This window comes from Ochotona curzoniae, unplaced genomic scaffold (assembly GCF_017591425.1).
Source record: "Ochotona curzoniae isolate NIBS_2020 unplaced genomic scaffold, NIBS_Ocur_1.0 contig_66, whole genome shotgun sequence".
NCBI lineage: Eukaryota > Metazoa > Chordata > Mammalia > Lagomorpha > Ochotonidae > Ochotona > Ochotona curzoniae.
In genome coordinates, this window is record NW_024466512.1 from 10,629,340 (window position 1) to 11,782,772 (window position 1,153,433).

Sequence of the window (1,153,433 nt, forward strand, 5' to 3'; positions counted from 1 at the left end):
ATCAGGGCTGTACACCTTGAATGCATCTTGTGGCACAAGGCCAAAGTACAAATGACTTCAACTCTCACGCATATTCGTCCACAAATGCATTCGAAATCCTTGTACTGGCATCCTAGCGCTAAGAAATGAAAAATGGCTGAAATGAAGAGACTGATTTCCTAAGACAGGTTCCTAGGGGGTCGAAATCCTGAGAGATAATAAGAAACTTCCATTTGCAAGTAATGTTCAAAAGACCCATCTTAATACAGGCAGTCTGGAAAAGGCTCTGAAATCCGAGAACCACCAGCTGTTCTTGAACTGCCAAAGGGAAGTGTCCAGTATTCCAAGATGAGTTTGGTGTCAGCGCAGAGACCCTTATGCCAGTTTTCTCGTCTGAATGATTACTATTTTCACATTTTGCTAAACAGATTACAGAAGGAGCTGTCTTTCGACATGAGGACTTTAAAAAAAAATGGGGGCAATTTGGCTTTTTAAAATTTGCCTTTGAGGATGAAGGCTCCAGGGTAGTGCTGATCTGGCCCTTGTCCCAGAGAGGCACATTTCTGGATGATTAGAGAACTTCAGGTGGAAATGTTACTCTGCTTCTGGCTTTATGCCTTAAAATATGACCTAAGGCAAGCTATCATTTCCCAGAAACGAAATCTGTCATATGTTACTATTAAAGTGAACCAGAAAAAGAGCATTCTATTACAATAATGGGTTTTGTTTAAAATATTTTTTAAATGTCAAATCCCCAAAGGAATAAAGCACATTTGATACTATTATTGGAACAGCAATACCAGTAATTGTATGAAGTCCTTATGCTTAGCATTGTTCATATAGTAAAAGGATTTCATATCAACCTTTCAGCAAAATTATTGTGTCAAAGGAAAATGAGAAGCAGCAGTACTCATTATTCATGCAACTGATATGCATGTGATCGGTAGGCATGGATGGGGTGATGGCCTGTGAGTCACCCAGCTAAACGCTGAAGATGCAACAAAATGACTAGAACATCTTCTTGCCTTCAACAAGTTCTCATTCCAGTTGAATGGATAGATATGTAGCAACTAACTATAGTACAATGTCACAACAATTCCGCTACAGATTTCCATGTAGCCATGAAGTATGCTACATGAACTCTTAGTTAGGAACAAAGGGATCCTTGCTATCCTTAAGTGATATGTTGGAGTTAAGCTGAGTCCTTAAGCTATCAAGGTGAAGTACCTTTTGGGCAGGTGGAATTGAATGGGCTAAAGGTATAGTAGGAGAAAAAAAGCACATGATGCAATAGGAACTGTTGAATCATTCTATGCAGGAACAGATACAAACCTTGTCAGTTAGCAAATGTCAAAGGATGCACTTAGACTAGTTTGAGTGCAAGAAACTTGAAAGGTTTTTCAGCAGTATAATTTTGCACAATGCTTATGTTTTATACGTTAGTCTATAGGCCATGTCAACGAGAGCGAGAGAGACAGAATGCTGCCTGGAATGGAACTGACATCCTTATCATGACTGATCTGATAGCTTATGAAAATACACTTCATCAAGAAATATAAGAAAATTGCTCACTTCATGTGCTCATGGGTGGATTGAACCTAATTTTGTAGCATTAAAACCAATTTTCTGCTGAGAAAACATGTCACAGAGGATTGCATACATCTTTGTAGTCATTTATGTTTTTATTCCATGTCACCTGTTCTCCTGAGATCAGTCCTGTTCGCTGGAGACAGAGAATACCAACGCAGTAAGGCACAACACTTTCCTACCTTCCCTAACTCCGGGCTTGCTGGCCGCGGGTTTCTCACCTTTAGAAGTTAGTGCATATAGTTGTAAAACTCTCTCTCTCTCTTTCATTCTCTCTCTCTCTTTTTCACTAGCTGTTACACCAATAAGTCTTAGGTCAGAGCATGGACTAGTTCTCCTGGGAAGATTAGCTTTTAATTTCTTTTTACAAAATTATTTAAAAACTTTCTTTATTAAAAGTCAGACAAACACAGAGAGAGAAAGAGGCAGTGAGAGATCTTCTGCTCATTTACACCAAGTGAATGCAACACACGAAAGCCACAACCCTGGCACTCAATCTAGGTCACTCACATGGGTGGCAGGATGCTAGCTACATGAACCACCTGCTGCTCCCACAGTGCACATCAACAGGAAACTGGAATTAGGAGCAGAGAACACCCCAGGCACTGGGAGGTCTCAGCCAGCACACCAAATACTGGCCCGAAGGCTGCTGATATGTCATCCCCTATGGATCTGACCCTGAATGGAGAACACAGCAGCAGTGAGCTGTGTTTTCATGACTCTTCAGCTTCCTCGAGAAAGTATCACCATCACTACCCACGTTGTTGTCCTCAGCATCACCCTCACAACAGCTCTCATTGTAAAGCACCACTTCGTGCCTGCCCCATTCTGCTGTCCTACCGACTTCCTGTGCACGCATACCATATGAGCCAACTCTGCAGTGGCACTCCAGTGCAATGCTGCTCACATATCACAAAGTACTGGAAATATTCCACACCAGTACTTTGTGATATGGTAAAAGAGATCAGCCATACTGATGAATGTCGCTGTTTCTTTGACTTATGTTGGCTAAACCATTGAAATGCTATAGGAATATGACTATTATTTTGGACATCACAGTTGATAGCAGCTGGTGGTTTACTATCAGTATTTTTAAAACAAAACTCAGTTTTCATCACCACTACGAATTGCTATTACTGCCTTTCTAAAGAAATTCCCTTCTACTTACAAAATGGGACCATGAAAGAGGGTTTGGGGTGTCCATGGAGAAACACGTGTTCAGATGAACACATAATTGCTATCCACCTCTTCCCACTTAAGTAAGCCCTCTCCTCCGGATTTCTCCATTGTTTGTGTGCGTGTAAAGATATGGAACGAAGGGAGGAGACCAACTGTAAGACTTAATTCCATTTCCAATGAGCCCACCCAGAAACTTCGACTGTTAGAAAGAGAACTTCAGTCGCCCTTGGTTCGAACCATCTGTCGAGAGAATGTAACATATGCTTGCTTTGTTTACTCAACAACCAAGTGTAAACCGATACACTGAATTAGAAATCCATGTAGCGTGATTGTATGTGTTTGTGTGTATGTGTGTGTGAGAGAGAGAGAAAGCGCGAGCGCCCCAGCCCAGGGGAAGGGAGGGGTACTCCAGGAGGGACAGATCTGCTGCAGATCTGCCCCCTTAGGCACACGTGCGCAGCGAGTGGGGAGTGGGGGTGGTGGGACGCGCTCGGGGTGCGGGGCGCACAACGAGGCGCAGATACTGGTGGGCGACCAGGATGGTCAGCGTGCACGCCGGCTGCGCTGCAGCCTGGGCGCGCCTGACTGCTGTGTAGTTGAATGGAGAGCTGCCCAACCCTCTTCTCTCCCTCCCTCCTCTCTCCCAGTCCTTACTGCGGGGCCTCCAACTTCAACCAAAGCCCTTGCCCTTTCGATTAACCCCCCTCCATCAAAACCAGCGTTCCTTCTCTTTCCACCGAGGCGACCCATTGTCTGGCCTGATGGGTTTGTGGATTTGACAGCTGAGCTCACAGACTTGGTTGAAACTCCGTTTCCCGAGAGATGAACTTGGGCATCAACACAGATTCCAAAGACAAGCCCCAAGCCACCACCGCAGGCTGTCCTCCGCACCAGTTAGCGCCTGGAGCCCAGAGCGACTCCTGACGTTGGGAAAAGGGCGCAAAGGTCCAGGACTGGACTCTGGGTGCCGCAGGCCACCTGAAAGCAGCCTCTCCCCGCCGGGGGGAGTGCTAACTCCCGCGCGGGTGTGTTGATATATATACCTATACAAAAATGTTCTCTTTAAACAGCCAAGATGGAGGTCAGCTTATAAATTTGTCATTGCCAGGTCTGACCGGGGGTTAAATGCAGTGGGCTGGGGTCTTCGTTTTTTTGTCCAGCTCGAGCACACAGGTAGAGAGACCACGAGTGATTGAGTGTGTACGTGTGTGTGAATGTGCAAGCGTATGCGTGCCTGACGCGGTGGCGGGGACTAAAGGATGGGCGCATCCGCGATAGTCGCTGGGGCAGGCGGGGCGGTGGGGGTGTGCTTGAGGTGCCAAGGCTGGAGTCACCGCCGCGAGTGACGTGGGCAAAAATAAGTTTGTGTTGGGAAGCAGGATCTGGTCCGACTGCACTAAAAGCGAGTCTTTGTGCGTTGTGTGTGTATGCGTGTGTGTCCGAGGGAGAGAGAGAGAGAGAGAATGTCTGGTAGCACCCACGGCCGGCTGCACAGCGCTACGTGCTCCGCGCGCCAGCGTGCGGGTCCGGGCGCGGGTCCCATTGCAGCGGAGCGAGTGCAGCTGCCGCGGCCGCGCACACGGACCCAGGAGAGCACAGGCGGAGAGCGGGGGGCGGGGGGCAGCAGGAGCAAGGCGGTCTGGAGATCTTCTTGTCCAGAGAAGCTCGGACTTGGAATCCGCAATCCTCGGCGCCACTTCGAATAAACCACTGTATCCCTAACAGGCATCAGAGTCCTGGGCTCTGCTCGGAAACCGTCCTGGTCTGACAGGGCTCCCCGAGCGCTTGTAGGTTACTGCATCTTTTTTGTCTCAGAGCACAGAAAGTGAGCCCGGAAAGGGGAGGAGGGGGCGGGGACACCCCTCCCCCCTTCCCGGGAATAAATAAATAAATAAACTGGCTCCTCGCCGCAACCGGACGCGGTCGGTAGAGTCCAGGTCGGTGGCGTTTGGAGAGTTTTCTCCTTTTGTGGGTTTGGGTGCCCCTCGCGGCACCTTCCTTCTGTTACCTCTTTTCCTTTTCACAAGCCTCCCCCAACTTTGGGGCCAGGGGAAGCGCTCGCGGCGCGGGGTTTGCACCTGCCCCGGCGCGCGGGGGCCGGGGCCCGGTGGTGTGGACGCGCCCGAGTCCCGCTCGCTAGGCGAGGACGCGAGAGGCGCCGGCGCCCGGGCAGGGGCGCTCGAGCCGGGTTTCGGCCCCAGCCGGGACGCAAGGTTCCGCTGGCTGGCTGCGAGAGGAGGCGAGACCCGGGGAGGGACGGTGGGTAACGGCGACCGAGGTGGCCTTTGGTGGCTTGGGTGGGGAGGGCTGGCGGGCAGAGCGAGCGGGCGCGAGGCAGGGGCGGCCAACTTCCCGGGAGAAGGGGCTCCTTGCGCGCCGGGGCCGGCTGGGGAGCCGGCTGGGGAGCCGCCGCCGCGGGCTCGGACTGCAAGCGGCGACCGCTAAGCTCCCAGAAAGTAACGCTTATTTATTTGCCTGCGTTCAGGCTGCACCCGAAAGACAGCCCTTCGGACTTTGGGAGCCCGCGGCTGACGCCTCGCAGCCCTCACCGGCGCGCTCCGGAAAATACGCTCCTGCCCCCCATCAGCCGTGTCCCGGGTTGGGGTGGGTCCTCCCGGGGGCGGCGGAAAGACCCCCCTCCCAAGGCAGCGGCGGCTGCGGGGGACGGCGGGGCGGCGGTGGGAGGAGGCTCCGGACTCTGATTTCAAAGCGCCCTCTCCCTTCCAGGTTGGGTCGGACCTGAACCCCTGCAAGCGGAACCGCCTCCCGCCCTCGCTCCTGCCGTCCGCCGGGAGCTGAGTCGCCGGCGGCGGCGGCTGACCGAGCGGGAGTTTCCTCTCAACGCTGAATGGAGCTGAACTTTGGGCGGCCTGAGGAGCACGACCTACCGGGGACTGCTGCATGCTGAGCGCCCTCCGAGACCCAGCGGCGCCTCCAGCTGTTTTGTTAGGGGTGCGGGGACCAGCTGCGCGCCGACACCATGTTCCTGGCTACCCTGTACTTCGCCTTGCCGCTTCTGGGTAAGTCGAGGCCGCCGGCTGTTTGACCTGCCGAGTCTTCCCGCGGGTCCCTCACCGGTGGCCTCTCCGAGACTTAGGGTGCTGAGAGAGGTGAGAGAGAGGCAGAAGTTTCATTTTGGGGATTGGGACCTTGAGACCCTGGGCTTGGAAAGTGGTGGCAGCCCGTCGCTGCATGTGGCTCTCCGTATTGGTTTTTATTTTCTGTCGGTTTTTTCCCCCTCACCCAGCCTGTTGGGAACGAAAGGGGTCCGAACCCCGGGCCGTGCGCCCCCTGCCAGTCCCACGGAGCTTGAGGAGGCGCGCAGGGCAGGTGGGATGTGGGCGAGCTTGCGACTGGGGAAGCAAACTTCGAAGGAAGAACTTTTCCCCTATTAACTTCTGGATGCTTGCAGTTGGACAGTTAGCCTTCCTGCGCCCAGCTCGCTTTCCTCCAGTCAAAGGCGCAGGGCTGGGCTCACCCGGGCCCTGGGAGCGCCTTCACCTCGGCGGCCACTGTGCTTCAGTTGGCCTGGGGCGACAGGGAAGTGGCGTGCGGTGGGTAGTGTAGGCTCCGGGACAGAGCGCTGACGCCTGCCAGGCTGAACCGGCACTACCCTCCCCTACGGGCTGGGTGAGGAAATCTGGCTGCTGAGCCCCAGGAGCTGGAAAATGGACTCTTGGTCTGGGCCAGGGGTGTGTGTGGACTTGCTGCCAGCCCCGGGAGCCCGGGAACGCTGACCCAGCATCCTTATCCCGGGGCACGTGTTCTTCCCTCCCAGCCCGCCAATCCCGAACCGGGGCGCCAGGGATCTCCACCTGGCTGGCAGCGCCCATTCCCTCTCCTCTACCCCGCAGACTTGCTGCTGTCGGTGGAAGTGAGCGGCGGGGACCGCCTGGACTGCGTGAAAGCCAGTGATCAGTGCCTGAAGGAGCAGAGCTGCAGCAGCAAGTACCGCACACTGAGGCAGTGCGTGGCGGGCAAGGAGACCAACTTCAGCCTGGCGTCAGGTCTCGAGGCCAAGGATGAGTGCCGCAGCGCCATGGAGGCCCTGAAACAGAAGTCGTTGTACAACTGCCGCTGCAAGCGGGGTATGAAGAAGGAGAAAAACTGCCTGCGCATCTACTGGAGCATGTATCAGAGCCTGCAGGGTACGAGCCCACCACCCCTCCCCGACGACCCTCCCGCAGCAGGCAGGCCGAAGCGGGCTGGCTGAGCTCGCTTCTCCCCAGCTGCGAGTGAGGCCCTCTCATGGGCCCCTAGGGACAGTGACAGCTGGTGTTTGCAGTGGTCAGGCAGCATTGTTGGGCCAGATCCTTGGAATACCCTCAAGGGGGTGGAGGAGCACCCCAAGGAGCTGGCTGACCTCTCTGAAACCTGGCCAACGCATGCCACGAGAGGTCATTAAAAGACTCTTCTCCCCCACCCCCAACCTACAGTTTTTCTCCAAGGAGATCTGGCCTGAAACTTTAACTGGCTTCACAGAACAATCCTACAAAGGTTTGCCTTGAATCTTGCGTGGGGATAGTGTCTCTTTCCTTCCTTCAGTCTATTCTGACATCAGATAAAGTAACAGAAGGTCCAGTAGAACCTCTTCACGCTTGAACCCCTCTTGGATGGGATCAAAGGCAGAGTGTGCAAAACCATTTGGCCACTTAGCTGGGTCTTGAACCAGCGGGTGTGGTTCAACCTTGGTTAACACAGAAGTAGCTCAGAGAAAAATCCACTTGCCACAGGGAGCCATTCTAACGGGGATTGTTTGGTCCTCGCGTGTAAATCTTAACACAAACCTGGTGTGCGGCCACTCAGTCCCTGCTGCGTCACACCTGCACGGGGTTGACCTGGCAGGGGCCACCTCCTCCAGGATCTGCCCATGAAAGCCTCTTTCGCAGCTGCAGGCTTTGATAGCCAGGACACCTGTTTTCTAACCGCAGGCCACGTTTTGGGAGCAAACAGGAACCAGGGCCTCTTGGGGTCACCTTTCCGCCATTGGTTCCTGGAGCCAAGCAGGTCTTGTGACGTCACTGGCTCTGTCCTCTCTGGTTTCGTTCCTTTGCAAAGAGTGGGAGAGTTTTCTGGCAAGTTCGGGCTGGGTTGTTTTCCAGTGTTTTCATGGCACTCCTGGGAGAACAAGGATAACAGAGGCAGGGGAAAGGAAACAGAAACTAGCAGCCAAATCGATGGATTTGAAATCTTTTGAAAGTTTCAGCAGCTTACACAATCCTAGCATAATTAGAATTCAGATTCCAGAGCAAAAGAAAAAAAAAAAACTGCTAGAAATATGTCTGTTTGTTTTTAGATTTGAGCCTCATCTTTCTGTTGCCTTTAGGAAATGATCTGCTTGAAGACTCCCCTTATGAGCCAGTTAACAGCAGATTGTCAGATATATTCCGGGTTGTTCCTTTCATATCAGGTAAGGAGAGATATGCTTCCACTCTGATGTCGTTTTGCCTGCTGGAAATCCGTCGGCTTGCATTCTCTCTGGCTCTAAACAGTGTAGGAGAGAGTTGAATGGCAGTGTTTCTGGGAAATTAGAAAGGATGATGATAATGAAGAGGCCGAATGCCTGGAGATGATTGTATGACTTAAGAGTAATTCTAAATGAAGTAATGTGGTGTGGTGGTTTGGATGGGATTGGAGGGAGGGGACTTGGCAGTGGGTTTTTTTTTTTTTCCTCCTCACATTAAAATGTGATTGGCCAGCTCTTGCGCAGGGAGTGCCACTTTTGTCTCTAGGTGGCAATCGTAGTCTCTTCTTACTGCATACCTTGCTCTGAGCCTCCCTGGCACTGGCGTTTGTTCAGAGGCTCCCACTCACTTTAAGAGATGGCTGCGGATAGTCTTGGATTGCTGAAGAATTGGGGATGGAATGCATTGTCTGCCTTTGACTTGAAAGATTAAGATCTTGTGTTTGTTAACAGTTCTCCTCTTTCCGATTTTTTTCTTTTTTGCTGAATGAGAAAGTACATTTACAAGAGAATGTGCTCCTGTCCTGGTGGCCCCTTAAAAGTTGTCTCCCTTCCCATGGTTTTAGTCTCTGCTGCCTCCTTTGGGTTTGGAAGTGAACTTTGTTCTAGACTGAAGTTTTTCATAACATTTGTATTCAGACAGCTCATAAATAATGAGCAAAGCTCGTAATTTCTCTTAATGACGTACAGATTGTAGACTGACGTCTATTTTCAATCAAAACGTTTTCTCTAGTGTATATAGCTGTCACAGATTATATGTTTCAGTGGGTCGAGATGGTGGTTCATGTTGAATTTGATTCTAGAAGATGTCTTGTTGCTTGTGAGTGTCTTCTGGTATTGGGTATTTTTTCTGTTTGCCTGCAGAAAAGCCACAGAGCTGAGAAAATATGTATGCGCTGATGTTGTGTGTAGATGTATTATGTGCAGATTCATGGGCCAAATATCCGCAGAGTACCTACTATGTCCTGGCTGTCGCGGTGTTGGCCCTGAGCCAGTTACGCTCCCTCCTCATGAATCTTAGAAGCAGCCAGCGGCTGACATTTATTAAGCTCTTATTATATGCCAGGCACTGTGTTAAAAGCTTTGCATCATTACCTTATACAATCATCATCAAGTGCTTTTTAGATAATTATTATTTCCATTTTAAAGACGAGGAGATTGAGGCGTAATGACATTAGGAAACCAGCCCAAGATCACAGAGCTTCTCATTGGGAGAATGAGAACCAAAACCCAGGTTTGTTTGAGTCTCTTGGAACCCCTTCCCATTGCGGCTGGCAGCGTGGTCCTCCTACCTGTAGGAGGGTTTGTCTGGGAGTTCATTAGAAGTGTGGAGGATCGGCATCTCCCCGGACCCACTGAGTCATAATCTGCATTTTATTTAGAGCCCACGGCTGGGATCTCCATAGACACCTCAGACTTGACAACTGCTTCTCAGCTGCCTTTTGTTTTATCAGTGTGTGGATGACTGTGTTTTGGGATGAGACAGGAGTTCAAGTTTAGTCTAAGAGTCACTCCTCTATCATCCTCCTACTGTGTTCTGTCCTTCTGATTCTGCTAAGGGAAATGCTTAGACAGTGGAGGAAAGATGTGCACGTTAGTGTGCTGTGTGAGAGCAGGTCTATAGGAACTGGGATGCTGGACAGCTCATGGGGTACTGCAGGAACCTGACCTTCCTTGTGCTTTGGAGGGGTTGTGCCTCTTGCCTGCTGCTTGCCTTTTACGCCTCCTGGTTTTTTGTGTCTGGAAGGGTATGAGCTCCAGTGGACGAGGAGAACAGAGGAAGTGGGAAAGGAATAGGGCCACTTGGGCTTTAAATCCAGAATTGCTGGGAACTATGGGATCTTTAGCAAACTCCTTTCCCCCCTCTGGGCTGCTCTTTCCTTGTGGGTAGAATGAGGCAATTGGAGCAAATAATGTCCAGTCCCAGTAGTCTGTGGTTCTGAGGGAAGATTAAGGTCATCTCCAGAAACCCTCCATTGTGCTCCCGCGCTGCCCCTTCAATCCTCCATTCATTTCTGTGGCTGAAATGCCGTGGTCATTCTCATCGGAATTTCTTTTATGAACATTGGACTTTCTTTGGATGGACCATGTTTCACGGCTTCATTTATATATAGGGCCTCTCAGCTGGGTTTCTTTACATGGCAAACAGATCCTGAGTTCGTGAGACCCAGCCTGCCAAGAACCCAGAAGTCAAAGTGAATTAACCAGCGCCAGGAAGGCCCTGTCCGGAGCTCCATTTCATGTCTCAAGGGCATTGAATTTAGGCTCCAGCTCTAATGAGCTGTGACCTCTGACAGGGGCTGTGTTCCTTAAGTGAGTATAGTAAAGCCAAATGGAGCCTGGAGAGGTTTGCAGTCATTGAATAATGCATATTATTCAGATTGGCCTTTGTCGAATGGAGAAGGACAGAGGAGCTGGATGATAAACAGTGATTTTCATGGTTTGAACCGAGTTTCCAGAACATCTCTCCTGTCTTGAAAACCTGTCAGAGGAAATCATGGGCAAAATAGGGTCTCTGCCTTTTATGGCTGAGGGAGCAGCTGGAGTTTCCATATTTGGATTTCTCTGCCCAGTGTCAAGAGTGTGTTTATCCGCACAGTCAGGATGAGTCTAGTCGTCCCCCGAATAGGCAGCGTTCGGCTTTCTTACTTGGCCATTTGCTTTGGATGCCTCAAGCCCTCAGCCATCTTTGCTGCTGTTTAGTTGTTAGCCAGGTGCAAGGCTGTGTGGCATGATTGTCAGTGGTTGAGCAGGAACAAGGAAGGGCACAAGCATCAGGTAGAACCTGGAGCACAATGTGTGTGTGTGTGTGCTGGAGGAAAAACCAGTCAGGTGAGGATCAGATGGAAGGTTAGGGGGTGGGGTGGCCCTCAAGGAAGCCACTTAGCTGAGTCCTTGACCTCTGAGTGTATGCATATTGTGTGTGTGTGTGTGGAGAGACAGACAGAGAGATCCTTTATTTGCTGATTCACTTCTTAATTCACCCCCCTACATGGCCTCAGTGGCCAGAGCTGGGCCAGGCAGAACCAAGGAGAGTTGAATTCCATTTGGCCTCCAATGCAGGTAGCAGAGACCCTAACTGTGGGGCCATTTTTTTTTTCCTACTTTCCCTGGTATATTCCAAGGATACGGATGGGAAGTGGAACAGGCAGGACTCGAACTGCTGCTCCTATGGGTAGCTACCAGTTGAACTGGCTTAACACAGTATGATACAGCTTTGGCCCTGCCAGCATGCTTTTTAAGAAGAATGAGTGGAAACACCCAAAGTGAAATGGGCACTGGTTCAAGGCCAGGTGGTACAGAGAAGGGAGCCAGGAGGGCAGAGCTGTGTGGGTTCTTCGAAGCTCTGAGGCAGAAGCTGAGCTGTAGTGTTAAACATTCTGCATCTTTCTGACCACAGCTCTGCTCTTTAGCTTTGCTTCTGCCTCCCTTTTGCTTCTTCCTCCAAGCTCAGGGAATGGCAAAACTAAATATTGTTTTTGAAAGGATGAAAGAGCTGTTGGCAACTTTTTCTGCTCTCTGGAGGTAGGGAACAAAGCAGGAAGAAATTTTATAAACATAATATGTGCCAGGAAAGGCTGAAGATGGAGGATCCAGAGACATGAATGTTTCCTGAGCAGCCAGAGACAAAAAGGGCTCCAAGCTTCCAAAGGATTGATTGGGAGATTGGATTTGCAAAGCAAAGTCAAGAGATGCCAGAGTCCTCTCCAGTAGATTCAGAGCTATTGCTTGCAGGTGTCAAGGGGAGATTGTAGGGAGAGAGTAGTTTTAGAAGTTCCAGCATTCTGGTATAGGCCATTATTTTCTTTCTAAGACTCAGACCTTCCTAAGAAATCAGGATCTTGAGATGGTATACCTACACTCTTCAGTCTGCATCCATTTTCTGAAAGATGTGATGAATCATTAGCCATGATTAACATTTCTTTGTTGACGTATCATCATGTTTATGTCACTATTTTTAAAAAGCTTTATGAAAAAGAATTTCAGTGTCAGCTTTGTGGTGCAGCAAATTAAGTTGCTACGTATAATCTGAAATCCCTCACTGAAGTGCCCTTTGAGTCCTGGCTGCTCCACTTCAGATCCTGCTCCTTGCTAATGTGCCTGGGAAAGCAGTGGAGGATGGCCCAATTGTTTGGGCCCCTGTCATCCATATGTGGGACCCAGATCAAATTTTGGAATCCTGGCTCTATTTTGGCCCAGCCCCAACCACAGTGGCCATTTGAGGAATGGACCTGCAGGTGAAAGGTTTGTGTTTCCATCTCTGTTGCTCTTCCTTCCAAATAAATGCATAAATATGTAAAAGAATGGAGTTGACTTGTTAGATACGAGCCTTATGACATCATAGACTGTCCTGTTGTGATGACAGATCCCAGTTGTTAGGGGTCTGCATGTATGGGAGGGGTCCTTTCCTTTTCATTCAGTTTTTCTAAAAGCAGTTTTATAATTGTTTCATTCCTATATTTGTGAACCCTCATTTGACTGTGGCAAATGTCAAACTCCTTAACATGGCATTTGAGGCCCTACGTGCCCTGGCCTCACCTTCCTTCTTAAAGCCCCATACCACTCTCCTCAAGCTCCCAGAGTTTAATCATCTCCCTATACATTTAATGCACATTCTACTTTCTGGACCTTTGTACATGATCTTGCCTTTGCTTGGGAACCTTCCATCAGTTCTTGGAATCAAGAGCTCACTGAGACTTCCCCAGGCAAACACTTCTGCTTGGGACTTCCTTGTGCCGCACATGAAGTGACTGCATCCCAACATAGGGAGAGAACCAGTTTATGAATCTGTCTTCCCCACTGTAAAGTTAGGTGTTTGTTTGTGGTAGCAAGTGTCTGTTCAAAACCAACCATCATTCTTAGTCCCACACAGGTATCCCTTGAACTGTGTGTGATGACAGAGACAAAAGGTCTTTAGAAATCTGTACACACTTCTGCTTTTTCAGAGAGGGGAGCAGTTTGGCCAGAGTCACACCAGTTGGGGGTGGCTTTAGGAACCTTTACCATGATGCAGTACTGTTGGAGAGCAGGCTGGGGGTGACCTTTCTCTCTGCATGCTCTCTGGACAAATTTGACTCATTCCTGGGACCTCAGCTACTGCTTCTACTCATGACTCAGAGAGTTCCCTCCTACTCTACCCTCTCATAAATTTGACATCCTAATATTGTTTCCAGATGAGCCTTGGATCGCCTCGTTTGGCTTTGTCTGTTACCTCAAACTCAGCATGTCCAAAACGGATCTTATCTTTCCATTTTCCTCCCTACACCCTTTCTTTTGTCTATTCAAGATGGGAAACGTCTTGTATAATTGCATTAACATCTGCTTCCTCATCTAAGTAGGAAGTTGTGGGGTCATTATCCCTCCCTCGGCTGGCCCATCCCAGCTCTACCGGAAGTAGGTGCTACCTTCAGAGTTTCCCATTCCCTGAGTGTTACTCACCTTGTCTGCCAGTTGAACTTCACGTGGTTTGTTTTTGCTGACCACCATTGTGTCTTATTTCTCCTGGTTCCATCTCGGCTCTGCATTGCCAGGACTCATCTTTATATCTAGGTGGCTTGTAGGCATGTGCTGCTTGCTGTCAGCATCTCTTCACCGGCTCTTTGATGACCTTCTGTCTCACCCCAGTCACCTTGTGTCATAGAGGAGGCAGGTTGAATGACTGCTCTTCCAGTTCCATGCCCATGGAGTAAGACCGCAAGCTCTGGCGTTCCACCACCCAGGTTCCTGGGTTGTAAAATGGGGTGATGAAAATAGCGACCTTAGAAATGGTTGTGTATTAAAGGTGTTCTCTGTGGAACATGTGTCCTAATGCCTGAAGAAGGCGTAGTGGTGGCTGCTCTGTGCTAAGGGCTGTTCTCTGTGGGCTGACTGCTCACTCCCAGCCCGGACTGTAGACCTTGCTGGTGGAACAGTTCACTCTACATCTGGGAAAGGAAAGGCTACTCATAAACTATCCATTCTGTCTAAAAGGCCTCAGAGGAAAGTGCTGCCTCTAAATAAGCCAGCTTGAGCCTTCCTTAGCCTTTGGGGAGGCCCTTTCTTCTTCCCGCTCTGAGTCCCTTTGGTGCTGTGGACCCTGCTCTGCTCCGTGATGGGAGACAGGTCGGCTGCAGCTGGCGATGGCTCTTTCCGTGTTTAAGATGCTGGTGAGCAGCCTTGCCTTCTCAGCTTGACTGATTCCCGTTCCTCTAACCTCTCCCCATAAATCTTCTTTGCGACGCCCCTCATAGCGGGAAGAATTACTGCTCCCTGTGAAGGGCATGCCTTAAACCCCGGAGACGCTTTCGCCTCCAAAGGCTCTGCTAAGCACACTTACATTTCACTTTCACAGACCACTACTTTTGGTTTTTATTCTCTCTCCCCTGCCCCCCGGCGATCCATTTTTATTGTAAAGCAGTAGGAAATTACAAACAAGTAAAACAGGCAGGGAAATTGCACTCGTTCAGGACCCTCCCACCTCGAGAGAACTACTCTACACACACCTTTCAGCTGTTACACAAAACGGGTTTATCAGTATTACGTGCATACACACCTAAACAAAAACCACGATCAGACTTTATACACATTCTCCTTTTTTTCTAACCTGTTGATGGCCCAGATAAGCCGAGTCTTTGTATTACTGGCCACTTCCTCTGAAGGCAACATTTTATTATTTAGGTTAAATGTTAACCTCAAGAAGTTTCATGAATGGAGTAGCATAGGATTGGTTGTCGCTGCACACCTCTGGCCCAGGCCCGAATGTCCCAGTGGAGGATGCGAAGGTGCAAAGGACTGTTTTTGCGTAGTTTCTCTTGGTCCTGTTACTAGAACATGGGAGATAAAACATCAGTGAGTGACAGGTAACTGCGTGAACTGAAGATGGTTACAAGCTGCAAAATTATTTATAGCCCATACGTCTGTCCCCATTCCCTCTCCCCAGTCCTCTTAAGTACTTCTTTCTGCCACCTCTTAATTTTTCTGCTGTTGAAGCTGGTTATTTTCAAAGGATGTCCTGTTTTAGCTCTCTGGGACACAAAACAAGATTCTCAGGGATTGTACGGTTAGGGGAAATCTTAGTTCAGGAGTCAGGAGCCCTGTGTTCCACTGCAAACTTTGCCCTGAACTTTTGGGTAACCTTGAACTAGTGTCTGCTCTACCCGTTGTGTGAAGGCGTTGAACTAGAGTCATCCTCCCTTCTAGAAGGTTTTGTATATTGAATCTTGTGTTAACTTGGGACTTACTGCTTTGTTTCTGGTACTTCCTTCATGCCAAGGAAACGTGTAATACACACATATATAGCTCCTAGTAGTAGAATGCATAAAGCATCTCTTATTCAGTGTCTGCCTTACTTTGAACTAGCCTGCATTTAAGGCATCTTATTTGAACGCATGGAATAAGATAAAACTCTAAAAATATAAATGGAAAAAAGAGAAAAGGGTAAACTGGGAATAGGAATGAAAAAGTGTGGAGCAAATGCAATGGATGAACCACATGCCATACAATTATATTTAAATGATCCAGAAGGTGAGAAGTGCCGTGTTTCCTGTTGAGCAATAAATAAAATCACTGTTTGTAGATGCAGTGGGACTTTTGGAGGTCATTTGGGTTCAATCCCCTGTTTTACAGATAAGAAAACTGAGACTTCCATAAATTTATAGGACAGGTGAATGAATATAAATTGTCCAGGACAGTGATGACAGGTGAAATTAGGTATGCGCTTATTTCAATGGATTGGAAACTGTGCGTATCCTGGCCAGGGCCCGCCTCCTGCCAACTGTCACATCTGGGTGCCCTCTGGCCCAGGGCACATGGATTCCCTGTAGTTAAGGTGAGAGGCAGAACCTCCAGCTTCAGCTTTGGGTTAAGCCTGTAGTTGTCCATTGTCTAGGAACAAGGTTCATTAATTGGTACCTGGCAACAGGGACCAGCCATGGGAACATTCATTTTCATATCCTTTCGGTCCCCTTCAGAGTTGTCTGCAAGGAAAAATGAGAGCATATTTGTTGCTTTAAGCCTCCCAATCCTCAGATTAAAAAAATTAATCTTGGATCTGGAATTTTTTTTCTTTGTTACAGAAGCTAACCACTTCCCGTAATTTAGAGACTCAACTAGCTGGCTCAGTAGTGAAAACGAATGGGTGATTTGCATAAGGGGCTAATTTATTATGTCCCCCTGGGCATTTCTTTCATCTCGGTTCCCATTCTAATTAATGTTCTAAGAGGCTCTATCACCGAATCAGAAATTAGGGGTGAAGGCAGCCATTGTTAACCTTTATTATTAGGGATTTTTATCTTCTTTGATCTTGTAACCATTTTCTTTTCATCTCCAAGATTTACATGGCCAGGGCTGCTATGTTTGGAGAAGAGATTTTAGGGGTGTGCTCTTTTATGATCTTTCTTCAAATAGTAGGTTGTTGTAAAAATAAAAATGACTCAGGGCTGCTTTGCCACCGCGGACAGATTTGCAAAACATACAGAAGGGTACAGTGGCAGAAGCAGAGTCGTTTCTAAATACAGATCCTCAAAAACGTCTATATAAACATGCACGCGCACTCCTCCACACTGAGTTAGCTATGTTACGTGTCTACCTGCCTGAGAGCGCTGGTGTTTATAATGTGTCTAAGTGTGGATGTCTGTAACATCAAATATTTTGCCTCTGAATGATCTTCTTTGACATGTGTTTCAGTTGATCCTGGCTGTGACAAAGGCAGCTGTGTGTGAGCGACTATGACACAGCTGAGGAAGGCATGAGAACAAGCAATTTCTTCGAAAATCAATTGCAATTTACTCCTACTAAATTGGCCAAAGGTCCACCCAGTCCAATCATTAGCATACGACAGACTTTTAATCATTTGGTCAAATGGCCTATTTTTGGTCGAACACACTGGGTCTTCTCCAGTCGTGCGGTCTGATTAAAGAGGGAGGCCAGTGAGGAGCAGCGGGGTCCCTCGGTGGAGCCCCTCCTGTGTGGGTTCCACACTGAACGGCCTGTGTGTAGACAGTATTTCTTTCTGGCCCCCTCCACGCTAAAGCTAGATCTTTTGCCTTCTGATTTCAGAGAGGTTGAGTCACTTTCTCTGGACCACACACAGCTGATCTTTAAGAGAGCTCCAACGCTCCTGCTGTCCCCGTGTCCCTGCTGCGTGCACAGACTGGGGTCCTTTACCAAGAAAGAAACGTCTGGTCTCCCCTGTCCGGCCTGGAGTCAGCCACTCCTCAGTCTTCCACCTTCATAAAGCGCTGTTTGACAGTGGGCCTATAGAGCTGAAGTGTAAACTGGTACTTACTATTTTAGTGTTTAGCCCTGCATTCCGATGGGTTCTTAATTGACAACCAAAATCCAGAACACGCACAGTATTAAAATCATTCCTGTGGAACTGCAGAAATATTAACCAAAGAAGCAATTTCTGGATTGTATCTCTTTTCATTTCAGTATGAGATGGAGAGGCTTCTAAACTAGAGCAGGATGCCTTGGGCCATTTTTTAAAATTTTGTCATGTTGTCATATAAATAGCGTTATTCGGTGGGAAAGAAAGGAGTACCTGGTTAGGCCCAGTTTCAGGTGACCTAGTATGCTGTTCATTTGTCTTCCAGCATGCTGCCACTGCTCCTCCTGACGCCCCTTGAATTGTCTGAGAAGCACCAGGCTGACTGGTTGGCCTTTGCGCATTACTGTTTTGTGTATGGTTAATAATGTATGAAAATAAGTATTGATTACATTCTTTGTAGGAATAAGCCAGCAGGTTTCTTAAAGCCCATGTTTATGAAATGTTTCATTGATCTCTGCTACTATGAGTTTCAAATAAACTCTTGATGAGGGAGAGTCTAGGAAATCCCTGAATTCCAGAGCCCCCAGTGGAGCCACTATCATCTACTAACCTTAGGAATGGCAGGTGGCGTTTGCATGGCAGTGACCAGGATGGATCAGCAGCTGGGAGAGGCACTCAGCTTGCCCTCTTATCCCTGCTTAGTGCGTAAGGAAAGTGAGGGTGGATGTGGAAACGTCTGGGGGCACTCACCCCGGAAGTAGAGGAACTGCATTCTCATCTGAGCGTCTGGCACATACACTGTGGTGCCCTTGGGATGTCCTCCTACACAACAAGAGAAATGCCCCTTATATGTTCTGCAAGAAGGCTTGGCAGGCACGTTTAGTTCAGTGAAACACATATGAATGTGAAATGTGTAATACATGAAACACAGCATTACCCTTTATCTGTGTTTTGTATGTTTATCTTAGAATGAAGAGAGAATTGGTCAGCTTCTGTGATCGCTCCATTTTTCTTTACTTTTTCTATGTGACACAATTTCATTCTTGCTAAGATCCTCAGATTATTTCTTGAGAATGTGCTACGTGCACAGTGGGAGGGCCAGATGATTCAGAGGTGAACAGGACCCTGTTGGTACCTTCCAACAATGCTCTTTCTCGCTTTAGGGATAGAAGTAAAAAAAGAAAAAAAGTTTCGGCAAATGAGTACAACTCTGCATGAAGCCTAGCTGTGGCTGTGGAAAGGAAATGACCTGTGGGAGTTGTGGGTTGGAGAAGACTTGCGGAAGGAAGCCTTTGAGCTGGGTTTTATGGAGTGAATAGAGGTTTGGTAAGCAGAGATGGTAGGGGAGGATCTTGGAGGATGAGATAACAGCTTTAGTAAGGGTATAGGGCATCCAGGATCCTAATGTTAGGCTGTGGGCAGTGAGTGCCAGAGAGGTGGAAAGTTGGGCAGAGAGGCAGGTTTGCCACTCTCGGGTTTGGTCTCTGTGTTAGTGAACCAAGGGAAGAGGGTGGCTAATTATTATAGCACTGCTGGGATTTTTTAGGCCACATCCTATAAAATCACCATTTTATAAATTCCAGACAAATTCACCTTAATACATGCTTGTGTCATGAGAGCACACATGGAGGTTCTAGAAGCTTCTAGGCAGGAGAACCACATAAGGCCTTCTTTGGTGATGCTTCAATATCCAGGGTGTCTGCTGCAAAAAAAACTGAGGCTGGGAGCGTCTTACTGTGGGCCCCAGTTCCCGGGAGCTGGGGGAGCTTGTCTGGGAGAAAAGCTATCCAAGGCTGCAGAATGTGAAGGTCAAGTGTAGCTCATCATACTTTGGCAGTTGTCCCTGAGGCTGCCTGGCTGCCCTGGGTGTCTCTGGGAAGGCAGGTGCCTGGCAGGTGGGAGTTGGAGGTACCTGCAGAGCTCAGAGTTAGCTGACAGGACTGCAAGAGGTGGAGTCATCTGGAATCAGGTCCTGGCAGGCTTTGGATCCTAGGAGGTCAGTTGCCTCGTGGTAAGAAAAGGGCGGTTTTTGACCAAGTTTACTGGGACCCTGTAGACCTTGAGTGATGGGGCTGATGAAGAAGCCTTCCCTGGTGGGCACTGCCCAATGTGGACAGTTGGCTGCGACCTGCCTTTCTGAATGGCCCTGATCCCATGCACTGCTCTCTGTCCTGGGCTCAGCGTGGATTTCTGTTTTCTTATGGGGGATGGGGAGGACAGTGGCTTGGGCTGGTTGACCCTGCAGGCCAGTGCTTTCCTCCTGTCCAGTCACACGCACACGCACACACACACACACACACACACAGGGGCTTGTTTTTCCACTTGTTTTCTGTTTACTGTTGTTTTTCATCTGGCTCCCTAGTCTTCTGTCTCCCCTGGCTATTGTGTCTAGGCCAAATTCTGCACTTGATTGAGAACATTTCGTAAGGGTGTCTGCATAACAACGCGGATGTTCTCAGTGCAGGGAGTTGTCTTAATTGAAAGCGATGCCCGCTAACCCCAGGGCACGCCTGGTGAGGGCAGGATGAGGAGGGAGGGCTCCTGGGACCTAAGCCAGTAATTACCGCCCTGCAGAGCTGCTTCCTCCAAGCTGCTGAGCCCTCTCTGCCTGGCCTTTCCCTAGCTCCTGACACTGTTTTTATGGCCTTGGTGGGGGGCGGGCTGGGCAGAGAGAGAGTTTCCCTTTTGGTCTAGGATGAAGACATCCAGAGCCAGGGAGCATCACTGGACATGAAGGCAACCAGGCAACATCTGTACTGGTTCCAGAGCTTGGTGCAGGAATGGGCAGGGGCCAGGGATGAGGTTCTGATGCACCAAGGAAATCAGGCCACACAGGAGGGCCCAGAGGCCAGGAACCTTGGTGTTGAGCATACCTGGGGTTGAATTTCACATTCTAGCACTTAATAGCCCTAATAAAACAGGTGAAGTGAAAGTCCCAGTATTCTAGTACTCTTTGTAGGTGAGGTAACAGTATCCAATCTATACGGTTGTTGGAGGCAACATGTAGACAATGTGTAGCCTTTTGGGGGCAGTTCTGGCTTGCTTTGGGCAGTGGGAGGTGAGTAGGGCAAGCATCTCCCTTTTATATGTGTTCTAATTCTCTTCCTTCTCCTCTTCCCTCCGTTTATTAGCAGGAAACAGAGTAAGCTGTTTCGATGTAGGTAGGTTTCTTCTGCTCTGGCAAAATGAGACGGAAATAAACCCCAGTGGGGCATACCTGAAATGCCAATCACCACTTCCATTCAGTAAGCAGCTTTGATTACAGGTGTCTAGGTACAGGTGTCTCATGTTCCCTGTGCCAGCGGTTGGGGGTGGGAGGGAGGTTGGTGAGCCAGGCACGTGCCCAGGCCAGGGAAATGCATGGGAGAGAGAAAAGGGAGGAGAGAGGAAGAGAAGTAAGGTGCAGAAAAGAAAGTTCTGGAAGGAAATGGCAGAGACTAGAGAAAAGGAATGAGGGGAGTAGATTGCAGGTAAGCCAAGGCATGTCTGTGGGAAACGGATGTCTTCACCAGCGTGGAAAATCAACGTTGCATCTGCTGGCCGGATGTAAGCGCTGTGGAAACGAAATTTTTTTTTCCTCCCTGATTATTCTCAAGAATGCTTAAAAAATATAATGTTTGCAAACAAAGTAAAAACAGTTGAAGCATTGTTTTCTATTAGCAGTATGAGGTTCACTGACTATGAGTATTTTTTCATTCTAGTCTTCCAAATTGTAATTTTAAAAGATGAGGCATTTCATATTCAAGAGTTTCCTTTGACTGAAATAAATTATTCATTTCTACTCTGTTTCAGAAACAATGAACATAATACTTAATGCATCACAATTAAGCGGGTGTAGCTTCATCTAAAATGATGTTGCATGCGTTTGGGTGGCAGACAGAGCAGTGTATCCTATATCTTGTCGACATTTGCTCCTCAGAAGCAAAGCACAAAGAGGCAGAGGCCCGACAATGTGTGTGCTTTATGCTTCCTTCTCGGGGTGGAGGAGGGGTGGCTTAACCCAGGCGCCTTGCTCCTGACATTCCACAGCTGTTGGTGGCTGTGTCACTTGGCGGAGGCTGTGAACTTATTGCCCCTAGATCTTGTGCATGGGGTCATGTGAGGGTCAGAATTTGTGAGGGTCACCCATTTATCTCAGTCCCCTTTGTTTGCACTGGAGATCCTTCCAGAATCCTCTCTTAGAAGGGCATTGCCCGGAAATTACTTCCTTTTGGACTTAGCGGCAGCCCTTTCTCGAAACCTGGCTGGCTGGGGAGAGGGATGCAAGCTGAGGATATACCTCTGGTTCACCCTTGCTGTAGTAAGGTTCCCTCTGGGCAAGGTGGACATGTGAGCACGGAGCACGAGGGTCTTCTGCTGGCTTCAAGGTTTGGCTGTGGTGGGTCTCCCACACTGTTTCTGCCATAGGATCTAGCTTGGGATCAGAGGCAGAGCTAGCTATGGCTGCAGAGAGCAGGTGTAAGAGCATTCCTTGTGAAATTTACTTTCTGCCGGGTGCGCATTAGGAGGGTATAAGATACTTCCCTATGCTATGGTGTCTAACTCCCACAGAAGCCCTGGTTGTTACTTTGCGATGGAGGTGTAGGTGTTATTCATTTTTGACATAAAAGGACATCAATAGAGAAGTGATCTGTCTACCTGAAGCTGTACAGCTACTTGGGCCTAGAGCTTGAGTTTGAGCCAAGTTTGTCTTCCCGCTTGCAAAGACAGCTTCTTGCATGCTGTCTTGCTTGTTGCCTCTTTGAGGGATGGGTCAAGAACAAAAGCAGCTAAGCAAAAGATGGATTCTCAGCAACCTTTGATCTGATTGTTTTGTATATATTTTTTAAATCTATTTATTTGAAAGGCAGAGTTGCAGAGAGAAATAGATCTTTGCTGAGTCACGTGCCAGATAGTTGCTGTGGCTGCGCCTGGGCCTGGTTGAAGCTGGGAGCCCAAAGCTGCAGCTGGGTCTCCCGTGTGCTTGTCCTTGTGTTTGGCTCATTTTCTGCTGCCTTCCCTGATGGATTAGCAGGGAGCTGCATTGGAAGTGAAACAACTGGGAATTGATCCGGATTTCATATGGGATGCTGGCATTACAGGCTGTGCCACAGTACTGACCCCAGCTGTTTTTCATTTGGCAGTCAAAAACCTACATCTCTATTGCTTTAGAAAAATGTAGAGAAAAAAAGTGCCGGCCCTGGTTAAGTGTGTTCACCACCTTCCCTAGCTGGCCTGTGGGGGGCTTCGGCATGTGTGTGTAGTCTTCAGCTTCCACCAAGGTGCCGGCGCTCCTCACCCCTGAAGTTCCTGTGTTCTGTGGTCTGTAATTGCTCAGCATTGAGGAGCCCTCATTTAGAACGTATCCAGCAAGCTGGCAGCTGGGTAGTCCCACCTCGCCATCACCCAAATGTGTGCCCCCGCAAGCCTGGGGAACATGGAGGCAGCACGGTAGCAGAGGAGTAGTGGAATAGTGTGGATCTGGAGTCAGAGCTGGGTCTGCCTCTGGCTTCATCATTTTGTGGCACAGCCAAGTTGTTTTCTTGCTTCACCTCTCAGGTTGTGAAAAAGTAGATGGTGCCTACTGTGAGAGTCAATGTCAGGACCAGCTGTGTGTTGTGAGATGTGTTGATGCGGAGGGGCCTAGGACTTCTTACTAAGAATCGAAAGGGATGGGCTGATGTTGGGATACAGCACGTACAGCCTTCTCTTATAACACCAGTATCCCGTGTCAGAGTACCTGTTTGAGGTCCTGCTACTCGCCCGCTGTCCAGCTCCTTGCTAATATACCCAGGGAAGTGATAGAAGATGACCCAAGCACTTGACTCCCTGCCGCCATGTGGGAGTGGGATTTCCTTGCTCCTGGCATCAGTCTGGCACAGGCTTGACTTCAGTGTTCCTGATGGAAATTCTTTTTCTGATTCTTCTTCTCTCTTTCTCTGTAACTCTGCCTTTCAAATAAGTAAATGCATCTTTTGAGTCCCCACCACCACCAAAACAAGAACAAAAACAACAAAGCCTTCCTGAAAAAGTCTACATTGCATGGCATCCAAGGAGGACTAATGGTCCTTGTGCATGTCCTCTGAGCTGTCCAGGACAGACTTGGCAAAGCGTTATCTCATACTTGGTGGCTGCTGCTCCAAGGTCTCCAAGGACATTTGAATTTGGCATCCCGAGTTGCATAACAGCTCCTGGCTTTGCATGCGAAATAAAGGGACCCCATCATGCAGTAGGTGCCAACTTGATTTCTCACTTATTGCAAGATGCAGCCTCACCTTCTGTTTCATGAATGTCCGTGAACATTCCTCTAGCCTGGCACAGCTGCTGTGGTGTGGTTCCTCAGCACTGGCAAAACACTGGCTTGTTCCTCCACACCCTCACCTTTCATTAAGGGTGAGTACAGTTGACATGGATAGAAATAGCCTTGCAGGAGAAGGCTGTTGGAAGAGCCGGGCTGCTACTCATGTCGTGGGCAGGCATAGACAGGCTGGCCTGGGCCCTAGGGGAGGCTGGTGGCTGTAGGTTCCCAGGCAGGGTGAGAAGCTTGAGGTGAAGGCAGAATTTTCTTCCTGGGAGCAGACGAAATAGCGATTTAGATAAGCGTTCTGATGTGAGCCTTAAATGCCCAGCAAATATTTACCCTGGGTACAGAACATTCGCAAATGTTATTTAGAAAATCCTAAAATAGAAGATTTTGTATGCAGGGTTTTATATTTGGTAATTGTAGAGAAAAAAAAAAGAGAGAGAGAGAGAGGCTTGGTTTCCAGTCTCCAAACCTCTCATTTAGTAAGTTATTTTAACCTTTTGTTAGATCCTTCTGTCCCTTTCTGTTAAGTAGTGTATTTAGGCCATCCCAATGATTCTACCCCAGGAATCCCAGGCGTTTATTCAGTCACTGTCCCATAGTGGGAGTACATGGCTTTCGGAGTGACACCCTGTAACCCTTTACTGCCCCACATGGAAGTATTGGTTGGAAATTGTGCTTCTGCTTGATAATTTTCTTCAGGAACTTCCTGGTTCTGACCTGCCATGTGCTGCTCATCTGTGCTTTGTCAAGGGTTCTTGTATGATTTCTTCCTTCAGTTCATTAACAAATATCTTCCAAGCCAACTTTGCCATTGTGCCTGTCCTGGGAACGTTAGCATGGTCAAGGCAGATAGGCCCCTGAACCAGTGAAGTCTGATAGGAATGATGAAATACATTACAACAAATGACTGTGATGGCAGTCAGAGCCTCAAAGAGAACAGACCAGTCTGATGGTGAATAGAGGAAAGTCCAAAGGGCCTCTCTGAAGACCCACATGATGAAGGGTAGTTGGCCACTGTTTGCAGAGCTCAGAGGTTCCAAGGTGGGAAAAATCCTGGTGCACTACCCAGAAACAGGGGCCGGGGTGCTCAGGGCCTGGCCCTTTTGTGCCTGCAGTGGTCTCCTGTTGCTACCGCGAACAGGAGCTGAGTGATGGGAACCAGTGATCAGTGCAGTCACCTGCATGCAGCATGCAGGCTTTGAACATGCGAGTCTTAAGTCAGCATTCTCTGAGAGTTTTCCTATTGATGTGTCTCATTAAAAAAAAATGTTTAGATTGGAGGCAGATACACAGAGAATAGGAGATACAGTGAGAAAGATCTTCTGTCCACATTGCTTCACTCCCCAAGCGGCCACAATGTCCAGAGCTGAGCCAATCCAAAGCCAGGAGCTTTTTCTGGGTCACCCATGCAGGTGCAGGGTCCCAAGGCTTTGGGCCATCCTCTACTGCTTTCCCAGGCCACAGGCAGGGAGCTGGAAGGGAAGTGGAGTTGCTGGGATTAGAACGGGTACCTATATGGGATCCTGGTGTGTGTAAGGCAAGGATTTTAACCGCAAGGATTTTAACCGGGACCTCTTTCTTTCTTCCTTCCTCCTTCCCTCTCCCTCTCCTCTCCTCTCCTTCCTCCCTTCCTTCGACTTAGTTGACTTATTTTACAGGCAGAGTTACAGTGAGAGAGAAGGGAGACATACAGAGAGGTCTTCTATTTGCTGGTTCATTCTCCAAATGGCTGCAGTGGCCAGGATGGGCCAGGTTGAAGCCAGGAGTTTCTTCCAGGTCTCCTATGTGGTACAGGGTCCCAAGCAACTGGGCAATCCTCTGTTGCCTTTCTAAACACAATAGCTGGGAGATGAATCAGAAGTGGAGTAGCTGGTACTTATACCAGTGCCCAGATGGAATGCCAGCACTGCAGGCAGCCACTTAACCCGTTAAGCTATAGTGCCAATCTCTCGTTTCTCTCCCTTCTCTCTCTCTCTGTCCTTTTCTCTTTAAATGATAACCTGAAGGAAGAAAATTTTATAGAATTATCTGTGTGGAAGAAGTTTTTGATCAGGGACCAGAATGGTTAGGACACTTGTTAGAAGATGCAGTGGTTGTTGAGCAGGGACTCAGCACCCCCTCGACTCTCCTCTGCTGGCTGATGTGGTTGTGTGCACATCACACAGGCGTGAGGACAGTGATAGCCCGGGGTGAGGATTCCCTCCTGCAGGTGTCTCTTTTCGTCAGAATATTATATCCTGGCCTTACTGTGTCATCCTCTCCCCCCTCAAAGTACATTCACTCTCTCTTTTTAAATGTTTGTTTTTGTATACTTGAATGGCAGAGTGACAGAGGTAAAGATGGGGGGGGGGGAAGAGGGGAAGGAGGAGAGGGGGAAAGAGAGAAGAGAAAGTCTTGCCACCTGCTGGTTCACTCCACCAATCCGCTCAGCAGTCAAGGCCAGGAGTCAGGAGCTGTTTGGTCTGCTGCATGGCTGGCAGGGGTCCAAGTGCATGAGTCACCACCTGTTGCCCCGTGATGCATTAGCAGAAGCCTGGATTGGAAGTAGAGTAATTGGCACTTGAACCAGGCATTCTGATGTGGGTGTGGGCATCCAAGTGATGGCTTAAACAGCCACACCCAAGCTCTGTCCTGGATAGCAGGGCCTTTCAGCCACTCTGCTTTTCTTCTGCTCCTCAAACGCATCTAGCTTGTTCTGTATCACACGCATTACCTCTGCTCCCCCACATCCCTTCCCCTTCCAAGAATATTCTTCATGATCTTCACTTTGCCGATTCTTACTGCTCAATCTAGAGCTCTTCCAAGTTCTAAAGACTTCCTCTTATTCCTTCATCACAAGATCCTTCACTATCCAAACATGATTCTACTGACTTACTTATTTTTCCCTTTCACTAGAATATCAGGGTGTATAAAGACAAAGACCAGCTCTGGCTTGATCACATCTCTGTTCCTAGTCTGAGAAAGCCACATTGTAGGCACCAAGTAGAATTCTGTTGAGTGAGTCCATGAATGAAAGAATGTGCAATGAGGGGAAACAAGCAGGTGCAGGTGGGCCATGCAGGTGGCACCTGCTGGCGCCATTGTCTCAGTGAACTAATACAGAAGTGGCCTAGCTTACATCCTGCTTGAGAGAGCTGTCAGATTTCTTTCTTTTATGGGTGACAGAAACACTCTTCAAAGAGGCTTAGATGATAAAGAGAGTTTGCTGGTTCTTAGACCTTGTAAGAAGCCCAGGTCTCTGACTAGCGCTATTGTTAAGAATGCAATTACTCTTAATCTCCAGGTCTTCAATCCTCCCCTTATGTTGGAAGTCTCCTCTGTGGGGTTGAGTGACATCTCCCAGCAGCTTTCTGTGCTGCCCTTGTAGTTAAAAATGAGACACAGCATTTCTATGCCTCACTGCCCCACATCATCCCGAACTAGGTACCCAGTGACAGATGAGAGAACGGAGAGCAAAGATAGACTTGATCCCGCAGTCACAGAGAATTCATCCTCTGGTTCACTCCCCAGATGGCAGCAATAGTCAAAGTTGGGCCACGCCAAAACCAGGAGGCAGGAACTTCTTCTAGGTCACCGGTCCACGGTCTTGGGCCATCTTCCACAACTTTTCCTAGGATAGTAATAGGGGAGCTGGATCAGAAGTGGAACATCCATTATATGAATTATATAGGACGCTGGTGTTGCAGGCAGCTGCTTTAGCTGTTATGCCACAATGCCAGCCCTTTTCAGGAAGTTTATAGCCTAGCAGGGGATGAGACACACATACAGTAACAAGTTAAAGTGTCGGAAGTGCTGACTGGGAGAGGCAGATGTTGTTGGGAGAGCCTGTGGCAGGAGCAGACTTGATGAGGACTGGAAGAATGTTCCAGAAAGAGAAAGGGAAGGGGCTAAAAGTGTGGGCATGGGGTAGACGCAGGAAGCCAGTGTGAGATGAGGCAGGAGAAGTCACCCTTGGCTTGTGGGAGCTGGCAGGAAGGAGTGGCAGAACACATGGCATCCTGGGGCAGGCCTGCAGGATTTCCTCAGCCCACTGTCATTGTCACACTTGTGCAGGACCCATCACACTCATCTGGGAGAATCACATTTTCTTGGGTTACACCTAAAGGCACCCCCCCCCCCCAGCTTTCTCTCCTGCAGTCTGGGATTGAGTCCTTTTTGCCTTGGGTCTTTTGTCTGCTTGAGAGCATGCTTCCAGGAGGGGACTGTGGCCAAGGGTTTTGCAAACCCCAAAGTTGAAAAGCAACTCACTTTTGGTTGATCTCATTTCCCCTAAACTGCGGAAAGGAAATTTGAGACCGCTTGAACTGAAGAGCCCTAGGTTAAAGTGTGGAGACTGAGATGTGCATTCCTAGTGAGTGGAGGACCTAGCCTAGGTGGCCTTTTCATTTCCATCCCTGCAGCTGCTGCCCTGACCCCACCCAGATCAGGTTCCTGAACTTCAGGACCACACATGGCCCCAAACGAGAGAATCAGCACAGGCATTCACGTCATGCCTTTTTACAAAAGGAGCTATTACAGTCAAGTTAAAGTCCAATGAAAACATCACCTAATGACTACTTAATTCCACAAGTATTTTTGAGTGCTTTCTCTAAGTCAGGTGTGCTGGAGGGTGCTGGGGAAACATGCTAGAAAGTTCTTGCCTTCAAGGAGCCTACCTTCAATGCAGGGGGAGGTGGATGACACGTGAATACACAGTGAGGTAAGGAGTTGGGGTACAGGGATTGGGCATTATTTTATAAAGAAGTTGCCCTGTGAGATATTGACTATGAAATGATACACAAACCTTGTAAAGTCTGGTGGAGAACCTTCAGGAGTGAGGAACAAGCTTGGCGGTGGAAAGGACCCGGTGGGTCTGACAGGATGTTGGCACCAAGCGAGCAGTGGCAGAGCTGGCCAGTGGCCAGCCACATGGCTGCAGGGTCTTTGAGAACATGGAAAGGGCTTTGGATTTGCCTTCAAGTGTGCCTAGAAGTTCCTGGAGGGGCTGGAAGTTTTGGAAGAGGATTGTGGCATGATCTCATTTATATTGTGGAAGAATCTGGTATTGTTGATGGCCAAGCAGGGAAGGAAGGCTGCTGTAGTGTGGCTTCAGAGCTGATGTGGGCTCACACCTGGGTTAGCGATGAAGCGCAATTGGATTCAAGGGATCCACAGCATATGTGAATGGTTTAGGGAAGGGGGTTTGGAGAGGATTTTTTGATGCTGTCACTTCCCTAGGTGCCATTGTCTGAGCTTGTGGAGGCGTGGAAATCGGTGCCGTCTTTGCTTCTGGATGTGTGGACTTAGAGCATTCCACTCGGGACAGGTTACTTTGAAGTACCTTTCACTCACCTGAACATCCCTGCATCTTGGGAAGGCAGGTTTCAAGGAGCTGTTGTTTATCCTGGCTGCAGGTGGAAGCTTTGCTACGTAATCTTCCAGGACCCATCCCCCAACTCTTGCTGGGCATTTGTCTCGTTTCCTGCCTTTGAAGTGACCAGTAATGCCACAGTAGCATTTGTAGGGTGGTCTCTGGTCTCTCTGCACATACGGGAATGTTTACACTTATAGATAGAATGACTAGGTTGTGAGGTATACACATTCATTCATTTGTTTTTTTGGTAACAGCATTATTGAGAATATAATCCATATATCATGAAAAGGGGGTCATATTTTTTATCATGTTTTAAAATCCTTAACAGTTGATTTTTGCTTTTTAATTGGTCACTGAATTTTTTAATTTGCTGATGTATCAGCCCTTGTTATTTATTTATTTATTTTGCTTACCACTCTAGGTTAAGTGTGTTTTTGCTGGTTTATATTTTTTGAAAAACAGTTATTTCATCCAAGTGCTTATACGTGGAAATCACTTTTTAATGCTTCTTTTTTTTAAAGTAATAGACTATGTGTATATTTGTTTTTTGGGAGAGAGAAAGAGGAGAAAGAGGGAGGGGAGAGAGAGAGAAAGAGGGGAGGAAGGAGAGATCTGTTGTGCGCAGAGGCTGGGATCGGGCGAGGCCACACACAGCAGCTGGAACTCAGCGTGGGTTTCCGGTGTGGGCTGAAGGTTCCCTGTCACTGGAGCCATCACCTGTTGCCTGTGAGAGTTACATTATCAGCAAGCTTGAATCAGCAGCAGGTCAAACCAAGGCACCCCAACATGGATACAGCATTCCAAGCTGTGTTTTCTTGATTGTTGCACCAAGTGCACCCCTAACTATGTTTTTTTAGAACCGATTATACCTAAAGAAAAATTGAGCAGATTAGTACAAGAGTTCTCAGAGACTTTTCTGCCCTAGTAATTTCTCCTATTATTAATATCTTATTTTAGTGTGGTATTGCCTTACTGTGTTTTGTGTTGCTATAACAAAATACCCAGGCTGGCTGATTTACAAAGTAAAGAGGTTAATTTGACTGACAGTTCTGGAGGTGCAAGAGGTAGGCTGCAGAGAGGGCCTCCTGGTGGGTGGCATCACATGGGCATGTGTTAGGGAAGCTTCCAGGCTCCTTCACCAGACACATTCTCCCAGAAACAGAACCTGCTGTGTTATACCTGAATGCAACCTTTGACTTAACTTCACAAGGCCCTGTTGGGTAAAGGCCCGACCCCTTAACACTGCTCTGCCCTAGGGGCAGACACCCCATTCAGGCCCAGCAGGTATGCTTGTCACAATTAATCAGTTTAACACTGACACATTCTTGTTAACTGAAGTACACAGTTGCCATTTGTATTTCCCTTTTATGTTACACAGTTCCACAGATTTTTGCTAATGGGTAATACTTTGCATCCTCCTTTGTAGCTTAACACAAAATAGTTTCATTGCCTTAAAAATCTGTGTTTTACACGCCTGCCACCCCCGCCTGGCACCACCTTGTTCCCCTGAGCTTCTGAAACCCCCTCAGCTTTATGCTGTGCCATAATGCTGCCCTTTCAAGAACATAGTGTTATTGGAATCTTACAGCTGCAGAATGATTGATTCCACCCAGCAGTGTGTCTTCAGGTTCCTCTGTGTCTCTTTGCGGCTTGCTAAGTTGCATTCTTCAATGCTTCCTGCTTGTGGTACATTGTCTGAAGGTACCTTCCAGGACATCTTCCTTCCAGTTTCAACCCCTTACAGTTTTGGAAGATCATGAATAAAATCATAGACATTTGTGTTCAGATATTCTGTGTGGACTTAAGTTCTAAAACTCCGTGAGTAAATAGCTAGGAGTGTGATTGTTGAATTGCATTTGAAGTCTGTGTTTGGCTTGTGAAATTGCCAAAGTAACTGTACTGTCTTCTAGCATCCCAAGTACTGAATGAGTGTGGTTGGTGCTTGGCATCCCAACCAGCGTTTGGTAGTGTCAGGCTTTTGGGTGGTAGCCATTCTCATGGGTATAGAGGGATCTTTTATGATGCTTAATTTTACTTGGCAATTCCTTCACAGCATATGATGCTGCACACATTTTCAAGTGCTTGTTTTCCATCTGTGTGTCTTGTGTGGTGAGCTGTCTGATTGGCTTTTACTCATTTTTAAAATGGGATTGGTTTCCTAGTGTCAAGTTTTAAGATTTTTTTCAGTTTTGGATAAGAATTATTTTTCAGATATGTGTTTCATGTCCTTACATTGGAAAATGTCTTTATTCTTGAAAAATAATTGCTTGACTGTAATCTCCTATTCCAGTTTGGCAGTTTTTTCAGCGATTTTACCCTGTTATCCACTGCTAGCTGGCGGGTTACTACTAATGCTGTGTCTGTTGTCACTCTTACTGGTGCATTTTTAAGCTGTAGCTTCATTTTTTTCCTAATGATTTCAGGTTTCTTTTTTTTGGATCACTGGTTTCACTGATATTTAGCTATTGTTTTGTTTTACATTTCTTCTATTTTGCATTTAAAGGAGATATATTTTCTTTCCTATGCGCATATTCACTGTGAAAATCTCTCCCAGTACTTTTCTGTTATCTCAGTTTTTTTAATTTTAAACTCTATTGGATAGACCCTCTTCTTCTTTTTTTTTTTTTCCTTTCTATTTCTCATGGCATTGGGTTTTTATGTCCATTTCTTTATTTCTCTGAAATATATTCTGGGTCAGATGTCTGCTTCTGTCTGGTTTAGTCATTGTCTTATGTGTTTCATGAATAATAATACAGTGAGTATTTTTATTTTTATAATTATGCATTTTAACCTAGAATTCTTTGGAGCTGGCACTGTGGTATAGCGAATTAATCAGTCTCCTGAAGGGCCTGACTTCCTTATGGACACTGGTTGAAGTCCGGGCTGTTCCATTTCTGATCTAGCTCCCTGCAAATAAATCTAGGAAAACAGTGGAGGACAGCCCAAGGGCTTGGGCCCCATGCACACGTGTAAGAGACCCTGAAAACGCTCCTGACTTTGTTCGGGCCCCGCCCCAGCTGTTGTGGCCATTTGGAACAAGAATGAGTGGAAGCAGGAGCACTCACTCTGCCTCTGTAACTCTGCTTTTCCAAAATAAATAACTAAACAACTAGCTAACTAAGTAAAGTAAATCTTTTCTTGTTTCTAAGATTTATTTATTTTGATTGGAAAAGCAGATATACAGAGAGAAGAACAGAAAGATCCTTCATCTGCTGGTTCACTCCAGAAGTGGCTGCAATGGCCAGAGCTGAACCAATCTGAAGCCAGGAGCCAGATAGTTCCTCCAGGTCCCCCACGTGGGTTTGGGTCCTGAGGCTTTGGGCCATCCTCTACTGCTTTCCTATGCCACGAACAGGGAGCTGGATGGGAGCTGGATGGGATAGGACACAAACCCGTGGCCATCTGGGATCCAAGCATATGCAAGGCAAATATTTAGCCACTGGGCTAACATGCTATGGCCCATAAAGTAAATCTTTTTAAAAAATTAGAATTCCTATGTAATTTAAAAAATTTTTTGGATGAAAAAAATTGTGTTGTCATTTCCTTATGTCTTTCACTGAGCCTAAGTACTGTAGAGTCTCAGATTGGGCCATTATCATGTTCTTTCACTAATTGCAGGCTGCCATGACTGAATCACGTGTTTTTATTTTATTATGTGCTTTAATATTTCACCTCCAAATCCATCTTTGGTGAGAGTTGCTGTCTCATAAACTCCTACGTTTGACGAACGTTTGTGCACTAATTTATTTTTCTTAGCTGTGCCTTGTAGTTTTCATGGGTGCTAGGCCCTTTTAACTCCTCATGCCACGAAGGACTGCTCCCTTACAAGGGATAATTCTAAATGTGCAGAGCAGATTGAAAGTTATTGCCTTATAAGCGTATGCTCATTTTGTTATAATGCTATATTGCAATTAATAGTTCTTGTTATTATTTATTTATTTATCGAGGGCTATCTGTCATTTAGTATTTTCTGGTTTTTTCCCCCTTTATTTATTTACCTATTTATTAGGTAGTGGGGGAGAATATCTGTATACTTGCATCAGTTCAGCTTGCCGATCTGACTATGCAGGCAGTGTGAGTAGTACTAAATTTTAAATACCGCATTCAGAAAGAAAGATTCGAACAGAGCATTCCAGAAGCCTCCTTGGTTATTGTATGCGTCCTGTGATTTTAATTTTTCTGCAAAAGATAGCTGTTTTTTTCTCATGCCACCCCTTTTCATTTCGTTCAGCATGGGTGCTTATCAAATATCTTTAATTAAAATGAATTTATAGTTTGGGACTAAATCAAACTTAGTGGCATTCTTTGCTTCTCCTTTGTGATACAAATATTTGAACAGTCTGTAGTTGAAGAATATATTCCAAAAGAAGTCACATTTTGGAGGATTTTAAATGCCACATAAGAATGGAAATATTTGGGGAAGGTAAATAGATCATTCAAAGTTAAAGTGAAAAGAAGTGGTATTTAGAAAAGAAATAGTTTTTCTAATTGATTTTTTAAAAAATCATATTAGGGTCTGGCGTGATAGCCTAGTGACTAAATCCTCACCTTGCACGTACCGCGTCTCCATATTGGTGCTGGTTCATGTCCTGGCTGCCCCGCTTCCCATTCAGCTCCTAGCATATAGCCTGGGGAACCAGTAGGGGATGGTCCAAAGCCTTGGGACTCTACATCTGGGTGGGAGACCCAGAAGGAGCTCCTGGCTCATGGCTTTGGGTTGACTCAGCTCTGGCCACTTGGGGAGTGAACCAGCAGATGAAGATCTCTCTCTGTCTCTCCTGCTCTCTGAATATCTGCCTTTCCAATAAAAAATTAATAAAATTTTTAAAAAAGAAAGCAGATATAGATGTTAAGTTGCTTGACTGTAGTAATCATTTCACTGTGTCTATATTTACCCAGATGTCATTTCCTGTCTTAACTATATATAATAAAAAACAGAGAAAATGTATTTAATATAAATGTGGTTTCTGGCGTCAAAAAGAACAGTTTTTGATAGGATTCTGTCATTAAAAATTCTGTTTTCATGGAAAACCCACTCTTTTGAAAACCAAGGTTGGACCATTTGAAGGAAATAGTATACTGTATATGGTCTAAATTTTGGGGAAAAAATTGGCATTACCTGCTTGAGTAGCTTTTTATAGGACTTGAGTTGGAAAGGGCTCATCGCTGCTTATAACCAACCGCATTTGCGCAATAGGCTTCCAAAGCTTTAGCCCTGACTCTGGTCTGTGGCGAGTTCCATCTGCCTGTAATTGTAACCATAGACACGTGTGTCCCTAAGTCTACGCATCTGCAAATAATTGTGCTTTCAATTGCCAATAGGCAGGGTGGGTTTTAGGCCGCGTCTAAACAAGCCTCGTGCGGAGATGAAGCAATTATCTAAATAATCCGAGCCCCCCCCCCCCAGAATAAGACTCTCTTGTATTGTATCTTTAATTTTCTGGATATTTCAGTGGGATGTTGTGATTAAAATCATCTGGGTCACTGCCTGAGCTTTCCACCGCGCTCTGAATGTGTCAGCACGGCTGTTCTAGGATCGACCACTTGTGAGCTGCGCCCTTTGGAAACAACCATCTTGAAGAAGTTGCTCAGGTTTCATGAACTTCTGCTCACTTCTCAGTTCCTGGGCTATTTCTTGCTGCCTTCCGATGAGAATGACTGTGTAGCTAGTTAATTCTCCTACTCCTAAAATTGAGGAACCTTGCAGAACAATAGAGCAGTAGTCCAGCCTAGAAGCACTCAATTTTGTAATGTAACAACGGTATTTGTCTCTACCTGTATCTAAAAATCAAATACCACGGCAGATACTGCTATGTTTAGAAAAACAACAACAAAAATCCAAACCAATTTGGCCGTCGCATCAGCTCCAGATGGTACCTGTTTGTGACGAACCTCTGCTTACTGCCAACGTGGAACCTCCGCCAATGCGTGTTAATTCCATCGCCAGTCTCATCTGTGTCATGTAGCAGTAAGTATTAACACCCATTGAACTGCTGCTGGGATCAGCTGAGGATGCTAACTTGGGGAAGGGGACAATGCAGGCGCTCAGCTGGGAGGCTTCACATTTTTGCATCAGAATGAAGGCCGCTAAGAGCTGTGACAATGTGCGATGGAGATCTGTTTTGACAGGTTTGGTTCTCCCAGGCCTCCCTGTTTTCCCAATCTCTTCCAAGCAATTTGAATTGCTTGCAAGATAGTTGGACAGCAGCGGGGGACCCATGAACCTCTTGGTGACAGGTTCTTGGAAAGGTGTGGAGGGGTTTTTCTCTCTATTGTTGGTTTTGAAAGTTCTTCAAATTCTGGCAGAAACACATGAGCTCTTCAATAGCTGAAAGTATGATCAACCACATGGTTTAGACATTTACTGTAGTAAGACATTCTAATTGATTTGCTATTTGAAAATGGATGTATCTTAAGCAAGGGCTTGTTTTTGGGGTATGAGGAACATTTCACTATCTGCAGATTTAGCAGAGTGCTTGAGAGTAGAAGGCTCAGGGCTTATGATTTGGTATCAAATCCCAATCTTATGAGTTTTGATAGAGTCATTTAAAACTCCCTAAGCCTCAATTTTATTATTTTTAAAATGGGATGATCTTCATCGTACCAACATTTAGGATTACCCTGAAGATGAAAATATTCAGTGTCATGGAATGAATACTCTGTAAGTTAGTGGGTGTGGATTGTCCTTCTCTGTATGCAGACATTTGTTGAGAGCCTACTGTGTGCCTGGTGTTGTGGTATGCCACCTGTGATGTTGGCATCCCATATGGTACCTGTAAGTGTTTTGAAAGCTCTACTTCTGAGCCAGCTCCCTGCTGATGTGCCTGGGAGAAGCAGGGGTAGATGGTCCAAGGGTTTGGGCCCCTGCCACCATTGTCTCCTGGCATTGACCTGACTCAGCCCTGGTCATTGCAGTCATTTTGGGAGTGAAGCACATGGAAGATCTGTCTGTCTGCCTCCAGTTACCTTCCAAATAAATAATTAAATAAATCCTTAAAAATACAAAGAAAAATAAAAGCAAGTGAACACCAACTAGGATGTGCTGAGTTGCAGGGGAGGAAGATGAAGTTGGGGTTCTTCACCCACAATCTGTGCTTAAGAAGTTAGTTGCTTCCTAACTTTGTAAGCACCTTCCTTTAATTCTGCCCAAGAGTTATAGAATATGACTAGCAAGAGTGCCAGCTCAGTGACTCATGTTCTCCTTAGACTCTGGGTTTTAAGAAATGGTAGGACTCATATCCTGGAGAGGAGGAAAATTCCATTTCTTGAAGTGCCTCGTTAGAGTTTTTGAGAAAGAAAATAGTCACCGGGTCCTAAGGATTCAGTCTAGTGTTCTGCGTAGTGAAAGGATGGCTCGGTGATGCAAGGTGGCTGATGGGGTGGGAGTTGTTAGGAACTGAGTTTGGTGTCTGGAGGTCCTTGTGCCCAGCAGGAACCCAAGAAGAACTGAGGATGGGGGTGAGAAGCAGCAGGTGCATTGGGTCAACTTGTGGCCAAACAGTGGGAGCTTTGTCCTGGAGACTTGGGACTATACCAGCTGTTTCCTTTATAAACTCTGAAGTCACTTGGATTTTCTTGGTGGCCTGATGAAGCAAATACAAGAGTTTTATGTGCAGTGTTTTTAGATTTTTGCAATAAGCCATGCGGAAATGGGGTGAACACCTGCTTGCCGAGATCTTTTTCCTTGCATGGACTGCTGTGATTTTCTGGATTGTGTCCAACTCTGAGGGACACGTGATCTTTCAGTTTGATGACCCTCGTCTGTGTGAACAGGGTTCTATTGTTTAACATATTCCCAACTGCTTTGACAGTAGGGCCTAAAGTTAACTCTTCAAAAATTTAACAAATCCTGGGAAATTATTTTTTCAATAAATCCCAAGAGACTTGCCTATCAGCCTTAGGCGTTTGTTATTCTTTTAAAAACCAAGTATAAATTATCTTTTAATGAAGATCAGCCACCTCTTTTTGTTGAAGGTGATATTTGTCTATCACAAGCTAAATAATAATTTTAATTATTACTGGAGCTTGGAAAGCCACTTTTTAAAAAGAATTCCATTCTAAACACATGACAGACTGAATTAGTGGTTAGGAAGTAGTGAAAGGAACTCATTGTTAAGTTGCATTTTTATCTCGCATCCTATCAGGCTTTCGTTCTTTAATTGAATGTTATTATTTTCGGCCTCATAACATTTGCTGTGGGTAAAATAACAATAACTCATTAGAGTCACAGCCTCTGCGTGAGATCAATAACAAAATTTCCATTATTTATTTTCCCCAAAGACCTTCAGACACTGCACTTCCAGCGTGGTGTAAAGGAAAGGGATTTTATAATGATTTACTTGAAAAAGATTTTCTCCTCTGATATATATCCGGCCAAGCCCCGCTAGAATTGCGCTGTGATAATAATAATTATAAAACAAAAATGTCAAGAAATTGTTGCATCGTGATCTGCATGTTGACTATACACAGATCTGTAACCTGAGGCATGCAAGACAGGAAAAGCCACCACGGGGGTTTAGACCCGAGCGTTGTGTGAAGACAGTTTGTCAGCATGGCATGATGGGAGGAACCTCAAATACAAGTCTGAATATTTCTGATGGAAGCCCACAGGGGAAGAGGGGCTGCTTGCTCCCCGGCCAGCTAACTGATCTCTCTGTGCTCACCTTGGCAAAATGTGCCTTCCTTTTTGCTGCTGCTTTTTTTGGGATTGTTATTATTATTCTGTGATGTAGCTTTGTAGGTATAAGGATTCCTCCCTCCCTCCCCACTTCCCAGCTTCCCCCCGTGTATTACCACAGTAGTACAGTTCTTTAGTAACAGTTACAAGGTTAATGTTTCGCTGTTTGATATTGTAGGTATATTCAAAGGTAGAAAATCTAGTACTGTACCGTCAAGGTATATTTAACTTTTCATTGACACTCCTGTTTTTATTCAGGAATAGAGATGCATGCTACGACGTATCTTCAGTTCCAGTAAGCTAGTCTCTATTATACAGTTCATTTATGAGAATATATGCTTCTACTTGTTCACCTATGTATCTATTTATTTTGTACTTTTTAAAGATTTATTTATTTTTATTGGAAAGTCAGGTTTACAGAGAGAAGGAGAGACAGAAAGTTCTTTCATCTGATGGCTCACTCCCCAAATGGCTGCAATAGCTAGAGCTAAGCTGATCCGAATCCAAGCTGATTTGTAGCCACGCGCCATAAGCTTTGTCTGTGTCTCCTGTGCGGGTGCAGAATCCCAAGGCTTTGGACTGCCCTTGACTGCTTTCCCAGGCCACAAGCAGGGAGCTGGAAGGAAAGTGAAGCAGCCAGGACACTAACTGGTGCCCATATATGATCCTGGTGCATGCAAGGCGAGGATTTAGCTGCTAGGCTACTGTGCTTGGCCCGTTTTTTTTGCATTTTGCATGCAGGTTGTCTTACATCAGAAAGAACATACTGTACTTGTCCTTTTGAGACTGACTGTTTCACTAAGCATCATGGTCTCCAGTTGGAACCATTTTGCTGCAAATGGTAGAGTTTCATTCTTTTTAATGGCTGAGTAGTATTCTGTGGAGTATATGTATTACAGTATTTTTATCCATTCTTCTTTTAAGGGGCATCCGAGTTGTTTCCATGTCTTTGCTACTGTGGATTATACAGTTATAAAAATAGTGGTCCAGGTCACCTTGTCGTATACAGATTTCACTTCCTTTTGATGTGTTCCCAGGAGTGAGGCAGCTGGACTTGGGTTCATGATGCTCTTGCATTGAGATTTCTGTGGCGTGTGTTTTGGTGTGAGCCTGACTGAGTGAACTGTGAAACAAACCTGTGCCCTTTTGAAATTACTTACTTTATGAGGATTGAAAATGCTAATATGTTAGAGCCAGCAAGCTAGTCTTCAACATGGGCAAAAATTACAGCTTTTATATATTTTTTAATTATAACCTTTAGTAACAGTCGCTTTTTATTTGGCATGCTAGTAGTTGAAATTGAAAAATATAGAGGCAGAATTTTAAATACTCCATCTCAGAAAAGTAAATAATGGCTGATAGATTTTAGATTAAATGGATGAGATTAGAATAATCGCAGAGGACGTTATTTCTTTACTGAACAGATTACAACCAATTAAGTCATAATTCTGAGCCCTTGTTAAATAAATAACTCTTATTATCAATCATGACAGTGAAGTGTCGGAGCAAAGAAGGGTTGCATTTTTCCATCAGCTGCTCGTTCTCCAAAAAAATGTGCAGTGTGTGTTAAACATACACAGAGTGTAGGCAGGGTATGGTGTATGTCACGCGTGTAAATATATGTGACATGCGCACTCAAAGTCGTGTTGAGTCTGGCCCCAGCAAAGGCAGGCATTTGGCGGCTTTGGAGAGACTTGAAGGCTGGGTGCAGATGGTGAAATTTGCTGTGCCAGCACTTACAAGTCAGATGAAGTAAACCTTCCTGATACCTTGTGAGGTCACCAGAAGGTCACCTTGCAGTTTGGGGGCACCCTGGAGGCCTGCCGTGTTGAAAGAGGCAACTTTCCTGTTTTCGAAAGCTACACCTTCCTGGCAGCTGCTTCTAGAAAGCCTGGGAAGAAATCAGCCGGGTTTGCATGCACTTAACGTTGTATATAATTCCGGCGCTAAATTTATGGGAAGGCTGAACTGAATGTAAAACAGAGTACAGACACAGTTCCGTGTGTCAGCTTTATGGCACATTTGGAAGGAATGGGAGGTTTTCAGAATGTGTGTCTGGGCAAGGCAAGCGGGCACTGCGGACCCCAGAGTGAGAAGCGAAAGCTGCTGGTTTCAGCCCCACAGGGACTCCAGTGTGTTGTGTGACACCTGCAGATGGAGGCACAGGTGTCATGTGCCCCCGACAACTCTCTTTGCTCTACTTCCGTGGGGCCTTGTTACACACAGATTTGGTCTGTTGGCTTGCAAAGGCAAAGCTTGTTGTGTCTCTTCTAGGTCTTTCTTTCCAAGGGCTTGAGAGCTCTGAGTTAATGTGGGGGTCAGGCAGGACTGCAGGCTGTTGAATGGTTGAAGACTTCCTCTGCGTAGCCCTTTGGTAACACATAGGAGTGGGTGTGTGTGGATGGGGCCGAACAGTGATGGCAGATCGTGATGGGCAGAGAGAGGCAGCTACGGTCCTCCTCCTAGTTGTGTCTGGCTTATTGGTTCATCCATCTATTCAAGCAATATTGTCTGCTTCATTGTGCAAGTACAGCACTTTGCGTACGAGCTGAGCCTGCGTCCCGTCAGCTTGAGTCCTTTCACTGCCACGTGCCAGCGTATGTGACTTTGGACGAATTCACTCGAGTGTTTGCAGCCTTGGTTTCATTTTGTGTGAAGTACTATCTCAGAAGTATCCGGGTCTCCAGCAGTGGAGCTGTGGTTAAGGACTTTATGGTTCAGCCATGCTGTGGAGTACTCAACAGTTGCAAAGAAGAATGATGTAGCTCCTCTTGTAAAGGGCTTTAAGACAAGTATGCACTTCTTTGAGTGTACCACTTTGTACAGTATATCTGCTTCGAAAGATTGATATATTTGGGCCCGGCATGGTAGCTTAGTGGCTAAAGTGCTCACGTTGCATGCACCAGAATCCTGTAGAGGTGCTGGTTCTTAATCCTGGTGGCCCTGCTTCTCATTGGCTCCCTGCTTGTGGCCTGAGGAGGGGGAGCAGTCAAGAATGGCCCAAAGCCTTGGGACCCTGCACCCACATGGGAGACCTGGATGAAGCTCCTGGCTTTGAATTGGCACAACTCCGGCAATTACAACTTCTTGGGGAGTGAATCATTGGACGGAAGATTTTCTTCTCTGTCTCTCCTCCTTTTTGTATATCTGACTTTGCAATAAAAATAAATAAATCTTTTTTAAAAAAAGTTATTTGACAAGTAGCAAGTGCAATTTAAAAATGATTGATATATTTATTAAGGTAGGATGATAAAGGGGCTGAGTGACAAAGATCTTCCATCTGTTGTTTCACGCTTAAAATGGCCACCGCAGCCAGGAATGGGCCAGGCCGAATCTAGGAGCCAGGAAGCCCATGCTGGTTTTTCACATGCATTGTTGGAATCCATGCACTCTGGCCATCCTCTGCTCCCTTCACTGGCACACGGGCAGGAAGCTGGATCCGAAGTGGAGCAGCCAGGCTGAAATCAGTGCTCTGGTTTAGGAAGCTGGTGTCACGAGCAGTGGCTTAAGCCACTGCACCCAGCCCTAGCCTTGGTATGCCGCCTTTGTTACCCAAGAGAAGTGGTTTATCTCTTGTAGGGAAACCCGATGGGTGCGTGGGACTCTCATAATAGTTGTAGTTTGTTATAAAGAGGAAGTAGGAACTGGGTTTGTGGAGAGCCGAAGTGAGAGGGGGACTTTTCACTTTGTACTTTGTAATGCTTTTGCATTTTGAACTCTATACGTGTTTCCTTTTACAACAAGATAATAATAGTGCCGTTTTACAAGTTTGTTGTGAAGATTAAATGAACTAAGGCACTTAAAACATTTCTTTCAAGACCTGGGTTAAAGTGAGCACCCCTGCTGTTTTGACTCACAACATAGTTGTGCTGGAACTGTTGACACTTAGTTGCTTATAAGAAGTGAACTTTTTCCTGTTTAGTTAACGACAGGATAAGGGCAGTCGGTGGGGTAGCCCTTAGGAGGGGTGAGTGTTAGGCAGGAACTGCCCCTGGGAAGGGCCTGTATCCCATACAGAGTGCCTTGTTGGAGTCCTGACTCCTTGGCTTCTGATTCAGCTTCCTGCTAAGGCATCCTGGGAGGCGGCGGATGACTCCAGTGCTTGGGCCAGGTGGAGGGGCAGGGTTCAGCTCTAGGCTCTTGGTTTCCACTTGGCCCAGCCCTGTCTGTTGTGGGCATTTGAGTAGTGAACCAATGCATGGAAGATCCCTCCCCCATCCCTACCCTCCTTGTCCTTTTGCCTTTCAAACAGGTAAAATTACATCAGTAAACATTAAAGAATGCTGGGGTGCACAGTGAAGATGATATGGCAGTGTGTTTTGGGGGAAAGAGTGAACCGGGCTCTGGCGACCCGTGACTTCTCTTTTCCTTCTGCAGTACCTTCCTTGCTTACAAACATGTGTTCCTTTTAACCCAAAATCACCCCTTTCCACGTTTGGGGTGCCCATAAGATGTGTTTAATCTACACATATATATCTGCATGTCATTTTGTGTCTATGACATGTGGGATTTATTCAGTGTTTCTCAGCAGTTGCCTGCTTTTAGTCTCTCCTGTTTGTTTTTCTCGCAGATTGCCTGCATCCTGGAAGTCGGGGACCATATTCATTTCACGATGAATTTATTTGTACTAGGTCATTTTGAGCAATATGAAACAGCACAGGCTTATCTCTTGTGTCTCTGCAAAGATCATGACCACCTTCTTTTTCTGTCGTAAAGGGGGCATTTTCTGCCCCAGGGACCTTTCTCTTTCAAAAGGGAATTGCTGCCCGGGTGTGGCTGCTGCCAGCGGCCTTGGCCTCAGGGTCTGGTGGAGCGGATGTGGGAAGACAGTGGGCAAGGGGAGAGGAAGTGCCCTTCCTCTCTCTGTGGGTGTGTCCCTCTCTTGGGCACCCTGAGTGGGGGGGTGCAGTCCCCAGAGGATATGTTCATGGCCAGCTGGTGGTATATTGTAGCAAATGCCAGGGCACAAGTAGACTCTGATTGCAGCAGATATGACCCCTGTGAATCCCGACCTTGTCCTCTGCCCCTGTTGCTGTCCCTAAGGGCAATGACTAGGCCCTTCAGGTCTTCCCTAGTGGCCATGGCTCATTCTACCACAAAACAGGTGGCTTACGCACAATGGTATCTGAATGTTGTGAAGTGCTGGTGAGGTGGGTCCACTCTTGAAGACTCTTGGTGGGGGTGACTCTGCGTGCGGGCTCTAGGACTGACAGAAAGACACCATTTCCACTACAGGTCTCCACAGTCAGGCAGCTCCCCTAAGCAGCTCCCCATGGCTCCAACTGTAACTACTGGTCGTACTGGTGGCAGGGGGGATGGTTAGGGCTTCAACATACAACTTTTTTTTTTTCAAAAGATTTATTTTATTTTTATTGGAAAGGCGGATATACAGAGAGAGGAGAGACAGAGAGGAAGATCTTCCGACCGATGGTTCACTCCCCAAGTGAGTGCAATGGCCGATGCTACGCCCATCCAGGAACTTCTTCTGGGTATCCCACACGGGTGCAGGGTCCCAAGGCTTTGGGCCGTCCTCGACTGCTTTCCCAGGCCATAGCAGGGAGCTGGATGGGAGTGGAGCTGCTGGGATTCGAACAAGTGCCCATATGGGATCCCGGCATGTTCAAGGCGAGGACCTTAACCACTGTGCCATCGCGCCGGGCCCCAACATACAACTTTTGAAGGGGGAGCCAAATATTGAATCCATAGCCAACGAGATGAACATTTACCAGGTCTGGAATGGGGTGGTGACTGTGGCTGAGTTGTGGGGGACTTCACATCCCATCCAGTGCGGGGCTGGGTTGTAGTGATTGTGATGGCATTTGCCAGTGTCCAGAGGCTCTGTGGCCTTTGGTGTCGCACCTCAGCAAGGCATTCAGATGGTCAGGGGTGTTGTCAACCCTAAGACCCAATTTCTCATGAAAAGACACTTGCATGTCAGGAGAGCAAGGGTGTTCTCTGGCTGGTCCCACGTTTTAAGGCAAGCTTCAGTCATCATTTTAGTAACATAAGTCTTATTGATTGGCAAGCCGGTGCTGTGTGCCCCAAGCATAAGCCAACTACAAAGGATTAAAAACACTTGTCCCTGGTGAAAAAGCCTGGCCAGAAAAGAGGATTTTAGGCCCTATTTCCCCACACCTGGCTGTTTCGTCTTCACATGTGTTCCTTGATTTTGCTAGGCCTGTCAAGAGTAGAGCTGACCTCAACCAGGTGAGAATGGGTTAGGTGCTGATAGCTTGAAGCTCTTCCGGGGTCATCAGAGTCTTGTTAAAAGCACAGAAAGGCTGCTTAGCCAGGAGCATTGTCCTCGATGAGGAGGAGTGTGAACGCGGTTCTGGTTTAGCACACAGCGCGTGTGCTGATCGAGGTTGTAAGGGTGAGCACGCTCAGCCCTTCTCCCCAAGAGAGGGGCCCTTGTTTAATCCGCTCGTTCAGCCCGGGGCAGAGCATGGAGGCCTGAGGAGCCACAGCCCGTGAGGAGTGGGCATGCAGCTGCCAGGTCCCAGTCCTGGCTGGGAACAAGGGTCACAGTATGTGACGGACTCGTCCCCAAAGCCAGGGTCAGTGAAGTCCAAGGAAAACAATGCCTCTTCCTCCTTTGACACATGATGGACCTGCGTACGTAGTTCGTGTTGGAGGAAAAGATGGAAAACTCTGGTTTGTTAAAGAAGCTTAGGACTACTCAGATTTGCAAGAGAGTGGAGTTCCATGGAAGAGAAGGACAGATGGAAGGCACCTGGTGAGTCCGGGCCTTGGGCGAAGCGGGGAAGGAACACGTGAGGATGGGGAGTCCCAGCAGAGTGCCTCAGCACAGGGGGGTCGGGCCGGGCTGCAGTATACCTGCCCAGGGTGACCGTGGATAGCTCTGAGGTGCTGGTGGCTAATCTTGGACTGTCCTTGGCAGGGAAATTTCATGTTTGACTTCACTTCCATGCTGCCAAGTGTAGTCAGATAGCCAGTTAACTCCATCAAAAGCAGTTGTGTTCTTCCAATAGCAAGACGGAGCCACAGGCAGTTTGTAGGCTGAGTTCATGGTGACTTGGTCTTTGGTTTGACTAGCAGTTATGCTTAATTCAACTTCATAGATCTTTGTGGGAAAAGTAGAAAGGTGAGCGCCCCAGCAGTGCTGTCTGCCTGGACTCAGCAAAGTCCAGGCAGCTGAGCTGAGCTCCAGCTAAGCTGGGGCTAAGCTGTTCCAGACCTCCAGGAGATCTGAGGCCATAGGCCCTGGAATCACCGGTCTCCTGATTTCTTTTTAACACCTTTGAGGCGTTTAATGATTAAAACATGTTCCACTTCAGAAAACTTCGGAACAAGCTGTAAAAAGTAATTTGCAATTCTCCTTTTCCCCATATCTATACTGAATGTGGTGTTTAATTACTCCATAATAGCTTTTTGTTCTGGTGATTTGTTATAAAAATAGACAAGTCCTTTATCATCATTAAAACACCAGGATTAGGATTTTTTTTTTTTAAAGTTAGGAATCGCTTAAGTATCTTAAAAGGTTTGGAGAAAAAATGGCAGAGAACTTTTTTTGTAGGTATGAAATTTTAAACAATGCCTTGATATTTACAATAAATGGAATCATTTAAAGGGTGTGTACTTAAAGAGAAATCAAGGGACTAAAATACTCATCTCTTTCAATCCCCCGACAGCTATTTAAGACAAGAACCTGGAAGGTTCCCAAATTACACTCTGGAATCTATATGCCCTGAGAGGGTAAAATCACTGGTGTTTTCCTTCACGCTCTTTCTGAATCTAATGGGATAGGTTTAATTTTTAGCCTGGTTATTTCAGCACATTCTTGGGGCCCAGCTACCCAGGCTTGCATAGTTTGGCCAGGTTTCAGCCTCCAGTCTTTGTTTCAGGCCAGAGAATGAGCCATGGTAGGAGTAGGTGGGTTTCCCTTCTCTCCTCTGCCCCGTCCCTCATCTTTCTCCCCTTACTCTTCCCCCTCTTCTGCTCTCCCCGCCGCCTCCACTCCTCTCCCTCTCTGTGTTGGGCTACAGATTTGATTCCACTGCTACCATCTGCTCATCCATTGTAGACCAGGCTGGATTTGAAGGAGGTTCTTCTGGAATAGTTCTAGCTGCAAGAAGAAATGCCATTGATGTTGACCTGTGTTGAATTGGTTTTCAATAGGCTGTGTGCCCAGGTCTTGATGTAGGTGTTGTGGAAATGTGAAATAATGCCTGTCACAGGGCATTAGCTTTTATACTGTAGTTAGAATTCAGATCTATGCGTGCTTTACAACAGATTCTTTTTCTTCACTAAGCAGGTGAGTTGGAAAAAAAAGGTTGGCACCTGTGTTTTGTGAGGACAAATGGGAAAAGTCTGGAATTTGGGAAAAGCCATTTTTTTCTTTAAAACAAAGATTTGTTTATTTGAAAGGCAGACAGGAAGAGGGGAAAGCGGTAGAGGGAGGAAGAGAGATCTTCACCTGCTTTTCAGTCGCTGCAACAGGAAGGGTTGGGCAGGCTGAACCCAAGAGTCAGGGATCTCCGTCTGCGCTTCCGAGGCGAGATCAGGGCCCCAGGCACCTGGTCACCTTCTGCTATCCTAGGCACGTAGAAATAAGATTCTGTATCAGAAGTGAAGCAACCAGGACTCAAAGCAGAACTCCTGTGTGGTACGTCATCAACTCATGCACTGGCTTAACCCATGTGCCACAGCACCGGGTCCCAGGCAAGTGCTTTGCAATCCATGTAGCACTTGGAATAAAAATCTTCCATCTGGATTTGCTTAACATGTACCTGTCTTAAGACATGCTTTCTGTTACTTATAATCTATTCATAGTGTGGTCTTCATCTGCGAATTACTTCTCTCAAGGCCTTAAATGAGGCAAAAGGCCAATTTCTGGTCTATGTTTTGACTGAATCATAACATTTTAGAGGGAGATGGCATGTTTACCATCACATATTTCAACCTCAGTGCTTAAGACATGAGGAAGTTTGTGACTTTATTCACATCCCAGAGCCAGGGAGAGAAGAAGCTGGGGCTGGACAGCTGTGATGTGGGTCAGACTTGGGGACTCCTTGCACAAAGTCACAGAAGCCAGGTCTTGGGTCTGTGCACTTCTTCAGACCCACCTGCGGTTGCCAGTTCTAACCCTTTTCCAGAAATGAACGTGAAGCACAGCTGTGAGCACTTTGCTTCCCTGTTTGGAAGTCTTCGTGGATCCCCATGAAATGAACTGAAACTCTAGATGAATATTTATGTTAAACAAAGAAAGGTCTAGCTTTCCAAACGACGAGCTTCAAAGCTTTGCCCAGTGTGTGATCTAGCTTTCTCCTCCCTGTCTGGCCTCCTCTCCATCTTCTTTCCTGAGTACATAGAGATGCTCTGTTGTCTCCGCATCCCCATTTTCCTTCTGCTCTTTAATTTTACTTCTCTTAGAAGCTACCGCAGTGGCCGGGGCTGCTGCCCTTCTCATGCTCCCCCGACTGAGCTAGCCGGGCTCTTGTTGCTTATTTAAGACTTTGCTGTTGAGGACTTGAGAAAGTACTTTATGCCCCTGCCTTGTGTTAAATTGTGTGTGTCCACGAGTGCCTGTTTTTTTTTTCTTCTTAAAGATTAGATTCTCTGATCTATTTATGCCTGGGTCCTCCAATAGTTTTCTCATTGTTTGCAAACTTGTTTTGTTTGTAGCATCAAGGACCCAACCCTAAGCTTGACAGAGAAGCTGGCCTTGATGTGAGGCGGCGTGGGTACATGTCCAGCTTCATTGTCACATTCCAGGCACTTCTGAGGAGCACGTAGCATCCACATAGGAAGGTCGTTCAGGGCGAGAAAAACTTGAAATTGGTCATGACAGAGACCTGGTTTTCTTATAGTTCTTGTTTTAAAAATATTTTACTTTTTTATTTGAAAGAGAAAAAAGATTGATTTAATCTATTACTTTGCTGCCCGAATGTTTGCCGCAGCTAAGGTGTGCCCTGCTGCAGCCCCATGCCAGGAATGCCATCTGGGCTTCCTACATGGGGGTGGCAGGGCCAAAGCGTTTGAGCCATTATCTGCTGCCTCCCATGGTGTGCATGAATAAGCAGCTGGGCTTAGGTACTCCAGAATGGGAGTGGGCATCTCAAGAGGGCAGTTTAGCCACTGCACCAAGTGTCCACAACCACGGCCTGATTTTCAATCCAGCTTCTGCATTTATTATGTTAGCCTCGGTTTCCTCAGCTTTCAAATGAGATAATATGGGTGAGTGTGTCGTGCAGCAGATTAAGCCACTGCTTGATTAACATAATCCTTATGGGAGTGCGTGGGATCTAGTCCTGCCTGTGCTTCTGATCTGTATTCCTGCTAATGCACCTAAGTGGTAGCAGATGCTGGCCTCAATACTTGGTTTCCAGCCACATATGTGGGAAACCTGGATAGAGTTCCAAGGCTTTGCCTAGGCCAGCTCTGTTGCAGGCGACTGGGGAGTGAACCATTGGATGAAGGGTCACCCTTGCCCTTGCCTTCTCCCACTCTGCCTTTCAAATCAATAAATACTTAAGACATTAAAATGCTTCTGTTCCAGGGATTCTTTGAGCAATGGATCAGAGTACTTGTGAGTGCATTGAGTCAAATAGGGACTCAGGAAATGATGGGTGCCAAGAATCATCCTGAAGGATCAGGGGTTTGTTTGCGTGGTAATTTGTACTTTACGCAAATTTGAGCTGAAATGCAGGCTGCCTAGGTGGGTGATTACTTTGTTGGTCAGGTGATTTGAGCTGTGCAAGGACCTGGGGGAAGCCCCCTGGAATCATGAAGCACAGATCCAGTTCAGGTTGTTTAAGCAGCAAATCAAGAAAGTGTAGGAAGAAGTGCTGACTTGGACTGCACATCTGCAAAGCCTCATTGCAGCACACCCGTAGGTCCCCGATGACAAGGACACCTTTGAGGGCTACTGTTCGGCCCCCTGTAATCAGAGAAGGGGGTTTGAAGCCACCCTGGCTGGAGACCTGGGGATCCTAAGCTGGTAAATGATGAGAAAGATTTCTGTGAATTCCTTATCAGAGGCCTCCAGACTTTTGATGTTCTGTAATGGCATCATAATTCCCTTAACTTTCTAAATCCCACCACCCAGGGCTTTCTAAGGCAGCCAATTGCTTCCTGACTACCAGGCCTGTGAGATAATGGCAGGAGTGGGAGGAGAGTGGAAAATGAGGACTTTGATTACCCAGGATCTGAAAAAAAAAATCTAGAAATAGCCATGTTACAGGCAGTGACTGGAAGTCAGGAACATTTTGTAACAGCCACTATAATTTGAAGTCGTCTCAAGCCACAGACTGGCTCCAGAAATGAGTTTTGTTCTTTACAGCACAATTTGCCCCAAACAAAGGCCCTTTAAAATAACTTGATAGGCTCTCAACGAGGAACATTCTAGAGGACAGAGAACTGCGGGGTATTTATTTTTTGTGTTCAGTGCCAGGCATGATGCATGACCTGTGCGAGGTGCTAGACCAGAAGTGGTCCATCATACACCATCTTTATGAGCACGTGTGGGAAATAAGCCTAATGGAGCAGGTTGTGAGTTGAGCAAATTCCCACCTGAACCCAGTGTGTGTCCGGCAGAGATCAAGGATATTGCCTGTAAAGCGTGGGGTAGACAGTAAGGCTGACGATACTGGATTCTGTTTTACTTTATTAGACATTCTGAACACAAGAAGATGCAAAAACTTAACGAGTGTCTCTTCGGGGGAGGCAAGATTCTGGTTTATCCAGCGAGGAGGAGTATTTGTGAACCCAAAGAGTGACAGTAGTGTGTGGTGCTTAGATCTGTCGAGAAGATTCCACTTATAAACTGTCACTGTGGCCGTGTGACGTCAGCTCCAGCTCTTAACTCCAAGAAGGGGCAGTAGTAGGATCTGTTAGCACCATTCTTTTGGCATTGGTTGGATAAAGAGGCTGCCTGTGATGTTGGGAGTGTTTTCGGCTCTGTTGCTCAGTGATGACCCCTTGACCTACCAGAACCTTCTAAAGTTAGGCTCATTTTTCTCTTCTCTTTATTTGAAAGGCAGATTTGTACAGGGAAGAGAGAGGTATGAGAGAGAATATCTCATCTGCTGGTTCACTCGCCAGAGGGCCGCAAAGGCCAGAGCTGGGCCTGACCGAAAGAAGCCAGGAGCTTCTTTTGGGTCTCCTACATGAGGGCAGGGGCCCGAGGGCTTGGGTCATTGTTTGCCACATTTCCAGGCACATTTGCAGGGAGCTGGATTGAAAGAGGAACAGCTGGGATATGAGCCAGCTCCATATGGGATCCTGGCACTGCAGGCAGAGGCTTAAGCCATTCTGCCACAGTCTGGCCCTTTTCTTTCCTTTAGTAGTACAGATGTACCTCTGGCTTCTTTGCCAAGTTTTGGTAGTCATTTGTCTCTGATCTGCGCTTTGTTGTCTTTGCCTAGGGCATGTGTGTGGTAGGGAAGAGAAGAAAAATGCCGGATCTACTGATTGTGGAGAGTGGAAAGCCCTCGCAGATGCCATGCAGAGCCCCTTCTGATACAGTCCTTTGAGAAGACACTTCCTTTCTATGAATAGTAGTCTATCAGCTCTGATTTTTAATCATTTTCCAAAGACAAGCCTTTGGATCACAACTCTTAAAGAGTTCAGACAAAGTTTTCTGGGCCTGCCTTATTTGGGAAACATTTGTGCTTTGTGAAGACTCGGGCATGCCAATATTTAAAAGGCCATGCCGGGCGTCTTCCACCGCAGAGCAAAGAACCAAATGGCCATGGGCAGCAAACAAGGAACTGTTTGTGCCTCCGTAATTACAGAGCAGCAGGCATTTTACGACTGCCGAGTGGGCTTCAGAGTTAATTACCATTTAGAAGTCTGAGAAAAATAATCCTCCCAAACATTGGCAATCAGGAACATTTCAACGATTTATTTATTCAGAAAGATCGATTCTAGATCTTAACGTACTTTTAAATATCGGAGGTGGGCCAGTACTTTCCAGTACCCATGTCATTAACATTTTTCTAGTATCATGTTCAAAAATTTTTTTTTAAAGTCACAGGTGAAATGATCTTTCATCCAACCTTGCCAAAATATCATTTCAGCATGTTTAGCATGGGCTGTAATTTAAAAAAATACATTTATTTGCTTATTTGAGAGGCAGTGTTGAAGTGTGGGCAGGGAAAGACCAGTCTTTCATCTGCTGGTTCAGTGTACAAATAGATGTAACAGCTGGGTTTGGAACACGCCAAAGCCAAGAATCGGTCGTGGTCTCTTACATGGGCAGCAGGGGCCCATGGACTGGGCCATCTTCCACTGTTTTCCCAGGTGTATCTACAAGAAGCTGAATCAGAAGTGGAGTTGCCTGGACTTGAACCCATACTCTAATATAGTCTGCCAGAGTTGAAAGCAGCAGCTTAATCCACAGTGCCACAATGCCAGATCCTAAACAATTGTTGAAGAGTTGTTTTAGTTGCTCATTACATCTTTGAGATCCAATATATGTTCTTTCCTTCGTGCTCATCTCAATCCAGACCCTGATTCTCAAGAACTCCATAGGCACATTTGGCCAAGGGCTACACATTGGACAACATAGATCTAGAATGAGGCGCCTGGCTGCGGCTTGGCGGTGGGGGAAGGGGGAATGCTGTGCTTCGCCTGGTGAAGCTTTCACTGCGCCCAGCATGCTGCCAGTAGCTGCAGGTGGTTCTTTCTTTTCTTTTTTTTTAAGATTTAGTGATTTTTATTGGAAAGGCAGGTGGACAGAGAGGAAGATCTTCCGTCTGATGATTCACTCCCCAAGTGGCCACAACGGCCGGTGCTGCTCCGATTCAAAGCCAGAAGCCAGGATCCAGGAGCTCTTCCAGGTCTCCCAGGCGGGTACAGGGTTCCAAGGTTTTCCTTGACTGCTTTCCCAGGCCACAGGCAGGGACCTGGATGGGAAATGGAGCTGCCGGGATTAGAACCGGGTGCCCATATGGGATCCCAGTGCGTTCAAGGCGAAGACCTTAACCGCTATGCTATCGTGCTGGGCCCTGCAGGTGGTTCTTTAAGTATGTTCATAAGATGAAAAGCTGGGGTGCAGCTGTGAGGACCTGGAGTCTTGCTGTGACTCAGAGGTAGCATTTATCACTGTTAGTCATTAGTAATGTATTTGTAACCCACCACTGTTTTGTCAGATAGCTTTATTGAGATATAATTCAGACATCATTTAAGTTTACCTACTTGCAGTGTACAGTTAAGCCAGTATATGCAGAGTTCTGTGTCCTTCATATAATTCATATTAGAATGTCTTTATCTGCCAAAAAAAAAACTCAGAATGCCTGTAACTATTACCTCTCTGCTCTCCACACTCTCATATCTTCCAACCTTAGGCAAACGTTAAGCTATACCTCCATATTGGACATTTCATATAAATGGAAACATTCTCTGTGTAACTGGCTTCCTACACCTGAGAAAAGATTTTCAAGGTCCATCCAAATTGTAGTGTGTATTTGTGCTTAATTTTATTGACAAATAATATTCCTCTGTATGGACATGCCGTTTTTTATCTATCCATTCATCAGTTGGATTATTTCCACAATTATGAGTAACACCAACATGAATATTTGTATATGTTCTTATGTGGATGTATTTTTCTCTTTGGGATATTTACATGGGAGTGGAATTGTTGGGTCATGTGGTAAACTCTGTGGTTAACCATTTGAGGGTCTGCCAGACTTTTCCAAAGTGGCTGCCCTACTTTACATCCCAATTAGCATATGAGGGGTATCAATTATTTCACATGGTCAATGGTCCTTCTTGTTATCTTTGAAAGGATCATTACAGCCACTTGTCATAGTCCACTTGTGCTACTGTATCAAAATACTTGAAACTGAGTGCTTTAGAAAGAATGGAAATTATTTTTCTTCTAGTCTAGGAGGCTGAGCTGTTCAAGATCAAGACTGTAGCAGTCGCATTGTGTGCTGAAGGCTGCTGTCTGTTTGCAACATGGTGCCTCATTGTTGCATCCTCTGAAAAGAGGACGGCTGGGTCAACCATGATGCCTGAAACAGTGCAGGTCTCCAGCATGATTGTAGTATTTTGAACCCTGTCCTGGGGGTGGTTGGGGGGAGCCCTTTTCTCAGAGTTTGTGGCAGGCCAGCTGCACGAATCCTTCATGGGGAAGCCCTTGACATTTCATGATTGTGTGTGGCCAGTGTGTGATGTCATACAGGTTCCAAAGAATCCTGCCTGTGCAGTTCAAAAATTCAAATATGTATCTCAGTGGCTTCTATAATTAGACCAGAAATCTTCTAATAGTAATGTTGCAGGGGAAAATGTTATGATATTAAAAGTATTGCACAGCTAGCTCCTCTCTCTGGGGTGTCTTAGAGGATGATTTGACATGGACATGCTTTCTTCCATGATGCTTTCATTGAGAGATGGTGTAACACAGTGGCTGAGAGCTTAGGTCCAAAGCCAAATGACCAGAGTTGCATCCCAGCTCACCTGCTTCACCGTGACCTTTGAACACGATCTTGGGTCTTTCTGGGTTTGTATTTCCTTATCTGTAAAGGGAGGATAATAATAATAGCTCCCTTTTTGAGAAGATTAATGCAATGTATGCAAAGGACTTAAAATAGCATCTGATAAACAGAAAGCTTTGAAAGCATATTAGTTATTATTAATATTAATATGTGTCTACTCTGATAGTCAACCATGGGCTGTAGAACTGCACTGCAAAAAATATTCTTGGCATCACGATGCCTTCAGCTTAGTGGTGGAGAAAGAAAAAAAAACACCAACCGTGTTTTGGCACACCAAGGCAACTTGGAGGTGGGTTGGGAGCAGAATGCTCAGATGATTTATCCATGATTTAGCAGAGCCACGCCAGAGTGTGTAACTGCTGCCATTGAGGCCAGGTGAGGGTACATCCCGTTGCCAGACGGCCTCTTGCGAGACTTGGGTCCATTTCAGGATGATCAACAGTGTTTGATGTTGAGGCTGCCTGCCTTTTAGAAGTCAGCTTTAATTGTCTCTGGTTCCTGGGAGCTCTCCTGATAGTAATTTGTGCCAGGCCATCAGAATAATGATGATGGCCATTGTCTTATGTGGATGTTAAAGTTGTCCATCCTGATAATAATGACTTGACCAGGAGATATTTATTTTGCTGGACAATTGGAAATATACAGTTTGTATTTATGAGATGGAGTAACCAATCTGATTTAAGCCTGCATCTCATAGGCTTGGTGGAGGATGACATCTATAATTTATCAGTTGATTTTGGAAAGGGAGGTGAGAGGGCATGTTTCCAAAAGTGCATGTTTGGTTGGTGTGTGGGGGATTTAGAAATTGCTTCAAGAAGGCACTGTAACCTTAAGAGTTTCATATAGCTTATAATTTATCTGTAATGGGAAAAATACCTTACCACCGAGATAACATCTTGGGATAAATTTGAAATCACAGGCTGTATTATGGATGTGTTTGTGGATGTATATGAATTGCAGGGAATGAATTTTTTTTCTCTGAATGTAATCTAGCATAGCTAAGATGATGAATTAGTTCTATGCAATAAGAGCCCATTTGATATAATGTGTGTAATTTTAGACTCACACCCACCATGTGTTGGAACTTGAAGGGACCCTGGAGATATGCTGGTACAAATCACTTCGCAGATGGAGTAACTGAACCCCAGAGAGTGTGCGTGGCTTTCCCTGTGGTGCCAACTGGAACGCAGTTAGACTGCTGTGCTCAGAGACTGTAGGATATAAGCCCTGGTACCCAGGGTGCTCTCTTAGTATTTCACTGATAGTCATTTGATGTTGCCATCAGAGTTATGATGGGATTTCTTCTGGAAGATGAACTTTTGCTTACTAGACTCTTAATAAAAATGCTTTCTCCTGATTGCTAATTAGTACTCAGTTGTGTCAGTTTTGGGAAATTAGAACAACAGTAATATGAATCTCTTTTATTTGGGCTAGTAATGTGACTTCTTATGATTTCTAAGTCAGTGGATTCAAAAGAAATTCAGAGAAAGTCTTGTATGCTGTTCTTTCAAAGAACAAACATCGGTTGCCAGAGAGACTGAGTTTAATATAGTTTCATATCATAGAGATTTTAATAATGCAGTCTAAAGTATTTGTACATGAATTCATTAAGCCCAGATTAGTCTTATTATAATTACTCAAAAAGTAATTCAATTTAAGAGAAAACATTTTAAATGGATATAAAATACACTGTTAGCTGGGAAGCCATACTGTTCTATTTTATCAGCTCCATAAAGTACTGGCAGACTCAAACATATCTTTCATAGTATACAGAATGCAATCATAAAAAGTATTATTCCTAAATCTATTTTTTTATGTTCTTTCAGTAGTTAAGAGCTTTATCCCCCTGTGCTAGGAGTGAGATATACTAGGGATAGAATATCATAAAAATGTTGGGGACTTTTACTAGCTCCTGTCCCTTGCTCTGCCTTCCCGAGTCATTGTAGGTTGATGGGTTACAAGCATATAGCCTGAGATTGATGTTAGCAGCATGTTTGTTGGGAAGCATAGCAGGGAGATACTTCAGGGTCTTTCCTCCTCCTCCTCCCCCTTATCCACAAATAAAAGACCTTTATTGAGAGCTGCGGGTCTTCAGAGGGACAACAATGGTGGGCAAACACCAGCCTTCATTTCTAAAGTGACAAAAGGTGAAGGGAGGCCAGAGGCACAGACAACAGTGGAACTCCCCTGCCAGCCTACACCCAAAACAAGGCGAGAGGAGGGAGGAGCGCAAGGTTAAAGACCACCCAACTTTAAAGAGAGGTCGGCTTTGGCATGGAGGGTGGGAGGGGAGGCGTGAGGCTTCACCGTCAGCACATAAAGCGATTACCAAGATTTGCAGGGGTCTGTTCAGCCAGAGCTGCTGCCTGGGCCTGGAGGAAGCAGGATGGTCATGGAGCCTGGCTGTGGCCACCAGGTGCCTTAGCTGTCTGGCTTTGGAGACACAGAAAACTAATCACAGCCCGGCATGGTGCCACTGAGGCCAGGGTGGGGGTGGGCTGGGGCCTCCGGAGCGGCCCTGGACTCTGGCAATCCACGGATAGAAAGAAGATCTATTTAACTAGTTTGTTGTATTCGGACTTGACTCATAAAATAGAGGAACCCTTTTCTCAGGCAAATGCTTTCTAGAACCCCGCTCTGGGGAGCAGAGCAGGGCTCTTGGGCAGGCTGCCATTCAGCTGTCTCCATGCAGCTCAGCATCTCAAGATGCTTAGGCACCAGGGAGTAGGGCTTGACCCAGTGCTCAGTGTCTGGGAAGGGCTGGGAGAGTGGCCTCAAGGGTGTCCTTGAGAAGCAGTGATGGGGAGCTGGTCCCCAGGCGAGGGGTGAGGGCTACCGAGTAGAGACTGGACCCGGGTTACCACAACCTCTGGATTCTAACCACAACCTCCTGTGTTGCAGATATTTGAGAGATCTCCTTGGTGTCTGGTCTCAAAGCTGAAAAGCGATTCATTCTTCAGGAGCAATTTGAAAATTGCCTTGGGCTTTCTTAACTGCATGTGGCTACATGATATCTGAGAGGAATTAACACATCTTATTTGGATAAATTTGCCTCTTAATGATCCTTGCACCACCTAGTGCAAGTCATAGAGGGTTTTCAAGCAATAGATTCACTCTCCAAGTGGCAAACATGGGCTGGGACTGGGCCAGGCTGAAGCCAGGAGCTTCTTCCAGGTCTCCTGTACGGATACAGGGGGCCTGAAAAATGCGAGTTCTCCTTTGTTGCTCTCCCATGGTGTTAACACGGAGCTAGATTGGAAGTTGAGTGAATGGGACTCCAGACGGTGCCTATGTGGGATGCTGGTGTTGTAGGCAGCAACTTTATCCACTAAACCAGAGTGCCAGCCCATGAACTGAGTTTTCGACTGTGGTGTTTCATGTTCTGCATGTTCAGTAAACTATAAAATTTGATCGTCATGATATCCATTGTGGTAAAGAAAAAGCTTATTCTTATCACCTCCATTTTATAGATGAGACAGTAAAAAGTATGAGTGATTGAATGATTATCCTACATGTTTGTTCAGTAGGGTGCTAGAACCAAACCCCACCGAGCTGGTTTGGATCCAGTGGCCATGACCCTGTCGAGACATTTTTGGGAGCAAAGAGGGAGTTCACATTGCCCATGCTGAGGGGTACACCTGCCTACTGGGACTTGGGCTTTGTTGGTGTAAAGCTGAAGTATTCCTCTTCAACGCAGGAGGAAAGAGTTCTTATTACACACAGGGCTTTGTGGGGCTACATAGGCTGAGTTCCAGCTACTTTTCCTATCCTTGTCCAGAACTGACTGGTTTTTGAAATTTGATGGTGGTGGTGGAGCAGCTCCTTTGGTCTTGAAATTGCCTTTGTTTAATGGTGAACCTGACCTTATTCAAGGAAGCTGCATTCATTTCAGCTGTTCCCTAGTTCTGGTTCTTGGCCCTGGCTAGTCGAGTCCCAGTAAAATTCACCGTGTTTTACTGTAAAAGCACTTGTACTTGAAAAAAAGAAATTCTTTTGTAGCTCAAACCACAGGAGAACTTGCAAGACAGCTGTCTCCCCAGGTGAGACTTCTTAAATGGGAGTTAAGTGCATGCATTTTCAAGAAACTAAACTCCCCTCATATATAATTTAACCTTGAAAAGAAAGCAAAATTGTAAGAGTAGTATGATTGCATTGTTTGAGGACTGGTAACTTTACCTCCCCAGTTGTAAGGAAGTCACGCACATTTGCACTGTTTGGCATAACTTTAATGTCATGGGGTGTGGGCTAAGTATGATATTGTAATAATAGTAAGAGTTTCTCTAACCATAGTTATGGACTATGGATTGGAATTATAAATTGCTCCTACAAGACTGAATGGGCAGTAAGACCACTTTCCACTTCTCAAAAAACAAAGCAACAGATAAATAAAGCAGAATCAATTCGCTTAATCCATGCAGCTCTGCTAATTATTAACCCAGGCGCAAGAGAAGGGTTCACTCAGAGTGTGGATAAATCAGTTTTAATTGTGGTAAACACTAGCCATGTATTCAGGAAAGTTTTTAATCAGTTATATTTAGGAATCACCTCACCTGGTGGCCATAGCTTATTAATACTAATAAATAATCCAGTCTTTTTATGGCGCCTGTCTCTGGAGGACCCAGTGCATTAAAGATCTCTAGAGTATGACTCTTGGTAGCTGTGGGGGAGGGGCACACATCCTTGATGCTCATTTCCAATGGAGGAGACTGGACAGCTGGACTAAGCAAGGCAAATCTGAACTCCTTTCTTCTTCCTGTGTCTGGATTGCCATCAGAGGCAGGCTGGTCCATCCATCTCTGGGACCAGAATGGCTCTGGGGGGCTGGGGAGCATGCTGGAGAACAGGCTTGCTTTGTTCAGGGGGATGATTGGGGTTGAGGTTTCCTCCCTGGGGGAAGGGAGTGTGGGCAGAGCTTTGTCTTGAAGGAGCTCATTTCCTCTGCGTAAGTGTCCTGTGTGTCCCTCAAGCTCAACTTGATGGGGGCTGGAGTGGCAGCTCTCACCTCTGGCAGATCCCAGGGCACCTAGTGTTAGTCCTGGAGCGATCCTACACACCAGTGCATGGGAAATGACTGTATAAATAATCTAACTTGACTTTCCCAACACCACAGTGTACTAGAATATGCCTTGGGCTGAGGAAAGACGACCTCAGAAGGTGTAGGTTGCTGATTCCCAAGTGTTTGGAGTTCTTCTTTAGACTGGAAGCGGCACATCACGCTTCCATTTGGGGTCCTTCCTGTGATTTGGGACATGTGTGCTAGACATGAACACCCGAGAAAGTGTTGGGAGTATTTCTGTGGCTAATATCCAACATCCACGATTTGATGAGGGTTGGGTAAAGGGTAAAACGTAGCCAAGCATCGCAGAAATGACCGATTTCTCTCCTATCTCCCGTTCTTCGGTCCATGAATCATTTGAACCTGAGTCTGGGTAACTTTTCTGTATAGAAAACTGCGATTTTAAAAACAGAGTGCAAGCCATTATTATACAGAGCAAAAAGCTCATTGATGCTGAGAGCGGAATGATTTACACCAGAGACCACAGAAGATGCACATTCAGAGTGTAAATTACAAGAGAACTCATGTGCAAAATTGTTGCAATATTTACACTCATGTTTATTAAAATTTACATTAGATTTAAAAGGTGCAAAATGTAACCCTGAAAGGAGTTTTTGAAAAAATACGAAAGAGCTTACTGATAGGAGAGTGAGAGTTTTGGAATAGATGGTATGAGTGGCACCCTATGCATATTTGCTGCACTGTGAAACTTTCAAAAAAATTGGAAGGAATATAATCATTGTGTCCCTGCCTGAATTCCCTTCCTGCATGCCTAACAGTACCTTCCTGTGGTTCAAATCAGTACTGAGTTTCCAAGGAAGTGGCTCCTGTCAAAAGCCGTGACAAGGAGATTGAGGATTCTGGACGGATGTCGAGACTGGATCTGTATCTGAAAGACTAATCTCATTTCACTGATGTTTTCAAGGTTGGAGATTTTTGTCCATCTTCATTAGAGGGGAATGATAGATCTCTAATTTGTACTTGCTAATAATAGTGACGAGTGTGTGTGCTGCATGCAGGTTCAGGGACTCTCATGCTGTCCTGGCTCAGCTTTTAACCCTACATGTGACCTTGAGAAAAATCTCTTTATTCCCTGGTCCCGTACAGGACTGGACCAGCTGAGTGCTAAGATGGACCAGGCCTCTTTCTCTGCCTCCAGGCGGGAATGCACCATGCCTTGCAGTTAGAGCCACACAGGTGACTGGGACTCTTTGCTTGGATCCTCAGAAGCCCATGGGCCACATAAATAACTAATTATAATATGAGCTCTAATTGCAACATGCACAAATTGCTTTAGGAGCGCAGAGGCGGAAACAGTGAATTCCTTTTCTGTGGGGATGGACGGCACAGTAGCCGTGACATTTGAGGGCCGAGTAGGAGGGCTTCTGCAGGTGTGCATGCTGGTCAGAGGGGGGGGCGGCTCCCACTGTGGGCTCCAGGAAGCAAGCTAGAAAGAGCGATGTGGTTAGGAAGCTGCACTGGGTCCTTCTCTTGGTCTCCAGGTCGTGGCATCATACACGCTGCTGGATCCGAATTTGTCCTCATGAGAGATGATGACTACCTACTGTAGAGCTGAAGTTAGGGTGTCTCCTCACGGCACTGCCGTGGTTAGGGACATGCGTGTCCGCATCCTACTTGGCTTTCTTGAGTGTCACGGAATGGGTGATGTTTTAGCCTACTCTGGTGATTGGGAGCTTGCTGGCTGTCTCAACTGTGCCCTTGGTAGTTGTCGTGTCCTGTTATGGGATTCTGTGCATCTGAGTGGGGTGAAGACTCCCACCGTAGGTCTTCTTTCCTTGCTGCCTGTTTATACACCAGGTACACGTTTCGTCCTCCCTGCTCATGGACTCTAAGTTCTTTGTGATCTTATCGGAGTTGCTGTTTCAAGGGACGACTGATAGCAAAGTTAAAGTTGATACTTTAGTTCTTACTGAGTTTTTAAGAGGAAATATTGTAACATTTGGATTATGATTGTTAATACGGAAATGTTTCTGTGTAAGATTTTTTTAAGTACTAAAATTCCATCTGCTGAAGATAAACATTTCTGACCATCATCACATGTTCACGCAGTTACGCGCATGTTACACAGGTACGAACGGGCTTGAGTCTATGTTGTGTTTGGCTCCATGGCATTTGCATTCAAAAGCAATTGAAGTTGTACATAACTGTTTAAGAGGCTGCACAATTATCCCTTAGATGGTGTATATTATTTTTGGTTTAGCTCACTCTCAACTAAATGGGCAATATCCAGTATTTGCCCATTATAAATAATACTGTGACGAACCTCCTTGGAGATTTGGTCTAGTTTTCAGTTATTTCAGTAGATTAAAGCCATAGATGTAGTTTTGATGGGTCAAAGAGTGTGTGTTCGACATTTTATATGCACTGTCAAATCATCTTCTACGAGTTTGGCTCCTGTTTTTTTACAATTGCACTGGCAGGGCATGAACTGGCTCATATGTGAATGGTGCTTTCTTATCTCCACTGGTGCTCTGCGGATTATTAGTTGAGAAATTACGAGCAGACGTGTGTGTGTGTGTGTGTGTGTGTGTGTGTGTGTGTGTGTGTGGTGATGGTGGTGGTGGTGGTGGGGAGCAGGGGTGCATTCAAGCCAACAAAGCTGAAAGAACTTGAATATACATGGGAGATGTCAGAAAAATCCCATGCCTGTTCACATGTGTTCGTCAAAAGGCACATATTGGGCCCGGGGCTGTGGCCTAGTGGCTGAAGTCCTTGTCTTGAATGCGCTGGGATCCCATATGGGCGCCGGTTTGATTCCTAGCAGCTCCACTCCCATCCAGCTGCGTGCTTGTGGCCTGGGAAAACAGTTGAGGACGGTCCAAAGCCTTGGGACCCTGTACCCGTGTGGGAGACAACTGGAAGAGGTTCCTGGCTCCTGGCTTCAGACTGGCACAGCACTGGCCGTTGTCACTTGGGGAGTGAATTATGGGACGGAGGATCTCTGTCTCTCCTCCTCTCTGTATAAAGCTTTTTTTTTTTAAAGATTTATTTATTTATTGGAAAGTCAGATATATAGAGAGGAGGAGAGACAGAGAGGAAGATCTTCCATCTGATGATTCACTCCCCAAGTGAGTGCAATGGCCGGTACTATGCCGATCTGAAGCCAGGAGCCAGGAACTTCTTCCAGGTCTCCCACGTGGGTGCAGGGTCCCAAAGCTTTGGGCCGTCCTCTACTGCTTTCCCAGGCCACAGGCAGGGAGCTAGATGGGAAGTGGAGCTGCCGGGACTAGAACCGGCGCCCATATGGGATCCCAGTGCGTTCAAGGTGAGGACTTTAGCCACTAGGCCACGCCACTGGGCCCTGTATAAATCTTAAAAAAAAAAAAAAAAGGCACATGTCCTAGTTCCTCATTAAAACATAACAAACATTGACAAAAATTCACTGAAGTTAGAATGGAGAAATAAATTATAATGCAATCAGAGTGAATTGCTACACAGCGGTGAGGACTGTCAACAGAGAGGCTGGGGATAGAAAAAAAATATCCGCGCATGCAAAAACCAAAAACAGCTCATAGGAGCTCATGGGCCCTCGAGGCAGACCAGTCGGTACCCCGGGAGGAGTGTCAGTGGCTGTTTGTGTGCTGGGCTAGCCAGACAGAATGTGTGGCCTACAGTAGTAGCCTGTAAAATATTTGTTGGAAGAAAACTGCATTAATGTTTTTTCACTTTTATCACAGATTTTGACCTAAGGTTACTATTAATAATGTTATTAGCCATGGGCTTTGATGTAGACAATCCACATGGATGCTTTTGCTTATGTGATTTAAACATAAAACTAATGCATAGGTGCATAGGTTCTTGTGCTGTTTATTCTTGTATGTGCCACTGTTGATTTTGCTAGGATTTAGAAGTTATGCAGTTTTGTGGTAAGAAAGTGGTTTTTTTTTTTTTTGAATCAGGGAGGTTTGGGTTCAATCCTGAATCAAAGTTTGCTCCTTGGTGACTGTAGATGTAAGCCCACCTCGCGGCACCTCCGTCTCCTCATCTGTAAAAGGGGAATGATAATAGAACATGCTTTACAAGACTGTTATGAAAATAATAGTATTGATGTTACCACTGATCTTTCTGTTGCTCTGAGCCAGGCGCTATTCTACGCCCTGTAAAGAACTATGTGGCATAATACACTAAATGTTGCCAGTACTTCTGTTTTGTGGCTTGGGGAACTCCAAGCCACAAGAGTTGGTCAGTATTGAAGTAGGATTGAGACCGGGGTGTTCTCATTCTAGAAGCTGAGTGCTTCACTGGGGTACTTAAAGGAAGGGGAGTGCACGAGCTGTTTAGAGTAGTCAGCACAGCTTAGCTGTGGACCACACTGTCCTTGGCGGCATCGGGATTAATGTGTTTTCCCCTCTCTCTCTCTCCCTTCATCTGCTTCCTGCTATTTGCTGTCTCCTGGCAGATGTCTTACAGCAAGGTAAGTCTTGTTGCTTCCTGCTTGCTCATCTTTGGATCGTGATGTTGGTGGACAAGGCGTGTGGACTTTAGGGAGACCTCATGAGGACAATGACCTGAAGTGCCATCAGCCTCCATGGGCCTCTGCTGCTGCTTCTGAATCATGCTTGGGTTATGAGTGGTGCTGGACAGCTAGGGCTGGGGTGACGCGGTCCTGGCGGCAGGGATCCTGGTAAGACAGATGAATGGCAGTTGTCTCTTGGAAGTTTGGGGTGGAAGCAGATAGCAGCTGCTTGACCCTAAGGGCACTAGAAGTGCTGGTGCCAGTGGAGATTTCTTTGCCAGAAAGAAAAGATACGGATGAGATCATGGCTGACTGGCCGTTTGGTGGCTCACAACCTCTCCAGCTGGATCAATGGCTGAAGCCGTGCCCAGAGAGGCCCTGAGTGTCACATGCCTTTGATCAGCCAAACACTGTGTATTCCTAACCCTCATGGCATGTTTGGGCTCATGTTTTAGTCCTCATTTAGGATGACCTGCCACGGTGCTTTGAGACCCAGGAGACTCATGAGCCATGGCCTTATTGGATCCTCATGTTTTCAAGGGACCTGACTTTTTAATCCAGCTTGAAGCTGCTGGGTGTAAGTGGCAGAGCCTTGCTGTTTGTATTTAAGATGGGAAAGATGTTTGTAGCACATGTCTGCTTTGTCTTTCTGGAACCCAAGGTGGGCTTAGCATAAAAGAGACTGATTTAAAAATACATATGGACATTCCAGAAATACCTTGCATATAATCATGTAAGCTTGATCTATTCAGAACCCTTATCTTACCCCAAATATCCAGCATGTGTAACAGAACACGCTGTCTGAAGCATGGTCGTGGATAACAATACATGTACTGTTGTGTTGTCTTTAAGAGTCTGGAGTCGTAGACTGACATTTATAAATAATTCATAAATCCCAACAAACTATAAGTAATAAGTTCCATTTGGCTGGAGACTAAGACATGAGCAAAATGGAAAAGGTGCCACGACTGTTCATGTAACGAAGGGTCTGCTGGTGGGGCCGTTTTCCTGGACAGACTGGGGCTTTGGAAGGTTGCTTGGTAAGAAGGCAGGCACCTCCCAGCCTTTCCGCCTGAAGCCGCAAACACCTGAGTCTGGGAAGTCTTTCTAGAACCTCTGTTCGTGGAGAAAGGATTAGATCAGATCTGGCTTTCTACACAGAATGGCGAGCACTCACATTGTTGTAATTGGCATTAAAAATGGCTTATCAGACTGCCTTTGTCAAGTTTGCCTCTTTTTAAAATCAGTCATGCCATTCGATTGATGGGATTTGCCTGTCAGTAGCAATGATATGCAGAGCTAAAGTTATAATCATCTACAAATCACTGGCTATTGCGACTTAATAGCATCTGCCAGAGACGGAAGCAGCTAGCTCCCCGTTGCCCCGTGTGACGGTGGGCAGCAGTCCCCCTAAAAGATATTGCTACGATTGCCAGTGGAGAAAGCTGAGCTCCCTGTTGTGAAATATTTACATGGTACCGACCTTATAGGACCATTTTGGATGGAGACAGGGGTTCAGACATGATGTCAAGGAGCATGCCAGCTAATTCCCTCCCCCGTCCTCACCTTTGTTTCTGGCCATTCTGTGTGGGAAAATGTTCAGCTGGTGCCAGTCACGTGAGACCAAGACACGATGGTCTGTGTCTCATATGCAGGGTCTGAAATTACTCTCCACGATGTCTTTGGTGGTGGGAACTCTGTACCAGAATTGTGCCATTACCTGGGCACAATACCCTGGGGCACACCGGGTGATGCTAGTCACAAGCATGAAGGTCTGGGGCTTGGAACGAGCGGATACCACCAGGTCATCTGATGCCCATCTACACAGTGGCCACTCAGAGCGGTCCTCACCTCCTGAGCACACCATGGGCATCTAGGTTCTGCCTGCTTAGGACTGGCCATTGCAGGGACATGCAGCTCTACAAGCAAATATGCCTGGAGGTGAGGGGAGGAGGAGGCCTCTTGGCGGGTGCTGTGCACCGTGACAGACAGAAGAGGAAAGCAGGCTTGCAGTTGACAACATCAGACATTCTTGGAGGAAACAGAAGTTCTTTCCTCTGGATTGCATTATCTTTTATTTCACTACAGATCAATCTTGTTATAGTAGGTGACAGCCTAGCAGCTACTGCTGGGTTTTTCTCTGCTGTATCTGAGGCACAGGCACGTGGGGGTGTTTCTATCCTGTATTTGTGCCATTTTCTCACTTGCTTTGCTTCTTTCATCTATAAATGCCACTTACTGTGGTGCTTAGACCCTGGGGTCTGAGGACGGCCAAGGACTGGTGGATCTGCAGCTGGGCCTCTCTGCATGAGAGTTCCAGGGCTTCAGGGACACATTTGCAAGGAGCCTGCATTGACCCACATTCTCTACCAGCCCCAGAGCCCCCGAGCCATCGGATGGCTCTCACAAATTCCCAAGTACTATGAAACTGCCCTTCAGAACAGCAGCTGTGATAGGAATGCTGCAGGTGCACAGGTGTCCAGAATCTCGAGCTTTAGGGCCCTTTCACACCAGTTGTTTCACAATGAAATCAGGAACGCACGGACACATACCTCATTTGAAGTTACTGAGGCACCTTTTGAAGGCTCCTCACAATTCAACTTTGATATTGAGCAGAAACCAAGCGAGGGCGATGTGTCAGCCTGGCCTCCGCAAGTATCGGTGGGCACAGTGTGAAGATCTCACCATTGAGTTAATACTTTCCACTAGGCCCAGAGACTGTCAGCTGTTTCTCGGCCCTAGTACTTTGCTCTAGCTGGGATCTTGCTCATGGAGAGCTGTCTGTCCTAGCTCAGGTAAATTGTAAAGCCCCCAGCACAGATCATGGCATGTTTCATCTGAAGCAGGTAAATATGTTGTCCAGGTACTTCCTGGGTCTTGAGGAGTGTGGGCAAGAGCAAGGACTCCAGGTTTCCTAGAACCCACAATCCAACAGTGCAGAGTGAGATAAAAAGCGAGGTAGATTCACAGTGGAAGTGAAGGAAGTGTCTCAGGGTGATGTGCTAGAGCCAAGAGGCCCTCTTCAAATGAGTATCCAGAGAGGGTCCTCCTGTGGCCCACTAGGAACGCGCCACCGTCCCAGGCTCAAGAGGAAGCGGACATGACAGCAGATCACTGGTGAGGAAAGTTGTATGACAAGAATGAGGGGATCAGGGCAGGTGTGTGGTACTGGGGCCAGAGGAAGGAGGTAGAGAGGTGGTTCCTCACTTGAGATGTGTGGCTTTATTTATGTGCACAAATGATGGTCCTGACTGCTGCGAAAATGTCCAGGAGCACAGCCTGCGCTGAGCAGGGTCATGCTCACGTGCTGTGAGTCTCTGGTGCCCGGGCAGCGTGGGCACAGCATGGTGAACACCAGCTTGCTTCTGCTGAGAGCCTGCTTTCTGCATGCTTTGTCCAAGAAGAGTTTTGAACTGGTAGCTTGCACCTCTTCTTCTGTTGAGGGTGGTCAGTGATACTCATCAAGGGCACCATTAAAATATTCCTGTCTGAGTCTTCAGATTTTCAGGAAGTCACTTTTCCCCCAATACAAACATACATGCATGTATTATATATGTGGTATGTATCATGTACATACAGACTTTGAACCCAAATTAAATGTGACATAGAGGAAGGGGAGCAAATTCTAGGGTCTCCTGGGCTCTTGGCGACAAGAGTAAAGGCCGTTGGAATGGAGCCCATGTGGCCCTGTGCCACAGGCAGCCACTCCCAAGCTGTGTAGACAGAGGCCAGGTGAGAAATTGGATCTGCCATTGTCAGATGTCCAGGATTATCAACAGAAGCCAGGAATCTGGGGGCTGGCTGGCAGGTCTTTGGGTATTTGAGTTTTTATGGAAACTAAACAACCTGTCTGTATCCCAGTGACTTCCAGTCTCAGGCTGGTAGCTGTTGCTAAGGAGACCTTAATTCTTTTCCAGTAGGGTATCTGCCTTTGTGGATGGAGCTTAAGCCAACTGCTTTGCCCCTTGGCCTCAGTTTTATCATCTGTAAAATGACCGTTGACCTCATTGTCCCTCTGTTGATGCTTCACCTTGAAGAACTGAGTGGATTGAGTTGGTGGCCACATGTATTGTCCCTGCTGTTGACTGTCTTCAGGGGATATGAAGATGAGTGGCAGCTGAAATCTGAGATTGAGAGAGTGGTTTCACAAGTGTGACTCCTGTGAAATCTGTTTTTCCCCACACAGTTGAGGCCAGGCATCTGCAATGCATGGCATTGGTTTTACTAATCTGAAGAAAACAATAAATCAGATCTCGGCTTCTGACACCTGAGCCAAGTCTGGTGCTTGTTGGGATAATAGGGCACCCTTGCCATTGATGAGCTGTTCTGTAGATCCCCGGTGGGCCAACTACTGGGCTGGACCTCAGGAGTTCCCAGCCACTCACGGTGCTCTGTCTCTCAGCCTGGAGCTTTGGTACCCTGATCATGCGTTACCTCCTGAGCTGCTGTTTCCTTTATGAGTGGGGTAGGAGGGAATGAGCTCTAGCTGTTACTGCCCTTGCCAGCTCAACATTCCAGGTTGATTGAGAAGGTTTACTACTGACTGAGAAAAATGTGTGATGGTAGTTTGTTCCCTAGTCACACTTCCCACATGCTAATGTTGATTGTGACTGGATCATCCTCCCTCCCTTTCCTTCCCAGAATTGGTAGAATATTCTGGGTCATGCAGGAAACACATCCATCTTTTGAGCACAAATGGCACAACATTGCCACTTAATTTTATGTAGATTCACGTGTGTGTGTGTGTGTGTGTGTGTGTGTGTGTGTGTGTGTGAGGTTTGAGGAAAGCAGTAACTGGATTGCAATAATCAAGTTCTCTGAAATGCCTGATCGCATTCCATGCAGACCACACACGGGTGCCTGCTCTCTGCCAGGTGGCCTTGATGTCGATCTCTTTGCTGCAGATTCTTTCTGTGCCTGCTCTGATGGAACAGTTTGGGGTGCGACTTTATTTGCTGGGGTTGTTTTTTTAAGAAAATTTATTTTTATTTGACAGCTAATACATGCAATAATTTACTAGAATTATAGGGAATGAAAAAAAAAGGATATCCCATTTGCTGATTTGTATCCACAAGTGGCTACAACATCCGTGGCTGAGCTTAACCAAAGCCCAGAGCTTTATCTGGGAGCCCAAACACTTGCATCATCTTTCACTACTTTGCCCAGGCCATTATCAGTCAGCCATTAAGGAAGTGGAACATTAGGGTTATGAACTGGCACCCATATGGGGTTCTGCTATGCAAGCAATGGCTTTACCTGAGGTGAGATGTTAGATTCTACCCAACAAACTTGTTTTTCAAATTGTCAGATCAATAAGAGGAGATGATCACCGTCAAGCAGAGCAGTTCATCTTTCCCAGTGTTCACTGGGATACTGGTAATGGCATTGCCCATCTCGGTGTCCCTGCTGGATCCTAGGCTGCTCTGGGTACTCTGTGCAGATTTTCCTCTTAACTCTTCCCCGTCAGTTGTCAAGATAATTGTGATCAGTGGTACCATTTCAGAGAGGAGAAAATTGGGGCGCAGAGGTGGGATGAACCTGGTGAGTGGGAGAAGCAGGACTATTTTTTAATTGTTAGGCTTCATTTTGTAGAAGGCTGACATCAGTACAATCTTCCCACATAACTGTGTCCCCACTATTCCCTGTTATGACCATTGGTGAGGTTAACATTTGTGACAGTTAATGTGCTTGGGGACCAATGCATCGTCATTAACTACAGTCCCCGTGTGAGTTCTTAATTCTTGCCAAGTGCCCTTTCCTATGCTGGGTCCCCTGTCCTGGCATATTGCATCCTCAGGCTGGACAATGTCTCTTCCCGCTGCTATAACAAAATATCTTGTTCTGGATAACTTACACATAACAAAAATGTAATGCTCGCAGTTCTGGAAGCTGAGGTCCATGGCTGGGGTCTGGTGAGGACTTGGCTTGCGCTGCACTCAGCGCTCTGTCCTTTCTTGGTAGGAGGGTTTGAGGGCTCCCTTAAGGCCACACATCCCATGCATGCAAGCAGAGCCCTCCTAGCCTCATCAACTCTGCAAGGCCCCTAAGACTTAAGCTTGTCACTAGGGATTAGATTTCAGCATGGAAACTGGCGAGGGTGGGAGGCAATAAACATTAGTCCATAGCAGATACTTTTTCAGACTCCCCTTGTTCTGAATGACCATGACTGTTTTGAGCTGTGTGGATCATGTATTATTTTAGGATACCCCTTTCCTGGAATTTGATGTTTTTTTTTTTGTGACTTGACTGGTGTTATGTTATCGGGGAGGGCGATGCCATTTTTATCATGTCATATTCAGGTCTCTTGCTAGCAGTGTGATTTATGACGATTGAGTGTGATGGCTTGGCTGAACCACATTTGTCAAGTTTCTCCTTCATAAAGTAACTTTCTCTCCCCTTCGCACTCTACACTGCAAGGAGAGCCTGGCACAGCTTCCCTCAGGAGCCGGGAGTTAGCTCCACCTCACTGGGAGGGAAGTATCTGTATAAACTGTTCTTCTCTACTGAGTCTTTGCCTGTTACCTCTCAGTTACTGCTTTGCTCAATCATGCCTATCAATATGGACTGGGGAGTATGTATTTTGTCCTTTGGGTTATAATGATATTTGTTTGATTTATTTTGTTGCTCAAGCTTTTCTAGCTCTGGCCATTGGGAGCTCTTGTGGTTGGTTCCTGGATCCCTTTGATGGATTAGCTGTCAATAATATTTTTTTTATGAACACTTCTGTAATACTCTGTAATTTTGCAAGCTGCTCCAGTCTCATCTTGTGTATTTCCCACCCTGATCCTACAGTCAGTGATTGCTCCAGGAAGTTCTGATTTCTTGCATTGGAGGATGATGCTAGATACAGCATCTGAGTAATGAGATGAGAACTGAAATCTGGGTAATGATACTAAGTAACAATACCAGAGCCACGACCTAGGTGATAATACTGGGGATGAACTCTGGGTCGTGATACCCAGATTGGGGGTGTTGATTCTGGAAATAAAATCTGGGAAATAATGCCAGGGCCGAGGTCAGGATGCTAAAGCCACTGGGGGTCCTCACTTCTTTTTGACTTTGTCAGCTGGCAAAGGAAAGAAATAGGAATTCATATGTTGACCTACAAATATACACATATCTGTAACTGTTCGTGTGGCTGGGGTGTGCCTATGAAGTTAAGCATGAGTTCTTGCTGATGTCCCCACGTCTAGTCCTTTGATACATGGACAGTTCTAGATGTCTCTCCCTCGGTATCTGTGACTCCCCACTTCTACAGCGAGACCTGATTGAGATCTGGAAATGTTGTTCAGCCTCCTATAAAAGGGTTTTTATTGCCCCATATGAGGCAAAGTCAGATTCTTAACCTCTTTTCAAGGCCTAATGGGACTGCTCAGGTGCAAAAGTTTAGGTCAAGTTTAGGAGTACTCCCCTACTTCTGCACCAGAGCCAGCCTTGTGTTCACGATCCCTCAGCCAGTCCCTGTCTCTGGTGCCCACTCCCATGCTGCTACACAATGCCCTCCAGCAGAAGGAATGCTCTGACTGGGAGACCTACGTTGATAGCTGCTTCATCAGCTGGCAGAAGGAGGTGCCCATTTCACAATTCTTTCTGCTCCCTGTGGTGCATCTGACCTCCGCAGCCTAGCAGAAGTGGGGGCCGCTTGTTGCTGTCTTGTCAGAGAGCCCCACCTTCACTGTTTTTCAAGCCTGGTTTACTGGGAGTGACACAGCATCACAACTCGAGTTGATTCAAACCAAGTGCTTGTAGCTACAGTAAGCCTTTGGGAATCATTGAGAGGAAGTAGGTTCTTACACTTGATAGGTTTGATGCATACTTCCTTGCCAATGGCCTCATGCAGGCCCTTAATGGCCAGTGGATGTTCATCTGTTGTCAGTGGGCCAGACCTCCTCAAGTTGTGACAACTGCCTTCATTTCTTTAAGATTTATTTTTACTGGGAAGTCAGATATACAGAGAGGAGGAGAGACAGAGCAAGATCTTCCATCTGATGATTCACTCCCCAAGCAGCCTCAACAGCCGGAACTGTGCCAATTCAAAGCCAGGAGCGCTGAGACTCATTGGGGTCTTCCACGTGGGTGCAGGGTCTCAAGGCTTTGGGCCATCCTCCAGTGCTTTCCCAGGCCACAAGCAGGGAGCTGGATGGGAAGTGGAGCTGCCAGGATTAAAACTGGCGACCATATGAGATCCTAATGCTTGCGAGGCAAGGATGTTAGCTGCCAGGCTACCACGCTAGGCCCCGCCTTCATTTCTAACACCTCTACCCCATGTCAGCCCTGATCTCTGTTATCCAAAATGCTCACCCGCAGCCCTGTGTCTCTGTGTCTTTTGACTCCATAGCTGGATGCTTCTCTTTTAAAAGTATTTCAGTTCTCCATTGCTTCATTCTGAACTCCGTCCTTCAGGTCACCAGGCTCTGCAACTTTGGTGCTTGCCCTGTTCTCTCTTTCATGGTGGGTGACAGAGCTGGGCTCTCATGTTCATAAGCTCTTTTAAGGTCTCATTATCTTGGCACCCTTGACCACTGGGTTCTTCTCTTGGTTTCGTTGAGAAGGGGCCAGGAAGCCCTTTTCCCCTTCCTTGGATGTGGCTGCTCCTGTCCTTCTCTCCCAGGCAGCCTGTGACCCATCCTCCCTTAGGCACACAGCTCTGCCTTCCACTCTGACCTTGCCGGTACCTCCCATTCTCACACTCTGTTGGCAGGTCTTCCTCCCCTGTTAACAGCATCTGCCCAACATCTGGCTTCTCTCATCAGACTGAGCCCAAGAGAAAGGATCTGAGCTTGTTTTGAATCCTGGCACCCAATGCAGTAATGAGCGCGTAGTAGGTTGTCAGTAGATGTCTGATTAATGAGAGTGGGGAGGAGAGGAGGCTTGGGAGTGAGTGTTTTGTGTGAGGCAGTGGCCAGTGACTAAGGGAAGGCGTGCATGTGTAGGTTGCTTTCCTGTTGGTGTTTGACAGTTTGTATCCCTTTTTCAAATTGAGGCAGGATGCTGGCAGAGTAACAGACCCTTATGTTGACAGCCAAGCAAAATTGTATGCTGCCCTTGAGTACAAGGTTTCTTTCTCCAACCTGTTTCCCTATTGACATTTTACTCATTTGTTTTTGGTGGTAGCAGGGGGTAGTATCTGGACCAGCAAGTTTTATCTGCTCAGGTTTGTCCAGAGATTGAGCCAGAAGGAGGCATTGGCTGTTTAGCAGATGCTGCCTCTGCCTTCCAGAGCTGAAGATTTCAGCAGACTGCAGGCAGGCACTCTGTGCTCTGCCCCATAGCTGGAGGGGATGGTGGGGGCTGTGGAAGAATGGTCTGAGTGGGCAGGACTAGGAGTGCCTGGGACCAGGGTGGAGAGTCTGAGTGAAGGTGGAGACAAAGACTGATAGTGTGGTTCAGTGTTGATGGGATGTTGAGAGGGCAGTGAACTTGGTCCACTTTGGGTTGGGATCGGATGGGGCCAGTTTTGGAGACACATGTAGCTTGTGTACTGCCAACAAACCTTTTTGTTTTCTCTGCTATCTACCCCTCCTAGATGACCACAAAGATTTTGTATTGTATTGGCTACAGAGGTTTTATATTCTTTCAGTACTCTTTTATTGCTCAAGGATTATCAATAAGCTTGATCAGTATTCCCAGTCAGCAGTGTTGTGTCCTGAGCTTGTGAAATTCCAGTCTACCAAAGATTTTAAGTAGTTTGAACCCTAATTTTGTGGTTGCTTTGAAACCTAGACAGCAGAATTTAGCTTTATTCGAAGATGCCCAAGAAAACCACTGTGGCAGAGAAGTGGTGTGTGCTCTGCGTATCAGGAAACTGCTCCTGTTGAATGAGTGTGAGGTGGCTGGGGTACAGATCATCACCTCTAGTTACTGATTGAGCTTCGCTTGTACCAAGCGCATCATCAAGTGTTGCAGGCACATTAACTCTTGGATTACTCTGCTTTGGGCTGAATGGATTCCCTTATAATTTGCTTGCTGAAAAGCAAACCCAGCATGTGGATCTGGAGGAAGGTTCTTTGGGTGGAGCCATCATGAGACAGGTGCTTCTGTAAGTAGACAAGGGAATGCTGTTTTCTGTTCTTCGCTGTGTCAGAAAACAAGTGTGTTACCTGCAAATCAGGAGGTGGGCCCTCACCAAGAACCTGACCTTGGACTCGTTAGCATCTAGAACTATGAGAAAGAAACACTTGTTGAAGCTACCCAGCTTATGCCACTCTGGCCAAGGGACACCCAGTGAAATTTACACCCTCATCTGTATTTTTGTTCCCAGTTTCTAGTTGCTAAAGTAGGCTCAGAAAGCTTAAATAGCTTTATTTTATAGAAAGTCATCTGAATTCAGCCCCAGGTAATTGGTCTGAATTCTTCACAATTACAGAATCATCTTGGTGAGACTGGGAGTCTAAATTAGTTCTCACCATGATTTGAAATAGGTGGTCCCAGAAGCAGGCAAGAGATCTCACCTTACCCCCAAAGAAATGAAGCCGTATGTCCAACAAGAGGACTGCCATGCTGGTGTTCATCATGGCTGCATTCACAGTAGCCTCAGACTGGAGAAGTTATCTATCAGTAGGAGAGGGAGCTGTGGTTACTCTGGGAATGGAATGCCACGGAGAAGTAAAGAGTGGGCATGTTCCAGAAACATGCTGGCATGAGGGAAGCCTTCACAGAAGACAACACTAAAACATCCCATTCAGAAGATGTTCCTGAAGGCACGATGGGAAAACTCAGCATATTGCTGCTGTGGGGAGTGGAGACTGACTGGGCTGGAAAGGCTCTGTCTTGTTTGGGGTGGTGGTATACAGGAATGTCCATTGGCCAAAATCAGAACACATAGTTAAGATATGTGCATTTTCTATGTGAATTTTGATTAGGGAAAAACCCTATACATAAATACTGAATCCTGGCCACTGTCATGGCCATTACGGGATTTGAGGGCAAGCAAACTGATGCCTGACATTTAGTTTGAAGTGCTTCCAAGAGGCAAATAAAATGTGCTGACTGCTGGACGTATACATGGAGATGCATGGGTGTGATAGTGTCAATGGTAGCATCTAGATGGCACGCATAGGATTGTTCACTGTCCTTTCACTCAGTTTTGCTACATATTTGAAAGGTTCATAATAAAATGTTGGAGAGAGATCCCAGCTGGGCCCTTAGTGTAACTAGAGATCACGTGATCCCCATGACTACAAACAGAGTCCACTCAGGTGATCTCCCTGCTCTCAGTAAGAGGCCGGGTCAGGAGCAGACTTAGAGACTGCACCCCTGAGAGGTGGTTGCAGAGTGGGCGCTGCACACCGATGCTGCCACGGTTCACCACAAACCTTGTACCCTCAAACGACAGAAGTGTGATTCCTCCCACTTCTGGTGAAGTCGCGGGGTAGACAAGGCCAGCCCTTCTCAAGGCTCCAAGGTGGGATCCATCCTTGCCCCCTCCCCGGTATCCAGCTGGGATTCTCAGCAATTCCATTTGCAAAGGCTGGAGTTAGGGTAGATGGGAATTTGGGAGAAATGCTGTTCAGTTACTCCAGGTAATCCAATCTGGGAGGCCCACAATGCAGGGATAGTGTTTGATTGGGACCAGGGCAAAAAAGAAAGCTTCTGGCTGGAAGATGGGAAGGAAATCCTGGGACAGATGGAGAAAGGGGATTACAGAAAGAACCAAGGTTTACGGAGAGAGGAAAACAAGACAAGTGGGCTTGCCAGGAAAGGGCTGTGTCTCAAGCGGAGCCCTCTCTATCCATTTGTCTCTTGAATATCTTAAAGAATTAAAATGTAAATCTGGGAAATTAAATCCCCTGGTGCAGTGTAAACAGAGGCTTCTGCAGAACAGACAAAGCTGTTCGTCTTCCTTGTTAAACAGCCAAGGCTGGGAAACCACGTCTGTATGCACAGGTTTTATTTGTGATGGATTAAAGTTTGTGATGAATGAATCTCTGAAGGATTGCAGGTGCAGTTCTCATAAGCCTGCAAAAGTTCAGGTCCTTATCCGAGGCTTATCCAAACCTGATGAAACCTTTTAGGCCAGTGTGGAGGTTAGGAACCTCCAGCAGCTGAAAGTTAATATCCTGTATCAGGAAACCACCTGCATGGTGTGGGGAGAGGGGAAGAGAGGCCTATGAATGAGTCCTCTCTGTGATCAGAGGCCACTGTGGTTTGGGGCTTCCGGGTTTGGACCACCCTCTGCTCCCTCTGCTCCCTCTGGTGGGCGGATTACAGGGTCAGCTCGTTTAGCCCATGTGGGGGAAGAATTAATGTGTGTTGCTTCCTGGGACCTGTTACCATGTTGGATGTTCATATTGCTTGCAGGACCCGGCCCAGCCTTTGCTAATGAACATGTGGCTAGGGAACATGTGGCCTGTGGCCCATGTAAGGCCGGCAGAATCATTTGATCTGGCAACCATGGGTGGGACTTGAAATGTAATAAATCCATAGCAGGCTAATTTTGAGGCTGATGATTGTGGCTCACAAACAATGTGATAAAAATCTAAATGGCCCTTGGTAAAGAAGAGGGTCCCTTCCTTGCTTGCTTTGTGTGGCCACTTCGTTAGGCCTCCATTTGACCCCTTGGATCTGCTTTCTGAACTTACCCATGCCCCAGGGCCTCAGAACACCCCTCCTCTAGTTGGCTACAGTTGATTACCTGGCCACCTCGGAGATGCCTTTCCTGGCTGGCCTCACTCAAGGTTTATATCCCGTTCTAACTGTGAATACTCAGTCCTGATTCCTCAGTGACTATATTGCAGCATTGCTAGGCTTGACTCGCCCTGCTAGAATCTGTGTCCACCTGGAGTGTCAGAACATGACCTCCCAGGAAATAGAATTGGTCATCACCTGGAAGAACCTAGATGTTTTCTGCTTTTGTGATTCTGCCTTAATTGCTTGGCTGGGGGTTGTGTGAACTCCAGGCCTGATAGTCTATGTGACACCCGGCAGGTCACGTAGGCAGACCACACCTCAGGAAGGAGGTACCTGGTATTAAGATCCACCATCCTATATAGTGCATCAATTTGTACTTTTTGAAAGTTGCTTGCTTCAAACCCACCAATAGAAGCCTGCTAAATCATGACTGTATAATTAATAGCCTAAAATGTATAAGAACCCTGTGCTGTTCAACCGGGGGTGGGGGAGTAGAGCCTCGCTCTCTTCCTTGTCTTTTGCCCTCCCTGCAGATTCTGCAGCAGCCTGGGCTGAGGCTGCCCCTCCCCCTGCTCGGCTGGGGGAGGTGGCTGGGAGACCTAGGTTAACCTGAATAAACCACCTTTATGCCTCAGCACCGATTCAGACTTGATTTTCTGGGGCTATCAAAATTCAGCACAACAGTCTTAATTTGTTTGGGCTGCTGGGGCAAAAAAGCTACCAATTGAGTGGCTTATAAAATATATTCCTAGGGGTATTAGAGCCTGGCAAGTCCAGATCACGGTGTGGGTGGATTTGGTGTCAGTGAGGGCATGGGTTCTGGTTCCTGTTGTGTGCTCATGGGGCGAAAGGGGAAGAAGACACTGACCCCATTCAGGAGGACTCTGCTCTCACGGCCTCGTCACTCCCCAAAGACCTTAACTGCTGTGGTCATCACACTGAAGATTTGATAGCAGTACATGAGCGCTGGGGCCAGACTTCACGGCAGAGCACTTAAGGATCTTGAGGGGAAATCAGCCTGGATTTGGGTTGGGTCTCAACTCCAAGGACTTGTCCCTGGAAGGAGAAGAGAGGACACCAAGAGGAGCCCATGTGGCAACGAGCAGACACTAGTTACACTGCCCCTGGAGGGTGCACGAAGCACAGCTCCTCCCTGGAAACTCCAGGAGGAGCCTGGCCCTGCTGACACCTGAATTTTGAGTTGGGGCCGGGAGGGTGGGCGTTGTGAGAGGAAGGGAATAAGCTTTTTGTTGTTTCAAGTCAGCAAATGTGTGATGATTTAAGCCACTAAGGTTGTGCCAGTTTGTTGAAGCAGTGCTTGGAAGTCAGTGAAGCTCTTAACATGTTTCCGTGGTTTGTTCCCCTCGTTGGTTGTCTGTGTATCCAGCCAGCAGTGCAGCCACCAGAGTAAAGGGGCTTGGCTGTGCTGATCCCCCACATCCCAGCATCTGGACAGGGCTAGGCATAATGAGAGCTCAGTAATGAAGAGGGTCTTCAAAAAGTTCAAGGAAATATGCCTTCTAAAGAAAACCGTGAACGGATTTCAGGATTTTTTTTTTTTTTGGCATAGAAAATAAACTTATGTCTTCATTCCACTTTCATAAACTTTTTGAAGTACCCATGTACTTGTCAAGTTAATGACTCCTGTGTAATAGGAATTGCTTCTCTCATTGATGAACAGACACTGGTGTTTATTAACTTGGCCGAAGTCACACACTTGTTGGGATCCGAACTTAGTTCTTCAGGATCCCAAGTTCAGCTTTATACCTTTGACTCAGGGTAGATTAAAAAAAAAAATTCTTAATTTAGTCCACATGACCTTTTCCACTGCCTTCTCTTAATGCATAGCTTGGTTCCATGAGTGGGTGAATGTGGCTTTTGGAAATAAGCTGAAGTAATTCACAGTTCATTTTGCTAAATTGAGCACAACATCAGGCATGGTGCTGCTGTTTAGGCAGAGCATAGGGTTGAGCTTTAGGATTAACAACTGAGGGGTTCCTGTGTTAACCCCACTAGACTGCCAATCTCCTGAGGGCACGAATCATCTTACTGACTTATTTATCTTCACAACCTAGAACACTTGAATAAAGGAATATCTGAACTGATGGATGGATAGATGGCTGGCTGGCTTATGCCCTGACAATGGATGCAATCTGAAAAAGCACTTGCTGTAGAATTTACAAAATGATTTCTACTTCGTCTTTTCTGTTACAAGCACCCCCTCTGTGGTCACAGCTTGCTCGTTTGGCTCACATAGCATTAAATGCATGATATCAGAATCTTGGTATATGTTCTGTATAGACACTGCAGTATTGTTCTAAGATTTACAAAGAGCCTAGATACAAAGTAGAAGTATATACCAAACACATGGGAATTTGGGGCGCTATGTCTAACTAGTCAGTGATAATAGTCCTTAATGTTTGCATGCTGTTGTTGGCAAAATAGTCCTCCATGGTAGATATATTTAATTTATTTTAATCAGAGTGACAGAGACACACACAGATCTTTGTTCCACTGCTTTCACTCGCCATAGGCCACAGTGGCCTTGGCTGGGCCAGGCCGAAGCCAGGAGCCGGGAGCTTTATCCGGGTCTCTCACATGTATGGCACCTGGGCCATCTTCCTCTGCTTTTCCAGGTGTGTAAGCAGCCAGCTGGATCAGAAGTAGAGCTGCTAGGATCCAAGCTGGTACTCGTATGGGATGTTGGCAGCTACAGGTTGCTGCTTCACTTGCTGCACCACAGAGCTGATTCCAAGGACATGCTTCTGAGTTTTTTCTGTACAATCTAGGATGCCATGAGGTGCTCACTTCCAGTTCCTTTTGAGTGGACCCATTCAACTGTTTCACCTCTTTATCTTTCTTCTCCATCTGTAGCTTTCATTTTAAATTGTTAGGCTCTCAGTGACTTTGGTATTGCCTATGCTGCCTCCTCCCGGTAGATTAACTTGATAGTGGTGACCTGGCTAGTTGAGAATTTCGGGTATGATTGGCCCTGTTATGGATGAAGCTTAAATGATCCTGGAACTGTACAGCGCTCTGGGAACAACTGAGGACCGTGTCATTTATATGAATGTGCCAAAACATCCATCAGGATTTGGGGAGGAGCTTTCAATTGAAGCCCAGCTCCAAGGAGTTCCAGGCGAGGATGCTGGCTCCTGCCTTTCTTTGTGTCTTGCAGAGGTTCCCAGTGTGAACACGCTCAGCTAAGTTTGCTTCTGTCTTCCAGAAGCTTTAATGCCCATCTCTTTGTTGTCCTTCTACCACTTGCCATACTGTTAGAGTTGAGTGGTACTGTGATAGGGAGAATAATGGCATTCTAAAGATGGTGGCATGCTGGTCTCCAAAACTTGTAAACGTGCTCTGTTGCATGGAAGGAGACTTTGTGGATGTAAATTTAAAAATTGTGAGAGGATTTTCCCCCCTGGATTACCCTGCTGAGCCCAATGAAATCATCAAGGTCTTTCCAAGAAGGATCAGATGCAGTGACGGAGGTGGCGGAAGATTGTGGGGGTGGTCATGAAGGGAGATATAGGGAGGGAGGGAGAACCTAAGCTTGAAAGACAAAAGAAGGGGGGCACAGTCAAGACATGTGGAAGGTCTTTAAAGCTAAGAAAGGAGGGGAAAACAATCTCTTCTAGAACGTCCAGGAATGCTGCCTTGCCAGGTCCTTGCCTTTGGACTTCTGAGCTCTAAACTGCAAGATAATAAATTGGTATTATTTCCAGCTACAAGGTTTGTGGTAACCTGTTATAGCTGCAATTGGAAACCAATATAGAGAGGAATGCCTTTACCATGACATTCAAAATGCTTCTTGGGGAAGATGATTTTTATGCCTTCATTCAGTTAACATTTATGGAGCATCTGTGATGTGGCAAGCTTTGCACAAGGCACAAAGTGGACGTATTTTTTTTAAAAGTCAGGCATAGATCTGGCACTTAAGGAGCTGCATGTTCTCAAAGGAAGATAAAATGAAGAGAAAATAAAAATGAAAAGGCAGAAAATGGTTAGTGTGCAAATAATGGACAGGCCAGCCAGGCAATTCCAGGACACCCATGTGCAAGGAAACCCCAAAATACCACCACCTTTGGCTTAGAAAGGACTGCTCTTCCTGAAGGAGTATGGGATAGGTATGGAAAAACAGTTGGTGAACTCCCAAGGAACTGTTTTCTTTGGGGCTTAGTTTTCATTGAATAGAATCTGTAAGTTTGGACCTGAACTGGGTTGCCGGGGACCAGGCGGGGAAATCAGAGTGTCCCCATGAGTCCGTCTTACTGTTCCCTGAGACAGCACTCAGTCTGCCCTATGCAAGAATGTGAAGCAAATATTTAAAGGCTGCTAATTTAAGGGCACAAAGTCAGTACGACATTCTGCGTGTGAAAATGTGATAGAAAATATAGGACTAAATTAATAGCACAATGTAATGTAGAGGAAGAGTTACTGGAGCTAAGCTTGTGGTGCGATGCTGGTGACTACCAGTTCAAGCTGTAACTGCTCTGTTTCCATGCCCACTTCCTGCTAAAGCATCTGGGAAGATGGTAGAGGGCAGGTGAAATCCATGGGCCCCTGCCACCAATATGGGGTGACAAGGATAGGATTTCACGCTCCTGGCTTCAGCCTGGCTTGTACCTAGCAGTCACAGTCCTTAGCTGGGAGAGTGGACCAGGGGATGAAAGATCTCCCCCTTGTTCCCTCCTTTCCTCACTTCCTCACTTTCTGTCACTCTGCTTTTTAAACAAAGGAAATGAATCTTTAAGAGGAGTTCTTTGGGAAGGCACAAAAGAAGGCTCAGTGAGGAAGTGCATTCTAAATTTGACCGTGAAGAAAAAGATGCAGGAGTTGGCAAACTATTCCCTTCAGGCTGGCCGTTTATTTTTGTAAATAAAGTTTTATTGGAATACAGCCATACCCATTCATTTACATATTGACCTGGCTGCTTTTGCCTTGCAGTTGAAGAATTGAATGGCTTCCAGAAAGACCATATGACTTGCTAGTGGGAAACATTTATTTTCTGGCCCCTTTGTAGGAGGGAGGAGGGGAAGCCTCCTTTATTCCTTACCTAACTCCTGCTTAGAAGCCCTAACGAACGTAAAATGTTCAGAATAGTTCTCTGTCTTGATGGGAATTGAGGTGAAGATATTGACAGACAGAAGAAATGAGCCAGCTAGCAGCTCAGAGGAGCTCCTAAATGCTGAAGTATTGTCTTAATTCTGGCATGTAGCGAACAATTATTGATGCCCTACTCTGTGTGAACGTGCAGGCTAAAGATTGGCTCACAAAAAAATAGTTGTGGAGCAGTTTTTTTTCTGTCCTAATTATTGACTTTGGATAGTGCAGGGATATTGGGCTAGTTCTCTATCAATCAGATTCTTAATGCTTTACAAACCTAGCCCTGACTCCAGCTAAATATTTTGTACTTAGTTCCATATCAACAAGAAGTACACCAGAAATTTTAGTTAACCTTTCAAATCCCCTTTTGATTTCTTGAAGATAATTTGGAAACATAGAGAGTCTACTGGGTTCATCTGCAGTGAGGGGAAGTTCAAAGTTGGCCCAGCGAGGTGAGCTAGGTCAGGAGTGATTCACTGGGATTGGCTTTTTTTTTCTTTCCTTTTTAAATTTTTGCTTGCCTGACTGTTGGGAAAGAACTCGTGCGATTATTTTAAAAATATTCTACTCTTGCTCTTCAACTTTGGCATCATTGATTTACCAACCAGATCCAATTTATCAATAGTGTAACAAAATCTTTGGAATTTTTAGAAATCGCTTTTGGTGTATACAGCAGGTAGAAAGATAACAAATTGTTAGTAACTCGCTGGGCAACCCAAGGCCCTTCATTTAAGGCTTTATAACAAGCTCTTTCTTTATGCAGAATGTTGACTCTCTTGGCTTTGGCACAGGGCTGGCATAGGGAAGTGGGGGAGGTGGGGTGATGTGGAAGGAGGTCCAGATGCAAGAGCATCCCAGTGGGGTTGGATCCGGGTCTGCATCCCTCAGCCTGTCTTCTCAGGTAACAGGGCACAGCATTTCCTGAACAAAAGCAGGATTTGTGTCTCTTAGGAGACCATTCCATCTTCACTGGCTACACCAGAAAATACAAAACAGATGTGGTTGGTGGTGAGAGATTGATGAGGCTTCTGTGGATTTGGGGTTTGATGAAACCCTTTATTTTTTATCCATAGAGTGTAGTTTTTCCACTTCATCTTCCCAAAGTGTGTTTGGCTTTTATTTTTCTTTGAATGGTAAAGAATATGTTAATAGATTTTTAAAGAATCTACTTAAAAAAAAACCCTAAAGTCTTAAAAATCCTTTTTGCTTCCTTTCCCTCCCTGAACTTGAACAGCCCTGGAGTGGGTGTGGAGGTGGCAGGAGTCTTTTGTACTTTCTAAACCTGCTGTTTGCACAAGTGGCTGTTATGACTGCAGCAACATAATTGCTCTTAAAATGCCTCAGTAATAATAATAAAAAACTCTTTTTATTTTGTAATCTTGAGTCTCCTTAGCTTCCATTTTTCTGGATCAGTTTAGTAACTTCTGCAAATTAGTCTGAGAAACAGGGTTTCCCAGCTTGACCAATGAAGGGCTCTTTGTCAAGGGGTCGGCGTGTGCAGAGGGGCCTGAGACCGAGGGGGTGGGAGCTGCACAAAGCAGTAGGGCTTGATTCCTAGATGGCAGCTGTTTCCCCTCCCTTGACCATTTGAAAGAAAGCATGCACAGAGAGCGTACACTTTCCAGCACCTGCCCAGGGCTGCGTCTGCTCCCCAGACGTGGCTGGGAGTGCAGGGCAAGCATCCCTTACTCCTTGTTTTCTCAGATTCCCTTGTTTGTTCGGCTGACCATGTTAGGTCTCCAGCTGTGGATTCATGCATTTTGCTTGGAGGGAGAAGGATAGAGTGAGTTCCCATCCTTGGCAGGCCAAAGCCAGGAGCCTAGAGATTAGTCTAAGTCTTTCATGTAAGTGGCCAGGGCTTAAACACCTGAGCCTCACCTGCCTCCTGGGAGCTGGAGTAGCAGGAAGCTGGAGTCAGGAGTGGAACCAAGACTCAAACCTGGCATTTCAATGTTGCAATATGGGCAAATTAACTCCTGTCCTAGCAGCCATGCCAAGTGCCTGGCCTGGAACCACACTTCTAAGAGGATATGCTGGGTGTGACACCAGATAGCTGTGTAAGAGGCCATCAGCCTCGAGAAAGGGGAGTCCTGCCAGGACAGAGATGCTCTTGGTGGTCCCTTCCAGTTCAATCATGCTGCAGTTTGAATGGTTTCAGCCTCCATAGAAGCCAGCTCTGTGTTTGGGTGAGTCGTTCACTGGGAGTCAGGTGGCTGTGATTTGGAATGCCTCAGCATGCTCTCAGGGAGGGCTGGCTCTGGTGGATTTTCTGGGGCTAGTGGCGATGCCAAGAGTGGGTCTATGAGAAGGCCCTAACACGTGGGGACTCAGGGCAAGGGAACAAGCAGAAGACACTCACGGTGCTTTCTGCAGACCAGAGGCCTTAACTGCACCTCTGTGGGTTCCCAACCCTCACACCCAGACTCTCAGTCCCTGCTCGGGATGGGTGTTTGCTTCTTTGAGGTTAGACACTGCAGAGCTGTGGGGAAAGGCATTCCATGCGAGAGCATTGGACTCATCCAGGCAAACCACTCAAACCGCTGTGAAATCAAATTACTCCTTAAACCTCCGCAAGGAAAAAACAGACATCATTTAGACTCTGTAGAGTTGACCAGGCAATTCCTTACCTCCTGTTAATTGAAAATGAACTCCTGTTTCTACCCCCTTCCCTGATCAGCGACGTCCAGGCCTTTATTTTTTCTTCTATACACTTGAACTCACTTTAGCAGGTCTTCAGGCATTTGGAGACCCAAGGAGGCAGTCTGGTGAAGCCCTTGTAATTTTCCCCTGGTAACATGTAACTTACCCCTTCTTGTGGAGGGAAAAGCTGTAGTTACATGGAGTCAGTCTGTGAGGCTGCACCATGGAGGGTGCCAGCCTTCCACGATGTGGCCGCCGAAAGATTTATTGCCTGGTGCCAAAAAAAAAGTCATTCTGATTTCGTTTTCAAAAGTTGAATTTAAAACTCAGAATGCACTTTCCTTGTAATTCTGCTTCTTATTTGGCAACATATGGTGAAAATTTATACGGCCTATCAATATGAAAGAACAGAGCTGAGGCTCCAGGCTCTTATGGTGATTACATCTACCTGTATGGGGGCTTTATGTGCTTACAATTTGAATCATTTATAGATGCACACTCCACAGAGTTCTAGCATAACTAGTACTGTGGGCTTTTTTTGCTGACTAAATGATAGGCAAAGCAATTTTCAACAAATGTCTCCCAGTAGGCTGTCATAGAAGGCTTGTAATATTGCTTTTTAACCTTAGCATTGGCAGCTATCCAGAAATTATTGCATTGATACCAAACTGCCTGGCACCAGGCACTTGCCCTTTTCTCCGTGGGAACCCGGTGAACTCTGAGTAGGTCCCTGCCCCCACCCCCCTCGAATTCCCTTGTTTTTGTTTCGGGGAGATCTTTCACCTGTTCTTGTTCAGCTGTAGGTAGCCAGGCGCAGCTTAAAAATACCGCAGAACAATTCTCTAGATTGTGTTATTATTGCTCTTAATGCCTCCAATTAACATTTGAGACTTTGTCACAAAATAAATGTCGTACATCAGTGGCACAAAGGGGGAAGGCAAAGCATTGTTTGTTTTCGTCTCATGCCCCCGACCCCCTACTCCGCCTTGGGCAAAGACAGATTCCCTGCTTGCTTCCATTGTCCCCATCTCTCCCCATCTGTTGTTTTCCAAACATCTTGTCCGTGGCTTTTGGGGACTGGTAGATCAGGATCTTGTGGTTTCTGGAGTGTTCTGTGGAGATGTCTGCGGAAGAACTGAATGAAGTGAAGGGCCTGTGGTTGTCTGCATTGGGTGTGGAGCAGAGGTGGCATTCTGACAGCGTTTTCTAGTTCTTGGCATGATCATTATTTCCTAAGCCTACACTTGTGGAGAAGGCCTGAGAGGACTGAGAATTCTGCCTTCCTTCTCTTGTCCACAAGCATTGGTTCTGGGTAGAGGCTGACTTCTGGCACCTCGTGGCTCTTTGTGAATTCCAGCAAGAGAGATGCATGGATTTGCACTTTTGCCCATCCAGAGGCAAAGAGCTGTCTCTTGACTACTGAATTCTAGAAGGTTGATTTCAACCACTTGCCAAGTTTTGAAAACACCTGCTCTGTATCATCTTGGGCTCAGAACTCTTCAAAGATTTGGCTTTGGGTGCCAGTGTGGTGCCAGCTGTTGGCACAGTGCTCAGGGAAGCACAGCTCTGCCAGTCTGTTAAACAAATGATTCCTTGCTCTTGTGATACAATGGCTTGACTCTTAGCATCGCCTAGCTCCACTGTAGGTGCTGGGCCTGTGTTTTCCCCTCTGCTCTGATCCTCATCTCTGGCCTGCCTGGGGTTCTCATCAGATTCAAAATGCCTCCCTAGGGAGGGGCGGGACAATTTGTCTTTTCATAAAGAGATGTGCCCTTCTTCCCCATCATCAGGAAAGAAGACCTTAAAAAACCCTCCAACCTAATGCATTTGCCTTGACCTTCTAAAATGGTGAGTGCTATAAGTGGAGAAATAGGTAACTATCCTGTATCCATGGTTCATAGATAGTTGTGTCTTTGGCTTGGAAAAAAGCATTGTACCAGATAAAATTGGAAATATAAGCTGTAATAGAAAATGAAACTCAAGGTGTTGAGTGCAATTGCAGAAGTCACTGCTTTTCAACCTACTTTCCTTGTTTTTGTTTCCCAGGAGTTGTTTCGTTCAGTAAGTATGAATGGATGGATGAGTGAATTTCAGAGCCTGTTGATGTAATAATTCGGCTGTGATGGATGCTTTAAGAGAATTAAGATTGTCACTCATCTAAGTCACAGGTGTAAATGGTTCACCAGGGGCTAAACCGTGCTTGGAGTGCAGCTGGAGTTGTAAGGCATGATGATGGGGAAGTGGGACTCAAAAAAAGAGGAGGGATGAGTGTTGCTCTCTAAATCAGGTGGGAAGATGCTGATGTAAATGAACACACCAGAGAGCAGGTGGGGCTAGAGGAGCATTATTTGCTCATCTTAGAAATTCTTTGGAGGTAGTGTTCCTTGAGTTGCAACTTGGACAGAGTGACCAGTGCCTGCTGACAAGCTCTGTCCCCTCCAGCAGTTGTCCTTTGTGTGGGAAGACATTCTATCCACCTTTAGGTTTGCAAAGAGGCTGAGCCACTTCTCTGTCTGAAGGTAGAATCCTTAACTGGCCCGGGACATGCTCACCTGTGTTGAAAATGCGCCCGTTGCTTGCTTGTTTTTGTCCTTTAATTTTGATGATTCATATGTGGGAACCTCAGAGTTTATGGAAAATGAAATGAAACGAAGAATTTCTTTTGGGGCCACATCTTTTGAAATCCACACATTAATTTTACATAATGCTCATCTTCAATGAATTTTGGAAGACCCTCATGCGTAACATAAAACTTGCTATTTAAACTCATGTGGAAGTGAACAGTTCAGTGGCACTCAGTATACTGCCATTGCTGTGTAGCCATCACCACCATCTATCACCAGGACTTGGACTTCTTCCCAAACTGAAACTCTGTCCTCATTAAACACTCATCTCCCAGTCTCCCCTCTGTCCAGCCCCTGGGAACTACGGTGGAATTTGTGTCTTCATGGCTTGTACTTTTCTATGTACCTCATCTAGGTACTTCTCCTTTGTGGTTTGCTTGTTTGTTGCTCACCATCTTGACACGGGTTTATCACAGAGGACAGCTTAGTATCAGAGATGTAGGTATTCATTCCTTTGAATCTCACCTCTGTTGGTACCTGCAGGTGTGGTTGTTCCCTTCGTCTTGGGGACACATGTGTGGGTTTGAACTCCACATCTGTAGGTCTCAGTTGCGCTGGTGCTTTTGGCCCAGCCATCCTATCTGAAGAGGACCCCTTCACTTTCTTTGGATCCCTGCAGCCTGCTTGTTTCCATTCAGCTCTTCTGCCCCAGCACATATTATGTGTAACTGTGCTTTTATCTTCTTTGGGTACCAGTCCCCGAGCTGATAGGAGTGGAGAGTCAGGGATGTCTGTTATGTCTACTGTCTTGATTGATTTCTAAGGTGTTGCGCAGGGCTTGCCACATGGTCAGGGCTCTGCCAGCATTTGTGGAGGAATGCCTCTTTGCTTCCAGGCTTGGTTGGGGATCCATTATGAGACCTTGCATGTGGCTATCTTTTGTGTGTCTCCTAGATAATTTAATGCCTCTGTTCTCATAGTCTTCCTAACTTTCCAGAGAATTTCCATGGCAAATGTTGAGGTCTCAATTGTTAGATTTCAGCAGCTCCCCATTCAAAGCCTGACAAATTGGGATCTACTCGCTCATGTCCCTCTGTGATTGTGGGCTTGGAGAAGGAAAATGGATTTTAATATTAACCTGAGCAAAACACAATTATGTGTTAGAACCTGCTACAGAAAGCTCAATCCCTGCATTTTGTGCCAGATAAAATGGCTTTTGGATGAGCTCCTTCATTGGATTACCCACATCACTAACTCCTGGATTGTTATGTTAATTAGGCCTCATTAATATTAAGAATAAGGTAGGGGTTTCCAGGCATAGGGGGATGAAAATGTAGCTCTTGGAATAAAGCTAAAGGCTGGTTAATTCTGGAAGCGGTCTCCATTAGCACTTCCTTCAGCCTTCTCATTGTCTGAAGGGAGAATTGCAGGCAGGCAGCTTCAAAGCCCATCTGGAACCATCCACGTTGACCAAACAGCTATTGGAACCAGGGCTTCTGTCATATGGGCTTGGGTGGACATTTTGGAAGGCAAAGACAATATGCAAATACTAACTATTCACAGAATATTCATGTTCAAAGATAGCTGGTATTTCTCTGGGACACTTGGTGCTTTTGCCTGAACTAATGCAAGCACCAGTCATTGTTTTTCATACTTAACTGCCTTTCAGATTTCATCCTGTATTTAACGGCAGTGCTTTGATCATTTCATAGGACAGTTGCCTGAACAAACCTGTGAAAATCTTCCATGGAGGCCTTCACTGAGTTTTACTATTAAAGTTCCCAGGAATAATAGTGATTCTCAAGAAGAGACTCAGACATGACTCTGTGTGAACAGGTCATTGTCCAGCGTGCAGTGTGGCAGCTTGGAGAGGGACGGCAGCTTGAGTGGAGTGGAGAGTGGGAGGAAAGAAGCACTTGCTGTTTGCTTAAACCTCACAGGGGCTCTGATAAGAACCAAGTGGAAAGTATAGGGTTTCATTAGGGAGGGGTGTGTAAGTCATATTCTTTATAAGTACAGAACTTTTGTGGCAGGAAACTCATCTCTTTTATGTTCTCTTCACCTGAAATGCAAATAGTTTACTTGCGATTAATTAAGCAGATGATGGATCACACTTAAAATGAACTTTCAGCTCCCTCACCCTCTTCTGTGTACAGAATACAGAGATAATTGGCTGGGAAACAATATTGTATTGAATGGTGTCTTTTTTTTTTAAAGAGCCTTTCCCTACTGACTTCATAGAGACTGACCTTTCAGAGCAAGGCCATGTCACAGTCACACATGTAGGCCGTCACCTGTACCATATGCCCTAATTTTGTAGGCATAACTGCTCATTTGGCTGTTGGCAAACCCTTACTTAGTGGCACGTTAGTAATTAGGAACTGCCACCACCTCTGTGGGGGAATCATGTGGCTTCTTTCTCATGTCACTTAGCTCCTCGGAGGGTTGTAGGGGAGTCATGGCTCATCACTGATGAAATACAAGCCTGTTTGAAAGTGGCAAGATTGTCCAGGAATTGTGTTATCTACATTTTAACCATCTGAAGTGATCTTGCTTTCCTAAGGACTGGTATTGGCAAGTTGCCACTGCTGCCCTCCCTCCTCTCAGCTGCCGTTTCTGGTCCTGTGCTGTGGGCTCAGCCTGTGCTTCAAAGCCCTGAAGGGAATGTTGCTTTGGTACTTATGCTCTTTCCCCTCGAAAAAAAAAGGGCAATATTTAAAAAGACAGAATCTGCAGTTTGCCTGGTGGTATACAGAGTCCAAGCCTAGATGAGCAGTATACCCTCATGTGACATTAGGAGCTGCTGTAGTGTCATTAAAGGGGCAGTAGTGGTGCCCAACCTGACCTGCCCTGCTGGTGTGCAGCAGGCTGAGTTGAGAACTCCTGAGTCAAAGACAGCAGGGATGTGTTCCCTGAAGAATCCAGTAAGGGAGCAGGGGGTGAGGGAAGCAGGGATGGAAAGGTGTTGGGTTTGCTGAGAGAGGCCCAGAAAGGAACAGCTTCACATATGAGCTAGTCTGATTGTAAGGAGGGCCCTGGAGCCTGGACGTATCCTAGAGTTGGCCCTGCTTCGAGGCTAGAACTGGGCTTCTGAACTCCCAAACAGGTTAGTTAGTCATTGGTCATGGGCACCAGGCTTCGGTGGGAAGCAGGGGGACGGATATGTGAGGATCTGATAGTGTCTCCTGAAGTACTAGAACTAGTGTGAGTGCTGCTGTCAGCACATCCCATGGGTGAGGAAACTGCAGCTGTGAGAAGCTAGGCAAAGTACCAAAGATCACAAAACAAGGAAGCAGCAGAACTAGGATTTGGCCCTAGGTGTGTTCTTGATTCATATCCTCTTGATTTCTGCCTCCCTACTCCCCATCAGTTGCCTATACATTCATAGTTTCACGCTATGTGTGTTAACCTGTGCCAACTGTAGTCCTTTTCTAAAACCAAATTTTGTCCTACAGTCAAAGCAAGTAAAAGCCTCAAGGCAAGAGAAAGGTTATTTCCAAGGGGGAAATGGAGGAAAAAGCTTGTAGGTGTTCTGCACAAAGATGCTGGGCTGAGGTCCTGCTCTGGAACTGCAGGTGGGCATGTAGGAGCTTGCTGCTGCAGGTGTCTCACCCAGCTGTTACTGGCCCAAAGGATGGGAAGTTCCCAGGTTCTGTTGGGCCAAGACTCTTGTGAAGCCTCCAGGAATGTCGATGAGTAATGAAGTTCATTTTCCATGGCCCTCTTCAGAGCTTTGAGAACTGGAGCAGGTCCTCACATCCAGGCAGAGCAGATGCAGCAAGGGGGACCCTGGGCTTGGCTGTGACTCTCTGAGGAGACATTTCAATCAGAGCTAGAGCAGCTGGCTTGGAGGCCCAGCTGCAGTGCCACCTCCTGAGATGAGGGCCTGGCAAGTGAGTGAGCAAGGCAGCTTACTGTGATGGCGTCATGCCACCTTGGTCTCATGTGGGTGGGTCAGGGACTGGACCCAGGAACTGCAAGTCCCTGCCAGGCTGGGACAGAAGACGCATTGCTTCTCTGGGTAGGATGAACATTCACCCCAAGCTCGCAGAGTGATGGTATTTTTTGAGAGTTGAGGAAGCTGCTGGCACATGGGCCCAGAGAGGTGGCTGCCATCCCTCCTCCTCTGAACTGTGTGCGCCCTCTCCACTGACAGCTGGCCAGGAGGTGGCTGGCCCTGGCAAACCGTGCTTTTTGAGGGCTCTCCCACTCCATCTGGGGCCTTTGGCAGCCACGTCCTCCATAGGCCTGGAGGTTCCATGAACCAGTGACTAGGAGGTCAGGAAAGCTGCTCATGTGGGCCAGTCTTTACTGGCTAAGGAAGATGAGCTAGCCAGTTAACAGTGCGTTTCATGAACAGCTGGACTAATGCAAAAGCAGGTGGGTATCTTAGAAGACATCCAGGTGGGATGGACATCACATTGTGTGAAATGCTGTAGGCAGCCTCAGGAAACCCTTTAACAGCCAGGGGATTTGGAGCACACCCAAAGCATTAGTACCGTTTGGCTGAATGAGGCTGTGATTGCTGCTCTAGGATATTGCCCATGGAAGCAGAGGGGTGAAGGTTAAGGTGACTTACCTGGTAAGCTGAGATCTGTCCTGGGTCCTGAAATGACGTTGCAGTATGGCCTTTGTGGTGCAGAGAGCAAAACATTTCTGGCCTTCAGGGAGCTTGAACAGAAACTAGAGTCAGATTCTCAGATTGGTGACCCCTGGTGTCACACCACAAAGGAACCTGGGTGCAAAGTGCAGGCCAAGAAGCTTCAGTGTCTGAATAAGAGACTAAGTATAGATGTAGAGAAGACATAGAGAATGTTTAGAAGATGTGTCAATGTAGCGAGTGAGTAAGGGACAAGGCAAGGGTGAGGGAGGAAAAGGGCAGAGCAGACATTGGATGTCTGTCTGCCAAGCCCAGGACATTCCTGTGAGGATGTGGCATCGCTCTTATGCCCTCAGCAGGGGCTGCCAGTGGGTGCTGTGGGTGCCGGTGAGTGCTGTAGGAGCAGGTTGCTGTTAATTCACCGGGCTCAACTGCACCGTGCTGAAAGCAAGTCAGGGAGGCAGTGGGGCCAGAAAAGCGTGATATCAGGTGTGTTCACATTCCCCTTGGAGCAAGGTCACCTCTCAGGCTGAGATTGTTCATGGAATGAGTAAAGCAGAGGGGCGCTCCTGGGGCTGCTGCGGTGAGTCCATGACACAAGACGCGCCTGTGCTTAAGGAGTGTAAGCTGCCGTGTGGGATCCCTTGCAGGAGTTCCCTGATGGGAAGGTCATTTTCAGTGTGAAACATGTCCTTACCCACCAGGCCTTGCATGGTTAGCCTTGGACCCCAGGCCAAGTGTGTGCAGCTTCTTCCCTCATCCTTCTGGAATTGTGCCAACGAGGTGTTTTTGAAATGGTGAAAGAACCAGCCCCAGATACTTGGGAAAAAAAAATCAGAAACGTAAAGGAAAATACAGAGTGCCAAATGTGTTTGGTAGACATGTGGTGAAGCCCTTGGTTAGCTCTAATTCCCAAATGTAATTGCTCAGTGTGGGCCATCCCAAGCCTTTAGCTGTATTCAGATAAGCCCAGGGAGAAGGAAGGACGCATGATTCTTGCAGAAGAGGTTCCTGGAGGTCTCATTAGCGACCCTTAGGGCGATTGTCACTTCGATCCCCTTTTTGCTATTTGTCTAATCAAAACTCAGAGCTGACTGTAGACTGACAGGTCCCTTTGCACACCTCTGCCTTGGTGATTATTGGCACAAGCAGACTTTCTGGTGTTCTTGGAAATCTCACAGGAAGCAAGTGGCAATTTGTTGGCTCCTGAGCGGTGGAGTTGCTTCTGGGTCAGCTCTGCTTCTGAAAGACGGGGAACAGCTTGATTGTTTTGGAACCAGCCTTAGCACCTGGGAGCTCCTGGCTGCAGTTGAGTGAGTGCTGCTGGTCACAGAATCAAGAGCTCTCCAGATCTGCTCGCTGGCCTGGTCGCCTTCCAGCAGATTTGTTTATTTAGCTTTTGACTCTGGGGACTGGGGAAAGGAGGAAAGGAGATTGCAAAAGGAGCGATGTTGGCTCCTTAAACCACGTTTTGCTCTTTAACACACATTTAGGGCATTTTACAGTTCTGAAATACAATACAGTGCCAGCAAGACAGGGAATGGCTTGGGTAACACTGTCATTATTGTGCTGTGCAAGGGACAGCCATTTTAGATTTGCTTGGGTTTTATCTGTCTGTCCTCCCCGCTACATTCCCATTACATGGGTTGATTCCGTGATCTCGAACATCTTTTATATATATTATAATATATATATTACTTTTTATATAAGGAATATGTACATTACTTATATCCCCATTAAAAATACAAATTATATTATAATACAGAGCTGGATGGATTTCTTTCCCTTTTAACTCAAAGCTTTTAAATATCAACCCATGTTTTACTTGACCTCCATGGTTCATAGTCTCTGATGCAGGTTCAAATAAATTCTGAACAAGAAGAAAGTGAGGAAGTTATGCAGTGAGGTTTTATCATGTGGCCATTTTACAGACAATTCAATTAAACCAAGACCTTCTGCTCAGAGTTGGACCTTATTCCTGATCCTTGCCAATACCAGGTCATGAACCTTGGTATTCCCTAGCCCCGTGGTACCTCTTCCTGATAAAGTGTCTAACCTTGGATGTCTTGACAGTGGCATCTTTGTCATCTTCTTGGAGTAAAGGGTCTTTCCCCAAGGCTCTTTCCTCTCCCCTTCTCTGCTGCATGGTGCACTGTGCTCACAGACACTGAATTTTCTGCTTTTTTGTGACTCAACAAGAGCTACCAGTACCTCCCACACACTACAGCAAAAAGTAATATCACAAGCATGTCATTATTCCTATAGGTATAAGAATAAATTCTTATAGGCACAAGGATAATAACATCGTTGCCTGTAGGTTCTCACAAATAGACTCAATAAGCTTATTTCAGTTCATTACTATTATCTGCCTCAAGAGCTTCATCAAAATCGACTCTACCAGGAAACACATTATTTACAGACTCACGTAACTCGGTATGATGATTTAGAAGGAATAGAAAGATTGGGCTGCTGAACCCAGTGCCCTTTCTTGAGAAATTTGTGGATCCATAAAAGGCTTGTAAAAACTATTCAGAAATGGAACAAAACTCTCTGAAAAGGGATGCTCTCTAGAAGGGACTACAGGTGCCATGCATGGAACATTACGTGGAGTTGGTCATGGGACTGTGGAGCCCAGAGGGGAGTAAGCTTCCAAGCAAACAAAGGTGAGAGTGGGATCCTCGAAGCAGGCAAAGAGAAGCCAAGGGTTAGCCTTGCTGGGTGCACAAGTTCAGGTTGAAAGGACGAGATCATTGGTTTTGTCAGGAGGAAGGAGATTGGTGCCAAAATTTGTAGCAATGGAGTATTGAATGAAGGCTGATACATAACTTTAATTATCATTCTGTGTTTTGTTACCCCATTATCACTGCCTTTTTATTTAGTAGCTGAATAAGGAAAATGAAAGTTGATATTGATGAGGACTTTGAAGTCACAGTGTTTATCATGGGAACCCAACTTCCTTGGAATAGGTGTCAGGGAGCATAGATTCACAAAAGAAAATTTCATATTTGTGAGGACAGTATAAGTATTTGGCTTTTATTTATGTGCTTGCACGCTACACAAATAGGTTTTCTGTCCAGTGTGCTGGAATTTATGCTGCAGAGTCTTATTACAATATTGTAAATTGAACTATGTATGAATTTTCCTTCGGAAATACCATTATTTTTCCTGAATGTTCACCTCAGCCAGGCGCTTTAAAACCTTTGCGTCAGAAGAGTGTTGCCTGAATTAATTATGGATTTGTTCAGAAAGAAATATTTGCTGACTGGCATGGATTGGAATGATTATTATTAAGGAATCTAATTCATGTGACAAACTGTGGATTGCCAGGGTTATGGGATTCTCAGTGGAAGAAGCCAGGTGTCCCCTTTGCAAGGTCTACCTGGTGGTGACCCTCACACCCCTGTTTGACCTCCAGGAGCCAGTTTCTCTGGGCTACTGGTCCTGGGAGCTGCAGAATTTATACCCTGCACAAAAAGCATGTTCATCTGTACACGGTATCTGGCACACTTCGGAAGTGACAACGTCATCATAAACTGAAGACACAGCTAATGGACAAGACAAGACTGTACATTCTAGTAGGGTTTGGGGATTAGAACACTCCCTTCCCCCCAATTCCTGGGACACTCCAGAGAAGAAGAGCTCCTGGTATCACTATGCACTTTGAGTGGCAGGGATGCAGAAAGAATGTTCATAATTTGATTTTACTTGAAAACTAAATGGTTTATTATGTAGGAAGAAGCTGTACGCAATTGAACCTGAGGTATCTGGCACATAACATTGCCCCCTGCTTTTGCAAGTGTATTTTATGAATCTAAAGTGCATACTTATCCCAAGTACAGATTTTTAAAATGCAGCTGTCACAGTGACTGCTGCACACATTGTTGGCAGAGCTGGTGAGAAATGCTGTGGGGTTTAGGGTCCCCAGAATCCCTCCTCTCCTGTGCTTGAGCTTCTGTGTGAAGTCAGGACTCTCTGGTGGACACTTTTTCATAGAGCTGGTTTCATGGTCTGGTTCCAGCTCAGAAGCTGGGACACATGGGCTTGTACAGTTCCTTAAATGATGGAGATTTCACTCAGGCATGCTAGAAGGAGCTTTTTCTTGGTCCCTTGGAGGCTGGAACAAGGTTCTTGATGTTTCCTTTTCTTCCTTCTTCTTATTTCTGTCTTGTGTGGTTTCAGTTACTCAGTTGTAGACTACCAACTGCCAAGCCTGCCTTCCTCCCAAGTGCTATAATTTTTTCTTAAACATTATTACTATTTTTATTTAGGAGTCAGCCAGCCAGAGTTGCCATCCTCTGGTACACTCACCAGATGCTACAATGATCAGAATCAGAGCCAGGTGTTGGGAACTCAAGTTGGGTCTCCCACCTGGGTAGCAGAAGCCCAATTTCCTAAGCCAACACTGCTGCCTCCCAGGAGCTGCTTTGGCAGAAAGCCACAGTGAGGGGCTGGAGCTGGAATTGAGCCCAAGTGCTCTGATGTGGGATGATGGCCTCTTCGGCTCTAGGTTTAAAGGCTGTTCCTAGATGCTTTCTCCTGCTCACCTTTACTCCCAGTCCCAGGCCTGCCTTTTGCTCTTCCCATCACAAGTGTCACCTTGACCCTGCACCTGCTCCTTTGTTTTCTATTGCACAGGCCTCTGGCTGGACCACTCTCTCCTGCATCCTGTTCTTCATGCCATCAGTGGAATTACAGTCCTGCTTTGTAGATGTGTCCCTGTAGTTGTCCAATGTGAGGATGCTTCATGATCCTTCATTGACCAAATAGCAAGCCTATGTTTCTTTTCTGAGCCTGTGGTGTTCATTATTATTATTTCTATTAACATAAAGAGAACATACTTTGGGAATCCCACTGATACAGTTCAGATGAGAGCCACACTTATATTTTCTCTCCTCTGCCTTCCACTCTGTTCCTTTCATGAATGTTTGCAAAGGCGTACCTTTATCCTACTCTATTTTGCAGGCTTAATTCACCACTAGTCATAATGTTCAATAGGTAGATCGTAGGAAGACCACAGTTCACCTGTGATGTTATTATCTTTCCTTGCAACCTCAGCTTTGTCCCATTGTCTGTGTTTTCAACATATCTGACTACCTGTCTCCTTATCAGCCAGATACATTATAGCCCCGTACTTTGGTTCATGCTGCCTGTTGGTCTTCATGTTCCTTGTTTTCCTAGTGAGACCAATTCACCTCTCAAAACTCAGATCAATGAGCCCAGCAAGGTTTCCTAGAGGCTAAAACCCTTGCTTTACATTCCTGGGATTCCATATGGATGTTGGTTCATGTCCCAGTGATGCTGCTTCCCGTCCTGATGCCTGCTTGTTGCCTGGGAAGTCAGTCCAGGATGGCCCAAAGCTTTGGGACTCTACACCTGTGTGGGAGACCTGGAAGAACCTCCTGGCTCCTGGCTTTGGATTGGCTCAGCTCCGGCTGTTGTGGCCACTTGGGACCTGAACCAGAGGATGGAAGATCTTCCTCTTTCTCCTCTGTATATCTGACTTTCCAATAAAAATAAGAACATCTTTAAAAACAACAACAGTAACAAAAACGCAGCTCAAAAGTCCCTTCCATGTGAAGTTATATACCAAACCACAAATCCACGACAGCGCCCCCACGCTTACCACTATGACAGTGACAGCCTGGTGATCTCCTGCTTGTCTCTGTAAGTTTGTGGAAGTTAACTTGCTGAGGACCATCAGTAGGTGTTAGCTTTGTAACTAACATCTAACCCAACACTGATTGTGGGGATAACTGGAAGGACAGATGGATGGAAGGAAGGGATCAAAGAAGGAGGGAAAGCGTGGAAGAAGAAAAGGTGAATGGTTTCTTCTTAGAGTTTCAAATTATTTCCATACAGATACTTCCCAGTGCCTGAAGAAGTCACATACGTTTTTGGAGTACTGGCACATGATGTCTAGTAAATATTTGTGAACTGACATTTATTGTGGAATTACTGGCCTGTAGGAGCACATACTCTGATATGCTACTTATAAGTTAAAAAGATTTGTTTCATCTTTTACAAAGAGTCTTGCACTTGCTGGGTTGTTTGTGGTGCAGACAGTCTGTCTGCGTGAAATTCTGGTAGCCTTTTTTTTTTTTTTTTTTTGTAGCATCCACTTAGGCAAAAGCTGAAAGAAGGCCATTTGGTAGCCAGCTGGGAACTCCGTCTCGCATATGGGCCTGCCCTTTGACTTAATGCTTTGGCCCTGCGAAGTTGAAGATGGCAGATCCCTTTGGAAAACAGAGCAGCAGCACACATAAAAAAACCTGCAAGGAAAACTTTCATTTCCTCTTGGATTTGAGAAACAGTGCAGTGAATTCTTTGTTTCCTTTGATTACCATATTGACATTTACATTTTGTAGCTATGGTAATGGCACAGCTCCTGGTGAGGGGCCAGAGGTAAATGTTTCCCCTTGGTAGGACACTGCCAAACAAAGGGGCCCTGAGGACGGTGCAGCTCTGGTCCAGCTACCTGTACTGATTTTTCTGAAGCTTCAACTTTAGTTCACAAAGCAATGCTAGCTGGAAAATTCTGGATGAGAGTCCCAGGCGGGGATTATAATGAGCATAAAATCAACCAGCATTAATCTCGCCCTTTAATGATCTATGCACGGTAATCTAACATTGCAGGTTTTTTTTTTTTTCTGTCTTTGGTGGAAGACTGCTTGCTGTGCTCCTGCATGCTCAGGTGTCCTGACAAATGTCAAGCCATCTTTGGGAACTGGTGTGTAGTTAGACCCATAAAAAGCCACTTATTGCCTCCAAGTTGTCCTGTCTTTTAAGGATGTGGTCCAGAATGCAGAGCTGGGGCCCAGAACTGATGTGATTAACCTGGAAGGATGCTGACGCTTGTGCAGCCTGCTGCAGCGGTGATGTTCGCTTCCCTGGGGGCCTGCCTGTAGCCTGCCTGTTCCCAAGGATGTGTGTGGCCGGGCTTCTAACAGGTTATGTGAGACTGCCTGGTGAGGATTTGTTTTGAGTTTTAGGAAAGAGAAAGTGAGAGCCGTGCATCTGCCACCTTAAATAGAGGAACATGGGGCATTTGCAAGCAGGATCCACAACTGGACCTTTCTCATTAGTTACGGGACTACTGCACAAATCTGGAAAAAATTTTTGATAAACCTGTAGGTCTCTCAGAGCTGTTATATATTATTTTTGCTTTCAGCGTTGAAAGAGGAGAAATCATGTGTTAAAGCTTTTAAAATGTTACCCATATAGTTTTTAAGAGATAATTTATATTAGCACTGGTGCATAACCTTTTAAATTAATAATTCAGAACTGTGACTAGAGGTTTCTACAATCTCAAGTAGTATATTATCTGACTGCTCCATTGAGAAATTTGCATTAATGGACCAAGGTATAAAACTGAAGAATCTTGCCCATTTGGTAGCCTCAGTCGACAGCCTTGTTTAAGGAAAGCCTGGTACTGTGAGAATTCTGATTTCTAGAAATCAAATCTGCTTGAAATCGGGATGAAGTTTTAAAGAAAGGGCCCGGCTGCCTAGCACCACACTGACTGAGTCTTAGCAGTGGCCAGACTATTGATTTTTTTAGCATAATTTTTACTGCCCCAGACACTGAAGAATGATTCTCACAATGAAAATTTATAGGTTATTAAGGAGAAGAATGCAGGGAAAAGACTAGTTGGAAGATTCACGAAATTAGCTCATTTTGTTCGTTAGAACCACTTAGCTTTCTTTTCTGAAATATAGATATTCCTGAATCTGAAAAGTGCTATGTGATAAATGTATCTGGATCAAAAATATAGTGGAGTCATAATTTAGCCCACAAGGACAAAAATTCAGTCACCTTTTGGAGTCTGCAAGGAAAGAGCAATGAGAGCTTTTTTCTTTTGAGAAGTCTAATTTGTTCCAAAGATCTGGGTTGGCAGATCTGGCTGCTGGCCAGGTTTTTTTCATCCAGGAGGGGAAAAAAATATTTGGTTCAAATTAGATAGACATATTACAGAAAGCTTTCTCTAGCTTGGTGGTGTTTAGGAGCTCTTTGCAATGTTTTGCTTTCAATCAGATTCTGAGGCTCAGTTTAGGGTAGGGGTGCCTTTCCAAATCTTGTGGGAAATTTAGTCCATCTTGTGCCCTTTGGAAGGAATATGCAGAGTTCCTGAAAAGGCATTCTTTTTTTTTTTTTTAGATTTATTTTTATTATTTTTTTTATTGGAAAGGCGGATATACAGAGAGGAGAGACAGAGAGGAAGAGCGCAACGGCCGATACTATGCCGATCCGAAGCCAGGAGCCTCTTCCGGGTCTCCCACGTGGGTGCAGGGTCCCAAAGCCTTGGGCCTTCCTTGACTGCTTTCCCAGGCCACAGGCAGGGAGCCGGAAGGGAAGCAGGGCTGCCAGGATAGAACCGGCACCCATATGGGACCCTGGGCGTGCAAGGTGAGGACCTTAACCACTGCGCCACCGTGCCGGGCCCCTGAAAAGGCATTCTTGTGTGTGCAGTAGGTGAACCCATCTTCTGACACTGGCTAGTTCATGCCAGAAAGTGGAGCAACTGTAAGACTAAGCGGGATGTTGGCTCTCAGCCCCATCGCTCACTACACATGGTTCTTTGTGCCTCATTTTCTTCGCCTGTGAATTGGAAGGCATGACAACAAACCAAACCTTCATCAGACACATACTCAGGACTGTAGCTACCCCAGCCCCCATCCTGGAAACCATGGAATGCACTAGACTCACGGTGGCAGTCCCCAGGGCACCAGGTAGGCACAGTGCCCAGGGTGACTGGAGTGAGAGCAAAATAGGATCATTCTTGTGGAAACGCTTTTGAATCTATATAGATGTAAGAAGCCCAGCATATAACAATATCCAATACAAAAAAAATAAATATTTGCGTTCAGCATTAGACCGAAATGGATTCCACAAACATCCAAGTGAATGGAGAATTTACACTTTACAGTGTCTGCCTTGTAGTAGACCCCTGAGATGTGCTACTTACCACCTGTTCAGGATGTGTTCCTGTCACTCCTGGAGCTTCCTGGAGGACTCTTGGCTTCTGGGTGTGTCTTTCATGTGACTGGCGGAGAAACCTCCAGGGGCACGTCTGAGTGTGTGGGTCCATGACAGCCAGCAAGGAATAATAGTGTGTTGAGACCTGCAGGGGGTACACGCTGTCCTCTCTGCCTAGAGAAGGTCCCCCACTCCTTGGCCTGGACACATGGCCCTGTGCTTTCTGACTCCTGAGAGCTCTTGGCCTTCTGCTCTGATACTCTTCCCTCCCAGGCTACCTGGAGCAACTTGACTTTTCCGCACACACCAGCCACTCCATGGCCCCCTGCCTTTGCACCTGCCAGCCTGGCTGCCTGACATGCTTGCTTGGAACCATCAGTCTCCAGCCAGTTCTTCACAAAGGGACTCAAGAGCCAGTTCTTCCATCCAAGTGTGGAACTTCATCTTCGTCTTCCACTGATGGCCTTGCCATTTTCTACTGCGCTGTTTGGTCTCTGTGCTGGGGTGTGAAGAATAGGGTTGTTAGGCTCCCATCTCCTCTCATCCCATACTGCTTCCATTGGAGCAGAGTATTCAGCTCCCAGTGCCTATTTGCTGAGTAGCTATATGGATGTGTGTACTTCTAAGTTTGAAATGTTTCCTTTTGATTTCTAATGCCAATTGTCTTGAGTAAACAGTGAGGCAGAGGGCTTGCGTATTCTGGTAAGATTTGGGAGTAATCCTGGCTCCTGCTCTTCCCACAGAGCTCAAAGGCCTTGATAAAGAATGATGGAGCCTAGCTCAGGAACATTGAACCTGGTCCCATCTTCCAGGGAGTTCTCAGCGCCAAGGCGAGATGAAGCTTAGTGCTTGAAGTGTGTGCTCAGGATGTGGGAAATAACAAAATGGAGCTTTTGGGGATGCAGGTGGGTAGGAGAGAAGTGCAGAGACAGAGCCTGCTGGACTGGGGCACGAAATGCTCACATTAAGGCTAATCTGGATGTGCGTTCCTTCCCGGGTCTCCTTTGCCGGCAGGGTGGCTCCTTTTGGAAACTCTTGAGTTGTGAGTGGCAGTGCACCAGTCGGTAGAAGCCTTCAGAACTCAGAGTTGTGGGCAGGGAGCATGTGACACCCTGGATCCCTGGCTGAGTGGCAGGAAACCTCTAGGAAAGCCTTTGCCAAGATGTGCTTACGCCTCACATCTGCTAGCAGTCTCCATCATTCCAGCTGTGTGTGTGCTGTTCCAGGAAGCCTAATAAATCTGGTGATTTAATTACACTAAATTACTTAATCAGAGAAATTTCTATGCTACAAATTATTGCTTTAATAAACCAGAGAGAATAAAGAAAAATCTCTTGAATATCTCTGCCAAATCAGTCTAGGCATCCATTTTCAATTTAATAACTAATAGCAGAGGAGATTGAAATAGATGTTATTACAGATTTTTACAAGGCAAAATATATTTAAGCAGGATCAGAAGGTTAATTAAAATTATAGTTGGGTCTTGTCATTCTCCGACCACTTTTTTCTTCTGCACAGTTGCTCAGAGTTTGGCGTCTGTTTGATAAAAATGCTTAAAATGGAATCCTCATTTAAAAGGGAATTACACTCAGTATTATTTCTGAGCCTGATCTCATGTACCTACGTCGGAAATAAATGTGTAATTAACCCTTTTTCATGATAAATTAACATTCATTTTTCCTAGGATTAGTAGGAAATAGCATAATACAAGGCAGGGTTTGCTTTCATTCTGAGGGTCTCATGGGACCTCTGACACTCTTAAAGGATTAATAATCCTTGGGCCTCATTGTGTGGCTGTGTGCATGAAAATAGGATGCAGTGCCAGGCTCTCAGAGAGAAAGGTTTTCCTAATTGACAGCTTTCACCAGTAAACATGGAAAGATTAGCTGCAAATACTGTGAAGATGACTTTGGAGCCCTGGTCGGGGTGTGTGAGCAAAAGCAAGTGTCTTGTGAATATTGAAAATTGCAAATGAATTCTTCTAAGACTTTTGGACATAAGGTTGCAGCAGCTGTTAAAATCAAAGCCCCAAGAGAAGGGCTCAGCTTTCAAGGGAGAGCTCTTTGTCTGGTGCCTTCTCATCTAAACCCTTGGGGCTTCCTCGTCTAATTTGATCCCACTTTCAAGAACCAATAGGCTTAAATTTACATATTGTCTGGTTTGTTTCATTTGATTGATTAAGATCAAGTTGGAAAAAGCAGGGACCTGTTGGGAAATAGAACTCTAAGCATCCTTGAATCTTTGAGCTTTAGCTCAAATTTCCAGAAGCCCTGGTGAATTTGAATAAACTGCCATCAAATATTTATTGAGCACCCAAAAACCACAGAGTTAAGGAGCTAGCATTTTTACCTTTAAGTGGGGAGAAGGGTCAAAGAAAATGTGTTACTGTAGTCAGTGGCCAGCAAGGTCTAGATCTTCTTTGATTTAAAGACAGGCGTTTAGAACAATGGATAGAGCAATCATCTGTTGAGTAAGCATAATGTCCAGGTTATATTCCAGCGGTTTGACATGGATTGTCTCAGTAGAGATCTGGGAAGTAAAGAGTGAGATGTTTGTGAACAGAACAATAACACAGAAAGGATGAGGTTGACCCTCTCCTCCGTTTCAGTGCTGTGTACCTAAGATGTGCCAAAAACTAGTTAAGTAGTCTCCTTGGATCTGTCCTTCACTTAGTTTGTAATCTGTATCGTGAATGAGGCTTAGTGTCACATACTGGATAAACCAGATGACAGTGTCAAATACTGATCCTAACTGTTGCAGTGAGCTCATTGGGAGCCTTTGATTGATAGATGATGAGGATTAGTTTTTGGGGAAGGAACATTTTGATTCATTTAAAAAAAAATGTTTAGGACCCACAAAACTGTTTAGAGACACAGAGAGGAATATATGGGTCAAGTCTATGGTCTTCTCAGAGGTGCTAAATGAAGTCCTTAGGTTCTTGTATCATTGAGATTGTGGTCTCTGTGTCTTGGAAAATGGCCTTGTATTTAGTCCTGCATCAAGTTGGTGACAGGGACACCTGGTAAGAGATGAGGGAAAGAAGGAGGCAGAGCTATAGCTTGAAGCCCAGCCCACCACACTTGCTGGTGTGAAACTGTGCTCACTTTCCAGGGGCAAGGCACACTTAACTGCCCCATCCGGAACCTGTGTCTGACTGTCACTGATGGTTTTGTTTCCCAAAGGAAACTATTGAAGTGATCTGAAGTACTCAGAGATTGTTTACATAGCACAGTCATTGTGGGTTGTGCATTTGAAAGAAAATCTGGTATGCATGTAATCTGCATGCTGAATGTGGATGGCATTGAGAAACAGTTGGATCAAATAAAAGTAATGATGAATAAAACAACCCTGGCAGCAGCCAATGCACATGAAAGATTTAGCAATGGCCCTATAGCCCCTGCCTGACAGTCAGCAGGGGAGGGGCAGCTATCTGGAGACATTTAAAGAATTGCTCGCTCAGCCCCCCATGGCCAGCCCTTCCTTCCCACCAGGCCATGGTTGACCCAAAAGGAGGTAGAGCACTTACTTCAACAGGCTGGCTCCCATGGCTTTGCTTCTGAAGCCTGGTGTGCAAGCAGAGGGAAGCCAGGAGCACAGGATTATACAACAGCAGGTTGACATTTGGGGAAGGAAATAGCTGACCTAAAAGGATGGAGGCCTCCCAGTGAGGCAACTGCTGCACATCCTATGGAAACTTATGTTGTTTAGACTATGAAAACGCCAGGATATGTTTCTCGTGTCTTGTCCTCCGCCCTCTCGAGTCTGTGTAAATGCTAACATCATGGACAGCACATTGGCCAAGCTCCTGCACAAGGCAAGCCCAGGACAGCGGCAAGTGCTTCTCTGACTGCCATGTGCTAAGGGCATAGAATGGTGTCTTGGACTTTGTAGGCTTTTAACAAGTAATCATTGAGTGGCAAGTGTGTCTTTCTGACCTAAAAGCATTCTTGAGCTTTTGTGCCATTGATTCTTAACAATTTAAGAATTTTATGAAGTGGGGCTTAATTTTGCATCAGAATTGAAACTTAACTCTCATGACTATTTCCTGTGTGGATCATGGGTGTAAAGCTGCATTCCTCAGATCATGGCCTTATCACTTGGGGTGCTGAATAAGAGTCTGGATAAGAGCCATGCTTGGGATCTAGGCGACATGCCAAGGGTGGAGGTGGGAACCTCCATTTTACATGCAGGCTGTCTGGGTTGTCCCACATGGGGAAGGCAAAGTGGTTCTGCCAAATGAAGGTCTAAGGGAGAAACTGGGAAGGGGAAAAATTACTTTGGTTGCAATTCATTTTGAAGATAAATTCACTCAGCTTTTTGTAGACATTACGTACCAGGCATTGGGCTGAATCCACAGGGATTTGAAAAGAATGGAGACAGTCTCAATATGAGCTTAGGATTTGGCAAAGGGGAGTAAAAAGATAACCATCAAGGGGAAAATGAGAGTGCTAAGTCAGACCTCATGTTATGATGTCCATAAAGGAAAGAGGGAACAAAGAAGATCGAATGGAGCTTGCTCTGCCATGAGTATGATTTAAATAGCCAGTGGTGGAGAGGGAGGCCAAATCAAGGGCTGGGAATTCATCAGCTAAAATAGTGATGTGAAAAAGACTTGAGGACCAGTTGGCAAATGCGGAAAACTTTGAGGGTGTTATGCCAGGAGGAAATACACAGGCAGTTGACAGGCTTCTGCTGCTTAACTATTCAAGAAAATATGGTCGGAGATAATAGTTGGATTTCAGGTAAAGCAGGTTGTTGGGAATCTTCAAGGAGGGAGATCTCATGGTAGGTTTTGACTGGAGTGAAAGTTTATGAAGGGAAGCAACTGGTAGGTGAGGAAAGACTGATGTGTGGAGAGAGAGAGAGAGAGAGAGAGAGAGAGAGATACATACAGAGATACAGAAACAGGAATTAGAAACTTGGAAAGTGCACAGTGAGGCCCAGAGTTTTGTGGACTGGGGGGAGTGACCATAACACACCAGACTTAGATGTGATTTCAGGATTCAGTGACTTGTGGTCCTGCTCAGTTAGCTCATCTGAATCACCATCCGAGAAAGCAGTCAGTTACTGCCTGGCCCTGTGACCAAGGAAGGGTTTTTCTCCTGGGGACATCTTCAGTGTTACAAGAGGAGAGATGGGCCACGCAGTTCAAACATATTAGAGTGGCTTCTTGTTTCCAGTTGGGGAGTGGTAGAGACAAACCATTGCATCACAAAGTCTCCATATGCAGGCTCTTCAGAGCATTCCTGAGATGTTTGGGGGGACAAGGATGTGTTGAAGGAAGAATGAAGTTCTTAAGATGGAACCACTGAAGACACTAAGACTCTTGTTTGTTCAGAAACTGACCTCAGAGTTGGAGATCTCAGAACCAAAAGCCTCCAGAAGCCCAGTGTTTCCAGAGACATAAAGACTGATGAATAACTTCGAAACTCAATAATGTGCTACTAATCACTGCCCCTTGCAAGGTGGAATGAGAAAAGCACAGTATTGGAAAGGAATGCTAGTTGTATTCTTAAAAGCTATTTTTTGTTGTTAGTGATTTTTTTTTTTATGAGAAACAGCTAGAAGTGTTGTATAAATGCCTGCAGTACTTGTACAAGTGTTTCTTGGGGTGCAAAGAAGGACTGGTTTCTGAGGGAGGCAGGACCTGCTTGAGCTTAAACTTCACTTAGGGCAGCCTTGGATTGCCACTGTTTGAAGTGAAGTAAAGACCTTATTCTATAAGTGCACATCATATGTGACTTTTCTAGAATGAATTCTGCCGAGTATAGCCCATAGAATAAATTTGCACACAGTTTAACATAACACGAGTACATTAAGTAGGATCTGGCATTAAAAGACCCAACATCAAATGGGGAACTGAAAATAAATGCCCACATTCTCCCTGGAAGACCATTCACCCCGAGGCCGTGGGCATTAATTTAACCGAATGAGGAAGCCACTGGGGCAGCTGTCGGGAGCTTATTTGATTTGTGAATAAACAATGCCTTCATTTTAAATGCTGTTCACTCTTACCCAAACCAAAGCAGGACCAAGAGCACAAAAGAGACTAATTGGTTTCACAAAAGCCCCTGGAAAACAAAGCAGTGTGAGATTTTGGGGGTCAGCGCTGGATCTCTCTGAAAGGAAAATGTGGCACTCAAGCCCCAGCGTGACCCAGAGGCCCAGCGTGGCCTTTACCGTGCAGACAGCAGCACATTCAGGGACCAGTGGTGAGCTGGGCTTGGCAGGCTGTTCAGGGGTATCCACCCTAGGGCTTGCCTGCCTGAACCAGCCAGCGCTCTGTGCCACACAGAGCTGGTGTGAGATGAAGGGCTTCAATGAGTGGCCATCCCTCATTGGCATTCTTGGGGGTTTTCTGACCCAGTGTTGCCATTGACCTCTTCAAGGCTAGGAATGTGCCAGCTCTCAGGAAACACTGAGGAGCTCAGTGGCAGCATCTGTGACAAGCGCTTGATGATCTTGGACAAGATCTGGAGGCGTTTCTCATCTGCTGTCACCTGGCACAGGGTGATCCTCAGGGATCTGTGCCCTCTGGGTTTGCTCTGGCTGGAAACCTAGAGTGAGGCGGCTTGGTGGGACTCTGGGGCCACCTTTGAGTAGGGCATGGTGTTACACTTCTCCACATTCTTGCCATCTGTGACTCAGACACACTATGTGCATCCATTCTGAAAATGGAAACAGAATGGACCTGGATGCCCATGTGGGCACCTTATGCTTTGGGTTCTGTGGATTCACCAAAGGCCATTGATGCTGGGGGAGCCAAACTGCTGGGTTGGAGGAGGAAGACTTTAGGGAAAATGCAAAGGCAGGCTTCAAGTACACATTGTATTTACTTTTGAATTTGCATGACTTTCAAGATGCAGCTTGGGGTTTGCACTTGGTCACTTCCAACCCAAGTGGAATTGACCTGAAATAAATCAGAGCTGCCCACAACCAGGTCTGTGGACAAGCGGTTTTCCAACAACTGCTTCGACGATGAAGAAATTGGCCTGCCTGCAATGGCAGGCTGAATTCTGGTCTCCGTTGGTTCTCAAGTAGGTGCCTGGACTTGGTGCTCAGTGGGAGCTGGGTGAATGTGTGCGAAGGCAGGTGGTCTGGACAGAGATGGGTGAGAAAGTGTGGGTGTGAGCGCTGCTGAGCCTTTGTCCTCCCCCAGATCACACATGTTAACGGAGCAAGGGGTTATGCCCTCCTCATAGATTTTTATGATATTTTCTTTCCTAAAGAGCCAGCAAATAACTAGAGACGTTTAGTGACCTTCTTTATGAACAGATTCCTCTCATGGGTCATTACATTGATTTTCGTTACCCAGGCCTGGGGAGATTAAGAGCGGGGCACATGGCCTTTCCCATACTGTTGGCCAGGGGTCACCTGCTAGCAGCTGCATGTGACATTAAAATCGGCAACAGCCCAGTGTAGGGAGTGAGTAGCTGTCTTCCACCCTGTTCCACATGAACATGTATGTAAAAGCAGGTAGTCAGGCAGTCTGTCTTGGTGAATCTGTTCATATTGTTCATGCATTTCCTTGCAAGGAAATCTTTTCTAAGTCAAAGTATTTTCTCCAAAAAAAGATATAATTTATGAACCATTAAACTGACTTTTAGTGTACTCGTAGGTTTGTCAAGACTGTGTAGTTTTCTTCCTAAAAAGCTATTTTGCTAGTCTAAGTTTTCAACATGGACTTTCTGTCTTGAGCGTCGCCATTATGTGAAGTGGCTAAGCATGTGTGCACGTGTGAATGTTCATCATGGCCTCTGCAGGTGAACCACAGAATGCGGTGAGGCCTGGCCTAGCAGCATGGCAAAAAGGGATGCCAGAGCCCCGAGCTTGGGAAAGCTTGTCTACAGAGTGAGCACTGCAGGGAAGTGGACAGGGCTGCCTGGTCAGCCCTCTAACCTCCTCCTGACACCATTAACTCAGTGCTCAAGGATAAGTATATGCCCTGGCCACTAAGACTAGAGTGAATGCTTGTCTCTTGGATGTTCTCTGATCTTGAGCTGTTCTGTGGCTTGACCTCTTCTGCTTAGGTGCACAATCAGGCCTCGCTGGACTCACTGTGGGTCTAATGGCTGCCGGCCATTGGATCTTGGTGCTTTCAGGTTCTTGGAGAGCATAGATGACATAAAGTGATTATGTGTTAATCCCAAAAAACAGTCTCAATTGATACTTTTGTTGAAAATTCTTGAGTGGAAAAAGAGCTGGTTCTTAGAAAGAAAGCCATTTGGAAGATTAGCCCATCTCAGTCAGAAGGTTTATTTTCTGAGGTTGTGTTTTGGAATAATGCTTAACATTTTAAATGGCCCAAAATGCAGCTTTCTGTTTGAATGGGGCCATGTGGCTCATTTGCAGGTTGATCTACCATTAATTTTGCTCAAGTAGTGACCAAGTTAAGAGTGTATTCTATCTCCACCTCCATCCAGTCACTGTTATAAGTGAAGGAGGCTCTAGGGCTCATCTCTCAGTTGGCATCACAGCTCATATTCTTGACCATGAGTCTGTCTCTTGGATGTATCCTCCATCCTGGAGAGTTTCTGATTCCATTGGCTACCTGGACCATGTTGTCCAGAACTCAGATATAAGATTTTATTATTCTTGTTGTTTGTGCGTAGATTTCCTGTGAGAAGTTGAGTAGTAAGTTAAGATTCTGTAACCAAAGAATTAATAATTCCTTGTTATTGATAGGTGTCCTTCTTTCTCAATAATTCGGGAACCCACCCTGGCTTGTGTGAAATTGAATGTGACATTATGAGCAGATACCTAGAGCTATTCATAGCTGTGTGCCTGGTGGTCCCTGTCACTTGGGGGTTGTCTAAATGCATGAGTTGTTAAAGGCCATACATCCTTCTGTGAAACTTATATTGCCCATTAATTGGTCATTGATTTCCAACCCATTTAGGACAGTTATTCTTACAGATAATTGTATGCCTTTGTCATGTTGTATAACACTGGATCTTGGTTTATTGCTTGTGGATTATGGTTTCTTCCCAGGCACTTGAGTGATGTCTAATGATTTCTTACTGACATCCATCCAACAAATGCTCTTGGAGCCTCCATGTACTATGAGATGAGATGCCAAGGACATGAACACACAGAGATGAATCAATGACGTTTGCTGCCTTCAAGGCATTTTCCAACGGGTGGCAGAAAGAAGACATAAACCCAAATAACTCCTGTGGTTAGTGCTGGGCACCGTTCTGTAGTGTGGGTGTCTTGCAGAGTGATTTGGCAGTGTCTTTTAAAATTAAAAACATCTCTCCCTCTGAGTATGGATTTCCTTTCTAGGAATTTAGGGTCTAGAAATGTACACAAACAAACTGTAAAATAGTGACTGCAGTGCTATTTGTAACCACAAAAGACAGAAACCAAAGGCCTTTCATATCACCAGTAAGGCATTGAGGATGAATGACAATTCCTGTGTGGTTAGGTGGTTCTTTTTTGGCAGGTAAAGTTCTCCTGATATTCTGGGGAGAACATATCACGTGTTTTTATTTTAGTAAGGAAAGAATAATGTTCTCTGTATCAGAATCTTTATGGTTCAGTTATCAGTGGGAGTTAGGCATAATCACACTGATATGATTTATAATTGGCAAAATGATGGTTTTCACTTACTGTTTTCTGACTCTACCCAGAACAGCCCTGGTAGGTGGGAGAAGAAAGAGAACATGCAAGCCCTCCAAACTTAAGTGTGTGGTGTACTCCTGTGGCCCTGGAGGCCAACAAGCAGGTTTTCTGCCCCAGCACCCACTGTGGCCACTCCTTTACTTCACTTGTATGTACAGGGGGTGTGAGCCAAGCAAAAGCAGTGCAGTGTAAAGGTCAAGTTCAGAGCACTCACTCCTGGTCAGGCCTTCATGTCCAACAGTCAGACCGAAGACACACTCACTCTATAAGGAACTCCTTACCTTGGGGCCCATTTCCTGACCTAAAGTCCCAATCATGCACTCAGGACAGCACTTTCCTGTTCAGTGACTCACTCTAGGAAGTCCCAGGGTGGGAACACAGCACAGCATGTGGTGTTGCGTGCTTGGGGATTCTCCACATGGCAACATCCGAAGGCTCTGACAAGTTCTGCAGTGGTGAGAAACACTCGGCTTCCTTTAGATTGGGGTGGCCTGAAGCTATTTGAAGACAGCTGCTTAAGATCCCTTGGATCAGTACTGATACACACTGGGGAACTGGGTGAGAGGTGAGAGGATGGGTGGGACCAGAGTCAGCTAAGCCAGAGTGTGGTCCTCCTTCCTCTGCAGAGGCAGGGTCGGAAGGCAACTGTGATGGTCTCCTAGGGCCCCTGAATTCATCTGAAATAGGTAAAGAAGAGAAAGGAAGAGAGGGAAAGAGAAATCTTCCAAATGGCTGCAACAGCCAGGGCTGGGCCAGGCCAAGGCTGGGATTCCAGTATTCCATGCAGGTCTCCTAAGAGGATGACAGGGGCCCAAGCACTCACCCAGGCTGTCTTCCATTGCAGGCATCTGGGTCAGAAACAGAGCCTCCAGGGCTTCAGGAGAGACTGTGATGTGACATGCTGGCAGCTTAACCCCCTGTGCCGTACTAGTCCCTGCTCCGGAGCTTGGTTTTCGTGACTGTGAGCTTGTGTAAGAAATTGATTTGGTTACCCTCAGTCATTTTGGCCCACACTTGCAGCCTTTGGTCTGTAGTTGAATCTAGTCATGATGTGTGTCGGTTTTTATTTTAAAGGAGTTTGTCACTTTGTGGTGTCTGAGAGTAGTATGGTGTGCCATTTCCATCATATGTACAGGCTCTGTGGCAGACGATGGGTGTTTGCTGGGACCTCCGAGTCCATGTGTGTGCCCAGGCTGCAAAGACTGGGTGATGCTGTCCCACCAAGGCTGTGACTTGCTGTTGGGGCCCAGGAGCCTTGGCTTCCCCATGTGTATTTGTCTGCTTCTGTTTCTGCAGATGGTTTTGGTTGTATAGAAGAGGAGTTTATTGTGACTCAGGATTCGAGGGCACCCAGCTGGTGAGGGCTTTGTTGTTGGCAGAGTTCTAGGCAGTACAAGGTGGCTGTGGCTCTTCTGGCCTCTGTGTCTCTCCTGAAACCACAAGGATTCAATCACTGGACTCTCCCTGAGTCTTTATCTGATCCTAATCAACCTCAGAGATGGCATCTGTAAGCATTACAGTTGCATTAAGTTCCGACTCTTGGTCCACCTTACAGTGGGCCTTAAGCTCACGAAGAGTATGGAAGAGTCAGACACGTCCAGTCGGTGTCCTTGGGTGTGACCCCTCAGTATCCACTGCCTTTGCCCTCCAGGGGGTACCTCTCCCTCCTCTGATCTCCCTCACTGATCAGAAAACTTCCTGTTGTGCCCACTCTGTGGGCTTCTGGCAGAGGAGGGTCTCATGGGCTTCCTTTATCATGGCCTCTGGCACCTTGCTAGGCGGGACTGGACTCTGGGTCAAAGGCAGACCTTGTCTTCCAGCACTGCTGATTTTGCCCTGGAATCACTGTCTACCTTCTGGTGGAACCGTAGGCTCCAGGTTGTAGAGAGCAGCCTCTCTGGGCATGTAGTATTTGTCAATCAGAAAGCAGCCCTCCCCAGCTCCCAAGATTCACTGAAGTCTCTTGTGAGCTGGGCACTGTGCCCATGCTGGGTCCCAGCCCTCATGAAGCTTGCAGCCATGGGGTATCTGTCACTGTGTTCTTCTCTGGGCAGCACACTGACCAGGAATCATAATGCCACCTTCTAGCTGCAGGGCCATTTAGTTTGTCCTGCTTCTGTTGGTGGCAGGAATGGATTTGATGGAAGCTCCAGCTTAAATGGTGCAGGGACCACCTCTGATGCTCACATTATGTAAAACCAACTGCCATTGGAGGGTATCAGGGATGTCCCTGCATCACCAGCCCTGAAATCCACGATGAGAGGCTGACAGCAGCAGTTCATCTCTTGAGCACCCATTCTAGTAAGTGGCAAGTGCTATAGGTGCTGTAATGTGCATCCAGTCCTGGTAGGGCCTGAAGGAGGACAGGGCTGGGTAGTGAGACTGGGCAGGGAATGTCTTTTCTTCAGAGAAGAGTAGGATGCTACCTGGAGGACAACGAGACCCGCAAGGTGCAGGGGCATGTCCTGTGGAATCAAAAGCAGGAGCGTTAACATGAATAAAGCTCAGAACCTCTCACAGGGGCTGCAAGGCCTGGGTCTGTGGGCAGCACAGCAGGTGGGAGGGCATCTGCTGTTGTGCAGGGAGCTCGCTGCCACTGCCAGGTGGCCAATTCTGAAAGGTGCAGTGATGCCTGCATGCCGCCTCCAGGTGGACATGGATAACCACAGCTGGCAGCTTTGGAGTGCAATCACTGAAATCATGCTTTGAAATCTACATTGAGGACAATTTGAAGTGAGTCAGCAGCATTTGCTCCATAAACTTGCTTCTAAATGTTCTACCACCAGACTTCATTGTCCACTCACAAGTAATGCCTAAAGAAGTCAAGGCAATGAAAATATTTGGATTAACCTTTCCTCTGAATTGTTAATGTTTGAAAACACCTGTTCCACTGAGTTCTCACCTTATTCTACCTGGGAGAGCCATGGGGGGGTAGTTTTTGAGCCCTTTGTGGCCTGATGCTTTGAAGACAGCTCTGCTGTAGAGGAGTTTTTTTACCAGGGAAAAAGGCTGGTTATAATTATCTGGCACTGGCAGTGTTAAGTTTATAAATGAGGGCACCCCCTTTCAACACAAGGGGAGGAGATAATGAACCCTCCCCCTAGTTTGGAAACACAATGGGCACAACTCAAATTAAAGCACAAAGGGGAAACAGTGGAAAGCCTGCAATGAAATATCATCTCTAATTGGGTTTTCCTTCCACAATAGCGCAGATTAAATGCAGAGCATCAACTTAACCTTTCCATTCGCCGCCTTTGTCAGCCAAAAACAGATGGTTAACATGATTTATATTTTTGTTCTTATTGTAGTTCTTTGCCATTTAATTGGAATCAGATTATCAAACTGTTTTGTAAACAATCTGAAATTGAGGTGTTTGTTTTATCACTGAATAAAATACATACAGAGATGGAATTCATGTTCAATTGCATCAGAAATGCATTGCCTGAGAGATGGGAGGGCAAGGCAGACATTGAAAGGGTCCTGGTTGGAACCCAGCACCGAGGACGTGACACAGTCCTTCTCTTGAGAGGGTTGCAAAAGCATCTGACTATCATCTGTCCTCTGAATGAGACATGTGGCATCAAATTCTGAGTAAATTCTTCAGAAAACTGAAGCAAATCATGTCAACCCGTAACTTGGTTAGAAATTACCCCTAATGACTTGTCATTTCCTCCTTTTGGAGTGGCCCCATTACATTAATCAGATTGATATAGTGGTGATAGATTATTCTCATTAGAAGGAATCCTCTTTTGTTGTCCTTGCCAGTCGGCCTTCCAGATTCTCGAACCAGGAGTAGTTAGGGAAGCCGAAGGCTTTCCCCCTTGGTTTTCTCCTCAGGCTGACGTGGGGCTCCATGTGTGGACTCAAGAGGCCCACTTGTAAATAGAAATGTGTCTTGTTGGATTCTTGTTCCAGGTGAGGCTGGTCCATTTAAACCACTAGGGCCTTTGTAAAGTGGTGGCCTTCTTTATGTTCTGACATTTTCTTTCAGAAGGCATTGGAGCACCTGTTCCGACAGAGGGCTTTTCCCTTCCCAACTGGCTGGACTCATAAAGCAGAGCTGGTCTTCACATCATCTATTTTTTACCAAGTCCATAAACCTCTATGACTCTGGCTATAGCTGCAGCCTGCATCTTGCGTGATGATTGGTTGGCACTGAAGTTGGTCTCTTTATACTATGACAGCCAGATCTTCCATTTTTCATGAAGTATAAGGGCAGTAATTATGCTTGCCATCACCATCTCAGCACGTGGCTTTCTGAGCTTTGCCTTGGTGACCATGCTTTCCTGAACCAGGCTGTGCTCTGCCAACCAGTGAGTACTGCAAGGACATGTAAACTCATATTTCCTCATTTATTTTTTCTGGGCTCTGGGAGATAGGCTTTAGTTTTTGCTAGGGCCATTCCCAAAAGTTTACAGGTGGTGGTCATCTTCCTAGAGTACACAGCAGATGACAGTGGTCAGGGGTTGATGGTCCTGGGGGCCCTGTTGCTGGTCTCTTCACTCCCTCCACTAGAAAGTGAAGGATCTAGAAGGAAGGAGTGTCACTTTGTTGTCACTGGGTACAGAACTGTATGACCAGTTGTTAAAAGGCATAGGAGCCCAGGAGAATGGATTTAATACATTTGTTCTGCCTGGCACTGCTTGGTGACTTTGGACAAGTTATTTACCCGTTTTCAATCTATTTTTTCCATTTTCAATATGGGAAGAAGGCTGTGTGTCTCATAGGGTTGGCATGAGGATCAAAGGAGATATAGCTCATGACACATTTGAATTCTGAGAAGTTGTATATTTGTGTTCCTTGTCAGTGCGACTCAGAAGTGGTGAGTCTTTGAGCTGTGCTTTTTTCTGACTTGTAAGTACATACCCATCCTAGAGCAAAGCAAAGGTACCCAGTAGTTAACTGTTTTTCCTAAAGAAGTGCCAGTAGGACCACTTCATGCTGGGTCTCTCGTGCACACTGTGGTCTCCATTGCTTTGTTCAGCAGCAACTCAGGGTGCAGAGGCTCAGGGATCCAAAGCTAACAGCTCTAATGGGGCAGGGGCATTACATGGTCCTGTGTGCGGACAGATCCCTGTTCTGTGCCCCAACCCAAGACCTAGTATGTTGTAAGAGCTCAGGATATCCTTGTGAAAAACTGGTTAGGATTCAGTATGTTTTCAGACTTTCACTGAAGCTCACGGAGTGGTGACAAATTGTAATGATCTAGTCAGATGAAATTTTATAAAGTGGATCCAAGCCAGGCAGTCAGCTCCAATCAAGAAATAAGGCATCGTGTGATTCAGAATATTTCTAGTTACTCTTTCTCTCCCCCTCAGGTACCTCCAGGAAAGGTCCTTTTTGTACCTTCTGAAAGCATGGATTGGTTTTGCTAGCTGGTACATGGCCCTACAACGGGCATCTTTTGAAATTGGCTTCTTAATGCTCAGCATTGTTTAGTTCGTGGGACACGTCCATTTTGTTGCACAGTGATTTCTTAATTCCCAGTGCTGTGTACTCTTCCATTGTATGATGACACAGGACATTAGGACATATCCAGTTGGGAGCAAGAAATAATGCAATAAGGAAACCCTTCTGGTAAACATGCTCATATGCGTACATTTTGGTTGAATAAAATTGCAGGGCCATGAGGGTGTTTTTAGTTATTCATTATCACTAATGGAGTTTTCTGAAGTGGTTGTACCAGTTGATGTGCCTGTCAGCAGAAAGCAGGAGTGCTGGCTGTGTGTATTCTTAGTCATCTTGGCTGTTCATCGTTGTCTCTTCAATTTAGTCATTGGAGTGGCTGTGCAGTGCTATCTCATTATGGTTTTATTTTACATATCTCTGTTGACTAAAGATGTCAAACACCTTTGCACATATGTTTGGGCATTTGAATGTTCTCTTTTATGATATGCATGTTTCACCATTTTTCTATTGGGTTGCCTTATTTGTGATTGCATGGAGAGTGCTCATAAAATCTGGGTGCAAGTCCGCTTTCAGATCAATGCATGATGTGTATCTCCACCTGCTCTTAAACTTGCCTTTCACCATTTCAGTGGCATCCTGTGATGCACAGAGGTAAGCTGGGTGCTCTTTGTGTTTTAAGAAATCCATGCCTTCTCTATGTCCTCCATACAGTCATCTCTTAGTGTATCTGAAAGGTTCGTTTCACCAACCCCAAGGATGCAAGTCCCTTATATGCTGTGTCGTAGTGTTTGTATATGAACTACACAATTTTCTCATATACTTTAAATAATTTCTGTTACTGATAATACCTGGTACGATGCAAATACTACACAAATAGTTGTTACACTGTATTGTTTAAAAAGTCCTGGTAAGAAAAACAGCCTGTCAGCTGTCATACTTGTTCTTACAGTCAGTGAAATTACTATTTTGAAGGAATTCTCAAATACATGGAAGTGCCCAAAAGTTATCTCTGAGGTGATGGGGATTTCATTTCCAGTGCAACAGATAGTGCCCAGCCTGTCAGGAACCTGATGGTTGTTTAAGCGGGGTGTAAGGGTACTTTACAAAGTTTGTGAGAACTGTCATTAATGGAAAAACAACCTAAAGGTTTAAATTTCTTTGCACCATAACCAATTTTATGTTTTATTTTCTTTATTATATATTCTAAAAGGCAAAGTTAGAGAAAAGGAGAAGACAAAGGGTGAAACCTTTCTTCTACTAAATCACCAGAAATGGCTGCCAACCAAGGCTGTGGCACGTGGAAGCCACCAGTCCAAAGCTTCTTTGGGTCTCTCACTTGGGTGCGGGGTTGCAAACACTTGGAACATCTTGCACTGCTTTCCAGCTCCCTGCCAGGAGCTTCCTCCCTGAAGCAGCCAGGACATGAACTGGCATTCATATGGGATGCCAGCTTTGCAGACAGCAGCTTAACCGGCTATACTAAAAACTGGTCCAAATAAATGTATATTTACTTTCATTTTTTCCCATGGACTTTTGAAGCACTTTTACCATCTAGTCTGACATAGTCTAGTGCTCTGCAGAAGTCTGTCCCAGACCAGGTATTCCTGGGGGATAGCTGATATCTCACACCCTTCCTAGTTCTCATCTGTACAATTCTGACCCTGCTCTAGGAATTCCAGAAAGATGAGCTGGGGCAGGCAGGATGGTGACATGTGAGTCCTGGGAGTTCTGGGGGGTCATGCATCTGCAGTTGAGTAGTTCTCTGAGTTTCCAGTGTCCGAATTCTTTGTCCCAAATTCTGAGCCTGCTCTCCTAGATCTAGAACATTGTGCATGCTTGGGTTTGTTGCTAAACTAAGCTCTTAACTGTTCAGAGCCCGTTTCTTAACTTATATAGCTGTGACAATAAAGAGGAATAATATTTGATGAATGAATGGATGGATAGATAGTGTGGTGGGTGGGTGGTTGGATGGATGAATGGTTGTGGTAACCATTAAATTGAAGCTTGTAAACTCCTTGGTCTGTGTTGAGATACAATTCAATGCTCAATTAAAGTTACTCATCTCTTGTTCTGTCCCTAACAAACAGTAATTGCTGAATGCTAAAATGTCATCAGCTTGGCAAATCTAGTGTGGCAGATTTTAAAATAAAATATGCTAAGAAGTTCGCAGGGCAGCCTTATGATTGTGGTAGAAATGTGTGTGATTTTGAAAATCACCAAAATAGAGACTCCAACTTCAAATGTTAATTGAAGCACACCATACCACTCTGAGAGGGGAAATATGCTGTTGGAAAGGTCTTCTGGAGAATGTTTTCAAGTGTTTTAAGTTGTAAGAGAACTGTGGAACCCCACAACGGGCAGGCCTGAATTATTGCAGTAGCCTCCCTTTGCCATTCCTGTGCCCACCCTGGACTACCTTACACCACCATGCCCATGTCTTCTCCACCAGGCAGACACAATGTCTCTCACACATGAATCGGATTGTGACACTGGCCTGCTCAGGACCCTGAGTGATTTCTGTTGCACTTCTGGTTCTATCCAGGGTCGTTTCCACGCTTAAGGGTCTGTGCCTCATCCGACCCTGGCCAATCTTTCTCATCTCGTTTCTTAGGGCTTCCTCTTCCTACACTGTGCTCTGCGATGAAGTCTCCTTCCTCTCTCCTCCAACTCTGCCTGCCTTCTCCTGCCCAGGGCTCGTCTCTGCCTTCCCCTGACAGGACCCTTCCCTGACCATGCTCCTTGAGTGGAGAGGTGGGGTTGGTATCTCGTCTTTAGATATTACTGGCTTTGTACCACGAGTTTTGCTGATCCGATCTTGGCTTGTTTATCTTGCTTCTCTGTCTCCCACTGGAATCTGCAGCTTGATTTGCTTTGGGAACAGAGGAGAAGCTCAATAAACAAACAAAGGACTGGTCACTGTTGTTACCTACCCTGGGCTTAAGGTCAATAGTCTGTGTACCAGGTCTTGTTTGCAAGCATCCTTCAGCACCCCTCCTCACTTATCGTGTCATCAGCCAAATCCACATGGGCCCTTTCTCCATCTCACTGTCTCTTGCTTCCTTGGTGAATCCGTTGTTTCATTCAAATCTCTCCTGAAATCCCATTGGATCTGGTGACAGAAGGTACCAGTCAGTTTCATAGGAGACCACGGCAGCCGTCTCAAAGATAGTCAGCTGTGACACAAAGAGAACTCCCTCCTTATTTAACTGGGGCAGGCTGAAACCAGGAGCCATGAGCTCCTTTTTGATCTTGCCCACATAGGTACAGGAATCTAAGCTCTTGGGTCATCTTCTGCTGCTTTTCCCAGGCACATTATCAGGGAACTGGATTGGAAGTGGAGCAGCTGAGACTCAACTGGCACTTGTTGGGGTTGCTTGTGGTGCAGGCAATAGCTTAATGCACTGTGCCACAGTGCCTGCCCCTGGTTGCTGTCCTGTGTTTAAGCAATTGGCAGAGAATATTAGCGCCAACTTTCTGGGAGGCAACAGTCAGATGAGCAGAAAATGTGCCCCAGTTTAATCAGTGGCAGCTGGGTAGTTGGCTAGAGTGCCTTTTGGAGACCAGATTCCTAACGAAGTGTGGGCAGTGCAGAAACCCAGAAAGACTTGCACTCAGGCACTCCTTGGGGGTCTTTCCCTCACATCGGAGATCACACGGGAGACAGGAATGGACAATCCTGGTCTTGGCAGGTTCCTGAAGGGAATTAAGTATAGGTACAGACTGTCTTTAGCAGTCCCCACTGCTCTTTATTAAAGAGGGTAGAGGAAGTTCAATGGTCAGGTGGGTGGAGGAGCCATCTAGTGTCTGATGACCACTGTTGGAATGGCTGTGGTGGGGGAGACAGGACGCAGAACTTGGCCGGCAGGTTGGGGTTCTGGTGTTCAGCTGCCCCGTGTCCAGTCCTAGCTCTATCCCTTGGTCTTTCTAGGGCTGCATTTCCTCTTGTCTGAAATGTGGAGAACGGTCAGGTCGTGTGCATGGGGTGCTGAGTTGATTCCATGTCGGACACATAGCATGGAAATACTAATTAACAAAATCATCTTAAGATGTCTTGGTTGCATCTGACCCCCAGCATCCTTATTTGGAGCTTCAAGACAACAGTGGTTTTGTTTTCATGAGAATATTTTGATTAATAATAAACCTGAAACTCATTTTCATACAAGAGGAAGAGTCCTGTATTAAATCTTTCATTGATGTCCTCAGTAAATGCATTGGAATCTACATTGTTCAGAATGACTGAGTCCATTCATGGATCACCTATTTGAAATACATGAAATTGTTAAACAGTAAAGGTGCATCATGGAAAAAAGACCTTTTGTATTACAGATGTCTTCCTGGAGGGGAGTGTGTCTTTCTTCTCCAGCTGTTCGTGTGAGCACAATTTAACATCCCTTCAGCTATGCATTCCCTTTGATTCCTAGCTTATTAAAATATGCAAATCTAAATTGTTCCTTATTAATGTGATACTTTGTGTGAAAGCTGTGGAGGGGGCTACAATTTCCCTTTTCTCTAACACACTTGGATTTTTAATGTGCAAGATACAGTGAGCACTTGATTTTCTGCAGGCCATATTTTCTAATCAACTGTTAAGAAGGGCTTTGTTTGTTTAAATTGTGCTGCTATTTCTTCCTTGGAATTCAAGGAAATAAAGAGAATGACTTCATTGTCATACTCCAAGTGTTCTCAAGCATGTCAAGATCCTTATTAATTTGCTGTAGCTCCTCCGATGTGACAGTGGCTCTCTCTCGCAGGGGTATCCCGGAAATGTGGTTTAGAGAAGTGCCTAGTGTTGGAGATGGTGTTGCCTTTGGTGGTGGGCTGCCAGAGTGAAATCAGTGCCCATCAGTCCATCGTCTGAATGTGTGTGGCAATGCCAAGACCCAGGGTTCTCTTGTCATTAGCACAATTCCCTTAAAAACATAAGGCAGTTGAAGTTGAAACTGATCCCGTTAGCATTAAGATGTTTTGCTGGCCCCTATTTCTCCTTCTCCCAGTTCTCTACTTCCTGAGCCCTTCCCCTTCCACACCCTAGGACAGACATTTTCTCTTAATAACTCTTTTTTTTTTTTCTTACAACCAAAGGCAATCATTTTATAAAAGTCATCATATGACAGTGAGCATTTTAGGTTTATGTGGCTGTCAATGTAGGTCTCCCTTCCAACCCTACACAGTGGAGGTTTTTTTCTGGAGCAGTCTTGCGATGGGGGGAGACCTGGCAATGGGGCCCATGTCCTGGTTAGTGATAAAATCACCATTGGTGCTGGCTGTGTGCCGGGCTCTTACTGAAGACTGCAAAGAGCCAGGCCTCTGAGTCATGTACTCCTGTGACCACATCCCCTTCTGATAAATCAGCAGAGAGGTGTAGAGGCTCGCCTACCCACAGCCACATGGCTTTTCAGAACCAGAGCTGGGGGCCAGCCAGGCCTCTGCATGGGGGTGGGGTGGGATGGTAACCACTTGCATGACTCAACTGTCCCAACTGTGGGGAGACTTGGGATCTTGTCCTGGTTCTGCTACTGCCTTGCTGTGTGGCTGCAGCACCTTGCTGTGTTTCCTTAAGTTGCAATATTGCAGCAGGGATCTCTGAGGTCACTTTGGACCTGAAGCTGTATAGGTTTTAGTAATTATGTTAAATGTTCCAAGGTTGAACTAGAAAAGACAAAATTGACAAAATTCTCTCTCTCTGTCTCTCTCTGTCTCTCTGTCTCTCTGTCTCTCTGTCTCTCCTCCCCCCCCCCCCCACACACACACAATCCATGCCGGCATGTGTGAAACTTGACCTCTGACATCGCTTTGAGTGGAAGCACAGTGGAAAGCATAGCAACCTTCACGTCTTTTCGCAGCCTCCTGTTTAGACAGAAGTTGTCACAACTCACATTTCCAAACAGGCTACCTGTGTTTTTTTGACATCTTCTTTTGGGGGTTCCAGGGAACAGGAACCTGGGAAGATGGTGCTTGTGGATGGGGAGGCAGAGGGTTTATTTTTAACTAGAGCCCTTTGCAGATCTGCCTCCTGCTATGTTGTCCCCAGGCTTGGGAAAGCAGATCACCTTGCTTTCATTCACCAAGGTGGCATTGTGGTTCGTAACAGATTTTTCCTCCTGGTTGCTGTTGAAATGTTTTACCAAAGGAAGTTTGATGTGTACTGTGAGAGGATGGTAGGTGGCAGCTTTTGGTGTCATTCTTTGACACCTGCCAGCCAATGTGAAATGACATGCGGTGACAGAGTCACGCTTCGCGATAGCACTTTGTTTTGTCTTGATAAAATAGGTAGCCCTTTCTGCAGGGAATCATGAGCAGGGGGCGTAAGCTGGTCTTCCTGAAAGAAAGAAAACACCATCCCGTGTGTCTTCAGCTGTGGCATTGCTCTAGTAGGAGCCTCCAGCTCTAATCAGTCATGCAGGTGAACTTGGGCTCTGGTGACTGACAGCTGCATTGCATCTATCAGGCAATCTTCCATCCTGTACCACTAAACAGCCCTTTGCAAGGCAGTTCTGTAGAAATCTCCACTGGCTGCTCCCTGGAAAACTTAAGGATGCCAGCACAGCCATTGTATTCTCTCTACATGGCTAATTTCAAACATCCACACACAAGTCCACAGTGTACCCACGGATTGGCATTCACAAGCTCAGCTTTATCAGGTGCAACGTTTTGGCAGTCTTGCAGCTCACCTCAATCTTAATGTCTGTCTGTCTGTCTGTTTCTCTCTCTTTGTTACTCTCTCTCTCACTCTGTCTTCAGATCCCTTTATCATCCCCAGGTCCCCAGAATGGATTTCCTGCAAAGTTGAGAAACCTTAGTGATGTGTTCACATGATTAAATGTTTTTTTGTAGAAATTGGTGAAACTTGCACAAATCAGAGATGTTAGCTACAGTTGGTGAGGAAGCCTGTCTCTTGGCCTTGACCTTGCTTGCCTCGTGCAGCAGGATTGGTCAGGGCCCAGATACTAAAAGCATTTGGGCAAGGGAAGGCTGAAGGTGGGGGTACATTTAGTTTGGGCTTAGCAGAGTATTAACATGGGTTCCCAATGATCCCGATGTTCTGTTAAAGGGTTACTCGGAGTCTGCATGGAGCAATGGTGGAATGCTCCCAGGACACACTGTTCTGACTCTCCAGTGATGGGTTCTGAAGGCACAGGGTCACGGGTCACAGAGGGACAGGCTCATGCCTTCTGGTGCTCACACCTGGTACTTGTGGACATGAGGGAAGAAATGATTTTAAATGCATAGAGCTCAAGATGCTCTGTGGGAAATGCTTTGAATCATAAACACATGAAATTGCAAGTGTAGGATTCCTGTTACCGACACCTAGTCACAATGTACACATTTCTGCCAGGAACATACTTGATGATGTAATAATAACGAACATCGTGTTTCCCTCTTTCAAACTTTTCTTCCAGAGATCCCCTAAATTATATAAATGCCTCTGGCCTTATGAAAGCTAGTGTAATGGGTTTTTTTCTCCTGTTGATTTGGTGTGTGTTCTCTTACATGTTTCTATGTGTTCACTCTGTGTGTTTGCTTACATACCTATGTGCATAAGTGTGTAAACATTTTCTAGGTTTTTGTTCTTTATGTAAATGTGACCATTCTGTAACTCGCCTCTTTTTAAAACATGGTTGTGAGATTTATTCATCTTAGAATAGCATGTCTCTTGTTTGTTCAGTTGAGCCAATTTTTGTAATATTCCACTGTATGAATACACATGAATTCTTTGTCTTATGATGAACTGGAAATCTCGTACATAATCAGATGTGTGAGAAGTTCTTTTGAGCTGTTGTTTTCAGACTCTTGCTCTCAGGAGTTTCTCAAATTTTGGAGAATTGTGTTGCCTCATCCACTTTTAAATTGACATCCAAAACATACCAGCATAAGTTGATGCAGTTACAAAGGATATAATTTGCATAATATTGTAATTTAAATTGATATTGAATTTATATTTAAAGATGAGAGTTAAAAGTAAGGAGCATTCTTCTTTTTTCCCATGAAACCAATGAAATGAAAATAATACAGCAATTGGACTTTCCCCTACATCCACCTAGAGAATACATTATAAAGATTTTCCTTAATACTTAAAAAGTTTATTTCACTGCCTTTTCTCTTTGAACTTGAAATTCTGTCCCTTCACCCCAGAATTTTACCTTAATGCCATGTATTTTTATGCCTGGCAGGCTTTTATATTGATCACTCCATCATCTCTCCCTCTTCTTATTGATTTGCAAGAGTTCTGTATGGTTTCTGGATCATTCTTGGGTCATTTTCTGAGTTAACCAATCTTTTCCGAGCCTGTAATTGATCTTTGACTTTGCTTTTTGAGATTGTTTTTGAGGTGGTTAAGTTTTAATTACAACGTGGTTAATCTGTTATATGTCTTTGTTATGAGAAGGTAATACATCTTCTTTGAAAGTTTCCTTCTTATCTCAAAGTCATGAAGATATTCTAGGTCTCCTTTAAGCTTTAAAGTTTTGCATATTTTACCTTTCACATCCATTTAGAGTTTACTTTTCTCTGAATGCCTTGGGAATCCAGTGTTATCTTTCTATAAGGGAATGCTCCCTTGTCATTTGTCATTCATTCATTCCTTTACAAGATTTACCTTGGTAGTTACTGTCTTTACTGTTAGGCTAGACTGTAAAATTTTTCTGTTTTTTTTTTTCCCCAAGAGGATACCCCAAGATTCACTCACTAAATCAGATTCTTATTTCTGCATACAATTACTTCCCCATTTGTGGTTCTTCTAACTTGTTAGAGTTAAAATTTCCTTTTTTTGTTTTTAAATTTTTTTGCAGAGATTAAACTAGGACGAAGAGCCCTGCTCACTGCTATCTTTTTCCTCTGCATAAGTCTAAGCAGTTTTCAGGTAGCAGTTGCAGTGTGTGAATGTTTTTTGTCATCAGCTCAGAGCAAAATGATCTTTTCGGAAGTCTGGCTGGGGTTCCTACCGAGGGCAACTTCCCCCCCTGGAGGCCTTAGGTTGTCTTTAGCCGCTGAGCCAGTTGTTTACATGTAGTGCCTGCCTGAGGATGCTCAAGACAGCTGAGCCATTTTTATGGAGTCATTAGGCCTTCTAGGTATGGGGGCGGGCTAGGTGGGGTGGGAAGCCTGACAGTTCCAGTTTATTGAGAAGTGTTTGGCCTGGTATCCTAAAACCCAACCTCCGGAACTGGTCCATCACAGTCTCCAACATATTCCAGCCTTTCCCCTTTACAGTGATTCAATTTGAATGAGCACACACTGGGAGTCTATGAGCAGTTCAACTGGTTGTGAGCGGGGATAAAGTCGACATCATCCTCACCTCCATTGTGGAGGGCTCACTCATTTTTTATTTCATTCTGCTTGTATTGACAGCAATTAAAGTGCCCGAAGTCCACCTCGATTTCATCAAAGAAGGCATTAAAAATATCAGGCTGTCAGAGTGAGAAGCAGACCTGTGCTTTATTGTAACTGTTCTCCGGCTCCACCAAGGCGTGACATGGTGCACGGCATTCATTTCATGCAGTAGAAAAATAAGGCCAACTTTGGCTTTCATCTGTATTATGGAGAGTCTAGTCCCTGTTGGAACGTAATGAGTGGATGCACCCCATTTAGCTTAAAGTAACAAATCTATATGGAGATGTTAATTTGTAGATAAATACGGGTTTGCTACTGTTGATGTTTCTTGATCCACCCAAAGTGGTTATATTAATACTGAAACATTATTAATCAATAGTGTGCTCTTTAAATATACATCAGTAAGACTAGCCAATTACCTTTAAGTATATATCAAAGGGCACAAAGCAAGCCGACATACACTCCAAGTCCATTAGAAGCCACCAGACATATTAATTAACATTTCTAGTTACAATGAACCCTACACTATGGATACAAATTCCTGCTTTTGGTAACATGCAACACCTGACTAATTGAGGCACAGAAGCTTAGCCATATGTTTGGAGGTACAGGCAAGTCTCGGGGATTTGATGCTCCAGTGAAATCCCAGGGTTGACTTTGTCGTACATGAACCCGTCGTCTAAAAGGCTGTACCTCAGGATGGTGAGCTAAAGGAGGGCTGAGGATGTGTGTCTGTTGCAGGGAAGTGGGCGGGGGTTCTTATGCTGACATTACCATTCCCAAAGTGGAAGCAGATTTGGGGGAATGTAGGGAAAACTGCATTTCAGATGAAGATGTAACAAAAGGAAGATCAAGGTGGATGTAACATAGCTGTTTCTGTCCTGAGGCATGATGGAGCATGATAGACCTTGAACTTGATCAGTATGGTTGTGGCAAACCTCCACAGTGAATAACCCTACACTGCTTGCTCTCTGCTTTTCCCCTAGCCATTTGTACTGGTAGAAAGATCTGGCTTTGTGCCAAGTAGGAGCAGGAAGCTTTTCTTTCTGCCACACACACCTCTCTTTCAAGTAGATCCACTAAACCAAGCTGCTCAGCGGCCTGGCCCCTGGTGCTCACAGGCTTTCCTGGAGCTTGACAATGACAAAGGAGACTGGAGGACCAAGAACCGGGAGTGTTGTTTCCCCAACCCTAACCCCGAGTCCTGTGTGTCTCGCTCCCATTACAAGCCAGAGGGGACCCAAGCTCCTGAGGCACAGGAATGTAACTGACAGGGCTACTCTCGCTGGACAGTCCTACAGTTACAGCTCACATGCCCCAAGGAGGAGCTGGCCTCTTCCATCAGCTCCCACGTTCCTAATGCCATGTCAGGAAGCGGTGGCCTCTTGACGTATAAAAGCAGCAGCCAAGAGCCAGACACAAGCAAGATCCCTGGGTAAGCCACACATACCTGCCTGACAGGCTTTGAGCTCTCCTTTCTCCTACCTCTTGTTTCTGTATCTGGACCATTCTGAAGCCCGCACCGTCCACTGAGATGTACACGAGGGATGACTGATTGTCATGCAACGTCAGTGAAATCTGTAGGTGAGCATCAGTCACTGTTTCAGACACGTTAGTTTCAAGTGGAAGCACTCAATTATAGACCAGAGGTTTTATTGCTACATTATTACCGTCATACTATTAGGTTTTCAGCAGTAGCATTCTGTTTGATCGATCCGTGCCAGGACATTGATGGATAGCTTTGTTCTTCAGATGTCAAATATGTGGGACTTGTATGCTTTATGTATTTACTGACACACTAACCTGCAGATTCCTGTCCCCATGTGCAGTGTGCAGTCTTAGCAGGTGATTGTGATTCTATTCCTGGAGCACCTGCGTGTGCAGAACTTGTAATCACATTTGTAATTGGCTTTCGGCTCCCTGTCAGTTACAGGCGCACTCCTGCACTACTAACACTTGAAAGGAGTCTTCGTGACATGGGGGACCTCTCTCTCATTGGTGTCAACGAATAGATTTAGACATTTGATGTTGGCAGGTCTTTCTCACGTGTAGACACCTCTCTGGTAGTGACTTGCTGGGGTATAGGTTTGACTTCCAGAACGTGGGCTCTGACCACTCAGAACGTGCTCAGAACGTGCTTTTTGACCACTCATTCCCAAGGCCACATTTAATTTTCAGTTGTCTAGAAATGTGTTTCTAAGCTCAAATATCTAAGTAGCTTGAAGCTAGTCAATCATCATTTTACGCTCCAGACATCACTAAATATAGATAGTCCCGTGAAAAATGTTAAACAGGACTTCTCATGTGAACTCGTTGGCGGGCTCATGGAAGAAAATAATGGTGGATATGTTTTCAGTAGAATCTTACAAGTTCTGACCTCTGGCTTTAAAGATCAGGTGTCCTACACCATAAGCCACCTGGAAAACAGGCAAAAGACTCCTCCAGCAACAAGTCACCTGGACTTGCAGCTTGGTTTCATTCAAGAGATGTTTTGGAAGGTACACTCTGGTTGCTGGAAACTGTCAGCTGTCTGCCTGGGTCACGCCAGACCCCACGGGCACCTCCATGTTCCTGCAATGGGAACCCTCTACTACCATTTTTTCAACCATAGGAACTTGTCCAGTGATCTTGGGTGGCTTCATGATCTCAGGCTCCAGGGAGGGCTTGGCCCAGGCTTTCCTGCTAATAGAAGCAGTTCTCGACATTCAGGGGACCTTCTCAGGAGCGCTTTACCAGGTGGTGTTTAAGGCCAAAGGAGAAGAGGCTGATTCGTATCCGTGTGTGGCCGGAGCATGTCCAGGGCCCTGGCTTTGTGTGGTTCTCCCTCGATGCACAGCCTCATGCAGCAGGGCAGTCCCACTGCAAGGCAGAAGTCATTGGCTGCCTTTTTGTCTTTCTCAGTGGAAGGGACCGCATGGCTGGCCCTGCTTTCTGCTTTCGCCTCTGAGTGCCCCAGCAGGGGCGACCCTACTCCGGTGAGTCCCTGGCTTTAGCCCAGCTGCTGTGCCCGTGTCGTTCCGATCTCTTCAGTCATGGAGCTGATAGAATCATCTTGACTCCAACACTCACATTCAGTTTCAGCCTCACCCCAGGTCAAATGCAGCTATTCAAGGGAGCATTTTTTTTCCTTTTTTTTTTTTTTTTTTAATTGGAAAGGCGGATATACAGAGAGGAGAGACAGAGAGGAAGATCTTCCTCAAGTGAGCTGCAACGGCCAGTGCTGTGCCAATCCGAAGCTGGGAACCAGGAACTTCTTCCAGGTCTCCCACATGGGTGCAGGGTCCCAAAGCTTTGGGCTGTCCTCGACTGCTTTCCCAGGCCACAGGCAGGGAGCTGGATGGGAAGCGGGGCTGCCGGGATCAGAACCGGCGCCCATATGGGACCCCGGGCGTGCAAGGTGAGGACCTTAACCACTGTGCCACCGCGCCGGGCCCTTTTCTTTTCTTTTTAAAGATGCATTTATTTTGATTGGAAATGCAGTTCAGATTTGCAGAGACACACACAGAAAGGTCCTCTCTCCACTGGTTCTGTCTTCAAGTGGCCACAATCAGAAACTAGGATCCAGGAGCTTCCTCCAGGTCTCCCATGTGAGTGCAGGGTCCCAGGGCCTTGGGACGTCCTCCACTTCTTTCCTGGGCCACAAGCAGGGAGCTGGGATGCTAACAAACACCCATATGAGACCCCAGCACGTGCAAGACAAGGTTTCAGTCACTAGGCTGTTGTGCTGGGTCCTAAGTGGGCATTTTTCATTAAAGTAAATAAAGCCCCGGCTATGCACAAGTTCAGATCTCTATAAGAAAAGGTGCATTTGGAAACTTGAAGGAGTTTCTGGCAGACCACATGCATTTTGCTTTTTACAGGGCACTTTGCTGGTTAGAAATACCAGGTTCCAGAGGCTGCTGTTCACATGTAATTCTGGGTGCTGCGTTTTCACCCAACATACTTGTGTGAGAAAAACTTGAGGCAAGTTAGGTTTTGTAAGCACCCTGCCTCAACAGACTTATAACATCCCATGGACAGGAGCCGGGCACTTCGCATTGGGGCTTGGTGCCCAACACCGTGAGGATCTCGCAGCATTTATCCTGCAATTCCTGTGGGAGACAGAGCCACCGATTAAGTTGCAAAAGCAGCATGGAGGTCTCAGCGGAGGAATTTTAATGTAAAAATTCCCAGATTGAAGCTTAATCCTTGAACCAACTGGTGTAGTCCTTCACATGGGGCGGGGGAGGGGCGGGAAATCTCAGAAGGGCAAATGTGTTGAATGCATTCGGAACCAATTTAAAGCTCCAAACAAAATGAGCAGAAAAAATTGCCAACACTTCCTTAAAATGCAGCCCCAAGGCTCACTGAGGCATGCAGATGGATGGGCACACACACCTTGCTGCTTGCTGTGCAGGCTTCCCCGTGCAGCTCAGGGGAGGCCATGAGGAGATGGGGCATGTGTGTGTGTATGTGAGAGAGAGAGAGAAGAGGTCCTACTATGTGTTTGTAACCCAGCTTGGGAGTAAATGTGGTGGTGCCACCTGGTCAGTCCAGTATAGTTCTCCTTCATAAGTAAATGACTGTGAAATGCGGCAATGAAACGAATTGTCCACTAAAGGTATCTCTGAAAGACCTGATCATATTCCTGATCAGAACCAACTAGAAAACCACAAGGTGGGTAGTAAAAGGGAAAGATTTGAACCTAAAGCAGATCAGTAAATTCCAACTTTGATTATGGCAAGTATTGGGAACTTGTAAAAGCAAATCCTCAGAGGGTGCTAGGCTTGGGCACTGCTTGCAGGAGTCAGCCTTTGGAACACTTAAAGCTTGTTTAAAAGAGTAGGCATTTTAGAGCTGGGCATTTGGAGCAGCAGTTGAGATCCCACATGGGACACCCACCATCTCCAAGTCCAGCTCCTGCTGGGAAGCAGATGGTCTACCCGTGTGGAGGATCTGAGAGGAGCCTGGCTTCAGGCTGACCCAGACCTCAGGGTTGCAGCCATTAGGGGAATGAACCAGCAGATGGAAGATGTGGCTGTACATGAAAATAACACAAAAAGATGATGATGATATGTAAAGTCTTCACTAGGCAAAGTTTAGTTAACTTACCTGGACAGCAAGCACCTTCTTCAAAGAAACGAAACATTGAAAACATGGGTGTTTAACTCGGAGTCCTCATCTTTTACTACCTTGGGTGGGGTGTTCTTATTCCCCCTGCCCCTGTTGTTGGAGTGCAGCTGGGCTTACCCTGGGCTTCCCGGCTCTAGCGGTGTCTCTCCTCGAAACTGGCCTTAGCCGTGGCTCCAGTCCTTTGTGGGTCCTTTATGAAAGCACGCTCTGTAAATGCGGAGTGCAGCCATTGTTTCTCCTGCAGTTTTTGTTTATCTTCCCCAAAGAAACCATTGAGCTGTAGTGCATGAGTGATGGTTGCAGGGCTGCAGTGAAGGTAAAAGCCACTGCAGGTGGAGTGGCTTAATGGGGTACTAATTGAGAAGCAGGTGAAGGCAAATAGGTAGCACAGCAGGCATGTAAATAGGCTCCTGGGAGGAGAGGCATTGAATTTTATGCTCTTTAACTAAAAATAAAGAGCTGATATTTAGCTTATCTGCGCTGAAATCCACACTGTGAGGACCCTGACAACCGCGACATCGTCGATGATTCATTATTATCTCAGCATCATCCATGCTACTTAATGGGATCTTCACTCTCTTCATTTGTCTTGGTTGCACTGCATTCCTGGACTCTAGAACGCATCCTTGCGGTTCTCTCTATGTGCGGTTTTGTGGGCTGTGTGGTAGGAGTGGCATTTGGATGGCCAACCTGCCTGCTGGCTGCTTCCTGGTCTTCCCCACCGTAGGAAGAGCTCGGTGGACGTGCAGTGTGTGGCTGGATGATGGGCCTTCCAGGAGCTGTGCATGGATAGGGATGCTCTTGGGGTAGTCACTGGATGAGCACGACACTCCCGCGTTTGGGAATGAGCACTCGGGTGTTTATGCCGAATACAGCTTTCCAAGAAGGTTGCTTCGGATTCATTTCAGAACCAATTTGCAAACTACCTCTATAATAAAACTATTGTGTAGAAGAGGGAGTCTTCAAAAAGTGTATGGGGAATGTATCACAGAATACTGTGCATGATTTTCACTTTTTTTTTTCTGTAACCATATAAGCTAATCTTTGCATTCCATTTTTTCTGAAAACTTTTGGAAGCACTCTTATATTTTTACCCTATGTTCCATCCCACTAATTTTGTTCAGAATCATCATTTATTTAATCTACTGGTTTGGCTCTTAAAATTCACTTCCAGTGAAGAGACTTGCTGTTGCTCAGAGTGGCCTAAGGAACACGCTTCAGATACCCTGAAGACACCTTTGCTGTGATGTCCAGAGTGATGGCAGCCTCCTTGGGATGTGTGTCTAGCATCACAGTGTGGCTCACACTTGGACATTTCCATGCCTGCTAATTTAAAAGGGCAGCAAGGTGCAGTTAAGGATCACTTTTTATTTAGGTAATAAAAAAATTGTGATAGCAAGTCACCCATATTTCTGTTGCAGCTAGTCTTCTCCACTCTGTTAGCGGAGAGTGAAGGGGACCTGGTTACTTTGCTGGGAAGCTGGCCCACATTGGTTGTTTTCTCTGGGGAGAAGTAGTGCTGGGTTTTGAAGACGTGTTTAGCCTTTTACTGTTGAAGTTGTTGGAGCTTGTGTCGGCTGAATATTAGTGGAGCTACAGTTTGTATACCGTAAAATGAATTAGGTTTATATTATCATGCAGATCTTTTCCTGTGGTTGCTGTGCTCATTAATTTTACTGCTAATGAGATGTAAGCAATTAAATACCTTTAATTAATGAAAATTGGACAAAAGCAAGGGATGTTCTTTATATCTTCATTAAAATGGGGAAATGTCTGCAGAGCTCACTGTGATTTTTCTCTGTAGAAGGACCACAAATCTGAGCTACATTTCTGGTCCAGAGAAAGCCATTCCAAGATTGGTTTGGAAATTTAAAGGCAGATATTTAAATGTCACAAAGAGGACGTGAATTTGGGGGAAAAGATACCCAGAAGTGAGAGCTAGTCCTGGATGTAATAGTGAATTTCATGGTTGGCGATGGTACAGAATAGTTCTGTTAGCTGTCGCTAGGCCCTGAACACATAATTAGATTATTAAAAATGGCCTGTCTTAGACTATTACTAAATTGAAATCCAATTATGCTTTCATGATTTTGCTGAAAAATATTTAGCTGTTTTGTTTGAGTCCTAGAGGATCATTTCCTCCTTGCATCAGCATTTGCACAGGTCACAATGCATTCTCCAAACAAATCCAACCTCAATTATCTTGGAATCAATCTTACATCAGATAAAATATAGTTTAATGAGCATTTTTTATGTCTAATATCATAATTGCTCTTCTCCATACTCGAGGAATTAAAAGATAGCAATGGAAGTGTTTGCGAAAGATTTTCCTAATGGGATGCATGCATATTTTAGAAATAACTAAATTGTGCCATCTTAATATGTAGAAAGGCATTATGCTCAAATATGTGCCTGAGTGTGCTACAAGGCAAAACTCAGTTTGGTTTTCAGTAATTGGCCCTGGAGCTGTAATAAAGCAGTTGTTTGCAAAGAGATGGGCTCAGAAATTTCATGCACTCCTGCAGTGTAGATTTAAATGCTAAGTTAAATATTTATGAACCCGAGATTTTTATAATTGATCATTGTATGATTTATACAGTGTAATTATAATTAGGTTGAAAGAGATTTTCAAAAGCCAGTTTCCTGGTAGCTGAGGCCATTAAATAATGCTAAGCTGCCAAAACAAAAATTAGATGGGAATCCAGCCACCAAGTCCTAAATGCCTGTCCCCACATCTGATGCTCAATGAGGCCCCACACCTTACCAGGCGTCTCCGCTGGACCACTGCCTCCTGCATCCCCAGCGATCATTTTTCATGCCTTTTTTTAAAAAACCTAGTTGAATGTAAACAAATAGAAAACTTGAGAGATCCAATGTATAATCAAAGGAAGAGGTGGAGGAGGTTGGGGAGGTTAATTAAAAATGTAATGATTCCATTTGCTGAGACAGCACTATTAATCACCGAGCAGCAGCCGGCATGTGACTTGCACATACTTACAGAAGACATCTAATTTCTGAAGGTATGGAAGGTGGGAGGGGCCGAGTGGTGTGTTGCCATCAAGTGACAGCACGTGCAATACGGAAGTGGGAGACCTAATGGATGAGGCTAGCCCATGGCTTCTGATGAACACTGCGAACTGACTTCACAGAGGGATTACTTCCAAATTCACAGGCATTCAAAATAATTCAGTCACTGTGAGCCCCAGAGGAAATGTGGTTATGGCTGTAGGCTTAATGTAGTTGTGTAAGGTGTGAAAAACAGAACCAGGAGGAAATTCATCACTGTGTAATTTAATGCTCTGAAAAGCTGTGTGACTGACAACATGGGTATTGTAAATGTAATTTTGAGCACCCTCGCTGGAAAAAGCCACACTCTTGGTGGATCAGTTACAAGGGTCACAACCTGTTGGATCGGATTTGCCATCTGATCCACGTGGCCATCAGAAGATTGGCCTGTCCACTGACACTTCCGGAACAGCTGGCTTGCTGCTGTGAGGTTCTTGGAACCTCTTTGTCAGTGTTTATTTGCTGGGATAACACATTAGAGGGAGCCTGTTAGAAGAAGCATGATAGTCATGTTAACATGGTAATTCTGGCTAAAAGAAAGCAGAAACAAGTTGTGGATTCGGTGATGTGGTCCTAAAAACCAAGACAGATCAGTAACCAGCAATGGGTAATTCTTCGTAAACAGCATTCTCGGTGTCTCTTGAATTTTGTTTAATGAATCACGGCCCATGCAGACCATTCAGGTTTTAATACATTTAACTTTTTTATTTTATCACGTAATCTAGAGAAATTGATTCCTAGTGGCTTGCATTTTTCTTGTTTCTTTCTGGATAACTTCCGCTGGGTAGCTGGCTCCGGTGTTTGCCAGTAACAGTGACGTTTTCTAAATGTAAATGACAAGGAGCTGTGCCACAATGACTTGGCTCTTTGGTACAGTGTGGGGATTGTGTCTGGGAGGAAGGCAGAGGAGTTTGGAATCTGAACGCTTCTCGCCATGCCCTCCCTCCCTGACACCTCCATCTTCTGGTGTGGGAAGGATCCTTCTGTATGTGCTCAGCTGAAATTGTCCATCCCTCCTTAGAGGCACAAACAACTGGGAAGCCGTAGGACCTCTGGGGAGGGTTTACTGTGCTGTCCCTTCTAATCAGGTTGTATCCAAAATACATGCAGTTGCCATCAGAAAATGCAAATTGTGTTGTAATCGACTTGGAGGCAGCCTTGTTCACAAAAGCAGGAATCGAGGCCCACAGAAGGCAAGTTGACTTGTAGGAAGACACTCTGATGCTCAGACCACATCTCAAGCTCTCTGCTGCCTCCCTGACTCCTAAATACATTGCAATTTAAGCAGCATGTGGTCCTTTGAATTTCGTGTTCTGGGATCGGGCAGGGCTGATTGCAATGAAAATCATATGTCTCATGCCCCAGAAAACTAGAACTAGTGGGGCAGCTGTGATCCCATCAACAGGGGTTGAAGTTCTGATGGAGGAGATGATGCCAAGGAACCACAGGGAATGCATAAGTCGAAGGGAGAGAATGGTGACAAGGCAGGGCTCTGAGAATACTGCCCATTCAGCTGGCATTGCAGCCACTCCACCAAGTTAGAGATGGCTAACAGTAAGTGCAGGTACAGTGGCATTTATTAGCACTGTGTCCTGAAAGGAGCTGGGAGAGCTGTGGCGAGGCTGCCAAAAGTCTTTCCCCATTGGCAAGAAGACAGTGGCTGCCAGGCATGCCCCTACCCTTCAGCGCCAGGTGATAGAGTGCCCGGCTCACTCGTCCCTCTCCCACCTCTGCCCTCTGGTCCTTGAGGAAGTGGCTTTGTGCACCTGTCGAATGGCCGTGAGGAATCTGTTTTCTTAGCGGGTGGAAACAGTTGGAGTTTGTGTGTCCAGAGATTCCAGGGTGTGTTTGAACCTGCTTTCAGCAGGACATGTAGCTTGGCAGCTTGGCAGAGTTGTGGTGACTGTATGAGGAACTGAGAAGGGAGGCGAGGGTTGGGCAGGGCAATGCTCTGAGCCACTTGCCATGTCATCTGAGCCATTGCCAGTATGAAGCTCTGAAGCAGTCACGAGACATGCATGAATTTTTCCCCCAATTTTTAAACTCTTTTTAAATATTTATTTTTATTGGAAAAGCAGATTTAAAGAAAGGAGAGATAAATCTTCCATCTGCTGGTTCACTCCCCAGTTGACTGCCATGGTCAAAGCTGAGCTGATCTGAAGCCAGGAGCCAGGAGCTTCTTTTGGGTCTCCCATGTAGCTGCAGGATCCCAAGGCTTTGGGCCATCCTCTACTGCTTTCCCTGGCTGGATGGGAAGCATGTATGGAAAGATATTGATATCTGCATTTTGAAAACTTAGAGGGTTGGGTAGATGGCCATCATTAGACAACCACATCAAAAGGTAAAGTTAACGTGCTGAGGCTGAAAACTGTAAGCTTCTGCATTGTTCTGCATGTTTATAATAAAATGTTGGGGGAAAGGTGGGCATTTGGCTCAGCAATTGGGGCGGCATATCATATGCCTACATTCTTCCTGCAGCCCTGGATATTCTTTTGATTCCAGCTCCCTGCTGCAGCACATCCTGGGAGACAGTAGGTAATAACCGAAGCACTTGGATGCTTGCCATGCCCATCAGATAGCTGGATGGAGTTCCCAGCACCTGGTTTCCGCCTGGCTTATCCCTGCTTGACATGGACATTTGGGGGATGAACCAGCAGATGGGAGATCTGTCCTCTCTCCTTCACTCTCCCTTCCAGATTAAAAAAAAAATAGCATTTAAAAAAAAAAATTTAAGATGGAGGCTAGCACAACAGCTCAGCTGCATAATCCTCTACCTGCGAGCACCGGCCTCTTAGACTGGTGCAGGTTTTTGACCTGACTGCTGCACTTCCCATCCAGTGTCCATTACTCCCTTGGCTTTTTGTTCCCCCCTTGGAGATCATGATTACACATGCACAAGCCTTCAGTGAACCAATCTCCTGAGTTTTGATCCAAACTGCAACTCATGGCTCTAGTAAAGTAACAATACCAGCACTTGGAACTGCTGCCTCCAGCCGGCCAGTTCCCATCGTAGTCAGAGGGAACCACTCTTCTGATTTTTTCATCATGAATTAGTTCAACCTGTTTTAGAATTTCAGTACAAGTATGTGTAACTATATGAGTGCAATGTATCAGGCTTTTTACCTTCATGTTATATCAATCAGTAGCTCATCTGTTTTTTTTTGTTTTTTGTTTTTTTTCTGAGTTGTATTCTTTAAGGAGGATAGAACACTATTTGTCAAATAATCTTCCTGTTGACAAATTTGACAGTGTGCGCTGTCAGTATAGCATCATAATATTCTTATACAAGCTGTTACATGAACGTGGGAGTATGACGTCATTTTTTTTTGATAAATACAGGTGAAATTGCTGAGTTATAGAGTAAGTGTATGTTTATTTTATTGTCTTTAAAGGCTGCCCAACATTTTTTCCCCAAGTGGGTGGAAGGTTTTGTTCTCCCACCAACAAAGTGAGAATTGTGGGGCTGCACTATTTTGCTAGTGTTAGTTGTTATCAGCCTTTGGTTTCAACTATTGTGCTGGCTCTGTGGCATATCTCATCGTGGTTTAATTTTGAAATTTCCTGAGTCGCTAATGATGTTGAGCACTTTTCACGTCCTTATCAGACATTCGTTTGTCTGCTTGTGTGAGGTACCGACATAGTTAGCTCATTTGAAGAAATTGGATTTTCCCCTTTTACTAAGGAGTTTTAAGCCTTCTTCTCATACCATAGACACTAGTCCCTTGTCAGATATATGTTCTATGAAGTTTTTTGTTACTTGGTGTTTCTTCATTTTCTTCATACTGTCTCTCCATGAACAGACATTACATTTTGATGAACCGTTACCAGGTTTTGTCTCTTGTGGCTGTTGCTTGGTGTGATCTGTGTGATCTTGTCTAAGGATGCTTGGCCACTTTCAAGACTCTCTTTCTTCTCCTGAAGGCTGCAACATTCTGGCTTTTAGGTCTAAGTATGTGATTGTCTTGTGTTGCATTGCATATCATGCATGAAAACCAAGACTTTGTTTACACTGATATCCAATTATTCTTGTGCTGTGTGTCGGAGTTTCCTGTCCCATTGAATTGTTTAGGTACTATTATCAAAAACCGAGTGGTTATAGGTATGTGGGTATATTTCTGAGTTCTGTTTCATTTGATTACATTTGTTCCACACCACATTGTCTTGATAGTGGTAACCTTAAGGTAAATTTTGAAATTAATGAAACTCTTCCAGATTTATTCTTGTTTAAATTGCCTTTGCTATTCTGAGTCTGTTGCATTTCCATGTAAATTTTGGCATTTATTTTCCAATTTGAAAATGTATTATAATTTTGAGATAATGGACATCTTATTGTCAGTCTTCTCATCCATGAATATAGTATATTTTTCCAGTTGTTAGGGATTTTAATTTTTTTCAGCATTGAATTTAGTTTTTGGTGTAGATATTTTGCATGTCATTATATTTATTGCTAAGCTCTTTTTTTTAAAATTTTTTGGTACCATGGTTGGGATTTCCATGTTCCACACTCGGGTGCCAAGTTGTCTCCCAAGGTTCTGACTGCAGCTTCTTGCTGACATTGAACCTGGGATGCAGTAATATAGTGGGTTCCTGCCACCTGTCTAGGGGACCTGGATTGAGGTCCAGCTCCTGGCTTTGGGCGTTGGTGATTGTAGGGATTTGGAGAGCACATCCCATGAGTTTTCAAGAAAAGCTTTCTCTGTTGTTTGAAGTAATATGTCTAAGTGATGTGTTTGTTAACTTGGCTTAACCATTGCACTTGTCAAATGTATGCCAAATCATCACACTGTACCCCATTTATATGTTCAGTTGTTATTTGTCGATTAAAAGTAAAACAATAATATTACAAACTCAAGAATTTGAATTTTGGATATTAGCCTTATATGCTTTGACTCTTTTAAAGTAATGTATTCATTCTAGCAGTTGTTTTGCAGATTTTGTAGGGTTTTCCAGGTCATCTTCACATAGAAATTTCTTTCTTTCCCTATGTATCTATATGTTTTGTTTCTCTCATTTGCTTTTAATATGATGTCTGGGATCTCCTATACCCTATTGATTTTATGTATTAGAAATAGGCATCATTCAGGTCTTAGAGAAAAACAGTATTTTATTATGAAACATAATTAAGCTGTATGCTTTTCAAAGCTGTTATTTATTCGAAGGTATTCTAAATTAAAACATTTTTAAAAATTATGTGAGGGACTACAGCAGTATTATAGCTAGATAATTCTCCACCTATGGCTCTGGCATCCCAAATGGGTGCTGTTTTGAGTACCAGCTACACCAGTTTCCATCCAGCTCCCTGCTAATGGCCAGGAAAAATAGAAAAAGAGAACCCAAGGCCTTGGGCCCCTACACCTACCTGAGGGACCCAGAAGAAGCTCCTGTCTCTCAATTGTGTGCCAGCCAGACTCTGGTCATTGCAGCCACAGTGGGGAGTTACTCAGTGGATGGAAGATCTCTCTCCTCGAAGCTTCTCTATAACTCTTTCAAATAAAATAAATAAAGCTTTAAAAAATTACTTGGGAAAGAACAGAGAGCATGCTGTTTCACTCTTTCGTTGCCCTGAAGGACCGAAGCTGAACTGAAGCTGGGAGTCAGGAACTCAAGGACGTGGTCTCTTGAGCAATCACCACTGACTCTCACGCTCTTCATTAGCAGGACGTTGGAGCCTTGGAACCAAGACTGGAGGTGGATATCAAACCGGAACTGTGATAGGAGATCTGGGCACCCTAATGCTGTTTGTAACTATTAGCTCAAACACTCATCCAATATTCTTAATTTGCTGGGCACTAAAAAATCATGAGTGAATATTTAAATATGTTAAATATACTTTCTTCATCTATTAAGATAATCATATGCCTTTCCTCCTATGTTCCATTAATGTGATTCTTTATTGGCCAGTGTCCTATTTCTTGGATGAATTTTCATCTGTCATGTTTCATTCTCTCAACACTGTTAAACACAGTTCCCTAAAATTTGGGGAATGTTTTTCTATCTTTACTCATAAGGAATGTTAGTGTGTTGTTTCCTTTGTCTTTGTTGGATTCTGACATTTCAGTAATGCTAGCCTCATCTACCAAGTTGGAAAGTATCAGAAGTATATTTTGGGTGATGAAAGTCAGAACTCAAAGGAAGTCACATGTTGACCTGTGAAAGAATGAGTTGGTGGTTTTTGACTCTGAAAGTGTACCATGTGGTAGATGCTAGAATTTGTCTCCAGGTCTAACCTAGTGATAAGGAAATACAGCTTTGGTCAGAGATCTGTGTTGATTGACGCAGAGTGAAGCTGCCGTGCCCATCACTAAATGAAGCTAACTGATCAATCGGTTTAGACAAACAATGATTCAGTTTGTTTCACTTTCTACAAAGTTCCTCCTTTAAAATACTGCTTCTCTCTTTTATAGTGTTGACATGTAAACTTAGTATCTTATGCAGTTTTGACTTAAAACAATGAATAGGGTAAATGTTTGGCACAGTGAGTCTGCTGCTTGAGGTGACTGTCTTCCATAACGGAGTACCTGATGCAAGTCCTGGCGGCTCTGCTTCGGATCCCAGCTTCCTGCTCGCAGGCACTCTGGGACGCAGCCATAGGTGCTGATTGGTGGTCTGCCACGCGTGCGGGACCCCTGCGTTGAGATTTCTGTTCCTGATTTCAGCCTGGCCCAGCCCTGATTGCTGTTGGTGTTTGGGAAGTTAACTTGCAGATGAAAGTTATTTGTCTATTTGGCTCTTTCTCTTTCTCTCTTTCAAATACATAAAAATAACTGAAAGTTAACAAGACAGCTCATATCTTTGCAAAGAAAATGTACTCTGGCCAATTTTTAAAAGTTTTTGCATTGTTAAAAGGGCTACTTGCAGAGAAACAGAACATTTCCTGGATGTCTTGTATTCAGTGTTATTATTTTTCTTGTAATGTTATTGGAAACTTACAAACATTTTAATGCTTTTTAAGGCTCGTATTCTTTGCTTTTACACAACTATAAAAGCAGCACACACACACATTAAGCATGAACAAAACTCTGAAAACAATGAAATGCGAGCTAATAGTATTAATTTAATGGAAGGCATGGCATTCATTTGCTGAAACTAGATCTTGGTGCGTACAGTCTGAATATGGTACTGTGTCGCAGCTGGAAGTCTTTGGAGTGTTTCAGGCCTGTGGGTGCCAGGCGATGACTTCATTCTTCGGCCATTCCTCTCCATTTGAACTTACGTGAACTGTCTGTTCGTTTATCACTGGCTGCATCGTTGCAGTGTTTGAGCTGGAGATTGTGAAGTGCCACCTGACACCAGTGCACTTTGTGAATGCGTGTAGTAAAATCATGTCCAGATCAAGATCTGCCTGCAAGGGTCTGTTCCAGATGATGCAGGATACGGTCATGTTAACTTATTTTAGGTTATCATGAAAAAATGCATCAGCTAGAAATGTAGGCAACTGGAGACCTTAAAGAATATAAGTTACGGCCCTCGGGCCCAACAGCACACCAGGAGAAGGCTCCAAGCAGAGAAGGCCGGAAGTATCAGCGAGGCCCAGAGGACCTGATTACCACGTCGGGGCGGGTGGTACATATTTTAGTCCTTGTGTCCTGAGGAGCAGGCTTGGGGAAAGCATGATGGGGAGTTGACCTCAAGTGTGTTTACTAACAACAGGCATGGGCGTGCAGGTACTAGCTTCCTGTGTTACTCACCCACGAAAGGTTGGATACCATGCGTATTGCTGTCCACTTTGTGGGATTCAAATCAGCAAAAATTTGAACACACACACAAAACAACAAAACAAAACAAAAAAACCCACAAAAAAACAGCTTGTGGTGCCAGGCTGTGGGGCAATGATTTCAGATTGTTCAGATTTTTCCTAGGGCTGAATGCATGTTCCATGGTACGAGAAGATTTTTTTTTTTTTTGGCCTGGCTTTGTGTGTTCTTCTGAATTTGCATGAAGTACTCTGTAGGTGGTAAGATAAACAGTTGCTGGGCAGTCTACTGGCCAGCCTAGGCCAGACACTGCACTGCTGGTGTCTAGAACTTGCTCATCTAGCACAGCTGTGTAACTGGATTCCCTGTGAGGAACAGCTCCTCCATGCTTCCGCTGTCCCTACTGCTGACAGTCAGCGTCTCACTACCTGCTTCTGTGCATTTTGGTTATTTTGGATTCCTGGGGTGAGCAGAATCATACAGTCTTTGTGACTGGCTTATGTCACAGAGCACAATGCCCTCAAGTGTTAACGTATGCTGTAGATCACAGCATCTCCCTTTCAAAGACTGAATAACATTCCATGTGTGCGCTAGACAGACAGTGCGTCGCTCTTTCCACCTCCACCCTCCCCACCTAGAACTTCTTTTGCCAGTTGTGCAGCTCCTTACAATTCTCCAGATGTCCCCTGAGGGTCCGTAAAGACCACGAAGGAGAATAATACACATCCACAGAGGAACTGAGGCCTGGGCAGGAGCTGCCTGACCTGTCCACTGCCACAGTTCTCAGGTGCCTGTTGCCTCTTTCCTGTCCTGTGTGGAGGGCCACGTGATGGTCAATCCTCTGGGGCCACCATATCCATTGTCTCTGCAAAATTTTTCATCACTTCCCCACTTTCTGGAAAAGCACTTTACTGGGGGCTGAATTTCATTTTTCCCTCATTCCTCATCTTGTAACTTTGCCTGTTGGGCTTGGTCCTGCCCAGCCCTGCCCGCCACCCTGAAGGCCCCGACTCACCACAGTCCTGCCCTGAATAGCACAGGGCCAGCCTGGCAGAGGAGAACGCTGGCTCCTTGGGCAGCAAGCACAGACGGTAGCATATGCTTTGTGTGATTCTAAAAGCCTGTGGTTTATAAACCCACTGGAGGCCTGTCCAGAATACTAGCTGGCTTTTTCTAATCTGCGGCTTCAATACTCACAGAGCCCACATTTTTGTAAGTGGTGGGTTAAGTGGCAATTGAGGTTTGCAGATTTTTATGTGATTTATTCTGGTTTTCTTCCAATGGCCTGTGAGTTGAAACTTAACTACAGCTACACTATAGTTGCTTCTTCCTGTTTAGAGAGCCTGGCATAATATTTTGTCTTCTGGGCTCAAATAAGCATGTAATTACTCTGTAATCATATAGTAATTAGCATGTACTATATGCATTTATTACATAATTATATTCCTGGAGGATTGCATGGCAATTATACTTGCAGTTAGCATATCATTTTATATACTGTACCATGAACAAGTATATAATTTGTTGCTTTTATCTTTGATCCTGATTTTGGTTTACCAGCCAGGCCCTAGAAATCTACTCTCCTGCTGAATTGTTCGCACATAGTCAGGCGAGTGCCTGAGTTTCGCTGGCTTCACTCACAAGTTCTCCGTGTGCACCTGAGGAATTACATGGGGTTTCTATTGCGCCTGGATTCCCAGTGTGCACACTTCCTCCTTGTCACAAAGCCATTAAGCCATTGGCTGCAAAGCTCACTGCGTTCTAGAGCAGCCAGGGTGGCCTGGCAAATAGCAGGGGCTTAGGGCCAACAGAGCTGCTGTGAGCAACCTGGGGCCGAGCTCGCTGCTCAGACCTGTTTTCTCTGCTTTGCAGTGGAGCACATCTCCAAAGTGAACAACTGCCTGGACGCAGCCAAGGCCTGCAACCTCGATGACACTTGCAAGAAGTACCGGTCTGCGTACATCACGCCGTGCACCACCAGCATGTCCAACGAGGTGTGCAACCGCCGCAAGTGCCACAAGGCCCTGCGGCAGTTCTTTGACAAGGTCCCAGCCAAGCACAGCTATGGGATGCTCTTCTGCTCCTGCCGAGACATCGCCTGCACCGAGCGGAGACGGCAGACCATTGTGCCTGTGTGCTCCTACGAGGAGCGGGAGAAGCCCAACTGCTTGGATTTGCAGGACTCCTGCAAGACGAATTACATCTGCAGGTAAGGCACTGGTGGCTGGCAGCAGCGTGCCATGGTGGTTAGAAGCTTCACCTCCCTGCTCCCCTTCCCTGAGCCTCCATTGGGGCAGAACTGGATGGCAGGCTGGCACACATACCGAGTGGGCCAGGTACTTGCCTCAGGCCTCCAGAGTTTCCCATTTTAACTGGGAAAAGCCTAAGGGAGCTGCGATTGGGAAAATATAACGGTTTCCTGAATGCCCCTCTGGTTGAGCAGGTCACCTGGGTGAGGTACACCTGCAAGGCATCTACTCACCTGGAATCCCAAAGACTTCTGGCAGCTGCCAGGGGCTCAGGAAGCCAGGAGAAGCTTGCCTGGAGATATGGAGGCTCTCAAGCTTCAGGGGCAAATGCACCTCCCCTCCTAGCATGGTGCTGTGGCCAGCCCCGAGGGAAGGAGCCAGCAGAGTTCTGTGCCATTCTGTGGCTGTACAGAATGGGCTTCTCTTGCTCAGCTTTGTTCTAACTCTTAACTTGCCCTGGAAGCACTGCTGAACTTGGGCCATGGTGGAGAATGCCCTCTCCCGTTTCCTTTTGGGCCATTTCTCACTAGATATTTAATATCTGATAGAGTTCAAGAATATGTTCTCTGCAGAAAAGAAGTAGGTGGAATGGAAAGAACAGGTAGCTGTCCACTCTGCTCCACTAACTCCCACTTCCAACACTGGGCCACTGCTGACAGGTTCATGTCTACACTGCCAAAATGTAGGGTTGCACGAGATTGTTGAAGGAAAAGGAGATTCTGCTAAGCAGAAGTTGAGACTCTGTGGAAGAGCCGGCAGGATCCCAGACTGGTGATGGTGACAGTACATTGGGCAACGATTGTATTTGTCCCCAGGCTTACTTAGTGTTAGGCAGGTGCACAAGTTGGTGAGGGTGTGGCTCTTTGCTTGTTTCCTGGTAGAGGCCCCATTTCTAAAGAGCAGAGAGCAGGCAAGTGTCCGATGTGTAGAAGATTCTGATTAGCTGATTTCCGGTCACTCAGGTTGTCTTCCTGCAGAATGGACTGCCCATCTTTCCTTAAGCCAGCTCTGTGAGGAACTAAAGGGAAAGGAATATCATGCATAACCTTCTTGTGTTGAAGGTTTTTCTCACAGCGTGTTCTTCCACCTTGCTCTGCAAATGTTGGGACTGTTTGAGCCAAGGAAGGATGTCGGTGAGCAAGCATCCTCCTGACATGGCAGGAGGAAGCTGGCTTTGCAGCGATGCAGCCCACAATGGCTCCTCTCACTTTCCTGCCCCTTGCCTGTTAAGACCAGACCCTCTCTGCTATAGGTTAGGCTAGAAGCAGGCCTGGGTATCCTAAAAGTGTCCTGAGCCAGGGACCTGGGATGCTGGTGAGCCATGGAGTCCATGCAGCTCCTTAAACAAGATGAACAACACAGAGGGAAGAAGGACTGGGAGGAGGGAGTACAGATTCTTAAAAACCCCCTTTGTGCTCCCTGGATCTGAACTCCAGTTCTAGGGCCTCTGTCCTCTTTCAGTAGAAGGGATTTCCTCTGCATGGAGTCAGGGATGGGTTTCTAGGACCTCACTCAGCTAAATGCAGGCAGATCCTGTGGACTTTGTTGCAGTGTGTTATCCTATCTGCGGATGGGTCCACATCATAGGCTGGACACTGCCAGGAGGTTGGAAGCCGCTGCCGGCAGACAGCGGGCAGTGAGTGAGTCCTTTGCACTGAGCAGAGGCTGGGAGATGGCAGAGGTGGAGCCCTATCTTCTCGCCTCATGTGAGTTCCAGGGCAGGCTGGGGTCCTCCTGCATGGGTGGGAACCGTCCTGAGTGCTGTGCGATGCTTACCTGCTTGTCTGAGGAAGAACTCTGTGGAGGATTGGTGTGAATTCATTCAGTCAGTTTGCTTTCCTGCTGAGCTGCGGTGAGATGGCCTGGGTCTAGGCGGGGAAGTGTGGGGAGTGGCAAGTGGAACCTGTGGAACGTGGGATGCTTTGGGTGCCTTGGGGGAGGACAGATTCTAGGAACCATTTGAGATGCCCCCAGTTGCAGGGAGAGGACTCAGCTAATGGGGCAGAAATTCACAAAAGGGTATAGGCCAGCCTCTGTCCAGTAACTCTTGTGCCCAGTCGCTCCAAGGCTAGCCATGGGCAGAGCTTCCTGGAACCAGCTGGCATTTGCGCTCAGGGTCACGTTTCTGTGACCGAGAAGTGGCCGAGATGCTGGATCTTGGCTTCTCAGGCGCCCTACCAAGTGAAATTTGTCTCAGGTGATAGATGTGTCCTCTTGAACTTGCCTTGAGTTTTTCCTGGGAAGGTGTGTTGGTAGCGTCCCTCGGGTGGTACCCTTTGTTAAGTTATTTAGCTCATAATTTCTTCCAGAATTTGGGCTTATTTTTTCTGATTACCCCCTCCCTGTCTGATGTGGTAAAATGTAATCTGAGCTGCTAGGTTGGCTGGCGGTGTTTTCTTTCATCTGATTTTATTAATCTTGTCTTTAATTTTATGCCCTTTAATCCATGCCCTGTTCATCCATCTCAGAGAGGCCCTGGTATCACCCCCTGCTGGGAGCAGCAGCTCTGATTGGCTGGAGCTGGGGGGGCTGCTTTAACCTTTACCCCACCCCCTCAAGGGATGTCTTGAGACCTCATTTAAATATCCCCAAAAAAGGAGGTGTGGCAAAGGGGGAAAATGCTTCCTGAACATAGGATTCTTTGAAAGCTCACATGTGCAAAGGTTCCATTTCCATCTTTGCATCAAGCACTATCAAAGATCTGCTCAAGCTCATTAAAACGTCCCTGAACTTGATATCCTGCAACGCCTGGCCTTCCAGTTCTGCTCCCCAGCGTCCCCCCATGTTCTACACAAAACTGTCTCTCCACTGCCTTGTGCCTTCAGTCAGAAAGATGTGAGGCAATTTGAGCTTTTTTCCTTGGACTGTGTTTTTTCCCCTTCTTCTTTTTCCCTTTTTTGGAAGCTGACAGGTTCCTTTCTTCTTGGGCTGTCTGGGGAGAGGTGAGAGCTTGACTGGACCTCCAAGCTGATCTGTAGCAAGCAGTCAGGAGGTGTGATTGGCAGGGTGAGAGAAAATTGAGAAACCTGGGGGTCTGCCCCCCGAATACCTGTCTCAGCTTGCTGTTCTGAGTGCCTGGGAAGGTATCAGGGCCAGTTGTGGTGGTGTGAAAGTGTATCCCTTTATCCCTGACAGGTGAACAGGTGCACTTTCACTGTGTAAACATAACTTCACCTCCTGAATAAGCTGTGCACTTGAGTTCTGTCTTAGGGTGCCGCAAGTGCATTCTTAAGACACTGTTTTGTAAGGAACTACCCGGCTGTCTCAGTATGACAAGATTTTTACCCTCTCCCTTTAGAGCATATCATCCATCCCCCACCATGCCCCTGCCCAGTCCCATTTTCATCTAAACCACAGAGGTGTATTCTAGAACCCATTCTGCTGCCAGCACCTAGCACCTTGGGGCTGTTGAGCAGCCCTCCCACCTGTGCCACACGGTGTCGCTGTTGTGAAGAACCCAGTGCGTGCTTGGTGGTTTCAGGCCCATGACCTTGGTGGCTCTGCATCCTTGGGTGGCTGTGCATCCTTGGGCTCTAGAAGAATAGCTCTTAGCTCATCACCCTGTATGCGGCCGTCGTCTTCCAATGCCTGATATTTTGTCCCAGGGCAAGGCCCTGTGGAGTTCTCTCCTCCTGGAATGCCTGGAGCCTCCGTTGCATTTTATTACTTATTGATCAGCAGTCCTGGGTTCAGGGTACCTCTGTCCTTTTAGAAAGAGCCTCATGATGCCGCAGTCCAAAGAGGAGAGAGTCAGAGGCTCTGTGCCCTGTGCTCGCGAGACTTTCCTGGAGCTCTGCTCCCTCCGCTGAGTGCCTGGCTATCCTCACATCTCCAAGTGCAGTGACTTTGAATCAGATCACCAAATATATGACTCTACCTTTCTCCAGACCTGTCAGCTTGGGGGATTTTGAACAGAACCTGGAAACTCTGCATGGATACAGTTCCAGAGTTACACACGTGATTTCTGAAATTCTACCTTAACCAAGCCTGCATATTCCACACCAGGAGTAACCCTGTTACACATAAAGGAGATGTATTGTTAATTTGTCAACTGGGGCAGTTGGGGAAACATGTCACAAAGCTATGTAGCCAGTGTCTGCCCCAGGAGCTTATTTAGTCTGACAGCGTTAGTGCACCCTTAAAAGGTGAGAAATGTGTTTCTTTTGCTTGGAATCAGGCCCTTTTGCACAGTGAACTAGGGCTCTTAGCAAGACCACATTTTACTTTTTGGGCTTTAATTCCTCAGTCAAAACCTGCACTCTGTGTTACCATATCTCCGCTTGCCTTGACATGCTGCAAATGCAGGGAAAATGGCTCAGAGGATAATTAATGCCTAAAACTAGATGGGGGAGATTAATTTGGCACTTAATTTTATTTTACGCTGATTCATTCACAAATGGAAATCAGCAATTAGACAATGCAAACTTTTGAACCGTGCAAAGAAAGGTTCGGGAATATGAGAAAATACAAGTCAAACATTTTCCAGTTCATTTGAGCAGTTTTCGTTTCAAATGATCACATGGGTGTCGGGCAAGAGGCTCAGCCCCCAGCAGCTCTTAAATGTGCCCCCTCCCCCTGCCCGTGTGAGCCGCCTGCCCTCTTGTTCTTGAGTGGGAGAGCCACTGGCTCCTGTGTGGGCTGTAGATTCAGCTGCTGTCGTCCTTGTCTCTCACTCTTCCAGATGATAAAAGGGCATCTTGTGGGCCACCACCCCCAGACTGTACCCTGGGGTGTGTGGCCATTCAGCCCACCCAGCAGTGCCCGAGTGCCATCAGCTCGGCCCACAGGTATATCCTGAGCTGCACCCTCATGTCGTTCCCCTATCTCTCCTCTGTTGGACGTACTTTTGAATCCATTTGTCTAGTCCTGCTGGGGTCTGATCTTAAAATGCCTGTCTGGATTCTCTCCCTCTTCTCTGCTCTCCAGCCTTCACTTCTTACGCTTGCCCAAGTTCAGGGTCTCTGCCTCATTTTCCTCACCCCTTCCTGCACCTTCCAAAGTCCCTTGGACCTCTCATCCTGAGTACTTTTTGTCACTGTTGCATGTCAAGTCAGTTGTTGGAGCCATGTGGACAAATGGAACTTTGGCACCTGTACTCTGTGTCCCTGTTTTTGAGCATGGAAGTTGGTGGACAAGGGCTGCAGCTGAGTCTGCCCCAAAGTCAGAGGTGCCTTGTTCACAGTCTGTCTTTGAAAGCAAGACAGTGGGGGCTTCCAGTGGTACCCTGACAAGCTGGCATTTATCTCAAAGGCTCAGGAGAGCCTTGGGGAGCTTCCAGGGAAGCCTTGCATGGGGTTCTGAAGGTCAGTTGGGAGCTTCTTGCAGTGGACCAGAGTGGAGGCAAATTTAAAACGAGAAAGTCTCCCAGAAAAAGGGCTGGGATACGGGGATGGATTTTAGAAGCATCCACATATATGGTGTTGTTGAATGAATGGTAAGATTTGTTTCCTGGGAAAAGTAAGAAGAGAAAGAAGAGATCTTGAGAACATCAGGTTTGTGGTTAAAGTGTCCGAGAACACCTTGGATAAGGTGAAAAATTAGGTAGTTACACAAGCAGGCAAGGGTCTCAATGAAGTAAGGGAGAAGGGTTGGGTATGGCATCACCAGTAACAGTCACTCACATGGCAGGAGAGGATAAGTTAGTCACGTCTGTCCCTCCATCTGCCCATCCATATATCCAAATATCCATATATCCATATATCCATATGTCCATATATCCATACATCCTTTTCTCTGTTTAGCTACTTGTGTGCCCATCCACCCATTCATGCAAACATCTATCCATCAGCCTACACTTACGGTGCCAGGAATAGAGGCCTGACTTCTTCCCCGTGGTATAGAAGGAAGGCAGGTGCACACACAGTGCCAATATCACGGTGTGCCAGTCCCTGGCCAGGAAGGTACAAAATGCTCTGGGAGAACAGCCAACTTTGCTTGCCTGTTAGCCAGGCTTCACAGAGGAGCTTGGCTGGAAGGACAGATGGCATGTATCAGTCACAGGACAGACACCCTGAGCTGAGGGTCTGAGAAAGACATTGGAAGTAAAACAGCAACCCCCTTACTGAGTGTTGGTTTTGGGCAGCCCTGGGCTACATACCTCATGCACCTGCTCTCTCTTCAGCCCATCTGCCTGCAAGGGCCCAGCCAATGACATGGCTGACCAAGGAATACCAGTCCATGCATGGAGGGGCTGGAAATTGTCCCTGCCTTGCTAACTGTGAAACGTGGTTTATGTCACTGTTGTCACATGGCTGTCTTTGCTGACAAGACTAGGATGTTCTCAGCCTGTTCAACCTTACTACCTTTAGTCCCAGACAGCCAGAGTGATGTCCTGGCTAGACCTGAATCCAGGCACACTTTCTGGCTCAGGAATTAAGACCACATCAATTTTAAAAGTGGTTTGCACAGAACTGGAACATAACGTCCACCAGAGCCTCTCAGCATGCTATTAACAACCACACACACACACACGCACACACACCAAGAAGAAGCGACTCAGGTAATATGCATTCATTACATTCTTTATCTCAATTTCCTTTTGAGTGCTCATTGCTTATTACAGAGTGGGAGCTTTGTGACAGCTTCCGATTAGAAAGAGTTGCTTCTACAAATAGTAAAAATGGTTTTATTATTAACTCATTTACCGACTCTGGGTACGCTTACTGAGCCCGAGCTGCTTGGCAGCAAGGCCCAGGTGTGCAGGCAGCAAGGCCCAGGTGTGCAGGACACCTGCTCTTCTTCCAGGTGCTCTTGCTCACCTGATTGAATCCTGAGTTTAGAGTCCATGACCCTCACCCCCTGAAAGTGGTGGGATTCAAGACCTGCCCTTTATCTCCAAGGGTGAGTTTTGTGCTGTCCCAGAATGATGTCAGCTCCAAACACTACATGATCACATCATCAAACTGGAGTCAGTCCAGGTGTTTTGCTTTCTTGCATTCTCCCCACCTTGTCATTCATCAATAGAAAGCCCTCTATTTTGTGGATTGTATCTTTTAAAAAATATTTAGTTTTATTGCAAATTCAGATATACAGAGAGGAGGAGAGACAGAGAGGAAGATCTTCCGTCCGATGATTCACTCCCCAAGTGACCACAATGGTGGTGCTGTGCCACTCTGAAGCCAGGAGCCAGGAACTTCTTCTAGGTCTCCCACACAGGTGCAGGGTCCCAAGGCTTTGGGCTGTCCTTGACTGCTTTTTCAGGCCACAAGCAGGAAGCTGGATGGGAAGTGGGGCTGCTGGGATTAGAACCAGTGCCCATATGGGATCCTGGCACGTTCAAGGTGAGGACTTTAGCCACTAGGCCACCACGCCAGGCTGATTACATCTTGAGGATAGTGTGCTCCAGTCCTTGGGATCTTAACCAGAGGTAATGAAAAAAAAAAAAAGTTCTCTGGGTCTCTGGTCTTTAGGTTACTTTGTCTAAAACTGCAGGTGACTGAAAGATCCTGACTGATTCCCCATGCTGCCCAGTGGCCACTGCACCTGCTAGTAGCTGTGAAATCGCCAGGAGTCAGAATCCAGCTTCTCAATTCTGCAAGTGCAGAGCTTACCCGAAAAGGCACAGTTTGTGCATCTTCCCCTAGCTTGAGTCCAAGGGAAGGGGTTGTTCCCATGTCATACAGTGCTCTTTATTGCTTTGCAGAGCTAACTACCCAGTGAGCAAAGAATGGGGTATAGATACTTGGGCAGAAGGGAGATCCTAGTCTTACTGGGGGGCTGCCCTCATCTGGGTCAGCACCTGCAGGGTCCGAGGGCATCTCTTGGTGGCATGCCGCCCTCCCAGCTAAGGCTGTTTCTTTCTGTCTTGGTCACACTGCATACGGGACTTCCTTTCTTGGTCACACATGCTTTGCAATTGACATCAATTGACATCAACTGACATCTCTTGGCCTGAAACTCAAAGAAGTTTCATTTTTACAGGGGAAAGTCTGCCCCCCACAGTTGTGGGTGGTATGCTGTGGTTTAAATGATGGGAAAGGGCCACTCTGGAAGCCTGGGAACACCTCCCTTGCATGCAGGGCTCTGTCAGACTCTGGCCTGACCCAGAACACCTGCCCAGACCCTCCTCCATGAAGCTGAAGTTGGGAGTGGGGCACCATGCCCTGCACTGCCCCAGTTTAGGTACCCTGCAGTTGCACTGGCATTTATATTTCCACAGGGCATTTCCAACTCAGTGAATGGGAAATTGCTCAGAAATTTCCAAAGGCAATTAATTATGCAGAAAATTTTGTATCCAAGAAAAACAGCAATTTGAAAGAAGCATCAGTGTGAAAAGTGTCACACTGTGCTGGAGTCCTGGGATTTTCTTTCTCCTTCCCTGGGTGCTGTCGAGGTAAATGTGTTCGAGTGCAATGGGCCCGGGCCCATGTTGTGGTTCTGTTGGCTCCGTGACACAGGCAGCCCAAGGTCTGTTTCCTTTCTATAAATGGAAGTGATGTTGGCTCCATCTGCACAGGGCTGCCGTGAGAACTAGATGAGATACTTGTGCAAGTGCCAGGTAGCAGGTGTCTGCTACCTATAGCAGCTGACTGAAGAAATTTGTCCCTTCATCTGCTTCAGTTTATCAAAGATGGAACAGGAAAGCTAAGAACCCGATAGCCTTTCCCCCTACTATTAGCAGTCAGAGACATGTACGTGGGGTTTGTAGGGTGGGCAGTTCTCAGTGCTGTACACATTTGTGCAACTATAGCATTAAGCAGCACTTGGAAATGCCAGTGCTAATTGGTAAGGCTGAATCACTGAGATTATACACCACCCTCTTTGTGCCATTGGGGAAAGCTGGAAGGTGGAGGTGGCTTGACCGAGCTCAGAGATGTGTAATCTGCATGCTCTCAAGAACACTTGTGGCTGGCATATGCATTGTTTCACATTCAGAGATGTACAGTGAGCCATGAGCAGCGCTGGCCACGAGGCTGCTGGGTGTGGAGTGGTGGGATTCACTATTGTTTAGCCTGAACAGACAGACAAAGTGGACCTTGGCAATCTCTCAGGCATGTGCTGCCTCCGTGGCCCAGAGGTGCCACGTGTGAGTCAGTGGTGTGTGTGAGCCGGCAAAGGGCAGTCCATGACTCAGTGAGAATGCATCCCAGCCACCCTCGCTCTTGCTGATGCTGTAAGGAAGCAAGTCACGGCTAGGGGCAGGACTTGGAGCCAGAGACATTGTCAGAGGAACGTGTGGGTGACAGTGTCATGGTGGTGAGGGCGATGACGGGGCAGGGAGTGGGGGACCTTTAGTTGACATTTAGGGTGTGCCAGGCTCTGTGCTGATCTCCTTGCTCTCCCCGGATGGAGTTCTGGGGGTGACATTATCCGCCCACTGCATGGATGAGGCAGTGAGATCTTGAACTCCTTCTGTATCACCAAGTGGTGCTGGGGCAGGTGGAATGGGGACCTGTGCTGGAAGCAGGGCCGAGTGCTCCCCGGCACTGTGCTACCCCAGTCCACACCCAGCATGCCCCTGTAGTGTGTGATGGAACTTCCAAAAATGTGTAGGATAGGTGGCGTCTGATACTGGAAGTGACCTGGATTTCACCATTTTCTTATGAGTCTTAGTATTTTGAATTCAGTAACTGAAGAGGTGAAGAGAGGAGGGCTAGGAGTGATGACGTCCACTAGCTGGTTCACTCTCCAGATGCTCTCATTGACCAGGCCCAGCCATCAACAAGGATCACAATCCAGGTTTCCAATAGGAGTGGCGGGGACCAACACCCACGCCTCCCAGCATGCGCCTCAGCAGGAAGCTGTGTATCCAGCCCTTGTTCACTAGAGCAAACACTCGCTCTTCTCTAAAGGAAGGGACCCTTGGATGACATCCAGATTGGGCTTACGGAGTCCTCAACAAGCAGATCCCATCTCTTGCCAGATCATCCATTTTTACTGAGGATCTTGAAGGTTTGTGTGAGAGTTAAATCCATTAATACTTTGGCTGAGGTTTTTGGTTCCCCCCCACAACCCGGCCCTGCCTCTGTACTTGCCCTGCATTATTCTATGTCTTTGACCTCTGGAATACTCCCCAGGTGTTAGTGTGAGCACAGTAAATAGGGTCTTAGGATGACCAAGAGAGTTGTCTTGGCCTTGCTGACCCGCTACAAAGCTCTCCAAGACTGCCAGGATCCCTGGACCTCACTTTGTAAATCATCGTGGGCCAGGACACTGACACGTGCATCAGCATTCCAATAGTGGCCTTGAACTTAGTGTTTCCCTCCCTGTGCCTGCTGGCTCAGCTGCAGCAGGCTTGGACAGTGAGGCTGGGAAGATCGGGGGTGGGGGATGGATATAGCTGGTACGTGAAAACGGGTGGGGTTCTTAGAGTGTGACTGAGATTGTGTGATCAGCCATGCCCTCCCCTGGGGTCACATGGTATGCTTGGGCATTTAGCATGATTTCTTTCTCCCAGACAGAAGCCTCTGATAGACAGCAGTTCCCAGTTGCCCCTGTATATTCCTGGCTCTCTAACAGTGGGGACTTCTTGAAACAGGATCTGAGGCAGAAAGTGCCATATGTCCAGCAAGACACTGCCCTGGAAAACATTTCTAGTGGGGTGAGGTGAGTGCCAATGGGAAAGCACCCTTTCCTATTCGGAAGTTCAGGCTGCGACAGGCTGAGCTACAAAGCATGCTCTTGGAGAACAATGGCTGTTCACTCGCGTCCTGGCTGGCAATTGTGTCGTCGCTATGGTTGATTCAGCAGGACTGAAGGATGAAGATGAGCAAAGTCCATGCAGAGTGCACCTGCCTGGACAGTTGTCAGTGCTATGCTGGAACAACACGGGATGGGACATGGCTCAGTGGGCCTTCTCAGAGGGGTCCAGGGTAGAGGTTCCCCAGCATCAGTTTCTGGTGTTTGAGGCCTTGGCCAGGAGCTAAGCACTTGTACACCTGATTACAGTACTGCTTCTGACAGCAGTGGTGGTCTACAGTCTGCCCCTGGACTACCTTGGAGAGTGTTTAATCTGTGACCTGGGCTGGTGGCCTCCCCGGCTCTCAAACAGTGCATGCCAGGCTGAGAGTGAGAAGTGGGTAGCACCTGGGCATTGCCGGGGGATCAGTCTTGGGACAAGATGTAAGAGGAGATGGCCAAATGTGAACTGTCAACCCAGGGTGGGAGTTGGGGACAAGGAGGGCACTGCACTCCAGAAAGTCCTTCCATAGGCAGGGATAATGGATGGAAGGTCTCCAATCCATGTGAAGGAGGGTGTGTCTGGAAATCTGTGAGGAGCATGTGGACAGCTTTGATGCATGCTGATAGCTCCTGTGACACAGGGCAACCCTGCCTGTCTGTTTGGCTACTGCCTGGTCAGACCCACGGCCAGTCAGGACCTTGTCCTCATTGTGCATGTGACAGAAGATGGTCCATAGTCCATGGGCAGACGTTGGAGTCCATTTGGTTGAGTTGTGGTTGAAAATGCAGAGTAACACATGGGTTTGATGGCAATCATTTGAAAAGAAATTCTTTCAGAATGGCCTCTGGAGCAAGTCATAGCCTGAGCTCTTGAGCTGAGAAAAGCTGATGCTGATGCTTTGTACTGCACTCTTGTCACTTTCCCCATGTCGAAAGCATCTCTCCTTGCCAGGGGGTGTTGTGAAGTGAGTAGGGTCTAGAAACAGCATGAGCAGCCACACAGATGTGTGTGTGTGTGTGTGTGTGTGTGTGTGTGTGTGTGTGTGTGTGTGTGTGTGTGTTTAAGATTCAGGGTCACCATGAATCTTGTCCTATACATGTAAGTATGTGGTGCTGCTGGGATATAGGAGAGGGGAGGAAGTGGATGCAGGTGGTAAGAGGTTAGACTCCAATATCCCAAAGGGACTCCGTTCATCTTCATTCCTTCTCCCACCACAGTCACTCCTATACTTGCAGCATCTTGATTGGAGGTATATAGAAATTGAGACCATGGAAGCTTTTGTTGTCTTTAAGTTTTGCTTCTTTTGAATGTTGGACAGCTTACACCAGACCCTGTGATAGATGCTGAGCTGCCAAACTGAAGATGAAGGATTCCCTGCCTTGGGTGCCTGGATACCCAAGGCATCTTGAGGCATCCATCTGGAAGGCCTGGCCCACTGTTGCACCATACCCAGGCCTAGGGGAAGTGGAGGGGCTGCTTGTGCCCTGTTCATGGGAGTCTGTTACCTATACATGTGAGACAACACCCTCCTGGGGAGCCATGCTCAGTGTCTCAGTGCTTCCTGTCCAAGTAGCCAGCAGGCACTGCAGGCCTTGGGAATATCCAGAACCCAGATCAAGTCTCCTTCCCAAGCTGGGTCTCCTCTCCCTAGGTGGGGATCAGAAGGAAATGGGGGAAAGAAGAATGAAGCTAGTGCCCTTCACAGTGCCCAGAGTCGATGAGGGGACTGGGCAAGAGATCCGATCGCTAAGAACTCTTCCTGGAGGAGCCAGAAGGAAGCGTTGGACATGCCCATTGGGGTAGAGGTTGAGGATTCAACGACTTAGCAAATGGCTTATGCAGAAACTGGATATCATCTCTTTGTCCTGAATGGGCAAAGGAGAGAACTGTGGTTTCCATGCAGCTGTGAGAGCTCTTGGTAAAATGCAGAAAAGGGGCTGGGTGCTGGGTGCTGTTCACATGGGGCTGTTAAGCACGAGCTTGGTTTACTAAGAGTTGCACAGATTTTGCCAAAAGACAGGAATTACCTTCTGATGGCAGTGGAATAAGTTATGCTTTTAAAAAAAGTGTTTTAATTTTTAATTAATTTTAGCATATTGAATATATCAATTCATAGATACAGTTATTTATTTTATAGGATTTATTTCTTATTAGAAAGGCAGAGTTACAGAGAAAGAGGGAGAGGCAGCGAGAGAGATACGTCTTCCATTTGCTGGTTTATTCCCAAAGTAGCCTCAATAGCCAGGGCCGGCCAACTGAAACAAGCTTCTTTTAGGTCTCCCTCCTGGATCCAGGGGCTCAAGCCCTTGAACTGTCTTCTGCTTGTTTCCCAGGTGCCTTAGCAAAGAGCTGAATTCGATCTGGAATAGCCAGGATTTTAACTGTTACCCATGTGGGATAGCAGCATTGCAGTGGCAGCTTAACTATGTCTCCTCTGCTAATCCCAGTTTATGCTGTTGATGTATGAGGCCACGAACCGCCATCTCCTGAGCACAAGTGACTCTCAGTGCCCTCTCTGTGAAGGAATATAATATCAGGGACTAGTTGTTTGCTAAATTCAAAGTCTCTGTTGACTTTTTAACAGCTTGCCTGGAAGAAAAATGACCTGATGTCTGTTTACTATTGAATATAATTAGGAAGTCTGCAAGCCTATTAGAGATTAATAGGAGACCTTACTTTCAGATGTTTCTGTCTGAAGTTTATTTGTGCAAGTATAAATTGTTATCCTCTCAGACGTCCACTGGCCAGCCTCGTTCCCAACAGCTTCCGGGGGCACTCAGAGGTGGCACTCCTTTACTGTGTGGAAGGTGGATTCCTTCTCCCCTGAGCAGAGCTTTGGCCCCAAGGACCACTTCGGTTTCTAGTGCTTTGTCTTTCGGGGCTGGGGACCAGAGGAGGGGTTTCACAAATGACTGAAGTCAGTAGAGTCTGAATCATTTTGTCATCTCTTGGGACTTCCTGAAGAGGCAACATTTGGCCAAAGGAGGCCAGCCAGCGTTTGGGATAATTTCTAGAAGTGGCCTGCATTCCTTGAGTGAATTAGAGGTCAGAGCCTCTTGACTATAAACATCCAGATGTTAAGTTGCCTTCTTCAGCATTATCTTCTTATGGTATCTGCAGCGCCTGCTTTAATGGAGAGACCAGTAGAGGGCAGTGTGTGGGGACCATGTGTATAATCATCTGGACCTGTATCTGAGGGCGTGATTCAGTTGGCCTAGAAGGTTTTGCTGTACTTGAAGATTTGCAGGAGAAATCTCTTTGCTCTTAATGATAGGAACAAGCTGGATGTTAATCATGACTGGCTTGAGTACAATGCAGATCTTAAACACATGGATCTGAGATTTCATGAAAAGGCTTTTCCTATGCCAAGTTATTAGCAGAGGAATTCTTGGCACAATACCAAGGCAGCCTTTACGACCTACAACTTCAAAGTCTAGAGGCCTCGGTGCTAGTGTAGACCCCGTAGGGCTGGTCCAGAGCAGCATGGCCAATGGAAGCACTGATTTGGTACTGTTCTGTAGGAATCCATAACTACTATGAGCAGATGCTAGGTATCGTGTATACCTTGTTTTCCCAGTAACATTTGGAAGGGCTTACATTGGGGCTATCAGAGTTAGACAAGATCAGCTTATTTTACTGCAAAATAACAAATGAAATCTATGGAGTTTCATTATAATATATATTTTCTGTAAACTTTTTAAAGATCCTGCGTGCTGTCATTCAACCTGAATAAATTAAGCTTCAACAATGTTATGATTCCTGGCCATGACATTGAAATGTAAAGGCCTAGTCCTTCTTCAGGTCCTGTATTCACAACTACTCCTACTATATTTGGCATCTTAGTAAGGTTGAATTTTCAGTTGTTGCTGTCATTGGTGATTGTGAGTGACCTGAGTTTATTCTTTCAGGTCTGTGAGTGAGATACGAGACACAGGTCAAACTGGGCTGTGGTCAAGGTGTGGGCCCTGCCAAGGTCCTGGTCTCAACTGGGCTGCAGTCAAGGTGTGGGCCCTGCCAGGGTCCTGCTGGAGTTGTGGGGAGGATCCATTTCCTTGCCTTCTCTCTCCCTCATTGACTCATGGTTCTTTTCCAATCTTGCAAGCCAGCCAAAGCCAGTTGAGTCTTTCATGTCTGTCCCTCTCTTTCACTTTTAAGGATGATTAGAATCCACTTAGACCATCCAGGTAATCTGAGATAATCTGCCTCTGACTCCTTAATCACCTTGCCGTACTCTGCAAGGTGGAATGTTCTTAGAACCCAGAGAGTGGCGTGCAGATCTCTTTGGAGATTGAATATCCCATAACATGCAATCATCTCTCTCCCAAGTAGATTTCCTTCTGGGCAGCTGTCTTGTTTTAACTTGGTTGCTATCACGAACTGTGACAGAAGTTAGAACCTCTCTTCCCATTGGTTGCTGGGAAGCTCAGAGCCCAGGGTGCCATATTTGTGGAGCCAGGGATGTGTGTACCTCTGTATTAGTTGTGCCACTGTCTCTATTTCAACTTTCTGCAGCTCTGACTCTCACTAATGTTTACATTTGTTCCATTGCACAGCCATCTGAATGCACCTGAAAATACTTCGTGAGGCAAGGGTGGGCATAAGGAGTTAAATGAAGCCGTGGCAGGTGACCTTGGCCAGCCAGGGTTCCTGTCTGAGCAGTTGACATTCAGCTTCTCAGTGTTCTAGGATGCGGCTGAGCATCTTCTGTGACCCAATCCTGCCAATGAGGCTGCCTGCAGAATTCTGTGCGATCCAAATGCATTGCCATTGTCTTTCTTTTTTTCTTTTTTACCATGTGCATCTGGAGTTTGAAGTGTGGTCCTACTTTTGAAGGATGGATAGAGCATCTAGATTTCTATTCTCCTTGGTGCCAGCATTCACAAATCTACTACAAGTTTCCTGCAGAAATATCAAAGGCTCCTGGGACAAGATGGACTCATTAAGAGTTTAACATTATTGTCACCTGTAGTTATCCTGGCAGACAAGTGTGGGTTATCTGAAAGTTCAATGGCTGTTTCATCATCTAAAGCCTCCAATTTCTGTTATTTAGTTTCTTCCTTTAAAAATGTATACCTCCAAAGCTAGATTTTCTGCACTATTGGACATAATGTAGCTTAATGCAAAACAGCTTTATTTGACTTAGTGTTGTTGGTGATCTTTCTGTGTTCCTATTTCTACTCACAGTCTGCTTACGCAGTAAGCATCCATTTGCACCTCAGGAGCAGCTTGAGTGAGAGCTCTGGGGTGGGCAGCTGGGAGGTCCTGACCTAAGGTTAGCCCTGGGGTATTCGATCTGAGTACTGAAGCCCCTGCCAACTTGAAATGGATCCCCTTGCCAACCATTATGAATGCTCATCCACATTTGTCTATGGAAGAATAGGTGTCAAGCCTTGTCGGCTGTTCTCTGGATACAGAATGATGATCCCTGTTTGTGCAAGGTGACATTGGTGTGGCGATGGGAGGTGTCAGCCTAGGCTTCCCCAGGGAGCTGCTACAGTGGGAGATGGTCAGAAAGGCAGAGGAAGTATCGTTGCATGCCCAATGGCCTGCTGTCCCTAAACTCTCCACTTGGGGCAGGATACAAGAAGTGGCACCATGAGATGGATTCCCCTCCCTCTTACCCCACCTCCTGCCATATTGGTGCTGTTTTGAGAGAGCAGCAGTGGGCCAGTCTCAGCACTCACCGGAAGGGCTGCCTTCTAGGGCCCATGTACAAGACAACTGCAGGTAGAACCCATGTATGCAAAGGCTGCCAGGGAACCCTGCCAAGGAGCCATAGAAGGAGGGAGGCATGCTCAGGGCTTCCCCAGGGCTTTGCTAAATGGATTGGAGTTGCTCACATACCAGAATGAGGCTATTCAGAGACTAGGGAGAACAGGTGTTGATCTCTGTTTGGCTGTGGGGGCCTTCCTGTCCCAGGAAGCAAAAGGCCAATAATGTGGCCGTGGTCTGTTTGAGTTCATGAACACATCAGCTGGTCTGGCTTTAAGAGTTGTCTCCACCTGAGCAGAACCAAGTGTGGGGTCTGATGAAGACAAGATGTGTGCAGTTTTGTGCATATGCACTTGGCCGTGTGTGTCTGCCCCTAGGGCCTTTGCCCCAACACGCCCACACAAACTTGTCTCTCCCACACTCAGCAGCCTGGCAGGAGTTGGACCCAGGCTCAGCCCTGCAGCCCTGCTGCCATGCTAGACCTCTGCTCTGGCAAGCCAGAATTCACAGCACAGGATGAAGAAGAGCAACACACAGCAACAACCCCTGCAAAATGTGTTTCATACAGGCTCTGATTTCCTGAAGGAAGCTTTCCAGATGTGGTCTCCAGTAGGCTACAGCAGAATCAGGGCTAAGGTAATTTTCTAAAAACAGAAAGTGGAAAAATCTGTTCTGTGTCACTATACCAGACAGTTCCCATCCCAGCGTTCCAGCGTTGTCGTCCCTGCTCTAATATTAGCAGCCGGTTGTGCACGTTGTTTTTAGCAATATTAGCAAACCTCCGGTTATTTAATGTTTTAGAAAAGAAAGCTTGCTTTTCTTTATAAGTCCTTGGGGGAAATATAGCTGTTCCTCGCATGCTTTTCTTCTAAGAGTTCATACAACTGAATGGGGTTAAGCTTCCCCACAGAATTCCTAGCTTTGAGTTTCTCAGGTTCGTTTTGGTCAACGTTGGTGCCTTGACTTAAATAAATGTAGCCGGTTCTAAGTGTGCAATGTAAGGCTGAGCAGATGGCAGACTAAAATGATTGTTTCCCTCTGACCTTGTTGCATGTGTCTGATTCAAGATCTTCTCGCTAGAATGGGCCAGGAAGTGGGGAGAAAAGATGGAAGAGTGGAAGTAGAATCATGCTGAGAAATCAGTGTTTCTGGATTCAGGATGAGGAGCTTTGGATAACAGCTATTTGACTATCACATCAACCAAGTAAAATGCCTGGATGTGGCCCTGACACCATCTTACAGGTGAACAAACTAAGGCTTGAAGAGGTGAAATAGCATGCTGAGGTGTGAGAGCGTAGGAGATAGAGCAAGATTCAAAACAGGTGCACATCAGTCCCAAGCTCGTGTGCCTTATCTATCATTCTTCATTTCCTTCCCCAGACTCACTGAAACCAAATGACTTGGACTAAACTCCTAGACAAGAAAGCCTTAATTTTCTGAGAAAAACTTCAGGGACTTGTTAGGCAATAAATCAGTAAAGGGATGCTGTGCTAGGGTTCTGGCTTATACTGGGTGATGGGGAGTCCCACAGTCCTATCCCAGGAAAGGTAGGGTCCAACAGTCCCCTTCCTAAGTGAGGACCTAATCCACTGACAGATCCTGCACTCCCGTGCAGTTGGCTGTGCATATGTCACATCTGCCAAGCTCCTGCCTGACATTCATAATGCCTCTACAGGGAGTGGGGCGTGAGGAGGGGGTCTGAGGAGCTGTCTGACATGGTGAAAGGGGAAGACCCACATGTACTTGATGGCTTCAGCATGATCCCAAGGGAACTGAATCAAACCATCTCCGCTCCTCCCCCAGTGAGTGCCATCCACGGCCACTGCCATGGGACTTTGGGCCATGGCTCCCTTGCATGTGAAGTGAGGGCCTTCCATTATTCAAAAAAAAACCATCTTGTTTTCTGGACTCCAAGGCAACCAGCTGTCTTGACATTAAAATCCTGGGTGATGGCAAAGTGGAATATGGGCAAGAATGAGAATGCATCCACAACTGCTTGTGTGCTGTTTTTTCTCTCGTCAGACAGTTTGGAGGGTCTCCTGGGTGACAGTTTGGAGGCGGAAGGGAAATCCCAGAGCACAGAAGTTAGGCAACATACTCTGCAACTCTCATTAATTAGTGTCAGGGCCTGGAATCCATTCCGGAGCTCACGATTCTTAGTCCAGGGCTCAGTTCCACCAACCATGCGGCTGCTGTCCAAAGATGAGCTGTGTCCTGGAAGAGAGTGTGTTACGGGATTCTGGTAATCCAGGAGGCGTTAAACCAGGCATCACTAGGAGGTCGCTGCTGCGTTTATCTGTTTTCTACAACATTGTTTTTCTGAAACTGTTAGTGAAAAAGCAGGACAACGATCCCCATCCCCACTGTCCCAAGACCGTCTGCTATTTGATAACGCTCTTCTAGATGCTATCATTGTCATCGTTTTAACAGGGTGTCTGCTGCCTAAGCCACTGTTCTGGAGATTTTGTAAGGCCCTCTTGGTATTAGCCCACCTAGTCCCCTTCTCGAAAGGGGTAGGGGGCTGTTTCTCTTGCTGAGGGCAACACATTTCTACATTAGTGCCTATTCGTTTCCTTTTCATTTTCTCTGAGAAAAACAATCAGAGCTCATCGCCGCCGTAGTCATGGAGATTTCATGTCTCCAGCAGAAATCCAATTGTGGAGTTTCTTTGTTAATCTCACCCTGGACGGTTCAGCTTCCTGGTGTTGGATCAGAGCAGGCCAAGCAGGGAAGCCATTGAAATCAATTACAGTGTGATTCACTACCCAGGATGGATAGGGGGAGGTGTGTCCATGGGGCTGTCCTCGGGCGCTGTGCATATGGTCTCTGCTGGCCACGGCAGGGGACTGCAGAGATGGAAGATGCCAGAGCTCCACCAACCTGCCAGGCTGCTGGTTCTCCTGGGCGGCCCACACTCAGCACAGCTTCAGCCAGCCTCACTGTCTTCTATGCAAATATGGTTCTCTCCAGGTGTCTTCCCCCCATAGCACTGCTGTCTGCTGAATTCTCCTGACTCCCGTTCTGGCATTGGCCTATGCCTGATGTGTACTTTTCTCCTTCTCTCCCCACTTGGCCCTCAGCAGCCTGGGTCATGGCTGCAGTCTCCTGGCGGTTGTCCCTTCTGTCTTCAGTTCTCTGATCTTGCTATTGCAGCTAGAACAGAGAGGGCACAGGGAAGGTGTTCACCAAATCTTTTTTGAATGATTGAAATCCAAGAGCCTTCTTATATGCAGATCTCACTATGTTGCATTTGATTTTTAAATTCTTCAGGTAGGTAGGCATTGTGACACAATGGGCAAAGCCAGGTCCTTTAATATCAACATCACATTTAAGTGCTGGTTTGAGCCCCAACTGCTCCACTTCCGGTTCAGCTCCCTACTAATGGCCTGGTAAAAACAGTAGAAAATAACCCAAGTTCATGACCCCCGCACTCACATGGGGGGCCTGGACGATTCTCCTGCCTTCAGGTCCAACCATTGCAGCTATTGGGGAGTGAAAAGTAGAGGGAAGATATTTCTCCATCTGTCTCCCCTTCTCTCTCCGTAGCCCTGACTTTCAAATAAATTATTTTGTTCAAGATTTATTTACATCCTATTTGAAAGGCAGATTTACAGAGAGAGGGGAGATGGAGGGGAGAGTGAACTTCCGTCTGCTGATATACCTCCCAGGTGGTCATCAGGGCTGGAGCTGTGATGGTCCAAAGTCATGAACCTGGAGCTTCTGGGTGGGTACAGGGGCTCAAGGACTTGGGTCATCTGCTGCTGCTTTCCTAGGCACATTAGCAAGAAGCTGAAGCAAAAGTGGAGCAGTCAGGACTAGAACTGGTACCCATATGGGATGCCCTTGCAACAGTCTTAAGTTTCTATGCCATTGCACTTGTCCGAATAAATCATTTTTTTTCAAATTCTTAAGTTACTCTCACTACTTCTAGGATAAAACCCAAACACTTATATCATTCTAGGCTTGTCACTGGTGTCAGCTCCCACAATCTATGCTTGCACCTGTGGCCAGCTATGTGGAGTGGTGAATTGGTAGTGTCATGGGCTGTACATGCACGAGGCACAGTGCGCTGAGAATGCTTCTCAGCCCTGGAGTCAGGTCACCTGGAGGGAGTCACCCTATCTGTGCCTCAGCTTCCATATCAATTCAGTGGAATGCTAGTTTTATTCAATAAGATTGCAGTGAGTGGTGAGTGTGCAATGCACATCGGGTACTTCGGTGAGTGCTTGGCCTCTACAAACACCGCGTAGCTGCTGCCCTGGACTTCTGTGGTAGACATGGCTGTCGTCTGCTATGTCATTCTGCCTGAACTACCCTCCTGTGCTTTTACCTGATCAACTCTGTCCACCCTTCCAGGCTCAGGCCCTACTGAAAGTCATGTCTCTGAGCTGTATGTCTAGTGTCAGACACCCAAGTTATGGGGCAGAGTATGTGGTTCTGAGTTCTGGCTCTACCATGAGCAGCTCACTCTGGTTTAGCCTTCTTCCACCTCACTTATCTGAAAAGTGAATATAATAAAATAATAGTACCCACTTCATGAAGGTTGTCGGGAAGAAAATCTAAAGTTTATGAAACCTACCTCACATCTAGAGAAGCACCATTCAATGTTAGGACTTCTTATTTGTAACCTCTTTGTTAAGAGATCTCCACTGTAGTATCTATTAAAAGTAGACAAGCAAACAAAAACCATTGTCCCTCTCTGCATGTAGGCTATGGGTTATTTAAGTTCAAGGACAAGATTTTTTCCATGATTTTATTCATCTATCGGTCATGGAAGTTTTGGAATTGCTGGTTTGTCACTGTTCATACCACGTGCACATATTGCTTAAGGACTGAAACAGGAACTGGAGGGGGCAGAAGATGATGGGAAGGAAGAGTCATCTGAGAAACTGTTTTCCTTCTTTGGAAAAATGCGGACCGGAGGGAGTTGGTGCTATACATTGGATGTGGCACAAAGATGATGGTAATAGGAGGGCAAGTGTTGGACCCTGATGCCCAATACGGGAAGCTGGCTTCATCAGTAGGGCTGACTCCATCTACTGGCTCTTGAGCTGTGTGTGCTGGTGAATATTTAACCATCAATTTTGCAACAACAAGAACCTGAACTCTGATTTGTTAAAATTTGCTGGTTAACACAGAGTCAACACTCCCGCCACAGTCACTCTCGGGCTGCCATTGTGATGTCTACCAACTTGCAGAATTCCTTAACGTGAGAAATGAGCAGGAATGAGCTAGCCCAGCTAATGCACCACTGTCTGTTTCTTAAGTTCAGTGTTTCCTTCCATAACATGGGAATCCCATAATGTGACCATCTTGTGTCCAGGGAGAAATGAGGGAAGCAACAGAATACAGCAGGTGCTCACTCTTGTTGTGAAGTTCTTCCTGTCCACTGGCTGCCTTCTTCTCAGGCCTGGGGTCTGTGCCCACAATCTGCTCTCAAAATGAAGCCTGTCCAGGGTTCTGCCTGCAGCAGTATGTTTGGTTTTATCCACCCAATTTGGGTTATGCTTTCTGCAGCAGACTGACTCAATTAGCCTTTCATTTCAGAGTCCAATTGCAAGTCACTTCTGAGGTTGTTAAGCAAAATGAGCCTGGTGGGATTAACCTCGCACCAGAGGACAGTAATCCATGCTGCAGTGTCGTTCAGCTAATGGTGTGCTTGAGAGCCTGGGAGGAAGAGGAGATGTATCTCTGGAGGCCAGGCCAGAGGGCTGTTCAGTGGCCAGCTTGTGTGCAGAGCTGGAGCCCAGCTGCCTGTGCTGCAATTGGCCCTTGCACAGTTAGGGGCTGATACCATGAGATCGTTAACTTTCATGACCAGGACAATTCTTTGGAAATTAGCCGTCACTCCAGTCTGGGTACCATCGGAGCCAGTGGAGTAAGCCTGAGCCATCTTTGGAGGTTTCCTCCCAAAAATAAATCCTTTCACCATATCAGAGGAAATAGCCAGGTTGTATCTCCTGTATTGAGTTGAAGTCACGGAGGCGCATGCACACACATGCATGTAGAGTCGTCCTTGGGAGGCTGTGGTCAGGGCATTCATTCTAAGGTGCTGGGGCACCTTAGAAAGGATTGTGCTAAGAAGCAGTGCAGGAGCTGGGCGTAGAAATGAAGTAGAATCCTGCATAGTGGCTCAGATCCGGAGCTGGGACATGGCCTAGTGACCGAGTATGAGGAGAAAGGCAGTCTTGCATGCAGCACACTCCAGCCTCCACAGGGCGCCCAGGACTTGCTTCGCTGCCTCAGGCCTTGGAATGCTGCTGCCAGTTCCAAATGGCCAGAAAAGGATGCATAATGTGCCTCCATCAAGTTCTTACCAACCTCAGGCATCCCATTTCTCCCAACCTGCTGGGCCGTACCACCCCCATCTTGTTTACATCATAAAATGTGCTAAGGAGATAGCAGTTGCTTGAGTAGAAAGAAGTAAAGAAGGCATCACTGGGTATGCTGGCAGGCAACTGGAGGGTGAGCTGAACTCGGAAGAAAATGGAGACCGCCTCCCATTGTCTCCCCTAATAGCTGGAGAATTTGAATTCATCCCCAAGTGCACTGTGTTCTGCCATAGAAGCAGAACTGTTGTCTGTGGATGTGACCTCAGGGATGTCCCACCAACGATATCCCCTTCAGACTGGAAAGCAGCCAGTAGGCCAGTGAGAAGCCCTCCCCTGCCCTGACCAGCCAGTATGGGGCTTCTGTGCCCTTCTGGTCTCTGCATCCTCACCCTCACTGTGACCTGCATGGTGATCTGTGCCAGCCCCTGGAGTCCCCAGAGGCCAGACAGATGCTGCACTTTGCTCAGCAGCTCCTCCTCCAGGCGTGTTCTTCAACCACAGGCCATACACACCCGGCACGCCACCCTTACCTGTCTTTGTGGCTCCCCCAAAATGAGCTGCTTGGCTGGGATGAGAGAGGACTTACAAGACAGATACAAGGATTCTTTGAGCCAGTAGGAATTATAGGAACAGATGGGCTGCGGGATCCTATTTTGATGCCAGGGACATGCTTCTGTATAAAGTAAATATTTTCGCAGTGTGGCTCTCTGATGAGTGTGTGGAGAGGCATATTTCCTAAAGATGCAAATAAGCCTAGTCAGAAATAAATATTGGATGGAAACTTCAAAGCCTTTAGATTTCTCCAGTTCTAGGCCCTGAAGACTTCTCTCCAAATAAGCAGAGGCACAGGTGGATGAGGGCTGGGGGAGGGGACACTCAGAGGTTGTGTAAGACAGGATGCCAGTGGTTGCTTTCTGTGTGTGTGTGTGTGTGTTTGTGTGTGTAAGTGTGTGTAAAAGTCAACAACAAAAGAACAAAGAAAAGTTACCAACTGTTCAGAGACTTAGGATTTTTTCCTCTTAATATATTTTTTAATATTTTTAATTGACATGTGTTTCTGGCACACATCTGTGGGCGGTGTGTAATGATGACCAGATTAATCGGCAAATGTTATCTCAAGTGTTTATCATTTCTGGTTGTTGGGAACACTGAACATCCTGCATTCGCTGTTTTGAAATCAATTGTTGTCAACCACAGTTACCCGGCTGTGCTCTAAAACGTGAGGTATTATTCCCGCTCCTCCAGCTGACCCCTGTACCTGCTAACCAGCCTCTCTCTGCACCACCCCGCCCCAGCTGCAAGGCTTGCAGAGTTCTAAAGCATTGCTCCTCTCCTCCTTCCCATTTTAGATCTCGCCTTGCCGATTTCTTTACTAACTGCCAGCCGGAGTCCAGGTCAGCCAGCAGCTGTCTGAAGGAGAACTACGCTGACTGCCTCCTCGCCTATTCGGGGCTGATTGGTAAGGTGGGGAGTGGCAGGGGGCAGGGTCTGCTTTCCAGAGGCCCACACACTCTCCATGAGAGCCCGTCAACAATGTCTCTGTGGTGGAAGTCTCCCACTCATCCTTGTGCCAGCCCTTGGTGTCCGGCCCTTAAGGACGTGCCTGTAGAAAAAGGAGAAGGGGAGGGAGAGATGTGGGAAGATAATGGATGTGCAAAAATCCGAGGCAGGAAGCAGGGATGATTAAGGAGCAGGAAGACAGCAGGTTCTTAGTTAAGTGAAGCATCCCAGTTGGGGAACTGACCATGCAGAGCAAAACGGGGAGAAAGCCTTGTTTTGACAAAAGAGAAGTCGCACAATGCTAACTGAATTAGGGAACTTTGAGGATAGGCAAGTTGGAAGAATTCAGTCTGGGCAAATCAAAATGAGTGCTTCCCAGAAATGGCCCTTTGGAAATAAAACTCCGAAATGCCAGGGCCTTTGTTTCGCTGTTGATATTCTGGAGAAGTTGGTTGAGAGTCGGGCCAAGTGTTCCCCCCCCCCCCCAAGAATAGCTGTAGCAGAAACAGTGTCTGCTATCTTTCAAAGCCTGTGTCCTTAGAAGGAGCCATGTTCCTGGCATTTGGGAATACCACAGTTAAACAGTTGAGGCAGAAGAGGGCTGGGGCCAGGCTCCTTTGATCTCATGGTAGAGTGGCCAGCAGGAGGAATTGTGGGGTCCCAGGTGCTTGGGGACGGCAGAAGGGCCTTGTCATCATTGTCTGAGAGAGAGCACAGTGTCCACAGATGTCAGAAGCCAAAGGCTCCACCAGAGTGTGCCTTCCTGCCAGGTGTCTGCACCATGGTCACCCCCTAACACCAGCAGGAGGAAGCTCCTACAGAGAATGACAGCATGGACTAAATTTCTTCTCACCAGCCTGACTGGGAAAACTAGAGCCGATGCATGGTGCAGAGGTAGTGCTGGTTCCTGGCTCACCTGGGCTCCTCATTGCGCCCATTTTCAGCCACATGGCCAGCGAGTGCACCCTGTCAAGTCAGTCCTATGAGTCTGTGTTTCAGTCTCTCTTCTTCTCAACCACAGCAGTTCCTAGGAGGGATTACTTATCAGCTATGGAAGTGCAGCAATACCCAGAATCATTAAGGCATATTCACTGGCAACAAAGGAAAAATGAACAGAGCAGGCCACAGAGGGAGAGGCTAAGTAGCGGCATCCCCTTGTCTTGCTGTTGGACTCACAGTGCACACTTGGGTCCATGTCCTTCCAACAGTATCTCTCATTAACCTCCTGTGAGGGACACAGGTGTGGTGGACTTGGCAAGCCCCCCATGCCAGGGAAACAGGAAATGACTGGCAGTGTCATGCACATTGAAATTTATTTCTTGAGACTGGATCCTGGGTCCTGACCTCTGCAAAGCTTGCTCTTGCCTTCCTTCCGTCCTCTTCTGGATCTATTATGGTGCTGGGCTTGCAGGAGGCTGGCCCTCCTCTCAGGATTTGGGGTGCCTGTTTCTCAGCCAACGTGAGGAGGAGCCCCCAGCCCCACCCCCAGATTCACATCCCAGCATGTCATGAACTATCATGCAGTTTAACTCAGTAAGAAATGCAGGGTAAGGACAGTATGCCCATGGCCCGTGGGAGTTAACAAAAGTCATTTTTCTATTTGCAAAGCAAGTACATTCTATGGATTGCTGACCATGGCCACTTGTTCCCCAGACCTCAAAGGCAAAGGTTTCTTGGCATCAGAAGGTATTATCTGATGTATACCACCCAGGAGAAGCCATTTGGGTCGCTTTAAGCCTAAACACATTGTGTTTCTGTGCCGGCGTGGGATACATCAGAAAAAACATGAGTAGCACTAAGGGAGGAAGGGAAGGACCACCCAGTGCATCTGGGAGGACTCTTGGGGTCCACAGATAGAACTTTAAGAGCCAGGAACATACTGAATTTCCGCTGTTTGCTTCCATTTGTTTGGCAACTGGAAACAGTTGATTGAAATCAGCCGGGGGTGTGGTGAGCAGGGACCTCCTGCTGTCCATTCTTGGGGTTCAGGATGTGGGGCGACACAGAGGAAGTGACTGAGCCCAGCAAAAACACTTAGGAAGCCATTTGCTTCCCAGGGAAGTGGATTCAAAGCCCATACAAAAATGCCGAAGATGTGTGGGCCCGTTTCTACCTATGGCAGAAGATGAATGCCATTTTCCAGAACATGCTGGATACTGGAGAACTGATGCAGTCTAGCTTAATCCTCTCCTAATTGCATGACATCCGTACCATGTGTGCAGGGGAAAATACCCCGAGTGCAGCTCAAAGAGTTCTGCTAATGATTTTTAAAGTAAACACGTAAATTAGTTTGTGTGCTCAAGATAAATTGCCAAGGAAATGTGCCGCTTTACATAACTTCCCACTCGGCAAATGCGGTGTTTGACATTCTCCACGGCACTTCACGCCATCGGAGGGACATTTGTTTCTTTTCAGGCTATGGAAGTGGCCCTGTCACCACGCAGGGATAAAGCACCTTGTGTTTGCCTTGTAGGTACGGTCATGACCCCCAACTACATCGACTCCAGCAGCCTCAGCGTGGCCCCGTGGTGCGACTGCAGCAACAGCGGCAATGGCCTGGAGGAATGTGGGAAATTCTTGAACTTCTTCAAGGATAATACGTGTCTCAGTGAGTTTCAGAAAAATAAGGCAGGCATGCACACGCATGCACACACACACACACACACACACACACACACACACACACACACTTTCTTTGCCAACTCCAGTGGTATACACCTCCTCAGCTTTCTGGCTGCTGCTGCCGCCTCTGTCCTTACATTCTGTGTCCCCACTCTCCTGCCCTTGGCCACACTGCAGGATGCAGCAGGGAGCCCAGCGGTGCTGCCCAGGCTGTGGAGGCGGAGGCTCCAGGAGCGAGGGCTGCACATCACCCAGGATACATCATGTGGGAGAGTCGCTTTCCTCCTGTGGCTTGCGTTTTGGTCTTGGCAGCTGGAGGAGAGGCTATTGCAGAGGCTCTCTGAAGCGCGGTGGGCCAGACCATGTGAGAAGCTCAGACAAATCAGAAGGGGACTTGGCCTTCCAGGTTTCTGAGAAAAATGAGAATATGAATGCCAGTAGCCCTGTGGGTGTTTAGGGTGGGCGTGGAGGCACTGGCCTGGCAGCTGGAGGCTCAGGAGCTAGTATTGGCAGGAAACAAAAGCAGCATTGGGGTGGGTTGGGGGATGGGCGGGGCGGCACCCTGTTTGGGAACAGAATGACTTATTATTGCACTGTCCTGTGGCAGTCTGGAAGCAGGCTTCCCAGTGGAGTGGGGTTGGAGAGAGATGTACCCCATGAACAATATGCTGTCCAGCTCCAGAGGTGCCACGCTGTGTCTCTCTTCCGGGCATGCACTTGGGCTTGCTGGACGTGGCACTGCAGCTGAGAAATTCAAGAATTTTGTGCACACTTCTGTGCCCCACCCTCTTCATGGGTGCCATCTATCTGTTCACATTGGTTCTATAGGAGAGGGAAACATTTTTTCTTACCAGAGGAATTAGATATTTATAACACCACTTGTGGGCCATACAAAATTGCCAAATTAAAATTTGGCCTGCTATAGATTTATTGGATTTTGAGTCTCAGCTGTGGTTGCCTTGGCGGGCCCAGACCAAATGATTTTATTTATTTTATATAGCTTGCAGGCCAGATGTTTCCCACCCCGGTATACAGAGTATGAGATACACATTTTCTAATTTCCAGGGTTCTTCCCCAGGATCCTAGGAGGAATATTATAGTATTAGTACTGTCTGTTCAAAGATTTACCTATTTATTTAAAAGGCAAAGTGACAGAGGATGAGATCTTTTATCTGACAGTTTATTTCCCAAATGCCTGCTATAGCGAGGGCTGGACCAAGTTGAAGACAAAAGACAAACTCCAACTGGTCTGTCACATGGGACCAAAGTACTTGCTCTTACTGCCTTCCCAGGCACACTGGCAGGAAGCTGCGTGAGAAGCGGGGTAGCCAGGACTTGCACTAGGCACTGTAATAGGAGACGCAGGGCAGCAAAACCCACTGTGCCACTGTGTCTCCCCAAGACATGGGTATTACTACTGCAGCCTCACAGCAATGGAAATGCCACAACTCAAATAGGCCACCTGAGCTGGAAACTGTGCTGGAATTAAAGGGCCTATTGGACCAGAACATCAGAGACCAGGTCTGGCCAGCATTCTGAGAACCCAGCCCTGACAGATTCTCCGAACTGCTTAGCAGTGTGTTGATTGATATTGAAAGAATTAACAACTTTCATGTATATCCACAAAGCTTTTCAGTGCTACCCTAGGACCTCATTTGTCATTTCTTTTGTTGAAAAAAAAAGAATTAAGTCTATATTTGCTCGGCAGGTGCTTCCAGTAATGTAGTAGAAATTAACAGGCTTCTGGATTTTTAAGTGAAATTCAAAGTCATAAAACTAATCTCAAGTATGCAGGCACTTGCAAAAACATTGGGCACACTAAGGAATTGAGCTTGGTCCTCTTACCTGAGTTTATAAAAGAAACGAAGTGCTTCAAAAATTCTGTTAAAAAGTAGGATTAAAAGTCAAGTTTTCTTTGAGAGTAATAGAGCTACAAGTTGCCTGGGGCTGGGCCAGGATGAAGTCAGGAATCAGGAACTCCATCCACAGCTCTCCATCCACATGGGTGGCAGGATTCCTAGGCCTTGGGCTGCCTTCCTCTGCCTTCCTGTTGTATTGGCAGGAAGCTGGATGTGAAGCAGAGTCACGGGAACTCCAGCCAGCACTCCGATGTGGAACTCTGGCATCACAGCTAGCGCTTTTGTTGACCATGGTAGAGGTCTCTTGAATGTACATCTTTACAAGAAAAAGGAGAGATTTCCGTAGGGTTCTGGGGTCCCTTAAGGACACCGGCCCCTCTGTCCTTTCTGCTTGACCCACTCAATCCTGTGACATCGCTAGGGGCATGACTTGTATTTAAGAGTCTGGGATTTGCCCCTAACAGTCCTCACTCCCCAAGATGTAAAACTGTCGAAAGCAACCTTCTGGTTTGCAAACCTCGAAGTGTTACAATCTCAGAGCACAATGTCATTTCCACAAGGCAGGTTAGGCATCAGTTCTTCTGCTTTGTGTATTGAAAAGGCCAACAGAGGCTCGGCTCCGAGTAGTTTGTATTTTCAGGTCCCAGAGAGAGGAGTTTGATTTCTCATACAATGAATATGAAAAAAAAAAATCCCTAAATCCAGGCCAACCCCCCAAGGACTTGATTAAAAACTGTTTTTTATTCATTTGGGGGAGGGGAACAATACACAACCAATTTACTCTTGCCATAAAAACAGTCTAATCCTATGAAATGGTAATAAGCTTTGAAAGTTTTACATTTTGGACTTTTCAGTGAAAGAGGGCTGCTGCTATCTAATTATGCTGATTCTATTTGGAAGGCTGAGAGCAAAGACAAAAAAAATATCTCACTAGTGAAAAAAATTTTCCCTAGACTGATAAGGTTGGGGTGGGGTTTTTCTCTATAAGAAACTGTTTTGCCTGTCAAATTAGTGTGGATGCCACAGAGTTGCCTTGGTCCTTGGATTAGGGATATACTCTTTTTTTTTTTTTTCTTAAAGCATGAGTTCATTTGCTTTCGATAGAGAGTTTTGACAGAGCACAAGGATTTGTCTTAGGAAGCAAGTCGATCCCAGTCAGCTGCCCATGGGAGGCTGGGTGTTCCAAGGGCTTGGGCACTGAGCGTTTCCGGGTAAGGCTCTGGGTCAGCAGCAGGCATAAGCATAGGAACACGGTGACTGTTTGTTGTGTCTGGAGTGAAGCTAAGTGTCTGGCTCTGTGTTTAATGATTGAATTGATTTTTGAGCACCTGACCGTTAACACTGGCTCTCTGCGTGTGTAAGGTGGATGGATGGCTGGGTCTGGCTCAGAGAAATCCAGTGCTGTCAGTGGGATTTGTAGTGTGACTCTCAGTACAGATTCCCTGTTTAGTACACTCACCGCCGGTCTTTGTAATCGGCTTTCCTCCTGTTTCACTGCAGAAAATGCAATTCAGGCCTTTGGCAATGGCTCTGATGTGACCGTGTGGCAGCCAGCCGTCCCAGCACAGACCACCACTGCCACCACCACCACTGCCTTCCGGGTCAAGAGCAAGTCCCTGGGGCCAGCGGGGTCTGAGAACGAAATCCCCACTCATGTGTTACCACCATGTGCGAACTTGCAGGTGAGAACTGGGTCCGGACTCCCCACGGGAGTTCATCACTGGGGGATGAGCTTGAGCTCATTTTCTGAGATGCACTTAGACTAAGCTAGACAGTGCCTACCGAATGGAAAATGTCATGATGTGTCAAACAGTGGAGAGAAAGGCAGGCTGGGGAGTGGAGTCAACCATTTATTAGGGGCGTAGCTTTCCTCAGGCATTTGCATCTGGCCCTGGTTTCTTTACCTGTGAAGTAGGAGGTACAAGATTCGGGCAGGTGCATTGAGAATGTTTCTGTAGAGGGTGGTGGGGTTGGCTGTTCATCTATTTGTCTTGCTGGTTCTGGGTTCTTTGCAAAGCAGATGCGGAGGGAACAGACCAGTGCTCTTGGGTTTGTCCACATCACTGCCATTGAACCTGCCTGGGAGTCTTAACTGTGTCTGAAGATGAACCAGAGACTGAACCAGGGAGGGTCTGGCTTCTCTGGAAAGTGTTGGGTAGGTTTGTTCTTCAAACAATAACAGCCAAGGCCCCTGAGTATTGAGGGGAGCCGCGAGCTGCCCTACGAAGCCCTGTATGTGCACAGAGTGAAGAGCAGGTTCATCTGTCCTCTTACTGGCTTCTCATATGGACAAGGATGCAGTGTTTGTGTGTTGATAGAGTGTGCCCATGCCCTGTGCACACCTCTGGATGCTGGTCTGCTGGGGGCTATGAAAGGGATGCTCTGTTTGCTCTGTAGCCTTGTCCTGTCATGGAGAGAGAACCCAGAAGTTCAGGGAGGAAGTTTCTGCTCCAGTTGCAAGACGAGTGAGGGTCGTCTGGGAGCCTCATTCTTTTCCTGATGCTTCCTGTGTTTCTGGGGTAGGGGTGACCTCTGCCTCCAGCCACATGTGCCAAGGTACCTGTATGTGGCCTGGATGCCAAGCACACTGCCATCCCCATCACACTTGTTGTTGGGGGAACATCCATTCTTCCTACCTCCCTGGATTCTCACTGAGTCACCATTAGCCAGAGCCTCGCTTGCCCTGGAGGCTGTCAAACTGCTCATCTTGGATGTCTTGCACTCATCCAGGCTTTGTCCTCTAGCCTTGGTCCTCCTGGGACTTCACACATGGACTGCCTTTCACACAGGAGAAAGCAGAGAGGGGGCACACCCAGCATGGTTGGACTGCAGGCACTCACAGCCTTTCCTGAGCACACAGCATCTGCCTGCACTGTGTGAGGATGCCAGGAACAGGGGGTGGCCAGGGGCCTCCTGTGACATCTGCCTCCTCATATTGCAGCAGGGCCCAGCTCTCAGAGCAGGGAAGTGAGGCAGTCGCAGAGACAGGCAGGGAGTGGGACTGCTGCTTTGTCTCTACCCTAGGGTACCCTTCGCACCCACCCAGATTCTGGCATCAGTGAAGGAACCTAAGGAGGGTGATCATGGTGGCAGGTGCTGCTTTTCTGCAAAGCAGAGTCAAGCCCTGGCCATAGTAGGTGCAAAGAAGACCACTATGGGAACAAGCCTACTCTTGAAGTCCCGTCTGTGCTTAGAAACTTCATTCAAAAGCATAACCCTCAAGTCATTTGCCAGTGAACTTGGAATAATAGTCAAGATGCAGCCTGTACACATTTTTGAAAAGTCAGACTCAGTCGATGGGAAGCCAATGAAATTTATGTCTCCCACCCTGAGCCAGAGAGGGGTCAGTAAGCCACAGGAGGGGTCCCTTCCTCCCAAGCCCTTCCCAGCTCCCGATTGGGCTTCCTGACTAATGATGCTCAGCTTGGCCGTGCTGCCACTGTTGTGCCTCCAGCACGGATCTGGCGAGCAGCCTGCCCTGCCTGGAGGACTGTGTGTACCACCGCAGGGTTGCCCTGGCAACGTCAGGGAACACACGTGCACTCAATTCCCCCAGATACTGCGCCTTTCTTCCCCCTGGGTGAGTGGTAGCAACTCTGCTTTGTAAACACAAAGGCTAAAGTAAAATGCAGGCGTGATGTTTGTGTTGAGTCTGCTGTTAGTCTTCAGTGAGGGCCATGTGAGCTGTGGGACTCGCAGGGAGAGAGGCGTGGTCTGCAAACAGCCCAGTGGTAGTTGCGATGTACGGATGCTTGTGCTCCCTGGGAGCCTTGACTTGACGCTAAAGCAGCTTCCTTCCTGAGCCCAGGAGTGGACTTGTGAGATGGAGGGTAAGAACGCAGACTTTGCGTCCTGTGGCAGGCTCTGCTTTTAATGCCCTGTCCTCGTGGCATTCATCAGTATGCAGTCTCCGTGAGCCTCAGCCTCTAGGGTGGTCTGCAGCGGGTGAGAGGATTGTATGGGGCAGAGGGAACATTCTGGAATGATGCTTTCAAGTGTCCTTTGTGATCCTTACCCTCCCACTCGGCCACGCAGACTCTGTGTAAAACAACATGGTGATGCTGTGCCTTGCTGGGGGTGTGCCAAGGAGCTGCAGCCTGTGCACAGCTGCTCACAGCAGCTTGGCCTCCAGCTGCGGCACACTTCCCTCCTGTTTGCAAAGCGGGCCGGTGAGCCAGAGGTGCCCAGCAAGGTTCCCAACGCCAAGGCCTGTGTGCTTGGGCCTTGCTGCTATGGCTGTGCGTTGTCTGGAGCTCTTTCTCCAGATCACAGAGGAGGAGGAAGTAAAGAACAAAGCAGCAGAATAGGGGAAACTGGTTTTGAGATAGTCAAGGGGCCTGGTTCTTCCTACAGGCTGTGGCCAGAATGAAGACAGAAGCAGCCAAGCTCTGGCAAGTCCTTTAAGATTTGATTCCAGGAGTCGGGGAAGGGGAGGACTGAAGGTTTAGCAGTACCATGTTGCAGGGTGACATTGTTTTCAAGTCTGTGTACATAGTGGTCCAAGGGGTCATCTGGGGCGGAGGATGGGGGGATGAGACGGTGATAAGCGTGCCGATGTAGGGCTCCTTCCAGGCTCCCAGGAGACCCATTCCCACCCTTCTGTCCAACCCTTGTCAGCCCTGCTGACTCCAGATGAATTGCCAGTTGCCAGGGGTCCTAGCAATGTCCTGGGTGGCATTTGTCCCAGCTACATGTGTCATTACTCAGAATAAAAGCAATTGAAAATGGCTTGGGATGCACTGGTAAGATTCCTGGGAAGGCAACTGTGTCTGGCAGCTTGAATTTTGGTTCCCCTGAGGGGTGCCCTCTCGCAATATTTAAAAATTCGCAATAATAAGGGGGACTCTCGGGAACTAGAGGATCTGGCTTAACATTTCAGATTGATTTCCCTCTTGGAAGGGAAGAACTGAGAGTAAACATTTTCAAAAGTCAGCCTCAAAATGTAATTGGCAGCACACCCAATGCCATTCGGCTTGGAGACCGCAGGTCCTGGATGTGGTGAATCCAAGATTCTTCTGTGGTCCCCAGGAAAGTTTTGGCTTCAAAGAAGGGAGATTGATGGACTAGTAGGAAATGTCATCGAAATGACCAAGTGCTCACCCCCTGAGGTGACAAAATACCAGGTTTTGGGTAACCCGCCAAGCTCCCATGTCAGAACTAATTGGCAGTCATATCAGTAACAAGCGTGACACAGGCTGTGCTATTGTTGGCATAGTCCCTTCACTTGTGCGAAGTGGTCACGTGGAAGACAAAGAAAGATGGATAATTCTACCAATTACTTCATCTTCCACGCACTTGAGTGGTCTGGTATCTGGAAAAAAGCTCAGGGCATTTAAACCAAACGGACTGAACTTGTCACTTATTGAAAGCAAATATCTTTGGCGGTAGAAGTCAGTGTTGGAGAATTTTCCACTTTGTAGCATTGTGCACTGCTTAACACTGGCAACTGGCAGCACTTCAAGTGGTGTTTGCAGACCTCTGGTGTCCATGGTCAAACAGAGGAAGGCTGTCCTTGGTGACAGTGGGAATGGGGTCCAGACTCCGTGGATGCGAGTGCCTTAGTGTTTGTATATGACTTACTCATACCTCCCTGTCTAGATAACTTTAACACTGAATACAGTGTGAGCATGGTATTGTTTGGACAGTAATGACAGGGAATACGTACTGATTTTTCTTTTTTCAAAAATTCTGCACTCAGGGTTGGTGGGATCTGCAGAACCTGAGGAACAGGTGGACCGACCGTAACTGAGACTGGGTGCTACAGCCTTGCATCTCATCTCGGGCCCTCAGAGCCAGTGGCTCTGCCTCTCTTCACCTCCTTCCTTCGAAAGTATATGAGGGATCAGGGGACCCACCCCCAGCTGCACTGCTGGCATTCTGGGTGCAAGACAGCTGCAGGCAGTGCAGGAAAGCTCAAAAAAGCGGTGCAAGCTACATCCAAAGTCCAGATAAAATCCAACTGTAATGGGTCATGGAGGGATGGCCACTATAGAGCTCTAGTCTGGGTGCCCTCTGCTTGTCCTGGCAGGGCCCTCAAAGGGAACCAACAAAGTGACTCGTCTGATTGTCGCAGAGATGGCCACTGGATAGCCCCTGTGAGGATGCTTCTTGCCAAAGCCTCCTTGCTCTGCAGGCTGGAAAGAGGCTCTTCCCGAGCCCTAAGGGGTCAGAGCAGGGTCACTCTAGCCCCTGTGCAGCCAGCCAGCAGATGGAGGCTTTCCATCTCGGGCCACACCTTCCCAGCTTCCCAGCAAAGCCTTGAAATGTTTCTCCTCCAGGAGCAGAGTCAAGCATCCATAAATGGGCTTGACACTTACAAAAAGAAGCTGGAAAATGGAGGACAGACCGCATCTTTTAATCTGTACCTATTCTGTACTATTATCTTGAAAATAATTATATATAAGCCAACCCCTTACCCACCCACTTGCCCACCCCCCCCTTCCAAGTACTCCTCAGACCCAAATGAAGTCCAGGTGTTCCAGAAGGTCCAGACTGGGTCAGAAATGATTTCAAACCTCAGGCCCAGACTCCAAAAGCCTCAAAGAGGTTGGAAGGGTATTATCTAAACCTGCTAAATACCAGGAAGCTGTTTGCCGGCTGTGACCAAGTGAAAATTTCAAGTGTCGCGTTTTAAAAGGAGTGCTGCCAATGGGTGTCCTGTAAATCATTTGTGCCAGCAGACTGACCCCATTATGTCAGCTAATCCTGGAAATACAGGAGGTAAATTTAAATCTTCTAGCATGAAGCACTTAATCAATATTCTAAATGTTTTTCTTGCAATTTATGCTGGCCAAGCAATGGGGTGCTTTGGCATCCCGTTAATCTACTGGAGAAGAGGCTCTTGTGAGTGAGGCTGGGCTGTGGAGGATTTCACACAGGGTCCCTGGCCTGCTGGGAGGGCAGGGGTCTGCAAAGGTGCAAGTGCAGAGGGAGAGCCAGGACTTATTTCCACCCCCAGGCAGTCGGCTTGGGTTAGAAGTTTTATCACCTACTCTGACTCCACTCCTCTCTGTGGAGTGAAGCTACTCCAAGGGGCTGCCTCTGTTTTCCTCTTATCTTACGGAAAACAGCCAAGGATTTGGTTTGCTGGGAGGAGATGGGGGTTTGGAGTTAGCTGGATCCAAGGAAGAGCCCTGACTTGCCTCCTGTTGCTGTGCGACTCAGAGCACATTTCTTACTCTGTCTGCTTGCATGCTGCAGAATACTGTTCATCCTGCGATGAATACATCACATTGGTAAGATGCCTTAGAGCTTTGACTCAGGTTGCTGTGGCTCTGCAAATGGGCTGTTCCCAGGGGCCAGGAGCAGTGAAGGAAAAAAGAGAAAGCTCTTTGTATTTTTTGCCTTCTTAATTTGTAGGAAAGGTTTGAGACAAATGTTATCCTGCCAGTTCTAAGATCCGTCACAGTAGTGAATCACAAAGAGAGGAGGGGAAGTGGAGGAATGTTCTTTGGACACCAGGCCAAAAAGGAAGATAGACCGAAGTCAACAAAGAAAGGCCCGCTCTCAAGGGATGAGAAATGTTCCAAATTCATGCCTCTGCCCAGAGGGAGTCTCCTGGGAGGACCATCCTAACAGCATGCTTCTTGAAACGGCCAGTCCTAGTCAGATCCTGCTGCAGCCAGCTTACCGGAGTGGCACTGTGTGCCACATCTGTTTAACCAACGCTGACACCAAAAAGAGGAGACACAATTGTTAACAGGAAACACTCCTGGTTGCAGAGGTATCCGAGGACTGGCCCTGCCCTGCAGCCTTGGTGACCAGGACTGTGCGGTCTTTCCCAAATCCGCACACCAGCCATCCAATTAGGTGGTTCAGATTTGTTTTTACATTCGTGAGACATACTTACACACACATGTGCCTTTGCACTCCTGTGGTGATGGTCATTACCTAGATGAAATCATGAATTCACTGTGCTGGCACTGTATGTTAAAATCAATATGGGTGCACAAAAAGCAATAAGGAAGATTTATCTGTCACCCAAAATAGTGTCATAGTGGTCCCCAAACTCCACTTTGGGAAACTGTAAATTATCCAAGTTTACGACAGATCCAGGACCAATTTGCTTGGATAACTTTATGTCATCTCAGCTTTGTTGCAACTTGCAGCAGATGTGTACAGAGCACCTCCAAGGGTCATCCTCATGAGATCAGGACTGTTCTTCCCATTTTTCTGACAAAAAACCCGAGGCCCATAGAGAGAGAGAGAGAGAGGTCTGATCAGTAGGAGAGAGATGGCAAAGGAGTCGCTCTTCCATCTGTATGTTTTAAACAGCTACAATGCATTACTTGAATCAGAGTGCTTTGAACAGTGTGTTTCTGGGTAACTTTATTAATCACTATAGATTAAATCAGTCCCTAAATTCTTGTGTACAACATCTGGCAGATTGAAGTGTCAGACTGGTTCATAAACTAGCAGAGAGAAATGATGCTTATTCTGATACCAGCTGGTATACCGCAGGACAACTCAATTCTGGTGCCAACCAATTGAAGCCAGCGTCAGAATCTACTAGTTATGGCCAGGTCCCCAAGAAGAGTGCCTCTGTGTTCCCAGGCTACCTGCATTTCTGACAATCTGATTACAAATTCAGAAATTCCCACAGCCTTTTCAAGTTGGAGTCATTAAGATGACTCGTAGGATTTAGGAAAGTTTTATTCCAGAGAATGTGAGTTGTAAATAGCCAAGTGAAGAGATGCAAAGAACAAGATTAGGGGACAGAGATGCTCAGTTGGAGCTTTTGTTCTCTAATATTTCTCTTATATTCTTTTGTCTGAAAGGCAGAGTAATACAAAGAGGGAGAGACCTCTGTCAGTTGGTTTAGTCCCCAAATGGCTGTACCAGTCAGGCCTGGATTAGGCTAGTACCAGGAGCCACAAATTCAGTCCAGGCATGTCCCGTGGGTAGCAGAGGACCAAGTGCTTGGGCTAGTGTCTATTCTCTTCCCAGGTGCATGAACAGGAAGCTGGATCAGAAGCAGAGTTGCAGAGACTTGAGCAATGTGGGTTGCCAATGTTGTAAACCCAGGCTGAACTCACTGTGCATGATGCCAGCTGCATAACTAGTAGATTCTGACACTGGCTTCAATTGGTTGGCATCAGAATTGAGCACAACATCCTCTTGCTGCATTGATGTGTTTGCCAGTCAGGGAGCACCACCCAGATCAATGTCCAGAGATGTTGTTATTGGGGTCTCATTGCATTTTCATAATGGATGGACTCCCTGAATTCAAGACCAAATACTGTGTCTAGTCTAGCCCTCTAGTCTCTGAGCCTTGTAGCCAGTGTTCCAGTGTTCTGTAGCCAGAAGTTCCAGTGCAGCTTCCTGTGACTCAGGGTCTGAGTGCTGTGACCCATGGTTGGTTTTGCTGAAGTCTAGCCCCATTCCCGAGTCACCACATCACCATATACCCCTGGATGACCCCTAGCTTAGACACCATGGGAATACTACTAGACTGGTCGGCTTGAGCAACAGAAATTGATTTCTCAATATTCTATAGGCTGGGAAGTTGAAGATCATTGGGCAGACAGTCTGGGTTTCCAATGAAGGCAATCTTCTAGGTTGCAGGGTAGTCCCACCTGGCTGTGTCCTCATGTGGAAGAGAAGATCTCTGGTCGCTCCTCCTCTACTGAGAGTGCTGCCATCACCATGGAGGCTCCACCCTCAGGACCCCATTCATGTCCACATCTTAGAGCTCCCCCACCTGATACCATTACACTGGAGATTAGGGCTTCCACATAGGAGCTGGGGAGGGACCCAGGCCTTCACCCACATAAGGATCTTTCAGTCTTCCAACAGCAACAGCAGTCTGCAGATGTTGACCACAGACAGCATCCCAGGCAGTGTTGACTTGGGCTCAGAGGCTGGCTGGCATCATTTGGGGGTCTATAGCCTCCCAAGACTTGACAATGTCTTGTGAGTGATGGCTTTTTTTTTTTTTTTGGTCACTTTTAGGGTTTGTGAGTAGTGAGTGATAGCTTTTGTTTGGTCCGTTGACTGGTTTGTAGATTTTGTGCAAAGGACCACAGTGGATGAGTATTTAGAGCAAACCCCCATGAGGTTCCTCATTCCTGGCTTGGAGGAAGGGAACGTCCCAGAAGGAGTGGGATTAAGGGAGATCAGAAGGCCTGTGCCAGACATGTTGGCACTGAGTCCTTTGCGTACACACAGAATCCATTGACTATGGCAACCTGGATATGACTGCCTGTGCCTTTTGTTTAAGAGCATGGTCTCAGAGTCGCATGATTTTGGTGACATTTGGTTTATGGTCTTTGTGGGGGTTTCATAATTGCCACATGAAAATTACCCACATACTGAATTTTCTCTAGCACCCACTGTTGTTTTTGTCTCATTAAAAAAAAAAATAGACAATTCTTGGCTACACCTAACATTTCCTTTGCCTAATGCTATCCTGCCCAGAGTGAGTTTGTTTTCCAGGAGAAATGAGCTGGGTAGGGGGCCTTCCCCTAGTGTAAGTACTAAGTTGCAATCCCCACTTGCCCCCACCCTGGGCCCAGCTAGAAGCCTCATGGCAGAGCTTTGGATCACACAGCCAAGTGGCCTTGGGGTCTTTGTGGTGCGCTCAGCTACTCCCAGCATGAAGAGGCTGCCATTTTTGGTGCCAGCAGATGAGCTCAGAGGGAGGTTAAGCTTCCAAAATCCACCCACATGAGCCCTGGGAGGAAAGAGGCAACTGTAAAAGCACTTTCTGGAATAGCTCTAGAGAGCACTTCCAAAGCCCGTCAGCTAGGAAGGTACTGGAAGAGATCCCTCTTGGGTGTTCCTCCATGAATGCTGCCACTGTGTTTCCAGTTGTGTCTTCAAACCCCACTGGAAGTAGAAGCCTTCATGGTCTGAGTGGCACCAACCTTCATAGCAGATACATATGTGGATCCCCCTACATCATAGGCGAGCAACATGTGAGTAGCAGGTGCTTGGCAGCTAAACACCTTGTATTTTAAAATCTCACTTATGACCCAACACTAAGAAACTGGTGGAGGCCAAGGATATCAGTGGCCCTGCTGTGTGGTCAGCACAGTATCACAGGTCATTACTATACCTCTGTTTTGAAATGTCGCCTTGTATCCCGTGTAGTTGTGATGTTTTTGTTAGAAGAAGAACATGTCTTGTTGTGGGAGGCTGATGGCTGTAACTGTGAGGTCCAGTTCTCACGTCACTGCTACAGTGCCTAACGAGAGGCCGTGGCTCTTGGTTAGGTGTGTGGTTGGCAGGGACATGGACAAGGGCCAATGATCAGATGCTGGCCTGCCTGGGGGTGTGACTGTTCTCAGACTGGAGACTTCTACACTCTTAATCCATTTCTGCAAACATTGGTTCAACACATTGTTAGGATGCAAAATACTGTAATTTAAGTATACTGTATCACCAATAAAGGGTTTTTTATAATTCATCTAAAAAGTTGTAATGGGCTTGAGCATCTTTGGTATAGTTTAATAACATAGCATTTTATAGCTGGTTGTAAAATTTCAGATTATGGTTTTAGCAGTTGTGCAATTCTGTTTTATAGTTTAATAATTGTTCAAATGAAGGAGAGTGTAAAGTTCCTAAAAACCAATTTAATGACTTAGAAAAGTAGTCCTTATCAGAATCTATTGCTCACCTTCAGTGAACCCATGTGTCACCTTTTCAACAAAGGCAGGTCATGGGATTTGTTTTTCTTAACCACAGAGTGGCTAAATGTACTCCGCAGGGCAATGCATCTGACTCCCAATTTTCCTCTCTTGGTATTCCTTTATCCCTCATCTCCTCTAGCTACAATAAACCTATTTGCCAAACACAAGGCAAACAGCAGCCATGCCAAAGAACCTTGAGTCCAAAAAAGCAGTCAATTGGCTCTCTAAAGAAGGATTTTCACTTTTGGACAGCCTCTTGGTCACACTGCCTCAACCCCAGCTCCCAGTTCTGCAAACAGCCTTTTATGAGCACCTGCAAATAATGCAGACCTCATCATTCTGTGAAATGATTGGCAAAAATACATTATACTTGAATTTTATTCTGTCATTAAATATAAAAAAGTGTTGGCATGTAGCACTGGGAAAAGATACTATCTCATATTACCATTGATATTATAGTCCTTCTTCGATTTCTAGAAGTTTCCAGAGTCATGCTGTCTAGGAGCTGAAGTTAAAACAGGTGGTCCTAGACCAAGACCACACACAAAGTGACTGGCGTAGCTTATGGGGTATTCCATGGGGAGCTTGTCCCAAGACCTCTCAGTGCAGTGTGATTGTTGGGAAGACCAGCTTGGGTAAGAGACTGGTTTCACTTCACAGAAACAGTCACAGGGTAAGTCCTGTGTTGCTGAACTCTTGCCCCACTGGAGTGCTCTCCAGAGATTGGGATCCTGTGTGGCTGAGCTCATGGTCCCTTGGGGTGCTGTCCGGAGACCTGGGGCTCACAGCCTGTTCTCACTCTGTTACAGTAGAGATGAGCAGCACTTGACTGATTGTGTGATCCTGTGGAGATTGGAGGCAACAGCCATCACTCATCTTACTCCAAGTGAAACATTTCAGGATAATGTAACTCTAGTAAAACACAGACTGTGGCTGTGTGTTCAAAGTGGGAAGACCATGAGTTAAGGAAAGCCAGAGGGCAGGATGCCTTGGTTTGAGTGCGATTCTGAGCCCATGCAGGATGTTAAACCCCATCATCAGCTGATGCTACTAAGAGGATAAACGTTTAATTCAAGTATAGTCTTCCAGCGGGTGGGCTTACTGGGTGTTCGGAGTGTGCCCCGGGAAGGTAGCACCCTCTTGCTCCAGAGTTGCTATAAAAGCTGCATCAAGCCCAGTTCACGCTGTGATCCTTCCCCTCAGGTGTGTCACCACTGCCATCTGCCACTGTCAGAGGACAGTGGGGCTGCCCAGTCCTGGACTGGCAGCCTGCAGAACCATGATCTTACAGGAACAGAGAGCTTACACAGCATTGACTGACACACTGGACAATAGGCCACCAGCAAATGGTCAGGTGTCAGAGCTGTCTTTGTTAAGGGAGACTGTAGTACTGAGGAGTTGTCTTAGATAACACTGAAGAGCCGGGTGACTCCAGTGAAAGGCAAGCCCTCCTGAGAAGGTGCTTGGAGAGTGCTTTAATCTCTTTGATCCTTGGATTTGTCATCTGTAATATGGGAATGGTGAGCACTATTGCCTGGGAGAGTTGTAATCATTAAATTAAAATCCTTCAGCACAGAAACTCAGCTGCCACACACTAACCATCTTTATCATTGTTTGTTCCTTCCGGGTAGTCTGGGCTGAGGGGGCCTTAGATGACCTTCGCTCCAAGATTCATCTGGGCAGTGGATTTGGGCTTCAAATAGGTGTGTTGCCTTGTAGAAATAGGCCTTAGATTGAACCAGCTGGTAATGATTAGCTGTTTGAAATGATGTCTTGTCTGAAGTATCTTTCTTTGGCCACTTTCCTCAAAGGATAACTTAAGGTTAGGGCTGGACAGAGTAGGCCTCCTTCAGTTCTGGAAAGAACCATTAGGCCACCTGATCCTGTGTTCCAGAGAGGAGCAAAGCCAGCCCATCAGAAGGAGAGTAATTCAGCTGTTGTACAATTGCTTAACCCAATTGCTGGGTAATAAACATATTTAATGAAAAGGAATAGGACATTTGTACCATCACGGCTATAAGTGTGCTCTTGCTCTGGGTGACCTATGAGGATACCTCTGGACACACTTAGATTGCAAACTATAAATAAAGCTGCTGGCCTTTTATCCTAAGACCAACCGTGCCTGCTTTTATGCGGTAAAATTCAACCCAAAGCTTCCCATCCCTTTACCCCTTGTGCCTCAGGCTCCCCCAGATGAGAATGTCTGACAGCAGTCGCAGACATTGGGGTTCTCCTAGCTCCACCTTTGTCTTTGCATAGCAGTCACAGCAGCACAAGTTGTTTCCAGTTTCAGGGTGAGTTTTGTGAGGACCTCGGGTGCTCTGTCCCTTTGTCAGCCCTTCGGCTGGGTCCAGGCTGCATGCAGCAGCCTTGTGTATATGCTGGTAATGTGACACCAAGCTTTGTTGTTCATTTAAAAGATGTATTTGTTTAATTGAAAGGCAAAGTGGGGAATTTTTTCATCTCCCTGTTCACTCCCCAAATGGCTAGAAATGCCACGACTGGGGCAGGCTGAAGCCAGAAGCCTGGAACTCCATCTGTGTCTCCCGTGTGGGTAGCAGGGCCCAGGCACTGGGGCCATCACCTGCTGCTCTCCCAGGCACATTGGCAAGGAGCTGGATTGGAAGTGGAATAGCCAGGACTCATGCCAGGGCCCATGTGGGATGTGAGTGTCACGGGGAACAGATTTAACTCACTGAACTACCATACCAGTTGCCCAATTCTGAGCTTGATATTGTATATTTCAGTATCTTCCTTAGCTCTTAGTATAGTGGTAAGAGTCATTTCTGAGGATTGAATCCAGGATAATGAGGGTAACCATTAGAGTGTATGGCAGGAAGTCAGTGCGAATGGGTTTTGAAGTCAGATTGACTAAGTTCAAATCTCAGCCTTGCAACTCCCGGCTGAGGAAACTGAGGCAAGTCACAGCCTCTCTGAACCCTTCTGTTCCCAACTATGCAAAAGGGAAGTGCTCCCCCAGAATGTCACTGGGCACATTTGGGAAAAATCCAATGGGGTCTTTATCAGTAATGCTGATGCTCACACCATCGGTGTCAGGAATCTACTCAGTTTTCCCATATTTTCTAGGATACTTTTCTCTACTAAAACTGTATATGTTTAAAATGAAAACAGAAGCCTTTTCCACTGTGTTCTGTTTGTTTTTGCATCACCATGAGAGCTCCACCTCCTAGCCATAAGGTGAACAAAAATCCAGCTCCAGTCTGTGGAGTTTTCCATCAAAGCCTCGCTTCTGCCATAAACTCACAAAACCATCACAGGGCTGCACTCAGCTGTCCATAAATGCCCAGGAGAATGAGAGGCTTAATAAATATTATCTGATGGTGATGAGGATCTGTGTCTGGGATGGGATTCATGCACTGCTCATCAGACATGAGTCTTTGCTGTTGCTCCGACACATTGGCATTTGCAACTGCACATCTCGAAAACCAATGTTTTCTTTCCAGGCTCGCTCCCCTCAAGTCATCTTTACTCCATCATTGCTTAGTGTTCACTCTACACCACACCCTGCACCCCCACCCCGAGCCAAAACATCTTTTAAAGTATGTTGTTTGGCATCATTTTATTGTTAATTGGGCATAATTTTCTAAATTACAGCTCCTAATTGCTTCTTGTCTGAATATTTGACTAATCAAGCAAGTTAACCGTGAATGAACACACACTGTTCTCTGGTGTATTTTGTTTCTTGAATTTGCCCCAATATGGAGAGAGGCAAAATAGAAAGATGTAAGCTGATCCTGTGACATTATAAGCAGAAGACAGTCCAGTAAGAGTGCCCTGCTAAGCTCCACGCTGTAGACAGAGCCTGGACACAGTGCTTTTTGCCATCCTGCCATTAGTGTTACATTACAAGTGCAGGGCTCTAGGCATCCTTTTATGGTGGACTGGAGACTGACAGGGAGCCCCCGGGGGGACTGCTTAGCTAATGGAGGAGTGTGGCTATATCTTACTGCATCTCTTTCATTGCATCCATTTTTAAACCCAATGGGTCATAGAAGACCACGAGCTGGTTCCCTTCAAAATGGTGTTCACAAACCAAATTAGCCTAGAGTTCTGCATTTTCCCCCACTCTTCCTGCCATCCATAATTGTCCAGAGATCCAGAGAGTCTGAGAAATTGTCAACAGCAACTTGAATATGAAAAGGACAGCCATATAGAGTCTTGCCTTGGAGTCTCACAACAGCCTTAAAACGTGGACAGAAGGGAAGGATGGTTAGAATCAAGTTAATGATTGAAAAGGCAGATTTAGAACCACTTCCCCCTCATCTGTGTTCCTTTTTGCCATACATATCAGCCAAGCCGGAACCTGATGAGCTCCTAAACTGCAGTGAATGCTCGGCGTAGGGGCCAAGCTGTCTATCGCTCTTCAGACAGACTGCTTCACGCACAAGGGCCATGTGACACACAAGGTGGGCAGGTGTCCCTTCTGCCCTTCTGTGCCCATCTCTTTCCCCATGTGGAAAACACAGGCTTACGGAGTCAAGTATGTTCGTTCTCAGATTGTGTGTGTGTTGGTTGTGTTTGATACTTTGCTTTGGTCATCTAATTAAGTATTGTGCAAATGATTAACACTAGGGCTATTAAATGGCATAGTTAATTCAATGAAAATTCAGTTGCATATATTGGAAAAAAATCCTTTTAAAAACCCTTTGGACTAGATATGGTGAGACAACTTCTGTGGGTGTCAAACAAGCATTGCCTCTATTCTAGAGATGAACTGGGGATTACTGAGCATGAATCACATGTTTAGTTTATGTGAACACAGCAAGGGAGTGCCCTACAGTGGTCTCTTTCAAAAAAGCAAATTTGGTCATGGATCTGAGGGTCAGTAAATTAATAATATTTAGATTTGAAATTAGAGATGCATATACATGCGCACCGTCTAAGTGATAACTGACAATCATGGTCCCAGCCTCCGACCAGGTATGGAACGAGTGTTTTTGGCCAAGCTTAGTGCTCAGCTCAAGAAAAATGCCACATTTCAACTGACTACCCAGTGGATGTGGGGCTTCTAAGGCCTTCTAGATTCTAGGATGTGTTCCAGCTCCCCTTCAAGGCTACAGCCTCTATTCCAGTCTAGCTTCGCTCTGGTTCACTGGCCTCGTGTAAACACATCTTAGTCTGGGTGGGAACCGACAAACCTAGTTGTGAATTTCTTACCTTCTGGCTAAGGGAGAAAGTACAACCCTGCAGGAGCCCACCCTCGTCCTCTGACCAGGCTGACACAACCCAGACTAACGCAACTTGGCACCACTCAGACTTCCTGAGGCTGGTGCTGAGTGAAATATCTTTACATGGCCTTTTTAGAGCTTAATGTAATGAAAACCCTTTGGCTAAGATTCAGGCAACACAGATCAAAGTGTCTTTGAGAAGAACAGATAGAGGAGGCTGCCACCCAGGAGGGAACCCACCCAGGAACCGTAGCCAGCCTCTTTTAGGAACCTGCTGCCCCAGCTTCCCCAGCTCTGATCCTGGCTCTGTGTCCTCCCTGGATTGGGCCAGGTTGTAGGGTTCTCAGCGGAATCTGGCTGGGGGCAAGCAGATCCCTTCTGTGTCCTTCCCAATCCCAGAGCTCCAAGCTGGCCTTTTGTTGATGTGTGCTCTTGCTTGCCGCAGCTGACCTCAATGCATATTATTCAGATCAGGGGCTACCAGCCATGTTACCAAGTTTGAGGGAATGATAAGTTACTTACCAGGAAGGTAAGTTTCAAAGCAGACATGGTAGGGATTGTGGACATGCTGACTTCTTGTGATGAAACTGGCACTAATGCTGGTAGCAGTCAGCCAAACCTGAAATGCTGCCAAGGGTAGAAGACGGACCAGCCCAGCTTAGCTCGGATTCACTTGCAGGCAGCGGCTTTTCCCTGGGTTTTATTATGTCTTTTAATGTGTGGGAATTACTTAGGGCAAATATGCATCAAGTCCATAATAGAATTGTCGTATAGTAAGTACTCCCTGTAAAAAGCCTATAATCAGGTGAATTTGATTAAAGCACACTGTAAAAAACGCCAACTCTAGAGCAAGTGGTTCTGCTCGGTTATCCCCGGAATTGGGCGCACAAGCTCCTTCCTCTGTTTTGTCTTATGAGAAAACGCATCAGCTGCACAGATTTAAGTTGAGGAATGGCTTTCAGTTCCAGACTTTTGCTTCTGGACTATTTTAGGAAGAACTCGTGCAGTGGCTTCCCCTTGCAGAGGACCAATTTGTGCTGCAGAGGAGCCTCGTATGCTAATAAACCAGTATTGACAAGTGTGATAGATGCCGCGAGGTACTTAGTGAGCTCTGCAGAGCAAAGTTGATTGCGTTTTACAGTCTGTGTATTTCTCTGTTTATTGCTTGTATTCTGTCATTAAGCAAACAGGTTCCTAATATAGCAAATCTCTCTAATCAGTAAAGCAAGGGAGAAAAGAAACAGAGCCTCATTAATTATGACTCGTTGGCTGCAGCCTGGACAGTCTGTTGCTATTGGATTGGGCAGCTTCCTCTGGCTTTACTGTTGATAGAGGTAGAGCAGAAAATGGTTTTCTTTGTGCATGGAAGAGAGCAGAGAAGTGTTTCATGTCCCGCTGGCTGACAGCTGTCTAAAAACCTGAAATGAAATACTGAGTTCTTTGCCGACATGGAGTCCAGGGCAGCAGAGGCCAGCCTTCCAGCGGGGTGTGCTTTGAAGCCTCTGATCCCAGAAATGGCAACCGTGCTGCTCCCAGGCCTGGCCTATCCCCACAGCCACAGAGAACCTGCTGAGAGTGGGGGCTGGGCTGCAAAGTGTAAAGCGTCTGTGTGTGTGTTCTGCACAGGGAAGCCCTTGGCACCAGGACCAGCTTTCCAAGTGCTAATCACTCGAGTCAAAAGCAGGAGAGGCACTGCTCCGACTCCAGGTAATCAAGGTTAACAGCATCAGTGCATCTAGCAACCCTCTGGTGCCGGGGACTGGCAAGGTCTGGCTGCACAATGCCCCAGAAATTCTATTATGTGATGTGCCCAGATTCGTGGATTATGGCCAAAGACCATTTTGTAACATGAGAACAACATCTGCTAGCAGGACAAAGGAGGGTGAACTGTCTCAACAACAGGTTTCCTTGGTATTCTAGAATGTGGGGAAGGTGGGGGGCCAGGCTTCTCCAATGCACCGCCTGTCTTGCCATTCTGGAGATACAAACCACAAGGTCCCATGGTGACGCTGAGTCTGACAGCTCAGAGCGTGGCGTCCTTCTCCCAAAGTGTAGGATTCAAGTTAGCAGTTACAATGCTCACACTTTCCCTAAGAGTGATTGTTTATCTACATACTGTGACAGTGATTCGGGTGCACTCTTAGACCAAATGGAAGACATTCTTGTTTCTTGTTAAGATGGGTAGGGGCAGTCTGCAGGCCGTGTTTGGTCCTGCGTGTCTCCTCATTTACAGAGCCGATCAAGGACAGAGCCCTGTGCACACACCTCCATTGTAACCCAGCCATGAGGCGGGAGTGATCCTCCAAGGTCTAACTTCTGTAGGCCTTACACGGTCTCCAGAGTTGTGTTTTTTTTTTTTTTTTTGGCCATCTCAATGTACAGCAACCAAGTCTGCCAGTAGTTTGACAGTCATCGGAAGGCAGTGAGGGTGAAGCCCTGAGATTGTATCTTTGCACTTATTGCTCCTCCTTACGGGGTGGGGATAGCTTGCCGAGGTTTTCAGAAATGTTCAGGAAACAAAGCCTTTGAAGTGTGGACATAACGGGTCTGTCAGTTTCTAACGTGGGCTATAAGTGCACTCGGCTCTGCACAGTTAGCTTCCAAACTGCCAGGTGTTCCTGAGGGCATGTGCTGGGGACAGGGCTCAGAAACATGTATGCAGCCAGCAGCATCCGGGTCTGAGTCCAGGGCCCGCCCCTCCACCTGCGGCACACATTGTCGGGACACAGGCTGCCCAGACGGCCCATCTTCCATCTGTGGTGAGTGCCATCCAGACCAGGCAGCAGACCTTCTCTGGCCTGTACCTCATTTGGAAAGAAATTTTTAAAGCTCTCTTATCACTGTGCAATCCTTCAGTTGTTACCCCTGTACCACCTGCCATTTCAGTACCCCTGAACTTTGCCCTCCACCTGTGAGTGAGACTGCCCTGTGCTGGCTCCTGCTGGGTTTAGGTGGACACTCAGGGCGGATGTGCTCTGTCGGCAGCATGGCTGTTTGCTGACCACCCAGTTGTCTCAGGAGAAAGTTTGTCTGCAAGCCCATTGTGCAAGCAGAGGATTCATAGACCTGGCTGTGGACTGCTAAAACTCTGTAGTGGCCAGTGTGTGTGATGGGCGGAAGGCTGGCATTTTCCCAGAGTATCCTTGGGGGCCTGGCTGCTTCTTCTGACCTGGACTCAGCCACCCATTAAGGTATGCCAATCTAAAGGGCTTCTTGGCAAGATGAGTTCAGGGGCTGCTGCCCCAGCTTTAGGCAAGCCCAGGAGCTGCACTGAAGCAAGGCCAGAAGTTGTCTCTTGCTTAGAAAGGCTAAAAGGCTGGCCACATTGAAGATACCATAGCTTAGCGACTTCAGAGTGGAAGTTTGGCAGATGCATTTTCTGTGATAGTCTTGGTTCCAACCATTTCCAGAGAAGCAACCTAGGAATTCGTTCCAGTGTGGAAGGTTTCTAATCTTGTGTGCATCATGTAACCCTTGGTGACAAAGGAGGGTCTGAAATCGGCCAACTATGGGCCACTTAAGATATGTAAAGGAAGAGCCCTTTTCCAGTGTGTTTCTGGAAGCCCCTTCCCTGTCCTGTGGTAAAGGTGGCATTATACCAGTTCTAATGCTAAGCTAACTAGTGCTTTAGTAGTTCCTGGTATGACTGAGCAACACTCGGTAAGGGTCATAGTGCAAGCAGTGACTGAAATTGCCTGCTGGTGCTAATTGCACCAAACAACATCAGGAAAAGACCTGCATTGTCTGCCGAGCCTCAGGGCCTGCTGTGGTCCAGCATTGAGGGGCAACTTGACCACGAGCTCTGAAACCACTGTGCTCCATGCTGGAGGTCATGCCTCTTCCTCTGGGCACTTTAGTCAATGCCTTTGTTACACAAAAGATCTTAGCAAGTTGATGCCTTTTATAGAGTATGGTTCAGAAAAGAAAAGGCAGAATGTGACATTTTAGGGCCATTTGGGTGTCTTGGCACACTTCCAGTCGTGAACAGAAATAAAACAAGTGCAGTTCTACACATTGTTCTCTGGAGGGGACAGTGCAGCGGACCCAGTCGCTATTAATACAGATGAGAAGTAGGCTTGTGAGTCAGGTTCAAGTCGTCTATCCGATTTTCCCTCTGGTCTCCTTTCATGTAACATGTGGTAACCACTGCCTCCCAGTGTCTTAGTCTCGATATCTGGTTAAAGGTTTCGGTTTCATATTCACAGCTGGCATTACATAAATGTAGGCAGAGGTGTGATTTCTTCTGAGCAGTGTGAGGGTAAGAAGTTTCGGGAGGATGGACATGCTATCATTTCAACCACAGTCCTCTTCAGCAGTTGCAAGTGTCTTACTGTAGGCCAGTAACCATCTAATGCCATCCACATAGCTGGCTGCTCACTCCTTGATTCAGGAGTCACTGCCCCATGATACCTGCCCACAGGTAGGAATCGTCACTGCAACATTTTAAAATACATGGAAGCATTTCCCAACATCAGCATCCAGAAATATCAAATAAGCAAAACTTTATCTTGTAGTGATCTCGTCCTACCTTATTGTCCTCTGCAGAAGCCACTGGTAGGTCTGTTTTGTTTGTGAAAGGTTTGGAAAGTCAAAGTGGCAGATCTTCCACCCACTGGATCAATCCCCAGATGGCTTTGAAAGACAACACTGGGCCAAGTTGAAGCCAGGAACCCAGAGCTTCAGCTGAGTCTCCCTGCTGTGTGGCAGAGGACAAAGGACCTGCACCATCTTTTGCTGCTTTTCCCAGGCCATTAGAGGAAGCTGGGTCAGAATTAGAGCTGCCGGGGCACAAACCAATCCCCATAGGGTGTGCCAGTGTCACAGTAATTGGCTTTACCTGCTATCCCTTAACACCCCTCCTTGCCTTCCCTGTAGCTCTTGGGCAGGTCTTAAAAAAAAAAGACTTCAATTAGGTGCACAAGGGTGGTTTATTGAAGCTCAGCACATCCGAGCCTGGGTTCTTGGTTGAGAGCAGGCAGCTGGCTGACCGACCGGCCAACCAGCTGGCTGGGACCAACACCCCTTACCAGGAGTGTGGCCCCGAACAGCACATTCATAGGGTTTTTATTGGGGCAGTCCACAATAGCTTGAAAAGGGGAAATTCACAATAGTCTGCAAGGTAAGGGGAAATAGCACACACTCCCTACCTATCTTGGCTGGACAACCCATGCCTCCAGCAACTAAGGTAAGCACTCACTTAATTACTTGGAGCCACCTGTGAGATAACCAGACTTAGGTGGGCCTTGATTCATAAGAATTGGGACCCATCAGTGCTAAAGGTCACGTAGGCTGCTAAAGGTCACGTAGGCCTTTTGGCCTGGAAGCTCATACAGTTTCTTAGCAGCAATGAACCATGAACAAATGCTGGGGATTTTGGAACTGAAGTTCTTCATTCCTGATGTTTTCTGTTCATCCTTGCAGTGTTACTGTGCCTTCGGATTGATCTAGGTTACCAATTTTATGCTGCTCAGAAGAAGTTTCATATGTTCCGTTGCATTCATTATGTTCCAAAATTTGAGACTTAAAGGAGTTAACTTAAACTGACATCAATCTAGTCCATAGTCTTAAACTAATGCTTACTCTGACAAAGGTTGAAACCTAACAATTCTTTTACATCTAAGTTCTGGAGCTCAAGTATTCAAACTGGAATTTCTAACCAAACTCACAACCTGCTAGGTTGGGAAGAGTTATAACTATGTTTTGCCATCTAGACTTCAATAAAGAGAAACCTTTCAAGTGCCAGGATGTACATCGAACACCTGATGACTTCTACCTTCTATCAGGAACCTCTAAACGGACCCCTTACTGCTGCTGTTACTAAACGGCGCCCCCTCTCAGCAGGAAGTAGTTAAGAGTGGAGGATGACATCCCTTTTTCCCTAAAAGCAGTTGGGGTTCATTCCTCTGGGAATGTGAGGAGTCAGTTGGGATGATAGGCAGTTACGGTCTTTGGTTCCTGGTGAAGCTACCTTGTCTACGCTGATCATTCAGGGATAGTGAAGAATCAATGGTCAAAGTACCATAAGTCCTAGCTAAGAGAAAAAGAATGAGAACAGATGAAGATTTGAGATTTGATTTATACATCCCCCTGGTATACTACTTTAATCTCTACCCTACTAGGCCCCTTGATTATTCCAACACTTATGTATTAACCTTTGGACCTTGCATTAAGAAACAAAGACCTGGAAGCCATGATTGGCTCCCATGGTTACTAGTAGAATTTGAAGACTTAACATTAAAAAAATACTAACAAAATTATCTTATTAAAATTGTTCATATTGATCCTATGTTGAAATGCAAATAGACTGGGATAAACGCATTATGAATTTTCCTTCCCATGCTACTAGACAATTGTACATTATACAAGAGGCTCACCCTTGTGACTCCCGCATTTATTGGATAGTACTGCTTTGGACACTGATTAATGGAACACCAGTAATTGCTCTTCTGTTATGTTTGAGTCTTATTTTCCGGTCTTTCCCCAGGCACAGAAGTTGAAATCCAACGTTTCAGGCAGCACACACCTCTGCCTTTCTGATGTAAGTTGTGTTTGTTTTTACATCTCCGGGCCCCTAGGGAGGGATGGGATAGAAAGTGTTCAGAGACGGTGACAGCTAAGCCGGCTCCATGTGCACCTGCCCTCGGTGCAAGGCGCAGACTCTGGATCCAGCACACTGTCGTTTACTAAGTATGAGACTTCAGGGCTTTAGCCACAAAGGCAGCACAACCCTAATGCTGAAAGATGCTGAGCTTAAAATCCTGTGAAGTCAGAAGCACAGAAGCAGTGCACACCAGCTCTTGTCACTTGCCAGGAGTTCACTGTCCATCGTTCCTCTGACCCCCACAGTGAACCAAAGGCAGATTGGGCAGGTCCAGCTCACAGCCGTAGAGAGGGACCCTTTTGCCTGGGGTAGGGTAATTGTAGCTCATCGTGTGGGACCCAGTGTGGGTGCTGGGGCAAGGGAGCCTGTCTGGGGAAGGAGAGCTCTGCAGGCTGGGTTGGCTCTGAGGAGGGCAGGGTGAGGTTCCTGCTTTCTCTGACTCATCTGGGGAGTCTGAAGTTGAACTGGCTAGTGCCTGGTCTTTCTGACACTCTGTGACCTCTCTCTCTCCTCGGAATGAATGGTTCTGAACTAGTTCTGCTTGTCCCCTGCTGTGGAAGCTAGGGCAGTGAGCAGCCCTTCTGCAGCCTCACCACTGTGTAAGGTTAGGGACACCAAGATCACATAGTCCTCCTCCCTCCCAGGATGAGTTCTGGCTACCCATCATGGAGGGGCAAACAACAAGCCTTGAGCAGCTACAGGAAGTATCTGAATCTCACCCAGGTGCCTGGTTCCTTCTCAGACTCCCACCTCAGTGACCTGAAACCTCAACAGGCAGATATTGATTTAGCTTTGGTGGGTGGCTCAGGCAGCTCAGTGTGGAGTGTGGGGGGATGGAGGGGAAGGGTGCACCTGACCTGGGCTGTGGCAAGAGGGATGCACTCGGCGAGTGATGGTAATGAAAACGTTCTTTCTTACAGCGTGATTATGAAAAGGACGGTCTGGCTGGTGCTTCCAGCCACATAACCACAAGATCGCTGGCTGCTCCTCCAAGCTGTGCACTGAGCCCGCTGCTGGGCCTGCTGCTGACCGCCCTATTCTCTCTGTCTTTGGCAGAAGCATCGTAGCTGCATCTAAAGAAAGTAACATGGACATGTAAAAAGACAAAACCCAAGTTCTCAGTTTCTTGTCCTCTTGTATACCTAAAATCCCAGTTTTAGGAGCCCAGTTGAGAAACTAGTTCCATCTGACTGGAGCTTTGTCTTTTTGTTTTGTTTTTTCTTTTTACCTTTTTTTTTTTTAAACTTTTAAGACGACTTCCTGTGTTGCTCTGGGGGTTTCTGCAGAGAACTTGATGCAATGCTACGATCCCAACAAGGGCAGCTTTGGGACATGCTGTCTTGCAAAGAGCCAGTTTGTATACCTGACGGTACAGCAACCTGGGCCATGTTTTTCAGATGGAGATGAGTTGAACAGTTTTTACTCTGGCCTGTGCTAACTGGAGAAGGAGGTGCTATTGGTAATGGCTGAGAGTTCCGATGAGATAAACTACAACCCGTTAGCGATGACAAGATTTTGCTTTTTTTGTTGTTGTTGTTGTTTGTTACAAAGCAAATTCTCCTTAAGGTTGGACTTTGTGGAAACAAGCTTCTGCCAACGTTCACTTTTTTATATGTACTAACATGGTCCGTGCTAACATCCATGTACTGTAAACAGTTCTGCAATTGCCTGCAAAATGACAAAAGCAGCTGCCACATGCCAGTGTCGTATCTGTCTTAGTCAACACAGAGGAAGAGCAGGCTTGACGCCTCACAGCCCCTCGCTCACTCTCCTAAGCCTTACCTGAGAAGCCCGGAAGGAGCAGGTGTCAAGCGTAGCTGAGCATCACTCTCATAATCTTTACATTTACGAGGTTATATGTAGACAAACCAGCTTTCGTACTTAGATTTCAACTCTTGGCTTTGTGTAATTTCAAAGTAATTATATTGTCTTTTTTTTTTTTTTACTGATGGTTTAATACAAATTATGTGGAGCTTGTTTTGCTCTCATAAGTTAGCTCCAGTATTCACTCAACAAACACAACTCTTCAAAAGCAGGCTTAGGTTGGCCTCGCGATGCAGCTGAAAGCTTACAAGTGAGCGGGAGGAACCAGAGCATCCGCATGCAGTGTCCTGACATGCAAAGGCACTCACCTGGGAGATGACCATGGCAGTTGGCAAACGGTCCACAGCATCTCACGGCAGCCTTGCCATGGCCATGGTCCGCACTTGGGTTGGATGGGGACCCACTGCCTTCCCTTTTAAAGTAGATCCATGCCTGAGCACATAGTTCTCTTTCCAGGGATTGTCTTTGAACTTGACTGTGTTGCCCTCGCCACTGGTGGGAGCAGCTGGGGCTGCGGGTCAAGAAAGATCTGCTTGTGTCCTGGTCTCTGCCTTCTGCAGCAGGTGGTGGCCAACTGCACAGAAATGAGAGGAAGCAGTTAGCAGTCATGAGACTCGACGCAAGGCCTGGGGTCACGGCCTGTGTTGGCACAGCCGAGGACAGAACTCCAGTGAAAAAGGCAACTGACTTTGTTACCTGCACTTGTTCCCGGAGAGAACAGATGTACAATGCACACTGGAAGCCACATTTAGGTGACAAAGACTACAGCTGCCCGGGGCCGGTGGCCATGATTGTGCTACGTAGAGGGAAAAAGGAGACGCTTCGGGTTGGAGGGCTGTGGAGATGCAGCTTTCACCCCACCTGCTGGGGGGCTAGAGGAAGAAATTCATGGTGCACATTTCTCACCAACCCCCTTTACCTGATGAGGTTTGCCTTGAAAGATTAGTCACATCGCTGGGGGAGGGAATCTGAGATCCAAGATAAAGGCATAGTCTTTAAGCGCTCTTGGTGTTTGAAGTACACTTATAGCCCAATGTTAATAAACACAAATGTGTAATACTCACTATCGACTTTTTTCACGTCCAAGTGCTTAAAGGAAATTCATCAGACACACCCCACTGTATTTGATTAACAAAAAATTCCAGAGAGACTGAATAAATACATTAAATGTCAAAATATTGGGAATGCCAATCATCCACGAGGGCCTCTTACACAGCATATTGTTTTAAGGTGTATCTGTCTGCACTTGACTAATTACGCGTGGGTCCGAGTCTGATCCACAGTAGAGAGCTATTGATCCCTTCTGCAGTAACGGCGGCTCTGAGTAGCTTCAGATGACCAAAGAGGAAATAGCCTTTAGCGAAGAATGCATGGATATTCAACACATTCATTTTGAAAAGCCTCATCTGTCAAAGATGATTTTTCTTCAGAAATAACTTATCAAATCCTCCATTTGAAAATAAATTGCTGCTTAAGTGAACAGGGAGCATCTTGTGCAGGGACAACATGTATTAAGATATTGTACAGAAGTGAGCACAGCCAGCAGTTCTCCCATCTAGCAGGTTCTCCTGTTAACTCCCTCAAAACCCCATCATTCGTCCCCTAACTGGCTCAGGCCAGTGATGTCCGTCTTACCCGACTTCCTCTGGGAGTTTGTCCCTCATCTGGGAGACCAGCGAGTATGATGACCATCTAGTGCTAGTTCAGCCTCTTGAGAGGATGCACCTCATTGAATCTCAAGAAACAAGAAAGTGCAGTTAGACCACAGACTAGGCCCCCAGCTCGGGTGCAGTCACACCCCCTGGAGAGAAAGGCGATGGCGCGCAGGTGGTGAGAAGTACACTCCTTCCACTTTGACGTTGAGTGTCGTTTGCATTTGAGTGTCATTTCAACAGAGCACATGAAGGAAGAAGCGCACAATGGAGAGATGGGACTCAGAATGCCGAATGAGTATTTTTCCATTTCTGATTTTTTCCCCAAAGCCTCTAACAGAATAATTCTACATTGAGAATTCCATGATTTTTTCATTTAGCGTGGTAAAGTGTTTCCAGAATGTGACAGCAACATGGTTTTAATTCAGTTTTTTTAAAGTGTCTTAGAAGTTGTGGCTTTGAGGTCATCAGATAGAGGACAGGTCTCCTTGAGGGCCCCAGGGCCTCTGATTTGGTCTGTGCAAGGTCTGCTGCCGCCTTGCTTCCGCTCCAAGGGTCCAGAGCATCCAGCTGTGTCTCATTTGTCACATGCCACCTCCTGTCTATAGCAGACACTCCCAAACGCTCCATCTGCTGAATTAGGAAAGTGGGAGAGTGGATGCATTTTTGAGTCCGTGCAAAGTGCTTGGAAAAGGAACGTAAGAGCAGTGGGAATTTATGTAATTAGCAAATTCTTTTCTTAGAACCCACCATAAAAACGATTTCTGTTATTTACAAAACAGTGGCCTTGGTGGAGCTGTCTTTTGGAAAATAAGTTTTCATTCATAGCGATAGATATGCATGAGTTATTGGAGTCAAGAAACTGAGCCAGGAAAGGGCAGCATACAGCAATTTCCATGCTCTGCTTCTCCAACTCCTGGAGTCTCCGCTCTGCGACCCTGGATGCTCTTGCTGCTTCTCTTGGCTAAAGAAAATGACAATAGGTCAGACCCTTATTTTCCAGACAGACCCGGAAGCAGTGCCAACAGACTGGAGGGAATTGCCCTGGCACAGGCACTGTGACAACAGAAAGGCGCATCCATGGCAAGTTTGGAGAATTCTGGGACAACCCTGGTACAAGAAGAGGTCCACACATGTCATGCATTCGACTGATGACCGGAAGAGGCAACTTCTAACAAACTAGCCAGAGTTCCCCAAACTGGGCAGAGGTTCTTTTACAAAGAAGAAAGCAGAGATAATAGATGGAATATCTTCCTACAGATTGCTGAATTGAGCATCTGGGGATTGTGTTGGATGCCCGTAGGAGGTCCAGTTTGCTCTTATCCCTAAGATAACCTGTCTCGTGTGCCCATCTCTCCACTGCTGACTGTGACAGTGCTTTATTTCTCAAGCAATCATAGTGTTAAATTATATTCATGAGGATTCCCAAAAAAATAGTTTCACAGCAGAAGCCTTAACTCCCTGGTTCTCACCACCATCTCCAGCTGGGAATGTATCCAGTGGGGCATTTCATTCCCCAAGGTTCCTTGTTGGAATACTTTGACCGACTCTGTTCTTGCTTCTGATGAGCGTTAATCCTTTCACCGCCTCCCTATGCATTTCACAGGTCCTCTGCCCATCAAGTCTTCATCCTCATCACTCTAAATTTGGTCCTCAAACTGCTTTTCCATCCAGCACCCGTTTTGTCTAAGAGAGCAGACTCCCAGGAACTAGAGTGTCTAAAGATGATCATCCTCTCTCACTAAGAGATGCATGTCCTTATACCTCCAGGACCCACCCTTCTCCGCTTTGGGGTTTACTGTATACCACATCCTTGCCAGAAATCCCTTATCCTCCCAGAGTCAACACTTGGGCTGTCTGTCAGCAGGATGCACCAGCTGCACTTCTGTTAGGAGACCCGGCCCAGAGGGTTGGAGAAGGCACACAAACCCTACTTAAGTAAATTGCCTGCAGAGATCATCAGGGCCCAGCCCCAGGAGGTCTGCAAGCTCATTTGACCAGTGCAGCTGTGACTTGGGCTCTCTGCCTCTGGCAGGTGCCGATATCAGCATCTTGTCCCACTGCCATATGGAATTTGTTTTTGTTCAAGGGCAGCTGCCAAGCACAATAGGAGTATCAATAGTAGATAGAAGCTGTTTTCTTCTCTATCTCAGGCTTGGTTTTCCCTCTCATTCCATTTTGGGCTTGTGGATAAGGCAAGAGATAGCTGAGAAATAGGTTGAATCACCAGCCCCTCTCTTGGGTCTGCCATCTTTGTACACCTGCCTGCCTCAGCAGAAGACATGGCCCATACTGGATACTTAACACAGACTGGGTGCATCGGAGGGCTTCATACTGTTCTGTGCTAAGCCTCACACCTACTGGCATTGAGCTGCTGCCATTAATTTGTCCTCAGATTATGAAAAGACACCTGGGACAGTCTAAGAAAACCTCCTGCTGAGAGATGAAAAGCCAGCACTCCTCCCAGGGGGAAGGAGCTCAACCCAACCATCTGTCCCAGCACCTCAGCATATCTACCACAACAGACGGGATGCAGAGCGGGGTGGGCTTTGCAAGAAGTCAGCTCCCGAGTCTGCTGAGGCCTCATGCTGCTGCCAGCACTGTATGTTGACAGGAAAGATGGGCCACTCCACTTATCCCAGACCACTCTGGGAGGGAACATCCTCTTGAGCCAGACCTTGAGAAGCCAAGTCAGGTGCTTCTCAGTCGAGCCTATTTGTTGAACAAGGGTTGTTATTGGATGAACCAACATCTGTAGCTGAAGTTCCCTTGAGAGCAGCTCGAGGAGAGGGAACCCTCTGACAACAGCTTAGAGAAGATGCTCATCTTTACAAGTAGTCCGTGCGCCTGTTTTTCAAGTACAGTTTCCAAGAGTCATTTTCTGTACACATGTGTTTAACAGGAAAGCCCTGTGCACTCTCAGTGGAGGAGGCAGACAAACCATGCTCAGCCTGAGTCTGAAAGACCATCGAGAACCAGGGTGGTCCCTGCTCTGGGCCTCAGTGGGCTGTAACTGGGCACACGAGCAGAGCGGTCACAGCTGTCAGGTACCAGTCCTGCTGAGGAGGCAGGAAGTGGCACTGCCATTGCTATAGTGAGGGCTGAGACAGCAGCACTCGTTCAAATAGCCGAACTTGTCCCTGCAGCTCACCAACTGTCATAGAGATCAGGAGAGTAGGCTGCAGCGGGATGGGAATTGGGAAGGCCAGTGGACACTCTGGGTGCCGGGACCTGCTGCTGTTACAAATCCCAAGGTGTTGGGTTGATCACCGGGGGCCAACTAAGCTGACTTACAGATACAGGTGAGGGTGTTCCGGGCCTTCTCAAGTGAAGGAATGTGCAAGGCTCTATTGACTTAGTGTTCTCTGTGTGTGTGAGATAGAGGGGGTGAGATGAGTGAGAATGGTTGGAGGCTGCATGCTCCAGCATTAGACTCCCTGAATGCCGAATGCACTTGGTCCCTAGTTGTTCTTTCTTGCTTCAGCTGAAGGCGTTTCTGAAAAGAAGCCAAAAAAGAACCCCCACCACAGCACCGGACGGGCTGCCCTCCCTTACCGGCCTTGGTCTACCTGTAATCGGGCCCTGCTGGTGGTCGTTCCTGGATTCAGAACTAGCCAATTGCCCTCAGAGGACTGGAGGAAAAGTTTCAGAACCCTCAAGTCCAGGGCCTTACAGTTCTAATTACCCATCCCCTCTGCTTCTCCCATCCTTCCCCCTCAGGGAGTGGGGGAAGCACTTTTTGCCTCTGAGTTTGCTTTTAAAGAGTTTCCTTGTCTCCTGTGTTATCCCTTGATATTGAAATTATTTTCTCTGCTTAATCCATCTCCTGCTGAGAAGCTGTGTGAGATTTAGGATGTGGAATTTTTTTTTTCCTTGTACACTTTTGGATGCTGTTGCATTTTTCACTCTTACCCCGAGGGTATGTCTCATCTCCTGATTCTGTTTCATACAGGTTAACACCGCAGGTGGGAGGGAAGCCGCTTTCTGAGCCCTGGCGTATTTTTAGCCTTCTGTCCCAAGCGAGGGGTGGAGTGAGCTTCCTTGAGAAGCCTCTCTCTGGGCCAGCTGGTGGGTGAGCCGCTTCCCCGGGTCCCCACGGCCTGTCCTGTGTTAACCGAGTCTCCCCCTGCAGAAGATGCATTTCTCTGATCGTCTTGTGGATCGGTGCCCATGAGGACGCTGTACGTTCTCCTGAGCCCCACCCCAGCTGGTTTTGGCAGTGTGCTTTCTGCCAACACCTGCAGAAGAACAGCTGCACGTGGAAGTACAAGGTTTTCTATTTGGATTTCAGAAGAGGCTTTGTGATGTCTGGGTTTTCTGTTGGCCAATAGCTCAAGCTCAGTAGAGTGGGCACAGTCCTTTTGTCCATCCCTCAGCCCGGAATATCCTAATAAACATTGTTTTCTTTTGTAAAAAAAAAAAGTCATCTTCATTTTTCTTTGCTAGTTGGGAAATGATCTGGAAATCTACATCTCTAGAGAGCCCAGTGACAATGTCCTGGTGCCTCTTGGCAACATGTGAGAACCGAGTAGCTGGTAAACAGGCTCTTGGACCAGGGTATCCAGGGCCAGGTAATTATTTGCAGGTATGGGGAGGTGAGTAGGTAGGTGTCTGAACTTGTATTGTGTTGATGTTTACCAGCATCCATGGGCATCCCCAGCCATGCCCTAAACTATCAACAGACATTGCTGGTCCTCTGGCCTGGACAAACTTATCCCTGACCCCATAGTTTTAGACCCTTGCAGATCATTCACCAAGGAACTCAGCAGTGTAGTGTGGCATTACACCCCACACTGATTTCACGTCCCGATTCTCCTGAAATGTATGACAATGTGAGTAGCTTTACTCGCAGTACACAGCTGATGAAGCAGGAAGGCTCCCATAGGGCTCATGTCTCCCAACTCCAGTGTCTTGCCCCGTCTCAAGCCACGCCATGAAAGGTGGATTCTGGATTAGGATCACGACAGTGGCTTACCAACAATCAGCCCCCATTTTGCTAGGGAAGGCATCGCCTCTGGCATCCTTCCCACAACTAACACAAAATGTTGAGGTCCAGACACAGTGGTTCAAGCCTCAGGATGCAGCTTAGTCGTGAAACAGCCACTAGCTCTTGCCCAATCTGGGCAGCACAGGAGGCTGCATCTCACTTAGGATCCTGGGGGATACGTGTTTGTGGATTTTACCCCCTCCGCCCCCCCGCCGGGTCCCTGCTACGGACTTGCTTCCTGTGGTGGAATTCAGGAGTTTAAGAGTGCTTTAGGTCAGACTGCTCAGAGTCCCCAGGTTGCTTGTGAGTTTTTGGACCAGAGCCTGGTGTTTCAAAAAGGTAAACAAAACCCGGATGATAGCGTCTCAGGCCCTGGGCTTCAAGGCAAACAATGCGAAATTCCCCAAGCACCTTCCCAGAGAAATAAATCCCCCGGGTCAGCACAGGGTGGTGCCAGTGGGAGTTCTGGGCAGGGATAACGCCTTCCCAGAATCCTCAAGCAGCCATGTGAACGGGGAGGGTGCAGTGAGCACCCTGGGGACCTTGAGCATCCTCCTACTGCCCCTCCATTCCTGTTCTGATCATCTCCTGAACACAGCCAAATCCTCGGGATGCAGCCGATAGAAATTTTAGGAGCCAGAACAAGAAATATCTAATAAAGCCCTGAGAGAAATGCCAGGAAAGTGAATAAAAGTAGCGACAGGAACAAGATACAAGACTGCTTGTGTCTCGCAGTATAAATAAAGCATAAGCAAAAGCGCAGGAATGTGAGAGATGAGCAGGAGTGACCGTAACAAACACAGAAGCTGGCAGTCCTGGCAGCACCTGCGTCGTCCCCCACCCCGAGCTTCCCCATCTGTGGCTTCTAGAGAGCATTCACCATGGTGAAAAGAGTTTGACCCGAGACTATCCTGAGCGATTGTTTAAACAGGGGCACTCTTCAGAACAGTTTGAGAGTAAGCACCCTAATTGAAAGCCTCATTATCTGCAGGACATCTATTACTGCATCAAGATCCCCCTGCATATCTACGCTGTATGCCCAGGTGTGCCCAGCCAGAGCCATGTGTAACAGAAAAATAGTGAGGCCACCTGAGTGTCCAGTGCAGGTAAGAAGTGGTTTAATAAATTCCTGGATGGTAGGCGTGCATCTACTGATGGGCTGCAGGATGCCAAGAAGGCAGACACAGATCATGGAGAATGGGGTTCTATGGTGCCAAGTTTAGAAAAAGTTGAGGGGTGGGCATTTGGGACAGTGGCCAAGACACTGTTTGGAATTCCCACATCCCATATTAGGGTGCCAACATTCAAGTCCTGGCTCTACTTGTGCTTCCAGGTTCCTGCTACTGCACATCCTGGTGGTCAGCAGGTGATGGCCTAAGGACTCAGGTCCCTGCCATCCGTGTGGGAGAGCTGGGTTGCACTCCACCCACCTGGTTTTGGCCTGGCCTGGCTTGCTATTTGTGGGCATTTTTGGGGAATGAGCCAGCAGATGGAAGATTTTTTTAAAAAAGATTTATTTTTATTATTATTATTTTTTTTTTATTAGAAAGGCAGATATACAGAGAAGAGAGACAGAGAGGAAGATCTTCCATCCAATGGTTCACTCCCCAATGAGCACAACGACCGATACTATGCCGATCCGAAGCCAGAGCCTCTTCCGGGTCTCCCACCACGCAGATGCAGGGTCCCAAAGCTTTGGGCCATCCTCGACTGCTTTCCCGGGCCACAGACAGGGAGCTGGATTGGAAGCAGGGCTGCCTGGATTAGAACCGGCGCCCATATGGGATTCCGGGCGTGCAAGGTGAGGACCTTAACCACTGCGCCACTGTGCCACTGCGCCGGGCCCGGAAGATTTTTTTAAAAGCAAAAGTTTTCAAAAAAAGAAAAGGTTTTTGAGATATGTAGAAGCTAGACACCAGGTACCCATAGCTAGGCAGATTGGTAAGTATAATAGAAGATGGACCGATCAATAGATGACAGGCGTTATAAATGAATTGACAGTGGCATGTTTTCTGGATAGTTTTTATAGTGCACATGACATTTTAAGATTTATTTAGAAGGGAGGAAGACCTCCCATCTGCTGTTCACCCTTCAAATGGCCATAAAAGCTGCGTCTGGGCCAGAACAAATCCAGGAACCAGCAACTTCATTCTGGTCTCCCACCTGCGTGGCAGCGGCGTTAGAGCTGTGCCATTGTCCATCGCTTTCCCAGGTGCCTTAGCGCACGAGCTGGGTCAGAAGTGGAGCAGCAGCCAGGACTCCAACTGGCACTCCAATATGGAATGCCAGCTTCGCCAGCAGCAGCTTGGTCCTGTGCATCTCAACTCCAGTCCCCCAAGGACAGGACTTTTACTAATTGGCTTTTAGAGAATAAAAATAAAGGGCAGTCACTTGCAGAACTGAGGTCAGAACTGGGCCCTGCTCTTTGGCGGGGAGCCTGACGCCACTGTGTCTCAGAACACTCCCAGGATGGGCAGAGTTCCCTGGGCAGCGAGCAAAGCCCTACCTGGCGCCAGAGCTGCCCTTAGCTGTGCTTCTTGCAGGATTCATTGCTGCAGTTTGGTCAAGAGGCACTTTCCGGTCACCTGCCGTGTGCTGTGTGCACAGAAAGGGTTCTAATTCATTCTTTAGCCTTTGGTTACCAGCACTCGGTGAGTCGCCTCCAGGCAGGGCCTTTGCAGCCCATGACAGGACTGGGTCAGCTTTTTTAAGGCTTTAACCTTGCCCTGGTGGCAGTGCCCTCAGAGGGCTCCCAATGCTGCTGCTGACAGCTGCTGGTCCTGGCTACAGAGGTGCAAACTCACCATGCACTGGCCCAGGGAAGGATGGGGTTCTGTGCCCAAGTGCTCAATGGGGCCTCATAGCAGCTCAAATGTAGCTGAGGGGTCTGAGGCTCAGAGAGGTCAAGAGACTGGTACAATGCCACACAGCCCAGGTGGGACATGCATTCCATTTATTGAAGCCAGCACTCATTTCTACTCTCTACCCTGCTCTCAAGGCATGTGGGGAACAGGGGCACCCACTTCCATGTCCCCATATTTCTTTCCAGCTGTGTTTAGAGCCATTCTTTGAGAAGAGCCTAGAGCGACACACTGCAGCATGAGCCAGTCTTCGAGAGATAATTAGACGGCCTCCCTCGCCTGAAGGAAAAGAACAGCAGATTAAAAAAGAAATATGACAAGGCATCTGAGTGCCAGCTCTGCTCCCTGGAGGGTCACACTTCCATTTCAGTCCCTCATCCCAGACATGAAACCAATTATAGGAGCTGCAGTGTACACAGTTAATACCAAGTGACAAAAGCCTGCCTAAGTGTTTTAAAGAACCCATTTACCCACCTACTGTGCCCAGACAAGCGTCAGTGCCTGTGCATGGGCACTTAGGAGATGTCCTGCCTAGTTTGGACTTCCTAGGGTGCCCAGTCTCCCTCCAGCCATTGTCCCCACTCCTCCTCTCTTTAGCACAGGAACCACACACGAGGTGAGGGCAGGGCAGGGCAGGGCTGATATGACAGAATTTCAAAACATTTGTACAAAACAGAAGAGATGTACTCATTTTGGTACCAAAAAAAAAAAAATTGGCAGGGGCTTCAAAAAGTTAATGAAGATGTTTTCAAAATAATTGTTTTTGCACCAAAATATGCCTTGTCGATTCCATTTTCTGTAAACTGTCTAAACCATCCTCTTATTTCTGAGCACTGGCAGGGCTGTGGCTGCGGGAGATTTCTCAGTCATTCATTTCTGGTTGGCCCTAGATTTTTACTTCATTCACCTCCAACCCTGAAAAGCCTGTGGGGCAAAGGGTAAGGGGCACTGTGCCCACCTTGACCCCGCCAGGAAGTCGTCTTTGCCTACATCTCAGGACTGTAGCATTCAACTTAGAAGTGAGCGGAACAAGACTGGCGATGCTTTTTATTTATTTATTTATTTGTATTGGAAAGGCTTATTTATAGAGAGAAGGAGAGACAGGAGAAAGATCTGCTGGTTCACTCCCCACGTGGCTGCAACAACTCAGAGCTGAGCCAATCTGAAGCTAGGAGAATATTCCAAGTCTCCTGCATAGATACAGAATCCCAAGGCTTTGGGCTATCCTCGACTGCTTTCCCAGGTCACAAGCAGGGTGCTGGGTGGGAAGTGAAGCAGCTGAGACACAAACTGGCACCAACATGGGATCCCAGCCCATGCATGCTGAGGATTTAGGCACTAGGCTAACGCACTGAACCCAAGACTGATGATTTATGATGTTTGGTGATATCAAGTATGATTCCAGCTAGAGAAAGGAGCGTTGAGAACCATTACCCAGACAGGCACTTGGCAGGGTGGCTGGGACACAGCTCGGGATGTCCGCATCCCATCAGGGCACCTGGGGTTGGAGTTTTGGCTCTAGCTTCCTGCCCATAGGTACCCTGGGAAGAACTGTGCAATGGCCCAGGTGGCGGGCTCCCTGCCTGCACCAAGTTCCAGGCTCCTGTCTTCAGGCATTGGGGAGTGAAAGATCATCTCCCCAGATCATACCTTTCAAATGAATGAATGGATCTTTACAAAGAACCACCACCCAAACTGCAAAGGACACAAGGCAACACGGCGGTGCTCACTCATGTGCTGTGAGGTTCTCACCCGGGTTTGCTTTCCCATCTGGCCACTTGCATCTCTGACCTTCCAGTTACCTGTGCGCTCCTGCAGGACCTCTCTGGCCCTGGAGCGGCTGTGGCTGCCCAGCTGCGCCCACTTCACCTGGGGCTGGTTTACAGCATCTGCCTACCCATGTTCTCCTGCTTAGGGCCAGGAAGCTACCTGCCCATTCTCTGCATGCAGAGGCCTGGCACGCCTCTGTGAGTGACAGCAGAGGAGACCCTGCAGCCCAGCACCTTCTGTGTTGGTGGCTCCTGGCATGGCCTCCTCCTGCAGCTCCCGTCTTCCTTTTCTGACTTCTTCCCGCCCCCATGGCATTACAAGATGCCTCCATGCAGTATCTATGGGAGTACACCTATTAATGACATGTATTCACTGAGTTTTCCCAGGTATTTTTGGACCCTTTTTGCTAGGCGTCCAGAGATCTCACTGTGTGCTGGCTCTTGGCTTACAAGCATCAGCCTTGGGGGAGAGGCCTCGAGGCATCCATAGGAGCAGTTAAACAAATGGGACACATCTTCCTCTCCAGGCTTGGACATTAAACAGGCCCAAGACAATAAATCAAGATCTATGTGCTAGTGTGCTAAGTTTATCTACTACCTACACGTGCCAGCCTCCCATATGGGCACCGGTGCTGAGTCCCAGAGGCCCCGCTTCTGATCTAACTCCTTACTAATATCTTGGGAAAGCAGCAGAGTATGTCCCAAAAATTTGGGCCCCTGTAGGAGCCCTGGGCTCTCTGCTTTGGAGCAGCTCAGCTCTGTCTATTGTGACTAGTTGAGAAGTGAAGAAGTGGATAGAATCTCTCTCTGAGTAACATAAATGCATCTTAAAGAAAGCCAGTACTGTCCCCAGGTGTCCTGGGAGCATACCCACCCAGCTTGCTGCACCCTCAGGACCTGCCCAGAGCCAGCAAGCCCAGGCTGACGTGGATCCTCTGAACCCTCCAAGGCAGAGTCCCAGTGTAGACTCTGTTGGGTCCCTGCACAGCCCAACTTGAAGACCCGTTGGCCCAGAGAGCCTTCTCTCACTGCTGGCCTGCTCTTCTATGGGCAAAGCTCCTGCACTGACACTGGAGATAAATTGTGAGTAGCTCACTGGTAGTTGAAAATGTCACTGGTGGGTCATGCACTTGGTCGCCTAACCTAGAGATGCTCACGGTTCAACGCCTAACCTAGAGATGCCACAGAGTGTGGGCTGTTCCCCTGGCAAACATGGGGCTGGCCAGTCGGGAGCTGTGTTCATGTCTGCCGCTGGCTGGCTCCACGAGAGGGTGTGAGCCCACCCAACACTGACCTGGGGAAGCGTGCCAGGGCAGGACATGCAGTGCAGTTCCTACCACATGCACATTGCATTCACACAGGAGTCAAGTCCAAGAGGCGCACATCCAACTGCTCTCAGCTGCATCCAGCTGCACTCTCACAAGCCAGGTGCCTACATCATGGTGAGGAAACAGTTAAGGAGCTTGGCCAAGTCCCACAGGCCAGGGGAGACCCCAACATAAACACCCGGATTTTAGCCCAGCCAGCCCGACTGAGGCTCTGTGCTATTACCTTGGTATAATTCCAGCTTTAGAAACAGCTTCCTGCGAATCTCATATTACCTTGAAGTGACAAAGGGATTTGGTTCTCATGGCATCCTCAGACCTTACACAGGTCATCCCTGGGCACCAAGAATAAGCCACAGATGTGTGCAGGCTATTTTCTTCTGCCAGTTTGGGATTCACAGAGGGTGGAGCCGAACTAGCCTGCTGGCAGGTGTTTCAGGGCGATTCTTCCCAAAGTCTCCCTCTGCTCCCTGGTGCGATCTCTCCCCACACAGCCCCATCGCACGGGAAGACGGAAGCCTCGTTCCTCTGCTCCTTTCTTTCTGTCCCTTCGGCGGAGCTCACTTGATCTCCAGCCCCCAGGGCACCCAGAGCAGGTGCTGGCCATGAGATCTCACGCAGCCTCCAGTATTTCTAACCTTCCCCAGAAGCACCTGTCATCCCTCCATCAGCCTGCCATGAACACCCATCATCCTCCATCACCCATACCCAGCCTCCCCAGCTGGATTAACACACTCAGTTATCTGGGCATAGGCCAACAGTAGACAGAAAAGAGCAGGGCTGCCTTCCCCGCAAGCTTACACAGCAATGGGGAGGGCACGTATGCTTCTAACAAGCAGCGATGCTAGTGACAAGTGCTGCTGGCTCTCTTCACCGGCAACACTAGGACTATGGACCCCCTGTCCTTGGGCAGCTCCACAGATGAAGTAGGTAACACAGGGGAGGTGCCTAAGCTACAGAGAATTCCAGAGGCACGAGGAAGGCGACAGGGAAATGGCTTTAGCCTGGGCGACCAGAGGACATCTCCCTGAGGGTAATCCTAAATGTAAGCGAAGTGTTTGAAGTTTGGGTAAGAGTGCATGCTGCTCCAGGGAGTGTCAGACCCGAGGTGGGAATGGACAGCGTGTCAAGAAAAGCAGTGTCCCCCACGTGGCAGGGACAGGGTGATGGACGACCAAGATGGGGGAGGCAGACAGGGCCAGACAGTGGGAGAGCTCCCTCATCCCTGCCTGTCAGGGAGAGCAGTGGGAGGCGAGGCCACTGGCCACGCAGAGGGGCTTGCTCTGGGACGATCCAAGAAAACAGAAGGCCACCAGAAGTGTTCGAGGCTGCTTACACAGAGCAGAAGGGTGGGCATGGGAACTCCCAGTGGAGGAGAGGGGTCTAAGTGGTCAGGGGCGTGGTGGCCCCTGGGTAGAGGGTGGGTTCATGAGGCACAAGTTGGTTCCAACAGCATGGCAAGAGACCCACAATCCTCTTGTGGAGTGTGGGCTGCCTGTGCTCATCAGCCTGACTCCCCCTCCTTCCCTGCCTGTTCCCCAGCACACAGTGGGCCTAGCCTTGCCTCAACTGTCCCCACCCTTGGGCCCTCCCTTGCCTCAGCCTGCACTCTTGCTTCTACACACTGCGGGTCCCGTAGGCCTCCTGGACTAGACTCCAGCCTACCTCTCTACCGTCTCATGTACCTCATAAGCAGACGGAGGCAGGATCTTCAATCTAGCCCTCCTCCACATTCACCCGGGGCTGCGACTCACCCAGCCCCTTAGCTCCACTTTGGGAAGCCTTCCAAGTGTCACCGCAGGGAACGGGTCCCCATCCCTGGGACACCCACAGTTCTCATGACTGCTCATACTCACCCCCTCCCCTGCTTCTGCATGACCTGTTGTCATCTCTGAGTTCTGTAGGCAGAGCATGAGTCTCCTGCCCCCAGAGAGAAGGAGGACCTTAAAGCTACAACCCCTGAGATTCCAGCTGCTTAGCTGCTCTGAGCCTCAGCTTCCCCAGCTGTCAAATGGGCTGAAGAATAGATTCTACCTCAAGGATTGCTGGGAGGATCCTAGCTTGCAAACAGCTGTTGCGGCAGCGAAGTGGGTGGTAAGCAAACTTGATGGCTACCGTGATGGCAAAAGGTGAAGGAGATGGCCAGACCCAGGCTGGGCCCATGGGAGCCCTTGGGTGCACCCACTTGCTGGCAGGGTGAATGAACCCACCGTCGGCCAGGCTCCCTCCTCCCTCCTCTGTCACTGGAGGACCTTCCTTTGGCAACAAGGAAATGGGAACCCTGTCCTCAGGGAAGCTTCAGGACTTTTTGGTGTCCTTGCCAGCTGTGACCCGCTCCCTCTTCTCAGGGGCTGGAGAAAGCCTCGTGCCCGCCGGGAGGGGCCGCTCTCCCAGAGCTGTGTCTGGGAGGAACAAAGCAGCCCCTGAAACCAAGGGAGCAGCTGGTTCTTATCAGTGGGATTGGGATGCTTTGGGGAACTATGCCTCATAAAGCCTCATCCACTTATTTTGTTCAGAGAACTGTAGTTTTCCAAAGATTCCACACACGGCTTTGAGAGCAGCGTCTACCCGGCGACGGCTCTGTACATCCGCCCAGACGGCTGAATGACGCTGTTCCAGCACTTGATAGGCAAGAGCCATTTCTCTGTCTACTCACATCCTGTCACTTAATTGTCATTGTATGGGAGTTCATTAACGTTCCCGTAATCTGTTGTGAGCAGTTAAAAGGCTTTCAGATCCAGTCAAATTCAAAACAAGTGTATTTGTCCTTTATGATGATTGAAATGCTGTGCTCAGTAAATACCTTATGTTCAGCACTCCGCGATATTCATTTCACTTGACTTCGTGACTTAAGGTCAAATACGTTCATCAAAGCCAGCCTCATTAGCACAGTTTCCTTTTCTATTAAGTGATTATGATCACTTACTATTAATGAGTCGTGACGTTTTAATAAATTTTTGCTGGTGTGAAATTGCAAAACAGTAATTATGACACATCCTGTATGGATGGCTTGTTCCACAACGTAAATTTGCCCTAACGTTGGTTAAAACACACACAAAAAACCCAGCAGATAATGAATCAGTTGCTGTTGTGGAACCAAAATAAATAAACGCATGAAAAAAATGAGGAACCTGGGGCCATGCCACGGTATGCAGGCTAAGCCTCTACCTGTAGTAAAGGCATCCCATTTGGGCATCAGTTCATGTCCACTGTTGAAGCTCCAATGTAGCTCCCTGTTTATGGCCTTGGAAAGCAGTGAAGGATGGCCTAAGCCCTTGGGTCCCTGCACCCACAAGGGAGATCTGAAGGGCCGTGAGCCTCCTGGCTTTGGATCAGCTCAGCTCTGGCTTTTGAGGCCTATTGGGGAATGCACCAGCAGATGGAAGATCTCTTTGTTTAACTGGGACTTTTGAAGAAAAATAAAAATAAATCTTAAAAAGAAAGGAAGGAAGAAAGAGAAAGGAAGGAAGGAAGGACGGACGGGCCTGGTGCATTAGCCTAGTGGGTAGTCCCATATGGGTGCCAGTTCATGTCCCAGATGCTCCACTTCGGACTAAACCCCCCCTTGCAGCCTGGGGAAGCAGTAGATGGAAGTCCAAAGCCTTGGGACCCATCACCTGGGTGGCAGGCCAGGAAGAAGCTCCTGGCTCCTGGCTTTGGATCAGCCTAGCTCTGGTTGTTATATCCACTTGGTGAGTGAACCAGCAGACAGAACTTTCTCTCTGTCTGCATCTCCTTTTTGTAAATCTAACCTTCCAATAAAAACAGATCTTTAAAAAAAGAAAAAATACATGTTGTTGCTATGAGTGAATTGTTTAAAAATATCCCTGGTGAAATGACATCTGGGGTAAAGCCAGAGTAGAAATAATGAAGAATTTGGGGAGATGACCACAGTATTCCTGGCCTGCATCTCATCGGATGGCAGCGACGGAGAAGGGAGATGTTTCCCAAACAGAAGGAAATGTGGATGGATTCAGGGGTGGCACCTCAGCATTACCAACTCAACACACACAGAGATCCCAAGAGCCTGGATAGAACCAGAGGTGGGTGACAAGACGTACTGTCCACATCAGGGACTCTGCACGTCAGCCAAGAGTCCTTAGAGGACAACGTTAAAGTGCAGGTTCCTAGCATCTTCCTCCTAGAAATGCTAGCTCAGTCAGTCTGAAATAAGGCCTTTGCTGGCATCTGTACACGCCCAAGATTATTCTGATACCAGCAATCTCTGGCCTATATTTGCAAGCGACAATAACATGGATGCCCTAAGCCAACCACAACTCTGCAAGACCACATTGGAGTCCAAATTTTCATTAGGCAGCTATGTACCAGAGCCCATAGTAAACACAACACTGTAAATTTTGTTAGATTATGTTCCCAGTTGAGGAAGAAAGATGCAGTGGGTATATAAATAGCAAACGCACCATCACCTAGGGATTCCTGAACCTCTAACTTACGAAGCACCATACCCAATGCCGAGTGCTTTGGTGTGTCCAATCTAGCTTCATATTTATTTGCACAATCAGATCGGACACAGTGATGAGTAAACTACCAAAGATCACACAGCCAGCAAGTGGCAAAGGCAGGCTAAGTTCTCGGCTCTCAGCAGGCAGTAGGCACAGCTGAGCAAGCAGAGGGCCAGGAACATATTTCAAGTTGAGCGGGGTTGCTTTTTGGAGAGTGCATTCTGCTTCCTAGGGCCCCATCTTTATCCTCGCAAGAGCCCTGGGGGTTTTGGAAAAATCTATTGCCTTTGCACCCCACACCCCCAACTTTCTCATATGCATCAGCTACTGGGAATGCTATCTTGTGACAAAATGCCCAATGTCCCTGGCTTGGGTTAAGCCACGATAGCGGCAGAAGGTGAAATACAGGTTCAGAGATGGAGGCAAAATGGGGATATGGTTGAGTAGGATGGTGGGTGCTGTGTAACTGTTGGGAGATCTGGAGGTTAGGAGACAACATGGAGAATGGAAGACTCAATATTCATTCTGACATCAGTAGCTCAGTTAAGTTTCTGAGTGGCAACCTGAGAGCCTGTTCCATTCTGGGCCCTGTGCCAGGGACTGTAAGGCAGCTCCCAGGGCAGGCTCAGTGAGTTTAGGACTCATCAGCGACACTTTCACTTCTCTTTCTGAGCACCTGCTAACACGGCGCCTGCCAGGTATCAACAGAATCTTTTCAATGTCATCTTATGTCCTCCAGCAAACAGCCCAGGTGGACGACACAACTGCTTCTCCCCACTGGGAAGACAGGGTGGATGGATGGGTCTCCCCTTTGACTGAGCATGCTGGGAAGTGAGAGCCCAACCGCCTGCGTTCTCTCCTCTCTGCCCGTGGCAACGGAGGATTCCCATCCATCTTTAGAATTAAAACAACAACGGGCAGAGCCACTTCCATCCCACAGCGTAACCTGGACAGATGGGACCTGCCAATTATGCTAATTTACAACAACACAGCTGGGCTGTTCAAATGCTTTCCAGAGCTGAGGTCACTCCTCCTGCAAGGAGAGGCAGATTGTCTGACACAGAAGAGATGAAAAGGGGCCAGGAAGCCGAAGTCCCACCCAAGATGGCTCAAGTGACTGGGAGATGCTAAACTCTCAGACAAAATGGATTTGGAGCCTATTAAGACCAGATGCCTCTCACACTTGATAACCTGCACCCAGCCACTAAGCAGTGCACACACCCACGGAAAGCGACACATCCTCAAGGGCTTCTGTCAAACTCCTCATTCGGTATCCTCAGGTTTCACCACCTGCCCCTCAGGTCCCAACCGGAAGGCTTGTTCATGTTGGCCAAGTTCAGTGTACAGCCAAGCTGGAGCTGGCAAGCAGGGCTGCCAAGGACACAGACAACCACTTCCCTTCTTTCCGGCAAGACTAATGTCACCAGGCTGTTCCCTCACTGGGTTGTCCTCGATCTTTATACATGCAAGAGGCAAAATGGAGAAACAGCTTGGAGACAATGGAGTGTCCCCAAATAATGAGGTGGTGATTTGCAAATAACTCCAAATGGGAGGGAGGGAGGGAGAGAGAGGGGGGCTGAAATGACCTATTACCCAAGTTCCAAGGAGGCAGGGCAATCCTGGTGGGACCACATCTCGCTGGCTGAAGTTAGAGAAAAGATTGATTCCAGCAAATAAGAACTCACCACCTATGGACTATGCTCGTGTGACTACTGGCTTCATTTTAAATAGTAAAACAAGGCAAACACCAAATCTTGTTAAATGTTGCGTATTGAGAACCCTGTACTACCTGGAGCATCTCCCCTGAGGCAGGTGCACCAGCAAGGTGCAGGGAGAGCCCTACTTCTCAGGATGGGTAAAGGCCAAGGGGTCTCAGCATGGCAGTTTCAGATGGACTCAGCAGCCCCTAAAGCCCCCAGGGATGGCATCGCCTTCACAATGGTTCTTTCCAATTGGTTGGTTTATGCATGATTTCCCTCTATCATTCTATAATTGTAAAGTGATCAATACTGGACAGTTTATATCATGAAGATAACAAACTCTACTTTTGCAAATATATAATGAACTTAACACCTGCAGTAAAAATAGCTATGGGGAATAAATTTTTGCTACCAATTTGGATCACTGGGTAAGGGCCTGAGACCAATACACTCAGGATCCTAAGTTTTCTTCTAACCACTACTCTATCCCATCTCTTGATCTATTGTCTTCCTGCCAAATGTGTTTCTTGAATACTGCTGGTTCAACGAGGACACTGGCAGCTCCTGCACAATTAAGTCAGATAGAAATTTAAGTAGGTGAGGAGGGATGAAGAACAATGACTTAAACCGTAGGACCAAGCACATGTGCCACACAGACCCTGGGCACTTTCAGGTGTGCCACTGAGCTGATGGAACTGGGCCCAGGGCAGTAGCCTAGTGGCTAAAGTCCTCACCCTCCACATGCCAGGATCCCATATGGGTGCCGGTTCTAATCCCAGTGGCCCTGCTTCCCATCCAACTTCTTGCTTGTGGCCTGGGAGAGCATTAAAGACAGCCAAAAGCCTTGGGACTCTGTGTGGAAGAACCAGAAGAGGCTCCTGGTTTTATATAGGCTCAGCTCCGCTGTTGCAGCCACATGGGGAGTGAATCATTGGATAGAAGATCTTTCTCTCTGTCTCTCCCTCTCTGTATATCTGATCTTCCAATAAAAAGAAATAAAACTTAAAAAAAGCTGATGAAACCCTCATGGGAGTAGGTACCCTTATAAAGAGGCTTTGTCAAAGCAATTTGGCAGCTTTTGCTTTTCTGCGTTATGCATGTGGGGGAACCATGCTCTTTCCCCAGGAACCATCTTGGAAGCAGAAACTGGACTATCACACACAACCCATCTGCTGGCCTCTTCATCTTGGACATGCTGCTCTCCAGTGAGCCACAGTGATCCAGGACATGGCAGAGGCACCACCCAGAGTAAGAAAGGTACCCACATGAGGGCGCAGCCTCGTGCAAGGTGCTGGAATTCAAGGGAGGGGAGCAGCAACGAAGCCTGGCACATGCACAGCTGTCAGAGAACTAGCGAAGAGGCCAAGGGGGAGTGGTGAGGGCGGCATCTGCTTGTGGAGGCAGGCTTTGGCACAGCCTGGCTAGGCGAAGCAGACCTGGGCATGTCTGGAGGGCAGGCTGCACTGGGAGCCAGAGCCTGGGTCCAGGGTAAGTGGCCACAGGGAGAAGTGACTCGAGCGTGGCTTCCTATAGGATACTATCAAACACATCAATGTATTAACTATGATAGCAGTCTAGGTTCTTACTGTCAGTGTACAGAAAGAGAAAATTAGAGTGAGCTTTGTGGTATTACACTGGAGTTGGAACTATCACTATAAACACATTTATTTTAACATTTAGGTATTGAAATAAACATGTGCCTGTATTATGCACATCAACTCCCAGGAACAAGGATTTTCCCAAAGGAGTACAAACCACCAGCAACATGGCTCTTGAAATACATTCTATACACACACACACACACACACACACAGTCGCCCAGGGCACCTTGGATAAAGCTGATTCTACAAGTGGAGACCAGATACGCCTGGAACAGCTTGCTGTCAAAGAAAGGAAATGCTAGAAAAAAAAAAGATGGAGACACATTAAACAAAAGGAAAATCACTGACTGTACCTGGGAAAACTCAAAAAATACAGGACTGAAAAAGGATTCATAAGAACCTACGGGCCAATACTGCAGTCATACTTGAATAAAATGCAAGTTGATGAGGAATGGGGTGTCCTCACAGACTCCCCATAACTGCACCCCATAATTGACCACTTACAAGGCAGGGGGGCAGGGAAGTAGCTCTATGGGAGAGAGGCTCAGCGGACCCCTTCCTCGCTGGAACGGGACATCATGATAAAAAAGGACAAGTCCAGAGTGAATAGGAAGATTGGGAAGAAGCTATACTATCTTCTGCATAGCCTCGCTCTAATCATGAGAACAAATCAGCAAATCCCAAGTGGAGACATATCGAACAAAACCTGTGCCCTGTCATCTGCAGAAGGATCAAGGTCATGGAAGGTTGGTGAGGACTAGAGAAAAGGACCCACTAAAGGACAAAGGGCAACACAGGGTCCTAGGTCTGCATGCAATAAAGACATGATTGAGATGACTCATGGACGTTACATGCTGAGGATTTGATGGCAGGAACACAGCCAGGTGTGCCGGTGGACTTCGCTGATCGTGTTGTGCTAATGTTGGAGAATGTCCTCATACGTAGGAAATGCACTCAAAAGCAAGGATCCCGGGGGGTGACCGGGCATTCATGGCAGCCATTTATTTTCTTTTCAGGCCTAAAAAAGTTGGTGTGTCGTACTTTTCAGTAAGTTTGAGATTATTTTGCAAATGTTTGAGGATCTGGGATGTAGTAGGGTAGATGTGCTACCTCTTGAGGTTGTAAGCACAGAAGAGGAGGAATTTCTTCACCACTGCAAGACTCATGGTAGAGTTAAGACTTCCTTGGAGCACACCCCAGAACGTCTGTTATCGCACAGACAGGGATCAATGCCTCGAGTTTCAGCACCTGCAGCTTAACTACAATAATGTTTCTGAGGGAGCCTTTGCAGGAGGAAAACAAACTATCTCATCCATTGGCAGACTCAAGGAGTGTGATATTGATGGTTCCCTCCTGCTTCAGGTGGTTGCCACAATTGATGCCAGGAGGACTGAATGAGACAAGTTACTCAACTGGTTTATTAGCTATAAAAAATCATTAATAAATTTTGGCACTAGCAATCATGAAACAGCCAGGCCAATTGTTCTAGAGATTAATTAGATGAGATCATCAGAATGGAGTCATACAGGTAAGTACAGAGTGCAGCCAACGGTCCATAGCAAACGTGGCTGTTGTCATCCTCGCACTCGTTAGGATGGTTGCTCTGTTGTGGCAGCCTGCTTTTCTGTTCTCCAATACAGGTGGCATACTCCAACTCCAGGAGCATGTAAGTGTAGCATGGACTCACCGAGTGGCATGTCAGAAAGATGTGGGCACCAGCAATGGTTCCTTGATGCTGGAAATGATGAACTGACCAGCCCAGAGACCATCTGTGCCGAGACTGTGACTTACTCAGAGGTATCTCAGCCCAAGCCTCAATGACCAGGGAACCACATTAAGTTTACACATGTTGGCCTATAATTGGTTCCAGCCAGAGAGGCAAAGGTGGAGGAAAGGTCTGTGAAAATAGCAATCTAAAAGCGCTCTGGCTTATTTCACCAGCCACAGCTCCTGTAAAACACTGACCTAAGAAATGCAGGCTGGCTTGGGACTGAGGATAAAACAGGTAAAGTTTCAAATAGCATGCCCAGTAAACTAATTGGTTTGCAACTAAGAAAAAAGGGTAACTCAATATCTACTGCCACAAAATAATAAAGTGGGTAGTTGGACCAATTTTCTCATGGAAAAACAGCTAAAAATGCTAGCAAAACATTGTAAATATCCTCTAAAGTGCATTGATGAGCTGGCAAGAAAATAGGAAACACTAAGAAAAAAAAAAAAAAACCTAAGTGAAGACATGAACCCAAGAAGTAGGCAGGAAATTGAACAGCTTTCACCACGGAGGCATTTGCAGAAAGAAGCAGGTATATTGAGCTTAGAGTTCCACAACCTCACCAGGCATCTGAGATGAAGTACAAAGCCTGCCTGGGAGGAGGAAGTCCAATAAGAGACTTTAACCAATAAACGTAGGATCCCATGAGCCAGGTTTTCAATGTAGGGCAAATTAGAAATAATTTTCCTCTCTCTTTGCAACCACTGGGGACCACTAGAGACATTATCACTCCTGGATGTTGAAACAGAGGGAAAGGGGGCCGTCCCTGAAAAATCCTAACTCACAGGCTGGCCCTCATCCAGGTTTGCACCCAGAATTCTCCTGGCCTGGGAGTCTGACAATCCTCTAACCAGCAATTGAATTGGTTCTAGATTGGTAGCAATCCTGGGTATTTTAGCCAACACTAAATTAAATCCTCGCTGGGTAAACCCATGCTCATCCCCCAAAGGGATGCACATGCAGAGTTGCAAGGAAAACTGAGCAACTCCCCTGAACTTGCAAGGAAAGAAAGGACACGCAAGAAAGCAAGATCAAAATCCAGCAATACAGATTCAGAAATGATCAGAGAAGAAATAAAATGATGGTGTACAGAAATAAAAGAAAGACATATTAAGGAAGAAGAATTAAAAAATGGAGGGGGTGGGTGTAGGCAAGGTCCTGTCACCACACGTCTCAGAGTACACAGGAAGGCTCCAGCCCATGGCGAATTATGTCAACAGTGGGCACATCTCAGTCTATTTGGGGTTGCAGGATTTCAGTGGGGATGGAACAAAAGTAATATCTGCAGAGAGAGGAAAGAAGCCAATCCCAGTAAATCTCCTCCCAAACAGACAAAAAAATAAATGCACAACATGAAACTTTAATATACCAAAGGGAAAGAGTGAATATTTTAAAAGTCAGAGTACATTAAGATTCATTATACTATTCTGTGTTCCTTGGAGTTTTCCATATTAAGAAGTTAAAACAAACAAAAAAGACCAGTTGGGGCGGGGGTGGGGGGGGGGGACAGCCTACTTTCAAAAAAACAACTGAATTTTTAGCAGAGAAAATGGAAATGGAAAGCAGGGAAATGCTCCCGACAACAGGCTGGGAGAAATGCGATTGCTAACCCACCATTTCGCACCCAGCGAAGATGCATCTCAAGAACAAGGGGGTGGCATATTATGACAAATAGCGTGAGTTGTTCAACTACAGATCCTCAATAAATGCAACTCTGAAGCATTTACCTAAGACAGAATGAAAGGGATTGCACACAGAAGTTGTGCAGCACCGGAAGGACTAGAGGAAAGAACGTTTAGGCATTTATTTCCCCAAATGACAAGAATGCCCTGAATGGCATTTGAAGGTAGTTGGTGCATGAGCCACTGTCACAGCCACAGGTATTTTGCCTAAAAATCTGCTCACACAATGAAAAATAAAGTAAGAAACATTCTGCTTTCTAGGACGGTACCAGCTTATATACCTCTTCAACGTCAATCCAATTTAGCATTTATGTCAGACAAAATTATCCTACGTATACAAATTGCATGATCATTGTAACCATAAGGCAAGTGTCAGCAAATTTCAAATAACTCATCATGAAAAGTATGTTCCCTTCTTAGATAATTAGCTTAGAAATCAACAGCTAGACCACTTAGCCCACAACAAATCCAGGGATGCAAGTTCTATTTGGTCAAGGTGCCATTACCAACACCGGAGCCTTGATTATCCCTGCTCTTAAGCCAGAAAGCCAGGTCAACCCTCTGTACTCCGGGCAAATACTCAGCTCCTATAAGTGAGGTCATTATTCAGAAAAATCAAACCATTGTCCAGATCCCCAGCTCCACAGTTGAACAAAGAGATACTACCAGGCAGTCAACAAGGCCTCCAGACACCTCTCTCCCTCTTTTTTTTTTTTTAAACCAAACAACCAACTCCATTTGCAAGAAGAATGTGGAGAAGTATAAAGGAGCTCAGAAAAGTAGTGGAGGTTGTGGTGAAAGGCAACAGAAGAATATACAGATTTCATGAAGAACACTTGTATCGGTCAAACTGCCTATAGACTGACAATCGGAGCGAGACAGCCGAGAGAGTAATCCTTTGGACCAGAACAAATCTAAGACTTCAAAAACTATCCCATGTAAGTAAGGTGCATTTATTTTTTAACCTGTATTTATCTGAAAGAGTTGCAGAAAAAAGGGAGAGAAAGGCAGAGAAAAAGACCTTCCATTTGCTGATTTGTTCCCCACATGATTACAACAGCCAGGGCTGGGCCAGATTGAAGCCAGATTATTCCAGGTATCCCATGTGGTGGCAGGGGACCAAACACTGGGACCACCTTCCATGGCTTTTACCATATAACTGGTTACCATATAACAGATAACTGGATCAGTGGTGAGATAGCCACACACAAACCAGGGCCCAGATGCTGGCATCACTGGTAATGGCTTTATCCACTACAATAAGACACTGGCTCTAGGAGAGTAGATTTCTGGGGAGTACGTTTATTCATAGACGTATACTCCTGGGTTAAGTTTGGAAATGAGAAATGCATTGATTTCAGCTGATGGGCTTTAAGAACCAGGGATGGTGGGAGAACAAATCAGAGAGAGCCCTGTCAAAGCCACTGTCAAGCAAAAGTGATCATGGGCACACCCAAACTGACCTTACAAAAATAACAGAGGCTTCAGAGTGAGTGGGAGGAAAAGAATTATTAAAATAATCCATCATCACAACACAGAAAGAGCACAGGCAGTAGTTCTACCTTATGCATATGCTGAGAGTGAAAGCCTGTGAACTCAGTACCAACTGCTATGTGAGCTGTGTCTTCTATACGTGCATATCTGTGACAAAGGTTAATTTATAGACTTGGAACACCCAGATATTAACAATAAAAGTAATAAAATAGAACAATTACAACAGTATACTATAATCAGCTGTGGGCAAGTGGTGTCCTTTATCTCCTTCAAAATATCTTATTGGACTGTAGCAACCTCAGTATATAAATTTTATTCTTATGGAGAACATTTTCACTTAAATGAAGCACTTTACAGTGTTTCTCTTTGGCACATATGAATTACCAGCCTCACCACTCTTGGGGTTTTTGGGCCTTAAGTAAAATAAGGTTTATTCCAATACAAACACTTCAATGCTGTGACAATTTGATAGCCAAGATCATTTAAGTTATACAATCTGCAGAAAACAGAGGAGAGATGAAGAAAAATGAACACAGCCACAGAGAAATATGGGCTCACATTAAGTTCACCAACAAACATGTAATGAGAGTATCAGAAGGAGCTATAGGTATAAGCAAAAGAAAATAAAAATTAGTGCAGAAAATCCTCCTAGTTTAATGAAAAAATATTAACTTACAAAACCAAGAAGGTTATTTATTCCAAGTATAATAAGCACTAAAACCTACAGGCATATCATAGACAAAAGTGCCAAGATGCAAACACAACGTTCTTAAAAACAGAAAAAACCCACTAGACACAAAGGAACCCCAATAGATTAACAGATGACATCTCATCAGAAGCAATGGAGGTCAGAAGTCTGTGGTGGTGTCCTATTCAAAGAGTTAAAACTTAACAATAACAAAGCAAAAATAAACAAAAAGCCCACATATGTCTTCCAAAATTATCTTCCCTAAAATGCAGGAAAAATGACATTCCAATATGAGGGAATAATTCAAGCCTGGGAATAATTCTGGAATAATTCAAGATAGAACTATCTGAATTCACATTAAAAAGCTCAAGCAGGTCACTGAAGGTAATAATGAATGTAATGGCAAAATAGAGTATGATTGTATATATTTCTTTCCTTCTTGCTCAATTTAAATGTGATTACATAAAATAACACATAGAATTATATTATTGGGCATCAACATAAGAATATGAAATATTTGACATGAAATTAAAGCAAATTTGTAGAAATAAAGCTGTGTTGGAATACATGACACATACAAGACCTGTGTCTGGGAACAAGCCTGATTGGGGAGCTCAGGGGATGCCACAGTTGGTTTGGGTTTCCACTGGTGAGTGCAAGAGCTGGAATGGGGGCAGCGGGCTAGACTGGACATGGCTACAGTCTCCCTGGAGAACATGTAGTTATTTTGGGAAACAGTGGGTATTGGCACTGACTAGTATAAACATACAGATAGATTCCATCACCCAGCAGTTCTACACTTCTGTGCATATATGCAGTAGGACAGTGCTGTTTAATTACTAGCCACAGTCAAGACAACTGAGCTAGCCTGAACTGAGACCTGCTGTGACCAGATTTCAGAGACACAGTATGGAAAGAAGATATTGTAAAATAACTTACTGAAGCTTTTTATGTTGGCTACAGGTGGAAATTTCAGTATTGTGGATATATCAGGTTCAATGAAATGTTATTAAAGTTGATTTCATCTTTATAATCTTTAACATATCAGAAAATTTAGAATTACACTTGTTGCTGTCACTTGTGACTCACTGTATATTTCTATTGGATGCCGCCCTGGAGTAACTTTCACGCAGGTTTATTGAGGGATACGTAAAAAGAGCATTCACAGCTTCATTGTTCACACCAGGGAAGCAAAACCAACCATAAAATCTGGTAACATCCTTCCACAGAGGGATGAATAAGCAAAGTGTAGTGTCCCTAAACGTGGGGAGGCTTAGACGGCGGTGAAAGTCAATTACACCTGTATGCCTCAACGCAGTGGATATCAAAACCCTTCCAACTGAAAGAGGAAAGTTGGAGAATAAAATGCACACAGATTCCATTGATCTCAGAGATGGAGAAGTTCAAAATAAACACAGGTGATAAAGAGAACGTCCGTCACGGATTTCAAGATGGTAGTTTCCTCTTGGGATGGGGAGGGAGGGAAATGAACTCTCTGGTGAGCTTACACAGTCCTAGTGGCTTACTCATTTGCATTCTCAAACTATGGCGAACAACACAAGAAGTAAAACCAGTCAATTGTCCACAAAATGAGACAAGCAGGTGGGAAGACACCTGTGATGTTGGCAACAGTCCATTATAAGGGACCGGAGGCCACAGTCCTCAATAAACGCCAGGATCTAGAATCTACCCCGGGCATTTCCAGAGCATTTGCTTTCTGACCAGTTACAGGCTCACAGGCAATAACCCCAGGCTCTCACATATGCTAACAAAGTAACTGAACTTTGGGTTGAGAGTTGAGTGTCCCAGGTCTCATTCAAGGTTTAGATCCACCCCACCCTGCCAGGTTCTCAGTCAGCTGGGACCCAGAAGGTGAGTCCCATGACCACAGCACCTGCCCCACTCAGCCTTTCTATGTGAATAAATTTCACCTGAGAGCCCAGAGGGACTGAAGGTGTCTGTTAAGTTTATTTTCATTGATTCCATTTTAATCACTCAAAAGGAAGTACAAGGGAGTGAAAATATTTTGAAATGAGACCAAAAAACAACTATTCAGCTATTCAGAGCAAATTTCCTGGCAATTGAAAATACTGGAATACAAAGCTTTTTAAATGATGGTGCTGACAACTTACCTACTTCTACCTGCACTACCCTTTGGTCACCTCAAACTTCAAATGCTGATTTAAAAGTTATTTGAGAGCTGGGTGTTGTGGCAAGGCACCTTGCTGTCCCTTGGGAAGACCGCATCTCTTATCAGAGTGCCACGTTGCGCTCCAGCCACTCTGTTCCCAATCCCAGCACCTGCCAACAGGCCTAGCAAACACCGGATGATGGTCCAGCAACTGGGCCCTTGCCACCCACGTGGGAGTCCCTGACACAGTGCCTGGTTCCTGACACAATCTCATCTGTTGTAGAAATTTAGGGAGTGGGGCCCAGCGGCGTGGCCTAGCGGCTAATGTCCTTACCTTGAATGCCCTGGGATCCCATATGGGCGCCGGTTCTAATCCCGGCTGCTCCACTTCCCATCCAGCTCCCTGCTCGTGGCCTGGGAAAACAGTTGAGGATGGCCCAAAACTTTGGGACTCTGCACCTGCGTGGGAGACCCAAAAGAGGTTCCTGGATCCTGGCTTTGGATCGGTGCAGCACCAGCCATTGCAGTCACTTGGGGAGTGAGTCATTGAACGGAAAATCTTCCTCTCTGTCTCTCCTCCTCTCTGTATATCTGACTTTGTAATAAAAACAATAAATTAGAAAAAAAAAAAGAAATTTAGGGAGTGAATCAGCAAATAAGATCCCCACTCCCTTTTCCTTCTCCTTTGTTATTCAAATACATTTTTAAGACAGAGCTCCAATTCAATGGTTTACCCTGTAAATTCCTGAAAGGGGCCCAAAGCTGAGAGCTTGAAACTGAATCCAGGTTTTCCACAAGGGGGAGAGGAACTCAACTGCTACAGCCATCACTTGCCACCTCCAGGTCTGCATTAGAAGGAAGCTGGAGCCAGGAGCCAGAGGTGGGAACTAAATCCAGACCCCCAGACCTGCTGTCTCAGTGCCTGTCCCTGTGAGCTTTGAATTTGGACGAGATACCTATTTTTACTTCACTGGCTACAACGGATACTTGGAACATTCGTGGTTTCTCAACAATTTTAAAAACACTCCATTTTAAAGTCTCTGTGGAATCAGAAGATGAAGGGATACAGCTTTTCTAGGAAACATTGCAGAGACAATTCTGGTGTTAGGTCAAACACTGCCACTGACGGCGGGGGTGCTGTTAAAATGCAACTGCTTTGGAACAGGGTGACAACTGAGCACGAGGCTGTTGGGTTGACTTGGTCTCCTAACATCCTAATGGGCTCTGATACAGCTATAGGAGAGATTAAAAAATGAGAGAAAAGCAAGCATCCAGTCCATCCTTTAAGCTTTAATATAGTCAGCAAAAGGAGGCTGGTCCTGCCTCAATTGCAAGGACTCACTTCCACCTGTATTACAGAGATTCTCAGCACGATGAGCCGAATCTCCCACCCCTCTCCTATTGTCTAAGAGGAATTTAAGTGATGGCTCTGGAGGAAGCTTTTCTGTCCACGTGGGATCCCCTTAGAGAGACTGAGCAGGGGATTGGCAACACTAGAGCTAGCAAATAAAGCTGTCCTTATTTTTATTTTATTTTGGGGGCATATTTTAAAGAGAACTGGGTCCAGCACAATGATTTGATTGGCTAATTCTCCCTTTTCAAGTGTCAGAATCCCATGCGGGTACCAGTTCATGTCCTCACTGCTCCACTTCCCACCTAGCTCCCTGCTTGTGGCCTGACCAAGTGGCAGAGGACAGCTCAAAGCCTTGGGACCTTGCACCCATGTGAGAGATCCAGAGGAGTCTCCTGGCTCTGGGTCAACTCAGCTACAGCTGCTGTGGATACTTGAGGAGTGAACCAGCAGGTGGAAGATCTTTCTCTATAAATTTCCTTTCAAGTAAAAATTAATAAGCTTAAAAATAAAAAGAAGGCCTACATGTTGTTTTCCTTGGAATAGGTCATGTAAACTTGGAAGTCCAACTTCTAAGGATAGGTTAGTTATTGGAGAATAAATCCTGTCACAATCTTGCAATCAGAGTAGTAATAATAAAATTGCAATCCTCCATTCTGTGCCTGGTTTCAAAAACAAGAGCCTATCACTTGCCCTTTTAAAAAACATGGCACATATAGAGGACATGGTAGCCCACTGGGGCCTGCAGAGGACATCTGGAACCATAGCAAAGAATGGGGAACAGAACATATGGACAGCTACCCCAGCCAAAGGATAACAGCAAATATCTGGATGAATGGAGACCCTAAGGTCAACTATGTCAGCTAATGGGCACTAGAACAGGTTCCTCACCCATAGATGGGCAGGAATGACAGCATTTCACAATTATCGCAACCACCTGGGCAGAACCCTCAGAGCATGTGCCATATTGTGACTCTGGAGTGGCCTTTCCCCATCCTCAAGTACTAAGATGGTTGGAAGACTGGGCATGGCCTATCCCCTGTCTCCCTCCTCCTCTCAGAAATGGAAGAAGTAAAGTTTGGAAACAATGATCATACCCACTTCTCCCTAAATCTTAATCCTTCCCAGCCTGATCAATATATAACATGAGCTAAAAACCACCACCACCACCACCACTCTGGCTCATCCGTCATCCATCCATATACCTACCCATCTACCTATCCATCCACCCACTCATCCAGCCATCCATGTGGATTCATGGAGCTCCTATTGGGTACATCCAATTCTCCACACTGGGAACACAGTGAATGAGATAATCAAGACACGGCCCTGTCATCTGGAGATCAATATTCCAGTGAGGAGAAATGAGTAGGGACACAGTGTAGCAGATATAAGAACGAGCACAGCAAAAGCAGAATTGAATTGGTGATATGTAGAATACTAAAACAGAAGGCAGAAATAGAGAAAACAAGGAGCAACTTTGCTTTTAACGTGATGAGGTTATATCTAAGCCAAGACCTTAGTGACAAGATCTGAAAGAAGAGTGACTCAGGCAAGAAGAACTCATGCCAACATTCAAAGATGGACCTTGGCACACACAAGAAAGAGCAAGATGACAGTGGGGCTGGGGCAGGATGGCCCAAGCTAAATGGTGACCTAAACAAAGGTCCAATCACCAACCCCTGGAATAGGATCAGTGCCTCTTTCTGGGACTGATGGGAAGGACTTTGGTTGCATGGGAGAGGAACAAAATGGGGAGTGAATGCCAGTCTAAGGTCAAGCAGTACAGGCTGAGTTGGAGGCCTGGGAGATGCTGGTGGCAGGCCCTACTGATGTGGGTACTGCTGAGGTGTAAGGCTCTAGGAGGCACTTTTTTCCCAAGCGGACAGGCTTCAAAGATCCGAGGGTTCCATAAGGTGTACAAGCCCCTGCCACCCTATTGTGCCAGCCTGGAATCTTCAGAAAATTCAGGGTAATGCAAAGGGTAGGTTAAAAATGAGGTGATTAGAGTGAGGTATGAGAGCAAAGTTTGCAGCAACTCTTGCTTTCCACTCTGCAGGAGCAGCCAATAAGACCTGACCCCTGACCAGATTCCTATCAGGGAACATCTGGGTATAGGAACCACTGTGTGTGCTAAGTGGAGGTGCAGAGGGTAGGGAACATTGCCTGTTGCACATTAAGGGCACCTTGCTTGCAATTAGTGGAAAGGAAAAACAGGCCTGCCAACAAGCAGGTCAAAGAGGGAGGTGTGTGCTTTGCAGGTGTTCCTCTCACATGCCATCTGCTGCACTGGCTGCTTTTACCAGGGATGCAGCATGCCAATGAAGAGGCCGAGAAGGAAGAATCAGAGTGGAACTCAACTCCTGACAGGTTTGTGATCTAACACAGGCAGTGGCTAAACCTGTCACAAGTTATAGGACCAATTACCTCAGTAAACAGAGTCAACCCTAGGAGCAGGCAGAAAGACCATTCAGGCTCCTTGTTTTTCTCCCAGCCAATGACTGCAGGGAAGGGGAACAGAGGTGGTACATAGTCAACCTTCACTGGGACAGTGGGTACTCTTACTGATCCTGCTCCAGGTCCCAAGCAAACCAAATCAACCAGGTTAACTCCAGGTCCAGCCATCCTCTAGCATCAGGCAGACTGGACTGCAATGTGGGCTCCCCCAGACACCAGGCAAGTGACACCGACATATCACTTACCTGTTCTCATCAGCCAAATGGATATGAAGGTGGTAGTCCTTCACCCACCTCCTTCTAGTAGGGGGATATATTGGGAAGTGATCAATACAGAATGACACTCACACTCAGGAGTGCTGCCACTGTCCTTTCTCACCATCTGAACTCACTGGGTATGGGCTGAAAGCCAAAGGCTGAAGATATGGGGGCAGGAGATTGTCTTTCCAACCAAGACTATGTTGATCTGGCAGAATTTCTGTCTGCTTGAAAAAGTCAGTTTTTTGTCTTCAAGAGCTTCAGGCAACTGGGCTCACAGTCACGTCATACAGGGTGAATTGAGTTACTCAAGGTCCACCCTCATCAATGTTCATTACACCCTGAAAACACCTTCACCGAAACAGCTGGAATCACATTCATGGAGATAGATGGATGTTACGGCCCCACAAAGTTAGTATATCAAATAACCCCACATTTGGTGGTGGCAGAAGTAGGGGTGTGGGAAAATGGCCTTGCAGCACAGCACATCAAGCTACTGTCTGTGATGCAGTCGTCCCATGTGAACACTGGTTTAATCTCTGGCTGTTCCATGCCCTGCTCATGGCCTGGGAAAGCAGTGGAAGGTGGCCCACATGTTTGGGTCTCTGTAACTCATTTGGAAATCCTGAACAAAGATTTCCAACCTGGCCTAGTTCAGGCTGTTGTAGCCATCTGCCGTGTGAAGCAGTGGACTGACGATCTCTGATTTGCTCCCTCTTTCCATATAAGACTTTAAAAATGAGTATTTTTTTTAAAAGATTAATCACTATAAGTCTACCACTCCTTAGAGAGCAAGTACAACTCCTTACCATGGATTATCCTAGGCACTGGGAAATCAAAATGAAGATGTGGTTGCCAGCCACAGTATGAAGCCAGGACATTTGTGGTGCCCCTTGGGAAAACCTCAGGCATAATTAGGGGAAAAGGCACACTTGGCAGCCAGCATCACACCGGGCATCAGCATGTGCCCAGAGAACCACCTACACTCTACAGCCCAAGAAACATGAGTACACAGTAATATTTTCCCAGGTGATAAGAACAGTATGACTTTCAGAGTGATATCCTCCACTTAAGCCCCAGCCGTCCCCTGGTACAGTGAGAGAAAGTTTCACCCAGGAGAGATTTACTGCCAGAAAAAAAATACCGCCCTGCTGGCCGGGCGTGCCACAGTGCCTGCTGCAGCCGTCGGCGGCCGGTTGCCTGTAGCCACACGCACCAATCTGAGCAGGATTATTAAAGCATAAATCCCCATCGCCTGTCTTGCTCTCATTGGGCCGAAGCATCGCCATGTTCATTAGTGGGAAATGTGAGGTTATATAATCTAATTTTTATAACTCTCCAAGGAGACTGTGGGTCATACATTAGGCTGAAACTTCACCCTTTAAAGATAAGGGGAATGTCATTTTTATTAAAAAGGACCACAAAGCATAATGAGAATTATTACCCCCAAATAGGCAAAATTACCCACAATCCACAGAAAGGAGGGTTTATAATTCTCTCCTCCTGCGTGTCTTGAGGCTGGCATGCAAATCAAGCAGCTCAAGGGCGTGGGCTGTGACTTCAGGCTGCTCAGAGCAAGGGAGGCGTTGCCAAGCTCATGTGCCTCTGCCAACAGGCTCTACCCTCGGCATTCATGGCCTGGATAGCCATGAGTGGGCAAGCCAAGGAGTGGGCAACCAGAGGAGGATGCCTCGTTTCCCAGCAGAGGGGCTGCCCCCTATAATGGCACCAGCCTCCTTCCCCTAACAGGTCTTCTCAGCCCCCTGTGGTCTGCTAGATTAGGGGACAGTGCTCCCAGCTCAGATGAAGCTCTGGAGTTGGAAGGCATCCCATTCACAGACTCTGGGCCTGTGTGCTGACTGCAGGTCTGTCGTGCTCAGGATCCAAGCACACTTCCCTCGGGCATCTCCTGTCTCCCAGATTCCAACCCCACAGATGTGGCTGGGAAATCTCCTGAGCTTGTCTGACTCTCCAGCTACCCATGCCTTCACCCAGCCCCTCTCCATTGCCCTGTCCCCCTTCTACGTATCACTACAGGTGTCTTCTGTGGATGAATCTAGAAGGTTCCCAGGGCCTGCCCTTTCCCATCTCAGAACTTCACTGTAGCTTTGGCTGTGGAGTGAGTTTGTACATGGCTTGCCTGTCTGGCCAGATGAGGAGGGTGAGCCTTCAGCACCCAGGACTAGACAGTTTGGTTCTATCAGAGGATTCAGCACAGTTACATCAAGGGGACGTAGAGAAACCAGCCACACCCATGGAAGTTCATTGCTACATATATCTAGTGACACAAGGACAGGCTTTCTACCCTGCATCCCAGGGGGAAGGTCAAGGCCAAGTAAAAGGTGGGAGCCTGAAGACACCCAGGTCCAAGGCCGAGGACAGTCCAAGCCCCTTGCTGTCATGACCCAGAGTTGCTCAGGCAGGAAGTCCTGCCTCGACTCATCTAAATCTTTCTTGTGCAATTCAAGCCAATTTCCTGGGCAGTGCGATGTACTTTCATCAAGGACACATGGGTGGCAATTATCTTGAAGAGTGGCTATTACAGGCAGGCTTGGCGGATGACAGCCTTTCAAGTTTGCAGAAGTGTGTGCGTCTTTATTCTGTGCCATATGGGCTTCCTGCTCTGTTGTTGTGCATATTTAAAAGCCCATGCTAGCCCATCTATCTGAGATACACTCAGCGCATCGAAATAGGACAGCAGCTTCAGATCAATGCTACGATCAGGGGGTGTCTGGACCAAGACCAGTCTAACCTTAGCTTTAGGAGAAGACCCCATTCGGGAATATCCCAGACCTTCCCTTCTCTCACCATACTGAGGTCCTGAACTCCAGAGACTACCCATGAAATCTAGAAAACAATGCTTATAACCGGGTTATTTTAACTTGGAAGGCACAGCTTTGAAAACATTTTGCCTCAGTTGACAAGTGTCTACGAGCAGGTTATTCTCACTGGAACAGATCTGGCATTCCCACAGTCCACTGTGTGCACTGCTACGTAACAGACTTATACATGCAATTTAGAGTCAGCCCGAGGGAATGATTGTAGCTGGGATTCAGATGGCACCTTTCCTACCAAGAATTCCAGGTCCCGAACTTAGACTCTGTGGAAATGAATATTAATAGAAATGTTGGTGTTAAGCAAAACCTCACATTATCTCCACAAAATTTCCACAGTGAAACTACCCATTAAAAAAAAAAAAAGACTGCTTTAGCACAGAGCTGGATGGAGTCCTGATGCTTCCAGAGGAGATATGACTTCTCTGGGTGTCCGACTTGGCACAGCATCCTGTTTTTTGCTTTGTGCGCCTATGGGAGTGTCCTCTCTTCCTGTATCCCTCCAATTTTCCTGAGTTCTGAGTGTGCGTGCAACACTCAGGTTTTCAAATGCCCTCGTGAGGCAGGAGGGACAAACAGCTGTCTGCTGATGACTCGAGCCAAAGAAAATGTTGCATTTCCAAATGTGTTTTGAGGTTTCACCAAAGCAAGTTTCTGATGTCTGCCTTGCTGTCCCATAGACTTCCAGGACATGGTGCAGACAAGGTGGTGTTGCTGCCCACACAGCCTTGGGACGGTCATCTTGGGGTCACAGACAAAGGACAGAAGTCATCCCAGGGGCAAGCATGAGGCAAGGCTGCCGTACCCCAGCTCTGTTCTGGGGGATCACAGAATGTTCTGTGAACAAAGAGCTAGAAACAAACTTAACTGGGACTCTGAATGCCTGACCTGTTCCTCTAAGGTTCCCTGGGAACAAGATGCCCACAGAACAGTGGCAGAAAGAAAAAGCAGTCCTGAGCAGAAAACCACTGTGATGCTCAAAAGGGATGGAGAAAAACCGGAAGTCAGTTATTTTCATAATTGAGCAAGACAGGCTCTCTCACACAGCTCTGTTCCAACAGAAATCTTTGTCATTAAAAATATCACAGAACTCACCAATTTCTGATGAGACACCATCGCAAACTTCAGATTTGAGGATGCAGGCTTGGTATCTGTCAACTAAGTAGATTTGTGCTTAATTTTCGTCACATTTTATGTTTAATACATGGACTATCCAGCTTTTCCCTTTCAATCGTTCTCCTCCCCTCTGGATGAGTAATGCACAACAGCTATTAGAACCAAAACTCACTTCAAATCCCCCTCAAAAAACCAAATACATCTTGTGTCAATCCTCTAGCAACTAAATATTACTGCTGATAGAAAATATTACAAATCACAATCATCCCAAGTATTGCATCACTTCCTCTCGGTCTCAACCGCCTTTCACGCTACTTTATTGCCTTTATTATAAGCAGCATAAGAAGATGCAAAAGCAAGACGTCCCAGCTCCAGAGACACATTTGCAAACACAAGAATTGATCATCCCTTCTTCCTATTCATGCTGTTCAAACTCATATTGGTCTTTCTAATTTTATCAGCAAATGCCAGCAAAGAATGATTCTGCATGTATTTTCACAATATGTTAACGGTTCCAACTGTGAGGCATCGACAGTGTGCCTCGAACTCATTGCGGTTGCTTTACGAGGATACAATTATGGATGGAGAAATACCTATTATTTGTGTCTAGATGTGTAGGGTGTCACTGATAAGAACATGCCTCATGACTGAGGGCTCATCGCAAAGATGGATTGTCCCATGACAGCTCTGAGGCACACTTGCCCATCATGGATGCGAAATGGGCCCTCTGTGTCTGTCCTTTTGGATTCTTGGACTCTGGGCTGGCACCAGAGCAAAGCCAAGGATGCCAGAGTTGTGGTCTTCTGGGCTCATTGTCTATGGTGTTGCCGTAAATAGAACATTCCTTCCTGAGAAAATCTCCTGCCCAACTCTTGGCCAGGCGTACCCCTCAAAACGGTGCTTTGTGTTCTGACACCGGCAGACAGGGCCATTTTAGGTGAGACAGATGTGCATTTCACGTTAATTACTGTGTAGTCCCTTTCTCACATATTAATAAAGACATTAGCACATCCAGATGTAATGTCAGAGGCAGAATTGCTTGCAATGGAGCAAAGTCACAAAAGGCAGCATAACTAAGACAATGCAAAGAATAACAATGTGCATAGCTTACAGCAGGGACATGGCTCAGACACAGAAGGAAATAGGAAGAGGACTTCAAGAAGCTGCATGGTTTTCAAACCTCAAACAAAAATTTAGTTTCTTCCAGACATGCGTCAGAGTCCTGATGCCTTTCATTGCAAGAAGGGGCTGAGCTGTGGAAGAACTTCATTCCTTCTCATGTGTGTGTTCAATACTCGTTTGAATTTGGAGATGTCAATGGTCTCTAGCAGGCTTATGGACACCCGGGTTCATGTCCCCAGCTTGTCCTCAAATTTCCAATCCAGACATTTGCATTTTGGCACAGAAGCAGCAGAGCCAGAAGCTAATCAGGGTGTGTATCATTGAATTTTAGGTCTTAAACCCTCTGCAGCTGTGCTCCCAAGAGTCCTGCTTTCCAGACCTACAGATTGGAGGCTCAGAAAGCAATGGGATCTGCAAAAGTGACAACATCTGAGCTTAGAGAGCCAGGGCCTGTTCCAAGTCATTCACTCCAATTTGTGCCTCCAGCACTCCTGCAGTAGATTCATTGAAGAGACACACGCAGGAGCCAACAGCTGGCCTAGCAAGAGGCTGACCTAACTGCTACAATGATTGCTGTTGCTCAAGCTTTCACTCCATTTTTTTTCCCTCTCTTGGTGCTTTCTTGTCATTACATGCTCTCCACTGTGGGCACTGACAGAGAGGCCGAAGGACAGGAAGTCCAAGAGGGGGACACTGAGACAGCTGAAGTTTCATTTTGTTGATCCATTGCTTTTCTTTTCTCTTAAACTGCCAGTCCTATAGAGGACAATCCATGGTATAATATACTAAGTTTCTACCTGCAGCACTAGTACCACTAATGGGCACTGGTTTGCGTCCTGGCTGTTCTACTTCCAGCTCCCTGCTTATGGTCAGGGAAAGCAACAGAGGATGGCTCAAGTTCTTGGGCCCCGACACTCATGTGGAAGACCCAGGGACAGTTCCTGGGTTTGGATCGACTCAGCTCTGGCCATTGTACCTGTTTGGGGAGAGAACCAGTGGATGAAAGATTTCTCTCTTTCTCTTCCCCGTCCCACCCCAACTTTGCCTTTCAAATAAAACATTTAAAAACTTAAAAACCGAGAATACCATCAACAAAAAGTGAGATGCTTGTGAGAGATTGGTAGGCAATTGGTTTGCTGTTGTGTTTACACTTCTGGTAAGAGAAGAGTTTGTTGGCAAGTGGGGAGGGTGGAACAAAACCTCTCACCCTCAGGTCTTAACTGGATCAGGGAAATGAAACACCTTCAGCCTTTTCTTCTTTTTCACAAATTCAACTTCTCCCGCAGGCTCCATCACATTGAGAGCGCATATGCCTTCTGAGGAAACATGATTGAAGAGAATGTACACATCATTTCTCAGCTTTCCTTGGCTTTTCCCAAAGAGAACGCCTGTTAGGATGCACGGAGGCAATTTTTCAAATCTACTGTCGAATTGCCTGTGAGCACGACTCTTCTTCTCAAGGTCAAATTAGTCTTTGAAGAATATTTGGTATCATGGAAGGAAAATGGCTCTTGGCCATCCTAATGCTAGGCAGTTGTGAAACCACTCTGGTCCCCTTTTCAGAGTTATTATGAGAATTAATCAAAGGCTAAACTCCGATGTTATGAGAAATATGTGCTGTGTGGAGACAGACAGACAGATACAGATACACACACACACACACTATTTGCAGTTGGCAACTACATGGACTCTCATTTCTCCTGTGATGTGAGTGAGTGGCACGTTTTTGACATGTACCTAGGGAGGCTCTAGGCCGAAGGCTCTGTATGTGCTTTCACGTCACAGTAAACCCGGCTAAGTCAGGTTACAGGAAACCAGCCTGTGTTCATCATGGGACATGACAGAACATTGTCCCAGGGGAAACACTGGCAACGACTATCTCCCTGTCCTGATGTACGCAAAGGCATGATTAGAATACCAGATTCTGTCTCAGACCCTTGAATATAAGTATTAGTAGTGAACAAAAGAGTCAGACCTCATGAGGCCAAGAACATGTAGCCTAGCGAGGCCATGTAAGGCCCTCTGTGGTCACTGATAGAATGACGCTGCACCATTCGTCAAGCCATCTCTCAGGACACTTACAGCTCACATCAGAGTGCCTGGGAAGCATGGTCTGCCTCTGCTTTCAATCTAGCTTCCTGCCAATGCATCCTGGGAGGCAGGAAATTACCAAATTCTTGGGCTCCTGACACCCACAAGGCAGGCTCTGTTGAAGCTCCAGGCTTTGGCCTGTTCCAGTCCTAGCCATTGTGGATGTTTAGGGAGTGAACCAGCAAACCCAAGTGCATTCATGTTTCTCCATTTTCAATTTTACTTCTTTATTTGCTTGAAAGACAAAGAAGGAAACAAAACCAGAGATAAGGAGATGCATCTAGAGAGATAGAAGTTCTCTCTGATGAAGGGACTTAGAGACTTGGAGGCAGTTAGGGAGGGAGCCAAGCAGATGTATCCCACACAGCATGGACAGTGAGGATGATGCCCAGGAGAGGTGGAGTGCTTGGGGAACCTCAGGAAAGGGGGACAGGAGGCAAAGGAGGGGAGCCATAGAACTTTGATGCTGCCTCATTCTCTCAAACATGGACTGAGCATTCACCGAGTTCTGGGTCCCAGGGAAATACAAAGAAGCAATTTCAGTCTTGAGGGCGGTTCTCCTCAATATAGAGGAACCTGGGAGAATTCCTTGGAGAAAAGAGGGAGTAGGTGTAAAATGAGCTGTGGGGAAAACATGGAGGAGTCAGGAGACATTTGCACAGCCCACGAGTGTCTGAGAAGGTTAGGAAAGTGTAAATAGTCCCTGGCTATCAAGGATGGTGGGATACAAATAGGTGGGGAGAAGAAACTAGGTGTGTGCAGCATACAACACAGCGCCTGGTACACATACAATACTCAATTGTCTAGTCTCAAAGATGGAAATCACACTGGAAAGTAGTAGCAGGTGGAACTAGGATCTGAGGTCAAATTTTAAACAGTAATATCCCCTCCCACACACCGCTACCTTTTCAATCTTCAGAACAATTACTAATGTACTGTACAAATTGCAATTTACATTTTGTAACCAATTATTTGGGAGTACATTGTGCTGGTTGCTAAGGGCTAAAAAGACATCCAATGCCCAGGTTTACATTTTGCCTTTCATTGGCTTTGTCCCAACTGTCATCAGTAAGACTGATCTGCAAAAGCTTGGGATCTAGCTGCATTTTTCACAAAGCAGTAAGAGGTCACGTACAGCCTAGATCTTGTAAAGGATAAACTCATGGATAATTGCTCCAGTGACCCCAGACAATTTCAGCTAATGTGAGGAATGTCTGCTAGTGCAGATAGAGTGCTGGGGTGGGGGAGGGAGGGGGAGGGCTGTAAGGACAGGGTTTGGGGGAGGAGCTGTAGGAAGTTAACTCAGTTCTAATCTACCAAAGCACTTGAAAGAATTACACACATAAATTATGTCTCATTGGAGAAATTTTGTTTTCATTGTTTGGCAAAAAGTCTCAGGGTGGATGAGTTGTTTCTTTGCATCCCTCAAGACCCAGGGGAGCTTGCAAACTTCAGAAACGGACCATCCATGGCCAACTATCAGGAGAACTGCTTTTGATGTTAAATTACAGTTTGGACCAAAGATCAGTATCGTGCATGTCAAAATAAATAAAACATCACATAAAGCTTCGCTGCAGTAGTATAGAAAGAGGGTTTGAGAAAATTCAGCAGAGTCACAAGTGCCAGTTAAACCAAAGAGAGAAGCTAACTTGAAGACATTGCATCACGACCGATTGCTTCTAAAACTGAATGCATGAAGAACGTATGAGATTAAGCCACCATCGAGCTAGAGGCTATTATGGGAAAAATGATTTGTTTATCTGAAAAACAGAACTCTCTAACAGCAGCATCTGCACTGCAAGAGGTAATTCACAATCAACATCACTTGGCACTGTTTGAGTTTATTAAAATTTAAAAATCAACTTCCCTTTTGTCAACTTCATAGAAAAGGCAGCCAGGGTTCAGATTTTCAAGCTTGCAAGATGGATCTGGTGATAATGAGAGCCCAAAGAGGAAAGGGCAAGAGGACAGAACTTCAGCTTTCTTCTTGCATCCCAAATGATGGACCTCCCCTGCCCCAGAGTGTGCGCCAACTCCAGCCTGTCCTGACAGATCTGTATACCCCATTGCAAACACCTTCATGTTGGGAGAGATGGCAGCAAGCTGCAGTTTCCCAGCTCTTACTTGCATTCTCTCCAGCCAAGGTGCCGGCTCTTCCCACTCCACTGCATCCACCAATGAAGAGAGGATGGATGGAAGTGAAGGTTGTATAGCTGACAGCAAGCTAGGCTTGCCCAGGAAAGATTGAGCAGCTCCTGTGGTTAAAAATCACATAAAAGGTCCATAAACGGGTGCCTTCCTGTACCTCCTCGGGACAATGATTCAATCCCCAAACCCGGGAGAGACAAGTTTGATGGATTTCTGAGATAAGAGCACAGGCTGCTGTGATCGATCCTGCAGAACCACGTGTCGTTTGGGAGGGAAATGGGCGTATTTCCTGTGTTCTGATGAGGACTTTATCTTCTTGGGGCCAGGAGGAGGAAGAAAAGCTTGACTAATCTTTCTGATGACCACATTATTAAAACTTTCTATCTCCCACCATTCCATTTCTTCCTCATAGTCTAGTGACCTCATTTTTATTGGATGGTGCAGAGAGAGCCTCGTTGCTTTAAACTTATGATCCATTGCCTCGATTTAGTATTCTATTTGCTCAAAAACATATCTATTGCCCAGAACCTCAGGCAATATGTTGGAAATACAGATGGGAAAAATATGACTCTTATCAGGTTAAATGCTCGGTTTAAAAAATTGCCCAAAGCGTTATCTAGCAGAAAATATCAGGCAGCATAGACAAAGCATTTTAGCCCAGGCAAAGTGGTCAAGAAAGTGGGAAGATGTCCAGGTATGGGACTTTGTGTTCACCAAGGACACAGGTAAAGTTCCAGCACTGAAAGTGCAAAGTCAAAGGCAAGATCCACCCATATGGCTAGATCTTCATTTTCTAATTCTGTGCTCCATGGTGCAGTTGTCCCATGTCTATACTGACTTTGATGAATCCAAAGAATATGATTGCCTGCAGCATGTATTTATAGAAGGTTAATTTATTCACCATAGACTCCCCAGGGCAGCGGTTTTGACTGATGGTATAAGAATCTGAACATGTCAACAGGCAACTATTTTTTTCCTCCTAATGGAAACAAAATGCTTTTCTAGAACTGACCAAGTGAGTCAGACATTTGAGATAAAGAAACACAAACCAGAAGAGTTCAGCTCTTCCTAAGAATTCTTGTCTGCTGTGGGATCTAAAACTAGGAAATGTGCGATGATCTAACTAGTTCCACTGAACTTCTAGTGGACTCAGCGGCAAAAGCTCACACACAGTAGAGATCATAACATCTAGGTTGCAGGGAACTGTGGTTTCCAGGGGCAGCAGTGAGGAAATGATACCAAAGTATCCAAACTGCTGGAGGCTGTCAAACCTCTATTGAGCATCAGTTTTGACAAGCAGGTCTCAAATTCTGAAATGCCTGTAGTGGGAAGTGCTGTGAAAACAGAACCTTGTGGCTTTTCTCTTTGCCTTCTTGATTATAGAGTTGGAGGAAAACTTACTCGGGTTTTACTGGGGGTTTAAAATTTCCCTGAAACTACAAGTGGGTAAAGACAGAGAAGAGTTTTTTCCAAAACCACTTTTGATCCTTGAAGGGTACTTTTGTTTTGTTGTCCAATATCAAAATCATGTTTGGATTTAAGAAAGCAAGCCTTAGTCAAGAGAAAGACATTTTGGGCAAAAACTCAAGTTGTAATCTAGATCCAAGGCAGGTTTATCAGCCCCAGGAAGAGTGAGCAAAGAAGTTGAATCCACACATCCCAGAAGTTCTAAAAGTGACCACGGGGAGACAGGACAGTGGCCCTCAGACAAATCATCATAAAGAGTTTGGAGCAAACCGGAATTCTATGAGAATGTGGAGTCAGACCTCTGTGCACAGCTCTAAAATCCCTCCTATAGATTTTCCTGCAGCAAGGATAAGCCCTGGGACCAGAGATCCTCCTGGCCTTCATTCCGAGGTGGTCATTAGGCCCAGGGCAGACAAGGAAGGAACATTCAACACGAGGCCTTCTTTTCATAGCAGGTGCACGCCTGGGGCTGCAATGAGAAGCTGAGCTCAGTGCCTCTCCCCCAACTCAGGACTAGTTGTGTCACTGCGTCATCTACAGAAGGCTGTAAGATGTCACTGAGCTATTCTTGGCCCAGCCCAAGAAGACTGGCAACCTCAGACTCTGACCTCCCAGGACATGCATGGTTTGAGGGAAGCTAAGCCACTAGATGCATGGTCAAACCCCCTTGCCTAAGGAACACAGAGCCACTATGCACTCCAGACAGGATACAGATCCTCATGCTCCGGTGTCCCAGCCAGCCCGACAAATGCTCCCTTTCACTGAGAGACCAAGATCAGCAAAAGAACTTGTTGAATTCAGTGAAACTATAGAACCATGAGATATTATAAAATGGTTGCTCTTTGAAGCTCTATTACTTTGGGGTAATCTGTCATACAGCAGTGGAATAACAAGAACAGTGGTGCATCTGCATGTTCATTGCTTTTTCTTTCATTCACTAATGCATTAATTTCTCGATTTGACAAACACTTGCCAAGCACTTACAATAAACCAGGCATTCTACTAGGTGCTGGGGGAGCCACAAGAATTGACAGTTTCTTCTCCCATGGAGCCTCCAACTCAATATTTCAAATAGCTATGGTCGCCCAACCAAGCAATTGCAACCTTGATGGGCACCTTTGAGGGCAGGGCCAGGATGCTGTCAAAGGAGTACAAAATACCAGTACCAGGAAATGCTAATTCACAATGGTTGGTATCCAATAAAAAAAAAATCACCATGAAGGTAAAGAAAAAGGTAACTCACAAAGTAAAATGGTAAAACAGCATCAGAATTGTCAGTTGATACAATTAAAAGGCAAACGCACTGAAAGAGAGTCCAGGACAACAGAGACATGGAAGGCCTAAGGAAGAGCCTCCACCCCAGCCTCTAGAGGTAGACTCCAAAGTGGTATTGAGAAAACTCACTGGATCATGTTGACTGCAGAGCAGATAATAGAGAAGAGCATTGAACTTGGAGACCAGAATACAAAAGAACCAGAATGAAGCACACACAAGGAAAGAAATGAAACGAGTGATCTTTGGAGTGAAGATCAGATTCTCTGGGTAGTGAAAGGAAGTGGCTAAAATACTTGAAAATATTAGACCCAAATTTCCCCCAAATGTGATGCACTATAGATTCAGATTCAAGAAGCTCAAGATATCGCAAGCCCTAAAGGCATGGGGGTTAAAATATATAATAATAATAATAATAATAACAACACACAGAAGAAAAACCTTTAAACAGATGAATCAAAAATACATTAAATAAAGATGTCTAAACACAAAAAGAGAGCAGTTTCTTCATCCGCCTCTCATAACCAACACCTGGCAGACACTGGGCTACCATCTGTGAGCTTTCTGTGTGCAAGATGAGGCCCTCATCGTACAGTTCTACGGCCAGCAAACACATGAAATAATGAAGTCAGCCTTTCAACTCATGTTTCTGGCTTCAAAACTTTTTTGATGTCTAGAATTGGCAGGCTAATTCTAAACCAGCAGCTAAAGCAACATTAAATGAAAAACTTTGGAGGGCTGGGATAGGTGTCCTATCTCATAATTAAGACACGCTCATCCAAGGTTCAATGCCCATCTGTAGTTCCCACCTCTACTTGTGTGCTATTGAAGATCCTAAAAGGAAACAGCAATGGCTGGAATAATTGGGTCCCAACTGCTTTTTGAGACTTGGATTGAGTTCCCAAATTCTGACCCAACCCCAGCCACTCTGAATATTTGAGTAATGAACCAGCAGCAGGAACCATCTTTCTAGGAGTAGTTACCAAATAATTCAAATTTGGAGGCCATATACTAATTATAAAATCACAATTACAATAATGTGATATTGGTCAATACAAGACACATGAATTTTGACCTCTGTAATAGTGAAGAGTCCAGTATTAAATCTATTTGGTTTACTAGATTTTGATAAAGGTGCTAAGACAATTTACTGGAGAAAGTATAACATTTCGAAGCAATGGTATTGGAACAGCTAGACAGTTAAGTGCAAAGGAATTTTTTTGAACATTGAGATTTCATGTCTTTTATGCTTATTTAAAAATTTATTTATTTCAAAGGCATAGTTGCGGAGAGAAGAAACAGATTTTCCACCAGCTGGTGCACTCTAAATGTTAGTAAAGGCTGGAGTGGGGCTAGACTGAAACCAGGAACTTCTATTGGGTCTCCCTCATGTATGTACGCACCCAAGCACTTAGTTATCTTGCATGCCTTTCCCAGGCACAGTAACAGAGAGCTGAATTGGAAATGGAACATCCAGGATCCAAACCTCTGCCCATTGAGAACGCTTTGCAGGAAGTGGCTTAACCCACTCCACAATGTCAGCCTGAAGAAGATTTTTTTTTTTTTTAACACAGCACACACAAAAACCCATTTGGAACAGATCACAGGACTAACTAAATGTAGATTCTAAATCCCAAACTTTGTAAAGATATGAGAAAACATCTGTGACCTTGGTTTTTTGCAAAGCGTTCTTAAATAGCATATAAAGATGACAAACAAAAAAATGAAGTCAATAAATTAGGCTTTAATTAATCTTAAATGTTTTAAAGTGATGCTGCAATAAAAATAAAACTTCAAGCCACAGCATGGAATGAAGTAATTGTAAGACATATATACTGAAAAGAATTTGTATTTGTATATTTATTATACAGAGAACTCCTCTAACTCAATAAAATGGCAAATAGGCTACTTCATTAGAGAAGATACATAGTCGAAAAATACATTCCTAAAAATGTTCCCAACACTAACTCCTTAGGGAAATACAGAATAAAATCATATCGATATGCCAACCAATGATTACAATGACAAAGTCTTACCATAGGAAATGCTGGTCAGGATAGGGAGTTATAGCTCTCATCTACCAGTATAGGACGTAGAAAAAGTACAATCACTTTGGAGAACAACTGAGTCTTTTCTTTAATATGTAAACATTTGGGGCCTAGGACAATAGCTCAGTGGCTAAATAATTTGCAAGTGCCAGGATCCCATATGGGCACCAGATCATGTTCTGCCTGCTTCATTTCCCATCCTGCTCCCTTTTTTTGTGGCCTGGGAAAGCAGGGGAGGATGGCCTAAAGCCTTGAGACCTGACACCCACGTGGGAGACATGGAAGAAGCTCCTGACTCCTGGCTTCAGATCAGCTCAGCTCTGGCCTTTGTGGCCATCTGGAGAGTGAGCCAGTGGATGGAGTATCTTTGTCTCTGCTTCTCTCTGTGAATCTGATCTGACTTTCCAATAAGAATAAATCTTAAATAATACTTTTAAAGTATGTTATATAAACATACAATTTTCTTCTTTAATATTTAAAAAATTTAAACAGTTGTTCCATATATTCTACTCCTAGCTATTTACCAAAAAGAAATATTTGTTTATATAAAGACATGTAAATAGATACTATGAAAACCTTGTTTTGAATGGCCTAAACTTGGAAATAAGTAAAAGTCCACCAAATCAGGGCACATGTATGTAATGGAGTAATATTAGGAATGAAAAGCAAGTGAATATTATTGTACTCAACATTGGTGAATCTTAGAACAGCATACTTAGCAAGAAGAGAGGAACAAGCAAGACTACCAACTTCATGATTCTACGTATGCAAAATTCCAGTGAATGCACTTTGATAACAACCTCTAGAGCTCTTTGCAGGAAAACTTGGCAAGATGAATGAAAAATTCAAATGTCCTCAGCCTTTTGCCTTTGACCTCACAGCTCTACAGAGTCATGAGCTTGTGTGGATACCGCAGGACACAGTTAAGTCAAACTGGACAGAAGCCTAATAGATACAGATTTCCAAATAAATACATGAGACGATGCTAAACATCACCAATCATTAGGGAGTACAAATTGGAGCCACAGAAAGATAGGATTTCAATCCAGCGAGGAAGGCGAGCATTATTATGACAATAGAACATTCCACGGGCTTTTACAGATGTGGAGATATTCTTGTATTGCTGGTGGGAATGTAAAGTGATACAGTCACTGCAGGAGAGAGCATGGCACTTTCCCCAACAAGTGACACACAAAATAAATCATGGGATTCACCGATTCTGCTTCTGGGTGTTTATCAATAGCACTGAAAGCAGGGACTCAAAGAGGTAGTAGTGTATCAATGTTTGCACCAGTGTTATTCACCATAACCAAGCGGTGGAAACAACCCTTCCAAGTGTCCCTGGGCAGATGAATGAAGGAAAGGACTGCGACCTTCCACATGCAAAAGGGTATTCATTGTTGAAGCACCTCGAGTAGTCAAATGCATAAAGACAGAAGGAGAATGGTTGTTTCCACGTGCCGGGGAGAGGGGAGAAATGAATGGTAGTTACAGGATTCACTGCACATAGCGAAGACATTCTCTATATAAATGGTCACAGTGAGTACAAAGCAATGTGAATGCACCCACCAGTGTAGAACTGCATGTCTAAAAATGGTTCAGATGGTCAGTTTTACGTCATGCATATTTTACCACAACGGGAAAAGAAATATGATATGCCTTGCAATGCCATGTGTAGTAGATAAAGAACAGAAACAACCCAAGCATCTGTGCACTGGAGCTGCTACAATAATCCTAGCACCGTTAAGAAGTGTTGTCATCAAGAACAGTGGGTGGCTGCCTCAGTGCTGATGGGAAATGATCTCCAGTGTCTACTTGTAAAAATAAAGATATGCAACAATCCTGTCCACTGAAAGGGGAGGGGCCAGCATTATGATACAGCCTGTGATGCCTGCATCCCATGTGGGCACCAGTTTGAGTCCTGCTGATTCACATTCAATCCTACTCCTCGATTCCTCCTATGGAGGCAGCAGCAAAGGGCCCAAGTCCTTGGGCCATTGCCACCCATGTGGGAGACCTGGATAGACTTCCAGTCTCCTGGTTTCAGCCTGGCCCTGTCCACCGTGGGATAATCAACCAGCGGAATGAAACCAGTATTTCTGGAAGAGTGCATCAGCAATGGCAACGGCTACCTCTGGGGAGCGGGAGAAAGGCACTCTTTAAAAATTCTATTTTTACCATAAGAATCAGACTTTAATATTAGAAAAAAGATAATTAAAAATAAACCACCTGGTCATCCTGCACATTAGATTTCAGTCTTTCTAAACTCACAGGGACTGTCACTCCCATCCTTCACCTCTCCCCTTCTGTACTCCCTGAGCTGGCTCCTCACGTGTCTCCCCTGCTGAAACCTCTGCAGAGGCCAGCTGCCCCCCTAGAGATCCCCTTTCTCTTCCGCCTCTTACTGCCAAGTTTCTGGAAGCAGAGGCAATCCCTGAGGTCCTTCATTGTCCACCACCAGCCACTCTGCAACCTGCCATCCACTCCTGCCTCCCGCTCCTGCCTCGTCGCCGTCACTCTAGGCCCTGACAACTGCTGCCATCCAACCTCAAAGCTTAGTTCAGAGGATGTTTCCTTTATGTCAGTAACTGGTTACATGTAACTGGTTACATGCACTAGTGCTGGCCACCTTGTCCCTGTGTTGGCTGTTCTTTCATCCCTAGAACTCAGGTTCCATGGATGCAAGGGCTGTTTGGATTTTGTTCCTAACCACCTCATTCCAACTGTCCCATAACATGAGAACACAGCAAGAGCTCAGTGTTTGCTGGATGAACTCTGCCCCAGCATCTTCCTTGTGCTTCTCTTCTTTACATACCCTACTCCTTGGCTGTGGGCCTTGCTCACTACTCATGCCATTGGTGTGCCATGCTCCATGCAGGCTCAGGCTGCTGGCACCCCCATCACCCCTGCCATGCAGCTCTCTGTCCAACTCCTACCTCCAGCACTTTGCAGAAACCATTACTTGGATAGCTTATCACCATTGCAGAATCAAGAGCTATGTGAACTTTCATTACCCACCAGGCTACTCACTTCTCCACTTTGCAGAAACTTGTGATTGCAAATTCACTTGCTCCTCTGTGGAGCTGAGAAGTCTGATGGCTCTTCTTAGCAATGCTGCCCACCCTCCCTCCATTATCAGCCTCTTCGCCTCGGACATAGCCTGTCCTTCCTAATGCCCTCCAGCTGGCACCAGTCCAATTAGTCTTCAAATGCCTTCCCGCCCCACCATCGCCATCTCTCATTCTACCCATAAATCTTTCGCACAGCCTTCAACATAATTTTAAAATCTCGTTTCAGCCACAACTAAAGATTAAACTACTTACTTTAAAATGGCTAACTTCATGTAATATGAATCTCACTTCAATTTGAAAAAAAAAATCACCGAATTAGTTGCAACATCTTAAAGGTTCCCTCATTAATTAAATGAATTTGCATGTATGTTCATTGAAAAATTACATTACCCTCATATAACTTGCTTAAGTACCATAAATGCTTCCCCAATACCCTCATTTAAAAGTCTGCATTTCTGAACTTGGCCTTTTGCATCCCAAGATGCGCATTAGGACTCCATGCCACAACAAATGTTCTGTAACTGCATTGTCCAATAGGCACCCATTAGATAACCTGATGATTTGCCATGTGGCTAGTTCAGTCAGGCAACTCAATCATTTAATTCATTAGTCACAAACAGCCGCAAGTGGCGAGCGACTCCCATGTTGGACAGCACCATCTCAGGCAAATGATTATGCTGTTCTCTACTAACCATTTCTCCTCTGACCTCAACATGAACCCTCTGTTCTCTTTTGAACTGATTATGTGACAGAAGTTTTAGTTCTTAGTTAATTCTGTTCCTCCAACTGGTCTCCCTGTTGTCCTCACCTTTCACAGCCTCCCTACAATGCCATAGCCAATCCCTATCCTGATTCTCCCAGAAGCTTCATTGACAATTTCCAGTAGCTACTCCCTTGCTAGTTCCAAAAGGTTTCATCCACAACACTCTCTCTAGCACAATTACACTTCACTCTGGAAAAAATGTTGTAATCCAGGTTTTTCTTAGACCCACTGTGTAGTTGCAGAGATCTTGACCAGAACTGATTGGCTGCCTCCTATCTCCAGCTCCTCCAGAGCCTAACTCATAATCAGTGTGGGCACAGTGCAGCAGTAAAGTGAACAGATGGCAACGGTGGACCATATGCCCATCTCTCCATCACACTGACCGTGATGATGCACACATGAACACAAATGTTAATATGAGAAGACTCCCTTGGCCCTCTATATCCAAGAGGGAACATGTTTCACAGTGTCACACGTGGTATTTGTGTTTCTATCCACTGGGATATTTTCATTGCAAGACCCTAAGGTTGTTGAACGCATTCCACTAATCATGGCCTTGGGCAGTAGGTGAATAAGCTCAGTGGGCCCCTAGGAGAGTTGTGCAGGTTGTTGAGCTACAGCAGAAAGAATAGCAAGCAGTAGCCTTTGGTTGGGTGGTTTGGAGGAAAACACAGCTCCTTGTGCAATGGAATGAAGAGATGTGTGGTTAAACATAAGCCAATTAAAAAGCAGAGGCTGAAATAAGGTACTGAGTACACTGAGACAAAACTCCGTGCCTGATGGGAAAGCGTCAGGACGCGTAAGGACATGCAGAGGATCTGAGAACTTGGACGGTCTGAACAGGCATGCCAGTCTTTGACATACGTACTGTTTTAGCTACTAGAATGATTTATAAGTGCTTAATGAAAAAGGACTAGAAATTAATCAGACTCACAATAAATACTACCAGCAATAATACGATTAAGAAGGAAATGGAGAAAGAGGAAAGGAAGAAAAGGAGGATGAAGAGGAAGTAGAAAAGGTGGAAGGGGAGCAGGGGAAGGGGCAGAAGTATCATAAATAGTTGTAGTGTGTATCACAAGTGACGACAATACAACAGTCTTCCCTCCACCCTGTGGCTTCAGTTGCTCCCAACTAATTTGTTGTGCTGCTGTTGTAAGGCCTCCAGAGAAAGAACATTTCCACTTGCTGTTACAGATAAGTATCAGAACTGAGCAGACCCTGTCTGACTTTGCAGTCAAAATTATAGTGCCCAGAGCAGATAAACACAAGGAAGCAGTCGATCCCCCTGCCGAACTGAGTCTTAACCAAGCTTATTTCTCTCTGGATAAATATTAACTCAAAGGCTTAGAAGCAAGTGGCCCCGGAAGATAATGAAAGTCCTGCAGTCAGAGACCTGTGTAATGGGCATAACAATACCCCCCTGTATGGCTGTTTCAAAGATCAAATGCACATAAATGCTGGGCACACGACAGAAGCTAAAGAAATGGAGGTGACGACAATGAAAATGACAAGGCTTGGCAGAGGAGTGGCTTAGATGTTGTGGGAGAAATGGTGCAGCTTTCTGGGTTTCAGCAGACACTGCTAAGGGCAGCCTCAAATCCTGAGGGCACAGGCCACGCTATGGGCAGCAGCATGCAGACAGTCTTGCTCTACTCCCTCACATCCAGGGGCTGCATGGAGATGCTGCTGCAGCTGGAGACATGGGAGGAGCCCTGTGAGGCCCCCAGATGCCCCCACAAGAGAACGGAAGCTAGAGCCAAAGAAACACAGATCATGAACGGTGTGTACCCTGGCGCGCTTGGCTTTGACGTAGAAGCATGTGTCCACACACATGATTGTGTCAGAAAAAAAATGCTTGCCAACATCCCTTTCCCCTTCCATAAGGATGGGATGGTTAGAACTGAGGTGTTGAGCAATGTGCTAAAGGTTTAAGGGTCTGTCTGCGAAGGGAAGAGCCTGGCCCAGCTGGATGCATCCACTAAAACATTTCCCTCCAAACAACGAGCAGGAAGCCGCAGAGTCACCTCTGACCTCTACCTTCTCTCATGTCACTGTGACCGTGACCAGAATCAAGGGTGCTAGATCTCCTAACGCTGCCCATAACCAAAACCAGCACTGGGCTCATTTCAGAGTTCTGAACAAGATGAAAGAATCATTATGTTGAGGGGCCAGACCAGGAGCCAAGGAGATAGGCTCTACTGTTTTCTTTCTCTTCTAGATAATACAAAACCACTCAGCATCAACTATTTGCTCAAAATGCATAGCTGCTCCACAGGAAAGCCAGGGTTCAAACCCAGAGTAGCCACCGCTGAAGTCGTGCTGCCAGTCTTTGTGCAGACAGTGTTGCCCTGGTCACGGTCACATTGGCCAGGTCCTTACATCACCCTCTATGGAAAAGCTGCTGCCGACATGCACCGTGCGCCTGCGCCTTCTGAGCCTCTGGGCTATAGGACCTGTGCTTTGGGTGGGTGAGCACGTATGGGAGGCAATGCCGCCTCAGTTCGCTACCATTTGGGCTGACACTTTCAGTCCGGCTGATCAATTCCTCTGTTCTCCGTACTCAGTGAAACCCAAGCGCCTTCCTTAGCTCTCCTCCTCTGAAAACTCCTTGTGGCAACTCAAGTCTCCAACCTTGTCCATTATTTTACTTATTTCTCTCTGGCAGTTTAACACAAGGACATAATGTCCACATCCCACACTGGGCACACGTCTTCTTAAATCAACTCATGTTTGTTCTTGGATCAATTAGTACGCACCCAGAGGGTGGGGCCTGCCGACTTGGGCCCGCACTGCCCACCATAGTGACCAGTTGCCAGCCTCACGTGGCTAGGGAGTGTTTGCAGGGCAGATAAGCTGAACTGAGATGAGCTGTAACGCTGGATTTTGCAGGCTTACTGTCAAGCAAATCAGTAAAATATCTCATTAATAATTTGTTTATACTCATTCCACATTAAAATAATATTTTTGATATATTGCCTTATATGAAATCTATTATTAAAAATAATTTCACTTATTTCTTTTTACTTTATTCATGCAGCTATGAAAAAAAATTCTTTCATATGTGGCTCATTTTAATTTTTTAACTGGAAAATTCTGGCCTTGGCATCTCCCTAGTCTGCTTCCTCAGTCCTGGCTCCCGGTGTCCACCAGGAGAGGGTTTGAAGGTTTGCACATTTGATGCAGCTGTCACAGCCAGCCCCTCCCTGAGGGCGCTCAAAGGGAGAGAGTGCCCAGGGGCAATAGATGCCCAGGACAGGGGGTTCAGCCAATGCACCCCTGAGAGGCAGCTTCCAGGTACATGTGGCGTAGGGTCTTCTAGAAGCTGCTCGCCCAGCACACAGAGCCACAGGAAGCTAGGGGCAGAGCAGCAAAGGGTTTATACCCAGAACCTCCCACAGGAGGCACTTAGAACTTTGCCTCCAAAGGAATTTTAATAAACAAGGGAAATAAAAACTCAGCTTGCAAAAAAATTTAAAAAGAGAGAGACAAATTAAACTAAATTGAAAAAAATAACTTCTTGGGGCTGTTCAACGCCGGGGGAGAATTTGCAGAAACATATTATTCTGGTTTCAGGGGTTTTGCCAGATAGATTGATCTGGTGATCAGGGGCTCTGAAAGCTATTTTCTCAGCTTCAGCAGAAGGTAACCACCTCCGAACGCCTGGGTATTTAGCTCTGCGGCTGACAGCAAGCATGTCGGGCAAAGCAAGATAAATGAATGAACAGACTGGATCAAAGCCCCCAGCAATCTGTCCAGCTCTGTCCCGCGTGGCCCTGATTAACACCGAGGCCGGTGTGCAAGCCCCACATTGTTATTTTGGGAGCAGGACTTCAGCCGGGAGTTCAGTGACACGGAACCTGTTGTCGGCAGCTTCGTAAGTGGGCAGGAAAGTTTTAATTGGGGTTTTAGTGAGGCAGATGAAAGGAGCAGAGCATTGCTTACTTCATTTTTTTTTAATTTCCTGTGCAGTCCCTAGGTCCCAACACACACACACACACACACACACACACACACACACACACACACACACACACACACATTTCCACTGCTTTTTGCTCTGTGGTGCAAACCCAAGTAGAATGTGTTTATACTCTTTACCAGCAGACCTAGCTAATAACACGTGTACACACATTTGTTCTTGCTGGGGAAAAGAGAAACCTAACTTGTTTAGTGATGCTTCTACAACTGCACTGTGTCTGGGTGTTTCCAAGGCGAGCACTAAAAGAATGGTTTGCTCTTGCTGTTTCTAGAAATCAAGGCACTCCAGAAAGCCAGCCTGGGAAACACTGATGAAATCCAGGTGGCAATGTGGCTACCTCTCTGCTCCCCCTGCAGGGTCTCTCTGTGTAAATTGGTAATGTCCCATCAGATTCAAACTCCAAAACCTAATATGACTCTTCCCTCTGCCAGAGAGTGGGCAGTGGCTTTTAGGAACAGCTGACAGAGGAGGCCTGACAGGTTAGAAGGTTGGAAGGACTCACATCCCTGGCCCTTGTCCTCTGCCTGCCCAGGAGGGTTGCTGTGGTGACCATTGCAGGACCTTCCTGCTGTGTTGTGGTAAAATTTACTCTGCTCACTCCACCAGCAAGCACGTTTGTATGAGTAAAGACAGTACACCATGCTCTTTAGAAAGATTTAGAAAGGCTGGCCAGGCTTTGTGGTGTGGAGAGTGGGCATGCTGGGCCCAGAACTGGGATAACAAAGGCTTCTAGTTCAGTCTTCTCTATAGACGGAGTATTTATGGTGCATGATGCAAGTGCTGCAAACACATGCAAATCCCTCCCCTGTTCTCCCCTGCACACGCTCTAACCTCCTGCTTAGAATCAAAGCCCACTCAGTGGGCCATGAATTTAAGAGACACTAAAACATGGTGGTCATGTGTAGTGTCTAGAGCCAGACAGATTGGGGTCAAAAGCCAGTTCCTTTACTCACTGCCCCCATGACCTTAAGTCATGTCTTTGCTCCCTGAGCTCAATCGTCATCCTCCATGGAATGCAAGTAACAGCTCCCGTGATTGTTGATTTTAGACGTGTTATCCAGGGTGCTGTAAATGAATACCATGTATGTAATTTGCTAGTGCCATTTTGAAAAATTAAAATTGAAGTTAAATGAATTGTATTCTAACCCAACAGAACCAGAATAGCAGCCTTTCAAGATTTGAAATCCAGTGTCAGTTTTTTATATATGTCAATTCATGCCTGCCCTGTGTTCAGCAGCCATTTGTGGTTAGTGACTTCATATTGGGCAGCAGGATGCCAGGGGGCTGAAAGGGTGAAGTCAGTACAAACCCATCAATGCTGATAACCATGATTACTAACAAATCTGCTCAGAAAAATGTGGCCAAGGGAGACAAGATTTCCTTCTTTTGTGATTCTTGTTATACAAAGAAGACAATTTAAAACTCATTCAGCCACGAGTCACTTAACCAGGACTCACGTGGTGCTCCCACCATGCTTTGCACCCAGTTAGATCTAGTAGAGAAACATGTATGTATCACAAGCAAGTCTAACATTCCTGCCTCCAAAAGCCTGAAGATCAGCTAAGAGGTAAAGCATAGCAGCAGATTTCTAGTAAGGAAGCAAATAAGACTGGGGAGAGGAAGCCAAGAGAGCCCAAGCCAGTGATCTTAATGAGTGAAACTATCAGCTAATTAAACGCTTGCTCAAAAGTTCAGGGCCATAAGCAGGAACACTCAGGGTTGGATAGAGATCACGCGCCACCCACCCCAGCCTTGAGCAGTGGACAGGAATGTGCAAAGTGAAGCCACGTACGATTGGCATCTGTTTACCAACTCTCATTGCAGAACTCCTGTATCTTAGAGCCAGGCTAAGGAGTGTCGTTGGCAAGGTAAAATAAAAGGACCAATGACTTCAGCCACTTATCCCACACATAAAGCCACGGAATTGATTTTAGCAGCCTGCTAATCAACTGCAGAGCTCACCATGCTGTGAATTCTGGCCCTGGTTTAGGTCTGCAGGTGTGATACGTGGGGTGAGAAAGACTCTCAAATCTTGTAGCAGGGTCGGCAATTCTGAGCAGCCCTACCTGGTCACCAAGAAGGCATTTTGTCCCCACTGTGGTGGCCTAAACATCACCTTCTTTACTCTTTATAGGGTGCCCGTGCCCTCGAAACTACAATTCTGAGCATAGTCTCCTATAATATTCAGTGATGCCATCTGCCAAGACTCATTAGGGCAGCCAGCTGTACTGACTAGGAGTCAGGTTTGGTGGTAGGTGAAGCCATTAAGGGTAGCCCACCTGAACCCAAGTCAAGATAATCACTGCTGAAGGCTCAGGAACCCAGGCCTTAGGAGAAGGCTCTTCAGAAAACCATCTGAGCAACAATGCCTTCAGACCAGGTCTCCAGCCCTACTCTTGCCTCCCTTCTCCTTCACCCTCCATTTTAGAGTCAAAGGTAGATACCAAGTCTGGGATGGGGTACTCAGAACAGTGAGACCGCTGTATGACAAGGTCAACAGCTTGACTAGAGAAGTTGGAACAGCGCTGAACATGCATGCTCTCCGGTCACCACTTGCTGTGTATTTGTTGCCTGGGAAAACAGTGGAGGATGGCCTAAAGCTTTAGGACCTTGCACCCACATGGAGACCCAAAAGAAGCTCCTGGCTCCGGGTTACAAATCAGCTCAGCTCCAGACCTTGCAACCACTTGGAGAGTGAACTAGCTGACAGACGATCTTTCCTTATCTCCTTCTCTGTGTAAATGTGCCTTCCAATACAATAAAATCTTTAGGAAAAAGAATTATTTTCCAGAAAGTTATTATCATTCCACCACATGTTTTTCAAATAGAATAATGACCATATCATTCTAATACAGCGTCTGTTTTGGAGAGCAAAATTCAATCCGAGTGTTTTAACAAAGATAATGACAACTTGAGTTTTCTCAAGCCATATGGATGCAAAACCATGAGTACATAATATAAACCATGCTAACCCAACTCAAACATACCATGACTCTATAAAGTTGACAACAGAAGCAAAAAGTTGGTTTATCAAATCTGTCAGCAAACAAACAAACAAACACATACTAAAGAGCATGGCTTGCGCTGCCCTCTCCTCTCAAAAGGAAATGGCCTCACTTGCTTTTGAGCTTTCACCGAAAGTATCTCCCAAGTTCAGGTTTTCCTACCAGTCTGGTCAACGGGAATTCCCACTGCCTAGAATACGCTTTTAGACTCTCTGTCTGGTTCCAAACTGTCCCCATATTGTAGGTGTTTTTCCTCTTAGCAACCTCACTGGTATAGCTGTATTACTGTTTAGTTTCTTTGTTAGCTTCTCCATATTTGAACTAAAAGACACAACAGCAGCGTCTTAGGAAGGAAAGAGTGTACTTGACTTACGGTTTCACGATTCAGGGTCAAGTTGCTCCTTCTGCGCGGCGTTTGGTAAGCCTTGAGAGGAACAGGAACAGGAACAGAGGAAGGATCACATCGTGGGCGAGAAGCAAAGACAGGAGCAAGGCCGACGCCGGCTTAAATAACTGGTCCTTTCATTAGAACTTAATTCCAAACACAAGCACACAATCACCTAACAGCCTCCCACCTGTCCTTCATCCAATGCCTGTAATGAAATCACGTATCAAGCCGTTTACTGTGAGACTTCAGAGTTTAAACATTTGCATGAGTTTGGGGAGCCAAATCCTTTCACTCCGTAATACTGCTTGACAAATTATCCTATGAGTAATGCTTTAAATAACATGCATTCATGATTTCACTGATTTTGAGAGGCAGGTATCCACACCCAGGTGAATGAAGTCGTCTACTTAAGGTTCCACAAGGCTGCAAGTGCTAATTGGCTTGGGCTGTGAATTCAAAGTTTTAACAGTTTTAAACTTTTGAACCCAATTTGCTGGCAGAATTTATTTCCTTGTTGTCTTTTGTTTCTTCTGAGGATTTATGAGCCAGCAGATCCAAACTAAAGTGCCATGGGTGTGGTAGGAATACCTGAGCCTGGTCCATCTTCCACTGCTTTTTCAGGCGCATCAATAGGGAGCTGAATCAGAAGTGGAACAGCCAGGATTCAAACCTGCACTCTGATGTGGGAAGCGAGCGTTGCACGGGATGGCTGAACCTGCTGCACCACCAGTCCCTCCTGGGTTGACAGCATTTGGATCTTGGCTCTTTACTGGCTATTCCTAGAAGTCACATGGGTCCTCTTACGTGCCCTGTAGTTATCAAACTGGCAGTGAACATTTCTAGTTAGAGTTAACTAGAAAAATAAAGACGTCCTAAGCTCATATGGCCATGCTGTGACCTTCCATGACCATTACCACAATTGTTTGGTTAGGAGCTAGTCATAGATTCTGTCACACTCAAGGGGCCATCACAAAAGCAGGACATGGCGATCCCTGGGACTGCTCTTCTAGCACGGCTGGAACACCTTCCAGATCTAGTTTTCTGAGAATTTTTAACTTGAATGAGTGTAGTGAACTTTGTGAAAGACTTTTTGATTTCTGTACTTACTATACTGATTTATAATTTTTCATATTAATAATGTGATGCCTTTGATAATTTCCAGATTTTTTAGCTGTAACATTATTTTCTCAATTAAAACATATGTAGTAAGTTCTTCGGCATTTTAAGTGTTCCTTGTACTTTAACTACTTTTTTTTTTTAATTCATTGAGCAGCATACCTTTTTTACACAACTTGGTGTAGAATCCTAATACACAGTCTACAAGGCCTTGACTCACCAGCTCTGTGCTCAGCATCCCTTGGAACTTTCTCCCAGGAACTGACCGTCTTCTGTTCCTTTCTGTTACAGAGGCACTGATCCCTACAGGACGGGGAGGTGAGCAAAAGGTACCATGCCGCCTCCAGCACCTACAGAAGTGGAGTTCTGTGCCTACAGAAGTGGTCCTAGCCCACTGACTGCCACGAGTCCTTGCTGCACCAAGGAGCACAACTGAGTGCCTCAAGTAACAGAAATGTGTTCTGACACAGCTCTAGAGTCCTGAAGGCAGACACTCGGTGTCAATGTGCCTGGAGTTCTGTGCCTCCAGAAGGCTTTAGGGAAGTGTCTGTCACAGACCTCTGCTTCTGGTAGCTTCTTGTACCTTCTGGTAACTTGTAGCATTAGATTCTCATTGCTGTCATCTGGGACCACCTGTCCCTCTTTTCATCAACATGAGTGCCCCGCTGGCTTAGCATACATCCTAATAACCTTCTCTTCACTCAGTTTCTCTTTCAAGAACTTGTCTCCCGATGAGGTTATGGTCAGAGGGAGCAGAGATTAGGAGCCCGATGTGCCCTTTTGCGGGCAGCTATTTCACTCTGTGCCAGCTACCCGGAAGCAGGTCCCCGGCCCCTCGCCCCAGCTCACTCTCCTCTCTCTGCTTGACGCAGGTGTCAGCTGCTCAGGCATCGCCATTTCATGAAAGCATCTTGTCCTTCAGTTCTTGTCACTATGACTTCCGGGTGTTTTTCCCAAGACAAACACTGACCCAAAAGGCTTTCTTAAAAAATTAAGTCATGTCTTTTAAAAGCTCAGCTTAGTCTTTTTAAAGGGGCATCGAATGTTCTCAGTTGTTTGTTACGCTTCAGCCCAGTAAGATTTGCCGTTCAACCTCTATGGTTCTGCCTAAGTGTTCTGCAAGAATAATGTAAATTTATTTCATAAGTTCAAGTGATTAAACATTCATGACTAAAACGAAGTCAGTCAATGAGAATAATAAGATTGTTTTGATGAACATAAAGTTTCAAAATAGGGGTTTGTGGAAGCAAGTGGCAATGTTATATCAGCTTAAGTATGTAATTTATTTCTGCACTTGATATAAGGCAAAATGGAGAAAGTTTTGATTCACACCTCTAAAACTGATGCCATTTATAGCTGTAGAGTTCATGTTGTGAGCTCAGAATGGTCCTCCATTCACTGTGCATGGCTGGCCACTGAGAGCTGATCTGGTAGCACAAGGTCACACACTGGAGGTCTGCAATGTGTTACAATGTAGTGTAAAGCAAATTTTTGTGTGCATACATAATTGTGTTACTGTTCAAATATATGCAATTTGGGAAATTAAGTTTAAATTATTTACAGACTCCTGTAGTGCTTCTGCTTTGCCCTGGAATTATTTGGGAGAAGATAATTAGAAAATCTCTGCTCGACTCCACCAGGTCCAAGTTCATCTGTTTTTTCCTTTCCCTTCAACTACGGTGCCTGTGCTGCCCACATACATATGTCCAGCTCCAGGAGACCTAATTCCACAGAGCTCCTGGTTTACACTCACTGCTAAGTCATTTGCACGTGTTGTGTGCCCTACTCCTTTGCCTGAACTCCCAACTTTTGATTCATTCCCATTTACCAGCCTTAAGTCATCCACCCATTTACTCACACCTCCACTGTTGTTCAAAGTGTGTCAATCATTTGCCAAAGGGGTTGGTGTGGTGGTGTGGCATGCTAATGTTTCACCTGATATGTCAACATCCTACATGGGCACTGGTTTGTGTCCCAGATGCCCCAATTCTATTTCAACTCTGTTATGGCCTGAGCAGGCATCAGGGGATGACCCAAGGCCTTGGGCCTCTGCTCCTACATAGAATATTGGGAAGAAGTTCCTGGTTCCCAGCTCAGGATCAGTTCAGCCCTGGCCATTGCAATCATTTGGAGAGTGAACCAGTGGATAGAAGAACTCCTCTCTGTTTCTCCTTTCTTGGTAAAATATGCTTTTCAAATAAAAAATTTAAAAACCTAAAATAAAACAAAATAATGTAAAATAACTACACATACAAAATAGCCATCTGCTGGAAGCAGTACCACACAGAGGTCATGACATGCAGATCCTAGTTCTGACCTGTTAAGTTCCCAGGCGCATGGGATCCCCAAGTGTGAGCCACACCTTGGGGTGTAACAAGCATGCTGTCAGAATGGAAAACGGTGTGGGTGTCTGCAAGATCACAGAGCAGCGAGGATCAAATCTGAAGCCTTGACACTCCCTGCTTTTTGTCACTTTTGGTGAAAACTTTTAGTTTTATTCCTCCTTACTCCATTTTCTCTAGGGGCAGGACCTCTAACACCTTCGCCTAACTCCTAGTACCAGACACAGGTTAGATACCTAAGTCCTCAAGAAATGCTTGCAGGCCAACTTTGCTGGTCCACATGGTAAATGAAAGGATACATGTAGGTGGAGTTGAGGGGGAACTACTGTTGGCAGAAGATGTGGAAGGGGTACCGAGAAGTCTTTGCTGGAGAGCCCAGAGGTTGCCTTAGCCCTGCCAGCATGAAGTACCATGGGGATTATCTAATAAGGCTTTCTTGCCTGGCCCCAGTGATGATGGGACCCTATTCTGGCTGCTTTCCTTTTCTATACTCCTCTAAACTCCAAAGTAATAGTTTGCACCTTCAGCACAACCATAACAAATCATTACAGTGGGATTCAGGTAGATGATTGACAAAAGCTCTAATCTGTAGCACCTGCCAATTTCTGTGGTGTAAAATTCTCCTATCATACCTCAATTTGAGTTACTAACATAGCTTTACTGTCCAGAAAGCTTGGAGGAGGGGCATACAGTCAACCATCGTGAGCTGGTCCCAGCATATCGCTGCTAGGAGACAGCAATTTATGCAAGAACTTTCATTCAAGGAAGGCTCCTGTAATCAATTAGGACATTCTGTTCTGTATTAGTCTCAATTGCATTGTCAAAATAGAAGACATGAAAGCTTATTCATAGTACATGACAGAGACAGCCCAATGCCTCCCTTCTGTCTGTTTTGATAAGTAAATAATGACTGATTGCCTTACAGAAAAGATAGATCAAACCCAAGAACAAGTTGTTAGGCTTTGCAGGACTCTGTGAAGGCCCTGGATCCCGAATGTCTCTTTATATTTACATTTCTGAAACAAAGCCCATCTTAAGACCCTATATGGCATTTCTAGAAGTGAGGTCTGCAGACCAGCCTGTGGAAGCTGTGAGAGGCAGAGTTTAGTCCCCTTACAATCCCACCTCAGATCGCTATGCAGGGGTTCTGGGGTAATGACCATTAGCAGGCACTAAAACTTAAGAGCTATTTCTCTGCAGAAAGACTTGGGAGACCAAGATGCATGAACAACTAGACAACAACCTACAATGGGCCAATCTCTGTTCTGAACACCTGGGAAACCATGACAAACCAGAGCCAGAATTTAAAATTTAATGAGGAGAGAGGCATGCTCCTGGTTTCTCTTGGCCTAGCACCTGTCCTTACTCTCCCTTCCTCGCTGTTTTCTCTGATGGCAGCTGGATCTGCATTTCTAAGAACCTTAGGGTGTATATCCCTTGGGAGCTGAGACCTCCACCAGGGACAGGGGCAGACAAAGTGCTCAACCAATTAGCTCTCTCTAATCTCTCCACGGGAAGGAGGGAGAACATGTACCTGACACTCTAAGGGTCCAGCATTTCCAGAACATAGGCTTAGGAGAACAGGGCTTTGCCAAGTGCAATGTGTGTTTACTCATCAGGAAGACTTCTCTCAGACAGACCCTGCCCTTGCAGACCCCCGTGTCCTCTCTTTTACGAAGTCAATGCCATCCTTTTATTAGCCTCATCACTTTGCCTCTTCAAGGTCACTGGTTCCCACTCACTGGGAGCCGTTTAATGAGCAGATGGGAGTTGAAAGGCATTGGGGTCTCCTGGCTTCACTTTCACCACGTTTATGAAGGCAGCATGTCAGTGGCAGTGGTTGCTCTGACTGATGAGCTTAGCATCCAAGAGCAAAGAGTGAAAGTGACTTCCAGGAGCTATTTATTCAAACTTCTCTTTCAATCCCCAAGTCATATTTGTTGCGACTTTGCAATGCAGATGGCGGACATAATTGTTTCACATTCAGAAAGTCTCCTTAAAAAGCCTGGTGGATTTGCTTTTCGTGCTGTGGAGGAGGGAGCACTCCTCAGAAGTAGATGCGTTTGGAGCCCATCTGTTGGAGTCCTCCTGACAGGCATCACAGGAGAGGTCCTTCTAATTTGTCTCTGTCTTTGCCACTGCATGGTCCTAAATTCATGAATGGAATTCTTCCACTTACTTCCTATAATTAATCTCTGTCTCATTGGGAGAAAAAAAAACCCAGCCAACAACAATGCAGGCCTTCTATCTGCAGGCTGCAGACACCGCACCTATTACAAGTGCATGCACCAAGTTCATTTTTTCCCATCATTAACTCCCTCAGATTTCTACAAACAGGCAGCTGGGCAAGCAAACAAATGAGCCTGCAGACTGACACGGGGTTCCTGGGTGCAGTCCAGGGCAAGAAGTGTGGTGAGTGAGCATTGGACATGCTCTATCAGGCTGAGGATGGTCTGGCGTGCTTGGGTCCTCCTCCTGCAAGTGCATCTGGGGCTGAATGCATTAGGACAGCAAGCAGCCTTCCTTCAGAGTTGGGTGATCACAGCTCTCTTCTGCATGGTAATGGCTTCTCTGTTTTCCCCTCTGGAGCAGCAGTTAACGTGCATGCCTTACTGGTTTTTAGGAGGTGCCATTTTCCTTAAGTGGGCTCCATCTGTGAACTTTGCTGAGTTCGAGCACTCTCTTGGCTCGAGGTGGGGAGGTGGGGAGGGCTGCAAATAGCATCAAGTCTGGCTATGGGTTTTCTGGTTGGTGACTTCTGCTCTCTTATACTCTGCAAAACTCCATGTCGGTTGGCAAAGTGCAGACACACGTGGCCTATTCCAGAAGATGATCCTCAATGGCCAGAACATCTGCATCTCTTTTTCATGGGATGTGTTGAAAGTGGAACAGATGGGTCATAGGTGGCGATGAGAAAAGAGATTTTCAAACCTTGATATCCACGAAGCCCACACTTCAGCAAAAGTGATCAGTGCTTTAAAATTCTTCTGGTCCTGATATGTACCATGCCACAGCTCATTCTCTCTCTCCCTCTCTCCTCTCTCTCTGTCTCTCTCTCTCTAGGTTTCTGGTCATTTCACTTCTGCCTTTATCTGAGAATACTTGTATTCCCACTTCTGTAGAACAGCTTGCTTGCTATCGTCTGAGTGTGTGCCTCCAAAATTCAGGCAAAGAACAGGTTTTTATTGTGGCGGTATTGGAGGGTGGGGCTCTGGGGTTTGGTTTGGTGGTGTTGGAGGGTGGGGCTCTGGGGTTTGGTTTGGTGGTGTTGGAGGGTAGGGCTCTGGGGTTTGGTTTGGTGGTGTTGGAGGGTGGGGCTCTGGGGTGTGGTTTGGTGGTGTTGGAGGGTGGGGCTCTGGGGTGTGGTTGGTGGTGTTGGAGGGTGGGGCTCTGGGGTGTGGTTGGTAGTGGTATTGGAAGATTGGGCTCTAGGGTGTGGTTTGTGATGACTCAACACTCATGGATAGAATTAGTGCTCTGAAAAGAGATTGGAGGAACTACCCCATCTTTCTCTCACCAGGTGAGGATGCAAATGAAAGTGCCACTGCTGAAGCAGACAGGAAGGATCTGCTGGAACCTTAATCTTGACCTTCCAGCTCTAGACTGTGAGCAGTAAACTCCCATCTGGGATATTTTTTATGGCAACACTAATGGATAGAGGTGCTGCCTCATATTCGATGCACACACACACAAATGGCCCTGTGCATCCATCAGGATGGAGGACTCTGAGCCTCCCCTTGGTGCCACAGGAGCACACACAAGGGGGTTTCAAAACGTTTATGGACAATGCATATGATTTTGTTCCATTTTATCAATATGGAGAGAACAGATTTTATGCATTCCATAGGTACCGTTCAAGAAGACAATCACGACTCCCTCTTTCTCCTGCTTCCCATATCACCTCCTCCCCCCAAAAACAAACAGAAAAAACTATGCATGGAATTTATTTCCCTTTCATGAGAAATAGAAATTTTCTAATTATCCAAGTTTTTTTAAATGTTCTCTTATTGTCTGAGTAAATTGGTTGTTCATTTATTTTACTTCCTTAATTTGCTTCCAGACAGACATTCCCATTCATTCCTCTTGCTACCTACTAGCTCAAAAACATGTTTGTGGCTCCATTAGAGTGAACCAAATGATAGGAAGAGAAAATCTTTTTAAAAATGCAGGCTTCTCTCTTATTCATCAGTAGCTTCTAGGTCCCCACCATGGTGAGCCAAGACATACCCCACGTCAACTGCATTTTATGCCTCCATTTCTCTCCAGACGCCAGCTCGCTGGATCTGGCTGCCAGGCAAATGCCTGGGACTGGACCTCAGGAGACCTGCTCTACCCTTACCCTCTGGGATGCTGTTTATCTTTTGGACTGTTCCATATGATTCCTGCAAGACAGAACTCTCAAATTTCACAACTGAATCTGTCTCCCGCTTTCTGAACTCGGTTCCTAAAGCAATGAGCCTTTCTTTATACCTGTTATCTCTGTTGGCTGATGTCATCACTTTTCTTCCAGTGTCCAAAGGCTAGAAACTTCCAATTCCCTTACATCCAGCCAGTGATCCCTTCCTCCTGATTCAGCCATGTCCCTGACCTTGCTTGTTGGACGTGCTTCCTTGTATATTGGGGAGGTGGGGGGTTGTGGGTGGGGGGAAGGGAGACATTTATAATATCTCCAGATTTGGTGTATTTCTATAACTTCCCCCTTTGAATTGGTCTATCGTGTGGATGCTACACCTTTCCTCAATACACTGATATAACCCTCTGTGCCCTCTGTTTAGAAACATAAAAGGACAGCCTTGAGCCTTCATAGTCATTCCAAAACCCTAGCATTCTCAGATATGACTGATCTAGCAACAAAATTACACTTCCAGCCTTATTACTTGTTATTCTCTTTGATGCTAGTTCTGAGTTACATAGTGTTCCCCTCACTTGCTCCCCTAAAAAATCATGTCTGCCCAGAACCTCAAGCTGTGACCTTATTTGATAATAGAGCCTTTGCAAATGTAGTTAAATTAAGATGAGGTCATACTGGGTTACTGTGGGCCTTCTTCCAAGGACCCATGTCTTTGGAAGAAGCACATGAGGACATGAATATACACAGGAGACAGCCATGTGGGGTTGGACGCATAGATGAGTGAGGTGACTACAGGCCAAGGACTGATGGAAACAACCAGAAGCTAGAATAGACAAGGAAGAATTGTTCCCAATAGATATCCTAGGATTCATGGCCCTGTCAATATTTTAACTTTGGACTTCTGGTCTCCAAAGTATGAGACTAAGTGTTCTGGGTGACATTTTTGCTGCTTTGAATCAGTCAGTATGTTCTGTTATGACAACCCTAAGAAACCCAATACAGAGCCTGCACATGACTCTGCCATGTCCATCCCAGGTCCATGTCCCTGAAATGCCCTTCCCTCTGCCTCTGACTGTTTGGCACCCACATATTTCTGAGAACTCAATGGTAAGATCCCAATGGGAATAACTCCAATGGGAAAGTCCTACCCAGCCAGGAAGGGTTTCTCTGCTCCTTTCTCCTGCATGCCTTGCACAATGGTTTTCCCAATGGTCTTTCTTAGTCTAGGAAGCAGAAAACCCTAACCTGAAGCTCTCTGGAGCTGCTTCCAGCTCCACCCACTGGGATGGTGCACAGCCTGTGACAGGGTCTCAACTATCAAGAGAAAGGTAGGGAAAAGGAGTAAAATTGTTCTGTGGTAAAATTTTGTCCTGGGCTCCTTACGGGACAGGGCAAGATACTCCCAGAAGGCAGAGAGTGGGCTTTGTCCAGAGAGAAAGGTTTGTCCACTGTCGACCTTTGTTTCCTCTAGGGGAGCTTTAAGATAATCTTTCAAATCCACAAAAACATGCCTGTGGACTTGAAAAGATTCCTTGATATTATTTATTCAAATATTCTTTATTAAATATTCCCAAATAGCTCTATTGAGTAATAACTAGCATGTTATAAATGGACAATGGATATTTTAGCAATTACATATGCTCAAGAAATAATCACAGCAATCAAGATGATAAACATATTCATTGCTCCCCAAATTTCCTCATGTCTTATTTTGAAAAATGTGATAAGCCCCTTTAAAGCATTTGTTTTAGTGGTGTTAATGACATTCACATTGTTGTGGGTCCTCACAACCTCGCCCTTACACAGTCCTATTTATCTTGCCCTGGGGCCCTTAAATGCTCACTCTCCCTGCCCGCTTTGCCAGCCTTGGGGAACCGCCCTTCCGCCCTCCGTTTGATGGATCTGATGACTCCATGTAGAGACACAAGTAGGAACACAAGGCATCCGTCCTTTTCTGACTGACTTGTTTCACTAGGTATGAAGTCCAGATTCTTCTCTACGATAGCCTATGTCAGGATATTCATATTTCATTTTTTCATATAGAACACTTCCTGATTTCCCCCATGGTGACAGACTCTGGAGTTGCTTCCACCGCTGTAACGAACAGTAGAGCACACACACCTGTTGGAGTTACTGTTTGCAATGATTTTGACTGCACACCTAGACATGGACTTGCTGGATCGTGGGGAAATCCTATGCTCTACCTTTCCAGGGACTGTTTCTTGTCAGCTTTCCTTTCACTGTCTCATCTCGCATCCCCAGGCAAACACTGCCCTATTTTCTGGCAGATAGATTAGTGGGCATTAAAAAAATTTTTTTTTAAAATATGTGGACTCAAATAGGATTGTGTTTTTGATGCTTCTTTATCTCATCATATTTGTCTGGAGGTACTGTCGATGCCCATCATTTTCTTTATAAGACTGGGTAATTTTCCACCATAAAAATAAGAAATGCCACCATTCTTTATGCACTCACCTATCGAGAGCCATGCGGGCTATTTCTAGTTTATGTGATTACAAATGCAGCTGCTACGAAGTTTGTGTACAAGTCTGCACAGACATATGCTTCCAGTTCCCTTGGGCAAAGAGCGAGGAGAGCTGCAAGTTTCACATTTGAAGGAACAAATTGTCTTTAAAGTGACAGGATCATGATCATATTCCATTCCCATTGCCACCACGGGCAAGGCTGAACCGTCCCACCTTCTTATAACACCTACAAGGGGCAGTCTTTATTTAAACCATTATATGAAGGTGTACAATGGACTCTCACTGTGGTCCAACTGGCAGTTTCCTGAATACTAACATTGAGTATCTTTTAATCATTGCCTGCCATCTGGATGCCATCTTGGTAAAGTGTCTGTTTAAGTTTTCTGCACTTTAAATTGTGTTATTTGCCATTTGTATTTAGTTTTGACATATGTATATATAAATGTATGTATCTCTATTGTGCGTACACACACACACACACACACACCACAGATGTAAGTTCTGTATGGCATATATAATTGCAAATATTTCTTGCCACTTTATGGCTCATCTTTTAAGCGTCAGTCTCTAATTTTTATAAAGCCCAATTTTTGCTTTTTGCTTTTACGTCTCATCTTCTCAGTATCCCACATAATCCTCCAATCCAGGGACACAAACATTGGCTTCTATGTTTTATTTCAGAAATCTTACAGTTTTAGGTTTAACACTTAAGTCTGTGAGCCCATTTGAACTAATTTTGGTATACAGTGTGAGGTGGGGATCAAAGCTGATTTTTTTTTTTTGCATGTGATTATCAAATTGTTTCCGCAGCATTTTGAAGGAAGACTTTTCTTTTTCCACTGAATCCTCCTCGTATCGTTGTCAGAAATCAATTGGCTGATTTTGTGTAGATCTTTCTCTGAACTCGCCCTTCTGACTCCTTGGTTTATCTCCCCACTTTCACACAAGACCACACCATCTTGCTGACAGGTTGGTTTGTGTTGTCTTTCTTATTTTCAGGGTTATCTTTTTTTTTTCTTTCCTATTCTACATCCTTTGTATTTCCATATGTACTTTCGAAATAAGCTTGTTGATCGTGTTAGTTCTCTACTGTGGCCAAATTACCACAAACTCAGCAGCTTGTAAGTGTATTATGTCATAGTTCTGCAGAAGTTTGACATGCATCTTTCTCTGCTAAAACAGAAATGTCAGCAAAGTTCTGGTTCTTACTGGAGGCCCTGGGGGAACGATCTGCTTCCAAGATCACTCGGGTTTTGCTTGTACCAACACTGAGCTTGTCGTTGCCTTGCTGGCTGGCAGCTAGGGGCTGCCCTAAGCTTCCCAATGACTGCAGTCCTTACACAGGTACATTTGTTCAGCTTGGAGCCAGCAATGGTGCAGGTTCATTCTCATGACAGCATCTGCCTATGTTCTGCTCCTGCTAAACCCATCTGCTACCACTTTCTCTTTCAGTCCACAATAGTTCTGTGCTTACAATAACACGTGTAATTAAATTAACGGCATACACTTGGACAATCTGAGGTGATTTCCCTGTCCCTATTCTTGACTATATGTTCAGACTCCCTATTATCCTGTAGTGTAATATATTCAACCCAGGGATTAAGCCATGGGCATTCCCGGGGAGCTATTCTGCCTACTTGACGTTTTTAAAGAAGTCTTCTAAGGCCTTGATTATTGTAGCACTGATTCTATATTTCAAATTGCGAACAAATGACATTTAACAATATTGAATCTTCTGATTCCTTAACAAGCTGTCTTTCTTCATTCATTTTGGATTCTTTTCCCCAAGCAATGTTTGAGTTTTTAGCGTATAAGTCTTATTCATCATCTTAGATCTCCTCCATGTTTCATATTTTGATGCTACTATAAATGGTATTTTATTATGCTGTTCAGTGGTTTGTTACTATTTTATTTTTCTATATTTTATTTTAATGGCAGCACGATAACTAGAGGGAGAGGATAGAGACCAAGATCTTCCCGGTGTTGGTTCACTCCCTCCACGGTCACAACAGCTGGGACCAGGCCAGACTGAAACCAGGAGCCAGGAACACCCTATTGGTCTCGCATATGAGTGGGAGGAGCTCAGGCCCGTGGACCATGGCCCACTGTTTAGCATATGATTTGGAAGCTGGATGGGATGTAGAACAGCTGGGACTAAAAATTGTACTCCTACTCAGAAAGGCAGTGCTGCAAGCAGCAGCATAACTCACTGTGCTACTATACTGGCCCAGTTTATTTCTAACATATAGAGGGTGCATTCGGTGCGGTGGTTGAGATGCTGCAGGAGTTCTACATTCCATATCAGCATGCTTGTCTGACTCCAGGCTTCTGCTTCTGGTCCATCTTCATGCTAATGCATACCTGGAACATGGTAGGTGCTGAAGTCACCACCACCCACCCATATGCAAGACCTGGCTGGAGATCCAAGCTCCTGCTTATAGCTGGGACCAGCCCTGGCTGCTGCAGAATTTTGGCATGCAAACCAATGGGTGGAAGATGTCTGTCTCTCTCTTTCTCTCTCTCTCTCCCTCCCTCCCTTCCATATAAAAAGTACAAATAAAACTTTAAAACCCAGGTAACTTTTATATTGAGTTTTCCTTCTGAAAATCTGCTATATTCACTTTTAGTTCTGGCATCTTTTTGTTTTTGCTTTTGGCAGATTTCTTATGAGGCAGATAATCATATTGTCTGTGAATAAAGACAGTTTCACCTCTTCAATTCTAATATGTATAACTTTTATGCCTTTTATGGGTTATTGTGCTGGCTAGAAGTTCCAGTGCAATATTGAATGAAAGTAATGGCAGTAGACAGCTTACCATTGCTCAGATGTTGGGATAAAGCAAACAGCTTGTCACCATTTAGCATGATGTTACCTGTAGCATTTCCACAGATGTCCTTCTGTTCTTAGTATGTGAACATCTTTTGATAGGAATAAATACTGGGCTTTGTCTATCTATAGAGAGGACTGAGCAGTTTTATATTTCAGTTTACAAATATATCAAATTAAACTGACATGTTTAAAATGGTAATTGGTCCAAGAAATACAATTTCATTTCTTCTGCTTATTTTTTGCTCAATTTGATTTTTCCTTAGTTTCTTAAGGTAAGAACTGAGACCATTTCCTTTTTTACATATTGGTGCTTTACAATATAAATGCCCCTCTAAGTATTTGTGCTGGCTGAATGTCACACATTTTATATTTGTCATCATTCAGTTAAAATATCTTCTAACTAAAACTTCTCCTTAGATGTACATGATATTTACAAGGACGTTTTCTAGGTTTGACATTTTGCAGGGTTTTTATAAACATCTTTTAAAACTGATTTCTAATTTCATGCCATTATTATCAGAGAAACACTATGTGATTTAAATTCTTCCTCACTTGTTGAGGCTTGTTTTGTTGCCCAGAACACAGTCTGTCTTGGTAAATGATCCATGTATATTTGCAAACAAGGTGCATTGTTCTGTTTCAGGGTGATGGTGCTACGTATTTTATCCATTCACTGATTTTCTGCTGTTTCTTCCCCCTCTTGTCAATTATTGAGAGGGGGTTTCTCTTCGGACATAATTGTGGACGCATCTGTTTCTCTATAGTTTTTGTAGTAGGGGACGCAAGAGAGTCCCAGCCTAGGAACAAACCACCAGCGTTGTGCATATCAGAGAAGAAGCTTAGCTCAAGACACCAATGGAGCACAAGCCGTGAGGAGGGCCCTGTCACAGCAGCAAGGATGCAGAGGCTGTCTTTCCTGGAAGGACAGACACTCCCTGGGGCCAGTTCTCAGGAATACCAGAGGCCGCCTCTCATAGCTTCTGACTTAGGAGGTCTTTGGCAGGGACCAAAGGTTGGCATTTCCAGCAAGTTCCCAAAGGCCACTCGAGATTCATGTCCAAGGATCACTTGGGCAAAAGCACTGCGCCAACGCTACAAGTGTTCCCTCAACACTGAGCCTCCCAGTATCTGGAGCAGTATTTTTTTTTTTATCTTTACAGCCCCCTGCCTTCATTAACAACCAGTTGCCCTGACTCCCACCTCCAGCTTAGCGGATCTCCTCAAAGGGCTCCTGAGTGCCTTATGTGTCTTTTTGATACTTGTCCTATCTAGGCTGCCAGATCCTGGGCATGGAGCATCTGGTTGGCTTGCTCACCATGTACTCCCAGAGCACAGCCCATGCCAAACACCCCTGCACAAATGCTATGGAATTCATCTCAGTAGGCACAGTCACACAAAGCCCCTCCTGGGCTGTCCGTGGGTTCTGCCAATGACTTGTTAGTTACAGGATTGGCATTTAAGATATCTGCAAACAGGACCAGAGTTTCTTGCCATTCTTTTTTTTTTCTCCCCCTTTGGATGTTAGACTTGGGAAAGAGACAGGTAGAACAGGCTGGGAGTTTCTGACATACATATTCTCTCTTGAGGAATTCTTCCGTGGACGCCCACCTCACCGGCCACAGGATGTGTCTGTCATTTCTCAGCACTCAGGGCAGCACTTTGTGTCATGGGCAGCTGCCAGCTGTCGGGTACACAGATGACTGACTCAGGTTTCGCCTTGATGGACAATCCCCACCTCCCACAGCAGACTGGCACACAACCTAGAATCTTCCTTGGGAAATGTGCTTAACTGTGACATGTGAGGAAGGTGAACTGTACTTCCATAGCCAGACATAGGCGCTTTATGCAGCACATGACAGCGGCCTGCCACACAAGCTCCAAAGAGGGAAAGCTCCTGGTCAACGAGTGAAATACCTGACCCTCTGCGAGCAGGTGGGTTTTCACTTCTCAGATGGGTTTTCACTCGGCTTCTACAATTGCCCTGTGAGATAGCTGAGCGAGGTAATGTTGTTCCCATTGTCCTCAGTCCTGAACTGAGACTGAGAGGAGCTCAATGGAAACTCCAAGGTAACGAAGTCCATGGGGGCAGAACCAGGGCCACTAGACCATCCTGATTCCCCATTCTGTGCCCCTTTTATGCATTAGCAAGGCACCGGTGGTGAGAGGGACCGCCTTGTCATTTATCTGACTACAAAATAGTCTGTGTGCACGTGTTTGTTCTTGAGGCTGCTGTATGGGAGAGGAAGTCACACAGCATTTACTTGGAGTTAAGAATTGAAAAGAAAGGTGGCTTGTTGCTGTAGCAACTCCGACACAGGTGGGGGTCTCGGTAGCATGCCTTCAACATGGCAAACATCAGGCTGAGTCCCTGTTGGAGAAGGACTCATGGAAGCAGTTCATCTGCTCTGGGGTTTAAGAGCCATACGCATCGCTTTAGGGGACAAGCTGGGGACCATGTACCAGCCTCAGGCCAATTAAACCTAAAACAAATTCATAGGCTGCCAGAGCAGCAGTGTGCTCAGTGTGCTGTGGGCTATGACCCCTGCCTGCTGGATGAGCCCCGGTAATTGGGCTGATGCGACCAGCTCACTGTCACCAGCATCCTTCATGACCTGTGGGGCTGGCTATTTGTATGGGAACATTTAAAAGGAGAAAATTCTAGAAAATACAGTCAGTGAGCCCATAGTTCCATCCTTGCCCTCCCCTGTATTCCCCCGTACACTGAAAGGCATTTGTGGGACACACATTCTGGATTTTTCCACCAAAGCAAGGGCACGTAAAGAAGGGGCATGAGATGAAAGGAAGCCAAAATTATGAAAGCAAGGCCTGAGAAGCCTCCTGGTGTGAACAGTCCCTCAAAACAGGTGGGAAAAAGTCATGGATTTTTCATAAAAGAAACAGGCTCAGCACGGAAAGGGAAACAATTACTGACCAAGTCCACGCATTTCCAATGCATGCCCTCTCACGCCATCGGGGAGAAGCTCCAAGCAGCTCTCAGCTGCAGGGTGGATCACTTAGGCTAGAAAAACTTTGCCCAACCCATGAACTAAATTCACATGGCATGAAAGTCACGGCATTGCTCACCCATCCCAGGAGACTGGCATAAAAGCAGCAGAAATAAGAAAACAAGCCTTCAGACGAGAATAGCGTGTGTTTCCTGAGTGCCTCCCACATGTGGCAGAGGAAGGTACTTAAGCTCCCAGGAGTTTGCCCCAATGGGTGGGAAGCAAAGCAATTAGGTGTGTTTGGATGACATTGCAGAATCCTAACAGATATCAGTGTCAGGTGTCTGCCAAGGGGTATCTGTGGGGACACTGGGATGGGCCCTCCCCATGAGTTTACCACGACTGGAGCTGGGACTAGGTGTGAGTGTTACTATGAAGCTCTCCAGGTGGTTCTGCCAGATGTCATCATTCTTCCATTGTTCAGATGGGACAACTGAGGCCCAGATAGCGTAGGGTCTCATGACTACTACGGTGAACCCCTGTAGTTCCTGCAGGGATGTTGACTCCATAGCTCCCAAAACTTGCACCAATGCATTCCCTCCTACATTTTCTGGCCAATCTCCAACTGGAGGTGAGGATGACACACCTGTGAACAGACCCTGATAATAATAAGAAGGAATAATTCCTTCCAGGTAGATATGAGCACTTCCTGGCAGAGGGAGGATCTGAGGTGACCTTCACGCATGAGCAGTGACACTAACAAGGCAGTTACTGCTTACACTTGCCCGTGCAGCTCCCAACTCCCATCTAAGAACCCACCAGACCCCTGCTCTCAACTCGGCTGATGATAGCTCTCTGCCTCCCTGCTGCTCTGGTTACACAGGAACAACCTCTGTGATACAAACACACCTCTGGGAAATCTCGCAGAACACGAGCACCTGCTCAACTGGAAAAGGACAGACGTCACGACCAGACAGATCATAGAGGAACTACCAACTGCCTGCACTCCCCTGAGAACACACTCAGCCTCATCAGAACAGAAAGGCTGATGTCACACTGGCCCCATGTTGTACCTGACACTCAACAAAAATCCCAAACATTGAGGATATCTGGGAACCTCTGGCAAAATGGGCAGCCACAGAGTATGCATGGGAGTGCACCGATCAACATTAGCAATGTGCTTAGTTTATGATTTAGTAATCTCACTTCCAGGTCTACATCCTTCAGATAACCACCCCTAACCACACACACCTGAAGCATGCATATGCAAAAATCAGAGAAATACAGGCCAAGGTTGGTCAACAATGTACTGTCTGTAGTCCGAAAAGACTAGAGACAACTAAAGAATCCATCCATAGAGAATAAATAAATAAATAAATCATGGCACATTCACCCAGAGAAATCTGCCACATTGCAAGCAAAGAATCACCAATGGGTACTGACACACACTGATCCCCAGGGTGTGTTTTACAAAGCAAAGATAAATCACACGAGGTGGGAAGGAATACATAAAGTACACTTCATTTTGCATAAAACGGAAGAAAATGTTGCATTTGTATATGCTTGTATTTTCATGAGGAAAGGTTGCGAGAAATTTCAATAAATCCATAAAAGTAAATGCGAGTGTAGAGGGGAGGTGTGGTAGACACGAAAGGATGTGAGTTTATGCAGATTTCCACACTGAGAATCTATTACCTTTATAAAAATTGTCACTGATTTTTTGAAAAGTTCTTCGTCTTCAGTCCAAACACACCTGGGCCCTGGGATGCCTGGCCCTGGCCCTCCTCTCGCGCTCAGCAGGGCACTCAGTGGACCGTGGGTACCCTGGGGGGGGCTGCGGTCTAGCACTGCCAGCTCTCAGCATGTTCATCTTCAACCACCTTTGTGACCCTAAGGCTGGCCTGGACCCCCGAACAGTTAATAGAGAGCCACTATCAGACCTAACACTGAGGGGGCCTTTGGCATGTAGGAAGGACCACCTGATTCATCTTTGTGCACTCCTGGGACATCAGCATTAATGTGCATCCCCATTGCACGGAGAAAGCAACTGAGGCTTAGAGAGAGGATTCCCTGTCAGTGTCACTAGCTCAGGGCTAGGCTTACATCCACTCTGCCTGGAAACAAATAACCATCATTAAACACTCACACAGGTGCAACTTGCTCCCAGGTTTAGAATGAACTTGACAATTGGAACTGTTTCCCTGTGCAGAGGCAGACCCTGAGGCTTAGAGAGCAGACACATTCCAGGGGTCCCCAGCTGCTGAGTTCAAACCCACAGTTTGAACTTGGGTCTCGTTCTAAAGCTTCCTGTGCTCTTCACCAGGACAACCCAGTGCCTCCCATCGCACAGTGTTTCCGGCTTCTTTATTTCTGACCCCCAGCTCCCTAGAAAGACAACGGGATTATAGGCTTTCTCTAAGGGTCACACCACCCGGCGGGGGTCACAGCCCCACATCTAGTGAGTCCACAGCCTCTGGGTGGCAAAGCCATGGGCTTTACCCTGTCTTGCTGCCTCTCGGTCATCATTTTCTTTATTGCGTCCCTGACAGTAACCTCCAAACTGGGAGACAGGCCAAGGATGGAGAGGAGGAGGAACCCTTTCCCTCCCCCTGCTATTTGCCATGAATGAGGACAGCAGGAAGGACTGATCTTAATAAGCCATTACTCCTCTGTGACCCTCATCTTCCTTCTGTGTGTGACAGCAATGGGTAGTAGGCTCTGCCAGGGGGATGCTGGGACAGAATTAGTGTTCTAGATACTTCCCCTGGCTTGCTGCTGCCATGGCTCGTGACTGGCTGCCACTGCTTGTTGCTCGTGATGTCAGAGATCCTTATACACAGTGCACAAAGAGTCATATTTTTCTTTGATTTTTTTCTTTATCATCTTGGATTTAACTGACTTAGGATCCACTAGGACCAACAGGACTGAAAACTGATGGGGCTGCCCCCAGGACCCAGGACCCAGGACCATCAAAGTCAGGGCCACAGAGCAGGCGCCCCCAAGAGCAGAAAGAACCAGGAGGCCGTCAGCTTTAAGAAGGCATGTTTAAGCAAAGGCCCGTAGTCAAGGGAGAGCTGCATTTGCTAGGAGAATGCTAGGGGAAAGGAAAGAAAAGACTTCACAGGAATAAACACTTTTTTTGTATTAAAACTCGAAATTTGCCAAGTATGCGGAGCTCAGTGTCTGATGATGGTCCACAGGGAATTTGAAAATCAGGGGGAAAATAATGCACTGACGAAAAAGTGCTGGATCAGGGAAATGCTGCAGAGACGCAGCTAAGGAGCTGGGAGGCTGGTCATTACCAATGCAGAAGCAGGAAGGTGTCGGGGATCAGAATATCATTTGGCAAGCTCCAGGGACAGGAAGGCAGAGGCAGTGAGAGTGGGTGTACCCACGCCTGCTGCCTCTCCCACCTTCCTGCAGCACCGTGTTGGGATGGGGCTGAACTGGGATGGACATCTCTCCCAAACCCTTCCAGGATGGGCAGCAAAAAGGGGTGCACATCCCTGGGATCCATAATGATGTCCCTGGTTCTCCCTAAGTCAGCAGGCCTCATCGTTCACAGGAACCTCCTGGAGAGGGTTGTGGGTAGGCTCCAGGCAACCTTGGCCCTCGGTCTCCCTGGGGAACCTCTGACAGGCAGGTCTCTGCTTCCCCTTCTGGTGGGATGTGTTTCCAGGTGTCTGCCAGACAGCTGAAAACAAAACATGGAAGACACTGACCCAATACCTGTGCATTACCAGAATTCAGTGGCCCCCATTCACTCATTCACCCATTTATGCATTCATTCCCTGTCAATGACTCAACCAGAAATGTATCTTCCACACAAGCTACTGAACAAAACTATAGCTGAATGGCAATGCAAGCAAGCAGAAATAAACCAAACCTTATCCAAAAATCTTAGGCAATAGGAACAATTGCTTCTAACAACACAACTCTGCCCAATTCCATTGAGATTTCAATCTGCTTTCTAATGTGTCTGAAATAGATATCTGTGGCAAATAAATAAGAGCAGCAGCTCCCGTTTGTAAAGAGCTGGCTGAGCCGTGGGGCCCCAGACATGTGAGTGGCTCTCCTTTCCCTGCGAGGCCCGGGATGGCCAGAGCTGCCATTGCCTTGCTTGCTAGGAAGCCTCCAGTGCAGCTGGTTCATAGACGTTCCACATACTCGTCAGCCTCCCCCAGCCATGTCAGCTTACAGTAAATCTCATGGATCAGTCCTGTCTCTGCTCCCTGCAGCTCCCAACTCACACATTCTTCACAATTGCACCAAACCTTTGAGCTTCCACCAAAGTGCAAAACTGATCACATCACCAAAGGATCAAAGCCCAGCAAAACAGCATCTTCAAGTCTTTGCTCACTGGTTATCACGTACTCAATATGAGGCGGCCCAGAAATGCTCAAAATGCCTGCTGGTCAAGAAACAATCACACATTTTTCAAAGATAACCCTGAGGTTCTGTGACCAAAGACGAGTAAGCCCTTCATTCATAGAGATGCAGACAATGAAAGTTGTGTGTCGTTGTTTCTAATGTTTTGGGCTGGATGGTTCTGGGGACCTGCAGAGGTCCCTCTGTATCCTTTCCCCAGCCTTTCTGAGGCTTCCACCCCACAGAGTTCAAGGCTAAGCCCTGAGCCTGCCCAGTCTGAGTCTGCTTTCTCTCAACTAAAGGCCAGTTTCCGGAAGTTGGTTTCAGAAGGGCCCTTTATAATCCTTTCAGCTCTGATGCACTCAGAGCCACTTCAGAGTTAAGGTTTCTGAATCCCTCTTCCCAAGGAGGGGCACAGAGCTGTTTTCCAAACTGGCACCATTTAGTCCAACACCTCTGCCTTTGCACCAAGTAGTTCCCTAAGGCAGGGCAGGATCTTGCTAGCTACAAAGGGTCCTCCTATGAGCCCTCCCCCTCCACAGCCCAGGCTCCACACTGTTCCACAGCAGTCAGGAGCCTTAGAGAGGACTGCAAGCGCTTCCCCTCACGTCCCATGGGCTGATCCGAAGCTCTGAGCCTCTCCTGGTTGGGGTGGAGGAAGATCTGTGCAGTGGAGCCAGGGAACCAGGAGGCTGTGAGTGTTCACCTGCAGGGAAGGCACATCTGGGAACCCAGGGAGCACTCAGATTCCCAGGCCTCCTATTGCCCAGGCAACTAACCAGGCTACACAGGGTGATGGAGAGCTGGGGGCACCAGCACTTGCCAGCAGGCTGGGCTCTGCTCCATGAGCTGGAGATATGGAGAAATACAGAGACCCAGATTCCTGAAGGAAGAAGTCAGTGACCACACAAGCAAATGGAGTCCACCCACATGAGAATGAGCAGACTCAATGTTTACAGAACTTGCTATAGCAGAGGAGTCCGGCACTGCCATTTGAATTGGCAGAGCCTGGAAGGCAGGCGGGAAGTGGGAATCTACAGCAAGAGAAAGACAAGGCTTTCAGGTGCACTCTGACTGGCAGGTGTTCACATGGGAAGCCAGAGGAATGAGCAACGGGATTTCCTATGTGACCCATGAAGGCGGCGTGGTCTTTGGCTTCTCTAATTGATCCCACGTTGAAAGCTGTTGCTCACAGACCAATTCTAGAGCAACCTGGGGAGGTTGATGAATGTGCCGTGGGTCAAAGTCCCTTTGTCAATTCAGTCTCTCATGAAACAATAAATAATGATGGGACATTATGAGATAGCACTGTACAGCAGTCACCAATTAGAATGGTACACACACACACACACACACTCCAGAGTGCCAAGCGCTAGTGAGGATGTGGACCCACCATAGCACCCATCTATTGCTGGTGGAAAGCAGTTTGTCAGAACCAAGGCATCCACTGCTACTTATCTGACGAAGAAAAAATAGCACTTCCGGGTTGGGTGTGAAAAACCATGATCACACATGGTTATGGTAACATTCAATTGTTTGTTTACTGTTTGTCCTCTGGATACCCCAAACTCAGAAACATGCCTTTATCTCCTGATTTCCTTTCTGGTGTCGCCCTGCCTTATGCTTTAGCATGGTTTTTACATTCCTGCTTTCTCAGGAGAGTGGCATAAGCATTGGTCATGTCGGCATGGAAGAACACAGTCAAAAGCTACATGCCATGGGACATGGGATGTGCAGAACAGTTCCCGGGAGACAAATAAAAGTGCAGAACCAGACACCAGAATGGGATGGGAATGAGAATGCATGAGCCCTTCTAGAAGCATGGGGTCCAACGACCAGGAGACATCCCACATAGCAGCTTCTTTATCCAAAAACCCTGCCACAGGCCCTACATCAGGTGGCAGATTTAAATCAAATCTCCTGTTCGTTTCCTGCTAGTCCATACAAATAAAGTCGATTTCATCCCATTCTACAGCCACCAAAAGACTCAGGTCACATACAGGTCTTTGTATCAGGCAGAGGCAGCAAGCCTACCTCATGTTATAACTACAGCAGCTTAATTTCTGTTCACCCAAAAACAGAAAAAAAAATTAAATATCCTCAACGGTGAGTAGATAAACAAACCAGGGCAGCAGAATACGATGCATCCACGGCAAGGAATGCACTGTTGGCAGAAGTTACTGTTGTTATGAACAAAATTAAAGAAAAGGATAGAGAGAATGAGACAGGCGGGGAGGGGACATTTGATGCAGCAGTCAGGAGGGGGCGGGAGGCTGAGGAGGAGCAGGGGCAGAGCTGAGTGTGCGGCAGGAAGAGGTCATGCACAGCTAGAACTGCAGGAAGGGCGTGTGAGAGGGGCCACTGTCCTGCAGCAGGCCACAGGGCACGCGAGGTTTTAAGGGGAGCTGCAAGCAGGACAGGGGCACAAGCCAACATACGCCTGTAGGGTCTGCCCAGATGGAGCGTAGACAATGGTATGCAGTGTGTAATAGCAGAGGCAAGGAGGTGGCTATGGTCAGTGTCCTCCCGGGGCCAGGGGACGCTCGCTGGCTCACCCAGGGGACGCTCGCTGGCTCACCCAGGGAGGTGACAACAGATAGTATGGAGGAATCAGTCCATCTGAGCACCTTGGGTGGTAGTGACGACATCTGTTGATTGATTCTCTGTGGGGTGTAGGAACACAATGAGAAAGAGGGCCAAGTATATCAAGAAGTAATGGATGTGGAAGGCAGGTGGGCAGCACACACACCTCCAACGGAGGTCAGGGGGGTCAATCTCGTGTCAAAAAACCTGGTGCATGTGCGGCCAAGAGCCTGCCAACTCCCCACACATCTGGGTTCCCAGGCTCCCAGATCCACCAGCCTCACTTGTTGTAAAGTCCTGAGGAAGTTGACCCCACACACTCAGGTTTCCACTTCTGCCCACTATCATTGGGCTCGCAGGGCACAGCAGGCCACTCTCTGCTCCCAGCATGGTTCCTGTGTCCTCAGTCCCTGTCCCTGCAGCTGCCCTTCTCACTCCTCTGACTGTTCTCTCCCTGGCCTAGCCTGGCCTTTGCTTCTGCTCTGCTCTCCTGCCATTATTCCATGCCTGCCTGCCTCCGATCAAAAATGTCCATTTTCCCATTGGCCACAAATGTTGCCCCTTTGATCTCCTGCTACAGGAGCCTCCTGGGTTCCTCACAATCAAGGGTTGAAAAGGTAGGCTGTGGGCTGGCTACCTTTCTGCATACACTCATCTGAGTCAAGTATGCCCAACCACCCTACACTTTTTGTCTCATCCTCCACTCTTCTACTCATAACTCAAATCTGGTTCAGTTTAGTTTCTGGGCATCTCTGTTCTGAATCTGTCTCCGTCCTGTTCTTCTCACAGCCAATGCCAGCACCCAAGTCCACACTCTGGCCCTGACCTCTTCCTGCATCCTTCTGCCCCATGCTTCAAGAATATCCTCTCTCAAAATGTGTATGTGCTCTCAGAACCTTCCTTGTAAGCTCCAACTGTCCTGCGCCAGTTGCAAGTTAAAACTTGTTCTTTGTTGAGGTAGGGACTCCCCAATCCTCATACAGTCAGTCTTTCTGGCCCAGCATGACCTTGTCATTTAACATCTAAACTATGGCATGTCTCAGCACAGAAGGCATGATTAGAAGTCATTCTGCAACAGAAGGCACAGGCTGGAATGTGCAGGCACCTTACTGTCATTTCTTCTAGCAGCCCTGGCTCCCACTTCTAGCCCCAGTACATCACAGACCTCAGAAAGACCAACCCCAGGGTCACAGGGGTCCCTACAGGGTCCCTACAGGGTCACAGACCTCAGAAAGACCAACCCCAGACAAGCCTTCATGCCCATGGGCCACAGTGTACTTCTGTTTGAAATGATTGTCCTGGTTCCCAGCTAAACACAACCCTGCCTTTCCTTCAGACATGGCTCCACTCCGCCCACTTACCTGAGAACATCTGGAGAAACTGTCAGAAAGTCCACCCCCTGCTCTGGCCTCCTCACTGGTCAGAGTGCTAGCTCTGGACTCCCACATTGACAAAATCTTGGGCAATTCCTTGGAATTCTATATTTCTGTCTTCACACCTATAAAATGGGCACATTGGCAATTACCTCCTCACCAAGGCTGCCGTGGACACTGGATGAAATAGAGCAGTGCCAGGCCTGGCAGGTGGAAGCATCCGAATACTCACAAGGACTGCTCCCTCACAGCACTGCGTCACACTTCCTGATGGACAATGGTTTCTTCCATTACATAATAAGAATAAAAAGCATAGGGTCCCAGTTTCCTCTTCTGGTTACCATATGACTCCTTGGCAGTGCCCAACAAACATACAAATGATGGACAACACTGGGAGGAGCGGACCCGGAAGGCATGCTGCCTGGTTGCCTGGTTACTCAATTTGGCATCTGTTGAGGGTCAACAGCAAAACCATTAGCTGCCCCTTGGCAAGGGCTCTGGGTAGGATCCAGAATGGTAGGCAGGTCTGGGGAGAAAGGATGACCTACCCAAAGTGAACCTGGATAGAAGAACCACAGGATCACTCCATGGGTTCCTCCTCTAGCCATTGCGGAAGGTATACTCTGCGCTCTTTGCCCCGTTGCTGGGCACAGCTTACCTACACATTTAGATCCCATATTTCACTTTCAACATCATTTCCTACCATTTGCCACCAGCTAAGCCCATTGTGTATCCTCATGGGTTCCAAGATGTTCAGTGGATTAGGCCAAAGTCAGACATCAGCTCCCTCATTGTCACATCACCAGAGACAGCACAAATCTCTCAGTTGCAAAGAAGGGAGCAAAAGAAAACATATTGGGCCTTAAGCAGGAGCATAAGCGTCTTACTTCTTCACTAACACTGCAACAAGGGGCCGTCTTTCATGATGGATGAAAGGCTAACAATCAATGACAAGGGTGTATGAAGACTCGAATTTCATCTTATTTCAGGGGGAAGAAACACCAACAGTAATCGGTTATTCCAGTCTTCTTCTATCAGATTTAGTTCAAAGATGTCACTTGTGTTACCAGTCAATTGGTACAGGCTGTTTATTTGGAGGATGTTTGATAATCCATTTGTTTATTGATGGAGTTAAGTTTGTATTTGTAACCCAGTTTGCTTGGAAGAAAAAGAGGTTTTGCATTCGGTGGAAGACATGAGTTCTACGGGTGAAAGAGTTCTGTTAATACAAGAAAAAGAAAGTTGTCAGAGTAGAAGAACAAAATCAAATGCAATCTAAGTTCTCAGGGAATTCAGCAGAGCCCAGAAAGTGATACTGAAACAACAGTTTGCAGAGGAGGGAGGGGAGAAAAAAATCTTATGAAGTTCACAGAGATGGAATCCCACGTGAACCCTGGGAGCAGGCATGGTGGGTGGGTGGTTGGGTGTACCCCATGTTCCACTTCTTCAACTGCCAGTGAGTCTCATCAGGAGAACTGGGAGGGGAATTAGAGACTCGGCCGGGAAGATGGCTTTTTATCCTCTGGCAAAGCACACCATTCATCTCCAGGAGAGAGAGAACCTATTTGAAGAAATTCACAGAGCCTTGGAAAGAGTCAGCCGTCTTAGCAAACCGTGAAATTTTTTGTTGCTGAAAAAGCCTTAGGACAACAAGCCACATGGGGACAAAGGTGTAGATCCGTTTCTTTCAGGCGTGAGTGAAGAATTTCCCCCAACCAATCTTTGTCACTGTGGATAGCAGCTGCATCTCAGTGAAGAGCAAGCTCTTTAAGAACACAACCTAAGAAGTTTCTCTCCAGTCTTGTTTCCTTTCTACCATGGGCCACCCACAACCTCACTGGGGAACTTCTCTCTGGCCTGGATGGAGGACAATGTAACTACCGTGGCTGCCACCTACAACAGTGGGCACCGTAGGTGTGGTGCCTGGAGCCTCAGCGAGACAATGCAGAGAAAGGCTTTTCTCCATGAGCTGCACCTCTGTTCCTTCTTCACTGGAGCCACCTCTCCTGCATTCACGAGCCAGGTGCTGGCCTCTGACCACCAGAGTGACCACAAAGTGCTCGCCAGGGACCTTTGAAATGGATCTATTCCAAATGCCTTTTACTATCCTACAGCCGATCTACCCTTCCCAAGTTTGTTCCCAAAGCCTTCTCATCCATGTCCTGGTGTTCACTCTTAGCCCTGGCCATATTTCAACCTATCACACAAGAGTGATTCTCCTACGACATATGACAGAGCTAGAGCAGTGCAATAGACCTTGTGGTGCTACTCTGAAATATGTGCATGTGACCCAGAAGTCCCAGAGAACAATGCTTGTAGCAATGCTACTGGAAAAGTCCCTAAAGAACTCACTAAGGTCAGACTGGGTAAATCTACTGCGGTACCTCCCTACAGTGATGTAGCAGAGAGCATTAACCATGCACAACTCCCCTGTCCCTGGCATGAATGAATCTTACAAACATGATGTCAAGTCAAGAGGTTGGAGGTAAAAGATAACAGATTATCATCCATCCATATGAACATACAAGGCAGCCAGAGCAATGCGTGGGGTGGTAGTGAAGAAGTGGTGAAAGAACAGAGACGGGCAGTCACAAGAGATGCTCTAAAGATGCTGGGAGGCTGTGGCTCTTGATCTCTTTGAGGAGTTAAGGAGGCATGCCTGCTTGAGGATGTCAGGCTTGCTTTGAGATTACATTCAGTTGCTTGCACCCTTATGATTTGCATGATTTTCTATATATCCAGTAAAGTGTGCAACTTTCCAATAACTGCATTAAGTACGAATAAAAAAATAGACAGTAATAAAAGTCATGAGTACTTATGTTTTATAAGCTACGAGCATAGAATGTATTTGGTACAAATTTCAAGTAGTTTGTATCCATAATATGGAATAAGTACTTGTAAATGAGAGCAGTTCAGGGTTCTAAAGGAAAATTGGTACTGATATTATAATCTGCACACAGTTCTTTTTGTGGAAGGGTTTTGGTATCTGTATTTCTCACGATATTTTTAATAGAAGTTTTTGAGGCTGTTTATTAAGACTAGTTCCCTAATATGCTTATTTCAAATATCACAGACACAGTGGAGAGCCTGTCACTGCTATGTCCAGGACCTTGCAATGGCTCCTCCTTGTTCAAAACACAACACGTCATCAGAGTGCACCCCCAGTGCTGCCTGACCCAACCTTCTAACCCTCTCTTCATTGACTGGGTTCCAGACATGGTGATCTCCTGTAACCCAGGCATACCTGGACTCAGGGTCTTGGCATTGGTTACTACTCCTTCTAGAACATTCTTTCTCCAGATTGAAATAAGCCATGCTTCCTTATCCCTTTTGTTATTGCTTAAATGTCACCACTCCTTCCTGACCCTAGCCCCTCCCTCCACTATCCTCTGCTTTTCTCTCCAGGATATTTAACACTTACTATATCAGTTACTTTTATTTGCTTTTATTTTCTGTTCCCTTCTACTAGAATATAAACTCTGTGCGTGAAGGCAATTTTGACTAATTTGTGCATTGCTGAGATCCTAAGTGCTGAGGAAAGGACTTAGTAGACACATACAGGAAAGCATTCACTGTGTGAATGAAGTGAAGGAAATGATTTTGAATTCAATATGGTGTGAACCAAAGTAGCGATGTGGCTAACATGTTGGTCAAACAAACTAGAAATTCTGCAAGAGAAGTTTAGAGTCAGACCAGGGCTGGCGAGAGAGGAAGGTCCATCTCCCCCAATATTCTCTGCTCTGTCTCCCAGAGTTTTTACTTGGGTTGCTCAAGCTTACTCTTTCATGTACACCAAGCAATATTGCAGTGATGACTATGGGCTAGGCTAGGTGGGCACCTTGGTGAAAGACACTGATGGATGGGAACTTTGCGAAGGCTGATGCATTACCAGCATGATCCCTCAGCATCACCCCCAAAGCCAGCAGAGGAGACCGCCATCTCTTAATTTCATATCCTAGTTCATAAAGTGATTTTGTGGGACTAAATGACTTTCCAGGAAGCAGAACAAGGGCCTGACCCAGGCTGCCTGTAACCATGAGTCCCAGCTTTCTTCAGGGAGGATACGACTTTAACCAGAGTTAATCTGGACATGAGAACCGCAGAGCATGTTTAAGCCAAATCATGGGCACAGACCAAAGAAATAAAGCACTGGGATGGGAAGACCTGTGGGATTTGAGCAGCCAATGCAGAAGTGGTTTTGGAGCCAAGGGTGAAAGGAGCTTAGCAAATGACCCCTGAAGCAGCTCAGGCACCAATTGCTGAGACTCTGATCACAGAAAAGGGACTGGTGCTTATTAGGACTTCAGTACATGTCAGGTTTCCTTCTCAGGATGCCTGGGGTGTGGGCTGAGGGGCTGGTACAAAGGACTCAGACGTGGAGATGCTGGAAGTATCCCTGCTAAGCAGGCCTGACTCTGATTCATGCTTTTACACAATAGTGGCATCATAATGTCCTTGTGGGGCCTCCCCTTAGGCATAATTACAGAATCACAGCGTGTTAGAACTAAGAGTAGTGCCAGTTCTCCACAAGAATCTCCTTGTGATGCAGAGAACAGGAGAGGGGAGGATCCCTGATCACACAGCCAATTGTTTAGAAGGAGTAACTGATGTATGTTCCCACAGGAGCTACTGGTGCTCCAAGGACTATTCCTGTGGCCATGGCAGGTGTGCACAAATGATGGCTGCCAGGCTTTGGGCCAGGTCACTTGAAGGGACAACAAAAGACTTTCTTGATGAGAACTTGGTCAGCATTAGGGGCTCAAATAGAATGCCTGCCTGGGCAATGGAGGAGAAGCAAGGGATAAGAGAATCAGGAAGTGCAGAGGAGTGAGGTGCAGTCCCTGGGAAAAAGAAACACAGAGAGCAGTGTGTATGTGGCAAACCGGAGACCTTGTCACCAGGCATTGCTGAACACTAGTCTAGTGCTACCTTCCAATGCCTGGCCATTTGGGAGAAAATGGACTCCTCTGGTGTTCCATTTCCCAGTTCATACAAAGGCCAGCAATCCCGCAAGTACCCAGTGTGAGGCAGAAACTCTGCTGCGTGGTTTCTCTGTTACTGCCTTCCTTGTCACAGTGGCTGAGGTCATCTGCCTGCCTCGACCCTGTTAGCCTGGACTTTGGATTGATTGCCCAGAAAATGCCTCAGTTCTCTGAGGCCCCTTGGATAACAAGCTCAGGGATCCACAAGAACACATGAGTTGTTGCCATGACTAAATTTCAAAGATGCAAAACAGGGATGCAAGAAAGGTTCCATTTTATCTGAGATCTTTGATGTTATCAGACAGCGTAGAACACATAGTGTCTGAGAGGTAGAGTCTGAACCAGATCCTTAGGTGGAAATTCCCAGCTGGGGAATATGGTCAGTGGGTCTACTTGGACTACTTGGTAACAGTAATAGCCATTGTCTTCACAGCTGGGATCATGCACCTGCCTGGTTCTAAGTAATACATGCATGACTCACACACTCATCTCCACAGTGCCAGAGACCACTTTTTCTGCTTTGTAGATGAAGAAAGTCAGGACAAGAGACTGACACAACTCTTTGAGGGCCAATTTCACATCAGAACCCAGACCACCTGGGTCTGAGGCCATGTGGACAGCCAGCAGGCTAACAACCTCCTGGTACAACAAAGGGCACAGGTTAAGTGCTCCAGATTGGGCACAGAGGCAGGATCTGTATAGCACTCCATGCCTCTTGGGCATCCAGGGACATCCAACAATTCTTTCTAAGACAGAGTAAGCCACCTGGACCCAGTTCTCTGCATAAGACAGAGCACTGGTTCCAGGACCACCATTGCTGCTTCATCTACCCCCTCCCAGCATTATCCACACATCTGTCCATGACAGCTCTTCCTCCACCCTGGTCAAAACAATTTTATAGCTGTTTTCATAAGAGGAAACAGGCCCAGGGAAAATGGTGATTAAAAGTTATACTTGTTCAAAGCTGGCATTTTTTATCTCCTAACTCAGTTCTTATTTTTTTTCCTTTGTGTTTATTTGACAAAACAGCTGAGGGCAAGGGTACTTCCTTGGCTTGTCTACCAAATCTCCTTTTCTGAATGCAGAAGAAGACATCAGCCATATTACAGGTGTCTGCTTGAGACTGACCTGAGCGACTTGTATTCCTAGGGCAGTGATACCTTAGCAAGCATTGCCTTGGGGTGTGTATTGATTTGCACCATGAGGCTCTTTCACCATATATGAACCACTTTATTGAGTTTGCAGGGCCAATGAGACCACTGAGAGGAAGCCATCATTCCTTCAGACCAGCTCCACTGGGAAGGACAGGGAAGAAAGTAAAAATGGATGAAACATCCAACCAAGACCCTCCTAACATTGAGCTGAGGCTTGTTTTTCATTCGTGTCTAGCTGAATAAATTTGGCATATGGCTTTAACTTTACTCCAGTTATGAAAAACTTCTGATTGGAATTGTTTTTCATTAAGCTTTCTTTCCAACTGTGGCAGACAGAACTCAGGCAAGTCAGGAAATGTGGCCATTTGAAGCCCTCTCTTGGGGTTTTCAGTCCTTCTAAGCCCTCTCTTTGCATTCTTGGGGAGCAGAGTGATGGGAGAGATGGCGGGTGGACCTGCTGCCATGGGAAGATGCTCTGATTCATGCTGCCATCTGTCCACAGTGGCCACTCCAGCCAAGGCCATCACCCTGCTTTACTCTGATGATTATTCATGTCTTGAGATATCCTTAGCCTGTCACATTCTACAGCTTGCTTCCAATTTCTAAGACCTTATAACTCCCCAACATGCACGTGAATATGTACACACACACAAATGTGCTCACTCACACCTCCCTTTCTGGTCTTGATCCAAGGAGAAAAGTGACGAAGCAGGGGGACCTCAACTCCTTGGTGAACTTTGTTTTCCATTGATTTGCCATCTACAACCCCTTTCCTCACTGAGGGCAAGGGTTCTTGGCTAACAATTCTATCATGTCTATTGCTGGTGCTAGCACTTGGCCCTTAGTAATAGATCTTACTTCTTTTCATTCTTTATTCAGGCCTCCTTTCCCTGGGACGGCGAACCAAGTTGAGGTTTGAGCAGAAGTAAACAAAGGCCAAAGTAAAAATATGCACATAGCCATGTTGTAAATGTCACATCCCACCCCTGCCCGTTTCCTTAGCAAAAGTTGGAATCATGGGAGTCGGATGTGCCCTCGAGGGAGCAGAGAGCAGAAGTCAGTGCTCTGTTCCCATAACACAGGCACCAAGGACCGGAAGTCGAGGCTGCAGCACTGGGTGCACCAGCAGTGTGAAGCTTGGCGCGCCAGGGTGCGGTGGCGTTAGCGCCGATCAGAGCTGACTTCAGGTCTGCCAGCGAGTTTCTGAGAAGCAGCTGTGCTGGCAAGATTGTGACAGCTTCTCCCCCCTCCTTCCCAGCAGTGAAAACAATTATTCTTCACATTAGTCTCCCTCACTTCAGACCCTCATCCATCTCCATCCGAACGGCTTGAGTGGAACCCTGTCCAAAGAGCTTCTCTAAAAGCCTCGGTCAGCACAAAAGGCTTCTGCTCCTTTCGGGAGGTCAGGCGTTCCTGCGTGCAGAAGCCCACCCCTTCGTCATGGGGCTGGCCCGAGCCAAGGCCTCTGGCCATGCAGGCCACAGCCATGGCTCTGTTAAGACCTTGCTCTGTGTTGGGGCTTGGGTCACCTACGTCTCTTCAAGGCCAGTGGCAGGTGCAGCATGCTCAGGGCCCCTGCTGAGACTCTTGGTGGATACTGTCCCATCAGGTGGCTGTAGTGGAGATGTACCATATCCCAGTGATGAGGAAACCTGCAGAAGGCTTTTCTTTTCTTTTTTTTTTTTTTGGACCTATGAGCAACTTCAAAGCCAGCTGTAGGAAGGGGCGCAGCATTGCCGGTCTCAGGTCCTCCTTCCCACTACCACCTGGTCTGTCTGTCTGTCACGGGGCAACGTGACCATGATAACCAACACCCTGTGGCTGTGATGGGCAGGGCAATGGCCTCTCTGGGCTTTGTGGAAACAAATTCTTCTCCTAACACAAGCAGGATTTTTATCTTCCCAGTACTTAAACATCTTATGCAGATTGTATCTATCACTCCATCTATGAAATACACAGAAGATTTTAAAGGCTTCATGGATGAGTTTAAGGCAGCTTCACAGGGAATTTCAGGGACTATAAAATGAGGGAATTAACACCTTGTGGCTGCAATCACTAACAGTCACAAGCTTAAAGGCTTCTCTCTATCTATCTATCTGAAAGACAGAGCTGCACAGAAAGAGGAAGACATGGAGAGAGCTTCCATTTGCAGGGCCTCTTGCTAGATGACTGCATGGTCAGGCTGAAGGCAGGTGATTCATTCAGTCACCCACACAAGTGACAGAGGACCAAACACTTGGGCCATCTTCCTTGCTTTTCCTAGGCCACTAGCAGGGAGCTTGATGGGAAGTGGAGTATCAGGACACAGACTGGTGCCCATGTACAATGCTGGCATTGCAGGTGTTAGCTTTACCTGCAATGTCCCATCATCACCCCCCAACTGAGTGGCTTAAAACAACAGAAACATACTGTTTTATGGCTCTGGAGGCCATACATATAAAATGAGCTATATGTGGCTGACATCTAGCTACTGCTGGGTCTGGCTCCTGGAAACTGCTAAGGACACTCCTTCCCTTGCCTCTGCCAGCTTCTGGTGCTCATAGCATTCCTGGGTTTGCAGTGGCATCACTCCCATTCTTTGCTTTGTTGACCCATTGCTTCCTCCTCTGCTGCAGCCAGATCTCTGTGCTTGATTCTGAAGGACACTGGAGATTAATCACCAAACGTCCGTAGTGAGGAGCAAGTTTACACTGCCTTGTGAATGCCATAGTGTGGCTTCATATAGACTTCCTAGCAGGGATTGGGTGAAATTCTTTTTTCTGCTAAGGGTAATTTGAATTGTTATAAAGACTGAATTTTTTATAACATAATTCTTGGGTCACATAAAAATCTCCACTTAAAGTTTGGCCTGCTGTAGAATCATTGCATTGTGAGCCCAGCCTCTCGTCATCTTGGCAGGGCCGAACAATTTTGCAGGCTTTGTACAGCCAGTGAGCTGCATACTGCACTTGTGGTTCTCATCTCTGAGCTTTCTAGTTTCAAGAACCCTTCAGTCATCTTGTGGGAGTCACAAACTCAAAATCCTTTTGCAGTATGACAATCCTTGATTTTAGTACATTCTATGTACAATTGTGAAGTCATGCTGAACCCTCCCCCATGTATGTTCCATGTTGCCAGCCCCTGCATTGGACACACATGCCCCTTCAATGTACTCATGTCGGGGTGACTACACCCTGGGTCCTACACGCATTTTCCGAACAAGTGGGCAGCTCCCATAGCTCTGTACATTCCAGCCATCATCAGCTGGTCCTAAGTGTAACTTCAAGTTTGGAAAGGAAAATCCCCAGTGAACAGACATAAAACACCTGTTTTTCTTGCTGAATTGTTTGAACTCCCTGTTCGATATCAGACTTAATTATGCAATATCTTAGAAAAACACTGACATCTGCAATTTTATTTCTGAGCATATCTGAAAGAAAGATTTCACTGCCTTGTGTGGTTTCAGAAACATGATAAGTCTTTCCGGGGAGGAGAAGAAAAAAAGGAAGGAAGGAAAGAAGAAGAAAACAAATTCCTACATTCAGACAATACAGTATTCAGAGTATTTCGACGAATCTAAGGAGACAGGCATCGGCTTATATCACAAGGCATGTCTTAGTTTACATATTATTTTTTTCTTCCAAGACATATATTTTTAAAGAAATTAGCACCTTCTTTGGGACATGGTTCCAGCATGATTAGCTACATAACTTTCAATCTAGAAGGTTACTAATTTGCCTGACAACTCCCCTACCAACCAGTGCTGTCCTTCCACTTTCTGAGTCAGCAGACTCATTCTTGGAGAAGTCTGCATCTTGCAGAGCTGTCACTTCTATCAAACGCGATGCCCCCAGGGCTTATGCTCATCATTAAAGAAAAAAAAAAATAAAACAAACTTGTTAGAGTATTAGCCAGGCTCAGTGCAGCCCCGTTAAATTAGTTTTAGAGATGTATCTAGGTCAACATCCATCTCTGTGTTGCATACAAACACATCAGCTAGTTCCCCAGGATGTGCGTGTTTCTAAACTCCAAGGCCCAGGCTGGGTGGAACTATCCTTTGTTGTAGCCCCATTGGAGAAGTGGCTGTGTCTGTTGCACATGACCATGAAGCAATTGGTGGTGTTGCTTCTGTATGCTGCTCACCTCAGAAGTATTTCCAGTGATCTTTCTAGAAGGCTGCTCCAAAGGGCATTCACATTCCTGTTTGCTGGCTGGCAGGTTTTTTTGTTTTTTGTTTTTTGTTTTTTTTACCCAGAATCATTTTATCTCCAAATAATTTATGAATTCTGTCTGTCTCATTTTGTCCTCTGAGTAGAGAAGACTGTATTTTGTAGAGTCCCTTTAGAGATATTGAAGTTACATCCACCTGTCCTATGGGTGGAAATCAAGCTTCACCAAGAAATAAGGATTTAGTACTTTGGTGGTGGTGAAGCAAGAACATGTGAACTGTGGATAATATAAATGTTATCTGTTAGAAATGATGAGACATATGAGAGAAGTTACATCAGGCACTCTTAGTATGCAGTAAGGCCAACCCATGTGTAACCAAAGGATCCCAGTGGTGACAGTTGACAAGCAAGTCCCTGGAAAAGGGCCTGAGCACCAGGTCCATGACTCTGCATGGAGCTGGGACAAATGCTGCCATGACAGCCTAGAGGTGTGCCAGTCCCAGCCAGGTACAGAGCTGACCTCGTGACCACATCAAGATGTAACTTGTAATTGCAACAATTGCTTTCAATGACATCACTAGCACTTTTGTGACCCACTGATATGATATGGTTAGGTCTGAAGCCAGCCCGTGTACATGAATGGTGATAAATGCTGTGATTAGCAAGGCCGCCTCGTGGACACGGTGGGTCGTGGGCATCCAAATGTCTGAGACTCCTGGGAGCTGGGGAGAATTAGAGCTCATTTCCTTCACGTGGGAGAATTAGGACACTCCCACAAGATTGTCCCTTAGAAAATGGAAAATATCTCTTCAATTAAAAAATGCTCCTCTTTACAAATTATGATAAGGTAATAACAGCTGGCATATCCGATACTGATGTTGCATAAAGGTTGTATATTAATTACACAGCAGATTTGGAGGAAGCGACCTGCCACTTGCTATGCATGAGCTCATCAGGCCAGTTCTATTAGTTTCAATGAGCCTGGGTACACAATATTTTTGTTTCTCAGCTTTTAGGAGGATGACATGACACAGCTCAGTGCCTGGCCCATGGTAGGTGCTACTGAATATCTGAACTTGCCACAGATACATTTCACAATACAGTTGGCATCTGATGTAATTATGTATCTAACACTTAATTCCATATCCACCAATTAATTTTAGAGACAGATTAATTACACAGTTATTCAAATCCACACACTAGGACACAGTTCTCCCCTTCTCTGCCTAGCATAGCCTCAGGATATGAGAGTCAGGGGGAGAAAAATCAACAGCATTAACAAAGCCGAGAGTCGCTGTTGAACTTACCACACTGAATATGGTGATTTTACAGCTGGAGACACAAGGAGCCGATTCCAGTCTACAGAGGCAATGGCATTAGGAGTCAGAGATGACCTGGAGCCAGGAAGTGGCGTGGGCAGCGAAGGGGCACCTGCTCCAGCAGAGCTTCCCTGTGCAGCTCTCCGGAGACAGGGGCAGCACCTCTTGGGAAAAAAGAGTTGTGAGGAAAGAAAACGGGTTGTTCGGTAGTTTCCCAACCTTGTCTGTTGAGACTTAATCAAGGCCCTGATTAGAGACATGCATGTCCAATAGACGCACCAAGATTGTACTGCAGCAGGGCTGGGAGTCATCATCCTGGAGGACGGCTTCGCCTGTTTGTCTTCCAGGGTTGGCCCTCCACACAGGTGTCCAGGGTCGGCATTTCCAGCTCAAAGTTCCTTCTCTGTTGTTTTGAATTCTAGCAATGTGCCCTAAGGGAATCCCTGTGATTGAGCACACAGTCCTGTCATCCACCTGACCTAAGTCCATCACTTGTCCCCCTGGGGCCAGTTCACCCAGGAGGCCACTTCAGAGACACCCGAGGCCTATCTACTTTCTGACAGAATTTGTGTGGAGAGCACAGAGCAAGACAGGAGAGCTCTACTCTGTCGAGTGCTGTGTGCAACCCGTGGCCGCCTCATCCTTGCTTTGTTCATAACACAGATTTTCCACGTGGGGTGCCCAAGCCCCAAATGACCTGAGCACTTGTCAGAAGTGAAAGTACTTAAGGCCCACTCAGGTGGGCTCCAGCCTTCAGGTCTAAGAGACCCTTCAGCTGATCCCGGCGCACGCTGCAGGTGCAGAGTCACTTGGTAAAAACAACAAAAAACACTTCATTTTTCTACTTAATTTCCACCTGGCAAACCAATATGGCATTTTCCCTACTTCGGCCTCTCAAGCCTTTGTGGAAGTTTTTTTTTCCCTCTATATTTCATTAGAAGACAGGAAAAAAAAAAACCACCACTTTCACATGATTGACATTCTGTAAAAGTAGCTTTGATTTGAAAACAGCAGACGGAGACCAAACCCAGTCATTATGAAGGAAAGCAACGATTCTAATTTCACTACTCGGAGTATTTACTTTCACGAGGCAAAAAATCACCTGGTGAAGTCAATTTTAATACAAACGAGGGTCTAATCATGCTGTAATGCCTCACTGAAGGGCAGGTGCTCTACAGCTTAGAAATGTGTTCATAATGCACTTTGATTTTAGCCCCTCGAATGAGGAACCATCACCTGGTGACAGCTAAGGGGTGGCAAGAACGCTTTAGATTTCAGGCTCTTTTATAATGCATCTCCCATCATTCTTCCGCTATGTATTTGTACATATGCTCATATACACATCCCTTAGCTTTGCTAGTATATAGAGTAAGGACGTTAGATGCACCGATACTTCTCTATGTGAACACAAAGGAACGGAGGTTGGATGTAAGTAAGCTTCAACGAAAGTGAAGTCCATTACGCTCCAGTGGCACAAAGGCCAGGACATGTGTACAAATACTCACATGTAAGGAAAAAGTATACTCTGTAATAGATGATGCTTTATTTAATCTTCCTCACGTTGGCTTAGGAAACTCAAAAGAACATAGTTAAATGAACAGGAATTGAAAGCGTATAATGGATGTGTCCCTTGTAGCATTTAAATCTCTTCCACTTGATTAAAAATTCCTAGTTCCTCTTCACTGAATTGTTTGGAGTTTCTGAGCAGCCTCTGCCCTGATTAAAACAAATTAGCATCAAAGATCCCCTGTTGAATGAGAAATCATTAATTGAGAAACATGCAATGCTCCTTAATTACCTTTAGAACAGTGAGAGAACAAATAATCGCAGGTTCCAGAGGGGCTGCCGGCTCTACACCGTGGACTCATTTCGTGCAGCGGCTGGAATAAAACTCAAGTTGCAAACACTGCTGGGGAATATCAATGCAGGCTTCAGTAAACACGCCACAGATTGTTTATCTAAAAGAAAAATATCTATGTAATGACTAACAGGAAGAGAGAAAATGTTTTCCTTTATTATTTTGTGGAGAGCATGGAAAAGCATTCTACATATGCCAATATTGATTGAGAAGTGATGGGGCTGTTCTGATAAGATATTAATGCTTTGTGTAAATACCTCATTTGTATAATTACTTGGTCAGATTTCAGATGCTTGTGTACAGATGAATTTTTTTTTTTTCATTTAATATTGGATCCTCAAGCGCCATGAAATCCAGCTACAAATGGAGATTTCAAAGGATCATACGGCACAGTATTCAAACATCCCTCTTTGTACCAGTGTAATACTTAGGACAACTTCTTGTAGGTCAGTGACATGTAATAGACCCTCTACCTTTGGAACTGTACTAGGAACCCAGGGGAGTGTCACTGGAAAACCCAATAACAGGTGTCTTGCCAATGTACACAATGTTGCCAAATGTTACATATACACGGTCACATGGAAAGCTCTTGCTGATAGCAGTGATAGAGCTGAGGTTCCGAAGACTCCAGAAAGTTGCTTCTCACAAGTAGTTTATGGGTCTACTTGAGATCAAATAAAGCTCAAATCTCAGCAATAATGCTGCCATATTATATTTAATTTAGTGTTAAGATCGGATTAGAAGAAGGTGTATTTAATTTTTGGTGGCACAAAGTGATATGTTTTACAAACTGAATGTGACTAGACGAAAACTCTTAGGTTTTCCCCCTAATGTTTATTTATTTGAAAAGCAGAGTTACACAGAGGGGAGAGACAGTGTCAGAAGGAGAGAGCGTCCACTCATTGGTTCAATCCCCATATGGCTGCAAAAGTCAAAGCTGGGCCAGGTCAGAGCCAGGATGTTCAGCAGGATCACCCACGTAGGGGGCAGGGACCTGAGAACTTGGGCCATTTCTGTTGCTGTGCTCAGGTCAAAAGCACGGAGAGCAGCATCAGAAGTTGAGCAATTGAGACACAAACTGAGCTGGCTCTATTACGGGATGCTGGCACCATAGGCAGCAGTTTTACTGGCTACATCACAACGCTGGCCCCACAAAGTCTTAGTAGATTTCAAATTTTGTAAACAGTAATTAATATTTCTCTTTGGTCTTTCTGCCAAGATAATAAACTTGCCATCATCATATTCTTGGCAACTATTGCAAATAGCCATTTGGAGCCTACATTATAAGGATAATTATCAAGATTCCATTAAGAATATGTATACGAAACAATTCACAATATAGGGCAGATGTTGCATTGTAGCTCGCCCAGCCCACTTGCAATGCCTGTATCTCAAGTCAGCATATGAGTCCTGGCTTTTCCACTTCCAACCCAGCATTTTTACTGCTGTGCCTGGGGAAAGCAGCAGATGATTGGCTAAGCACTTGTGTCCCTGGCATCCACATGGAGACCTGGATGGAGTTAGGCTCCTGGCTTGGAACTGGTCCAGGCCTAGGTGTTTCAGGCATTTGAGGAATAAAGCAGCAGATGGACGGTCACTCTCTCCTTCTTTCCTCCTCTCTGTCCCTCTCCCTCCCTCCATCCTTTCTGTCACCGTGTTTTTCAAACAAATAAGTCTTTTAAATAGTGCAATAAAAGAAGGTTGCTAACTGTATCAAGACAGTTTGAAAGGTAACAAGCATGAATACAATATTTTGACACACAAGGAAAAATTTGCTTTTTTCTCAAGGGGTTTCCATGAATTTATATACTTTCCCTTTTACAGACTCCACTTTGGGGAGAAACAATTTTCAACTCACTCATATGCAAAACCAAAGTGGTTCACATATATTATTGCTTAGGAAAGGTGAGCAAAAAGCCTTCCACATGGCCATCTTCTAGACATTGTTCAGAAAGGGAAAATCATGTCACCAAACACATAAAATACATGAACAAGGCATTCTTGTACATTTGGACAAACTGGCTTTTGTAAAGCTTCTCACTGACACCCTCTCTAAACAAGCAAACTAATGCTATTTGTCAGTGGCTCCTCACCAAAATGCTGTTTCTTTAAAATCCACGTGATGTACGGGCAGCAGAGGTCAAACAGTATCTATCACTTCAGAAATCAACAGGAAGTTGGTTACTCAGAGTTGGCTGCTGCTTCCCACTAGCTCTTGGTCACATGATGTTTGGGGAAGCCATAACGTCTCACCCTTGCAGGGCAATGAGCTTCAGATGAACCTGGAGTTCAGATTCTCAGAAGGGAATAGCTTTGATAAGCAGCATATCCTGTTTGCTATTATCTATTTGTATTGCAAGGTAATTCATTTCAGGTTGAAATCAAATTGTTTTAAGCTGAGCTAGTGTTTTTATTGGTGTCCTTCCAGCTGGCCTTTCCTTTTAAGTGCTGTTGTATTTCAAACGAGCTGATCTAAAGGAAAAGATTGCTGTTGCCAGCGTGCATCGTCACAGGGGAATGAAGATGTGCAAGGTCTATTTCATGTTATTTGTTTTTCTTTCTTTCTTTATTTCTTTTTTTGGGAAAGCGCTGATGTGGGATGAGGGTGCTAGGAGACTGCTGGGGAAATGAGCTGTCTCGCTGAAGAACGGTCGGGGAGACGCTTGACGGTGGGGAAGAAAACCTAACACAATCTGGTCACATTTGTTATAAAATTGTCATTTCAGGTTGAGAAAGGTAATATTTATAATATGGAACAGATTCTGTAAAAATCCTGAGAATCACTAACCCGTTGGTTTCCACTGCAATTACATACATGCATGGCGGTATTACCCACTGCCTCCCAACCCCCCAAAAATTCAAGGAAAAAAAATCAATGCCCATGATTCGCTGAATTTAATCTTGGGCCTTCTATAGTGAAAGAAAACTTTCAGTTGTGATCTGCTTCCTATTTTAACAGCAACAAAACCCCAGGGAATCTGGATGAGGTAGGAGGGCATGTTAATGCCAGCTTACTTAGAAACGGTTTGGACAACTAATCCAAAGGCACTTTTTCAAAGTCAGCATTGAGTTGACATTAAATTTCAAGCATGTCCCTAAACAGGGACTGTTCCTAGATAACTTTTGCATCACTGCAAAGCACAACATTGTAAATATTTTGGGGGCACCAGGGCTACAGAATCACAAAGAAATGTGATAAGAATTTTCTCGCTAATGCTCTTTTCACAGGCGGATTTTCTAGTGCTAAATCTCCTATCTGACCATGCACACACAGCTGGTTTAAAGAAGCTTATGCTTAAGTGACTATCTTACCTGAGTCAAAATACTATGTTTGCCAAAAGTAATATTGGCTACCCCCCTTTGAAGGTAAGTAGAATATGGTGCGTCTTGCAGTGGTTTTAGAAGGATTTGGGTTCTTATTCAATTATAACTGTTCCATAGCCAGTCTATTTCCTTAATGGAGTGTGGTAGAGCTTAGAAGCAGGTTAGAATGTTTAGTCTATGGAAAACCATTTAAAATGATAGCCAAGTGCTGAGATGCCTGCATCCTAATTAGGAGAGTCCTGGCCCCAATCCTGATTCTAACTTTTGGGTAATGTGCATGCCAAAAGTAGCTGGGTTCCTCTGATCCATGAGGGAGACATGGATGGAGTTCTGACTCCAGGCTTGGACCCCATGTGTTCCGCACATATGGGGAATAAGCTGATGGATAGGAGATCGCTGTCTTTCAAACAAGTAATCTTTTTTAAAAAAAAAATAAAAATTATAAGCTTATACTTGGAAACAGAATAGCCTTGACAGGACAGAGAAAATAAAGCTCAACTGTCTCAGGTACAATGGCCATGCTAAGTGCCCTGAACAACAGTGGAAGTTCAGCAGAACCGGGAGCAGAGAATGCATATTTATCAAAGGGCCGTGGGTTGGAGCTTCTCATTAGCCACTCTCAGATGATGTTCATGAGAAAATCATTTTTGGCCAGAGAGAGATTCATTTTGAGCAATAGTCTCCACATCTCCCAGCCAACGATTTATCATCAATACACTGGAAAAAAGGAGTGTGTGTGACTTGGCATCACAGAGCAGCCGCTGTCTGGGCTGCAAGAACAGGGATCTCTTGGGTTCAGGCACAATTCCACCCTTGGGCAACCACCATAAACAGGCCACCCAGAGCTGCTCTCTTGTGTGTGTTTGTGTGTTTTAAGATTTATTCATTTATTTGAAAGGCAGACTTACAATGACAAAGGCAGAGTCAGAGAGAGAGCAAGAGCAAAGGGTGAGAGAGCTTCCTTCTGTTGGTTCACTCCCCAAATCACTGCAACCCTGGGTTGAAGCCAAGATTTCAGGTCTCCCAAGAACCCAAGCACTTGGGTCTTCTTGCAAGGCTTTTCCAGGCACATTGGCAGCGAGCTGTACTGGAAGTGGAGTAACTTGGTCTTGAACCAATGCCCATACGGTATGCTAGCTTAACCCTCTGCCTCACAATGCTGGCCTCCCTCTCTTCTCTAAAGCTCCTGGGAGATGCAAGTGAGGATGGGAATGTGTCTCAGAGTCAAGACAGCCTTTCCACCACAGCCTCTGTTCTGCTCTGACGTCTGAGCATGGTGACTGAGCACTTCCTTGGGAGGAGCTCCCTACTGTACTCCCAAGAGCACAGCTGGGGTCAACCTCAGGTGAGGCTGAAGGCCTTCACCCCAGGAGGAGTCGCAGGCTGTCCCTGTGGCAAGAGGGCTGGGAAAAAAAGCGGGTGAGGCTCTGGCACTTTCTGCTTGGTTCCTTGCCAGCAGCACCTGCCTCGGGCCTGACAGAGCAGTGCCAGTGACAAAGGCTGGGAACCAGATGGTGACACAGGTACCAAGGTGAAGGCATGCCAAGCACCGTGCACGCTTTGCTCAGGAGACTCAGTTATGCTGTGGCTGCACCAGTCCCGGAAAGCTGATTTCACTGTAAATAAAACAGCTTCTGCAAACAGAGAGCACATGGCTAGGGGCACTGATGCTCAGGCACTGCCAGGATTCTGGCTGCCTGGCCTTGTGTGAGTTCGGCCTTCCATTCTCAGGAACATTCAAGGTGTTCAGGATGCTGTTCAAGGCATCCATGTGGAAAACTGCAGCGAGTATGTGGAGATGAAAAAGATGTAATTTCCATGTGGCAATTCGATAAGACACATGTTACAACCAAGCCTTAGATGGGGAGGAGGGATCTTTTCAGGTTCTCAGAGTGTTTCTTTTGAAATGATCTTGAGAGAAAAAGAAAAAAAAAACACAGAACAAAATGACGTTTGGCAATGGGAGTTGGAAGAGCCAATGTTTTTATTTCAATAATTAGATTTTCAATTACTAGCACATTATCATAAAATGTTGGCTTTTTAGAACGGATTTGAACTTTTATACAATCTGTTTTTGACACTGGCATGTACACCTGTGTGTGTGTGTGTGTGTGTGTGTGTGTGTGTGTGTGTGTGTGTGTAGTCTCTGGTTCTATTTCTTGATTTAAAAACTTGATCAAACTAAAATGTTCAATGCACACGATGATGAACACGCTGCTGTTGCACTAACCAGATGGCTTCTACTCCTTGGAAAACCACTGAGCACATTTTGAATCAGCGATAACTTTGTTGTTTAAAGGATTCCTTCCGACTGTAGTACAGGCAGCTCTTCAGCCCAAATGTGTCCACTACACGGAGCGGCCATTCTGAGGCCCTTTCTGCTCTGCAGGTCCCGACCTGCTTCTGAACCCGAGGGAGGGAATCTACACTCACCCTGGGGATTCTTGTGGCCACCTAAGTGCCAGCCTCACCCTCATCATTAGCAAATGGGCTTGGATGTTGATTTTTTAAAAGTGTAGATGGGTAGCATTCATTTGCTTTGTTCTCATTTTGTAAATACAAACACAAAATATTTTTCAAATTGTGGTCTTAGGTTCCTGAAAAAAAGTCTCATTGTGGGTGACAACAGAATGTCATCATTGATTCCCTTCTTGCCCAATCCAGGAGAGAAAAGTGACCACTGGTGTCACTGTTTAATGTCATCAGCAGTCATTCTTCAGATACTGGCACTGCAGTCAAAACTCAGCTGACCTCAACATCAAAACAGTTCCTGTTTGTTTTCCTTTTAAGGAATTTCTATTAATGCCAGAAATATCAGAATTTAAAATCTTCAAGAAGTCTTTTGAAGGTATCCACTTGGGCCCAGCACAATGGGTCAGTGATGAAATTCTTTCTTTGCAAACGTTGGAATTCCATATGTCTTGGCTGCTCCTCTTCCCATCCAGCTTCCTGTTTGTGATCTGGGAAAGCACAGTGGAGGATGACCCAAAGCCCTGGACCCTGCACCCTCATGGGAGACCTAGAAGAAGCTTCTGGTTCCTGGCGTCAGATCATTTCAGCTCCGGCTGTTGCAGCCGCCTGGGGAGTGAATCAGCAGACAGAAGATCTTTCTCCTCTCTGTAAATCTGATTTTCCAATGAAAATAAATAAAACCTTAAAAAAATGTATCCCACTTGTCTTTTACCTTTGGTGAGATGACAGGTGAAAATTAGTCAATTAAAACAACTGTATGAAAGAGTGATCAGGTGACCCCTGATTAACCCCAGTGAAGCTACCTTCATCATAACCACTCTGCATGGGGCAGTGGGGGATGGGGTAGGATGGGGTAGGGTGGGGTTGGGTGGAGGGCAGGCACCGTTGCCTCCATTTACTGCTGGAGGGTTATGGCTCAAAATGCCCAACACCACACAACTCAAAGCTAGCCCCACATCGTGGCTCTAGGCATCCATCAGTCTACACTCTAAATGACTACAGCGAATGGATGACGGTTGACAGTTCTCTCTGCTGACTTGAAAGGAAGATACTGAGCACTTCACCCCACTTGTGAATTACAGATAGAAAGATACCCTGCAGCAGGTGTTTAACCTGTGGAGTGCCTGAGCTTGATGCACAGCTCCAACCTGTGTCCACCTTCTTGCTGATGCTGGAGATGCTGGCACCAGCAATTGGGTGCTAGTCACCCGTATGGAAGATCTGATGCAGGTCTCATTCTCAGACCTCTTGAGCTTTGGTCTTGGCTACTGTGGGCGTTTCCTAGTGATCAATAGCACTATAGTAGATGATACCCATTTTCCTTATCTTACTAAAGTAAATTTCCATTTAAAGCAACTATGAGGTCCGATTATCACAAATGGATGAAAGAAGTTTGTAAACCTACACAGATTCTTTTTCAACAATAATTTTCCAGGTGTTCAAATTGCCTGCCCAGGTTAATCCATTCTACTCATCCAAAGTTTATTCACACTTAGCCAAAGAAGAAATCCTGAAACATAAAGAATTTTTCAAAGTCATTCTATACCTAAATATTCAGAAATCAATTAAAGTAGGTTTTCAAGAAAGTCACTCATTTATCTGCTAACCTCTTGGAAAATAACAGCATAGATGTGTGGTTTGGCTTTTATGAAATGAAAGCATCCAAATTTAAAGTGTTTGGGATGCAGGGAAAAGAAACCAAGATAAATATTCAAAGTGATTATCCTTGATCCTTGATGTCTTTTCAACCCACCTCACCTGAGGGTGAAGAATTTTATTGCCAGAGAAAAGCTTTGATAAGTTATTGCATAATTAGCCATGGAGTTATGACTACTTACTCCCATAAGTTATAATGTGACTTTAACTTGACATTGTATTATGTCCCATGATTCTCTAAATTTGAATTATCAAGTTTTAAGGATGCAATGGAATTTAATACATTTGACAATGTTCTCACAGTAGTACTACTTGCTTAGGTCCTAAAAATAGTGCCAAAACAGTTCTGTTTTTTTTTTTTTAACAGTTCTGTATGTTTTTATACACAAGTTTTCTCTTGTGACAACTGTTGGAGAATTAAACAAATTGGGCAATCTCTTAATTTTAAATGACTACATCTTTATAATCACTACTTCAGTGCATTTATTTTTCCATGAGCAAAGTTAACATTTAGAAGGTCTAAAATACGGTGAAAACATTACTTGGTCATTTGTAGCAGATATTTCCAAACTTAAGTCCCTGTTTTTGTGTGTGTGTATGGGGGGGAATGTCATAAGAAAATTCAAACAAGTGGTATCCCTTTGACCCACACCCTCCAGATAGAATCCCAGGCTATAGATAAAATTAGTAAAATTACTCTAAGAATTCATCTTATTTTAATGTGTGGAAAATAGCAAAATTACCATGCCAACATAAGGAATATATACTATAATTCATAAATGCCTAATTATTAAAATAATCATATAAACATGGTTATATGCAACCTAGATATCTCTTATAAGATGCAACTACATATTGTGTGGTCATTCCTGTTATATATTACATCCAATTTTCATCAAATTAATCCAGCTATGTCTACATGGCATTATGAAATAAACATTTAATACCACAATAGGGTCCTGTTCTGCTACTGTACAACCATGGCATGCAAGCAACTATGCATTAGCTGTAAACAGTAAAGTGTAATTACCCTCCAGAAATCCAAAGAATAGGCAAAGTACATAGATAGTACTAAACAACTATACTTAAATGACTTTCATATTGGACAAAATTATAATGTATACAGTAGCTTTGGATGACTCTGTCATTGTCCTTAAATATTGAAGTTAAAAAATTGGAATTCGAACTAGATACGTTAGTGCTACCGAGTGAATTGTTAAGAATTAAATGATTTTTATAATCCAATGTGAAAATTGGTTTTTTTCCGCCATAATTCAGAGTTTTGAGTCATTAAGAATATGCTGAATGTGGGCAACACTGAACTTGTTTTGTAAACTGTAGATTTTCTCTCATAATATCAATATGTTCATATTGACAATCAGAACACTGCTGTTTGCCAGTTGACACTTTCCTCGACTTTCTTTGTGAGTGGAAGAGTTGGCAGGAAGGAACTTAGGTCATGTCGCCTTTTGGGTGGTGCCACTTCAAAAATACATTCACTAACATTTGCGAAAGGTAAATAAAATCTAGCAGCTGGAAGAGGCAGGCTAAAGGCAAAGGACATGTTCTGAACACGCGGATGGATCACCGAGGTTTGATCCGATGATCTGTAGATAATTTAAAAGAATTATCCTATTGGAGCGAACACTATAAAAAAAATCACGCCTTCAGCTCTTTGCAGGATGTGGTACCGGAAGCTGTTTTTGGAAGGAGAGGAAAGCTGACCGCTAGACAGGCTTTTCCATGCTCTATCAGCTCTGATTATGACTTAGGCAGTCGGTGTGGCCGACAGGAATGTCCTCTGCATTTGGAATTCTAATAAACCGGCGGGACGTTTTACATGCTCTCCATCCAAACAGGCTCACTCATTCTTCTCTGTATTCTTATTGGGCAGAAATGGTCAAGTTCCCAGATTGAGTTTGGATGCAGCAAGGTCACATGAAACATTTAAACACATCATCTATATCCTATTATTAAATCAAAATCTTACTTCCACATTTACAACGAGATAAAACATAATTAAAGCCATTGCAACTTGCTCGTTTCCTGTTCATACACAGGTGACTTATTTGCTTATGAGGCAAAAACTATACAGTTCTTATCATTCAGGCATTATAAAATGTCTTCCTTTAAAGTCTTGGGATATAAACAGTTGATTTATACGAATTACCTATTTTTCATCTTCATTAAGAAACAATATACATCTTTTTCCATAGTAATTCAATACTAGCTATGAGAAGTCTTAGACAGTCGTAAAAACTGACTTTATCACCTGTGACCACCAATACTATTATTTTTATAAAACTCACAAACATTCTTTGGCCACTTGGGTCATTTCCCACTTGCAGGGAACTGTATTTTGGCCCTGGATCATACAGACGTTTGCCTCCATAAAATCTGAGGCCATAAAACAGCTTTTAACAGAAGCCATTTTGGAAGTGAAACATCCCAGACTGTGCAGGAGAGATTTCCATTTCTCAGACACAGGTTCCTTGACGTGTTGAGAGGTGTTTTCGATTCCGGACACCCGAGGACTTGTCTTTACTCTCTGAAGGCCTCTGTTGTGAAATGTCTATTAGGGCACTGGCAATTGCAAGGCCTGGAAGAACAGAAGAAACAGATTGAAAAGCCTGAGTAAACATATCTGGGATGGTGAGAGTATGGCTTTACGGTCCTGCTCTCAATCATTTTCCCTTTGGTCATCCAACACACAGCTACAATTTCCAAAAAAAAAAAAAAAACTTAGACATGCGAACTTCACACATGATGAAGAACAAGGATCCAGCAAAAAATCAGCCTACTCTTATTTTGGACAATCAAATTCAGTTCTAGGTAAAAAACAAAAATCCCACTCAGCCATGGAAACAGCTGCACACTGTTGTTCTCGTGTCCCAGCATGTTTGCTCCAGATGTGCTAGGAACTTACAATACGACATTTTTGCTTTGTTTAGCATTTTAGAAATAAAACTCATCAAGATTTTTTTTAAAAATCTACAACAGTTTTACGTTTATAGCAATTTAACTGCTACTTATACAGTTCATAGTTTATATTAAGGTGGAATCTTGGTGTTGTAGCGTTCTGTCAATTTTAGTGAACGCATAAAGAAAAAAATGACATGAATTATTATTATACATTATTTCATTCTTTATAGTGAAATATACAGAATCGTTCCACTGTTCCAAAAATCCCATGTGCTTCACAAATTTATTCCTCTTCTTCTCTGAAGCCTTTGGGAACCAATGATCTTTTAAATGTCTCAACAGTTTTGTCTTTTCCAGAATGCCATGTAATTGGAAACATGCAGTATGTGACCTTTCAGACTGTTCTCTTTCACTTAGAAATATAAATTTAAGGTACTTCTACGTCTTCTTTTGGCTGGGTAGCCCATTTAATTTGCTGCTGAATGTTATTTCATTGTGTGGATGTACCCCAGCTTGTTTACCCATGCTGTCACTGAAGGATGTCTTGGCGAATTTTGCTTCCTGCTCTAATCAATTATGATCGAAGTTATTATAAACAATTGCATGTAACTGTTTACACAGATTGAAGTTTTCAGTTCGCAGACACTCAAGAGCATCACTCCTAGGTAGCATTCTAGGTCAAGATGTTAAAGAAATTGCTAAACATTTTTTCAAAGTGGCTGCAGCATTCTGTGTTCCTAGCAGCATCAAACGAGGCTTCCTGTCACTCCACATCCTCGTCGAGACTTGACGCTGTCAGAGGTTTTGATTTTAGTCATTATGATTGGTATTGGAGCAGTATCTCATGGCTGTTTTAATTTACATTTCTCTGATGATACACGATGTTGAGCCATCTGTATACACTCTCTAGTGAGCTGTCTGCTCAACTTGTTGAGTTTCTAAGAGTTCTTTATAAATTTTGGATACCAATTCTTTGACAGATGCTCCTTTGGAAAATATTTATTGACTGTAGCTCATCTTCATTCGCTGATTCTGTGAGCGAATGTGAGCAAGTTGCTACTGTTTACAAGTGGACATGGAAGAAAGACAATTTGTTTAAAAATACTAATAAAAATTCTTTAAGTATATGATAAGGACCTTGAGTACTAATGGCAGAATATAAACACAAATGTGAACATCTATCATAGTAACCAAATAGACTGTCATAGTGTTACATGATTTTTTTTTTTGCATTGCTTGTTCTTTTATCAGAAGGAACGTGTGAGAAGATGCTCAGGGATAGAGCAGCCTTTACAAATTCATACAAACACTGATGGGACCTAACACTCTAGGACTCTCTGTAATTACACATAAGTCATTTTAGTATCTATTGGGTCCATGAAATTCTTGAGTAAAACCAAAGCTTTCAAAGCATAATAGCAAACCCAAAGGACAGGCAGATTGGGTTAGCTCATGCTCCTTTCTCCTAAGTCGTAGAGACTTGGGTTTGAACTGAGCTGACCTGTCCCTGGGTCCTCATAGGTGTCTCTGCATACGTTGCTCTTAGAGAAAGACTTCACTTTTGGATCTTGCCATAGGTAGGATGTCACTGAATTATTTGATTCCTTAGGCTCAGTTTATTCTAGATAAACCTTCCTGGAACAAGGCATTATGAACGGAATGAGATGCCCATGAACAGACGTGGAGGCTGCCAGAGAAACGGGCAGTGCTGCACAGGTGAAGGCAGAGCCATCCAGGGCGCCTCCCCTGGGCAGTAAGGGAAGCAGCAGGAGGAGGTCTACTGATGGACGAGGCTGGCAGACTTCCTAAGAGAAGATTCAGGGACCTTTGAGTCATCCCAAATCCACTGAAAATGGACACCTGAATGGGCATGAGAGACCAGTGTGGCCAGCAGACAAAAATCCTGTTTTAAGACGTTAAGCAGTGGGAAGAGAGAAGTAGGCTTATCCGCTTGGAAGCGGTGGTAGGACCAGATGAAACATGTGGACGCAAAGAATTATATGGAGCCTCAAGCCGACTTAAAAATAGAAGAGAAGAAAATTGTGGCAAAGGATACATTTATGGTGTTAGAGAGAAAAGGATCACTCAATTGCAATAATTACTAGCAAGGCTAGTGGTCTAACAAAAAAAATTACCTTTTAAATACTGCTGCTATTAAGCCATTCTCTCAGGATATTCAATATTACCTTGATTTCCTAGAGACCATTCGGTGTTCAGAGTTTAAACAGAAATTGGTTTCTTGACCTTTGAAGAGTGAAGTCATCAAGTATCCAAAGGAGATGGTTTCACTAATTATTCTTCTGCCATAAAATTATTTTTTAAATTTCTTTAATCAATGGTTCTGAAGAACATAATGATTGTTTTAAACCACAGAGTGAGCTTGCGATAACCAAGGTCAGGGAGACCTTAAGTTTTCACAGGCCTCCTGGCAGACTTCTATCAAAATTTACAACTTCTTGATGTTCCATTTCTGGCATCATTGTGTTCCAAGACAGCCAAAAAAAAAATGTAAATCTCCTTAAATGTGGACAAAGACCACTTATACCAATTTCAATGATCACAACATCCAAATATGAAATTATGTTCTTTATTAAACCGTGGCATGATGAAGGCCACAGAGACTCAGAAAAATGATACTTTCCCCAAAGTGGCTGCAAATGTTTTCCTTATGGAAGAGAGTGCCAGGAGAGAAGTAAACAGTTCTAATTGCCTAAACAAAAAATCCTACGCTAATTCAAAACTGTTGGCTACCTCTTTGAATCTCATGGTATAGGAAGTCCAAACACTAATTAAAGTAGTGTCGCTCACAATATATCCTGGGCTTACCAATGATTCTGAAACTTAGAACTACAGCCAGCTTTAAAGAAACAACACATAAACTGAAAAACCATGTTTCAGTTCTTAATTAACAGCTACAACAGTAAAATGCTTATTTTCAATTTGACAACTTTTTGGCCTTCTCTATGGAGACACCACACTTCCAGATTCTGAGCAAATGGCAACCGCAGGTAGAAAATCTTGCATTTCTCCAGGCCATAATATTTAAGTGTCTACTAAGTGCACTCACAGAGAACACTCAGTGCTCTTTAGGCAAAATCTTACCTTCTTCATATGCCAACCGCTATTTTCATGGGTCCTTCACCGGACCACACAGTGTGAATTCTGCCATGAGTTATTCTTTATACATATTACTTATGAAGTCTTGTTATGTGTTTCTTGTGAAAAGCACCTAAACTATAATAATTGCATTTGTGGGACTGGTGCAGTAGCCTAATGCCGAAAGTCATCACATTGCACGTGCTGGGATCCCATATGGGTGCAGGTTCTAATCCCGATAGCCCTCCTTCCTATCCAGTTCCATGATTGTGGCCAGGGAAAGCCATTGAGGATGGCCGGAAACCTTGGGACCCTGTACTCTTGTGGGAGACCAGGAAGAAGCTCCTGCCTCTTTAGATCAGCTCAGCTCTGGTGTTGCAGTCACCTAGGGAGTGAATTCCTCTCTATCTGTCCTCCTTTCTATATATCTGAATTCCAATGAAAAAAATTTCATTTCTGGCATACCTTAAATGCAATGTTAAACATAAGATTTTTCTTAAGGCTAATCAATTTTGTAATTCTTTACGTTTAATATATGATAAACCTTTAACCTGGAGATTGTTAGACCCCCTTCACCCTACAAGCAGACCTGTATGCAAGAGGACTCTCTCTTTTTTATCAAGAGAAATCACTGCCACAGTAGAAAGCCAATCTTTCTTACCCACCTCCACTAAGCATACCATGTATGTGCTATGAAAGACTGAAAGATAAAAACCAGATGATGGCAAGGCCATAAAAAACATAAAACAGATCTCCGATGCCCTACCAGTTTGCTCAGAAAACCAACCTGTTACTACAACCACCAGTCCAGAAAGTCTGTCTGCTATATGTCATTCCTGTAGGAAGTTAGTCTATTCTAGCAGCAATGTATGCGATAGAAGAACTTTAAGAACTGGCTGCCTCATATGCCAAGGACTTGAATCATGACTGTCGGCTTCCCTAATGTCTGTCCTTACATGGAACTTCTACAAGCAGAGAAAGCCAAAACTTGGTGCATATCCAGAGGCATTGGCTGCCCACAGCTCCCCCAGGACAGCATCCAACAAAGGTATAGCTGAAGCTTGCCTCTCCTACTACGAGGCTTTCCCGCTCCTCTGCCAGTGCTTTGAGTCAAGGCTGCACAACAGATGAAGGTGGCTGATTCTCTTCTTACAAAAAGCTCAGGAAAGCTACATCTTGCTTGCATTTGGTTGGTCCCTGCTTATTCCTACATTGACAATGAAGAGATAAAGGTGGTTTGAGATCATTCCTGATTTGGGGAAAAAGATAAATAAAATGAATAATTTAGCAACCAGTTCCCTGTGCTGTCCTTGTGTGCACCCTTCCTCCTGCCTTGGCTCTCCCTGGACTCCTTCCCCATGGGTGGCATTCTGGGGTTCACCCTGCACTGCGAGCACCAGGGGAGGAAGGGCGTCATCCCAGCTGGAAGCTGCGCAGTGGTGCGTGCTGCGTGGCCGTGAGTTCCATTAAAATCAGGTCACTTCCAAAGATCATTTCTCAAAACGTCACACAAATCATCTGATGAAATCCACTTATTATGTTGGCTAGACCTGCCATAGTTCCTTGTTATCAAAGCAATACAATTAACTGGGGGAACAATTCATTATTTTAGACTGGTGGTCTAGAAGAATTTCATTTACCATGTCAAGATGATGCACAGATGCTTCGGGCCAGCAGAATCTACATTAAAAATATACTGGGCGATTCAATAAAAATGCTGCAGCTCAAATATTTATTATAGACTTTACCTTTATGCACTTTTAATTCTTAAATACCAGACACTATGACATTTAGAATAGTTAAATATGAAGTGGAAACCTCTTATAGAACCATCTTCTTTTATTCCCACTTCGTTTTCCATGGCCTGTTGGTGTTTCCAATCAGAGCTAGCTGGCCTAGAACCTTGCTAAGAACTCCTCTGAGGGGCGGGCATGCTGTGTGATAGCAGGTGATTCAGAAATGGACAACATTCAGTAGTCGTTGGGGCCACGGCCAAGACCAAGAGTTAGCTATTTTCTATATCAGTAGAATGTGGATAAAAAAATCAAACCTTTCTTTAGCTATGACCTTAGAAAATACAAGATTTCTTCCCAAAGTTTAAGAATTCCCTTGCTCTTTAAAGAGCACAAATGTAAAGAGAAGACAACACAAATGACATACAGCTAATATTCCCATGGTAAATATGGTCTTTAGACTACTAATTTTTGCAATGAAATCCACTAAGGAGAAATATCAGAAATTCAGTTATTGTTAGTAAAACTCTAGTTTTCCCTAATGGAAGTGAAATGGTAATAGCACACTTGAGCAGTAACAATCTAATCATAAAATTACTGATGTGTGTTTTTTTTTACAATTATGCAGAACAATTAATAAGTACAGTAATAAAACACCACGCATCAAATGAAATTGCCCTGGAAAGAACATTCCCCGTTTATATACAAACATAGTACTTTCATTTTACGTTTGCACAAAAGCCTCAGAAAAGTCATTCATTTTGAAATGCTCTCCTCCCAAGTCCGTGTAAAAGAAGGCATCACTATATATTTTAATTTTCCAGGAAAACAGCTTCATTAGGCGTGAAAGGTTAATTGCAGGTTTAAGTGGAGTTCAGGGCACGGAGCAGGGTCTGTAGCGGATTGTGCAGTCTGCTTCAAGAAGACTGAATGAGTGCAATAAACTGTTTGCCCTGCTGAAATGTTTTACTACCTCATTTACTATCTGTCTTCTTTTACTGCTTGTATTTGTAGTTCTTCTAAACCTTTAATGGCTACAGTTTTATTTCACTGTAATCAGATTTAAATGGAAATACCATGCTGGGATGTTTAAATGTTTTCCCTCTGATTGTATATAGCTACATAGTACTGATCACAGTCTTGGCTATCCGTCACGTGATTAAGAAAGTGACTTTGGGAAACTTTGATGTTGCCTAGGCACTAGCTATTGTGCAGACTTAATTTAACATTCAGGGTGGCCACTCTTGCCAGAATACAAGCAGGGCTGGATGCATAATTAGAAAATATGCATTTCCATTTTAATTTATCTCTTGGAAGGCCAGCACCAATGAAGTCATTATTAGGCAAAATTCCAAAGGTTACATTGCTGAACAAAAATTGAAATAGTCCAAGTCTTGAAGACACTGGAATGACAAATGGACTAGTCGAAACTATCTGAGAGTTTAAGAAAATGTTTCCCTTCAGCTCCTAAAAGGTGATGATGACCACAGATGCAAATGTTTAAATACAAATGATAATTGCATTGTAGTTATAAACTTTGCCTGGCCTTTAACACATCATAATATCTTACAATTTCACTTAGAGATACAGTGCTCAAGTTACAGAGAATGCAACCTTCCTCTAGCACTGCAGATGGGTTTTATTCAACACTTTTCCTAAGTTTTGTGTCTACTACCCTCTCATTGGTTAGAATGTGCTCGGTAAATCAACTGTTACTGCCTCAAATCATTGTATAGTACAGATCCTTATGCTTCTTAGAAAGACACACTTCTAGGTCCCGTCAACTCCGGCTTTACTTATATCATAAGGAGTTGCACCTCGTTCACTTAAAACATTTTGACACTTGTTTCTGGAGCCACAAATACTGACAAGAATCAGCCTTGCAGCTGCTTTTGCACACTGTAAGTCCTCATGATACTCAGTTCAGAATTCTTTTCTTCATAACCAACTGAGGAAGTATCTTTCTTCCAAACAAACAAACAAAAAAACAGCCCAAACAAAAACAAAAACAAAAACAAAAAAACTCAAAACATGTCGACTTTGATATACAGCTCTTATTTTAAGTGAGTACAAATAAGTAAATCACTCTGAGTGTTAGTACTTAATGTTCAATGAGGGAACTGAACTATGGTAGAAACATAAAAATGAATATATTTCACGTTTCATCTCCAAAAGATGAGATTGTGGATGTGTTTCCATAATTTAAAAAAAAAAACTATTCAAGGAGGGAGAAACAGAAACAGAGTGATGGAAAGAAGAAACCAATTTTCTAGTTCATTCTTCAAATGCTGGCAATGGCTTGGCCCAGGCTGCGTTGAGGATCCAGCCCTTCTACATAGCAGTAGGGGCCAGATTACTCGGGCCATTATCACTGCTTCTCTTACTGCACACTGGCAGTGAGCTAGAATTGCGAGTAGAGAGGGACTTGAGCCCCAGCACAACGATGTGGGACATGGGCCAAATGCCTGCCCCTACGGTACATACCTTAGTTTACTCAGCAGTGACATGTCATGAGATGCTTTAAACAAGGTTATATATGTGAAAGCGTTTCATAAGCTATGAAGTACGATGCAGTTATTTACTTTAATATGAAAATAACCAGTTACTACTGCTAAGAAATTATGAAATTACAAATGGCTCTCAAGTTCAAAGTGCTAAGAATTATAAAAAAAATGTTTGAAGAGCAAATCATTTCATTTGACAGTTATTTCCTGAGTGCCCACCACGTGCCTGGAACTTCCCTGACCATTAAAGAGCTGGTAAACAAGACAGGCAAACATGGAAAATGTGAGGTACTGAGAAATTTTACATTCATTCATTCATTCATTCACTCATTCATGGGATGGCACTGTGGCACATTGAGTTAGACCACTGCTTGCTATGTCAGCATTTCCTATCAAAGCGCTGGTTTGAATTTTGGATGCTCTACTTCTAATCCAGCTCTCTGCTAATGTGCCTGGGGATGCAGAAGATGGTACCAGTACTTGAAATTCAGAGTTCAAGTTCCTGGCTTTCATCCAGCCATTTGGGAAGTGAACCTGCAAAATGAAAGCTTTCTCTCATTCTCTCTTGCAAATAAACAATGAAAGAAATCCCTAAAACAAAACAAGACAAAATGAGTACATCTACTGCGAATTGCAATACCAAAAAAGGGGGAACCTGCTGCAAAGGTGGACTTAAATCTCACAGCATCAATGTCGGCAACATCTTCAAGGAAGTGGTAATGTGCTTAGTCCTTGAAGCAGAGTTATTCTGATGTCTGGGATAATAAAACTGAAAATTTGCTCTTCAGAGTATACACAATGCCTGTGTCTTGTCCACTCACCAGGAGACATAAAAACAATAGAAACCAACACTGGCAAGAATAGGGGAATGATTGTTTCAACAGAGAATGCATTGCTAATACTGACACTTGAATTATTTTGCTTCAGCCTCACATGGCGGATGGAGTGGTGATACCCGAATCCCTGACTCCAAATTCCCCACTGTGTCCTGGATCTATTTTGTGGCCTCGGGAAGGACAATGCTACTTTGGGACACAGATTTATCACAATGTTTTAAGCCACACTTAAAAGAAATACAGAAACTGGTAGAAACATAGAATCAGTTTTGGTCAAAAACATCAGTGACTGCTGATGACAGTAAAAGCAACAGCAATAATAATACAAAGCCAGTGGCTCCACTACTACTGACCACATGCTTGTCATTCTGCAGACTACTGGAACTTCATGTTAATTATTTTACATTGTTTATTTTATTGATTACTTCAGTGGGTAACTCTCCAGAGCAAACTGATGCACATGTTTTGAGGGCATAGCACAAGTAGTGGCATTGTAATGATTTTCCTAAATGAACATAAAACTAGGAAAGATGCGAGGTTCCTTAGCTGTGATAAATAGGCATCCTCTGAAGTAGACGTAAAGAAGAGATAGCAGTGACATTACTAAGGTGGAGATGGAGGTCCGAGAGTCTCAAGAGGGATGCTCTCTGAGCTGAGGGCTCAATGATGAGAAGGAGGTCGTCAGACCTAGCACACCGGCTTGAGGGGCATGGTGTGTCCAGCACGGAGGGAGCCACATCCTCAACAGTGAAGACAGAATGATGTTTGGGAGGTTTCAAGGCATTTTCTCTACATGGTCAGGGGAGACTCATGACAGGGGATACAGAGAGGTAAGCAGAAAATGGTCCTTGTGACAACTTGGGGTGCTAAATGAGGACACTGATTTTTAATCTGAAATCTGAACAGAGCCATGCAAGGCTGCAATGACTGCAGAGACATAATCAGGGTTTCATTTCCAAGAGGAACCTTTAGAGGTACAACAAGATGGGAACAGCAGATGAGGCTACTATTATTAAAATCAGATAAGGAAGCAGCAATAAAGAGAGAGAAGGAAGGGTAGGCAGATATTCCAGAGATTAACATCAAATAGGATAGATAGATCAAAATAGGAGTAGGCCTAGAATGACTGCTTTTCTGTCTTGGCTGCTTGGTGTTTACAAATGCTATCCACAGAATATAGTGGGGCAGAAATTGCCAGGGTGTGGAGAGGCAGTGGCTCACTTAATTTGGTTTCAGACAAACCAGGCTTCATGATTGCAGGACATCTTATTGGAGCTGTCCAGTTGGCAATGGAGCTTTGAAGCTCAGAGGTAAAGCACAGAAATGTATAACTGGGAGTCATACAGGTGGGTAAGGTTAGGGATTATAGGAGTTAAATACTGGAGTCTCTGTGAATTTCAATACGAGTTCATTTCTTGGGATGCTAAGTGCATCTAGCTGGTGGCAGGGTGTATGGAAGGGGAAGAGACAGCAGCTCTACTCTTTGCAGATACTCTGCTTAAGTATCTCTTCCATCTTCAAACTGAGATTTTCTTTTCCATCTTTTTTTTAAGATTTATTTTTTATTGGAAAGTCAGACTTACAGAGAAACACAGAGGATGATCTTCCCATCCACTGGTTTACTCCCCGCGTGGCTGCAGTGGCCTGAGCTGCAGAAGCCAGGAGCTTTTTCTGGTCTGTTATGTGGGTGTACAGTCCCCAAGTAGAGGTCCCACCCTCAACTGCCTTACCAGGCCACAAGCTGGGAGTTGGGTGGGAAGTGGAGCAGCCAGGACATGAACCGGTATCCATATGGGATCCCAGCACACGCAAGGCAAGGATTTAGTCACTAGGTTATCACGCCATGCTCTAAACTGGGGTTTTCAAAGTTGTCTTGGATCTAGGCATTTAAGTGTCCAATGAGAAATGAGAATGTGGAAAAAGTAAATCCCCATTGAAAACTTTTCTGAGCCAGGTCAATCTACAGCACTCATTGTCAAAGCTATTGGCAAGTGAGCACTTCCTGAAAGCCTTCCAAGACTGCATTGGGCTGTCAGCAGGGTGTGATCTTGAGTGGAGAGCATGCCTCCTTGTCCTTAGAGTACGCACAGCTTCTCTGGTAGGAGGAAGAGGAAGAATGAAGAGACAATTGAGAAGACATGTTTGTACAGGGGAGTGGTAGCACCTAGCATTGAGCCTGTTCCGACTGCAGGAAGACTGGGCATTGGCTGCCGCCATTGATGGTTCCTATCCGCAGCAAACAGCACCCAACACCACGGCCACTCCACCCATGCACAGCTGAGTGTGTGGCTCCCAACGTTCTCTTGACTTGAATTCAGAATGTTCCTCTACAGATTCCTCTTGGAAGGGAGTTGGAACAGGTGGTTCCTAAGCCCCTTCTAACTCCACAAAGCCATGGCTTCAGTTGCCTTTCTTCAGTTGCCTTGCTGACAAGGCCCCAGACATTGCTGCTGGCCTGCCCTTGTGTGTGCACTCTCATAGGGCAGAAAGGGCTGCTGGTGAAGTTTGAGGACTGGCTCAGTTCAAAGACTTCCTTTCTGGAAGTGTGCATGGTCTTGCTACACAAGGACGTGGGAAGGACCAGACAGACTTTGGCAAGAGTGACAACCACATTGGGAATGCTAGTTGTTGTATGTACTTATTGAGCCATGTGGTTTCTGTGAGGCTAATGCTGGTCAAGATGCTAAATGTTAGGACTCTGGAGTGAACAGGCCAGGCTGGGACCTGATGCCAAGTGTGGCAATCCTGAAGCAACCTGACATCTTTCTCTCTGTAATTTGGTTTTCTGATACCTTACACTATATCACAACTTTATTTTTGTAATTCTGCCTGCTCCTTTTCACTACAATCACCTGGAAAACAAGAAAAATATTTTTTATTCACTTCTATATCCCAATATTGACTTTAAGGTAAGTGTTCAACAAATATGACATGAATGTGAATGAAATGATACAGCTGTATGCTAAGGAACTGACTTGTGATAACTCTAATTCTCTCATTTCTCTGACTCTCATTCTCAGATACAGAGATGTTGTTGAGAACTAGGGAGAGAGCAGGACAGCATCAATGGGCCACTGCTATTTTTCAGGAAGGTGACCCAGAGGACATGGCGCTGCCCGGTGCCTCTGTGCTCCTACAGTGCCCAACACTGTTTCTAAGGTCTGAGCATGCTATGTTGAGAGAGAGAGAGAGAGACAGAGAGAGAGAGAGAGAGAGAAGAGAGAGAGAGAGAGAAAGAGGCGAGAGAGTGTTGTGCTAGCCCGTATCTGGCTTGGTCTCTTGGTCAACACTGTATCTAAGCAGGTTTTGATGTGTGTGGCTGTGTGTACAAGATTGACAAAAAATTGAAACAGCTGCCATGCTGGCTTGATGTTCAGGCACTGGCAGTAGATTTTCCCCAAATGCCTTTGGAGAAGCTTTTTATGTGTGCTCTTTTTTAAAGAAACATTTCCAATTTTTATTCTTAAAATTAACCAAAATTGAAAATGTAGGTTCAAAGTCAGAGATCGTTAATAAAACAGAAGCAAAATGAAATATTCCACAGACATCCTGAGTTCAAAGGGACATCCACTATGTTCACTCCTGCATTTTCTCTGCCAATTCTTTCTTATATTTGCCCTTCTCTTTTCCAACCTGTTGAGACTTGGCTTTGCATTCAAGAATATTTTTCCGATCTCTGTCCAGTTTGAGCCTGGTGAGAAGCACCTGCTCGGGTGGATGCCCACGCGGACGGTTGTGCTGTTAGCCTTCTTGCACTGTACCTGCTCCATGTAGATGATGTACTTTTTTTTTTAAAAAAAAATTATTTCTTTTTATTGCAAAGTCAGATATACAGAAAGGAGGACAGACAAGAGTAAGATCTTCCATCCCATGATTCACTCCCCAAGCGGCCCCAACGGCTGGAGCGACACCGATTTGAAGCCAGGAGCCTGGAGCCTTTTCTAGGTCTCCTACACAGGAACAGGGTCCCAAAGACTTGGGTAATCCTCAACTGCTTTCCCAGGCCACAAGCAGGGGGCTGCATGGGAAGCGGGGCTGTCAGGATTAGAACCTGTGTCCACACGGGATCCCAGCAAGTGCAAGGTGAGGGCTTTAGCTGCTAGGCCACTGCACTGCGCCTGATGATATACTTCTTCCTGTACACTCAGACGACCTTGTCAACCTGCTGACCTCTGCGGTGCCCTCAGTCCTTGCGGATGGGCAGGGAGAGGGTGTTTTACTTCCACCGCAGCTCCTTGGTCAGTGCAGACGAAATGATCTTTGCACGCACGTGCGAGGGCACGTTGAGGTGGCCACTGTGCTTTCTGCCGCGGTCCGATGTCATGAAGAGGTTGAAGTCTATGGTGACCTCCTTCTTGGTCCAGGACATGTTTCCCTTTTTGTGTTTTAAATCAACTTGGGAAGTCCTTCCAGAAGTTTTTCTCAGGAATCACTTCAAAGGGGAAATTTAGTTCATGTGCTGATAGCTCTCAGGAGATTTGTGCAATGTTACCGGCAACACAATTTTTTGCTGTTGCTGAATTTTCATTTTATGTTCAGACACCTATTTACAAGAAACTTAATTATAATTTTGACTCAAGGTTAAACAATGTGGGTGGTGCTGTATGTATATTTTTTCCATAGCATCTGTGCGATTATAGTAGGATATAAGAGATGGATAAAGGCTTATAATATCACATTACACAGATACATTGCAATGGATATCAAAAGATAAACTATCAACTGAAAATATGGATTTTCAGCATTTTTCAAAGTAATGTTTCTGCATCCTTAAGCTCATAGCAATTAATATTTTCTAAAGTTCAACACTAAAATAAATTTAAAAATACAACTATCGCTACAAAGTCAAAATATTATTTTCATGAGCTGTATTACTAAAGCTGATTTTTAAACTCTACATAAACTCAAATCATGACAAAAATGGGAGGAAAAAAATCCTAGGTAAAATTAATGCAAATCCTCTCTTCCAGCTATTTAAAAAAATGAAAGGGAAAATGTTATACAGAATAATGATTTTTCCCCATTAATGTTATTATAAATTGATGCATCCTTATTGAAAGTTTTTACTGATAACTTACATGCCAAAAGCATCAAAAACCAAACAAACAAATCCAGCAGAGGTGTCTGTAGCCAAGTCAATCTTAGATAAATCTCCTTTGTTGAAGGAAAGGTAATATAGTTGGACAACCCAGTCATCAAAACATATTTGAAACCTTCCCTTTGCTATCACTAAGTCATCGAGGACTCTGACAGTACCCAGTAATTCGAAACAGGTACTCTGGGGAAGTAGTTTGCTTAAATGACCTCCTTTAATCTATCACACGATGGTATGAAAGCAACCGTCATTCTCCGAAGAAATTTTGAGAATCTATCTGATTGTGTCCCATAAGTGTTGACCCTCTGAGTGAAAAAAGTATCACTTTGCCCCACTTTGCTTTTGGGAGTAATCAAAGTGGCCTTGGAGCTACTATAAATTGAGAAGTGTCACAGGGTCAGCACCAGTGGGAACCTTTCAAACTCCACAGGCAGCTAGGTACGTCACAGAGGGTCCCAACTTCAGAGTGATCTAGAGCTTTCTCCTGCTATATCTGCGGGGTAAACACTGGCCCGCACCCCGTCCTTGGCACCTGCAAACAGGACGAGAATTCTCTCGCACTGCTCCCAGCATACCTGCTGTCAGTTTCCTAAGTGTTGTGGAGTGTAAGTAGCTGGAGAAGAGGCACATACACAACCACAGGATGTAGGTGTCATCCTTTTAGGAGTCACTGATTTGGGTGAAGAGATGGATGGAGATATAAATTCTTATTTGTATGTGTCATTACCACATGCCCATGGGAAAGAACCAAAATTTCATTTGTGGGCAGAGATGAAAACTGGTGACTTATTTATTTCGGATATTTACTTTGGACTCCATTTATCTATAAAGTAAAGTGCCCATGTTGGCACAAAAATGAGAAAACTTGCTTTAAGTTCCATAAAGGAAATCTATAGATCAATGGTTGATTGCAGAGAGCTCTTATGAGTACTAGGCACTGGTCTGTGTTCTGTAATGGGTTTTCAAATTAGCCTCATCCCGAGGTCTGCACAAGCAGCTAGTTCACTACCTAGATGCCTCTGATTTTAGACCTGTGGTCAGTGAATTATAATGAGCGGAAAAAGCATTTTTTTTAAATAAAGGAAATAAATTTATTAGATCACTACATTTTAGAGTTATTCATTAAGAAAGTGAAGTATCGCAGAGCATGTACTCAGGTGTTTTTTAAAGCATAATTTCATCAGATTTGTTTTCATATTTTCTGTATCTCAACATTCACTTATTTAAGGCGGAGAAATGCAGACTACATTTTATTTGTAAAGCTATTAATGACTTTCCATGAAAAAAATGTAAAAAGGAATCTCAAAGACCAAATCAACGGCTTATTTATAAGTGACTGGTACTTTAAGCACACTCCATTTTTTAGTTATTTCCTCAAAAGACTGCTCTTAAAGCATTTTGGTAAATTTAGGTTGTAATAATCAGAAATCCCCTAAGAATAAAGCGAACATTTAACTAAGTCTATTTTATTACTATTTTCATGCCTAGAGATGATAACAAACTGATTTGCCGTTACTGTTTGGATAAGGACTAACTGAGAAGAGGAAGAAGGAAGGAAAAACACAAAGAAACCAGTCCTGATGCTCTAGATGTCTAGCTCATTGTTACCCTAATTTGCATGTTTGAGTTACATGCAATGTTACCTAAGAAAAATCATCTGGGAGACCTGACATCAACTGTAGTTGTGTTGCACAGAGCTACAGCTGAATATTTTAGCTAAAACAATTCTATCCAAAATTTAATTTAATTCAAATGAAACCAACAACTGAACTGCAGGTGGATGAACTGCCTGCTTGAAGGAACTGTTCATTTCAGTATCAGTCACCGCATCCCACACGGTGTATATGGCTGGATCATGTACTGCTGGAGTTTATGATCCAGCCGAAAGAGTTGTTACACTCGAATTCTGAGCGTGGCCTTTATTTAGATGTGCAATTAAACATTGCAGAGGCAATTTCTGGGGAAGGGAAGAATCCAATAAATCTCTAAAATTACCGTGGGATGAAACAGGTTGTTCAGTAATTTTAACTAATTTTGGAAAAGACCTACTTAGAGGAAGGAAGCAAGGAACACAATGTCACACGGAAATAATCTTCAAATATGTCGCACTGGCACTGGAGTGTGAACTGGACATAGCTATCCAACTATAGACACATCCACCGAGTTCAAGGTCACAGGAAATATTTCCCGAGCTTCCTAAAATGACCCATATTTTCATATGCAAGAATCCACTTCCTTCTTATATAAGGATTTCAGGAACCACGGTATTAAATTTCAAATGATGCTTCTTTCTCAGATTGTTCAACCTTTCCTAAGAATTCGTATTGCTTTGGTACATGAAAAATAAGGTGAACTAAAAAAATGGAAGAAATGTATTTTTATATATTAAAGCAATCTGTTCGACTTTCTGTATTCAACATATTGCCAGACACTTTGTTTTAGTATTACTCAAAACGAGCTTTGAGATAAAAGTTCACATTAATTATCCTATAAGGTAGCCTAATCACTGGTGACATTTTGAAAGATGTTTAACAGCAAGATAAAAAATCTAAAAATTGGACATGAAAATATCATACGTGTTCATCACAGAAATCCTGCAACGCCCCTTCAAGGATTCATTTTCTCTTAAAGCAAAACCTATCAGTGATTGTGACGGGAACCAGGATAAGCTAACTGGACCCTCTGACCTCCGCAAGCCATGAACTCTTCTCACCTGGCCCTTCGACGACTTGATATCACAGTTTCAATTTCACCGTTTTGTTGATCTTGCCAACTTTTAGTATGATAGAAAAATAGAACCTGTCAGCAGAGGCATGTTTCAGATTTTCATCCCTTAATCGGAAGAAAATTAATCCAGTACAAAAAAAAGGAATTTGCTGGTCATCTACAATTTTTCCTTTATGAACCATGAGATTAATTAGTTGCTTAGGGTTTGTTGCTTACCTAGTCATTATACTTAAGTTTTTTCTTGTTGGAATGAATGAAAACCTAGCACAAATGCCATTATGATACAAAAAGCAAAAGAGGATGGGGCATTTAGCATTGGGGTTAAGGTACTGGTTGGGATGCCCCAATCCCATATCAGAGTGCTGGGATTCTCATCCTGGCTCTGCTCCGGGATCCACATCCCTGCTAACGTGTAACTGGGCAGGCAGCAGGAAGAGCTGGCATAGTGGGGTCTCTGCTCTGGTTCCACGTCCCTGCTAACGTGTACCTGGGCAGGCAGCAGGAAGAGCTGGCATACTGGGGTCTCTGCCACTCGCATGGGAGACCGGGATTTGGCTCCCTGCTCTCAGTCACTGGGAGAGGGAAGCAACAGATGGGAGCCCTGCCTGTCTGTGACAGACACACACAACACCACCGCCCCTCTCAAACAAACAAAACACATTAGAACATTTACAGAGAGAAAGAAAACACTGGTTTTCAAACTCTCACATTCTTCAGAATAAGCATTCAAAAAGGGACTTGTGGGAATTTATATCAAAGAGTGTAATGACTCCCTGGATTTGGAAAAGCACCCTTTCTTAAAATTCCATTGAAGTGAATTTAAGTAATCTTAAAAGTATGGGAGAATCAAGCTCAGTGGACCCATTTCCAAAATCATTCTTAGAAAATTATATTTTACTAGTAAAGATGGCTTCCACACACATAATGTATTAGATTAAGTCCTAAGAGCCCCCAAATTGAGAAACAATCCTGTTAAACCTCTACTGGTCCTCTTTATATCAGCAATGTGAAGAGAGGAATACCACTTTCCTGCAGAAACGCTGACTTATTTCTGCTTTTGATCAGAATGCCCAGACCAGGAAAATGCAAAGATAATGACGATCAAAAGCTGAACCTGAGGTCCTCGATTTGAGGTAATTAACTAATCAACGGATGATTTTCTTTTCTGAGGATACATGGACCCAGGCATTTATTAAGGAACTTCTTAGACTTTCATACGAGGTAATTAATACAGGTTTCACGACAGAAAGTCACATTTTAATGACTTCCTGTTCGGGTTACAGGAATGTTATGTAAGGAAAAGCTTATGAAGTCTAAGATTTCCTTTCCATCCAAGTTATTAAAATTTGTGTTTGAATGTGGTTCCTTTCATTACCATTAAATAGGTTAGCATTAATTTACGAAAAAAAAAAAAGTCTTCTAAGTTTCACCACAATAGTTTGCACAGCTTTAATTTGCATTCATGAAAAAACACAATAAATTAATTTGCTCCTTGGAAAGAACTTGACAAATGCATTAATCATGAAGAAACTCAACTCACTTTTCCTTCCCCTTTCTCACAAAGATAGATGTGGATAAGACTACTGATTTAACATTCTCTAAGTAAAACGAGATGTGATGATAATAATGAGGCTATCAGTAGAAGAGAGAATTTTATCCCTGGAAACTTCCTGGATCTTAGCATGTAGGGAAAAGAAGATTCGAACAGCCCATGGAGTGGAATAGTGATGAGGGATTCTTTTCATTTTCTTCATCACAGACCACCAGAAACACTAGAATTATTCAAGTATGGACTATGTTTGATTTCCACTGTATCAGTTACCCCTGAGCTTCTCCCCAAGGTAAGTAGCGCTTGAGACCGGAAAAGATGCTGAATCATATAATATGCACACCCTGCAGAATCCAGATTTTCTTTCAACAGAATGCAGATAGCACGAAAATTGTTGCCAATACCTACACTTTGCACTGATTCTTCTGAGAAGTCAATGAAATATTGTCAAATACATTTACAAATTTGTGTCACTGTAAAAAGGTTTGGTTATGAAACATTCAAAAGAAATATACAGCATGGGAAATATTCATCTTATCTGCTCTTTGTCTTTTACTTTTTTCTCTTGCGCCAAACTTTTGCTTTCAGATATAGTTCAAGTTACAGAACATATTTATGATTTCTTTGTTTATAGACTGTTCCATCAAAACACATGGTAATTTTTGGTGTTACAAAAAATACAAAGGAGATTTCTGAAAACAATATGGATCACAATATGTTTAGCAAATGCTCAAATTTTATTAATAATTTTTGAGTAAACAGAATTCTTTAAATCTGTTAAAATATCTATAAGCATATTATATGTGTGTATCAACACAAAATGCACATAGCTGAAGATATTGATGAAATAACACAAATCAATAATGCCACTTCATTAGAACCTATCATTAAATAACATTTTTTCAGCCTTAAGTAGAGGCTTAAATAAAAGTAATACTGAAGTACATGATTCCAGAATGGTCTTCAAATATTGAAAAGCTTTTTGCAATTGTTACAGTAGCATGAACTGACGTAAGTGGTTCATAGTCTCCCTTCCTGTTGAAGAAAAGAAACACTAAAATTTTAAGATTGAGAAGAACCTAAGTTACCTGCCCCTTTGACATACCCAGGTATTTCTCCTGTGCTAAAAATTCTAAAATCGTCTTATCTCATTGGGTTTTGTGTTTGTAGAAATAAATTTAATTTTTCACCTGTTAAACAAAACTCTTTTTTCTATGCATTTTTCATACATGCAAGAGCTGTCCTTAGTTCTTTTTCTTCATTAAAAAATTCAAAATCATTTACGTAATGTACTTTACTGATTATTTTACATATGTTTAATTTACGTCATGGCCAAACGTTTAATGGCTCCACTGAACAAAGAGTTCAGCATGTACGAAGTGAAGAGAGTGAAAAAAATCCTACCTAGTTCAACAGGAAAACATGCCTGGGTTCTCCATAATAACTAAAGAAAAGAATGGTTAATGTCATTTGTACAACACATACTTTAAAATAGTTAAAAGATCATTAAAACCGTAGCAGTACATAGAAACAGTTGTTATACTTTTCTTTAAGTCAGCTGTTTGCTTATTTATATATGCAAAAGACTACACTATTTTATTTAAAAGTGTATTGAGTTTTGAGGAAATATTTGTCTTCAGAAAATCCCATCAGTGTGAGCTCTGGGTTTAGAAGAATTTCATGCCCAGGTTCAACAGCATGTCAACCTGCAGCCTTGGCTGACGAGACTGGCAGCCTTTTCAGTGAGCCAAGCAGACATCCAAGTTCACACTCAAGGTGAGCCAACACTCCTTACGGCAGCAATGCACATTGATTTGCAAGAGGTATTGCCTGTTCACAGGCTTGAAACGCAGAAACCCCGGTTAACCCTCAATTTTCCACAATATTCAGTTAATTTGTTTTTATGGTGTGGACTTTGAAAATAAGGGTTATCAAAGCTCATTAGATGCTGAATTATTCTATTCAAAGGTTAGGAGTTTACCAACATTTTGCACAACTCTTTATCAACTACTGCATGAGGTGGAGTTTCCTGACATTCTGTTTCTTCTGAGACTGATGTCGCATGTACTTAGATGACATCTGCTATTTGTTCTCAACATCCTGAGCAACCTCCTTTAGGGTTAAAACCAAAATGAACCACATCTAGAAGGTAAATGAAAGTGTTATTAAGCTTCAGTACATAGAAAGTGGAAACACGAAGGCGGGAGGTGTAAAGGAATATAAGAACTGTAATGGTAAAACATAATTCAAGGCTCTCCTCTCATTTTTGAAAAATATTAACCTACATGGTTTTATTTTTTAGAAAAACACGTTTTACTGAGGCATGATTGACACACAGATTCTGTACTTTTTAGATTTTCTAGCACATTAAATTCCTATACTAACTTTCAAGAGAAAAAGAACTATATAACTGCAACCTATTCCCATCTCCTCTAAACTGATGTATAATTATTTTACACTTACTTTTGTCATTGATTCTTCCTCTGTCTCTTTATATACCACCCCCTTAAACTTTCTAGATTTCTTTACTTTAAAAAATCAGGAGGTACGATGCTGGTATTTTTGACATTTTTGATTAAGTAATAGCATTTTCCAAACCATCGTCTATTCTAAAGGGACCTCCCTTTTGTGAAAAGACAAAAAGTGTCTACTACAATTTTCCTGATGCTATCTTATTTGGTGAACAACCTAGACTGTCATATCATTATTTGATATTATGAAACTTCAACATTTCAGATGGTTTCAATAATCATTTCCGTTACTATTTAGTTCAGATGATTTCCATTTGAATGTCTTTTATGTATATAACAGTATAGAAAGAAGCTCTGATATTTTAATAGTTCTTAACAGTGTAATTTTTTCTTAAAATTGTTCTTGCAATTTCAGTACTAATACTTCAATAATATCGCATTTATAAACTTGTTTTTTCTCTGTTGGCTAGGATAGCTTCTTTCTTGCTATTAACATTTCCATCTAGTATCAAAGTGATTGTTTTAAAGAGCCTATTAGACACAGTCAGATTTTGGTTAAGCATCCAAGTTCACATGAAGGGGCAGCTAAGATCCATTCCATGCACTCTGGGGTGCTCTCCCCGAACAGTTACCCTTGGGGATCGCCTGCAAACGAGTCTCATGCCACATTAACTGGATGGGTCCCTAGGCCTCCCTCAGATTCAGGACTTCTGTAATGTACGTAAACATTTATACCATCCTTAGCAGGGATCAGAGGCAGCTGAGTATTTCACAAGTATGTTTTTTTTTTTTTTTAAGATGTATTTTATTTTTATTGGAAAGTCAGATAATACAGAGAGGAGAAGAGACAGAGAGGAGGATCTTTTGCCTGTTGATTCACTCCCAAAGTGGCCGAAATGGCTGGAGTTGAGCCAATCTAAAGCCAGGAGTTTCTTCCATTTCTCCCACACAGGTGCAGGATCCCCCATGTGGTGCAGGGTCACAAGGCTTTGGGCTGTCCTCCATTGTTTTCCCAGGCCACAGGCAGGCGGATTAGAACTGGTGCCCATATGGGATACTGGTGCATGCAAGGTGAGGACTTCAGCCACTGCCTGCCAGGCCTGGCCTGCAAGCATAGTGTTATTATCCCTCTTGGGACTGGACCATGGTATAGTAAGCTAAGCCTCCACCTGTGACATTGGCATTCCATATAGATGTTGGTTCATGTTCTAGCCCAACTATCTACTTCTAATTCTTCTAATTCAGTAGCCTACTTATGGCCTTGGAAAGTAGTGGAGGATGGCTCCCAAGTGGAAACCAGGAAGAAGCTCCTGAATCCTAGCTTCAGATTGGCTGTTTCAGCTGTTGTGACCATTTGGGGAGTAAACCAGTGGATTCTCTCTCTCTCTCTTCCCACCCCTCTCTGTAAGTCTACTTTAAAATAATAATAAATGATAATAATAAAAATGACCCCTCTTGCCCACAACTAGTGTCTGTCATTTCTCTGAGGTGCTTGTGCTGACCTTGGCTTTGATGTCCAGAGTTCCCTGCGTAGCAACAATGATAACTGAGGGGAGAAAAGCATTCATATTGGCACACATAAGAATTTGTGCTTATATTTTATCATCTTCACTGTCACTAAATAAGCTGTCCTTGTCTGGAATAAGGCCTACAGAATAGGTAGCATTTCCACAGAACTAATACAACACAAACATAGAGTGACAGTCTGAGATGAGTTAGGTAGCATGGGATTAGAGTAAGATGACAACAGGATACTGGGACTTGCACACCAAGGAGCAGACACCTGGAGCAACTATAAATAACATCTTAATTATGTTTTCTATGTTGTAGACTGAATGTGTTCCCAAACCCCTAGTGTGACAGCAGGAGTAGGCAGGGCCTTCCAGAGACGGTGGAGACTTGAGGGTAGAGCCCTCATGAATGGGACCAAGGCCCTGCTCAAAGAGATGCCAGAGAGATGCCTGCTCTCCCTTTCACTGTGGACAACGCAGCAAGAAAACTGCATCTGCGAACTAGGGAGCAGTCTCACAGGGTAACTCTGCCAGCACTTTGAAGTTGGACTCCTCAGAAATAAATATCTGTCATTTAGGCCACTCAGTGCTGTTTGTCATAGTGGCCCAGATTATGATTACACACTCATAGATATACCACGCATTGCATACACACAGCACATAACAGTACATATGTGTATACATTTAATATTGGTGTCTACACATACTTTCAGTATGGCACCTGTGGCACAAAATGCCCACACATTTATAATCATTTTATTTTAGGAAAAACAGACAACACTCCCCATGATTCTTAAATGTTTGCATGTTCTGATGAAAGACTTACTGGGAGGTAATTAGACATGTGGGATGTTTCCAATATGCCTTCTGTATCTTTCACTGGAGGACTCTGAGCTGAGGTCCTAATGAGCAGAGCTGTATCAGAAAACATTTCTCCATTCTGGTGCACTTCCTCTAAGCTGAGTGATCCCATCATTTCTGACTAAGTGTATTCTGCTTCGCATTTCAGCCAGCTTTCCAATTTAGCTAATGTTCAGGTTCTCTTGTTTGCTTATTTACTTGTGCTTCCAAGCAGAATCTGAGCACCCCCGTTTCTTTGGCACAATCTGTTTACCTTCGTCTTTTGAGGTTTTGTCTGTGCAAATTCAAGACTCTCCCAGCAGCCCAAGAGAAGGGGCTGAGAAGGGTGGCCCAAGAGAAGGGTGACATCTTCGACTTCTTCTCATGGGCTTATCTCTGCAGCTTGGATGCTAAGTAAGGGCCAATCATGTCACCCATTCAGTCCAGTGTTGGGTTTGCTAATTATCCAGAAATATTTTATACCCTCATGATTCATAGGTTCCCAGTACAGTTCAGAGGTATAAAACACATCAGGAAACTGCTTTCTTGACCTATTCAAATTCTGATTCTCTCTCTAGATGCAGATCAAGGCACAGCTTCTCCAGCAAGCTTCCCTGATTAACACAAACCTCACTGAGCTTTGTCTCCTGAACCTCTTCAGCACCTGCAGCCTGTCGTACAGAATGAAACCCTGGCAGTTTTATCATCGACTGTTGTAGTATCAGCTAAGACTGCAGAGCGAAGACCGAGGGTTTTATTCCACAACCCCATCCTCAAATCCTTAATTACACTACACCTTTACTACATACATTCAAATTGGTTAATTTTAACAAGTTTTAAAAGTTACTGAAACAGCTGCCTTGACATTATTTACTTTTTCTGATACTTCCTTAAGAGATGTAGCTAGTAATATTTTGTTCTCTGTAACTACTTGCAAGTTTACAACAGTAGAGAATGGATTATTGTAAGCTGTGATACACATTAATCAAATCTCAGATTCTTTAAGTAAGAAATATTTTTCAAGTGAGCTTAAAGATGATAGTAACCATTATTTCTTATATCTACTTATTAGTTTAATGATGATTAGAAATAGCATATTACAGAAGTCCAAGAGAGGATTCTTACTAACAGTTATAGTGGCAGTGATTTTTGTCGCTCTCTCTTATTTTGTTTCTTGTATAAAAGGAGAATAGCAGACAAGCAGGTATTGTGCTAACCTGAAACACTAGGGCTCAAGCCCTGCAGACAATTATGCTCATTATCATAATTATTTGGTGAGTTATTCAGTGTCTTTGTTTCCTATGAAGTGGCATTTGAGAAAAATAAGACATTTAAACAATTTTTTTCTTTACTTTTTACTTGAGAAAGAGGAGAAAGAGAGAGAGATTGTTCTTGTGTCCAATGATCTACTCCCTAAATGCCCACAACAGCTCGGGCTAGGTTATAGTGAAGCCAGGAGGCTGGGACTCAGTAGTTCAGGTCACGGCAGTAATGCAAGCCCTTCAGCTCCGCGCTGCCCCCCAGGGTACACGTTAGCAGGACTGTAGGTAGAGGAGCCAGGACTCCAATCAGGGACTGTTTCTTCACTCTATGGGAAGCCTGAAGTACATACCTCCTCTCCCCCCAGTGACATGACACTTGAGAAAGAAATAAGGGATTAACATTGTAAAAATCCCTTCATCATTGAAACCACAACTAAAAATACTAATTACATTGGACAGACATCTTGTATTTATTGTTATATCTAGTCCACCTAATCACTTTATAAGGTGGGTGCTATGGCCTCTCATTAAATACAAAAGAAAACACCACTTCAGAGATTACCCAAGGCTTTGTAGCTACTGTACCTGGAGCCAGAATTAGAATCAACCCTGATGTTCTGAATGCATTCCCATAACTAACCCACCAGGTTGCAACATTTGCAATGTCAGCACCCCACATCATTGGGATCTCTTTCCCAAAGAAGTTTCCCATTAAGACCTTCATGGGTTCTAATGAATGTGGGGTTACAGAATGGAAATCAGTATTTAAAAAAAATAACAATGACAACAACAACAACAGAATTTATTTTACAGAAGTGCACCATGCCACCAAGTGCTACATAGAACAGAGTCCACGAGGGCAGGGGGAGCCGAAATCGCAGTGCCATTCCTCGGTAGCTGTGCAAGTTCCTGTGCCTTAACTGCTATTTTTACCGCCTTTCCCCTCCTTGCTCTGTGTTGGTGCTTGCCTAACGGACAGGGACTATTTCAAGCAAAAGGTCAGTAAGGCTGAGAGTATGGCACCCTGGCCTGCCTGAGGAACAGAGCCACAGCCCAATGGGCACGGTACAGATTCATAAAGTTATTTGGGACTGGTATTAATAGGAGGCTTGGGCTTAAATCTGCAGTAATTTTGTTTGTAAAATCTGAGGTCATTGTCCCCCCGTGGTCATAGCCAAATGACTAGTGCCCGAGTATGATGCTGAGATTTTAGATTCTGCGCGTTAGCATGGCTCGTTCCAACGGGAAAGCCTTCTAGACAATCCACGAGAAGGGCTGACTCACTAATGTGTCTGCAGCACTTTAGAACTGTACTTCAAGTGGTGCTTTGCTTTGAACAGATAATTGGCCCAATTCTTCCCTTTCTCAGTATCTGAAACTCCCACTGAAGTCAATGAGAATGCATATTCAAAAGAGAGGAGAGAACAAAGTTGCAGGTTGAATTAATGGGATAAAGGACTGCAGATCTCTTAAAGCTTGTGCAATTAAATTGTGGTTTCCTACGATTCTCTAGGGTCACAAGCAATTTGCTGGCCTAGGAAAGCCAGCGGACTTCGCTTTCAGAGATGCCACAATTTATAGAATGCATTTTGTTAGACACCAACACGTGACCTTTCTTAGCTCAAAATCTACCTCCTCACTAATCTCTTTATAACTTGACATTTTGGACTCTAGTCTGGGATTTCATCCACGTACTCTCGTCACCAGCTAAGATCAGCAATCCATCAAGAGGCAAAATCTCCATAGAAAAGTCACACACAGCCAAACATATATGTATACCGTAATTTTCCTTAAATACATTTGTTTATGTGTAATCTATTATGCATGCTTATTATCTGTTGTCTTTTCTGACTGGATTGAAGGCTCCAGCTGGCGAAAATGTTGCCTTATAACTACATCATTAGTACATTAATCAGTTAAATGCCTTGGTGAAGGATTACATCCGGTATGTGACAAGGCTGTTATTTGAACCAGGTTTCTTTAACTGCTTCATGTGACCTCAGAGCTACGGCGTGGGGCTCCAGGTGACGCTGCAAAGGGCTCAGGATCATGGTAGCACACAGGAGCCAAGCTAGCAAACTGAAATTAGTTTGAGACAATGATGCTAGCTAGGGAATTAAAATTCCATATGGAATGAAATTAGGAATCAGTTGAAATATTCTATGTATACTACAATTCAGCCTATCGAGCACCTTCACAGTTTATTATCCATTTCATTAATTATTTTCTCTGGTGCCCAGATTCTCCAGCCATATAATCTTCTTCCTCACATCACAGTTTAATTCATGTTATCTTGTATTCCTCTGTTCAGGCAGGGGCTGAGGTCACTGGGGGGGAGTAGGGAGCTCTAGGATGTATAGGGGCTCAGTCATGGCTCCTGGGTAGCAGGTAGCAGCACCCAGCAGCACCTGCTCCTTAGTCCTGTAGTTTCACCCTGCTTCACATTCCCTCTCAGGTAGGGAAAGGGCCCCTGCTACCTCAGAACAATGCTGCCATCAGAACAATGATGGCATTCTTTCAAGCTACTGCATGAATGAGTGATGGTCTGACATTTCTCCATACCCTTAAATATTCTGTTGCACAAGTTAGGTGATAATTCTCATAAATGCTATTATTGTTGTTTCTGTCTACAATTTTCAGTATTATAAATCATGCTCACTTGTTTGCTTCTGCTTTTGAGCATTTCACCGGAATGGATGGGCTGGCATTGTGGCACAGCGAGTTAACACACCACCTGTGATGCTGACATTGATATCAGGGTGCTGGTCGGGGTCCTGGATACTTCTCTTACAATCCAGCTTCCTGCTAATGTGTCTGACAGTGCAGCAGAAGAGGGTCAGGGCACATGGGTCCCTGACTCCTGGCTCATGGTTTTGGCTTGGCACAGATCTGGCTTTTGTGATCATTTGTGGAGTAAACCAGCAAGTGGAGGGGCCTCTCTCATCTTCCTGTCTCCCTGTTGTTTCCCTTTCAAATACACAAATAAATAAATAAATAAATACATCTTTTATAATATAGCTGATCCTGAGAGTTTGAACTCTTGAAATTCTTGATTTATGATCCCAATTTATATCACACAGAGTTTTAACATGCATCCTATCATACTAAAAATCATTTTATTGCTACCTTAACAGGATGGGGTTATTGTTTAATATGCATTTTATCGACCATCACACTATAGGGTTTTAATATTTTTGTCCACCAATCAACTACATTTTGTGTACTGTATTTTACCCCTTTTTAGACTGATATCCTGGATTTTACCTATCAGTTTGTGTTTTTCTCATAATGAAACCATGAATGTGTTGTCATATGTGTCTGAGTGATCGCCCCCTTGCTTTAACTGCATGTCAACATCTTCACCATTCAGACCAGCCTGCACTGTCTCCTGTAGTTTTCTAGCCAAATGCTTCCTATCACCTTAATCAGAGAGAAGCTGTGTAAGTAAGAAACATGAGAAGCAGTTAATAGTCTTATGTTAGCACATGGTGTGGTGGTGAGAAAAACAGCACACGAAGGAAGCACACCATACGGGGCTCTATTAAGGTATGCAGACATAGGAAATGAATCATAAATGATGACATTCCAGACTTCAAACTTTCCAACTGAGCATGGAATAAGTTACTAAAATAATAGGCAGCTCAAGTAAGGAGGAAGGGAGTGGAACGCGGGCTTGTGCCTGGGCAAGCAAGGCAACTTGAAGGCGGACGTTAGAGCAGTTACCTGTCTCCTTCATGCTGTGACTCTTGTCAACAGTTAGTAGTACCTGCTGAGGGCCTAAGTGGACAATCACACTCTTCTTTCCAGTCTCATGCCATCTTGGCTCTGTGAGTTAAGACCAATCAGTTGCCTCAATTGGTAAAACTGGGCCTCAGTTCCATCACTGACAAAATGGGCATGACACTGACTTTATTGACAAGATGCAGTGAGATACTGAACATGAAAATAACTTATATAAAACAAGAAGGACATGCAAGTCATGCATTTTAGACTTATTTTACTTACTGATTCATTTTTTTTTTTATTAGAAAGAGAGATACACAGAGAGGAGATACAGAAAGATCTTTTATTCACTGCATCACTCCCCAAGTGGCTGCAATGGCTGGAGTTCAGCTGATCCAAAGCCAGGAGCCAAGAACCTCCTCTAGGTCTCCTATGTAGTTGCAGGGTCCCAAGGCTTTTGGCCATCCTCCACTGCTTTCCCAGGTCACAAGCAGGGAGCTGGATGGGAAGTGAATAGCTGGGATATGAACTAGCACCCATATGGGATTCTGGTGGATTCAAGGTGGGGATTTAACCACTAGGCTATCATGCTGGGCCCAAGTCTTGCATTTTAGTAGCGATTTTGCTGCAGTGGCTTAGGATCTTACACGAAATATTCATTGGCAGGTAGGATGAGAAATTAAGATTTTTGTCTCATAATTATTCTGATTTCTATTTGATTCCTTACCCCACCCTCATCTCCTGCACCAGGGTATGAATTCAAATGCTCCTAAAAGGCAGGCCCTGTAGTGATGTAACTTGATTTCTATGGTACAGGTATTACCCACTGGCCAAAATGTTTTGATGGAAAGTCTACAGGAAAAATCTGTTACACACATTTCCATCCTGTACAGTACATTGAAGGTTAGCATACAATATTAATTAATGACCTTCCCTGGCTATATGTGTTGGGGTGTGGTGGCCATTAGGGAGAGCTCGGCAGCTAGGATGCTGAGTACTGAAGTACTGACAATGGGCAGCAATTACCTGAGGTGCACGGGGAGAGGGTGGGAGGGTGTGGTTCAGTTACTGAGCTGGAGTGGACAGAAGGCTGGAGGTGTGATGAACATTGCCTAGGTCCGTGAAGATGTCTCTTGGAGGCGGGGGATAGATGCTGGCAAAACATCACTTGTCAAAAATTTATCTGTCCAGGGTAATTCATCTACCCAGGGCACTGAACAAAACAGCAATCAGCTAACATTTACAAAGTTTACTTGACAATAACAAAAGGGTTCTAGAACTGGATAGCATTCCAGATTAAAATATGTTCAGAATACCCCACCCACCACAGAAAGTTTATGTTTATAGTCAGATTAAAGGAAGTGATACACAGAAACAACCTGGCTGGTTGTACTTGGCATTTGTCTTATGCGGTCACATCTTGAGAGTTTCTGCCTCCAAGTAGCCCATAATTCTGGAGGCACAGATCTAAGATCCTCAATCGGTAAAGGTCTACATCCTGGCAGAGTCCTGGAGTGACCCAGAGGATCATATGGCACAAGTCAGCTAACCCACACGCACATCTGTCTGTGTGTCCTCAGCTTTTCCCCTCTACTTGCAAGGGCATTAATATTTGATCACTATTAGTCATGTGTATTACCAATTCACCCAAAGTCCCAAAGGTATTCTTTGTTTATGGCAATTTTCTTGAAAGCATAAAGTTAAATGTAGCGAAAATCCAGTGGTAAAAACAAAAAAGAACATATCAATATGGGTATAGGTCTCTTTCTCTCTCTCTCTGTCTCTCTCTCCACTCACACCTACTTCCATATATATTGCCTCTGTCCAATCCTGTCAAGTGTCTACTTTGCAAGGTAATGTTATTATTACCAAGAGAGTAAAAGGAAGATATGGAATCATAAAACATCCTAATCATTATGTTTAAGAAAAACTAATAAATAGGTAGCAAGGCAATCGTAGCTATGGAGGCAGGTATAAGATGCATTAGGGAAACCATAGCAGGAGGATGGCTCAGCAAATTGCCATGCCATGCAAACCACTCAGAGAACAGCACTTGGCAGTTGTTCGGATGCCCGAGGTACCTATTCACCTAGAGTTTGCTGAGTGTCTCTCTAATATGCAGAATAACGCTGTCCCCGCCTCCCTGACACACACACACACTTGTCCATCCACTGATCTCTGGAATTTATCTTAGAGAGCAAAAGGAATATTACAGGTGTGACTCAAGACGGGATCTTCAGAGGGTGAGATAATCCTGGGTTAGCTGAGTGGGCCACTGTGAGTGTCTGGAAGTGGAAGAGGGAGGCCTCAGAGCAGACCAGAGAGGAAGGACAGCAGTGTCCAGCAGGCAGGCATTGCTGGGGGTGCTGAAGGGGATCCTGAACCTAAGTCTGTGGGCAGTCTCTAGAAAAGCCAGGGAAGTTCTTTCTTCCCTAGAGCCTTCAGGGGAGCTGTGCAGATCTGTCTGAAAACACTGATCTGGACTGAGAGATAAAATATGAGTGTTGTTCCAAGCTTCCTAGGGTTGGCAATTTGTTAAAGCAGCATTGGGAAACTGGCTCCTACAGACACGTACTCCTAAATACATAGTTTACAAAGCTAGTTAGATAGCTGCTACAGACACAGGGCTAGACCAGACTTGAGAAGGCAATGCAAGCTAAAGACTCTGGCTTTGGTGCTCCTGGAATCCAGGTTTTCAAATGCAGGCTGTTGCCAATTCAAAAAATGAGCCACTCAAATAGTTATAGGATAATGCATGGAAAAATAGATGCTATCTTTTTTTTAAATCCCCGACTTAAGTCATAAACTACATAGTATATGGTTTCTTTTTGGCTTCATCTGACATGTAATCAGTTGTGCATGCATAAGCTGGCAGCTAGTTGAGGAGTTTGTTGCGGATTGAATTGAAGCAGATCCTAACAAGCCCATTTTAAGATCTTCAGAGGCCCTTTCACATGCAGTACCATGCAGAGTAATATATACTCATAGTAAATATAATTTTATTTTAAAATATTTAAAAAGTTTTTATACTTTTAATTTTAAACTATTTACTATCATATTCTACATAGTATGTGATTGGTTCTGATTATTCAGAAATGAACTTGCTTATTGAAAGAATCCTAGGTGAGAAAATTAAACCTACAAATTGTTTGCAAGTGTACTATACTGTTTATGGATATTAGATTTAACAATACAGTTGGTATTATCTAACTTTTTAGATATTAACTTTTTTCTTTTAAAAATTATTTTATTATACAAAATTTTCCACTCTTCTAAACTAAGCATTCACATAATGAATGAGGTTTATGATCTATCTACAGAAATGAAGATTCTCAGATACAATTTCTTAGTTTCAATTTTGTAGCTTTCTTACTTGGGAATAAAAATTTTGCTTCCATTTCAAACATTTTTTTTTTATGGCCCAAGGCCCTTCGCTCGCAGTGCCTGACAGATAAAAGATAAAATGACATCTACTAGCAACGAGGCCCAACTGTAGGAATACCTTCATAATGTACCAAAAAAGTAACAGTTACTATGGAAACCATAATCCAAAATCCTAGCACTGAATAATCACTAATCCAATCAGCTTGCAGCTCCGGTTCCAGAGTCTATAAGGATAATTGCTTTCACTAACAGAGGCAGTATAGTGTAAGGGTCGAGACAACGGACACTGAAGGCAGGCGACACTGGGCACAAACCCTGTCTCTTGTCACTGGGCGCCCTGCTGACTTTGGTCAGGAAACTTAAACTCTTCCTCCGCACATCTCTCATCAATAGAACGGAGACAAAAATTGTCCTTACCTCGAGAATTACCCACAATGTACCTAAAACACAGGCTGATATAGTCTAAGTTTTATACGTGCGGGTACTTTTCTAAAAGTTCATGGAAAATGGAACCATAAGACAAATTTATCTTGGTATAGAAATTTTTTAAATTCTTTGGTAGTTTTTTTTTAATGTTGACAATTTCTTTTCATTTAACTATTTTTTTCTTTTGACTTTTATGGTACAATCTCATAGGTTATGGGCTTTTGAAGGACTATGATATTGTAATAATATGTGGAAAAGGACCCGGTGGCATGGCCTGGCGGCTAGGGTCCCACACGGGCACCGGTTCTAATCCCGGTAGCTCCACTTCCCATCCAGCTCCCTGCTTGTGGCCTGGGAAAGCAGTCGAGGACGGCCCAAAGTCTTGGGACCCTGCACCTGTGTGAAATACTCAGACGAAGTTCCTGGCTCCTGGCTTCGGATCGGCATAGCATTGGCCGTTGCGCTCACTTAGGGAGTGAATCATCAGAGGGAAAATCTTCCTCTCTGTCTCTCCTCCTCTCTGTATATCTGACTTTCCAATAAATAAATAAATCTTTAAAAAAAATTAACATGTGGAAAATCAGTTGGGGTGGAAATCTGGAGAAGGGGTAGAGTCGTTTTTTTTTTTAATACAAATCTTCCATGAACGTCCTGAACATTTCTCAAACATTGCTTGAATTAAACAAACAAAACTGCACTTGTTCAGAATTTCCTGAGGTCAACCACGTGACCCTCATTGCGAAAATGATCACGGAGCTACAATTCCTGTCCTCAAGGCACTGCAATTCCAGATGGGGACATGAGCTGAGGCCAAGGTATAAATAAAATCATATGAGAACTAACCAATTAGAGTTAAAATCACTTAAAATAATTAAGGTCTTCCAAACACTGAGAGACAGAATTAAACAATTACTAAGTGCTTATTTCATTTGCAGGCCCATGTCACCCACTGCGATTCCTTTACAGAAAGATATTTATGAAAAGGTAGAATGTGAAAGAGAGACTGCTCCAAGCCAGGGTCTGACCAGGTTTGCTCAGTTACTTTCTCAATCTCACAGTAAACTTGGAGCTATGAACAATAACTCCTGTTTTACAAGAATTACTCCAGTCTCCGGTATGTTAAAGCAAACAGAACGTGGCTCCAGATATAACTCTCAGGCCCAAAGTTCATTTTGCTATTGCTGAAAAAAAAAAGTGTTTTTCAAACTTTATCAGAAGAAACATAGCTGTGGTATAAAAACACAGCTCTCTCTGTCTCTTCCTCTCTCTTTGTAATTCTACCTTTGAAATAACCAAATAAACCTTGTAAAAAAATATTTAATGAAATTGAAAATGAATATGAATGGATTGTCTCCAGAAATCAAGACATACAGGCTGCAATCAACCTCTTATGGGGTGAGTTTTCTTACATGAAATGTTGACTCAGATCTAGTACATGATTTAATTTTTTTTTACCATAATGAAAAATCCCAAAATAAACTACTTATGAAGGGACTGATCATAAGAATACTTTTTTTTTAGGTCACAGTTTTGCAGGTTCACACCTCGACATGAGACATGCCTATGATCCAACCATCTGGTTAGTCTAGAGACTGGCAATGGGGAAGGATCACATGGCGGGTTAGGAGGCAGAAGTGCTAGTCCTGACTGCTGCTTTTATAACCAACCCACTCCCAGGAATAAACATGGAAGGGCAGAGCCTGACTGTCCAAGGGACCCCTGCCTAGGTCCACCTTCTGGAACACCCCAGAGTTGAATTAAATTCCTATGCTCAATACCATCAAGTTGTAACACTTTGGGGCATAACTGTCTGAGTTGGGGAGCCCAATCATGCTTAGTCACGGCATTTTGTTCCTGCTCCTTAAAACGCATGGCCTTTTTTTAAAAAAAAATGATATATTTATTTTTAATGGAAAGTGAGATTTACAGAGAGAAAGATCTGTCTTCTGGTTTGCTCCCCAAGTGGCCACAATGGCTGAGGCTGAGTTGATCTAAAGCTGAATTTCTTCTGGGTGTCCCACACGGGTGCAGGGTCCCAAGGCTTTGGGCCATCCTGAACTGCTTTCCCAGGCCACAGGCAGGGAGCTGGATGGAAGTGGAACAGCCAGGACATGAATCGGCATCTGTATGAGCTCCTAGCATGTGCAAGGGGAGGATTTAGCCACTAGGCTATCACGTTGGGCCCTCACATGCTCTTCCTAATCACAATGTACAATCTTTATATATTCAATATTTCTTCATGAACCAACATCAGTTCCCAAGTTCAAAGTCTCATGTGGAACCAAGGCAAACTTCCTTATCTAAGAGTCCCTGCAAAATTTTTAAAAATGCACAACTTGCATACTTTTAAGTTAAAAATGGCAGGATAGGCAGAGAGCAAAGATTTCCATTCCACAACTCTAAGTCTCCATGTCTAGGCTCTGGTGTACACTGTGGTGGAGACAGCGCTCCTAACTGCTAAGGCAGTGCTGCCGCTGTTGCTTTGCTGGTTGCAGCCCATGACTGGGTCCTCCTGGTTAGAGTTTCATCTTCCTACCTCCAGCAGGCACGGTTCCGGTGAGCACTCTCGTAGACACACAGGCTCACAGTTTTGCTTCGCTGCCCAGGCCATCTGCAGTGGCCTCACTCCTGTGGTAAGCCTCAGGGCGCTCCCTCAGGTTTTTGGAGACAATTTAGAATCGAAGCGGAGGCCTCCATGTCACTGTAACTCTGCTGATCTGTATCCAGACGGCTGCTCACTGTCTGCACATTGGTGTCTGTGACTTCTTCAGGCTTTGTGACACACTGCCCACAGCTTTCCCACCGGGCATTTCACAGTGCTTTCACCTCTGTGTTTCCAGGGTCTTGCTGTCAGGAACTTGAGCAAGGGCTTCAAGGTGAAGGCTTCTCAGGATTCACTTGCAATCCCAATGGAAGCTGCAATAACTCCACAACTCTTACATTCTCTACTCCTGCACATCACATGGACTACGCCAAGGTCAGGTGTCAGCAAGATCTTGGTTTAGACTTATTTCAACCAGAGCTGCCACAGCCCAAGTGCAGTTTCCTGGCTAGACAGAATCCAGCTGAGGCCCTGAGTTAGCGGGAACTCGAGGACTCTTTCCTGAAAGGATTTTGCCCTGGAAGATCCGTGAAACAAATGTTGTATTTCTGGACCTTTGAGCCTGTGACAGGAGGACCGTCATGGAAGTTCTCTGAGGCACACCTGCAATCTGAACTCTGGTGGGATGGACTGGAATGGGAGGGCCTGGGTCCAAGAACTTAAATGTCTTCCATCTTCTTCCTGTTGCCTTCCAGTTACCACATGGATCCCTTCACCTGTGCTCACCTCTTCAGCTCCAGATTTCTCCCCACAATCCGCCCAATTCCCACACAGGGTTGTTTGTTGTTGTTTGGTTGGTTGGTTTTGTTCTACTCAGGAAGTTTAGTGACAAATTACAATCAGGCATTTGGCTGTGGCGTAAAAGGGATGGCTTTTAGTCTGATTCCCAACAGGATGTGCATCTGCATCGGAAGCCTCATCAGCATGGTCTTCACCGTGCATGTTATTCTGCATTCTGGCCCTCTAATACCCTCATCACAATTTCCTGTAACACTCAATTTACAGTATGCTAGGCTTTCTCTAGTCCACTCCTTGAAACTTTCTCAACATTTTCCAGTAAATCAAATTCCAAATGCTCATCCACAATCTTTAGACTCAATAATGGCCCCACTCCCAGTGCCAATGTTCTGTTGAAGGAAGCTGTTTTATATTATAATCAAATATCGGAGACAAGCTACTTAGGAAACATGGGGTTCATTCTGAATCACTAATCTGGGGATTCACAGTCCGGCACTGGAAGGTCCAGTTGTTTAAGCTGTGTGGACAGGCTGAAAATGGCAGTGGCAGAATGTGTGGAGGAAGGGCTGCTTGGTGAACCAGGAAGCAGCAAGTGCGAGAGAGGGAGACATGTACGTGTACACACACACACACACACACACACACACACACACACACACGCGTTATATAATCTACCCTCCAGGGACAACTGCTTTTCATGGCCAGGCTGTCAATGACCCTCCATCTAGATGTCCATTCTCACACCAATTTTCACCGTCTCAGTACCATTAATTTATGACTTTGGAATTTAACTGTCTACATAAATTCAGAATCCATATCATGTTGAAATTATAGCACAGGTCATGGATTCTGGGCATCTGGCACAGACTGGCTAGGGTCAGCAGAAGACTGCAACCAAGATTTTCTCCAACTGCCCTCCTTTCTTCATGATTGATTCCCCCCGCCCGAGGTTGCAGTCTCCTTGGGTGCGGTGATAATTACTTTAGGGGCTGTGGGCTAGTTGACAAGGTAAGATTATAACATTTTTTAGGTTATTGTGGACTTAGGTGGCTCCTTAAAAATTAGTCTGTAATTTATGAGGCACTGAAGGAACAATATCCATTCAAGTGGCCAACATTCCAATATGAAGCTACTAAAGAAATCCTAACTCCACGCAAAGTATCAAGAATCCAACTAACTAGCACCAAGCAATATAAGAAATTGGAGAGAATAAACTTTGGATTTTTCATTTTTAAATTTAGCTCACTGGAACAAGAGAACTTGATTACAGACTTTATTTTCTTTAGACTTTAATTTGCAAGATGATTAAATATTTAGACTTAAATTTCTCTCCAGGAACTTGAACATGGTAGAACTTTATATTTAAAGTTAGGACACTGTCATGCTAGCACTCTATTATTAAAGTGTCTTAATGGTGCTTGATATCTACAACCCTGTGATGTGCTCTGCTGGAGACATGACTACGTAATTCAAAATGGGAAACAGAAAACAGACTTTTAGCTTTCACTTTAACATAATTTTGGATGTACTTTAATTGATGTAAAGTTCTCACCAATTCCAGAATAATTGTGTATGTGTGTGTTTGTGTGTGTGTGTGTGCCTACACTGCTCATCAGTCATTCTGCAATTATTCCCAAAGGAGCGGCAGTTGGCACTGAGAGAATGACCTGTAGAATCAAGACTACCCTGTCCTAATTGGCCTGTAGATCTCTTCCCCTGGGACAACAGCTGCATGGCAGATAAATAAGGAGCTGGGACTGGTGACCTGAAAGGGTGTCTTTCACATCTATTATGGGAGCACAACTCACCGCCAAACCTGATTGCCATTGCTGTGGAACTTGTTGCCAAGGTCTCCCAGGCAATACCCAGAATGGTGGGAGAACCAGGGAGTACCATTGCAGGTCTCCTCCTGCCTGATAGAAGACCTTGCTGGCAAGTGACTAGCTTGAGGACATTTTTAGGACTGCACCATGCTTGCCCATTCTTCGTCTCCCTCTCCCTCCGCAGGTCCCAGATGCTGATCCAGGTCTAACTGCTCCTTGTTCATTCGTGCTACCACCGAGATCTTTCAAGGGCATAGTTTCAATGTCATTTTTGCACATCTAACCATTTCTCAGTGCCAGCTCAGAGGACCTGAACTAATACACTGAGGAATGAAGGGGATTTTTAAAATGTGCAGATAGGGCCCGGCGCGGTGGCGCAAGTGGTTAAAGGTCCTCACCTTGCACGCCCGGGATCCCATATGGGCGCCGGTTCTAATCCCGGCAGCCCCGCTTTCCATCCAGCTCCCTGCCTGTGGCCCGGGAAAGCAGTCGAGGACGGCCCAAAGCTTTGGGACCCTGCACCCACGTGGGAGACCCGGAAGAGGCTCCTGGCTTCGGACCGGCATAGTATCGGCCCGTTGCGCTCACTTGGGGAGTGAATCATCGGACGGAAGATCTTCCTCTCTGTCTCTCCTCTCTGTATATCCGCCTTTCCAATGAAAAAATAATAAAAAAATAAATCTAAAAATGTGCAGATAACGTGAAATGATCAAGGCACATATCTGTATGCCATCACCCGATCCCTTTCCTTGTCTCAGGTTCCTTTGGATATATTTTGTGCACCACTTCCTATTACCGAGCATGGAAAAATGTGACTTTATTGGGAGAAAGAAAACAAAGGCAATTCTTTAGGGAATTGTGCCAAGAGCATATCAAGGTTGAGATGAATTCTAAGACCAATGAAAGGATATTAAAGGTGATAAATAGAAGACAGGGATACGACCACATTTTAAGCTAACAAAGGAACTCTGGCTAAAGGGTTTGAGTCTTTCTTGGCTGCAAAAGATGTTGCGGGTAATGTTGTAAAGCCTAGAATTTGGTGTCATTAAGAAAAAGAGGCAATTAAAACAAGAAAATATCTCAGAAGAATTTTCCAGGTCAGTATGAAGAGCAACAACGTTCCAGACTTAGTGCTAGTCAGCCACAGGAAGGGAGAATGATTGGGGGCACAACACAGGGCTTCTGGAGCCTGGCTGCTGCAGCTCCACAAAAAGCCCAGGTCAAGCAAGAAGAACACAGACAGGAAGAGGCCAGCGAGGGGACCTCCTCACCGTCCTCACTCAGAGGAAGACTTTTGCCTTTGAACTACATTTCAAAGGTTAAGATCCAACTTGATTCCAGCATCTACTGTAAGCAAAATGCGTATGTCCCTATAAAAAGTTCTTAAAGAATATGGTAGCAAGGTGAGCTGGTTACATTTCCAATAATTCATTCCCGAGTAATTAACCCAAGAGTGCAAAGATAAAAAGAGAAATGATTCCATCTTGTGCCTCTTTATGTAAGTCTAAAAATGAAAACTTTCTCTTTTTATCTTCCAAAATGTTCATAGAGTATACAGGAGGGTCAGAGGAATAACAGATCAGGGGCTACACTGCAAAGTCTGAGGCAGTTCCCAGGGTTTGATAGATTGCAGGGAAGATGTGTCAAAAGATAAGCTTGATGCTGTCAGCCGGCCTCTCTTGAAAATTAAGCTCGTGTGTACAGATTCTTCAGGTAACCAATTTCTACTCTAACCTCTGCCTTCAAGAGGCAAGTCTCACTGGACCCTACTACAGCAAAGACCTGTCAAATCCCCTGGCTGCCTTTCATTTCTAAATGCCTTCTGAGCATTGTGTCATTGGTCCAAAAACAACAAATGCCCACCCAATTGATTTTGGAAACAAGGAACTGTCTCTAAATTATTCGATGATTTTCTTTAATACATGAACAAGCAGAAGGCATAGGGAAGAACGCATTTGTGAATCGAGCTGTCTGCTCTCTATGTAGCTTCTTGTGAAAAATGGGAAGGTGATTGTTGCAGATTCTGCTGTTTTCACTCTCCATCTGTAGGCTCCACTCATCCCCAGACAAGTGTTCCCTCTGCTAATGTTAATGCGAGTCACTCTGGTGTATCGAGGGCAGAACAGACCCCTTTGTCTTTTTAATTGGTCCTATAAACCAATAAATGAACGCACTATGTGAGTTCTATCTAGAAATAAATTTTAGCTGTCTATATTATGCTGCAATAACAATAACACATTTTTTTTTTCTTAAAGAAGATAACATGTAGCTTCCTGGTTGGACACTGGCTAGAAACCAAACCATAAAAAAAAAAGCACATCAAGATTAAAGGGATAATAGGTAATTTTGTTCTTTGGGAAGATGGTGCTACTAAGTGTGTCTGCAGTGTATGGGGCAGAATACAAAGCACAAAGAGCCTGTTAAGATGAAGCAATTGCAACTGCGATTTAATGGAGGACAAGAAAGCAATTAACAGTGTAAAGTCATTGATGCGAAGGATAGACCTCGAGATTAGAATCTTATTAAAACAAAGGCTGGTACAAGTTGATTATAATGAGGTAAGTTGAAAGACCTCCAAAACAATCTCCACGTAAAGATGTGGGAAAGAAAACATCATTTGCTATATTATTACACGTTGGGTTCTGTGAGGAGCTGGTAGCGTTGGCATCCTCCGCAGATGAATCTGAATCAGACTGGACAGGAGCTATCCCTGGGATGTCATTCTGCAGGACTGTGCTGAGGTGATGATGAAGGCTTTTCCATCAACACTGTCTGGTTAAACGTCACAGTCCAAGGGTGAGAGCTGTGGTACAGCTTGTTGAGTCACCACGTGGGGTGCCTACATCCCATACTCGGGGTGCCTACATCCCATACTTGTGCACTTGAGATCAATTCCCACCACTGCCTCCTATATAGCTGTCTGCTGAAGTCCCTGGGAGGCAGCACATGATAGCCCAAGTGCCTGAGTCCCTGACACACATATGAAAGACCTGCTTGGAACTCCTGGCTGTTGACTCCCAACCCTGGCTGTTGTAGGCATATGGGGAGTAAACCAATGAATGGACAATCTCTCTCTCTCTCACTGTGCGTGTGTGTGTGTGTTTGTCTTTCCCTCTCTGTAACCTATTTAAATTAATGAATGAAAAAACTAACACACATTTTAAAAAGAAGACAATATTCAAAGCACTATCTTTGATGGGTTTTAGCACTAATGTTAGGAACCCTTCTGGAACAGCAAGATATTTTGCCAACTAGTTCTCTGCCCATCTTGTCTTTTTATAACAACATCGTTAAGACTCTTCTGGGCAGTGTAACGATGCACTGCACTTTGCAGCGAACTGAGCTGTCATAATACTTTCCTAATTGACTCAGTATTTTAGGCAAATATCATATAAAACAGTGAGAAAATGATACAGAGTAAACCAGGTAAACTACAAAACAAAAAGCAAAATCAAAGTTTAAAAACCTGGCATTAATTAACAGTTTCCATTTTTATCTGTCAACCCATTCAAGTTCAAGTCCGGCTAAACTATTTGTGATTCAGTTTCCTTCTAATGCATCCTGGGAGGCAAACGATGAGGGGTTCAAATGCTTGATCTCCTCTTACCCACAAGAAAGACCTGGATGGACTTTTGCCAGCTGAAGTCTGGCTATTGCTGGCAGTTCTAGAGTGAATGAACTCTCTCTTTCAAATAGATGAAAGTAAATCAATAATATTTAAAATATTCTGCTTAACTACACTTTCAATAACAAGTTAATTTTTTTCATTCAAATATATACTTTTTAATCAAAATAGATTTGAATAATGTTCAATTCTTCCTTCAATTTTTAAACACTAATTTTATATTTTACAAGTCATTTAATAACCTCCATGTGCATATTTTATGAATGAGATATATTTTTTCTACTTTTAATGGAACCATTTCATGTGTCCATGTGTTAGAGAAAAAAGTGTGGCCTGAATATATTAATTTTTTTTCCTGTAGAAATATTAGATTGTAGGACCAATGTTTCATTTACTCAATGCATATGGGGATGATGATATTAAAATACATATGTCAATCTATATTGCTTCCAGCAATGTAGAGGAGTCCATATCCTTGGCACTGTTTGACAGTACACATCTCCTTGTAATTGATGCTCAGGTAGATGTGCAACTGTAGCTTAATTTAGCTCTAATTCGTATTTCTTTAATGATTGGTAAAATTGCCTATTATTCCTATGTTATAATGACCACTAATATTTACTCTTCTGTAAAATGACATAAATCTTATGCCTTTTTTCACTACATTGCATGTTTATTATTGATTTATAAGTGTACTTTATATAGTTTGAATTATCTTTTTAAAAAAATACAGGTGCAGCAAGATAGAAGTGATTAACAAGAAAAGTCTTTGGAACCAGGTTGCCTGGGTGCAAATCCAAGATCTGCTACTGTGAAATTTGCTAACCTCTCTGTTTCCAGTATTGTCTTCTCAATGCTTTGCATAATATTTTATTATTTATCTCAAAAGCAGAGTTACAGAGAGGTAAGCAGAGACACAGACAAATGTTTCCACCTGTTGATTCACATCTGAAATGGCTGCAGCAGCCAGGGCTTGGCCAGGCTGAAGTCAGGAACCTGGACCTCCATCTAGGTCTCCTGCATGGGTGGCGAGTATGTGGCTCTTCCTCCACTGCCCCTCCAGGTGCGTTGGCAGGGTGCTGGAGGCAAGTGGAACAGCCAGCACTGGTGCTCCAACTGGTGCTCATGGGGTATGGATGTCACACAGAGAGAGGATTAGGCTGTTGTGCCAGGCATGACAATGTCACCTATTGTGAAATCAAATGCATTAATAGACATGAAGTGCTTGGTGCAGCAAGTGGCACAGTGAGCCCTCAAATCATTAAATCTTATTTTCCAGTTACAGGCTTTAAAAATATCATCTCCTGCTTTAGAGTCCATCTTTTCATTTTTAAAATGAAGTCTTTTGATGAACAGAATTTCTCTACTTTAATGTAGTTGAATTAATTTTTCCCATGGTTTGAGATTTATATTAAAGAAATACTTGCCTTTCTCCAAAGTCATTAAGATCTTTCAGAGACTGTCTTCTAAATTCTTTATGATATTGCCTTTCATATTTAAAATTTTGACTCATGCAACATTAATTCTAAGTGATGATGCAAGATAGAGGCTTAATTTCCATTTTTTAATTCAAATGGACAATGTGTTTCTTGGGGTCATGTATTGAAAACTGATTTCTTTCCCACTCATGTACAGTGCTGATTTTGTCATGAATCACTTCCTGGCTTTGTTTTTTTCCTTATTTACTTATTTTTGTAGGTCATATCATATACCTATGTTGTGGTAGTACCTCACGTATCCCAGTTAGCACAGCTTTATGATTTTTTAAAATATTTTATTTAAAAGACAGACACGGAGTAAAGGAGATTTCCCATTTGCTGGTTCCCTTCCTAAATGACCACAGCAATTGGGGTAGGGCCACACAAAAGCAAGAATCGGAACTCAACCTGGGTCTTCCATGTGCATGCGGGGTCCCAACTACTTGAGCCATCACCTGCTGCCTGCAGGATAGGCATTTTTCAGGATGCTGGTTAGGAAGCAGAGAGCTGAGACTTTCAAACACAGATGTTTGGAAAGAGGATGCTTGGAATGTTGATAAGCAAATCTCTACACACTGATCTTTTCATTTGAGAGTCCTTGGTTAGTCTACAATCAAGTGGACTGCAATCTACTTTGTTCCACTATAAGGTTTTTATGAGAAGGCAGTTATTTTTGAGAGGGGAAAATTCAACTCATGGGATTGATTTATAATATGCCATGTGGCCCTTTGGCTCTTTTCCACAATCCATCTGGGAAAAATATTGTTTTAACAAAGATGATTTGTCACAGGAAACAAATCCCACATTTGGGAATCTCTTGAGATGTGGGATCTAATTCCCTTTATGTCAAGATATTCACTATCAACAATTTCTGTATATCGTTCAGACTTGTAGTTAATGACTCATGGAAATATATGAATATGCAGAACTTTTATATAAATAGATGATCCTATTTTGATATTTACTTTTTTCATCTAAATAATGCATTGTAGGGATTTGTTCATGTCAACTAAAATGACCATACTTTAAGGTTTTCTTTCTTTAAACGAATCATTTTTACTGCAGTAACAAACTCAGGAGCTCAGCTTCTTATGGCCACAAAGAGTAACTTCTTATTTAGAGGACATGTCAGGGCTGGGGGCAAGAGAGGCTCTGCTCCATGCGTCTTCTCATCCAGGATTCAGCAAACCCAGTTGAAGACAGAGTCAGAGGAACTGGGGGAATGAAGACATGGAAAGCTTCTTAGGGTTCCTGGATATAACCTGCGTCACTGCCTCCCACATCTGCTTTGTCAAAAAGAGACAGCTGTTGACCCTGATACTAATGGGTGGGCTGTCACTGCTCCCACAGCAATACTGTTAACAGAGTGCAGAGTTAGAGAAACCCTCATTCAGGAACAGGAAGACAAATGTGGGCACAGTCGGACAGTCTATCCCAGTGACAGGAGGCCTCACACTGTGCAGATGAGATGGTGCACACTGCTGTTTTGAAGTCATAGTTGGCACCTACATATGCCAAGCTGCATTCTCAAATTCCCATTTTGAGCTTCTCTTTCAGAAAAATGAGAACCTGGCAGCCTAGAAACATACTCTCTCATGGCATGCAAATCTGGATCTAGGTCAAGGTGTCCCATTGGGAAGACACTCTTCCATCCTCTTGGAGTTCCAATCACTCCATACTGTGAAACACTGGACCCATTTCCCTGATTTAACCGGTTACAAGATCCATCTGGGCACTTAAGCTTTTTATATCTCTATAAATTATTTCTCTGAATTAACACAGAATATTTGCAATCTTTTATTCCACAAAAATACCACCAATAGCTCTGAATACATTTTTCAGATATCCTTAATTTTGGGGAGAAATCTTTAGATAAGATGTATGCTTATGTTGATTAAACAAATGCTGAACTGTCTTGCCAACAATGCATGGGGATGCCATCTTCTTCAAACATTGCCCACTTGGGTCTTTTGAGTTGGTTTCCTATATTTTTATATCTAGTAGGTCAGAAATGATAATTCATTATAGTAGTAGCACAATTCTTGATTATTAAGTATATTTTCACATTTATATGGGACATTCCTCTTTCTTGCTTTGGTATGTATATATCCATGTGATTTGTGTGTGTGTGTGCATACATGTGAATTGTCTATTCCACTTCATTTGCCTTCTCATAGATATGACTAGTTTTAAGAATTAAATAATCAATAGCCTTTATGTGAAATATACTGATCCTGTAACAATGATGCAAGTAGCTGCCAGTCTGGTTTACTCTCCACTTGAGGCTTTGGTAGTAGCGCTAATGTGTCGTCAGGGTAGCAGTCATAAGCCATGACCTTTCCTTTGTGAATCTTACTTACTGAAAAATCTGTAAACATGTTTGCTTTTGTTTTGCTCTACTATATATATATATATATTTGTAAATCTTTTATACCACACTATTCCAGATAGAATTTAAATGAATGTAAAAAACTGGTGTTCGAATTAATATTTTTTGAATACCATCTAGCCAACTGTCTCCATATTGAAAAGTCAAATTCTTCATTTATATTATTTTACCAAGGTATCATATACACTTGCATCTATTTCTATATTCTTAATTTTACTGACTCCAGTATTTGTCTAAGACTCACATTGTTTCAATCTCTATAATTTAATGCATTAATATCTAAATTAATTGTTCTATTTCCATTATTCTTTTCAATATTATTTTTGCCATACTTTAATTCGATATTTTATAACTTTTTAAAAAACTGTGTAATCACGTTTCGTAGTTTCTGTTAATGGTGCTTTGTCCAGCTTCGCATTTAGGTTACATGTACTTTGAAATCTGGCTTCTTCCTGTAGGTTCTTTACAGTGTAATTAGCATAGGAATTGTGTATTTCTTGAAGGACCTAAAGACTACCTGTATAGTCACGATGATATAGCATTTCTTAGACACTATCTTCAAAACAGCTTTCAAAAGTTATTTTGTGTTTATTGGCTAATTTAAGATTTTCACTTTATAAGTTATGAGTAACTTTTAAATTTAAAATAACAGAATAGGTAGAACCATGATCAATGTGGATGTACACATGATTCTATTACTATACACAACTGGGGCCATATCAATGTGCTATATGCTTTTTTTTAAAATCGAATTGCTGGAATCAGCACGATGACCTAGTGGCTAGTCCTCGCCTTGAACACGCCAGGATCCCGTATGGGCACTGGTTTGAATCCTGGCAGCTCTACTTCTCTTCCAGCTCCCTGCTTGTGGCTGGGAAAGCAGTGGAGGATGGCCCAAAGCCTTGGGACCCTGCACTTGCATGGGAGACCCAGAAGAGTCCTGGCTCCTGGTTTCAGATCGGTGCAGCACAGGCCATTGTGGTCACTTGAGGAGTGAATCATCGGATGGAAGATCTTCCTCTCTGTCTCTCTTCCTCTCTGTATATCTGACTTTGCAAACAAAATAAAATAATCTTTTAAAAAATCAAATTGCCGAACATATTGGAGGAATTTGACAAATGCAGTTGAATGATGACGACACTGGCAGTGACAATGCTCTATGGAGAGATAACTAGGCACCTTATGGGCATTCCTTTTTCTCTTTTTATATTTCTTAGATTATGGCCTAGTTATGCCCTGGCAGATGAAGTTGGTAAACATGAAGCTTTCATGTACGCTCTTTCCTCTGTCTCATGGTATTCCCATTACCCACTGGTCCTCTCTGATTCCCCAACTCTGAGAAGCCTTCCATGACTTGTGTCCTGCATATGACTCTTGGACACAATTAGGTATTCCCTCTTAAATGGAAATGTCGTACAGTTTATTGTGATTGTTTAAGTGTCTGTCTCCTTCCCAGGACAGGATCTTAAGCTATCTCCCTGTAATATGGCAGTGTCTTGCTCATAGCTGATGCTTATAAAGTGCTTCTTGAGGGCCCAGCACAATGGCTCATTGGCTAAATCCCTGCCTTGCATGTGCTGGGATCCTGTATAGTTGCTGGCTTGTGTCCCATCTGCTTCTCTTCCCACCCAGCTCCCTGTTGGTGGCCTGAGGAAGCAGTGGAGGATAGTCCAAAGACTCTGCAGCCACATGGGAGACTCAGAAGAAGCTCCTGGTTCCTGGATTTGGATCAGCTCAGCTACACTCATTATCGCCATTTGGAAAGTGAACCAGCAGATGAAAGATTTTTCTCTCTGTCTCTCCTTCTCTCTGTAGATCTGCATTTTTAATTTAAAAAGGTATTTTATGTGCTTGTCGAACATGCAGGGACAGGGATTGTGGCTTTCCTGGGAGCAATAGGAGAGAGTCAGGCAAAATATGTTTTGCAAGCTATTTCAGGTGGAAGAATTAGGGACAACAGGAAGTAGGGAATAATTATAAACTCTCGCTGGTGCATCCATGGAGCTAGAAATAATGTGTTCACATTTCAACGGCAGGATGGGCTCACTCTGGGTGTAACACACTGCTGGCTGGCCGGGTGTTATTGTGGAACCCAGAATTGCGATCAATGCCTTCAAGTTACTCCAATAGGTCAGGGGCCGGTTACACAAAAACCTCAGAGCGTGTGCTTTTTGTTTAACTGCAGATCATGTAGATTTTGGTCATTTGGGCTAAAGTTATGAAGGCAAAATCCATTCTTTTAATTTCATTTATGCTTTTCGAAATAGTCTTTGGAAGGACCAAGAGAACATTAGCAATATAACCACATTTTAAAATAAGAAGCTTTTGATGAACTTATTTTAATTGCACAGCCTATTTTTGGCAGACTTTGGCTTTGATCTTGATTCTGGACCTCATGTACACAGCAATTTGAGCTTTATTTAAGAAAACAAGTAAACGTGAATTACCATACACAGCTTGGGAGTGAAATCAGTTACTACTGCATGATTAGGAGCCATCTAATTGACCCAGAGGCACAGTAATTAACTGCAGGGGACAAACGAAAGGCTCATTCTATAGACTTCACATGTTTCTACCTGGATACTGCATGTTATTTCACTCTACCAGAAGCAGAAGCCATTATGATTGTCTTAATATAACCAGAAGAAGATAGGTATCAGTGGTAGATTTTCAAATTACCATCATTGCCAAGTTTTATTCTGGAGTGTTATTATTGCAGCATCACAAACATTACACAATTTTGCTGCTAACACAGTATGTACCATTAAAACATTGTCGCAACGGTCAGTATCTTGGCAACTATTTCAAAAAACTAATTTTTCTTGAGATAGTTTAGAGATTGCCAGTACCTTTATATTACAGCTCTAGTATTCTTCAGAAGCTTGGTAAATGACTTTGTAATTGTAGAAAAAGAGTAAGAAATTCTCTTGGGTGCTACCTAACTCGCACGCATTGCACACATCTGTAGCCAATTTCAAAGCTCTTAGATTTCTGTGGAGGTGAGGCTGAAGCATTGCTTACTGGATAAATAGTAACAGGTCAAGCAGGTTCCTGAACAGGGCTGGGCGTGAGTTAGCAAAAAACATCAGAATTAGGAAAAGCAACACAACGTCCAAGTGCTGCTCCAGTCATTAACCGCCTGGCCTATAGAACAATGAAAACTAGCCAGGATCTTCCAGCGACATTGTAAACAATGGGCCATCTAATCTAATTGGCATTTTTGCTTCAATGTCATTTATGTTGAAAGCACTAGGCTTTCCAGGTAGACCCAGCATCAGCTCAAGGTTTCTTTACCCTGTATGATTTTGGCAGAATGACTCCATGCCACCTTGTTCCTTCCCTCATTCTACAGAAGCGCAAAATATTCCAAAAGATTTTTTGGTCAACTTTTGGAGATCACGTTCTAGAGGTCTTTGCAATGTTCTTCATTTCTGGCTTCCTTGATACCGCTGACTTTGTCTACTGACTCGGGCAGGAAACAAAGGTCCTTTCTTGGTTCACACTGATGGTTTGTTAGATGATTAGAAATTGGTTTCTATCATTAATAGAATGGTGGGAAGGGTCCTATGAAAGGAATCCCATTTCATATCATGCCTGACACTGGTCTTGTTTTCTGGCCTTCCTCTACTCACTGCTCTTTTTGCTGTCCAACCCTGCAGAGTGGATGAATCTCTGTGTTCTCAATGCAGAGCAACTCGACTTCCCCAGGGCCTGCTATCAAACTGTTCATGCTAACCCACCAAGGCTCACAGATCATAACATCTTCCTAGTGGTTAGGACGCACCATCCTTACAAGAAAGGAAAGATACAACAAAGTAAGGAAGATGTGGCAACATAATCTACATTTAATTTTTCTACCCAACATGGATCATTCATCCGTTTTAGGGGAGAAGGAACAGACAGAGGCTCCGGAGTTTACACAAGCTGCTAAAAGGTACACATCTTACATATCTGAGCTGTTGCCATCTGCTCTGCATCACACTCTTTCAGTTACTATTTTCAAGTCCTTGCCTGCTACAGGCTATGAACTCCTCTGTAACTTCTCTCCAGTTCACCTGGTTTTTGAATGATCGATACAACTGTTTTCTCATACCCCACACTCCTCTCCCTTCAGTCTTTGCTTATCATCTTGAACTCCAGCTTTTGCTCTCATCTACACAATGAACCACCTGTCTGCACTGTGGCCAGGGGCTACTGAGATGCCAAGTTCCTGATCTTCTTGTACACTTCACCCTCCTACTGACACCCATCAAACACCCTTCCTTCCTTCCTTCCTTCCTTCCTTCCTTCTTCCCTCCCTCCCTCCCTCTCTTCCCTCCCCTCCTTCCCTTCCTTCCTTCCTTCCTTCCTTCCTTCCTTCCTTCCTTCCTTCCTTCCTCCCTTCCTCCCTCCCTCCCTCCCTCTCTTCCTTCCCCTCCTTCCCTTCCCTTCCTTTCTTCCTTCCTTCCTTCCTTCCTTCCTTCTTCCCTTCCTTCCTTCCTTCCTTCCTTCCTTCCTTCCTTCCTTCCTTCCTTCCTTCCTTCCTTCCTTCCCAGGTTCTCCCAGACACATGTTCACAGAGAATTCAAAAACAATTTATAAATGCAACTTGCCTAAATTTGGTGTTTTTAAAGTACTAATATAATTTGATGACAACATATTTTGGGGCAAAACCTCAGTTTGCAGAACATTTAATTAGACCCCTTCATTATAATTCAGAACAAAGATAGTTAAGTTACAGACAGAGGGGCATAAACAGCCTTGTGGATGACTCAATCCTCCTATAATTCAGTTGTTGGAAATTTCCTGTTTCTAGGGCGAATATTCCCTAATCATGAATGATGTGAACTATAATTGGGGTCTATAGGATAGTAGGCAGTGCTGTGACTTAACCATATGGGTAGTCTGCTTATGACTGCTGCAATGTCATTCTCAAGTAAACACCCATTGTAATTTAAGTGATGTGCTTGTTATGTTTTCTTTCAAGGAGTTTATAGTCTGATGGAATGTATTAGTAACATTAGGCTTTGCTAGTTTTAAAATCTACTATTCTTACTATGAGGGTACAAGAATAGCAGTATCATATAAAAGACTGTATAGCTATTATATGCATTGAAATTACGGGTAGCTACACAATACAGGAAGTGTATTACCTGATATGAAACTGAAAGGGGAAATTAACACTCATTTTTTACATCATATTTTTTGGAAACTGTAATCCCTTCCACAAGCTGACCATAGTTCCTTTGCAGCCAGTAGTAAGGTTTACATGGTCTAAGTAGGCCTCTTCAACAAAAACTATCATACAAGTCAATCCCAAAAGGACAATATTACATGTTTTCTCATATAAAAGGCAAGCTTCACAGAAAATACAATATCAATGTGAAATGCTATTTTTGCTACATCTCATGGTTGTTTTATATATTTGATTTGATTTTTCATTTCTTTAAAAAAAGATTTTTTTCTTATTAATTTTTTCACTGACTTAGGTCATGCAGTAACATCATTTGCCTCAAGTCATTTTTTAATTTTCTTTTTCATGCTGGGGCTGGCAGCAAAGCTGGGAGCGAACATGTAGCATGTTATTTAAATGCATGCCGTTGTAAATTTTCTAGCTTTCTTCCTTTTGTTGAATTTGTTTTTATGACTTTTCATTTAAGGGAATATACAGTAACTATGTAATAGAGACTATCATATCCAAGTGTGAATATATAATGCAGTATGCATCTCTACTGCCAAATCAAAGATGGACTCCCAACGAAACTGTTAACTATGCCTTGACAATAGGACGCTGGACTATCTGCCATTATCCATAGCCACAATGCCAGGACATACTTAAACAGAAGAATGATGGACTTATGACCGCATCATACTAAATTTTCATTGTGGTCTATACTATTGTAATAATATAGGGGAAATAAGTGGGGATAGGGGAGAGGGAAATTTCAGAGTTTATGGAACTGTATCAATAAATAAGAAAATAAATATTTTAAAAAACTATCATATAATTTGCTTGAATAAAAACCCTCATTGTGATGCCATGAAATTTCAGAAACACCCTTACGAGTGCCAAATATAAGAGCTTCATATACCTGATTTTAGAATAAATAGGGTAGATACAGAAGAAGAAAAATACCAAAACCACTTGCTTAAGTTTTTGGCATATTCAGTAGACTCATTCCTGTCACACTGACATGAATCTTAACTCACATTTTCATGGAACTGGTTTTGCTTTTTATAAACCTGTTAACTCTCATCCAATGAGTAGATGTGTTAGTAGCTGCACCACACTTATTAATAATGAGTTAGATTACTACCATTCTTTTAAGCTGTACAATATGCAAGGTTATTTGATCAACACAGCAAAGCAGCAATAAGTCTTATTAACAACAACAAAACAAAAACACACCTTTGCTAGCTTGCCAGACAATCCCATTGCCAAGGGGAAGCTAACTGAAGTTACCATTTCTTGTGGTATTTGAGAGCTGCTATACATATTGGGGATAAAATTAGGTGACGATATTGAGCATCTCCCTTTTTATTTGCCAAACTTGACATCTGCAGAAAAAGATGAATCCAGTGACCAGTCCCCTGTGCGTGCTCAGGTGCAGCTCAGAGGCCCTGGCAACGTGGAGGTAACGTGCGGCCTGACTACTCCGAGAACACATCCGCACGTTGTCTGCCTCCTGCCTGACATTCTCCTACAAGTGTCTTCACTTTGTCTTCTTTCTCAGCTACCCATTTCTGAACGAAGAGGGGCGCCATTTCACAAATGACAAGCTTGCGTTTACCAGCAGAAGAAAATGTTTACAGGAATATGAGCATGTGATGTGTTTTTAATATTTGATTCAGGAAAATGAAACACATGTTCCAAAAGAAAAGGATTAGCTAGGAGATGCCCTCACTTGTCCAGACACCTTGATTTATACTTTTAAAGCCAAAAAACGTCGTTTTGGGCATTTCATGAGTGCCCAACTGGCAACACTGGTGAAAAATACTATCTCAGATAAACCAGATTGGCTGCCTCCAACTACATGATCACCACTGATACCCAAATTGAATGCCATTCCCATCATGAACCTCTCTCAACACTCATTTGACCTAGAGACAAATAAGTCTTTGAGCAAACCTGTAAACCAAAACTGTCAGACACTAAAAGATACCATTAAGCTGACAAAATACCTCTGCATATGAGTCGGAATCATTATGGGGCTATATTTCTTAGTACCTAGAGTTTATTGGCTCATTCTCCAAGCCCGACAGTGTCCTTCATGAACTATCAAACATAGCATAACAAAGGCTACTAAAGGAAATAGAAGTTGTACATTTCTCTGATCTTTTCCTGTAGCACATTAATTTAGTGCACTTGGAAAATCCATACGAAATGCCAAGAAGCAGCAATGTTTGAAAGGGAAAGAAAAAAAATCTTATTTTATAGGCTCTGTGAACCAGATAAAGATCATTTAGATAGTACCATGACTGCAAATTTTAACAAAGACAATGATGAATATAGGTGATGAATGAGAGTGGTCCAGAAAGATACTTACTACCAACTGTTCAAACAAATGTTTTAGTGTTCGATAAACAGCTTTAAAAATCAACCATGTTAGAACTGGTGCAAACCAGGCCCTTCTTGGATCCACACACTTAACATAACCCTGGCTGTCAATCTTTCACATTGGCTCTCACAGTCCTGTTGTCACAGAGACCTCAGAGGCGATGGTAAAAGGGCTTAGGGGAGCTTCTCTGGCTTTCCAGTGAAGAACATCTCCACAATTCAATGCTTGAACTACACAGAAAGCTAAGTATAAATCCAAAAGCTAACCTTGTAAACACAGATGAGGGTATGATATCGACAGAAGAAAATACAAAGAACTTTATGGCTATTGGCTCAGTGGGAAACAATCCTGGTGCTCAGTACACACACACACACACACACACCCCACATAATCTGAGGTAACACTGACAACTGTAACATCATCACCTTAGCTTTGGAATATGTAATCTAAATACACATGCCATCTTTGGAATTTAGCTACTGTCTTGGTGTAATTCTACAATGTTCCCCTGAAATATTCTACAAGGCTTCTGGGATTACAAATGGTGGATGATATAGTTTTCTGACCTGTGCTCATTCTCAGAATTGATAAACACTCGGGTGGTTCTGTATTGTGGTACAATCCTGTGCATACCTGTGGATCCAACACAGGTCACAGCCATGTAGCTTGGGAGACACACACACACTGCGATAAGAAGGCCTAGACTACAAAATTGCTGAATTGCCATCTAGCAGTCTATGGAAAACATGTTGTGCTCTGTCTGGCATAGGGATATAATTCTGAAATCCACCAATGTCATCACACAAGAAAACCATAACAGTACAAGGAAAACTGTGTCGGGGATGGGAAGGATGACCTTGTGATCAGTTCAGTTAGCCCCGTGTGAAAGTGTGCCAGGAAAAGAAACCAACAGCAATGGGTTATGAAGAGCTGGTGTCAGCTCGTGCTTTCTGTATCTGATTCTTTGTCTCTCTCCTGTTTTATCTCTCCTTGTTGTACCTTCTGAAATTAGCAACCATTCAGTGACCCAGTCTTTTGAGTTAATAAGAAAACACGAACTGTTGAATGGATCTTGTCTTTTTTCAAAAGTTTGTAACTTGATAGAGATGACTATTTCTCCTTTGTGTCTAGTTCTGTGCATCTTTTGGGGAATATGGGAAGGCCACATACTTCATTGTCTTATCCATTTACAAGGCGCCAATGAAATGTCAGTACAAGTGACATGGCATTTTTGGGGCAGGTCATTTAAGAGACCTTAATGCATTTTCCTTGTAAGCCGCATGCTAGGAGAATAGCCTAAAGACAAAGGAAGCCTAAGTTTTCAGGTGCCTGGGTGAAGAAGTGCTTCAGTTAGCTGAAGTGATTTGGAGTTAAAATCATGCCTTTTTCTTTTAGGAGCAACTAAAAGTTACTTACACTGATTAACACAGAGATTAAAAAATGCATAATATCAATTACTATAGACGGCAATAATTACCACATAAGAGTTTTTGAAGAGGACTTCAGATCGGAAGACCACATAAAGGAGGTATAATTTTACTTCAGTAGTGAAAGGTTATTAAGTTATGTGATGAGAAAGAAAAAAATTCCACATGGGAGAACTGCACAAAAACAGAATTAGAATGATAAAAAAAAATATCATAGGACATCACCAACCATCCATCATGTGCTGAGCAATTACATGTTTGGGTGATACTGAGGGAAAGACACATGGTCTCTTCTATGTGAGCTTACAGACTCATGGAAGGCATTCATTCTATTCTTCAAAAAATCATACAGACAAAATGAATGCTGAATTACAAATAAAATTTTGCAGGAGATGACAGAATAAGAGGAAATGAGCTAACCAGGACGTCAGGAAAGGTTCTTTACAGAAGAAAAGACTGAGCTAGAGTTTGAAAGAAGACTAGAAATTGACTAGGAATTAAATGCAGACTCTAATTTAGTAGGTTTGGGGCAGGGTCAGCTATTCCAACTATTCACAGGTGATGGCAATACATGATGCCTGCACATGGTGGGCGCTACACACATAGCTGGCAAAGTAAAACTGAGCAGATAACTGTGCAAGTATTAAAATATGAAGACTAAACCAAAGAGAGAAAAAGAAGCTTAAATAATTCATATTGAAATCCGACAGAAACATCAAAAGCCTAGAATGTTTATAATACTTGACAGTGACTTTATGTCTAAGAAATTTCCCAGAAGAAATAATTTATTCTAAGGAGATGCCTAATGATGTAGCCATGAGAACAGTGCAACTCAGACTGAGAAAAATCTATAGAACCATTTTAAAAGGAAAACTTCTTACAGCCCCCCAGTGTTGACTGAAATTATTTTTACTGCTACTTGGATGTGTGAAAATATGAAATTACATAGTAACTCTTTATGATTATGGTTCTTATATAAATATACAACCCAAACAAATCTAAAACATCTACAAATTAAGTATGATATTTTCCAAACAAAATTCAAGCTAACAACATTAATTTAGGATATTTATGGGAAACATGATTGCTGTTTGTGCTGAGAATATGATACCAAACTCTTGGGGTTTTGCTTGATGTCACTCTGCTACTAAAATGATGACTCACCACTCACACCACCACTTGCTGTTCGAGCTGCCACTGCTCCCACACGCTGCAAGGTCTTTTCAGATAACTCAGTGGAATCTGGTGTGTCATCACCTACTTAGTAAGCCACCCTCTGCCTCTTCTTATCCATTCACCACTCTGAAGGTGGCACAACACTCTCCCAGCACACTGGGACTGCAGAAGCAAACTGAGGCACTGAAATAGCCACAAACTAAATCATGGGAATGGGTAATGTTCACTGTGTTTTCATGAAGATCAACAGTCAAGTATTTCGAGAACCCTTACATAGTTAATAATAAAATAGTGATGAATGGTGAAAAACTGGAAGTCAACTAAATGGCCAGTAAAAATAGTTGAATAGGGGCTAGTGTTGTGGCGCAGTGGACCTGGTTGCCAATTACATTGCTGGCATCCCATATCAGAGTGCCGGCTTGAAGCCCAGGTGTTAGCTGCTCATGTGCCCAGGAAAGCAGTAGCAGATGGCCCACATGGGTAAGTGCCTGCCACCTATACATGGGAGACCCAGACAGAGATCCTGGCTCCTGGTTTAAGCATAGTTATGGCAGCCATTGGATGAGAGAACCAACGGGTGGAAAAAAATATCTCTCTCCCTCCCACTCTCTGTGTCATTCTGTCAAATAAATAAATATTTAAAGGGAAATGGTTAAATAATTTAAGGACTATCAAAATTACACAATGTGATGGAATCATGTACAGTATGATAAAAATAATACTATATTATACTATTCATACTATACTGCCTTTAAAATCAGAAGTACACACACATACACACACATATAATTCACATATGAGCTAGTCTTCACAAAAGGTCATGAAAAAATGTCTTTTTAAAATTATACTTCCCATGAACTTTTTTAAATACCCACTTGTGTAGCCTCTGTGTATGCGTGTGTGTATGTTGTCTATCTGGAAGAAAAGCTAAACCATAAACAACAGAAAGCTAAAACTGAAACAGGAAAAGAAACTCCTATTTCATTCTGCTTCTTTTCAGTATTCTATAAACGTCCCACAGTGTACATATATGAGCATTGTGAACAGATAGGATACTATTTTTAGAAAGAGTTTCTACCTAAAGCATCTGACACAAAACTAGCTTAGAGACAGGCCATGTGTAGTAAGACAACTTGCAGGCACTTGCTGTTTAATGTACACTGAGAACAAACAGCAAGAATTGCTTGGCACAAGCACCTCCCTGGTGATGAGACGAATCCCTACAGGTCCCTTCCTAATAGGGAGTACCACTCTCATCTTCCCGCCTCCCAGGAGCTGGCAGTGTCATCATCAGTTCCTCACCTGTTACACATCATCCATGAGAACAAAGGAAACTCAAATGAGATGTGATTCTTTGAATCTGTTTGTTTATTTATTAGATTTTGGGTTGGATATAAGTTTTACACAAGTACTCTCTACTTATAGTCACTTTTCATCATTTAATTATATAGCTAATGCCAAGGATTACAATAGAAAGTGCAGAAAGATGTAATTATGCGATAAGTACCTGGTAATTTCTATTCTCTAAAGTGAAGACTGAATGTTAATTAGCTTTAAGCATATTATGGTAGGCGCAATTATCAGGTAATCTTTGGGAATGTGTACTTTTTGGATCAGCATTTATTAAGGAAATCCCATGTAGATACTGAGGAATAGGATAAAAAGCTAAAGACCATTGTGAATGGATAAAAAGAAAGAATAATTAGAGAAGTAAATGCCACTGTCTCCTTCTTGGTACTACTATATTCCCATTGTTCCCTTCTAATTCCGTCCCCCTGGATGCTCCAGTTTTTAACATGCTCAGCTACCTGAGAAATCTGGAAGCCCTGTACATGTGATGCATATCTAAGTACTAATGCCTGAAGAAGCCAAGTCCATCAAAAAGACTCTCTTTTCAGCAGCTTTTGCAGTTAAAAATGAAATCATAATGAAGTGTCCAGGTGGCAATTTTTTTTGCTCCAGCAGCTGCAGCACCGACTCAGTAGTTCAAAATCAGAAGCCCAACAGATTAACGACTCCCCATAATAATATCTCTGTACCATGCAATTTGTTCTCGATGATAATTAGACATTTAGAGAGAGAGACATAATTAGAAAGGAGCAGCTTAATGCTTTTTCTTGTTGTTGTTGCCATTGTTTGTTGAGAATCTCCTGACAGTCAGGGAACACTCTGTGGGAGTAATGGGGTTGTGACATAGAGAGTTGGGGTAGCCCAAAAAGCAGAGACAAGGCTTATACAGTGTGTGTGGTGAAATAAAACCACCATAACGCCAAACCTTTCTGGAGTTAATTGGTGTGTCACATCTCCCATCCTTGTAAACAGGCCAGAATTCTGTTTATGGGCTTTCAGAAGCATGGGTCACCGGAACAAATATTAAACCAGACATAAAGAAAAACGGGATAAAACACAATTTCAGATTCATCTTGGAGCAGTGATGGCAAACACAGCCACGTAAAGGTAAGGTCCAGACGGAAACTGCTCCGTTTTCTCCCGCGTGTGGTTTGCGTCCCTGTTTGCTGGGCTCTCATCTCAGGATTTCATTTAAAGTATCAATCATTAGGTGCCACCCAATGCACAACGTGGACACGTGGTACAGAAATGTCCTTCTGCAACGTGGACTCAAATGCCCACTACAGGCTGAGTGCATAGTCCAAAAGGATGGCCTTGGCATCTGATCCCTTCCAGGCCATTTCTGAATGGCTCAGATCTCCTTACCCACAAGGAGGCCCAAGCCTTCATCAGAACAGTCATATCCACCAGTCCCAGTTCTTTCTACACCAAAACCTTAGAAGATCTTTTCTGCTATCTCCCCTTCAAATGTAACTGCTAAACTGATTCCCAGTACTGATGAAAAAGTTACACTTCTTAAAAAAACTTTACAAAAGTGTTCATTTACACTTAGTATATACTTTCCATGGCCGCCTTCTATAGATCAGTCTTAAATATGGGAGATTCACCCGTACTGTAGATGCTAATAGTTTATATTCTACTGCTGTACAAACTAATCCCCTTTATTTCATTGTGCTGCAGATGGCTACTATTTGGAGTGTTCCCAATTTGCATTAAAAATTATGCTGCCATGAACACGCTCGCAAAAGTCCGTTGCATACCCATTTTTGTGGTTGAATACCTAATGGCAGAATTGCCCTGCTGGCCTGTAATAGCTGTAACTTGCTCGCTCATGTGCATGAATGTTTCATTTTTCTAATAGAAGAGAAGAAAATTAAAAAAAAAATGTGCCCGAGACAGATTGAAAAGGGGGGAAGGGTTAAAATGGTGTCTATTTTCCACTGGGACTGAAAACTGGATGTTAGTCTCCCGTCCAGGTGAGATAAAGAGGTTTTTTGCACTAGATGATGCTTGGACTGGTATGAGGAGAGATGGCCAGGATCCAGAGGGCACACTCCCACCATCTGCACATGGCCCAGCACAGCTCCGGTGTCTTGGAGAACAGGAATCTGGATAGCTACTGGCATCTGTTACCATGTTAAGCCATGGCACTGATGCGGCATCTGCAGATACTTCATGTGCAGGGGATATGAACAAGGGTCATCTGAACCGAATATGTTCCCAAGTAGCAGAAGTTGCTTGGTAACCATGGTTCAGACCTTTGAGACTCCCAGAAGTGACCAGAAGTTCTTTGGAATGCTGGGAACATGAAATGTTTGCGATCTGGCAGAGCTAGATGTACCTGCCGACATTAGACTACTTACTTATAAAACCAGCCATGATACAAAGTGGTTAAAGCAATAGCAGCAGAAAGGGCAAGCACTCAGCGGCTCTGTAGGAGAGGATGCATCCCATGTCCACCCTGCTGCTCAGATACCTTCTTTACCAACGTGTCCTCTCTTCCTCTCTGTCATAACATTAGAGCACTGTGTAATACTGCCTTGAAAGTCTGGAAGGCTCCACAGGGGAGGTGAAAAAGACTTGTGACCTGCTATTTGCAGGTGACAAAATCTTACAACCTGAAGAAATCACATTGACATGGGCAGAGAGTAAGGAAATACAGGACACCGGAAGGAAAGCAGAACTTCCTTAGTGCTACTAGAAGATACATGGTGAACGTTAGAGGCTGTGGCCGGGGAAGCGAAAGTAGTCCCTGGCAGGAAGATCCTATCCCCGGCCTTTCTCCCCTGCCCTCATCACACACCCGGCTTACTTGGACACCCTGTAGACATTAGGATTTACTGTTTATCTGCAGATAAGTAGCTGCAACTCTCTGTATTTATACAAGGTTCTGTCTCCCACTCCCCATCCCGCCCAGATCACTTCCCCAGAGACAACAGCTACTTGTGAAAGTTGAGTGCTAATCTTGCAACATCTCCCAATCACCATTGGTCCCTTGGTGTTTGGGTGTCAGTCTGGAGGTATAAAGAAGAGCCCTGTGTGCTAGAAAGCATGGCTGGTCAAACAAATGAGGGCTGCCAAGGCCCTGTAAAAAGACACTGAATGACAGACAATTTAGACAGTTTAGCCTAAGTCTAAAGACAGTTTGGTAAGTTCTCCTTAGCACCAGTGTGGAAGAAGGGCTAGCGAAGGGAGACTGTGAGGGTAGGAAAGCCCCTCAAAGATGGCTCCTGGATCCAATGAAGAGCACAAGGCAGGTGGGAGAATGGGCTTGAGTTAGCACACATCAGATGTACATAAGTAGTCTGCATTTGTCAGCATAGAGTAGATACTTAAATTCTCCAAACCTCAGCTTCCACAATTCATAAAAGACACAAAGATAATCTAAAATGAATAAGAGAGCTTAAGTACCTGGCATACAGCAGGGCTCTATGTCAGCAGTCAATGTTAGTTCACTTGCCTTTCTTCATCTTTTTACTTTTTTTTTTTTAAAGCAATGTTGATTTATTTAAGTTCAGCTATTAGAAAGGCAAGGAGACAGGGACAAAAAGAGATCTTCCACCTACTGGTTTATTCTCCAAATGTCTAAAATAGCTGGGAGCTCAAACTCAGTCTGGGTCTCCTATGTTACAGGTAACCAAGAACTTCACTTTGCTGCCGTTCATTGTGCACATTAACAGGAAGTCAGAATCAGAAGTGGAGGCAAGGCTTGAACCTAGGCACTCAGATATAGACTGCAGGTGTCCCAAGCGCCATCTTAATTGTTGCGCCAAAGCCTGGTCCCCTCAGTTGTTTTTTGAATTATAGGAAAGTCTTGGGAAATGCAAGGTGTGAGCAAGGCCAGCGTGTGACTGGAGGTGCAGGTGCAGGAGGCATCAGAGACGATCGATCTGAGTACTTTGCTCAGGTGACCCAGAGGGAATGCAGGAATGAGTAGGAGCAGGAGAAGCCTTCCTCAAAGGAAACAATGTGTGGAGGTGCTGCAGATGGCTGTGACAGCTCATCTCTATACACAGACACCTGGCTTAGGGCTGAGTCTCTAAACACAACTCACACTCTGCACTAAGGATGGGCTTGGATCCGGACTGCACATGCTCAAATGTAATGAATATCCAGTGATGGGTCCCCTAATACATATCACCAACTGAAGTGCCCACTCTGGCTGGGAAGGGAGGAGGCGTCAACTTATCCCCAGAAGCAGACCTCAGAGACAAGAAAGCCCAGGTCTCACATTATTACTGGTTGGCATTGCGCAAGGCACAAGATAGAGTGTGGTTGGAAGCAAGTAGTTCCTGAAAAGACAGGACAGACATTGAGAGCAGAACAGCTACACAAAGATATGTGTGGGCGGCCCCTGTTTCTTAGGTAGGAAGAGGCCTCCAGTCTGTATATGGAATCTCTTCTTTTTGGTTTTCCAAGGAGAAAGACCACCTTGCTCCTGTGATCGACTGCTTTCCCACTTTCTCAGGCTGGCCTTTTACCCTCACTCATTGGAGCGAGGTAAACTGCTTGCACTCATGTGCACGAAAGCCTAAGGTAGTTGGGCCCTGGGCCTTTATGACTGCCAACATTTGCTCCAGACTCTTTCACAACTGCTCCTAGAAGGGTTCTAGCTGCAGTTTGAGCTTCCCTTGCCTTTCTCTCCTGCCTCTGTCAAGGGGACAACGCGACGGCAGATCCTTGGGTCCTTTTCTATCTGAGTCACAGGTCGACATCCTTGGCTGACAGTACCTGCCAATCCAGGGAAGGCATTCTATTGGACAGCTAGAGCAGGGTGGCTTTATGCTGCTTGCTGGTCTTGTAAGACTCTTCCTGTCTGCGGCAATCTCGTCTCATTTCAAGATAACGTCTGGCATCAAGACCTGCTATGCTGGCTTCGGCCATCTGGTGAATTTTGATTTCCAGCTTTTGAAAGTTTTCCTGGCTCCTGATCTTAGGTTTTGGTCTCATCTTGACCCCGGTTTTATACACTTTTCTTGATCTATAATTTGGTCAGAATTTCTACTTTTCCTTAAAAAAAAAAAAAACTCATGCTGTTTAGTATTTACTTATAATTTATCCAACGTATATTTCTAAGAAAAGGAAAAAAGGATTTAAAGACTAAGTTTTTAATTTCCTTTTATACAGTTCCCTTGTCTTATTATGAAAGTGACTCCCTGGTCTGTATTCACCTGTTTTTGACCTGCACACATGGAGAGTTCTCCTGGTGTGTGTGTGTGTGTGTGTGTGTGAGAGAGAGAGAGAGAGAGAGAGAGAGAGAGAGAGAGAGAGAGGGAGAGAGAGTATGTGAGATGGGGGCTACAAAGCCAACAGGCTAGGAGCACTGACTTGACAGCTCAACTGTGATCAATTCCCAACCCTGTGAGATTTACCCTATAATATCGGGGGAGATTCTTTACCTTGATTTTCCCATCTATAAAATTTCAATACCAAGGATGTTATCTCATGAGGCTGCCTATTATTAAAATAAGGGTGTGAATGCATTTGCATATACCTTTTAAGGTACTGGGAATAAGTGTATACAACAAATTGTGATCGCCATTGTAATTCTCTTCCTTATATTATTTTACACTTAAACCTCTATACTGTCTTGTGTTCTCAATTGTTCCCATGGAGTCATTCATTTCTGCAACAAAGCAATTAATAGTTAAGGGGTTAAGTGCTTAATTGTTTCTGTGAGTATAGGTCATGTCACTGCTGGTTCAAGAAGCAGCTTGTAAGCCCTACTCGCACACAGTATCAGAAGCATTGGGATTACATGGCCCTAATGACATAAACAAAAGAGCTAAATTATACAGAGGAGGATCGCAAAGCTACAGGCCTGAGACACAGTGTCAAGTGAGATTTTTGAACTCTAATTGTACATGAAGCAGAACAGTTTGCTTTATTGCACAGTATTCCTGGAGCAGAAAAAAGCAGAAGAAAACTGGTCATCACAGCAGGAAGCAGAAAATAAACCTGTACCCCAGATTTTCCTACTCAGACTGTAGACAAACTCAGACCATCTTATTATCCAACTCTCTGGATGCCTACAGCCCTTTCCCAGGTTCACAGTACTTGGCAGGTAAACAAGCACATGTGTGTACAGGCATATGGGTGTGTAGTAGGTCATTTGAAGTTTCTTATCTATATGCATTTCTTTCTTACAGCCAGAACTTCTGAAGTTATCCTTTTCCTGGCAAAGAGTCTTCCCTTCTGTCTAAACCATGGAGGAAAAATAAATCTCATCTTTCGTTGTGATAAGTGACTTGTGTGGTGCAGGGCTGGTTGAATGAAGCTCAGCATGCTGGTGTGTGAATAGTGTAGTCAGGCAGATCAACAAGACCTGGAATAAATTTAGCCAAGATGGCTCCCTGCAAAGCAGAGGCCCTTCTGGTTTTTGCTCTGTACATCTGAAGCCCTTGTGCACTGGTCAGCACACTAGATCTGCAGAGCCCAGGGAGGGATGCTCGGCAGCAGTGAGAAGGGCGGTGGCAGCTTTCCTGGCCTGCTCACTCACTGCCATCTTAGTTACTCCACTTTGCTTCCTGAGATGGAAGGATGCCGCTAAAAGGCCATCAAGGTTCTATCTGACTCCTGTCTTTCCCACACACACAAGGTGGTAAGTGTCCACTTAGTGCAGCAAAGCTAGTGTGAGTAAGATGGATATGAAAACTACCTGTCAAGGGGAAAACACAGTCAAATCCCTAGAGAGCAAACCAAAGTAGCATTTCTATAAACATGTAGTTGCTTGAAATATGTAGAGTTAATTGTGTATAGTTTTCTTAATATAGGATTTAAAGGCTCTCAAAGTTTTTTTTCACAATGTCAAAATATAATATTTTTTACCCAAATATTATCATGGGAAATCTAAAAGCCACGTACAAACTTTTGTTCACAAACCTACTCCTGGTCTACGTTTTTGTACAAATACACATGTAGGTATCTACAGGGACTATGTGAGTTGGGTCTACACACATTCCCAGATTTTGCGGCAAGAAACTAAGGGAGGTTTCCTTAACTTTCACAGACTTTGTGGTCTGAGAAAATCGTTATCCTTCCCTCTATAATTTCCAAATCAGGATCCTGGCATCTAGTCAGTCTCTAGGAAAGTTAAAATGATTTCAGGCTTTTGCATTGGTTACATTTTATTATTATTATTTTTTTTGGAGGTGGGAAGGAAGCAACATTCGACAAAGGAGTGATGTCTCTATTCACGTTAATAGCTAATAAAATGAATGCCATCCTACCTAAAGTGAAGTACAATACGAGTAGCATCCTGACTTCAATCAGATAGACACCTCCTTCTCAATTTTGTTCACAAGCTTCTAAGAAAGCCGGAAACATATTCTATGGTAATAGCAGCTCAAAGCAGAGTCTATTACAATATACCAGTTACTCATTTTAGTTTGCAATTGCTTATACAGCACAAAAGTTGTATGGTTCTTGGCTTGGATCCATAAGGCAGAAAATTTACTAGACTCTACTTCTAATTGTCTACTATTCCTTTTAAATGGAAAATCATTCTAGATAAATTGTTTAGCTGAAGTGCAAGAAATGTTTTAAACGGGAAAAAAGAAATGTTTCCTTTCCCGGAACTGTCAGAACAGTTTTCTAATTAAAACATGGTAGACTTATAGCTAAGTGAACAGAGAGCAAAAGGATAAGAATGCAGCTTACCAACTACTTAAAAACACAAATTACCAAAAATATCTTAAAATGGTTTTAACATGCTCTATCTCAGTAATTAACTGTGCTTATCACTGTCAAAGCTGTATAATTGTAAAGTAGCCATTCATTCCTCTCCATTGAACACACACTGAATTCTGTAAGTGACTGAATTCATATCCTGACTCCTTACCTTGCCCCAATCTGGAGGCTTCACTTCAGAGAGCCTCAAAAATGTGAAACACAATTGTATATTGAACAATCAACATCAAAAAGGTCCAAACATTTGAGCAGCAAAGAAAATGTTCATTGTGTTTCATATATTTCACTAAATTTGCATTTGTCTTTATGTCTTTAGCCAAATCAATATGAAGAATCAGCAACACATGAAGAAAGAGCATATATTATCTGTCAGGCACATCATGCCCTCTCTTTCAAGCGAGCCTTTCAAAATCCCAAGGCGGGAGGTGGGGTGGTATCCCCATTTCATAGGCTACAAAATGAAGCTGAGAAAGACTCTGTCTTCTCAGGACAAGACACCCAGCAATGAGTGGCCCATATTCACCTGACTGCGAACCTTCTGGCTGTCCAGCAACACACTGCCTTTTCCATTCGTGCTGGGCCTGCAGGCTCTGGGCCGGGTAACACAAGGATGATTTATGCTTCTCTTTCATTTTCACCTGTCCCAAAGCTTAAGCCAAATCCCTCTTACCCACTCCAAGATTTCTAACATTTGCTTTTCACTATTTTTATCACTTGTTCTCTTTAAGCCTCAGTCTTCAATGGTGAGCTTTGCCTGGGCCTTGGACTCAGGTATCCTGCTCACTATTAATGAATTTCAATCACTTGATGACTAGATGCCACCCCATATTTCCACACTTCTGGAATGCCAACAACTGTTTCACTAGTTCCTACAAACCCCTGGCCTTACCCCTGACCTGAATCTCTTCTGTCTAATTGTTCCCTGGATCATTTCTGGTTGCGCTGCATGGTTTCTGTGGAATGTCATTAACTCAGGGAGGCCACACTGCGTATAACATCTGAATGGGAGGCTTGTTACACTGACATAGAGCACTCTACATTTCCTTTGTTGTAGTTATCCCAGTTTGTAATTAGGCATGTGACACCTACCACGCACATCACCCCCAAAAACTCTACAGGCGAGGCAATGTGCCTGATTGGTTCATCCCATTCCAAACCCCTGGCTAAAACACAACACACACAAAGGAAACAAAGACCTCAGCACCCATACAGATGCTCAACGTATATCAAAAGTATTATTTAATGAATTCATGAACTCTACTTAGACCCTTATATCTTTATTTCATTCCATGTTCCTTTTTGTTTTAGGGGAAAAAAATCCTTGCTTTTGGAGAATTGTCTTTAGGGTCCCTTTTCAGATTGTTTGTAGAACTTCTTCCTCCAGTTTTTTCTCACAGATAAACTAATCTCAAAATGTGATATGAGCCAGCCAGTTCCTCTGTCTGCCTGAACTGCATGTTGCCATCAAGTTTCAATAATCTGAATATTCTATTCAGATGGATTACCTAACTTTTAATAATGCCAGTGCAGCCTTACTTACTAAGATCTTCAATTTCAATAGTTTAACAACTATATGCAGTAAGAATTCTCAAACCAACCTATACCAGGAACTTTTCATTAGCAGAAAATCACTTTAATGAGTTAACGGCAGAGTTCACTGGCTGAGATTCACAAGAGAATAAATGATTTATTGGTTAATTTCATTCAATTCTGCCATCAAGTCTCACCAATTCCTACTTTGCTGAAACTTTCACTTCATCAGAAACTGCTTTCACACAACTGTCATGACTCTTCACTGCTTGGATTGTCGTCATTTTTTTCTCTAACTGATCTTTAGCTTCTGGTCTTATTCTTATGCAGCACAGCTTGCGGACTGCAGCAAGGCTGTTTTTTTTTTTTTTTAATAATCACTGCCTATTAAGCTCAAAATTCTGCATAAAATGCTCAGAAGTTTGCTAGTTCCCATCAAATCAAATTTAAAATAGGCTTTCCTGCCTTTAGACCTCCCACTTCCAAAGAGCTCTGACTTCTGAGACCTTTATGTATTGATTGATTGATTGATCGATTTTGCTCATGAATCATCTTTTTCTTTCTATGCTGCTCACCCAAGTCTTCTTTAAAATCTAAGTTCTAATGACTCCCCTTAAATCTCACTAGGTATTTTTAACCTTGCACCTACGTTTTTCTTTTTTATAGAAATGGAATTTTTCACATATTTATTGTCTACCAGAAGAGATCATAGTTTCCCTTAGAGAAGTTATTATCTGATTTTTTTATATTCCAGGATTTTGTATATATAGTTAACATTCATTTATGTCTTTAATAATGCTTATTGAGAAATGCACTCTCAAGAGACACCTGTAGAATCAGACAACATCTTCACTATTTTCCGTGTCAATATTATTTCTAACCTAAAAAAGGCAGGGGCCTGATGACCAGTAGGTGACGCTCTCTCTTGCAATTAGTACTGCCCAGTATAAGAACAAAAAGTGTAACTGAGGAAGAGGTGAGCAGAAAGCTGGATGTGTTTGGCCCTGCCAACACAAGGATCCTCTGGATGTATTCTTTCCTTTTTTTTTTTTTTAAAGGTTTATTTATTTTTATTGGAAAGGCAGTTATACAGAGAGGAGGAGAGACAGAGGAAGATCTTCTGTCTGATGTTTCACTCCCCAAGCGGTCGCAACAGCTGCAGCTGTGCCAATCTGAAGCCAGGAGCCAGGAGCCTCTTCCGGGTCTCCCACATGGGCGGGTGCAGGGTCCCAAGGCTTTGGGCTGTCCTCCACTGCTTTCCCAGGCCATAAGCAGGGAGCTGGATGGGAAGCACGGCCGCCGGGATTAGAACCGGCGCCCATATGGGATCCTGGCACCGTGCAAGGTGAGGACTTTAACACTATGCTATCGTGCCGGGCCTGGATGTATTCTTTCTAAGGAAGCCATAGGATTATACTAACATGCCCAGGAGGACGCCACCGACAGGCAGAAGAGGCAACAGACCTTCTCAAGCTGGCTGGTGCACACAGCAGGCACATTTCCACACCCAGCTGAGAAGCCTGGAGAGCTCTAAAGGAAACAGGCACATCATTGTGCTGTCTCAGTTTGATTTCCCCAGGCCTGTGGATTCCGGAAATCCCTAGTACATCCTCAGGACCTGATCATTAGCCATACTTGCAGCTATTGACATCCCAATTAACACCCTTGCTGATGAATAGGTCTACTAGAAATCTTCTTAGAGTTTTTTCAATATTATTTTTTTTACCTGAATATGAATGTTAACAACAATTAAAAAACATATTAGGAAAAAGTCTACTGGTACTGTACAGATGACCTTTGCATAAATTACTGAAAAAATACAAATACATTTCCTCTTGACGTCCTGATAGAAAATAAAAACATTTAGCAAGAGTCAATAACAGACAAAAAGCTTTGGCACAACAAGATATTGTCTCCTAACAAAAAGGGTCCTCATCCTTTCCACAACCAGGAAATACCTTGGGCAAATGTCTTGTTACAAGCCCTGTGTGCTAAAGGTTGACAAAGCTTGAGTCAATAGCACTGACTGTTAATCATAATATTTCGACCTTTAGCAAGTTACAGAAAGTACTTTCATGGCCCAACTAAGGCGGCAAAAGCGAAAAGCCCCGTGTTGTAAAACCATGAAGTATGTGACTTCTGACTCTCAACAAGAGTTTGGGAACTCCCAGTCTTATTTAGATTCACGTTTTGGATGAACATAATGGGATATGAAATAATCCTGGCAGGCCCTCTTCCAGCCCGCATTTGCTACCGAAGGGTCTAGATGGGAGTTTCTGATCATCCCTGCCTTGCTAATAAATGGATTCCTCTCCTTATGGAATCAGCAGACTTAAAAGAATGCTATCTCTGCTGAGAGGGCAGATAAAAGCTGTATGAGGGACACAAACACAGAGACGCACAAAAGAATCTTTTTGGAAGTAGCCATGGCCTGCACGTAGGTTTCCACTGATGGCGCTCAGTGTTGTCTCCCATTTCAGGGTACTTATCTTACAATGAGGAAAACAGTGAAAGGACAACGTGAAATATGATCGGAAGCATCTTTTTAAATGGCCAATAAGTAGTGTGCATGGCTGGAATTTAAGGAAGGGCAGTGATGCGGTAATTCTGAAGATTCCCAGAAAATCTAGGCTTCCCAGAATTCTGGCCTGATTTACATAAACAAATCAACGAAATGTTTTACTCAGGGGTTCTTTATTTCTCTGACAAATGCTAGAAAAACTGAAGCAGCTGCCTGATTTACAGTTGCTCTTCCTGTGCGGCTCCTGCAGTCAGGATATAACAGTATCTCCAGGAAACTGCCAAGATTCACTTTATTTCAATTAGTTTTCACCACACAGTCCACTGCCTCTTCAGCCAGCTCAGAAAACATGACTTTTAGCATTGCTTAAGCTGCTTGACTTGTGAGATAAGCACTGACTCCCACCTCGTCATTCCCTAGCAAGATTGGATGCTTTGTGTCTTATCAGTTTACCTGCTGGTATTTATTTAACACCATTTGTGATGAGCACTCCATTTTTTTTTTTTGGTCTGCTTGAGCTTTGACTTGATATTAATTTATCTTTATCTTCAGATTAACACAATTCTACCTTTGTGACCTAGAGTCAAATCTTTCTTTGAACAGCCTCGTCTAAGTACAAACCTTGGAAATGAACAGTACCCACTTTCGAGGAAGACTTTGAAGCTGGCACAGTCCCTATTAGGCTTTTGAACTTTTAACAAGAGAAAGCACTGACATCTTTCTGTCAACACTTTCCTGAACCACAAATTGCTCATGCATTAGAAATTCTCTGAAAGTGACATAAAAAGGCTATGAAGCAAATGTATTCGTGTAGTGCAGGTCTGCAAGTCAGGGTAATTTCAGAATATACCACATAAGCTGAAAAGATGGCAGATGCAAGAATTGGATTTAACCATAGATGATAACCCAATTTTCTCCATAGCACTGTAACTCAATAAGTCTTTAATGGCTTCTTAGATAAACAGATGGATGTCATCAAAAGGCATAGGATGATAAATCTGATTGGTGTCTGAATAATTTGCACTGCTAAAGCCCCAAAACATGTAGCGAGAGCAAAATGGAAGCACCCACACATAAGCCTCGGCAAGGCAGTTTAAATGATTTGATTAGAAGCAGTTGCGGCTTCCCAGTGGCATAACAGTAAAAACAATCAGAATGGCAAGGTCCAGTGAGTGCAATGCATCTTTTTAACTAGGATATTTCCTTCAAAGATTTATATCATTGAGTTTAGCAGCGTTTATTCTCGTTTAGTTGACTCACTTGATTTTCATACAGATTTTCAAATATTCAATTAAAGCCCTTGGAAAAATGATGACTTTCAATCATCCATGACGGCTCTGAGTTTTCAGATGCTCCAATCCATGGATCAATTTTTGAAGGCCAAGCAGTTCTCAGTTCCTTGAGCAGTTCCTTCACTTGGATTCTATTCATTTAGCTAAGGCATTCTTTAGAACCATTAATTGGAACTAGATTCAAATGATTCTTTGTCATAAGTCATATGTATGAGTGTGTATGGAAGGAGAAAAAGAGAAGAAGAGAATATATGAGTGAGCTTTTCCAGGACTGATACTGTCAAATGCCAGACATACACAGACAACTTCAACATTTCGCTGAGATGTTCCCAGAGGGATCCAGGACAAAAGCTCTGGATAAGAACAACTTGTGAAATAAATCAAGCCCTTTATTGTCACTGTCCTATTATACCTGAATTGTGAGCTTGTGGGAAAAATCTATGACATTTTAGCATCAATTTAGAAAATTTCCTACCTTTGACAGAATATAGGAATATATTTTTTAATACCTAATAATAAATTATATCACTTCTCTTGGTTGTTAGGTTGGGATGGCAATGACCGTGGTCTTTGTCTTCAATGAAGAGAGTGCTTTCAAATGGTTCAGAGAAAAAGTTTACTAGTAAAGTTGTTATAAAAAAAAAAAACCCTCAAGGATAGCATCAACATATTCTGAGGAAAACAGTAAGAAAGTTTTCCTTTTATTTCTAAAGAGTAAGCAATAGTTTTAAACTATTTTCATTATCTAACATTGCTTCCTTTATTGAAGTTAATTTGCAGCAACTTGAAATATTAACAGAAGATTCATGTATAGTACTTAACTATGGCCTGATACTGTTCTTAGAACTTAACTGAATTAACTCATCTATTTTTCATGAACACTCCAAAGGAAAGGATTATCAATAACCTTAATTAATATGAAAATGAAGAAAACGAAGGCACAGATAGATTGAGTGAGCTGTCTAAGATCACACAGGTTTTAAATGGCAGAGATAGTAATTGAACCTCAGACAGTCTGGCTCCAGAGTCTGTGCTCTGAACCATTTTAATATTTTACTGCCTTTCATAAAAGCTTCACTGATTACAAAGATATCCGTGATCCAGGTAATTGGGTCTAGATGGATTAGTTAGGCCACAGTGAATGTGACTTAGTAATCTCTGTTTTGGAATCTAGTTACTTGGTCATCCAGGTTGGGGAACTCGGGATGGTCTATAGGGAAGAGCTGAATTCTAGGCAAGCACAATTCAGAGGGGGATGGTGGTGGGCGAGGGAGGGAGGGTGGCAGAGAAAGGAGGGAGGGAGGGAGAGAGAGAGAGAGAGAGAGAGAGAGAGAGAATAGTAACTATGCTACACATTTCAAAAGCACTAGCTATTTTTGCAAATGTTACTAGATTCTTCATGTGGCAAAATTTGGTCTTTTTAAAAATTTCAATTATCTTCTACACTATGCCTCGACTAGACCTTGGCTTCTGCATTGCTGCATGCAGGGGCCTACAGCTAGCCAGACTTCAACCACTTCCCCCCGTGGAATCTGACTGTCTTCCTGTGTCCCTTGGGTATTTTCACTGAGTAGTAGCGATCACAAATTACTGCAGTGGTTTTCATAACATCAAAGTGTATCAGTTGGCTGAATAAATAGGTACATTTCCCCTGAAAAGCGAGCTAGCAAATTGAATACCTGCCATTTTCAGAACTAATAATGTATCTGAAAGAAATAATCAGAGATGTGGACACCAGTTTGAGAGAGATTCATTATCACAGCATTATTTATGTTATAAAAATAGCTTGGGAAACAACATAAACAGCAAAAAAGATGAGAATAATTAAGAAGTTTATGATAGATTCATAAAATGCAATATTATGCAGTCATTAAAATTATGTTTCTGAAGAATTTTTAATGACATGGAGAAATACTCATTATGTAACATTCAGTGAAAAAGCAGAATACAAGATTTCATTAAAAATGAAGCCACTTAAGTATAAAATATCTAAATAAGCCTAAACTCTGAAGTCTGAATATAATTTTTGTTTGTTATCCTTGGGTTATAAGACTTTTTACCTTTTTTCTTCCAAAGTTTTTAAAAGCAAAGATAATACTTTTTCTAATAAGGAAGGCAACCAGTAAAATACATATCCATGTGTCACAGGAGTAAAAATTGGCAGATGTTTGAGGGTGTTGGGCAAGGCCAGCGAAAGAGGCAGCAGAGAAGAAACGAGGCCCCAGGTCCCCCACTCCCTCTTGCAGCTCCCCCTTGTCTCGGCAAAGTACATGAAGGTTTGTACTCACAAGCATCGCACAAGTATGCAAACCCATGACTGTCACCATCACTTACTCTTCCCCACACAAGTTGGCAATTCTTGGCTGCTACAAAAGGAAGTAGGTGAAATGATTTCACCGCACACCTTCATGTAAGTTATTCTGGCTGATGATAATGATCCCTTTATGGGCCCTGACAACTTTTAGGCTAAAACTAGGCTGGACCTTCACAGACTGTAGTGAATTACAGGTTATAACATTTACTGTCTTTTCTTTTTATTGAACACAAAGTTACCGTGCACCTTTCTAGCTTGCTTTTGTGAGGTGAAATGATACAAGATTGTGAAAATGCTAGCTCAAATCAATGTTCATGACAATAATAAAAAGAAGTAAAATTTAAATAAAATCAATGTTCATTCCCTTCCTTCTTCTGTCTTTACACATCAAATTCTTGATTTAGAAAGAAGATGAACCGAAGTGGGGAGGTAAGGAAAAGAGGAAGGTCATTGTTGCAGAGGGAACATCGCAAGCAAAGGCCTGGGGCTGGAAGAGTTGGCCTCGGGATGAGCAGAGCATGCTACTGCTGTGGAGTTTCCTCTAGCTAGGTTTTAGTGAAGGCAGTTTGAAGTCACAGTGCAGAGGTTCCTGGAGGCTCTGGGATAAGTTTATATATCAGAGCCACCGATCATAAGAATAAAGATTTGCCTTTATGCATATTCTCATGCATATTCAAGAGACTATTGGCTTTGAAAGCAAGTCAAAAGGAGCCAAATCTTTTGAGCCAAATCTGTACAGTGATGAATTAACTGGCCGGGGGGGTTAGGAGGCCTGGGTCACAGGTTGGTTCCACCACCAATGAGCTCTGAGATCTAGGGGGAAATGTCATGCATGCTTCCTTCAGAGCTTTTATTTCCGTATATGTAGAATTCAGGGGACAGTATAGGAATGTGTTAATTCGTTCATTTTCTGAAGTAGCAAGCCACTGCTGCAGTAGGCCCTGTGTTCTTGGGAGAGACCGATGTGGTAAGTCACTGCTTGCTTCCTTGTGGCTCACAGTATAGTAACAGGGGCAAACAAATAAGTGTAGGTGGAAAATGTGCATTGGGGAAAACGGGTTTTCAAAACAAACTGTCTTCACTAAAAGAAATGGGGTTTCTGGTGACTTCAGCAGGAGAAATGTAACAGGGAAGGAGGGAGACGCATTCCGTGGACTGGTTAGGAAGCTGCTTGGAATGTCTGCATCCAATATCATAGTGCCTGGCTAGGGGTCCTGACCTCTGCTCCCAGTATATGCTTCCTGCTAATGCACATCATGGGAGACAATGCCAGTACTGGGATCCTTGTCACTCCCTGAGAGATGCCGACAGAGTTCAAGCTCCTGGCTTCACCCTAGCTATTTCTTTTGGTTTGGGCATTTGAGGAGTGAATCAGCAGATGGAAGATCTCTTTTTCTGGAGAGTCTCTTAATGTTTCAGATGAAAAAAGAAAAAAAATTTTTAAAAATAGGGAGGTGGGTTCTGAAGTCCCATGATAGTAGGATGGGGTATAAGGAAAAATGATGACACTAATTTAAGAAGTGTAGCTGGGCAGAAGATGAAATTGAAAGGGATGAGCTAAAATGAGCTGCAAATCTGAGAGTTCTCATCTTTAAGAAATACTGATTTGTACCACTTGAATAACATATTGAACCATCCAAAGTAACAGCCTTGAAAAGCACTAGAATGTTTGTATGAAAACTGATCACACGTGGTGGCCATATTCCAAATACTAAAAGGATATGAAGATCTGGAAATTCTGATTAGAATCTGTATTTTCTTAATCTACAGATATGACCAAAATGGGAGATGGCAGCTGTACAGGACACAGGCTAAGCAAGAGGAATGTCAGCCGTGTTATCTTGTTATGCTAATCACACCGGGACTGGAGAGAGGAGACCAATGCAGCAAGCAAGGAGCATCTCAAGCACCCCACGCATCTTCATAGGCTGCTGTATCCAGTAAGAGGGATTTGACCTTGTCCCTGCATTGTCTGGCTGCTACAGATGGAGAAAGAACATGGAAGCTTCTTCTGATCACATGACAGTGGCCGAGCAGTAAGATGTTATATATTTCCATATGTGATGAAGATGACATTAAGATCAAAAAGTGATAACATGTTTTTTCCCCCATTAACATTTTAGTTAATTCCTACAATTAAGACTAATATACTCTTTTAAGTTTTATTTTAGATGAAGCTTACATAATTGATCAGGGTGAGAAAGACTGAGGGTCAAGGAAAAGTGGGTGTGAGCATCATTTCCAAGTTTTCCATTTCCTCTTCCTGCATCCGGGGAGGAGGGGAGACAAGGGGGGAAGCCTCACCCAGCCCCCACCCACCCCAGCACCCGGGAAGGTGGAGTGGCCCCCCAATACCAACCCAGCGTCCTGGTGTGGCATATGCGCCTAGGATCCTGGCCAGGTGGTTTTGGTCGTTCTGAAATATAGACTAACACTAACAATCTTTTTTTTAAAGATAAACATTTTACTTTCCTAGAAGAAAAAAATAATTTATTCTATGAAAACATAGTGATTTCAGAGAGGAGAATCTTTGTGGTTCAATTTCAAAATTATTATAGTATGGACTCAGATTTATTTTTCATTAGCATTTTATCAATTGGACCAATTAATGCAGGCAAGCCAGGAGTTCTGGGGATTTTCTAAAACTGACACAGGTGTCTAAAAACAACACAAACCGATGCAAATTCACCAATTACAAGACTCAGTAACAGCAGTGAAGCCCTGGGTTTGGATCTGAACTGCTTGGATACACACCGCCCAATCACGTGTGATCTCCAAATCACCCTGAAACAGGTCTTGCAGCTTCCCTTTGCTTTTTTTCCCATTAAGTTAAAAAATAAAGCAGATTAAATGAAAACTAAATACCATTTCTCTCTCTGTATTCAGGATTTCCTTCTCAGGAATCCATTGCAGTACAAGGATAAAAGTCAGAAATCCCAAAGAAAGGAAAAAGCTGGGCCCTAGTCCTGGCTCTGGTCAGGAGGCGCAGGTCACTGCTGGTGAATTTCTGGACCTCAATGCTCCTAGAGTTAAACAGCAGTAGTAGTAGCATCCGACAGCGGGACAAGATTAAATAAGAAAGTAGAAGAAAATACTTCAGTGACTGTTTCACAGGAAATAGCTGATAAATTGTGGCTGCTTTTTATTTGTTTTTGGTTTTGTTCTCTGCGTGGGTATCTTTGTTCATTTGGAGATTTACATAGACTACATTTGGAGAAATTCTATCCGTTATAACAGCTTAATGTATTATGTCTGTGCCCGCATAATTGATGGATGTTTATAATAGGAAGGAACTTCTTAGTCTCATATCCTGGTCTTGAAACATTTAATTAAAAAAATTTTTCAAATATTTTAACAAGATATGATATCACATTGTAATTCAGAAAATCTGTATCACTTTGCATAAGCTTGGATGAATCTTGGTCCCCATGCTGCTTTAGAAGTGCTACACTTTCTGATTATCTATCAAATATGATATCGTGAAGGAAGGAACTTCGGAAGAAAAAAAAAATTACAAAAATTCAAGAATCAAGGGAAGGTTTTGAGAGAACAGCACAAAGCCAGCCATAGGATTTGCTCATTTTTGGTGCCTTTTAACACATGCACCTGTGGCCTAAAGATGAGGCCTCAGGTACTTCAACAACAGAGAGGCTCAGCATGTACAGTCACACTGCTTGGTCTACAATATTTAAAATAAAAAATTGGGGAATGGGAAGGGGACAAACAAAGAAATGCCTCTACAACTTCATTTCTTTAGCTAAAAGGAGATATAATTTCTCCATATGGGAACACAGCCACAGTAAATTGTTCACGTTCTGAAATATGATAAGACTACTTAATAAATAGAGTTACATAGATATGTATAAATTCTAGGTTCAGCAAGCTTCTGAGGACTAGCCCAGAAAATCATACCCAGACCAACATAACTTCCGTAAAAAAATAAAGCTGTGATCTACAGATTAACTTCTACCTGTAATAGAGGCCTGAGAACATGCTTTTAACATTTTAGTTTTAAATAGTTTTAGACCTACAGAAAACTTAGGGACAGTACCATATATTTTACATAAGCAGGATACAGTGATCAAAACCAGGAAGTGGACAATACAGTAATTTCTTGCCATCCCCAGGGAACTGATTGTCTCAGATACCAGATATCAGGAGCTACGATGTTTAAATACCTAAACAAATAAATACAGGGGAGCGAAATCTAAATTTTAGGAAAAAAATAGTATCGTATTGACATATAACCTATGCATATGTTCCAGGATATTTGAAGCTATCTCTAGATTACTTACATTACCTCATTCAACGTAAATGCAATGGAGATGATTGTCATATTGTATTGTTCGGGCAATAATGATGAGGACCAGAAGTCTGCAAATACTCCATCCAGAGGATGCAGTCCAGAGGGCTGACTGCGCATCACTACTGAGCGACCTGCAGATTGGATTTGAATTTCACCAGTTTTCTCACTAGTTCTTTGTTTCTGGCCTAGGATTCAGTGTCCAATCACATGTACAAGTCATTACCATCTGTGTTGGGTCCTCAGTCTTTGCTTTTTCATGACATTGTCATTTTTGAAGATTTCTGGTTATTTTGTTTCATAACCGGACCCTCATTTGTCTTATCTTTTCTCATGAATGCACATTTAAATATCACAGAGGTGATAGTTTGCACTTGGTATGAGATATTGGGGGATATATGATACCTACACATTCTATCACTTGTTTTATTCATGGTATTATTTGAGTAAAGTCACATCTGCTAGGTTTCCTCACTACAAATTCACAATTTTCCCCTTTATTTTTATTTATTTTTTTAAGACTTCTTTTTATTTACTTGAAAGAGAGAGGGAGAAAGAGATGTTTCATCTGCTAGCTCATTTCAAAAAGAGCTATAAAGGCCAGAGCTGGGTCAAGCTGAAACTGGGAGCCAATACTTCTTTTAGTCTCCCACATACGGGCAGAGAACTAAGGACTTGAGCTGTCCTCCTCTGGTTTCCCAGGCATAAGCAGAGAGCTAGAGCAGAAGTGGAGCAGCAGAACTAGAACCAGTGCCCATATGAGATGCCAGCACTACAAGGTGGGTGATCAGCCTGCTATGCCACTATGCTGGCCCTTTAATTTTCCCTTTCATAATCAATAACTGTCTCACAGGCAAAAACTTTAAGATTATGCATATGCATTATTCCGCATCTCATTCTACTCTATTAATTGCAGATCATATCCATGGTTCTTGCCTTTAATACACTCTTTTAACAATTATTACTATTTGTTAAATAATGCTTTTTCTATTTCCCTTCCTTTTATTCTCATCATTTAAAAGTCTACTATGCACAAGTGTTACCACTTCTCTCCAAAATCTTTATTTATTCAACTGTGAGTCTGTTAGTATACATTAGGAATATTTAATCTGTCCTCTGAGACATTATCCAGTACTATACTTATTTCTTTTGGCTTTTTGTTTTTTCCTGGAAGTTGATGTATTTTGGTAATAATATTTTTGAAAGAAACCAACCTTAAAGAAGTTCACAGGAAAAAAAAAACCTTCATGGATTTCAATTATTTTTTGCACTAAATGAGCTTAATTTTATGTCAATTTTCCTATGGACCATTTGGGAATAGCCTCCTATTCCCTATTTCTTTCATTAAAGTCAGAATATTCTAAATATTCCTTTTGTTGCCTAATATACTCTGCACACCACTTTTGATCAGCTCCAAGACACCTTCCTGTTCTTCCTTGCACGCACACTGCACTACACATGTAGCTGAGCCACAATTAATTTCACTTTCTTACGTATGGTAACAAGGATTTTTCTGACATTTTCTGACTTTGAAAAGTGCTGACATAAGTAACCAATACATCTATATTTTCATATTGCTGAAATCCTATTTTAGGGCAGATTCCTGGAAGTGGGGTTGTTGGATAAAAAGAGCCCATATGCAGTTGTATTACATTCTGCCAAATTCTCCTCCAGCAAGGCAGTCCCCAGTTTGCACTCTCATCAGCAATATGTTGTCATACTTTTTAATTTTCACCAACATTATAGGTCAGAAATGGCATCTCGGTTGTGTCCTAATTTGCATTTCTGGGAAAGACTTTTAAGGCAGATGGGCAAAGGAGGTTGAGGGGAAGCCCAGATGGATGGGTACGGACTGCACAGAGAGCTCGAATGGGACTTAGGAATGTTCTAACAAGACTATAAGTCACCGAGGAAACACAGCAAAAGATGGTAATTCTGGAGCATAGGGGGAAGTTAGAAGCAATAATACAGAACTAAAGTGATCCACTGGAGGTACAAAGGAAGACAGAATATAATTTGCAATGCAATAAGCATCATAAAACATAGCTTTAAAAAAGTAGATTGGTTCTTACATACAAAAGACTGATAAAAGATAATGCTTAAAAATAGACAGATTTAGTGTTTAAAAAAATCTCTTAAACAAGAGATATTGTCTAAAAATCAGGAACACAGGTTACATGACACAACTTCAAACAGTTCATGGAAAAGTGAGGTTAAAAAGTTTACTTTGTTGTAAACAAATCTGAAATCCATGCATAATTTTTTTTAATATATATTTTCTATGAAGTTTTGAAAGATTTCCACACGGAAGCTGGGTCACCAAGCAAGACTCAGAAGAAGTTAGTAAACAGGTGGTTCTGGTAGCAGAGGTACAGTCTGGTGGTTCCCATCTCGGTCATCTAGAAAAGGGGTGGGTGCTCTGATCGAACTTCAAACACAGATAATGATGGAGAGCTCGGAAAGCACTCACTCATAAGAAACGGTAAGATAGTGGCATTAAAAATGGACAACAATGGCCTTATCAATCACCAAACCATAAGAGTGCTATGTTCGTGTATGGACAAAAAAAATAACAAAAGGCCCAAAGAAACTTGTTAAAATGAAAGAAAATTACATTGCAAATACTAACAAGACTTGAAATAAGCAGGCCACAGGACAGAGCTAATACAAAAACTCTACTTAATGGTGAGGAATCAATTTAAGCACAAGAAAGCTTTTGTAAAGTATTTTGTAAAGCAAATTTTAGAGCAGAAATTAAGGAGCTTTATCCTTTTAACAGCTGAGAAGTAGATAGAAATATTTTTTTAGCAAAGCACATACACCAAGTAAATGACAAAATACACTACAGAGCATGAATTCTCAGCTGGCTTATGAGTTGAATGCTGAAAGTTAGTGTCAACAAAGAACAGAAAAGGGAAAACAATGAAGTAATATGAGTATATCAATCTTTTATAAATTTAAAAAATATGGGCAAAAGAAATTGAAATATAATTTATCTTAGTGCAAAAAAAAAGTCCTGAATCCTCCCATAGCTTTTTCATAACATGCATTTCCATGTACTTTCTGAATAACTCTTACTGTTACACTGGAGGCATCATTTAGCAATAGTGATAGAGCGGTAAGGTGGAAGATGCCGTCCTTATCTCACTTGCAGGAACAAAGACAGTGTAATAAAATTTCTATAGCAGTAAATGAAATAACAAGTAGTGCGCTGAGGACGCAGAGGAATGGCCCTTGAACTTGAAGTTCTCTTGGTAGGAAATGGAAGATGCACGTGATAGGCAGAAGGATGGGTGCAATGCAACGGGATAGAGAGGCTGGTACATATATAACCAACGGTGCTTTAAACGTCACGTTGGAATCCAGCACTGTGACACATTTACCATCTCCCCAAAACCATCACATTTGCAGACAATGTTAAATGGGTCACAGGGTATGCGAGCAGCATTTAGAAGAATAGGGCTAAACTTCAGCAATGACCTTGAAATATCATCAGAGAAACTAACTCACTCCCTTTTATTGTGCAAGACAAACCACGGGCATAAATACAAAACACAGAATGGCAAGAAAGGTCAGGAAGGGACAGAGAGTCCTGCTGAGCAGCAAGGCGGGGACACAGGCAGCAGGAAAGGGCAGTTGGTTTTAAAAGAGGTGACACAGTGAGAAAGGAACCGGCCGAGTGGGTGCCAACAGAGTCCCCTGGGCTTGGCTCTCTGCCAGAACGGCACAGCAGATGTTCAGCTCTGAGGGATCCTCAGCTTCCTCATCAGAAAAGCCAAGGGACAGACCTACCTCTAAAAGGCCCTTTACTTTGCACGCTTGAGCCAACAACCCTGGGGGAGGTTAAACAGCATTCTGGGAGTCATGCAGTAACCCCCACCGCAGTACAGGCTTCAAGTCACGGAAGGAAGGACTCGGAGTCCTATACTGAACCTTAGCTGCAGTTTGGGAGGTGATTTCAAAATTGCCTTCTAGCACGTGATGGATTATTTGGGGACCATGATCAGCTGTTGTCTATTTCTAGAGAGATGAGAATACGATGAAAGAGAACAAAAGAATATAGAATCAAATTGCACTGAAGTCTGTTAAATAACACAATGAATTAGTCCCGGAAGTGGTAAGCATGTCTTTGGAGGAAGTCTTTAGAAACACTCTGTCCAAGATGGTTGCAAACAGGGTCACCAGCTGTGGCTACCGGCAGCTGCAGGAGCCATTTCAGCAACCTTCTCGCTGTGGGCTGCTGCAGTTGTATAATAGTATGCATAAATAGAGTAATACCAAATTACCCCATTTATACATTTTATGTATCTTTTAATATGGACAACAGCTTCCTTTCCATTTTATCAGTAAAGTTTTGAATTCAAATGTAACTTGGCCTTTCCCCATTACAGCTCTGCCTTCAAAGCTAATTGCCTCACAGAACACTTAAGGAGTCATTTTTCATTATGATGGTGAGCAGGGGGAAGGCAGATGGCACAGTCGTGTTATTGATTTGATGATCCTTCGTTGGCTTGTTGGATAAATGGAACTGAATGTATGGTCACTGCATCCAGACTTTCGGGGCTTCAAGGTTCAATCAAATATCAGACAGTAAGTTTAGGGGATGAGAATTCATTTATTCCCCTAATGCTGCTAAATGATGATCCCAGAGACCATGCAGGACTCCTCCAATCTCCTCCATGTGGCTCTGAGAAGCAATCTGAACTCCAGTTCTTAAGCTGTCCCTTCAGTTTTTGTCATTGCTTTCTATGCAAGACAGCTGTAGACGTGCTGCCCATCAGTTAAGGAAGTCACCTAAGTTTGCCTGGTCTATGCTCGTTTGCAAATTGTAAGGTGGATAAATGGAGATAAATTACTCATGCTTCAGAGGGCCATTAAGTTTTTCCCTAAAAGCCTTTACAGAGTGACCATTGTGACTTGAAGGAGTTAATGTAATTATACTCAATGCTCTCCTTTAGTAGAATTACAATTCTGCGGGTGCTTGCTTCTCCTCTGGGATTTTCATTAGAAGAGAGAGAATATTCACACTCAAAAGTATCGTAGATAGGTATTCTCATATAGCACCGTTTTAGAGTTTATGGCTGGACTTGAGATTAGCTGTTCGGATAACAAAGACTTTCTATTAAAATTTGAAATACTTCCTCTGATTTTGTTAAGGGGACCTCTGGCCCTGTGATGTGGTCCCAATGGAAAAAAAAAATTATGTGACCTGACCATATTTTCTCAGATTTTACTAGCTAACTGGAATAGAAACATATTTTCTCTAACTAACTGATTTCCTTTTCCATATCTGGTACATTCCCTATGTCAAAGATATTGGACTAAGTGTAGCAAAAGTTGTCTATTGTAGAACTGTCAGATGATAGGTGATAAGTTTTCACTTTATTTTTCCTGGTTAATTTTGCAGATAGAACAGTAAACATGGGTAAAGTATAACCAGCCCACAGCCAGTTCTTGAACCTGCTCATCTACAAAATCATTGATTCTAGACAAGTCTCTTCCTTTCTCAAATTGTATAGGTTTCTGTTTTGCAAAATTGTGGAGTGATATATATTTCTGTGTGTGTGTGTGTGTGTGTGTGGCCACTTTCCAACTTGTGTGTGTGTGTGTAAGGCCACATTCCAACCAGTGTGTGTGTGTGTGTGTGTGTGTGTGTGTGTGTGTGTGTGTAAGGCCACTTTCCAACCTCCAAAAATCCCAAAATTCTTTCTAGAAGGACTCTTCTGTACTGACTGTGTGCCCTCTGCAGCCCCTACCAAACCATTACTTAGGGAACCCTAAGGCATAATACGATGGTATTTAGCTGTGAGGCCTTTGGCGAGGAGAGAGCTCCAGGATGGGATTAGTGTCCTGTGAGAGGAGGCCAGAGCTCATTCTCTCTCTAGCAGGCGAGGATACAGCAAGAAGGTGACTGTGTGTAAACAGGGAGTGGGAACCCATTGGTCACCAACTCTGCAGGCATTCTTGATTTTGAACATTATAGCTTTGACAACTGAGAAATATATTTATTGCTTAAGCCACCCCAATTATAATATTTTATTATAGAACACATATCTAAAGCAGCACTATTCCATTAAATTCCTCCAAATGGATATAATCTAGGACTCCATAACTTCTGGAGAACAAAGAGCAAATATTCTTACTAATTGACAGTTTAACACAGATCATAGCATCCACTATCTTGAGAAACAGTGGGGAACTGATGTACTTGTTAAGTTCACTCATGCCCACAAAAGTCTAATTTTGTTCTTTCCTGGCTTGTTGACTACAAATAAATGACAGCTGAATAGTACCCTATAACTATTTTAAGGTTTATAGCAGTCGGTTATGTATAAGCTAAAATTGAAATGTCAATGAAATAGTTACAGGATGTGGTTAAGAACCTGCATTTTCTAACACACTGGTCACTCAGTATCATGTCGATTGACTTCATGATGTTGTAAACTTCCATGTTTCTTCCTGTTGTAGAAGTTGTGTTGTGGCTTTTCATTGCAGGGGGTGATATTCTGCCAGCTCCGCTTTCAGATCAAAGGTAGTCTCCCAATTAAACTGTTGAATTTATCTGGACAATAAGATGCTGAATCACCCATGGACTCCCTGAATCACCCATGCCCGCAAAGATGGAATTATGACTGGTTATGAACTGTACTGCTGTAATAATATGGAGGAAATCAATATGGAGGGAGGGTTTGTGGAGGGGCTGGGAGAATCCCACAGCCTACGGAACTGTGCCATAAAGTGAAGTAAAAAAAATGTTTTATTTATTTTATTTTTTTTACTACAAATAAATTTTTATCCCTGCCCCTTAACTCCTGATTTGGCTTTATAATATTTCTTTTCAGCATTGCTGAATTTTATTTTTTCCCCGATTTTTTTTGACCACAGTAATTACTTACCAGTTAATTCTAGAAATACTACAAAGGAGTGGCAGGTGAGAAAGAAAGAAGAGAAAAATGTGTTGGCTCTGTTGTCATGCTGTTGGTATCATTTTTCATTCCACAAGATCTGACTTTTTATGTGAGTTTTTTTTTTTAAATTGACCTATCTTAAAAGTATTTAAGTTTTAGGGATAATTCACTTCTGGAGTATGTCTAATTAAGTTCACTGTTCTTTCTTCTTTTTTTCCTTTACACATTAATCAAGTTTGGTCAATTACCATGGTAAAAAACAAATTAAACAATCTCAAAAAGAACTATGGTCATGTCACTTTACAATAGGCAGTTAAAGAAAACATCTGTGGTATTCCCCAAAGCAAATGGTTAACAGTCAAATGATAATGTCAACAAGCAAAAAACCCACAAAGACGTAAAAAAATAGTTGTCTATGTGACATTTCTTGTTCTTAAATTAAGGCTCCATGGTTATTTACTATTGTGGCTTTAGCCATGTCATTACACCTCTCTGAGTACATCTTCCTTCCTTACCTGTGAAATGACGGAGATATATATATATACATATATGCACACGATTAAGACAACACAAAAGCATTGAATACATCCATAACAAAGTAATACATGCTAACAATAATGAGACTAGTAATTAATATTTTTAAGTTGGCAGATATATTCAAGAGGCTATGTGACTTGGGTATAACTAATATGTGGGCATTACTTCACAGATGCTATACAATTAATTCTTCTGATTATAAAAGTTATAACCAAGTTGTATACTTTCAAAGCCAAAGAAAATGTTTTAAATATTAGTATCCAAAGAAGGAGCGAAAATTGAAATAATGACTGTTAAATAACCGTATAGTAGGTTTTATAATGCCATACGGAAATATAAATCTCTTTATTGTTAGTGTTCTCTTTCACCAATATTCCAATTTATACTGACTGTTAAAATTCTAACTAATCCAGATTTAATAAACATATTCCATGAAAGATACAGATTTGGGTTTGATTTCAGAGGCACATAAAAATCTAACCTGTCAAAATTATGGTTTCAAGTAAATTTTTACTTAGTAAAGTTTGTATTTGCATAGTGTATACCTTTTGGGGTAAAGAGTTCTATAATATATGAATATTAATTTTTATTCATTAGTCAAACATTTATCAAAGAACTACTAAGTACCACAAATTCGTAAGCAAACAAGTATTCAAAGAAAAATAAAATATAGCGACTGCCTTCAGAAGCTTACTACCCGGGAAGAAAGGATTATACACAGTGGCTCTGATTTGTTGGAAAGCAGTAAAGAAGGGAACTAGAAAATCCTACGGGATTTTAAGGAGAATAAAGTCAGTCACTTGGGTGTGTGTGTGTGTGTGTGTGTGTGTGTGTGTGTTGAGGGTGGGGGAAGAGGAAGTAGCATTATATGAAGCACACACACACACACACACACACACACACACACTCACTCTATCTGCTCATCTCCTTAGGTTATCATGAGGAATCTAAGGCATTCCACAAAGGGCTCCACTGAGCCAGCAGTGCTGTGCAGGTGAGTATGGGCAAGAGCTCTGTGGGTGCTTCATAAACTGGAAGGATGATGGAGAGAGACCATCACAGGTGTCACATGCCAAAGTAAATCTTGTGGCCTTCCTATCACAGGTGAGGGGAACTTTGCAAAGGTTTATGCAGCAGGCAGGGATCTGGTTAGATCTGTGCTTTTCTTTGGCAGCAGCCGGGTGCAGGAACAACCAGTGCCCGAACAAAGCATGGGAAAAAGAAGAGAAACTATCAAAAATTTCCAAACTTAATCACTCTACAACATTCTTCACAAAATCAACAGGTTAGGAGAGAAGTGTGGGTGGAGGTGGGGGAGTGGGGACAGGAGACAGGGCCCAGGAAGGAGGGTAAGGTGGCTTTTATGCCTCAAGAGGCTGTCCAGGTTGAGCTATTGCATTTTTGCAGGGCACAGGTGTTGGCTGGAGGCCCAGAGGATCCTATTCGCCACTGAGACGGTTCTCTGGTAGAGGGGAGAAGGTGTGAGAAGTTGGAACAGGGTCAAGCCTGAAGGAATGGGGCAGGACTAAGGGCAGAGGAAGTGCACGGCGCACAGAGGGAGGTGCACGGCAGTCACCACCTCTCAATACATTCTCTGCTGGTGCCTGAGGTTGCTCAAGGCACAAAGGAGGGGAGAGATCCCCAAAGTCAGGAAGTGACTTGGGGAGTATTTGAGACGCACACATTACAGAGGCGCAATGGCAAGCAGGAAGTGAAGAAAAGCTGTTCTAGCGGCCATGCATGTGTCACTTGGGCTCCCAGGACAGAAAATCGCTGAGCTTAGCATTTCTGCATCTGCTTTCTTTCACTTCCCCCTCATGGTTCACAGCACTGAACAAGTTTTGTCATTAGGAGTTGATTTTCATGTATTTGTTTCATGTTTATCTTCACACAAACTGTAACTTCTTGAGGGGAAGAATTCAAGTTCATTGCTCTACATCCGGTGCTGGCAGGTAGCAAACCCACACTTAAACATTTTCTTGAAGAAACAGAGACTTCATATGAAGATTCATGGAAATCACAGTTTGGATAGCAGATAAAATAATTTCCTACTGATTATTTTAGGGTCTTTCAATAACATGTCATTTTGGCAAGTCTCCTAGTTTTTCTTATTTCTCTTATTTTCTGGACTCTGTCTAATTTTGGTAGTCTATTTTTATCACAAAGCACAGACTTTCTCTTTCTTTTTTATGAAGATACACATATAGTCTTTAAATCATATTTGCATTTGAGGTTAAAAGATAACTAATGCACTAGATTTTTATCATCAACATTGGATACAATTCAATAGTTCTGTTTCTCGGTTCAGCTTCCCTTGACATAGGAAATGCTAAGATTAGAACAACAGCTGTGTTTCCACATGTGTGAAGCACAGTTACAGAGTTAGGAAAGAAGACCAGGGACAGAGGCTTCAAAAAATAGAAAATAATATGTTTTAAAACAAATAAACCAGGCCCAGCGGCATGGCCTAACAGCTAAAGCCCTCACCTTGAACGCCTGGGATCCCATATGGGCGCCGGTTCTAATCCCGGCAGCTCCACTTCCTGTCCAGCTCCCTGCTTGTGGTCTGGGAAAGCAGTCGAGGACGGCCCAAAGCTTTGGGACCCTGCACCCATGTGGGAGACCCGGAAGAAGTTCCTGGATCCTGGCTTCGGACTGGCGTAGCATCGGCCTGTTGCGTGCACTTGGGGAGTGAATCATTGGACGGAAGATCTTCCTCTCTGCCTTTCCTCCTCTCTGTATATCTGACTTTCCAATAAATAAATAAAATAAAACAAACAAACCCTGGCTTCAGAGGGAAGAGAGCTACACTGAGAGGCAGCAGATCTCAGGTCTGTGTGCAGTCCATCCCTGAGACACTAGAGAACACTCCATTTCTGGTTGCTGGTCATGGGATTCCTATTATTCATTTCTCGCAAAGGGGCACTATGAATTATCTCCACCTTCCAAGCATGCCACAAAGACTGGGAACTAGACTTTATCAATAAAATTTGTAATTTGGAAAATATATTCGTTTGTTTTCATATACTTGAAAGGTAATGAGACACACACACACACACACACACACAAGCAGTCTTCACGATGTTCCAGTGGGCCTCCATCCATGTCTGCCACATGGATGGGTCTAAGCACTTGGGCTTTCACCCGCTGCGTTCCAAATGCCCTCAGCGGCGGGCAGCACAGCCAGAAGGCGAGCCAAGAACTCTAAGACGGGATGAACCTATCCCAAGCAGCAGCTGAATTTTAAGAACCATGACACCCATGCCTACTATTATCATTATTATCTTAAATTTAAGGAGTGATACAAATCATTTTTGACCAATCAGTAGGAGTACATAGGAAAAAAGTTTTCCTAGTGGACATAAGCAGTTGGAGAGAGAAGTAAAAGGACCATGCAGAAGCATGTCACTGGCTTCCCCCACCTCAATGGGTATGGCTCGGTGTAATTTACACTAGAACTCTGAAATGGTATTAGTGTGAGATGCCTCTGAGTACTGTAACTTAATCCTAACACTTGTAAGTTCAACAGTTAATACAAGCCACAGACTCACAGACCTGTTCATAATTGCACAGACCTGTTCATAATTGCACAGCTAATTAGGGGCAGATCTGTGTCTGTCTCAGAGCAGTGACTTCAAGCCTCAGTTTCCACACTTTGTTGTCGCTACCTACACTGAGTCATAGTTTACCATAGTTTATAATGCACTTATGATGTGTATGCTTTCACTTTTTAATCAAAATTTTGGAGTTAAATAAACAGGAAGGAGGCATCTATCCTCTTATCCATTCAAGCTCTGTGTTTTAGAGAGGTCCTCCAAGTCTTCCTTTTTGACCCTGGATTTGAATCTTTTCCAGGTATAAGGCCTGATTGAAATGTCTTACATTTTTACCTGGAGAAATCCAGTGACCAAGGAGCACTCATCCAGGTATCCAAGGACCTGGGCTTGAATTTGGGTTCACTAGCTCACTGGTGAGTCTTTAACTTGCTCTAGAGTTTCAGTGTCATATTTATGTATTTACTTCTTTTTCACTGATTTATTTATGGTAAAGGGAAGAGAGAGAAGGAGGGGAACCCCTATATTGTTGGGCCAGAGAGAACACAGGAGCTAGGCACTCAGTCTCCGGCTCCCACATGAACAATGGAGGCTGAAGTACACACAGGTGCTGCCTCTCAGGGTGACCATTAAGAGGAACTGGGAGTAGAGCCAGGACTTAAATTCAGGCATCCCCAGTACTGCTGGTCCTCTCCCCACTTCTTCAAACTTAATTAAATCAACGTTCTCTCTTATATTACAAGCTGGAAAGGCATCCCTGCCAATGTGCTTAGACCTAACATTTTAAACACTATGTGATATTCTGAGGTGATTGCAAGCAATCTGATCATTCTGTCACATCTTTCAAGGAGAAAATTTCAAAGCCTTAGAAGAATCATTTTTGGTAATGTGGAGTGAACCATACATGAGGCAGAATCACGGAAAAAAAAATTTACTGGTTGACGTACACAGCTTGCAAATGTTTGGGATTTTTAATCCAGTGAGAAAAGTTCATCTACTTCTTGCAAGGAAGAATCCATAAACTGTGAAATCACAGACCGTGATCACAAAAGACAGCAATCATTATCATTTTCCATTTATGTTTGTGGAGAGGTCTATTTACTCCATGACCATTTCATCTTAAAGGGACTCTAAAATGCTTGGGGACACTTGTTGTCCAGGGTGACTGGAGGCACGCGTGGTTGTTTAGTGTCATGCAGCACTTACTTGTCATGTCATGCTTTCATAGAGATGTCTTAGCCACTCTGGGGTCAGAAGAGAAGCTGGCTACACAGTGAGCAGTTGCCATCAGCACACATCCCACAGTGACCCGAGAGAGTCTGGCATGGTTGGCAGTGGTTGCTCACAGCAATTCCAGAAGGAAGCAGCAGGTTCACAGGGTGTGGGATCAGGGAACCTAATTAATCCAGCACGCAGAATGCCAATAAGTCTACTTAATATCTTTTGCTCTGCTACACTAAGACACCTGGAGGGAGAATTGCTCATAAGCACCTAAACTCATTATATTACAAAAAGATGAAACAGAAGGCTAGTGAATGAGTAATCTAAGGGATGAATCCAAATAGCTTCTCTTGTAATCTCTGACAAGAGGAGAGCCAAGGGTAAGGAGCTCATATATCCCAGAGAGATATGCAAAGGGCCATATCCAACCATCCCTCACTAAACATGATTGAGACAGTCACCAAGAGAGAAAACAAAGTACAAAGACAATGGCATTTTAAAAATTAAAAATAAGAATTTGTCTGCTACTGAAAAAAAATATGACCAGATCACCTCCATTGTTTAGTGGTAAAATCCTGTTTCTGAGGGCAAAAAAAAAAAAAATCCACTGTGATGGGTAATTTTAGAAGTCAATGTGACTGGATTACAGATTGCTGAGAAGCCAGATAAAGCAGTATTTTGGAGTCTGTCTTTGAGGTTGTCTGGAGTCTGAATATGAGCGATACAGTTAGGAAAGGCTCCCTTCAACAGGGGTGGACACCATCCAATGAGTGTTTTCACAGGTGAAAAAAAAATGGGTTTCAAGAAACGGATTTACTCCTTTCCCCTTGAACATCAGAACTCAAAATTCTCTGGCCTTTAGATTCCAGGAATCACAGCAGTATTTCTCTGGGTTCCCACATCTTTGGTTCCAAGTTGAAGATTTAACATCACTGACAAGTCCGAATCAGAGGCCTTCAGCCTTGAATTCACCACCAACCTAAGTGGCTCTCTAGTTTGCAGAAGCCTGGGACTTAGCCTCCACAACTGCATGAGCCAATTTCCTCAATAAGTCCCCTCTCAGGATCTCTCCACTTCTATCTCCATCTCCATCTCTGTCGAACTCTAGTTGGTTCTCTCTGGGGAATTCCTCCTCATATGCCCAAGCTTATTCTTCACTTCAATGCTTTTATTTATGCCAATGAAGAATGCATAGGTCATTTAAGAAGCTATATTTCAAAAAGGAAGATTCTTGTAAATTTTGACATTGTGCAAAGTATAAGAGGACTTTCCGTCTAACAAGTGTATGTTAATTAAATCACCAACTATATTCACTGACATTTGGAGACAAAGAATCAAAGAACCCAGAGAAGACTCCTAGCACCCTACCCTCCCCACCCTGTGGGTGGGGCAATAACCCATCATTGAAGCTTCCCCTCTACCTCCTTCTCAATGCACTCCTCTTACCCTGCGTGACAATCCAGGAACTCAACAGAACTCTGTGGGCTCTAAGGGAGGAATCTGGGACAAAGAATGGTTAAGGTCTCATGTTCATTGAGGCTCATAGATGGCAGTTTTTGGTCAAGGTCACATTTCCTGGATCTTCTATTGCCATCCATGAACTGCTCTATGCATAGGGGGCTGTGATCTGGATAAAGACAGATGCAGACTCTCTATTTAGGTGTAAGATAAACCAGACTTTGCAATAAGCTAATCAATGTCAACATTTCCATTACAGGAGCCAGAATGATTCATAAATAATCTTTTGGATATGTATATCCTCAAAGATTGGATTAGTCTATGTTATGTTTTAATTGGCTGTGCTCACACCAAATATTTTGATGAAGAGTGAAAACATTCATTCGGTTTCTATACGGGTGCTAGTACATGCTTTGTTTAGTGGAAACGGAGAGGATAGCATTTTTCTCTACAGTCACTTTTTAAAAAACTGTTGTAGTAATGTGTTAAGAGAATTTTATTTTATTGTTTTCACCATTTACTATCAAAAATTTTAAACATAGAGCAAAGTTAAAAAAATGTGCAATAAACACGGATCTCCCTGTTACCTCTACTGTACCCTGAACATTGACTTGCTTCATAGCATATCTGCCCAGAGACAGCCCACGCAACACGTTTCTGAACGTTGCAAAGTGGATGCAGACAGCAAGCACTGCATTTTGAAGGAACCCAATCAGTCTTCCTACTCCTACAGAATAACTGGAAAATTTGTTACATTTTTTCTCTTACATTTAAAAAAATAAGAAAGAAATGCATTCTAATTTATGCACACAGTTCACCACAGCTCAATCTTTAGGTGCTCTAAGATGAACAGTAAAATATTTCAAGCTTTTTTTTTTTTTTTTAGTTTGAACTCTGTCAACAAATGCTTGCTTGTTAAGGACGTAAGATGCTGATTACAGAGAACTAAGCTCTCTGCTATAGAAGATCAGAAAAAATTATACAGAATGTTAATATTGAGTATTTTTTGTTCTTTTGTTATTCTGATGTCCTCCCCGTCTCAGTTATTCACTGAGTACAGAAACACAATGCTTCCCACGCTTTACTCCCCTCATTAATAAAGTGAATTTTATATTATTAATCTTATAGCCTTGTGTTGAAGATCAAGTGTGAAAAATAAAGAGCTCTTTACAAAAACCAGAGCCCTGTGCCCACCAAACATAGCATTTCTACTAGTAATCGTATGTATCCATAAGAGGCCACAGCCAATGTAATGGTCCACACTGTTACTTGGCTATTTTAAATCAGTCAGAAAATATTTCTAAGGTTAAAGGGACAGAGTATTGGCAGTTGCCTTCACTCAGCCCATCAGTAAATCACATTGTCAAGGATCTAGAAGAACCTTGGAGTATATCACACAGACTTGTTTTCATTAGTGAAGTGTTTGTTTTGGAAATCATCCCAGCTTGAAAAGAATGCTTCTATTAGCTAGACACAGTACCTATAATTATCCATCTTATCTGACCACTGCCAAACTCCTGTACTGACTGCATCCCATTTGCCTTGATGGTGCTGAAAGGAGAAGAGTGGGGCATTCGTTCAATGTATAAGAGAGGGAAGAGAATGTTTATTCCTAAGAGTAAATAGCCACAAGTGACTCCAGATAGAAATTTCTATGACAGGACAGCATCACGTGCCATAAAAGGTGATAGAAATCCTCCACTTCCACATATGGGGAAAGATTGGTTATGTGAATATCTGAAGTTTAAAGTTATAAAATAACATACTTTTCCTTTGCAAGCATGTGTGTGTGTGTGTGTGTGTGTGTGTGTGTGTGTGGTCGATCACAAATCAAGAAAGTGAGGAGTGTGCAGGAAACCAAGTAGAGGCAGAGAACCAAGTTGATTGTCAGTCCACTATTGGTGAGGATCCAGGAGCTCTCCACTGCTTTATGTCATGCTAAATGGGAATTCAAAGGAAAGATAGATTTGAAATCACCCATGCTCTCAAAAAGTGCCTATTCCACAAAGAATCAGGCAGATAAAATAATCATGATACAGAAAAATTAGAAATTCTAAATAGATGAAATAGGATGTGTAAAAAAAAGAGAGAGAGACAGAGAAAAATCTACGATTTGTGATCTAATGCGAGCCATACTCAACAGTGAGTAAAGCTTTTACAGAACGGACAACACAGCACTGGGGAATCCTCCTAGGCAATACAAAGCATTAATTTGTCCCAAGTTTAGAATGTGCTTTCCATGTAGGAAAAGGACAATCAGAGCAATGACTGTCTATGCCCATCACGGGGAGAGGATTCCCCTGGCGCATCAACTACACCTGTCTTGTAGCTGGGAGCAAGACGTTATCTTAAACATGTTGAGATACATTCCAGAATCGTTCTTTGATGTCACTGTACACCTTCCAAACATACAAATAAATCCTCTGATTTGGTCCCATATTCATAATGCAAACCCTTCAGGGGACTTATAATTTGGCTTCTCATCTAACAAGCAAACTGTGAGAAATGCAATTGAGAGCTAGGTTCAATAATTTTTTTGCCCTGGTAGTGAGATTTCTCGTTGGATACAATCATTATAGAGTGTTTGTGAACATGCTTCAGATGTATGTCACACACAAATATGCATATGTCCAACATGGCTTTACAAGAAGCATTTGTAAATTTGAATTTACAGCAACGCAAACACCTAAATACTGGATAAAAGTTTATGTTCTAATAAAATAGTACCATACTACAAATTAGAATCTTGTAAAAGTCCTTACTGTGCAATTTGATGGTACTGTTTATTTCTCCTTTTCCACCTGCAAGGATTGTATAATTGTTCACAGCTCCTTATTTATCCTACCTGACTGTCCTGGGGGAGGGGCACCTGATGATCCTCGTGGCAGACAAAGGAACACAGTCAGAACAGCAGCTCTGTTCCCAGCACAGGGTTCCATGGCTATAGGTTTTGGCGCCCCCTGAAAGAGAAAACCCAGTTCAAAGTTGCATGATTGATATGACATTGCTGTTTTACTTCTCACCTTATCCATTCTTCAGTCAGCTAGACTGTTTATTACAGTTGCTGGGGAAACAACATGTGACGTTCAACCACTAATTCTGCAGTCAACACAGAGCTACAATGTGAAGAAATGAATGCACTTCACTGTATTTCATGGACAGCTGGTTAAGTCACAAACCTCTGAGATCATTGTCTTTCCTGTTTACTCTCATTCATGATGACTAAATAACCCAGCTGATTTAAGTAAGCAAAATTCAAACTTTTCTGCTACCTTATATATTTTATGCTTTTTTTCCGTTTGTCTCTAATTGCCTTGCTTTGATAAACATGTACACAGTGAAATGAGTACTGTATTCAAGCAAGTTCACACATCCTTTACCTTGTTTTTGTGGTACGGGCACTTAAAAGTTACTCTCAACAAATGGTCAGTACGATGTTGTTATGTAGAGTCCTCATGTTCTCCATCCGTCCTTTACAAGTGTGAGTTCATGTACTCGTTCACTGTGAACGGCATGCACTCACCTCCTAGCCCTCCTTGCCCTGAGTGAATGTCATTCCACTTTACCTTACATAACTTACTTTAAAAATCCAAAGTGAAATTATGCTGGTCTATCTCTGATATCACTTCACCAAACTCTATATTTCCTAATTACCTAATAAATGTATTTATACAGACAATACAATGTTGGAAATAAAACACTATAAATGAATATACAATACTAATGATAATGATAATAATAATAATAGAATCAGCTAATACTTCATTAGATCCTTATGGATTAGTGATTTAAAGTGCCTTATATACATGAACTGAGTTAAATCTTACTACAACCCCGTAAGATGTGCACACTGAGATAAGAGGTTAAGACAGTGTTCAGACAGATAGGAAAAGTAGCAAGGTGGGCATGTAGGTTTGCAATGGCTGCTTTCCAAGTTCATATTCCTAACTACACAATGCAGCTTTTTCTGTGTGTGCCTTTACAAACATGCACGCGCCACCTATAGACGCACATGTGCGCACACAACCTATGCATATACACACATATGCACACAGATACAAAGCGAACTGGGGCTTAAGGATAAAATGTACTTTGAAACATCATTTTGAGGACATCATTTTGGTCTAGAAATGGTGAGTTTGGCTGCTGTTTTACTCAAAGATCTGTGCATATATGAGACATGGCTGATTCTAAACATACATTTCTGCACAAAAAGCAGAAGAAAATCATTTAATTATTAGAAAAAGTATCTCTTCAGTTGTTTTTTCAATGATATTTGAACTTTTCTGAAGAAATATAGACATATGCAGTCATTCACCTAGAATATTCTAGAATATTGCAGTTTCCAGAAAGTTTAATGATGCATTAAAAATAAAATATGTCCCTTTTCATGTAAAACTTGGGCTGAAATTTCTGGTGACAATGGTTTTATGTGGTTATAAAGAATTTCTGCTTTATAGCATCATAAATCTCATGTATTAAAATTATCCTCATATAGATACGTTTTGGGAGTTTTCAATATAAAGGTGAAAGTGGCCATGATGGTAGAATCAAAGCATAAAAATGTTTCAGGACAATGCTGTAAGGCATGTTACAATACCTGTGCCAAGTTACATGATCTATGGTCTTATACTTCAAAGCTCAAACTTAATTTAGCAGACTTATTTTCAATAATGTTAAGTCAAAATCAGCATAAGTACGTAGGTATTCTCTGATGATGTAAATATTTAGAGAATAGGTTTGTAGGCTACTAACATTTATTTTAATATCATAAATGCAAAGCACATGTAAAGGTCAATTGGTTAAAGTACACTGGCAGATCATAAAATGAATCAAAGGATTTGATGATAGGGATATATTAGAAATACCCAAGTCCCTTTCACTATAATAGGAGATAACTGATAGTTTCTACTAATACGCAAAGTTTTCTTCTGCTGTCTTGTTTTTAGGTCCTCAGTGTAGTACATTACCATATGCAGATCTCCACGGTCATATTTTTAAAGTCTGCTTAAAAAATTGGAACAGTAGCATTTTATAGTTATTTTTTAGAAGTTGAGAAGTAGTGGTAATTGGTTTAGAGGATTTAGAAACTCAGAAACTGGTTTGGTCATACATCAGTTGATCGACTTGCCAGATTACCTGTCTGATGTTTTTTAGCAGAAAATATTTTAAACATTAAGAGCATTAATTGAGAGCAAGATTCGTAAACAAAAACAAACAATTAAAAAACCACAACTATACATTTCAGGTGGAATACGGTCTAATTATTTGACACTTGACACTTTAGATACTCAGTAGCAGACAAGGGTAGTAGAAATTGTGATCAAGGAATAGGAATTATGCCTGTATAACAGCGATTTCTACAAAAGCTTCCTCGAAATAATTCCCACATTCTTGATTCTACTGCCACTGTATACAAAACATTCAAAAATCTCCTTATGCTGATAAGCCAAATAAAAGGAAATTATAGTCTTATTTTAAATCTAATTGGTTTATAATTTTCTCTAATTTTTAGCTCTAGAAATTTTCATTAAAAAGATTTTTAGTAACATGAATAATTTATTATGTTTCCCAGCTCTTTGACACTTCTGGAAGTAACTCATATAAATTAAAAAATGATTTCTGAAAAGTGTGGCCAATACTACTTTAAATATAGAATTTTAAATGTGAAAAAATATACTTCATAGTACTTGAGTTATACAACAGAAAAGAGGGCAATACCACCTACAATAACATCTGCAGTACTCTGAGGTTTGTCAGCTGTTTTGTGATAACCATGAATCAAAATCATTTCACAACATAGCATGTTCACTGAAATATGCAATTTATCATGCATTTTCCATGGCTGCTTTTGGAAGAGATAAGGTATGGGTTGGTTTGCCCACAACACACAGCAACTGTGCTTTCTCTACCTCTGGACATGCTCATCTTGCTTGTACCACAGGAAGCTGGTGTTGGGCTGTGCCAGAAAACATCACTGACAGTTATGTAACTAACAATCCTTGTTTATTTGGCACACAGAACATTAAAAAAAAAAAAGCATTAATTTTGTTTCCTCTAGTGTTTTTGAAACTATTGTACTTTTATTTTCAAGTAGTTTTGGGGGGAGGCAAAAATTATGTTAAATCATTTCCATTTTCAGCTACTAAGCCATGCAAGCAAAGAAGCTTCTGGAATCACAATGGCACTCAAGATTATAATTCCTAATGCCCATGAATGTGTTCAGAAAGTGAGGTGACCATGTGAGCACAGGATCTGTCTTGGGAAATTGCTGCTACCTGAATTTCTGCACATTTAGAAAACACCAATGGGTACAGATACTTGTTTGTTTTTTGACTGGTCCTCTCCACTGGTGAGTAAGTCACTTGCTTCTAGAAATTACTCACTGAAAACCCTATCTCCACAAGTTAAATATTTAACAAAATTATATGATACCCATTTCAGTGGGGCTTAGTATAATACTCTAGGAATCAAACTATTAAAAAATCTTATGTTCTTCAAAAACTAGTAGTTATAAAATAGCACTTCCAAATTCAAATTTTTTATATTCTAAAATAAAACTACTTCGTTCTATATATTTCCCATTTGTAATGTAAGCAGCTCTCATTTGCTAATGTGTTTACAACTGATCTGGTGATACGCTAAATGCTTAAATGGGTTCTACCCTATGCCATGTATTAGAAACTCTTTCCATCATTTATAACGAAGTTGAAGCTCAAAGAGTTGCAGAAACATAAGTAAGATCGCAGACCTAATGGGCGAAAAAAGGATCCTGATCCCAGGATCTGTGCCAATACAGACTAATTTCTGGGCTTGTAGGATTAATCCTGTTATTGTGCTTGCTAGAACGCTTAAGGACTGACTTAGGTATTAACTAGGAAGCTGTTCAAAGTAATAGTTGCACGTATCAAAACGAGTCCAAGGGCTGCTACTTTGCAATCTGTGGGTATTAGTGCCCAAAATGGCACCCCAGTATCTCCAGACCCTTGTACCTACTCACTCAATCTTTTTTTATTCTGCACCAGGTCTTTGTTTCAGTTCATGAAAGTGTCCACTGTTCAACAACTTTTCCCTGGAGTTCCAGATTTTGTGCCTTCTACACCCCTAATCTACCTACCGACAGAAGATGTTTCCCAGGTGTCTTTAACATTCCTGACATCATGCATCTCTCAAAGCCAATTCAAAAGTCATCCTGTCCATGAGGCCTCCTTTGGTTTGAAGTATTTGGCCTCTTTCATTCTTGAATTTCATCTGTTCTACCTTAAGTGACAGCTGTGCAATGTTCTGTCTCACCTTTGAATCATGCCTATTAAGAGAAGGTTCAGACTTTTACTCCACCTATATTCCATGTTTTCACCTTCTTATCTTCAAAAGCTCCATGCACAGTGCCACCTTTTTGGGATAACATCTGCCAATCTTTAATTGCATTTATTGAGAGACATGCTATCTGTCTCTTCTTCCAAGTCCTACCCAAAGCATCTCTAATTGTGCATTCATTGTACGTGGTCAGTGAAAGTATGAATGAACGAAAAAATCAAATCATCACCTTGATCACTTGATGAGATGAATAAAAAGGCATGTCTTAATTTATATCTATATTATGGGTCTCAAAGGAATAATCAGAACACTGAAAAATAATATTGAGTTATTCAGTTCATACTCAGACCCAATTGTGCATGTACATGTAATATACATAGCACTGAAGATACTGTGTATGGAGATACTTTTCCTTTTTATAAAAATGAAAAAATTGAAATACAGAAGCGGTCTTCAAGAGGATACAGCTAGCAGGGGATAAATTTGGGACTTGAATCTAGTGTGATGCTAGAATCCAAGTTCTTAGCTACCATAGTTACATTGCTAAAAATATAATTTGAGAAATCAATGACTCCAATCCTCTCGTCTTGGCTAGTAACACTATAAACCAACTTACAACGCCAGTTACAAAAATATTCACATTCCTGCCCCACTTGTGATCTGTGTTTAGTCACACAAATCTGAGTGTTCAATCTGTATCATGCTTTGTCATGCAACAGCTGACAGTAAAGGGAAGCATTTCTGACCAACATACCAAGACGTTATTCCAGGACCAGTTCTGTCACTCTCAACGTGGTGCTAAGTTTATTACTAAATCACTTTCCTTAACCGGAGAAAGATCTGCTAGGATGACTTTCAGAGTGTCTTTCATCCTTAAAAATCTTTTAGTATGATTTATGACAACCTCCAGAATCTGTGACATAACATCTAACATCTTATCTCAGTATAGTCAATTCCAAAAATTCCAATCTGTAGTTATTTTTTTCTGCTCAAGTACTTTAAATGGCCCGTCTAATTTTTAAAGAACATTATTATACCACATGATGAATATATCACACTAGACTAAGTGGCCACCATTGCCTGCCAAAAAAGCAATTAGAAAATTGAATCAAGAAATTGAGGATTAATGTGAGTATGTTATACCTGTCAGCAGTAATAAGTGTTTTGACAAGAACAGAATAAAGTCTGACAGTATGCACAAATACTAATCTGATATATGAGAGAAATATTAAAAATGCAAACAACTGTACATTAATCACTTTAACACTCCCCTACTAAAACACACTTAACGCTATTCTTATCAAAACCATTTATAAATAAATATGAATTTTTTTCCAACAGCTTGCATTACTTGATATTTGTAGTTTAATGAATGTTAATATTGAAATAAAATTTAGGTTTTGTTCACATTACTAAATTATAACTAATTACTGAACACAAAATTTAATTGGTTTGATGGTTTAGTTCACAGCTAATAAAGTGTGTGGATTCTGTGAGATCAACAAACACTAAGCCACCTGATCTGAAAAACATTCTCTGATTCCATTGTTTAGACTTGGGAAAAATGAATGTGAAAAAATAATATGCTTTCCTTATTTACTTTTTGCTTTGCATAAAATTATAAAGAGAAAACTCATTATCTGACTTTATTAGATACAAAGAATTCACGTCAATAAATAAATTATACTGATGGACACTCTGAAAAATAGGGTTAAACTGCACAAGAAGACAATTTAAAGAGAATAAAAAATTACATGTGCGAACAGGTGAAGGAATAAAACGCAATATTCATAGAATCAGTATGCTGCCCCTGCCGTTCCAAAGCATTGGTTCAAAGCTCTGCAACTGTAAACTTCATTTTCCTATCAGAACAAATAGCTTTCTCTTGTACTGCTTCTGTGTTCAGTCTCTGCTCAGAACTTCTCACTATACACCAGCACATGCACACACCCACACAGGCTCAAATTTAAGCTTTACATCCATAGTATAATCCAGTTTCCTTGAGTTTGATGTTATTTTAACTGTGTGACACTGGTAACTTTGTGAGTGAATAGGCTACTTAGACAATAACAGTTTTAGAACCTGTCTTCTTCCACATGAGTAGGTACCAGAAAGTCAAATGGGAACAATATGATCTCTACTCAAGACATTATGTAAACATGGTCTGTCCTGAGCCATTTAATAAATATGAATGTTAACAAGAAGCATCCCTGAATAGTTAATTTTCAAAACTTTATTCCTGATAGTGCTTTTCAAACAGTTAAAATAGATTATCTATTAACATTTCCATAATTAGATGTTTAACCACCTGTACTTTTCCCAAAATTCAGTGTAAAAAGCAACCGAAATCACTGTACTTTGAATATGAATATCAAAACTGATAGCACTGCTAAGTGTGGGAGATAAATGTGCTTGCTGAGTCAAACTGCTGTCCAGGTTATTCCACCCACAGACTATGTCCTAATAACTCCCAGTCCTTTGAGAGCCAGCCCAAACCCGCTTCCTGCAAGAAACCATCCCAGATCAATCTAGGTCATGCCATCATCTCCTCACTCTATCAGAAAGAAAGCATTGTTTATCCCTCTGTATTAATTAAGAGGAGAATTATAGTGTCATGGTTAAGAGGATGGCCTGCCTGACCTTGATCTCTAATGGCCAAATGTGACCTGAGGCAAATAACTTTACTTCTTTGTACTTCTAGTTTTCCATCCATTATGCTAAGGATAGCTTACCATGGCATTTTTACAAGGGCTACAGTAGTTTCATATGAAACCCTTGACATATGCAGACCCACGTGTTCAAGGACTGAAATGTAATTCCTTTCTGCCCAGGTCTCCCTTTGCTTCAGGACTCCTCTCTGTCTCATCTGCAGAACTTGCTCAATTCAAAGGCAATCCATGTGAGGACACAGACCACATTTGTAAACCCTCTGTTAATGCCTTGAAATGGATTAGTTAAGCCAATTCAGGCTCCTGGGAGAAAACTGCATCAGTGGTTATCATGAAGGAAAAGCTAATTCCCATGGCGAACTTTCCACATGTGCATGACACATCAAGGCTGCCCTGGAGTGTTTTTATCCTGTTTCTGACTGTGAATAGCATGTGCGCCATAGGATAGCCCTTTCCTGAAACCAAAGATGGAGGTGTTCAATAAATATTTCATTAATAAATAGGTATCTTTTTTCCTTTTATTTTTAGAAAGATTTATTTATTTGAAAGAGTAAAGTGATAAACCAGGGGTAGGAGGTGGGGATGGGGTCATGAGGCCAGCAAGTGTGAGAGGGAATGGTTCATTTGTTGCTTTACTCCCCCAGTGCCAGCAATGGTTGGGTTAAAGGCAGGAGCCTCGAACCTCACCCAGCAGGGGGCCAAGTACTTGATCCATTTTGTTCTCTTTCCCCAACACATTAGCAGTTGGAACTTGAATCCATCCGCCAAAATGGTATGCCAGTTTGACAAGCTATGGCTTATTCAACTGCACCACAAAACTGGCCTGTGTTTTTTTTTTTCCCTACAAAATACACTAGGTAAATACCTAAATTTTGTGGTGAGGAGTTATACACAAGATCTCAATCTGGAGCCAAGAGCTATAAAACAGCAGGAAGATCTTAGTTTTATTCTTGAGATGGGATCATTCCAAAACACATCATGTCACTAATGCAAAATGTTACTTTGGGCATACAGCCATAGTCAGTCCTATTAAAAAGGTAAACATGATCCCTGCCATGGGTAGAGAGCTACATGGGGCACTGGCTCCACTCTGGCCGTCATTGTTTCCAATCTGACTGGCTCGCTCGTTTGCTCTCTCTCGCTCTCTTTCTCTCTCTCATTTTATATATACACACACACACACACACACACATACAGTCTTGGGAAGAGTCTGTGGGGAATGGGAGAGGATGTGAGGACAAGTAGGAGGTTCACCCAGAGGAGGGAAGGATGTTTCCAGTAGAAGGCAGAGTATGAGTACAGAGAGCGTAAAGCCATAAGAGAAAGGCTTGTTTGGGAAACTGCTAGAAGGTCACTGGTGATAAAGCCCAGACAGAATTCAGTAGAGAAAGTTGAGAGACTTGAGAGGAACACTGAGCCCCGCCCCAGAAATACAGGTCCCTCATTAGCATCTTCATAACCTTCCTGGACAAGGCTAGACTATCACCATCTGTCTGAATGCTGTGCTGAAGTGCTCAATGGGCCAACAAGCAGAGCATACAATGGGTTTCTGTATAACATCTCTCAAGACATAATACAAATGATCTCACACAAACACTGGCTCCTGACTCTACCAAGAACTCACAAAACTCTTGGTCAAGTATATTGAGTGGGCATTAAATTAAAACATGTATTCCTAAAACCTCGATGACAAAAATAAATCAAGAAACACTGGAAACTGTGAGCAGAAAGACTAAAAGTGCAGATTTGGCACTATTCTTCATGAGGAACTGAATGTTACTAGACTCAGCCTAAGAGATGACTTTCTCTGATGATGACGATGATACTGATCACAACTAAGTATCCAAAGCAAAACTCTGAATCAAAGAGCTTCCTTACTAACTCATGCGTCACACAAGCACATGTATAACAACTGCACTTTAAACACCACCTGGATTCCAGAACATCAGCGATCCGAAAGGAGTTTATGGGGCAAGCTGAACGTTACTCCTCCAACATCTAAGACTTTGTTATTTTAGGAGAATTTTTAAAAAATAGAACTGAGCTGCTTTCAAACAAATAATGGTGTTTCTGCTTCTCCACAAGTGCATAATTTATTAAACATAATTGGATAATGTTTTGCTGTTCCATGGTCAACATTATGAATATAGCTGGATGAAGGTACATGCAGTTGCAAATGTATGCATCCTAAGTACATGACAGTTGCACTCCCAGGGGTTGCTTTTCTGCCCCCCCTTCCCACTGACCTAGAATGCACCAATGCCAATTTGCCTGTTTAGTTATTTACATACGTCTTTCTTCATATAAAGATCTTATGCCGGTTGTTAACAGGATGCTTTTCTGCAAAAACACTTTGATGCTGTAAAGCTTGAAATGATTCTCATTCCCCACAGTTTCCCCTTCCCTGTTGCTATGGATGTACTGCGACTGCTCAGCTCCACTTAAAACACTGCCTCGGCTCTGATTAGCAATCCCATGGATCACAGATCTCTTGACAGCTTGACACAATCCTCCCATGTTCCTTGAAGTCTGTGGGTAGAGTAGTCTTCCCAATTTTAAGAGTTTTGACAACAGAACTTAGAAGTGTTCTTTCTAGAAAGCAGAGAAATACTTTCTCAAATTCCAACAACTTTAGAGTATACAAAGCAGACGTGGGTTAAGTCTTTGGGGATCTTGGGCAAATTATTAAATTTTTCTGTGCTTCAGTTTCTCCATGTGGAAAGCAAAGATTACAGAGATTACAATATCAATCTTGCAAGGTTTCATTGAGTATTATGAAGAATAATATGTGAACTGGCATGGTGGCTCAATAGGCGAATCCTTCAACTTGCAGTGTTGGTATCCTGTTCCAGTTCCAGTCCCAAGTGCTCCACTTTCAATCCTGCTTTCTACAACTCAGCCAAGAAATCAAGGAAGAATTTCTTAAGCTCTTGGGCTCCTGAACCCATGTGGGAGAAACAGAAGAAGCCCCTGTGTCTTGACTATGGATTAGTCAGCTCTAGCTGTTGCAGGATTTTTGACTCTGAGTATGGCAGCAACCTCAAATTCTTGTCTCGCAGGAAAGAAGAATTTTCATGCGGACACAGTTTAGTTTTAAAGCAAGATTTATTAGAAAAGCTGAGAAGAGAAACTCCCGTCCTAGTGACGGGAGGGGGTTTTGAGATAGAAAGGACCCTCACCCCCTGCCATAGTGGCAGGAGGAAAAGGACCCCAGTGCTCTGCCATAGTGGCAGGAAGAAAAGAACCCGTATCAATGGCAGGGAATGCACCTTTTAAAGGCTTCCCTCAAAGATGTTTCTCCATGAACAAAGAAAATTCCTGATTTCCATGGTACCTGGCCTTGGGACAAAAGGCCACAGAGGTGCCAGACATAGGACATTCCAGGCCTTAGGCAGCTGTGTATTACTTCTTCCTGCTCTCCTTTCAATGATAAAGAGATCAGCCTGAGGCCCTCCCACAATGGCCGAGGTAATGGCCGATACTTCAGGTGGGGACTTGATATGCTAATAGCAGCCCTGTCCCTTGGAAGAGACGTGCTCTGGTGAATCCAAGACATGGTGGGGGAAATTCTGCTTTACTCGGGGACCCAGAATACCCTAACTGCCTACTACCCACTCTAACTCCTCTCTCATCGCCATTTTAGTCATCTGGAGATTGAATCAGCAGAAAAAAGATTCATTTCTCTCTTTTTCTCTCTCTCCTTCTTTTCCTCTTCCTTTCTCTTTCTCTTCCACTCTTTCTTTCCCACCATTCCTGCCTCTCTCTCTGTGTCTCTGTCTTTCCTTCTCTTTGTAAATCTGCCTCTCAAATAAAACTAATTAAAATTGGGCCTGGCGCAATAGCCTAGCAGGTAAAGTCCTCATCTCACATATGCCAGGATCACATATGTGTGCCAGTTCTAATCCTGGAGGCCCTACTTCCCATTCAGCTCCATGTTTGTGGACTGGGAAAACCGCTGAGGATGGCTCAAAGCCTTGGGACCCTGCACTAACACTGGAGACTCAGAAGAGGTTCCAGGTTCATGGCTTCCGATCGGCACAGCTCTAGCTGTTGCAGCTGTTTCTGGCGTGAATCGTTGAATGCAAGATCTTCCTTTCTGTCTCTTCTCCTCTCTGTATATCTGACTTGCCAATAAAAATAAGATAAATCTTTAAAAAATGAAAATAAATACAATCATAAAAAAGGAACAATGCATGAATAAGACAGTATAGTATCTGGTAAAAGTAGGCATTTATATTTTTGTATTAGCTAGAATTTGAAAAGCAGGGGTTTTTTTTTTGCCAGTTAAAAGCCAATTGAATATTAACAACTGAAGTCCAATACTTCTAGTTTGTTTGCCTCTTCCTCACATTTGTCTTGGTAATCAGTGATGGGGCATTCTTACTCTTTTCAACTTGGTCCCAAACTAGGGGAGCAGCACTTTAGCACCATAATTGGTGCCAATTTCCAAGTTTGGATGGCCTACTGCAGAAAAGATGATAATTGATCACGTGTGAGGAAGCTCAGAGGCAAAGGCCATTTAAAAAGATACATATTCTATTGAAATATTTTTGCTTACACAGCAAAAAGAAAAATACTTTATGGCTAGACATGCTTAGAAATGACCCACGGGGTGAGCTTGTGGCTCGGCAAGGTTTGAGAAGCTGCTTTGTCTGCTAGCTGTATTGCCATTATCTGCTAAGCTAAAATGCCCTTAACTTAAAAATCCAAATGCAGTGGAGAGTTGATGCTTTAGCAGGACTGAGGGGTCCTTCTGCGCGTGGGCCGGTCGTTTCTAGGTTGCAGGAGCCGCAAGGCAGGAGTTGCTGTTGTCTGCCTATGACCCGAAGTCCGTGCGCTCTGATGATATTTACCTAAAATGGCTTGATTGTGTAGGTCCACTATCTCATCTGAGCTTGCTGCAGGGAATAAAACCCCTGAGAGTGAATAAAACATCTATCTTGCAGATTTGGTTTTTTTTCCCCAAAAGCTCCTCTCTGTATGACTAAAAATTATTGGTCTGAGCCTCCATAATGATGTTTTGTCCTGGTGTTACTCACGCTGCTTTACCAACTCCTTACTCCTGATCTGATGGATCCAGCCTGGAGGGGCCTTCTGACATTGGGTGTGGCCTACGGCACAACTTTGGCTCACAGTGTTTTCTGCAGAAAGGACAGCAGATGAACTAAAAGACCACAGGACCACCACAGCTCTCTAAAGGGGAGCAAATCTTGCTTGATTTCCATAGCACCCCCACAAAAGTGCATGTGCACCCAGGACCTCATAATGCAACTTTACGTGGTAATGGGACCTTTTGAGGCACAAAGGCAGCTAAGAGTTCATACTGGAGTAGGGTGAACCTGCTGATGTTTTTGAAGTAGAGAGGCCACACGTGGTAATACACAAAGGAGCACATCACTTGAAGATGGAGGTGGGAACAATGGAGCACCAATGTTGCTGGTTTCCACCAGAGGCTAGCAGGGAGGTGAAGAAGAAACTCTCCTGCAGGGTCTCAGAAGGACTCAGCTCTGCCAAGCCCAGCATTTCAGACTCTGGCCTCTAGAACTGTCTGTGCCAATTTGTTATGGCAGCCCTCAGAAGCCAATACAGCCTCCTCAGCCACAGACCAACCTCTAATAGCACGGCTGCTTTGGAAACGATCATGAGGTATAATCCTGAAACTGACCAATCTCAAGCCCTCAGAAAATTTCTCATATTTTGGAGTAATTCAACATACTTTCCTCTGAGAGATAAGCAACACATAATGCACCGAGGAAAATCAAGTCCATGCAGACATTCCGCGGAAATGCACTTAGTTATGGGAATGCTGTGATGGTGCAACTGATGACATCATATGAAATTCTAAGTAGCTGTAATTATTTCTTAGGATGTAGACATGATGTATGTTGTATCCCCGTGTCCCCCTGGAAAACAATTATGAGACTCTATAGACACATGCAGAGTGGTGACTGGGACGCAGCCTGAGGATTATCTGCAGGGTGATATTGGCAGGAGTGGTTTCCCTGTGACGCAAAGGTTGCATGGTCTTTCAGAGTTGTATTAGGCTGAAGCAAAAGGAGAGACCATTGAATCTGCGTGGCCATTGAATCAGGTTGTCCCCAGGGCACAGGCAAACTGTTGGCAGAATCAGCTATTTTCAGGAGAAAGTTGAGTCCCTGGAGGATTCAACACTGGGTGGTGATAGCGAAGATCCAGTGCTGGTGTGGGTCAGGGAGGCATCTAGGAAGTAATTGCTCAATCCCACTACAGTCACTTTGCTCTTCAATTTTCCTACATCGGCCAACAACTCCAGTCGTGAGGTTACTCTTCAAAGCAGGGCAAACATTAAGATCTCAGTACTAACTTCACACAGAGGTCAACAGGCTAAAGAACTGAGTAAGCATTACTCAATATTGCATTTTTCACACTTGGAATTCAAATGATTCACTGCATCTTCTTTTTTGTTAAGTCATGAAGGTTCCAGAGAAAGAGGTCATCCTCATTTCACATGCAGGTACAGTAGATGGTGAGATAATTAATCTCCCCAAAGATCTGTGAGGTATCAAAAGGAATTGCAGAGAAGATAGTGATTTTTCAGTTTGACTACTAGGTGATATCCATAAAGATGCCAAAAATATGTACCGATGAGGCAAATGAGGTGGCATAGCAAGCCAATCATCTCCCTGCAGGATCAGTATCCTGCAGAGATGCTTTTCTGTATCCCAACACCTAGAAAAGCAGCAGAGGATGACCTGAGTCCGTGGGACTCTTCACCCATGAGGAAGACCTGGAAGAGGCTCCTAGCTTCATAGAGCCTCAGCTCTAGCTATTGCAACCATTTTTTGGGGGAGGAAATAATGGATGGAAAGTCTCTCTGTGTCTCTCCTTATCTCTTTAAATCTGTCTTGATGGACTTAGGGCAGTTTGTGAAGGACTATATTACTGCAAAAATATAGAGGAAATCAGTGTGATGGAAGGGGTTTGGGGGAGACAGAAATGGAAATCCCAGAGCCCACGCAACTGTATCACAAAATAATAAAATTTTTGAAAATAATAAATCTTTTAAAAAAAGAATAATAACTGACAATAACTCAGATGTTTTGTTCAATGAATTAACTGGATCACTTTTATGAAGCACCTGATATATTGTGAATTACAGAGCAGATATTCACTGAAAGCATGATATAAATAAGTATATATATAATGATTTTTCTCCTTAATTAGATACCTTTAACTTTCCTATATCTTAAAATAACTGAACACCATAAACTATTGGTTCACTGTTTCAATTTCCCCCTTTCCACTTTATATATGTCTTGAAGAAATATAATAATAATGATTTTAAAAACTAGTAACTAAAATGAAATACGGGGGCATGAAAATAGCTTGTGATAGTCATTTTCCATTTAGAAGGAAATTAGCTTGCTGCTTAACTGCCTCTCTTGACCACTGAAACTCTAATTCACGCTATTGTGAGAGCTGAGGTGAGGCAGCAGTGGGTCAGTGTCAGGGTCAGAGGCAGAGACTCAGGGCGCAGAAAGGGTGGCTTTGAAGTAAGCAAGGAGAACAAAAGTAAAGAGGGCTAGCAAATCGAGCGAGACATTTTTGAGTTTAGAGGAGAAATGTGTAATAAGAATGGCCATTTGTGAGGATCAAATGTTTCCTTTATCTGAGCAAGAAAAGTAGAACCAAGCCTGCTCCAGTGCTCGTCCTCCTGCTTTCCGTGTTAGCATCCAGAAGAAATGAGATGCTATGGGAGACAGCCACACATTGATGTTCAGGGTCTGAGGTTCAGAACCCAGGGTTTCGATGAGACTCAAGGGAATGAAGCAAGAACAAGTACGTGTGGATGGAACCTCAGACAGACTGGGTCTTCTGGTGCTCCTTCGGCACTGGCCTCTGGTACTTGGTGACAGAAGGACTGTAGATATGCAGGTGGAAAGAGGTGATTGGCGGTTCCTGATCAAGAGGGCATCCACAGTATACGAATCACCAGCACCGGCTGAATGTAAGAGACTCCTGTATTCTCCCCAACTTCCCCGGCTCTCCTGGAGTTCTCTAACTGAGACCTCACATTTACTTTGAAAAAACACCATGACCCCTTTGCACAGAACCTAAACAGATTTCAAGACAGAAATATAAACTAATTTCTGAAGTTGTAGGCATTGCAAACCCTCACATTTTCCATGACCTTAGCTCTTTTTTTTCTCCTTTGTTTACCTCATAAAAGGGAGTTTAGGTCCTATTAATCTCAGTAAACAGCTCCATATTTTCAGAGCTCACTTCAGAAGAATAATATTTGAATAAGATGAAATTGCTATTTGTCAGAGAATTTAATCATAACATTTTTTGGGTGTTAGTATAAAGTTTCTTAATGCCTTTAGTTAACAGCAGGTAGCTATGGCAATTTCAAAGTGTCTCTTTCAGTCAGAACAATCTCCATTGATTTAAAAAAAATTTTTTTTAGTACCTAACAGTTGAAAATATTCTTTAAAAATCATTTTTAAAAAAATTCTGGGGCTGGCATTGTGGTGGTGTATGGATGAAGCTGCCACCTGTGATGCCAGCATACTAGATGGGTGTTAGTTCAAATCCCAGATACTACCCTTTCAGTCCAGCTCCCTGCACCTGGGAAAGCAGTGGAAGACAGCCTTAGTGTTTGGGTCCCTGTATCCATTGAGAGACCTGGAATAAGCTCCTGGCTCCTGCCCTGTGATAGGCCTAGCTCTGGCCAGTGTGGCTATTTTGGGAATTGAACCATTGAATGGAACACCTCTCTGTCCTTCCCTTTCTGTCTCTATAACTCTACTTTTCAAGTAAATAAATAAATCTTAAAGAAAATTCCACTTGTCTCCAGTATCATGTGACGCGATGAGAGCACTATGTGCCATCCAAACTTTACCAATGACAGCACTGGGGCTTTAGGAGGTAAGAGACTGGCCTGAGCACACAAAGCAGCTATGTTACACTGACAGGTATAATTTGTGGACATCGAAGTACCAATTCCTGGGCTCTTAATCACAGAGGCACAGCTCTGCTTACATTGCCCACTCTATCCTCAGACCAACATATTTTCTCTGAACAAATTTCCTTATGGGTTCATATAGACCCCTGGTTGTGTCTTGTCATCTTATCCCTTTGCAGTCATCTAAAAGATGCTTATTTATATTTGTTAAAGAATAATGACAAACAAAATGCTAAATTTTCTTGTTATCCATTTCTTTGCTATTAGTTGTATGTATTGCTTCAAAAAATTAATATTTAAGATTGAGTGTTGAAGGAAGCCCCATGCAAGGATAAAGAAGAGGCACTAGGAAGGGACAGGAGAGGGTTCAGCAACCTTCATGTTTCATACTCTTTTGCCCCAGTATCTGCTGTTCTCAAACTCTTTCTGGCTTCCCATCTTCATGTTTTCATGTGTAATACAGAATAGTCACTCAGGCAGTGAGACTGATGGATAGAAATTAATTGACCTCAGAGGGGCTGTCTAGAAATGATCTTAGCACATTGGCCACATTAGCCCTGTTTCCATGAGAAATGACCATGAAGCACTGGACAAGGTTTATCAAGGGAATAAACCCCCTTGTAACAGCTTCACTATAGTTCCAGGTGCTCCTGGTTCCATAGAAAATGATCAATGCAAAAATGGCCATCGTTTTGCACCTTTCATGGGAGAAACAACACATTTATAGATGCAGCTGTATTTTCTGAAAGAGGATCTGCAGTGATCTCACTTGAATTTTAGAAATTGGAGACACAAACTCAGTGTGAACTATCATTGTCGCAACTCATTCCATTCAAGCAGATGGTCAGATTAAAACCCCTGAAGCTCACTGCTGCAAAGTCTTGGTAACAACACAGTCATTCAATAAATGTTTATTGAGCATGGCCTGTGAGCAAGATACTGTGGCCATGCCAGATTTCTTATTACTCAGTGTGCTGCTCCATATAATGAGAAGGTTGGCCTTGCTGAATTCCTAATGAAGAGATGCCTCCAATATTAACCTCAATGGCTGTCAATGATGCTTTGTAGAGCAAACACAAATTTATTCTGGCTGTAGTTCCATCTCTACATATTCTTAGGTCACGTAACTACACGAACTGGTCTTTACCAAAAAGTCTGTTTTTCTTTTTCATTTGTACACTTACATTTCAAATTACTGAGATCTTGCAATGCTCTAGGTGTTAGACATGTGCATCTAGAGGTGCCCACTTGAGGCAATACTAGCACAGGAGGGTTTTGTTTTAGCCCAGGATTATCATGCTGCAGGTCTGGTGATGAAGTAATAGCAGCTAATCCCGACTGTACCTGTGGTAGGACAGGGTCGGCCTTTTATTGTGTTTCGTACTAAGATCAAGCTCATGATTGTGTAAATAAAATCATGGAGCATTGGTCATGTGAAAAGCAGAAAAAGAGGGGGCAGAGGCAGGATCACTGAGAAGGGCGGAAGTAGCATCACCGTCTTGGCGAATGCCTAAGGAAGCTCATGCAACGGGAGTACATCTTCGAGGGCCATCTATTCTTGACTTTTTTTCCAGTTTTAATTCTTAGGCAATTCAAAACCATAAAGGAAAAGAAAATGTCCTGACTCAGTAATTCCTGAAGAGGAATTCCTGAGTGGCATGAAAGTCTTGGGAAAAATAATTCTTATTTCTGGTCTTTAAGAATGTTATGTTTAAGGCAGGAGGAAAGGGAGCTATATACATATATTATAGAGTACTAGGCTGTTCATGTCTTATTGCAAGCAAGTAATATGTGGCTTTCTACATTTTCATATCTTATATTATTTTATTTATAAGACAAACCAATTCCATGGATGTCAAAATGCAGACTTAGTAGCATGGTGGTTTCTGCACCTGACCCTCCCTTCTGCCTTTTTTCCCCTACCCATTTTCCTCCTTTCTTCATTCTTTTTCTAAAACTTTTAAAGTTTTTATTATGGCATATGTTCAGGTGATTTCACAATCAAAGGCTTAACACTCCATTAGGTAAAAAAATGCAATTCAACAAATCACAAGTATGAAAAAAGCCCACTATTCCTCAATAGACAAAGACTATAAACAATAATTAAATTTGCAAAATGTCATTTTTACTCACATTGATGACATTATTTTCAAATGACCAACAGACACATGAAAAAATGCTCAGGGTCACCTGCCATCAGGGAAATGCACATAAAACCAGAAGAGATTTCACGTACTCCAGTAAGAATGGCTACCACCGGAAAATCAAAATAAAGAATGCTAATGAGGATGTGGAGAATAAGGTACCCTAATTTACTGTTGGTGGGTTTATAAACAAGTACACTGTTATGGAGGACAGTATGGAGATTCCTCGGATATCAGAAAATAGATCCACCACATGCCCTGCCTGACCCACCCCTGGGAATTTACCCTATGAAATGAAGTCAGAAAACTAGGCAGTTGTTTGTATGCTCATGTAAATTGTACCTCAATTCATAATAGCTAAGACATGGACTCAACCCAGATGTCCATCAATGGATGACTGGATAAAGAAAATACAATATATGTAAACTACGGAATACTACTCAGCTATAAAGAAAACGAAATCCTGTCTTTTGCAATAAAATCAATGCAGCTGGAAACCATTAGGTTTACTGAAGTTACCCAGTCCAAAAACAAATGTTTCCCTTAATCTGTGATTACTAACACATGCAGTAGGAACACTACTCTTAATACAATATTGACCTTCCTGAAGTCCTCTTACTTTCCCCAAGGGCCCCAAAACACTAATGTCTCTCTTTGCCCCAACATACTAATATCTCTTATACTGATAACTCTCTTTCCCCACTAACACCCAAACGGGCAAAAGACCTAGACTCCACTGTGGACTAGTCCTTCTCTTGAAACCTCTGATGACCTCAACTCTAACCTGCCACAGTTTTCCCTTTTTTACCATAGAGTAGGGAATCTTTTAAGTAACAAAGACATATAGATAGGATATTTGCCTGTTTTTTTTTAATCTTCCAGTGCTATGTGGTACATTACTCTTTTGTTCAGCACATTTCATAAATTATTACCCATAGTTCTTGGTACTCTTGTAATATTTCTGCACATAAATCATTCATATAGAAATACAAACATAAAGGATGATCATGAAATCACATTCATTTGAGTAAGGTATGAGTCTTCATCATAATCTCAAGATATATACAAGTTGAAGTTTTTAATGATGTTAAGAATTAGAAGAGAATTAATAATGTGACTGCATTTTTTCAGAAACATTTAGTAACACTCTTTCAAATGTACTATGAAATGTTTAGACTGTCCTGTGCATACTAAGTGCACAGATGAGACAGAACTGAAACCTGTCATTTAAAACATTACCATGAAGTATACTGTGAAGATACTTTGCAGTAGGCATCTCTACTTCTGAATAAAAGATGGATTCCCAATAAAACATGAAATATATCTTGACACTAGGATGTTGGACTTTCTAACACTGTTCATACCTAAAATTTCATGATACACTTACACAGAAGAATGATGAAGTAGTGACTGTTGTTGAAATACTATACTATTGTATATTAGTATTGTATTGTATTTTTTAGTATTGCATACTAAAAAAATGAAAAATAAAAAAATTAAAAATAAAAAACCACTACCATGAAGGTTAGACTTACAAAGGACTCCCCAGATGCAGGAATGGTAATAAAATTTAGGAAGATTAATATAAGGGTTATAGTTTGAGCTTGTTTGAAGAATGTATAAGTGAAAACATTAATAAAATACTAAGAAATCAGAAAAGAATAACAAGAGATACTTGTCACCAAAGCATGAAAACATGCTACCTGCAGTTACTCATCTACTCAAATGTTTTGTTGCAACTGAAATGTCCTTTAGAGCAAGGTAACTGACTATCCATGAACAATTTCAGCTTTGTATCCATGATTTCCATTTTCCACAATGTCTATCCACACAGCCTTAACAGCTGCATGGAGCTTGCTGTTCTGAGCCCTGTGCCAGGCTTGGTGTTTCCTGAAGCATTAACTTCAGCCAGCATGACGCAGGGTCTGTGCTCATGTTTCTGCTCTCCACTCCACTGAGGCTTATGCCATTCCCTGTTGTCCACTTCTCTAGGGTGTCAAGCAAAAAAACAGCTCTGGAATACTCGAGAGGCCATGTCCAGATGTCATGGTGTCCACTGCTGAAGGTCAATCAGTTTTGTGTCTGACCACCTGCATGTTCTCTGCATCCAAGCTAGATCCCTTACGTCAGTATTTGACAACAGTCTTTGTTCTCATGTCATGCCTTACTCTAGGCCAACATGTGGCACGCTGAAGCCATTCTCTTGACAAGGTGGTTATTGCTCCTGCTCTAATTTAATACCCATCTAAGGCAGCAGTCTCACACAGCTGCTGGGAGGTTGTCAGAATTCTTTTGTCGACAAGAGTGGAACTCACACCACATTGTGCAATGTGTTCATGATGTGATCATCCTTTTGGATACTCGTCAACATTAATATGGACCGTTACACTGCCTGTGACCTCAAAGGGCTTCAGACTGTTGCAACATAACTTGGGAAATATAATCACTGAGACAGCCTTGAAGCCTGCCAGCATTTTCTGCTAAACTGCTATGTGTATCCTTGGATAACACACTAATTGTAGGCACAGACAATGCATATCTTAAACTGAAACCAAAGAGCATAGTCCAATATTATGACCTTCCTATTCAGAAACAGTTTGCAGGGTGTGGCTTATACAACTCGAAGCCCAAGCGGTAATACTCTGACTCTTTTTTGGGCTTACTTGCTTACACTTTCATAAAGCAATTAGCTGAACTCATGTTATCAGATTTGCAGGCCTTAGGAATCCCTCGATGCAGGAACACTGCCTTGAAGAGTTCCGACTTTGGGAGTTTTAATATTACAAAGCAGCAAAGGGGCAACTACAATCCTCATCCTCACCCAGTTCTGTGAAGGAACCTACCTGCAGAGAAGTTCCCAATGATAAACTATAGCACCAGGATGGGCAATACTGCAGAAAGGTTGCTGGTCAAGAGAAATGCAGAAGCAAACAGTTCTGCTAGAGACAGAAGAATCCACTGTTTGATCCACTTATGAAACAAATGGCATATGGATTTTCCAAGAAAAAATCTTCCGAAGAGCAACACTTTGTTACTTCAGCATTGCAAAAGGAGTAAGCTACATAATAAATAACCAAAGAAGAAATCAAAAGAAGATAATACCTTGTACTTAAATATAGTTATTTATGCCTATAACACTAATTCATTCAGCAACACCAGTTGTGCATTAGGGGTTATACTGACTGAGTTAATCAGGTGAAGTAGTTCCAGTTTAAACGCTGCTAAGGAAGCAACGGATCATGATGCAGCAGACATGGACTGCAAGGCTGCCTAGGCACTAGATAAAATGATCTTCTCAGAAGAGGCCCACGAATTAGGTCTTAAAGTATCAATATTTAGTAATGCATGAGAAATTCAGAAAGAGCCTGGCATGGTGCTTGACACAACGAAATACAAAGCAATAAATGGACAGTCCAGGGATAAAGCTGGAAAGGCAGAAAGTGTGCAGACATCTGGGGTGGGGGGTGGGCTGTGTGCCATTGCCAGACTAAGGATTTACAACTTTTAGCACCTTGCAAGTATTAGAAAGTCATGGTGCCCTGGGGGATAATGTCTAACGCAGTAATGTCTGATGTGTGGGAAACTTACAATACACTGGGTATCTTTCACATGCATAAACCTTTAATCTTCACACCTACCTATCTCTTCTATCAATTAGAAAATGAGAAAATTAAGGCCGAGATGTGAGAAAGAGGTGACAAAGAAGCAAGTCTGTGACAAGGGGGGACAGTCTGACTACAGAGCAGATGTTTTATCACTGCCTTGTTACTTCTTTCAGGTGAGGACCTGGAGAGGAGCTCCAGAGACCACCAGGGATGGACTCAACAGAAAAAGGCCTGGAACCAGAGCCCTTTGCATCTGTCAGGGCGTAGCAACAAGATGTGATATGGCTCACGCCTCTACTAAAACAGTAACAAGCAAACAAACAAAAAACTGTCAGCAGTGGTTGCTAAGCTATAAAAATGTAAGTTTTGAAATGTAGTGATTTCCTCCAAGATGGGTCCAGTTCCTTCTTGGATCCAGATGAAAGAAAGCCACTGGAAGCACTAGAGTCGCAGAGTATGCAGGCAACAGGGTTCTTGGAAAAAACACTGGAGAGGCATGCAACTGTAGGAGACGGTCAGCATTCTTTTGAGTCTAGTTAACTGACATGCTAATTACACATATTTGTGGGGCACAGTGTTATCATGCAATATAAGTATACTTACTACAAGTAATGGTCAAATCAGGGTCGTCAGTATTTCTATCCCACCATTGTGTGTGTGTGTGTGTGTGTGTGTGTGTGTGTGTGTGTGTGTCTAGAGCCTCCGAACTCCTCTTTTTTAGCTCTTTATATAAGACATTTTTGAAATCATAGTCACCCAACTAGTTGGTAGAATATTAGAACTTATTTTTCCTATCTGCTTGTATTTTGGTACTCATTACTCAGCAAATGTAAGCAAAAAAAGTTATTCAGCGATAAAAACAAATGAAATACTGTCCTTTACACCAAACTGAATAAAGTTGAAAGATATTACATTAAATGAAGCAACCATTAAACAAAGCAATCAGAAACACGTTCTGATGCACACATGAGAACTAACAGAATTGATCACAATTTATACTAGTGTAACAAAATGTATTAATCAGAACTAGAGTCAGTTGGTGGCCACGAAGATAACATTTACTCATGTGTGACAATGAAATTTTTTGAGGAAGAGGAAAATGGATATCATTTTCTGACAATTTATGGAATTTTGATCAATGTTAAAATGGCACTGGTTTTCAGAGTATGAGGCTCAGAGAAAGAGATGTGTCCTACACATGCTCTCCAAGCAAATGTATACAGATGATCATGAATAAGCAGCCTCCCATGGGCCGTGTTCCAGAAGCCTTGTCATGGGCTGTGTTCCAGAGGCCTCATACGGGCTATGTTCTAGAAGCCTTGTGATGGGCCGTGTTCCGGAGACCTTGTGATGGGCCGTGTTCCGTAGGCCTTGTCATGGGCTGTGTTCCAGAGGCCTCACACGGGCTATGTTCTAGAAGCCTTGTGATGGGCCGTGTTCTGGAAACCTTGTCGTGGGCCGTGTTCCGGAGGCCTTGTCATGGGCTGTGTTCCGGAGGCCTCACACTGGCTGTGTTCTGGAGGCCTTGTCATGCAGTTTTTGGCTGTGATAACATGGCAGTGCTAGAGTATTTTCTGGTGTCATCTTGTAGCCTACAAGCTCACCATCCCACTCCTTTCCACCAAATCCCATTCCTCCTCTGTAAACAGAGTCAAAACTTATTGAAATGGCTTTCTATACACAGAATTCTACATTACAAATGAAAGGCAGGGTAAGAAGAAGCGATGATGCTCACATGAACATCAGTTTACATTTAGTGTGGTACTGAATGGCAAAGCACCAATGGGGTGCAAAAACCAGACAGCATCTACATACAGTAAATGACCCGGTAGGTACTTTATAAAATAAAATGCGATTTGGCACATGAAGCATATGTTCTTGGGGTGCTACGCAGAGACACAGAGGCAGACACCAACAGTAGAGCAAAAACAGTATTTTAAAAATACAAAATATACCCCCTATTCACTTTGCCAATTGGGCTTTTATGTTTTCAGTGGTCATGTGATTGGAGCAAAAGAACTATCCTTTCCAAATTCAGGAAACTGAGTATTTGTATTATAATCTGTCAGAGGAAAGAAACTAAATAAATGCATACAAAGGAAGGGTTTGATGTAGGAGAAATTTTGTGGAGATAACGAGAAAGGAATGAGTTCCGGAGAGAGTCAGGTGATAGAGTGTGGCGACAGGTCACAGGACTGGAAGATGACCTAACAAACAGAATCAGTGCAGAGGGGGAAAAAAGAGTTGAGAAAAGCCTCTTAATTCACTCAATATATACATGAATGCCTGTATTTATTGCGAATCAGAGGCAGAGACCTGGTCAGAATTGTTCTCTGTCCACATAGAGTTTACTAGTGAAGATACTGTGGTAGCCACGGATGCTATTAACCAAGACAAAGGGGCATCTGAAAGGAGCAACACCTGTCTGAAGAACAGACACTGAAGCGTAAGAGTTCAATTTGGAACAGAATGGGTTGGAGGTGTCAACAGGACTGTGAGATGTGGACGTCCAGGAGGTTGATGGGTAGTGTGTTTGCAGATTTGGAGAGGGGGCAGCCCACGCAAGGTGTTTGAAAGCTGAAGAAGAGAGGACACCGCCTTTGGGAACTGGCTGAAGACAAAAAAGAGGGTCTAGGAGGTAAGCCTGAGTGATGGTAAACTTTAACGTAAAGGAAAATAGTAGCCAGCTAAAGCACAATGAAAAGTCTAAGAGAGATGCAATGTGCATGGAGTGAAGTCACGAAATGCAAGGTCAGAGGAAGCTTTATTTTCTGTAACTGCCTGTTTTCTTTGATTTCGTCACTGGACAATAAACCTGATGAGGGCAGTGACCATGGCTTTCTTTTACACCTTTTCATCCCAAGTGAGTTAGCACACCATCTGAACAAGGATGGTACCAAATGCACATATTTGAACATGTATTCAATGAAGCAGTAATTAGCAATAGAAAATGCTACAGTCAAGTAAGATAACTGGAATCCCCTCTCCTAAGTTGGCCAATTAGGACATTCCTTGTGGTGTGAGGAAAATGAAATTTAAGTGGCTAGAAGGGAAGAACTGTAATAAATACCACTGGTTCTTAAAATGCTCGAGATGTAAAGAACTGTGAGGGAGAGTAGAGCAAGTGCAATTCCTAAAAATAGTATTTCTTCTGATAACAGTTTAACTAAAATGGAGTTATGTTATATTCATGATTCTGCTGATTGCTTAACTGATATAAAAATATTAGAGTACAGAACAAAAGTCATAACATAATAGAAGTATTAAGTTTTGTACAACCGCATTCATCTATTAATATAATGCCAAGTTGATTTTAAATCCTTAACAGTACAATGAAGAAAATGAGCACTAGCTCTTTCAACCTGAAGGGTGTTGAGGACTTCGTGGCAAGGCTTGCACTGTTTTCACGGTACAAAGACACATTTGCTCCACGAACTTCATCAGCTCTCCTCCTTGTTCTTATTCACAGAAACCAGTGGGTAAAGGACTGCCTAATTATTTATAAGAAAAAAAAATCAAATAAGCCCTGGACTTCAACTTAGACTTATAGAAAATTGTTCCTAAACAAACAGAAGCCCTGGAAAGCAATACAATGAAGAGCAATTTGAAACAGCTTAACAGGGAAAGCAACAGAAAATGGCAGTCGATGAGAGAAGTGGTGTTGTTTTAAAAGTTTGCTGTAAAAATGTGTCTCTCTGAGGCAAAGCATTAGTTAATGTCATCTAGAATTTTCTCTCAGAGCTATGAGAGCTTCATGTTTGTGTGAATGTACACTAAAACACAAAACACCACCGTTTAAACTTAAAAACATGTTATTGTCATAAACACAAAAATAGAGGTTGGAAAATTAGGAAGGACGAGTTCTTTCCCAAGTCACTGATAAGTTTATCTGTGAGTCCTCTCACAGTTCTTCCTCGTGTGTTTCTGTCGTAGATATTCCTATCATAAACAACCTTCAGTTCAAATGTTCAGATCTGTCAAGTTTGTCAAATATGCTGAATTTATTTTTGCCCAAGTCCTGAGACAATATTTTTAGTTAGTGCTCAATTAATATTATTTAAACATTCAAGAACCCAAACTCCTCAAATTATTTCAGTGTAATGAAATAAAAAACTGTGAACCTATTATCACATTGCTTATATATAATTTCAAGATTTCCTGAAAGAATTCCTTATAGTAATACTTGAGCAAAATTATTGTTCCCCAATCAAAAAGTCAAAGAAAAAATCTTATATTCTTGGTCAGTTCATTTAGAACAGGATATAGAGCATAAGCTTTTCACTTAGAAACATTATTTTACTTATGTGAAGGCAGAATTATGGAAAGAGTGGGAGGTCTTCCTTTGTTGATTTAATCTTCAAATGGCCCCAGTGGTGCAGGGCTGGGCCAGGGAGAAGACCAGAGCCAGGAGCTTCATCTGGGTCTCCCACACGGGCAGCAGGACCCACGCACTTTGACCATTCTTTTTTTGCTTTCCCAGGTAATTAATAGAAAGTAGAGCAGCCAGGTCAGAAACTGATGCCCACATGGGGTACCAGCACTGCAGGCAGTGGCTTAACTTGCTATGACACAACATCAGCACCAGATTCTTGCCTTTATACATAGTCATATGCCCCCATTTTCACTGTTATTTTTTTTTTAGGGTCACGTTTGTATAAAGAAGCATGAAGACGGAGACATGTGATTCTGAAAGGGAACAGGCTGACGCAGCAATGACAAATGACAAATGGACTATGCACTCTTTATTTCCATTCTGGTTTGCCATTTGTGTTTAGAAAACCTAACTCCCTGCACATCATCAGTGATGAAGTAGGAAAGGCAAAAAGCAGTACAATAGCAATTCTTTTAAAAAATATTAATTTTATTTGAGAGACAGAGAGAAGCAAAGGAACAGGCACAGATACCCCATCTTGTAATTGATTCCCCAAACACCTGCAACAGCCAAGGTTGGACCACGAGCGCGGAACTCGGTCTGGGTCTCCACATGGGTGCTGGGGATTCTAAATGCTTGAGTGTAACCAGCTGTCTCCGAGTGTGCGCACTGAGAGGAAACTAGAATTAAAGAGGAACCATGACACATCCAGTCACTCCAAAATGGGGTGAAAACCTCTTATCCATGATGGCAAATGCTCATACCTTAAAGTAGAAGTATTTGATTTAATAGGAAAATGAGATTTTAAAAATACCTGTTCTCACCTACGTGAAATTATTTTGTCAGTAATTACGTCCTAATTACTGACAAAACAGTTACTCATTGTCTTTTTGCAGAAAACAGATATTACACTAAGAAAGGTAGGGATAAAAAATATTTGCTTAGTAACCAAGAAAAGTTCTACAATGGAATTGTACTAAATAAATGGGAGAATATTTTAAATGGCGAGTACAGGACTAGGACAGAAACAACACTATTTTCCTTCTTCCTCACTGTTTATATCCACAATAAATATGCATTTATATATTATTTATGATGTCAAATACATCTTCTTACAATGTCAAATATAAATTCTTACAATGTTAGTGACAGTTTCTGGCACATGTAGGTGCTATTTTTTCAGCAATAAATGGGCAATTTGTAATCCATCTGTATCTTAAGTCAACACAATGCTTGACCCCATTTGCCATTGGTTAGCATTGCTCAAGAACAGCAAGAGCCAAAAGAAGTTAATAATGTAATAGAGCCAGCTTCCCTCGCAGAGCACAGTGGTAGACTATGAGAAAGTGCGGTTGGCAGATCATTCTGTGTGACCACAGACACAAAGAATCCCAGGCACTTGGCAGGTAGCGCTGGATGTAAAGTGATTAACGTCTGTGCGCACTGGCTTTCTGTGATAACAAGGATGTTTCCACTGTCACACTGGTTGTGGAGATTCAACAATTCTGTGAAGTAGATACTGCTGTCCCCTTTCATAGGTGCAGAAACTGGCTAACAGAGGCTTGGTAATCCGACTCAGATTTATGCAAGCAAGTATAAAGGCCAGAATTCAAAAGCAAGTTCCATGATAAATTCTTGTGCTGGACAGTTTAGACAGGCAGGATAAAAATGAAAGTGTTCCAGACAACAATCACACTATCGCTGTCACCTCCTCCTCTTGTCTCAAACCCTTCCTGAATCTTAACGATTCGGTTCTACAGTAACGTTACGACCATGTCATATATTGCTGTCCACAATCACGTGGACAGAAGACGACCTAGTCCAAGTTATCAATTTGTTCTTTTTAGCAGATGAATGTAGTGTGACTGATGACTCATTATCACATACGTCCAGTTAACTGAGATGCTTGCTGCACCTGCAAAGATTATTATTTTTTTAAAGTAATGTGTACAGGACCAGCACAATAGCTTAGTGGCAAAGCGCTTGCTTTGCATCTGTTGGGATCCCGAATGGGCACCAGTTTGTGTCCCGGCTGCTCCACTTCCAATCCAGCTCCCTGCTTGTGACCTGAGAAAGCAGCACAGGATGACCCAAAGATTTGGGACCCTGCACCCACATGGGAGACCCGGAAGAAACTCCTGGTGCCTAGCTTCGGATGGGCTCAGCTCGGGCAGTGAACCACTGGATGGATCTGTCTCTCTGTTATTACCTACTCTCTGTAAATCTGATTTTCCAATAAAATAAATTTTAAAGGGCCTGGTGGCATGGCCTAGCAGCTAAAATCCTCGCCTTGAGAGCACCAGGATCCCATATGGGCACCGGTTCTAATCCTGGCAGTTCCACTTCCCATCCAGCTCCCTGCTTATGGCCTGGGAAAGTAGTCGAGGACCGCCCAAAGTTTTGGGACCCTGCACCTGTGTGGGATACCCGGAAGAAGTTCCTGGATCCTGGCTTTGGATCGGCATAGCATCGACTGCTGTGTTCACTTGGGGAGTGAATCATCGGACGGGAGATCTACCTCTCTGTCTCTCCTCCTCTCTTTATATCTGACTTTGTAATAAATAAATAAATCTTTAAAAAAAATAAATAAATTTTAAAAAAGAGAAAATAACTTTTATGGTTTGACTAATTTTTTTTCATTTAATTGGAAATGAAGAGTCAGAGACACAGAGATGAATGGAATGCTAACTGCACTGTTTCACTCTACAAGTGCACACAAAAGAAAGAGCTCTGGGTTAGGCCAAAGCCCGGATGCCAGAACTCAGCTCAGGTTTCCTTCACGGGTATTAAGGATCCATGCGTTTGAGTCAGAATCTGCTTCCTCCCAGGGTGCATATTACAGAAAGCTGGACTAGAGAATGGGGCCAAGACTGGAACCAATGCACTCCTGTAAGGAAGGTGTCATAACTGCCTCGCCAAATGCTCGCACTATAATTTGGTTTTTTAAAAAGATCTACCAGATAGATAAAAATGGTTAAAAGAAACAATAACATTTTTAGTATCAAATGAACCACTGCAACATTTTGGTCATCAGCAAGTGACAACTTCTGAAAGATCTCTTTGACAATAATTTTTAATTAAAAAAATGTGTTTGGGTGTATATGCTACCACTGATGCTATATCAACATGATGATACTTCTTTAATATAGCTATTTTGATGACTCAGGTAGGATTTTTAAAAGCATTAACCAATTAATTAATTTTATTCTTTTTGCTCCCTAATTTTACACTTACGAGTAGTTAAATGGCTAAGCACTAGATCATTTGGTTACTTGAGCTCATATTTATGTTATTTCAAGGAGTGAGCTGGCTTGTGACTTGATTTACTAATTTTTTACAAATTATATAATTTTGTCCTCTTTCCATAAAACAAAGTAAAGTGGTAACTTTCTCCTTTTCTGAGTGTCCTTGGTTGGCAAAGAATGTCTTTTTGTGGATAAAGATGTTCTATAAATATCTGAATATAGTTAACTAAGGAAAAACTAAAAATAAATCTTAAGTATCTGCTATAATTATGTTTCTGTAACAAGGCAAGTCATATTTTTCCTTAATGACTGTTGCTCTAACTTATAAGGACTTTTAAAAACTACTCATTGCTCCTTAGACATTTATCATTTAGTATCATAACGGATACTAATTTGAGGTTCTGATGATCATACATTTTGATTTGGAATTTGAAAACACAATTCAGAAATGCTTATTGAAAAGTTCCGTGATAATCCAACACAAAAACAATATCTTAAAATTGGTTTTTGATACTCTGCCAGGATCCTGTTAGTGAAAAACAGTAGTACAGAATTCTCATCAACTAAACTTTAGTTTTCTAAGCCTGCACACATATGTCTTAGTTTGACACATGCAGTAATTAAGTGAAAGGGAACTTTTCTTTGTGCCTATCTAAGGTATACCAAGAAAACAAAGGCATGGCTATGTTGTTGAACAGACTGTGTATCAAAACAAAAGACAGCTCTCGTAAGGTAGGGGATAGACAGGAATCTTTCTCCCATGGTTAACTGAGATGACTTCAGAGAGAACAAACAAAAGAACATCCAGGGTTACTCTAAAGGAAGATTCCAGAAATGGCAGGATGTTGCCCTGTCATGGGATCAGGCTCTGTGAGTCTCCTTCTGAAAAGCCAATCATCATTTCTCCTCCAGCATCCTTCTATTTAAGGATATAACAAAAATTTCTTGGAAATTGTTATATTATAAAAAAATCTCTCAATGCATTCCAATTCTTTTTAACCAAATATTTTTTTTAATTTCATTTTCTTCAGATTGAAGAACTTCTGTAGATGAAATAACATTAGTACAGCCAGCTCTAGTGTAAGTGAAGCTAACATGGTGGAAGGATATCAACCCTAAACTTGAAACGTAACAAAAGCTTTTCAGAAAAACAGAATCTTTACTGGGACGTGGAAGACAATCAAGAAATAAACGTATGGTTGAGAAATGAGAAATGTGTTGAGAGAATCGATTGTGGAAATACGCAGAGACTAAGGCAAGGTGGCCTAATGAAGGAGTGAGAGTTAAGCTTATAAGTTCATAAAGCCTATATATGTAGAATACAGGAGAAAATGAATGTTGTAAAATAAATATGAGACCACAGAGGTAGGACTACACCCAAGACTCTGTACATAAATAAGAATATAATAATTTTGACTCAACAATGTAGAAAACACATTAAATGTAAATGATCTAAATGTAAACTAAAAGACTTTTCCCTAGAGATTTAAAAGATATTGTCATTGGATTAAAAACTAAAAAGCAATTATGGCTGTCTATAAATGCAGAGATTAATTTAAAGAAAGAGATGAAAAAAATCCATGTATACACTGATTTTAAAAAATCTGGAGTCATGGAAAATATCAATTTATTTAGTGCTTTTTAAAGTGTACACTTAAAAATATTTAAGATGGCTTATGCTATGTACATTTTGCCACAATAAAGTAGACAATCCATTCAAATACATGTGCACCAAGACATTAACAGCTATTATTTCTTGGCAGTTGACTTTCTACAAGATTTAATCTCCCTTCTTTTGTTATACGTTCTATGATTAACATATTTTTAAACTAATTATATACCTAAAGGCAAAGAAATTTTTAAATGAAACTAAATTTTAAAAGATTTTGAGAAAAGGAACACCACACAATGATGCAGTTAACTAGCCAAGAAAATGTAGCAACTTCAAATTGTTTAATAATAGTTTCAAAATAAATGAAGCAAAAGCTGACAAAATGTAAGGGGAAATAGAGAGAATTACAGCTTTAGATTTTAACAACTCTGAGAAAAAAGTCATAAGGAACACAGGACTAAGGATGTAGACCTTTGCCTTTATGAAATATACATAATTTATAATATTAGAATAAAGATAAAAGTTGAATATACATCAGCTCACCAAAAAGTTCACAAAAATGCATTACATGAAAATGTATATACTTTAAAAATAAGAATACAAATGTTTCAAAATGTTTGTATTTCAATTATTTCACCAAAATAACTATCTTTTAATTTGATTTTTCCAAAAAGCTTCTGAATCTCATTTGTATAGTCAAGTCTACCTGAATCACTTACTAATACAAACCATATTCTGAATTGTAACCAGACCTTTACAAGTTTAAAAAGAAGCCATTCAAGAATACTTTCTAATCACACAGAAATAAAGTACAAATAAATGACAGAAAAAAATATCTGGCAAGCTGTCAAATATTTGGAACACAATTCAGAAAACCCAAGATCACAAAAGACCTAAGGGAAACTGGAAAATACTTTGAGTTGAACAGAAATGAAAATACAATAAATAAAAACTGCACAAAACTGGTAGCTGGTGTCTAGAGGTAAATACGTAACATCAAATTATTACATTAAGATACACTTCAAATCAGCAACAATTCAAGATTTCCTCTTAAGATGAAAAGAAATAAACAGTAAATTTAACTCAATGAGTAGGAAAGAATAAAGAAAATATTGATGATATATAAAAGAGAGAAACAAAAATGAAACAAAGAGATGTTTCTTAGAACGTCTCAATGACTTGGATTAATAAATTTAATCAATAATTAGATCAAATAAAAATACATATATATATCAGGAGTGAAAGAGAGAATATCACTGAAGTTTGTCTAGATAAAAAAGCAAAAAGAAAACAGCAACAAAGTAATGAGAATGATCATAAATCTGAAAATTCAGATAAAATAACAAATTCTTTAAAAAAACACAAACTGCCAAGATCCCTTCAACAGGAGCTATAATAATCTGAACATCCATCGATTAAATAAATATAATTGATTAACTCTGTATTAAACATGCTTTATCACCAAGAATTAGAAAACATAATTTTAAAAATTCGAGATTTAAAAAAACATTTTTTTTCTGTAGTTTTACTTCATTATCCTACAGATGGCGCCATATTTGCCAAGGTAGAAGGTCAATATTTGCTGTAAAAGCCACCAAGTTCTTTTCTAAAAGAGAACAATTATAGTGAAATCTATCTCATTAAGACCTTCAAGGACTACATTGCTTTACTGCACGATTTATGCTATTTGAGTGACATAATCCCAATTCTATAAACAATTTCCAGAAAACAGATGAGGCAAGAACATGTCCCACTGACTTTGTGAAGCAAGAGGTGCTCTAATACCAAAGCTGCATATTCAGTGAAACGTAATGAAAACTATAGACCAAAATAATTTATGAAGATACTATCAAAAAAATCATTTAAACAATCAGTTAATTGAATTTAGTCACATTTTAAACAGAGAGCATGTCATGACTAAGAAAGGTAAATTCTAAAAACAGCAATGTTATTTTGACATTGGAAAATAAAGTTCATTACTGACTCAGTAACTTAAGAAAGTAAAATAGTTAAGACTACCTCAAGAAAATACAGAAAACCATTGTCAAAAAGTCAACATTCCTTCTTGACAAAAATGTTCAGCAAACTAAAACATGAAGAATTTACTATGTTTGATAAAAAGTGTCTTTTTTTAAAAGGACTTATTTATTTGAAAAAAGTGATAGAAAGGGAGTGACATCTTCTATCCGATGGCTCACTCCCAACTGGTCATTACCGCGAGGGCTGGTGCAGGGACAAGCCAGCAGTTCAGGAGCCCAGAGCTTCTGCTGGGTCTCCCATGTCGATGGCAAGAGTCCAGGCACTGGCATCTCAACCAATATGGGATGCTGGCATTGCACGTGGGTAGTTTAGCTTGCAGTTCCAAAACGTTAACCCCAATAAAAGGTAGCTTAGGAAAACCTAAAGTTAACTGGCTTACTAATGAGAGACCGAATGTGCTCCTGCGAGATTTGAAACAAGGCAAGGAGAGCCGATGGTATTATGTCATCACTGTACTAGACATCCTAGCAGTACAGCAAGGCAAGAGTACACATGCATATGAGAAGGGAAGCAGAAAACTGCGACATGCGTACGCAGTGACATGACTGTCCACACAGAAAATCCTAAGGAATCCATTAAAAAACTACAATCAGCAAGTTGAGAGTATAGCAAGGTGCCAGGCAAAACGTTAATATAGCAATTAAGTAGTCAATGGCAACAGAAAATTGAAAATTGAAATCAGAAATGTATCATTTACTATAGCATCAAAAACAAAATAAGTACAAATTTAACAAAATCGTTTCACTGCAAAGCAATAATGAGAGAAAATTAAGACCTAAGTCTATTGAGTGGTATTATCACACTTGTAGATTAGAAGATACAAGACTTGAGGTGTCGGCTGTCCCCACATATTTCCACAGGTCACAACAAGTCCACTCGTAACCTCAGCAACTTTGATGGGTTTCTTTTATAAACTGAAAGTGATTCTAACATTTACGTGAACTGCAGAACTTTAAAACAACAAGACTAATCTGTAACAGCACAAAACAGAGACTTCATCTTACTTTTAGATTTATTATAAAGTCATAACAAACGTAAATATAGGAATGGCATTCTGATAGAAATATATATTAATGAAAGTTAACAATCAACTGCATACAACAAAGTAGTTACGGTTCTACTACGGGCAAGGAAAGTTCTGAAACAAATAGATATCTTTATTAAAAAAAAAAAAAAAAAGAGGAGGGTAGAGAGCTTTAAGCTGTATCTGATCCCAAATTAAGAAAAACAAAAAGACAAAATCCCAAAATATACCATAGTCCTAAAATCAGAACAAAGGCATTGAAATATCTAAATTGAATCATCAAAATCTCCTGTGATTTTGTGTTGGGCAGAAATTACTTGACTCCATGTATAATTCACAAAAGGAAAAAAAATTCAATCAAATGACCATCGTCAAATCAAGACAATTTAAAATTATATTGGTGGCCAATCAACAAATGCAGACTCTCAACAGCAGTAGTGACCAGAGGAAGAGCATTAAACCACAGTGAGATAGTCAAGATAATGGTAAAATTTTAAATTTGACAATTCCATGGGGTGCTGAGATGTGGACAACTGAAACCGTTCTTTTGGTGAGAATGGATGGTGACGCAATCTCAGGGAACAGTTTCTTAGAGTTAGACACAAACTAATCATATCACCTAACAGCATGGGAGAAGTAAGTACCTGTGTCCATACAAAGATTCCTTATTTATAATAATTCTAAATCATGGGTAAGTTAAAATCCCATGAACTGATGGATGGGTAGGTTTAGAACATCCATACCGAGGACACTGAAATTACTCACAATAAAAGGAAATTCACTTCGCATGGAACAAAATTTTCTTATCACTGGTCTAATTGTTCTTCGATGGAAAGATATCATTTGGAAAATGCCATTAATGTCATTTTCTACACAAAAAGAGAAAAGATAAGCAATGGTTTCCAAATAATGAATTTCTCTGTTTCAACCACTGAAACTGATTCACAGAAAGGGGAAAGAAACAGATTAATTTGGTGGCAACTCTATTTTAGCAATTTTATCAACATTGCCATAATCACTTGTTATTTTTGGTGAAAAGTATTTAGTGAGAAGTAGTTGAATAGATTATACAGCAAGGAGAAATTGTGTAAGATGGATGACTAAAGTCCTCCGATAACATCTTGCCACTTTCGGTGTGGTGAGGGACTCTCAAAACTACGGAGCTTGTAAATGCAAGCGAAACCTATAATTAACTTTCAAAACGAAACATGACTTTTATAAGGCAATCGTAGTAACAAGACATGCCTATATGAGCACATAAGCACATAATAATAAAGAACAAGAAATGGTTTCAGGTACGTCATTGACTAGGCAGCATTTACACGCCGTTAAAACAAAGTCAAAACTAAAATTTGCCCAAGTGAACAACAAAGTAAAATCATAAGAAACTTTAATCCTATGTTATTTTATTTCTTTAATTTGAGTTGCAATATATTTTGATAGTAGAATAAACATAAAAAGAACTCTGAAATGCATGTTACCCTTACCACTTTGGGGGATTTACAGATCTAATTTTAGCAATTTCTCTGTTGTAAAATCTAGTCAACTGCTAATATTCTTCCAAACACTTTCTCGAGAACTTATTGACTCACAGCAAGGGGAATCCTTTATTCCTTTTGGGTATGGTACACATGGTATGGCTTAAAATATGTGACTACAACTATCTAGATTCGTTGGAGTGTCAAGGAAACCACACAATAATTCATACAGGCAGATTAACGTTGAATGATCCAAACAAGGTGAAATTTAGAATTATTCTTTAACTTTAAACTTCAACTGAAGATTTGGCTCTGGTGAATACAGGAAAAAACAGCCAAAAACAGATGATCTATTATGTGCATTATGCCTTGTACATATAGTAACAACAACAGGAACAGACAGTTAAGGAAGAAACCAGAGCCCCGTTGAAGGTAACAGAAGAGCTAAGATTCAAATTCAAGCTACTTCCAGAACCTCTTGCTAACCCATTAGATCACACTGCCTAGAAAAAGGCTAACTCAAAATCAATTAATAAACGAATGCCTTATGTATTACATTAAAGCTGACAGTTGACCACTTTGAGATGGCTTTGTTTCTTTGTCAAAATTGGCTCAGGAATAAAGGGGAAAAAAACCCACAGCTTAATTTATTCTGATGAATTTTAGTGACTTGCAACTCTAGCATTTATTTATCCTCGCTGGCCACCCCTCCCCTACATTTTATTAATTTGCTTCAGGAAATGGCAAGTTAATAGAAAAGGCAGCACTGGAACTGCCTCACATCCTATAGTTATTAATTAAAGCAAAGTCTGGTTCAGTAACTTTGGATACTAAAAATATAGAGTTAAACAAAGCTGGCTGCCTCCTGAAATGAAATTTCAACTTCAATAGTCTGTCCCCAAAATTTATGCATTAAAATCCACATCTTCCCTTAAAGAAATTCTCTACGAAATATTTAGTGAATTAAGCAACTCAGCATCTGAGTGTTTTTCACTGAGACTACACAAGTGAGAGGAATCCAAGAAACACCAAATATATTACTGAAGTTTAAATAAGTTTCTTTAAAAGGCGGTTAGTCACATTACTATATTCCCATCCTCAGGTTATTAGTCACAATCAATAAACCAAGAAACTGTATAAACTATCTTATTAATTTTATAGAATGGTTAGTAAACTTTAAAATACTACACTATAAAACTTTTAAATGCTCCTGATAGCTTTAGATCACACTGGATAATTTATCGTTTTATGTGGCATAAAATGTTAGATAAGTGGAAACCATGCTGGGAAAAATGCACATAATTTCTCAATGTGAAAATCCATTCCATTGTACAGTTTTCTTGCATGATATAAAGTAATTGTTGGGATGGTTTTTAGAACACAGTTCAGTAAAAATCCCTGGAAAAACATATCAAATGTGTCTTTTTAAGCCAGAATTGCTGCCCATTTTTACTTGTATGATTACACTTCTCCCAGGCTCTTCAAGTTACACTTGCTTTCTGGGTCTGTCATATTATACATGGCTAAATTTCCTGGTATTCTCTCAACAAACTCAGCCTAACGTCAAGTAGAAGATGTTGTGATGGAGTGAAGATGGTAGAAAAAAAAACTGAGTAGTAAATGTTTCATCTTACAAACTACAATGTAAGTAGCAGGAGTTTCTAGTATTAACATTGTTTTGCATAGTTACAGGAACTTTTCTTGCAGAACTACAAATTAGCATACATAGGAAAAAATGGGCCCACAGAAATTAATGACCACAAAAAGGAAAAGGAAAAAATACACATGTATTTTCAAGACAACCATATCTGTTTTCACAGTGAGTGAAGCATCCAGCTCCTCGGATGGTCCTGTCCTAGGGTTAGTAAAGTTTCTTATAACTAAAGGGGTTGGGGGTATGCACCGAGGGAATTCTATATGTAGTCATGTGGAACTGTTGGGTTAACTGACAAAGGAACCTATTTCTCTCCCATTATTAGGGAGATGAGGAAAATCTGGGTACAAAATGTGTACCTCTTAAAAAACACCTTTTACGATTTTATTAGGCAATGAAACTCCATTTTCACTCACCTAGAAATTTAACCTTAAATTTAACGCTTAAATTTAACCTATACTTTGTCAGACTAAGTTATCAACTAACATATAATTAGACCGGCCTTCTTAAAATTAAATTGAGACATATTTCCAAGGATTTACAGAGAATAAATTGTTTGCACATAGAGTATTGTCAATAAAATATAATTTAAAATGGAATGTAACTTTAGTACATTTCCCATGTAGAAGAGTTATGGGTAGGAGAACACCTATTTCAACTAAATAACATCCCAAGCAATTTGAGAGTGCTGTGGGGTGCTAGAGGTCACACCGGACAAGTCTAGAACTGTTACAGTCTTGATTAAACAAGTTTGGTGATAACAGGGCCCACTCGAAATTAGCAAACGACAAGTCCATGTGGCAATCCAGTCTGAATCAAAATCCTGAGAGGAACAAATGGTCATTACAGTGAAACCTGTCCATTAAACTGAACACCCAGCTTCCCCAACAACAGAAGTTATCCTAAAGACATGCAGTGAACAGCCTGGACAAACAAAACTTGTAAACATTCACCTTTTCCTAGTGTCTCTGTCCATATCCCATTACTGCTTGGCTTCACTTCTCCTGGAACTCTTGAAAGCACACGAATTAGAAATGCAAAACATCTTAGCATTCATACCTTCACTGGCTCGCCTAAGCACTGAACAGAGAGCAAGCAATACAGATGCCCAGGGACCATGTCCAGGGGCAACTTGGCCTTGGAGACCAGGCGGATACTTTGGGGGTGGGAGGGGGCATAAATTAGAGTACTAGAGTGACAGAAGCAAGTGACCAAGAGAGAGAGCCCATCCCATCATGGACCTTTATGAGGGCAGGAGATACGCAACGATGCCATTTCGTCCCCTCCGAGATTGCAGGTGTGGATAGGTGAGCATCACAGGTGGACAGAAAGGACTATGTGGGTGAGGGAGGAGCGGCTTCCGACCTCCTGTCCCTGAACTAGTGGCCTATCCTACAACAAGAACCCTGGCTTGTTATTTCAGGTAGACCTGTGGTCAGTGATTTCTGGTTGCTTTAACAAATTACCAAGGAGCAGAAAGCTTAAAAAACAATTACCTGTCACAGTTCTGGAGGGTAAAGCATCTAAGGTGTCAGATGCCAGCTGACCTGAGGTCTTGTGAGAGCGCACTGCCTAGTCTGCTCGAGATCTGCTTACCACAGGCTCCCGTGGCAGCTCTGGGAGTCTTCTGCTCAGCGCGCTTACCCGTTTAGGAGGGTTCCACCATCACTACTCTCTCATACCATGCGACTGACACAAACCCTACAACAGTATGGATTCAAATATTTTTAAACCCCAAAGTGGTGTTTGTCAAATGTGCAATCAAGTCAAGTAAGCTTGAAAGACAGTGTCTCTAAAATAGAAAATGGCATACAAACTTGGATTTAAGTTCTAGATATTGTTTACTTACTTTGTGTCTTGGACCAGCTATTTAGCCTTGCTAACCTTAGTGTGTGTGTGTGTGTGTGTGTGTGTGTGTGTGTGTGTTTCTAAAATGATGATAGCAACGGTTTCCTGTTCTTAATTAAAAAGAGATAATTATATGACACTCTTACAGTAGCACCTGGCACACAGTAAAATCTAGTTTAGGCCCCACCCAGAAGAGCTCCATACAATCCTTGAAAATGCACATGGGGGATTACTATGCGGCACAGCCCGTGTGAAGCTGCTGTGTGGGGTGCGTGCATTCCACAACGCCCCTGTGCTCCTCCGTTACACCAGTCTTGCCACCCACTTCAGTCTCAATTACTTTGGTTCTGGCCACTCAGGAACCTAAATAGAATTCCTAGCTACTGGCCTTGCCCTGATCCAGTCCTGAATACTGGAAGAAATTGGGAAGTGAAACACAGGATGGGCTGGGAGATCGTTCTCTCTCTGTGTCACTCTGTCACTCTGCCTTTCATGAATACACTTTTAAAAACTCATAGATAAGCTACTGAGCAACCGCTAATTATCCAAATATTATCCCCTAGTTTATACACATCTCATGACTTCAATGCTGCTGGCAAGGCCATGACCCTAAATATCAAGGAGATACTGAAAACTGCAGAAAAACACAAGAGCAAAAACAGAAATAAGTAAATAATAACCGAAATAAGTAAATATAACAGTATGTATGTTCTGACACTGCATTAACACAATCCATCCGTGTCAATTAGTATGGGTAATATTTCCACAAAGGAAAGGTAGAAATAAAATATGTACCAAGAATTCTATTGATACAACTGTAATAAATAATGTGTTTACTCAGAAGTATATATATATATATATATATTTAGACATGTAAAGAAATATTTTACTCAAATATATAGAAATACGTATAAAGTCCATCTGTTTCAAATGTAAAAGAAACTAAAACAAAATTCTAACAAAAAAGCTCCCTCCATATTTATAATGAAAGTCATATGTAGCAGGAGAAACGAAAAACAGAATATGACAGTTATTCTCATTAACAGTTTACATAATGATGCTCCAACTGCAAGGTCACATTAAATTATAAATGTAGTCTCTGTAAAAAATGTAGTTCTTATTCATATCAGCGATGAGTTAACACACCTTCTTCTCTAATGACTATTGGTAGATTTGTGTCACTGCAATAGATGATATCTTTTAGGGAAGGGGATGATGTAGTACTTAAAAATATTAACATATAAATTTTATTGTCTGAGGATTAGGACCAGCGTAATCTTGCCAAATTAATTTAGGCAAGTGTACTAGATAAATAAATCGGCACCCTTTCAGCTCTAGAAAGCAAGCTGAGCAACTGCAAGTCATTCAAAGTGTTTTCAGCTGCAACATTTCACCTTTCCGCGTGGTCTTAATCGTTACCCGACAGCACGTCTACCAAGCCGAGAGAGAGCAGCAGCGTTGAGAAAACTACAGCGAGAACGGAAGTCAGGAGTCATTTTTGAACAGGTCTTCTAAAACTATTAAATAAAAAATGCCATAAGTGCTGCAAGTTCTTGTAAATTCTAATTTCACATATCCCTTTTTTTGGCCAAAGGTTTAATGGGAGATTTTTATATATTCCTTTTGCCAAATGTTTAATGGGAGATGTACCCTTTCTGAAAGGACACATAAAACAGGTAAAAAAAAAAAAAAACTGCAAAAGTGTTGAGACCCTAGATAGTGTTCTGGAACAATCCTACCAAAGCATCTGATTTGCTGATTTATGACCCAGCCTTATATGCTCATGACTTAATTTGTCTTAAGTTTAAAACGTTTCCTATTGATGAATGTCATTATGTTTCGTATCTATTTAGATTAAAAGCCAAGTCCCACAAGGCAAGAGGCAGTCAGTTATTTTCATTTTATACTGTTGTTATGAAATATTGTTGTTTTTGAAATGTACTTCTGGAGTATGAGAATTGTTCACCAACATATTTTAAAACAGATTTCAGGTGTCTGCCAAAGGGAAAATAGTGTCATCTCAAAACATGACTCCAAATGAATTACATTTATAATGATTTTGTAATTTTTTTCCATTAGGTTTTCTCTGGCAGAAATGGCTAATCCTTTCTTCCATTTCTGTGCTTACTATGGCAAGCTTTTGACAGTCAGTATGCATTTTGAACAAAAGCATGATGAACTTCTAGATTCTGCATGATAGTTCAGCTTTCATAAACCAGACAGGAAATGGCTTCAGTCACTTCCTGGTTGGTGGAGGCTGCCCTTTCTGCCCTCCCAAAGCAACAGAATCCGTGTTCCATGGCCTTTTGGTAAGACGGCACTGAGCTCACTGCGCATCCCACGACGCAGACACTCCCTGGACACAGGTTAGCAGTCTCCCTGAAGAGGGAGGACAAAACTGAAACACTTACAGAAACAAGGGCTAAGGACAGATGGTTAACATTATTGGCTTAAGGTACATCTTTCATCAGGGGATGATTTGATTGGAAGTGGTTAAGATAAGGCATACACAGACGTATTCGGCAACGGTGGACATGCAGGGGAGGGTTTCAAAGTGAATGCTGGCGAGTAAGCAGTCTCTGATGCTGTTTCTTACAAATTCAGTTACATGACAATACTTTAAATGGATTTTCCAAAAGTTTCTCAAAGAAACTGCGAGGTTATTTTTAGTTTTTTATGTTCCTGGACAAGAGATTGTTAGAACAGTAAAATTATGTTGATGAAGATAGTAGCACAGTGAAGTCACGTTAATAAAGAGAGCTCAAAAGTCACAGCAACGTAGACACTAAGCTATGTGGGTGTAGAGCACTTGATTCTTAACCAGAATAGTTCAAGAACAATATCCCTCATCCACAAAGTACATAATTAAAGAGCTTAGAAAAGTGAACAATGGTTAGCTGTATAATTTGCATTTCAAAGATGATAATACTATTTCAATATCATGATTGCAAATAAAGGGCAGAATGGTTATATAAACACAATTGAAAGCAGAATAACTCACTAAAATTTTAGAACTTCCTGTACTAAAGTTTTATTTTGCTATTCTTGATCAACATTCCCTTTTCACCCTATTTGTTTCCTGTCAAGTTTACTCTACCCCACGTAATGTTGTGGAGACTGGGAGTTCTGACTGGACTTGGAGGGAACCCTGACTAGAGTTAGTCTAGGATCTTCTCTATAAGAACACACGTGGGGGACACAGTTAGGTAGTAAAGCAGGATTTACTAAAAGGCAAAGAGATAGCATATATTCAGGCATAAGTATGTATAAACTCAAGAGGATGAACTGCCCCCATCCAGGCTAGGGTCCTATTCATAGGAGGATGTATGTTGCTTCGGACAGAATCTGATTGCATCTGAGGATTGGGGTGTGACTGTAGCACCTGTGCTGGTCTGCAGGAAGGTGTCAGGGCATCTTGCACATCATGGAAAGAGGTTCTGTTGCCTGATGAGAAGTGGGTGTGCCACATCTTCAACCATGTTGAGTCAGCTTGGGTGGGATCTGGGTGGTATACATGGCCTCGTTGGGAGTCTTAAATTCTTTGTCCCTTGCTGACTTTCATAAAATTAAGATTTTTCTCAAGTAGCAGTAAAAATATAGTTCCTAGAGGATTCACAGTTCCTCAAGGTCAAGGCAGACTGTTGTCGCAAGTTAGACAAGGTAAAGGGTTAACTAGCCTGCCATTATCAAAGTCCTGAGCCACTAATGGAAAACACAAAGGATGTTCAAAGGAGGAGAAGGTGGGTTGCCCTTAACCGAAGTAAGGACCAGACCATGACTACATATGGTCAATTCTTTGGTTGAGGGGCAGACAATGACCACAAGGACGGAAACTTCACTGGACAATAGGAATATGAGCCTGTCCAGAAGCCTTTCACTTGCTTACCTACAGAAAATAAAAAGAAGTTATCTCCATTGAGCTGCTAAAGCAAAATGTCCTAGCCTGGATGGCTCAGACAACAGTTTTTCCTCGCAGTTCTAGCTATTGTCAATCTGAAATAGGGTTAGCTTCTAGTGAGGGCCCATCGTTGCTGCTGGAAGAGAGGTAGCTGCTTCTGGCAGTATCCTCACCTGGGATATGTGTACATTCACACTCTCATCTAAACCTCCTCACCTCCCAAAGGCCAAACCTCTTGATTCCATTGCTTTGGAAGTCAGGACTTCAGCATCAAATTTGGAAGAGGAAAAAACGCTTGGCTGCTAATGGTCATCATGGAGAAGTCTAGTGTGGAAGAGCAGAGGAACGGAGCTAAGAAGTGCGTTTCCTGGGCAGAATCAGACTGGCATCGAGAGAACAGAGAGAACAACACATTCCCCTTATTCTTCTCTGTTTGAACACATCTTTCTCCTTTCCTTTATTTCCTCCCACTCTTTCTCTCTGCTTTCTTCAATGCTTTTTTCTTGATCATTAAGTTAGCAGCAGGATGGAATTACAAAAATAGTACATACATTAAAGTCATACCCAATTCACTCCTTAGATCAGCCTCTGTCTTGTTACAATCTCAAGAGAAGGAGTTCTCTTTCTTTAAAATCAGAGTCCTTAATAGATGAAAAATAAACCCACTGCCTCTTAGTTTACTCTGAGCATTAAATTGTGGGAAGTAAATGAGACAAAAATTCTCTGTCATAATTCAACACAGGCACACAAAAAGGTCACTGCGTAAGATGCAAGTTGTGTTATTAGACAATGATCAAAGTGTGAGTCTGGGCAGCCCACCATCTGGGAGTGCTGAGTGACTAATGGAAATTTAATCCACCCTGTGCTGATGTTTGGCACCACCTAGTGGTAACTCTTCTGATTTAAAACTAAGATGGAGACAGTTCTGGAACCAGCCAAGGGGAGAACTTCTGGGACAGCTGTGGTGGTTGCAGGATTCTGCTGATGAATCAATGCAGAGTTGTTGGCCTGACACACAGACAGTGGGCATGGAGAATTCTGGGAACCCACCCCCAACTCCCTGGTTCCTGAAATAGGATTGTCTGATATTCCCCTGTCTGGTATCACTGTGGAATCCATGTCCTCCCCTGACCAGCTCTCTCTTCTGAAGAATACTGAGAGAAGGGATTGCATATCAGACAAGGACCACTAGCCAATCATTCTACAAGCTATGTTTGTTTCCTCCAAATAAATAAAAAACAAAACTTAAAAAACAATTTTTGAAAAATCAGGTTTCCCAGAATGTAAGTACTTATATTTGTTTGTAAGTTTGTTTTTGTAAATAGTAAGAATTAAAAATCAGTGCCTTATAATACAGAAAAAAAAAAACCCTTCCATTTTCATCATTCCAACATGGAATCTCCTCTCTAAGCATCATGTATTTTATTTTCTTTCAATTTATTGTAATTCTTTGATTGGCTTTAAGATTGAGATTATAAAAAAGCCAAACCTTATACTTTTATTATAAAAGTAGTGGAAATAAGGCACAATTCTTTCTGATTACTATGATTTCTGATGTTATGCAAGAATAAAACTATAAACTTAACATTGCTATTTTTAAAATTATGATTTCAAAATAAATCAATCCATTTGGTCCACATTGTCAGCAAAATGTATACAGATGGCTCAGATTCCAAAGAAAAGGAGTTGCTTTGCTGTGTGCCTTCAGAAATATGTCCCGTTTGAATGACTGGCCAGACTGCTTAGGGTTCACTTTCTTTTCTATATTAATGCTTCTAAGATTTTACTGTGATCAGTAAGAGTGAGAGCCTGGAATGGCGTAGGGTCTCAGTTTTTTACTTGTATGATTTAATTGTACTGAGTTTCTACCTGCACGTGTCACACACTGGGTTAAGAGCTGAGAACAAAATGATGGGACTTCAGTGTATGACAAAGATATTTCAAGTTGCAATGTCATGTGAGCTTCTCCAGTTTCTTCATGCTTTTTGTTTCCTTCATTCTCTCAGCTGAACAATTTGGTAATAACAAAGTAAGCTCTAGACCAGTAAGAAGGCAAAGTTACAGTGCGCCTGGACCAGGCACCCAGGGACAGGTGAGGACGTGCTTATAAATAAGGACAAATGTGGCCTCAGGATGTGCCCGCCGGGAGGACTCATCTGCCATCAGGCTGTCCTGTGGGTTCGAGAAGGCAATCCAACAGGTGCCTGGCTTGGTGTATCGGAGCCCAAGCAGGGTGGGAACAAGCATGGTTCCTGACTCGGGTACACAGTGTGTGTTCACGGGTACACAGTGTGTGTTCACAGCAGGGCAACCTCCCACAGAGATTTGGGGACCAGCACCTGGTGCAGGGGGTGGGGGAGTTCCATGCGTGCAGGGCCAGACTGACATGGGTGCTGGATTCTGAGAGGGCTGAGAATGAAATGTGCACTAAGGACAGCTGAGACAGGAGACGGATCGTATGAAAGCAGACTTTCTTAAGACAAAAAAATAGTAAATGTATTAAGAAAAATGGAAAACAATCTCATCCTTTGGGTTGCAAATGAAATTACATACATGGGAAGAGAGTTGGATCTAGTATACTGGACTGGAATTATAGCTACAAGAGTAAATTCACAGTGTTCAGTGTACACCCCACCTATGCCCCACACACACACTTACGCTTTCTGATTCCTGCTAACTGAAATACCTGGGAACAGCAAGGAGCATCCCTAATGCTATATTTTTGCTTCTAAATCCTATCCTTCACCAAAAGGGGTGAGGAGTTCCTCGAGAGATTACTGGGGCCATGGAAGTTTGAGGTAAGACTGGAATATCCTGTGCTGGAAAGTATAGAAATACTCACGGATTATAAAGATGTATCCCAAGGATGCAGAAGGTATATAAATGGCTCTCAATGTTTGGATCTCAGACAGTTTGAGCATTAAGATCATAACAGATTATTATTCAGGGAACAAAACAGGTCATGTCATTTAAGTAAGTGATACACACAAAATTTGATAGAAAATGGAAAATTTTCATAATTTCCAAGAAGCTTCATGAAATAAGTATGAACAGAAAGAGAGTAACTTGAGAGTGAAGTCTTGCACATGACGCCTTGCATGGGCGATTAAAGTGACTGTGAATGCTAATGGACAAATGGTAATTGTGCGCATCCTGCCGAGAACACAGGACCCGTTCTGCTGGTGCAAGTACTACTGCTAAGTGTTATATTACCTGCACGTGGTCACGAGGAAACATAAACAAATACAAGTGTGGGACAAGCTAAAGTCCTCTTTAGAATAATTCTTCAAGTGTTTAAATCCTAAGAAGTGTTACAGACGAAGGGTGACTAAACTCGATTATGTTGCTATGATTTTTCTTTAAATGATTAGAAGAATTAGTGAAACCTAAAGGGAGTCTGAACATTAGATCACAACAATATAGTAATTTTAATCTCTATTTTGATGGCTATTTTGTGGTTATGCAGAAAAAAAGTTATTATTGTTTTTAAAGTGTATTCAATTCTCAGGAGGTCTGTGTGTCTGGTGAAAACTACTCTCAAATGGAGGATGAGAGTTCTGTGTGTACACTTAGAAGTTTTATGCAAACACAATTGCTTCAAAAACAAAACCCACTAGACATCATTTCAAGGTTTGAGCTTTCTGCTCCTCTAGAGACGATGCTAATCCCAAATCCAAGTGGATCCACTGTTTCAAGACTGCCTGAAAAGTTGGTGTACGCATATGTATTTTGTCAGCAATGATTAAAAAATAGTAATGGTACAATCAATATGGATATGACACTGTTGTTTTCCCTCAGTAAAGTTTCATCTACATAGCTTTATTAATTCATGATTCACATCCACCCAATGAAATTATCCACTTAAAGTGCATGTGCAGAATTCATTGATTTTTAATACAGTTACAGAATAGTGCAACCATCCTTATAATCTAATTATGGAACATTTTCATCATCCCTCTTAAAAATATCCCATGCCCATCAGGAATCATTACTGGTACAATTTTGCTTTTAAAATACATTTCGTTTTCTACTGATTTCGAATGTGATAGCATCTACATATAATGGGTAGTCAATAAATAATTGACAAATGAATGAATTGACAACTGGTTGGAGCCACAGCTGTTGCCTCGCTGTTCCCATCTGCTCCTTTCCATATTTTCATTAGCAATGAAGTGGCCCCCAAGCGTCTTGCTGCCAAATTAAAGGAAGCTGTCAGCTTCTGGAAAGTTACTCTATAAAATTCATAGTAATAGGATCACCTTTATTGTGGTTTAATAGAATATGAATTTCTATTATAGCAATATATTTTAAAATATGAAGGTCACTTTAATACCCATTATAATCAGCATACTTGAACTTGAAACATTTGCAACGTTGGGAATCTACAATCAATGGTTATGTGAATCAATTAAATAAACTTCTTCAAAGGTAGGATGACTCCACAACTGAGCTGAAAATATACAGAGGTTATTTCTTCAAACATAACCCATGTCCAAACAAGTAGTAAAAACTTAGGCAATGAGCAAATTACTTTTTGAAAAATGTTTTATTTTCACTAAGGATTGGAATTAGGCCTTCTTTTTTTTAATCATTACCTCAGAGAAGAAACTTCAAAAATGGTAAGATTACTATTTTGTGATTTAAAAAAAAAAATCTAAGCCAATTTTTTAAAGTATGCACTTTGGGGTCAGCATTGTGGCACAGTGTGTTAAGCTGTTGTTTAAGCTTAAGCTGTCCTTTAAGCCATCAGCATCCCATGTGAGTGCTGGTTAGAGTTAGGCCACTCCACTGCTGATCTGGCTCCCTGCTGATGTGTGTGTGTGCGCAAATGCCGATGATGGCCCTCCTGCCTGGGCCCCAGTGACCACAGGGGGACCCAGATGGCGTTCCAAGCTCCTGACTGTTGTAGCCATTCGGGCAATAAACAAAGACGGAATTTCTCTGCTTTTCTTTCATTTTTTTTAAGATTTACTTTTTATTTTTATTGAAAAGTCAGTTATACAGAGAGGAGAGACAGAGAGGAAAATTATTGGTTCACTCCCCAAGTGGCCAAAACAGCTGGAGCTGAGCCAATCTGAAGCCAGGAACCAGGAGCTCCTTCCGGGTCTCCCATGGGTGGGTGCAGGGTCCCAAGGCTTTGGGCCGCCCTCGACTGCTTTCCCAGGCCACAAGCAGGAAGCTGGATGGGAAGCAGGGTCTCTGGGACACAAACCAGAGCCCATATGGAATCCCAGCACATGCAAGACAAGGACTTTAACCGCTAGACTACCGTGCTGGGCCCATTTCTGCTTCTCTTTCTCTCCTCTTTATCTGGAACCCTGTTTTTCAAATAAACAGTTATCTTTTTAAAGTATGTTCTTACATTTTATTTTCTTACAGGATACAATTATTCAACTACTTTCAATCTTCTACATACTACTTAATCTAAATGTCTGCCAATTACAAAGAAAGGGATTAATGTGCTATTGAAAACAGGTACTATCTCTGCAAAGAATAACTTTTTTTCTTAGGCAAAATAGATATTTTATATTTTTGTAACAGAATATTTTGCATTTAGTCTATCTGAATTTAAACTAATTAAGCAAAGGCATAATCATCTCAGCCATCACTTAAAAATATATTCTTTGAGCAAAGACAGAAATGCAAAATAGTGAAGCTAATAAATAAGAAAACTATAATTCACAAGCACACTTCTTACGAAACTTTCCAGATTTCCCCCCGATCAAAAGAGCTCCCAGAGTCTACAGAGACCATCTATTGCACCACAGTTTCGTTTCTAGGAAAATACAGCTAGCGGCAAGAGAAGACAGAACACTCAAAATGCTAGGAGGGAAGTTCATTCAGATACAACCTGTGACACTGCACACTGCTTTAAATAGGCAAAAATGGCACTATTTTGATCAGAGACGGAGATGCTACATCCTATATATGTTGACAGTGTGGTGATTGCTGAATCTAAGAATTCATTTCAGGGGCCAGTGACACAGTGATTGCAGCTATTGTGGAACTCGGATTACAGCTGAATGATCCATCTAATTCTAACGACATAAAGAGAAAATGAGTGTGGCTCTCTGGACTTCATGGCGTACAGAGAAAGGTGGACATTGTTCCGCTGAAAACTCGGAAGACAAAAATAATAGCTAACTTCAACTAGAGGAGGGTGAAGGACACTTGCAAATCGACAGAGATCCCAATGTGATAAGGCTTCATTTGCATAACCCCTGATTACTCATTTTGATTGTATATGAAATGATTGAGCACATTATCAAAACAAAATGAGATCATCGGTGAAGTGGCATGCTTGCTGGAATCTTTGGAATAAATCTACATGGAAATTGTGGCTTGCACATGTGACAACCCTAAGCAATGCAAAGTCATTCTGAGGATGGTGTCTGAGAACAAAGAGAGTTTGACTGTCAGGACATACCTGCTACTAGCGTTGATAAGAACTTTCAAAAATTTTCCTATTTGTTTCATGGAAGATAGGAATTAGGTGTTATTTGTCTGGTACTTATTTTGGCTTATGAGGGATGAATTACTTTTAGGAAAACTGAATTCCCATGGTCAACTGCCTCCTAATTTAATCAAAAGTAAAGAAGCATGCCCGGTAAAGGGCATGGGAGAGAACTTCAGAATCGACTTAGGGTTATATTCCAGATGCTGCACAAATGGCAAGATAAGGAAGACAATGAGTCTGAGTGTGGAATAAAGATTAGAGAGCTGGTGAAGGAAGAGGCAAGTCGGATAGGCCAAGAATGAGTTTTTGAGGGTGCTCAGGAATGGGTTCCCCTCTTCATTGTACAGAATGCCAGGTCTCTGGCCTGCTGCCTTAACTATTATTACTATTATTATTAGCATACATAGACATAAATGATAAGTAATAAAACAATACATACATTCGGAGAATGATCATTTTAAAAGGTCACCAGAGTGCTACCTGTGAGAAGAAGATATAGGGAACCTCTTATTTCTGCACCTGCGTGATGTTACCCACTCTTCACAAATGTCTGCTTCACAAATAAGAATGAGGAAAAGCAGAGGCAGGACGATGGTGGGATGGGGACCGGGAGGCATGAAGAAGGGATGAGCAATCTTAAATTGTCTGACTCAGTGAGGCCTCGCTGAAAGTGTGACAAATGAGCAAAGGGTTAGAGCACTTATGAAACTCAGCCATGTCATCTCTGAAAAAGATTTCCAACCAAAGGAAACAGGAAGTTAAAGGGCTCTGAGACAGAATGTCAAAATACAGTCTTCTTAATGTTACTATTGTTACTAGTTGTCACCTAACAACGTCCCAGTGTTTCTTTTCTTGCCCTCATTTGAGAGATGTAAGAATAAGGGAAAATGTCATCAAGGTTTAAAAACTCCCGAACATTCCTTTCTTTAAGACTAATGAAGCATTATACATGTGAGCAAAGAAACACATTAAAACTTTTCCACTATGAAGATAAGGTAGCAGAATATAGAACAAGGCTAAGAAAAGAAAATGAAATATTAAGCACAGCATTTCTAAAAATGGTGTTGGGCTAGGTGTCTGTGACACTAACACAGCTAACAGGTGAGCGTTGCGATGTAGCAGCTAAGGCCACCACGTTGGGTTACCACGCTCGATAACCAAGTGTCTGGGGTTGCCATTTTTTCCCTGCCTCCTGATTCAGATTCCTGTTACTGTGCTCAAATACTTGTGTCCTTGCAACACGTGTGGGAGACCCAGGCGAAGCTCCAGGCTGCTGGCTTTAGTCTGACCCAGCCGACATCTGGAGAGTCAACCAGTGGATGGAATTCTTTCTCTGTCTCAGAAAAGATGAGAGCAGCAATTTCATTTTTTTCTTTCTGTTTACCACTTCCACTCTCTAACGCTTCCACCCCAAAGGTTAATCCTGCACCTCTGGCTGATTGGCCGCTGTCTAAGACTAGATATTAAGTCGGCTGAACTTCAACCATTAGAAGTCAATGCTCAGAGACTTGGCTTTGGAAGAAAGATTTAGCATATGAATCTTTTTAATTCATGAGAGAGCTATTGCTTTCAGGTCAGAAGCTCCTGGTGGCAGCTTTGGGGACCAGAGACAGTGAGTGGAAGTTACAACAAGCAAGTCAGCTCCCAGGAAGCAGGCTCTTGCAACCAGAAAGCACATTTTCCCCTCTAATTAGCCTGCTTCAGAGGCCACTAAAGTCATCTTTAGTTAGATAACAGATGACCACTTGTCTCACTCTCCTGCTATCACAGGATAAATGAAAACTCAGATAATGTGTTACATGGTTTCCAAAGCCTGTGTTAGAAACACACTCAATGAAATTTGTTTTGAAGATAAGTGAAAGCATAGGGAAAAGATGCAATGGAATAAACAAGCTTCACTCTTTGGCTAACAAAACTCTTCTGTCACATTTTAAGCATGGTTTACTCGTGCTTCATCGTGTAGTTAATGCTTTTTAATCCATCCTCTATACTATGTTTCAATCGTCGCTAATTTTGAAACACACCCTCTTGCTTTTGTCTTTATGTTGGACAGCTATTTATAGATTTGATTCCTCGATTGTGCTGCAGTATTGAAACGGCCCAACTCTAACAGGGTATCTGCAGTTGTTCCGACATTTACCTCGAATAGTTTTTCCCCGGTTTCTGAGGCAGGAGGTCCTGACTACAGCAAATGACTAAGACCAGAGAGGAAAGAAGCCTGGCAAAGTGGAAGGTGGGACAACGATTCAAGACGGAGAAAGACAGACCAAGACAATTTACCCAGTAAAATCATGCGTTTCTTCTCATACACTCGCTCTATGTTTTGGAAAAGTTAACCTCAAACTCCTAGCTCCTCCAGGCTGCCATCAGGCACAATCCTTGTGCTGAGCTGTTTCAACTCCAGCACTTGATGCTCTTGGAGGAATGCTAGGTGTATTTTCACCAGCACCATCGGGGCACTATAATTTGTGCTGTGTATATTTATTTTGAGATGTGTCAGGAGGTACCGCGATTCAGGCTTTTTCATTTTTTCTTGACAGCAGACAATATTTTCAGGTATTTAGAGTGCCAACTTTCTCAACAACTTATATTTTATTTTCCTGTTACTTGAGAGCTAAATTGTAAGATTTGCTGGCAGATAAGACAAATTTTCTGATTTTTATCCCTTCTTATTTACATTGAATAACTAGTTGGGTGGCAAAGAACAGAGATCACAATCAAACTTGATCAAGCGTGAAACCTGTAGGGATTTGAACAACAAAATCTGCTTAACACAGGACACCGTCTGCAATAGGTGAATTCCCTGAAAATCTAACCGAGGGTCTGATATGTGAAGAGCTGGTCAGGTGCAGATGAAAAGCAAGCCAAATCAAGCAGTGATAACTGTAGAACCCTCTATTTTTACAACATGAAACATGGACGGTGGTAACACATCGCAAAAATCACCACTATGTTATTTCCAGGAATTTGAAAGGACACTGAAGTTCACAATGACCCTGACATAGCAATAAGATCCTGAGCCAGTTTTTTTGGCAACAGGGAAAATGGTCCAATTACAGCCTTTTGCCATACTTAAAAAGGCTTCTGACTGCTTCCTCCCAGGAGGTTGTTTATAGATTCAGGTAAGTGTAGCTTTCATTTGCTTTACTGCCTATCATGCTAATATCGCCAGATACATTAAATTTCATGCTTTCTGCCTAGTATACATTAGCATTATTTTCGTAGGGATAGTTTTCATTGTTGTGGTTAGTTGTGGCCACTACTAATTGTGCTTCTAATTACTTGCTTGAGAATGCCAATTGTTTCCATGCCCCCTCAAAAGTATGTGCAGTGGCTAATTAGGTCTTCCAGTAGACAACTGAAAATATGATTAGCAATTTGAAAGAACAGCTGGTTGTACCATCAGTTTTGTACCCATAAAGGAAGAAAGCTTTGGCTTTTGATCTGTAATTTATAATGTGAAATAAAATCTGAGCAGAACTGGAGGCTTTATAAAGCAACACAAATGTTTACAGAGGCAGGATCTTCAAATGTACCACGTATGTAGAGAAAGATGTTCCTTTCAAAAAAAAAAAAACACCATTGAAGTAATGGCAATAATTTCCCAAATTAAACTCAGTTCTATAAGGAAGTTCCAAGGTAATTTTGCTAGGTTAGGTATCATAGATGGATGGATACTACTCAAACCTCAGTCTCAACTCAAAGGATATGCTTAGTACACTGAGATACCATAACTGCTGTATATGGATCCAGAAAGTTCCATTTTGTTGTCGTTGCTAGGAGCAGGGGCTAGCCCATGTCTTCTAAGGCAAAATGCTGTACAATCATACTCATTTCCTAAGGCTGCTGTAACAAATCATCCAAGCCTGGTGACTTAGAGAGTAGGAACGCATCTTCACACAGTTCTGAAAGCCAAGGGTTTGAAATCACTTCCACTGGGGGAAGTCAGGGTACCAGCAAGGTTGCCGCAGCAGAGCGTCTGTCTGTGCTTGTGCAGCTGCAGTGGTTCCTTGGCTGGTGCCTCCACTGCCCTGCTCTCTGTCTCCACGGCACATTTCCCTTTCCGTTTCTGATGCCTGTCACGTCTTCCCTTACCTGCTTCTGGTCACGTAAGGGAAGATATGGCAAGCTAATAACTTACTTTGGACTTTACTCATATAACCCAGGACAAAATCCTACTCCAAAACCTTTCACTTAATCAGCTCTAAAGACCTTTTTTGGTGTTTTCTTTATTTTCTAAAAAAAAAAAAAAAAAACAAAGAGCAAAATTCACAGAATCTGGGGATTAGCAGATGAGTTTCTTTTGGGGATATGGAGACTAGGAAAAAAATTTTTTGACCAACAAGAAAACCCAAATAAAACAGAAGCACATTTTTTTTATCAAGAATCTGAAGAAATATCACTCCAAAATAGCTATAGCTAATATGAGATGTATTTTTAAATATAATATCCTTAGTACATTGTTCATGGGGGAAAGCCATGTAATCTTAATTGTATTAATGAGACAAAGGGGCTACTTTAAATAAAACAAATCAAAATACTACTGTTCCATAGGCTCCAAGTCATTAAATACAGATTTTCCAAGGGCCAGGAAAGTAAACAGTGACATTCCTGGAATTAGCTGCATCAAGTGGAAACAATTAAAGACCGAGCATCAGCTTCAGTTGCCTGAATGGGTAAAGCTCAGCCATACATTAATGCTGCAAATTTCTATTCTCAAGAGCTTAGAGAGTACAATGAATTTCCAATCTTAGATATCATTCTTTTCTTACAGAATGACCTTCAATTACAAGCAAGACACAGTGCGCTTGAGTACAAATGTACTTCCAAACTCACTGGCAGCTTACACATTGCCATTGAGGTGGATTGTTACACTAAAATAACAATCCCCAGACTGGGAAGACTAAATGTTAGATATGAATTCACATAACCAGCCCAAGAACCCTTGATAGTCTCAACTTTAGTAATTAATTGTGAATAAAAATAAACATTATTGTTTAACCATAGTTGGTAACAGACAGACATAATAAAAAGAATGTTTGATTCTTTCTGACCTCAACTTGGCAAACTTCTCATCTCCAAATAAACATGATGTTCAGAAGTCTCGAGATGTTGCCATCACTCTGTCTGTTTATAGGTTTAACATTTAGGGGATTAGAATGCAGGGAGCAGGTCAAATGAATAACTATCACCATAGCAACTTAATATTAGTGTTGTTGATGAAAGCAGGTGAGGAAAGAGAAGCCTGTAAAAGAAGTCTGTAAGAACTCTTACTAAACTGAATACTGGTCCTCAAAACATTGTGTTCACTTAGAACCCCAGAATATGACCTTACTTGGAAATTGGGTCTTTGTCAATAGATATTAGATTTGATTAGGAAGGACATATGACTAATGACTTGCTGTACATTAAGAAAGAATCACAAATGATGACGCAGACAGAAACGGGAGTGATGTAACAATAAGCCAAGGAATGGCCAGGAGCCACCAGAAATGAGCAAGTGCCAAGGATTCTTGCAGTAAAACTTGAGAAGATAGCATGGTCAACACCTTTATTTCAGACTTACACCCTCCGGATGTTTCAGGAAAGAAATTTCTGTTGTTTAAGCCACTTGTCTATGGGAATTTGCTATGCTATCACTAGAAAATGTTTGCTATCAAGAAAGTGGTACTGCTACAACCTACAAAATAGGCAGTTGGCTTTGGAATCTGACAAAGGGTGAGGCTGAAAGAGTTCTGAGGCATATGATAGAAAAAGGCTAGTTTGCCATTAGTAGACTACTGATACATACATACATGTGGATGTTACATGTGAGTCTATTGAGCAGTCAGCAAGCACTGAGGCAAGTCATGGAGAAATCTATCACAGAACATGTTGTCTCATAAACAGGACATCACTGGAAATATGAAAATTAAATGTATCTCTGATGAGGTTTCAGATGGAAGTGAAACACATTATTAGGAACTAGAGGAAAGGCAGTACATAGTCCTAACAATTAATAATTGCTGTGTGTAGTGATATATATTCTCCTTTAATTTTTACAACATTACGTAAGGTGTTATTATTCTAATTTTGCAGAAAAGGAAACTATCATTTGGAGAAGTTAATCTTTTCCTTTAGTTGACAAAAAAAAAGCAAACCAAGTGCTTTCACCGCAGAAGCGGTGGCTGCTTCGTCGCGGATTGTCAGTGTGGACACTGAGAACCATATCCCGACTGCCTAGATCACAGGGAGTATGGGTGCCCTTGGAGGCTGAGAACTCTGACGTCACTCATTTCCTATTGGATTTCCCACATGGGATGGCAGCAGCCCCAAACCCTCTCATAGGGTCTGGTGACATCAGAACTACTAGCCAGGAGCCCCGGGTGGTACTCAGAGATAAAAGGTTTGTAAATCTCCTTCTGGACTCAGGAGAGGAGCTTTCTCTGGTTCTTATCTAGTTCTAGCCTTGGCTCCCAGGCCTCTCTTACACCGACCATCAGGGTTGCTTGTGAGCCCCAAAATTAGTTCCAATAGACAGAGACTAATAAGGGTCAGCTAGTTGATAATCACGCAGCTTGTACCTCAATGATCAGGCTTCCCATCTGGCTTTTCAGATAGACAGAGAGAGACACAGATATAGATATAGAAAGGCTGGAACAGCCAGGGAAAAGGCCAACTAGCCTATAATCGCTCAGCCTGTTCTTACTGGTCAGGCTCCCTATTTGCCTGGACTTTACTAGGTAGGATGTAGAGTTAAATTTTTCCTCACTCACTGGGTTGTTGGGGATTTCCCTGCTCACCTTCCTAATAAAACTTTTCTATTCTTCAATTGTTAAAATGCAAATTGCTGCAAAACCATGCTTGATCACTATATACTGCAGCTAAAATTGTGACTTAATTTTCTTCCCCCCCCAAAACTTTATCAATTTATGACTGTTAATGCTAAACAAATGTAATAGTATAGAAACTTTGATGTTAAGTTTGTACTTAGCTGTTATATATATGATGGATGTTAATGCTGATACTTCCACTGTTCCTGTGCCACTCAGATTTAAGTTAAACTCAAAGACATGTTATCTTGGGAGAAAAAAAAGGGAGGTTTATAGCAGCTGGTTGTGTATATACTAAAATTGAGATGTCAAGGAAGTAGTTCCAGGATGTGATTAAGAACTTGCATTTCCTAACATGTTGGTCACTCAAAAAAAAAAGCATTCAAGACATTTCACTACCAAGTTGCCATTCAAAGAATTTGCTATTCATTATTTAAATGAACTTACAGATTGAAGATATAAGGGTCAAAGAGGTAAAGGATTCTCCCAACAGCCTTATTAGGATAAGCAATAGAATCAAGAATTAAACAGACTGCCAATTTCAATTTCTCAGCCTGTTTCTCTTCTCCAGTAGCCAGATGAATGGAACCAGTTGCTTAATAACCAAGTAAATAAGATAAAATTACATGAAGTGATGACCTCCTCATATAACAAAACAAGGAATTATTTGATGCAACAGTCAACATTAGGAATAATATAATACTAAATGAATCCCAGAGTTACCATTTGCCACTATTTCTTTTTTTTTTTAAGATTTATTTATATTTAGTATAAAGGCAGATATACAAAGAGGAGGAGAGACTGATAGTTCACTCCCCAACTGGCCACAATGGCTGAAGCTGAGCCAATCCGAAGCCAGGAGCCAGGAGCTTCTTCCGGATCTTCCACGTGCATGCAGGGTCCCAAGGCCTTTGGCCATCTTCAATTGCTCTCCCAGGCCACAAGCAAGGAGCTGGATGGGAAGCAGGGTGGCCCGGACTGGAACCGGTGCCCATATGGGATCCTGGCACGTTCAAGGCAAGGACTTTAGCCACCAGGTTATTGTGCTGAGCCCATCCACTATTTATTTATTTGGTTCAATAATCTGGATACTTTCAAAAGATCCCTTGATATGCTTGCTTTACATCTCTGTGAGGAAAGAATTACTAAATTGAGGTGATTAAAATCTAAAGCAGGTTGGGTCCAATGAGATAGTGTAGTGGCTAAAGTCCTTGCCTTGGGTACGCTGGAATCTCATATGGGTGCCAGTTCTAGTCCTGGCAGCCCCCACTTCCCATCCAGCTCCCTGCTTGTGGCCTGGGAAGGCAGTCGAGGATGACCCAAGGCTTTGAGACACTGAGCCCGTGTGGGAGACCCAGAAGAAGCTCCTGGCTTTAGATTGGCTCAGCTCCAGCCATTGCAGCCACTCGAGGAGTGAACCATCAGATGGAAGATCCTCCTCTCCGAATATCTGACTTTCCAATAAAAATAAATAAATTTTTTTTTAATCTAAAGCAGGTTAGATCTACTAAAGTTCTTACTGAAGAATGTTTAACAACTTAAAAACACTGGAGCCCTGTGGTATATGGCCTCCCTACCACTTTATATGACTAAAATTAGTATGAAAACATTTAGACCTGAAAATGTGAAGGCCTTCCATTTCTAAAAGCAAAGTAATGGTATCTGGCGAACTCTTTCTAGGGTTAATAGTTCACTGTTTGGGCCTGGCGCAGTGGCGCAGTGGTTAAGGTCCTCGCCTTGCATGCAGGGGATCCCACATGGGCACCGGTTCTAATCCCGGCAGCTCCACTTCCCTTCCAGCTCCCTGCCTGTGGCCTGGGAAACCAGTCGAGGATGGCCCAAAGCTTTGGGACCCTGCACCCGTGTGGGAGACCCAGAAGAGGCTCCTGGATTCGGACTGGCATAGCATCAGCCGTGGCATGCACTTGGGGAGTGAATCATCGGATGGAGGATCTTCCCTCTCTGTCTCTCCTCTCTGTATATCCACCTTTCCAATAAAAATAAAATAAATCTTTAAAAAAAAAAAGCTCTAGATCTTGAGTCCATTTACATTTGACTTTTGTGTATGCTGTAGATGGGGTCACAACAATTGTTTTCTTTATGAATATTCTACTGACCCATCACTATTTGTCATTCTTCATTACAATATTACGTCACCATTGCAATATTTCAGATTACACTATCCACTGTCTGTTCAGTTATCTTTGCATAGATTCCATGGTTGTTAATGCAATTTTATAGTGGATTTTGATATTGGCTTTTTTTATTGTTTATTGTTTGGATGTTACTGGCCTTTTATATTTCTACAAATATTGTAAATATTTACAATTTCCACAAAAACTACCTTTGAATTTTGCTTTCGAATCTATTTTTTTTTTTAATCTATTTTTACTTTTGGGGGAACTGACATAAGAACTAAACCTTCTGATTTTTTAAGATGCAATTTCACTCCATCCACTGGCACATTCTTGGTTCTCTTAGTAATGTTTTTAGTTTTCAGTGTTCAGACCTTACAAATTTTTAAAAATTATACCTATTTTAAGATACCTGTTGGTTGATATTATCATAAACAGGAAAACTTTAAAATATTACTTTGTATTGGTCATCTGCCACCTGTTTCATTCTAAACACGGCAGCAGAGCAGTCTTATGTGCCGCTCTGGCAGCTGAAAGTAAATATCAAGTAAATGGTAGAAATATACTTTGGATATGTACTCTAAAGATAGAAAACTGGGTGGGCAGATGAAAACATATGCTCTGGGAGTTAGTGAAATCCTAGAGGAATTCTAAGGATTTACCCTGTGAATCTTTGAGAATGTTTCATTAGGAAGTTTCAATGCAGTTGACGTAAACGATTTTCTGATACCCAAAATTTTCAGGTGCAAATAAGTAGTTAGGTGGCCAAGATATAATGTTGAAAAACAAAAAATAAAATTAATTCATTCACAGGCTCCTTCATTTAAATACTCAGGTTTCAACTACCAGTTATTTTAACTACTCTTTGGACATGAGCAGAAGGGAAGCTAATTTGAAGTTAGGCATTCTGGTAGGTGCCCCTGCTTGCACCTGCTAGTATCGTTTGGTTTAAGAATCATATGTTGTAGATGCAGGCATGGGTTATACTGTGGCCACTCCCTCACAGTGCAGGCATCCCACCAGCCTTAGCTGCCCCCCCGCCCCCGCAGCAGACAGCTGCCCTAGGGTCTCAGCCGAGGCATTCACCCTCAGGTAACCAATGCTGGGCATTAGTACTCGGCCAGCTCACTGCTACCCTCTTTACTGTGTCCAAAACTAAACACGTTCCAACGTTTTCTCCTATATGTCCCTGATTTCTATTTCTAGTAAAAGCAGCACCAAGCCTCTAGGTGCTGGGCTTCAATTAGAAACTTCTCTGCAGTGGCCTATAAGACAGGTGACCATGGAAGCATTCTGTTCCAGGTATGCGCAAGAAAAGAGCCCTGCTTGAAGGAATTTAAGAAGAATAATAAAGCTGACTAAATATCTGCCCTTCTTTTTATTATCATCAGAAGTTGGCAGTTCTAAACAATGCCAGTCACCTACTGTACTCCACTTGGGTACGTTCTGCTGTGCTGTTATTCTTGACATTAAATTATTCTGAAATGTCTCCGCCGATGTCCCTGCTTCAGGCCCTCACTGGCATGTAATCGTCTTTTGTCTAGATTTTAATTCCCCTGAATTATCCTACACAAGCTACTAGGTTACAAAAAAAAAGTTTTTGCACATTTCAAGCCTCAGTTCATTAGCCTTGACTGACACCAAGGTGCCAAAAGCTTTAAGTTCAAGACATTTAGTTTGCTATTCAAGACTTCAGTAGTCTGGCCCAGTCTTCCATTCAATCACTTTTCTCTCCAAATGCTCCTCATTGGAGCTGGAAAGAATTTCCATATATGTGCCTTCTTTTTGCTCCTGGCGATTGTACTGCATATCTGTACACACTAAAACTACAGACTAAATCAAGGTCCCTCCCTGCAGAAAAAAAATCTCTCTTAAAGTCCAGCTATTATTTTGTAATTTACATAGATTTCCATCTGGTTTCTTTAAAATGCCATTTCCCACTTCACATTCTGTATTCCATCAATTTTTTTTCTTGCCTCTTTTAATAGACCATAAGCTTCAACTTCAAATCTGGTAGATGCTAGATATCTTGCTTATATCTCTCATTATTACTCATATTAATTGAAGTGGGGTTAAATTCATTCACTTTGTCCATGTTTTGTATGGACCAAAAACTGGACAAATACATCCTGAAGTGGGGGAAGGCTATGATAATCAGATAAAATTTCTAGCAGATTGGTGCTGAAAGTTCTGCTCATTCTTCTCTTTTGTCCTTAACTCTCAAAGAGAGTCCTGTCCTAGACTATCACCCTCTATCCCATTTTGTTTTGCTTTCCACCAGAACCGCACATTCTTTCATGTTCCAAAGAATATAAATAGGCAATAGAAATTTCATCCATTTTCATGTAAAAACTATAAAGATCTTGTTCCTCTTCTGGACTCTCAGCACATACTATCTATATGATTCACTGGATTCTTAAGCATGTCCTACTTTGTTATGGGATTTATATTTTTAACTCGTACATTGTTCTTTTTCCCAAGGGCTGGAGATTTCCTCCTCATCGCACAGAAAGTCTTTTGTGAGTAACAGTCTCATGGTTCCCTTTCTCCCCCATTGCGTTCAACACAGGGCTCTCTTTTGTGGAATGAACCGTTTTATAGAAAATAGCATGTTCAGCCGGAGTTATGCACAGGGCACCCAGATCAAAATACACCAGAATTAAATTAAAACTTGGTAGAGCTAATCATAAAATACATCAAATGCCATAGAACCAAAGTCAATTAATTTTCCTTTGTGTTACAGAATTGAAACTGGATTTTGAAATCTGTTACAGTAAATACACTATTACTTAGAAAGCACATTAGATTTCTTTTTATAACAAATATTTTAAAAATATTAAATATTGTTAGTTTAGAACATTTTCTATTGATTTTTTCTTTGTTTTTGACTTTTTAAAGGTTTAGATAACTTTTTTTTAAAAAAAGTTTTATTTATTTTTATTGGAATGGCAGATCTACAGCAAAGAGAGATAGGGAGAAAGATCTTTCATTCAAGACTTCACTCTGGAGTTGAACTGATCTGATGCTAAGAGCCTCTTTTAGGTTTCTCACATGGGTGCAGGGTTCCCAGGCTTTGGGCCATCTTCCTCTGCTTTCTCAGGCCACAAGCAGGAAGATGGAATGGAAGTGGAGCAGCTGGGACACACACCAGCACCCATATGGCATCCCAGCACTTGAAGGGAAAAAATTAGCCAATCAAGCATTTGCAGTGGATAACATATTTTTAATTGATGTAACAGTCAAACCTTAATACTGAATTAGAAAAGGAGTTTAACAAGTAAGTGAAAAAACTCCATAGTTCTATGGGAGTGTAGGCAAGAGGTATAAACAATATAATTCATTAATTTGTCAGTAAACAAACAAAAAAATCTAGTAACAAATTAAAAATAATTTGTGCCTACATTTTGAATGTTTAGTGTCCATCATCTTGTATGTTTCATTTACTGTTTACCTCTATATTATATGGTAAGTGTTATTATGGTTCTTTGTAAAGAAAACACGAGAGTTCAGTGATTTAAATGACCTTGTCTAGGGTTATGCAGATGGTGTGTGGAAGATCAGGGATTCAATTTTGGTCTATTACTGTGTTAGAGTCAGTGACTAGACAGTCTTCTCAACTAGACAAACGGAAGTCCCCACTTCATGCTGCTTTTCTTAATGGAATTCCAGCATTTAGATATTTTAATTGTAGCTATCATATATCTATCCTCTCAAATGTACAACTCTTAACATTTTACAATATTTACTATATCACACTTTTATCACAGTTTTTTACATGTGTCCATTTGTCAATCTATCTTTTTTTGGAGATATTTCTAAGTAAATTGCAGATATCAGCATATTTTACTAAAGCTTTCATATATATAATTAATAAATGTTCATTCTTACTTGTTCCCAACACCATGACACTATGGAGTATACTCACTAGAAAAACACATAGTTTTCAAAACTATTTCAATTCTGTAAAATTACTGGATAATAATTTATACCATTTAATATTTTTAACTTTTTAAATTATTAATAGGTAGCTAAGGCAGTTCAGTGAACCTTTCTGACCCAAATGTTCATGAAATGAGAAGATTAGAGAATAATGAACAATAGTTTTTGCTTTAAATTAAAAGGGGTAACACAATTCTTTCTCATTTTTAACACAAACAGAAGCTACTCTAATACCCTTACCCAATCAGTGAAGAAGTTACTAAGCATCTCCTGTTTTCAAAACACTGCTGGCTGCCATGGACAGTGAAAGAAAGATGTATTATGGCATATGCAGAGAAGTGAGGTGTAGATGTAAAGGAATTAAAAAAAAAAGACAAGGAAGTTGCGTTCAATGAATGATACAGAGAAGTACGGGAGATGAAAAACAATAATTGCAGTTGCAGTGAATAGGAATGCCTCCACAGAAATTTGAATTAAGCCTTTAAAGTCAAATAGAATTTGTAAGAGAATAAAAAAAAAAAACCTTGAATTTTGAGAGATTAGCAAGACTACAGCACAAAGGAATGTTCAGGTTTAATATGGCTAAGAATAGAGAGTTAGCCTGGATTTGCAGACAGAGATGAGGGTTTGTGATAAAAAGGCCGAATGGTGCTTGATTTCAAGGGCAAAGGCATTTGAATGCCATGGGAAGGATTGTAAACTTCAGTAGGTTCTGGTGAGCCCTTTGGGAGGTTTAGATTAAGGAAAGGATTGAGCAGCACGGCAGAAACAACACTTTATTTCTTCAGAAAAATGTGACTGGAACAAAGAAACATCATTTAAAAGAAAAGAGTCCACCTAGAACAACCCAGCAACCCTCTAATTACGCTAACTACCCATCGATTTGCAAGCAGGTGTTTCTTACCGACCAGTTCTGGGCTCAGCGTTGTCCTTCTCTGGAACAAGCGCTGTTCGGAATCCTTAGTACACAACAAAGCACAGGCCTATCGCCACTATTGTAAGAACCAAGGCAATAATATTTATTTTGCCTTTGCAACACAACAAAACAGACAAACAACAAAAATCCCAAAAGGTTATTATTCTGTTTTCCATAGTTACTGGGGAAATGTTTAAGCACAAGATGAAGCCCAGGGTAGACTCTGTCCTACCCATTCTCTCCCATTCTGCCCAAGTCTTACCTCTCATTCCTTGTCAAGGCACCCATCTCTACATGACAGCAAACAATGCCAGGTGCTTTAATGATCATTTAATTTTAATGGAGACTAGAAAGGGGAGTAGCTGGGCTCCCCATGTGCCTGGCAAGGAGATCCCTTCAGGACAGTTAGCTGAGGCCTCGGCTCCTTCCACACAGGCCTCTTTACACACAGGGATGTAGGAGTTTCCTTACAGATGCCCTACAGGGGAATGTCTATTCAGGAATAAAATCTTGAAGACTGATTCTGATGCTGAATTTACTTGCTAGAAAATGTACTACGAATTCTCAAACTATCTTATTTATTTTAAAGATGTGTATTACATTCATGATTAACCTTGACAACTGCCTTGATCAGAAATTGATTATACTGTCAAGAAAGAAGTATGCCTATCATGGTGCTTAATTGTTACTTCTAGTATATTTCTTCAATACGACAGACTTCACTTTTGTATAGATACACTTTCTTCTCCCTAAATACTTTGCCATAAATTATCATACTGATTTCTTCAGATGTCTTACCTATTTGGAAATTCACATGGTAAATTTGTCTTTTTAAATTTAAACATAAGTTTTCATATATCTTTGGAGGGTTTTGGTTTCATGTTTACTTTGTCATATTGTAATGGGAAGACTATAAAATCTTAAAAAGATATTACTCAGAAGAATCATCTAACATCACAAAAAGATAGTTACTCGATAAACATGTACTGATTGAAAACACCACTTGCTAAAGTCAAAGTCCTCTGATGAAAATGGGAGACTGTGTAAACAAACAAAAGAATGAATTAAAAGTCATTTTACTCGGAAAGGATTTTAAAAAGTACTAGTTTGAAAAATTCAACCAAACATTGAAAATTTAATTCATTTTTTAAATACTATTCAAATTTACAAGCCAGTTAGCTGATAAGTTAAAGGTAAGTGTCTAAAGGGAAATATTCGGAGGTAAATATTTCAGAAGTATGCACTTAAGAGATGCACTAGATCTAATGTAGGTGTTCGCTCTCTATTAACTTTGACAAATGGGCTTTCTAATGGTCAACTTTGATCACAAGCAGGATTTATGATTATTTTATAAGGCATAGTATTAAAAATTAACAGCTAGTCATTCCAAAGCTCAGTGCCAGTCATCTCTCAGCTAATGTCTTATGACTATTAGTCAACAGTGTAAAGATACCATTCTTTCATTTCACTTCTTTTGGTGCCTGTGGACTGCAGTTTGGACGGGAAAAAAAAAAAAAAAAACTGATAGCCTTCCATGAAAGGAATATGACCTAAACCATTTACTCTACACATATTTTAGTAAAAGATCAGTTGCAAATGAGTAAAAGTTTAAAAAGAAGAGTCATGAGTGGTCTCAATCTTGATGAGGAAAAATGAAAAATCTCAGAGCACTCTGTCAGTGGTGGAATTATCGTTATGCTAATATTATAGTCACTTGTCAACAAAAGATGAAGAGGGGTAAATTTAATTGCAGAATGAAAATGACTCCTACTGTTGGACTACACTGCGGTTGAAATCAACACTGAACCGGAAGTAAATATTTGCGTATGTAGCCAGCTCCTTAACTTCAAAATGGAATGAGAAATATTGAACCAGAGATACTTTCCATAGTTTAGGTTATGAAGAACTTTAATTTCCCTACACTTGTCCTTTCTGCACCTCTTGTCCTAAGCCACATATGGCCTTCTTTCATCTATTTTAAGATTAGTCATAGGCCATTCACACACGTTGCAAACAGCAAACATGGCCTGGTTCTCAGATGAAGGATGGTTTGGTAAAGCCATTTCAGGTATTTGCAATTGGAAGGCTCTCCACTTCAGGATCCTTAAGAAGAAGCTGACTTTTGGACTTGTAGTCTAAGGTAGTAGTGTGGGGCTCAAACCTGAAAAGTGCAAACTCATGAATTCTAAGGACTGTCACAGAGTGTTCCAGGCTAAAATTAGGGAAGGGGGTGGGGTGGAGTATTGATTTCTGAATTCCCAAATAATGCGAAAAGAATTTGAGATTGAATTTTTTGATGTTTGTGTCAAGAATTTTAAGATAAATTACTATGCAATCTCTAATGTAATGCTTTGATCATTAAACAAGTTTAGAATTAACCATGTCCACTAACGGAATGAATAAAATGAGAACTCACGTGACCTGTGCTGTTGAACCAGGCCCTCGTATTGGAAGGGTCCCTAAACTTGGCTAAGGGCTTTACTAACTTCTTTAATAATATGTTTAGCACGGTGTCCTTCATTTGGATTTTCCACAATAGATTATACAGCCCAGCCCTGATCCAAATTCATTATGACTGGGTTATATTCCATGTATAAAGAGAATAAAGAAAATAGTAAACAAAAATGAGAGTTGACTGGCAAGTTACGGTTAGTTGTATTTGTATTACATTATAATTGAGCTTTACCTTGAAATGTTTCCCACATCAGGGCATCATGAAAATAGGTGTTTAAAACTCATTACTTCATCATGCCCTATCATCCCAAAGCAATTATTTTTAATGTTCCCTGTGTATTAAGTCTAAATAGAAAGGTATGTGATGAACAAAGATTTTAACTCCTTCAGGAAATTTCAGATTTAAAGGCAACTAATCAATAAAACTGATGCAGAACTCTAAAATGAACACACAGCTAGCAGTGGTAATTTTGGGAATTTTTTGGGGGGTGCAACAGATTTTTCTTCCTCTTTCCTTTTACCCGCAATATACTTATTTTTATTACTTGCATGAGAAAAATCAAAAAGAACCATTTATGCTGCTCTTCCTCCTACTTTGACATCATTTTTCACAGCAAAGGAAAAATCCCTCCTTTCCTGCTTCTCCATAATAGTTTCTTAAACCATTTTTTAAAGCTACATTCTTTGCTAGCTGTCATTATAATGTAGGTGACAAAAAAACCTGGTCTCCCCAGTCAAACACCAATTGAAATTGTCTACCGGCTGTGGTTGATATTTGCCTCAATCACTAGCCACAATTTCCGAGACAACTTCCCTTTATGCTCTTTCACACCACCCCCTCATCTCTCCTATCATAGCATTATGAATTTCAATGAAGTACAATCATGCGGGTCTGATTTAACCTGGAAAAATGTCAGTCAAAGCTAGCAAGATGGACTCTGTGGCCTTGAGTGCTCTAAGCTGCTATGAATCACAGACTTAGTTTTTGCCAAATGAAAAGCAATTCCACTTGGCAAAACAAAAGTTGTGCGGATACATACAGCTCTCATTCACAGAGATAATATGGAGATTGGCCAGGGAAAAGATTTGATATGTAAGAACTTCAAAAATTTCATGGAAAATGAGTGTTCAGAAAATATGCCTAGGTTTCAATTTTTGAGCCATGTTAAACTTCTCTTTTAATTTTGTTTTTCGTGAATTTTTGAAGTGCTCTTTTAATTTAATATTTTATGAAACCATAAAATTGCTAGCATTTGCTGCATTTGCTTTCAGTTAAAATATGTTCATTGCTAAGCTTCATATAACAGGTGTTAACCATTAGACTAATAAATTGCTTTTTCAAATGGCCCATATCAATGAATTAACATACTTAATATGGTTTAAAATGTTGTAAGGGGGCAATTCTCTGGGACTTGGGGAGAATTTTGTAACTAGTTACCAAAATATGGAGCGTGATGATTTTTTTTATACTTCCCAATTGTAAGCACCAGACATAATATAAAAATATCAGCGTAATTATTTTAATCAATAATGTTGGAATTTCTGTCCTTTGGAAAGAAGAATTTTACAAAAAATAGTAACCTTCTTTTTAATCTCTTAGTATCCAGTTCTAGAAATTGCAAGCTTTGTTCCATTAGCAAAGCACTTCAGTACTTTCCCCAGAATACCTGTAATGGTAAAAGGTTTCATTTCTTCTGAGGGCTGTCTATCCTGACTTTTAAAGTGCAGTTTAAGACACTGTTCAATATGTCCAGTGCACACTCGCCCTCAGCTAATCCCAGACTGTTCTAAACAATGGTTATCTGGTATAAGCCCGTCCCATTAAGCTGTCTGAAACATCTTATTTTTTCCCTCAGGATTGCACTTGTTATGAACAGGTTTTTGGGATGTAGAGAAGAACTGTGGAGGAGTAAGCAGTTGAGATAACATTTGGGTTTAGGCTGTTACAGCAACATTGAGCATCCCCATCGAGCCAGCGAGCTTCCAAACTGCCTTCCTACATTGATGAGCTTTTATGTGCTTAACTACTTGGAGTGACAGAAAGCTCCAACTGATTATTTCCACTGGAAGCATTCTGAAGGGAGGAAAACAGAAAACAAAATGTAAGATTCAGTGTCTACTGAAAACATAGTAAAAAGGGTATTTTCTGAAAACGTTGAAAGATGAGGGAATTGAACTAGATCAAGAGGCTGGTAGAAGACAAATCTGTGAAAGCCTTCTGGTTGTACCACTAACCTGCCAAGAGGGATTTTATACTGGTTGCTCTCATTTGTCCGTAAAATGGGAATGATTTCGATGATCATAATGCCATTATAATGTAGCTGGGCAATAATAGTTAATCATTTCTATGATTAACTGTGTAGATCAATTTCTCTGACATGACTTCCTCAAAAATGATCATATATATTCAAATTAGTGGGATTTTTTTTTGCATTTTGAAAAAGATGTATTTATTTTTATTGGAAAAGCAGTTATACCAAGAGAAGGACAGACATAGGGAAAGATCTTCCATCCATTTGTTCGCTCCCAAGGGGCAGCAATGGCCATGGTTATGCCAATCTGAAGCAAGAAACCAGGAGCTTCTTGTGGGTCTTCCACGGGGGAGCAGAGTCCCAAAACTTTGGGCCATCCTCTACTACTTTCCTAGACCACAAGCAGGGAGCTGGATGGCAAGTGGAGCAGCCAGGACAGGAACCAACACCCATATGGGTTCCCAGATGTGCAAGGCAAGGATTTAGCTACTAGGCTATGACACCAGGCCCTTTGCATTTTTACATAAGTTTCACATATTTATTTTAAAGTGGTCATATACTCTAAAGCAGTGTACAAATTTTAAAAACTCAAAAATTTGAACTTATTTGTATTTTTTTTTCAAAAGTAATGTTTACTGAAAATGTAGGTATAATGAGAAAAATCTACAAAAGCTTTTTAATGACTATGAAAACTATAACTTATAAGGTATTTTCAGTGATTTTTATTAAGGTGTGACTCAAAATCAACTCAATTTCCCAGAATAACCTCAAAGTATTTTTTTTTTCTGAAACTGCTGAAGCTAAACACTTTAGTATTCATATATTCTATGGGCTACAGCTTATTTTTACAATACTGAGTTTTTTAAGATTTATTTTTAATTTCTGTTGGGAAAACACAACACTGAGATTTTAAAATTGATTTCATGTATGTGAATTTCTTAGTTTCCATGATTGCATGCGTAGTCGACATTTAATGTATAACATTGTGGATGAAGTATGCCTCTGTGTGTTTTTAACACACTGAGACTTGAAGAGGACTGATGTTTATTTTGAAGGAGTTTGTTAACCTTCTCATTGATCTAGTCAAACTCCTTTTCTAGAAAATCTCTAATACAAAATATTAGATAATTTTATCTACTGATTACATTTTTGAGGGTTAATGCATGTTCACATTTTTCCTGATATTTATTACTATTCTACTATTCCTTAAAGTTGAATGTAAAGTACAAATGTTTTGGAATTTGGGGCTAACATAGCAATTTATGACATCAATGTTTGCTAATCAACATAAATATTTGTGCTTCCTTATAAAGGATTGCCTTGAATTTTTCACTTACCAAAACAAACAAACAAACAAAACCAAGAACAACCAAAAACACTTCAGCATAGCTCAGCTTAGATCTAGATTTTCTTGGAACCGGAAACTTTCAGAGGACTTCTTTAGGTAAAAAAAGATGTAAAATCCAGAGTCGAGGTTCAGCTGCCACTTGCAACCTAACACCCCACCTTGGAGAGTCTGTTTGAGCCACAGCTATCCTGCTACAGTCCAGCTTCTGGCTAATGCATCTGGAAAAGCATCAGGTGTGAACCAGGGATCTGGGCTCCTGTTGCCTAATGGGAGACACGGATGCTGTTTTCATAGGCTTTGCAAGAGTCAGATTAAAAAAAAGTTGGTATTCAAGTTATGATTCAATCTGTTATTGAGAATATATATCTAACATTTTTACCCTCAAGGAATTTATAAATGCTACAATGGGAATAGAAAATAGGGTTCTTAAAATGTCCACGAAGATGCTGTAATCACCAAGCTCTGTCCAGCAACAGAACTCCCCTGGTGGTCCTGGGATTATAGTAAAGATAAACAAAACCCTTCTCAAGTGATTCTGATTTGGATCCTGGATTGAGACTCACTGACACACGAAGGGGTCATGGGTAGGAACAATTAAAAGATGAGTAACCAAGTGGGCAGAGAAAGGCACACTATCCAAAGGAGAATAAGAAGTAACGAGGACAATTATTGGAAGATGGAGTTGGTCGATACGTAAAGAAATATATGACTAAGTTTTAGCGGTGGGCGAGAATATCTTGAGCAAAAGCTTAGATGCAAGAATAAACCTGGTGCAAAGGAAAGAAATGCAGTTAGAAGAAAGGGTTTCTGAGGGCAGTAAGGAGCTCTAATTTCAATCATTTGGATCTGACTGGAAGCCAAAAGAGGCACTTACTACCAGAGGGAGGGAACATAAAAAGGCGCTACTCGAACAAATCTGGTAATGGTATGAGGATCCAGGGGACAGGGTACACAAGCACAGCAGAGGGGCTCAAAGGCTCTACACTCAAGACTGGAATGATGATGGCATTGGGAACAATAGAGCTATTGGGAAGAAGAGGCAGTTTGGGGGAAGATAACGGTGCTTATTTAATGCACAGCAAACTGATGACTGAATGACAAAGCTATCTGGAACTTACTCAGTTATGAACAGAACCGCGCTGTACAGATTGAAGGTTATGGAGCTGACGAAATTGGGAAGTGCCAAAATGCCCGTGTTTAATGCATAAATGAGTGAGAACAGTTGGAGGTGACTGTGGAAGCATTGAGAAGAGACAGACCCACAGGACACTATGAGTCATGAGATAAGCAGTGGGTCATAAAACCTTCATAATAATTATCATAAGCCCTTGCAATGCTGAAAGGATTTGTAGTTGAAAATATAATTCTTACAATAACTCAGTGATGTAGAGTGAGCAAATGTTATTGCCCACAATTTTCAGAGTAAATGGGAATTCGGCATTTATGTGACCTCCCCAAGGTAACACAACCAGTAACGAAAAGAGCCTGCTCTCCAATCCAAGTATTTTTCACTTCAAATTTTGTTCATTAATCAAGGCCAATTTATATAATTCTGGAGAATATTCAGTCCATCAATTCATAACATTCTGAAGATAAGAAAGTACTTATAAAACTTAGATATTTTAACAATGCAAATCTGAGCAAAGCACATTTTTCCTAGTTGATCGTGAATTTCATATCTTACTTTCTTCCCTTCCCTTCTACACTGGAAAAAAAAACACATTTATCTCCATCACTAAAGCATACTGGGGATTTTTTTAAAAGCAAAGTTTCATCAAAATGGGAATTCATATGCAAATTAAAACTGCAAGATATTACTTTTCACTATCAAATTTCAAAGAACAGACTTCTAGAACATGCTATTGGCAAGGCTATGGGGAAATCATTACTGTCACACTGTTGGTTGTGAAGTCTGGGGTAGTAAGCAGTACTTCTTGACAAGTTCTTAGTGATGTCGGGAGATAACTTTGCTTCTAACAAGTGGTGCTTAGAGGCCAGGATGCTGCCAGGAGCCTGCGATGGACATCCCTGCACAACAAAGCACTGCCACACCGCAGCATCTGCAGTGTCAAGGCTGTGGCAGACATTCCATCAGGACCACAAACTACATTAACATTACACTGTGCAAAGTTCATTGATCCAAAAATACTCTAGAAGGAGAGAAGACAAGGCAAAAAGAACTCTTTCTCTTAAATGCGAACCTGATAGCAGAGGATAGAAGAGGGTTCCGACAATGAAAACAGGCAAGGCAGGAGATGAGCACTGTGACGGGGCAGGTTAAGCCACCAGCTGAAGTGCCGGCATCCCTAACAGGTGACAGCTGATGCTCCAGATGTTCTACTTCTGATCCAACTGCGTGTTAATGTCCCTGGGAAGGCAGCAGAAGATGGCTCAAGTGTTTGGGCCTGCTCTCGTCAGGAGACCCAGAAGAAGCTGCTGGCTGGGGCCTGCATGAGCTCTGCTGTGGCCACTTGGGGAGTGATCCAGCAGATGTCTCTGTCTCCCTTTCTTTCTCTCTGTAACTCTGCCTTTCAAATAAGTTAACACATCTTAAAAAAAAAAAAAAAAAAGGTAGATACATAGCATAGCATATGAGACGAGGATCCGGAGAGAGGGGGAAAGGACAGTTAATATGGAAACATTGTTCACATCAGTGGGGATTCGTTCAATACTGTACCATGATTACTAAGTAAACATTAATCATGAAGAAAACTGAATTCAAAATGTGAAGCAGAATACTTTAAAACTCTCAGAAGATAACATAGGAGAAAACCTAGATAACTTTGGTTTAGATAGAAAAGGTACAATCCTCAAAAGAAACAAATGATAAACTGGTTTTCATTAAAATAAGGATTTTCAGCTCTAAAAAAAAAAAAGTGAAGAGAATGAGAAATCATGGGGAATGCTTATTTTTTCCTGACGATATCACATTCACTTGTGTAGTGTAGTGTAATATTGCATTGTCTGAAAAAGACATCTGCCAAAGCACTATCATCCCAAATACCTGAATAACACTTAAAACTCAGTAAGACAATGAGACAAACATGTTAACACTTCACTCGAGAAAATTTACAAATGGCAAAGAAGTGTAAGAAAAGATGCCTCGCAGGAAGCAGCAAGGCAATACAAGCTGAACTCACAGAGCGACAGCTGCACTCCTGCTAACGCGGTCCAGATCCTAACACGGCCAATACCACGCAACGACGACAATGACCGAAAGTAACGGGAGCTCTCCGTTACCGAACTTGGAAATAACCAAGATGCTCTTCAGCAGACAAGTGGATGAATACAGTATGGTGCATTCAGATAATGGAGTACTATTAAGCTCTAAAAGGAAATGAACTATGTGGAACAAGCTAGTCAGAAAGGCTACCAACTGCCACGGTGATTGGTATAATGTACGATTCTAACTGTGCGACATTCTGGAAAGGATAATCCAACGGAGACAGTAAAACAATCATGGTTGGGAGAGGCTGGTGGGCAGGGTGATACATAGAGCACCGAGGACATTTAGGAAAGCGAGAAGATTCTGGTGTTGCAATGATAGATAGGAGCCTTTGTCAGAATCACAGACTCTAAAACACAGGGCTGAATCCCAGTGTAAGCTGTGCCCTTTGGGTGATTAGGGCGATGGGTAACTGCCTGTAAAGGTATCCACAGGGTATTTCTGCACCTTCACCTCAGCTGTGCTCTAAAAAAGCAAAATCTTGGGGTTGTCATGGTGTAGCGCGTGAAGCCACTTCCTGCAATACTGGCATCCTGTGTGGAAGCTGATTCATGTTCTCTCTACTTCACTTCCAGCCTAGATCCCTGCTACTGTGCCTGGGAAAGAGTGAAAGATGGCCAGGTGCTTGGGCCGTGCATCAATCTGAGCGGCCCGGAAGAAGAGTTTGGCTCCTGGCCTTGGCTTGGCCTGCCGGCCACTCCACCAGAGGAATGAACCAGATGATTGAAGATCTTGTTATCTTACCCTCTCTTTGATTTACTCTGAGAAAGGCAGTAACAACTTAAAAATAAACTCCTTAAAAATGTGGCAGTGCTGCTGTGGAATTACGTAGGAAAGAATGCATAAACTAGAAAATAGATCTCTGTAAATAAGGACAAAAATCCTGAAGAGAGTGGCTACTTCTAGAAATGGAAGTAAGCAGCTGGTATAGGAAGGTACAAGAAAGGTTAATTTCATTCACACCGGATCCTCTTTCTCATCTCTTACACTTTGAACATAAATGTTATCGAACAGGCATCTAGTATCTATTAATTCACTATTTTTCTGTATCTCATGTTATAAAAGTTTTAAAATATGCATACTTAAGTATATATATATGCACACATATGTATGTTCCACTTACATGTTCATATAGACAAAAGATACAATATACATTTGCTTAACTTATTAAAAATACAACACAACATAAATACATTGCTCTTGTCCTGGCAGGGATAAAAAAAAAAACAACCCTGAAGTCTTTCTTTAATGCTTAGGAGATAAAAATCCATGAACACAGGAAATGGATCTATTTATTCAGTGCTGAATCTCAAATACTTAGAATGGTCCCTGACACATAGTTGGAAATCAAATATGTGTTGAATCAAAAAAAAATAACTCGAGGCACAAATAATCAGTTCACCACTCTTTTTCTCCTGACACAACTGCTAGGTTGCTAATCTCTTCCTTGGACTTCTAGCTTTTTCTTCTATTTTTCCCCTGTGATATTGCTAGAAGGTTTTACTCACAATACAAATTAGCTGTTTAAAAGTCTCTAGGCCCTCCTGTCTACAGAGTTGGGAACCCTGTGACCATCCACTAGTTCCCTTCCCTATCTACCACCACTCTTCTCTGTATCTATGTTGCAGTTAAGTTGACCAAGAGACATTCTCTCTTAAATGGAATGGCCTCTGTTCTCTAGAGGCAGTCTTAATTACATTTTTAAAAATATCCATTCATTTTTATTGGAAAGTCAAATATACAGAGAGGAAGATCATCCACTCTCTGATTCACTCCTCAAGTGGCCACAAATGCCAGAGCTGAGCCAATCCAGAGTCAGGAGCCAGGAACTTCTTCCAGGTCTCCCACACAGGTGCAGGGTCCCAAGGCCTTGGACCATCCTGGACTGCTTTCCCAGGCCACAAGCAGGGAGCTAGATGGGAAGCGGGGTTGCTGGAACTAGAACCGGCACCCATATGGGATCCCAGTGCATACAAGGTGAGGACTTTTAGCCTTAAGGCTACTGTGCCAGGCCCTGAAGTCTTAACGATTTAAAGAATCTGTTCAAATATTGCCCTTCAATTTGTCCACTGAAATAATCACTTCACTTCTCTTCTAGGCATAGTCATTTCTTTTTTCTTCTCTGTTCACAGTAAATAGGTGTTGTTATGTACTACTGTGTCACATGATCAAGTGCTTGTGTCTCTCACACAGTGTAGGTTAAGATGAATGCTTCAGTGAATAGATAAACATTGTGAATGGCCACTTTTTTCTATATGTACTCTGATTAGTCTTTTATTACTGTGATTTTTAGACATGAAACAGACAAGGAAGGAAGAAAACAGAAAGAGTCCTGGGCAGGTGTGCTTGAAACCTCCAAGTGGCAAGAAAAGCAGAAGAAGGAGAAGCTTACTTTAGACTCCTAACTCTGCCCTGGCATCAGGGTGCATGGTTTCCCTGTTCTAGCTCGGGCAGCCGTGCAACAATCAGAGGTAGACACCATGGTGCGTGCGTCTACCTAGGATAGACACACTTCAAAGGGCTGAATTAATCTTCACCTTGCAGGAGAAAAAGCTAGGTTTTTTTTTTTTTTTCCCAACCCATTTGACTTCAGCGTAGTCTAATATGCTGCTTTTTACTTAAACAAGTCAAACCCCAGCCCTCCATGCTTCCCATCAGACATGCTTTCATTCTGTCTGTCCCTTTTGTTGTAAGTCACTTCAATTCCCTTTTGGAAGCAGATGATGTGACAATGATGAAAAATAACTTGTGATGTTCTCAGTGAAGGAGGGCATGGCTTTTCAATGCTCTGCTCCAAAGGAGAATTTAATTGTCAGTAATCTTTGAACAGGAGAGAACTATTTGTACTCTTTGTGTCTTATCAACACACATCTATCAAACCACCAGGGGGGTACAATCAGTTCACACAATGCGAATGAATGTTCTTCGTGCTTGGATCTCCCAAATTCGATGTGTCTTCCCCACTTCTCAGACCGCGCCACTAGGATATGAAAAGGGGACCTGGCAACAGGGCACCTTATCCCAAGGGCACATGCCAAACACACAAGGTCTAATCAGCAGCTTGACTATGTGTATAACACTACTAGAAACCAGTTCCATGCAGTTCGCATAATGTATTATTGTAACAGAAGAAAAGGTTTTCTAATAAAACTAGTCTTTTGCTATCATTTTCAGCTTTCTTCTGATAATGCGAATTGATTTTTTTTTTCCTTTAAAAAAGAAAAAGAAAAGAGCTCCAACAGCCTGCTCTTTGAAACTCTACCTCAAACAGGTCAAAGTCTTACTTCCCTGGCTGCGCCGTGCAGCATGAAAGGCTGCCCGTGTTTTCTCATGGCTCCACTACTCAAGGGAGCGCCCGGGGATCATTTCTCTCAGTAAAAAAGAATCCATTGACTGAGCCTATCCTAAAGCTAACAGACTGAGCTTTCCATGGGGAAACAACAGCAAATTGAGTGCAGCCATTGACCAGTACACCGTAGTTAAAAAATATAACAAACTCCACCTTGCCTGATTGACTTTTGAATTACTGGTCGTTTTCACGCTCTGCTGGAAGTACTTACTATCTGATAACCTTTGGGTTGGTACAAGAATCCTGGCAATTGTCATCTATTGTTTTTGCTATTATCTAGTGAGTATGCAAATATATGCATATAGATATTATTTACTTAGAAAAAAACTGCTTGGTACCTTAATACACATAAATACATACTTTCTTTAGAGAGAAATGTGTTTACAATCCAACTGCTTAATAATACTAATTATGATGACATATTTAGTTTAATCCAGAAAAGATATGCTCTAATTGCTGATATAATCAAACAACAAATTTTTCTGAATGTATTCTTTTGAGATTTGTAAAATATTTACACAATATGTCTATTAAAAATTTGGCACCAACAAAAATGAAACAAAGTATTTTTTCATTCACTATACTTTTTCTTTTCTGAAGGAAAAAATAACAGGTACTAGCGTGAATGCAAAAATGAACTTGCTTCGTAAAATGTGCTCAGCAGTCATAACAGCAAAGTAGAAATTAAAAAGCATAAATTCATTTAGCACAAGTTTAGTTAGTTTGGGGTTAGAGTTGTAGAATAACGGATGGTGTTCCATGGCTAAAGCATTAATTGAATAAATCGCTATATTAAGCTATACGGAAAACATATACATGTATAGTTTATCTTGAATAAGGTTAATTTGTATTTCTTTAAAATTTATCAGACTAACTGCATATGTTACTAGTTAGAAAATCAGATTTATTCAAATATTGAGTAACTATCATCACATATTTTTTAGTAAAACATATATATATATACACATATATATACATGTATATATAAATCTGAACCTGTCATGACAGTTTTTCTGTGCTACAGTTTACAGCACTAGTTTTCACTTTCTCACAAAGGTTCCTTGGTGACCTCCAGGGGACACGTGCTAAAACAGGCATGTTTGGTTGCCACCATGGAAGCAGTGGACTTACTGCCATCTAGTGGGGAGGGCCTAGAGCTGAAGGGTGTGCAGCTCAGAGCCATCCTCACAAGGTCACACACACCCAGGAGACACTGCAGATCCAAACAGAACAGACTCGGTGGAACCACTGAGAACTTTGCCTCTGCATAAACAATAACAGAATGAGTTCCAATCTTCAGAATGGGCTCATTTTACTCATTGTTGAGAGTCGTACAAATGCCTGTATTACGTCTGTTAGAAAGACTGAAGAGCATTATCAAGCTGAAATATAGCTACCTTGTTATCGATACTACTAAAACAACAAAGCATTTTTATAAAAACAGAATTTATTGTTCTATAAGCACTTTACCTAGCAAAGCATGCAAATGAGCCAATACTGTATTTTAACATTCTGAAAAATAACGAAAATTAAAATATAAAAGGATATAGAAAAGATAAGAGACTTTTTCCTTCCTATGTCTTGGATAAGAACAGCTACCATCTATGTGCCCCATTTCACATGCAGGACACCACTGAGGGTAAGTATCATTATCCTCATCTTGCAGGTGGAGAAGCTGAACTGGAGGCTAACTCCTGGGTGGCGGAAGGGGGCCTTCACACGAGCCCTCAGACCCTGACCAAACTTCAGCAGAACAGTCCTGATGCAGAGGAAGAAGCTCAATTGGTCCAAATATTTAAAATATTTTGCTTCTATGATATTTTATTGTGAAATGAATCAAATGAAAAGGTTGATAACCCTGAATTTTCTGAGAAAGATAACTTTCTTCCTTGTACAGTCTCTGCATCAACATGGGGATTTTAGAGTTATAAGGAAGAGCCCAGAAAGCTTATTATGCCTCAAGCATGACTGGTATATTAAACAAATGATACAGCTGCATAACACACACACACACACAATTCTTTTTAAATCTATGTACTTACATAAGGGTGCTTCAACAAGTTCACAGAAGATGGAATAAAATGTTGCTCATTATGTTACAAACATTTTTTTAAAAAAATATATATTTATTTATGGAGAACACTTAAACAACTCAAAATCTGAATATCATATGATCCAGCAATAGCACTCCTAGGAATATATCCAAAACACCTGTTTCATGACAAACCAACATGCACCCCTGTGTTCATAGCAGCACAATCAGTAATTGCAAAAACATGGAAGCAACCGAAATGCCCATCAGCAGAAGATTGGATAAGAAAGCTTTGGTTCATCTACTCCATGGAATACTACCCAGCTATTAAAAAAAAACAAAATGCAGTTCTTTGTGGCTAAATGGGCCCAACTGGAAACTATAATGCTAAGGGAAATGAGCGAATCCCAAAAGGTTAGATACCACATGTTTGCCTTAATTTAACCTGCAATTTTTTTTTCTTTTTGAACCTGTCATTGATACTGTCTCAACACATGTGTTTTGAAAAATTGAACTTGTATATTGTTGCTGATGTTTTGTTGGGGCTTTTAACTGACTGGGATTTTACTCTGTTAGCTCCACCTTCTGACCAGAATTGGTTTCCCCAAGAAACCATTGAATTTATCTGGACAGTAAGATGCTGGACTCTATGCTGGGTATGTGCTTGCAATGAAGGAATCTCAACTGAACTTGATCTGTGGTTGTGCAGCAAGGTGGAGGAATCCACCATGGGGGGAGGGTTGTGGGAGGGGCGGGGGAAATCCCAGTGCCTATAAAACTCTATCACATAATACAATGTTATTAACAATAAAATAAAAAAACAAAAAAATAAAAATAAAAATATATATTTATTACATAGTTGAAAGGCAGAGTTACAGGGTGAGGGAGAGACTGGCCACCTATGAGTTCACTCCCTAGATGGGTTGGTGGCCAGGGTCTGCCCAGCACCAAGCTAGGAGCCCAGAGCTTCATCTGGATCATCACTGTGAGCGTGGTGGTCCAAGCACCTGTGCCTCATTCTACTGCTTTCCCAGGCACATTAGCAGGGAGCTGGATCACAAGTACAGTAAACAGGGCACAGATTGGCACCAATATGAAATGCAAGCTTTGCAGATAGTATCTTCACCTGCAGTGCCACAAAGCTAGCCTTGGTGCAAACATTTTTGAAATTTATGCATATGTGTGTGTGGGGGGGTGCGGGGCAGAAGTCTCCAAGCAGATCATGAAAAGGTATATTATGAAAAATTCTATACATTTTTAACAGGCATCAAAATAAACATCTTTTTATTCCATTTTCTATTAACTTTTTGAAATATCATTATTTGGATAATTAAAAGGCAAATTTATTCTTACAAGGATTGCTAATTTTATTCTAGTCTTGGAGAACTGCATTTCATATTTTCCTTTTGTAATCCTTGATAAAGTAACATTACTAGTGTGATTAGAGTCTCTGAAGGAGAAAACAGGTTGATTTTTTTCCCTTAGTAAAAATTCTGCATTTTTGCATAGGCTGGGATTCCCCCCTAAACTCACACACCCTGTCAGTTTTTTCCCATTTTGTTATAATAGTGTAGTCATTCATAAGCAATCATAATTCTATCAGTCTCTTATTTAAGTGTACCCTGACATTGTTGGTACAGACAATGTCAGCCATTCCAGCATCCCACTGTCTCTACATGTGCAACAGTTTCATTGGGACCCATCTTTCGTCTGGATGCAGGGATGTATGCTCCATTGTACCCCCACGTCTGTATGTGATAAATCCCAGCACTCCATCACTATACGTTACCATAAGTGAGAAGCCATGAAACAAGGTCAACAACCGGTATGAGTTAGAACAGCCACAACAACAACAACAACAACAAATTATAGCACCTTGAAAAAATAATGCACCACTGAGTGACAACCATGAGTGACAAAACCATGAGTGACAAAAAAGAAACATAGAAGTCTCTTGGGAAAAATGATGCCATCGTATAATTCATGAGCCTGTGATGAATTCGACTAGAGAAAAGAGATTATTTGAAAGGAAACAAACTGAAATAAAAAACATCAAAACACATGGAATACAGCCAAAAAAGCAAACAAACAAACGAAAAACAGTATGGATTAGACTATTGGAGTTAATACTTTCCATGTTGGTTTCCTTATATAAGAGAGAATATATGGTATTTTTTCTTTTGTGATTGACTCATTTCACTGAGCATAATGGTCTCTAGTTGGGGCTACCTGGTTGTAAATTGAATAATTTCATTCTTCTCAATAGCTGAATAATATTCCATGGAGTAAATGTACCATAGTTTCTTTAACTACTCTTCCTTGGATGCACATCCTGGATATTAGTCCCCTATCACTTGTGTAGTATGCAAGAATTTTCTCCCATTCTGTTGGTTGCTTGTTCATTTTGTTAATTGTTTCCTTTGTTGTACAGAAGCTTTTTGGTTTGATGAAGTCCCATTTTGAACAAGAGATTTCATTATGAGTCATTTCAACATATTTCCCAATGTTTAAGATACCTTAACCTTCTTTTTCAGTCTGCATGGCCCATTTATATTCTCGCCCATTTTAATATAATTTTTGGCCTTTAATTTTTAAAGTACTTTGTATTTTAGGGATATAAGCCTTTTGTCTATGCAGAAATTTCAAACATTTTCTGTAGTTTTAATGCGCTGCCTTGTTTTATTTGAGGGAAAGCAAGACAAAGAAAGAGAAATGTATACAGAGAAAAAATAAAAAGAGAGAAATTGTTCTCTCCAGAAGCCAGGAATACAATCTCCTGCTGGGGTCCGTGTGGTGGATGTGGAAGACAGGAAGGTGTGAAGAGTATTGTTCCACTGCAGGCGGGGCCGCAAGGAATTTCCCATTGTACCGCAGGGCCCAGCGGATGTCTCCACAACCACCTGAATGTAGCTCCACCTCCCTCTGCATGGACACCAGACAACCCCACTGAGAATTTTGTAATCTAATTAGGCATTGTTTGCCACTGTGGAGTTTGTGTTTACTACCAAGGTGAGCTTGGAAGTTGATGTTGCTGATACTGTTTTAGCAAAAGGGCCTTTTATTATTGCTGTCTCGGCCACCCCGTTGACCATATGCTAATCAAGGGTGTTAAGTCCCCCACTGATCATATGTTAATCAAGGGTATAGCAGGAACCTATGCTTAGGGTTCTCCTCCCACTGACCATATGCCAATCAAGGATGTTAAGTCCCCAAGTATAGTAGGAATCTATTCTTCCCTCTTTTCTTCATCTTTAACTCCCTCCTGTATGCATTTCCTTTCTTAACTGATTCAAGATAAAGTTATAGAATGAGGATTGTAGTAGCAAAGTGTTACTGATTGATATATGCCATCTACTGAGAACTTTCTGGCCACAGGATTAGGACTGTGGATATACTGCCTCAAGGAATCATTTCGCAAAAATATCTTGGGAATGCTCGCTTGACCAGGTGTGAAAAGTCTATGCCAGCCTTTGTGATGGTTTCTGTATAAATGAAGCGGACAGCTTTCTTGTATTGTCCATTATGATCCTGAAACCGTAGTGATCTGTTTCTTTTATATGCCTAATCCACACACCCTTCGCGAGCTCCAAACTCGTCTGGAGCTGGACTCCAGCAATCTCCAACTACTTGGGCTATCACCTCTCCTTTCCAGAGTGTATATTAATAAGAAACTGGAATCAGGAGTGACCAGAACTCAAATTCAGGCATTCCAAAATATATGACATCCTATACAGTGTCATAACCATTGTCCCAAACACCTGCCACTGTTGCACTTGTTGAGCATGGAGAGTTTTTCAATGATTTCCATTAACTGGATTTTGAACCATAAGAAAGTTTGGGTCACTCAGAGCTTAAAGAGTAATTCATATTCATGTTTTTTAGTAATGCAATGGGTTTCATATTTAAAGTCTGCATCTTTCTAAAAAAAAAAGTTTATTTTCATCTACTTGAAAAAAACAAAAAAAGCTAGAGAGAGAGAAAATATTCCATCCTTTGGGTCATTTCCCTAATGCCTTCAATGGCAAAGGCTGGGTCACGCTGGGTGAACCTCGGAAGCAGAAGTTCATCCTGCCTCACATACGGGTAGCAGGACTTAAAGCACATCATTAGCTGTCTCCCAGGGTGCACATTAGCAGGAAGCTGGATCTGAAGTGATGCTGGGGGTTAATCAAGGTTCTGTTACGGGATGTGGGTGTTCCAAACATTGGTTTCACCACAATACTTCCTGCAAATTTTGGAACTTAATTGTTATATCTGTAGCAAAAATCTTATTCTATTTCTTTTTCCTCACTGGTTTCAGCTATCACAAATGCATTACTAAGTATGCATTTTTCCTACTGATTGGCATGAAATTTTACATACTAAATTCTGCACATAATTTTCTTTATTTGAATTTTAAAATTTGTTTCATTTTATTCTATTTCATTTAGTACCACTGAGCATACTATAGTTACTTGGACTTTGCAAACATCCAATCAATGACTTGTCAATTAAAGTCAATGACTGGGCCTGGGAGTTTAAACTTCCTGGTGGGTCTCAGGACAGGGCATTTCATGCGTGGATCCCAGATGACAGCCACCATTTGCACGTGGTGATCTCTCCCCGGGCCTGCCTGGGCTCTGGGGGCTGCTCCCTTTGGGGTGAGTACACCGAGGGGGGAGGTCTCTGTGACTGGGCAGGTCCAGGACACACCCACCACCTTCATTGGGCGGTTAATGGGATTGGGGAGGAGCGCAACCTTTGGCCTGGGAGTTTAAACTTCCAGTAGCCTCCTGGCTGTTGGTGGGTCTCAAGTCGGGGCGTCTCATGCCTGGATCCCAGACGACAGCCACCATGTGCACGTGGTGAGCTGTCCCTGGGTAGCCAGTGCGCCATTTGGTGCCAGGCTCTGCCTGCTGGCCGCCCGGCCAGGGAGCTCTGGGGTTTTGCTTCTTTGAGTCGCTGCTTAGTTAGCTCCAGATTGTGCCTCTAGGACATGAAGCATTCATAAAGATTCCCAATGACAGTAACTCTTCCTTTGTAAAACTTGTAATCACTGAACAATGCTAACCACAAAATACCAGTCCATGCAAAAGCTATGGCTTGGGGCTTGTCCTGCAGAATCATATCAAGTTATGTGACATGATGATGGATCAGGAGAAGGGTCACATTAAGCAAGCCATTACATTAACTAGCACTCAAGAACCACAACTGGGGGTAAATTCTGTGAGGGATGTGTGGGCCACATCCTGTGAAAATTCTAGCCCCACTGGTTATCTCAAGAGTTGGGGTGGTGATGGACTAAGCTAGGTGTGACCAAGGAGCCTGCCATCAATCACAGGTAAAGGAACCCCCAATAGTCTGGACTGGTCAGGGCAGCAGCACCTGAATGTGCATCCTGATTAGGGTGTGGGGTGGGCCGGGCTGCAACGTTCACCAGCTCATACAAGACCAAATGGAACGCCAGACTGTGCTGAGCACTGGCCTAAACCCAATGGCATGTATGAGAACTGGGTCTGGGAGTGGATTAAGTGGAGGAACTGGGAAACTCCCTTGGCGAATCATAGCTCCCGCTGGTGAACGTGTGGTCCAGACCTGGGGGTCGGACAAGCTGGGAAAAGTAGCTCCAACAGCTGCCAAATGTGTCAATTGGTAATGGAACAGGCTAGATCAGGCAGGACTGAGCAAACCTTAGCCCACAAGCAAAACTAGAGACCAGGACGGAGTACAGGTCATGCTGAGCTAGGCTCTTGCACCTACTGGTCTGTGTGAGCCAGGAACACTAAGCCACAGTGTCTAAGGCAGAGGTCAGGACAGGTGAGGGGCTGTGCCAAGCTGAGTCAGAGCAACCACTGGCATGCATGTGATCTATGGCTAGGAACAGGCCCAGGTGGGGAGCTAAGGGGACAACCCTAACTGGGTTGAGGTTCCCACCAAAGGGCGTGTGACCTGGAATGGGGGCTGCATTCTGATCTGGAAATGGTTGTAGTCTCCCTTGGCACAAGTGTGGACTGGGATTGGATGCACCAAACTGGGCCAGACCCCAACACCCTCTGGCATCCTGGAGGACCGGGATAGATGTGTGATGAACTAGGCAAGGTCTCAAACCCCTACTGAGCCATGTGTGAGCCATATATGGGTATGCACAAACCGTGGCTGGGCTGAAACATCCAACAGCAAGGACCAGTTTGGGTTGAAGGCCAGTCAGGAATAGCCACTGTTCCTGCTAGGACAGGAGGTGGACTGAGTAGGGCTGATTCATGGACCCACTGGTAAGCATGAAACCTGGCATTGGGAGAGGTTTTGATGGAGGAGCCTGGGCAACTCCTCTGGCAGGACACAGACCCGGCAGTTAAGCGCAAGAAACATGATAGGAAACATGCCAGAACAGGCCATGCAAAGTTACCCACTGGCATACAATTGGCAGGGGTCAGGGGAAGACCAGGCTGAATCTGTCCACGTCATCCACTGGCAAATCCAAGCACCAGAACAGTGTGGGCCGAGCCAGGTTCGGTCACAATAAAGACAAGTGCACAATACAGAATGCCAAGGTGAGGCTGCCTGTACTGGAAGGGACCGCAGCATCCAACCAGCAAGCGTGAGAACAAGGAAGGGATGGGGCAGAGTCGGCAGGGGAATAAGGGAGGGTTCCTTTGCTGGACAGCTACTCCCACTGGAGAGCATCAGCTGGGATAGGGGCAGACCAGACTAGGCACGGCTACAACACCTGTATGCCTCATGTGGACTAGATCAGGGAAAAGCCAGGCTGGGCTGATTTTTCCTACGGTGCACACAAAATTAGAGTGGGTGAGGGTTGTTTCAGCTTAGCCACAGCATCAGCTGGCAGAAGCTGGCACTGGGGGCTAGTTCTGTCAAGTCAAACCACAGAACTACCTGGAGAGTGCATAATCTGGGAGTGGAGAGGCCTGGGAGGGAAATAGGGGGCTCCTCCCTCTTGGGTTACCACTTCCACGGGAGGGCATAAAACTAGGACAGGGGCTGGGGTGGAAAGGGGTGTGGGACAGACTGGACTACTGCTACACATACTGGCAAACCAGGGTAGGGGTCGGGCCTGGTGGGGGTTATTGTGGGTCGCTCCAGCTAGGCTGCAGCTCCCACTGGCTTATGCGAGGGCCGAGTATGTGCTGGGCAGAACCAGGCTGGACTGAAACACCCATTAGTTCCAGTGGAAGTCGGGAGTGAAAACAGAACCAACCCAGCAATTGCAACCACCAGCTGATCAGGGCCATGGACTGTGCCGGGCCCTGTACTTGCTAGCACATACAAGAATCTGGTCTGAGAACACCTCAGACAAAGTTTCTTTGGAGATCTCCCCAATCAAAATGCTGGACTCAGAACCCTAACCAAGAAAAGAGAGAAGACAGAACAGGTCAACCAACCATCTCAGCTATATCTTAGCAATGAAATTTGAGGCAAACAGAGACTCTATGATGGACTATGTCAATCAGTGGATTCTTCAAGGACCTTATAGGGCTTGGAGTGGCAAGATTGGCAGCGATTCATATATCAAAACCACTTGAGCAAGAACCTCAGAGCATACCCAACATCCGGGACCTGGGGAGGGTGGGAAATTGGGTGGGCCTTCTCCCTTAATACCGCCCTTTAAATATTAAAGAAACAATATGGAAAAAAAAAGATCTTCCTGTTAAAAAAGTCAATGACTGAAATTAAAGCATTTTATTATGCTTTATATATAATTTCCCCCTAGAATCTGAGGTGTTTGGGTACTACATAATTCTGTTTAATTGCTCAAGTGCCCAACAATGTCCCTTGCAAGTTGATGATAATCAATAAATCAACAGTAGAAATGTAAAACAGAAAATATTAGGGAATAAAGCTACACAGAAGAATTGGCATACAAGTAACAATGTTGAGTCTGCCCTCAGAAGGAGCAAGTATTATTTAATGCAATACAAACTTCGAATGCTAGGGCTAACGGCTCTTTTGTATATAAATTGCTGCTATCTTTTAAAAATATTTATTTCACAGGTAGAGAGAGGGGAAGGAAGAGAGACAAAGAGGAAAGAAGAGAGAGAAAAGAAATAGAAGGAAAGAGAGAAACTGTGTGAGAGAGGTTCATGTTCTCTGGTTCATTCCCTAAATTCCTGGAACAGTCAGGACTGGCCCAGGCCAAAATCAGGAGCCAGGAATCAATGCAGATTTTGTTTTGTGGATGGAAAGAATGCAAGCACTTGAGGTATCACTGCTGCCTCCCAGGGGCTATATGCAGTGCACATCCAAAGCCAGGAGTCAAAGCCAGGGGCTGAAGCCAGATAACCTGATATGTGTGCAGGCATTTCAAATGCTAGGTCAAACACACACCAAGAATGTATCTCTTATCTCTGCTTTCTAAATGAGAGACTTCCAGCTCATATTTGCCTAAGTCACTTTTTCAAGATAGTATAAATAAAATTAGAACGGGGACCGTAATTAGATATTCTGACCTCACATTTAACGTTCTTTATCTTAGCGGCAGGATGACGACATTTTTAAGATTGATTCCATTCTTCTTTGCATGTCCTTCAATTCCAACGTAACTTCCACCCTGGCAACGCACGTTTCTAAGGTCTCAACTGACTGATAAGGAAACGCATCAATTACTCTCAAAAAAGGACTGCATGAGAACTGAGATGACATTTCTACAGGATGAGTTTTAAACTTCAGAAAGCAACAGTATTAATCACATGTTTTAAAGTGATATAATAGAAAATACATGCTGAGGTTTTTGACAAAACTCTTTAAGTAGTTTTTTCACCCATTTCTCTTTCATTTATTTTATACAAGTGGGCAATTAAGACTATATATAAATCCATATGCTTAGATACTAGCACAAGGCTATAAACAAAAACAACACAAGAAACTAAAATAGTGGACTTCTCTGCACAACAAACAAGACAAAAGCAAACAAACAAAAAGAATGAAGTCTCCCTAATTGGAAGTTGGGATTACTGTTCTTAGTGATAAAGCAAGCTGAGAAAATAAAGTAGGAATAGTGAAAATCAAATATGAAATTATTGTAACAAGGTAATCAAAATTCTGCAAACGTTTACATTTATTATTATTAAGCATTAATGTATTTATTTTTATTTGAAAGAGTTACAGAGAGAGAGAGCAGGTGAGAGAGAGAGAGAGAAGGAGAGAGAGAGACGAGAAAGAGATCTTCCATCTACCGGCTCACTTTCCCAATGGGTGCAATGGCTGGAACTGGGCTGGTCTGAATCCAGGAGCCAGGAGCCAGTAGCTTCTTCCAGGTCTTTCACGTGGGTGGCAGGGACCCAAGCAATTGTGCTATCTTCTGCTGCTGCTTCCCCAGGCACATTAGCAGGGAGCTAGATCAGAAACTGGTCATCTGGGGCTTGAACTGATACCGTAAGGGAAGCCAGCGCGGCACATGGAGGGTTAATCTACTACACTATGATGTTGGCCCCAAATTCTTTCATTTAAAAGGGTGGAAGATCTGAAGTCAGTGTTGTGGCATTTAGAGTAACGCTGCTTCCTACGATACCGACAGCCCACATGAGTAACAGCCACTGTCCTGGCTGTTTTCACTTCCACAGCAGCTCTCTGCTAATGGGAAAAGTATCAGAGAATGGCCCGAGTGTTTGGGCCTCTGCCACCTCAGAGCAGAGACTGGGATCATGCTACAGACTCCTGGTTTCAGACTGACCCAGCCATGGCCATTGTAGCCATTGGAGAGCAAAGCAGTGCAGAACACACATTCTCTGCTTCTCTCTCTCTCCCCAGCTTTGCTTTTCAAGTAAATAAATACATAAATAAATAAACAAATAAATAAATTTTTAGAAAGGTGAAAATTTGTTTAACAAAATTGCCATGATCATATAGTCTTACATTTCAGCTTCTTATACACATAAAATTAACTAATAATTGCATTTTAGATCTGCTGAACATCTGGGAAGATTTACTGTAAGATGTGTAATTTAAATCAATTTCATTGTGGCTCTACTTAAAATCACAGCAGTCTTTAATAAAATGCCTTATATATTTTAGTGCTACCCAATGGATCCATCATTTCAACATATATTATGTATGTTAAAACACATTTGTATATAATGGATGAACACTCTGACTCTGGATGGAATGCTCACTTCCAGAATTAAGGTTCCTAAGGGAAAAAAAAAATTGCTGCCTGTGAAAGCCAAACATAAAGCTGTATAATCGATTGGTTCACTGAATGGCATCAGCCATGCTCCCTGTGGTGACAGATTAAGTAAGTATGAGCGTAGACAGCACAGACATGCTGTACTGAACACCAGAAGAACCGGACATGCTCCAGAGCAAGCAACATGGGTGAAAATGCTTTATGAGATGTATTTATAAAGAAATTGATGGAAAATACTTATATTAACTATTAACTAGCGAATAAACGGTGACATACAGGGCGACTTTAAATCACAATAGTTTTCAGGACTTTCCATGGATTTCAGAAAAGAGTTTAATATTTTTAAAAAATCCAAGTGATCATACAGATTTTATTTATGTAAAGAAATGCACCTGCATGTCAAGTAGAAACATCCAAAATAAAGAAGAAACTACAATCTCTAGCAATTTACAGCAGAGAGGCGAACAGGAAGTAGCTCATCTCTAACACTTAGCAAATGCATTATAGATCAGAGGAACCAGGATGACCTTGGAGCCCTCCTTAATTGCACAAGGCAGCACTGAAGCTTTGGAACAGGTGAGAGGATGCTCACCATGCCTGGTTGCCCTGGGGGAGGGGTGGGTATCTTTGTAAAGCTATAAGGAAAGGAAGAATAACAGCACGTCGTATGTGACTTACAGGCTACCAAGACCACTGGGTTACAGCCACACAGCAGTGGCTCTATTCTGATGGGACTACAGATATAGACAGCCCTTGGAATGGACTTTCGTGTCCTTCCAAGTTCATATGGTGATACCTAATCCCCGAAGAGTTGGTATTAAGAGACACGGTCTTCAGGAGGCGGCTAGCAGAGCCCTCAGGAATGAGACTTAGTGCGCTCAAAAGAGGCAAGAGGGAACCTTCTTGCAACTTCCATTGTACGAGGACACTACAAGAAGGTTCTGTTTGTGACAGGAAATAGGAATCTCACAAGAACCTAAACCCGCATACATGGATCCTCTGGGCTCCAGAACTATTAGAAATAGCTTTCTGCTGTTTTCGGGGCAAGAATCAAGATGAAGGAATAGGGTAAGGACACGTTTAAACACATGGAGAAATATTAGCCAGTGTGAAGCAGAGAAGGCACATTCCAGAAAACAGGGGAAGACAGAACAACAGCAGAGGGGTGCCCAGAGACTGACAGACATGGGAAAATAGCAGAAACAACAGCACGGTGTTGCAGTGACTGATACCCCAGCAGCATTCAGCAAGCCACGATCTGAACTGTACTGGCAGCCAGAACTCCACCAGCAACAAGGTGAGAAGGGACATTTATTGGGAGCTGCAGAGGTGAACCCAGACAAAGAATTGCTCATCCTACTGGGTCTGTTTGATTTGATCAGGAGCAGAGACAGAGTGGCATATCCCCCATGGGCGGTGTGGGAACAGGGTGGATTTCATAGCCCAGTCAGCTTCCTAGAGCCAAATTGGACACAATTTTGTTTACAGAGGCAGGGCTAGAGGGCAAGAGTGTGCATGCACTAAGCTGCATGTAAACTAATTTCTGTTTCAGCAAACTTCAACAACGTGGCGCCCTACAGGTTCCACCCAAGCCAGGTCCGGGTAGCCCCCAGATCTGATGACTAGCAGATTAAGAACTCTAGTAATGGCACATCAGGCACCATTTGTTACAGTGTGGCAAAGAATTCAAGACCCCAGGGGACAACAGTGAGCTGCACATGCACTGATGGCACTGCACTGATCCCACAGGAAAATAATACCGAATATGGCATTGAACAGGTCAAATAGGTCTGTATAGCCCTCAGATCTAATGGCCAGCAGGTTCCGGCAAGATCACTACCACCAACAACCTAGCTATATAGGACACTTGGTTTCTCTCTAATACTGAGACCTGCTCCAACTGGAAGTGACAGAAAAGTTATATATTTTCCAGGGGGAAATAATCAAAAAGCTGGCAGCAGAGCTGATCAGGCTTAAAAAAATTAGTCAAGAATTGAAAGACACTATTAAAAGGCCAAATATAAGAGTTATGGGAGTCCCAGGAGGTGCAGAAAAAAAGGTGAGTTTAAAAACATATATTAATATAATAATAAAGGAAAATTTCCCTAATCTGAAGAAAGAATTGGGAAACAATATCAAGGAGGGACACAGAACTTTCCACAGGGTTGACCAAAAGTGATCTTCACCACAACACATGATAATCAAGCTCTCTTCAATTGAACATAAGGAAAAGATCCTTAGATATGCATGTGAAAAAAAATCAATTGACATATAAAGAAATGCCAATTAAATTCACAGGAGACCTCTTGCAGGAAATTCTACAGGCCAAAAGCGAATGGAGCAACATATTCCAGATTCTAAAAGCAAAAAAATTGTTGGCCCAGGATAACATGCCCAGCAAAACTTTCCTTTGTCTTTGAAAATGAAATAAAATTCTTCCACAGTAAAGAAAACTTAAAAGAATATGCCTCTTCCAAACCTGCCCTGCAAGTTGTTCTTAAAAATGTTCTCTTGACAGAGAAAAGAAATAACGCCCACCAAAACCAAAGGCAAATGCAAAGAACATGCCAGTAAAATAACAACAAAAGACTAAATCAATGAACAACTCATTGCTAAAATGACAGAACCAAATTACCACCCATTCATAGTAACCCTGAATGTAAATGGCTTAAACTAATCAATCAAACGTCATAGATTAGTGGATTGGATAGAAAACAAAACCCATCTATTTGTTGCCCACAGGAGACACATTTTACCAACAAAGACAGCAGAAACTATAGCTCATGGATTTTGATGTTTTTTGTTAGTTGCATCTCTTCAAAATTTCTTCTCATTAAATTTTTCACTGACTCATATATCACACAGAAGCATCATTTTCTTTAAGAAGGTTCTTGATTTTCTTTTTCATTTCTTCAGCGACACATTCGTCATTCAGTAGCATGTTATTTAACTTCATGGTGTTATTAGCTTCTTTTTTTTCTTTCCTGTTGTTGATTTTGTTTTGTGGCTTTTCATTTAAGAAGACGCAAAGTAACTATTTAATGGAGACTATCATATCCAGATGTGAGGATACAATTCAATATGCATCTCTACTTCCAGACAAACATGGACTTCCTTTGAAACTGTTTACTATAAATCGACAATAGGATGCTGGACTCTCTGCCATTGTCCATGCTCACAATGATGGACATATAATTGTGTATTAAGAACTGTACTATAATAATGGCATAGGGGAAATCAGTGAGGGGGGAGGAAACTGGGGAGGGGATAAGGGAAATCCCAGGGCCTGTGGAACTATATCATATAATGATAATAATAAAAAGAAGTAAAATTTTAAAAAAAAGAAATAGTTTTCTGCTGTTTTAAGTTATTCATTTTATAATATTTTTATAGCAGCCTGAACAGACTAGAGCATCTCTCCATGTCAGGCCTTTTCCTTTCTATCTTATCTCCACCAATGATATTCACTGGTTCCCCTTCTCCGAGCCACTCTGAAGAAAAATGACATGTTTACTTTAACCATAAATAATGACACTGTGTTTGGGTCATATTAATTATGTACTCTTCAGTTAAGATTAGTCCCCTGCTTAGGCACTAGTGATGTTCAGCTATTTCAGATCTAGTTCCAGTGTTACTTAACCACTAAGTTATGGAGGCAGCTTTCTTACCTACAAGATGGAGATAACACCTTGATTCCCCTTCTTCAAAACAAGCATGTGAAGAGAGCAAACAAATATGCTTCCAGCTACTTGGAAGAATGAAACATGACAGAAACTGATGGTATTCCAGCTGTCAATTCAAAACCACAGGATCATCACCCAGATCCCGGACTGGGAGAATAGACAGAAATGGATTTGAATCCAAAGCTGTGATCAATAGAGAATGCCATGACACAGGAAGAAAGGCCACAGGCTGTTTCCCTTCTACCTATGACCACTGTGTTCCTTATCAAAGTGAATACCAACTCTTCCAGCTCATTAAGGCTGTCATGTTTGTTCTGTCTCCTCTGCCTTATAATTGAAATTTCTTATTCTAATAGCATTATCTTAATGTTACTGCTAGCAATGGAATGTCTTGTGAAGATTGCAGCATTAAAGTTAATTTGGCCCTTTATCTTTGGTAACGGATATTGTCTGGAATATAAAAAACTACATACTTATATTTGGGCAGGAATGTGTCAAGGTGACTGCCTCGATTATTGCAGGTTGTTATAGATAACCTGTAACATGGCTGGTTATCATTACTCACATCTGACGAATCTCAAAATTCTCTTTTTTTGTCTTTTGGTTAGAGTGCAAAAATCAGAATTTCTAATGATATGAGGTTTATTTTTTTTTTGATTCTTAATTAAAACTGTTATGCACTTCAGTTGAGCTTCCCAGTGAGAAAAATTAGATGAGCATTGTAGTAAGAATTTAGAAACTACTCCTAGGACTATACTCAATTGTGATCTAAAAAATACAAGAAATAAAAATAGATCAAATGGCCTATATTGTTAACTTAAATGACAACTTTCATTAAGCAAAACCTGCAGTTCTTATAATTTAATGTCTACACAGTGCTATCAAAAAAAGTATATGCACACTGTGCTAATAAAATAAACACAATTTCACTTAATGAGCTTTGATTCCCATTCTCGTGTGATGATTTCCCATTGCTTATTGAATAAATGCCTGCAATAATATATCCAGCAAATACTTCACAAGTAAATGGGTCAAACCAGGATACTGGTAAAACCTAGACAATATTAAAATTGATTTTTCAAAATTTGAATGCCTTAAAATAATTATTTTTAATATTAATAAGATACATCAAGAACACAGAATCAATTAAAACGTAATTATCTGATGCCAGGGCTTTGCTTCCAAATAACCACTGTCACAGCCATGGGAAGAAGGAAGGAGGATGAAGCAAGATTAGCCCAAACTCCACACTTGCGGAAGCTGAACGAGGTGAGGCATTTCTCTATTTATACGTATGCTTAACTTTTTATCATAAATTTTAAAAATTCATCTTTTGTAAAAATATTTTATTCGTAATACATTTCATTAATGAGTGTGTCATAGGATGCCAGAAAAGAACAGCTACTAAGTTTATCAAATTTTTGACACAACTACATTTTTGGATTCTTATATTTTTATAAAAATGTGGACAGAGTATCTAACGTAGCTTCTTCTCTCCACAACTACCTGCAAATGGTTTCCCCTGCCTGAGGTAGTGTTCCTGGAACCGATGGGGTGGCCATATGGAAACAGGAATTGGGTGGTGTACTTCTGGTTGAGTTTTAGACCTTAGGCCTTTTTAGACCAAACAAGTATATAGAAACAAAAATCAAGGCCCAGGGGAAGAATGTTACAGAAGCTTGGGTTGAAGGTAGCTGAAATTACTGAGAGGAAAGTCAGTCCAGAATGGTCTGTTCCCCAAAAACTGGAACCGTAAGCAGACTTTTTGCTATGACTCCTCCCTCTTAGCCTTGATGAGCAAGAAATCCATGCTAGTATAAGTGAGGACTGATCCCCAGCCCCAATTATGTGCTACTTTTCAAGAGATTTCTGAAACCCGAGTCTTGAACAAGCAACAATGAACTTAACAGTTAAGGCCAGGGGAAAAAGTTCTCCAAAGAGAACCTGTGCCCAGTAAAACAGAGTTGACAAGGAAGAAGAACTTTCAGACTATCATACGTCAAAATCCACAGACGCGTAATAAGGTAAGGTTTTAATGCACTGCTAAGATTTGCAGGCTCTGAGTGGATGCTCCAAAGTAGTCACAACTGCAGAAGGGAGCGGCAGCTGTACTGAGGACAAAAGCTCACCAAGGCAACACACAAGAATAAAAAGTGCAGCCCGAGACCTGTGCACTATGCTTGGGACCTTGAGGATACACTTAGGAACGGCGGACCCTTGGATTCTGGCAGAGCAGGTCTCCTCGGAGAAAATTACTCTTTGTGTAGGTCATTGGAAAACTACAGATTCAGATTAAACAGGAGTTCAGACAGATCACCTAGCACACAAGAAAAGAGGGCATAATTAACTACAGCCCAGAGAAAGAAACTACAGATTCAGATTTTCAAGAACTTCAGATATTGGTAGGATCAGAAATAAAATAACTATGTTTGAATGGAATACGAAATAACTAGCAAACAGAAGACATTTTTTATAACATACTATCATTTTGTTAAAAAAGAAACTAATGCAACCTCAAAACATGGGAAAAAAAAGTGATGATAATTCAGTGGATAGGGTAGAATGCATAGCCTATTCTGAACAATTGGTGAATTAAAATACCCAGAATAAGCACAGGATGGTAGGATTATCAAAGGCTTTTATTTTCATCATGCAATTGTTTTTGTATAACAAAGATCTGTAATTTTCAAAATTTGAAAATGAGTAAATGGCCATGAAAAAATTTATTAAAATCAAATATGACAATACAGCTCAAATGCTAAAAAAAAAAAAAAAGAAAAAAAAAGAAAAAAAACCCAGGAACCTGGGGCAATATGATCCAGCTGCCGGAGCTGGTCACTGGAACTGCTGTCTAGGAAGGTGACAGGCTGGGAGTGAAGAGCCAGAGCCCAGTGGGCATGCCTGGGACCACAGCACTCCTGCTGTGCTGGGAAGGAGGCCAGAGCTGCTCTTACCAGGAGAGGGGCTTCAGCAATGCCGTTGTAACCTTAGGGAGAGCTGAAGGATCCCAACAAGCAGGGAAATGATTTCAATGCAAATGCCGAAAGTAGAGATTATTTTCTTGCCTAATAGAAACTGAATTCTCATGTATTCAACCAACATCTTCAGGAAAAGAACTTCAGAGCTATAATTTTATTAATATGTTGGAAAATCAAGATACTACAAGCTTATAAGATGAAACTCTTGCATAAAGTGATTAAATATGTACACAAAACAAAATTATTAGCTTGGTCAACATTAATCATGCTATATTCATATATTGTTTTTAAAAATATTAGCCAACTCTACTATACTGACCAAGAAAATCCTCTTAAAATATTTTGTTTGTAATGCAAGTTATAGAGCTGTAGCATCTTATTAGCATATAAAATGGCAAAGGTTATCCTTCTGAAAAAAAATTTTATTAGCATAGTAACAGAGAGCTTGTGTGCTGAATTTATTGCCATTTAGGAAATCACCTGATTTCTTTATAGCAATTTTATTATAATTAATAACTGTTAAAATTGTTTTATACACCGAGATAACTTGTAAGTTTCCAATTCAAAGTTGTTAAGATCCATAAATGCTCATGATTATTTGAGCACCTTGAATAAAGCATTTAAAGTAGCAATATTTCTCAAAAGCTTTACAACAAAATATTTTGTAAATTTAGAAATATCCATTCCAAGTTTAAACTAAAATCAACATGTTTAGAGAACAATGTGGGAAAGAAACCTTTCAGCTAATTTGAGGTTTGAATCTTGGTTCTTGCAGTCTTGGTGACTGACGGTGTAACTTACAACACTGGGCTTAAGCTTCCTCAAGAGTAAAGACAAAATAGAAAATCTGCTTTGATTATTTAATGACATTGACCTAAAGTTCAAATGATACTGAGATGGGGTGTGTTAAAATTTTGACAAAACTGTTCTTCTTTTTTTATCATTCTAAAAAATTTAAATGAGATTTTTCTCCCCCTTCTGATTCTAGCATTTCCCAGGATTAGGGAAGACACCGGTTGTCCTATATAAATGGACTGTTGGTGATTCTGATCTTGCTGATGAAACAGTTCTTAAACTCAACATAAACATTTCTATTATTTTCATGTGCTAGGAAGATCAAATTTAAGTTTGTTACCTTGGCATATACACCCTCACTTTCAGTGTCTGGAATGCTCTGTACTTCATGCTTGATAAACACTTAAGCATTAATACTCCAGGACATAAACCCAGATCATCGGTATTTCCAACAATTGGGTGTGATAAAGTAATTTTAGTGAGTTAAAAGTCAACAGGATGTAAACAGTATGTACGATATGAAGAGAGCTTTTGTCTGCAGTATCAAAAACCTTATGCTGATTTCCACACACTCTTGTGATTTTAGGTCAGTTTCCCAGAACACTTATAAATGCCAAACCTAGAGTTTCTTTACAGAGATTTTCTGTGGTCTCCTAGGGAGTACTCCTCAACTGCTGACTTAAAGTAGCTGGGGTATTTTAAAACACTCAGTCTTCATCCCCAGTGTCAGACGTCTGTGTTTTACTCTGGTTCACATGGTTTCCTCAAGGGGATTAAGTTCTTATTGTATGTAGTAGTCCTGGCAATCTCCCACTTTTTTTTTTTACAAAGCATTCTTGCCTTGGTGTCTGATTGCCAAGGAACCCTGTGAGACATTCCCCCTCAACCCAAAAACCAGAGTTATGTTTTTGAAGCAAGGTCGAGGAAACTGGCTTAAAAGTTCATTTTGTTGCAAAAATGTATGAAATACTTAGGCCGGTGTGTTAGAACTTTGTACATACGTAAGTGTTACACAGCATTCTGATGGTATGCCCAGCAAGAGACTGGCATGCACACACTCAGACAGAACCAAGGACATTTACTTAGGGCGGCAGTTTCAGAGTTGAGTGAGATAAAGGCCACCATTTAAGGGAAATTTAAAACAAACTCATCAACAAACTTTGAGCTGATATTATGTTTTTATTCTCACCCTTGTATTTGTATAAGCACTTAAACAGATAGCTGCTCTTGTAAGACCATAAAGCTATAACAAAACAGTTTTAAATTTTTAAATAAAAATAATACCTCAGTTAAAAAAGCTCTGATAAAGAATTTCAAGACATTGCATACTCCCTGTTTTCTTATCCCCATCTATCCACTCATTAGAATTATAATAAGATGCCAACTCTTACAATAAGTCATTCTGAATTATCCTAGTTTTCCTTTTTTCCACTCACTAATTCCCTACGAACATTATAATCTTACCTTGGTCTATTAAATTATTCAATAAGGTATTTTAAGGACCAAACCGTGTCTTACTGATATCTATACATCATAATGCCTTGAATAATATCTTCTTCATTCAGTTAGTTATTCATGTTTGTATAAATAACAAATGTTTACTTTGAAAATTTATTTTAAAAAGTGTCTAAGGGGCTGATACAATGACTCAGTAGCTAAATTCTTACCTTGAATGTGCCAGGACCCCACATGGGCCTTGGTTCATGTCCCCTTTGCTCCACTTCCCATCCAGCTCCCTGCTTGTAGCTTGGGAAAGCAGCCGAGCATGGCCTAAAGCCCTGAGACCCTATGCCCACATGGGAACCTGTGTGGGAAACTGGAAGAAACTCCTTGCTTCAGATTGGCTCAGCTCTGGCAATTGTGACCATTTGGAGAGTGAACCAGTGGATGGAAGATCTTTCTCTCTGTAAATCTGATCTGCCTTTCCAGTAAAAATGTCTTAAAAAAATTGTCTAAGAAGGAAAACAGAGCCATTACTATTTTAGGCTGTTCTTGATTTGCTTTAATCTTGTGATCATGAAAAGGATTTTATAATATAGTAAGTTATTTGTAAGACTAAGTACGTAAGAATATGCATATCTTAATTTTATTCTAAGTACTTATCGAACTCTATATTTTATTCATTGAAGTAATGCTTTTGGTGATTTGTTAGCATATTTAATTTTGAAAAGAAAAATAAAATGGTACATGTATGGTCTTGCTTTTCACATAGCATTTTTTTATTTACATACTCTAAACTATATGCTTAATTACTGTATACAACAGGGGATGAATCCTAAATTCTCTGTTTTTAATGACTATGAATTACAGTGTACTATCATTCTATTTCTATATACATGCTTTCTGCTTAATTATCCTAAAAATTAACATTTGTTGATAAGCAAAAAGTTGCATTTTAAGGCTATATGCCCGTATAAGAATACATTTGTGAGTATGTACAAAGAAAATGCATATTAAGGAGACATTATGCATAGATTTTTCACATTCTTACACAACAATAAGTTAATGCTAGCTTGTTATAATGGATTTGAATGGGATCTAGTTTGAAACACAAAGAAAGAAAAGACAATGGTTTGAAACAAGTCCTTTCCGGAGTAGCAGAAATTCTTTTAGAATTAATACAAGAACAAACAGCAAATTTATGCTACAGCTTGGTAGAACGAATGATGCAATTTTACAAAAGCTTTTGGTTTGGTGACAACTCCCCAAACACTCGTCAGTTTATAAACAGCACATTGTCCACGTCAATTTTTAAGGAAAAACAACAACAATCAATTCTGTTCACATAATTACTGAAGAGAACTGACAATGACTAGCAAGAAGAGCTAACAACAAGGGTGACTTAACTGATACAGGGCACTCAATCATAACTGAAAATTTAAAGTTACAGAAATTTTTTGTTTGATGGACGCCAATTATTGCTAACTAGGTCCACTGCCAACAAGAACAGGATTCCCAACAGGAATTTGAAATAAGTGGGATCAAGAACCTATGTCTTCAAAGTTCTAACAGGAGAAACACGTAGGTTTACCAATAGGATTTTAGAGACAATGTACAATCCAAGCAATGTCACAGTCTAAGTCAGCAATAGTATCAGTGATCCAGGCAAAATAAAAGCAGGTTAGCCAAAGGAGGTCACAGCAATACTTTTCTATTTTAAACACAGACATTTGTGGGTTTTCCTGGATGGGAAAAGAATGATAATATCTGCTTATTAGGAAAGTGCTTTGAGAAAGTTAACCAAAATCATAGCAGAAAAATCAGGGAAAGCTTCAGCACTACAGACCTAGAAAATCAAAAACCAAGCCTGGAACTATAACTAAATAAGAAAAAGAAAAAATATAAATAATGAAAATCAGGAAACATTATTGTTTTAAATTAAGTAATCAGTGAAATGAAAAGCACTTTTTTTGGTGGGGGGGTAGGGCAGTTTGAGGGGGCTCGCTTTGTGGCGCTATAATGGGTAAAGCTGACAATGTTGGCATTCCTAAGTGTACTGATTTTCATGTTGGCTGTTCCACTTCCAATCAGATCTCCTCCAGTGGCCTAGGCACAGCAGTAGAGGATGGCTAAAGTGTTTGAGCCCCTGCCAACCACAAAAGAGGCAAGGAAGTAGCTCCTGGCTTTAGCCTGGCCCAGCACTGGACGTCCTGGAGATAAATGCATGGATGTAGGATCTCTCTTTCTACTCTCTTTCTCTCTGTTCCTCTGATATTCAAAATAAATGAATAAATCTTTACTAAGAAATAAAATAAAAATTGAAGAGATATTATAAGAGATACACAAAAGTAAAAAGAATCAAATCAAGTATCAAGTTGATACAAATGGCAAAGGAGGATGTAAAATTATCCCTATTTGGTGTTGTTATGAACTTATATATAAGGAGACAAAAAGAATCCACTAAAAGAATTTTGAAGATCAAAACAGAACTAATAAAGTTGCAGGTTACGCAATTAATAAAAAACCCAAAAGCATTCATATATACCCAAAAGCATTATAATGATGTAATAGATGTACTATAGATATATGAACAGGTATTTCTCAAAGAATGAAATACTAATGGCCAACAGACATATCAAAATATGCTCAAGATTATTAGCCAAAATGGAAATGCAAATAAAATCATAATGAAGTTTCACCTCATCCCAGTAAGAACATTTATCATCCATAAATTTAAAAAGTTACAGTGCTGGCTAGCATATGCAGAAAAAAAATACCCTAATACACTGTAGGAACTAATACACTGTAGAAGTGCTTTCATCTGTTCCCCTTAAACTATTTTCCTTAAGAAAGAAGTTGTTTTCAACAGGTGATGGGAAGTTATCATATATTCCTGGAACTGTATTCTCTGGTTACACCACAAAGGGAATATAAACAAACACTCATAATCTCAAATTATATGATTCCATTCGTATGAAATGTCCACAGTAAGAAGACCAATAAGGACACAAAGCAGAAGAGTGCTTGCCTAGGTCTAAGGGGAGGAAAGGTACAAGGACGATGGCAGAAAGGGTTAACTGCGAGATGCACTTTCTCTAAGGAGTGATATGCTTAATAACAGACCAGGCTGACAGCAACACATCTTTCTATATCGCAAAATACATGGACTTGCATGCTTATGTGGCCAACTATATGGCATAACTATTATATGTCAATAAAGCTCTTTCTGAGAAAAAACAACACCATACATTGATACTAGAACTCATTTCCAGGCAAAAAGGGTTCATAGGTTCATAGGTGATTATATATTCTCTTTAACATCCTGATTTCTGAAAATGCGTGACAAAAAGGAAGCAGAGACATGTTGGTCATTCAAAAACAATAACAGTGACATTAAAAGCAAGGACAGTAACAGGAACCCCATACATCACCCCTAATGCAAAAGCAGTCCTGAGCCAGCCGAGAATCAAACCACAAAGGGTTGTCTGTGTCTTCCCGCTCTGACTTAGAGAAAGAACAGGGAAGAGCCTGGGAGGCGAACGGATCCGAGGCATCCTCGGCAACTCACAGAGCGTATATAAGAAGCATTTATTCTTGAACACTATTAAGGAACAAGTGAGAGACTCTGGTGTGCTGTATGAAGTGTCATGGAAAATGTGTGCTATGAAACAAACGGGATAAATTTCAAAAAAACATTGCTGCAAAATAAACTAATTCTACTTTTCCGTGATTTTTTTGAGGTGCCCTTTTATGCATGGTACTTCCATGAAGCTTCATACATTTTTGGATTACTTCCACTCAGCAGTATTTGAAACCGTTTCAAGCAAATGGGGAGAAAAATAATTTGAATTTAAATGATCCAGGCTTGGTGTTTGTTAAAGGTTTTTGTATTTAAGTTCTTTGGAACAAAGGGCCTAAATGAAACTACAGCATCCACTGCAACTTCACAAAGGCAATGGAAAACACACATATTAACTCCATAGTGGTTTAAGCCTCCATGGCAACCTGTAACCTAGAACAGTAAAAACCATCAAATACACAAAACAGGTGTTTATATGATATATGGGTGTGCATTAGTTCTTTTTTCCCGACTAAAAAAATCTTCAGTCATAATCTAATATATTCATACTTAGGTTTGTAGAGGCTTCTATACTGAAAAAAAATCAAAATCTAAAAAGGACAACATGAAATTGGTCAAATAAAGTCATGTTTTCAACTTTGCAGTTTCTTAATCTTCCTACTCACACACAATATCACATATAAAACATGAAGAATAAGAATACAATCACACTAGTATACTTCAAAGTGCTTGGATTAGTAAGTAATCAAAACCTGCACCTTTTCCCTCTTTGGAGGTTATTATTCTCAGAATCTAATTCTTGTATTAGTTCAAGATTCCAACACTATATGAACTTGCACATCATTTCTGTATTTTCAATAAAAGAGTACAATAATATAGCTAGTTTCCACAAGCAATGTTTCACACTTAACATTTAAAAACAGAACTACGTGATTTAATTACGACCCTACCCACCTTATACAGCAAACTTTGTGAGCGATGTGAATTGTTAATTAGGGAACACTGGGTACTCCAAGGACCAAATATAGCCACTTTATTTATCCTTTCTTAACTATATCTTCAAACCTTCAGTTTGTATCTGTCAGGGAATGGCTTCCAGGTGAGCAGTCTGTCATACTGACTAGACTAATAGATTCTCCAGTGGCTTTTGTTACAGCTCATGTCACTACTAAATCTATGTGCCTTGAAAATGGCATACCAGATGTAGCTGAGTCTTGTCAACTAAGATAATCAGACTCTATGTGGCTTCACAAGCAGATGCAGATTAGAGAGGCAATCTAAATATGCAAATCACAGTGGTCCCCTTCCAGCACCCCTGTTCCTACCTCTAATGGCCCTCGTGGAAAGTCAGTTTGTTCAGCTCCGACTTCCAGCGCTACATCAACGGAAGCAAAAGGACGGCTGGCCATCTGCTGTCGTTCTCGAAGCAGTTGCTGGAGGGGGTTAAAAATGGTTTGGTTTAAAATAGGATTAAAAGCACATTGAATTCAACAATATCTAGTTCCATTTGTGAACAAATGGCACTGAAACTCAGGAATCATTTTATACCCATATCCCTATCTAGAGTACTAAAGATAAAAATTACTTTCTCCCCATGGTCTGGATCATATTTCCACAGAGGCCTTACACGTGGAATGACTACGAATAATTTTTCGCCTGACTTCCATCCCACAGGCCCAGTGAAAGGCACTCAAAAGCACTTTAAAAACCTCAGGTGAAAGGTGCTACTTAAATAAAAAGTGCTATTATGATGATGGCTATGCCAGGTTCTCCACTGAAAATAACTCGGGCTTTTGTCTTAGGAGAAAGAAAATAACAGTAGAAATGTTTAAGAAAAGATAATGAAAAGCTGTCAAAATGCAGTAATAGAGATTAAAGGATCCTACTCCTGCAAGGCCAAGTTTTGTAAGTCATCAAGATGCTGTCAATTGCTGCAGAACCAGAGGGATTGGTATTGGCAATATTTATAATTTCATTCAAAGCCGTGGTGTTCATTAGTTAAAATGAGGAATGATAAGTAAGTTACAGAAATGTTGTACAAAGATTTTCTAAAGCATTTGCGAGCATTGCTTTCTCCCAGTGACTAATTCTGGGCTTTACCCAGTTAAACCAACAAAGTAGTAAGCCTTAGCTAACTACCAACCTAACTTCTGCCTTTCCTCGTAATTATAATAATCATTAAGCTACAATAAGAAAAGAAATGATGACCTGAACTGGATATCGCAAACTTTGTCCCTTTGATTCCATATAGTTAGTCTAATTATTATCAAATACTAAAAGGATGAGAATTATAATTAAATCATCTTGAAATGAGAAGAAAAATCATATCATTGAATAAAGGCACAATCCGTGAACACAATAAATGGCTTCCATTTTTTCTAGAAAATTTTTAAAAATTCACTGACATTAATTTAAAATGTTAACTACTAATCTTTTAATGTAAAACGGGCATAGGAGTAAGACTGTGACTCATCGTTTAAAAATTTCTCTTCCAAATGGTGAAGGAATACTAACGAACACGTGATGACGGGTGTATGTTTAACACCTGTTTACACACCAGTGACAGTGTTTCTGAAACGAGCATCTACAGCACAACCTTGGGCTTTTCCTGTTAGTTACTCAACGGGGAGCACATGCATGACAGTGTGGCGGACCGGAAACGTAGCCATCAATGATGAACGGCTGCAGTTCTTAAATGATATATTTTTAGGAGTAATCAATTCATGCCAAAAAATATATATCCAAAGTAAAAAGTTAACGTGATAATAAGTTAGACATGATATGCTTTAATAAAAAATCCAAAATACTATTATTACGAATATAGCTGTTAGCAAAGAGAATGTGGTTGGCACCTCTCTCAAAAGAAGTGCTTAATTACTCCGAATAATTCAGCTATATAAAATGCAAACAATGTGATTTCAAATGGATGATATACCAAGCATAAAAAAACATGAAGCTTTTTGTCTTTGTATGAAACATATACACACATGCACATGCACACCCAAACGCATAATGTACAATCTACCTCTCCTATAGTGTATATGTAGCTTTTAGAAACTTTTAAGTTCTACTCTGCATTCCAACACAGTTTACTAAAATTTAGATTCATAAATTTATTCATTCGCAATAGTTCACTTCTGCTTATGAATGGCACCTCACGTGATCAAACGATTTTTTAAAAAAAGAGAAGAATCTGTTTCCTCAATCTGCCATTTACCTACACCTAAAACTAAAAGTTCCAAAAACCAAAGTGAACACTCATTGCTACAAGTTGTAATGCAAATCAATAAATACATCATATTCACTATCTTTGGCAAATATTACAGATTCCCTGAGAGTTACTCTACTATTTTGACACTTCAACTGATTCCAACTCCCACATTCATAGTAAAGAAATATCAATGTAACATTTTATTCAATATTTAAAAATCTACTTATACAATGTGAAAGTACTTCTGATGATTTCAGATTGCCTTCTGAGCTCTGAGCTTCTATTGCTTTTAAGGAATCTAATGTCAACTATAGTTTTTCGATTATAGGAAAATTATCGTTAATGCTCAAGACCTTAACATAATGGTTCATAAAGGAAGATATAACACAATACGTGCACCTAGTGTCACAGTAAAGGATACAGTCAGGGACTTAGACAAAGGAATTTTTTCCAATTATCTTAGTGAGGGCCTAGTTAGCTGACTCTCACCAACAAAGTTTGTCTCCACTTCTGACTTTAGGGCACTAATCAAATGCCCTTATGTGAAACACTTGGGAAGAGAAAAACCGCTTCCAAGCTTGCTTGCTTAAGTCTGATGCAAAGTACAATTATCTTTGCTATTAATTTCTGACTTTCCACCTCATCCTCAACAATTGCTTTTCTTTTGGCCAATTAGCATCAGGATCATTTCTTCCTGAACTCTGACTTCCCTATGTGAGAACAAAGGAAATTTTACCAAAATGCATGCACCTTGTGCTAAAATTTAGTATAAATAATGGCATGCAATAACAGAATCTGGAGTAAGAAGGATTTGTGTTTGAATATCAATTTCTCCACTTCTGCATTATTTCAGCTTGCCAAATTCTTTATGCTTCCCTGAGCTTGGATTTTTCTCATTTGCAGAATGGGGACAATGACGGTGCCCACGCTGATGCCTACACCCTAGTGGATCTGTTTGGAATCCCATCTTTTCTACTCACAAGCTAGGAGGTCACAGTCAAATGACCTGAATCTTTCAAACACTGATTGTTTTGCTCTAGAAAATAGAGATAACAATAGCATCAAAAAGTTTAAACTCTTTAGATAATGCACTCGAACTGCTAAAAAAAAAAAAAATTGCCCAAAGGCTGGCACAATGTGAGCACTCAATAACTGCTAATTGGCACAATTATTACACAAAATTTCAAGCGCATATTTTATCTCTGAAGATGGCACTAATTGCCACAGGCCACAGGCTCATTTTCTTCAGCACTAGTGACACATTTTTCTCTACTAGGCTCCCTTTTAACAAATGTTGCAAATTTATGAGACAGTTGGAAAATGTCATTATTATGGTTAAACAAATTTAGATTTGGAACTGCTTTCTGCCATTTGTGGTTAAAAATGATAAAAGAAAAAAAATGTTAAAACTCAACCCAAAAATTAGGGAGAAGATCTATAAGTACTTTCTTAAGAAATTTAAAAAGTTAAATTATTTCTGTGTTTATAATTTTGATATAAAATGAAATTTAACATGTTGTATCAATATAAAAAGCCCTACAAAATATGCATGTGTTTTGTAACTAACCTGCTCGTCCCAATTATTCACCAATAAAAACAAAAGAACAAGTTGATCATAATACAATGGATTATAATCATACCGCCATAAACATTGCTTTTTAAGAAAATTTTTAAACTTAGAAACATGGTTAGTTTATATTTGTAGCCCGAAATTACTGTGATTATTCGAAATTTCTTAAAACACATCATAAAATTAAAGATAATATGGAAATACACGCTTAAACTTGAAAACTAGGTATATCATCAATTACATGAAATGTGGACATGATTGCAGATATGCTCCCATTTTTTACCTCAGCCACTATAAACATCCATGAAAAGTAAGTTCTATAGTTATACAACTTTAACAAAATGTTTATTTTTCTCAAACAAAAGCATTATAGCAGGAAGCTGTGTCAGAATCTCTGTAATCAGGACTAGAAAATAAAGCACTGTGCAAAAGGACCAGCTATCCAAAGCTGTATCTGGACACACCTGAGAAGGCCACTGTGCAGTTCAGCTGAAATTCATATCTTTGAAAAGACTTGGATGAAATCCTTTTGTTTGGAAAGATCCAGCTGACACGTGGTGCGGAGCAAGCAAAACAAAGGAATTTTATCCCTATCAAAGGATCTCACTCCAAACATTGCTAAGACCTACAAACACTTCTTTAAACATTCTGAAAGAGTAAATAACTGAATATTTCATTTCTCTTTAGTGTGACTGAAATACTAACAACTCCCTAGCAAGGTAATTCCTGGCTTTCTTCAACCTCGTCTCTGCTAACTTGATTAATAAAGAATTCCAACTTGTGAACATTTCTTCAAAAGATCTTCTGTATCTTAAGAGTTGATGTTCCACGCAAAACTTTGATTATACTCATATATGTAGTAAAATAACCCATGTGGTTATATATTGGAATGTCAGAGAAAAGACAGACAGGAAAATCTTCTGTCCTTTGATTCACTTTCCAAGTGGCCGCCAAAGCTGAAGCTGAGCCTATCTGAAGCCGGGAGCCCATAGCCTCTTCCTGGTCTCTCACACAGGGGCAGGGTCCCAGCTTTGGGGCCGTCCTCAAACATTTTCCCAGGCCACATCCAGGGAGCTGAATGGGAAGCAGGGCGGCCAGTGAATGAACCAGTGCCAATAAGGGATGCTGAGGCATGCAAGGCAAGGACTTTAGGTGCTAGGCTACCACGCCGGGCCCAGACAATTTTAAAGTTAAAATATGGGTTCCTAATCATTTCTTAGCTGACAAAGATGGTTCATCAATATGGACTTTGCCAAAGATGATCTCACTTTAGAATAAAATCAACAAAAAACTATTTTTTTTTTCTGGAGAAGAGTGTACTTTTCTTTTTTTTTTTTCCTTTTTTTTTTTTAATTGTTATTAACATTGTATTATGTGATACAGTTTTATAGGCACTGGGGATTCCCCCCACCCCTCCCATACCCCTCCCCTCATAGTGGATTCCTCCACCTTGCTGCATAACCACAGATCAAGTTCAGTTGAGATTCCTTCATTGCAAGCATATACCTAGCATAAAGTCCAGTGTCTTATTGTCGAGATAAGTTTAGTGGCCTCTTGGGGAGACCTTCACTGGTCTGAAGGTAGAGCTAACAGAGTAAAGTTCCGGTCAGTTAAAAGCCCCAACAAAACCTCAGCATCAATATACAACATTATGGAATTAATTGACATAGTATTGAGTAAACAATATGTTAAAAATAATGCAAGTTCAATTCTTCAAAACATCTGGGTTGAGACAGTATCAATGACAGGTTCAAAAAATAACAAACAACCAAACAAAAATTACAGGTTAAATCAAGGCAAACATGTGGTATCTAACCTTTTGGGATTCACTCATTTCCCTTAGCATTATAGTTTCCAGTTGGGCCCATTTAGCCACAAAGAACTGCATTTTGTTTTTTTTTTTAATAGCTGAGTAGTATAAAAAACTATTTTAAATGACTAAAAAATAAAAACAAAAATATCAACCCCCGGAGATGTTGCAAAAGCAGTATTGACTGGGTTCTTAATCTTGTATTTTGCATGAAGGTTGCCCTGTATCAGAGAGAGCTTATGATATTTGTCCTTTTGTCTTTTTCATTTAACTAATTTCACTGAACATAAAGGTCTCAAGTTAGCACCATTTGGTTGCAAATGGTAGAAATTCATTCTTCCTCTTTATTTATTTTGCCTTTTTTATTATGATTTTCATTCTATGATACAATTCCATACTCCCTGGGATTTCCTGTACTCTCTCCCCAAATCCACTTCTGCCACACTGAGTTCCCCATGTCACTACAATAGTATAGTTCCTGTGAGTTTCCTGTGAGAGGCAGGCTGTGAATTTAATTGGCATTCATCTACATGTCAACTAATTTTTAAGGTTCTTTTCCTTATGTTCAATTGAAGAGAGCTTGATTATCACGTGTTGTGGTGAAGATCACTTTTGGTCAACCCTGTTGGGAGTTCCGTGTCCCTCCTGGATGTTGTTTCCCAATTCTTTCTCCAGATTAGGGAAATTTTCCTTTATTATTCATTAATATACATTTTAAACCCACCTTCTCTTTCTGTACTTTCTGGAACTCCTATAACTGTTTTATTTGGCCTTTTATAGTGTCTCTTAATCCCTGAATACATTTTTTTTTAGCTTGACCCAGCTCTACTTCCAGCTTTTTGTTTATTCCTGCATGGTGACAAGAAATATCTTGGTCTGTCCTCTCCAATTTCCTGGATTATGCTTTCTCTGCTTCATCCTGGCTAATGTTTCTCCATGTGTTTATATATGTTCTTATTCTGCCATCCTGATTCTCCGAAATTCATTGCTTTTAAAGGCTGAGTAGTATTCCATGGAGTAGATGTACCGGTTTCTTATGTACTCCTTTTTTTTATTATTATTTAATTGCTCAATGCCTCATAGGTCATACGGTAGCATTGTCTGCTTGAAGAAGGTTTTTGAATTTTCCTTTTCATTTTCAGATGTCATTCAGTAGCATATTATTTAATTTCATGTTATTAATATCCATTTTTCTTAATGTTGCTGATTTTCATTTACGGCTTTTCATTTAAGGAAATATACAGTAACTGTGTAATAGAGACTATCAAAACCAAATGTGAAAATGCAATGCAGTGTGTATCTCTACTTTCAAATGAAGGTTGGCTTCCCAACAAAACTGTCAAATATATCTTGACAATAGGATGTTGGACTTTCTGCTATTGCCCTTTCTTACAATATCAGGATACACATAAATAGCAGATTGATAGACTTACGACTGATTATGAAGGACTATACTATTATAATGATACAGGAGAATCAGTGCAGGTTAGGGGACTTGGGGATGGGGTAAGGAAAATTCCAGACTCTATGAAATTGTATCATAAAATAATAAAATAAATAAATTTAATATTTTAAGAAAAGAAATAACACAGTACAGATTCAGCTCTATTCTTTCTGGTGAGCAGCAGCTTTATCAGCGTACCATTGTAAGACAGTACTCTCTTAATTTTTGCACTTACTGATGCTAAAGCAAGATGTCCAGCCATTAAATACTTATTGTCATTTTAAAAATCACTCGGGGGAAGGGGCAGAATTGTGGCATAGCTGGATAAAGCTACTTGCGAAGTTGGTACTGCATATTGATGACACACTTTAGGTGCCGGTTTGACCCCTTGCTGCTCCAATTCAGATCCAGCTCCTTGCTAATGTGCCTGGGAAGACAGAAGATAGTCAAGGGCTTAGGATCCTGTACCCAAAGGGGAGGCCCGGAAGAAGCTCCTAGTTCTTGTCTTTCAACTGGTCCAGTTTTGGCCATGGATGGAAGTTCTTTCCCTTACCCTCTCTCTTGATCCCTCTCTGCAAATCTGTCGGCATTTAAAATAATAATTAACTGCATGCAGAAATGTTGTTTGTTCAACATTAACTTATGCAAACAAGTAAAGTTTTATGGAGTATAGTTGGGTTTTATGGAAAACAAACAAAAAATGGTAAGAGAAAAAGTAGAGAGGAGAATGCTTTATTTTAGTACAATTACAGAACTTTAATAAAAAGTGGCATTGTTCTGAAACCTTGAGTAGTCCCTCAGACGGGTGATCTGAAGTTCAGTAGCTTAAGAGACAAAAGTTTATTTCTCATACACTCGACATCCTCTGTAAATCTAGGTAAATGTACCTCTGGTAATTTATCAATAAATCTGATTCATTCTTATGGCTCTCCATTTCAGTGCATGACTCCATGAATTATCATGCAGCAAAAAGACTAAGACATTGTGTATGAGCTGAAGAGAAATGATACAAGTCACTTTGTAGACACAGCTCCAAGCCCAATTCAATTATACATATGCCAGAATATATATGGGACCCAATCAAATGCCAGGTGAATGAGTCAAAGGAAAGGAATATTTCAGGCAAAGAACACAGCAAATGCCAAGCTTCTGACACAAGTCTAGAATTAAAGGCTCAAGAAACAGAAAGCACTGGAAAAGGACAAAGGAGAGGAGCAGGCCAGCAAAGGACAGAATTGGCTCCATCAAAGTTAGCAGAAACCAAAATGATATCTGTAAATCATCACATACAAAGCATCTAAATAAATCAGATTCATTATTTTTAAAAATATGTTTTTCTTTGATTACTCCTGGAATCCATCCCTGTGGTGTTGGATAGAAGTAGTTTGGAATAAAAATGCACAAGAAATAGGATTTATAATCTTCAAAGTTATTAATGTACAACCCAGAAAATAGCAGCAGTAAATCTCAACTACAATGAACCCAGCTCTCTCAATAAGTACCAAAAGGTCAATTTTGTACGAAACCTTCTTTAATACAAAAGGCCAGGTTGTTGTAATTTATATGAACAAATCAAAATGAACAAAAGGATGAGTATTGAAAAGGTCATGTAAAAGCTGGATGCACACATTACTCCTCAAAGAGCAAAAATGGGAACTTGAGTAAACTCAAATTTTGAAACCTGACGTTAAAAAATTAAGACAACACAGTCTCATGTCACACTGTAGAATATATCCAAGTTATTTCCCACAAGTTAGAAGACTAAATTGCAAGTGAAAAATCTGTCCTGCTCTCAAGAAAAAAAAAAAAAGAACAAATGAATGCTTTGTCTTTGACATTGAGGAGGTGCACAATCTGGTAACATCCACTTTGATGAGCAGAAATGTAACAGCAGATAATTACAAAAAAAGAACTGACACATAAACTTTCTCATGTGACAACAGTTTATAAGCACAGGCTCCTGTAACAATAAACTTCAGATCAATCTTTCAGGCACCTTTAAGAATTAATTTGCTAAAGAAATATTTCCACCCCACCTCCAATTCTGGAAATCACTACACAGTTGAAGTGTCAATTGTGAACCCAGGGTTTAGAAAATTTAAATGCATCACGATTCAGATGGCTTTTTCAATTCGTCTAAAAAGAGTCTGTGTTGAACATTTAAGTCATTTGCAACTATGATTCTGAAGTTCTTTAAGAGGTACTTGCTTATATTTTGGATCACACATTATGGTCCAAATCTTGGCATGATAGTCTTAAATCAATATTCTCAAATCTGTCCTCCAAGGAAAATATGATTATTTTGTTACTAGCTAAAGAAGTCATTTTTAGTTCAATACTGAGAAACTCCTGTAAAACGTGACTGTTAAGTAAGACGTTCAATAACTACATTTTTTACAAGATTGCATCGGAGGATATCTATGATAATCACTGACTAATCAGTGTAACAGCTAAATACTATCTTACTTGTTTACAATGTTCTACGAAAGAAGGTATGATATTTATTTCAATTGTTGGAACTTTTTAAATGTGAATGGTAGTTTGGTACAGGATAGATTCATGACTTTGAGTGTTCTTCTTACGCACTTGGAACAGTGTATTACATCCCCAAAATCAGACAGTAAGAAAGCCAATGAGCATTAAACACTCCCTGCATTGACTCACTGTGAGTTGGAAGCGCTCCTCGGGGTTACCTAGCTCAATGTCCCCATTAAAGCAAGGTCAAACAGACTATGAATTTTGACACATGACCAGAAAAATACACCCTTAATTATATCTCAGGAGAAAAACATTTCCTTGCCAGTCAGCACAACACTTTTACAAAGTTCACTTCACTGAACAAAAACTTACATTCTTAGATTCATTTGGATGATTTATCAAGGACACCCCTAGCCCCATTTACTAAAATACCTTCAAATACGCATTAGTTAACATTTTTCTGATATCTCCAAATTCGACAATTCTGAGATCTTGTATTTTTCATTTCCTGAACTAACTCCATGAAGTAACTTACTAATAGAACCCATATATCCGTATTGTTACTTTCCCTTTACTAACTGCATTTTTTAACTTGTCACTAAATATATCCTCTCTACTTCGCAATTAACTTACAAATGAAGGCAATTATCTTATTTTAAATTCTCTTTATTCTAATATACTTCACTTCTATCACTTTGTTCCACAAATCCCTGATTTTTCAATCCATTTTCTTAGAGAAATTTTAAATAGACTAACAGAAAGAGATGAGCCTTTTATTATCTTACTAGAGTTCTTTCTACAGAAATCACACAACCATGAGTCTGCTGAACTACTGGGGTGTCTTAACTTGCTTCAGATACTGAATCAGCTGAAAACTAAAAGGTGAGGCTAAAATATGTACCATCTTTATGATGAATACTCTCGATTACAATGCAAAGTCAGATGAGTTTCTCTGCATCCTTAAGGGTAAAATTAACAATGAATGTTGCAGAACACTGGCCTTTAGAGAGGGCCAACAGCTACAGATGAAATGTATTACGCAGGCGCACTAGTCCTAAGCAGACACAGCTGAAGCCAGGATTTACTTACATGGAAGGACATCTTCAGAAATTGTTGAGTGGACCAATATTTTCTTTTGTTAAACTGCTTTGAACTCCTGGTGTAAGGTCTAGGTAGCCAGGACTAGTTCCCTTTGCTTCCGATTTACACTTTGTACTTATTACTGGACCAACCCATTAAAAATATCAGTGTAGGGCCCGGCGCGGTGGCACAGTGGTTAAGGTCCTCGCCTTGCACACCCGGGATCCCATATGGTCGCTGGTTCTATCCCGGCAGCCCCGCCTCCCATCCAGCTCCCTGCCTGTGGCCTGGGAAAGCAGTCGAGGACAGCCCAAAGCTTTGGGACCCTGCACCCGCGTGGGAGACCCGGAAGAGGCTCCTGGCTTCGGATCGGCATAGTATCGGCCCGTTGCGCTCACTTGGGGAGTGAATCATCGGACGGAAGATCTTCCTCTCTGTCTCTCCTCTCTGTATATCCGCCTTTCCAATAAAAATAAAAAAATAATAAAATAATAAATCTTTTTAAAAAAATCAGTGTAACGAATCCACACACATATATTAAACATGCCTCCTCTCACTGTTTTTCCCCTCTCTGTTATTCCCTTACACCTGATGTGCTAAGCTTTTTACTTGTTATTTTGTATCTTTGTTGATGGTACATGAATTTTTCTCTGTGTTAGGATCTCAGCATCTAGAAAAGCCTGGGTATATGGCAGATGCTTGATGAATATCTTTCAGTTAATTAATGTAGGACCAAGGAGGAATATGGAATGGTATAGTTTGAATACAAGCTCAAGGTCACTGCCTGCTACGTTTTCTCAGGTCAGCCTTAACTGGCTAATTTCACATGAGAGGCAAATTTTTCCAGGAAGTAAGTCATACAGACACACAGTGGAACAGCCACCATAAATTAAGGTTGAAGTGCCTGCTGGTTACTCACAAGTCAGCATTGGCACTATCTGCCAGACACAGTCACTAACAATTTAGTGTTTGGACAAATGGAAAGTTAAAAAAAGAAAACAAACATGGCTGTAGGGAGAACCTTGGGTTCAAGTGCAGCTCAATAAGATGTTCCTGGAAAAATAGCAGTACAAATGGCTAGATTTCGCAACACAATAGCACTTATTGTCTCAAAGGTAAGTATATACAGGCCCAGATTTAACCATTTCCTTAGAGACTTGGCCCACTTTGATTTAAACTCACAGACCATGAATTTGGGAGAACATGTAGAGTCTCTTGCTCTGCCCCAACCAACAAACTGAAAAATCAAGGTTTATTCATTCAGCTTTCTTCTCCCTCTGATACCTGCAAGTCTCAGGAAGGGTGTTAGACTGACTCTGAAAGCTAGGTTGAGGCATAAAGCTTTGGAAAACCGCCTGAGAAGTTAGGGACTAATCTGTTCTCAGTTTGGTGGAACTAGTGCTGCAAAAATTTTCTGATTTTTTTTTTATTGATTTGTAGTTTGAGCTTAAAAAGAAGGTCCATTGAAGGCTTAGCACTGAACGAATATTAAAGTACTTCAAAAAGCTTGCAGAAAACTGAATTAAAAGATAAATTTGCTTTGGTGGTACAAAATAATTTTGAAATCCATGTATAGCTTCTTAAGTTTGAATATTTTGTGGATTTTTGAAGCTGCCTTGTGTGAATGGATTTCAAAATTTTGTAGCAAACTTCTCTTTTGAATTTTACTTTCCACAAACATTTTGAAAGGCTCTCATATAACTTGGGTGGTCCTGAAGGAACTTTACCCATTTCATTAACAAGTAGAGGATCCCAACACTTCTAAAGAGATTTGTGGATAAGGCTATGTAGAGTGAGAAATTTTAAACTGATACGGGATAAATAATTTTACTTGGGACTTATGCTTTAATTTCTAAACACACACACACACATACACATATCTTTAAAGCTTACTAATTATTCCTTTGGAATCTGAAAGGATGAGGTGATTATTCAACATTATTCTTGTTGGATGTGTCTATTATTGATAGTGTATCTTTACATATTTCAGTCATAGAGTCATTTAAATAGTTGGATATGATTTAAGATGGGAAAGGAAGTAGATACAGACTATAATGGAAACTCATTTGATATAAGTCCTGTTCCAATACATTTTAGTGCCTTCTGTATATGAGACTGAAGCTGACCTCCATGGTTCCCAGAAGAGCACCCAAGGAAATAAGAGCTAGAATCAGCCTTCTGCCCCTGAAAGGAATCAACATGGGCTTTGATACACTCCTCTATGGTATGTAACTGCTCAATGGCTGACCACAGACTTTGTGGTTAAAATCAGTGGGTTGAGACAACATAAAAATGGTGAAGTAAAAGGGAAAAGTCTTTTATTACTGTTAATTTCCATGAGTACTGGTTTTCCATAAACACTCTAACTTCTTTCGTGTGCTTTACTCATTATGTTTCCAGGCAGTGGAATGATTAGTTTTATTGATGAACTGGAGTCTTTTCAACCCAGATATGCCACTCTTCCTCTTAGAAACTATCAATAATGTAAATTCCACCCTGATTATGCAGCTTATAACTTATCATCTGGAAAGACCCACTACAGGGGCACCATGCCCTGGTCTAGCATGATTCATGTCAGGTAACTAGATCTGTCTAATTGTGCAGTTTGGAAATTACAAGCTCATTTGGTTCATGTACTCAAAGTTCTGTCCTTACGCAGAACCTTTGACAGTAATAAAAATGATATACTGACTTTATTTAATTGTTCAATTTAGATCTGTTTAGAACCAAAAGAAGAGCATACTGATTATTGCCCCCGCCTCCAACAGAAACCATCAACATTTGCTATTAATTTTACATTCACCTCAAAAGGACATAGTTTAAATGCCTTGTTGAGATCTAGATGCATCATATCTGCTGCATATCCTTACAGCATTAGTCATGTAATACTAATACAAATCAATTTATCTAGAGCCTTAACTCATGCAGGACTAGACTTTCTAGCACCACTGCTTTCACTAAAGAAAATATGACTAATTGTGATATTTTGTCTTACTTTGTAACCTCTGGCCATGGGATCAGAAATGGCTTTTCTATAAACATTCTGAAAGCAATGTTGCTGAAATCTGAGGTGTGTTGCTCCCCATATACAATCCATTTTCTTACTATTATGTATTTTCAAATACATCAGCATTCCCTCTTCCAGATTCCAACCTGGCTGATCATTTGGTCATTTCCCTCATATAATCTCTCTTGTCTTCAGAAAGTTGGTGCTGAGAGCAAATCAAACAAAGATGCAATGGATTACATCGTCAGTTTTCAATGGAGTAGTCCAATTAATCCTTGCATCCCTACAATAAATCTATCTTGATTCAATGCCAAATTTGAACATACTGGGTTACAAAGTTTATTAAAGGGCTTGTGACCATTCATGCTTTTAGCTCAAGGGAGATCTTTCAGAATTCTTATGTGTTGTACTCATTAGAACTATCACATCTAGAATGTAAATATTCTGATCAGACCATTTCCCATTTATTATGTCCTTCTGTCACCAATATTATGGCTTGCAAGCACTCATGCTCAACGTCGAGAGTATAAAGTGACAACAATAAATGGTGTGCTAATGAAATACTTGTTTCAAAGCTTCTAAACTTCACCCAAGTTTTTCTGCATCTTTTTAATGTAGTATGAGTGCTTTTGATGGAAAGGCTATAGCTTATATCCAATCAATCATCAGACAAGTGAAATTCCTCAAAAAAAAAAGATGCTTCACTAAGATTACAGAGTAATAAGAAACATGACAGAAGGCTTCAACACTTATATATTCAATTTAGAAAACTGTGATTTAAAACATGAATTATTGCAATAGAAAAGTCTAATGACCAAATAAGTCATAAATGCACTATAGCCAATTGTCTAATCAGTGGCAAAAACAAATGAGTATTGTGATTTCAGAAAAAACACATCTCCATGGGTTAACTGGCCCTAGAGGCCTCAAAGTGTAAGATAAAGTGACACTTGGAAGATGTGTGAGGCTCGCATAATCATTTTATGACAATTAAATAGTAATTTGGGTCAGAGTAATTCTTTTATTTTACGATCTATCATCCAAGCTTATGAAAATGAATGGAGCCATTTCTTCTTTGTCACAGTACAAATTCTTGAACAGCTACTTCTCATTTCTCACATACTGCTTTTCTTTCCTGTTTTCTTTCTCTTCAAATTGTTCGAATTCACTCTTGCCTAAACTCTAAAATTCCTTTTACCTCCTGCTTTCTCTTTATACCTTTAGTTACAGTAATCAATAATTTTTCACTATGCACACCTATTAGAATATGTTTATGATACAATGGTTTATAACTACATTGGCACCCAAGCTTTCTCATTAAATACTATAATATAAATGTGCGAAATGTCAACAGGTCACAGCTGAATAGTTCCACTGAAAGGGTTGTTTTAAGCTTACTGACTACAAAACCACTTTAGACAAACATTCATTGACAATGTAAAGGTTACTATATGAGTCGAAACTCAAAGAAATAAATAAGCTACTGGAAGTTGAGTCAATTATTAAAAATGCTATTAAAGTAGACCTGAAAATCAATATGGCTTTTGTTCATTTCAACTAATTCTTTTTTTCCAATCAATAAGAAATGAAGGCAGTAGAAATTATTATTGAAACACTGAATTTCATAGTCGTCAGGAAAGTAGGGCCCAGCGGCATGGCCTAGCGGCTAAAGTCCTAGCCTTGAACACACCAGGATCCCATATGGGCACCAGTTCTAATCCCGGCAGCTCCACTTCCCATCCAGCTCCCTGCTTGAGGCCTGGGAAAGCAGTCCAGGAAGGCCTAAAGCCTTGGGACCCTGCACCAGGTTGGGAGACCCGGAAGAAGTTCCTGGATCCTGGCTTCGGATCGGCATAGCACTGGGCGTTGTGCTCACTTGGGGAGTGAGCCATCGGATGGAAGATCTTCCTCTATGTCTCGCCTCCTCTCTGTATATCTGACTTTCCAATAAATAAATCTTTAAAATCTTTAAACAAACAAACAACAACAAAAAAGAAAGTACTCGCCTTTGTTTCCTGAGAACTATAAGTAAACAATTCATTGCCTACTTACTTCAAACAGTGAGATTCCTAACAAAGCAAGTTTTATTATAATGTAAATGTCATCTGGACCTCAGAAGAAGTGACCAAAACCACATGTTAATTCACATGAGAAACTATCTTAAGCTCATCAGCTCAAGGGATATATACCACAGACATTATAGCAAATACACTGCCTATAAGAATGCAAATGCTACTTTTCAGAAATTCTGCTAACAATTCAGCTGGTGCTTACTACACATGTATCATCTACTGTATGCTGCTGCCTTAAAACATTGAATTGGCAGTGATGCAAACACAGAATAATGTAGCAAATCTGGCAAGACTTCTCTAGAACAAACAAAAGTGTAGTGTCACTGGAAATAATGTACTCTCCCTACAAAATAATCTTTTAGCCCTTTGAAATGAATAGCATCAAATGGGGAGCAAGAGTTTATAATCCATATAACTGATACATTTATATATGCGTGTGTGTATATATATATATAATATATGTGTATATATATATGTACATATATATTGAAAACAAAAATTACCTTTGGAAAGGTTATTCTTTTGAAAGTGATTTCTTGTCACAAGAACCCTTTGAGTTCAGGCCCCAATTTTCCTCAGGAAAGCTGAGTCATGGAACAGATATGGAAGCCATCAAAAGTTAAAGGGCACAAGGCCCTCTGGCTGGCAGTGTCATTTACGCAGGTTTCCTTTTATCACTGTGTTGGCAAGTCTGTTCTACTCAGAAGAGAAAGAGCTCTACATTGACAGGCAAAGCACAGCCCCAGGTCCATTCTGCTACCCCACCATCTTGTGAAATTGCATTTATCCCTATTTAATATTGAGGAAGAAATAAAAGTAAATATTTGTATTATAATATAGTAGTAGAGTAGACTGGATGATAATATATTTATATGATTTGTATTATATGAAAAATTATATAACACAAAAGAAAAAATCTTCAGATAAAGTTTTACAGAGGAACAGGAACACATCAGGAATAATTTTACTTTATCAGCACAAATTAAATAAACACTTTAATAAGAGTGTTATGAGTCTACAACAAGCATGGCCCTTTGGGAAAGATATTAGCTGAAAAAAAGTCAAATGCATCAAAAGATACATATTCTTTCACCTAGTAACTCCACTGCCAGGACGTGGTATTAATGAAATAGAGAGACAAAGCAAGGTTTACAAATTGCTATAAACTAGCTAATACTACTGAAAACTGAAGACAATTTAGCCAACTTCAGATATATATACGTGCAGTAATAGTTGTTGATATATATTTTTGCTTTTATATGATAATATATGTTCTGCTATCAAATGCTTAGATGATAGTATATAATAAAAATGTGGTTTGGATTTATGTAAAAGAAAAATTGCGGTAAAGCATGCTTTCAATTATATACTTGTACCTACATTTATACCTATATATATTTATATAGGGAATAAATGAAAGTTTTATTTTTGTACTGTAGCTTTTAATTCATTTACATTTATAGTTTTGCTAATTTTTCTATAAGATGTAAAGAAAGGAAAATATATTATGCATTATTTTGATGCCTCTCAATAGTTCACACTGTTACTGTAAGAAGGAGTGAATTGGGGGCCAGTTTGGTGGTGCAGCTGGCTAAGCCGCTGCTTGTGGTACTGGTATTCCATACCGAGGCCGGGCCTCTCACCTGGCTCTTGCTGATGCTCCTGCGAAGGCAGCAGCAGCACACCTGGATGGCCCTGGACTGGCCTGGTCCAGCTCTGCAGTTACTTGCAGAATGAACCAGTGGATAGTCCTCTCTTGCTTGCTCTATTTTTCTCTCTCTCCTTGTTATTCTGCCTTTGAAATAAAGAATCTTCAAAAAGTGATTGGGAAAACAAAATCAATAAAATGATAAATTAGTAACTGGTTATTTTAGAATGACACTATTTGTGTCTATTATTCCTGTTATATATTACATGCTATTATAGGATGGAAGTGGTCAGGATTAGCACTTGCCTGAAATAAAAGCACTAATGGAACAAGTTCAAGGAGAAATTCTCTACATGCTCAGTAAAATTTAAGAAAGATGAAAAGTTACTGAAGAAAACATGAGAGAAAACAGCATTGTGAGAAATTTCTGTGGAACTGAAACAAGCTTAACTTGATTTTATAGCTAGACACAGTAGTTATCAGTTTCAAAGGCTATTAAATAACTCAGAATATGATTCTTAAAAACTGTGTAATAGTTATTATCATATATTATTTACAATAGTAAGAATTCAGTTGATCCAGAATTGTATGACATTATAACTGCCTTTAAATTGGCACATTTAACTGCTTGAACTGTTTAGATTAGATTAGAATGAGCAATATAAGGACAAAGTTTGCCATCTGGTGGTCGGTGTGATACAAATAGAATATCTTCACTGACATTTCTAAGTCAAAAATTTCAATTGGGTCTAAAAATATAAAGAGATACAGATAGCAGAAGCAGCAGAAAGCATACTGGGAGGTTTGATCAAATAGTAGCAACTGTGCTCAACTGAACAATACCCGCAAAGTTATCCCAATCTCTGAAGGTTTTGACAAATGGCAAGACAGTTTGTAGATGTGATAAAATCAGGAATTTCTAGGTGATTGGAATGGGCCCTAAATATAATCACACTGTCCTTAGAAGCAGAGGGAGAGCTGAATACAAAAATAGGCAAACAAGGGCATGTGACTACGGAAGCAAGATGCAATGCTAGCAGCTTTGAGGATGAATGGAATAGGAAATAGGGAAGGTAGATAAAGACACTATTTCCTCCAGATTCTAGTGAGGTAACACTGATTCCAGGCTTCTGACCTCCAGAACCGCTACAGGGGCAAATGGTTCTGGAGCATGTGGTTTCAAGTAATTGTTTCAATAGCTCGACACACAGACACCAAGGTTGGAACAACATAAGAAAAGAAGTGTAAAAGATGAACTCCATATAATGAGTAGGTCTTTCAGTTTTTTAGATTGATTTATTTATTTATTTTGGAAAGTCAGATTAACAAAGAGAAAGATCTTGCATCTGTTGGTTCACTCCTGAAGTGGCCACAATGGCAGAACTGAGCTGATCTGAAGCCAGGAGCTTTTTTTCTGGTCTTTCCGGGGTGCCAAAAGTTTGGGCCATAGTCTATTGCTCTTCCAGGCCAGAAGCAGGGGTGGGGAGGGAAGTGGACAAGAACTGGTGCCCATCTGGGACCCCAGCACATGAAAAGTAAAACTGCAGTCACTGACCTATCATGCCAGGTCCATAATGAGTAGATCTTAAACATCCTCTTATGTGCCAACGAACCATGCATGAACTTGATTTAGAGAAATGGAAAAGGTCATTACAATTGTTAGAAGGAAATCAAACAGAATAAAAAGTCTTTACTCCATAAACTCTGTGATCTGACCAGGTAATGGGATGGGATAATAAAGGTACTCTGCTCTATAAACATATAGGCTGTGATGGAGGACACATGTGGAATAAAATGAAGCTTGAGATAAAAGTGAAGAAACACCCCTGTTTGTCAAAGTACCAACTGGCATATTCCATTCCCCCCACCCCTTTTTTTTTTTAAGCAATACCTATATGGCCTAAACCAAACTCTTTTTTCAGGGAAGTAAAGAATAAAATTTCTTCATGTAATTTTAAAATGTCAAGTAATGTTTGTTTTTTTTTTTTTACAAGAATTATTTATTTTCACGGGAAAGTCAAATATACAGAGAGGAAGAGAGACAGAGAGGAAGACCTTCCATCCTCTGATTTACTCCCCAAGTGACCACACTAGGGATCCAAAGCCAAGAGCCTTTTCTGAGTCTCCGACATGGGTGCAGGTCCCAAGGCTTTGGCCGTCCTTGACTGCTTTCCCAGGCCACTAGCAGGGAGCTGGATGGGAAGCGGGGCTGCCAGGATTAAAACCAGCACCCATAAGGGATCCTGGTACATACAAAGTGAGGACTTTAGATGCTTAGCTACCACAGTGGGCCCTGTCAAGTAATGTTTAAATCATGATAGTTGATACCTAATGCTAAAAAGACAGACGCATACCTCTGGTTTTTTTTTCCAACTGAGGGGAAAAAATGCATTCAATCACTGGGAACTACATTTCTCCCAGCTTCCACCATTTAAACAAAAGCAAGAAAAAACGAAATTATTATTTAGGGTAATGCCATACTCATGCCTTCAGAAATTATTTTCCTAATGTAGGCTCTTTCGTATAGTATTTATAGTATTTGTGTGTTCCACTTACTTTGTTGTATTGAAAATCAAATGATCTTTAAATAAGCATTAGTACTCCCCAAAATATCATATATTTACTATCAAAAATTTAAGACAAAGATTATATTTCATATACAAATATAGCTATAAAATGGATATAACAGCTTATATTTCTTTGGAAATGCATTTTATACGTAAATCCAAAGTTCTTTTTTCTGCATGGCTGTTTGTATTAACAATAGCATCCTGTTTTAACACTGCTACCTGGATCTTATTTTAAACAAGATGTCTATTTAGGAGAATCAAGATGATGGAATAGAGTAAGGACATGTTTAAACAGATGGAGAAACATTAGAAATGGTGAAGCAGAGAGGACACATTCCAGAAAACAGGAGAGGACAGACCAGTGGCAGAGGGGCACCTAAAGACTGATGGACATAGGAAAGCAGTGGGAAAAAAATTTGGTGTTCCAGTAACCAGATACATACATATATACATATTTAGCATTTTATATTTTTATGAATCATATATGTATATATCTGCCAGTAATTATTTACTATAATTAAGAACATACTTACAAATATAATCAATGCGGAAGTAAGTTAGGCCATCTACCCTGGCTCAGAAGACAGCAACTTACACTATTCAGAGAAGGTTCAGGCTGGCTTTGTTGAAACAAGCACTTCATTTAACTGTGTGTGTATGTGTGTGTGTGTGTGTGTGTGTGTGTGTGTGTGTAGATGGAAGTGAGAGATATGAAAGTTATCTCTAGCTAATGGAAATTAAAAATGAAGGCATGTATCAGAAATCAATCCTATGGAGAGTTTAAGTATTATACTTAGGTTAGCTTATCTGTAGTCATTTGTGGATACTCTTTTGACTAGATTTACATATTATATTTTCAATTCGAATATAATTTTTTAATATGGGGATGTGGAAATAGGAGAATGAAAGCTGACAAGAATTTGCCCTCTTATAAACACTCCACCCCTTCGACTACAACATTTTTTTCTTGTGTTTACTGTATGTTTAAAATTGTGAATAATTTATTTCATACAAAGGTTACTGAAGTTTATAAAAAGTGTGAAATTCAATGTTCTGCTGAAAAACCTTGAAGCAGTCATTGGATAAATATATTTGTCCTATTTAATACCTTTTCTAAATCTTAGACAACGTTTACTTTCACAAAATAGTGATGCACTTAGAGCTACTAAAGTACTGGTAGCAGCCTGAATTTAAGTTCAATTTTACTTCTACTCATAAAAGGATATTTAAAAACAAATCCTTTTAAAAACATTGAAAAAATAGTTACCGCTCATCCATTTAAATAGTCACAAAAGTATTATTACACATCTTTAAAAAATGGTTGGTTAGCAAACTGCCCTAATTTGAATAAAGTGTTCCACTTTTACTCTACTACATATAAAAATCCAGTTAATTCACAGAATAATTTTGCACAGAAATTGCTGTACCATATAAAATCCATTCTATTTCAATGGCTTTGCTAAGTGTCTTTTAAAGAACATGGTAACTTGGAAGCGATAATGACTATATAGAAACAGGGACATTGCATTTAAGAGACAGTGGAAAATAGCAGCTCTGCTTTACTCAGAGATTATATCGATGGCCAAATGATAATGGCCTAAACATCAAGAATATACTTAACCATAAGCTCAATGCACCCTGCTATAAAATAGCTACCTGCAACCACTTTTTGCTTTATAGCTGTTTTTTACATATTATTTATATTGGATCTCACTAAATCACAAAATGCACTGTAAATAAAATAATATGTTTGAAAATATATACCACTAAATTCTCATGGAACTATTTTAAGAGTTGTTGCACAATCTAACAACTGTTGTCAAGTTAAGCTTTCCGTGGCCCTTCACAGTGGCCTTTGCTTATGAAGTGTCTAGGACAAACTGTGCCTACCATTCATGACTCCGTATTCAACTCTGTACGCTGCCAGTACCGTGCAACAATGCATACTGCAAGTTTCTGCACTGTCTTCTTCGCTGACAATTACTCCTGAATACCTGTTTTGCAACTGTAGTAATGCAAGAATGAAGCTTGCTGCAATGAAATTCTTAAAGCAATAAAGTTACATAAGGCATATATCTGTTGAACACAGTAACAAAAGTTAAGCTATGTGTTAATAGCCTAAATACTGCTCTACTACACCAAAGCGAACATACTTTCTTTAATTGCCCATGGATTAGGAATTTATACTAGAGTTTCATATTACACTCTAGAGAAATTACTCAGAGTAAAAATGTAAAAAAAATGCACCACCAATGAAAATCAAAGTTATTTATTTGGCATTGGCAATGATGTCTTAAATATCTAAAATGTCTGAAAACAGAGGCAACAAAAATAAAAACAGAGAAGGGCTTACAGAAAGCAGAAGAGCTTCTGCAAACAAAGAATCAACTAAATGAAAAGGTAACTAACCTACAGAACGGGAGAGAAGACTTGCAAAGTATATAGCTGAAAAAGAGCTACTATCCAAAATATACAAACGACACTACACCAGCATAAATGAAATCATTAAAATAAGCAAATGCACTTAATAGATATTTATTAAAAGAATATGCACACACCAGTGGGCATATAAAAAGTTGTCAGTATCAGTAATAATTAGGTCGATGCAAAACAGATACCAGGAAAACATGTCATTTAAGACCTGTTAAGACCACCATTTTAAGTAATAATTTTATGGGTTGGCAAGGATTTAGAGAAGAAGTAATTCCTTTACCTGCTGGTGGAAACTAAGTTGGGACAAGGCACTATGGAAAACAAAAAGTTTAAAAAGAAAATTACCATTCCAGAAATCTGTATCTGGAGATTCATATGTACACATATAATGTATGCACTTGTATATGTATGTACACACATACGTATATAGCTACACATACATATATCTCCAAAAGAATTAAAAATCTGCACCTTGAAGATATTTCTGCATTCCTGCATCAATTTAACAATAGCCATATCATGGAAGCAGCCTAAATGTCCATGCTTGAATAGATGGACAAAGAGAATATGGTTTTTATATGCAATTTATTATTCCTAATTCTCAAGAAAAGAATTATATCTTTAGCCATTTGCAACGTAAACAGACCCGGAAGACATTATGATAATTAAAATATCTCAGACCTGAAAGGACAAGTACAAATGGTCAAACCCATACAAGCAGAGAGTAGAATGATGGTTGCCAAGAGTCAGGGGAAGAAGGAAACAGGAACTTATCACTCAAAGGGTTCAACACTTCATTATGCAATATGAAAAAGTCCCATAGATCACCTGTACAGAAGAATGCCAATAGTAAAGAATTATACATTGACTATTAAAATTTGCTAAGAGGATAGATAATATACATAAATTGTGATGTAAGCAAATAGAGTAGGCAGTCAACAGAATGGGGAAAATATTTGCAAGTTATTTATATGGCAGCAGATTATTATCTAGAATATAACAGTAATTAAGTAACTCAACAGCAAGAAATCCAGTTAAGAAATGAGCAAAAAGAGGCCTGACATGGTAGCCTAGTGGTTAAAGTCCTTGTTTTGCATGCACCAGCATCCCATATGGGCACAAGCTCCCATCCAGCTCCCTGCTTGTGGTCTGGAAAAGAAGTTGAGGACAGTCCAAGGTCTTAGGACCCTGCAGCCATGTGAGAGACCTGAGACAGGCTTCTGTATCCTGGGTTTGATTTAGGTCAGCTCTGGCCATTGGAGCCACTTGGATAATGACCAGGTGGACTTAAGATCTTTATTTTCTTCTCTCTGTACATCTGATTTTCCAATAAAGAAAATAAATAAATCTTTAAAAAAGAGAAATGTTTAAAATAATGCAAAGGTAATTTTTGAAAAGAACTACAAATGACGACTACTTGGAAAAAAGCTCCACAGCACCAGCAATTAGAGAAATGCAAATCAAAACCATGATGTAACATCTCAGTCTAACTAAAATGGCTACAATACAAAATCAGAGAGCAGCAAATGTTGCAGTGGATGTGGAGAATGGGAAAGTTTAGTGTAAATATAAATGTATGAATATTTCTTTAAAAACTAGAAGCAGACCTGTCATCTAACCCAGCAATCCTTCTGCTCTGTATATAGCCAAAAGACATGAATGTGCTGTGTCAGATACCTGCAACATCAGGTGCATAGCAGCGCTGCTCACAGAGCCAAAACAAGGAATCAATCAAGAAGAATGGATAAAAAATGTGACATATACATATAGTGGGATATCATTTAACCATAAGAAGAATGAAGTTGTATTATTTACATCTTCCATCCAAACGATTGGAATTTTGTATTGCAATGAAACATCTTAGGATTATTGTTTTTAGTCTTTGTTTATTCTACCGTTCACTTGGCTACTGTTACGATGAGTGATACATCATGACTGTGATTATAAAGTAAATTTAAATTACGATATTTCAAAAACTAAAGGGAAAAAAGAGGAAAAAAGGGGGATTAAGGGAGGGAAAGAGGGAAATATGGCTATTTTCTTGGAAGTCTCTGGAATCTGTTCGCTTTATATTAAGACACATTTTTAAAAACTTATAATCGTTCCAACAGGAAGATACCATGTTAGGGGACATAAGCCAGAGAGAAAAAAGACAAGTACTGCAAGTTTTGCCTTGTAGGTGGGAGCTAATAAAAAAAAGGAGAAAGAAATGAACGAAATACCTATGTATATGTATACCAATTTTCCTTCAAATATAGTGTTTTGTCAAACTTTAAAAAATCCTGTCCAACAAGTTTTTTAGAATAATATACTACTATAGTACTTATAATCTATAAAAATCAGTAATTAACTAGTGTGGCAGAAAGGGAAGTGATGAACAGATTTATAGGTATAACAAATCTTTATATTCATCATCTGTGAAGTGTCTTGGCTAATGTTAAATCCAAATGTCTTAGCTACAATTGCAATCACTACACAATATGCATATCAGGCTTATAAATATGAAATGGGAAAGTGATTCTTTCCAATTAACCACATATTTGACATACACTGGTTTGGTTGGTTGACTGCAAATGCATGAGCACCTACAAAACTACCAAGCATTACGCTACTAACGAGGGCTGAAAAGGTAAGACAGAATAGGTCTGGTTGTTCTATTTGCTGTTACAATAGAGATTCAGAGACAGTTACAAAGAGCAGATTTAATGCTTATAGTAGTATGAACTGTGAAGGCCAAGGGCAAGAACTCTGTGTCTGACATGGCAGAAAGCACAAGGGCAAGAAAGCCCGACTCCCAGACCTAAATCTTTCCAACTCACAATGGTGCAGTATTCATGGCCTAAACACTACTTAGGTTCAAACCATTCAAACCGTAGCAATGATCACTCAGATTTTATGTTCTGGGGATGAAATTTTCCTATTGTTACAAAAATGAGGCTGAATGGAAGCTCTTGCTGAACTGTTCATTCTCCCATGATAACAAAATGGCAGAATTTTTATAATGTGGAAAAATCAAACTGTTCATTCTGGGTGAGTGAAGATCAGAAATGATCAATAAGAATTTTCGAGAACAAATCTGTAAGGAAATAGAGCTTTATGCTACAACAAAGTATTTCTAGTACTTTACTAGTCTCTTCCTAAAAAGGCAATGCTCTGTCTTCAACCACCCAAACACATGGATGTAGATTGTTACGTTAATAAATCAGAATTAACACAAGAATGAGAAAACAGAAAAAAAAATGCTATTGAAATTTAAGGAAATGAAAAGCTATAGTTAAAAAAAGTTATCTAATGACTGTTTTTCTCCTGGGATACCATATAAGAGTCTAGGAGTACATTATAAACACATTCCAGTTCTAGTGTATTTCTCAAAATACACTGTGTATAATAATTCAGTGTGGGAAAAAGTAAAGAACCATATTTCATATTTGTTTTTATTTGCAATAAAACTATATAGGCCTTCATTACTGCACTACTGATAATACATTAAGTTAAAGATACTGAAAACATGAGTGAGAAAAATTTTGATAATTAAATTGTTAAGCATAATATAGGGCCCACCTGTATTTTGTGCTTAATTAAAGTCAGAAAAAAAGTTGAACAGAAGAAAAAAAGGTCCTTAAAATCAACAAATGAAATATAGATTATTTCCAATGATAATATGCAATCTATTGCAGCAAACAGGTATTTTTTTGTGCAATGCTTTCAGATTCAATAACCATCTCCTATGTCAACAAACTCTCTGACTCCGAGGTGTTACATCATCTGCAGTGAGAGGATATGATTTCCTTATTTTAAAAAGGATTTTGCCAGAAGATGATTTTCTAAGTGGATGACTCCTGCATTTTGGATTTCACAGATGAGAGATGATTACAGTAATTTTACTTCTTCATGAAATGCTTATTGTGTGCCAGAAATGCTCTATGAATCTTAGATGTATTTTTAATTTTATCTTAATATCAACTCATGAGGTAATTTCAGTTGTATAGATGAGAAAATAACACCATAATTAGGTTAAATAACTCATCGTAAATGACAAAGATAGTAAATGGCAGAGTTGATGTTTCAAGAATAAATTTTGCTTAAATAACAGAAAACTTCCAAGAGCATATTTTTTTAAAATCACCATTTTTTCCTACTATTTTATAGAAGATAAATGAATAATTCCTCAGTTACACAGGCCCAAATCATTATTTATAATATTTTGCTTTATGAAAAATTTTGATTTTTCTTATTTTCTCATTGTAGCGTGAAAATAGTCACAGGACAGATTCATCCATGACTTCCTATCTGGAATCGCTGATGTACTCTCAGTCGTGAGATCTATCCAGTGATGGCCATCCATCCTCTTGCATTGAAAATTATGGAAGGAAAAAAAATCATAGTTTTTGGATAGATTTCAGAACAATTATTAAAAATAACAGGAAAACCAAGTTAGATTACTACTTCATAACTACTATATCTTGTTAACCATGAACACATATGTTGGCTGAATAAGCTTCCCCAACAAGTTTGTAACATAGTAATAATTTAAATATTTAATTATTCATTTAATAACACATTTGCATAGGCTCTGGGATTCCCCTTACCTCCTTCCCAAATTCACTTTTCTGCCCCAAAGACTTCCCCTGTGTCATTTCAATAATATAGTCTTAGATAAGTCACTAAAAACACAGGGCAAAGACAAAATAAACAAATAATGCTACATCAAACGAAAAAGCTTCTGTACAGCAAAGGAAATGATCAACAAAGTGAAGAAGCAACCCACAAAATGGGAGAAAATCTTTATACACTACACAACTGATAGGGGACTAATATCTAGAATTTACAAAGAGCTTCAATAATTCAGAGACAGCAAAACAACCATGTGAGGAAATGGGCACGGGAAATAGACATTTTTCAAAAGAACGAATTCGTTGAATGTATCTCTACGATTAGATGCTGGACTTTTTGCTTGGTATATGCTTGCAATGAAAGAATCTCAACTGAATTTGATCTGTAATACTGCAACAAGATGGAGGAATCCACCATGGGGGGAGAGTAAGGGGAGGGGTTGGGGAATCCCAGAGCCTATGAAACTGTGTCACATAATACAATGTAATTAATAAAAAAAAAAAAGGCTAATAGACATATGAAAACAGTGTTCTTGCAGCTTTATGAACCAACAGTTTACTTAATTAGAAAACTAACATTCAGGAATGTTAGGTGATTAATGCAAGTTCACCGGTAATAGTACATTGTAGAAATTTTCTGGGGAAGTTTTACTCAAAAGCTTATACCTTAAGTTAAACTTATTATAAACAATTGTTTCTACTTGAAAGATTGCTCAGTAATATTATTTTTAATTAAAATATCCCAGGCCAAAGATTTGCTAGAAACACTTAATGATATAAAAATTGCTTAAGGAAATATGAAACCAAAGTTTCAATTTTAAAAAAGTACTTGCTCTTACGAGCAAACATGTAGACAGTACTGTCATTTTTTTAACAGAAAAATATTATCCACTAAGCTTCACATTCAAATTGTAACACATCAGGAACACACACTTTAAATTAACTTTTAAAAAATAGTTTACTAAGTAAATAGGCATTATATATAAAATAATTAAGGAAATTTTTAAGCAGTAGGAAGCTGAAATTAAAAACTTTATTCAAAAATATATATTCTATAGAAATCAAGTTCCTAAAAACTTTCTATTAATTTATGTAATAAATAATAATATGTAGATATTATTAAAACTATACTGCTATTATTCTTTAAAAGATTTATTTTATTTCTATTGGGAAGTCAGAAATACAGAGAGGAGGAGAGACAGAGAGGAAGATCTTCCATCCACTGATTCACTCCCCAAGTGAGCACAATGGCCAAAGTTGAAATGATCCAAGGCCAGGAGCCTGGAGCCTCTTCCTGGATCCAAGGCCAGGAGCCTGGGATGTGGAGTCCCAAGTCCCTGGACCGTCCTTGACTGCTTTCCTAGGCCACAAGCAGAGAGCTGGATGGGAAGCAGGACTACTGGGATTAGAACCAGTGTCTATATGGGATCCTGGCAAGTGCAATGTGAAGACTTTAGCCTCTAGACTACCACAGCAGGTCCTACTGGTATTATTTTTAAAAGAGCATACAACATTATGGTACAGGGGTTTGGCCATGGCTTATAGTGCTAACATCTCATATCAGAGCTCAGGTTTGAGCTCTGGTTGCTCTGCTTATAATCCACTTCCCTCCCTGGGAAATTGGCTCTGCTACCCACCTGGGAGGTCCAGATGAAGTTTCTAGCTGCGTGGACCTGGCTCAGCCTCATCCACTGCAGTTACATGGGACATGTGACACAACACATGTGACATGGGACATGTGACACAACACATGGAAGAACTTTGTCTCTACCTCTTTCTGTGTCATTCTGCCTTTCAAGTAAAGTGAGAGGTATCTATTTAAAAAAATGCCTTGTAAACTTCATTACATAGAAATGTGTAAACCAAATATCTAAATTATGATATCAAAATCTGAGGAAAGACCTTAGTGGTAAGAGGAAATTTTCTGAGCCATTTTTTTAAAAAACGAATTGTATTTTTTGTTGTTGGGCTTTAAACAGCACAGAAATTTCTTTAAAAATAAAAACAAAATTTCTGCATGAGCCAGCAATCCCACTGCTGAATATACGTACAATAAATTACATGGAATTTTTCTACCAAATATCCACCCAAATGTTTATAGCAGCACTCATCATGACAACCACGAAACAGCATCAAACAAGGCTGCTCGTCTTCAGATGATGTGATCAATAAGATCATAGACACACACACACACAGATTATTGTTCAGCCACACAAAGAATGAAATCCTGTCATTTGCATCCAAGATAAATAGAACTGGAAGACAGCATGAAAAGTAAAATAAGAGACAAAAATGCAAATACTATGTTAACCCCCACATATGGAAGTTAAGAGAACTCAATCTTCACACAGAATAGTAGTTACCCCAGCCTGGGAGGGACAGGGACAGACAGGGAGAATATGACTAAAGGGCAGCAAATCAGAAACAGATTAGCGATAAGGAATAAGGAATAGGAATGAATCCCTATCGGTACCCACCACAATGAGCTGACTACAGTTCACATTAGCCTATTAGACGTTTTAAGGCCTAGTAGAAGAAAGGAAAACCAATCACAAACTAATGTCAGAGAGGGGAAATTGTTGGTTACCCCAATTTCACCAGTCCACACTTACTATGTGTATTGAAATGTCACACTATACTCCATGAATACATTCTATTATGGTTAATGAAAATATCCAAAAAAATTAAAAGATTCATGTACACAGTGGAATATCTTTAATTCTCAAAATGAAAGGTTGCCATTTGCAACAATAGCTGAACCTGACAAATGTCACTAAATGAAATAAGCCAGACGCAGAAAGGCAAGCACTGCCATAATCTCATTTATACATGAAATCTAAAATGGTCAAACTCACAAAAACAGAAAGCCAAATGTGGCCGGCAGAGGAGGAAATGGGGAGATACGGGTTACCAGGGATAAAGTTGTAGTTGTGCAAAATAAGTATGTTCTATGGGAATTTTAGTTAACCAAACTTGTAACTGCTAAGAGGCGAGATCTTTATAGTTTTTATCACACATTCAAAAAAGGCCATTATGCAAATAATGGATATTTAATTTGTATGATTTGGGGAATCATGCCAACATATATATGCGTGCATATTATATTTATATATGCATATTATATCTATATAGACATATATGGCATAAATCTTATAGATTTTTTGGTCAATTTTGCCTTACTAAAAATGAAAAATCATATAGGCAAAATTCATACTATGTGGTTATATGTAGTATGTGCTTATATGATCATTAATATCAATGAAATTTGTAGTAAATAATTTAAAAACAGTGATTCTTACACAATTTTCAACTTTGGCACTTGGTTCAAATTCTGCAATGTTCCGTGATTCATGTAAGTTTTACTTTTCTTTTCTGAGTTTTAGAGATTAATTTTTAAGCACAATACTTATTACGTAGTATAAGGTAAGCATTTCTCGGGTACTAATCTGCTCAGGAGAGTTGCAGGAGGGTACCAAGTGAACACGTTGGAGGGTCTTCCCTATATACAAACACTGCAAGAATATTGCTCCGCATTCTCCTCACACGCTCGCATCCATTAATAAACCAGCTACCAGAGCTCACAGACTCATGATCCAAGAGAATCTTCACTGAAGGATGACACGACCTTCCTAACGTGGGGAAAAACAGTGGGAGGGAAATACAGAGACAGAGGGGGGGAAAGGGGAAGGGAGAATCCCTGTGCCTACCGCAACTATCATGGAAAACAATAAAATCACTTTTTTTAAAAACAAAAGAAGTCGTAAGAAAAGGTGGTGGAAATGCTACTTTCCTTATGGATGATTTAATTAACTATGGAGAAGTAAAGTCAAATAAATCCAACACTCAAAAAAGTTGTTCGCCCTTCTAGTCTTCTACAACATGAGACATCCTTAATGATTGTTCTAAAAGAGATACTACGTCTAGTGCATTCATGGCCTTTCAGATCCAAGTTCTTTTAGGAAGGAAACAGGTTACGAGACAAACATAACCTCTGGTCTTTTATGTTAATTACTATTTAAATATTGATTATAAAATTTTCATCAGCATGATTATAAGTGCTCAAATGATATTTAACAGAATTAAAAACAATTTCCTAAAAAAAGATAGTTATCCTAATGAGTAGAGTCATCATGCACTTTTCCTATTGAGTAGAATGATAATAAAAAGGTAATTGTGATTCATTTTCCCTCAGAGTTTAATTCATTGTAACATCTTCACCTAATATTTTTAATTGATATAAAAAAGTAGAAGTATGTATTTAATAATTAATTTTATAAAAGCTTCACGGCATATTTTTTAATTTAGACATTAATACTTAGTGTTCAGTTGTACTTTTATGAAACTCAAAGCATAGACAGGACCCTTAATCTGTGAAAAAGTACGGTAGTGTAAATCTGTTTCTTAATTTGAAATAATAGATTGATGTGCCTGAAAAAATTAAAGGTATAAGACAGCACTTGGGAAAAGTCAGTAAGTCCATTTTTATCTTTCCCACTGCAATGAGCCATACTGATCCCCAGACGGCTTATTCTTCACAGCGTTGATATCAAGTAGCTGAGAAGTTTACCAACACCAACCCAATATTTTTCACATACAAGGTTAAAATGCAACCTAAGTAAACATGGCTTTTAACTAACTAGAGCACACCTCTGCTACGCATACACCAGGAAACTACTCTCAGTCCCTGCTACTGTAGGAGATAAATACGCCAGCCTGCTGATGCCCATCAGATCCCTGTGCTCCAGAGACTGCCTGCAGCACTCAGGGCATCAGCTGCATGGTAGCTCCTATCCTTGGAATGCTTGTCCACACCCCTTCCAAATGGATAGTTCACCTGCCCTTGAACCTATTAACGTGTTCCCCAGATAAAGCTTTTCTTTGCTTCATCCAACTTTCGGCCACAGCTTTTTCCTTGAATAACCTAGAAAACATGGATCCCCTTAGTCTTAAATTCACAGTATTTGTAGCAGTAGCCTAGACATGCATCTTAATAACCCTTTATCATTTTTCCTTTTATCTGATGATGCATTTATTCAGCAGGTATTAACCAACGGCCTACTACAGATGATACACTAAGCTAGGTACTGAGAAAACAGAACATCAGTTTCTTATCGCAGCTTCTTTTTCTGCCTGAGTCAACCATAATCTGAAAGCATTAAATAGGAAATTCCAGAGAGAATCTCCTAGACTAGACAATGGTAATAAGTTCACCCACCTCCAGAAACATTCTTCACTACCTTCTTTAATGGATCAAATGATGTTCTCTCTTTAAACTTATTTTCTGATTATTTACAAAATCTCTTTCTTTAGTTTTATAAATAAAATTTTTGTGCATTATGATATCCATTCCTAATGTCACTATGTGTGGTGTCATATATAAAATACGTTTCATCTGACAGTAAGTCATTTTCAGGAACCTAAAATTAAATGTACTTCATTATTAACTTTTATTGAAAACTAGTGATGGCGGGCCCGGCGCGGTGGCGCAAGTGGTTAAAAGTCCTCGCCTTGCACGCCCGGGATCCCATATGGGCGCCGGTTCTAATCCCGGCAGCCCCGCTTCCCTTCCAGCTCCCTGCCCATGGCCCGGGAAGGCAGTCGAGGACGGCCCAAAGCTTTGGGACCCTGCACCCGCGTGGGAGACCCGGAAGAGGCTCCTGGCTTTGGATTGGCATAGTATCGGCCCGTTGCGCTCACTTGGGGAGTGAATCATCAGATGGAAGATCTTCGTCTCTCTCTCCTCTCTGTATATCCGCCTTTCCAATAAAAAAAAAAAAAAAAGAAAACTAGTGATGGCTATTAAATTTTTTTTTCCAGAAGGACTTAACTGTAATTTTTTTCCCTCTAGTGCTTAGAGAATATTTCTTCTGGTATGCAAATTTCAATCTCTGCTTACAGTACTGTCAAGGATGGTGGCTTCTTAGACAGCCAGGCTGTTTTTGATCCTGACTCACTGTTCATTAGCTTATTAGCTTTCTGCCCTTGGGCAAGCTAAAGACTTCTATGCCAAATATCATTTGTCCAAAACCAAAACCTCTATCATAGGACAAGAACTCAAAAGCTCACATACATAAAGCACACTAGTATCAGCAAGCACTCATAACGGTGAACCATGAGCATTACTGAAACGTCCAAGCCAGCCATGTAACCCACACAGTCACCTAACAAAGCCCAGTGGCTTTTTGCACTTTCCAGATTCTTATTTGGTGTTATAAAAATAGATGTGATGGACAAAATGAACAATAAACCTTGGGAGTCAATACGTCTAGAGGAACATCTGCTAAAAAGACCTTTATTATTATGTATTTCCAGGGAAACAAGAACAGAAGGCAAGACAGAAGCTCCGTGAAAGTCTGTTTGGCTTCAGCAGATAAATATTATGGTCCAGGACAGAAAATTAGATTTCTTAATTTGAAACTTATGAACTTTGTATTATATTTGGATCATGCCAAATGTTAATACATTCTTAATTTCTAAAATTTTATTGGATTAGAAGTCAGAATGGATCCTCTCTGTAGATAAGTAAAACTTTTTGTTTTTTCAGAATCTGCATCATGGATGAAATTCATTATTTTCAAGGCATTACTAATATTGAATTAATAAATATGTGGTCAAATTTATCAGTTTAGATGTATTAATGCTATATATATTATAGTCTTCTACATTATTAAGGCATGCTCATATCTCAGGCTTTTTCCATCTTCATTTAGGTGGTAGTTTTGACATGATAGCCTTTCTTTTATGATTATGCCAAGGTAAAATACCTAGAGCTCCATTTTTTGTATTCATGTTATATGAAGTATTTTTCTAATGCCAATAGCATTTTGCACAGAATTAGAGAACATAATTCTAACATGCACATAGAACCACAAAAGACCAGGAAGAGCCAAACCAATCCTGAGCCAAAAACTGTTACCTAGGTGCTTCACGGGATCTGATTTTAAAGTACACTCCAAACTTCGAGAAACTAAAATAGTGGGGTGACATAAAACTCACATATTATCATAAGAAACTACAGCTCAGAAATTAATTCACATACACGCAGCTAATCGGCATTTTTATCACAGTGCCAAGAACGTATGCTGAAAAAGAACAGTCTTCTCATGAAGTGAGGATACATTTCAATATGCATCTCTGCTTCTGAAAAAAAAAATGAACTCCCAATGAAACTGTTAAATAATATACCGAGTATAGGAGGTTGGACTTTCTACCCTTGTTTATACCTGCAATGTCATGATGCACTTAAAAAACAGAAAGATGGACTTGAAGGGCTTTACTATTATAATATTGGGGACAATAGTGGTTGGGGGTGGAGGGAGGGGAAACACCTGTGTCTTTGGAACTGTATCATGAAAAAAAAAATAGCAAACCAAAATGAACACTGACAACCAAAACAGGAAATCAAGATCTTAAGATAGATGCCTGAAGATTTCTTACTGAAGCTTTTCCAAAATGAGACATGATGAAAGTAATAAGCAGGATTATTTTTGTGCTGAACTCCCTGGTGAACATTTGCTTGTATGTGTTTTTGCTAAAACTTTAACGAAATTTGTCAAAAACATTTTTCTAATAAGCAAATATTATAGTTTTACGGCCCACCAAAAAGCTAACAGTCACAATGCCCTCAAGATATTAAAAACCAAACCAAACCAAACCAAACCAAACCAAACCAAACCAAACCAACCAACTAACCAAATAAAAAAAAGTTGTTTCCATGACCTTGGCTCCAAATGGGCCCAGTCTTGTTTGACTGGACCACTTCTATCTGTTAGTAGTCATTAGCTTTGATGGGATTTTGTCTTCCAGATCTCAACAACGAAGCCATGTTTGATCTGTTCCATTTTGCCAAAGAAATGCTTCACAATCTTGCCCTATTTGTTTCAGATCTCCATTGATAGCTATGTCTTATCCAAACTGACCTGGTTCCAACAGTTTAGCTCTGGCCCCCTTAAGAATTTTTCCAGTTAGAACGTGTAATGTGATCCAAAAAGGATACCTGGATATATTCTGAGTCGTGGGATAGCTATTTCATACAAAAGATCTTTTTCTAGATTTCAAAGGAACCACTGCAGTTTCATCAACTGTATAATCCAAGTTAAGTAAGTAAAAAATATTTAGACATTATGATGGTCAAAGATAAATAAGATTGTTGTTTTCCTCAAGGAGTGGTTAATTAATAGGGTAATTTTACAGTCCTAAAATATTGTATGATATGTACCACAAAGGAAAACATGAGTTGTCCACAGGAGTTTAGGAGAGATGGATAATTAATTAGACTTGAGATTATCGTAAAAGTTAAGAGGGGGTATTTTCCTAGATCTCTTAGGGATAGACAGATGTGTATAAAAAAATAGAAAGCAGAGAATGCTCTCAAATTCATCAGAACTTTTAAAACCAGGGTTTTCATTTTGCTTAAAATTGCAAATATTTTATTGCGGTTTCAGTTTTAAATGGGCAACAATTTATTGTATCTAATGTTAATGTAATTAAAGTGACAAAATGTAAAGCTATCTAAGCCAACTATACAGTGATTAGAAATTTTTCTTTTTTTAATTTTCCTTAACAGATGGTTGTTATTTCAGTTAAGTCTGAAATTACTGCCTTAAGTAAATGTCCTAAATTTTACCCACACTTTTTCTATCCCAAACCCCAATGACCAATTCTATCAGAATGGACTAACATGTTCACAAGATTTACTCAGTAACTGGAAAGATAAACTGTAGGACACATTTTTAGTGAACAGTAAAGCCATACTTGTAGATAAAATACATAAAATAATTTGATTAGATATGGGAAGCCATTAAAGGGAAAAGTGGCAAGATGTGGCAATGAGTTAAATTGCAGAAACAAGGAATGGTAAGGGTAGATAAAAATAAAACAATATAAAGAATAAAATTAATGAACTTTTTAACAACACTAAATTTCAATTGTATGGAGATTCAAAAGGCTTTATTTTACCTCTTTTTTCTAAATAAGATAGGAATATCACATAAAATATAATTTAGAATATTAAAAACTGACCAATGTAACTGATTTGATAAATTGGAGTGATTAAAAACAGGTGACTAATCTCCCCCATCCTTTTCTATCTTAGAGATATGAACACATCTGCAATTTAAAGGTTAATACTTTGAAAGTCTAGAAGCTTATATTCTGGACTGCTTGATTTCAATTTGCCTAAATTAACACGATTGCCTTGGGTTATTTTTATCCTCCTATTTGCTTTCTTTGCTGCACCAATTCTTTGCACAATATATACTATATTCTAAAATGCTGTAAGATTCAAATTCTGAGAATACAAATATAATATTCATAGGAAATGTTTCTGAATAACTCCTAAAATAAATTGTGATCTTTCCAGAAGCACACAGTAAACTGGAAGAAAAACAGGTCATGGAGTCAACTTTAATTGAACATCTAACTTTCTAGGCTGTGAAATCTGACACACATCCGTTAAAATGGAACATATCTCTGACACCATGCTAAATAAGGATTTCGTCATTTAAACAGGCTTCAAGTTATTGTCAAGATTAGATAACCAAATACCAGTCCATGCTAAAGCTATGGTGCGGGGCTTGTCCAGCAAAATCATATTCTGTTACCTGACATGATGATGGATCAGGAGAATGGTCACTTTGGTCAGGGCCATTATATTAACTAGCACTTGAGAGCCATATCCAGGGATAGATTCTGTGGGGGTCATGTGGGCCAAGCCCTGTGGAAATTCTAGCCCCACTGGTTAGCTCCAGAGTTACGGAGGTGATGGAATGTGCACAATCTGGGAGTGAGAGACCTGGGAGGGAAATAGTGGGTTCTCCCCTCTTGGGCTACCACTTCCACGGGAGGGCATGAAAACTAGGACAGGGGCTAGGGTGGCTAGACAGAGAGGCACTCAACAACACCCGTGAGGGCTTGATTGTTGAGCTGGTTAGATGGATCTAAGCTTCTATGCCAACTGCCATGTACGAGAGCCAAGGTGGATGTGGGACAGACTGGACTAGTCTGCTACACATACTGGCAAACCAGGGTAAGGGGTGGGCCTGGTGGGGGTTATTGTGGGTCACTCTCACCAGGCTGCAGCTCTCACTGATTTAGGTGAGGGCCGAGCATGCACTGTACAGAACCAGTTTGGTCTGCAACACCCATTGGTTCCAGTGAAAGTCAGGGCTGAAAACAGAACCAACCCAGCAATTGCAACCACCAGCTGATCGGGGTGACAGACTGTGCTGGGCCCTGTACTTGCTGGTGCTAACAAGAATCTGGTTTGAGAACACCTCAGATGAAGTTTCTTTGGGGATCTCCCCAATTGAAATGCCGGACTCAGAACCCTAACCATGAAAGGACAGTAGATGGAACAAGTTAATCAACCACCTCAGCTATAGGTTGGCAACAAAATACCAGAGATGCTATCATGGACAATGTCAATGAGTGGATTTTTCAATGACCTCATCGTGCTTGGAGTGGCGAGATTGGCAGTGATTCATAACTGGTGAACTATCGAAACCACTTGAGCAAGTATCTCAGAGCATGCCCCACATGCAGGACTTGGGGTGGGTGGGAAACCGGGTGGGGCTTCTCCCTCAATATCCCCCTTTACCTCAGATACATGAAGGAAACAATATGGAAACAATAATCTTACCTACTTCCCTGTAGCCCTTGAACCTTTTTACTCAAATTAACTATGTAAAGATTGTCAAAATAAAAAAAATTTTAGAAAGATTAGATAACATAAAATCACACACAATAATTTCAGTCTTAGCCCTCATAAATGACTGTAGTAAGTGATGTTATTATCAAAAGCCTAATACAGTATACATAATTATGGGTTTTTTTTGTATCTTTCAATTACTGACTTGTTTAGAGGTTGGGAAAATTAATATTTACCATTACAATTGTATTTATATTAAAGATTCTATAAAAATCTCATATGTATGATATATATTCTTACTGAATATTATATACAAATAGACATGTATTAAAGAATCTGTAAAAATGATGGGTCCATGAGGCTCAGGAGCAGGGAGTTCATTGGGCCATGGATGACTTGATCCAGGTCTTTTGGCCTGCCTGTATGGTAGATGCTGGGTCTGTAAGCCCTAGGATTGGAGGAGGGCCCTTGGGTCTGTCTGCACATGTCTGAGAGTCCATGGGTGTGGTCCAGCAAGGCTCGACCTCTTCAGTGGAGGAAAGGGAGAAGTGGATGGAAGGTCAGATACATGGATGTGGTGGAATTCATTGGAATCTGCAGAGTCTGCAGAGCCATGGCAGAGGAAGGAAAACAGAATAATTGGACAGCTACCCCAGCCAACAATGATAGCAAAAACTGGGTGAATGGAGACTCTAAGGTGGGTTGTGTCAGTCAACAGACATTGGAAAAATTCCCTCATCCTTCAATTGGTGAGAATGACAGCCTTTCAGAACTATTAAAACCACCAGGGCAGAACTCTCACAGTGGGCACTACATTGGGACCCCAGGTTGATACTGGATGGCCATTCCTCATCCCTGGGTATTGGAGTGGTTGGGAGGCTGGGTATGGCTCCTTCCCTTGTCTCTCCCCTTTCCCCAGACACAGGGAGAAGAAAACAGAAAAAGTGGACACAATGATAATACCCACTTTCCTCTAATCCTAGACCCTTCCCATTCTGATCAACAAAGTAAACATTATTAAAAATAATTTTTAAAAAGATTTTGTAAAAATCTAATAAAATCAGCCTTGTATTTGGTTTATTTCTTAATACATCTTTATACATCCACATATAAAGTAATTTAGGCTGTTGTCTTCTCAAATCTTTCAACCAGTCTCTTAGCACAGTTACCATATTGAAAAGTTAACTCCAAAAGTACATAAGTGTTCCCCTTTCCCCACTCCACTGCTGGTGGAGCTGCAGGTTGGTACAGCCTCTATGGAAATCAGTATGGAGAACACTTAAACAACTCAAAATCTGCTTATCATATGATCCAGCAATAGCACTCCTAGGAATATATCCAAAACACCTGTTTCACGACAAACCAACATGCATCCCTGTGTTCATAGCAGCACAATCAGTAATTGCAAAAACATGGAAGCAACCGAAATGCCCATCAGCAGAAGATTGGATAAGAAAGCTTTGGTTCATCTACTCCATGGAATACTACCCAGCTATTAAAAAAAAACAAAATGCAGTTTTTTGTGACTAAATGGGCCCAACTGGAAACTATAATGCTAAGGGAAATGAGCGAATCCCAAAAGGTTAGATACCACATGTTTGCCTTAATTTAACCTGCAATTTTTTTTGGTTTGTTTATTTGTTTTTGAACGTGTCATTGATAACTGTCTCAACCCATGTGTTTTGGAGAATTGAACTTGCATTATTTTTAACATATTATTTACTCAATACTATGTCAATTAATTCCATAACATTGTATATTGTTGCTGATGTTTTGTTGGGGCTTTTAACTGACCGGGACTTTACTCTGTTAGCTCTACCTTCAGACCAGAGAAGGTCTCCCCAAGAAACCGCTGAACTTATCTGGACAATAAGATGCTGGAATCTACACTTTTTATCTGCTTGCAATGAAGGAATCTCAACTGAACTTGATCTGTGGTTATGCAGCAAGGGGGAGGAATCCACCATGGGGGGAGGGCTGTGGAAGGGGGGGAGTGCCTATGAGACTGTATCACATAATACAATGTTATTAACAATAAAATAAATAAATAAATAAATAAATAAAAACAAAAGTATATAAGTGTAACCCAAATATAATGAAGCTAAATATAAAGGTGCAGTGCTGGTTGATCTGGGATAAGATGAAGGAGTCACTTTACTTACAAACTTCATAAACATTCATCTTTAAACCTTTTGTCCCAAAGTCCTGCTCCGTTGGGACTACTCCACTGCTCTCTCACTCCCTGCCAAGTGTCTTTTTCTTTGCTGCAAATTCAATGATCCATGCTCCCATTAGGAAAATAATGGGTCTATTTCAGGTAGCATGGCTTGTCTGGCACCAGAGTCTGAGCTCTTAACCACAATGATGCTATAATCCTTAAATTATTCTATTTTTTGCATACACCAGATGTGAAAACCTCCAGGAGTATAACACTTTTCTAAATCAAAGAAAAGGAAAATGACAAGTTATGAAATTGGAGAGCTGTTAAAAACATCTCCAAGTAATAGCACCTCTTTTTGTTCTCAGTTTTTATGTTCAGCTGGGAATTCAAGTGAAAAAATAGCAATATACATATGAAGTTCAGAAACATCATTATATATGGGAGCTACATACCTGAAATTTTACCAAAGTTGTACAAGAAAGGGCATTTAATCAAAATTTCCATTCCAGACTATCAATTTTACCTGGTGCATCACTGAAATATTTTTTGTGCTTCAGTGAACATATAGATGATTTATTGCCTGGCATTATGTCCCTGGCCTATTGTTACAAAGTAATGCTTTGCTGGAAAGCTTCATTATTTGTATTACGTCAATAAAAAAAAGTCACTGAGGTTCACAAGAAAGATATTCTCTCATAAAAGGAAATGATGGGCATACATCATGGGTAGAATGAACCTGAACACAGAATGTTGGCTACAAAAAGTGATACATGTGCAAACTTAGCATTTACCTTATGGTGATGTCATATAAATTTATTACAGTTGTGATGATATATCAGAATGAAGTGATCACAATTTGAGAATTCCACTAGTTCTCTACAAAGCCATTCTCTGACTTCAAGCGCTTATCATACTAATGTGCTGTATCTGCTATGTCCTCCTTTGCAATGTTATATATCCTTCAGACAACTAAAATGTTGTAATAGAAACATAGGTTTGAAAAAAATGAAGACACATTAAAAGATTTCAATGTTGTAACATGAATGTGCCAAAATTGTTTGCAGGGCAGCTATTCCCCTTAGTCTCAAGGTAATATTCTACTTTAAATTTGTGAGATATTTTTTTTCTCCTGCCAAATGGAATACAAAAATGTAGTAAGGAGACCAACATTATAGTTGAGAATGTTAAGCTGTGGTGGGTTAAGCAACATCCTGCAATGCATGCATCCCATTTTAGAGTGCTGGTTAGAAACCCAGCTGCTCCACTTTTGATCAGAATGACGCTAATAAGCTTAGGAAAACAGAAGAGATGGCTGAACACTTGTGCCCTGCCAGCCACACGTGAGACCTGGGTGAATTTCCTAGCTCCAAGCTTCTGCCTGGCCCAGGCTAGGCCACTGGCGCCATCTGGGGAGTGAACCACCTGATGGCAGATCTCTCCGTGTCTATGCATTTGAAATAAATAAATGTTTAAAAATGTAATACAAAATGCCATATGTGATCAGATATTTATTAACAAAGCAATCATTTTAAAATCCATTTTTTGGGAATTCACAGCAGAAATTCATCCTCTTTTGGAAGAGAAAGTTTTGGTTTTTGGATCTAGTTGTTTGAAATTTTTAAAATTGTTACCAAAAAAATCAATGCCTAAGAGTTTACAATGAATTTTGATTTTGAAAATAATGAATTCTTATAGACTGAGAGATCATATGACCATTTGCTTTAAGTTCAATTGTTCAAATAGAAATTGATCACTAAGAATACAAATAACAGGAATACTGAGGATGGTGTGGGAGGTAAATTCCATTAAACATAGTCAGGGAAGAAATACTAAGGCAAAATTCTTGGAGAATCACTGAAGACACACAAAAGCAAAAGATATCTACTTCTAGAACAAAGTGGTAATTGAATGTAAAGTCATTGAAAGTGAATATAAAATGAGGAATACAGTTACAAATCATCAATGAAATTCTATGAATGTTCCCAACAAGGTGAGATATAAAAACTCTGCAAAAAAAAAATGGTTTATTGATATTAACTAAACTCAATGTTCTGTTCAAGATAAGATTATGCACATTGATTCGGAAGCCAAAAAGTCAAATATAAAGCAAATTAAGCATAAGAAATTCTTAAAAACCATATGATTATCCAAAAGCAAATAAAAGGCCTATTTATTTATAAAGAGATGTGCAGGTGTAAGAAAGTCACAAAATGTCACTCATTGTCTTGGGATTGGTAAGAACTGTAGTCATGTTGCTCCTACACTGGGATAGGTAAAGAGACCAAGTGGTTAGCAGAAAATCTGCAGCACTGTCCTGGCAATGCAGTGGTTGAATCCTGGACAAGGAACTTTGACTTTGTATAGTAGATATGGTCTCTACTAACTTTTGTCTCAGAAACTGGACACTGCCTATCAAGACTCTCTACTAAACCACCTTCAAACCGCACAGATCTCATGACTATGAGGCAATAAAGGCAAGCTAAGACATTAAGGAATCTCAAATCTCAGCTTTGGCCCTCCTGACCCAGCCAGCTACCATTGAAAGTGCTCCAGTGTCTTCTCACAGAGAAAAGGAGCAGTCACGCTCAGCTGCTCCAGCCACTCTAGTGGACGTTCTGGTGGACATGTCTAGTGGACATGCTCTGGCTTCAACTGACTCCAGCTGACTGCAATCAGAAATGTGACTCTAACCAACAAAAAGCAAAGAGGAACTTCTCAGAGACAATACAGAAAACCCATAGAAGAGTACAAAAGATTAGTTATAATAAGTTACAAGATTTGGGGATGGTTTATTATACGATAGAGAACCAATATGCCTTGTGTTGTAGGACACATGAGAAAACAGAAACTGAGAGTAAATATACTGATCTCCTATCCAATACCAAACCTCTGAGGAGAAAGACAGCACAGTAGTCCCCTGGCATGGTAAATCCAGCTCAGTTCCTAGGGAAGGGAGCAGTGTGGATCTGGAGAAATGCACAGGAAAATCCAGCACACTAGCCAGCAAGCACACATTCAGATGGAATGTGCTCAACTCATCCAAAGGCATCTACTGCTCTGAACTTGCATCTGCGAAACTGCACCATAAAGATCTTGGAAGAAATGAAATTAACATCTAAGTTCACCTGGGTGCCAATATTTCTGACATCCTCACATTTCTTCACAATAATATTTTCCAAATGCCTTAGGGTTCCTTATTGCCTGGGTGTTTACAACCAAAAGAAGCCTATCTTTTGAATCCATTTTCCATGGACTTCATGGAGCATCCTTTATATCAGATATTGCTTCAACTATGTTAGAACATTGAGCTCTCCCTTAGAATTGATGGCAAATGTCTTTGAACATATTTAGTTCTGTAAACTCTTTTAAGCTTGAATGTGGACAGGAATGCAGTTAAAATTTCAGAGTCAAGTCTTAAGAATAATCTAATCTAGATGAATGCCGTCCTAGATAATGCTGAAATGATGGAACGACTCTGAATTCATGCTTTCTAATACAGTAACTACTAACAACTTGTGGACCACGAGCATGTTAACATAGCATGCTAGTTTTCCGCTTGCAGTGCCAGCATCCCATGGGGCATCCATTCATGTCCTAGCTGCTCTACTTCCGAACACGCTTCCTCTTTTCAGCCTGGAAAAGCAGCAAAGGATGTTTCAAGTCGCTTGGATAGGGCAGCTTCAGCTATGGTGGCCATTTGGGGAGTGAACAAGCAGACGGAAGCCCTCTCTTGCTGTCTATCCTTTCTATCTGTAAATCTGCCTTTCCATTAAAAATTAATTTTGAAAATGTGTGCAGCCAGAGTGGTTTGTTTGAGCCTGAGTGACTGAGTAACTGTATTTTAAATAGCCTTAGGTGACCAGTGGCCACATACTGTATGGCTCATATCCAGATAACTTTTCAAGGACAAAGATGATACACAACTACTTGGCAATGAGGTTTTTTTATTTTTTGAAAAGTTTATAATCTATTCTTCCTCTAATATGCTTCCTACTGTTTCTTTTTTAATGTTCCCTTTATTTATATAAAAGAAAACATTTCATGTATTTCAAATATACAACTTTTAAGAGCATAATGAAAGTCCCCATCTTACTCTTTTAATCTCCCACCTTTTATTTTTATTTTTCAATATTTACAACATACTTTCAATGCACTTTGTAATCATAAGCTCAACCCTCCCCATAAATTCAATAAGTAGTAGGTAGAAATGCTACAGTTATTCAAAAGCATAGACAAATGCTGTAAAGAAAAATATCATATCACGTGCTTTCCCTTATTTGTGGTAAGCATTGCACAGAGTGCAAAAACGTTGTATATGTGTGAAGTTGAAATTTTCAGATTTTGAGATTTAGCAAATTATCTCTGAAAATGATTCCAAGAATAATCTTGTTATACTTTAAATTTAGGATTGTAGCATCATAAAGAAATACTGTCTCACCTAATCCAAGTCTAAACAAATAAGAGTAACATGAGTTAACAACGGCAAAAATAATCTGAATACACTAAAAACAAAAACCTAAAAGCAACATTTGGTGAAAATGTGGTCAAAAATGAGCTGAATGTAAACTTTTAAATGCCATAGTTCAATACATAGATAGCATATGTCAGTACTTTGTAAACTTAGAACATGCTTTGTAATCCTCTGAAATTTTACTTCATAAATTCTTGGGTCAGAATTTATGAAAATGAGGCAAGGTTTTTTTGTTTTACAGGCATCTTTCTATTTCCTCAGTGTCCTCTCAATTTCATTGTTACTTAAAATATCAAACATAGATTTACAAATCACAATGGCCTATGCCAATATTATTTTCATCCATATTTTCACCATAAAATTCAAACAACAAGCAAAGCCAAAAAGAATAAAAGGAAATGCTTCAAAGTTAAAATTTAAGACTCCTTTTTATTTTTTCAGATTCATTTATTTAGTTGGAGGGTAAAGGGAGACTGGGAATGCGAAGGGGAAGAAACAAAAAGAGGGAGAGAGGGAAGAGGGGAAGGGAAGAAAAGAGGGAAGGAAGGAGAGGGAGAAGGATGCTTCCCCGGGAACACGAGAAGGAAGTTCAAACAGAAAAGACACGGACCGCAGCTGGAGCTCCTGTGAGAGGCCAGCCTGGTAAGCCATGTTTTAGCCCGCTATGTCATGACACCAGCCCTTCATTTACGAATCTTCCAATTTGATGAACTTGAAAATCCCCATCTTTCAACAATGGGGATCAAATATTATGACATGTGTTAAATCGCATGTAAATCCCAGTCTGTTATAAATTTTCTGATTCCACCTTACCATTTCACACTAGGGCAGTTTGATTTTTAAAGATTTTGAACTCTAAAAGCCTCAACTGGAACTATGAACATTTGGGTCAGATAATATCCTGTTTGGGGTGCTTTGGGTTACTATGTAACATTACCAGATGTTTTCCAGCATCTATGTCTACTGGTTAATAGATGCAAGTCGCATAGTATTATCTCAACCGAAGGACAGCCTAAAGATCTTGAGATCAAAACCACAGCAGTGCTCTCACTGAGAGCTATCCTGATTAAGCTATGCATGACATCATACATAGGTGAAATGTAACACCACAAAGCACAGACAACTCTTCTTCACAAAGGACTGATGACCTCATATTGCTAATGTACTATGAGGTAAAGTCTTGCAGCATGGAAAACAGATTGCTAGGACTTCCTCAAAAAATATGTAATACTCAAAGAACAGACAAATGGGGGAATAGACTTTTACTCTGCATTCCCAATTCAAACGTAATAGCACAATCTTAAGACGCTGGTCCCCAAAATCTTATTTATCTGCACTATGAATTTATCTAGTAAGTTAAAATTATGAACACACACATATATATATTTAAAAATTTTTTAAATAAACAGTTGAATTGTTTTTTCTCCTCTAAAAATAATAATACCAAAGTTTCTTGCACAATTTCTCCAAATATCCTTGTATATGATCACCTAGTATGATTATTTTTTTTAAAGGTTCATCTAGGACTGGTTTAAAGTCATGAGATACTGCCTGAGTTACATCAGATAAATAACTGATTTTCTCAGTACATGTGCATCTTTAGGAAAAGGAGGAGTTTGTACTAGATATCTCTGAGTATCTTTAACATTTTAATAAACAAATACTCTGCACTATATTTCTATAAAAGAAAGAGTAATTCAATTCTTCCGAACTCCTGTCTCTGATTCCATAGTGGCATGTTTTAGCTTCTTGATAATGTTTACTTTAATGCCGGCCTTGACAACAAACATATTGCCTCTTACATAGCTGTGTTCTTTGAATTAATGCAAAAATATTAGATGTTTTTCCATCTGGTCTTTGCTTTCAGTACCCAAATGACTAAGTAGTAACAATATTTATGTAATAACATTCCTAAACAGATCCAGTTTATCTCAGGCTTTATAGTTAAATAAACAAGAACTCAGAATTTTATATCAAATGACACAAATTTTTTAAATACACAGACGCTGAAGAATTAGAATAACCTGACATAGGGCAAGGTGACCTTGAGCCAGTAGAATCCATCAATGGATAAAATTACAGGTAGGTAAATTAAAAACTAAGCATTAAAAGAAAATATCTACATTTAGATTCTAGTCTAAGAAGTTAAAAAAAGAAAAAATTCTGTTTTTTTCACACTTAAAAATAAGCCTTTAGATATGAAGAGAACAGAATTTTATAACTTAATATTTAGATACTTTTCATACAATGGAAATGACTGAAAATGTTAATGCTATAAATGAACCAACCTGAAAAATATACAACTCTTTTATGTCTGAATTTATTTTATTTCAAAACATTGTTTCAAAGTGGCATGCTTGTTTACACACTTTGACAGGATATGAGATGAATAAGCAAAGAATGACTATCTTGAACAAAATATCTCCCTTCCACGTATGCATTCTTCAAAGTAAATTAGAAATCAAAATTGTGAAAAACTGACATACATAATTATAAACTACATAGTTTTTCAGACCTAAGAGCACATACTGCAGTATATCAAGTTAAACCAGTGCTGGGGACACTCATATCCCACTTTGCACTATCAATCGGAGTCCCAGATGCCCTGCTTCTCACCCACCTCTCTGCTACTGAGTCTGAGAAAGCAGAAAATAACGGTACAAGTACCTACCTTCTTTTAAAATATATATATATTTATTTATATTAGAAAGGAAGATTTACAGAGAGAGCGATAAATAGAAAGATCTTCCATTTGCTGGTTCATTCCCCAAATGGCTGCAATGGCTGGACGTGAGCCAATCCAGCATGAGGAGCCAGAAGCTAGGAGCTTGTTCCGTGTCTCCCATGCAGGGTCAGGAGTCCAAGGCTTTGAGCCTTCTTCCATTGCTTTCTAAGGTCAGATCAGAAGTGGAACATCCAGGGGATATGGGATCCTGGCACTTGGAAATGGAAGATTAGCTGGTTAAACCATTGTACCAGCTCTAACTACTTGAGTTCTTAACAATCCATTTGGGAGACCCCAGAGGAGGTCCTGGTTCCTGGCTTAGGCCTGGCACAGTCCTGGGTGCCTCTTTTTTTTTTTTTTAGGACCATGCACGACAAAAAGGCATTTGGTATTTCTAACAGTATCATGATTCATATCATCTTCTTTCCCTTTTCCATGGCTGTTATGGTTATTGAAAGGCAAGAGTTCTGACTACCTGACTTTGCTATGGAGATCACCGTGTAACACTTGACTATGTGGTTTCTTGTAAACTACTACAGGGATTCAGCAAATACTGGGCAGCTAGCCACAGAAGTTGCCAAGGATTACATTGTCTATTCAATGAAGATTACGAAGGCAGGCTTCAGGAAACTAGGAAAGCAGAGAAGGCTGACAGTGGACAAAGGCTATGCCCGGATAAGAGTATGAACCAAACAGAGATATTCTTTTTCAATGAGCCTAGATGGATGCAAATGCTGTGAAAGAAATCCCTTGGTTATAGTCAAAGCATACAGAGTAAGGGGGACATTGTTCTAGAAGCACCCTCAGAACCAGCAAGTCCATGCATGCATAATCAGTACACCTAAAGAAGAAGTCAAACAAATTACCAAGGGTCAAGAGCATAAGTTCCCTAGTCAAAAAATTCAGGCTTAACCCTTCTTTTGCCTAGTTACTAGTTTATGATCATGTCATGTTACCTAAAATCTCCAAACCTTCTACTCATCACTGAAATGAAAATAACAAAGCTCATCATGACACTTTGGGTAGAGAGCACTGAATAGTCTCTAGTGTGCAGTGTAAATGTTACAGTAACACTTTATTCTAAAATACATTACAGTTTGATTTACATTTCAATTAAAGTTTAAATTAGCTTTCAGAAGAGATGACAATGTTTCTTCATTTCACATGTTTAAAATTATTTAAATGTCAACATAAACTAATTTATCAGTAGATTACAAGTACTTTACATTTTTTTGTTTTTCTTTAAGTGCTCCAAGTTATATGAGTTTTAAGGTTAGTAGAATATCAACAGCAAAATAACACCTGAGTTTTATTATTCTTATCAGAGCATCATTTTTGTGACATATAAAAATCAATCTAATCCTAAGGTAACTCTGCCTGTAGCATGACCAGGTCATTGAAATTTGTCTTCTCATTTCATCTAAAATGAACTATTTTAATGTATTTCAAGACGACTGTGAGGGTTAGTATTTAAATTGCAAATCAGATGCTCTCAAAAGTAAGCACTTTGCAAATTTCAGAAAAGATAAAATATAAAATTTCCATTTTTTAAGACTTATTTTATTTCTATTGGAAAGTTAGATATACAGAGAGGAGGAGAGACAGAGAGGAAGATCTCCCATCTGTTGATTCACTCCCCAAGTGGGCGCAATGGCCAGAGCTGAGCTTATCCGAAGCCAGAAGCCAAGAGCTTGTTCTGAGTCTCCCACATGAGTGTAGGGTCCTAAGGCTTTGGACTGTCCTAGACAGCTTTCCCAGGCCACAAGCGGAGCTGGATGGGAAGTGAGGCTGCCGGGATTAGAACCAGCACCCATTTGGGATCCCGGTGCATCATTAAGGCGAGGACTTTAGCCACTAGGTTACTGTGCTGGGGCCCAATAATATTTCCTTTTACTTGACTCATCATTGTCAACTTTCATGACTTATTACAAAATCTAGATTATTTTTACTATTCATTAAATTTGAAAGTTTTTTGAGAGGAAACCTTGCAGCTAGTATACAGCCTAATTTAATGCTAAAGATCTGATCCTCTTGAAGTAGGATCAAAAAAACAAAAAGGAAAGAGGTAAGCTATAAGACCACGTACACAAAAAAATCACCTTGTTCTTACTGCTGGAACCTAAATAGTGAGGGACTCTTTGTCACATACGTTGATATGAGCATACATAATGCATGTTCTGCAGTTTATATTTATTGAACTTAAGCGCATCAACTGAACTCATGTTCTGCATCCCTTTCTTTTTTCATTTAGCACATGAGGAGACCACCGAAACGCCATACTGTGTTGTAATTCAAAATTATTAAAACCATTACTTAATGTGCAAAGTGGATAAATTATTAAACACTTCTAGAAATGAAGTCCACAAAGCACATATTCTCAAGGGCTTTTAAGGGTGTGACATAATGTGAATATCGGCCAAGATTCTTTAAAAGGATTTTCTGGGGCAAATTAACTTTTTATCAGGCTGCTGGTCCTTTTTCCTTCCACTAAAATATAGGGGATCCTACTACTCCCTAAGCAATAATTTACGTGCTAAGGATATTAAAAAAACATGAAGTCTCTCCCGTTTTAGGGCTCATGACAGTAGGAAACGCAAACAAAATGGATAATAATGATAGTGTTTTTCCTCTGTATCTGCGTGAAGCTAACTCTATTGATTATTGTCTTTTGTGGGGGGGAACCTTGCTCCAATTGCTATTGCCTGTTTCTACTATCATTTCAATCTTGTAAGACCAAGATGTTATATGTGTTTAACAGGACCAGACAGCCTCACTTGGATTTACCACAGCCAATGCCACATGAATTATTTTCTTCCAAAATCATTTGAATAACACCATGAGGCAACTGGTTGCCAGGTTATAAACTTGGAGATCTTATTAAATTATGGTCTCCCACTATCTGGAGAATTACAGATCCATACTCTGTAAATTCCAGTAAATCACCATGTATTACAGGCTTCCTCTGTAAAATCGCCCTGAAGTTTCTGGTAACTTTTCTCCCTGCATGCAGTTTCTTCAACCTACCAGCACAGCCGTGTCTCCAGTTCCTCCAGTTCCACTCTCTAGAATTGAACCAGACTGGTATCTCCAAACTTTATTGTTGTAGTTTCGTTGGTGACCACTAGGGTTAAGGTCAATAGTACAACTTTAATGACCTTAACAATCAGCTTCACAGGACTCATCTGCTGATACCCAGGGTTTATCCTAAATACTCCACAATCTTTTACCACCCAAATATATGGTGTTATTTTTAAGTTTCTCATGTTTGTTTTGCCCTGGAACACTCTCTTATCTACTTCTCTCTATGTGACCAACTCTTACTCATTTCTCTAGTCTTTGATTTCAGTTTCTTTGAGATCCAGCCCCTTGTTAATGGCCTAGGTAAAGATATAAAAGAATGTCCAAGTATTTGGGATCCTGCCACCCATGTGGGAGACCTGCAAGAAATTCTGGGTTCCTTGGTCTGGCCTGACCCATTGCTGGGGGATGAACAAGAGGATGGAAAATCACTCTCTCTCTCACTTTCAAATAAATAAAAATTAAGAATAAATGATACTCGGTGTCATTTGCAGCACTGCCTCCTTTCCTACTAGGAAAAGCCACAGGAGGCAACAGGTGATGGTTTAAGTACTTGGCTCCCCATCACCATTGAGGGATACCTCTCTCTGTCTCTCACCTCTCATTCTCTCAATGCTTTGCAAAAAATTTAAAAATAAAGCTCTAATTCTGCCATTACATAATTCTGGCAACATTTTGCATGATATATATATTTTTAAAGATTTATTTATTTTTATTGCAAAGTCAGATATACAGAGAGGAGGAGAGACAGAGAGAGATATTTCCCGTCCTATAAATTATCCCACAAGTGACAGCAACAGCCAGTGCTGCACTGATCCGAATCTAGGAAGGAGCCAGGAGTTCTTCCAAGCTCCCACATGGGTGCAGGGTCCCAAGGATTTGGGCCATCCACGACTGCTTTCCCAGGCCACAAGCAGGGAGCTGGATGGGAAGCGGGGCTGCTGGGATTAGAACTGGCACACATATGGGATCCCAGCACATTCAAGGCAAGGACTTTAACCCCCTAGGCCACGGAGCCGGGCCCTTGCACTATATTTAATAGGATAAACTACATGTAGCAATCCAGGATATTCAGGAAAAAAAGAAAAATCTACCCTCACCAAGAAAAGAGAGAGAAGAATGGAAAAGAAAAAAAGAAACTGTTTAAAACAGAAGTTTTAAACTACAGAATGTGCTAGTCTTTTCACAGGGATGTTATGCAAACTTGTCAAGTGTTTGTCAGCAGGTGTAAGGATTGTCACAATGGTCAGGGAAGTGACTGGAATGACATTTAATGGGCAGAAGCTAGGAAATTGTAAAGGTTTCGCAATGCCCCAGGCATTTTCCCTACACATGCACTGTCCTGATTCCTGCATGACATTCAAATGTCACACAAGTCACCTGTTTATAAGAATCAAAATTCAAGATCTAACTACACTTCATTCACACTGCCTCACCATTTTAAATTTATACGAACATGAAGAGTGTTTTTCTCAGTTGTAATTAACACTAAATTTTTAAGATTCCAAATACTATGAATTTTAAAAAAATAGCTCAGCTTTGACTCTAACTTTATCATGACTCACTCACCTTTTCAAAAAAATCACCTCATTGCGATGTTATTCTTGGTGGATGAGTCACCAGTAAGAATAGTGACTTCTGTCTGTCAGTACCTTTAGTTGTTAGATTGGTGCTGTTTCTATGAAAAGATACAAGGGTCTGACTACATTAGTATGTCTATAGCATAACCATATAATTTTTGGCTATATTACATAGCAAAATATAAGTACCCCTATACTTATTTATGCAGTGTTATACTATAAATTATTTTCATTTGAAATATCCTTTATATTAGGCCATTTTGTTTTAAAATTATGATTAAAAGCAAAATTCATTTTGTGGTAGGTACAAAATATTTCTTTTAATGTCATGAAGTTGAGAGCCACAAATTTAAATTTCTAAAAGCACAAAAGTGGCATGAACCAAGAATTCTTCTGGAGATCAATCAAACAAACTAGAGTAAAGGTGGTATTCTCAGCTGTCCTGGTCATCGAGTCCCTGACTTACACCGAAACCTTTGTGCAAACAAAGAGTATTTAGGGCAGAAATACAGATGGTCAGGCATGTTGCCCACTTGCTGTGCAGTGTAAAAACCTGCAGAGCAATTTTGGCAGTAGACAAAGAATACAATTTCAAAGTAGATGATTTAATTATAAATTAAAAGAAAATGGATTGAGCAAAACAACTTAAAGTGTTTCTCGGTTATGCACTGACATCACTGTCATGTTAAACTGAGTTTTTGCTAAGTCACATTGCCTCATCATCTTAGTCTCTAATCATTAATATATGTTAACATTTTCAGATTGACCTACAACAACAGAAATTTGCAACAGGCTGAGTCCTTAGTTGTACTCTCTATTCTTACTTACCTGGGCTTGACCCAAAAGTATAAAAGCAGATCTAATAAATAACATGCAAACTATGCAATATTTAATATAAAATGTTTACAAAATTTAGAAGACATAGTGATTATAGAATTAGATAAACATACTGGATTTCACTTTATCCACTAAAATTTACTCCTTATAGCCCTTCAAACTTTTTTCATTCAATCTATAAACAAAAAATATAAATTAAACTATTTATCAATTAATAACAATATGAAAAGAAACCTTTATTTCTTTTTGTTTGGAAAATATGTGGCTAAACATTCTAACGATATGAATCAGGATAAACTTAAGGCTATACAATTATCATCATTCTTAATCATTCTTAAAACATAAAACAGTCTTGGGGTTGGTGAATAAGGCAAATCTTCACCTGGGTGATGCTGTTCCATATGAACACTGGGTTGTGTCCCAATGCTCCACTTCTGATTCAGCCCCCTGCTAATTGCCTGGAACAGCAGCGGAGCTTGGCTTAGGTCCTTGGGTCCCTGCCCCCATGTGGGAGACCTGGAGGAAGCTCCTTGCTCCTGGTCAGATAGGCCCAGTTCCAGCCATTGCAATTATTTGGGGAGTGAACTACAGGATGGAAGACCTCTCTCTTTATGTGTCTCCTTTCTCTGTAAAATCTATGTTTCAAATACAAATACATTTTTTTAAATAATTTTTAAAACAACACATTTTTATGCTTAATATTCATGAACTACAGACCTTATTAAACTTGTACCAGGTCTTCTGCACCATAGCCGTGCTTTGTTGCACCTGTCTATTTACTGCTGCTTCACAGACTATCTTTAAGTAGCGATTTTAACTGGGGAATTTTGAAGGATGTAGATAGGTGGCTTGTCCCTAACTCATCCTGTGTCAGCTGGGGGACTGGAACTGGAAATTCACTTTCAAGATGGAATTACATTCTTTATTCATGTATCCAGTGTCTTGCTGCCCTTTGATCTCTCCCTGTTTCTTTCTAAATACCTTGAACTTCTGCAAGCAAGGTGACCTCTGGGAAGACAGGCTTCCCTACATGGAAGCTGGCTTACCCAGAGAAAATATTCTTAGAGCAAAGAAGTAGAAGTAATCAATCTCATAAGGGAGCTGGACAAAACTATCAAAGAACCTGATCATATTCAAAGGAAAGGGAAATAATCACCTTTTTTGTGTGTGACTGAGCAACGAAAGAAAATATGCAGTCATCTTAGATTTATATCTTGTTGCAGAAATAAGGAAAATATCTCTAATTCCTATTGGTAATTTTCATTACTCAGCTAAGCACAAATGCCAACTACATGTAAAACTGACAGATTTCTGAAACACAAGTCCTTACTTCAAAGAATTGAAATTTTTACTCAAAAAAAATGAAAAATGCAAGTAGATGTGATTAAGCCACTAATTTTCCAGGAAATACTCTAAATGAGTCAATGATAAAAGGAGAATGATGGGAATGAGAAGCAGGCTTACCAGAAATTCAGGGATTTTTAATTCTACCTATAACAGCAATGTCAATCTCTGCCATTTGTAAATAACTAGAAAATACTTTTTGCACTGACAAAACGAAGATAATGAATGTTTCAGATACTATAGACTGTATGCAGTTCCAAGAATAAAATACATTTTCCTATAAAAATGTACTAGATTATTTCATTCTTTGGCAGGAGAAATCGCAAACATCTGTATTTATGACTAGTATTCGTGACATGGTATTTGAATTCCACAATTATGCAATGATTAGATGTTGTCACAGGCACATTTAAGATTACATTTGTAGGTGGACCTTGTGAATGATGCTGCTAATGAAACAAACATTTATTGAGTGCTTGTCACCTGTCAGGACAGTGTACTGTATTGTTTCTCAGATATAAAGTAAGAAAGACATAATTTCTGCAACAAACGAGATTAGAGTTTATGGTAGCGGGATGAGTAAAAAGGAAATTCCATAACAGTATGAGAATTACTTTTGCAAATGCAAACTGAAATTGTTAGGACTACATTGGGGACACACTTAGCCCAAACGAGGCGGATCTTCTTGGTAAGGACTTGAAGAGGACAATGAAAGCTAAGGGTCTATTAGAAGGATATTGTTACTGCTGAGAATTTGGTTTGCTTGCACAGTAGTCGCTACATGTTCCACACAGGGGAACAAAGTTTGTAAACTGAGTTAGAAAAGAGAAATTATGGTTGATACAAGGAAAGTCTATTTCAGGGAAGATGAACTTAATACATGACAGCCAAATGAAGGTAAATACAGTGGGAAGGTAAGTATAATCATATCACTTAGTGTCTTCTGTCTGATGCAGATGAGTACAGATTTCACGGCGAACGCCAAAAAGCAGCGCCCTTGAATGAAACAAGTGTCTATGATGATTTTAAGTGAATAATTTCACATGCACAATCACATACACTCAGAAAAATCCACTATAACACTGAAACATCACAAGTTCAAAGGAAAGAAACCTGAAAGCCTTTAAATAAAATGGCATGAGTTTCAGGGCTTGTATTTATCGCTCAAATATATTTTTATCACATTCTTGCATTTATTAGGTGGAATAAGAGAAGGTGGAATAGTGTAAGGACATGTTTAGGCAGATGGAGAAACATTAGCCAGTGTGAAGCAGAGAGCACATTCCAGGAAACAGGAGAGGACAGAACAACAACAGGACAGGCGAGAACAGAACAACAATAGGACAGAAATCCCAACAGGATTGACCAAAGGCCACCTTCACCATGACACATGATAATCAAGCTTTCCCCAAACTGTACATAAGGAAAAGATCCCTAAATGTGCACATGAAAAAAATCAATTGACATATAGAGGAACAACAATTAAATTCACAGCTGACTTTTCATAGGAAACGCTACAGGCCAGAAGAGAATGGAGCAACATATTCCAGATTCTAAAAGCAAAAAAATTGTCAGCTCAAATAACATACCCAGCAAAGCTTTCCTTAGTCTTTGAAAATGAAATAAAATTCTTCCACAGTAAAGAAAATTTAAAAGAATATGCCTCTTCCAGACCTGCCCTACAAAGGATACTTAAAGATGTTCTCTTGATAGATAAGAGGGATAGCACCCATTAAAACAAAATACAAATGTGAAGAACAAGCCAGTAAAATAACAACAAAAGACTAAATCATTGCACAACCCACTGCTAAAATGACAGGACCAAATTACCACCCATACATATTAACCCTCAGTGTAAATGGCTTAAACTAATCAATCAAACATCCCCAATTAATACACTGGATTAAAATAACAAAACCCATCTATTTATTGCCTACAGGAGACATATCTCATCAACAAAGATCAGCAGATGCTATATCTCACGGATTTTCGTTTTTTTTAGTTTAATCTCTTCAAAACTCCTTCGCATTAAATTCTTCAGTGACTCACAGATCATCCATTAGCATCATTTTCTTCAAGAATGTTCCTGATTTTTTTCATTTCTTCAGTGACACATTAGTCCTTCAGTAGCATGTTATTTAATTTCATGGTGTTGCTAATTTCTATTTTCTTCCTGTTACTGGTTTTGTATTGTGGCTTTTCATTTAAGGGGATGTATAGTAACTGTGTAATGGAGACTATCATATCTATCAGCAGGTTATTTAACTTCATGTCACTGTAAATTTCTATTTTCCTTCCTGTTGTTGATTTTGCATTGTAGCTTTTCATTTAAGGGGATGTGTACAATGCAGTATGCATCTCTACTTCTAGACAAAGATGGACTCCCAATGAAACCATTTACTATATCTTGACAGTAGGATGCTGGACTCTCTGCCATTGTCCATGCTCACAATGATGGACGTAAGACTGTTTGTGAAGAATTATACTACAGTAGTAATATATAGAGCAACTCAGTGAGGGGTGATGGCATTTGGGAGTGGATGAGGGAAACCCCAAGGCCTATGGAACTGTATCATAAAATGATAATAATAACAAGAAGAAGAAGTATTTTTTTTAAAGGAACATATTCATACTTTGCAATAAGAAAGATCTCCCTAATTTTCCATATGCATTAGTGGTGATTTTACTTAACACATTGTTTTGTTTAAGTACCACCTCAAAGCTACTGATCTCACTTAAACTGACTCTCATTCTGTCTGTGGATTTTTTTAAAGCTGGATTATTTGTTTGAAAGACAGAAACAGAGAGAGAGAAAGTTATCTTTCATTTGCTAGTTAACTCCCTTAATGGCTGCAAAGGGTGAAGCTGGGATGGTCCAACGCCAGCAGCCAGTAACTATGGGTAGAGGGGCCCAAGACTTGGACCGTCCTCAGCTGCTTCCTACAGAATTAGTACAGAGGTGAATCAGAAGTGGAACATTAGGACTAGAACTAGTATGAATATATAATGCTGGCACTGCAGGTGGCACCTTTACTCAATATGTTACAGTGCAAGTGCCTGTGGACACAAGTTCCACAATGATGAGGTCAAAATTATTTCAGGGTATGCAGTAAGAGACTTATTTCAGAAATTATAGACAACCGATTGCAAGCAAAAATAATTTGGGTAGGAATACTCAAACATCTCCAAGGTAGAAATGAGGGTAAAATTAAAAAGGAAAAAAGCAAATACTAATGCCTTAGGAAGCAGCATTTAGCACTGATCAGTAACCTAAATCTAATCTCCTTCCTCTTTAGTTTTACATTATTTTCAATCAATAATAAGATATAAGAAAAGCAATCTGGCAAGAATTTTACTTATATATAAAGCCTGCTGAACAAAAGAAAAGAGAAACAAATCCTCGAAGACTTGAACAAATAGCACTCAGACTGAATTGCCAAGGTGTTTGGACAATTATGTGCAATTGCATCAGCTCTGCACATATGAAGGTCTCAAAGTCTTTGAACATCTTGGAAAAAAAGGTCATTGAACTGATTTATTCTGCATGTGCACAGCTTAAATACTATAATAATGAAATCACATTTGCTTGGAAGAAAATTGTCCAGTGTTAAGTTGCCAATGGCCATGTTAATAAGGCTTTCACCTAACTTGGCTGATAGATGCTCCGAAGATTAAATATTATTAATTTATTTAGTAATTCTAAAATTTACAAGTGAAGAAAGGAGAAAAGCCACTTTCAACCAAAGCAGAGAAATTCAAAAGTTCTATTGTTGCTCTTCATAACAATAGGGCTTTCAGTCCCATTCTCTAATTTGCTGTCACTTTATCACTTTTATCTTCCACTTTAAGTCTGTTTCTTTTATTGGAATATCTATTCAGCTGATCATTCATTTAAACTTTCGAAGTTCCAAGACATAAAAATTCCATTTAACTGCTTCCTAAATGGTTGTTAATCTGTACAAATTTTTAAATTTGGTCATAATGGAAGAGCTTATTCCTGAAGTTATTAGGACACTGAGAAAACAGATCACGTTCTTAAAATGTACTTATTTTAAGGGCTTTCTCTTTCAGTTGCTAAATGAATTTTGCAAAGAGAGATATTTGCAAAGTGCTTCACTTTACAATAAAATGCAGAGTCATTTTCACATTTAACTGCCTTCTATACAGTTCAGAATTTGACTCAAGTGTCAGATAAGATGTCAAAGTGCTTTGTTAACAAACTCTTTTTCCCCAAATGTGGACAGAAGGTGCAAACGCTCTAACATACCTAACAATTCAATTACAGTTATCTTATAGTGCCATCACATATTTTTCTTCAACAATCAAATAACCTCTGGTGGAAATCTCTGGCAATAACATAAATAAAGGACCATCTGGCTAGAATAATTAAGGAAGGATGGAAATAAAACATTAATTAGCACAGTATTTCCAACGACCTTCACAAGCCTTATAATGAAATTATATCCCAAACAGGTAATCATTTATTTCATGTTGCTGTTGTATTTAACAAGGCATAAGTAAAAACAAATACCCATTTTTATCCTCTCAACAAACTACTGACTCAAAGCAATATTAGTATATTTGTTATGCATAAATAAACCAAAGTAACAAAGCAAAGGTGAAATAAAAACATCATGTCTAAGCAGCAGTGGAAATTAGAGGAGACAAACATGTTTATTCCTGTTTAGATTACATAATGTATATATATGTATATATACACACATAAAAACATATAGTACCTCCATAAATATGTCTAATTTCACATGCAGTTTAAATGTTTAATTTTTAAATAGTTATTAGAGAATTCAAAGATAAAAATGAACTAGAATAAAGACATATTTCAGTTAAAAATCCAATATACCCTTTAGTAAGAATCTTTAAATAAAAATATCTTCTTTGATGTACATCATTGCTCACTTTTCATGTTCTCTAGTCTTAAATTTATAAGTAATCCAAGTTCTATGCATTTGAAAAAAAACAGACAAAAGAGGATGGAATGAGCTGGAATATGGTGAAAAATATAGATTCTGAAGGTAAAGACACAGTTCTAGTGTTAACTTTCCCTTCAAACACCAGTGTTTAAGCTGCATCTGTGTCCATCGCCATGGCGTTCTCTTCAGCTTGCTGCTTCAGACAGAACAGTTCCGACGTGGCAAGGAGTGTGTGGGATTTCAAGAACAGTTTAAAAGCAACCCCCGACTAATTCCACCCTAAATCACAGCTGAACACAAATAGAAGTCAAATCACTAATAAACATTCAGAGTGTGTTCCTGATATCTGCCTGTTGTCTCCCAGCACGCATGCCAGGGATCCACAGGATTTAACAAAGAACCTTTCATTCTTATGTTTGTGCCAAGAACTGCTTGGCTAACTGCCAAAAATCTGAGCAAATCCTGTAGCTCTTCAGCCTACATTTAAGGAGGAGGAATTTCTGGAATATTATACAGAAAACTCCTAATGGTGCAAACCCGTTGGGGTTGGAACAGGGACTCTAAATGAGAGCCAAGGGGGGAAATATTCAACACATTCTTCTTCTTCTTTTTTTTTTGATAACTTCTTCAAGATGGACTCTATGTATTTACATTCAGAGACTATAAAAACTGTAGTTGAATTATATAGTAACAACAAGGAAAGCAACCTGTAAAGTTTTTCATTATGTTAAGTGTGAATGGACCATGCACACTTGTTATCATCCTTCTTGTTGACACTGAAATGCACCGTAAACAATGGAAATCTTGTTAAGTGCACTTCAGAGCCTCTTCGGAGAACAAACTACTTCAGCTTGCTCATTAGGCTTGAGATGAAGCCAAATATTGGTATCGCAGTTCCACTAACTACATATTCTCTAAACGCAACTCAGAAATGTCAGAGCAATAACATCTGCTTCTGCTTCCAGTAACTATTTCAGAATTGTGAATGCTACATCATATTTTAGGTGATATACAGAATATATTTTAAGAATGAGCCTACTACAACAAAAGGTTTCCTCAAATAATCATGCAAAAATTACAAGAATAATAATTATAGCCACCATATATGCACTAGCAATATTCTAGATACATTACTTCAAAGTATTACATATGCAGTTTAATTGCCACAAAACACCTAATAGGCGCAAGAGGAGAGATACTGATTAATAACAGAAGTTAACCTTTATTTAGTGTTAACCTGGGACCAAATTTTATTGTCTATTCATTCTTTAATCTTCAGAATGCTGTAAAATTGGTAACATTCAAATTTCCACTGAAAGCCAGAAAATTTTTTTTAAAAAGCCAAACATGGATAAGCTAAACATGGATAAGAACCCAATTCAGTTATCTCACCAGCCTATACAACATATGATAAAGTGTGTGGGGTTTGGAATAAGCACTGAATATAAAACTTCATAGCTTTGTGACCTTAGCCAATTCATTTCAACTCTATGTGGGATATTAACTTCCTCTGTAAAAATGAGTTTAAAATGCCTACACAGAGTATTGCTGTGAGAAACAAGGGTGAGAATATTACCATGTTTGCTATAATGGAGGGCTTGCAGTTTTTATATTAGTTAAGTGTAGTTGTTGCTATAAAGGTTAATATTAGTTCCTTTAGTACAAAATGATCTTAATGGGACGGTATGGCTAGGAGCACTGTGATGTCTGATCATCCAGAACCTCAGCTTCCATCCCAGTTGTTGCTGACTCACTCTTGTCAACCACAGTCCTCCAGCATCTTGGTGTCAGAACTCGCCCTTTAAACGGAAAATATACCGAGGACTTAAGAGAAGCTTATTATTTTTATAAATGTGCATTAAAATGATAGATTGATAGAATCATTCCAAAATATGTGCCTGAAAATGGTCCCATAAAATTTTCTGAGCTCTATGACAGTGAAAGATTGCACTGATTTAACCATTCTGTTATTGCCATTCAACCAGTATAGCAGTATAGCATTCCACCAGTAACATGACATATTCTTCATGATAAAATAGGTTTTACATTTGATGACTGTTCAACTATAGACTAAAGTCAGTATCCTGAGCAAACTTATTGTAGCCTAGCCTGAGCTACAGCATTTGGGAGGTTAGTTGAACTAAATACAATTTCAATGATAATTTCAATTTGTAATATACCTAGACACAAAATCTCATTTAAATTAAGGAGCATCTATATATTAAAAGACCAGGGCACAGAATGGTGTCCTAGCAGTGAAGGCCTCACCTTGAACACACCTGGATTCCATATGGGCGCTGTTTCTAATCCCAGCAGCCCTGCTTCCCATCCAGCTCCCTACTTATGGATTGGGAAAGCAGTTGAGGATGGCCCAAAGCCTTGGGACCCTGCACCCATGTGGGAGACTCAGAAGAAGCTCTTGGCTCCTGGTTTCAGATTGGCTCAGCTCCAGCCACTGCAGTCACTTGGGGAGTAAATTATCAGATAGAAGATCATCCTCTCTGTCTCTCCTCCTCTCTGTAAATCTGACTTTCCAATAAAGATAAATAAATCTTTAAAAAAAAGATCATACTGTGCCTCATTAAGGTGTAAAATTATTGTCGATTAAAAAGTCCAAAACAGTAACTAAAAAATGAGCCCTTAATGATATTCTTCTCTAAAGGAAAACTCAAAAGAAGAGAACCAAACTTTTAATCACCTTCTATTTTAAATATATGACAATCCATGTTGCTTTGACCGAAGTATATGGAGAAAATTCAGATGCATATGGATGCGTGCTTGGACTGTGAATGAAGCATTTTGTCTAGTGCATCTCATTTTCTCTGATCATTAAACAGTACACTCTGGCCAGGTTTCATATTTATTATATTAAAAAATTTTCAGGTTGGGAGTTTTGAGCTGGAAAGTACACACTAAAAACTCCCCCTTTACACTTTTACAAATTGTGACAAATGTGCAACTATCAAAAAGCCATCACAATAAAAAAACACAACAAATCATGTCAAAATATTGTTTCCCTCATGGTTCTTTCTCAGATATTCCAGCCCCCTGTCATCAGCCCCTTGAAATCACAATCTTTCCGTTGCTGTAATTTTTTCTTTTCTAGAACTCATAAATTAGATCAGAGTTTTGTGAGTGCTGCTTCTTAAACTTACAATAATGCATTTGCGATTCATCCATAGCGCTGCATCAGCAGTTTTGTTTACTTTTAGTGTCAAGTACATTCATTTATGAGACTGGACCACTTTTCTATACATTCTCCAGGATATGAACATCTTGATTATTTATAGATTTTCTTATTTATGAATAAATTCACTACAAACATTGAGAGATAAATTTTGCTTGCACATCAGTTCTTATTTTGGGGGAACTATATATACTACACATTCACAATTTGTTTAACTGCTGGCTTTACCTTCAGACCAGAGATGGTCGCACCAAGAAATCGTTGAACTCACTAGGATAATAAGGTGCTGGACTTCATGCTGGGTAAATACTTCCAATGAAAGAACCTCAACTGAATTTGAACTGTGGTAATGCAACAAGGTGGAGAAATCCACCATGGGGGAAAGGTTCGGGGAGGGGTAGGGAGAACCCCAGTGCTTATAACACTGTGTCACATAATGCAATACAATTAATAAAAAAAAAAAAAACACCAAGCACCTATCTTTCCAAACTTTACCACTCCCATTAGCAACTTATAAGAATTCTAGTTTTGTATTTTCTTCTGATACTGATACATTTTTCCTATGTGTATGTTTTACTTTATATGTAAATTCCAAAATAATTTAAATCGTAATGTAGATTTCATTAAGAGTTTTCGGAGACTAATAAAATTGAAAATCATCAAATGCTAATAACCATCCATACATCTTTTTTGTTAAATGTCTTCAAATGTTTGGTTCATTTTAAAAACCACATCATTTGAGCATGAAGTGGTAGGCTAGTGCCTGGGGTCCTTGCCTTGTATGTACCAGGATCCCATGTGGGCATCAGCTCATGTCCTGGCAGCTCCACTGGGAAGACAGTGCCCTGGGAATACAGTGGAGGACGGCCCAAAGCCTTGGGATCCTGCACCCACACAGGTTTGGGATCAGCTCATCTCTGGCCCTTGCAGCCACCTGGGCACCTGGCCAGGGGATGAGGGCTCTCTCGGTCTCTCCTCCTCTCCGTGAATCTGACTTTCTAATGAAAATAAGTAAATCTTGGGGAGGGAAAGCTGCATCATTTATATGGTTTTGGAGACTTTCTTCTTTGTTATATATATACTCTGATCATATCATAATCATTCAAGCAAGTCCATTTAATTTTCCTTCCATGGATCATGATTTTAACAGGTCAAAACTTCTGCCTAACTCAAGCCACAAAAATTTATCTGACATGTTTTCATTAGTAAATAGATTGGTTTAATATTTTACATTTAGGTTTACAACAAATTTTGAGTTAATTTTGCTAAGAAATTTGAAACATAGGTTAGGATTTCTTGAAAAGTCTATACATATTTCATTAAAATACTTTCACATATTTAGATTGAAACCAGTTGACCATTAAGTATATAGGTAAATCTATATTTCATTAAGCTATGGATCTAACCTTTTACCAAAGTGTATTTGACTACTGTAAATTATGATTGAATCTCCAAACCGCACTTTGGTCCAGATAACTTTTTGTTCAGGGACTTAACGTACATTATTTTTATCAGCATTCTAGGCCTCTACTCACTAAATCTTAGTTGCAATCTGCAATTGCTGCTGCTACAAAATGGCCTCAAGTGTGGCTAAACATTCTCTGTTGGTGCAAAACAGTAGACGACTTCTTTAATGTAAGTTATAATATCAAGCTTTCTGAACTGTCCAATCTTGCTATTTTTATAATATCTTAGTTTCTTTGTGTTTCCAAACAAATACCACACCATCTTACTGATTTGTGAGTATTTTGAATTTATAGATTAACCTAATAAGGACTAATATTTTAACTGGATTAATTCCTCCAACACATAACAGAAGCATATTTATCATTCGTTGGATGTTCTTGTCCTTCCTTCATCAGTGTTTAATAGTGTTTGTTATACGTTGTTAAGTTTATATTTAACTATTTTATATTGTTGGGAATAGTGAAAATACTACCCTTTGTTTCCATTTCTTATTATGCACTGAGATCATGTACAAGTGCTCCTTCGTTTTATATACGTGACTTGTATCCTTTTCCTTGCTTGAATCCTTTCAGTATCACATTATATAACACACTTCAAAACTTTACTATATTGCCTATACTTACTATGCCATGATACACTTAAAATGCAGAATTTAAAAACTTGTAGTGGTTATTAGAAGACTATACTACTCTGATAAAAGGGAGGAAAATGTCAGGAGGGGAACTATGGAATCAATTGTTGCCCCATTTATAAAAATCTGCCTCGGGCCCGGCGCGGTGGCGCAGTGGTTAACGTCCTCGCCCGGAATCCCATATGGGCGCCGGTTCTATCCCGGCAGCCCCACTTCCCTTCCAGCTCCCTGCCTGTGGCCTGGGAAAGCAGTCGAGGACAGCCCAGGGCTTTGGGACCCTGCACCCGCGTGGGAGACCCGGAAGAGGCTCCTGGCTTCGGACCAGCATAGTATCAACCGTTGCACTCACTTGGGGAGTGAATCATTGGACAGAAGATCTTCCTCTCTGTCTCTCCTCTCTGTACACCTGCCTTTCCAATAAAAAAAATAATAAAAATAAATCTTTAAAAAAAAAAAATCTGCCTCTTGGGCCCGGCGCGGTGGCGCAGTGGTTAACGTCCTCGCCTTGCACGGCCAGGATCCCATATGGGCACCGGTTCTAATCCCGGCAGCCCCACTTCCCATCCAGCTCCCTGCCTGTGGCCTGGGAAAGCAATCCAGGACGGCCCAACGCTTTGGGACCCTGCACCTGCGTGGGAGACCCGGAAGAGGCTCCTGGCTTTGGACTGGCATAGCATCGGTCGTTGCGCTCACTTGGGGAGTGAATCATCGGATGGAAGATCTTCCTCTCTGTCTCTCCTCTCTGTATACCTGCCTTTCCAATAAAAATTAAAAAAAAAAAAAATCTGCCTCTGAAACAACCTGGTCTACTTGTTCAAACATTACATTAAGAACCATATATGCAATGATGATTCTTTTAAACAATAAAGCAATTATTCATCAAAGTAGTTATAAAAACTGGGGACACACGTGACTTCATTGTAAGAGCCTCTTCTGTGACAGCACGACGTGACTTCCCATGATGCAGTTTTGTAGGTATAGGGATTCTCCTTTTCCCTCACCGTTCTCCATCCCCCTTTCTGTCCTCCCACCACTGCCCCCAGATGATCACAGTAACTATGATATTTGAGCCAGGAAGGATACACAGGACATATAACATGATGAGCTGATCAAATTGAGATTAGACTTAGGAAGAATGTTATGATTATTACCTAACTAAAGAATAAAAGTTTTATATTAATTTTGTAATCATCTACAATTAGAAACTAACTATCATTTCTGTTGAGTTTTCAATAGACTTAATTGCTTTTTAATAGATATGCTTCTTACCTATTCACACTGGTTCATCTTGAAGAACAGTACAGAATAACAATAGTGGACAGAAACATTTACACTCTGCTTCCTATTAAAAATATTATTCTAGTTCTTCATTCTTTCCACTCTTTTCCCTCCCTATCAGACACATGAATATACTGTAGTAAAGTATCTGATTTATTGACAGTGTTTTGAATTCACTGATAGTTTTGAATATTTCTTTATAATTTTCAGGCTGTTCCTCAAGGTACCACTATTTATACCTGTGACTTTGAATAGTCCACTGGTAATCAGTATTTTGACATCTAAGCGTAGACGCTATAAACTCACTTCCAAGTCTACCTTACCTTCCCCATTTTCAATAGTCATTGCAGTCAGTATCAAATGACCTTATGCTTTTCCCTCAATCATCCAAATTTTATCTTACTAGGAAAAGAATAATCTTTTTGTATGTTTCATATACTCTAAATTTTTGTTCTTTCCTATCCATTCAAACAACATACTACATAATGCTTGAAGACAGACTTACACAAGGGAAATACCTCTAGTTTTTATTTATCTGATGATGTCATTATTTTACCTTCATTCATGAATGATTATTTCTGGAAATACAGAAGCCACAGTTTAAAAAGCAATGTGTTTGGTATAATTTCTGCCACTTCTTGCTGGCTTCTATAGCTCAGAAAATCAATTCAATTTGCATTAACCAATATTCAATAAATAAGTTGGTTTCCTCCTTCCGTTTGTTTTTAAGTTTTTATTTGCCTATGCTAAAAAGAAAACTTAGCTTAACTTGTGTGCTGTTTGGGATTTCTTGGTATTTAGTTTGCTATTGAATCCATAGCTTTACCAGGCTGGACTGCGACACCCACTGGTTCTAGTGGAAGACAGGGATTGTAACAGAACCAACCCAGCAATTGCAACCAACAGCTGATTGGGGCATTGGACTTGTGCTTGCTAGTATATACAAGAATCTGGTCTGGGAACACTTCAAAGTTTCTTTGGAGATCTCCCCAATTGAGCTTCCGGACTCAGAACCCTAACCATCAAAAGAGGACAGAACAAGTCAATCAACCACCTCAGCTATATGTTGGCAGTGAAGAACTGGGCAAAGGGAGACTCTAGGATGGACTATGTCAATCAGTGGATTCTTCAACGACCTCATCGTGCCTGGAGTGGTGAGAGTGGAAACAATTAAGAACTGTTGAACTATCAAAACCACTTGAGCAACACCCTCGGAGCATGCTCCACATCCAGGACCTGGGGTGGGTGGGAGACTGGGTGGGGCTTCTCCCTTAAAATCCTCTTTTACATCAGATATATTAAGGAAACAATACGGAACTAATTGTTTTGCCCATCTTCCTGTAGCACTTGAACCTTTTTACCCTAATTATGTGAAGATTGTCAAAAGATAAATTTTTTAAAAATCCATAGGTTTGTGCATTCTGCTCAATTTCAGAACTTTTCAATGATCATTTGTTCAAATACTCATTTAGCTCCACTCTTTCTCCACTCATGAGACATAGCTTCTATGCCTGTTTCATTTTAGCTCTCACTGCACAAGTCTCTGAGACTCTAATGAATGATTCATATGTTAACAAATTGTTGCCTAATCCAAATTCATGAGAAGATGTTTTAATAAACAAGAAATATTTTTGTTTCCACATTTACATTTATAATTTCTTTAAGACTAGTCAAATACACTTATTTTTAACCTCATGATAGAATACATACTGTTACATTAAATAGTTTAAAATAATTTAGACTAAGAACTTTTCTAACAGTTGATTATTCAATATAAAATTTCAATCAAATTCTTTGACTTATGTATAACTCCACCAGTCTTAATGGACAACTAAATTATATGAAGCTTTGACATATTATTTTGCTTACTCTTTGGTTAAACTCATTGCCAATTATTTGTTTTATTATCCATAAAATCAGATACCTTTTATAAGAATCCAGATTATTAATATCCAAATATATGTATCACTATTCTTTGGATCTTACTGGAAATAGCTCAGTGCTTAATATGGTTGATTGAATTCAAGTACCAATTTACACACTAATGCATCGCTATGTTACACTGTAGCACAAATTAGAAAATATATTTCATTATAGTCAGAAAATGGTAGGGATAATTTGTGAACGATAATAAAAGTACACAATAATAGTATTCTGTGTGTGTGTGTTTGTGTTAATGTTGATGGCAGGCAGCTAGCAGGATACCACCAGCATCTCCTGGGCTGAAAGAGATACCATCATCTCAGGCCAAGGTGAGAGGAACGTACAGCAGCCCTTGTGCCACTGATGATCTTGTCTGAAGGAGAACCCAAAGGTTCCACTGATTTTGAGTCTAGTCTGATTTGCTGCCAAGGGCAGGAAGCCCACTCTCACCTATAAGTGGAAGACACATCAGTTTCCAACCTTCCCCTACCAAAGCATGCAGAGTGGGGAGGAAGAACCATGGCTGAACAGCTGAACAGGAAGTTGGCTCAGTCTTTGGGTAATACCTGGTTTGGCAAAAGCAGCTCGGAGCTACCTGAGCCTGCCGTTGCCCTGGGCACTTGCCCCAGAGCTCAGATCTGTGCTTCCTGACCCAGAGAAGCACATATCTCGGGATCCCTGTTGAGGGGGAAGCATTGCACTAGGTCACAGAGACATGTTTCAAAAACCAAAATCTTCAATGCAGACATGGAAAACTGTTAGTAGAAATATAGGGAATATAAACAAGGAAAACAATATGATGTCCTAAGGGAAAAACACAGTGTTTCAACATTAAACTGTAAAGGAGACTAATGAAATGTCTAAAAAATTTAAAATAATGATAAGAATTCTCAAAAACACAAATATATGAATTTTAAAAACATACCTGGCATGCATAAAGATTCTGTTGAGCAATAAAGATAGTGAAGGAAAAAATAAACAAATATTATAAATGAATTTAGCACAACAAAGAATACAGTGGAAACACTTAGCAAGACACTTAGCTAACTATGAGAAATAAATCTGACTTCAAGTCAACTCTTTGCAAGTTTGTCTATTAGGCAAAAAAAGAAAAAAAAATTTAAAAACAAAGACAATGTTCAATTATGGAACAGCATCAAACAACCAAATATATGTGTCTTAAAAGATCTTCAAGTTGTGGAAACACAGAAGAGATGGCCTAAGCAGACTTACTCAGTAAGTAGAGAAATACTTCCGTATTAAATTATGGAAGGTATACATAAAAGGACAAAAAGTGGGGACTCCCAAATAGACAAGATCAGAAAAAATCTTTGCCACAATACTATAATAGTCCAGGTTACAAAAATAAAATATAATGGGAAGATCTTAAAATGCACCAGAGAAATGTCAGATTACTTTAAATAAACTCCAATTAAATTGACAGCAGATTTCTCATTAGAAATCCTACAAGATAAGACAAAATGGAGAGATAAGGCCCAAGTCTCAACAGAAAAAAGAACCCTACCAATCCAGAATACTGCACCAAGCAAAGCTATCATCTAGAAAAAAAAAAAAAGTGTAATAAAGATTTTAACAAACAAAAAGAAATTTAAGGTGTAATCACCCACCCAGCCTTACAAATAATACTTAAAGATGTGCTACAGAGAAAATAACCAGCATGAAGAAATACTGCAAATATAGAAAACTTCCTAGTAAAAGCACAAAGAGTTCCAAACCAAATAGAATATTTGTGGAAAAATTGCAGGATGAAGTCATGATGGATCAGTGATAACTGTGAATGTTACTTGCCTAAACTCTACAATTCAGAGACACAAAATAGGAGTCCCTACAAAACTGGATCATGGAAAATAATAAAAATATTTTAAAAAAGATACAAATTGAATGAATTAAACAATTCTATATTTCCAAGAAGAAATATACCTCATGCAACAAGGATAAACACACATGAAAGTGAAAGGATGGCAAGATTACTATATGCTAATTGAAAGCTAAAATATGCAAGAGTAGCCATCCTCAGATGAGACACCTAAAATAGAGACAGAAATGACATAAAATGATTGCAGGATCAATCCAACAGAAAGATATAACTATACTAAGTGTACACGCATCAAATGCCAGGGTGACTGGCTAAGTAAAAGAAATATTAATGAAGAGAGACATAGGCTCCAGTACAATAAAACTCTGCGACTTCACCACCTCACTTTTATCAATGAACAGTTTAATCAGACAAAATAAATCAACAAAGAAACAACAGAGCTAATCTATACCATGGGGAAAAAAAGGGACCAATTGATACGGACAGAACATTCATCACGCAGATGCAGAATGCGTGTTCTTTTGCACAGTGCTTGGAGCTTTCCCTTGGATGGACCATCTGCATGGCCACAGCAAGTCTCAAAAAATCCAAAAGCAATGAAATCAAACCTTGTCTCTTTCTTAACCAGAATAGAATAAAGCTGGAGATTAAGGTTTTAAAAACTCCACAAGATATGTCAGCACATGGAAACAGAACAATATGACCCAAAGCAAAAGCTGGGTCATACAACAAATCAACAAGAGAAATATCCTAGAAACAACTGATGATAGCACAGCATATCAACAATTATGGGATGTAGAAAAGGCACTATTAAGAGGAATGCTTATAGCAATAAGGATATTCATAAAGAAATTACAAAGGAATCAAATAAATGATCTAACCATGCATTTCAGGGATCTAAAAAACAAGAACAAACCAAACCAAATTACAGGAGGAAGAAAGAAAATAGAGAGGAAAATAAACAAAAGTGAAACAAAAATGATTTCAAAAAGGATGAAGAGGTATTTTTCTGAAAAACAGAATTCATACATGAATGGCACAAGCAAGCAAAAAAGGAAAGAGAGAAGATTCAGATTTTCACAACTGAACATGTGCAAGGAGATTTTACGCTGGACAATGCAGAAATGAAAGGATTCTTCAAAAATTATTACATACAGCTATATGCCAAGAAACTGCAACATCTATAAGAAATGCATGGGATTCCAGACACATAAAATCTTTCAAAATTGAGTCATGAACAGGCAGTAAACATAGTAGATGAATAAAGAAGATGGAGACTGAATCTGTAACACAGATCTTCCCGGTGGATAAAGAAGCTGTTATACACCTATTCCATGGATACTACTCAGAATGAAATCCTACCACTTGCAACCATATGGTCCCAACTAGAGACCATTATGTTCAGTGAAAAAAGTGAATCCCAAAAGGAAAAATATCATATGTTCTCTCTGATATAAAGCAACCTTCATACATCAGTGGATGGCTTCATTCCTGAATTTTATCTAACTGTTCAAGAAGTATTTATTCCAATTTCTTAAGACTATTCAAACCAGGCCCAGCACGATAGCATAGCAGTTAAAGTCCTTGTGTTGAACTTGCTGGGATCCCATATGGTCATGGTTCTAATCCCAGCGGCCCCACTTCCCATCCAGCTCCTTGCCTGTGGTCAAGGACTGCCCAAGGCTTTGGGACCCTGCACCCATGTGGGAGAACCAGAAGAGGCTCCTGGCTTCAGACTGGCTCAGCTCCAGTCATTGCGGCTTCTTGGGGGGTGAGCCATCAGACAGAAGATCTTCCTCTCGGTCTCTCCTCCTCTCTGTATATCTGCCTTTCCAATAAAAGTAATAAATAAATCTTTTTTTAAACAAGACTATTCAAACCAACTGAAACAGGAGGAATCTGTCAATGTCTTTTATGAAGAAAGTATTACCTGAACCCAAACCCCAGAAGCAGATACAACCAAGAGAACTATATATGAATAGTTCTGATGAATGCAGATGTAAAAGTCCTCAAAAAATACTAGATACTTGAACCCAATGCACTTCAGAAATACCATTTACTGAGATGAACTAGATTTATCCCCGGTTGGCAAGGATGGCCCAGCATCCTCAAATCAACAAATGTTTGCACTGGTGTTCATCAGGAATATTGGTCCATAGTATCCTTGTTTGTGTTGTATATTCAAATTGTTTTAATAGCAAAGTGATGCAGGTCATGTAAGAAGAGTCTGATATCCTTTCTGATGCTTTATACTAATTCTGAAAATAAAGATGTCCATCAAAAGAGGAGTGGATAAAGACACTGTAGTATATCCACTCCATGGGGTATTACTCAACCTTCAAAAAGAATGACTTTCTACCATTTCAAATGCACTGGTTCTAACCTGAGACCATTATGCTCAGCAAAGTAACTCAAATGTGTAAATACCAAATGTGCAAATACCAAATCATCTCTCTGGTGGTATAAGGCAACTTCACGCAAAACGCAACACCAATAGCACTTTCAATACAGTTTTTGATACATATCACAAATTTTAATATTTTGTTTTGATTTTCGTTTCTTCAAAAAAGTTTTTTCTTAATTTCCACATTGGCTTGTAGATCACAGAGTAGCATCGTTTGCTTCAAAAAAGTTTTTTTTGACTTTATTTCTTCAGTGACACATTGGTCATTCAATAACATTGGTCATTCAATAACATGATATTTAACTACATGGCATTGCAATTTTTAAATGTTTCTTCATGTTGTTGATTTGGCTTTATGTCTTTTCATTTTAGGTGATATATAGTAACTTTGTAATAGAGTCTATCATAACCAGATGTGAAGTTACAATGCAGTAAGCATCTCTACTTTCAAATCAAAGACGGACTCCCAATGAAAATGCTAAATATATCTTGACAATAGGATGCTGGACTCTGCCATTCTCTACACCTGAATGAAAGACTCATGACTGTTTATGAAGAGGTATACTATTTTAACCATATAGGGAAAATCAGCGTGTGAAGGAGAGATAACAGGGGGGAAGGAAAATCCCACAGCCTAAGGAAATGTATCATAAAGAATAAATAAATAAATAAACAAATAAATAAATAAATGGAGTTTGTTCTTTAAATTTGCACAATCCAACTTTTGAACTTTTTTGATTACAGTTTTCTAATTACTTCTTTAATTGCATTATCTGTTATGGGTCTCTTGATTATGCATTACTTCTTGAAGTATTTTTTGGTAGATCATATTTATCCAGAAATGCATTCCTCTTACAATCATATGTAAGCTCACAATTTCACAAATTGAGTTATGACAAACTTGTTTTTACAAAATATCTGTATGTATATATACACACATATATAGCCATAAACATCTTTTTCTATGATAATTCACCTATTTTTGTTTCAACTTAGACTTAATTTAATTTGTGCAGTCTGAGAAACTGATCGGTAAGTTCATTGCTAATATCAAAACAGAATAAGAAAAACAGATTTATTGAGAACAAGTTAAAATAATTTCCTGCCTGTCTAAAGCAACATATTAAATATTATCCAGGGACTACTTAGGAAATCTATGGCTTTTAATCTTATTATTGTAGAACCAAATATGCCAAATACGAACCAGAACATATTGAAACATTACAAAAGCTAATTCATGGACAGATGCTTATGTAATATTGAGACCAAAAAAAATTATTTGAGCCAAATTTTTTTTGCTAATTCCAAGTATGATAATTACCAGGACAGCTGATGTTTCAAATGAACCTGTGTTGCTTTGGCTACTAAGCATTTTATTCTATAAAATTGTTCCTAACTTTCCATTCACCATCCTAAAACAACAATGGACTCATAAAAATGTAAACTGACTCTTCTCACAAGGCAGTTATGCTATCATTTAAAATTCTGGATAATTAAAACCAATACGTGCTTAAGGAAACTAGGGTATCGGGAGTCAGTAGTGGGGAGGCAGCATAAAAATGATGATGACATATAACCAACTTTGAGAGGGTAAGCTGTTTCAGGGCAGTGGTCAGGGCAGCTGGGGTTCCAAGCAGCTGGCATTTCTGATAGAGGGTACATGGAGATGTACCATCCAGGAGGGGTCATCATCTATAAAATGCTGCGCTTGAAGGCAACCTGGAACAAAGGTAGGCTACATAACTTTTGTTTCTAACCTGGCTACAGAGCTAGCTTCCAAATCTGCTTCTGAGAAAAATGACGACTGTGAATTTCAAAAGGAAAACCTGTTGATTTACACACAGTATTAAAACAGTAAACATGGAAATAATGTTAAAGACATTAAGAAGTGGTTTTGTCAAAGATTCTGGAGATAAAGTACATGCAACTGGAGACTGCGCAGCTCAGTGACAACGTAAGCTAGGAAAGAGTGGAAGCTTTCAATTCCTCTATCACTTCTGTTCTCATTTCCCTTATCACCTGTATAACCTCCTAATTATTTTTTAGAAACTGTTTAAATGTGTCACTACATAATAATGTAGTAATATACACTTAATAATCAACTGCTCAAACAGGGGTGCGGCAACATAACTTTTAGGGTCTGCAGTTTCCTGCAGTGTGACAGGTGTCATGGGGCCAGCTCTGTATTCTAGCAAGTAAAGCCACTGCTTGCAGAACTAGCAACACACACGTGGGATAGTTCAAGTTCGGCCTGCTTCACTTTCAGATACATCTCTGTGCTAATGCACCTTAGGAAGCAGTGGGTGATGGCCTAAGTCCTTGGGTCTCCACACCCACATGGGAGACATGAAAGAAACTCTTGGCTCCTGGCTTCAGATCAGCACATCCCTGGGCATTGCAGCCCTTACGGGAGATAATCAGCATATGGAAGATTCATTCATTCATTCATTCATTCAGTCTGTCTCTCTCAGTGCAACTCTGCCTTTCAAATAAATAATACTAAAAATACTAATACATAAATACATATTATATTAAAAAATCAACAAATAAATGAAGTCAACTCCAGATTTTTTTAAAGCAATCCTACCATGGGTCATTTCAAACATTAAACACAGAGTTGTAAAGAAACACACAGAACAGGTTATCTTGCTATAACCTGTATAAAGCGTAATTTGTGTGTGCAATTGCACTGGCTGACATTGTGCAGAATCTGTGGTACCAGCATCCGGTATGGCCACTGGCTTATGTTCCAGCTGCTGCACTTCTGGTCCAGAACCGTCCTGACAAGGAAAGGCAGCAAACGGTGGCCCAAATGTTTCAGAATCTCCCATCCAGATGGGAGCCCTGGATGAAGCTCTGTCCTTCGACCTGCTCCAGGGAAAGTGGTAAACTAGTGAACGAATTATTTCCTCTTGAAATTAGGAAGTAAAATCGCATTCTTGTAAAATTGCACAATTATGTCTATATATATATATATACACACATACACATATATATATACATAAATATGTGTATATCCTGTTTCCTATGGCTTACGGCATTAAAACAAATCTGGGGGAAAAAGTGGAGAAGGGTAGAAGGGGAAATATCTGAGTCTAAGGAACTGTATCAGAAAAATAAAGAATTTAGATTACAGGGCCCAGCGGCGTGGCCTAGCGGCTAAAGTCCTTGCCTTGAACATGCCAGGATCCCATATGGGTGCTAGTTCTAGTCCCGGCGGCTCCACTTCCCATCCAGCTCCCTGTTTGTGGCCTGGGAAAGAATGCAGCTGAGGACGGCCCAAAGCTTTGGGACCCTGCACCCATGTGGGAGACCTGGAAGAGGTTCCTGGTTCCCAGCTTTGGATAGGTGCAGCACTGGGCGTTGTGGTCACTTGGGGAGTGAATCATCAGACGGAAGATCTTCCTCACTGTCTCTCCTCCTCTCTGTATGACTTTGCAACAAAAATAAATAAATCTAAAACTGTATCACACAATACAATGTGATTAACAATAAATAAATAAATAAGTAAATAAATAAATCTAAAAAAAAAGAATTTAGATTACAAAAAATTTTTATTATTTACTCTTCAATTCCAAGAGGTACTAAGATTCATTAGGACCTAAGTTTTTCTGCCATTTTTGCTCAATTTATATATATATAATTTTATATAATAATATAATTGCATATAATAATACATCATATACTATGACATTTCATATATAAAATATAATTTATATACAATATGGCATCTATAAATATACATAAATATATGTGAGTATATATTTATGTGATGCATTTATATAATATATATTGAGATAAATATATGTATTTAATATATAAAACATGCAAATATATTTATATATCAACTCATGTGTTATAATTTTTACATATTATATAAGTACATAATATATAATATACATTATATAAATGTAATGAACAAATATATATAGTAACAAGTATTTTACTTTTTAAAAAAGATTTTTAAAAATTTATTTGTAGACATAGTTATGGATGGATGAGGATTAGTAAGAGGTCAACAATGAGAGAAGAAACAACCTCCCATCTGCTGGGTTGCTCCCAAATGGCCATGACAAGAACAGGTGGAAGCCAGCAGCCTGGAGTTCAGTTCTGGGTCTCCTATGCAGGTGCAGCACTTGGGCCTTCTTCCCCATACACACCACACAGGAGCTCAGTGCAAGTGCGGCAACCATAAAGGATGTGACACTGCAGAAGGAGCCTTACACCACAATGTAAGCCTCTCAATCGGTATTTTAAAGTCTAATGCACAAGTTGATGTGATTAATGCACTTTGTGGATAAAAGTCCTTATACTATGGGCTATGGGATTTTTTTAAAAAGCATCCTAAATTACAAATCTTTTATTAAAGAATTTTATAAAATTTAGTATTAGTAACCTGTTTTGTGTGCATGAATTAAATGCAGCTGGTGGCTTTTCATGACATATATCAATCATTCAAGTAATTAAAATTGGCTTTTAACATCAATAAAAATGGATATTACAAGTCCTTCATGAGTATACTTAAAGTCCACCTATCACATAATCCTCAAAGGATAAACACTGGTCATTCTATCAATTCTTAGTTCTAATATATTTACCATTATTGAGCTGTAAAGGTTATGCTTTGACAAGGTCTGATGAAAGACATACAAAACAGAATCTGAAAAATTGAGATACCCAATATAAAAATTGTCTCCAAATTATATATACAAGTCTCCAAATCAAATTATAACTAAAGATTATGCCTTTAAATTAAAACTATTTTTGAACATTCTTATTATCTTTCTTCTTAATCATATTTAAAATTAATCTGCTTATTGAACAGCTCAATTTCAGGGGCAATTAAACAATCCACAAAAGATATACAAATGTTTGATCTGTTCCAATTTGTTAAGCTCTTCTTGCATTTTATTTTATTAAGAGATGCCAAGAGTAAAAGAAGGTCATTTGAAAATTACTGCATTCATCCACTGGGAAGAATTAAAAATTTGATTTATTTTTATTGGAAAGTCAGATATACAGAGAGAAGGAGAAACCAGAGAGAAAGATCGTCCATCCACTGGTTCACTCCTGAAGTGGCCCAACGGCCAGAACTGAGCCAATCTGAAGCCAGGAGCCAGGAGCTTCTCCTGGGTCTCCCATGTGGGTGCAGGGCCCCAAGGCTTTGGGCCACCATTTATTGATTTCCCAGGCCACAAGCAAGGAGCTGGTGGGGAAGTGGAAGAGCCAGGACATGAATTGGCACCCTTACGGGATCCTGGTATGTGTAAGGCAAGGACCTTAGCCACTAGGCTACCACGCCAGGCCCAATTGGGATGATTTGTATTTTGAAACCCTAAATTCATTAATACATCATTTACAGAGTTTTAAAATGAAGTTTATGTTCTTTTTTTTTCTTTTCAGGATAATTTTCATTAGCATAAAGTGCTACAATAAAAGGAGTACTCAATCTGCCATTTTGAATCATGTTTAAAAATTGGTTGAACTTTGTTTAAAATAAAACTAATCTTGGTTACCATAAGTTGCACAAGCACTATTCTAACAATCAAGAAACATTAACTGCATGTTTAGACAACATATGAACTGTTTTAAGACTGCTCCATTTAGCAATTTCTTTACTGCTTACACAACGTTAATTATAACTTGAATCTCTGTTTGCTCGTTTTAAAAAATATATATATTTTTTATTGGAACGGCATCTATACAGAGAGGAGGAGAGACAGAGAGGAAAATCTTCCGTCCAATGGTTCACTCCCCAAGAAGCTGCAATGTCTGGAGCTGAGCCAATCTGAAGCCAGCAGCCAAGAGCTTCTTCCGGGTTTCTCATGCAGGTGCAGGGTCCCAAAGTCTTGGGCCGTCCTCGACTGCTTTCCCACGCCACAGGCAGGGAGCTGGATGGGAAGCAGGTCGGCTGGGATAAGAACCACAACGATATGGGATCCTGGCGCATTCAAGGTAAGGACTTTAACTGCTATGCTATCGTGCTGGGCCCACACAATTTTAATTATAAACTCTAATTTATATATGAGAAAACTGGGTTTTTATTCAATGAAATTAATAGCATGCCTGAGATTTGAACTCAGACAATGTGACATCAAGCTACCATACTATTCTATTAAAGATTAATAATAACCAGAATGAATTCTTATTTTACAAATTAAAAATAGCTTTAGTTTGCATTCTGGAGAGTCTGTAGGTGGGAAATGTAATTCTTTAAAAATATTTGGCTCACTACTACAATCCTGATTTTCTGCCTTTACCTGTATTCGCCCTAGTCAAATGGGCCCTGTCCTATTTGCTCCTGGCTGGCTTGTATTGATGGTCAGTGGCAGGGGCCCAAGCACTGCTGTCATCATTTGTTGACTCTCAGGGGGCATCAGCAAGAAGCAGGATTGGAAGCAGACGACCTGGGACTGAAAAAGGCACTCCAGTATGGGATATGGGAATCTGAAGCGCAGCCTAACCTGCTGCACCATGACATCTGCCCAAGAGGGAAACAACTTGACGATCAGCGTAAGGGGCAGAAGAGTCCTCTCACTTGGCTTTCACTGCCGTTCTCAGCAGAGCTGCCTACTGCCCACATTGCCTACTGCCCACAGTTGCCTACTGCCCACCGCTGTCTACTGCCCACACTGCCTACTGCCCACAGCTGCCTACTGCCCACCGCTGTCTACTGCCCACAGCTGTCTACTGCCCACAGCTGCCTACTGCCCACGGCTGTCTACTGCCCACACTGCCTACTGCCCACAGCTGTCTACTGCCCACACTGCCTACTGCCCACCACTGTCTACTGCCCACACTGCCTACTGCCCACAGCTGTCTACTGCCCACCACTGCCTACTGCCCACAGCTCTCTACGGCCCACAGCTCTCTACTGCCCACACTGCCTACTGCCCACAGCTCTCTACTGGCAACAGCTCCTACTGCCCACCGCTGCCTACTGCCCATGCAGGCGACATGCACAGACCATCAGCAGAGGGCAGGGGAACTAAGGACGCAGTATGCTTATGGAGAGGGCTAGATACACACAGAGATGATTCTATAGTTCTGTTAAAACATAAACTCAGAACATTCAACAACCATTATTCTTTTTTTCAAGAAAGAACTTACTTGATTCTAGAACTTCAAAGCACACATTAATATTCATAATATAAACAGAATCATGGATTAATCAGCATAGTAACAATATGTATTTACTTATTTATTTTCCAACCCTTCAAATGATGTTGGGATGCTCCACCTTCCTTCCATGTCTTTTTTTTCTTTAACACCCTACAGGTATTGACATTGTAACATTTTAGTAAAAATATGATAAACCCTTAAACTTAATATGTATATTTATCTGAAATGTTACTGGCTCTGAAGTAATTTATATTCACAATTCACTTATAGGTACATAAACAGTCAATAAATTCACGATATTCTAACAATTGAAAAATTAAAAGTCATCTAATAAATAGTATTATAATAGTAAATCAAACAAGCATTAAGTCATTTTTCTCCAATTTTATATAATGGAGTTTTAACTTTTACAAGACTTCATTACTTTCAAATAAAAGTTTAAGTAATACTCTTGAAAGAAAGCTGAGGAAAAAAAATTGTGTAACTTTATCCTGAAGGCACTCTTGATGAATTTATTTTAGTAATTTAATTTTTCACAAAAGCAAAACAACTTAAGTGTTCTTGCAAAGGAAACTTTTCAATTTAGTAAGAGAAATGCTTATTTTTAAGTCACACATTTTTGCTTTGTTAATATTTAATTAGTAATAAAAATCTAGGGGTCAGTGTTGTAAGTTATCATTTGCAACACGAGCATCTCACACTGGAAGGCTAGTTGGAATCTGAGCTGCCTCTCTTCCTAACCAGCTCCCTGCTAACAACTGCCGGAAAGCAACAGTGGGACTTCCATCACCCATTTAGAAGCCACAGATGGAGCCACTCTCTCCTTTTTTAACCCAGCACTGGCACTTACAGGCTCCTGAGGACTGAAGCAGTGGATTGAATATCTCTCACTGTCACTCCGCCTTTTAAATAATCTTTAAAAACCTGTTTTTTGGCCATGTATCATAATAAAAATAATTGGGTGTCATGGATGTTACTGGTAATAACTGTAAATCCACTGTGTCTATTTGGGCTAATAACACACATGCTTTTTTTTAAAAACAAACAAACAAAAATAACCAAAACAACACTTTTTAACAGACCTTTCAAATCCAAAATTCTGACATTGAATTTCAGGAGTTAGACCAGCTTTTTGAATGACCTCCAAATACCACTTTCATTGATAATGTTTCAACATCAGAGATTCATTTTCTGCATTAAGATTGCATTCTTTCTGTATCTTCATTACAAAAGGGTATTTATAAGTAATTAAAGTTAACTGATGCATATAATATTTGTGATAATGCAGAAATTAAAAGATACTATTTGCTAGTGTGACATTCATAGCTAATTGCCAACTCTTTCCAGAGCCGAAAAATGCAACAAGGAGAAATTACAGAGCATTTGTGACATAAAGCAAGAGCATATATCGGTTCCTATTAAATTGTTAAGAAGAAATTGTCCCATGCAAACATTTGTAAGTAAAATGTGTTCTACTCATTTGAGGAAACAAAGGTGGAAGACACAACGATTAAAAATAAATTGTTGAGGAATACAGACGGATCTCATGATTTTGACCTTGAATAAGAAGTCACAGGGAAATAGCATCATTGCATTAATACATTTAGCAGTTGAAGGGAGACAACGTCCCTTACACTCTATCACGCATCAATGAACTGTAACAAACGCTGACAGTTAGAGAGCACACCTCTACACGGTATGACGTCCTCTTAGTGACAGCTAAAGAAAAATACTGAGTACAATGATCGCTTCACAGTACTACAAGAGCCATGGCTAGAAAATATGAAGTATACATTGATTTAGAGAATTTAGATAAACATCTTTAATTCTGGAGTAGTCTAAACAAAAGTGGTGAGTGGATTTGGTTAGCCTTTCACCAACAGCAATTTATTTTCAGTTCTTATAAATAATATTACCATAGAAATACTATTTTAAAAGTAGTGTTCAGTAACCTTGCTCAGTTACAAAGCAATTCATGACAAAAGTCTTTTGCCATAGAAATAGTATTTGTTTAGTAATTGCAAAACACCAAAGAAAAGCTTGAAACGCTGCAACCGTATTCCCAGGATCTTCATATAAATTAAATGTTTCAGAAAAGTTTCACTCCCCAAGTGAGTGCAACGGCCGATGCTATGCCGGTCCGAAGCCAGGAGCCTCTTCCGCGTCTCTCCCACGAATGCAGGGTCCCAAAGCTTTGGGCCGTCCTCTGACTGCTTTCCCGGGCCACAGGCAGGGAGCTGGAAGGGAAGTGTGGCTGCCAGGATTAGAACCGGCACCCATATGTGATCCTGGGCATGCAAGGAGAGGACCTTAACCACTGCGCCATCGCACCGGGCTCCTAAACCTCATTTTTAATTTATGAAGCCTGTTATGCTAGGATCCATTCCTAAAACAACCTAACATTCTTTTGTTATACCTTGGAAATTAAGTGCCATTAACACTCTTCATGGATGTTTTTATTGAATATACCGAACAGGAAGGTTTTCAGCACAGCCACAGATAAAGCAGGCAGCTCCCGTCAACAGCCTTGCTGCCAGCTGTGCATTTTGTTCCGAGAGCACTCTGCGGGAATGCACATCCCTGCGACCAAACGTGCAAGGCCGAGCTGTGTAACTGCTGTATATTTGTCCACAAGAGAAAATACCTGTGGAAAACACACTTACCAAATGTTGATCCAAAACACCCCTAATACATTTCAGTATTTCCTTTGGCTAAGGTCACGGAATCATTCCCGAGTTTTTAACACATAGGGATAAATATATCAGGTTTTTTTTTTAAAGAAAGCAATTACCATTTCCCTCTTTTTCCTACCTGATTTTTATATTCATGCTGTATATTTTACCTTAATGATATTACATTGTTTTCCGTTATCATGGAAGTCCATTAAACATGGAATTGTGTAGATGGGGAGAAATAATCTAAATTTCATATTTCTGAATGTGAAGATCCAGTTTTCCCAACAAAACCTCCTAATGCTCCTTTCCTGATTATGCGTTTTTGTTAACTCATAATAAACGTTTCACATAATTCCCTGATATTATTGGCAAAAAATTAACTAACATTATAGATAACAAATAGGGTAACATCTAGAAATATCTTATTATATTTAAATCATACTCAAATTATATCCTGAATTATTCATTTTTCCCAGTATTCACCATCACAACTGAGAAAGGTATACTTTTTCTTGGATACTTTTTTTATGTAGGATACCATTCTCAAAACCATAAACTGACCAATTTACCATCAGTTATAATGGCATTTATAATAGCATTAGCACTCAATTTCAACCGTCTTCATATCTTCAAAAGTATCTGAATAGATAATGTTATAAATTTAGTAAATTCACTTATATTTGTATTAGATCTCTCTAAATGCTGTATCGAGGATGACTGCAATGGTAATAGCTATACAATGACAGAATATAAGGTGCCTTACTATCCTTCCTCATACAGATATACCAAATAAACATTGAGAATTGAACAAATTATTATTAAGATTTTTTTAAAGATTTATTTACTTCTGTTGCAAAGGCAGATCTACAGAGAGGAGAAGAGACAGAGAGGAAGATCTTCTGTCTGATGATTCGCTCCCCAAGTAGCTGCAATGGCTGGAGTCGAACTAATCCAAAGGTAGGAGCTAGGAGCCTCCTCCAGGTCTCCCATGCGTGTACAGGATCCCAAAGCCTAGGGCCATCCTTGACTGCTTTCCCAGGCCACAAGCAGGCAGCTGGATGGGAAGTGGAGCTGCTGGGATTAGAACCAGTGGCCATATGGGATCCCAGGTGCGTTCAAGGCAAAGACTTTAGCCACTAGGCAAACGTGCCAAGCCCAAACAAATTATTTTTAAGAGAAAGCCTTAGAGTAGTGAGGGTCTTTCACACAGCAGACAAATGAGAAAATATCTAGATCAAAAAAGAAGGAAAGGTTGAGACAAATTCACATACACAAATCGCACTAGGGTAGAGCCATTCACAATTGGAAGTGGAAGAAAACTAATTCCTACTGCTATATGAGTTGAGGTCTTGCAGGATTAGCCAGAGGCCCTTCTCCACTTCCATCTTAGGTGTCAGTCTAGATTCTTCCCCACTCACAAATGGCTTAAGCCCCCTGCCCTCACCGAACGCACACTTTCAGAAATCAAGTGTAAGAATCAAGAACCAAACCCCAGACACATATTTCCAGGATTCAACCATTTAATAGTAATACTTTTTAAAAAATTCTTCAGAACTATACCAACAGGACATCCTGCAGATTCACAAAAATCAAGGCTAAAACACAAAAAAATACATGAACAAGAAAAGCAATGTGACTTTCCAAAAGGAACAAAATGTAATTGGATTATGAAGAAAGGCAGACTGACAAGGTGCCGAAAACTAAATTCAAAATAATGATTACAAGGGTGCTCAAAAATAGAGATAGTGTGAAAATTAAGAAATCCATGCAAAGTAGTCAAAAGAAATGCAGCAAAGAAATATGGATACTGAAAAAGAACCAAACAGAAACATTAAAACAAACTTTTCAATAAGTCAAACTAAAAAAACAAGCTGCAAAGCTCAAAAAGAATCGAGAAGGCAGAAGAAAGATATATGACCAAGAAGACAATTCTTTCAAAATGCATCAATACGATACAAATATCTTATAAGATACAAATATCAATAAGATACAAAATACTGATATTGATACAACTATTGATATCAAGATACAAGATATTGATACAAATATCAACAAGATACAAAACAGGAACAAAGAACCAAAGTGGTTCTCTATGAAATGCCATCAAACAGCCAAGTTCACAAGTCTTAGGCATTCTGAAAGCAATGGGGTGGGGGTGGAGGGATGGGTTACAAAACGCATTCAAAGAAACAATCACAGAATATTTTCTGATTTTGGAAAAGATATGAACTTCCTAACACAAGGAGCCACAAGAAGCCCCAAATGTGCATGATCAGGAAGGAGGAAACGGGTGAAGAATGCAGGACAGCAGGAAGAGTAGGGCGGAAAGTATCATCATATTCCTTAATCTGTGAAATCTGTTCACTTTATATAAATGAAATAAATCTTTTTAAAAGAAACATTATTTGCATACATTACCAATTTTTAAATTGCATTCCAATTTTTTTGGGGGGGCAAATAGTTGTCAGGTTCTTCATACAGTTTGTATATTAACCTGTCTCAGATATTTAGTTGAAAAACCGTTTCTCCCAATTGGGAAGTTATCTCTTTGCTCTGTTACGATTTTTCCTATGTTGTTAAAAATGCTGAGTGATAAAATTCAATTGATCTATTTTTGCTTCTTTCCCATGCTTTCAGCATCTAATCCAGAAAATCCTTGTCAATTTCAATGTCCCAAAGCCCTTTTTCTATGCTTTTTCTAACCCAAAGTTTCAGGTCTGACATCAGATCTGGAATCATTTTAGAGCTGCTTTTTGGGAATGATGGAACATAGTAAAGTCTAGTTCAACAATAAAAAAAAGACATGTCACAAAGCTACAATAATTAAAGCAATGTGGTATTGATATAACACTAGAAAGTGTGGACATGTTATGGGGTGACGCCAGTGATAGCCAGCACACAATGACAGTGGGCAAATGGAATATGGCTGTCTCCCCTTCCCTCTGTCCTGAAGGTGGGTCCTAACAGCAATAGAATGTTAATTGCATCCTCAGCTACTCCCTCCACCACCTAGATATTCACTCCTGCCCATCTGTGACTCACCTATCATCTGAGAGGGGATGGTATTGCAGGGTTGTGTAACAACTCCCTACACAAGCCCCTTTAAAAGGTCTGTGAAGCAGGGGCTCACTCTCTTTCTGGTCACGTGTTTCTGTTGCTCTGGCACTTCAACTCATGGCTGATCCAGGATAGGTAATCCACTGAGCATGGTCCCTGTGTACTGCTTAAATTGGACAATGGATATAGCAATGTTATTTCTGGTTTATGTACTATCAGGAGTCCAGGAGAGGTGAGGCCTAGCAGTGATAGAATGTGAGCAGAGAAGCCAGGGAAAGGTGAATGTCTTCAGCTTTGTAAGTCTGTCCAGGTTATTCACTGCATGTCTCTTAAGATAACTTATATTGTTGGGGAAACTGGGACATAGGTCTTTAGCTTAACGAATGGATTTAAGGGTAATGACCATTTGTTCCTCTTGAGGTTATATTTGATCGGATTATGATTGGTTGGATTGCCATATGGACTTGTGATTTGCTATTTCTAGTGTTCTCTATTATCACCAAGCTTGGTTAACAAAGACTCCTTAATAAACCTTTGACATGTCAGGTTTGTTCTCACTCGCACCCCGTAATCTTCAGAGAACAAGAATATCAATCCAAAAATTCAAATGAAAACAGAAAAGATCTGAAATAGCTAAAGCAATCTTAAGTGATTTAAAAAAATGTCAGAGACAATTCAATACCAGCTTTCAAGACATTATACAGGTCTCTTATATTCAACACAATCTGGTAGTAACAAAAATAGACCTGTGGGCGAAGGGACAGAATAAACTCAGCCCCATCCCCAAACCAATCTTTATCAAACAAGCTGAATTCATCCACTATAAACAGCAGACTTTCTCCAAAAAGTTTTGGGAAGACTGGATTTCAAAATACAGGATTTTGAGTCAAGATCCCTACCTAGAAATATACACAAGAACCAACTCATAACGCATCAAGAAATGGAAAACAAGACATGATATCATAAAATTAGTATAGGAAAACACAAGGGAAATAGTGCAAGACATTGGCCTAATCAAAGACTTCTTGTGTAAGAACTCAGAAGCAAAGGCAACACAAGGGAAAACACATACATGTTATTACATAAAGCTAAGACTCTTCTGCATAAGGAGGGAAATATTTGTAAACTACACATCTAAGAAGGGATTACCATCTATAAGGGGCCCAAGAAACTCAACAACAACAAAAATCCAGTTAAGAAATATGCAAACTGTATGAACACACATTTTTCAAAGAATAAAATACAAATGGCCAGCAGACACGTGAAAAATGCTTAAGATTCCTTAAAATAAAGGAAATACTAATAAAGGTGACAACACTGTATGTTCCCACTTTGTTTATTGCCTCAACATGTTATTAAAAATGCTGGGAAGATTGCATAGAAAAGGTTAGTTTAATAACTGTTCATAGGAATACAAATTGATACAACCATATAGAAAACGGTGTGGGGATTCCCAGAAAACAAACAGATGCACCATCTGACCCAGAATATCACTCCTGGAAATACACTAAAAAAATCAATAAATAAAATCTAAATGTGAAAATATGTAGCTGTAACTCCATCTTATACCTCAATTCAAAACAACAAAGGTATAGAATCAACTTATATGTCCATCAACTGATAATTACATTTTAAAATGTGGTATAGATCCATGGAGGATTATTAATCAGACAAAACAAAACAAAAAGAATGAAAGCTTCACTTCTGGAACAAAATGGATGGAACTAGATTTTATTATGCAAAATCAAATAAGCAAGAACCAGAAAGGCAAATATCACAGCTTCTCTTACTAGAGAAGTTAATAAAATTTTTGCAGATGGCATGCCATTTCATATTTAGTTATAAAATTGCTTCAATAAAATATGATGTCCATATTAATGTGACTGTAGCAAAACTGAAAAAAATACAAAAAAGTATACTTAGCAATTCAACAAAAACTTCATTAATGAAAAATTCAAGATATAAAAGATGCCAAATGTACCAAACAAAAGCCATAAGCTGAATATTATAGCAACGGAACAAAAAATGAACAGAGGAATTCAAATAGATGCAATTAGAAAAAACAAACTAAAACATTTTTTCATATTTGCTCCAAAATGAATTCATGTTCTGTGATTTTTTTATGAAGCACCCTTTGGTGTATATATGTGTGGGTATTTATAGATGGAGAGGAAAGAAAGGGAAGAAATACAGAAAAGGAGAAGGGGAGAGAAAGAGACAAAATGTGGACTACTTGGTCTAAACAAAGGAAATATTAGCACTTGTGGACACATAGATGAACCAGGAGGATGTTTTTCTAAGTAAAATAAATCAAACACAGAAAGACAAATAGTACATATTCTGATTTCCACGTACATCTTGAAAGGAATTACATACATAGAAGTAGAAAGTACAGTGGCAGTGACAAAACACAAGGAAGGAGTTAGAGGATACAGGTCACATGCTACAAAGTTTTAAATGACATACAAATATGTAAATATAAAGTATTTGCAAAAATGTAGCTATTGCAAATTGTTGTCATTAGTATGCAAAAAGAGAAAAGTTTGTAATACTTAGAAAACATTAACCAGAATGGCGAATAGCTATGTAATAAACAATGAGAAGAGACTAAAACACATTATAAAACAAGTTGGAAAATACTCCAGATGTCAACAATACTAAAATTTTAGAAACTCAAATAATAAATGCAACAATGTAGATAGAGTTTGTTTTTCAACTTAATCCTAGTTAGAACAGAATTCTGGCACTATTTGCTGCTTCCCTGACAATGAACATGAGCATCCTTAATTCAATGCATTCTGTTTTAAAGGTTTTACTGCCCACATAATTGCTCAGATTCCAGTTCCAGCTTAGTAAACAAATGTCTTGAAAGAACAGTTCATTAACAGAACCTATTTTCTAAAGCTCAAGACTAAGTGGGAAAAAGATAAATATTTATCATATTCTCCATCTAAACCACTTTTCAAAATGTTATATATATATTTTAGTTCATTTTATGGCACAGTTTCATGGGCTCTGGGCTTCCCCCAACCTTTCCCCAAGCCCTCCCCCCATATTGGATTCCTCCACATTGTTGCAGTAGTCAGTTCATATCCAGTCATGATTCCTTCATTGCGAGCATGAACCACGCATAGAGTCCAACCACTCATTGTCCAGATAATTTCAATCATTTCCTTGGGAGACCATCCTGGACTGAAAGTAGAGCTGGCAGAATATCATCTTCTCCAATGAAAAGCCACAACATAACATCAACAACAATTTACAGCATTATGGAGTTAATTGACATGGTATTGAGTGACCAATATGTTGGAAAATGCAAATTCTTAACCACACCCAGTGACTACGTCATTGACATTTCAATTTCAGTTTATACACAACTGGCTGCTATCCATCTTAAATGGTTATAGGGTACTATTCAGCTGTCTCATGCCTATTTTCATTTTTATATTTAGCAGTTTATAGTACTGAAGTGTTGGTGGTGGTTTTTTGTATCTGAGCCATTCTTACTGGCGTTAGCTGGTACCTCATTGATGTCTTAATTTGGATTTCCCTTATTGCCAGAGAGCCTGAGCATTTTTTTAAATGTTTGTTTGCCATTTGGGTTTGTTCTTTTGTGAAATGTCTGCCCATTTCCCGTGCCCATTTCTTGAGTGGTTTGATGTTTTGGTTGTTCTGAAGATCTTTGTATATTCTGGAGATGAGCCACCTATCACCTATGTAGTGTGCAAACATCTTCTCCAATTCTGTAGGTTGCTGTTTTACTTTGTTGATTGTTTCCTTTGCTGTTCTGAAGCTTCTTAGTTTGATGTCGTCCCACTTGTTTATTTTGGTCTTGATTTTTATTGCCTTTGGTGGTTTTTTTTTTTTTTTTTTAAGGAAGTCAGGGCCTACACCTAAATCTTGCATGGTGTTTCCAAGATTTTCTTCCAAAATCTGAAGGCTTCTGGATGTAGGTTTAGGTCTTGTATCCATTTAGATTTGATCTTAGTGTATGGAGAAAGATGTGGGTCTATCTTGTTTCTGCAGGCTATCAACCAGTTGTCCCAAGATCATTAATTGAAGAGACCTTCCCATTTGCCTGGATATTCGTCTTTTTTTTTTTTGTCAAAGATTGTTTGGCTGTATCTGTGTGGATTCCCTTCTGGTGCTTCTGTTCTACTCAACTGATCCCCCTCTCTATCTTCGTGCCAGTACCAGGCAGTTTTGATAACCACCCCCTATCGTACGTCCAGAGGTCCGGAATTGTGATCCCCTCTGTTAACTTCCTGTTTTTCAGGATGGTTCTAGCTATTTGTGGTTTTCTGTGTTTCCAGATGAACCTTTGTATCATTTTTTCCAGTTCTATGAAGAATGTTTTGGGTAATTTGATTGGGATTGTGTTAAATGTATATATTGTTTTTGGTAGTATGGACATTTTAATGATATTGATTTTGCCTATCCAAAAGCATGGTATGTTTCTCTATCTTTTGAGGTCTTCCTCAAATTCTAAGGGTTTTTTTTGTAGTTTTCTTCAAAGAGGTCTCCTACATTTTTAGTTAGGTTTATTCCTATATACTTCATTTTCTCCTCTGTTATTCTGAATGGTACCCTACTGGTTCGATCTTTTCCTATCTTGGGGTTGTTTGCATACACTATGGCTGTTGATTTTTCTTCATTTATTTTGTACCCTGCCACTCTACCAAACTCTCATATAAGTTCCAGTAGTCTCTGTACTGAGTCTCTTGGTTCTTCGATGTATAGGATCATGTCATCTACCAACAGCGAAAGCTTGACTTTTTCATTTTTGACTTGAATCCCTTTGACTTTTTTTCTTATCTCACAGTCTCTGCAAGTAGCTCTAGCACTAAGTTGAATAGCAGTGGTGATAGCGGACACCTTTGTCTTGTTCCTGATCTCAGTGGAAAAAGTTCCATTTTTTCTCCATTCAGTATGATGCTGGCGTTGGGTTTTTCATATATTGCTTTGAATATGTTGTGGATTGTTCCTTTTATGCCTACCTTGGTTAGAGATTTTAGCATTTATTTTAACTAAGAAATGCTTCTAGCTATTTACAAGGAAAGTAGGGTATATGTAAAGTGAATAGGTAAGGAGGTAAAGAATTGCGAATCTTATTCTCAGAATCTCATTCTTAGAAAACTACATGTCAATAAGAGAATTGAGCAAACCATCCAGCCTTACAACAACATGTCTACACAATCTGAAAATATTGAAATCCACATTCAGAATCAACTAGCAGCATGGGTTGCCTAAGTAAGAGACTTAAATGTGACTGAGAAGAAAATGATGATGCCTTCAGCAATGAATTTAGACTAAACATCTATCATAAAAGTTAAAAATCACAGATTTGATATTAAATATTCTCAATCATTAATGGTGTACCAGTCAATATCTTGACATAAGGCCACAGTAACTGATACAATTCATTTGAATAAACATTTTTGTGTATATAATATGTGTATGTATTCATAATACAGATATGTACATATTATATATACATATACATAATGCCTTTATATAAACTGAGATAACTACTTCTTGAATAATTCCTGTTTTCAATATTTACGGGGGTCTGTTTCACCATTTCATTGCTGCCTGTCACAAGTTCTCTATCAAACACAGAAGTATTATCTCAGATTCATCTTTCAACTCCTTCTTAATCACATTGACATCTATTATTCAATACTTTGAAAACAATGGGTAATTTCACATCTGTCAGAGTTGTGCCCCAACCAATTTCTCCATCAAGTAAAAGTGCACTCATTCTTAATTGTGCTTCCCCTTCACCACCTCTTAGCCCTCCCCTCAACCCATCAACGTGGTGAGATTTCTTCTAGTCAAGTCCCGCCACCTGGTGGTAGAATTGAGCATTTGATATGTACCCACCATTGTTTCCTGAGTTATGAGCTCCACAAGGGCACTGTAACAAATCGCAATAAACAATAAAACAAAGACAGGAAAATAGTATTCAGCATTCAACCAGTCCTAGCTTTTAAATTATTTTATTTAATCAATTTTAAAATTTAGATATTCATTCGAGAGTATCCCCTGGAAACCCAAACTTGCAAACGCAACTGTTTTTAATTCCAACTATCCACATGAACTTTCTCAAATATCTTTCAGGCATCTCAAACTCATCAAGACAAATAGTCTGTAACTCTTTCATCACACTTTTTCTCATATTCTCATCACTTCAGGTTATGGTACTACCATGTACCCAGTTGCTTTAAGCAAAACCCTAGTCATAGGATGAAAGCCAATCTTTCATCCTCAGGCATTATATCTATATTTTCTGTCTCAAAAACACTATCACCCATCTGCTCCAAATCACTGTAATTTCTGAGGTGATTTCTGAGGTCACTTCCAGTTTGCTCTAGTTCTGCTCTTAATTCCCTAAGACTTCTTCCCCAAACTCTGATTAGAATTATCTGGTTTTCTTTTACATTGATTTCTTTATTGTAATGAAATAAATATACTATTAAAGTCACCATAATATACAATACGATGAATTTCAGTAGAGACTGTGCAACTATCTTCAATCGGACTTGATAACATTTCCATGACCCCCCAGAAAGCAGCGTCTTGCCATGCACAGCAGTCCTCATCCTAACTTTGACCTATTAACAGTCCATCCTACACACAGTATTTTCCTTTTCATATTCTGTACAAATGGAATCACAAACATATGGTATTTTGAGTGTGGCTTCATTTACTTATTCCACCTAGTTTATCCCTCATCTTGTAGATGCAAATTTGGATTATTTCCAAGTTTTTGGCAATTGTGAATAATGCTGCTGATAATATTCACATACACATATTTAGGTGGACCAGGAGTTTCATTTCTTGAGAGGACACATAGAATCAAAATTGCTGGGTCGAGTAGCAATTCTATATTTAACATATTAAAAACTGATGAACTTTTCCAGAGAGGTGCTCCATTTCATTAGTAATGCAAGTCTCTCCAATCTGTCCCCAAGCCACTACCTGCCACTCACATGATGAATGAAACTCAGCTTCAGCATTATTCACTGCTGGCCACTGCAGCCACCTGGGGAGCAAACCAGTAGACTAAAGATCTTGCGCTACATCTAAGTCTGTCTTTCTTTCGAATACATGCATAAATATTTTTAAAAGAATGGTCTCTCTTAAGTGTATCATTGTATTACTTTATAAATAATATAATTTTATATTATTTTATAATTAAGAATAGGCATTGAGGTGATATGAATAGGAAACTCAAAATCACAGAGCCAACATTTCAAAAAAAAGATATTTTAGTACTAATTGTACCAATAAGTATATCAACAATCTATTTTTCTGTAAATTTATTATAAAATATTTTTAGAAAAAATAAGTACACCTTAATTTATAATTATGTCAAATAGTAAGTTAACTTGATGGAAAAAAATATTGTAAGACCTCAATATTCACGCCGACGTGATGGCGTTACACAGCCAAAGAAATCATAGAGCATACGACAAAGGCCAGAAAAACACAGGAATTTAGGATGTAGTGATAAGATCATGTAAACAACAACAGGGGTAAAGAAAGTTGCCCAGTAAATTGTGTTGCAACAACCTGATACCTCATCTGGGAAAAAGCTGAATCAAACATTTAACCATTAAAGATAGTAAAAAATGATGCATCCCTGTTTCCATGAATAGGGAGCACAATCTATTTTTTCACAACTTTACATCTGAGCTAACACTACCGTGCCCCTTACAATACAGTGGGGGCGAGTCTATGAAACGTGCAGGCCAAGATTTGAGAAGACTAACATTTACACTTACCTCCTCTTCAAGCTCAGCTGCCAGTAAGAAAAACTAGCAGTCACACAGCTGTGCTTGCAGGTAGAAAAACTGAAGATGTGAGCGTACAGCCCCAGCTAAACCCTGGGCCAAGCGCCAGCCTGCAAGTGTGGCAGCCTTAGAGACTGTCTCACCTCACTGAAGCTGTGCCAGCTCATGTCATTTGGAGCAGAGATGAGCTCTCTCTACAAACCCTGCCACAACATGAGCAAACAAGCAGTGGTTTTTTTTTTTTTTTTAACATTTTAAGTTATTCTGTGAAACAATTTTGTGGCTTAAAGTAATATTACATTCCTCTAAAATATTCTATATGTTAAACTAGCAAGTGCTGCCTCATGCAGTGTCAGCTTGGGTGCTAGGTTGGCTGCAACCCACTGAAGGATCAAGTAAAAGCTCATAGGACTATGAGGTCCAGAACATCTCAACACCATGTCATCAGAAGGCCCAACCAAGAGATGAAAAGTCATTGTCCAGCAATGCTTGTCTCTTCCTGATTCGTAATATAGGGTGGCTAGGTTCCTAGCAGGAACCGATAGGAAACTCAATTTCAAATTTGAGAAGCCACAAAAGGAAGCATCAGAAAGCTGCCCATATTAACATTATCTATATGTTTGCTTTGGTCCAACTGTGGGCCTCCTCCACCTCAACTCCATGAGTTGCAATCTGAACTCCTAGGTGATGGTGCTCAGACGGGGATCCTTGGGGGAGATTAGATGATGCAGTCAAGAGACCTCAAGGTTTGGACAGTGTCCTCTCCATAAATGAGATTTCAGGGAGCTACATACTCCCTTCCATAAGACATTGCTAGAGGGTACCATCTGTGAGCCAAGAACACAGGCCCTAAAACACACCAAACACACCAGCATCCTATGTCAGATCTCCCAGACCACAAACTGCAAACTACACATCACAATTATTGGCAATTTGGTGCGGCAGCAAGAACAAAGTCATTGTTCTTAAAGAGTAAATGAAAAATGAAAGGGCAAACTGGAAAAGTACTTTTAACTCACGCCACACAACAGGCTAATCCTACTAAGAAAAGAGGCTGTCTAGATAAATTTTTTTTAAAAAAAATCAATACTATAAAAACATCAACATTCTAATGGATAAATAGACATCTGACATGAAAGATTCACAGAAAAAGATCCCTCAAACATACAAAAATAGACTTGATCATATCATCAATAAAGATTTATGCTATTAAATACACCTGTACTCATACTAAATGAACTGTGCACACATTTTCAAAGATTGAAAATATAGAGAGTCTGTTATCAGATGCTAAATAAATGAATAAACAGTCATCCTGTTAAACACTATGCACTTCAGAAATAGCATTAGAGAAAGTCTGCGGTGGAAAGATACCCGGTTACATTGTCAAATGACAACAGTGATATGTAGTAAAAGGTATACACCATACTTCTTCAATTCCAAGATATGATATTTTTCACACTTTAGTATCTCTGACATTGCAATGCACTTTATAATCAATATCATGTCACAGGTTAATTGCTAACGTTTTTTCTCCCTTACCAAGTACAGAAAATACATTGTGCATTGTACTGCTTGATTCTCAGATTTGATGAAATCTGGAAATATATTATCTTTGTGCAAGCAATCAGAGGATTACATATTTGCACTTGCCGAAACTCGCGCACAGGAAATCTGAAAGGTTAGGCAAGAAACCAGTGTTTACCTAATGGCGTAAGAGGTGAAAGGGAAAAGGAAATTAAGGATAGATGTGGAATTTCTGAACATATAAAAATTAGCTCCTATTTTGATGTTAGTGCATCACTTACTTCAAAATCAAATGAAAACAAAGCCTGAAAATCCAAAGTGAGGTCTGTTTCAAAACAATCTTGTTCAAAAGAGTCTATACCTGCTTTTCACTCACCAAATTACATTCTTGCTAATACAAGACTAGAGTACTGCCTGTTCTGGAATTTGCTGACAGCTTTATGTATAGACTCTAAATTCTCACACAAAAATTTACAGTAACATCTAGTTCCTATAGACAGGACTGTTTATGCTTTATAATTAATATTAACTGGTAAGACTGCTATCAAAGTGATGGGGGTGGTATTTTTAAATCTTTAATAAAACAAAATGCCAGCACACAGTTTTTGTAATTGGACAACCTATCTTGAATTGAAGTGCTCTTTTTTTTCTCAGTAGTCTTTTATTCAGATTATTAAGTTTACTCTCCATATTAAATTTTTGGTATAAAAAAGACAAAGTAAATTAGAATGTATTCTGTCCCTTGTGAACTTCAATATTGAGAAAAGACTTACAATATCCTCTTTTTTCTCTAGCTGAAATGACACATATCACAATTTAATAGTCTGCACAAAGTGTGCTGGCCACTTGCTATGTATGACAATAACCTCTGCCAGACATGATTCTATGTACTCACATTTATAAAAAGTTATTCGACTGTTATCGTTAACTGCCAGCTTTCAGTATCAAAGTCACCTTCATTTGAAATCCAACAAACATTTATCCTTAGAAAAATAAAAAGTAACTCTGTGCACAGCAATGAGGCATATTAAGTAAAGCAGCAACTAGATAAAGGAAGCTAATTCTCAAGCTGCCACCAAACATTTCACTCATCAGGTAGCAAGATTACAAAGGTTTTATAAAGGTTAAAAAACAAGGTCACAGACACTGCGATCATAACGTAAAATGCATTATTCTCCTCCCCAACATTTTCTGGAAATTTTAATTGGTTTTCATTATCTTAATTAAACTAAATGCCATTGAGATAGATACAACTTGTTCTGTAATGAGCAGGCAATTGGCTAATTAGGACAGAGGGAAAAAAAAGGATACAGAAACAAATGAGTAAATGGTAATAAAATAAAGAAAAATGCATCAAACCATTGGTCAAAAATGTATACCTTTGCATGAAATTTGAATCAGCATATGTTAAAAATTTCACATAGAAAATTGATAGAAACTTAATAAATGCAGGGAAAATGCAGGGAATTTTAATAATTCTTATTTTTTAATAGTTTTTATATACATGACATCCATTAACACATTATTTCATATATACTTTTACTTAATATGATTCCAGCAAAATTAAATGGAAAGCAAATTTCAACAGGCAAACCTTAATCCTAGTTAACTTTCACAGGAACAAATGAAATGCATTTTCATCTAAAAAGTTATTCCAGTATATCTTAATACTTAAAATATAGAAGCTCATATTTAAGATCAGCAATCTAAAAAAGTGTTTGATTTAATTTATACAGTATTAAGGTGATGAAACAATTCTGGGATATTAATGGTCTAGATAATAATGCCTAATCAAATAAGTTTCAAATCACCACAAGGTTATATATTTTAACCTTCTTCTAAAAACTATGAAATTGTCAGTTTTAAAACTAAAAGCAACAAACTTGTTTGCCTAATACTGAGCAGTTGCTAAGCAATGCAAGGTAAGCAAACAGAAGGTTTTTGAGAAGTACTTTTGGTACTGCCTGGCTCGGCATTTACCACCTCTTCCATCACACTGGGTTGCAGTTTCCAGGAATGAATGTATGATTCACCAATGAATGCATCATTAGTTGATTATCAATGTGTTGATGCCAACAATTTATTGGGCAATCTCCTGGGGATTGTGTCTGGGAAAAAATACCTTCAGACACAATCAGTCTCACTTGCCTCAGTATATCTTACTCTAGCAATGCATACATTAGCTTAAAATAAGCTACTCAACACAATGCAGTAAAAGCAGCATTATTTCCACATATAATACATTTAAGAAAAAATGCAACCTCTAAGTACTCTGACAGTTTCACTTGCTTCAACTGATTAATAACCTACAGTAGTCCAGAAATTTCCATGTAACTTCCTTATATCAGTAGTAATCAATTACTACACAACTGTCCCAAAGAATACTGTATTTTAATTAGATTTCACATTTAAAAGCACTTTGTATATAAAATACAATTCCCTGTAACTTGCCCTTATAAAGCAGAATAGCCAAGCTAACAGGAAACACTGAAAAGTGAAGAAGCAACAGACAAAATTGAAGAGATTACTTATAAACTATGCAACTGATCGAGGATACATGCTCAATGAAGAACTCAAGAAACTCAACAACAAAACAACCTGGTTAAGAAATGTGCAAATACATATGGCCAACAGACACATTTAAGATGTTCAGCATCGGGAATTTAAAGTTCAGTGCAGTGACCTAGGGGTTGAAGCATGGGATCCCTTATGAGTGTTGGTTCTAATCCCGGCTGCTCCGCTTGCCAACCAGCCCCCTGCTTGTGGCCTGGGAAAGCAGAAAAGAACAGCCCAAAGCCTTGGTAGCCTGCACACATGTGGGAGACCCAGAAGAGGCTCTGGGTTCCTGGCTCAGTTTTGCACAGCTCTAGCTGTTGCAGCTGCTTAAGGAGTGAATAAATGGACAGAAGATTTTCCTCTCTGTCTCTCCTCCTCTCTATATATCTGACTTTAAAATAAAAAAAATTAAATTAAAAAATATGTTCAGCATCACTAGCCATTAGATAAAGAAACATAACACACACACACACACACAAACACACACACACAGAGTGAGGTTTCATCTCAACCCAATTAGGAATGCTAATAGCTCCAAATGAAACATTAATAAATGCAGGTGAGGTTCTGGAGAAAAGGCCCCCCTAGTACACTTCTGGTGGGAATTTTGACTAGCACAATCACGATGGAACAATGTATGGAGATTCCTCCGAAATCTGGATTAGATCTTTCCTGTGAAACAGTCACCCCCTACTGGGAATTAACCCAAACAAAATGAAATCAACGTATGACCCCTCTGGCTATTGCAACTCAATTCACAATAGTTAAGATATGCAGTCAACCTAGATATCTACAAACTGATGACTGGATACACAAAGTGGATACTTAGAACACTATTCTGCCAAGAATCTTGTCTTTCAGGACAAAGTAGACACAACTGGAAACCGTCCTGCTTAGTGGAATAGGTCAGTCCCAACAAGAAAAATGCATTTTCTCCAATATACAGCACTTTTACATACAACAAAAATACACAAAATCAAAGAACATATTCTGACTTGATTATCATCTTTTACCCCTCATTCATATTCCAGTGGAACTGCAGTTTTCCTAATTTTCCATGTTGAATATTATAGTTACTGGTACTTAAACTGTGATTATAGAGTGGATTGAATGGGCATCTTTCCCAAAATTAAAAACAGAAAAAGAAGGAAGGATGGGGATGGAGGGAAGCAGGAAGCAAGCAGGAAAGAGGGCTCTCTTCTGAGAACATTACCTACGGAACACATGCAGCATGTAATGTTTAAACATATGTAACAATGATTTTTAAAAACATCTGAAACATTTGAAAACGACTTAGAAGTACCAAGAAATTCTAGAACAACTAAAGTCAACCATATAATCAATAAGTTTTAATTTCTCAATAAGAAATAATATTTTTTAATTACTATCTTCTCCCTGTACTCAATTCCCCTTTGTAAATAAGTTTAGTGTCTTACCCATTTTGACTAGCTCAATTTGTAAAACCTGGCTGCACTGCATTAATAACATTTAGGGAAGAACATATTTGCCAGAAACTTAGCACCTCAGAGAATAATATAAATTATTCACATGAAATATTATTAATAAAGTATAATTTAATTATATTATTATTTCTTGTCACCTTTATGGCCATAAAACAATTACATATATAAAGAAAGAACTGACTAATACATTGGCCTCTAGACAGTAGTTTGTTACTCAAAGCCATGCTCCTGAAGTGGTTATTACTTTCATATTTTAAACTCAAACTGTAACTTGAAATCATAAGCTCAAATCTTGGTTTTATGCTTCAAAATTATGAAACATTTAAGGAAATAGGACATCACGGACACAACTTGAATCACTACTTTTCTCCAAGGCACGTCTTATATTGATTTTTAAACATAAGGATAATACGCATGAAAGATTAAAACATGATGAAATTTTCTATTAATATATTTTGAAAATTTTAAGCAACTAAGTTTAAAAGAACAATTGAAGAAGGCAAAATTGCAGGCATATGAAAGTAGTGGTTACTCAAACACACATATTCACTAGGAACAAAACAGATACAAAACAAACCTATCTGGGATCAGCATGACGACCTAACTAGCTCATCTTCCACCCCTAGACGCGGGCCTCTCATACTGGCACAGGTTCATACCTTGCTGCTCCTCTTCCCACACAGCAGCCTGCTTGTGACCTGAGGAAGCAGTGAAGGATGCCCAAGTGCTTCAGGTCCCTGCACCCATGTGGGAGACGCAAAAGAAGCTCCTGGCTCCTGGCCTTGGATCGCTCAGCTCCAGCCTTCACGGCCATTTGGGGAGTGAACCCACGAGTAGCAGACTGTTCTCCCTGACTCCCCTTTTGTCTGTATATCTGCCTTCCTAATAAGGATAAGTAAACCTTTAAAAGATAATAGTAATCCTGTGTTTTCCTAAAACCTATTGTCTATAGATTTTTTTGGTCAAACTGACACAGATATAAATTACAATTAAATCACTCCAAAAGTATGGGAATAAATATTTCAAAAAAAATCCTTGTAGTTAATAACATATGCATAATGTTCTCACAGTTGGATAACAATTATATGATTAACTTAGTTCAAGCAATCATCATAATATCTTGATCTTATAATTGCTAATACACATTAAAACCCAAGGTAAAAATTAAGCATGAAAATATCTCAAGCAATTCCTTGTAATATACATTATGTGCTTTCAAACATTTTAGTATCGCAAAGGACAACTAAAACTGAATTTGTCATGGAAGCTAATTGTTTTCAGTATCTTGTAACATGAAGAGGCCATATAAACAAATTCATCCCTCTAACATACAAAATTGTCACTGATCAATATCCACTTAACACTTCCATTCATGAACACAGCCCAAAAGGAAGCTTTTATCTTCATAATAGGGTTACCATAGAAATGAATTTGATAGTGGTGTATCACGTTTAATTGCAAAATTGAAATCCAATGTAGCTTCATTTTTTCTTTGTGGGGATGGAGGTTGCTTTGCAGAGCCCTGGCATTCTCAGAGGAATTAGTCAAAAAGCATAACATTAGGGCCTAGTGGAGATTGCCTAGCAGCTAACCGGGATCCTATATAGGCGCAGGTTCTAATCCCGGTAGCCCCGCTTCCCATCCAGCTCCCTGCTTGTGGTTGAGAAAGCAATTGAGGACGGCCCAAACACCTGGGATCCAGCACCTGCATTGGAGACCCAGACGAGGCTCCTAGCTCCTGGCTTCGGATCAGCTTAGCTCCGGATACTACGGCCATTTGGGGAGTCAATCATCTAACAGAAGATTTTCCTCTCTGTCTCTCCTCCTATCTGCATATCTGACTTTCCAATAAAAATAAATCTTTTTTAAAAACATAATATTAATAATAAACCTTTGATATTAAAATTGTAACATAAAATATGTTTATGAGAAACCAAAGCTTCAACTATTTGAAAGCAATATGCCTAGCTGAAGTAATACCATATATATTTTTAAAGATGTATTTATTTTTATTGCAAAATCAGTTATATAGAGAGGAGGAGAGAGAGAGAGAGAGAGGAAGATCTTCCATCCAATGATTCACTCCCCAAATGGTCACAACAGTCAGAGCTGAGCCAATCTGAAGCCAGGAGCCCGGAGCCTCCTCTGAGTCTCCCACGCGGGGGCAGGGTTCCAATGCTTTGGGCTGTCCTTGACTCTTTTCCCAGGCCACAGCGGGCAGCTGGATGGAAAGCGGGACCACTGTGACTAGCACCGGCGTCCATATGGGATCCCAGTGCGTGCAAGGTGCAGACTTTACCCACTAGGCTACCACACCAGGCCCAATACCATATATTTTTAAATGTCCAAAGATTATTTTTATTTTGCTCAATCTTCATACACAGAAAATTTCCTAATACAACTGTAACAAAATTAAACATTGTAAGAAAAATTCATTTAAGTTATTTTCATGAACTATACAGGTAATTTTTCATTCCACATAGGCAGCATGAAGTTTTGATGTTTTTCAAAGTGGAAATCACACCCCACATAGATAAGTACTGGGATCCTTTGCTAGTGGGAATGTCATATTTAATCTAATGATTAAAACTGAATAAAAACAGGAACACATAAAAATACATTTTTGCCTCTACTCACATAAAGACAGTAAGTACAATATCATACAAACTATAATTACCTGGGGTAAAACTTTCTGTGGCTCATAATGCTAAACTGAGAAATAATTTTCCAATAATAATAATAAAATCAGTGTGTAGCTTTGAGAAGTGTGGATGATCTAGTTTTACAGGGTTTTCCACACAGGAAATGCCTGCACTGTGTTGACTGCAGGGTTCTCTAGCTTCCACACTGGGATGGGATGAACAAACTTCGCTTCTCAAGAGACAAAGAAATTCAACCCACCCCATTCAGATGCCAGTCTGTGGCAGATTTATATGTTGATCTCACTGCACTATATTTAGTAGAGTTGCATTTGTAAACATTGGAGATTAGATGTCTAAATAGTGCCCAGGACCACGTACTGGGAGTGTTCACTCCTTGATGGACCCCAGCTTCTTGTAATGATTTGCCAGTCACTTCCATATGGAAGACCCATTCACTGCCTGCCGAGAGACAGTTCCTTCCATATGAATGTTTAATTCTGATTAAACAGATCACCAAAGACAACCAGAAGTGTGTTTACCTCCACATAAATTCATGTTTCATCAAATATTTACATACTTATATTTAGAGTACTTTCTCCATGACACTTTTTTCCCCTTAGGACTATCTCTTGCAAAATTACATAGATATTTCACTGTTCATATTCAGACAGAGAGGTGGAGAGGACTAGGCTGCACGACTCATCGGAGGTGCTCAAGTTTAAAAATACAGTGCGGCACTTAGCTTTGGTAAGTGCTAAAAGACAGAATAATTGAGACAAGCATGCCATTCATTAGTCCTGAACCTAAGATAGTCTGCCTTATTTTAAATATTTCAACATATTTTAATATGAATATTTATACAGATAGAAATGTATTAGGTAATGAATTAAAAATTAAAAATCTAGCATACTAATACTACTTGAATATGAATAAAGTTTTTTTTCTATGAATGAACTATAACATAATATATGTGGAAACTTTGCTACAATGATTACTGTGTTTCATTGCTGTTGTTAGTTACTAATGTATTTGTGATATATACAAAATGAAGCAAATATGTTTATTTGATGTTGTCATCAATTGATATTTTGTAAGAATATTAGTTTTTATCAATGTCCGGATAAGATAGTTACATAATTAATTGTTATAGAAATCTATTCAATTGATGTGCTATTTAAATATATTTCACTTTTCAAGGGAATAAATAACTGATAGTCAACAAATGGAAACAATTCATTACCAAAAAATAAGTGTTACAACAAATTTAGAGTTGATAAAATTTTTTCAAAAATAAAAATTCCTTGCTTGAATTTTTTTGTAAACTGCAACAGGCATTTATGCAAATGCTTCATACAAAACTAAATACTTAGATATTATTAGAAATAAGTTTTGCAAGATATTAAATATTTGCATTCACTACAAATTCTAATTTTTTTACAAATTTTGTAACTGATCAGTATTCCTGATACTAATCAAAATAAAATGATAAAGTTTGCTCTAAAATTTTACAAAAGTCTGATGGCTTTGTTCAATATTAATAGGAAAAGTTGATTTTTAAATATGCATTTAAAAAAACTTGATAAAAAAAATCATACTTGCTTCAAATAAATATTAAATAACATCAATACCTCTCTCCGTCGAGAAGCCCAACATGTTTGTTTAATCTTCCATACCACAGCAGCCACCAGTAATAAAGATAAAAAACAACTGGAAAATAAAACAAAAACAAATTAAATAACAAACATATTTGAAATATAGAATCAAACTTTAAAAACACATCAAAGTAAAAATTATGTAGATTTCATCACTCAGTAAAGAATTGAAACATGATACATATAGATTTATAATACTTTCTACGTGAAATAAAAGTTCACAGTTTGAAAAAAATTCATATTCCTTGATACAGAATATGGTGTACGTTTGCACTTTAATGTCAAAAAACATAAATTTACAACTTCATTGCTCTTACAAAGCAACCAAAATCTCTTTAAAACTGCTATTATGATTCATAAAACATGGTAATTTTATAAATTCAAATGTTACACATGTTCATTCCTTTTATTATTATGACAGCATCTACTAGTCGTGGGAATTTTCCAGTGCTTCTCAACCTAAAGTGATTTTTGCCCTCTCCTGGGTTTCATTTATCAACATCTACAATCATTTTTAAATGGTATGATTAGAGGAGGGGTGTGACTCACGCCTGTAGGGCACAGTCAACAACACTGCTGAGCATCCTATAAATAAAGAATCATCACACCAAAACTTCACTATGGCTGATGTTGAGAAACAAAGTGTATACTAATGCTTTAATTAAGATACAGATTAGTTAAAATGCAGCTTAATATATTAAATTGAAGATCATATGCTAGGGTAATACATGGTATTTTGTTAGCAGAAATTGAGACTGACTTAAGTCACAGTAACAGAAACATGAGTATATCTGATGGATTAATCCCAGTCCTATATTATAGTTCATTTCCAATTTTATTGTGCTGTAAGCATGGATTCTGCCATGAACAGACTTCAATACTATACAAATTTACTGGTCACTAGCCATTATTAAGTAATAAAAAAAAAAGACCTAGTCCTCAATGTTACTAATCACTGTAGTTGTCACTTGAATCACAAAAAGGCAATTTTTGACAAGCTTCATTTGTTTAAAATAAGTCCTCAATGTGTTTTTTCTTATTGCCACTGCCTCCTGTTAAGCAGAAGACCTTAGAATCAATATCAACGATGGCCATTCTAAACACTGACTCATCCAATTCAACGCAATTCAGATGCTGTCCTATAGCCTTCCCATTAATGACTGAATTTGCTTTATAGAAATACTTCAGATAAGATATATCCTTAGGTCAGAACAGAAGAATCCAATGCACAGTTTAAAGTCAATTGCTTATAGTCGAACCAAAATTTAAATACACTTAATTTATTCTCAGGCTGTGTATTCCGCATCTGTTAGGAGCTCTGAGTTTGTGCATCATTTCATACATGTTGTGTTACTGCATTCATGCCCCAATAGTTTCTACAGATTTTTTTCAAGTCAATGATTTTAATCTGCGCAACCACTGACGTGTTTTATCAATCACATGATTAATTTTCCTGTTAATATTATCAAGTTCCTTATTTCTGATTTTCAAATTTTTAAGTAGGTAAGCCCCATATTCCCTTAAAGTAGAAAAACAGTGTACACTTATAAACTGTACAGCTTCTCTAGTTGTTTAGACAAGTGATCAATATACTCCATATCAATTTTCTCATAACTTAATTCCCTGTTCTCTGGCTTGTATACTAACAAAATATTAATATTCACATTAACATATCACATTTTTGAAGAATACCATCCTGAGACTATTTTAGCTGAAGATAACTATAACTTTCTAAAAATTAAATAGGCTAGTCTTTATCAGCCAACTTCCACTTATCAATTCACAAGACCAATGATTCATTACTTGAAACGCTCTCACTCTGAGGTTTTACTGTGAAGCTCACACTGAGTTTTCTTTTTACCCTGTTGGTTTTCCTTCATCCTCATGACCCAATAGTACACAGTCAAGGAAGTCAGGTCCTATTCCATCTGCCTAACTTTAACATTGGGGATTCTTGAAAATTCAGGTCACAGAACTGCACTCTTTCTTTCCTGTTCACAGACAAAGCTATTCTCATGATTTCAACCATGACTGCAATTACAATAATTTCCAAATCTGTATCTTTAGACCTGCAAATATTAGAACATCTTGTCACTAAAAAAATATACTCAGAGAAAAAAATATATGCTCTATAACTTGGACAGTGATTTATTACCTAATTAAATATACATAGTGGCTGACTCCTAAGTCAATGTATTCTGTTTTTAGGTCACATTTTGGAAACATTCTTTCATCGGTTGGTGCTACTGCTCTCCTGGGTCAGTCTGAAACAGTGCGCCACATGCAGACCCTGTTTACATATTGGAGGAGACCTTGATGGTTCCATCTAGTTCAGCAGCTCTTCTCAAAAGTGTTCTCCCAACTAGCGAAGTTAGGCAATGACTCGGGACACTTTGGTAGTCACCATTTGGCATACATCTACCGGGATGTTGCTAAATATCCTCAAATTTACAGGCAACCCAGAACAACAAAGTTTTTCCCAGTATCAAACATCCACAGTGTTGAACCTGTTACAACTACGCTGCATTCTGATCACTGTCATTGCAGTCTCTTCTCACATCCAGATTAACGAGTTGGCTCAAAATCTGTGTATTCACTTATTGAATTTTCTCTTAAACTTATGAAATATAAAAGATACAAGCAGTACAGCAAATCATTGATGAATTTTACTAATAACTGAATAACAAATTCATTCATCTAAAGATTGTCCAAAAATTGAAAAAAAACAAGCATTATTTTTACCAGTATATCACATACTAGGGTCTTTAGAATGTATTTTAAAGCTATGCTATATATACATATTTTTAAAAACACATGTCTGTAATCAACAAACTAGGAAACATTTTCAAATGAAGACTACTAGAAATAAATCACAGAGGAACTACAAAAAAGTAGAAATAGAAACCGACTAGAATGAATTACAATACAATAAACCAACTGCAGGGAATCCTAAAGCCTAGGATTTGAAATAGCTGCTAACACTGTCAAGGCTCTGGTAGAATTTATCAAGAAAAAAGAAATATAAGGATTTAGTAAAGTTCACAGTAAAGAGAAAGGCAGAGGAAAAATTGTACAGTATTAGTATTTGGAAAAACTCTAATTAATTTGAAAAACAGAGTAAGCTTCTAAATAAAACTGAGATGGGTGATGTCTGTAGGAAAGACACTGGATACCCATACCCCTTATCACTGAGTCGGGGTTCATTATCTGGCTGTGTTCCCGGTTTCAGCTTCCTGCTTCTGCTCATTTGTGGGAAGCACAAGCAAGTGGGTCCCCATCACCCATCTGGGAAAGCTAGGTTCGGTCGGCTCAGGCCTGGCTTTTGCAGGCAGATGTGGAATAAATCAGTGAATGAGAATTTTTTTTCTTTGTCTCCATCTCTATCTCTTTGTCTCTCTGCCTCTTGAGTAAACATTTAATTAGCAACTATATAAAATACAGAAAATGAGGCTTACAAATATTAATAAGATTTTACATCTTCCCCTGACACACATGCCCTAAAACATACAAAAAACAGCTTTTAAAAAAGTTACAATATTCATATACTTTTAAAGGTTAGTCTACAAGCCCCCACACAACAGATAAATCTATTGTACCACTCATTAAAATGAATCTCTCCAATCTTTGCCTACAGAAAGTATAACTGATCAGTGGACTCTGAAACCCATCATGCTGTGTGCACATTTCTCCCAGGGCGTTCCTCTGCGGTAACAGATCAAGACAGAGAAGCTAAAGCGAAGAGCTCCCTGGGAGATGCAAGGATTCTGGAATACACACCATTGACTCCAGTAAAGCTCCTCGGAACCACTCTACACTCACAGTCTTTCACTCAACCTTCCTTTACTTAAAACTATTCCTGTTTACAAAGGCAGAGCAGCACTCTGGTCTGAAATGTCTGCCACCATCTCCCCTCTCTCTCCCACCACTCTGTCTTAGGAGTTTTCTCCTGATACTGTTGCTGCTTGTTTAATCCCATCTTGGTGTCTGCTTCTCTGAGACTTTAGACCCTCAGAGTACGTAAATAGGAAATAAAGTAAGAGTTTGGGAACTGGGACATTCTTCGGCAGGCAAAGCGGCCAGTAGCGACATTGACAGGTGGAGTACAGACAGTTCCTAGCGTTAGTTTACATTGCTAATGGTTTCATCAGTGGTGCCAGAAAAAAAAAATACAAGAAAATATCTTGTTGGCACAGTAATTTAAGTATTTGAAAGATGGGAGGGAAATATCTCCAAGACACTGTAGTTGACTGATGACTTAGTGTTACGTTGTATTGATACTTGCAAAGGAATAGTGAGAGACTGACGACCATGAAGAAGACACCATTGGCTAAGTGCAAGAATCTCAATGTCTATTTCCTAACATTTTATATTCTAGCTCTGACAGAATGAAGAGCCAACAAGGAGGAGCACCAGGCTAAAGACCTGTTGCAGAGCTCCAGGGCAGAAGCATTGCTCAGCTGTGCTGTATGCAAATGCACAGACCATGGCTGGGATCACTTAGAGCCCTGAAGTATGGCAAAGGACTATCTACATGCGTGCTCCTGATGATGTTGGTTCCACACTCACTCTAATAATAATTACACTTGTGCCACACAAGAGGACAATGTAGAATTTCTCTCTCTCTGAAACAACAGCTGTAAACGTCATAACCTACCATGACTTCATATCTCCAGATTAACTGGATAAGCAATAAGATAACCATTTATGGGCATGAAAGGGAAGAAATGAATTGCAAACATGAAGCAGCTGCAAGTATTAACTAGTATTTACTGACTAGAAGGACACATGAGAGCATAACTATAATTGGATTTTGCTGTTATCTGGTCATTGTTCTGATACATAACTTCAGTATAATAAAAGATATAATACCATACCGAGGACTGTAGGAGAGTGGGCAAATTTTTTGGAGTAACTCTCAGAAGGCAGCAAAAAGCAACTGCCAAAACAAAAATGGACTATTAATGCTTGAGATGCTCTCAGAAAGGAAAGAAACCAAAGCCTAAAGGTGGAATATGCTGCATATAGTGTACAAGGCAGAAAGAACCACCAAATGGCTATATTCCATGAGTATCTAGAGTAGACACCCTTTTACAACGCATTAGGAAGGCATCATGAAGGCAACTGAAGCATCATGAAGGCAACTACTATGTGTTGCCTTCCTTCTAGGACCAGAGTTGAAAAAGAGAGCCAGCTTTGTTCACCACCATGAAATGATGGGCGCCTAAAGTAACAGAGGCCAGGTGACAATGAGTCCCTGTGACAATCTAAGAGCCAAAATTAACATAATTTGGCAAACAAAAAAAAGCTTGGAGAAGTTAGCAGGGCAATTGGCCAACAAAAGGCTATAAAGATGATTAATTACATACTGAAGGGCAAACAGGTGGTACAACTTACTAATGGGTATTTATGTTTTTATTTTGCTTCTAAGAATGAACAGAGGAAGAATGGTGAAGTGCAGCTGACCTATGGAAATTCCTGTGCTGCTCAGTCCTCAGACTTGATCTAATTTTCAAATCCAGCTCCTATTACTTAAACAAACGGCTATGTCCACAGAACACAGGACTCCGAAACATTCTGAAAACTATCCCCCCAAAAAGAGGGGTGCAGATGAGGAGGCTGGCATTATGGCACAGCAAATTAAGCCTCCTATTGTGGCCCTATCATCCCAAATGGGCAAAAGTTCAAGAAACAGCTCCAGCTCCAGCTCCAGCTGCACCAGTTCTGATTCAACTCCCTGCCAGTGCACCTGGGTAAGCTGCAGAAAGTTGTGCCAAGCAGTTGGGCCCCTTTCCCCAGGTGGCAGACCTGGGAGAAGCTCTGGGCTCTCAGCTTTAGACTGTACAGCCCCAGCCATTGAGGTCATTTGGAGACAGAATCTGTGGACAGAAGATCTCAATACCGACCCCTCTCTCTGTCCCATTCCTTTCATTTCTCTCTCCCATCTTCCACTCTTCCTTTTTAAATAACTCTTTCAACTAAGTAGTATTTTTTTAAAAACAGCATGAAATAATCCCTAAATTAATTCACACATATCCTTGAAGGTATGCATATTTACATTCTGAATATTTACTTTAAAAGGTTACTAAAAAGATGCTTTGAGTACTACTTGAAGCAAGGTTAGACAGCACAAAATGTTAGAGGTGATACAGATTCCTCAAAATCCAAATACCACAGTGCCTTGATGTTAGTAATGGGATACTGCAGGCAGAAGTCATACAAAACAAGTTCTGGCTAATTTCTGGATCACAGTGGGTAAACTGTGTCTAGATGGGTACCCACCAGCGACTTCATCTGGCTTTGAGTATTTGACTTTAACTTATACACAACAAAGCTGAGTAACCCCTACATTGTATCCCTAACCTATATGGCTAATATCTGTCATATGAAATATGATCAAGTGATAATTTCTGAAACGGACCCAAGTAATCAAAATAGCATATATATTCAGTGGTGTAGTGAAAATTAGTGCCATCATAAAAAAAATCTAAAATGTGCAGGGGCTGGCCTTTACTATAATCCCATTTAAATTATTCATTTAAAAGTAATTTAAAAGTTTCAGATACAGGCTTATTAACTTACCCATTTTACACAACAAAAAGATTATTTGTTGAAAGAAATACTCTTTTCAATTCTCTAATCTTTCACCAGTATATTATAATACTATGCTATAATACAGACCAACAAAAACACCATAACTTGCTAATTTTACACATGATATAACTGAAATTTAGAGATGTTAGGTTACCTACTTAGATGGCATAAATAATACCATCACAAATGCACCATGTTTATCACAGATCTCCTGAAGGATAACTCAATTTTATATATCACCAGCATTATGCACAATATAGATAAAAACATGCCAGGGTTGGAAAATGGTTCCAGCTCACACATCCACTTCTGCTGCTTAAGTACCTGGTTAGAAGTGGAGAAACAGCAAACATGACCAAATGACATGTCCCTAAATGCTAACCATTTAAAACATAATGCTTAAAACTTCTTTTAAAAGTACCAGTCACTTTGGGCCTGGCGTGGTGGCGCAGTGGTTAAGGTCCTCCTCGCCTTGCATGCCCAGGATCCCATATGGGCACCGGTTCTAATCCCAGCAGCCCTGCTTCCCTTCCAGCTCCCTGCCTGTGGCCTGGGAAACCAGTCGAGGACGGCCCAAAGCTTTGGGACCCTGCACCCACGTGGGAGACCCAGAAGAGGCTCCTGGCTTCGGATTGGCATAGCATTGGCCTTTGCGCTCACTTGGGGAGTGAATCATCGGAAGGAAGATCTTCCTCTCTGTCTCTCCTCTCTGTATATCCGCCTTTCCAATAAAAAAATAATAAAAAATAAATCTTTAAAAAAAAAGTACCAGTCACTTTTTAAAATAATTAATAAACTTTAAATTATTCTGGCTGTTTTTTCTCAACAATGAGATGACTGCAAAATGACTGAATTTACATTTGAGTGTTGGTAGGAATTTAAATGACAAAAAACCCATCAAATACATTTTATGTCACTCAATAATTAGAATATTTTATTTTATTTTGTCCATGAGGAAAACCTAATAAATAAACAATCTTTTAGACATGGTACATATTAATATTAGTTTTATTTTATTTAATACAGGAGCTATTGAATTAAAAGATGCACAAATTCAAAAGCTTAAAATAAACCCTAAACATTTAAATAATTTACACATGTATGCAGCTTCATGAATTTTTAAACATAATAAAAATCATACTATATTTTCCTGTACACTGTTATGAATCAAAAATATCTCAATTCAGAAAGTATTGCTCATTCAATTATAACTTCTAGTCCTTTTAAAGAACATATTAACCTTGCTAATGACTTTAAAATTGATTCATATTCTGAAATACAGTCATAAAGGATTAAATTTATTTAAGATATTTCCTCAAGTTTCAGTTTGTAAAGATACATTTAAAGCATGCACACTCTTTCTATGCATATTAGTGAAAAAATCAGTTTATAGCATTAATTTCTGGGAAGTGTAAAGGATATAAATAATCATGACTGTTTTCAATATAAAGGGAGCAACACTGCAAGAATGTGACAAGAGAATTGAATAAATGAACAGGGAGTACGCTAATTGGAAAAAGAATTTTAAATTTAAAGAGCTAAAAATGCGGATGAGAGATTAAGTTTAATATTTATATATAAAGCCATATGGATGAATTACAAGAGATATTATGGAGAGATAGATTTCAGCTCAATTATAAAGAACAATTAGTTATCTGATGATACAAAATGCTATCTCAGGAGATGGTGTCATTAAAGGCATTCCAGCATAAACCTGATCAGAGCTGGGCAAATTACGTCCACAGGCTGAATTCGGCCCACCAGATGTTTTTATAATAAAGTTTTATTGGAATACAGCCACTGTCATTTGTTTCCATATTGGCTCCGGACTGCTTAAGCAACTAACAACAACAGAGCTGTATAGATGCAATAGGGGCCCCAAGGCACACAAATCTAGAAATAATCACCACGTATCCCTAAAACCATAATAGAGTCTTTTCAAAGTTGCGTGCCAATGATGAGGGCTATGTCTGCCAGAAGAAAGAATCACATTTGTGTCATCTGCACAAAGGCAGCAAGGAACATGCACAAATCTATGCTGATGTTAAAGACGAACGATCCAGAGGCTCTAAGATTCTGCTACAGATAATCAGAGAAATTCAAATCCTTCTCCTGACCTAGAATTTATTTACACTCCATGGAAATGACAACAACTTGTTCCCTGAAGGACAGCTTTTTTGTTTTGACAAATCTTTTAAACTCTACAGTCTTTTGTAGAAATACACATTGGAAATTAGCATAATTAGCATAACCCTGAAGAGTTATGTAAGCTACAATCAAAGAGCCCTATTTAACTTTGCTATACACAATATTTTCCAAAGTTGGTTAATTATGGAAGCCTCTTTTTATGAACCTAAAATTAATTACTCAGATGAGTAGTGTTCTAGGAATTGATGGCCTCTATTCAGACTGTTAACAGTACTTCAAGATTACAAGCTTCGGAAGAGGAAATACACACTGTTTCTCATTCATTACAGACTTTGGCACGTTGCTAAGCACATTGCATAATTAGGTAAGAAATAATTGAGTTGATTTAGTTCTACTAGATAGAACTAATCCATGTGGTACACGCACTGTTAACTAACAAAAACAGGCTTGAATGATTTAGGTGTGAGAAGGAGAATTACCCAGTCTACATAATCCTAGCTATTAGATCATGTAATAATACATTAATTTCATCTAGGGCCTGCGTTGTAGCAGAGCAACTAAAGCTGCTGCTTGGGATGCCAGCATCCCATATCAGCACTGTTTCACATCCTGTGTGCTCCACTTCTGGTGCAGCTCCTTGCTAATGGCCTGGGAAAAGCAACGGAAGATGCTCCAAGTACTTAGGCCCTTACCATCTACATGCAAGATCTGGATGAAGTTCCTAGCTCCTGCTTCAACCTGCCCAGCTCCTGACCACTGAAGCCATCTGTGGAGAGAATCAGCAGATGGAGGATCTACGCTTCTCTTCTCTCTCTTTTCCTGACTCTCTGAACTTGTGTCTTTCAGATAACAAATCTGTAAAAACTACCAAAAAAAGTTACAAAAAAATCACAAGTATGTATCAAGCATATTCCCTGTGATCTGTAATAGATATTGAAGCATAATAAAACTATTGAAGACATGCTATATAGTTAAAGGTTAAAAAATTAATACATTTATTTGCTTCATAAAAAAGCATATCAGAAAATAAGCTTAACATGTTCAAAATCAGAAAAAGGAAATTACCTGAAAAAAGTGACAAAAAATTGCACCAAATCCATGATTGTGTTATGTTGTGAGAATGCAATCTGAAAAATCAAAATAAAAGACAGAATGAAACTGAGTAAGCTCTTCTGCAAAACCAGTGAAGACAGATCACAGCATTTGTAAGTTTACAATTTCTAAATCATCAAGACACTTAGAAACACCAAATTTTAAAACAAATCTGTGTTAGCCTAAAACCTTCATCCAGAATATCAAACACATTTAACTAATCATGGTCCACAAAATGGTTAAAAACCTTATAAAATTACTCCAAGCATGTATGCAAAAAGTATAAAAAACACTATGACAGATTAAATATTCCTGCCTTCAAATATGCAAGTTAGTTCCTGCATTATTTATGATCTTATTTTGAATTAGTGCAATTAATAACAGCTCATCAAATGAAAAATAAATTTCAATTTTATTACAAAAACTGAGTTTTTTTTTTATATATCCATAACCAGGCAATATGCACGCATACACAGAAATAGTGTTGGAAACCACTTAGAGAATAATATATGTCACATCTATTAAATTTCACATTGATAAAAGAAATTTTATCAATAATCTAAAGTTGCTCTCCATTCACATTAACTTTTATACATGTTATACAATAACATTTTCTTCAGGAAGTAATGTAAGAAATCATATTAGTCAATGCAAAGTTGCACCCGAATAGAGAATAAAGAATTAAGATTACAACTTAGCATTCACCAGCAGTAAGTCTTTTAGGAAAGTACATAGTCTGTCTGAATTGCAGTTCTCCCATGTGTAAATGGAAATACTAAATTTGTGTACTATATAATATTAGAATAATTGAATTCGTAGAAATTCAACGTTTACAGAATATCTTAGAGCTACCATATAACAGATATTAAATCTCCTATCATTTACATAAGATGGTAACCATATGTAAATTTCACCAATACAGCTGAAATGAAATCATTAGATTATGAAACCATTTGTGTAATGTTATGATATCATTCAAAATGCATCAGAGAATTTCTACTTCTATTCCGTATTAATGAAGTAGAAAGGGAACACAACACTTAAACCAACCAGTGTTGACACTGTACAGATAGAGAAAGTCTATTATTTTTGAATACAAAAAAACGAAAGGTGAAATGTTTACAATTGTCTTAGATATCAGAGCAAAGTTGTACACAACAAGAACCTAACTGGAATTACAAAATAAAAATCAGTATTGCTACACAAGATTGGATATAGCCTAAACTATCTTAAAAGTTAAAAAAAAAAGTATTTCTCAAAGATTTGCCTATTTTTATTTGAGAAGCAAATTTAGAGACAGAAGGAGACACACAGAGACAAAGATCCCATCTCCTGGTTCAACTCCTCAATGACCACAATGGCCAGGACCAAGGCTGAACTGATCCCAACCCAGGCACCAGGAGCTTATTTAGCTACTCAACATGACAACAGGGTTCGAAACTTTAGTCATCTTCTACTGCTGTCTCAGGCCATAGGCTGGATCTGAAATGGAGGAGCTGGAAATTTGAATCAGCATCCATATGTGATGTAACTGCTGCAGACAGGGGACTGGCCTGCAAAGTCACCACGCCAGTCCCCAAAAGTATCCTTTAAGTAGAAAAGATTGGCCAGCATAACGGCTCAGTGGCTAAGTCCTCGTCTTCCAAGCGTTGGGATCCCAGATAGATGCCAATTCATGTGCCAGCTGCTCCACTTCTGATCTAGCTCCCTGCTTGTGGTCTGGAAGGGCAGTGGAAGACGGTCCAGTCTTGGACCCTGCACCTACATAGAAGACCTGGAAGAAGCTTCTGGCTCCTGGTTTTGGATCAGCTCAGCTGGGCCATTCTGGCCACATAGGGAGTGAACAATGGATGGAGAATCTTTCTCTCCTTATTTCCTTCTCTCTGTAAATCCGTCTTTCCAGTAAAAATGGATAAATCTTAGAAAAAAGAGGAAAAGATATAGATGAATTTTGGTCTCAGGCTTGTTCATAACAATTCAAAGAAAGTTATGAATAGTAACTTAGATCTATAAGATAATTCGGTACAAAGCAGTTAAGAACTAACAGGATTATCCTAACATGAAAATTATGTGGCAGCCAGTATTCTAGTTCAGTAGGTGAAGCTGCTGACTGCTACACTAGCACCCCCTCTGAGTATCAATTTCAGCCCCAGAAGTACCACTTCAGATCCAACCCCACGTTAACATGCAACAGCAATGGATGGTCCATATGCATGGTCTACTGCATATGCGTGAATCCCAAACAGAATTTCTACCATCTGGCTCTATTGTGGCCATTTGGGGAGTGCATCAATAGATGGAAAATGTGACTGTATCTCTCTATGTTGTAATTCTGTCTTTCAAAGATATAATATTTTTACATTAATTATTTGAAAAAAATAATAAAATGTGGCTGATTAAAGTAAATTGGGATATGAAGTCCACCTTAGTGTTGAGAAATACGAGAATGAAAAACTAAGAAAACAGGTTCAAAGACTTAAACATCGACTGTCAAAAACATGGAAAAGAAAATGAGGTAAATTACAAGTCAGGCAAATTAAATCCAAAAGAGTAAGATTCAGTATATAAGCAATTTCAGCAAATGTGAACAGTCTGAATATCCACTAAATGGCAGAGATTCTCATACTAAAGTCATAATTCAGCTTTATGCTTATAATGGAATATATACATCTAGGATGGGAACACATTTTTACCAAAAAGATCAACTATTGCAAAATGATGTAAGGGACTTTAAAAAGAACTACTGCAAAAATATAAAGGATAATATTAATAACAAACTGCCATTTACACTCAAAATCTGTTCAAACAAAACAGGCACAAAAACACAAAATCATAACAAACATTGGTGCACTGAAGACCAAGGCCAAAAAAATGAAAATGTAATACCTGAACACATAAAAGAAATTTGAAGATGAAATTATGGAAAATAATCCCGAATATGCATATCTCTTTCACAACTGACCTCATCAGACAACAACTCAATGTATTTGGTACTTTAAGTCCTGAAGAAATATTCAAATAATTTATTAATAATCAAGCAAGCAGCTGCCTGGGATGCCAGCACACCAGGTTGGCCCTGGCCTGAGTCCTGCTACTCCACTTCAAATCCAGCTCCTTGTTAATGCACCTGGGAGAGCATCAGAGGATGGCCCCTGCTGGGAGAGCCAATAGAAGCTCCTGGCTCTTAAATTTGGCATGGACAAACCCTTCTTGCTTTTCTGCCATCTGGGCAGTAAACCATCAAATGGAAGAATTCTCCCCCTCTCTCTTTATGTAACTTTGACATTCACATAAATAAATATTTTTTAAAAACCAGAAAGGTAAGAAACACATTTTAGATTATAGAGCTAGAGTTGGCCTCATTAAAAAGGTAATTAAGGAACTGACACTTAATAATCAGATCAAAATTTGCAAACATCTGATGTTGGAAATGTCCTAAGTATAAAGATGACACTTGGGAGAGATGTTTTTGAAAGACTAACAGGAAGCTACAAGAACTGTGACAATGAGACAGAATACTTAAAAGTAAATTCAGACTGATAAGGGATCAAGTCATCTGGGTCCTTGCCAATGACAAGTTTTGGAATATTTGATAAAGGTAAATGAGCTATGGAGTGACATAATGAGCAATGAAATCATCATTTTAGCTGTAAGGTAAAGACAGATAGACTGCAGGGTAAAGTAAGAAAATAAGTGAGGAGGTGGCACTAGGAAGAAACGTAGTAGCCATGCAAACATTCTAAGGAAATGGAGACATAATTTAGAATGAGGGTGGGTACATATGTCAAAATATCAGATGTGAGAGGTGAATGAAACAAGAATCAAACATGACTATCTGAATTTGTTGCGAGAAATATGACAGGTGATATCCCTATGAGCATGTGTTAAAATGTTAGAGGAATGATTATCCCAAAGATAAACATTCGGGTGCAAAATATGTGAAACACATGTGTAGCATTTTCACAAGGTTTTTAACTGTATAGAACTGATTTTGTAATGTGAATTGAGTCAGAGAAAAATGCTTTACTCTAAACTTGTAGGTATTACCTAAAATATCACATTTAAACATGTGAAAAGAAGATCTATAAATGAATGCTTATTAAGAAATTACAGTTATGGGCCCGGCGCAATGGCGCAGTGGTTAAGGTCCTCCTCGCCTTGCACGCCCAGGATCCCATATGGGCACCGGTTCTGATCCCGGCAGCGCCACTTCCCATCCAGCTCCCTGCCTGTGGCCTGGGAGGGCAGTCGAGGACGGCCCAAAGCTTTGGGAACCTGCACCCGCGTGGGAGACCCAGAAGAGGCTCCTGGCTTCGGACTGGCATAGCATCGGCCCGTTGCGCTCACTTGGGGAGTGAATCATCGGACGGAAGATCTTCCTCTCTGTCTCTCCTCTCTGTATATCCGCCTTTCCAACAAAAAAATAATAAAAATAAAAATCTTAAAAAAAAAGAAATTACAGTTTGAAAATACTAACACAAGTCAATAAATCAGTTTTCCCGAAACATCTTTTCAGCTGAGCTAATGTTTCATATCCAACTTACTTTCGTTAATTTATTGATTTGAAAGGCAGAAAAATAAAGAAACAGAAATACTACAGCCCAAGGTTCACTTCCACAGAAGGCCACAACAGCCAGCTCTAGGTGAGACCAAAGCTAGGAGATGGGAACTGCTTAACCACTGTATCACATGTCAGCTCCTAAACAGAATTAATCTCTCTCATATATACGTATATATGAGATACATATGATATATATTTCGTTCAGAGTTACAAAGAGAGGGAAAGAAAGAGAGAGATCTTCTGTCTTGTGGTTCATTTCCCAGATTGCTGCAATGGCCAGGCTAGATCAGACAAACCCTGGAGCCAAAGGCTCCACACGGGTCTTTCCTCAGGGATAGCAGGACTCCAAACACAGGGACCATTCTCATGTGCTTTTCTGAGGCCATCAGCAGGGATGGGAACTGACAATGGAGCATCCAGGACTCAAACCAGCACTCAATTGGCAACTTTACGCAATGTGCCACAAGGCCAGGACCTGATGGAAGATTGCTGACTGTAATGCCCATAATTATCTAATTAGAATGACTTTTACCACTTGATATAATGATAGACTATTGCCTTTTAGAACCACTAAATCATTTCCATTTGAAGTCTTGTTTTTTCCCACAACTCATACAAAATGCTTACAAAAATCACTCTGAAAATTGTTACTAAAACTACAACCTTTGAAACACCCTCTTATCTAATGATTTTTTTCAGATTATCCAGCAAATGTCTAAACAATGACAATCAAAAACATCCACAAAATATTCATTCTATCAGCTGAAATTTGCAATTATAAGGCAACATGCTAAAAACTAAATCAGTTGAAATTAAATAAACAGTGATAACACATTTTGATCATAAAAGTAAATTCATATTAAAAGATAGCCAAAACCCAAAGCTTGAAGTTAATATATGCTACACTTTCATGTATTTAAATAACAATGACCAATATTTTGACTTTCATGACTTGATGAAAAAAGTTCCATTAAATTCATTTGAATGAAGTACATTAATATTCTGATATTTAAGAAAATGTCACAATTTGCAAGAGAAAAAACACTATTTTATGAAAGGCAAATTGATGGATTTATTCAAAATATCAACTTGATATACATAATAAGGTCTGAGATAATATCTGAGATTAGCAATAACAGACATACAACATCAGGAAATTGCCTAAATTACCAAGTTATTCTAACAAAGTTATTCTTCAAAACAAGTGATCATACTTGAAGCTTAATTTGGCTCTGCTTTAAGAAAACAATTTGATATCTCAATGTATCATTTTTATTTACTTTTTATTTAAAAAAACAAATAAAAGCAAAGTGAGACTAAATATTCTACTACAACCTAAGAAAATATGATCATCTATTCTGGAGAAGCATAAAATTCCTATGGAAGATTAGCACATGGCTTATTGATTACATATTTGTGTGTGTGTAAAATCTATGATAAAATTACAGTTCAGAAACCCAGTTTCAATACAGAACCAATGAGTTTTAGAGACAGAATAAAACATCTTTCTATATTGAGACATCAGAAACAAACATTCTAGATAATTCTCTGTAAGTATTATACCAACTATTCTATCCTTTTTTTTTTTAACTTTCATAGGTACAGGGATTCCCCCACTGCACTGCTTTCCCCCGTGTTAGTACAATAGTCACAAGTCCATTTAAGTATATTCTGACATTGTAGGTATAGACCATGGTAGGAAGTTCACCATCCTATTGTCAAGATATATTTCACAGTTTCACTGGGAGTCCTTTTATTCACAAGTAGACATGCATACAGTGACATATCTTCAGTTTTTGGCATGCTAGTCTCCATTATACAGTTACTTTAGATGGTTATATGCATATATATTTACCTATATATTTATTGATCTTGAATTTTGCATAAAGGTCACCTCATATCAGAGAGAACATATGATGTTTGCTCTTTGAGATTGGCTTACTTCACTGAGCATAATGGTTTCCAGTTTGGACCATCTATGAACACCACACAACAGAGAGGGGACTAATACCTAGGATTTACAAAGAGCTTCAGAAACTCAATGACAGCAAAACAAACAACCCTATGAAGAAATGGATAAAGGAAATGAGCAGGTATTTTTTCAAGGAACGAAGTGAAACAACTAATAAACATACAAAAAATACTCAGGCTCCCTAGCCATCTGGGAAACACAAATAAAAGCCACTTTGAGGCTCCACCTAAGTGCAGTGAGATTGGCCCACACTCGTATATCTATTAAGAACACATGATGACCTGGATGTAAGAAGAAAAGTTCCCTCTACTCCACTGTTGGTGGGACTGCAGGCTAATACAGCCACTATGGAAGTCAGTAGGGAGGGTGATAAGAAAACTGAAAATTGATCTACTGTATGACCTAGGTATCCCACTTCTGGGAATATATCCAAAGGAAGTGAAAGTGACCTTCAACCATATATCTACGGCAGCACAATCCCCAATTATTAAGACATGGAATCAACCCCTATGCCCATCAAAAGAGGAACAGATAAAGAATCTGTATGTAGTACATCTACTCCATAGAATACTACACAGCCATTAAACAGAATGAAATTCTACCACATGCCAACTATTCCCAATGTAAGCCCTTTATATGTAAAGATTTGCTTAAATTCTTTCTAAAGTAAATAAAAGCATTCATGAATGCACTAACTACTCCCTTGGTTAGTTCACCAATGTAACCAGTTTCTTTGTAGTACAGTCAGTCTCAGAACCCTCCAGCAGCTCTTCCCCCAGTCAACACAACATGCTGGTTTAACACTGGAAGAGATTTCTGTGATTCCTCTCCTAACATTGTTCTTTTCCGTCGCTTAAATTTCCCTTGTGATTCTTCAACATTTTTAACGTGGAGTCCATAGCCCTTCACACGGGATATAATAGTCTTTAAACTGGCTTTTGCCCCTAAGTTGATAGTACAGATGATCAGAAAATTCTACTGGCAGTTTCCAAAGCTTGACAAAATCATCAAACCTCTGCAACTCCTTTGATACAAATTATTCCCTCCTGCATTTACAGTCTCCCCATCTTGGGTACCTGATTTTTGCCAACTATATGGTAGTAAGTTTTTATTACATTGATCTTATCAATTCTCATATAAATGTGATATGAATACAAATAAAACAGATTCTATTTGTCTTCCACTCTACCCTAATTCCCTAATTTGTTCCTCCTAGGTAGCTTTTTTTTTTTTTAAGATTTGTTTTTACATTTTAAGGTAGGAATAACAGAGAAGGAGACAGAAAGAGAAAATCTTTCACCCGCTGTTTCTCTCCCCTAATGAGTACAATGGTGGGTGCTGAGCTGATCCTAAGCCAGGAACCAAGATCTTCTTACGGGTCTCACACATGGGGGGAATTTAGAATCTCTGGATCTTGAGCCATCCTCTGTTGCTTTCCCAAGTCATACACAGTGAGTAGAGCAGAATTCGAACAGGTGTCCACATGGGATACTGGCATGGCAGGCAGAAGCTTAGCCTACTATAGTATCGCACTGGCCTCTTCTTCCTGGGTACCTTTTAAGCATAATTTACATGCCAACAGTTGTAGATCCTAATTGGTGGTCTCCATATTTGTTTTGTCTCTTGCATACTTTTCTCCAAAAAGCTACCATATATAAAGTATATACAAACTCACAGTTATGCCAAGTGCTTTACATACATTATTTTATTAATACTTGGAATAGTCCCAAAAGTGATATTAAAGCCATTTTATACATGGATAACAAAGTTTTAGTAGGTTAGCCAGGCAGTAAGTGAGTTTAAACAGAAATCAATGTTTACAGACTAATTTTTAATTTCTATACTTTCCCAATTCCAATTATTCATATTATTGCCAATCCATATTTTTATCCAATTGACCTCAAAATACTTGCAGTTAGGTCTTATGATGTTTTTCTACATATTACTATAAACTACTAGAGTATTTTTACTAGTATTAAGTTTACTGAATGAATAGCAGTAAATGTTAGAGATCAAAATGTCATTGTTCTACATAGAAATTCTAAAAGCAGATTCATATCAGCTAAAAGGTCAAGCTGCACAAGGAAACAAAAATTAACTTTTATACCATGATGGCAGCAGTTAAAATACAGAGAACTTTATATTGACATTGCAATCATACCTAATTTCCTCAGGGAAATACTTGAAAAATACAATTCTTGGTAGAGGTTTTTCTTTCAAAAACAGTATATTTTTTAAAGGACAGCGAACCTTTAAAATGACAAGAAGACAAAAAATATACTTGTTACCTCTTTATAATTATAATATTCAAATATTTATAAGGATAGTTGGAGACCCTGATGTATTAAAATCAGAAATCAAATATTTATAATAGCAAAAAAACAATGGCTAATATTGAACTACACAGGAAATCTATGCTTCTAATATGGTTTTCTAGTTAATACATTTTTATATATAATTTGGCTTTTTCTGTATAAATTGTCAAGCGGTGAAGACAGAGCTCCCTTTTGTAAAGCTAAAAGCACTAATTCAACTTCCACCAATTCTATGTCTCAAATTTCAGAAATGAGTTTTATCTCTAAATGGCCAATTCAACAAGTATAACCAACAGTTTTAGGGTAATTTATGTTCTATTACATAAAAGGCAAGGTTCTGCACAAAAATATTCCAATGAAGAAACCATTTATAATAGAACACATTAACACTTGCTAATGAAACAACTAAAATGTTTAAATCTGATCAAAGATTAATATTGATAAGGCTAACAATTTCACTACTGTAAAAAGAATTCAAAACTTTATTTACTGCATCAGTAAATATGATGAAATATAATAAATTATTTAAACATATTATGATATTTAAACAGAATACATATTTGTATACATTATTTAACTTCCTAAACTTAATTCTTTGTGCTTGTCATCTGTTGTTGCACTGATGAAACATAAGAGAGGTTATACAGGTGATTTTGTATTTTCCCAAAATTCTCCTCATCTTTTGTTCCTGAGGCAGGCAGATTTCCATTTTTTAACTACAAAATTAAAACCCACAGCTTATTTTGTGCTCAAATGGCCCATACTCTGTTCAAAACGTTAAAACATTTGCAATAAAAATGCACAGACATTTGCATTAGGATTTGGTTATTTTTCTAGAGAGGGGATACCATATAGACTAGAATGGAAATTAGAATTGCATATTGAAGAATGATTCTTAGCATCATACTCATAAAGGAAAATCAAGTCTAAATTATGACATGAGTTTTCAGATTGACTTAGCAGTGAATTACCAGATCCCATTTACTCAGAAACAGGTAATTTAGATTCAATCTAATTTAATTTAATTCAAACTGTGGTATATAAATGCTGATGAGCAGCACTATTGTTAAAGACCAGGAAGTTCTTAAGCTCAATGCACACTATCAGTTCTTGATGCTTCTGCCACTGCAGTAATTGCAATATTTTTCTATCTTTTTTTTGGTAATATTCAACTGCATGGCAATATTAAGTCATAATGACTCTTACCAAAATAAAATCTCACTTTAAAAATTCATGTTTTCAATTCAGTAGTATCACAGTGTTTTAAAAAAACAAGAATTTTGCTTTATGAGTTCTGGAAAATTAGCCAGTGTATCATGGAACACTATGTATTTTACATTATAAAGGAAAAGCTTTTAACAATATTTGGGCATTAAAAGCATTGGCAACTTAAAACATAAAACAATTCATAGAGAAAAATGAAGAAACTTGAATGAAATTACAGTAATTCAAATTAAATTGAAATATCTTTCCAAATTGTACAAACGGATCAAACAATATATTAAAATGGCAAAGGCATTCAATAGCGAAGTTAAAACATTTGAATCAAGATGGCAGAACAGGGTAAAGACGTGTAAACAGACGGAGAAACATTAGGCAGTGTGAAGCAGAGAGGGCACATTTCAAGAAATAGGAGAGGGCAGATAGCAGCAGAGGGGCACCTGGAGATTGACAGACACGGAAAAGCAGCAAACAAACCCTTATGGTGTTGCAGTGATCAATGCCCCAGGCATGATAAGCACTGCACCAGGAAGCAGGAGCTCCACCAGTAACAAAGTGGGAAGAGAGTTCAGAACAAAGCTCAAGAGGTGAACCCAAACAAAGAGCTACCAGTCCTGCTGGTCCATTTGATTTGAACAGGAGCAGAGACAGAGCAGTAGGTTCCAGATGGGCTGGGCAGGAACAGGGTGGATTTCACAGCCAAGTGTGCCCCATAGAACTGAATCAGATGTCATCTTGTGTAGGGAGGCAAAGGTTATGTGACAGGACTACACATGCACTGAGCTGGAAGTGAACCCATTTCTGGGTCAGTGAACTGCAACAACATGGTACCTTACAGGTTCCACCCAAGATAGGTCCAGGTAGCCCTCAGAAATGATGGTCAGTAGATCAAGAAGTCTAGTAGTGGCACATCAGGTGTCATCTTGTACAGTGTGGCAAAGGTTTTAAGACTACAGGGACAACAATGAGCTGCGCATGTCCTGATTTGGGAGCGAACTCACTGAGCTCAGTGCATTGTACTGGTCCAACAGTGAAAATAATACTGACTTTTGCATCATATGGGTCAAAATAGGTTCGTTCGTGTGGCCCTCAGACATAATGGCCAACAGGTTCCAGCAACATCAGCACCACCAACAACCTAGCTACTTCTAGGAACTGCTCCAACTAGAAGTGGGAGAAATGTTATACAGACAACAGTGTGGCCTCAGCATAGTATCACAGAAGGTGGAGAGTGGTGCCAGGAACTGGAGATATAGAGGCCATGGTGGAAGTCTAACATAAGAACCCAGACTTGGAAATCGCTAGCAGGCGTGGTACAATTTAAAGTGGATAGAGCACTGGTGGCCAGTTTCTAGGGGCTAACAACAAAGAAGCAGGGACTCTTTGCTAAAATGAAAGTCTATCAACAACCAGTGAGCTTGGAAGAGGTTCCCCACCTCAGAACAGTCCGCTGACCTGCTGACCCCACGTTTCAGCCTCAGGGAACCCTGAACAGTAAACCGAGATGACATGGGCTGAGATAGGGATCCACAGAAACCAAGAGATAGCAAATTGATAAATTCTAAAGTTGTTTAATCTGTTCTATTACTCAGACAGTCTAACAGTATGCACTATTTCCACTCAAATTTTACAATGGAAAAAAAACTGAAGTACTGAAACTAAAAAAAAAAAACAATTCCTGGCAATCAAAAAACTTCTAAATAGAAAATGTGAAATGAAGATAGGGTGATTTAGGATCTAGCCTCTTATTACCTACTCTTCACTGACACTGACATCCGGGAACCAAGATAAGAAGACTCAGATTAGATTGCATTGAGGGAAAATATTGCATATAATTTATCTTGGACAAGATAAGTTACATATTTAAAAGTATATTAAGTAAAACCTCATTTCCCACATTAATGAAAATTACATCATTTCCCCGGCAAACCTCACATTTTTCTAAGAAAATATTAATTAAAAGTAGGTACTTTATTTTTTTGAAAATTTTAACTTGCATATTCATATTTACTTAAAAGTGATCATCTGTCACTCCCCATATACCCACAACAGCCAGAGCTGAGCCAAGTCAAAGCCAGGAGCCAGGTGTCCCCTTTGGGCCTCCCATGTGATTGGCACACACAGAAACGCTCAGGCAGCATCTGCACTCTCTCAGGCTTTGTTAGCAGGAAATTGAAGCTACAACTTCGGCATTCTCACTCGGGAGGCAGGCATTGTAAGCAAAGACTTAACTACTGCACCCACCCTGACTGATTATTGTTCATTATCAGCAAGCATCTCCTAACCCAACAAGAAATCACTTCTGTTATTATTGTTGGGATAGTGAATTCAAGTTCCACATCTTTCAGCAAAAGATTATATAAAATAAAACCCTTTCTAGAAGATCTCTTTTTTCATCCCAACTTTCTGGTATAGCAAGGTGCCCTAAATTTGTTATACTCACTCATCCATGCCTTCAGATCTTGACTGAGTAGTGGAGGCTAGGTAGAATAACCCATGAGATGGGCACCATGAGGTAGCCATGAGGCTAAAATTTTTGCCTTACATGCACCAGGATCCCATATGGGCAGGGGTTCTAATCCTGGCAGACCCACTTCCTATCCATCTGCCTGTTTGTGGCCTGGGAAAAACAGTCAAGAACAGTCCAAAGCCTTGAGGCCTTGCACCCATGTGGGAGACCTGGAAGAGGCTCCTGGGTCCTGGCTTTGGAGCAGCACGGCTCTGGCTGTTGTGGTCACTGGAGAAGTGAATCATCAGTCATAAGATATTCCTCTCTATCTCTTTTCTCTACATATCTTCCTTTGCAATAAAAATTAAACAAATCTTAAAAAAAAACACACACATGAGACTTCATTCACTACAGTGGTCATGTCCGGCTAAAAATGTTATAATTCCATAGGCTAGGAACTTCTCCTCTTTACTTTCCCCAATCTCTGTCCACCGATTTTCCCCATTTTAACAATATTCACAACTCCATCATTCTGCTATTTAAATGTATTCTGACATCGTAGGTATAGACAATGGTAGAAAGGCCAGCATCCTATTGTCAGCATATTATTTAAACAGCTTTACTGGGAGTCCATCTTTTTTTCAGGAGGATGCCTATTGCACTGTACATTCAGCAGTCACTATGACAGTTCCCTTTATATAGTTTCTCTAGATGAATAAATGAATATACATGTCTACCTATATATCTATTTATTCATACTTTGCATGAAGGTTGCCTTATATTAGAAAGAAAATATGTTTGCCCTTTTAGGCTTGGCTTATTTCACTGAGCATAATGGTCTCTAATTGGGACCATTTTGGGCAAACAATAGGATTTGATTCTTTTTCTTAAAAAATTATTTATTAATCCATGATTCAGTTCCATAGGCTCCAGGATTTGCCCACCCCCCACCAAGTGTCGGTCTGCGACCCCACATTGGCTTCCCCCATCTAACTACAATAGTATAGTCCTTCACAATCAGTCATAGGCCCATTATTCTGCTATTTAAGTGTATCCTGATATTGTAGAAATGAACCATAGCAGAGAGTCCAACATCCTATTGGCAAGATACATTTAAGAGTTTCATTGGGAGTCCAGCTTTTATCTAAGTAGAGATGTAAACTGAATTATATCTTCACATCTGTACGTGATATTCTCTAGTCGTTACTACACATCCCCTCAAACGAAAGGTCATAAAGCAAAACCGACAACAGGAAGAAAAAATAGAAAATCTACAACCACATGAAGTTATATTTTACTGAATGCATTGCAAAATAAATGAAAAAGAAAACTAAAGACTTTCCTAAAGTAAATGATGCTATTGTGTGACCTATGAGTCAGTAAGGAATTTAATAAGAAAAACAAAAACTTCTTTTTTGTAAATGTAAATAAAACCAAAAATATCAAATCCCCTGAAATGTAGCAAAAACAGTGTTGAAAAGTCTATGGATATACCAAAGTTTTTTTTTAATCCATTTCTCTTTAATAGGCATCAGGGTTGTTTCCATGTCTTAACTATTTTAGATTGTGCTGCTGTAAATATAGCCTTACAAGTTCGTCCCCTTATTAACATCAGCAGGTGCTGTTAGTATATTTCCAAATGTAGGCTAATCTCATTGTTAGGTGGAACCTCCAAGTGGTTTTTATATGTATTTAAACGATGGAAAGCCTGAGCATTTATGTATGTCTATTAGCAATTTGAATTTGTTCCTTTGAAAAATGCCTGATCTGGGCCCGGCGCAGTGGCGCAGGGTTAAGGTCCTCCTCGCCTTGCACACCTGGGATCCCATAAGGGCACCGGTTCTAATCCCAGCAGCCCCGCTTCTCATCCAGCTCCCTGCCTGTGGCCCAGGAAAGCAGTCAAGGACGACCCAAAGCTTTGGTACCCTGCGCCCGCGTGGGAGACCCAGAAGAGGCTCCTGGCTTCGGACTGGCATAGTATCGGCCCGTTGCGCTCACTTGGGGAGTGACTCATCGGATGGAAGATCTTCCTCTCTGTCTCTCCTCTCTGTATATCTGCCTTTCCAAAAAAATAAAAAAATAATAATAAAATAAACCTTTAAAAAAAAAAAAGAAAAAGAAAAATGCCTGATCATCTCCTTCGTTGATTTGTTCACAGGTTGCTAGTTCTACTGTTGTTATTATAATTATGTTTTTTTAAGAGCAATTAAAAATCAGGTATAATAAGTGGGTTTTTTTTCTAATAAAAAACAAATATATTTTTCTCTGGCTTTTGGTAGCTAATGCAAAGGAAACACCTTAATGTATAGTAGTGAAATTGAAACCTTGTGATTTGATTATTGTGTAGACCTTGACCATATTCCTGTGGTTTTTATTTGTATTTGCTTGACAGCTAGGGAGTCTAAGCAATTTTTCCTACGTCTATGAGCCAGATGACTTTGTCTTTTGAAAAATGTCTATTCATTTCCTTCACCTATTTCTTCACAGGGTTGTTTGTCTTGCTGTCACTGAATTTCTGAAGCTCTTTGTAAATTCTGTTTGTGTGCCAGTTCCCTGTAGTTTGTCTTTAGCTTTGGAATTGTGATTCTTTCAGCATTATTTTATTCTTCAGGATAACCTTGGCTATTTGTGGCTTCTTGTGATTCCAGATGAACTTTTGTATCATCTTTTGTATTTCTGAAAGAATGTTGTAGGGATTCTGATTCGGGTTGCATTGAATCTGTATATTACTTTTGATAATATAGACACTTTGATGGTATTGATCCTGGAGATCTAGAAATAGGACTTCTATTTATTTTTCTAATGCTTTAAAATTTTCATCATAGAGGTCTTCCTTGTTTTTGGTTAGGTTTATTCCAAGAAGACAGTCCTTACAAGTTTTTTTCTCAGCCTTGAAGATATTTGAGTATGCAATATGGGTCATCAATTTGTGTTCATTAATTTTGTATCCTGCTACCCTGTTAACTTATCCTATAAGTTCCAATATTAATCCCTCGTTTCCAAATTGAATTCTTTTAATTCCCCTTTCTTGCCTAATAGCTGTAGCAAGGGCTTCCACTACTTTTTTTTTTTCATCAGTACATGAATTTTCAAAAGGACTGATAACATTATAGGGCACAGAACAAGCCTCAAATAAAAAAAAAAACATCTTAACACACTGCGAATCTTCTCAGATTCTCATACTATTACGGAGTAAAACTGGAGACCACAAGTCAAAATGCCTCAGAATAAATTAAGGTAGGCATTAACAAAAAAATCAAAACTTATGGGACACAACTAATACAGTGTTAAGGAGAAAATTCATTACAGTCAATGATTATGTCAAGAAATTAGAAAAACACCAGGTAATTGAGCTAACCATATATCTACAGGAGCTAGAAAAACAATAGCAAAGCAAACTGCAGATTAGCAGGAAACAAAATATCATCAAAATAAGGGAGGAAATAAACCAAATAAAGACCAACGGAATATACAAGATCAATGAACCAAAGCACTAGTTCTTAGAGAAAATCATCAAAATGGACTCCCTACTTACCCAACCAATCAAAATAAGGAACAAAGGCGAAAAAGGAAATACATTAAACAGCACGGAAACAAGCGAAACAACGTATCAAGTACAGTTAAAAATTTCCAAAACACTCCCAATAGGTGATAGTAAAAAAACACAAGATTTTGCCACTTCACCACTCAGTCTGACAGTTCTTGGCTCGGTATCTACAGCCTTTACTATGTTGAGGCACATTTCTCCAACACTTAACTTTTCTAAGTTTTCATCATATATTTTATCAAATGTCTTTTCTGTATTCGGCAAGCTCACAGCTTTTTAAAATGTTATAAAAGATTTAATTACTTACTTACTTAATTGAAAGAAAGAGTTAGAGAGTAAGCGGGAAAGGCAAAGAAAGAGATCTTCTATCTGCTGTTGCAGTCGCCATATGTCTATAATGGCCCAGGATGAATCTGGAACTCATTTTTAATCTCATACACAGGTGCACAGGCTCAAGGATTTAAGCCACCTTCTGCTGCTCTTTCACATGATTTAGTAGGTAGCCGGATCAGAAGAAAGGTAAGTAGGATTGGAACTTGAGCCCGTAAGGGACGCTAGTATTGCAGGCATCAACTTAATTCTGTCCAGTACAACACTGGTCCTAGATTATAAGATGCGTAGTTCATTCTATTGATGTGGTGCATTATGTTTCTTGATTTGTGTGTTGGACTATCCTGGCATTTCTGGGGTGAATACAGCTTGTTTAGTGAATGATATTTTTAATGTTCTTTTAGGTTTAATTTGTTGATATTTTGTTGAGGAATTTTGCAAATCAGTTCATAAAATATACTGGCCAGTGGCTTTCTTATTTTGTTAAGTCTTGAGCTAAAGATGGTTGACTTAATAGGAGCTTGCAATAATTTTACCCTTTTCCATGTTTTTTTTTTAAATAAGCCAAGGCAGATTAGTAGTAATTGATTACATGTTAGGTGTTGAGAAGTGAACTCTTCTGTTTCATTTGAATGCAGAAACTGCAACTACTATCTCAATTATGTTTCTCATTATTCTTCTATTTAGGTATTAACACTTGCTCATCATTTGTTGTGTTGTCCAGGAATTTGTATATTTGTTAGTAGTGATGTAATCTGCTCACAATTCTCTCTAAAATTCCTTTACATCTATGTGATATCTATTATCATGTGTCCCATTTCTGATTCTGTGTATCTCAGTCATTTTTTACTTTGTCTAAAAATTGTTTACCTTTACACAAAAGTTTTCTTTTCTCATGACTGCATGGGCTACTTCAGCGAGAGCTGGGTAATTTGCACTTTCTTATTTGTGCAGCTAGTTAACATTTATTAAGTTTTCAATTATGGGTAGTAAACTTTCTCAGAAGCTGGAACTTTCTGGAATCCACAGTAATACACACTTATGAAATCTAAATTGTATAGTCATCTTAGGTTTATCATTTAGTCATTTAGTCGCCAATTTGGCATCTGCATCCTATGACAGATTTCTGGCTTAAGTGTAGGCTACTCTTTCCACCTAGCTTCCTGTTAATGTGCACCTGAGAGACAGCAAACAATGGCCACAGGCCCTCGGCTCCGTGTCACCCACATGGGTAACCCACACTGTGTACGGTTCGTAAAATCTGCCTATTATTTCGCCAACATCTCAAATTGAGTACTTGAATTATACAATTAGTTCACTGGCATCAATGTAGGGGAAGCATAATTAAGAATTTTCAAAGGAAATTTAGGAAAATTATAACATGTTTTATTGCATTATTAATGATGACAAATTTCAAAAAACAAAATATAAAAAAACAATTAGAACACTTCAGACTATGACACTTGCAATAAAATATGCCTAATTGTTTATATCTTGCAAATGTAAAATGCTAACATACTAAAAAGAAATAACAATATAAACAATAAATTCACAGGACTGTAAAAAATGTTTTCCAACTAACATCACTTAGTAATTCAAGAACTAAGAATGAATCTGTAAATACTAATTATAAAGTATTGATAAGTTGGCCTTACTGAATTCTGAACTGATTTTTCATGTATAAATAAGAGTGAAAAAAGCAAGCCACCTACTGGAAGGTATTTGCAATACATGTTTGAGAAAAGTTTGAAAGGCCATGTTATACAAACACATTTCTCTAAATCAATTTATTTATTTGAAAGGCAGCATAAAGGGAGAAATTATCTACCTGCTGGTTCATTCCCCAAATGGCTTAACAGTCAGGGATGGGCCAGGCCAAAGCCAGAAGAAGCTCCAGGTCTCCCACAAGTGTGGTAGTGGCCCAAGCATTTGGGCCATTTTTCACTGCTTATCCTAGACCACTAGCGGGGAGCTGGACTGGAAGCTAAGCACCAAGGATTCTAATCGGTGTCCACGCTCACAGGTGGCAGCTTTACCTGCTGTGCCACATTGCCAGCCCCAATACAAGGAACTTAACTAATCAATTTATCCAAACTGCGGCCATCTGGAGGGCGAACCATTGGAGTGATTTCTTTTTCTCTTCTCTTTCTCCTTCTGCCTCTCTCACTCTTTCTCCAAAACTATTAAACAAATAAATACTTGAAAAATTTAATCAAATTGACAAAAATTAAAACTTCATAGCAATATACTATAACACACATCAATGAATGAGTAAAAAATGTAAGACTGATAACACCAAACTTTGAGTGAGAATGAAGCATATTCAGCTGTAAATATTGGAGATTATTTTTAATATGAGCAGATATTGTTGCAAAAATTCTGTGATTTCTTACTCAAGTTGAGTATATTTCTACTTGGCAGTTATACTCTCGGTTAAATAAACACAAAAGGGTACACTGGTCCAATAAAATGTATTATGTATAGTGTAATAATATTTATACAAATTTCATTCAAAAAAGGCAAACACTACAACAATGTAAATGTTTAACAGCTGATCACAAAAATACATGCATATTCATACTATATATATGATGAAGTATTGAAACCTCATTACAGATAAAATGAAGGTGACTTCACATATATAAAAGAATGAATGAAATACCCCTTCTTCAGTAAGAGTGAGCATATACAAAACATTCGCACAATGCTTAAAACCAATGTAATATGTGGGGGTGATCATGAGAGTTCTGGGGTCCCTTTTACCAAGAATGGGTTTTGTTGAGTTTTCTTGAATTTCTGAAGTACATATATCTTTTGTCTGAGGTCTATTTATATGAAACACACACACACACATAAATTCATGTTTGGCTGCATGCCTAAGGTTTATGCACTTTACAAGATTACAATATTTACAATGTATATGTATACTGAAAAATAGATAACCATTTGAAATGTATCTTAATTCAACCATATTGTCATTAGTCAAGAATACCAGGATATTTCTCTAAATGTAAATAATGTGATTATACACAGCTAAAAACACAACCCAATGTTCTCACCTAGAAAAACTGGCCAAAAGAGAGTCCACATATTTAACATTTCAAGAAGTGATCTGCTATGTCCACAACGTAGCTAATATCTACATAACAATACCTAAAACATATACCTTTCAGAATTTACTGGCTTTGCTTCTCAGTTGAATAATTACCTTAAATTAAGTGTTAAATAAACCTTACAGTTAAGAGTAAATATTTCCAGCAAACACGGATTATTTTGTAAATGAATTACTTCTCCTACCACTGATCATATAGAAATTAAAATAAATGAAACTTACAAACATTTCTAGTCATGTAGTCTAAGCTGAAATTTATTATGGGAAAGAATTATCTGCAAATCTTTAAAAGATTAAAAAAATATAATCAGCTAGATCGGGGTTAGCACAAAAAAATCTATATGTGAACTAATGTGGATGTAATCTAATCAATGACGAGGGACTGAGTAACGATCCTGACACCGCAATACACGAGTTTTTCCTCTTTGGAAAGCTTAAATTAACACAGACCTTGCCTATTTCAAAATAGAAAGAACATCCAAAATATGCCCAAAGAATAAAGATGAAGTCTTCAGCACTCTACCACTAATAGTAACAAAAAATCAAATATTCAACATAGATACAATACAGATTAAGAAATCATGGAAGAACGGTTGTGACTCTTAAAAAAAATCAGAGCTAATGACTACTAATCCAAAACAACTAGTGGAAGATTAAACTTTGTTCAGCGTGTGTTAAAAATATGATTCTGCAGCAAATAATTAAAGTGCTGTTTGTAAGAAAAAGCAGTCTGCTCTCATTTAAAACACACCCAAGTATACTACTTACTTAAAGTTTTCCTGTATTTTTAATATGAATTGAGACTTTCTTCGAATGGTTCAATATTAGCTGTAAGAGGGATTTATGGAGATATCCATTTTCACACACACATGCATACTTTAAGTACATAATTCAGTATTGTTTAAATTAAAAATGAATATATATGTATGTATATGTATACTTATATACAAATATGCATGCACTTATTTTAAACAAAAACAGTGTCCTTTCTATGATAAAAATATTCATTAATGATTAGAAATAAATATTTTCGACACTTACCTGTATCTTAACCGGCCAGGAAAAGTTGCTGACATACACATAGAATGTGATGTTAGGATTGTTTCTAAAATTAAACTTCTCATAGGAAAAACTGTCCCGGTACTCCTTTATATTAGCCTTGGAAACAATCGGAGTCTCTTCCCCAGATATAGTTCCAGCTAAAATGTAAATAACAAAACTTATGCAATTGAAATTAGGGAAAACAAACGTTTATTAATTTTAAAAGATACATTAGAATCTAAAGCTGTGGTACAGCAAACTTGCCAAACCAGCATTGAACATCAGGGCCTGTTTGAATTCTACACACTCTACTAGGAACACAGCTGCGTAAAAACACCTTCAGCAAGCGACAGATCATTCTAGCATGCCTCCTATCTATGGGAGAGCCAAGGACAGAATTCCCAGTCCAGGATTCCACCTGGCATAGCCTTGAATGTTGCAACTACCTGAGGAATAAAAAGCAGATGCAAGCTCTCTCTCATTCTCACACTTCTTCAAATAAACAGTTTTTAAATATGCTATTTCTTTTTATTAATAAAACAACAGATTTCATGTAGTTAGAAGACAATGATACTTTTCCATCCCTTCTGCCTTCTTTCCTATTTCTTCAATTTTTTTGGTCTCCGGCATTAGAACTGGCACCTATATGGGATCCCAACACGTGCAAGGCAAGGACTTTAACCACCAGGCTACAACACCGGGTCCTATAATCACCTTTTCAATGTTCCCTTGAATAAAATGTCCAACAAGTAAAAAGATCATTGTTCCACAAAAATATAACCTCAAGGGCTTTACACATCAATCAAATCCCAAGATGTCAAGTTCCCTAATATAAATTTAAGGTTTTCTTATACTCTATATTAGGTGCACAAATCAGAGAAAAAAATTATCTTTTCTTAGAAAAAAGATTAAACTTCATTTTTGTAATTATTCTATTCTAATCAAAACATAATTTTGATACCAACAACAGAGAAACAAACAGCCCTGAGAGGAAATCAGCAAAGGAAATGAGATTGTACTTTTAAAAACAATAAACATACAAAAAATGCTCAGGCTCCCTAGCTGTCACATGAATACAATTAAAAACCATATGAGGTTCCACCTAACTCCAGTGAGATTAATATACACCTGGAAATCTACTAAAACCACCTGCTGGTGATCATATGAGGAGGAAAGTATCCTACTCCACTGTTGGTGGGAGTGCGGGCTGGTACAACCACTATGGAAGTCAGAAGAAAGAATTCTCAGACAACCGGAAACTGATCTACCATATGACCAAGCTCTCCCACCTCTAGGAATATATCCAAAGCAAATGAGCTGCATGTGAAAGTGATCTACAGCAGCACAATCTGCAATAGCAAAGAAGTGGAAATAATCCAGATGTGTATCAAAGAGGAGAGGATAAAGAAACTGTGAAACATCGACTCCATGGAATACTACTCAGTCATTAAAAAAGAATGAAACTGTATCATTTGCAACAAAATGATGCCAACTGAAGATCATTATGCCCAGTGAAACAGCCAATTCTAGAAAGGCAAATATTATGTTACCTCTGATTTAAGGCAACCTTAATGCAAAGGACAAAACCAATAGTTATATATAGGTAAACATGTATATGCCTTCTTCATCTGGAGGAACTATTTAATGGATACTAGCATACTGAGAAGTGAAGATACACTGCAGCATGCATCTTTACTTCCAAATAAATGGAACACTCCCAATGAAACTGTTAAACACTATGCTTACAATAGGATGCTGGATTTTCTACCGTTGTCTACATATAACGTCATGATGCATTTAAATAGCAAAAGCATAGACTTGTGACTGTTGCTGAAAGACTGTATACTACTGTAATACCATGTGGAACATTGGGATGGGGAGGGAAAAGAGAGAAGGTGGGAGTGGAAATCCCTGTGCCTATGGAACTGTATCATGAAACATAAAAATTTTTTAACTTAAAAAAACGAATTATAATAGACTCATGTTTATTATTTTGAATGACAAAACATAAATTTGACAAAATATACACTGCAAATGGATTTAATATAAAAATCTATTTAAATATTACCAATGAGAAATTGAAATGACTATCGACTGGCACATAGTTATTTTTTAATAATTTTATCCCATAGGCACTATCATTAGTTTATTAAAATGAAAACATATGATAGGAGAACTAAGCAACTGCCCAAGTTTACAGCCACTCCTGATAAGCTCTTTTGGAAACAGCCATGAATACATGGCTCCAGAAGGTTTCCTTACTTCTCCAGGGCTTTTCAAAACAAGTTAGTCAGAACATGTTCTCACATGTCTCAATTAATCACAAAAGAAAAATCAAATTTGTCTTACCACAAATTAAGTCTCCATCACTTAGAATAAACTGGGAGGAAATCGTAATTTAAAACCTGAGCTAAAGACTCAATTAGTTAAACGTACATTGGAAACTCAGTAAGTATTTGTTGAAGTTAATCAAGTGAAATAAGAATTCCCAACAATCTAATAAGACCTCTCTCTTAATGAGCAGTAAAAAATAATGAGAATTAGTATTCAGGGTAATTGAATTCTTCCAACTGAAATCCTATTCCAAAATTACCTTGCATGTTTTTTTATAAAACAGACATTATGAACAACTTTATACATAAAAATTTCTGATATTTGATCCTGGAATCTGAAACTTGAAGTGATTTCTTGCAAACTAAAATGACTGCCTTAAAGTAACTGGAGCTATTTTATAAATATTTATTAAATTTTTTATATGTAATGATTTTTTTCATTGCTTCTTGTTTTTTTCGCTAAGAGCAACTGTACTATCTGTTCTTGTCAGTTCAATGATTTTATTTTTATTAGTCATGATAAATTATATGATAATATGGCAATTTCTCATAAATTCTAATAGCTACAGTGCCTAGATTTTATAGTATGTTATCAACTACTGTAGAATCTTCCATTTCTCACGCATAAAAAGTTATAGATTTAAAAAACTTTCTCTACTTCTGAATTCACTATACCCACAATTCAACATATAAAAAAGAATAACATAGTTCTCATAAATCAAAATGGAATTCTAAGAATCCACAAATTTTTATACAAAAAGTAAACAACTTTTCATATATCAATGCAATAGAAAATCTTTGTTATTAGAAACTAGAAAGCATCAAAATGTACTAAGACATAAACATATAGGAACGAGAATACAATTTTAGATTTCAAATTATAGATCTAGAATTCTTATATTTTTGAAAGGAAATTACAATGTATGACTTTATATTAGACACATTTTATGTAGCTTCTTTAAACTCCTTAGCACTTAAACTTGGAAGTAGGTATGTATGTTTAAGTTTGAGAACAATAGACAAAATGTTACTCGCATTAGCATGCACAGCATAGTGTTGCTGTTTAATATAAAAAAGGACATAATTCAGTAAATAACTTGAAATCTCAGAATATTTAGCATTGAAAGAATGTGTCAATTAAAATCATGTTTAATAACACCGTCAGTTTTTAAAATTCAGCAATGTATAATCTACTATCCAATTTTAATACAATAAGAAAGAACTTTACAGCTAATGTTTAAAAATATTTATTTGCCTATTTGAGAGGCAGAGAGAGAGAGAGAGAGACAGAGAGGGCTTCCATCCGCTGTTTGTTCACTCCCTAGGTGTCCACAATTTCCAGGGCTGGGCAGACACTGAAATTACGAGCTAGGGACTCTTCCCAGGTTTCAGTTCAGAGACAGGAACCCAACTGTTCAAATCGTCACTACCAACAACCTGGGTCCCAGCAGCAGGAAGCTGGAGCCAGAAGCAAGAAGCAAGAATTGAACTCATGCAATCCATTGAGGGACATGGGCATCCTAATCAGTGTCTCAACTACTAGGCCAAACACCTACCCTCTATTCTTTGGTAACAGCGCAATCACAGCATGTAATTTTTTTAAATTTTTCATTTATTTAAATTGACAGGACAAGATTATATTAGAACAAGTTCCACACAGGAATAAATATGAAAGGCATGACATCAAAATCATTTTTACCTGTTGAACCAACTGACCACGTAATGTTGAGATTAAAGTTGTTTGATGCATTGATCGAAATATCCAAATTTTTGTTTGACTACCAAGAAAGAAAACACCAAGGTTAACAAATTCTAATTACACTTTATAAGCATAATTAACTTTACTGATTGAATGACGTCCATGATGCATTTCTCAAACTCTATACAAAATATAAATATTCAACTGAATAAGCAGATGCCATGTATACTTTTTATTGAAACTATATCATACATTCAAAGGTAGACTTAAGGTATGTCTTTTATGTTCCTACTAAACTTATGTCTTTGTATATAAATGAGAAGCTTCTAGAATTCAATACTCATATTTTGATTCTCTTCATACTTTCGCTTATATCTAAATGATTCAGGTTTTTATAAGCTCTAAGAAATTTATAGCAATTTAAGACTATTCTGTTGAAATATTTTATGCTAGTGACCTAATCTATTATTGCACTTTTTTTTTTTAGGAAAAAAGCATGGAAAACACACTTAAAATATATAAAATAAAACTTTCAGATAAAAATATAAATCCAGTCTGGAAAAATAGTAGAGCACACCATGTAAACAGCCATTGAGATGACAGCTGAATAATTTATTTTTATGTCAGAAAACATGCCCCTTATTATTTATTAGCAAATGATAGTCTTTACATTTAGTTTCAAGGAAAAGAAAATCTAAAAATTTTCTATATATGTTATTTGTGACCCTCTCACTCCAATAAGCAAAGATTTATTTAGTGCTCAGGAGGTAAAGAATAACAATCATAGTAAATACTTTTAGCTTCAGATATTTAGTTAGTTCTGCTTGCTTTTAAATAGATAATGATGTGCAGAAAATTCCACAATGCTATTTGATGCCTGGCAAGTCAAGACAGACAGAGAGAATAATTTCTAAGTATTCCTATTCTTTTCAAAATATGACAAAAATCAGTAAACAGAAAACACATGCAATTTTCTGACCAGCTTTTAACAAAAAGATAACTATCTAAAGCAATGAAGTTCCCCATTCCCCAAAATGCAGTATTAGGGAGTAACTGAGGAAAAGACGATTTCCTGCTGGTTAGAAAAGGAAAGAATTCATAAAAGACAGACTGCTTGGCGGCCATCTTGATTGGATAACATGTACAGTCTGGAACAAACTTACATGCTGAAATAACGGAAGCAAATATTACTTCAAAATGAATGGTAATTTAGAACATGCAGAAAATCAATCACACATTGCAACTGTGCGGGGTAGTGTGTTCAAGATGCTGCAGAAAGAGCACCTGACAAACTAAAGTAACCACAGGGGGGTAAAAAAAGCCTTCAGTTTAAATAAATACAGTCAAGTAAGAAGGAGTCTCTACCAGAGTTACACTCCTGAAGTGGCCATAAAGCTAACAATAAATCTATCGCTCAACTTCTATAATATGCACACAAAGTTTTCAAACTTCTTGAGACTCTCCTCTCTTTTAAGATATGAGTACAGAATTAACAGTTTGAACATAAGGCCACACAAGTAGTCGAGAAGTGTTTTTTTTTGCCAGTTATAGATGCATATAAATTTTTATATGCAGATATAATGATTTCATGTCCAGCAAATCAACTTTATGAAGCCAATAAAAACAAACAGTAAAGAATGTTCACCATTGAATCAGAAAACTTTAGATTCAAAATTTGCTCCTTGACAGTCATGCTGACTGACACTGTGAAAGTTACTCAGCCTTTCTGAAAATAGGCTTTCTTATCTCTACAATGAAACTGCAATGACCTCCCCAATTTCTTATAAGAATGAATGAATTTCTTAAAAAAAATATTTTATCTTGTTTCAGGTCATTGTCTTACTGATAATTCTGTCCAGGAATTGCTAAAGCATACAGTACTATGACTATATTAAGATTTTTGATGTTTCAAAATTAATAAAACTGTTTATCCAAATCAATGATAAAAATCAGTCATTTAGAACACTTGATTGGATATGAATAATTTCAACAAGAACATGTTGCATACAAACTCAACCAAGAAATGTTTCACTGGAAATCACAGGGTAAAAGTAATCAATTGTTTTGGAACTAAGCTTGTTGTCAAAAATATAGAAAACACATAAAAAATTAAGATGCTCAGTTTTGTTATTAATATGCTCAATAATCCATATGAATTTCAGAGGCTATTTCCAGGTGCATATTTAATTAATGGGGCTTACACAATGTTATAAATACTTTTAAATAGACTTCTCAAACAGTTTGGGCATCTTTAAGTGCTTTCATGAATTGATGTGCTGATATTAATATTCACAGTTAATCTTCAAAAGTTTTAAACTTTAGAAGTTTATAAAATACCACTGATATAATGAAGAAGTCTGCATATATGTAATTCAAATAAGGCAGTATATTTAGAATACAGACAATGAAAACTGACCACCATGGAATAGTATAAAGCAAAAAAAATATGGGAAACATGCCATGTTTGGAATGCATAGGGTTCATATTTAAATAACAGAGAATATGTAATTAATGAAGAGCATGAATGTAATAGTAGCTTACAAGACCTAACTGTTAACGAAAAAAGGGAAACATCAAATTAAACAAATTCTTTGGAATAAAAGGATCTGCACTTATGAAAAAAAATGCACAAGATGAATCTTTTCTACAAAAGCCAAATTGTGTGACGATTCTTCGGTAAAGTCAAAATGACAAGTGACTAAAGTGAAACTCATATGACAATATGAGAAAAGTCAGCGATCCTTCTCACCTGCTCTGGGTTTGCTATGAAGTTGATGGCAGTGTGGTGGCGATCATCTTCCTGCAATAAGCTGAAGGTAAACTGATAGTCAATCAGAAGGCTGTCTGTGGGGGGTAGGAAAAATGCAAAATCCAGATACACATTTTAAAAACTGTGTGAAAACACTTTATGTGAAAATATGTATTTCATACCAGTAGTTGAAAATCATTATCACTGCATATTAGTTGCCCTTGAAAGGCTGATTAAAAAATATATTTATCATCAAAAGCAACAAAAAGTCAAATACAACCTAGAAGAAATCCTTAAACACTGTATTATTTTTGTTGTTAGTATAAAAGTATGGCAGAAGCACCATTCTTCAAACTAAGCAAAAGTCACAGTATAAAATTCATCCGTAATTTTACAAATGGAACTATCTAACATTTGGTGCATTTTTTTCAATTAAAATTTCATAGGAAGAGACATTTTTCTATAAAAATAAAAGCAGAATCACTGAAAATGAACTTTAATGATAAAAAAACAGTTACTATAAGTCCTTGTAAGTTTATGCATTATATATATATTTTTTTTTAATTAATTACATTGCATTATGTGACACAGTGTTATGGGCACTGGGATTCCCCCCACCCCTCCCCGAACCCTCTCCCCATGGTGGATTTCTCCACCTTGCTGCATTACCACAGTTCAAATTCAGTTGAGGCTCTTTCATTGAAAGTATTTACCAAGCATAAAGTCCAGCATCTTATTATCCTAGTGGGTTCAACGATTTCTTGGTGAGACCATCTCTGGTCTGAAGGTAAAGCCAGCAAAGTATCATCCCAATCAATTAAAAGCCCCAACATAACATCAACAGCCATTTACAACCTTATTATATATTATGGACAGAGACCTCCTAACACCCGGTAAATTCCTCTAAGTTCCCACCCTAGCTGGGACTTGACCATTCAGAAGCCAGGAACACAAAAGGAAAACAGCACCCCCTGCTGGGGGGGGCGGGAACCCAGCCATTCCAGCCACTACTTATCCTCCCAAGCTGTGCACTAGCAGCAAGCTGGGATTTAGACCAGGGCCATGACATGAACCCAGACACGTCCAGTACAAGATGTAGGCATCTCAAAAAAACAATATAAATAATATGCCAAACACCATAATATCTATTCCGTATTTCTCAGACTTTTGAATATCATTTAATTTGTACATGTGATGAATACTATGCAAACAATTATTTTTCCAATTTTCATCTGTCAGAAATGCAGAGGAAAACTCAAGAAACCCATGTTATCCTAGACACTGAAGATACAGCCACGAAAGATAAAAATGTCCTACTGTAACTTATATTCTGTTGCATTGATATTATAAGTTAATAAAATAGCATTTTTGGATGGCTTCAGCTTTTGGAGAATAATAAACTATTTAAGGTAGGAGTAAATTTATAATTTTGAGAAGGAATTCTTAAACAACAAAGACCGTATGAGAATAAACTATGATGTTCACCATAAAAATGTATTTCAGGCAGAAAAAAAAAAGTATAAAACTTTAAAGCAAGAAAAACTTCCACTGTGATTCTTAGAGTCTTTCTCACTAAAGCAGACGAGAGAGAACAGTGGAGAAGCATTCCAAGACACAGGGATGCGTGTGGAAGTCACCGCAAAAAGAATATCCGCATATCCAAATTCGGGAGCACATTTATCAGACAACAGTACATAATTCATGGCTATTTAAGTGTAATTTATACACTGGAGGGCAATAAGTCACACTGTAGATAAGTAAGAGGCCCAAGGGATGAGTTCTAAGAAACACCAATGTTCAATGATGAAGTGCTAAGCAGAAATCAGCAAATGAGATGACTTAGGGAGGACCAGGAGACAAAGGCATCCAGAACGTAGTGCTCTGGTTAGCAGATAAGTAAGGTGTTCGGAAAAGACAGTAATAACACTGGCCAATAGGTCATAAGAGTTAAGATAGGGCTTCAACTTGGGGGAAGATACTGTGTATTCAGAATCTTTTGAAAAGTAATGCTTAGGAAAAGGAAGCACTTCAAAACTATTCTGACAAACTAGCAAAACTGCATTTATTGTTTCAAGGTTGGAACTAATCACTAAGGAGAAAGAACCGTACGATTCTTGCAGGATACGGCCGAGAGACGGGACGTCTGAACAACTCAGGACAGAGGCCCAGGCAATTTCCGCCACTGTGCTGCGGGCTGCAGCCTCTGCCACAAACACGCCCACCAAATCATTAGACAGCCATTCAAGCCTAACTTATATCTTATTTATTCTTACTATCATTGAAAGAAACTGATCAGTACAATATTTGCTAATGATCAATACCAATATCAGTTGGGCTTAAAAATGATAATAAGCCAAAATTCTTAAACAAAGTTAGTAGGTATATTATTCAGTGCGTACTTTGTAGTCTTTAGCGAATGGTTAACATTATGATTATGAAAAATACTGGAAGTACATCACTGTGAAAATTAAAAAGAAGGAAAGCAGGAGGAGTGAGGGAGGGAGAATGGTACAATAGGGTGGTAAATGTGATGCTCTTAAAACAGAATATATGACTATATTATTGTAACACTACAGAGCAATACAGTGCGGGAGCAATACAGTGCGGGAGAAGGGCAGAGAATCACTATACCTGCCAAACTGTATCATGGGAAAAAAACAGGAATAATAAAAACTGTATATATGAAAATACACGAAATTTGATCCCTCTAATATAAAATTTTTTTGAGTTAAAAAAATAAATGACCAATAAAAGCAATATTTGGTCAGTGTGAACTGTGACCAATAAGTGTAGATGTACATTAAATGTTCTATTTAATGCATCTTAGAGGGGCAGGCACTGGTGCAGGGCTAACACACCACTCTGCATGACCGCGTCCCATGTGAAAGTGTCCAGATTCTAGTTCAGGCTGTACTTTTAACTCATTTCCTACTAATGTGTACCCCGGATGGCAGAAGGTAATAGTTCAAGTAATGGGGTCTCTGTAACCTGTGTAAGGAGACTCAGCTGGAATTTCAGACTCTCAGTTTCAACCTAGCCCAGCCCTGGCAGCTGCAGACATTTAGAGAATAAATTGGCAGATGGAAGACACTGGGCACATGTACACACACATGCTGATTCCTTCTCTCAACTTTCAAAAAACAAAATAAACAAAATTGTTAGACTGCTTAGAGTGAAGCCTTCCAGAAGGCAACTGCACAGTTTTCTACTTAACAAGGGGTTACAACTGAATGATTACCTGGCACTTTAATATGAAACATGCTCTGAACTTAATTAAGGAAAGAACATGAGATGCTAACATTTAGAGGACTTAAGTTTATGCAAATGTATGTAATCTGAAAATAAGTCACATTTGGATTTATCTATTTACTTATTCAAGGGGCAGAGATACAGAGAGAAGAGTAGGAAACACAGCAGGAGAGCTCCTTACTGGGGTTCCTTCCCAGTGCCCAGAGGAGCAGGGGCTAAAGCTGGGAGCCAGAACTAAATCCATGTTTCCCCATTACATGGCAGCAACCAAAAGCCCTGAGCCACCTCTGCCACTTTCCAGCTTCTATATTAGCAAAAACATGAAGCCAAAAGCTGGGCACTGAACCTGGATCCTGCATTAAGTTATTCATGTTTCTTAATTGCAGGCACTAACTCCCAACCCCCCAAAATACTTTTTATGCAATATCAATACATTTCCCCATGACTGTGTCAACAAATCATGACTGATAATAAAAACATTTAAATAATTTATTGTATTATTGAAAAATACAGAGAAAGGACCAGGGGCTCATTTTTTAAGTTGGAGAAATGTCATATTTTGCCAATATGAGAAACAGAAGTGCTCCTCTCCCAGAACCACCTGCTACAATCCCCTAAGCCTAAGCCCAGTTTGTGGTCCATCATATTCTATACCAGGAAATGTCACCCGTGACTCTGACTCTGGCAGTCTTTCCCCATGCCTCTCTTCCTGAATCTGCTATCTTCCCTCAATACATAATTCCCAGTTACAATAAGAGCATGTACACCATACTATCCAGCATATTTTAAATTTTCATAATTTACACAATCTAAACAGAATTTGCATGCTAAAATATTAAGACTATGGGTGAGTCATTAGCATAATATGTGGCATACACACACTAGGAAATACTATTTTGCCATTCAAAAGAAGGAAATCCTATGTTTCACAACAAAATGAAAGTAACTGGAAACCATTACTCACAAGCTACTTCAAATAAAAAATCATGTCTTCCCTGATTTGTCATAACTAATACGTTAAATAGAAAAATATAACCTATATGAGTGAGTGTGAAACCTGGAGATTTGATTATTCCTTTTTTTTAAAGATTTATTTTAGTTGAAAGTCAGATATACAGAGAGGAGGAGAGACAGGAAGATCCTCTGTCCATTGATTCACTCCCCATATGACCCCAACGGCCAGAGCTGTGCTGAGCTGAAGCCAGAAGCCTTGTCCAAGTCTCCCATATGGGTGCAGGGCCCCAAGGCTTTGGGCCATCTTCAATTGCTTTCTCAGGCCACCAGCAGGAGCTGGATGGGAAGGGGGCTGCCAGGATTAGAACCAGTGCCCATATGGGATCCCGGCACATGCAAGGTGAGGACGTTAGCCACTAGGCCACCACGCCAGGCCCTTGATTATTCTTTATAGCCTTTGCCCATACTTCTGATGAACAGTAAGGGTTTTGTTGTTTTGTTTTATTTTTATCAACTTGGTATTTGTTGAGTTCTTACCAATTGAGCCTTAAGCCTGTGATTGAGAAGTGAACTGAAAATATGCTATTGTGAAAATTTACAAAAAAAAAAAAATTAAAGGAGCAGTGTAGGTGGGGAACTTGAGCAGCATGGAGGCAGGGAGGGTACGGTAGAACTGTCATTGTGCTCCTAAAGGTTTGCTGTGAAATTCACTGGCTTTATATAAATAAGCAAAAATATACTTTTAAAAAGATACTACTCGGGATGCCCACATCCTGTTTTGAAGTGATGTGTTCCGGTCTCAGCACTCCTCCTGGCTCCATGTCCTGGCAATGAGCTCTATGGAAGGCTCAAGGAGCCCTAAAGGCTCCCTCTGTCACTCTGGTCCAGTCCTGGCTGTTATGGGCATTTAAAAAGTGAACCAACAGATATAAGATCTTTCTCTCAAACTCCCTTTAATGTACATAACTTAAAAAGGGGGCATGATTCAATAAAAAACAATTGCTTGAAAGTCTTTTAATAGTAGTTATATGTGCAAATAACTACATTTAGTTGCTTAACTAGAAACCACAGAAGCCACAAAAGAACCAAACCTTTGATTTCACAGATGAAGCCCAGATGTTAAAACAACTATAAAGGATACAGTTATCTCTTAAGTGGTTTAGTTAAAAATCCGCAAAACACTTCTGAAAAATTCAAGACAAACAGGCTTTGGCAATTATTTTCCAATTGTATCTTAAAATAAAACCTATAAATTAAATAGAATGGATTTTAAAAAGTATCTATCTTCTTTGCTGCTTGCTCTATATCTGTGAAAGGCTACTGAGCTTTAAGCTGAATATGAAGCTGACATTATTTGAGATTCCAAATTCTAATTCTATAGATTGAAAAAAATATATATAAAAATAAAGATTTCAAAAATTGACATTTTTACTTGAATCAGTTTGACTTGAAGTAAAAACGTGAAAAATCTCATTCTATCAATAATAGTAAACATACACAATAATTTAATAGATACAAAGTGCTTGTTTAATCATTTAACTTTGTATAACTTTGGGTATATGCATTGCAGAAAAAATCCAGTCTATAATGTATTGGTAGCAGGTATTTGACCTGAGTGAGTCACGGGTATTACAGTCATTCGAGAAGTGGGCAGCAGATGAAAGACCTCTATGTTTTTCTGTCTCCCTGCCATACAATTAAATTTTTTAAAACAAATATGAGGAATTAACAATAGATGACAAGCAGATTCCTAAGGGAAATCCTAAATATAAATAAATAAATATACATGTACATATATACATTGTCTCCAAGATTCATCTTTTCAATTCATCACACTTCAGTGTACTGCTTGCAATTACATGCACTCACATGGAACTGGAAACGAGAAGTCAAATACAATTACAATTACAAATTACATGTGAGAAGCAGAAAAGCACAAAAGTAATGAGTAAGACATTTTAAGAGAATGTTAGCAAAGTGGCATTATAGATTAACTGTAAGAAAACACTTCTATAAGCCACAAATGCAAGTTTATAAGAACACAGTTATGCCCACTTCTTCACACATTCTATGGCTGCTTCAGGCTACTTTGCATGGCTGTTAAGCCCGATGAAGATCTTCAGAAGTATCATGTCAAACTATCTACTATTTGACCTTTTACAGCCAAAGCTTACTAATCTCTGTCAAAGGCAGAAAAAAGAGCTGCTTCAGATAAGGCACACTAAAGGAAATAACACAGGAGTTGATAAATGGAAAATGATAAAAATCCAGTCACTTAAAAAAAAATAAATAAATGTGAAAATATTCCTGAGAAAAGAAAAACCAAGCACAACAACAAAGGCGAGATTGCCCTGCTTTGGAGAAAAACAAAAACAAAAACATTTTCCTTAAGATACTTTTTAGAGAGGTGTAGGGTAGAAATCAATATTTGAAGGCAGAGGAGACAAAGACAAAGACAGCCACCATTGGTTGGTGCTCCGAATGCTTGCCATAGCAGGGGCTGGGCCAACCCAAAGCAAACTGAGGAACCCAATGTGACAGGTGCTGGCAGGGATCCAGCTACTTCAGCTCCTGTCTGCTGCTTCCTTGGCTCTGCCCTAGCGTGAAGCTGGAATCTATGTCCAAGCACTCTGATACCAGATAAAGATGCCCAACAGGCATATTAACTGCTAGGTCAAATGCCTAATTCTAATTTATACATTTTGTTTTAAACATCAATTTGGCATCAGAGGGAAGGCTAGTCTGTAGGACATAATAATCGAAAATTTGAAAGCCAGTACCAAGCTTCTAAAATGGGCCACTTTAGAATTGATGGTCCCTTAGAACAGGAAGAAAGGATGGAGAAAAATCTTTATCTTGGAGGACATTTTATAGGCAAAATTAATAGGACCAATGAATGTGTCTAGAGGTGAGGTGTAATGGAGGCAAAGCATCGGGGAAGGTGCAGAAAGTGGATGTGAGTCAGGTTTTCCATATAAGCAAATATACATTTTTGGTACATTTTAGGAAGGACCAAAAGTTCTGTTTTTAAATATATCAACTATGGTTTCCTAATGAAATATCTAATAATAGTATTAAATCGGTCACAGAGGCAGGTCATAATGCAGAGTGATCCAAACCAGTTGTAAGGTAGACAGGGAGAACATACGGGAAGCATCAGCACAGAACCCTCGGGAACTAAAACACTTCAATGTCAAGGAAAAGCAAATATGAAGGAGACTAAAAAGATGCAGCCAGTGACGTCATACATGTTATGCAGAAAGCTTCTTTATAAGACAGTCTACAGAATTGTACCGAAGAAAAGGGGAAAATGGATGCCAATGATTTGGTGACAAGTTTGGGGAAATCTTCTGGAAACTTTCCTTTCCAAAGACAAAAAAATACAATAATTGGAATTACAAGAATGTTGTCTTGAACATAACAGGTTCACGGGGAACTGTGTAATTGTGTGTGGATACAATGAAATGCCCTACTTGAATCTGGTAAATTATTCATAAAAGAAATAATGGGAGGGCAGTGACTTTTATACAGTGAAAGGAATAAAATTTGGAGCAAAACAAATTGAGGAATGTAATTCTGTTAGGACTATAACCAGTCCCTTATTGATAACAGACCAAATGCAGAGAAATAGCGACCAATGCGGGAAAGCTTACTGGTTATAGTGAGAATATAAGGGTATTACAACTTCCTTATTTTCTCAAGGAAGTATGAGCTAAAATAATCAGTAATGAAGATAAAGGTTTGAGAGTCAAGATGAAAAGTATCAAATATTCTTCTATTTCACATTCTTAACTAGAAAAGGCTAATAAAAGCACAGCAGATAACCTGTCTCTCATTCTGGTCTTAAAAGACTAAGGAACCCCTGGGGCTCAATGTCAACATGTAGCAGATTTGGTATAGCTGTTCTGTACAACAAAGAATCAAGAAAAAATTATACAAAATTAAACTGATTAATAAGATGTATTTCATGATAAAAGGAGTTTAAGAAGATAACATACCAGCAGGAAATACTTTTAACCTGTGCATGTTTAATGGACTGTGATATCCAAAAAAACAAATAAATAAATACAGTATAAAGATACATTAAAAGACAACATGAACTGTTAAGAAAGGTTCTGGAAACATCGTTTGCCATGATAAATAGCAAATACTAAATATTTGACATCTGTTTTATTCTTTGAAGCAAGATTTCATAAAAATGGATTTTTTAAAAGAGAAGCAGCAGCTACTGATAAAAACCATCAAGGTTTCCAATGTTAATATTTACAGCATCTCTGAGATCCAAGAGGGCTCAAAAATGAAGACCAAAAATGCAGGATCAAAAATGAAGATCTTGATTTGTTTATGCTATCTGGCATTGTTTATGTGATTTTCATCTCTTTGTAGAAGCAGATTATGGAGAAATGCTGAATTGGTCATGAAATTGGGAAATTTTATTTTTTTAAGAAATTGTGACCAGTCCTGGTGCCACAGCCTAGTGTCTAAATCATTGCCTTGCATGCCAGGATCCCATATGGGTACCGGTTCAGGTTCTGGTGCTCCAATTCCCATCCAGCTCCATGTTTGTAGCCTCGGAAAGCAGTGGGAAGTCGGCCCAATGCCTTGGGACCCTGCGCCCACATCGGAGACCTGGAAGAAGCTCCTTGCTCCTGGCTTATTGGCTCAGTTCCAGCCATTTGGCCACTTCAGGAGTGAACCAGTGAACAGAAAAATCTCTGTCTCCTCCCTGTAAATCTGTGTTTCCAATAAAAATAATCTCAAATACAAACTAGGTTAACTGTGGAGGATGATTAGCTCCTGTGAGACTTGGCGGTTCACTGGGAATACATATCGTGTAGTTCACACATAGTGGTATGAGTGTGTATTTGGCTTAGGAAAAACCATCTTGGAAAACATTGCTGCTTGTTTTTTTTAACACGGCAGCACCTAGCAGAGTCTGGCTACTCATCTGTAAAGAATGAGAGAGGGTTTTGTCTCGACTTTTACTGACAAATTTGGGGGGCAAGAAGTAAGGGAAAGAGCTGGAAACTCACAGGGTTGGAGAGTCAGAATTTGGAAGCGCCACTTGTGATCAACTGAGTTCAGCTGAGCACAGCGCGACAGAAAGTGGAACAATGGTTCACCATCATGTCAGTGAGCAAACACCCAATCACAGGGTGCACACTTGGCCAAGGTGGGGCACATACAGGAGACATCCTCGCATGGAATCTTGGGACCCACCATGAGTCCACATTTAGAAAAAAAATGCCAGAGTGGGAAAGAGCCTGGAAGACTGCCTTTAAGTGGGGGATTATTCTGCCTTTCTGAAAGATTGTACTTCTGCATCTGCAGTGGCTGTGCAGTTTACCCAACTCACACCGAGGCACACAGTTAGGGGATTCCATTGAAAAGATAAAGCTTTGCCCTTTGCCAACTTTGACCTAGGGCAGGTGACCAGATGGGGGTGGCATGATCACCACATTGACCACCCTGAGGGAAAGGGCTACATGAACAGCTTAGAGCAAAGCAAACAGTGGCAGTTGGAGTAGGGAACATAGCTGTTGTCTGCAGCTGGAGTCAGCTCTTGGTGCTGAATAGACGTCCAGCATCCTGTTTCTATGGGAGTCTTCCCCATAACACAGGTGGAAAGTCTGACTACATGATAGTGAGTGGAGTGTGGCTGGGTCCCTCAGCACACAGAGAACTGCACATGCTGGTGTGAGTGGGGTTAGCATGGGCTAACAACAGGCATTGAACAATGGGTAAGAGAGGAAGTCAGGCAGTCATACACAAAAAGTTATAATCACTGCCTTCTCTCAGTTGACAAATCTCTCACCACAGTCCTGAGCACTGACCACAACACATCACCAACACCTAGATCACACCTCTATGTATCCATTGAAGAAGCAATTTTTCAAACAAGCACAGAACATAGTTCAAAGATAAAAACTAGGAAAAGAGTAAAATGGAATTGGTAGACACATATAACAATGACTACATATAGCAGACACAGTAGAAACACAAAGAAGGGACCCTCCCACCCATCAAAGGAAAGAATACAGTATTAGAATACAAAGATAAAGACATTGGTGAAATAGCTGAATGTGGATTCTTAAAAATTATAAGATCACTGAAAAACAATAAAAAGCAAATGCAAGAATTAAGATTCAAGACATGAAGTTTTCCTATTACAGAATTTTTTTTAAAGGGATGAGACTGAAATATTAGAGATGAAAAACTCAATATCCCAAATAGGGTAGAAAGGATTTCAAGGATGTGATTTCATTAAACAGCCAGTCATACAGGTCAGAAGTTCCTGAAGGTGTGGAAAGAAATCAGAAGAGAAAGCCTGTGAAGTGAAATATTAGTCAAAGATGTCCATGATAGGCAGAAAGAAAGGAATACACAAGTAGAAAAAAACAGAGAACTTAGACAAGGCATGACCAGAAATGAGCTTCACTTTGTCACAGAATCAAGCTTCTCATAGTTAAACAAAGATTCTAAAACACACATGAGAAACAAATGATTACCTTTGGAGGATCTCCAATCACAAACTCACAGCTGATTTCTCATCAGAAATCCTACAGGCAAGAAGAGAACGGAGAGACATAATCCAGGTCCTAAAGACAGTGCCCCCAGAATACTATATCCACGAAAGCTCTCATTTTGATATAAAGGCATAATAAAGACTGTCCAAATCAAACAGAAACTAAAAGAATTTTCCATCACCTGCACAAACCTACAAATGATGCTTATAGATGTGTACACTCAGAAATAAAACTTCAATCACCATAATGAAAGAATGAAAAAGTTAAAAAAAAAACCTCTTATTAAAGGTAAAAAGGGAAAAGCAAAGCAAATAAGATATCATTTAATAAAAAAATTATAGGACCAAGTTGTTACCCAAGAACAGTAAGTTAGAACACAAATGGCTTAACCTCTCCAATCAAAAGACAGAAAACTGGCAAATGAATTAAAAATCAAGATCCATATATTTGTTGCCTACAAGAAACACAAATCACCAACAGAACTATATACAGGCTCAAAGCGAAAGGATGGAAAAAGATATTCCATGCCAACACAAAAGACAAGTGAGCAAAGACCGGCATTCTAATATCAGACAAAATAATCTTTAGCAAAAAAGCTAGTAAAAGAGATAAAGCAAACTTAACTTCTATTATAGATAAAATTGAGAGCTACAGAATATTTGATTCCACAGATGACAAATAAATATTCTTTTCATCAGGTCATGGAACCAACTATACAATAACCCACATGCTTGTAAAACAAGCATCAACATATTTAAAAAATAACACTGAAATCATACCATGGACCTTTTCTGACAATCATGATGTGAAACTGGAAATCACCAAAGCAAGAAATCTTAGGAAGCATAAAAACAACATATAGGAACTGAAAACACACAACTAAATGAACAGTGGATCACAAATAAAGTCAAAAAGGAAATAAAAGTTCTTGGACAGCACAACTTACCAGAACATGTGGGTTACAGTAAAAGCAGTGTTAGAAGTTCACAGCAATTATTGCCTACTTAACAAAATCAGAAGGGCATCAAACAAATGGTTTCCCAATGTATTTAAAGGGGCCTAGAAGAAAAGCAACAAACTAAACACAAAGTTAGAAAAATAATAAAAGTTAGAGAATAACAAAATAGAAACAAAAATATATGCCAGAAAACTGACAACCCAATGAAGTTAAATAACATGCTACTGAATGACTAATGTGTCACTTGAGAAATGAAAAAGAAAAAAAAAATGATGCCACTCTATGACTTATGAGTCAGTGAAGAATTTAATATAAGAAAATTGTTTTGAAGAAATTAAAATAAAAACAAAAATATCACAATCCATGAGAATTGGTTTCTGCTATCTTTGTTGGGGAGATGTGTCTCTTCTAAGCAACAGATAGATGGGTTTTACTTTTTGATCCAGTCTACTAATCTATGATGTTTGACTCATGAGTTTAAGTCGTTTACATTCAGGGTTAATATGAACATGTGTTCATTTGATCATGTCATTTTAGCAATAGATTGTTTATTGTTTGATCTAGTCTTCTCTGTCATTTTACAGCAGAAATGACAAATGGCAAATGCTATCTACATTTACCTTTGGTTTTTGTGGGTGTTACTCCTTTTATCTGTCAAAAGAACATTTTTAAGTATCATTTGCAGGGCAAGTCTGGAAGAAGTGTATTTCTTGAACTTTACTATGGAAAAAATTTACTTCATTTTGAAAGACAACGGAATGCTTTACTGGATATGTTATTCTGGACTGACAAATTTTCCTCTTTAGAATCTGGAATGTGTCAATCCATTCTCTTCTTGCCTGTGGAATCTCCTCTGAGAGGTCAAATGTGAGTCTAACTGGGGTTCCTCTATTTGTCATTTGTTTTTTTCCACATGCACATTAAAAGATCTTTTCCTTTTGTTAGAACAAAGAGAGCTTGATTATCATGTGTCAAGGTGAAGATAATATTTGGTCAACTCTATTGGGAGTTCTGCGCCCCTTCTATATTCTATTTCCCAATAATAGGGAAGTTTTCAGGTTTCTAATCTGTGTCACTCACAGGTCTATGGTTTGAATTTACTAAGGTTGTTACCAAGTTCTTCGTTTGCAGTCACTTGTGCCAATTCCTCCAGCAAGTTTCAGGTCTGGGCTCTGTGTTAGGCTTCTACCATGATCTCCTTAGCCCCAGTTCCTGCCTCACCACTCTATACCTCCTGTTATCTCATGCTGGGGTTCACCAACCACTGCCTATACAAACTTTCTCCCTCTTACTGTTCAAGCAGTTCCCAGCATAAGGGAAATACAAGGTGAACTAAATAATTGGGTTGTTGGTGGTGCTGATCTTGCTGGAACCTGCCGGCTGTTAGATCTAAGTGCTTCCTGGACCTATTTCGGATTGGAGAAGCAGGATGACAAACCTGGCATTCTTTTCCCTGCAATGCACTGAGCTCAGTGAGTTCACTCCCAGCTGCATACGCAGCTCACTGTTGTCCCTCCAGTGCCACAGCCTTTGCCATACTGTACAAAATGGTGCTGATGCAGCAGTGGAGGAGTTCTGGATCTGCTGGCTGTTGGGTCTGGAGGCTACCCCGACCTATTTGGGATGGAAACTGTAGGATGCTGGTACTCATTTCCCTTTGGGATCAGAGTCAGGCACTGAGCCAGAACACACTCGCAGCTTAATGCATGCAGAGCTTGTTGTTGACCTTCCAGTCCCATAGCCTTCTTCCTGTTTCATAAACTAGGTCAGATCGTCTTGCAATATGTTCCCAGTGCATATGTAATTCACATTCAGAATTATCATACCTAGGTAATTATGTAACCAGCTTAATATCTGTTTTCTCTAATAGTTTATAAGCTTCAACAGAGCAGAACCTGTTTTGCTCAGTGTTATCCCCAGAGTCTAACAAAGCAGGTAGTCAATAAGTATATGCAGAATGAATAAACAAAAGTAAGTAAATTCTAGTAACTGACATTTCCTCCAAGCTTGAAAAGTCTAACTCTTCAGAAAATAAACTAGAGAGGAAAAATATACCACCCATGTGAGTATTAAAAAATATAAGCTACACATTGTTTTCTTCATAAATATAGAATAAATACCAGCTGTGACTTTTTTGTTGAATAGGACTACCCATGCTTATAAAACATTAACAATTTCTAGTGGGCCTGGAACATTTAGAGCAATTCCAAAGAAAAATCCATTGCAAAAGTTTTGCAAGCTCAATATTTGCTAAATATATCACAAAAAAAAGAAAAGAAAAAAACAGATTATTTATCCAAACTCTGAAAATAAATTACTGTGTATCCAACACACACATTTCAAATCATTGATCTTTTTTTCACCAGTGAATAAACAAGAGTGGATGATGAGCACTGAAGCCTATAATTAAGAAGTTTTCAAATACTATGCCAAACTTCCGCAGAAAGCGCCTTCCTTTGTTCAGGATCTCCCCAAATAGCTACACTTTTAATTATTCTGCAATTCCGTGTGGATAATTGCTTAAATTTACTTGAAACAAAAGTTCCATAAATATCATTTACGTCTGAAGCTGCGTTTTCTCTAAATTTACAAATTGATGTTCAAAGTTTTTGAATTACATAACGGTATTAAGTCCATAATAAACATTTATTTGATACGCTATAACAATTAATCTCCAAACAGTAATCTCTAACATTTTCAGGCATAGTAATCCATCAATAAAAATGCTCACTCATACGGTCGCAACACCAGAATTCGAGGCTACTGTGGGTCGCAAGATGGGTTAACACACTGCCTGAGACAATGGCATTCCATAAGGAATATAAGTCCTGGCTGCTTCAGTTCTGATCCAGCTCCCTGCAAATAAACAGGGCAAAGAGAAAAAGATTCCCCAAATACTGGGCCGCTGTGGTCTGAGTTCCCGACTCCTGGCATTCCTCTGGGCCAGACCAGAACCAGCAGATAGAAGAGCCTCTTTCTCTCCAGCTCTCCCTCTCTCAGTGTCACTTGGCCTTTCTGAATCATAAATGCAGCAAATTTGTCATGTGATAAAATGTTACAATTTTCTAATTCTTTAGATTCTCATTTTCTTCAACACAGTGGTTTTATTTTAAATATAAAAAAGAAAAAAAAAACATTTTTAGTTAAAAACACTACTAATTCTTACTTCCCCAGTAAATTTTTAAATCACTATAGTTAAGAGTGTGCACTGAGCCCAGCATGGCAGCCTAGTCGCTAAAGTCCTTTCCTTGCATATTCAGGGATCCCATACGGACGGCGGTACACATCTCGGCTGATCTACTTCCCTTCTAGCTCCTTGCTTGTGGCCTGGGAAAGCAGCAGAGGGTGACCAAAAGCCTTAGGACAATGCATCCACATGGGAGACCTGGAAGAAGCTCCTGGCTCCTGGCTTTGGATCAGCTCAGCTTTGGCCATTGCAGCCATTTGGGGAATTAATCAATTGACCAAAGATCTTTATCTCTATCTCTCCTTCTCTCTGTAATTCTGACTTTCCAACAACAATAAATAAATCAAAATAAATAAGTAAATAAATGAATAAATGGAAAAGAGTGGGGACGAAAGTCCATACTACGCAGGGTATACATTTTCTAGCTGTATAATCTTACACAAATTAATTAAACTTTATATGCCTCTGTTTCTTTATATACAAAAGGGAAAAATAAGCCTTCCTTTCTCATCTGAAGATTAAAAGAGCAAATTAATGTATAATGTTTGTAACGGTTAACATAGTATGTGTTTGATAAATGTTCATCGGCCTTACCATTATCTTAAAGTCAGAGAATTATATACAATTTTGAGGAAAAAAAAACCAACTATGTTGAATTTAATAAATCATGCTAACTGATGAACTATGCTTCTATAAGGAAAAAATAATTTATGATATAAATGATAAATATTGAGATTAAGACATAAACATTTGATAAAACAATTTTGCAAGGATTAATGAGATAAAATTGTAAGAAGTTTGATTTTCCAGTATTATAAACGGTTTTATGTTGAATCTTGTTTGAGATGATCATTTACTGTAATGGAAGTAATTAAGTTTCTTATGTGTTCGTATGTGTTGTATAATGTCAGCACAAAATCCTAACAGTAAAGCAAGCAAGGAAGGAAGAGAAGAAAGAAAGGACGAAAAGACAAAAAAACAAGAAAGAAGGAAAGAAGGAAAGAAGGAAAAGAAAGAAAAGAAAGGAAGGAAGGAAGGAAAGAAGGAGGGAGGGAAAGGAAGGAAATGAAGGAGGGGAAGGAAGGAAAAAGAAAAAAAGAAAAGAAAAGGAAGAAAAGAAAGATAAGAAAGACTGCCATTTGTAAAGGGTAAAAATGTGAAATAAATCAAAATATGTGAGATGAATTGGAAATAAATAAATTCACTGTAATTACCGCTTTAGGCAATGACATGTATTAAAAGACTTCGTATAACAATGGCTTAAAATACACATTGGAGAAACTGACTACTTCCATGTACTAGAATTCTACTCTCTCAAATACATCATTTTAATAGTATATTCCCAGTCTAATCTTTCATTATATGCCTAAAGTGTTCTTTATTAAGTACATTTTAATAATGACGTGTCTTCCTGAAAAAGAAACTACATTACTTTATTTTTATATTTGCTGAGTACAAACTAAGCAATTCAACATCCACATGGTCTGTATGGACTAGATATCACTGAAAGCTTTTGGAGATGAAGCATGACAGCTTCCTAGCTTTGCTTTTCCCCTGGAGCTTGAATTCCTGAGGCACACTGCTTGCGTAAAACTTCGTGTGCAGCTTTCATTCAACTTACTATGACCTTACACACAACTGCATCGAATTACAATACGTAGCTGCTTCCTAAACTTCAGCCTAATTTTCAAATGGTTTCCATTTACACCATGAAAAAATTACTTTTTCTTTTTATCACCATTTCCTTTCGAAAATTCTAAAGCTCTAAGTCTCATAAAAAAATGACAAGACTGCCATCTAGTGCTTTTGGCTCATCTTTCGACATTTCTGAGACAGACCAGGCATACTGTACCACACAGGTGTGCTGTTACATAGTTCAGCTACTAATTACATGTAATTATTGGGTATGTGAAATGTACCAGTTAGAATTAAGGTGTGCTATAAGTACGAATATAAGTAGATTTTCAAACATTTTACAACATTTTGAATGCAACATTTCATTAAATTTTTTTCTGACATGTCAAAATTAAAATTGATATGCTGAGTTTCATAAAATGTTTTATTAAATTAATTTCCTGTATTCCTTTCATTTTTAAATACAGCTTCTAAAAATTTTAAATTATATTTGCAATACCAAATTGGTGGCACTGATACAGAATAAAAATTATCTTAGTATTTAGTATAAATGCTCAAATTAAAATATTTACAAAATTGCAATATAACCCATGACAGATTTAAAATTATGAACAGTTAACACCTTGGCACATACAAAAAATTAATGAGTAAAAAAAAAATCAAAGAGGTGTTGCTATATGCAGCAGCAAGCTGCACTGCCACTGTCTACACAAGTATCCCACATCACAGAGCCAGTTTAAGTCCCAGCAGCTTCACTGCCAATCCAACTTCCTGTTTATATCCAAAGGACAGCAGATGATGGGCCTAAGTGCTTGTGTTCCTGACACCCACGTGGGAGACACAAACACAAACACAGTTCTTGTTTCCTTCTTTTAATTTAGCCCTGGCCTGCCTGTTGTAGGCATCGGAGGCAAGAACCGGTGCAAACACATTCTCTTGCTCTCTCAGTTTTTCTGTCTGGACTCTTTCCCTCTCTCCATCACCTTATCTCTCCCTCCTTCCGTCACTGTGTCATTTAAATAAGTAATCTTTCTTTAAGAAGTCAAAAAGAAATACTAATTTTTAACTCAGAAAAAATAAAATATCTTCCTACAAAAGAAATCCAGGTTTCTTGAAAGAAGAACAGTAGAAAAGTAAAGATTACAGTTAATTAAATGTATACATTGTGGTGTAATCAGTAAGAACACTTCCTGTGAAGCCACCTTGTCCCAGCTGTTCCATTTCTGATTCGACTCCCTACAAATGGCCTTTTGGAAAAGCAGCAGAAGATGGCCCTGACGTATGGATCCTTTCCATCCCAACAGAAAATCAAATGAAGCTCCTGTCACCTAACTTTAGTCTGGCCCACCACTGGGCATCGTGGTCATCTAAGGAGTGAACTAGAGAATGGAAGATATTGAGAACAGTGAAAATTAAAACCAAATACATGAAAATGTATGGAATGCATCAAAAGTCGTGTTAAGCAGAAAGTCATAGAAGTAAGTGACAATATCAAAAAACTGAAAAAGACACCAAATAAATAATCTAATATTATATCTCAAGTACCCGATAAAAAGGAAAAAAAGACTAAAAATGAGGAAAAGAAATAATTTTTAAAAATAGGGGATAAATAGAAAAAACAGAAATCATAAAATCTACTACAAAGATTAGTAAATGAAGATCTAGTTCCTTAAAAAAATTAGGTAAAACTGACAATTGGCCCAATTAATTAAAAAGACATAAATGATTTGAGATGAAAAAAGAAATGTTACAAATACACAGACTCATTAAGAATTATTAGAAACAATTATCATCAAAATTTTAAAAACCCAAAACAAATACAGTGTTCTCTGTACACACATAATTTATCAAAATTAAGATATGAATACACAGAATGAATAAAAAGACCAACACAAAATGCTGAGAGGAATCAGCAATAAAGAATCTAACAGCAAATAAAACCCCAGACCAAAAGACTTCACTGCTGAATTTTACCAAACTTAAAGGAATGTAACAAAAATTCTTAACCTATACAAAATAACTGAAAGAGAAGGGACTCTTAAAAACTCATTTTGTGTGTGAAACACTATCTTAATTTCAAAAACAGGGAAGGGTACTACAACAAAAAAAAAAACGATAGACCAGCATTCCTGGATGAACCCAGATGCACAAATATACAACAAAAGAGCAGCCAATAGAGCAACTAGAAGCCAGTAGCACAACAGAAAGATCATCCACTCCAACGAAGCAGGATTCACCCCAGGGATACAGGGATGGCTGAACATACGCGAATGAGTAATTGTGACATACCACATCAACAGAGTGAATTATAAAAACCATATAATAATCTCAACAAATGCTGAGAAACCATTTGATAAAATACAACATCCTTTCATAATTAAAACAAAAAACTTCTACAAAGGGAAAATTTTCATATGTACTCTAAGACAGCCTTTAGGCAAATTACAAAATAAATAGATATAGGTAATCAAGTATATATATATATTGTCACAGATGAGTGGTGTAATAGAGACCACAGGCATCTCTACTGCTAAATAAAAGCAGGACTCCCATTCTGAAACATGTAAGCATACTTGTGCAGCATGATACTTGATTTTTCCACCTTTACCTATACCTACCACATCATAATACATGTAAATAGCAGAATGCTACTAAGGGACTAAATTATCGTGATAAACTGGGCAATAAAAGCAGGAATAGGGGGCAGAGATGAAGCAAGGGGAGGAAAGAACACTATACCTATAAAACTTTATCATGGAAAATAATAAATGTTTTTAAAAACTGTTTACGGAAGACAAACAGTTCAACACAATCAAGGCAATATATTATAATCCCATAGGCATCATCACATCAAATGGGGGGAAGTTGAAAGCCTTTCCACAAACATCTAGAATCAGACAAGTCTGCTCACTCTCACCACTATTATTCAATGTGGTTCTGGAAGTTTTAGTTATACGCATGAGGCAAGAAAAATAAATCCAAGGAATTCAAATTGGAAACGAGCAAATCAAATTATTCCTGCTTGCACAGAGCATGATCCAATATACAGGAGAAGCAAAAGACTCCACAAGAGCTTGTCAGAACTCAGAAGAGAATTTGGAAAAGCTGTGGATACAAAATCAGCAACAAAAATCAATGGCATTCTTATGTCAATAATGCTCTGGTTGAGAAAGGTCTCATGCATTATACCTACAAAAATTTTTTACTAATATTATTTTTTTGAAAGGCAGAGGTACAGAAGGAAGGGGAGAAAAAGATCTTCCATTCACTAGTTCATTCTCAAAATGGCTGCAAAGGCCAGAGCTGGGCCAATCAGAAACCAGCACCAAGGAGCTTCTTCCATGGGGGTGGGAACCCTAGGACTTGAGCCATCCTCCACCGCTTCCCTAGGGCAACAAGCGGGGAGTGAGCTTGAAATAACTGGTACGATAACTGGTACCCACGTGAAATGCTGATGCCACAGGCAGAAGCTTAGCTTATGGCACAGACCAGTCTAGAAATATTTTAATATCTAGAGCTGATTAACAAATGATGTGAAAGATTTCTACAATAAAAACTATAGAACTTTAATATGAAAAAAATAGAAAATGGAAAAATCTTCCATATTTATAGACTACAAAAACCAGAATCATCAGAATTTCCAGGCCTATCTGGAGAAATTTACAATGTGATCCCACCAAAACTCAAAGGATATTCATTACATATCTAGAAAGAACAACCCCCAAATTCATATGTAAATATAAATAACCAAAGCAATTTTACATAATAAAACAAGGCCAAAAACATCATAATACCAGATTTCAAGAAACACTGCAAGGCAATAATAATCAAAATATCCTAATATGGCAACAGAATAGACACGTATGCCAAAGCAATCTGAGAAACCCCAGAAATTAACCCACATATCTCTAATTGACTAATCTGTATCAAACTAAAAACATCCCCTGCAAAGAAAGACAGTCTCTTTAACAAATGATGTTGCAAAACTGGAATTCTACTCGCAGATGTTTGAAACAAGACCTCTATCCTACAACCTCTACAAAAATCAACTTACAATAGAAAAAAGTATCTAAGCGTAATATCTGAAATAATCAAATTATAACAGGAAATCATAGGATAGATGCTGCTTGACATTGGCCTTACCAAAGGATTCTTAGATATGATCCCAGAAGCACAAGCAATACAAGCAAAAACAGTCTGCTCAACAAAGACAACAACTACCACTGTGAACAGACAACCAAAACAATTTATTTTGGGGAAAAAAAAATGCATCTTACAGATGATTAAAATCCAGGACATGTACAAAGAACTCAAGAAACTCTACAGCAACAAAACAATGCAGCTAAAATATGGGTAAAGATGATGAACATGCTTTTTCCAAAGGATGCAATACAAATGGCCAGTGGACACATGAAAATACAGAGAAATGCAAATAAAAACCACAATGAGGTACCACCTCATGAGAACCAGAATGTGTGATATACAAAGATAAATATACCAATTGCTGGTGAAGTTATGGAGAAAAGCGTATCTTAAAATACTGCTGGTGGAAACACAAGTTGGTGCAGTTATTATAGAGAAATATTTACAGAGAATCTTTAGAAAATTAAAAGTAGATTCCATATAATACAGCTATCTCACTCCTAGAAAAATATTCAAAGAAAATAAAATCAGCGTATGAGACATGTGTATTCTCCTGTTGGTACAAGTTCAATTCACAATAGTAAACATAAGGAATGACCTAGATACACTAGGGGCTGGATAGAGAAAATGTATTATATGTACACTGTGGATATTATTTGCCCATGAAAAAGAACGGAATCCTTAGATTTTCAAGAAAGTAGATGCAACTAGACATAATTATGCTAAATGAAATAGGCTAGGCCTGAAAGGACAAAAAGAAGGCATAAAAATTATGTGGATATCACCTCACCAGGTATTTAGCAGAAATGCTTTTTTTCATTGAATCACACCATGTATATAACAATAACTACTTCACAATTGGCACGAATTCCTCTCTTTAATATTAGTATCTCTGCTGACCAAAGGGGAAAAAGGCTGATATGTATATTTATATACTGTGTATACTCAAAGCCAAATATTAAATAAATATAAAATTTAAAACTAAGCTATGTACTATGTTAACAAGTCAAGAGAATCACTATACTTAAAGTGTCAATTTCACCCCAAACTTGCTAATCCAAAATTCTAACTTGGCCTAAAAGTAGAAAAAAAAAAGACTAATGTAAACAAATAGAGACTATAGAAAGACCTCACATAAACAGAAAAAGCTTGTATTCGAAATAGGTGCACAATGACTCAAATCTACCTAAGACAAACAAATTCTGTATGTACTTGAAAACTTGAACATTTACATTCAGATATATGTTCATTTTCAATAGTTTATGTAGACAATAACTTGAAATGGGTCATACATGCATTCAAAAGCTTCACAAATATAAAACTTACACACAAAATACTTTTGAAAAACTTTGACCTTTGTGTAAGATTTCTCAGAAAACCAAAAGTGCTAAGTTCAATTTCATCTAAATTGAAAATTTCTGTTCACAAAACATAGTGCTAACAGAATGAAAAGGAGAACTATAAACACTAATACTTTTGAATCATCTATTAAATAAAGGACTTCTGTCCAGGTATAAAGTATCCTGAAAACTGAGTAGTAAGAAACAAATGACACAATAACAGATACTTCACCTAATAACATTTATAAATGACAAATAATAACATGAAAAGACACTTAACATAAGGCATTAAAAATGCAGATAAAAATGAAAATTACAGACCATTACACACATATTAAAACAGCTAAGATTTCCAAGAACAAATGAACAAAGGGTTGAAAAACGTGGAAAAACCAAAGCTTCAGCCCACTGGGGGAATGAAAGCTGATACACAATTTAGAAACAGGACAGCTGTCTTTAAAAGTTACACAGACGTTCACCATAGGATCATGAGCCAACGGAAGTATCCTTTGATACAAATCACTGCAGGTTTTTTTTTTTTTTTGGTAATGCACAAAATTAAACCCTAGAAAAACTGTACCATAAAATTCTATTTGTTCAAAAACTAATCATAAGCAAGAAGATTCCACTTAACCATCTAAGTGTATTCAAGGTCATATTTTGATATATGTTCAGGCTAAGAATAGCAAAAATATAAAGAATAGGAAAAAAATGCACCAAACGCAAGAACCCAACAAAATGGTGTTGCCTTTTCTGAAAAAACATAGTTAGCTGCATTATAATAATTAGGAAATGAAAATTATAAGGATAATTTTAGTTATTCAAGACAATTCATTTTCTAAAATTAAAAAAAAACTAATTAAAAAATTTTTAAATGCAAATACTTACAATAACATGTGCCTCTAAGTGGATTGCCAACATAGCGATTTTCAGAGTCGCATCTGTAGGAAAAAAACTCATTTAAACAAATGCAACTTGAAACTTGTTTTTCCTCATGACAAAAGAGTACAGTCCACATTAAATATCTCAAAAACTGTCATTAATTGAATTTTAAAACTCAGTTTTCAAAGGGCCACTGCTTGGTACAGTAGGTTAAGCCTCTGCCTTTCATGCTGGCATCCCATCTGAGCCCTAGAGGAGTACTGGCTGCCCACTTCTGGTCCAGCTCCCTGCTAGTTCCAAGGGACAAACACCAGCAGGTGGCCAAGTGGCTTGGAACCCAGTCACCCACATGGGAGATCAGCATCCTGGCATCCATCTGGCCCAGGCCTAACCATCTCAGTTATTGGGAAGCTGAATCAGTGTATGAAAGATATCTCTCTGCATCTCTTTCTCTCTCATTCTCTTCCGCAACTCGGGCTTTCAAACAGATAAATAAGTCTTAACGGGGGAAAAAAAGACAACTAAGCCTTCAAATGGAAATAATTGTGGAAAACCTGCATCTGAACATGAGTTAAAAAAAATGGATAGGAAGAAAATAAAGATACACAAAAGAATATTAGGTACATCCAAGGTAGATGAGATCAGATTATAAGCTTTGATATGTTTACCATTTGTTAATAAAATGAGAAGTTGAAAGTGTGAATAGAGATACAGAAGATATTAAAAAATAAAAATTTCACAATCCATATTATTTCCTTGCTATTTCTGAGCTTTGAAATTAATGTATCTGAAATTATCCAAGCCCGCTAAAACCTTGACTACACTTTCAAGTGGGTGGCACAGCAATTGTCATTCACTTCCTAACTGGTTGAGAGACTACCAATGGGGAACATTTTCCCTGCAAGTTTCCACGCAGACAAGAAGGGACCAGGGCACGCCGGGGATCCCAAGACCATCCTGAAAACCTAGGCTCACCGCCCTCTGCTTTCAAGAGGCACCGCATCTGCTGATCCTCTCGTGGGAGCCGCTTTCCATTTCCACGTTCACCCGGTCATTTTGCAAATAAAACTGCTGTGCCTGTAGCTTTTTATTTCTACACTGACCTGAGGGAAGAGCCCACTAAGGTTTTCTGGTGATACTGTCCCTTTCACCCTCCCTGGACTCCTAGTTTTTACACCAATTAATTCTAAAAAGATTTTTATATTGTTGGTACAGGGCTGTAGCACATTAATTCTCTACCTCTGGTGCCAGAATCCCCACTGGGCAACGATTTGTGTTCCTCCTGCTGCTCAACTTCGGATACAGTTCTCTGTTTAAGGCTTGGGAAAGCAGCCAGCAGAGGAAGGCCCAAGTCCCCGGGCCCTGCAACCACACAGGCGATACGGAAGAAGCACCTGACTTCAGACTGGCCCAGCCCGGACCATTGCACACATCTGTGGAGTGAAGCAGCAACGAAAGCTCGCACTCATTCTCGCTGTCTCTCCTCTTTCTGTAACTCTTTCAAACGAAATCAAATTTAAAAAGGTCTCTACAGTTGTTTAATACAGAAAAGCTTTAGATTTCTCTAAACAGTCAGATCGAATAAAATAGATGCATATGAATTAAATTTATAAGATAAAAATTTTAATTTATGTAGGCAGCTTATTTCAAAAATAGAATATGAGACTTCTAACTAATGAATCTGAAGATAAATGTATCAAAATGCTTACTGCAATGGGACAAAATCATTGCTTTTTCAGAATCTTTAGAATACACATCTTTCACTCTGTTTCCAAAGTACAACTAACATGACAAGGTCAAACAGAGATACAGCACTATGTTTTTACATAATGCTATCGCATGGAACATACTGCAAAACTATATACATACCCCAAGATAACTGCATAAGGTGAGTTAATATTTAACTTACATTGAAATTTACAGAGGTAAGAGAAATCTATGAAATCTCTTTAGCCTTAGTAGATTTGATTAGTAAGGAGTAATTTAACATACATTATTTACTCAATACTAGATAATACATGTTAGATGAATCACTTAGTGAGAACATTCGGGTAAAAAATTATCTTACATGTTCAGTGCATTTGCTGTGTTTGCTAGTTTTTGTATTCATGCAACAAAATGAAGGATTATTCTAAATAATAAATTAGAAACATGATAGTCCCTTAAACAACTAACTCCGTGAAACAAAATCACTTTGTTTTCTACAATTCTCCAAATACTTCGTTTAAAATTCATGACATGGTTGTCTTCTATCCTTAAAGACTACCATATTCACCGTTGCTAAGCCAAGCACTTCATACACACACACACACACACACACACACACACACACACACACACACACACACACCACTGAAGGACTCATTTATATATGACATTCTGATTCAATCTATTGTGAAAAATAAATTTGCTTTGTTGTAAACGACTATCTCAATGCTCCCATTTACAGAGAAAAAATATTTAAAATAATATTCCCTATTTTTGTGTGTAAGACTTCCTGAATATCTTACACACTCAAATGGATGGTTTCAAAGAACCAAAGCAATTTAAAAACCCACTAATTTTCAAAAATGACAATCAATTTCAAATATACTTAGTTGATGACATAGCTCAAGAATAGAAAAAAAGAGACCCAACATATAATCTCAGTTCTCTAATTAGGAATCTTGTTTTTCTTTTAGTCTAATAATGTATACTGTATTAAAATTAAATCATATATTAAGTTGAAATTATTATATCTGTATATATCTTTAACACTTGAATGAAGAAATGTTATTGTCTCCAAAACATACATTTTCTCAGAAGAATGAAATTATATAATGTTATTTAGTGAGTAACTCTTGCTAATTTTAACACTAAGACTGGGATAACCCAGAAGCTCCACGGCTGATCCAACTCCTTGCTAATGGAAGAGGAGCCAAGTGTCTGGCCCTGTCACTGACAGTGGTTGACCTGGATCAGGCTTCGACATCCTGGCTTTGGCATGGCCCAGCCAGGCAACTGTGGCAAGCCAGGAAGTGAACTGGAGAAAAGAAGATCAATCTCTATTTCTTTGGCCCTCTCTCACACATTTTGGGGCCAAGACAGTGGCATAGCACACTAATGCTCCACAGGGAACACCAGCATCCCATATGGATATCACCTCATGTCCTAACTCCTCCACTTCCCACCCAGAACTCTACTGTTGGCCTGGAAAAGCAGCAGAATTGGCCCAAGTCCTAGGGACTTTGCACCCATGTGGGAGACCTGGAAGAAGCTCCTGGCTTCCGACTTCAGAAGGACTCAGCTCTGGCCATTGCGGCCAATTTGGGTGTAAACTGGTAAATGAAAGCCCTCTATCACTATCTCTCCTTCTCTTTCCATAAAATCTGCTTTAAAATAAATTTTTTAAAAGCCAGTGTTAAAAATATTCTCAGTTAAATTGTTACAACTCGAAAACATTAATTGTAATATACAACCTCTAAAGTATTTTGTATCAGTAATTTAGAGTTTTGTGTGTCTTCAAAATACACAATTATGAGTTGAATGTAAGTATCAATTATTGGCTTCAATGCCTTGCATTATTCAAAGAATTTTAAGCACCTAAGATATGCAAAACAAATTCTAGAAATAGGCTTAGCTCTCATATATTAAAGTTTACGGTTTAATTAATGCCTTAAATGATTGCTTGAAGACAGTCTTAAGAAATACTGTTATGTAACTATATAGCCATAGAAAAAATACAGAATACAGCATAAATAAAACCTTAGGTAAACAAAAAATTCAAATGCAAAAAATACCACATATTAGAGGAAAAAATGGGTTATTTCAGGGGTAACAACATGCTTCCTAATCATCAAGGAAATTCAAAACGCAATTTCATGAAGACTAAGCTAAAAATATTTCTTAGTTTTTCACATAAAAGAGTTCAAAGGCAAAACAAGGTCATTAGGAAATTTTAAAATATGTGATAAATTGGGACAAAATATTTGAACAGATTTCATTAAAAAGGACTAAAGCCATGATACTAGTAAATACTCTTTTAAAAACACAGAGAAGGAACCTTAACATTCTATATAAAATTGTCAAAAGATATGAACAGACAGTTTACTTTAAAAAGTATAAAGTTGCTCTTACACATGTAAAGAGAAGCTCAGCTTCACTCATAATAAGAAAAAATTGAGTTAAATTTGCATCACAGTATCAATCCTCCGCTTCAGCTTGACAAAATTTGAAAACAGCAATACAGGTGGAATTCTGGAATGGACCAAGTTACCACTTAGGATGTGTTTATCCTGTATCAGAGTACCTGGTTAGAATCCAGGCTGCTCAGCACTTCCGGTCTAGCTTCCTGCAAAAGGTCTGGGAGTCAGCAGATAATGCCTCAACTGCTTGATTCCCTGCTGCCTCAGTGGGAGACTGAGATGAAATTCCTGATGCTTGACTTGGGCCTAGCCCAGCCCAGCATACTGAAATTTGGAGACTGGACTCTCACAGAACAGAATCAATCAATCTTATTCTCTCTCTCTCTGACATTCATTTAAATAAACCATTTGAAAAAAATGCAAGTTGCTCAGCTTATGAGCCTGTGGATATACTGGTTTTCCAATACATGGCTAATAGTAATACAAAATTAGAAAATTAAGATGCAGGGAGATTTCTTGAATTTATTTAAAATTTATTTGTTTTTTCTGTGATGCAAATTTGTAAGTTTAGGGGATCATTCCTCCTCTTCCTCCTCACCCTTCTCCTTCCCAATATCCTCCTCCTCTCATTTGTTCACAAGTTATTAATAGCATAATTATTCATTTCATTGTTGCAAACTTAACTTTCTAATATATAAAATATATCATGACATTGCAAGTAAAGAAAAGTAAGAAAACAAAGTATCTCAATGTAAAAGTATACTTATACATAATAATGGGAATCCTACTATTACTTAAGAGTAAGGATATATGCTGTATACAGCCATTATTTCTGGAGAAATTTTTAACAAACATTTTTATAAAGATTCAATCCTTCAAAGTTGGAAATACAAACACACATATCCAAATTATACACAACATTAAATGTGCATTTATGAGAAAGAAGCCATATGTAAACACAATCATAAAATACTAACTCAACAACAAAAATGAACTAGAATTATTAATCAGGAAAAAGAGTATAATGAATGAATATACTATCATGCAATCACAGCATGAAATATTCTACAACAGCGAGAGGATCAAATTACAGCTACCTTGATGCAGCAACCTGAGTATCTCAAAATGATGTCAATTTAAAGACAATAGACACAAAAGAATAGAGTCAATACTGCACTCTGAATGGCTCTTTCATGCATCCAATACAGACTGAATGATCAAAAGTAGAATATAATGAGTTCACTGATGTTGCTGCAGATCATATACTGCAAGTCAACTATGTCAGTTTTGGGGTAAATACCAGAAAAAAGTCACAATTCTATAAAAAGAGTTGTTAAAAAAAAAGCCTTCGGTTTCATTTTGCACCATCTATGTAAGACCAGATTTTCTGAATGTATTGCAACCAAAGCATCATAAATAGACCATAAGCTCATATGTAACCATCCAGTTACATATCTGCCAGTGTCAGGTGCTAAAGGAATTTGTAAAAGTTTAAAGTAATGTCACCCTTCTAGCTATGTTTTTGCTATTTTAGGAAGTTAATCAAGCAGTTATTACTCAATGAAGTGTTATTTAACAGATTACAATTATTACATATAATCAAATATTTTTAAATGTCTCATTTAAAATTTCTAGTGCAGTAAATACTACTTAATGTAACTCACGTAACAATTTTTAAGTGTACAAATGAACCTCAACAACAAGACTTTTAGAACTACTAACAGGTTTCACTCAACAAAGACCAGTCCAAAAACAGATGGGTCAGTTTGAGACTTCTATCACCATGTGGATACCACATCGGAATTCCAGGTGCATGATGAAGAAAAAATAATTTAAATAACCTGCAACCACTAATATTAAAGTTAATTTTGGAGGGTAGGGAATACTTTAAAGAATAATAACTAAATGATAAAAAGACAAAAATGACTCAGAGAAGTAGTGAATGTGGAGTAACAAAAATAGTGGGTTCCTATTTTTGAAAAAAATGGAATTAAGAGGAAGATGAAATTAATAAATTATACTGCGTTAAAGGGATATAATTATCAGAATAAACCATGAAAATGAAAAAAAAAGACATGGATGAATTAGATTTTATAAGATATGGAGCAAAATCCTAAAGATAATACAGATGTGATACATAGGATATGGTTTCCATGAAAAATAAAACGCCCTTATTATTAAAAAAGAAAAACAAACCGAATCCTATTAGTACTGTTTTAAGGCCTACACAAAATTTTCATTTTGAAAGGTTTAGTTTTTTTAAGATTTGATAAGATGCAACTAAAATATCTTGTAATATCAGAATATTTTTCACTAAATATGAAAAATAAAATCCATAAAATTATCCCTTTAACACAAATTCACTGTATGAAAGTCCTAAAAAGTCGATTTTACTTACAATTGGCACTGATCACCTTTTATTCCTTTAGTTGTACAGAAACATTTTCCAGTGTGTAGATGACAAATATTTGCATGGCCACTGCATGTACAAGCTGTAAATCAAAACCAACATTAAAAGTGAGTTTTCTACATTGTTAAACATGCACATCATATTTTACTGAATTTATCTCCTTATTTATATATCATTTCTTCTTGCTATCTCAAAACCACAGTTATCAAATCTTATAACTTAATTTTAAAGGACTGATTTAGTTAGTTATTTGAAAAGCATAGAGAGATCTTCTGTTTCTCTTATCAGTGGCAGCAGGAGCCAGCGCTGGGCCACACCACAGCCTGGAGCTAGGACCTCCAGTTCTTCTCTCTCACATGGATGACAGGGGCCCAAGTCCCTGGGCCAGCTCCTGCAGTCTTTCCAAGCACATCCACAGGAAACTAGATCAGAAGCAGAACAGCCATGCCTCTGGGACACCAACATTACAAGTGGAGGATTCACCTGCAGCACTTCAATACTAGCCCCTAATAAATTGATAATTTTAAAAGATTTATCCATTATTTAAATCAAAATCACAGTTATAGACAGAAGGAGAGGGAGACCCAGGGGGAAGATTTTCTATTTGCTAGTTCATTCCCTAAACGACCAATATCATTGAGACTGAGCCAGGCCTCAGCTGGGAGTCAGGAACTCCATGCAGGTCTCCATGTGCGTGGCAGAAGTTCAAGTACTGTGTCCGTCTTCGGCTGCTTTCCCAAGCACAGCAGAAGAGAGCCAAACTGGTGGACAGGTGCAAGCTTGACGTGTGGTGCTACAACATTCAATCTGTAACCTACTTTTAAAGTGAAATAAGTTAACTTCCCTATAACTCTGAGACTCTTTAAAATAGAGTTCAGAGGTATCCTGAAGTCTACCACAGATATATCTCTTAATCTTCTTTCAGTCTCTTTTTTGGCTTGGCATTTCTCCAAATGAAATGTTTAATTAAAACAAAAGTTTTTTAGTCAAGCAGCTCAGCTTCCAAAGACACAAGTATAATCAATAACTATATAACCTTAGAAAATTTATTAACCTCTCTTGGCTTAATTTCTTCATCTGCCAAAAAAAGAATAGCACTTAGCTCTCAAGATAGATGTGATAATTAAATGAGATTATGTAATGGAGAATAGTTGACATATATGATACACGTAACATAACTTACACTATTGCTACTATTGATAATATGAAGACAACATATTTTGTATTAAAATACACATTTTATTCTTATGAGCTTCTAACATCATTTTTTCACACTTTTACAGGATAAATGTTCTTTTTACAAATACATGAAAAATTCTCTAGGATAGACATACTAGACCATAAAATAAGTCTTAACAGATTAGTTAATAAGTCTTAAAAGATTAGTTAATAAGTCTTAAAAGATTGAAATCATATTTTTTCTGAAAACAACAAAATGAAACAATTAACAGCAAACAAACTTGTGTTGGAACCTAAAAGCATTAAAAACATTTTTTTGATGAAAACATCAAGCTTCTTACTAAATGATTATCATTACTTTTGAAAATAATAGATAGCTATAGTGGTGAGCATTTAGCCCAGTCATTCAAAAGCTTAACTCTCACATCAGAGTATCTGGATTCAATTCAGAGCCCTTTAATCCAGCTTCACACCCCTGCAGATCTGGGAAGGCAGTGGGAATCGGTCAGGGAATTGTGTTCCTGCAAACACATGGAAGACCAGGACTGCGTTCTCAGTTTTAGCTCAGCCCAGTCTGCGACTGCAGACAAAACTACAAAACCAGAATGTCTCCTCTGTCACTCTTTCTCTTTTTCTCTTTCTCTTAAGTAAACAAATACAGACCTATAGATAAATAAAGTAAATGTGCACATATCCACATACATGTAAAATCATTATCAGTACTTCAAAGATTTCTAAGAACTGGCATTTTATTAGAAGAGATTTTTAATACAAAATTACTGATTTTGTGTCATATGCAGTACTTAAATAAATCTGCATAATTTTCCTTTACGTTTACAGAAAACAAGATATGAGAGCTATAAAATAAAGACAAGGTATACAACTGTAAAACAAAGGATACTATTATCAAACAAAACAGGGATATTAATCTATATTGGTAATATGTAGCTTCATAAATAATAAATGAATATATCATGAAATCTTTTAATATTTATCACCATAGTTTCATATTAACACTGTCTAATAAACAGAACTTCACTAAAATTACATATATTGAGGTTTTAAAGGTTGGATAAGCCTTTCATTTACCTTTAATAGCAAGACTAGGTAATAATTACGCTTACAGAGTTTTTTAAAGAAAGAATTATCATTACTTAGTAATTTCCGAAATGAAAAATGTGTTAAAATGTACTTTCTGTGAGATCATTTTCTGAAAACTCCCTTGTGGCATTGTACTTCAGGATAAAACAGCACAAATGTATTTTAAATTCAATTGTTGAAAATTTATACTTCATGACAGTCTTGAAATTATTCTGCTGTTGTCAGCATTTGAAACTATGTTTTTATGCTGAATAAGCAGATATGAAATCATCATACAGTGGCCTCCTGTTTAGAAAATTTTATAATATGATAATTTTATAGCCTAGATATACACTAGAGAAACATAATATGGTCACATGTTACTTTTGTTCCCTTAAAATATAAATTTGTAATAGCAAATTATAAGCAAAACTGAATAAAGACTTAACAGATGTTATAAAGATTATTCAATAAAGTTATCTCCAAAATAAATGCATGTTACAAACGTTGAACCAAAAAGTAATTCATTCACAGTGCTGGTTTCAAAGTCAGCTTACATTCTAATATTCTTTCATTGCTATGCCATTGTTTTCTGTTCTAGACATATAACAATAATCTCTGGAGACTGGAAGACTAAACTGACTTAATTTTGCTGGTATTCTTCCAGCATAATTAATGAAATTTAATAGATATGTTATAGATTATATTTCAAACATAGTTAAATTTCTGGCAAAGATAAATTTGTAAACAGCAACATAGTGTAAAATTCTATTCTTCAGAACTAACAAACACCCATTTTGCAGCTATAAAACAGATCCTGAAGAGACCCTAATCTCAACTCCAGCCAGCCTGTCGTAAACTAGGAACATCCCAAATACACCAGGAATTGCTAGATTTCCTCAATCTGTGGCACTGCAAACGGTTTGCAAGATTCACTCCTACAGCAGATCCTGAGAGAACCCCAGATCTTAGTCCTGGCCCCTCTCAGCTGCAGGTGACAAATAGTTCTGCCCAGCCAAAATCCTATAATGAGACCAGCCTTCTGAGTCTCCAAGAGAAGCTTATCAACTTTAATCCCACAGTGGATCCTGAAAGAACCTTGGATCTCAGGCCAGAACTCTTGCTTCTGGGCAAGAAGCAGTGCTGTCCTCCTGGGAATCCAGAGAGGTACAGCTGTCACTGTCCTTGGGCACACTGTGGATCTTTGAATAGCCTTACAAATCAACTCAAGCCCTACGCTATCGTGGTTCCAGAAAAGGCTTACATGCTCATGAATCCATCAGGAAACACATCTCTGTTAGCCTGGATGAAATACTGAAGATGCTGTACTTGGCCATGGACCCTGAAACAATCCAATGAGTTAGTGCTAGCCCTTTTAAGACTAAGAATCAGGGTCTGCCCAGATCAGCAGGGGAGAGTGTTCTAGCTCTACAGAAATTAATAGTCCACATATCCAAGAAAAACTAGAAACTGAAGAGAATTACATAAATTATAGCATTTCATCCTTATTTAGTTTATATATAACTTTTGTTACCATTGATCAATGCAAATCTATGTAGAAAATATTGGGTTACTGCTCAATAAGAGTTAGGAGTTGAGTAAAATATCACTTATAACTATTAAAGGCAATCTTCATTCAGAGGAAATATAATACACATGCTGAAACCAATACTGTTTCACTATTATCTATATTATTGAGAAATCAAAGAAAACAGAAAAACCAAAACTAAAAAGAGAAGGCCATGTTGTGTCTTCTAAAGTGAACACATTTGTTGACGAAGGAAACTAGCTAACTAGTCCAGAAACATTTTTTATTTTAATTAACATGAAAATGAGAAAAACAAATCACACAAATAAAAATTTGTTTATTCTGGCACGAATAAAATGTTAACTATGTGCCAAGCACAATGTTACTGCCTAAGATAAAATTTTCCCATCAAGAAATTCACATGGAACCCGTCGCTATAGCCTAGTGGCTAAAGTTCTTACACTGAATGTGCCAAAATCCCATATGGGCACCAGTTCTAATCCCAGAAGCCCCACTTCCCATCCAGTTCCCAGCGTGTGGCCTGGGAGAGCAGTCAAGGACAGTCCAAAGTCTTAGGACCCTGCACCCACGTGGGAGACCTGGAGGAAGTTTCTGGCTCCTGGCTTTGCATTGGCTCAGCTCTAGCCATTGCAGCCACTTGAGGGGTGAACCATCAGACAGAAGATCTTCTTCTCTATCTGTCTGTCTTTCTAACAAAAATAAATAAATCTTAAAAAAAGAAATTCACTCACTATCAAAATAGCGAGGTAGATAAATGATGACTTAGCAACAACCCAGACATACTTTAAGTACTTTATACAATACTTAGGATTACTTTAAAGTTTGTGTTTAACATAAACTGCAAGTAACTATTAGCTGTATTTTTATTATAGTGCTTGGAGCTAATAAGAAAAATTGCACTGTCAAAAATGTGAAATACAAAGATGTAAAACAAAAATTTAACAAAAAACACAGTAGGAGAGTAAATGAGAAAAAATTTTTGGAGGTCAGAGAATAGAGGAGTTTGTTATCTATTTCACAATTTGCAGGTAGAAGCAAGACATTATATACAGGAAGGGCATTCATACATAAATTCAACAAATAATAGTGAGCACCAAAATCACTTGAAGTAATCTGTTAACATACAACAGCAACAGAAGACAGGCCACGGAGACCTCAACTAACAAGCCCAATGAAATGTACAGAAGAGAACTGGACATCCTGCTGTCTAGCTGGAGGAAGACTGGGAAGGAGGGTAAGTGTTGAAGAAAAAGGGAAAAATCCAAAGTAACATTGAAACCAAATCTAAGAAGCCAGAAGTGTTTTTAAGCAATAATGTGACTGTATTCAATTTTTGAACTAATTTGAAGAACAGCAGACCTTATAAGGAAACATTCAGCAAGAAGCTGAAAAGCTGTGAGTTTTGTAATAAAATAAGCTATACTGCTAAATAAACACTGAACTGGGTTTTTATATACTTCTTTTAAAATCTAAAAATCTAGTCACTAGAAGTACACTAAATCTGTTTATATTTTATAATATGAGTAACTTTAAATTTACTTTTTTTTAAATTTCATTTTACGACACAGTTGCATCGGCTCTGGGATTCCCCCAACCCCTCCCCCCACACTGAATTCCTACATATTGTTATAGTAGCACAGTTCATATCCAGTCATGATTCCTTCATTGTGGGCATGGACCACGCAGATTTCCAGCATCCCACTGTCCAGATAAATTCAACAGTTGCACTGAGAGACCATGCCTGGCCTGAAAGTGGAGCTAGCAGAATGTCATCCCCTCCAATGAAAAGCCACAACACAACTTCAACAACAATTTACAACATCATAAAGTTAATTAACCTGGTATTGAGTGACCAATACGCTAGAAAATGCAAGTTCTCAACCACATCCTGTAACTACTTCATCGACATCTCAATTTTAGTATGTACACAACTGGTTGCTATAAACCTTAAAATGGTTTTCATTTTTATATTTAGCAGCTTATAATATTCAGGTGTGATTTTTACTGAAGATTGCGAATTTTAGGATAGCCCAAATAGGCTTTTTACTACTACAATTATGCCTATGGATATTGTGAATAGTAAAAATAGTCTCACAGTAATAGCTAGCACCGGAGAATTAACAAAAGAAACATTATTTCATATGTAAGAAAGTCACTTAATCTCAGAGTTATAACACAAAGTTTTTAAACCTGCATTTTGCAGGGAAGAAACTGAGACATTGCAAGTGTAATTCACCAAGTGGCAACGGTGTTGGCAGGATATCAACTCAGGAAGCACAGTTCCAGAGTCAAAGCTCCAAACACAAGGTTATATTCTCTGACAGCTGTACTACTATAGCAGAGAATATGGTATAGAATACACAGAGCATAGTACAGAAAATGGTACAGAATATAGTACTGAATATGGTTCAAAATATAGTAGCTGCTATGCATACATTAAGTTCCAGATCAAGTCTGGTACAGAAAATCTTCTTGAACATTAATGAGAAAATAATTTTAATAATAATTTCAGAAATCACTTACAATAATAGCCTAGCCATATAATAACCACATGACACATCCTAAGAGCAATCTGAAAAATTCAAATGTACATGTATATACTATTAACAAAAATTTTTAAATATTTTTTAAAAGCTTAAGTACCTAAATACTATATAACTGCAATATATTTGAAGCCTCACCATTCAAATGTGAATGTTTCCCTTTTATTCCTTAATGTAATTATGTATTAAATCTTACTGTGTGTATTTAATGGTGAAAATATAGGCTTTCCTCATAAAGGAGAAATAAAAGTGAGAAAGTTGAACAGAGTTTGTATTTGCTGTTTTGTAAAAAAAAAAAAAAAAACAAGTTAGCCTTTACTACACTAAAAAAGATGCAACAGATTGACTTTTTTTTTTTACTTGGGTGGCTAATGTGATCATGACTTTGACATAGAAAATGACCACATAAAATAAATAGATGGAAAATTATTATCTGGTCTAGTTCAGGAGTCACTGAAACTAGCAGGAATTATTTAAAGCCTCATAAACTGCCAGAAAACACAAAACAGTGAGGAACACAGGCATGTGTCTCATCATATTTAATTTTCCATTGCATTGTGTGTCGGGTTGCCAGGTACATAATGTCAGCAACAAAAATTAATGTGAAATAACTAAACCTCTCTTAAATCTACAATATAAGTAAAATTCCCAATGGGAGCACATTTTGAAAAGCTCTATGACTGTCAAAATGATAAAAATCTACCATACTAACATAAAGCATTTTGTAGCTAACACAATCATTCAAATGATCATGCTACATATTTTGGCAAAAAATAGTTCCCACTTTTGGTGGGAATGTAGGTTAGTGCAGCCACTTTAAAAATCATGATGGAGCAGGCCTTGTGCAGTAGCCTACTGACCAAAGGCCTTGTTTAGCACATGCCAGGATCCCATATGAACACTGGCTACGGCTCCATGAAGATCTTCCTCTCTTCTCTCATCCTTTGTATATCTGACTTTCCAACAAAAATAAATTTAAAACAAGGAAAAAAATCAGGGTGGAGAGTGCTAAGACAACTGAAAATTGATCTACTGTATGACCCAGCCATGCCATTCCTGAGAATATATCCAAAGAAAGTGAAACCTGCACATGAGAAAGTGACCTGCAACCCTATGTAGATAGCACAATCCACAATAGTGAAGACACAGAAATAGCCCAGATGCCCATCGAAAGAGGAATGAAGAAACGCTGGAACACTTACTCCATGGAATACCTCTCAGCCATTACAAAGAATGAGATTGTACCACTTACAACAAATTGTTCTTGACTAGAGAACATCATGCTCAATGAAATAAGTCAATCCCCAAGGAACAGATACCATCTGTTCTCAATGACATAGGTAACCTTCAGGCAAAGTACAAGACAAATAGCTAGATAGGTAAATGTGCATATAAATATATTCTCATAGATGAAAATATAATGGAGACTAGCGAACAGAGAAGTGAGGGTACACTGCAGTACACATCTCGACTTCCAGATAAAAGGAAAACTGGTAATGAAATTCGTTAAATTTACCTTGACCATAGGATACAATTGCCTATACCTACAATGCCATGATAATAACAGAATGTTCCACTTATGATTGCTGCTGAAGGACTATGCTATTGTGATTATATAGGGAAAAGTAAAGTGGTGGAGGGAGAATGCAGAGAGAAAAAGGAGAGGGAGGGAGGGATTCCTGAACCTAAATGTGTATCATGGAAAACAGTAATAATAAAAAAGAAATACATCATATTTATTAAAAATTGTACCTGAAAGGACATAAAAATTTAACCAGTGAATGGCTTTCCATATTTCTCAAAACACATTAAACAAGAAAAAATATCTTACAATCTTATATTTGCCCAGTATTTAGAATATTACAATCCAACAGTAAAAAAAAAAAAAACACACACACACAATTATAGGTAACTTTTCAAGTATCTGTATTAGCTAAATTTCCTATGTTAAACAGACATTCATTTTGAGATTAGAAAAAGTAGCACTTTTAACACAAACACATGGCAGAATTGTTAGCGTAGATTTCCCAGACCTTTCTCAATTTTCTCTCTTTCTGCAGCACAAAGCTCTCAGAATAAGAGATGATACTCACCTGTGCACTGTCCGCCATTGGTCGGGTCCCCATAATAACCTGGCATACAGTCTTGACACTGCTTTCCTGTCGTAAGATTTTTACACTGTTCACATACATTAGTATTGATGCAAGTGCTATGTCCATTGCACTGGCAAGCTAAAGAAAACAGAAAAGGGATTAACAATATCTAGGTACAATTTTCATTGTGACAGCTATCAAGACAAAGAATTTGCTTAAGTCTAGATTACAGAAAAGTTCAAAAGGCATTTCAAATTTTTTAATATACAGAAAATTGCAGCTCAAAGAATACAAAACAACATACATCATTCACAGCATGTTGAAGTTTTACCTTATCCTATATAAAAAGCAGTAGAAAGAAAATAAAGTGAAATCTAAAAGTTATAGATAATGAGGTAACTGCTTTAAATATAATCCTTAAAAGATTCAGGTAAATGGGGCCAGCACTGTGACACTTTAGGTAATGCCACTGACTTAGCTATGCCAGCATTCCGCCTTGGTAACAGTCCATATCCTGGCTGCTCCATTTCCTACACATTTTCTTGCTAAAGGCCTCAATAAGCAGCAAAAATTGACCTGAGTGCTTGAGCCCCAGCACCAACACGGGACACCAGGATGAGGCTCCCGGCTCACGGATTTGGCCTGACCCAGGCCCGAGTGTTGTGGCCATTTGAGGAGTGACCAGATGGAAGATTCTCTATGTGTTCCCCTCCATATATACACCTCTGATTTTTCAAGTAATTAAATATTTTGAAAAACAGTCATGTGAATATTTCTCTACTAAGCTCAATAAAAAAAAAACTAAATAAGTTAATGAAGAATTTTTAATTATATCTTGATTATATTTACAGATAGAAGTATCAATAAATACAGAAAACTGCATGGCAATAGACACCTACCTCATGAAAATCAGCTAGGATTAAAACTAACAAAACTATTGCTTTCAAGTCAATTTGCATAAATGGATATTTTCTATAGGCTTGGAAAGCTCAAGGCTTAACTAAAGTTCTAGTTAAACTTGAATAAAAATAAGAGTTAAAGCATGTGCTCCTTTTTAAGTCTTCTTAACAGATTTTCAATGCTTTGACATTAGTAATTCAGCAGAATCTGAAAATGTCATATTAGATATAAAATTAATATGTAAAACCACCTGGCTTTAGTATCTATCAGGCACTTAATGATGACTTAATTTGGTCACTGTCCAATCATTATCATCATCTTTATAAACATTTTCATCATAATTAAAACTCAGCAGCCAGCTCTAACTGAAGCATGTCTCTATCCAGGGAAAGCAATATTCAGACAATCAGAGCGGTTATCCGTTCCAGCTGGGCATGGTACATGCTGCACTGGTATGACCTGATATAACATCAAGTAAAAGCGTTACTCCTCCAAACACTGCTGTGTGGAGGCGACTATTAGAACCACTGTTACAATCAGGAAACCTGGATTATACAACTATCCAACATCACACAGCCAGTCAATAGTAGAAACAAACGTATAACCTGAAGTATGCATTAAATCCTACGTGAAACTGCCTCTTAGGTGGAAAATTTCAGGGCAGGAAGTTTCCCAAAAGGGTGCATAGGATCATTATTTAATGTAACAGCAACAGAGAAACAAATGAACAAAAATAGTAAAAACAAAGCAAAACAAAATAAAAACCTACTCGAAGGTATAAATTTTCAAAGGCATAAATCTACCCTAACAGAGTATCAAAATGAATATAAAATCAATGAAGTTATCACAGATGACAGAAATAATCTGTTTTCATAAACATAAAACCATTTTTCATAAACTTGAGAAATAGTTACATTATTTTCAAATTGTACTGCATTATGAAATAATTGGGAGACAATGACAAGGGAAAGTGATGTTACACAGGGATGTGAAGAATTACGCACATAAATATATAAATAAAGATACGGAAAAGTTACTGATGTTTAGTAACATTCTTCTGCATTATCAATTTTCCACAATGAGTATATTATTACTTTCATAAGAAAAAATAAAGATACATATTAAACGTATATGTTAAGTGAATACATCAATGACTATTTCTTCACAAAAAATCTAAACGATATCACTCAGCTAAAAATAAAATTTATTGAGTGCCCGCTACATGTAAAACCTTACCTGAAGATCCAAAATAAGAATGAATTAGTGTAGATACTTTAGAACATGTGCTGCTGAAGCCAGCACTAATGTAAGCACTTTATCAAGTTATGGACACATGGAGGAATAATCGTCAGACACAAAATATAAATTCCAGATATGATGTTTTGATTCAACACCTAACATCACCCTAGAATAGTATCCCTGAAATTATAAGGAAATTTTACATCAACAGCAGGAGTTTGTATATGGTGAGTACTACACTGACAGTACAAGAGAAAGATGGCCTGAAATAACCTCAGAAAAGTAAAAGAGAATCCCTGACATAAAGCTGCACAAGACCCCTTGCTGAGAGAAGTTCTGAAGACAGGATTGGTCATGGGGCAATCAGGAAGCCCACCACTGCAAGACCTTCACAGGCTTGCTGGGCATGTATTGCAAGCTAGCTGGATGCAGTTGATAAACCAAATAACATGAGTATAATTTAGACTCAACTGCAAGGAAAACTTCCAGTGGGGTAGGAGGAAAAAATGCAGGCCATTATCATTGCTTATAACTAACAGGGTATCAATGGCAAGAACAAAGCATGTCACAAAAAGTAAAACCTAGAAACAACAAAAGGATTTACCAGGAAGGCTGTGAGTGTTCTCTCTCCGTTACTATCAGACTGCTGATTCACCAGACCAGGCAACACAAGCGTCTAATAATTTTTCTATTACAGATCATTTCTTGAAAGTTTTTAATTTCAACCTAGCTATAAATTATGACAAAATTGAGAATACATACATTCTATTTTTCCTAAAATTCAAAGGCAGGCCATATGGTCTCTCATTAATGGAGACACAAACAGAAAAAAAATGTCAAAATAATGCATGACAAATTCAGAATCTGATATGCGAACAAAGTACAGAGCTTTGGAAAACATGTACTCTTTAAAACAGATCGTCGCAATTTAAACTATCAACATTTTCGATACATCTCAAAAATATAAACATGGAAATTCAAAGCCAAAAAAAAAAAAAACAAGTTTTTATCATAGGATACCTAAAAGAGAGAGAAACAGAGAATTATCACACTGCAGAAATGAATCACGGTTAAAACAAGAATAATAAAGCAAGTTTGAGCTTGTGCAAAGTCTTACTGTCCACAGGAAAGACAAGCAGAGGTAATAACCATGGCTTTTAAAATCCAACAGAGACAGTTCACTGGCAGTTGAAGGGAAGAGACTAAACTGAACCATGTTCAAAGAGTACCTACCAGCTACAGTCCCTATACAAAAGGTAAAGCCCAAAACGGTGTGAAAGAGTCTTACCACCAATGATTTATTCTAGCAAAAAAGTCAGATGGACCAGATTATTTAGTGACCAGAAATGCCAATTATCCACCCAGATGTTAATATAATTGTAATAAAAATTTGCATGATGTAAAAAATTTTTAAATGAAAGAACATGAGGTATATAGAGAAAAATCAAAAAAACACCTAAGTCCTATCAGTGATAATATTAAATTAAAATGCATCAAACAGTTAAACTAATAAACTTGAGAAAAAGATTAAACTATTATTTATAGCTAACACATTTTAAATTCAAGTCACATATACTGAAAGCAAAAAGACTGAAAAATGACAGAAGCAAGTACAACCATTTTGCAGTGCTATAGAAAAAAAACAGCTGAATACACTTTCGAAAAGAATATTGTTAGAAATAAATAAGGATATTTGTAGTGATAAAAGGGGACAAGCCATCATGAATAAAATTTACAAAAAATGCATCCATACCTGAGACTCAAAAACACTTGGAGCAACCACTTACAGAAAACAAGCTTCTACAGTTTCTAGGCTTGGAGTCAAAAAAGTACTTTCCCTAATCACAGCAGAATGAAATTAAAAATCAGTAACACGGGCCAGCACTGTGGTGTGGTCCGTGAGGCTGACACCTGCAACTGCTTTTATGTGGAAGATCTGTGGTAATTCAGGCATCACGTTCTCTCTCTAGCTCGCTCGCTTTCTCTCTCTTCTTCCCACCTCCCAAACTCCGTAACTCCGAATTTCTAATAAATAAATAAATATATAACATATATATTTTTAAATCAGTATCACAACATTTAATTACAGGAAAACCACAACTCTGAAACAAACCAATGGGTCAATGAAGGAACCACACAAAAATTAAAAATTGTATTCAGTTTAACCCAGATGAAAACAATACATCAGGACCTTTGAAATAGGATGAAATCACTAAGAAACAGTTACATCTGCAAAAGCGTGTATTTAAAAAGACGCAAAAGAAAGGTTACATTAGAAAACAATCATCCAAATTCTATGCTTCAAGAAATATAAAAAAAGAAGCAGATGAAACCCCAAGTAATTAGGGGGGCGGAAAGACCAATTGCAGCTGAAAACCCTACACCAACTAACCAGCTCAAACCAATCTGAATAACTGTAACCACATGAGAAAACAAACGAGAAACTGGAGTGTCTAATTCAATCTAGTATAAATGGATGAAACGGAGAATCATGCTGCGAATCATGTCATATAGTAAACATTAGGTGCTATGTAAAATAAAAACAAATAACTGGAAAACTGTTTACAAACAAATTAGAAACACATGCAGAAACAATTAGTGAACTGAATTATAGAGTAAATGAATTGCAAGGAACAAATATAAACAGCTGAAAGGAATAAAATTTGGTGGAGAAGGCATTTATCCTAGCAGTTAAGATGCAACTGAAGACACCTCCATCAGATTGAAACAGTAATAAAGACCCTTCAAAGAAAAAGTCCATGACAGTGAGTCATTCATTACTGCTCAACTCTACCGAACTTTTTAAATAATTAGTTCTAATTTTCTCAAACAATGAAAAATAAATGAAAGAGAGGAAACTGTCCCAAATTCTTCCTATGAGGCCAGCATCACGTTAATTCCAAAACCAAGAAATGGTACAACAAGGAAAGAAGTAGAGGCCAACACCCCTGATGAATATAGATGTGAAAACCATCAACAAAATGCTAGCAAATGGAATTAATTCCCGCTATGTAGGAATGCCTCAACATATGAAAATTAATAAATGTGACACATCATATTAACAAACTCAATAAAAACCATATAATTATATCAATAGACGCAGGAAAGCATTTGCTAACATACAACATCCATTCAAGATAAAAATCTTAAATTGAGTATAGAAGGAACATTAGTCAAGACAATATATGGCAAACACACAGCAGCATCATACTCAATGGGGAAAAATTGGAAATAGAAAACAGACTGGCACAAAGAGATAGAAATCATATTTGAGAAAACAACACCAGAAAATTTCACAACAGTAATGAGAGCTATTAGTAATGAAAACTACAACTCTGAATTACATGTACAATATTAAAGCTGTTGAAGTATAAAGATTACAAAATACATTAAAAATACTGATTTCAATGAGAAAAAAATCATAGAGGGATTCTCAAGAGAAACGGTTGACACCAAAAGAAAAATGTTCAAATTATTAAAGACCATACTTTGAGCTTAAAATGCTACATCTGACAAAAACAGCCTCTCCAAAATGAAGGCATACATATATGCAATAAAAAGCTTTTTGAAGTCCATTTTTTAAAGATTTGTATTTATCTGGAAGGCAGAGAGTCGGAGAGATTATGGTTCAGGTTTCAAATGGCCACAACAACTGTGGAGGGACCAGGCTGAAGGCAGGAATCAGGAACTCCATCGTGCCATCTCTGCCACGATCCCAGGCACCTGAACAAGGAATTGGAGCTGAACTAGAGCAGCCAGAACTCAGATGGGTCCTTGAATACAGGAAGCCAGTACCAGAGGCAGCTAGGCTGCAGTGCCAGCAACAATTTCTGAGATACTTTGAAACTAAAAATCTGACAAAGATATAAAAGTTGAATTAAAATGCAAAATAAATGAAAAATGGTGAAGAGAAACACTCAGAAAGAGAAGCAAACAACCAAGAAAAAAGAAAACTTTAAAACGAAATACTACAACAGTAGTTTAAACTCAAAACTAGCAATACTTTACTAAATCTAAATTGACTAAATGCCCTGATAAAAGATAAAAATTGTCAGACAGGACTTAAGAACAAAAAAGACCTAATGTGCTGTATACAAGAGACTCACTACACATAAAAACACGCAGAGACTTCCACTTCTGCCATGAAGGATTAGCCACTCCAATCATTTGATCTCCTGGCACCAACAGAAACTGAACAAACATAAAAAAACATCGACTTTCAAATACAGCAGGCTGCAAAGAGGCTGAGACTCCTAACTTTCCTGGCTCACTGCTAAGGCAGATCTGAGGATGCAGCCAAGGGACAGAAAGTATGAGGCCAGATATCTCTTTGCTGAGAAAACAAAGATCAACATTGATGGAAGCTGTGCTATACAGAGACTGTGGGCCATACTAGAAAAAGAACCACAAAATAATAAACAGATAAATCAAACAATACCAAACTTCAAAACAAGCTGGGAACAGTTTGTATTTCCATTTGCCAGATAAGAAAGAACTTCTTACAAATAAGGCATCATATAGAGTTGTTGGAAAAATACTACCTGAGTCAAGGGAATAAATTAGCGTTATTCTTACAGATTCTTTGGACACACACCGCAAGTACACCAAAAGCACTTTTTTTTATCATAAATATCTTAAGTCCCAAGTCTAAAACAAGTAGAAAAGAAGTCAAATACTAAACTAAAGGATTTCACAAAGCCAGGATACCACAAAGCCAGGATACACTTAAAGCTAGCATGATTACTGATGACCACCTCACCATTGTTGAATTGTCCCAACTCTCTGTTACATATCACACTTTTTCTTGCTCCGTTTTCTTTGACATTAGTCCTCAATTACTTCATCCCCTCTCTTTAGTACTAGCTGTGACTGTTATTTGATTTTTAATGGTTCAGATTATACATCTACAGAAGTAATTTACCCAAGGCAATAAAGGAAGGTTACAGATTTTAGCCACTTTGTTTCCCCTCTTCTCTAAATATCTGCATAATATTCATAGATAATTATAAAAAGTTCAAAACTGTCCCCAAACACTCTATGTGTAAAGAGGAGGAAAGAGAATTATCTATGCCCTCTCTAAAGCTTGTCTCTAACTCAAACCTTGTTAAAGGAAACTAAAGCTGGACAGTAGAGGTGAACAACGAATACTTATTCAGGAAAGATTGCAACACTGAAAGAGAACCTGCTTTATGACTTGCTTTAATTCCAGACACAGACAGGTGGGAATCTACAGTCAATAAATACAGTGGGGAATCAGCAGACAAAAAAGCTACACAAAGGAATCATCTAAAATAATGGAGATTCAGATTAAACCAACTTAATGGGATCATGGGAGGAAAGAATATAAATGGACACTTAGGTTGAAAGTTCTGGTTAAACCAACTTAGTTAATTTGGCTCTTAATAATAAACCCCAAGGTCTAACAACAACAACAAAAGAGGTGAGTGTTGGGTCAAGGAAACAGTTTATCATTTTCCTTTCTGAGACTACATCAAGCCTGAAGACACAGCCAAAAGTTTTTTAAGGCTTCCAGAGATCCAGAGTGCATCCCAATAATGGAAACAACTTGAAATTTAATTTAAAGTACTATTATTTCCAACAGACGTTTAACAATTTCCTCAACTTGGGCACTAGCCTCTTGTCATGTTTTTAAGCCCTTTCTGTGTTTCTCTTCATCCCTTTTCTTATCTCGACTCTACTCATTCCACCTACAAATTCCCATCCAATTTTTGCTTAGAACATATTTTAAAGTAATACATATTTAATAAGCAATACATATTTAATAAGTAATACATATTTAATAAGTGACACAATATTATGCCAAGTGCTGTTACACTTAAATATAGACAGCAGCAGTGATGAATATTATTACATGTAGTACATGTGCAAAAAGAAGATAATAAATAAACAAATAAAATTAAACCATAGAATATACTCAACTTAAAGAAAGGAATTGGAAAATTAAACAGCAACAAAAATAGATAGGAAATTTAGAAAACGAGCTTATAACTGAAGTAAACCAAACCATACTGATAACTATATCTAATATACAAAACCCAAACACTCTCACAAAGAGTACTAACACAGGCAGCTTATCATGTTAACAGAAAGACTTGATACTGCCATGAAACTGAAGGGAAAAGGAATCTACAAAGCTATTATTTGAAAATAATAAAAAAAAAAAGATCCAACATTCCTTAAATAATGTAAATTTCCCTGAAAAACACAGCAATATAATAAGACTGCAATACAGTTCTCCAAATAGAACGTACTCAAAGCAGCATTCGAGGTGTTTAAGAAACAATCCTAAGTAAACCCAAGTACTAAATATATAAATTGACCTAAAAGAGAAGAAATGAAGATTGACTAAGCTCAGAGAAGGATTTTTTTATAAATGGACAGTAAACTATGCAATGTCCACTGTACATAGGTAATCGTGTGCTTTTTATCCTCTCTTCTACCAACAGGCCCCTAGGTTGACTCTATACACAGTGCCGCAGTAAACACAGGGGTGCAGGTACCTTCTTAACATCACGGCGTCTCTTCCTTTGAATATACACCCATCTGGATATATACCCACATGGGACTCCTGGATCATACAACACTTCTACATTTGAGGAAACTCCATACAATTATCCACAAGGGTTGCCCCTGATATACATATGATATTCTAATTTTTAAAACTGCCTTTCCAAATTAAAACTTACCACCAAATAATAACACAGAGCGAGCCAGCACACAAATTCAGGATTAGTTTTTACTTCAGTGTTAAAACTGAATGTGAGCTGCTTGTATATTTTTAAGTTGTTCCAAAGGGATTAGGAAGAGAGATGGAGGAAAAGCGTGAAAAGCAAAGCAAACACGCCAAGAAAGAAAGAAAACTAGAAGCAGAGGAAGGAAGAAAACAAAGGAAGGAAGGAGAGGAACTTTTTATTTGACCCTCATGTATCTCATATTGTCTGAAATTTTTTGCATTTGGTCTATTATAAGAAATATTTGATGATTTCTAATTTAGATTAATATCCAATAGAGAATACAGTTATCTTATTTGGGATACATGAACAAAAGCACTCTAATAATAACTCAAACCTAGAAATTATCAAAATGTCTATTAACAGATTGATAAAGAATCTGTATGCCAGGCAAATGGATACTAAACAAAAAGAGAGACTAAACTACAATCTCATGTAACAGTAAGAATGGCTCTAACAGTGTCGACAGAAAGAAAACAGCTAAAAAATAGGGCATAATTATGATTAAATTTACCTAAAGTTCAAATCTAGAGAAAATATTTTACAATATTAAAAATAGCAAAGTGGTCACAAAGATGTGGAAGTGATGAACAGATCACCAGGGCACTTTTATGCCTAAGTTTTCTTAGATTATGATTATCTAAGATATTTTAAATATCTGTGGTTTTTATTTTCTCTTCATAATTTTTTTTCAATTTCACTTTTAAATGCATCCATTGAACTTCTATAAGAAATTGTTATTTTTAGACATTTATTTTTTATTTCTTCTAAAATGCTTTCAATTGTAATTTTTTCAACAATCTTAGATTTATGGAAGAATTACAGTAGTATGGAGCATGTTTAGGTACCATTCCTCAAATATTAGTACCCTCTAAAACCAAGTTACATGTACCAAAAAATAAGAAATTGACATTGGTGGAATGCTAGCAGGTAAGCTATAGATTTCATTTAGATTTCACCTAGCTTGCCACAAATATGCTTTTCTGTTTCACCATCCAATGCATGATATCACATTGATTTTAGTGATTCACTGAGGGTTCCTATGACCAATGATTCTTCAATCTTTATGCTGTAACTATCTCCTTTCAAGTGTACTGGTTAAGTGTGTTGCTGAATGTGCTGAATGTTCCACAATTTGTGGTTGCCTGATGTTTTTTCATGCTTATAGTATGTTTAAATGGATGAAAATATCATATAAATGAAACCTATTTATTTCATAGTCATAAACTTTTGACTACTCCCTTATTCATGTATATATACAAACCTATTCATGTCAACTTCTCTGTACAGATTAAAATAAACATGAATCAAAAATGCTGGTTAATCAGCCTCTAATCCAGCACCAGAAGGCTGACTACAGCCTTTACCTCTTACTTATTTCTTACTTCTTATTCTTACAGTGGATTATCTTCTTCTCATTAAATATAATTAACTGACAGATTCAAGTCTAATTTACACACTTTTGTTAGAATTATTAATCTGCATTTTGAGAAATATATTTGCAAAAAGCAATACAGTGCTAACGTGCAGGTTTTTTTCCTTACACTATTCAGTGAAAATATTGTTTTCCAAAGCTACTATATCAGCACAATGTGTGTGTGAGTGTGTGAGTGTGTGTGTGTGTGTGTGTGTGTGTGTGTGTGTGTGTGTGTGTGTAAAGAAAGAATCAGAGGAAGGAGGAGAAGTGAAGGGGGGAGAGAGATTATCATATTTGTAATACAGTTATATTCATTCTGCCCTGGGATCTCCCAACATTCTGGCTAGCTTGCTTTTAAATTCTTTGTAATAACAAGCTCATCGATTTATAAATCAACTACTGCAATACTATACAGAACAGTTCCACATCCCCTTGATATCAATCATTATCCCTGCTCCTGTCAAATAAGTTTTCAATTGCTACAGTTTTGTCAGTTTCAGCTTATCTCACAAATACAAAGACACAACCTGTAGTTTTTGGCTATGGCTTCTTCCACTAAGTAAAACACATGTAAGATTTAGCTTCGTTGTTGTGTAATTCAATACTTTGGTAACTTTAATTTAATTCATATGTAACACTCTTTGTAAGCAGATATTATTGCACCTTGTGCGGCATGCCCTTAGTTAATCATGTTTAGCGCTGCATATTTACAACTAGAAGTTCTGCAGGATCTCTCTAGCTTTCTGTTTCAGATTTTAAGCTGTCAGATAAAGCTATTCATCAGTCATGCTGAGAGCACCCATGCACTGAGGAGTTAACACACACGGGGGGAGCCACTCAGTCAACAGGGGTGAGAGCCAACAGATACACCAGCCTATCAGAAACTCAGAGGGATGACTTTCGCAGGGGCATTCCAGATGGTTCTTCACAGGCTCCCAAGGTGTCTGAGTCCCAACTACCCAAAATGGCAATCAGCTAAGTAACAGACTTAAGCATGGTTCTGGATTATGTTTGCAACTTACTCTATTTTCTCGCCTTTCCCTCCTAGTATCAGCTCCCGTATAAAGCACTCACCCAGAGCTTTGTATCAGAACTTCATCTCTTCCAAAAGACTCTCAACTCTGCTACCGTCAGGATTCATTCCCTCTACTTTAACAACTTGTTATTACTCGGTGAAGTCCTCGCCTTCCACACTATTTTAATTAACAGTTTATCCTCTTTCCTTCCTTCGTTTGATAGCACTAATCACTACCTAACTACATTTGTATATTAATTCTGGTAGTATCAGTCAGAATATAAGTTTCACAAATGTAATGATTTTAATCTAATTTGCTTATTGTGTCTCTTGCACTTAAAAAGTTCTTAGCACATAGTGTGCACTAAATGAACAAACACTGAATAAAATTAATTTTCAAACAAGCTGATTCTGTTCACTATAAGAGCACTGAAAAATTAAATAATCTCAAAATCTAAATGGTAAATAAATCCAGTAGCAGTTTTCAAAATAAGGCTTCGTAGCCCCACCTCAGACGTCATATACAACATCACCATATTCATTAAATGTGTCTGATAATTCTGAATTTCCCGAGAATTCTAATGTATGTTATAACACCATCAATAATAAAAGACTATGCTCTGCTATAAAGCAGAAAATTTACAAGAAGTTAAAATATTTTCTTCTTAACATTTCTTATAAAACTAAATACAACACTCTTTTTCCATAACTGTTGTTAGGCTGTTCAGTTATTTTAAACACAGCAGTGTATACAACAGAAATACGTACAATCTAAGAAAGGTTTTTTTTTTTCCATATTGGGGTCTAATGTTTACTTTTTCGTAAATGTTCAGTATAATAAAGGAAAATTTCTTCTTTCAAATATGGGAATCATGACCATCACACTTTGATTACCTGGACACTGGATAAAGGACCACTCATAGTTCTTCTCTTTGGGACAAAGACTGGTGTCAAGAACCATCTCACTGCTATGCGTCCCCACAAACTTCATTGGTCCCCGTGACGATCCTTCAATGCAGTGTCCTCTTCCTGTGTTGCTAGGATCATTGCACCAGCCGCATCCAGGCTGCTCCAAACACTGTCCACAAGTTCTCAACCCAGAACAATTTTGAGCTGCATGGCAAGAACATTCATCGATAGATTACGTGGCTATAGAATTGTAAACAACAACAAAACTTGTCAGCTTAAAAGATTCTAAGATGTCACCTACGGTTAACACAAACCCTTGTGCAACAATATCTAAGAAATAGCAATTACTTGAAGCAAATAAACCACACCTATTAACAAAACACAGGGAAACTAAAACGGGAATGTAAAAAAGCATGGTAACTTTCACATGAGAAAATGCAGTCAGTCCTTGAAAAGACTCCAAGGAATTTCACTACAACCAGGACTTTTTGGGGAACTGATGCATCTGTGATGTTGTACCACTTAGTCATTCTCCTTTTGCTTAGAGCGGGTCTTCGACAAAAAATTTTGCACTTGAGTAGTGGACATCCAGTGTAATGATGACCCCTTCGCTGAGACTGCTGAGCTTCGTCCGTGTTGCTGTTCAAGGAAAACACAGTCCAAGATACTAGCAGTTTGCTGTTATGTGGTGGGCAACCTAAATGTTACCCAAACAGCCAAGCAGGGAACTCAAGAGCCTGACACTCTACCAGTCGTGGGGGTAACAGCACACTAACTTTCAAGGCTGCAGAACATCATCAGTCCTTTTAGAAAAGAAAATAGATATAAACTATGAGACTAGGCAAAGTCTACGAATGCTATGCTGTCACCCAAGGAAAAACTAGCTTCAGTTTGATATCATAGTAAAGACTGTTGTTACCTGACACTCACGATATTTCGTTCTTATTCAGAATATGCTACGTTGGCCTGAGACCTTTGTGATGACTTTATCACATCTTTGGAGATTAGTTTCTCCATGGACGACAGCAGTACACATACACAGGGCACCATAAGTGATGCCTTTTTACACATGCTAAAAATCTGAGATGCAAGAAAAAAGGCAGATCTCTGGCACTGTGATAGTCTTAACAACTTAGTTGTTATTCAGTATTTTAGTCTCAATGGAAACAAGAATGTGCCACAGATGAGTAAAAAACAAGAATGGCATAGTTTCTTGGTGCGCATCGTGATGCAAAATAATGGACTAAATAAAACAATCCATCAGTCATAATGTTTACTGCTATCAATCCTCTCACTGGGCACGGGAAAGGAAAGAGTAAGCACATCTCCAATGTTTTCCTTAGTAAGAAACAAAAAAGGAAAGTAACTCCGAGTCACCGAACAAGCCACTGATTTTAACCTTGTAGCCAAATAATGATAATAGTTGAGATGAAGCATCTTCTTGTGGAAATTTACACTTTCAACAATACACAGTCATAAGTAAGAGTTTACTTGAACTGTTTTTGATGAGCGGGCACTTAGTACAGTAATTAAGATGCTTCTTGGAGTACCTATGTCCTATATCAGATGCCAAGCGCACCATCCTGTTCCTAGGACCAGCTTCCTAATAGCTCACACCCTGAAGGAGGCAGATGAGGCTCTAGTTCATGGGTCCCTGCTGACCAGTCTCCCCTGGAATGAGATCTGAGCTCCTGGGCTCAGGCAGACTCAGTCCCCAACTGTTGCAGGCACTGGAAAGTGAACCAACAGATGCAAAGTGTGTGTCTGTACTGTTTCCTTTCTCTCTTTCTCATTCTCTGACTTTCAAATAAAATTAAAATAAAAAATGTCAGTTTAGGCATAAAAAGGTCTTTATATGACTTAACATGTCATGGTTGCTATTAGTTTTCTTGGTTTCATGTTTCTTTCTTGTATATGTGATTGTAACTAACCGATAGTAGTCTTGACCTGTTTATCCTAATTGGCCTCAAACTACATATTGTGTTACTATACAGCCAGTGGGCAATACCAGATTTTATATTAAAATCTTTACTAAAAAGATTCAAGATAAACATAGTTTTCTAATACATCTACAGCTTGTGGGCATTTTGTATGAAAAAATAAATGTTTTTTTAAAACTATCTGAAGGAAAGATATTCATTAAAATGTGCTTAAGATGAATTACAAACTAAACCTGAACTATTCCAAAATATTGCTTAAAACATTGCCCAAAAAAGCTGGGAAAATCTAAGGTTAAAGAATCCTGGGTTTCTTGGTGTAAGTGGATGACAAACCATTAATCTTCTAGTACTGTTTATCTAACAGATTTCAGGCTTTAATAACGTTACAAAATAGTGTGGTGTTCAGAGCAACAATGTACTCTCTTGGATTTAATTTTAGATATAAAACTACTGAGGAAGATAATGCTGGTTTTGTTTTTGCTCAACAGTGATAAGCAGCATGCATTGTTGAAAAATTAACAACAAATTCATTTTTTTAAGAATTTAATGGCTGCTCAAAAGCTGACACATTTTACTTTTTGTCCTTAAAAAAACACCACAACACAGTATATTACAGAAAAATTATGCAGTCATGCTATTGTTCCTACAATTGTGGATGGAATAGAAACTAATTCTGAAATAGTTATTAATATTGTTATTTCTTTTTATTTTGAAATCAAAATTGTAAAATATTCAAAATGGCATTTTAAATGTGAAAACTTGGAAACTCACATTGTGAGCAATTTTCACCAAATTTAAAAAGTGATTACCTCCCTTAACTGTCAAGAATAGTGTTGAAACTGAGCATGCACATAAAGCTATGTTTTAGACATTTTTAGCCTATTTTTCCCTTTTTACAAAAAGTAAATACAGAAAAATGTGAGATAAAATAATATATGGAGACACCCTCCATCAGCACACAGCCTGGGAGAGGAGCCTGACCCCCTGTCCTGTTTACTGATCAGCTCCCCCATATTCTCCGAGCAGGATCCATATCTAATATTTATGAGAACAACACTGGGTCTCACTCTATAGTTTTACCACCTAAATAACAATTTCTAAATAACATCTGCCTATTCTGGAACTTTATGTAAATGGAATCACAGTATGTCTTGTTTGAGAATGAACAAAGAGAATCAGAGGTCTAGTAAGTCCTGAAGACAGGAAAGTTGGAGGAACGAGCTGTGTTGAAGTCAACACTCTGAGGAAACCACCAAGGGCTCCTTCCCAGGGGACACAGAAACAGAACAGACTAAAAAAAAAAAAAAAAAAAGAGTGTATCTATAAAAGTTGCAAAGACAGAAGGAGTGCATGACGTAAATATAAGGCTAGGACACAGGAATCTGAAATGTGATGAAGACTGTCCAGACACAATTCCCTTAAAGAAACTGAAGCTGCTCCTGAATACCTTTCGACAACAACAAATAGGGGAGTTTCAGAAATACTGAACTCGAGGTGGCTGGCATTTTGTCTCCTATGACTGAACTGCTCTGCAGGTCCTTTGGGGAATGGCACAAATATACATTATTAAGTATACTAACTCATTTCAAACCCTGATCCCTTGGCCTTACTGAGTTACTTTGATATTTACAGCTAAAGAAATAGGGACCAGAAACAATCCTCCCATTTTGTTTGTGTCTTGTTCTAATCAAAGAGTCTTGGTATACATAACTTGAACACCAGCTACATTTCAGATGATTCTGGAGCTAACTGTGCTGGTGGAAGAGTAAACTCATATGTTCCCGAAATGTTCACTATGCAAAAAAAAAAGTCTATATCAATGGTAAGAGTAACAGTTCCCAATGAATGGAACATGAGTGAAAGGACTCAGTGTCAAAAACCAAGTAAATAACTTTCTGCTTTCCTGTTACAAATCTAAACAAATGAAATCATATCCAGGTCAAAGGGGTATTTTTCATGAGCCTCGGTGCCAGAGGATAGATTGTAGAAAAATAAACGAGTACCTTCCTTCCTTCCACCAGGCAGAAGCAGCATCACTTGGTCTCAACTCCCCGCAGGTCAGCAAGTGTTACCAGCAGTATTATCCATTTCCCTTGGCAATGTCACTCTGACATCAACTGACGCCATAAACAAGGCCATTCTCACAACCACTTGGTAGTCAGTATCAAAAACAGTCAAATGGATTCCCATTTTATAATCCTTACAAAAAATGAGACTACCAAGGGGAAGGATCTGCCTCCTGACACACAACTTAGAACAAGTATAGCACTGCCAAGACTGCATCCTGGATTTGCAGCCTATGTTAACCTGACCTCACCAAAATAAATAAATAAATAAATAAATTCAAATTGAGAAACCTGAAGAACAGCATTTGCAAATTCTTCAAAACTATCAAGCCATGTAAGCAAAATTAATCTTGATAAATTTATTAGACTGAGGGACACTGAAGTAGCACTGTAAAGTAGTGTGTGATCCTGGAGCTGAACACAATTGTGTCCACAAAATACACTGAGGAGTTTAGCATACAAATGTGGCAAATTATTTAAAACAATGTAATTACTAAAATTCAAAACCACAATATGATAGAAATCACAGGCAAAGAGCATTCATACGTTTCAAAACTATGCTTTCAAACTTTGTGCAAGTATTTTCCCTCATTTTCTAAATTCACAAATGCTTCATTCTTCTTTCCGTAATAGAAAAATTGATCCACACTGCTATTAAATAAAAAATACTTACGAGAGCAGGTAGCAGTTTGCCACTCGAGACACTGTCCATATGGAAAAGAGATTATATAAGCATTGGAATCAACGCATCGCTTCGTACTGCTGCACCACATACACTCCATGCCATTGCTTGTGCAGTTGGAACATGATGTCCTGAGGGAGCACGGCTTCTTGCATGGCCTTGCATTTTGATTTGGACTAACTTGAATAAATCAACAGATAATTATTATTTAATTTTAATTGCACTTTAATAATAGTGTATGGGTTTAATTTGTTTTATTGTTTAGGGACTGCTATAATTATATAACAAATTTCACCATAACATAAAAAGGTAAATGAAAATAAGCATAATTAGTCAATATAATTCAACTTATATTTGTATTTGAAAGTTTATAATTTCTTTACCATATTCTGGAAAATAAAAGATGATTTAAAAACTTATATATCACAGTAAAATCAATAACACCATTTTTCTAATAGCCGTTTATTATGCACAGCATTACTTACTTTCCAGCCACACTTTATCCACAAACATGCCATGTCTTATTAAAACAGATATCAGTGAAAATGTCTCTCACACAAAAAAATTAATACTCATCTTACCATAATAACTTCATATAATACAGATTATTTACTACAAAAATATAATTTTCCCCTACTAATTAAGGGAAAAAAAAACCTTTGGTAAAGGTGCGAGTAAACCAAGACCTCTGTACAGGGCAGAAGGAAATGTAAAATGGCACAGCCTTTTTTGGAAACCAACATGATTAGTCTGCAAAAGGATTAACACAAAGTTTCTTCCTGATTTAGCTGTTTCAGTTCTGTCAATATCTCCCAAATAAGTGAAACCAGGAATTCAAATACATATTTGAATTAGAAGCACTATTCCATAATCAGAAGGCAGAAGTAACTCAAGTGTCCATCAATAGTTAGACAGATTGCGATGTTTTCACACAATGAATTATTAATCAGCTATTAAATAAGAATGAAACTCCAACACACATCGCAACGTGGATGAATCTTCTCGACATTATCCCATTCACTTGAGATACTTAGTGCAAATTCATTGAGACAAAAAGTAGAATGTTGGAGATGAAAAGGGAATTGAGGAGTTATTATTTAAAGACAGTAGTGTTTCATTTTATAAAAAGAAAAAGGTGGTCTTGGAGGATGATGTAATGTTTGCAGCACAGTGTGAATATACTGAATTTCACTACCTGCACACTTAAAAATGATTAAGATGGTAAATTTTATGTGATATATTCTTGCCAAAAGCAAAGAAATATTTAAAAAGAAAAATAATCCCAGTCCTTTCTTACTCAACAAAGAGCTATTACAAAAGCTTTAATATGAATAGTTCCTTTTACTTGACAACCAAAATAATAAATCTATAAGATTATTAAGCCAATCATCTTAACAGCACATGTTTCTCTCAATTATCTTGAAAATAAAATAACTTAACAAGACTAGATTATACCTATACTATAAGAAACTATAACCATATATTGATAATACAAGTATTTCCATCAAAAACTAAAAACAGCATAAAAGATTAATAAGTTAATGCTGAGATCACCAAGTGGAACAAGTCGATAAAACGAATTTATATGAAGAGCAAGGAATTAGCATCAGTGGCAGAAAAGGGGATTAAGAAAGATCTTCAAAGAAATAGATATTGATGAAACTACTTACCAACAGGTTTTTCACAAACAAGCCCATCTGCCATAGACGTACAAGGATTAGCTTTTAAGCCTGCCACTGCAGCCCTTTCTAGATATGCACAGAATCCAGAATCATTTGGTTCACCAGGAAGCCACTGCAGTGTTGTGTTGGTAAAAGGAGACATGTCTTCCCAACCCCAGTAGGATATGTTGATCTTGCGCAAGCCTACCCAAGGCGCTACTTTCTGTAAACAATAAGAAAAAGAAATTAGATGAAAAACACTGCACCATATAACCACCTAGCAAGGAGTTTATCATCATTATAAACTACATTTAAGGGACTAGCACTGTGGCACAGCAAAGTAAGACTCCCATTCTAAGCCACATGTGCAACAGTTTGAATACTGGGGGCACCACTTCCTATTCATCTCTCTGATGCTGTACTAGAGAAAACAGTGGATGATGCCCAATGGGCGGAGGCACCTGCACTCACATGGTACACCCAGAAGAGGTTCTATGATCCCGACTTTGACCTGACTCAGCCCTAGCTACTGTGACCACGTAGGGAGTGAATCAATGGACAGAAGACCACCTCCTGCCCATAACTGCCTTTCAAATAAACAAAACAATCTTGAAAAATTATACTTGAAAATATACTGAAGTGCCCTTCTAATGACTTACAGTGTCTTAAGAATAATTAACAATTCTGAGATACTTTGGCGAATGATATAGGATACCATTTTAAAGATATATTTATTCTGAACTTGGCAGATTTTAAACAACCACGTTTAGTAGGTTAAGAATCTAAAGAAAAATTGCCATTATAGGCACTGGGAGAAACAGAAAACAAAATCAACACACAATATATACAGTACGTAGGTGATTTCAAAATAGCAGTTTCTAAAACGACTAAACTAAACTAGACTTGGAAGTAGGTGAAACTTTAAATAAATGTCACCCATTTGTATTAATAAAGGGGTTGAAAACAACTGAGGAAATTCAACTCCTCTGCCCAAAATGTAACAGTGCTTGACAAATGACTGCTTTTAGTGCCTTCATTAGTATTTCAAAACAGTCTTGAAATCAAAATATTTTTGTATTTATATACCCTGAACATTACTTCATTTTAAAATGTTACCCTTAAAATATGCCCCAAAATAATATCTTCTTGATCTGAGCTATTTTTAAAATTCTGTTTGATCATAAACACTTCTAACTTAACATGCAATAAGACACTAAGCTACCAAAGGTTTTACAATATGAAGACTAAAATGCCCAAAAATTCTACATCTTCTTTTTTTACATTACAAATGTCCAGGTAGAAAGCATAAATAGATGACCAAAGCTTTAGAGACTTATAAAATGTAAAAATGCAGTGAATTTCATATAGTAGCTAATAAATATTCATAGAAAAATTAAACCATTTTACAAATTTCTGCTAAGAACATAAGTCATTTATTCACTAGCGTAGTGTTAGGTAATAGATAACCAATAAATTCTGCTACACAAAGTGCAATAGATTAAAGTTATTATGTCCACCATCCAGCAGGATGCCTAAATGAAGACGGTACACAATATGCAACATTTCTAATTATAAAATACTCACACTGATTTATGTTGTGATCGTTACCTATTTCATTAATTTTCAGATATTTTTACAGCAAAAAGCTCTAATATTCTTACAGCTCTTAATGACAGCAGCAGGAGTAAACCCAACATAGATATTTCAGATTAACAATTGTATTCACATTATAGCAATACTCCCTATATTCCAAAACTACCTATCGCAAAGACAAGTAATTTAAAATAAAATATTACTCTCTAATTCATCATGATAAGATTCAGAGAGGAAGAGAAGAAAAACAGCAAAATGAAGCAGTTTATAAAAATTTAGAATAACTGTTACTCAGTAAGTGAACTGGACAGGCAGTTGAAAATGAAAGATAAATTACTATATTATGAAAATTTATTGAGGCACACTATAAATCATTGTAACATTTCATTAACCATTTCTGATAAGTAAATGAACATTTGACCCAAGATATCTCTTTAAAGTGCATGAATTTGTCGATCTTCCCTTGCCAAAAAAGGGTTATCTTGAGTTTAGACAACTTCAATGACTCAGAATATAATTCATTTTGTTAAAGATATACTTAATGGAGTGTCACCTTGCAGAAGTTCTACCTTTAAAATCCTGCTAAAACTGAGCTTTGTGATAAGAAATAAAAGCTTCTTCAGTAACAGGGTATGTGTTTCAGCAAACCAACAAGAGTTCTTCATAACCCAACGTAACTGTTACCCCAATCCTTATGGTTTATAATAGGCAAAAAAGAAACTACTATGGCATTCTTGAAATAAGCAGCTTCTAAAATAGCACATTTCAAACTAACAATTATTCTGTAAAACTAATTCTCACATATTGACTGCTAACTGTCCCTCATTTATTGTATCAAAAAAAAAAATGAAGATCCCAACATCACAAGAATACAAATATATCTTAATTGGTGCCCCATATTATTAAAAATAAAACTGTATAAACATCCCTTGCTAAAATTTTCTAAAACATTACCAAAACCAACAGATACTTCCTAACTGCTATCAAATATATCTGATTTTGCAACCTTGCTAGTACCTATCAGCTAAGAGGGAGGAATAGAGGTATAACTACGGCCTCCTAACATATATCTTCATGTGATGACCAGACTCAACTCCTGAAAAACATTCCTGGGGTATTGCATAGAAATTCTTCTAAGTCCACACTACTGCATAGATACCTGTTTTCAAACGGCACTTGCTGAAGTACACTGCAGCAGAGCAGGTAAAGCTGCAGCTTGTAATGCTAACATCCCATATGGGCACTGGTTCAGGTTTGGCTGCTCCCTTGCTGACCCAGCAAACCATAAGAAAATGACCCAAATGCTTGGGGCCTGGCACTAAGAGGGGAGATGTGGTTCCTGCCTTCAGCATGGTCCTACCCTGCTTCTGAGGGCATCTGGGGAATAAACTGGCAGAGGGAAGATCTCTATCTCACCGTCTCTCTCTCTCTCCAATTCTGCCTTTCAAACTTATAGATAAATATTTTTTTAAATCATTTATTGTCTTATGTCATCCATAACAGCAATTATCATACTTCGGTTTACTTTTGTCTCTAAACTCTTGGAGAACAGTGATTATCTTCTGATCTCTGCATTATCAGCAAACAGCAGGTAGTCCTGTGCACTGAAGCTACTCAAGAGTACGCTACATGAATCAATTCTGGCCTTTTTTTCACAGAAAACTATAGCTACAACTCAACAAAAATGGTTTTATTGATCTATTGCTCATATCAAGTTAGGATAGTTTTTCATGACTTTATCCATTCTAGGCTAGAAATGTATCTGTTACAAGGTAAATAACCCAGTATGATATCCATTTCAAAACACTTAGATATTTACAAAGCCAGGGCTTTTATTAATCTACTAATGCTATCAGTGATGGAGAGGACTTTCGCCCCACAAATAAAAAGACACACTAGAAATTAGACTATCCATTATTGATAACTGTAAGAAACATATACACTGATTTAACCACAAATATCAGAACAGGCAGGAAGGGCAGATTGAAAAGCCACACAGAAACTTCAATTACTTACCATGGAAAAGTGACAATACTCATCTGAAGCAGATACTTTTTCCAGAATCAATGTTGATATTAATTATTCATCAAATAAAATCATTTATTTACCTAAAAATTCAGTCTCCAAATAAAGCTTCCTGGAAATAGTAGTAACAGCAATGGTGGGAATTAAGATACAAAAATAATAACCCACAAAAGAATGACAGAGGAAGCAGGTATTTAGCTTGTAATTAGTAAAGGAACCCATGTCCACATCAGAATGCCTGAATGTGTCTGCCAGTTCTGGCTCCAGACTCCACCTTCCTGCAACCCTGCAGGACAGTAGTGATGGCTCAAGTACTGAAGGGTCTGTCCCCACATACTAGGCCTGGCCCTGCCCTGCTCCCAGCAGTCACAGGCTCTAGAGCAGTAAACCAGTAGAACAGAATGAACTCTCCCTCTTTCTCTCTCTGCCTGTCAAATACATGTTAAAAAACAAACAAACAAAAAAACAATGGGTGCAAGGTTCATGAGTCCCAGGGGCGGGGCATCCAGCGGGTCCTGGGTTGCCTGGCCTGGGTCCAGAGACCCACACGCAAGGTGGGTGTATGAGCCATGGGGGTGGGGAAGCTGGTAGGGCTTGGGTCACCTAGCCTTGGTCCTTGGATCTGCATGCATGCAGGCAAAAAACGTGGAACAGTGCACATAGACCCTGATGCACATGGGGAATATGGTAGCTCATCTGGTATTGTAGAAGAACAACAGAGCAAACTGGACAACTAGTCCAGCAAATAAGGACAGCAAAAATGGAGACTTGTGGTCAACTATGTCAGTCAATGGACACTGGGAGGGATGACTCACCCCCAGATCAGCAAAATCAGCATCTCAGAACTAACCAAACCAATTGGTTATAACCCTCAAAACATGCACTACATTGGGACCCTGGGTTGACATCGGATGATTTTCCGATTCCTGAGTACAGGGATAATTGGAAGACTGGGAGTGACTTCCCCCTTTAACTCTCCTTTTCCCCAGAGACAACAACAGAGAATTTGAAAGCTAAATAAACAAATACATAAATAAATAAGAATAATAATTATGGTAAATATTCAAAAGAAAAATACATCTATATTCTTTACTTGCCATATCTCATTTTTTACAAGAAATCATTTATTAAGTTTTTCCTACAGCTAATGCTTGATGATATTTTCTCTGAAAAGTATCCAAGGCAAATCATCTCCACCACACATACAGCAGTTATTCTTAAATCATATGCGCATGCTTTGTAAGTGTATTTATTTGTGTTTACTACTGAAAACTATAAAACTAAATTACCAAAATAAATACAGAACAGGTCCTACGCCAATTCACTTTCGAAACTGCCTCCTCTTATCAAGACTCATCAAAAATGACGCACTTAGAAACACAAAAAGAATGAGTCATTTTCAAGAATTAAGGGATTATTATCATTACAACATAAAATATGTAGATGTTACCTGCTGTGTATACTTCTGTATTTCATCCAGAACAAATTCTACTTCTTTTGATGTTGTTAAGGAAGCAAGATTTCCACTAAGATTGTAGCAATAAAGTTTTGCATTATCATAGCTTTCTCTGCTGGAATTGATTCTAAGGCAAGCATCCCCAACATGATTCCATCCTTCTCCACAAAGATGAGCTAGACAAAAAGACAAAATAAAAAATAAGTGTCTATCTATAGCTATATGTGTGTGTGCATCATTTTTAGATCACAAAACAGCATTTGTATTTTTAAGTTAATTCAGAATTTGAAACAGAACTCCAATTTTTATTTAAATCGCTTTTAAAAGTATGTTTAGAAGTTTCTCATTACTATCCCAAAGCAATTTGTCTAATTCTTAGGTGGAGAAATGAACAAAACACAATATGTCTCTTCAGTTTTTAAGCTGGAACTATGGTTCTATTAAATCTGTGAAAATGTGTTGGCTATTAACATTTTCCATGTAAAGGTGTATTCATATGTGATACCGCTCAAAGCAAAATTATTCTTATTGCCCATATCCCAAAGTCCAGATTGCAAAGACAAGAACACTTTAACAGAAGAACAACAGCTAGGTAAGAAAAAGTAGTTTCAAATTTCTTCCTATGAGATAACCAATCTTCAAAATTAGTTTCTATATCCCAAGTCCACTGTCTCAATTGGAGTAGGGTTCATAGATTTTTTAATTATTAGTGTAAATAAAAAGCACCTCATTTCATTTGTGTTTAATAAAGAAACATTACAGTGCAATTTTTATTTTTTTATACAAATTATTCAAAACTTAATAAAGGTTAAATGTGATATTCAATAATAGTTCATTCATAGTGCTGAAATTAAGCAATTTTCTAATTGCAGGTTTATGAAGGCATTGTAAAGTTAGACTTTAGTGTTCGTTAATTAAAATGCAGTGTCTTACTATAGATTCTGGTCTATGCGGTTGAGCTACACCTTAGTTTTCCTATCACATTAAATATAGAGTGCTGGCTGCTGGCATACATGAGAGCCTCAGAAGCCTTATGACAGCCCGCACGGGAGGATTCTAACAGCATTCTCAAACACGCTCGCCTTCAACTCTTAAGTATTACTGACAGTCCTATAAATCTTCACTGTATGAATATTTAATGATGTGATCCTATTAAAAATAAAACATTAGTTTTTAAAAATATATTTGCTTATTCATTTAAAGCAATATTTTAAATCCCATTACAAATGTGCTCTTCCACCTGCTGGAATGTACTGCTCCTTTGTTCTATATAAACAGATCTGACAGAGACATATTCTCACATCCCCTCCACCAAGAGAAGACAGCTAAGGAGCTAAGGGTGCCTATTAGGTCCCTGCCATTTTAACATTAGATGGATTAATGAATGAACAGCAGATGGCAAAGACAATCATTGAGGATAAAGCAAATAGTGACTACAGTTGTGAAATCCAGGGTATGAATATCAGCTATACTCTAATTATTCCATACTTTTGAAATTTTTGTAATGTAATATCAGGGAGAAATACTACAACTTACCATAAATTGCATATTTTGTTTCAAAAACTTAGAACTCTGAGCCCAGCATGGTCGCCTAGTGGCTAAAGTTTTTGCCTTACATACACTGGAATCCCATATGGGTGCCGGTTCTAATCCTGGCAGCCCACTTTCCATCCAGCTCCCTGCTTGTGGCCTGGGAAAGCAGTCAAGGACGGCCCAAAGCCTTGGTACCCTGCACCCATGTGAAATACCCAGAAGAAGCTCCTGGCTCCTGGCTTTGGATCAGCTCAGCTCTGGCCGTTGTAGCCATTTGGGGAGTGAATTATCGGAGAGATGATCCTCTTCTCTGTCTCTCTTCTCTTTGTGTATCTGACTTTCCAATGAAAGTAAATAACTAACTAAATACATATTAAAAAAAAACCCTTAGAACTCTAAATAAAAATTAACTGGTATGGCACTGTTTTACATTTTTGTCTTAATCTCTTCTTTAATACCTAGGACTACATGAAAACTGTATTTTCAATCTACCGGATACAACCAAAGGCAATTTTATTATCATTTTCCCAAACTTCCACTGGCAAACAAATTCCTTTCTTATAAATTAACGTTCCTTGAAGCATATACATTGCTTCAGGGAAATCTTATTTGGGGTCAGGATACACAGTGTCTTTTTACAAGTAAGTACCATCAGTATCTACATGATAACTTTATAACTAAACTCTTAGAAACCCATTTCTCTCTTTTAGAGTCATCTGTTATTTCTCACCCCTCCCTACCAAGTTAACGTGTTCTAATTTAGTCAAAGTAAACACATACGCACATATCACTATTTAAAATCTTTTTCAGTCAGTTTATTAACAAAATTCAAAACATCAATAAAAATTCCCAAACACTAATGATAACTTTAAAAGCAGTCTAATTTGTTTATATTGCATGGATTTGCAAGAAAGATTCACTTGTAAAGTGTACTTATTAATATAAAGAATGGTTCGTAGATATAACAGCAATTGTCTTCTTCCCTTTCTTTTTCCTTCCTTACTTCCTTGCTGCTTCTTTTTTTCTTTCTTCACTAGTTTGAAAGATTCACTTTCAGAACAAATTCTATGATGCCATTTTTTCTAATAATATTTGGGATTACATAGTGTAGCAAACTTTTCTATGAAAAAACAAACTTACTGGAGAGAGACCAAGAACCCATCAGAAATGATCCTTGGTAACCAGTTACAACCCTGACACTAAGAAGCTTTCAGTTTCTGAGCAACAGGCTTTTAAGATTCTAAACTATAAAAAAAAAAAAGAAAAGTTTTTAAAAATAATTCTTTTAAAATAAGCTAAGTAAAACATGGGTTTGTACAATTCAAATTCTTACAAAACTAGGAAATAATCACTGAATTCCTGAAATAAAGGACACTCAAAATATATCAAATATAACATAATATTACTATTTTCTAGAACCAGATTGTCTTAGTAACTTATCCTCAAGTATTTAAAACATCTCTTTACAAGTAAAAAGATACTGGAAAAAGTGATGTATGCAAGATGTAAGAAATTATGACCATCCGAAAAGCACTGGAAGCAAATGAACCGTTGTAATTCCCACGTAGCGAATATGCTGTTATTACTTCTGTAATATGGTGTGGTACTTCTTTTTGCTTTAATTTAAGAAAATGTAATATTCTTACTGACTGCACTTTGTAAAGGCATTCATCTGCAGAGCAGAGAGCTCACGGATGGCACTTCAAGACCGTTACCTGGTAAAGCCTGGCACTCCTGTTGCCGCTGATCCCACTGGCAGTTTAGGTTTAGTGAGCAGCTTTTACAGCTGGTAAGTTTGTTGCAGATCTGCTCATTTCTCACATGACACTTGGTGTAGTTTTTGACAGACTAGAAAATTGAAAGATAAAATGTATTATTTTTTGCTACTGTACACCCAATAACTCTTGCACTTCAGAGTGTTTTTAAATCTCCTATTAAGCTTAATGTTACATATTTTCATTTCAAATCCAATCTACTGAACTGAAAGGTATTTCTATTTCATACGTTTGCAAAATTAAATTTGACCTAAAATATCCTCCACACAAAACGAACTTAAAATGTAATCAAGCCACAACCTAAGTTTTTGCAAACAGCTGAGTCTCAGCCACACTGCCAAGAATCACACCATGCAGAAATATGACCGTAAGCCTTCGCGAATCAAGCTGTGTCCATCACCTCTTTGTCATGTGTACAGATATTGCCTGACCATAGACTCCTGTGAACTTCTACTGGAACAAGGTGCTCCCTGATTAAAGAGCTTTCCTTTGGGCCCAGTGTGATGGCCTAGTGGCTAAATCCTCACCTTGTAAGTGCCAGGATCCCATATGGACACTGGTCCATGTCCCAGCTGCTCCACTTCCCATCCAGCCCCGTTAGTGGCCTGGGAAAGCAGTCAAGGACAGCCCAAAGACTTGGCACCCTGCACCCATGTGGAAGACCAGGAAGAAGCTCATCTTCCCAATAAAAACAATTTTTTTTAATAAAAGGATGTTTCCTTTGTTTAAATAAACTCTACATAACTTAATTTGTTTAAAGTTTTTTTTTAATAAATTGAACTATTTCTCAGAACTGGAATGAGTGCTTACTAAAAGAAAAGTACAAGTCATACCATCTGCTACAGAAATCATCAAGCAAAACCTTCTCTACTGAACTTGAACAGGCTTGGGATTCAATAAGTAAAGTCAATGTGAAAAGGCATTTTTACTTACTAACAAAATGAGATTATTCTACTCATATGAAAACTATCCCAAAAATCTTTTGGAGGAACACCTAATAAAGTTAAAGAGATGCTTTATAAAAATCTAGCACACTATTAAAAGAAAAACTGTTGTTATAACAATCCAAACTAACTTTACTTCCATAGTCAGTAGTTTTAGTTAATTGGTTTTTCTCCCATGTTTTTATCACATTTCCTTTAAGATTCAGCATTGCTACAAAGAACTTGGAAATATTAGTGTTGTTTTACTCCACTACATAATGTAATCATATTATAACTAATTCTAGCACTGACTGAGAGGTTAAAGGTCAGTCAAGAAAGAAGAGAATGGGAGGCGTACTGACATTTTCAACTCAACTCTTCATTTGACTCTATTTATGATAAAAAAATTTTCAAAGAAACTTAATGTTGTACTCAGTGCCCCATTCCAATTTTTTTATGGGTATATATCCATCTCAGGCCTTCTCATGTAAAGGAGTTAAACGTTTATTCCCAATTTATAAGCCTGAAAGTTAAAATTAAGTTATAATTGCACAACATATACAAACCACTTGGATAATTTTTATACACTTACTTTGAAATGTCATCCAGCAAATATTCCTTTATATAGCACTATACTATCCTTTATGAAATACATCAAATCACCTCAATTCAAAAAGTGTTAATTTTTCTAACACAAATCAAATTTATTATTAGGTTACAGATATAAACAAATTTATTATTAGGTTACCATTATCCCTTAAAAATAAAAAAATATATATTTTTGCACTCAGAATTCATTGTGACTATTATTCAACCATTACATTTTCTTTGAAAATACCTAAGCTTCCTACTTGTTTTTATGTAATTCAAATATTCCTGTTTATATACAATATAAATCTTAGCACTATTCTATATACTCAATGTAGTACCAAACATTTGCCAGCTACCTGAGAAAATCCATATTTATTTAGATTATTGGGATTACTGGATAAATAAAGTAACATAAAATTAACAAGGGATTGACTAAATACTGAAAAATGAGAACAACTTAATGTCAATGTTCAGAGTAACAATGATAATAATAGAACCACATTCAATTAAACCTGCTTAGCATTCATTACAACAGTCATTTATTGATACTCAGCAAGCATAAAGATCAAACTATGTCACTTGCACACAAGGCCAAGTTCATCAGTGATGAAGGAAAGATGATTGTTATTCTAAAACATATCTGGCTTTTCTGGACTAATGAACCAGATGTGTTTCAGTAAGCATACTATCAAGAGTATCTATTCCTCTGCTCATCTGAATTCTAACATATTTAAATTAATCATAAGGGAAAATCTTTGAAAAGCAATCAGAGCACAAAATATACAACTTGAAATAACCATGGCTAAAAAATGAAAAGGGATATCTCAATGTACATAATTTGTACTAAAAATCTCACAGAACACTCTATATCCAACAACATTTAGTGTAATCACCAGATATTTTGATAAGCTGTCTAAAAGACACAGAACATCAAATTCTAAATTACAAGTGAGTACCATGTGTTCATTTACACTACTGTACTGAATGAGTTTCTGCTAATATATCATCAAAAGCAAAAGCAGGGCCCGGCACAATGGCACAGTGGTTAAGGTCCTCGCCTTGCACGCCTGGGATCCCATATGGGCGCCGGTTCTATCCAGGCAGCCCCGCTTCCCTTCCAGCTCCCTGCCTGTGGCCCGGGAAAGCAGTCGAGGACGGCCCAAAGCCTTGGGACCCTGCACCCGCATGGGAGACCCAGAAGAGGCTCCTGGCTTCGGATTGGCTCAGCTCCAGACATTGCGGCCGCCTGGGGAGTGAATCATTGGACGGAAGATCTTCCTCTCTGTCTCTCCTCTCTGTATATCTGCCTTTCCAATAAAAATTTTAAAAATTAAAAAAAAAGCAAAAGAACACTTATATAATGAACACTTGATATGATTTACATAATGCAACTTTTAAAATGTTTTTAACCTAAGTGCATGAATTCCCACATATGCTAATGTTTGACATGGAGTTAAAGTGTCCACAAAGTTCCTACATTGAAACCCGATCCTTAATATCAGGGTATTAGGAAGTGATGTGCTGGATAGATAGTGGCTCAGTGAAATAGGAGACAGTAAAAGACCAACTTATGAGAGCGAGGCAGTGGTGTAGTGTGCTAATCCTCCACCTGCAGTGCCAGTATTCCATATGGGTATCAGTTTGTGTCCCACTTGTTCCACTTCTGCTCTAAGTCCTTGCTTTTGGCCTGAGGAAGCAAAGGTAAACAGTTAAAGAACTTGGCCCCTGCACCAACAACGGAGGATCTGAAGAAACTCCTGGATCAATCCTCACTTTGGATCAGCCCAGCTCTGGCCTTTGCAGCCACCAAGGGAGTGAACCAGCAGATGAAAGATCTCTCTCTCTCTCTCTCTCTCTCATTCATTCCTCTCTCTCCCTCTCTCTCTCTCTCTCCCTCCCTCCTTCTCCTTCTCTTCATCATTCTCTCTCTGCCTTTCAAGTAAAAATTAATATTAAAAAAAGAAACATAAAAAGACCAGCTATGAAGTAAACGTTAAGGATGTCACAACTATTACATGACAATAAAAAAGGGCACCGATAAACCATGATTAAGCAGCCAGACACCACACAGAGAAGCAAAACCAGTATTCACCAGGTTGAGCAGGCATCTTCAGTGCTGACCAATCTGTGCTTAATCAGAGCAGCAAGAAACACACCTCGGAAGGAACTTAAGGTGATAGTGAAATACAATGCATGTTACTCCAACGTTGCAATCAGACACAAATACCTACACTACAGTAACGGATCCTCCAGTGGGTAAAGCATGCTACTCAGAACTAGAAACATCGAATAGAAGAATCTGCTTCAGCTGCTGGGAACACAGCTGCACATTTTCTGAGCTTGGCCACTAACCTTTGCTGTCAGTAGGTCCTTTCCACTAGTCTCTATGTACAGCCCTCCGAGGTTTTCCAAGGCCCAACACAGAGGCTGAGCCCCTCAGCAGCCCTAACGGTGGGGCTTCCAGAAAGCGATTTGCTCACAAGGCTAGAGTCCTCATACAGGGAATTGGTGCCATCACATGGGCTGTATAGACCACAGCTCTCCTTCTATCACGTGTGGAAGAACTGAGAACAAACCTGCAATGGAACACCAAGTGGATTCTGGCCAGACACCAAATCCACAAATGCCTTAAACTTAAACTTCCTTGTGCCCCCTTTACAGTGAGAAATAGATTTTCTTGTTTAGAAGCAACTCAGTATATGATGTTATGTTATGGAAGCCTGAACAGGTTATGGCAATGTCTATACATTAAAAAGCTAAAATAAAATCTGTTCCTAAATTTTGACTACAATTGTTCTCTATTTTGATCCTGCATGGTTAATCACATGTGGCAATACGACTAACACACAAGAGTGCCCTGTCATTGGGCCAAACAGTATTTCTGAGTATATCTGTGAGGATATTTCTATGTGAGGTTAGCACATGAATAACTAGCCTGAGTAAAGCAGAATGCACAATGCCCTTGCCAGTGTAGGTGAGTATCGTTCTCTCAAAGGCCTAAATAAGATGAAACGGCCATGGGAGAAGGGTTCTCTTTTCCTGACGGTTGAACTCAGGACTTGAGGCTTCCTCTGCCAATCAGCTGTGCCCCCGCACTCCTGGGTCATCAGGCCCCCAGACTCAGACTGGAACCTACATCACTGCTTTTCCTGTCTCATCAATCTGCAGACAAGGAATTCTACAGTTCCACAACTGAATAACCCAACTTTTTAAACAAAATTCAGGATGGGTGAATGAAAGCATAGACAAATACACAGACAATAAGTAACAGAAAGACTAGATAAATACATACATAGACACATACATACACAGACAGAAGGATGGATCTTCTCCTGGGTTTTGTTTCTCTGGGGAACTCTGACTCTAACAAATTTCTGCAGGTTTGAGAATAAGTTTGCTCCCTATTTGGATTTAACGATGTAACACCTGGTAAAACGCAAGCAACAACTCAAAATCTGCATACCATATGATCCAGCAATAGTACTCCTAGGAATATATCCAAAACACCTGTTTCACGAGAAACCAACATGCACCCCTATGTTCATAGCAGCACAATCAGTAATTGCAAAAACATGGAAGCAACTGAAATGCCCATCAGCAGAAGATCGGAGAAGAAAGCTATGGTTCATCTACTCCATGGAATACTACTCAGCTATTAAAAAAAACAAAATGCAGTTCTTTGTGGCTAAATGGGCCCAACTGGAAACCACAATGCTAAGGGAAATGAGCGAACCCCAAAAGGTTAGATACCACATGTCTGCCTTAATTTAAGATAAAATGATGTCAGTATGAAAAATAGTACCTGTAAAACGTAAATTTTTTTTAACATATCGGTTACTCAATACTATGTCCACTAATTCCATGACCTTGTGGATTGTTGCGGATGTTATGTTGGGGCTTTCAATTGGTCGGGATGACACTCTGCCGGCTCTACCTTCAGACCAGAGATGGTCTCCACAAGAAGCCGTTGAACTTATCTGGACAATAAGATGCTGGACTCTATGCTTGGTATATGCTTGGTATATGCTTGCAATGAAAGAACCTCAACTGAACTGGAACTGTGGCAATGCAGCAAGGTGGAGGAATCCACCATAGGGGGAGGGTTGGGAGAGGGCTAGATGGAATCCCAGTGCCTAAAAAACTGTGTCACATAATGCAGTGTAAAAAAAAAAGAAAGAAAGAAAAGATACACACAAAAAAAATGACCTCTTTAAAATTAATCATTAATTGCTTTCTCAGTACTCTTTTCACTGTCTCTTTCTAACATTGTTTTTAACCTATTATATTACTTAAAGGTTGGCTTTTTCAACCAAGCCAATGTATTTTCAGTGTTACAATACATAAATTCTGACAAGAATTTTATCGCTTTGGAACATTTCCCAGTATTCATTGAAAGTCACTGGGCATGGGTCTCCCCAGCCTACATCACTGATATTCTGCCCCAAATAAAAAATACCAATTTTTTGCAAGTGCTGTTTATTTCTATCAAGAATAACATGAGCTAGCAAAAATTGCATAAAATACCTGCATTGGAAACGTAATCATCGCTCACATGGATCAGGGTGTGTGCATGCATGATATGATGTTTTCTCTGCTACAAAGACATTGGCATTGCCACCTCAGCCCTCCTACAAGGGGTTAGTCTTCTACTGGCTTATATGTCAGAAAAAAAAATAACATTATCAATACTGAATGCCAGCTCTGAATTAACACTAATTCCAGGAGGCTCAAGACTTTACTGCGATCCACAAGACAGGCTTGGGAGTCAGGCTATCTATCTAATTTCAGCTGCAGTCCCTTTTGGAAAAACAGGTCATCTGGATCCCAAACCTATCCCATGGTGTTTTTTCCTTCAGTTCGGAATGCATATGTGGAACACATGTACCTATTAAGTAGAAAAATTCCCACACCAGTCCCTCAACCTGTAGAAAGTGGGCTCTCCCTGTGAGAAAGCCAGGTGGGAGCTACTGGCATGATTTCTATCTAGGAAAACACTATGGCAAAATCAGTACCGCATTCTTGGAGAGATTGTGAAGATTAGTATCAGATCAAAGAACTGAGGGATGAAGAGATACTGATTTCTACCACCTCCCCATTCAATTTGTCTATCTGGACCATATAGAAAACAGATGGGGAAAGAGCACATGGAGATATCTCTCTAGATTGGAACAATCATAAAAGGACTAGCCTATATAAAAGCACATCAAAAGATTACAACAGCAATAGAGGAATTTTAATAATCAAATATGGCCAATTCTATAAACATATTTCAGCTTCTTTCCCCCAAGCAATCCCAGTCAAGGTCCATTGGGCTCATGGTCAAAGAAGCCATGATGCCAGGAATGGAGGTTATACATAGGCTCCGCAAACAGGAAGTGCTCTCACCAAGGTTTACCTGACTATGGCCAATGCTGAGTGCCCATTCTGCTTGTAGCAAAGACCAACACCAGTTCCCCTAGGTTATCAGACACACATCTGGCAGTAAGTCCATTGCAGTGGACAGCTTCAATCATGGAAGGAGCAGCATTTTGTTCTGACTGATAGACACACTTATTCTAGATCAAGATTCACTTTTCCTACATATAGTGCTTCTATCATGAGCAGACCTACAAAATGTGCTCTCCACCATCCAATCAAAATACTCACTTCTCCCTAAACAAAGTGTGGCGATAATCTCATGTTGACAAATTACTGTTCTTAAGTTCCTCACAGTCCTAAAGCAGGCAGTCAGACAAAACACTGAAATGATCCTGTAATGAGTCAGTGACATTGTCAGCTAGTTCTGGCAAAGTTCCCTAGAAAGCTTTATAAGGTTTGCATTGGTACACAATAGAAATAACCTTCAACTTACAATGGAATTATTTCCCAAAAAAAAGGTCATGAGTTGAAATATAAAATAAAACATGTGATTAATAGGCCAAAAATGCTGAGCATGACGGTTTAGCATCCCATCACACTGCAGAAAACCAGCTGTTTATCCTCATAGCCATGTGTCTGACTTGGAGCTGAGGGTCACTGCCACCGCCAAACAGTCCAAGAGAGTATTTCATGTCATATCATTAGGACAGGGGATCAAAATTCAAAATGGAAAGTACAGTTTTTACAGAATGCATAATACTTTGGCATTGCATTAAAGTGGAAAAATTTCAAATTAAATATGTCTTGGCCCATCTGCAAATGATACTGTTTCTATCACAGCCAGAATTTGTGAGTTACAAAAATCAAGGAGCAACCCCACTTGCTAGTCGCTCTAGTGACACACCAGGAAACCGCTCTTCCTGTTACAGAAACTTTATGTTCACGAGGCCTAGACTCTTCGTCCCAGACGGAAGAATCTTTCCAACAGAAAACACAATTCCCTTGAAATGGACATTAAGACTGCCACTCGGCCATTTGAACTCCTCATGCTTCTAAATCTACAAGCAACGAAGGACATTGGTGTGATGTCTGCAGAGATCGATTCTGACACGTAAAGGGAAAATGGGCTGCCACTGCACAATATACATCAGAAACAGACAAGTGTGGAATACAGGAGCTCCTCTGGGACAGCTCTTACTATTAACCACGGCCAGTGATTAATGTAAATGGAAACTGCAACAGTCCAATCCATTCAGGATGACTACTGCCTCAGAACCTTCTGAATAAAGGTTTCAATCACTCCATCAGAAAACGAATGATAAGCAGCTTGCTGAAGGCAAAGAGAATACAGACCAGTTAATGGAATGAGGTAGCTACAAAGTCAAGCTACAGGGGCAGGCATTGTGTTGTGCCAGGTTGACTGCACCACACAGCACTAATTTCCCTCATCAGCATCAGTTAAAGCACTGACAGGTCTAATTCCAATCAGCCTGTCTGCTAAGGCGACTAAGAAGGCAGAGGAAACTGGCCCATGTGCTTGGGCTCCTGACACTCACATGAGAGACCCATATGGAATTCCAGGCTTCTATCTTGGATGTGACCAGATCTATCTACTGTATGTCCATTTGGGGAATAACCAGACACAGAAGATTCCTTTAAGTCCCTTTCTCTACGTCTCTCCCATTCTCTCTGTAACTAATCTTAAACAAAGACTGTTTACAACCATATGACTGGTTATACATATGTGCCATATATCTTTACTATTTTCTCCCTTATTCCTTTATCATGTAAGATCAGATGAATTATTTTTAGATCAGAATTCAAGTACTATTTACATCACATTATAGTATTTTAAGTTATAATATACCAAGCAGAAGAGTAAGTAACCCATCTCCCAAGGACTCTTCCTTTCTTTCTGGAGAAGAGGTTAGTGTTTTCAATTGCACATAAGATAACTATGTCATGTTAACCAGGATCATAACACTATTATTATCCCTACTTGGTGGCTAAACACAGTTCACAGAGATGGATGTCAGTGCTAAGGGGACAAGGGATGGACTTGTGATGTTTAATTGCATGTGTTGATGGGACCGTGACATGAGGTAGACAGACACTTGGTTAGGACAATCTTTCCAGGTGTGTCTGTGAGGGCAAGATTAGTTCTGAACCAGCCGACTGATGAAAGCACAAGACTCTCCACTGTGGGTAGGCACTCTCTGATCCTTTAAGGGTTGCAATGATTTCAAAGGTCAAGAAAGGAGGGATGTCCAGTCGAGCTGACCACTGACCCCTTCCATCAGTGCTGCCCACTCTAAGGCCTCCATACCTTGGCTAGAACAGCCAACTCTCCTGGATATTCATTTCCCAGATGTCAGATCACAAGACCGTCAGCCACCCAATTTTATGAGACAATTCCTTATGAGTCTCTTTACATATATAAACAAATATGTGCATATACACACATATAAACACATATATGTAATACATATACACACGTGTTTTTGGTTGATTATTTCACTATTACAAGGCCCTATTTCTATTATTTCCTGTTTCCAATAAGTGAATACCAAATCAAGTGTAAAATATGACTCCACAAGGTGTTAAGAAGTAAATTATTTCAAAGCAGTCATATTAATAAGATAAAATTTAAATTCATCTTGTTATTAAAGCAACTAGTATCAGTAGATTATGTACCAGTACAATATGCATTACAGAAAAAGTTACATACAATAAACTCAGTAACTATACATTTTCTTCAGTTTTAGGTTTTGAGCATTATTTTATGATAAAATCATAAAATTTTAAAGCTTTTAATAATTATTGGTTACTAAAAAATTATTGGCTACTAGAGATAATTTTTATGCGATACAAAATTTTTATTTAATTTCAGCTTCCCTTTTCTTAACCTCTGCTTACTATTCCAAAAACCAAGTAGATATGTTTGGAGATTAACAAAAACTTAGAAGAAATGAATAATGCATATGACCTTAGTTAAGTCAGTGTGCTTATCATATAATTATATTTAAGTTACAAAATCCAATGAGGAAGTTGTTGATTTCATAAAATATTATTTTTAAAATTTTTCCTTTCAGTTTGTTCTTCTGAAAAACATAGGATGTTTGGATGATGCCCACTTGAGGACTTAATTTTTGCTGTTGTTAATCCACTTTGTTCTACAACAAACATTGTGTGACTTTTAATACTTTCCTTCATCCAAAAGTAGCGTTGCAGCACTTGTGACATTCTGACTCGGCTAATTACTGGCTGTGGAAGCCTTGTTCTGTCACTGCACACTAGTTAGCAGCCTCCGTGGCATCTACCTGCTAGATGCCAGTGGCATCCACAAAGTTATGACCATCACAAATTTTCCAAACATCCCAAATACCCCCTGCTAAACAAAATTGCCGCCAGTTGGTAACCACTAACCTAAACACACACATACAAAAAGAAATTATGACATCACTATCAATGCTTGTCTGACAGGAAACCATGGAAATAATTTTAATACTATCCCATACAAACCTATTTACGTCGATATGTTGAGGTTATAATCTTTTTAAAGACTGATTTATTTTCATTGGAAAGGCAATTTACAGTGATGAGGGTCACAGAGTAAGATCCTCTGTCTGATAATTCACTCCTCCAGTGGCCACAATGGCCAGAGCTGAGCCAATTGGAAGACAGGAGCTTCTTCTGGGTCTCCCACGTGGGTGCAGGGTCCCAAGTCTTTGGGCCATCCTTTACTGCTTTCCCAGGTCACAAGTAGGGAACTAGAAGGGAAGTGAAGCAGCTGGGACACGAACAAGCAAGCATATGGAATACCAATGTGTGCAAGGCAAGGACTTCAGCCACTAGGCTACCATGTGGATCCCCAGTTATAATATTTTTTTAAAACCACTTTTGGAAAGTTTTCCTAAGGTTATCCATGAAAACATGTTATTACATCCAAAATAGAATTTAGACCAATGACAAATTTGAGCACCAAACTGCAATCTGCCTTTACACAGTATCAGGAAATAAATGTTTCCTATGTATTTTCTAAAGCTCTTAATGAATATGATTTTTTTGTACAGTACTGATAAATAGTAAGCTAATATTCCTAAAGTAGTAGTGTTAACTATATCACCATTCACAGACAAATACTAACCATACTGCAGTTACTGTTGGCTGAAATGCATTTCTTGTCATCACACCACTGGCACCCATTTGTATTGGCAGTACAGCTGGCACAATCTGCATATCTGTAACATCTGTCATCGGAAGCAGCTGTGTAATATGAATAGGAAGAAAAGAAAATGCTACATTTCTTAACTCACTCATATATAACATCCATTTAGGGATCACTAACTCAGTTTTTAACCAGAAGAACAACCTTTACTATCAAACTAAGTTCCGTAGTATGCAGGCAGTTCTTAGTATAATTACCTGTTCAGATTTACATGCCTCCTAGTCCCATATTAAATATCCAATCCACTAGGATACTACAGCATTTTAAACTGACATGTTTTGGAAAAGGAAAAAATTATCCAATATAAATCATAACAAGTACTATTGTTTATTACTATTTAAAATAGAGATATATCAGCAAAATTTCAAAACGTATTTGTGAATTTCACCACCAAAAACAAGTGAAAGACTGTAACCATTTAAAGAAAACTGAACATATTAATCTATATAACAGTTAAATAAATATTGACTAATAATATTTCTTAAGTATAATTTAGGTATTCAATATTACATTAGGAATATAAATTGGAAAAATGGTCATTATATTCTAAAAAAAAAATGTTTAAACTTTATAGTATACCATGACAATAATTCATGATAATACCAAATAAAAAAATGAATAACTTTGTTATTTCTTTGAAGCACACAGTATTTCTTTCAAAATAATCTGCATACCCATAAAATCATGCTGCACATACAACAGTGATACATAATGTATAAAAATTTCAAAATAAAACATCTAATAGATATTTCAAATTATCAATCATTAAGCTCTATCATTAGAATTTCCAATTAACAAGTTATGAATTTCTCATTTGTCAAATCTACCAAGATATTTTCGAAAAACCTAATCCATTTCTATTTCTAGACCAATAAAGAAACTGTTGCCAAGAAGGAAGGAGTGAAAAAAAATTCACCTGTTTTAGGGGGGCACTTCGCTCTAAGAATATTATTAGTATTTCCAGATTCCCAAGATTCACAATGATTTTTATTCCAAACACATTTTATTCCTGGACCAGCATTCTTACACAGATCTTCATCCCTGAAAGCCTTGCAGTTGGGAGGCGTGTACACAAGGATGTCACTGAGGAGCACACTGGAAAATCCCCCAAATATGTACATGGACCTATCAGAAACAAAACAGAAACCCTGAGAAATTTTTAAAAGTGTAACAAATCAATTTCAAAAAAACATTTAATTATCTATATTACATTATTTTTAGAGACTACTGTCAACATATGTTCTTCAAAGTAATCTTTCTGACACAACATGTGAAAACTGCAACAATGTTTTTTTCTGAGAGAATGTCGATTATGCTATAAGTATATTGTATAAACAAAAGCTAAAGTGTTTAAAATATCTATGCATTTCCATTGCAATAAAAAAGAAGGCTCAGGGACTAAATGCATGATTTTTAACAAAGAAAACTCTTGTTTCAATGAGGTAGGGAGTCATTTTTAAAGGAACAGTTTATAGTTATACATGGATATGATACATATTTAGAGTAACTGGAATTACTATTTTAGAATAGAAATAAAAGAATTACGAATTAAACATAGCACTCTGTTTTTTTTTTCCTTTTTCCAATTTTCTAATTGGAAAGAAAGCTTAGACAACACTAACCAATAATAAACAATGTCAAAGAAGTTTAACATGGCCTTGAGAGAGCATAAATATTATTTCCAGGTGTTTTTTAATACAATGAATGCAAAATCTAAAATGTGCTTCATAAATACATGTTATTATTTGCAAAGCAAAATAAAAATCAACCAATTTAATTTTCAATGGAAGACTACTTTATATTTCACACTAATTTTCAGCTATTTTTGAATTTGCTGAGTAGTTTATTTTGGAAGACAATTGATCATTTATCTACTTTCATTGTAGTTAACAGTGAAGAAGAATACACAATTACAGCCAGGCAATAATAATGTAGACAATACAACAGGATCTGAAACGTTATCTCAGCAACTCTCCTCGGACTGTTCTCCTACTCCTTAAATATATTTAAGTAAGAAATAATGAAAGATATGGTTAACAAACCAAATATATTCCAGGGTATGCTAATGATATCTAAAACCCAATGCCAGTACGTACTAATGGAAATTTTCAAAAAAAAATATAGCAGAATACATGAATATGCAAAGAACAGATATCCTTCACTCTCCAAAAATTTCAAAATGTGCTTAGTTTACCCATTAATGACTACTGCAGAGTGTCCAAATCTGTTGACATCTCTATGAAGATTTGGTTTTGGTAATATTTTCCATTCATCACAAGCTGAAAAACAGAAAATAGAAAAATGAATAGTAAAATAAAATAATAAACTAAGACAAATACTATGAAATAATCCATGACCAAATCAAAAACACAACATTTAAAATGAGGAACCAAAAAAATAACCTGATTTTTTGTACTACCTGCAATTTACTGTCAATAATCAATAATGCCACTCCTTAAGTAAAAATACTTATTGCTTAAAATTCCTACAAACAAGTTTAAATATGCATAATAATAAAAGATACAAGAGGAATTGAATTAAGTATACTTTATACTGGAAGATAATTTCATTGACATATCTTTAGGTAAATATACCAAATCTCACACAATAAACTCTTGAGTATCACCTATCAAAAAGCTAAACATTAAATAAAATATTACATGTATGCATTAAAAAATCAATTGTTCTTATATTTACTGAAATGTTTGAAAATATGATCATAAAACATTTAAGTCACTTTATTTCAAAGGAATGCTGTTTATTTTATGGAGAGGAGAATGATTTTGAGAAAGAATTAGATAAAAAATAATGTGCATACTATGTACATTAAATAAAATAAATAAAACAGTATATATCAACACAACCTTAAATTTGATATATACAGTGACATAAATTTTGAGATTTCAAATTGCCCAGAATTCAATAACCAGGTACTCTCAAATCATCATCTGATACTTCCATATCTTGATAAAATATTTTCTTAAATATTCATATAGGCATAAAAGGTATTTTTTAAAGATTTATTTATTTATTTTTATTCGAAAGCCAGAATCACAGAGAGAGAAAGACAGAGCGATCTTCCATCCACTGGTTCACTCCTCTAGCTGCTTCAGTAGCAAGGCTGTGTCCAGGTGGAAGTTAGCAGCCAGCAGCTTTATCCGAGTCTCCTACCCAGTCAGCAGAGCCCTACACACTTGGGCCATCTGGCACTGCCCTTCCCAGGCCTACAACAGGGAGCTGGGCTCAAAGGTGAGCACTAAAGACAGCAGCTTGACATGCAACACCATAATGCTGGCCCCATAAAAAGGTTTTTAAAGAAAATTTTTTAAAGTAGTAAAGATGCCCTTGTGGAACAAGAAAAAGGTTTTCAATATTTTTATCATAAATAAATGATAAATGATTAAGGTATTATATATATATACATATACTAATACATATACTAATATATATGCTAATGTCAACGAAAACTGGTATTATCTAAAAATTAGGTCTTTTAAAGACTTTTTCCAACCCCGTAAGCCACTGTCTTTCAGAATAATTTTTAAGCATAGTGAATAATCCAAAAAATAGCATTATAAACACATTTAAATCACTAGTCAGAGCTTTTAATAATTACAATGCTTCCTTGGGGATTACTTCTCTTTTTTTATGAATGTCATTAACATTTTTGTTCCCTTGTTATTGAAGAGAGTGGCGAGGAGAGAATGAAAGGGGAAGGAGAATCCTCCATCCACCTGTTCACTTCCCAAGTGCCTGTAACAGCCACAGCTGCGCGAGGCAGAAGCCAGGAGCAAGCAACACAATCCCACTGCCCCCACATGAGATGCAGGGACTCAGGTGCAGAGCCATCACCTGCCGCCTAGCAGGATGGACAGCAACAGGATGCAGGAACGAGGAGTGCACTTTGACAGGAGATGTAGACATCCTCACACCATCACAATGACTACATTCAACACCCGCCCCAACGCACGTCCCAAAAGGCAGATCCGATCTCGTCACTCCCTTGATTCAGATCCTTCAAGAACTAGCTACCATTCTCAGACATTCCTATTTATTTATTTCTCCTGTGGGATTTTGTAAAAAATAATAATAACTTTTCACTGATATGACAAATTCTCTGTGTACTCCCCGACCAATGCAAATTTATTTCTTCTTTCTCTTGGAGCACCAAATCCCAAAGTTGCTTAGAAATGTTTCTACATTGATAATGTAATATGTTTATAAACCGCAGGATTTTATTTTATGAATGGTATGATGCCTTATGGAGCATTCTGCAACTAGCTTATTTTACACAACCCACTTACTGTTTTCATTTTTTAAACTATTTTTACCACTTTAAAATTAAATATGCTCTTCAGCTTATGAAGAGGATACGCACTAATACATTCATCATAAATTAAAAATATTGTAAGTCAAAAACACACTTAACAAATTTGCCCTTCTGAGCAATATAGCTTCGCTCCATGTGCTCTGCAAGCATTCACTCCTCAACCCTAGAGCTACGTGGCCGACTGGGGCCACGCTCACTGCCCCTTCCAAGCCCTGTGAGAGGGCATCCAAAAACATACCCTTAGATCAGGAAAAGATGTGCAATTTGAAATAGGATTTCTAATTTGCCACCATTAGGAAGCTAAGAACCGGTAAGTAGGACCATTCTGAGTGGAGGATTATATGTATATAGTTTAGCAACAAATTCATATTGGGCAACAATCACCATCAGCCATCTCTAGAATCTTCTTGATCTAGTAAAGCTGAAGTTCTATCCCAATTAAAGAATAAATTATCATTAATCCCTCCTCCTGGTGCATGGCAACCATCACTCTGTTTTCTGCCTCTGTAATTTCATCTTCTCCAAATACCTCATCTGAATGCAATCTTATTTTCCTTGCCCTTTTCTCACTGACTGCATTCCCTTAGCATGTCTGCAAGATTTGAAAGAACAATTTATGGTATAGCATGTATGACAGTGCTCATGTCTTTATGTTCATTATGCATTCACATAAGCACACATGTGAAACACACACACAATATGTACTTCCAAAGTTTGTGGGAAGGAAAGTGAAATTAAAATTAAATTATTTTGAAAAAAAAGGAAAGAATTCTTAATACATTGAAAAAAATTAAATTATTTTGGTGCAAATCTGTATGTATAGAATTATATATATGTGAGAGGTACTCGGTATGAAAGGACCATGTTTGGATTTAAAAGTAAGGTTCTGGGGCCAGCACAATGGCTTACACACTATTCCTCCACCTGCAAGTGCCAGCACCTCATATGGGCACCAGTTCCAGTCCCAGCTACTCCATTTTTGATCCAGCTCCCTGCTTACGCCTTCTTGGGAAAGCAGTAGAGGAAGGCCCAGGTGCTTGGGCCTTGCATTCATGTGGGACACCCAGAAGAAGCTCCTGGCCCCTGGGTTCAGATCACCTCAGCTCTAGCTATTGTGGCTATTTGGGGAGAAACCAGCAGATAGAAGAACTTTCTCTCTGTCTCACCATCTCTTTGTAAATGTTCCTTTCAAATAAAAATAAATAGATCTTTAAAGAAAATGTTTGCACCAAAATAAACTTACTTTTTAATTCAATTTTTCCAAATGTTTTGAAGCCCACTTACAATATTGCTATGTTTATATATTCACCCTTCAAGAGACACAGGGGCAGATGGTGCTGCTCTCTTCTGCTGTTTTGAATAACGCTTGTGTGAATATGAGTATACAAACACAGCTTCATGCTCCTGTTTTCAATTCACTTGTAAACAAGCAGAAACTGAATGCGTAAGTCACAGATTCAATGTTTAAAGAACAAACACACTGGTTTTCAGCCGTGATTGAATCATTTTACATTCTCATCAGCAGAGCCCAAGAAATTCAATTTCTCCACATTTTAATCTACTTATTTTCTGGGGTTTTTTTGCCATACAATCATCCTAATGAACACTACACACTGCTTTATAATTTAAATAATTACACAGATATTAAAATGCCACACCACATTCCATAAATATATACAATTTCCATGTGTAAATTAAAACATACAAATTCTTCTAGCTGTCCCACTGGGTCACAGACTGACTCGGAGATCATGACTTTCCCCTTCAGAGTGTAGCTGCATATGCATAGATAGCAAGCAGCATTTGGTCTTCAGTCATCACAGTAGCGAAACTCCCCTGAAATATCATACATTTAAAATAACATTCCATCCCAGAGACAACAGGTGGCAAAAATCACTATCACCCTACAGAGCCTACACAATGCACAGTAATAGAAACAGAAGAGCCCTATTTAAATCTACCAACTGTCTTATGAATAGTTAAAAAAAAAAAAGAAAGAAAGAAAAAAGCATGAATGGTGACCATCACAAACAGTAGAGCCCAAACTGCAAGCACCATGCAAGATATGAGTCTTTTTTTTGGCAAGACTGACAAGGACATTTAATTGGCAAACATATTCTTTGCTAATCTTATTGGAAAAGAGGATCAAAACCAGTACATGTCCAAATAAAATATAAAGTAGTACATAATCGTAATTTTGCCTCAGTGAGGTATTGATTCTCCTATCACCTATCGTAACAAAATCTATTTGATCTAACTGAATATCTTGCAGATATTAATGAATCAAGCCAATAGACAATAGCAAATATGATGGACACCTTGTTTGGAAGTAAACATGCTTCAAAAATAGAAGATAAAATCTATAAAGTTTTGTATTGATAAACAACAAACAAACATACAAACAAAATTTCAGGGGTCCAATAGTCAATAACATTCTAGAATTTTACCTGAATTAAAATTAACCACTTACTACGTCTTGTAGTAAGCTAACCATTTAGTAGATCTCTTTTTGGTTCAGAAAACAGTATATTCCACTGTTAGGAATCTGACTCGGTCCAAATACTAGAAGACATAAAAAGCTGCCAGCTTTAACTGCATGCCAAAGCAGCAAATAGCTCTGCTATAGCCATAGTCTACACCACATGCAGCTCTGCAATTAGAGCCATACAATCCTACAGAACTATCTAATCTATTGCTTGTGTCACTGTTGGGAGACATGGCATGTGCAATTGATGGCATGCCCGATGAAGGAACCAAAATGCAGTCTCCATATACCCAAAAAGGTCATCCTACCTGTAGTGGGAATTCAAATACTTCTATCCTTATCCTGATGTAAGACCCTAGCAAACACAATTTTTGTTAGCCATATGTAATAAAATGTCTATATGTTCTGTTGTCCATAACTTTGCTCTGTCACAAATAATAACTAAGAAAGACACAAGATGAAGCTTGAACAAGACTACACGGCATGAGCAATCTGCAAACAGGAAACCCACACACCTATGTCTTCCTCCAGTGTTGTAGCAGCACCCTGTCCCTCATCTCCTAGAAATGCACATTTGGGGAATCCTTTATACTGATATAACAGCAGCAGAAAGGTGTACATGTGCGACTTGATATTTGAGCAAGAATCAAGTGTCTTAAAGCTCAATACAAAATCAATATAATTATTGCACACATAGTAAATTCTCATTCTTACATTATAACCTCTTATATTACTAAACTGAATGACTGCATGTTATAATGATAGTTCTTTCCAAGAAGAAAATATATTTTTGGAGTACTCAAATCCCTATAAACAGTTCATAAACAGTTTAAGCACAAATGAAATCAAATTCCCCAGAGCTACTGACAGGAAAATCGACAGAAAGCACATTGCATTCTCACAGAAAAAGCACACAAAAAACAAAGACTGAGGTAACATAGACTCTCTGGAATTAACAAAAAATGTACACTGACAACTACAATATCCGCAATGTTAATTTACAATCAGACAACACACTTAAGCACAGTGAGTTACAGTTACTACTCTTTGAAATCCAAATTTCAGCAGACAACACCGTGCTGTCAAATAACTACGTTCAGAATTTAAGCTGAAATGCAAAGACTGGTATGTTTTATCAATCATAAATAACATAAAGCAAGTAAAAACCTGCACAAGCACTGGTCAATTTTTCTGCAAATTCTCCTGTCATTCATGAAACCAGCACCTTTAATACTGTATGGATGCACTTTGAAAATGATCTTAATAAATTCCACTTGAAATATCAGCTCATAAATTGGTCTTAACTGTGCAGATCAAATGCGGTGGAAAGAACATACAGGCTGTACATACATGGCTTGAAACAAGATGGATTTAAAGAAACGCTTCTATGAACTGTTCAACGTGTTTTTACTAGAAATTTTATGGATGTTGTCAAAAAACATCTGTATTTCCTGTTTAGTAATGGTGCCTCACAAGGGTTTTGCTTCCCACTTCCCCACCCCAACTCGAGTTTTAGTATGTGCGCATGTTTCCCTGAGATATCCCATCCAATCCCATAGCTTCGTGCAGGATTTTGTTTCCTGGCACTCATTCCATAAATGCTTAATGTTTGATTCTCCTGCAGACAAACGGACAGCATGACTTGATTCCAAATCTTAACTGAAATAACTCCATTTATGTTTAACACGCACTATTTCTTGTTGGTTTCAGGAAACAGTCATTATGTGATACCATAGTCATAAATTTCCTTGGAATTAATTAATGACAGTTATGGAATATCTAGAATAAGTCTCAATCAGTCATACTCTACTTTTAAGGTACAGTTGCATCCTCTTTGTTCAAGTTTTACTTGATTGTTTTTGTTCTATATTTATGACTGCTTATTCTAACCTTCTCTCCTCTCTCCAAATGCATAAAGACCTTAAGAGGTTTTTTTCAGTGTATATTTTATTTCAAAACTCTTTCCAATATTTTTGTAATCAAAATAATCTCTCAAAATACTTGTAAGCTAGTTAAGAAAGTAAGAGACTCATTGTTTACTATTAATTTCTCTCGCCTGGTTTTTATACTGAGTCATTGTTTTCTAATCAATTTGTGAAGAAGGATGGGCAAACAAAATTAAAATTCTGATTAAATGAACTGCTAAAGCTCTTTCCTGAATGTCTTATCACACTAACAAACTATAAGATCATTCAAGGGACAGGCATTGGTGCAAAAGTTAAAATGCAACTTGAAATGTTCACACCCCATATTGTTGGAATCCTGGTTCTGTTTCCAGTTTCTTATTAATCCAAATTCAGGCTTAAGTACTTGGATCATTGCCACCAACATGGACCACTCAGCTCCTGGCTTTGGCCTGTCCCAGTTCCAACTCCTGTGGGCAGTTAGGGGAGTGAATCTTCTGAGAGCATCACACGCAGGCAATTTACTGAGAAAACTAATTGATTCAATTTGATTTGAAGTTTTGCCTGTTTTGCTTTCTACGACATGTACTTCTTATACACATCCTACTTTGCCCAATTCTAAAGTAATCTGTCAGGAACCATCATCTTTCTTTTATACTACATTATCTTTTGAAAGATAAAATATGATCAATACATTGATTTACATCTTGTTTCAGAATTATTAATAGAAGGCCTATCTTTGGCAGAAGGATCTTTTGAGTCTGGAGTAAGATATTATAGTGATTTCTAAAAGCAAGACTACTACTAACAATAAGAAAAAATCAGTAAAGTTTAAAAAATCCAAAATCTGATTTCAAGATGGATTTAAAAACTGAAACAGTAAGTAATGTCTCACACTGTATGCTTTAGCCAATCCAAATAATTCACCAGTTCTGGCTCTGTTATTAATTACACTTCAGATATTTTTTGAAAATATAAATGATCATTAACTGATCTCAGATTCTAGGCATACAGATCTGCTTTCCCTACAACAAGCTTCAAAAGAAAATGCTGAAGTACAGCCATGATCTATCATGCATGCTATCATGAGAACTCTGAAGGCAAGACTGTAGTCTGAAAGATTAATGACATCTGTGAATAAAATTTACCATGGTAGTAATGTTGAGATAGAATAGTTCAAAATATTGAAAAATGAGATTTGGCAGAAATATTTATACTGATGTAAACATTATATAACACAAATCAAGCAGATAAGTCTTTTTATTTCCTACAATTAAGCATACAAAAAACTATTGCGTATACTTAAAGATAAAAAATAGAAAGATGACTTTTTCTTTGAAAATATCTATTTCCTTAGATGATTCATTATTATATATATATATGATTTTGTTTGTATATATATATACAAACAAAATCATACTCTATTAGGAAAATAGTTATTTTTAAAAACACTTTGTAGAGTATGAAAATTATATGAAAAAACTATCTAGAAAACTATTTCAATATTTATTGCTGCAAAATCAATAGGCTAAAACAGCTTATATTATGGAAATTTTATTAGGAAATATATAAATAATCACATAAAATAATATACTATCATCCCACACTGAATGAAACAGTTGCCTTTATGTTCTTGCTGTCAAAGTCATAAAAAAATGCATTAAAGTAGAAAGCTATTTAAAACACACTATTCCATGGCCAAAGCAGTGGCAGGTTAAGTCTCCACCTGCATGGCTGGCATCCCATATGAGTACCAGTTCTAATCCTGGCTGCTCGACTTCCAATCCAGCTCCATGCTTAATAGCCTAGAAAAGCAGTGGAGGCTAGCCTAAGTCCTTGGGCCCATGAATCTACATGAGAGACCCAGCAGAAGCCCCTGGTTCTCCAGTTTCAAAAAGGGCAAATTCCTACCACTGTGGCCATTTGGGGGAGTGAACCTATATATGGAAGATCTCTCTCTCTCTCTGTCTCTCGATCCATTCCTCCCTTCCTCTCCTCTCTGTAATTTGGCTTTTCCAACAAAAACAAATAAATCTTTATTAAAAATAAAAACATTATTCTTCCTGCATTCTGAACAATGCACTTGAACCAATCATTCTACGGCAGTCAAGTGGAAAGATGAGCATGCATTTCAGGAGCTACAAAAGCTGCTGGATCTACCACTACGGCTTGAATGACTTTGAACAAGTTACTGTAATTTCTGTTCGTTTAGTCTTCCAAAGGTCATAATACCACCTGCTGCAAGGTAATTTATGGGGGTTACACATTTTGTATACACACTCTTTGCAAGGTATGAATCAAAAGGAATTTAATAAATATTAATTATTAGAATAATGATGTGACCTGCCTCCCCTACTATAACTTTTTAATAAATATCTTAATTATCATAATCTTCAATAGTATGAAACAGAAAAATTCCAAACACATCAGCTATAAAATAGCTCTATCTTAATGTATCAAAGTATAAACATTGTGTAGAATCTTAGAAAAATCTTTGCCAAAATATTCAAAATCCTCCTTTTTAACAGTAAGTACAGAATTCCTCACATTTTATCATAATTTCTCCAAAAGAAAAACAAGGAAACAAACAAAATCTTCCTTTACTACTGCCAAAATAAGCTTATCATCTCACTACAACAGTCAGAATAGTAGCGTCAGGCAACATCTGGCAGTGACAAGTCACAGTGACAAGTCACCTGCCAGCTACATCTACTGCCTCACTCAAGGCATCTGGATCTCCGACACGGGTTAATGAGCCTCCAAGAAGCTGAGACAATTCTGTTCATCATGAAACACAGTTTGAAATGACTATTTCAGAAAGATTAAGATTTAATCATTTAGGATCGAATGATAATCATAATTGATAGAGTTTTCAAAACATCATTACTGGGAATTTCATTTCAAATAAATTTACAATGGTATAAATGTCTCAACATTCAAATACTCAAAACATATGCTGTCACTTTAAATATTTTTCCAGAACAGACTAACTTTGTACCTATGTGATGCTTAAGAGTAAAAATATATCAACTATCATATTTTCATTCTATGGTATCCTTTGTTTTCATCAAAATGTTTCCTAACGCTTTAACTAAGGTATATTACTTTTTTATATACCATTAATAAAAGATGTTCTCTAGCACCATACAAATATTAAATGTCAGATTAATGTTAGAGTAGTAAAACTTAATTGTCAAGTTTTAGTATTTCACAAAATAAATTCATTCAAATCAACCAGACTATAGTTGTGTAATTAAAATTAAATGAATTATATAAATATACAAAACTTCTGATTTTCGGAAAACTTTCTTGTAGTTTACTTGTTTCCATTCTGTTCTGATTTCCACTTTGTTTCAAAAACTTATTTCTTTAATTTGATTTTATCTATACTCATTTCTCTATTGGCATATGACTACTAGTATTACTAAATTTATGTAGTTTGTTTAATAGAAATCCATTTTTGCACCAATATTAAACCAAAAACGTTTGAATTCCTGCTGATACTTGGAATTTACAGTGTGACAGTGCTATATGCCTACACACTATCAAAGCTAATATAATAACACAATTAATTGATACAAAGTTCACCGAGGGATACAATACAAAGACTGTTTCCAAAAACCTAGATTTCTGTGTTCCAGTCTTCAGCACTAACTTAACATGTGCAGTTCTGCCCCCAGCTCTGCTGCTGCTTTGTTGAAACAGGAGGGACTCTAATTCATACTCTAACATTCAATTTATTTCCAAGTTGACATTTACACATGCTTTCAATTTATATATTTTAGAATTTCCATGTGGAAAACTTGATATTTCCTACTTTGCACAACCCTAACAGATACATACCTATGTCATATGCCAGGAAATCGGCAGAAAAACATTTTGCACCGTTACTCAAGGAAGTGTCATTATGGGTATTTCCTCCAAAAATAAGCATAGCTCCATTGATTAGAACAGCTGAATGAAGATATCTGGCAAACCCACTTTCTCTCAAAATAGTCCTACAGAATAAAATTTAAAAATGTATTACAAAAGATAAAAAGACCTTCCTGATTGTATTTATACTACATTAAGAATCCAATTTGCAGACAGAATTTTCACTGGAACTGTTGGAATGGGGAAAAAAACTTTCAACATCTTAAAAACAAATTCAAAAATAGTTTAGAGTTCTTAGTATCTTAAAATGTTTTAAGGAAATGTAACAGCAAGCAGAATTGTTAACGCAATAATAATTGTTAATTGCATTTTCATTTTATAAAAGTTGGAAATGTGTCTTCACAAAGAGGACAAAAAAGATAACAAAAGCATCATCACTTTTAAACCGTAAAATAAGTTTAAAAAGTAAATAAATTTATTCTTAAATATCTTCAGTTTAAAACTATATAACTTATCTAAGCTCCTAAGCATTTTTTAAACTATAACTTAACATGCACAAAAGTGCATATAAAATTCAATGAATTTTCAAAAAATGAACACACCTAGTTCCAAAACAAAATAAAACATTACCTCTATTCTTACCATAAAAATAATTCATTTTGCTATTTCTGTGCTTTACATAAATGTAATCATATACATTATATTCATCTATGCAGATTGCTTTGCTAAGAATAGTTAAAACACATCCAGATTTTATATATAATTTAATTTATGCTCATAATGTATTTCTGAGAAACATTAAAATACAAATGTGCTTTTAATTAAAGTATAACACTGAGGATAAGTATTGAAAATACATGATCATATATATGCTAATAATTATAACTGACATTAATGAGAGAATATATAATAAAGGCATATGACAACATGAATCAACATTTTATAGCTATTCTAATTAAAAGCTTGGTACAAAACATTCAAATATAAACATAGTTAGCATATATGCCATAGTTAGTATGCAACATGATATAGCTCCTAAACCATGTATTATAATACCATTAATGCTTAATGAATGAGAAGCTAACTTCCAGAATGGGAACCTGAGGAGTTCCATAAATATTCTTCCTAGGGAAAGAATTACAGTTAGCAAAATGATAGTAATAACACAATCATACATGACAACAACAATATCCATTTATAGTCTCAGATTATTTTACTAAGAAATATTTATGCAAGATTACCTACTAAATAGTGATTACAACAGTAATAATCCATAGCATCGGACCCAATATTTGCTCCTCAGCTTACCCTCATACCTTGCTCACAGACACACAATCAATTCAGTTAGACACAATTTCTATCCCACCTGGGTAAGGCACCTTTATCCCTCAGTAACCAGTCCAGGCCAACCCAGTCTCACTGGGAGCAGCAGACTGCCCTCCAGCCATTCTTATGTTCACCAGCTTACAGCTGTACTGCAGGAAAAACCATGGATGTTCCTTCTCTTCCCAGGCCTTCCTCAAAGGTTATAACTGAACCAATGCAAGGCCCATTCAGTTCCGTCACGCAGCTCAATCAGGTTTCTTTCCCTCACCCCACTTGGAGGCTAGCTGAGGCGATCAGAGCTTATCAGTCCTACCCAATGCCCTACATTTAAGGCAGCAGTGTGTGACATTCCACAAGAAAAAATTTACAAAGTCAACCTGCACACAAACCTAAGGCGGTGGCACAAAGATTTTCCCTGTGTGGCAAAGACAGAAGATTCCAGAGCTCCGCCAAGGGAAACAGATGTATCAGAAAAAAAACTGTGAAACTTCAAGCCCAAGAGCGTCTCAAGAAGAAGGCTCACAGAAGGCAGCAAGTGCCTAGCTCACCTGCCCCTCTCTGTGTCTCTCCCTCCTTCCCCGGCCCACCATCCCGCGTGTCTAAGTCTTTGTATCATTGGTCCTTCAAGTAAATGTACATCTCTTCAAACAATGATTTTTCTTATAAGAAATGAATAGACAGGTGCTGGATTCATGAGAAAAATAATCAACCCACAAATTATCAAGAAGATTAACAGAGAAAATCAGGAAAGGGGAAGAAAATAAAACAGCTTATAAAAGCCTTGTTGGGATCCAAATAAACTTTAAGACATATCACACACACACACACACACACACACACACACACACACACACACACACACACAAACCCTGAGGGAGGGGCACTTGCCAGTGATCCACTGCATGAGATGCTCTCATAACTTATCTGGCTACTCTGCTTTGGGTTCAGCTGTTAATGAATCTTGCAAAGCAGCACAAGATGCTTTGGGCCTCTGCCTCCTATGTGAGATAGTTAGCTGGACTTCCACATTCCTCAGATGACACAAACCAGGTAAAGAATGAGATAGGGGGAAGAAGAAAAGGAGGGAAGGAGAGAAGGAGGGAAGGAGAGAAGGAAAGGGTGGGTAACATCCAGGCTGCAGTGAGAATATCCTTGAGGAGCAAAAAATGGCCAGCTGCAGGAAACAAGAAAGCTGTATATGGTAAATTACACTGACTACAGCTGCTCTGGGATACAAAAAGAACAAAGGCAGAAACACATTTCCAAGAGCCTGACTGATGAAATTTTTGGCAAAAAGTGAAAAAGCTGGGTCAGAGCAACGACTAGCATGTGCATAATGTATGACTGGGAGCAGGCCTGGTTGGGGAGCTAAGAGGAAACCCTGGCTGGGTTGGGATTCCCAGGGCAAGAGCCGGAGTAGGGGCTGTGGTCTGGTCTGGATATGACTGCAGTCTCCCTTGGCACAAGTGTGGGCTGGGACTGGACACACCAGCCTGGGCTAGACTCCAATACCATCTGGTGCTCTGGAGGACCAAGGTAGATATGGGACAGACTAGGCTAGGTCTCAGTCCCTACTGAGCCATGTGTGAGCTGTATGTGGGTATGGACAAACCATGGCTGAGCTAACATCCAACAGCAAGAACCAGATTGGGTTAACATCAGTCAGCAAAGGCCACTGTTCCTACTAGGACAGAAGTGGACTGAGTAGGGCTGGCCCATGGACCCCCTGGTATGTGCAAATTCTGGCAATAGGAGAGGTTCCGATGGAGGAGCCTAGGCAACTCCTCTGGCAGGACACAGTCCCAGCAGGTAAGCCCAAGAAGCATGATAAGAAACAGCCCAGAAAATGCCATGGGAAGTTTCCCACTGGCATACATTGCGCAAATGTCAGGGGCAGACCAGGCTGAACCAGTTTACATCACTCACTGGTGAATCTGAGCACCAGAACAGAGTGTGGGTCAGGCCAGGTTTGGTCACGACAAAAACCAGTGCACATTACGGAATGCCAAGCTGAGATGACCTCTACCAGATGTGGCCGCAGTGCCCAACAGCATACATGAAAACCAGGAGGGAAGGGGCAGAGTTGACAGGGGGAATATGGGAGGGGCTCCCTGCTGGACAGCTACTCCAGCTGGGATGGGGGCAGAACAGACTAGGAAGGGCTATAACACCTGTGCGCCTCACATGTGCTAGATCAGGTAAAAGGCAGGCTGGGCTGATTATTCCTACTGGTGCAAGCATAAAATAGAGTAGGTGAGAGTTGGTTGGGATTAGCCACAGCATCAGCTGGCAGAAGCTGGCACTGGGGGCTAATTCTGTCAAGTTAAACTACAAAACTACCTGGAGAATGCATAAACTGGGAGTGGGAGAGGCCTGGGAGGGAAATAGTGGGCTCCTCCGTCGGAGGAGTTACCACTTCCACGGGAGAGCATGAAAACCTGGACAGGGGATAGGGTGGCTAGATAGAAGGGCACCCAACAGCATGTGTGCGGGCTTGATAGTGGAGCTGGTTGGGTTGAACTAGGCTTCAATGTCCATTGACATGTATGAGAGCTGAATGGGATGTGGGACAGACTGGACTAGTCTGCTACACATACTGGCAAACCAGGACAGGGGCGGGCCTAGTGGGGGTTATTGTGGGTCGCTCTGACTAGGCTGCAGCTCCCGCTGGTTTATGTGAGGGCCAAGTATGTGCTGGGCAGAATCAGGTTGGACTGCAACACCCATTGGTTCCAGTGGAAGACAAAGCTGGAAACAGAACCAACCTAGCAATTGCAACCACCAGCTGATCGAGGCGATGGACTGTGCCAGGTCCTGTGCTTGCTAGAACATACAAGAATCTAGTCTAGGAACACCTCAGACAAAGTTTCTTTGGGGATCTCCCCAATTGAAATGCCGGACTCGGAACCCTAACCAAGAGAAGACAGAAAACAGAACAAGTCCATCAACCACCTCAGCTATATGTTGGCAGCAAAATACTGGGCAAATGTTGACTCTATGATGGACTATGTCAATCAGTGGATTCTTCAATGACCTCATCGTGCTTGTAGTGGCAAGACTGGCAGCGATTCATAACTGTTGAACTATCAAAACACTTGAGCAGGACCCTCAGAGCATGCCACACATCCGGGACCTGGGATGGGTGGTAGACTGGGTGGGGCTTTAACTCCCCCTTTACCTCAGATTCAGAAAAAAAAAAAAATGTGTGGAAATGATGGTGTTACCCACTTTCCTGTAGCCCTTGAACCTTTGTGCCCTAATCAACTATGTAAAGATTGTCAAAAATATAATAAAAATTTTAAAGGAGAAAGAAAAGAAAAGAAAAGAAAAGAAGAGAAAAGAAAAGAAAGGAAAAGAAAAGAAAGGAAAAGAAAAGAAAGGAAAAGAAAGGAAAAGAAAAGAGACCAGCATGGTAGCACGGCCTTCTAATCCTTCACCTGTGGATCCAACGTCTCATACAGACACTGGTTCATGTCCAACTCCTGGCTCAGCGCCCTGCTTACAGCCTGAGAAAGCAGCAAAGGGTGGCTCAAAGCTTTGCCTCTTTATATACACGTGGGAAACGCAGAGGAAGCTCCTAGCTTCTGACTTCAGATAAGCTCAGGTTCAATCATTATGGCTTCGCTTAGCCTACAATCCTACAATCCCACCAATGGTAAAGTCAGGTACCTTCTCCCCACATCCACACCAGAAGTGCTGTTAGTAGATTTCCAAATGTAAACCAAGCTCACTGGAGTTAGGTGGAATCTTAATGTGGTTTTTATTTTTATTTTACTAATAGCTAGGGACCCTGAGTATTTTTCATATGCCTACTAGCTATTAAAATGTGTTCTTTTGAAAAGTGTCTGTTCATTGCCCTCGTCCATGTCTTCACAGGGTTGTTTATTTTGCAGTTGTTGAGTTCTGAAACTCTGTAAATCCCGGATAGTAGTCCCCTATCTGTTGGGTATTGTGCAGATTTTCTCTCATTCTGATGGTTGCTTCACCACTTTACCATTGCCTTTGTTATACAGAGGACTCTTAGATGTAGTCCCTGTTTTTTTTTTTTTTTTTGGCTTTTCCTGCTTGTGCTTTGTATGACTTTTCTAAAAAATCTCGATTAATCCCTATATCTTACAGAGTGATTCCTATGCTTCCCTCTATGAGTTTGATGGTTTTTGGGTACACATTTAGGTCCTTGATCGATTTAGAGCTGATTTTGTGAGAGGTGGGGGATCTTCCTTCCCTCCAAACAAAGAAAAGCCCTGAACTACATAGTTAACTGCTGAATTCTACCAAACATTTCAAGAAGTTTACCCCAATTTGCCACAAGCTATTCAAAACAATAGAAAAAGAGGCAATCCTTCTAAACTCTTTCTACAAAGCCAACATCACCTGAACACCAAAGCCAGACTGAGAAACAACAGAGAAAGAAAACTAAGAACCAATATCGCTGATGAACAAACACAAAAATCTTCAACAAAATACTAGCCCACAGAATTCAGTAACACATCAGACAGATCATTCACCTAGGCCAGGTGTTGTGTATCCCTGGCATGCAGGAACTAACATATACAAATATTAAACATGCTACACTGCATCAAAAAACTGAAGAATAAAACCATGTGATCATATTAATAGGTGTAGAGAAGACATTTGATAAAATCCAACATCACTCCATGGTAAAAACCCTAAACAAAATAGGCATAAAAAGAACATTCTATAACACAATCAAACCAATACAAAGAAACCACAGTCAGCATCTTGCTAAATGGGAAGAGACTGGTAGTTTTTCCACTAAGGCCTGCTTCTAGACAAGAATGTTCATTTTCACCACTGCTTTTCAACATAATATTGAAAGAATTCGCTAGGGTATTAGGCAAGAAAAATAAATTAATACAATTCAAATCAAATGAGGAATTAAAATTACTCTTGTTTGCAAATGACATGAGTCTATACATGACAGAGTCAAAAGCCACAATCAAGATTCTATTTGGAATTCGTAAGAGTTTTTGCAGGGTATTCGGTTACAAAATTAATAAACATAAGTCACAAATAACTCCATGACTGAAGAAGAACTTGTAAATACAATCCCTTTAAAATAGTTCAGATGAATCATAATGCCTTGTTCATGGATTGAAAGCCTTGGTAACCTTTTAAGATAACCATATCCTCAAAACTGATTTACAGATTCAAGCCATTCTGTGTTTAAAAAAATTGTACTTTGGGGCCCAGTGCGATAACGTAATGGCTAACATCCTCACCTTATACGTGCCAGGATGTCATATAGGCACCAGTTCTAATCCCAGCAACCCCACTTCCCATCCAGCTCCCTGCTTGTGGCCTGAGAAAGCATTGGAGAATGGCCCAGCCTTGGGATCCTGCACCTGCATGGGAGACCCGGAAGAGGCTCTGGGCACCTGGATTCAGACTGACTCAGCCCCTGCCACTGCAGCCCCTTGGTGAGTGAACCAGAGGATGGAAGATCTTCCTCTCTGACTCTCCTCCTCTCTGTATATCTGCCTTTCCAATAAAAGTATATAAATCTTTTTTTAAAAAAATTGTACCTTGACCGCAACACTTTCCCCCACCTGAAAATTCACAAGATGATCCTAACAGTCAAATGGAAATAAGAATCAGTATAGCCAATTCAATGGAAGAAAACGATATTCTTTTTGACAAAGAGTGCCAGGATAATTATCAATATGCAAAAGAAAAAAGTTGGACCACTTCCCCCAAATAAATATTTATCTCAAAATACACCACACAGATGAATTCCACTGCTACAGATACATTGAAGACTTTAAGATAAAAATTTTTGCTTCAAATGTTCCTTTTAAAATTTTTGTCATTACTTTCTATGATATAATTTTGTAGGTATATTCTCACTTTTTCCCTCCCTACTTTTCCCTCTCACTACAATCCCTCATATTATCACAGTAGTATAAATCTTTAGTGACAGTTAAAGGTTTATTAGTCTTCTATTAACATGTGTCACATCGTTGTAGATACAGGCAATGACAGAAAATCTAGTGTCATATCATCAAAGGGCATTTAATTGTTTCATTACGAGTCCTTTCGTTAAGAGTAGAGATGCATATTGCAAACTATCTTCACTTCCTAGTTTGCTAGTCTATTTCACAGTCCAACTATGAGGATATATGTATTATACTTGTCTGCCTATAGATGTATTTGTTTGGTTTCTGTCCTTTTGGGATTGACTTATTTCACTGAGGACAATGGTATCCAGTTAGGACCATTTTGTTGCAAATGGTAGAATTTCATTCTTTTTAATGAGTGTTTAGTATTCCATGGAGTATATTACCACCGTCTTTATCCATTCCTCTTTCTTTAAAAAAAAAAAAATTCAGTTTCTATTTTTTCTTTAAAAAATTAAAAAAAAACATTATCTAATAAATGTAAAATGAAGAATATGAAAGAATAAACAAAATACTTAGCTAGTATAGAGACATTTAGTCAAACAAAATTTAAATTTCACTTCTCAAAAGACTCAAATAGGGAACTGTTACAATTCTTTGCACCTCCTCCCATAAATTCAGTAAGTTAAAATACTTGAGCATCCAAAAATTCTTATCATAATTTTGACAAGTCTGATATTGCTTTGACTTCTATATTTCAGTAACAATGGATCTTACTGGCCCTTATCTTTAGGATCATATTGCTAAAGTCCTGTTTCATCCCCTGTTTCAATTATTTGAATAAAAGCAAAATTTCCAAAGTTCTTCTCCCGCCTACAGCCAATCTAAATTCAACAGTGTGGAAACCCAATGAGCAGAAAGTTTATTCCGTTTTGTCAGTCATGATAACCATTTTCCTCCCACACTTCATGATCAATTAGTTGTTTATTCTCACTTCAATTATAGTGAAATAATTTTGCTTTTACAGGGGCTCATTTCAAAGTAGTCTTATCCTTAGTGCTTCAAATTAGATGCTATTCAAACCTATTACAACAAACTAGTGCAAAAAATTGACACCCAGGGTTCTTTGAAACCATGGTTTTGAAATATATGCCCTTTTCATAAGGTGGATTGTCGATGAAATTCTTGATAACTTAGAGACAATACATACATGCATAAAAAATGTGATGTTAAAAAATTCAAAGAGAATATAAACTACAGATGCTACCAATATTAAAGATCCCATGGTAATATTATGAATGTTTTTATAACATGCTAACTGAAGACATCAATTTCATAAATTCCTTAACATACATCTTAACAAAACCGACTTGAGAATAAATAAAACAGCTGAATGGTTTCATAAACATGTTGAATTATAAAGAATAATTCTACATGTAAAGAACAGAACAGACATGGTTTATTCAAAATTTACCAATATTAGTGTTCAGGTAAAACTGAATCCAATATTATACACCTTTCAGAGTATGAAAAAGAAAATATACCCACAACTTACTAGATGAGGATAACAAACTTAGTACTGAAAATGACACAAATGATTCAGGAAAACTTTGTACATAATTTACATATTAACATCAGAATGTGAGCCAACAGAAAATAATACACCTTGACTAAACTTGATCTAACATAAATGAATAGTAAAATAAATGTATATAAATACCCACATTAAACTACTTCACAGAAGAATCAGGTCATCACTCTCCAAAAGCATTTGATAGTCTACTAATATTTATTATTATATTTTTATGATGTTTATACACTTGATTAGGGCAGGAAGAGCCAAGAATTAGGGGGAAGTGGGTGAGACCATCATTTCCAAATTTTCTTTTTCTTCTTCCTCTATCTGGGGGGAGGAGAGAGGAGAGAGAAAAGGAGAAACCACACCAGCCTCCAAACTGCATCAGTACCTGGGGGTGGAGAAGAGCTACATAATGTCATCCCAGGGTCCCTGATGTGGAGCATGTGCTGAGGGGTCTGTTCAAGTGGTTTTGGTAGTTCTGAAATGCTGTTGATGTTGCTGATCATACACTTCCAAGGTTTACTGGCTGACACAGTCCACCTTAGAGTCTCCATTCACCCAGATATTTGCTGTCACCACTTGGCTGGAGGAGTTGACCAATTTGTTCTGCCCTCCTTCCTCTGCTATGGTACCAAATGTCCTCTGCAGGCTCCAATGAACTGCCATACCCTCCTTGTACATTCAGGTATGCCACCCTCTGATCCTAGTAAGACACTGAAGAGACCCAGTTCTGATACATGCACTCCACGGTCAGACCATAGACTGGGCAATTCTCCCTATGGTTGGAGTTCTAAGTACAGTGGTTCAGTTGGGGAAATCCCTAAAAAAACCTCATCTGAAATGATCACAGACCACCTCAAGTGTGCTTGGCCAGTATGGGATCCAACCCTGTTCATCAACCATATCAGCCTATGCACATACTGGTAGTAATAACTGCTGGGTCAGTTCTGTCTCCAGCTCCATCTCTGGCACAAACCAACAGATACTGAGGCCCAGACCAATCCTGCCCACCATACACTCAGTCATCATGTAAACCAGCAGAAGCTGAAGCCTAGAAACAGGAACCCCCAAGCCCCAATAGGCCCACCCCCAGCCCTGGTTTCTGTGCTTGCCATATATGCAGCAGAGTAGTCCAGTCTGTCCCACATCCCATTCAGCTCTTGTACAAGTGAATGGGCAACGAAGCCTAGCTCCACTCAACCAACTCCACTATGCAGCCTACACTCATGCCAGCAAGTGTCACCACCTTCTAGCCAGGCCCACCCCCAGCCCTGGTTCTCATGGTCACTGGCAATAGTTGCAGCCTACAAGAGAGGTGTTACAGTTTCCCTACTGGGCCTACTCCCAGTCCCAGATGTTACACTCTCCAAGTGGTTCTGCAGTTTAGCTTGACAGAATTCACCCCCATTCCCAGCACTTGCCAACTGATGTTGTGGCAAAGTGCAACCAGCCTGTGCAACTGGTATTGTAGCCCTAGGCAACCTGGTCTTCCCACATCCCAGCTGTCACGCTTGCCAGTGGGAGCAGTAGCCCCAAAGGAGACACCCACAGCATCACTCCTGGGCTGACACCCCCTACCCTGGGTATCACGTGTGCTGGTGGTGCTGTAGCCCAATCTGAAATGGCCCACCTCATAGCAGCATTTGTCGGTGAGTGTCATACCTGGTCTGTCCCCAGATCTAGCTCATGCTGGTCGGTGCTGAGGCCTAGTCCAGCCTGGACAGCCTAGAATCTGGGCCCTCATGTGCACTGCCTGGTGTTGTGGCCCAACCTGGGCTACCCTGCACCCTTACTGGTTCTTGAATCTGCCAGTGCGTGTTATGACCTGGCCTAGCCTGGTCTATTCCCCAGACCTGAGCCACATGTATGCCACTGGGTACCGTAACCTGGTCTGAGCTCCTCCCAGCCTTGATTCTTGTACTTACATGCAGCGACTACATCCCAACAGAGCAGCTTCCCAAGATCCTCTATCAGGTCATCTCCCAGTGGCAGATCTCGTGTTCACCAATGGATCCTTGACCTGTCCTGTCAGCAACAGTGGCTTGCCCAACTGGCCTACATCCATTCCGGTTCTTACTGTTGGGTGCTACAACCCAGCCACATCTGGTCTTGCATGGTTTAGCAGACCCAGGACCCAGACCCAGGTCTTGCATGGTTTAGCAGATGCAGAGTCCTAGCCCAGCCTGTCCTATACCTTCCCTGGCTCTCATGAGTACCAGTGGCTGCTGGAGTCCTGGCACACCCCAGAGCCAGTCCACACCCATGCCAAGGGACTCCTGGCACACCACAGAACCAGTCCACACCCATGCCAAGGGACATTGCAGTAATGTCCTGCCCAGACTGCTGCTGCCATTCCAGTTCTTGCGCTCACCAGTGTGAACCACAACCCATCTGAGGCGTCCCCTTAGCTCCCCAACCAGGCCTGTTCCAGTGACAGATCTTGTGCGTACCAATGGTTGTTCTGACCCAGGTTGGCATACCCTACCCCCCTGTCTTGGCCTTTGCCATCAGATGCTGTAGCCTGGCCTGATCTGTCCTGGCCTACCCCGAGTCCCAACTCTCACTGGTGGGTACTGCAGCCTAACCTTGGCCAGTCTACTCACATCTCTGTCTCATTCAAACCAATAGGTGTGATAGCCTAGCCTGGCATGATCCACCCTGTAGCCTGGCTCCTGCATGCTCAGCCCTGCCCAGTCTAGAACCAACCCACACACTTCCCGCCAGGTGGAGCTCCCTGGCCCAGTCTGACCAACACCCATGCCTGAAATCATCTACTTACTAGGAGGAGCTACAGCCTAGCAGGGGAGTGAATCTGGAGAGTGAAGCAGCACCAAGATTTCTCTTTCTCACTCCCTCTCCCTTTTTCTCTGTCCCTATTATCCCAATTTTTAAATAAACAAATTTCCTAAAAAGAAATACTAGTGCTATCACCACTTCTATGCAATAATGAACTAGAGATTATAGCTGAAACGATATGGCAAAAAAATTAATATATAAAGTCATGAAATCCTGAAAGAAACAAACAAAACTAGAATTATTTGCATATAACCTGATTCACTATTGAAAAAAAATTAACAAAAATTAGTAAAATACAGCAAGTTACTAAACATAAGAGTAATATATAAATCAATTGCTTTTCCATTCATCAAGTCACAACAGAAAGAAAGAAAATGTTACTCTACTGGTCATAAAAAAAATCCCTTCCTAAATCCTTGTCCAGTTATAATCACAGTAAGTGATCTTTTTCTGATAAGCAGCTGTCATCAGTTAAGTGAAAATGAGATCACATTTTAATATGATTAAAATGCAATCACACTGATCTTAATCTCGATTACTGGTGTCCATTTTAAAAGGCTATGTAAAACCAAATACAAACACATAGGAAGAAGGCCATGTGAATGACCCCAGCCACAGGTAACTGCCAGGGTTGCCTTGTACCCAGCAAAGTTTTACACTCCTGGCAGAAAAACAGGCAGCAGTTGGCAGGCATTCTGGGTTTGGTTCACGCTGACTCTGTGTTAACTATACCAGTGCACCAGCATAGTTTCCTATCTAAGGTTAAATCTGCAAAAGATAGGGCAAGTGAACTCCCACCACCTGCTTGCCAGGGTCCTCAAGCTGGAGTGGGAGCCACTGAGAGCTCCCATGTGGACAGAATTGCAGCCACAGGCCTCCTGGAACAGACCATTGCATCCGCCAGTACCAAAGTACTAGGAAAGTAGTGCCTGGGGGCAGGCCACGTAGGGGGATCAAGAGAGCCAGTGTGTTGGGGCTCCGTGGGCCAAGCCACAGCACCACAGGGCTGGGGGAGGAGGAGAGCCCACCAGTGGCTTTGGCATTGCAAACAACATGATGGTCTGATATGTCAGGATCTTCAATCTTAAGAATTAGACCCACGGGTGTGAGGTCTGACCTTGGAGAACATGCTGCATGATTATTCCACCTGTGTTGCTGATTCCTAGGCAAAGAAGCCAACATCTCTGAGTAATGATGTAGATGCTGAGGACATAACCTTTTGGCACTGAATGGAAGCTCTCCAGCTCATGACAGATCCATTAAATGAGATAGAAATTGAGTTCCAAACCTGGGATATGCAAACACCACACTCCTAATCAGTAAAAAGTAAGTCAAAAGATATAATCAATCTACACCCTTCAGCAACCCTTCATCTAATCAAACACTAATTCAGCAACCCTTAACCAAATTAAGTGACTAATTCAGCAGCTCTTGATCTAATTAAGAGTCAGAAATCTCTGAAGGAGAAATGAAATGGGACAGGAATATAAATAGCTTAGGCTCACAAGATAGAAGCCACACCCTCCCTGTTCTTTGTAAATCCCACCCACCTATATATCAAATGATCCAACCCCAGGATATACTTCCCCTGACCATGGACCTGGAGTTATGGAATGATGACACCAGGGGGTAGATCATGTCAGGCTGGGCCACAACACTCACCAGAAATAGACAGAACCAGATCTGGAAGCAGATTTTGTAGGGGACTATGGGCTGCAGGACATAGTTTACATGGCTAGTTTACACAGCTAGCAGGGACAATGATGTACTGGGCCAGGCTGGACCATGGAATTCACCTGACAAGAACCCACCTGATATTCACAGGGGCTGTGGCTAAGAGGAGGCAGGGTGCAACACTGCTGGTACATGCAAGGGCCAAGGGCCAGAACTGAGGGCAGACTATACCAATCAGGCCCACTGCCCCTGGTAGCAAGCATGAGAGATAGACATAGGTGTAGGCCTGATAGGGAAACTTGGGGAACTCTCCTATTAGTGCAAAGCTCCCACTGGGGAGCATGAAAACAAGCTGGAGCTGGGCCAAGCCAGACAAAGCTGTAGTACTTATGGGCATTTGTGTGGGCGGGGTTTGGGGACAAACCAAGCCAGGCCAAGCAAACACAAGACCTAGGACAGAATATGGGCTGCACCCATAGCTGGGTTGGGCTGCAACACCAAGGAACAAGGGGGGTGTTGGGGGGTGGGGGAAGTCTGGAGAAAGTATATACATTTTAAATAGCCCAAATCAAAATCAAAAACTTACAAACTGAATTCCTTGTTTACAAATATATTGATAAATGTTAGGAAATCTATAAAAACTGCAGATAGAGAACTTATACAGCATTAAAAACAATCGTTGTTACCTTTTTGGAAGAGTGGCATCAAGGAGGGACACAGGAGGTCCGCTGAAAACTGTAATATCCTTTCTCTCAGTTCAACTAGACAGTTTTCATTTTATTATGGTTCTGAAACCACATATGTATGTTTTCATAAACCCTTTTTTATAAGCGATATTTATTATAAAACTAGGAAAATATTAAGTACTATAGTTCTTAATCATCTTTAAAACCTATACTGATAAGTGTTTTTTTTTCGATCATCAAAATGTGATTTTAAGCAGGCAATCCAAAATTGGTAAATATCGGAAACTATTCTGGTGTTTACAAAGATAATAGTCTTTTGACCGTAGAAATATTATGCATTTGTTTTAACTTAGCAATTTTTTACTATATGTATGTGTACATACTTCTATTTCCCACATTAGTGTGTGCCATAAAATTTTAAACCACAAATTTCTCTTACTGATAACTTTGTAGGTTTATTCTCAAAACAGGGCTTGATACAAGTTTAAAATCTTATTAAAATAATTTTACACATTCACAGTACAAAGACATAAGGATGAAGTAGATGTTCGTTAGTATTACTGAAATATGATTCAACCAACAACACAGATCTAAAAGTACCCTGAATCACTTTCTCTAATCTGAAAGTTAAATTTCCAGAGAAATCACAAAGCTTAATAATTTAACATCTATTATTGAATATCTTATTGCAAAAATAACTTCTATTACATGTGAAGTTACTTCCATGTAATTATGCCTATCTTCATTTTGAACACATTTTCAAGTATGTAGGACTTCAAACACATTTTTTAAAACATGTATTTATTGTTATTGGAAATTCAGATATACACAGAGGAGGAGAGACAGAGGAAGATCTTCCATCTGATAATTTATTCCCCAAGTGGCTACAACAGCCGGTGCTGATCTGATCCGAAGCCAGGAGCTTCTTCTGGATCTCCCACGTGGGTGCAGGGTCCCAACACTTTGCACCATCCTCAACTGCTTTCTCAGGCCACAAGCAGGGAGCCAGAAGGGAAGCAGGACCACTGGGACACAAACTGGTGCACATATGGGATCCTGATGCGTTCAAGGCAAAGACTTTAACCACTAGGCTACCACACTAACTCCAATTTCAAAGACTTTAAAAGTATTAAATTAATATAGTACAATGGAATCATTTTCATTAGATTTATCATTTATCTTTCTAATATCTTTATAATTATAGCTGGAATATTTTATCTCATTTGAAGAGTAAATGGTAAAAAACAATAAGCTGTTAATTAGAGCTACTAGTTATCAATGATTCTGTGGTTGATACTCCTGATGTGTTAACACTGACTGCACATATTCACCAACTAAGAAACACAATACAAAGGGAAAGACAGGAACAACACGTCGAGACAACCAGAAATCTCTATTACAACAGAAAAGCCTTGCAATAAGACAGGGGGAACATAGGCTTTCATTATGAGTTCTGCAAATACAGACTAAGTCGTGAAGACCACAGTGACTTTGATTTTCAAAATCATTACACTAAACTTAAAATTCCATGGCAAAGGAGAAAATCAATCAATAAAACACAATAACAATATGAAAAGATTATTTGTCAAAAATGTGATCACTTGTATATCAAGAATACTTATTCTTGCTTACATTTCAAATGTAAAGAAGCGAGATCTTAACACTGAAGTGGTTAGTGGAGAAGCACTGATGATTTCAGATATGTCTGAATTTTTATGTCAAAATCCCCTTTAAATATTAAAAATAAAATTCAGAGCTATATATTAAAATCTGCCCAACATTTGTAATACTAATTTTCATATCATAGTTCTATTGTAATAATTTTCTAGAAATATGACATATTTACTGAAAAACACAAAAACCCTTAAGTGTTTAGTCCAATGAAAATATCGTTCAAAGTAAATATAAATGAGTTAGCACTCCAGAAACCACTCTGTTGCCCATTAAAATAGGCATTCAATTTTTTGTAGCCCAAAGCAACCTCCACTAGAAAGTCTAAGTACAAAACTTCACAGAAAAGGAATCGTATACTGTGAATTCTTCAAGTATTATCATGATGAAACACATTCGTGTAGATTTCTGAAAATTCTTCCATTTTTATCATTGCATAGCATTCTAAAATAGGAGTATTTGATTAATTTACCTTCTTGAACTGTTAATAGACACTTGATTGGTTTTCCAACTACTGATTACTACAAGCAAAACTTGCAAGGGGGCCCAGCGCGATGGCTCAGTGGCTAAAATGCTGTCTTTGCAAGCACCAGGATCCCATATAGGTGTAAGTTCATGTCTTGGCTTCTCCACTTCCCATTCAGCTCCCTGCTTACGGCCTGGGACAGCAGTAGAGAATGGCCCAAAGCCTTGGGACCCTTCCCCCTCATAGGTGACCCAGAAAAAGCTCCTGGCTGCTGGCTTTCAATCAGTTCAGCACCAACTGTTGTGGCCACTTGCGGAGTGAACCAGTAGATGGAAGATCTTTTTCTTTGTTTCTCCTCTATGTGTATCTGCTTTTGCAATAAAAAAATAAAAAATTTAAAAGGCCTACATAGATATTCTCCAAATTGGTTGTACATACATATATGCATTTGTTAGATACATAACAAGGTGCAGAACTATCGGTTTAAACATGAATAACACTGTATATGTCTGCATGTTTAGTTCGATCAAGATGTTTTTCTGATTACCTCAACCACTTTATGCACCTTTGTTGCAGAGAAGACTTTATACTGAAGACTTATTTAGGAGGCTAGCACTGTGTGCAGTGGGCAAAGCTGCAGCCTGCGGCATGAGTACTAACTAGAGTGACTGCCACATGCTAATATGTCTAGCAGAGCAGCAGAGCAGAGCCCAAGTGCTTGGCCCCTGTACCCACACTGGAGACTTTGATGAAGCTCTCAGCTCCTGGCTTCAGACCAGCCCAGCTCCGGCTGCCACACTCATCTGGAGAGTGAACTAGTGGATGGAAGCTCTCTCCTCTGCCTTTCTCTCTGTCTCTCTGACTCTGCCTACAAAAGGCAAAGTGATAAAAAGGAAGACAAAGATTTCTTTCAACTGTGCTCATTTCCCAATTGCTCTAACAATCAGGATTAGGCCAGGAAAAGCCAGGAGCTCAGTCTACTGTTGCCACACAGGAGGCAGGTACCCACGTACTTGAGCCATCCTCCACGGCCTTCCCAGCAATGTTAGCAGGGGCTGGATCAGAAGCCTAAAGGAGCAAGGACTTCAAGCCAGGAACTCCAGGCACTGTGATTTGGGATACAGGCATCCCGAGCAGTATCTTCTGTGAGTCATCTGACATTTTCCTACTATTTCCAGAATGAATGTCACTTGTTGGTTTTCTGCATGCAAATATCGCCCACTCAGCAGCTAGCCTGTTTACCATCTTACATTTTTGTTGTATAATTCAGCTTATCACTTTTATGAATTAAAAATAATATACAGTCTGTATAAACCAATTTTCTCTTATTAATATTACTTATCTATTTAAGAAATTGCTGTTTGTCCATGGACATAGAAATACATGCCTCTCTTTTTTTTTTAAGATTTATTTATTTTATTGGAAAGGCAGATATATAGAGAGAGGAGGAGAGGCAGAGAGGAAAATCTTCCATCCAATGATTCATTCCCCAAGTGACCGCAACGGCTGGTGCTGTGCCGATCCAAAGCCAGGAGCCAGAAACTTCTTTCCGGGTCTCCCATATGGGTGCAGGGTGCCAAGGCTTTGGGACATCCTCTACTGCTTTCCCAGGCCACAAGCAGGAAGCTGGATGGGAAGTGGAGCTGCCGGGATTAGAACTGGTGCCCACATGGGATGCCAGCATGCTCAAGGCAAGGACTTTAACCATCATGCTATCGCGCTGGGCTCAATACATGCCTCTCTTATCTCCTAAGATATTTACTAATTTATTTCCCACATTTATATACAATTGATCTGAAAGGGGGTAATAAAGGGTTCAGTATTAACTTTCCAATTCAACAACCAACTGACCCGGAACAATTTGCTGAAACACTGCTCCGTGTTGCCACCACTGCCATAGATGAAGTGATTCAATTTGTCTAGAGTTGCTATCTGCTGCAGCAGTGCATTCCTCAGTTGTGCATCATTAATTCAGTTTCATAAGTAGAGAAATCTTTCAGCTTTATTCTCACAAATCTCACCAGATTTAGCATTGTGACATAGTGAGTTAAGCCTACACCTGTGGCACTAGCATCCCTTTGGGAACTGGCTCAAGTCCTGGCTGCTCCGCTTTCAATCCAACTCCCACCTACTGCCCTTGGGAAAGCAGTGGAAGTCAGCTCAACGCTTGGGCCACTGTATCCACATGGGAGGCCTCCCGCCAGCTCCAGCCTCAGCAGCTGCATTCATTGGGGAATGAACCAATGGACAGAGAGCTCTCACAATCTCTCTCTGTAGCTATACCCTTCAAATAAGTCTTTTTAGAAATCTTTTTTTTTCTGCAAGATTTTCTAAAAAAGATATTTGCATGCAGAATACCAACCAGCAACATTCATTCTGGAAACAGAATTCCCACAAAAGATACCTATGATAACTATTTGTATTTTCCTAAATGTTTTAGAATAAGCATGTTATAATTCCAGAAGAAAAATATCTGCTGCGATCTAGTTTGGCATTACATTAAGTCTGTAAATCCCTTTGGAAAGAAAATCTAAATCTACAACAATGAGTTCTTCAAACAATTATCAAGTGTGGCCCCCATTTTTTTGGTCTCCTAACTTTTCACAGTAAGGTTTTATATCTTCTGTATAAAGACCCTACAAATACGTTATCAGATTTAATTTTTAAATTTCTGATGCTCTAGTGATAAAATAAAAACTGCTGCTTTTAAATTGTCATTTTTAATTGCTCCTGACAGATTTAGAATTATATTTTAAATTAACTTTAAATAGATTTATCATACATTACACAAAATCAAAATATATAATATTGCATATTTTACTTTATTTTATTCACTGGTAAGAAACACCAATACTGGGGGGTCAGCAAAATGGCTCAACCAGCTAATCCTCCACCTTCAAGCGCCAGCATCCCATATGGCCACCAGCTCAGGTCCCAGCTGCTCTACTTACCGTCCAGCTCCCTGCTTAAGTATAGAAAAACAACAGAGAATGGCTCAAGTGCTTGGGGCCCTGCACCCACATGAGAGACCTCGAGCAGGCCCCTGGCTACTGACTTCAGATCAGCTCAGCTTTGGCAGTTGCAGCCATTTGGGGAGTGAACCAGTGGATGGAAGATCTTTCTCGATCACTCCTCTCTGTCAATCTACCATTCCAACAAACATAAAGAGATCTTAGGAAGAAAAAATGAGAAAGACCAATACATTGTTCAATAGAAGTCCTGATTGTGAGCACCTTTAGTTCATTCTGATTTTAAAGGAAAAGCTCTCAGCTTTTCACTATAACATCTGAAGAAAAGCCTTGAGGTGTCCTGTACCTTTTACCACTTGAATGATTTGCTTATATTAACAGCTTTTCAAAAATTTTAACCATAAATATTTATTAATTTTATCCAAAATGTCTATCTTTTTGAAATTACAGAGCTTTATTTGTTTTATTTCTGTTCTTATTTTTTAATTACTCATAGTTTACATATTTTAACTAAATTTATAGTTAATAGGAACCAAAATGAATTTTTACTTCTCCCAATAATTGCTGGAGTCACCTAATTTTTTAAATCTATGTTTATGAAAAAGCAATACTATAATTTTTCTAAGCTATAATTTTTTTTCCATATTCTTCTATCAAGCTTGTACTAACCTGGGCCAGAACTGTGCAGGTTAGGCTGCCCCCTGCACTGTTGGCTGCCCACATAAGCTCCAGTTCAGATAGAGTTCCAGCTTGCCCCTTCTGATCCAGCTCCCTGCTACTGTGTCAGGGAAAGCAGACCCAAACAAGGCAGCTGCTGCCACCCACAAGGGAGACCTGGATGAGGCTCCTGGCTTCACTCCAAAAGTGGCACAAGCCCGCGTGCTTGGGCTATGTTTCTGCTGGGTCAGGAGAGCATGCAGGACTGGAAATGGCGCCTCAATAGGGAAGCAGCAGCCTAATGTTCCATGCCATGATGCTTACCCTCCTCCACCTGATTCTTTACTATAAAGTTTCAAGTTCTCTCCTAATATTCTCTATATTAAATTTGGATTCTTTAAACATATAACAAACTTTTAAGTCAGTATCTGATCATTCCATTGTACTGTTGTTTTTCCTATCTTCTTTTTTTAAGCCATTACTTTTCTAGCATATGCAAGATATTGCTTATGAGATATTAAAGAAACAATGGGGCTCAGGATGATACTAACTTCCTCAATAAACCAATGAAAGAATATCAGCATTCACAAGTGTATTTATCCTATGACCATTCAGAACTTGAAGGAATACACTAAGTCCTAGGAGCCTACCAAGCCTCATCTCCCTTGGCACACCTGGGAATAAATACCGGTCTTCCAGAGCTGTTGCTACAGCAATGTTCATGTTCTTATATAGTACTTAGGATTCATAACTACCTCAAGCACAGAAGGGCCAAGATAGGCCATATCCACCTTTCTTGACAAAAATCCTTCCTTTCTTAAATTGATGGTTTCGGTGCCTTTCACTGATGCTACAAGCTCATATAATTCCACATTTTTCCTACTGAATCAATACAATGTATATACATACACATTTTGCTCCAACAAAGAACTCCTCCAAACTTGCATCACCTAAAATCTCAAAAAACTCAAAAAACTAGCACAGGTATTTAATCATCTGTACAAAAACATGGAATCAGTTATGGGTTGCAAAAATAAAGATTACTCCACATAACGGACAAATAATAGTGATATCTTAAAACTACATAAAATATTACAAATTTTACATATAGTACAATCTATAATAACAATGGCCGAAAATCAGAAAGCAAAAGACAATAAAATCTCATGAATTCAATAAACTTTAAGGTTAACAGAAAATCAATTTTGTTTATTAATTAATTAATGTTTTTGAGAAATATCTGTTAAAATATTAAGGCAGCAATCATACTAGGAACTTATTTCTAATAAGGTCTTAATCATACTACTGTTTTATCAAATTCTCTAATAGGGCAAGTATCTAATACTATCTGTACACATAAAAAATTATCAGGTTAGATAATTATAGTTTTCTATGAAAAAGTACACCATGAAAATGATTCAGGTAGAAAAACATGAAATTAGAGAAAATTTTATTTAATTAGTGAACAAAAATTTGAATATATAATTTTGACTTTATCTACATTACACCCAGTTATTCTCTCATACATTTACTTGTATTCAACACGCTCCTTCAATGAGCATTGCTACTCCTACTGAACTGTGAATTATGCTGCCTCCTTTACACAGGTATTATATTTGCTTTTTTTGGTATTAGGCAATATAATACGTGCAAAACTATGATAAAAGCTGTTTGATAGAGGTTTAATCTCTATACAGGTTTGCTGTGCCTTATATACAATGCTTGGGGCAAGAAATGTTTCAGATTTCAGAGATCTGGGCATCTGGTATAGACTATATCATTTGAGCATTCCTAATTCAATAGTCCAACATGCTTCAAAATTCTAAAATTTTCATTCTTTCAGATTATACGATACTTAAAATATATGGCAATGCCTCTTGCTAACATGCAAAAAAAAAAACAAGGAGAAAAGCAGAGATAATACATAGAAAATTCAATGTATGTTATTTAATAGAAAAATTATTTACATATTTTAGTGCTTTTAAATATAAAGAATAATACTGAGGTGAACACAATGGTATAACAGGCAAAATTACTGCCTGAAGTGACAGCTTTCCACAGGGGCACTGGTTTGAGTCAGCAATTCCTCTTCCAATGCAGCTCCCTGCTGGTGATCCTGGGAGAGCAGCCGCAGATGGTGCCAGTACTCCTATGCAGGAGACCTGGAAGAAGATCTTGGCTCCCGGGTTAGAAATGGCGCACATCCAGTCATTGCAGACATTTGGGGAGAGAATCAATAGACTGAAGAGCTATCTCTCTCTCTACCTCACTCTCTCTGTCTACCTCTCTGTAATTGTGCCTTCTAAATAAATTTTTTTAAAAAAAGAATACTGCATTTTATTAGACCAAAGATAAGAAAAGGAAAAATCACAAGAAGAATTTTATAATTTTTTTAAAGAAATAAGAAATATGAAAAATGAAGGAGGTAGAACAAGTTACATTTTAATGAAAAATTGCATTTCATATAAACTCATAAAATATCTAAATGCTATGAGTTTAAAGAAATGTAATAATGTCATAAAATAAAAAGAGATAATTTCCCAGACTTTGCAAAAGGAAATTAATGCAACATAAACAGTGTATTAAAACATACATACTTATCCGGAGAATCACAACACAAAGAAATAACTAATATTTCAAGCACAGAGAATATACTACCTATATCAGGAAGAAATTTCTTAAACAAAAAAGTGTTAGCAGTAGTGGGAGAAATATTAACATCTGAAATGTTAACCAGTAATGAGAGAAATTGTAACATCAGTAAGCTACCTCCATTCCTATCCATACTGGCAAAAGTGACAGTCCTATTTTAATAATCAGATACAAAAAGTCCACTTTTCAGTGTATGACTTTCAGAAAGAACGGTACATGTGCATAAGAAGACCACTAAGAGGTGTGCAATGTAACACTGCTTATCACAGAAAATTCTACCTAACTGCCACTAGCTGTAAAACTTTAAAGTGAAGTGTTGAAACTGAACCAAAAAAAATACATACATACATATATATATTTAATGCACCACTGATGATAAAATAAGTACAAAGAACAGATTCTGAACTAGATATCAAAACTAAAAATTTACTCTACTAAATAAAATTGCTCACCTGAAATAAATATGGTATCAGCACTTACAAGTAATGCATATAGAATAAATAGCTCTATGAGACCCAAAGCCCTTTTAAAGGGAAACACTTATACTTATGATAGCTACACATCATTTCTTCTCATCTCTGCTATAAGACAGTACATTGTTACTCAAAATAGGGTTTGCAAAGGTCTAATTTCTCCAGGAAAAATAGTTAATAAGTATCATTATTATGCAAGTAGAAAATAAAATCAATGTCATTTTCCTTGTCATATTCCTATTCAGTCTACTCACCAAGTCTTAGTGTTAACTTCATATTTATAAAGATCATCCACCAATCCATATTTATTGCCTGGCAATGCTTTATAGCCTCCATGAACATATATGGACTTTGTGATCTCATCATACACACTGGTGTGGCCATATCCACCTTGGACAATAGCTCCTTTAGTATCTGGAACAAGCCAAGTGTTTGACGCTGTAACAGAAAGAAGATAAATCCTGAATCTCATGCAGCATTAACAGTATAACTAGCACATTAGCAAAATTACCTACTTGTTAGTTTTAAGGGTTAATTTTAAAGGTATATTTTTATGAATATACCATACCTAACATTCAGTTAGTCAATAAACTATCTATTAAATCTGTGCCAGATACCATGTTAGATGGTAGGGCTAAAACTGAATAATATTTGACCTTCCATAAACAAAATAAAGCTTTAAAATCCAAATTCTTACCTATGCAGAAGAAAAAGAGGTATTACCAAGATGAAAATGGTACATTCCTCCAACCACAACAAATCTAAGATAAACTGAACAGATTCTCCACTGAGCTAGAACTTTGTCTTTTCATTACAAGTCCCATTTCTCCCTCTTAAAAGTCATTTTTAGTGCTAAGGATGAAAACTTAAAATGTCCCTGGCAAGCATGTCAATGTTAGATTCCACCAACTAGAGTACTGGTCATAGACTAAGAGTAGAAGTAATGGGCAAGAAAATGGAATGGTGGCTTCTAACACTGAGCCAGGATAGCTCCTGTTCAGTGACACAAGTGGCACCTCCAGTAGCTTGCAACGGCAGATGTGACCATAGGCTTCAGTGTGGACATGCAACAGTTCCCCTATGTATCAACTATCCCCTCTCTTTGATATCTCTAGTCCTTTGGATACTTTTGTAATGAATTCCCTGTACTAAATCCCATTCAGCTTGCTACCATCTGGAAGATATTTTCATTTCCTACCTCAAATTCACAGATAGAAGTACCAATCATGTGCAAGACATGATTTTAACAGCAGCAATTTCTCTGCCCTTAGAATACTTGGTTTATAAAAGCAACAAAAACAGAAATACGTCGACAGTCTTTAAATATGCATGCAGACCACACCCTCATATTCCCTTTCGCTGGTTTCCTAAACACTGCCATCCAAGACAGCTCACTGAGAATACCCACATCACCTAATAGAAAATAAATAATTCTAAAATAATTAGAATGAGATTTTTTTCTACTGAAGCCAGCTGGAAGCATGCAATAGCTGAGAAGTAATTTATATTCTTTAACCATTTGCTTCCACTATACTTGGTGACTAAGATAACACATACACATAAAACAATGTATATGATAAAACTATACAAAACTAAATATGCATATAGCAGCATAAATGAAGACAAATAAAATCAGCAAAATCTGAAGAGGATCAGAGCACAGCCATCTGTATCCAGGGTTGTGATACCATACTGTACATTTACAAGATTTTCATCAAGGATGAAAATTGTATAGTGGTACATGCACTCACCATTTTTTTAAGTGTAAATGAATTTGCAATTGCCTCAAAAAAAAATGTTTAAGTTAAAAAATATATTTGCCTACATTAGCAGTGCTTTGTTGACAAATACAATATTTCACTAAACTACACGGCATTTTTTTAAATTTTAGAAGTATAAGAATAATGACACAGGTTTAATACCAACATGTACATTATTAAATGCCACTCCAAAGTTGCTTCAGGATTAGTTATTGGTGATTCCTTCTTTTGGAGTTTACATAAGCAATGAGAGGGATCCATATCAGTTCAAGTTGGCAGCTTCATTTCTGAGCCAACTTCCTGCTAACACACCTAGGAAAGCAATGGAAAATGGCTGCAAGCCCGGCATCCATATTGGAGGCCAAGGTGGATTTACTGGCTCCTGAGCTCAGTTTGGAGCAGAACCAGTTATTGCAGCCATTTGAGGAATAACCAAAAGTGAAAAGTCTTTTTCTCTCTTGCCTTTCCCTATCCCTTTCTCTGTAACTCTTTCAATTAAATAAACCTTACCAAGAAAAATCTAGAGGGTACATCGTGATGGCTCAATTGATTAATCCTCCCCCTGCAAGCACAGGGATCCCATGTGGGTGTTAGCTCATGTCCTGGATGCTCCACTTCCCATCCAGTTCCCTGCTTGTAGCCTGGGAAAGAAGTCAAGGATGACCCAAAGTTTTGGGACTCTGCGCCCATGTGTGAGACTTGGAAAAAGCTCCAGTCTCCTGGCTTCAGATTGGCTCACCTCCAGCCATCGTAGCCATTTGAGGAGTGAACCAGTGCACAGATCTTTCTCTCTCTTTCTCTCTATAAATCTACCTTTCCAATAAAGCAAATAAATCTTTCAGAAACGTGATGCTTAAAAAAGAAAAAAAATCTACAAGAGGTTTAGTAGTTTCACATAAAAAATTAAGAGAATAATTTGAAAAGTAATATTAATTATGGCTCACATTCTCATTATATTATCATTATGTACATTTAGAAATATACACTCTAATGAATTACTTGTCTCAAGAAATATTCAAAGTAACAAAACACAGAAAAATCTTAGAAAAAGTATTTTGTTATTTGTATGCCACAATTTGCATATGCAAGAATATTGTTTTTAATTTGGTAGCATTCTCTGTCATACTCTCAGTTTATTAAAAAATTGGATAAAGGTTCACAAGCAACTCATTCACAGCTGAGCTACAGGGACATGCAACATATGAAGCAACTCTGTATGATGCCCTAAAAGCAAAATGACTAAAATACACTGAGTTCTTCATTAGGTCATGACGGAACAATTTAAATATTTCATTTATGGTTCTATCGTGAACAATGAGATACAGGAAAAAATGTGAAACATGATTTACATATACTAAAATCACCAACAACCCAGGAACACATCCTGTGACAGCACAGAAGTTTCATCTAAAGAAAGGAGAAACAAGAGAAGCTCCTGCAGTTGCCAAAGGCTATCGTCCATAATCCCTGGTCTGGCCATGGCACAGAAGAGGACCACAAAGAGGGTCTAGGGGTTTGCCAAGTTGAAGAACAGAGGTGAGAGGCAAGCATAAGAAGCCAACTACAACGTTCTACACGACATCAGACACAGTATAACTGTACAGCACAAAAACTTGAAGAAATCTGCAGAACGCGAATGTCAAAAACAATGTTACACCCCAAGTCTTTACTTGACTAGTGATCTGTGTTTACACAAAGGAAAAATGACTTGACTGTTGGCATAGAGCCACCTGAAAAATAGTAAATGAAGATAATCCATATACTGTCTACTGGGCCTGTTCTAAAAGGAATGCCTTAAAGAAGTTGTTCAGACAGAAAATTTTGATTGAATCCATAAGATAAATATATGAGTGTTTCTACTACTGTCTTCTTTAGTTCCTTTATGAATGAAAGTAGAAACAGCAGCATAGCCTTAGGAGGTTTTCAATGTGTGCAGATGTAATATACTCCTAAGAAACCACAGCACCCGAAAGGAGAGGTGTAATGGGACAAGTTCTACATTCCAATCCACGTAGTGAAACATCGATTCTAAAGATTTTATTTTTTTTTAAAAAAAGTATGTTGTAACTCACTTTAAATTCATGCAAACAATAACTTTAAAGAGATAATTGCCGAAATCACACCAAAGGTCAAAATGAAGTAGCAAAGCATTATTCAAATAACCAAAAAGACAGCACTAGAACACAGAGAAAACACAATAAATGAACAATACAGGAGTAAATCTAAATTTAAACATAGCAACAATTATAAGAAAGAACTTAGTAACAGATAAAATGAAATATACAATCAAAAAAGCCATAAAAGAGGGGGAAAAAAAGAAATGGACAGGACAAAAAGGGAAAAACAAAAATGTACACTCAAGTACACTGACAAACTAGATATGAATTGTCTAAAAACATTACCTATCAGATTGGGAAAAGGTAAAATTCAACTATACGTTATCAAAAATTAAAACATGAAATGTAAAACTCCCTGGCAGGGTAAATAAGGTCCACTTAAAACACTTAGTACTGTGATGGTGGTATATATTTATCCTTATTGTGAGGGTTAAAACACGAGACTATTAATATATAACTGCTACAATAACTCTGAAAAGATAAAATATAAAATATACAAACTGTGACATCAAAAACATAAAATATGTGAGGTAGAATAAAATGATATAGTTATTATATATGATAAAAGTTAAGTTGTCAGAAGCTTAAAACAGCCTGATACAAATAGAGGATGCTTTATGGAGCTTTAAATAACCACACAGTAAAAACCTATAGTATACACACAGAAGACAAAAAGAAGTGTTACCACTGCAGAAAGCACCTGCTTGCAAAGGGAAAGAACAAAGAGTCAGCAAAATCATTAAACTGGAGATACCAAATCCTGACATTTGCAACAAAATGGATGGACTTAAAGATCATTATTCAGAAAGAAATAAAACAAAACAACACATGTTCTGTCTCTTTGACAACGGTTTCAGAAAGTTTACATCAAATTAGAATAGTGACTGGTAGAAGTTGGAGAGAATATTTTGGAAAAACGTCAGAATTTTCTTTGAAAGTTCAAGAATTGCCTTCTTCCTGACAGAGCATTAGACAACAGAAACAAAAATATTTCTGTAAGTAGACATATACAAGAATTTCACACCAGCAATATTCGTTTGTCCAAAATTGTAACAGCCCAGATGTCCATCAATATGAGAAAGCATAAACAAATACATCCATGCATTGGAATGATATTCAATAACAAAAAGGAACAAACTACTAAAGCATACTTGTATGCATCTTTAAAAAAAAAAAAAGAAGAAACTCTACCCAAAAAGCATGCATAATTTATATAAAATTCTAGGCAAAATTGTTAAATGGAAAGGGAAAAATCAGGTATTGGTATTAGCATAATCTAGAGTCATGAGAGAACTTTCTCAGCTCAGGTGAGTACAAATATTCTATATCTTGGCGAGGGTTTCACAAATACATATATTTACCAACAGTCATATGGTACACTTGAGATGCATGCATTTCACTGAATATAAATTACTTCTAGTCAAACTCCAAGCAGAAAAACATTATTAACAGACATGACACTGTGGTTCTAGGTCAAGCATGTGCTGCTTTTAGCTTTCTCTAAAAATGCACAAAAAAGGGGGCTGCTTGTAGAGCATAGCGTGCAAAGCCTGCAGGGCTGGCATTGTGTACAGGCTCCACTTCGGATTCAGTTCTCTGCTAATTTGCTTGGGAAAGCAGCAGCACATGACCCAAGTGCTTGGGCCCTGCACCCATGTGGGAGACCTGGAGAAAGACCTAATTTAGGCTCTCAGTAAATTTTTATTTTTGATGATACCTACAATTAAATTATTTTTAAATTGGTGATTCAGACTATTAAAAAATTTGAAATTTGGCAAAATAGGCAAGGTGCTGGTTAAGATATCCACATCCTATATTAAGAGTGCTGGATTCAGTCCCAACGTTCTTTCAATACAGACCCTGGGAGGCAGCTGCTAATGGCTCAGTTGGGTTTTCCTCATGTGGGAAACCAAGACATACCTCCCAACATCAAGCAGGGACCCTGACCCAGCCCTGACCACTGTGGGCATTTGGGGAAGCTCTTTGTTCTTTTTCTGACTGCCTCTCTGCCACTCAAATAAAAAAATACACACACACACACACACACACACACACACATACATAAAACTTATAAAAATTCCCAACTGCTACTACCAAGTATATGTTTTACAGATCTGTATCTTCTGATGTTTCCCAAAAGTCAATATGCAATTTACACTTAACATTTACCACATGAAAGAACAGAAAAGAAAGTCACATACATTCACTACATTTAACAAGGAAAAATTCTGTTTTCCATGTACAAGGATTATGTGTCAATCAAAAATAAAATTGTAAATTGCTATCATTTTAAAATCAAAAAGAAGAAATTAAAATAATATCAATAATGACTTCTCAACCACACCTTTCAAATTCCAAAGGTATAAAAACTACTAAAGGAAAACATTAATATTACATTCACCTTGAGCCTCGCACTGAGATTCTAGAAAGTTTATGAGGTGTTGCTAACCCAAAGTGAAATGCAGTTCCCTCAGGACTAACCCGGAAGAGCTTTATGGTCCAAGCGAGTTAAACCATACACATAACTCCCCTCTGACATTTACAGATCATTTTAATATAGCAAAAAAGGACAAACTGACACTTCCCTTACCGCCACATCAAGTCCACAGGAATTTTTATAACGTTCAGTTCATTATATACGTTTAAATAAATATGCAAAACAAATCTATTTCCTCAACTTTCACCATTTTTGGTCAATAACTTCACAGGCATGAACAAGCTGCTTTACCAAAGAAGACTGGTACACCTGCCTTGCACATTCACGGTCACTGCTCTGCCCTACTCGCCACGATGCTCCTCTCTCTCCCTCAGCACACACACACAAACCAGTCCTTTTATCCTTGAATATTTAAATGCGTAATTGAACCATATTATACATCTGTTTAAGAGACTTAATATTTTACATTTTTGACCCTGCTAATTTATCTTTGTCAGCTTCATACAGCCACCTTCCCAAGCCGCATGAGTTTGCTCCAGGATCACCTCTCATGCTAAGACCCCATCCTGTCTGTGTATCAGGGAAAGGTACCGTCCTCCACACCACACAAGCAAGTGGAGAGCAGAGGACATCTTACTTTGTCACAGACCGAGCTTAGATGCACTGCCCTGCTCTTTCACTGGCAACAGTCCTGCCGTTACTACTTACGCAGACTTTTTAAATTAACATGTATAGTACCTTAATGCATACATAAATTGCAGTTTTGTAAATTAGTATTTTCCTTCACAGCACATTTTTATCCAGCACGGAATCTCACGTGTGATCACAACTGTCATGCATTGGCGGGCACCATGCTGTGCAGCAGTGTGATATTCAGTTGTCCTGTTGCTTTAGCCTCTTTAAAGCTAAAGCAATTTTGCTTTTTTCAAAAAAATTATTTTTTTATTACAAAGTCAGATGTACAGAGAGGAGGAGAGGCAGAGAGGAAGATCTTCCGTCCGATGTTTCACTACAGAAAGTGACCGCAATGGCCGGTTCCGCACCGATTCAAAGCCAGGAACCAGGAATCTCCTGCAGGTCTCCCACGCGGCTGCAGGGTCCCAAAGCTTTGTGCCGTCCTCAACTGCTTTCCCAGGCCACAAGCAGGGAGTTGGATGGGAAGTGGAGCTGCCAGGATTAGAACCGGCACCCATATGGGATCCTGGTGTGTTCAAGGTAAGGACTTTAACCTCTAGGCCACGGCACCGGGCCCTAAAGCAATTTTTCAAATTTTGTCACTAATGCTGACTTTCTTAAAGACTTATTTATTACTTGAAAAGCAGGACTTCAGAGAAGGAGGCTGAGTGAGATCTTCAACCTACTGACTCACTCCTCAAACGGTCATAATAGCCAGGGTTGGGGGAAACCCAAGTCAGGAACTAGGATCTTTACTCAGGGTTCTCAAGGGAAGGCAAGAGCTATTTTCCATGGTTTTCCCAGGCACATTAACAGGAAATTTGATTGAAAGTAGAACAGCTGGGACTCAAACCAGCACCCACATGGGATGCTTGCATCATAGATGCCATCTTTTCCCTTTCACTAATATTCATTGTAACTGGTGTGAGATTTTAACTTGCATCCCTGATATTGCTGATCATTTTTCATATATCTGCTGCCATTTTATGTCATCAAAGTTATAATTATTTAAGTAATTTCTAACATTTAACAATGTCCATTTTAATCAAATTGTTTTCTTGCCATGCAGCTGTTTGAATCCTTTATGTATTCTGGATATTAACCCCTAATCAGACATATGAGTCCCATTTATTTTGCCCATTTCGGTGGGTCACTGCTTCATTCGGGCAGCGCAACAGGCATGTTCAACTGCAAATGAAATAAGCTATCACAATGGATAGCTACAAGAGTGGCTGTGAAGTCTCCACACTTAAAATAATGACTCTGACCTTCACAGATGTGTCTGTAGAACGGCAAGACCTGATGTTTCTTACTGATGAACACAATTTACACCTTACCACAGGACCAGATTTAAATTCTGATCACACAGTTTTCCCACTACATAATTATATTTTTGCCAGTAGATTGCAGTATAGCAAGTAAAGTTGGTTCTAGTTCCAACAGCTCCACTTCTGATCCAGCTCCCTACTAATATGCCTGGGAAAGTAGCAAAAGATAAGCAAAGTGTTTGGGTCCCTGAACCCACAAGGAAACCAGCATGAAACCCATGGCTTCAACCTGACCCAGCCCTAGCTGGTCCAATAATTTGGGGAGTGAATCAGCACATGGAAGACATCACTTTGTGTCTCTTCTTTTTTTCCCCTCTGTAACTCTGCCTTTCAGATAAATTAATCTTTTTTAATTTATATGGAAAACATTTAGATATTGTGCCTACATTGTCAAAACTTCATCCCCACAGAGGTGTGTATTTGGCAGAGTGGTTAAAACCACTGTTTCAACGCTCACATCCCATAATGGAGTGCCTGGGTTCAAGTCCAAACTTGGGATCTGATTCCAGTTTCTTGATAATGCACACCCCGGGTGTGTGGGACCCAGAGAAAACTCTGGACTCGCAGCCTTGCCTAAGCCCTGCTGTTGTAGACGTTTGCGGAGTGAACCAACAAGTAACCCTTCCATTCCATTTCTCTCTGTCAAATAAATGAACATGTTTTGTAAGAACCTGTACCCACTCGCACAGACTTAGCACCCACTGATGAGTCTTCAACAAATTTCTACTAATTGTCACAAAATGATTTTCAACTCCAGCAACACCAATCAGCTTTGTATGTAAAACAGAAGCTTTCCTTCACTACTATTATGGATTATCAGTGTAAACTTAAGATTTCCCATTTTTTCCAACTATAGGTAATTTATTACTATCAAATTATTCCAGATTTCACCAATGACTTCAAGCCGACACCTTTTTCTTCCCTTGAGCACTTCCTTCATCTGAAGTTTCATCTTTACTTGTCACTGTCCTAGAAAGAGCTATTTCTCCAAACAGACTGCCTCTTTAGAATGAGCAGTATTAAAAACTAAACAGGAAATATGGGCAGTTGTTACGGTCTCAACTCCAGTAATCTTTTAGCTCCAACATGCTTTCAGAAGAATATATACCTGTATTTCCACTTGTATATCTGTCTCTATAATCATCAACTGCTACTGTTACTTCAGTTCTAATCCAAGCAGGGCAGGAGTCTTCCCTGCCTTCAAGATTTTGTTATTTGCATCTCTCATCTTCCATGTTGAGAAGTTCTCACCATCCAAAATTTATCTTTCAGTCCAATAATATAACCTGAATAATTTCACAATTGCTTCGCCAAAAAGTTTAAAACACAAACCTCCAGATCTGTGTGAAGTTTTTCTTCATGTGAAGACCTAGACTGACAGTTCAAGATGCTACAGTTAGTTTTCTCCCCATCAATGTGATTGTATTAGTCACTTGAAACAGCTGTGTCTTGTTTCGGCTTACACTGTTTTAAAATTGTTTATCCTTCTTTCTTGTTTAACATATTTAAATAATCAACATGCTTCTAAAATATTCCTAAAAGTCAAAAAGAAAAGAAAGAGAATAGACTCAGGGAAAAATATTTTCATTTCCTGTTCTTTCCACATGATTCTCTGCCACCTCTTACAAAAAAGGAGCATTGCTGTCTTCTGGTTCATAATTTTTGTGTTCATTTTTACTCTAACGACCAAACATAAGTATATTTCACAAAAAGTAGTACATTCTATGTTTTTCACTTGAGATACCGGGCATACCATTTTGATCTTGACATTAATTAAAATGGCTTCCCATTAAGATCATGATGCTAGGTTTAGGACTGTAATAAGAAAATATATTGTGTTCAAAGAATAGTCGATCATTCCTGTTTGCAAGAGTAGGTATTAGTAATTGGACTTTTAGCACTAGTGGAAATACTGATCTAATTTTTCAATCTATTTTTATGGTGAATTTTATTAAAACATGCAACACTAACCATCAAAGTTAGATATCACAGTATAGTTGTACTATTCATATAATTTTACTTAGCATTTGTTAATATTTAGAGGGAGTGTTTTTGCTTTAATTCATCTTAATCAAAAAGTTTAGTAATTATCTAATTCAGTGCCAATTAGAAATGTTATGACAATATAAACCAGTAGATCAAAGACCAGTCTATCTCCCCCCCTACTTCTGACATCTGCATACATAAGTTTTTACAAAAATCTAATAAGATTCCATTCCTTTTTTATTCCTACACAATTTATATAGCAATAATACTGTTATGTTAAAAGTTTTATAACATTTAACTTTAGTATCTAAGCCTGGTGCTTTCTTAACCTTTTCAAGGCAAATTATTCTATATAAACTTTGTATTTTGGAGTCATTTCTTAAAACTCATTATTCTGTAATGAATTTCTGTAATGAATAATTTCTTCTATAATATCAAATTTATTTGCATGGCTATACAGGTAGTCTTTTATTTAAAAAATTATGCTATCAATAGTATCCCTCTTTGCTTTTCTTATTTGGCTTGTGTTTCTTCCCTTGTTTCTCCTTTAAATGACCAAATCATTTGTGTATCATCAGTTTGAAAAAAAACATAAGTTGATGGTTTTCTCTTCTATATCATTAATTTCCATATATTGTTACCCTTCCATTACTTTAACTTCTTTAGTGTATATTTTTTCTAAAATTTTTTAGTTAAAAAGGTGGCACATTTATTTTTATTCATATTTATAGTCACTTAGTTTCATGCACCTAAGAGATTTTGGGGTTCATCATTTTTAAAAATTCTTGTGATTTTTCCTTATATTTTTTCCTATTTAACAACCAGGTGCTTATAAAACTTCCACTTTGAGAAACTAGTGATACTTATTTGCATATTGACAGCATTTTTGTAAGTTTCACATGTGTGAACCCCCACAAGATAACATTTATACAATTAGAGAGTGTTACCAACATATGTCCCTCACATCAACTTTATGTGTTTGGGAATATGCGTATCTTACATGCTATCCAGTCATGTAATGACAATATTGACAGTGATGCTGTTTTTCATCATCTCTACTTTTTATATAGGTGGGTCTCTGGGTTGTCCCATGCATAGATAGCCATTCAGTATGTATTATTTCTTTACAGTAAATTGTGGCTTTCAATGCAAGGTGTTCTTAACTTATCTGTCTTAGTAGCCTACATTCTAGGTTCTCTGAGTCACAACTCTGTCATCTTATTGTAACCATGCTCCTAATAAATTTGTCTGCATCCTCAAATTTGTATCCTTTCTTGATCAAAATATACTGCATGTTCTCCTATATACTGTACAGGAATGGATTCTGCTTTCTATTTAAAGGTTTATTAATTTGGAAGTCAAAGTTATGAAAAAAAAAGAGAGAGAGAGAGAGAGATGGCAGAGGGGCGTGGGGAGACAGGCACAGATAGAGATCTTCTATTCTATTCCCTGGTCTATCCCCTAAATGGCCACAATAGCCAGGGCTGGGCCAGGATACAGCCAGAAACTAGGAGCTTCTTCCAGATTCCCATGTGGGCACAGACCATACTCAGGTGCTTTACCAGGCCATTAGCAGCTGGAACTCAAACTGGCACCCATGTGGGATACTGGCATTGCAGGTAGCCGCTATGCCACAACAACAGCACTGTGGATACTGCTTTACACAGCAATTTTAAAATGTTTAAAAACACAAATTAACTCCATCAGCATGCAGTGATGCACGGATATGCATGTGACACAGCACTGCTTGGGATGCCATCATCCCTGCTGGAAGTCCCAGCTCTGCTTCCTATTACTGCACACGATGAGAGGCAGCAGATGATGACCCAAGTACTTATCCCCAACACTAAATCAGAGATGCAGATTGAGCTCAGGTTTCCAATTTCAGCCTGGCCCAGGCCCAGATGTAGCAAGCATCTGACAAATAAATTAGCAAACAGCAAAAACAAAAAGGAAATATAATGCTGTCTTTCGGCCTTTAGAATAAATAATAAGGGCTCAGCATAATGGATCAATTGGATAATCCTCCCTCTGAAAGCAGTGGCATCCCATACAGGCCCCAGTTCATGTCCGGGTTGCTCCACTCTAATCCAGCTCCCTGCTTATGGCATGGGAAAGCAGCAGAGGAAGGTCCAAAGCTTTAGGGCGCTGCACCCATGGTGGGAGATGTGGAAGAAGCTCCAAGCTCCTAGCTCCTAGTTCCTAGCTCCTGGCTTGGGATCAGCTCCAGTCATTGAGGCCATTTGGGGAGTGAACCAGAGGATAAACGATTTTTCTGTCTCTCCTTCTCTCTGGAAATCTTTCCAATAAAAATGAATAAATCCTAAAATAAATAAAGAAAAAAAAAACAAATAAACAATAAACGTTTTTTAAAAGATGGACTAATATTATCCTGATTCTCAATACTGTTACATGTAATAATGCATTTTTCTGAGTTTTTCTCCATTTGGTATTGTTTTGCCTTCTTTTAGTATTTAAGAAAATTTATGTATCTGTTCCAGTGGTTTCCTGTATTTTTATAGTTTTCATTTTGCCTGTAATTCTCCTCTTTCTAGTTTAACTTCATCATGCCATCTGCCAATTTTAATCATCAATATACCAGGAACAACATTAATCAACATTTTCCGTGGCTCAATGGCTTTTCTAAGTTGCTTTAGATCATCTAGTCATGTTATAAATAATTTATACAAGAAAAAAGTACCACTTACAAAAGTTCTTTTTTATCAAAGTAATGTTGATGCACAACTTTTATAAAAGATAAAAATATATTGTTCACTCATTTTTCATTCTTTGAACAATTTCATTTAGTACATCATTTTTCTAAAGATTTATAATCTGAGATTTAATTTTAATGACTGTTTTCAATATCATCAGAGTTCAGTGTTGCTGTTTCTTTGCATCCATCTTCTATTGGGTGAATAATTGTAACAAAAAATTCATCCTAGATTTATTCTCTTTACCCTGATGAGCAAAAAACTGAAAAAGTATAATTCTCAACTGTAATCAACAGAAACTAAAAACAGGCTAGAATGATCAAAAGTGACAAAATACCTTAGATATTTTAATAAGAAAAATGAAAGATAACAATTTATTTTACTATGGAATTATCCTTCTAGAAAATCTCTGGGGCCAGCACCATGGGTCGACAGGCTAATTTTCTACCTGCAAGCCCCGGTATCCTACATGAATGCCATGTCAAGTCACAGCTGCTGAACTTCCGATCCTGCTCATGGCCTGGGAAGGTGGCAGAGGATGACCCAAGTTCCTGGGACCCTGAACCTCCGTGGGAGACCGAGAAGGCTCCTGGCTCCTGGGTCATAGCCTCAACTCAGCTCAGTTTCAACAGTTGTGGCCATTTAAATAGTGGATGGAAGATCTTTCTCTGCCTCTCCTCTCTGGAAATCTGCCTTTCCAACAGAAACAAATAAATCTTAAAAATAAAGCTCCTGTTGACTTATTCATGTTAACATTACTTACAATAGTGATGATACATAATAAATTTATAGGATAAGGAAATATTAAAATGTTTCAAAACACAGGAAAAATAAATACAGCAGGATCCCACAGTGCATCTTATTAGTCTATCAAATAGTTCCATTTATCTACCTGGTAATTACAGGCATAATGCTTTATGTGATATTTTTTATGTAAGTGTCCTGGAGCCAGCTTTGTGGAGCGGCATGATAAACTGACGTCTGCACTGCCAGCATCCCTTTTGCGGGGAGCAGCGTCAAGTCCAGTCATTCCACTCCTCTGCCCCGTCACTGCTGATGTGAAAAACCAGCGGAGGAAGACCCAAGTACCTGAACCCCTGCCATCCACATGGGAGACTCAGGGAGTTCCTGGCTTCTGCATGCATCACTCGCAGCCACTGTTGCCATTTCGAGAGTACAGAAATGGACAGAAGATCTCCCTCACTCCATCTGGTCCCTGTCTCTTTCTCCTTCAATTAAACAAATAAGCCATTTGAAAGATAAATAAATATTCTTTGTTCTTTAGAAGATGTCAAAAATAGACTTGTTGTGCAAAGAAACTAAATGTACGAACTGGGGTCCCACAGACCCTGTGACATGCAGTGAAATGGTGTATTTTTTCCTCCTATGCAGGAGTCGGTGTCTCTGACTGCTTTGTGTTATGTTCTCCTCTTGTTCTCTGCATTTTCCTCCTATTTTTAACTTCAGGTTCCCTGTTGAACAGAACATTTAACGTGTATTCTAATAATCTACCCACACTCCCACAACACGTTAGTTTTAGGTCTAAGTTTAAATGCACGACATGTTCTCCACTGCTCTTTGACCTGAAGTATTCCCATTCATCTTTCTTTGAATGAAGCTCATTCTGTAGGAAAAGGAGCCGGCAAATTACAGGCTAAATCAAGCTCACCAATTTTTTTTATAAGCCAAGTCTTACTGGAACACAACCACATCTATTTACATATTTCAATGGCTGCTTGTAATTTCAGTGACAGAACTGAACAGTGATAACAGAATAATTACAGTGAATTGCACATACACCTATTCCAGTGGCGTTCTCGAGGAAAAGTATATGCCTATGGCACCGTTTGAGTTGTCTCATACTCAGACCTCTTTTTCTCTGTAGCTTTGACACATGAAGTAGTCTGGTAAGGCAGAAACTCCTGGCCTGTACCTTTTTAAGTTTCCTTTAAAAATTGCTCTATATTAGACTTGTTTCATATGTTCCTCATTGGACAAATATGAAACTAGTCTAAACGTTTTCTTAGGATATTTCTTTTTTCTTTTTAAACATGATTTACATATTATTTAAAAGGCAGAGTGGCAAAGAGAGAAAGAAAGAAAAACAAAGAAAGATAAATCTTCCATCTACTGGTTGACTCCCTAAAATGGCCACAACAGCCAGGGATGTTCCAGGCCAGAGCCAGGCGTCCAAACGGCTGCATGAGTGACAGGAATCCAAGCCCACGGGGCATCCTCGACTGTGGTGCATGGCCCCTTAGCAAGGAGCAGGGCAGCAGACACAGCAGCCACTGCCGCGCATGGCCCCTTAGCAAGGAGCAGGGCAGCAGACAGAGCAGCCACTGCCGCGCATGGCCCCTTAGCAAGGAGCAGGGCAGCAGACACAGCAGCTAGGATTCACACCAGCACTCCAGTACAAGATGCTGGCACTGCAAGCAATAGCTTAACTCATTACACCATGAACCCTACCCCAAGATACATCAAGAATTATCGTTTTTGTCTAACCTAGATATCTTAAGGTCTTTCTCTTTATCCCTTAAAATATAATAGTTTCAACAGCATATGTCTCAAAAGTGCTCTTAGGGATCAATTTTAACAAATATCAAACCCAAAAGCTCACAAATGGGAAAGTTCATAAGTGTATTCTGGCAGTTACATAATTAATAAAATACAGTAATTCAAAGAAGTAAACTGCAACAATACATTACTATTTGGATGAATCTTGATAATAGAGTGGTGAATACAAGTGAATAGGAAAAAAGTTCTTTTTCATTCAATTTTGTTAAATTAATATCACTTTTAAAATTAAGCTTAAAAGTATAAAAGGGGATTTGGTGTGGTAGCCTAGTGGCTCAAGTCCTTGACTTGCACATGTCGGGATCTCATATGGCATATGGACATCTGTTCTAATCCCGGCTGCTCCACTTCCCATCCAGCTCCCTGTTTGTGGCCTGGGAAAGCAGTTGAGGATGGCCCAAATCCTTGGCACCCCGCACCCATGTGGGAGACCTTGAAAAGGCTCTGCGCTCAGCTGTTACAGCCATTTGGGGAGTGAATCAATGGATGGAAGATCTTCCTTACTGTCTCTCTTCCTCTCTGTATATGTTACTTTTTAATAAAAATAAATAAACCTTTAAAATATATATATATTTATATATATATAAAAGGCTTATGAGTCTTATGTAAATATCCTCCCATTTGATACACATTTGACTGAGTCAGAAATGATTACTTATTTGTTGGCAACGTACCAGAGTTAGAAAAAAAGCCAATCATAAAGACAGATTTAAAAGAATATCCAACAAAAGATTATTTAGTGAAGAAATACATAAGTAAATGAAAGTTCTGCTAACCAAAAAAAGCCCAGAATAGTCAAAACTTTCTAAAAATCTTAAGCAAATGTATCGGTCTCTAAAATCAGGAGCAAATCCAATGCTAATGAGGATAACTCGGCATTTAAAGGTTCAGAAACCAGCGTAGTACAAGTTGCCTAAAGGACACATCCCCATACTATTCCAAAGAAGTTATATTTCTGCTGACATTTTTCTCCAGTAATAAAGTATAAAGTTCTCTCACATTTCTTCCTCCCAAATAAAAGGACTCCCAACGAAGCCATCAATACACCTTGACAAAAGGATTCTAAATTTTCTACCATGGTCTATACCTACAATGCCATGGAATACTCAAATAGCAGGATTTGGGACTTGTGACTGTTGATGAAGGACTACACTCTTGTACTAACGTGGGGAAAACACTGTTGGGGGACAAAGAATGGGGAGGAATGGCAGGTGGAGGAGGGAATCCTCATGGAAAATGATAATAAAAATAAACAAAAAAGGCACGCATGTACCTACACCAAGAGCACCTGGTCCGAGTCCCTGCTACTCTGCTCTCATTCCCGTTTCCTGTGAGTGTACAACCTGGGAAGCACATGTATGCGACAGCTCAATCACTTGGATCCCTGTCACTCAGATGGGAGAGGCATACGGAGTCTTCGGCTCCTGACCTCAGGATGGCCCAGTCCTGGCTGTTGCAGAAATATGGAAGTGAACCAGTAGATGGTTCTCTGTTTCTCTTTCTGTTTCTCCGCCTTTAAGTAAAAAAATGAAAACTGATAGTAAGAAATGTTTAAAAGAAAAGGCAAGAAGAAGGAGTGCTCCCCAGAGCTCGGATAGAAAATAGCTGTATGAGATAGACACTTAGCAGCTGAGCTCACTGGAGCAACCTGCAGTGACCCAGCAGCGAGGGAACTGCAGGAATGAGACACTACACTTCGACTCTTGTCTCCCGCCCTCAGATACACTACTGCTGCTGACCACAAGTGATTCCAAGCGGAAGCGCAGAAGACACAGAAGAAGGATGCGACAAATGGGGACAGGGATATGGAGCACAGTGCTTCATGAGTCACCACTCGGAAGCGGAAAGGTAAGTATGTCGCACAACGCAAATAATTTGGCTAACACACTATAAACAACCATCATGAAACACATTGTTTCACTTCTCAAGAAAATATACTAAAAACCTGACTTACTCACCCACAAATATTTGTCAAGCATTTAATATATATTACTTATTCAAAACTGTACATACAAAGCGGTATACTGTAGAATTTCCAACTCAAAACTGATTTTTTGGAAAAGGAATTAACAAAAATTACTATTAAAAAGTGCATATACCCTTCAGTGCAGCTGTTTCAGAAGGCCACAGACTGCATGATTTACAGACATTAGGAATGCATTCCTAGCAGTTCTGGAGGCTGCACAGTCTCAGATCACTGTGGGGCTGGGTAAGGACTGTGCTCTCTGCCTCCAGATGACATCGTCTCCGCTGTTCTCCAGAGGAAACGAAAGCTGACCTCACAGACAGGATAGAAGGCATAGCGTGTGCACACACACACACGCTCACACACACACCCCTAAACTAATTCCCTTCATCCCTGATGTTATAAACCTTTAGTACATTTATCATACAATCCATCATCACTTAATCACTACAGAATAAACTTCAATGGGAATTCCGGAGGGGAATCCTTAAACTACAGGATGTGCCACATTCATTTATAAATGAACTGACCAGGAATTCGAAATAAAATCAAACTAATCCCAGACCATGATAAAAAAAAAAAACAGTACATGTAGCTACATATTAATAAGTCTTTTCACCATCATGACGTTAGGAACGTTTCTTCTTCTCTGTGCCTGGTAGAAGTTAAACACCAGGTGCTCTCAGCAAGTCTTCCTGCCAGACCCGTGTGTGCCTCAGGCAGGCATTTTCTTAAGGATCCTGTGATTCTATCTACACACATTTTCATATAAGGTCAAATTTAGATGAAGATGACAGCTTTAGAGGACACTGCCCACAAATTTGGAAGACACAGTGCACGGAGCTCATCAATGAGCGAGAAATAACTAACAAGGAAATCTCAGACAGGTGTTCATTAAAGCCCGAGTACTGAGCTCTGTCAGCACTTGGATTTATGAAAGGGGCCTTCAAAGGCTGCCTTCCCATTCGTGCATTCCTTCTCAAGTTCCCCAGCAGCATTTCCTATACTTTCTACATAGAATTATTTCATCGGAACCCTTGTTTCACCATTTGCTTCTAAGAAAACTCAAACTAAAAGGAACTTTACACGATCTGCCATCTTCTGCATACTTCCTTCTTGTATTTGCAAACAAATGTCATTAAGAGTCAGCTCTATCCTTTATTGCCAAATCAACTTTTCTCGTTCCTTCTTAAACCCGTTCCTGTTAGACTTTTGCCCCACCACTGCACAGAAGATACATCAGTCGGGGTCACCATGGACAACACAGAGCTAAGTTCAATGGTAAACCCTCAGTAATCATTTTACTTGGCACATCAACACAATTTGGTATGCTCCAATGTTTTCTTCACTTGGCTTGCACGTCATTACTCTCTTCCTTACATTTCATTTTTTCTATATCCATTCCCTTTAGTGATCTAATCCATTCTCACGACTTTAAATGTCATCTCTGTGCCTAGATGTTCCAAGCAAATATCTACAGCACAAATCTCTCTAAATCTGCAGAATCCATACATCCAATTGCTTTTTCGACATCGTCACTTGGATGTTCAGATGCTATCTCACAAACAGCATGTCCCAACAGAACTTCTGACCTTCAGCTGTCTTCACCTCAAATCCACCGCAGAATCTTCTACATGTCAGTTGGTGACAACTTCATCTTTTCAGTTGCTTAGACAAAAACCCTTAGAATCACCCTCAAGTTTGCTATTCCACAATTCACAACCAAGTACTCAGCAAACATCACTTTAAATAAAAAGCCAGCTAATTTTCATCATCTCCAATGCAGTCTAAGCCATTATCATTTGGGACCAAGATTACTCTTCAGCTTCCTAACTGGTCTGCTCCTTTCGGCTCATTCTTCCATTAAACTAATTTGCAACACAACAGGAAAAGTAACTGATTTGAAGTAACTTCAGGGTTGTCATCTAGCAGGTAAACCCTCCATGTAGAATATCAGTATCCCAAGTGAGAAGGGTTCAATTCCCCAGCTGTTTCACTTCCAGTCCAGCTCCCTGCTAATGTGCCTGGGAAAGCAGCAGAGGATGGCCCATGTGCTTGGCCCTTGTACCCACACAAAAGACACAGAAGCAGATCCTAGCTCCTGGCTCCTGGCTCCTGGCTCCTGGCTCCTGCTCCAGACCAGCCTGGCTCAGCTGTTCCAGCTATTTGGGAAGTGAGCCAGCACATAGAAAGCATGAACTTTCTCTCTCTTTTCCTCTCTCTCCCTATAGTTCTCTCTTCCCTCCTCCCTCTCTGTTACTAAGCCTTTCAAATAAATAAGTAAATTTTTAAAAAACTCACTGTTCTGTGCAGAATCCCAAAGTTTCACCCTATTCTAATCATATTAGAGACAAACACCAAACTGGTGATGTGGCTCCTTATGAAGTCTCTAATTTCACTTCATCTCCTATCTAAATATCCTCATAGAAAATTCCTGCATGTTCTTCAATTCTCTTGGAGGCCTATCCTGCTTTCCTATTTTAAAAGATACCTACCTTCCAATCACAGTACATTCAGTCTCCTTATATTGTTCTTTTAAAAAAGATAACTAAGTTATTTCATACACTTTTCATGCTTAGGTTAATTATTCATCTTTTTTAAAGATTTATTTTTTTTTTATTGGAAAGGCAGATATACAGAGAGGAAGAGAGAGAGGAAAATCTTCCATCCAATGATTCACTCCCCAAGCAGCTGCAACTGCTGGAGCTGAGCTGATCCAAAGCCAGGAGCCAGGAGCTCTTCTGGGTCTGCAACGCGGATGCAGGGTCCCAAGGCCTTGGCCGTCCTCAACTGCTTTCCCAGGCCATAAGCAGGGAGCTAGATGGGAAGCGGGGCTGCCAGGATTAGAACCGGCGCCCATATGGGATCCCAGGAGTGCAAGGTGACGACTTTAGCCACAACACTATCGTGCCGGGCCTCTTCACCTTTTTTTTTTAAGATTTTATTGTTACTGGAAAGGCAGATTTACAAAAAGAAGGAGAGACAGAGAGCAAGCTCTTCCACCTGCTGGTTCACTCACCAAGTGGCTGCAGCCGCCAGAGTTGAACCAATCTGCAGCCAGGAGCCTCCTCCAACTCTCCCATGTGGGTGCAGGAATCCTGGCATTGTGCAAGGGGAAGCTTTCGCCACTAGGCTATCATTCAAGCCCTAGGATAATTCTCATTATCTGTATCTCTCTTCCAGAAATAAATCTTGCAAAGATAAATGCCTGATGGATCTACTGATATGTGTTTTTACATATCTATAGAACCAAGTAGAACCAAAAATATCATCTTAGAAGCTACAGCTTAGTTCCGTAAACACTCAAATCTCATGAAACAGTGATAATAGGTAACAGTAATAACAACATGTAAACATAGCTATGCTTCCAGCAGAGATAAAAAGTATTAACTGGTATATTAGAATTGTTCTCAGTGCTAATACATAATGCTCAAAGTAAAGACAAACTAATCAGATGACCTCTTTGTTCTAAATAAGATTATGATTCCCCCCAAATCTCAAGGACACAGGATTGGCCGAAGAGCAAGCAGAACTACGCAACTGTCAACAGGATTAAAAGATGAATAAATGATCACCTGGGGACACAGCAATCAGAGATTTGTCTCCCTCTAAAATCTCTGCGTGAACAGAGCGATCAATAACCTCATAATCATATGTCATATCCTCCCTCATGGAGTATTTCTCAGAGTAAGTCTGCATCCGGTAAACGCTCATTAATTACCTAGGCATAATTTCAGTTTTCTTTTCAGTTGCCTTTACCTAAATACTGGTTAAAGAGTTAACCTCTTCTTTAGTGCAAAAACATTTATTCTTGTTTTCTAGAAGCTTTACACATGTAAGGATACTCTAACTAGGAAATGCAATTTACATTTCAACAGCTGATACCATTAAAGGTAGCCAGCTAAAGAAAAAACTGAAAATGTCATTACTCAATTAATTCCCTCTGAGAAGGAAACAATGAACCGCTTTGCTCTGTAGAGACAGTGCACACTGTAACTCGGATGATAAATTATCCCATGACTTTTACACAAACCAGCCCTTCTTAATACAGTGTGCCACTCCCCAAAATAGCAGTGTTCTAAAGTGCAGTGAACTTCATTATTCTGACATCTGTAAACTACGTTTACCCATTTACTGTGTTCATCTTCTTGTAAATATTTTTCAAGATTAAAGTACTTATAGATTATTTTTGACAAAACAAATTTTAGACATTTAAGCAGAAAATTCAAATGCATTAGGAATAAAGCAATAAATTAATGTTACTATTGTTATAATTTTACGGAAGTTAGTTTTACTTTTTACTTAAGTGATTCAGTTTTAAAGATGTTCATAATTCAACTATTTTTCTTACAAAACCTACGTCATATATTCTTGTCATTTCCATCTTAAGACGATATTCTTAATTATACCTGACAAATAACACAATTAGACAAAAATCAAGTTAAAGATATCATGCTCATAGTTTTGTTTTCAAATAGAATTTTGATTGTAGAATAAGCCAAAAGAAAATCAGTATAATTGAATATCTCCATATGTACCAAAGGTACAACTGATCTGTAACCAGATTGCACCAAAATGAAATCAAACCTACTAGGTAATTAATTTACCAGCTAAAAATCTATCAAACTTTACAATTCACAGCAGATATTGTAAATCTGCTGTACTTTACAGTACACCCATGCTGAGCACATCCACCATTGTGCCTCAGGGCTCAATAAGACAATCATTAAGGGTACATATGAAAAGTAGGAAATACATCTGTGAAATGTAAATAAAGGCATATATTAATTAGCTAATTAGATTCTGTTTTAATACCCATGTACTGAATCAGAAAACTTCTTTGTAAGCTCATACTCATTGAAGATTTGCATTCTCAATGAAAAAGTGAGCTTTTAGGTCAAATATGCTCTATAGAAGCAAACAAAATAGTCAGTTTCAGCCTTGGCTCTACATACGGAGAAAAAAAATCACTACCTGTTGGAAACTTTTGGCCATGAACTACATCTCATACCACTCTGGTGTATGAAATTTCCTTAAATACATTATATAAAGAAACCACATATCAAATTAAACTACATATCAAATTTTAATTTAAATTGGAATAAGATCGCTAGGGACCCCAAACCCTCTCTTTGAAGCAAGGTTAAGCAAAGGCCCAACACTGGCTCAGCACTTGCTTTCACAAACACAGCCTTGCTGTTTGTTTAGCTACTATCAATGGCTGCTTTCATGCTATATTAGCACGGCTAATTAGCGATGACCCACAAAGCCATTGGGTCCTTTATCAAACAAAACTTTGTTGTCCTTTAGTTGAAAATAATCTTAATTTAATTTGCATCTGAAACAAAATGAAAGTAAACAATGAAAAAAGTAGTCTGCAAATAAAACATCAAAAGTCAACAACTACATTGCCAATATGATAAGTATAACAATAGTTTAGTTCTGATTCTTCCTATTCCTCTTGGGGAAGACAAATTTAAAAAAAAAATAATAAAAAGAAAGGACAGGGGAAAATACAAGGAAAAAAATAACCATATACAATCCAAATTTGTTATGAATGCGCAAACAGGAAAGGAAACCAACACTGGACAGAGGAGGCCACTGAAGTACAAGAAGGAAGACAAGAAACAAAGAACCTGGAGACACGGTGGTAGATCTCACAATGATCACACAAGCACTAACCAAAGGCAAAGCACAACAGAAGGGTAAAAATACAAAACATGTACAGAATACGTACAAAACTCAAAAGAATCAGAAAGCAAAATCTAATTCTGTACTCGACACAATACATTTAAAACATCATCAATTTTGAAACTGTAAATAGCAATAATAAAAAGGGATGGGTATACCAGGAAAACACAGGCAACGAAACTAAGCAACAACAACAACAAAATCAGATGAGCTAGCTTTCAGATCAAAGAACAGTAAACACATAAATCATTTCATGCCATTAAGGAATAGAATCATAAAATACATTAGTTATTAATATTCATAAGTCTTTTTCATAAAGCACAAATACCAGATATACAAGGAAAAATGCCAGAAACAAACATTTGAAGACTTTACTTCATCTTTCAAAGTTATATCAAATACAAGAAGGCCTAAATTATTTAACCAATAAAGTAAATTTGACAGATACATATTGTAAACTCCACATCTTGACACTATTAACCCTTTTTTTAAAGTACTCACAGAGTATGTATGAAAATGGGGCAATGATAAAAATTTCACTAAGTTACAAAAAATACAAGCAATACCTACAATTCCCCTAAACACCACAATGAACCAAAAAACAAATGACTAAATCAAAAAACACAAGAATCCTTTTACATAAAAAATTTGTAACTATTGCTTATAAAATCCCTGGCCCATGTGAAAAATCAGCCACGTTTACCTCTGTGTTATACAACAAGTTTGCCATAATTATAATGCATGAAACTATTAAATATAGCCTTTGCTTATTAACCATTATACCCCAACAAGTTCCCAGTAGAAGTTCTCTTTTAACTAATTCTATCTTATCAGTAAAATAAGAAGTAAAGTCATCAACTGAAAATGATGACAGAGAGGAAGCATAGGAAGTTGGATCAGGGAGGGAAATATATGAAATTGTCACCTAATAAAAAGGGGGGTGGGGAGGAGAAATCAAGCCAGACTGACGGGAATTTCAGACATCAGCAAGGACCAACCTGATATGGTCCACATATTACTAAGGCTGATGGTTGAGATCAGCAGTTATGAACTTAGACACAGCTAGAACCACAGGCTCTACAGGTTAACAGAATGGACAAACTGAAAGCAGACCTAATGGAGAAAGCAAAGGCTTTCGTGAGGTCAGAGAACTGTAACAAGAGAATGTGGGTATCAGGAGTGAATACACAACTCCAGTGTGGTTCAGTGGATTAACCAGTCGTGTGTAATGACGTCATCTCACACGGGGTGCTAGCCTGAGTTCTGGCTGCCATGCTGCTGAGCCTGCTCCTAATGCACTGCGGAAAGCACCAGAAGATAACCCAAGTGCCTGGATTCATGCCAGCCACGTGAGATCCAAGCAGAATTCCTGGCTCCTGCCTTTAGCCTGAAGGTGCCAGAACAACATAAAGAAAAAAGCAACGGGAGAGACTGGCTCAAGTAGAACGTGAAATCATAAAATCTTTGATAAATACATGAAGAAATTGGAAGGTCATGTATTAATAGCAGCATTTAGGTGAATAATTAAATCATAAAATATCTGACTGGAGTATGTATCTGGCCTAGGGATCAGAGGTTTCTGCCCTCCATGGAAGCTCCTGAATTTGAGGCTTTGGCTCACCACCGCAGACCCCGGATGAAGCTGAGCGCACACCCAGACACTGCAGACACTTAGGTCAGAAGTCAGCACTTGGTCTTTCGTTGTTTCTCTCCTTTCCCTGCTCGACTCCCTCCCTCCTTCTGTCTCCTTTTCTCCCTCCTCTTCTACTTCTCACCTCTTTCCTCCCTCCCTCATTGCCTATCCAGTTGTAAAATAGAAAATCGATTGTTTACTGGTAAAGGTGTGGTGGGTCAGAAGCTAAATTCCTTCAGAAGTAAAGCACAGTAATGTGAGAAGCAAAAAGATAAAGCAGTAAGTGGTGTAATCAGATGGTGAGACTCAAAGCCAGGAGATTTTTTAAGGAGGAAAGATTAAGAATAGTGGAAAGGGCTGTAAGAAATAAGGATACATGTCCCATTTTCAACCTAGATGTTCTAATTCTAAAGACTTGGAGAACAGCTTTCAGGAGAAGGGCTCCATGGGAAACAGCGGAGTCCTTGCAAGGCAGTCTCTCTCTAGCTTACTTACTGCTAATGTTAATGCTATTTACTCTCTGCTTACTGTTAATGGTGTCTGAAAACGAATTTTCTCATTAAGACTCCACAACTGCTCTAAATAGTTGTCTATAAAGTTGTCTAAATACAAATCAGCCAAGAACTCAAGTTCATAACACTGGCCAGAGCCAGAAATCCAATAGCAAAGACAGAGCATGTATTTGTTTAAAAAAAAAAAAATTAAAGCATTTCTTTAAAAAGTCCCAATGTTTGAAAATGTTATAAAAATTTCAAAAATCTCATTTGTAGGTAACTGCTTAGGCTGCCCTCTTCCTAAGCAAGTGTTAACACTGCTCGGAGAAAAGCAGCCAACAGTTGGCAGGCATTCTGAGCCTAATTAATGCCAAACTGGTGTTAACTATACCAGTATGCCAACACAGTTGCTTATTCCTTCTCTCTCTTTCTCTCTCTCTCTCTCTCTCTCTCTCTCTCTCTCTCTCTCTCAACAATGAAGGAATGCCAGCTACCTGACCTTGAGGCAAGGAGCTACACTACCCAGGAAAGCGAGTCTAGGGACACTTTGGAGTGAAAGCCACTGAGGGTATATCTGACAGGGGAGGGATGAGCTATGGAGGCTTTCACAGCCCAGGCCACTGTATTCCTGCATTCGCAAGTAGGCAAAGGAATTGAGACAGAGTGGCTTACAGGGAGAAAACCGGGGTGTGTGTGTGTGTGTGTGTGTGCATGCGCGCTCACGTTGCATCAGGCCAAGGCACCTGCCCATGGATGTGTATATGTGTATGTGTTTTCTGTGTCAGGCCAAGGCACCTGCCCACATGAGACACCTCGGTTATGCTAAATAGCATTACCAATCACATGCTGATATACACAAAAGTTGGCAAGGGAGGACACGAGTGGCTTGACTAAGCCATAGTATCCACCCACAAGTGTTGAGAGTCAGAGCGGTGGGTGGGCCATGTCAGGCTTTCTGAAGCACCCACCAGAATATGAAAGAAAAAGTTCTGGGGGTAGATTCTATAGGGTAACTGTGGTTTTGCCTCTGGGGACTATAGTACCTGCAGGTTTGCCTGAAGATCTTGGAGTGGTGCCAGGCCAAGCCAGGCTGGACTACAGGAACCTACCTGACACTCAAGGAAACTGGACTGGGAAGCTACCAGAAGGGAAAGGTTGCAGTACCCAGCACTTGCCTGTATGCGCAAAGGCCAGGTCTGAGGGCAATCCATGCCAAGCAGAACTGCTGCCCACCTGCATATGAGAGATCAGGAACTGGCAGCAGGCCTAGTAGGTAATCTTAGGGAACTTTCCTGCTGGGTTGCAGCTCCCACTAAGGAACACAAAAGTCTGGGGCTGGGGATATGTTTGACTAGTCTAGGCTCCAGCACCTGCTGGTGCTCATGAGAGCCAGAATGGATATGAGACAGACCAGCTAAGCCACAGCACCCATTAGGTCATATGAGAACAGGTCAAAGAGCTAGGCTATAGCACCCACTGACCAGAGCCAGTGTGCAGGCCAGTTGAGCTAAGCCACAGAACCCACCAGTTAGTGCTAGGACTGGGGGTCGGCCATGTCAGGTTTAACTACAACAGCCGCTTGAGATCCAGAACTGGGAATGGGCTGTTAGGGGAACTTGGAGAGGCTCTTCTACAGGGCCACAGCTCCTGCTGGTGAACACAAGAGCTGGGGCTGGTGGCAGAGCAGGTCTGGCTGGGCTGAAATACCCATTGGCACCTGTGAGCTGGGTCTGGGGATGGGCTGGGCTGGGACAGTCCACAGCGTATATTTGCATGAGACCCAGGACAGGGCACAAACCAGCCCAAATTGGATTGCAACATCAACCAGTTCACATGAGGCTGGGGCTGGGGCTGGGTCAGGCTGGGCTAGGCTGCTGCATTCCCGGGCTGAACCAGACTGTATCATCTGCTGGCAAATGCCAAGGCTGATGGGGGTGGGCCATCTCAGTCTAGGTCACAGGACCTGATGGCACACGCAAGACCCGGAGCTGGGAACAGGCCTTGTAGGGGAACTTCCCTTGGTGAACCACTGTTTCCACTGCTGAATGTGAGAGCAGGCACTGGGGGAAGGCCAAGCTCAGATTAGTGACTGCACCTGGTGACACACATCAATGCTAGAATGGGTACAGGCCAGCCAGGCTAGGCTGCAGTACCAGATGGCAATTGTCAGGACTGGGTGCAAGTCATGTCAGGCTGGACCACAATATTCCCTGGCAGGCACAAGATCTAGAACTGGGAGCATGCCTGGCAGAACTGTGGGTAATCTCCTGCTAGAATGTACCTCCCACTGGTAAGCATGAAAACCATGTCTGGGGGCATGCCAAGGCAGCAGCTCTTATTGGCATACATGTGAGCCAGGTCTGGGAGAAGGTTGCACTATGCTAAGCTGCAGCACCCAAACAGGATGCAGGCTCAGCCAAGTTAGGCCACAGCAGAGGCTGACATGCACAAAACCTGGGGATGAGGCACCAGCCTGGTGTAAGTTATTGTAGGTCATCTCAAGTATGCCACAGCACATACTGGAAAGTATGATGACCAGATCTATAGCAGGCTGGCTAAGCTAGGCCATAGAACCAGTTGTTTCACATGAGATATGGAACTAGGGCAAAACTGACCAGGCAGCTGCATCCATAGGTATATGCACTGCCTGTTGCAGGTGATAGACCACCTGGGAAAGCAGTAGAGGATTTCCCAAAACCTTGGGACCCTGCATCCACATGAGAGACCCAGAAATGATTCCAGGCTCCTGGCTTTAGATCAGCTCTGCTCCAGCCATTGCAGCCACTTGGGGAGTGAATCAACAGACGGGAAGATCTTCCCCTCTGTATACCTGCCTTTCCAAAAAAAAAAAAAAAAAAAAGACCGCGCCTGACCCTGCACTGGCTGGCACAAACAAGAGTCAAGTCTGATGTATTTCAGGGACCTCCCCAACTAAACCACTGGACTCAGACCCAGGCCACAGCAAAAATCACAAGATCTGTGGTTCACCCTTGAAGTACATGTGTCAAGACTCAGTCTCCTCAGTTGCTGATGCCTGTACAATGGACACCATGTCCAGATGCACATGGAGGACATGATGGCCAGCTCATCTAGGCCAGCAGGAGACATCAACTGCCTAGTCAGAGAATGGAAAGCAGACACACTGGATAATTCTTCTGCCCAAGTTAGCAGCATGTTCCTGGGTATGAATGCACTAGGGTGAACTCTGTCAGATCAACAAACCTTGGAAAGATTTTTTTCCAACCCTAGCACAACAAAACCAGTAACTTCTCAGATCTATCAATACCACTCAAGTAACACCCTCAGAATACAGTTCCCCACATCAGGGTCTCAGATGTCAAAACACTGTGCCCCATCCCCAGGCGCTGATGTAGTCTGACATCACGAAGCTGCCCCCACCCTCCTCTGCTGTAGACACAGGAGAAAAAATATTCAACATCTGTCTCATCCATCTTCCTTACCTGACCCTCCTCACCCTAATTAGAGGCCCATATGGGCATGCATCCCTCTCAACGATATAACAGTGTTAAAAAGAAATTTAAAAATAAAGAATTCAAAAACAACAAAGTATTAATAACAAGCAAAAAAAAAAGAAAGAAAGAAAGGCAAAAGTCAGTCTAGGGTACAGAGAAGTCACCTGCAGATTGCCCTAGTCAACCTTCACACACCAGATCATCTTTGATAGAAGCTGACAGAGTATCCTTAGGAAGCTTACCATAAAACAGTAACACACACATAAAATACAGCAATAACATCAGGAACAGAAAATTGAAAAATGAAAAAGCTTGAAATCATGGGATGCATAATAAAGAGACTGGGTTTGTTTTAGTGCTTGGTTCATAAGCAAAATTCAGGGAAACAGCACCACCTATTGGAATTTCTCATACTTAAAAAATAGTCTCAACTCCTACAAAATGACATTGTAATATTTCTCCTTATTAAATATTAAATATTAGTTCATAATTCTGATCTCAAATAACATCACTTTGACTAAATTCATATGAAGACTTTATTAACAATCAAAATATTATCAAAGAATAAAGAAATTACACTTTTAAGAAACTCACAGATATGGTATTCCTGTATGCTGCTTATATAACCATATATTGCAGAATATCCGAATATTATGATCATGACAACATCTCTACTATCCAGCTCCATCACATGTGCCGAGTGGCCCTCCACAGCATATTGCTGACCATGTCCAAGCACAGTCGGCGTTTTCGTGCTCCATGTCTGACTATGTATGTTAAAAACCCATAATTCATTTGTGACATTTCCATCATTGGTTTCAATTCTGCCTCCATACATAAAGATGTTTTCCTGTAAATTAAAATACATACATTAATAGACAAGAGTTGCTTCCTAGCAATGCATATGAAAATAAATGTTATATTTAAACATATAAGTTTGGTCAGTGTTAACAACCTACACACACAGGCCTCATTTGTAAAAGGTCAAGAGATACATGAATAATGACAACTGATTTACATACAATAACAGGAGGGGAAACACCTACACTTTCACAAAGGTACTTGAAGGTATTTTATTCAAAGTGGCTTCATTACACAATCAATTACCCACATTTGTATTTATTCTGTAGGGTGAGAACACTGAATCACTATTATGAGAACACATTACTCAATGTTTCACTCCAAAATTTGAGTGTGAAATAGTTCTGTCACAAAATTATTGACTTCTACATATAACAAAAAAGTAACACTCTGGTTGTTGATTAGTTCTTCATAAACAATCTCTTTAGTATTCGAATAATCTGAGTGTTAGTTGCTATATTTGCATTTCACCGTCTTATTTCTACTGGTTTGCGCTACTCACAATTATTTACTACTTTTATCAAGCACTATTCATCAAAAAGGTAGCTCATATTTGCTTATCATGGATAGTACATTCTTACTATAATCTATCAAGGATATAGGAAAATACTAAATATCTTAATTCACCTTTGGTAATTCTTAACAGCACTTTTAAATCATGCTAATATAATAAATTGCCATAAATAAGTTCGAATATCAAATTTCACATTGTTTGTGTTTTATCATGATTTTTTTAAATGACTGACCAGATGACTAGGTAAAAACCATAGATAAAAAATTCCAATCTTCACTTTTTGTGTCTATTATTCAGCAGTTACTTCAAAATCTATTGTTTTACTAAAAACCACAAGTCTATGATAGATCAACTTATTGTGACCCATATTATATATTTTTCTCCTAAGTGTTGGAAATAAATCTGAGACTTAATACCTCCTAAGATTAATTTAAAAAAAAAAAAACTGTTTCCACCTTAAGCAGGATACCTGATATAAAGCGAGAGAATGCCCGTATCTCTGGAGAGGCCCCCTTGACACAGTTCCGACATTCCATATACTGCTTTCCAAATTGTAGCTAAAAGCAAAAAAGAAAGAATAGCTTCATAAAGCAGGATTCATTTTCAGCTTTTTTATTTCTATATGCTTTCCTTCATTTGCATTTAAGTACCCATTAAATTTAGTAAGAAGTATAAATAATAAGCTCATAATTTTATGTACTGTATTAGTTTGTAATAAGGACTCACTGACTGACATATTTACTCTCAATCAGGATTTAATTAATTTAATGTATAATGCACATTAACTTGAATAGTACCTTTATTATTCACATTAATTTATCTAATTATCTTTAATCATTTTAATCAATTCATTCACATGAACAATAATCAATTGTTCAGTAGTTTTTTAATTTTAAAGAAAGCTAGTCCAAGGTCCTAGGACCCTGCACACACATGGGAGACCTGGAGGAAGCTGTAGAATCCCAGTTTTGGATAAGCTCGTCTCTGGCCATGGCGGCCACTCGAGGAGGAAACCAGTGAATGAAAGATTTTTCTCTCTGTCTCTCCTCTTCTCTTTAAATCTGATTTTCCAATAAAAATAAGTAAAGCCTTTTTTAAAAGCTAGCTTTTCTTATCAGAAATAAATAAAAATTTACTCTACAATGGTCATTTACTTTGGATATTCATCTTGAATTCTAGATACAAACTTGGCTTAATATTACATCAGTTAACCAAAAACAGTTACGTTCCTTATGTACAAATAAAGTTGGTTTAGTAATAATTTTAATTGAAAAAATAAACTCACTAGTACAAAAACTTCTATTACATTGCTTTCAGATTATGGATTAGATTTGCTATTAGTCTAAAACATAGGAAAACCAAGTTCCAAACTATAGATGTGAACTGTTTAACAAAAAGAATTATTGTTGGGTTATGATCATACTCTACACTCAAACCTTAATTTTCCAAAATACACAGAGAATGCCAGCAGCCCCAAAACAGGGTGCTATTTTAAGCTAACAAGTCCATCATCAAACATTGTCTTCCCACTTTATTTTCTTCCTCCAACTCATTGGGAAAGGCAAAAAAAAAAAAGTTTCCCTACACAAGAAAGATACGGGCTGCCAAAATCATTCTCAACATTATTTACCTTATTTCCTAGCTTGAAGTTGTAAGATATATGTTTACATTTCAGATGAGGAAAGATAATCAATGAGGAAGTAAGTTCCACAGATTTGCACCTCTAAATCTACCCACCTACCAGTGACCGCAGCCAACACACTGCTTTCCACCAAATTAGTATAAATTAGGACTCAGCAAAGTATTTCTGCAAAGGGCCAGACAGTAAACATTTTAGGTTTTATGGGCCACACTGATCTCACCTCTCTTTTTGAGCCTCCTATAAACACAATAAGCCATTCTTAGCCCCCAGACACTGCGTCTCATCCCCACATCCTGCTGACCTCCGCTGCACTCCTTGTGCACAGGATTCCACAAAACCGTAGCAGTTATCCCTTCACTTTCTGCATCATTCGTCTCAGGAGAATTTTCATTAGCATAAATACTGTATTTCTCTCATTTATTTAAAAAAATGGAAAACTTCCCTTGGCTTCACTTCTCATTCAAAGCACCACCATGCAATTCTTTACTGCCCTGCATCTTTGTTGCCCCACCTTTACCAATCTTTCCATTCTCTATTAATCTATCTCTACTCAGGCTTTTAACATCACAAATCCAGAAAAACCACCTACTACAGTCCTCATACCAAATCCACGGACATTTTCCAATCCTCGTTTCCCTTGCCGTGGCCAACCGGCAGCATGCGGTATTCTAAATTACTCCCTAACCCTCACTCTGCTTCCTTGTACTCTTGTGCTTGTCCCAGCTCATTGCTCACTTCTTTCCAGTTTCTTGCTGTTTTCTCAGTTCTTTTCTTCTTCATTCACTTGAAAATCTCATCCCAACACAATCCTGTTCCTGCTCTTCCCCCAATCCCTAGTATATTCTCAACAGAGAACCTTTTAAGTCAAGGCATGCTGAAAGCCTTCCCATCAGTCCTATCAGATTTGTAACACTCTTCATGAATTGCACGCTCTGCCATTAGCCCTCTAGCTTCAGGCTTCCTTCTCACATATTCCACACAACCCACAAGGGCCTGTTCACTGCACCACAGAACATTTCAGCTCTTCCCTTAAGACTTTTGTCTGACTCTCCCCCGAGCCAACATCCTGGCCTCCTACAGCTGCTCAGCTTACACCTTCCTCATGAAGCCAAGCTTGATGGTCATATTGCAACCCCTCCTGTTGACACTTTGATTTGCTTACTTCTTTTTCTTTCTCTGCATGTATGTATGTGTGTGCATATAGATGTGTACATGTAGATTATGGACAATACCTACAGACATAAATAAACTTATAATTTCTTTTAGTAATTATTTTTATTGTTCTTCTTTACCCAGCTTCACAAAGATGGGAATGTTAGTTATGCCTTAACATATTCCAAGCAAACAGTAAGCATTCAAACCAGTATGCTTATGATCTTGAACCCATGTTAAATTTTACTATTATGAATTCATGGGTATTCTGTAAAATAATTTCTTTATAATTTAACAGGTATTCATTTAAAACTTACATTTACAAAATAATTTTGCCTTAGAAGATAAATCATTTAAACTTACACTATCTTTAACCTGTAAAAACAACAAAATTATTTCTAATCTGACACCACATGACTTTTACCTATAAAAGCTTATAAATCTGCAGAACACAACAACCCAAAGATCCAGGCTTTACACACACACACAAAAAGTTGATTTGGTTCAAACTGAAAATATATTTTTTAACAGTATTAAATAATAATCATAAATTAATTTCAAACATGGTATTCAATTTTTTCAAAATAAAAACTTTAAAGATTTTCATGTGTCCTTGACAATTTTCCCTTACCTTCACAATTCAACTTTGAAAATACCACAATTTAATTCAAAGTTCAACTCTGTTATCACAGATTTTTCATTTTCTTTAATTACAGTTCATTTCCTTCTAGCTTCCACATTTAAATTTCATCACTTGTTCAGATTCTTGTTATTTCTTAATTCATTGTATTCCTACCAACTCTTTTCAATTCTTCTACTATATTTTAGCATCATATATTATGTTACAAAAACTTTGTCTTTAAAATTTTTCTCCCTAAAGAATTTATCATTTCATTTATCACATGCAATAATTTTAAAGCAAGTTTCTCTTAGCATTTCTGAGATCTTAAAAATCAATAGTTAATATATTCAAAGGGTAAATAGTTTGATAAAACAGAGGATTCCAAATTAGATTAATTTCATATAAACAACATTTTAGGTTAATTATGACCTATGCAATACTTCAGACAAAGCAAAAAATATAAATATTGCAAGGAACTTTCCCACACAAACATTTATTAGTTCTTTACTTCAAACTCAATTTTCACTATGTGTGTTAGATTTATTTGATAGTCTGACAGTTCTATTGCGTGTATGCCATTACAGTATTCTGTCTAAAGGCAGTTCTGACTGGCTGATGGCAGACTTGTATCAATATTACACATTAGGAGTACTAGCCTTAAAAAGAGTGTTAAAAATCAAAGGATTTATCCTACTTCCTCTTTTCCATTTTTGAATAGTTAATAAAATACAAATACAATCACAGACTACAGAAATCAGATAAAGCCGCCATCCCTGTGGCTCCCCTTATCATCCCCAGACAGAGAATGATCTCTGTTGAGGCAAGAGCAAATGCGTGATTGATTTCATAATACGAGCACTATTCCCCGAGCCATTGCTTGCAAAGCACATACCAAGTAAAAGTTCAGGTAAACTAAAATTTACAGAAGCAATTGAAAGTATTGTTGTGTATGTGTAGCAGGATTTATTATGCTAGAAATGCTCATAGCCTGTCTTTATCTGGAATTAATGCTTTCATACTGAGAATTTATTAAAAACACTATAGAGAGGAAATGAAATTTCTACACCAAACAAATCTGTATTATAATTACATAATTAACTAAGGACGTAATGAGTTCATATATTCCTAAATCACTCCCATTTAACAAACAGATAAATCACAAGAATAACCATATATACAAGCAGCAAAAAAGTCCAGCTTGGAAAAACTGATTGAAAACATCTGAAAATACTTACTTCAAGACCATTTGAAAAGTACCGTAGTTAAAAGTATATCCACCAATCACCCACATAAATTTCCCATGTAAAACTGCTTTATGTGAAGCTCGACCTACAGAAGGACTGAAGGGTTTCACATTTGGCAGAATCCAGTAAGATTCAGTAGATGGAACATTCAAAGAACAATCAGGACCTAGTAAAATAAAAATCAAACACCACACTGGATTAATCAAAACTCTTACATTATGGAAAGAGTATATGTGGATTAAGAGATAAAGTTCCATGCCTCTTATATTAGCAAATGAAATACATACAACACTGAAAATAATCTAGAAGAACAATACTAACAGCAAATGTAATGCCTAGAAAGAAATAGTGTCATGTACTCAATCAGATTTGCATTTGTCCAAATAAGTATGACAGTCTACGGGAAATACTAAAACAATATAAAACTGCAGATATACTTTAAGATTTCTTTTTGTTTTTACTGGAATGTCAGATTTACAGAGATGCAGAGACAGAGAGAAAGATCTTCCATCCACTGGTTTACTCCCCAAATGGCCACAACAGCCAAAGCTGAGTCGATCTAAAGCCAGGAGCTTTGGATCATGGCTCCCACATGAGTCCAGGGTTCCAAGGACTTGAGCCATCCTCTGTTGCTTTCCTAGGCCACAAACAGGGAGTTGAGTGCGAAGTGGAGCAGCCAGGACATGAAGTGGCACTGTATGGGATACCAGCACTTTCAGATGGAGGATTAGCCCGTCCTGCCATAGCACCAGCCCACATGCTTAGAATATTACAACGGAAAACAACATAGTCAAACTCCAGTTCTGGGACTTTAGGCTTTGGGCACTTACCTCTCTCATCAAGTTTTCATCTATAAAAAGGAAATGACCTATCGCCAAGGCATATTATTAATATTTAATGTAAAACAATATAAACAAAAGCATATATAAATTACAAACTACTGAATAAATAAGTATATTTTCCTTAGTATCATTAAAAAACAACCAAAACTGGCTTTAGTAGAGATCCTCATACATCCTCACAAAAAAGTTATTATGCATAATAAAATAAAAAGTATTAATCAGTGCAGAATAACTCTAAATACCATAAAAATAAAAACACAACCCTTTCCTATTCTTAATGTTATTCATGAGTCTTTGTTCCCATTTGTAGAAAATAGGAGACTAGTCACGATCAGTGTTTTTCCAATTTAAGTAATAGAAGACATGATCCTAAAACACTTTTGGCCTCACAAACTATTTTAATTTTGATTAAACAAAATATGCTTAAATATGGTGCATAAAGTGCTTAGACTAGAAGTTCTCTTAAAAATACAAATAACACAAGTATATAAAATCAAATACAAATAAATGTATAAAACTCATGAAATGAACATTTACTGGCATGTCTCCTTTTTTTTCACATCACTTTGTTACTTTGTATGTCCTGTATTTTTCTTTACAAATTGAAGGTATGTGACAACCATGCACTGGACAAATCTATTGGTGTCACCTTTCCCAGCACTGCTCATTTCATCTCTGTGTGTCTCACTACAGTAATACAATATTTCAAAGGTTTTTATTGGCACATGCATTGCGGTGATCTGTGACCTCTGTTTGGGGGTGCTATGAACCACTATTACACAAGACCAGTAACCTAACGGATAAATGGGCATGTGTTCTGCCTGCTTCACTGATCAGCCAACTGAGATCCAAACACCCCTCCTCAAAACTCCCTAGTCTCTGAGATACAGCACTAAAATTAGTTCAAACAATAACTCTACAATTGCCTCCAAGTATTACATTTAGCAAATAGGACGCATCAAAAGCCACAATGGACCAAACCCTATCAAGGTATGAATGTAAGAAAAGTTCTTGAGCCCGCCACGGTGGCGCAGTGGTTAAGGTCTTCGCCTTGCACGCCCGGGATCCCATATGGGCACCGGTTCTATCCAGGCAGCCCCGCTTCCCTTCCAGCTCCCTGCCTGTGGCCCAGGAAGGCAGTCGAGGACGGCCCAGGGCTTTGGGACCCTGCACCCATGTGGGAGACCCGGAAGAGGCTCCTGGCTTCAGATCGGCATAGTATCGGCCCGTTGCGCTCACTTGGGGAGTGAATCATCGGATGGAAGATCTTCCTCTCTGTCTCTCCTCTCTGTATATCCGCCTTTCCAATAAAAAAAATAATAATAATAATAATAATAAATCTTTAAAAAAAAAAAAAAGAAAAGTCCTTGAAGGAAACCAAAAAACTTGTCCAAGGACAGGTGATCTGGTGTAGTGAGTAAAGCCAACAGTAGAGCTAGTCAGGCAACCCATATGGACACTGGCTCAAGTCCTAGCTGATCGGTTTCCATCCCTGCTCCTGAGAAAGCAACAGATGACGCAAATGCCTCCATCCCTGCACCCACGTGATACATGCACCAGGATGAAGCTCCTGGCTCCTGGCTCGTAAAACAGCAGATGCAAGTTCATTCTCTCACTCTCTCTCTCCCTTACTCTGATTTTTAAATACACACACGAAAAAATAAATCCTTTATAAAAAAGTGCATCTCTAAGTAAATACACAAATGATAAGAAAGCAAAATGTCCTATTGTTGAGAAGCACTTAATAGTGTGATAGAAGATCAAAACTGCTACCTAAACCAAACTCTGATGCAGAGCAAGGTGCTAAGCCCCTTAAAGCCCATGAAGGTTAGGAGAGCTGAGGAAGGCTGCAGAAGACAATTCTGAAACCAATAGAGGCCGGGTCACAACATTGAAGGAAAGAGACCACCTCCATAACATCCAAGTACAGAGTAAACCTGCAAGTGCTGATGCAGAAGTTCCACCAAGTTATCCAAAAGAATTAGCTAACAAAATTGATAGCTTCATCGAACCACAGATTTTCAATGCAGATAAAACAACCTTACATCAGAAGACGATACCTCTGAATACTTTACTGTCTAGGACACAGAAGTCAATGCCTGGTTCCAAAGCATTGAAAGACAATCTCGTTCTCCTCATAGGGGCAAACATCGTTGGGGATTGTAACTTAAAGCCCATCTGAATTCACCATTCTAAAAATCCTGAAATTCTCCGGGATCAAATCCTGAGACTATATATATATATATCTGTGTGTGTTATAAATGGAACAAAGGCTGGATAACAGCATATCTATTTACAATGTGAGTTACTATCTCAAGTACACTGCTGAGTCCTTATACTAGGAAAAAAGTTAATTTTCAAAATATTACTGTTTATTGAAATGTACCTGGTCACCCCAGAGCTTTGATGGGGTTAGGTGAGGAGAGAATGTTACTACCATGTCTATAAACACAACACCCATTCTGCAATCCACGGATCAAGAATTAATTTCAGGGGCCAGTGGTTTAACCCACCACCTGCAATGCCCTCATCTATATGGGCATTAGTTTGAGTCACAGTTGCTCCAATTCTGTTCCAACTCCCTGCTAATGCACTGGAGAAAGAAGCGGAGAACAGAACAAATGTTTGGGTCCACATGGGAAACCCAAAAGAAGCTCCTGGCTACTGGCTTTGGCCTTGCCCAGCCCCAGCCATTGCAGCTATCTGGAGAATAAACTATCTGATGGAAGATCTTTCTCTCTCTGTAACTCTGCCTTTCAAATGGATAAGTCTTTTAAAAAACAATGCCAACTTTCAAATCTTATTATATAAGAAATTATTTCATAAGGCTAAGCTAACATAGAAAGTAATTCCTCTAATGAACATAGGAAAAATACATTGAAAATTTTTTGTAAATAAATCATCATTCTAGATGTCATTGAGAACATTTGTGATTCATGAGAATACATCAAAATATCAGCAATAATAGGGGGTTAGCAGAACATGACTCCAACCATGAAAGTAATGAAAAAAACTAAATGCAGATGGTTTGAAAAATTTTTCAAATGCCAGAATTAGAAATAGAGGCTTAAGATTGAATGAACTGCTAAGATTTCATGAACCTTAACAAATGAGGCGTTGCTTCTCATGGAAGAGCAGAGAAAACAGTTTCTTGAGACAGAATCTCTTCCTGGTGAGTATGCTGTGAGCACTGTTGAAATGACAAATGAATAGAATAGAATAGAGTAGAATACTCTATTAACCTAGTTGGTAAAGCAGTGGCAGGGCATAAGAGGACCAATCCTAATATGGGCAAAATGCTGTCCAGTAGCATCTCATGCTATACTGAATTCTTTCCTAAAAGGAAAAGTTCAACACTGTAACAACCTTTATTGTCTTAAGAAAGGGGAGGGAGTCGTGGTGCAGTATGCTAAGCCAGCACTTGGGAAACCTGGTAATGCTCACCCTGGAAGGCAGATAATGGACCAGGTCCTTGGGTCCCTGGCACTCATGGGAGAGACTGGATTGAGTTCCAGGCTTTCAGACTCATCCTAGCCCAGACCCACTTGTTGTGCTCCTTGGAGGAATGAACCAGCTAAGATGGAAGATCTCTCTGTCCCTCTATGTCACTGTGCCTCTCAAATGGGAATTTTAAAATACCCAATTTCCTATACAAAAGAAAAATGCAATTAAAACTCTTCCTATCTTACTAATACATTTCATGTAACTTGTAGCAATTATAATATTAGAGGGAATTATCTAAAGCAAAACTCTAAAGATTAGCTTTCGTCTACTTTAGAGTATATGAATAAGTTATAAAAATAATTTAAAGGATTAAGAAAAATTAGATCTTAATTTCTAGATTTCAACATTACATACAGAAAACAATATATAAATGTTAATTAATAAATACCAATGAAAAGTATTAAGAATATTTTATATTCACAAAGGCTTATTTGCCATTAAAATTTAAACACTGATATTCATATTTAAGACCACCCAAAATTCCCTTTTTATAAAGACACAACCATGAAAAATCCTCTACAATGTCAAAATCTGGTCCCTTATACAACATCTCTTCACTCTTCCTCTGTGTAACTTCCCTGAGTCAACGGGAACCTCTTCAGGATAGCAGAACAAAGTCATTTTGAAAAGGTATAATACAATAATACTATCGTGTATGTTCATAAAGATTTAATACACTATTTTTCTAGCAGTTATATACAGTTTAATAATCCACGGAGTAATGTATAGCTTGACAATAAAGCATAAATAAATTTCAGTGATTTTTTAACTATAGACATTAGTGACAGGCTGCTGAGTCAGTTTTCGAAGCAAAAAAAAGGGGGGGCGGTTTAAGAAGGATTTATACACTGATCCCTCTGAAATTGATAATCTTAAGCACCACAATCTCTCATGAATTCAGCTACCACTTGACATTTTCACTTGCCTGTTTAACAACCTTCTCAATACATCCCAAACTAGCTCCTTGATTGCTACCTTCTATCTCATGCACTATTGTGTAACATCTCACACAATGGCACTTCCACCTATCCAGCAGCTAAAAGACCAAGTTCTCGCTGCCATTTTAAGGTCTTTCTCCCACACTCCACATGCAGCCCACCAACTGTTTTGGAATTCATTCGGATGTAGGTATTACAGGCTTTTCATGTGTTGAAACAGAAACATACACTAATGACTGTGGGTAAGCACAGCCCTCCTTCAATATGAATGAGTGACAAGTTCCAGAACCCTCTGTATGTACCAAAATCAGTGGATGCTCAAGCCCCTTAATTAAGATGATCTAGTATTTGCATCTAACCAATGCACATACTGCCACATAACTTTAAGCCATCTTTACATTTTCTGTAATACCAAATGCAGCATAAATGTATGTCAACAGTCACCACACTAGATTGTGTATTGAACAATGACAACAAAAAGTCTATTGATGTTCAGCACACATACCATATTACTATAGATATTTCAGATCTGCAGTTGGTCAAATCCTCAGATAATTAAATTTGCATACAGAGGGTTGACTATAGACGTGCTTCAACATCTCGAGTACTACCATACCTTCTCAGATCATTTAACTTATATAGAAACCCCAAAAACAGGTAACTAAGGGAAAAAATGCCTGGCCAGGTATAACTGGTAAGGTCCTAAACACAGTGTCCATTTTGATTTGTAGCTAAAATTCTATACCTGAACAATCAGAAACATTTTTAATCTCCATCACTCCTCTCAGAGTAAAACCAACAGTTCCTTCCTCAACAAATATCATCAATTCCCCTTAAAGAAACCCCAATAATTTAAAAGATAAACTGCTATCACTCCTTCATTCAACATCCTTCAATGATTTCTCATCACTCTTGAAATGAAAAGAAAAAAAAACTTAGCACGGCCTACGACTCCTACATGATTAGCTTCAGTAGACACTAATGAATGACTGAATCAATTAGTCACTTGAAAAATAGATAAATGAAAGGACACCTTAGAGCAATGTAAGATTAAAAGCATGAGCTATGATGGTAAAGCTGGCTTTAATACTTCCCAGCTTTCCTATTTTAAAAGGTACTAAAATTGTTTAGGCTTCAATTTAATAGTGGAGATTATACTTAGAACACAGGATTTTGTAAAGATAATACTTAATGTGACATACTTAGAATTGTATTAAATTAATTAAAATTGTATTAATTTTATTATGAATCTCCTCATTTTAGATACAAGAAAAGTAAGCATAATTAGTTAGGCTGACTGACTAAATAAATAAATCAAACCTAGAGCAATTAACTGTTTAAAAGGTACAATCTTGAGCTCTCACTGTGGTATAACGGGTTAAGCTACCACCTGCAAAGCCAGCATCCCATATGGGGACCAGCTGGAGTCCCAGATGCTCCACTTCCATCCAACTTCCTGATAATGTGTCTAGAAAAGCAGAAGAACATGGCTAACTTCTTGATCCCTTGCACCCTCACTGGAGAGCCTAAAGAAGCCCCCAATCTGACATGGGCTTGGCTCAGCCCTTGCTGATGCAGCCCTGTGCGGAATAAACATCTCTCTATCTCTATCGCTCTGTCTCATATTACCAACAAAGACACACATATACTGAAGGAGAAATGATATATTTTAAAAAATATTCACTGATAACAAAAGAAAAAAGAGCAGGAATAGCCATCCTAATATCAGATAAAACAAACTTAAAAACAAAAACTATTCAAAGAACCAAGTGTATTTTGTAATGATGAAAGGATCACTTATGTGGAAGACGTGATTGCAGTAATGCATATGCACCAGGGCCAGGGAACCTGGTCATTTAAAGCAAGTACTAATAGATCTAAAGGGAGACAGGGAATGTAATACAATAACAACAGGGACTCCAACACCCCATATTAATCAACAGAGATTAACGAGACAGGAAATCAACAAATAATAGAACTAACCTACACTATGAAACAAATGTAGTTCATTAATAGCTACAGAACATTTCATTCCATGTTTGCATAATACACACTCTTCATCAGTGCATGGAATTTTCTCTAGGATACACCACACACTAGGCCATAAAGCAAATCTCAACATATTCCAAAAAGCTGAAATCACACCATCAATCTTCTCTGACATTGAAATGAACATCAAGATGAACAACTTTAGAAAATATACAAGCACATGGAGATTGAAATAACAATGGGTCATAGAAGAAATGAAAAGGTAAATACAAAAATTCCTGGAAAAGAATGAAAATATCAAAACAACCTATCAAATCTTACAGGATACAACAAGTGGTATTACGAACAGATTTCATAGCAATCAATGCCTACACCAAGAAATTGGAAAGCCATCAAATAAATGATTTAACAACACAGCCCAAGGGCCCAGAAAAATAAGAACAAACCAAACCCAAAATTATTAGGAAGAAAGAATTAATATTAGAGAATAAGCAAAACTGAAACAAAAAATGCAAAAGATAGTGAAATGAAGAGACTATATAAATGTATATATATGTATGTATATGTATATATACACATACACACACACTCACACACACAAAATTGATACACTATTGGCCGAACTAACCAAAAAAGAGGTGAGAGGCAGAAGAACCAAATTATTAAAAACCAGAACTGAAATGGGAGATGTTAAAATGAGTAACAAAGAAATAAAAAGGAGCATCAGTTATTACTGCACACAGCTGTGTGCCAAGAAATTGGAAAATCTGGAAGAGCTGAATATATTGCGGGACACATATAATCTGCCTGAACAGAGGCAAGAAGACGGAGAAAACATAATTACACTAATACCGAAGATGAAGATAATCGAGTCTCCAACAAACTTCAACAGTCGAGTGATGGACTCGCAAATGTTCATAAACGACTACACACTGTAACACGAGAGGGGAATCAGAAGAGGGGTAAGGAACTTGAGGAGCGAGAGGGGAAACGCCCATGTACTACGGAACTGTATCCTGAGACAATAATAAATAAATAGCCTCCAACAAAGAAAGCCTACACTAGATGGCTTCCTGGCTGCATTCTATATAACTTTTCAAGAATTAATTCCAGTTCTTCTCAAACTTTCAAAATAACTGAAATGGACAGAATTCTCCCAAACTCCTTCTATGAGACCAACATTTCCTTAATTCCAAAACCAGAAAAAGACAGAGCAAAGAAAGAGGAACTAAGACCAACATCACTTATGAATATAGATGCAAAAATTCTCAAAAAAAAAATGCCCCAGCATTTTTTCACTAGGCTACTAGGTAGCCTAGTAGCTAAAGTCCCCATCTTGCACACACCAGGATCCCATACAGGTGCTGGATCCTATCCTGGCAGCCCCACTTCCCATCCAGCTCCCTGCTTATGGCTTAGGAAAGCAGTAAAGGGCCAAAGCCTTGGGACCCACATCCACGTCAGGACCCTAAAGAAGCTCCTGGCTTCAGATTAACTCAGCTCTGACCATCGTAGCCACTTAAGGAGTGAACCAAAGGATGGAAGATGTTTCTGTCTCTCCTCTCTGTAAATCTGCCTTTACAATAAAAATAAAATTTTTAAAAATGATAGCCAATATATCCAATAACACATCAGCAAAATCATTCAACCAGATCAAGTGGGATTCAAATCTGGTGTGCAGAGATCATTCACATATGCAAATAAATAAATGTGACATTATCACATTAACAACGTGAAGAATAAAATTCTTATGATTACCTCCATACACACAACACTTAAAAAATACAACATCCTTTCATGATTTTAAAAAAATTAAGCAAATTAAATTGGAATTTCTGGCCCAGCATTTGGTCATGGAAATCCTTGCTATTGCCTCTCCTTGGTGCTACTTAGACCCAATCCTCTTAATATGCCTCTCTATTCCATGTGTCTTTGAGGCTTCCACTTTGTCTCTAACAGAATAAAAGCCATCCAGCTCCAGATGACAATGAAGCAGGGGGTCCCAGCATATCCCATCGGACAATGTGATGAGTCCTCTGGAATGCACAAGCCAATCTCCCAAGGTCACCCTCCAACAGCACAGGACAAACAGAAAGAAAATAACAACCATAACACACTCTACTCCCAATTGCCAACTTGAAGAAAATACAGAAGGACCTTCACCTCCCCCACCCCACACCCCTAAGATTGTGGGTGACTTTTCTGCAATGGAACATGTTAGAGTAGCCAAGTGGACATGAGCCTAAGTGTGTGCCAGGGACTGAACCAAGCAGGAATTGTTTTTAAGAAAACAGAAATGTTTGTGTGGCTGAATGAGGGCAAGAAATATAAAAGCAAGCCTTGGAAGCAGCCTAGCACTTCCACCTTGGAAGTCTTGCCTTGGGCAGATCCCTCAGGGCCACCTTCTGGCCCACAGCTTAGGAGAATCTTCCACTCCTACACCAACAGGGGTGGCTATCAGGTCCCATTCGAAGTTTCAAGAATTCCATACGCAGGGAGCCCTCCAATATATTAGAAACAGGGGCTGGTGGGGGAAGGACAGTAGGTTCATAACCAAATCCATAAAAACACTGCTCTAAATGTACACTGAACACTCTGTCCTCTACTGAGATGCCCACGTGGTTGTCAGGTGTGCTTTCTTCATTAAACTTGGCTAATGCGCTTACAGACAAATAAGTGAATTAATTTTTAAACACAGGGTGTCATGAATAGATTCTCATTACTATTCTTTTTAAATAGTCAACTTTCCAATTAGATTAGGAATAAAATTTCATTTTATCACTGTTACAAAATGTCAGATCTGACTGCTAGGAGGGAAGAATCTAATCAAATATACCACCAATCACTTATCTTCCCACAAATTCAAAATATGGAGATTGTGTTCATCTTTATTAAATCTAAAGAAAAATGTTACCTATAAATTTCTTCCAGGCAACACACAATTTTATCAGTATATTATATTGTCCTAAACTAGTTATTTACTAATATGTTATGTCTCAGAAAAAAATTACTTACAGTAAAATATTCACTAAGATGTTACATTCTTTTAAATCAATTACCAAGTTTTTACAACTTGAAATAAAGTTCTTTTCTTGTAGTAAATACTGCCACCCAGTGGCACATGTTAAAATCTAAAAACATGTTCAGAAACAGGACCTCTGTTAAAAGGTAAATGGAACATGCATCCCTCCTTTCAGATGAAAGATGGATTCCCAATGAAACTGTTGAACATGTGTAGACCATGGGATGCTAGACTGCCTGACATTGTGTGTATCAAAAATGTTGGGGTACACTTATAATTAAGAGATTAACAGAATCATGATTCCTTATGAAGGACTACACTACTGTAGTAAAATGGGGAAAATCTGTCGGGGGTGGGAGTTTGGGGGACGGAAATCCAAGCCTATACGAAATTGTACCACATAATTCAGAATTCAAAATCATAATATATTGAAACAATAAAGTAATTTTAAAAATCAGCCAAAAAAAGGAAAGAAAGGTTATACTCAAGGTGTTAATTTCTTTTTTTTTTTTTCTTCCTGTTGTTGATTTTGTTTTGTGGCTTTTTCATTTAAGGGGATGTACAGTAACTGTGTAATGGAGACTGTCATATCCAGATGTGAGGATACAATGCAGTATGCATCTCTACTTCCAGATCAAAGATGGACTCCCAATGAAACTGTTTACTATATCTTGACAATAGAATGCTGGGCTCCATGCCCGCACTGATGGGCATATGACTATGTAGAAGAACTATACTACAGTAATGATATAGGGGAACTCAGTGAGAGGGGAGGGAATTGTGGAGGGGATAAGGGAAATCCCAGGGCCTATGGAACTGTATCATAAAAGTATAATAATAATTTTGAAAAGGCAGAGTGGGAAAAAAAAAAAAAAGTTAAACTCTTCTGCAGGTACAACTATAAACAGCCAAGGTGTGGACAAGACCCAGATTCAACCAAATATTCCTAAGCAGGACTTCGATCTTCCCAAGTGATGCAAAGACTGGGGACAACTTAGAATTCTTTCCATCCATCCTTGCGGTCTACAGCATCCATGGTGAGGAGGCCAGAGGCGGGCATCTCAGGGTCCCTGGGCAGTAACAGAAGTGTCCTGGCCAACCTTTGCCATGCCTTCCTCTTTGTGGATCTAGTCTTTCTTTGTACCTTCCTCTTTCCAACCATGGATCTCTCCAGCTTGCCCAGATCTCTTGCCAGCAACTCAATATCCTTTTCAGGAGACAATTAAATCGTTTGCTGCAATATGGTAAAATTTAATTTATCTGCAATTACACGTTCTAGAGGTGAATAGACCTAGTGGTTACTAGAGTTTACAGTCACCAACCAGAGGGAAATACCTGCATGTTCTAGCACCTGCACATCACTTCCACTCACACAGCACAGACACCCGAACGTGGCGTTACAGCCATGCCACCTGCACAGGGACATATGGCGTGCAGCTGGAAGGCCACCTGCCGAGCCAAAATGCAGTTCCGTAAACAAAAACACAAGAAATGCTGGAGAGAGAACATACTCCCCAAGTACATTTTCAACTCAAGTAAACAAACTGCTTCTTTTGTTTTCAACTAAAAATCCTCAACGATTCAAACAGGCAAACCTAGAGGTACACTGAATAAGGTAGTCCGTGGGGGAAACACCACATCCTGAACTCTGCTTTGCAAATGGATGTTTACTATTCACAAATGAACATAAATCCACTCTTACACTTCAGTGTTTGGAAATCATATTAAGATATCAATGCTGTTCAAAACTGCTTTTTTCTCTCGTGTGACTTACAAACAATAAAACAAATGTTATTCAGTGAAAACTGTCAAGAAGCAATGAAGATGTACTTCAGTCAGTTAATGGGTAAGTTGGTATCTACATCCAACGGAACATTATTCAGAGCTATAAGAAATAGGTGATCAGGGCCTGGTGCAGTCGCCTCGCGGCTAAAGTCCTCACTTTGCACACGCTGGGATCCCATATGGTCATCAGTTCTAATCCTGCCAGCTCCATTTCCCATGCAGCTCCCTGCTTGTGCCCAGGGAAAGCAGTTGAGGACGGCCCAAAGCCTTGGACCCTGCACCCACATGAGAGACCTGGAAGAGGCTCTGGGCTCCTGGCTTTGGATTGGCTCAGCTCAGGCCATTGCAGCCACTTGGGGAGTAAGTCAGCGGAGCGGACAGAAGATATTCCTGTCTCTCCTCCTCTCTGTATACCTCACTTTCCAATTAAAAATAATAAATCTGTTTTTTAAAAAAAGAAACTGGCAGTAAGGCCACGAAACAACATGGGAGAATCTTAAATGCATATTGCTAAGTAAAAGAAGTCATCAGAAAAAATATTACATGAATCCACTTGTAATCGTGCACCACCCAAAGACACTCAATGTCACTGGACAGTGAAGGACATCGTTAGACAGCTGTGGTCTGTAAGATTGCATCATCTAGTGACACTGTGGCCATCTTAGTGTTAAGTACACTCCCTGAAGTACACACAACAAAAACACCTAACAATCCAATTTTCAGAACATATTCCCGTCAGTAAACAACGAGCAGTTATGTATGGCATTTGACGAAATGTAAGACACTGGAGACAGTAAAAAAAAATTGACAGCTGCCAGGGGCTAGGAGAGGAAATCATGACTAGGCAGAAAAAAGGAATATTTACATCAGAGAAACTACCCTGCACGATTCTCTATGGCAACGTGTGACTAGAAACCATCCTGTATGGAGGATGCATGCCATGGTATATGTGATCAAATGCATCAAATGCTCAACACCAAAGACTCCGGGTGATGGTGATGTGTCAGGCACACTGGCATCAACAGTAACAAAGGTACCACTGAAGTAGGGCATCTGACCGGCCTACAGGTAGAGAATAAAGCTGAAATTTCTGCACCTGCTTCTTCACTTTGCTGCACAAATAAAACTGCTCTAAAAATGAATGTTTTATTACTTTTAAATTTTTAATTTTATTTATTTTGTTTGAGAGACAGAGCTGGAGACTGCCCATCTGCTGGCTCGCTCCCATAAATGCCCACAACAGCTAGGGCTAGGCCAGGCCACAGCCAGAAACTGCACCTCCGTGTCTACCCCCGGGGGCCAGGGCCCAAGGGAGACCACAGCCACACTGCTGCTCCCCTTCCATACCAGCAGGAAGCTAAACTTGAACTCAAGCATTCCACTACAGGGTGCGGGAATCTCAAGAAGACTCTTAAACCAAGGCACTGAGCATCTGCTTTGAAGTCTATGAGGAAAACACAAGAGTCCCGATATGTTCACTGATATCTAGTATGTAGCATTCCCTTTGACAGCTGAAATTATTACAAAATTAAATATGACACAACAGACTTGATGCTTTTCAAAGTACTGTACTGCATATTTTTCATATTCTTTACTTTCAACTTTTATTTTTGCTTTCTGTTTTCTTTCTCTGAGAGACAGAGAATATGAATGCCTGCCACAGCATTCAGCATATGAACACCTGTCACAGCTGGGATTTGGCCGGAACTGAGGTCTTGCCCATGGGTGACAGGAACTCAGTGACTTCTGCCACCACCACTGCCTCCCAGGAGTACTGCCGGCAGAAGCCAAAGCTGAGCATCAATCTCAGGCACTCCTACAGGCGACATCAGCACCTTAACTAGTATCTTAACTAGCACCATAAACGTTCAATCCTAGTTTTCAGTTTTTAAGAACTTTCTATATGAAAACAGGGACCATATATCCTCAGGGAATTCTGCTATGTAAGTTGAAACTGCCTCAAAGAGTAAGAAAGTAGAAAAAAAAAATGTTAGAAAATAATCAATGAGAAAATTCTAGGGGAAAAATAGCAACAGCCAACTAGAAGCCTTAGAGGTTCTCTATAGAAAAACTGAAGCAAAAGGAGAGAGGAAAAAGGCACCTAAAGGTGAGGTAGCTGGGGCTGGCACAGTGGCCTAACAGGCTAATCCTCCACCTGAGGACTGGTATCCCATAGGGGCACAGGTTCAAGATCTAGCCTCTCCATGCCTGACCAGCCTCCCACTAATGATCTGGGAAAGCAGTGGAGGATGGCTCAAGTCCTTGGGCCCCTCCCACGCGGGAGACCCAGAAAGAAGGTCTAGGCTCCTGGCATTGGATTGGCTCAGCACAGACCATTGTGACCAGATGGAGATCAATCTCTCTCTCTCTCTCTGTAAATCTGCCTTTCAACAACAACAACTATATATATATTATACACATACATATTATACGTATATATAAATGATGTAGGATAAACAAGAGGAAAATGTCAGAAACAATATCTAAGACTAATATAAAGTTAGGCTTTTCTTTTGTGTTAAGAAAAGTTTGCCTTGTCAGGCCAGCACAATGCCTCAACTAGCTAATCTTCTATCTGCAAGTGCTACAATCCCATATGAGCACTGGTCCGTGTCCCACTGCTTCACTTCCCACCCAGCTCCCTGCCTGTGGCCTGGGAAAGCAGTCGAGGACAGCCCAAAGCCTTGGAACCCTCTACCCACTTGGGAGACCTGGAAGAAGCTCCTAGCTCCTGGCTTTGGATCAGCTCAGCTCTGGGCATTGCAGCAACCTGGGGAGTGAACCAGTGGATGGAATATCTTTCTCTCTGTCTCTCCTCTCTGTCAATCTACCTTTCAATAAAAATAAATTAATATTTCCTAAAAAATAAAATTTTAGCTTCTAAAGGTACCATTATTTTTAATGTTCACTAACACAGACTCAGAGTAAGTCGACAAATACCAAAAAATAAAATATAGTGGGGGTATCAAACAAACTATTATTCTAACATAAAGAATTCAATTCCAATAACAATAACGTGCAATTTTGAGATCTGTATCTGTAGCTTTCATTTCCAAACATCTCTGGTTCTTCAATCATTTTGCACTCATCTTATTTGGAAATAAATCTCCCCTCCCCTCCTCTCCCCTCCCCTCCTCTCCCCTCCCCTCCTCTCCCCTCCCCTCCTCTCTCCTTCTCTCCTCTCCCCTCCTCTCCTCTCCCCTCCCCTCCTCTCCTCTCCTCTCCCCTCCCCTCCTCTCCCCTCCCCTCCTCTCCCCTCCCCTCCTCTCCTCTCCCCTCCTCTCCTCTCCCCTCTCCTCCTCTCCTCTCCTCTCCCCTCCTCTCCCCTCCTCTCCTCTCCCCTCCCCTCCTCTCCCCTCCTCTCCTCGCCTCTCCCCTCCTCTCCTCTCCTCGTCTCTCCCCTCTCCTCCTCTCCTCTCCTCTCCCCTCCTCTCCCCTCCTCTCCTCTCCCCTCCCCTCCTCTCCCCTCCTCTCCTCGCCTCTCCCCTCCTCTCCTCTCCTCGTCTCTCCCCTCCTCTCCCCTCCTCACCTCTCCCCTCCTCTCCCCTCCTCTCCTCTCCTTGCCTCTCCCCTCCTCTCCTCTCCCCTCCTCTCCCCTCCTCTCCTCTCCCCTCCTCTCCTCTCCCCTCCCCTCCTCTCCCCTCCCTCTCCCCTCCTCTCCTCTCCCCTCCCCTCCTCTCCTCTCCCCTCCTCTCCTCTCCCCTCCTCTCCTCTCCCCTCCCCTCCTCTCCTCGCCTCTCCCCTCCTCTCCTCTCCCCTCCTCTCCTCTCTCCTCCCCTCCTCTCCCCTCCCCTCCTCTCCGCTCCCCTCCTCTCCCCTCCTCTCCCCTCCCCTCCTCTCCTCTCCTCGCCCCTCCCCTCCTCTCCCCTCCTCTCCTCTCCCCTCCTCTCCCCTCCTTTCCTCTCCCCTCCTCTCCTCTCCCCTCCTCTCCTCTTCTCGCCTCTCCTCTCCCCTCCTCTCCCCTCCCCTCCTCTCCCCTCCTCTCCTCTCCCCTCCTTTCCTCTCCCCTCCTCTCCTCTCCCCTCCTCTCCTCTTCTCGCCTCTCCTCTCCCCTCCTCTCCCCTCCCCTCCTCTCCCCTCCTCTCCCCTCCTCTCCCCTCCCCTCCTCTCCTCTCCTCGCCTCTCCCCCTCCTCTCCCCTCCTCTCCTCTCCCCTCCCCTCCTCTCCTCGCCTCTCCCCTCCCCTCCTCTCCTCTCCTTTCCTCTTCTCTTCTGTTTCCCCTCCTCCCTGCCTCCTACCCTCCTGATGATCATCATCATTCTTTATATGTACAATAAAATCACAATTTCCTAATTACTTCCTCCTAATTTGTGGAAAATAATTTCCACCTACTTATGACTAAACTCCCGTAATATAGAATCCTGTATTAATGGGAATCCTGTATTCATAGGGAATGTTCTTTTGCTTTCAAAACTAATGAAATAAGATGGCAGCTAAGAGCAACTGAAAACCAGTTTTAAAAGCAATAAGTGTGTGTGCTCACTTTGGCAGCACATATACTAAAATTGGAAAGTGACAGAGAAGACTAGCACAGCCCCTGTGCAAGTATGACATGCAATTTGTGAAGAGTTCCATATTAAAAAAACAATAACTGTGTATATGAGCTATAATTCCATTTCTTCCTCCCAGAAACCTCATCCTTTACATTTCAGGTTTAAAGTAACCAATGTGCACGTTGATTGTCCTGAAAACAGCATTCTCTAAACCTGCTGTTCTCTAATCATTCACATCAATTCATAGGTCAATTCCTTTGTTATTATAAATAATGATTAAAATGTGTCTGATGTCTGTATTTTTTCATTTATACAGTATCGTAACATTCTCTATTTATATTCATTATTTACATAATGTATATGAGCACAGAATCACATGTAAGTGCACATGTTTAGGTTTTAGACTATTCATGTTATCCTTTTGTCTTTAAAGTAAATATACTCTGTATTTGTCTCCCATGCTTTCCATGTTAATAAGCATTATAGACTCAGGAATTTTATTATTTTGTGCACCAGTGATGAGAATAATAAAATATGAAAGTCAATAAGCAAAATCCAGAAAAACCAAAGGAGGCCAGATCTGTATTATAAGACCCCAGAAAAATCCAGCATTTCAAATAAGAACCAATAAAAATAAAGAACAAAAAACTGACAGAGATGTTCTAAGATTACTGAAAGGAGACAAACTGAAGACCAGTTTTGGGGTCAGTGCCTGGCTCATTTAGCTGTCCTCCGCCTCCAAGCACTGACATCCCATATGGGCAACGGTTCGTGTCCCGACTCCTCCACTTCTCCTACATGTTTGTCTAGTGGCCCGGGAAAGCAGTGGAGGACGGCCCAAAGCCTTGGGACCCTGCACCCACATGGGAGACACAAAGGAAGCTCCTGGCCTCAGTTCGGCTCAGTCCAACCACTGTGGCCATTTGGAGAGTGATGCAGTGGCTTGAAGATCTTTCTTCCTCTGCTTCTCTCTGTAAATCTGCTTTCCCAATATAAATAAATAAATCTTTAAATGAAAAAAAGAAGACTAAAGATCATTTTCAAACAAACACTGTATATAAACACTACACTTCTATTTTTGCCTTAAACATAATACCAATATATCATTCTCTCTAAAGAAAGAATATGATTATAGCTTCAAGACAGAAAAGATAAACAATTAAACCTGGAGGCACTTAGAGAGGGTGTCACAAATGATTAAAACATTCACTTAAAACTTACATCCCTTTAATTAAAGAACACTTAGAAATTTCTATCTGCCAGACTCATAAGATAACAAAATTTATTAAGAACACTCACATTGAATGTAGTTGGCATTCCTACTACTTAGTAATACAACAATCCGGGCTTAAGACAGGCAAACTTAATACAAAGCTTAGGGGCTGGTGCTGTAGCACAGCCCGTTAAGTCACTGTCTGCAACACTGGCATGCCATCTGGGCACCAGTTCAAGTCCCTGCTGATTCCACTTCTAGTCCAGTTCCCTGCTAGTCTTCCTAGGACTCAGCAAAAAATGACCCACAGCCTTAGAACCCTGTATCAATGTGGTAGATTTGGATGGAGATCCAGGCCCCTGGTTTGTGGCCCTGGTTTGTGGCTCTCTGGGTAGGGAACCAGAGGATGGAAGAAACATTCTCTTCCTTGCTCCCCACCCCTTGTCTCTCTCCATCAGTAACTCTATCTCTCAGATAAATATAGTAGCATTTTTGCACTTTTGAACACAATACTAGAGGCACAATATCTCTAGTTATTACTTAGGTTTAGTAAAAACTACTGGTACTATTGCTGTACTGCATACACACGTGGATCCAACACTTCTTGGATTATACAAATACTGAGTCAAAGTTATCTCTATCAACAGAATTAACAGGTCCTAAATAAGCTCTCAACAGTTAAATATAATTAGGAAAAAAAAGTACTATGGGGAGGCAATTAAATGGGTACCTAGAGCTACAATTACAAAATTTGTCATTTTAGACTTAAGAGACTTAAGTAAATTAAAACCCTTCTCTGTAGTATAAAATTAACCTTTGATGATAAAATTGTTTCCAAAGAAACTTCTTTTATTTTTTAAAATACTTCATGTTTTTTTTTAAAGTAGCCAGAAGAGGTCAGTCTTTCCTCAAGAAATGTTTAATATCCTGCTGTAGCTTGGAATCTAAAAAATCATTTTTCCAATATACAATTAGTTATCCTTTATAAACAAAATTTGTTGTACTGTAAGTTGAATTCACTTAAGTCATTAAATTCAAGGAGTGAGGTCTACACAAAAAAATACTGATTACACACCCACAATTTAAAATGAGCTTTATGCATAATTTCAAGAAATCCTCAAAATAGCACATATACAAAACCTTTACCAATTCTATTTATGAACAGGCAGAGCATTAGAAAGTTGACTGCTTATCTAAACAGTTCAAAAGGAGAAAGAAATGTATGTGATTTGCTTGAACAAATTCCAGGTCAATACAGAATTTGCATCAATCTGTTAGACTGAATCCCACGTGCTTACCTTGCCAACTGTCATTGCAGACACACAGTTTTTCCCCCGTTAGGTCACAGTAACCATGATCTGGACTGCCGCAGTTGGCTTTGCAGTAAGGAATATCACAAGCTTCACCCTTCCAGTATTTGTCACATTCACAATATACTTGACTTGAAACAGAGATACTAGTTGTACACTTCCCATGACCAGAGCAGTTGTTAGGACATGAATTGATTCTGTAAAATATAATTCACATATACTCAAACTCAAGATCCACTAAAAAAAAGAATTTTGGTTGATATTGATATTTTATAAGCTTCACAACTTCCCTGCTGCACCTTATTTGATGATTAACAAATCTCACAATGTGGTTTCAATTCTTCACTTTGTCCCTTTTATATTGTGGAATTCAGCTGGTACTCAGTTGCATGTGGCCTTAATTCAGCCAGTGAGTTTACCAGCAAGACTCCAAACATCCAGGGACTACACACTAAATAGCTCCAAGACCTATAGGGCTGCAAGCACAACATTTTGTAAGGACTTAGCAACTCAAATGCTTTAAATGTGTATTTCACAGAAAACAAATAAATTCATAAACAGCTGAAACTATACAAGAATCCAAGACACAATGTGGCTGAATATTATAAAAGTATTTTTTCACCTATACCTTACTAATTAAGGGGAACATTTATCACATTATATTTTAAGATCCTTTACCTTGATTATATTCTACTACCAAAAGAAGTCTTCAAAAAGTCCATGAAAACAAGCTATGCACAGACTTAATTTTTTTGCATTAAAATAATTTATCCCCTAACTCCATTTTTCCACATTCTGTAGGACCCTCATATGTATCTAATCTCTCTTTTGCAAATAATCAGGCACATTGTAAGGTAAAGAAACCCTGTATTAAGCTGCTGGTTGAAGGGTAATTACAAATCTTCCAGTTAAAAAATCTCTAATTGTCAATTTCTACATTCATGAAAAAGAAAATAATTAGTGTACAGAGTGTCTCTGTGGCCATTCACACAAAAGCATCTGGAAGCTTCACTTCACCCTGAGCCTCTAGATTCAGAAAGTATGTGCACTACGCAACTGCCTAGGTCGCACTGTACCTAGACAAGTGTTTTACTACACAACTGGGAGAAAAGCAGCCAAAATCTGGTGGACATGCTGGACATGGTTAAGGCCAAATTTGTGTCAACTATACCAGTGAGCCAGCATTGTTGTTCATTTATATATATCTGCATGCATGTGTGTATATATATATATATTTTTTTTTTTAAAGATATGTGGGGGACAGATGCCAGCACACCAACAGACAGGGTCTAAGGACCCATGCCCAAGTGTGCTCAGGCCCTAGGTAAGTGGGACTCAGGCTCATACAACATACTACCAGAGGACCTGGGCTTGGGGATATGCACGCTTGTGGACAGGAGGGGCTGTGAATTGTTCAGGGAAGGGATTCTGGGAATATGTAGGAGGGAAGACTGCAGAGGGACAACATGACAGGTGAGAAGTGACTACTCCACCCTGGCTACTCCATTTGCAGGTAAATGAGGGGGCTCTTACTGGGCGGTTTAGAATAGGGAAACCAGAGGACCGTTTGAGGCCAAGCCATCACATGTGCTGATGTAGGAGATCTGAGCTGGGCTTAATGGTGTCAATCACCATCTGCCAGCACACATGAAAGCCACGGCTGGGGTCCTGCCTGGCAGGGCTTGACCACAGTACCTGCCAGTGAGCATTAGGGCAGGATGTGAACCACGTCAGGCTGGGCCATGACACTACCCAGCGTGTGAAAGAACTGGGTCTGGGAGCCGACTCTGTGGCAGATTTGTGGGGTTACCCTTGTGGGACAGGCATATCAACTGGTTTGCTCAACAGCTGGGAGTAGTGATGGGCTGACTTAGGCATGACCATGGAACTTACCAACACTCAGAGGTATTGGGATTGGGAAGAGGCTAGGCTGGTCCAGGCTGTGGTATCCACAGGAGCACCCAAGAAATGGGCGTGAGGTGGACCTGGCCACGACACCCAGCAGCACACAAAGCCCGTCACCAGGGAACAGACTATGCCACACAAGGGCCTACCACCTGCTGGCATGCATGAGATCTGGGTCTGAAGTGGCCTGGTGGGGGAACTTGGAGAAGTCCCCTGGTGGACCATTGCTCCTGCTGGTAAGCATCTGAGTTGTCTGGGTGTTGGTCAGGCTGGACAGGGCAGCTTCACTTATTGGCAGGTGCATGGGTTAGCTCGGGACAGTGGTGGGGGCGGGCGGGGGGCAGAACAGGCAGAGCTAATCCAAACCACAGTACACTCGTATATGCAGGAGCCAGAATGAGGTGCAGACCAGGCTGGGCTAGGCTAGGCTATCATACCTTCTGGTTTGCACCAAAGCCAGTAATGGGGGCAGGCTAGGCACAGCCAGCCTTCAACAACCACTAGAGAAACGTGGAACTGGGGGCAGATCAGGCCAGGCCAGGCTGCAGCATCCAATGGCAGAGGCCAAATTGGGTGATGGCTTATGCCAGGCTGGGTCTGAGTAACCATCAGCACACACAAGATCTGTGGCTAGGAGCAAGCCTGATTGGGGAACTAAGAAGATACCCCTGCTGGGCTGTAATTCCCATTAGAGAGCAAGAAGTGGAATGGGAAACAAACTGGGCTGGGCATGGCTATAGCATCCCTCGACGTGGCTGTAGAGTGGTTCTGGGGTATACCAGACAGGGCTAACTTCCAGTACCCACTGGTGGTCACAGGAGCCAGGGTGGATGTATGATGGGCTGGGTCTTGGCACCTGCTGAACCATGCAAGAGCTGGGTCTGGAGGCGTCCCAGGTGTGGCTAGGCTGTAGCACCAAACAGTAAGAGCTGGAATCGGTGTAAGCTGGTCAGGCAAGGCCTCTGTACCTGTCAGGACAGAAGTCAGGCTAGGCCAAGAATGAGATCTACTGGGAGATCTTCCACTAGAAGGTAACCTGATAAAGGGGCTTGGGGAACTCCTCTGTCAGGACATAGTCTTTAGGTGAACAAAAGAACAAGGCTGGGAGCAGCCTACACCAGACCAGGTTCCAGTACCTATCAGCATAGATGTGGGTCAGGTTTGAGGGCAAGCCAGGCTAGGCCAATTCATAGCACCCACTCACTGGCAGATGGGAGAACCAGGAAGGGGTGCAGGACAAGCCGGGTTGGGGGACAGCGTCAGTCAGTTCACATTAGCACCAGGACTGGAGGCTGTGCGGGCTGGGCTAAGATGCAACACCCACCAGCATGAGTTGGACTTTGGGTGGACCAGACTGAGCCAGGCTGCACACCCAGTGGTGAATACTGAGGTGAGGCGAGACATGGCAGATTAGGCTACATACAGCATGCATTAGCTTATGTAATACCTGGTGATGGAGGCAAGTCTGGTAGGGAGGGCTGCAAGGACTCCACTGATGAGCCACTGCTCCCGCTGGTGAGCATGACAACTGTTTGGGGCAGACCAGGCTGGGCAGGGCTACAAAACCCATTGGCCTACATTTGAGCTAGCTTCGGGGTGAGCCAGGCTGAGCTAAGCGACCATATCCACTGCTGTACGTATGAGCGAGAGTAAGTAAGGGCTTGTCAGGCTTGGCCACAGCATCAACTAGCAGGCATTGGGGCTGGGGCACAAGTCCTGTCAGGCTGGACTGCAGAACCACCCATAAAGTACAAGATCAAGGGCTGGGAGTAGGCCTAGCAGGGAAAATGCTGGCACCCCTCTGATGAGCTGCAACTCCACCCAGTGAGAATAATCATGGCTGGGAGCAGGCCTGGTTAGAAAAGTGATGGCACCTGATGTATGAGTGTGGGCTAGATAGCGCAGTTGGTCAGGCTAAGTTAGGGCCCAACACCCATTGATGTGTACAAGAGCCAAAAGAGATATGGCATAGACTGGGCCATTATGCTGCACAAAATGGCATGTGCAGGAACCAAGGCTGGGGATGGGCCTGGTAGGGCTTATAGGGAGCTATCCCAATTAGGCTGCAGTTCCTGCTGGTATACATGAGGGCCAACTGCATAGTGAGCAGGGGGTAGGCTGGGCTGCAGTATCAGTTGGTTTGTGTATGAGATGGGGCTGGGAACAGAACTGATCAAGAGACTGCAACCACCATTGTGTAGGCTGATGTGGATGATGGACTGAAACCTCTGGGAATGGGAACCTCTGGTGAGGTTTCTTTGAGGACCCCCCCAACTGGACCACTCAGAACTCCAACCACGGTAAAAATCACAAGATCAGTGGTCTGACAGTGGAGTACATGTGTCAGAATTGGTCTCCTTGGTTGTTGAAGCCTGTGCAGCAGATGGCATGCCCAGATGCTCATGAGGGACAAGACAACCAGTTTATTGAGGCCTGCATAAGACTTCTATTACCATTTAGGACAGAACAAATTAGACTGCTCCCTTAGCCAAGGTTTGACAGTGAGTATCTGGGCAGGTAGAGACCTTAAGGTGGACTGTATCAGTTAATGGACCTTGGAAGAATTTCCTCAACTTTAGAGCAACGAAATTAACAGTATCTTAGAACTATCAAAACCACTTAAGCAGTACTCTTGGGACATGCTTCACATTGGGGAACTTGGAATGACATCATGTGGCCATTCCCCAGCCCCAGGCACTGATGCGGTTAGGCTGCTGGGAAGGGCATTCTCCCCTACTCTCTCCACTTTCCCCAGGTACAGAAGAAAAAAAAGAGACTGGAAACAGTTGTCTCATCCACTTTCCCCCTTTCCTCAACCCTCCCCATCCTAATCAGTGGTCCACATGGGCATGCATCCTTCTTAACTATGTAAATATCATCAAAAATACATTTATTTTAAGAAAGGAAAAGGTATGTACAAAACGTCAGACACCTAGCAGATTCTCAATGAATGTTACTGTTATTTTAGAAGAAATAACAACATAGCCACTTTTTTTAATCTTCAAAGCCTCACTTTCCCTATGTGTAAAATGGAAAACAGCCACCTGACAGAATTTGTCTGAGGGAATTAAACAACATAATGAATGTAAAGCATTAAGGACAATTTCCAGAATAAAGAAGGGCTACCAACAGGGCTACCAAGCCCCTCTGAAAATTATCAATAAAATATCTTAGGGTACAGAAAGGTGTGTGGTGGTGTGTGGCTCAGGATTCCCTTTAACACCACGCTTCTATTGCTTCCAGTAAAGTGACACTAGTTTGTAACAGTTTCCATAATTACTGGACCATCAAGACATTTTCTAATTAACTTCCAACCAAACAACTTACTGATCCAGTTTTCTCAACTCATAAGTTATTCTGACACAGGATTAGTAAATTTTACCTGTGTAATTTGGCATGTATCATATCAATCTGCTCCTGATATATGACAATTATGAAAACAAATAATAAAGTCTAAAAAAAATTATAAGCATCTATCGCAAGATGGAATTTTTACAAATACTCACGAATAAAAAATGTTGAAACCAGTCAAATTATATGCAGCATCACTAAAAAAATGTAACAGTGCATAGCCAGATGTTGTCACAACTTCAGGAACAGTTTCATTTCCCCTTACTTCAGGAACTATCAAACCACTAAAAGAAAATAATTGAACATCGGATGTATCAATATACATATGACTTCAACCAAGGCACTTCAACTAACTTACTCAAAATGTTATACTCTTGAGCAGAATCGTAAAGTACATACATTAGGATGAACAAGTAAAAAGAGAGTAAGCCTAAAATGAGTCCCTATCCATAACTGTGAGTTGCTACTATCAATAAACTGACATCTACCTTCACGCTACCTACTCCTTCTAATCACCACTTGGCCTGTACTGCCTTCTTTCATCCTACTATCCATCCCGTCATAAAGCTGAACGCTGGCCTTTTACTTACCTCATATATAAAACTTCATTTAGAGCCATTTTGCTATTATAACAAGTGATCTTCTAGCTTTATGATTTCCTACCCATTGCAAATTTTCACAAAGCTAGAAAAATACTCCACACCAGCTAATTATCAGGTTGTAGCTAAAGTTATGCATTTCCAATGCACTAACCAAAACGTATTCAATAATTTTCAAATACAAACTTTTGGTGTTTCCCTTTTTATATACAGAAAATTCTTCCTGGGAGAATCAAGACGGTGGAATAGGATGAGGACACATTTCAACAAAGAATCATTACCCAGGGTGAAGCAGAGAGGAAACATTCCAGAAAAATAGGGGAGGGAGTTTAGGAGGTAAACTCGGAGAACTGCCCTTCTTGCTGGTTTCTTTCATTCAACCAGGAGCAGAGAAAGAGCAGCAGATCCCACACAGACAGTGTGGGAGGAGGATGGATTTCACAGCCCAGACTCCCACCAGAGCTGCCTTGCCTGCCATTTTGTGTAAGAAGGCAAAGGCTATTACACAGGACTGCATACGCATTAGGCTAGGAGTGAACTCATTTCTGGCTCAGTGCATTGCCCTGATGTGGCATCCTACAGGTTCTACCCAAAATAGGTCCAAGTAACCCCAAGATGGAATGGTCAGCAGATCCAGAAATCCACCAGTGGCATATCCGGCACCATTTTGTACAGTGTGGCAAAGGCTGAAAGACTAGAAGGACAACAGTAGGCTGAGCATGCCCTGAGCTGGGAAAGAACTCACTTCCAGCTGGTCCCACAGGGAAAACAATACCAACTTTGGCATCCTACAGGTCAATATAGGTCCGGGTAGCCCTCACACATAACAGCCAGCAGGTACTGGCAAGATCAGCACTACCAACAACCTAGATATTTAGAACACCTCCCAAATCCTGGTAACTGCTTGATCCAAAGTGGGAGAAAAGTTGTACAGAAATTAGTGCAGCCACAGCACAGAATTACAAGAGGTAGAGACTGGTGGCCAGGAGCTGGAGCTATGGAGACCATGGTGGAAGCCAAATACAAGAGCCCATTCCTGAAACCCGCTGGAGGGAGTGGCACAAGTGACTGCAAGCAAAGAATCTTGTACCAACCACAATAAAAAAAAAAATCAAACTGTAGACCTGTAGGTGACACAGCTTAGAAACCTGCCCCAAGGAGAAGAATCTGCTAACCAGAAGTACAATGACCAAGAGCAAAATAAAAGACAGAGGCACAATAAAGACTCCCCTCAAAGGAACAAAAGCTTCTGCCAACCTCAGAGTTAACTGAGGAAATGGGAGATACAGAATTCAGAAAATTCATTGTAAAGCTTCTTATCAACAATGAGAAGCACATAAAGCAAGAATTCAAGGAATTTAAGGAATATGTCACACAGGAAAGAGCAACACTGAAACAAAAATTCAGTAGGAAGTCTCAATAACAGAATGAAAGAAGAAGAAAGAATCTCAGAATTAGAAGACATTTCTTGCCACACTGACGAAATAATCAAAAAGCTGGAAGCAGAGCTGGGTCAAGCTAAAAAAAGTATTCAAGAATTAAGAAACTCTATTAAAAGGCCAAATATAAGAGTTATGGGAGTTCCAGAAGGCACAAAAAGAGAAGTTAGGTTTAAAAATGTATTCAATGAAATAACAAATGAAAACTTCGCTAATATGGAGAAAGAATTGGGAAGCAACATCTTGGAGGGGAACAGAACTCCCAAAGGGTTGACCAAACACAATCTTTACCACAACACAAGATAATTAAGCTCTCTTCAATAGAACATAAGAAAAAGATTCTTAAATGTGCACATGAAAAAAATCAATTGACATGTTGAGGAATTGCAATCAGATTCACAGCTGGCCTCTCACAGGAAACTTTACAGGCCAGAAAAAAATGGGGCAACATATTCCAGATCCTAAAAGAAAAAAATTGTCGGCCCAGGATAGCGTACCCAGCAAAACTTTCTTTTGTCTTTGAAAAGGAAATAAAATTCTTGAACAGTAAAAAGAATTTGCCTCTTTCAAACCTACCTTACAAATGGTTCTTAAAAGATGTTCTGTTGAAAGAGAATAGGAATAGCACCCACCAAAACCAAGGGCAAATGTGAAGAACATCCCAGTAAAATAACAAAAGACTAAATCAATGAACAACCCATTGTTAAAATGACAGGAACAAATTACAACTATTCAGATTAACCCTGAATATAAATGGCTTAAACACATCAATTAAATGTCATAGATAAGTGAACTGGATCAAAAACCAAAACCCATCTATCTGTTGCCTACAGGAGATACATCTAACCAACAAAGATCTAAGGAAATTATATCTCATGGATTTTGATGTTTTTGTTTCTATTTTAATTCTTTAAAACGGTTTTTCTCATATGATAGTCTTCACTGAGGCATAGATCATATAGTTGCATTATTTTCTTCTTCAAGAAGGTTCTTGGTTTTCTTTTTCATTTCTTCAGTTACACATTAGCCATTCAGTAGCATGTTATTTAACTCCATGGTGCTGTAAATTTATATTTTTTCTTCCTGTTATTGATTTTGTTTTGTGGCTTTTCACTTAAGGAGATGTATAGTAACTGTGTAATGGAGACTATCATATCCAGATGTGAGGATACAATGCAGTATGCATATCTACTTCCAAATGAAAGATAACTCTCAGTGAAACTTTTTACTATATCTTGACAATAGGATGCTGGGCTTTGTGCCATTGTCCATGCCCTCAATGATGGATTTATGACTGTTTATAAATATCTATACTATTATAATAAAGGGGAATCAGTTGGGGAGGAGCAGATTTGGGGAGGAAGTAAGGGAAATACCAGAGCCTATGGAACTGTATCATAAAATAATGATGATGATGATACCAATAATAAAATAAAAAAGAATATTGTTCCCACATTTTTTAAAGGTTTATTCATTTTTATATTTATTTATTCAAACAACAGGACAATAGATAGGGACAGATGATAAACAGCGCCATTTGCTATTCACTGTTTCACTCCTAAAATGCCCACAAGAGCCAGGGCTTGGCAAGTGGAAACTAAGCGCAGGAACTCTATCTTGGACTTCCACAAGGGTTCCTTAGACCCAATACTCAAAGCTTTCACCTGCAGCCTCCCAGGATGAGCACTAGCAGGAAGCTGGAATGGAAGCAGAGTGGGGAATCAAACCCAAACATTTCAATACAATGTAAGCAGCCAAAGCAACATTTTAACCACCAGGCAAAATGCCCACCCCTTATTTTTGCTTCTTAGAATTTTTTCATATCTGTGTAAAATACAAGTATATGCTGTCATTTCAAAATAGAACACTGCCGGCCCGGTGTTGTAGCCTAGCAACTAAGGTCCTTGCCTCTCAAGCCCTGGGATCCCATACGAGTGCCAGTTCTAATCCTGGTGGCCCCACTTTCCATCCAGCTCCCTGCCTGTGGTCTGGGAAAGCAGTCAAGGATAGTCCAACATCTTGGGGCCCTGCACCCGCATGGGAGACCTGGAAGAGGCTCTGGGCTCCTGCCTTCAGACTGGCTCTGCTCCAGCCACTGCAGCCCCTTGCAGAGTAAGTCAGCGGACAGAAGATCTTTCTCTCTGTCTCTCCTCCTCTCTGTATATCAGACTTTCCAATAAAAATAAATCAAAACAGAACACTGCTCACTTAAACTCAAATGTACATGAAAAAAAAAAGCCTAATTACACGGGAGAACATATAAATGGACCAAGACAAAAATTCTAAGTTAGGAACTGTACTTGTATCTTCTTTTAGTTATACCACAATGCCCTCTCTAATTCTATGAAAACATGCACTAGTAGAAAAGAAGCTGCTAATAGAAATTATACAACTCGAAATAATCAAGTCTTATACACAAAGTCAATTTAATCTTTAGGCATCACTAGGCACTTAATTCCTTCATTCAAGTTATACTTGACACAAAATGAAATCTCAAATAATCTATTTTGCAAACACATACTCAAATGCAAACACATACTCAAATGCAAACAAGTTAGAAAATAATCAACTCTTGATTTACTGCTTTAGTAATTATCACATCTTGGCTATGTTTGTAACAAAACAAAAGAATTTAGACAGTCAACAGAATCCAAATTCTAAAATACCAATTTTAGTTACACATGCATAGTTTCCAATGTAATGAGATTACATCAAAATAAGTACTATGATAAGAATATTATGCACAAACCCTTACAACAAATACAACTAACCTGTCTGTAAAAAAAAAAAAAATTGAAATCTGTGGGTAAACTGACAAATTCTTTTTAAAATTTCCTTTAAGCTACCAGAAGAATTAATACACTGGAGTAAGACAACAGGCTCTATATACACTTGCTGATTCCAAAGCTGGGGGTGAGGGGTAAGTACAGGGCTAAGACATTCATGCCCCATATCAGAGTGCCTGGATTGGAGTCCTGGCTCCACCTGGATCAGAGCTCCGGCTGACATGCACCATGAGAGACGAGAGATAGAGATGGTTCCACATACTGGACCCCAGCACCTATAGGAAAGCCCTGGACTGAGTTTCTCCCAGCTTCAGACCAGTACAGCCCAGTTACTCTTGGCATCTAGGGAGTCAATCAGCAGAGGAGAGCTCTATTCAGGATATGCACATGCAGGCTTTTAGCCTGCCCGTCTCTTTCTCTTTCAGATAAAGAGATCTGAAATAGAAGGTGAGACTGAAGGGCGATGGGAAGGCAACATGGCCCAGAGGACTAAGATGTCATTTAGGGTGTCCCCATCTCTTATCGGAACACTGCTCAGTTACTTAATTTCCTATTTGTCTTCCTGCTGATGCATCCCAGGAGGCAGTAGATGATGGAGCAAGAACTTCCAATGTAGAAGAACACTCTGGTGCAGTTCTGGGATAGAGACTCTCTCTCTCTCCCTCTCTGTCCCTCTCTCTCGCTCTCTCTCCCTCTCTCTGGAATTGGTCCAGATAAGTTCTGGTCATCACAGCACTTGGTGAGTGGACCACCAGGTATAAACACACACACACACACACACACACACACTCTCTCTCTCTCTCTCTCTCTCTCTCTCTCTCTCTCTCTCTCTCTCTCATTTCTCCCTTTATTTTTGTAGCTCTTTCAAGTAGTCAAATAAATCTTTTTTAATTCAAAAATATAAAAAAGAAAGCAGGTGTTAATTCCAAGGGTTTTACAGAGTCAGGGAAGCACAAAGAGAAATCTAGCATTCTTTGAGCTGAGACCCCATGACTAAATTTAAAAAAAGGAGGAAACTATCAAGAGTCAAACCTTTAAAGGATTACCATGAAGTTCAGGTATGAGCCACCACAACACCTGAATTTGGTTTAAGTTGACTATGGCTGACTAGTGTCTTCAGGTATTGTTTAAAGGAATACAGACTCTGAATCTCAAATTATTCATACCTGTGAGTTCCCCAACACAATGTCCAGTCCACAGCTGTCTAACACACACAAGAAGTAACAATTCTCTATTCCAATCCATTCTCCACATTCCAATTAATATTATCTACACACCAAAGTCAATTTCTTTAGCACAGTGAGCAAGGATAAAATATTACATTGACTGAAGGATCAAGCCCTGGAATTAAATAAGCTGATCTCTCATTTTGATTATATAATTTGCCAAGTGGACAATTCTGGGCCACTTACAGAACTTCCTTGTGCTTCAACCTCCATTTATGAAATGGCAAGGATTCCTAAGGATTCCTTACCCAAGGATTCCTGCAAAAATCAAGTTAATTAATACACATAAATAACTCTAGAACACTGCCTGGAACAAAAATGAATAATCCATAGATACTGCCAATTACTCTTTATTATGTAATCTAACCTTGTGCATTCCTGAACACTCCCTAAAATCAAGTTACTCACTGTTCTGAAATACGTTCTTTAATGAGTCTATACCACTAAACACACTTTACCTAGAATGTTCTATCTGATCCCACACTTTTCCAATCATTCTTTTTGTTGTTGTTGTTGTTGCTTCTCCTTCTATTTTATTTTTAATTTTATAATACAATTCCATAGCCTTTGGGATTTCCCTTAACTCCTCCCAAAATCCTCACCATCCCAACTGATTTCCCACATATTATTACAATAATATAGTCCTTCATGAGCAATCCTAAGTCCATCATTCTAACATTTAAGTGTATCCTGACACCACAGATGCAGACAATGGCAGACAGTCCAGCATCCTATTGTCAAGATACATTCAACATTTTCACTGAGAGTTCATCTTTCATTTGGAAGTAGATATGCATACGGCATTGTATCATCACATCTAGATATGATAGTCTCTATTACACAGTCACTATATATTCCCTTAAATGAAAAGTCATAAAATAACATTAACAGGAATAAAGTTTTTAAATGTATAACACCATGGAGTTAAATAACATGCTACTGAATAACCAATGTGTCAATGAAGAAATGAAAAGGAAAACAGAAAACCTGCTTGGAGAAAATAATGCAACTGTGTGATCTATGAGTCAGTGAAGAATTTAATAAGAAAAAAACTATTTTGAAGAAATGAAAATAAAAACAAAAATATCCAAACCCATGAGTTGCAGCAAAAAGGCTATGGATCTTATAATTTGCATGAAGGTTGCTCAGATCATTCTACTAGATTATGTACATTTTGGATTAGTTACTTCTGAAGTCATGCAGTCTTTAATAATTTGATAGCAACACTTACTATGTGTGAAAAGTCTGTTTACATGCCCTCACTAGTGCATTACTACTGAAAATTTTGGTTGGCTTTTGTTCCAAGTTCTTAGAATACAACCTCTAAATCCTTTTCATTTCTTCTACAGCAGGAGTGTCTGTTATTCACAATGAACCCTGTCAGTTTATGCCAACAAGCGTGACTCATGGTGGAATCCCAGGTTATTTCTGCTAAAGATATGATTCATGATCGGGATATCCACATAGAGAGATCAATGATGACATTAAAGTGTATCAGTCTGACGTTGGGAGACATGGTGGGATCTAGAGATCTCAAAATTGATGCTAATGATGCAACCATACATATACACATATTGAAAACCCAATAAAAACTCTAGATACATGAAGCTCGGGTAAGCCTCCTTGGGGATACATCCTAAATCAACCAGTACAGAGGGTAACACCAGAAAACAAAGCTTTGTACTGGTGTTCCTACAATATCACATTTCGTGACTAACTGGGTAGCTCTAATTTTTATCCTTTATAATAAAACTATAGTCCTCAGAATAGCCCTTTTTTGAGTTTAGTTAGCCATTTTAGCAAAGTTGACTCTAGGGAGTGAATCAATGGATGAAAGATCTCTCTCTGCAATGCTTTCACATAAGTAAATAATCTTTTTAAAAAGATAAACCAAAAATTACATATAGTTGCTTTTCTATAGCTACAAATACTTTTCTATAGCTATGAATACAAATAACTACTCACCTGAGTACCGCTATTAAAGGTGCATATATTGAATCTCCATCATAAACATACATATGATCCCAGCTACATTCTGTAGCAAAATGATTGAATCTTAATCTTAACACTGCATTTGGACTATAAAAAATTTAAAAATTTTAAATTAATATATAAAATACAAAAGAATCAGAAAAGTCAAAATATAATATTTTATCAAAAATATATTTACACATAATTCATTATATATCCTAAATCAATAGAACAAAAGGTTGATAAGATATCATATCCAATTCTTTAAAATAAGAAATAACTCTCAAAATCTTTAAATAGGCTACGGGCTTTTATCACCATTTTCTAAGGATTTTGTCAACAAGAAATATTTCCTGTCTTGCTTGAGGGAGAAGTACAAAGATGTATATACTACTGAAAGCATATTTATGCCATACTCTTAAAATGACCATATTTTCACTGAATTCAAATTGGACTTTAATAAAATTGAATTCAGAAATTCACTAACCAAGAAATTAATCTAATTTCTGCAAACCTTTCAACAAGACAAGTAATAACTTTTTAAATCTGTCCTCAAAGATCTAAATAGTTTCAAAAAATAAACAAATTGAAACCATGTATATCATAGAAATGACAGCTTCTAAGTCTTAAAAAAAAATTAAGTAACAAAACACGATTTTCTAAATATATTTTAAAAGTCATTAAAGGCTTCTAAGAGTCTGAATCAATTCACATCTATTCACAATACAGTAAAACATAGCCCTAACCACTAAAAACACTCTGAAATGGTTGAGTAACTCTTTCTGATAAAACATACTTTTAAAAACATTGGTGGGGGAAGAGCAGTGTGGTAGCCTAGTGGCTAAATCCTTGCCTTGCATCCGCTAGGATCCCAGATGGGCACCAGTTCATGTCCTGGTTGCTTCATTTGCCATCCAGCTTCCTACTTGGGGCCTGGAAAGCAGCAGAGAATGGCCTAATGCCCTAGCACTCTACACCCATGTGGGAGACCCAGAAGAAGCTCCTGGATGCTGGTTCAGATCGGCTCAGCTCTGACTACTGCAGCAGCCACTTGGACAGTGAGCCAGCCGACAGATCTTTCTCTCTGTATCTCCTTCTCCCTCTAAATCTGCCTTTGCAATAAAAATAAATTAATTTTTTAAAAAAGTTCTGGGGCCAGCACTGTGACAGAATTGAGCCTCCACCTTGCAGTACCTCCTATATGGAAACAGGTTCAAATCCTGGCTGCTCCGTTTCCAATCCAGCTGTCTGCTGACATGCCTAGGAAGGCAGAGGAAATGGCACCACTCATGGGCCAATGCACTAGGAGACCTGCAAGAAGCTCCTGGCTGCTGGGTTAGCCAAGCCCAGCCAGTCACTGCGGCCACTGGGTAGTTCAAAGACAGAGGGAAGATTTTCTCTTTCTACTCTCTCAATCTGTAACTCTGCCTTTAAAGTAAATAAACCATTTAAAAATATTCTTACCATTCAGTATGGAATACTTTTATACTTCATATGAAAAATCCAAATTCTAAAAATAAAACTTTTAAGACAAGCTAAACATTCCCTATTTAACATCACAGTAATATAAATCAAACATGGCATACATATATATATGGTATATTATGACAAGTGAAAGTGTGCAGTAATTTTTGTATTAAACACGATGCCTCCAAGATGTAAATTCCATTAAAAAAAGTTTTTAATGATGGATAATTAAATAAATCACACTATAAAATCATTATACTTAATGCTTGAGCATTACTATGATCACTTTTAACATCTCAGAATAAAATAAATTAACCCCAAAATGTATACTTACTAGCCTTCAATTAGCCATGTACATTTAGTTTTATACTTATAGTTAATTGGACCGTCTGTTAAATATCCAGAAGGTTCTGTTAACCTAAAAGATAAAACAAAATTATGAAAATAATTACCTTAAAGCTAACTTTAAGACATATAGCAGCATTAGACAATGCAAAAATCATTCATCCAAAGGGATGGGACATAGCAAGTTGCAAACCGGTGGGTAAATACACAACTTAGAAGAACACTCAAACTGCTATATTTCTCTCTGCATCTCAAAAGAAATTTAGTTTTAGTCTTTTTAAGCCATGATACATGACGATCACTTTAATCTATATAATGGAAAATCCCAGAAACACTGACCATCATTCTAATGCTTCAATGTTGATGTAAAATAGATTGTTAAATTGTACCTGCACAAACATTCAATTGAGGCAAAAGAAAATGCAGATCAACTGTACTTTGAAAAATGCAGATTTACAACAAAGAGAAACAGCAAACGGACATCTCATTTGGGAGCTCACATGGTTAGCCCTGTCGGCCTCACGGGCACCAGGCCTCCTAAGGCAGCTGTCTCCAGATCTTAGTATTGCTACCTATTTTTATGATGATCATTTTTCTTATCTACTTTACATTTAGCACAAGTGCTCAATTTTTAAATAGGATAAATCAAAAAGTATTATATCTTCTACTTCACACACAAAAGAAAAAGATAATTGGGAAATCCTCAGATTTTTAGAATATAACAATCTTTAAAATTAAAGATTTCAAATTTCAAATTGATTTCCTTTTGTTCTTACCTTGAGGCAAAAAAATATAATTAAAATATCTTCTCACTTAGCATTTATTTTATTACGTATGTATGCATGCACAAACACCTCACAGATAATGGGTCTTTATGAAAATGCACACATACACACACTGATGCTAGGGTCACCACCTACTTTTGGTAAAACTAATTTCCCCTTACACAGACTTAAAACGTCAGGGGGAAATTTTCATTTTCCTATATATCAGAGTTGACAGAAAGGTCAGCAAATAGTAATATCACTTGTACATCTGTCATAATCCCTATTAAGTACTCAGGGTTAATTACAAAAAGGCTAATTCATGCTTGGAAAAATTTCTGAAGAACAGACAAACTCCTATGTTCAAATAAATCCTAATGATAAAATAAGCCATTCAAAGTGTCCCGCCCTACCATGAGCACGTGTTCTCTTTTAAAAGTTGCAAAAAGCCCGCGAGACAGTGACCCATGAGTCATCTCACATCGCCGACAGCAGAAATAAGTGCAACTACACTAAACCGCCGTGATTCTTCACTTCCAATAACACTGCATGAGGTCATTCTCTCCACTGGCAGACTGAAGAACAATTTTTAAATTTTGAGTACATCTTATAAATAATGATAAAGGTGAAGATCCAGAAATTAGCAAGACATTCAGAGCTGCCTTTGTTCTAGACAAACCTGCCTATTTAGAATGCTCTGCATAGAGGCTTGGAGCATGTTGGCAGCCTGAAGAGAGGAGGGAAGAAAATCACAGATAATGACCCCAAAAGGCAGGGACTGAAACGGCATGGCAATCTGACTTGGGGACACAACATCTTTATTAAGGTAAGGATGTACAGAAATAGACGAGCCCTTACCTAGACTGTAGCCTAATCATCTAGCTAGCGGAAAACTCCAAGCCGTAAAATCCACCAGGACTGCTCATTTGCCAAGGCTCCTAACAGAAGATCCAGACTCTAAAGATAACACCAAAACAGCCCTCAAACTCTTTCTACTAACACTTTTTCAAACAAAACCTCGAGCACAATCGTTGATAATGATGCATGAGAAAATACAATGAGACACTATACTAAGAGTGTCAAAATCAAAGATAACCTAATATTTGTATCAGATACACTCTATCTAAAAAAATGCTTAAGTTCAGAAAGACCTAAATGTTAGCAGATAACTGAAACACTTAAATATGATAATGTATTTGAAAGAAATGAGAGAAGTTATAGTATTAAAAACAGTAATCAAAATTGAGGATTCAGTGAACAAGGTTAACAAATTAAACATAGTTGAAAACAGGATGACAGACCTAGAAGACAGGTCCACAGAGAATACCAAACTACAACAGGATAATTAAATAATCCATTTTCCATGTTGGGGTCAAGATACTCAATCAGATAAGATTCCAGCAAGCTAAGAGTATAGCTTTAGGGCAGGGGAAATAGGAAAATCAAGGCTAGGAAGAACTTAGCAAGTCAAATAAAATTTACAGTTAAAAGCTTCAACTATGGACTAAATCAAGCAGAAAAACATATGAACTTGAAGAGAGTTCTTTAGAAACACTTCAGTCATATAAACACAAATGAAAAAAGCACACATAAAAAAGGTAAAGCAGTCTCCAATACATTCGTGATATCATTAAACAAAATTTCAAATTGTGTAAAATAATAAAGGTAATGTAGAGGTTTAAGAAAGTTATTCAACAACAAAAGCAGCTATGCTTGTATCAGAAAAGACAGACTTTAGGACAAAAATCATAAAAGAAGCAAACAAGGTCACAACACAATTACCAAGGCATCAGGTCTACAAATACAGTCCATCTAACAGCTTGAGAATGGACATTGTGCCTTCAGCGCTTGGAACACATGCCTGGGGCAGACCACATATTAGGCCTCTAAACATGTCAAAAATTCAGAGAAATCAAAATCATGTCTATGTATTATTTTCTAACCATAATGGAAAAAAAATCAGCAAAAGAGATTTTAAAAACTATACATACACTGAAAACCACACTCCTGAATGAACAATGGTTCACTGAAAAAGAGATCAAGAGATCAAGGTAAAAATTCCTTAAAACTGGGACCACAACACACCGATATTTATGAGATACAGAAAAACAGTAGTTAGAGGGACGTTTACAGCAATTAGTGCCTACCATAACCAACACAAAGAAATAACCCAACAATGCAGTTCAAGGGCCCGGCAAAAAGAGAACACACCAAAATCCTAAGTTAACACAAGGAAATAATAAAGACAAGAGATTAATTAAATAAAAAACTAAAAAGAAAAAATACAAAAGAAACAAAGATCAATGAAATAAAGAGCTGGGTTTTTTCTTTTATAAAATCAAAAATCCTTTAAACTGGGAAAAAATAAATATATAAAATCAGAGCCACAGGAAAAATTAAAAATAACTAGTAATGCTAAATATTGGAAAGGATGTGGAGAAAAAGAATTTTCACAGGAATAAATCATTACAGCTACTTTAGGAAACGGTATGACTGTAATTGGAAAGAGATCTTGCTCTAGTAGCGTGGGGTTTGGTGCTACCCTCTCACCTTTAGCGACCCTTACATACACTCCAGTCTGACTTCCTAAGTTTACCACCTGCATCTTTATTGAAAAGTTCCACTCTGGCTAGTGCAACCCACTTTGCATGTGACTGTGGTGGCCTAAAAACTGCATATGAATCATCCTTCCAGCTCTTAATCAATCAATCTGTGTTAAGGAATATAGGTTCCCTCAGTTCCTTCCTCCTTGTTGCCCTCTCTTATCTACACTGGTCCTGTTCGGGTTATCTGCATCGCACATACACACTAGCACAAGCCCCAGTGCTTGTCTCTGGATCTGCTACACTGTGATGAAGGGAAGTGTGACCAACTGACAGTTCTAGGCAGCCTATCTTCAGGATCTGCTCTGAGACTTGATCATTTGCCAGCCAGGTGGCAACAGGAACATGCTGCGGGTGGTAGACACTGTGGGCATAGCCTGAGAGCCTTACTGTCACATCACAATTTCTAAGATTTTTCACTTTTCAGTGAACTGAAATAGGATATGAGTAGAAAATGAAGCACTCACTAATAGGCTTATACAACATCCCTCTTAATATTTAACAAATACAGTAGCACCAATAATCATAAAGAATACAGATTCAGTTGAATGCTGTGAAAGCCACTGATGTGCTCAAGGAAGAAAATTATGGACTCAATTTAAGTGATTTTAGGGGCATTGTGAACGCCATATGTTTCTCTAACGTTTAGAAACTGATCTAGTGCAGCTGCAGGGCAAATCAGGTTCAAATGCCAACAACCAGTCACAGGAGAAGCAGAATAGCAGAAGAAGAACTCAGTCCTTCTGGTAAAGTGCCAGCGCTAAAGGCAGTGCACCAGAAACAATGTGGAACCCTTACCACCCAGAAGGACACCAGACTTCTTGAATCCCCTTGGTCTGCAAATGTCTTTCAAAACCAGGGTGGACAATAAAAACTAAGCTCAAACCCTCTTTAGGATCCTGTTAGTCATAGCAACAACTAACAGCAGAATTGAATTAGATCAATTTACTCAATCTGCAATGGTGGTTACAATAATCATGCGTCCAAATCCATGCAATCAGCAGCAGCTCCGTGTAGTGACCACACAAAATGTTTGGAAATTAAACAATATCTTCTAAGTCACAAAGATCGTTAGAAAATATTTAATTAAGTAATACTAACACACAACAAATCAAAATTTATTAGACAAAGCCAAACCAATATTTTGACAAGTTTAGAGCTTTAAACGTAAGCATGAGGGACTGGGATTGTGGCACAGAGAACTAAACTCCATCCGTGATGCCCAGCATCCCATACAGGGGCCAACTTAAGTCCTGGATGCTCCACTTCCAACCCAGCCATTTCTTACACGCCTGGGAAGGCAGCAGATAATGTCCCTGGGTCCCAACCATGTCTGTAGGAACCTGCAATGGAGTTGTTCCAGCCCAGTTCAGCCCAGTCCAGCCCAATCCAGACCAGTCCTAGCCATTGTGGCCACTTGGGGTGTCAATAGCAGATGGCAGAGCCTCCTCCCCAACCCTGGTAACTCTGTCCTCCAAATAAATAAAAAGATCTTTATTTTAAAACTGTTAACATGAAAAAATATAAAAATCAATTATCTAGGGTTATAGCTCAAGAAGCTAGAAAAAAAAAAAAGCAAATAACCAAATCGAAAGGAAGTGTAAGGAGGAAAATGCTAAACAGCAATCTCTTACAAAGCAGTCATACACTGAGAAAACCAACACTACCAAAAACTGAATATACAAACAGATTTAATAAGCTCTTAGCAAAACTAACCAAGAAGGAAAAACACAACTATCAAGAAAGAAAAGGGAGGAATTGCTATCAACGCTGCAAAACATTAAGAAATTCTTAACAATAACTTTGATATTTCAAATGAAATGGAAAAAATTCTTTAACTTGAAAAGTAGAAAACCTGTACATCAGTATATCTCAAAAAATGTTATTTAAAACAATACACGAAACAGCACAACCCCACATGAAATCTTCCAAACATTTAATAAACAGGAAATACTATCAATGTTCTGCCATCTCTCTCAGAGACTAAAGGAGAAAGGAACATATCCAGCTGTTTTATAAGGCCAGGGTAATACTCTGTTCAAGAAACCAAACTCTAACAAGAATATCTCAATAAATGAAAACAAATACTCCTCACACAAATATCCAAAACAGTACCAAATTTAATACAGTGATATATAAAAATAATGACACACAGCAGTATCCCCACAGTAGAGTGTGTGAAGACTTAGGGGCTAATAAAAGGGCATGCTATGTTTGGAGAATTTATTTATTTATATATAGATTTATTCATTTTTGAAAGGCAGAATTTATTTAGTCTTCTACCTACTGGTTCATTTCCCAAATGGCCACAATGGCCAGAGCTGAACTGATCCAAAGCTGGGAACAAGGATCTTACCCCTGCAAGAGGAGGGTCTCCAAGCACTTGAGGCAACTTCTGCTGGCTTCCTGGATTGCTGTGTTAGAAGTACAGCAACCTGGACACAACCGGCAGCCCTGTGGGGATGCCACTGCCACAGGGTGGAGGATTGACCTCCTGTGCCACTGCATTGGCCCCTGGAGAATTTCAAGGCATTCAGTAAAGCAATGGGGAATAGCAGAGATGGGGGCACATAAGAAAATCCAGCTGCCAGTGCTCATGAGGATGGAGAATACAGACTTAATAGTTATTTAGGCTGGTTCCAGGAGGAGCCCCTAAATTTAATTATACTAATCCCCTGAGCTACTGAAAAATCACCTTATATTTTTCAATTTTAGTTCATAAATTAATTTGCTGATTTAAATACCCGTGGCTAATGTGAAAACTCTTCAGAGCAGAAAAGCAGTTGTGCGGAAGGCACTGCTCAAAAACAAACAGCCCACTGCTACCTGAGGCAAAAGATACAACTGACATAATCAACAGGTTAGTCCAAAAGCCTCAGAGAAAAACTGAGAGATTCCTTGGAGAACTGGGGCATGGAAAAAACTCTGCCTGCCTGTACAGGGAGACAGAAGGGAATTTGGGCAGTCACATATATGACCAGTGGAACGTATACTCAGAAAACACCTGCGGTTGCCACGATACACTTAAATAGCAGAATGTTGGACTTGTAACTGTTGCTGAAGGACTATACTACTGTAATAATATGGGGGAATCGATGGGAGGGGATAGAGCAGGAGGTGGAGGGAAGAATCCCTGTACCTACAGAAACCATATCATGGAAAATAATAATAACAACTCAAAAAAAAAAAAAGACCCAAGGAAACCAAGCTTTCTGAACAAGCAGGGAGTGGAGCTGCAAAAAAACTGGACAGAGCCCTGAAGGAGGGCCCCACCAGAGCAGATCTCCAAAAAAAGGGAGCTTTGCATTTTTTCTAGGCTCCAGAGAGCCAAGAAAATCTGTGTAAATACAGGCTGACAAAAAAATGAGGGAACAGTGACTTCACAAATCAAACACAATAAAGAATATAGTCATTACAAGAGAGTTTTAAAAAGTCAGTAATCAGGGCCCAGCAGTGTGGCCTACTGGCTAAAGTCCTCGCCTTGAATGCCCAGGGATCCCATATGGGCACCGGTTCGCATCCTAGCAGCTCCACTTCCCTTCCAGCTTCCTGCTTGTGGCCTGGGAAAGCAGTTGAGGACGGCCCAAAGCTTTGGGACCCTGCACCCGTGTGGGAGACCAGGAAGAAGTTCCTGGATCCTGGCTTCGGATCATCATAGCATCAGCCGTTGCGCTCACTTGGGGAGTGAATCCTCGGATAGAAGATCTTCCTCTCTGTCTCTCCTCCTCTTTGTATATCTGACTTTCCAATAAATAAATAAATCTTTAAAAAAAAAAAGTCAGTAATTAAGTAACTCCAACAATCCCTGAGTGGGTTTAACAAAATCTAATTCCCTGACTGATCATACAATATAACCAAATGTCTAGCTTCCAACCAAACACTTACAAAGCATGAGAAGAAAGAAGACAGCATGGTCCAGCCACAGGGGAAGTTCCTAGAAACTACTCCTGAGGACACACGGCAACGGTCTGACTAGAAAAAGACAGCAAATTGATCGTCTTAAATATGTTCAAGGAGATTTACGAAAACAGATAAAAACTAAATAGGGAAAATGATGTCTCAACAATTATAAAATATTAACAAAGATCTAAAATTGTTATTATCACAACTTGAAAGTCTTATCTCCATTCTTGCAAAAAGCAAGATAACCAGGAGAAATTCTACATAAAAAGTTAACTTGCTTTGGTTCAATCAGAAATCCTTCTCCCCAGTTTGCAACTTGCAGTCATAACCTTTATCATCAGAATACTGCTGTAATTTAAACTGCAAAAATCTCTAAATTCAATGCTGAACTGAATATCACAAACTGCTGGTCCAGGCGAAAGCCAGCAGCCTTGAACTCCACCTGGATCTCCCACACGGGTGGAAGGTGCCCAGGTCACCAGGCCATCACCCACTGCTGCCAAGGGCACATTACCAGGGAGAAGGGCTGGATCTCCCACATGGGATGGTAGTACTGCAAGCAGTCATCTCACACACAACTCCAGCTCTAACTTATTTTTCAATTGTCACACTGCTGCTCCTGAATACCTTAACAGTATATGGCATTATAATTTCTACCTTTGTCTATATTTGACACACCTAAATAGCAGAATGTTAAATTTGTAATTGTTACTAAAGGACTATACTACCGTGATAATATGAAGGGGAAATGGCAGGAGGGAAAAACAAGGAGGGAGAAGAGGAAGGAAAGGGAAGCGGAGGGATGGAGTGGGGGAGGGAGGAACAGGGGTGGGAGGGGGAAAGGAGAAGGGGAAGAAGAAGGGAGAGAGGAAAGGAGGGGGAAGGAAGAAGGCAGAAGGAGAAATCTCTGTACCTGTAAAACTACATACTGGAAAATAACAATCATAAAAGAACTGCATAAACATGTTAATTGAGCTAACTGCTGGCCTACTGTCTGTGTGAATGAAGCATCACTGGAACACAGCTAGACCCATTTGCTCACCTATCCTTGAAGAGCACTACCATGCTACAAGCACAGAGATGCTTCATAGTGAGAGACCATCTGGCCACAAAGCCCAAGATATCTGGCCCTTCAGAGAAGCAGCCCTCGCCTGCCAGTCCTGTCTCCATCTGCCTGTCTCGCGTCCATCAACCTTGTCCATGCCACATCCTAGCTGAAACTGCCCAATCCAGAGTCCAATTAAGTATGCTGACCTGTTTATAACACGGGGCAGACACGACTGTGTGCAAAGAAGCATTAACAAAGAACTAAAATCAGTCAGAATGCTCTTCTTCTTTTTATTGTTATAAACAAAAAGTGAAAGCAACATATTATAAAAGAAAACCAAAATTTTGAATTTTGTCTTTTTCTTTCGTGTATGTGTGAAAAGCAGAGAGCAACACAGACATGGGCAGAGCTCCTCTCACACACTGGGTCACTGCCCAAGCAATCACAACCCACAGGCTAAGTGGGACGAAGCCAGAGCTAGGTCAACAGTCTGGATCTCTTATTTAGGTGGCAGGGCCGACGATTAAGCCTCCCATTGAGCTGTGTTAAGTGTCGGACAATTACTTAAACAACACTTGCTGTTTCCCACTGTGAACATTAGCAGGAAATCAGAACTGGGAGCACGTCCAGGACTCAGTCCAGGCACTGTGGTATGAGAGGAAAGTATCCCAAACTGGGTGCTTGCACTGCACATCCTGGGCTGGCACAATGGCTCAACAGGCTAACCCTTTACCTGCAAGCACCAGCATCCTACATGTGTCCCGCTATTTCACGTCCAATCCAACTCCCTGTTTATGGCCTGGGAAAGCAGTTGAAGATGCCCAATGCCTTGGGACCCTGCATTCACACGGGAGACCCAGAAGAAGCTCCTGGTTACTACTGGTTTCAGAACAGCTCAGCTCTGGCCGCTGCAACGTTGAGGAGTGAATCCTCTCTGTAGATTTGCCTTTCCAATAAAAATAAATAAACCTTTTTAAAAATCCAAATGCAAAAAATTTAATTTTACAAAGTTCCTGGAAGAAGAAATCGTGCTAGCACAGCCACTGTGCATGATTAGTCAGGTGTAAGCGGACGCAGTCCTCACTCTCAGCAACCTTTGTAAGCTTCCCTCACACAGTCTGCACAACCTACTTTCTAATTAAAATATCAAGTTTGTTAATTCCTTTTTCATTGTGCTTTTATTGACAAGTAATAATCCACATATTTATAGGTTACACAAATTATTTGAATATATTTATGGGTATAAGCTAATGTGTTGATACATACACACACTGTGGATTAAACAAAACAGGCTAATTAACATATCCATTACTTCACATACTTAGCATTTCTTTGTGGTGAGAATATTTAAAGCTTACTCATTCAATAATTTCTGAATATCTGATATTCGCTAGTTACCTTGCTGCTGCTGTGCAACAGAATATCAGCACTTACCCCAGAGCTTAACTAAACTTGAACTTGCCCTGCTCATCCTAACTCCCATTTCTGATAATCACCATTTTACTCTGAGTACCAACTTTTATATTTAATATATGAACAAACCAGTTGATACTTGTCTTTCTTCTTTTTTTTTTAAGAGACCATCATCCTTAGTGAAATAAGTCAAACCCAAAAGGACATATATCATATATTCTCTCCAGTATAAGGAAACCATCATGCAAATTAGGCTTTGTGTTTTCTTTCTGTCACCCATGTGTTGGATATCCAGTGTCGTGTTTTTTCGACTCTATGGAGATACTTTTTCTTTCTATTTTTTTTTGTCTTTATTTTAACTTCACATCTGTTGTTGACCTTATCTTGTGGCTTCTCATTTACGAGACTGTATAGTGATGGCATAATAGACTACCATATCCAGATGTGAAGATACAATGCAATATGCATCCCCACATCCAAATCAAAGTTGGACTCCCAATGAAACTGTTGGACACATCTAGATAATGGGATGCTGGACCCTCTGACATTGTCTGTACCAGCAATGGCAGGGCAGTTAACAGACTGATGGAACTATAACTTGTAATGAAGGACTATAGTATTATAATAATATTTGGAAAATCAGTCTGGGGGAGGGAGTTTGGGGGGCAGACCCCAGACTCTACATAATTGTACCATAAAACTGGAAATTAAGTCTTTCTATGGTTGACTTATTTTAATTAGAGTACAGTGCTTTTGGAAATGCAAATTAGTACAACCATTAAGAAAAACAGTACGGAGATTTCTTTTAAAGCTTGACGTAGGACTGTCATTGGTTCCAACACTCTTACTACTACAGGGTATACATCCAGAAGACATGACGTCACTGCAGCACTGCGCACAACAGCCAAGACATGAAATCAACCAAGGTGTCCATCCTAAGATGAAGAAAGTGTGACATACACAAAGGAACACTGAGTATTCATAAAAAAAAGACTTGTTTGCAAAACGTGGATGCAGCTAGAGAACATAAAGTTAAGTGAAGTTAGAGACAGAAATGCTAACACAGCATATTCTCTCCCATACATGGGCGCTAACACAAGCAACAGGAACACTGAATATGGGTGACTACAGGCTAGGAGGAGAGGACAGAGGGAGCCTGGAGTAAGAAAGAACAGGTGAAGTCAGGTGTGGCTTACGGATTATGACAAATACACTAGCAAGATGTTAATAAGGAAGGCTGGATATAGGTATATGGGAACTCTTCGTGTAACTCCACAATATTTTGTTTAACTTATAAACTATTCTGAAGTAAAAGTTTAAAACATTTGATTACAGACTTAAACCGGTAAAAACTTATAGTGAATATTCTATGTCTCAATAAAACCATTAAAATTTAAAGTGAAAAAAGTCAAGACCATCCTCAGTCCCCCTGAACCTAACAATATGAAATAGTGCACTGTACAGTAGTACAATGATAGAAATGTTCTATATATTTATTATTCCATATGGTGCCATTAAGCATATAGGGCTATTGAGTACTTGAAATGTGATGGCCTATGCCCATAAATAAATGAACTGCTTTAATTTAAGTATAATTAATGTCAAAAACTACAAATGACTAGTGCCTGCCATATTAAACAACACAGTTCTAGCTGGATGGAAGACAACACAATTAGCAAATAAAAGTGGCACATATACAGTGACAGATATGAAATGACTATATAGTCATATATAATTTAAGATACATGTATATATCTGAAATTAACATCTATGGAAATATGGCAGATACAAATGTATATAAACATGCAGATTTACATGTCTGTGTATCTACATACAATACACACATATAGGTTATTTGAGCAATTAAACAATAAAGATTTATTTCTGTATAATCATGTATTTTAATATTAAAAACTACTTTGGGGATAACTACACATGTAAAAAAATTTTTTTACTTATTTGATGTATTCTAAAGAGTCAAGAGAAAGAAAAAAAAGACAGAAAGAGATCTTCCATCTGCAGCTTTACTCCCCAAAGGCCAAAGCAGCAGGATCTGTGCCAGGTCAAAGCCAGCAGCTTCATCCAGTCTCTCAAACAGGTACAGGGTCCCAAGAACTTGAGCTGTCTTCTGTTGCTTTTCCAAGCACATGATCAGGGAGCTGGCTCCCAAGTGGAGCAGCCTAGACTGAACAGGTACCTACATGGAATGCCGGCACTGCAGCTGGCAGTTTAACCTGCTACATGACAGTGCCAGCCTCAGGAAACGATTTTTTTAATTGTACTAGCTAGTGATCATTGATTGGGCTTCTTTCCTATAGAAAACAGGCTTTTCCCAATTTGAGTAATAAAATAACTTTGTAAATTTTTGTAATATTTATTTTTGGAGCTAGCACTGTTGTGTAGTGCATTAAGCAACTACACTATCTAGTTCCCTGCTAAGGTGCCTGGGAACACCGTGGAAGATGACTCAAGTGCTTGGGACGTCCACATGTGGGAAAAGCCAGTTGAACCTCCCCAATCCTGGCATTGGCCTGGCCTAGTCCAGCTCAGTCCTGGCCACTGCGAGGGAATGGACCAGCACATAGAAAAGGTTGTCTCTCCTCTCTAATTCTTTCAAATAAATAAAATAAAACTCTTCAAATTTTATTTGAAAAAGTTCCAGAGAAGATTTGGCTATTTCAGAGAAAGAGATCTTCCACCTGCTTGGGCTCCTGCACACACACACACACACACACACACACACACACACACACACACACACACACACACACACACACACACACACACACACACACACACACACACACACACACACACACACACACACACACACACACACACACACCCGGCTTCTTCCTGGCCCAGCCCTGGAAGCTGCAAACTTTCAGAGAGTGAAGCAGCAAGCAGTAGTTTTTCTCATTAGTGTTCATTCCCCTCTCTCCTCTCTTTTCTTTTTTTTTTTTAAGATCTATTTTTATTATTTTTTTATTGGAAAGGCAGATATATAGAGAGGAGAGACAGAGAGGAAGATCCTCCATCCGCTGATTCACTCCCCAAGTGAGCGCAACGGTCGATGCTATGCCGGTCCGAAGCCAGGAGACTCTTCCGGGTCTCCCACGTGGGTGCAGGGTCCCAAAGCTTTGGGCCGTCCTCCACTGCTTTCCCAGGCCACAGGCAGGGAGCTGGAAGGGAAGTGGGGCTGCCGGGCGAGGACCTTAACCACTGCGCCACCCGCGTCGGGCCCTCTCCTCTCTTTTCTTTCTCTTTCTCTTTCTCTTTCTCTTTCTCTCTCTCTCTCTCTCTCTCTCTCTCTCTCTCTCTCTCTCTCTCTCTCTCCCTCTCCCTCTCTCCCTCTCTCCCTCTCTCCCTCTCTCCCTCCCTCCCTCCCTCTCTCCCTCTCTCCCTCCCTCCCTCTCTTTTCATCTACTCAGACTACCGTTATGAGCTCCTGGCTTCACCTGGAATAAATCAAGTGAAATACATCCTGAATCTACATCATATAACTACAAAATGTGTTGCAAAAAAAATTAAAATGGAAGCCTACATGAACAAATAAACACATAGCATTGATATACATGAAAATTCAGTCTTACCTAGCTGTCAATTCCTCCCAAAATGTTTTACAGAGGCAACACAATCAATCAAAATGCTAAGTTTTTTCTTAGAAATGGACAAAATGATTCAAAAATATTTTGTGGAAAAACACATGAACTACAATTACCAAGCAAATTTTCAAAAATAAGAATAAAATTGGAGTAATTTCACTAAGTTCAAGGTTCATTATTATGACACAGTAGTAAAGTGGGAATTCACAAAAAGATAAACAATTTCATTAAATTTTCAGAAAACGATGAAGAGAGCCCCAGCTTATTCTATAATATCAACATTATCCTGACACCAAAGCAAACAAATATCCTGGATGAACAAAGGTGCAAGTTCTAAATAAAACTTCTAACAGGCAAAATACAAACAATACACACACAGAAAAAAAATCATTTCAGTTCCTCTCAGTAATGGAATGTTGGTATAACATCGAAAACTTAAGCACCTGTTACATTATCATATTATTAAAACTGAAAAGAAAAATCATATCTAGCAATGGATGGAAAAATGCATTTAATGCTATCCAATATCCATCACTGATAAAAATACTTATCAGATTTGAAACAGAAGGAAAATCTTTCAGTGCAATTTAAGGGAGCTACAGAAACTTTGCTAACATCCTGCTTCATGACTAAAGGCAATGTTCTCCTCCTACGTCAATAACAAAAAGTTGACTACTCTTACCACTTCTACTCATCACGAGAACTGGGATTCTAACAAGTAAAACGAGGAAACACAAGAGGCAGCCTGGCTGTAAAAAATGGGAGTAAATTTATCTTTACACACATTATTATCTGCATAGAAAATGATTTTTAAAAAACTATAAAAATTTCTACCGAGTGGGTAGGTAGCAAGACTGAAAGTACCCCTGAACTCAGTTTCAATGTGAAACTGAAACTTTAACAAATATTACTTATGGTAACTTCAAACAACACTGAATAGGGAAAAATATGACAAAAGAGGTACAAGATTTGCCCACTGAAAATTTCAAAAAGGGCCCAACGCCGTGGCCTAGCAGCCAAAGTCCTCGCCTTGAACGCGTCAGGATCCCAATGGGCACTGGTTCTAGTCCTGGCAGCTCCACTTCTCATCCAGCTCCCTGCTTGTGGCCTGGGAAAGCAGTTGAGGATGGCCCAAAGCCTTGGGACCGTGCACCCACATGGGAGGCCCGGAAGAGGCTCCTGGTTCCTGGCTCCGGATCGGAGCAGCACCAGCAGTTGCGGTCACTTGGAGAGTGAATCATTTAACAGAAGATCTTTCTCTCTGTCACTACTCCTCTCTGTATATCTGACTTTGTAATAAAAATAAATAAATTTTTTTTAAAATCCTTCTTCATTGGGAGGGGTTCTGATGGAGGAGCCTGGGAAACTCCTCTTGCAGGACACAGACCCAGCAGATAAGCGTAAAAAGCATGATAGGAAACAGCCCAAAAAATGCCATGAAAAGTTTCCCACTGGCATACATTTGGCATGGGTCGGGGGCAGACTAGACTGAATTAGTTCACGTCATCCACTAGCAAATCTGAGCACCAGAACAGAAAGTGGGTCGGGCCAGGTTCTGACACAACAAAAACCAGTGCACAATACAGAATACCAAGGTGAGGTTGCCTGTACGGATGTGACCCCAGCACCCACCAGTATGCGTGAGAATCAGGAAAGGAGTGGGCAGAGTCGGCAGGGGGAAGGAGGAATAAGGGGGGATTCCCTTGCTAGACAGCTACTCCCACTGGAGTGTGTGAGCTGGGATGGGGGCAGACAAGACTAGGCAGGGCTACAACTCCTGTGCGCCTCATGTGGACTAGATCAGGGAAAAGGCAGGCTGGGCTGATTATTCCTCCTGGTGCAAACAAAATTAGAGTGGGTGAGGGCTGTTCAGGCTGAGGCGCAGCATCAGCTGGCAGAAACTGGCACTGGGGGCTAATTCTGTCCAGTCAAACCACAGAACCACCTGGAGCGTGCATAATCCAGGCGTGAGAGAGACCTGGGATGGAAATAGTGGGCTCCTCCCTCGGAGGGGTTACCATTCCCACAGGAGGGCACGAAAACTAGGACCAGGGCTGGGGTGGCTAGACAGAGAAGCACCCAACATTCATGGGGGCTGGATAGTGGAGCTGGTTAGATGGAACTAAGCTTCAATACACATCGGCATGTACGAGAGCCAAATGGGATGTGGGACAGACTGGACTAGTCTGCTACACATACTGGCAAACCAGGGTAGGGGGCGGGCCTGGTGGGGGTTATTGTGGGTCACTCCGACTAGGCTGCAGCTCCCACTGGTTTATGCGAGGGCCTAGTGTGTGCTGTGCAGAATCATGTTGGACTGTAACACCCACTGGTTCCAGTGGAAGTCAGGGCTGGAAACAGAACCAACCCAGCAATTGCAACCACCAACTGATCAAGGCGATGGAATGTGCCCGGCCCTGTGCTTGCTAGAACATACAAGAATCTGGTCTGGGAACACCTCAGACAAAGTTTCTTTGGGGATCTCCCCAATCGAAATGCCGGACTCAGAACCCTAACCAAGAGAAGACAGAGGACAGAACAAGTCCATCAACCACCTCAGCCATATGTTGGCAAAACACTGAGCAAATGTTGACTCTATGATGGACTATGTCAATCAGTGGATTCTTCAATGACCTCATCGTGCTTGGAGTGGTGAGATTCACAGCGATTCATGAATAGTGAACTATCAAAACCACTTGAGTAAGTATCTCAGAGCATGTCCCAAATCCGGGACCTGGGGCAGGTGGGAAACTGGGTGGGGCTTCTCCCTCAATATCCCCCTTAACCTCAGATACATGAAAGAAAGAATATGGAAATAATAGTCTCATCCACTTTCCTGTAGCCCTTGAACCTTTTTACCCTAATCAACTATGTAAAGATTGCCAAAAATATAATTAAAAAATGAAAAAAAACCTTCTAAAAAGAGAGAAAATTTCAAAATACTGCTGCTAGATTAAATAAGATGAAAGTAAGTAGAAAGATATACCATTTCTTTGACATATTTAAGGAACCCCTATATTGATAAAGTGTTAAGTTTTCTTCCAAAGTTAATGTATTTATTAAACATGGACACAAACAAAATTTCAACAGCACATTTGTAGAAACTAACATGCCCATTCTAAGATTCATGCAGAAGTATAAAATACTTAAAATAGTCAAAATATTTTTTAAAAATTAAAAGACTCAACTCTCTGAACTCAAAACTTACACAACTGTAACAATAATACACTGCTGCACTGTTACACAAACAGACAAAAAGAGATCAGAAAATCAGAATAAATTCCAGAAATAGGCACACAGAACAACTGGTTCTAAACAACTTAAAACGCCACTTGAGCACATAAAGAACAATGTTTCCAAGAAATAGTGCTGGAAAGTGAACATTTATGACCAAGAAAAAGTGACAATAACTGAACACAGATTCCATATTCCTTACCATATATCAACATCAAATTAAAATGTACTATAAAAAATGGACTATAAACCTAAATGTGAAATGGAAAACTTCTGGAGAAAAGAAAACCCTCATTAACTTGCTCTCGCAAAACTTTCTTAGACACAACCCTGAAAGAAAAATGATACAATGCAATGGGTCAGTTGAAAACTTTTGTTCATTGAAAAACACTGTTAAAGACCGTGAAAAGGGAAAATGCTTCCAAAGGATGCATCTGGTAACAAACTAATATTCATAAAAATGTACAAAATGCATGCAAACAAACAGGACAAGAATTTTTAACATGTCAAAGATCTAAACAGATACTTGGTTAACAAAGACTAAGATGGAAAGAAAGCATATGACAAGAAGTTCAATATCATTAGTGATTAGGGAAATGCACGTTAAACCCAATGACATTCCACTCATCTACTACAATGATTCAAATTTTAAGACTATCTGAAGTGTTTGTGAGGATATGAGTTAACTAAAGCATTTACACACTCGCTGGTAGGAACATACTGGTAAAAAAAAAAAATGGTTTGGAAGGCCCATGCGATAGCTTAGCAGAGAGAGTCCTCGCCTTGCCTGCTCTGGGATCCCATATGGGTGCAGGTTCTTGTCCCAGATGCTTCAGTTTCCATCCTACTCCTTACCTGTGGCCTGGTAAAGCAACAGAGGATGGCCCAAAGCCTTGGGACACTGCACCTATACAGGAGCCCCAAAGGAAGTTCCTGGCTCCTGGCTTCAGGTCAGCTCAGTTCTGACCCCCGGGGCCACTTGGGGAGTGAACCGGTAGATGGAAGATCTTTCTCTCTGTTTCTCCTTCTCTCTGTAAATCTGAATTTGCAATAAAAATAAATAAATCTTTTTAAAAAATGGTTTCGAAAAGTTTGTCATTATGGTTGACCTTCAAAAAGTCAAATATAAATCTACCGTATAACCCAGCCGTTCCACTCTGGGGGTTTCTCCAAGAGAAATGAAAGCATGTGTCCACACTAAGCATTCTCCATCAAAATCTGCAGCAGCTTTTAAACAACAATCAAAAACTGCAAACAACCCAAATGTCCACATAGGTGCACAGATAAACAAAGCTTGATTATTCATTAGAAATAAAAACTGCTGCTATACCATTAATGAATCTCAAAATCAATATGCTGTGTGAAAGAAGAGGGTTTTTTTTTAAGCATGGAATGAATGGCTGCATTTGCATAACAATTCTAGAAAATACTAGCAAATCTACAGTGAGAGAACCTAGATCCCTGGTTGCCCAGGGACAGAGAAAGCAAGCAGAAGGAACGGTATGGGTTAAAAACTTATGCATGTAATATTTTTCTGACACTGATTCTAATGAAACCTTCACCTATAACAAAATATTCTAGATTTGCAACAAATACACTGTATCTCTTTAATTGCAGTTTATTGTACGATAATTATGCTTCAATTAGGCTATTTAAAATAATCTTAAGAAAAAATACTGCAATTAAGTATTTCATTCCAAAAGTACTAAAACACAAAAATTGTGAGTTTTTTTTTTTCCATTCAGCTTTGTGTTAATGGGTCTCAACATTCTGTGATAGATTTTTGGTCAAGTTGTTTCCATTAAAAATTACTGATTTTAAAAAATAACTTAAAATCGCCACACATAAAACAAATGCTTCACAAAACATTCTCTTTTCCTTCTGAAGCTTTTACAATGTGTTCTTATCGTTAACCAGTCTTTCACTAGTAACCTTAAGTAGCCAGCTGAGACAAACAGTTCTGAGAGGTTCTTCTACAACTGCTGAAGCCCGGGCGCCAGCGTTAGGGGGGGCACTCACTGGGCATTGTGGGCAGACCTGGTGTTGAAGTAAGGAATCACCTGGACTGACTCATCAGAATAGTCTTAAAAACTAACATTCACACTAAGATTAGGAGGATCAGGAATTTTCTTAGCAAAGATCAGATAGAAAACAAGTAACAAAATACCCTGCAGCCAATGGAATGCATGTGTCACTTTCCAGAACTTCGCAAGTTTAAAGGAAGCAGGGGGGAGGCGATCTAATCTGCTAAAGAAGCCAAATTATAGAGACATTGTTCCTAAAAACCAAACTACTAAAATAACTCACTTTTTAAAAAATGATTTATTAATTTTTATTGGAAAGCCAGATATACAGAGAGGAGGAGAAACAGAGAGGAAGATCTTCGGTCCTCTGATTCACTCCTCAAGTAAGCCTAACGTCCAGAACTGAGCTGACCCGAATCCAGGAGCCAGGAGCTTCTCTTCCTGGTATCCCATATGGGGGCAGGCTCCCAAGGCTTTGAGGTGTCCTCGACTGCTTTCCCAGGCCACAAGCAGGGAGCTGGATGGGAAGCCAGGGACCACAGAGATTAGAACTGGCACCCATACGGGATCCTGGCGCATGCAAGGCAAGGACTTTAGCCACTAGACTACTGCACTGGGCCCATAACCCACTTTGTTGATGTAGGATCTTAGACACAGTTATTTGAAATTGCTGTGAATTCCCACTATATGAGAATATATATATATTAATAACGTAAAAAGAACCTACAATCTTTGAAATAAAGACAACCTAGGAACAAATAATAGTCATTTTAACTTTGCAGCATCTGTGCTTCCCCTGCAATTAACAAAAAATATTTCAAATACACACACACACATTTCTAAATAGTAGCCTAAAAATATCTACACATTTAATCATGCATTTTTTTGGTTACAACAACCTGAATCTTGAAATTAAATCTTAATTTTGCTGTCACTACTAGTACTTCCATGACAAATACAGGAAATTCAGTAACCACTTGTGACTATCATACAAGATTTTTAAAAAATTATATACACTCAATAAGACTCAACTAATGATTTCTTTGGAAAAGTCAATACAAATTTATAATAATAAATAATTCATAATGCAATAAAATATTTTCTAATCTCAGAGCATTAACTTAGGCTATTGTCTCCCTAAGAGAAATTACAAATCACAGGTTCAAAGCCAGAATAAAATAAACACCCAAATTTGAACACAAAAATATTTATTTATTTATTTATTTTTAAAGATTTACTTAATTTTATTGCAAAGTCAGATATACAGAGAGGAGGAGAGACAGAGAGGAAGATCTTCAGTCTGATAATTCACTGCCCAAGTGACTGCAACAGCCAGTACTGCACCAATCCAAAGCCAGGAGCCAGGAATCTCCTCCGGGTCTCCCACGCAGGTGCAGGGTTCCAAGGCGTTAGGCCATCCTCGACCACTTTCCCAGGCCTCCAGCAGGGAGCTGGATGGGAAGTGGAGCTGCTGGGATTAGAACCAGCACCCATATGCAATCCTGGCACATTCAAGGGAGGACTTTAGCTGTTAGGCCACCATGCCAGATCTCACATTTATATACACAAACTAATTACTCTACAGAAATCATTCTTAAGAACTAGAGTCTAAAAAGGAATGGCTTTCAAATAGATTATAGCAAAGTGTTCTATGTTAATGTTGCAGTAAGCTGCCCAGATAAATATAATTTGAATGAGAATCTATTCTAACTTTACCTCTCTGACTCTCAGTTCCAAGGTCTTCCGGCTATCTTAAGCTCCAGATCAATGCACGGTTTGTTTTACCTGTGTGGGGAAGGGCTTGTAATTCTGAATTTTTTATGCTTTTTAAACAGAAACAAAAGATTGGAATCAATGCTGGGAGAACTGAAGTATCACTTATGACACCCTACTTGCTTCCGCACTCCTTCCCCCAACCATCCATCTTCCATTCTAAAGCAGCATCTCAAGAACACTTTTATCCCCTAGGGAACCCCTAAGTAGAAAAAGGCTAAGTTACCATGGAACCGACCAATTAATTTTGACACCTGCTTACTAAGATTGATCAATCATTTTTGATGTCTGTTTGCAAGGTTGCTATCCTGCAGTTCAGTAATAGATTTTCAAGATAATTAACGAAGTGAGAATTTCCAAAGTCTTTCCTACTGTGTGATTACTTACTGTACAGGGTAAGGCAAGCCCCCATCTTCAGATAAATCTCCCAGAGTTTAGTATGCCCTTTGCAACTACGAATTCTTTCCTCCTAAATATGATTTTTCTTTTTAACATTAAACATCACTTTGCCCCTAAGAATATCCATAACAAACAAAACAAAGTTAGTTGTGCCAGTCAGCTATATTCACTTTCCACAGAGTTGAAAAGGCATTTACCAACAAATTCAAATGATTCAGGAAATAACAGCTTCCAAGGAAATGAATATTCAAGATTTATTATTATTCTGCCATATCCACATTAAGACCTATTCTTATTAGGCAAGTCAAAACTCACTAATGCATTCTGCTCAATGTTAGCGAAGCTACTTTTCACTATTTCTGCGATCTTTCTAACTGGGACAACATCTGCTCGCGAGGTCACAGGCTGCTGATACAGCTATTCAGCCAGCTCCGCTACCATAACATGCAGAGGTCTCTGAGTTCAGGAACACAGCCAGCCGGTTTTGCCCTTTGTGGAAAAAAATAATAATAACGGGGGCAACTCTGCCCACACAAAATATCCCTAAATTTCCTCTCAAGCATGCGATCTTGCTCCAGTCGCCTCCCAGGAACCCGGCCAACTAGAGGACGGACGGCGCAGCTAACTTTCTTAAGGACTTGTCTGCAAGCTGTCAGCCAGCTACAACTTCCTCCCGCCTCAACCAACTTACTTGCGGCTCCCCCATGCACAGCCGCCTCTAATCGTATCAGGTTGGAAACTAACCCACGCACCAGGAGAAAGTGTCTTCACTGGGAACAGCGAATTCCTTAGCATCCCCAGCGTCACACAAACCAAAGGAAGGCTTTCACACAGTAGCTCATTGTTAGAAAAATCCATTGTCTTCACACAAAAAAAGCCCAACCCCTTATCTTTCCTGCAGCCATCCAGTTCCATCTCGATTCAATATTGTCCGAGCAAATGCAACAAAGTATAGTCACCCCAGGTACACGCTCCGGAGTGACACTGGATGGTGTGCAGAATCGTGGCTCTCACTACTTGTCCAACTTTGGACGGTGCTTAAATCGTTTGCTTCGATTGCTCTCTGCAAACTCAGCAGAATAATTCTAGTAACTCAACAGAGGTGTTCTGAATTGCCAACAAGACAGTCCAGACAAAGCTCGGAGAACAGCTGACACACATCAAGATCTCTGCATATCATTACAGCTGTACCGAAATGTTGGCCAGCACTGGTCACCCCTGGAGAGTGGGATGGAAGGAAAGGAAGGGACTGGGAGTCCTCACTTGGACCCGTTTTGCGTTTGAATTGTTCGCAGTGCGCAAAGGATTTCAGGAGTTGCTTGCATAATTTCTCATTTTAAGAAGATAGAGTCCTAACGAAATGATCTTTGGCAATGTAACTGTGTGGGGAGAGGCTCCGGCCGAGCAGTGGATGGCAAGCTGTCACAAACATCTAGAACGCTCGCAGGAGGCTTTGCACCACGCAGCTCCGTGCGCGGTGCGGACCCCGCTCCCACCCCGGCCAGCTCCCGCCGCGCACCCTACTTTGCGCCCCAGCCAGGGAGGATGGGGGGATCCGAGGTGGATGGAGAGGCTCGGGGAGGCCGCGATCGGGACGGGACGGGGTCGAGGTGCTGGGGTCCGGCGGAGGCACTTACTTGAACCTGCCCTGGCAGTGCTGGCACTGGTCCCCCACCCAGCCCGGGTCGCAGAGGCAGGTGGAGTTGACACAGCGGCCAGAGAAGCAGGAACCGGTCCTCTCGCACGGCTTGGACTGGGACACCTGCGCGTAGAGCGCCAGGTAGAGGAAGCCATAGCAGAGCAGCCAGCTGTTCCCGTCCGGCAGCAGCCAGGAGGAGGCGCCGCCGCCGCCGCCGCCCGCCGGCCGAGCCCTCCACAGCCCCGGGGCGGCCGGCTGCGGGGCACCCGTGCGGGTCCGGACCCCCGGCTCCATCTTCCCCCGGCGCCCCGGCCCGGCGGGGCTGCGCTCGCGGGCGCCCACGGGGATGCTCCCGAGGGAATTCCGGCCGGAGGAGAGCTCGCCGCCGCCGCTGCGCCTCCTCCTCCTCCTCCTCCTCCTCACCGGCGTCTGCCCCAGTCCCGCTCCCCCGTCAGGAGCGACAGATCCCGAGCGCTGTCGCCTCCGCCCGGCTGCCTCCAGTCGCACTCGGGCATCGCCGCCCAGTCTCCTGACCTTGTCCCTCAGCGCGCTACCCTCCCGGCTGAGGCGTCCGGCAGCCGGCCGGAGGCGGGGAACGGGGAGCGGGAGGCGCAGCCTGCGGCGGGGTGGGCGGCCTCGGGACAGGACCCGACGGGCGGCCGCACCGGGCAGGGGAAGGGGGTCGCGCGCCGCCCCGCCTCGCCCGCGGCCCGCGCCGACTGCCTCAGCCGCGAGCGCCGCGCGCCGGCCGGGGCCGGGACCGTGCGGGAGCCCCGAGGTGGGCGCGCCCAACGCGGACCGGGGGCGGGGGGGAGACGCGAGGCCGACGCTCAGCCCCGCGCCGCGCTCCCGGCAGGCCGCGTCCTCGCAGCAGCAGCAGCCATCTCCCCCGCCCGTCGGCGCTCGGCAGCGCCCAGGCTGCGGATGCTGAGGACGGTGCGCGGGGCCGGCTCCCGACACGCCGGCCTGCCCACGCGTCCCCCCCTCTCGGCCCCGGCCCCGTGGTCTCGCCCCGCCCCTGACAGGGACCGGGGACTCCCCCCTACGCGAGCGCGCGCGCGCGCGGGCACGCGGCCACCCCACGCGGCGGCCGAGCCGAGGGCAGCCTTGTCCCCCTCGCAAGGTGTGGTCAGCGTGTCCGCCGTGCCCTTCCCCGGACGCACCGGGGCACCCCGCCCCAAGGAGCCCCAGGAGCGGAGGCTCCGCACGGGCCTCGCGGCTCGGGCCGAAAAGCGGCTCTTGGCGCCCGCGGTCTGCAGCTGCAAAAGTGAAGCGCGTTCAGCCCCGCGCGCCCCCCCCCCCTTCCTTCAGCCTTTTTTTTTTTTTTTTCCTTAAAACAGAAAAACCAACTACACAAAGAGCTGAACATGTGCAGCAGGCAACAGTCTTAAAGGCACCGCAGTCCGACCACATCGTGGGTCCGCAAGGACAGGGAGGGGCGGTGTGAAGGGCTGTGGGGGGCGCGGGGCCGTTTCCACCTGGGACCCCTCGGGGCTAGGGACGGGGTAGAGATTGCGACCACAGAAAGATGACCCTCGCCCCCAACCAAGAACCGGGAGGTCCTGAGCACCCACGCGCCACCCCTGGCCGCTGTGGCCTCGGAACCCCGTGGACGTCCTTTTCTGCTTCTCAGTGGTTCCTCCTCCATCTGGGACAATATCCTGCCTTGAAAAATATTGCACCATCGGTTTTTTTTTTTTTTCCAGAAAAGCAGAAATGATGCCCAGAAAAGAGCTATTTTCCTTCCTTAGCGCCAGTCTTTCTTCCTTTAGATGACTTTCCAAGATTTGGTGGCATATGCTGAAATTTTTGCTTTGTACTTTTGTGCCTTTTCCAAAACAGGCTTGTTTAAGTGAACCCTCGAGAAAGGAAACAGTTACCACAACACTGCCGGAGCTCCAGCAAGGGAGAAGGAGAGCAGGGCAGATCTGACGTGTACGGAAGGCATGTCTGACATTAAAAAAAGAAAAGGGAGGGGGGAAGGGAGCCAGAGGGAGAGACGTTTGAGTTGTAGCCACAAGTCATAACATTCTGCTGAAAGATTTGATTCCTGTCTGTCTGGGATCATGATGGGCTCACAGCATCCCTGGTCCTCTCTGTTATCCCCGCTTTACAAACGAAATCCTCCATTAACCCCATTTTTCAGATGAGCAAAGAGCAATTCAGCGAGGCTGAAATACTGCTCCATGGCAGCTTAGGAGTGAGGAAGGGGGAAGAGTCCTTTCAGCGTAAGAGCCTGCTCCCCCCACCCCCGTGGGCTTTCCACTGCTGATCAGGCTGTGTGCATCAGCTGATGCTCTCGTTTCCTTGCGCGAGTAAGTGCTGGCTTGGTTTACAAATACTTCAGCAGTGACTTAAAGAGGAAGACAGACGTCCGAAGGGGGAAGACTTCTTCACAAGGAAAAAGAAAAAGCCCTGAGTGTCATTTGGTATCACAGACAAATCATCATTTCCACCTAGATGCCACCACCCGCTGTGTGGTCATCAGCCCTAACATTAGAACTGCCCCTTTTCTTCCTCTCACATGCTTCCCGCATCCAGGGGGCCCCTAAGGACTTCTTAGCATGGGGTTAGAGCAGAGGAGGACCAGCCACACAAGAGCAATGCACAAGAAGATGCTGTCCTGGGTCACCCCTTTTCATTTCCTTGGTTTCTTGTTTCTGCATGAACAATCTCTGCTCCTTTCCATTCTTCTACCAGCTAAAGTTTAAAAAGGCACATCGCTCTCACATCCAGTGCAGAGTTGCTTTCTGACATGTGGAAAGTGGCCAGGCTCTTAAAATCAGCAAATAGTGTGAATGTATTTCAAAGAGCGCTCTAGAGTGTCTTCATCAAGAGAGCACAGCTCAGCCACATACTGACGGAAGCCTACATTTGGGCAAAAGGCTTCCCCATTAAAAATACAAATTTGCTAATCGTGTCACCATTGTAATCAGCTGAACACTTCACCTTACACGGAAGAACTTACATCCCTACAAGCCTCTTTTCATCACTGCCTTTAGAATCAAGCCAAATACATTACATGAATTTATTTATTTATTTATTTAAAGGTGTATTTCTTTATGGGCCCGGCACCATGGCTCAATGACTAAATCCTCACCTTGCATGCACTGCGATCCCATATGGCTGCTGGTTTTGTGTCCTGACTGCTCCACTTCCCATCCAGTTCCCTGCTTGCAACCTGAGAACGCAGTGGAGGATGGCGCAAAGCCTTAGGACCCTATGTGAGAGGTGTGGAAGAAGCTCCTAGCTCCTAGGTTTGGATCTACCACTGTGGCCACTTGTGGCAGACAGAAGATCTTTTTCTTTGTCTCTTTCTCTCCATAAAATCTGCCTTCCAGTAAAAATAAGTAAGTCAAGATTTATTTATTTAAGAAGAGGGGAGGTGACTGTACAGTGGCATAACAGATTAATACTCCAATGCAGGTGTAGGCAAACCACATGGATGCAAGTTTGTGTCCCAGCAGCTCTATTCTGATGCATGTATCAGCTTATGATTTGGGAAAGCATCAGAGAATTGTCCAGTTCCTTGGGCTTCTGCACCCCCATGGGAGACCTAGAAGAAATTCTCAGTTTCCAGCCTTAAACCAACCCAGCTCTGGCCATTGCTGTCCCGACCTGAAGGACACAAGGCTCAAACCCTTGAGGGTGGACTGGGAATGCTGGGCTGCTAGCCCCCAGGCTGCTGGCCCAAGAAACACACGGACACGCGAACTTGGTGGAAAAGAGTACCCAAACCCTTTATTTTACTCCTCATATATATACATTCTTCTTTAGGGGAGGCGGAGAAGGGGAGGCGTTTCCTGGAACAAATTATCTTCATTGAAGCAGGGAAGAACTAATCACCTATATTGAAACAGGGGAGGAACTAATTATTTGAACAGGAAAAAGGGTGGAGGTTCTGTTCCGCTTGCTTTGCATGGGATGTTCTAGCCATAATATCCTACTTGCTGTGGCCCCCGCTTGCCCAAGGCAGGTTTTGCGATGCAGCAGGCTGTCAGGTAGACCAAGTCTAAGGCCCTTAAGTCTGTGGCTCCTAACACATTGTAGCAATTTGGGGAGTGAAGCAATGGATGGAAATCTCACGCTCTCGCTCTCTTTGTAACTCTGACTTTCCAAGTAAAATATTCTAAGAAAGAAAGAAAGAATGAAAGAAAGAAAGAAAGAAAGAAAGAAAGAAAGAAAGAAAGAAAGAAAGAAAGAAAGAAAGAAAGAAAGAAAGAAAGGAAGGAAGGAAGGAAGGAAGGAAGGAAGGAAGGAAGGAAGGAAGGAAGGAAGGAAGGAAGGAAGAAGGAAGAAGGAAAGAAGGAAGGAAGGAAAGAAGGAAAGAAGGAAGGAAAGAAGGAAAGAAGGAAAGAAGGAAAGAAGGAAAGAAAGAAAGAAAGAAAGAAAGAAAGAAAGAAAGAAAGAAAGAAAGAAAGAAAGAAAGAAAGAGAAAAAAACCAGGCTCAGTCCAGTAGCCTAGTGGCTAAAGTCCTCTCCTTGCACACACCAGGATCTCATATGGGCACCAATTCTAATTCCAGCAGCCCCGCTTCCCATCCAGTTCCCTGCTTGTGGCCTGGGAAAGCAGTTGAGGATGGCCCAAAACCTTGGGACCCTGCACCTGCATGGGAGACCCAAAACCAGCTCCTGGCTCCTGGGTTCGGATTGGCTCAGCTCTGGCTGTTGGGATCATTGAGGGAGTGAATCAGTGGATGGAGGATCTTCCTTTCTGTATCTCTGGCTTTCCAATAAAAATAAATAAATAAATCAAGAAAGAAAGAAAGAAAGAAAGAAAGAAAGAAAGGAAGGAAGGAAGGAAGGAAGGAAGAAAGAAGGAAAGAAAGAAAGAAAGAAAGAAAGAAAGAAAGAAAGAAAGAAAGAAAGAAAGAAAGAAAGAAAGAAAGAAAGAAAGAAAGAAAGAAAAGGAAAAGAAATCAATTTAAGAAGGCACCAGCGTGCCAGTGCCAGTGCCATGGTACACTGCCGCACTGGCATCCCATCTGGGGACAGTTTGATGTCCTCACCACTGCCCTTCTGATCCAACTCCCTGCTTATGGCCTGGGAGAGCATTAGAAAATGGCCCAAGTGCTTGGGCCCACACACCCACAGGGGAGACCCAGAAGAAGCTCCTGGCTCCTGGCTTCAGATCAGCTCAGCTTGAGCCATTGCAGCCTTTTGGGGAGTGAACCAGTAAACAGAAAACCTCTCTCTGTCCCTTCTTCTCTCTGTTACTATTTTAAATAAAAAATAATATATCTACAGATGCAAAAAACTATAATGACTGAAGACACAAAAGTTAATGACAAAACGTGGTTAAAATTTTGACTAATGGCTCCATATCTACTGAAATTGAAAAATTTCAAAAGTGTAACATGACTTGATCTTTCTTTTCTCCAAAGCAGTAGAGTCAGCATTTTAGCAGTGCTATTCGACACTAAAATAATTCATGGTGTTGATAATTGCAGTCATAAATCTAGCAGAAAGGTGAAAAATTACTCCAAAGAAGTAATAGGGGAAAGACAGCTCTACAGAAGTGGGATGAAAGTGTTGAGAAACATCTATTAAAATTTCTCCAAAGGAAAACATAAATGTATTTGTTTTTTCCACAATTAGTCTTATATCAAAACCTTCCATTATTTTGGAGAGTGTATGTTTCATTTCCATTCATGCCTCTTAACAATGATATTAAAACCAAAATCTAAGACTTTATATTACCAATCTGAAGGAAATGTACATCTTAAAAAAAATAAAATGGAATCTGTTGACTGTTACTCATAAAGCAGAAGAGTCTGTTTGGGCTAATGAATAAAAGCAGACCCTTCTCTTGTCACTGTTCACCACGTGGCTCCCCTGAGGCCTCTGAGAGTGGCCAGGAAACTAAGAGCTGAAGATAGCTTACACCTTCGCCCAAAACGCATGCTTTCCAAGGGGCCCGTGGTGCAAATGGGATAGAGAATGTAAAACATTAGTAGGACACAAATGATCCGTGAGTTTAAATTATTGTAAAGGAAAAAACAAAAGGTTCGCATGAAAGCTGATGATACAGAAAATGTTTACACAGCTAGGACTTGAAACCCCACCCTTTCTCCTGCTGAAATCTAACATTCTGCTTTCTTTTAGACTCATTCTTTTCTTCCATCCGTTTCTCTCGCTGTCATACTTGCAAACACACACATACACCCTGTGAATTCTGCCAATTTTTCTACTTAACACATTTTGAACATATTGTTATAAGTAAATCTGAGGCAATTAATCCAAAATTCTAAATTCACAGTACTGGGCTAATATGCTTTTTTAAGTTGAAAAGAAAATGAGCATCCTTAAGTTTTGCATCTTAAATATTCAGAATTGTTACCAAAAAAAATGTTGATTACTCATAGTCAATTGTCGAAATTTGTCCATGGTAAAATTTAGCTCAATGAAAACATGGGCTGAGAGTTCTATTACAAATGCTGGACTGAACACACATATGTGCCTCTGTTCTCTCTACCAACTGCCAGTGTGAAGGGAACAGTGGTGTCGTGGGCGACAGCTCAGGAGAATGGGTGTTAAATATAACCTTTTAGAAATATAAACCCACATCTCTCTCTCTCTGTTTCTCTCTCTTCTCTCTCTCTTTCTCTCTGTCTCTCTCTCTCTCTCTCTCTCTCTCTCTCTCTAACTCTGACTTCCAAAATAAGTAAACACTCTTTATATTTAAAAAAAAAAGAAGATACTTGGGCACACCTGGGGCAGTAACTTAGTGGCTAAGGTTCTCACCTTGCATGCACTGGGATCCCGACTGGGCACTGGTTCTAACCGCAGTGGCCCCATTTCCCATCCAGTTCCCTGCTTTTGGCCTGGGAAAATAGTCGAGGACAGCCCAAAACCTTGAGACCCTGCATCTGATTGGGAGACCCAGAAGAGGCTCCTGGCTCCTGGCTTTGGATTGGCTCAGCTCTGGCCATTGCAGCAACTGGGGATCAATGGACGAAAGATCTCCTCTTCTTTGTATATCTGACTTTGCAATTAAAATGAATCTTCTCAAAAAAGAAAGCTCATTGCCAAAATAAGCAAAGAAAAGCAAATTGGAACAATTTCAAGTGAAATGGAAAGAGTTTACAATTATGACGCAAGAACTAGATTAAAAACAAAAAACATAAAGGGATAATCAGAGAACCTAAAAACAGAAAAAAATCAAAATACAATAAAAAAGATTTGGGATCCTGCACTGTATGGGAGACCCAGAGGAGGTTCTGGGCTCCTGGCTTCAGATCAGTGCAGCTCCGGCTGTTGTGGCCACTTGGGGAATGAATCAACACACAGAAAATCTTCCTCTCTGTCCTCCTCTTTGTATATCTGACTTTCCAATAAAAATAAAATAAATATAAAAAACATAAATAAGTTGAAGGTTTGATAATGATTATGTACAATACATAGCATATGTGTTTTAAGATTTATTTATTTTTATTGAAAAAATATTCCATTGATTGGTTCACTCTGCACATGGCTGCAATGGCCAGAGTTGAGCCTCCTCCAGGTATCCCATGTGGGTACAGAGTCCCAAAGCTTCGGGTCGTTCTCCATTGCTTTCTCATGCTACAAGCAGACGCTGGATGGAAAGTGAGCAGCCAGGATATGAATGGATACCCATTTAACATGCCAGTGCTTCCAGGCAAAGGACTAGCCAGTTGAGCCAATATGCTGTATTTTAAATTAAACAGCATGTATTTTAAATTAAGCATTTATAATGTTGAATACATACATTAATATTATAGTTGTTAACATACATCTTATTTAGAAGCAGACAAAATTTATAGGCATGAATTCATTATCAAGGTGTAAACATCAGGAAATTTCCCAGAATTGAACTGAGAACTAACTAGGAGCAAGACCTGCCATAGTACAAAATACTAAGCAAAAGGAGACTCACAAAGGTAAATGTAATGGATTGGACATAAAAAAATAACTTTAAAATTCTTCACAGTAAATTTGATTGCCAGTGATAAGTAGAGATGTAAGGGAAACTCATTTTCAACCTAGAATTTTGTACTCAGTCAAGCTATCAATCAAGTGTAAGGATAAAGATATTTTCAGACACACAAGCATTTATAACTTTATCACCTCCTTTTTTAAGGAAACTAGTGGAAACTGTAATAATGGGAGACTGAACCTAAGAAAACCATGATGTTATACACAGTTGTATCCCAGGTCAACAGAGTAACCAGACCAAGCTGGAATGAAGAAGGTCATGGGTATGAGTGCTTGGAGCTACTTAAACTTTGGGGAAAAATATGCACAATATGTGACAGATCTTGAAGTTTATGGGGAGAAATGAAATAAACAAAAACCTAAGAGAGAGAGGAAAACAAGGTGATTCTTGGCTAATGAAAGCCTGAAATAGAAGGCCTAGCAGAGAGCAGCATTAGTTACAGAGCTGTGATAACATAAATCATGACCATTGACTTGACCCTAAAAAGTTCATTTTTAAGCTGGGGAAACAGGGAAATGAAATGCTAAGTGCTTAATTATTTAATAAGAAGCAATTATAAATCCAAATCGATAAATATAGAAATAGCAATATAATCACAACACATTGAAGGAAAAAATCTAAAGCTACTTTCTCTGGCCAATAGAGAAGAGACACAGGAGATGCAGTATTTTAGTTTTCCTTAGATGGGCTGAAAATTAAAAATTAATTCTAAGAAAGATAAAATAATGAATAAATTAAAATACAGGCTTTTAAGAAAATAGAGACAGCGGATAGAGCACAAAGCTCATCAAAAGTTGAACTGGGTTTCTAATTTTGTCCCTTATAGGCTGGTCACCTTTCAGTGAAGCATTAGCCTGTATGCCTCAGTTACTCCGCATGCAAGATGAGGACAATCAAACCACTATTCAGTGTCCATTTTGGGCTGATGAGGACACAAAAGATAATATTTGATAATGCCCTGTAAATGGTAAAGCCCTAAACAGACTTTGATGTTTATTCTTGGGGACAGAATTAATTCTGTCTTTGGAGAAAATGGTTTCCTGAAGAAAATTTGGGTCAATGCAAAAGTGAACAGAATGGGCAGAGCTGCAGAAACATCAGATAACTCTGAAGTGGATCTATCCCAGTCTCATCATTTCACTGATGAAATGCCAGACTCCACAAAAGTGAAGCGTCTTATCCAATTAGAACTACTTCTGCTGAAATCAGTCCTGTTGTCTCCGTACTGTACATTGTAAGTGACACTAACTGGAGACATTTGCAGGTCCGTCATTGGTGCCTAGTCCCAGTGTCTCTAAGTGACTCGACCAAGATCACATGAGTCAGTGGAAGCTCAACCAGCCAAAGAACAAACTTGGAGTCCAGACCTCAGAACCAAGCCAGAGTCCACCGGAAGAGTCAAAGGCATAAATGGGTCTGTTCCAGAGCACGTCATCACTCACTTGCCTTGTTGCCTAAGGATTCTGCCAGAGTATGGAGAGAAAATCTAGGAAAAAAAAAACATAGGCATGCATTCAAAAATAAATTTTTAAGGAAAGGCCAATTGGACAGCAGAGTCAGAAACAGAATTTCTCTTAAAAATGTGACTTACCAAAGCAGAGGAGGATGTAAGTGGCTCACAAAAGCCCCAACAACCTGTGAAAATGTAAATGTTTCCAAGATGCTAATGAATGCTCTCCCCAAAGGTTTCCTTATTCTGTCCTCCTCCAGAAAAATGGTGAATAGAAAGATGAAAGCCAGGCGTATTTTCTCCATTCCATACAGAAAATAATTTTCTGGCACTTTCCTTCATGAGAAAGGGAACAAGAATCTTTAAAAATATAATTCTGTTACTACAAACCAGCAAAAGTTCAACTTGAATCATACATTCCAATTGGGAATGGGTGGGAATCACACCATCACGCTATTTTATTTTCAGAAATAAAATTTTCTCCTAAGGGATAATTCTCAAGATGATTCTAATTCAGAATCTAATTCAGAATCACCGCACAGTGTTGTATCCATTCTAAATCCAACTAATCTAGCTTTCAGAAGGGTCATACCCTGAAATGCTGTCATTGAACACAGGGGGAGAAGTACTTGTGGTTTTTTGGGAAGTAGGAAAGAAAACAACTGCTCCATTCAAATGTAAGGTGTTGCCCACATAAAGATAAAGCAGGTAAATATTTCTGGAAACCACAGCTGAAATTTGCCTCATGTTCCCTCTGAAGAAGAGAGCAGTCGTAGTAAGAAAAAAGAAAGAAAGAAAAACAGGGAATACTTAAAAAAATTAAAACCCCCAAGGAAAATAAGCAATTCCTAAGAACAATAGCATATTAGCTTTTAGGAAGCGACTTGGGGTCTTGACATAAGAAAATATGTTTATGTTTGCACGGCAAGGAACATGAAAGAGTTATGTACCCTTAGTCAGAAGATAGCTAAGCCATCAGACTATGGGAAGGTTCCTCCAACATCAGCCCTCAACAACAGGGCAATCACAGCTCAGAACACATTTAAAAAGAGAGAGACAGAAAAAAGAAAGGGGAGGGGGGAAAGGAACAGAAAAATATCTGACAAATGATAGGCTCTACAAATCCTGATAACATGACATTCTACTTATTAAAAACATCAGTCTTGGAAGACTCCAGGCATAGTAATTTTGAAAATGAACACAAGTAAATTAAAACCAGGCTTACAATTCTTCCTATTGTAGGTCCCTCTCCCATCTCCCTCAGCCAAGCTGATGTGAAATTTTAAATCAAACAAAGAAAAAAAAAATCAACCTGAAGCAAGAACCTCAAGTTTTCCATTTTTAAATAGGAGGATAATCTGAAAGTCTTTCTCTACATGTGAAAGACACAAACTTTTCCCGGAAAATTCATTCCATGGCAAACAGAAAAAAAACATGAAATCTACAACCAGCAGAGTATAAAACGTTTTGTTTATTAATTTATTTGAACCACATAGTAGCAGATACTTTTTGTAGCCCTTCCGTTTATGGAGGAAGTAAAAAGTAGTCCGAGAAAACAGGACAAAAAGTACACATACGCAATCTCTACAACTGAACAGTAACTCATTCATCTTGAGGTTTTTTAAAATAAGATTTTCCTTGTTTGTTTAAGTTAAGGGTTGGTTGGGTGGGGTGGGAGACAGGGCGGGGGGGTGAGGGGGAAGAAGAGAGAGCAGAGAGAGCAAGGCAGCAGCTTTCAATCAGTTCTCCCATGTGGGTGTGGGAGACACAAGCACTTGGGCCATCTTCCATTGCTTTTCCCAGGCAATTAGCAGGGAGCTAGACGGGAGTGTAGCTGCCAGGACACAAGTCAACACTGATATGGGGTACAGCAGGCAGCAGCTTTCCTCACTATACCACAATGCTGGCCCCACTCTTTCATTTTCTAAAATGCAGTCATACTGGCTGTCCCTGAACATGGTCAGAGAATCAAAATTCCAAATGAAAGAAAACATCAAAGTTACTTTGGAAACTGTGAGCCCCACTAAACTGTGTCAGCTTTTCTTTCTTCTTTGAGAACACTGCTTATGAACTCCGTGGAATGACCTGGCAGTAGAGCACTGTTTAACAATCCCTCTGATCTAAATCCTACATCGCCTGTCCCTTGGGTGACAGTCACTTCGCCACCCATGGCTTCACAAGCCTAAGTAAATGAATGGCATTCTGGGAGTAAGGAAACTGCACAACCATGGGAGGGTTCCAGAGAACACATGGCTCCCATATGCTCCCTTAAAACTTGAAACTCCAGCAAGACTTTTTGTTCTTTAGCCGAAGGGTTTGGGACACTTGCTGTACAGCAAATGTCTTTGAAGGACTAACATGTTGAGTTTGTAGGAATCATAGACATCTTAGTGTAAACGGACGTATAAAGGTACATCACTCTGTTTCACACACACACACACACACACACACACAATTTTTACTCCCTTCTCAGGGAAAAATAGCTTGAGAAATCGTTAGCATTCTTTACTCAATCTAGTATAATAAAGTATCAGTGCAAGGAATGTTTATATTTTTTAAAAGATCAGAAAAGAGGGCCTGGCAGCGTGGCCTAGCAGCTAAAGTCCTCGCCTTGAACGCCCCGGGATCTCATATGGGCGCCAATTCTAATCCCGGGAGCTCCACTTCCCATCCAGCTCCCTGCTGTGGCCTGGGAAAGCAGTAGAGGACGGCCCAAAGCCTTGGGACTCTGCACCCATGTGGGATACCCGGAAGAAGTTCCTGGATCCTGGCTTTGGATTGGCATAGCATTGGCTGTTGCGCTCACTTGGGGAGTGTCTCTCCTCCTCTCTGTATATCTGACTTTCCAATAAGTAAATAAATCTTTTTTTAAAAAAATCAGAAAAGAATGAACAAAAAATGACTTAAACACCAATGATGTGATTTGACAGAGTGTTTCTCCTGGATTAAAAATTTGACCCATAGGTCAGTTATGGTAGGTAGCTATTTATTTTCCCCAAGTGGAGATCAGACACAGCAGTGGAATTTTGGCATCTCTGACCACGCAATGAATGAATCTAAGCAGAAAATTACACCAAGAGCTTAGGTCTTCACTGGGGAACACCCTCCCCAAACTCAAGCCTGGCAGATATCATCAGCAACAGCCCTGACTATTTTTGATGGCTAGGAGGAAGCTTAAGGAAATGTCAATCTCTAAGACTCTTCCAAGTCCTCTCTGCATAAATAATAACATCATTACCGACAGATTCTTGGCTCAACTGATCTTCTTTTAAACATGCAGACTAGTCAAAACGAGATACTTATTAGAGAAGGACTGGAAGGATAAAACTGGAAATGATCACTCAACATAAGAAAAAAAAATGAGCCTCATTAATAGAGGAAAAATGATGAGCATGTTGAGCTAGCCAGACACTGAAAATATGTCTGAATAAACTGCAAAGCAGAATGTCATTATAACGGCCTTGGAGGGTGCAACGCTCTGAAGGAAACCAGTAAAGAAACCAGGACCAAACCAACAGCACACGTTCAAAGGCTTGGAGGTGCCTACAGGTCCCGAGGGTCAGCTGTGTCACAGCAGGTGGGACTGCTCCCTCTGCCTTGTGGCTAGTGTGTGCCCCAAAGCCTCAGGACCTCCAGTGCTCATTATTTTTATTCTACCTCTGTGGCTGCTAATTCTATCCACCTCCACACCAATGCTTCATCTTTCTGTGTTGTCCTAAGCTATCTGTAACAATTATCCCATAATTAAACTTCTCAATTGTTTTCAGGAAGACTTTGATTCGTTTTAGATTTTTCTGCCTTTTCATTTTATTACGTATATTTTATTTCTTCATTATTAGAAAATATTAAAAGCATCCAATTATCCTTCCCTTTAAAAATGTAATTATTTTGTAGCTCTTATCAGAAGTCTATTTTCCTCTTAACGAATGAATCCCAGTCAATCACTTCTGAGCTCTATCCAACTACCCTAATTGTTCTAGCTGACCTTTTTAAAATTATTTCTTGTCCAGCTCAGTTATTTTTGAAACACAGTAGATAAAATGGAACAGGCCATTCAAAATTAGGATATGTAGTCTAAAAATTGACATCAATTTATCACATTATCATCCACGTTCATTTTGTAGGTTAGCTTCTTATTGACTTATCTGATTGATACTACTATTTAAGAGATATACTCTTTGAACAGCCAATAATGAGATCGACGTACTTTTTCAGAAAGATTGGAAGTAACTGTGCATCTATGAGGATATTATTTAAATCTTTTCCTTTGGAAATGCTTTAGAATCACAGGCTCTCAAGGCAGATTTCTGCCTTTGGCGTGTTCACAAGGTGTCTGCACTCTCCCACTCAGAGTTTTAACATTTGTTGACTTTTTATCCAGGACCCTCCTCCAATTCTTATACACACTTCCCAACACCCCTGTAAATTTTAGGAACTGTAAACTGATTGGTCACATTCCAGCATACGGATCTTGTATCTATACTAATGTTCAAAAAGTCAGTGTATGCTTAAAGTGTTACATATGCGGATGTCATGGTTGCCTTCTGCCTGGTCTCTGTATCAAGAAATTACAGCAACAAGATGAGGGCTATTCCCATGAGAAGGAAAGATCATCTTTCTTTTCTTTTTGACCAAGTATGCTTAGATTAGAGAATCTAATTATTTTTTTTTATCTCACCTGCCATAAATGGGTGGACAATTTGGGTTTAGGCTTAGAAGCAAAAATTTCCCTGTTAAACTCATATTTCACCCCTGGAGCCTTGTCTTTAACCCTGAAATAAATCTGTTTACCACCATGCTTTGCATTTCCATTTAGAGAACGGTTCAAATAATAATAAAGTGGCACTTTGATTTTTTATTTTCCATGAGCCTTGTACATGAGCCCTCACCCGGAAAGGCAATAATTAAGGTAGAATTTTGGCATGTCTAGGACTCAGGCTATAATATCCTCAAACTAGTATTAGCTTTTATCAATTGTAACTCAATAAATATTCTTTTCCCCTGAACACACCAATGATTCCTATTAGAGAGATGCTATCTCAGGCATGAAAAGGAAAGTTTGTTAATAAATAAAGCACTTGTTGTGGCCAACACTGTGACGCAGCAGGTTAAGCCAATATTTGAAACGCCAGCATCCCATATTGGAACACTGGTACAAGTTCTGGCTGATCCACTTTTGATCCAACTTCCTGAGAATGTACCTGGGAAGGCAGTGGACAATGGCCCAAGTATTTGGGCTTCTGCTGCCCACATGGAAGATCCAGATGGAGCCCTAGGCTTCTGGCTTTAATGTGAACTAACCCCAGCTGTTGTGGCCATTTGGGGGAAGAGAATGGTAGATGGATAAATAAATCTCTCTCATCTCATTCTCTCTCTTACTCTGTCTTCCAAACAAGTAAATAAAGTAGAACAGCAGCTATTATTTTAATCCGTTGTGTTACCATGTCACTCCCAACTGGCCTCCAAGGTCAAACCCCAGTGTTGACCAGGGGATTGAGAGTGAAGAGGCACAAGGGAAGAAATGACAGGAAAACAGGATAGTGAATAAAGGCGAGTCTTGTATTTTGCTTGCTAATGTGTTTCTAGCTATTTGTACATACAAATGTGATCAAACATAGAAAAGGAGCTGCAAAGATAATGGAAGATGGGTACAAGGAAGACTCTGGGGCATCACTTTGGAAAAATCTTTCAGAGAAGGCTATGATACAGTAGACATTTGGCAGCCAATAAAGGGAAAGCCCTGCTCCTGCCAGCCACTCCCACAGCACTTACTGCTGTGAGACTGTCTCACCTGCCTGGTGAGATTGTCTCACCCAGCTCTGAGCTGTCTTCATTCTTTGCAAGTACTTGTAAGTACTTCTCTGAAGTCTTGCTCATGAACTTGCAATAAAGCTACTGGGCAACTTCCAGACATGGTTCAATGTTCTGTTTCTCTGTGGAGTCACTCAGGATGGGTTTCATCCTCAGTAGGCCACCAGAAATGTAAAATATTATACTATGACTTACCAACTTGTCCTAAGGTGGAACAACTCCAGTGACCTTCATTCATGGAATATTCTCATCCTTCACATAGCCCCCACACCTCAACTTTCATGTCCAATCCCGGATGCAGAAATACCTTGAATAGCCTCAACCTCTCAGTCTAGGAAAGTTAAATAAGTCAATTCAGAAAGCAGTGTCCCCACAGTGGTTCCTAGGCTCCCACATTGCGTTCAAAAGGCTGTACTCTATCATGCTGAGATGAGTCCTACGCTGATAGTCCACATCCCATTCTAGAATCCTTCAAATTCCAACATCTTGGGTGGGTTGCATCCATGTGACTATCTGGAATTTGAGACAAATACTTTTCTATCAAAAGAGAGATGACATATTGCTCTTAAGTTTAGAGAAAAAAAAAAAGAACATATCTGAGGCTTGAACTTTGTCTCATAAGAAGGTAAATACTCAGTCATTAAAATGTACTTTTAAATAATTTCTACCTAGTATCTCTGTCTTCTGATATCATGGTTGGTACATCTTTGACAAAAAATGAATAGCTTAAATTTCTTTAATCTTTAAATGCAACTTAAATCCATCTGTGTGAAGAAGATTGATACATACACAGTGCTTCCAAGAGATTTTTAAAAATTTGTCATTGTAACTGTAAAATTCCTGCTTGTTGGTCAGCCCCATGGTGAGGGGCATCAGGCATATTTGCAAATAGTATTTACAACTGTCCGACTTCATGGACTCCCTTAAGATCTAAGTGCTCTGTACCTTTGTCAACACAGAAAATATTTTCCAGGCATGTCAGAGCCAAGTCTAGATCTGACAAAGTAGAATTCTAGATTAAATTCAATAAATAAGGATAATCATTTTGTTATACTGAAAATACAAAAACTGAAACTTATGTAATGAAGCTTGTTTAAAAAAAAAAAAAGACCTTTACATTGTATACTTGACTTTAGAAGACAGTCTATTCTTATTTTTAAGGTACTTATTTTGCTCATTTTATTCCACAAATTTCCCCTAGCAATCAGCATTGATTTTTTTTCTTAATTTTTCCTGTGAATGGAGAACTATTTTAATTGTATTTATCACTAGACATAATAAGAATCATTTCAGTTCTGAAATTTTAGAAGAAGCATTTCCCATCTGTCTCAATAACCCAACTGGCTAATTAGATTGCCAAGAATAATTTGTCACAAACTGAAGACTGTTCTTTGTGAGGGAGAGTCTTACTGCTTTCCCTTACAGCACATACTGATTGATGAGCAATTATAGAAGCTTATGAAACTAACTTATGTCAGGGATTTATTCTATGACTTAGATTCCAAAAGAAATCACAGAATGCTGGTTAATAATTAGCATTGTTTTTAAAATAGAGGATGCACTCTCTTAGTTATTTTACATCCGAAAAATGGCAAATATTAGCTATAGCCAGCTCTTAAATTAGAGGCCACTGGAGTATGAACAGTTCAACCTAATAAGAAGCAGATAAAATGCAAGCAGAGTATGGTACTATTATCACCACGCTCTCTGCAATTTCAACCTTTCAAGTGGTAGTACAGTGGTGGGCTCTGATATGTTTGTGTATATGAATAACAAGACTATCTTACAGGGTGGTTGAGAATTAAATTAGCTCACTCATTTAAAACCCAATATTACCTGTAATATTAATAATCTTATGATAATTATAATTTTTCTTTTATGCACCTTTGGAGTGATAGCAGCTATCTTCTTTTAGAGCTTCAGAAAAACAAAACTCCCCTGGGTAACTCAATCACTTCTGGAGCTTTCTTTATCACTCTGACTCTTCTCAGGATGCACCTTGGAATCACTGAAAACAGCTTCTGGGCAGAAGGGTAGCGGAGCCATGCCCAACATCTACCTGGAATATGTACCTGGAAGGGATTCTAATTTGTCAGGACTCACACAGAACCTCAGGCACCAAAAACATTTATTTGCTGTTGTTGTTGGTAGCAAATGTACAGTCAGGGATCTTAACAAGGAAGAGTAAAAATCAACTGCCAGCAAACGTTAGGAAAAAACATACCAACCAAGGTGAACAGGAAAGAAGGGCTGAAGACTATGAAAATAAGGGAAGCCATGGAGAGGAGGTCCCGCAAGTTTTCCCAGGGATTGCTTATGTCTTAAGTCTCACTCTAGCCTAACTACTCCTGGATGTGAACCTTAGGATCAGACTTTAACAGCTATATTTCCTGTTGACCTCAGTCCTTTGCCCCATCTCCAATCACACCCTAACCATACCTCTTGTAGTTCCCATTTAAAGAGCATCAGAACCTTCCTTGAATATTCTGTTTATCAACTCCAACAACGAGCCCTAGTTCCTTACTGACGGCTCTGACAGATCAAATGTAGTTACTGAGATGAATGGCTTCATCTCCGGGGACTCCTAACTACTAAATAGATGCATTTATTCTTTTGAAGGAAGAAGAGGCTCTGAGCCGTGAGGGTGAACCAGGTTGTTGTTCTTGCTTTATTATGGTTTCAAAGGTTCACTTTACTCTTCTCTAAAAACAGAGTGGAAGGAAGAATATCAAAGCCACAAAGAATCAGAGAAATGGACCATAAAGAAGAAACAGAAAAAAGTTTTACAATACTTTCACTTTATACAAATCTGAAATTCAGAGTGATCCTTTCACTTTTGTCTTCTCATTCATGCATTGCAGAAATGTCTTAGAGGAAAGTAACTTATAATTCCAACACAATTTTCTTCCCTTTATTTTTTTGTGTGTAAAGTGTAAGTTACCTTTTCCCATATCTCCAAAGATAAACTTGTCCAAAAATGTTTTATATTCTGTGGAAACAGAGCCTTAAGAGAGATTACCCCAAGTCCAAGTTCTCCACTCACGGATTCACTCACGCAGCAAAGTGTGACTGAGTCACCACTAGGTATAAAGCCTGATGCCTAGGGCGAAGAGGATATAATAGTGATTCATCCAGACACATCCACCACCCACCTCCTACCTTCTCTACTCCTAACATTCAACTCTCACCTCTTACCATCACTCACTCGGATCGTTGTAGTAACTTCTAACTAGTTCTCCCTATCCTACCCTAAATCCATATTAATCACAATACCTACATTGTTCTTCCATCTAGATACTTTGGATGGCTCTTACAGTCTCTCAGAAGAAGAACGAAAGCCCTTCCTACAGTCAGTACGATGCTACATGACCTATGCTTCCTACACCATCACTTCATGTCCCAACACCTGCTGCCCAGCTGCCTCACATTCCAGGTACTGAAATCCATTGTAAGTTGCTGTAACAGAGCACTGTAGAGTAGTACTTATAAGTACTTCAGCCTACACTAACTTATAAAGAAAAGATTATTTATATTTCTGGACATTCAAGACCTAAACCATTGCCAAGAGAACAGTATGAATTCATTCATGAGAAAACAACCCTTATGGCTGAATCAGCACCAAAAGCCCCCATTGCTCAACATTTGTCCTAGAGATTGTTTCCAACATGGAATGTTGGGAGCCATATTCAAACCACAGCACCAGGCCTGTTGCTTTGTTAGGGCCTGGGCATTCCCATTTCTCCCAGCCTGGAATGTTCTTATTCTACAAAGGGGCTCAGAACATGTCACCCCATCATTAGCCACTTCATTGCTGAAGCCAAATGAGAAGCAGCAGGTAGAAGAAGAGCTTTCAGATTTCCCGTCTTCCTAAAAGCACAACATCGTCAAATTCCCTATGAGTGATGTGCCCACCTTGGACCAACATGAGACGATGACTGTTATCACCAGAGACTGAGTCATGCCTGAAACGGACTTGCAAAAACACACCTCCAGAAACAATCCTTCTGGGTCACTGGTTTCCCTGATTCAGGACCTAGCTCTGTTCTGTAATTGACTGGTTCTAGCTCAGGTTGTTTTTCTTTGTCACATCCCTGTAACTCACCTGTTCTTTTAATTTTTTTAAAGTATAGAAGTTTTGGTGCTTAACATCTTTGAGTTTTCATATCCTTCTAATGATGTCCATCTACACACTGAAATGTCAGATAAATGTGTATGCTATTCTCCTGTTAATCAAGGTCAATTTAATTTTCTTCATACCCAGAAGACCACATGGTAATTCTATGTCTCCTTAAAAACCTTTGCTCAAAGGCTGCATTTTCCACGAAAAGACCTTCTGTGACCAACCTATTTATTATGTCAATATCTCTCCCCCCATGTTTCTCTGCCTTCTTTTTATTTTATACATTTACTATTTAATTTCTTTTGCTTACCCTATGTCTTTGGAATGTATGCTGTATAATACAAGTCATATTTTCCTGTCCTGTCCCACTACTTTTTGCAGAATGGCTATGCTGTTTCATGTAACACCAGTTTATTTGACAACCTTAGTATGCACCAGCCGTTGTTGTAACAAAACCAACTCTTTCACTTTCTTCTACAACCATCAACTCATTCAAGCTTCAGTGTCTCTAGGAGATATGGATTGTGGCTATCCCCATTCTGAACATGAGGAATACAAGGCACTCAAGGTTAAGGCCACTTGTTCAAGGAGACACAGAAAGAATCAACAAGGCTAGGATTTTATAGGTATTTAATTTTTATTTTTGATAATGTTTACATAGTTGATAAGGGTAGGAAGAATTGACGGTTAGAGAAAAGTGGGTGAGACCATTGTTTCCAAATTTTCTTCTTCCTGTATCTGGAGAAAGAGGGGAGATAAGAGGAGAAGCCACATCCAGCCTTCCAACCACCTCAGTACCTGGTGATGGGGAACAGTCACTCGATATCAAGCCAGGGTTCCCAATGTGGAACATGCTCTGAGGGTTCTGCTCAAGTGGTTTTGATAGTTCTGAAATGCCATCAATCTTGCCAATCCAAGGATGAGGAAATCCTTCTGACGTCCATTGGCTGATGTAGTCGACCTTACATTCTCCATACGCCCAGATATTTGCTATCATTGCTTGGTTAGGGAAGCTGTCAATTTGTTCTGCCTCTTTTCCTTTGCTATATTATCAGATCTCCTCTGCAGGCCTCAATGGGTTGCAATAGCCTCTGTGTAATTCTGGGCCTACCATCCACTGCTCTGTCATTTCCACCAAGGAGGATCCATTCTTTTCTTTTTTTTATCTTTTATTTATTTATTTATTTATTTTTATCATCATTTTATGATACAGTTCCATAGTTCCTGGAATTTCCCTTATCCCCTCCCCAGTTTGCCCAACCCAAGTACCCCTATATCATTACTAAAGGATAGTTCTTTATATACAGTCATATGTCCATTATTGTGGGCATGGACAATGACAGAGTCCATCGTACTGTTGTCATATAGTAAACAGTTTCACTGGGTGTCCATCTTTAGTCTGGAATTAGAAATGCATACTGCATTGTATCCTCACATCTGGATATGATAGTCTCCATTTCACAGTTACTATACATCCCCTTAAATGAAAAGCCACAATACAAAATCAACAACAGGATGAAAAAAGAAATTAACAACACCATAAAGTTGAATAACATGTTACTGAATGCCTAATGTGTCACTGAAAAAATTAAAAAGAAAATCAAGAAACTTCTTGAAGAAAATGATACTACTGTATGATCTATGAGTCATTGAAGAATTTAATCAGAAGAAAGTGTTTTGAAGAGATGAAACTAACAACAACAAAAAAATAAGAATCCATGAGATATAGTTTCCACTGATTTTTGTTGGATAGATGTGTCTCCTGTAGGCAACAAATAGATGGGTTTTGTGTTTTAATCTAGTCTACTAATCTGTAATGTTTGATTGAGCTTAAGTCACTTACATTCAGGGTTACTATGAATGTGTGGTAATTTGGTCCTGTCATTTTAGCAATGGGTTCTTCATTGATTTAGTCTTCTGTTGTCATTTTACTGAGATGTTCTTCACATTTCCCTTTGGTTTTGTTTGGTGCTCTTCTTTGTCAAGAGAATTTCTTTAAGGATCATTTGTAGGGCAGGTTTGAAAGAGGTACATTCTTCCAACTTTACTGTGGGAGAATTTTATTTCCTTTTCAAAGACAAAAGAAAGCTTTGCTGGGTACGCTATCCTGGGCCGACAATTTTTTTCTTTTAGAATCTGGAATATGTTGCTCCTTTCTCTTCTGGCCTGTAGAATTTCCTGTAAGAGGTTTCCTGTGGGTTTAATTGGCATTCCTTCATATGTCAATTGATTTTCACGTGCACATTTAAGGGTCTTTTCCATATGTTTGATTGAAGACAGCTTGATGATCATGTGTCTTGGTGAAGATCACTATTGATCAACCTTGTTGGGAGTTCTGGATGTTGTTTCCCAATTCTTTCTCCAGATTAGAGAAAATTTCCCTTATTATTTCATTGAATACACCGTTAATCTCAGTATCTCTTTCTGCACCTTCTGAGACTCCCATAACTCTTGTATTAGGCCTCTTAATAGTGTCTTTCAATTCTTGAATACTTTTGTTGACCTGGTTCAGCTCTGCTTCCAGCGTTTTGTTTGTTTCCCCTTTATGATAGGGAATACCTTCTAATCTTGAGATTCTTCCTTCTGCCTCCTTCATTCTATTTTGGAGACTCTCCACTGTGCTTTTAATTTGCTCCACTGTATTCTTCATTTCTGATATATCATCTTTCATTTGATTCATTTCCACTGTGACATATTCTTTAAATTCCTTGAATGCCTGCTTTACATGCTTCTCATTGTTGATAAGAAGCTTTATAATATATGTTTTGAATTCTGTATCCCCCATTTTCTCAATGTCTTCCTCAATTAACTCTGAAGTTGGCATAGGGTTTTGCTCCTTTGCAGGAGAGTCTTCAGTCATACTCATTTTGCCTTTGTCTTTTCTTTTGTTCGTGGTCATTGTACGTCTGGTTAGCAGAATCTTCTCTTTGGGGCAGGTCTCTAAGCACTGTCACCCACAAGTCTACAGTTTGATTTTACTTATTACATTTGGTACATGGCTCTTTGTTTGCAGCCAATTGTGCCACTCTCTCCGGTGAGTTCCAGGTCTGAGTTCTTATGTTAGACTTCCACCATGGTCTCTGTAATCCCAGCTCCTGGCTCACCACTCTCCAATCCCTATGACACTACTGAGGCTGCACCATTGTCTATACTGGATTGGACTGGGTTGTGAAATCCACTCTGCTCGCGCACCACCCATCTGGGATCTGCTGCTCTGTCTCTGCTCCTGGTCAAACCAAACAGACCAGTAGGATGGGCAGTTCTTTGTCTGGGTTCACCTCCCGAGCACCCAGTGAAAGTTCCTTCCCACCTGGTTGCTGGTTGAGTTCTGACTTTCGGTGGAGTTAAGATCGTGGCTTACTTGAATATCACTGGGGTATCAATCACTGCATCATCACACTGTTGTTTTTGCTGCTTTCCTGTGTCTGCCAGTCTCCAGGTACTCCTCTGCTGTTTTTCTATTTCCTGGAATGTGCCCTCTCTGCTTCATACTGGTTAATGTTTTTCCAACCATTTAAATGTGTCCTTACCCTATTCCGCCATCTTGATTCTCGGTTTTGAGGCTCAGTTCTGACACATGCATTCTACGGTCAAACTGCCAATCCAGGACATAAGCCCTCATGTCCCCATATGCCCCTACCTGTGCCATTCCTCAGACCACCTGCAAGTCCATACAAAAAGCCCCAAAAGCATGCCACCAGGCAACCAGTTGGCTTTGCCTGGTGCTATTGCCCCCCTTTAGCAGACCACCGGTCCCCCTGTCCTTGGGGCTCACCTACCTGGCACCCACCCACCCCCAACATATCTTTAGGAAAAGAAGAAAAACAGAATAGGCTAGGTGACTATGCTGGCATACTGGTATGGTTAACAAAGATTTGGCATTAACCAGGCCCAGAATTCCCACCAGCTATTCTCTGAGATTTTCTCTGAGCAATGTAGCACTTGCTTAGGTAGAATGCAAACGAGGCTGTTGCTCACAGTGGGGGAGGCTGGGATTTTAACCTGTAAATTGGCTCCAGGGCCCAAGCTGACATCTGGGTTCTGCATCCTCCACAAGTCTATGATCTCTTGTAGCACCAGCACAGCTGAAGTCCTGGACACTTGGACCATTCTCCTCTTTTTAAGATGCCTGCATCCTCTGAACCCAAAATACAGATTATCAAGTTCATTCTGTTCACTAAGGGATGATCACAGAGCAAATTAAAATGAAGACAGCAACTCTCTAAAGAATGCAATAAATAAATAAATCACTATAGATTATTTCCCTGTACTTACAGGGAAGATATGCAGAGTCCAAGGGATTTCCTTTTTCATCAACATCTCTTACTCTTGAGCAAGGAAAACTTAGCTTTGGAACTGTAAATGTTTATGCTTTATTTCCAAAGTAAAAAGCACGGCATTGGGCTTCAACTGTTGACTTCAGAGAAGATGAAAGTACTGTTTAACAATACAGGGCAGGAACAGAAGATTAAATTTTATGCCCAAGAACCAAATGAAGTGTTTCAATGATGGTACAGATTGTTCCAAGAATTTTATATTTAAACAACATGACACTGTGTAAAACATGCAGATTGGATTACATTTTACTTTTCATTTTTTGGATCAGACAAAGTTAATGAGAATATAAACCAGGCTTAGAGCCATAAACTCTGAAGTCCTTTAGCTCTAATAGCTCTGTTTTGCCAAATTTCTTTCCTATTGTAGGTGTTAAGTTACTGATTCTGACCAAAAAAGAAATGCACTATTATTTGGCAACACAAGGCAACTTTCATTTCCTGCTTTTATTGCATATGTTTATTTATCATAGTAGAGGTATAGCAACACACACTAAAATAACGGTTTTAAAGAAAAAAATTACCACCCATAACCCTACAATCATAGCACAATTATTCTTATTTTTCTCTGTAGCCTTTGTCCAGGGGCTTTTCAGGAAAAAAAAAAAAAAAACAACACATCTCTGCCAAAAGGAAGAATGGTGGGGGAGAGGAAGGATATTTCACCTGCTAGTTAAGACACTGGCTAGGGGGCCCGGCGCGGTGGCGCAAGTGGTTAAAGGTCCTCGCCTTGCACCCCCGGGATCCCATATGGGCGCCGGTTCTAATCCCGGCAGCCCCGCTTCCCTTCCAGCTCCCTGCTTGTGGCCTGGGAAAGCAGTCGAGGACGGCCCAAAGCTTTGGGAACCTGCACCCGCGTGGGAGACCCGGAAGAGGCTCCTGGCTTCGGATCGGCATAGTATCGGCCCGTTGCGCTCACTTGGGGAGTGAATCATAGGACGGAAGATCTTCCTCTCTGTCTCTCCTCTCTGTATATCCGCCTTTCCAATGAAAAAATAATAAAAATAAATCTTTAAAAAAAAAAAAAAGACACTGGCTAGGACAATCACATCCCACATTGGAGGGTTTGGGTTGGATTCCCTGCTGCAATCCTGAGCTTCACACTGCCCCCTGGGAGGCAGGGGCTGGCGCAAGGAATTGAATTCTTGTTATTCATGTGGGATGAGGTCCCAGCTCTGACCTCGCAGCCAATATAGGCATCTGGGGGAGTAAACTAGCAAATAGGAGCTCGCTTGCTCTCTCTCTCTCTCTCTCTCTCCCCTCCTTCTGCCTCTCAAATAGAAAAAATAAAAAAGAAGAAGAATTGGGTCATTACTATAGTTGAGTTACTGCCACTCTCTAGGAACCCTGCTAAATATAGTTTAAACCCAATGTGCTGAAATCATCGCATGGTGGAGCTGGAAGAGACCTTAGAGAGGATCTGATTCAACCCCTGCATTTTGGCAGTGGCTGCTTCACCCATTTTAGAAGTAGTAAGAACAGGGCCCGGCATGGTAGCCTATTGGCTAACCTCCTTGCCTTGTACACACTGGTATCCCATATGGGTGCCGGTTCTAATCCCAGTTATTCCATTTCCCATCCATCTCCTTGCTTGTGACCTGGGAAAGTATTTGAGAATGGCCCAAAGCCTTGGGATCCTGCACCCATGTGGGAGACCAAGATGAGGCTCTGGCCTCCTGGTGTGAGATCAGTGCAGCTCTGGCCTTTGCGGCCACTTGGGGAGTGAATCAGTGGACAGAAGCTCTTCCTCTCTGTCTCTCCTCCTCTCTGTATATCTGCCTTTCCAATAAAAACAAATAAATCTTGAAAAAAGAACAGCTTCTGCCATTTATTCACATCAAGAGCACTTTTTAAACACTACGTATCACCTTTTAAAAAATATTTATCCTTTTTTTGAAAGGCAGAGAAAGGGGTAAGGGGGGACAAAACAGAAAAGAAATCTTCCACTCACTAGTTCACTCACCAGATGGCTGCAACACTCAGGGCTGGAAGCATCTTCTGCTGCTTTCTCAGGCACATAAGCAAGGAGCTGCATCGAAAGTGGAACAGCAGGGATGTGAACTGGCATCCATATGAAATGCAGACACCCTATGTGGTGGCTTAGCCCACTGCATCATAATGTTATAACAGGACTCCTTACATATCGCCTCCAATCTTCTGGGAAATTAAGCAAAGAAAGACTGAGTAGCAGTGATCTTAGCTTGAGTCCCACTGTATGGAAGCAACAATGGCATTGAATCCTAGAGTTCCAAGGTAGACCACTGAGCTAAAACATGTAAATCACTATTTTTATTGGAATTTAGCCATTTTTATTATCATCCATTTTGTCAGATGAGAAAACTGAGGCCCCAAAAGATTACGTAACTTGGTCACAGGTGCTTCATTTTCTCACATGCGTTTGTCAGGGACCAATGCTCAACAAGTATGCTCAAGTGGCCCATGTGCCTCAAAACCACGTGAGATATCTAATAAAATGTCAGTCTCCTGGACCCTCCCCGCAAACCAACTGACCCTCAATTCTTAACCCTAAACACATAGACAAAGCATTGGAAACTTGCTGTCATCCCCTGCCTGGTCTTCCCAGACAAAACCAAAGCAGCTACAACAGAAACTGAATACTATGCTTTCCCATGTGCTTTCCTTGCCTGGTCTAGTAATCACAGTTACATTCGTCTATGGTGACTAGAAAGCCCACAATATGCTAAGAGGTCTTTTTATTCTACGTTTTATATCTGGAGCTATTAAAGCGTGTCTGGCATTTTCTTTTCCAGGTATATGATTATGCGTTGAATCAGCACATAATCAAACCAGCCCACGTGGCTAATCTCCCTCCCTCTTAACAAAGTTGCTTTTAAGGAAGGGAATATGAGCATCATTGAAAGAAAAAAAATAAAAAGCCCAGAAGCCACGAGAGCATGGAGTAATGTGGGAGCCTGGGGGCAGGACTGTATTAAAGCAGCAAGAAGGATGTATCCTGGTGAGAAATGGCATGAATTGTTTTCTTCCCACGCCCTCCCACTCAGCCAGCCTCTCCATGGAAACACCTCATGAAGAGAAGGGGGAAATGTTTAGTCAGAAGAATGTGGGTTTTCATCCACCTCGAGGGAACTGTTTAGGTCTCCCTAGGCTGTGCATGTTTATAGGGGCTGCCGGTCTCCACTTCATTAATTCCCATTCAGCTCCATTCTTGTGAGTCTTGTGGAGGCACCACATCTCTTTCTGAACCTCCCTCTCCCAGTGATGTCTTCACAGCAGGACATCCAGCTGAGACCTAGCCAGTGTCTGTTTTGCTCTTGGATGTTTTGTCACTTTTGATGTGAGAGGACACTAGGTATTGAGCTTGGGGCCACAGAGATGGAAAGGCCTAAAGGTTGGCTGTCATGATCACCACAGAGAAGTTTGTAGACATAGAGAACTGAGGCTAAATGAAGAAGTTCTGCTCTCTGTTCCCTGAAGTTACCCAGAATCTTTCCTCTATAATCTGTTATAGAGCCAGCAATGTGGTGTCGAGGGGAAAGCCGCCACCTGTGATATCAGCATCCCACACAGCTGCCAGTTCCAGTCCCGGCTGCTCCACTTCCAATCCAGCTTTCTGCTAACATGCCTGGGAAAGAAGCGAGAGATGGGCCAAGTGCTGGGACCCCCACATGCATGTGGAAAACCCTAGTGAAGCTCCAGGCTCCCAGCTTCCAAACAGCCCAGCTCTGACTGTTGTAGTCATTTGGGGAGTGAGCCAGTAGAAGGATGACCTCTCTTTCTCTAACTCTACCTTTCAAATAAATCTTTAAAAAATAAATAAATCAAATAAAATCTCATGACTTATACCAATCTTGATTGGTTTCCTGTCCCTTGCAAACCTGAGTTCCACTAAACACGAATGTGTCCCACCTCTGATCTCCTCACACTGTTTTAAGGATACAGAGCGTCTCACTTCCACTTGCCAAATCTGTAATAAATCATCTTTACATTCCCTTACCTTGATAAATTATGCTTTTAAGAAATAGCAAGAAACGACTGGCATACTGATTCTACCTTAATGTTTTCCTTCTTCCAGATAGCTTGCATTTTAATACTATTCTTACTGCTCCCAGTAGTATCAATAATAGCAGCAGCAACAACAATAACAGTACTCTCTACTGAGTGGAACATTGCACACCTTAACTGGTTTGATTTTCATAACAAAACTTATTCCATTTTTTAAGACAAGGAGACCAATGTACAGAGAAAAGAGAACGTTTAACCCAAGCTCTCCTCAACAGGAACTCAGCTAGGAGCTGTCTCCCTACCCACCCTTAAAACAACGCTGCTCCTCATTTACTCCAGCTCTCAGGGCCCAGCCAGTCAGAAACACGGGGACAGTATTGCTCACAGAGCCCCATGCTTTGATTTTTATCTGAAATCTTGGTCTTAACTGAGGCCATAGTTTAACTTTTTGCCATACAGAAAGGATGATCATGTACTAGCCATTCAAAACAAGCAAGGAACAGGCTGGGAGCCAAGCAACTCGAGCCAAAAGAGATCGGGCAAGAGAATATTCATCAGCAGCTATCATCCATCCAGTGAATGCGTGGTTGAATCACTTCCCAGAGGAAAGGTCTCAATGACATAGGGAACATGGCTCAGGAAGATGAAGCAATGCTTTCCAGACAAGCCCCTTGCAAGACTGTTCATTGGCCGTCTGCGGGGTGGGACATACTCGGCCCTGAGGTTTCTTCTCTTCTATCCCTCTGTCCCTCTCTCCTCTTGTTCTTTGTTGGGTATTTAGTGAGCCTCTATGACATATTGAGATGACATTCCTGTCTTTGTGGAAGCTATAGTTCACAGGAAAAAAAAAAAAACAGGCAGTAAAGCCAGTAATAACAATAGGATTTTGAATGTGAGGTGTTAGAGTAGAGCCTTAGGAACAAAACAGATCTTGCTCCCAATCATGTCTATATCTTATTGGTAAATATGCTACTGTGCAACTCATTTTACTTCGTGTGTCTGTGTTTCCTTGTGTATAAAACGAAGACAATCATGCCTAGGTACTAGTTCCTGGGGTGATGAAATACTAAGTATTCAATAACAGCTTGATTTTTTCTCCACCAGTGTTTGTCCCGGGGAGGAAGGCTGGGAAAGCAGTCCTTCCTCATTACAACAGGCCCCATGCAGGGCCCACCAAGAACACAACATCCAGGAGAAATCAAAGATTAGCAGGCCCTGTTCCTATCACCAAGCAATTTATAAACTAGCAAAGGAACAATATAGATGAATAGGAAGCTATATTCAATTAAAGAAGTATGATTCCAATAACCAGTGTTCCTAAGTACTAAAGTGGTCAGAAAATGCTTCATAGGGTGATGGGCCTTAGATTGGATTTTGAAAGAGCGATGAGATGTGATGAGTGGAGAGAAGGAATCCAAGGGCTATTCTTGGCTGAAGTCAGTCAGCCTGGCTAGAGTTCTCTTCCTGAAGGAATCAGGAAATCAGAAGTTTGGGAAGATCTTTTGGGTCACACATGGCAGCTGGGGATTGTGAACTTGATCCTGAATTTATAGATAGCCATGAAATTTATATGTTGGAGAATAGTACCATTTTAACAATGTTTTATGAATATTAATTGCTTTGTGCCTGCAGGGTAAATTGTAGCAGACTACGGCCAAATAAATAGAAGCAGCAAGAACAATGTGGTGACCCCGACTGTCTCCATCTATGCCACTGAGGTCCTGAGTATTGCTGTAGTGGGTGAGGAAGATGAGGAAGCTGACTATTACAGACATCTCAAGCAATTAAAAAAAAAACTGTAGTCAAATACACATAACATAAAATTTACATCCTGGCCATTGGGAAGCACACAGTCCATTTGTGGTGAATACATTCACATTGTGCTACCAGCAAGCTCCACCACCTTTTTCATCTTGCAAAACTGAAACCACATCCAATAATTAACAACTGAGCATGTCCCTGCCCCACATTATGCTGTCTCCTGCATAACAAATATTACGTATCATTTAGGACATTTTGTGGCTTCAGGACAGCAGCTAACATACATCAGGGATGGGAAGGATCATCACAGATTTGGCACAGAGGCTCATGATGCTCTAGGCTGTAGTGCCTCTGGGCCCCTAAACCAAAGGGAACTTGACCAGAGGCGTCCGACCTCTTGTAGTCTGCACAGGCTTCTCTCTCTGCTCTGCATCCTGCTCCCTGTGCAGACTGGCTTCCTCTACTTTTGTCTGTTGGGAACATAGTTCATATTAGTTCACATTAGTTCATATGTTACAGTTTTGGCCCCATGCACAGACAAAATAGCTGCTTCCGCATCTTAATTTGAAATTTCAGAGACAGTGGAGGAGGAATTTGAAGGCCCAGCTTCTGGCAGTTGTCTATCACTATTCCAATCAGCTATTGCCTTTACAAAAAGAACATCTTACAGTACATGTGATGCAGTGGCCTTTGTAAACTAGCAAGACATCCTAGAAGCTCCCCGCAACACATTTCAGAAAAAAATAATTAAGATGGCTCAGTAATGATAGTTGGAACTCAGGGGAAGATAGTGGCTGAGATTAGAGAGGAGTAAAACATCCTTTTGCTGCCTTCCAGGAATCTGCAGCCTTATCAGGGAGACAAGTTAAACAAGCAACAATCAACTCAATTGACTTGGAAGAACTCACCCTTTTTCAGGAGAGCTATCTTGCTGTCCCCTTATGGAGTCACATCTTATAAAAGTAATAAGATATTGCTGGACTGGGAAAGAAGGTAAAATGTATCATTTATATTCTTGAAAGAGAGAAGATGGAGCACCTTCTCTGTTAGACTCACTGTATCAGAGAAGGAGGGACGCACCTGCAGCCACAGCTAACAGCTCCGAGTGGCTGCTCCTGATTTAAGAAGCTGCCTCTGGGGTCAGGGCGCTCACAGTGACCTTGCTGAGGACTCTGCAAAGTCACAGGTTGTTCTTATTTTTAAGGAAAACAAAATGACAAAAACGAGGAATGGGGGGTGAAGGTTCAGAGAGGACTAAAGTTAAAAATAAAATTCAAATCAAATTAGTCTGTAATACATCCTGAGAACCTTCCACAAACCACTGCAGACTTCCTTATCAGCAGATCAGTGACTCCAGCTGCACTTAAAATGCAATAAACAGAATTAAATACAGGATTCAAAAGGATACAGCAAACATAGTCACAAAACTGTGGAAGGTTTCATTTCTTCAAAATATTTAAGCGTTGGCTTCTTTAAAATTTAATTTTACCTGCAAATTTCCAAGGGACAGGCTGAATTCTTTGAGATTACGTGTTCTGCTTTAGATGAAAGCTGAGGAGTTCAGTGAATTGTATTTCAAGTCATTTCTCTAGACATCAGTTACCAGAAACCCTTTTAATGAAAGCTTTGAGGACTGTCTGTCCATTATGCTGCTAAGGAGCCTGAGTCAGCATGCTCATGGAGATTTAAAATTTAACTGGCCCTCATCCAAATGTTAATCAAAAGCTAATGCACTTTTCCAACCTAAGTCTTTCGCATTCACTGTGCAGAGAGGACGTTGGATAAAACATTGTAGGAGATAGCTGGCTCAGTGTGTAAACTGCCATCACAGTGACTGTGCAAGTGTGTGTCTGTGTGCTTGTCTGCGTTTTTCCCTTAAAAGGTCCCAGTAACCATCAAGCATTAATGATCCTTTGTACGGACAGATGCTGAAAATGCCTCATCTCCTGCCTCCAAATTCAAATAGGATATATACACTCACAATTCAGTAGATGCTATGGTTATGGCTCCCCAAAGGCTTGGACCCCAAAGTCTTATGTTAATCACACGAAGAGGATGGAAACTTAATCCACTGACGGTGTTGAGAGATGGGTCCTTTGGGAAGCATTTGCATGGGACCAAGTTGGTAGGGTGGATTTTGCTGGAATCAACACAGCTTCATAAAGAAAACCAGATTCACTGGGTTTAGTCCTGGATTCACTAGTCTTCCACACTCTGCTAGCCAGAATACCACTACCAGAGGCCCAACTTATGGGGCCCATTTCATCCTGGACCGCTAAACACCCAGAAGCCTGAACTGAAATATACCTCTCTTTCCTTCGTAAGTAGCTTGTCTCCGGCATTTTGCTGTCATGACAAGAAGCCAACTGATAAACAGGCTTGGGTGACAGCAAGCAGGCTCTTCAGGCATTCCGAGTTCCTTCCCTAGAAGAGCTTCGTAAGAAGGCTAAGCATACACTGGAAGCCAAGAACTTGGATATTTAATTTCCTGTAAACTAATCACAGAAAGATGACCAAAGTTGTGCCCTATCCAGTATCTAGTGAACTGGAAAAGGTAACTACTAGATACAATCCAAGCAGAGTGATTTATTCCATCGGGGCTTGCTGGAGGCCAGCTCCAGCCAAGTTCAGAGCTCAAGAAGCGTGTGTGGAGTCGGCAAAAAGAAAAGACATGGACACTGTCACTTGGTGCCCTCTCGTAACAGCTCAAGAAAAAGCTGTCCTTTTTATTTACTGAGACATATCACAAAGCTCTGCACAAACATTTGATTGTTCTATTTTAACTCCCTGACTAAGTGAGTATGCACAGATGTTTGGTTATTTTATTTTTTACTTCATGGTCAACCAGGTGCTCTTAAGGATAGGTCTGTAAGTTATCATAATTATTTTCTTCAAAGCAAGCCATTATTCATTCCTCAGTAGTAGCCACTGGGTGACAGCCAGGACTCCAAGCATATGCAATTACCTACTAATCGGTAATAAATTCCTACTACATTTCTGTTTCCACAATTTGCCCATCATTTAATGGGAGAAATATGTCACAAGGGAAAAAACATAAAAATCCAAAACAAAAGTTTCAAATGTTAAATCCTTCTACAACTACAGGCTCTATAACCCCATAAATAATTAAACAATAATTAAAAGCATATCTTTATAATATTAATAAATGCATCCTTTAATTTCTATAGGCAAAAATGATATAAGAGGCTAAAACAGATACATTTTCTATGCTCTAAAGAAATTGCAAAGACAGGGTAGCCTTTAAGGTCATAGGAATTGTATTTATTGCCATAGCAGTTTCAACTCATACCCCCATCATTTTCATTAATTTTTAGGATACTTATCAAACCCTTTCCCAGAAGTAGCACTACATGTCTGGGTCAGATTCCAGGGCAACAGGTAGGCCCACGATAAGGTGTCCAGAAACAGCATGGGCTTAATTAATTGTACTCCTATGTGCAAATATTAAAGGCCCACTCACCAAGACATGATCAGCAACATTAACTCCTAAGCTCACATTGGTTGCAAAAACCATCTCACAAGGGCAAACAACAATGCCTCAATAGATTACACAATTCTTAGTGGGATGCTTGAGTGTCCACGCAAAGGGGGTGAGACTGCGTTGAGGTGGTTGGAGAGACATCCGCCAGGCTTTGCCATCAGTTGGAAGTTCCTCATTGCCTTGCCATCAGGGGAGCTGTTCTCTTCACTCCTTCGTGTCATCCATACCCCAGCAAGGGGTGGAGGAGATATTCTCACACAGAGGGATTCATTTATTCCCTTTGGTTCACTAGAAAAGACTAAAGCACAATCTAGAGTGCCTGTAAGAGCAAGCGTGGGGCACCCATGTTGTGGTGTATTGGGTTAAACAGTACCTGTAGTGCTGGAATCCCATATGAGCACCAGTTAGAGCCCCAGCTGCTCCAGTTCTGACCAAGCTTGTGGCTAATGTGCCTATGAAAGCAGCCAAGGACAGTCCAGTGTTTGGGTCCCTGCACCCATGTGGGAGAGCTGGAAGACCTTTCAGGCCCTTGGCTTTGACCTAGTCTATCTCTGGCCAACAAGGCCATTTGTGGTGTGAACCGGGGTATAGAAGACACCTTTCTCTTTCTTTTTCTCCCACTCTTTCTGTAACCCTGTCTTTCTAGTAAATCTGAAAAGGAAAAAAGAAAAGAAAAGAAAGAAAAGAAAAAGAACAAGCCTTGATACTTCTCTCAGCACCTGTGCAGTGTGAGATTTAATAGCTAAACTACCTTCCCCTGTAGGTACAAAGAGCCCACCAAGCCACCACTACTCACTTGAGTCAAGATATTTACCATCAGAATAGAACTTCAATGAGTTCATTAAAGAAATTATTAATTTTTTTCAGTTTCATTTGCCTTGTTTTTGCATTGAGCAAAACCGGTCTGTTCTTTTGATTACATGGGTGGTATTTTTGTTCCATGGTTAATGACTTCCTTATCATAAGCAAGAACAGAAATGAACAGATCCATCTAGTTCAGCCAACCCAGTGAATTCCTTATACTTGAGAGTTGTAAGGAAAGATTTCTGCATCCTATTGCCCCAAACCCCTTCTAGGTAGGGCAAGAGCCTTAACACATAAAAAACTTTGGGCCTAGCACAGTGGTGGCTAAAGTCCTAGTATTGAATGTGCCGGGATCCCATATGGGTGCCTGTTCGAATCCCAGCAGCCTCGTTTCCCATCCTGCTCCCTGCTTGTGGCCTGGGAAAGTAGTGGAGGACTGCCCAAAACCTTGGGACCCTGCACCCATGTGAGAGAACCGGAAGAGCTTCTGGCTCCTGCCTTTGGATCAGCACAGCTCTGATTGCTGCGGTCACTTGGGGAGTGAATCATTGGATGGAAGATCTTCTTCTCTATCTTACCTCTTCCCTCTATATATCTGACTCTGCGGTAAAAAATACATAAATCTTAAAAAAGTTTGCACTTGAGAAGCACAGTTCTCATTCATAGATATATATATTAGTAACGTCTAGCCTTGCATGAGGAAACTGTGTATGAATGACTTACAGGGAAATTGTACAAATTGTCACTGGATCCAAAATAACTACGCAGTAAAATTAGGAGGCTTGCAAAAATAAAAAATAAGACACACACAGCTTATCCAAAGAGCTCAGCCTTCTGAGTTCTCTCTCAGAATCTGTCACAGGTTTTGGAGAGCCAGGGCTCCCCTTCTGGTACCATTAGGAGAAGGCATTTCTCCAGGAGCTGGTTTAAGGATTCATGGATTGATGTTCCTGGGGAGAATCAGCAGAAAATGCAGCTGCCTCCTGAGGGAAGGAGGGCTGCATACATGAAAGAAATTGGTTCCTTTTCAGAAGCTGTATGGCATGTGTCTTAGTCTATCCTCTGGAGACTGGGTACTTTGCAAGCAAAAAGAGGTTTGCTTAGCTCATCCAGGAGCACGTTGCCAGCATGCGGCAAGGGCCTCAAGCTGCTTCATTTCATAATGGAAATCGCAAGTGAGCATGTACAAAATGGAAAAGATCATGAAAGATTGATAATCTACTCACTAGATAACTTACTTGCCGGGCAACAACATTCATCTATTCATGAGGTGTTCATCCTCATGATTCAAGAATTGGCATCACCAATCACATTAGGGAATCAAATTTTGCCTTGAGTTTCAAAGGGGACAAGTCATTTTAAAGCCACAGCTACATGAGATGAACTCCATGGACATGATATTGCTTTGGGTGTTAATTTCAGTACTATATCCAAAACAAACTTCTTGGAGAACATGCTACATGCCCACATTACAGTTACCTAGAAATCTGATACTTAGGTGGCTTCCCTCCATTACAGGAACAGCACGATTGGTGCTAGGTTCAGCAAGGAAACAGTTTCATTCCAGAGCATGAACAAAGTTTGCAACATGCCCAAATCAACTTATCAATAGAATGTCTGAGCCTGACTGGACCTTCTTTTTCCAAGAGTGTCTGACCTTGGTGAAGATGCTAAGTTCTGGGAGTACCGATTAGTTGAAGGACAGGGAGCCTGGGCCAGTGCTTACATGGTATTCGGATTGGGGCAATCTGAAGACCTTGTCTTGCAGAACAAAACACAGCAAACTATATCACCCACACACATAAGCCACCAGTCCCAGAGGTCAGGAAAGGAGGAAGGTCACTACAGTGAGTTAACAGGGAAGGGACAGATTACAGAGGGATCCCAGCTTGAGAACAACTCTGTTGAGCATATATACGGCTGGTTGAGTCTCGGGCTCAACCAGTGAATATATTGTCAAAGGCAATATATCGTCAAGGACCAGCCTCAAGACACAAGCACCCACTAACGCAGGTCCTGGGGTCCCACTAATGCAGGTCCTGGGGTCCCACTAACGCAGGTCTTGGGGTCCCACTAATGCAGGTCTGTGGTCCCACTAACGCAGGTCCTGGGGTTCCACTAACGCAGGTCCTGGGGTTCCACTAACGCAGGTCCTGGGGTCCCACTAATGCAGGTCCTGGGGTCCCACTAATGCAGGTCCTGGAGTCTTTTCTCAGCATCAACAAAGTGTGGAAAGCCATCCAATCAAATCCTTCTAATAATGGTATGCTGTCTTGCCCTATTGCCCAGTCCTGTCTCTGCACACACCGATCTCTGTGAAAAGGCCCTGCCATCACTTCCATCATCAGGGACAAGCAGGCGGCTGACATGGGATTAATCACAGGGTCTCAGTCTATCATCCCCACATTGCCCTCCACTCGGACATCTGTAGGAAAAGCCAAGCTATTTCCCTTTTCAATTTAGGCTGTTTTGAATTGCATTTGTCACTTACAACCAAGAAGAAGAAACTTGGTAATCCAGTTTTCACTCTCTTTTTGCCTCGTAACAAAGAAGAATGTTTCTTACAAACACATACTTGGCATTCACACTGTTGTGATTAAATAAAATGATTTTGTCAGTATTCAGCCCCCTTGTATAGGGATTTTAGTCCTTGTGGGAAGTCTCGGGTGAGTCCATGGGGTTGGGGGAAGGGAAGATCAAGCAACAGCTCCTACAAGGTGTGCAGCTTCAGAAGGCTGAGGGCCCAAAGCCGGGACAGATTCGAATTTGCCCCTCTGGGTTCTCTTTCAGTTGCCACGGGGATATAACCATAACAGGTAAGGCGAAGTGCTTTCCTTGGTACTTGCATGGGGATGTTTAACATGGTTGGGAGAAAGCTGAGGCTAAAGGAGAAAATGGAAGCCTGTTAGACTTCCTCTGTAATGCCAGGTGCTGCACGTTCGGTGCTGGAATGATACCTACAGATGGATTGTGCATGGTCCAGCACTCCTGAGACCATGACATTCCATCTGGGGAGACAAAACATGCACACAAACAATTCCTCAATGAAAATGAAGCATATAATAATAACAAATATGAATAGATGGGCTAGACAGAAAATAATTTGATAGGCATGAGGAAATAGGGACTACATTGAACAAGGAGGAAGTGACAAGGAAGCATGGGTAAGGAGAAAGGCAGGTAGAAGTTCCCCCTGTCCTCTACACCTGTGTTTATCACGCTTGAAAACTGCAAAGAAAGAAAGAAAGAAAAAAAAAAAAAGACAGCTGATCAGATACAGCTGATTCAGGCATCCAAGAAACTGGGAGAGATTCTTGTATATTGAGGGCAAAGCTACTATAATAAAATCTCAGTCACAACTAAGAATTGTCCAGACTTAGCTCAAAGACCAGCCAGGAATTTTAACCACTTAAGAACCAAGACTAATATTCTAAAACCGACTGCTTGGAAAGCTCTTCCACATTCCAAAATCTGACTCAGCAATCAGTATGCAGCGACGGCCGCCTGGCCTTCTGGCTTTATTGAGCACTATTGACAGGTCCAGGCAACCATGACAGCTCATCACAAAACTCCAATTAGCCCTTGGCTCCTAATGCCCTTCTGCACGGTATCTGCTGCCCGTATAACTGGGCATACCCTTTAGCCCACAGGGAACCCAGGAAGACAGAGCGCAAGCAGCCCAAACATGTGGAAGGGCTAGACCAGAGGACAAAGGAAGCACGGTTCTGATGTTGAGCTGGGTTTTATGGAAAACACTTTTTCTTTTAAAAAGGATCTCATTTTAAAGAAGTGGGGCACGGATGAGTGGAAGTGATATTATGGAGTTGACAGCACCCTAAGACTCAGCCAAGGAGGAGGTAGGAGTTGGGGAAAGGCACCCATGACCCTTGGGAGGTATTTCCCATGACCGATGGAAGGAGTTGTCCCTGAGAATCAGAAGGAAGCCTTATTCTCCCAAACTCCATGCTCCCATTTAGAGTTGCCAGAGTTGGTAAAGCTTGGGCCAAGATCTGGCTCCCATGCGCTTTCCACACCACTTGCCTGGCAGTGTGCAGGGTGAACACCTTGACTGTTCACTTAGGAATGACTTTCTGACCAGCTCTGGCCTGACACCTGTAACCTCTCCTCCGCTGACGTTTCCCAACCATTATGCAAGCAGAGAATGCCCTGTGCCAGAGAAACAAAGTGTCCAAGTCTGCCTGTGGCTGGTGGGCAAGTCTGTCCCCTCATTCAGTCATGAAGTATTAGGAAGCCCATCGTGGCTGCTCACTGAATTCACATTCGCTAATCTGGCTGGTACTTGCATCCTTATCTACTGGAGCTTTTTCTTATTAGCATGGGTACCATTTTCTTAGTTATAGATTATAAAATGACGATTTGGAAAAATCAAGTCAACTTCCCAAGTTTGCCCAGTTTCTAAGTTGTGAAATCAGGACTTTTTTTGACCACAGGTGCGAGTGGGACAGAGGGTGGAGATACAATTGGGATTGCACTAGTCCTACAGAAGCTCTTAGAAATGTTAAGCAGGTTATTCCTTACCTATAAAGATAATAATGGAATCATATTGTGTACTTCATAGATTAAAACAAAGCCCTAGTGAAATGCTTATTAAATATTCAGTAAGTATTTTGGCTTTTTTATTAGTACAGATTTAAGTCAGTTAAGTAAGTTTTTTTCTTTTTTACTGAGGTTTGGTACAGATCAACCTATAAAGATATGTTGGCAATAATGCTATAAGATCCCATAAACAGCTCAGTGTAATTAATTTAAAGTTAAACTGAATGTACTTTATGTTCCTTTTTCAGGTACTGCAGACGTATCATCTATTGTGAGGTCCTCCCCAATGCAGAGGCAAGTTTTTATATTTCCAGTAGTCCTCTCCATAACACAGAGTATAAAATGTAAGTTCGTGTAAGTCTCTCAGAAAGCAACTGGGCAGTTTGTATTAGGAATCAGAAAAATGCAGATATCTTTTGACTGAATAATTTCACTGCTGGGAAATTATGTAAAATATATAAAAGTCATATTCATACACACATCATTTACAATGATGCTTATCACAGAGTTATTTAGACAAAAAAAAAACCCTAAAAATACCTGGAATCTCTAAGAATTCCTTGGTTGCAAAATAACATAAAACATTTGTATCTTCAGCAAAGGAAAATACTGGGAAGATGAGGTGGTTCCTCCAGTGAATGACCTCAGGAAGGTTGGGAATCCTGCTGTGTCTGGGAGTCTTACTGCGGAGCTGGCAGGAGAGTGGGCCGGCAGGTGAGGCACAGCTTTCACACCGGAGTCCCGGGGTTTGCTCTCTGATTCTGGCTCCTGGCTCTAGTTTCTGACTCCAGTTTCCTGCTAACACAGACCCAGGAGGCAACAGAGGATAACTCCAGTATTAGGATTGCTACCACCCAAATGGTACATCTAGAGTAGGGTTACCAGCTTCTGGCACTGGCCTTGGCCAGGACACTGTGGACATCTGGGGAGTGAACCAGCAGATGGAAGTTCTCAAACAACAACAACAAAATGCATCTTAACAAAATAGCCTCATGGACAGCCTTTCTTTGGGGTCCAGCTACTAGAATGATCCAGCTTCAATCTTTTCATTGCTAACCCACCTTGACTAGGGAAATCCTTGGGTCGAGATTCTAGTTTTCTGGAACTTGTGTCTAACTGGCTTGGGTCCTCTAGTTCCTTTTTAGTGAAACACTGGGATCAGCAATTTCATGCAGATGCTATCCTGTACAAAGTGGAAAATGGTATTTCCCTAAAGAAAAGAGGGATGTTGGGCAGGGTGTCCACCTCTAGGGAATGAAGTCCAAATCAGTTATTATTTATTAATCAGGGAAGATTTTTTGGTCTTAAGCTTGACAATTAAAGAGACTTATAGGACCTGGTGTCATGGTCTAGTGGCTAAAGTCCTCGCCTTAATGTGCCAGGATCCCATACAGGCGCCAATTCTAATCCTGGCAGCCCCACTTCTAATCCCGCTCCCTGTTTGTGGCCTGGGAAAGCAGTTGAGGACAGCCCAAAACCATGGAACCCTGTACCTGCATGAGAGACCCAGAAGAAGCTTCCGGTTCCTGGCTTCAGATCACCTCAGCTCTGGCCGTTGCAGCCACTTGGGAATAAGTCAACGGACAGAATATCTTCCTGTCTCTCCTCCTCTCTGTATATCTCACTTTACAATTAAAAATCGTAAATCTTTAAAAAAGGGAGACTACATAGAATGGGCATTCTGTCATTTCAAATAAGCAGTCTTGATATTCAAATATTGAGTGGATGCACAGTTATTACTATTCAAGAAGAAAAGATAGTAGATAAAGATTGGAAGAAATGCATTCGATTCTCAACGAATGCCTGTGTTTCCACCTGACCTCAGCTCACCCAGTAAGTACACCTGCCACGCAGATTAAAATCAGGGCTCACAGCTTGTTCTGAAGGAACTGTCTCCAATCAAGGGAAGAAGCTGCAGTCAGAGGGCAAGAGAAGCCAGAGGAAAGGCAGGGTAGGAACCGGCTAGCCCGAGGGGAAGGCCAGGTAGCTACCCTAATCTTTCAGAAAGGTCCCAGGACTTGAAGCCGAGAAACAGTGCCCCAACTCACATGGCTGAGAACCTGCTCAACTGGAGAGTGAGTGTGCAGATGGCTTTGATCAGGTCACACCTGGGGAAGCCAGACTTCCTTCACAAGCTGTGGGGTTAGAGTAAGCCCAGGTTTTGGACAGAGGACAAGGCAAGGGAATTTGGGTGATTTTCTGTCCTAATCTTCTTTCAGTGTTTTTGTGATGATTTAAAAATCTTATGCAAATCTGGGAGTTGAATAAAAAAACACATTGTAGTTGTAAATGGTTGACTCACCCTGTTTTCTTAAATGCCTACTGCTGCAGTAGCTCTATTAGCACAGTGAAGAAAGCTTTAAATTTAGCATGTGTGAAGTCTACTCAGCATAACTGCTGTCAATATTCCTGAATTGTGACATTTTACTTGCTTGACTTACAACTTGACTAGCTTTGTCTGAATCTCAAAATACAACCTTTCTGCTTGCCTACAATTTAATGACCCAAGAGGAAATTTTGCTTATGCTTAAATGCAATGACTTATCTTGGAGGTTCAGTAATTCATTTGTTTTATAACTTCCCAACACTTAGGGATGAATTGCCTATAGTCTTCTTTAGGATGTCTGCAATATTCCCCTTGATAATAAGAGGACTGGGAAACTATGAATAACAAATTACCTTATCCAAAGAGGAGGGCCGATCTGCAGAAACAAGTCAAATGTAGGGCTACCGGGGTGTTCATCTTTCATCTTTCAACAATAGAAAAAGATGTTGGTCTTGGTGCCATGTTAAAAAAAAAAGTTCAAGTTTTTTTGGGAGGGAGAAAAGAATCTGTGGAGAAAAAAAAAATTCATGATTAAGTGCTAGTTTCTGTGAACCCTGAAAACAAACTTAAAAAAAGAAAAACTTTTTCTGCAAAATGATTGTCATATTTTGAGATTCCTTCTGTAGGGGAGGAGGGAGAAAAATGTCTTTTAAACCAAGACAACCAACCTTATTGTATAGAGCTGTGGGCACTTCATGAGGAAAAATATACCGTAAGTCAAAAGAATTGCAGAAATAATTTTACGAGCTTTCTGTGATATAACACGGTATCCTCTATTCTTTGACATGCCCTTCATGTCAAGTTTTTTTCTTTGAAAAGAATTTTTTTCTTTAAAAAATAATCTCATAGACTATAAAGAGCATATCAAGAGAGGAGGAAGCCCAAAATCACACGGAACCCTTTGCAGGACCAAGAACATCTTGAGAGGAGCCACGCTCTTTAATCTTCAGTGCTGTCAGCCTTTTGTGATGAAAGCTTAAAATCTTAAAATGCAGACCAGAAGGTTCCAGGGCAAATTAATTTGTTAAATTAGAAAGAAAAAAAAAGCCCTAGCTTGTCATTTGAAATAATGAATACCATAATTCAATGCTTACATGATTTGTCCTGGTCTTGAATATGCAAATATACCCACTGGGTTTTGAATGTAACTTTTATAGCAGCTGAGCATTCTTCTCTGAGACAGCAATGGGAAAAACATCAAAATCTTCTTTTTCCTGTCCTCCTGGCAAGCTGTGGTCCACAGGCTGGTTGGTAAAGGTGACAGCTGCCTCATACTGTGGGCATGGGAGCTCCTTCTGCCCTCACCTTGCCCTGTTCCCCCCCAATTTTCAGGTCACTCATTAAAACAAATGTTAAAACTTGCCTATTATGTTAAGCTTCAAAATACTTATTTTACAAATTTAACTTTGTTTTTCCTAAATTCTCTCATTTATTTACTTGAGCGGTAGAAGAATCAGAGAGCAAGAGGCCCGCTGGCTGGTGTACTTCCCAAACCTTTGACTAGCAAGGGATGGGGGCATAGGAGGCTAGCCAGGAACACATTCCAATTCTCACACACAGGTAGCAAGAACCCAAACCACTGAGCCCTCCCCCTCATTTCCAAAGAACACATTGGGAGGAAAGTGAAATCAGAAGTCGAACTTGGGACTGGAACCAAGAAGATAGTCTAGTGTGGGATGCCCCAGTCAGCATCCTAACCCACAGGCCACATGCCTACTCTACAGTCTTGATTTAACAAATATAACATCTAATCCCAAGTAGAATTAAATAATACCAACTTTTCAAAGGAATGATTCCTTTAAATTTTTAAAATTTATTTCCATTTTATTTGAAAGCAAAGAGGGAGAGAAAAAAGCAAAAGAGAGATCTTCCAGTCACACTTCACTGATCTAAATGCTTGTAACAACCAGAATCAGGAACCTAGAGTTTAATCTGGATATCCCACCTGGGTGGCAGGGACCCAAGTACTTGAGCATAATATGGTGCCTCCCAGCATGCTCATTAGCCAGAAACTGGATCCGAGTTGCTGATACTCTGACAAGGGTGGTTCTATTCCTAGCAGCACCCTAACTGCTATGCCAAATGTCTGCTACTTAAAGGAAGCCTCTTGCCCCTCCCACAGCTCGGGCTTGGGGCATGGGAGATGGAGTTGTACCGTTGGAGGAGGAGGAAAACTTCTGCTCTTCCTAACACTTTGATCTTGCCTGTCCAGTCTTGCTAAGCCTAGTCGATGGACAAAGAGGAGGAAGAGAAGGGAAACAGGAAACTTCTTACTCCCCTTGTAATTGTTGAATACTGAGTTTTCTAAGGTTTGTATACACTGACAGTTGAATAGCTGGGTGTGTGGGAATAGGTTTTTTTTTTTTTTGACAAATAGGGTTTTTTTTGACCTGTGGGAGACACCTCCACCCTACCCCTGGCAACCTTTCCTATGTCTTTCTCTCCACTGAATTTAAAAAAAAAAAATTCCAGGTGCCAACCAACTACTGGCTCCTTCTTTCAGCATTTAGAAGTACCCCCAGCTCATCTCTGTGGTAGTGTGTGTATTCTTCCAAGGTAACACAAAAACAAAACAGAAGTGAAGTGGAGACCCGTGGGAATTTCTTTGCAGGCCACCTTTGACTCCTCCTTCAAAACAGTGATCAGCTTATCTCATCTACGGCTACAGGAACCAGACGCTATAGCACTTCCCACAGTTAATTTTTTTTTTTTAATGTTAAAATGTTTGGGGCCCAGCATGATAGCATAGTGGTTAAAGTCCTCGCCTTGCACACACTGGGATCTTCTACGGACACCGGTTCTAATCCCAGTGGCCCCACTTCCCATCCACCTCCCTGCTTGTGGCCTGGGAAAGCAGTTGAGGATGGCCCAAAGCCTTGGGACCCTGTACCCACATGGGAGACCTGGAAGAAACTCCTGGCTCCTGGCTTCGGATCCACTCTGCTCCAGCCATTGTGGCCACTTGAGGAGTGAACCATTGGACAGAAGATCTTCCTCTCTGTCTCTCCTCCTCCCTCTATGTATATCTGCCTTTCCAATAAAAATAAGTAAATCTTTTTTTTAAAATTAAAATGTTTATGTATTTTTCTAACAGGGGTGAGGGGATGGCAACTAAAAATCCATGTAGACCTCTGGTAGGGATAGGGGGTCGGGGAGAGAAGGACGGTAAAGAGTGCAGTGGGAGAAGGAAGAAGAAGGTATGGGCTTCCTGTTATCAGGCTAGTGATGGGGAAGGGAGATGGTCCATTGATGCCACTTCAAGAGCCTCGGGATTGGGAGAGAGTATCCTGGAGGTGTCACCTGGGTGCTCATTGTATAGGAGGTGCCATATTCCATTGTTCTTCATTGTTCTTTGTATCTAAGATCTAAGGCCTGCTGGTTGTCCATGTCTGCCTTGGAGTGTCCACAGGCCTTGTGCTCTCTGAAATGCTATGCCACTCACTCCTCTCTCTTTCCCTTGAAGAAGTACCCGAGCTCTTCTGCTAGACTGGAGAGTTCGGTCATCTTGCATATGCTCTTCATCCTTTCTCTGGAGTCGGCAGTGGGGTAGCCTGTTCCTACAACAGGTGCTCTGTGGGCAGACTTCATATCCATGGGGTACTCCCCACGATCAGGGATCAGGTCAGTCCAAGGCATTCAGGTGACCCAGGGGGCCCACCCTCAGCTCTGGTTTGTGCGTTCCTCAGTAGGTGCTGCAATCTGGCCCATACCATCACGCACCCTATCTCTCACCTGTGGGTGTGTCGGTCTGGTAGGGAGGCCCCTCCAGCACCCCACAGGTCAGCCACCAGCCCCAATTCTTGCAAGTGTAGCTGAGTACAGCAATATGATTAGGCTTACTCCAGACCCAGATTTCACACAGGTACAACCAGTCAGGGAACACCCTGAATTCCTGCTGGGCTGTTCCCCAGACCCAGCTCTCACGTACACCAGTGGGTACAACAGCCCACCTGACCCACCCTCAGACCCAGCGCTTGTGCATTGGTGAGTGCTAAGGCCTGGTCGGGACAGTTAGGCTCTTTAAGTGGTCTTGTTGAGGTTCATTTCCCTTGAAGAGAACACAGCCTATCTCCATGAGGGGATCACTGAAGTCATTCTTGAACACCAGCATCTCCAAAAATATCCTTCACCTGATGTCCAGCTTCCTCTCTATGTATTTGTATCAAGGATGAAATACTTACGAGTTGCAAGATTGACCTCCCTCTTCACGCACATTTAAAAAATCTTATATAGTGTCCTGGTATTAATTCTGGAGGATGTATTTTTATTATCTTGTTAGTCAAAGCTTCCATTGCAATATACTGCATCAATGCTAATAAGAATGACCTCTTCCACCTTCAGAGCTCAAAGAATACAAATGGACTCCATGTCAGGTATTGAAGCTCCAGGTTTTTAATTAAAGTTCCAGATCCTCAGTATAACCTGTAGGTGATATAAACATAAGTGAAAATATATATCCAAATGTAAAAGAAACATTAAAAGAAACACAAAGCCTACAAGCTACTATGGTGCCATTATTGTCTTATTAAGAAAGTTAGCTTTTAGGGACAAGCACGGTGGCTCAATTGGCTAATCTTCTACCTGCAAGTGATAGAATCCCATGTAGGCACCAGTTCATGTCCTGGCTGCTCCATTTCCCATCTAGCTCCCTGCTTGTGGCCTGAAGAGCAGCAGACAATGGCCCAAAGTCTTGGGGCCCTGTAACCGTGCGGGAGACCTGAGGAAGCTCCTGGCTTTGGATAGGCTCAACTCCAGCTATTGTGGCCATTTGGAGAATGATCCAGCGAATGGAAGATCTTTTCTCTGTCTCTTCTCCTCTCTATAAATCTGCCTTTCCAATAAAAATAAATCAATATTTAAAGAAGAAATTTTTAAAGAAATATATTTAGACTGTATTAGCTACAGAATGCATTTACTTTTATCTGACGGCCGCTGTCCTCATTTCTTAACACTGTATTTGCTGCTTCCTAGCAGCTGCCTGCTCAGTTAAGTGCTCTTCCTTTCACACTCACGTCAAGGCCAAGCACAATGCAAGAGCCTGTTTCTTTTGAAGCAAATAAAATAGGGCCATCATTTGCAATCTTTTTTTTTTCCTGAAAAGTGACAGAATAAGAATTAGGCTAAAGAGAGATGCATGAACAAACATTTTCTTCCAGAAGGCTGAGCAGCACTATATTAACAATACACTTCCTGATGGGTAAGCAGAAAGCTCTTTTGTTTACTAAAATACCTCAATCAATTTTTTGTTTGAATGACTTTCATCACCACTACCTATAGCACACTGAAGGACATTTCAGTCCTGAATCTTATCTTTCCTCGTGTTCTTTATTGTTCAGAACAAGCACATACCATGGTCATGTGATGTTCCTTATTAGCTGTAACTGAAGCTTAACGGATATAATTAATGGATTATCCCAACCCTCTCTTTAGCCCCTCAGCTCCTTTTATTCTTAAAGAGATGAATTCTAATAGGGGCTTTAATAGATCCTAAAGACAGTGGAGACATGTTAGAGAAATGAGCTGCCCCCTTAAGATTCACATGTGGAAAAAAAAAAAGAGAGAGACTTACTTGTGGCTTATTGTAGCAATAAAATGAATGTGTATCCATTGGGATATTACAAGACTTTGGCATTTCCCCCTGGCTCTCTGCTGGAGATCAGACGTGAGGTTTCAATACTTTTCAACCCCTTGCCAGTGGTGTGAGACTGGTGAGTCACATGGCATTTTACTTATAACACCTGCAAATTTGCCCCAGTAAGGACATGTCTAGCTAGATAATTTCTTAAGTCAACTACACTTCTTTAATGCTGCACTCTGTTCCTGGTACAGAACCAAGATTTATTTATGCATATAAAAATGTATACTACAACTTTGAGTAATTCATATTTTGTTTCTTTATTGTTTTCTAAGATTTCTACAATGAGTATGAATTACTATTTTAGCAAAAAAATTATTAAAAAAAGAATTAAATATCAAGAAAAGTACATTTGAGATCTTATATATCCCGAAATCTCACCCATTGTGTTAAAATTAAAACAATTTAAGGTGTATATTAGGAACATAACAGGTAACTTATAGACAACAAATTCAAATCAGCATTAGACAATAGTAAAACTACAAAGACATACACGGGGAATCAAGAGTGATCCTGACAACCTCTTAACAGGAGGTCATATGCACAGAGCAGGGGGGGAGCCCAGAGTGGAGCAGGTGGACAGGAGGAGGCTTGTATCCCAACCCTGGAGACTCTCGGATCCTCACCAAGGACTATCTGTATGGGCACCAAGGATTATATGCCAACTGCCAAAGAGACCACAGGGAATAGGAGTGCCTTTCGAGGCCGAGAACTCTGAGGTCATCCACCCTGTTTGGATCTACCACACAGGGTGGAAGAAGCCTAAATCCTTCCTCGCAGGATCCAAGGTCATCGGAACAACAGCCAGGTACCCTGGGCAGTCTGCAGAAACAGAACAGTAAACTTCCTTCAGAGAGGAAGAGGAGCTTTCTAGGGAGAGGAGCTTTCTCTGGTCCTTACTTAGTTTCAACTTCGGATCCACACTCTCTCTTGCAATGACCCCCCCTCCTACACACACACACACACACACACACACACACACACACACACACACATTAGAATAATAGACAGAGAACAACAAGGAAAGCTTAGAACCAGACAGGAAAACAGTCAGCATGGACTCACACATACCTTACTTGGTAGGACACAGAGATTAGACACTCCTCACTGGGGAATGGAAGATTTCTCTGCACACCCCTCCTAAAACTGTTCTGCACTTCAATTGTTGACATATGCCTTGTTAGAGTTATAACCCAGTTTAGACTATCCTAAATTCTGCCAAGTTCAGCAAAATTATGCTTCAATACTATAAACTGCTAAATACTAAAATGAAAATAGACATGAGACAGCTGAATAGTATCCTATAGCCATTTTAAGGTATATAGAAGCCGGTAGTATGTAAACTAAAATTGAAATGTCAATGAAGTAGCCACAGGATGTGGTTAAGAACTTGCATTTTTTCAACATATTGGTTACTCAATACCATGTCAATTAATTCCATAATGTTGTAAATTGTCGTTGATGTTATGTTGTGGCTTTAAATTGATTGGGATGATATTCTGCCAGCTCTGCCTTCAGACCAGAGATGGTCTCCCATAGAAACTGTTGAATTTATCTGGACAATAAGATGCTGGACTCTATGCTTGGTATACGCTTGCAATGAAAGAATCTTGACTGAAATTGAAATGTAATACAGCAACAAGGTGGAGGAATCCACTATGGTGGGAGGGCACGGGAGAGGGTATGGGGAGGGGTTGGGGGAATCCCAGAGCCTATGAAATTGTGTCACATAAATGCGATGTAATTAATACATATATATATATACAATTTAAGGTGTAAATGTAGCCATGACACATTTAAGAAATCTTAATTGCAAGACTCCAAATGTAGGGCTTGGCTCATTTGGCTAATCCTGTCCCTGCCAGTACCAGGATCCCATATGGGCACCGGTTCAGTTTCCAGCTGCTCTACTTCCCATCTAGCTTCCTGCTTATGACCTGGGAAAGCAATAGAGGATGGCACAAAGCCTCAAGACCCTACACACATGTGTGAGACCTGGAAGAAGCTCCCCGTTTCTGGCTTTGTATTTGCTCGGCTCTGGCCATTGCAGCCATTTGGGGAACAAACCAGCAGATAGAAGATATTTCTGTCTCTCCTTCTCTCTATGAATTTATCTTTACATTAAAAATAAATAAACCTTTAAAAAAGATTCTGAGTGTAACATTGCAGTGAATTTTAATAATATTTGTAGAATATCTATTTGTAGAAAAACCTCTCAGCAATTAAATTTTTAAAAAAATTCTGTGTCACCTTGGTTCACAGTAAGTTGTCAATTTGAAAGTATATCAGATTGTGATCAAAACACCAAGGTTCAGTTCTGTCTTGTTCAACCAAGATTTACTGAGGTCAGGGCATTGGAGATTAAAGATGAATGAAAAGATTACGATACAGTCGAAAGGACAGATACCTATCTAATCTAATGTAAAACTTGTCAGACAGGCAACCACACTAAGCGATCAGAAAGAGCATCATGAAAAACACTAGTTCTTCCTTGCAGAGGAGATCGAAGGTCTGAAATGCTACCCTAAGGAGTTGCATTCGAGGGCAATCCATGTTCTGTACTTTTAAACGAGACCTTTAACCTGTTTTGTCCACTGTTTCTGCGGCTGAAGATTAGTGAAATTGTGTTCTTAAATTTCTGATCATATCAACTGTCAAACACCATGAGTTCTTGGTTTTAGGTTAAGACAATGAGGCTCTTTGACGCAACACTTCTGTTCACATCTTTGCCCGGTCTCACTGGTCATTTACTAGTTTTACTTCAAAGTCAAATCAAGCCAGGGGTTATTTACCTCCCTCTGTCTCTGTGTGATGGTTAAACTCTGAAGGTACCCAATTTACAGACAGAAACCTTGGCATAGGACCTAGATATGTGCAAAGATCAAAAAACAAAACAAAGCAAGCAAGCAAGCAAACAAAAAACTTTGGTTCTGAGCTTTTTCTTCTCCCTTCTTTCCCCTTAGGGGTTACTGATTAAATGTTAGTTGGAGCAGGAATCAAATATGAAAACCTGTTAAGTTAGCTGTTTTTATACTTAACTGATTTTGGCTGTCAATTTCATTAAAAGGCATGCATGGAGCTCAAATTTTTTTTAGTCACAGGGATTTTTCAAGTTTCTGTAAATCTTGGAATTAACCTTGAAGCCACGTGCTTTTCTGACATTCTTTGAATTGTTTCAATAGACCATGGGGGTTGCAGTCAGGGCAGGCTTTTATTAGCATTACATTCTTGGCAAATATTCCATTTTACTGTCTTTGTTAAAGAACATTATTATTGGATCCATTCAATGAGAAAAGCATGTAGTTGTACTTGATGACCCACTCTAGACAAAGAATATGTTCATTTATTTATATATGATTGGTCACCTTCTTACAATTTATTAAAACACATGTGTGAAATTAATGTTTTAATCTATTCACCATTTAATTAAAAATGTTTCATTGAGCCTTTGCTCTATGAACAGCAAAACATTAGATACAATGACCTATAAGTTCATGAATTTATTCTTTTCTTGTGACGTTAAAATGATTCAGCCTTTATAACACTATTCACAAACTACCGAGGCAAGTGACTGCTTAATGAATCTCAATGTTGAAAAGAAAGTTGACTAGAATGGAAAAAGGGAAAAGGAAACTAGGCTAGTGTTTAGCAAATTGACATTTTGGGCCAGATAATTCTTTTTTGCAAGAGACTATGCCTTGTAGGCTGTTTAATAGCATCCCGATTTCCAATTATTTAGATGTCAGCCTACCTTAGCCACTTGTATCTCTGGTTGTAATAAAATTCTCTGCAGACATGGCCAAAGGTTATCTGGAGTCAAGTTCACTCCTAGTTAAGGGCCACTGAGCTGAAATGATTCTCTCTGAGTTTGCTAGCCTCAACTCACAAAAATTTAATCCTTTTGCTTCACATAGTTAGTACCAAACCCATAAACTTTAGTGTACGTACACTGAGATTTCACATACAGCAGTTTTCCACCTCTATGACTTACATATCTCCATCATAAAAGATTATGAAAATGGATGGCTCCTTCCTTGGAAGGGGTTGAAAAGTTTGTGCTTACTGGGCCACAATGTCTAGTGTAGTCCTAATTAAAGCTACTATAACAATCTCCACAGTCGGGGTAGCTCATATACAACAGACATGTCTGATCACACAGGGCGTGAGAAGTCTAGAGAGAGGAGCCAGACTGGTTGGGTCTTCTGAGGGCCCTTTTCCAGACTGTAGATGACCAACCTCTCTCTTTGTTAGAAAGAGAACGAGAGCTCTCTCCAAGGTACCTATGCAAGGGCACTAATCCCATGCATGGGGGCTCTATTTTATGTCCTAATTACCTCCTCAAGGTCCCATCTCCTGTACCATCTCACTAGGATTTAAGATGGTAACAGATATTTTCTCAGTGAGCCAAAAATATTTAGTATATGATGTCCTTTATGACTGAAATGTGAGTGTTATAGGGTGACTACAACATGGTGCTCCCAGGAACCTAAAAATACAAGTTTTTTGAGTGTTACATTCAGAATTCAGTATACGTTTTTTTTTACAAAGTAGAGATATGCCAAGAAACCTTCCAGCTGTGATCCTCACATTACATGGTACACAGAAATCACCAGGTAACTTGTTAAAATACAGACTCATGGGTCCCACCAGCGGAGACCATGATTTAGAAGATATAGGGATGGTCTAAGCAGCTGCATTCTAAGATATAACCAAACGCTCCTAATAAAAAAATGGTCAAGGAATTTCTTTTTGAGAAAATACTATCTTGAAGATAAAAGGCAACCACCAGACTGTGGCCAAAACCCAATCAGAGACTCTGCTAAGAAAAACTAAGTCATCAGTAGGGTAAAGGGAAGAGTCAGCTACCATTATGACAATTGAATCTCCAAACAAAATGTATAGTGACCATCCAAGGATGGAGAGAGAGGGTAACCCCATCCAGGCAGTTGGTTTTGCTCTTGTGAAAATGGATATTCTGGATATTGGACTGAGTTGGAAGAGGCAAGTCTGCTCTCAAAGTTGAGGGCCATGATCCAAAGGAATGGGAGCAGCTGAGGAAGCTACTTACTGGTGGTTTGAGCTTTGAAACTACAGAGGGTAGCTTGAGAGAACATTTCGAGAAGTGGGGCACACTCACAGATTATGAGACCCACAAACAAAACTTTCCAGGGGGAATGGTTTTATGATTTACTCTTGGTGTTGAAGACATGGATGCAGCAATGTGTACTCAACCACATCAGGTTGATAGGCATGTTGAAGAATCAAAGAGTGCTGTTTCTAAAGAGGATTCAGTAAAGCCTGGTGCCCATCTAACGGTGGAGAGGATTTTTGTTGGTGGTATTAAAGAAGATACAGAGGAGTATAATTTGAGAGACTGCTTTGAGAAGTATGGCAAGACTGAAACCATAGAAGTTATGGAAGACAGGCAGAGTGGCAAAAAGAAAAAAAAGAGGATTTGCTTTTGTTACTTTCAATGATCACGATACAGTTGATAAGCTTGTTGTTCAGAAATGCCACTCTATGAATGGGTATAATGGTGAAGTGAAAAAGCCCTTTCTAAAGAAGAGATGCAGTCTGCTGCTGGATCACTGAGAAGCCGTGGAGGTGGATCTGGCAACTTTATGGGTCATGGGGTAAACTCGGGGGGCGGGGGGGTGGAGGTAATTTTGGCTGGGTGGGAACCTTGGTAGAAGAGGAGGCTAGGGTGGCAGAGGAAGTTACAGAGGAGGTGATGGAGGAGATGATGGCACTTTGGTGGTGGTCCTGGTGACAGTAGCAGAGGAAGCTATGATGGTGACAGACCAGGATATGGTGGAGGAGGAGGATATGATGGTTACAATGAAGGAGGGAACTTTGGAGACCACTTGGCAGTGATGGAAACTACAGGGATTTTGGAAACTATAATGGACAGCAGCAATCAAATCATAAACCCATGAAGGGGGCAGTTTTGGTGGGAGAAGCTCAGGCAGTCCCTATGGTGGTGCCTATGGATCCAGTTGTGGAAGTGGTGGAAATGGTAACAGAAGGTTCTAAAAACAGCAAAGGGCTACCGTTCTTCGCAGGAGGAAAGCTGCAGGTAACCTTGAGACAATAACCCCAAATGCATTAGAGGAACTATAAAAATCTGCCAGAGAAGGAACTATGATCCAGTCAGAAAAGGCACTGCAGCTTCAACAGGAAACCCTTCTTGTTCAGGACTGTCATAGCTAGTTTGTAAAAAGTGCATCTGTTGGGCTGGAATGATAGCATAGTGGTTAAAGTCCTTGCCCTAAACACGCACCAGAATCCCATGTGGTCACCGGTTCTAATCCTGGCAGCCCCACTTCCCATCCAGCTCCCTGCTTGTGGCCTAGGAAAGCAGTCGAGGACGACCCAATACCTTGGCACTCTGCACCTGTGTGGGAGAACCGGGCTCCTGGCTTCAGACTGGCTCAGCTCCAGCCATTGTGGTCACTTGGGGAGTGAACGATTGGACGGAAGATCTTCCTCTGTGTATCCCCTCCTCTCTGTATATCTGCCTTTCCAATTAAAATAAAGAAATCTTTTTTTTTAAGTGCAGCTGTTGATTAATACAATGTAGTATCAATTAGATGCATGTTCCTAAGGTCTTTTTTCTGTTGTAGCTTTGTCTTTTCTTTTTCTTCTCATTACATCAGGTATATTGCCCTGTAAATTGTGGTACTGGTACCAGGAACAAAAAGAATTAAGAAATTTTTAGCTTTTTAAAATGGATATTCTGTGCTTTAGCTTAGTGTGATTAAATGCTCAAAATGCATTTCTAGCTCCTTTTGGCTTCCCTGGGGAATTGTGCTAGGGTAGTTCGCCTCAGTATAAACTAATAAATTTGATATTCTGATTGTATATATCAGTCTCTGCGGTTGGAATCCTTCCTAGAAAAATTACTCTATTCTCATCATGCTGACAAATTCCAGTTTCTAAGTCCAGAATTAGAGTGGTAAATTGACAGTAAGACCAATGGTGTATTGGTAAATTTTTAATAAACAGCTCTTCAGGAGAAAAAGACAAAGCCTGGATTTGTGGCACTGGCCGACCTTCATGATGCTAACAGTTTCACTACTACAGTGGCCAATTTGAAGTATTCACCAGGGTCAGGCCATGCGGAATTGAGAAGTGTGTCTTTGTAAAATATTGCCACAATGTTGATAGAAACAGTGCCAATAATCTCAAGCTACAAATAATAAAATTATTAGGATGGAAGGAATGCCAAGTGATTAATACTCTTGCTTTATTTTATCTAACCTTATTCTGTTTGTTTATATCATTTAATTTTAAATGACTGTTTTTAATAATCTTCTCAAACAGTTGTAAACATTTAAGTATTGGACCTCACAAACTAGCACAGCTGGCTTCAAAACATCACTGGAAGACTAATATTTACAAGCTGGAAGACTGATATTTAAAAACTGGTTTGGATAAGCGGACTACCTTCTGCAAATGCATCCTCTATTTCAAATGTACATACTCTTTCATGCTTCTATGTAAAAACAAAACCAGGCCAATCCTATTACTTATTTTCTGATTAAACCCCATCATCCCTGTCTCAATTTCTTACCTGTGTATCATTCTTATCTAGTGTCCAAACTTTTCATACACACAATTTCAACTGGGTTTTTATAACCAATTCCTGAACTGTTAACAGATATTTTTTCCCTCATTTTCCATAAACTGAAGTCAGCTGAATTACTTGCTCATAGATAACCAGCCAGTATGTGGCAGAACAGAAGAAGGAGAGCTAGGCATCATTTGTTCAATGTCAGCTGCCACGCACAGACAGTCGGACCCTTGAAGAATTCCTGTGGAGTCGACATTATTGGCCTTTGCTTTACTAGTAGGAAACTGAACTCCGCAAGATTACACGATTCATCCAAGATGCCATCGCCAGTGTGTATGTCTAAGGCAGGATCAGGTGCACAGCACTCCGACTCCAGCGCACAGCACAGCCACAGGAGAGCTGCCTATGCTACACATTTCAAGGCCTCACCTTCTGATGCAGTGGGATTAGGGTCCCAAGAACCTGTACTTTGAACCAACTCTCCAGGGGCATCCATGATACTGTTCTGGAACCCTTGCTTTGAGTAGTCTCAAGTTGAATCATGAAGGTTATCCTTTCTAGGGGACTGGTTGTGTGGCACTGTGGGTAAACTGCTGTCTGTAGTGTCAGCATCCCATATGAGTGCTAGTTCAAGTCCTAGCTGCTTCACTTTCAATCCAGTTTCCTGCTTATGTGCCTGGCAAGACAGTGGAATATGGCCAAGGTTCCTGGACCTCTGCCATCGCCATGGGAGACACAGATGGAGTTACAGGTGTATGCCTTGTGCCCGAACTAACCCTGGCCACTGCAGATATATACAGAATGGAAGATCCCTTCTCTGCCTTTCAAATAAATACAAAAAAAAAATTGTCAAGAGAAAATTTTAAATGGCTTGCTGAGAATGTAGGCCCCTGACTCCTGGTTCTGTACTCAGCCCTCTGCCAGGGTTGGGGCACCCTTTCTCTGCCAAGGGCCATTTGGATACTTACAACATCATTTATGAACCATATCAAACTATCAATTTAAAATAGTGCTTGCTATAGATTTATTAAGCTGAGAGTCCTGGTTGCCTTGGGAAGGCCACACCACATGATTTCATGGACTTACACAGCCTGTGAGAACAGACATTTTCTTCCCCTAAAACTAAACAGACAATATGGTGGATATAGATATAAATATAGATATAGATATAGATATAGATTTCTTATTTTGTTTGAATAATATAGGATAGTTCTGTACTTGTGTTACACAAAAATTTAATTATTGTGCACAGCACTAGATAAAAACATCTTTTTAAAATTTATTCGTTTTACTTGAAAGAGAAAAGAAAAATAGAGACAGAGCTTCCATTTGCTGCTTTGCAATAGGCAGAACTGGGCCAGTCCAAAGCTGTGGGTCAAGCACTCCCTTCAGGCATTTGATGTGGGTGCAGGGGCCCAAGATGCCAGTCATCTTTTGCTGCCTTCCCAGGCTACTTGCCTCACCTCAGAAGTGAGGCAGCTGGGTCTTGAACCCATGCCCAAATGAGATTCCAGCAGTTGATGGTGGAGGGTTAGTCAAGTAAGCCACTGTGCTGGGACTGAAAATAAATTTTTAAAAATATTTTAAAATATTTAAAAAATATTTCTTGATTGATTTGAAAAGTAAAGTTACAGAGGAAGAATTGAGAGATGATGGTGCTAGACCTTCCATCTGCTGGTTCATTCCCTAAATGCACACAAGGCCAGGATCCAGGAGAATCATGTGGGTAGAAGGGCCCGAGGACTCGGGCCATCTTCCACTACTTTCCTAGGCACATTAGCAGGGAGATGGATTGGAAGCAGAGCTGCCAGGACTTGAACTGGTGCCCACATGGGATACTGGGTGGCTCTGGCAGTAGTTTAATCTATTATGCTACAATGCCAATCCATAAGATTTTTTTTTTAATCAGAAACTCTTTACTGGGATTTTTTTGTTTGTTTAAAGTTAAATTTTGGTCATTCCTTTAAATATGTTTTATTAAAGATTTATTTTGTTTTTATTGGAAAGTGAGATATACAGAGAGGAGGAGATACACAGAGGAAGATCTTCCGTCCAATGGTTCACTCCCCAAGTGATTACAATGGCTGGAGCTGAGGCAATCCAAAGCCAGGAGCCCGGCTCTTCCGGGTTTCCCACATGGGTGCAGGCTCCCAAGGCTTTGGGCTGTTCTCAACTGCTTTCCCAGGCCACAAGCAGGGAGCTGGATGGGAAGTGGGGCTACCAGGATTAGAACCGGCGACCATATGGGATTCCGGTGCGTGCTAGGTGAGGATTTTAACCACTATGCTATTGTACCCAGCCCTAAATAAATCTTTTAAGTTAAATTTTGTTGTCAGGGCCTAGTATGGTAGCCTAGTAGCTCAAGTCCTTACTTTGCATGAGCCAGGAAACCTTATGGGCACTGGCTCATGTCTCAGCTGTTCCATTTCCCATCCAGCTCCCTGTTTGTAGCCTGGGAAAACAGTTAAGGATGGCTCTAAGCTTTGGGACCCTGCACCTGTGTGGGAGACCCAGAAGAGGTTCCTGGCTCCTGGCTTCAGATCATCGCAGCTCTGGCCATTGTGGATGCTTGGGGAGTGAGTCACCAGATGGAAGATCCTCCTCTCTGACTTTCTTTCTCTAATTCTCACTTTGCAATAGAAAAAATAAATAAATCTTTTTAAAAAATCTTTTTTGTCAATAGTTCATGTAAGGAAAAAATACATATATATATATATATGCATGTGTCTGTGTGTGTGCTGTGTAATCATACATTGCAAACTATACTTCCAAAAATTGCATTTTCAAATTTCAATTTAGCTTCAGGGAAAACTGACTTCTTAGCTGATATTTATACTTGGAAGAGCTGCACTGAAGCAATACTTAATGATAACATTAATTATAATATTTATAGGAAATCTTTTCATGAGGCTCTCAGATCACAGCAGCCATGTAATCTTTCTCTCAGTGTGGGCTCGAGACAGAGGCAGAAACATGAACCACCTCTTGGTGACAGCAAGCCCGCCGTTCTACACACACCTAGGTATCTACCTGAAGGTCATCCACAGCCTCAAGAGTAAAAAGAGATTCAGGCCCGGGCCTGGGAGATCCTAGCTCATTCAACCCTGATTCGCAATCAGTCTTAACAGGTGACAAATCTCTGAACCCGAGGACCAGGGACACACAGGACAGGAACAGTGAGTCTCAGGTCAACCACAGTAGTCACAGTTCACCTAAAACTACAGGAGAGGCAAGAGAGTGGAACCACAGACTCAAATTAAATCATTGGTGGGAATCATTCATCTCTATTTTCCAGAAGCCTGGAAAAATACAAGTTTGCATTGCTCTTTTTTTTTTTTTTAATGGCTTATCCAATCTGATCTGGTGAAACCTAGTTCAGATACTGAAAACTCATGATTTATTAAAATAGCTCAAGTTTAAGGTGTCGCATTTATACACTCGTAAGTAGGAGGCAATTTACTTCCTAATCCTAAGGGCCTCATGAGGGCTTACTCAAGATAATTCATCTTCCAACCTTATATTGGGCAAACTCTTTAAAAGTCTTTGACTAGCACTGACTACTCCCTCCATCTTTCTTTCAAAATACCATGTATTCCTGGGGAGTGTTCAAGGGTGGGACGTTGACTTATTGCACCACTCCACAATGTGCATTCCACGGACGACTGATAATAGCAGCGCTCACTGTACTTCAGGGGCTCTGCCCCAGCTAAATGATGACTTCGTGAGTTGGGGAACTCAGATTTTCACTGTTCAAATTTCCACGGTGACCAGAAAGTCAGGAAACATTCATGGGGCACCAAAGTCCACGCTTGCTGATGGCTGGAAAGCCCTGCCTATGTTTATTGGGAGACTGGGCCCCGTCCTTGAAAGCCCACGGAGAACTTGGCCACACATGCGTAGGAGCAGTATTGCACTTGAACTGGGAGAAGGAAGTGGACTTCTGGGCTTTGGTGAAATCTCCTGGGATTTTGACCCCTCTTCATCCACCAACACAGAAGGCTGCTGCATTCCCCGTCGGCCATGTGCCTAACATTCCCCACTCCATCATGAGCGCTCAGGCTTTATTAGTGGCTGCCATGATGGCCACATTATTGCTGTCTTTTTCCACTTCCCCTAAGGCCTCCTCTTCTCTGACCCAGACACTGGCAGGCTGCTTCTACACTCACCAGCCTTCAGGGACTCTGCCCCACTGCTGGTTGTCATGTGTGCATCAGAACCACTTGGGTTGCTTTTGTATTAGTGCAGATCTTGAGGTATCACTGCGTGAAGTCCTTGAGGAACTGGGCCTGGAAATTTGAACGCAGCATAAACTCTACAGGTGTTTCTTGTACCCTGTTAATGAGCTGAGACCAAATATAGAGTAGTATCCATATACATTCACAAGGCATTTCTTACCCACCCAAATCTGGTCCCAACCATCTTTCCAGTATTACTTCCTGCCATACAGAATCCTGACATTCCCTTATCAGGAAAAGTTGTGAAAGACTTTGAAATGAAGGAAAAATTTGTGTTTGCTAGTTTCTTTGTCTTTGAGTTCTTTCATGACGGCTATTTGTATAGAGCTGATGCGAATAATTCTTATCTACAGAACATAATTGGATCTTATTCCATAGAAAGGGATAGATTTGCTTTGGATCTGTTTATAAATGCATTTCAACATTCCTCTTTGTCGATGTAAATGTAGGTCTTTGGGGTCTCCTTCGAGTCATTTCAAGCACGGCATTGCTTCCCTTATTAAGCAATAAAGTCTGGGCATTTGACATGGTTTTAATTTTAAAATAAATGATCCTTTAACACTGAACCTGCTGTGGTATCTCCAGCTCTGCTGTGGACAGCTTGTTTGCCTCCTTCTCTCCTCTATCCCCTCTCGCTCTGCCCACAAGTTTCTCTTGTGAAGTTTGTGTCCTTTAAGGCCCTATAAAAGTTCTCAAACAGACCTTTCATCTCAACCCATTCCTCTAGTCATCCCCAACTGCCCAGCTCACTCCCTGTGTCCCTTGACCCTGTGCTCTCCCTGTCAGAGCGTAGCTTTGGCCTGGTTCCTGTTGGAATGGCTTCAAAAACTGTAATATGGCTCCTCTCTTCTTTGTACTGTCATTTCCTTATTCACAAAATGAGGACAACAGGACTTACGTCATAGGGCCATTGCTGGATTCAATGGGATAATCTGTGTAAAACATTTGGAGCTATCTGTATTCTTGGTATTTTTCCAACCAACTGTTCAGATGCCCATGTGTCTCAGGTGGCAGGCCACTACTGTCTGTAACAGAAGCTCTCGTGAGACTGCATATCTTTAGCTCCCTTCCAGCTGGAAAGGATCTGAAATGACTCCTGTATCTCAAGCCTGGCCTATAAAAATTCCCACAATGCTCCTTCAAGCCCTCTTCTCTTTCCTAATGTCTACAACACAGATCTCGACAACTGGAGTACACATGGAAACAAATGCTTAACAATGCAGATTCCCTGTCATCCTGGGACCTGGATGACCACCTGAAGCAGGCATTGTTCCTTCTTCTCCACTACCCTAATACATTTCAGAGAATGCAACATATTCTTTGTAAGGCTTCCTTCTTCAGGGAAGGGCTTATGTGTTATTGAGCATAAAGGCAGGTCCATCTTCTCCCAATATCAAACACTCTTTGGGCCCCTGTTTCTACAAGATGCCACAGTGCCTTTCCGGATGCCTTTTTACAGGGCTTAGCTTGCCTTTTCCAGCTCAAATGAGGGCCCACATACAATGGTTCTCTGTGAGAAGAGGTCATCTCTACTGGAGCTCACCTTGCTTAGGACGAGCCTAACATGTTCCCACTGTTTGTGATCAGCTATTGTGATTCCTTGCATCTTGTGTTGGCATTTGCCACCTTGTAGAACCAGAAGTACTGGCTTCCTTTACCCAACAATCTTCACCCGTGCATGAAGGTGGCTTTTTGAATTCTGAAAAACACAACATTTTTCTTGATGTCTTCATATCCAACATCCATATAATCGAGGCAACCACTCTTCTGGCTTTCCTTGGACTAGAAGGTTTGCTCAGGGGCTTGCAGCCTTCACCCAGGGTGGAGGTAAGGTTGTTTGTCCAACCTGCAATATTTTAACTGGGACCCTGTGACATGATTATTCCTTTCTATGTCTACATTCTCCAGTGACCACCTCAGCAAGAGGCAGAATTTGTAGCATTCTGGGAAGAGCACAGGCAGCCCTGCTCATAGGGACACAAGGGGGCCAGCTAACCTAGTATCTCCCATTTATTGCTTCATGCCCACTTCTTCCTGGTAGCTATGAGGATGAGGGGGAGGCATAATACAATGAAGCACTTAGCACAGCCGTTGGCACATAGTAAGCACCTGGGAGATGTTATTTTCCATGTAATGCCAGAGCAGCCATGAATGAAAACCTTCCCCTCTCCATCAACAAGAGCAAGAAAGCTGACCCAAGTGGTAATGAGTCAATGCAGGAATAAATGCTTCAACTTGAGGAATTTCCCTTAGCACTCCTGATAAGTCCGTTTGAACCTCTGCTAAGCTATTACTTCAGAGCAGTGACCAAGGGCAGAGCACTTGCTGGAGGTGCAGATCCTTTATCAGGATCATTGCAGCCAGCAGTCTTTCTCCATGCATTTTTCAGTGGCTCTACCCTCAGTGACCCATCACCCAACCTCTGGAAAAGAACTCCCTCCTCCCCACATTCTCTCCCAGAAGCTGGGTGTGGTGGGGAGGGAACAGAAGCTTGCAGACCTGCCAACCCTTGGCAAGAAGCTTTCTGTTTGATTTCATGCAGTGCTTTCGCTGGGCCTTTTAGCTGTGCAAACACAGGGGCACTGAGCATTGCCTCCATGACTAAGAGCAAGGTTAGCACGGTTTCCATCAGAATGAGGTTTCTTTACAAGAGCCGGAGAGGCAACTCTATTACTGTGTTTGCAATGAATGGTGTGTGTGTGTGAGTGTGTGTAGAGAGAGAATGAAAATGAAGAGAACCAGCCAGCCAGCAATGGGAAAGGATGGAATGAGTGAGTGCTTCCTGCAATGCATACATCCTTTCAGAATCGCATCACACCCAAACACTGCATTCTGGAAAATTTGATCCTCTGTGTCTTTTTCTTCCATGAGTCTTTTATTTCCTCAGCCTGCTCAGCAGTAACTTGAACAGCATTTTCCAAAGAGGATGATGCAGCACAGTAAGTGACCCAAGGGACTGCTCCATTCAAACCTAAATCAGAAGTCATTAACACTGCCCGCTGGCTGCCTGGCCATCCAGGTGACGGAGCCCACAGCAGAAGCTACCCACCCTGCCCGCTGGCTGCCAGCAGCTCTCACCAGCTGGCTATTTTGGTGCAATTAATGCCAAAGGTGTATCCTAACCCATACTGCCAGAAAGACACCACTGCAGAGACCAACAACCTGAACAGATCCTATGGCCAGAAATACCCAAGCTAGGAATGTCATCTAGGGAGTTGGATATTTAGGAATGTGTGGTTGCCTCATTCTTGCACACATTAAGCTGCCAAATATCTACTTTGAATCATTCAGATAGATTAATAAATAAGAAAAGGTGAATACTTTGAGAATCCTCATACCATAAGATAATCATAATACATTTATCAACTCAGGATAGACCAAAATTGTTTATATAATTTATCTAGAGGAACTATGTACAATAAATATTAACTGAATTACTGGCTTATAAAAGCACATATTGAATAAGGATGACATGGGGAGATAGTCATGATCAAATTACTACTACAACTAAGAGGGTAAACTTGTTTCATTATAACTTAAGGCAAGAGCTATGGAGGAATGAACAGAGTGAGCATGGCTGGGAGAGGTCACTGGAGACACTGAGGAGGGGAAAACATGTGAGCCCTGCAGTACAAAAAGACCAGCTTGGTGGCCAAGAAGAGGGGCTTTTCAGAAAGAAGGACAGCAGGTGCAAGGCATGGAGATAGGAAGCCATGGTCTATTAGAAAAGGCCGAAGAGAAGGTCAGTTTGGCTAGAGCGTGATGATCATGAGGAGTGAGAGAAAACAAAGTGGGAGAGGTAGGAGCAACCTAGTACACAAGTGCCCCCTTCCCCCAAACCATGGCAAGGATGAATGCAATACATGGATACCTCCTGGAAAACTCCCACAGTGAGAGCCATCCAGATGGACTTGGCAGGCAATGAACTTCCCACTCAACCCCAGCACACTCTGCTACAAAATTGTGATGGCAAGGACTTTGGGTCTAGAGCTTGGCTTCACAGCTAGCCTGGTCACATTTTGTTCCCAGAGTGGAGCCCCTTGCAGATGAGCATATAACTGATGCTGTCACCCAAGAGCCCCATGTGGACAGCACGGAGTTCTCTCTGGCTGCTGGTCCAACCCTGCAGCAGAGACTGGAGGCTCTCAGAAGCACAGCACAGGGATCTCAGGGCTCAGGTAAGGGGAGCTGATGGCCTTTCAGACTCTGGGAGTTAGAGTTACCTCAAACACATTGCAGAGTTTATAGTACACATTATGGTATTAGTGAGTATGTGGGGGCGCTTGTCTTCACAAAGATTCAGAATGTAGATCTAGGGCAAGCACATTCCTTTTCTCAGCAGTATTACAGTAGAACAACTGTTATTACAAATGATCAGTATTTCTTACACCAACAAAATTCTGCAAATATCCAATATGTATGGTTTCTTTTCTGTAATTATTTTAGCCTTTGGACTCTAGGAGATGCTAGGAAATACATGAGGCCACCCATCCCCTCATCGCCTAAAGAGAATGGTGATAAGCATTGTATGCTGGGTCCCCTATCAATTTAGAAACAGTTTTCATTTTTGCTACTATTAGATTGTGCCTACAGATGCCAGTGTTGGGTTGTAGTGAGTAAAGTTGTCACCAGTGTGGCTTGCATGCTGTATGAGTGCTGGTTTGTGTCCAGGATGCTCCACTTGCAATGCAGCCCTGCTAATGGCCTGGGGAAAGCAATAGAAGATAGCCCAAGTGTTTGAGCACTTGCCACATAGGCAGGGACCCCAGGCCTGGTTCAGCCCTGTGTTGTGGCCATCTGGAGAGTGAACCAGAGGATGGAAGAGCTCTGTCTCACCTTCTCTCCGTGTAACTCTACCAAATAAATGATTCTTTAAAAAAAATGTTCCTGCAGAAGGAAGCAACACCAAACAAACAAATAAGCAAAAAATCTGAAGAACAGCTTCCCTTAAGCATTGAAGTGCAGCAGGTAGAATCATATATATATTTTTTTTTTTTTGGAAAATACAGAGTATCCAGCAATGGATCAATTTGTTTTGCACTGCAGTCCAAGTCCAGCTCCATTTCTATTGCTATCCATCGCCTGGAGTTGGAAGCATTTACTTTTTTGTTTCCTTAAGCACAGACACTGATGGTGTTTTGAAAAATGAGATTCATTTCATAATTAAAATGTTAATTCTTAAGGAAAAAAATGTCTGCTGAAAAACAGAGTTAGAGAAGGAAGCCATTGAGTGTGTCCAAGAGAACCACGTGTGAACTTGATAGGGTAGGCACAGGCCTGCTTTGGGGAGACAGGCGCCTCTGGGGGGGCGGGTTCTCCCTATTACAGAAGAAAGCAGCTGAAAGGAGCAGCGCCCAGCTCAACACCTTCAAGGAAAGCTCTTTGAATCTCCTTCCCTAGCGTTGGATATGCCAAGGAAGTCATGGATGCAGTCAGAGACACAGGCATGCCACTCTATTTCCCAAAGTGTGGGCTTTGCTCACCTGTGCCAGGACTGTTTGGGCTGGGAAGGCCTCTTTAACACAGACCTAGTGAGGAGACTTACAGGCGATGGAACCTGGGCATTTGCTTTCCATGATAAGCTACTCAGGAGATACTTTCAACATGTGGCAAACTGAGAACCACTGATATTGCTGTTATTGGATAAATTATTTTATGTATTTTCAGTCAATTAACAAATCTAAGGTCAAATAAATGCCCAGTGTTTGCTCTGTGCCCATCATCATCCCAAATAATTTTATGTATGCTTACTGACTCTTATGTAACAGCATGAACAGCCCAAAAGATGCACAGATCCTTAGTGCAATCCCATTTTAGAGATGAGTGAACAGAAATTCAGAGAGGTTAAGCAGCTATGCCAGCATCACAGAGCCAAGATATAAATCCAGGCATTGTCTGGTTTCAGAGTCTACTTAACCATAGCTCAGTTTCCTATAACAGCCTTGACTCTTCTGATGCATCTAACAGACATGCCCTTATCTTTCAAGACTAACTCAGCACTCCTACACCTGAGCAGTCTTTGCTTACCCTCTGACACACAGGCATACATCCTAGTCTACTTGATGTGTATTATGGAATGAACCAGTGGATAGAAGGTTTCTTTCTCTCCTTCCTTTAAAAATGGAAGCAAAAACATAGTTCTGAGATTAGTGAAGGTTTCCCACAAGACTCCCTGTCATTGAATTTATTTTAAAGATTTATTTACTTGAAAGACAAAGCTGCAGAGAGAGTATGTGTGCATGACAGAGAATCTTCCATCTGCTGGTTTGTTCCCCAAATGGCCACAAGCCAGACCAAAGCCAGGTGTCTGGAACTCCATTCAGGTATTGGGCCAGTGTTGGCACATTGGCAGAGCGCTGAGAGGGAGCCCAAACAGCTGGGACTCAAATCCAGTACCCTGCCATGGGCAACAAGTCTCACAAGCTGCAAGGTAACCTGTGACCTTGCAAGGCTGGTCCCTGTCACTGGCAATCAAACATGAAGATCCAAGCTGGACTAGGTGTGGGGTGACATTTCTTAACCGGAGCCAGAGTAAAAGGCTCGTGGCAGAGTTGAGCCTGCCCTCATGTTTCCAGATGCCCAAACAGTGTAAGATTTGATAACTTTTCAGTGAATCAAGTCTGAATGATCACATACCATTTCTGGTCTCTCAGTACTAGGGCAGTGAGCTTCACGTTCTTACCACACCTCCTTTCCCTCCCTCCCAACCAATGTTCTTTTCCATTGGAGAATCATTGTTTTCCCTCACAACTGGAAACAGGCCAATCACATGATAATGCCTCATATTTATGTGATGCTTTTACCCAACAGAGACAGTGAATCCTCTTGAATCGTCTGTTGCATCCCACAGCAGTGCTGGGCATTGGGTATCATTAGCATCCTCATTGTATATGCAGAACCAGTAGACCTGAAGGAAGGTTAATGACCTACCCAAGGTCACAGCATGTGAGATGCCGCCCAGGTTTCTGCCTGAACAGGCTGGCCCTGTTTCATCCTGCAGTCCTTCCTGCCTTTTTGCTTCTCAATGCCATTTGCTGCAGTGCACATCTGCGAGCTGTGCTCACTTACACGTTTTCTGGTATCTGATACTCTTTCACTCCCCACCAAGCACATTTCCAGTATGACAATTGCTCCATCAGCCATTCGAAGGAGAAGAATTTGAAAGGAGGGCTGCTATTTTCCATGAGTGCAATTATTTATGTGCACAAATAAGTGTGCACATAATTGGCTAATGGAGAGTGCAATCGGCCACATGCGGGCATAATTAGCCACTTGCCCCTCATTTGGAGGGTATAATTATCAAAGCAAGCAATTTTATCTGCAGATAATTGTACATGCAGGAGAGAAAGACGGCCAGGAAATCCGGTCCTTAATTACTTTCCATGTCCTTATTTTCAGAACAACATTTTAAGGTAAAGGTAAACTTTCTGTTTCCATTGCCAACTTGGACCAGCCCTCAGATCTAGTCCTGGAGAGAAGCCTGGGTATGAAGGAGCCAGGAACTTAGGGATGAAGCTGCGGTCTGAGTCTTTCTTGCCAGGAAAACCCCAGCAACCAATTACCCTGGACGCCGCACTGAGGCCCACCTAGTGGTCAGCCATCTGCCCAGGCAGACAATAAGGCTTGATTCACCCCCTCCATTAATGTGTATCACTTCTGCTTTAGCAGTTTTAGCATTTTCCTCACTTTGTGGTTTTATAATCTCAGAAATGCCAGTTGGCTTAGCACAGTGAGAGATTTTGTTCGCTGTTGGAACTGGGTCATTTAAAATGCTGTAACAATACCTTTAACTAGTCATTCATCTGCGGATGTACATTGAATAATACATTGAGAACGCATCCCTTTGTGGTTTTTCCAAGGCCTTAGATGCCAGGGACATCACAGGCACTGCTGTGCCCCCTGCATTCTGGCTTAAACAGCTCCACAAAACTTTTCCCACTTTCTCACTCAATCAAACAAAAATACACTTGCTAACAGCAGATCCTAAAAATACATGTCACATGCAAGCAGAGGGGGAAAATTTTAACATGAATTGCCTCTTTAGGAATATGCAGGCTGAACAATTTTTAAAAAGAACTCTACATCTCCTATTCAGCAATCCTTCATCTCTATCAGAATACTATTTTCTAAGGGAGGCGGTACAGTACGATGGTTGGGAACAATCTCTTCAGCATTAGAAAAACATGACTTTCTTTTTCGTAATTTTTATGTATTTTGTTTGAAAGGAAGAATTACAGAGAAAGAGAGAAGGAGAGAAAGAGATCTTCTGTCTTCTTTCTCATTTCCCCCATGATCATGAGTTCAGAGCTTTTCCTGGATCTCCCAAGTGAGTGCAAGGACCCAAGTATGTGGGTTATCCAATGCTGCTTTCCCAGGCCACTCAGCAGGACGCTGGATCAGAAGTGGAGCAGCCTAGACTTGAAGTGGTGCCCATATAGGATGCTGGCAGTGCAGAGAGTGCTTTAACTCGGTATGCCTCAATGCTGACCCCAAGACCTGTGCTATAGGCTTGGATCTATAAGTCTAAGTTACTGAGACTTCCTGACTCTGTGAAAGGGATTATTCTGAAGATGAAATGGCAAGCAGAAAAACAGTAGGCACATTATAGGGATTAAAATAAGTGGTGTTTGTCTTTATGAGTCCCACCGGGAATGGTATAATGGCTTAGTCGGTCAAGCCACTGCCTGTGGTGCTGACATGCCACCTGGACACTGGTTCACGTCCTGGCTGCAGCACTTCCAATCCAGCTCCCTGCTTACACCTGGGAAAGCAACAGAAGGTAGACCAGGTGCTGGGGCCCCGTCTCCCCATGGGAAACATGGATGAACACCTACTCGTGGCTTTGACCTGGCCTAACCTTGGTCATGCATCTGTTTGAGGAGTGAATACATAGATAGAAAATCTCTCTCTCTCACTTTCAAATAAGTAATTTTAAAATCCTTATTCTTTAATCTGTGCCTTTAATCTTGCCTGCAGCAATCCTGTGGCACCTTGTATGGCCTGTGTGCAAGCCCTCTGCCCCTGCTAAGGAATTGGTTCTGACACCTCTTTAAAACCCATGCAGCAGCCTGTCTCTAGAACTGCTTCCGTAACTGGTGATGAATGATATCCACAGCAATATGGACATCCCATTCTGACACGCGCTGACCGTGAGCACCACATCACCCTGGCTTCTCTGGCTTCTGGACCTGAATTCTGTCCTCCAGCTTTTCCTCTGAAATCACCCTCACAGGTTCCAGGACGACTTCTCTGATCTCATCTTATTGGCTGTGTGACCTCTGCAATCATTTGAATTCTGCCACTCTGAGCAGGCCTCACCATCTCAGACCTAAGGCACCTCAAGACCTTGAGGGCTTCTTTTTTAAAAAAACATTTATACGAAAAGCAGAATGTCACAGGGAGGAAGAGATGGACAGACTGGTTTTCCATCTGCTGATTAGCCCCTAAGTGCCTGCAACTGTCAGGGCTGAGCCAGAGCTCCAAGCAGGTGGCAGGAATCCAAGCACTTGGGCCACCATCCGCAGGCCACTGATAGAAAGCTAAGGTAGGACTCAATGCCAGCACCCGATACAAAATGTGGGTATTCCGAGCAGCAGTTTAACCCATTGCGCACTACCCACATTGAAACCCTGAGTTTTCTTTGATCTTGTGGATGTTACTTTTCTTGCCTCCTACCTTGGCTGAGACCTAACTGTGCACATCTGTTTTCAATCCTGCTTTCGCTGACTTCACATTGATAGTTTGAAACTGGTTGTGGTGGGAGCACTTACACCACAGAAGCAAGCAAATGCTATATAAATCTGGAACTCCCCTGACCCTCCAGGAAAGCCAGTTGTTAGCCATTTTCCAGTACAACACTGCATGTTCCCGTAACTTCTAATCCCCTTACGTCTATTTTCTATCATCTCATGTTAATTTACTTCCCAGTCTTCTACCCTAAAGTCAACTCTAACACTAATCCATTGTCTCAGTGTGTTCTGTGCTACTGTAACAGGATATTCAAGGTCCGGTAACTCATGACCAACCAAGACCGAGGAGCCCATGTCTGGTGAGATCCCTCTTGCATGTCATCCCGTGGCAGAAGGCAGAAGAGCAAGAGGATGCATGCACATGGCTGGGTACCAAATTCATCTTTTGTTGGGAACACATTCCTGAGGCATCCCTGCAATAATGGAATTAATACATTCAGTAAGACCTCACTACCCCTTAAAGGTCCTACCTCCTGCTGCTGTGACACTGGGGACTAAATTCCAACACATGAGCTTGGTGGGGGGGCACATGTAGACCGCAGAAGACATGTAATGCTACCCTCCCATCCTTTCCATGGTTAGCTGAGTCAATCTTTCTAGCACCTACTTTTGAACGACCCCCATAGCCTCTTCCTCTGATCACATCCATCCCTGCCTCCTGGTAACCCCTCCCTCATTGATTCCTACCACACTACTCACAGCTGATATTCTTAATTTTTGGCATGAGTTTTCTGTACAGTAGGCAATGTTTTAAATAAAACAGATGATTCTCTATTTAATGTCATATATACAAATTATCACTTCAAAAGACTGAGAAGGAGTGACAGAAAGGTCATATGCAGATCTTTAATGGCTGGCCTGTTTGGGCTTTTCTAAACCCTAGTTTTAAGACTAACATAACCCTTCAGGCGGTGACTTTCATGTGACATTTGATGCTGTCTTCACTCTCTTCGAAATGGAATTATTCACTGTACAACACTGCACAATTCGCTTAATGCATCTCAGCCTTGAAGTGTTTACTAAAACTGATATAGCTCTTTCCTGAAAGAAACAAATCATGAACATTGCCTCGTTTAAAATTAAAAATCTACAGTGAAGTGCTTAGCACAAGAGGGATGTAGCTCAAGGTTGCTTTTAATGCACCAGCAACTGACACTCAGGGTTCCAATCTACTAAACGTTCACTGAACTCAGGTTGGAGCTGGAGGGTGGCTGGGGAAGAAAGAAAGGTTAGGGGGGGCAGCAGGGAAACAGAAAATGAAATAAAATGAAAAAATGGAGAGGGGGGTGTTATTCTAAAGGACATCGCACACCACTCACTGCAACTGGTCCGCAAACTCAACCAGCAACATTTGACCTGTGCAGTCCTTTTGGAAAGTTGAAAGATTTTACCTAAAAATGGAGATTTTTAGGCTTTTTCCGGAGGAGTCTTCACCACTGGCCACACTAGGCCTGTATTTCGGCATGAGGATGCAATTGGCTGGAATGAGCAGCAGCAGCTGTCCTCCACAACAGGTCTACATGGTCCAGCTGGAAACGGTTCCCACCCCCGCTCCGTAACTGTCTTACACCCAGCCAGAATCCCTCCTTTATGTTGTCAGCTGGACCACTGCAGGCTTGCCCGTTTGTGATCTCTAGCTTGAAGGAAGCCCCAGAGCTAACCCGCACTGACCAACTTTCCCCAAGTAGAAGTGTGCAGGCTTCAGTGGAGGCTCATTATTTTATTCACCTCTGACCTCCACAGTACCTTAAATGAAGCAAGTGCTCAGTCAACTGCAATGCCACATCTACCAAATCACACAGATTAAGCCTCCGAGCAGGTGCACAGGCTGATGGCACAGAAGCTCGGGGTCACTGTTGCTGGATGTCACATCTTAGGCTTCACGGTCCTGGTGGGCACAGGGAAGAGAATCCCCTTTAGCCATGTGAATGGGACTTGGGAAGAACGTGACTTAGATCCGAGAGATTAGGGAATCTCCTTTCTGGTTGGGCAAACTTACTACTGAATCACAGTCAAATGGCTAGAATGTTGATGAAGTGGTTTAATCCCAGTGAACATAGTTTGCCTGAACGGGCCTCAGTTTGCTTGTTAGAAAAGCAAGAGTTCCTTGGTAGAGTGCGCATGCCACATGACTCCTTTCTAGACTCCTCTGGAGGAGGGCTTGGTAAATGAGTCCTCTAAGCACCTTCTCAGTATCTGTCTTTATAGTTAAGCTCACTATTGATTATAAAATAATTTCTTTTAAGAATGTTAAATTCCAACTTAAACCATCAGCTATATTTGTATATTTGTGCTGTCCGAGGGGGTGGGAGATGTTGGGATTCTATGTTCTCCCTGTCCCGACTTTGTGTTGCCTGTCTTGGGCAGGTTTGGACTCCGTGAGGCTTTCTCCAGGGAGGTCACCTTCAGCCTGTACACAGCAGGAGTGAAGTCCGGTGCAGAGATTAACAAAGATCCCTGTTGCATCAGCTTCAACCGCTGCCTGCTCTCAAAGTTACACACTAGTGCTCATACTAATTAGAGTGGAACAAAACAGGTGCCTTGCCTTTTTGGTAAAAAATTAAAACCCAGAAACTGTATTTGATGTGACCTGACACAGCTGCACATAGGAAGTACTGCCTGTATTGAAATGAAGGATGAGGAAAACACTGAGGTGCTAATTGAATTCATATCTCCTCCTCTTCCAGAAGCTGCGAAACAGAACTTACAAAGTGGTTTCGGTTCTTAAAATCCACATAACCCAAATGGGCCCCTTCTCAAACGAAAATCTCTTTTAAACCACCAAAACTGTTGCCAATCCAATTTGATTCTTAATATTGCAGTAAATAAATTGTTTCTAGGGAAGCAGTTCCAGAAAAAAGAAACAAGAATATTATTTTGGCAAATAATCTGCTTATTGCCCATCCAATGACATAAATTCAGTGAAGACTTAATTAAAAGCTGTCAAAAGTTCCTGTATCAAGTCAAAATAAATGAACAAGGATGAGTTTCTTAGCTGAAGATAGGTACAACACACAGATTATTTCAAATCTCTTGTGTTAAGACTATTTCAGTATATTTAAAAATTTTGCTAAATTGCAATTAAAAATATGTTAAATTGGTCTTTGACCACAGGAACTACTTGTTGGTTATGTATTTCACATCAGACAATATATTGTTGACATTTTTCATAATTTTAGTTCTCATTGCAAGTTATTTTTATTCCATTATACATAAGCAGAGAAAGAGGCTGAGGTGGTCAAGCCATGGAAGCCATTCCGGAAGTGGCCGCACTGGGATTTGAATCTTGGTCTGACTACTCCTAAAACTGTTGAATAATAAGAGCATGTGAGATTATTTGACAGCAAGTATAGCGTCAACTGGTACTATTGTTGGAAAGATGAAATTTATCAAGTTCCATGTCGTTTTTGCAAACTTATCTCAGTGCCTCTATGGTAACCAATGTCATGGTGACCAACAGACTAGCTGTCCACAACTCTGTGATGTAACTTTTTTAAGTTCATATAAGCAACTGGGGAGCTTAGTCAGATGTGGCTATTGGTAGATACACAGATGTGTGGATTTGTGTTGATGTCCCCATATGGGTGTGTGTGTGTGTGTGTGTGTGTGTGTGTGTGTGTGTGTGTCCTTGTCACCACAGAAACAAGGTGGATGCCTCTGGGGCCCCACTACTGTTGGGGGTTGAGAGGGGGATAGCGGCTGTTTGTTGTGGATTTCTCACTGCCACTGTGAGCAAAGGAGTTAAAATCCTACAAATGGCTCCAAGTTGTTGTCAGATCTGTTGCAATCTGAATCTACTTATCTCAGGAATATTCCACATATTTTAAACTCCACTATTATTTTTATTTTAGGATTACAATTTTTAGGACCAGAGCAATAGCCTAGTGGTTAAGTCCTCGCCTTGCATGCTGCAGAATCCCATGTGGGCACTGGTTCATGCCCTCGCTGCTCTACTTCCCATCCAGCTCCCTGCCCATGGCCTGGGAAAGCAGTAAAGGATGACCCAAAGCCTTGGGACTCTGCACCTGTGTGGGAGACCCAGAGGAAGCTCCTGGCTTTGGAATGGCCCAATTCTGGCCCTTGCGACCACTTGGGGAGTGAAGCAGCAGATGGAAAATCTCTGTCTCTCTTTCTTTTTGCAAATTTGACTTTCCAATAAAAATAATCTTTTAAAAAGGAGGTTACAATTTTTATTCCTTTTTTTTTTTTCAGACACATCTCTTGAGTTCTTAAATGTAAATGTATGCCTGTAAATGTTATGCCTGGAAGTTGTTACAGTGCAAACTTGCTAATTGTAATGCTGTATCGTCTGAATACCATCTGCAAAAATCTGCTCCCTAGTGACACATTCTGTCGTTTCTGTTTGACTCTGGAAGAGCTAGTAGATGGGAGTAAATAATGAAGAGGTTACGGGGTGGGTACTGTGACACAGCGGGTTAAGCCGCACACATCCTGAATCACAGTGTTGGCTTGTGTTCTGGCTCTTCTGTTTCTGATCCAGCTTTTTGCCAATGCACCTGGGAGGCAGGCAGCAGGAGATGGTCCAAACCCTGCCACCTGTGTGGGACTCTAGGCTCCCACCCTGGGCTCAGCCAGCCTTTGAGGGCTTTTTAGGGAGTGAACAAGAGGATTTGACTCTGTCTTTGCTTTTTAAGGAATGAAACAATCAAAATTAAAAACAAACAAAAAACTCAGAATGTGACAAATTCCTCCAGATGTGCCAGTTGGATGGGAGGGCATTGGTAATCTTTGCCATAAGTTTAGCAGATTAAAAAAAAAAAAAAGATGGAAAGAGGAGGTTTTAAGAAGCTTTTAAAAACCGTTAGTGCACACAGAAAGGGGAAAGCAAGATGTTGGTAGCAAGAAAGCCAAGGTCAAGGGCGAGTCAGCTTTCACCCTTTGCTTTGTTTAAAATGCTTGGTAAAATCCAGAGCAAGAGAAAGCCAGCCCCTCACCCCTGGAGCTCACATCTGAAGGGGGCTCCTCACGATTTAAAAGGTGATTCGAAGTCAGTCATGACACAGCCTTCAAAGATTACGAGAAATCAGAGAGAGAAGCAAAGGCCTTCGAGACTATGACACTACAACTAAATGTCATTGTGACAGCTCGTTTCTCGGAGGTACATTTAGGATGATTTGAGTTGTCATTTTTTCTGGGAAGACTTCATTTTAATTACACAAATATTGAATATTTTTCAAGATAAAAATGGTAAGGAATCGGCTTTGAAGTCCTCAGGCTTCCAACACTATTATGTGAAACCCTCATTGGAAAAACAGAGACTATGGAAATAAGAGCCATCAGGCCTCATAAATGAGGAACTATGAATGTTAATGGGGCGGTTTTAAAGAGCCTTAGCCTTTTAAAGGCCAAGGGATGGGATTTTGTTATTTCAAATAGCACAAATCTGAAGGTTCCCTAAGGGAACTGGAGGTAAATACTGGTAAACGCCTATAAAGACAGAGAGGTGAAAATAAGACAGAAATTTGAGGTGGCCATTTCAAAAACTGCCCAGCCTTTCATTTAACCGGCTTTTCTCAGCAAATCAGAAATAAGATCTAAACGTCAAGTGCAATGGTTACCCCTGAACTTGCCCTGAAATATCTGCTGGAAGAAGGCTTAAAGTACAATTGCCTTACTCTCAGCTTGAGTGCAATGAACCGGGGAAAAATTGAATCTTGGACAGCTGTTGGTTAGAGGCTGTGTGTGTGTCTCTGTATGTGTGTGCCTGCACATGTGTGAGCAGCTGCAGTGTGGAGGGGAGTTCGCAGGGGCACAGCTGTCTAATGAGCATCCCAGGAAAGGGAAAGTATGACATGGGGGTTTCAATCTCGGCCCCTCTGTTTGGCAGCTGAGTGACCCCTTGGGAACTTTGTTTCCTTCATCTGTAAAATGGTTATGCTGTGGGTAGGTGCATGTTAATTTTTGCTCCTGGTTCCTCTCTTAAGAAAGATAAAAATTCAAAGTGGGGATACAACTGTGTACATAGGTAGAAACAGAATTTAGCAGGGGAAAGACAGCATACTTTTCAGTGTGAATGTGGGCTACCCCTCGCAGAGAAGTACCTGTCATGAGGGGCCAAAGCATTGGTAGCATCTCCAACAGCAGTCTGCAGGAAGAAGCCTCTCTCCCATCTCCAGTCTCGTTAATGTGGAAGGGGCTAGTGCTGTAGCATGTCCATGACACCTCCAGAAACTCTCTACAGAGCTTCGTATCGAAATAATCGCATGGACCCACACGAGACTGGGGCATCTTGGAAAGGTGTGTGTCTTTGCGAGACAGATAAAGAGGCAAACCGCAGAGGCTGGAAGGAGTCCACCTCACAGCTGCTTCTCGGCCTTCTAGCTAAGATCAAGTGTAGGAGTCCGCCTCACAATATATACTACATCAATTATCTGAACTTTTGAGTTAGCGGTCCATTAGGGCATTTCAAAAGGCTCATGGGAAGATGGAAGTAAAGGTATGTTTATTTGATGCCAAATTTTGCAATCAGTACATGTTCTTGCATAGTGCACATTTTTCCATGAGCTCTTTGAAAATCTCTGTGCAGTTAGGATTAAAAAGCATCATTCATTCATTCAAAAAGTACTGAATGCCCTCACCTTCTAGGTCCTGACACCAGCATGCTGAGATGGTTCAAGCCAGCCCATGAGGACCAAGCACAGGGATGGCTCCGGACACTGCCTAACAAGAGACTTGTATGCAGCCAGCCCCTGCTCCTTGAACCCTGAATTGTTCCCGCAGTAGTCACCAACTGACTGCAACCAGCTGAGAAGTCCTGGGGCCAGAACGCCCCAGCTAACCCCTTGCAGAACTCCGGAGCCTCAGAGGTCACCATGCTCTGGGAGCGGTTGGTTACACTCTGGTAGTTAACTGGATGCTAGAGGTCATGATTCTTACAGAGGAGAGAGACAGCCCTCTTTGCTGGGACATTGGAGGGAGGAGCGGAGGTGAGCAAAGCTATCGGTGGCCAAGTGTTACAGGCAGCGGGTGGGTGTGCACGGGCTTTCCAGGGACTGGCTGGAGCAGAGCAAGGGAGCAGCCGCAGATCAGGACAGAGTAGATCACACAGGACCTGGCAGGCCGTTCTAAAGATGGTTTTCACTCAGAGTTGGGAAGCTGCCAGCTGGTTTTGAGCAAAGCCACGCAGGATGTAATTTGCGGTTTAATAGGAACACTCTCGAGGTTCTACTAAGACTGCTACCGTAATTGTTACAAACAGCAAAGTGCAATTGTGTAAGGCTAAGTGATTTATCCTAAGCCACTAACTTGCAAATGTCAGAGATGTGGAGCAGACCCATGTTGCATTTGTTAAGTTGTAAAGAAGTAAATCATAGGGAAACTGCTTCCTCCCTTCCCTTTATGTGAGGGGGTTGCCTCACCCCAGATCTTGTAATAACCTTGTTTGGGGATGAAGCAGGCATCGTAGTTACCAGCTTGGACTTTGGAACCAGACCCAAATCATCTATGACCTAGGTCATGGCAGATATGGCCCTTAACTTCTCGTCATCTGTAACATGGGAATGCTGACTGTGCCTGCCTCTGCCTCAGGGACCTACTGAGACATCTCCAGCACGTAGCCCAGTGCCTGGAACAAAACAAGGACTCAGTCACATCCTGGCCTCGCTGCGCTCAGCCCACCTTCCTCAGTCCTTACAAAGTCCATCATCTTACCCTCAGAGCACGTTCCCTGCCGTCCTCATCCACATCTCTGCATCTACACGGGACTCCACAGCATCTGTTCTCGTGCTTCCTTAGACTCCTCGTGTCAGGTTTTACGTCCTGAAGAATCCCTCTTTGAACCCCACTTGGAATGTCTAAAACTCTTCTCTGGGACCTTTGTCAAAACCACTTCAGGGGAACCGGACATCTTACCAGATCTGGCTTTCCTGCCACAGATGTGACTGTGCCAAGGCTCTCACTGTGTCTCAGGCTGCCTTGCCTCCTGGCTTTACAGGGCAGAGGAAAGAACTCTACCCTAAGAACCCAAAGCCTTGCCACTGTTGCCAATGAACTAGGCGACTTGCAAAGTCATTCTCTCCCTCTCAGTCTTAGCTGTCCTCACTGAGGGCGAAGGACAACTGAATGGAAAGAACACTGACAGGGGGTTTCAGACTCAGAGCCATCAACGTGACCTTGAGAAGGCCACTGAAGATTTCTGAGCTGTGTTTATTTATAAATTGAAGCAGTTAGAGGAGAATGGTCTTTGATTGGTTCCTTCAAGCAGGAAGATTGTTCTCTGGATCAAAGTTTTACTTCTAAATATTATTATTTTTAATTTATTTGAAAGTCAGAAAGAAAGATAGAGAGGTTCTGTCTTGTTGGTTCACTCCCTAGCTGGGACTGGACCAGGAAAAAGTCGGAAACCTGGAACTTAATCTGGGTCTCTCATATAAGTGGCAAGGACTCAGTCATCTCCCGCTGCCTGCCAGGGTGTATGTTAGCAGGAAGCTGGAGTTAGTAGAACAAACTCTGTTATGGATGTGGGCAACCCAAGGAACATATTAACCATTGTGCTGAAAATCTACCCTCAAAATTCTCCAAATTCAAGGATCTCCCGTTTTCCTTCTTGGTCTCCCACTTCCTGATTCAGAGTTGAACAGTTGTTATCAACATGGCTCACAGTCTGTTTTGGGCTCTTCCACCCTTTCCCCTTGCCTTGTGCCACACCCTCATTGCACCACTTGCAGTTCCCACATGTCAAGACCCTCTGTCTCTCTGTTTTGGCTCCCACTATGACTCTAGCATGGAAACTCTCCATGTCTGCAGCTCTCCTCTGAATCCACTTCCATAGGCAGATCTCAGTTACCTCCCTTGGGGGCCTCCCCAGATACCCATGACCTCCTGCTTTCTACCCATTTCTGTAGCTTCCTCTGTCCATCTCTACCATAACCTTTCTGCCTGGAGGTTATCTCTAACTTTGAGACCTAGGGGGCATCCCCAGCTTCTGAAATAGGGCATAGCACATGGCAGCTGAAGAACTGTTACTAAGCGGCTGGCGAGAATCCAGCACACCAAAACAAGTATGTGAAGCATTAGGATCGGCGCTGTAGGATTTTCATTATAAAGAAAAAACAGATTTAGGATCACTGTGCCCTCATTTTAAAAGGCATATGTTTCAGTGGGACATCTTCTTCAAAACGCCTTCCCAGGACTTTATGCTCTTTCTCTTCAACATTACATTAACCTTCCCTCCCAGCCCTAGCCTTTTTTGTATTTCCTATTTTAAAAGAAGCAATATCTTCAGGAAATTCAAATTTTGCAACCATCTTTGACCTCTACCAATGTCTTTGTCTTACTCTTCCCTTCTTCTTCCCTGTACTTTCTGAATGGTTCTCGCTGATTCTCCTCCACTACCGTGCAATGAACTTTATGGATAAATCTTCTGAAATGCATGCCATTCTGCTTTTCATGTCTACCTAATAGAATCTAAATTCTTCAGCTCTCATTCAAGCCTTTAATGATGTATTTGAACTTCACTCTCTTAGATAAATGATCTGGAGAAGGCAAAGAACAGTTTTCAAAACTGGGAGAGCTTTTTTCAGTAAGGTCTTGAGAGATGAGTGGAATTCAGCTTGGTCTGATGATCAGAGCTAAGAGAATGTGACAATTCATGACCACAATCTTACAATTTTATGATTTGATAGCTACTTTACTTCGCTAATTTGCCTATATTCTAAAGGTGCAAGAAAGCATTCAAAATGGGATCCTAGGATCCTTGCTTTCATGTACCTAATAATATCTTTGGATGATTCTGAAGACAATCTAATACATGTGGTGGCATACTACTGACTTTGTTTTCTCCCAAGAGAAGTGCCCTGTATGGATGACAGCAGACTATCTCCTGGCAGAGGGTGTTCTTTGTCTTGATTCTGAGTCACTTGGGTAGTTCTCTCGTTTACAAAAATGGAGAATAAGTAGGGACTGATTTACTAGTTTCAAGTAACATAATAAAGTGTTTACTTTTTGGTGTAAGAGCTACCTCTTTACGCATTTAGGAAAAAAAGGGAGGTGTATTTAATGAGAGAGGAAAGAATCTGTGGAGGGTTGAATTGTGTCCCACAAAAGGACATACAGGAGTCCTAACTCCCAGTGCTGCAGGATGAGATCTTATTGGGAACTAGAGCCATTAATGATCTAATTAACCAAGATGAAGTTATGTTGGAGGAGGGTGAGCCCTTAATCTGACATATTTGGTCCCTTATAAGCAGTAAAAGAGAGGCAGGGGCTCACACATGTGAGAATACCAAGAGAGAAAGGAGAATTGCAAACCAACAGAGTCAATGATTTCCAGCAAAACCCCAGGTGCAATGAAGATACAAAGAGGGAGTCTTGGTTAGACTCTGATGGAGTTTGGCCTGTTAACAACCTGCTTTTTTTTTTTAAGATTTATTTTTATTATTTTTTTATTGGAAAGGCAGATATACAGAGAGGAGAGACAGAGAGGAAGATCTTCCGTCCGATGATTCACTCCCCAAGTGAGCACAACAGCCGATACTATGCTGATCCGAAGCCAGGAGCCTCATCTTGGTCTCCCACGCGGGTGCAGGGTCCCAAAGCTTTGGGCTGTCCTCAACTGTTTTCCCAGGCCACAGGCAGGGAGCTGGAAGGGAAGCGGGGCTGGCGGGATAGAACTGGCGCCTATATGGGATCCGGGGCGTGCAAGGCGAGGACCTTAACCACTGCGCCACCGCGCGCGGCGGGGCCCTAACAACCTGCTTTTGAAGTTCTAGCCTCCAGAGCTGTTGACGATACATGTGTCTATGGGGTTTTTTTTTTAAGGATTTATTTATTTTTATTGCAAAGTCAGATATACAGAGAGGAGGAGAGACAGAGAGGAAGGTCTTCTGTCCAATAATTCATTCCCCAAGTGACCTCAATGGCTCGTGCTGCGCTTATCTGAAGCCAGGAACCAGGAATCTCCTCCAGGTCTCCCACACGGCTGCAGGGTCCCAAGGCTTTGGGCCATCCTCAACGGCTTTCCCAGGCCACAAGCAGGGAGCTGGATGGGAAGTGGAGCTGCCAGGATTGGAACCAGAGCCCATATGGGATCTTGGTGCATTGAAGGCGAGGACTTTAGCTGTGAGGCCACCAAGCTGGGCCCTATTGTTTTAAGATATACCCAGTCTGTGCTACTGTGTGCCACTAGGATACTAACACAGGGGCTTCTAGAAGGGAAGGGACCCCACCTGTCTGCTTGACATGCTCAATCATCCTTGTAGCTGATATGATGAAAAATATTCTTCAAAGTATGTTGGATCAAGAGAATATCTAGAATGGTGACCCATCTCTTCCATAGCCCTGAAAAGAGAGCTGGCTCTGTGCAGCATGTGGTCCAGGTTGGAGGCTACTCTAGATTCAGCCATGTCACCACAGAGGGATAACTTTGGTGGAAAATGACTGACCGTGGGCACAAGAACTAAGATCTGTGACCCAAGAGCAATCATCAATGTGTATGTCTACCAGTTGTTTCTGGCTAAGATTCATTCTGAGTGCCCAGTGCTCAGGCTATATCAGTACTCAAGTAGCTTGATGTCACGCTGGCTATAACTTAGGAACTCTATAGACACAGGGCACAGCAGCAGCCCACGCAAAAAGAACCTAACAGAGTGGGCAAGCACATGGATTGTGTGTTTATATTCTTCCAAATTCATATGTTGAAGTTTTAACTCTCAAGATTGTGGCATTAAGGTCATGAGGCATTTTGTGGATAACAATGGCTCCAAATCTTTTTCCCCCTGGTATTTAGAAACAGAACTGACATATTATGGACCTAGTAAGTTCCTGATTCAGAAAAGCAACTTCTAGGGCCTGGCGGGATAGGCTAGCTGCTCAAGTCCTCACCTTGAACATGCTGGGATCCCATACAGGCACCAGTTCTAATCCCGGTGGCCCACTGTCCATTCCAGCTCCCTGCTTGTGGCCTGGGAAAGCAGTCAAGGACGGCCCAAAGCCTTGGGACCCTGCACCCATGTCAGAGACCCGGAAGAAGCTCCGGGCTCCTGGCTTAGGATTGGCTCAGCTCCAGCCATTGCGGCCATTTGGGGAGTGAACCATCAGGAAAAAGATCTTCCTCTCTGTCTCTCCTCCTCTCTGTATATCTGCCTTTCCAATAAGAATAAATAAATCATTTTTTTTTTAAAAAATTCTTGTGAAGAGACTAGACTTACATATAATGAGGAAAAGTGGGAATCCAAGCAATTATTTAGAAATTAAATAATCCAAACAATTAAATGGAAAAGAGATTTTTTTCTATCTGTATCCTGAGTTGAAAATGGCAAAGAGGGGACCTATGTGGTGGTTTGTCATGCTAATCCCTCCAACAGCACCAGCATCCCATATGCACACTAGTTGGTACCCTGGATTCTACAGTTCCAATCCGGCTCCCTGTTTATGGCCTGAGAAAGCAGCAGAGGATGCTTCAAGTCCTTGGTCCCTCTGTACCCATGTAGGATATCCTAGAGCCAGCTACTGGCTCCTGGTTTCAGATAGAATCAGCTCAGTCCTGGCTACTGTGGCCATTTAGGGAGTGAAACAGAGGATGGAATCTCTCTCTTGCTCTATTTCTCCTCTCTGTAAATCTGTCTTTCAAATAAAAATAAAGATTCTTTTTAAAATAGCAAAGAGAACACAGCAAAAAAAACTGTCTACATGCTTGGCTACAAAGAATGAAATATTTTGGGTATAACAGATGAGAAAATCAATAATTGGAAGGTTCAAAAGAGATTTTCCGAAATCTATAGTCTAGTTTGTGAAGCCAAACCTGTAAAGGAGATTCAAATAGAATCTCTGTTTTACAGGAGTAAAGCTATTACTCAAAATCAAGCAAGAGCAAAAGAGCGATATAATGACAATGAAAACTGTTCAGCTGTTTTCATGCAGAACTGAATTCAGGGCAATACCCATTTTCTCAGCAAAAGCTTTCATCAGTTATAAATTCTGCTTGGCAAAGACCAGGGGATGCTTCAAAGTACATTTCATAGATACAACATGGATGCAACAACTATTCCTCTCAGTGCAAAGTAGACAAGCCAGAAAAAAATAGGATGAAAGGAACCATTTGCATCCCCATGAGCACTCAAGATTGGCAAGGCAGTGCTTAGCTATTTGTGCCACCTGCTTCAGATAGGTTCTTGGCAAGGGTCTGCAGCTTTTTCGTGTTGGAGTGGGTACTCTGTGTGTGTACAATGACATACACTCAGTATGGGACCAAAGAAGCCTTACTGTTGATATTACTAAATGTGTAGAGGAGACTGTACCGGGAGCTATTATAGTCCTAAAGAGGATGGGGAAACAATAAGCCTTTCCTATGGACAAGAAAAGATCACAAATTTGAGGAGAGTGACATGAGACAGGAATTGCATACTAGACATCTGAATCTGTTACCAGTGCCTGGCAGTTTATGCTCTTTCTTTCTCTGCCATGTGTCCTTGTTTAAGTCATTAATGATCTGAAGTTGCCCATTTATGTCATAAGCGTAACAGTCTTTCTGGATGCCTTAGCTATGTCTTCTATGTGACTGAATCGGAATAAAGATGTAAGAAGTGAAGTAAGGACCAGGTAAAGGATCCCCATTTACCTTCCTGTCTTCTTGGGTACAAATGGATGCCTTTCTGCAACTTTCATTCTCACTTTTCTCTTGATCTCTTTTACATAGATACACACAAAAGACTGACTATAGGATGTATTTTCTCTGTTAACAAGAACTAATGCAAATCCTCTATGACAGGACAAGTTTGGCTTTCCCATCAACAGCCATCTGCATGGTTTCCTGTAGCTAAAGCAGGCTACAGATTACAGGAGGATGTTTAGGGCATCGCTTTTGCCTTTGAAGGAGTTTCATACTTCTTATGGGCATAAAATCTGTGAATACAAACAACAAAATCAAGCAAATATGTACAAAGTACCAAAGAATTTTGTCAAACTAAATTTCCAGATTTTCAGAAAAAGGAAAGCTATTTAAACTGAATGTAGGTGGTAGAATTTGAACATTGTTTTTAATTCTTGCATAGCAAGAAATGCGACTGTCTAAAGCACCCGATTCCCATACAGCACCAAATAGTCTTGGCTGCTACATTTCTGTTTCTAGCTCCCTGGAACTGGGAAGGCAGTGGAGTGTGGTCTATGTGTTTGGACTCCTACATCCTTGTAGGAGACTCAGATGAAGCTCCTGGCTCCTGGCTTTACTGTCCTAGCTTTATCCATTGAAGCCATTAGGGGAATGAACCAATGGATGGAACAGCACCACCCTGCTCTCTCCCTCTTTTTCTGCCTTTCAGATAAATAATTCTTTTTTTAAAGGGTATTTATGTTCACCTACATGAAAGGCAGAATGAGTAGGAGATCTGGTTCAGTCTCTAAATACCTGCAAGATTCAGGAAGGGGTCAGAGCAAAGCCAGGAGCTGTCTTTCTGTTGGATCTCCCATATGTGTGACAGGACTCAACCTTCTGTTGCCTCCCTTGGAGCACTGGCAGGAAGGCGAACCATAAGGAGAACAGCCAGAACGCTAGCTGGTACCTCAAGTGGTGGCTTAACAAGGTGCAACACAAGGCCCATCCCTGAGCTAGTTCTTTAAAGTTGGATAAAGTATTTGAAATGAGGAGATAATGCAGGTCATTTCAGTGTAATGGTGTGACTACTGTACCTGATTTCCACTGGTAAAACTAGTAGTCTAGTTTGGTTAAAAAGGGGGCTGCTAGCATGGTCTACCTGCAGTGCAGCATCCCATATGGGAACCAGTTCAAGTTCCAGCTGCTCTACTATCAATCCAGATCTGTGTTAATGGCCTGGGAAAGCAGCAGAGGATGGCCTAGGAGCTTGGATCCCTGCATCCATGTGGGAGACCCAGAGAAAGCTCCTGGCTCCTGGCCATGGACTGACCCAGCTCCTGGCATTGAGGCCACTTAGGGAGTGAGCCAGTAGATGGAAGAGTGCTCTCTCTCTTATCTCTACAACTGTGTAACCCTTCATATAAAAACAAGTGGGTTTTCTATAGTTAACCAGTAGGCTTTTAGGTTGGAAACTCAATTAGGGCTTGACTTTGGTGTTAAATGACAACATGGCCTTGATGAAAGCATATGTGTATGTAGAAATACCAGCTATGACTGGTTAATTCTAATACTTATAATAAGTCTTAGTTGATCTGAGGTAGAAATACTACATTTTTAGAAATGTTGTTCTGTGTTAAGGCATAAGCTAATGGTAAAGCAGTAGCTTTGCAAGCTTTTTTGAAAAAGCATTATTTTTAAAATTATGAAATGACAGTAGAGCTGTTCTCACTGAAGTATTTCCTTCCCCATTCACAAAGAGGATACTTGGAAACTTCGTGGAAAAAAAGTGGAATTTAAGGGCAGACTGACATCATTGTATAAATAAATTAATAAATACACCAAACAAAAAACCCTTTGATCTACATGCATAGTTCTTTCAAATAATACACCTTTCCCATGAACTTTCTGAGGATCACTTATATGCTGGTGCCTTGAAGGAGCCCTGTGGAACCCCGAGGAATGGAGCAGGGGAATTGCTTGGGAGCACCTGCCTTACAGCCAGGTCCACCCCCTGCCACTCACTCTGCAGCTGCCTGGGTTTCACTGTTTTAAGAACCAGTGCTGGCTAAAAATATCCAGAATAATACAGCTGCTGGCTGTGTCCCTGCAATGACCTTTAGTTCATTAACATGTCATTACAATAATATTACAATGGCCAACACTCCCATTCCTACCATGCACTTTCCCAAAAAGGCCAAGGAAATGGGCAGTATTTAAATCTCTGCTCAAAATCTCTCTTAACTGTCAGTTAAGCCACATGCCAGATGCTTCCAGATCCCATTACAGGTTGGCTGAACTCCGTTAACTGAGCCTTCCCCAAGCCTGCCCCTACCATTCCTCAGAGCGTACTTTTACTTGAACAAACCTTGCTCTTGTGCTACGTTTCCTTGTGCTTCCTCTTTGAATGCCTTCTCCCAGGAGGAAAGAACCCAGACCAGGCCAAGCCAGGCGCTGACCCAGGACACTGAGCCTCTCCAGAGCACTCTGCTAAAAAATGCATTTTGCAGCAGGCAAAGTTCAGCCAATAATTGTAAGCTCAGGATGACAGATCTGAATAGAATATTTTGACACTACCTCCTGTCAGCTCTATTGACTTAATTGGCAGGGGACAGACCAGGGACAAGAAATCAGGCAAGAAAAATGCAGTGGCTCAATGTCTGGCATGGCGTAAACATTCAGCAAATGCTAGCTGAAGGAATGAGGACGGCAGGGACAGAAAGGTAGCAAGGTGCTGTCAAGAAATAATTGATAACACTTGCTACCGACTGGGTGACAAGGAAAGGGTTATGGTGAAAAAGTAAAGGTGTCGAGACTAGGTTTCTGGGAGACTGTGTAAGCACTACGAGGAAATCAGAAAGTTTAAGAGGAACTAATTTGGTGGGAAAGATGATCTGGTGGCTGTTTTTCAGGTCAAATCCGATGGGAGACTGCAACCTAGCAGAAAGCCTGGAGTTACTGACACAGCTATAATGACCTAAGAAAGGCATGTGTGTGGATGAGATGGCATAGAAAAGACAGTCGAGGCAGATTCTGGGAAGCAAAGACATTTAGGGGAAAGAGAGGAAGGGAAGCTAAAAAAACAATGGAATGTTTGGAAAAGAAAAGGAAGAGCATGATCATTGCAGGCTGTGTGGTCAAGCAGTTAAGACACCTACATTCCCCAACACAGTCTCTGGCTTTGAGGCCCGATGCCAGCTCCTGCCTGCAGCTGCCGGAAGGCAACAGCAACAGCCCAAGTAGTTGGGTTCCTGCCATACACTGAAGACTTGGATGGGGTCCCTGGCTTTGGTCAAGCCTAGTCATTGCAGGCATGTGGGCTGCGAACCTACAGATGGGAGTTCTGCTTCTGTTTCTCTGCTTCCCAAATACATATATATTTTTTTTAAGTGAGAAATATGTCAAAGGAGGAATCAGCCCACATTGTAGCTCCAAGGGCGTAAGAAGGAAGACAAACAAGAACAAGTTGCTTTCAAAAGAACATTTTCTTTTTTAATCTTAAGGATTACTTTCTTTATTTGAATGGCAGAGTGACAGAGAGGGGAAGAGACAGATCTGGTTCACTTTCCCTAGTTCACTTTCCAGATGACCACAACAGCTGGGGTGGGCCAGACAGAGGCCAGTAACCTGGAGCTCTGGTTTCCCATGAGAGTGGCCAGAGCTGAAACACCTGGGTCATCTGCTCCTGCCCCAAGAATACCAGCAGTGAGCTGGACAAGAATCAGAGCAAACAGGACTCAAAACGGTGCTCAGATATGGTAATGTTGCAGGCTGTGCCACAGTGTCTACCCCAGAAAGAGTGATTTCAAGTAGGGAGGCAAGAGGTCTGATTATACTGGATTAAGAAATAAAAGGGTGGGGAAGAAATGGAAATAATGATATGGTACAGGCCAGGATTTCAAGAATTCCAGCAATGAATGGAACAAAAGAATCAGATGGTAACTATGGCAAGAAACCTTTCATTCACTTTTTAAAGCCTGAGAGAATGTGAACATGTTTACAAGCAGAGGCAAAGGCGGAAGAGAGAAAAACTGATAATGGAAAAAAACAATTACAGACAAATAAAGTTTTCTGAGTGACAGAAGCCATACTTTTCCAAGTAGGAGATACAATTAACGAAAACAGAGTGCTTGAGAGGTGAGGAGAAGTCTTCTAATTGCGTGATTACTGTATGTTAGCTGTGGCTTAAGAAATCCCATGAAATGTGCTTCACCTGGAAAACCATTCATGTCTATCCAATCAGTCCTCAGGCAGGCAGCTAAGCAGCAGTTCCTTTGGCCTGCACAGAAAATGGAGATGTTTATGACCCTGAAACACTGTTATGAGCCATCATAATGGTAGTCTGTTTGTACAAGTACTTGAAAATGTTGAGCTGTAATTTTAAGGAAACTATGCTAAGTCCTCAGGTTCTGTATAAAGTTTATTACAACTCAGTCCTAGCCAAGATGAGCCAAAGGCATACAAGCTAAACGTACATGGCTTTCTGAGCAGGGCTCCTAGAACAGAAAAATGCCACTGAGTACAAAATAAGGGAATATGAATCATAGGAGGACTTCAGTAATACGAACATTGGCTTTTTAATTCTAACAAATGTCCTATTAATATAAGACATTAATAATACAGAAATTGGGGGTAGAATACATAGGAAGGCTCTATATCACCTTCTCAACTTTTCTGTGAATCCAAAAGGATTCTAAAAACTAGATCTGTTCCAAAATAAAAAAGCAAATAGATACTCAGTCCTGATGTCAGGAGTCCTAAACCACACCTAAATTCCAGGGGCCAGGAGCTTCTGGGTGTCTCACATGTTTGCAGGGTCCCAAGGATTTGGCTTGCCTTGACTGCTTTGCCAGGACATAGACAGAGAGCTAGATGGGAGGTAGAGCAGCTGGAACACGAACCAGTGCCCATATGGGATCCTGGCTCCTGCAAGAGGAGCACTTTAGCCACTAGGCTTCTGTACCTGGTCCAATACTTATCATTTAATGTGATTTTAAAATGCATGTTCATGGTTTTTTTTTTAATTGGCTTATCAATAACAGTTAACATCAGCAAAATGTTATTTTTGTTGGGCTAAGCCAAGATTATTTGGATACACTGAAATGTTCCCACATAGATCACATTTGCTTAATAAACAAGTCCTGGGCCCAGTGCAATAGTCTAGCGGCTAAATCCTCACCTTGCATGCGCTGCAATGCCATATGGGTGTCAGTTCATATCCTGGCTGTTCTACTTCCCATCTACCTCCCTGCTTGTGGCCTGGGAAAGCAGTCAAGGACGGCCCAAAGCCTTGGGATCCTGCACCCATGTGGGAGACCCGGAAGAAGCTCCTAACTCCTGGCTTCAGATCAGCTCAGCTTTGACTATGGCAGCCACCTGGGGAGAGAACCAGAGGATGGAAGATCTTCCTCTCTGTATATCCTTATTTCTGTATATCTACCTTTCCAATAAAAATAAATTTTAAAAAAGCAATTTCTATCATGAAAACGCCCTTACAAGCATACTGTACTATTTTTGCTAGGTGCTAATGAATGTCAGAATCAATACAATTTTAACTCTAATCCTTGTGCAGAGAATTTCTGCCTGGTGCTTCGGTGTAAGATTCAGCTTGAACAGGACCAACAGGACTGGGCCATTTTTATGTCTAATATGAGAGTTCTCTACACTGAGCTGGGAGATGTGAGTTCATCATTCAATAAGCCAAGTCTGTTATAAATGCTCCTCCAGGTAGTCAATGCAAACTTCATTTAAAAAAGTTAACTTAAAAATAAAAGTACTTTGGAAAAAACTAGGTTTATTTTATAGCTCTGTTTATTTAATTGATAGTATGTTTCTAGCAGATATTCTAAAAGATTTGTTTAAATGTCTTTGGCACACTTAGAAGTCTTATATCCATCTCTAATTCATTTGCTATCAAATATGAGGTAAAAAATAATCTTATTTCCTTCTTAATAAATTGGTATTATCTCAACATCAATTATTGCAACAATTACTAGCATCTCCACCCCACTGGCTCACCATGCCCCCTTTATTTTATATTAAATTATTATGTATGTATTTTCAAGCCCATGTAACTGGACTTGATGTCTCTGCTAGGATTGGACCAGGCCAAAACCAGGAGTCCAAAACATAGTCTCAGTCTCCCACAGAGGAGGTAGGAACCCAAATATTTGAACCATTGCCTGCTGCCTCTCAAGATGCAAAAATATTAGCAAGAAAGATTGTGGAGGCAGAGCCAGGACTTGGATGCAGTAGGCACTCCAATATGGATGTAGGGCATCCCAAGCAGTGTCTTAATCGCTGGACCAAACGCCTGTCCCCAGGAATACATGTTAATATTAAAGAATTTGATTTAACCTTTCTTATGACCGGGTCACCCTGCTGTGCACTGTGGGGGCGGGGAAGGATTCAGGATGACAAAGATGGTTCAGGATTAGACTCTTACCAAGCGTCTCTTTCACTGAGCCACCATTTTGTGTTTCATCTAAGATAGCTGTGGCTTTTGTAGAGTGAATTTAAGAAATCCTGAGTGTTCTGCCAGAAGGATGCCTGCTCTCTTTCTGTCTTCCTACCTTAATTATATGAAAGTTGAGCCTTAAACACTTCATTGTTTGGAAGAGATGGGCAAGCATTCCAGAAGGCACAGCACCTGCCACGTTTTCTTTGCATTTATTTAAAATTCCCTTTCATGTTACTCACAGCTTTCCTCACTCAGAAAGGTTAAGATCAAATCTCTGTACAAATTTTCTCTGCAGATATATGCATGACTAAAAAATACAATGTTGTCTGATACTGTTTTTCTAATAGGTTAGGTAGGATATTATTATTCTCCACCCCCCTTTTTTTCATTCTTCTCACTGTCAGTTTTTAATGAGGAGTTAGGTATCTTTTCATTACTGTTTATATAAGCCTGATTTATGCTCATCATTTTACTAATAATTTTTAATTGTTCTACTAATTTTTCATTCAGTAGAAGATAAGTGGATTCCATGTATTTCCAATCTGAAAAGCGATCAGGGCAAGGCAGACAACCTAGGATGATCAGAATAGCTCAAGGTAAAGGTAGGGAAGGGGAAAGGATGGGAAGGGAAGGGGAAGAGAGGGGGCGGGGGGAGGTGTGGGGAAGGGAGGGAAGGGGAAGAAAGAGGCTGGCAGGAGGGTGGGAGGGAGGTGTTTGTGCATTCCCTGTTGGAATGACTGCCAGATTGCAAGAAGATGGACCTACCATCTGTTCTCTCTGCTGGGAAAGACCCCTCCATCTCATCTTGCAAGGAGGGATGCTTTGCCAATAGATCTGTGTACACCAAACTGATTTCCCTGAAAGTCAAGAAGAAAAGGAGACCCGGCAAAGATGCAATGTTTGTGAGAAGCCCTCCTTGGGAGCACTGCCAGGAAGGACTGAGAGGTGTGGGGGGTCCCTCAGTGAGCCAGTTGCTAAGAGGGCACTGGTTCCAGTTTGCTGTGACTGCTCTGCCAAGAAGAGGACCTGGCAGGCTCATGGTCCCCTGGAAGGGGTCCAACTCCAGTGCTAACAAATGGATGTGGAAAAGGGGGGAGTTTACAGTTTCCTCATTACCCAGCAGCTCAGAGGCTGCCTGTTCCAGGAAGCCCTCCCTGGTTCCTGCTCTGGGTAGTGCATCTCTGAGATGCTCCAGTCCTGAGCAGGCTCCTCCGCTTGGTGGGGTTCAATCTCTGGAGGCAGGTCCCCCACCTCCCTCCTCAGTTGCCTGGGTGGACTGTCTCTGTTTCAGCACATCGACCTTGGCACCTCAGTCTCCTGCCACTGTCGTCACCCGCAGCTAAAGCCCAGAGGGCCTTCCTACCTTCTCTTGTCTGATAAGGGCCCAGGTCCATGGAGGGTATGCATGATCTTACCACACTGTGCTTGGGTGTTCCTTCAGGAAGGAGTCAGTATGCTGTGTGAGGTATTCTGCAGAATCCAGACAGTTAAGTTTGTCACTGGCACACAGTCAAAAACTAAGATACATTGGACCAGGAATGTGATAGAAGCTCTTTGTAAGCGTCACCAATGGCACCTGCACGATAAGGGACCACAGGCTCAGTGACAGGACATGAAGACGTCACTTCACTGGGCTATATCTCTAAATCCCGTTAGAGAAACGACATCTGAAAAACATACGTTTGGCTAAATTGAATGTGGATTTCTTTTTCAGAAATAATAAAGGAACCAAAGAATTTTCTAGATATTTAATTGTTGAAAATCTACATTACTTCCAAATCAAGTGAATCGTGAGATGAAAGTAAAGACCTGAAATGCAAGCATCTGAGAAAACATAACCAAGTACTTCTGAATAGTTACACCATTAGCATGAGCTCTAAACATTTTACTTTATTCAGTTTTGAAGCATTTTCATGGAATATGAGTTGAGAGTTACTGTATATAAAGTAGTATGACAAGTGCAGTTATTGACATTTTTTTTAAAGAACAAAATTATGCTATGGATCCAAGTATGAAGAAACATAAAAGCCAGGTAAGGGTTCTTCTTCAGCATAGGCATCCCATATGGGTGCTGGTTCTAATCCTGGCAGCTCCACTTCCCATCCAGCTCCCTGCTTGTGGCCTGGGAAAGCAGTCGAGGATGGCCCAAAGCCTTGGGGCCCTGCACCCACATGAAAGACCCAGAAGAAGCTTCTGGCTCCTGGCTTCAGCTCAGCTCAGTTCTGGCTGTTTTGCCCACTTGGGGAGTGAATCAACGAATGGAAGATCTTCCTCTCTGTTTCTCTTTCTCTCTGTATATCTGCCTCTCCAATAAAAATAAATAAATAATAATAATAAAGAAGTTAGTGTTAGGGGCCAGTGCCATGATGTAGTAGGTTAAGATATGGCATCCTATATGGGTGACTTGGGCTTATGTGCCAGCTGTTCCACTTCTAATACAGCTCCTTGTTAATAACCTTGGAAAGCAGCAGGAAGCAAGTCAAGTCCTTGGGTCCCTGCATCCATAAGGGAGATCCACAGAAAATTCCTGGCTCCCAGCTTTGGATTGGCCCAGCTCCAGCCACTGAAACCATTTGGGGAGTGATCCAGTGGATGGAAGATCTCTCTCACTATCTCTCCTTTTCTCTGTAACTCTGCCTTTCAAATTAAAAAAAAAAAAAATGTATTCTAAACATCAAGCAGACTGTGGGGTGGGCAGAGGGGAGAGGAACGAGCATTTCCATCCAAAGTGGACCTGTTGCTGGGAGCAGATCCCAAAAGCCCACGGTGTTCCATCTTGAAAATGCCCAGGAAGAGCTGGGAGGAAGAAGCGTCTGGCTGTGCTCAGATCCAGCCTGCAGAGCATGAATGGAAACCCAGCCTCCTTGGAAATGGCCAGCGTTTCCTCTCCTGGCAGCAGCCCGGCAAGTCCTGTGTGTGATTCTTGTCAAGAGGAGATCCCTCAGAAAGTGGGCTGCCAGAAGTACCTCTTCCTTCACACTTTGTGTGAATGACTGGCCTTGCAACACTGTTGCTCCTCCATCCCTCAGCCACCTGTGCCTTCAGCTGTCCCCACTGCAGGCATGTGCTACTGGGGCTTGGGTCTCCCTCCTGCCTTCCCAGACACACCAGCTTTCCAGGAAGGGCAGTTAGGAACGTGACCTGGAATCCAGCAGCAGTGGCCTGAACACATGAGAAACCTTTCACGGAAGGATACCCCGTAGTGGAGAGATGTTGGGAGCTGACACTGCAGTGGCTCCACACAGCACCAGGATGAAGGCTGGCTCAGGTGAGCGAGGAACATGGACAACTCCAAACTCTGCTAGCACCCTCAACAGTGAGATGCCCATGGCACCTGCTGCCTTGGGTTCAGGGTCCAGCCAGAAAAGAGAAAGGCCAGGTGGGCTGTGTGTATGTTTTGTGTGAGGCCTTGGAGTTTTAATTTGGATTATACTAAATGATAAATATTGAGAACATTTTAAAAAAGAATATTAACTTTTTCTGTATTCGGTATCCATAGTCAGAGCTTTGAATCTGTTGCACGAAGCTCGGTTACACATTCTGGCATCTGCTCACCTATTAATCCGGACATGCTAGGGTTGCTGGCAACTATCTACCCATTGGGTGAGACACTGAGGCTGTGGATTCTGCTCTGAAGCTTGGGGATCTCTTATTTTCTCATAGAACCAGGAAGTTTGGGCCTTGGTTGAGCATATAGCTTAAAGAGGCAGGAAAGCCACTCCGGGCTTCCATAACATTGTTCCTCCCAAGAGAATGGACACAGACGCCCAATGCCTTGTTGCTGTAGATCTTTTGTCCTTGGGCTCCAGACAATTCCACTTCTTTGCTGTTTGACTCACAAGAGCTTGAGTACCAGAGGAAAGGGAGTTGAGCTGAGCTCAGCAGGACTTACAGACCAGGACAAGCAATGAAGCAATCAGTAGCCACTAGAGTAGCAGCCCTGGGTGTGCTCAGCAGAGTCCTTGGCCATCGGCTCAGCAATGCCTCACTCTCTTGAATGCCCTATGATAGTTCAGACTTGCTGTACTTCATAATAGGATTTCTGTCAAAACAACAGGATGCCATTTCTGGGTTAATATGTAGACAAAATGAGAGAATGTACCTAAAGCACTAGTACTGGATCTGGCCTATAGGAAGCACCACCAACTGATGAGACACGGATTCTCTGCAGCAATCAGAATCCATGGGACAGACGATGCACGGTGACAAGGACGGGTCTTAGATAGCTCTTGAAGGACTGTTGTGGTACAATTGGTTAATCCATGGCTTTGCATGCCCACATCCTACCTCACAGGGTTGGTTCTGGCTAATCCATCTCTAGCCCAGCCTTCAACTATTATACTCTGGGAGGCAACCGATGATGGTTTAAGCGTTTGGGTCCCTGGAGCCCAAATGAGAGACACAGAAGGAGTTCAGGCTCCTGACTTTAGCCTGTCCCAGCCCTAGCTGTTGTGGGCATTTGGGAGAATGAACCAGCAAATGGAAAATTCTCTCTCTCCATTTCAAGTACATGAGAAAAATCATTTTAAAAAATCTTCTGGAGTGAAGAAAGGGAAGCATGTAACAGTATCATTAGATAAATCGATTTTGCAGGTTTACACAATTTGTAAGAACACATTCAAATAAACAATGCAACTTCCATGTAGCAGCACAATTACCTATGGAGTACTGGCCGGGGGTTGAAGGGAGGCACGATCAATGAACAGAAATGAGGAATAAACACACTAAACAAGAGCAGCACTGTTAGAGATAACAATGAAGCACCATGAAGTAAGGACTATCAGTAACTCAACTCCCTGCATCCATGGTGAAAAATAAAAATACAGGGGCCAGTGTCATGGCTCAATGGGCTAATTCTCCACCTTCAAGCACCAGCATCCATGTGGGTGCCAGTTCATGTCCCAGATGCTCTACTCCCCATCCAGCTCCCTGCTTTGGCCTGGAAAGCAGAGGAGGATGGCCAAAAACCTTGGGACCCTGCGCCCACATGTGAGACCCAGAAGAAGCTCCTGGCTTCTAATGGGTTCAGCTCCAGCTCTTTGGGGAGTGAAAGATCTTTTGCCTTCTCTCTGTAAATCAGCCTTTTAATAAAATAAATGGTTTTTTAAAAGTAAAAGACAGTAATAGTGATTGTTATTACTCTCTAACCTTCCACTTGCTGCAACTCTGAAATACAAGAATAGCCTTCAGCAGGGCACCCTCCTTGCACTTGGTCTCATATTGGGGAGTCCTTTCTTCAAGCCTTTTATGTGATTTAGCACAACAGAAAAAACACACATAAAAGGGCACCGTGTTCGCTGCTGTAACCTCTCTGGAGTGGCAAGTCAGTTTTGCACTAGTGATTCATCTATGAAATGAGGGCAAGGTAGGAAACTGACAGGAAAAAAGCGATTGATTACATTGTTACCATCCCTTGCAAGAGGTGGGGCAGCTGCTGCTTTTTGTCAGGAGTTCAAAGGCAGAGAAATGGGATGTGGCTGGGATCACATCTCCACAAGCACATGCTGGCTCCAGGGTCAGGAGCCGTCAGCAACCTCCTGGCTGAGTGCAGGGGCAGAGGGAGCAGAGCGGTGCTTCGCTAGGGCAAACTCTCAGCTCGATCAAGTGCTGGCACAGCAGAACAGAAGGAATCGAACAATGTTTGGATTTCAGAGGGTACAGAAAACAATCGCAGCCGGTGCTGACTAGCGGAGACTAATGCAGCCTCGTGTTTTCCACCCACACCTAAAGAGAAGCCCGATTTACTTAGGTGGAGCCCTATCCTTTCCTAACTCAAGGTCACATGCAATTCCAATGATCAAGATCTCGGGGGAAAGTGACCAAAAGTGATTTTGGAGTTTAGGATTGTTGTCTGTTATCCATAGAGGACTGATAATATATTCCTGACCCCCCCCCCCCCACACACACACACACAATTTGCTGCTTGTAACAGAATATGCCTCCAGATACTACTGCATATGCATGAGCTGTTGTCACTCAGAACCCTCATTCTGCATCCCACAGGGCTGGATGCTCGGCCTGGGTGGGCACCTCCCCTCCTGGGCCTCACTGATAATGGCCTGTCCTGGTTCTGTCTCTAACTGGCAATCTCTTCAATGACTCCCTTTGCTCATCTTTGTCCTCCCACTCTCTATGGGAGAGGTCCCTGTGTGTGCCCGTGTGGTGTTGAGTCTGTTCAGATACCCATCAGAATCGGGAACTGAAGACTTTGCAAACCAAGGATTGGGATTCCAGTCTTAATATTTCCTCAGACTTGCAGTACCAAGAGCACCAAGAGGAGGGTAGGAGGCTTTTGTGTTTGTTGGAGGGATTAGGAGATTGTCATGGGAGATGAGGGAAAGACAAAGAAACCTGACTCTGGCGGTGGGTATTTTCCAGAGTCAGTTATCTATGGCCACCCACTGTTAGTCTCACTTTTCAACTCCTAATTTTCTAGCTCAAAGGTTCCTTATTAATATGATGATGATCATGTTTGGTTTTGGGGGACCATAGTTGTTGCACACCAGTCTAGTAACTAAAAGCATGGGTTTGGGGGTCTGACAAATACCATCTCTGCTCTGATCTTAGGTAATCCACTTACTCTGTTTATGCTTCAGTGTCCTCATCTGTCACAAGGGGCTCATGGCGCTCACTTTGTAAGACTGCTGATGGAATCATGTGGGGATTATCCGAGCTGGGCAGGCACGACTTGCTCAGGACTTGGGACTTTACTGTTTGCCTAGAATAATGCTGACACCAAACAAATCTTGCAAACTTTTTCAAGTGGCTTCTGCAATTGCCCCCTCCAAAGTTACCAACAAATTTTAAGTTCTTCAGATTGAATGACCCTGTTCTGTTATCAGCTTCCTCCTCCTTAGGTAGCCCTGGCCAGTCCTTCCTGCTTAAAGCACTTTATCCCTAGATTTGCAGTACTCTATTCTCTCCAGGCTTCTCACAAATCTCTCTAGGATGACAATCTTCACTTTACCCCTTTGTCTAAACCCCAGCTACGCACTGACAAATCTCAGATCATCAACTCCAATCTCTTCCTGGAGCCTCGCTCCCCTAGCTCACAGTCAACCTCCTGTCGGGAGAGAAAGGAACAAACTATTGCGGTCACCTGGGGAATGAATTATTGGACAGAAGATCTCCCTCTCTGTATATCTGACTTTGCAATAAAAATAAAGAAATCTTTAGGGGAAAAAAAAAGCCAAGATATTTCAAATGTGCAGAAAACTAGAGACTCATTTTACAAACACCTGATCCCTACCAGCTGACTTTAACAGGGTTACCCTTCTAACCTTTCCTGTCATTTAAGTAGTGCATTATTGCATGATTATTTCTTCCTTCTGCTGTACTACAGAAGTACCTTCAGGCAGGGGCTTGCTGTCCTGCATCTCAGACTCCTTGCATATATATATATACATATATATATACATATATATACATACATGTATATATATATGTGTGTATATATATGTATATATATATATGAGGCTATATATATATAGCCTCACACACATTAGGTCCCCTAATAGTCACTGAACTGAATTAAAGAGACCTTCAGGCAAAAGGAAATAACAGCTGGTACTATTCCCACAGATTTGAGAAGCTGCAGCTATTTTTAAGGTATATTAATTCAGAAGGAATTACTGTAAGTGAAAATAGGACAATGGCTTCATCTCATAGAAGAGAATCTTGGAAACTATTTCATTTACTGATATCCTGGCTGATATTTCTGATTCAAGGAAACAAAGCCACGTGGTCAGCCCATGTCCCAGCTTTCCCGCTAGGCTATCAACTTCCACCCCTTTCTACAAATGCTGAATTCATTTATTAAGAAAGATATTTAGTCAGTGACAAAAATTTGCTATCAGCTTTATTAGTGTTTTCCTTTTTTGGAGTCCTCATTTCTTTATCTTGTGCCTTCCCGCGCTTTCTATCTGCTACAAATCTGGGAAGGTATTACACTGCCTAAAAAGCTGGAACTGCAGCCATGTTGCTCCTTGGTACAGAGCTACACTGATGATAGCCAGGATGTCCAGAACTCACAGGAGGATGTGCTACTGAGCCCAGTAAATGAGCCCTTTCATATCAGTGGCAAGTGTTCTAGCAGGGATGACAAAGGCACGTGGTTTGCTGGGAATGTTTTTCCCAGTTTCTCACTGCTAGAGATCAACTAATACGGCTGAATTGGTGCATTCCCCTTTCACTGTCGAAACTGTCTTGATTTCGAGGACAATTTTCATGGTCATCCTATTAATTGTCCCACCTAACTATGTGTAGACTTCAGTTTTGTTTGTTCAGTGTTCTGTGAAGGGATTCAACAAGACTTTTTGATTTGGTATAGGAAGCCATGCTAGGCATCCAAAACAAGTTTTCATATGGGGCATATTTTCTGAATGTAACACAAACTAAGTTCATTCACGCACATGTTGAAGTAAAAAACTGTCTACATGACACAACTACTTTTCCATGGTACAGCACAAACCATCAAAAACAAAACAAGTTACACAGCAAAAATGCTCAACATTTAAAGTCCAGGACTGGTTGTTGAAATTTAGATTCAAGTGAAAACTACCATGATTTCACAGTCAACAACAATTAGGATGGTATTTTATTACATATTGGACCTCTCCCTCTTCCTTCATCTGTGTCAACACCCCCACATACACCCAACACACGCACACACACAAAAGGAGAGAAAATAATACATTAGGTTAAAGTGCAGTTACAACTATATTTTCAGTCCAGCAATTTCAACCTAATTTTCAGCAGTAACGTTTGGTTAGAATCACACATTTCCTAGATGGCTTAAAAACACAATGAAAATCTGGCACTTTGGGAGCTTATGTGGATAGAGCTCTAACTTCTTATTTTCAAAGAAAAAAAATGAGACTTAACATAAAAAACTAAAGCAATACTCCCCAAAGTTTCCTTTAAAAACAAAAGGAAAAAAAAAATAAAAGAAGCACAACCTGCTGTACACATTAAATAATTCAAACTGATGGTCCTTTTAAGCCTTCAGAGATGCAGGACCAATGGAGGAAAGCAATCTAATGCTTGATGCATTTAGGGGATTGCATCAGAGAGACTTGTAGTCCGCTCCTACTCTTAGAAATGCAAATGTATGCAGAGCAGGCAGACTGGGATCTGTACAATTTAGTAATGATCGAAACTTGTAATTTTTGAAAATGGGACAGATGTCCAGGCTAGTTATATTAAGACGCTTCTTATTGAAGAAGAAACCAAACAAACAATCCAATTTTACCTCCTCCTTTAAGAGAAACAAATAAACCAAGCCCCACAAATTAGAATGAGTTTCTCTCATCTTGTTGCTTTCCTAGACTCTCAAGATTGAAAGGCAGCTCCAGGTACCGGAATAAACATTTCTAGCATCATCTCAGTGCATTATGCATTCTCCTGTCCCTTACACAGGAATGGGAGGAAACATGTGCCCATCCAAGGCCTGGCTGTGGTTATAGTCTAATTCAGAGCACAGCTCCATCATTGGTCCTGCGAGGTAGTCTCTCCTTGAACCACAGACAGCAAAGCAGCCTTGAGCTGAGTAAACAGTCCACAAACACATGTCCAATGAAGGCGTTGTACTCTATTCACCCCTTTTACACTTGTTGAGTACTCAGTCTCCTACATTTGTCACAGTATGACTCCCAAAGTTTATTTCATGATGTTGAGTACCAAGAATGTGCCAGGCAGTAAGGAAACAAAGATGAAAACATAGTATTTGTCCTCAAAGATTCCACAGTCCGGTGGGGCAGACAGACAAGTAAATGCATGATTCAAATGGGGTGTGAAGCATGGTGATGAGCAGATGTATGAAGTGCCAAGACAACTGAGGTGAGGATGGATCACCCTGACCAAACCTTTGCAAACACTTCATCACAAAGACTGTTGAGAAATCATCAGGTGGCCATGGAGAAAATGTCATGTTCTGAGTAGAGGTTCAGCAGGTACAGACAACCAAAAAGAGAGTGACCAGCACCAAGATGGCAGGCATTCAATCAGAACACTTCATGAACAATGCTTGCCAGGCATGTTGTCAAGCACCACACCAGGGATACAGACAGAAACAAGCTATGGTTCTGGTCATGCTTTATCCTGATGGTACTAGAGTTTAAGAAGATTGACTCCTCAGCTGTGTTTTAGGACAATTACTCAAGAGGCGAGGTAGGAAACTATTGGGAGCAGAAAAGCTAAGAGCCTAAGAAGCTTAACCAGACCCCTAGTAAGAGGAGATGTAGGCATTGGTGCAGCAGTGCCTGGAGACACAGAAGGAAAACCTGTGGATGAGACAGACTCAACCAAGCTTTGGCACTACCCAGCCTGACCTTCACTTTCAATCAGCCCCAATAGTTAGACTTTATCCCTGCACTGGGCCAGAACATACACAGCCCTTCCTGCTGTTCACTGGCCTAGATGTGCACGCCAGAGAAATCCAGACATGACAGATCCTCAGATACCAAGTTTGGGTTCATGTTGATTGCCACCAACAGAAATCAGATGAAATATTTATAGTTTTTTGACAAACAAAAAGCAGATCTAGGCATTCATTCCTAAAGTTGCCTAAACATTGAAGTCAAGATGGTGAAGTTATGTTCTTCCAGTGGAGGTTAAAGGAAAGAAGATAGCTTAAATATTCCTCCCTTAGAGGGAAATAATGGGCTCCTCCCTCGGAGGAGTTACCACTCCCACATGAGGGCACGAAAACTAGGACAGGGGCTGGAGTGGCTAGACAGAGAGGCACCCAAAAACATCCATGAGGGCTGGATAGTTGATCTGGTTAGATGGAACTATGCTTTAATACCCATCGACATGTACGAGAGCCAAATGGGATGTGGGACAGACTGGTCTAGTTTGCTGAACATACTGGCAAACCAGGACAGGGGGCGGGCCTGGTGGGGGTTATTGTGGGTCACTCCGACTAGGCTGCAATTCCCATTGGTTTATGTGAGGGCCATGTGTGTCCTGGGCAGAATCAGGTTGGACTGCAACACCCATTGGTTCCAGTGCAAGACAAAGCTGGAAACAGAACCAACCTAGCAATTGCAACCACCAGCTGATCGAGGCAATGGACCGTGCTGGGCCCTGTGCTTGCTAGAACATACAAGAATCTGGTCTGGGAACACCTCAGACAAAGTTCCTTGGGGATCTCCCCAGTCGAAATGCCAGACTCAGAACCCTAACTAAGAGAAGACAGAGGACAGAACAAGCCGATCAACCATCTCAGCCATATGTTAGCAGTGAAAAACTGGGCAAATGGAGAATCTAAGAAGGACTAGGTCAATCAGTGGATTCACGACCTCATCGTGCTTGATGTAGCGAGATTGGCAGCAATTCGTAACTGTTGAACTATGAAAATCACTTGAGCAATTATCTCAGAGCATGCCCCTTATCTGGGACCTGGGGTAAGTGGGAAACTGGGTGGGGCTTCTCCCTCAATATCCCCCTTAACCTCAGATACATGAAGGAAGCAACATGGAAATAATAGTCTCATCCACTTTCCTGTAGCCCTTTAACCTTTTTACCCTAATCAACTATGTAAAGATTGTCAAAAATATAATAAAAAATGGAAAAAGTAAAAGAAAAATATTCCTCCCTCAAGGGGCTGTGTATTTGGCCTGATGGTTAGCACAATGGTTTGGGTTGTCCCACATCAGAATGCCAGGGTCTGAGCGTGGAGGTAGTGATGACTGCTACAATAAGTGGGTTCCTGCCATCCACGTGAGAAACAAAATGACTTCCTAGCTCTTGGTTTTGGCCTCGGCCCAGCCCCAGCATGCATTTAGTGAACAAGTAAATAAGAGTTGTCTCTCTGTCTTGCAAACAAATAATAAACACAGCTAACCACACAATAAAATTCTTCATTCATTTAAAGCAAACAGCAAGCTGAAGCTTCATAGATGGGTTTTAAAAAGCTCCACTTTATTTCGTGAATGACCTTTCTTGCGTCCAAAAATCAAGAGACTAGGGACAGTCTCTACTCAGGAGAATAGGTTTGCCATTCCAAGGACACTTAGGCCTTTCCTCAAGCGCCAGTATTTTCCATGAATATGGGACAGGAGACTAGGCAAGCTCTGCTGATCATGGTTCAACAACCCTGTCCTCCACTGTTTGACCCTTTTAGAAGTTCCACCTCCTGGAGCTACCATGAGACAGGACTCTAAGAATTTTCTTGAATCTACACCTTTGGCAAGAGCCCTGTAGCCCGCCTACTAGACTTCACGAGAGTGGATGTGAACCCTCAAGAGACCTGTCAAGGCTCTCTTATTTTCCCTCCTTTTCTGATTGCAGTATTTTAAAGCAAATCTCTTATACTGTTATTTTCTGCTTGCATTTCAGAGTACGTAACTCTAAAAAGTGACTTTTTCTTTATAGTCATAGTACCATTATAAAACTCAACCAAAAAATAATTATCTAACATCATCTAATGTATAGTTTCCCCCAAAGTTTTAAAAATCATAAGGCTTGAAATGTTTATTGCTTCTTTAGGACTATGCAATAGAAAATTTTCATAGATTCACTGTCATATTTTCCATAAATTCAGCTTACATTTCCATCCTATTCCTGCATATTGTTCCTCTATGCACCAAGTTAAATAATTAATTTCCCTGTTCATGTTTACACATTTCAGATACTTGTATACATTTAGCTGGCCTTCCTTTTGTCTTCGCTTAGCTGAGCTATACACATTTAATTCTTTTGTTCTTTCCATACAAATCAACTCCGTCAGCCCCTTGGTCCTTGCAGAGCAGTTCTTTGCACCTCACCCAGCTGGTTCCAATAAGCTTGGCAATGAGTGGTTCAGAAGCAGATGCAGAATTCCAAGAGAATTCTCACCCAAACTAAGCTGTTCCCCTTTTCTCCACATGCTCAAGCCCAGAGCAGAGTCTTATTTTGCCATATTGTAACAGAAACAAATGTCTTGTTTCCAGTTTTTATTCCCAGTTATTTTTTGGCATTATAGTATGCATTTCATTCTTCCCACTAAACATCTGTGCCTCACAGTGCTTCTCTCCAGATGTGATGTAAACAACATTTTGGAGTCAAAAAAAGTGCTAAGATCTGTCACTCTTGCTGTGTGACCTTGGCACACAGCAACCTTGCACACACAGTGACCTTGGCAAGTTCTCTATTCCTCAACACCACATTAAATTCTTTATCGTGATAAAGGATAAAGACAGAACCTTCCTCCTTCATTGGATCACTGAAGGGCCCATTGAGATGATGCAAATGAAAAGGGCTTTCAGTACCACTTCTTCAGGTAAGTTACAATTCCACAGTGGATGCCTGAAACCACAAATAGTACCAAATCTTGTATACTACATATTATATAAATACAAAAGGATCTTTTTTTTAAAGATTTAATTTTTGATGGAAAAGTCAGATATACAAAGAGACAAACAGAAATATCTTCCGTCTCTTGAGTCACTCCCCAAACAGCCACAATGGCCGGAGCTGAGCCAATCCAAAGTCAAGAGCCAGGAGCTTCTTTCGGTCTCCCAAATGGGTGCAGGGTCCCCAGGCTTTGGGCTGTCCTCAACTGCCTTTCCAAACCACAAGCAGGGAACTAGATGGGAAGTGGGGCTGCTGGGATTAGAACCAGTGCCTATATGGGATCCTGCCACATGCAAGGTGAGTACTTCAGTCGCTAGGCTACTGCGCCAGGCCCTACAAAAGAATCTTAAATGCTATGCATGTGTGTATATGTACCTAATGACTGTACTTTAACACACTTAATATGCAAAAAAATGAGCACCGGCACTCTTTTTTCTTATATCAATCACCTGTTTCACAATGAAACGATCTTTAATGTCAAGAGATTTTTTTTTTCAGTTCAATGAGAATTTTTGATGCATTCTTACCTCTTTATATATTCAAATGGGGTATTTGCTTCTGTTTGTTTACTATGTACTAGTTTCTTAACACAGGCTTCATAATCTTGTGAAGTAAAACACTTGTGTAAGGAAACTTGGGCTTAGAAAAGTTAATTGCCTGAGGTTAATAGCCGATGAAAAGCAGTAAGACTGGAGAAGATCAGGGCTCACCTCTTCCAATGGTATGACTGAACATTTTAAATAATAATTGGAGCTCCTAACTATAGACCAACTTCACCAAATCTCTTTTATTCCAGGAATTCTGGAAAGAAGAGAAAAAGCAGGGTCTTTCCAGGGGGTAGAGAACTCATGACTGTTGAACAAGGAACATGCACAGTCATGCATAGCATCACAGGCAACTGTGCCGTCTCCCAACATGAAGAAATGATATTCTTATACAAAAAGTCAAATTCATTCTCTTCAAGAAAAGCTATGCCATGATGACTAGTAATCAGTTTTTCTCCAATCCACAGCTCTCAATGACTCCATATGTCACTGAATAACATCAATTTTCTTTCAAACTGTCCATTCAAATATTCATTACCTGCTGACAACCCTAGTTTGAAGATTACTGTCACAAATTCAGCTGTAATTGCCCTCTCTGTCTCCTGCTTCTACTAAGTTTTTGCCAAATAGCACTGCCAGACGAGGCTCCTTCGGTAAGTCTTCTGCAAGAACCAGCTCCTGCTCAGGAAGTTCACTCAGTTTTGGCTTTTGTGTCTCCAAATCATGTAATCCCAAATGATGCAAATACTTCTCTCCACTCCAATCAGTCTCCTTTTTGCTAACCAATATGCTCTGTACCCTGCCATCTTTGCTGGAATATTCTACCCTCTTCAACTGCTCTCCTTAACTCTTTGGATGTTTTATATTTTTCAAGGCCATTGGGTCCGCTTGGGCCATTTGGGGAGTGAACCAGTGGATGTAAGATCTGTCTCTGTCTCTCTCTCTCTCTCTCCCCTTTTCCTCTCTTTCTCTCTATAACTCTTTCAACTAAAATAAACTTTTTTAAAGTAGCAAATAAAATAACCTAAAAAAACTCTTCCAACTATAAATGCTTGGGAAAATAAAGCATTAAGCTTTCACTTAGGTACAGAAAACTTCAAGAGAACATTAATTCCATCCTAATACAGAGGAGAACCTGGATAACTCCCTGCGTCCATGAGAGACAACACTGTAAGACCAATTCAATCCAGATATATTGGTTCCTAGGATTGCAGTTGCCCCTATCCTGTTACGTTAGAAATGCCAAAGCTGGGGGTGTGATTCGAAAGCCTGTGAGCCAGAAAGCACATGGCACAGATTCTACCTGGGTCTGAATACTGAGTGGCAGGGGTGCCCAAGGCAGTGTTTAGATGTCTCAGCTCAAGCAGCCAGGCAGAGGCCAGCAAACCCAACCTCCTCTGACTTCTGCACTAGTCAGGCCCTGAACAAACTGGGTGCTGCCCACTCCTGCTATGGGTGGACATCTGCTTTGCTCAGCTCACCAATTCCAATGAGCATCTGTTCTGGAAACGTTCTTACAGATGCACCCAGCAATAATGCTTCATGGACTAGGTGGGCATAATGTGAAAACTAACCAGCACTGCAAGTAAAACAAGACAAAAGAAAAAACAGAACAAACAATTGAAACCACAGTGAATTCTTTCAGAGTGATTGTTCCTGAACAAATAAATAAATAAATAGATTCACACAAGGTAAGTCTGGACTCACTTCCTTGTTCTTTATCATTTTTTTTTCTCAAGTCTCTCCCAGACGCTTACCACAAAGCCTGGGGTCAAGGCACAAGGACGGAGAGAGACTCTGTAGTTAACACAAAGGCACAGAATACCCCGACCCTCAGCTCCTTCTTTACTGCAGTAAAAGCCACCATGACCAGGGCAGAGGAGAGGCACAGGCAAAGTGCCACACTGCTTTTGGGGGAAGGGTGAAAGCAAACAGTGTTTGCCTCTGGAGAAGGGAATAAAGAATCCTATATTGATCCAAAGCAGAAAGCTGCTATTCCTGGGGCAGGGGCAGACTTACTGGGAAATGCCCTTCCCTGAAGTCCAGGCAAAGCAGGCTGGAATGAGAGAAAAACAAACAGCCACTTCCTCCATAGTGAGCTACAATAACAGTTACAATGTTAAAGAAAAGTTAGAAATTTGAACAACAGCCTCTTAGAAGAGTTCAAAAAGAGTCCTGGTCAGCTTCTTGCTGTTGCCTGGTTAGTTGAGACTTAATGAAACCCTCCTGCTATTCAGTTCCCACAATCAAGTGAAAGTAGCCCACTCCTGTAGTAATCTGGGCTGCACACTGCTGGTAAGTAAAGTGGTAAACTTGGTTTGATAAACACAAACCAAGTTCAAGCACTGATTGAACTGCCCCAACCGTCACATTAATGATTAGGCAGAAGAAGGGCAGGCCTACATCCTATTTCTAAATATAAATATCATTTATCTAGTCTACTGTAGGGTCAATACTTGGCATCCAATTACAAAACACAAAACATACCCACACATGAAAGGAAAATAAGGACGAAGCAATCAATAGACCTAGACTTGCACGTGGCCCAAATGTCAGAAATGTAGGGCAGAGGCCCAAGTTGGGGTGTAGCATGTAATGTTACTATCTGCTATGCCAGCATCCCATATGGGTACCAGTTTCAGACCCAGCTGTTCCACTTCCAATCTAGTTACCTGTTAACATGTCTGGGGAAGCAACAAAGAAGGGCCCACACAGTTGTCCCCTGCACACACATACAGCACCAGAAAAAATTCCTGGCTCCTGGTGTCAGCCTGGCCCAGGCCTGGTTGCTGTGGCCATTTGAGGAATCAAACAGTTTCCTAAACAAGAAGAAATAAAAACGTATTACTGTAAATGTTCTATATTTCACTCAAGGAGGCACAATATTATTTGCAGGCAATCTGTGATAAGTTAAAATTGTGCATTGTAACTCCTATAGTATAGCAAAACTAATTTAAAAGAGACATAATAGTCTGATGGATACAATAAAAAACTAAAACCAATAAGCCGAAAAACACCCTCAGTCCTAGAGAAAACAGTGAATGAAGAAAAAGGAACAATAACAAAGATAGCTGAAACACGTAAAACAAATAGGAAAGTGACAGAAACCATAACACTATGTGCATTGAATCAAAGAGGTCTGCACCGTTCAGTAAAGAGGCCAAGACTACCAAGTCTTGTCAGTTTATACTTATAGACTGTACGTATAGGGAAAGATATAAAGACTAAAACATTTTTAAAAAGGAAAATATTACCAAAGAATAATAGTTGTTAAAAAAAAAAAAAGCTTTGGGACCCTGTAGCTGCATGGGAGAGCTGGAAGAAACTCCTGGCTTCAGGTCAGCTCAGCTATGGCCATTGGGGCCATTTGTGACATGAATATATGCATGGGAGAGCTTCCTCTCTTTTTCTGCTTCTCTCTGTAAAACCAACTTTAAAATAAAAATAAATTTTAAAAAGCTTTATAAAAAAAGAACTGGAGACTGCAGCTCAGACAGCAATGCAACAAAGCGAAACAACAACAACAACAAAGGACCAAACACCCCAGAGGACAAAAACATAAGATACCAACTTGACCTAACTGACATTTATAGTATGATCCACCTAACAGTAGAAACATTTTCTTAATGTACATGGTATATACTCTAAGATACATCAGTAAATGTACAGAAATTGAAATGGTACATTTTACATTCTGTATTTCAGAGACTCTGACCATGCTGAAATCAGGTAAGAAATTAGAACACTCTTAACACAAAATGCCTAAATTCTTGAGCCCGGTACGATACCCTAGTGGCTAAAGTCCTCACCTTGCACATGCCGGGATCCCATATGGGCACTGATTCTATCCCAGCAGCCCTGCTTCCTATATAGCTCCCTGCTTGTGGCCTAGGAAAGCAGTCAAGGACAGCCCAAAGCCTTGGGACCCTGCACCCATGTGGTAGATCCAGCAGAAGCCCCCGGCTCCTGGCTTTGGATTGGCTCAGCTTCAGCCACTGTGGCCACTTAGGGAGTGAACCAGTGAATGAAAGATCTTTCTGTATCTCCTTCTCTGTAAATCTGTCTTTCAAAAAAAAAAAAATTTTAAATATTTAAAAGGGGAGAGATCCTAAAACAAATTTTAATTGAATCATGTTGTTAAGCAGCACTAAAGAAAAAATAACAGCATTGGAAACTTATATTTGGGGAAAAAAAAAAAATAGTGAGCCTATCCGCCGCCTAAAAGCTAGAGAAAAACAAGTCAGAAACAGCAGAGAAACGACTAAAGACAACAGCAGGAATACTCATGTGAGAAACGAGATCCAGAAAAGTGGTGTGGAACTCCAAGAGGCAAAAGCGGATAAGTTTTAAAGATCAGTGAGATAAAGCGGAGATAACACAAATGCCCCATATCAAGAAAGAAGGAGAAAATGTCATTATTGTCCTTATGGACATGAGATGGGTAAAGGAATGCCATGAGCAAGATGAACCTAATGTACAAACCAGGCTGTTGTGATATAAGAAGGCTACAGTGCGGCTCTCACAGGAACAGGACTCAACAAACGCAAGCAACGTGACTAGGGCTTAACGTGCTAATGACAGGTTAGTTCAAGATCCAAGTGAATTCAACATACTATAAAAGGCAAGACTTTTCTATCTGTATCAGGCTCAACACATGGACTGACAACAATCCATTCTTGATTTTAAAAAAAGCTCTCAGCCAGTTAGGGATTGAATGAAAATTTTCATAAACAGACCATGCACAAAAACTTGTATGACACTGAAATTTCTCCAATTGATACTGGCCACATGTTTCCCCCTAAAATGAGAAAGGATATCTGCTTTTGCCACTTCTGTTCAGCCACACAGTAGAGGGAATATCCACTGTTTCATAGCAAGAAAAAAAAAGGCATAGTTTTGAAAAGAAGAAACAAAATTACCTTTATGGAAAAATGATGTGTCCGGGCCATAGTAGGTATTTGGCTCAGTGGCTGACCTCAGCTTGGGGTGTCCCCAACTCTGACCCAAGTGCGTGGGTCTGAATCCTGCTCTGCCTGTCATTCTAGCTTCCTGCTAATGTGCACATCCCGGGAAGAAGGTGATGGTTCAGGGAGCTGAGGCTGTGCCACCCGCAGGAGCTTGGGTTCCCAGCTCCCAGCTCCAGCCTGGCCCAGTCCTGGCTCTTAAAGGCATCAGGGGAATGAACTAGCCGTTGGGAGTACTTTGCCTATCTGTCTGTCTCTTTTTCTCTCTCTGCCTCTCAAAAAATAAAAAGTAGAAATACTCTTAAAATATGATGTGATTGTACAGAAAATCCCAAAGTATTTACAATGAAGATATTAGAATAAAGATTAGCAATGCCGTAAAATATGATCCCACATATTATTATTTTTTACAGTAGCAACAAAATGATCAGAAGTTAAAACATTTCATATCAAGACATATTAAATATTTAATGACTTTTATAAAACATATATAAGACTTATATGCCAAAACCTAAAAAACATATCTGAGAGAAATGAATCCTAATGAATCAATGTATGAGCACTAGAGTCACACATTGGATGGTTCAGTTTTGCTCTGGTATTAATTCTCTCCAAATTAATCTATACACTCAACATAATACTAATCCAAACCACAGATTTTTTTTCAGTAGAAAATTAGCTAGTTTCAAATTTCATATGCAAGTGAAAAGGATCCATACAATCTTTAAAAGCTGAAAAGGAACTAAATGAGAGAATGAGCCTCCTGATTTCAAGTCTTCCTATAAAGCTACCATGATAACGACAGTGAAAATTGATGTATAGATATAAAAACAAATGAATGGAATCAAATAGATGCAAGCAAACATGATAAACTGATTTTCAACAAAGATGCCAAGTGATTTAATGGGAAAAGGAGAATGCTTTCAATAAATAGTTTTGACAGTTGGGATTTATATACCAACCCAACTTTTAAAATGGACAGAAGACTTAAAAATGGCTCATTACAAAGGATTTAAGAATAGTAAAAAGGTACATGGGAAGGTGTTTAGTACCATTAGTCACTAGCAAAATTCAAACTGGATGAGATCCTATTATCCATATTTTTAAAATGGGTAACATTAAGGATGTGAAACAACCAGCAATCTTGAACACACTTTGACGGAATGCCACTGCCATTCTGGGAAAGATTTTTACAGTTTCTTTAAAAAGTTAAATGTGTACTTACCACATGACCCAGCAGCCCAGTCCTAAGAGACCAAGCCTCATTCATACACACTTGCTTACATGGTTTACACAAGTTCTGTTCAAACAACCCCAAACTGGAAGCAACCTAAACAGCCACCAAGTGGCGAATAAACTGCATAATGTCCATACAACAATAATTATTAAAAATGAAACACTCCACACTAAGTAAAAGAAGTCCAATACTATAAAGAGTGAAATCAGATGAAGAACTGCTAGGGACTGGAGATTAAGGGGAAAAGATGGATTGCAAGAGGGCAACATGGATTCTGCAGGACAATGGAAACGTTCCATTCACCGTGATGCTGAGTGTTACACAATTTACACAGTAAAACTCATGGAATCATACACTCCTCAAAACTCTGTGTGTGTACGTGTGAACGTGACCTTTAAGCAACCCCATCAAGTGAACTTGCAATAATGCTATCAGAGTTCCAGAAGGAAAACCAATCCAAAAACAAGTGTGCTGAACAGGTAAATGAGGGCTTGGAATCTTCAGCAAAGAGCTGTAGAACTGCAACATTCCCAAACACAAAATAAAAGTGGTATCTTCACAGGAAAGCCATTTAACGGCAGAAGGAAAACATTGGATCACAAACCTAGGACAAAAACAAGGCCACTTTTCCGTTTTGGCTTAGGCTTCAAACAAAACAAAATGAACACCAAATACCATTTCTTTGATCATTTACAATGAACACTTGAAAAGTGATCTATCTGGTGTGCCTAAAAAAAAAAAAAATCCTAAAACTCTCTGGAAAGACATGCTTTGGCCAAGGGTGGAGATTCTCCTAAAATACTCAGTTGTCCCACCACCCAAGGCTGTAAGACAATCTACTTTGGCTGAGAATCAAGACATTCAACAAACATTAGAGCATACCTTATGACTAAGCAGGGCTTTTCACCTCAATTAAACAATAATTCTAAAAAGCCCTTAAATCACAATCATAACAACTTGTAGAAAAACTTATTAAAATCACAATGTGGTGAACACCCACCTAAATGGCCAAAATGAAAACAGGAAATACTGAGTGCTCACGAGGGTGGGAACACCCAGAACTCCCACGCACTGCTTACGGAAATGCTGAGAAACCACTTCCAGTATCGACTGAAGCTTAGCACAGATGTGCATGAAAACTTGGTTAACCAAGATCCTCCTCCTTTTCCTAGCAATCAGCTTTCCTTAGCTCTCTGTTAGCAGCCCCTACCAGTCATCTGCCTGCCTGCTTGCTATCTAGTAACAACTGCCTTCCTGAAAAGTGTTAACCTTTATGGAAGCTTCCGGAGAAGGCAGGACAGAACTGGAGCCTGCGTGGATGAGCTCAGCCTAACCAGAGACTTACCTTTATAATTCAGTATGTTAACTGACATTTCAGCAGCCTCCTTTGAACTTACTGTAATGTATTTCTTCAGGCATGTGCTCAAAGGACTTTCCCCCATCTCTTCCCTCTGTATCTACTATCTTTCATCGTTTAGTTCCATCCCGTTATGCCTCAAATTACACTTACTCCAGAAATCCCCAACCCCCTCCCTCAGAATAGACATTGAATTGGGTGGTGATATTTGCCTCACCTCTCTGCAGGCCTAGAGCAACGTTACTCTTTCTACAATGAATTTGGCATTTTTATAACAGGAGTGCATAAGAAAATAGGCAGGCCAATTGTACAACATATAATATGTGACCTGGATTCCACTATTAGAATCTTCCAGCAGCAACGTGTGCATATGTGCAGCAGGAAACAAGTGATAGATTGCTCAGGGTCTTTATTCATCACTCAGTAACAGATGAGCAGCACTAATGCTGAACAACCAGCATGAACGCAACTGTTGTTACAAGCCAAATGTTTCTGCCCCCAGAAACTCATGTGAGTGTGTGAAGCCCCAGTCCCCACAGTGATAGTTCAGGAGGCACAGCCTCCAGGAGGCAATTACGTTTCAATGAGGTCTTAAGCTCTGAGCCCCCATAAGAATGAGTCCTCCTAAACAGACACCAGAGCTGCTTCTCCATCACAAGACACAATGGGAAGGAAGGTAGCCATCTGTACAGCAGAAGGGAGAGCCTGGCCTTGAACTGACCATGCTGGCACTGATCCTGGACTTCTCAGCCTTGAGAACTTTGACAAATAAGCATTGACTGTGTGCTGAACAGGTAAATGAGGGCTTGGAATCTTCAGCAAAGAGCTGTAGAACTGCAACATTCCCAAACACACACACACAATTTCTAGCAAAAGAAGCTGGTCATAAAACTGTGTTATATCCTCCATTTATATAAAGTATAAAACAAATAAAATAAAACATCCATAATGAAAGCAGCAGGTGCTCCTGGCCACAGGGTAGGAATGGGTGGCTGGTGACTGGAAGAGAACACCTATCAGATACTTTTTAAGGGAGTTGGCAGGGACTAATGATGTTAGGTTGCTGGTTGTACAAATTCGGTTTCTGAAAACCCATCAAGCTACACAATGATCACATGTGCAATTTTCAGTACTTACATTGAAAATGAATGAAAAGATTTTTATATATTTACCAATATCCTAGTAAAAGAACAAAACAAACAAAATAAGAGGCAGGCTTTGGGGGAAAAAAAGTTAATGTTCTAGAAATGAAAACAAACACAATGGTCATAAATAAAAGTTTTGTTAAAAATAAAAGTAGCAGAAGTAATTCATTATCTGGGAAAAAAGATTCAAGGACATTGATATAACACTAAAAGATTAAAATTATGAAAAATTAGACAAAAAAAGAACAAAATAAGACTATTTAGTGGAAATGTGCAAAATTCGAAGACACAAAGAGAATGGGGATTATCTACAACCCATGAATAATATAATAATAATCCTGTGTTGGAGAGATTCCTACATACAGACCAATCAATCACCTTTGTATATATATATTTTTAAAATTTATTTATTTTTATCGGAAAGGCAGATATACATTGAGAAGGAGGGACAGAGCACTCTCTGATTCACTCCCCAAGCGGCCACAATGGCTGGATTTAAGCCAACTCGAAGTCAGGAGCCAGGAACTTCCTCTGGGTCTCTTACGTTGGCACAGAGTCCCAAGCTCGGGACTACTTTCCTAGGTCACAAGCAGGGAGCTGGATGGAAAGTGGAGGAACTGGGATACAAACTGGCACCCATATGGGCTGTCAACACCTACAAGGCAAGGACTTTAGCCACTAGGCTATCGCATCAAGCCCTCATCTTTGTTTTGAAGGAAAGAAAACTAATGCTCCAAAAGATGATTATTTGTTTAGAATCAAAAAGCTTTTAATGCAAAAGGGTTGAGATAATACAAGCACACTGTCTTTTAAGGGTATAGGTAAGTGGAAACAATTTGAATTAAACTTTCCTACTGGATTATCATTCAGAACAGTAATCTGAACATATTCCTGTACCTAGGATTTAACTCACCAGTTGACAAAATGCAGGTCTTACTGACTCCAGTACCACTTAGTAAGTGCTTCATGCATCGTATTTAATGAATCATCAGGGTAGGCCAAAGCAGCTAACATGTATGTTAAAGAAAAACAAGTTTTAAAACAATCCTGTTTAAAGTACAAGGCCATTATCACCTTTTCAGTGCCTACACTTTCTGCTTGTGCTCTTCCTCTGTGTAAGGGCCAGGGTGCTCCAGAATGCGTTGTTTTTTTCCCTTGCCATCTATACACATGACTCAAGGTAAACTGCTTTTTCCTTTGGAAACAGAACAATTTACCATCTAAGTGATCCTCTAAGTGTGCATTTTAAGTCTGATATAAATTTCAAATTGGCAGGAGGCTCATCAAATGTCTTGAAGATCTGAGATATAGTGTTTCTTTCTTATACAATGAAAAATTCCTGACGATGAGTCAGCAGCTTGTATAAACTCCAGTATTTAAAAAGATCTATAAGGAAGTTGAGCTCTTGTTTACATTTCATAATTTCTAATTCATAGAGAGCAATTTTCTGCTGTTTTAATGCTCATGGGCTTTAGGTATATAAATAAACTCTCCTATGACCACTTTCTAAAAAATTTTTTTTAAATTTTTAATATTGTTTACATAGTTGAGAGTGATACATATCCATGTGGGCCTCTGACCAGGGAGGGAAAGGTCAGGTGTGAAGGAAGATGGGTGAGACATGTTTCAGGGTTTGTTTGTTTCTTTCTTTTCTCCTTTTTCTGCAGGGGAGAAAAGGGAGAGGGCCACTGCTTGCTGTCAAACCACACAAGCACCCAGGGAAGAGGCAGGGTCCTTTGATAATGCCCCAGACTCCAATGTGGAAAAGAGTATTCCAAGGGTGTTTCCTGAGTGCTCTTGATAACCTTGAATCATCGGTTTTGTGGCTCCAAGGTTAGAAAATCTTTCCAAAGTCTACTGGTTGACAAAGTCCATCTTAGTGCATCCACAGGCCCAGGAACATTCTGCAAAGCTTGGCCAGGAGAGTTGTCCAATTTTTTCAGCTTTCTCTCCTTTGACAGACAGTTGACATCCTCTGTTGGCCTAGATGAGTTGGCCGTCCAGTCTCCCGTGTGCCTCTGGACAGGCTAGCCACTGCACAGGCATCAGTAATGAAGGTGGCCCAATACATGCACAAGGTCAGACCACACATCTCGTGATTTTTCTCTGTGGCCAGGGTCTTAGTCGGGTGACTTCAGTCGGGGAGTCCCCAAAGAAACATTGCCTGGGGTGACCTAGGACTTGAGTCTTCCGTGCACCAGCTAGTACAGGGTCAGGTACAGTCTGTCACCTGCATGAGCCAATGCACACACTGATGGGTGCAACTCGGTCAGTTCCACCTTAGCCCAAAATCTCACACAAACTGATGGGTGCTGCAGCCCAGTCTAGCCAATCCACTAGAGACCTAGTCCTCACATATACCAGTGGGTGCCGTGGCTTAGCCAACTCTTTTGACAACTTTAAAGTTAAGGAAAAATATTTCTCAGAATACAAAAAGCTAGTTTTTAAGGCATCCAAGTGAAGTGACTGGCAAATTCTAAGTCCTCAGGATTTATCTTATAAACAACTTATCTTGTGTTTGTAAGGAAAACAATAATATCGCATCATGAAGCTTAAGGACAGGAACAGATAAGCACATCTATTTCTTCAATGCTCTAATTAAAATAGGAATAAAACAGTTGCTACTTAAATACTTGACTATTAGAAGAAAAGTACCATGTTTTATAAATAAAGCTTGAATCTATCAGAGCATCTTTTAATTTCAATAAATTTTAGTTATTCATATCCACACATCTGACAATGAGGCACAAAATAATTAAAATTAGCAAAGTTAGCTAGGAAAAATGAAAACAAAAACTAAAATTATAAGAAAGGTGGCCATCAGAATGTTTCTATCATTTACTAGATAAATAACTCAAGCAAAAATACAAAAAAAACCATTAAGACATTTATTTATATAAATGAACAGAGTATACAGAGAAATCATCAAAAGCAAATAACAAAAACCTTGATCTCTCTCTTTTTTTTTTACTTACTAAATTAGCAACAGCATCTAAAATCCCTACTCAAATAGTGACACTGTAAACTTAAAACTCTTGGGGAAAGTAGTAAGACAAACAAAAGTCACATAACTGTGTATGTTGCTTCAATCCCATTGCTCAAGTATTTATCCTCATCTAAATGAAAGCAACTTAACTATAAAGCAACAGGGAAATAGTTACAGTAAGTTACAAGTAAGTAATGTGATCACCACTTACCAAAACTAAACACAGGAGCCAGCACTGCAGTGCAGGAGATAAGAACACGGTTTCCAATCCAGAAGCCTGGACTCCTGGGCCCCTGTTACTGACACGGGAAGCAAGGATGAAGCTCCCAGCTGCTAGCTTCTGTCTGGCACAGCCCTAGCCAAAGCAGCCATTTGGAGAGTGAACCAGCAGATGGAGAATGAATCTCTTTCTCTGTAACTGTGTTAGTCAAATAAATAGATTTTAAAAAAACCCTAAATACAAATAGGTTATATCAAGTTAAAACTAGCCCACTAAGAAGGATAGCTGCTTTAAGACTTCAATTATGTAAACAAAAAGAAGGAAAAGAGTAGTAAAAAACTAAAACTCTTAGGTGGGTGGGATTAGGATGGTGGGAATTACATAATTTCCACTTGAAAGATATTTTCTTTCGTGATTTCAACAACAACAAAAAAATCCTGGCTATCATTTCAAAATGTTACTTTTCTTTTGAAACACTCTCTTCTCCATTTGTAAATTGTACACATTAATTTAAAGCTGAGATACACAGCAGAAATATCATCTGTGTTGTTAAAACTAAATGTTTCTCTAGGTGGGTTTAAGCTGCCAAATAATGATGTAACAAGTGTCATTCCAAAAGGCAGGAGCCACTGCCCCCTTGGTTGACACAAACCACAGAGCATTAGAAACAAACTAGGATGGGCAGGCGTTTGGCACAGAGTTGAAGACACCAGGTGGAACGCCAGCATCTCACGCTGGATTGCCTGGTTTGAGTCCTGGCTCCGCTGCCAACTTGAGAATTCCTGCTAATGAACACTCTGGGAGGTGACAGTCACAGTACCTGGCTTCCTGCCACCCACCTGGGAAGAGCTGAACTGAGCTCCTACCCAAACTTGCCCTGGCCATTAGAGCATTTGGGAAGTGACCCAGTGGAGGGAGACACTGCACTGTCTATTTCTCTCTTCACTTTCAAATTAAAATAAATAAAGGCTTTTCTAAAATAGAAATGAATAAGTAAAATTGTAAATTTTCAATTTACGAGTTTGCACATTTGGTATTTCATATAAATGCACCATGATGTCAATTCTTGCTTCCTTTTCTATCTCACGCTAATAACTAGTCTCAATATTGTCACTTAAGCTGTGTTATAAATGCTCTATTAAAAGATGTAATATTGACTTTATCTTAGGCTAACCACAAATTAAATTACAACAACCTGGAGATTTAAAATGTCTGAGTCTGAGGTTTCAAGCAACCATCTTTACACACCTTTACTTTCATTTGAAAGGCAGATCTACAGAAAGAGGGAGACTCAGAGGGTTCCTCTATGCACTGGTCCATTCATGAAAGACCCACAATGGCCTGAGTTGAGCCTGTCCAAGGCAGGAGCCAGAAACCTCTTCTGGGCCTTCCACATGGCTGGAAGGGCCCAAGGACCCCAGATATCCTCTGCCACTCTCCCAGGTCACAAATAGGGAGCTGGATGGGAAGTGGAGCAGCTGGCACATGAACCAACCCCAAAATGGGATACTGGCACAGCAGGTGCAGGATCAACCTGCCAACAACCAACTATCTTCAAAAACAAAAGCAATCCAAAAACTCAGAAACATCTAACTTTATGAAATGTTTGTTAGGCCTTCCTACTGGAACTGTATTTGATTAATTGAAGAAAGAGTCAAATATTTTTGTATACTGTCTGTATAAGAACAAAAATACAAAATACTGCTGTCCAACAACAAAAATACAAAATACTCATTTGTATACTAAATTTATTATTTTGTAAGGTGACTGCATTTTAAAATTATGGTAAAAGAGGGATAAGAACTTTTAGAGCACTATTTGAGAGGAAAATATTTGAGAATAAGTGTTTTTTAAATATTGTGAGTAGAGGATATTGGCTGAAAAACAAGACAGCTCTCTCATGCTCTATAAATAACACTCTTAAAGGAGCAAATAACTAAGAAATAATGTCACTGAGATTAATGCCCAATAAAGAAATATAAATAGATGCTAAAGAATACAAAAAGATTTTTTTTTTCATTGAAGATACATTCTTCAATTTTTTTTTAAATTTTGCTTTTCATCGCATGGTACAAAGTGATCAAAAGTTAATGAAATTACCAGGAAAATACCTAATAGCTTAAGATACAAAACTTTAGGAACTGTCTTCTCTAATAGCAGAAGTGAATTAAGTATTAGTATCTATTTATATATCATCAGTGGTAATGATAATAACCTGTTCACTTAAAAATATTATAAAACTTTGTTTAAAAGATCTAAATCAACATAGTTAGGACTAGAGATGTGCAACCTTATCAATGAAATAGGTTTAGGCATAGAAAACACTCCAAAACATATAGCAGACTCCAATAACACTTTCTGAATCTTAGAGAATTTCAGTGCAATGGAGGCACCAAGAAGCCTTAAGAATGTCAAAATACCATTATCATGAGACTAAAGAAACGCCAGCTGTTATTTCCTTTTTCTTTGATTAGAAGACCTGTGCAACATTTTTATAGAAAAAGACTGAAGAAAGATCAAATTGAGAAAGTTTTCCTGAATCCAATCATACTCATAACAACATAAGAACATCCCAAAAGAATACTCCATAGTAAAGAACTGAAAAACTGCAAGGTAATTTATAGCACATAGCAAACAAAATGCACGCTGTGGAGACTGTAAAGGATAGACATCCTTCTTGATGGAAAAATGAAAAGTCAGGAGTAGCTGTTTGTCTTTTACATGCAGCCTGTCACCGCATTTGCACACAAAATTCAAATGCCAAGTGCAAATAATGATACTCGAGGGTCCTGGTCAAAATGTTTTAATTGCATCATCTTTCCCTTTGGTGTCACTGAAGGTTATAGATTTACAGCTCAAAACCTTTTCACTGGACTCCTCGGGTTTTGGTTTTTTAAGGGCCAACTCTGTGGGGAGAAGAGATGAGCAATGCTCAACAGACTGCGCAATGGCATCAATGGTCCACCTGTCTTCAGGAAGGGCGTGCTCTTCCAGGGTAAATGGCCCCTGTTTGGTTCGGGTCAGCTCTAGTACGTTGGCACAGGAAGACAATTCTACAGCAACAAAAAGTTAAAAGAAAATCCAGAAGGTGAGTGATGGAGTATTTCACAATTTGTAACTTTTCCAAATGACAGAAAAATTCAAATCAAACCTCTTGAAACCACTCCAAAGGTAAAACGGTAAGAACATCAGCCTTGAGATAAACAGGTGCTAAAGGAGCACATTTTGAAGCCCTGTGTGGGAAGTATTATTCTTTGCACATGAAGAAGCAGGACCTGATCGTGTCACAGGAGCCAGTAATGACAGGGCCAGGAGCACAATTTTCTAGCTGCTTGTTGGGTTTTGGTTCTGATTTTGTTTGTATCAAGGCAAATCTTTTTTTTTTTTTTTCTGTTTTCTGATCCCTACTGTAGGTTAAAATGTTTTATACTTGACAAAATGTGCCTGCTTAGGTCACTGTTCCCGTCTCCATTTGCTGTTCCTCTCTCTTCCTTCCTACTGCAGGACTGCTGACGCTCAGACAGATACTGGCTGCTGTCAACCTAGCAGCTTGCAAAGCTGAAGGCAGCGGGAGTTCAGTTGCTAAGGCCAGAACTCCAAAGCAAGGAAACTAAAAAACTCTATCAGAATGGAATATTATTCTCTAAATGATGATTCAAAATTCATTTTTATGCTTACCTTTGCCAATGTCATTGACCAAGCTTCTGATGTAAAAGCCTCCTCCACATTCAACATCTAGAATGTTAACAGTGACATGGTAAATTGCTAACCTCCTTTGAAATCCACTTTACATAGAAATGATGCCCCTAAACAAATGTAAAAATGCACTATGCAAACAATCGGGTGATAAAATATTTATGCGCTAAAATATAAATTATTCATCCCATAGCATATGTGTTTGTGAGACTAGAAAGTCAGAGTGTGCTGAGAGAAAACAGCAGAAATTCAGGATCACATTTCAAATGAACTGGCAAGTCACATCAGGCTAATACTTCAGTCTTGCTCATTTAATAGATTTTAAACAGTCAGATATCTCAGCTTTATTAGCATGAGCTGTAGACTTTGAAAATATTTTTAGATTTGTATGTTCAAAATATATAACCAGTAAACCAATGAAAAACCTCTTTCCACGGTGACAAGAATCGTGTTTGGAATATCATGCAACACAGAGTTCAACATATTGGAATGTTTTTCTTGGAAATATGCCTCAAAAAATAATTAAATAAAAAAACAAATAATTTTAAACATACATATCTAAAAAGAATTCCAACATCTACAGGATGGCAAAGCTGTGATCTAGTTCTCTCAGCATTTTGCCACAAGGTACTGCACGATGGTAGGCCGAGAGGACAGCTCTAGGTTATCTGTATTCACCAGCCAGACATTCGGAAAAGGACTCTGCATTTTCACACAAAAGGATTTTTTCCATTAGAGCTCTCTGCAATCACACTGCACAAATAAAGCCATCAGGGCAAATTAATCAAAATTCAACACCTAGGAATTTTAAACCTGTTTTTTTTCCCCCCTCACATCATCTTACAGTTGGGGGCCACTGCTGTGGATAAAATACGAGCACTGCCACGTAGCTGTGCTAATATTTGTGCATGATATTTAGGGAGAAGAGAGTTCTTCTGGTTCTTTTACATTTTCTACATTTTACATTTCTCGATGCTTTTTTTCTTTTGTTTTGTCTTTTTTTGTCATCTGTCAAATATTTCAGAAACAGGAAACTTAAGAAAAAGGTAGGGAGACATAGAGAGACAGAAACAGAGAACGAGTTTCCACACACTGGTTTACTCTCCAACTGGCTGCACTGGCTGGGCCAGGGCGAAGCCAGGAGCTAGGAAGCCCATCTCTTCTACTGCTTGCCCAGGCCAGGATCTGAACTCACAGCATGCTTGCACTGCAGAAGGCAACTTAACCTACAATGCTAGTCCCAAGGAAGATGAATCCTAAGTGGAATCCTATTGAGTAGGTACCATCAAACTAAGGGGAGGATCACATGAAGGAGCCTGACGGTTAAGAGGAACTATAGTTTGTAAGACATCACAACTCTATTCCTGTTCCAGGCTTCAGCTACAACCTTCTGCAGTCAGCAAAAAAAAGTATTTCCAAACAACAGAAACAAATTTGAGGGTTCTTAAATATATTTCAAATATGGATTATCAACTCGAATTGATAACCTAAGTTAAATTTCACATGTCCAAAAATACATTCCTGTCTTCCTAAGTTTTCCATATTTTTAAGATGTTCAGCTGTAATTTGTAACAAAGGACCCTCTAGTCTTAAGAATTTCTTGTCCAAAAACTAGAAATGCTTTGTTTTGAAAGGTCAAATTAATGTCAATTCTATTTTTTAATTTTTATTTATTTATTATGGCTCCGAGCTGTCCAGTCAGTGAGCTTTTTTTTTTTTTTTAAGATTTATTTTTTTATTGGAAAGGCAGATATACAGAGAGGAGAAGAGACAGAGAGGAAGATCTTCCACCTGATGATTCACTCCCCAAGTGAGCGCAATGGCTGGAGCTGAGCCAATCCTAAGCCAGGAGCCTATTCCAGGTCTCCCACACGAGTGCAGGGTCCCAAAGCTTTGGGCTGTCCTCGACTGCTTTCCCAGGCCACAAGCAGGGAGCTGGATGGGAAGCAGGGAGGCAGGGATTAGAACCGGAGCCCATATGGGCTCCTGGTGTGTTCAAGGTGAGGACGTTAGCTGTTTTGCTATTGTGCCGGGCCCAAATTAATTAATGTCAATTCTAAAATGAATGTACTGAGGACTAGCAAAAATGGGAAGAAAAGCATCTATCAGAAAACCCAAAACCTTGAAAATACATGCTTCTCAACAGAGATCTAGCCATACTGTTTCTAACTTTATAGGAAGATAACATAATACAATATATGACACAATCAGTCTAGTTGAAAGGCATTTCTGAACCTCCAGATAGATACAGGATTAAATATGTTATCAAACTCCAAACTTCCTTAAATTCTTTAAAAAAAAACTCCAATGTCTTAAGGGTACTTGAAAAACTAAAGGTACATAAGAAGAGAGATGATTTCAAATTTCTCCATCTTACCCAATGTGAAGAATGGTGGTTGGAATTTCTGAAGGGAGATGCCGTACACAGTGACTGGCCTGGCTGATTTTGCTTCTACTATTTTTCCTCTCTTCACCAAAGTCGAAAGTCTTTGTCCATCCTTCTTTAACGCAGAATAGCTTGTAAGAGAGGGATGGATCGAAGGAAGGAAAGAGAAAGGCAAAAACAACCAGAGATCGAGAAATATTAATTGCAGATTATGACATGAAAAGAATGACTAGCATCCATTCAGTGGAAAATCCTTCTAAGAAATGAGCTAGTCTTTCTTCCAATTAATCCCACAATGCTGTCAGGGACAGAATTTCCAAATACTTTGGTAGAAAATGTAAGTTCATTCTTGCACTCAATAAACTATGCCATCAAATTCCTCATTTAACCTTCTCCCTGGAGATTGCATCTTACCTTCACTAGTTCTCATTCTGTGCTTAGTGCACCAGGAACTCACTCTCTTGGTCGTATCATCTCTGCTACAATTCCTTGAAGCAATTTTTATATTATAATATTCATTTCTGTCTAAAAGTTATCATGTTTCTTAAAAGCTAATAAGCAAACCCCAGAACCAGGTCTGCTTGTCCAACACACAGAAAGCCAATCACTGACATTGGAGTAGTGGGAAAAAGCTGGTATTTATTGCAAAGCACAAAACAAGGAGCCGGGCTGCTATTGCTTAACTCCTGGGCTCCCCCAGGAATTAGGGGTAAAGATTCTTATAGATTGAAATCAGAGCTGAGAAGTGCACAATCAGCTCACATACAAGCTTCCAGCTGGTCGGCTGCAGCTCATGACCTTGCTTTGACGAGTCGGTCACACTCCAAGGTGGCAGTTGGGTTCTGCCTAGACCTGGAATTTCCCTACACAATCATTCCAGGACAACACTGGACACTGATGTTCTTATCTACTGGAGAAGCAAATGACTTTTAAGAAGCCTGCAATGCCAGCTAACCCACTCCCTTAAAATCAGCAAATTCCTTTCACTAAACGGCAGGCAAGGATACCTTGTGCTAAGGGAAACAGACAAGAGGTTGGGTCCTGCTTTTACATGATGGGATTTGGTTTCACCTCTACCTTTCAGCATGTCAGAAGCTCCACAAGCCTGTCTAAAATCAGGCTCAGCATGGTAAAGTAATTTAGTGGGGTAGGCGGAGCCTTGTGATGCCTGCATTCCATGTCAGGGTGCAGGCTAGTCCTGAATACCCTGCTTCCAATCCAGCTTCCTGCTAACACACACCTTGGAATGCGACAGATGATGGCTCAGATGATGGAGCCCCTGCCACAAACATGGGAGATCCAGAGGAAGCTCTGGACTCCTGGCTTGCACCTGACTGTTGTAGGTTATAAGCATCTCTACCTTTCCAAGTCCTTTCATTTCAAGATGAAAATACATAAATAGCATCTAAAAAATGAGGCTCACCTTTATTTGATCATTAGTTGCTAGATTTAAAATCTGCCTTACCATATAGTAAAGTGGAGCCCATTTATTTTAGTAATGTTATTCACCATTGGAGAAGAAAAATTTACTCAAATTCATAAGTGAACTTACAGGGGAGGTACTTGCATTATGTTCCCAGTAAACTTCTGTAGAATGCTTTCCATATCTCCTCGTGTTATTTTATCTGTCAAAGTAAACAATGAAAAAGTCATCACAAAACAATCCCAGAAGTACACATGCTGTTTTTATAACACTAACAGCTCTGAAAATTCATTTAAAAAATCCTTCCAGGGTGGCAGGTTTGTATTGCAAGGCCTGGGTTTCAGTCCTGACTCCACTCCCAATTCTGGTTTTCTGCTAATACGTACTCTGGGAATCAGGTGATGGTGATAGCTATCATACTGGGCTATCTCTGATCCCTCTTTTAAATGAATACTCTCAGTCAGCCTCAAAAACAAGCCAGGACCAAAAAAAAAAAAAAGAAAGAAAGAATATACACAACAAAGATTTTAACATGTATATTAGGCACTTTTAAAACCATTATACTAGGAAATCTGAATAAAGCTTTTAATATCTGTCACCTATTCATGTTTTTGGCTTCTGCTTGGTTTTCTTTCAAATGAAATGATATAACATTAAATTGCAGTTCTATAATTTCAAAAACTAAAACCATGATACACTGAAATTTAATATTTGGGCTTCTGTTTACAGATTTGTTTTTACATGTAGTAATGAACTACCAGAAACATTCCAAAATTTGCTTAGTTCCTACTCAACGAAAAAACATTAACTGCATTCACCATTTTCTAGGAAACATGCCTAAATTCTTTATTCTGGTATATGTATATGATTTTACTTGAATAATATTAAACAAAGACACATTAGTGTGCTTTAAGTTATTGTTCTAACAACATAACACATACTAAAGGACAGCATGGAATACTGTGCTCAGATTTCAATATGAACAAAGTAAGACAGCTTTAATTTCAAAGTGGTCTTGACCCTTAGAAACTAAATATAAACAAAAGACGAGAATCTATTAAACTCAAATTCAGAAAAGCTGAAGAACAAAAGACTTGTTTCAAATCCTAGCAAAGCTCCAAAGAAGCAGATCTTGGGGGGTGGCTCTTCCGTTCAGACTGTTCCTCCAACAGATGCGGCTCATGACATGGACGAGGATTTTTCCATGAAAAAATGCTTACTGCAACATTAAAATATAATCACTGGTGATGCCTTCATTATGCAAATCTAAGATTTCCAAATCTAGACAGCCACTGCTAACACCATGCTGGCTCCTGCTCAAAGAAATGCCACTGCTGACACAAAAGCAAGAGCTCATAACTCAGCCACATTTTAAAAATAAGAACTTCTGCTGGGCTGGTCTCTCTACGGCATTCCTGCAAATAGGTGTTGCTTTGTCCTCTTTGCCAGTGCCTCTACCTCCTCACATTTCTCTCTCTCTCTCTCTCTCTCTCTCTCTCTCACACACACACATACACACACACACACATACACGGTGACCAAATGTGACCTTCCTCATTCTATCTGCCATGATGTGTCTGCTTCAACCTCTCAGGCACTCAGGATGCATGCTGTGCATTCTCTAATTAACCATACACAATTTTTAATTAATCTGTATTTGTGTGTGTGTGTTATTACCAATGAAATTCTGAGCCCCACAGACAGTTTTTCTTCCCATATAACAAGATGGCACTCAAGCCATTTTTGCTGAATCTAATTTGGTGACGGATAATAGGATCTCAAGGTTGAAGGACATTTAGAAGTCAGCTAGGCAACAATTCTGCTCTTTGACTCACCAGACGGAAAGCCTACAGAGCAAGTTATTTCACAATGAAAGTGAAGCTTGTGGTGCTTAAGAAGGTAGTGGCCCATGCTGGCCAACAGAAAATGCTGTATTATACCAATCCAAATGGTAATTGCCCCCAGATATAAGAACAGAGATTCTAAAGAAAAAAAAAATACTCAATCTCAAAAGGAAAAGACATGAACAACAAAATTTTTACAATAAGTACATCCAATAGCTTGTCAAAAGAAATATATGCAGTAAAACAAGATAGAAATGATGCAATTATTGTAAGAATTTGGTGATTATTCTTTGGTAAATTAATAAACAATGTGACAGCATTTAATAAATATAAAATAATTATTGGCTTAAATTTGAGTTTTTTCTGGTACTTAACTACAGAGAGAAAAGCAATACAATGGAGTTAAACATGATGCATGACCATATTAGAATAACTGCTACTGGATAAGTTTTATGATCACCAAAACCCCAGAGAAGGGAAATAAGCAGGTAGGCCCCACCCCCTTGACTCCATCTGGAGGTGCTCTCCTCACTGTGGGGCAGAGAAGGAAGAGCCAAACAAAGCATGGCTATATCACTGAACAGAGCTCAGCATTCGGAGAAGCAGTGGCAGCTGGAATTTGAGAAAATTGCACAAAGAAAGCACTTCATGAGTCTCCTGAGACTGAATAAATTCTAAGTCATACATTTATACAGTGAGTTTTCACAAAATTAACGAAGGAATTACTACAAAAGCTCTTACATGGCTGTGAGATGTTTGGAATCTTAACCATTCAGAATAAGGAAATTAGACTGAACACCTGGGAGACTCAATAGGCCCTCAGAAAATCCAGGGAGAAAGCTAGCAAGAAAACCAATTCCCAAATAAAACCTTCCTAACAAAGAAAATTCACAACACATATCTGTCAGTAAATTCTATCAAACATTAAAAGTCAAACACAAATTTTGCCAGAGTAGGGGAAAAAAAGGATAATACTCACAACTCAATATATGAAGTCAGCAGAATCTTGACATCAAAATGTCTCAAGGACATTAATGGAAAGAAAATAAACACAGGGCAATCTCACCCATTAACACTGATGTGAAAGCCCTCAACTCGGTATTGGTAAACCAAACTTAAAAATTTATATAAAGAATAGCATAACAGTCAAGTTGGATTTGTTCCCAAAATATTATTCTGCTATCTGCATAAGGGAAAAAAAAAAACAGATTCTTAAAAATGTATAGAATTCAATGTCTGCTCATGATAAAAAAAAAGAAAGAAAACTAGAAATAGAAGGCAACTTCACTGTTACCATCAGAAAGCTAGGGAAAAAACTCTACAGGAAAAAAATTCTACACAAATTTGGGGGTGGGGTGAGAGCGGAGTGCCGGGCATTTGGCCTAGCACCTAAGGTGCCAAGTCCCACACTGGACGGCCCGAGTTCCAACCCCAGCTCTAGGTCCTGACTCCACTCTCCCAGCAGTGCAGCTCTTGGTAGGTAGGCATGACGGCCATGGGCCACTGTGGGCACCTGAGGAATGAACCAGGGCATGGGAATGCTATTTCTGAATGTTTCTGTCTGCCTCTGCCTCCCAAATAAATTTAAAAATTTTAAGAAGCTGATGGTATACAACAGTGAATCGAGCTGCTGGTTAGGACACCAGTTGCTCTACTGGCTCCCTCTTAATGCACCTAGGAAGGCAGTAGATGACGACCAAAGTACTAGGACCCTTCTCACCATGTAGCAGACCAGGATGGGGATCCTGGGTCTTGGCTGTGACCTGGCCTTGCCCGGGCTACTGCAGCCATTTAGAGAGCTAAACCAGTAGACAGACCTCTCTTCCCTCTTCTCTGTCACTCTTTCAAATGAATAAATAAGCAAATAACTCTGTATCTAGACTATTTAAGAATAAAGTAGAAAGTGCAATTCTTTGAAGAAAGTGGGGAGACTTTTCTTTTAGGTATTAAGATTCAGCCTAAAACTATAGCAATTAAGATAGTTTAGTGTTAACATAAGGATAAACTGACCAACATAACAAAACAGATTCCAAACTAACCTATTCCTAAATGGCATTTGATCTGTGGCAAAGCAAGCAATGCTAAGAAAATAGAATAATCCTGTAGGAGAAACAAATGGAGGCTTGCACATACAAAGCCAAAGGAAAAGCAACAAAAGCTTCTAGGAGGCAGAGTGGTAGCACAGTGTGTTAAGCTACCCCCTGCTATGTGATATCAGTTTGGGGATGTGGCTGCTCTACTTCAAATTCAGCATTCCTATAACGAGCCTGAGTAGTCAGTAGAGATGCCCAAGCTTAGGTCCACGCCACCCGTGGTCAGGATGGAGCTCCTGGCTCTGGTCTGGCCAAACCTTGCTGTTGCAGTCATTTGGGGAGTAAAACTGTGTTTGGAAGACCTCTGTGTGTGCCTGTCTCTCTCTTGTTCTCTTTCTCTCTGTCTCTGTCTCTCTCTTGCTCTGGGTCTTGTCCTTTCACTTGAACACTCAATCCGGTGCTATGGCATATCAGGCCAAGATGCTGCTTGCAACACCAGCACGCCATTTGCTGATTCAAGTCTCAGCTGCGTCGCTTGCAGGTGTTCCTGCAAATGTGCCTGAGAAATCAGTCAATAATAATACAAGTACTTGGTCTCTGCCAATGATGTGGGAGACCTGGATAGCGTTGTGGAGTCCTGGATTCAGCCTGGATCTGTGTCAGCTACTGCAGCCATTTGGAGAGCAACTCAGCAGATGGAAAAATCAATCTCTCTCTCTCTCTCTGTTTCTCCCCACCCTGCCCTGCATCACTCTGCCTGTCAAAGAAACAAATCACTTTTAAAAATTAAAAACCAGTTTCTAGAATATAGGAAAATGCCTTCATACTTTTGGGGAGATGCCATAAAAGACTTGATAAGCTGTCTATATTTCAAAAGACACAATTTAGGAGGAAAAGGGCAACCTCAAAGCAAGAATGCCCAAGGCACATAACCAAAGACATACACAACCGAGCTTATAATCACTAAGGAAAACACAACTCAATAGGGAAAGAAAAAAAGTAGGCAAGACACCAAGTCAGAACTCACAAGCTGACAGCTAATGAGTCACAACACATAAAATGCCAAATTTCTTTAGCAATCAAAGTAAAACCACAATCAAATACCACTACACTACTCATGAGAAAGGCCAATATTAAAAACACTCCTAAGATGTGTGGCTAAGGATGTAGAACATGTGGAACTGACACATCGCTGGTAGAAATACAAAGTGACACAACTACTTCAGAAAACTTAGGATTTCCATCACAATTAAATACACACCTCCTTGATGGCCCAGTAAACCTGCTTGATGACCCAGTAATTCTTACATATACACTCAAAAGAGATGAATACACAGGTCTATAGAATAGGTGAAAAATATACTTTGCTTGCAGCTTTATTCACAAAACATCAAACTAGGTACAACCCAAGTGTCCACCAACAGAGTATTTGTGTATGTAAATTTAAACATGTGTGTCGGTGTGTAGGGTGTGTATTTATTCAAACAGTGGCACACTATATATGAAAATTCAAATATTAATGTATGCAAACAACATGAATGAACCTTGCAAATGTAAGAGGAAGAACGTACAGGCAAAAGGATACATACTATTTAATGTCTTTACATAAAGTTAAAAAATTAACAAAATTATACCGTGGTGAGAAGTGACACCATCATGGCGGGAGTTGGACAAGAAGCTGTCTTCGTTGAAGGGCACAGTAGTGACAGGAATGGGGTAGAAGGATTTCTGGGAATACGCTGTTTCTGGACTGGGTGGTTAACTCTGCTCTATGACAACTCATTCAACTGTACATTTCATTTCTAATTGCTTTTATTTGTGAAATGCTTTACAAGAAAAGTTTAAACATTAACAATCAACACTATATGAAGATTGCTACCCCCACTTCACACTAGTCTCGCTACAGTGTGGGGCAATTTATTTAAATCTCAATTTGAGAGCCAATTCACCTTTTCAGCTTTGTCCAAGATGAGCCCCTGAAGCAAGCATAGACAAACCACACACAGCCCAAGAGGAGGCACTCCTGGTAGAAACCCCAGCTACTGGCAGGAAAACCTTGGGAACGAACTGACCATCTCAGAACTAAAGGATGGTGCTCTTTAGAGCAATTTGCATGAGTCAGCTCTTCCTTCTCACACTTTTTGCCTCAGGAAGGACAGAAAAGTGATTCCAGGTGGGCCTGATCAGAGGCTTGGTCTACATCTTGCTTTGGAAAACCATAGTCTGAGTGTCCTGAAATCAGTGGAGCACACTGAAGCTGGCATCCCCAGGGACTCCAGCAATGCTACTGGGGACTCGGCGCCCAAGCACAGGTGAGGAAGGAGCAGAACAAAGGCTCTGTCCTTCCTAGGTTTCACCTGCAGTCATCTTGCAGCAGGCCTAACTCATGCACTAACCACGTGTTACACCAAGAACACAGGAACATACGGTCTCAGTCCTGCACTTAAGGGATTAACATGCTAGTGCATATTTGCAAACAGTGAAGAACACTACTCAGGAATAGCAGGCTGTTATGACAGTGAAGAGAAAGGTCCTGTTAATATGAACTGTGACTCTACTGCAGCCATGGACTCATCTCCTCACTCCTCTAAGTTAACGAACTGGAACAATAGCTAAAAATAGTATTTGTAAAGATAAGATGGAATGACGTGAGAGCTTCCAGTAGCCGCTGACCGGAAGTTGACTTGGTAATCCAGAGTCAGCTGGTCTCCGTGGGTCAGTTACAAACTGCATTTTTGGTTATTTCTGTGTTTGGATGGGGTGGCAGTTCCACCAGCTGTTAGTGGGTGAGGACCAGGCATGTTCCATGTCCTACAGTGTGCAGGATTATGGAACAAAACGGAGAATTGTTCTGTGTGCCGCCTGACATTTGCATGTCTGTCAGATATTCAAGGAGATGAAAAGCCTGTTTATAATTATCCAAGGCTGGACTTCAATGCTATCATACATTTAAACTCAAATTATTTTTGTCCCATTTTCTAGATTTCCATCTACATGTCACAGTCTGCATTTGCACTCACAGCATTCAAAGTAATTTATGTATAAGTGTTAACAAGACTATTTAATGAAGACTTTCAGTGTGGTAATATTTGTGCTTGCAAACAGCAGTGTACTTTTGTTTTAAAAATTTTATTTCTTCATGATTTTATGTTGGGATAGTAAAGGTGGCATATTAAATATTGGACATAAGGGGAAATGATGGGCCATGGCGCTCAAGAGGTTTGCTCAGGCTGCCTGGTTTGAGTCCTGGCTTCCAATTACAGCTTCCTGATAGCGTACAGCCCGGAAAGCAGCAGCTAATGACTCCAGAAGCAGGGGTCCCTGCCACCCACAAGGAAGAACCAGACTGAGTTCCAGGTTCCTGATTGTAGACTGGCCCAGTCCTGACCGTTGGGAGCATTCACTGATGTGAGCCAGTGGATGGAAGATCTTTTGTCACTCTGTCTCTCAAAAAAGATAAACAAATAAATAAATCTTTAAAAGTCTTCTAGTCATAATTGGGTTTCAATTAAGTGAGGGTCTATTATTATCTACTAATAACTTCAAGAATAATTCAACATCTATTTTTTAAAAGACTTGAACTAATCAATTTTTTTTCCATTATATCGCTTGATTAATTGAGCAGGATTCTAAGCTATTATAACCGGACAAGTTAACAGGGGAAGTGAAGCTATTATGAACAAGGAAAAGATCTGGTTTCACTATTGGGACAATGTGCAATATATGATGACAAAACACAAAAACACAAAGAGGCCAGATGCTCGACTGCCTACAGCTAAATTACAAAGAGATGACATTAAACATGGGGAAGAACCAGAAAGCCAAGAAATAATTCACAATTGTGACAAAAAATGCAGGTGAACTGACTTACAAAACTGCAACTGCTGCATTATAAATAGCATAAGCGCTGTCAGAGTTGCTAGGAGACCATTTCATGTCTGTATCCTTTCTTAAGGTGGTGAATGGTAGAAAATGAAGGTGGGCTCCAGTGACTTCTGCTTTGCTTCCAAACAGCTTTTCCTCTTTCAGATTTTTTTTTTTTTACCCCCAAAAGCATAAGATCATCATGAGTTTTAAAGCACTAACCAAACCTGGCACGTTTACTTCAACAGCTGAGAAGTAATCGTTTAAAAACAACCAGTACTGTGACACGGCAATTTCAGCTGCCACTTGCAGGGCAAACCTCTCTCATGGACTGGAGTCCCAGCTGCTCTGCTCCTCACCCAGTTCCCTGCCAATGCACCTGGGAAGGCAAAAGAAAACACCCACGTACAGGGCCCCTGCACCTAAGGAAGAGACTAGGACAGAATTCTCAGCTCCTGGCTTTGACCTGGTCCCTGACTGCTTCAGCCATCTGGGCAGTAAACTGGCAAATGGATTTATATATTCATTAATATATATTTAAAAGATTTATTTACTTATGTGAAAGAGAGGGAAGAGACAAATCTTCCATTTGTTGGTTTGCTCCTCAAATGGTTGGAACAGCCAGTTTTCATGCCTTTATATATATAAATATTATTATTGCGTATATTATATATATAATAAGAGTATGTGTGTATATACACATATAATATACACATAATATATTATATATGTATATGTGTGTACACATATGATATATAACATATGCAATAACAATACATACACACATACATATATTACACACACATATATATATTACTTGCCTATATAGATACAAAGGCAGGTGAGGTACAAGAAACAGGTCAAGTCTAGTGTGTACCTTTGGTTTTTCTCTTATTAGGGAAAACACCGTATATCTGTTACAAAATATTTGGGGCAAGGGAGTTACTAGAAAAACAATTCTGAACATGAAAATTATTGCAAGAAAAAAAAGTTATAAATATTTACTTAAAAACTCCTACCATACAAGCAACAATGTAATAAGCATGTTTAGGTAAAAGATTGAAATTAAAATTATGCATTCACAGAAACTTTCTTTAAAGAAGAACAATGGTAAATGAACTTCATACCGTAAGGTTTTTCTTCTGTTACTTTCCCTGTAGAATCCAGGGTGTCAGTGGCCCTCCCCAGTTCTCCAACAGCAATATACCTCTAGAGGAAGAGAAATGGGGAGAAAGATGGGCCACAGGGTTAGAAAACAAAACAAGAAAAAGTCACACTCCTTTCAAAGTTTATACAAAACTTTACAAGTTTATTTGAAACTTTACAATCACCATGAGACAAAATAAAGACAATCTATATCTATTGCTTTTTGATACATGGGAGACATGGTGTAAGTGGATAACCACAAACTTCCCATAGCAACTAGCATGAGAAAAAACAACAAACTTGATTTTGTTAATAATTATGGTTTATTAACAAAACAAATTTTGAAAACCATTTTTATTCTAGAATATCTCATTTTTAAGAAAAATTTCCAGATACACTCAAAAGTGGCAAGAGTGGTACCATACACCTTGATGTGGCAATCACAACATTCAGTAATTTCACTATATACAATTAAAATGAGTTTTAAATGAGATAATCTTTTACTTCTATGAAATACTAGACAAATCTTAGTAACTAGATCATATGTTTAGTTAAAAGCTAATACATAGAAATCAGGTAGACTCAGCAAAGGGAACATACTTAACTATTATATATGTGTTTTTTTTTAATAAAGGAAAATTGATATTTAAGCTCTCTGAAAGGAAAAAAATCCCCTCAAAGCATGGCCCATCTGTCATCCTGGTTCTTCTGAGCACTGAGGGTGCTACAGGTCATAGAGTCTACTTTACACTAGCCAACTTCCATCTTCATTTAGTGTGTGCCATGACATAGTAAGAAAAGTGCAAGGATTATTATTTCCACGGGATTTAATATGTGAACATTTTTCAAGGAAAAGTCAAATTACTTTGCAGAGATTTAAGCTTATTAACAAAAAAAAAACATTATGCTAGTAAAAGGACTTGAAACAAAAAGTGAGAAAAATATTAAAGCTTCAAAATCCCATAAACATCTGACACTTCAGAGCAAACTAGTAGTCTTTGATGAAATAATCTTCATGCGGTATAGCTCAGGTTATTTTTATTTTTTGAAAGGCAGAGTTACAGAGAAAAAGGAGGAGAGAGAGAGAGAAAACTCTTAATTTGCTGGTTCCCTCACCAAATGGCCACAACAACCCGGGCCTGGGCCAGGTTGAAGCCAAGAGCCAGGAGCTTTTTGATGGATTTGTCCACGTGAGTGGCATAGGTCAAAGCCCCTGGACCATCTTCTGCTGCTTTCCCAGCACATCAGCAGGAAATGGATCATCAATACTGAAGCAATGAGGGTTAGGACCAGTGCCCATATGGGATGCTATTGTGGTACTGTGGGTTAAACCAGCACCTACAGTGCCAGCATCCCATAAGGGCACCTGTTAATGTCCCACCTATTCTACTCAGATCCAGTTCCCTGCTAGTGCACCTGGGGAAGCCGCAGAAAATGGTCCAAGTTCTTGAACTCCTGTCATCCACAAACAGACCTGGAGGAAGCTCCTGGCCCCTGGCTTCAGCCTGACACAGCTCTGGCCATGATGGCCATTTGAGGGCTGAGCCTGAAGACGAAGATCTCTTTCTATGTCTCTTCTTCTCTAACTCTGCCTTTCAAATAATAATAATCAATAATCAATAAAGTAATAATCAATAAAACAAAAAGTCTGACTGCCTAAGAAAACTACAATATGACCTTGCACAGTGTGCTTTAAATATAAGTACACTATTGAGTTATATGACAATACTGAACCAGGACACTAACAAGATGCCCACTCTGGGCTCAGCACAAGGAACTTTCCTGGCCTGGCTTTCCCTTTCTTCCTTAAGGACCAGACCTTACTCATCTCTCAATGCCACCGTGGGAATCCATCCTAGCTTCTACTCCCACCCGTACCCGTCCAACATAAATGCCTTCCATACAAAGAATGAAGACCTGGGTGATATCTACACACTCAATCATGTTGCTATGAATTTAAAAAGTACTCTCCTAAGTATTTCTGAGACACATACTAAAGTATCCAGCCTCGAAGAGGCTACTGTGTAACAGGGGAAGGCATCAATAAAGGCAACTACTGCAGAAGATAACGACTGTAATGGTGATAACAGACAATAATGGTTGTTCCCAATGGTTTACCTAAATGGTTTCTTATTCCAAACTGCCTAGTAGATAATTACCTATAGGTTACAGACACTCACTATTATTCTAAACATACTCTATTTTTGATTATTGCCTTTCCAAATTGTAAACTCTCTTAGTAAGGATTGTATATTGTTCTGTTGTGCTTCTTACTAGATGACAACACAGCAGTAATTTAAAATAAAGTCCCTGGTAGATTTATGCTCACCATGGGACAGTTTCTGCATGTGTAATTCTTTGCATGTCACTATGGTTTTGGACATCCAGTGTACCTTCAATCTTGTATCACAATCCTTCAGTTACACTGCATCTAGCTACATGCTGGATTCTTTCAAAGAGTATAGCATTTAAACCAGAAATTCTCAGACACTTTGGTTTCAAACAGCTACAGACACTTAAAACTTACTACGAAACTTATCTGTTGATATTTATTATACTAGAAATTAAAACTGAAAAATGTTTGAACACACTAATAACCACACACACATGCCATTAGCATTTTAACAGCAGTAATACTGACCATCTATCTGGTGGCCTCTGAAAGCTCCACTGCACACATGTGACATCACAGGCAAACAAGGCAAAACTCCAGGGTCTTCCCAATCCTCTCAAAAAACCTCTCAAGTCCCTAGATCGCATCTTGAGAACTGATGGTCTAAATCACAGCTGTTGTCCAGCTCCCTCTTATCCTGGAATCAAACAGTAACTGCCCTTTAATTCTATTCAATGGTCTACAAGCCGCTTGGGAAAACCTACCTAGACAATGAAGCCTGGGGATAACACAGGCCCCACTACCAAAAAGACATGGAGCAGAAGACGAATGACCTAAGTCTAGCACTCACCAAGTCTAGCACTCAAAGTATAACACTGCCATCAGCTTTTGTTCAATGACTGGCTCAAAAAGTGCAGGTTAGGACACATGGCAAAGGGACTCTTCCTCTAGGTAATCTTTTCTTTTTTTCAAATTTAAGGTTTATTTTATTTATTTTAGACATCAGAATTGCAGAGATAGAAAGATAGACAGAGATCTTTGAGCTGTTGGTTCATTCCCCAGATGATCACAATGGCCAGTGCTGAAATAGGCTCAAGCCAGGAGCCTGGAGCTGCATCTAGGTCTCCCAGATCTGTGCCAGGGGCTCACACACCTGGGCCATCCTCCACTGCTTTTCTCAGATCATTAGTGGGCACCTGGGCCAGAAGTGGAGCAGCTGGCCCACAAACCAGCACTCATACGGGCCACTGCATAACCTTTGCCACAATGTGAGCCTCCTTGTAGGTAATCTATGAGGATACCTTAAAAAAAAAAGTGGGGAAATGGAATTAAAACATAAAATTAATGGAACACAAGTTTTTTTTTTTTAAGAAATCCAGGTAAAGGTGGGAATAACAAGTATAACTTGCATAACAAGCATTTCCCATGAATTTTCTGAAGAGTCCTAAATATCCTATACTATGATCACGTCAGAACACTGCCTTCTGGCAGCTAATTCACACAGGCTTGGGGAATCTTTTCTGCCAAGGGCCTTTTGAATATTTATAATATAATCCATAGTTTACATAAAATTATCAAATTAAAAAATTTGCGTGCTATAGATTTACTGAATTTCAAGTCCTGCCTGCATTTGCCTGGGCAGGGCCAGACCAAATGCCTTTACAGGCTTTATATGACTCTACTATAAGGTCAAGTTAATCAAACGTTTCAGAATAATTCACCTAAATTATAGCTTATGTAGATCTGCCTTTAAATCTACCATAAGACTACTTTTGAAAACCTCAATCTCAAATTGGCTAATTTTCCCCTTGAGGCGTGGCATCAAATATGATTTGTGTCCTGGCTGCTCCACTTCCCATCCAGCTCCCTGCGTGTGGCCTGGGAAAGCAGTGGAGAATGGCCCCAAAGCCTTGGCAGCCATCTGGGGAGTGAACCAGCAAATTAAAGATCTTTCCATCCCTCCTTCTCCATAAATCTGCCTTTCCAATAAAAAATAAGTACATCTTAAAAAAAAAAAATCTGTCCTTCATAATCCCTTAATGTAAGAAATTTCCTTTTGTCTGAATTTAAGCCTGCCTGAAGAAACTCTCTCTCTCGAAGAGTTAGCATATCCGTAATATTTTTCCTACACCACAAGAAAGCCCAGATAAGAATAAAAAAAGAGAGAAATTCATGGTATTCAAGATTTATCGCAGAATTTTCTTGAGTAAAGTTATTTTCAAGTATATACAGATATGTAATTATATCCAACAGGAAAGAAAGAGATTTTGGGATCAATGAAACACTTGGGAATAGTCACAACAGTATTTACTGAGCTGTACTCAAGATACTGGACAGAAAACTCAGATGCTTTTAATACTCATAAAAAGAACATGCAGTGAATAAAGTATTCAAGAAGACAGGAGAGGAAGAACATAAAGAATGAAGAAGAGAGGCTTTTCTCTTGCTTTTAACATTTATTTATTAGAGAGAGAGAGAAAGGCAGCCAGATACTCTCACTTGCTGGTTCATTCTCAAATACTTGCAACAGCCCCAGGGAAGGCTGAGGCCTCCAGCCTGAACTCAATCCAGGTCTCCCAGGTGGGTGCCAGCACGCAGTTCCTTGAGCTGTCATTGGCGCCTCCCAGCTGGCATTAGAAGGAAGCTGGAATGGGAGCAGGGGTTGGGAGGCAAACCCAGATGTGGACATGCAGACTGGTGTCTTGAGAATTAATCTCTAGGCCAAATGCCTGCCTGGGGGTTAAGATACACAACCCTTTCCCTCTAATGGAAGAAATTCCCTCAAAACAGCTGGGTGATCTTAATGGTCTCTGTTTCATATAGATGGAAGCAAAATAGTTTGATGGCCTAAGGATTTTATTTAAAAAGCTAGCACCCTTTTCTTTGTTAGGGGTTGTATGGAGTGGTACTACGTAGTTAGCAACTTGAGCTTGCCCCAACATTTTGAGTCTATTTCACAAAGCCATCAATCAGCCTGCAATGAACTGGAAAAATCTTATAAATTGTCTTTAACCACAGATTTTTTTTTTTTACACAAACAATGTAGGTAAAACCACTACACCAACTATTCATATTATATTTAGAGCAAGAAGTTTATAACAAATACAGGAGTTTAGTCTAAGAACTTGTTGAAATTCTTTTCTCATAGGCATTTTCACAGCCTCTTAATCCTAGCTATCATTAACTAGTACCAATTGCTATTAAGCATACAAATATGGAGCTGGCACTGTGGTGCAGCAAATCAAACCACAGGTGATGTTGGCAACCCTCTGATTCTGATCCAGTTCCCCACAAACGGGAAAGCAGCAGAGGATGGCCCCTTCCACCCATGGGGAAGACCCTAGTGGAATTCCAAGCTCCCAGTTTGGGGCTGGCCTACCACAGTTATTGTCGCTATCTGGGAACTGAATCAGCAGATTGAGGAGTACTCTCTCTCTCAGTCTCTCTCTTTTTCTGTCACTCCGCTTTTCAAATAATAATAAAGCCTTTTTTAAATATACACATATTGGAGTTGGTGTTGTGGCATGGTGGGTAAAGCTGCCTGTGGCACAAGCAACACATTTAGGTGCTGATTGAGTCTTGACTACTCCACTTCTGATCTAGCTTCCTGCCAATGGCTGGCAAGCAGCAGAGGACGGCCCCAAAGCCTTGAACTCCCGCACCCACGCTGGAGATGTAGAAGAAGCTCCTGGCTCCTTGCTTCAGACTGGCCCCACTCTAGCTGTTGCAACAATTTGACGAATGAAACCGTGGATGAAAGATCTCTTTCTTCTTCCTTCTCTCTCTCTCTCTCTAGCTTTGCCTTTCAAAAATAAATAAATAAAGCTTCAAAATTAAAAATTATAAAAAAGCACATATCTCTTTTGGAGCTAAAACAGGTGCTCATCATTTTTCCTAAGGAAAACTGAGAAGCTGGGGAGAGCAGTCACAGTGACCACGTGACTTCTGCTTTTCCAGCCCTTTCCCCATGCTGGATGCCCACAGCAGGCCACAGGTTGCCAACCTTGCCCACCTCCCAATAATCCACTCTCTCTTCTCAAGTGCTCTTGGACTGAGCTGGAGGTTCTCTCACAGCTGAACAACAAAGCATCATCTTACAACAATCTTTGCTTTAATAAACATTAATTATCCACAATGTTTTTGTTGACAAGTGTATGGTTTTGCTCCAATAAAAATTTAAAAGTTTAAAAATCTTCTAATAGAACTTATGACCTGTAAGTTTCTTTCTTCTATAAAATATGATTATATTAAGAAATCTAAATATATGTTTTAAAAGTATGAGTACCACTGAGTTGCAGCTTAACTCTTACTTGTTTTTCAATGAAGCATTTCCAACTTAAAATTTAATATTCTGAATCCTGACATCCCGCTGTAGACATTGTGAGCAGCACCCAGGAACGACACTTACTCATACAACTTAAAAGCTTGTTTATTTCAACACTTAGGTCACTAAGAAAAACTTAAACTGGAAAAACTATTAACTTCCAATAGTTAAAAATTAGAACTATTTAAATATTCTTACCTTAGACTCAGACAACATATTGGTCAGCATTTTTGTTCCCCTTCCAATTCCAACCACTGCAAATCAAGACAAGAATGATCAATATTCTGAAAACGGGAGTGGATATTTCGCTACATCCCACAGCGGAGCGTCTCAGTTCCCTGACTCCTACTTCCTACCAGCTCGATGACAGCAGTGATAGTGGCAGCTCAAATAACTAGGTCCCCTTGGCCCCAGAGGAGACACAGATGGAGCTGCCAGCTCCCGAAGCAGGTCCTGCCCAGCCCAAGCTGCCTGTAGACATCCGGGGAGAGAATCAGCCAATGGGAGTAGTCTGACTCCTTCCCTCCCTACTTCCCTCCTGAATAAAAATGAAATAAATTATCTATATATTTTGGTCACACTCTCCTGGCCCAGGCAACATGAAGTTAGAAAAAGCATATATGTAACATATATTTAATAAAGAGTCTTATCACTTAATCAATTCAACTTTTTTTTATAAAGATTTATTTTTATTGTTATTCTTTTTTTTTTTTTATTGGAAAGGCAGATATACAGAGAGGAGAGATAGAGAGGAAGATCTTCCGTCCGATGATTCACTCCCCAAGTGAGCGCAACGGCCATGCCATGCCGGTCCAAAGCCAGGAGCCTCTTCCGGGTCTCCCACGCGGGTGCAGGGTCCCAAAGCTTTGGGCCGTCCTCGACTGCTTTCCTGGGCCACAGGCAGGAAGCTGGATGGGAAGCGGGGCTGCCGGGATTAGAACCGGTGCCCATATGAGATCCCGGGCGTGCAAGGCGAGGACCTTAACCACTGCGGCATCACGCCGGGCCCAATCAATTCAACTTTTTAATAAACTAAGATATTTGGAAGAATGGAATGGGAAGGGATCTCCTCCAGCTTACCTTCCATTCTCAAAATAAATAAATAAATAAATAAACACAATAGAAATCTCAAACAAGTCAGTCAGATAGAGAAGTCTGAGAACAATCTCAAAGGACTCATTAGAATTTTATATGGGCATCAGTGAAAAAGATACAGCGCAATTAGCAATGTTCAAGTGGTATGATAAAGCCTTGACAGAATTCATTGTTAAGTAAAGCCAAGTCATCATCATAGCTAACGAGCCATGCAAAGGCGATTAGTGGCAACAGAACACAGTCCAGAAAAACAGAAACACAACAAGCGAACCTAATACCCAGGGTCAAATGAGGGGCTGGAGAATGTATCTTACTGTGGACCACGATAAGTACAACAGGCTTCTTCAGTTTCAACTACTACTGATTTTTAACACACTCCCCCAGCGGAGGTTGAGAGATGTAATGATTTCTTCACTCAGGGGCAGACAATTTTGCTAAAACTGAAATGTTCTTCACCATAGGATACAGTGATACATACGAACATAATATTACCACCACAATACAGAATTACAGAATGTCTGGACTATGCCAGGCCTAAGCCAAGAGCCTGGAACTCTCCAAGTCTGGTAATCTTGGGTTGCTTTCCCAGGCGCTTTTGCAGGGAGCTGGACTGCAAACAGAACAGCCCGGACTCAAACCAGCACTCACAGGAAGCCAGTAATGCAGGTGTCAGCTTAACCCACTGTACCTACAACACCAGCCCCTAATTCATAACATTTCACAATCATTTCTGAAGCCCTATTTTGCATTCTGTTGTGTTCCCCAATAGTCCTTATTAGGGTCCCAAAGCTTCCAACTATAGCAGCTACTTAGCGAAGTATTCAAAGTTCATCTTTCAAAGTTTAGTTCAAGTGGAAGAATCAAGATGGCATAACAGAATGAGGATACATTTAAACAGAGAAACATTAGCAAAGGTGAAGCAGAGAGGGCACATTCCAGGAAACAGCAGAGGACAGAACAATGGCATAGGGACACCTGGAGACTGATGCACACAGGAAGGTAGCAGAGACAGCAGCGTGGCACTGCAGTGACCTGACATGCCAGTGGCATTCATCAAATGGCGATCCGAACTCCACCAGCAACCAGGTGGGAAGGGGAGTTCACCAGGAAACCAGCAGGTAAACCCACACAAAGAACTGCCCGTCCCGCTGGTATGTTTGATTTGAGAGCAGAGACAAGAGCAGAGACAGAGCAGCAGATCCGAAACAGGCGGTGCAGGAACAGGTGGATTTCACAGCCAAATCCCCACCAGAGCTGCATCAGGTGTCATCTTGTATAGGGAGGTAATGGCTATGGGACTGGACTGTGCTTGCACTAAGCTGAGAGCAAACCCATTTCGAGATCAGTGAATTGCAACGACGTAGCATTCTTTGGGGTCCACTCAAAATAGGTCCGGTAGCCCCCAGACCTAACGGTCAGCAGATCAAGAACTCCATGAGTTGCACATCATGCATCACTTTGTACAGTGTGGCAAAAGCTTTGAGACTGCAGAGACAATAATGACTGCACATGCGCTGAGCTCGAAGTGAACTCACTGTGCTCAGTACATTGCAATGGTCCCACATCAAAAAGTATACTGACTTTGGCATCTTATAACTCAAAAAACAAGTCCAAGTGGCCCTCAGACATAATGGCCAACAGGTTCCAGCAAGATCAGTACCACCAGCAACCTAGCTATTCAGGACACCTGGTATCTCCCTAATCCTGGGAGCTGCTTGAACCGGAAGTGGGAGAAACATTGTACAAAGGTCCAACAGCAGCAGGATCACAGGAGGTAGAGTACTGAGCCAGGAGCTGGGCTAGGGAGACCATGGTGGAAGTCTAACATAAAAGCCCAGACCGGGAACTCGCTGGAGGGAGGGGCACAAGTGACTGCAAACAAAGAACCAGGTACCAACCACAACAAGTAAAATCAAATCGCAGACCTGGAGGAGATACAGTTTGGAAACCTAACCTAAGGACAGGAATCTGCTAACCAGAAGTGCAATGACCAAGAGCAAAAGAAGAGACAAAGGTACAAGGAATATTAATGAACATTCCTCTGCAAAGGAGCAAAAGGCTTTGCCAACCTCAGAGTTAACTGAAGAATACATAGAGAAAATAGGGGATACATAATTCAAAGCACTTGTTATAAAGTTTTTTTATCAATAAGGAAAAGCACATTCAGGAATTTAAGGAATACGCCACACAGCAAATAGCAACACTGAAACAAAATCCAGCCAAATTATTGGAAATGAAGGACTCAATAAAGCAGTGTTTCTTGCACCAATATTCTCTCACCTCAACTTCTACCCCCAGAAAGTGTACTATATCCCTTCCACCTGCAGGCGAGATACTTTTGAGTTCACTCCCCAGATACCTGGCTATTGCAGGAAGTCTCTCTTTGAAATAAAGTAATTTCTCACAAGTTCACAGAATTACTACTTAAAATAACAAATATCTCTTATTGCTAAGACTAAACACATGCAATCTTAAAAAGTATTTCTCATTAGAAACCAAAGGCACTAGAGAGAAAAATTGATAAATTTGACATATGAACACATATCATCATAAAGCCTCCATGATGAAATTAAGTCTCCAAGATACAGATGCAGTGTGCTTGCTTCGGCAACATATATACTAAAACTGGAACGATACAGAGATTAGCATAGCCCCTGCGCAAGGATGACACGCAAATTCATAAAGCATTCCATATTTTTAAATTTTACTTTTCTTTTACTGTATATTTAAAAAAGATGCAGATGCACTGAAAATATTGCATAAATTAACTTCAGACTATGTGTGTAAAGTATATATACAATATAAATGCATTTCATACTTAAGCTTGGTCCCATCCCTAAGATACCTCATTTACATATGCAAATTCTTTAAAATCTGAAAAAAAAAAAAGCTACTTCTAGCGTCAAGCATTTCCTATATGGGATAGGCAACCTGTTATGATTCTTACCTTAGAGGATATACTAACAAAATATAAAATTTATGAAGAACTTAATCAAGGACTTCATACACAGTAAGTGTTCAACAATCACTTGTTATCAGTTGCTTAAATTGTCAGGATTTGCCTATTCAAGTGCTCCAATTTAGAAAAGTGTAATTTCCTCTGATTTTTATTTTTAGCCATAAGCAATGATATTTTTTGCCGACATGAATTAGTTATCATTTCAGAAAATGTAAGCTCAAAAATTTCTAATTTTTTAAAATCTTTTCATCATCAATTTTATCTTTTTAATGAAGCATGTATTTCCATTAGACAGTTCCAATAAGAGTTTGTCATTTGTTTTTACCTAATTTTATCTCTAATACGAAGGCTGGCAGATCAACATTGTATTACTATTTTGGGCAGGGGGCAGATTGCATAATTTTTTTTAAGTTTTTTTATTATTGAAAAGGTAGATTCACAGAGAGAAAGAAATAAATATCTTCTATGCACTGATTCACTTCTCAAATGGCTATAAGGGCTGTAGCTGAACAATTCCAAGCCAGGAGCCTGTAACCTCCTCTGGGTCTCCCACATGGCAATAGGTGCCCAAGGTTTTCTCTACTGCTTTCACAGGCCACAAGTAGGAAGCTGGATGGGAAGTGGAGCAGCTGGGACATGAACCAGCACCATTAAGTAGATCCCGACACTTGCAAGAGGAAGCTTAGCCAATTGAGCCATTGTGCTGGGCCTGCTAAATTTCCTTTATATGACAACTCCCATCTCCCAGTTCACTCTCCAGAGGTCTACAAACTGAGTGGAGGCTGGCAGCCAGAGACACCACTCAGGCATCCTGTGTGAGCAGCAGGACTCCGGTTACTTGGGCTTTTACTACTGCCTTTCTGCATCTGCACTAGCAGCAAGCTGGAATCACAGCCAGTCAGGAACCAAACCTCAGGTCCTGGGCGTGTGCACCTCAACTACCAGGCTCAATACCAACCTCCAGACCCACACTTTCAAAGACGAAATTCAGTAAATGAATACCAGAGCACATAAAAACTACTGGTCCATAAAAGCTTGCCTCCACCATGTGTGGAAAGAGACAAAGGTGACAGTGATTAATGTATTTCTGTGGTTTACAGATTCAGGTACAGAAAACGCTTGAAAAAGACACCCTAACATGTGACAGCACACTCTAGCAGTCTATAAGGAGAAACTTTAGAACTTCTATCAGATGTGAAAAAGAGGATAAATGATTTTTCTCCCCTCAATCAATTCTACTGATTTTTCCTACTTAGACTAATAAAATGGTCCACTAAACATCTAGAGGAAAAAAGACTTCCCATTAAGAACTATATGGTTAAGGCTACTACTGTTGTGAAGCTGCTGGAAGCTGCTACCTATAACGCCAGCATCTCATATGGGTGCCAGTTGGAGTCTGACTGTTGCAGTTCCAATCCAGCTCCCTGCTAATACACCTGGGAAAGGAGCAAAAGATGGCACAGGTACTTACGCCTCTGCCACCCTCATGGAAGACTCAAAGGAAGTTCCAGGCTCCTGGCATTGGCCTGGCCCAGCCCAGCTGCTGTGCAAATTTTGGGAGTGAGCCAGCAGACAATAATTTCTCTGTTTCTCCCTCCTCTCACTGTAACTTTACCTTTCAAATAAACCAATCAATCTAAAACACACACACAAACTATATATGATTTACCTTAAGAGAAGTCCAGTCTCAGAAATAACATTAGATAGTCACATGCCTTGCAGGTAGCTCTCAAGATCGGCCCATGTTCAAAGAGACATATGTGGCTAAAACTGACTGCAGCGCTATAGCAAAGACACACAGCTGGCTGCCCAGGGAAACACTGGAAAACCCACAAACCTGCTTCCTTATTCTGTCCCTCCTTTGAGGCGGGGACACTTGGGCACACTCCTGTAACACTGAGAGAAGCAGAAGTACGTGTGCGATGGTTCTCTCTAGGAAGTTCATTGAACACTTAGTGTCCAGAGGGTTGGGGGACCGGTCACCAGGAACCCTCTGCCTGTGGGACAGGACACAACGCCGGCAGGCATCCCTTGGGCCAAGGCACAGCAAATCATCCTCACCACAAGGAAAAGGTGGGAATGCTCTCCAAACCCAAGTTCCCCAAGGCTAGCCAAGAGGCAGGTCTTTCCAGACAGCAATTTAAGGCTGGCTCTGAGAAAGTAACAGTTTCTTTAAAAGAAGGCAGCACTTGTAAACCAAGCCCATCGAAGGGTTCCAAAGCAGACTGGAAATGGCCCAGCCTTGATCATACCCAGCTACTCACCGTTCACATTTTTTGATACCAAGTGAATCACAGTAATTTTTTTTTTTTACGTCTCTTACCTAGCACTCCTTGGGCGGGGCTGTCCAGAGTCCCTCCATGCCCAATCTTCAAAGTCTGCTTTTTCCTCTTAGTCCTTTCTCGGGGAGGCATTCCAGCTTCTATGAGAGCAGTTAGGATGAAAACAAAAATTATCAAGAAAAGAGATGCAGGCTTTCCATAAATATGGGGCAAGGGGAGAGGTGGGAGTGGATTCAAAACAAAATGCATTAAACAAACCTGACATATTCAACTCTGACCACAATATCAGGAAGAAATAGATTTCAAAATGTACACCAACTACAAAGAAATGGTTCTCTAAAATTATTTATTTAGAAACTAAAATGCATTTCTTAAAGGGAAATTCATTTGGTAAAAAGTAAGAGGCCAGCATTGTGGTATTAATGGGTTAAGCTGCTGCCTTTTGGGGTGCAGGTGCCAGTCCCCTAAAAGGAGGTGCTGGAGTGCAGAGCCTCCTATGGAGTAGGAACTGACACAGTGGTGGCGTCATTCTCTCAATGCAACATTATCCTGCTTGGAAAGACAAGGCTGTCTGCCTACGTAGAAACTTCTACACCCCGGCAGAGGCTTCCAAGCCTTTACCCTCACAGCCAACACACTGTGGCTCTCTCCTCTGAGCGTGTGTAGAAATCTTTTGGGGAACTCTGTATTTTCAACCTGACAAGGCTTCCTGCATCTACCATCTGTACTGATACCTAACGCTGTGTCTAACTTGCAAACACTTCTACAATATCAGAAGTTGGTCCACTCCACTGAAACCCAATATCCACGAATGTATGTTCATTAATTCAAGCCCTGCAGGATCCTGAGAAGGGTGGGGACTACAGTGTGACAAGAATCAATCTAAGGGAAGGCAAGGAATATTACCAGAGGCTATGACCCCTAGCTATGAGCTGAATCTGTACTTGTCAAATCTGGCCCACATCAGAAGGTGGGTAGAGCTGTCCAGGTTACAGGGGCAAAGGCATTTGAGAAGCCCCAGGCCAGATAACACAAATACAGACCAGATCAGTCATAAACACTAAGAAACAGGATAATGAGAATATCTAAACCCAAATGAGTAGCTTCCAGAAGATGGCAGAGCCACCTTGGAAATAATCAGGCTTGAGCTAGTTTCAATAGGAAATCCCAGTTCTTGGGTTAACTAGAAGGCCAGAATATGGCTTAGATTCTGCCAGAAACTTGCCTGGGAGAACAGTAACCATCACCCTGAGGATCGAAAACCCCTATGACAGCACCACATGGCTTACCCTCAAAGTCACTGCGTGTAAACCACGCTTAGTGCAAGGGAGGCTTAACAGAACAATGAGAAAGCATCATAGGGGAATTATAAATCTCCAAGAGCGTACCACCCACAGTGCCACTTACAAAGAAAAAATTCCTATCAGGACAATTTGTTTTGGCACTCTAAAAACACGTAAAGTTTGCCAGGCATTTTAAACAATGTACGGGTATAATGGAAGACAGGCTGGGCCCAAATTCTAGAAGGCCCTGAAAAACCCTAGCTTTAGGTTGTAGAAATGACAAGACTCAGTTAAAGAAAAAGGGTGTTATCTTTCACCTTCCCCACAACAGTGTAGACCTAGCTCGGTATGGGTGTCCCCAAAACTTCAGGGCTCTTTGGAGGCCATTGTCCGAGAGGATTTCCGAACTGATGAACTCCGGGAACCTCCAGGTTTTTCTAATGTTTCTCTGGTATACATGGATAAACAGATACAAAATGCTCTGAGAAAAGTGACCAAGTTCTACCTAAATGTTCCTCAAAAATGTGGCACCAACTTATGCAGGACCTCGCTTCCAAATACCACTTCCTAAAAATAACGCGTCACTTAATCACAGTCTCTGAAGCCACAGGTTAGCGTCTGCAGTTCCAGGAAACCTCTATGCTTACTAAAATGTGGAAACCAGTGTATTACGATACGCCTAAGAAGGCAACGTTGGGGGGCCAGGGCCAGTGCTGAGGCTCATCCACAGGAACCAACAAAAGCCTCCTGAGAAATGGGTCCAGAAAAACTCGGATCTGCATGCCCAAGGGCACAGGCTTATGGGTTAAACCTTAGGATTGTTTCGGTTCTTTTTGGCTTTTTTTTTTTCCCGCCCTGAGAACTAGGCTACAGGCGTTTCCATGGCGAGTCCAAGCCCGAGACGCCTCAGACTTTGGTTCCGAGTTGATTCCGTTGCCATTCTCCCTTTTTTATCGTTTGCCTGCAGCGCTTCCCGGCTCGCGGCGACCGCCTCAGCCCGGTCCCCACCCGGGCTGCAGTACCTGCCAGCAGCTTCTCCTTCAGCCGGTTCAGGAGCTCGGCTGAAGTGGGCCCTTTGGGTTTCTGCACGGCGAACACGCCGTTGAGGGACAGCAGCTTGGCAGCCAAGGCGCCCTTGGAGACCGTGCCTTCAGTTCCGGTCCTGGCCGCCGCAACGATCGCTGACGAGGTCGCGGCCATGGCTGAGGTAGTTCCTGACGTTCCAGAATCCGGGGTTGCGCCTGGTTCCAAGGCTGACTCGACCTCCTTCTCACCAGCTGCCATGCTTTTTGTAACTACTTAAACCTGCTCTCCCTCCTGGAGGCTCACGCTGATGACGCATCAAAAGCCCGCCCGACAACCCCTCTTTTCCCCAGACGTAGAAGCTATGCTGACTGGAGGTGGGTCGCAAAGGCTTCTGGGATCTGTAGTCCACGCTCTTCCTGACAGCGTGAGTTTCCGTTGCTCTCTGAGGGCTGTGATGAAGTCGTTTTTCTCCTGTAATTCTGACTGCGTCTTCATGGCGTTAGTTACTCAGGGATACTTCGGACCACGCTCCAGGAAGCCCGCCTCGGAGCCGGGAACCCAGCTGTGGCTTAGGAAGACCCATGGCTTCCTCGACTCACTCATTAGTTCTGTTTTGCTCTTGAAGTCATGGCTTAGAATTCAAGTACACCCCGGAATGTAAACTTTACCGGAGCAAGGAAGCCACCGGCCTTGTGCCCTGCATATCCAAAGGGCCTCGGGTAGTGCGCGCTTAAATAAATATTTGGGAATGAATAAATGAACACACAGTCTTCACATTCCCCAGCTTCTAAAATGGTACATTTCTTGGGCTTATTTTGATTGCCCTGGTGCACCTCTATTCACCTCCAAACGCCCTCTGCCCCACTGTGAGTCCTTATCATTTTAAACTTTTTAAAAATAATCTTTTTTGTCTCTTGCATTCCTTAGTACACACGACTTAGATCTGGAAAGGTATCATTGCAGTTCATAAACTAATTTCCATTGGAGAATTTTCTGTTTCCAAGTTACTCCTCAACAAAATTCAGGAATATTGTTTTAATCCTAGTACCAAGCCGAGTGGATAAGCATTGCTCTTCTCATTTTATTTCTGCTCCAGATACATTCAGGGGTATGAGCATTGGGTGACGGTTTGTCTTTACTGTTTACATCCACCCTTATTGTCATCATCATCATTTGGAATTAATGTCTAATATAAATAATGCTTCTTAACTGCTCAGAATCACCACATAGGGGACTGTTTGAACTTGGTCTCATTCAGGCAACAAAAATGCATGAAAAGGAATTGTTTAAACACAACATTCAGGGCAGGTTTGGTGAAGTAGTAAAAACACCACTTGGGATACCAGCATCCCATAAGGAGACTCTGGGTTCAAGGCCTGGCTGCTTCGGACTCCAGTTTCCTGCTAATGTACACCCTGGGAGGCTGTGGGTGATCAATGGATCGATTACTTGAGTTTGTGTCACCCACATGGAGACTCATAGACCTGGATTAAGTTCCTTGCTCCTGGCTTTAGTTTAACCCACACCCTATCCTCTAAACAGTTAACCAGTAGCTCAACCTCTACCTTTAAAATAACTATGTGCCTAAATAAGCTGACCTTTTAATTCAGATTTCTACAATCTCTTCAGAGTACTCTTAGATAGGTCAAAGCATTCCTTTTTAAATCTGAGGCACAAGGGGCCCAGCTCTGGAGCCTAGTGGCTAAAGTCATCACCTTGCTTGTGCTCGGGATCCCATATGGGTGCCGGTTCTAATCCTGGAGGCCCCGCTTCCCATCCAGCTTCCTGTGCTTGTGGTCTGGGAAAGCAGTCAAGGACAGCCCAAAGCCTTGGGACCCTGTGCCCACGTGGGAGACCTGAAAGAGGCTCCAGGCTCCAAGCTTCGGATCAGCCCAGTTCCGGCCATTGTGGGCACTTGGGGAGTGAATCATTGGATGGAAAATCCTCCCCTCTATCTCTCCTCCTCTCTGTATATCTGACTTTCCAAAAAAAAAAAAACATATTTTTAAACATTTAAAAATAAAGACAAAAAACAAAAAAGAAAGCTCATGGGAAATCTGGATAAACAGGGAGGTTTCTTTAAAAGAAAAATAGCAAAAACGGAGGCACAAAAACGTGTTCCTGATGACCACACAGAAAAAGCTGAGGGAGGTGAAACGACACAGAAGACATGAAAAGGGAGCTGTTTACCAAAGTTCAGAGGAAAGATGGCCACATTCCATCTCTGCGTCGTGAAATCTGACATTTCAGCTGTGCCACTGAAATATGTCCCAATAGAGAAAAAAATGTTTTTTTTTGCACAAAGATCTCTGCTAAGAGCTGACAGGTCAAAAAAAAAAAAAACTGTATGGTGATATCTTTAGAGAGAACTTTAACAAAGTTTTGTTTCCTATGATATAAACATCTGTAATGTTTTAATTTTGACCATGCATTCCTCTTTCAATGAGTTAAAAATAGTGGCAGTGAAATCAGTCCTAAGATGAAGCAGAGAAAGCATCTTCCTGAAGAGTGGGCAGTGAAAGGCCATCCTACAAATCATCACAAATATGCGGCCGTTCAGGCCGGAAAAACTCACATCCAAAGAATCCTGGAGTGGGAAAAAATGTCACAGATTATGTGAAAAACAAAAGCCATCTGAAGGAAGATCAAAGGATAAAGATTTACTGCTTGCATTCAAGAAGGCTAAAGTGATGGCTGCCACAGATGAGCAAGGCAGCCTGCTCTGCCTGTCTTGCTCCGGTGACTTGGGCTGGAAGTGGGAAGAGCACGCATTTGGTGAGAGGTTGGTGACATGCGTGAAATGGGAAGGTTGGAAGAGGATGACTCCCTGCACTAAGTGTGGAAGACCTACCGGTCCAGACCATCACATGTTGGAGTAGGGGAAAGGGAATATGAAAACTCTGGCTTGAAAGAACAAACTTTTTTCCTGGAATTTCTGTAGCAACACCCAATGTATGCTTATGAAGAAAATCTTGTGTTGATTTGATGCCAGAACGTCATTGTAAGATGAATATTCTTATTGTTTCAATCTTACAGATAAGAAAATGGTAGCAAAATGACGTTGGATAATTTGCAAATATCATAACTAGCATAGAGTAAATGGGTATGTTGGGGTCTCCAAGACTACCTCAAGTTACATTCTCTAGAAAGATTCAAGGATTCAGAAAATCCACAGCACTCATAGTTTTGCTTTATTATTGGTTTCACTATTGTTGAGAGGATATTTGCTGTAATCGGCACAAAGGACAAAGTTTTGGAAAAATCGGGCATAAGCTTCTGGCTATCCTCTCTGACAAGAGCTGCCTGCCCAGGGCTCAGTTGTAGCACTGAAGGGTAATGATGTGTGTCATGTGGTGGAAGTCGGGACAGCTCACCTGAGTCTTGCTGTTCAGGGTTTCAGTTGTAGCTCTGTCGCAGAGACACTGTATGACCGACAGCTACTGTCTTTGGCCCCACCAAGATCAAACTGACAGGGTTGGTGTTCCAAGGCCTCAGACGTTCGGACAGGATATTTTGAAGGCCCAAAGGCCATTTCCCAGGCTTCAGTTGAGGATGAGTCTTGTCTTTGGAATGTACAGGGTTTGAGTAGCTCTTTGGTGCACAGTAGTTAGACTGTCCCTGGAACCCAGTCTCACTCCAAACCTTCCCAAGCCTGCTGTGTCTTGAAGGAGTAATGGGGAGCTACTTTTTGGTATAATTCCAGTAGTTTCAACCTGTTACGAAAGGAATTAAAGGGGCAACACAGTAGCTTAGCAAGTTAATCTTTTGTCTGGAAGCACTGGCGTCCTATGGGAGTGTTGGTTTGTGCCCTGGCTGCTCCACTCTGATCCAGCTTCCTGCTTATGGCCTGACAAAGTAGTGGGGGAAGTCCTTGGACCCCTGCACCCATTAGGCAAGTCTGGAGGAAGCTCCTGGCTACAGATTAGCTCAGTTCTTACTGTTCCAATCACTTGGGGAGTGAACCGACAGATGAAAGTCCTCTTTCTGTCTCTCCTTTTCTTTCTGTAAAATGTGCCTTTCACATAAAAATAAATAATAATTTAAATGTTTCTGTTTTAGAAAAGGAATTATCAGCAATTTCAACAAACTGTCAAATAATAAATCTAGGTGAGATTCTAGAATAAGTTCTTACAAAGATAATTAAACTTACAGAATGGATATTTTAAAATTCACATTTGCTTATTGCAAAGAAAAGTGAAAGGGAGAGAAAATGAGGGATGCCCCATCCGCTGTTTAACCCCTACCTGCCAACAACAGCCAAGGCTGGGTTAGGCAGAAGCTAGGGACCAGGAGCTCCATCTGGGTCTTTTACGTGGGTACCCAAGCACTTGGCTCTCCATTCCCTGCTTTCCCAAGTACTTCTGCAGGAAGCTAGACCAGGATCAGGGTGTCAGAACTCAAGCCAGGCACTTCAGTATGAGATGCAACCCTTTCACGCAGTGGCCTAACCCTCTGAACCAGAGTGACCGTCTCCAGAATGGGGTTAATTAATCTAAGAAACATTTATTAAGAATGTACTGCATGCAGAGTTTGAAATTCATGAAAAATGCATGGAGCTTCTCTTTGCCAGACGGTAGAAAGCAAAATTCCTATCCTCAGAACTCCTTTTAAACAAGTTTAACCTGCTTGATAAAGGTTGTTGTGATATTCTTAAGAACAAGAAGGAGAAATGCAGTCACTGTAAGAAAGTGAGACTGAATGACTTTGGGAAACAATCATGTTTAATGAATCACCCGAAGAAGAGACTCCAGCGCTGTTACAGGGCAGCATCTGAGGCCCTGTCCTCCACAGAAATATGAGCATCATTTCCTTGGATGCAGATTAGAAGATGGTATACACCATTTATAATTGACCAGAAGCCGAGAAAAAGAGTACACACATGTGAATCGAAAAATAGCTTCCAACCTGGTCAGTTCTGACTGTTACTATGTGCTGGCACAGTGATTAGCACAATAATTCACTCAACCTACAGGCAACTCATCTCACAATGAGAAGTAGCATCAGCACATAAAAATGAGGAAATTCAGGCTCAGGGATCAAAGAGTTGCTGAACTTCATCAACTGACGGGTATGGTAGATGCCAGGTTCGCCCGAGCCCCCAGTTCTGGACTCCCAATCAGTGTCCACACAGAGAGGCTAGTGAGCTTAGGCTAGATTTAGTGAATTTTTAGAGATGAGCATATCTGCTAGAGGTGCAATGCTAGAAATCAATTTTTAAGACGAGTCATATAAAGCAGCGCTTGGAATGAATTTAAATGAAAAAGCATTGAGGATTTAAGTCTAGAATGAGTGATACATGAGTTTAATATGAACTCTATGTGACTATAAAAAGGACATTAGAAAGCAAATGTAATCTTGGAAGCAGTAGCAAAATTGTCATGTCTGAAATGAGAGTTTCAATATAGCTAGCTCTAGGCGATGATTCATCTTTTCAGTCGTTCACTGCCTCAAAGCCTTCTTGTCTCTAGTCCCCTCACTTTGATAAGCCAGTGTGACATTTAAATAACAAAATAATGGACTTATGATTGCTCATGAAGGATTATACTTATTATAATAATATGGGGGAAATAACTCGGGGGAGAGAACTTGGGGTGGGGGATGGGGACAAGGGAATCCCAGAGCCTAAGGAATTATACCATAAAATTAAAAATAAAATAGAAGGGGGGAAAAAAAGCTAATGTGACTCGCTACTCCAAGGAAAGTATTTTGTTGAACCATTAAATTTGCTATTTTTTTTTAACGATCAGAATATTTGCATATTAGCAATTTCAATCAGTTGTCAATACTGATAGTTTGAGGTGTCACTCCCCTTGGGGTGTTTACATTTTAGTATAGGAATCCCCACAGAATGTTCCAGGTTTCTCTGGGGGATACTGTGAACATGGGGGCATCATACTCCGATGCATGCCAAATTACACTAGGCCGGACATACATTGTCTTGATGTTTCTTCCAGTAAGCTACACCAGTACCTATTTATGGCACTGTCAACCATGTCCATTCAAATAAAAGAGTGTTTCTATCTTGCCTGACTCATTTGGTGGGAAGAGCTAGTTCTGCCAGTGCATTAGCTGGCTCACTCAACCTCTCTAACAAAAATATGCAGTACCTTCTCATAATCATATTATGAGAGCCCAGGACAAAATAAATGTAAAATTGCAAATGGAAAAGAGGTGGAAAAAGAAGAGATGCTATACAAAATAGCCTAGGATGAGAAAAGTATTTTCAATGAATTTCTTTGTTTTGAGGTCCCTAAAAACAAATCTTTGTGATTAAGTTTTTTGCATATATACTTGCTTCATTTTATTAAAGAGACATCAGTAGAAATACATCTCCCCTTAATGGCTCACTCCCAAATGCCTCCAACTGTCAAGGCTGGGCCAGACTGAAGCCAGAAGCCGGTGGCAGCCAAGAGCCTGCTGCCTCCCTGGTGTAAACCAGCAGGAAGTTGGATCTGAAGTGGAAGAACAGAACCTCGAACCAGGCACTTTAATATAGGATGCAACACAGCTTAAGAGTTGTGCCACATATTCACTTACCCCCTTGCCATTCCTCTTGCGCTTTCAGGATGTTCATTCAAAGGCCACAATTCATTTCCTACAATATACACAATGTTATCTAGTATATTCAAGACATGTAATAAAGTCTCAAACAGGCTTACACAGTTAGAAAAACTGAAATATTTTTAGAGATTTATCTTATTTTTATTTGAAAGGCAGTTACACAGAGAGGAGAGACAGACAGGCTTTCCAGCTGCTGGTTTTACCTTCCAAATGGCTTCGATGGCTAGACGTAAGCCAATTCAAAGCCAGGAGCCAGGAGCTTCTTCCAGGTCTCCCACGTGGGTGTGGGTCCTAAGGCTTTGGAGCCATCCTCCACTGCTTTGCCAGAACATACGCAGGGAGCTGGATTGGAAGTGGAGCCACTGGAACTTGAACTGGCACCCAAAGTTCTGGATGCTGGTGCCACAGTTAGAGAATTAGGCTGCTATGCCCCTGGTACAGCCACCCAAAAATTGAAATAATATTGAACTGAAATAATAATACAAATATTTATAGCTTAATGTAAATTACACATAAGTGATTATATACATTAGGTAGGTTACAAATACAATATAATACACTACTCTGGAATTGCTCAAATGTGTTTAATGTTGTCAAAGGAACACTAAATCTCATATTTTTATGTTAGTTAACATTTATTTGTTCATTCATTTGTATAACAAATATTCATTATGTTTCTGCTACATTATTAGATAGGCACATAAAATAACTTCCTTAATGACCCCTGCTGCAAATAGTCATTTTTTTTATCAATAGCTTGATGCAAATGCTATCAGAATCTGTGTGTAAGTAGGCTCTGAAGATTTAGAATGGACTATTTAAAACCATTCTTCAGTTACAGTTCAAAGAGAATGTATAAATTGTCTTCATTGATTAATCTACGTGATCATAAGCAGGGGAAATGTCTTTCTGGGACTTCAGTTTGCTTTAAATGGTTAATAATGTTCTCCACTTGAGGACGGCATGCAGGCCAGCCTCCAAGACACAGGTGATGGATGCTGCCCATTACGGGGAGGAATGAAAAGCCTCTTGTTTAGCAGGACTGCGCCTAGAGGCTACCCGCCCTCTGTCATTTATCTCAAACCTCCTGAAGGCTTTAACCTTTCCTAGGATTTCTTAATTGAATTTAGAAAATCACAATCTTCCTTTTTAATATTTAACTTGCTTTTTTTTTTTTAAGATGTACGATTGACTCTGGGCCCCTGAGGGAAAAAATTGGATCATTTCCACTTAATCTTTGATTTGGCATCTATTGTACAAGTTAAAAAAAAATCTGAATGTTTTGGTTCAATTTGGAAAATAAAAATATGTTCTCATTTTAGAGCCAAGTCGTTTCTTCTTAAGTTTCTAGATTTTTGTGGTTAGCCTTAAGTGTGGGAAAATGTTTGCAAACAAGCAAGGCTTGAGTATGAATCCTAAAGTTATTTCTTTACTATTTAACATTGGATTTCAAATAGTATATTATATATGGATTACACTGTGGATTTTATAACAGGAAATTCAAGAATTAGCTGTAGCCTATCTTTATATCTTCCAATCACAGTAAATAGTTTCCCCTGTTCCTTTCTTTTCCTTTGTCCTACTTTGAACACACACTAATTACCCATGAACACCTGGTTCTTTTTTGCCCCAGAAATAAAAAATTTTTTTTGACTTCACAGAATTTCAGAAGATAAAGAAAACAACATTTTCTTTGTCTTTTTAAGACCCTGATCAAACTCAGTGTCACTGGGCTTTGATCTGTTTCTTAATCTCTAACATGAGAATTTAAGGTTTCTATCTGTACGGTTTGCAAACTGGCCATGACACCTGTCAATGGCTGAATTAACTTATTTTAGTCTATTTTGCTAAAGATGACAGCCAATCTAATAAATATATCTTTGATAATATGCAATTTTTTCAGAATGCACAATCCTGTGTGTGTAAACTTTTTAGAATAATATTGGGATCCCACTGTTCTACATTTCAAAACAAACATTCTGCATTTTATCAGAGAGATACAGTCCCTATGGTATTACAAAACTACCACTACCCAATCCATCAAAAACAAGGGCTAGCTCGTATGTATAGAAGCATTAATCTGGATCCATTTCAGAGAGGATAGCCATCTTATTTTATTAGACATGCATACCTAATGCTCACATGTTCCATATGCATAAATTCTATCTGCTGATTACATTTAGTTCCCATTCTGGAATATGGTAGACAGGGGTGGGAGCAAGAATTTCTAGACATGGTGTCACTTTCATGAGCAATTTTCCCCTGATAAATGGCTTTGAAAGCAACCATGTAGCCTTCCTCCCTCCTCACCTCCTCCACCTTGAAGTTCTGTCAGGGGACCTTTATACCCTTCCTGAAGAGAGTTATAATGTGCAGTGTGACTTTGTCGGCCATTAATCTTCCTCCCATTTTCAGGGTTGGAAAGAAGAATTCCCTAGAGTATGTTCTGCCTTGGCCTCTGAATCATCCTGTAGCTTCCTCAGCCACAGAGCAGTCTCACACTCCCACTGTTTGCTGCCAGGCAGGGCCAGGCACGCAACAACTATCCTCAGATTTTCCCAAGAAAAATTCATGCTTGTCACCAACCAGCAGAAAATGAACTCTATGAACCCCCCAGTTAAGGTAGCACAAGTAGCAGGAGATGTTTTCACAGCCAGGACAGCAGCTCTGAAAATAAGGGAATATTTGACACATACGATGGAAATCTTAAATATATTATCATTTAGGGTTTGGGGGAAGAATTCTTTTAGAAACGTTCATAAAATAGTGTTTTCTGCCAGCAGCAGCATTTTATCACCAGCAGCAATAACTGACTCCTTAAATGCATGACTTCTTTTAGAAGTCATGAATAAGCCAATTCTGATTGCTGGCTACATAAATTGTCCAGGATGCTTCTTCCAAGTATCAAATTATATGTTTATAGCCTTCCCAGAAAAGAATCTGCAAGAATCCTCTTGCCTTGTATTAATCCCTGGAACACTCTTTACCCTGGGTAGGTAAATGGCAAAATTTTCTATATGTGTATTGTGCAAATGACATGACTTAAAATATCAATGTTTATCACTTACATCCTATGATCAAAATTACTGAAGGGCTCAGCAATTGTGTCCATACTTCTTTTTCCCTGAGAAATACAGGAAGTGAGTGTTTGGCCTCATCAGGTAAGATGTCACTATTCCACACTGGAGTGTCCAGGTTCAATTCCTGGCTTCAATTCTTAACTTTGGTTTCCTGCTGATGAGAACTCTGGGAGGAGTGATGGTTCAAGTAATTGAGTTTCTGCCAATCACACGGGAAACATGGATTGAGTTTCCGGTTCCATGCTTTAGCCAGACTGACCCTTGGCCCTTGTGTGTATTCGGGGAATGAATCAGTGGATGGTGGCACTCTGTTTCTATCTGTTTCTCAAAAAAAAAAAAAAATTAATCGAACAAGTCCTGGAAATGAAACCCTTGTCCAAAATGTCTCATTGAGCATGTGTCCTTTCTTGAGTGACCCAGTGCTGGCAAGTACTCTTTGACATATGACAGAGTGGTGCCAAGAAAGCCCATGCACCCCAAATCAAAAATAAGCCATCCAACATCACAGCTTAGCCACACAGTACCAGGTGGAGTGCAGGTGGTTTCCCTCCGTGGTCCTGGACCCAGGAGTTGTGCTTGCTGCTGCTGTCCAGCATTGCTGGAGGATTGTACAGCATATAGCTACCCAAGAAAAAGACCTAAATCCAATATAGGAAGGACAGTTTCTATAAAATGTCCACTACTTTCACATTATTAATGATAAATTTGGAAAATCACAAGGCAACCCATTTTAAGTTGGGGTCCCTGCATAATGGTAATAGGCTAGAGGAAAGAAACTATCTATTCTGGGAATCCCAATGGTGTAACTGTAAAATCATATTAGTAATTTATCAACATGATTTCATCGCCATGTATTTATATTCAGAATGACCCAAATCAGTGCTTCTCACAATGCTTGTGGTGAAAGACAAACGTTTTTTAGAATGCCCAATCTATTGCAGATGGAGAACGTTGCATAACACAGTAAAAATGAACGGCTAGAAACATTACAATTACAAAGGCTCAAATACAAAGCCATGTTTGTTACTATGCACTATCAAAATGCTGTTACATTTCCTGAATGCCTATCCTTATTTTCTGTGATGGCTTCCTCACACGAAACATACTTCATTGGCTTTGGCCTGTTGACCACGCTTTCAGTAGCACTAACCTAAACTATTTCTTCTGTGCTTTATATTTCCTTATGGGCTTTAATTGTGCACCTTTAGACACTGTAATCGAATGAAATGTGCTGTGCCAAGGAAATTTTCCCTGGGAGATGAAGGAGCCCTTGTTAGTGTAGTGGTAAATGTCTCCTGCTACGGAGGTCTTCTTTTTCTTTCCAGCCATGGAACGTTACTGCAGAATAAACACAGATTTGGGAATCAGACTGGAGTCCAAATTCCAAGCTGTCAGGTTTCTAACCATGTGCTTTCTGGCAAGTTACTTAAGCCACTCTGTGCTTTTCTCCTAACCAGTAAAATAGGTTGGTCTTGATGACTTGCTCATAAAATTGTGGCAAAAACAGGCAATAAGTGAAATAAAGCTAAATAATGTATTAAGTTAAGCAATTAAATGCCTAAATATTCAATAAAGGGCAATATCATTATTATAAATAGGAGCTCTTTAGAAGCAAGTTGTTGGGGGTGTGTGCATGCCCCAGACTCTACTTTAGCATGTAACAATAAATGCTAAAAAAGAAAAGGATAGTATAATATAAAAGAAGGAAAGGAATGGGACAAGAAAAAGAAAAAAGCCAATGCCAGCACTGGGAAATTGAAGGGTTTCCTTGTACTACTAAGTTTCAGAAAGTGCTTCATTATATCTTGCAGAAGTTGGAATGGATGAGACACGAATTCGCTGGCTGTGTGCCGATGAGGGAGCAACACAGGGTCACTATCTCTCATTTGGCATCAGACACCACACTGCAGAATTGGACAATCTATCCGTCAGTGGATGCTCATTAAGCCACAGTCTTAGCACCGCACTCCGCAGCCAAGAAGGAGGGCATCTGGCTTTGGGAAACACCAATTTAATGGGCAGTGAACAAAAAAAAATGACAAAACACGATATCATCTTCAAAATCGGAGACTGTCCCTACTTCAGAAAGAGAAAGACTTAGAGGTTTGTTTGTTGGTTGGTTGGTTTTTGTAGGAACACATAAAGAGTGCCAGTGATTTCTAATGCCTGACAGAAGTCGTGTGTCATTGTTCGCAAGGTCGACCTTCCGAATACTGGAGCAGAGTTTGCTTTGCAGACGTCGGTGGCAGTGTAGACCAAGCGAGGTTATTTATAACCTGCCACCGTGCACTCGAGTGTGGAGGGAGGCTGCGGAGTAGCATTGCTTTTAGCAGATGATGTCATTGAGCTGAGAAGGTAGTCTTTTCTAAATGGGTGTTAACTGGCCACAGATGTGATAAGATGTGATGTTGGTCTTTGGCCTTTTGTGATTACAGGAATTACTGATCAGTGATTCATTTCAAGACTACAACCTTTTCGCCACTCTTCATTTGTAGGGAATAATTGTCATTGGAGAAATTAATTTGGTTTTCTTCCAAGGAAAGAATCATGGTTGATCATTTTCAATATCTCCTAGAAGTTTGTGACCCAATGCTCTTTTTCTTCCATGTACCAAAAAGGTTGCTTTGAGAGAGAGAAAGGGAGAGAGAGAGAGAGAGAGAGAGAGAGAGAGAGAGAGAGTAGGCAGAGTCTGACATTAAGAACAATCAGACAGCCCAGGGGAAAATGAATGAGATAGGTTTTACAGTCTTTTGATTTCATTCTAACTCAGTGGGGCTTTGATTTCTGGTTCAAATGTGTAAGATTTATTATCATTCCCTTTGCAATAAAAATAAGCTCATTTTTCAAGTAGTAATACTCTAATTAAGAATTGAGGAAGAAATTACTGGGACACAATGGAATGTAGAGCTTTGAGAGCTTTTAAAAATTATCATTGTAAACAACTGGCCACGTAGTACAGATGATGGATCCTCCTTTGTTCTGGCCTATCTTCCTTTGTCATGATAAACAAAGACAGAGATTACGACCTGTTCTGACATACGCACACATCATGCTTATGGAGAGGCAGCTAGGAAAACCTGAGTGTAGAATTTGGCTCTATATTTAAACTGTGATGAGCCCCAGATGTGACCCGTAAAGTGCTGAGAAGAAGTGTCTTGCGTGTAACACTGCTCAATTTTTAAATATGTGGAAACACCCAGATCACACCCTCCGGATGTGTCTCCAGAGGCTCTCGTGATCTTTGGTGACTAAAGCGTTCAGAAATGAGATACACACAAGATGATTTTAGATAGTTCTTTAGAAGATACAAACTATTTTTTTTTCCCTCTCTCCTCTGTGTGTTCTACCTCTGTGAGACCTGGGCTACGTTACGCCATTGGCTGCGCAGGAAGCTGAAATACCACGAAGGATGTATTTTCCTCAGTTTTCTTTATTCTCTCTGCAGGCAAGGCCCTGGGAGAATGTTCAAGCCGCATGTTTGTGTGCTTCTCCAGGAACGCATGGCTTCACATTTCTGCAGTTTTAGATGCGATTGTTCCTTCTCTTCCCTCACCCTGTGGACCCTCATTTACACTGAGTTCACATACCTGACTGACTTCAAGCAATGGTTCCCAACCCTGCATGCACGCTGGAGTCAGACGGGGAGTTAAGATGCACGTGGTCTGGTCCAGTGCCAGATCTAATGATTCAGTCTCTGGGAGTGGAAAGCAGGAATTTTGATTTTTAAAATGCTCATAAGCCTTCTTGATTAAGAATTACTGACCTTCCATTGGAATCTTCATTTTAATAGATTTAAAGCCTCTAACGATCAAGTGAAGAATTTTAAGCAGCTATGGCAGAGAGAAGTGTAGAGAGCTGAGAATTCCCCGGACACAGTGGGTGGAGAGCTTTGGCTCCAAATTCCTTGCCTATGACTACATATTTTTAACGACACAAAGACTTTATTAACTGAAAAAAAAATTTTTAAATAGGAATTACATGTCCTTTTACTGTAAATGTGAAAAAAAATAACAATATATAGAACTCAACACTTAGCCTATCTCTTTCCAGTTTTTAGGTAATTGTACTTTTAATTTTTCCATAAAATCGTCCTTACATTTTTTATATTATTTTCTACCTGTTAATATTCATTTTGTGCTACAGATGTGGGGTGTATGTATCCCCCATCTTTTTTCACTAACACATGCCTGCACACATACTGCCGAATGCAATGTCTGTAACATCTTACGTGCTCAAAAATGAACTACTGGAGGCTGGATGTAAATAGACTCTTGGATTTTATGGACACTAGGTGACAGGTACAATGGTCTCTATTCATTGCTTTCTTAATTTCATAAGAATTTTTAAGATGATTATGAAAAGCATGAGATATAATAGTTGAATGCAATAGGAGTTGTTTTCCACTCTTTCAAAATAGCGCAAGGGCAATTTTTGAATTAAACATCTGGGGAATAAGACTTCTGCTTCCATATTAATTTCTTCCAGAAAGAATAAACAAACAAAAAAGAGAGAGAGAGAGAAAATAATCTTCCAAAAGTATACCTTTAAAATTCTATCCGTCAGCTGTGACAGTAAATCCAAATAAGAGTGGTTTAAACAAGAACAGGTGCAAAGACAGGGGATTTCATGGTCAATCAGAGACTCGGGGTTTTCCTCTTTAGGCTCAACCTTCTTCTATGTGTACATTCCATCTTTAAAGTTCCAGACACTTGTGACCACTAGGAAGCCACACTCTGCATCCCTGCTCCAGGCAGGAAGGAGAGGGAAAGAAAGAAGGACAACAGAGACAGCACCTTCACTGAGTCGGTGCCCTAGGGGGAGCAACCCCAGAGTCTGCATCTTACCTCTTTCTGCTTGCATCTCAGTAGAGGCTGGGAAACTTGGCTAATGTCTTCCAAGAGTACAATGGGAAGAAAATAAAAGACAGTCATTGTGCACACAAATTAGTCTTTTTCCACAGTGAATTATTGTATGTCATTGCACAATTGGACAATTGGATGCCTCAAGCTATAAGTTACGTAATATTTAATAATAAATAACTTAGATGGTGCATTTTATTTTACAGACTCAGACTTGTTCAGGGTCACTTCAGCAGCCCAAGGATAGAACTGAAGTCCAGGCATCTTCCATCTTGCTGTTGTGCCAATCGTAATGTATCAACAGTGCCTTTCTTTAAGATGAGAAGAAAGTCCACATGGGCTGCAACCTGTCCTTACACTGCAGCATCTTTGGATTGCAGCATCCAAAGCATGCAGCTTTGGAAGGTGTGTGTCCTCACTTGTGTCCCTTCTGGAAAGAAAGCTTCCCTGAAGTCCTCCCAGCAGAGTTGTGGGAAAGCACATGGGCCACATTGATACCAATCATTAGCAAGAGCAATGGGATGACAATATGGTTTAGCATGATTCATCAGAAACTCCTTCCAGGAGTTAAATATGCAGGAAGATAACTACTTCCTTTTAAAAAAATGTGCTTGTTTTGAGAGACAGGGTTATACACACACACACACACACAAACACACACACACGGCGGGGTGGAGAGAGATCAGTAATAGCCTGACTGAGTCCCCAAATGACCAAAACAGCAAGGGTTTTGCCAGGCCAAACCAGAAGTCAAAAATTCTAGAGTGGTTGGGGTCCGAGTACTTAGACCATCTCCCAGTGCCTCCCAGGCACATAAGTAGGGAGCTGGAGAGGAAGCTAAGCAGCCAGTACTCAAAATAGCACTGAACCACAAGGAAGGATCCAAGTGAAGGTAAACGCCTAAACAAAGTCAGAAATCAACTAGTTAGCAAGAAGGGAGTTGGAGAGTGCAGACAAATGGTTAGAGAACAGATAAATAGCGCCTGATTGCCACACATGTTCTGTCTTACAATGCTCTGCATCATATAACTGCATTCTTGAGCAGTACATACTTGGGAAATTCCAGGAAGTCTCACACACTATCAAAAGAAAATTTTCTTTCTAAAGGACAAAGCCCAAGCCTGAAAACAATGTATCATTAATACAGGTAGAATTTTCTATTTCTATAGTTGTAAAAAAAATAAAAGGAGTAACCTTTTGACAATTCATAATAGCACTCATTAAGTATTACACTCTTAGCATCACAATGCATTCGGAAAAAGGAGAAAAAAGCCTCAATTATTCAATTATTTTTAAATTAAAATAATTATCAAATAATTTGCACTTCTCACATAAATACAATCTTACTGGGTACTCCACAAAAGCTATTGAACTTGAAATCATCAACATAAAAAGATCTCCTTTGGGCTTGAACCTACTTTGTCATAGTAGGCTTAAGCCTTGGCTTGCAGTGCCAGCATCCCGTATAGGTGCCAGTTCCTATCCTGGCTGCTCAGCTTCTGATTCAGCACCCTGCTTACGGTCTGGGAAGTCAGTGAAAAATGACCCAAGTACTTAGATCCCTGCACCCATGTGAAAGACTTGGAAGAAGCTCTTGGCTCCTGGCTTCAGATGGACTCAGCTCTGGTTGTTGCAGCCATTTGAGGACTGAGCCAGTGCTTGGAGACTTCTCTCTCTGCCTCTCCTTTTCTCTGTAATAACCCTTTTAAATTAATATAAAATGCAGGTTAAAAAATAGAAATAAAAATATCTCCTTTTACTATCATAATAGAATTACTTGAGTGCCTTATGATATATGTCCTCGTTTCTTGCCCCCAAATAAAGCAATACAGATGTGTATGTTGAAGTTTTGAATTTCCTTGGCTCTAATAACTACTGGATCTGGATCTCAAAACCTAGACCACTAAGTGTTTCATATTTATAAGATCCTGAAGCCCAGGTGCAATGGCTCCGTGGCTAAATCCTTGCCTTGTAAGCACCTGGATCCCATTAACGTTATATTTTATGTCCTGGCCATTCTACTTCTTATCCAACTCCCTGCTTATGGACTGGGAGAGCAGTAGAGGATGGCTCAAGGCCTTGGGACCCTGCACCCATGTGGGAGACCTGGAAGAAGCTCCTGGCTTCAGATCAGCTCAGCTCTGGTCACTGCAGCTGCTTGAGGAGTGAACCAGCAGATGGAAGATCTTTCTTTCTGTCTCTCCTCTCTTTAAATCTGCCTTTCCAATAAAAATAAAATAATTTTTTTAAGAAAACCCTGGATAGGTTAAGTGAGTGTTTTTGGAAGGTTGAGGAAAAAGAGAAGAGTTGCATTTTTCAGGACTGTGTAGGGCAGAGGCACTATACCAAGTCATGTAGGGCCAGGGGCGGTTCTTTCACACACAGCACTCTCATGATATACCAGTATCGTAAGGGAATCTGACCCTGAGCGCTGTGGTCAACGGCAATGTCTGTAACAGTACTTTAGGGGCCACTCAGAATACCAGTGCCCAGGAACAAGAAAACAGCATGCGATAATCAGGGGACTTAGAATCTTCTTTATTTTCTAGAGTTAAATAAATTCTTGGATTCCTAGGAATGAGTGGAAACAATGTGGAAATAGAGACAAGGCTTTCTAGTGCCTGTCCAACATTCGCTTTTTCTTGCCTGATTGTTGGAGGCAACTGTATCTGTCTTGAAAATCGCATGTCCAAATGTGGTCAACAGGAATAAGAAGCTGTCAGCACAGAGTGCTTCTGAAAAAGTCCCATGGCCCTTCGGACTGTCCCCTTTTCCCTACAAGAGTTAGGAAACTATACATTGAAGTTCAACAGCTTCTTGTTCATTTGAGGATGAGCCCACTCACTACCAACTGCACAGTAGGGGCAGGTGCTAGGGAGCAACGGGTGAAGCCACCACTTGGGACACCTCCATGGCTTATCAGAGAGCTGGTTTGTCCTAGCTGCTTCGCTCTCAATCAAGCCTCCTGCTAATGCAGCTGGGGAGGCAGTAGGTGATGGCCCACGTGTTTGTGTCCCTGAATTCAGCTGGAGACTCAGAGTTCTGGGCTTCTGACGTTGGCCTGGTCCAGCCCCAGGGATTGCAGGTATTTGGAGAATGAACCACAGAATACAAGATCCCTCTCTCTTTTTCTCTTTCTGCCTTCCAAACAAACAAAAGAATCTTTGGAGAAATTGGCCATAGAAATATGGGGAAAACTCTGGTTCTTGATGACTCCTTGGGCAGCTATACCACCTCAGGCCTGCCTCTATCTGAAATTTTAATAATAATTTTTAGCATTGTGGTTGTGTCGCTGATATTGACAAAAGCTTTAACATCCTAATCAAGTCGTAGAATTCTCACAGCTACCTCTTCTGATCAACCCCATTTATTTCACAGGATGGGGCCTGATAAATCTTGGAATCAGAATTCAAACACACCTTCATCTTGCTTCGAAGCACGTACTTCAACTTTTCAAGCTGTATACAGTTGGTCATAGTGAAGCAGACACGTGGAAGAAGTACCAGGCAAGCCAAAAACAGTGGGATAACTCCCTGGAGTAGGGTGCGTGTGGACACGGTCACTGGATCCTCAAAATGCAATCATGCAGATGTACTTATTTCTTCTGTTCTCTAGTCCAGTTCATTGCATTCGAGGTATGTCTGAGCTCAAAGTCTCAAGTCAAAAAATTTAAAATATGCCTAGCAGTTAGTCTACTAATTGAGTTAATTGAGATGACAATCCTGATAAGTCAAATCCCAGAGAAGAAGTTTTGATCTGAATTAACTAGTTTAATTGTCTGCGAAGCCTAAATTGACCAAATAATTGTGAGCTAATTCTTTCATTTAATGTTATACACAACCTCCTAACTCTGATTAGAGATGGGCTAATTATAATCTTGGAGTTCTCTGCCTCTACATGACAGGTGTGACTCCTTCCAGCAGCGGGTGGTATAAATGTCAGGGGACACGGGGAATTTATGGAGACATTTTGGGTTGTCATAACTGGGCAATGGCATCAGCCAGTGGGGAAAAGCCAGAGATGTTGCAAAAGATGCCACAGAGTACGGCCACCTGCCTCAGAGAATCATCCATGACAACGTGCCCACAGTGTTCCCATATTCTAGTTAATACTCCTTAGTGAAGGCAGAACATGGCACTTGAACTTGTTCATGACAGCCCAATCTGTTACTTCAAGCTCCACAGTAATATTCAGCCTGGACTGTTGATTCATCAAATTAAGCAGGTAATTGATCATATTCTCTATTTCACTTTTCCATTGTAGATGCAGCCAAAATGTGTAACTGATTAGTTTCTAAAATTCCTCATTCTTTCTGTTCAGGTCTTTGTGTTTGCTGGAAGGTCATTAAGTGGCTTTACTTTTGAGGTTCATTTGTTACTTCCAGATCTACTGCAGTCTATTTAGCCTTTCTTAATGCTGTCTAGTGAAACATTAATGAGATGCTCACACACAGTCATAGAATTTGTCTGATTACTTCATTAATTTTTAATGAGCTTGCTGCTTACACTTCAGCACAGCATAACAGAAATTGGATAATGTAATTCTTTCTAGGTAGAGTGCCCCTAAATTTGACTCTAAATTATTGAGCAGGTAGGAAGAGAACATTAAAAAGTCTTTTGCCCACAACTTTATCTAAATTTTTGACTATACAATTTCTAATACTGTATTATCTTCCCAGAAATTTTTTTCAATCAATTCTTGTGGCTGAAATACCCATTTTTTTCCAGAATACAGTTCTCAGAATTCAAAACATGAGAAATTGAATTTGATCATAAGATGCGAATTTGAATCTTATTATAATCTTGTCAGTTTTACTAATTTTATGCTATCGACTAATCTAAGTTCCATAGTAAACATGATTATAGGATTACTTGACTGGTCACAGCTTCTTTTATAGTTTGAAACACCTCAGTACACAAAAAAAGGTTAAATGACTTATTCTGTTAAATAAACTAAGATTTTCTGCTTCCCAGTCCTTCTTTTGTCAATGAGAGCAACGATTTCTCTCCACAGAGCAAGAAAAGTAGTGAAAATAAGACTGTTACATTTAACAAAATGCCCACATGATATTGACTCTACCAATTCTAGCTACCACAGGCCAGAAGAACAACAAGCCAATTTCTGTCAATTCATGGTAAAGATAACTAGATCTGTGTTCCTGTGTTTAGCCCCAAATCATTATAAAACATTTCAGCAGAATTAATCCGCCTCAGCTCATTAGGGTGACCAACACTTCCCAGTAGCTGTTACTCCAGTCATCGGTTTCTCAGCCAAAACCAATTGGTTTGACAAAAAGCCAGATAACAAAGTCACAGCGAATGTTTCCCAGTAGCACATTGCAGCATGGATTTAGTGGAGACACAAGCAGGACCGTCAAGCTGGTTATTTTGGTCAGGAGATCAAATTGTTCAAGGGTGTTCATTAGTCCTATGCTTTGGTTGAGTCAGTTGGGAAATAGGACTCATAAGTCAAGTGGAAGGATATTGGATCAGTAGATAGTTAATTGGATCAGAATTAACTGCTTGACCCATTCACAAAGGCTTCCTGTTAATTGATCTTGAGTCATGGGGGTAGGGCTAGCTCTTAGACTTATCATCTGAAGAAGTGAAGAAATGGGTGTATTCCATGGACAGGTTATCTGAGAAAAGATTTCTAGAAATGTCAAATGTGGAAGGAGCAATAAAAAGAAGGAAAACAGAAGTTTCTAATCAGTGACTCCCAGAGTACGGTAGTTTTAATTTATGAAGTCAGGAAGCAGAAAAATAAACTACATATAAGGGTCTTCTTGTTGAGAGTGGCCTGGGCCACTCACATCTGGTAGCTGAGTGCTTGGCTAGTCTTGGCTCCTGTGTTTAATTCCAGCTTCAATCTAACACGTACCCGGGGAGGCAACAAGGGATGTCTTGAGTATTTAGATCCTTGCCACCTACATGTCAGGCCTGGATTGAGCTCAATTTAGTCCAGCCCCTTTCAAATAAACACAAATGAACAATTTTTAAAAACATGTGAAAAAAAAAGTTGTCTCCACTCTCCGAGCCCTTCTCCATAGACGTGGAGAGAAAAGCCGAGGGATGGTCACTGATCCTGACCACAGAGAGTACACTGAACTGAGTGTGATGACCTGGGAGTCGGCTGGGGTCTGTCCCCTACAAACTGCAACCTCGAGGACTCTCTGCTCTCTAATCTGTGTCTTCTCATTTGTTAAAAGCATAACAGCAGAGCGTTGAGTCTCTGCTTTAGATGTTGGGGAACTGCAGAGTTTGTTGTATAATCTAATCCAAGTCTAGGTGTGAACAGTTGCTTAGTCTGGGTTAAAGGCTAGTTGTCTGGGGTAGGCATCCAGCACAGTGGTCAGACATGGCTTGAACACCTCATCCTGTGTTACTATGCCTGGGTTCAAGTTTGCTCCTTGATTTCAGCTTCCTGACCAAAGTGCACCATGGGAGGCAGCAGGTGGTTAGATGGGTCCTTGAATCCCTGCTACCCACATGGGAGTCCTGGATTGAGTTTCTGGCTTCTGCCTTCAGTGGGGTCCAGCTGTGGGTGTAATAACCACAAATAAAATAACCTTCAAATAAAGTCTCCAACTTTCAAATAAATAATAAAAGCAAATATATAAAAATTAAAACAAAACCCACAAAAACGTGGTTGCTAGTTCCAGAGGAGGGGCTAAAAAGAAAGCAACTCTCCCCTCTGAATAATGGTGCTTCCGCTAGCAGCACAGCAGGGCAAGGAGGTACAGCAGGAGTCCTAGTCCTCTTTCTGCAGCAGTTCCTGGCTCTTGGCAGGACTTGAGGCTTGGCTCAAGAAGAGGGTACGTGAAGCCGTCTGCTTACTCGGGATGTGCAGAGAAACTGGCTCTTTCTTTGCTGGGGGAGGGTGGAAACAGAACTTCCTCCTTGAGCATATCTCAGTCAGCCTTGAGCTGGTCATCAGATTGTGGTCTTTGTTAGTGCTATTCAAGCTGCGACATGCATGAGACTCAGGAGCATTCCTGGACCAGGATGCAAGAATTAGGTTTCTGCTGGTCTGGGGACCACACTTGGGGGAGCCACCACCTCAGAAAGAGCTATTAGGTTTCCCTCTTAAAAAGGCAGGTGCAATATCCTTCAGCCACTAACAGCCTTCTGAAAACTTCTGGATCCCCTGTAACTTTGTGCAAACGTTGTTCATTCTTTTTGTTTTGTTTTGTTTAATTGGAAAGTCAGATAGACAGAGAGGAGAAGAAACAGAGAGAAAGATCTTCTGTTTGTTGATTCACTCCCCAGGCAGCCGTAATAACCGGAGCTGAGCCAATCTGAAGCCAGAAGCCTGGAACCTCTTCCGGGTCTCCCACATGGGTGCAGGGTCCCAAGGCTTTGGGCCATCTCGACTACTTTCCCAGGCCACTGGCGGGGAGCTGGATGGCAAGTGGGGCCTCCAGGATTAAAAACTGGCACCTATATGGGATTCTGGCACTTGCAAGGCAAGGATTTTAGCTGCTAGGCTACTGCGCCATGCCCAAAGGTTGTCCATTCTTCAGGTGTCATTGAGATTAATGTATCATATTTCTGGTAACCAAAAACAAATTTGTCATTCTATTAAGCTACAAATACCAAGAAGATAGCAAAAGAGGGAGAAAAGTACAAACTTGCACATATAAAACCACTTGACCTTTCATTTGGCAGATTATTAGCACAAAGATACATAGAAACTGGCAATTTTAGAAAATCCTCTGCCCAGAATATCAGCCTGTCTTCTCTCACCCATATCATCATCACCTTGTGGTACTGGGGCCTCACCCATATGTGAATGCACTAAATGTTCATTCCAACAATACTTATTGAAAATTTATTATGGTTCTGTGCTAGATGGTGAAGCTGCAGTGATGGAAACGATCATCGTAGTCCCTGCTACGAGGAAGCTCATATATTGAGAGACAAAGGAGAGACGGGAAGAGGGAGAGTGCAAGCGGTTGCAGCTACAGTACTCACTGCAGAGAAACAAATGAGCTGCTGGGATGAAGGCGAGCGGCCGTGGCTTCTTACCCAGGAAGACCTGTCGGAGGTGACATCCAAGCGGAAACTGAGCATGTTACAGTGATCATGTTACAGAGGGCACTGCATTCCTGTTCAAAGAAGCTATGTGTGCAAAATGGTAGGGAAAAATTCTAGACAGAGAAACTGAAAGAATAGTGCAGCTACAGCTTCAGGAACCGTGCAGAGACTCAATAGCAAAATGATTTGGAAGCCATTCTAGAGTCGGAACTTAAATTCTCACTGATTCAGATTTTCTGTTAAGGATATATTTGTTTTATTAGAGAGACAGACTTAGTGAAACAGATGGAGAGAGAGAGAAAGGTTGATCTTCAATCTGCTGTTTCACTCGTGAATTACTGCAACGGTCGGGTCAGTGCCAGGTAGAAACCAGGAGTCTGGGACTCCTTCCAGGTCTTGGGCCCAAAACTGCTGGCTTAGCAGGTGCATTAGCAGGGAGTTGAAAAAAAGCAAGGTGTTCAGGACTCTGCTCTTAGGGGATGCAGCATAGCAAGCAGTGGCTTAACCCCCTGCACCACAATGCTGGCCCTGACAAATGGATGGTCGAAGGAAAAGATTGCTGAGGAGACAAAGAAACTGGTGACTTCTGAGGCTTCTGATGAAGCTGGCTGAGGGGGAGACTGTGGGGCCAGCTCACAAAGGCTTCTGTCCTTCGGGATTCTATGCCCCTAAATCAGGTGCTAGAGTGTGGTTACCTGACTCCTGGAATCCTAAGTCACTCCCAGAACCCTAAGTCACTCCTGACTACTTGTGTCTTCCTACCAGTGTTACTCTCACGGGTCTCACTGATAGAGAAAACCGGGATACCAAAAAAGCGTCAAGTTCTGCTTCCTGTCTCCCTTCTTCCCTCCAGTCAAGACAAATGGTCTCAGTGGCTTCCATGCTTTGAGATTTTTTTTTTTTTCTGAGAGAAGACTTGTAAAGTCTGAAAGCTGTGTCCCTTCAAGATTCACATGCTGGAACCTAACGTCACAGGTGATGGTAATGGAAAGTGGGGGCCTTCAGGGTCAGAGCCCTCACAGATGGGATCCATGTGCTCATGGAAGAGGCTGCAGGGATGCTGTGTGCACGTCCACCAGAGAGGGGCACAAGGAAGGCGTCACTTGTAAAGCACAGCATGCCTACCCAATACCACCTGGGCCTTGATCTCAGACTTTCCACCCTCTAAACTAAAAGCCAGCAATTTCTGCCCTTTAGCCATCTCCCAGTCTCAGGTATTGTTTAGAACAACCAAACACCCTAAACTGGAGCCCTATCAGCTTCTCCATTGCAAGCACTCTTAACCTCAAACGTCCCCAGTGGACCCCGTTCTAAGTGTGCTAGACTGCTTCCCTGGGACAATTCACACTCTGCGGGCTTGTGAAGCCACCGGTTACCTTCTCAAATATCTGCACTATCTGCCAACGTTGCCATAGCAACTTACCACAGTCTGGGTGGGCACTTTGTGCAACAGAAATTTGTCCAGAGGTCAGAAGCCTGAAATCCAAGTGTCGGAAGGACCATGGTCCCCCTGCAATCCCTTCCAGCTTCTGGAAGCTCCAGGTGCCCCTTCGACCTGTGACTGCATCATTGCAGTTTTGCTTCCCTCCTTGTAAATCAGTCTTCTCTCTGTGTCTGTATCTAAATCTCTGTGTCTCTCTTCTTATAAGGATATCAGACATCCTGGACTAAGGGTTTATCTTATACCAATGCAGTCTCATTCTAATTAATGATTTTGTAATGGCCCTGTTTCCAAATATGGTTTCATTTTCTTAAAAATGATTTATTTATTTCACTTGAAAGTCGGAGTTATGAAAGAGGGAGGAGAAGCAGAGAGAGAAAGAAAGAGAGAGAGAGAGAGAGAGAGAGAGAGAGAGAGAGAGAGAGATCTTCTACTTGTTTTATCACTCCCCAAATGGCTGCAACAGTTGGAGCTGAGCTGAACCGATCCAAAACCAGGATCCAGGAGTTTTCTCCAGATTTCCCACATTGGTGCAAGAGCCCAAGGATTTGGCTTATCCTCTGCTGCTTTCCCAGGTCATAAGCAGGGAGTGGGATGGGAAGTGGAACAGCTGAGACTCAAGCTAGCATCCATATGACATGCTCAGCTGCAGGTGGAGGATTAGCCGAATATTCCACCACACCCAAATATGGTTATATTTTGAACTATTAGGGCAGGAGGGGCAAGGGTTATAACTAAACCCATATTCACACGCAGTTTGCATTTTTTTTTTCTGTTACAGATGATGTGACATCTATCTCCTCAGTTTCTCTCCTTGTCATCCCAGTGGTCCGTGGTGGACTTGTCCATTCAGGCACACTTTCATACCATTTCTTGGTGACCTCAGAAACTTCAGAAGATTCTAGAGGTGCTGATGCTTGATTGCATTCCCCGCGCTACCATGCTAGCAGAGGACTTGCTGGTAAATTTTCAATGTGAGAAGGAGTGACCAATGCATATTTCTCATGTAAGTATGCTACGCAGCAAATCAAACAATCCACTGCTGCTTGGAGAAAGTGCGAGAAGCTGGAGGTGTGGCAGGCAGGAGTTTTCTATGTTTGACCTTCTGTTGGCATCCACCCAGGACTACACTGGGAAGCAGCCAGAAGGGCCCCTGTCTCTAGTCAGCACCTCGATGGACACTGCTAGATTTCGTCCCTGGAAAGTGATGATGAACTCCTCGACTGACCAAACCTCTCTTGCGTCCATGCATTAGATACCTATTAATATCGTCAATCTGGTTATTGTCCATTCTTACTCTCTGGGGACCCATTTGACCCCTTTAAGGCACTTACTAATCTCTGCTTGATCCATTAGAAACTCATTTAGAGTTTCACTCTCAAGGGCAACATTTATTTCTATGGCTTAAGGGCCACTGTGACAGGCACGTCAAACAATTGAAAAACGTCCCTGCTTTAATGAGAGCAAAGCACCTATGATGGGACACAGGCAAGGAAGGTAGAGATTGGCTATGGTTTGGACTTCCTTTGCTCCTCCAAATGTTTATGTGTGGGAACTTGATCCTCAGTGTGGCGAGGGTGGGAGGTGAGACTTGCAAGAGTTGGCATCTAATGAGCCTCAGGACAGAAGGGATGTGGCCTTGGAAGGAGTTGTGGGGAACGCCAGTCCTCTGGCTCCCTTTGGGTCATGTGATGCCTTCCTTTTGTGCTTGCTGTCACCATGGCTCTCCACCCTGGCAGGTGCCCCAAGAAGGCTATCATCAGAGTTGAGTCAAAGCGGGGTCCCTGCCCTTGATCCCTTTTATTTATAAAGTAGACAGCCTCAAGTATTTTTGTTAAAACAATGAAAAAAAGGGGGGGGGTGCCTTGTTGAGATGGTATACAGCAAACTCTGTGGAAGGTGGGAAAATAAAAGGGAGACCCTATAGAGAAAGAATGAACCATAGGTGACAAATACAGAAAAGAGAGAGTGCAAGCTAACCTGGACTTTGTGATTTTCCCTGGGGCCAATTCTGGAAGCATCTTTCTGCCTCTTCTCTCAGAGTAGCCAGTGAAACCTGAGATGATAGCATTTCTTTCCTTCTAAAGCTGTGCTCAATTCAAGAAAAAAAAATTAACGGAAAAGAGCTCATTATCTCATTACCAATCCCCTTGGGCATCAATCCCCAGATAATATAAATATTTGAATAGTTGGTGATGATATGTATAATACAGCATTTCATATGCACTTTCGTTTAATCTTTTAAACTGCTGCTTTAAAATAAGATATTTATTTATCTATCTATTCTTGTCTAGTTTTTTTTTTTTTTCAATTCTGAACTCAGGATTTGAGGGTCATTAAGCCAAAACACTCCTTTGAAAAAGAGCATCTTTCTTTGATTAACCCTGGACAAGTAACAGAGTGTCTAGATTGTTCTCCTTTATCCTTTTGTTCATTGAGTGAAAATAGATTGAAGTGTATTCAGTTTTATTGAGATTTCTGTTTGCAGGTGAACCTGAGGTCACTTTATTGGCTTTCCAAACCACTTCTGATTGCCAAACTTTTCCCAATTCTTTAGCTGAAATTCTATTTTTTTTTTTTTTTGGGCGAGGGGTGGGGGGAACTTTAACCTCTCTCTGACTTCTCATTAGCTTTTCTTCATTGACAAGACTTCAGTGGAAAGTGCAAAGACTCGGAGAGCTTGCCTGCAGTTCCAAAGGCTGCCAAACTGATAGGAATATTTTCACGTCTTCCTTTGAGGTGATTTTAGGGATTAATACTGTTGTCTTTAAAGTACCTGTTGGAACCGTGTTTCCCAAAGAAGATATTGATGTACACAAGCAGACACATCCCCAGACGGGCCGTTGGTTGATTTATGCTGATCCATACACCTACACTCTCGCAGATTTGTCCTCAATCCTTTCACAGGATGAGTCATTCCACACGGCCTCTTCATAACCAGCCCATTATAGATCCTTCTAAATCCCTGCAGGCACAGCATTCTGGAGCCAAGTACTTTTCCATTAGGTGAGGAAATGTTTTTCAAGTGGAAAAGAAATCTTTTATTCATCTGGACAAGGGGCAAGAATGACTAGCAGAAGATGCACTGTCTCAAAAGGCTCCATTCCAAAGAAGTTCTTTGCTTAGTTTTCACATTTTTAGAGGACCCACTGAAGTGATTATTTTTTTAAACTAAGGAGCCATCTGTTCTCAAAGATAAATGCATCCTCTGCTTGTTTAACAAACATTAAATATCCACTGTGTGTCAAGAAAGGGCATATGCTTTAAAGCACAACTTTAACTATCAAAGAGCTTTAAAATCTGAGGAAAGAGATGGCTACTGAGCAAGCCTAAGGAACTCAATACTTGGTAGTGGTAGTAGTTGTTTTATTTATTTATTTTTTTTAAGGAAATTGATAGGATAACTGTAGGTAACTGAGGAAGGAAATTCCATATGGAGTGATCATGAAGGGGCACCTTGAGGCAGCGATGTTGGAGCTGACACCTGAAAGATGAGAAGGGTGTCAGGAATGATCCAATTTCCATCAGTAAAGAACACCAACATAAATGTGGGACATGCATATTGAATTCAAACTTCAACTTCTTGAGGCAAACATAAGCTGCTTACAGATTTGAACTAGTACCTTTTTTTCAGGCTTCCAACCATTACAGTTGCGGAAAATTTTGAATTTCAACCTCTACCAGGTATCTTTTTATATGCAGTTTGATTAAATTTATAGTATGTTGGATTTTCAACTATGCTTTGAGGCAGATTTCCAAGTTTTTTATGTTTTTCAAACGCTCACATCTTCTAAGTCGCTATTTTCTAGTATGAATGCTCACTTATTGAGAGTCATCAGCGTCCATAACAGAGACATGTAATTGACATGTAATTACTAGTGCTTCTCATTAAATGTCTTCCTGGACCTTCTCTAGCAAAGTTCCTGGTATACTGCCGGATGACTACCCAAAATGCTGCTACAATTGTGGGATTTTATGATTTAAAAGTAATTTAAAAATCAATTCCTGGGCCCCGTGCGCGGTGGCGCAAGTGGTTAAGGTCCTTGCCCTGCACGCCCGGATCCCATATGGGCGCCAGTTCTATCCCGGCAGCTCCACTTCCCTTCCAGCTCCCTGCCTGTGGCCTGGGAAAGCAGTCGAGGACGGCCCAAAGCTTTGGGACCCTGCACCCGCGCGGGAGACCTGGAAGAGGCTCCTGGCTTCAGATGGGCATAGCATCGGCCGTTGCGCTCACTTGGGGAGTGAATCATCGGACGGAAGATCTTCTTCTCTGTCTCTCCTCTCTGCATATCCGCCTTTCCAATAAAAGAAAAAAATAATAAAAATAAATCTTTAAAAAAAATCAATTCCTTTTTGCCACTTACTCTAAGAGACAGTTTCTTTGTGTTGTTTTGAAATGTGGTCAGTTAGAAGGAGCTTTTCTCTGGCCTTCATTGTTCTCCAAGCCAGAAGTTAAGCCTTCCTCTCTTTCAAGCTCCATTTTATGAGAATGGCAAGTATTTTTGGTATGTCTGTTTTTCATCACTTTTTGAATGCTTTTCTGAAATAAGGCTCAGAGTTACTGGAGAAGTTTTGCCCACTCACTGAGTCTCTACCTCTGTTTAAATATTTCTGGTTTTTTTTTTTTTTTTTTTTGCTGTCCTTGTCTTTATTTTTTGGCGTGAATGCAAATTTAGAAGAATTTTAAGAAAAGGTAGAGCAGAACCACCCTCAATAGGAAATAAATATGCTTGAAATTCCAGCATCTTTCCTCATGCTGACCAAATAATGGCAAATTATTTGAATTATACACTTTCACTTAAAAGCCAAACACTTCCTTTAACTGAGTGGCTTCAATTTTTTATTATTGTCTTTACAATGTTACAGTATGCCCCATGTGTATAACCTTATCCCAGGGAACAGTGGATTTATTTCACATGGTGAAGGAACCTTGCAATGTGACGGAATGAAGGAGCTGGCGACGGGGACATTATCCCAGGTTAAGTGGGTTGGCCCGATGTAATCATAAAGGTCCTTAGTAGAGGGGAGAGGGGAAGTCAAAGTCTGAAAAGAAGATGTGATGATGAAGGCAGAATTTAGCAGTGATGCCACAACTTGTAGGGGGCCACGAGCCAAGGAATGCTGGCAGCTTCCAAGAGCTGGGAAAGCCAGCAAGCAACTTCTCCCCTGGAACCTCAAGAGGAAACACAGCCCAGCATCCTGGTGGGGATTGCTCAGCTCCAGAACGGCACAAAAACACATTTCTCCAGTTACTAAGTTTATGGTCGTTTGTTGATGGCAGTAGCACGAAACCCAGAACTAAAATGTTAAAAGGAACCTCACATTGCAATCTTTTTTTTTTTTTAATGAGTCAGGTCTCTTTAAAGAAAAATGTTTACACGTTTTCAAGACACTTAAAAAATCTATTTCCATTAAGCTTTCTTCTCCAAGGAGAAACGGGGCCACCTCAGGGCAGCAGAGCAAAGGTAGGCAGCCTCAAAGGAGTTTGAAGCAATAGCCCAAATCTGACACACTAGCCTGGTGGTCAGTTAAAAAGGAGTAAGACTGAAATTTAAATGATGTCACCAGGTGGCTTTCCTGTTCTCAGCTCTTCCATATGTCAGAAATGTAATACACATTTAATTAAGCTAAGAATACCTGAGAGAGGAAAGAGGTATGATAATTGCAGAAGAAAGGTTTCAAGGCGACTCTAATTGGTCTAGCTTGGATCACATGATCCAGCTGGGTCCATCTGCATGATCAGAGAGATAAAATATGCTTATTGGCTAGTCTAGAAGATGACATATTCTGATTGATTCTTCCATGGAAGGAAGTGGACTCAGCTTCAACCAAACCTTGTAGAAGTGACTCTCCAAAGAAATATGAAAATTAGGGCCTAACGGGGAGACTCAGTGGCCAAATCCTCACCTTGCATGCCCTGGGAACCCATGTAGGCATAATTCGTGTCCTGGCACTTTACTTCCCAACCAGCTCCCTACTGGCCTGGAAAGGTAGTGGAGGATAGCCCAAAGCCTTGGAATCCTGCTCGTACATGGGAGACCCAGAGAAGCTTCTGGCTCCTGGCTTCGAATCCCCTTGTCTGTGGCTGCTGCAGCTATTTGGAGAGTGAAATAGCACACAGAAGATATTTCTCTCTGTCTCACCTCTCTGTAAATTTGCCTTTCCAATAAAAATAAATAACTCTTTTAAAAAGTTGAAAATTAAAACCGAAACAGTATAAAACAGATGTTGAAAGACTACTGTGGGATGGGAGAGAATAAAAGGGAAAAAGATACTTTATGACTTTCTAATCTATGGCTATTATTCTTCATGAAAACTAGCCCCGTTACTTGGGGCTACAGGAATATCCTGTATATTTCCAATCAGCTCCTTCATTTGCTTAGGTCAAAATTATTTATATTGTAGGCATGCAAATGGTTCCTCCCCAAAGAAAGCTGAGTCTATCTTTAATAAAGTGAAGTTTATTTTGACTGACAGCAGTACTATTTTTTCCTGCCAGTAATAATCCCTGATTTTCTTTGGGACAGTAGTTTCACCTCTATTTTGGGGGGGTGGGCAGTGGTTGGGATGAACCTGGCCAAACCAAAGTTCTGGGAATGGAACATGTGACTCAGATTTGTCAATCAGTATATCCCAATCCAGGGATCGCAGTGGTTGGTACAAGACAGGCAGATAATTCAAGGTCCAAGGAATTTGGAAAAAGCTATTGAGAGACAAATTTGCTGCTCACGAGGAGCAGTGAGGACCAATAAACTGTTAAAACCCATTTTATCACCATGAAGAGGAGGCTGGCCTTGTGATATTGACCAAGAAACTAGGAATCGAAGACCCTGGCAATGCAATCTGATCTTCAGGTCTAGGTCTATTTTACCAGTTCTTCAATGTTTTAGCCTAGAAAACCAATAAATATCTTTTTTTTTCTTACTGTAGTCAATCTCCATAGAAAAGGTTTTTATCTATATGTTAATATTTTTGTTATTGTTTCCTAGTTGCATAAGTCATGCACTATTATGCAACAGATAACCCCTAGACTTAAAGTCTTAAAACAATGACTTTTTAACACATTTTCCAGATTCTGAGGGTTAAATGGATGAATCTCCTGGGGCCCCTGCATGGGCTCCCCACGAGTGGCTGCACTCTGCTGGTGTGCCAGGTGAAGTCCAGGTTTTGGGAGCAAGGCCCCAATATAGAAATATTTATCAAGTTTCTGCTTCTATCATATGTATAGATGTCCCATTGGCCTAGGCCAATCTTATGACCAAGTTCAGAGTCAGCACATGAAGAAAGTCAAGTGGCCTGGATATCAGAAGAATGATTTGACAAGAAACCATTAATGCAATAATTGGCCAAACTTCTTTAACAATTGCTAAGTACATTAGCTTATTTAAGCATCAATCTAACTCTATGAAATATTCAAAACCAGTGTCATCATTGTGTCAGTCAGGATCCAGCCGGGAGACAGACATATTTTCAGGAATTTGAGCAGGGAAATGTAACAGAATCACTGAGGTATGCATTTAGCCAGTGGTTAAGACACTGTTTAGAAATGCTTGCAGACCACCTCAGAGCATCTATCAGTGATGGGTGCAAGTTGCAGCTTTGGCTCAAGATTCCAACTTTCTGCTAATTCACATTCTGGGGGTCATATTTAATGGCTCAAGTAATTGGGTTCCGGACACTATGTACTACACGGTGACCCGGGGCTCCTGGCTCCTGGTTTCAGCCTCAACACTGGCCCAGCCCTAGAGTTTGCAGGTATTTGGGCAGTACATCAATGGAAGAGCACTCTCTGTTCCTCTCTGCCTCTCTAATAAACAAATCTATTAAAAATATATATTAACTGGAAATAGGGAATTAGCAACAAGGAGGAAATAAAAGAGAATTCTGAAAATTAACTTAGGGGCCAGAGAGACTAACCAAGAAAAGAGTAAACTCAGAATGCTGTAATTCAGACCCGTCATGGAGGGGAAGAGTCTGCTTGTGGCCTGTGGGATGGTGGCGACTTTTGAAAAAGATTTATTTATTTTTCTTGGAAGAGCTGATTTATACAGAGAGAGGAGAGGCAGTGAGAAAGATCCTCCATCTGCTGGTTCACTCCCCAAGTGGCCACAACCACTGGAGTTGAGTTGATCCAAAGCCAGGATCCAGAAACTTCTTCTGGGTTTCCCATATGGGTGCAGGGTCCCAAAGCTTTGGGCCATCCTCCACTGCTTTCCCAGGTCAGAAGCTGGATTGGAAGTGAAGCAGCTGGGACATGAACTGGCACCTTATGTGAAGGATTTTTTTTTTCTTTTTCAAAAAAATCAGCTCCTGCTGGTTTACTCCCGGTGCTCTACAACAACTGGCTGGGGCTGGCCAAAGTCAGTAAACAGGTCTCCTGCGTGGGTGGCATGAACTTACAACTTAAAAATTACTGCTGTCATGTCTGCATCTGCAGGAAAATGGAGTCAGGAGTTGAAGGCCACCAAACCCAGTCGCTCTGATAAAGCATGCAGGTGTCTTCACTGGCCAGCTTAACTGCTTGGCCAAATACCTGACCTAGGTGTTGAAGAATTTATTTGACCATTTATCAACTGGCGGGATGAGGCTTGTACCATGAGCCCCTCATCAGAGTGTCAGCTAGACTTGCACGAATGAGTACTGTGGTCTGTTCCAGACACGTGCTGTTGGTAGCTGTTGGTAGCCGTGCCGTGGGAGCAAGAAGAACAACACTGGGACCAGGAAGAGAAGCCCTTCCACCTTAGTGTTCCCACAGTTTCTACTGACAAAGCAGACAAGTGTCTGGGTCCAGCTCCAGCAGCACAAGGCAACCAAGCAAACGGAGGAGCAACCTTGGCAGCAGAGGCAGTCTGCCTTGCTAACTTCTCTTCCACACACACTCTCTCACAGTCAAACTCTTGAACAGAAACAACACTCCTATGTTCCCAACCAGCAAAACCCAGTTTTCAATCATAAAATAAAGCATCCTCATTTTTACCAAGTGAAAACAAAATTCAGCAAAAAGGAATTGCACAGTTGCAATCATTCGTGTGGGCATTGCTGGCAATACTAACACCTTGAAACCTCATTCCAGTCTCAGTGAATATGTTGTCACCTACAGACTGAAGCACAAAATTAGCATCAAACAATTCATATATAAAATAACAGCGGGAAGGAGAGACAAGAGTATGCTCAGAACATACAGATACACGAACAGCTTTTACAAATAGACTACCACACTCCTTGTTTCTGTGCCGAGGCTGTAGCTGACTTGCCTCTGCCACCGTCCATTCTCTCCCCACTACAGAAGCTCAGATGATCAGTATTCCTTGGCTGCAGAAATGAGCCAAACTTTCATTCTCTAATTGGCTGAGTCCTCAATCATGCTGCTCTTTATTGCTTGTTGCTGTGGCTTCCTATTAACCTTTAATATTGAGTGTAGGAGGGCCAGGGGAACTCCAGGGAATTCTTTATCTCTTCTTGTCCCTACTGTGAAGCAGCAGCTCAATTTCCCCCTTAGTAATTGGGATCAATCGCTTCAGCCGGCAGCGTCGCAACCCTTGTGCTTATTGACTCAACTATACTAGTGATCCAAAAGGGGCCAGGTGAAAGTTTTATCTTTCGGGAACAGGGCAACGAAGGATCTGGGGTAGAAACATACAATTGATAACTGGCAGGCACTGTGTTTTTCATGAGAAAATGATGAAGCAGAGAAGCTAACTGACATGAATACGAGGCAGTGTCCCGAGCTGAATATTCCTTTTTGCTCCTTTAAGGAGGATAGGATAGACTACATTACGCATAGGATCCCAACGCTATAGACCTGGGTCTGAATTCTGCCCCTTTCCTCGTTGTAAGTCCCCGGGAAGCTCGCTGAAGCATTCTGGGCCTCAGTGCTCCGAGGCATGAAGTCGGGATGGCAGTGTCCAGTGGCAGGTTCGAGCTGAGAACTGAGTTCAAGCGCTCAGCGAGCTCCGTCCGGACTCTCGCGGATTACTCAGCTTTGATTAAGGACCGGACAGACTCTCCGCTGACTGTTTCTTCAACGAATATTCTGATGAATTCCTGAGCACCTCATAGTGCATGAGAAATGGCCTCTGTGACGGAAAGCTGCTGCTTGCACCCGCTTGCCGCAGCAGAGGGGGTAAACTCGGCAGGAAGCGTCGAGCTTGAGTGCATGGTTCAGGGAGGTAAGAACTGACGAAGTTCTTTGTATCACTAATCTCTGAATCTCAATTATTTTTTGCCAAATAGGTCTTTCAAGTCATTTCGGGAAATGGCTCACTGCCTTTTTCTAATTTATTAAACCTAAGAACCTCATTAAGTCAAACTATCAATGATGCATTGTCAGCAGGAAGAAAACGGGGAAAATCCTCTTGCAGTGTTTGATCATGACAATCTGTCTAACAAACCCAAGACAAACACATCGCACTCCCACTGCCTATTCAGACAAGATTAACTATTGTGTCTGTTCACAATATTCAATCATCATTGCTTCCCCGTTTAAGAGATGCTTGCATGAATTAGGCAACCGAAAACAGCAGCTCCAGTGCGTCTTTTCACCATCGCAACAGTAGAAATATGGCTTCATTAAATGCAATTAGGACATTGACACTATTTTTATTAAGGAAAGACGAAGCTAAAGCTCTCCCTCTCCAAAATAAACACAGGAAGAGTAGGGGAAGTTAACCGCTTTTCCACTCCAGTGCAGGCTGTCTGCCGTGGCTGGCTAACGAAGCATCCCTGCTTTATTTCTCACCTTTACCTGACTTCACTTTGCTGGGTGACCTCTCTAATGGCCGAACACATACAGCACAGAGAGCACAGTTTCCTGTACTCAGTCCAGCTAGTGGACATGGGCTTTTCCGTATCGTGCCAAGTCAGTGTTACATCATTAAAATGGGACTTCTCTTTTGGCACCTGAGTGACTAATTTGGTACCTTGCATGTGGAACACAATAAATATTGGTTGATTGGGGGGCTTAGAATTTATATCACAGCCTATTATCAATGAAAGATTCGTTACAAGGACATACAGGGGGTCTTGAGTTTTAGATGCCGTTATGTTACCTAGAACAGCGTCACAATACTAAACCAAGATTTTGTCAAGACATTGCCTTCTCTGTCATTATTTAAGTGATAAATGACTATTGGAGTTTTCATAGAAAATACAGAAAAAATAAGATGAAAAATCACCCATTATCTCACAACTCAGACATATATTTTTTTTAACATTTTCTCATGTTCTTCTCCCTACCTTCTCTCGTTAGCATCAGACAATACTCAATTCTGTATTAAGCTTTCTCATATATTTAGAACACTTTTTCTTGTTATTACATGGTCTTTGAAAACAAATTATTTAATGAATACATGGTATTCCTTAAAATGTTTATAAATGATTGTATATATTCTCAATGTCCCTATATATAGACACACCATACACACCCACACTCAACTTCATTGATTGCTTACTACAACAAAGGACTCAGAAACAGAACACCGCACACGGAGCACAAAGCTGAATTTATTGCTTGTTCTACTCAAGCAGAGTTACGCTGGTCAGCCCCAGTCTTGCTAAGAAGAGCACACTGTGACTTTATGTAGGATTTTTGGTGGATTGCAGGGGTGGGAGACTTTTAAGGACATACATATATAGATTGGTTCAATTTCAGAAATGTAGTTATTACTGTTAGACTGCTGTTGATTGATTGGTGTTCTGAAGTACATTTATGGGACTTACTTCCTGATTGGCTGGCCTTGTAAGAAACTAGTACTGATTGGTTGTTTTTCGAAAACATGTTTACCAAAGCAAGTTGTATTCGCTCCCCAAAGACCCATGATAGTTAGGCAGAAACTAGCAGGCAGGAGTTCTGTGCCCCACTTGGGTGGCGGCAACTCAGGTACCTGGGCTATTATTGCGACCTTCCAAGCACATTAGCAGGAAGCTGGATTGAAACACAGAGTAACTGGGATTTGAACCAGACCCCTGACACGAGATGGAGGAAACTTTAAGTGGAAGTCGGCCTCTATTGGGTTATTTTGAAACAAATCCAAGACATTATATAATCTCACTGGTAAACATTTTTTTTAAGATTTATTTATTTTGATTGGAAAGTCAGATATACAGAGAGGAGGAGAGACAGAGAGGAAGATCTTCCATCTGAGGATTCACTCCCCAAGTGAGCACAACGGCTGGTGCTATGCCAATCCAAAGCCAGGAACCAGGAACAACTTCCAGGTATCCCACGTGGGTGCAAGGTCCCAAAGCTTTGGGCCGTCCTCCACTGCTTTCCCAGGCCACAAGCAGGTACATTCAAGGTGAGGACTGTAGCCGCTACGCCACTGTGCCAGGCCCTGGTAAACATTTCTTTCTGAATATATTTTGTAAGCCTGGCAATACTACTACCACACCAAAACCCCCACTCCTATAATTCTTAAATATCCAATCAGTATTCATATTTTTCATATACATGGTTACAAACCACAATAAAAGATTTTCCCCAGAAACAAACTTCACAAGTGATTTTGAAAATATAGGTCATAGAGGGCCCAGCATGGTAGCCGAGTGGTTAAACTTCTTGCTTTGCACATGCTAGGATCCCATAGGGGCACCAGTTCTAATTCCAGCAGCCCCGTTTCTCATCCAGCTTCCTGCTTGTGGCCTGGGAGAGCAGTCAAGGAAGGCACAAAGCCTTGGGACCCTGCACTCGTGTGGGGAGACCTGGAAGAAGCTCCTGGCTTAGGATTGGCTTCGGATCAGTTTATCTATGGCCATTGCGATCACTTGGGGAACGAATCAGTGGATGGAAGATCTTCTCTGTGTCTCCTCCTGTTTGTATATCTGACTTTCCAATAAAAATAAACAAATCTTTTAAATATATATATAGGCCATAAAGAAACTCCAACAATGTATGGGGAGCCTCGATGGGTGTGGCAGACTCAATGCTGTGGTTCTTGGCTGCCTGGAGAGGCAATGGCCGACCTTGAGGAATGTGGCAATGCCCACATGGTCTTTCAGACACTTCAGGATGGAATGCTAAGCAGAGAGGCAAATTCAAGCAGACATTGGGTGGGTAGTAAATGTGATGTTAGAAGATTCCCCCAGGGGACTTTGAAGAGTACAGAGGACCTGACACTTCCCCAGGCCATTAGCTTGTACTGTGAGGGGACAACTGAGGTGCTGACACAGTTGGTGGGAATGCTGCCCTGTGGGCCATCACTCTTGGTAGGAAAAATGGCTGGCACCATCATCACCATCCTGGCCCTCCTTTTGCCAGAGGTAATACATGGGTCCTAGCTGAGAGAGACAAGAGCCTGGGTCTGCCAACACCCATAGTCACAGTCAAGCAAAATGAAGCGGGATTATTGCAGAAGGGGCTTTAGCAGGTGCATCCATACAATGCACATGTATACAAACTCCTGGATTTGTCTGTGAGAATAGCAGGGAAGACGAGCACAAAGCAGGACGTGATTACACCCGACACAGAATGCAGCAGCGCTTTTGCATTCTACCTTGGCTTTGGTGACACAGAACCTTTCAGTGTCCAAGAGCTGGCACACCAGCACCACCAGCATTAGTTCATGCTGAGTGAGTGCTCAAAGCCTGGTGCGTGCTGCCCCAAAGCAATTCCTAGCATTAAAATGAAAACAAGATGGAAAAAAAAAAGTCATCATCCCTTTTTTAAAAATATTCATTTCCCCCCAAAAGGTGGACAGTATGGGAAGCCACTGAACCTATGGAGGGGTATTCTTGCAGTGAGATGGACATAACCATCGAAAAGGGGGTAATCTCAGCGGACATCTGAGCTCTGACTGAGAAGTAGGGCTTCCTGGGCTTTCTCCGTATTTGGGATAAATTCATGCAGGTAGTGAACCCTTCTTCTCTTCTGATAGTATTATAGGAACAAGTCTCAAAGCTTACACTGTAGATGCTTGTGGTTTTATATCAGGTCTTTGTCCACAGACTCTCGTTCTTACTGGGAGGAGTTCATTCTAAGCATGGGCATCACACAGATCTCACCTCTCCTGGCCTCTTCATTATGACATAGTTCTTTCAAATATTAGCTTTCTCCCTAAGCCAATTCAAGTGGAGCTTCTGAGTCTTATAACCTTGTGTATATGAATTCAAACCTTACTGCAATTTTAATGACAAGACAGATCATTAATTCACTTTTGGCATCATCAATACAGAGCAAGACAGATGAATGACCCTTTATATAATATGACTGCAATCACGTGGATCTTTTACAATTATAATTTATTCATTTGAGGTAGAGAGAGAACACTCTCCCACTTACTTTTTGACTCTCCAAATGCTCCCAGTGACGGGCTGGGCTGTGGCCAAACTAGAGGCCCTGAATTCAACCCATGTTTCCTACATGGATATGAGGGACCCATCAGCTTGAGCCATCCACTGCCACCTGCCAGGGTTTGCTTTAGTGAGAGCTGGTGTCAGGGGCTGCAGCTGAGTGTTCTGCTATGGGACATGGACATTTTAATAGTGTCTTCACTGTTTGGCTAACATGGGCTTAGATCACACGCACCTCCATGTTGAGAGGGTAGACTGGTCACATTGTTATCTGGTCACACCTTTTCTCGAGGAAAACATGACTTGAGTGGTTTTACCATAAAACTCACTGACTGTCATGTTAAACCTCTAGAGAATATTGCATTTTCATCCAGTACAGACCAATCACTTTGTTTTTGAACCCTCTACATCAACACTTACTCATTTGAATAGTAAGTGCCTGGGGGAGTAGGGAGTATACATTGGGAAAAAGCACAGTGCCTTTGAATTAAAGGAACTTACAGGGTGGACAGAAGACAAAGATTCACAGATCCTGGAAGATGGGAAGTAGCACAGTTGGGAGAGCCACAGCCTATGAGCTGGCTGGTTGTGCTCTAAAATATCCTTGGAGAATGGACGCACGAAACTTGCAATATTTCTGCAAGAGCAGAATGTGCTATAAGGACCAGCTAGTCCGTGTTTCCATTTAAAAAGTCTAGGTGAGGCTGCATTATCACAGCACTGTTGAACTCATTAGTCTCCTAGGCTCCCTTCCCCCACCCTTGGGTGGCTCCTGCCCTCCTTTCCGAGCTTTCTTCATCTACTAACTGTCAAGCTACCTTAAGGGACCCCATTGTCCCAACCCTGCCAAACTTTTCACCCATCCTTGTCCTCCTTCTGACCTGCAAGGTCCCACTCATCCCTACATCCTGCCTTTATTACTCCTTAGATCCTTCTGGATCCAGCTTAAAAAGCATTTGCTCAGAAAGTGTTTTCCAACACTCTGGACTAAATCTTTCTCCTGACACTACCACAGCTTTTACTGGCATGTCCTTGGTGGTCCTCACTGCATTGGGGGGAACTTCCTCAGCAGCAGAATGAATGAACATCAGAATAAGTATCACATGGTGTTGTTAGGAAGCAGGGAGGAAAGCAAGCAGGCAGAGTGTGGTACACGGTAAGTGCTCTGGGGATGTGGGTTGCTACTGTCCTATAAGGGAGAGCAGGCTGGAGATGAGACCTGGCTCAGGCTCTGACTGGCAGTGCCCGCCTCCAGCTGCTGCTGCAGCCTCCTCGCTCTCAAGAGGTGAAGAGCAGGTGCTGCCTGGCTGAGCTGCTCAGGAAAAACCTGCAAGCCTACATGAATGGGCAGGCAGCAGCCTCTGTATAACCACGCATGGCAATGATCTGGGTCAGCAAGCTTCAGCTCATGGCTCCATGGTCAGCCCAAACAGGAAGATTCAAAAGCAGCCTTGTTGAACCGAAGCCGTTGCAAACAAAATAAATGCACGTACTCTCGCTCATAAGGGTGATTTAGCGGTTTGGTCTTGACGCAGCTGAATTGGTCACTTGGGCTTACAAATAAAGCAGGTCATGTGCTTGATTTTTCTAGAGGAGAGAGCGAGCAAGTAAGCAAAGGCACAGAGCTCAGAGATGCCCTAGAATGGGCATTTTGGGAGAACCACTGGGCCAGCCATCCTTGAAACGTGTAGCTCTTTATTTCCGCAGAGGCTCCGCAGGCAACAAGGCACTGTCAGAGTGAATTAGTGGCACCATAAACCCAACCTCTGCAGCTAAACAGCCAGGGCAAAAGGTCTGACGTCTTCTACATCCCAGCAGGCTTTGCTGAGGTCTTTGTGGCAGGCAGGCAGGCAGGCAGGCAGGCAGGCAACATGGCAAGCCCAAGGGGCTTGGAAATCTGATATAGAGGAGGTGTGGGGTGAAGCTACCCCCAGCCATCTGGGCATCTTTGGGCAAGTCTCTGGACTCCTCTGAGTCCCTTCCCTTGCTCTGCAACAAGTCGCCACTAAGGCCCTGCCTACCTCACAGCGTGATGGTGAGAACCGAGGCCCAGAGTTTCAGCACTCCCCAGTTCAGCCATAAACATCTGCAATTATTTCTCAGATAAGTGTCCCACTTTATCATTCTTGAAGCTTTGGGAAAACTCTCCCAGGGGCCGTGCCCCAGCCATCCACTTGGAGATCTTTGTCATGAACCTTCTGCTAGTCAAAGACACGAGACAGAAGGGAGACATTTCTCTGGGCTGAGAAAAGATGATTTCAGGCCTCGGAAGAGCAACAGGGACAAAGGGGTGAACTTGCAGCCAGATTTGCCCCACCAAGATCCACACTGGTTCAGGCACAGATGTTTTGGGGTCCACATGCCACCCTCCAGCAAATAAAGAAGGTGCTGTGGGTGCAAGTTCATATTCCCAGGGATTCCTGATATTCTTACATCTTCCCCTGGCCTCTGAAAGAATAGGCTTTCCATAATTATAACTGCAGGGTCTTATAAGGAGGTGTCTGTGGCTGCCACTGCAAGGGAGCTGGACTGGCAAGACAGTGTGCAGAAGGGGCGCTCATTTCATCTCCTAAATGGAGACTTTTCTCACAACTCCCCTGTCGGAGGCCCCGAGTGCATTCAAGCCTGAAGAGCAGACAATGGCACTCCACCCAAAACAGACTTCAAGCTGGAGAAGGGCCCAGGATCCTGTGTTTGCGCCAAGCCCCTCCTTCACACAATGCAACTGCTCAGCCAGACCCTGGGAAATTGGACTGGCACCAGATGTCACCTTGTGGATGACATTCAGTATTTTGTTGTCTGAATAAATACATAGCAAAATCTGAGAATTTGATCTAGTGGTTAAATGCTGGTTAAGGCACTTGCACCCCACACAGAAGTGCATGAGTGTGAATCTGTGTTCCATTCCTGATCCCAGTTTCCTCTGATGCAGACTCTGGGGGGCAGTTAGTAGTCACTCAGGTGAATGGGTCTCTGCCAGCCACTTAGCAAGCTGGATGATGTTCCTGGCTGCTGGCTTTGGTCTGCCACAGCCCCGATGGTGCACTTCCCGCTGTCGGGAAGTGAACCAGCGTATAGGGGCTCTCTTGTATCTCTACCTGTTTTTAACCTTTACTTCTTTAAAATAGTAAGTATTCTTTGTGCTTCCTTTCTCATTTTCTCATTTGTTATCTCCTCATTTGGATTCTAAGCTCCCTTGAGGAGAGCTCTTTGGCTCTCACTATGTCCTGTGCGCACAGTGGAGAGGTAGCTAAGTAAGGGACGGGGTGTGAAGGGCACTCATGAGCCACTTGCCAGGCTCTTCTTCTCCAGCGTGGAGGAGTGGATTCCCGGCAGCTTCTCTGGGTAATATCTTACCTTCTTCCCTTATCCCAGCTACAAGCATGCGCAGTAGCTACCCCACGTCTGGTCAAAGCGTTTCTTTTCTTTCCTCCAGGAATTTGTAACTGGGTCCAAGAGACGCCAGTTTGTGCATTCCAGGAAACGGGATGTATAAATCCAGCAACAGAAGGCAGCAACATTTTGCTAGAAGCATAAAGATAAAGCTGCCACTCTTGTCTTCCATTGAAGTGTATTTCCGCATGGCAATTCTAGCCAGCCATTCATAGCGCTCCCAAAGAATTTTTTTAAGCATTGGAAAGTGTTCATATTATAATGTTAATGTAAAATGGATAAACCAAAATTATGCAAACCTCAGAGATTAGCTATGTATGCATATAAATGCATAGAATATTGGAATGCTAATGACAGCATCAAATTACGTTGATAGAAAAAGTGTCAGAGGTGCCACAGGGTTGCAGATGGTTTTATTTTAGTTTCTGACTCTTCAGGAATGATCTATGTATGTAGGGGATGGGAAAAGCCAGTATAAATATTCTTCCTTCTGCCCTTTTAAAAGCCTCCTTGGCCTCAATCTCTCAGAATCCCAGCGATTTTGATATCTGATAAACCAAAACACACATGGGCATTAATAACTTGTTAGCTATCCAAGAATTTTCCTAATTGAAAATAGGCTTCCTGAGACAAGATGACTTCATGCAGAACCAGGCAATTCTTTCGTTAAGAAAACAACAGTGATTTTCCGAATTGCAAGGGACATTCTGACATGAAAACTTTCCCCCATAATTTTTTCCTTGGTGTCTGCTATTGAAATCTCAACCAAAATCATATAGGGTGTTAAGATTACCAAGGCAATACTCAGATGTTAAAAACTATGCAAAAAAAAAATCCCGCTCTAGGTGCAGACATCCTTGATTTAATTGGCCTTTTGTGGGACCTTGATAGTTAAGAATGTTAAAACCCTGCCCACTGATTCTAATTGTTGGCCAAGATTGACCTTGCATAACTGTTGCAATGCAAACGTCTGTATTCAATCACTCTGGCGCATAGGATTCATTTTATCCATGTTTCACAGGGCTTTGACAGGAGCTTCATGGTTTCAGTTGAGCTGCTAAACCAATGAATTTGCCGGCTCACACTGAACCTGACCCTGGGCATCACAGTACCAGGTGGAAAAAGAGGCTGTTTGCAGACATCGCCCCCCAGTGGCCATAATGCTAATGTTTCGCGGTCCCTACAACACACATAGGCCAACAGTTGTAGCGGAAGAGAGGCACACAGCAAAACATCCTAGTTCTTTCCCTTGTGTAGAGGCAGAGTTGAGGGAGGTGGGTCCCCTCCTCATGGTGGGCAGAGGTCCAGCTGAGGACAAGTCTCACCAGAGAGGGCAGAGACGACGGCCTCGGTGGAAGCTGGACCTGGGGCTGGTCTGGACAGAGAACACTGGAGAGCCTGGGAGAGCTGCCCATAATTGTGTCCAGAAGGCTTCTGCCAGGTCCAGGCCTGTAAATGATGACTCAAACGGGCTGGGAGTCTGGGGAGCAGTAGGGGGCTCCCTTGGTACCTGTGGCCACCTGCTGTCTGGTTTTGTGCCAGGCATCATTCTCCCGATGAGTCCCTTAACATCAGTCTCGGGGGAAGGTCCCAGCGCCTTTCTGCAGATGGGTGGTTAAAGGATTCCAGGAGACCTGTAACTGGAACATGAGGCAGCCTTGACTCTAATCCCGTGTCAGGGAAGGAAGGAAGCCAGGCCCAGGAACGATGATGTCTCCATGCCCAGGCCCAGTGCCAAATGTCAGAGAGGACCAGACATGAAGGCAAAACTGATGCTCAGTCCACACAGCTCGCCCTGAGGAAGCAACAGGGAGCAGGAGCAGCAGCAGTTGGTAGAGAAACAGAGGCAATTAGAGGAAGCAGGGCCTGGCAGCCAGGCGGAGGGACACGGGGGTGATGGGGTCAAAGCACTGCAGCAGCCAGGACAAGCGTGTCCAGTCTCTTTGGGTATCCTGGCCTCCCTCTGTCGGCCCCTCTCTTCCTTCCTGCTCTCACCAGGCTCCTTTCTCACTGCCCCTACATGCTTGAATCCCACTGCTTCTCCTCCCTCTCAGAGCCTGGCCTGTCCTCCCAGCACAGCCCTAACTCCTCACCAGAGGCCATGGAGAAACAATCAAAACAGTTGCATGAGACCCACCCGCCGCTTTCCCACAGTGCAGCCCTGCCTCAGTGCGCCCAAAGCCTTCCTCGTCCAGCCCGGAGCTCCTCCTAGACTGCCTGTGTTCCTCCATAGCAGCAGCACTACAGCTCCTCATGTTTAATGCAAGCCAACTTCAGAGAGAGAGGCTTTCAAGACATGGCTTAAGGGACACCGGGTGCTGTCCTTCACAGAACAAGGATGAGTGCACCAAATGGGTGTGCGTTTTCCCATTCCATGGTCATTGTGTTCCCATCGAGATGGACTGAAGCGAAGCAGTTCTGTCAGGAGAGAAGAAAAATCTATACACAGGGGTCTCTGTGGTCTGAGTAGCTCTGATCATCTCTAGTTTCTTAGACTCACAGTAATTTTAAAGTGAACAATTGCCAAGATACATTATAAAGACTGCAGCTCACTGGAATGCTTTTCACGGGCAAGCTGTTTTAAAAACATTTATTTTCTTATAAGACAGTTACAGAAAGAGCCTGGGGAGAGAAACAGACAGATCCCCATCCACCGGATCACTCTCTAATTGGATGCAGTGGCCAGCTGTGCCAGGCCAAAGCCAGCAGCCAGGAGCTTCCCACAGGTTCCCACATAGGCGCTATGGGAGTAAGTACCTGGGCCATCTTCCAGTGCTTTTCCAGGTATATTAGCAGATATCTGGCTTCAAAGCAAAACAAGACTGGAGCTGCTGCTCCAGTTTGGGATTGTAATATTGCAAGCAACAGCCAAATTTACTGCATCACACCAGCCCCAGGAGTTAATGTTTGTTAACATAAAAGAGATAATATAAGAGAACTGTCCTAAATGCAAATGATTGTAAGAGTTATAAAAATCAGTTGTTTGTAGTATGCAATAAACAATGCAACATAAGTATAAAAACATTTTTAATAACTTCGTTTAAACTTCAATATCCGATTCCTTTGGAAATAATGTGAAAAGTCTGAAATGGAAGGACTTAAAAAAAAAATTTTTTTTTTGAGTGGCCTTGTTCAAACTTTGCATCAGTGACTGTGCAAGTTTCCTCTCTGCTAACATAGATGGCCATGTCTCAGAGCAAGATTCACTGTTCTTCCCACTCTGGCACCCATTGTGGGTAGTTTTGCCAGCACAGCAAGGTGCTCTAGCCTGCGTCGAGGAGGCTTCGGTTGGAGGGCTTCATAAATCCTATGTTTGGTCCAACAGTCTCTGCTAGAATGTCTGGGCCCACAGCAGCGCAGCCCATCAGTACACTGGTGCAGAACTCAGTTTTAAAAATGGTGCTGCTGTTTCTTGGGGAAATGTCTGATTTTAACACTGTGGCAGGAATTAGGGAATGGATGTGGATTATTCTGTTGTCCCAGAAAGTAATGAGGTGCTCAGAAACAAGTAAAGTCAAGGCATCTACAATGACGGGGAATGGCACAGAGATTCTGGAAGCCAACTTCCCAATCATTGATGTTGATACTCTACCCTAGCGGCTGGCATCATCTAACAGTAAGTATGTGGGTTTCAGATTCATAATGTTAAATTTAACTCGTAGACTTGTCATGTCTGTTATGTAAAAAGGCATCAGTCAGGAAAATGGGAACCTGGGGCTGTTAATGGCTCTTTCTGGGTAGACATTTTTGACATTCCCTCTTAAAGCTTTGGTTTCCAGACCAGGAAAAACAAGGAAAAGTCTGACCAGAAAGAATTAGCTTATACTTCAAAAGGATGAAAACAATTTGGTCATTTATAAAAGCAGAAATGTCAGAATTATTGTGAGAATGGAGTCAAAGGAATATACTACATAATGCTGAATCAAGCCACATTATGGACTTGTGTGCACCTGGCTTATCCAGTCAGATGTGGCTCTGATGGTTTTCCTGACTAATTTAATGAAATGCACACTTATTGTTGGCCTACAGTCAATGAGCTCAGAAATCAGAACCTCCTGGGGGTAATGTAGAACATTAATCCACAGACTTGGGGAGGTGGGAATGCGGATTTATGTGGGTCATGAACACTCAATCCTATCTCCTGGGATCTAGCCAACAATATCTTCACTAAGGTTATTAGGAAACACCCAATAAGGGTAGCCCCGGCATCCTTTGCTAGAATGAGTTCGGCTATGGACAATGCTGCTGCTGAGATGGGTTGATAGAGCATGAATCATGGGAGGTGGTTACACCACTGCTGGAGGGCTGCATGAGGACAGGGTTATTCACAGAGGTCATATGGAAACAACAGCCCAACCAGAAACTTACATGAGTAGGGTTGGGACAGCAAAGGAGAACTGGGATTACAAGATCTGAGAACTGGAGGAAGGTTGTTGGGAAGCTCAAATCCCAACTTCTAGAAGGGGCTGCTATGCTGCTGCTACTGCCTTTGGAAGGCCTGACTCTGGTTCTGGGGTGGGGGAAGAGGGGGCAGGCTTATAGCCTGGGGAGGCTGTAAAATTGGTGAGGTCTTATGGTTAAGAACAAGCAAACTCCAAGGAAAGAAATTCCTTCTTCCCTCCTCCTATCTCCCCTTCCCTACAAGGGCCCTCTTCTTGACCAAAGTTAGCGAAAGTCAGCTCATAAAGGAACATTCTGGTTTGTAGAATCCCAACCTAGTGACACAAATAGTGGATTTGAAATGAAGGACAATAGTTTCATAACTAACTAGAACTTGCCTTATCTCCTCTACTTTGAAACACGAGTCTTGCAAAGATATGAACTTCATTGGAATCCCTTCCTCTTGCCAGAGCCATGCAAGACTCAGTGAATACTTGTTGGACATCTTGGAGGGTGTTGCTATATTCTTCTGACAATGCAATCCATTTTGGACCTCAGACCTCAACATTTCTGAAAGCAGCATTCAATTATTATGTTCTATGTGTCCAGCTAGAAAGCTTTTTTCCATTCCATGCAGGGTGATTTAGGATGGGCGTATCAGAAGGGTTGAGCCTACCTTTGTTTAAGTGGAGTAGCCTCTTGCTGCCAGTGGTTTGATGAAGAGAGGTCCTGAGAAGCTCAACTGCTCCTGTAAAGTATCTTAAAAAATAAAATCACTGTTGAGAGGCAGGGATCAGCTCCCATGGTGATATGAGGATTTCTGAAGCATTTGCAGATAAAGAATATAATGCAGGGTTTCTGAAGCTGACAAGGTCTTTCTAAAAATAACTCAGCAATCAGTAGAAAAATCCAGCATTTGCACCCAAGTAAGGCTGGCTGTGATGATTTCTGCCCTAAGAAGCTAATGATATTAGCTGAGGGTCTGATTACAAAGACCTCTGGTGGAAGGGCCAGCATAAAGTGATCTTGTGTCAAAAAGAACAGCAAAGCTCTGTAATGAGGATGAGGAACTTTGCCGAACGACCTTAAATTAGTGTTGATATTGGAAACACTCATCCCAGAATTATCTATGTCAAATGAATTACACTGCCCTAGCCTTTTTTCTTTCCATCAAAATAAAAATAACAAGCAACACGACTTTGCAAGATGTAAATCAAAGCCTTTTCTTCGAAACACTCAGAACTCAATCAATTACATTATGTGCTATGCGTGGAAAGATGCCAACATTAAGAACTGTGTAAAACTTGTTTTTATTTCAGTGTCAAGTTCCAAAGAAAAATACTCAGAAGTTGCTACATATACTTGCACCTGCAGCTTTTATTTTTAGAATGAGTTGAAAGCCCAGTTGCAGCCACTCACATGGGCCCTTGCCAGCAGTATTTTCAGAGGAAGGCTTATTCAAAGTTGCATCACATTGGCTCATTTTATGGAAAGTGGGATCTATTTATTGTCAAGGAGCTCAAGGTGCATAGATAATTGGGACAAAGTTTACATCCTAAGAGGAGAGGTTTTCTTCTCAACTTTCATTTCTTTTGAAGCCCCAAACCATTGCAACTTGAGTAAAAGGTGGTCTTTTCCAATAATTTCTAAAACAGCATGGAAATAGACAACAGGACACTGAAATAATTGCATCCAATAAAGATAACAGAACCATAAAGTGCTGATAAGAGTAACAGGATAGATTTATGCAGAAAAACACATTTTAAACACAGAAGAATGTTTAAGCAATGGTTAATTTGTTTCCCTCTAGAAATCTTCAATGCGGGGCTCTCTTGGGAAGTCTAATAAATTAAAACTCTCCATGCTACTTCACTTGTGAGTAGAATGAGGAATGCATTTCTTGTGTTATTACATAAATGAATCTTATCTTTGGGGCTTTGAAATAGTGTTACCCAGATGATTGTGAATTTGTGTGCCATCTCATCTTCCCGCATTAATGTAAAATCAATTCCATGGCTCTTTGCTCATAAGCCGCAGGCCCGAGGCAATCACAAGCTTGAAGATGCTTTTGTTTGTCTACTCTAACCTCACAGACTGGGCATGTCTCACGTTCCCGTTCTCTAACCTACATTCAGATCCAGGGGGTGTTCTTGATTCACTTGGAGCCTCTGAACCAAATATCGGAACTGAAGCCATTAACCCATCACTGGAACCGAACATTTTGTGAAGAATCAGGTGTGATCACCATGCAAATGAACGCACAGCATTGGAACTAACAGCCATAAAATTCTAAGGATATATGCTTTCTTCCTTCACCTTCATTTCCTGATATTAGGGCAAGATGACCTTGCAGGTGTTCAGATTTCTCAAAGTCTGTTAGTGGGTTCTATTTTCAGGCAAGCATTTGGCTGCTCTATCAGACTCATTGCCTTGATGGCCTTAAGGGGCCCCTATCAGTCTACAGGAGAGAGGAAGATCCTAATAAAAAATGCTGAAAGCTTTCCCTTTTTTTTTTTTTTAAGATTTTTTTATTTTTATTTTTCTACTGAGAAAATATGGGCCAATGCACAAGGCCACTCTATGTGAAGAGAAAGTAAAGTGTTCAGCACGGGAAATCCAACAGCTTCCATTTCCTGCAAAGCTGACTTTTCCATTTCTTGTGAAGTTGACTTTTCTATGCCAACGACTTCTCAGAATATCGGACATATCACAAAAGAATATAACCCCAAAGAAACACACACATCTATACACATAGGTATGTAAGAGTATATAAAATATGTAATAATATACACAAAAGTAATCAAATAATTGGTCATTTTATATGATCTGTAGGACGTGCCCTGGGTTTAGACCACTTGACTGCTGTTTCTCCAACCAAGTGTGTAATTTACTTGGGTGACATACTGACCTACCACTGAGGAGGTAACTTCTTGTGGGGCTCAAACTGCTGCTTATTTGTTTTTCTAGTAGCTTAATACAGTAAGTTCCCAATACGTATTTGTGGAAAATACAAAATTCTGTTTCTGTGTGAAATAAATGTCCCATTTTGACACATTTTCAGAACATATAAAAACTATCACTCGGAAAAGTTTCTAAAGCATACCACATTCAAACCTGAAGAGTCACGAGTGCATAAAGCAGCCTTGTTGGATCTCCCAGAGGTTGACAGCGGGGTTTATCCTAGATCAAGGAAAGTTGAAAACCAGTCTTCTATGAGGTGGTCCATAGGTAACAGCCTTCTTCATTGGTCTCAACTTACACACAGATGTTCTACTTATTCTGTGGATAACAGAGCATCAAACAGACTGGAATGCAGTGTGTTTGCATGTTTAGTTTATATAATTCCTCAAATCCCCTTGGATTACCAGCTTTCCAGAATAAACTTTGCAAATGATTAAACGGAGTTTAAAGTCAGTTTTGGGCTTGGGATCCTACTAGGCATTGCTAGCATGAAGTCTTCTTTTGAAGTGCAGGGGCAAAGGAGGTAACTTTAACTGTCCGATGCCTAGCCCTGACCTCCCCAGCGCTTCTAACCCACAACCCTCTTCTCTCCTTCCCAAAGCTATCTGGAGTAACACCGGCTGAAAAGAATCTTTGGGCAGTTGACATTCACAATTGGATTTTTCTTTTTTCTTATTGTAGAATGTGTTACTCATTTTTTTTTTTTTTCCGATTAAAGGAGTTTATTGGCAAATACTCGAGCAATCTGGAGTCGAACTATTTTAAATGGAAGCTAAAAGGAAAAAAATCATAGGTGTTGGAAAAATATTAAACAATACTTAGAATGAGCTGTTTTGCTGAGATTTGTACAAATAGTCATCTGTAGGGAAAATGAATATTAAGGAAGGAAGGGAGAATATTATAGGGCATCTTATGAACTTCATGTAAAATGGGATTAAATAGTGAAATCTGTGCATATGAGTACAGGATGAGTCAGACATGGGCTTTTTAGCTATACATCCCTCCCCTAAAAATACCATTAGATTTCATCTTGTCCTTGCTCTTGAGTCAGTCCCACAGTGACCCACTGTTTTATGGCCCTTTGTCGCTAGCAGACACAGTTAAAAACAGGCTTTTAAAAAAGTTATCAGTAGATGAAATATTTCTAATTAGAATTCTACAAAAATATAAAAGACATTTAGTTTATATTACATTCTTTTATTTATTTTTAAGATGATCCCTCTTAGTCCTGCATGCATCCTCAGCACAAGAGGTTGGACTTGCTCACAGCCCGCCGTGCGGAGAGCAGCTTCCTGACCCCACGCGGCCCATGAGCTCCAGACCCTGGTAATGCTGTCAGGAACCTACACAACGTTCAATAGGAAAATTTACCAAATACCCTCTGTTTAATGTAAACAAGGCAGGAGGCAAAACAGAGTAGAACAGTAACACTATTTTATAGGGCCCAGAAATAAGATTATCTATCATGTTTCAACATACCAAGTGTCACAATGACATGCATATTTCAATTTACTGTACAACCCAAATATAATGACCATATAATGTGGCTTTAGCGTTTTACTGTAACTTCTTTTGTCAACACCCATAAACTTCATAACTAAATGGCAATTGTATATTAATACAATAATTTATGGAAATGTGTTACCATGAATTTATGAAGTAATTCTATAATTTGTGCCCCATAAAATTAAGTGTAACAATCTTTACACTAGCAACAGTGTAAGCAAGCTAAGGATTTTGGTCCTTATTTATACATATATATATATATATATATATACACATATACACAAACAATAATGTACAATTAAATCAAAATGCTATGAATCCTCTCACAGCTTCCATATTGCACTGGTACATCATGAAAACATTACAAAGATATGATGTGAGTATTTCAATGATAATTAACTAAGACAAATCTGAGTTCTATCAAGTAAAGAATGTGGCTCATTGCTAAAAATAAATCCAAAGACCATACTGTTAGAAAATGTAAAAACAAGTGTGTATCCCGATGTGTACAAATGTGAGGCAAGGCAAAAATGCAGTTTTGAACTTGCTATGACAGTCGGTTGTTGAGGTGAGACTTTCCATCTAACATAGAGCATCTGAGTCACTTTTCTTTTGCAAGTACTAAGGAATACAAATATTCAGCTTCTAAGAGACAGTAAGAAAAACAACGAAGATAGTACAATGCTTCGCTAACAAATCCAATTCACTGCAAGAACCTGCACTGGCTCTAGGTGTGGACTAAACATGAAGGAGAAAAAGAAACTTAGAAGACAAACAAATTAAAACTTAAGCTTCAACTGACTTTAAGTCAAAACCATTACAATAACTTAGGAAAATTATATTTTCAGAAGCAGCATACACACTACACACAAATATAGCAGTTAAAGCTTTTCTGAATTGGCTTCATGGAATAGCAGTAAGGTCCCATTGTGAAATCAAGGATAAGAGAATATTTGGCTTGGAGCATCACTGCTATTTCGCCTACTGAGCACTATGGGAACATTAAGAAAGGCAGGATAGCTTCTAACGTCTTACACACACCTACATCAAAGTATACTTTAAACTTCATCTATAGGTGGAGATGCACAGAACTTTTTGCATGAACTGATCAATAAATGTTTTCTCATCATTCAGAATCATTTACAGAAAATCATGCAGGGATTGATTCTTTTATTTTCACTGTTCTGAGAAAATTTCTCAGACTATGCTAACAAGGATTTGCATTTAGAAATGGAGCACTGCGTTTTTAACAGTGGGGAACATTCTAGAGCTGAATATTCATAATTCTTGGATAACTTGTTCTCAATAAATAGCAAAAATTGATCATAAGTCAGAACAACAAACACAACACGAGCAAATGTATGTAAAACCAAACGTGTCAATGCACACGTCCCAAGACCTCCTTGCACAGCCGCGGCCTGCTTGGTAAACAGTGGCTGGAAGCGGAGGGACCGCTCCTCTGAAGCTGGAACACCGGACAGTCTGCTCCCTCAGATATCAGCACACAGGAAGATAATGAGCAAAGTGCTGCTGCTTAACACTGGACTAAAACAAAAACCTCAACAGTTTAAAAGTGGTATCTGAGTGACAGGCATCACTTCAAGGAGGAAGAGAGGGTGGACAAGCACACGTACCAGAGTGCTCTGCCACACTCTCCCCCACATACACCCACTGGCACACACACCAACTCCTACAGTTCTTTAGCATGTAAACAGGACATGGCGAAGCCTCTTCTTCACTGTCTTTAGGATCATAAAAGACTGAAGCAAGTGGGAGAATATGTAAACATTAGGAGGCCATTGGCATTTCGATTGCATCTTAGGACTGATGAGTCGGTTCCCTGTTTGGACACGACCATGAGCTCCTATAGGAAAATCAAATTTAAAGCAATTTATAAAGCCAGTTTCAAAGACAGAGAGGGAAAAAGAGGTTCTCAACCCAGTATATGTTAATCTGGAAAAAAAATACTATTTTAGCCCATACTACCAATGAAAAACATAAAATGGCACAATTTAAATAACTGGGACCCACACATGAAAAACAACCACTAACATAGTTATGTGCACAAACAAGTAAAAGAACATTTCTTTAAAAAATATATATATATATTAATCAAGAATTTCTTTATCATATTAAATTGTTACTCTTAGAAAAACTGAGGAAAGTTAATGGTATGCTACCCCTGTACTTCACTATTGCCTGTACTTGACTCATCTGATGGTTCCTGAATCGTGTTTTTTTTCCCTCATTTATAGTTTTTTTCATATTTTGTTTGATAAGAATTCTAACCTTAAAAAGTTATAAAATTAGTGATTCTTTTGCTACTTATTAATCAAAAGAATAAGCATTTGAGTCCCAGAGAATGTCAAAATGCTTGCTACCTAAAAGGATATTAAAATAACAGAAATATCAAAGTTATGACATCAGAAATTTTGCAGCTTTTCACACAGTCTGTAGAAATGCTTATTTCCTGAAGTTCCATTGATTGTATCCTGGGTTTAACGTGCAATTTCATACAGAGAACCATTAGGATAAAGCTGATAAAAACACTAAATAACATTTAGGTTCTTAATGGTTCTGTCCAGTTTATAGCAATACTTCATTTTAAAAGTCTTTTCATCCTTTTGGCTGGGTGGAATGGAATCTTTCTGATGTAACGGACCCAACAGTTCTGTTCCTCTAGTCCTTTGAAAGATGCTACTTATGGTGTGGAGGAAGCATGGTATTTCACAAATGCAATTGCCGCAAGTTCCTTGCAGAATTCTTCTAACACAATCACACCCTCCAGCAACGTGATGTGGTCAATACTGAGAAAACAGGACACGACATATCAGTTCAAAATATCAGTTCGTCATTATGAATGGTGACATTTGGAAAGCAAAATAAGCAGAATGCAAGCTTACACAGGGCCTTCAGGTTCCAAACCAAGTAGTCGCTTTCTGACCAAGAGAAGCTTGGGAGTAAAGTCTTGAATTCGCTGAATTCGCACCATAAGTTCTCCAACAACCTGCATCAGGCACAAGGAATTCAGATCCTAAAATCAACTGTATTGGGATCATCAGGATAAACAAAATTTCCTTCCCTATTACTAAATAATTGTGACTTTCACTGGTCACAGCATCACTCCTATCGAGAGTTCATATATCCATTCTTTAAATATTTTTAACATATGTATTAAAATAGTGAATTCTACATAAAAGGAAAATACATGACAGTTAATTATTCACCCATTCTATAAAATAGTTCAAAATGTATAACAATTACTTTTTTTTATTGTTGATAACATTGTATTATGTGATACAGTTTTATAGGTACTGGGATTTTTTAAATAACAGATGTTTAATATGTTTTCATCATGTGACACTAACTGCATACAACAGTAGTAAAAAATGTGTAGCCCTTTGGGCTGTGTAAGCTCCATGAAATCATTCAATCAAGGCAACTGCTGACAAGACTTGTAATTCAATCAATCTACAGTAGGTGAATTTCACACAGCCCATGAATGATGTTATAAAAACCCAAATGGTCCTGGCTAGAATAAAAGGTACCCCAGCCCTAGTATACAATGAGACTCAGGCCTATCACTCCTAAAGACTGTCACGGAACTACTGACTCACCCTGACGATTACAGAGAACAGAGACCGGCAGCCAGAAGCAAGGTTCACGTAGGGATCCAGGAGGTACTCATGTGTGTGCGGATGGGGGAAGAGAGAAAGTCTAGACAGCACTGAAGTCACTTGTAAGTTTACGTCATACGGCTACAGGGAGGCAAAACAGAGAGGCATTTGATGTCATTTACAACATATATCTGTGCATTTCATTTACCAGGTGATGTTAATTTGTATTTCAAGACAGGCAAATTCATCATCTTACTCCTCCCTCCACATGCTCTTCTGTGACAAGAGCATCCATAAGTAAATTAGGCCTCACCAGGGTCACCAAAATATACATGCCACAGTCCCAAAATGTCAAACAAAAATCAACAAGCATGCATATAAACATATAGAAAAGACTATATATGTGACACAGGATGTCTGTTTTATGCACCTTGATTTAATGAAGCAATCCAAGAGGTCACCAAAAACCACCGAGGCATCGCATATAACACCACAGACAACAGAGGACACATTGGGCAGAAAGCCAAACAAGCAAAGGGGAAACATTATACCTTTTTAAATGCAATGATATACCCTCATATTATTAAACAATACCCTCATATTATCTAGCTTCAGTGAATTATCAAAAACATGTACTCAATAAAACAAGCTCAAGTCCCAGAACTCTGTCAACAGAGTGGGCAAGTACTTGGGTATACAATCTATCCCTGCCTCCAAATGAATAAGATCCCACAATGCGCAGCTTGGCGCGGGGTCACTGCACGTACGGCAGGGGCATTAAGCGACACAAACAGCTGCAGGCTATGTACAGTTCCCAATACAGATTTTGGAAGTGATATTGCAGTTTTACTGGAATTGTTTCTTTCTGACTATTTTGCATAGAAAGCGGCATGGACTGGCTTCACAGAGTATGTCAACCTCAAAGCCGCAAGTGTATTATACAGAAAGAGTTGTTATTCTTTGCTCAACCTCCTCCTGAGCACCTGGTGGAGAAAGGGATGGGCTGAAACCAGTCCAAGCACTGGGAGGTCCTGGGTGACCAGAGAGAGGGGAACAGACACCATGACCCATGGAAGGGGGAAGGGGCTCAGGATTAAGTTGAATGTTACCCACAGAAAAGGAATGTTTTATTCTTACCACTGAACCTCTGGCCACAATAAGAGCTAAGGAAGTGCCTCTGGCGTTCAGAGGAGAAAGTGGGACACATAGCAGAAAACCCTTGAGAGCGGTGATGCACCCCAGTGCTGTTCCAGGAACATTGAGGTCCTGGGCTTTGAGTCTGATTTTAGTTTTCCTTGCTTATCACTAGATATAGAAACTTGTATTCTTTTTGAAAGAAAAAAAAACCTATTTTTGATGCATTCTTCAAAATTTAACCCTTAGTAATATAAAACTGAAAGGAGATACACATTCCTAATAAATGGATGAGAGTATATGCGCCCATATATTCTCCAGGACTGCAAAGGACTCGTTTCAGGTAGTTAAGATTTTTTTGGTCATTAAATTCTGCCATCTGCAGCTATTTAAATAATTAAGCCACACAATTTGGCTTTAAATGACCACATATTATTCTTAGCTTCTGACTCTTCTCTGCATAGTGTTTGCTTTGTAGATTTTATTTTAACAAATTTAGGCTATGAGTTCTTCAAGAAACAAAAGGCTGGCATAGGTTATTAATGTTGTGACAATGAAAGCAAATTTTTGCAAAAACTACTACAAAAATACTCTGACACAGTCTCTGTTTCATCTGGTACTAACTTCAAAGCAGGCTGGCAAGCTTGGGGGCCAGGAACAGGAATTGTTACTAACACTTGGCACTCTTTAATTTCATATTTTATATAGCATTCACCTGAATGAAAATTAATTAGATTTTTCTCACAGGCTACAAGATTTGGCTTGTTTCTGAGAGCCTTCTCTAGTTGTAAGGTGTACATTTTGAGACAATAAACTTTAAATTATTGACTTAATGGTTAAAATGTCCTGCCTGGTACCTTATTCAGTTTCAACTCAACCTAGAAAAGCAGCACAGGAAATAGGAGAGAGTGCTGGATGCTGGCTATCTGGGAGGTTTCAGAGCCAGGAAGTACAGAGTGTGGTAAGTATGAATGCCAGATCTGCATATCGCACATGTCAGATTGAAACAAATGACTGAATGCTAGAAATACAGCACACGCCATTAGGAGGTTGAGAGAAAAACGAACACTGTCAGGAACAGTGCTGAGGTCCAACCAGTGAAACACTTCTTAAATGACAATTTCTTTGACCTCTTGATTATTGACAACAACCTGCTTATGGAGTAAATTTCTTTTATAATATTCTATGCTCACATAAATATTTAGCTAAATGACTTTTAAAAAAAGCAGCACTTTACCATACAACTTAAAATGAATTTCAAGTTGGTCAGCTCAATTCTGAGTTGCAAGCTCTGTGTCAGCTGTCTTCAAGTGCAGTGCCAGTGGGTGAAGCTTTTCAAAGACCATGGCTGCCGTTACTGATCAGAGGGGGAAGCTACTGGAACCCCTGATTTGGCTCTTTCACCTGGCTTTGAAGAACTAACTTAACGGTTCAAGCTCACTGCTCCCTATCAAAAAGAGCATTATTTACAAAGTCTTTGAAGAATCAGATTCACCTAATATTGTTGTGTGACTTTAGTGAGACCCATGTATTCAAAATTCATTTTTGAAATGACAGGACCCTGCACCTGCAGAGGAAATCTGAAGCGGCTCCTGACTCCCGGCTTCAGCTCAGCTCTGGCTGTTGTGGCCCCTTGGGGAGAGAACCAGCAGATGGAACGTCTTCTTCTGTCTCTCCGTCTCTCTGTAAATCTGACTTTATAATAAAAATAAATAATTCTTAAAAAAAAGTGCTGTCTTAAGATGGAATCTGACATTTTTAAAAAAGCTTGTCTATCTGTATATGAACTAAAGAAACTAGCTAAAAATCTGTCACAAAAGGAAAATATTCTGATTACCTTCAAGACATGTTACAGATATTAAGACAACAGCCTACAATAAGAAAACATACAATTCTGTAATGGCTGCTAGGTTAAATAAATGTTTTCAAGAATGAATCAGATATTCTGCAAGCCAGGTCCACAGGAAACAAGGCGGAACACCAGACAACAGTGTGTCTGACTGACATCATCCACTGTGAATGGACAGAAGATAAGAAAATTAGTATTTCTAAACATATTACCTGGTCAAGAATTCTTCCCATTCTGTCAAACAAAACTTTCAAAAAATGACCTTCAAAGAAGGCTGCTTCTAAATTGCACTTTTCCAAAGCCTTTGGCGACCCAGGCCACTCCCATCTTAAGCAGATAGCACAGTAGTCCCGGAACTGGGGAGGAAAGCACTTGAATCATTGAAGATGAACAAACAACAAACAGGTACAGTGGAGACGGCAGGATGCCAGCCACGTGCCAGCTGCCTCGCAAGCCTGACCAGGACACAGGGCAGCCACCAGAGGGGCGGAGGAAAGCGGACGTATTTTACCTTCACTAACCTCTCCTTTTCACAACTGTGCCTGCATTGTTTTCTTTAAAGGAATTTAACTCCTTAGTTATTTTCACCACAGATCTAGAATACATTTTAAATCAGAGCCATAGCCAAGTTTCCAGATTCATGAAGGGACTTTCAAAAGTGGGGAAAATGAGTTAAGACTGCATTTGAAGGGGCCAGTTGGAGTCCCAACTGTTCCACTTCCAGTCCACCTTCCTGCTGATGCGCCTGAGGAAGCAGCAGAAGACGGCCCAAACGCCTGGGTCCTACACCCATGTGGGAGACCTGGGAGAAGCTTCTGGCTCCCGGTTTTGGTGTGGCCCAATCCTGGCAGTTGTGGTCAGCTGGGGGAATGAAACAGCAGATGGAAGATTGTTCTCTTTTTCTCTAACTCTGCCTTTCAAATATATCTTTTTTGAAAGATTAGTTTAAAATCCATGCCTATGAGGGTCTTCACAAAGTTTACAGAAAACACAAGTTGTGAAAAAAAAAAAGCAGATTTCAAAGGCTTTTTGTAAACAAACTAACTGCAATTAGCTTTTATTTTAGGAAGAGAAGGAATAGGTGGAATAATTAGGGTACTATCAGTTGGATCAGCTGTGAAATGGATTAAGGCGAGACAGAATTTAAAGGAAAAAAAAATTAAATAGTTTAAAAGGAAAGCGCCACAATAAAGTCTGGAGACAGACACAGCCAGTGAAATGCCAAGGGAGACAGGCTGCTCGATGCACAAGTCCTGGAGGAGTTTAGGTCCCACCATCAGTGAGAGCAGTTGTTGGTTTGAAGTAATGGCCACAGGCTATGTGCACACACTCTTAGCAGATCTCACTTCCAAAAACCAGTTGCTTCCCTCACCTGCCTGTGAGCATCTCGGAGGTAGGTGTCATATCCAGTACCTTCAACGTGGTAGGAGGACTTTGCTTCATCTGGTACCAGACAGAGAAAACTTAAACGAAAAAAGAAAATAAATATGCTTGCAATTCAGTGATACTGTTTAACGTATTCAAGTATTTAGCAGTATCTTAGGTTTAACCAAGTGCTAATACAAATGGAAACCCAAAAAACAAAACTATTTGTTAAGTCTTTATCTTCAGTCTTACAATTCCCTGATTAAACCTGGTTCCAAGTAGAAGTAAGACCATGGAAGATCTTCCAGGTTGTTGCGCAATGACAGACGACATGATGTTTGCCAAGTTCAGGAAACTGGCTTTTAAGTAACTGACTTGAGATTTTTATGAACCCGCACTTGGCTTTTTGAGTCACATGAAGTTTTATGTGACAGTGTTGCAGAGGAAGAAAAAGAAAAGGAAATTACCACAGCAAGGGTAATTTCACAAAACTGAACTGACAACCAAGAACAGCACAACGTGTCTAACTCTCGATGCTCTCAGTTGGCAAAACTGGGAATTATTTAAAATTAAGTCATGTATGTTTCTAAGATATTACTGAACCAGTATCACTCTTTTTTAGTTTTACATTAAGTAGAGCTTCTCTCTTGCTAATCAAGAGAAGATTGTAAATGCTCTCACCCAAATGAATAGGAAATGCAGTATCAATACACACAAGTCTATAGGTAATAAAACGTCACGCCATAGCACATAAATATGTATAATTATTGCATGTCAATTCTTACAAATCACATCCCCCCAAGTGGTGGGACTCTAGAAGGAAAGTTTAGTAAGTAGCTTTTATTTTAGGAACAAGGAGTAGGTGGAATGATAAGGGTATTAAGAGTTGGATCAGCTGTGAAATGGGTTAAGGCGAGTCTGCCATCTGCTTTCTAAAGAAGACAGGAAGGTTCACACATTCTTTAGTCTGAGTTCATAAAGTGTGGCTGTCACAGTCTGAGAGCACGCTGTCACGTTAGAAAAACAAGTGAAAGGGGCCAGCACTGCGGCACAGTGATGAAAGCCGCTGCTTGCAGCGCCAGCATCGCTCACGGGCACTGGTTCACATCCCGGCTATCGTGCCTGGAGAAGCAGCAGAGCATGGCACTGTCCCTTGGGACCCTGTACCCACATGGTGGAGTGGAAAAAGCTCTAGACTCCTGGCTTTGCACGGGCCCAGCTCCAATTGCTGCAGCCATTAGATAGTAAACCAGTGGATGGAAGATCTCTCTCTCCATTGCTCCATTCTGTCTCTTCCCCGCCTCTCTGCAATTCTGACTTTCAAATAAACAGATAAATATTTAAAACAAACAAACAAGTCCAAAAGCTATAAGTCAACTTTATATAGTCACTCACCTATTGACAATCTTATGGACTTCTGTTTTCCCATCATTTTTTGGGTGGTCTGGAGTAGCAGGTGGTGAAGAACTAAGCCACTCTTGGTTTGATAAAGTGTTATCTGGTGAGATGTCAGTAAACAATGGATCTTCTTCCAGATCTCTAATTCGGCAAGGTATAAAATCCAACATTTTAGTATACATTTTTCAAACCAAAGATTCCCTTCTATGTTCTTAAAGAAAATAAATCATAATTCTGCTACTTAGGAACCATGCATTCTGTAAACTAATATTTTATATTACCACTAGAATTCATTAATGCTGCCTGCCCCATGTGATCTGGAGGGGGTGTTGTGGCACAGGTCAGGCCATCTGCTGAATGCCTGCGCCCCCTAGTGGAGGGTGGGCTTGTCCACCACTTGGCTTTTGATCTAGCTCCTTGCTGGCGTACCTAGCAAGCAGCAGAGAGGGCTCAGATGCTTAAGCCTCTACCTCCCACTTGGGAGACTCATGGAATCCTTGGCTCCTGGCTTTGGCCTCACCCATCTCTGGCTACGGCGGTTGGGCAGTAAAGCCAACAGATGGAAGATATCTCCCTTTCCTTCTCTCCCTCTTTGTTACTCTACCTTTCAAATAAATAGTAAAGAATATAAACATGGTATCACTTTGGATTTAAAAGAATGGCAACAAGCAAGTAGGACATCTCAATTTCACTTTTAATAACTTTTTTAGCTTTCTTTTTTCTTTAAATAAGAGAGAGAGAGAGAAAATGCAAAAGCTCTGACTCCACGAAATTATAAACTCACAGAGTCAGATGAAACTTACACTGCTCCTGCTATCAATCCGTTCTCCACCACTTCCTTATCTTCTGGGCACAAAGGCTTATATTCTGTGTAATTCCTTTCTTCAAGATTTCTTAGGACCAAGTTGTACAGAATGTGCTCATTGGGTTTTTGCAAAAGATGTTCAAACATTCTTAATGTCATTATGCTTATCTGAAACCAAAATGCCACCTTGTAAGACAAGCTTTCCACGTTTGATGCCACACGGTGAAGAGACTGAACTTAAACACCACAGGTATACTAACAGCAGCATTTCAAAGACCCTACCTTTAAGTCATTGCACAGCGTACCTCGTCAGAGATGTGATCGCAGTGCTCAATGAGCCTGTGTCTTAAAGGGTGTCTGCCCATTTCAGCCAGAGTTTCAGGCTCCCTCTGTTCTCCAAGGATAAAAAACACCATTTCTTGAAGCAAAACGTCAGAGGTTACTTGTCGTACAATGCGATGAAGCAGCGCAGTTGACGTCAGGATGCCCATTTCAGAACTGAGCACAACAGAGAGGCAATTGGTGGACAAGACGACGCAAACACAGGACCGCCCCTCCTCCATCTTTAAAGCCAAGATCACTCACGTCTGCATGAGCTGGGGCTCCATGACATCAACAAAAAACCGCTGGCGGACAGCTCTGGCGAGAGCAACAGCGGCAGTCTGGAATAAGCACACACAGCCTTGGCTTTATTTCAATGGAAAAAAACAACTTTGTTTGCAATGTCTGAGTTAATACGCAATGACAAAACTTATCTACTGAACTCTCAGTTTATGGCTCACAAGCGTAGACTACAAGTTTTCTAAATCTTCATGAATAAGAGCAGCAGACACAGCACTTTTACTGTCTCCCCAAAGACTCAGGCACAGGGAAGTCAGTGTGAACGCGTGCAGCACTACAGTGAATTATGACTTCACGACTTACAGGACAGAACTTGAGCTGTGATTGGCTTATTTCAAAACTACAACGAGCACATATGTGTGCTTTAAACATCTATTTTAATAACTGATATCCTGAGTCAATTCTGGGGATATAAACTAGAATTCAGATTCACTTAGACATTTACATTTTAAAATGATCAAAACCAACAAGACTTTCAAACCTTTTGTGCTTCCTTAATGAGTTGATCACAATAATCAAACCAGGAAAGAAATGAAATTAAGGCTCGTTTTCCCGGAAAAGCCGAAGTGTCTTCTTTATGACTATACGAGTCCAAGCTGTGGAACACAGAAGACAAGCTCAGCGCAAAGTTAGCCAGAAGCACGCTGCTCCGTACACATGCAACAACGCAGGCACGTGAGTGAGCGCACACAGTGGGCTGTGGCCACAGGGGCGATGCTGAGTGACACTCGGGACAGGGCTTCATAAAGAGAAGCCACAGAAGAGAAAATCTCCTTTTTAATAATTAAATGATGTATGTAGTAATTGGGCTATGAAACAACAATCTCCTGTTCTTACAAAGTCAGACTCCTAGACAAGAACCATGATCAACTCTAAGGATCATTTAGTTATTCACAATGAGGAAATTTCGCATAATTTTCTTTTTCTCCACAGAAGACTGAGGAAGTTCTATTTATCCTATTTCAATACCAGGGGAATAACCAGCTATACAATGTGTAGATGAAAAAATCTGCTGAAAGTGTAACCAGGGAAAAATAGCACCATGTAATACAGGAAAAAAAAAAAATCCTCTGATATAAGTGAACACAGAAAACGACACAAAAAGTAACAGGAGATCAATCAGTCCTACTTTCAAAAATGCTTATTTTTGATATTGTAAATCTTGCTTTTCTTGAACCTGGCTGCATTGTTTATAAATGTACCTTTCTCATAATTTAGTATTTGTGACAAATTTTTATTACTCTCCATATTATCCATAACTAAGGTATACTTTCAGCAGTCTCATCTCTAACATAGGAATTCAGAGAGGCCACTGACAGCTCCCAACAGCAGCGGCCAGCAGAGGCCCTATCATGCCCAGCTCTGCCAGGGAGGCCCGTGCTGCAGGCGTGGATGTCCTGTGTCTGATCTTTCATAGGTGAATGGAGACTCACGTTACAGCCCACTGGGGTATCAACACAGAACGCCTGGCAGGAGTGGCCGGAGGGAGGTGATCCATCTCCGAGGACCCAGCTCTCTGAAGGAATCAGGGCCACTGCAATGGGAGTGGGCGCCTCTTTCTCCCTTCTCCGTGTCTCTCAGAAGAGAAAATGTTTTAAACCAAAGTTTTTAATAAATTTCATTCACCACATAGGAAGAGAAACTAAAATGCAGAATGCAGCTGAGATGGCTCCTCCTGTTTGTGCCACAAATCTAACCAAGTATTAGCAATGAAGAAAAACCGGGTCCTGGCAGCTTGGGATGAAATAAAAGCAAAGAGGACTGCAAAAAGAAGTGTGCCTGCTTGGCTACTCTTCCTGCCTTGCAATGCAAGACAGAACTCAAGAGAACAGGCAAGTAAGCCAGGAGTCTTCTCCAGGTCTCCCATGAAGATGTAGGATCCTAAGGCTTTGGGCCTTCCTGTACTGCGGTCCCAGGCCACAGGCAGGAGGCCGGATCAGAAGTGGAGCAGCTGGGACTCCACCCAGTGCCCGTATGTGATGCTGGTGCCTCAGAGTGGAGCAGCAGCTCACAAGATCTATGTGAGACTGCCCAGAGGCTACAGAATCTATTTATTAAAAAGGAGATTCCTTCTTTTACTGGATTGTGTCTGTTTTTAATAAAAATAATAAGACAACATGATTGTCTTTAACACAAGTCCTCAAAAACCGAAAGCTCTATAAAGGAAAATGTACCCTAGCAATGCAACAAGTGGATTCTTCCCACACCCTTACTCCCCGGGTGCTGACCAATCTAAAGCAGGCCGGAGAACACAACCCCACTTAAAGATCACTATTTTTTAATGCTACAAAACTCAGGTGCAAGAAGTCACTCCACAGGAAAATACAAGCATCAGGGCTTACCCCCAGTTAATGGCTTCCACCGTTTCGATATCTAAGGGATCCAGCGACGGAGGTAGGGCTTTGTACAGGGAGGCAAGCCTGTCGGTGAGCAGCTCGCACAGGCACGTGCTCTGTGTAAGGCACTTGGCGGCCGCAGGCTCTGGCAAACTCACTAAGAGCATCAAACCCTCGCATGCTTTCACTGCTATTCGCCCATCCTGGGGGAGAAGAAAACCTGCTGCTTCAATTTCTGAATTTGACATGTGCATTAACGTAAGAATTAGTGTGTTACTATAAAAAAGGAACAGATCTTTTTCGTTTTTTTAAAGTACATATGGCTATGACAATGTTAAGGAAAAGAACAAAGTAAAGTCTGTGACTTACAGGACTTCGAGTGAGATTTAACAGAGAATTCACTAAATTGTAGTCCTGGTTAGGACGAACCACCGAGGCCTCTGGCAGCGACGTGACATTGAGGTGGTCCAGGCTGCTGGACAGGTCATCCGCCTGTGCAGGCTCATCTTCTGACTCTGCCTGCTCCACGCCAGCAGCACCTGCCAGTCCCTCTGGCTGAAGGGCCTGTCCCATGTCTGTGGACAAGCAGTCTTGACCTTTTAACGTGTCTTCTGAAATTACACTCGGTGCTACTTTGGAAGCCAATGCTTTCAGCTTATTCTGAAAAGAAATGTGCGTTGTGTAAGATTCATGTCAAGAACCCTGTCTGGGCCCAGCGCGATGGCGCAGTGGTTAAGGTCCTCGCCTTGCACGCCCGGGATCCCATATGGGCGCCAGTTCTAATCCTGGCAGCCCCGCCTCCTATCCAGCCCCCTGCCTGTGGCCCGGAAAAGCAGTCGAGGACCGCCCAAAGCTTTGGGACCCTGCACCCGCGTAGGAAGACTTGGAAGAGGCTCCTGGCTTCGGACCCGCATGGCATCGGCCGTTGCGCTCACTTGGGAAGTGAATCATCGGACGGAAGATCTTCCTCTCTGTCTCTCCTCTCTGTATATCCGCCTTTCCAATAAAAATAAAATAAATCTTTAAAAAAAAAAAAGAACCCTGTCTGTCCAAAGCTGCGTTTTCATGGATTGTCGTTAATTAACATTCCACAGGCCTAACGAGAACAGCAATAGATGCTATGTCAAAATACTAAAACTTTAAACCAACTAAGAAATACAGTTTTACAACTGCATGGGAGTTTACAACACTCTTATAGTAAGTACACAGTGTTTCGTACTGACCATAAGCAAGAAACAAATTTCTGCTAACAACAAGTAAAATCAGTAGGGAAAAGGCTCCAGGAGGTTTAGGCTGCAGATTATTTTTCTCATCACTGAGCTTTTATAACCATATTTCATCAAGGTTAATTCTTCTAAGACCATGCGCAGGGTGAGGTGTGAGGTGCAGGAATGCAAACTTACAAATAAAGGTGTCAGCATTAGAGTTAAGGTTTTCATACAAGTCCCCAAATTCCCTTAAGTAGATAAGAACTTTTTTGATGTTTTCCTTCGTCTATTAAGAAAATAACAAATTACTCCGATGACATTTTTATGTGTCTTTGAGGATAAGAATTAAGATATACTTTAAGTATGGGCATCTGTTCTTACCCATAATCCTCACATACACTCAGACACAGAAAATCTTAACTAAAAAAAAAGTGATTAGTTTAAAGGCAAAAATCTGACTCTCCATTGGAACGTAAAAGTAAAACTCACAATGCATGAAAGCAGCCTCTGCACACGACCTCCACAGCTCTTTGCACATTAAAGGCTGAAGGAACTCCAAACTCTATTTTCAGTTATGTGACAGTAATTATAAATCACTTCCATTGCTGTTAAGAGTGCACTCAGATGAGTCTTCTTGAGAAACTGAACTGACAAAACATACATTAAAGGAAACCACGGAACTCGGGATGCTGAGACACTGTGCCAACTTCCTGCAACATCGACTGGTGCTCCTTTGGAAGGAGCATCTCAGCCTGGGTACCACTAAGACACTCTTCCATCTAAACCACCAATGCTGGCAGGGCTGCCTCAGCAAGAGCAGTACATGGTACTCTTTCTCAAAACCAGTGGGTCTCAACGTTACACTAGATACTGTTACATTTCACTCTTGTGAGCCTTGACAGAAATGCAGATTCCTGGATCCCTCCAGATCCGTGAGTGAGAAACTGCTGCCTTTATTCTCACACTTTCCTTTGTACTAACACTGGATCCTTATAGGCACCATTCCCATGGGTACTCCCGACACATTTACACACAATTCCTCAAGTTCAGAATCATGGTGTGCTCAGCTTAGCTGCTCATCTGCCTCCGGTAAGAGCAGAGAACTGGGGCTGAAACGATCCATTCAGTAATGTGAAATGGAAAAGAAAACAGTCCACCTACTAGAATGGTTAACATTAAAAAAAAACCAAACCAGACAACAGGATGCAGAGCTGCCAAAGACAGGCAACAACAAGGACTCACATCCAATGCAGAGGGTTTGCAAAATGATGAAGCCACTTCGGAAAACTGGGGATTTTTTTTTTTCTTTTTGGTGAAAATACACACTTAAGACATGACCTAGTAATCCTACCTCTCTAGGTATTTAACCAAGTGAAATGAAAATATAGATATATGTAAAAATCTGTGTGAAGACATCTATAATGGCTCCATTCATAACGACTCCAAACTGGAAACAACCCCAAAATCCCTCACCTGGTGAATGGATGAATAACCGTGGTCACCCATTCTTTAGCACACCACTCAGCAGTACTTGTAGAATAGGAACAATCACAGGTGCATCTCAAGTGCATGAAGGCTGATTCTGTTGATACAATCTTCATGGGAACAGAAAAGTGCTGGGACAGAAATCACACCAGGGACTGTGGCGGGGGGGGGCATTGCTGAGGGGGTGACTAGGCAGAAGAATCGGGGCGGGGTAGGAAACGGGTATATTGGATGTGATGCTGCGAGTTTTTCAGACTCAGAACAGTACACCACGGGAGTAGGCTGTGCTGTGTGAAACTGACACTTAAGCATAAAAACAAGCAAAAACACTTCTAAACTTTCCAAGTAAAAAAGCTTTCCAAGTACCTGATAATCAGTAAAAATTACTAAGTGTAATCCTTCCAATATAGTTCAATTTTTATAATGTACTTAATGTAAGTTTACTCAGAAGGCAAACAGGAAATATACAATACCTCTAGAAAAAAATTAACCAAGTAGGGATCCTGCTTGAGCTTTGCACACACAATGCAGAGGAACTGGATCTCTTCATTTTCTGTTGGAGTGGCAAGGACTTCGCCACACAGCCGAATCAATTTCTGTTAAAATACAAGAATTCTAAACTTAGGTTACTTTTCTCTATCTCTCTGTCTCTGTCTCTCTCTCTCTCACACACACACACAAAACCACTCATTTACTTTAAAAACATTTAAAAACCTCAAATAATGCAAAATATCTTTCATTCATCAAGTAGAATACTAAAATTACAGTCACCTATAGTAAAATGAGCTTATAGTAGTACATTTTCTTTTTTTTAAATTTATTTGTATTGGAAAGTCAAATTTACAGAGAGAAGGAAAAACAGAAAGATCTTCCATCTGCTGGTTCACTCTCCAAGTGGTTGCAGCAGTCAGAGCTGAGCTCATTTGAAGCCAGGAGCCAGCAGCTTTTTCTGGGTCTCCCACATGGGTGCAGGGTCCCAAGGCTTTGTCCTCTACTACTGCTTTCCCAGGCCACAAGCAGGGAGCTGGATGGGAAGTGGGACAGCCAGGACATGAACTGGCACCCATATGGACTGCAGTGTGAGCAAGGCGAGGAGTTTAGCCACTAAGCTGCTGCACCAGGCCCTATATTTTTAAATTCACTAACATAAAAAAATTAATGAAAAATAGCCAATTATCTGTGAAATGTGACAGGAGAAAAATATAAAGGAAATCAATGTATGCAGTTTTTAAATACAGAGACCAGTGCCATGACGTAGTAGCTAATCTTCTACCTGTGGTGCCAGCATTCCATATGGGTGCCAGTTTGCGTACCCACTACTCTACCTCCAATCTAGCTCCCAGTCTGTGGCCTGACAAAGCAGTGGAGAATGGTCCAAGGCCACAGGCCAGAAGAAGCTCCTGACTCCCTGCTGCAAACCAGCCCAGCTCTGATTCTTACAGCTACTTAGGGAGTGAACCAGTGGATGGAAGAGCTCTCTCCAGCTCCCTGTAACTGCCTTTCAAATAAAAATAGATGCATGTTTTTTTTAAAAGTTTTAATGTAAAGGCATGAAATACATTTAATACAATGTCATACAAACATTTGCTAAATAGTTTTATTTTTAGAATAATGTCCTTTATTACTTTCACTTTCAGAAAAGTCATACGAAGTGACTTCTAGACTAAAAGAAATCCATCCAAATCATTTTATGGAAGAGGAACAAATACCTGCACGGGCCTGTGCACATTGATGTGTGGAAGCAGTGGCTGCCGGATTCTTCCCAGGAGTTTAGTGTAGAACACCAGCACCTGCTGCTTCATTCCCGGAGGACACTGGGCACAGGAAAATAGGAAAGAAATCAAGGTCAAAACACACAACACAAACACACTGACTCCAACGTTTAAGACACAGGAGAGAAAATGAAGCAATGAAAGATGTTGCAATGGGCAAAGAATGATTGTTATTAGAATAGAAATTTTTAACCACGTATCAATGGATGGCAAAAAAAAAAAAAAAACCTACCAAAAAACAAAAACAAAAACCCAAAAACTAAATTACACATATGATCTTCCAAAAGTTCATAGAAAATGCCTATCGTGAAAAATACTACGCATAACTGTTGAATTTACCTGGACAATAAGATGCTGGACTCTATGCTTGGTATATGCTTGCAATGAAAGAATCTTGACTGAATTTGAAATGTAATACAACAAAAAGGTAGAGGAATCCACCATGGGGAGAGGGTATGAGGAGGAGTTGGGGGAATCCCAGAAGCTATGAAACTGTGTCACATAATGCAATGTAATAAATAAATAAATAAATAAATAAATATTAAAAAAGAAAAATACAACACATGGCTTTCAAAAATTTTTGAATGAAAATTAATTCATATTGACTTTTGATAACAGGTCTGAGCAGTATCTAGTTTAAGGCAGCAGGGCATCTATTTGAAAAAGATCTCCCATTAGAGCAATACAAATTCTGCTGAAGAGTAAAGCACAAACACCCAATTTATGGTAAACTTTGCTCGGAAAAGAGTGACATCACTGAGGCTTTACAAAGAGTTCACGTGGACAACACCCCTAAAGGAATCAGCAATTCACAAATGGATCATTCATCCTAAGGCAGAGGAAATGGGGGATGGTGCTGTGGCACAGTGAGTTCAGAGGCCCACGTTCCATGCCGGAGTGCATCCTGGGAGGCACCAAGTGCCTGAGACCCTGCCACTCATGTGGGAGACCTGAACGGGATTCCAGGCTCTGACTCTGGCCTGGCCCCTTCCTGGCTTCTGTGAACATTTGGGAGTTAGCCAGGAAGCTAACAGTCTCTGCCTCTGTCATTCTGCCTTTCAAGCAGGTAAAACGGACATCGAAAAAAACAATACTCCCTTTAAAAAAATCTATAAACAAACAAAAAGACTTCACTGACAGGGTTAAATGCACAGGACCCTCAGTGCTTCAGGTGATGGACTAAAAGGCTAGTATCATGCTTTAAATGTATCTTGAACTTGATGGAACTTATGCTGAGAAATAAAGTTTACCTTTTTATTTATTAATTCCATTTGCCAGTCCTTTTGATATGGTAAATTACCAAATTCAAAGTTCAGGACCCCAGATTTTGAGAGCTTTTAAAGGGGAAGATTAGCCAGAAAGACTTGCTAAAGTTCACAGTGAGTTATGGGACAGAAGCTGGGATCTCCTAACCAGATGATCATGGCTTTTTTCTCTTCCCAACACTACCACACGCACCACAAATTACCTTGTAAGATATTCAAATGCTTTGTGAAATAAATATCATCTCTATTATAATATTAGCTTCGCAAAGAGTTTTCAAAACTCACTAGTCCCTAAAATTTGAACGGGCTCACATATCAGCTGAGTTAAGGTCAAAATAATCAGCGGTGTTATTTTTTTAGGACTACGGACAATTCCTATTTTGGGGATCCAGTTTCCACTAGGTTCTCATTTCCTTGGATTCCTGCTTCATGTACTGGAGCACAGGCATGTGAGTTTAATGTTTACACGGGACTCCTAAGCTGAGTCGCCCTTGCTGACGCGGGCATCCAGCAGACTGCTGTCTCCATGGACATCACGCTCCTTGTGACTCGCAGCTTTCATTTGCACCTAATCGTAACTTGAATTCCGCCATGTTCAAGGTACACCTCAATAGTTAGACTGAGTACCTCTCAGACATGGCTCAAGGTACTTGAGGCCCAAGAGGATGAGGTGGACGAGGGACTTACATCAGCCTTCCCTAAGGTGTACAATGTTTCCAAGATCTTGTGATGGAGCAGATATTCCATGCATGGCCCCGTCTCTCCAGACTCCCGTTCATTTTCTTCTTGAACCAAGATATCTAACATCTGTTCCAGATGGGATGGAATGTTCGTGTCAGTCACAGGAGCCTTATCATCTAGACAGCAAAAGACATTTATCAAAAAACATTCAAACATTTTGAAACTACACATTTGCACTTGAAAAGTTCTCCATATTTCCTTATTTGTATTCAAACAGAAAAGCCAGAACTACAAACCTAAGTGAGATTTATGTATAACGTAGCTAGGTTAGAATCCAGGTGCTTTTTGTCACTGTTACTCAAAGTTGAATCCATATTCTGAAACATACTTTTTAAGGTCTAGCACAGCAATAATGATTTAGAAATGAGAGGCATTTGTGTGAGAAATGGGAACATGATCTGGAAAACATACATGTAGCATCCAGGGAATTTTTTTCACTTAGCCAGTTCAGAAGATCTGATTAAGTCTCCCTTTTTATAGAAGGAAGTTGGCCTCATTACGTTTTTGCAGATACTGTTCATTGGAGGTTGAACAGTTTGTGCCAGGTCACCCAGGGATGTGACCAAGATTCGAATCCAAGTTATCTAGGATTCCAGACCCAGGCTTGTAACCATCGCCCCAAACCACATCTAAAGGTGAATAACCTGGAAATGTGGAGGGGACAAGATGTTTTTGATTGTTATTATACTATTTTGTAACATTGGGAAGTCAGTCACTTATTGTCCCTAATTGAGCTCCAGCTATAAAAATGCAAAGCATCAAAAGAAAAATCTTTTGCTAAAATTTTCTGATCTCACTACTAGGCATCTATTCTCAAAAGTCTGTTTTGCAAGACAATTCTCAGGAGAATTTTTATTAAACATTGCTGTTTTTTAAAAAAAACAAAAATAACTTATTTTTTAACAGCTGGATTCTAAATATCAGATGGCTTTATCAATCTATCCTTCTACAAGGGGTAAATTACTCTGGAATATTTTAGAGAATGTAAACACTAATATACACTAGGAAATGCCAAGTTCTCACTTATGTCTCTATTGTCATTTACTTAGTATTCCTAAAGCATACACCACCTAGTACCTAATATGCTGCTTACTGGCATTTGACTTTGTATATATGCATGTATGTGTGTATATCACATGTTTGCAAGGTAGACCATACCACTAAGCCATATGGAGAAAACAATGGAACAGGAAGGGTCTCCCTGATTTCCAGGACATACACATCAGTACGGGACAAGAGTTAAAAGCAAAGCATGCATCTGAACTAGACTACTGAGATTCAAATCATGCTTCTGTCACTTTTAGCCGGGTAACCTGGTATAAGTGCTTTAAGCCTCAATCAGCAACATTTACAAAATGGAGCTAATGAACACCAGTATCCAAAACCCAGTGCCTTCATGCATTCCATAGCCAATGCCTGATCAAGCCCAAATTGTTCTGTTTCTTATCCAGCTCTCTGCAAATGTGCCTGGGAGGGCAGCAGAACATGGCCCAAGCTCTTGGGGCCCTGCCTCTCACATGGGAGACCCAGATGGACTTCTGGGTTCCTGGCTTCAGTCTGACCCAGCCCCAGCTATTGCAGCTATTTGAGGATGGAAGATCTAAGCCTTTTCCATTCTGTCACATTACCTTCCAAATATGGAAATAAAGTAGTTTTTTTTTTTTTAAAGGAAATGTTGCCATGTCTTATCTTTTAAGGTGAGTAAACTGGGGCGAATATGACATAATGTTAGTTTATCTATAATTTAATTTTTTAAAGATTTATTTTATTTTTATTTGAAAAGCAATTATAGTGAAATAGAGAGAAAGAGAAAGATCTTGCCACAATGACTGGAGCTGAGCTGATCTGAAGCTAGGAACCAGGAGTCCTTCCTGGTCTCCACCAGGGGTGCAGCGGCCCAAGCAGCTAGGCCATCCTTCACTGTTTTCCTAGGCCATAGGCAGGAGCTGGATCAGACATGGAACAGCAGGGACATGAACCAGCACTTAGAGAGAACCCCAGCACCACGGGTGGAAGCTTACCGTACTATACTATAACACCAGTCCCAAGTTTATCTAGAATTCAATTTTAAATGTGTTTTTCTGGGGCTCCTGATGTGCTGTAGCAGGTAAAACTGCCACCTGTGGTGCTAAATCCCATATAGGTGCTGGTTCGTTTCCTGGTTGTTTCATTTCTGATCCCGCTCCCTACTAATGTGCCTGGGAAAGCAGTGGAGGATATTCCAAGGCCTTGGGCCCCTGCATCCTTATGGGAGACCTGGAAGAAGCTAATAGCTCCTGGTTTTGGACCAGCCCAGCTCTGGTTGCTGTGGCCAACTGGGAAGCAAACCAGTAGATGGAGGATCTCTCCCTCCAACTCTGCCTTTCAAGTAAATACCTCTTTTTTTAGAAAGAAATCTTTTTCCTTTAATTATTGACTTCACACAGATAATTACTTCTGAAAGAATGATTGACCATAGTTGTTTATGGAGGGGAAAATGACCTGAAACACTTTTCAAGCTGAGAAATAAATTAACTGTAAATTTGACTTGCCAGGAGTAAAACCCTGGTTTCACAAAAGGCGAGGTTAAGCATCTGCCGTCTACTCTCCACACTGCTAACCAGGAATGACCGTGCATGTGAAATGCTAACCCTTCTACCTGACACGCTTTTTCCACCTTACCTACCACACGCCTGTTCATCCTTTAAAGTCCAGATCAGACACAACCACCTCCTATTTCTCCTTCTGTGTCCTCTCTCTCTGTACCTTGTTTTACGTAGCCCACATTTCACAGTAACACACACAATTATTTCTGGAGTGAAAGGGAAAAAACCCTTTAAACAAGAGTTTATGTCATTTCCTTAAAGCCTGTCAGAAAGGCAGCAAGTCACAAGGGTTGGGTAGTTATCCAAAATGGCAGCTCCTCTTCAAAGAGCTCTGTGTATCAGCTGGCTTAACACCCTGCAAGACTGGGAGTTACTACACGCTTACAGATATGTGTTTCTGTCCGACTTCCAACTACTGCATAAGTACACAGGAATTTTTCTTTGAAGAAAAATCACCTTGCCAGATCAGCTTTCCTCATTTTTCATGTTTCCTGTCGGTTCTGTGACAATTGTCCAACCTGCACATCCACTGGAGTTGACCACGCATCCCTCCAGGGGCACTGCAGAGCTATGAGAGCTGCCAAGTCCAGCCCTGCCATCAGTTTTTACAAACCAAGGAGTACTGAGACAAAGGGACACTTAGCTGGTGGTTGATTACAACAGTGGAGATGGACAGAGGCAAGAGTGACTGTAAGTCATAAATTACCATCTGGTCTTCACAGGAAAAACCTGCCAATCCTTGACCAACTCTATTCACATTCCCATAGTCACTCTCCATACTTCCTACTCACTTAGAAAAAGAGAAGCAATGAGAAACTTTCAGAGTCCATACCCACCTAGCCATCTCATTCATTGAAAGTCTCCACTGCCTTTTTAATTGGTGAATGACTAACCAGGCCTAATAAAGGTCAAGCTTCCACGTGGGCACTAGATCTGAGTTCAGGAATGATATAATTTTGTTCTTTCCTTTCACTAGATGGTTCTTATCAAACTATAAACTGCCAGATCCTAAATCTTGAAACAAAAAACATTAAGCCTTTCTTAACTCCACACCTTCCCTCTCAGTTCCCCCCTCCACATTACTCTGGTTCCATTCCCATTTCCTCTTACTCCACTCAGGCCTGCCCATGCCTTTCTGCCAGGAAAATGGATTTTGTCAAGAACACTAATGATCTCTCTGTGACTCACTTGTAGTCTTCATTAACCTGATATTAATCCCTCTGTCTTCTTCCAGGCCTCTGTGGCACTATTTTCTCTTGCCATCATGTCTCTTACCAGCAACAGATACTGTCCTCACATTCCCAGTCTCTCAACATTAAGGTGCAGGGTTCGATCTTCTCTGGTCCATCTATCCCTACTTGCCAGACAGTCACATCAACTTCCTGTCTCTAGCTTCAGCCTCTGCTCTGAAGTCCAGATCCCTGTCGCCATCTGGTCATATGACACAGCTAACTGGATATATATAATGGGGATGGGGCATCTCCAACTGGAAATACCAAAATATTTACAAATATGTTTTTGTAGTTCTCCCGCAGTCACCCTGCTATTTAGAAATTTCCAACTACTTCAACTATCTTCAGCTCTTAATCCCCTTTGCCGAATATTCAAATCCTCAACAAATCTTCCAAAATACATTCAGAACACAATCACTTCTTCCCACCTCCATCCTAGTCTAAGCCACCATCATTTCTTGCAAAGCCCATTCTGCAACAGCACACTAATCCTTCTCTCACTTTAACTCTTATTTCCTTTAATTTTTTCATAGAACCTGAAGTAATACCTTTAGAACAGATTACACCACAGCTTTACTCAAAACCATCCAAAGTTTCTTGACCCAGAGCAAATGCTAAAGCTGTTACAGGGTTTCCAAGTCTTTTGTGAATGTGTACCCTTAGCCCCACCTCTGATTTCCAATCTCAATATTTTTTCTCCCAGTTCACTTTGCTCCAGACACACTGGTTTTCCAGGGATACACTAGGATTGCTTCCCCCGATTGGATTTCAGCTCAGAAGTTACCCTGGGCAACAAGGCTTTCTCTAACCTAAAGTGGTCAACTGTCCAACTCTACTGTCCGAACCCATACCTCCATCTCTTAACCATCCATTAGGCTTTCCCTTTAACACTTACCTGACATACTATCTGCATGTGCTCATATGTTATTTGCATCTCCCAATCAATACATAAGCTCTATTAGGACAGAGATGTTTCTGTTGACTATTCTCTTGCTGCCTGTAATGCCTGACAAATAGTAGCAGGTACTCAAAAAGCACATTTTTAAATGAATAAATGAATTAGGTGTAAAATTATTTGTAAATGTAAGTAAAATAACTTTGAAAACCCATTTGTGGTATATTTTAGTATGTCATCAATCTGGTTTAACATCATCAGTCTTGTTCCTTACCTGAAGTCTCTATGTAGTAATGGGTAATTGCCTTCCAGTGATAAACAAAGTCTTCTTGTAGAGGAAGAGAAGGTGCAAGCTACACAAATACAAATATACAAAAACACAACAATCAAGAAAGTGGCATAAAGTCTGCACATGAGATATAACTCTGTATTATTTATTATGAGTGGCAAGTGCAGCATAAAAGTAAGAGTAAGCTTTATATCAAAGAGAAGCAAAAAGAGTTGAAACCAAGCAAGTGAAAATTATCTGTTAAAGAAGAAGGAAAACACACTTAGCAATAATTCTCATTTCTCATCTCCTAAACCCAGCAGCTACAAATGGCTTCAAAAGTAACCATGTTAAATGAAAACAAACTAGCATTTTCTTTCTGAGGTATCAGTCAAATGAAACTGAGATATCAGTAGATAGCAAGGATCTTTGTACCAAGGACTTTGAAATGCAAAACAGCAAAAAGCTGATGTGTAATTAATTACACATCACCACTACTAAAACATATACCAAAGTTAACTTCATAATCAGATTAAAACTGTTTGCTATATTCAGTGACACACAGATGCAAATCTCCTCTCTTTTAAGCCTGGATTAAGCAAAGCATATTTTTAGCAATATAACCACATGAGCAAAACACATCAATTTAAACTTAAGAGTAAAAAATGGTTCACATTTTAGCTTTGTGAATTACTTCAGAAGTTCGTAACACCAGAATTGTGCCTCTTTAGCCCTGTCATAGAAAACCTGTAAGTATTTAAAATGTGTGCTAAACACACAGCAGAGGGGCCACTGCTGTGCCCCTGATTTAGGCTGCCGCCTGTAATGCCCTCATCCCACAGGAGTACGGGTTCCCATCCTGGCTGCTTCCTGCTATCGCATCTGGGAAAGCAGCAGCAGACCGCCTAAGGACTTGGGCTTCTGTCACCCCACCTGGAGATCCGCATGGAGTTCCTGGCTCGTGGTTTCCAACTGAATTAGCCCCCCAAAATTTGGTCAATGAATTAGCAAAAAGAAGATCTTTCTTTCTCCGTCTCTTCCCCTCTTTTTGTAACTCTGCCTTTTGAATAAATAAAGTCTTTCTGGAAAAACAAAAGACAGAAAAGCCTTCTAAAACATTTTCTTTCCTTAAAGAGTGAAAGAATGACAGCCTAGTCTAGGTACTGGCAATGGGTTTTGGTGAGAAAGTGCATAGCTGATTCCATTTGGTTAACAATGAGTAAGTTCCCACTCTGGGAAACTAAGAAATGGCTGAGTAATCTTTCATGTTCATATATTTTATTGAGGTGGATGACCTGAAAGAGGTCAAGTTACTCCTGCACTGTAACTTGTTCCATTTTCATTCCTTTAGGTCCTCAGTAGTGACCTCAAGGTTGGCAACACTGTCAAAATAATTTCCAAACTACTATGCAGATTATAATATCAGCAGTAGACTGCTTGGGTGCCTCAATACAGAACTCTGACAATGTTTCAATAACCATTCACTGCTACTTTGGCTCTTCTGCTTTTGCTTATTCACATAATTCTATATGGCATTGAATTAAGAGAATATAAATATTCACCACATTTTCAAACAGAATGCTATGCAATCTTTAAAAATAAGGCTTTAAGAAAAGAGTTAAAACCTTTGGGAGTATAGTACTTCAAGAAGAACATGGGGAGTAAGACTACTTAGAGAATACAAGAAACAGTAAAGGAAGAAAATACAGAACAAAAGTAACTTGAGAAAACAGACTAATCTTCCTAAAACTTTCAGATTAAAAAATGTGCTGTAGTTGGTGACCTGTTTTAGGAGCTCATCAAAAGACAAAACTCTCCTCCTTCTCTGGACTTAAGTGTTTTTAAGCTGATGTTGTATGGTCACATGTATTAACAGGTGGGACAGACGCAAATGAGACGTGTTGCTTCACAAAGTGCATGTGGCTTCCTAAGTGCAAATACTGTTATTTGTCCAATTTTTCTAAGATCTGGGTATGTAAGGAATCAAAATGATTTTCCCTCATTACTTCACCAGAGGACTCTATTGGATTTTCAGCCTAAGTCACTGCATCAGAGAGATGGGTTTGTGCCAGGACCTTTGCTGTAAATGAGTCAAATCCAAAACAGGCCTGAGTCAGTTACTCTACAGAAGCTGCTCTCTCAGGAGTTAGATTTAAACTAGAAACCTACTTCTCTGTTAAGCAGAGGGCTAAACAGTTTTAGCTCATAACTTAGATTAGTAACAATCTCATTCCAACCCAAATAGATTTCCTCATTTACATAAAACTTCTGAGAGTAGTGTTGCCTCTTTCCCCAATAATTCTAACATGCAAATTACCCGCTTTATCATCATGTAAAGACATCAAGGCTTTGGGTTTAAAGAGAAAGTGATGTGTAAAGCAGCACCAAGGGATCCTAATGTACCTTCCAAAGATACAGAGATGAAAGCTATTAAGATTCATGAAGTCATTATCTCCTCCAAATGCTGGGATGACAGCATCCCTGGGGCTTGGCTCTGCCTGGCACCACCTGCCCAGGACACAGCCCCTCCTCTGCAGGTGTGGGCACCGTCGCCCCAACCCTTACTGAACTTCTGTCATTGTTTAATTATCCACCTACTCCCCCTAGACTGTAAACTCTGCGAGGGCTAGGACTGTCACTGTTCCCACCACTGGCTCTCCAGTTTCCAGTCAGCAATGACAGTATTCCGAAAAAGTAAGCGGGCAAACAAGTGACATATGCTGGCCTTAAATTGTCACAATAACTCATTCTGCTCACACTCTAATAAAGACCACCAAACTAGTCTAATGACTTGCTCCAGCAAACACTGCTTTTAACCAGACACCTGAACCTTTCTCCAAAATAGACACCGCACTAACAGATCCTCAAAGATAACTAAGATGGAGACTGGCATTGTAGGTATTTTTTTTTTTAAGATTTATTTATTTTAATGGCAGAGTTACAGAGACAGCCAAGAGAAGGCAGAGAGAGAGAGAGAAAGAGACAGATAGGCAGGCAGACAGACACATCATCTGCTGGTTCACTCCCCAAATGACCGCAACGACCCGGCCTGGCCCAGGCTGAAGTCAGGAGCAAGAAGCTTCTCTCTGTTCTCCCACACGGGGAGGGACCCAAGCACTGGGGCCATCCTCTGCTGCATTCCCAGGTGCGTTGGCTTGATTGCAAGTAGAGCACCCAGAGCTCAAGCCAGAGCCCACGTGGAGCGCTGGCGCTACACGCTATGGCTTACCTGATGTGCCACAGCACTAGCCCAAAACCAGTGTTGTAAAAGTCAACTCTGTTCCACGTTTCTCCTGATAACACTCTGTGCCCACGCTCTTTAAAAATGCTGCTTCCTTCTCTCAGTTTTCTTATTGCCCTTCTCCATCTTCTCTGCTTTGCCAAAGTCGAATTCAACTCTCATCTCTTCCAGAGAGCTTCCAAGCCAAGTGTTTGCTCCCTTTCTCACTGCCTGAGCCAATCATCAAATAAGAACGAAGGGGCACACATACCCAGTTCCTACACTGGACCAGGCAGTACGCTAAGTACCTGCACATGATCTCATTTTATTCTTCACAATCCTATGAGCCTCCTTTCCTAGGAAACTGAATATCTACACAGATTGAGGGACGTATCCCAGTATACGTGGACAGAGGCAGAACTACAATGCTATTCTGTTAAGCCCAAAGGCCTATGTGAAATTCTTGTAAATTTCTTATGATTTAACCTGTGTATTGGTTCTGTTCACTCCAAATCAGACTTTAAGTGCTGTGTGCAAAGACTGGTTCCCCTCCACCGTCCCATGGTGGCTCCTGGAATTCAGGATCACGTTTTGGGAAAGAGTACACGGAATGCTGTATGTGTTTGCTTGGAGCTCCTAACTCCCGAGGCAGGTAGATGTTTCTAGCAGTCCTGGTCCCAGCAACCCACGTCAACTAGCTCACCCTATGATTTGAGGAAACAGCACTGCATTTTGAGTTCTGAAAGCTAATTTCTGCTGAATTGGCGAAAACAGCAGACTTTCTTCCCTGCCCGATCCCTTCTGGAAGAAATGTACCCTCGAGGGGGAACTGCTAGGAACTGAAGAGGAACTAGGCTCTCGGTCTACAGGCCTGCACCACATGGAGAGTGGTTTATTTGTCCTTTGGCAAAGTTGTGCCAAAACTATCCAATATAACCTCAGAAGCTCTGGGGCTGCCCAAGTTTGAGCTTGTGACACGTGGCAAGTGGCTACCAGGATCTGCCCATTTCCCCAAGACTCTAACCAAGGGAGACTGTCATTTCTGAAGAGAGGAGCAAGAACCACAGAACAGTTCTGCTCAAAGTGTGAATTCTCTCCCACATTTAAAATGCGGTCTATCTGTTCAACAATACATTCCCAAACACTTTTCTTTGCAAATAACTAAGATATTTCTCTCTCCTGACAGGTGGTGACGCCATACGAAGTGAGAGGAAACCATGAAGTAAAACTTTATAGAAAACATTAAAGAAAACTTCATAATAATCTGTATGAATATGCATTTAGCCAAAACAAGCCTGCATGCTGACCTAAATGGATAAGGACTCCTGGAAGAACGGGAACACACCAACACAGCTGCTCACAGGTGCAGGACCGTCCCCCACCCCTGCAGAGCCTGATAACGATGCTAACTGAATACTGCCAGAAATGGAAAGGGGTACACAGCAAAGCTAGTGAACGTCACAGAAGAAAGCACAAGACGAATTTGAAAATAGGAAGCTAAGACTGAGTAACTGGGAACCAACCTTGGGCTCTGAAGAAACAGTCTTTCACAAAAGGAGTTAGGATCATCATACCTGAATTCCTTCCCAGGAGAGAATAGCAATAATAGGACAAGGTACACCAGGGTTGAAAACACAGCTTGCTGAGCCAATGACTCAAGCTGAAGGTATTAACTCCTAGGACTAGTAGCACGGTACCCACTCTTTTCCTCACCAACCTCACCCAAGTGAAGAACCGGGATCCCACAGTGTCGGGGTCAGACCACGGACAGTCTGATAGATGCTTATAGACAGTTATAAAAACATCATGTGCCCTGAAAACACAGCCTCAGGACAAAAACGAGCCATTACTGGAAGGGCAGAAAAGCCATGTTTCTTTTTTTTTTCAAGCACATATTTCCATAAATGACAGCTTGAGAAGCAATGGCCAAAAAGAACATAATAAATATGGGCAACTAATTCAATACTACATTCAGTGTTAAAAAAAAATACTGCCTTAAAAACACAAATTATCCAAGTATCACTGGTGTATAAATGTGAAGTCCTTTTAACATTCAGAGGCTGTAGGAAGACTGTGTAGAAGAACGGAAAACTGGGAGTTGTGTTTTAACCACAACCTGCATCTTCCTTGAAGCGCAACACTTCTTCATTTGTGAAACCCTTTCTTAACAGGGCTCCCCAAGTTTGCCTTCCAGCTAAATCTTAGCATTTCTCATCAAACAAAAATAGTATTCAAGTTCTATTTTCACTCTTGAAACCAAAAAGCGCCATTTTACTCTTATTGCTTGGCCATGAACTCCTCATTGTTGAATTTCAGGACTTTTCTGGATGTTACAGTGCTCTAGGACAACCCACACACAGCGAATGCCTTTTCAAAAAATGAGCAAAATGGACTGTTTCTTCACAGAAGGCAATTTTCAAGTTGGGCAGTTCTCCCAGAGTCAAGTAAACAAGGAAAGTGACCAGCCCTTCTATTATGCAAACTGCAGCATGGCATGTCCAGGTTTTCTCCTTTATTAGTCACTTAGAATGTTTGGAAAATGGGTCTCTTGGCTGGTTGGTGTCTGCAGTCAGGGGAAGCGCACAATTGCAGGATGAACCCTGAGGGTCCAGGAAGCGCTTTAGACCAGAAAGGAAGCAGATGGTTTCTGCTGGGCGCGCAAACTGGACCCTGGAACTCCTCCTGCGGGTCGATCCCTGGGGTCCAGGTGGGCTGGACCGCCGGACCTGAGGGACCACCGGGACAAGGCGGTGCGACAGGGTCGGTCCCCACTACCCCCCGGCCAGGGCGACCACACCTCTCCCACCTCACCCTCCAGACCCCCCAAACCCTGCCCAACCGGTCCCCGCCGCCCCAAGGCGCTCCTTTTGTCTTGCTCAACGCTGAACACTTTTTTTTTTCTTTTCTCCCCGAGAAGGGTAACGGTCAGGGAGCCCCGCCGTGGCCGTGCCAGGTGCTCCCCGACTCCCCGGTTCCCATCAGGGGACCTAGGCGGCCTCGGCGCAGAGCCGGGAAGGCTTCCCCGCCCGTCCAAGGCAGCGAGGGAAGGCGGGGGCCCGCTCGGAGCCCGGCCGAGGCCCTGGGCGCCCCACCAAGACCCCGCCGCGTCCCGGAGCGACCGCCACCGGGCCCGCGTCCGGCCCGGGGCCCGCAGAGAACCGTAGGCCGCCGCCATCCCCGGCCTGTCGTGCTCCCGCAGCCCCGCGGCCTTACCGCCTCCACGGCGTGCTGCAGGATGGAGGTGAACTTGGAGAACATCCTGTCCCGGGATTGCAGCAGCTTCTCCCGGGACGACCTGGAGAGCTCCTCAATCCGCCGCCGCCGCCCCTGCTGCGGCTGCCGGGGCCGCTCCAGAGTGAAGGCCGGTGCGGGGCGGGAAGGACGAGCAGAGGGGCCGAGGCAGGGCCCGACCCGGCCGCTTCAGGAGGGCGCGGGCGGCTCGGCGGTGCCGGCGGGGGCCCGGACGCGGCGGGCGGCGACGAGGGCGGCCGGTACGGGCTCTGGCTCGGCCAAGCTCGGGCGGCCGTGGTGCTGGCGGCGGCGGCGGCTCGGCTTGGACACCGTGGCAGCCCGGCTCGGGTTCCTTCCGCCCGCTGTGCCCGCCGCGGCCTGCAGAGGGCGCCGCGGCGGCCCCGGGGAGGCCTCGTCAGGCCCTGCCCTGAGGTACGGCGGCGCGGGGCGGAGGCCGCAGCAGGCCCGGCCTCCCCGGGGCGGGAGCCCGCCTGAGGGCCGCCGCCTCCGCCGCCCGTCTGCGGGCTGCCGCGCTCCGGGGGCCCACGGGCGTCTGTTCTCACAGCAGCCATCGAGACACGCTTGTTTCTCCTGTGGAAGTGAGGTGCCGGTTGTGTAGGAAGCCGTAGCAACCCGTGTGTGCATGTGACGGTCGGTGGGTAGGTATGTGGTAGTCAGAGGTAGGTCTTTTAAAGAACAGATTTGGAAGACTGACAAAGAGAAAAAAAATAATATTTCTTTTCCTTTTAAGGTTTTTGTCTTGTTTCCCTACAAGTATCTTAAAAAGAAAAAAAAAAACCTACCGTGTTCTTTATAAAGAACGGTGGGTTTGAATAAATCAGCTCATGCTGAGGTCTTATTCAACACTAAAATGGGCAAAGTAGGATGGTCACTTCAATAATTCAGCATTAGAGTTGCGTTCGTGTGAAAGCTACAGGAGTTCAGGGTAGCATTATGCATTCAGGTAGCGCATAGAGCGGAAAGCATTCGCGGCGGAGCCACGATGGATTTTGGCCAATGTCTGGGACAGATACATGAGCTACAATGTAAGCGTGGAGATGCGGGCTGGTTTTGAAAAACAAACAAAAAGAGCAACAGTGTATTCCTCAGACCTTGAAGAAACCCCAATTCTGGGTTTGATAGAAAATGGGAAAATAATGTATGCTGGAATAGGTGTTTTATCAAAAGGATCATTAAGTTCTTGATAAGGTGAGCATTGAGTAAGTCATGCACAACCAGTGATGAAAATACGTGTGTGTAATCGCACTCCTTGTCAGAGAGAAAGCGGCAGCAAAGGGAGCCCAGTGGCGGTGGAGTTAAGCAGGGGCCAGCGCCTGGAGTGGCTCAGCCCTGATGAAATCCCTCCCAGCTTGACGACTGACACTGTGTGCTTGAATGTCTGTAAAAAAGGGAGAGACTCCCTCCTGCCGCATCCTCATGAGGATGTTGTCAAAATTAATATCAGTGCATCGAAGAGACAAAAAGGCTTCGAAGAGACGAAGAAGCATTTATTACTGATGTTCAAGGTAGTGACAATCAAATCGTAAGGCCAGAAGTCCATGGTGAAGGGACCGTCTAGTGTGGCCTTCCTGCTCCAGGCCCCATTGTTGCCTGAATCTTCGCTCTGCTCTGGCCAGGAACTTTGGCCTTGACCTCTGGTGAACTACCTAGCCCCTCACATTGCTTGCTAACAATGTAGTATATTCTTTCCCAACTCCTGGGTCACTATTTCTGCCTTGGTTGGAAACACACACTGGCTGTTGGTTATTACTGTTCACGTAGCTTCAGATGGTTAGCTGTGTTATTAGCTGTAATGGCTTTCCTGGACTAATTGTCATGCACTTTGTGTTTTCCTAATGCCTTCAACCACTAATTGTATGAGGAGGTCTGTTTAAAACAGGCTTACCGAGAGTTGTTTATGTTGATGATGCCTATCTTTGTATAGTTATTGAGGACACAATAAAGTACGTATTTTGTTCTAAGATTAACATCAACAATTAGGATGGAGATTCATCTGTTTGATATCTGGGTTCAGGACACATTTATTGGACTAGAATTATAACAGAAGGGTATTCCTGTGTCTTATTCTCATCCAAGAATCCCATGGTGACACTAACACCATCATCAACCTAATGCCCAGGTCTGTGTGTTTCCTGTTCAAGCAGCTGTGATTTGAGGGAACCCAAGTGAGGCTTCCGCTGGTTTCTAAAACACCTAGGAATGGCTACCTGAACTCTCCCCAGTTAGAACTATTCCTCTGGCTTAGCCAAATAAGGAATTTAGTTTCTGTTAAAATCAAAATAATATTGAGAAAGATTGCACATTAAACTCATCCATTATGCCTCAGAGTGAATTAATTTGTTACAATTTTTTAAAAATTTGGTATTGATATTATTGTTTTCCTTGATAGAATTTTGTAGGTGTAGGGTTTCCTCTCTCCTTCCCTCTACTTCCTCTCTCCCCATTTTCCCTTCCTGCCATTTCCTCCTGTATTATCCCACTGGTATAGCCCTTTAGTAACAGTTATAAATTTAGCATCCTGCTGTATTAGGTATAGATACATTAGATGTATCATGGCATTGTAGGTAGAGGCCAAAGTGGAGAGTCTAGTACCATAGCAGATTTTTTTCTAAATGAAATTTAATCAGTCAAGACACAGAACACTCCAGAAAACTGAAGCTTGATTGGTATGGAATTTAGAAAGAAAAAAAATAGGTGTGGAGTTATATGTATCGATTTCCTAAGTTTGATAGACTTCTGGTTAAATATGTGGGTTGAATACATGAGGTTAGCAAAATTCTCCACCCAAAACCCATTAAAATGACAGCAAAATTATTTTTAGCATATAAACCCAAAAGGATGTACAAGCTGGGAGAGAAGATAACAGCCACAGAGTGGAGAGAGAATGGTAACCCCTTTGGTGAAGTGACAGGGCCAACCTAGGAAAGCTGATTCCTAAGGCAACAGAGGAGAAAGCCAGGAACCAAAACTATACCAACAGGAAGGTGCTGCAAAAGTTTGCAAAAATGGAATTAAAAACTAAGTCATTCTGGTGCAAAAGTGTTAGAAGTCATATTCATGAGGCACTTTCAAACAGTTATGGAAGCTTTATATTGAGAAGAAAGCTTCAAATATGTTTTGAAAGATGAACTTCAAATGTGTTTTGCTGTTTTTTAATTCCATATTTACCATAAGGTGTTTAAAGTACGTTTGTACACCCGCAGAACCATTTGCTCATTGGCTGTAGAAGTGTAGATACAGAAAGACAGCAAAAATATCAGCATGAATTGAAGGCTTGCTTAGAATAAATCAGAAATTTCCCCATCTAGTTTGTCTGATTGCTCCTTTTTGATCCTTATGGAATATCAGAGCCTTATAACTGACTGGGGTTCCATCTTGGGGAGAATGGGGGGGGAGGGAGGAGGTGGAGGAGAGAATGAAAGTAGTTATTGTGAACGTGGAGACACATCCCCAACCCTCATGTTCTTGCCTCCCACAGTGAAGGCCTCATGCTGGCCCAGCCGGTAGCTTGGAAAGGTCTTTTTTGAAACCGGATGTGAAGATACTGATGAAGGGAATGCCCAGTTGTCATGCTCCACCCACATGTTCAGGCTTCCCATTTTTTTATGCACCTTGTTAATGAAATGAGCAGGCGTTAGATTAAGGATGGCCACAAAATCTAACACAGCTAAATAATTGGGGAGAATAGAGAGAGGAAGTCATTAAAAAATACATTGATATGACTTTACAGATTGGAAAGGCATGAGTTTCCAAATTGAGAGGGCCTGTTAAATATCAGAGTAATTATTGAAAGCAAACTGAGTTTAGGAACTACTATGGTAAACTTTCACAACATTGCATCCAAGGAAAGATCCTATAATGCTTCCAGCAACAAAGACACAAAAATGAGTTTCTGTGCCAACATGATGGCTCAATTGACTAATTGTCCACCTTCAAATCTGGAATCCTGTGAGGGCACCAGTTCATGTCCTGGCTGTGCTACTTTCTATCCTGCTTCCTGCTTATGACCTTGGGACCCTGCACCTGGAAGAAGCTCCTGGCTTCAGATCAGCTCAGCTCCAGCCGTTGCAAACTTTGGAAAGTAAAACAGTGGATGGATGGAAGATCTTTGTCTCTCTGTAAATCTAACTTTCTGTTACAAACAAATAATTTTAAAAAAAATGAGTATCTACAAGAATCAAGAGTTATGATGTGTTGTTATACTTTTCAACAACACAGAAAATGAGGAAGCATTGAGGCCATGTTTTCACAATTCTGGTGTAAAATTATTTCCAACCTAGAATTTTTAAAAAATGCAACCAAGTGTCAAGTATATGAATAAAGCAAAGCATTTCAGATGTTCAAGAAATTGAAAATTTTTCCTACATTGCACCCTTCCCCAGGACACTAAAGAAGATGTGTTCCATCAAAGCTCAAAGAGAATAAACCAAAGGAAAAGAGCCCAGCACAGAAGGCGGTGAATTGGACTCAGGAGGCTAAAGCACTGGAGCCACTGACCTGTCCATCTTGGAGAAGTCAGTGGCGCCAGGAGAGATTTGCTCCAGATGAAACTGATACATGGAATTACTGTCTTGGTTTCATCAGATTGTTATCGTTTGGTTAGATTTTCCCAATAGGCAGAGATTGTTGTTCAATTAGTGATAGATACCAAGAAAATGAGGCAAAGGGGAGGGGGAGAAACCTAGATCATTATTAGCACTGAGAAGAATAATTGATGTAGGGAATAATAATCATGGTTCAACTATAAATGGAATTTATATAACCACAATAATACACGCACTAAACATCAATCCAATTAGGACTATGATATTGCTCTATTTGAAAGATGAAAGAGGTTGTGTGATGATGGTAGTGAGGTGTGTGTGTATAAAAGAATTCTAAATCCTCATTGGTGTTGGGAAACATTAGATAACAACAGAAATATCTAGAAATGGCAGCATATTACTTGAGCAAAAGAGTAAAAGCCCTCTCAGAAGGTTGCAAGAGATTGCCTGTGTGGAGTAGGAAATTGGGAGGTTAGGAGGAAGGACAGAAACTTTCATCACAAATCTCGTAATACCTCTTGACTACAGTATGTGCTGGTGTAACCCAAAGCTGGTTTGGTAAGGGAAGGGACTAGAGACAGGAAACCACTGCTGATGCTTTTGAAAACTTCAGGCAAGAGATTACAAGAGTTCTTAACTGTAGAAATAGAAGATGATGGTAAACTTGAGAGATGAGATTGATCCAGCAAATATCCTAAGTGATATAAAGTATGCAAGGAGGACTAATCTACAATGTTGCTGGAGTTTCTAACTTGGACAAAATTAGGGAAGGGGCTGTTGATTGATATGGGGAATATGGAAATGTAGAATTTATAGATGACCCTCTGTACAATTCCATCTCCATGGAGGTGTAGTGCAGCATGCTAAATCTGGATTAAGAAAGTAGTAAAGATGTTGAGAATCCTCTTTTGAAGATGGGAAGTGAGATATAAGAATAAATGAAGTAGTTTAGTAAGGTGACATAGTAAAAGAAGATAGAATTGATATTGGGGCTGGTTTGGTGGCATAGCGGGTTAATCTTTCATGTGTGGCATTAGCATCCATGTAGGCACCTGTTTGTGTCCTGGCTGCTCTATTTCTGATCCAGCTGCTTGCTAATGGCCTGGGAGAGCAGCAGAGGATGGCCCAAATCCTTAAAACCCTGCATCCATATGGGAGGCCCAAAGGAAGCTCCTGTCTTCCAGCTTTGGAATTGCTTAGCCCTGGCCATGGCAGCCATTTGGGGGAGTGAACCAGTGGACAGAAGATTCTCTCTCTCTCTGGTAAATCTGCCTTGCAAATAAAATTAAATAAATCTTAAAAAAATAAAATAATACAAATTAGAGGACCGTGTATGTTTAAGGAATGGGAAATGGAAAAGGAATACATTTAAAAATAGCAGAGATAGGAAAATATTCTAAGGAATTCAGGGAGAAGTTAATTTCAAAAATTCAGGGAATGGTTCAGGATCTGACAATGAATTGTCATGGGCTGCAGCTTTCATCTGAACTCTAGTTGCCACAGAAACAAGAAGGAATCTCTTGGATCTCAGATCTTTATATAAAAACTGTGACTTCTGCTGTCTTGTATTGCATCTCCTTGGTTCACTTCTTTTTTTTCTTTTTCAAGGATTAAGAAAAGAGAGAGAAAGGCAGATCTTCCATCTGCTGGCTTTTGGGCCAGGTCAGAGCCAGGAGCCTTGTCGGGGTCTCACACACACTTGAGCCATCTTTTGTTGCTTATCTCAGGCCATTAGTAAGGATTTGACTGGGAAGTGGAACCAATGCCCATATGGGACACCAGTGTCACTGGCAGTAGCTTCCCCATTACACTACAACACTGCCCCCTTGGTTCACTTCTGACTGCAGCCATGGCCACCTGGGCCGTTCTGTGCAGAATCAGAGTAACCTGTTAATGGCAGTGTCTCAGCTCAACTCATGCTACCCTATTAAAAATTTCTGCTGCTGAAAAGTCTGTGTTTGGAAAGCTGTGCCTTTTCTAAAACACAATGAAGTTGGCACCCACAGGGTCAACTTTTTGTGGATTGGGGGCAGAATCTGGTAGACAGTGGCTGTTGTGTCCTATTCTGGTGGGCATTTCTGGGAGAAGCAATTCTGGGAAGTGTTCTGAACAAATCCCAGGTGGTCTCAGTATGATCAAACACCCATTGACTACGGTGATGACCTCAACATTCCCCTTACCCATTTCCTTTTTTTCCTCCCATTCTCCCCACTTCCTGACATTCTGAGATCTGAAGTTTTCATCCCAGGCTGTAAGAAACCTGTAGGGGAAGGCCAAATGCCATACAATGGGCAAAGGCTAAGGGAGGTACAACTTGACTGCCATTCCCCAGGTCTAGAACAACAATGAAGGAGCCCATTCCTGGAAACGAGCAGGACCCTGTTAGGTCCTATTGCATATGTCAGAAAAGTTCTAAAACACAGTGGCTTAAAGAAGCTTCCTTCACTGTCAAGGACGATGTGCTTGCCTTATGGGCAGACAGGATTAGTATGATGACTTCATGGAGTTGCCAAGCTCCTAACTTCCTGCACTGTTGTCCAGTACTGCCATGTCCCCACTTAGGTGCTGGAGTGTTAGTTCCCAGTTTTGAGGCAGTTACAGGAGGAGACAAGGATTGCTTTCTTCCTCTTAATAACTCCTTCCTGAAAGTGCCATATTTATTATTTCGAGTTCATTGGTCAGAATTTATGTAATTGGAAACTATAGTTTTAGTTTCGGGTAACTACCAGAAAAATAAAATTAACATACCTTTAAAGTTCTGTTCAAAAAATGTTCTCAATCCAGTTAAATATAGGATAAAAGAAAAGTATACTTAAAAAATAAAAAATAGAACTGTGAAATGGGTCTTCCTATTCTAATGAATGTAAATGGATTCAACACATCAGTTGAAAGAGATGTATGGTTTGAAGTTTCAAACAAATTGTTTTCTAAAAGAGACACGTATTCAATAGGGAAGAGAAAGAGTAAAGTAAAAGAATAAAAATATAAATTAAAAACAGGTTAACGATTATATCAGACAAAATAGAATCAAAGATGAAAAGTATCCAAGGGATGAGGATAAATATATACTGATAAAATAATAGTAGATTAAGAAGATGTATTTATGGTCATAGGTCTTTCTGCTAATATAGACACAATATTGAAGCAGTAATTGAGAACTACAGGGAAAAATGAAGGAATCAACTGCTGTACTTGTAGATTTTAATTTATTCCTCATATAATCAGATAAAGTTCAATCATCTAAGACATGTAGGCTATTTGAATAACATGAGTAATAAAGTAAATATTATAGAGAAATGTATATCCATAAATTTCAACAGTCTCAAGTACACACAGAAAATTTACAAAATCTGATTATATGCCAAGACATAATGGAAGCATAAGGAAATGATAAATACTTAACAAAAATAATTTTTGATCAAAATAAGTGGGTAACACACAAAGTGTAAACCCTAATGAGAAAAACTAATAACTAATAACTAAAGCTAAAAACTAATAAATGCATAATAGAAACTTTCCATAGTTATAAAGCTATTAAAAAATAGCATAAGGAGATAGAAGATGATTTGTCGAAGAGTTATCTTAAATTACCTGGCCAGAGAGGTAAAGAAACCAGTTAACTATGGTACAGGAAAGGAAGACTATTTCCCTGTCATGGAGAAGAGCAACTGTCTTATGATGGGAAGGAGTTTGGCCTATATGAGAAAGATGTGTGTGACTGTATTAGGTAGGAGGGCAACAGTGGAATATCCTTCTACAGGAGGCCGCTGCTTTACGATGTTCATCTTGTTTCCAAGTGGATTTGACTTGTCTGTTGCATTCAGTCATGAAGCCATGTTGGAGGTAATCAGGATGTTACTCATTGTCTTATCTGGTGGGTTAGTGAGAACATTTTGAACTGCCATTATTTTAGAAAATGAGTTGGCAGGTATAGAACATGGAAGTGAGATCTACACCTGAACCTTTAGCTTGAGGCTGATGTTGTTTAAGGAGCCACGGTAGGGATAATAACCGTACTAGGTCTGCCACTAACAGCACTGCCACTCACCCTGGAAACTGGTCTTTCTGAGAAAAAAAAAAAAACCCTTATATAGTAAGGAGTTCATCCAGTCGTTTGGAGCTATTTAGCATTATTTGTCAGGTAACAATGTAGAGGAGTGTGAAACTTAGGCAACGAGAAAAGGATGTCATTTTCCCATACTGTTACTGTCAAGTAGTCAGCATTTCCTAAGCAGCAATGTGGTAGGGAGCTGATGGGTCACATTTGACTTGACTTGCCATTCTTCCAAAAGATGAGAACTGCCATCTGCTTGTTCACCAGGACACTCAGCTTGAGCCACAGTCAGGAACCAGGAACTCAGTCCTAGTCTCCCATGAGGGTGACAGGAACCCGAGTACCTGAACCACCACTGTTGTCTCCCTGGGTCTGCAGTGGCATCACGAGTAAGAGCTATTTATCAAACTCAAGAATTCTGAAATAGGAGGAGGGTAACAGAGTTGGCATTTAGCCTAGTGGTTACTAGGCCTGCATCCCATTTCAGGGTGCATGGTTGGAGCTTCCTGTTAACATTTGCCCTTGGAGGCAGCAGGTAATGACCCAAGAGTTTGGGTCACTGCCATTCACATAGGAGACCCCCATTAAACTGAGGACTCCTGGTCTCCGCCTGACTCAGCCTTGGTTATCAAAGGCGCTTGGGAGGTGAAGTAGAAGTAGCAGAGGATGTAATCTCTGTCTTTACATTTTTTTTTTTTTGCCTTTCAAATCAATAAAAATAAACTTTTAAAGACACTTGTCATTGAATAATCCATTGTGGTCTCCAGATCCTGAATTTAATTGTACCTCCAAAGATGATTCCTTGCTAAAGATTTATTTGCTTGAAAGGCAGAGTTACAGAAAAAGAGAGCGAGAGAGAATGTTCCATCCATTTGTTCACTTTCCAAATGATCTCAATAGCCAGAGCAAATCATGCCAAAGCCAGGAGCCCAGAACTCCTTCTGAGTTTTTCACTTGGATTGCAGTTGGGCCAGGTTCAGCTGCTTTCCCAGGCATATTAGCAGGGATCAGGATTGGAAGTGAAGCAGCCAAGTCTTGAACCAGTGTGAACATGGGATGTTGGCTTTGCAGGCAGCAGCTTAGCATGATGCACCACAACATGGGCCCACAAAGATGTTTTAATTGCATCTTCCAAAATACTTTTGGATTCCAAATGAAATCACACTCATAGGTTTCAGGAATTAGGATGTGGACATGTTGGGTATCTACTTTCAGCCCATTGTAATAATAAGCAATATGCATATGAAAATGAACAATATTAAAATTGTTACCATCTCATTCACAGACTGCATTCCAAATTTGCCAGCCATCTCAGAAACACTATTTATGGTAAAAGGAGTCAGTTCAGAATCACGTGATGTATTTAATTGCCATGCCTCATGGGCTTCCTCCAGTCAGAAACAGTTCCTCAGTGTTTCCGTGACTTTCATGACCCGACACTTTAGAAGACTGCAGGGCAGTTATTTGGTGGGATGGCCTGGCCTGTAATTTAGGTTTCTGGTGTCTCTTCATGATTGCGTTCAGGTATGTGTTCTTGGAAAGACTGTCATAAAGAGACTTTTTCTTCTTGTGTTTATATCAGGCAGCACTTGTTTTTCACTTGTTTGCTTTGACCTTTTGCTGAGGCTGGGAACTGCCAGACTTCTCCGAAACTCTTTCCTCAGACACAAGAATCCTGCCCTTTATCAAACTCTCCAGTTGATTTTATCACTATGGAGTTATAATTTCCTGTTCTAATCAACGGGTCATAATTCACTGTTCTTCTGTTATCATTAGATATTGAAATTTTGGCCAACGGGAGTTCCTCGAAGCTGGCCTCTCTGTCCTTTTAATATGTCACCATCGTTCTTCAAGTGTGTTCTTGCTTTCTACACAATGTTCTCTGGTCTCATCTGGGTGGGTCATTATAGATCCCTATCACTGACCATCTCTCAGCCCAGATAAAGTGACAGCCAGAGGTTCTGCTTGCTTCTTTGATCCATGGGATGTTTTCATTGCTCCCTTCTTTTTCAAGGTCATTCCTCACTGAGGCTGAAATGTTGCCGCATTCCACTTCTGGTTAGTGCCAGCATATCTGGAAGCAGTCTCTGTGAACTAGGCCCAAATTCCACTCTCCCTCGCCCCTTAGACAGTTAATGAGATATAAATCTTTCATGGTGCCTCAGGGATGGATTGAAGGAGACACAGCAAGGTATCAATCATGTTGTAGGATATGGAGCACTTGCTCATGCAACTTGTATGTCCAGAAGCTGTCTGAACCTTATTTATTTATTTATTTATTTATTTATTTATTTATTTATTAAAGTAGCTTTCCTTACATTTTTTAAAAAAGATTTATTTATTTTTATTACAAAATCAGATATACAGAGAGGAGAGACAGAGAGGAAGATCTTCCATCCAATGATTCACTCCCCAAATGAACGCAACGGCCGGTACTGCGCCGATCTGAAGCCGGGAACCAGGAACTTCTTCTGGGTCTCCCACACGGGTGCAGGGTCCCAAAGCTTTGGGCCGTCCTCGACTGCTTTTCCAGGCTACAGGCAGGGAGCTGGAAGGGAAGTGGAGCTGCTGGGATTAGAACCGGCACCCATATGGGATCCTGAGGAGCTCAAGGCAAGGACTTTAGCCGCTAGGCCACGCCTCCGGGCCCACTTTCCTTACATTTTAAAAAAGATTTAGTTATTTTTATTGGAAAGGCAGATATACAGAGAAAAGTAACAGAGAGAAAGATCTCCCATCTGTTGATTCACTCCCCAAGTGACCACGACAACTGGAGCTGAGCTGATCTGAAGCCAGGAGCCACGAGCTTCTTCCTGTCTCCCACGTGAGTGCAGGGTGCCAAGACTTTGGGCCATTCTCTACTGCTTTCCCAGGCCATAAGCATGGAGCTGGATGGGAAGTGGAGCAGCTGGGATACAAAACAGTGCCCATATGGGATCCCAGGCATGCAAAGCAAGGACTTTAGCTACTAGGTTACTGTGGCTAAAGTCCTAATTTCTTATCTTCCTTTTTCCTCAGTGATGGACTGCCTGTACCTATAACCAACCTCGTGCTTTGTTGAATTAGATAAGCTTGTTCATGATGGAATCTTAGGTTATGTGATTATTTAGTGTTCAACAACCAGATCTAGAAACAATAAGTTGGTTTTTCCTCAAAATAGGAAGCATCATCCGTAGCACAGGGCATGACTTTGCTCCAATGCCCTGTTGATTCTCCTTTCAGGGCTGACCAGAGACTCCATGTAACATTGTTATACCACAAACACTTTGAGTAACACTGATTATGTTGCATCATAAAGCCCAGTAGGCCAAGTAGGCTGCACTGTAAACTGGAGCTACTACTTAGCTTTCTATTGCTCACATCTTAGAGTTAGTAGCCTTGTGGATAAATAGAAAACAGGTCAGAGTAGTACATACTTAAGGAGAATGTAATCTCTGAAAATCCAAAGAGGTCCAAGAAAAGAAAAAAGCAAAATAGGCAGTTGGCATCGTAGCATAATGTGCAACAGCAGCATCCCATATCTTGGCTATACCACTTGCAATACAACTCCCTGCCAATGCACCTCGGAAAAGTAGAGAAAGATGATCCAAGTCTCTGGTACCTGGCACCCATGTGAGAGACCCAGATGAAGCTTCTAGTTCCTGAGTTTGGCCAGGCCCAGCGTTGGTCGTTGTGGACATCTGGGAAATGAACCAATGGATGGAAAATTTATCTTTCCATCTACTTCTCCCTCTCTCTGTATATGTAACTCTGACTTCCAGATAAATCAATACATCTTTTCAAACAACAACAACAACAAAAAAAAACACTGACAGAAACAGGGAGGAAGAAAAATAGAGATAGAGATAGATAGAAATACACATAGAACAAGACACAGCACCCTCATCCACTGGTTCACTACCCAAAAGCCTACAATGACTGACGCTGGTGTCTGGGAGCTGGAAATGCCACCCAGGTCACCCAAGTGGCTGGCAGGGGCCAAATAACTCGAGCCATCTTTGATGTCATCAGGGTCTGCATGAGCAGGAAGCTGGAGCTAGGAATTAAACCCAGATACTCTTAACCACCACGCCAAATGCCTGCCCCTTTTGTGCTTCCTTGCAAAGCTAGATAATACAAAGTGCCATCTTCCATTCTGTAGGATATATATATTGGCCATCTTTAAACCACTGAATCTTTAAAAATTTAGCCAATTATGGTTAAACCTTTGGATATTCCATTAAAGGTTTCTTTAACCCTAGAAATCTCCATAAACCAGGCACATGGATGAACTTGAACTAAAATACCCACTTCTTGCATGAACAGTATAAGCCACCACAATGGCAGAACACAGTAGCACTCTAGGTCTTCAGAAAATAGCGTCCACTTGGAGCTAGTGTTTAGAATTTCCTAAAACATTGAATACAGTACACAGTGACCTTAGGAAGTGTCTGCATGCCTCTATGGCAGTAAGACTGTTTATAGTATATTCTTGTGACATTGTCATAAAATATTTGCTGAAAGGAACCTGACCTCTCCATCAATCAAGAAACCCCGGGTCCTTGTGCAGTCCAAAGTCTAGACACCTGGTAAGAGGCGAACACTCTCTTGCTATGATTTAATTCATGTTTCTAATCACCAATTCTGGATTTTTTTTTTTGACTGTTGTACTGACCAAGTGTAATTTGTTAGGCATTCTTTCTCAGTGCATCATAATCTCTATTTTGCCACATCAAGACATTCTGGTTGCACTGAAGTAATTTCGATTGCTGCCATTACAGTCATTATTTCACTGTGTTTGTGGTAGTTTAAGTCCTGCCACTTGGCATCTTTCACTTCTCCTGAAACCAGAGTCACCTCAACAGCAGCCTCTCCCACTGCCATCTCATCACCCCAGAGCTTTTCAAGGATGCTGCAACCCTCACTCTGCATTCCTCATAGCCTAGTGAACAGAGTGGCCTCTTTGCCTTCCTGAAGGACGTAGTGGGGTGGGTGCAGTGGGAGAATGCTGAAAATGATAAATAGCTTCACCTTCTTTACTTAATTGATCTATGCTAGACTCCTTCATGTCCGTAACAAAGATGTTCTAACATGTCGACTTCATGGGCCAGAATGCAAAGTTCAAGCAACCAAGAGAACTGTTGGATCCAATTCTAGGTGTGCTAGATCACACATAAAATCCAGAATCATGTATAATAGATTCTGATGCAGATGTCTGGCAGACATTCCAAGAGAGACATAAAGCAGAGGACACTATGTACATGCAAAGGCCTGGAGTTGTGCAAAGATCTGACCCCAGAGTCGGATGTTTTTTTGTCCATTGGAATGTTGCCTGATTTCTTCTTCCCACAGGAGAGCTACTTATCTACCCTTTGCTTGGAACTGTTATGGGCTGCTCTGACCTTGTGGAAACTTGGCTAATCTATGCTCCATGCACCTGCTTTCCCACCACTTGCAGTATGTTTTGTAAAAGTTATAAAAACTCTCACTTTCTTTGTTTTCATGTGTCATCCTGTGATATGATGGTCACCCTGCTACAATAATATAATTCAGTTCTGCATGACCTCTCATGTTCTCCGTTAATTCATCTTTGACAAGATTCATAGGAGTACATATAGCTAGGTCCAATTTTATACTCTTTCAAGTCCTTTTCCAATATATTCCCTGGAGTTTTGCTTTTTGCAATATAGAAAAATCTGGAATTTATTTTAGGTAAAAGAGACCTGACACTCATTTCTGGGAGTGAATTGTGAGTCTAGGGTCTTTTGGAATGCTCAGGGAAGGACTAGAGAAATATAAGCAAGCAACTACTGGCAAGGCCATTTCCCTTGGTGAAGTTATACAGGATCTTTAAGCAGACCTGGTTTCCTCTAACACTGGAGGGCAGGATGCTTATGTTGGAAGGGGGCTCAGTGAGACCTGGGAATTCAAAATGTTCCACTTTGTTTAATGCCACCCAGAAGTTCCTGTTCCGATCCTTGGATCTACTGTTTCTCAATGTCATTATAAAAGGAACATAGGCATTCTACAGAATTCAACCTCAGGCATCATTTTGCCACCCAGACAAATAAATTTTGGGTCTTCTACAGCTATGCAAAGTCTCAGACTTTCTTTGGGCCATTATCAGTGCTCTCTGTAACTTGGGATGACAGTTTATCCTGATTTTATTTCCTGTCCATAGTCTCTACACTGTAGTTAAAAGCAGCCATTCCACTTATAATCTTTATTTCTGCCATAGTAGACACGTACAACAGCCTCCTATTCCTCCAAGCCTCTTGTTTCAGCAGCCACTTTACAATCAGCCATAATGCCTTGCACAAAGATAACTAAATTCCCATTTGCAATTAGCAAAGATCTGAGCACAGCTTTCAAAGCTAAGGATATAACCAAACGATCCTAGATCCTCTTTTTGAGTGTCTGCGTCTTGGGGCCATGGTGTGATCATGTCCTGTGCTGGTAACGGTGCAGTCAGGGAAACAGAAGCGACCAGAGTCACTTCAGGAGAGAGAATCTGATATCAGAAATGCATCACCTTGCTGTTTAGAGGACTGAAGCAGCAAAAAGCAAACATTGAGATGCAGCAATAATAATTTGCTAGGGAACAAAGGAAACAAGGCTGGCTTGGAGGAAGGTACAGAAGCTTGCATAGCTGAGATCCCATGTGGGAGCCGGTTCTAATCTCGGCAGCCCTGCCTCCCATCCAGCTTCCTGCTTGTGGTCTGGGAAAGAAGTAGAGGATGGTTCAGGGACTAGGATGGTTCCTGGCTTCGGATTGGGCACTGCTACCTCAAGGGACACCAGAAAGCTGTTTTGTGGTGCCAGAAAAGAGACTTGAGCCATCTGCCACGGCCAGAGGGAGGTGCTGCTGTTCCAAGGAAAAGGCGGGCTCAGCTGCGCTTTGCCTCACAGTCTCCCACTATCACCCCTTGTTGGCAGAACCCAAGAGCTCCCTGGCAAAAGGAAAGGAAGTCAGAAGAGCTGAGAAAATGGGATTATATGTGTGTTTTTACCATAGCCAGTAGAAAAGATAGACTGGAAACTTGAATTTGAAGAAGAGAGAGAGCAAAAGCAAGGGTGATGCTAAGGTGTTTGGTCTACATGGATATAAAAGATGGTATCATTTGTAAATATGAATAATACAGAGAAAGACTAGATTTTTAGAAGGGGGGGATAATGAGTTCTGTACTCAGTGTGTAAGGTGCTTTTTGGACCTTGATATGAGGGTGCTGAAGAAGTAGAGACAGCCATGGCAGGCTCCTGGGGAAGAATGTCGTTTCACTTTTTCGTAGACAAAACAAAACCAGCCCTGGGACACACTTCCTTGCTGAATGTGGAATAAGATTCAATGAGGTGAATATTGTCTGTATTCCCACCATACAGTAATGCAGGGCAGTTACAAAGCATACATACATCTTTATTTGGCCACACTTTCTGGAAGAAATGAGAGATTTAATTCAAGTTTGTTCAATAGCTCAGTGATAAAACCAAAAATGTAATTCTCCTTGCCCTTCTTTAGTTCCTTGACAAGAATGACACAATGTACCTGGCATTGGTTATATCTTTTAAGTATTTCAATGTAAGTCTGACCTTCCTGTGTGGTGAATTAGTGGCAGGATCTAGTGTCTGCCTATTGCTTCTAAGTGTAGTGTTCAGAGGAGGGCAACCTGCCAAAAAGGCACTTTGTGGCTTCTGCTTCCATTCTCTGGACTCTGCCATTTGTGTGCATATTGAGTATTAAGTCAGGGCAAGTTTATGTGATCCTTTGATTTATAACTTGAGTCTCAGATTTGTTAAGTAATACTCTTAATTTTTTCCTTCCTTGGGAATATTATTAGGAAAGTAGGAGGGGGTGTAGGTTTCACTAGAACATGAATTAAAAAATTTAATATCAAGTGTTTTCAAGGTTACTGTTTCATGAATTCTCACAAAAACTCAGGTGTAGATCCAATTACTTTTTATTACAGTTGGGAAGTTAATTTGCTGACATAGATTCCCAGCATTAGGGAGGTCCTTGGACATTTTCCTATATATTATTTTCTTACAATGCCCCCTCCCCAAAATGGACAAACTTACCAAGTACTCCTTAGTGTCACTTACATTCCCGAGAGTCACAGAAAGACAATTGTTGCTTTCATCATATGTTAGTAGTTCCATGATTATAATCCAGCCAATTAAGTGTAGGTTGAGCTTGTTGGCAATACTTTATATTAAAAGGTTTGTATTTAGTGTATAGTTAAAATTTTGCTTTGTGGAATCTTTTTTTTAAAGATTTATTTTTATTATTATTTTTTTTATTGGAAAGGCAGATATACAGAGAGGAGAGATAGAGAGGAAGATCTTCCATCCAATGATTCACTCCCCAAGTGAGCGCAACGGCCCATGCTATGCCGATCCAAAGCCAGGAGACTCTTCCGGGTCTCCCACGCGGGTGCAGGTTCCCAAAGCTTTGGGCCTTCCGACTGCTCTCCCGGGCCACAGGCAGGGAGCTGAAAGGGAAGCGGGGCTGCCGGGATTAGAACCAGTGCCCATATGGGATCCTGGGAGTGCAGGGCTAGGACCTTAACCACTTGTGCCACTGCGCCCGGCCCGCTTTGTAGAATCTTAAAATAATTCAGCAAAAGGGTGAATAAGAAGTTTTATAACAAGTGTTTTGAATTCTGTATCCCCCATTTTCTTGATGTCTTCCTCAGTGAACTCTGAGGTTGGCAAAGGGTTTTACTCCTTTGCAGGGGAGTCCTCAGTAATATTCATTGTGCCTCTATCTCTTCTTTTGCTCTTGGTCATTGTAGTTCTGGTTATCAGATTCTTCTCCTTGGGGCAAGTTTCTAAGCTTTGTCACTCACAGGTTCACAGTTTGATTTTACTTATTGCAGTTGGCACGCAGCTCTTTGTTTGCAGCCATTTGTACCACTCCTTCCAGCGAGTTCTGGGTCTGGGTTCTTACGTTAGATTTCCACCATGGTCTCCATAGCCCCAGCTCCTGGCTCATCAGTCTCTACGTCCTGTGATAATGTGCTGAGGCTGCACCATTAGAGCAGGTCCCAGGATTAGGGAAACACCAGGTATCCTATATAGCTAGGTTATTGGTGGGGCTGATCTTGCTGGAACCTATTGGCCATTAGGTCTGAGGGACACACGGACCTATTTTGACCCATACGATGCCATAGTCGGTATTATTTCCCTGTGGGACTAGTGCAACGCACTGAGCTCAATGAATTCTCGGTGAGCTCAGCACATGTGCAGCTCACGTTTGTCCCCTGCAGTATTACTTTCTTTGCCACACAATAAGAAATGGCGCCTGATGGTACACTACTAGAGTTTTTGATCTGCTGGCTATCAGGTCTGAGGGCTACCCGGACCTCTCTTGGGTGGCACCTGTAGGATGCCATGTTGTTGGCAGTTCACCGAGTCAGAAAGGAGTTCACTCCCAGCTCCATGCTTGTGCAGTCCTGCCCTCTAATCTTTGCCTCCTTAAAAAAAATAGCACCTAATTTGGCTCTAGTAGGCAGACTGGGGTGTGAAATCTACCCTGTTCCTGCACTGCCTGTCTGCTGCTCTGTCTCTGCTCCTGGCCAATCAAACAGACCAGCAAGACAAGTAGTTCTTCTTTTTCTGGGTTTACCTTCGAGCTTCCGGTAAATGCCCTTTCCCACCTTGATGCTGGTGGAGTTCCAGCCGCTGGTGGAGTTCAGATCCCTGTTTGCTGAATGCTGCTGTGTTATCAGTCACTGCAACAACAACACAACATTGTGTCTGCTGCTTTCCTGTGTCTGTTGGTCTCCAGGTGCCCCTCTGCTGTTGTTCTGTCCTCTCCTATTTCCTGGAATATCAACTCTCTGCTTCACACTGGCTAATATTTCTCTGTTTTTTTTTTTTTAAACGTGCCCTTACCCTATTCCACCATCTTGATTCTCAGCTGAGTTCATTTTAACCAAGTTTAGTTTAAAAGGTTTCAAGTTTGGGCTCAAAATAGAAATATAAATTTGAACATCATCAATTTATGGGCAGTATTTAAAGTCCGAGGATTGGGCTAGTTTACCTCAGCAGTACATATAGAGGGAGAAAAGAAGAGAACCAGGGCCTGACAGGGAGAAAAGGAGTTCCCATAAACCCAGTGAAGGAGGAACAGCCAGTAGTGGGACCAAGGGGCTGTGAGGAAATGTCTGTGTGATGGAAAGGATGCCCGCTCAGTCTACCTTTTTAACCTTGATGCTCAGTAAACAGAAGTGCCTTCAGATATTCTATCTTGGCTGAGTGGACCTACTAAACACTCAAGAAGAACTCTGACTTTGTGGGCAATTCAGACCTCACTTTGGCAAGTCACCTGTCACTAGGAAGCGCTCCGAACCTCTGCTCTCTCCTGATCCTTCATCTCTACAGAAAGGACTAAGGAATTGTTAAGAAGATCATGAAAGACAAGAGTTGCAAATGATTATCAAGACAGTGCCAGACACCTAGTAAGTGTTCCATAAATGTTATATATTATTCCATAAAATCTACTGTAATTTTGGATTGACGGAGTGTTCTGTTGGGAGCAATCATTGTGAGGATTTGATGTAGTTACACATTCTTTTTTTTTTTTTTAAGATTTTATTTATTTCTATTGGAAAGTCAGATTTACAGAGAGAAGGAGAGATAGAGAGGAAGATCTTCCATCTGCTGATTCACTCCCCACCTGGCTGGGGCTGAGCTGATCCAAAGCCAGGAGCTTCTTCCAGGTTTCCCACACAGGTGCAGGGTCCCAAGACTTTGGGTCATCCTTTACTGCTTTCCCAGGCTATAGGCAGGTAGCTGGATGGGAAGTGGAACAGTTAGGATATGAATCAGCACCCGTATGGGATCTTGGTGCATGCAAGGTGAGGACTTTAGCCACTAGGCTACCACGCTGGGCCCAGGATACTATCACATATCATTTTTGTGATGGGGATTTTGATGTACTTTTTATTTCCATATTTTTCTTTTCAGGTTTAATTTCTTTCTTTCTTGTATTTTTGAAATAAAAGTATCTTTAACTATTTACGCAGTTCCTCTTGTTTGAAGTTTTAAAACCAGTTCCAACAGAGGCTTTTTAAAGCACAGCATAGTTTGCCAGAGGTGTATTTAAATATACAAAGGGAGACATTTTCCTAGGATAGTGGTGAAGGTTTTTTGGGTTCTTGAGTCCTTTGAGAATCAGATAAAAGCTTTTTGAAAAATTCATTCTCTTCATGCTGATAGGTCCAATTGGCAAGATCTCAGTAGCTGGTGAATTTTAAGTCATCTCTATTCTTCTAATATAAACAAAATGGAACTTCCCTTTCATACGTAAACTTTAATTCTAAATCACCACAGTTAGAGAAAAAAAAAATGCATCTCTAAAGAATGTGACCTGAGCAGCAGTGTGCCTGCACTCAGAGTTCCACTCCTGGGTTAATGTTTCCTATTACCACCCTGAAATTTTCTGTACTTTCTGGGAAAGAAGATGCACATTTTCTTATTTTGTGGGATCTCAAAATGATGTATCCAGGGTCGGGCGTGGTAGCCTAGCGGCTGAAGTCCTCACCTTGCACATGCCAGGATTCCGTAAGGGCACTGGTTCCAATCCAGGCAGCCCCGCTTCTTCCCATCCAGCTCCCTGCTTGCGTCCTAGGGAGGCAGTCAAGATGGTCCCAATGTCTTGGGACCCTGCACCTGCATGTGACAGACCCTGAAGAGCCTCTGGGGCTCCTGGCTTCGGATTGGCTCAGCCACTTGGGGAGTGACTCATCAGACAGAAGATCTTCCTCTCTGTCTCTCCTCTGAGTTTCCAGTAAAATAAATAAATGTTTAAAAAAAGGATACAGCCAAAGGGATACACTGATATACCGATCTAACCACACATAAGAATCTCACTAGATTTTTTCATTAATATTTAAATAAGAATGCAAAACTACTTGGGAATAAACTACCTTCCCAATGCATTTTTCCAAAATATCTTTATGTAAGTTATGTATTTTCATTTTTCTCTAAGTTACTGTGTTATTTAGTCAGCGACACATTAGTCATTCAGTAGCATGTTATTTAACTTCACGGAGTTGTCAGTTTCTTTTTTTTTTTTTCCTGCTGTTGATTTTGTTTTTTGGCTTTCCATTTAAGGGATGAATAGAAACTGCGTAATGGAGATTGTCCTATTTGTAGCATGTTATTTAACTTCATGGCATTGTAAATTTTCACATTTAGAAACTCCACAGAGTTGACGTAACTATAAAATAAAATTATCAGGAACTGTACTGAAAGGCAGACATGCCAGGAAACTCTGTATACCAGGCCAGACAAACTGCCCAAGGCCAAGAAAGACTTTAATGTTGACAGTGGGTTGAATGGGGTAGGGCTCATGCTGGGGCAGGAAGGAGCAAATGAAAGAGACACGAATGGTGTGGCATGCCAAGATGAGATACCTCAACCTTCTCCTGAGGTCAAAAAGAACCACCGGGAAGTTTTCAGGAGCAGAGTGTGGTCAACATTATTATCTCCCGCTTTAAGAGTGGCCAGATTTAGCAGGCAAAACTTCAAAATGCTCAGTTATATTTGAATTTCAGAGAAACAATGGATATTTTTTTTCTAGTATAGAATTCAAAGTACAGGTTGTTACATACATTTCAGTGCCCTGCTCCTTTTCTTGCTACCTGTAGGTGGCAGTCTGCTCAAATAATTTAATGAGACTTGGCAATTTGTTTACTATTGCAATGTGTAAATTTAATTTTGGTTAGTCCATCTACTAATGTGCCTATTACTATATATATATAACTATATGAAACATATGTGTATATATATTACTATATGAAACATATGTGTATATATGTTTCAAAAAATAAAAATCAATGTTGGAGATACTCAAAACTAAATAGTATTCAGTGCCCATCTTATACACAACTCACCAAATACCAAAACCACATATTGTACAATTCCAGTGAGCTACAGTTCCTTATGCTTCTAAAGATGTCTTGAGATATTTTATAGCTTTTCATGATATTGTAAATGAACTATCCTCTTGTATTTTATAACAGACACCTGCTATGTATGATACCTAATGATATTTTAGAAGTTTTATATATTTGAAAGGCAGAGTTACACACAGAAAGAGGGATAGATGGAAAGAAAAAGAGACATTCTATCCACTGGTTCATTTCCTAAATGGCCTTGATGGCCTACATTGGGCCAGGCCAAAGTCAAGAGCCTGGAATTTCATCCGGGTCTCCCATTGGATCGATGGAGTACATGCACTTGGGTCGTTTTTCACTGCTTTCCCAAGCATGCTAATAGTCAGTTGGATCTGAAGCTGAGTAGTCAGAACTCAAACCATCACTGTAATATGGGATTGCCAATGTTGCAGACAGGCAGTGGCCTAACATGCTGTGCCACAATGCTAACACCTGTTAGCTAGTTATCTTTATCTATTCAGTTTTATCTTAGACCAAATTCTATTATTTCAAACAGTAATATACATAAAGTATTTTTAACTTTCTAATAAGTGATTAAATTATGAGGAAATAATGTAGTTTTTTCCCCCCAAATACTAATAATCCTTTTTTAATAATCCTTTTTAATTATATTAAATGTAGATCTAAAAAGAGAAAGAACTGGACCCAGTGCAGGTAGCCTAGCAGCTAAAGTCCTTGCCTTGCATGCACCAGGATCCCATATGGGCTCCAGTTCTAATCCCAGTGGCCTAGTGTCCCATCTAGCTCCCTGCTTGTGCCTTAGGAAATCAGTTGATGGCCAAAAGCCTTGGGACCCTGCATCCATGTGGGAGACCTGGAAGAGGTTTCGGGTCGGCTCAGCTGCAGCCATTGTGGCTGCTTGGGGAATGAATCAATGGACAGAAGATCTTCCTCTCTGTCTTTCCTCCTCTTTGTATATCTGACTTTCCAATAATAATGAACTGAATTTTTTTAAAAAATGCCAACTTAAAAAAAAAGAACTAATTGTATGGATGCTTTATAAAAGCCATTTCTATTGGCACAAAATTTCAAATTCCTTCAAAACAGTTATAAGAATTTAATGCTATCATCCAAAGCACAGCTGTAGCTATATAATTGTAGTTATACATGAACAATGTAGGATTACATAAAAATGAGATCTCAATTCTTATATTCATACCATGCTCCAATTACACAAAAAACATTTTTAATTGACTTTTTTATCTTGAAAAAGTTGAGAGAGAGAAAGAGATAGAGAGAGATGGATTGAGAGAGAAAAAGATCTTCCATCTGCTGGTTCACTCCCCAAATGGTCACAATGGCCAGAACTGACCTGACCTGATGCTGGGAGGCAAGAACTTCTTCTGGGTATCCTGTATGGGTGCAGGGTTCCCAGGATTTGAGCCATTCTCTTCTGCTTTCCCAAGCTGTCAGCAGGGAGCTGGATCAACCAGGATTCAAACTGGTGCTCCAGTGGGAGGTCAGCACTGCAGATGGACCGGCCTATCATGCTGGCCCCAAAAGTCTTGCCCTTAGAACAGATATCTGTCTTACAAAATCAGAAGGAAAAAATCTCCAAGGAGAGCCAATCAGATCTCTAAATCGTTGAGCCCATTATTGCATGCTGTAGTCTAGAAAAGAATCATTCTAATTCCTTTTGAATTTCAGTGCAGAAGGTTTCGAGTTTCTGAAGAACGGCTACATCACTGTTGCTAGCATTACTTGCTATTTCTTGAACTGTGCCAGTGTTCTTGATGTCATACAAAACACAGGACACAGTCCTTCCTGTACCTAATGTTGTGAAGCTGCCTCAGAATACACCTTTAGGTATTTTAGTGCACACATATTTTAATGTGAGCTGACTTATAAGCTGTAAAATGAGGTTTAAATGTTTATCTGAGATGTAATCTTTGCACTAGGTGGCACTATTTGGTATTATGCTGTTTCTGTGGAACTTAACTAGGCACTGGTTTTACTTTCTTCTCCTTATTTCAGTGTTTACCCTGCAACTAGAAAATCTATTAGTTATTTTTATGATTCCATAAGTAATTTCACCTGTTAATGGAAAGAATTGGAGAAAACTGAAAAGTCTAAAAACAAGAATCATCTGTAAATTTGATGGTTAGGTAGCTTACACCTTTTCCTCCCTCTGAGGTCCAGAATGTTCTTCATGAGGTACCTGCACTTTGAAGTCAAACAAACTGGGTTCACATCCTGTCACCTCCACTTACTCAGTGCACGCCTCCCTGCAGCCACCATCCATCTTTCAGGACGCAGATGTTGTGCCTGTATTTCCTTTCTTACTGACATCCTCCTCCCCCACTTCCTACAATCTGGCATGAGCGTCCATAGCCCAAAAGTCACTCTTACCAAGGTCATCAGTGAACTGAATGTTGCCAAATTGCCAAATTCAATACACATTCCTATGTGTTTATCTCATGTTCCCTATCAGCAGCAGAGCTGTCCTGAGCCTCAGAAGAATGGGGAACTTGGCCACTATTTGTATACATTTTGTTCCAACTCCAACGTCAAAGCAGATATGTTGGGACCTCGATATTGGTCACGGTGAGGGTATTTACCTCACAGAAATCAACAATTGTTCCATATCAGAGAATCCCACTCCCCACCCCCTTCCCCAGTAGCCAGTTGGTAAGCATTTACCAGCATGTCCAGGAATAGTGAGAGCCACGCTTCTCTCCACTGAATGTTTTGTTGCTGTTGCTTCAAAATCATTCCCTCTTGGTCCTCCCCTTCTTCCGTCTTTAACTCATCTATCTTCTTCATCTTTGCTGACGCTTCTTCTATCCCGTCATTATGTCTTAGCATTCTCCAGGAGTCAGTCCTGGGCCCTTCTCATCAAACAGTCTCCTGAAGTTATTTGGATCAGTTTTAGATCTGTATTTGTAACCCAGACCTCTACTCCAAGGTTGATCCACACATTTGAACTTGAATTGGTTGTCTCAGAGACGTTTCAAATCCATAGCCAAAACATCATTCTAAGTTTAATTCCATGAACCTTTCCCTTTCTTCTCCACTCAAGCAAATGAGGCAAGTAGGCACTTGGCTTCTGAAGCCAGGAGCCCAAGCCTCGCCCTCATTCATGTCTAATCCATCAGGAAGTCCTGCGAATCCCACCTCTGAAATAGCTTCTGACTCTTCTCCGTTTCACTTGCCATCACATTTTGAGCTGCCATTGTCTCCCAGTTCAATTACTGTAACAACTCCAAGCTGATCTTTGGACTTTAATTCTATTTCCTCTCCAATCCATTCTTCATGAAGCAGGAAATGTAATTATAAAATGTAGATCAGATGATACTACTTAAAATTCCTGAATGGTCTACCATTGCAGTTAGTTGACAAATAAAACATTTTCTTGATCTGGTTCATTCCTTTCCACCTTGAAGCATGAAAATTAAAGTTCACTTATGTTTTTGCTCAAGTTCCCAATTCTGAGCTATCTAACCTTGAACATGGCAGGCTCCCTGCACTCTCCATTTAGCCCAGGCAAACGTGGCTCATGTCTGTAATGATCTTTTTCTTGCCCTTCCTGAAGTTAACTCCTCTGTTGCTTTGATCATCAAATCAGTTTAAATCTGCCCTTTCCATTGTTCATTATTTCAGCTCCTTGTTTATTTCTCAGTGCAATGAATAGCTGCATAAATAAGGATTTACTTAATAAGAATAAATAGTGGAAAATATTTTAAAAATTCATACTGTGAGTATCTGGTGTAGAGTATATTAAATAAATGATAATTTTTTTACTAGTTTTTCACTTTAATTTGACTTAAATATTATATATTAGAGAATTTATTATGTATTAGTTTTTGAATGAAGACTTTTTGTCAAGGTTAAAGTTCAGGATATTCTCACCTTTTAGTTTTACAGATGGGTAGACTTATTTAAATACAAGATCCCTAATAATTCTATTCTTATCCATTCCAATTTTGTATAGAAAGGGAAAAAACTAATATTGCTGATAGGAACTGAAACATTTATGGTAATCCAAATAGGATGAGAAGAGAGGTTCCATAAAACCATAAGATCAGAAAGCGTTTTGTTTTTTCCTGACCAAACACATCCAGAGAGAGAGTATTTAGATTTTGGCAATGCAATTGGTCAGACTAAATGCTGACTAAATGCTTAAGTTAGTCACTTTGATATCAGAGAGTTCTGCAACTTCAGTATACAAAAATGCATTTTTTTCTTGTTTTTGTTTTTGTTTTGTTTTTACTAAAGCACTCTGACAAAGGGAAGAATGGAATTACTTTGTTTAAAATATGCATATGGGGGTGGCTCAGAGAGTAACAGCAATTCACTACACGAAGTGTACATCTGAGTAATATTGTTGGGAAACATTAGTGCTCGCATCAACATTTAAAATATTTAAGGGAAGACATGTATTCAAATGCTTGTTGCTTGTCTCTCCAGATAAATGGTTCTGATGCTCTGAGCAACCATTAGCTACATATCCATGCGACCTTCTCGGAGCCATGAAGGATGGCTGTGTGAGGGATCCCCTACCTGAAGCTTCAGTTCTACTCTCTCTTGCTCTACCTCAAAATATTAGAATTTCCTCACCATCTTGTATGAACTTTCTGGAATACGAAGAGAACCTCCCTTCCACCCCCAAGCCATATTTTACCATTCGGGTCACAATATAGACAAAGAAGCAAACTGACCCACTTCATTCTACTGTGGTACGTTTTATCTCCACATTACTTGCAACCTCCTTTTCTGTGGTTATCTCATTGTGCGTTCTCAAGGGCCCTGTTCGTTCTGTAACTTACATCAAAGCATCTCTTCCCAGAGGATGGGGCTGTGAGCAGAGAAGGCACCAGTGTCCCTTCAGGTGCTGAGTGTGACCAGTGCTTACATGCATAGTTGATTTCCTGGCAGTGCTGTCACGGCAATCTTATCAATCTACTACTGTCAAAATACCAAACGGCATAGCCTTATTGGATGAGAGTTTGAGATTTGCCATTGAAAAAAATCCCAGCTCAAACATCATCACAGCCATTTTGTTTTTCAAGTGCATTTTCTAGACATGTATTTGCAAACAAGCAGAGACACATGGAAGGAAATTCAATGCAGCTTTGCTTTTATAGTGCAATCATGAGCAACATAATTGATCAGTAAAAGAAAATAGTTAACTAAGCTCTAGTACATGTGTTTTATGGAATACATTTATTTTATGTGTGCTTAAAGAATAACTTGTATAAATCATAAGACATTGCTAAATGAAAACAGCCATCAGGAAAGTAAAGCATAATCTGGTTACATAAAAAGACATATTCCATTGTGTTCATGTCTCCCTCCCCCCGCCCCCAACAATACCTGTGTCTGTGTAAATACAGAAACAGATCTTGAAGGTTCCTCATCAAAGAAAAGTGATTGGCACTAGAGAGGATGGTTGGACTTGGGTGGAAGGTGGATTAGGGTAGGTTTTTGTTTTGTTTTGTTTACAGAGTGATTGCATGTATTGATGTGCTATTTGTGTAATTAAAATTTTAAGATAAAAGATCAAGGAAGTCATGCAATACAGACAGGGTGGTTAATTGCATGGTCCCTGGACCTATACCCTAGTTGAAACTTGCCACATGTTTAATCTCTCTCTCCTCTATAAAATAAGGGTGAAACTAGTGCCTACCTAAGAAAAGGTAAAATAAGATTATATGTTTAAAGAGCCCTGAATCTAGTAAGAGTTATGTTAGCTAGTAGTATTGATTAGGGTGCAAGTAGATCATTGGTGGTTCTACTTGAGTCTGGAAAGAATGATTGCTGCTTCATATCCTGACACTAGAGAGATCTCAGGAAATGCACTTTAAAAAATCAATGTCAGGCACCTCTGGGAAGGGGCTTCTAATGGGCCTGCTATTATTGTGTCATCCTGGAATAAAATGTACCACAGCGTCCTAGAGAGTGTATGGCTCAGCCAAGATTGACACCAAACACTTTGCCACATTCTAGAGACCAATGAGACACAATATATGCTCTTAAGGTCTTATTCTGTGTGATGCTGGAACTTAATTAATAAATACTTCATTTCAACCTAATGTAATGCTTGGATAGGATGATCCGAATGGAGTGAAAGAAGAAAGGAATAGTTGGGAAAAGGAAAGCTTCCAGTAAGTAATATCTGGAAAGAGAAGGGAGAGTTAACTGTGAAAATAAGGAATGGATGTCACTGCTGTTCAAGGATTACAAGCAGCTTGATCTTGTTAAAATGTGTGTGTGTGTGTGTGTTTAGGTGACAAATGGGAGAGAAACAAGGGAGAAAGGCAAGAGGAAATACATTTGGAAAGATCATGACAACCAATGATGGCCTTAAAATATGTACTATCATTTAGTGGTAGGAATAAAAGGCAAGATGGCAGTGAAAAGCATACTAAAGACTAAAGACATAGCCCTACTGGACAAATGGAGGAATTTTCTTCTAGAAGTGTTAGTGTTGATCAACAATCTTTTGAAAAATTATTAGTGCCAGTATTGTGGCATAGCTGGTAAAGTCAGTGCCTGCATCCCTGTGGGCAGTGGTTCCCGTCCCGGTTGCTGCTCCACTTCTGATCCAGTTCTTTGCTTAAGGTCTTGGAGAGGCAGTGGAAGATGGCTAAGGTGCTTGGGCCCCAGCCACTCATGTGAGGGACCTAGATGAAACTCTTGGCTCCTGGTTTTGGCCTGGCTCAACACTGGCTCTTATGGCCATCTGGGAGTGAGCCAACAGATGTAAGATTCTTTCTTTGTCTGAGTCGCTCCCTCACTCTGTAACTCTGCCTTTAAAGTTAAATAAATACATTAAAAAAAAATAAGACTCAGCAAACTGTATTTTAAGTGGAGCAGCCAAATTTGAACAGATACCATATGGTATGCTCATGCCACAGACAGAAGCTTAGCCTACTATGCCATTGAACTGACCTCAATAAATGCACCATTTTAAAAATAAATAAAAATATTACAGACTGGTTTCTGATTAATATTTCTATGTGAGCTACAGAAAGTCACAATGGGCCAACGTTTTTGTTGTATTACCAGGGGGAAACCAGTAAGTAACAGTAATCATAGGTTAAGATATGCTACAGAGGGGTAGGGTCGTGGCACAGTGACGTACGCCACCTTCAATACCAACATATGGATGCTGATTTGAGTCCAAGATGCTCTGCTTCACATGCAGCTCCTTGCCAATATGTGTAGGGAAGTTGTGGAAGATGCCTTCAACTGCTTGGGCACCTGCCATCCCTATAGGACACCCAGATGTAGTTCCAGGCTCTTGACTGTGATCTGGTCTGTCCTTGGCCATTGCTGCCATTTCAAGAGTGAAACAGTCAATGGAAGATTCTTTTCTCTCTCTCCCTCTCTCTGTAACTAGATATTTCAAATAAATGCGTGCGTGTGTGTGTGTGTGCGTGCACGCGCGCACAAGTGAAACGGGTATTAGAGATCTTTGGAAACAATGCATATTATATGAACTAGAACCCTAGAGATGGGAGAGCACTTTCTAGCTGAGCTGATAATTTATGGCTATTTTCCTTCCAGGAGACAGTTGTCTGTTTTTGGATAATAAGTAAGAATTACGTTGGACCTATGAAAGTGGACCTTGTGGTGATTTGACTTGATGAATTGCAAACTAGAATAGAAGCAAAGTGGAATATGCTAGTTCCTGAATAATGCCAGAGGTTTGGAGACATAGCTTAAAAAGTAAAATGAAATATGTCAATTTTAGGCACATGTGAGACAAAGTCCTACTGGATTTTACAATCATCCTAGCCAAATATCCTATTACAAATATCCTAGCCAATTACCCTTTAGACATGGGATATTGAGGCTGCATGGGATCAGAGGGGAAAAAGTTAAAATCAACACTCTTAAAGAGCTGAACTGACTTAATAGGCTAAAGCATAGGAGGGTGTTTGTCAAATGCCAAGAGGGCTATACTTGAGGGAGTGGAACAGGGAGAAATCCTATTTGCACTGAGTTGATAGTAATATATGAAATATCTAAGTTGTTTGATAGGTAAAGTCTGTCACACAGCCAGTATTATAAAATGTGGAAAAGAGGGGGTTAGCACAGTGGCATGACAGGTTAATCCTATGCCTGTAGTGCCCACAACCCAAAGGACACCATTTCTTGTCCCGACTGCTCCACTTCTGATTCAGCTCCCTGCATATGACCTTGGAAAGCAACAGAGAATGGCTCAAGTCCTTAGGCTCCTGAACCCACATGGAAAGCATGGAAGAGGTTCCCTTGGCTTTGGATTGGCCGAGCTCTGGCTATTGAAGCCGTTTGGGGAAGGAACCAACAAATGCAAGATCTCTCCATCTCTCCTTCTCTTTGAAATATAGAGAAAATGAGCAAATAAAAACCATTTTATAAAGATTCCAAAGCACAATCTAGAGAGAAAAAGAGACTATTTGGAATTAAGAACTGTGTTTGAATTTAGCAGCTGGGTCACAGCATAACAGTGTGATTCTGAGAACAAATCAATGGAAATGCTCTAAATCAAAATACAGAAAAAAATCATGGAAAGAAGAGAGCATGAAACACGTTGAACACAAACTTTTTTTTTTTTTTGTAATTGGAAAGCAGCAGAGATGGAGAAAGGGATAGAGGAAATTAAAACTATGAAAACATGAACCCAAGTATTCTAAAAAAGAACAATGAAATCACATTCAGATTAAACTCATGTAAGCACATCATAGGCAAACTGTTGAAACCAAAAAGTAGTAAACTCAGTCTTAGGAACAGAAGGGGCAGGTGTTTTACCTAGTGGTTAAACTGCTGGTTGGGAAGCTTGGGCACCATATGGGAATGCTGGATTTGATGGCTGTTTCTACTCCTGACTTAATGTGCACTCTGGGATACAGCAGGTGATAACTCAAATTATGAGTCCCTGCCACCATGTGGGAGACGTGGCTTTGGTTTGACCCAGGCCTGCCTGATGCAGGGATTTGGGGAGCTAACTGGCAAAAGTGAGATCTCTCTGTAAGTTGTTTATGTCTCTCAAGTAAAACAAGCAAACCAACAAAAGAGAATAAAAGATAGCTTAACTTCAAAGGATGAATGTTAGTACTAGCTGAAATGTTTTAAATAAATAGAAACTATGGGAATTATACATCGAAATAACATCTTTGAACTGCTGCAAAGTAAAACCATGTGCACACACACACACACACACACACACACACACACACAACCCATTTGTGGATCCTTTGAAACAGTGGATAGTTGCCTCTCACCTCCTATATTGTATATTTGAGGGTTTGATGCTGTGTGGTGTCAAGTTCCCAACACCAGACTGTATAAACTATAGCTCAGTGCTCCTTTTAAGTGACCTTCACTTTTGTATCCAATGCCTGAATCTGCTATCAAATCATAATATGATGAACTCTTATCAGGAACTGGCATTCGACTGCTTTATTAAGATGTTTGTTCAAGATGGTGGAATAGGGTAAGGACATATTTAAATAGATGGAGAATCATTAGCCATGGTGAAGCAGAGAGAGCAGATTCCAGGAAACAGGAGAGTACAGGTTGGCGAAAGAGGGGCACCTGGGGATTGATGGATACAGGGAAGCAGTGGAAACAGTGGTATGGTGTTGCAGAGACCTGATACTCCAGCGGCAGTTAGCGAGTGAGAACTCCACTGGCAGCCAGGTGGGAAGGGGAGTTCACCAGGAGCTCACGAGGTGAATCCAGGCAAAGAATTGCTTGTTTTGCTAATTTGTATGATCCGACCAGCAGCAGAGACAGAGCAGCAGGTAGAGGGTGGATTTACAGCCCAGATCCCCCCAAAGTACCACATTGGGTACCATTTTGTGTAGTGAGGCAAAGGCTGTGGGACTGGAAGGGCAACAACAAGCTCTACATGTGCTAAGCCAGGAGCAAACTCCTTTCTGGCTCAGATTCTAAAAGGCAAAAATTGTCAGCCCAGAGTAATGTATCCAGCAAGCTTTCCTTTGTCTTTGAAAAGGAAATAAAATTCTTCTACAATAAAGAAAAGTTAAAAGGATATGCTGCTTCCAAACCTCCCCTACAGATGATACTTAAAGATGTTTTCTTGGCAGAGAAAAGAAATAGCACCCACTAAAATGAAAGGCATCCCAGTAAAGAACATCCCATTGATGTGAAGAACATCCCAGTAAAATAACAACAGAAGACTAAATCAAACAACGAACATCCCATTGCTAAAATACCAAATTACCACCCATTTATATTAACCCTGAATGTAAATGGCTTAAACTCATCAATTATATGTCATTGATTAGTGGACCAGATTAAAAAATAATACCCATGTTGCCTACAGGAGCTATATCTCATCAACAAAGATCAGCGGAAACTGTATCTCATGGATTTTGATGTTTTTGTTTTTATTCTCATTTCTTCAAAGCAGTTTTTTCTCATATTAAATCATTCACTTTATCATTTTCACATTATCATTTTCACAGTATCATTTTCACATCATCATTTCACATATTCACAGTATCATTTTCTCATTAAATCATTCATAGGTCATACAGTAGCATCATTTTCTTCAAGAAGGTTCTTGATGTTCTGTTTTCATTTGCTCAATGACACATTAGACATACAATAGCATGTTATCTAACTTCATGGCATTATAAATTTCTATTTTTCTTCTTGTTGATTTTGTTTTGTGGCTTTTAATTTAAGGAGATGTATGGTAACTGTACTAGAGACTATCATATCCAGATATGAAGATACAATGTAGTATGCATCTCTACTTCCAGGTCAAAGATGGACTCCCAATGAATCCTTGACAATAGGTTGCTGGACTCTGCCATTGTTCATGCTTGCAATGTCAGGATACACTAAAATAACAGGATGATGAATTTATGATTGCTTATGAAGAACTATACTGTTGTAATAATACAGGGGAAATCAGTGGGAGTGAGGAAAGGACTTGGGGAGGGGGTAAGGGAAATCCCAGAGCCTATGGATCATAACAGAATAAAAAAAATGAGAAAAAAGTTTGTTTAAATAAGTTTCTAATCTTTTTGTAAAATGCAGTTTTGACATCTCGATTAGATAGTACTTCTATCACAAACTTTCTGCTGTCACTGAGTTGTAGCTTCCTTCCAGTGTGATTTAGCTAAATATAAACAAAGACTAGGGAACTTGTAAAATATTTGCCCTCAGTAAGCCCATGGATTCATCTTAAGTTAGGCAGTGTAGTGAGAACTTCCTCTAGGCCAACACGCTCTTCCCTCCTGTCTATGCTGTTTGGAAAAATCACCTGTCATTTATTCTGGAAAACTCTGTATTTCTGGAGTTTATTCTTGAAGACACTGGCTCTGGGTTGGGGACCTCTGGATGTCTTGCACTTTTTTGCCTGACTCCTACTAGAGACTAGAATCTGTTCTTGCCTCTGCTTTGATTCTCTTAAACTGATTTCCTCTGATGACAGGACCTACATCTGAACTACTTTTCATTTTTTAAATTCTGCCACCAGCCTTCATGTGTAGATTAGGTACGCTGCCTATTTGTCCTTCTGGATGTGGGTTATACTAGTTAGGAGTCTTGTTTGTACTCTGTCAGTCTTTACACATGTCAGTCTTTTCTGTGTTCCCCAAGTAACCAGCAATCTCTCTCTAACTTTTCCAGCACATTGTGTGACTAGTCTCTCACCCCTGCTTAAAACTAACAGTTTCATTTTGGTAGGACCCCACGTAATAATGTCACTCATTATACCATTTACTAAAGGACAAAAGAGAAACCTTGAGGGCATAATTGCCAAGAAGGTGGCTGATGTTAAACAAAGCAGTATGTTCTACCTCCAAGTAGCCATTTAAATCATGAAATCATTAATTTCTGAGAGGTGGGCACAGTTAGAAAGCTGAGATGAATTAAACACAGGTTTTACAATAGAGGTAGTAGACAATTTGGTTAGTATTTTCATGCATAATTCAGAAGCTCCTGACATGAAAAAATGGAAGTCTAATGGAACTATAGATGGGTAGAATCCACAGGAAGCACCCCATGGGACATTTAGCACAGAACTTAAGGTGCTGCTTGAGATGGCTGCATTCCGTATCGGAGTACCTGAGTATGTCCTGGCTCTGCTTACAGCTTCCTGCTAATGTGCATCCCTGGAGGCAGCAGCTGATGGCTGAAATACCGGGAGATTTACACCGAGCTTCATGCTCCTGGCTGTTGTGGCCCCACATCTGGTTGTTGTGGTCATTGAGAGAGTGAACCGGAGGATGGGACATCAGTGTCTCTGTCCTTTGTGTGTTGGATTTCTGTATGAAAATTGTAGTCTGACAGTTGTTTTCTGCTATCATGCTTTAGAGACTCATTGCAGTGTTAAGTGTGTCATTTACCTTTCTGTTCTACCAGGCTTTACAATTTTCTCTTTATTGCTGCTTTTCAGCACGTTGATCATGATGTGCCTGGGTGTGTTGTCTTGTATGTGGGTGAATGTGTTTCCTGCCCAGGGATCACTGAGTACCTTGGGTTTGTGGGCTTATTGTTTCCCCCAACTTTAGAATATTTCTCTCCAAATATATTTCCTGCTGTTTCTCCTTCTGGGATTCAAATTATATATAAATTAGATCTTTGCTATTGACTCACTGTTCACAGAAACTCTATTTTTTTTCTGAAATTATTTCTTTCTGTAATTCTCTTTCAAAGGATATATTTTTTCTTTTGCTTAATTTATGTTTACTGATTTTTCTTCGGAAGAGTATAATTTGCTATTTATCCCATTTGCTAAAATTTTTGTTTGGAATATAAGGAAATTCCAAAAGGCTTGTGGGAAATGAAAAAAAAGTTTGAAAACCCTTGTGTTTTTATTTCTAGAATTTCAGTTTGGTTAATTTGTTCTCCAATCTTTCAATTATTTCCTTATTAACTTCAGGTCTTCCTTTAAGTACGTGAATGTAGCAAAAACACTCTAAAATCTGTGCCTGGTAGCCACATTATATGTATCATGTTGGGTTTGCTTTAACTGCTTTTTAACAATTTTAAGAGGTGCATAAAAATTTTACATTTACAGAATTCTATGTGATGATTCAATCCAGGAACACATGGGTAAGATTCAAACTGGGACAAATGCATTTGTCTCCACATTTATCATTTCTTTGTGGTAAAAACATTTAAAAATCTTGCCTTTTGTTTTTTTTTTTTAAATATGTAGCAAATCATCATATGTAGTCACCTTGTTGTGCAATAGAATGCCAGAACTTCTTTCTCTTATTTAGCTGTAATTTATGCTCATTAATCAACTTTTCTTAATATGCCCTATGTCCCCATTCTTCCCAGCTTCTGATGTAATCATCACTCTACCTCCATGTCTCCGAAATTAATATTTTTAGATTTCTCACATGAATGAGATTATGCAATATTTGTCTTTCTTTGCCTGGTTTATTTTAATTCAGTTTCATCTCTGTTGTCACAAGTAATAGAATTCCATCCTTATGCTTTTGTGGCTGAATAGTACTCAACTGTGCGTGTGTGTGTGTGCACTTGTGACTTTTTTAATTAAGTTTTTTCTTGTTTATTCATTTGGATGAGAGATAGAGAGAGAATAAATGGAGGGAGATCTCTCACACATTGGCATTGATTCACTTTCCAAATCCGGGCAATGGCTGGGTCTGGGCCAGGAGGAAGGTGAGAGTCAGGAATTTAATCTGGGTATTCCACATTGGTAGAAGGAACTCGGGCATGTGAGGCATCACTTGCTGTCTCTAAGGTTGTGCCCTGGCAGGAAGCTGGCACCAGGAGCAGAGCAGGGAATTGTGCCCAGGTACTACAATGTGGGGTGATACTGTCAACCCATCTCAAGCAGCATCGTAACCACCTGGCCAGCTGCCGGCTCCTCTTTTGTGTTTTGGTAATAGCTATTACAACTGCAGTGATGATACTTCATTGTAGTTTCTATTTACGTTGCCCTGAGTCTATTTTAATGATTGATTTTTCTCTGAGTTAGCGGCTGCATTCTCCTATTTCTTGGCATGTTTATTAATTTTTGCCTGGATACTAAACATTGTAACCACTGTTTTTGCTTGCTTTTTTTTTTTTTTAAATGATGGTTTTGGATGCCTCCCTTTAGGATTGTTGTTTTTGAGTCTAAAAGACAGTTAAGCTTTTTCCAGATCAGCTTAAGGACTTTAAGCCTGCTTTAAACTTTCCCAGGGTAAATGGTGTACATCCTTTATGCCAGCACTATTTTAGACTTTTTTAAGGTGTGACCCTTGTATAGTTTTATCCAATAGTTTGGATTATATTCAATAAATCTCCACTCTGTCTGCCTGGAATTCGACTGTTTTTCATGCCTGTATGAGCCCTATAAATTGTTCAACTTTCAAATGTTTGTTGATTTTACATCCCTGATAGAGTTTCACCCATTACATGTGCTTAACATGTACAGTCTAGTAATCATTAAAATTTCAAGGTGATTTGTGGCTCCTGCTTTATGTGGTTTCTTATTGTAGATATCTGTCCCTCTGCTTCTACCTTTCTCAGTCTCAAAACTTATCTTTGTCTCCTGAACTCATTGGAATCTCTGAGTTTTTTTTAAAGCAAGATTTACTTCTTTTTATTGCAAAGGGAGATTTACACAGAGAAGGAGAGACAGAGAGAGATATTGCTGTGATCTATTTGAATATTCATGCTCATGTGGACCACCAATTATGGTGGGGACGGTCAAGGAATGGCAGAAAGTGGATGAGACAACTGCCTCCAATCTCCTTTTTTCTTCTGGCATCCAGAGAAAGTGGAGAGAGAAGGGGAGAGGGCTGCTCCCAGCAACCCAACCTCATCAGTACCCAGGAATGGGAGAAGGTCACTTGATGTCATCCCTGGGTCCCCGATATGGAGCATGTTCCGAGGATACTGCTTAAGTGGTTTTGATAGTTCTGAGATGCTATTGATTTCATTGCTCCAAGGTTGAGGAAATCCTTTCAAGATCCATTGGCTGACATTGTCCACCTTAGAGTCTCAATTTGCCCAGATACTAATCCAGGAGAGCTGTCCAATTTGTTCTGCCCTCAATGGTACTGAGATGCCCTCTGCATGCCTGAATGAACTGGTTGTCGTGTCCTGCATGAGCATCTGGGCATTCCAGCCACTGCACTGGCCCCAGAAACAAAGGAGGCCCAGTTCTGACACATGCACTGCATGATTAGCCCACAGGTCCTGTGATTTTCACCATGGTTGGAGTTCTAAGTCCAATGATCCAGTTGGGGGTCCCTAAAGAAGTCTCACCAGAGGTGACCCCAACCTGACTCCTGTGTGTGCCAACTAGTGCAGAGTCTGGCTCAGTCCATCACCCAAATCAGCCTACACACTGCTGGTTATAGTCACCTGGTGAGTTCTGTCCCTAGCCCAATCACATATGCAAACCAATGAATGCTGCGGCCCAGCCTAACCCTGCTTACCACACACACTGCCCTCATGTACACCAGTGGGAACTGCAGCCTAGTCAGAGTAACCCCTCAGTAACCCTCCACTATGCCCACCCCTAGCCCTCATTACCGTGCTTGCCAGTATGTGCAGCACACTGGTCCAGTCTGTCCCACACTGCATTCAGCTCTCATACATGTCAATAGGCACTGGAGCCTAGCTCAACCCAGCTGACCCCACTATCTAGCCCACACTTATGCTAGTATGTGCTACTGCCCATCTAGCTAGACACCCAGCCTTGGTTCTGATGCTTACCAGTGGGAGTCTCAGCCCATCAGAGAGGTGCCCAATTTCCCTACTGGGTCCACTCTCAGCCCTGGATCTTGTACTGTCCAGGTGGTTCTACTGTTTACTCTGACAGGTCTTGCCCCCCAGTTCCAGCACTTGCTAGCTGATGCTCTGGCAAAGACCAAGCAGCCTGCACTTACTCTGCTCCTACATATACCAGTGGATATGGATGCTTAGGCCAGCTTGGTTCTCCCCCTAAACCAGCTCATATGCAGGCCAACAGGAGTTGTAGCCCTGAACAACCTGGTTTGCCCCTGTTCCCAGCTCTCACATTCACCAGTGGGAGTAGTGGCCCAGCATGGGAGCCCCTGTACCCATCCTGGATTTTATCTGTGCTGGTGGGAGCTGTGGCCCAGTCTGGCATGGCTCACCTCACCTCAGTATCCACCAGTAGGTGCTGCAGCTTGGCTTGGCCTGGCCTGCTCCCCGTTGTAACTCATACTGGCAGGTGCTACAGCCTAGCCCAGCCAGCCAGCCCCCCAGTCTCTGCCCTAATGTGAACTGACTGGCATTGTGGCCCAACCCAGCCCATCCTTCCTCCCATCCTGATTCTCACATCTGATTCATAGCCAGGGGTGCTATGACCTGGCCCAGCTTGGCCCACCCCCAGACCTGAACCACATGTATGTTGCCTGGCTGCTCCAAGCCTTGGTTCTTGCACTCACCTGCAAGGTCTGCATCCTGACAGAGAAGTTCCCTAAACTCCAGTGGCAGATTTGTGCACATCTTGGCCCAGCCTTACTTGGCCCATCTCCTGACTGGGCAGGCACAGCAGCCTTGCCCAACCAGCCCATACCCATTCTGGCTCTTACTGTTAAATGCTACAATTCAGCCATGCTTGGTCCTATTCCAGCCTGTGCTATACCTCGCCTGGTTCTTGTGAGCACCAGTGGGTGCTGAAGCCTACCCCACTCTGGCTCACACAAGAACCAGTCCACACCTGCGAAAAGGGATGCTGCAGCCATATCCAGCACAGTTTGCCACTCCCATTCCAGCTCTTGCACTCACTAGTGGGAACCACAGTCCAGCAGGGGCATCCCTTTAGTTTCCCAGCCAGGCCCACTCCCAGCCACAGATCTTGTGCATGCCCGTGGTTGCTCAAACCCAGCCTGGCATAACCCATCCCTCGGCTTGGCATTTGCCATTAGATGCTGCAGCCTGGCCTGGCCTGGCCCGCCTCCCCCACCCCACCCCAATCCCAGCTCTTGCTGGTGGTTGCTGCAGCCTAGCCCTACTCAGCCTCCCCATCCTTGGCTGTTATGCATACCAGTAAGTGTGACAGCCTAGCCTAGTTCAGCATGGCCCACACCCCATCCTGGATGCCTCACATGTCAGTTTGCTATGGTTGGCCTTTCCCTGCCCTGTCCACCCTCTACAGAGCTAACCCACACACCTGTTGATAAATGAAACTGCCCTACCTGGCCTGACCAACACCTTGCCATAACTCATGTGCTCACCAGTGGGAGCTACAGCCTATCAGGGGAGTTTTCCAAGTTCCCCCCCACCAGACCCACTCCTAGAACCAGATCTCACCTGTGCCAGTGGGTGCCAGGCTCTTACCCAGCAGTCTGCCCCCCAGCGTCAGCCTTTGTGTGTGCTGATGGACGCTTCAGCTCAGCCCACCCTACACCCAATTCTTGGATGTGTCTGTGGGTGCTACAACCTAGACTGGCCCAGCCTATTCCCAACCCCAGTACCCATGAGAGTTTTTGAATTCCATGATCATGCCTAGCTCAGCCCCTCACCACCCTAGCCCTTAAGCAAACCAAATGGTATGGCAGTAGCTCAGGGGTGAGCCCATGATCCTCCACAGAATCTGCTACCAGAACTGGTTCTCTGATGGAGCTGGTTAGTGTCATGGCCCAGCCTGACATGGTCCATCCCCTGTCCCAACACTCACTGGCATGTTCTCTGGTCGAGTCCTGCCAGGCAGGCCGCAGCTATGGCTTTCATGTGCACCACTAGGCAGTGATAGAGACCAACTAACCTATCTCTAGTCTCCCACATGGGTAGGTGAATTGGTTTGGCCTCAAAAGGTCCTCTGGTTTCCCTCCTCTAAACCACCTGGTCTCAGCCCCCTCATTTACCTGCAAGTGCAATAGCTGTGTTGGGGGAAGTCCCCCTGAAGCCACTCCTCGCCTGACAGCTTCTCCCTTGCAGTCCTCCCTCCCACACATCTGCAGACCCACTTCCCTGAACAATCCACAACCCCACATTCCTGGTCCTCTGGTGGTGTGATGTGCCAGCCTGAGATCCTGCCTGTCTATCCAGGGCCCATTCACACTCATGCAGGTCCGCAAAGCATTAAAAAAAACAAACAAACAAACAAACAAACAAAAAAACAGAATAGGTGACTATGCTGGCACACTGGTATAGTTAACATATATTTGGCATTAACCAGGTCTAGGATGTCTGCCAGCTGTTAGCTGCTTTTCTCCCAGCCGTGTAACACCTGCCTAGATACAATGCAACCTAGGCCATTGCCTGCAGCTGGGGAGCAAGTCCCATTCTTGTCACTTCATCATAGTCAGAGCAGAATTCTAGTCCACACTCTCCCTCACATCTTTGACTTATCTGTACATAAGTATGTTTTTCCTATTTCTAATATTGCTATGTGTTGGTTTTATTTCTTTTTATCAGTTTTACTAAAGATTATATGATTCATTAATCTTTACCAAGAACTAATTTTTCTTTCCACATATCATTCCAAATGTATCTTTAACTGGCTTTATCTACATGCAAATAAAGTCTGTTTTATTTTTTTTTCTGTCCTGTACCTTTTAATAGGTGTGAAAATATTCTGAATGAACATAGTTACATATATGTTTATAGGTAAACAACATAGAAATTAATGGTAGAGTCAGTCTGACTATTTGATCATCTTAAAGCATCTTTCTTTGGCCACCAGTTTTGAAGATTTGTTTTTGTTTGTTCACATGACTTAAATGAGTAACTAGAGTGTTTAGTCTTCAGAATGATTAGTCTTTAGAGTTAAAATCTTCTGAATTTCAATGTTCCGTTTAAAAAGTCTATTTTAAGTCTGTTACTTCTTTCTAGAGTATGTTCTTCTCCTTAATTGCTTTTTAGATTTCCTCTCTAGTGTTGCTCCATTTTAATATGTTGATCTTGGTCTAGGTTTCTTCTATAGATTCTGCTTGATGCATATTGTATTTATATTACCTATTGGTATATGTAATAGTCTCAGCTATTTTTTTTAAATGCTATCTTTCTTGTTTTGACATTTTTTCCTTAGTACTCATTATTTCCAGGTTTATTTTCCCATCTTAGCCTCCATATCTTAAGGGTTTTTTTTTTTTTTTTTGTATTACACAACTCCTAATTTCTTAGAGTTGTATTCCCAGCGATTTTTAAGTATCTACATCCAATTTAATCAATTCTTCCTTTGGATCTAATTGTTTTTCTGTTTTATCAGTCTTTTGAATTCTAACAGTTAACATTTTTATTTCTATTTGTTTTTTTTTAATTTACTTGGTAATTTTGATGGCTTCTTATTGACTCACTTTTGTTATATGTATCCTTTATAACTTTAATACTTTAGATCTTATTTGTGATTTTGTGCTTTTTATTGTGAATTATAACATCTGCAGTGCTAAATGTATTTTATTTATTGCTTCTTCTGATTCTCACAGTGAGTTCATTGTATATTTTGTGATTTTTGATTATAATCTTATTTTAAAAATATTTATTTATGTAATTAGAAAGGTAGATCAAATTTACAGAGAGAAGGAGAGATAGAAAGATCTTCCAATCACTGGTTCACCTTCTAATGGCTGCATTGGCCAGAGCTCAGTCTATCTGAAGTCAGAAGTCTATCTGAAGACAGAAACTTCACCTGGGTCTCCCACACGGTTGAGGGTGCCACGGCTTTGTGCCATCTGCTATGGCTTTCCCATGCCATAAGCTGGGAACTATATGTGAAGTGGAGCAGCTACAACATGAACTGGTGCCCATATGGGATCCCGCCCAGCAAATGCAGGTGAGGATTTAGCCATTGAGGCATCACACATGTTTTTGAATTGATCTCAGTTTGTGAAACTCTAAGATTCTATATTCTTCATAAAGATAGAATTTTTGGCTGCTTTTCTTGGGGGTGAGATATGGCCCTAACCTGGGGATCATTTTAGCTGTCTTTAGTGTTTTGGATTAATGAAGAGTCTCAGTTTTAGCTTCTCTACATTTCATGAAGGATCTGCAACAAGTTCTGGAAAAAAAAATGTTAGGTATATTTCAAAATTTTTTGTTCTAAAGTTAACTTGTTATAGTAGGTCTGAACAGAGGCAGTAAGAGACTCCTATCAGGGATATGAGTTCCACTATGATTGAAGCAAGAGCAGACACCTAATTTGTAGTGAACCTTGGGTAGAAGAATGGTGAAATGATCCATGCTTTACGAAGAGTTTATGATTCAATGCCCCCAAGGAACTCAGCAGTTCATAGACAGATATATCTTCTTATTAAAAAATTATTTTACTTATTTTAAAGACAGAGTTAAAGAGATAGGGAGAGATGGAAAGATCTTCCATCATTGGTTTACTCTCCAAATGGCTACAATTGCAGGGGCTGGGTCAGATCTAAGCGAGGAGCCAGGAATTTCTTCTGAGTCTCCCAGCTAGAGGCAGGTGCCTAAGTAAAAGGCTGTCTTCCACTGATGGATCTGAAGTAGAGTAGATGGGATCTGAACTGACGCCCACATGGGATGACAGTGCTATAGGTGGTGGGTGACATGCCATTGCCAGCCCCACAGAGTACTCCCCAGTGCTGCAGCACATAAATGAGTGTGGAAAATCTTCATCTTGCTCATGCCCTAATTGAGAGGAATGATGATAAACAACAGAAACAATAGCCAGCACCACAGACATGTCACAGAATTCTGACTGAAAAATTAAAGTGGAGCAAAAAGAAAGCAGAATGACTCTCATGCTACTCATAACACATGTAGGTTCAGAACGAGACGTGGTAATGAGCCCGCCTCTGAAGAGCTGTAGGTCCTTGAGTCAATAATCAATCATGAAGAATAAGGAACAGAAAACAGTGATAATGCCCTGTGACTCTCCTTCCATTGCAGATCGAAAGGGTGTTTTTGGCAAGCACATACTAACTTATTGTTTTTCAAACAGCCTGGAATATGTTTCTCTCCCTTGTTCTACGTAATTTCCTCTTCACTGTTTCGACAGCACTTTATTTCCTCACTTTAAGAGGTGGCACTCAGTTTTTCTCTTTATTTGCATTTTATAGTTTGCTTTTGTGATGATTTCTAATGTATTTTGGCTATTTTAGAAAAGGCGTTTGTTATGTATTTCAAGATACTACCAGGAACCTGGTTGTGGTGTTGAAAGAGACTTAGTTTAAGATTTCTAAGATTTAGAGAAAGAGATCCTTAAATGATATGGTTGAGCCTAAAAGGGCATTTCATGATATATTTCTAAGGGAAATCTTTTTTTTTTTTCTAACTTGCCAGTCAATCATGTACTGAATAATGCTGTCCCTCGGTGTTTATAGGGGATTGGTCCCAGGACACCTGCAGACAACAAAACCTGAGACCGTTCAGATGTCTTATAGGCAATAGCATCCTTTTTTATATAGCCTATGCACATTCTCTCATATACCTTAAATCATCCCTAGAATACTTACAACATCTAGCACAATACAATGCCATATAAATAGTTGTTATATTATTTAGGTGGTAATGATAAGAAACATATCTGTCCTTATTTAGTTAGCACAGACACAATTTAAAAAGTATTTTCAATCCATACTTGGTTGAATATGTGGGTGAGAGACCCAGAGATAAAGAAGGCTGATTATGCTTGCAGCATGCCTAACAATGTTGTATGAGGTGTCCTGTTTCAGACTTACACGTGGAAGCATATTTTAGAGTCATCTGTGTAGTCCGATAAAGACAAGAGTAAGATTCATTTGTGAGTATTTGCACTGTATCTGTAGTTCTGGTACAAAGTTACAAGGTCCAGAAATTTGCAGCAGTGAGAGCTAAGGACAGGACGAGTTATAAGGATAAAAGTAGAAAGGCATGCAATTCTGCGACCTCTCTCTTACCAGTATACTGTCTGGCAGAGTATATACTCTTTAACATATTTCTAGGACAAGGAGGCCCAAGTCCCTATTTTGAGAAGTTCACAGTCAGCTGGGTAGAGAAGAAACACAGACAACAAAATCCTTTAACAGCAACACAAAGTAGCTATGCTTTACATAGCCGTGTGTCAATAAAAACAGGTAGTTCTAAAAGTACATGCTATGACAGTTGAGAAAACAACAGCAAAGTGGGTTAAGGTAGCTGGGGAACATTTCAGAAGGAGAGGGTAGCTTAGTCCGATGGCCAGGAAAACATTTAGGAAGACCAAGGAGAAAGAACCAAGGCAGGGGGCCAGAAGCACATGACATTATTGAGGAATGGGGAAGAGTAGACTATACACATTGCTACATGCTTAGGAAGTAGCGGTGGTCAGCATAGATCATGAAAGACCTCAGTGTCTCAGTAGACTGAAGCTCCATGTGGGCGTTGCTCCTGTCTTGTTCACCATTGCAACCCTAGTATCCACCCTAGGGACTGGGACAGAGTCTGTGTTCAATGAATTTTGTTGGGGGAAAACACTTTGAAATGTTGAAGCATTATCTGGGAATCAGCAGCAGCCCGCTGAGGGGCTTTGATGTACAGAGGTGTCATGTTATCAACAGGAAAACCATCCTCAAAGCTATGGGCAGAAAAAGCTGGTGGAAGTGGAGGCTAGTGAAAGACCAGTGAGGCCACTCATAAGAAGGGTTAGTAGCAGACTGAGGATAGTGGAGAAAGATGGTTTTGGACTGAAATGATGGGACTGTAATTTGTTTCCAGGTTTCTGCCTAGAAGACAATGAAAGGGGTGTTAAGGTAGATAAATAATGAGAGTTGAATTTTAGAATTGGAATTTAGATTTGAGAATTATGTTTTTATTATTTATCTTTTAAAAATTTTTATTTATTTTTATTTGGGAAGGCAGATTTACCCGCTGGTTCACTCCCCAAATGGCTGCGATGGTCAAAGCTGAGCTGATCTGAAGCCAGGAGGCAGCAGCCAGGAGCCAGGAGTTTCTTCCAGGTCTCCCCATGTGGATGCAGGGTCCTAGGGACCCAGGCCATCATCTTCCACTGCTCCCCTAGGCCATAAGCAAGGAGCTGAACTGGAAGTGGAGCAGCCAGGACACTAACAGTGGTGTCCATATGTGGTGCCAGTGCTTGAAGATGGAGGATTACCTTGTTGAGCCATGACGCTGCCTCTCTGCCTTCTCACCCCCAGCATTTATCTTCTTAAAAAAAAAAAAAACTATTTATGTGTTAGAAAAAAGAGAGCGAGCGAGAGAGAGACATAGAGAGAGAGCGCCCTCCTATCTACCCATTCCCTCCCTGTAATGCCCTGTAATGCCCTGAACAGCCAGGGCTGGGCCAGGTGGAAATGATGAGCCTGAACAGCCAGGGCTGGGCCAGGTGGAAATCCTGAGCCTGAAGCTCAAACAGGGCTCCATGGGTGGCAGGAACCCAAAGTACTGGAGCCTTCACCACTCCAGGGTGTGCATGAGCAGTCAGCCGGAATTGTGAGCACAGCAGATTAGAATCAAGGCTGACTTTGGGAGCCCCGCATGGGCACAAGGGCGGACGCCCAGTGCTCATTATTTCCTTATCCATAGCCTCTCTCTGGTTGAGGCTTGCTTCAAGGTTGCTCATTTATCCATCAGCCGCTCTTTCCTAGAGGCATTGCGTCTACCTATTGTTTCTAAGTTGCCAGACCTTTGGATACAATTCCCACCATCTCAGGCCAGATTTGGGAGGTATCTACACAGAAAACAGTGGAAACAGAGGTTAGAAGGGAGTGAGAGGAAGAGTGTGGGGACCCTCAGGACCTTCATCCTTTCATCTGATAGCGTGGGATTCCGCGGTTTTTGTTGTGCTGCCTGCAGTAGCTCGGACTCTGGCTGAAGAATCAGGGCGGTAGATTCTTGTGTTTTCTTGCTCAAACCCTGACATACACATGTGGTTAAGGAGCACCTGCCGTCTCCCAGCCTAAGGGAGGATGCACTTATCATCAGAGGTGTCTGCAGGTGTTTCTTGAATGTTGATTGGAGACCTGGCGGCAGGTGGAAGGTCCCCGCCCTCCCGGGACTCACCTGGAGGGTGACGGGCAGAAAAGCTCCGCCTACAGAATTCCCGTGGCCCGGCAGGCTACGAAGGGATTGAGGGTGTGTCTGTTGCCCTTGGTCCCGAGAAGCCTTCCGCTTACGGAAGGCCGAGGGCCCTCGTGGTCGGGGTCTTAGGGCACCACCCAGGGAAAGGAACCACACAGTTCGCTGTTGTATTTTTTTTTCCGCCCCCGGAACCCAGGCAGGAAGCAGGGAAGGGAAAATCTGACAAGAAGACGTCGCTATCATTATTATCGAGACCCCAGGTCCTCGAGAGGGAAGGCGCGACCCTCCCCGCACGCCCCATCTCGCTCGCGGACAAAGCTCCGCCTGGCGCCGCAGCGGCGCGGGCGGCGCGTCCCCAGCAGCCGCGGGGACCCGAGTCCGGGAGGCGGCCCCGCCCAGCGGACCACGGGCTGTCAGCGTGGCAGCACCCGCGGGTCCCCGCCTGCCAAGCCGCGCTGAGCCGAGCGGGCAGCCAGGTGTCCTCCGGGAGGCGCCGGCCCCGCGAGCCCAAGGCCGCCCGGGGCCGGGCCGGCGCGTGTGCGCTGCCCTGCGTTTCGGGGCTATTTTCCTCCCAACGCCCCGAAGGTTTCTCCACTGATTCCCCGCTTCGGCCCCTACTGCCTCAACCATGTCCACGAGAGGTGAGTGGTGACAGGTGGGCACGGTCCGCGGATTCAGCGCAGGGCCCGGTCTTGGGTGGGCCGGGCCGAGCAGGTGCGGGAGAAAAGCTAGCGGCTGGGAGAACCGCTTCGGCCCCAACCTGGCCTGAAACTTTGGCAGCGGATCCCTGCATTCAAGGCGGACGGGAGGGCGTGGAAGGAAGGAAGCCTTCGCCCTTGACCTTGAATCCCGGTTATGGGTAAAGCCCCGCCGAGGACGGTGCCAAGCTCACCTGTGTTAGCGGCACGCCTGGGCTGGGAGGGCGTGGGGGATGGGCTCACCGCTGCCTGTCCCCCTGGCGAGCCGGGGAGGGCTGGAGTGGAGGGAAGCAGAGGTATTTTTCTTCCTCCTCCTTCCTTTTTTCCCTCCTTTCTTGTTACCATTTTGCAGCTCAGTTATGGAAGGAGTCCCGGGCTTAATGCAGCAATATTTAAAGCCGCAGTGTTTCCAGCCTGTGAAAAAAAGTAAATTCCATACCTGCACTTTGCATTGATTGCCCCTTCCCTCCCCTCTGATTTTCTTTCTGGAGTAAAACAATTACTGCAGGTGAAGGGGGGGGGGTGGGAATCGGAATTGCTTTTCAGCCTAGAGTAAAGGGAATGTATTTCTTGCCATCTGGAGCCAGCAGTGATGCTGGGAAGAGTAGGTTAGTCATAGCTCCGTGGCTGCTACTATGAGTGAAATATTAAAGAGATCAAGTCATCGTGCAGCTTGCAAGAAATTAAAATGAAGTGACTTGGTTGCTTTGCCGTGAGCATGGAAGGAATATCTTGATTGTTTTCAGAAAGCATATTTGCAAAGCAGTTAATACCACCCTTTGGATACCGTGAAAACAACTCGTGAGAGGAGGCTCTGAAGCTTTAGCCCCTGCCCTTTGGCAGATGGAGGTTTAAAAATTTGACGGTGTGTGCTAGGTTGTTAAGAACTGCTTTCCAGGGTTCATTCTGGGGCATGCAATGAAGAGTGAAACCTCTATCCAGAATGCATAAAATCCTTTTTAAGGAATCTGTTCTTGGTTGATGGTAATATGATTGGCTGAATATGGATGGTTGAACCTGTACCTGGAAATGGAGGGCAAGTGCTGGGTGAAATGACAGGAGCTGTCGTGTAAATGCCAGGCTACAGAGATGACCCGGGACCCCGAGGTACTGGACACACACCTACTCTGTGTGTGTTTGTGTTAAGAAAAGTGAGCAGATCATGGATCAGATGTGATGTGATGGAAGTTGGCATGTGTGTGAATGAGCTCTTCCGAGTGAGTAACTGCAGGTGTGTAATCTCAGAACCGCGTTCTCAGAGCCCGGCTTTCAATCCTGACCACTACCTGACTTATCAAGGAACAGGTACACAGGCTTTTGCAGAAGTTGTCACTCCCTGGAATCAGCTTTATACCACCCAAACCCACGAGTACAGAACCCTGAAGAAACTGTGCAACCACAGGGGTTCTGTGTCCTGGGAGGCATCCAGCTCTCTAGGTGATGGCATCGGCTTCAGGTTCCTGTAGTTTATCTGGGCATGTGGAATGAGAGAGAGCCCTTCGATTTGGAGGGGCTACTCGCCCTGGGTTGGGGCTGAGCTCATGTATATGTACACGGAAATTAGTTTTGAGCAGATTGGTTGAGTCAGACATAGACACTGCATGTGGCTAACTATCGTGTTTCCTTCAGAGTTCATGTTGGTCATCTTGCAGGGGCAAGAAGATGTAATACAATAATGTGTTGGTTATTGCATACCTGTGTCAGACACTGTATCTGTATCCTTACAATAACTCCATGAAGCGACTCCTCTTTTTTACTGTTACCTCCTCACTTTAGAGATGAGGAAATTGAAGTTTTTGAGAGTATGCAGTTGGCTTGAGTTGAACAGTTAAGTGAGAGCCTGATTTCTACTTAGATTTCTCTGGGTCTGATCATATCTACTTTGTTTTGCTATCTCTCACTAGTTTTTTGGATATTATAGTGGATGCCACCATCAACTATACTTAACTTTGCTAAGAAGAGAGAAAAGATTGCCTTCCACATGAGGTGTAAGAGAAATGGCCATTACGGTACTTGGAATTGCCAATACATTGTGAAACATCTTTGCTGGCTGGTGGGAGTGATGAAGTGAGGAGGGAAAATGTTCCTCTTCTCTTTTCTCTCTCAGTATTGAGCATCAGTGATGGGCTATTTTTCTTTCTTTTTTTTAATAAGTATTGTTATTTCCCTGGATTTAGGGAAAATAATTCTGAGTGATTATGGAAGAGATGGCAGAGTAGCTAGTGAATTGTGCTTATCTAGGAAATGTCTGTTTTGCTATCAAAAAATGAAAAAAAAAAAGTCAACCTTGTGACTGATTTTCAGCTTCAGTTCCTCCTCTGTACTCCTGCTATAACCGAAGATTCAGAAAGTTAATGTATTGACTTAAGCAAGTAACTTTTCAACTGCAAGATCTTCAGACCCTTGGCAAGATAAATCGCCTTGAATTAAAGAACGTCTATTTATTTCTATTATCTAATCCTGCAAACCATTATAGGGGTAGAGCTGTTTTTTTAAAATGAAAACATTGAGATCAGTTGAATCTGATGTAAGATGTGGCTTTATTAAACGTATTAGAAAATGATCATTTTATTATTCTGCTCTTTAAGATATAAATACAGAATCCTCAAGCTTAATTCACTGTTGAAACTAACAGTAATACTTATTCAGTGATAACGTAAGCTAAAACATTCCCATATGCTGTGTTTTTGAATATTCTAATCAAAGATTTCTAACTTGATGTTATATTTTACCACTAGAGACCCAAATAGATACACTATATCTTGTTTTTTGAGTTGCTTTCTAGAGGAAATTAGAATACTTAGAATGGAGTTTCTACAACTCAGGAGAATCAGTTAAGAAGGCTTTCTTGTCTTTTTTTTTTCCCAGCATTTAAAAAAATTTCACTGTTACATAAAAATTGTACAGATTTATGGGGTCCAGTGTAATGATGAGATACATTGTATAATGTCCCATCGGGGTAAACATATGCATCTCTTCAGACATTTATCATTTCTTTATAATGAAAACATTCAAAATTCTTCGTTACAAATGTTTTAAAAGAATACATGTTGTCATTCTATACAGTCACCCTAATGTGTAGTAGAACCCTAGAAGTGTCTTAGTATCTGTTCATTAACCTTTTTCTATCCTTCCCTACTCTGCCCACCGTCTACTCTCAACCTCAGTGAGTTCAGCATTTTATTAGATTCCACTTGACTGAGACCATGTGGTTGCCTTTATACGCAAGGCTTATTCACTTAATATAGTGACCTTCAGTCCAACACATTTCACAGTGACAGGATTACATCCCTTCTTCGTGGCTGGATGATTTGCATTCTGTATGTTTACTACGTTTCCTTTATCCATGTGCAAGTTGATGCACATCTAGTTTTCCATTTCTTGGCTATTGTGAATAGTGTTGCAATGAACCATGGGAGTGTGGATGTCTGCTGATTTCATTTCCCTTGGCTGTGTACACAGCAGTGGGATTGCTCAATTACGTGGTAGCCTTTTTTAAAAAATATTATTTTTAGTTTTGTTTTTAACGTTGTTTACATAGTTGAGCCCCTGTGGGCCATGCAAGTGTCAAGTGGGTTCCTGTCGGGTGAGTTCTGTGATACAACCTGGCTTGTCCTGTCACTACCCCCAGATCTCCACATAAACCAGTTGGTATGCAGTCCCACAAAGGTCAACACACAGGTTCCCTACAGAATCTGCTCCCAAATTTGGTTCTCTGATGTTCTGGTAGGTGCTATGGCCCAGCCTGATCTGGCTCACTCCCTGCTCTGACACTCAGGTACTGTGTGTATTAGCCCAGCCAGGCTGCTCTTCAGCCCTAGATTTTGGAGTGCCAGTGGGTGGCGGGTGGTGCTATTTAGCCCAGGTCTCCCATGTGAATGGGTACTTTAGCCTGACTCAGACATGCCCTACAGTCTTCCTACCCCCCGCCCAATCACTCTTTCTCAGCAACTTGGTCTACCTGTAAATGCAGTGGCCAGTCCGTGGAGATCAGCTACTCTCATCCCAATAAGTCCCCAGACCCTCTTCCCAAGGCAATCTGCAGCACTTCCTGCCTTATCCCTGCTGCCTGGGGCAGGAGTGCGTGTCCCTACTTTGTGTTCCTTGCCTTCTCCATGTATATTTTAAAAAAGAAAAATAGGACAGTATAGGCATTTATGCTGGCACACTGAAATAGTTAACACAAGTTTGGCATTAACCAGGCCCAGAATGTCCTCAACCTTAGTTGCTTTTCTCCCAGCAGTGTAACACTTGCCTAAAAACAAGGCAGCCTGGGCAGTTGCCTACAGCTGAGGCAATGTTGTTGTCCTATTTTTAAGTTCTTGAGATGGCTATACCTTCTTGCACAATAGCTTTACTAATTTACATACTCATGAAGAGTATGTGAGGATTGCTTTTCTTTACATCCTTGCTAACACTTGTTATGTTTTTTTTTTTTTTTTTTTTGGTAAAGCCATTTTAAGTGCAGTGAAATGATATCACGTTGTAGCTTCAATTTACATTTCCCTGATGATTAATAATGTTGACCACCTTTCCATATACTTGCTGGCCATTTGAGAAACGTCTGTGCAAGCTTTCTGTCCATTTTAAAGCTGAATTATTTGATGTGCTTTTTAGTTTAAATTCCCTTTATTTTCTTCTTACTAACCCCTTGTCAATGATACTGTTTGAAATTATTTTCTTATATTCCATACATTGACTCTTTGGTGATTGTTTGCTTTTTTGTGCAGAAGTTTTAGTTTGATGTTGTCCCATTTGTCTTTTTACTTTGGTTTCCTGTGCTTTTGGGTTCTGATCCCCCCCAAACCCTTTCATTTCCAATGTCTTGCAGCATTGAAGAATTTTCTGTCAGCAGTTTCAAAGTTTCAGTTCTTACATTTGAGTGTTAAGTTCATTTAGAATTGACCTTCATAAATGGTGAAGTAAATGATCTTGTTTCCTTCTGTATGGGGACACCCAATCTTCTACGAACCATTTATTGAAAAGACTATCTATGCTCTGTTTCTTTAACACATTTGCCAAGAATTGGCAGGCTGTAGATGCCCTTTGATTCATTTTTTGACTCACTGCTCTGGCTAGGTCTTCTGGTACTGTGTTAAATAAAAGTGAAGAAACTGGGTCTTGCCCTATTACAGATCTCAGAGGAAAAGCCTGCAGCTTTCTCCCATTCAGTATGATGTATGCTGTTGGCTTATTATCTGTGACCTTTATTATGTTGAGATGTGTTCCTTCTGTACAACATTTTTAATCATGAAGGCATATTGGATTTTATCAGATACCCTTTCTACAACATTATATGGTTTTTGTATTCCATTCTGTTTGAATGGAATATTATGTTAACCAATTTGCATGTAATAAGTCATCCTTGTATCCCTGGGATAAATATCACTTGATCATATTGAATAATCTTTTTAATGTATTATCAGACTGAGTTGGCTAGCTAACATTTTTAATGTAAATTTTGGTATAGATACTTGGCATAGGAGTTAAGACATTAATATACTTATGTACCTTATTGGAGTACCTCAGTTTGAGTCCAACTTCTATATCCTGAATCCAGTTTCCTGTCAGTGTAGGCAGTGGTTATGGCTCTGATCTGGTGATTGAATTCCTTCTTCTGCCATTGTAAGCAACTGGAGAGCAAACTAGAAGATGGAAATTCTCCTTTTCTGTCCGTCTGCCTCATAAATGCACGCATGCACACGTTTAAATGTAGTTCCCAAGTATCATTTCAAATCTAATGAATAGTTAACTCTGAAGGAAGAAACTCCAAATCCATTTATGTGAAAAACTTTCCAGAAAATTTCAAGGACCATTAGATTGATATATTTTAGTTGATATATTTTGGGGGAAAGCAAAGCACCTGTAAGTTATAAATATAATCTGGTAAAATCCAATATTAATATACTAATATACTGAAATTAAATAGGAATATCAGTTGAGTATACTAAACATTTACATTACAAAATAGCATATTTAAAATTCAAACAGAACTGTAAGCACTTAAAAATGAAAATGTCCTATTTTTAACTCCCTTCCTATTAAATCCTCAAAATTAAGCATGGCAAACAATGCAGGCTATATATCCTTCCAGAAAGTTCCTATCTTGTTTGCTTTTGGTCCAGCCCAAGAAACATATACCTGTCCCATGCAAGACACATAAAAAACCAGCAGGGGATGTAGTCGAGATTATTTTACAAGTTGCTAGCTTTACAGAAGCTTCAATTTTAGGGGAAAAGGTCTAGGTGCATGTGGATAGATTTCACTACATGGCAGAAACATAAAGCATGCTTTCTCTAGAAATCTTAGCTTGGTCTTACTGTCTTTGTTTTCAGAGCATCCACCAAATTGGAAACAATCTGAATGTTCATTTACAGGGGCATGACTAACTATAAAATTTGGTCATACTTATTATGGCTGATGATAGGACCACTAGAAATGGTAAATTATATCCCTATGCATTGGTCTAGTGGGATGGTCATGGGACATTGCTGAATGTAAATCATGAGTTTTAAAATAGAGCATTTGTAAAATAAGATCCCAGTTCTGTACATTGAAAAAAACCATCCTATGTGTGCATGTGTTTGATCAGCAGACATCAAGCATTTAGTAGTAGCTGTCTCAAAGACTAGGTGGGGAGGGAATATAGTTGGCTTTCCTTTGTTTACATAGGGGTGGTGTTGGTAATAAACAGATAAAATGATAGATTGAGAGAGAGTCCAGTAAAGAGAAACTGTGCATGCTATCCTCATTCCTTCATTTCATTTATTCAAGTCAGGGACATAGACGTTCTGTTACTTAATAAATATTCACTGAATACCTGATATGCACCAGAAACCAGTTAATAGGACCCAGTATTTACCGTGGGGGGGCTCAGTTTCATGGAGGAGACAAACACACAATCTTTGTTAAAGGCTGTGCAGAGTTCCGTGTGAGAGAATATATGGGATGCAGAAGGCACTGTGGTGATACCAAGGGGGCACTGAATCCTGCCTCCAGAATGTGGACCCTGAGAGCAGGTGAGGCTTCTTAAAACAGAGTTGTATTCTTTGGATTTGGCCCGATGAAAAGGGGTAGGGTGAAGAGGAGAGCCTTTCCTTCTCCGTGGAGAGAAGATGGAGAGCAGCAAAGTGAGTGCTGGACCTAGCAAGCACTGTGGGCTAGATGACTCCAGAACCAGAGAACCAGATCTTAGTGGAGGAAGAATTTGGGAAAAAAAAAAAAAAGCTAAAGGCATCAGACTGTTCCTTGGTAAGGGACTGCGGTTCTAGAACACAGTGGAAGGTTGTGGGGAGTAAGAGATGTAAATCAGGAAGGAGGAAGGGGCAGCTTTAGAATGAGGAGTTTGGTTGCTCAAGGAGCTGAGGCCCCAGGGTAATAGCAGTCTGCAGGCTAAGAGCTGTGGGACAAGCCCTTTAAGGGGTCCAGGTAAGGACTTGCGGCAGAGGAACTCCTGGAACCAGAGCTACTTGGTGGTCTTTTGCTGCTTTCTTGAGCTTACGAAAGGACTCAACACACAGGTGTTTGCTAGCTGATACAGGGGCAATTTCTGCTGTTTCATACTCTTCCTTCTCTCACTCCTGGCTGTACCTTCACACCTCTTATAGTGCTGAGCACCTCATTCTAGCATTGTCAGTCTATTTCACATGTTAATACTCTGAGTCCCCATTTGGTATAATAGGCCGGCATCAGCTACAGACAGTTACAGAACACTCTCAAGCAGCTTATGAAACTGCAAAAAGGAGAGGATATCTTTAGAAACCGAGTGTAGCTATTGTGAGTTGTGTTATTTAAGAAAGATCAAAACAGCAATATACTACATTTCCTGGAAGTTCTTTTTTGCATTTAAAATAAAGGAGCTCTCATTCAATAGATTAGTTTTTTACATGAGAGAAATAGTTTTGGACATCAGCATCTCACATGTGGGAGTATCATCTGTTTCAGAAAAGATGTTTGGAAGGTTGGATAGTTCCCACATTGTGTCTGTGAACAACATTGATTTTTTTTTTTCTGTTAATTTTGCACTACAAATCACGTGTGGCTGCCATTTTCTGCGTAATCACTGGTTTCCAATGATCTTGAGTAAGCAACGATGAAGAATGGAAATAGCCAGCACTCCATTCATCCTGGACAAAGCAGCAGTCTCTAGGATCTTCACCCATGCGTGCATCTATCCAATAGACATCAAACCTTTGTAGCATTCATAATGAAGGCATACTTCATCTAAAATCCAGCTGGTTGTGCTATTATAAAATTTAGCAAGTACAAAAAATTAATAGACACAGATTGCCTTAATTGCACTGATGTAGTGGGATTGTTTATCATTTCACAGTCTTAAAAAAAGAAGAGGGTAAAAGGCCTAAGAGAAAATGAGGGATTGATAAGTATCAAACAAAGTTGTTGATTTTGCTCCTTAATATTGAACACAGAGATCTTCAGCTTGAATAGAACTGACATATTTGGTAGAATACACTGATTGATCATGTCATCTTCTCATTGAGAGTGGAATAGAAATCAGTTTGATGTTAGACAGCAAAGAGATTCTAAATTAAGAACATACTTTCTTTTATTCCTTCCTTCAGGGGTAGATCTGATAACCATTTTTTTTCCCTGAAAATTGCTTGACCTTAAATGACAGTGTAATGGACAATGTTAAATTCTTTACATCTGTCAAACTTCTCCAATGACAATCAGTCAGCTAGTATTTATTGAGTCTGTCTCTTAGAGTATCCAGATGAATTCAAAATCCCTTCTATTCCTGTGCTGCAAATGCTAATATACTAATTACTGAAGTAATTTAGCAAATGTTTATTTAGCCCTCTGTGGTGAGGGCTGTCACTGCTTTTAGATGGAGAAATATTATAGGGCATTATAATTTGTGGTTCACTGAGACTGGAACAAATGGACTTGCCAACATTTATTGCTCACATTTAAATAAATATTTTACATAGATTAATGAATCTTAGTGTAAAATCAGGCCTCAATGAGTTTTTGGAATATTTGGATTTTATTCATTTTCTTGGTAATTAGGTGATTGTTTCCTCCTATCGGGGTAGATTATCTGCTTGGTACCTTTGGTCTCTCTATAGTTATTTTAAGTGAGTGGCTGTATTTCTTTGAGTGCATTTTCAAAGAACCATTAACATTTCAAGTTTGATTTACCCATGGTTATTTTTGGATTCACAGCCTACTTAATGGCTCTCTGTCAATGCACTGGATATTTCTTTCTTTCTTTTTTTTTTTTTACAGTGTATTGTATTAGAGCATTGTAGAATGATTTAATATTGCATTTATCACTACACATAAAATGTTCATTAAAAAGACTCACTGATGGGGTTGGGAACAAGTCCTTCTTTAGTAAGTGAATATATTAAACCTTTTGTGTCTGTGAGCCCTGCATTAAAATAAAAATGAAAGCAGGAGTTGTGAGTCAAGTACCAATATATTATTTGCTGATTGATTGGAGATCAAATGATTTCATTCCTTTGTTAAGTAATTTTTTTTTTCAAACTTGTGGGAGGAAGAACTCTATAAGCCTAATTATTGTTATTCACTTTCATCGCAAATTTTAAGAAATTGGTGCTTTATTCTGTACAGCATGTTCTTCAGCTCTGCAACAGTATTACATATTAGAATAATATTTGATGTATATGTAACTGTACTAGGGCCAATGCTTGGATTCTAGTTTTTTACCGAAGAAAATGTAACACGTAGATGTTCACTTTAGTTTGGGTCCAAAGTCTTTACTGGTACTTTGCTTTCTCCATTTACTGGGAATTCATTTAAAAACATCTACAATGGGGAAACCACTAGAGAACTGAATGGTAACAATGAAAGGAAATGAGGACAATGAGGTAAACAGTTATTTCTGGCTTTCAGTTCTAAATAAGAATGAACATAAGGAGAGGAGACCCGGAGTCTGAAAGAAGGCGGGAGAAGAGGGACACAATTCATAAATGTTAAAGAAAGTGTAGGAAAGGGGCTTAGGCAGCCGCTTTGGATTTCAGGGAGATGTCTTTGTTGTTGTTGTCTTTGTTCTTGTTTTGTGTACAACAAGAGTGTTTTTATTTTGGGTCATTTAAGCATTCAGTTCCTTAGAGACCATTTATTTTAGGAGAATTGATATTCTGTGGTTGGGTGCTTTATAGCATTCTAATTAGAGTGTTTATTCAGACTTTCCATAAGCATTAGGTTTTGGGATTAGGTAGGTAGTTGCTGAATAAAAACGAGAGCAGAATTAGTGTGAAGAAGTGCAAGTAGTGGAAAAGAACGTAGGAGCTCAGAGGGCAGGGCCAGGGCTGTTTATGTCAGGGGATGACAGAAGTATCTGATGCAGTGACAATTCAGCAGAGACCTGAAGGAGGAGAGGCAGTTGTACTGGAATCCAGTGATCTTCCACTCAGTGAAATGAACAGGCAAAGTCCTTGAGGTATGTCCTGCTCATATGTTGTAGGACCAGCAGGGAGGCCAGAAGGCAAGGTTGGAGATGATAGCAAAAAGTTGGAGACAGAATTAAGGGATGTGGGAGTGTCAGATTGATCCTTGCTGGTCACTGTGGGGGCTTGACTTTTTCTGAACTTACATTGAATACAATAGGAGACCCCTGGGAAATTCTGAGCAGGGGAGACAGTAGGCTTTAGGGGCAAGGCTAGAAGCAGGGTGGCTCATTAGGGGGCTGTTAAAAATAATCAAGAATAAAATGCACCATAGGCCTTACCAATGACTGGCTACTTTATATTTTTCAGCAGCTATTAAGGTAGCATGCATTTCCAGGAATGGAGAATATTGAATGAGCAACACTGTGCTTTTTGGTTTTGTTGGTGGTGGTTTTTTTGTTTTGTTTTGCTTTTTTTCCTTTTTAAATGAGGAAAGAGAGGGATACAGGATTTTGGATATTCCTTTTCAACATTCTTAGATACCCTATTATGATGATATTTCCTACTATTATGTATGTTTTATTCATAGGGACGATGAGGCATAGAGAAGTAAAGAAATAGCTAATATATGTATGGTCCGGAATTGAAATTCAGCTCTTGTTCATGTCAGAGTGTGCCTTATTGATTCCAGTGCTGCCTCTTTACATTAGCTTGAAAATACATGCCAGAAAAGGAATGTATCAGGGTTTCATTTCTTAATGATTTATGATTTCTTAGTATGGTTTTTTGAAAAATTCAAAACATGGCTTAGACTTAAAAGAAAATATTCATCATTACATTATCCCAATTCTATAATTTCAATCACTTTATTTATCACTTTATTATTATAGCTCTGTAAAAGCACCCATGATACCAGTAGAAGCATAATCTATGGTTATGGCTGTCATGTATTCATTCAGTGCAATCACTGAGCTCTAAGCTGTGAGGTGTGCTTGGGGTGGTCTAGTTCATCTCCACATTGAGCTCCTGGCATCTCCCAGACCAAAGATCTGCTGACAGAAGTTGCTGTACAATTGGTCAGTGGTGTGATGGCAACTAGAAGATGAGTTAAGAGGTAACAGGCTGAACACCCTTCCATCCAGATTTTATTCAGGGACAATGAGTACTCTTTACAAAGCTGGTGATGTTTGAACGGTACATTAAGGATAGAACAGTTGCAGTTAAGTGTAAAAATGTGAGGGAGATTTGAAAACCATGCTGAGGAATGTAAAGATTTAAGTAATTGAAAAGACATACTTTGTTCTTTCTAAAAATATTTTTTAAAGATCTACTTATTTTTAGAGGCAGAGTTATAGAGATAGAGAGGGAAAAATAGAAATGAGGACTGAGAGAGAATGAGAGAGACAGAGGAGGGAGGGAGGGAGAAAGGGAGAAAAGGATGTGGGGGGGAGAGAGAGAGAGAGAGAGAGGGAAATTGTGCATTGACTGGTTCACTCCCCCAAATGTCTGTAATGCCAGGCCTGTGTCAGGCATAAGTTAGGTGCCTGGAACTCATTTGGGTCTCCTACATGGCTCCAGGGACCCAAACACTTGGGCCACCTTCCATACTTTCATAGGTGTATTAACAGGAAGCTGGATTAAAATGGAGATTCCTTTTAAAAAGGGACATAGCAAAATAATGCCACTGTTCATTTTGCACAATGAAATAAAAAACGAAGTAGAATTAAGGGAGATTAACTTTATCAGATATTAAAACCTAGCATAAAGCTATGATAATTAAAGCAGATTAATATTGAAGTGATATTAGAGTAATGGAAAATATTACTAGAGAGTAGTGATGAAATGTATGTGGAATTTATAGTAGAGGTGACTTTTAAAACTCAGTGGGAGAAAAAAATGAATAAATATTTATTGGGCCAAAGACTAACTTTTAGAAGCAATGAATCTGAATACTTATTTCATACACTTGTGCAATTCCTAATGTGTTCAATAATTCAGTGCAAAATGAATATACAGTAGAAGTCTTAGAAGAAAACAAGGGATTTCATAGCCCTAGAGTGTACTGACCTTCTCAACAGAAAGCTTGAGAGTTATAAAAGAGATAGTGGATACATTTCACTACAGAAGAATAAAAGAGTTTTGTGTCCATAAAAGCAGCATACCCCGCATCTGGCTTGTAGTTCTCACAAGTCCCCAGTACCCCCAGGCTTTCACCTGGCTGTCTGCACCCCGAGAGGACAGTCAGCAGACACCAAGGGCTCAGGCAGAGCTTGGGCTGCTTCCGAGGCTCCTATTAGATGCTCTGTGTTATGTTGTGGTGAACCCAGAGACCTAACAGGAGTTTTCAAGTCCTGCAGGTGGTGGTCACTCATTCACTCTGCAAATGTGTAGGGGGAGTTTTCAGTACAAAATGCAAAGGGCATAGAGGTGGCTAAGATCACAGCCCTGCCTGAAAGAAGCCTCGTGGAATCCAGCAGTGAGATGCAGATTTTGAAGTCCTTCTTTGGTTATTCATACTCTTTGTTATCTTCTAGAACATTCATGCTTTTTGGATAGTCTGGTCTGTTAGTTGTAGTAGTAACACTGAGTTGTGGATGCCTGGTCGTTTCCTTTAAGCTTCATGTTAGGCAGTCCCTCTAGGTTTGCTCTCTTGGGAACTAGCAGAGGCTGATGGCTGGGGAGGAGGACAAGAAAGTGCTTTGGGCTGAGCTGGACCCAATAATGTTTTTTTAAAAAGATTTATTTCTTTTTATTGGAAAGTCAGATATACAGAGAGGAGGAGAGACAGAGAGGAAGATCTTCCGTCTGATGATTCATTCCCCAAGTGAGTGCAACGGCCAATGCTATGCTGATCCGAAGCCAGGAGCTGTGCCAATCAAAATGCTCTTCCTGACTTGCCTGGAATCTGGTTCCTGTGCTGCCTTCTGTAGCTTGCCCCCATATATTCTCTACCTTCCTAAGAGGAGTTTTAATTCTTCAACACTAAAGACTATGATAGATGTTCTTTTCATCTATGTCAAATAATGCACCCTTTTTGTCCCCAAGAGAAATAATACATATTTTTTCCACTTCATCAAAACCCAATCTCATTGCCTCATCTTTCAAAGTGATTGACAGCAAGAAGTCTGATGCTTTTAGGTCAAGACTATCACAAAAGAATCTGATTATGATTAATTGTTCAAAGCCTGGATTATTTCATCTTATTTATGATCACTTGTTACCTTTATTAAAAAGATATAGCTTGAATTATTTCTTTTTAAAGTGGGATCCAAATGTCCCCAATTAAAGTGGCAGGTGCCTCACAGGAGGCAGTGTATTCAAGTGGAAAGAGCTGGACAAGGAGCTGGGAAACTTGAGTTCTGCTTACACTCTTCTCTCTCTAGACTGTTTGATCATGGGCAGAAACTTTTTCTCTATTTCCAGAGTCCCTAGATAATCTTGAAAGACCTTTCCACTTCCAAATCTAAAACTGAACATGAATTTCCAGATCAGATTACCCAATTTAACTTTGACTGAATTCCTGTAGTGCAATCACGGCTGCAATTTCAGCAGGCGAGAGCTGAGATTGGCAGCGTTTTATGTAACGTTACTCATGCAAAGGGGCTGAGGGAGGTGTTGGCAGCCATCCAAGTCATGGCACTAACATTTTGGACTATTTATTACTGTTGCCTTTGCATAATGTGCTTAAGTGTATGCCTGGTTGACAAGAAGAACTAATCTGATTTCCAAGCCACTGGTGGCAAGTTTGGTGCTCTCCAGTCAGCCGAATTAAGTTTTGTAGTGAAAGAGAGCATTTGTAATTATTGTCCTTTCATTTTCCCTGCATGTATGTTTGTTTGCTGTGTACAACTTATATTAATACTTATGATGTGTTCTGCTCCAGGATCTCAAACATAAAACTGAGATGGCTATTTTTCTCTTAGAAAGTGTAGTAAAGAACCCGGCATGGTAGCCTAAAGACTAAAATTCTAACCTTGCATGCTCTGGGATCTCATATGGGTGCCAGTTCATGTTCTGGATGCTCCACTTCCCATCCTGCTCCCTGTTTGTGGCTGGGGAAAGCAGTGGAGGATGGCCCAAAGCCTTGAGACTCTGCACCAGTGTGGGAGACCTGGAAGAAACTCCTGACTTCTGGCTTTGGATCAGCTCAGTTCCAACTGTTGTGACTACTTAGAACATAAACCAGTGCATGGAAGATCTTTCTCTCTGTCTCTCCTTTTCTCTGTAAATCTACCTTCCCAATAAAAAAAAATCTTAAAGCATAGTATATTGTGGCTGGCCTTGTAGCATAGCAGGTGAGGCTGCTGCCTGTGATACCAGTATCCTGTATGGGTATTGGCTCCTGTCCTGGCTACTCTACTTCATTCAGCTCCCTATTAATAGTCTGGGGAAAGTGGAAGATGTCTTAAGTGGTTAGATCCCTGTCATCCACATGGGAGACTCAAATGAAGTTCCTGGTTTCAGCCTGGCCCAGTTCTTCTTGGAGCAATAAACTGGCTGATGAAAGATTTTCTCTCTCTATCTCTCCCTCTCTCTTTTTCAAAATAAATAAATAGAAGTCAAATATATTGTCCATTCATTGGATGTTTTTGGAAGCATTGACTAATAAGACTTGGTGTAGGACTGTCAGGTCTAGTGTATTAGCAATTTGAAACCCTTCTTCTGCATAGTGAGAGGACTGAGAAATCTGTCTTATTTCCCACACCACCCTCACCCCCCGTGCAAACAAAAGGCTTCAAACATTTGGCATAGAGGAGATGTAGATTGGTAAATGAGGATTGTCTATGTGACTGTTTGCTCAGAACAGCAGTAGTTCACTTTGTTCATTGCCTTTGCAAGAAAGCATCCTCCTTTTTCTTGACACATTTTGTAATTAAGGTAGAGTCTATACCAAGCACTTTAGTCTTCAGAATCAGGATAAGTTATGCAACATCCCACTCGATTAATAAAAGGAATTAGGGGCACGTATTTGATACCATGGTTAAGATGCTCCTTGGCATGCCCACATGCCACAGCAGAGTGCTTGGTATGAGTCCAGGCTCCGATTCTGACTCCAGCTTCCTGCTAATGCAATCCATGAGAGGCAGCAGGTGAGCAATCAAGAATTTGGGTTCCTTTCCACCCATTGAGGAGACATGGATTGAGTTTCTGGCTCTTGGCTAATGGGAGGTCTAGTCCCTGGTTTTGAGGAGTGAACCAAAGGGTGGAAGGTCTCTGTCTTTCAAATAAAATAAATAAGTTAGTCACCTGTTGAATTAAAAGGAATCGCTAACAGAGGAGTCAGGAGAAATGTTTGTTACACACGTGCTGGCTATTTTCATGGTAAATGTACTGGTTTCTACTTGTGTATTCTTTGTGAGAGAAAATATTTCTTATAGAATTGATGTTGGGATGTTAAAACCATAAAATATGGCTTTATTATCCATTAGGACAATTTTTTTCTGAAGAATTGTTATGGCTTGATTAGGTCATAGAAAGGATGACGTTTAGTGGAAATACATTTCAATTACAGAATGCTGGGAGAGTGATGTTGATAGCACACTGTCATGTGAGATAATGTTTACGTATTTATGGCTAAATTAGGTGTAAGTAATGGGCCAACGAGTGATAATAAATATACTGATAAGAATGAAACAGACGGGTTGGCAAGTCTAGAAGGAGGTTGGTCAGGAAGGCGTCCCTGAGGAGGTGACATTTATGCAAGAAGAAGGAAAAAAGAACAAGCCCTGTGAGGATCTGGGGTTGATGGAAGAGAAGTTGTCAAGGCCCCTGGCAGGGACATATGTGCAGTTACAGCATAGACAGGCTTGGAGGAAGGGAGCTCAGAGCGATGATGCAGCCACATGCTGGCTTGTGACCTGTATTAGGGAGTTTGACCTCAGGGGAAATGGCAGCTGTTGGCAGTTGTTGAACCCAGTCAGTTAAAGGTTGACTGTAACAGAAAAGACATCTAGGGGAAACAAACAAACAAAAAAAAAATCCTAACTGGAGGAGTGGGACTTGCTGGATTTTTTTTTTTTTTGCAGTGTTTGAGCATCTTTATGGTGTGTGTGTGTGTAGTGTGTAGTGTGTAGTGTGTAGTGTGTAGTGTGTAGTGTGTAGGGAGAGAGTAGGACTTGGGAGTCAGGCATCCTTCACATTTTTACCATAGACACCCCATAGACGATTCATGCCTTGTGTATATGTGGAATGCTTCTTGTTTTCATGTTGTCAATAGCTGTCTGAACAATGCTTAACTCTGTTGGACTTTGTAGCTGACAGATGAGGAGTCTGTCTTGTGCCCCTGGTCACTTACATTGTTGTCACAAGGGAGAAACAAATGTCGCCAATGCATAAAAGCAGTTCTTGCCTGGAATCAGGCTTTGAGCATTTGATATGGTCCAGGAGAACAAATTGTAGAGGAAGGCAAACCCTTTCCTTCTCTGGTTGCAAAAAGGAAAAGCTGTACAGTGAGATAACCACCCAGTGAAGGTTGTAGCAGAGTTTAGAAATCAAGATGCCTGACAACAAATCATGACACTCCCAGTGTGCCTGCGGATTTTGTGCATCAACTGTGGTAGGAAGCCGTCTGAGCGGGAGCAGGTTATTTGAGCTAGACAAAGATCCCCCAGGAAAGAGGTTATGGGCAGGTGTGTCTGCTGTCAGAAATCTGAGCTGTCGTCTACCTTGCGTCTTTGATGACAGGTGCCAGGATGTTTTAATTTTTTACAAAGCAGATAAAATGGAAGGAAGAAAGTTTTCTGGATGTGCACACACTGAAGAGCTCAGAAGAGCACATGGCAGGTAGAATTTCTGAGGCCTGGGGCTGTGTGAAAACATGCACAGATAACATTTTCATGGTTGCCTTTGCTTCAGTCTATATCTGTGTCTAGCAGCATAACTGCGTTTCTCCTGAATTGCTTTGTGGAGATTGCCTACTGCAATTCTGTCTGTTTACCACTATGTGTGTGTTTTCTAAAGAGCTGAAAAACAATAGCAAGAAATATAGTCAGCTTACTTCTCCAAATCTGATTCAAAATTCCTATTAAAATAAGAATTAATGGGGGCTGGTGTGGCTAATCAGGCTAATGATCCACCTTTACTCAATGGCAACCCACATGGATGAGAGTTCGTGTCCTGGCTGCTCTACTTTCCATCCAGCTCACTGTTTATGGCTTTGAAGGCAGCAGAGGATGGCCTGAGTCCTTGGGACCCTATACGCATGTGGGAAACCAGGAAGTGGCTCCTGGATCCTGGCTTTGGATTGGCTCAGCTCCGTTGCAGCCATTTGGGGAGTGAACTAGCATGTGAAAGATCTCTCTGTCTCTTCTTCTCTTGTAAGTCTGCCTTTCCCATAAAAATAAAATCTAAAAAATAAAAATAAAAAAAGAATTAGTCAAGCCAAGGAGTTCAAGCTGTTTATCATATTTCCCATTTCGGGATAGTTCAACTATTGAAGTGTGATCAGACCATGTTTTAGGTAATTAATTTCATATAACATTCTTCCTAAAATTTGAGATTATATAGAGAAAACAATAAAAATCATAGGCTTCTGTGACCCTATTGATGGCCTTTTTCAGTTATCTTCCTGTTCTTCTAGCCTGACATTCAGGGAGTTGGAGTAATTGGAACACTGGATGATCTAGATGGGCAATTGCACTTTGCTGTCTGTGAAAACAAGGAATCAGGCCTTTAGATTCCATCTGTCCTGGACACAGCCATGCTTTTGACCATGTTTCCAACTGGAATACCTTTTTCTTCACCAATTTTTGACAAAACTGTGTTTTAATTAATTAGAAAAGTAGTGAGTGAGAGACAGAGATAGATACAGAAATTTTCCATCCCCTTATTCACTCCTCAAATATTCATACCAGGTGAGACTGGACCAGGCTGAAACAATGATTCAGAAACACAGTCCTGGTCTGCCACGTGGGTGGCAGGGACCCACGTAGTGTGCCAGCTCCCACTGCTTCCCTGAGTGTGCATAAACTGAAGCTGGGATTGGAGTAGAGCCTGCACTTGGACCTAGGCATGCCTGTGGGATGTGGGCCGAATGCCTGCCCCTGGTGTCTGTCAAGGTTTATCTTCTGTACCATGAGGACTGTCTTCTCTCCAGGCACCTCTTCTGCTCTACTGCTGTCTGTTGTCTTAAGTAATAATCTTTCTTTCATAACAGAGATTTATATGCTTGTTTTCTTTGTGTTCCTCATAATTCTGCAGGACACATTTTTAAGCTACCATTTCATGAGTCTTCATTATGAGTCAGGCAGTGGGGCACAGAATGACATTAAGTTGAAGAACCCAGACTCTGAACCTGGTAGCTAAGAGCACAGGTGCCTGGGATCAGATGCCCGCACTGCCTCTTACAGCTGGTAGCTCTGGGCAAGCATCTCAATCTCTCTGTACTTGCTCCTTGCTGCATAAATAGCAGGTGTCTGAGTTGTTGGGACAATCACAGGAATTTATTTGAAAAAAGAGGGCAGAAGAGTGCTTGAAACATACATACGTACATACACACATACACGTGTTAGTAGCAATGACTAGTCCCAGAGAGCAGAATATTACTTATTAGCAAAAATTCCATGAGGCTTGTATTATCCCCATTTTAAAGGTGAGGAAAATGGGAGCAGGGATGTTGAGTAACTTGCCCAAGTCGCACGGTTGGTAAGTAGTAGAGTTAAGACCCAGATCTTGGTCTGTTTGATCACTGCATGCATCTTGCCTATTTTGAAAATTTTAGCATAGTGTCTGGTATCCTCTAGATACTTAGCAAGTATTTGATGAAATTATAAGACAGTAGGGCACACAAAAAGAGATTTGGAGTTCAGATTCGGCCTTTGCCTCTACCAGCTGTATGAAATTCAGGACAGTCTTAGATCTGCCTGACTTCCACCCCTGATCCTTCATGAGAATGGTAGGACCAATCTTCTACACAGAAGCAGGCGAAGAAACACAGATTCAATGTGATAGTGCAGTGTATAGAAAAGACTTGAAGAGCATTGGCTGTTTCCCACAACTCCCTTATTGCTCACATTTTAATCACTATCATTGTTATGTTCATGTTAAAATACTATGGAAGTTGGGGCTGATGTTAGGACACAGTGGGTTACACAGCCTTTTGGGACCTCTACACCTCAGAGTACCTGTTAAGTCCTGGCTACTCTGCTTCCAAACCAGCTACCTACTAATGTGCCTGAGAAGCAGCAGGTGATGGCCTGAGTGCTAAAATTCCTGCCATTTATGTGGGAGGCCCTGATGGAGTTCCTAGTTCCTGCTTTTAATTTGGCCCAGCCCTGACTATTGAAATAGGTAAATGTTTTTAAAAAGTACTTTGAGAGAAGATACAAACAGTTATATCAACCTTTCATGAAAAGCCACGCTGGGCACTGTTGTTCTAATCATGGCTATGGAGGTTATGGAGGTAATAATGGAGGTTATGTATGTATGTATGCATGTAATGGAGGTTATTGTGTATTAGTGGGCATAATTTTAGAATTTGCAAACAGCTCTTCCTCATTTTTCTTTGCATGGTGGCCTGAATTTACAGCTGTCGAAGAGTGGGTTAATCAACATCCTGTTTCAAAATGCAGTGCGGTGGGAAGTCCTCATAAAGGAGATACTTTCCTGTAACTTTTTCTGAGTTAGCTTCAGCTACAATTGAGGAGAGTGCTTTCTCCTTTCTTGAGGGCAAGGGTCATTGTTAAACCAGAGGGATAGGCTTGAACAAGAACCCAGTAGCACAAAACAGCAGAGCTGAGGATGACTTAGAATCACAGCAGTCCCCCACACTGGATGATTACTGTTCAACGTCTTTCCAATGCAACACCAAGCCTCTTAGCTTCCCTGATCTCACGGGAGAGGCTCCTGCAGCAGAAACACTTCCTTCCTCTGATAGGGCCATCAGGTATCGGCGATTAAAATATGCTGCTTTCTAAAAATTGCCAACAGCCTCAAGTCAGTGATAAATGAATGCTGCAGTCTAGACTTCAGTTTTATTTTTAGGAAACTAAAGGATGATAGTGGAAAACTTTAGATCATTTATTCTTCCTCTTCCTTGGAATCTACCCATTTGGTAACGATCCTACTCTATTATTGCTATCTGCAGTTTCGGCTTTTTCTGCTGGGCATGTCAGTGCTAGCCTTGTGTGAGCCAGTGGAGTCTGTAAGTTTCCAGTCTGATGTGCCTGCAGGTTAAGGATGGGAAAGGCTTGTGCATGGTTCTTTACTCTCCTGTTAGTCCAATCATGTGAAAATGTCAGGAGTGGAAGACTGTAGTGCAGGCTGTTGAAATCATAAGCCCTGAAGTTTTTACAAATGTGCATAATTTATCCTTTTCTTCAAGCCAGAAAAAAACATAACCACTTTGCATGGGTGAATGTCTGTTTCTCTGAGTGCTATTTTAATTCCTGTTTCTGAAACAGAGGGATTGGTGGGAGGAGCTTCTGTACTCCAGGGAATCTGCTTGTGATCACTTTAACTTCCCTAAAATTCTTGCTGGATTCTTCAGAACCTCATCAGCTAGGAACTTGCAATTGGGTGAATTATTCCCTGTTCTTTCAACTAAAACTGCTGAAAACCACAGGCTTATAAGGGCATGATAAAAATACACCAAAGAATAAATAAAAGAAAAACAGACCATTTTAAAAGTTGTTTGTCACTGTTATGCTCAAGGGATCACATATACTCAAAGGATTGGTTGAATTGAGAAGGGAAAAGCTAAAATTGCAATAATGATTGTAATGCAATTTGGTGTTCTTGGGTTAGAGGTGGTAACGTGATGCCAGAGCACTCTGAGTTTTATAAAGAGATGAGCTGAGGAGACTAATCAACAAGAACGCATGTTCTGTTTTCCCTGCTGCTTTGAGCGTAATTGGAATGTTCCACATAAGAGCATAATTTGTTTGTCGCCTATTTCCTTTGAAAAGATCTCAGAATTGGACTCCTATTCTGTATGGCGTCTATGAGAAAAATGATGGGCTGTTAAGTAAGATTCCTTCTAAATATGGAATTCCAGGTTTCACCCAGATCCCTGTAAGCCTTGGTTGCTGTTTTGGTGCAAAAGATGCATATGCAAATGCATATTCAGGTCCCCCCCAGGGTCTACCAGGCGATGGGAACAGGAGGGCTGATTTTCATGTATCCACATTTTGCTGATTCAGTGGCCCTGGCTTGAAAAACTGAAGAGCTCAGCTATTCTTTCTGTTCCCTTCCTGGTAGTCTTTCCCAAATTTTTCTGGGAGAGCCAAGAAGCTATCTCACAGGTGCTATGTATACACTTGCTAAGCTCTCGCCTGAGTTGCTTATTACGCTGCGCTCCCCACAAGTCACTGACTCAGAGAAAGTCGTAGAATGCTAACCACCAAGAGTGTGTGCCTACGTATAGTTCCTGGGTTACAAATGCAAGACTGCTCAGCTCCCTCAGGCATTAGCACTTTGTTTTATTTGTTTATTCATTTAGCTGTTGAAAGGCAGAGGTTAAGAGAGATCTTCCATCTCCTGGCTCATTCCCAAATGCTTGCAACAACTGTGGCGCGGCAGGCAGAACTTATTCTGGATCCCCCCACATGGATGGCAAGACCCCAAATATTTGAGTCATCATTTGCCTTCCAGGATGTGTACTAGCAGGAAGCTGGATAGAAAGTAGAGGCGGTACCTAATTCCAGGCACTCTGCTATGGGATGCACACATTCCAAGGGGCAGCTTAATGTGCTGCACTACTATACCAAACTCAGTATTTCTATTTTATAAGCGAAGAAAGGGAGACACTGAGATTCCAGAGTTACATAGTTGATAAACAGCATTTCCTGGGTTCACTCAATTACTAATTCAATATTTTTTATTGAGAACCTGCCATGTTCCTTGAGCTGTTCAAGCAGCAAGTTGTGACTGAGCTCAGGCTGTGGTAATCTGCCAAGGGAGACAGAGCTAGACCGCAGGTGAAGCTCAATCAGGTAAGAGAATGGAAGAGAATGATTGGCAAATAGGTGGGCATCTTTGGAGATGCCAGGGTGAACCATTGAGTGAAGGAAGCATTAAATGAGTCCAGGATGATAAAATGGAGAGTTGCCTGAAGACCTGGAGCATGAGTGCCACCTGCAGAGGGAACAGCGTCCATCAAAAGTTCCAGATCAGGACTGGGCTAGGTGGGCCTCAGGAAGAGAGCAAAGGCCCCCATGGCTGCAGCATAGTCAGTGATGAGAGGCAGGGGACGCCCAGGCCTGGCTGAGTCTGTGTGCATGATGCCAGGTCTGATTTTATTCTGACTGCAATGAAAATCCTATGGTGGGATTCAAGTAGAGGCATGGCATGTTCACAGAGATAAACTTTATCACAGAAGGAGAAGTAGTGGAAACTGCTGCTGGAGTGATTGGAGAGGGTGAGAGGTCATTAGTGGTGAGGAACTCGGAGGGGAATGGTCAGCATTTTTCTTCTCGCTTGCTGGAGAGATGAGGTTTAGAGAGCAGGTTTTAGGGTAGGAATGATGTGGCATTCCATTTGCACATACCAACTTGTTGGCCATCTGAGACATCCAAGACAAGTGGCCAGGCAGTCAGCTGAGCAGTGAGTCTCTGTCACAGAGGAGGGGCAAGGTGGGAGTTGTGTATCAGTAGTTTGTGAGCATACAGCTTGGAGACCTCAGTTAGGAATGAAGAACGCATGGATGGAAACTATATTCTGTAGAGAAAGTCAGCTCAAACAACTGCTGATCCATCTCCTCCTTGCTGTTATCCACAATGGGATAAAATAGCAATTGAGTAAGCAGCGGAAATTAATTTTTAAATCAATTATAGCAAGTGATAAATTGTATTTTTTTTGAAGGTTTATTTATTTGAAAGAGTTGTACAGAGAGAGGGACATGGAGAGATCTTCCATCTGGTCCACTCCCCAAATGTATGCAATGGCTGGGGCCAGATCAGACCAAAGCCATGAGCCTGGAGCTCCATAAGCGTCTCCCACCTGGGTCACAAGGCCACAAGCACATGGGTCATCTTCTGCTGCCTTTCCGGGTGCATTGAACTGGGACTTGAACCAGTGCTCAGATAGGATGATGGCGCCATAGGCAATGGCTTCATGTGTTGTACCAGCATTGCCAGCTCCACTCGCATTTTGATCTGATTGTTTAGATCATTTGGGTCATATGTTATGATACTATTGATCTGTGGTGAATTGGAAATTCAAAACACACTTGGTATTTCTCCCCAGGTGGTCAAGGAACATTTTTCTGGGGTAGAAGCTGAGCAGACATGGAAGAGGCAGAAAAGCCTGGTAACAAAATGCCCAGTGAGGCAGAACACGCCAACATAGTCTAACTTCACACCAGAAGAGCTGCCCTGTGGTTTTTTTATATAGCTTTCTTTCCAGTATGGGAGTGACTCAAGAATGAGGCCTTTGTTATAACCCAACAGAGTCATGGTCCCTTCATGAAACATCTACTTGTATGACCAAATGGTGTCTCTCCATCTCCCTAGAGGCCAGCTTAGGTTGCCAGTAGGGGCGACATTTCTGCTGGTGCTCACAAAAATGAGACCATCTCACCAGCCTCTTGTCTCATTGTCTCAGATTCCCAGAAAAGCCTGTACTTATGCTTTATGTTTTTCCTGGGAAGTCTTTCTTCTTTGAAATCAGTGCCTCTTTTTACAGAGTTTAGGCCCTGCCTGCACAGCAAGTCAGGGAAACAGAGCCTTCCTGCCCCTTCCCAGCACCCCCACTCCCGTATGTCACCCATATGAGTGAGCAAGGATCTGTGACTTGGGGACAGGAGGCAGAGGCAGCTGGCAGGCTCTCTCAGCCAGGCCTGATCTCCAACACAAGCATTAAGGTTTTTATTTTTTTAGATATATTATTGGCTAATCTGGTTAACTTTTAAAAGAGGCTTCATGTAGCTTTGAAAGGTCAGAAACTCATGCATTAGAAAGGGAAGACAGAAAAAAAAAACCCAGAAAGACCAAGAATTGAAGAACTGATTGTCTACCACTTGGCTGGATTTAACATTGAATTTAAAAAGCAAGTGATTTCACAGGAACATCCAAGATGTCGATGTCTAATTTATGCAAGAAACTTGGCAGCATATCTGAGTCTGGCAATTGGAACTTCAAAGAGTACAAGTGGTTCTACTACTGACCTTTACATCTCCCCATTTCTAGAATATAATAAATGCCTAATAACTAAATCTAAACACTTACTCCAGGAGGTTTTCCATTCAAATTTTTTGGGGTACATTTCCTAGAACCCTAAAAGTATTTCTGTTATTCTAAAGGAACAGCCATGAAATACAAATTCGTATTTCCTGAAGCTATACTAAATGTATATTTTTAGACAAAATTACCTTGACATTGCCTTTTCAAGTGGATTAGGCTTTTATTTTATTTCACTTTTTTTTTTTCTTAATTTATCTAAGAGGGAGAGAAATGGAGCAATGGAGACAGCTCCCACCTGATAGTTTAGTTGCTCAAATACTTGTGGTGGAGCTGGCCCAGGACCAGAAGCAGGATCTGGGAACTCAACACACATGTCCTGCTTGAGTGTCAGAGACTCAGTTCTTTGAACCATCACTTGTTGTCTCTGAGTATTGATGGAAGCTGCAGACAGGAGCCAGAGCTGGGTATGGAACCTGAGCATGCTGGCGTGGAATGTGGTCATCCTAATTATGATGTCGTCTGCTAGGCCAAAGACCTGGCCCTTCTGTTTGCTTTAATTCTATTTTAGTCACAATTATCATACTACTTATACTATCACGTGTAATAATACGTTATTTTAAAAATACATTACTTCTTAATCATGGCGTTTGTAGCAGTAATCATTACAAAACTTAATATTTATTGAGGCACCATGTTCTAAACAGTTTGAGATGTTAAAACAGGTTAACAAATTCAATCTTCACAGCAATTTTTGAGGAAGGTAACATTATTAGCCCACTTGACAGATGAGGAAACCCATTTGACAGTGATTGACCAAGAGATTTTTTTGTTTGTTTTGGCTTACTGGTCTGGATGTTCTATATGTGGAAGTAAGCGATAGGAAAATCAGATATGATGGTTCTGTGTGTTATTGGTACATGATGAGGATAAAGTAAAATAATATAGTAATTGCAGTGATGGGCAGAGATTCATTCTCCCCTCTTATGTGTGTATGTGTGTGTGGAGTGTCCAAAGTATGCACATTTTGAAGGTAATTGCTTGTAATCTATATTTAAAATGAATGAAATGTAACAAAGAATATTCAGAAAATAGGTATTTGATCTAGCGATTGATACACGAGTTTGGATGCCATCATCCCGTATCGGAGTGCCTGGGTGTAACTCTTGGGTTTGCTGTGAGTTCCAGCATCATGCTGACGCACACACCTGCTGTCTAGCAGGTGATGGGTCGAGTAGTTGGGTTCTGGTCTCAGCCTTGGCCATGGCCATCATCTGTGGGAGTGAAGTAGGAGATAGGAACTATCTCCTCATCTGTGCTTCTTAGTAAATAAAGTAAAAATACATACATATAATAGTGAGATGTCCTGTTTTAAAGTGGGAAAAAAAAAGAGAAGGGAAGAATGGATAGAAGAAAAAGAAGGAAAGGATATTAACAGGCTTTCAAAAAGTACTTACAGGAGCTTTTCATTTATGAATAGCTTCTAAAAATAGAGTATCTTTTGATTTATGTTAGATCATCCATATTTCATTAGAAAGAAATCTTAAGATTCAAGGACAATTTTATGCCAGTTAAAAATCTATATAAATAAAGAAGAGAATTCTGTCCTGCCCTAATAGTGATCTAAAAATTGTAATTTAATAGTTCATAAGTTATGCGTATGTAGATCATATAGTAGACATAGTAGATAAGGTTATGATTCTATATTTCTGTTTTGCTATTATCTTCTAAAAATGGCCCTCCATGTCTCTTAAAACTTCTGTAGGATTCTATTGACAGTGGAGTATTCTAATGACCCAGATGTACCACTATTTGAGAATAAATTGCTATTTTGTTTTGCTGAAAGAGTGTGCCATTTTGAATTTCCACTAGTAGTTGGTAACTGATACAGTCATCATTTCTGATTTTTAATTTAAAACAATCTATTAGTTAAAAAATTTGTTTCTTTAGTGTAAAGGCAGAATAACACATACAATTTTGTGAGGAAGGGAGCTGGGAGGGCGGGGGAGAAGAAAGAGAGGAGAGAGTGATTTATTTTCTCTCTATTGGTTTAATTCCTAAATGCCTGCAACAGCCGGGGCTGGGCCAGGTTGAAAACAGGAGCTTGGAGTTGCATCCAGGACTCCCATGTGGGCCCAAACACTTGAGCCATCACCTGGTGTCTCCTGGACACGTTAGCAGAGTGGATCAGAGTCAAACTAGGCCTTCCATTCCCAAACATCTTAACTGGGATTACGTTAATGTTAATTCCTCTGTCAGTTTTATGTGGGGCACAAAAAATCTTAATGTTCACTTAGATGATTTTGATTGTTATAAAGTTGGCTATTTCCTATATACAGCAGTTTCACTTTGCTGTAGTTGCACTTTCCTCTGGCTCAAAAATATTAAATGGGAAATTCCAGAAATAAAAGGTTACAATGCATACCATTCTTAGTACCATAATGGACTCTCATGCTGTTCCAATCTGTCCTACTGGATTCACAGATCATCCCCTTGGCCAGTATATCCAGTATATGTTACCTGGCCGTTAGCCACTTAGTAACTGTATCAATCATCATATTGTTATGGTAGCTCACTGCTTGTGTTCAGGTGATTCTTATTTTACTTAATAATGGCCCCGAAGCACAGAAGTGATGATGCTGGCAATTCAGATAGGCCAATGGGAAGTGGCAAAGTGCTCCTCTGAATGAAAAGGTGGAAATACATTAAGATATTTTGATAGAGAACACATCTGTGTAAATTTTGTTGTAATATATTTTTATAATGGTTAGTCATTGTTGCTAATCTCCTTCTGTGCCTAGTTTATAAAGTAAGCTTTGTCGTAGGTCTGGTGTGTACAGGGGGAAAAAGCATAGTGTGTGTAGATTTTGTTGCCATTAATGCCTTCAGGCATGCACTGGGTGAGGGGGCATGTCTTGGAATTTATGCCCTTTAGGCAGGGAGGAGATTCTGCATTTCATATTCTGATCTGTCTTTTTAACAAGGATAAGGGGACATGGAAATGTATTCTTTATTCTTAAAAATACTAACACTTTCTTGGATATACGTTGTACAGTTTTCCTTCTATGTACAGAGAAGTCTTTTGATTTTTATCTCTAGTGACCTTTTATTACTTTCAAAGACTCATATGGAACAAGCTCATCAAGCTGTTGTCTAAAAGAATTCCTTAGGGTCACATGGGAGTGGTGCACCACCACTATCAAGTGTCTTATTAAGTACTTAGCACAGTATCTTCCCTGACATGCAGTCTGTACATCATTCATTAAAGCAGAATTTTGCACTAAAAAAATGATTCTGCATTGGTCAAAATTAACCTCCAGGTCTTTAGATTTAAATATCCAACTTATTGTATCTAATTGATATAGTAACAGTTTTCCTGTAAACTTGAATTTTAGGCTTCAGTCACTTCCTTACTATCCACAATTTTCCATTTAATGAGTCTCCTAGGAGGATGTGGAGGAGTAGGGATTTGATAAAGCCTAGATTTCCTCCTGAGTAAGAATAAGAAAGTCCTTGAAGGGAAATTGGGAAAGTCCCCATAGGACTGCTATTTCTATGTAGTCCAACAGAAAAATAACAAGACGTTTTCCTGAGAAAATGTCAGGGAAGGGGGTAAAAGGTTTCTTTGGAATCTGTCCAGTTGTGTTAGCGTTTCTGATTTTTCTTTGCAATATGCACTGAAAATATGAAAAGTGTGAAGTGTCTGTTCTTAAAAGCAGTTCTTACTAATAACCAGCAGAATAGGTATTATTAAATTTTGTATGCATGTACTAACATTTGCCATACTTGGTTAAGAATCATATAAATGCTTATTAACCCATCTACTGTGTTGTAAGAGCCTCTCATTTACAGCCTAGAAACACAGATAATTTTGGTGAGAATTTTTTTCTCTGTGTCTTATAATTGCAAATTGTACATTTAAATTAAGGCAGAAATTTGAGGCTAACAGGTTTGTTGTTATTTAAGAAGTGGCTATCCTTATTCTAGCTGAAAATAGAGTCCATCTGTTAGACTCTAGGCTAGGACATTTATTGCTTCTTTTTAAAAAAGATTTATTTATTTTTATTGGAGAGTCAGATATATATATATATACATACATATATATATATATATACATATATATAGAGAGAGAAAGAGAGAGAGAGAGAGAGAGAGAGAGGAGAAACAGAGAGGAAGATCTTCCATCTGCTGATTCACGCCCCAAGTGACCACAACAGTCAGAGCTGAGCCGATCTGAAGCCAGGAGCCTCTTCCAGATTTCCCATGTGAGTGCAGGGTCTCACGGCTTTGGGTCATCCTCTACTGCTTTCCCAGGCCACAAGCAAAGATCTGGATGAGAAGCGGGGCTGCCGGGACATGAACTGCTGGTGCTCATATGGGATCCCGGTGCATGCGAAGTGAGGACTTTAGTTGGTAGGCTACTGCAGTGGACTCTATTGCTTCTTTTTATTTTTACCAGTAGAAATATGCCCTAACAAGAAAAGACCTCAATTGAGCTTCCTGTAAGCCTGCCAGGCTGTATTCCATGTATTTCCTAGCATTGGTACTAAGGGCCTGACATTGCCTGAATGCCAATTGAGTTGGCATTTGACCATCTGGGTTGAAGTGGAAATTGCCATATCCAATGAATCCGTGGCTTTGGTGGGGAAAAGTGTGTTTACTGTGCTCATTTGTTATACAATTATTTTGTTTTCTTGATTCTGATGTAAAAAAATGCAAGAAATTATGACAAAGCAATGCACACACAATGTAAAAAAAATCTACAGTACTGAATGGCGTTATATAAAAAAATCACTGTGTATTTCAGAAATACTACTTTGAAACAATGCTGTTGTTTTGGAGAGTAGCAAGACTCTACATAGCACTTCCTTCAACCATTAATGTTAGGCTTAACTATGAACAATAAGAGTTTAGCTCTGTCATTGTACTTCTCTTAACTTTTAAACCAGCTTGTTGCATTTTCAACACTGAACTCACTAGGATGTAAGTGGAACAACTAATATCCGAATTATTCTCAGCTTCTCCTTCATGCCAACCACTGAAGGTTATCAGCTCTATTACTGCTTTTCCTTGATTATAAGGGAATTTGGGAGTGAATCAGTGGAGAATATCTGTCTGTCTTTCTGCCATTTCAACAAATGAAAATAGTCAACTACTTTGCTTTTAAAAAAAAACCTGACTTCTGTGTTCTAATGCTATTGTAATTAAACTTAACATTGTTTGTCTGTAGGTTTGTTCCAAACACTGGGCATTAGAAAAAGAAATGTAATTCAATGCAACCAAACCTTTGAGAAGGGTGTTCAAAGCATTAAAACCAAGTAGTTCTCTTTTCATTCCATAAACTTTTCACTGGTTTCTGTCCAGACCCTGATGTCCTTGTACTTTCCCTGCCAGTTCTGGACATTTTAGATGATTTCTTTTATGGGTTGAAAGAAGAAATAACACTTTTCTCCTATAGGGCTGAGATATTTTAGCTTCTTATTTATGCTACCATTGGAAGAGAATCACTTCCCATATATGTCTTAAATAGAATATACCTTATCCAGCCTGGCAACCCTATAAAAGTCGCAAGTATTGGAACTGGTGTTGTAGTATAGCAGATTGAGTCACCACTTGGGATACCCACATGCCATATCGGAGATCATGATTTGAGTTGAAGTTAGTCCATACTTCCCATTCAGGTTCATGCTAATGTGCCTGGGAGGCAGCAGATAATGACCCAGGAACTTGGGTTCCTGGGCTACAATTTGGCTCAGTCCTGGCTTTTGCAGTTGTTTAGGGAGTAAACCAGAAGATGGAAAATTTGTCTCTCATTGTGGGCCCACCCCACCTATTGTTTTGCCTTTCAAATGGAAAAAAATTTACTAGTTAGTGTTTCTTCTTTTCCACCTGGTGTTCCCTGTTTTCCAAACTATGCCTTACTTTCCTTCTTTTGTAGATCCAACCAGGACTTTATTCGTGAAACTGTCATTTTATTATTTTCAATTTTGGTGTTAAAACCTAACTATTACAATATTAATGAGCTAGACAAGACTCTTAGATACTTGTGTAGTTACCATCAAAAGTTGTTGGCTATCTCATGAATTTTGATTTTATAAGGGTTTTACCTTATAAATCATGGGAGTAAAGAGATTTTATTTTATAAATTTACTTTATAAATTTACCCTTATAAATCATGGGAGTAAAGAGATTTTGCAATTATTTTTCTGTTTATTAAGTAACTGGAGAGAGAAATCTGCTGTTTTAGATTTCTTGCATATCAGGACATTTTGTTCTTGGCATTCCATTCGAATTGGTGCAAGTGGCTTTGTTTCTCTGGGATGCCTCAATTTCTCCATGTCCCATTTATTACTGAGAGATAATCCACATACCAGTAAATCTTTCTAATGAAATATTTGAATATGCATCCATAAAAGTAGATAGAGCGTGATTCTCTGTGTATCTGTTGCTCAGAATAAATAGTTACAATGGTGCCCTTTTTTTTTTTACAAAAAACATCTCTGAGGTTGAACTCATGTTGATAGAACATTGTTTAGGGAATATGCAAGTGAGAAGTGCATCAATTTTTGGTGCCTAAGACTGTAATCATTTAGATCTGTCTGAGTATTCTCTTGTGGGCGATAGTACCATGTTCAGAGATTTCACCAGGTGCCTTTTAACTCTGTTTTTAATTTCTTTATCAGCATTGAGTGTGAGATACAAGTTCTTGAAAAAAAAATCTTGTCTCCTAAAAAGCTCAGGCTTCCTTGAGTTGGATGAGAATCAGCAATATGAACGGGACTGTTGACAGGGTTTGGAGGATAGAAGTCTCAGATTAGGAGGGATGTAGATAGCAGTGATGTTGCGAAGAAGTCAGGAAGCTCTGTTGATGGTGCAGTTCTCAAAAGCCTAGAGTCCAACAGAGCAGAAGATACCCGAGTGATCCTCCCAAATTCCAGTTGGGTTGTGCCTCATTTGGGACCTGCCTCAGTCTCCAGGTGGATTCAGGACAAGGTAGAGTTACTAGTACGTTCAGCAGCAAATCCTTTGAAACTTACAGAGCTGAGAATATTATTATTATTATTATTATTATTATATAATATTATTATTATTTTGGATCAAAAATCTTTTTTTAACATCTATGCATTATTTTTCCATAATGAGCACATTCCATGAACTTTTTGAGGATGCTTCATGTAATTTGAACATCTGTGTACTAAATTGTCTGTTTAGAAGCACAGTGCTACGAATACGTCCATCTACATGCTGGTCATTAGACTTAAGGGCTTGTATATTTTTAGATAACCCTGACTTGTGCACTGCAAATCTCAGTGTTGTCTCTGGATTCGTGTTTAGGTAGCTGCCTCTGGATGTAGCCTTTCTATTTTTCCCAGCCCAAATATCTCTAGTATTATTTTAAAACCATAGCCAACAAATACCTATAATCACCGGCTTTTATTACTTTTTAAGCTGGGACTACAGTGGTATCTTATGGTTGTTGTTTTTTAATATGCAACCCAGTCCAGTCAGACAACACACTTGTCTCATTTTTTTTTGTCTCTGTTTGGTTTGGCTGATGAATGGCAATGAGGCTTAAGTCAGTATGGGCCACTCATTTCATTGCTATTTATGAGGTCTTTGCTTAATGCAAGCAGTGTCTGTGTTTGATCTCCTATCCTGGGATCAGGCTGTTCTTCACAGATGACAGATGGTGTAATAGTGCCCTTCCAAACTCTTGCTTTACCGTTCCTTGGGGGGATGCTCCAGGATTATGGAAATTGTTCTAGAAAAACATCGCTGCTTGTTAAAATACCCTCTGTAGAATCCCTGTCAATCATTGTGGGCACATCATATATGATGCACATACATGATAACCCTCATGCTTAGAAGGAAAAAAAAACTACAGTTGTTGCACAACTGAAACAGCTTCAGGCAGAGACAGAACCAATTGTGAAGATGTTTGAACATCTAGAAACTGCAAGGCAAATGCAGACAACCAGGGATGGTCGGATGCTGTTTGATTACTTGGCAGACAAACATGGTTTTAGGCGAGAATATTTAGACACACTGTATAGATATGCAAAATCCCAGTATGAGTGTGGGAATTACTCTGGAGCAGCAGAATATCTTTACTTTTTCAGAGTATTGGTTCCTGCAACAGATAGAAATACTCTAAGTTCACTCTGGGGCAAACTGGCTTCTGAAATTTTAATGCAGAATTGGGATGCAGCCACAGAAGACCTAACACGATTAAAAGAGGCTATAGATAACAATTCTGAGTTCTCCACTGCAGTCTCTTCAGCAGTGAATGTGGCTCCATTTATTGGTCTGTTTGTTTTCTTCAACCAACCAAAATGTCATAACATTATTGATCTCTTCCTTTACCAGCTACAATATCTTAATGCAATTCAGACAATGTGTCCACATATTCTCTGCTCCTGTTTCCTCACCAGCAAGTTGAGGCATCGCACTGCTCTGTAGATGATGGAGTGGGGTGATTTGCTGGCCCCTCACCAGTAAAGGACATGCAGTTTGAGTCACTCATCCTCATCTCTTCATCTGTACTTAGTGATAGAAGCACACACAATGGGTTGTAGCTTTTGTTTGGATATGGTGTTCCTATGCCAGCTATGCCAACATGGCTCTGACTTGATCATAATAGCAGTTTCACAAACATTTTTTCTTGTAAGACTAGTACATTTATTACTAGGAGGGGGAAAGGCATGGAGTTTCTGCTTGGCTCCACAGTCCCTATCTTGAACATATGGAAAGTGGAGAAGTCTTTTTTTTTTTTTTTGCTTATCTATAGTCAAACAAAATGAAGAACAAAATCTTCTATTTGCTCTCCAGTTACTGGGCCTTCTTGAAATCAGGGACTTGTGGATATGTCTTCTCTTTCTAAACCTTTGAAGCACTTAAATCTATCTGTATTTTGTATATGGGGGGATGGGGAGATAAGGAAATTCCAGTAATCACTGACCTACATTTTATGGACCCTTTAAGTCTTCACTGGAACCAGTGTAGGGAGAATGTCTTCACAATTCTGCCTAGAATTTTAACTTTTTGAGTGTATTGATTTAATTATTAGTTCCTGAGTTCTTACTAGATGGAAGTTATGTCAGACACTGATATATAGATCCTAAAGATAGCCTTTTCAAAATTCAGTAATCCATTTAAAGCAGTCTCATGAGGAGTTAATACTTTCGTATGACTTGTTATGTCTTACACACACCCCAGTGATTTGAGAAAGCTTCCTCTGTGGGGAGTTGAACTGGATCTCAGTAGATTAGAACGAGTTGGAAACAGAGGTTTAGGAAAGGCTTTCCAGAGATAGGAAACTGGGGGCCAGAGCATGCACATTGGGGAAGTAGCTAGAGCTGCTGAAGAAGACCGACCGGCTTAATGAGAATGAGACTTGGGAGAAGGAGTTTTGGGAGTTAAGGTTGGAAAAGTGCATTAGAACTTGGAAAAGTGCATTAGAAGTGGTGGTTTTGGGTCTCAGCTTATGGGGTTTGCACTTTGCTGTGTAAACAGAAAGCCATTTGAAATGCTTTTGAGTAGAGAATGCTGTCGTCTAAGTGGTAATTTTGGAATATGTAATGGGCATCCAGACATAGGGTGAATTAGGTTAGATTTCAGAGGGCTGAGGAAGAGAAAGAGTGAGGAAAAGCAGTTGGAGTTATTAAATTCAGTTATTGAAGTTGCAAAGTCCTGAGAGGGGGAGCTCTTTGAGAAACACAAAATAAACGAAACACCAACGATGGTTTACTATAACAGAACAACATTGGATGGGCATGTTTCTGATATAGGTGGTGTTTGCAAGAAATACTTGGTCTATTCCTGAGAGCAAATGAGTCCTTTATCTAATTGTAAGAAGACTAGGTTCAGCTATTGCAAATCAATTATCCCAGACATCACTTGCATCCCGTGGGTAATGAGGAAAATAAGGTGTGACATCTCAAAGGATATCTCCCAGCAGGTTCCAGTTCAGAACGTAAATAAATAACTTCAGCCCAGCGTGCTGCAAGAAGGCTGACTTTTAAATTGTTTAGTGTGGCTGATTAATTTCAGAGCCTCAATGTTAGGTCTTCAAAGGGCATGCTCTCAGAGTAGTTGCTGTTTCCTTAGATAGGGCTCGCCTCCCTGTTTTCTCTACCTTCCCTTTTTTTCTATTGCCTGTTAGTACCATATTCATACTGTACCTGTCATCCTCCCAGATTTTCATAAATGCCACTGAAATTATGTTACTCCGTTAGTCAGATATGCATTTGTAGGTGTTTTTTTGGTTTTGTGGGAGTTTATTTTTTAAAGGGTTTTAAGAATTTTGTTTGAAAAGTACAGTTATGAAGAGAAGAAAGACAGGAGAGACACAGAGAGAAATCTCCCATCCAGTGGTTCACTACAATTAACCAATGAATCTAAATGAATCCAAATAGCTATAATATCCAGGGCTGGACCAGGCCAAAGCCAGTGGCTAGAAGCTTCATCCAGGCTTTCCGTGGGAGCAAGGGTCCATCTTTTGCTTTCTAAAGTGTATTAGCAAGGAGCTGGATTGGAAGTGGAACAGCCAGGACATGAACTAGTGCCAATATGGAATACAGTCTTAACCTGCTACATTGCAATGCCAGCTCCTTACTTTTAATGTTTTTTGACATAGAAATTTTTGTGTATTAACTTACATGATTTTCCTTTCAATGAATGACTTTTTAAAGAAGTTGACTTGTTAATCTCCTTTGCTAGAGGTAATTTAAGGTGGTTTAGATTGATATATAAAAGATATCAAGAGAGCATGATGAAAATTGTAAGGTAGAAGAAAACATAGTTGTAAATCCTGATGACTTTGTATTAGGCAATGATTTCTTAGCTATGATACCAAAAGTACAAGCAACCAAGAGAAAAAGAAATAAAATGATTTAATCAAATTAAAAGCTTTTGTGCTTTAAATTTCATTGTCAAGAAAGTAGAAATAGTTGCAAAATCCACAGAAGGAGAGGAAATATTGGCAAATCATACATCTGATGAAGGTCTATTATTCAGAATATATGAAAAACACAAAGCCAAAAAATCCACATGTAATATATTATTAAAATGTACAATGGACTTATAATAGAACTTTCTCCAAATAGGATATATGCAAATGGCCAATAAGTACATTGTAAGTTGTTCAAATACATAGTCATTAAGGAATGCACTTTGAAACCACTTCACTCCCAATAAAAAGGTTATTTTTTAAAAAGACAAATGATAACATGTTTTGGTGAGGATATGAAGAAATTGGAATTGTAATATATTCTCAGCCATGAGGAAGTACAATGACACTACGTGTTTGTAGAGAAGCCATTGTTAGTTCCTCCCAAGCTGAAATACAGAGTGACCATATAAGCTAGCCATTCTATTCCAAGCTGTAGGGTCAAGAAAGTTGGAAATTTTCTATGAAAAATGTCAGTATAAATGTTTAGAGTAGCAAAGTTTATAATAAATAAAGACTATAAGCTCAACCAGTATGATCAGCTAATCAACAGATAAACAACACATATGCCAATTTAATGTAATGTTATTCAACAATAGAAATAATGGTACATACTGAAATTTGGATAGTATTTTTTCAAAGATTTATTTTTATTGGAGAGGTAGATTTACAGGGAAAAGGAGAAGCAGAGAGAAAGATCTTCTATCTACTGGTTCACTCCCAAAGTGGGCTGCAATAGCTAGAGATGAGCTGATCCAAAGCCAGGAGCCAGGACTTTTTTCCAGGTCTGCCACGTGGGTATAGATCCCAAGGATTTGGGCTGTCCTCTATCGCTTTTCCACATCACAGGCAGGGAGCTGGATGGAAAGTGGAGTAGCCAGGACATGAACCGGTACCCATATGGGATCCCAGCACATACAAGGTGAGGATTTAGACACTAGGTTATTGTGTTGGGACCTGGATGGTATTTTAAAACACGCTACCTGAAAGAAACCAGTATTAGAAATCATGTATTGTATGTTTCTGTTGAGCTAGCTAGAATGGGTCAATTTGTAGAGAATGTAGACTAGTGGTTGCCTTGGGGGAGGGAGAATGGGAAGTGATTGATCATGGATAGAAGCTTTCTTTTTGGAGCGGTAAAAATGTTCTGAAATTAGTAGTGACAGTAACATTTCTTTATGAATATACTGAGAACGAGTTATTCACTCTGAAAGGACAAATTACAGTATATGCATTGTATCTGAAAAGCAAAGCATTTGAGAAAAGTTGTCAAAGGGATATAGGTGTAAAATTGATTTAGGGATTGACACTAATATAATTTTGTAAAGATGAATGATATACTTGCTCTTGATTGGCTGTGAGTTTAGTTCTGACCTTTGTAACTGATGGGTCAGTTTCATAATCGATAATGTGCAAAGTCCAATGGCTAAGGATATTATCATGGTCACTAATCATAGCTTACTCAGCCCTCTCTCTGGAGGAATCCTGCATTTTTCTGTAGGAAACAGCATCCCAGCTATTTCTATTACACATTCAAGGAATTCATTCTTTGTGTACACATTATTCCATTAAAAACATCTATTTCCCGTATAGGATAAAGAATGTAAAGTCACTGAAATAGACTGATTGTCTGGAATGAAATCAAAGCTTACTGATGTACCCTTTGTTCTCAAAATATTTATATGCTATGGAGTGGCTTCAAGAGCAGGAAAACTTATTTTTAACTGACTTAAGGTTTACTCTAAATCGCTGGCCAGACTGAATGGCAGACCAGACAAGATGATGAGAAGGGAGTTTTGCCAAGCAAACTTCAATTCCATCAAAATGCCTTTTCCTAAACATCACATAACCCAAGGTGTAGTCACAACTTCTGAAGCCTGCATTAAAAAAAAATGTCCTGGGTTTACATCCAGATTCCATTGCTTAGCCAGGCCACCCAGTTTCCCATATTCAATGCCCTGAGGGCAGGTCCTGGCCGTTAGATAAATGAATGAACAAGTCAAGGACGCACTCCTAACTTCAGGGTGGAAGGCATTACTTCATGAAGACCTTGCCATACAGAACTGTTAATAGGATGAATTGAAAAGTGGGATATGCATCCTGCTACAGGCATTCTAGAATTTTGCCACAGTTGCTTCAGATTTCCCTTAAGAAAAAAAAAAATGCTACAAATCCAACTGAATTCCTCAATGGACTTCTTCTAAATCTCTTCCATCCTTTCTGCTCAGACAATTCCTATCATGAATTTGATATCACTATCATGCTTTTTAGGATATTCCCACACATATATGTAAATGAACAATATACATTGCAGCTTGGCATATTTTTGCTCTCCGTGTAAAAGCATCTACAGCTTTGCTTATTTTTTAGCTTATTATGCCTTTGAGATTAATTCATGTTGGCACATGTTACTATTTTTAAAGTACTTTATAATGTTTGTGACTATCATAATTTTTTCCCCCATTCTTGGAAAAATTCTTAGATTTCTCCCTCTCATTTTAGATTTCTCCTTCTCTCATCTACTATTGCAGTGAAGATGTAATGCACATTTAAAAATATTTATTTATTTAAAAGGCAGAATTACATACATGCACATATGCGCGCGCGCGCACACACACACACACACACACACACACACACACACACACACAGAAAGGGAGATTGTCTGTCTCCTGACTCATGTCCCAAATGGCTGCAGTAAGCTGGGGCTGGGCATTATCCATCCTCCAGTTGTTTTCTGTGTCCTTTTGGGATCTGTTGGTGGCTACTGTTTATAAATTCTGGTTGTTAATTCATTGCCTCTTATGTATTTAAGAATCTCTCAATTTGTTTTTTATTATGGTAAATGTTAGTGTTGAACATAAAGTTTACTTTTTTAAAAAAAGATTTATTTTTTGCATGAAGAATGACAGAGAAGGGGAAAGAGAGAAAGAGAGAATTCTATTTTCAGGTTTACTCCCTAAATGTCTGCTGTGACTGGGGCAGCTTCATCCAGGTCGTGCATGTGGGTGATGGGCCCAAGCACTAGGCCCATCTTTCTGGTACTGGCCCATCTTTCTAGTACTTTCTGGTACTTTCTAGTACTTTCTAGTACTTTCTGGTACTAGGCCCATCTTCTGGTACTGGAGCTGGATTGGAAGCAGAGCAGCTGAGGTTCAAGCCAACACTCCAATATGGGATACCTACATTGCAAGCATCGGCTTACTGGTTGTGCCACAGTGTTTACAACCCAGAAATAAAAAAATTTAGCATAGTTTTATTAAGTTTTCCTTTGTGATTAGAGCTCTTTGACAGCTACTTAAGAAATTCTACTTTACCTTGATTTTATTAAAGCTACTGCATATTTTCTCCTAAAAGCTTTTGTTTTTAAAATAAAAGATTTATTTGAAAAACAGAGTTACAGAGAGAGAAAAAGAGACTCAGAAAGATCTTGCGTCTACTGGTTCACTCCCCAGCTTGCCGCAGCAGATAGGACTGCGGAGAGATTAAAGTCAGGGCCCAGGAGCCTCCTCTGGTTCTCCCAAGTGTGTGCTGGTGCCCAAGATTTGGACCACTTTCCACTGCTTTTCCAGCTGTATTAGCAGGGAGCTAGATCAGAAATGGAGCAGCTGGAATTCAATTTTGCCATTTCAGGTAGTAGCTTTACCTAGTATGTCATGATGCCAGCCCCCTTTCCTAAAAGCTTTATAGTTTTACATTTTAAAGGATTTTTAATGATTTTGAATTTATTTGTGTATATACATATATAGATACATATCTATATATGCATATATATAGATATAATAAGCATTTATTTCCCCAATATAAGCAATCAATTGAAAAGATTTATTGATTTGAATGAAATTGAGCTACATGGAGAGACGGAGAGAAATAAAGAGAGAAATCTTCCATGCAATGATTCACTCCCAAATGGCCATTTTAACCATGACTGGTGCAGGTCAAAATTGGAAGCCAGAAGCCTGGAACTCTGGTTCTCCCACATGGATGGCAGGAGTGCAAGCACTTGGACCATCTTCTGTTCCTTCTCAGACACATTAGCAGGGAGCTGGATTATAAGCAGAACATCCAGGAGTTGAACTTGAACATGATATGCCAGTATTACAGACAATGGCTTAACCTGCTAGAGATCAACTTATTTAATAATGGAAAAATTCTCAATTCATGAATATCAGACTGAAGTATTTTTTTTTCATTTGTGTAAAATATCCTCAAATTCCCCAGTCTGCTTTTTTTGGATATTGTGTCAAAACACTTTGTGAAGCAATTACATTGTGAAGCAGCAGGTTAAGTTGCTAGCTGAGATGCCTGCATCCCATATCAGCGTGTCTGGGATCCATCCAGTCCCCCGATCCAGAACATGGTTCCAAAAGTTGGGTCCCTGCTGCTTACATGGGAAAGGAAAAGCTCAAATTCCTAGTCACTCTGGTCTGGCTCAGCCCTGGCTTTTGTTTGGGAAGTGAACCTATAGATGGAGATGATTCCTGTTCTCTGGACTCTGCCTTTCAGATAAGTTCAGTAGTAGGCTTTTGAAACCCTCACACAAACAGGAACTTTCGAATTGTCACTTGGAGTTTGGTCTTGTTCCTAAGATGAAACTACTCTGTTGGTAAAAGCCTGCGGCTTGTTTTGGCTGGTGACACCGAAGTGTCCCACAATGCTAGCAGATCTGATGCAGGTTGTGTACTGTGCTAGGTGCTCGAGGTACAATAGCGTGGGAAGGAATTTCTGGTCTACCAGTGGGACTGATATATAAATAATCATTACAATACAATGTGCACAATACTGCAGTCTGGGTGTGTACACATCAGGCTGTGATCACAGAACAACAAGGGATTAGCTCAGCTTGAGCTGAGTCTTAAAGTGCTGAGTGCGATTTTGCCAGATAAAGGAGAAAAAGAGCAATTGAGATGCCAACTCTTCTCTTTTGTCCAGGCCAGCCTGGATAGCAGCATCCATTTTCCCTGGAAAAGCACAGCATCCTCTCTAGAAGCTTCCAGTGTACCAGTGGAATTCATCTGTTAGCACGATCTAGAAGCTTAGACCTCTGGAAATGATTGGAAAAAAAAAATGTGATCAGGGCCCGGCATGGTGGCCCAATGCTTAAATCCCAGCCTTGCATGCCAGGATCCCATATGGGCACTACATCGTGTACTGGCTGCTTTATTTCCCATCCAGTTCTTTGCTTATGGCCTGGGAAGGCAGTGGAAATGGCCTGAGGCCTTGGGACTCTGCATCCATATGGGAGACCTGGAAGAAGCTCTTGGCTCCTGGCTTCAGCTCAGTTCAGCTCTGCCATTGTAGCCATTTTGGGAGATGAACCAACAGATGGAAGATCTTTCTCCCTATCTCTCCTTTCTGTAAATCTGTTCTGCCTTTCCAATATAAATAAATAAATATTTTTTAAAAAACGTGACTAAACAGCAAACTAAATGTAAGGCTTTAAGATCAACTTCCTAGGGTGTGTGGTTCCTCTCAGGGCCTACTTGCCTTCTCACCAAACACTCCCCACCCTATTCATCTGTGGGGGTAGACTAAGGAGACATCACGTGGATGCCTCCTTAGGCAGGCCTAAGAAAAATAGTTAATCCCCACCAGAGCAGACTTTGAAAAGCCACTTGATCTATTAATAAACAGTGTGGCAACTCTCCTTATCTTTTTTTTTTGAAAAATATTTATTTTTGTTGGAAAGTTAGATATACAGAGAAGAGGAGAGACAGATTTCCCATCCACTGGTTCACTTCTAAAGTGACCGTAATGGCCAGAGCTGAGCTGACAAAAGCCAGGAGCCAGGAGCTTCCTCCGGGTCTCCCATGCAGGTGCAGGCACTTTCGTTTGTTTATTTACACAGCTGCAGTGGTACAGTCCAAGGTTAAATGTCATTCAAGGAATGGCAAGGACTGTTTTATGGTTCATGATGCACGGAAAATCAATTTGTTTATCCTATTTTCTTTTTGACTCAAGTTTCTCACAAGTATGGCTTTTGGTTTGGAAGCATTTTCCCCTGTCTTGCTTCCTCCAAAAAGAACTTCGTTGAAAGCGTTCAGCAAGATTTGAGGATGGATAAAAAAAAAATCATGATTCAAAGGCTATTGGAAGCCATTTCTTCTACCAAATACTTCTCTATACTTCCCAGCTGGCCAGAGCATTCAATGAGACCTCCGAAATCTTGGGGAAAATTTTTTTCTAAGCAAATTTAGTTGCAATTTAAGTGTTCAGATATACTTCTTCATGGCTTACTTTATAGAGTTAATTACTCAGAATTGTTCTGGAGGGAAAAGCACATATGTTGGATTAAAGAACAGAGTCTACAAATGTTTACCTTTGAAGGATGGAATTGCCCATGATTCGGCCAGGATGCTAAAGTGAGGAGACACACTTCTGCCTTATAGCAGCCATTAAAAGGCTTTAATAATAATTTTTTAAAAAGCGTTGGGAAGAATACTAATTGCCCCCAAGTATTCGAAGAGGCAGTGAGAAAATGAATTGCCCCCAGGTATTTGAAGAGGCAGAGAGAATACTAATTGCCCCCAAGTGTTTTAAGACGCTGTGAGGACGTTTGTTTTCATCCAGCTCTCTTTGGAAGTATGAAGTATGGGGAAGGACTTGGCATCAAGCTGAAGCCTCAGTGTGGTGATTTCACCAACTGAGTGACCTTGGGCAGGGTCCTTTGCGTCTTATGAATTCAGAGAATTGCTTAAGGTTCAGCTGAGATCACTTACCCAAACTGCCCAGTGTAGTATTTTGCAAGCAGGTTTTCAAAAAATGCCCATTTCACCTCTTATGGAGAAAGCATATATTGTAAGACTCTGTGAAACTGTAGCTAACATCAATTCCATTATTTAAAGCAGAGAGATGAATAGCTTCCTCACTTCATCCATTCTCTTCCCTACCTTGTCCTGCAGAATTTGGCCCATGAGGCTTGGTGGCTGTTGTGTGATGACATACATATGTGAGCTAAAATCGGATAGCATGAAAAGCTATCCAGTGACATGTGCTGTCTGTGACCCTGGGACCCACTCCTCCTGCGGTAGCCACTGCTAACAGTCTCTTCTGTTTCCTTGTGGAAACTTGCCCTGCTTGTGTGGATGTGGGTGTCTGTCCTCAATGAGAGGAGCCCGTGAGGCCTTTGTTGTTTCTATTACCTCTGTAGTGAGGGACCATAGTGCAAAGTTACGTTATTTGGACAGAAAGGAAGCACTGGAGACTCAGAGTGGAGAGGGAATTTGGTTCAGAATCTAGGACTTGCACTCTTTTGAAACTGCAAGGGATTTCATTCTATTCCTTTGGCTTCTAGTCTGATTCCCCGTGGAAGACCTTGTGGGTTAATTATGGGTCCCAGGGATGCTTGGCAGGCCCAGTGCTGCAGTGCTGTTTCACAGAGGTAATTAATCATCTGGCTTGAATCAGGAGAGAATGCTCCCTCCCTTGCCCTAATGACTAATAGTTTTTGGAGAAGGAAATTTCTGAGGCAAAGTGGAACCCCATGTGAGTATGCAGCAGATGATGGTAAAAGCTGTCTCCATGCTGGGATTTCTATCATAAACTTGAGACAAAAGGGAAGTGGGGAATAGTAATTCATTGGTGCTGCACATTTTAATGAAGGGTATAGCCTCTGCTTAGTCATTTTCTTTCTGTGCAGTTGCCTTTCTAATACCCCAGAATCCTAGTTGGATCACATCCTGGTGGCCATCTATGGTTTCAATGAGTGATTTCATGTGTTACTCAACTGGAGGCAATTTTGTCCCTCAGAGAACATTTGACAGTGTCAGGAGACATTTTCTCTGATTGTTACAACTCGGGAAGGAGTGCTACTGGCGTTTAGAAGATAAAAGGCCAGGGTTGTTGCCAAATGTCATATTTGCTGAGCAACACACACACACACACACACACACACACACACACACACACACACCCCTAGGCATTATCTAGCCAAAATGTCAACGGTGTTATGGTTGAGGAATCCTTATTGGTTGGAAGAGTTTGGGGTTCTTTTTTCATGACTTCAGGGTTTTTGCTTCTATATTTGGGTAATGGCTGGGAATGAAGACTGAGTAATTTATGATAATGCTGTAACATTTCAGACCATCTCAGATAGTCCTTTCAACTGCTTGATTCTTAGAATCTCTTCCTTTAAAAAATTTATTTGAAAGGCAGAATCACAGAGGGAGAGAGAAGAGAGAAAGATTATCTGTTTGCTGATTCATTCCCTAGATGGTTGCAAATGGCCATTGTGGGTTGTGCCAAAGTCAGGAGCCAGATGCTTCATCTGGATCACCCAAGTGGATGGCAGGGACCCAAATGCCTGGGCCATTTTCTACTGCTTTTTTCTTTCCCCAGGCCATTAGCAGGGACCTGGATCAGAAGCAGAGCATCAGGGACTTGAAGTAGAACAGCCAGGATTCTAACAGTCACCAAGGTGGAATGCTATTGCCACTGGTGATGGCTTTACTCTCTATGCCACGACCCTAGTCCTAATATCTCTTTCCATAAATGAAGATGTCCTGCACTGAGTATTCACTGGCTCCTACAAAATATTGTTGGTAAAAATGACATTACTGGTAGATCATGCAGAAGGAAGCCTGTCCTTTTTGCTGTAGTAACTCCAGCCCCAAGGGTTACTTGAGCCTCCAGACACTGATCAGGTGGATGACTAAGAGACTGTGCTGCTCTTACATCAGCAGAATGGATTCGTGGCTGTGATGGGAGAACAATCATGGCCTCTGTATCCATCTGGCTATATGGTGGTTTTAACTTGCATGACAGTTTAGTACTCATGTCATACCTTTTGCTAACATCCGCATTTCTCCTGCAATTTCTGTCCTTTTTTTTAAAAAAAAGATTTATATATTTTAATTAGAAAGGCAGATTTACAGAGAGAAGGAGATACAGAGAGAAAGATCTATCCACTGATTCACTCCCCAAGTGGCTGCCACAGCCAGAGCTGAGCCAATCTGAAGTCAGGAGCCAGGAGCTTCTTGTGTCTCTAATGCAGGTTCAGGGTCCCAAGGCTTTG

At 41.2% G+C, this 1,153,433-nt stretch overlaps 4 protein-coding genes, 3 non-coding genes and 2 pseudogenes across 10 annotated transcripts; 5 read left to right on the forward strand and 4 right to left on the reverse strand.

The window, feature by feature from the left end:
• The first annotated feature begins 4,638 nt into the window (after positions 1–4,638).
• On the forward strand, positions 4,639–194,941 carry GFRA1 (GDNF family receptor alpha 1). Of its 2 annotated transcripts, none has more exons than XM_040991781.1 (10): positions 4,639–4,682; positions 5,473–5,765; positions 6,600–6,893; positions 8,072–8,155; positions 141,390–141,726; positions 165,781–165,890; positions 168,405–168,539; positions 171,913–172,094; positions 193,716–193,769; positions 194,753–194,941. In XM_040991781.1, the coding sequence occupies exons 2-10, from the start codon at positions 5,726–5,728 to the stop codon at positions 194,897–194,899; spliced, it is 1,383 nt and encodes a 460-aa protein (XP_040847715.1). In that variant the 5' UTR covers positions 4,639–4,682; positions 5,473–5,725; the 3' UTR covers positions 194,900–194,941. The 2 variants fall into 2 exon arrangements, with proteins under 2 accessions (XP_040847715.1, XP_040847714.1); XM_040991780.1 differs by lacking the exon at positions 4,639–4,682 and adding an exon at positions 62,713–62,727.
• A 103,989-nt stretch (positions 194,942–298,930) lies between these two features.
• On the reverse strand, positions 298,931–836,970 carry ATRNL1 (attractin like 1). Its single transcript, XM_040992049.1, has 29 exons — positions 836,255–836,970; positions 813,841–813,924; positions 812,034–812,147; positions 804,174–804,302; positions 798,751–798,959; positions 779,658–779,832; positions 775,476–775,563; positions 774,226–774,481; positions 745,035–745,218; positions 721,944–722,098; positions 711,576–711,660; positions 710,298–710,506; positions 709,301–709,419; positions 698,222–698,354; positions 694,968–695,149; positions 689,909–690,122; positions 688,230–688,418; positions 683,536–683,754; positions 671,319–671,456; positions 662,863–662,956; positions 656,347–656,399; positions 633,466–633,560; positions 630,717–630,795; positions 626,685–626,842; positions 606,110–606,171; positions 596,282–596,360; positions 494,703–494,810; positions 392,857–392,971; positions 298,931–301,058 (listed from the first exon to the last, which is right to left on the reverse strand). The coding sequence occupies exons 1-29, from the start codon at positions 836,548–836,550 to the stop codon at positions 300,937–300,939; spliced, it is 4,143 nt and encodes a 1,380-aa protein (XP_040847983.1). The 5' UTR covers positions 836,551–836,970; the 3' UTR covers positions 298,931–300,936.
• On the reverse strand, positions 313,038–314,197 carry LOC121164126 (annotated as a pseudogene).
• On the forward strand, positions 416,643–416,770 carry LOC121164423. Its single transcript, XR_005885092.1, has one exon. It is a non-coding gene; the product is annotated as a small nucleolar RNA SNORA27 (small nucleolar RNA).
• LOC121164408 lies at positions 796,222–796,327 on the forward strand. Its single transcript, XR_005885082.1, has one exon. It is a non-coding gene; the product is annotated as a U6 spliceosomal RNA (small nuclear RNA).
• A 50,082-nt stretch (positions 836,971–887,052) lies between the features above and the next one.
• Positions 887,053–911,955, forward strand: LOC121164363 (annotated as a pseudogene).
• A 40,674-nt stretch (positions 911,956–952,629) lies between these two features.
• TRUB1 (TruB pseudouridine synthase family member 1) lies at positions 952,630–981,581 on the reverse strand. The gene is made up of 8 exons (XM_040992491.1): positions 981,320–981,581; positions 979,056–979,154; positions 972,877–972,932; positions 966,223–966,304; positions 957,484–957,556; positions 955,923–956,062; positions 953,528–953,584; positions 952,630–952,902 (listed from the first exon to the last, which is right to left on the reverse strand). The coding sequence occupies exons 1-8, from the start codon at positions 981,579–981,581 to the stop codon at positions 952,643–952,645; spliced, it is 1,029 nt and encodes a 342-aa protein (XP_040848425.1). The 3' UTR covers positions 952,630–952,642.
• LOC121164404 lies at positions 976,369–976,472 on the forward strand. Its single transcript, XR_005885079.1, has one exon. It is a non-coding gene; the product is annotated as a U6 spliceosomal RNA (small nuclear RNA).
• Positions 981,582–1,031,511: 49,930 nt separating the features above from the next.
• On the reverse strand, positions 1,031,512–1,063,120 carry FHIP2A (FHF complex subunit HOOK interacting protein 2A). Of its 3 annotated transcripts, XM_040992050.1 has the most exons (17): positions 1,062,836–1,063,120; positions 1,056,409–1,056,487; positions 1,051,369–1,051,538; positions 1,049,354–1,049,458; positions 1,048,118–1,048,240; positions 1,045,321–1,045,611; positions 1,044,958–1,045,154; positions 1,043,097–1,043,211; positions 1,042,580–1,042,656; positions 1,042,300–1,042,492; positions 1,041,993–1,042,162; positions 1,041,187–1,041,330; positions 1,039,799–1,039,889; positions 1,038,639–1,038,782; positions 1,035,444–1,035,584; positions 1,034,730–1,034,833; positions 1,031,512–1,034,633 (listed from the first exon to the last, which is right to left on the reverse strand). In XM_040992050.1, the coding sequence occupies exons 1-17, from the start codon at positions 1,062,878–1,062,880 to the stop codon at positions 1,034,528–1,034,530; spliced, it is 2,295 nt and encodes a 764-aa protein (XP_040847984.1). In that variant the 5' UTR covers positions 1,062,881–1,063,120; the 3' UTR covers positions 1,031,512–1,034,527. The 3 variants fall into 3 exon arrangements, with proteins under 3 accessions (XP_040847984.1, XP_040847985.1, XP_040847986.1); XM_040992051.1 differs by lacking the exon at positions 1,056,409–1,056,487 and having other exon boundaries at positions 1,062,836–1,062,894; XM_040992052.1 differs by lacking the exon at positions 1,062,836–1,063,120 and having other exon boundaries at positions 1,051,369–1,051,488; positions 1,056,409–1,056,752.
• Positions 1,063,121–1,153,433: the final 90,313 nt, after the last annotated feature.

Coding starts and splice junctions, on each gene's coding strand:
- TRUB1 (XM_040992491.1), bottom strand. CDS start 981,581: ATGGCAGCTGGTGAGAAGGAGGTCGAGTCAGCCTTGGAACCAGGCGCA. Junction 972,933..979,055: donor CCCCGCCCAAGGAGTGCTAG/GTAAGAGACGTA, acceptor CTTGATTTGCAG/TGGTTGGAATTGGAAGGGGA. Junction 952,903..953,527: donor GGTCAATGACATTGGCAAAG/GTAAGCATAAAA, acceptor TTGTTGCTGTAG/AATTGTCTTCCTGTGCCAAC.
- GFRA1 (XM_040991780.1), top strand. CDS start 5,726: ATGTTCCTGGCTACCCTGTACTTCGCCTTGCCGCTTCTGG. Junction 141,727..165,780: donor AAGACGAATTACATCTGCAG/GTAAGGCACTGG, acceptor TTCCCATTTTAG/ATCTCGCCTTGCCGATTTCT. Junction 172,095..193,715: donor CACCATGTGCGAACTTGCAG/GTGAGAACTGGG, acceptor GTCTTTCCCCAG/GCACAGAAGTTGAAATCCAA.
- ATRNL1 (XM_040992049.1), bottom strand. CDS start 836,550: ATGGAGCCGGGGGTCCGGACCCGCACGGGTGCCCCGCAGCCGGCCGCC. Junction 695,150..698,221: donor GGAGTGCCAGGCTTTACCAG/GTAACGGTCTTG, acceptor CTTTTTGTCTAG/CTCATCTTTGTGGAGAAGGA. Junction 688,419..689,908: donor TGTTTGTGAAAAACCTGTTG/GTAAGTAGTTTC, acceptor GATTTATTCAAG/TTAGTCCAAATCAAAATGCA.
- FHIP2A (XM_040992050.1), bottom strand. CDS start 1,062,880: ATGTTCTCCAAGTTCACCTCCATCCTGCAGCACGCCGTGGAGGCG. Junction 1,045,612..1,048,117: donor TGGTTAATTTTTTTCTAGAG/GTATTGTATATT, acceptor ATTTCTTTTCAG/AATAAGCTGAAAGCATTGGC. Junction 1,045,155..1,045,320: donor TAAATCTCACTCGAAGTCCT/GTAAGTCACAGA, acceptor CTTCTCCCCCAG/GATGGGCGAATAGCAGTGAA.